At 38.7% G+C, this 1,153,433-nt stretch overlaps 5 protein-coding genes, 3 long non-coding RNA genes and 3 pseudogenes across 15 annotated transcripts; 5 read left to right on the top strand and 6 right to left on the bottom strand.

The window, feature by feature from the left end:
• Window positions 1-207,695: 207,695 nt before the first annotated feature.
• On the bottom strand, window positions 207,696-212,451 carry LOC309863764. The gene is made up of 3 exons (XR_014311245.1): window positions 212,151-212,451; window positions 211,276-211,337; window positions 207,696-207,909 (listed from the first exon to the last, which is right to left on the bottom strand). It is a non-coding gene; the product is annotated as an uncharacterized lncRNA (long non-coding RNA).
• Window positions 210,606-547,940, top strand: NR3C2 (nuclear receptor subfamily 3 group C member 2). Of its 4 annotated transcripts, none has more exons than XM_082728958.1 (9): window positions 210,606-210,684; window positions 218,175-219,933; window positions 379,304-379,455; window positions 446,488-446,604; window positions 476,597-476,941; window positions 478,219-478,363; window positions 504,902-505,032; window positions 510,668-510,825; window positions 545,186-547,940. In XM_082728958.1, the coding sequence occupies exons 2-9, from the start codon at window positions 218,177-218,179 to the stop codon at window positions 545,339-545,341; spliced, it is 2,961 nt and encodes a 986-aa protein (XP_082585084.1). In that variant the 5' UTR covers window positions 210,606-210,684; window positions 218,175-218,176; the 3' UTR covers window positions 545,342-547,940. The 4 variants fall into 4 exon arrangements, with proteins under 4 accessions (XP_082585084.1, XP_082585086.1, XP_082585085.1 ...); XM_082728960.1 differs by having other exon boundaries at window positions 379,304-379,443; XM_082728959.1 differs by lacking the exon at window positions 210,606-210,684 and adding an exon at window positions 212,540-212,955 and having other exon boundaries at window positions 379,304-379,443.
• On the bottom strand, window positions 324,528-362,959 carry LOC309863765. Of its 2 annotated transcripts, none has more exons than XR_014311246.1 (4): window positions 362,769-362,959; window positions 358,593-358,904; window positions 326,094-326,314; window positions 324,528-324,800 (listed from the first exon to the last, which is right to left on the bottom strand). It is a non-coding gene; the product is annotated as an uncharacterized lncRNA (long non-coding RNA). The 2 variants fall into 2 exon arrangements; XR_014311247.1 differs by having other exon boundaries at window positions 324,528-325,217.
• Window positions 547,941-553,805: 5,865 nt separating the features above from the next.
• On the bottom strand, window positions 553,806-875,649 carry ARHGAP10 (Rho GTPase activating protein 10). Its single transcript, XM_082728962.1, has 23 exons — window positions 875,259-875,649; window positions 790,999-791,094; window positions 790,863-790,924; window positions 768,808-768,879; window positions 759,601-759,702; window positions 753,424-753,534; window positions 751,003-751,107; window positions 741,108-741,237; window positions 738,179-738,285; window positions 735,365-735,459; window positions 710,209-710,290; window positions 708,200-708,245; window positions 706,027-706,092; window positions 687,279-687,353; window positions 680,689-680,776; window positions 671,151-671,209; window positions 659,328-659,433; window positions 657,722-657,881; window positions 606,876-607,026; window positions 580,258-580,414; window positions 564,313-564,465; window positions 563,056-563,147; window positions 553,806-554,577 (listed from the first exon to the last, which is right to left on the bottom strand). Exons 1-23 carry the CDS (start codon window positions 875,410-875,412, stop codon window positions 554,489-554,491), a joined length of 2,358 nt encoding a protein of 785 aa, XP_082585088.1. The 5' UTR covers window positions 875,413-875,649; the 3' UTR covers window positions 553,806-554,488.
• LOC309863771 (peptidyl-prolyl cis-trans isomerase NIMA-interacting 4 pseudogene) lies at window positions 637,268-637,814 on the bottom strand (annotated as a pseudogene). Its single transcript has one exon. The product of its transcript is annotated as a peptidyl-prolyl cis-trans isomerase NIMA-interacting 4 pseudogene (transcript).
• LOC309863772 (large ribosomal subunit protein eL43 pseudogene) lies at window positions 675,756-676,112 on the top strand (annotated as a pseudogene). Its single transcript has one exon. The product of its transcript is annotated as a large ribosomal subunit protein eL43 pseudogene (transcript).
• LOC309863770 (small ribosomal subunit protein eS4 pseudogene) lies at window positions 854,686-855,609 on the top strand (annotated as a pseudogene). Its single transcript has one exon. The product of its transcript is annotated as a small ribosomal subunit protein eS4 pseudogene (transcript).
• Window positions 875,650-934,125: 58,476 nt separating the features above from the next.
• PRMT9 (protein arginine methyltransferase 9) lies at window positions 934,126-973,039 on the top strand. The gene is made up of 12 exons (XM_082728961.1): window positions 934,126-934,863; window positions 937,154-937,302; window positions 940,626-940,862; window positions 941,413-941,580; window positions 944,475-944,577; window positions 946,998-947,104; window positions 952,359-952,551; window positions 954,128-954,311; window positions 958,034-958,748; window positions 968,048-968,201; window positions 972,231-972,353; window positions 972,653-973,039. Exons 1-12 carry the CDS (start codon window positions 934,675-934,677, stop codon window positions 972,866-972,868), a joined length of 2,538 nt encoding a protein of 845 aa, XP_082585087.1. The 5' UTR covers window positions 934,126-934,674; the 3' UTR covers window positions 972,869-973,039.
• A 1,638-nt stretch (window positions 973,040-974,677) lies between these two features.
• Window positions 974,678-1,000,043, bottom strand: TMEM184C (transmembrane protein 184C). Its single transcript, XM_082728963.1, has 10 exons — window positions 999,340-1,000,043; window positions 992,258-992,388; window positions 992,123-992,159; window positions 991,198-991,403; window positions 981,199-981,273; window positions 980,014-980,107; window positions 977,979-978,091; window positions 976,337-976,436; window positions 975,667-975,838; window positions 974,678-975,443 (listed from the first exon to the last, which is right to left on the bottom strand). Exons 1-10 carry the CDS (start codon window positions 999,556-999,558, stop codon window positions 975,178-975,180), a joined length of 1,413 nt encoding a protein of 470 aa, XP_082585089.1. The 5' UTR covers window positions 999,559-1,000,043; the 3' UTR covers window positions 974,678-975,177.
• A 101-nt stretch (window positions 1,000,044-1,000,144) lies between these two features.
• Window positions 1,000,145-1,001,222, top strand: LOC309863773. The gene is made up of 2 exons (XR_014311248.1): window positions 1,000,145-1,000,347; window positions 1,000,961-1,001,222. It is a non-coding gene; the product is annotated as an uncharacterized lncRNA (long non-coding RNA).
• Window positions 1,001,223-1,077,253: 76,031 nt separating this feature from the next.
• Window positions 1,077,254-1,138,038, bottom strand: EDNRA (endothelin receptor type A). The gene is made up of 8 exons (XM_082728964.1): window positions 1,137,643-1,138,038; window positions 1,133,196-1,133,678; window positions 1,105,800-1,105,927; window positions 1,090,140-1,090,338; window positions 1,086,837-1,086,989; window positions 1,082,096-1,082,229; window positions 1,081,563-1,081,671; window positions 1,077,254-1,079,616 (listed from the first exon to the last, which is right to left on the bottom strand). Exons 2-8 carry the CDS (start codon window positions 1,133,613-1,133,615, stop codon window positions 1,079,476-1,079,478), a joined length of 1,284 nt encoding a protein of 427 aa, XP_082585090.1. The 5' UTR covers window positions 1,133,616-1,133,678; window positions 1,137,643-1,138,038; the 3' UTR covers window positions 1,077,254-1,079,475.
• Between the last annotated feature and the right edge of the window lie 15,395 nt (window positions 1,138,039-1,153,433).

Here is a 1,153,433-nt window from a genome sequence, read left to right on the forward strand (position 1 = left end):
GTCAGAATCTGTTTGGCATGTTAATTTAATCTTCATAACACCCAAAAAATGTAGATATGATTGACTCCATTTTGCAAATGAAGAAACTGAAGTTCTTCAAGGTTTCAAATCCTACGCAAGTTAATGGAAGGAATAGTGTTAGAGTCCTGAATTTTTTTTTCTTACCCTATCTTGTCTTATGAGGCAAAGTGAGTGTGTATATTACAAACTCTCCATCAAGAGGGAGGTAGTTCAGCAATAATATATAGCAATATAAAGGAGGAAAAAATAAAAATGAAATGTATCTACACTACACTTGTTCATCTTATATATGAAAAGTGAAAAAGAAATTTCTATATTCATATAGAAATCTTAGAAAGATTGCTTCACCTTCAGTGATTTGAGGAATGGCGTAATTCAAATTGGTGAGGAAAGACATAAAACAAATTTCTTTATAAGCATATATTTGATGATGTGGTCATTCTATACTTCTATCAAATATACTAAAAAATATTATAGGTAACATTGCATTATATTATTTGCCTTTATGACTAAACGTTGAGGTTAACTGGTAAAATAAATAATTCAGTGGATGAATCTGAAGTAAGATTTGCACCTTTTTTTTTTTAAGTCAAGCAAGCTTTAGAACAATACCCTCACATTTCTGGAAAAGAGAAGGATTAAACAAATTTAGAGCTTTCAGCAAAAGCCTAAAACCAAAGAAGACCAAAACATTAAATCAGAGTCTGAAAGATAGATGTATTGTATTATTTAAATATTAGCACAGATGCATTCTTGAATGTGAAGCATTAAAATTTAAGTTGTTTATCTTTCAGACAGATTTAATTTAATATCATGAAAGGCAAATAGACCTTTACTTATTCTGGTAAAGTAGTACTGAATCAATTGTAGCCATTGCCTGTTAGAAGAGAAAGAACAATAAGAAAAAGCATAGCAGCAATTATTTGCATGTATCTGAAGAGCAAAGAAGACTGTGAAACAGTTTTTTAATTTCCTGTGATTATAACCTAAAAATATGCAGGCTCTTTGGGTTTTGCTATGATGGACCGATATATTCCCGAATAGGCAAGGATAACTGACTTGACACTCAAGGTCAAATAATCCTATTTTGTTTCACATAATCTTCCTCAATAGCAATGTTGTGCTTAGTAAATATTATTTTATAGTAGGATTGTTTCCCTGTATCTAATCCATAATCACATTTGCAATGCCTGACATAAAATAGGGGCTCAGTAGATATCTTGGGAAGAATTAAATGTTTCCTTTTCTTGCTATAGGGGGACCCACACTAAACCATGTCGAAAGCTTCATAACAGTTTCCGATGCTTTGTAAATTGGACATATACATATAATATGTATATTATAAATCTTTTTATATATAGGCCTAGGCCCTAGGCCATATCAACATAGGTAATTTATACAAATACTTTGGCTGTTTTGACTCACTAGATGAATCAATCTTTCAAAACAAACTGGCTCATTTATAAACAATGCAGCCTTACAGATGATTTTAATACTGTCATTTCCCTTAACAACTTGCCTCTTACTACAATTATTTATAAGGTCTTTCCTGAAAAGTTATCTTACAGATAAAATCACAAAGTATATGGAAGAATACCTCCCCTTTCCTCCTATGTTTAAAAGTCATGCTGCTCTAATTGTCTTGTTTTATGAGCAACCAGTGGTTTGAGAAACAAGTCTGGCCTTTCCTAAAAATATCTTATCTAGGTCTGTATTCAAGGCTTAGGTCTGCTGCAAAGGATGATGTCTAATGCACAATGTCACCATCTCTAAAATTGGAGTCATTTAAAGGCTTGCCCACACTCTCCATGAGATAAGAGATTGACAGTGTTAAATTCATAGATAACCATTAGGATAGTAATCCCAAAACACAACATTTCTAAACAACCTCCATTGAAGTAGGGTGGCATTTGTTATAACTTGAACCAATCTGCCTCATCAAATGTCCTAATAGTAATCAACAAACAGGTATTTCAGAGGAAGAGACCAAAGTCTCTTTAGAACAATACCCTCACATTTTTTTTAAAAAAGAAAATCTAAAATAATAATAATAATAATAATAATAATAATCTATCATAGGAAAAAGCACTACATGGAACAACTCTCAATCCTTATTCCCACAGACAATAAATCCATATATTCAAAGGATTAAATAATCTTTCTCTTGTATCTCCACTGACCAGACTACAAGTGCCTAGTGGTGATCATAAAATTTTTCCAGCACTTTTGAAAACCCAGACACAATAATTGCCTCAATAAATCTCACTCAAGTCATAGAGCTTGCTCTCCAAGAACATTTCTCTCTCTTTTTAAATCCATTTTTGCTTTCTAAAAGGTATTCTGAGCTACAAGATGTGGTTTCTCAGGTTAATAGGGTGCTAATCCACTTTTCAGTGTGGTACATGTCTTCTTCATTCAGACCCCAACATTCACGGCGTTTTCTTAAAGGATATTAGTCAATTCCATATGCTCTGTGAGTGGATGCTGCTAACAATGAAAACTCCATAATCTCAGAAGTTGTGGATAGAGACTCTTCAGCTTTGACCTTAGGACTCCATTAAAGTGTTCTACATTATAGTAACTGAAGATGTCCAAAGTTGAAAAGGAACATGTTGCTGATAAGGTTGACTGCCAGTTTCAAGTATTGAAGAGACATTTAAGATTTCTACTCAGGGGCACCTGGTTGGGCTCAATTGGTTAAGCCTCTGACTCTTGATTTTGGCTTGGGTCCTGATCTCCGGGTCCTGGGATTGAGCCCCCTGTGGGGCTCCACAATTAGTGGAGAGTCTGCTAGAGATTCTCTCTCTCCACCTTCCTCTCTCTACCCACCACCAAGTAAATAAATAAATCTTAAAAAAAAAAAAAATTACTACTCACAGGGTACCTGGCTGGCTGAGTCAATGGAGCATGTGGCTCTTGATCTCAGGGGCCCTTGGGCCCCACGTTGGGCATAAAGATTATTTAAAAAAAGATTTCTATTCAAAATGCTTTCCTTTTTACCATCTGGTACTATTCCCACCACGTTGTATAGAAAGCATCATAAGGACTGTCCTACCTATTCTAGCACAATATTCTATACAAGATATCTATTCAGTTCGTTTTAATTGAGTTTAATTGTGGGCATTAACAACATCCTACAGGAAACCCAAATTATTTAATAAGACACCTTAAAATTAAACTATCTGAGGATAAAATTAAGCAGTGGTTAGTACATTCTGTTTTCAAATCCCAGAACAAGCTCCTGGAAGTATTTCATTAAACTTTGCCATTTATGGATTTCTCAGAAGCAGTAGTAAAACTAACAGAAAAACAACTGGTGGTGTGGTTTATATGAAATTGATGTACTTGTTTTTATTCTATTCATCATTAGGAGATGTTTCAATAGACATAAGATAGTGACACTGAATGGGATTCATATACACCTTCTCCACTGACTAGAATATTTACTAGTGTTTATTAAAATAAAAATACCTTGCAACAGGGTTATAAGATTAAATGAGAAACGTATGAAAAGCCTCTAGTAAAATGCCTAGCACATAGATCTCAGTGAATGTTTACTGACCTATACTTAACCAAATGTGAAGATGAAAGAAATATAGGCAGAGATTCATCAAACCATCTAGGTGATGAGCCCAAGGTTTTAGAGAGCTTGCCCAGTTTTATAAACCCAAAGATTTGCACCATGTGGAATTTTCTAAAAGCATTTTCACCATGTAGTAAGATAGAGGTGGGCATAAACCCCATTTATTCATCTGGGAGAAATACCTTTAGATTTATATCACTCTGAGGAAACATATTAAAATTTCATATTTTTTTCTGGAGTCTTATTCCTAACTGAGTTAGTGAACCTGTCATCTGTATATAAAGACTACTTTCAAGGAGAATGAAAAATGGTTCTCTTCTATAATCAGGGACTCACCTCTGTATCCTCCCTAGTAACATCAGCCGTTGTGACTTGGGCTCCCTAGCAACCACGTCTTTCTAGATCAGACAGCTTTATTTGAAACAATCTTCACTGGATAAAAGGAAGTAGAAAAAGTCCACATAAAAATAAAAATAAGGGGCGCCTGGGTGGCTCAGCGGGTTAAAGCCTCTGCCTTCAGCCCAGGTCATGGTCCTGGGGTCCTGGGATCGAACCCCGCATCGGGCTCTCTGCTCAGTGCAGAGCCCACTTCTCTCTCTCTCTCTCTCTCTCTCTGCCTGCCTCTCTGCCTGCTTGTGTTCTCTGTCAAATAAATATATAAAATCTTTAAAAAAATAAATAAATAAAAATAAAAATAAAACATGAAATGCCCATGAGAATAAGTGCAGTCAACACTTTCTTGGGACGCAAAATAATTTTCTGTGTATAATTTTAATAAAAAAATTAAAAGTAAAAGCCTGTGGATTTGTCAGAGAGCTGAATATATTGTATTTTATCAGGTGAAAACTTTGTTCCTTCCACATATTATGCCAAAAGAACAGTAATATAAGAAGGGACAATTCTGCCCAAACTAGAAAGTTTAAAAAAGCAACATATTGAACATTTCATGAGAGTTTTGTGTTACTAAACACAATTTTGATGCAATAGTCTGTACTTTGAGTCTTTCTGCCCTGCAGCCTCTGGCTGAGCTAATTTCTATATTGAGTTGGTTCTCAGAGCCAAAGGTCTGACAGAACATAGGAAAGTTTAAGCAAACAGTTCACTTTATTTGAAACGGATTTACTACTGTCATCAGGAACACCATGTCCCTCATGGCCTCATTTTATGGCCCTTGCACCTGATGGGCTGGTTTGTGACAAACTCATTCCTCGTCCATGCCCATCACCTGCCTAAGCCTTCCCCATGGGCCCTTCATGCAACCTCCACACAGGATCTCACTTTGAAACCAGGATTCTCTCCGCCCAAAGAAATGATCTCAAATAGCCAAACTTCATTTTCTAATTGCTAACATAGTGACTGATGTTCATATCTGAATGAAAAAAATACCCTCCAAAATAATATTTTACAGAAAGGATTGATATTCTAAACTAGGACATATTTCATACGCATATTAAGCAAATATACGATTATATATCATATATTATGCCTTAAAATCTTACTCCACACATAAAGATATGGTATCTTAGGGAAACATTTTTTTTTAAATAAAAGCAATAATAATAATAATAATGTGTTTACAAATATATAGCATCCTAAACTTCTAAAACTATTATTACCCCCATCTTATAAACAACGAAACTGAGACAGCGATTTGTTCAATGTCCCATAGTAAATTAGTGACAAGATGGAACAAGAACCAAGGTCTCCTACCTATAAGCTCAGGACACTGAGGCAAATTCTGAATTAGCATAGACCAGAGCAGAAAACCCTCTTTCTTCATGATGCTTCAGTCTTCCCAGGTCCCAAGTGGGTCCCGTATCAGTTCATGTTCTTTCTTCCCTTTCAGGCCAATGAATTGCTCCCAAATCATAGAAAAAGGAAGAAAGACCATGCTGATTAAATGTCTGGCTTTGTAGCTCTAATTGCAAGGAAAAAAGAACAGTGCAATCGTAAGATATATGGAACCAACCAAAATATTTAACTATGGACCCAACAATTCAGACAACGCTTAATTACTCAACACTTTACTTCTAGGCACTTTTCTAGACATTTGGCAAACAAAACAAAAAGAACAGACAACAGTATCCTCCCTCATGGAGCACACATTCTAGGAAGAGGAGATGAACAATAACAGAAATATAATATATAAAAGAATATTAGATTATGATAAATCCAGCGGGATAAAAACAGGGCAGAGTGGGGAGTTTGGGAATACGGGGTAGTGCGTGGGAGTGGGGTGTTCAGGATATAGAACGATGGATCGTGCACAGTCCCCCCACCTCAAGAGAATTTAGTAGAATCTAATGAAGGAAAGAGTACAATATTACCTTTTTAAAAGTAATTTTTAAATTTCCATAATAAAATTGACTATATGTTGACAATAAAAAAGAAATGATCTCCCAGTAAGTTGAGTTGAAGACTTTAAAGAAGCAAAGGGATAGACGGCTGCTACTCCTATTGAAGACACTCTACCTTCAGATAGCTACAGAATCTCTTTCTCTGGTGTCATTTGCAGAACTTCCCAACTCAGATATCCCTCATTTCCATCCCAGTCTTTGCCCCAAACCAAATATCTGACATTCCTGCAACACAAAAACCCTCTCACATCTTCTCTAGATTTTAGGCTTCTATGGTACAAGATCCATATAAAATAGCTTATAAAATCAGAATAGGTTGGAGGGTATATATATATATATGCATGCACACACACACATATGTGTGTGTGTGTATATATAAACACACAGTATATGCTGTGTGTGTGTGTGTGTGTGTGTGTATACCTTTGAACAACACCAGGATTAGGGGCATGGACCCCTGCACAGTCACAAATCCAAATACAACTTTTGACTTCCCCAAAACTCAACTACTATAATAACCCACTGTTGACAAGAAGCCTAACTAATAATACAAATAGTCAATTAAAATATATTTTGTATGTTTTATGTATTATATACTATATTCTTACAAGGGTAAGCTAGAGAAAAGAAAATGTCATTTAAGAAAATCTTAAGAGGGGCGCCTGGGTGCTCAGTGAGTTAGGCCTCTGCCTTTGGCTCAGGTTGTGATCTCAGGGTCCTGGGATTGAGCCCCACATCAGGCTCTCTGCTCAGCGGGGAGCCTGCTTCCCCCACCCCTGCCTGCCTCTCTATCTGCTTGTGATCTCTCCTCTGTGTCAAATAAGTAACTAAAATCTTAAAGAAAAAAAAAAAAAAAGAAAGACAGAAAATCTTAAGAGAAAATACATTTACAGCACAGTATTGTATTTATTGAAAAAACTTTGTGTGTAAGTGGACCCATGCAGTTCAGACTCATGTTCAAGGATCAACTGTATACACACACACACACACACACACACGATTTATTCTATAGTATCTTTTCAGTTCCTTAGCATCTTTATCTAGATGCATTATTAGAAATTTAGTAAATGTTGATAATCTATTCATTGCCCTAAGTATGTCTGAAATTCAATTTAGCTATTAAAACATTTGGGATAATTTATCCCCATTTCACTTTTCTTCACAGAAAAATGATCAAAATACTGAAAGTGTTAGGAAGAGAATAATTTTAGATATTTTAAAAACTATTTCTAAGTCTGTTCTTCAATAACCATAAATGAACTTTTTAAAGATAAAAAATTCAGTAAGAAGAGAAAACTCCATTTGCTTCATATCTATAGCAGAGCTCAATCAGATTACTTGGATTTGGTCAAGATTTCTACTTGATTAATATTTTATGATTCATTTAAAATGTCATGTAAATTGTAGAGTATCACTGAGCCAAGCCAGACTTGATCTGTTAGCATTTTATTATATCTGACAAAACCTAATTTGGTTTGTTTTCATTTCTGTGGTTTACACTAACGTAAAAAATGAATTACATGTAAGCTATGATTAAAAATTTGTTATCAAAAGAGTTACCATCATTTTGCTTTAAGCCTGTTTTTCGGAGTATAATCTCATTCTCTTAACTTTCAAGGAAAAGAGGCAAGTATCTCAGTTAATTACTGTTTCATTGGTAGGACCCCAGAGCAAGCACAGTTAAAGTGTTCAATGTTGCAAAGTAATTGGCAAGAACTTAGAAGAACCAGGACATATAAATTGCACTAACAACTTAAGCTAATTGGGAAAATGGAAATAAATACAAGAATTTAGTGATTATCCAGCTCTGAGATAAAAAGAGTGGCTGACAGGGAGTACAATCCAAGAACACAAGTTCAACTAAACTTGTAATAGTTATGAGACACTTTAATTGGGATTTCAAATGAAATAATGTGCTCAGATGGCCTGTGTTTAATCACTGTGCACATGTACCTGAGAGGAAAATATCTGTTTCAACAAAGGACCACAGCAAGTAAAAGTTCTTTATGTCTTCACTTCTTCTAAAATACACACCAGTAAAACAGAGGAATCTCTTTGTGAATGCAAAAAAAAAAAAAAAAAAAAGCCTCAAAACATTATGTATCACACAAATTGAAAACCTGTCACTGTTGCATGAAAAAAGAAAGAAGGAGGAAGGAAGGAAGGAAGGAAGGAAGGAAGGAAGGAAGGAAGGAAGGAAGGAAGGAAAATTTCCCCACTATGTAGCCCATCACCTGAGTGATGTCTATTATAGGGAGATATTTCTACCTAGGTGGTAATCAAATGTGCATATGCTTACCAAAGGCCAAAACACGTAGATCACCAGCATTCCTCTGAATGTTATCACAAATTGTTGCTGTTGTTGTTATAGCTTAGTTGACTGAGGTCATTGAACAGAACACATACTCTCCAGAACACAGGGGGTTTTTGAGGGGACGGGGGAGTTGAATTTCTTCCTTGCAAAGTTCAGCCACAGCTGAGGTTTTTTTAAAAAAAAGTTGTTCGTTGAAACCTTTGAGGTGGAGTCTAGTCATCAACTGAAACAGATGCTGTGCAGTAAGGGAAGGAGGGTGCAATGAGGCAGTAAGTGTTTACAAGGTAAACACCGCCTCAGGATGGTAGGTACACACTGCTCATTTGAAGGTAGCTCTGTGGTACCATTATACATGAGGCAAATGAAGCAGAGAATTCACACACACACACTGCCAGTATCTTAACTTTATATTTTCCTTATTTAAATACATGTCAGTAACGTACTTATCCCAGCGCTCAATCCCATCCCCAACCCCTTTATTTCTCTCCCCAATCCCAATGATGTGCTAGAGCTGGCTAATATGAGAGACAATGGTGGCAATAAAGTCTTCAGGATCCAATCCCTTCTCCCTTTCCAGACTCATTGTCCATGGCTTACCCACCTCCTCAGTGTTCCCTAGATCCCATGGGAATAGGAATTGCTATTCCCATTCTGAGATCCTTCCCATGCTTATGTGACTGCTCTCTTTCAAGAACAATTCTGACTGGCTCATCTCTACTCATCCAAGTCCCGGTTCAGCTGCCGTCCCCTCCATGAAGTCCCCTCAGTTTCTCCTCATAAGGAATGGTTTAGAGTTAAGAGAGATATGCTTGAAAAAGCCAGGGCTGCCACTTAGTAGGGATATAACTTCTGTTCATGGAATGACTCATTTCCTCATTTGTAAAATGGAATATTAACATGCATTTATCACTGTCAGCTGCCTCTCAAGGTTATCAGTAAAATTAAATCTTTGTACAAAGTAAATATCCATACACTGCTGTGATAATTAATACCACCTGATCTTTCAGAAGTCTTTGTCATAGTTCTAGAAGAGTGTTTCTTAGATCATATAATAATTGTTTGCTTGTCAGTCTCCTCAACTAGAAACACCCTGCTCAGCTTTAGATATGAGCAGACCAGAAGGGTCCTGACACACAGTATGTGATCAACACATGCGTGCTTTATTAATGTATGAACAGTAAAGCAATTAATCATCCACTGGTCATATTTAATGTGCTTTATAATAGTGCGCTTTAAAATATTCTCAGTTGAGCCATTCAAATATGGCTCTTTCTTATTATATGGATGAAATGAAAATAGAAAAGTGTATTTCCATAGAACAATGATCCAGAAATCAGTGGTACCCATTACTTCTAGAAGTAGAGATGAAGGCAGTTCTAAAAATAGGAAACTATAAATAGAAAGGTATAAGAGAAGATACAAGGAAGGTGCAAGAAAGGATCTGAGAAGAATAAATGAAACAAGATGGGATTGGGAGGGAGACAAACCATAAGTGACTCTTAATCTCACAAAACAAACTGAGGGTTGCTGGGGGGAGGGGGTTTGGGAGAAGGGGGTGGGATTATGGACATTGGGGAGGGTATGTGCTTTGGTGAGTGCTGTGAAGTGTGTAAACCTGGTGATTCACAGACCTGTACCCCTGGGGATAAAAATATATGTTTATAAAAAATAAAAAATTAAACATGCAAAATAAAATAAAATAGTTAAAAAAAAAAAAAAGAAAGGATCTGTCTTGAGGGAAATTGAGTCTCACTGAATATTGAGTCCATCAGCCAGAACATGTGGTAAATTGCACATATATAAGAGGGGTCACAGTCAAAATTTATAAACAGAAGGACACAAAACATCACAGGAGAATCTGCTGATGAAAAAAGGGTATAACTGTAGGTAAAGAGTTGCAGGTAAAAAGCAACCTAAGATTGTTTTAAACATCACAAGAAACAAAGAAAACTACCTAATCTGTAAACCAAAATCAAGATTTAAAAAGCAGCTAAACATCCATGCAAAATGTGCAATCAGTGCAAAAAAGAAAAAAAAAATCTTAGTGGATGGATTCAAGAACAGCCTGGGCACTGGTAAGGAAAGAATTAGAGGACAGACACGAAAAAGAGAATGGTCTAACCCACACCTGCAATCCCTGAATTCAAAGATCATGGTACAAACTCAGTACTTAGAAGGCCCTTGGATACCCAAGATACTGAAAGCAAGGTAAATAGGTAATAAATTCTTAAGTCAGATTCTTTCTAACACCATGTACTACTATAGATTCAGCAGCTACCAAGTTATTTATTTTTTCTTGAGCAGAACTATATGAATGATTCCCATGATATTTTCTGTGAGACAGTTCTCCATATTTTGCCTAATATTAATATATACCACAGTGGTATATATAGTGATTACAGAAATTATTTCAGAATTGAGGGAGGGTTCATGGTTGAGGCAGGACTTCCCCTCAAAATACCATACACTGAACATAACACGGAAACTTTAGGCAGCCATACAAATCATCTCTACCTCTGTGATTTACAGTTTAAATTATGATTATAATTTTATACCGGCAGTATTAGTTAAATAATGATTACATGCAAACCTGGCTTTTCCTACTGGAGTGATTTTCAAACACACATGCTAAAAGGATTTTCATTTATCTTCCTAGACAACAAATAAAATTGGAGAGTAATTGTAAACTGGCATCTGTGATTTTCTTCATTAGCCAGCAGGAGAGTCTGTGGGTAGTCATTGGGTCTTTCCATGTGGGGAGCCAAGATTCAGACTAATTTCCTGGCTGCAATCAAAGTTGTGTACCCAACTTGTGGATGGTGGTACCAGTTCTTTAACAAAAAGTGCTGAGAGCAGCTCAGCTCTCAGGAGAAGCGTGCCCCTCAGGAGCAAATTTTTGGGAACATAGATTGAACCAAAATACCGAAATGGCAAAGATAGACACAGAAAGATCCTGTCTCAAAGGTAACAATGGGAGAGGGTCTGACTGCAGTCCTTTTCCTACAGATATCAGAAATGTCTTTCCTATGAATGTGACATTAGAGGGAACAAACATTTTATATCACCTAACATCAGGTGCAAAAGAAAGTATAGGGAAATGTTCTCCAAGAATAAATATGGTGAAAAAAAGAGCTCCATGGATTTAGGGAGCATGATTCCAATTAGGATTCCATTTTACATTCTCTACTTCCCTGTGGAGAGGTGGAGCTTCTTAATTGTCATCATTTCACAGAGAAAGAAGCTGAGAAACCTAGTAGTTACGAGACATGCTTCAAGTTGCCCAATGAATGGACCTAATAGCATCTTTTCATTTCACCATTAATGCAGTTGTTTTGAATAGCCCTTGCTGTTAGGAAGGACTGTAGGCACAGGAAGAAAGCATATCATTGGAAGAGTGTTCTCAGAGGGAATCATGATAGTCCCATTCTCTCTATGCCCAGATCTGTACTCATCATCTTCCTACCAGTGTCTGCCATCCATCAAGCTGCTCGACCTTGACCCCTCTTTCTTCCTCACTTCCAATCTAGTACTAAATAAATTTTATCAGGTCTACCTCCTAAATGCCCCTCAATACTTCAATCAACAACCTCCACCCCGGCCCCGCTACCAGCACAGCTAGACCTCCATTACTTCCTGCCTGGAATACAGGCTCCCACCCTGCAAATTTGCCCTCTCCAATTTATTCCTTTCTCTCTGATGATAGTAATTTTTCTAAAACCACATCTGGTCAGGACTGCAGCCTGCCATGTCCCCTTCCATTGTTTTTCAATAACTTCAGTGTGATACGTATCGAACTTCTGAAGTGGCTTAAAAGGTCTTTTTTAATCTGGCCCTAGTTTCTATCCAGTCTCATCCTGCGTGCCTGCCATTTTATTCATCTGTCCGGCATGCTTTTATCCTTCAGAGTCATGCCCTTGCTATTCCTGCAACCAGGAGCACTCCTCCTTTCCTGACCACTTACACCAGGAAACATCTATTTACACTTCAAATCTCTTAGCTGTCATTTTTCCTGGGAAACCCTGTCATAGTGTATGTGCTGGAACTTGCCTGTGTTCCCCACCTGACTACATATACTGTGAGAATGAGGTACATGGCTGGTGTACTCACTTCTGAAACTCTAGGGTCTTGCAGTGCCCAGGAAATATTTTTCTTTATATCGTTTTAACTTCTATGAAAATATAAAATAGTTACAACATGTCTAAATCATAAGTAACCACCTCAATAACACTTCACAAATTGAACACACTCCGTATGCAACACCCATATTAAGAAATAGAACGTTGCATGCTCACCGGAAGTCCCCCATTGTGCCCAGTCCAATCCATACATCCCCATGGGTAATCACAATCCTGACTTACAATAGCATAGATTAATTTGTATTTGCTTTTACTTTATATAAATTATATAGCACATTGCTTTTATGTATGGATTCTCTTCTTCAACTTTATGTTAGTGAGATACATCCACAGTGTTCTAGGTGGCTATAGACTGACCATTCATTCTCCTTACACTAGTGCCCAATAAATATTTATTAAATAAAGATAATGAAATTATAATCATAAAAATCCAGAAGAGGAAATAAATCTCTACATGTTGTGGAATGAAGGTAATGGACCAACACTCCAGTCTTCAAACTGAGTCGTCTTCTTTTTTTTCTTTTTTTAATATATATTTTTTTAATTTTTAATTTTTTATTTTTTATAAACATATATTTTTATCCCCAGGGGTACAGGTTTGTGAATCACCAGGTTTACATACTTCAGAGCACTTACCAAAGCACATACCTCCCCAATGTCCATAATCCTACCCCCTTCTCCCAAACCCCCTCCCCCCAGCAACCCTCAGTTTGTTTTGTGAGATTAAGAGTCACTTATGGTTTGTCTCCCTCCCAATCCCATCTTGTTTCATTGATTCTTCTTCTACCCACTTAAGCCCACATGTTGCATCACCACTTCCTCATATCAGGGAGATCATATGATATTTGTCTTTCTCTGCTTGACTTATTTCGCTAAGCATGATACGCTCTAGTTCCATCCATGTTGTCGCAAATGGCAAGATTTCATTTCTTTTGATGGCTGCATAGTATTCCATTGTGTATATATACCACCTCTTTTTTTTTTTTAATTTTTTATTTTTTATAAACATATATTTTTATCCCCAGGGGTACAGGTCTGTGAATCACCAGGTTTACACACTTCACAGCACTCACCAAAGCACATACCCTCCCCAATGTCCATAATCCCACCCCCTTCTCCCAAACCCCCTCCCCCCCAGCAACCCTCAGTTTGTTTTGTGAGATTAAGAGTCACTTATGGTTTGTCTCCCTCCCAATCCCATCTTGTTTCATTTATTCTTCTCCTACCCACTTAAGCCTCCATGTTGCATCACCACTTCCTCATATCAGGGAGATCATATGATAGTTGTCTTTCTAATGGATCAAGATGTGGTATATATACACAATGGAATACTATGCAGCCATCAAAAGAAATGAAATCTTGCCATTTGGACAACATGGATGGAACTAGAGCGTATCATGCTTACCACCTCTTCTTGATCCATTCATCTGTTGATGGGCATCTAGGTTCTTTCCATAGTTTGGCTATTGTGGACATTGCTGCTATAAATATTCGGGTGCACGTGCCCCTTTGGATCACTACGTCTGTATCTTTAGGGTAAATACCCAGTAGTGCAATTGCTGGGTCATAGGGAACTTCTATTTTCAACATTTTGAGGAACCCCCATTCTGTTTTCCAGAGTGGCTGCACCAGCTTGCATTCCCACCAACAGTGTAGGAGGGTTCCCCTTTCTCCGCATCCTCGCCAGCATCTGTCATTTCCTGACTTGTTGATTTTAGCCATTCTGACTGGTGTGAGGTGATATCTGAGTCTTCTAATACCAGGAGATATACCACTTGTTTCAATGTGTCCCACCACTCTCCCCCCATCTCATCATAGTAAATTGAAACATCAGCAACAATGAGACCAATCCCTCTTTTTCTTTGCTTTATTTTTAAGGTGTGTCACCACCATAATCAGAATCACAGAGCCAGGTGCAAAGGGCAGCATTTAAATTATACGATGATGACTGGAACACAACCTTCCTGGATATTAAAAACCAGCAATACAGACATTAAGTACTGAGTGACTTCCTGCTTTTCGTGCTTTACAGTATCCCTTTTCATATGCCAAATGGTCTGTGAATTCCATCTGTCAGGATTTAGGGATGCACAAGACAAGGAAAGGAAGCAGCAAATTGGAACGTGATAGAAAGGGGACAGAACATGGAGTCAGAGAGTGGAAGTGTGAAAGCATGGTGGGGTTGGGGACAGGGATCTAGGAAGCATTGCCATGGCTCTTAACTCTGGCTTCAAATGAAAATCACTTGGAGAAAACACTGGTGGCTAGCTCAATCTCAGACCAGTTATTTCGGGATCACTGTGGGCAGGGTTCTGGCATCAGTATTTTTTTCAAAGCTTCCCAGGTGGTTCTCACATGCAACCAGGTTTGAGAACCACTGGTTAAAAACAAGGACCAGGGTGAAACAATAAACAGACACACCTGCAGTTGTTCTCAAACTTTATTATGGGGAAAATGTCACCTGGAGAACTTGTTTAAATTGTAGATCCTCTCAAACCCACTCCACACAATCCCCAGAAGACCAGATTCAGTTGGTCTGATGAACTCTAGGAATCCACATTTGTAACAAGCTCCCAGTGATCCCAAGGCAAGAGAAGCTTTGGGAAAGAGATGGCTGATGAGGATGAAGGAGCAGAGAGGTAGAGATGAGGATAAAGACTTCTTCCTCGCCTTTCTCCAGAGTGAGCGTACTAAACTGAATCCTGAAAGAGGTAACAGATTTTTTTTCTCTAAAATGATGTTTGGCATAGGATAACAGAAAAATGTTGGTACTTACTAAAATTTCATTCACCTTTAAATTTAAATCTTTCTGAAAGTATCTGAATATTATTGAATGGGTTCCAGTTATGTGTTCATCTTCCCTTACCCAGTAGCAAGCCCACCATGCTGGTTTGGAGAGAACACTATTTGAACAGGAGAGGTCTTTAACCATGAGTGTGCTTTCATATGATGATTATCTGATACTTAAGCAACCTTTAAAATTAAGGAAGCCAGTAGTACAGGACTTGATTTGAATGACCAAATAGGGAAAGTGCATTAAATGGACTGTGAAGTTCCTTTCATTATGAGAAATGAAGGATTCAATTCGGGAACATCATGGATTTTTATCCCCCCTTAACACCTGTTAAATCATCTTTGGTATTGGATCGTCTTCTTCTATATTGCACAAGATTGAAATGTAAAATGTATTACAGAAAGTAACTATGATCCAAGAGACAGTCAAGAGAATTTGAGTGATGTGTATATTCTTGAGCATGCTCAGGGATTCCCCAGGTCCTATCAGTCTGGGCCTGTGGATGAATCAGATTGCCTACAGCTGTGTTACCTTCAGCATGTTGCTTGGCCTTTCCGGACCATAGTTTCCTTGCTTGTAAAATGAAGCTGCTGATAATAGCTCCATTTACTGTGCTCCTGTGTATTAACATTTTTGTGCCTACCTTCCTGTATACAGTAACTCTGTGTGCTATTACTATCCCATCATATAGATGAGGAAACTGAGACTCCAAGAGGTTAGGTAACTAACCAAATGTCAAGCTCCTAAGTGGCAGAATAAAAAGCCAGTTTCACGATCCTTGAAGTTTCTAGAATTTAGGGCCCATGACTTGCTCACCATTGCATCTGTTGAGTCTAGCATGTTTAGTACAGTGCCTGGCACAGAATAGGAGTTCAGTAATCACTCCTTAAGTCAGTGAATCAAACTAGCTCTAGAAACATGTTCTCCACACCTCCAATTATTTTATTATATATGCATCAAGAAGTGGACACTGGTATTAATATCCCCAAACAAATTTTATAACTCAAGATTGGGAACAGTTGAAAACTTCAGTATTTTGTTTCAGGGGAGTTGAAAGGAGGATTTGCAGAGTGGTTGGGTGGTGGGATTCTACAGTAACCAGAGAACAGGCTAGAACAGAGTCTGGAGTACTCCCTACCTTCTTAATTTTGTGATGTTTAAGGCCAGTTAACTCTCTCAATTCATCTTTGAGAGCCAATGTGAATCTTTGAGAGCCAATGTGAATCCAGTGATCCCCGTGGTTCATTCAAATTCAAACTTCTAATATATATATATATATATATATATATATATATATATATATATCATCTTATTTTAAATATCCTCCAATATTCACTTACCTAGGGGAAAATCCAACCATCTAATTTGTGCAGGAGTGTCTGTAAATGGAGTTGACTATTCAGACCTTTTGCCTATCGCATTTATTCAAGGATCTGAAGCCTTTTATCTTTAGTCTGTAGGTAGTCTCCTTTTCAGATGACAAGGAGGGACAAATCAAATATATTCAGAGTGAGCAAAAATAATTCTATTTCACTCAACACTCCTTGAGTTTTCTTCTACCATGATCAGCCTGTATAGCATTTAGAAAACTGTAGAAAACTCTATGTGAATAAGAGCTCTGCTAGATAACATGTTCAGGAAATGGAAAGAACCAGTGAGACAAAAATCATTCTAGATTCAGAATGTTACCTTTAACAGTTATGGTCATGGGGCCATAATTCTTTTTGAGAATCTCAAGCAGATGGAGCATGGAACCTAACGTGTGGTTCCACCTCACAACCTCTGAGCTTATGACCCGAGCTGAAACCAAGAGTCACATGCCTAATCAACTGAGCCATCCAGGTGCCCCAGATAATTCTTAGACCAGCCAGATAAATATGAATGTGAACCTGGAGATGCCTGCAAAGTACCTAGGGAAGGAAAATGTAAACCAAACTTAGGTCGAAAGTAATTCTTTTGCAATCTGATTTCAAGAGGTAGCAAGTATTTCCCTATTATCTTTTCTATTACCACCTGTTCTTTTTCATTCCACTTCTCTCAGCCTTTCAGTTAATCTGCATTGTATTCTTGCTATGAGGGTAAGATAGTATAGGAAAAAAGCAATGAAAAAGGATTTAACTTTTTTTGGGAGGGGGACACACATACAAAGTCTCAAGTGGCATAAAATAATGCTGATACTGAAACCCCAGACTTGGAAAACAGACAAATCTGGCTTATAATTCCAGCTTCCCTAGCTGTGCAAACCTGGGCAAGATATTTAATGTCTTTGAGTTAGTGTCTTTCAATTCTGGAATAAATAAAGGATGGTTGATGATACCTACTTAATGAACCTGATACAATGACTGAGATAATTGTGTAAAAAGTTATATACTTGATCTTTTTTAAAAAAAATTATAGGTGTATGGGATGATGAGAGAGGAAGAAGTAATCCATTTTAATGGGGCTCTGGTACAGACTTTCTGGGTTCTTAATATGTGCTACTACCCTTGATACCAAAAAGCACTCCTTCTTAAAACTTGGTTTTGCTGATATTACAGTAGACTGACTCATTGTTTATATCTCAGTCTTGCTGCAAAGCTCTCGGGTTTTTTGTTGGCTCCTCTCCCTGTCCTCCTCCCCAGGTTCTTGTCCTGGAGTCCTGACTCTCTTGTCTTGGCCTTATTCCCTTTCATGGGTCAACTGCCACATCTGTGCTGCTGACCCCTTCATCTCTATCTTCTGAGCTGAGTGTACCTCCAAACTGGAAGGACAGAGCACACAAAAGCCAGATGCTGCAAGGGTTATAAGAAGCTCCAGGGAACAAGGTGCTGGGATCAAAGGAGATTATGTTGAGTGAAATAAGTCAAGCAGAGAAAGTCAATTATCATATGGTTTCACTTACTTGTGAAGCATAAGGAATAACACGGAGGACATGGGGAGATGGAGAGGAGAAGTGAGTTGGGTGAAATTGGAGGGGGAGATGAACCATGAAGACTGTGGACTCTGAGAAACAAACTGAAGGTTTGGGAAGGGCTGCGGGATGGGAAGTTGGGTGAGCCTGGTGGTGGGTATTAAGGAGGGCCCATATTGCATGGAGTACTGGGTGTGGTGCATAATCAATGAATGCTGGAACATTGAAAAAATAAAATAAATAAAACCAGATTCTGCTCATCCCCCCCCCCCCCCCAAAAAAAAGGGAGAGAATTTTTTAGCTCTTCTCAAACACAGGTCATTTTTGCTAAGACCTACCTCACTTAACCTCCCTGGGCTTGGGGGAAGCACTGCCATGAAAGTCTTCCCAAAGCATTGTTTTTATTAGGTTTTGTTCCCACTACAAGATTCCCCTATTACCTTGTATCTCAAACACAAGCTTCTCTGCAAGGGCCGCTTCTGTGTACTCATCCATCTCCCCAAAGCTACTCTCACCACACCATCTCCTTGCTGACAAATTTGATAACGTATTTATTCCAAGGTAATAACACACGTAAAAGCGCCTACCACCTGGTCGGGCACAGAAGAAGTATTCAATAACCACTCATATATCCCTAGCTTGATTGTTAGGGACTACAAGGACCAGTTTTTTCAGCTGTGTAATCATACACATGCATGCGGGTTGAGTTTTGACATTTCCATGTGATAACTCCACATGTTCACTATTCCTTCCCACAGAGGGCTAGAGAAAGAGCATTCTTTGCAGGGAAGACTTCTGACTTCCCAATGCAAAAATCAATAGACACAGGCTACCCTTAGAGCCAGAGGAGAAAACAACTGTAGCTAAGTTGTAGGTGAGGATGTAGAATATGTATAGAGTGTTGTGTATTGCCTGAATGAAAAGTCGTGAGAACAAGCAATATTCTAAACAGCGACTTGCTTCTCTTGATAGAAACAGAAAAAGTGTGTTTTTTTTATTGTTCAGTTGAATCTGGGCCTTTGGGTGAGAAGGACACTGAGATTTATGCTTCCCTAAGAATTATACATTCTCAAATTGCAAATACGAAGACCAGATGGCATTCAGAGAGGGAGAATTCATCCTTTCACTGATTCACAAATATTTATTGAAATCATGCTATCGCCAGAGAGCATAGCATAGTCTCCTGCCCAAAACTAATTACCTGGAGGTATTCATGAATAAACATATGGTTAGTGATATCTGTTGTTTGACCTACCAAACTCTGTTCTGAGCATGCTATTACCTAATTTCTCTCCTATTATATTGAAATATTATATTACAATATAACATGATATTGTAATATAATATTACAATGTAACATGTTAATGGCAGAAATCATCTCTCACTGGTCTGTATATCCCTGTCAGTTAACACAAAGTTGACACAGAATAGGTTCTTCATGACAGGAAGTGAATGAGAGTATGCAGGCAAGAGCACCATTCAGCCGATTGTTGCAGTGAATCCTGTGAGATGGGAGGGCTGGGATGGAGGTTGTAGCATTGGGAATGGACACAAAAGACATTGCAGAAATAGGTTAAGTCCTGGTACATTTTCTAACATGATCATGAAAAGGCACAGTCTTGTTCCTCCTTCCTGAATTACAGGCCACCATAGTAAATAATGATTTAGGCATCCTGGTCTATGCATCTAACCGAGAAAACATGGGTAGGGATAATGTTGTAGCCAAAACCAGAAATCTTTTATTCATTTGCCTTGAGTATGGATTCTTAGGTGCACATGGCACACACAAGTATGTGCATGTACACACATACACACACATGCACACACCCACCACCCATTCTTAATTTCTGGTTTTCCTGCCAACTAAGAAAAAAATGCAACAATAACAGGCCAAAAGACAAACAAACAAAAAATGGGAGCCAATAGAAACAAATGGATAACAAGTTTTTCAAAATAAATAAGTCTATAAGAGATAGTAATGATTAATAAAATATGCTTATAGATGGTCATAGTATAGTCACTGATCTAATCTGTTCACCACCAGAAAAGAAAAAGCCTGAGCTATCATCAAGAGTGGAAAAATGCTACTAGAATGACTAATATCCAACACCTTGAAATGCTACTAGAATGGCTAATATCCAACACCTTGAAATGCCAACACCTTGAAGAGCAACAGGTACTCTCATTTATAGCTAATGAGAATGAAAAATGGCACAGAAACTTTGGAAGACAGTCTGCCAGTTTCTTGCAAAACAACACACTCTTACCACATCATCCAGTAATTGCATTCCTTGGTATTTATGCAAATGAGTAAAAATTGTATGTCCACACAAATATTTATGGCAGCTTTATTCATAAATGCCAACACTTGAAAGCAACCAAGAAGCCCTTCACTATGGGGATGAATAGTGGTATATCTATACAAGAGAATATTATTCAGCAATTTGAAAAATTAACTTCAAGCCACAAAAAATGGAGGAAACTTAAATGCGTATTACTAAGTAAAAGAACTCAATCTGAAAAAGGCTGTATAATTCCAACTATATGACACCCTGACAAGGCAAACTATGAAGACAGTAAAAGACCAGGAATTGCCAGGAGGAGGCACAAATAGTTGGGATGCAGGGATAGATTTTTAAAGCAGTGAGACCGTTCTCTAAGATACTTCAACCACACATACATGTTAGTATATACTTGTCAAAATACATAAAATGTACAACACAAAGAGTGAACTCTAAGCTCTGGACTTTAGTTAATAATGTATCACTATTTGCTCATCTACTTTATCAAATGTACCACATTCATATAAAATGTAAATAATAGAGGAATCTGTGGGCCTATTAGACAGGGGATATATAAAAACTCTGCTTAATTTTTCCGTAAACCTAAAACTGTTCTAAAAAATAAAATCCATTAATTTTTGTTAAAGACAAGCAGAGTAAGTTCTATACTATATCACACTTTGTCCAAACACTATTTTAAACTGTTAGCAATCTATCAATCAAGTATTGGTTACCTAGATGAGGTGTGAGATAAAACACCAAAGGGAATGTTCACAGGGAGGCCACCTCAGTGATTTGCGATAGCAGGAAGCATCTCCTACGTCTAAGCTGAAAAGACAAAGGGGAAGACACACTATGACAACCCGGGGCTAGGGCGTTGAGAAACCTAGAACCCAGTGGCCCATAGGACCTAAGGTGGCAGAGAAGGCACTGACACTGACATAAATGATACCTGGGAAAAGGAGATCATGCTTCTCCCTTCCACTCACCCCAGTCTCTTGTGAATGCTGCTTAATAGCTAACCAAGCTGTAATTCGAGGCAGGCAATGGGACAGCAGGGATCTGCGCCTGGTAACACAGACCAGAAGGAGAGAAGGGAAAGGTCTGGAGCACTCCGGCCCCAAACCAGCATACCATCAGAAAAGAAAAAATAATAATTATGATAATTGTAATAAAAGAAGGATGCTACTGAATTGAATTAACCTGGTTTTTAAAATACAGTAACCTTGGGGCGCCTGGGTGGCTCAGTGGGTTAAAGCCTCTGCCTTCAGCTCTGGTCATGATCCCAGAATCCTGGGATCGAACCCCACATCAGGCTCTCTGCTTAGCAGGGAGCCTGTTTCTTCCTCTCTCTTTCTCTGCCTGCCTTTCTGCCTATTGGTGATCTCTGTCTGTCAAATAAATAAATAAGATCTTTAAAAAAAATAAAATAAAATACAGTAACCTTGAAAGTACATTAGAAGAAGAAATCGATAAAATAGACATGACCAAAATTCAAAAAGTAGCAATAGTCATTTACTAAAAAGAGTATCACTTCTGCCCAGTTCCCATGACATTTCTTATATTATCTGCTCCCCACCAACTCTCAGCCCTAGGAAGGATAATTTCATTACATGACATATGAGCCAACCAGATTCTCTCTCCTGGGAAATGGCAACCAGAGAGACTAGCTGAAGACCTTACATCTAATAAGGAGAAGGAAAATGAGGAGGTATCTGACTTTTTAGCTCCCAGTGAAAAATTATGAGATGCACCCCCTCATTTATGCTACCTTGAATAGGTTTCTGCTTTTGCTAAGGCATACCATCCCTAAGATCATGAGCTATAAGAGTAGTTATTTCAAAGTTTCAGACTGAAGTTTTTTTCTTTATGATTCCTGCGATAACATATATGAGATACATGAAAAGGAAATTTTATTATGGTTTAATATTAAATACACCCAAAGAAACTCTCAGACTGCCCATGTTACATATTTGTACTGGATACAGAATAATGGAGCTTGGAAATTGGTTGCAGTCGAAACAATGAGCTCAGAAGAACATATTGAGGTAACAGTTAAGGTTACCCATTGTCCCACAACCAACAAAAACATCTTCTAAGCCAGTTATAAGAGAAAACACAGATGTAAGGATGATGTCCAAGCTGAAAAAGGATAAGTAGGAGATAGTCAAAGGCAATTAAAAAAAAAATCTAAGAAGCTCTACATTAGTTTTTCTCCATTATACCAGGGTTTAAAGAGGGCTATTTATAATAATTTGATACATATGTTTAATATATACAAATGTATCATAACTAATTTATAATGAGTTCAATAGGAGATTTTCCCCATATTTTTCTATTTTAAAATATTTTTCTTCATCTACAAAGAAATTCTAGAGTGAAAGAGGAATAATTGAGCCCTCAGCACCTGTCAGGTGGTACCAATAGTTTACACAAATATATATATGCACAAGCATAAAGCAGTGTATGTTCTAGAAATTCAGTCATATTGACTGAAGTGCTAGAAGAGTTTTCATTTTATTTCATTTGGACATAGAATATAGCCCTTCTTATTTGCATACTTCTATTTAATATTAAATTCTCCATAGCCATAAAATTGCATACTGTATGTACATTGTAGCAAAATATATTGTATTTTACTTTTGAGCACCCATGTGTTAATAGTTACTAGAACTATTTGAAACAGTGGATGCAGCATTGACAAATCATACACACACACACACACACACACACACACACTGGATTGAGCACAATTATTGAAAAGTTCACCATCTATTGCTGTTTTAGTTTGACAGACTGACACTTAGGTGCACACAGCATACACAAGTATGTGCATGCACACACATACACACACATGCACACACATCCACCACCCATTCTTAATGAATCACATCAGGAGAAATCCTGTGTGCAACAAATGGCTCTCTTGTGCAGTGGTTTCCAAATGTAGGTGGTCAGAATTCTATCTAATAGGTCTGAGAGGAGCCTGGTTAGGGACTACTGGCTCAGAGTGTCTTCTGGCTGTAGGCTAATTAATAGCAACTCTATTAAACAGGAAATTCTATAGAATTACCAGAAAATATCAGCTACTACAAAAATAAAGTTTAAACAATAGCTTCAAGAGTCAAACAATAGCTTCACTCTCTTCCTGACTACATAAATATTTTGAGGTAACTTATCCCTTCTAAAGTGCTGTTTATAAACAGTATAAGAGCTTTACTCAGGTTGACAGACCTAGAGATCATCTGTATGCTCATTCTATAGATGAGGGAATAAAGTTCTAGAGACTTTTGAAATGAATACATGTTTTGGGTATCAAGCTGACCATAATATATCCTAGAACTGAGCTTCTTCAAATATACACAAGTCTGCTTATATCTAAAAGAAGGAATGTTCTTTATATCCAGTGAAAATCAGCCATAGCTCCTCCACCACTTACCAGATTCAAGGGCTGTTATAGGATGAGTATACATTAATAGGAAAGCTCTCCTTTTTACACTCCTGTTATATAGAAAGTTCCAAAAGAACACTTGTAAAGTATTATTCCTTTAAAAACTATATTGCTTTAATCAATCAGATTATACATTTATCACTTTCCTTTTGCTAACAGAAGAAAAACGCCTAGTTAGAATTGTTCTTTCTAGAAGATCTTAATATAGAAGTTTTGGAGTTGAAGACTCTTTTTTATACTATCTGGATTGCATTTTTATATAACACTATTTTTAGAACAGCATAGTATTCTATAGTCTGCTAGGTATTTAAATCATCTTTCAACAGATGTCATTTTAAAAGTCATAATTTTGTATACATTATCTCATCTGATCCCCCCTCACACATAAAACCTTTGAAGTAGGATGATATTTTAATCTTCATATTTGCAGATGAGCAAACTGGAATTTCACAAAGCTAAAGAAAGTTAAACCAAGAGACTTTCAGAAATGAATAAATTATCAAGGCCTACACCAGAATCACTTGAGGGAAGGGACAATTAAATGCAGATTCCTAGGCACTCCCCCCAACATTTCTGAATCAGAATCTCTGGGAGCAGAGCCCAGGAACCACTGAGATAATCTAATCATTTTTAACTGTTTTCTAAGTCCTAGGATTCTGCAGGGACAGTTCAGACACTGCTATAAGAGTGAAGAGAAAGCTTAATTAGTATCCCAACTCAGCCTTAAGTTTTATAATAGATTTCCACTTACAAACTCATTGGAAGAAAAATGGAATGGGTGTTCTGCGGTTTAAAAAGAAAAAAAAAAGAAAGCAAAGCACCTGCATTTTTCAGATGAAGACTTCAGTTCCATGAAGGCCCAAGGTCAAACAGCTTGTCAGGACAAAACCAGGTTCTGACACTCTGATACTGGTTCCAAGGTTTTTCTATTACACCACAGTGAATCTTCCTGCTATAGAAATGTTCCTGGGTCAGAGCCTCTACTATTGCAGGTGCATTCATATAAATACAAAATTAACAGTTCAATGGAGCTTTTTTCAAACTATAATATTATGGTTTCCACATGAACCACTTGGTTAACCAGGCAGACTGTAAAAACTTAAAAGCAGGTAGACTAGGACTTGAAGGTTTGGATCCCTGACCTCCACTGCTCCACTGATGGAAGCCTCCTACTCTAGAAGGAGCTTGGTCTCCTCTCTCTCTCCAGTCTCCTATTTCCCTTGCAATTCCACGTCTTTGAAAGCACAAAGTGGAAAGGGCAGGACCTTTTCTTCTTAATCTCCTGCATTCATTTCGTACAACCTGTTTGGAACAACATGATGCATGAGTTCCAGTTGCATAGTCACAATTACACCAGAGACGAGTACTGTGTTCAGGTTAAAAACAAACAAACAAACAAACAAATACCATGCATTGTCTACCCCACCCAAAACCCAGTGAAACCATAAATAGAAACTCCTTAGATGTTGTGATGTGTAGCAACTGGATATTTTGAGATTTATGCAATATGTCGGGATTATATAAAAATACTGCAATACACTACATGTCCTCACTGGCACCTACCTAAAACCAGCTGCATTATAGTAGAAATCACTGCAACCTGTTGGTGGGGATGTTTTGTTCTCCATGGATAAGGTAGAGATGAACAGTCACAATGTACAGGGAAGTCAGAGAGATTGCAATAACCTAGTACATATTGAAGTCAGGAGGGAGTTCAGGCTTCACATAACTGAAGGAATCTGTTAGAAGGGAGAAAGGAGGCAGAACAGACACCGAGTAAATAGCTAAGACTGGTATGTATGAATGAGATCAAGAAGGAGCAGTTCAGTTCTCAATGACTTTCCTCTTCTGATTCCAGACCACAGGTGTCCCAGTAAGCCTCCATTGCTTGGGTTTTAGAGCAATTCTCTGTTCCTTTCAATCAAAGCAAAAATGCCTAACTAAATACTCAGCAAGAAAAAGGAAATAGCAGAAAACATTGAATTTGTGTTTTATTTCAGAAAGAACATTTAATTTGAAAACTCCGGACATTACAGCATTCAAATAATCCACGCAAATATAAGTTTGTGTGCGTGGTTCTGTTATGGTGTGTATTTGCAATGTTCTTAAAAGAAAAATTGGAGCTAGCTGATACAAGAAATCTGGGGCTATAATGTTTATTGGTACTTTCAATTAATACATTAAAAATTAAATGGCTCAACATTTTTAAATTATTCAACTATTCTATGATTTTCTTCCATTTAAATGAAGAATTTAATTTAAAGAAAGTTACCAATTCAGCAAGTTGAGAGTTAAATGAAAGCTAAAAAGTTTGTGAGTTTTTACTATTTTTTCTTCTATAACTTTCTACTAATCTGATGTATTTCAAAAAAGAGTCTGCCCAAATTTTTCAAAATAAAATTACCTCCATCTTCAACCATGCTTTTTTCAAGCATGGATAATTTAAATCTAAAAGAGATTATTTCAAAAGCTTTGAATGACTGAAAGGAATGGCTTATAATGAAAATTACTTTCTCCTTCTTACACAGCATTGTATTGTAATATGGAATTCTTACCACTCAAATGAAGCTATTTCCTCATATACTCCTACACAAAATAGACTCTAAATAGGAGCCATTATGGTTCCAGGGACTGAGCAGGCGCAGGAGTCTACTTCTAACATCCTACATGACCTAGACCATAGTCACCTAATCCACCTAGTTCTCTGTTTATTTCTCTGGAAAACATGAAACTAGATTAAATCACTTGCCCTTTATGACATTAGCTTGATATTTGCCCTTTTTAAAAAATTTTATGGAAGCTTCTCTAAGATGAAAGCAACACTACATATATTGTGTAGAGTAGCTAAGTTTTGTAATTAACTGCATTCATTTTCTCTAACATGAGCATAGTAGGAGCAACCTGCTTGAAGAACCACTAGCAAATGATACTCTACTACTTTACTAAATAATCTCTAAGATCACTTTCTGCACAAAAATTTTATGATTCTAATTCTAAATTGACTAGGTGCACTGTTGCTGTTCCTAACAAGTGATACATGAGGTAGAAATTACAGTTTTGATCCACTGAATGTTACAGCAAAGATTTTCCATAGCTGATAAGATGGCAAATAGCATGCTTGTTGGCTCTCCCACCTGAACATTAACCTAGAGATACACCAACATACAATATAAATGGGGTAGAGTGTAGAGTTGTAATGATAAAACAGAAGTAGTTGTAGGTATTCAAGTAGTCATTTAGTTCAGGAAGAGATAAGATTCAGAAACTTAAAAACAAATAAGAAAAATAAATTTAGGGATGAGCCCTAATAGGAGTAATCTCTCAAAGAATAAAAAAAGGGGTACCTGGGTGGCTCAGTGCGTTAAAGCCCCTTCCTTTCGGCTCAGATCATGATCCCAGGGTCCTGGGATCCAGCCCCACATTGGGCTCTGCCCAGCAGGGAGCCTGCTTCCCTTTCTCTTTCTCTGCCTGCTTCTCTGCCTACTTGTGATCTCAGTCTGTCAAAAAAATAAATAAAATCTTTAAAAAAAGAATAAAGATAAAAGTATAATCTTTAAAAAAATGCAATAGCTAGAAGACAAGAAAGGAAGTTTTAAAAAGAAGCAAACATAGAAATGCAAAATAATGTGGAAGAACTTCTATTTTTCGCAATGACTATAATAAATATAAAATGCTAAAAATCACAGATCAAAGGACTTTAAGATTGCACCAAAAAAATAAGACCAGTAGTACATCCAATATAGTAGGCATACTCAGCAGGGGGTTATTAAAATGCTGAAATAATAGAATGGTTAGGGAAGTAGGGAATAAATCAAATAAAAATGTTAGATATAAGCTGAAATTTGTTTCAACTCCGACATGTAATGTCCTGTCCTCATAACAACAGAAAGTTGAACAAACAGAAAATCAATGACATTTCTTAAATCCAAGATCTATGTTTGCAGGGCAAACTGCTACCTCAAAATCTAGAGAGAATGGTAAACCCAGAGAGTCAAAAACAAGATCTACTCACCTGGAATAGAAGTTGCTGAGACCTCAAACTAGTTAGACATTTACATGGCAATTTTGATGAATTGCTGGCGTCCCATTGTATGCTAACTTAAGAATGAAAAAATATTAAGGCCACGTGGTCTTTATCTCCAGGAACCCCATGAGGTTCTTAAGATAAAAACCCAAGAAAATCGTCTTGTGGCTCTAGCTGGGAAAGGAGAAAAGTAATCCTTGGTAAATATGCACAGAGCCTTCTCTATTAAAATAAAAGCCTACTCTTTGGGAAGAAATTCTTTACCACAGTCTGTGCAATAGTTGTGGGGAAAAGGATGTCTCTCTCATTCCAACCCCCTCTAGTCTTCCTGTCTCACTTAAGGAGGGAGTTGCAGAGCTATACAAGAAAACATGCTTTGAAGGTCACAAAAGACACTAGCTTACCAAAAGGCTGAGACTTAACTGGAATATTATAAAACACTCTCTCACTCCCATACCTTATAACCATACTAATCTGGTTCCAGTATGAACATAAATTAAAACTGGAAGAGCTGCAAGAAACAGACTGGGTTTTTTTTTTTTTTTTACGTGATTATCTTAAAAAATTAAAAACAGAGCTACCGGGCACCTGGGTGGCTCAGTGGGTTAAGCCGCTGCCTTCGGCTCAGGTCATGATCTCAGGGTCCTGGGATCGAGTCCCGCATCGGGCTCTCTGCTTGGCAGGGAGCCTGCTTCCCTCTCTCTCTCTCTCTGCCTGCCTCTCCATCTACTTGTGATTTCTCTCTGTCAAATAAATAAATAAAATTTAAAAAAAAAAAAAAAAAACAGAGCTACCCTCTGATTCTGTAACTTGCACTACTGGGTATTTACCCCAAAGATACAGATGAAGTGAGAAGAAGGGCCATCTGTACCCCAATATTCATAGCAGCAATGGCCACAGTCACCAAACTGTGGAAAGAACCAAGATGCCCTTCAATAGATGAATGGATAAAGAAGATATGGTCCGTATATACAATGGAATATTATGCCTCCATCAGAAAGGATGAATACCCAACATTTGTAGCAACATGGATGGGACTGGAGGAGTTTATTCTGATGAAATAAGTCAAGCAGAGAGAGTCAATTATCATATGGTTTCACTTACTTGTGAAGCATAAGGAATAACATGGAGCGCATTGGAAGAAGGAGAGGAGAAGTCAGTTGGGGGAAATCAGCAGGGGAGACAAACAATGAGTGGCTATGAACACTAAGAAACAAACTGAGGTTTTGGAGGGGAGGGGGTAGGAGGTTGGGTGAGCTAGTGGTGGGTATTATGGAGGGTATGTATTGCATGGAACACTGGTGTGGTACATAAACAATGAATCTTTGGATACTAAAAATAATAAAATAAACAAAAATACAGAAATAAAATACAAAAAAGGGAAAAAGAAACAGACTCTTTCTGAGGGAGAATACTCAAGTAAACCAAAATTAAAGAAAGGAGACAAAAAAAAATCAAGATAGTTAAGTGATTTGAAGCCTCTGACACCTATAGCTACAGAACACATTGAACAAATCCCAACTCTTACCCAGATGAGCATATATTATTAGAGACCTATTTTCCTCAGTTTCTGTAACCACTTACACGTCTATTTTCCAACAACAAAAAAAAAAATTACAAAGCATACCAAAAAATAAAATAAAACAAAGCAAAAAAAAAAAAAAGCTTCAAAGAGATGAGCAATTTTTGAAACAAGACTGAGATATGACACAGATTTTAGAATTATCTGAAGAGCATTTAAATTGTGTTTAATATGTAAAGGGATTTAATGGAAAAAGTAAAAAACATATAAGAACAGATGGATAATGCAAATAGAGAGGTGAAAATTCTCAGAAAAAAATCAAAAGCTAATGCTGGAGGCTCGAAACTTTCTTAATGGACCCATCAATAGACTAGGCACAGCTAAAGAAAGAATCAGTGAGCTTAAATATATATTAATAGACACTCTACAAACTAAAATTCAAAAAAAGCAAAATAACAAAAATAGTAAAATATCCAAGAACTTTGGAAATTTTTGAAAGAAGTTGGATTACAAGAAAGAGAACAAAAACAGAGTACAAGAAATATTTGAATCAATGAGGGCTGAGAACTTTCTAAAATTAGTGACAGTTACCAAACCATATACCTAAGATTCTCAGAAAACACAAAGTAAACTAAGTACCAAAAAAATAAAAATAAAACATACCCATACATTGCATATTGAATTACAGAAAACCAAAGACAGAAAAATCTTGAAAAAAGCCAGATTAAAGAAAAAACAAAAACAAAAATGCTGTCTATGGAACAATAAGGATAAGAATTATAACAGACTTCTTGCCAGAAATCATGCAAGCAAGAAGAGATTGAAGTAAACATTTAAAGGGGGGAGGGGAATATATATATAAATATATAAATATAAATATAAATATATATATATATATCCACCAACCTAGGCTTCTATATTCAGTAAAATTGTGCTTCAGAAGGGAAGGAGAATTAAAGAGTTTTTCAAAGATTGAGGGACTTCATTGTCAGCATAGCTGTCCTGCAAGAAATGTTCAAAGATTTTTTTCAAGCTGAAAGAAGCCTGTATTTATATAAATAAAGGCCATCAAGGAAGAAATAAAGATATGATAGGATATTTTTATTTTTATTCTTAGTTAATCTGAAAATAACTGCTTAAAGTAATAATAGCAACAATATGTTGAGTGGTTACAAAATATATGAAAGTGAAATAGATTATTGCAATGTCAGGACAACAAAAGGTAAAGAAATACTGTTATGAGATACTTGTATTACATGGGGAGCAAAATAATTTTATCTGAAGGTGGAGTAACATTAGTTAAAAATGTATAATATGAATTCTAGGCAACTACTAAAAAACAACTTTTTAAGTATTATATATAAACTGAGAGAAGATAAAATGGAAACAGGTAAAATGTTCAATTAAAACTAGAAAAAGTCCAACAACAAATATAAAATAGTTAAAAACATAGTTTATATTAAATAGATCAATAATCACTTGAAATATGCATGGTCCAGTTATACCAGTTAAATGACAGAGATTATCAGAGTGGCTAAAAAATAAGACCCAACTAGATAGTCTATAAGAAACCCACTTTAGATATGAAAGTAAATTAATAGCAGAGAAATAGAGAAAGAAAACTAACCAAAAGAAACCTGGAGTAGCTATATTAATTTCAGACAAGGCAGACTTCAAAATAAGGAAACTTATCAGATATAAAGAACAGAACTACATAATAGAAAAAAATTAATATTCCAAAAAGACTTAACAATCTTAAACACATATGTACCTAAACACAAAATGTCAAAATATGTGAGATAACAATTGATAGAACTGAAAGGAGAAATAGACACTGCCCACTTGTAGTTGGAGAAATCAACACCTCCCTTTCAATAATTGATAGATCAAGCAGGCAGAAAAATCAATAAAGATATAGTTGACCTGAATAACACTATCAATCAAGTTGATCTAACTGACATTTGTAGTGCATTCCATCCAATATCAGCAGATTACACATTCTTCTCAACCTTCCATGAAACACCAAGATAAGCCACATTCTGGCCATAAAATCCACTTTAACAAATTGCAAAGAATAGAAATCATATAAGGTACACTCTCATACCACAATGGAATTAAGCTAAAAATCAAGGAAAGATAACTGGAAGAGCTCTAAATATATGGAAATTAAACACATTACTTTAAAATAGCACTTGGGTAAAAAATAAATAAATAAATAAGAATAAAACCAAATGAACAAAAAAACACCTCATGAGAAAACTTTAAATATTTCAAATTCAATGAAAATTCAATTTTTTATAAAAATGTGTGTAATGCAATAAAGGTAATGCTTAGAGAAAATGTATAACATTAAAGGCATATATTTTTAATGACGAAAGATCTAAAATCAATAACCTTAGCTTTCATCATAGGGAAATAGAGAAAGATCATTTAAGCCTAAAGCAAACAGAAGAAAAGCAATGATAAGAACTGGAGCAGAATTCTATAAAATTGAAAACAAGAAAACAATGGAGAAAATCAATTAATTAAAAAACTGACTCATTGTATAAAATCAATGAAGTTAATAAACCTCTGGCCAGCTTAACCAAGAAAAGAGAGAAGATACAAATTACTCATAACCAAAATGAAAACAGGAAGAATACTGATCCCATCAGCATGGAAAGGATAGTAAGGAATATTATAACTCCATGACCAGCAATTTGATGATTTAGATGAAATGGACCAATTTCTGCAGAAACACAAATAACCAAAACCCATAAGAGGAGAAATAGGAAGCCTGAATAATCCTATATATATATTAAATACATTTAATTGATATTTAATAATCTTCCAAAGAAGAAAATACTTGGCCCAGATGATTTAACTGGTGAATTTTACCAAACATTTAAGGAAGAAATGATATTAACTCCCCACAATCTTTTCCAGAAGATAGAAGTAGAGGGAATAGTTCCTAATTCATTCTATGAGGCCACCATAACCCTACTATTAAAACCAGATACAAAAAAAGAAACAACAACAACAAAACCAGATACATACATTAAAGGCAAACAACAGAAAAATATCTTTCATAAACATAAACATGGATTAAAAATCCTTAACAAAATATTTCCAAACTTAACCAATAATGTATACAAAAATTTATATACCACAAACAAATGGTATTTATTCCAGGCATGCAAGGCTGTTTCGACATCTAAAAATCAGCCAGTGTAATCTACTATATCAACAGATTAAAGAAGAACAAGTATATGATCATATCAGAAATCCAACAGCTATACTATGACAAAAATTTTCAACAAAGGAAGAATAGAGGAAAATTTCCTCAATTTGATAAAGAACCTCTCTAAAACACCTACAGCTAACATGACAATTGATGATGAAAACTGAATCCTTTCTTCCTGAGATAAAAAACTGCATGTTTATTCTCTTTTCCACTCCTATTCAACATTGTACTAAAGCTCGTAGCTAACGTGATAAAATAAGAAAAAAAAAAGCCATATCAATTGGAAAAGGAAGAAATAAAACTGTCTCTATTCACAGATGATGTGTCTATATAGAAAATTCCAAAACTTAACAAAAAGAAAACGCTCCTGAAATAAATAATAGAGCACAGCAAAATCACAGGATACATGATTAATACAAAAAGATCTACAAAAAGATCAATGAGCAACTGGGATTTGGGATTTTTAAAATACATTTATAATAGCACCCAACAAATTTAAATACTTAGGTATAAATCTAACAAAATATATGTAGGAATTATATATGGAAATATGGAAAACAACAAAATGCAAAACTACCAGTAAAATATAGTCAAAGAAGACCTCTAAAAGGGCAAGATATTCTGTGTTTATAAATTTGAAGACCGATTAAGATGTCATTTCTTCACAATTTGATTTAGTGCAATCCCAATTAAAATAAAAAAAAAACCTCATAAGCTATTTCCTAAAGAATATACAAACAAATTCTAAAATTTATAAGGTAAGACAAAGAATGGCAAGTGGTGAGAGTTTCTTCCTGTGAGAGTGAGAGGTTACAAATAAGCAAGAGGGAAATTCTAGAATTATCATGTGGTAATGAATTACAATTGAAGACATAAACATGATCTCATATTTAGCTTTATAAAGATACAAATGGTAACATACATATGGAACATTTATAGATATATGTGTACATGGTTAATATATACACATATTTCTTTGTTCTGTTAGCTGAGAGGGCCAAGAAGAAATGACAGCCATTAACAGCAAGAAGGCATGTGTTGTGGTGAGCACTGGGTGTTATATGCAACTATGAATTACTGAACTCTATATCTGAAACTAATGAGGTATATGTATACTACATGTTGGCTAACTGAATTTAAATTAAAAAATAAAAAGAACATCTAGCACCCAAACTTTGGTTTCTAATACTGTTCTCCAATAAAAGAAACCAGAGTTCCTTGGAGAAATGACTGATTCTAGGACTGGAGCACAAAATAAGCAAGATGAGTCTGAAGTATCTTATAGTACTAGGAATTAAAAAGTGGTTTTCTAAAATTTTTTTATTTTATTTTTTATTATGCTCAATTGGCCAACACGTTGTACATCATTAGTTTTTGAAGTAATGTTCAGCGATTCGTTAGTTGCATATAACACCCAGTGCTCATCACAATATGTGCCTTCCTTAATACCCATCAACAAGTTACCCCATCCACTGGCCCTCACCTTTCTCTAACCCTCAGTTTGGTTCCTGGAGTCCAGAGTTTCTCATGGTTTGCATCCCTCTCTGATTTCTTCCCATTCAGTTTTCCCTCCCTTCCCATCACCCTCTGCAGTATTCCTTATGGTTCTCATATGAGTGACACCATACAATCATTGTCTTTCTCCACTTATTTTATTTAGCATAATCCCCTTCAGTTCCATCCATGTCAATGCAAATGTTGGGTCCATTCTTTTATACCATACACAAAGATAAACTCAAAATGGATGAAAGACTTAAGTGTAAGACAGGCATCCATCAAAATCCTAGAGGAAAACATAAGCAGTAACCTCTTTGACATTGGCCACAGCAACTTTAAGACTCATCTCTAAGGGCAAAGGAAATAAAAGCAAAAATGAATTTTTGGGAATGACATTATGGGAAAAGGGCTGGTATCCAAGATCTGTAAAGAACTTCTCAAACTCAACACCCAAAAAACAAATAATCTAGTCAATAAATGGACTTTAAAAAAAAAAAACAGCAATGAAAGTATATGTCAAAGACATATAGGAGTGAAACCATATGATAATTGTACTATATGCTAACTGAACATAATAAAAAAAAAAGAAAAAGTTGTTACAAGGCTAGATCTTAAATGTTCTCAGCACACACACACACACACACACACACACACACACACACAAAAGATATACAGGAACGGACTGAAAGAGTACCCAATGGTCAATGTTAGACCAATTTTAGTAACAAAATAAGGTAGTAATGGATTATGACCTACAGTATAAATATCCTTGAGCTCATAGTGATACAAATAAATAGTTGAATAAATAAATAGGGAGAATAGACAAGTCTCCCACAAAGAAGAACCCCAACAATTTATGTTGATACTCTACACTTACAGAAGTAGAATAACTCCTACTCCTTAAATGCGGGTTGTGCATGATGACTTTCTTCCAAAGATTATGGTATGGAAAGGAAGAAAAGAGGAACTTCACTGTGGAGAAACTTAAAAACCACTACCTCAAGCAGGTGAAGAAGGTTAATATCAACACTGATATGATGTGATGAGAGTAGCATTTTACCTCTGTGTTTTTCACTCAAAAAGTCTAATTTTCAAGTCCAATTTTTCAAAACATCAAATAAATCCCAACTGAGGAACATTCTACATACTATCTAACCAGTAATCTTCAAAACTGTCAAGGTCATCAAAAACAAGAAAAGTCTAAGAAACTGTCACAACTAAGAAGAGCCTAAGGGTCCATGATGACTAAATCTTGAATGAAGTTTTTGATCAGCAAAAGGACATTAGGTAAAAACAGAGGAAATCTAAATGAAGTATGGACTTTCTTTAATAATAATGTATCAATATTGGTTTATTAATTGTGAAAAATATACCATACTAATATAAGATATTAATAATAGAAGAAACTGTGCAGGGGTGGGTGGGGGTGTATGGGAACCTTTCTGTACTATCTTCACAAAAATTGATAGAGATAAAGCTGTTCTAAAATAAAAATATTATTTAAAAAATATGTAAGCTGGAATAACAATTTTAATATCAGACAAAATAAAACTCAAAATTTAAAATAAATTTAAAATTTAAACTAAAATAATTTTAAGATTTTTAAATATTTAAAATACTAAAATAATATTTAAACTAAAAGTCAAAAACCAAAAGTTCTCATATAAGTCTGGGGGGAATATTATATGCTGATAACAACAGATAAAAGGCATAAATTAACAAGGAACATAGTTTCATATATGCAAAGAAAAAATTGATAGATATCTAGACATAGAAAAAAATGACATCTAGAAAAAAAATGCATCAGCAACTATAGCTAGATATTTTACCAAAGGTCTTTTCTTTTTTTTACCAAAACCCTCTCAGAAATTCTTGCAGTTAACATGAAAATAGCTAAACAGAGGTAGGTGACATCATAATTAATGAATAACAGAATTAATAATTATAAATAATTTAGAATTTTAGTTTATATGATGGACTAAAAGAAAAAAATCATGATAGCTCAATAGGTACCATGAAAGTATCTGATAAAGTTCAACACGGGAATATTTTAATCTCATAAACCAAAAATAGAAATCAGCTTTCTTAATTTGGAAAAGACAGTATACCAAAAGCCTTCAGCAAATCTCATTTTTTTCACAAAGTAACATTATATACATCCATTTAAATTTTAGAACAAGATAAAGATGCTCACTTTGCCTCTCCTTACCATGGTATCTCACAACCCTGGCCAATTCAACAAGAAAAGGAAAAAGGGTTGTAAGAAATGAAGGGAAAAACAGAAAATGGTCATTATTTACAAATGATATAATCCACATTATAATAAACTCTTGATTTCAACAAGTGATGCTGAGAAAACTGGATGTCCACATGCAAATAATAAAGTTGGACTCTCACCTGATTCTGTAAACAAAAATTAATGCAAAATGGATCAAAGACCTAAATGTAAGAGCTAAAACTGTAAATAACTTAGAAGTGAACCTAGGACAAAAATTTCAAGAGAATGGATTTGACAATGATTTCTCTAACATGAAACAGGAAACAACAGCAACAAAAAGACCAATAAAAAGAAAAAAGACTATTTAGACATCCTGAATATTTAAAACTTTTGTGCATGAAAAGATACCATCAACAGATTAAAAGGACAAACTACAGAATGGGAGAAAATATTTACAAATCCTATATCTGATAACAGACTAATATCCAGAAAAAGGAGAATTCCTAAAATTCAACAAAAAAGAGCAAAACAACTCAGTTCGAAAATGGGCAAAAGACTTGAATAGACATTTCTCCAAAGAAGATATGCATATAGGCAACATTACATAACATTACATAAATAGATATTCCACATTACTAATTATTACCAAAATGCAAGTCAAAACCACAATGAGACACTACCTCACACCTGTTAAAATGGCTACTATTAAAACAAAAACAAAAACAAAAACAAAAACAAAAACAAAAAACAGAAAAGTGTTGGCAAGGATGTGGAGAAATTAGAACCCTTATACACTGTTGGTAGGAATGTAAAATCGTACAGCTGCTATGGAAAACAGTATGGCAGTGTCTCAAAAAATTAAAAATAGAATTAGCATATGATCTAGCAATTCTACTTCTTGGTATACACCCAAAAGAATTGAAAACAGAGTCTTAAAGAGACTTTTATACCCATGTTCATAGAAACATTATTCTCAGCAGCCAAGAGATAGAAACAACAAATGCCCATCAATGGATGTGTAAATAAAAAATGTGAGATATATATATTTCATATTTTTATTCATACATATATGCCCTACCATATTCCAACATTTATAAGTTTATATGTAAACTTAGCCACAAAAGTCACAAAAGAACAAGTATTATATGATTCCCTTTATATGAGATACCTAGAACAATCAAATTATAGAGACAGAAAATAGAATGGTGTTGCCAAGGGTTGAGAGAAGGGGAGGAATGGAAGTTATTCTTTCATGGGTACAGAGTTTCGGTTTTGCAAGATGAAAAGTGTTGAAGATGGTGGTGATCATTAAACAATCTGATATTTAATAACACTGAACTGCGCACTTAAAAATGGTTAATAGTAAATTTTACATTATTTGTATTTTACCACAATGAAAAATTTTAATTATAAAATAAATACAAACAAAATACCACATGAACTCATAATTCAGTACAATTACAGATAATGATCAACTTATAAGTATAAAAAAGGTTATTCTATACCTCAAGACAAACTACAAAATAAAATAGAACATAAAAAAACCTTTGTAATAGCAACAAAAACAACAATGTATTTAAGAATTATACTAATAAAGGATGAAAAAGGCCTTTACAGAGAAAATGTTTAAACTCTTAAGGATAAAAAATTAGCACAACTAAATAAATAAATAAATATAAAAAGCAATATAACATTATAAAGATAGCAGATATGTAAGAAATTTTTCTTGAATTCAATGCAATGCTGATAAAGATACCAGTAGAAATCTTTTCTTACCTTACAAACTTTCTAATACTATATGGAAAAATAAAGGTTCACAAAGAGTTGTCAAATATTGTTTTACATTTGTTTTGCATTTTTATAATTTTTTACACAATGAAAATATCTTTATTTTTTCTGACTACGTAAATAAAATATGTTCATTAAAAAATCATGACTATATATAAACATGTGAAGAAGTCACCTGGAATTGCACTACCCTATGATAACCATATTTAACATTCTAATTATCCATGGTTGCATTCTTTATGCATACATGTACATACATAATTTTATAGATGAGAGCATATCATACATTCTCTCTTTATCATGGCTATCTTTTTTCCACTTTCATCCTTAATTACATGTAGCCATGTAAACATTCTATATTTCTCCATAATCATATATTCTGTACATATACATACATGTGGTTTAATTCATTCTCAGGATGGTAGACTATTACATAATGTTTGAGCCATAATTCATTTATATCCATCTCATTAGTACAACTTCGTTTGCCATTTTTGGTGAATATATACAATGATGCAGTAAAAGGCCTTGTGAGTAAAATGTTCATATAGACTTGGACTTTTATGGGCAAGATTTATACTTACATTTCTGTAATGGAGAGCTTTCTGGGACTAGAAGTATTGAATAGAAAAGAATATGTATTTTTAATATTCATAGATATTGCCATATTCCCTTCCCAAAATGCTATATATTTTAACATTCTACTACTAATTTGTATCACATTATTCTTTTCTTTATGTCTCTGTTCAATGAATGTAAAGTTTTATCTAATTGTTTCTTTAATGTGGATTTCTCTTTTTTTAATTTGTCCATCTTTTCACATTTGTTAGCTATTTAAATTTGTTTCTGAATTATCTATTCATATCTTATGTCCATTTTTAACTGAGTTGTTCATCTTTGAATAATACAGACATTAATACTTTGAGTTATAAATGTATTTTTCTTTTTTCATTGTTTCCTATTGACGTTTTATGGAATGTTTTGCCATACAAAGGTTTTAAATTTTTATGTAGCCAGTTATTTCTATCACCTATTTTATAGCCTCTAGATTTCCAGTTTTGGTAGGAAGATCTCAGTAATGCATCTGTTGTGCATTTCTTCTCATAGATTTTCAAAGTTTTATTTTTAAATTATATCTATTTCTTTATTCATTTGGAATCTATTTTTTTATAATATGGTATATTTTTCTCTCTTTCCATGTGGATAGCTAGTTGGCTAGTATGCTGATTTTGAAAATATAAAAAGAGCAGGAATTTAGCCTCTCAGATATTAAGGCATGAAAGAAGCTATAGAAATTTGAAGCAGTATGGTATAGATACAAAAACAAATATTAATGAAACAATAGAGAGTTCAAAAGAGGCTAATATTTATATGTGAATTGTTATATCATAAAATTGACACCAAAAATAAGTGAGAAAAGATGAAAGATGGCTTATTTAGTAGATGGTCTTGAAAAAATTTGTTTACATGCAGAAAGGCAAAATGAAAAACAAAGTTTATTTCAAATGGATTAAGGACTTCAATGTGAAAGTTAAAATGATAAAGCAAATAGAAAAAAAAAGTAGGGAAATATCTTGGTGCCTAGAAAGCAAAAACCATATATATATATGTATATATATATATACATATACACACACACACAGATATATATATGTATATGTATATATTTCTATATATGTAAATGTACATAGAGAGCTGGATAATATCAAGTTTTGAAAAGAATATAGACAAGAGCTTTTATACAGAACTAATAGGAGTAGTAGGTGGTAAGGCCTGTATGGAAAACATTCAGACTATATATAGCAAAATTATGAATATTCATATTTTAACCTTAATTAGGAATACCCCAAAGAAACCCTTGCAAGTCCTACAAAACAAACAAACAAACAAAAAACCTAAACATATACAAGCAAGAAGTTTGGTACTGCTTTATGTATGTATCACTAGAAAAACAAATAAATATAAAAATAGTGGGTCAATAGAATGGAATGCTACAAAGCAATTGGAAATAATGTACTAGACATACAGGAGCCAGTGTAAATACTCCTTAAAAATATGATGTAGCATGAGAACAATTTTAAAAAATGGAATGAGACTAGTATCATAATACCAGTTACAAAGAGCTTAAATTTGTGTGTATATATAGTATATATGCACAACCATAGGACAAAAAATGCATTTTACATATATAAGAACATATATTGAAAGAATTAGATTGCTTGTCCATGGAGTGAAAAGAATGGAGATTAGAGATAAAGTAGAAAATGAAGTAAAACAAAAGATGCACCTTGCTTAGAAGAATGTGATGGTATACTATACACTGAGTTGTACAATTATTCAATTCTGTATCTCAGATCAATAACAAAAACAAAAACAAATGAAAAAAAAGGTAAGTCTAAAAATCTCATTTTCCATCTCTGGAAACTGAGGCCCTGGAGATTAAGGTTCCTGCCCAAGTCATACAGCTAATTAATAGCCAGTCCAAGGCAAACCCAGAAATACAATCACTTTGCCCCATTGCATCCTTTACATAAGCTTTAAACAATATATACAGCCAGGGCATTAAAGTTGTCAGGAGCCCAATATACTGTAAAATGTACCTACCACATAATTTAAGAAACCAACATAACTATAGTATAAAGAATCATTTTGAAATAGTAGATGTCTTGGGTTTTTTTCCACCAACCTCTTTTCCTTTGGAGATTTGTACCTCCCTAGTTCCATATGTTTCTGGTGAGGTTGTCAATGCCTGCAACCCCTTCATCATCATCGATACCACGATGGGTACTTGATCCAAACTCATCCAATTATACCTTCTCCCAAGAAGTTATGTCTTAAACAGAGCACAGGAACAAATTTGGGTGATGGCCCAACCAAAGGAGAGAGAGCCCTGAATTCCTGCTCTTCAGATGGCAGAGGCAGATGTTCTGGTCTTTCTCAAAGTCTGCTGGTTCAGCTCTTTCCTAAATTGTGTGGGCTGCTCAGCTTCCCCGAAAATATTTTTGTTGACTAAATTAGTCGGTGTTTTCTGTTAGCTTGTCTAAAAGTAATATGTTAGTTGCAATAAATTTTAAACATTTAATAAACATTTTCATGATGCTCTGGAATTGAATGGGCCATGGAGGGGGTTGATCCGTATGGCCCATGTTTCTTAAAATAGATTTCCAGGAAATATTTTTTAGGCTTGTCATTCTGTAGCAAACAGAGGAATTCAAATCCATTCCACTGATGAGTCATTCCAAAAGAGACATTTTATTATCTTAATGTTTAAAGGTACTTTCAGTATCCGAGTGTTAGAAGACCTGGAACCATTTAAATATAAACCTCTCTGACATTGTTCTTTCTTTGCTCTCTCCCTTCATTACCAACTCTCTCACCTGCCTCCTCATTGGAAGGAAAATATAAATCATAGTACACAGCCTGGTGGTGATGTGCAGACAGGGGCTACAATATTTATTGCACAACTATATATTTCCTTGGGAATTTTTTTAAGCACAGTCTCATTTTCCACTATTGAATCACTGCCCATGTGGAGTGTGCCATAGAATGAATGAAGTAGTGAATAAACATATTAAGTAAAATGCTGCTATAACTTCACAGAACATTAATCATAACAGCTCAAATACATCCGCTGTTTGTGTTTCATGGAACTCAAAATATTTCACCTATTATCTCAGTTCACAAGAGTCCCATGAGATAGGTAGATAACCTTTGGTATGCAGTGCCTTTTCCCCCGGTGTCTATAATATTCTATGCACTGTCTTCTTCCTTCTCCTTAAACTCTTATGAAGGAGAAAGAAGACAAGGGCTAGCCTCTTTCCTTGACAGGGATAAAAACAGATGTTCACGAGGGACAATGATTTGTCTGTTTGGCCACAGAGGCAGATATATGGGACTAAAGAATGTCCCATAAAACTCACCACAAGGAAATGAGAAAGAAGACGCTTAGATCAAAAGGAATAAAAAGTGAGAGAGAAAAGGGGAAGAAAGGGGTGGTCATCTCAGCCTAGCTTCCCACTGTTCTTCCATCAGTGTTCTCATACCACGGTTTCAGAGTACAGAGTAGCCACTGTCATTCCGATGATGATGATGATGATGATGATGATGATGATGATGTTCAGTTAGCCACTGTGTAGTACATCATTAGTTTTTGATGTAGTATTCAATGATGATTCATTAGTTGCATATAAAACCCAATGCTCATCACCAAACATGCTTTCCTTAGTACCCATCACTCTGTTACCCCATCACCCCCCTCCCCATCCCTCTGAAACCCTCAGTTTGTTTAATAGGGTCTGTAGTCTCTCAAGACCATTGTCATTCCTAACATAATTTTCACTCCACTCTGAAAGTAAAATGTTGATAAATACAGTGGTCCAAGATCTGGGTGGGGGTGATGTCTAAGTCCATTTCCATTCCTACACACATTCTTTAGCAGTCACATCACTTCTGGATCTTATTCATCACTATTTAGGTGATATATATTTCACATGTAAAGACTTCCTCTAAACTTTGTTATTTCTGACTGGAATTTGGAAAGATAGACCTGATGGGGATAAACTGGGCCAAGTTCTTCTCAGCTTGTGGACAATTTCTCTGTGTCAAAGTGATCTGACATTAACAGATAAGTTGAGAAATTAAAATGTGTTTTCCTTCACCTTAAATGACAAGAAGTTTGAAGTTAAATGAATTGTCCAGGTATAGTAAACCATTCATATCAAATACCTGGGAGCACTTTCCCTCTACTTTCTCTGCTTTTTTATAATTGTCTCCATTCTGCCCTATCCTTACATATCTCACTTTGTATCTACTACACTTTTGGCAATAAGTAGTATGAATTTGGGTGTTTTATAAAGTCATTTTGCTAACATTTGAGGGTGAGGGAAAATAATTATAGAAAATAACAAACAAAAAGATAACCTTATTGCTTCAAGTAAGTGATTAAACTACCTTCACTAAACAATCTAGAAAAATTTGTTTGGAAACTAATACAAGGTCATGTTTCCAGATGTGAAGACATTTGACCTCCTTTCATTTATTTCTCCTCACATTGGATAAGTGTAAGAAAGAGAGAAGGTGAGGGAAGGGGAAAATGCGCGATTGTGCAATGGCTCTGAAAGGTAAATTAGTACTGGTTTTAGATTTGTGAAAGGCATGAAAATGACTGCCAGTCTCTACTATGGTCTCCCTGTTGATGATGGTTTGTCAGTGTAATAGTGAAATATTTGAAACCACAAGTTCCCTCAGCTGGAGCAACAAATACTAGCTATTTTCTTAAGACCTCTGTCAGGATATTTTCTTGCATCAAAATTTGAATTTTTTTTCCAGAAGACAATGAAGGTCAATATCACTCTTTTTCAAAAAATCAAAGCTAACATTTTTTTAAATAACTTTAAATAACTCTTAATTTTTCAAGCCATTACTTCAAACCATGAAGTAACTTTTGTACCAGCTAGCTTCACATGCATTTAATGAAGAGAAGCTAATGATTTAGAGATTTCTGTGAAATGCTTGTGAGCTAAAACATCACCATATGCATTTGTATGGTTTCTTTATCTTATACCAACAAATATCTTAACAGGACAGAGATTTTAAAAAGGAACTGCCCATAACAAAAGCAAAACAAACTTTGTGTGGATCTGGAAAAATTCTTGAATGAGAAAAATGGTCACTTATCAAATGTAATATGGAAGTTATTTGGTGAATCACATACCTATTTGTACTACGGAAACACATTATGTGGAATAGCTTGTGCTAGGACCAGAAGGGAGCCTCTCTAAATAAAATGGAGCAATAAAGAACATTTCCTTCTAGCCAGCTAGTATATCTCTAAGTGAATTTCTACCTGGTTTGTCTATAGAGAAAAGAGGACATTTTTAACTTAGCAACCAAGCAACAAATGTACTATAACTAGTTACATAAAACCATATTTACATGGATTTTGGGATCAGCAACTGAAATTAGAGAAATTAGGCAAATTTGGAAATTGTAATATTTTCAAGAAAATTAGTTTTTGACTATATATAGCTTATATATATTTCTCCACTCAGATCTTTTAAGATCCCTTCTACCATTGCTACCACCCCACCCTCATCCCCTACATCTGCTCCTTTGGATTTTGATGGCCAAGTTCAGATTCTCCTCAGAGGCCCACTTTGCCTGTATAATTAGACGGAAGTTCCAGAAATATATTCCACTTTTCCCCTACTCTCCACAGCCCACAGCAAATCACTAGTTGATACTGAACAAGACAGTCTCGGTTTTTGCCTACGGTAAGAAACTCAGAGGTGCACCTAATACTTCAGAGCAACACTTTGGCCTCAATCTGAGGCCAAGAAAGACATTGCTTGAAATCCTACTTTTGCATGGCTTGCCCAATTTCCCAGCTTCTCCCAAAGAGTACCTCCTAAAAAAATCACTTGGCCACAAATCCTCCTCTCTGAGCCTGGTTCTGGAGAAACTAACCCAAGATAGCAGCTCAAACCACTAATTAAACAATATCATCTCCATTTCATACTCATCTATAATTAGTGGTGTGTGTATATATAATGTTCAAAAACAATTTTCTCTAAATTAGTATATATTAATCAACTGGAATTCCATAGTCTGTTGTTTACCTTCATAAACTTCTTCAAAGAGAATACAAAAAGAAAATCACACTATTAAACATGAATATCACATTGAAAGTTAGAAGAGTACAAATTAGCAAAAATTTTAAAAATCGTGTTTAGATTTGTAGGAGTTTTGAATATTCTTTACTGAAAAAACCTAAGTCAAATTCCTTTCAAGTGATATTTTTAAAATGCTCTGTAAGTTATTTAGGTCCTTGAAAGAAATTTACTACTTTCAAATTAATATAGCAGTGGATCAGCTAATAGGACTAGAAGATAAACTATGAAAATGTTGGGGAGAAAATCATGATGAACAAGGAGCATTTAAAAAAATAAATAGTAAATGTTTTTTGACCAACATCCAACTCATTAATATCTTTCTGAATCCAAACTAAACCTTTGTTTCAGAACCTTAATACCCTTTAGTGGGTAAATTGAATTAAATTTTGAATTTAACTTGTAAAGGTCAAAAGAGCATACTTCTGATGACACAGGAAATTAAATGTATGCTATTTTATCTTCCATTGTTTAATGCATAATATCTCGTTTATTTGGAAATGATGTTGGTAAAAACCTTTCATGCAGAATAACGCCTATTTTTTAGCTAGAAAAACGTGATCATATTCTTTTTCGATTAAACGTGATCATATTCTTTTTCGACTAATTCTGCCTCCAGTTTTTGAAAACTAGAGAAATGTCAACATCTAATATGGGTTACATGTTGAATTATAAGTAATGCTATATATAGGTAAGAGTAAACTGAAAAACAGAAACAGCATGTGCCCGTCAGGTAAATCCAGAACATACATACAATCATTAATTCCACAAATATTCATTGAGTGCCTAATATATGTCAAACACATATGTGGTTCCTGCCCCCATGGAACTTAGTCTAGAAGTGTTCCTTCTCAGTTCTTTATCCTCCTTGACTTCACAGTATTTCACATTGTTGACCAATGTATTTCTCTTAAAAATTACCTTCTCTTTAAAGTCTAGAGATCTGAACCTGTGGAATATTCATCCCTCTGATTTCCTCTGGTTTTCTTGTCTCCTTCTGTTCCTTTCTTTCGTCCATCACCAAATGTTTATTTTCCCCAAGAGTTAGTTCATCTCTGGCTGTTTACTTAGCTTCATCTATACCCTGCAAGCTGCTGATACCAGATAGACATTTCTAATCTAGACTAATATATACTCTAGACTAATATATACTAATATAACATATTTTCAACTGTGTACCTCACTGCTCCATTTGGATAACCCAGATACCTCAAACTTAAGGTGACCACTTTCTTCTCACCAAAAAATTATCCTTCCCTGTCTTCCCAAGCCCCATAAAATGCTATATCATTATTGATAAAACCTAGCTGCCTTAGATCAGAAAACCTCTTGTCTGGTCATATAACCTCCTGTCTGGACCACTTACCTGTCCTTACCTGGTCTTTGGTCTCCAATCTCTCTTCCCATCTTTCTGTCAAGTCACAATTCATACAATACCACCAAAGTTATCAGTTATAAATCCAATATTAACCATGTTAATCTTCACTTTAAAATCCTTATAGCTGTTCCTTAATTATAGCATAAAATTCAAACTTTTAATTATGATACATAATGGACTTCCAATCTCATCTCAATCTGATTTTTAAGATTTATCTCTACCCATCCTTATCTTATATCCAGCAGTGCTGGGCCAGTATTGTTTCCAGAAATCTTAGACATCATCAGGCCTCTGTTTTGCATGTGTTGTTCTCTGTACCTGCTATTCTTCACCACACTACTTCAAATCTGACTCATGCATATAACTGAGAACATCTCAAAAATAGATACTGACTTTTATTCATTTTTGTACCATCAGAACAGCCATGTGCTTGGATTCTCATGGATGTTCAATTTATGTTGGATTTGAAGCCCTTTACAATGTTCTCAATTTTCTATTCTATCTCATCTCTAGCCTTTTATCTAATTCAACGAATTTTCTAGTCATATAAACTTCATCATGACTGAACATATCATATTCTTTCATGTGTTAGGCTCTTTATTAAAATCCTATTCACCTTCTAAGAATGAACTCAATCTATGTATTTTAGATACACATTTTCATGTGTTCTGTGAAGGTTTCCCTATCTTTTCTCTCCAGACACAACCAGGTAGAATCATTTACCTTCCTTTTCAATAGCTAAATATTCATAATCTAATACTTACCCAGTTAAATTACATATGCATGTCTTGGTCTCTCCTACTGAATCATGAGATATTTGTCTAATTTATATCTCCTGCACCGAGCATCATGCCAAGTATCCAGTGTATGTGTGTATATCTATATATATATACACACAAACACACAAACACGCACACACACACACATCTATATGTATATATAGATGTGTGTGTGTGTGTCTGTGTGTGTATAAAGTCTTAAGTTGAATTAAATAAAATTGAAAAATAGACCAGATTACTTGGGACACAGGATTCTCATAGCACATGGTCCACAACTTTACCTGACCCTTATAGCTTCAGACCCTCCTTAGTTTCTGAGTTATTTTTACAGGGACAACAATAATACTAATAATACTAACAACACTTAGTAGGTTCTGGCATTCCATAAAGCTAGCAGCCACAACATAAAGTTCTAAAGACATGCCCCCAAGACTTCCTCTGGATCCTGTAACTGCCATTGTTCGTGCTTCCCTAACAAAGTAGTCACCTTGGCTCTTCTGTCTGTGAGGTAGCACTGAGGACCACATTTGCTCAAGAAAGGACAGACAGATCTCATGGAACACTGATTCTGTATTCTACTCCCCCCAACACCACCACCATATAGACCTTATTTGTTATAGAACTCAGCAGGATATGGGAAGACCTGGTTTCTTTGGGGGATTGTTTATAAGATATAGAAGTGAAATTGGAAGGAACTGAAGTTACTTTGAACCAAAATCTTCCACAAAATGGAAAATACCACTCCACCATTTTTTATCTACCTGTTGACATACTCTACATGGAGTGTGTTTTTCCATAAGGAAAAGGGGCCATGAGTCTATTAAACTTACTGAAAAGTCATGCCATCAGACAACCAAATAGAGAGAAAGGCATCAGAATCAAGATTGAAGGAAAAATAGGCTCCATCTAACTCAGGACCAGAAAAGTGATAGGTAGGAAATCCCTCTAAATAGTTTTGTTACCACAAGTCTATGTGATGGGGTCAGATCAAGGAACAGGAAGACGTAACATCTCAAGACAAAAACATTTCAGTCATGATACCATCATAGATAAAAGCCATGAAATAGATGAGTGATAGATAAACTGGGCATATTATTGTGGTCATTCCTACATTCCTACATAATACTTTTAAGAATCATAATTATCTTTGGCTTCTGTTATTAATTGTTTAGATAAGATCTTGTTTCCAGGGAGAGGGGAACCCTCCTACACGGTTGGTGGGAATGCAAGCTGGTGCAACAACACTGGAAAACAGCATGGAGGTACCTCAAAAAGTTGAAAATAGAGCTACCCTATGACTCGGTATTTGCACTACTGGGTATTTACCTTAAAGATACAAATGTAGTGATCCAAAGGGGCACGGGCACCCAAATGTTTATAGCAGCAATATCCACAATAGCCAAACTATGGAAAGAACCTAGATGTCCATCAACAGATGAATGGATAAAGAAGATGTGGTGTATATATACACAATGGAATACTAGGCAGCCATCAAAAGAAATGAAATCTTGCCATTTGTGACAACATGGATGGAACTACAAGGTACTATGCTTAGCAAAATAAGTCAATCGGAGAAAGACAACCATCATATGATCTCCCTGATATGAGGGAGTGGAGATGCAACGTGGAGGGGTTGGGGGGTAGGAAAATAATAAATGAAACAAGATGGGATCAGGAGGGAAACAAACCATAAGAGACTCTTAATCTCACAAAACAAACTGAGGGTTGCCGGGGGCAGGGGGGTAGGGAGAGGGTGGTTGGGTTATGGACATTGGGGATGGTATGTGCTAATACCCTGGGGCTAATAATACCTCATATGTTTAAAATAATTTTTAAAAGATGTTGTTTCCAGGGAAAATCTTATTCCTCAAAGATACTTTCAGCAAAATGCAACCAGTAAGAAATGAATCCTCTCCCATTATTTGGAAGAGAACTTACATCTCTAATCCCATTATTTATTAATTCTATCAGCAAGCATTTATCATACACTCTATGTGTGGCACTCTTCTGATGGAGGGTACAATGGCGAAAAAACAGACAAAAATGTCAGCCTTCAGGGAGTTTATATTTTAGTTTTTCAATAATTTGAGATTCACATCAAATAAATTAAAATCAAGAAGTTTCTTTTTATATCTTTTACTGGAAGAAGTATTTATAAATAAGTAGGATTAAGGATACCATTCAGATAGTTACAATATTATGCATCTTTAAAGATAAAATATAGATTCTCAAATTGATCACCAAATTGTCCTTTTAAAAAGATGTCAGGCAGGGCGCCTGGGTGGCTCAGTGGGTTGGGCTGCTGCCTTCTGCTCAGGTCATGATCTCAGGGTCCTGGGATCGAGTCCCGCATCGGGCTCTCTGCTCAGCAGGGAGCCTGCTTCCTCCTCTCTCTCTCTCTCTCTGCCTGCCTCTCTGCCTACTTGTGATCTCTCTCTGTCAAATAAATAAATAAAATCTTTTAAAAAAATAAATAAATAAAAAATTAAAAGATGTCAGGTAAATGTGATATGTCCTATTTTTATTTTGCCTTATATTTTTTGGCTTACACGTGTTTTAGCCACTTAAAGCTATTGTTTGAAGTATAAAGATAAAAGATGAAGTGGATGTAAGAGACAGAAGGTCTGTACAATGATAAGAAGACTTTTTCCTGCTGTTCTACAAATTCATTCCTATTTGAACCAAAACCTGAAATTTGTCTTTGAATGCATTTTACAATATATAAGGAATTTTTTTTAATTTTTTATTTTTTATAAACATATATTTTTATCCCCAAGGGTACAGGTCTGTGAATCACCAGGTTTACACGCTTCACAGCACTCACCAAAGCACATACCCTCCCCAATGTCCATAATCCCACCCCCTTCTCCCAACCACCCTCCCCCCAGCAACCCTCAGTTTGTTTTGTGAGATTAAGAATCACTCATGGTTTGTCTCCCTCCCAATCCCATCTTGTTTCATTGATTCTTCTCCTACCCACTTAAGCCCCCATATTGCATCACCACTTCCTCATATCAGGGAGATCATATGATAGTTGTCTTTCTCTGACTGACTTATTTCGCTAAGCATGATACGCTCTAGTTCCATCCATGTTGTCGCAAATGGCAAGATTTCATTTCTTTTGATGGCTGCATAGTATTCCATTGTGTATATATACCACCTCTTCTTGATCCATTCATCTGTTGATGGGCATCTAGGTTCTTTCCATAGTTTGGCTATTGTGGACATTGCTGCTATAAACATTTGGGTGCACGTGCCCCTTTGGATCACTATGTCTGTATCTTTAGGGTAAATACCCAATAGTGCAATTGCTGGGTCATAGGGCAGTTCTATTTTCAACATTTTGAGGAACCTCCATGCTGTTTTCCAGAGTGGTTGCACCAGCTTGCATTCCCACCAACAGTGTAGGAGCGTTCCCCTTTCTCCGCATCCTCGCCAGCATCTGTCATTTCCTGACTTGTTGATTTTAGCCATTCTGACTGGTGTGAGGTGATATCTCATTGTGGTTTTGATTTGTATTTCCCTGATGCCGAGTGATATGGAGCACTTTTTCATGTGTCTGTTGGCCAACTGGATGTCTTCTTTGCAGAAATGTCTGTTCATGTCCTCTGCCCATTTCTTGATTGGATTATTTGTTCTTTGGGTGCTGAGTTTGCTAAGTTCTTTATAGATTTTGGACACTAGTCCTTTATCTGATATGTCGTTTGCAAATATCTTCTCCCATTCTGTCAGTTGTCTTTTGATTTTGCTAACTGTTTCCTTTGCTGTGCAAAAGCTTTTGATCTTGATGAAATCCCAATAGTTCATTTTTGCCCTTCCTTCCCTTGCCTTTGGCGTTGTTCCTAGGAAGATGTTGCTGTGGCTGAGGTCGAAGAGGTTGCTGCCTGTGTTCTCCTCAAGGATTTTGATGGATTCCTTTCGCACATTGAGGTCCTTCATCCATTTTGAGTCTATTTTTGTGTGTGGTGTAAGGAAATGGTCCAATTTCATTTTTCTGCATGTGGCTGTCCAATTTTCCCAGCACCATTTATTGAAGAGGCTGTCTTTTTTCCATTGGACATTCTTTCCTCCTTTGTCGAAGATTAGTTGACCATAGATTTGAGGGTCTATTTCTGGGCTCTCTATTCTGTTCCATTGATCTATGTGTCTGTTTTTGTGCCAGTACCATGCTGTCTTGATGATGACAGCTTTGTAATAGAGCTTGAAGTCCGGAATTGTGATGCCACCAACGTTGGCTTTCTTTTTCAATATCCCTTTGGCTATTCAAGGTCTTTTCTGGTTCCATATAAATTTTAGAATTATTTGTTCCATTTCTTTGAAAAAGATGGATGGTACTTTAATAGGAATTGCATTAAATGTGTAGATTGCTTTAGGTAGCATAGACATTTTCACAATATTTATTCTTCCAATCCAGGAGCATGGAACATTTTTCCATTTCTTTGTGTCTTCCTCAATTTCTTTCATGAGTACTTTATAGTTTTCTGAGTATAGGTTCTGTGTCTCTTTGGTTAGGTTTATTCCTAGGTATCTTATGGTTTTGGGTGCAATTGTAAATGGGATGGACTCCTTAATTTCTCTTTCTTCTGTCTTGCTGTTGGTGTAGAGAAATGCAACTGATTTCTGTGCATTGATTTTATATCCTGACACTTTACTGAATTCCTGTATAAGTTCTAGCAGTTTTGGAGTGGAGTCTTTTGGGTTTTCCACATATAGTATCATATCATCTGCGAAGAGTGATAATTTGACTTCTTCTTTGCCGATTTGGATGCCTTTAATTTCCTTTTGTTGTCTGATTGCTGAGGCTAGGACCTCTAGTACTATGTTGAATAGCAGTGGTGATAATGGACATCCCTGCCGTGTTCCTGACCTTAGCGGAAAAGCTTTCAGTTTTTCTCCATTGAGAATGATATTTGCGGTGGGTTTTTCATAGATGGCTTTGAGGATATTGAGGTATGTGCCCTCTATCCCTACACTTTGAAGAGTTTTGATCAGGAAGGGATGCTGGACTTTGTCAAATGCTTTTTCAGCATCTATTGAGAGTATCATATGGTTCTTGTTCTTTCTTTTATTGATGTGTTGTATCACATTGACTGATTTGCGGATGTTGAACCAACCTTGCAGCCCTGGAATAAATCCCACTTGGTCGTGGTGAATAATCTTTTTAATGTACTGTTGAATCCTATTGGCTAGTATTTTGTTGAGTATTTTCGCATCTGTGTTCATCAAGGATATTGGTCTATAGCTCTCTTTTTTGGTGGGATCCTTGTCTGGTTTTGGGATCAAGGTGATGCTGGCCTCATAAAATGCGTTTGGAAGTTTTGCTTCCATTTCTATTTTTTGGAACAGTTTCAGGATAATAGGAATTAGTTCTTCTTTAAATGTTTGGTAGAATTCCCCCAGGAAGCCGTCTGGCCCTGGGCTTTTGTTTGTTTGGAGATTTTTAATGACTGTTTCAATCTCCTTACTGGTTATGGGTCTGTTCAGGCTTTCTATTTCTTCCTGGTTCAGTTGTGGTAGTTTATATGTTATATAAGGAATTTTTACCTCATCAAATAGGTTACAAATATTACCAATTGAACATTTATAAGAAGACTTCACTCAGTCTTTTGGGAGTTCTTAAATTCAAGAAATAAAAACATGATACATAGATTTGTTCTGAGGCTAGAAGAAATTATCCAACACACCTTTAAAGGAAAGAATACAATACCAGGGAAAAGGAAATGTCAAGATGTCCAAATCTCCCTCAAATAAAATCTTATGGACAAAGCCTAGATATGCTGAGGAGACAGAAAGAGGATTTGGGTATGGCTGCAGTTTTTTGGCTTTTTTTTTAAGGTTTTGTTTATTTATTTGACACAGAGAGAGATCACAAGTAGGCAGAGAGGCAGGCTGGTTGGGGGGGAAGCAGGCTCCCCACTGATCAGAGAGCCTAATGTGGGGTTTGATCCCAGAACCCTGAGATCATGACTTGAGCTGAAGGCAGAGGCTTAACTCACTGAGCCACCCAGGTGCTCCCAGTTTTTAATAGATAGTTTTTCTCTGAAGTAGAGAACTCAAGACTATGAAATAAATTAGTAGATAACAAAAATTTTATATAAATCAAAAAAGTGAAATTTAATATACATTAACAAATAAAATTTAATAAAAGTTGAATACCTTTGACTCCACTAATTCAGAATTTAAGATAATTTCATGGAAAATAGACTAAAGCTTTTTTGGTAATTTGGGATGAATGATCTTCTAGGTCAATTGTTCTTAAACTTCAATGTTTATAGGACTCACTCAGGGTTGTTGGTAAATCCAAGTTCTGATTCAGTAGCTTTAGGATGGGGCCCTGAGATTCTGCATTTCTAGCAAGCTCCCTATTGATCCTTATGCTAGCAAGGCACAAACATTCTTTGAGTTGCAAGGACATGAGAAAATCAGTATAAGCTGGGTTTCAGGGGAATGATAAACCAAAAACATACTTTCACAATATCCTTGGAGGAAAAAAAATGATTATTTACAAATGAACCTTTGTTTCATTAAAACAGTGTGGTAAGAGTGCTACTTTGCAGCATCTTGTAAACAGCTAACTAAAGTTAATTCACATTGTTAAAAAATGAAAAATAATGATTTCTTTAAAAATTCTTTACCTTGCCAATTTTTCATTCTAGTTTCATTCCTTTATATTGCCTTCATCTGACAATTATCATTTGATCTCCCTGATATGAGGAAGTTGAGAGGCAATGTGGGAGGTTTGGGGGCTAGGGAAAGAAAAAATGAAACAAGATGGGATCAGGAGGGATACATACCATAAGAGTCTTAATCTCACAAAACAGAGGGTTGCTGGAGGGAGGTGGGTAAGTACAGGGTGGTGGGGTTATGGACGTTGGGGAGGGTATGTTCTATGGTGAGTGCTGTGAGGTGTGTAAACCTGGCGATTCACAGACCTGTACCCCTGGGGCTGATAATACATTATATGTTAATTAAAAATCAAATAAATAAATAAATAAAAAGTATATTGCCTTCCTCTTAGTTAATAAACAACTAAAAGCCAAAGAAAATAGTATCATTATCCATCTTTAATTCTTCTTTGTTTCATTTTCCTATCATGGGATTTCCTCCATTTACTTATTTCCTCATTTACTCAGAAAACACACACACATACACACAGACAGGAGTGAGGAGAGAAAGAGAGAAATGTTACCAAGAACAAGTCCTGAAGAAACTAAGAACAGATCCTAAGATATGCCTCCTCCACCTTGTACATCCACCTTTGGTAAGATAAATAAACAAATAATATTTTTAAGGCAAATGTTATTGTATAAAACTCAATAAAACTCAATAAAAATAATCCATTAAAATTTCTAAATTGGTATTTCAATGGGCTACTCCCATAGCTGTCAAATGGCTGAGGCTGTCTGAAAGCCTTTGCTGTACCTTAGTCTCCGCCATATCACTAAACTAAGGAAATTAAGAAGTAACAGTGATTGTACTTTCCTATTTCTAGGAAATGCTAAGGAAACATAGGTTCTGGAGGATATCTTGCCTTTAGATATCAATGATGATCTGGTTTTCCATGGCAAATAAACAGTCCTTTTACTACATGAAAACAGAAACCCAGGGCAGAAAGACAGAGATGGAGGTGCAGTGCAAGGAGTATACAGAAAGACATATGATGTGCAGCAAGAGAGTGTCCAGAAAAGAAACAAGAGATAAGAATATTAGGAAAAAAGAGAGAAATGCAGAAATGCATCATTAAAGCAGCAAAAAAAGAAAACACAGGTACAAAGAGACTTTGAGAAGGTGGAAGAAAAGGTTGTAGCCTGCTTATATTTGAGCATGAAAAAGGAGGGTCCTCAAGCTCCAAAGAGCATACAAAACACCAGTACCATCCAACATGGCAGAAGGGTTCCCAAGCTCAAGCGTATGATCCAGGTGGAAAGTACTCTCCTATTTCAGAGATGCATGGCTTAAACAATCAAATAATAATTTACTACCCTATATCTTTTTCCATGCTCCCTAAGCAAGTTTTCTTTTATGTATAGGGGAAAAAATAAACCAATCTAACAAAAGAAGCAATAACTTGACATTTGAATTTCTCATTATAAACTGATAAATTGGCACCAATGGAAAAAGAAAGAGGTGAGGAGGGATGGTGAAGGGAGAGAGAGAGAACCCAGTGCTACACTACAGCTTTTACTATCCCTCTTGAGAAAAATTAGGACATAGAAACCAGGATTCATCAAACAGAGTTTTGCCTTGGTAGATCCAACTTCATAAAGTGGAGCTAAATTGAGTGCCACATGAAGTCAAAGGAAACCTACTGTGAACATTAGAGTTAGAAGAATTTGAATAGGGACAAAAATGGGGGAAAATATCAAAATTGAGAAGACAGAGAGAACCGAGACTCATGAATAAAAACATGACATAAAGCAAGCTGTAAATATGGATGCATTCCAGAACATTCTTTTTATGTGGGTCTCAGTGAGATTTGAAGGGTTCAAAATGAACCTAAAAGGAAAATCCAGACCTCACACTTAAGCGGTCTTCAATTCCCAGTCTTGTGAATATCAAGGTAGGACATGCAAACCTACTTCCAGCTGGCAGGTACAGCTGCTTTTTTGCACATTCGGAGGAACTGATCATTCGGTCTCCAGCCTAATGTAACTCTCCATCTCCCCTGGCTCTAGTCTAAGCCCTAACTCTGTTCAGAAAAACATAGGGAATCATGTAAAAGTAGATCTGACAGAAGAGACAACAACCCTCATAAGTTGCTTTAAGAAGTCACACATTCTAACGCATGAGACCAGCGTTGCATTCAGTATGGTGGAGTCTGACTCAAATAAAAAAAAAGCAGCATTCAGGGCTATTAAGAGTTTCCTTGAGTCATGTTCTTCTATGAAGTGGACCTTCTAAGAATTATGCTATGGGTAAGAAAAGAAGGTGGTGCACTCAGCCTAGGCTTAAGTTAGATAAATCACACTGTTACTAACTACTCCATTCTCTAGAAAGGGGCATTAAAGACCTATATTTCTTAAAGAGAGAAAGAAAAAAAAATTAAAGGATTACCTCAGCTCTTGGCAAGTGAGAGCTAATGGAAGTTCCTCTAAAATACTCAGTGTTGTTGTTTTTCTTCTCAGCATTTCTTCCTGACCAATAGGAATCCACACCTGAAGCCATCGGTTTCTTCTAACACTCCACCCTCTCATTAAAATATAATCCTATGCTTTGACTGATCTTTTTACCTCTTTTAGTGACTAATGCTCCGTTGATGAATTGAAAATATAGGTCCTATTCAGCCTTGAAAGAGACATTCCCTGGAAATGCACTGAAGTAAAATACTTATGTAAGCACAATGTTCTTATAAATCTCAGTATTTATGTCTTTAATACTCACAAGCTATTTTATACTGAAAGCAACACTTGATCTTCTTCTATAAGCACAAATGGCAAAGTCAACAATAAGAACCATACAGGAGTCTGAAGAGGAAAATTGCAAAAAGAAACGAGAACTCTGCTCTGTAGAGATTTTCCTAAGTAGAAGAAAAACAAGGAAGTTTTCCTTTAGTTGGCCTTTGCACATCTCACATTTTCTAAGCCCTCTTCCCACGATACCCAGTCCTGCCATACTCCATCCTTCTACCTGTATCTTGATTGCCTAGAAAACATGCATACTGTTGGACCCGATCAGTTTGGATAGACCTTCCTCAGGCAGTGTCCTGTCTACATACAGGCATGGGGCAACAGCAAGGTGGAAATCAACAGAACAGTTTGGAAACAAAATTCTGATGAAGGAAACTATCCTTGCCTCAACAAAGTTATTCAATGCTGCAGAAGTCAAAATAATGTTTACCCTTAAGTGAGCAGTTAGAGATGGTTTCTATGAATATGTTCAGTTGGGGAAATCCACTGCACTATATGCTTACTTTTATGTACTTTTATGCATGTGTAACATATCAAGAAAATGGCACTGTGCAAGAGATTGAAAAGGTTCAGAAGAATGCAAAATATAATCAACATAGCCTAGATATTTTAAGAAAAATTATTCCAAAGAAAGTGAAATGGCATCTAACAATATTATCAATAAAAATCCCTTCTAAATATTTTTACAAATATCTTACAAAATATATTTTCCCTTACAAGGAATTACCTTTTAAAAAGACTCTCCTCAGGCCAATATTGACTTTAAGTATTATGGGTCTGCAAGATGTATATAGGCAAGGAGCTGAAGAATACCTCCAGCACTATCCTGAGAAGAGGGCAAGCATTGCTAAATGAAGCATCATGTATATTGGATTATCCAACCAATTGTTTTTCTTGTTCAGATCTCTACAGCACGTCAGCTATAGAGACAACAGAACTTAGGTTTATTGCCCTAAATTAATAATGTTTTAATTTTACATAAATGTCTGTGTAGTCCCAACCTTTTTTCAGTATGAGTACCCTTGCTAATCTAAAAAATTTATCAAACTCTTATATAATAGTAACTGTGCAAACAGTGTTTGCAGTAACTTCCAAAGGAGTTATGGCTCCCAGGGTGGACACAAAATAATCCTCCCACAAAAGCATTTCTAGCAAAACATTGTCTAGCACTAGAACATGCTCCCCCACTGGGTATCGCTTTCTTTAGGCCAATCCAACCAGACTCTGTGGGCAATTGCCTGCTTTATCCTTGAATAAGAATGTATGCAAATTCTACTGTACGTTAACTATAATAAAAGGGGCTGTATTGATGCAATGAACAGAATGTTATTTCTGTCACAAATAACAGAATGTTATTTCTTACTTTTTAAATTAAGTTATAATTGACATACAGCACACTAGTTTCAGATTAGTTTCACAACGTAATGATGCAATGTTTGTATATACTGGGAAATGATCGCCAAAGTAAGTCTAGTTAGAATCTATCACCACATATAGTTACAGAATTTTTTTCTTCTGATGTGAACTTCTAAGACTTACTCTTAGTAAATCAAGTACAGTATTAACTATAATCATCATGCTGTACATATCACCTCACTCTTATTAGAATGACAATTACCAAAAAGACAAATGTTGGCAAGGATGTACCAAAAAAGGACTCTTGTGTACTGTTGTTTAGAATGTAAATTTATTTACTCACTTTGGAAAACAGTATGGAGTATCCTCAAAAAAATAAAAATAGAAATACCATACAATCTGGTAATTATACTGCTGGGCATTTTCCCAAAGAAGATTAAAACACTAATCCAAAAACATATATGCTTCCTTTTGTTTATTGTAGCATTATTTACTATAGCCAAGGTGTTGGAACAACCCAAATTTCCATCGATAAATGAATGGATAAGGAAGATGTAATACACACACACACACACACTGGAATATTATTCAGCCATAAAGAAAGAATAAGAGCTTGCCATTTGCAAAAACATGAATGGTCCTAGAGGATATTATTTTGAGTGAGATAATAAGTCAGACAGAGAAAGACAAATACTATATGATTTAACTTGCATGTAAAATATAAAAAACAAGTGAGTAAACATACCAAAAAAAGAAAAGAAAAGAAAAAGAGAAAAAACAGACCCGTAAATACAGAAACAAACTGGTGGTTGCCAGAGGAAAGGTGGTGGGGGAGATGGATTGAAGGGGGGTGGGAGATCCAGACTTCCAGTTATGAAATATATAAATCACAGGGATAAAAGGTACAATGTAGGGAATATAGTCAATGGTATTGTAATAGCATTCATTGTATGATGATAGATGGTAGCTACACTTCTGGTGAGCATAGCATGATGTATAAACTTGTTGAATTACTATATTATACACTTGAAGCTAATGTAACACTGTATGTAGATTCTAAGTCAATTTTTTTTAAAATATGTGAATAACAAAATTAAGTGGCATCGAAAGAAAATGGTCAATAAGTCCCTTCATTGAAATACTTAGAAAAGAAGGACCAAAGTGTTATAAATAGAAACAAGAATAATACAACATAAGTAATTTCAAATATATTGGTACTCATAATAAATAGATCCAGATAGCTTAAAACTTCATCAATATATAAATTTCACCAAAAAAAAAAATCCATGAACTCAGGAAGATGTATATATGCCCATTTTCAAGTCTTACAGCATTATTAACAGCTAAGATATGGAAGCAATCAAAATGTTCAATGATGTAAATGCAATGATGCAAAAATATGGATGGGCCATGAGAACATTATGCTAAATGACATAAGTCAGAGTAAGAAATACCATACAATCTTAATGGTATGTGGAATCTAAGACAAAACAAAACAAAACAAATTCATCAATACAGAGAACAGTTTGGTGGTTGCCAGAGATAGGCAGTTAAGAGGATGAGCAAAATTGGAGAAAAGGGGCAAAAAGTACAGAATGATCTTTTTGGGCATTTTCAGAGAAGTCTTCAAAGGGATTTGTCATAAATTTCAAATCACTTGAACAATCACTATTCTGGAAGTACTTTAACTCAAGAATTTGAGCAGGTGTTATGTATTAGTCTTATCTCTATTGGCACTAAACATACTTCATAATACCTGTCAATTTAATGGGATTTAATAATTCCAAGAAAGAATCACAAATCACTAATGGAGAAAAATACCTGCCAACAATTGTAAAGGGACACATATTGAAAAGCAATTTTAAGTATTTATAAATATACAAGGTTTCAAAATTCATTAATCTGTTTTCTAAAATTAACATCTATTTTTCTCTACCAAATAAAAATTCTTTGTAGTTATTTTACATAATTAATTTTTTCCTTAATCTTTCTCTTGCTCCAAAATGGAGATATAGAGCTTATATATTTCACATAGACATTTCTTTTTTTAATTAAGATATAATGTATTATTTGTTTTAGAGGTACAGGCCTGTGGATCATCAGTCTTACACAATTCACAGCACTCACCATACACATACACACCCCAATGTCCATCACCCACACACCCAAACCTCCCCACCTGCCCTCCCCTCCAGCAGCCTTCAGCTTTTTTCCTGAGATTAAGACTCTCTTATGGTTTGTCTCATATAGACATTTCAAATGTGAATTTTCCATTCAGAGAAAATCTTGTCCTTCCTTTTTGGAAGAATATCTTGGTGTCTAGTTTATGCCATTATTTGAAACATACCTAAAACTTTCTGTCATGTTAATCATTAGTTCTTCAGCAGTCGTGAAAGAAACATTCAGGAAAACTTCATTCCAGCATTCAAATATAACTGAGTTCCTGTTTTCTTCTACTTCTCTACTTGACAAGGAGAAAACATCAACTGCTCACCTAGAACAACTTTGAAAAAAAATATATAAGAAATCAACATCAGTTTTACATCAGTTCTTAAAATGATGCCTATACATAAATTAAAGTCATCTACCATCCAGGTGAGGAAAAAGAAAAAACTAAAAATGTCCTATTTCAACTTCTGGAGTTTTCTTTGCTTTTTCTTTTTCTTTCTTTCTTTTTTTTTTTTTTTTTACTTCAGTCATAACCACAGTATTTAGTTAGAAGCCACTTCCACCTAATATCCTCACCCAGAATAGAACTTGTCTAGGCGAGAATGATATACTAAAGCCAGATTGGAAAAACAAGAAAAAAGATGAAACCTGCAATCACGTTACCTTCAAGGAAAAGAGAGAAAAAGAGTACCCGGGCAAATTTACAGAACACTTGGGAAAAAACAAACTGTAGCATTCTATTCACATGCAAGTTATTTAATTAATTAAGTAATCTCCACCCTGAAGCACTAGATTCCTTTTTCTCTAATTACTTTAGCCATCATTTTTTTGGCACAATAATTATGAATGAATGTTCCTTCTTATTATCAAAAGGTGGTTTTTTCCTTCTTTCTGATAAAGCATTTAATAGATGAGAGCAAAACTATACTTTTGTTTTTTGTTCATGTCACACTGTAGTTGTCAATCAGAGACGGTTTTGTCCCCCAGGGGACATTTGACAACACCTTCCAAGGTACAGGGGAGGACCTTCCTGCCCCTAACCACCTCACAAAAGAATTATTGCACCACTTTTATTTTTCTGTTCATATATCTACCTAAAGAAAGTGTGGATTACTCATAGCATATCCTGAGACCCACATTAGTAAAAATACTTACAGTAAACATGGAACTGTGATATCCAAATTCCATTCAAGGAAAAGACTGTTGTACCAGCTGCCGAGAATACTGTCACAAAAGGACCTCTGGTTGCTCTCTTTTCAAGGTTTGCTTCAGCAGCAGATGCTCTCCTCAACAAAGCAATGCCCTTCCAGGGCTGGTCCAGTGACTGATTACAGCAAGGATATAAAGGCCTGGCCATTTCAGCATTGCATTCTAATGGCATTCTGAAATTTCTGATGGAATAGATCAACTCCAGAGCTCCAGTGGGAGGTCTGGCCAGTAATGCAGTTCAACTTCTCCCTCTGCCCAGTGCCGTTTCCTGCCAAAGGTATTGACCCAGAATATCCTTCACTCAATGTATACTTCACTCCTGTCTCTGACTCAACATCTGCTTCTGGAGAACCCAATCTGGGACTGAGATAAAAGAACTTAAGAAAAAGGTTTTGGTGGGGGGAAAAAGTTCCCCTATGACCCTGTATAGGATATACCCAGGAGGGGATTGTAGAGCCCACAGAACCCCTTGGGAAGAGTGACGAGGGCAAAAGACAGTGGGCATGGGCTCCATCTTAAAGCATAAAAAACTCTGCTATAGTAGCAAGTTGGAAATGCTCCTAGACAATGAAGATGGTTTGTTCAAATGAAAAAATAAAAATGATATAATTATTACAATTCTTAAAACCTTCTGGACACCAACAAAAGACCTCCTCTGTGTAAACTGTGAGATTTAAAAACAAAACAATGTAGTATTGTGTCAGTGAAAAGAAAAGACAGGAGTGAACCAGTAGGAAGGAGCTGAGAGTCCCAGCACCCTGAGGTTCTAAGCTACCCTTCCTTACCTTTCCCCACTCAGACTGAGACATTTTTGATGACAAATCCACATTCTAAGAGGAAAGAGTACAACCAGAGGTCCTTTCTTTGGTTGGTGGTAGTTCAGAAACTCTGCTGGGAATGCAAGTTAACAATGGTCACAGATTGGGGCACACCCCTCAGTGCCTTACAAGGGAGTGAAACTATGAAGCAACAGGCCATTAACCATGGCTATTTTTAGCAGTGAGTCACCTGAACATAGTAGAATCATAAAAGTTCAAATTTCAGAAGTGATTTTCATCTGTGAGAAATAAAGCTTAAATATACTTATTATCAGGAAAGGATGGGCTACAGAAACTATTTAAAAGTTATCTGAGGGGCACCTGGGTGGCTCAGTGGCTTAAGCCTCTGCCTTCGGCTCAGGTCATGATCTCAGGGTCTTGGGATCGAGCCCCACATCACGCTCTCTGCTCAGTGGGGAGCCTGTTTCCTCCTCTCTCTCTCTCTCTCTGCCTGTCTCTCTGCCTACTTCTGATCTCTGTCAAGTAAATAAATAAAATCTTTAAAAAAAAAAAAGTTATCTGAAACTGAATGAGGACTTTGCCCATGGTGGTATGCAAAGAACAATGTTTGATGAGTCATTATAACTTGTGTTCTTATGGAAACTCATTTCTTAAAACCCTGTATTTTTCTATATATTTGGTTTATCATATAGGCATTTATTTTTGACAGATAACTCCAGCTTTTACAATGCAGAATACTTCTGAAAATTTTATATTAAATGAATCTTCATAAAAATAAGCATAAGCTTTGCATTTGTCAGTTAGAAAATATTTAATGTCAGTGAGATATTCAATAAATGAGCAGGTAAAGATGAGAAGAAATATACATGAATGTTTATTAAGCAATATCAAACATGCAAAGCAGAGAAAAGTAGAGATCCTCTGGAATGTTGTTTCTTATACCCATCGCCAAGAAAGTCTAGTAAATAAGCATCAATTCAAGAATCCAAATGTCCAAATGTCTTAAGCAGTTTACAGTCAACAAAACCATAGTTGTAACCATAAACCTAGCATTATGGGGCTTGTGGTCCAACTGGGATGACTTTTTTTGGAACAAGCCTGACCTTACAGGGTCATAGGTACACAAAGACAACCCTGTAGAGACCTGCACCTCTTCAGCCCAGGACAGTAGATGTGGGAGTCCGGTTGGAAAGAAGAAATGTGTGAAGAGAATGGACTGCCATCATAGGACCTAGATCCCACTGGAAAGGGAACAGGCAGAGAAAAAAAAAGGGAAACAAAGAATCTTTTTGCTAGAGATAGTGGGGAACCAGGAAGTCATCTTAGAAAGATGAGGAAGAAGAAGTTCTAATTAAAGGAGTGTCATCACCAAATATGACAGCCTTTGAAAAAGAAAGTCAGATATTTCTTATCAGAGAGTTTGAAATCTGTGGTTATATCATATGAGATCAGGTCTCTCCCATACAGACATAGATGCAGTTTTAAAAATATAGATAGATCTGCATAGATGTTTGCCACCTGAAATCTTACTAAGTTTTCCATGGTTTCTAAGGATGCTTAGTATTTTTTGGGTAAATGACAAAACAAGCAGAGACTGGCCTCTCATTATGAATTTTTACTTTTCTATATTCTGTTCTTGGTGGTAAAAGTAGAAAAGGATTTAGGAGATGCCATGTTAACATTTGCATTAATTCACACTTTCTTTGGAAGTTTAATCCTATCAGTCAGGAAATGCAAAACTTAAGGTTCTTCCATTTATGTAAATTTGCATGCCTTTAATTGGCTGCATTTTTAATTACTAAGGAGCAATTATTATTTTACTGTCCCATTTTTACAAATGAGCATGTTCAGTTCCCTTTGTAGCACCTAATTGCCATGTAGTTCATGGATTTTGAGCTCAGACTAGCTACATTACCATTGCTCAATGCAGAATACTGTTTAAAAGAGTGTACATTTTGCACATCCAAAATGACATGCATGCACAATGATTTCACAACTTACAATGCTAAATGAAGTTATAGAGCAATTGGAGAAAGCAGATTGGTAAGCCAGAAATCTAAAGCTTTTATAAATGCATGAATGTAGTCTCCAATTTATCTGCATCCCAGACCTCTCCATCTTCCACTATCTCCCTTTCCTTTGGGGATCTCAATGATCATTAACACCTCCACCAGAGAATATGCAAGTGAAAAAGTAAAGGCATGAAATTCAAATCAGTATGTTACTTTTTAGTAGACCCTTAGAAAGTTTTATGGAGAAAAAGTCAAAACTAATAACTAAGCTGAGGTTTGGAGATTATGTTAGATCTTCTTCATTCATGCTCTTCCTCACTTGCCCATTAGCATAGATAATTGAAAGTTTTCTTCATATATCCTAGCACACTAACCAAAATGACATAGCTGTCATTTTAAGTTAAGACCATGGAAAGAAAACAAGATTTTAAATTACTACCAGAGGAACTATTACAGAAGTGAACTAAATTACTTCAAGGAAGCCAAAAGAACTAGTTACCCAAAGAAGTTATAGAATCTTCCTCTTTGAAGATTTTGAAAAGTCAAGTAAAAAACTCCTTCAATGAAGATCTGCTTGGAAACAGAGAAACCAAACTGTATTTTGTTAACAACCTATGCTCCATAGTTTTATATTCCCTCATTTTTAAAAATGTGCAAACTATGAAATGTTTGAAAAGAGAAAATTTGTGTTGGCTTAATTTATGACATAATTCAATAGCCTCCAATCTTCCCCAAACTGTGACTACACAAACCGATGATTGTGTTACCTTTAAAATTCAGTGTGACCCTAATCTCCCCCTCCACAGAACAGTAATAGTATCTCCTAGGCCGATACACATACACAAATTATAAAGGGTTCCCAGGTTATTTTATTCTGGTTTGTGAATCCTACACATTCTGTGCAGATCTCCACAACTGATGACTTCCAGAGAACCTGAGCTGCTGAACTTGGTTCTCTCGGGTTCCTTAAACAGTAACTTCTAGAACCTGAATATACTGCAGAAATGGCCCTGTCCCCAGAGTCATGCTTACTGTTTGCATGGCTAGTATGGAAAGTTTTGCCAGTTAACCTAGAGTGTAGGGATTCCTCTCCCCCAAAGACAGACAAAAAAAAAAAAAAAAAAAAATGAACTGCTTGGACCCTAAACATGAATTGATTTTATAGCTCTTAGTGATTTGGTCTTTGAATCTGTAAGAGAATTGTTATTCTTACCCCATGAAAAGTAAGCTTCAAACCAAGTTGTGTAAGGAATTTTAGTTCAGCGTATTGGAGTGGCAATATCTAGGCTCACCAACTTCCCTTTAGTTCCCACAGGCTACTTGGCCACATGGTAAACCATTACCATTAATAATCAGCTTACACATTTCCTGAGGGAAATTATGGTGCCTCAATTCAATATTCTTAACTAAACAAACATTCACTGAATCCCCATTGCCAGTACCTTTTTCATGTGAACATGACAAGGTCCCTGCTGTGCTTTGCTAGGGGAAATACAAGACACTGTGGGAACACATAGGAGATACTTGACTATGATTATGACACTTCAGGGATTAGGAAGGTTTTCTAGAGGAAGTGACACCAAAATTGAGACCTGAAAGATCAGGAAATTATCAGGTCGAAAAAGGAAATAGGTACATTTTGGGAAAAGAAAATAACTTGTGCAAAGGATTATACACACAGAAGACCATGTTGGGCTCAAGGAACGTTACATGATTCTGTATGGCAGGGGCAAGGAGAGCAGTGAGAAATCACTAAAGGGGTGAGCAGGAGCCGGATAATAAAGGATCTGGGATGTCATGCTAAAGGACTGGAACTTTATCTTAAGCAGGATACAGAAAATCATGAACTGGTTTTAAATAGAGGAGTAATACAATCCAGTTTGTGCTTTAGACAATCATTCTGAAAATCAGTTGTGAAAATAGAAGCTGGAACCCATCAAGGAAGATACAACATAATGTTGGATTATAAGAAAACAGTAAAATTCCCTAAAGCAGAAAGAATCTAGGCTGGGCTGCAGTTAACAGCTGGGTCAAAATGAGAGCCTTGAGGACCATGGTACACAGTGAGGTTACAAGAGTAACTGAGGATGAACCCAGACTTCAGACTGCACAATGACTGCTTCTATTCTGATAGATATGCCCCCTTGAATCGTCTTGGCATGATCCAGTTCTAGAATAATTCAAGGAGTGAAGCAAATGTTCTTTTGCCTGACTGTATTGATCTGTGAGTTTTTCAAAGGCAAAGATCATCTCTCATTCATACTTGAATTTTTAGGACCTTACGGCATATACATTTGGTAGATGCTCAGTATATATTTACTGGTTGGTTAGTTATAAGATGATTAGATGAATGGATAGATGGATGAATAAGTAGATGAATCATTACACCTCAGGGATAAATGAGCTTTGGGTGAAATAATTTATCAGAACAAGTAAAAATCTAGGAATAAGCAGATAATCTAAAAACCCTTTGAGGAGCGCCTGGGTGGCTCAGTGGGTTAAAGCCTCTGCCTTTGGCTCAGGTCATGATCCCAGGGTCCTGGGATCGAGCCCCGAGTTGGACTCTCTGCTTGGCGGAGAGCCTGCTTCCTCCTCTCTCTCTCTCTGCCTGCCTCTCTGCCTACTTGTGATCTCTATCTGTCAAATAAATAAAATAAAATCTTTTTTAAATAAATAAATAAAATAAAAACCCTTTGAAATAGGTGGTGGGACCCTCATCATGCTCTGCGGGAGCTAAGAGAAAATAAATCTTTTTGTCTCCAGTGATTTCTACATCTTGATCCTCAGCACTGTTTCAGTGTTTCTCCCCAAAATCTGCGACGTGAACCTATTGAGACAATGTTTCCTTCAAAACTATCTTCACTATGGGTTCCAATTTTCCCTGAGGAATAGGACAAGGGACATCCCTTCCTTGGGATCATTCACAAAACCCTAAGGACAGAAATAAAAGCACAGTGTTTTTAGGACAACCATGTATTCTTTTTCCCAGAATTTAACACCCCTTCTACACCTAAAATAAAACTCTTAGAACCAGTTCTTTAATTAGAAAGAATAAGTTGTTTCCTTGATTAATCGCACATAGCAGAAAAAGACTATGTAGGAGGTAATAATTTATGGTAGCAATTTGAGGTGATTTTGTCATAAACTTTCCATGGTTTCATATTGTAGATTTTGGATAACATAGTACTTTGTCAAAAAGGGAGGGGAATGGAGGAAGTAAAATAAATATTTAAGCCCAGAGAGATCATTCCAACAAATGTTCATTCTTAGATCATCTGTTCTTCATTTCATGATATACATTATAAACAACAGCCTCACTCCAACTCTCACATTGCTGCATACTTTAAAATTCAGCAAATATGTTAGCACACATATATAATGTATTGTTGTAGTTTGCATTCACAGATAACACTACTAATGGAGTTGTTTGCCATATATATGGATAAGGTTAAAAATCTCAGAGGGAGAATAACAGTCTTGCCACATGGGCAGACTCATAGGAGGACTGTCCTATTTTTGTAGCTCTAGAGACCATTTTAGAACAAATCCCTTCTCATGACTCTGTCTCTTTGCTCAATGGGTTACTAATGTCTTTGCTCTAAAAGAGCTACATGGATTTACTCACTGCCAAGTGGGTCTTTTGGCTGCTGCTATACCCAGAATATCTTAACTATATAGAAAAGCTTTAAATGATATTTCAGGATGTCAATTTAACATTTCTTCTGGAACCTGCAGTCTCCTGCTTCAGTTTTCCAAACAGCTGCTCAACTTTTTCTGTCTTTTGGTAGGGAAGCAATATGGCATCAGCGTTAGCAAATACTTGTCCATGATTAAGAGGTTTTGTTTTTGTTTTTTGGTATTTCAAGACTTTTTTTTTTTTTTTTCAGAGCAGCATTACATTCACAGCAAAACTGAGTGGAAAGGACAGAAATTTTCTATATACTTCCTGCCCCCTCATATGGATAGCCTCCTCCACTATCAACATGCTCCAACAAAGTGGTACATTTGTTATGACTGTTGAATCTACACTGACATATCATTATTATCCAAAGTCCATGGTTTATATTAAGGACCACTCTCAGTGTTGTGCATTCTGTGGGTTTAGACAAATGTATAATGACATGTGCCCACTATTAAAGCATCATACCATGGATTAGTTTTACATTTTACAGAAAAACAAACAAGGAAACCAAATATCTACACATACAAAATTGTGTTTTAAAAGGTAAATTTTATTCAATTTGAAGAACTAAATATTATTCTAAAGTCACGTCCATCCCCTCTACTTATTTTTTCAGTAAAATATACTTACTACAAAATCATAATGGCAAAATGTAAATAATAGTACTTACTTCAAGAGATTGTATGAGGATTAAGGAGGATAATCCATGTAAAATTGGCACAGAGTCTGACTAATGACAAATTATTAAAAAATGCTAAGTATGATCATTATTATTGTTACTATTCATTACTTCTTGTTGGTTTTGTTTTTTAATTGCTATTCCTGTTTTCTGAGTAAAAATATTGCCTTTTAATCATCTAACTTCAAATAAGAAAAATGTTTGGCATGATGCTAGTTCTTCCTTCCTTGTTTAAAATAAACATAAAAATAACATAATATCCAAATTTCTAGAAATTACTAGTGGAGGGAAAGTAGATCTGAAGAATACTACCCAGGAAATCTGTGACCAAACACTGGCTTTCTGATTACACTGGCTATGTGACTATAATCACTTACATTCTCTGTGGGTGATGTCCTCACTGAATGAGGTTAACGTGAGAGTATCTTGGAGTGCCAACATGTTGTAAATATAATACCTCATAGCATTCTTGTGAAAAATAAATGCATTTAGAAATAAAGCATTTAGACAATGCCTAGCATACACTGTGCATACACAATGGATGTGTTAGCTTTTAATGTTATTTCTGTTACAGGTTCTATATGAACAGTCAGTATTTAATCTTTAAATCTTCTATGATGATAGAATCACTTCATTCAAGGTGCTATCTATTGGTGATAATATTCTATTTATACCTTTTCAAGGCCCAGGATATCAGAAAAATTGCTATAGTAAATATAAGGCTGAAAGCCATAAAAACATGGAAAACAAACTAGAGGCTTACATCACTTTATGGAATAATATATTTCTAATTTTATATAATTTCCCATGGCATCACATAGTCAAATATAACAAATCTATTTATGAAGTACTCATAATTTTTCAGTGGTTGTACATTGGAATGAACTGTCATAATGAGTTCTAGAAACCCCTTCAATGAACACATATATAAATATCTGTCTACGTGAGATTTCTCCCAAATTTGTAACTTTCTTAGATGATAAAAGGACAAGCATGTCTATTCCTGTTAAGAATTTTTGTCATGATTATATTGACCTTAATTATCAAAATTACTAAAGAAGATAATTATTTCCTGCTTAAGATAAATTGCTTCATTCATTGTTTATTAACTGCCTACTATGTGCTAGGTACTCTACAGGGTAGTAGCTTCAGTCTTTACACCTCTCCAGTTCAATGGGGAGATACACAAGTAACCAAAATATTATAAAAACAGGATCTTAAATGACGGTAGCCTGGACATTATGTTATCATGGAAGCTTAAGTGTGGAAATATCAAGGCAGCCTTGTTGCGTGAGCAACTTCAAAACTCAGACAGGATGAATAAGCACTAGAGAGTCAAAAGATAATGCACTGCATAATAATCATCTTCAAAAACAGCTACTCAGCTAGCACATACTCCACTTCTCTTGCAGATTTCCATTCTCCCCTAAATTACCCAGGATCCCCATTACATCCCGAGTTCTGAGTGGCCAGGCAAGACTATATTTGCAGTACACTCTTATTTCTCATAAAATTTCAATATGCTTTCAAGTTAGTGAGTGTCTGAAAAAACATTTTAAATATCACTTTCTAGGGGTGCTGGGGGGCTCAGTTGGCAAGACCCACATTGGGCTCCATGTTGGGTGTGGAGGCTGCTCAAGATTCTCTCTCCCCCTCCCTCCGCCTTTCCCATTTCTCCCTCTCTAAAATAAATAAATATAGATAGATGATAGATAGATATAAATTGATATAAATTTATACCTATATATCAATTTATAAAGAACAATACCAAAGCCCAAGGGGAAATGTCATTTGAAGACAACAAAAATGGAATGACAAGGGCTCAGTTCATTGAGCCTCCAGCTCTTGGTCTCAGCTGGGGTCATGATCTTGGGATTCTGGAATTGAACACAAGGTTGGGCTCTGTGCTCTTTGTGAGGTCTGCTTGGAATTCTCTCCCTCTCCCTCTGCCCCTCCCCCTGTTTACTTTCTCTCTCAATCTCTTTCTCTCTCTAAAAACAAAATAAATACTTTAAAAAAATGGAATGACAATATTATCTCAATATTAAAGAAAAATCAACCTTTAAAGTGACAAAATATGCCTTTCACATCTATTAAATTATAAAAAATATAAGCATATAATTTGAAGAATCAAGGCCATGCATTTCTGGTATTAGTATAAATTATTTCCTTCTTTTGGGATAAAAATCTGGCAATACATTGCAAGAGTCATAAAAATGTTTAAAACTTTTTTTTTTTGGTTCAAAACTTTTGACTCAATAACCACATTCCCAGGAATTTAAATTAATGATTTTTTAAAAACAAAGGGAAAATGTTAAAATTAGGTAAAATTGATAAGGCAAAAATGCTAGTATAATTCTGATTTTAAGAATAAAGTGATTCAGCATCCAGAAAATGAGAAAATTATGAAATATTATCTAGAAGGAAATCTGAAGCCATTTAAATGTAGAAACATTAAGGTCATAGAGACACCAAAGAAAAAAGTATCTACAGATAAAAGTAAGAGAAAAAAATACAATTTTATAACATAATTTGTTTACTAAGTAAGTAAATAAGTAAAAGATTTACTAAATAAGTAAAAATACTTTGAAGCATCAGTAAAATAATCATGTGTTTCATTTTGGGTAATTTTTATAAATAAATGCCTGTTTTAAATTCCTTTTTGTGGGGCACCTGGGTGGCTCAGTGGATTAAGCCTCTGCCTTCGGCTCAGGTCATGATCTCAGAGTCCTGGGATCGAGCCTTACATCAGGCTCTCTGCTCCACGGGGAGCGTGCTTCCTCTCTCTCTCTCTGCCTACTTGTGATCTCTCTGTCAAATAAATAAAATCTGTTTAAAAAAATTTTTAATTCCTTTTTGCATATACATATATATACATAATTTGACATAAATGCCTATATACAACGAAAATTTTTGAGTACTTTTAATTTTTCTGTTTTATTTAGCTCTCCTAGTCAATGTCTCTACCCTCCAAACTATAGAATCCATTCCACCATGTTATCTATGATTAAAACTGTAGTATATTATTCTTTATTTTTTCTTATATTCTTATAACACAGAGAGACATGTAGAATTATATATAGATATACAATTTTATATATATATTCATGCATATAGAATTTTTCTCATCTTTTAACTGAAAATAAAAGTATATCCATTTCTTTCTTCCATTTCTCACTTATATCTTGTCAAGTCAATTTATGCAGCTGTAATTCACCCTGTTTAGTTGTTGTTTGCTATGGTATAATGTATATAGTTGTTTGCTATGGTATAATGTATATGTACCCAATCAGTAGCTTTAAATCAGTAGCTTACTCTATTTGTGCATTAACTTTGTTTCCATTTTTTCTCTTTATAAACAAGGCTTCAGTGAACAACTTTTATAAATACCAATTGAGTACCAGAACTTTTGTTTCTAAGACAGATTATCAGATCTGATATCGCTGGTCAAAAGTATTATATATTTTGAGTTTTAACAGATCTTGCCAGATTGCATTCCAAACTATTGTAATAACTCACATTTCTACCAGCAATGTGATACCTGCTTTTTAGTTCTTTGGCAGCCTCATATGTATAAAGTGATGTTTCATGTTACTTTAACTTGCAATTGCTTATTGTAAATTTAAGCATATTTTCCTTTGTTGACCATTTGGATTGATTTTTCTAAGGGTTTCCAGTTTATTTTTTATTTTTACATTAAATTGAGGTATATCATATATATAGTAAGGTATGTAAATCTTATGTGTACAGCTGGATGAATTTTTGCATAAATAGATACCTCCCAGATCAAAATAAAAATATTAACAACATCCTAGAAGTCTTCTTAGTGCCCTTTTGTAAACTTATACATACTGTTACCTCACTCCAGCTCCAAAGGGAATCACTGCTCTATCACTTCTATCTCCTCAGATTAACTTTGACTGGTCTTGAATTTCATGTAAATAGTTCATATAGTGAGCTCATTATTGTCAACTTTTTTTAAAAAGATTTTATTTATTTATTTGACAGAGATCACAAGCAAACAGAGAGGCAGGCAGAGAGATGGGGAAGCAGGCTCCCTGCTGAGCAGAGACTCCCCCTACGTGGGGCTGGATCCCATGACCCTGAGATTATGACCTGGACTAAAGGCAGAGGCTTTAACCCACTGAGCCACCCAGGTGCCCCTATTGTCAACTTTTTAAATCAATGTTATATATATGATATTCAATTATATTGTAGAGAATGGAAACACTTCAGTCTTTTCATTGCTTTTTATATATGAATGTTGTACAATTTAAAAATTTGGATCTTTTTACTTTGAGGCTATTAGGAATAGGGCTACAAAAATATTATTTTATGTGTCTTTTAGCAGATATATATATCTATTTCTCTTGGGTATATACCTAGGACAAGAACTACTGGGTAATAAAGTAAATGTATGTTTATATACTGCAAAATTAGTTTTCCAAAGACTTTGTACTAATTTACATTCTCACAAAGAATACATGTAAGCTCCAGTTTCCCCATATCTTAGTTCACATGTGGTATTGATTGGTGTTCTTTTTAATTTGGTCATTCTGGTGTGAAATGGGATCTTATATGCTTTTAGTTTGCATTTTCTTGATGAGTAATGATGTTTAGCTTTTTTTCATGCTCTTTTTGGTTTTTATGAAGCCAATTTTATAAAGTGCCTATTCAAATCTTTTGTCTACTTTGTAATCAGGTTATTTGTATTTTAACTAATGATTTGGAAGGTTTTTATATTTTCTGGATTCAAGCTTTTATTGGATGTATATATTACAAATATCTTCTCCCAGTATATGGCTTCCCTTTCCACTCTTTCAATGGCATTTTAGAAAAACAGAGGTTCTTAATTTTAATGAAGTTCAACTTGTCAATCTTTTATTTTATAGTTAATGTTTTTGTGTCCTATTTAACAAAATGACATGCCTCAAGATAATGAAGATATTCTTCTGCTTCCTTCTAGAAGCTTTATTATTTTCCCATTAGTATTTAGATATTTGACCTACCTTCAATAAAATTTTTGTAAGAGGTCAGAGTTTATTTTTTCCATAGAGATACCTAATTATTCTACCATAATTTTTTGAAAAGACTACCTTCCCCCTCCCCTCTCCAAATACAGTGGTATTCTTGTAGTAAATCAGGTGATCAGATACAAGTAGAATTATCTCTCAATTCTCTATTCTTTTCAATTGAACAAATTTCTATCCTTAGGTTAATACCACACTGTCTTAATTTCTGTAGCCTTTTAGTAAATCTTAATATCTGGTAGTGCATAAGTTCTTAAACTTTGTTTTGTTTATTCAAAATTGTCTTAACTGTTCCATATAACATGTAAATTACACACACAACCAGTGGTGATTTTTATTGGGAAAGTAACGAATCTATAGACCAATCTGGAGACAATTGACATCTTAAAAACACTGAGTCCTCCATTCCTTGAAAATGGCATATCATTCCACTTATTGAGATTTTCTTTAATTTCTCTTATCAATATTTGTAATTCCCAGGGTAGATCTCTTATACATATTTCATGTTACTAACTAATTCCTAGAAATTTTAATGATTTTTTGGTGTTATTGTGTTAATTATTTATTATTAGAAATGCATTAGAAATACAAATAATTTTATATTGACATTATATCCAAAGACCTTGCTAAATTCATGTAATAGAACAGTTTGTAGATTCTTTTAGATTTTTTGCATATATAATCATGTCCACTGAAAAAAATAATAGCTTTATGATGTTTTATGATGTTAAGTAGAAATAGTGGTAGTGGACTTGTGATCTTCTTCCCAAACTTGAGATGGAGGGGGAAACATTCAATATTTAATACTAATTATGAAACCCTAATTTTTATATATACTCTTTATCAGGTTAAGGATGCTCTATTGTACTCTCAGTATCCTGAGAGTTCTTATGAATATGGATTGATATGATCATTTTCTTATTATTTATTCTATTAATGTGATGAACTAGATTGATTTTTTATTGGTTGATTTCCTAATGTTAAGATGACCTTCCATTCTTTGGATAAACTTCACTTAGTTATGATTTATTATCTTTTCACATTTTACCAGATTCAATTTGCTAATCTTATATTAAGAATTCACATCCATTGTCGTAAGATCTTAAAGTCTCTTTCCTTTTTTTTTTTAGATTTTATTATTTATTTGAAAGACAGAGATCCACAAGTAGGCAGAGAGGCAGGCAGAGACATAGGAAGGGAAGCAGGCTTCCTGCTGAGCAAAGAGCCCAATGCGGGGCTTGATCCCAGGGATCCTGGGATCATGACCTGAGCCCAAGGCAGAGGCTTTAGCCCACTGAGCCACCCAGGTGCCCCGTTAAAGTCTCTAACTTTCTCTTTTCTTAATGTTATTTTCAGATTTTAGTTTGGGGTTATGTTGGTGTAATAAAACAATAAGTATTCCCTCTTTCTGGAGTCTCTGAAAGCGTTTATGTTAGATGGATACATTTTCTTCTTTTAAATGTTTGGGAGAATTAGACAATGAGGCCTTCCTTTCCTGGAGAAAACCACTCAAAATTTGTTCCCAGGACTGTTGAGTCTAAGAAGTCCCAGTATCTGAAGGCAGCAATTTGGAGACCAAGGAGAGTTGATCGTATAGTTCCACTCTTGAGTCGAAAGGCCTGAGAAGCCTAACTGACAGCGTAATTTCCTGACTTCCTCCAATTCCAAAGGCAGGATGTCCCAGCTTGAGGGCAATCAGTCAGTGAAAAAGTAATGCTCCCTTAGCCAGCCTTTCTGTTCTGTTCAGGCCTTTAATGAATTAAAGGCCCACCTACTTTGGAAACAGCAATCTGCTTTAGTCCGTCTACAGATGCAAATGTTTAATCTCACCCAAGAAAACCCTCACAAATGTACCCTGATAATGTTTAACCAAACATATGTGCACCCATGGGCAAGTCAAGGTGACACATTAAGTCATCACACAACTTTTGGCTTTGTCAATATTCTTGACTACCCCTTTGCTTTCTACTTCATTTATTTTCGTTTATGTATTTATATGTCCTTCTCCTCATTTTCTTTGTGTTTAATTTGTAATTCCTTTTCTAGCCTCTTGGGATAAAAGCTTTAATCATAGCTTCTCAACTTTCCTTTATCTCTAATATGTGTTCTTAAAGCTAAAGATTTCCTTCTAAGCACTGCTTTATTTATGTCCTATGAATTTCAATATGTTATATTTGTATTATTATTCAGTTCAAAATATTTTTGTAATTTCAATCAGGCTTTCCTATTTGACTCAATGAGCTATTTTTGAAAGATACTGCTTTGAAATTTAAAATTCAAAAAATTTTGCATATTTTCTAGCTATGTCTGTCTATTGATCTCTAGCTTACTTCCAATCTGGTAGAAGAACATACTCTGTATGCTTTAAGTTCTTTTGATATTTCTTAAAAGAGTTTTTTCATGGCTCAGCATAGGTTCTCTTTTGTTAACTATTCCATGGCCACATGAAAATTTGTGTATTCTTTCTTATGTCAATAGGTCAAATTGGTTAATCAGGCTGTTCAAATTTGATATAACCTCATTAATTTTTTTTTCTGCTCATTTTACCTCAAACTCTGATTTTGGATATGTTTATTTTTTTTCTTCCATTTCTGCCAAGTTTTGGTTAAAAATACAACTTGAAACTATGTTACTATCTTCAAACAATTTTAGAACTATGTTTTTCTTCTTTTCAGTATGAACTATGCCTCTTACCTTTAAGTCTATGTTGTCTGATATCAGTAGTGGCCCCACATTCATGTTTCATGCTGTATATTTTTCTATTCTTTAACCTTCCACTTACCAATGTTCTTATAAAGTTTGTCTCTTGTAAATAGAATACAGTTGAGTCTTATTTTTCTCAAATACACTCTAATAATCTTTATCTTTTCACTAGAGGTTTTAAACAACTTACGATTCATGTGATTTTTGGTATTTAAATTTGGTTAAATTTGTTTAACTCTACTATTTTGTTATTTGTTTTCTGTTTATCCTATCTGTTCTTCTTTCCTTTATTTCTTCTTTCCAGCTGCTGCTTTTAGATTAATCAAGTACTTTTAAAAATTCTACTTCACCAAAAAAAAAAAAAATTCCACTTTACCTAATTCAATAGCATTGTAGTAATATTTTGTATTTTTTCCTTTAGTAGTTATTCTATAGATTAAAATATAGATGCTTAACTTATTACAGTCCAACTTAATTCAACATTTTTAGAATTCCCCAAATAGTGTACAAACACTGAAGAAATATAACAAGTTACCTCCTCATATCCTTTGTGCTATTGTTATATTTCTAGATGTGCTAAAAACCTCATAATATGCTATTATAATTTTTGTTTTAAACAATAAATACCCTTTTATATCTATCTACACATTCACCATTCCAGTACTCTTCATTCTGCTTTGCATTTCTTTCTTCTATGTGAGATAATTTTTATTCAACTTGAATGACTTCACTTACTATATCTTAATGTGTGCTGGCAACAAATATTCTCAGCTTTTCTTTGCCTGAAAACATTTTTATTTTGTTTTATTCGTGGGAATAAACACATTTGATGATGATATAGTATGCTTTTTCTGTATTCATAAGTTTATTTGCTAATATATTTAAAAATCTTTTTACATCTATGTTCATGAGAAATATTGATCTGTAGCTTTTTTTTTCTTATATGTCTCACCTACTTTTGGTGTCAGGATAATGATGGACTTAAAATAAGTTAGGAAGTAGTACTGCCCTCATTGTTTTCTGAAAGTTTTTAGAATGTTGATTTTCTTTCTTAAAAAAAAATTTTTTTTTCTTTCTTAAAAATTTGATCAAAGTACCCACTGAAATATCCTATACCTGGTTTTCTTTTTGGTGGTGGTGGAGGGCGTGAAGAGTAGGGCGTGGGTATGATTCAATTACAGAGTGATTTCAATTGTTTAATAGATATAAGGAATTCAGTTTTTCTATTTTATTTAGACTATAGTTCATCATAATAATCCCTTATTATTTGTTCAATGTCTGTAGAATCTGTAGTAATATTCCCTCTTTTATTCTAGATATTGGTATTTAATGTCTTTTCTCTTTTTCATTTGATCTATCTATAGTTTATTGATTTTGATGAACTTTTCATAGATCTAGCTGTTGGTTTCGCTTAACTTCTTTACTGTTGTTCATTTTCTATTTAACTAATTTCTGGTCTATTCATTTTTTTTTCCAACCTCTTTTTTTCTCCACTGTTAGAACTGTTTCTATTGCAGATCTTCTAATACATTGATCTTTTTCTCTACAGAATTTACACTGCTATTAATCCTATCAAGTATTTTTTTTTATTTCTGATATTGTACTTTTTACTTTTAGAAGTATCATTTGTCATTTTTATATCTTCTGTTTCTCTTCTCATTATATCACATTTCTCTTTAAATTCTATAGCTCTTCTAAAGTCTGTTTCTGTTATTTCCACTATCCCTACCATTTTCAAATCTGTTTCTATTGATTGATTTTTTCTTAGCTATTACATTGTCCTGACTCATCATATCTAGTAATTTTATTGGATATTGAAGATTATAAAATTCATGCTATTAAATACTTGATTAATGTTTTTCTTTCTTTAAAGAAAGAAACTTTGGACTTTGTTCTGGACTTGCACTTAAGTTATAAAATTATTAGCATACTTGGTCCCCCAAAGAATTGTTTTTAAAAAATCTTAGGACAAACCTAAGATAGTTTTTTGGCTGGAGTTAGATTTGTTCTAATACTAAAGCAATGACTTCTGGATGCGCTGAGAATTCAACAAGACACTCCAGTTTGGCCAGTCAAGACTCAAATGTATGTTGCTCAACTTTAATTTCTTTGAGCATGTTTATTATTTTTCTATGCATGTTGTCATCTGCCTATTTCAGTAGTTCTAATTCACTATGCACATGATCTAGTTCTCAAGTACCTCTCAGAGGCAGCATTACCCAAAATGATAGAGTTAAATGGTGACTCTTACCAAGCCTCTAGAACCCTGCTGAGAAACCTAGAGGAAGCCTACTTTTTCCTCAGTCTCTTAGGCACAGGTCTGACATGACTCAGCCACTTCTCCATTGAAGGCCAGGAAGACCCATCATATTCATGATAGCCAATAATACTCTTACCTATAACCTCCTTGATCCACCATGCTTGTAAATCAAGCTATTTTCCAGGGTTGCTCACTTTATGATCTCTATTCCAGTGCCCCTATGCAGATTCCTAAGTGGTTACTGAGCTCACTAGGCCAAAAAAAAAAAAAAAAAAAATCCCCTTCATTTGTATTCTCTACTAATGTTCCCACAAAACCAAGGGCTTCATTGAACACAAAAGGCTATAGGCCTCAGTAGATGTTTAACTAAGAATATGCAATGAAATCTAAATTGGACAAGGAAGAAAAGATGACAATATGCCTATTGTCATTTTCTTGAATCCCCTCTGAATAGTAACTTTCACTTTTAAGACTTCTATTTGTTCTTCCCATGTGTCCTTCCTCAGTACTCTTGTCCAGGAGAGAAAAGTTAAGTTTGTAAAATAACGCATGTTGTGGGTTAATTTTATCCAATGAAAACTATCTGCATTTCAATCATGACCTTTTATAAACAGCAATGTAATCCTCAAAAGCATGTACCTTTAGGACTTTAAAGTATGATGACAAGCTGGGGAAGAAAATATTTTCTGTGTGATTTCAATTATAATCATCATAAAAATGGAATTGCTATATTGTAGGATATGGATATATTCAGCTTTACTAAATATTTTACCAATAGCAATGTATAAAACTGTTGTTACTCCACGTCCTCTCCAACACTTGGGATTGCAAGATATTTAGAGTTATGGACATCTGTTGGTGTAAAATAGTATTTCATTGTGTCTTTACTTTTCATTTTTGTCATTAATTTACAGTTTCCTTATTACTTGACATTTGGGTAACCTCTTCCATGAATTGATTATCCATATTATTTATATCATACTATATTTTTTTTCTTACCTATTTGTAGATGACCTTTTGATGTTTGGGCAATGAATACTGTGCTAAAATACTGCAAATATCTTCTCCAAATCTGTCTGCTGTATTTTAGCTTATAGTTTTCTATCTTAAGTTGACAGATTTGTCAATATTTCACTTACACTTGATGCCTTTTGTTCTTGTACTCTTGTGTTCATGTTTAAGAAGTTTTTTCCTACCTTAAAATCATGAGGCTATTGTCTTATATTTTCTTATAAAATGTTTTTAGTTTTGCTGTTCACATTCAAAACATATTCACCTAGAATTTACTTTAGCACAATGTACAACAGGGTTATAATCTAGGGATATAATTATTTTCTTCTTAAGGTAAATAAATCTTTATAGTCCCATTTATTAAACCTTTCCTCACTGACTCTCTACCAATTTAAACCACAGCCTCCAACATGTATCTATTTCTGTTTTATACCTAATGTACCTACTTCTGGGCTCTTGTCAACTATCCATCCCTGAGTTAACCTCAGAGATCAATGCTTTATTGTTAGGGGACATTGGAATTCTTGAGAAGCAAAGTGACCATCTGTCTTTGAACTGGGCTCCAGAATGACAAAAGCCTGTTGGAACAATTAACCATCAGAAACAAGGTGAGTGTCATGAACATCATGACATCAAGACCAGAGAGGTATTAAATGTGCTTGACACACAGGGATCTCTGATGATAGTGAATAAATCATCATGTCTATAGTGTTGAGATATAAGAACAGCTATTGTTCATTTGTGTATTAACGAAATTTAGATCTGAAAAGGAAAAGGAAAATGTTGATGTCAGTACTGTAATGGAAAATCGTTACTTCCATCCAGGTTTTAGATCTACATTTATCAACATCATTTGAAGGGGAGGATAGATCCCTTTGAAGACTGGCCCTGCAATTCTGCCATGGGTTATATATTATACTTACTTAGATAATATACCTTTTTTCTTGCTTTAGTGAAACCTGTAGTTATATGCCAGGATAAGGGCCACCAGAGAACAAGTAATACTCAGACCTTCTGAGGAGATACAAAATACTATCACAGTTCTCCAGTTGAATGAGAGCTTATGAAGCCAGGTAATCAATGCAATAATAGCTCAGAATCATCTGATAGTGGGTCCAATAAGTCCTTCAGCCTAGTCTTTGGTAATTCCTCAGGTTCTGAATGTATAATTGATGCAGGTATATGTAGCAGCTCACATAAGTTGGAGCAAGAGATATGATGAAAGGAAGTTCCTGAAATTTGCATCCCAGCTAAGGTAAATAATCAGAAGTAATCAAAATAAATAAATCAGTAGAAATACCAATCTCTTAAAGAATTACAGAGATATCCACCACCATCAAAGAACTGAAGGATGCAGTGGCAGTGTATCAAATCTCTATCAACTTATCTAGGCTTTCATAAACCTAAGATGGATCACAGCAAATGAGGGTGAATCTCTGTAAACTTAACAAGGTCACAGTTACTATGTGCAATATAATCTCTTTACTGGAGCAGATCAGCACAGCTTCTGAAATTTATTTATGAAATAAAACTTCCATAACTATGAAGAATTAGATGCAGTTTACCTTGTCTTTGCACGGACAGCAGTTTACTTTCACTGTCCTGCCTCAGAGCTCTTGCCCTTTCTATCATAGTTTATCACTTAATTTGGCAGTAAATAATAGAAAAATTATATATATATATATATGTAAGTATATGGTTTTTTCTTTGATACTACTAACTAGAAAATATACATTTGACCCTTGAATAATGCAGGGGTTGGGGCACCAACCCCCAAAGTAGTCAAGAGTCATGTGGATTCCAAAAATTTAACGACTAACAACCTACTGTTTACTGGAAGCCTCACCAATAACATAAAGTTGATTAACACATTCTGTATGTTATATGTATTATATACTGGATTCTTACAATAAAGTAAACTAGAGAAAAGAAAATGTAATCAAGAAAATCATAAGAAAAAGAAAAAACATTACATTATATCATTTATCAATGCAATTAGTTTGCATCATTTCTTTATAAGATGAATTATCTCTCAGAACCTATTTCTATATTGTCCTATGTGATACAAAACATTGTGGATTGGGGTGACTCAGTGGCTCAGTCGGTTGAGCACATAACTTTGGCTCAAGTCACGATCTCAGGGTGTTGGGATTGAGCCCCATGTCAGGCTCCTTACTTAGTGGGGAGGGAGTCTGCTTCTCATTCTCCCTCTGCCCCTCCCCACCATTCATGCTCTTTCTCCCTCTCTGTCTCAATAAATAAATAAAGTCTTAGAAAATATTTTAAAAACTGTAGATGTTATATATATTGCTCACACTAGACATCAAAAATGAAAAGATAAATTCACATGAAAAATTCATGCATTGATAATGAAAAAGCAACAATAAGATTGCTTTATTGTAGTCTAGCCTATACACTAATGAATGAATTATTATAAAACTTTAATGCCATTCAGTTTTGCAGTTATATTTATAATACAGTATTAGAAAACTGTTGCCTCTAAAAAATAAAAAAAATAAAAACCTGTGGTGATAGGCTGATGATACATAGTTACATACTTTCTCCAATTACGAGAGAAGCATACTGTATGGTAATGTAATTTTTTGAAAGCAAAGTTATAGAACAGTAAGAAAACTAACACATTATATTCTATATCACTTATCTTATGCCTATGTAAAGATAGACCACCCACTTCCATACAAGTCTTGCACACATGTTCTACAAGATGAATACTTAGGCGATGATGATGATAATGACACAAAAATGTCTCATGCAGCTCTTGCCATACAGTTACTAGATTTTACATGAAGATGTTCACACACATACACAACAGTTAAGGTCATTAACTATATGGCATGATGGTTATTTACTATTCATTAAGTGGAAGGAGGTCATCATAAAGGTCTTTGTCCTTGTCTTCACATTGAGTAGGGTGAGAAGGAAGAAGAAGAGGAGAGTTTGGTCTTGCTGTCTCAGAGGTGGCAAAGGTGAAGGGGTTCAGGAGGTGGAAGGGGAAGCAGGAGGGGCAAACACACTCGGTGTAACTTTATAGAAGTACATAGTAATTTCTGTCTGAATTTTTTTCCTTTTTCATTTCTCTAAAAACATTTCTTTACTGTACCAGTCCTTCCACTGTTTGCTGTAGTTTCAGTGCCCATATCACAGAGGGCTCAAGTCCTAGTAGAAGTCAAGAATAGTCTCGAATAACCAGAACACTTCTGTCAGGTTGTCTAACATCAATTTGTTTTCTGGCACTGCTTCTTCTATGTCTTCCTCCTCATGGTCTGGCACTGGTTCAGAAGCACTTATCTCCATCAAGTCATCTTCTGTTAATTTCTTTTGTGTGGTGTCTATTAGCTCTTGAATTTCTATGAGATCTGTATCTTGAAACCCTTCACACCCCACCTCTTTTACCATATTCACAGTCTCCTTTCATGATTTTCTTGCTTGGCTCTGTTGTAAATTCTGTGAAGTCATACACAACATCTGGACACAGTTTTATCCAGCAGGAATTTATTGTTTTAGGCTTGATGGCTTTAATAGCTTTTTTATATAGCAATGGTGGCATCTTCATTGGTATAGTCCTTCCGGACTTTAATGATGTTCTATCAGGGTTCTTTTCTACAGTGTTGGCAATCCTTTTCCACAGAGTACCATGTGCAATGAGCCTTAAAAGTCCTTATGATCTAAGTGACTCTTAATCTCACAAAACAAACTGAGGGTTCCCGGGGGCGTGGGGGTTTGGGTGAAGGGGGTGGGATTATGGACATTGGGGAGGGTATGTGCTTTGGTGAGTGCTGTGAAGTGTGTAAACCTGGTGATTCACAGACCTGTACCCCTGGGGATAAAAATATATGTTTATAAAAAATAAAAAATTAAAAAATTAAAAAAAAAAAAGTCCTTATGATCTAGAGGCTGAATTAGAGATTCTGTGTTTGGGGGCAAGTAGACCACTTCAACATCTTTGGTGCTGAACTCATGGGGTTCTGAGAGACCAAGGGTATTGTCCAATATCAGAAGAACTTTAAAAGTCAGTCTCTTACTGGAAAGGTACTTCTTGACTTCAGGAAGAAAGTATCAATGAAACCAATCCAGAAAAATTGTTCTTATTGTCCAGGATTTCCTGTTTTACAACCAAAAGCCTGGCAGCTAAGGTTTATCTTTCTCTTTCAAGGCTCAGAATTTAACATCTTTGTAGGTAAGAGCAGATGTGACAATAAACCTAATCGCATTTACACAAAATTGTAGTTAGCCCATCCCTTCCTGCCCAAATCCCTAAATCCTGGTGCTCACTTCTCTTTCTTACTAATAAATATCCTTTGTGGCATTTTTTTCCCAGAATAGGGCACTTTCTGCTGCATGAAAAATCCATTCAGGCAGATATTTTTCCTCCAATGACTTTCTTAATAGCACCCGGGAATCATCTGCTGCCTCTTGGTTGGCAGAAGCTACTTCTCCTGTTATCTTGACATTTTTTAAGCCAAACCTCTTTCTAAAAGTATCAAACCATTCTTTTCTGGCATGACATTCTCCAGCTTTAGATCCTTCACTTCTTTTTGCTCTAAGTTGATATATAATGACTTTGCTTTTTCTCAAATTACATTACAGTACATAAGGAGGCCTCTCTTACGGCAACCCCACACCCACATAAAAGCTGCATTTTCAATATGAGATAAAAAAAAATATTTCACAAAATGTGTAAAGTTTTCATGCCTGTTGGCATAACTGTAGTGATAGCTTCATGACTTTTCTTCTCTTTTTTTACAATGGTCCTTACACTGGATTCATTTATCTTGAGATGGTAGGCAACCACAGTTACAGACTTCAATTTATGGTACATATCAAGCAATTCAACTTTTTCTTGTAATGTTATGACTTTTCTCTGCCTCTTGGGAGAATTTCTAGCATCACTAGTGGCATTTCAAATGGCTCCCATGGTGTTATCCAGTGTTTACAGTATTACACTGAACATGGTGAAAAATATGTGAGAAGCGTGAGAGATCACTTTTTACAGCAGTGCAATTTATTTGCGACAAACTGCTCACGTGAAAATGATTAACATCACATTGCATTCCCAGCAGATACTTGCAACATTTGGTCTCAACAATAGCAACAGGAGGTATCTAGGAAACTATTTTAGTAGCATAGCATGTACAATAGTTATTTTTATGCAGTTCTGATATGGTACCTTCACATTTCTTTACATTTTTTTTTTAAATGTGAATGGTGTCATGTATGTTCTATAAGTATTTATATGCATACGCTTTTATAAATTTTAACTTTTATAATAGATTTATATGTATTTTATGAAAGTAGATGATAAAATGGACCAGTATCTACATATATTTATGCATTCATGACATATCTAATTTTCTTAATTTTTTTTAATATTTGTAGGCCATGCAGTTCATCTGTAAGTTTTTTCCAATTGTCACAGATCTCCAGAATATTTCCAATATATTTATTGAAAAACATTCATGAATAAGTAAACCTATGCAGTTCAAACCCATGTTGTGTAAGGGTCAACTGCATTTAGTAACAGTGATTTCTCATTTTATTTCTTAAGTCTCCATTCTTCTACACATGTGTAGGCTAATTGTATCTAGAATTTTGTAATTAATTGGTCAAGTATTCCATTTTTTTCCTTCTTCTGCTGATGTTAAACACATGGCATTCAGATGGGAATTTTTATTTGACATGCAATAATCTTCAAACGTTATGATTGCAATGAAAACTTTTTCAAGTTTCCATTCCAGAAAGTAAGGGCATTAAAAAAAAAAAAAAAAAAAAAAAACAGCCATTTGAAGATTTTCTGCACAATGAAATGACTGAAATGCTGTGGGTTTAGAGGTTGTTAGTTGATTTCAACATACAGTTAAAGATCATTACTACTTTATTCAGACCATGATATTTTTGTTTCGATATTTTATATTTGTATAAATATCAGTGCTGAAAGATAATGAAAACCTTTTAGCAAAGCATCTTATACTTCTCTATTCCTAATTTCATAATAATAACCTATTTGAACCCAGACATCAAGCTTCCTTTACAACCCTAACGTACCATTTTAATTTCCTATACCTATTTTGCTAACCTGTCAGGAGTTATGAAATAGATAACATAGAAGACCTGAGCATTAATAATCCATTTTCACAGATGTCCTTCTCTCAATTTCATTAGTAGACTGAATCCCATTCAACTTTCTGTACATTGGCCTGAAAAAAATCTCACCTCAATGAATTAGACACCAACCAATATTAAGTTTTTCTTAGGAAGAAAAAAAAAAGTGCATATTTTCCCCAAGAGGTACTCATCTAGATATTTCCCATTTTCACATTTATAGGTATAATTTATCTGACTATCTCAGTAATACCTTTGGATCTGAGAAAATCAGAGTGATAGGTAATGGAAATAAATCTTTAAAGACACAGATCAAGATATATGAGCCACACTTGTAAACTAATTGTTTAAGATGATGACTAGGAAAACACTGAGAATATATTTCACATAATTCAATTTTTTAAGACTATTGGTAGTTATCAATAACTATTAGTATAACAAATCCCTCAGAGAGATGGAAATATTATACCCAGAAAATCAATGATGTAATGAAATGAGCACACATTTTCTGAAGGTTTGACTCCAGACTTCAATCTATCGCTTGTTAACTATGAGACCTAGGACAAGATATTGAGCCTCTGTCTCACCATCTGCACACTGTGAATAGTAATAGCTACCTCAGAGAATTGTGAAAATTAAGTAATCAAACACACAATATGTAGTACATCATAAGGTCTCAGTGAATGTTAGGGGTTTGGGGGTTTTTGTTTTGTTTTGTTTACAAAAATCTATTTTAATAGGAAAACAGTATTGCAAATTAGAGAGTTAGTCAAGATGATATCTTAAATCCTCTATAGTTCTGTTTCTGATTTTATAATTCCAAACAAAGAAGAGTCAGAGAAACAATTCATTCTTGACTCTTATGTAGATGTTCACATGCCACCATACATCCCATCTACTGTTGGTTTCAGCTTCTGCAGAACAATTTGACCATGTGGTGTACTCATTAGACCACTGGGACAAGAACAAGTATTCTAGTTAAACAGACAGACTTTTCCTGGATTGGAATTACAGTCCCTAAATTCAAACTTAACTCCCAGGATATATCCCTTTCCAGCATGCCTGAGAACACAGCCTAATCAAATCCATATATCTCCTACCTTAAGGGAGACTGCTAACAACTTTGTAAATACTGCTTTATACAAATCTTAAAAGTCAAGTTTAACAATAAAATTAAATGCATACTCATGGGAGATGCTGATGGGAAAAATGATAATGAGATTGCTTCTAGGCCATCTCCTGACAAAAGTTTTTAATGGTTCTGTTTGGATTTACAATTCTTTTGTTAAAGCTTATTTTGTGTCTCTTATATTGTTTTTGTGTTTTTATTTTTTTCTTAAGATAAGGGATTAAAAAAAATCAGGGCAGTATAGCAATTATATTGTACAAGAGATTAGTTAATATTTCTTTGGGTACCATCTTAGTAGTACTAGAATGTATATCTTAAAGAACACTGATTTTTAGTGCTTTATTAACCTGGTTTGAATTCTAATCCCACCAGTGATAACTAATTGATCTTCCAAAAAGGTTTACTTTTTCTGATCGACAGTGTTCTCATTTGCATAAAGATGGAATCACAGGCAATTAACTCAGAAAGAATAAAGTGAAAATAGTCTGGTGGCACAGTGTTAGTTCTTGCTTCCTATTATAATCACAATAATCCAACAATGTTTAATAAGGAATATTTTCTTGTCTGCCCTTCATTTATATCTTTTATAATTTTCTCCTTGTTATTTCCATGCCCCAATACCACTGTGAAGAAAGCATCAATGTAAGGCAAATAAAGACTAAGAAATTGTTACAAATTAAAGAAACTTAAAGAGACATGACAGTTAAATTTCTGGATTGCATCCTGAAATATAATGGACATTAGTGAAATATTTGGTGAAATACAAACTAAATCTGTAGCTGTAATAGTACTCCGTCAAGGTTAATTTCTTGGTTTTGATCATTGTAATGAAGTTATATAAGATAATGTCCTTGTTTTTAGTACATACAAACTAAAATATTTAAGACTAAAAAAGTATTATATAGTCAACTTTCAAATATTTCAGTAATATATGTGTGTATATGTGTAAGCCTACATATGGGAAATTCTCACCATGGGTTCCATATTTGCAAATTTATTTACCCACTAAAATTTATTTGTAATGACAAAATAATACCTGTAGCATTTATGAAATCATTTACAGACATGTGCCCTGCAATGAAAATTTGAGTCACATAATGTGCACTTCCCAGATGATGCTAAACAACTTATGTCCTGCCTTCCTGTTTAAACTCTCACACTGTAAATAAGTGTCCTTTTCACAGTTAATTTAATGCCATGTGGGGTTTTTTTTTTTTCATTTTTGTTTTTTGTTGGTTATTTACTGTTTAAAGTGGTCCCCAATACAGTGCTAAATTGCTGTGTAGTGTTCCTAAGTGCAAGAATGCCATGGTGGCCTTATAGAGAAAAGATGTGTTTAAATAAGCTCCCTTCAGGCATGGGTTAAAGTGCTGTTGGCCTTTGGTTCTATGTTAATGAATCAACAGTACATGTTTTTAAAAGTGTCTCAAACAGAAACACACATTAAACAAGATTTTATATTGGTCAGTTGCGGGAAATGTGAGCAGAGACTCATGGGAATCTAAACCTGTATTTCCCCCAGGAGCTCAGCATTTCCTAATTCAGTGTTTGCTGTGTCTTTATAGAACAAACCTACCACAAACAAAGACAATAGAGAAAGAACAGAAATGAGAGTGATTGATAAAGCAAAAGTGATAAAATGTTAATTTTGAGAATCTGAAGGAAGACTCTACCATTTTCTGTACATTTTCTGTGTAAGTTTGAATTTTTAAATGATATTTTTTAAAAAAAAGCCTGTACTCTTCATCTAGAACCTTTTTCAGGGCCAAGAACAATCTAGAGACACTGGACAAGGGTGAGAGAGGCTAAGCCAAGAGTAGGATGCTGAAGACTGAGCGTCTATTTACTCTGGCTGGCCATGGTAGCATGATTCGGTAGGAGGGTATAGTCATGGTCAGAAAAGAGAAGATGTACAAGAGATGTGTAGAGCACTGAATGTGGAAAGAATAATGGAGCAGAAGCCATTCAGATCTGCAGGAAATTGGGAAGGAAGATTGGAAATGAATTAGAGCAAAAACTTCAGACTTAAAACCTTAAATAATGCAAAGTCCTTAGGAATTCTGCATTTATGGGTACTGCTTACATGGCATTGGGTCAGTCTGAGAGCTTTAAAAGAAGCAGGTAGGACCAAATATTTTCTTCCTCTGCATTAATATGCATCTTTTCTCAACACTGTAATTCTTCCAGAGTCATTTGTCAAAACCTTTTTTTTGGTAAAAAATGTAATAAAAAATAATAATTGATGAACAATAACAAAAACCATCTGTTCCATCTGAAGAAAAACATCTATTTGTGAACTGAAATTGATATATGTGTTTATTTGGTTGTGTGGTTTGGGAGAGGCTTTTCACTTGTTGTTTAGAAAATAAGTACAATTAGCAATATATCCTGAACACATTCTTAACTGTATTCATTGCTAGAGTGTAACACATGGATAAATGTTTCATAAATCATAAACATACAGCTTAATAAACATAAACATACATAAATAAACATAAACATAAACATACAACTTAATAACTTCACAAAAGAGAACATCACCAGTACTGCAATGGTCACCCTATTCCTTCCCAGTTCTTATGTCCACCCCTATCCCAACTTCCATAAATTAGTTTTGCCATTTTTAAACTTTGTACAAATGATATTATACAGTAGGTACTCTTTCTTTTCTGGCTCCTTTATTTACTAATATCTTTATAAAAATATTGATGTTTTTCTATGTAACAATTCTTTATACTTTCTCATTACTATTTAGTATTCCATTGCCTAGAGATACCAAAATTTATTTACGAAATCTACTGTTGAAAGATATTTCAGTTGTTTCTAGTTTCAGGCTATTATAAATAGTAATACTATGTACATTCATGTTTTGGTACACATCTGTCCAAGGGGCTTGTACTTAGTTGTAAAATTGTTGGGTATGTGTATATTCAATGTTTAGTTCAATCTCTCAAACAGTTTTCAAAGTTCTTAAACCAGTTTATACCTTCACCAGAAGTATATGGAAATTATCCTGGACAACTTTTTATTACTCTTTTCTTTTTTTTTTAATTTTTTTATTTTTTCAATTTATTTATTTTCAGAAAAACAGTATTCATTATTTTTTCACCACACCCAGTGCTCCATGCAATCCGTTCCCTCTATAATACCCACCACCTGATACCCCAACCTCCCACACCCTCTATTTGATTATATTCAGAGAAAATGCTCTGAAAAGTATCTACATTTTGGAAGGTGAAATTTGTTTCTGACCAAGTATATGAACAACTATTTAAAATAGTCCAAGGACATAAAAAAAAATTATGAAATCTATGTTTGTTTATACATATACACATTCATAAAACTGAGACCTGAATACCTTTGGAAAGATAGATATTCCTAGATACAAAAAAAATATGTCATAGATACGTCAGTTTTCCCCCAGACTAATATATAAAGTTAATGCATTTCCAAATATATTATAATAAGGGATTTGTGTAATGTAGAAATTATATTTTTAATTTCATGCAAAAAATAAATTATTAAAAATTGATAACTAAAAATTAAAAATAAAATGATAAAAGGATGCTTGCCCCACTAAATACAAAGCATTAGTCTCAAGTTACCATAATTTTAATAGAATATGTTGAAACAGGAATGGTCAAATAGGAAAATATAGAGTCTATAAACTTATCCCAATACACATGAATTTTACATATAATAGAAATGATTTATAAAATGCACTTTTTTCAATGACTATCCATCTAGGAAAATAAAATTATACCCTATTAGATAACACATGAAACTAAATCACACATGAACTTAAAAACTAAACACTAAAAAAATAAGCAGTAGAATATTTAAAATCACATTTGTGGGGCACCTGGGTGGCTCAGTGGGTTAAGCCGCTGCCTTCGGCTCAGGTCATGATCTCAGGGTCCTGGGATCGAGTCCCGCATCGGGCTCTCTGCTCAGCAGGGAGCCCGCTTCCCTCTCTCTCTCTCTCTGCCTGCCTCTCCATCTACTTGTGATTTCTCTCTGTCAAATAAATAAATAAAATCTTTTAAAAAAAAAATTAAAAAAAAAAATAAAAATAAATAAAATCACATTTGTGTAACTTTGAAATGAAAGATGACTTAAGAATATTGTAAAGCTCCATGCAATCCATGCATGGAGCACTGGGTGGTGAAAAAATAATGATACTGTTATGCTGAAAATAAATAAATGAAAAAAAAAGAAGAAGAATATTGTAAAGCTCAGAAGCCATAAAAAAATTATCAACAGATTTTAATACATAAAAATCAAAACTTTCTCTCAAAATTCAAAGATAGACTGAGAGAATATGTTTGCAATATATATGGCAAAGTTTATAACAAAATAAAATGGCTGAATAAATTGTGTTTTCAAAACTAAATGTTATTCAACTATTAAAAAGAATGCATTAGATCCATATGCATTGACCTTAAAAACGGCCATTTCTTTTAAGAAGCAAAAGATGTGCATTCTGAGAAAATGATGGCAGTAGCACAGCTTTCAGACATTTCTGAGTGCTTACATAAAAATAGTCAAAGTTCCTGGAAAGCTAAAACAAAATATTTACAACAAAAATCAATAACAAGTGAACCCCAAAATACAAACAGATACAGATAAACCACCAATACCTATAAGATCTAAATGTTATTGATATTTGTATGAGAGAAAGCAGAGGGAAGCAATAGTGCACCTGACTGATCTAAGAATAGTATAACACTGAATAGTCACCTTAAACACTGGAAGGCCATTTAAGGAACAGTAGCTGCATCTAGGAAGGGTTTTACACCCTATAATAGTGAATAAATATAAAAAGCCATGGTAAGGACTAAAGAGTTCAGATCAGCCTAGCCTCTGTGAACTCTTGAAACTGAATTTGCAGGGCTCCTTTGTAGTACAAGGCCATAAACTGAGGTAAAATGGATTTGAACAAAATGAAAACTGATCCTACTGGGATAAGAGGGACAAAGAAAAGAGAAGAGTCAAAAAAAAAATTTTTCAACAAAGTGAATAAAGCAAGGAAATCTTAGAAAGCATTATGTCATATTTTTAACACTACACAAAAGCAGAAAAGGAAATTTTGTGAAGGCAGAAGACTATATGAGCCAGGCTCCTTATAAAAATTCAGAAGAACTGAAATTATTAATATTAAAATGAGCAATGTAAATTATTGAAATCAAATCCCATTCAAAAATACTGCATAAAAAGAATAAGAACCAGAATGACATCTCTATAAGCAATAAAAACTTGCCAGAAAGATGTATTCAAAAGACAGTAAAATATTGTAAAGTACTATTTCAAAACAAGCTAAAAGATATTTTAAAATGTACAAAATATGAAACAACAGTATAATTCAATATTATAAAAATTACAAATTGAGATGAGAGAATTCACAAATTAGAAAGAAGATATAAAATCATTTTAGAAATGAAAACTAACTTAAAAGGAAACAGGAGTGGATTAACACAACAAAAATTATCTTTATTCTTTTATGTATTTATTTGAAACAGAGAGAGGGCATATGAGAGAGGACAGGGGCAAAAAGAGAGGGAGACAGTGAATGCTCAAGCAGACACCCCACTGAGTGCAGAGCCAGATGCAAGGCTTAATCCCAGGACCATGAGATCATGACCTGAGCTGAAATCAAGAGTCAGCTATTTACTGACTGAGCCACCCAGGCACCCCAAAATTATCTTTAAATATAAATGATAAAAAAGGGAAATGGTTTTTTTTAATCAAAAGAAAATAAGAAAAGGATTTCAAATAGTAACATATAGTAAGAAAAAAAAGATCCAATATATGGATAAGAGGAGCCCTAACCAGGAAAATCAATATAACTAAAAGATTATAAAAAGTTTCCTAAAATAATAATAAAAATTTTCTGCAACTATATATTGAAAAGGCACAATGTGTACTTGAGTATATAGACTCAGAGCAACAAAACCAAAACATTCTAGTAGAATTTTTAGGCCTGTAATAGAAAATTAAAAACCTTTGGTGTTCAAGAGAAAAAAAGCACATGATTTGTAAAAAATATAAAAGTATAATATTATCAGATTCTTTGTCATCTTTATGCCAGAAGGAAATAAAGTAATATATTTAATGTAGTCAAGGAAATAAAACGTGAGCCAAGTGATTTCTATGCAGTGAAATGGATCTTTAAATTAAAAAACACTAATTGTTACCAATAGCCAAGAATTTAGAGACCATTGTTCCCAAGAGACATTCTTAAGAAATCTACTAGAAAAATAACTTAAATCAACCAAAATGACCAAAATGACACTTACACAAGGACTGATAGTAAAGAGTAAATACATAAATATATACAAAACTAATCAAAATTAAAATAGATTATAGATTGTCACATTTAGATGTATTATAACTATAAAAAGAAAAAGAGCAAGATAACATATATAAAACAGTTTTAACTATTTTAATTAATCATATTAGTGGTATTAGTAGTATTAGTATTTTGATAAAATTCATATGCATGGAGTAAAACAAATAAATAATTATAGGATATTTTAATTATAACATTTCCTATGACTCTAGGATTTTCAAAATGCAGAATAAAAATAATAGTGTGACACAAAGCAGGTTAAGAAAAACCATCTCATTCTGAATTTTAATTTGAAATATCACAAAAACATATAAAAGGTATTTTTAGGGTATGTGTGTCCTATCTGTCCACTGAAAAGGTCTATAAATAATCATCATTCCAATAGCAAGGGGCCTCAGATATGTGGCCTTGAAATACTATTTTCCAGTTAAAAACGGAGAGGGGTGGTGCTTCCTGAATCTCATCTAAGAAAGGAGATGAACAAAAAGAGCATGTAATATCTTGATATACCAGATAACATAAAACTATTAAAAACAGGATTGTTATATAATCCATAGGAACCATCTTGAAGAAGAGTCCACTATCTAAAGATAGAAATTTTGAACTTCAGTAGGAATAAGAATTGCACTGCATTAAAACTCAAAAAATATGTTTAAATACATGATTTCATATCATTTTTCTTTTCTTGTCTAATTAGCTAAGATTTACAGTACAATGTTGAAAAGGAGTGGTGAGAGGGAACATCTTACCTTGTTCCTGATCTTAGTAAGAAAGCTTCAAGTTGCTCAAAATTAGCTCTAGTTTTTTCATTTTTTTGTTTGTTTGGTTTTTTTAACTTCTAAATACACTTCTGTTTTTCATTAACGCTTAATGTATTGACTTTCTCTGATTGACTTGTTTAATTTAGCAAAATACTCTCTAGTTGCATCCCAATCATTGCAAATGGCAAGATTTCTTTTTTTGATGGCTGCATAGTATTCCTGTGTGTGTGTGTGTGTGTGTGTTTCACATCTTCTTTATCCACTCATCTGTTGATAGACATCTGGGCTCTTTCCATAGTTTGGCTACTATGGACATTGCTGCTATGAACATTCAGGTACACATGCCCCTTTGAATCACTACATTAGTATCTTTATGGTAAATACCCAGTAGTGCAATTTCTGGGTCATTGAATAGCTCTATTTTCAAATTTTTGAGGATCCTCCATACTGTTTTCCAGAGAGGCTGCACCAGCCTGCATTCCCACCAACAATGTAGGGGGTTCCCTTTTCTCCTCATCCTTGTCAACACCTGTTGTTTCCGGACTGGTAATTTTAACCATTCTGACTGGTGTGAAGTGGTATCTCACTGTGGTTTTGATTTATATTTCCCTGATGCTGAGTGATGATGAGAACTTTTTTCATGGGTCTATTGGCCATTTGGATATCTTCTTTGCAGAAATGGCTCTTCATGGCTTCTGCCCATTTCTTGATTGGATTATTTGTTCTTTGGGTGTTGAGTTTGAGAAGTTCTTTATAGATTTTGGATACTAGCCCTTTATCTGATATGTCATTTGCAAGTACCCTCTCCCATTCTGTTGTCTTTTAGCTCTAGTTGCTTGTGGGTTTTTTTGTTTTGTTTTGCTTTGTTTTTTCAGATACTCCTTAACAAGTTGAGGAAGTTCTCTCCTATTCTTATATTTCTGAGAGTTTTTATCATGAATGAGTATTGGATTTTGTCAAATGCCTTTTCTGTATCTATTGATATGATTGTGTGATTTTCCTTCCGTACCCTATTGATAGATTACATTAATCAATTTTCAAATATTGAACTAGACTTTCATCCCTGGGATAAATTCCACTTGGTTATGGTATATAATTCTCTTTACACATGACTGGATTCAATTTGCTAATATTTTGTTGAGGATTTTTGCATGCGTGTTCATGAGAGTCATTAGTCTGAATTTCTCTTTTCTTCTATTCTATTTTCTTCTATTTGGATAATGCTGGCCTTGTATTATGTTAAGAAGTGTTCCTCTGCTCTAATCTCCTAGAAGAGATTGTAGAGAAATGGTATAATTTCTTTCCTAAATGTTTGATAGAATTCACTACTGGACTCATTTGGACCTGGCACTTTCTGCTTTGGAAAGTTATTAATTATTTATCATAGTTATTTATTTTTAAAAACTAATTAATCATATTCTGAGGATGACTCGACTCCAATTCATTATCTTGAAAACCAGGTAAATAAAAAGACAGAATCAAGCATTATTCCTGTCATCCTGATATAAACTTTACCCATAGGTAATTAAATAGTAGATGAGGGAGCTGGCTCTGGTAAATAATATATTTTGAACAAATAAAACAATAAATGAAAATGAAATAATAGAATATCATCATATTGAGAACAAATACTTTGGGTAATGGCAAACTGATTTCCTACTGGATCAAAAAACAACTATAATACAAATACAGAATACAGAACTACAAAAATCAGGCTGCCTGAAAGCACTGCTGAGTGAACAAAAACTGACATATTCTGGTGAGGAGACAATGCTCAGAGGAAAAGAGTTATATCTACTGGGTTTCCATTTGCATGAATTTACCTGGGAGCCAGATACATTCAGCACAGTTTTATTCTTAATAGCCAAAAACAAGAAAAAACTCCAATGTCCATCAACTGGTAAACAGATTAACAAATTGTGGTAAATCCACTGTGTATAATACTGTGTAATTATAAAGGAAAAAAACTAATGATTCACAGAGGCAGAGGTGAACCTCAAAAGCACTATGTAATATAAGATAAACACATACAAAAGACTACATAGTGTATGAGTTAATTCATTTAAAGTTATAGAAAAAGCAAAAACTAGAGAAAAGAAAGAATTAGTGATTTTCAGGAGATACTGAGTGGGCACAGGTGTTCGACTGCAGAGAGGTGTAGAGAACTTTTTGAGTTATGGAAATGTTCAATTTTATCATTGTTACAGTTTCTTGACTATACATATTTGTCAAACTCATCAAATATCACATGTAAAATTGGTGAATTTTATTGTACATAAATTATGCTACAAAACTGACTTAAAAATAGAGGAAAGCCAGACTTCTCATGCTGAAGAAATTCAAATGACTTATGCATTTGCCAAAGTTCTTGGATGTGGATCTGAGTAAGCCTCTGGATCCACCTGTTAATTTGAAGGAATATAAAAGACAAATGGCTATGTTAAATTGTACCAACATTATAAAATCAACAAGACACAAATCATGAAAACTCTATAAGTCAAATGGCCAGGTCTGTTCAACAACTCTATAAGTCAAATGGCCAATTCTCTTCAGCAGATAGTTTTACAGATATACCAAATTGCGGGAAGGAAAGGTAAGCTTAATCAATCATATATTGGGATTCACACTTGGCTAATAAAAACACAAAGCAGTCTCCCAGATTCCAGCCCAGCATGTAAGAAGCTTAGAAGTCACCAATCCATCATAACAAGTTACAAGCTGAACCAACTGGAAAATAAATAATTCTTATATTCATCAGTGAAGTAAGGAAACAGAACAAACTGCTGCCCCCCCCCAAACTGGAGAGAAAGAAAAGCATATACAGAGACAACTTCCTGGATCAGAAACCCATGAGCAGAAAGTCTAGAGGAACTTTAGAAATTTCCTGCTGGGGCAGGAAAATTTAGACTGTAAATGAGAAATTACTGGAGGCTTAATGTGAGCAAGTTTGAGAGTTAAAAACTCCAAGGGTACCCAGTCACAAATCGGCCTTCATACTTTTGTGAATTTTACCTCCAACAGTTCTATAAGGTCCTCACAGTAAATATCAGAGAAGAATCACTTCTGTGTTTCTATTATGAATAGGGGAAAGGTTACCATCTTGAAATATGTCAGAGTATTCTTTACGTTTTAACAAGACCTGCCCTCAGGAAAAACTATTTTACAAAGGCATAACCTGCTAGAGTTTAATCAGAGCCTAACCAACCTGGAAGAAAGGAAGTTCTCAATTCCAACTCCCTCCAGCCATCCTGTCCTACCAAAGAAGAGAAAAACAACTGAAGAGCACTGGTGAAGTTCATGTTCCAGAGACCTGCTCACCAAAAGGCTGAGACCTAATCACAAGACTATAGAATGTTTTCCTTCCTCCCATAACTTATTACTACATGCTAGAGGCCTATGAATCATAGTTCTTTTTACTCAGTGCATCACATCAATTTTCAACAACAACAACAAAATTACAATGCATACTAAAAGGCAAGGAGCACAGTTTAAGAGATTGAATAAGCATCAGAGCCCGAGTCAGGTTGGCAGAAATATTGAGATTTTCAGACAATTTAAAAAAAAAAAACTGTAACTAATATAGTAAGGGCTTTAATGGGGAAATTAGACAACTTGAAATAACAAAGAGATAACATAAGCAGAGAGATGGAAATTCTACAAAAGACCTCTAAAAGAAATGTTAGAATTAAAAAAAAATGTAATATAAATGAAGAATACCTTTAAGTAGGCTCATTAGTAGACTGAATAGAACTAAGGACAGAATCTCTGAACATGAGGATATGGCAATATAAACTTTAAAAACTAAAAAGCAAAGAGTGGGGGGAAAAGGCTAAGGAAAGACCGCAAAGTGTTCTAGAACTGTGGGACAGCTACAGAATATGTAACAAATACAAAATGGGGATACAAAAAAAAAAAAAAAAAAAAAAAGAAAGAAAGAAAAGAAAAGAAGAAGAAGAAGAAGAAGAAGAAGAAGAAGGAAAGAAGGAATATTAAAAACAGTTGTGACTGAGAATTTCCCCAAAAGAACCTCAGACACTAAATCACGGTTCCAGGAACCTGGGAAATATTAAATAAGATAAATTCCAAAGCAAAACAAAAAAAAAAAAAAAACCCTACACCTAGATATATCATATTCAAACTATAGAAAATCAATGATTAAGAAAAAATTTTGAAGTCAGAGAAGAAAAATGCATTCCTTACAGAGGAGCAAAGGTAATAATTACATCTTTCTTCTCAGAAAACATGCAAGAAAAAAAGGAAAAGAAGAAAGAAAGAAAGAAAGAAAGAAAGAAAGAAAGAAAGAAAGAAAGAAAGAAAGAATGGGGGTTGGAGTGAAATACTTAGTGTTGATAGAATAAAAAACACTGACCTAGAATTCTATACCCTGTGAAATTATCCATCAAAAGTAAAATAAATAAATAAATAAATAAATAAATACTTTCTTAAATAAAAACAGAGAGAATTTGTTGCAAATAGATCTGCCTTCCAAAAAAAAAAAGTTAAAAATAATCTCTTCCAAGAGAAGAAAAATGACATGTCAGAAACTTGGATCTACATAAAGGAAGCAAGAGCACTGGAGAAGGAATAAGTGAAGGGGTGTTGGACTGAATTATGGCTTTTATTTTTAAAAATGGACAAATAGATCAATAGAACAAGATAGAAAACCTAGAAGTAAATCCACATAAATATAGTCAACTGATCTTTGAAAAAGAGCAAAAAACAATACAATAAAGTAAAAATAGTCTTTTCAACAAATGGTGTTGGAATGAGGGGATATGCCCATGCAAAAAAAAAACCAAAAACAAAAAAAAATCAAATAAACAAACAAACAAAAACCCTACCTAAACACATACCTTTCATCCTTCATAAAAATTAATTCAAAATGCATCATAGACCTAAATGTAAAATGCAAAACAAGAGAACTCCTACAGAACAATAGAGGATAAAACCTATGAAGCCTTGGGTATGGAGACACCTTTTTAAATACAACAAATGTATGAAAGAAATAATTGAAGGACATAATCCAAGATGGTGGAGGAGTAGAACTTAGTTTCCCCTGATCCCTTGAAATCTACTAGAAAGCTATCAAATTATTCTGAACAACTGCAAACTCAACCAGGGATCTAAGAAAACAATAGCTGCAACTCTGTAAATAGAAAAGTGACCACTTTCTGCAAAATAAGAGGTTCAGAGGAGTGAATCCAAGGTAATATTTGAGAAGATAAGCTGTAGGGTTGAGAAGCCTCCATCATCCAGCTACCAGAAAATGATACAACAGTGGAGCATAAAATCAGAACTTTTAGAAGTCCACTCCAGTGAGGGACTTCCCTGCTTGAAAGGTGCTCAGATAGCAAAGCAGGGCAGAATACTTTGTGGGACAGTGTGGTCTCAGGATCCCCAGGGTCACAGGAAGTCGAGAGATGACTGAGTGTGGCAGAGTTCCCAGGCATCAGAGCAGGTAAGCTGGTTGTGAGCAGTGAGTCCAGGAATAGGTTCTCAGCTCAGGGCTGTCATATACTACAAACCCCTACACAGTCCAGTGACTGTGAGCAGGGTCCCAGCAAGTGGCAAAACTGTCATGATACTCCCTTTCTTCTGATGGGAAGAGTAGCACAAGTGTGCACCGCAGAAGTCTCCAGGGTTTGGAGATTCAAAATAAAGTCATGTGACTGAAATAGGAAAGCTCATCACGTGCTGGGTGAGCATGAAGTGTGGATGGAGATGAGGGAGACAAGAGGGATTGACTGCTTTTCTCTGAGGGCACAATGAGACGTGGGGCCCTGAGCTCTCAGCTCTGGGACTAGAGATTGGGAGGCCATGGTTTTCATACTCATCCTCTAAAGCTGCATGGAAAGACTTCAGTGAACAAAAGCCATATAAAGCAATCCAGAGCCACTTATTTAGTCTGGTTCCCTGGCAAGGGTGGCGCAACTCTGTCCACCCTTTATATATATATATGAAGTTTTTCTTTCTTTACAGTTTTGGGATTTGGTTTTCTAACAAACAGGACAATATACACACAGGATCCAGTGTATTGCTCTGTTCTGTTCACCTGTCTGGTTATAGTCTCTCTCTCTCTCTCTCTTTTTTTTTTTTTTTCCATTTTAGGGTCTCTTCTGATGTGTTAGTGTATATTTCTCTGGGGTCATTGCTACCATTTTAGAATATTGTTCTCTCATTCATCTATTCTTGTCTGGTCAGAATGACAGGACAGAAAAACTCACCTCAAAAAATAACAACAAGAGGCAGTACTGACTGCCAAAGACTTAATCAGTATGGATATAAGTGAGATGTCAGAACAAGAGTTCAGAATAATGATTATAAAGATATTAGCTGGATGTGAAAAAGCATAGAAGACACAAGATAAACCCTTTCTGGAGAAATAAAAGAACTAAAATCAAACCAAGTCAAAATCAAAAAGGCTACTAATGAGAGGCCATCAAAAATGGAGGCTCTAACTGGTCACATAAATTAGGCAGAAGAGAGAATTAGTGACATAGAAGACAAAACAATGAAGAATAAAGAAGCTAGGGAAAAAAAAAACAAATAACTACTGGGTCACAAGGGAGGAATGTGAGAGGTAAGTGATACTATAAAACAAAACAAAATTAGAATAATTGGGATGCCAGAAGAGGAAAGAGAGAAAGGGGTTGGGTAGATGATATACTGGAGCAAATTATAGGGAGAACTTCCCTAATCTGTGGAAGGAAACAGGCATTCAAGTCCAGGTAGCACAGAGAAACCCCCCAAAATCAATATAAAAAGCTCAACACCTCGACATACAATAGTGAAACTTAAAAATCTCACAGACAAAGAGAAAATCCTTGAAAGAAGGATAAGAGGACCATAACCTCCAAGGGTGGAAACATCAATATGGTAGCAGAGCTCTCTATCCACCGAAAACTGGCAGACTAGAAAAGACTGGCATGATATACTCAGGGAGCTAAATGAGAAAAATATACAGCTAAGAATATTTTATCCAGCTAGGGTGCCATTCAAAATAAGAGAGATAAAAAGCTTCCAGGACAAACAGAAACTGAAAGAATTTGTGATCACTAAAGCAGCCTTATAAGAAATATTAAAAGGCATCTCAAAGAGAAGACCCAAAAGGAATATAGACCAGAAAGGAATAGAAATAATAAACAGAAACAGTGACTTTACAGGTGATACAAAGACACTAAATTCATCTTTCGCTAATTACTCTGAAAGTAAATGGGTTAAATGCCCCAGTCAAAAGACACAGGGAATCATATTGGATAAAAAAGCAAGACTCATTAATATGCTATCTGCAAGAGACTCATTATAGACCCAAAGATACCTCCAGATTGAAAGTGAAGGGGCAGAAAACTATCATGCTAATGGACCAAAAGAAATCTGGGGTGGCAATCCTTTTATCAGACAAGTTAGTTTTTAAACAAAAGATGGTAAGAAAAGATGAAGAAGGACACTGTATCATAATTAAAGAGTCTATCTAACAATTATAAATATTTATGACCCTAACATGGGAGTGGCCAATTATATAAACCAGTTAATAACAAAATTAAAGAAACACAGTGATACTAATAAAATAACAGTAGGGGACTTTAACACCCCACTCACTGCAATGGATAGATCATCTAAGCACAAAGCCAATAAGGAAACAAGGGCTTTAAATGACATGCTGGATCAGATGGACTTCACAGATATATTCAGAACATCCCATCCTAAGGCAACAGAATACACATTCTTCTCTAGTACATATAGAACATTCTCCAGAATAGATCACACTCTACGTCACAAAATAGGTCTCAACTGGTACCAAAAGATCAGGATCTTTCCCTGCATATTTTCAGACAACAGTGCTTTGAAACTTGAAGTCAATCATAAGAGGAAATTTGGAAAGAACTCAAAATACAGGGAGGCTAATGAGCATCCTACTAAAGAATGAATGGGTCAACCAGGAAATTAAAAAAGAATTTTAAAAACTCATGGAAACAAATAGAAATAAATACACAGCTGTTCAAAATGTTTGGGATGCAGCAAAAATATCTCTAAGAGGGAAGAGCATAGCAATACAAGCTTTTCTCAAGAAATAAGAAAGTATCAAATACACAACCTAATCTTATACCTAAAGGACCTGGAGAAAAGCCAGTAAATAAAGCCTAAAAGAGAAGGAGAGCAGGAGCAGAGAAGAGAATTAATAAAGATTAGGACAGAAGTCAATGAAATCAAAACCAAAAGAATGGTAAAACAGACCAATGAAACTAGGAGCTTGTTCTTGGAAAGAATAAAATCAAAAAACCCCTGGCCAGACTTACCCCAAATAAAAGAGAAGGACCCAAATAAATAAAATCATCAACAAAAGAGAAGAGATCACAACCAACACCAAAGAAATACAAACAATTACAAGAATATATTATGAGCAGGGTGCCTGGGTGGCTCAGTGGGTTAAGCCGCTGCCTTCGGCTCAGGTCATGATCTCAGGGTGCTGGGCTCGAGTCCCGCATCGGGCTCTCTGCTCAGCAGGGAGCCTGCTTCCTCCTCTCTCTCTCTGCCTGCCTCTCTGCCTACTTGTGCTCTCTCTCTGTCAAATAAATAAATAAAATCTTTAAAAAAAAAGAATATATTATGAGCAACTAAATGCCAACAAATTTAGGCAAACTAGAAGAAATGGATGCATTCCTAGAGGTGTATAAACTACCAAAACTGAAACAGGAAGAAATAGAAAACCTGCACAAACCCATAACCAGCAAAGAAATTGAAGCAGTAGTCAAAAATCTCTCAACAAACAAGAGTTCAGGGCTGGATAGCTTCTCACAGGAATTCTACCAAACATTTAAATAAGAATCAATACCTATTCTTCTGAAGCTGTTCCAAAAAAAAAAAATTGAAACGGAAAGAAAATTTTCAAACATATTCTATTATGTCAGCATTACCTTGATCCCAAAACCAGACAAAGACCCTGTGAAAAAGAATTACAGACCAATATGCCTGATGAACATGGATGCAACATTCTTACCAAGATACTAGCCAATAGGATCCAACAGTACATTGAAAGGATTATTCACCATCACCAAGTGAGATTTATTCCTGGGTGCAAGGAGAAAAAAGACAAGAACCATACAATCTTTCAATAGATGCAGAAAAAGCCTTTGACAGAGTACAACATCCTTTCTTGATTAAAACTCTTCCCAGTGTAAGGATAGAGGGAACATACCTCAATACCATAAAAGCCATCTACAAAGAGCCCACAGCAAGTATCATTCTCAATGGGGAAAAACTGAAATGGTCTAGTTTCAGGAACACAGCAGGGATGTCCACTATCACCACTGCTGTTCAGCATAGTACTGGAAGTCCTAACCTCAGCAATCAGACAACAAAAAGAGATAAAAGGCACCCAAATCAGCAAAAAAGAAGTCAAACTCTCACTCTTCACAGATGACATGATACTTTATGTGGAAAACCCAAAAGACTCCCTCCCAAATTGCTAGAACTCATACAGTAATTCAGCAAAGTGGCAGGATATAAAAGCAATGCACAGAAATTAGTTGCATTTCTATACACCAACAGCAAGATAGAAGAAATAGAAATTAAGGATTCGATCCCATTTACAACTGTACCCAAAACCATAAGATACCTGGGAATAAACCTAACCAAAGAAACAAAGTATCTGTATTCAGAAAACTATAAAGTATTCATGAAAGAAATTGAGGAAGACACAAAGAAATGGAAAAAATGTTCCATGCTCATGGATTGGAAGAACAAATATTGCTAAAATGTCTATGATATCTAGAGCAATCTATACATTCGATGAAATCCCTATCAAAATACCATCAACCTTTTTATAGAGCTGAAACAAATAATCCTAAAATTTGTAGGGAACCAGGAATGACCCCAAATAGTCAAAGGAATGTTGAAAAAGAAAACCAAACCTGGGGCATCACAATACTGGACTTCAAGCTCTATTACAAAGCTGTAATCATCAAGGCAGTATGGTAACAGCACAAAACAGACATATATATCAATGGAACAGAAGAACCCAGAAGTGTACTCTCAACTCTATGGTCAACTAATCTTCAGTAAGGCAGGAAAGAAGATCCAATGGAAAAAAGACAGTCTCTTCAACAAATGGTGTTGGGAAAATTGGACAGCCAAATGCAGAAGAATGAAACTAGACCATTTCCTTATATCATACACAAAAATAGACTCAAAGTGAATGAAATACCTAGAAGTGAGACAGGAATCTATCAAAATCCTAGAGGAGAACAAAAGCAGCAAACTCTATGACCTCAGTTACAGCAACTTCTTGCTAGATACATCTCCAAAGGCAAGGGAAACAAAAACAAAAATGAACTATTGGGACTTCATCAAGATAAAAAGCTTTTGCACAGCAAAGGAAACAATTGACAAAACTAAAAGACAAGTGACAGAATGCGAGAAGGTATTTGCAAAGGTCTTACAAGATAAACTGTTGGTATCCAAAAATCAATAAAGAATTTAGCAAACTCAACAACCAAAGTAAAAATAGTCCAGCCAAGAAATGGGAAAAAGACATGAACAGACATTTCTCCAAAGTAGACATACAAATGGCCAACAGACATATGAAAAAATGCTCAACATCACTTGGCATCAGGGAATTACAAATCAAAACCACAATGAGATTCCACCTCACACTGATCAGAATGGCAAAAGTTAACAAATCAGGAAATAATGGATGTTGGTGAGGATGTGGAGAAAGGAAAACACTCTTACACTGTTGGTGGGAATGCAAGCTGCTGCAGCCACTCTGGAAAACAGTATGGAAGTTCCTCAAAAAGTCCAAAATAGGGCTACCCTATGACCCAGCAATTGCACTACTAGGGATTTCCCCAAAGATACAAATGCAGTGATCCAAAGGGGCACCTGCACTCCAATGTTCATAACAGCAATGTCCACGATAGCCAAATTATGAAAAGAGCCCAGATATCCATCAACTGATGAATGCATAAAGTAGTTGACTACATATATACAATGGAATACTACTCATCCATTTAAAAAAAAAAATGAAATCTTGCCATTTGCAATGATGTGGATAGGAATAGAGGGTATTATGCTAAGTGAAATAAGTCAATCAGAGAAAGATAATTATCATATGATCTCATTCATATGTGGAATTTAAGAAACAAAACAGGATCATAGGGGAGTAGAGGAAAAAATAAAACAAGATGAAATCAGAGAGGGAGTCAAACCATAAGAGACTCTTAATCATAGGGAAAAAAAACTGAGGGTTGCTGGAGCCAAGGGGGGTGGGAGATGGGTAACGGGGTGATGAAATATAGGAGGGCATATGTTGTAATGAACACTGGGTACTATATAAGATTGATGAGTCACTGACTTATACCTCTGAAACTAATAATACATTTTATCTTAATTGATTTAAATTAAAAATAAAAATTTTATAAAAAATAAATAATTTATAAGTTGTCCTTGTTTACAATTTAATACTTCTACTCTGTTAAAAAAATGTTAAGAGAATGAAGAAACAAGCCATAAACTAGGAGGGCATATTTGCAAAAGACACATCTGTAAAAGACTATTATCTAAAATATATGAAGAACTCTTTAAATTCCACAATAATAAAATGAATAACCCAATTTAAAAGTGGACAAAACATCTCATCAAAGAAGATATAAAGATGTCAAATAAACATATAAAAATGTTAACATTCTAAGTCATTAAAGAATTACAAATTAGAATGAGATTCCATTAGACACCTATTAGAATGACTCAAATCCAAATCTCTAACAACGGAAAATGCTGGTAAGGATATAAAACAATGGGAAATCCCATTCATTGCTGGTATGAATGCATAATGGTGCAGCCATTTTGGAACACAAGTTTCCTGTTTCTTATAAAACTAAACATTTCTTAGCATACACAATGCAGAAATTATTCTCCTTGGTAGTTAGCCAAATGAATTAAAAACATATGTCCACACAAAAACCTGTGCACCTATGTATATAACAGCTTTATTCATAATTGCCAAAACTTACGAGCAACGAAAATGTCCTTCAGTGAGTAAATGGATAACTATAAATTGTAGTATATCCAGATAATAGAATATTATTTGGCACTAAAAAAAAAAAAATAAGGGCTATCAAGTCATGAAAAGTCATGAGGAATCTCACGTTTGTAATATATTACTATGTGAAATAAGCCAATCTGAAAAGTCTCTATACTGTATGGTTCCAGCTCTATGATATGCTGGAAAAGACAGAACTACAAAGACAGTAAAAAGATGGGTGGTTGCCAGGAATAAAAAAGGCAAAGGGGAATGAGTAGGCAGAGAACAGAGGCTTTTAGGGCAGAAAAATTATTCTGTATGATACTATAGTGGTGGATACATATCATTATACATTTGTCCAAACCGTAGAATGCACAACACCAAGAAGGAGCCCAAATGCAGACTATGGACTTCAGAAGTAACTAATGTAATGTATCACTGCAGTTCAGGATGTCAGTAGTAAGTAAGTTTGTGGGGGTGGAAAAGGGATGGGGCAGGGATTATATGGTAACTCCCTTGGACTTTCCACCTAATTTTGATATAAATCTGAAACTCCTCTAAAACAATTGTTTATTAATTTTAAAAATAATATAGATTACTATTTTACAGACATGGAAACATGTTGTGGGCATGTCCAAACAGTGTGTCCAGGATGAACCTAATTTGTTTAATAAAATATGTTCATAACCAATTGAAGAAAGTGATTAAGAGTCAGGATACTGGTTACTCTGGAAGGGAGAGAAGAACTCTTGTTAAAATGGGCTACACAGAGGGTCTTCCAAGTGGCAACAAAGTTCTGTTTTCTCACCTGCCTTGTGTTTATTATAAGATATTCATCTTATAAATAGTTCACTAAGCGTGTGGTTCTCCAAATTGGGTCCAGATAGACAGTATCAGCTTCACCTGGGAACTTGTTAGAAATGCACATTTTCAGACCCGCCTGGGCCTAATGAGTCAGAAACTGCATTCGAAGAGTCAGTCCAAGTTTTCCAATGTATACTGAAGTTTGAGAATCATTGCACTGAGTCCTACCTTTGTTCTATGCAGTTTGTTAATTTTACGTCTTATTTTACAATACAAAATTGAAAGATTTTTAATTGCAGAATAAAGTGGTTTTTTAGCAGTTCAAAGGGGGAACTTCTGCTATATATGTAGTTATAAGTTTTATATGTTGATATGATAAGAATATGAAAGGACATACATCAAATTCTTAGCATTGATTAATGCAGGGAAGTAGAGTTAAAAGAGATAATTTAACTTCTTTTAATCTCTATTGCTGATTTATTAATTTGAGTTGAATGTCACTTTTATAAGTTAAAAGAATTATAAGATTTAAAGGATTAAAATCATAAAAGCTACAACTCTAACTTAAGCCTTTTCTAAATAATGTTCCCTAGAATGCTAGTATCCTACCTGATATTAACAGGTATTCCAATTAAAATTTTCGGTAGTCAAATAAAGTATAAAGAATATCTTAGAATTTCAAAATACAAATTAGTATTTTAAATGTTACAAGAGTTTCCACACGTTTAGCTGTACCCAGTATTTCCCATTTAAAAAAAAAAAAAAAAAACTATGAATGCTTTCTTCCCCAAATTCCCATTAATATCTAGCAGCCATGGTGTGTTGGAGTCAGATTGTAGTGTTCCTCTCTTCCCAGCTCTGCATTCAGAAACATTGAGTTGGCAGCTTGAAATCAGCTATAGTGAGGGTATTTACACCACGGAAATTAGCAAACATTACGACTCAAGACTCCACCTATCCCCCCAAGCCCCTTGTTAAGCAATTTTCAGCACAGCACTCTAAAGGACTCAACATTTTCTGAAACACAAGAGAATTCTCCTTTACATTGTTTTGTTTCATTGGAATCTGGTTGTCCTCAATAATCTCAAATTTGTTACATTCTTCATTTATAATCCATAAAATCAAATCAAATTTGTATTTCTCCTAGCACACTAAAATTTATGCATAAAAAAACTTCTGAAACACTAAAAAAAATATTGGGGGAAAAATAGAAGTTGAAGAAAAAGAAGTAAAAAGGCATCTTCTGCAATGTTGCTATACATGTATAGAAATCTGAGGGCACAACAAAACATTTCCAATCTTTGCAAGAAGCAGGTGGATACAATTTAAAATTTTTATGTTTATGTGATACTGTTTTTCTTAGCTGGTATAAAGTTCTAATTATTTTTTTCTCCAACTGCAACTACTGCTAATCCCATCCAGTAGAAATAGCTCCAGTTCCCCCCCACAGTACAGCGTCTGAAAGTAGTTCTAGATTTGTGTATTTTTGGCTAAGATGACCAGTGTTCTAAAGAACGTTGTCACATCCATATCAAACAAGTAAGCAGCTTCCTCTGTCAGACTAGTTTGAAATACAGTTCCCGTAAACACCATCCTTGCTGGCACATACGTCATTCCTTTATCCACTCTCAGCTACTTTTACATGGACTCCTCAGAAATGAAAACTTAGTACACCCACAGAAGAGTGGGACTGGAGCCAGTGGCTGAAGATCTTTGAACAGGTGGTGGCCTGCCAGAGTGTGACAGTAAAGCCCATCTTTATAATGGAAAATTCTTATTATTTCTTAACCTTATAACAAAAGAGATAGATATTATATAACCTAAGTCCCCCCTTGCCAATCCTGGGTTGCTGGCAGCCACCCTCCTTAAACAGAATTAGAACACATCACACAGATAAACTATGTAGCATAGGTCTATGAAAGCAGAAGTGGGAATCCCAGAAGCAGGAAAACAAACCCCGTTGCCCAGCAACACTGTGGCAATGGGCCGTACAGTAGCATCAAGCCCAACCCTTGAAGCAAGACTCCAATTCCTCATCCATGGAGTCATGCATACCAGAATTACAGGCTTGCATGCCATAGGCTGCTGAGTGAAAGAGGAAACTCTCATTGTGAATTGTACCATGGGCTTTCCTCACACACAGTTGTAGAAACTGACCATGAGCTCAAACAGAATTCTCGTTGCCGCATGACTATTCTAGGGATGATGCAGGGCCATTTACTGATGCAGGGTAAATCACAGAATAGACACAAAGTACATTGCCATGTTGATAGGAGCATTTACATCATTATGATATTTATATCATTTTAACATATGACACTACATCATATTTTCATTTAATTCTGGGGAACATTAGATAAACAGTTGCATTTTTATAGTTCAACCCCCTCAAAATACACATACCCATTCACAAGGGCATCCCAAAACAAGAAGATGAGGGAGTGTTACCAAGAGTGAAGCCTGCTTCTAGACATTTCCTCCACTGCCAAAACAATTCGGACTTATAAAACCTTCTTCTGTTTTCAGTAATTATTGTGGATGTCTCCATGATGACAGGTGAACTTCAGACATCTTTTAAGGCTTATGCAAGAAAAATACATCGATGTTATTTCATAATGAGAGCCATGGGAGTTGAAGATTCTCTGAGGAACTCTTAGGACTTTCTTTACTTCCCTGATCACTATCATTTGCTTCCAAAGTTTAACTCTTTATCTGACTATTAAAAACATAGCTATCCACATCCAATTTCAAAAGAAAGAGAATTTTCTAATCGTGGTGATATTTTGCCTTAATCGTAACAGCTACCACATATTGTGCACTTTTCTCAGGTAATTTATTTGCATTGTTTTATGTGTTTATTATAACAATCCTATGGATTAGATCGTTTACAGATAAGGATACTAAAATTCAGAAAACTTACAGAATTTGCCTAGGGATGCCTGGTCAACAAAAGGTAGAGCTAAGATTTTAACTACCTTCCTGAAAAGCTGTTTAGTGCCCCACTTCAATATTCTCCTTCAACATGACACCAAATAGTCACTGCTCCTCTTAATTCTTGATCCTTTGATTTCTTGAGTCAGCAAGACACAGGCACTGTCTTCCAACCATTCTTGTGAAAATCAAGAACGGGAAAATAAGTATCGTACTTTGTTTATAATCTTATAGGGTATCCTTGCTGGGAATGAACCCAATGCAAAAAAACTGAATTGCCTCCCAAATTCCCTTCCAAGAGTGTAGTTCTGAGGAAGGCAGCCATTGCTGCGCTGTAATTGAGACGAGCTGACTTTTATGCTGTCTCTGTGAGATGTGCCCTGGCACTCACATTTCCTGGCCCTTAACTTGATGAATGTTGGCACAGCACAGTGGCTATTGCTTGCAGGAGCCTTAATGAATGATTGCATTCTGATTGACTTCTAGCCCAGACAAAATGCTGAATATACTCACTTTCAATACCCAGTGGCTCTTCCATTAATGCCTGGCTGACTTTTACATGTAGACCAAAGTCCCTAATAAATGTAGCATTAGATTCAGTTGCAAAAGTGCACACCATCAAATGTGACTTGCAGACTGTACAGAGACATCAGGATAACAGGTATAGTACCTACCCTTCAATTTTGCTGTGAATCTAAAACTGCTATTAAAAATTATCTTTTAAAATAATAGGTATAACTTTACAACTGTAGATTGACTCTAGGTGCCTCAGAATTGGTAACCAAATGAAAAGTAAAACAAAGTGAATATGAATTTTCTTGCTAAGAAAGTTTGTATTATTAATCTTTTATAGTATATCACTCTTAGGAATAAAACGTTTCTCCATTTTTGTTACGTGGGTCTACACAATAACAATACCATGTGTATCCTAATAAGAACAACTTAATCCTAATAAAAACTTAAGGGGAAAGCTGCCTGAGTGGCACAGTCAGTTGGGCATATGACTCTTGTTCAACCCTCAGGTTTTGGCTCTCAGGTTAGGCTCCCACCTAACCTGAAGCGGGTCCCACTCCTTGCTCAGTGAGGAGTCTGCTTGTCCCTTCTTATCCTTCCCTTGCTTTCTCACTCACTCTCTCTCTTTCATTGAATCTTGTGTAATAAATTTTCTTTATAATAGTAATAAACATTATTTTTCCTTTTCCTTGTGTCAATCAATATTTTTCAAAAATATTATCCTCGATAATCTCAAGTATAATAATTAAATGTATAACAAAATATTTCCTTAACCATTCTTCTACTAATGGATATTTATTCATAGTGATTTTCAATTGAAAATACTGCAAATTTAACATGCATACACATAAATCTTTGTACAATCTGTCTACAAGAGGTGAAAATACTCTGATAGTGAATATGAGCTTTCTTAGGGCTGTTGAAACATATTATCAAGCTATTTTTCTAATCAATTGGTATACTTACACAACCATCAGCCATGAGAGGATCCCTTTTAATAAACACTTACTAACATTGGGTATGACATTTTCAAAAAAATATTTTCTCATTGATAGGTAGAAAAAGTTTTCTCCTTTTAATTTTTTTTCTTTATTTCTTTTTTAAAGGTTTTATTTATTTGAAAGAGAGAGAAAATAAGAAAGAATGAACAGGGGGAGTGGCAGGCAGAGGGAGAGGGAGACGCAGGCTCCCCGATGTAGGAAACCCAATGCAGGGCTCGATCCCAGGGCCCTGAAATCATAATCTGAGCCCAGGGCATATGATTAACTGACTGAGCCACTCTGACACCCCTATTTTCTTTTACTTCTAATGATGTTGAAATTAAGTATTAATGTTCTTAATAATTTATTTGTCTAATTGATCTATCATGGTAGTGAAAATATCACAATAATTAAATTTTGCTAAAACTACTTTGAATTTCAAAAAGTGTTCACCTTCTCTATTAGTTACACTATAACATTCCATGCATGAGGATTTTTGAATGTTTTTAGTCTTTGTCACTAATTTTACCATCTCCTGATTAAAATGAACCTCTTTATAGCATTTAATGTTTTTCCTTTAAATCCTACCTTAATTATAATGACTACGCTATACATTACATCCCCATGACTTACTTATTTTATAACCAAAAATTTGTTCCTTCTGATTACCTTACCAATTTCATGTACCCCTGGCAAACACCAGTCTGTTCTTTGCATCTATTTCAATTTTTTTTTAAGATTCCACATATAAGCGAGATCATATGGTACTTATTTTTCTGCCTTACTTATTTCACTTAGCACAATGCCCTCAAGGTCCATCCATGCTCGGGTACCTGGGTGGCTCAGTCAGTTAAGTGTCTGATTTCAACTCAGGGCATGATCTCAGGGCCCCGAGATTGAACAGGGAGTCTGCCTCTTCCTCTCCATCTCGTTATGCAACACCCACTGCTCATGTTCTCTTTCCTTTTCTCTCTCAAATAAATAAAAATCTTCTTTAAAAAATCCATCCATGTTGTCACAAATGGCAGAATTTCCTTCCTTTTTTTTTTATAGTGAAAAATATTCCATTGTATGTACAGAACACATTTCTTTATCCATCCATTGATGAACACTTAGGTTGCTTCCATGTCTTGGCTATTGTAAATAATGCTGCAGTGAACACAGGTATGCACAGATGTTTTCAGATTAGTGTTTTCTTTTCCTTTGGGTAAATATCTAGCAATGTCATTGCTGGATCATATGACAGTTCTATTCTTAAGTTTGTGCAGAACTCCATACTGTTTCCCACAGTGGCTGTACAAACATTCCCACCAACATGCACAAAGATTCCCTTTTCCCTGCATCCTTGCCAACAGGTGATATTTCTTGTCTTTTTGATAATACCATTCTAAGTGATGTCAGGTGATATCTCATTGTGGTTTTGATTTGCATTTCCCTAATGATTAGTGATGTTGGGCATCTTTTCATGTGTCCATTGGCTATCTGTAGGTCTCCTTTGGAAAAATTTGTTTGGGTCCTTTGCTCATTTTTCAATCAGATTGTCTGGGGTTGTTTTGTTTTGTTTTGTTTGCTATTGAGTTGTATGAGTTCTATATATATTTTAGATATTAATCTCTTAGCAAATATATGACTTGCAAATATTTTCTTCCATCAGATAGGTTGTATTTTCATTTTATTGATAGTTTCCTTCACTGTTAAAAATATTTTTACTTTAGTAGAACCCTTAGTTTATTTTTGCTTTTTTGTCATTGCTTTGGGTGCCAAATTTAAAAAAAAAAAAAATGTGGAATGGATGTTAAGAGGCTTACTGTCTATATTTTCTTCCAGGAATTTTATATTTTCAGGTCTTATGTTCAAATCTTTAATGCATTTTGAGTTAATTTTTGTGTAGTTTAAGATAGTGGTCTAGTTTCATTCTTTTGCATGTAGCTGTCTAGTTTTCTCAGCACCATTTATTGAAGAGGTTATCCTTTCTTCATTTTATCTTCTTGGCTCTTTTGTTGCAAAGAAATTCATCATATATACAAGGGCTTATTTTGGGGCTATTTTGCTCCATTGATATTTGTGTCTGTTGCTATGCCTATATCATACTGTTTTGATTACTATAGCTTTGCAATATATTAATTAATACACATTTATTGGTCTAATTAATAGTTGGCCATGCTTCTACCAATATGTATTTTCTTTTTATCTTTTAAAAATAATTGCTTCCTGATTTTCTTTTATTAGTTTTCCCTAAGGAGAGGTTTGGTTGAGGCTTTTGTTTGTTTGTTGTTTTTGCTGCTGTTTATTTTGTTTGACTTGCAAAGAAAAATACCTACACCTACCCCTTCAGCAACTACTTTAAACTTTTCAAAGACAGTTGTAAAATTATATTAAAGTAACCATTAGATTTAGGGCAAAGTAATCATTTGTTAACCTTCACTGATAGAAAATAAAATGTTTTGTGCTTTTGCTTTTGAATATTCTCCAATTTCTAGATATTAATTTAATTTTTCCTGTATTTTTCCTTCTTTAATATCTTACACAATAAAAGCTAAATTTTGTGACCCATGTGGTAATTTAGATATTAGTCTAATAGTTTTTACCAAGGATTTAGACTCGTTGATTTTTTAAAAGTTTTTATTTATTTAAGTAATCTTACACCCAGTGTGGGACTCAAACTCATGACCCTGAGACCAAGAGTCAAATTCTCCTCCCACTGAGCCAGCCAAGCACTACTAGACAAATTGTTTTTAGCAGCCATTATTTGCTATGTCAAGAATTCTGAACTTTGACACTATTTATATTGTTACAACTCAGATTTTCAAATTATGTATTTATGATGTCAGGATAGCATATTTTTAATTCACACATAACAAAGAATGTCTTTCTATTGCTTTCACACATTGATAACTTCACTGGGATTTTTAAGGATTGCATTAGACTATGTCTAGTTAATGTTCTGTTTTCATAAAGTTGACCTGTAATATACGTCAGTGCATTCAAGCTCATGATGGAGTTTGCCTTTTTCCTGATCATCATTGTTCTAGATTCATTCTTTCTATTTTTCTATTTAGAGAATTTATTTTATATAAGTTAACCTTTTGATGAGTCATCTATGTCTTTCTTTTTCTCCTTTTAAGCTCTGAATTATGTGTGATTATATTTATTTTTATTTCATCCATTCAACGTTCATCATTTTGTTTATACTGAATTCATTTTATCTTTTCATTAAGCAATTAAATTTCCCATATTCATGCAATACTTCCAAAACATAGATTGTTAGGGTTTTGGTTTTTTTTTCATAATGACACCCACATCCATATTTTATAATCTGTCTCTTTCTCTCTCTCTGAGCTTCGGTGATTTTTCATAAGTCTGATGGTTTTCTAATTACTCATCCTACAGAGAAGAATCTATTCTTGCTAAGTAGTGGCTCATAGTCAAATGGAAGACTGATAGAATTTATATGGTTCTCTGCTTAAAGCTTTTACATTTTTAAAGACCATAGTTTTAAGGCAGAAGAAATTAAAAAATAATGGGAAGATTATATTCACTGTAAATTTATATAGTAGGTTCAGAGATTTATAAGTCTAGAGGAATTGGGGAGGGAACTAGACCCATAGACAATTATAGCAAAGAATTTAATTTCAATATTTGTATGATTGCCCTCCTAGAAGAGCAGGATTTTATATCACCAAATCTCTCAAGGATTGTAGCTTCTGGTTTCTGAAACAGGTCCTAGCTCAGTCACTTCCAACATTTCACTGTTTGTTCTACTTGCCACCTTGCTCACCAGTCACTCTTACAAGATCTCCCTGTAATTCGCTGAGCACTGAACTAATCACTGGAAATATGGTGGGAGGGAACAGATTTTCTGACTCTTAAGGGACTGATGGCAGATACAAGCACAAGACAGTGTGTTTCAACGTAATATGACAAGGTGCATAATGTGTAATTATTAGGCACATTGATGGTTTAGAGAATGCACATATATCATCAAGTTGTAATACACCACATGTAAATAAAAGTACTTCTGTTGAGCTACTAATTGAACTCACCTTGGCTGAATTGATCTTTGAATGTGTTGAAACACGTTATTTGCTGGTTTAGTTTGTTTTTCTTTGTTTTGTTTTTATGTCATTAACCATCAGGTAACTTCTCAATAAAATGTAGCCTCTTTTCTCCTCTCTAAGACATCTTACGCCAAATCAGAGTAGGAAACTGTTATTTCCTCCTCATATCTTTATATACTCACATATCTCAAAAACTTATTCAAACAGTTGCATCTAATGTGGTTGGAAGGCCAAAAACAAAACAATCAACTTGTTCTACTGATACATTGATTGGTAAAGCAGTTGGCAGAGTAAAACAACCATTACCACCAAGCTGTGTCTAAGCCTACACACCATCTTCTTATAGTTTGAGTAGACTATTATATTCACTTTGAGCAAATTATTTAATAAATTAAATATGAATTTAAAAATTTAAAAAGAACTTTCTCTGCTTGACTTATTTCGCTAAGCATGATACGCTCTAGTTCCATCCATGTTGTCGCAAATGGCAAGATTTCATTTCTTTTGATGGCTGCATAGTATTCCATTGTGTATATATACCACATCTTCTTGATCCATTCATCTGTGGATAGATAGATTGAAAGATAGATAATGTCTTCAATATATAATACATACAAATATGCATATATGTTATTTACAAAATATTATAAGTATATAGCTTTAATAGCAACTACCAATGTAGATATATATACATACATGGGCATATATGTCAGTGTCGGTTTGAAATTGATAGTTTATTGGTGAGAACATGTGTATAAGCACTGTAGGGGAAATCTATTCATTACGAAAACCCTTACCCCTACAGGACAATAAGACAAGCACCAGAAGACAAATCAGAAAGGAAGAAAAGGATGAAAACTCAAAGCCTTGACAAATCACTGCAATAAGAGATTCTTTTCTCAATTTGCTGATGGTCTGTTTCTCCAGATTAATAGTAATCTGATACCATATGTTTAGTTCAACCCCTACAGCTTTTAGTGCATGCCTCTTTCAGGTTCAGGCTGCCAGGTCAGCGGCTTCAGCTGCTTTTGGCAGTGTTTTGATTTTTCACAAGAATTGTTACAGTAACTCTGAACCTGAGTTTCTTAGATAAACTTTGAAGCTAAGTGCTCTTCTCTCTTCACTGGGTTAGAACACTGCCAAAGAAGCCAACAATGTTCATGCATATTTATATTTATGTTTAAATACTTATATGCATGTTTGTATTTACTTACAAATACTTTGAGAATTTACTAAGAAATTTGAGAAACTATCAATCTACTTTCACATTTATATTTATGTGTCCAAGTTAAATGTTTTAGCATTTTTTGCCAATAGTTTTATTTGGATGTTTAAATACTATTTTGATAAAGGTAGGATCTCAAATGCCTAGAAAAATACCATTCTCTGTACCTTTCATCATAAATTAAAGTCTTTTTATAGAAACAATATTGTTTGCTATTGGAGAGAATAAGGTAATCACAAACAAGTAAGTGAAAGACAAAATATGTGAAAAAACCCACAGGCCCTAATTTATGAAAATATGTGCCCAATTAATTTTTAATAAATCAAAAGTCAATAAAATGGACAAGCAAGTAGACATGTAAAGAAGCTTTTTTAGAGTTCTTTGGAAGACGTTGGATGTTCTTAATTTATAAAGAAAGATTTTCTGAGAAAATCTGAGATTTTTCTAATCCTCCCTCCACCCCCAGGTGAGGAAATATCACTCTACAGCATTCTCTGAAAAGCTCTGAATTTTGTAGTTTGACTATTAGGGGAAGGGGGGCAGGGAACAGATATAGACCATGACTTCAGCGTTTTCAAGGGAATAGTCACTTCAACTTTTTAAGAGTGAACTGACTCAGAAAAACAAATTCTCTGGGACAGTTTTTGCCAACTCCTGGGGTTGAAAAATACTGCTTAGAGAAGTCTACTTCTTATATTATCTCTAATAATTCATTTAGGGAAAATGACCTTGTTGTGCAACTCTGTTTGGAACTGTTAATTAAGATTAACGAGGATCTTGCTGTTTTGCACTGGCTTGTTTCTTCGATCAAGCTAGTTGAATCTGGACTGGTCTGATGTCCTGCCTGGACAGGGCTGACATTCTGCCAAGGAGCCAGTAATACGCTGAGGAAGGTTAAAACACTGAGCTGGCAAGTAATAATGATTTGAAAGTTGAATTTGAGGCATGAACAACAAAATGGAGGCCTGACACCCAGAGGTAAAGGTGACAGAATCTAAGATACCAGTGTTGAAAAAAGCCTCTCCTTCTGTATAAGAAACATTTATGCTTTTTTTCAATTACCAACTAAAAACCATGCACATTTAGAAAATTCCAGCAATTAGAGTTACCACTGAAAAGCATGCAAACCTAAGAAATTCTGAAATTTTCAATGCCAGAGACCTGCATTGAGATCATCTCTCTATTTGCCTGTTCTACATTTTTTAACTTATTTATTTTTATTTTTTAAAGATTTTATTTATTTATTTGAGAGAGAGAGAGAGCCACAAGCCAGGGTGTAGGGGAGACAGAGGGAGAAGTAGTTTCCCCACTGAAGGCTCGATCCCAGGACCTAAAATCATGACCTGAGCTTAAGGCAGATGCTTAACCCACTGAGCGACCCAGGCACCCTGCGCCTGTTCTACTTTTTTTAAAAATAATAATAAATACATTTGTTTTCTATAGGTGTCCCAATTTGGTGGAATATTTCACTTTGAAATATATTTGAGGAAGTAATTATTTTTTAAACAACTTACTGGGTTCCATAAAGACTTACAAGTGATATAGAATTTATATTTGAGAGATATGGATATTTCAGCCACACAGGAAGGGAAACTAGCAAAGTTAGAAGGGACAATAACAAAATTCAAATTATCATTTTCTCCTGAGCAACAGACACTATTTCCTTCTCCTAGCCAACAACACAAGGTTGTATTATTTTGTTGATATTTATATTATACTTGGGAAATAGTAGTGTTCACAATTTTTTTAACAAGTTAGCAGTCACACTTTAAAAAACATGTCTTCCTTTCATTATGTTGCTTTTGTTCAGTCCTACTGTGTGATGACTTATAAGTAATAAAATAAGGGGAATATAGTTGTGGTGTAACTTTTCCTCAAAAATGTCCTATAGATTCATTAGAATTCCAATCAAAGTCTAGCAGAATTGTTTTTTGGAGAAATCATTGAGATGATTCTAAAATGTATATGAAAAAGCAAAATAAGACAGCATTATAATAACAAAAATAATTTTTAAAAAAGAACAGATTTGGAGAATTAACATTACATTTCCAAAATTTTTATAAAGCTATGGTAATTAAGCAATGTATTGGAGAAGTAATAAACATGTAGATCAAGAGAATACAGTAAAAAGTACAGAAACAGACCCATACAAACATGGTCAATTGATGTTCAATAAAGGTGTAAAAGCTATTCAATTTTGAAAGGATAATCTTTTCAACAAATGGGCTGGAACAATGAGCTATCCTTTTTTTTTTCCAAAGTATCTTGATCTATACCTTGTACTGCATATAAGAATTAACTCAAAATGGATCATATACCTCCAGTTGAACCTAAAATTGCAAAACTTTTAGAGGAAAACAAGAGAAAATCTTTGTGACCTGGGGCAGCCAAAGATTTTTAGGCATGACCCTAAAAGTACAAACCATTTTTTTTTTAATGACAAATTGTCTTATTTTATTTTCCCTTCTTTTCCCCTGTGTTCATCTGTTTTGTTTCTTAAATTCCATATATGAGTGAAATCATATAGTATTTGTCTTTCTCTTGCTGACTTATTTCACTTAGCGTAATATCCTCTAGTTCTACCCATGTCATTGCAAATGACAAGATTTCATTCATTTTGATGGTTGAATTACATACACACACACACACACACACACACACACACACTCATACTACATATATCACTTCCACATCTTCTTTATTCATTCATCTTTCAATGGACATCTAGGCTCTTTCCATAGTCTGGCTACTGTGGACATTGCTGTTATAAATATTGAGGTGCTTATGCCCCTGTGAATCACTATGTTTGTATCCTTTGAATAAATATCTTAGTGGTACAATTGCTGGATCATAGGGTAGCTCTATTTTTAACTTTTTAAGGAACCTCCATATTGTTTTCCAGAGTGACTGCACCAGCTTGCATTCCCAACAGTGTTGAGTGCTCTTCCTTCTCTACATCCTCACCAACCTCTGTTGTTTCCTGATTTATCAATTTTCACCATTCTGACCAGTTGAGGTGGAATCTCATTGTGGGTTTGATTTGTATTTCCCTGATGCCAAGTGATGTTGAGCATTTTTTCATGTATTTGTTGGCCATTTTAATGTCTACTTTGGTAAAATGTCTGTTCATGTCTTCTGCCCATTTCTTGACTGGATTATTTGTTCTTTGGGTGTTGAGCTTGATAAGTTCTCTATAGATTTTGGATAGTATCCCTTTATCTGATAAGTCATTTGCAAATATCTTCTTCCATTCTCTAGGTTACCTATGTAAACAGAGAGGGAGACAAACCATAAGAGCCTCTTAACTATAGGAAACAAGCTGGGGTTTGCTGGAGGGACAGTGGGTGGAGAGATGGGGTAACTGAATGATGGGTATTAAGGAGGGCACTTGGATGTAATGAGCACTGGATATCACATGGAACTGATGAATCACTAAATTCTAATTCTAAAACTAATAATACAGTATATGTTAACTAAATAGAAGTTAAATTTTTTTAAAGATTTTATTTATTTATTTGACACAAAGAGAGAGAGAGTAAGCAGGGAGAGTGGCAGGCAGAAGGAGAGGGAGAAGCAGGTTCCCTGCTGAGTAAGCAGTCCGATAGGGAGCTTGAACCCAGGACCCTGGGATCATGAGCTAAGCTGAAAGCAATCATTTAACCAACTAAATCACTCAGGTGTCCACAGAATTTAATTTAAAAAAATAAATAAAAAAACTTAGGGGTGCCTGGGTGGCTCAGTGGGTTAAAGCCTCTGCCTTCGGGTCAGGTCATGATCTCAGGGTCCCGGGATCAAGCCCGGCTCTCTGCTCAGCAGGGAGCCTGCTTCCCCCTCTCTCTCTCTCTTCTCTCTCTGCCTGTCCCTCTGCCTACTTGTGGTCTCTGTCTGACAAATAAATAAAATCTAAAAAATTTTAAAATTATAAAAAATCAAAATTTTTAAAAATTTTAAAATGACAAATTGGACTCCATAAAAATTGAGAATTGTTCAAAAGACACTATTAAGAGAATGAAGACTAGCCATATACTAGAAGAAAATGTTGGCAAAACACACATCTTATTTAAAAAAAAAAACAAAGCCCTGCATAAACATAATATAGAAAGATCTCTCAAAATTCAATAATAAGAAAATAAGTCACCCAATAAAATAAGTGGGCAAAACAGACACATGAAAAAGTGCTCCATATCACTCGGCATCAAGGAAATACAAATCAAAACCACAATGAGATATCATCTCACACCAGTCAGAATGGCTAAAATCAACAAGTCAGGAAATGACAGATGCTGGCGAGGATGCAGAGATAGGGGAACCCTCCTCCACTGTTGGTGGGAATGCAAGCTGGTGCAACCACTCTGGAAAACAACATGGAGGTTCCTCAAAATGTTGAAAATTGAACTGCCCTATGACCCAGCAATTGCACTACTGGGTATTTACCCTAAAGATACAAACGTAGTGATCCGAAGGGGCAAGTGCACCTGAATGTTTATAGCAGCAATGTCCACAATAGCCAAACTATGGAAAGAACCTAGATGTCCATCAACAGATGAATGGATCAAGAAGAGGTGGTATATATACACAATGGAATACTATGCAGCCATCAAAAGAAATGAAATCTTGCCATTTGGGACAATGTGGATGGAACTAGAGCGTATCATGCTTAGCGAAATAAGTCAAGCAGAGAAAGACAACTATCATATGATCTCCCTGATATGAGGATGTGGTGATGAAACATGGGGGCTTAAGTGGGTAGGAGAAGAATAAATGAAACAAGATAGGATTGGGAGGAAGACAAACCATAAGTGACTCTTAATCTCACAAAACAAACTGAGGGCTGCTGGGGTGAGGGGGGTAGAGAGATGTGGGGTGGGGTTATGGACACTGGGGAGGGTATGTGCTTTGGTGAGTGTTGTGAAGTGTGTAAACCTGATGATTCACAGACCTGTACCCCTGGGGATAAAAATATATGTTTATAAAAAATAAAAAATGTTAAAAAAATAAGTGGGCAAAAGATTTGAAAGGCTATTTCACCAAGAAAGATATACAGATACAGTATATACATGAACAGATGTTCAGCATCATTTGTAACTAGGGAAATACATTAAAACTACAATGACATAACACTAAATACCTATTAGGATGGCTTAAAAATATCTTTTTAATATCAAGTTCTAGTGAGAAATGGAGTAATTAACAGTGGGAATGCCAAGTGGTAAAGTCAGTATTAAATGATTTGGCAATTTCTTTAAAAAGTTAAAAAAAAAAAAAAAAGTTAAACATACACTTACAGTAAGAGTCATTAATCTGACTGCTAGGTATTTACCCAAGTGAAATGAAAACCTTTGTTCATACAAATACCTCTATGCAAATGCTTATAGCAGCTTCCCTGTAATCACCAAACACTGGAAACAACCCAAATGTCCCTCAACTAGAGAATGAAAAAACAAACTATGGTACAGCCATACAATGGAATAGTACTTCATAATAGACAGGAATGAACTATTGACACTCCCCACAATTGGGCTGATTCTCAAGTGTGTAGTGACAAGCGAAAGAAACCAGACTTAAGAAGACTGTAAATGGTATGATTCCATTTATATGACATCTTTGCAAAGTCAGAACTACAGGGAAACAAAAGAAATCAGAGGTTGCCGGAAGCTAGAAATGTTGAGAGGGGCTTACTTGAAAGGGGAAGCTTTGAGGGTGATAGGATTATTCCACATGTTGATTATGGTGGTGATAGGAGTGACAGGGTTGTATATATTTGCTAAAACGTGCAGAAATGCTGCACTGCAAAGAGCAATTGGGGAAAAAATTGTGAGAGGAGGTATTCTGAAAAACAGCAAGATGGGAGGCCAAGTTTAGCGCCATTGAGGGAGCATGAAGGACAGTGGAACTAGGTATATGGGCCAAAGTCAGGGTAAAAGTCCTATATTAGCCATTTGTAATCTTGGGCTTTTGATACATTGTTTCTTGGGCAGGTTAACTTCACCTCTCAGTTCCGTATCTTCTTCTGTGAGATGCAGGGGCATACCACCCACTTTATGGGGAGCTGTATGGCTACATGAGAAACTGTATATGCTTTGTCTTAGCACGATGTTTGACATGTATGATTCTTCTAAGTAAATAGTAGCTATAGAAGATGCCTCTGGTGACTAGCTTCACATCTCCTAGGCTCCCTCTGACTGCAGCCACAGATGGGGTGGACAGACTTGTATGCTTCAGACACCTGATGCACTGACAGCATCCCATCTCTGGAAGGTGCTTCAAGCCTTTCTGCATTTTGTCCCAGGCCCTGGGAATGCTGCTGAGCCAGATGGAAATGCACCCCAGGAATACAGGGGAGTTCGAACCCCTGAAACAACCCTCAACAAATGGCAGACGGCAGTTTCTTGTCTTTCAGGAGAACTGCGGAGGTTCCAGCAGAAGAGAGACTCCTTGCCCACAGCAGGGACCATAATAATATATCTTCATATTGTCTTCCTCTTCCCCATCTCATACTTCATTCTCTCTTCAGATTCCTGAGATCACCTCTGAAGTCCGCTCTCTCTCCCTCTGCCTCACTGCAGTTTCTCCTTTTAAGAGATCCCAAACTGACACACGAGCTATCACCAGAAAGCTGCATTTTTAAATCTGACACAATGACTTAATGAAGTGTCCATTCCTTATGCTCCCAACCTTATCATGTCCACCTCAACAAGTGCTATTTATGTTGTGATTTGTAACTTGCTGAGTACCTGTATCCATGTTATCCCACTCTGCCATCTCTTCCAGCTGTGGAACACAGAATTTACAGACGCTGCCTGCGGCTTCCTGTCACAGTTTTCTTCCCTTCTGGGCTCCTCCACTCTTTGCTACCTAACAGAAAATCTCTGCACCAGAAACGAGTAGTGCCCCTGCTCTTCCATCTTCAATCCCCACATCCTCCCCTCACAAGTCTAGCTCCTCCCCATTCAGTTCACCATGAGATTACTGAGCTGCTCTGTAAGATGGGCTCCTCCAGACACAGAATTGGCTTCAGCGCTCAAGGAAGGTTTCGCTATCCATCCAGATCAGAAAATGGGGAGAATTGAAGTGGAAACAGTTAAGAGAATAAACACAGAGAGAGCGACACCCTGCCCCATCCCAAGAAATAGATGCTTTGAGGCTCTCCAAACATCTTCTGATGTTTTTTTCTAACTCCCACTCCCATTCATAGTTATTTGGAAAACAGCTTGTAGCTGTGTGCAAGCGCTACTTATAAAAGAAAACTTAACCCAAGGCTATGTAGCAAATAAGCCCCATTGTAACAAGATTTAACAAACACAAAAGCAGTCTTGAAATATTGTCGTATCTTTAACAATGAAATTATTATCTATATACGGCACCCCACATCTTGTTATGACACCCAGCTCTGCTTTAGGTGGTTTTATAGCTTATACCGGTGCTGCCTGACAGAACTTTCTGCAGTGCAGAGACGTTCTTCATCTGCACTGGCCATCGAGCATTTAACATGTGGCTAGTGAGACTGAGGCACTGGATTTATAACTTTATTAAATTTTAATTAATTTTAATTTAATAACCATATTTGGCCACTCTGGAATACTGTATTAAACAGGCCTATAGTTTCATCACCAATTATCACAGAAATTAAACTTATGTCTCCTAAGAGAATTATTTTTCGTTGGTTTTTTTTCTCTCATTATTTGGTTAGAGTTGACAGAATATGATTTTTCTGGGTAGTGCTGGCATTTGAATTTTAATCCCCATTGATTATAATTATTAGTATATGGAAAAACATTCATGCTTTTAAATCTATCAACATTCTAAGAGTCATAAACAAATCACATTTCCTTTTTCAAAAGTTTTGAGAACAGGGGTACCTGGGTGTCTCAGTTGGCTAAGTGTTTGACTCTTGATTTTGGCTCAGGTCATGGTCTCAGGGTCCTGGGATCCAGCCCCATGTTAGGCTCCCTATTCTGCAGGGAAACTGCCTGGGGATTTTCTCTCTCTCTCTCTCTCTCTCTCTCTCTCATTCTCCCTCTATCACTGTCTCTCCCCTTACTCACTTACATGTGCTTTCTCTAGCTCTTTTTCTTCTCTAAAATAAATAATAAATCTTTAAAAAAAAATTAAAAGTTTTAAGAACATAAACAAAAACTAAAGACCTTTTGGACAGGAAGACTTTCCTCAAAAACTAAATATATGGTTTGATAGCAACATTTACTTACTCTCTGTCTCCCTTAGAAAGAATAGTTTTAATCAGATGATTAAATAACTCTAAGCCTCTCACATTATTTTGTTTCTCTAATTTGGTAATATCATGAACCCCCAGCAGTGCTCTGTCTTGCTTCTTTACCTATAGCTCAAATCGTTGTAGGAAGCCTGAAGAAAAAAATTGGCATTTTTTTCTAGACATTTCTAGGCATTTCTCTCAACTCAACTCCTCACCTCCCTCTCATAAACAGATCCTCATTCTGACAGTCATCTACACCAACATCAGCCATCACCAATTCCTCTTTCCTCACCTCTGACAGATGGCGAGTGAAACTTCCTATCATCATCGCTTTATGTCAGTTCCTAGACAAACACAGCCTCCTCAACAGGCTCTAACTCCACCTTTCCTCCCTTCAACACAACTTGCCCTGTCACCATATATGTCTTCCAAATTTATTGCTTTCAAATCACCCTCCTTATCCAGAAAACTTCAGTAGATCCCCATGACTTATGCAGTATTCAATATAAGCCCCTCAGTTTTGTGCTCAAGAGCCATATTCCCTTCTCTACCATAACTTTCTTCCTACTATAAATCGCCCCTCTTCTCTACCATAACTTTCTTCCTACTATAAATCGCCCCTCTTCTCTACCATAACTTTCTTCCTACTATAAATTCTGTTTCTCCAGACTGCAGTTTCCCACCGCTGGTTGTGCCCAGAGACCTTCTTCCCAGTTCTTTGCCCAAAAATGCCCTATCTCTTCATGCTATCTACACAACCCTGGCTCATTTTTGGCCCTAGCTCAGTCTACTTTCTCCATGTGACCCTTCAGGTGTTAAGCCTTTTCTGATCTTTAGAAACAAATGTTGCCCACATCACTCACTTGTCATTTACTGTTAGTTGACTGTGTGATGTGTATCTGTGTGTGAAAGTCAAAATACATGTAAAAGGCTTAGAGTGGCTCCTGTCACATGGTAGGTGTTCAATCACTATTAGCAATTATCAGTATGAGTATTCTTATTATTACTACTACTAATATTATTGTCATGGAAATGACCTACCAATGTAGTCTACAGAGTCTAACATGGTATCTTAGAATTAGTATGTGCTCAATAAACAAATCCTCTAAAGTAATTTTTATGCATGGATGATTTGCAAAGGAATTCATAGAAGCATAGAAAGAAGTGAGTGATGGAGGGGGTTTAACTAATTATTATGAGTATGGAAAATAGATTTTGCATTGAAAATTCTTTTATGAAAGTCTTTATCCAGTCTGTGTATACATCCAAATTATAATATATTTAGTCTCTTCTCAGAGATAACAGCACTTCTCCTACCCATCTGTCACGTCAGGTTGCACTGAAAAATGCTAATTTACCTTTTTGATATACCATTTGACAATTTCTGGTTTCAGATATCACACGCAAGGTTGCACATCAGTGAATCAAATTTGAATCCATATTGTCAAGTTCATATTTAGAATAAAATTATGTTACATCTTTCATATAAACTTAAAAGTAAAGTTGTATATCAAATGAGTGTGTGCGTATAACTTGCATACAGAAGATAAAAGTATGGCAAAGGAAGACCTTACTATCCTATTGGCTATGAAATTACAGAACCAACTCAGTCAATTAATGGAAGAAGGTTTAAACAAAGCTTCAGTTGAACTTTCACAGTGCAACTTCTGGATGCCCGTTCCATTAATTCATTAAATAAAAAGATCATTCTTTTCATTCTAATTATCTTAGCTACACATGTTAAATGTGCTAAAAGCTAAACACAAGCAATAATATTCCTGTCATTTTTTCATCTGCCAACTCTTCAGAAATAATTAAACTATATTGAGAGAAATAATTCTTCACTCAAAATGATTTTTACCAATGCAAAGGAAGGAGCATGCAATAAAAATTCATATAACCTAGTCGTTCAGTACAAAAATAGAACTAGAAAAGCATTAACAGCAATTTAGTTCAATACAAAGGAGAAAATTGCCTGTGTTTACTTTAATTTCAAAGGATAAGTATATATTTCAGATTTTCCATAGTCTTAAGGAATTTGGGGGATTTTAGAGACTAAGTTTGCGGTAATGAAAAACATTTGGAGATTTTAATATTTTTGAATCAAGAATTTCAATATTGAATTTATTTGAATCAAAAAATATCAACATAATTTCTGAACTACAAAGTCAACAATAGAGGCAAAGAGTCACAGATACGAAGAACAGTTTTGAGCAATAAGAGATCCAAATGGGAGTTGTAAGGTGCTATAGTGACAAAAAGGATCACAGTTTTCTGGGTACTGAGAGGGAAAGACTAAATTTAAGAACATCCTCAGTCCTCATGCCAACTAGGTACATAGGTAAATACGTAGGTAGCTAAGTAGGTAGAGACACAGACAGACAGATGAAAGATGGGTGGATGGATGGATGGAAATGAAGTTACAATTGATAGATTCTCTACAATGTGAGAGCTTGTACACAAAAGTCATCTTCGTTCATAGATGAAATTTCCCAGACCCTTAAAGTTTTGTGTCACTGAGTAACAACAGCTTAATACAATATAATAACACAGTAACAGGACAGGCTGCAAACAGACACAGTAGTAGAGCAGTGAAACAAGTACTGTCTTGGAAGCACTTGTAGGGAGGTTTTCCTCTTCTTTTGTGTAAAACCTGAAACTTTTCCTCAACCTACAGCTTTTCTCTCTTCCCTCATTTCTATAATTCAGATGCTTCAACCCTCTCTTACATTCACCTCAACCCAGTTGCTTTCACCTTTTTCCCCCCAAGGGTGAAATCTAAAATGTACCATTGTGTTATTTTTTAGGAGTATTGTGTGTCTTTTTAACTAGTTAGTAATTAAGATTGGTATTTTTTTGACATGCACAGGTTATAAGTTGTATAGGTTTGGAATGACTTGCCCCAATTCTATTTTCACATTAAGCTTTTTTATCTTTTAGGGATGATTTTTGCCAGACATGAAGTTTTTCAGAAAAGTGTGCATCACATGCTAGCAGAAGAGATGTTTATATTCTGTTTTAGAATTTTACCAAAAAATGTTGGTAAATGCATATTGTCTATGTTCAAGTTTTAATTCATCATATTCATTTGTTTCTAAGATCTCTCAAAGGAATTTACAAATTTTCTTTCCTTTTTCCCACAACCTGATCTAGTCCTGGACTGTGGAAATTCTTCAACATTTATAGGTAAGTTACTAATAAACCTCCCTTGATGTTGTAAAATCTTCATCAAAAGGGTGGTTATCAAAAATTATTTTTTGCAAAAATATTATTTGATATTAATTAGTTAAGTCATTAAATTTTTTTACTCTACCAATAATCCGTGGTGTACAATGTTCTACCTATCTAATTACAGCACTGTGACTCATCTCTTCTGTTTCATTGCACAAGATTTCTTTTAAAAGATAAAAGGTTTTTGTTCACCTGTCATCTTTCTTTTCATTGCCTTCTCTTCGTTTCCCATGTTGGCCTCAGTCATGTGGACTTTGGGATGCTAGTCACCTGCCTGCTATCTTTCTGACATATTTTTGCAAGTATTTTTGGCATATCACTGTGAGCTAAGCTTGCCCTTTCTCTCACATTGGCTACATACTTTAGCGCTTTCCCCTTCAACTGAACTCTTCCATCTGTCTAATAAGTAATTAATTCCCTTGGCAAAAAAAAAAAAAAAAATAGGCATCAGTGGTAACTTAGAAAGTATCAGTTTTTAATACATCAATACATGCTTAGGTCCAATTCAAGTGGTATTTTAGCTGTTTTATTCTCTTATTTTCAGTTTTCCTTAGTTTTTTTTCAGAGCCATAGTTTTGTTTTGTTTTTTTTTTTCAAATGGAAGGAATAGGATGTAGAAAAACGTAAACTCTAGAGCTTAGCTTTAGAGCTCACATCCTTTTCCACTATTTACTCACTATGTAGTCAAATTATTTAAACTCCCTAGGCCTCATTTTCCTCATAGAGTTGTGGGTTTATTTAAATGAGTAAAGATGGATGAGGTGCTTATAACATTGCCTGGCACATAATTAGACTAATAAGTGTATGTATACTGCTATCACTATGACTTTTATCTTCCCATATTACTGCTTTTATGCCATGTCAGTCCTTGATGCTCTTACACTATATATTTGCAGGGGTTGAGATACGAAGTATACCTTAGGATCCATGTACCAATATGGTGCAAATCAAAGTTAACATCTTCAAACACACACACACACACACACACACACACACACACACACACCAGACAAGAACATTTTAAAATTTTGTCAGCCACTCTACCACAATGATCCATGGACCTGGAACTCAGTGATTAGACTCTCAGTAAACTGGGGTCTCAGATCCTTGAGATCTTGGAGGGTTCTCCTGAAATAAGCATCTAGTAATCTGTAATTAGGGAAAATATAAATTTGAACTACTCCATAAGTTACTGATATGTGAGAAGAAGTCATTTCATTAAATTGTTTATTCACAGAGTAAACAGTCATTCCCATCCTGTGTCAAACACAACACAGGTTCCTGAGGGTACAAAGACAGACAAAATATTCGTGGTTCTTAATGTCTCAGTGTTCGTAATCTGGTAGAGAAAACATATAATGAAAGCAATATAGCATAAGAGCTGAAAGATGAATAAGGCAAAGTTTTGTGAGAGTAGATGGGAAGGGTAGATATGCTGATTTTGGGGGTCAGGAAAGGCTTCCGGAGGAAGAGCCATCTAAATGGAGACATGAAGGGAAATAAGAATTAGTGAAGGTCTGGGTGAGAAGTTTTTGAAGCAAAGAGAATAACAAGTGTGAAAAAGTACTCTATCTATTAATGACCATAAGCATTTAATTGTTCCTACTGTACTCATCTAACCCTCCACTAGATTCAGAGTGGAAGATTTGTCTGATTAGTGCATTGCTATGTATCCATCTCCCAGAAAAATGCATGTATGGTGATCTACAGCATTAGCTCTATAAGTATTTGTGGAATGAATAAATAAATTCAGCATAATACTATTTCTGCTTTACAGCTTACCAGTTCACTCTGATGATTAGACTTGAGCGTCTGCAGTGGTATCATTTATTCATGTCACACATCTCCTGCACAAATAATACTACATGACATCCCTGTGTTCATATCAAAATCTACAGTTTTCTTTTCAGTGTTATTAAAGGGCAAAGAGACAATATTACCCTTGTTAAGAAAAAATGATACTAATATGTCTTATCTTTCCATGAGCCTTATACACTGCCATTAAGATTCATATACAGATAAGAGTGTGGGTGTGTTCAAACATTTGTACACTACTATTTGGTATAGTTTCTCAGCTGTGTTTCTATCACAATGATAGAAAAAATGGAGAAAACGAAGTTCCAATGTCTTAATATTGGTCAGAAAAATTTGCATTTGGTATAGGTTAAAAATGCAATAATTCCAGCTTTAGAGTCAAAATTTAAAAAAATTTGCCAGGGTTCCTAAGTGAGTCTTAAAGTCTTTCTGAGGAACTGCAGTAAAATATCGAATTGAAGTAAACCTAACATACGTGAAAGGTGGATGAGTTCCATTCTGGGAATCAGTAATTCTGATGCCAGCACAGGGAAAATGGTGAACCAACCAGTCCACTTCTAGAATTTTCCATTTTCCCCTTCAGAAACCTTTGCCTTCTCACTGCCCAAACCAACCCCCAGTCCTGTCCTTAGGGTTGGTGCTCTCAAGCTCTCCACTTCTCTCTTTATGCTCTTCTCTTTCAGAAGATCAGCTAGATTGGAGGCTTTGCTTCTGTGTTCATGAAAGAGAGTCTGACCCAGTAAACAGCACAGAGTTGAAAGCCCAGTTCAATCACCTACATGCTGTGCACTCCTGGATAAGTTACACAAGGTCTCTGAAGCTCCGATTCCTCATCAGTATGGTAGAGTGCTTTAAAAAAATAAAAGAAAAAGAAAAGAAAAGCCCTAGTTGCTATCCCATCTGGAAAATGTAACCAATGATTCCACACCAGAGAGTTAATGATTAAAATACTCAGTGCATCCTTCCAGAAATAGCCACATGTTCAAAGGACATAAGGCCAAAGGAAGAAAGTGCTTGCAGGAAATTTTCTGGCATCAGTAAAAGAATAGTATGGATAAAGACTTTCCCAGAGAACTTTAACCCACACTTCATGGGCAGCTACCTACTCCACCCATTCCTACTGGTATAAAGTGGTACACACAGAATGTGATTAACAAACAGAAACTTCTAGATAAGTAAATGGTTCCAGCCCAGTTATGGGCTAGGATTAAGGCCAGAGCTAAGCATATTTAAAGTGCTTAATTTATAACTAAATGAAATTGACCAATGCCTTATATATTTTAGAGTACAGCTGCCTTTTGAGTGTATCTTTAGACTTTCAACAGTGCTAGTACTTTTCATTAACTCTACAATGTATTCTTTCATCTCTGAAATCAGGATATTGCTTACAATTCATTGAAATTCATTAGTCTCTTTCTTCTTTCTTGGTGGTAGATATGTGATGGAGTCTTAGGGTCACTAAAATATTAACATCTAGAATGATACAGAATCCCAATGAACACTCAGTAAGTTCTGAGTAAAAATCAAACAGCAAATATGCAGTTTAGAGGATTAGAGCAATCTATTTTATGTCTGTGAGCACCAACTTTAGGAATAACACAGACCTCTCGGAAGCTAAGCAGGGTCGGGCCTGGTTAGTACTTGGAAGGGAGGAATAACACAGACCTGTACCCCTGGGGATAAAAATATATGTTTATAAAAAAAAAAATTAATTAAAAAAAAAAGACAACTTTCAATAAGGTACATGTGTAAAAAGGAGTGTGCTTCAAACAGCTTAATGCGCAACCTCCAATAGATTAAGACTTCATTCAAGCTTTATAAAGAGTCAACATCCTAGTGGTTTTTGATTCACATCTTATTATTTATAAAGAATAATTAAGATAGGTACTTGTAGAGGCTAAAGTGAATCTATATTCATCTTATTTTGAGATTTGCTCATACCCCTTGAAAGTAATTATATATTCCCTAAGTCATCACAAAACCTGAGTTTGAAAATCTCTACCTCGTATTCATCAATATGTATGTTAAAATGCCCAAAGTATTATGGCTCCTTTAAGCAATTTCCAACTGTTTATTCTACCCATGTGACCTCGGGGATATCATAAAAAGAAGAGAGAAGAAAGGGAGGAAGGAAGGAAGGAAGGAAGGGAGGGAGGAAGGAAGAAAGGAAAGGAAGAAGGAAGAGAGATAAAGAAAGAGGAAGGAAGGAAGGAAAGAAGGGAGGAAGGAAGGGAAAGAAAAAGGGAGGGAGGAAGAAAGGAAGACAGAAAAGAGGGAGAAGGAAGGAAAGGGGGAAGGAAGGAAGTCATGCATTGATAATGTCAGCACAGCAAGTTGATAGTTAATTTTACAAATCTTCTATTATTTTTGGTTTAATTTAAACATAGCCTTGTGAGGCCCCCATGGGGTTATAATTAATATTGTTGTATAGTGAATAGTCAGTGTTGATTCTCATGTGCTTGTATTCTCTAAGAGATTACTTGTTTTTAAATTGACATTTCTGTGTCTGTGAAGACTCAAAAATCCTTATTACCTTGATGTGTTTTGGGTTTATATTTTGACTTACCTCCTTGGGTGCAGTTATTCACAGATCAGACCACAGTATATTATGTAAAAACGTATAACATAAAAATTCCAATCTCACAACCACTATTTCACACATCTGTGCCTAGGAATATAATCAATTGCAGATGCCCTAGTCTATAATATTCTCTGTAGTCATGGCAAATACTATACTAGACAGACATGTTGTACCACAAATTCTCAAATTTAAAGTTTTTAAGATCTCAGAATGGTACAGTCTGACAAAATCTGCATTGCTTATCACAACATCCAATATACCTCTTGTATTAAACAATTCCTATGTGAAAGAAAAAATTTAGATAAAATAGGGAAAGATCAAAGAATCCAAAGAAATTTCAGAAACAAATTAAAATTCTATAACTATTAAGACAAGCATAGTGTTGTCTTTATTTTTCTCTAAATCTTGACCATAGACAATAAACGTAAAATTGACAAAAATCAATTTTAGAATGTTATTTTTACAAAAGGCAGTGGAAACAACCCAAATGTCCATCAGCTGATGAATGGATAAACATAATGTGGTACACCTACACAGTGCAATAGTATTTAGCAAAGAGAAAGAGGAAGGAAGTAGTTTACATGCTACCACATAAATGAACCCTGGAAATATTTTGCTAAGGAAAAGAATACAGTCACAAAAGACTGCATATTATATGATCCCATTTAAATGAAATGTCTAAATCCAGAAAGACAGAAAACAGATGAGTGGTTGCCTAGGGCTGGGGGTAGGTGACAGATGGGGAGTGACTGCTCACAGGTACCAGGTTCCTTTCTGGAGTGATGAAAATGTTCTAAAATTAGATTGTGACAACAGTTGCACAACTCTGCCTATACTGAATTGTACCCCTTAAACTGTATACCTTAAGTGGATGAATTGAATGGTATGTGAATTATATGCGAATAGCACCATTTCAAAAGACAATAGTTCAAAGGCAAAACTTTTTCCTCCTAGTAAATTGCAAAAACTTTCTCCATGGATAGAGATGGAAATGTCCTGCTGCAAGCACTGAAAAGTGAAAATTTGCAAAGGATAAGGGGAGTCCTCAACAGAAATTTGCTACAGAGAACTTAAGATGGAAGCAGTTACCCAATTCTATTATCTATGTTTAAACAAATGATTCCAGTAACCAGGAAACAGTTCTTGGGGAGTAGTGTTGCCAGATAAAATAGAGGGAGCTCAGTTAAATTTAAATTCCACACAATGAACAGATTTTTAGCATAAATGACCCCAAATATTATATAAATATTAAATTAAATATCTTAAAAAGATTACATATCTGGGGACATAGTCAAAGTAAAATACTACCCATTGTCTGCTTGAAAATCAAATTTATCTGAGTGTCCTGTACTTTTTGTTGTTCTTATTAAATCTGGCAACCTAGACTGGTACTTTTTTTAGAGTACTTTCTTAAGAGCTCAGAGCAGTTGAAAACAAAACCAGGGTAGGTCTAGATAAGAATGGGAGAAAACTGTTCCAAACCCTATGACACCCATTTATTTATTCAGTGTTTTCTATGCCCAGTACTAGAAAGACTACAGTAAACAAGATGGACTCAGAATGTAGAGTCTGGCAAAAGAAGACAGAAAAGTGAAAACACAGTAACAGTATAGTATGTAAGTGATCAAGGATGACAAGCAGACAGCAAGCAAAGGGGAAAAGTAAACAGAAATGGGCAAAGGCTCAGAGATGAACAAGAGTATGGCTAGTTCAAAGAAACAAAGAAGTTGCATATGAAAACAACAACAACAAAAATACGGCAAGGGGTGAAGTGGGGAAGAGATCATTTTAAAGAGATATAAAGAAGCCATGCCATGGAAAGTTGTGGGTTTCTTTAATATATTTTATTTTTTAGGGCAATTTTAGGTTCACAACAAAACTGAGCATGAAGTACAGAGTCCCCATATACCCCTGTTTTTACACACACAGAGCCTCTGCCACTATCAACATCCTGCATGAGAGTGTTAGATTTACTGATGGATGAACCCACATTGACATATAGTTATCACCCAAGGTCCACAATTTCCATTAAGTTTAACTCTTGGTGTTGTACAGTATATGGATTTTAACACATGTATAATTACATGTATCCACTACTTTAGTATCATATAGAATAGCTTCACTGTCCTAAAAATCCTCTGTGCTCTACATATTTACTCTTCCTACCCTCTTAATCCCTGGCAACCACATATCTTTTTTATTATCTCCATAGTTTTGCCTTTTTCAGAATGTCATACAGTTGGTATTATACAGTATGTAGCCTTTTCAGATTTCCTTCTTTCAGTTAGTAATATGCTAAATGTGTAAGTTTCTTCTATATGCTTTCATGGCTTGATAACACATTTCTTTTGAGTGCTGAATGATGTTCCATTGTCTGGATGTACCCATGAAAGATTTTTAAGTTATCTTAAAAGTATTGACTTTAAACAGGAGAGAAACAGGTTCATATTATTTTAAAAAATCACTCTGGTTCTAAATTAGAGAATAGACTAGAAGGATATCCATTAGAAGATTATCATAGTAATTAAAAAAAGAAATGATGGTGGGCTGTAATAGTGTGTTAGTGGCTATGGAGAGAAGTAAGCATAATCAAGGCACAACAGGGAGCAGAATCCTAGGACTTGGTGATTGGAAGGTAATAACTATAAAGGAGCAGGACTTGTGTCAAAATTCTAGGTTTCTGATTTGGACTGTAGTGTCATTCATCAAAATGATGAGCACTGAGAATAAAGGAGAGCGTTGTGGAGAAACACACTGAGATCATTTGAGAGCACACTGAACTTGAATTATCTCCGAGATACTATCTGAGCAGTGACTTCTAGAAGATGGTATACTAATGAAGAACTTAGGAAAGAAGTCTAACACATAGATGTAGTTTTTGGAGACATAATCACAAAAGAAAAATTGAAACTTAGATATGGATGGGCTCATCCAGTGTGTGTGTTAAGACTGAGAAAAGAAGACAGGTTAGAACAGAGCCCCAGAGAACAACAACATTTGAAGTCCCTGTAGAGGAAGTGACAGCAGTAAGAGATGTTGATGAGAAGCTAGGGGTTAATAGTATCACAAAAGTAACTGAAGAAAGTTCCAGAAAGTGGGAGCTAATTTAAGGCTTTTAGAGACATTAAACATTGTGGTATTCTCTCTTCCATAGGAAATTAAAACCTAAATATACATTTCATATATGTATATTAAAATTAAATTATTATCTATTTTATATCTGTCCATTGATGAAGCATGAAACCAAAACATATGCTGAAATTGATATCGTTTCTTTCCAAACTTCTAATGGAAAAATTTAGGTATGTTCATTGAAGCAAAATTTAGGTATGTTCATTGAAGCTAATTTTCTTCAATTTTTCTTTGATTTTGGAAGAACCTCAAGCACTTGCTTAGTCTACTTATTGGATAATCTTATTCTATTGACAGGGGATGGTTAGCTGTATTGAATGCTTAAAACAAGAAAATAAAAACTTCAAGATACCCATTGGATTCAAAGACAAGGACACTGATAAAGTTGAAAAGTTTAAGTAAAGAGATGGATCAGAATTCAGAATGCAATGAGTTATAGCCTAAATAGGAAATGTGTCAGGAAGAGGGAAAGGGGGACAATGAACATATACAACACTTTCAAGAAATTTGGCTTTAGGGCAAGAGAGATAGTTAATGCAAACACTGGACCTGAATGTGTGGTTATGAGATGGGATAGTCTTGAGTGTGTTCAAATGCTAATGGGGAAACACTGAGGTCTGTAGAAAAATGGATTCTAGACAAGGATGCCAGGTCAGGTCTTAGAGAATGGACTCCTCCTACTTTGTAAGAGACAGAAGAAAGACAAGAAAGTGCATAGTTACTACCACATTTATCAATCCCATGGCAGGAAGTTAAAAGTGTTTGCTCTAATAGCTTTTTTTTTCTTATGGAATAGAAGAGAAAATAATAGCCTGAGAATAAGTGAAAAAATGGAGTAGTCAGTAGTTCAAGGTAAATGGTGGAGAAATGGACTACTAGGAAGAATGAAGACATTGACTAAGAACCCATTGTGTCTAGGAAAGAAGGCAGGACAAAAAATTAATGATATAACTCTTCTTTTCACTAAATAGATATTCTTAAAGTAATATAAGACCATAGACATACACACACACAATAGATTTTCCTGGACTCTCATTTTAGTATATTCTGATTTGAAGGAGAGATTATCTGCTATAAATGGAGTTCTTTTGATTTGCATCTTTGTAATACATCAAGAGTAGTGTTAAGATATTTCTATCAATCTATTGCCAGCACCAAACTTGCTTTTAAGTACAGAGAATCAGGTTCAATTACTAATCATCTACAACTTCATTATCCATGTTTAGATTTGAGAAGCATTGATCTAAATAATCTAAAACAGGAGATATCCCAAAATTATTTGAATTGGGTTTTGAAAAAAACATAATTGTTTACATTAAATTTACATTCCTAATTTGCCTCACTTTGGCAAATATTAAAAATAGCTTAAATTCTCTAGGAAGATACTCATGATACTAGAAAGGGATTAGTGTTTAGAGAGAATCCCAACAGAGATTAAGAGTTAGCAACAAATAAAATGAATCCCCTCAATTGTATTGAGACAAATGTCTAACAGAACTCCTTTTTCAATTATAAAATAACTGATAAATGATAAAATAACTGATAAATGACTCCTAAATTTTCAGAAGCAGAGCTGTTCTCATTCTCAACCTGATGCCACTCATACCCTCAGCTGAATTTTGACTTAAACTCCATGTACATTCTTTCCAAAAGCCAGGCTTATATAAGTTACCTCTGAATAATAAATAGTTCCACCTTGTGTATAGGGTGGCAGTATAGCCAGGGCAGGTGGACAACTCTAATCTAATTATACTCTCCTCACATCCCTCATCCACTCATTCATTCAATTGATTCATTCAATCTCAGTAATAATTCAAGTACTCAGAACTTACTCTGTGTTAGGGGCTGTGTTAAATAATAACATCACACATATCAACAACAGAGATGACCTAAGTAAATTACCAATTAAAAACTATGAGATATGACTTATGGTAGTTGTGTACTATATAAGGTAAAGCAGTGGACCACCAACTTAGGTCTCATGTTAACTTGTGAATAGAGTTAACATGAAGATAGCTTTAGAGTTCTTAAAGAATGAGCAAGAGTTAATCGTCTGGAGAAGGAAAGAGATCAGGGAGGAAAATAAAGACAGGGAATCAGCCTGGAAAAGGAAATAAGAGGTGTCATAGAACATCTTTGCAGTTTCCTCATATGGAGCATATGGGTCAGACCATGGAGAGAATTGTATGTCAAGATAAGGAAGTGGATCATATACTAAAGGTTATGGGGATTTTTTTTTTTTTTTGATGGAAGTGTTAGAATGACATGATGAAATTCACATTTTACAACACTTTTTCTAGAAATTGTGTTTTGAAAACATAATTATTTACATTAAATTCACATTCTTAATTTGCCTCATGCTTATGCAAATATTAAAACTTTTCTGAATTCTCTAGGAATTCAGTGAGTTGGAAACATTTAAGAAAAACTTGAAAGCAGGGAGACGAGCTGAGGCATCTGACTGGGACAGATGCAATGGAATCAGAAAGCTGAAATCTGGAAATGTTAAAGGGGCAAAAAGAAGGTGATGATGGGAGGGAAGGAAGAACTTCAGCTAATTCTCCAATCTCTGGTTTGGACATGGAATTATTTTTAGCATTACCACTCATTAAGTTAGAGATTGCAGTAGGGGGAAAATGGTTAAGCACTTAGCAATGAATTCAGATTTGGACATGTTGAATTTGGAATGCCCATGAGCAAAGACTTCTAGAGATAATCAAAGAGTCAATCAATTAAATAGGTCTATCATTCAAAATACAGGTCAAAGCTGAAGATACATATTGAGAATCATTATAATATATGTAATGTTATGTGGATGAAGGTATAGACCATTGAGAGTGGAACAAGGAGAAAAGCAAAGCAAAAACAGTAGAGACCTATACACATTATACCAACTAAAAGATTGTGAGTGTCCTACTTAGTGGAGCTAAAAAGGCTTCACCTTAGAGCTAAGGCAGAGGCCAGTTTTTCTTTATCCTAACCAACTTACCCTGGTTATTCTATCAAATAATTCTTAAATGTTTATGTTTCTTCTTGATAAAGTATGTTTCTTAATCTCTTCTTATAAGTAAATGTTATTTTTTTAAACAGCTCCTGAATTAATATTGGCTCTTTTTCTTACTTCAAGAACCTGAATCAATCTTCAAATAATCTAACATCTACATCATATTGTGTTCATTGGCATTCATTGGCAGAGCAGGAGAAAACTTATTGTAGAACACACTATAATAGATTACAATTAAATGATTACAAATTCCTGCCATTTCTATAAGAACACCCCTACACAATATGACTTTTTCAACATCCCCCCCACAACAACGGGGAGAATCTTTACTCCACTCCTTGAATCTTGGGTTGCTTGTTTGGGGTTTTTTACTTGGTTTGGTCAAAAAGCCATCAACAAGCATTAATGTGGGCAGAAGCTTAAAGGAATTGTACCTTGGAACGTGCACTCTATTGCATCTGGGAAAATTTCTACCACCTTGTGAAGAAGCCCAGGTAAGCCTACTGGAAAATGAGAGACCATGTACAAAAATGAGCCATCCCAGCTGAAAGGCTACCAGACCTTCCAGTTGACAGACATGGAAATGAAATGATCCCAGACCATCCAACTGCAGATGACCTGCCCACTGCTTATAAAGATGAACAAAGCTGGCTCAGAATTGAAGACCCTCCCAGCTGACCTGGAAAAATGAGCAAATAAAATGATTTTTAATTTCAGTCACAAAGTTTTGGGTTGCTCTGTCATGCAGCAATGGATAACTGACACTACCACTTTCTAAAAATGAATAAGAAATCACTTAATTTGTGTTAAATAATTTTTAAATTATAATCTCTGATATAGCAAGAGAATCTCAGAGCAGGCAAACATTACCTCCTCTCGCACATTGAGGTCCTTCATCCATTTTGAGTCTATTTTCGTGTGTGGTGTAAGGAAATGGTCCAATTTCATTTTTCTGCATGTGGCTGTCCAATTTTCCCAGCACCATTTATTGAAGAGGCTGTCTTTTTTCCATTGGACATTCTTTCCTGCTTGGGGGGAGGGGGTTTGGGAGAAGGGGGTGGTATTATGGACATTGGGGAGGGTATGTGTTTTGGTGAGTGCTGTGAAGTGTGTAAACCTGGTGATTCACAGACCTGTACCCCTGGGGATAAAAATATATGTTTATAAAAAATAAAAAATTATATTAAAAAAAAAAAAAACATTACCTCCTCTATGACTTTAACCAGAAAAACATATTCTACTTAAGCACGTTGTAGAGTGTTGTAGACTTATTCTAAATCATGACAATTACCTATCTTGGATTTTAATCATAGTTAATAGCTTGGATTAAGTCTGAGTTGAGAGACAAACAGCTCTCACAAGTTTTTACCCTGCAGCTGTAAGCTTTTAAACTTCATAACTGTAATGAAGACATACAATCAGGTTTTTATCCAAATGCACATTGATACTTAACTACCTACCCTTTATTTAATTTTTCTTTAAAAATTCAATAGATGTTTTAAAAACTACTTTGAAAAGGATGCCATGACATTTCTCAAGAAATCTAGGATGAAATATTTCATAACAGATATTAATATTGCCACAGAACACTGAAAGAACTCTTTTAAAGTACCCACCTCACAAGATAAACCTAGTTTTCTTAAGATAATTATGGACAAAGTTTATGAATTATTCATCTTTATATCACCCATAGTCTCCCCAGTTTAGGAGGTACTTGATATGTGTTTGTTAAGTTTGAGTGAGTTAGTGGTTAATAGGCCAATTGCATTGTTTCAGGCTTTAGTACATGTGGTTGTTGTACTTCAGGAGAAGTGATTTGACCCATGATATATGTGACTCGATACATTTAAAGAGTCACTCATAACAAGGCTCTGCTGGTATTGTACTCATAAATGAAACCACACTAATGATTCCAAAGGAATCATCACAACTAAGTGATCCCTCTACATGATGTTGGATTTACCAGTTTTGACCCAGTATCTATAATAGATATCATTCTTCTTTTAGAAGAGCAAAATCAGCCAATCTAATTTTCACTTAGTTTACAAGATGTGTATATAGTTATGGATATATAAAATATATATTTACCTTTATATTTGGAGATACCAGGGCTGGTGATTGCTATCTGAGTGAACAGGTGTGGATGAAAAAACCTTTGCCTGACCAACTGTTCTTTCTGCACTGTACACACATAAAGGCTATTGTATGGATGGCAGCTGTGGCCCTATTTGCAGAGCCCACAGCTATTTGTGACTCTCCACAACTTAAAATCTTCCTCTGCCCACTACCATCATTCATATATAGCTAGACTTCTAACTGGTGCAACGAAAGATGCATTGCCTATTATCACTTGGAATTCCAGGATTCCACTGAGTCATACGAAGTTTTACTTCGTGGGATCTTTACAGTTTTTCTTCCACTGACTCTGTGTTTGCTTGCCACCCTCCAGCTTGGCAAACAGCATCTATATGAGTCTCCTATTGTCATACATTCTTCACACCTGCCCAGTCTCAGAGCCTCATGCTTCCGTGACAATTACATACACTAGCTAAATTTAGGCCTTCCCTGTCTGACTTGTCTACTTAAAGTTAAACATCACTCACATCAAAGGAACTGATGAGCCTATTCAAGAAATAATTTATTCATTTACTTAGTGCTTATTTATTGAAGCCACTGTTTTGAGTGCTGAGAATAAAGCAGTAAACAGAGTCACTTCCACAACGGAGCTTTTATCACAGTGATGCACATTGTTCTTCCCACCACAGAACAGAGATAGTATCTCTTCTTTGGTATCCCTTAGACAACTCTTTAACACCTAGTAAGTGCTTAATACATGCTTGTAAGGCAGGTCAGAGAACCTCATTCTATACTAGAGTCTGAGTATATATGTATATTCTTATATACATATGTATATACGTACACACATATATGCCCCATATTGGCCAGTAACCCTTGGAGAGCACTGGACTTCTGATCGATTCCACTTTCCACTCCTGCTTCCTCGATTTCATGGATCTCTCTAATGCCGAGGTAACAAAGATCACGACTGCTTTTAGATATCCTTTGCTCATCAAAATAAGTAATTGACATCACTGTTTTCTCTCTTCAGGCTGGGATATGATTTTGATCTTCTGATCCTTGTACCAAGTCTATGGTCCTATACTTATTCTGCCAAGATTTCCATATAGTTTATTAGCATTTTTCCTGAGTGCGTCAACAGTCATCTAGTTGTGAAAATATGGGTTCATGACATGGATTTGTCATGGAGGCTTGTACGGGTCTTTACATGCTGCCTCACCTTCCCTCCAAGTTTTACAAACACCAGTATTCATCAAAGCATCCACATCAGATGGAGAAAAGACACATAACAAGTGAGTAGTAAACACAAACACAAGTCTACCATTCACTTACCTTCGTTCTGAGCCCCATAGTCTCAACCATTTTAATAGTTTGTTGGTCAGTTGGTTATTTATTTCCAAGACCATATTTTAGGAATCCCCAAAGGAGCTTCTGACATATTCCTACTGTATAAAGTTCTTTGACAAATTTCTTGTTTCTCACTCAGTAAAAATTCTCCCCCCGAAAAGGTCTGGGTTACACTCTAAATTTGGATTCAAAAAGTTAAACATTTTATTACCCAAGTTTCATCTCCCTTTGGACTTTTATAAATACCATGTCATTTCCCATTTTTTGCCCCCTATTTAGTCTAGAACAAATTTGGAGTGGGAGGGAAAGAAAACTCAAAAATGTGTTAATAAACAAGTATACTCCTGGATAATTCGAAACAGAGATTATGTAAATTGCCTTGTATCATGGTCTGAACAGTAGAATGCACATGAATATGTTTTTTTTTAATTACTTGACCATGATCTCTAGTCCTTCAAGACTCAAAATCACAAAACAAACGTTTATTTTACACTTCCTATGTTGATAGTAATATGCTATTTCTTGTGAAAAGTAAAGGATTATTATCCTCCCCAAAGGGTCCTAAAATTTTAATGAAGAGAGAATGCCAAATAATGACATATATGGCCAACAATAAAATGAGATTTCATACTATTTTAGCAAAATCACAAATATTAAAAAGGCAAAATCAATGGTTAGTTGAATAGTACCACTAATTAGCACTAAAGGAATTTAAAGACAAGACAATCTTCACCTCCTCAAAGTAGAATGTAGAAAATTGTTTTCCCAACTTCCCTCAAAGCTAGAGATGGTCTCATGACCTGGGCATAACACATGAGCTTGGAAGAGGGTGGAGTGAGTGAAAGACTGCAATGTTAAATTGATGCTGGCACACTAGTGTCTCCTGCAACATTCAGAGCCCACAGCAAGTTGCGCAGTGGAGTGGTGCAATACTGCATTTTGGAGATTGTTTGTGAGTACAAAGCAGTCAACCTTGACTCACTGGCCATTACCAAGACTCTGTGGTATAAAATTTATCCTTTTGTAAACTTTTTGTAAATATATTATATATAATATATATAATATAATATGTAATATAAATATATACAAATAGAAATAATATATTATATTATATATTACATATAATATAAATAATAAAATAATAATATAAATTACTTTATTAGTCATATATAATATATAATATAATTTATATTATATATAATATATAATATATTATATATTATATATATTTCTATATAATGTATATTATATTATTTTAATAAAATAATAATATAAATTACTTTATTAGTCATATATAATATATAATATATTTCTATATAATGTATATTATTTTATTATTTATATTATTATTATATATTATTATATTATTTGTATATATATATATATACTATATATATAGTATATACTATATAACTATAAGGACCTGCAGGGAAAAGAGAAACACATCCTGAAAAGTGGTTAACCTCAGGGGATGGGAAGAGAGGGAGAGTCATTCTAGTGGGGATTGGTAAACAAGAGACACAGAGATAGCAACCATATGTGTAATATATACCATATAAAAGCTTATGTGTCCTGGCATCAATATTTCACTATTCTTTTTGTTTCTTAGTGTTCAACAAGTCAGTTTTCAATCAGTTATGTATAACACTCAGTGCTTATTCCATTATGCGCCCTCCTTAATGTCCATCACCCTATTACCCCATCACCCACCCACCTCCCCTCCAGCAACCCTATTTTTTCCTACAGTTAAGAGTCTCTCATGATTTGTCTCCCTCTTTGATGAATTCCCATTCAGTTTTCCCTCCCTTCCCCTATGATTCTCTGTGCTGTTTACTATATTCCACATATGAATGAAAACATACAATGATGTCTTTCTCTGATTGACTTATTTCATTCAGCATGATGCCCTCTAGTTCCATCCAGGTCAATGCAAATGGAAAATATGAAAAATCTCTCTATTTATTTAGTTCTTTAACTCACCCCAGTGATGTTTTATAGTTTTGTGGGGAGATATGTTATCATCTTTGGTTAGATTTTTTTCCTAGGTATTTGTTGCTTTTGGTATTATTGTCCATAGCATTGTTGTTGTTTTTTTTAATTCTCTTTTCTTTTTTTTAAAGTTTATTTAATTAAGCAACCTCTATCTCCAACATGGGTTTCGAACTCACAACTCAGAGATCAAGAGCCACATAACCTTCTAACTGTATCAGCCAGGCACCCCTGAATTTTATTTTCTAATTATTATTATTTTTTATTTAATTTCAATTAGCCAAGGTATAGTACATCACTAATGTTTGATATAATGTTCAATGATTCATTAGTTGAATATGACACCCTGTGCTCATCCTATCACGTGCTGTCTTTAATGCCCATCACCCAGTTACTCCTATTTTCTAATTATTAGTTCCTAGTATATAGAAATAAAATATATTTTTATATTAACCCTATCATCTCCAGTTATTTCACTAAAGTCACTTATTAATTCCAATAATTTATGTGCACATTCTTTGGTATTTTCTATACCAATAATTATTTTGTTTATGAATAATGACAGTTTCTTTTTTTCTAGGGTGTATGATTTTTTCTTGCCTTATTTCACTATCTAGGACCTCTGGTGCAATGTTGAATAGAAGTAGTGATAGCAAATATCTTTGTTTCCTATCTTAAGGATAAAAATTTAAATATTTCATGACTAAGTATTATGTTTCCTATAGGATCTTTCTGTGAGTGCCAATTTTCAGACTGAGGAATTCCATTTTCTGTGCCTACTATTTTTCAGAGTGAAGAATTCCATTTTATGGTAGGAATTTTTACCATAAATAAATATTGACTTTTAGAAAATACTTTTAGCGTCTATTGAGATAACCCTATGGCATTTTTTTTCTCCTTTATTCTGTAAATGTGATGGATTAAATTGACTGATTTTTGAATGTCAAAAGCATTTTCTATTTCTCCTTCCTGGAATAATCCAACTTGGTTATTTTCTTAGTTTGGGGTCCTTCCCCCACCTCCACCCTCAAACAAACACACACACAGACACAGAGAGAGAGCTGGCCCTGAGACAAAGATTTGGTTGTAAGTAGTTTATGAAGAGTTGAAGAAAAACTCTGATAGAGAATGGAGAAGTGAGACAGGGAAGAAAAGGAAGCCAACAAAGTGTGAATTATCAAGCCAGTGGCCATGGTCTGTGACTGGAGCTTAAACCTACCAAGAAACTCCTGGAAATGGCATAGGCAGGTGTCTCAGAGTTAACCCACCTGAGAGATGAGGAAACTAGAACATTTAAAACACTCCCCGCCCCACCAATCAGTCATTTGTTGAAAACTGCATCTGAGAAGTGTTAATTCTCTGGTATCTGTGGCCTTCATGCATGTGGTCCACAGAAAGCTCTCAGGCAAGAAATGAGTATACTAAAAAGTAACATTGACCCTCCCATAGGCCAAATCTGCAACACTGATGACATATGATCCTTTCAGCATATTGTGGGATTCTCTTTGCTGATACTGTGTTTGGGATTTTGCTTTTACATTTATGAGTGACATCGACCTATTGATTCTTTTTTTTTGTAATTACCTGATAATTTGTCATTGGCAATATTTCTTCCTTAAATATCAGGAGCATTTATTGGGTCTGGATATTTCTTTCTGCAAAGACTTTTTAAAAAGGATTTCATTTCCTAAATAAAATTATTCACCTTATTTTCTTGCATCAGTTTTAATAAGTTATATGGGGTTGGGTTTTTTTTTAAGATTTTATTTTTTTATTTATTTGAAAGACAGAGAGAAAGCATGACTGGGGGAGGGGTAGAGGGAGAATCAGACTCCCTGCTGAGTGGGTAGCTGAATGTGGAGCTCAATCTCAGAACTCTGGGACCATGACCTAAGCTGAAGGCAGAAGCTTAATCTATGGAGCCACCCAGGTGCCCCAGTAAGTTATAGTTTTGGGGTTTTTAAAATTTTTTTATTTATTTAATTGACAGAGAGAGAAAGAGAATGCACAAGCAGGGAGAGCAATAGAGGGGAGAAGGAGAAAAGCAGGCTCCACAATGAGCAGAGCCCAACGTGGGTCTCCATCCTAGGACCCTGAGATCAGGACCTGGGCCAAAGAGATGTTTAACTAATTGAGCTACCCAGGTGCCCCAATATATTGTAGTTTTAAAGGTGCTTATTTATTTTGAATTTTCAAATGTATTGTTAATAAATTTTTTCTGTAGTATCCATATGGATGCAAGAGAATACTTTTATCTCCTCAAACAGTACACTAGACATCTCTGGGACACCTGGGTGTCTCAGTCAGTCAAGTGTCTGCCTCCAGCTCAGGCCACAATCCTAAGATCCTGGGGTGGAGTCCTGTATCCAGCTTCTTGCTCAGCGGGGAGGCTGCTTCTTCCTCTGCCCACTGCTCCCCCTGCTTGTGCACTCGCTCACGCTCTCTCTCTCTCTCTCTCTGACAAACAAATAAATAAAAACCTTGCAAAAAAAAAAAAAAAAGCACTAGACCATCTCTGAAATAGGTAACTTCAGCGCCAACCCCAGATTAAATATTAGCCTTATATTTGTGTAACTTAAGAAAGCCAAGATCTGCCCCAAAGTGAATATCTGCCTCCACAGATAAAAGCTACTAGTAATTTTTCAATGCAATTCACTCACGGGAAACAATTAACTTTCATCTCACTTAGCACTAATTTCACAAGTTATAAAGACCTAAGAAGCACTTGGAGACTCAAGAGTGCAACTCAGATGCCAAATCAAAGTAAAAGATTTAGATTTTGAGGTAACAAACTAGAAATAATAAATGAAGCCATAAGAAGGAGCTCATATTCCAGAAAAATGTGGGGAGAGAAAAGTGACAAGTTTGAAAAAGAATTTAAGTGGAAAAAACTTACAACAAAAATTAATTAGGAAAGGTAAAAAGTAAGGGGAAGAACCAGAGTGGTGATGTTGTTGGACATGTCAAAGAAGGAGAATTTCAAGAGCAAAGAGTTGGTAAGCGAAGCCCAATATGAATAGTAATCTTAAAGACTAAGGACTAAGGTCATTTGTTTTTGAATGACAGCTGAGAAAACAGTAAAGTAGTAAATGTTAGCAATTAGAAATGTGGATAATGCATTATTTCACTGATTTCTAAGAAATGTCTATACTGAATAGCTATGGTGCCAAGTAGTCAAGATTTAAAAATGTTTCCATGCGGGGGAAAAGAAAAAAAGGAAAGTTCTCATAGCCTCACAGGTTGAGATGCAAAAAGGATAAAAAGCAGTTGAAAGTGAGTCAGGTCTACACTCAAAGGTCAAGAATATTATAACCAAAATAACAACCCTTTTTTCCTCAAACCTGATATTTAAAGTCCCACAAAGTTTAATATTTTTTAAAAAGCACTGCTTTTCTTCTGTCCCTTTGTATCACTGAAAGTGTTTTGCCAATCTCTAATAAAAGAAAAAAATACAGCAATCCTAGAGGAGTCATCACACTCTGTCATTTTAGCTGTTTACATGAAACAGAAAAGTAATGTGCATGTTGGGAATCCAAGCAGAGTGAACTCTGTTACCCTTACCCTGTCTTTAAGGACAGCCCGCTTAAGTGATTTCTGGAAATCTTAAACATGTAAGACCCTCCTGATTCCAGAATCTCAGCTAGCACTTTGATTAAGTCTAAAGATTTGACAGTGAAAGAATTGCCCAACCCTGCTCTAAAAAGAAAGATTTTTTAAAGACCCTTACTTTAGGGGGGAAAAAAATTCTACCTCCTGTGAAACTTGCAATATCTTCAAAGAAAATCTTTTTCTGTTTCGGTACAGGAAAGGAGCTTGGCACATGAAAACCAGGGCAAGCCATCTTTCCAACAAAGATATTTCTCGTGTTTTTGCAGAGTAACCTCAGCGATTAAAAGGGGTAATCAAAGTACATGAGGGCGGAGAACCCAATAACTTATAACAAACCTTCATTAAACACTTATTGGTTGCAGAAAATACATGAATTTCCACAGGTCCTATATCCCAGGGTATTTTTGTTCATTCTCCCCCACATCCCTTAATCTCTAGCACAGAGACTTGCCTTTGTCTACTACAATAGAGATGAGTACATCTTCCTAGGACTGATGTTGGAAGAGGGGTGGCAGAGAGAACAGAAGAAGAGAGTCCTCAGGACTCCACTCCTGGGCAGGTTTAGTGATTCCAGGCACCCCCTCCATCACAGCTGGAGCTGTAGGGATAACTGGTAAGACTGCTTTTTATTTTCTCACTTTAGTCTGCTGAACATGGTTTCCTAAAACTGAATATATGCATTAAAGTGAAATAATGAGTAGATAACTTTCCCCACACTATGCTTTATTCCTTTCTGGGCAACACAAAACCGCAACCCAGGGCCATGGAAGTTAACGTTGTCAATGTTGTAACACCATAAAGTTAGAAGGAACTTTCAAAATGAGCCCAGTTGTGGGTATTAAGAAGGGCACATATTGCATGGAGTACTGGGTGTTATACGCAAACAATGAATCATGGAACACTACATCAAAAACTGATGTTGTACTGTATGGTGACTAACATACACAATTTTAAAAATAGGAAAATAATAAATAAATCAGTAAAAAAAATGTTCTGGCCCAAACCCCTCATTTTACTGATGAAGAAATGGGGGCCTAGAGATGGGTAATTACTTGCCCAAGGCTACACAGTTACTGGAAGATTAGGATTGAAACTGTAGTTACGTTTTACCACACCAAACTTTTCTTGCAACAATAAACAAACAGATTGCATTTTCTCTTTTTTTCCATTTCTCATTTTCCCCTTCATTCCTTCCTTCTTTTCTTTCTTCCTTTCTTTATTCCCTTCTTCCTTTTTTCCTCCATTCTTTTCTTCCTTGTTTCATTCCTTCTTCCTTTTTTTGAATTGAATAAGTATTAAAACCAAAGATTAAAAGTATTGCATTCTTTAACCCACCACACTGTCTACCCCTCCAGGCACCATTAAGAAGTCTTCAACGGTGTCTTTGAACTGAAACTTGTTTTACAGGTTCTCAGCTTAGGCACAACCTCATTATTTGTTTTTTAATAATTTGAAAATAACTCTTTATGTATTTTATAATTTTTGAACTTTGCAAAACTTGGCTTATCCCTGTATTATCGGTTTCAGCATCAGTTTCCTACATATGGATGGCCAATACAGCCATTAGATCCATTTCAAATGTATTCACTGAAACAGTGAGTGAAATTTTGTGACACAAGTCAACAGTAGTTTCATGGGTCCAGATTTATCATAGCACATTAGACATAATTTTACCTTGACCTTAACAGTAATGGAATTTTAAAGTTAAAAAACATAAACTTTAACACTAATCTACTTTTATGAGTAGCTGTTACCCAGAAGAGTTAAAAGTTGCATGTGCAAAAAAAAAAAAAAGTGTATGTGCCAAGGTCATATATTTAACAGTGGAACCAGCATTAAAATTTCTCTACTGGATGGTCTACCAGTTCAGTTGTGTATCCTGCTACATCACATTGCCTCCCCAAATGCAGCTTACAGATGAACACAATTATTTGCATCTTTCCCATTCTAATATTCCTAAAATAAACTTTGAGTTGTTCTTCAGTAATCATTCTTTTTATTGAGAGGATGTTTTGATTCTGTCTTCCTTTGTTGGATTCCACCTTTCTTTCATCTGTGGGCCTTTGCTGCAGTTGCCCTGCTGAAATGATAAACAAACCTTCAGGTTCTTGTCTGATATCATCAAAGAAGAAAATAAAGCAGTTCCTTGCGTTTATGAAACAGGTTTCCTTCCTGGTTGGCACAGCCATCATTGCTTATGAAAGTAGCTGCATCAAGAAATCTGCTCTATGACTTCTTAAGAATTGGGGCATAGTGAATTTTTGTGTTTCAACCTTTAAAGAAGCTGTATAACTTCAATTCTCAGTGTTGCTTTTCACCGACACTGTCTTCTCTTAGTCAGCTGTGAATCCTACCCTCATGATTCCCAGAATACTAAATCAGTCATCAGATTCCACTATTGCTGAACTCTCTCCCATATCTCTCCCTTTGAGAGTGGAGTTTCAACAGCAGTTCAACTCTTTGAGACCTAGACTCTTCTGCTGATCTCCAAATGTCTCCATACATCTATAATCTCCTGGCTTCTGTCCTTCCAAAATGTGTCCATTTTACCTGAGTGTCTTACAGCCCAAGACCTTTGATTACTATTAATTTCTTCCTTCTTCACACTCACAATTTCTTTGACTACAACCAACTCTTGCTCCTGGTTCTCCCCCAATCCTCTGATTAATCCTTAGTCTTCTTTGCAGACTCCTCTTCCTCTAATAATCTCTTATATATGATATCCTCCTCTCTTCTCAATATACAAGATCTGCTGGTCAAATGAATTTACTCAGCCAGCACCTAACTGATCCCTCACAAAGCTACATCTACAGGCCAGATCTCTCTCTCTCTCACCTCGCAGACAAAAGTCTAGAGCTACTCTGTCCAGTACAGAAGCCCTGATACATAAAGGAATTTAAACTCAAGTTTAAATTAAGTAAAATTTAATATAATTTAAGACTCAATTTTAAGTTAGCATATTGGGCAGCACAAATATAAAAAAATTCTCATCAATACAGAAAGCCCTATTGGACTGTGCTAGTCTAGAACTTTCCACAAACAATATCAAGAGAAACCCATTTCTACCTTAAAATAACTAAAATGTCTCATATGAATTTTTAAACCTACTCTTCTATATAAATTTCCTTCCTGTCTCCTCTACAGTAACCCTATTGATATTGACATAGTTCCCATAAACTTTCCAATAGTCTCCTAGTTGATTTCCCTGTCCATGTTCCTGCATATCCTATGCCCTACCACAATTCATTATTGCACCATGTAACCAAAGATCTTTTTCCAAAGTGTAAAGCTGGTTGTGTTAAACTTCTAGTAATAAGTTTCAGTGGTCTTCTAATATCTATATAAGATGACCACATAATTTATCATCTAAACTCTGACAATTTAGATAATAATAGGGAATGCTATTAATAATTATTCTGCTACAATAGGACTAAAATGGACTCTCTGAGGTAAACCTGTATGTATGTTTACTCTTTACAGAATCTAAATTTCTTAGCTTAGTTTATGAGCTCTTATATAATCTGACCCTGTCTACCTCTTCAGCTCTGTAGATCTACTTGTCACTCATCAAATGTAATGTCCTGTTACTCTTCTGTGAATTTTGTTGTTCTGGACCCTCCATCTAGATCTCCTGCACTTTCCTTGTCATGCCTGCTAAATACAGAATTTTAAAAGATGTATATAAGTACTATATACTCTATTGTTTTTAAATATATTATTTCCTTCTTATGAAATAATATACAATTCTCAGAGTAACTTGAAAAGTATAGAAAAGTTGAAAAAAAACAAAAGCATCCACATTTCTAACCACTGAGAGATAACCACAATTAATATTCCACTGTGTATTTTTCTCTATCCATATATACACACACAGTTTTCTTACCAAAATTTAATTTTTACTATTTTATAGTAGGCTGTTTTGTGTGATATATTATTTATTTTCTCATGTCACAAGTATTCTTTTATAATATGAGTTTTAGTGATGAGATATTAATTCATTGTACGAAGATAACACAAGTTTAGCTAATCTTGTGTTGGATATTTTTTGAAATTTATGAAATTTTTAAACAAATACATCTTCTCACAACAAAAGCAATTAATATTCACTGAAGACTTCTGCAAGGAAAATGCACAAAGAAGAAAAGAGATTTATCACATTCTGAAAAATTACATGTATGGTGTTTGAAAGAAAAGTTCATATGAAAACATATTTCTGACATTGCTATTAAGTCAATGGAAAAATATTGCAATTCTAGAAATGTGGACATGCAAATTTGCAAGAATGCAAATATTGTATAAAGATAGTTTTTCCACAGCTATGAATATTTTTCTCTTAATATCTAATACAGCTACTAAGCTTAATACTTAAAACATATACATGTTAAACATGTTTGTAAGAAATACTTCTTAAGATATGTAGCAGCATTCTAGGAATTCTACCCATGAACATTAAGGTGGAATGTAGCTTTTCTGAAAATTTCCACTGCATTTTAATCACAGATGAAATAGAGATTCACTGTTAAAAAGTTATGCAAAATTTCTGACCTAGGAATTTTTAAAAACATCAATTATTTCTCTGAAAGATGTTAGGCTTAACCAAGCATAATTGGACCTGAATTTGTGATTCCAGGAAACAGAAATATGATTAATATATCACAGATATAGTAACCATTTACCATTTCAGCAAGTGAAAGGTGGACGTGCGAATATATGAATACCAGAACATGTGCCAAAATGCTACCATAATTTTATTACTTGTTGTCCTTCTGCTAATTTTAAAATGACTTCATTCAACCTGAATTAAACTTTAATATGCCACATCTTGGTGCTTGTTTGGCAGGAAAATGTCACAAATTTATTCTAGTGACCTCTGCACACTGACCTATTGCTAAAATGTTTAACTATCTCCTTTCTAAAAAAAAAAAAAAAAGATATCAGAATATTTAGAAAGAAAGAATGCCACCAGCTAGGATCTGTAGTGACCAAATAATATTAATATTCAATTGTATTTTATAGGAAGTAGTTCAGAAAACTATAAAAATATCGACAATTCTTGTTGACTCCAAGCCCTAAACATATACACAGCATAAGACTCAAAAGTTGTGGTTGAGAAAACACAACCTCCCAGAAGGGCCTAAATTTAGCAAACTCATACCAGTATGTCAATATAGAGCCAAGTAGCACCCATGTTTGCAGAGGAGAAACGAGGAGGCACAGTGGCACTTGGCCATTCTGAACTGGGCCTTAAGGAAGAGCATGTAACTCACCTTTGTAGGTGTCTGGGTATATCTGGGAAATATCAGGGGTAAGACCATAGCCTGCAGGTTATGCACACTTGCACAGACTAATTATAGAAATGTCCAAGTGCCAAAAAACACTGGGTATCCTTGGCTAAAGAAGGAAAAAAAAGAAAGCTAAGGTGAATGGCTCAGACCAAAGCTAAACACACTGCAGGAACACTGGTTATGGGGACTTGGGTGGCTCAGTCAGTTAGGCATCTGCCTTAGACTCAGGTCATAAGCCCAGGGTCCTGGGATCCAGTCCGACCTGGGGCTCTCTGCTCAGTGAAGAGCCTGCTACTCCCTCTCCCTCTGCCTGCTTCTCCCTTTGCTTATACAAAGAGAGAGAGTGTATATATATATATAGAGAGAGAGAGAGATATAGATATGTATGTATGTATATATACATATATACATATACATACATACACATACATACATACAGATATATGTATATATATATACACACATCTCTCTCTCTCTATATATATATATGTATTTATATATAATAAAATCAATAAAATCTTTAAAAAAAAAAAAAAGAACACTGAGGGGATAGAGCCTCCTTATGTTTACTAGCAAATCAAGGATGTGTGCTAACACAGGCATGAAAAGAGGTACAAATCCTCATGTTTAGGAGGTGAACGCAAATCAGCTCAGATAAATTACCCTGACTTAGTGTTCAGTTTGAGATCATGTCAGATTGCCAATATATTGACCGGAGAAGATCCAAACTGATGTTTGCTGTAGTATGTGCCAAAAGTCTCACCGGTTTTTACACAACAGCAGAGGTAGGAGCAGGTGACAAGTGATAACAGAGCTGGTACCAAATGTCTGGGCTACTGAGATTAAACACACAGCTGTCCTGGCACCAACAGGCATGTCCTATTGGAGCAAACTCGCACTTTTCACCCTGAAATGTGTAATTACTGCCTCGACTAGGGCACAATGCTAACCTTTCCTTGTACTTCATTTATAAGCATTCTTCTAGGCACAATTATACACACAAATGCATTTTTTTGCTGCTTAAGCTGTAAATGTTGTCAATTAAAAAAAGAACATTTGTATAGATCAAATCATTTTCCTTTGGGTTCTAATATAGATTTTGTAGATGGGGTTCATAGGCCCATAAGCTAAGTTAGTGACCACTGCAGGCAAGTAAAAGGTGTCATGCAATAATAACACTGGGTGGTTGTTAAGAGCTTTACAGGTTTTAAGTCACTTTCACATATATTACTTTATTTCATGTTCACAATAACCTAAGAAGTAGGACAGGAGATACTATCATTTGTGTGCCATTGAGTAAACTAATCTGGGTTTAGAGGTGTTTCATGTGTTGCTTAAAGACCCATGACCAGTAACTGTGCAGGTTTTCTAATTCAGAGTTCAGCGTTCTTTCCTCTACAAAATAAACTAAATTGGATTACTGTCAAATATTTTAAAAATTTCTCTCTGTATATATATATATATATATATTATATATATATATATATATGCTTCTAGAAAAATTTCTCCATATATGCAAGGACACCTAGATAAATTTCTGTATATGTTACTTACATATAGATATTTCTAGAAAGGAGAGAACTTGTCTGCCTAAATTCTCTAATTCCACCCCTATTCCAACACTAGGAGGAAACAGGAATATATTTCCTTTGAAGTCAGAGAGGATTAGGAGGACCCTCTGCTCTGGCTACAGGAAAAGAAATGCAGGAAGAACTAACTCTCCAACCTGGAAATACACACAGCATGAATCATCTATTTTAATGTAATGACAATAGTTTCTATGCTCTGAAGTTACTTCATATACTTGAAGAAAGTTGGAAGAATAACCTCCAACCTACAAGTCAGGAACTTGGACTAGTGAAAGTTTTATTTAAGTGACCTTTACCTTTAACAAAGTCTGAATGTGAAGCTCCCTTCCATTCCTGCAGGCCTCAGGCTATAAGGAAAACAGGGTATTAGAGGAATAAAAATGTCAATAAGAACTGAGTAAATAATGTAAACGTTGATAATGCCACAACAAATAATGTCCAAAAGACAGTTAAAACATGAAAATATCAAGGGAAGTGGAGGTAAGATTTCTCTTAGGTGATTTGAATTTCTAAATCTCTTCGGAATAACTTTTATCATCTGCAAAATCTTTTAAAAAATTTAATTGTATTTGTCAATGCAACATCTATTGGAACTTATGTCTTGTTTTATTTGGCACTTTAGTAAAGCACTTTTGCATAATATGTCAACACATTGTGCTAACCTTTGTCAAGAAAGGCAAGCATTTGAATCTTTGTCAGTCAAGCATTTCATTTTTAAAAAATGATCTAAGAGTCAAGAACAATAGACAACTATTCTTGGCTTCATTAGTGCCTTTATTTTGATCTTTGCCTTTTGACACTCTTTCTCAGGCACATTTAGGCAAATCTAGTGACACTAAGCCCCATTTAAAGGAAACCAAAAATTCCACAATGAAGTTCTCCACTTGACTGGAAGATTTTCAACTCTCAGAAAGAGTGGAAATTGAATATTATTTTCTTTCACTTTGAGATTCATTTAAGAACAGGTCCATCAAAACCAGATTGGGGTTAGTAATGAATGGGGAGAAAGTGCAGCAACTATTAGATTCAAGATATGACCAAATTTAGCAGAAGTAAGGCAGAGAGGCTCACAGAGAGATGAGATCAAGAATATATTAAATACCACAAATCTCATTAATCTGTACCTAAGGCAATGAACAGTAGACCCTGTTACTTTTTGAAATGAAAGAAAACACATTGGGGAGGAACCGTAAGTATTAATTAGTTAGATACATATACATTCCTCTTAATTAGTTCACATTTCCCAAAGTAAATAAACACTCAGAGATGATGTTTAATTCTCTGCTAATTAATATTAATGTTAGAAATGCTAACCCAAAAAAGTCAATATCTAGATATAGTGTGCCTGTGCTTTTCATGTTATCTGTACTTTTGAAGTGGGTTCTTTGCACAAGTGGAAATGTTCTTAATTATTTTTAATTCTAGATGTAGTCAGAGACTCTGAGTCTTAAGAAGTAGAGTGAGGGAGACTACCTATGGTGAGTCTTGTGAGTCTTCAGAAGAATTCAGTGTATATGTTTACATAGGGAGGGATGACTTTATCACTATCTTTTTTTAAATTTTTAAAATTTTTTTATTAACATATAATGTATTATTAGCCCCAGGGGTACACGTCTGTGAATCACCAGGTTTACACACTTCACAACACTCACCATAGCACATACCCTCCCGAATGTCCATAACCCAACCACCCTCTCCCTACCCCACTCCCCCTGGCAACCCTCAGTTTGTTTTGTGAGATTAAGAGTCTCTTATGGTTTGTCTCCCTCCCGATCCCATCTTGTTTCATTTATCCATTCCTACCCCCCCAAACCCCCCACATTGCCTCTCAACTTCCTCATATCAGGGAGATCATATGATAATTGTCTTTCTCTGATTGACTTATTTCACTAAGCATAATACCCTCTAGTTCCCTCCACGTTGTTGCAAATGGCAATATCTCATTTCTTTTGATGGCTGCATAGTATTCCATTGTGTATCTATACCACATCTTCTTGATCCATTCATCTGTTGATGGACATCTAAGTTCTTTCCATAGTTTGGCTATTGTATCACTATCTTTTGAAATGGTTGAACACCACTAGGTAGTTACCTAAAAGATACAAAAATACTGATTCAAGGAGACACACGTACCTTGATACTTATAACAGCATTATCAAAATAGTCAGATTATGGACAAAGCCCAAATGTCCATCAACTGACGAGTGGATAAAGAAGTTGTGAGATATATATATATATATACTCAGTCTATATTCAGTATATATATATGCTCAGCCATAAAAAAAAAGAATGAAATCTTGTCATTTGCAACAAAATGGATGGAGCTAGAGTGTATTATGCTAAGTGATATAAATCAGTCAGAGAAAGACAAATACCATATGATTTCACTCATACATGGAATTCAAGAAACAAAACAGATGAGCATAGGGGAAAAAAAGAGGCAAACCATAAAAAAACTCAATTATAGCGGCACACTGAGGGTTGCTGGAGGGGAGGTGAGTGGGGAGGATGGGTTAAATGGGTGATGGGGATTAAGGAAGGCATTTGTGATAAGCACTGGATGTTTTATGTAGGCAATGAATCACTGAATTCTAGTCCTGAAACTAACATAATACATGTTAATTAAATGGAGTTTAAATAAAAACCTGAAATTAAAACAAATATATACATAAATGCATAAATTAAATTTAAAAACAAAAAAGAAAACTTTGCTATCTTTAGAAACAAAATGCAAAAATAAAAATGGTTACATTATATTATTTTTATAATTATTTTTCTTTTTCTTAAAGCATTCGAAGACTTAAAGTAGCACCTATCAATAATACCATTTATGTTTTTCTCCTTGCTGGAATAGTTAAGTAACAGATTCTTCCTCAAGATGGTGAAGCTCCTTGTGGGTAGGGGCCATTTGTTGGTTGTGTTCATCATTCTAAACTCAGTTCTTATCACAGTACCTGGAACATAATAAAAGTTAAATAAACAGTTGTAGAATCGATGAGTGAATTATGCTCTATATTCAAACTGGCTTCTTGAAAATCAAACATCTCTACACATCTTCAGAATGTATATGATGAAGAAGGATTGTACGCCTTATAAGTAGACAGGGCTGGACTACTTTATAAGTAGACAGCATAGACTAATCTAGGCTGATCACCAAAATAACCGAACCTCAGTTTCCCCTCATCTAAAATGAGATGCTCACTTTGCCTGGCTGTGTTATAGATTACAGATATTGTGTACACATACATACACACATACGCGAGTCCAGCAGAATATCTGATATTTATTATATGTTCAATAAATTGAAATTATTTTTACCATTTAATACCTAGATCATCTATTAAAGGAAGTTTAAAATGAAAAGCTGAGTCAAAGCTTAGTGCAGCCTCTCATAAATGAGAAAAATTAGAAATAACAAGCAGTTTGCTGAAGAGTCAAAAATTAGTGATTTTTAGAGAAACAGGGGTCTGTACCAATTCCTGATGAAAGGTTTGAAGGCAAATTTCACTGGATCCATCCTCTACTTTTAATTGCACATACATTTTGACATAATTCAGCATATCTTTTCCCAGGCCCCACGAAACTATATGTATGTGGATATTACTATCTCTTAATATTAACCTTCTTATATTTTTATGCCTTCTCTGCCTTTGAAACAAGGTAAATAAGCTTAGAAACTGTGCATGATGAATCAGTTCTCCAAATGACTGCAGTATACACTAATTCAGATTGTCCTGAATACTGGCTGAACTAGATTATTTCAATTTTTTTCGAAGTATCACTTCAACTTTCTAAAGTCTAATTAAGAGTAAAATAGGGGCACTGGGTGGCTCAGTCAGTTAAGCATCAGACTCTTGACTTAAGCCCAGGTCATGATCACAGGGTTATGAGACCAACCCCGAGCTCTTTCCACACTCAGTGGGGAGTCTGCTTAAGATTCTGCCCCTCTCCCTCCACCTCTCCCATCTGCATGCAAAGCACTCTCTCACTCTCTCAGATAAATAAATAATTTTTTTTTTTAAAGGAGTGAAATAATGTTTGGTAAAATACTCATCAAAATACTAGAAAAACTTAGTCTGTGCCTAAGGCAAGGTGTGATACTATTAGGTGGTGTCTTACTACTTTACAGAGGCCTCAAATCATGCTACTCTTTTTAGCAAATTGAAATTATTCCAATGGCTTGAGAACATCTGGAGAAGCTTTAGGTTTATCCACTTCTTAGCTTCCAGCACAGTGGTCTCCTCCTGTGTCTGCTTCTTCCTTCAGAACTATCTTCTCCACCACCAGTGCACGTCTTATTCCTGCCTCTCTCATCACTGTGTACTGATCCACTGGGTGTGGTTAAGGGTCTGAACCATTAGCATCTTCATCTACAGTCCACTCCCAAGTCCAGCAGTGAAATGCTTAGAGCAGCGGAAACACAAAGATTCCAGACAGACTCGGTTCGTGTCCTGTCACTCAGGGGTAATAGGCCTCAGCCATACTTTGCTTCCTTGACTGAGGTTACCTCATCTGTATATCAAGGGTGGCAAAAACATGGACTATTGGGGCTCTCCAAGGTTATTCAGTAGCCCCAAGTCAGTAAGAATGCACTGAAAACTGTAAGTGCTCCCCATATATTGGTTGCTTTCTTTTTTCTTTTTAAGATTTTATTTATTTGTCAGAGAGAGAGAGCACAGAACTAGGGGGAGGAGTAGGCAGAGGGAAAATCAGACTTCCTGCTGTGCAAGGAGCCTGGTATGGACTCAATCCCAGGACCCTAGGCTCATGACCTGAGCCAGGCGTCCCTATTGGGGGGACCCTTCTCTGTCCGTGCTTACTTGCTAGGATAAACTGGGAGTTGATAACCACTAAACTGATGAACTACAACATTGGTGAGCTCCAGTAATAAAAGTAAAGTGTCTTAGTCAGCTTGGGCTGCTACACCAAAATATACACTCAGCAGCTTGAACAGCAAACATTTGTTTCTCACAAAAAGTTCTGGAGGCTACGAAGTTCAAGATCAAGGTGCAAACAGAGCTGATGTCTGGTAAGGACCCTCTTCCTGGTTTGCAGTTGGCCATTTTCTTGGTGCATCTTCACATGGTGATGAGAGAGAGAGTTCTGGTCTCTTCCTGTTCTAATACGGATACTATTCCTACTATGTGGACTCTGCCTTTGTGAAATCACCTAAATTTAATTGCTTCCTAAAAGCCCCACCTCCTAATACCATCGCATTGGCGGTTAGGGTTTCAACATGTAAGTTTGGGAGGCACATTCAGTCCTTACCATAGAGGGTCAAAATATTTTTAAAAATCTGGGACACCACAATGTATGAAAAATGCACTGAGCTGGAAGTAAGGTAAAGAATTTTAATTCAGGTTCAACATCTTGCTCTATAAAGCAGGAAAGTCACTTAGCAAATTAGCAATTAATTATGTTGTCAGGTATCGTGTTAGGTATGTAACACACACATTATTTTTAATCTTAAAATATTATAGCAATTAATAATTAAATATTATATATATAGTAATTAAAATTATCATTGATTTGCAGATGAAGACATGGAGACTCTGAGTGCCTCAGTAGCATGCCTAGTATTATAAACTACTCAACAGTAGTCCCAAGATTGAGACCTAGTTCTCTTACTAAAATCCCTTCCTTCCTCACTCTATCATGCTTTTGCTTTCTTCTTTGGTTGTCTTATCTGTAAGTTGAATCATCACTCCAGAAGTTTTCTTTGGCCCCATTCAACTCTAAAATGTGATAATTGACTATAGTAGAGGAGTATTTGGATTTCTCAGATGAGCTATTAAAGCAGTTCTAAATAAATCAAACTGTATGCCTATGAATAGATTGTAAGTGTACCAAGATGTTAAGAGTCTTATCTTTCAAGTTTGTGAGGAGGAGACAGAGGAAGCTGGAACCCCTGGCCCCATCCCTGGGAGCACCCTCTTCTATTTACTCCAGTGTGCCATGTGACTAAGACATTTTTGGTGTGTCATGACCAAAAGTGTTTGGGAAGCTCTGTAGTAATGAACCATGTGATTACATACAACAGGGAAAGTGTTTTGTAGCTTGAAACCATAGAATCCATATAATTCAACTCGTGTTGTGAGTCTGGGAATGACTTAGTTTTCCCAGAAAAAGGCCATAGCATGATTTATATGTTCTCCAACGTGTGTAGTTGGAGCCACAAATAAATTTTGCAAAGGCAGACACTAATTGAGCCAAGAAAACTAAACACTTATCTTTTGAGCATTCTTAGGTAACCATATTTATGTAATAGTTTGTTTAAATTAATAGTCTTGCTATGTTTTTAAGCCTTTATTAGTTAAACCAGAACATATGTGCCAAGTTCACCTTCCACTGATGACAAACATAGCTTTGAATTCTGAGATGCAATATGAAATTCTATGTAATTGATTCTAATCTTTTCTTTCCATTGATTCAGTAACTTCTAAAGTACATTGCATTGTAGAAATATGCAAAGTAGTTACCTAGGATGACCTAGTTGATGTTTAATAGTTTATCAAGCATGTACATCTTTGAAATATTAAGATTAGAGTTCCTGGACAAATTGTAAACCTGGTACTTCCTCTTGGTTTAGAGGTCAATTTCTACAGTTCATAGCCAGAAACTGACCCTGACCCTCTTCATGAAATAGAACTGTGGAAGCACAGGCTGCAATGGTTCTTACAATGCCATTCTTTTCAGGCAGTCTTTCAGGGATGAGAAAGACACTAAGGGATAAGAGAGGAAGATTAAAAAATACAGCACTCTGAGGGCAAAACGTCATCCATGCCATTAGCTAAAGCTACAAACCCTTATGTACCCCCAAAACCAGCTACTCCAAAAAAGGGCAGATATTACAAAGTGACTGCAAATGCATCACATTGCTTCAGTCTAAATAAGTAAATATGCTCACATTGCATGCAGAAGAAACCAAAGCACTCCACTACTTTTCTCTTCAATCCTTTGCTAACCTATACTTTTGTTTTTGTTTGGGACATTATTGCTTCACACTAAAATTTTCAAACTTGCCTTCTTCATGTTGAAAGTTAAGAGGAAGGTGGACTTTTTTCTGATAGACAATAGTAAAATTACTGGTTTCATTTATGAGTTAGAGATCACAGTCTCTTATTTAGGGTGTCCTAATATTATTTAATAGTTTAAAGCTGCATGCTGCTACCTCTGTTAAATTTAGAAAAGAAAACCATTTATTCATGGATATATCTATGGCAAAGTTTTCCATTCATCATCCAAACAAATAATCATCTCATTTTACATGTTGTCTTAAAAATGAGAACATTGGGGACCAAAGTTCATTATCCTTTAGAGTTTGTGCAAATTACAAAATGGAAATAAATTAGCTTTATGTAAATAAAAAAAATTTCTCATTTAGTTTGTCTTTAAGTATTTTAATATTAATTTTTAATAAATTTAAATAATTATTTTTTAAAATATAAAATATGATAGCCTTTTGAATAGGGCCTCCCTCCAGATTTGTAGAAACCTTAACTGAGATTTTTTAGGCTAGAATATGAAAGTTACACCCACCAACAGTTCTATTAAGTAGAATGTCTAGTAGGGCCTCCTACAAAGTTAATACCAAGTCAAACAGCTGACAGAAAGGGCTCAGTAAAAAAATAACCACTATATCACCATGGCGTTTGCTCACTTTGTTTTCTCCTTTCTAAGAGAAAGAGAAATGTACTGGGGCTCCGGTAAACGCTGAGGTTTCTTTGAAGTGTTCTCCGAATGTGTCATGCTGTATCATGCTTAAATGCTTTTCATATTTGTTTCTCTCTGTCTTGAGTGCCTAGCACCTTCTTCTTCTCCTGGCAAATTTGGAGCCATCAGTTAAGATCCAGTTCCAAATTCACCACCTCAAGGAAGCCTCTTTAGGTTCTGGTTAAACTGATCCATGGCAGGGGTACAGTTCTATCGCTTCTTGTACCATTGCTAGACTTCTTCCCATGAGCAGAAACCAAGAGAAACTTCTTTTTGCCATGGATTTTTGGTAGGAGTAAACATAACCAATGAAACTACCTAGCACAAGATTCTATGATTTGTCTACACTAAATAAATAATTTCCAATGTTATTGCTGTTATGATCAGGCTGCAGGGCCTGCAGAGGGCACAGCTAAGATGGTCACTTGGAGCTTATGTGTGTAGCCACACATGTAGGTCACTCCCACATCTGCTAGTCACCTGGGTCCTTCTCTCCCTCTCCTGTGTTCTGCTTGTCTCAGGAGTTTAGAGGCGAACTGATAGATTCACGAAGGGAAATTTATCCTGCATTTGGTTCTGCAGACATTGCATCGGGTACTTTACTCAATTCTCACTGCCTCCTTGGAGAATCCTGTGCTTATCTGGGATCGAAAAATAATGGTTTTCTTTTTGTTTTAATATATGATATATGCTACTAATGTAATGATGCATACTAACATATGACAAATTGTAAATCAAATGACCATATTACCAGGTTGATATATTTAGGGAACTTAGACACTATTAATCTTTGCTAGTATTTGTTCCTAAGCAAGGAGGGCATTTTTCTTTCTTTTTCTTTTTCTTTTTTTTTTTTGTTCCAGGGGTAGAATTTAATGATTCGTTGCTTGTATAGAACACCCAGTGTTCATTACATCAAGTGCCCTCCTTAATGCCCATCACCCAGTTACCCCACCTCCCTTCCCATCCCTCCCCAGCAAGCCAATTAGGTCCCTATAGTTTAGCATCTCTTATAGTTTGCCTCCTTCTCAATTTTCGTCTTATTTTACTTTTCCTTCCTTTTCCTAATGTTCATTTACTTTTTAAATTCCACAGATGAGTGAAATCATATGGCATTTGTCTTTCTCTAACTGACTTATTTTGCTTAGCACAATACCTTCTAGTTCCATCCATGTCATTGCAAAAGGCAAGATTTCATTCTGTTTGATGGCTGAGTAATATTCCATATACACACACAGACACACACACACACACACCACATCTTCTTTATCCATTCATCTGTTGATAGACATCTGGGCTTTTTCTATCTTTTGGCTATATTGGACATTGCTACTACAAACATTGGGGTGCATGTGCCCCTTCAAATCACTATGTTTGTATCCTGTGGATAAATACCTAGTAGTGCAACTGCTGGCTTATAAGGTAGCTCTATTTTTAACTTTTTGAGAAAACCCCATAATATTTTCCAGAGTGTCTGCACTAGTTTGCATTCCCACCAACAGTATAAGAGGGGTCCCTCTAGGAAAATATTTTTTATATCAAATACTTTTACAAAAAGCAAAACAAAAAAAAGTAAATATATGAGATGATGTGATGTGTTAATTAACACAATTGTGGAAATCCTTTCACAGTGTATGTGTATATCAAATCTTCATGTGGTTACTTTAAATATTTTGCAATTTTATTTGTCAGTTATACCTCAATAGCGTGGGGGAGAGGGAAGCCAACCAAGTAATAAATGACCAATTTAGACAGTCCATTTGTTTTTAATAATATTTAATACCATAGATATTTGGAAATACCTAGAAATTCAGGAATACCTACATTTGTGTCACTATATTGACCCAGTTAAAAACCTATTCTCATATTTTCATTCATATACAGTATATAATTATAAAGTGATTAAATGAATTTTGCATGCCGTATGCAAAATTTAATCTTTATTCTACAGCCATATTAGTTGTATGCTTTTCTCTCAGAGTTGCATGCATTAAACCAATCATAAATGCGAGCCACACATAAAATAGTGTGTTTGAGCATCTCAAGGTTACAATGATATATCCCTGATTTCTAGAAACTTGTGGTTTAACCATATGTACTCCTTATCTTTGTATTTTTTCCTGTCCTCTCTCTCTCTCTTTTTTGACAGTATATATAAAGTTTAACTAGCAATTTTAGAAGCCTATAAAGTCATAAGCAGATTGACTCTCAATCTTTAAAGATTTTAAGCAGAATCGTAATGGCAGTGTACAGGCAAATACAGGAGTTAAGAAAGTAATTTTTATAATTTAATATCATCTTCCTGGTTAACTAACATGTATCGGGCAACTTCACACTGACAAAAGGTAATGTGATGCTAGCATTACCACATATCTCGGGCAAGTATTTACGGTGGAACTTAATGTGATGGCCCCTCCCCTTGCACCTGCACATACTCTCTCCTTGTGTTAGTCACTGTGTGGGGAATGTTTACTTTCCATGTATTTGCTTGGTGGCTTCCAGTATGTTCTGTAGCCCACTGCAACACTGTTTTCAGAAAATGAATTGTTTTTCCCAGTCAAGTGTAAACCAGTGCCACCCAACAATAAGATGTCTATTAGGCTACAATATCATAGATTTTCTCTGAGAATAAGGACCTATATATGAAAGTTTTAAATATGCTATATTAAATATAGTACCTGCCAGGGTTTCTATGACAAAATACCACAAACTGAGTGGCTTACACAATAGAAATCTATTATCTCACATTTTCGGAGGCTGGACGTCCAAGATCAAAGTGTCAGCATCGTTGGTTTCTCCTGAGGCCTCTTCCTTGGCTTATAGATGGCCTCCTTTGTGCTGTATCTTCACATGGCCTTTCCTCTGTGCACACACTCCTGATGTTTTTTTCTCTTCTCATAAAGGTATAAGTCCTATTGAAATATGACCCCACCCTTATGGCCTCACTTAACTTGAATTTTCTCTTTAAAGCTTCTGTCTCCAAGTACAGTCACATCAAGAAGACCAAGTCCACAACATCACAACATATGGATTTGGGATTGGGCAGGGGGACAGGACACAGTTCAGTCCATAACATATGAAAAAAACAAAACCTCAAAAATCATAAATATAATAATCCCATTAAAAGAAACTTCCCTCAATGTTTCTGAGGATTCTTTCAAGTAAATTAGGCAAAATATAAAATGCACCTGTCATAAATTTTAGTTCATATCGCATGTTTAAGAAATGGCACATTTGTTATTTTTCTAAATAATGTTTAATCTAATCAACAGGCTATAGGAAAATTGATTTTGGTTACTATTCAGGCACTATGGCTCCTTTTTGTCCAGGTTCAACGTAGATCTAAAAGTCTTCTGTGGCTGAGAAACCCACTGTTTTCTAGCTCACACTGGTCATTGCCTCTGCTTATTGTCCAAACCATGCAGTGGCTCCAGGGCTGAGATATAGGGTAGGGCTTCGGTGAGTCTGGGAACCTGACACCTGGGGCCCTGTGTCCTGAGAATAATGAGAGCAAAGGAACAGTGCAAAGATTTCCACTATTCGTTGAGCCTCCAAACGATCCATTTGTCCCCCTTCTGTGATTAAGAGATCTCTACACCTTCTTCCAGACTAGGACTTCTAGTTTTTTCATCATTTACCCTTCTACAGATACTGTCCCCTTAGTAGAGTTTAGAAATGCATTCTTCTTTTTACATCAGTCATTTTTTTCTTACTATTACAAAAAATAAAAATAACAAAGGGCCTGAACTGAGCTGTCTCGTAGGCTGGCTTATTCAGTAAAGATGACAGCTAAAGTCTACACAATCCAGGAAAATGAAAAGTTCCACATGTGTCTCATCATAGCAACCAACAGGAAGGCATGAATCCTTTCTAAGAGACAATGAGAGACATCAGAAACTAAAAATATAAAGAAGTTGAATGAATTTCATTATAGGCTCTTTAAAGTTCTTTTAAATTGTCTGTGTTTTACTTTCTTCACCTGCCCTGTGTCCTTTGTTGAGAGTGTCCTAATAAGCCTTCAGTCTTTTTCATGGCAGGAGAAAAAGTGATATCAGGAGAGAGTTGAAGAGGGAAGAGGAATGACTTTTGCCACCAACACATTCTTCTCCATTATCTATAACTCTGTTGTTCCAGTGAGATCCAAAGTGCTGTAAAAGTACTCACATGAGGAAGCCTCAATAACCCAGTGACCATTCCAGAGTCAAACAAACTCTATGTGCTGTTAAGGAACTGGATTAGCATAATAAAAATATATAAATTAGGTAAACAGGATTGAAAACATTTTCCAGCTAAAACACCAGATCAATAATGTACTAGTTGAATATTTTACTTATTCCTGCTAGCTAGCTCCCAATATTTGAATAAAATGAACAAGATTAATTTTTATCTCTTTACTATTATTCAGGACTTCTATACTCGGGATTTTTAAATAAAGAGATATTTCATGTAAGTATTTTTTGTAAAATTAAATAAAATATAAATCAAATGTCATAATTTAAAAATTTATCATGTTAAAAGTGTTATCACTAAAATTTTCCATATTGAGCTTCATTTGTCAAGACTTATTTTTTCATATTTTAAAAAGAGTAAAGGATGAAATAATATGCTTTCTGGGATGTGCTTCAAAAAAATCCTGAGTTTAAAAAAAAAAAAAATCCTGGGTTGAAGGAGAAATGAAACAAGATTGGCCATGGAATGTTTTAGGAGTGATGATTATATGGGGACATATCTTATTGTTTTCTCTATTTTTGTATATATTTTTTTAAAGATTTATTTATTTATTTTAGAGATAGAGAGTGAGAGAGCTGGGGAGGGAAATGGGAGGGGGAGGGAATTTCAAGCAGATTCCTTGCTGAGTGCAGAGCCTCAAGGCTCAATCTCACAACACTGAGATCAGGACCTGACCAGAAACCAGGCATTGGAGCCTCAATTGACTAGGCCACCCAAGTGTCCCTTGTATATATTTTAAATGTTCTATGACACAAAGTTGGAAAATAACAAGTAAACCTTAAAAATTGAATGCCATAATCCTTACAAAAAATAAAAACCAATAGTAAATATGATAGAAAGGTAAATATAACTTTACCAGAGAACACTAGATAGACAAGTGTCAGGGTGATTCAGGAAATGTCAACTTTTTCTCCAGTTAAAGTGTTTGGAGTCCCCAGGGAACTGAACTCTTTTATCTTCTGTCACCATTGTGAAAGCTGATGGGTGTGCCAGTCACCTTTGAGAGTAATGCTTTGGGGAATAGCATCACTGTGTCAGCAAGTACCAACTGGTGCTTGTGCTGTTTTAATATTCTCTGAGGTCTTGTCAATCAGCAGCTGTATTTCTGAGAAGAGTTTAAAACCAAGCAGCAGTGGCAACTGTCTTTCCCTAATAATCTAATAATGGGCGAGAGAAATAGTAAGAGGCAGCATGGCTGGCTGTTCCCCTCCTTTGACCTTAATTTTGTGGGTCCCACTGATGAACAAATACACTCATTCTAGACTTATCTATGAAATGATGTAGGAAGACTTGCCATGTGTTGCAAGGGATACACAAAAGCAACAACTATTCTCTCTTATTCCAAAGAGCTTATAACCAAGCTATAGTTGGTACACATAGGGTGGATTAAGTTAAAAACACAAGGCAGTAGAGGATATATGCCCACTGAATAACACAGATTCCCAGTACTGCAGATCCAAAGCAGGAAAGGACCCATATTTGAGGGAGTAAATTGGAAAAGCTTTCCTGAGAGGATGGGATTAAAACAGAGGTTTAACCATATCCACATTCAAAGGGCAAGACAAGGACTGAGCTAGAGGCACATCATACAGTATTTCAAAAGAGTAGGAGAACTGAGTCAGACAGATCTACCTTCCAACTCCAGCTGTTGACTCTGAGCTCTGTTCTTTCCTTTGTAAATTGTGCAGAGTTGTTATAAGAGTTTAAAATGCTAGCACTTGGGGAAATGCCTACTGCTAAATAGTCTCCCAAAAATTGCTTGTGTGTGTGTGTGTGTGTGTGTGTGTGTGTGTGTGTGTGTGTGTGTAGGAAGCCATAGGATAAAAATTTGTAAACAAAAAGTGCACCCATCGTGTAGAGACCTCAAATATCAGACTAAGGGATTTAGACTTGATTCCATAGATGTCTAATGGCTTTAGGTGGGGAGGGTATTTGGGAAAGATTATTGCAGTAGTTATGCAACCTGGTTGAGGGAGAAGACTTGATCCAGAGAAATTCATTAGAAAATTAATGTGATGATCTGAGCACAAATTGGTAATGACTAGAATTAGGGTTGTGACCAAAGATGAATCTACCTGAAGCTAATAAAGCTTAATTTTTGGCCCCACACTTGCATGAGCCTCATCTAAGTCTTCAGAAAAGACCCTAGCAATACCTTCACATAGTTAAGTGGGTTTTTGAACTTTACAAAAATAAAATATTAATTGGTTAAGACCACTCTCTCTTTTCACCCTGTCTTGGTCAACTTGGGCTGCCATAACAAAATATCACACTTAAACAGCAAGCATTTTTTTTTTTCTCAGTTCCGAAGGTTTGAAGTCTGAGACCAGGGCCAGCATGATCAAATTCTGATGAGACCTACTTCCTGGTTTGCAGATAGCCATGTGAGGTGCAATGTATTCCCACAGCCTTTCCTCTGTCCTCATAGGGGGAGAGAGACTGAGCTCTCTTCCTCCTTTCCATAAGGATGCTTGTAAGGACCTCATAATGAGGTCACTATCTTCATGACCTCATCTAACCCTGATCAACTCCCAAAGACCCTACTTCCTAATACCATTCCAACAGAGTTTAGGGTTTCAAATATGAATGGGGGCTCCCAACATTCAGTCTATAGCACACCTCTATTTTTCTTCCATATCACATTCCTTTCTTTATGCTCTGGAGAGACTATGGGCATTATGGAAATGGACTAAGAGGAATTGGAGTTGGAGAGAGATTTAGTTTGGGTTAAGTAAGATATATTTGTGTGCTTTTCATTCATGTCCCTGTATAATCAAGAAAGATACTACTATCTTTCCCTACACAGAAATGGTTTCAGAAATACTCCTGTGCCCCAGTGCCATCTTACCCAGAGTCTGGACATGAAAGTGCAGGGCCACAGTTTGGATTGCAACATAATCTGCCCTCAGATTAGGCCCCAAAGGTGTAGGTGGTAGAGGAGAAAGTCATTTTGAAATGTATGGAGCCAGAAGCCAAGTCTGTGGAAAACTCTACCATCTAATCTATCAGATATGTGAAGTTAGACTTGGAAGATTTGGTTCTTATTGATAATTAATCAAAATAGATGTCTTCTCCAGTTTGGAATATGTTCAACAATGCAGCATATGCATTATAAATGTTTAACTGTGTTATAAATAAACCATACTGTTTCTTTTTAAAATGGAATTGTACAAAATAAAACTTTTCAAAACATTTATATTTACAAAACATATATGTACTTTTAGGCCCACTTCACAAGTCTAAAGCAACTCATTTATGAGGAAAAAAATTAATAGATTTTTCACAAGTTTCAGACTCGTTTATAACTGAGAACAATTTATATGACATATAATAATGGTCTGTGATGCTGAAAGAAACTTAAACTATTAGTAATTTTTAAACTTTATTCTACTAAGTTGGAGAAAGATTGAATTGTCTTTCTAATCTCTAAAAAATTATTACACAATACGTAGTTTATAAAGAGGTAATCAAGTTTGTAGTCAAAAAATACATACCAGGTAAAAAATTTCTGTGAGGTTATAAAATAGTTAATTAATAAAAATTTTATGTTATATTTTTTATTTTTTTAAAAGATTTTATTTATTTATTTGACAGAGATCACAAGCAGGCAAAGAGACAGGCGCAGAGAGAGGAAGGGAAGCAGGCTCCCTGCTGAGCAGAAAAATAGAGGCCAAGCTCGATTCCAGGACCCTGGGATCATGACCTGAGCAAAAGGCAGAGCCTTTAACCCACTGAGACAGCCAGGTGCCCCAAATTTTATGTTATTTTTATGGAATTTGTAGTGATTGCGGTATTTATCAGTTGTGATTCTTTTTACCAGTCTAAATACAAATTAACTTCCTGGTCTAATTTTGTTTTTATAATGTTTTGTTTTATACTTTTTTCTAAAATGGGGCTTCCCAGGGCACCAGGGTGGCTCTTAAGTCTCTGCCTTCAGCTCAGGTCATAGTCCCAGGGTCCTGGGATGGAGAGCCCCGTATTGGGCTCTCTGCACAGCGGGGAGCCTGCTTCCTCCTCTCTCTCTTCCTTCTTGTGATCTCTGTCTGTCAAATAAATAAAATCTTTTAAAAAAAATTAAAAAAAAAAATAAAATGGCACTTCCTCAACTTGGATCTATCCCCTTATTGTGGCAATGAGAATTTTAAAAAAGGATAGAGATGCAGACATTAAGGAGACTCAAAACAATGAGCTTCAGTGAATCATGTTCATTCTGTAAGAATCACAAAAGGAAAAAGAACTTACTCCCCTCCTAGAGAAGTTCATTTCATTAGCCATGAAAATATTTACCAGCCCTCTTCGGGTGTTAAACTTTCTGGAAGACTATACTAACGACACAGTTTGAAACACTCAAGTCAGTATAAAGTAAACAGAAATTCACCACATGTGTTCACTGTCCCACTGCCACACCACATTCTTTCTCACTTGCAGCAAGCTACCAACTCATTTTTCTCTCTTTGACCTTATCATCACCACCCAAAACAATTCTCCAAATTATGGACACACTCACCTCTCTAATATGCAAATTAGGTCATATTGCCATCCTATTAAAATTTTATTACTTTTAGGAAAATTATCAGTCTGTAACATAGAGTGTTAAGGACATTGGAGGATCCTTTCTCAAGTAATTGCTCCTATCTATATATATATGGCTTCCATGAGAGCTGCATTATGATCTAGCCATAATTGGTAGGTCTCTTTGCCTGGGTTTTAAGACTTGGGACTGGGGAAGTCAGTGGTCCTGTTTTTTTGGTTATGTGAGCCTTAGAATCAGAGGTGTCAGCAGAGAGAAGGTAGATAACACTAAAATGAATTAAGACAAGGGAGTGTTGATGCCTTGAGTACATTCCAGTTCTTGGTCTCAGATGCCCCTGTGATGATGACATAAAGAAAATCCTCTTGCACTGTTTGTGGGAATGCAAACTGGTGCAGCCACTGTGGAAAACAGTATGGACAAAAAAAGTAAAAAGAGAACTACCCTACAATCCATAATCACACAACTGGGTATTTACTGGAAAAAAACACTAATTCAGAGGACCATATGCACCCCTATGTGTTTTGTAGCGTGATTTACAATAGCCAAACTATAGAAACAGGCCAAGTGTCCATAGATAGATGAATGGATTAAGATGTAGTATATGTATACAGTGAAATGTTATTCAGCTATAGAAGAGTGAAATTTTGCCATTTGCAACAACATGGATAGAGCTAAAGTATAATGTTATGTGAAATAAGTCAATCAGAGAAAGGTAAATAGCATATGATCTCAATCTTATGTGGAACTTAAGAAACAAAACAAATGAGCAAAGAAACAAGAGAGACCCAAACCAAGAAACAACTCTTAACTACAGAGAACAAACTGATGGTTACTGGAGGCAAGGTGAATAAGAGGATGGGTGAAATAGGTGATAGGAATTAAAGAGTATATTTATTATGATGGAAAAAATAAAATTAAAATATTTTTTAAATTATCTGTTGAAATAATTTCTCCCTGTCGTCACCAATTTCACAGGACTCCCAGACTCCTGCTCAAGCAGAACCACCTGTCAACAATTTGTCTCTCATTACAACATTCAACTTCTTTAAAGACTTCTTTACCTTTGGGTAAATTTGTCTAAACAGTGTTCTCACAGTGTGGTCCACAAGCCATCTGCATCAGAAGCACCTGGGTCCTTATTGAAAACACGGATTCCAGGCCACACCCCAGACATCCTGAATTGGGATCTCTAGATTTGTAGAAAGCACTCCAGGTGTGCCTTGAGACATTCAAGTTTAAGAATCATGAGTCTCCTGGGAAACATTTCATGGGTTGGGGGGAGGGGGAAAAGGGCTTGGCCTAAACTTGAGAAATGTGATCTGTGAGGACTCAGACAGAAATCCTTTTCTCTTTGCCAACTAAAGTAATTAAAGTCCTAGTGTTCTACATCTCTAGGACCTGCTTCCTTTCCCAGGCTCTACGAAGCAGTGACCTCAAAGCTATACAGAAGATGCTCAGAAAGTACAGCAAATCTTGAACTTAAGGTGGCTAAATAAATGAATAAATGAAAGAATATTGAACCTAATGTCTATAACTCATTACAAAAGAGCTTCTGCTTTTCAGATTAGGGTACGGGTTAGTGTTGAGGCTGGTTAGAATACATTTAAAATTTTCAGTGATATTTAAAATGAATAATGGCTTTATCTATAAATATGCATGACTAAATATTATGTGACTTACTCTGAAAACTGGTATTTCAACTAATGCTAAACAACCCCTCGATGGAATTTCTCTCTCGTTGTGCACCTTCATGAACATTCTTTCAATTCTGTTTTTCTGCTTTCAAATTTAGTTGTTTACATGTTTGCATATACTCTGCCTCACTTCACAAAAATTTTTGAATATTTGTTCCATGTGTATATAGAAACAAATACAAATATTTGTCAAGAGTATTTCCGTACTCAAGCCAGTTGTTCCCAATATCAGAGGACCAGAAGCAAGGAGACATTTTTTCTCCTGTTTATCTGAGGAAATTATAAAATTTCTCTGCTCCTTGACCTTTCATGAGAATATCTAACAGTATTTGAGTTTAGCATTAAGAAATGTTTTCTTAGCTACGTTCATGTGAATGTTGTAAATTCCTCTTTCTTAACTAGTCTTTATTGCAAGTTGAAGATCTATTGCCACCTGAAGATCTGTGTGCAAAAGGCAGGAAAACAAGAAAGGAAAGAAAAAGAGAGAGAGGAAAGCCCGATGTAGAGAAGAGTGTTCCTAAATAGAGAAATCCATTTCTCTTGTGTCATAGAGTCTGAATTCTTAAATCCCAGACATTGTTCGCTAGACTGCGGCATCACCCTGATACTTGTCTTGAAGTATTTTTTCTTACACTGCGCGTTTTTCCTACAGACTTCACCTAGTAGTTTATAAATTCTTTGAAGACAGAAATGAAGTGTATTTTCACCAGTGGACCTCAAGATTATGGTTCTTAAAGAATTTCTCTCTTTTAATAAAACATAAAATAGTTCATTTTGCAAAAATAAGCTGTATAGAAAAACACAGACTACAATAGCAGTGAAAGTAAACATAATATGCAACAATATATAAGTTCCTTGTATTATTTCATTTGCTCCTCAAAGCAATTTTATGAAGAAGATGAGAAAATATATTACTTTTCTCAGGCTTTATACATGTGCCTACCCTTCTTCCTGAAACATACTTCGCCCTGATATATACATAGTTTTCACCTTCACTTCTTTTAAGTTTCACATAAGTGTCAACTATTCAGAACCCTTCCTTGACCCCCCAAACAAAGTAGTATCTCACTCTCCAATAGCATTTTTGCCATCTGCGAAGACATGGCTTTTATTTACCTTTCTGTACTTGAATATAAGCTCCATGTGGGTGGGTATTAATTTTGTTTGCTACTATTTCCCCAGTCCTACAATAATGCCTATGACACAGTAGATGCTCAATAAATAAATCAATGAATGCATTAATACCACTTCATGAATCGTGAGCCAGGAATATCAGGCTTAAGAGATTTGACCAACATGGCACATCTAATGAGTGGTAGATTAGGTTTCAGATCACAGGTGTAAATTTCAAGTCCTGCTAAATTTTCAGGCCACTACAGATTTGTCATGCTAACTTAACAATAACAATGACAATGACTTTAGAGGCATTAATTTCTGCAATAGTGTGAGATTTGGAAACTTCTCTTACAATTTCATGAGTGTTATCTAGAGTCAAAAAAATAAAGCAGATCACATTTATTAATAGTAGATGGGATGGTAAGAACATTTCTAAGCTACAGTATAGGCCAAGCAATCTCCACCACACTGAGAACTGATGCACATTTCTTGGGTGCTAATTTTACATGGTCCTCTATGAACACTTTATGAACCATTCCAAAGTACTCTTTGTCAATAAGCAAACAGTTATTTCTGCTATAATAATAGCATCTTGAGAGATGATGTTATTTAGATAACAAAAACTCCTGGCTACTCTCAGCGGCAGACCATTTAGTAGTGTAAGAGGGATGTGTTACTGCATGAGCACTGGAAAGGGGCACAGCCTTTGCAAATAGACCTGATAATTGCAATGCTTCAGTCTGATTGTAAATATAGCAAGAAAGAAGACCTTACCTAATTTTAGATAGTATTTTCCCCTGGCTTTTAAGGATCACTAGTAGACATCTAATACTAAACACAACTTGATTTAGCTTAACTTACTTAGAAATATTAAACTCTCCAATGACTGCCAATCTGTCCACAATTAACTAACACTTTCAAACAAATTCTAGAAGTGAGTGTTAAAATTCTAAGAGGGCTGATGGCTTATCCTAAAACCCTTCATTTTGAAAGTAAAGAAATTTTGGCTATTTGTCTTATCAGTCATCTCTAACCAGGAAGCAGTACAGTGAGAGCTTGAATCCCCAGTGCTCCTTCTACTACACACAGTCAGATCACACTTTCAACAAGGTCTGTCATTCCCAAACTGTTAAATGGATGGATTCTGAAATTAATGGTCTTGAAACATGACAATATTACAAAGTAATTTTGAGTGATTTGTGAATCACTGTGGTGTTGTTTGGATAGGGGTCTATCCCTGAACATTATAATTATAAGGTCACTAATGAAAGTATTTGCTTAAGCAATAAAATCAAAGTCCTGACCAATGATATGCCTTTTTATATGACCATATGATATAATGTTTATTTTTCTTGAATTACAGTGCTGGAAGGCAATAAGGAATCTGAAAGACAGGAACACTGATATAGAATTACCTCAGCTAATGCTCGTTTTATAAGGTAATTCATTCTCACTTTACAAACATATGTACTAACCACCTCCCATGTGTCAGTATGGGAGACATTCACTAGTTGTTCACCAAACCCTTTTCCTCCTGGACACAGAAAGACTACTGTATTCAGCCAGCATTGTACTTAGCAGTAGCCATATGACTGACTCACTGGGTTGTCAACCCCAGTGGCATACACCAAAGAACCCTCCCACATGTGATCCTCCACTTACTTTTCCTCATCTTCCAACCAGATGCAGTGGAATTAATGGAATACTCTGAGTCCCAAGAGATGGCAGAGCCACAAAATAGAAGGAACCTGGGTCCCTGAGTCACAATTTGGAAGAGAGAAATACATGCTATGGAAACACATCAGAAAGTCTTGGGAAAGGCTTTTCAGAGTTGTTGCATCAGAGATAGACATTGAATTAAGGTTTAAATTGGAAGAAAAGAAAGTTAATTCACCTTGGATAGAGGAGGGAACATAGAGCTTCAGATGTGAACATCTTGGGTTAAGTTGCAGGAAGGCCAAGTACATTAAAAAGTTGTAAAGCTGTGGAGTGGCATAAATAAAACCTTCCATTAAAAGGTAAACTCTGAGGCACTGTGAAAACAGCTAGAAAGAGAAAGCAAATACTAGAAGGACCCAAATTACCAGGCCACTGGAAGAAATCTAGGCAAGAAACAAAGCAGGGACGAATCTAGGCTGCATTAGAAGAAACTCATTAAACACACACACACACATACACACACAGATATAAGAGGTCACTCAGAGGAGGCATTCCAAAAGTTTAATGTTCAAGTAGCTTCTAGGAAAAAGAAGTTAAAGTAACATTAACTGAAGTGGGAACACAAGAGAAAGTACAGGTTAGAAGGAAAAGATGATAAATTTGTTTTTAAATATGTTGAATTTGAAGTCCAAACTGCACAAATCCAGTGTGCAGTTTGCATTACATATATAGAACTCAGAAAAAAAATTCAAAATTGGAATTATAAATTTGGGAGTTGGCAACATAGAGATGATGGTTAAGCCATGGGAGTGGATGAAATCTGCCAAGAAAAGTGTATAGAGTGAGAAGCGAAGGAAGAAGAGATTTCACAGGATACTTGAAAGAATGGTTAGAGAAGTATAAAAAGCATCAGGAGAGAAGGGTATCATGAAAACCAGGGAAGGACAGACTTTAAGAGTCCCACCCACGTAAAAGGGTTCAGACTAGACCAAGCAGTGAAACCAATATGATAACTAGTCATAAGTAGGATTATAGATTCTGGAATTACATCAGACACTGTGGGCATGTTCCAAAGATTTGCCAAAGAATGCCAATCTGTCATCAAAGGCAAGTGACAAATGCTGGCTAGAGATCAAAGCTGGAGCCAGAGGTAAAGCATCAAGTAAATGCACAGCTAGGAAGGTGGAGGAACAAGACTACAAAATGGCAAAAATGTCCAGGATTTTTGCCAGAGCTCCTTACCAAGTTTTGGCCAGATGCAGCCTGGGTATGGCTAAACACAAGAGATAGCCAACCATTTCTAGTAATAAGAGGCCTGAAGGATCATTAAGGATTTGAAATTAAGGGTTGAAACAATTTTGTTAGTTTTGAAAATAGATGTCACATTGCTTTGGAGTAAAGGAGAGGTTCATGAGTGAAGGCAGTGAGTGAAGATATCTTTCTCAAGATTGCTGAGGTTAAATGGAATTGTGTGATGGAAGCTTAAGTGGTCGAGTTAAGAGATAGCTTGTTTAGGGTGTCTGTGATGCTGAAGTTAAGAATCTATTGAAGAAGGACTAGAAGATTGAAAGAGCACATAAATTAAGGAATCAAGGAGGGAGTCAGAGGAGATGAGACCAAAGTACCTATGGAGAAGCTAGTTGTGCAAATTATTTCTTGTCTTGCCTGATCTTACCCTTGCCCTTTAAAAAGAAAGAAAGAAAAGAAAGAAAGAAAGAAAGAAAGAAAAAAAGAAAGAAAGAAAGAAAGAAAGAAAGAAAGAAAGAAAGAAAGAAAGAAAGACAGCACTGATTAAGTCGGGATGAATGGTGAGAAATATTGAGGTATTTCATAACTGACACTCTTTATTTTCTTCGTGAGGCTAGGCTGGGTCATTCAGTGATGGAGTAGGTAAAGGCTTGAGAAGAAAGTCAAGTTTGGATTGACAGCTCCAGAGAAAGAAGGCTTTATCTGGCGAATGTGAGAAATTAGATGTACACCAAAGACCCAACTCTGGCAAGAAATCATAAGGAGATAGGATGTTCTCTAGCAGACATTAGATCCAGAAGGTCTAAAGATGGGGAAAATAAATAACTAAAACTGATATTTTCCCTGGTAGAAACAAAGGAAAGAAGAGGGGATGAAGAATCCAAAAGTGTTGATGAATACATGAAAAGAAGGACTGACCAAGTCCACTTTGATATGTTTCAGGGTTGTGGTAATGGCCTGTCATGATTCCCACCACAGGCCTGACACATAGAAGGTGCTAGAGAGATATGGAATGAATGAACGTATGAATGAGCTCCTACTTGACATTCAGGGTGGTTGTGTGGGAGATGAAGCTGGAGGACATTCCTAAACTGAGAGACTAGAAAGGATTGGAGGAGCAGCAGTGTATGGTGAGGCTGAAGAACAGGTTTTGTAGGAGAGAGTTTGGGAAAAGAAAGACTACAAAGTTGTGGGCAGAGAGAATTGTTTCAAAATTTTCATTTTCAAGGAGCAGTTCCAAGCAAGTAAAAGGGCCAAAGTATACCTCTCTGTAAATGGTATTGGTAAAGTGGAATGGAGGTAAATGTCAGTGTGAGAGCAGACTGTGAGAAGTCACTTAAGATGACAGCAGATGCATAAGCCAACTTCCAAAGTCCTTGAGAATTAAGAAAAAAAAAAATGGCTCAGAGGTAACAGGACAAGAATACATATCATTTCGTCAAGATAATATTGGCTTGAGGCGCCTGGGTGGTTCAGTGGGTTAAAGCCTCTGCCTTGGGCTCAGGTCATGATCTCAGGGTCCTGGGATCAAGCCCTGCATCAGGCTCCCTGCTCGGCAGGGCGCTTGCTTCCCCCTATCTCTCTGCCTGCCTCTCTGCCTACTTATGATCTCTGTCTGTCAAATAAATAAATAAAATTTAAAAAAATATATTGGCTTTCCCTATCACTCAACATTCTTATGAGGATCAAATAAAAAGTAATCATATGTGTTCTTGTTGGGAGATAAGAGATACAAAGAGCCAGCATGTCCTCCAAAGGACGAGAGATTGTTAACTGAAAACTACATAAAATTGCCAGGAGAAATTGCAGAAAACCCGGACATTGTCAAGTCCTCTTCCAAAAGCCAAAATATAGGAGCAACACCTAGAGTGTTGAGGGGGGAGCAGTGTCACTAGGAGCAAGTCTGGATTTCAGAAAAAAGAAACAGGAAGAGAAAATTATTTTAGCTACTAATTTTGTGCTAAGTTCTGGGAGCTTTATCTATATCATCTTGAATTTCCACAGTAGCCATGCAAGATAAGAATTATTCCCTTCAGATCACAGATGAGGAAACAGGGAATGTGATCGAGTAACTTTCCTAAGACTACACAGTTGTTAAACAGAGTAGTCAGGATTTGAACCCAACTCAAATAAAACCTCATTCCCTTTCCACTCCACTTCACTGCATTAAACCAGTGTTTTATAGGGGAGATGAGAATATAAAACATTGGCATGGTGCTCAAAGAACTAGTAGAGGACAGAGGCAAAATTTGAGAAGAAAATGAGCTAGATGAGATTAGAGTATGAGCAAGCAGTAGCTGGCAATTAGGGGTCTGCCATTACTGATCAATGGCACTGGAGATGCAGGAAGCTGGGAGGTAAACAGGAGAGCAAATAAAATTAACTAGCCTTTAGTTTTAGCTGCAATTTTGATATTCAGGGCTTGTGGTGTCTTTATGAAGACCATTCCCACTACTTAACTGACTTCTTTTTTTTTTTTTTTAATTTACATGAACAGTCAAGCAGCCATCTTGCTACTTTAACAAGCACCCTTGAGGAATCAATTAAAAATTCCCATCTCAGAGGACTTACATATGTACAGTAACAGCTTGGGTTAATTTACTAATTCATCTCATCAGCGTGCCATATTATTAGCCAATTTCTGTAAATCTTGTTATAATTCACACATTAAAAAGGCAATGTCTTCCAATTATCCTTCTGCAACATTACAGAAAACATATATATACATCATTTTCAATCATCGGTCATAATTTTAATGTATTTTATGGAGCACAATTGACTAAATCATGTTCCTAAAATATTTAGGGTGTTTGAAAATTGCTCTTTCAAACATTTTGAGTGTCATTTTTCTGATCTTGTTTGTGCCATTTATTTCCTCGACAAATCTTTTCTTTATGTATAGCATAAAGATATACATCAGCCAGGTCCCAAATGGCTCATCAAAAATTCTGAGTTAGGGAATTTAGAATACAGAGAACTGTTATTTAGTATAAATGCTGCGCAGACACCCTTCACAGCCAGAGATTTTTAGACATGCAAAGAATCTTATGTAACTCAAGTACAACCGGGCTTTTGGGGGCAGCTTCTTTTCTCACTTTTAGCCCATGTTAGAGCCCCGAGGAGCACTTAGTTACACTCCTCAGTCTGCCTGCCTCCCCCACCTGCTCCAATATTCCAACTCCAAAAGTGTTGGCAGGGTGAATGGGAAAATTCGCATACTATACAAACGAAACTTCCCCAAATTCTTCCATTAGACTTACTTTGTCTAGTGACATCCTTGTCTCCTTCCTCGTTCAGCTTCTTGAAAACCCTCTCTATTATCCTCGGCAATTCAACACTTCTTGACCATCTTCCAGAATGCGGAGAAGAATTAATTTTTTTTAGTTGTCCTCTCACACACAGAAGTCTTATATACCAAAACTCTCATTTTACTACTGTATCAATCAAAACCACTGGCTAAAAAAAGGTACAAGTGACACAGGTAGGAATAAAATCAGGTTCTGCATATATATTGTTGCTTTTTTCACCAATACATTCAGTAACCTCTGAAGTTCCTACTAACTTTAAAATTCTATCACTTGTCTGCTCTGTGATTCTTGATGAATTTGGGGATTGTGTAATAATGCCCTAAATAAGATCATAAGAATGTGAAAGGTTTGGAATGGGGAAGAGGGACTTCTTGTCTGTCCTTTGAGAGGACCATTTGGTCCTTGACTGATGTGAAATGTCTAGATAGAAGGGAGACTTGATGAGCTTTCACAATATCATACACATATACATATAATGGTTAGTCACACATAAATTGACTTTTTTGTTTGGTTTTTAATAGGTATGTGGGGCTTTTTAGGTCCACCTTTTTTTGGTTTTCAATGTTAAGTTATTTAATACATTAAATATGCCAATTAATCAAGTATGGCTACACTTTCTTTTGGATAGTTCTACCAAGGTAAGGAATGTAAATGTGATTTATATGGTAAATAATTTTTTAAATTACCAAAAGGCAGTGACTATCCATTTAACTTATGTACTGCCTTGCAAAATAAATAATTATCCACAGATAGTTTATTTTTTTAATTTTTTTAAAAGATTTTATTTATTTATTTGACAGAGAGGGAGATCACAAGTAGGCAGAGAGACAGGCAGAGAGAGAGAGGGGAAGCAGGCTCCCCACCGAGCAGAGAGCCCACTGCAGGACTCAATGCCAGGACCCCGAGACCATGATCCGAGCCGAAGGCAGAGGCCCAACCCACTAAGCCACCCAGGTGCCCTATCCACTGGTAATTTAAAAATGATAGCCCGTACAAAGACGTGGCTAAATGGGTTTTAATCTTTTGGCCCTGAATTTATTGATTCAGTTCTTAGGTGTCACATCAGTAATTGAGGACAACAGAGTATTATCAATATACAATTTATTTTTAACAGCTGCCTATTTGTTTAGCTCATGGCAATTTAGGCTGAGCTCAGCTGAGCAGTTGTTCTAACCTCAGCTGGGCTCCTTCATTCCTTGATCAGCTGTAGATGAACTTCAAGTCAGAGCTGAAGCTTCAAGTTGGTAAGGTTCCCTCACGTGTCTGGGGCCCTCTGTTAGGGCAACCGAGCTGACATAGTTCTGGTCCCAGTGGTCTCTCATCCCCTAGATATATAGCCCGGGCTTTTTTGCCTCATGGAGGAATAAGTCCCAAGAGAGCAGAGATATGGACTCTGCCTCTTAAGTATTTTTTTAAGATTTTATTTATTTGTTAGAGAGAGAAAGAGACAGCACAAGCAGGGGGAGCTGCAGAGGGAGAGGGAGAAGCAGGCTCCCTGCTGAGCAAGCGTCTAAATCCCAGAATGCTGGGATCGTGATCTGAGCCCAAGACAGACACTCAACCAACTGAGCCACCGAGGCATCTGGCACTCTGCCTCTTGATGAACAGATCTGGCTAAGAGCATGGATAGAGAAGTGGGCTGTGGGCGTGGGGGGTATGAACGATGATACAGGTAGGCTTCTACCAGTGCCCAGCAGAGAGTTTGGCTTCACTAAAAAAGGTGTTTGACTAATTAATTGAATCATTGTAAATGACCCTACCACCTAGGGTTACCATAATTAACCAGGTAAGCCAAACTAAGTAAACTCTTCACTCATATTAAACCTATTTTATAAACAGAGTTGAAATCTTTTTTTTAAGATGTAAATACTTAACATTTTATTTTTATTTTAATTCAGTTAGCCAAGGTATGGGACATCAATAGTTTTTGATATAATGTTCAATGATTCATTAGTTGAGCATATCACCCAATGTTCATCATATCACCCGCCCTCTTTAATCTCAGAGAAAATGTACACTTCCTATTTCCTTAGACTTCGGGTAGTTGGACATTTCACAATAACATTTGGTTGTTTTGCGCTTTTCTGAAGGCAGTGCAGAGAAAGCAGCAAAATTATTTACTGTGATCTGAGTTTGTCCCTAGAAACTTCTAGGTAGACCACCTCAGAGGGACTCACCCAGCCTCATCCTGTAAGATGCTCCAATCATCTGATCAACTGGAAGTTGAAAGAATTAGAGTAGCTTCAAAAACACTTCATTGCTCTGTGGATGGACATCTAGGTTCTTTCCATAGTGTGTAAACCTGGTGATTCACAGACCTGTACCCCTGGGGATAAAAATATATGTTTATAAAAAAAAAAAAAAAGAAAGGACCAATACCCAACTTTTGTAGCAACATGGACGGGACTGGAAGAGATTATTATGCTGAGTGAAATAAGTCAAGCAGAGAGAGTCAATTATCATATGGTTTCACTTATTTGTGGAGCATAACAAATAGCATGGAGGACATGGGGAGTTAGAGAGGAGAAGGGAGTTGGGGGAAATTGGAAGGGGAGGTGAACCATGAGAGACTATGGACTCTGAAAAACAATCTGAGGGTTTTGAAGGGGTGGGGGGTGGGAGGTTGGGGTACTAGGTGGTGGGTATTATAAAGGGCACGAATTGCATGGAGCACTGGGTGTGGTGAAAAATAATGAATACTGTTATGCTGAAAATAAAAAATAAATTAAAAAAAAAAAAAAAAAACACTTCATTGCACCAGGAAATGGGATCTCTGATTCCTCATTCTATAGTTTATATCCTAAATGCTGTTTGAAACCAGTGTTTTATTAAGAGCACCACGATAAGTAGTTTGTTCAGATTAAGCCTTGGAATTATTTTCATTGACATTCATAGGATGAGCAAGATAGAACTTGAACTCAATTTTTAAGAATCTATTTCCGTACCATGCAGTTTTATTCACCCTATTATGGACACGTTGAGCTTGTGATGTAGCAACACAAATGACTATTTACCTGCTGCTTGAAAATGATGCATAGCTCTCACTTTTCACACAAAAATGTGAAATCTACTTTTCTAAGTAGCTTGTCCTATAGCCATGTCATTTTTGAAATCTCATGCTATGGAGTTTTTTAGCTTAATTGTTTGGCTGGTTGCTTTATATGCTTATTTTTTCAAGTTCAGATTTAGGTGTAATCATGTTGGACTCAACAGCCAGATTTCTTTCTTAGATATTCAAATATCAGAAGATACAGTGACCTTTATTTAACTTTTTTGATGGACACTGAATTAGAAATAGGGAATGGGGATTAGCTATTTAGCTGGGATTTTAATTAGCATTGAATTCATTGCCTACTTGTTTTAATAATTAAACGCTATCTTATTTAATATAAGAAGTTTGCCAAACTGGCTGCTTCTTTATGAATTTATGAATGTATTATAGTTTTCACCTTTAATAAAGAGAGCAATAAACTATACTTATATAGATAAACTGATTACTTTTACTGTATTTGAAAATAGTTGCATCATATTCTATACATCATGTATGTAATATTACACAAGAAAGAATCACTGGAAAATCAAGTAAAAAATAGAACCCACGCTCAAGAATTGAATATTTATGTAAGAAGGTATGTACAATTCGGCTTCGAAAGAACAGTATTGTTTCTTACAAGACAGTTTAATTTTTCTTATCTGCTTACATATGGTATATTTTAAGAAAAAAAACAAGAAATTAATTACTAAGTCATATTTTTTCAATTAAATGTACCACTTAAAAATAATTTTTAACATTAGAAAGACTATTTGCATCACTGTAAATTTTTTTAGAAAGAGTCTCAGAATCAAAATTAGAATCTCCTAAAAATTGTTACTAATCTCAAAATTAAGTGATAAGGGAAACTTTTGAGTTCAGCATAATCACTTTCTCTTTTTTAAATTTGGAAACATTTGACATTCCAAATGTGACATTTGAAAACCTGGGTCTACTAAGTGGACCAGAAACTTCTGGAAGTTGGGAGGTAGGTGAAACATTAGAGGAAGGAAGAAGGAAGGTGTTAGGAATGATTATTTAATGTAAGCTCTGACAATCCAACTAAAGAAACTAATTACTTCAATTTACAAATAATGAGGTTCACACTTTTAATTCTGTGGAGGATTTTTTATTCTGGCTTCAAGGCAATAAGAATGATTAACTATACTGATAAAAATAATGTCCCACTTTAAATCTCAGTAGCCATTTCTCATAATTTAATTACAACCTCTTATTGACAGGATATTATTTGATATGTAACCTAAAAGTAATTAATATATATATGATAACATGATGAATTTTATTCTTTAAAACTAGCTTTTCGTTTTGATGGCATGACAATTCATACAGAATACAACTTCAAGTCAACATAAAATATGCAGATTTCTCTATGCCAGGGATAAGCCAGCTAAAGAATCACAATGACTTTGAATTCTTCATCCCAAAGATGCATTGGGTGCATTTTTTTTATAAATTGAAATAATAAATAATAGATTGGGTCTAAAAGTAATTTGTGTTTTTGCTGAGCCATCTACTCCCAAAATATCTGGATTCTGAGTCTCTAATACATTACACTGTAAATTTTATTCCTATTTCAAACTCTTATGTATGTAGGCAAAAGCAATACTTTCGTAGTTTTGTATTTCTTTTAAAGTTTTGTCTTTTCTTTCTGTCAGCTAAAATAGTTCCTCCTTCATTCAGACACATGAAAAGGCAATAAGAATGATTAGGATGAAAAGGAAGAGGAGGAGGTTAGAAATTATATAACATTCTACTTCATGCATTCCAGGTTGTTGACCATCAAATTCATTAAAATATGGAGTTTTCATTCAAAAGACATAATTTCTTAACTCTAAATCCTGTAAGGAAAAAAATTATACATGTACAGTTAGCCGTCTGCCTTGCCTCCTCATTCTCAGTGGGCCATTTTTTCAACTAACAAATGATGCTAAAATTTGCTACACTGATAAGGTAGATAAGCAGGCATTTTTTTTTTTTACTTTGCCAGACTGGGAAACTGGCAAGTATTCTTTCGTTTTCTGATGCCATGACAGAAATACACACCCTCATTGTCTGTGCCTAAGATTTAAGTTCTTATACATCATATTTCAGGTAAGAGATTCAGAATAGTAGCAAAGGATGAGTGTTCTGTGATTCAGTGAATCCTTGATTCTCTGATCTAATACTTGAAATCTAGACTCCACTCTGGCCTTCACTCATTGTGTGATCTTAGATTATCCTCAAGGTTCGGTCTATACCAGCTTGTTTGATAATGTTAGTTACTCTAATTGTTTTTCTTTTAATGTGTCTATATATTATATTTGAAAACATATTGCCATCCTTAGGTGATTAAGAACTCTATATTGAGTACATACTTGTGTTTTCTAGTCTGTATGTTCTATGTAAGAGTTGATTGATCTTGCTACAGATTTAATGTTTTTCTTTTTTTTTTTACAAGTCAATTCTATTGAATTTTACATTTATAAAAAGACTTTTAGTTCTTAAATCCATCATAAGTAAGTCCCAGTTCCATTCTTTTTACTTCCAAGTAGACCTGCTGGATGTGTTTAATTTGGAATGGAAAGAGGAAGATTGCTCAGGGCATAGTTTCCAAAAACGTGTTCCTCTGTCAGATGTTAATAGATGTTATTTTTAGGGTTCCATAGTCAAATGAGATTGTGAAATGGAAGGTTAAAATTAGTTAAAACAGGTTTCTTTATGAAAAAAAAAACTGCTCTGGAAATTAAATATGCTAATGAACAATTATAATTCCTGAAAGAGTGATAAAGTATATGGTTTCCTACCTAGTTGACCATAAAACCATGATTTTGGAGAGTGGTTCACATAACTAGTTTTCTGCAGAACATACTTTATGAAACTCAGTCTAGGAAACAAGACAGAAAGGCTATTAAGTAAATATACATGGCAAGAAGAAGAGACCAAAGATGGCAAAAATGACACTTGGAATCAAGAGGAGATATCAGTTGGGATACCTAGGTTATTATGTTACAGTGACCAAAAACTAAACAAAACAGTATGTTAGTGATTTAAAACAGATATTATTTATTTCTTGTTTATGCCTAGTGCTGATCACAAGATGGCTGAGTGCCCTGCTCTACCTTGTCTTCATTCAGACATGCAGGTGGAAGAGCTTCCACAGATCTACAACATCACTGATCACCATGGCAGCGGGAAGGGAATATGGAGGATCACATGTAGACTATTCAAAGTTTCTATCTAGGAGTGTTTGGGGGGCACAGCCGACTAAATGACTGACTCTTGATTTCAGATTGGTTCATGAGTCAGAGTCCTGAGATCAAACCCTGAGTCAGCTCCTCAGCTCCATTCCCATCATAGAGCAGCCTGAGATTCTCTCCCTCTTCCCCCACCTCCCACCCTCACACCCTAGTGTTCCCATTCTCTCTCTCTCTTCCTCTCTCTAAAATAAATTAAATCTTAAAAAAAAAAAAAATTCTCTCTAGGAGCGACCTATACAACTTCTAGTTCCATTCCATTTGGCCAAAGCATGTTACATGTCCTTGCCTAACTCGAAGGACACGGGGAAATATAATTTTATCATATGCCCAGGAGAAAAAGGTTAGAATATTTGTGTGAATATTCCTAATGACTACATAGAGTCTGAGGAAAACTGCCTCCCTAAGATCATGCACCTTCCCATATCCAGTGGGATCACGGGCATATAAAGCCAAGGGCCCTAATCCCAATTCCAGACAATTCTGAGGGGCAATCCTAGTTTCACTGGCTATCAGAGGGGTTGACTAAGGCCATTGTTAAGGCTATATCATGGTTCAGACTCTCCCTCTGCCCTGTCCTGCTTCCTTCCTGTCCTTCTCTCAAGATTTTGTTCCCAAAAACACTCCCTAAAGAACCTTCTGCTTAATAATCTCTATCTCAGAGCCTGCTTTATGGGGAACCCAGTCTACTGTAATAGTAGTAGTATCAAATATTGTTTTGTGTGTTTTTAAGTTTTATGTAAATACTATTGTGTAGTACATATTCTACAGTTTGCCTTTTACCTTCAAATCACGTTTTTGAGGTTTATTCATGTTGATTCATACAGTTCTAATTCACTTATTTTAACTGATTTTTGGAAAATACTACAATTTAGTCCCCTATTAGTGAGAATTTAGATTTTTACCTTTTTTTACAATTGTAATTTTGCTAAGATTCTTTGTGCATATCTGTACATATATGTAAAAGTATTATGTACTTTGATACATATTGTAAGAATATTTATATGTAATATATGTAAAACTGTTTAACATATATGTAAAATATTTATACATATATTATGATATATGTATATGTAAATCTCTAATATATATGTACCTAAAATACATATACCTAAAATATATATTTATATATACCTAAAATAAGAATTGCAATAAAATGAGGTAAGTGCACTCTCAATTTTATTTGATGTTGTATTTCCCTGAATAAATGGCCCCCCTTTTTTTCTGGGAATTTCCTATTCATCTCTTTGCCCATTTTTTTCTGTTGGATTCTTAATTTTTTAAACTGAGCTTTAAATATATATGATACCATTCTTTGTAAGACATATGGTTTGAAATATTTTTTCCAGTCTATAACTTACCTTTCAACTTTCTTTATGATGTCTTTTTTATAAGTAAGCCTCAAATTCTAATGTAGTCAAATTTATTCATATTTTTTCCTTTATGACTTATGCAAAAAATCTCCCTAACCTAAGCCTTAAAATATTCTGTATTTTTCTGGTGATGCAACATGGGGGCTTAAGTGGGTAGGAGAAGAATAAATGAAACAAGATGGGATTGGGAGGGAGACAAACCATAAGTGACTCTTAATCTCACAAAACAAACTGAGGGTTGCTGGGGAGAGGGGGTTTGGGAGAAGGGGGTGGGATTACGGACATTGGGGAGGGTATGTGCTTTGGTGAGTGCTGTGAAGTGTGTAAACCTGGTGATTCACAGACCTGTACCCCTGGGGATAAAAATATATGTTTATAAAAAATAATAAAATAAAGTAAAAAAAATATTCTGTATTTTTCTTGAAGATATTATGGTTTTTGCTTTCCACATTTGAGTTGTTAAACCAACTGGAATTTATTTTATTTTCATATGTGATGTAGAGATATACTTCTTTTTTATATGGTCAATTAATTGTATCAGCATTATTTTTTCCAGACTGATATCCCTATATGTAATGTAACTTCTGTTTGTATGTATGCACATGTGTGCTCATGTGTATTGGGCCCTCTGTCTTGTTTAATTAGTCTATTTGTCTATTTCTGCACTAACATCATTCTGATTTTATTCCTATAGCCTTGTATAACTTTTGGTGTCTGAAAAGTCAAGTCCCTTTTCTTTATTCTTCTTTAAAATTACCTTGGCCAAAGGGGATATTGAAAAATAAAGCCAAAGTTGGTGGCATCACAATTCTGGACTTCAAGCTCTATTACAAAGCTGTCATCATCAAGACAGCATGGTACTGGCACAAAAACAGACACATAGATCAATGGAACAGAATAGAGAGCCCAGAAATAGACCCTCAACTCTATGGTCAACTCATCTTCGACAAAGCAGGAAAGAATGTCCAATGGAAAAAAAGACAGCCTCTTCAATAAATGGTGTTGGGAAAATTGGACAGCCACATGCAGAAAAATGAAATTGGACCATTTCCTTACACCACACACAAAAATAGACTCAAAATGGATGAAGGACCTCAATGTGAGAAAGGAATCCATCAAAATCCTTGAGGAGAACACAGGCAGCAAACTCTTCGACCTCAGCCACAGCAGCATCTTCCTAGGAACATCGCCAAAGGCAAGGGAAGCAAGGGCAAAAATGAACTATTGGAATTTCATCAAGATCAAAAGCTTTTACACAGCAAAGTAAACAGTTAACAAAATCAAAAGACAACTGACAGAATGGGAGAAGATATTTGCAAACGACATATCAGATAAAGGACTAGTGTCCAAAATCTATAAAGAACTTAGCAAACTCAACACCCAAAGAACAAATAATCCAATCAAGAAATGGGCAGAGGACATGAACAGACATTTCTGGAAAGAAGACATCCAGATGGCCAACAGACACATGAAAAAGTGCTCCATATCACTCGGCATCAGGGAAATACAAATCAAAACCACAATGAGATATCACCTCACACCAGTCAGAATGGCTAAAATCAACAAGTCAGGAAATGACAGATGCTGGCGAGGATGCGGAGAAAGGGGAACCCTCCTACACTGTTGGTGGGAATGCAAGCTGGTGCAACCACTCTGGAAAACAGCATGGAGGTTCCTCAAAATGTTGAAAATAGAACTGCCCTATGACCCAGCAATTGCACTATTGGGCATTTACCCTAAAGATACAAACGTAGTGATCCAAAGGGGCACGTGCACCCGAATGTTTATAGCAGCAATGTCCACAATAGCCAAACTATGGAAAGAACCTAGATGTCCATCAACAGATGAATGGATCAAGAAGAGGTGGTATATATACACAATGGAATACTATGCAGCCATCAAAAGAAATGAAATCTTGCCATTTGCGACAACATGGATGGAACTAGAGCGTATCATGCTGAGAGAAATAAGTCAAATGGAGAAAGACAACTATCATATGATCTCCCTGATATGAGGAAGTGGTGATGCAACATGGGGGCTTAAGTGGGTAGGAGAAGAATAAATGAAACAAGATGGGATTGGGAGGGAGACAAACCATGAGTGACTCTTAATCTCACAAAACAAACTGAGGGTTGCTGGGGGGAGGGGGTGGGGAGAAAGTGGGTGGTGTTATGGACATTGGGGAGGGTATGTGCTTTGGTGAGTGCTGTGAAGTGTGTAAACCTGGCGATTCACAGACCTGTACCCCTGGGGATAAAAATATATGTTTATAAAAAATAAAAAATAAAAAAAAATTACCTTGGCCATTCTCAACTTTTTATTCTGAGTGAGTTTTAGAATCCACCTGTTAACTTTCACCAAATGAAATTCTTTGTTGACATTTGATTAGAACTGCATCATATTTTTATACGTTAATTTGGAGACAACTGGTATCTTTATAATATTGAATATTTCCATTTATGAAAATGGTATATCTCTAAAGAGATACCTTTTTACCATATACATGCTCAAGTCCCACTTTTTCAATATTGTGATGCACTGAAGGGAGTGTGGAATTGAAGGAGCAGGCTACGCATATACATTGCTCTCCTGTTTTCTCTTTCTGTATAAATAGATTAAATTTGGCACAAATGTGATTTGAAATAAGTGCAGTGCTTTAAAGAATGACTGACCCCATACTGAAGGAGCTATAAAGCACCATTTAAAACTATTTGAAAGGCTGAGAAATCTGACAAAGGAAGAATAGTTATAAAATACAAAAGAGTGATGTAAAGGCCTATACAGGTGATGGGAAAGAAAAAAGACTGGTCTTCCTACTGGGAGTCATAAAGTTTGGCAGACCAATAGGTACTCATTCATTTATTCATTCATTAAACAAATATTCATTGAGTAACCCCTATTTTCCAGGCAATGTTCTGGCACTGAGGAAAGAATAGAAAACCAAGTAAAGCCCCTGATCTTTGTGAATCCACTTAGGAAAGAGACTTCTTATACACTCAGTAGTACTAAGCACCCACTGTATAAAAAATGATATAAATCATTCTTTTATCTTCAAGGTGCTTATGAGAAGATTAACCAACATTAAATCACTAGAGCAATAATCAATGCTATGTGGCATGGTCCAAACTATAAATGCAATTAAAGTTCTGACCAGAAAGATATTTAGAGATTGGTTGAGAGACATAGTTTTCCTGGAGAAATGGTGTTTTGTGCTGGAATTTGAGGACAAGTAGGATTTGATAGGTAGAGAGAAAACTAAGACTGCATAAAAAAGACACTGAGAAGAGACTCTTTGTGCCATGTGAGTAGGTAGAGAGGAACCCAGCATTCCTGGAAAAGAGATTCATGTTGGGTAAGAGGAGGTGAGTTTGGATAAATCAGATGAGGGCCATATAGCTAAGGAGTTTGACCATCAGCAGTAGAATATAACATGGCTGCAGAGACAAACTACAGACTCTCCTTCTACTCTCTTCATCCTTCTCTTCCTCCTTCCTTTTTCATACATCAGAGAACTGATGTGATAAAAGCAAAATTATAAGATTTATTACCCCTACATTAATATGCAGGAAGTGTTGGAAAGCGAAGGGACAGAAGATGGAAACAGTTATCTTGGGCTTGATACAGCATGAGAGGCTCTGAGACAAGACAGGATGGTCCCTGCATCAGGAAACTTGCATCAACATGGGAAGGCAAGACTAATGTGTCTACTAATAAACACTTTTTATAGTCCAGATCTTTTCTCCAGATGAAACCTCTTGCCCTTTGGCTTGAACCCCTGAATCCACACCTGATTGCATTTTGAAACTTTTTTCATGGTTTCTGCAGTTCACCCGGGGCTTGTATCTTGCAGGATCATTCTGTCTATAGCACCTGCATCCATGTATGTCTCTTCTGTTTTCCCCCTTAAAAGCCTTCACCCAAACTCTAGCCCTTCACCAATTTCCATAAAATATGCAAGCTCTCCAAGCATTTTACAAGTTTATTTTAATTTCCTGAGCAATTGAGGATCATGGGAAATGATTCTATTGGGTTATCTACAACTTTCTTCTGCTTCACTGCTTTACTCGCCCCTCCTTCCCAGTCTCCCCCTCTGCTCCTCATTTCTCCCTTTCTAAGTTGCTTGCAAAAGCTTCATATTTTCAGTTCTTTTCTTTAAGGTAGACCAATGCAGTGCTCCCTGAATCCTCACCACAAACTCTCCTACCCAAACAAATTAAAGTGCCAGCAGACAAAAGAGGAGATACCATTTCTTAAAGGTACATAAGTTTGTAAGTAATAAACAAACCAAAACATTCTCTTACACAGAAAACACATAATAGAACAATCTAAGGCAGAAAAACAAATGTGCTTTACACAGCATGGTTCAAAACGAGGAAATAAGGGCTACAGTAGTTCAGAGAAGGAAAAGATTAATCAAGGAGAGTTTTAATGGAGGAGATAGATTTTGAATTTGATCTTGAAGAAAGGCTTAGTATTAGTACCGCAGAGAGAGGAGGCAAGAGGTCATTCAAGGTAAGGAAATAACTATAAGAAAACCACAGAGGAAAGAATGAGCCTGGCATCTGGGAGACAGCAGCTCTCAACTGAGAATTTAGAAGCAAGATAAGCCTGACTGGGTGCTGGAAATGCTGGATTGTCAGACTCAAGGGCTTGGACTTAATCCAATAAAATCAAAAGAAGCTCTAACAGACATACTTTGAAAGGCAGGGGATAAGTGAAGCTTTGGGGTGGGGATTAGAGAGGTAGGTGGGTCCTCAGAAATAACAACTGGGGGTACAAATGTCATTTGGAGAATTGAAGAATTGAAGAAAAAAGAATTGTTTGTTTCTGACTTAGGTTTCTCTTTTTTTTTTTTTTAAGATTTTATTTATTTATTTATTTGACAGAGAGAGATGACAAGTAGATGGAGAGGCGGGCAGAGGGAGAGAGAGAGAGAGAGGGAAGCAGAGAGCCCGATGCGGGACTCGATCCCAGGACCCTGAGATCATGACCTGAGCCGAAGGCAGCGGCTTAACCCACTGAGCCACCCAGGCGCCCCCTGACTTATGTTTCTTTCTGTAAGTTGTCTTCAATTTTTTCTCCTGAAAATCAGCTTTCTCTACCCAGAGAGTATGGTGATTCAGCAGATTCCAGGCTTACCATCCATGGAGAAGAGAGTCTTACCTCTTGCTCCAGCTCCAAAAATCCAAGAGAAGGATTCTATTTGGCTTGGCTTAAATCAAGTTCCCATGCCTAAAATGAGCATTGCAGTCAGGAAGGTAAATGTTGTGGAAGAAGATGGTTGTTTCTAAAGGACCACATAATAAAGCATGCCTAGATTTGAGAAAGGGAAAAAAATAGAGAGTAAAGAAGGGGGATGAAGCATGAATGTCATCATTGTGACAGAGTTGTGAGTAAGGAAGCACATGCAGCCTGTGTCTATGATTGGACTGGCACTGACAATGTTTATGTAAAGAAAATTGATATATTTTTCAGCAAGCATTTACTTATAACCTACTATTCTTAAGTGCTATCCTATCTCTCTTATTTTTTTCTCATTTTCTTCTAATTTAAGTCATAAGCCAATATTCTGTATCCTTCTAAGGCATCTTAAATTCTTTTGGGGAAAAATAGAAAAAATTAAAATCAACGACTTAACAGCTGTTATGAACCAATTATTATGATAAGACATAGTTCCTGTTTTCAAGGAGCTCTTAGTCTAAAAGTAAATATACCATGTATGCAAATAGCTCTTACAGCGGATAGAACATTATAAATGCCACTAAAAAGAATACATAAAATTCTATGAGTTCAGACTTTATTCTACTATAAGAAATAGTATTATTGAACCAATTTTTTTTTAAGTAGAATAGATCAAATTAAGACCTGAAGATAATGGCAATGAAAGACTTTCTATAGTAAGAAATAGCTTGAGACCAGAATAGCATGGAAGTAATAAAGAGCAGAATATGTTGAGTAAACAGTTCATATCTGATAGGATGGACCTGATCCTAAAAGGGGAATGGGCCAACAGAAGTGGAACCCTTCCAAATCTGTATTCAATCAATGCAAGGCAGCCATGGGAAGGTGACAAAAAATACATCTAAAATGTTTTTTATAGAAAAACGTATGGGACATTGTGACAGGGTAATAGAGAAGCAGCTAAGAAGGAAAAACAAAAGAGACAGATTTTGAGAGTGACAGAATTGGGGAATAGCAGTGTCCTAGGCAGATTTATGTTACCTAGTAAGGACCATTCTCACAGTAGAAGAGGTCACCTCCCATTTCAGGAGGCCCAAGATTCCTAATTCACTGAAAGAAATGGAGACGAGTCTCCTTGTCTTCCACACTAACACTTGCCAGAGTTGGTGGTGGCTCAGTGTGGCCTTTCGAACCCACACGTTGTAAAACCTCAGAGTGCCACTAATTAATAGCACCACTGGAAATTCTTTGCCCTTTAAGGTGTAGATAAGAGTTGTTCAAACCCACAATCAAATCCAAAGATTTTGCACAATCCATGTTGTGAATGCTTACCAAGATGCCATTTCCTCTGAATTAAGCGACCTTTCTATGTGGGCCCTTCCTATTCCATCTTAGCCCAGTGAGGGAACTCATTCCCTTCCTTGGTAGCCACAGACTAACTGCTCTCATGTGGTGTTATTGCTGACAATAGACTTTATTGAAGGTTTGGGGAAATGGAAGGGAGTTCATATAACAAAAAAACAGCTTCAAATGGGATTTTAGACATATCTGTCTTTTAAAAGCCTTCAGCTGTCCCATGCATAAGTACTTTTCAGAAGCCACTTCACCTTATATTGTACTCAGCCTTGCACTATCTAGAAAGTTCCTTCTATTTCATCCCATATTTCAATTTTGCTTCTTTCATTCATAATTTATCCCCCCCCCCAAGATTTTCAAACACACTTTACTGTATTATTCAGGGAGAGTATCTCAGTTAAGGGTGATTTGCTCCCTTGGAGTGATTTGGCAATGTCTGGAGACATTTTTGATTTTCACAACTTGAGGGCATGTTTACTCTAGGCTTCTAGTGAGATGAGACTTGGGATGTTGCTGAACATCTTACATTCACAGGACACCCCCCACACACAACAAAGAACTAGTCAATCCAAAATGTCAATAGAGTCAGTGTTGAGAGAACATAATATGGAATAAGTCTGTTCATTCCAATCTTCATACTCTCAGACTTTCATGTCTTTCAATCTTATGCCCATGACTATGAGGTGGTTCCCTCCATTAAATTGAAGGGGACAGTTATTGTCACAAGAGCAACAGAGACCCTGAAATGTCTTCTAACACAAGTTGCCCTTAGAAAAATTTGTGGTTTTGAATAGAATTTTTCCTTAACACACAGAGAATAAAGTTCTTATCCATACTCAACTCTACTTACTCTGCCAGAAAGAGAAAGAGAGAAAGAGAAGAATGTAAATAGTGTGGGTGATTCTGTTCCACGTTCCACTAGAGCATATGCCCCGAGGAGCGCAGGATGGGAGATGCGAATCTGATGTTCCTTCAGTTGGTCTCAGTTCCTGAATTGCTCTCATAGAATGAGCATCTTACCATGCTGAGTGTGATTCAAGTGTTTTAAGATACATTTTTTTTTTTTTTTGTACAACATGGCCCCTAAATGCAAGCCAACTACTTCATCAGGTGTTTAGCTGAGAAAACAGCAATCTGTTCCAATGCTGGAGGAAAAACTGGCTGAGTTGGATGCTATATCAGCCCCAAATGTGCACAAAAATGGCCATGTAAATTATGCCTTAAGGGATTTTTTTCCTAGGGTATTTCTGACTTGGTATGATTTTTCACCTTGCTCACTTACTTAAGAATCAAATTCTATGTAAAATGCCACTCCACATTAAATGAAAGGTGGTGGGAGGGAGAGGTCTTAGGATAAAGCTTGGAGGGAAATTAGAGTTTGGGATGGTTAAAAAAAAAAAGAAGAAGAAGAGAGAAAGAGAAAAGAAAAGAGTTGGTGAAGGCAAAGAAGATGGAGAGAGCACATAGCTACTCCATCAATTTTCAGACACATCTATTTGATATTTGAAAGGAAGTTTGCAAATGTTATAAAAAGGAACCTGTGCCACAGAGAGCTTAGTTTGTTGCAATATTGATCTTTTAAAGACATTACTGTGGAATGTAAGGTCACGGTGTATAAACTAATATAATACCTATTGAATTGTTAACCCTCTTTTCTTGTATGCCTAATGTACAATATTGTTTTATTTATCATTTAATTTAATAAGTTATGTATTAGCTTGTTTTTTAATTTAAAAAGCTGGCAAGTGTATGTCATAAATTCTAAACAATTTGCTTAAATATTAAACATGTAATAAGGCAGCTCTTGCAGGTGTGCCTTTGAAGTCTGTGTTTATATTTTCTGTGCAAATGGCTTTGTGTGTGTGTAAACAGTGAGGTTGAAAAATAGGTGGTCACTATTTGTCTCTGTCTTTGCTGGTGCACATTCTCCAATGGACCACCCTCAGCAATTTGAAATGGAGGCTATTCTTCTGATTGTTAAGATGAGATGGGGAGAAGGAAAATTAACTCATAAATATTGCATGGGTCAAAAATTTTATGTGAGGTATGGAAAGATAAATTCTATAGTAATCATTTTAGAAATTCCCATTTTAATTAAATACAATATTTTCAAAATTGTGCTATGGTGCATGGCATAGGCTTTCTAAGTTGGGAGCTTTCTGAATAATGCACTAAATAAAGAGGAAATTGTTCTCTACTAAGTACTATTTTCAACACATAAAATTTTGTAATGATTTTCTTTTATTTGGGTACAAATTAAAGATATGGATACTTTCTCCAGACCAAATTACTACCTCTTATTGTCAAGGTTTTAGTCCAGTGCTGTTACAAAGTATAGCTTATAAACAGCAGTTTAGAAGGGAGAATTACAGAAATTAGACATTGGAAATACTGGAGTATTGGAAAGGGAAAAGGATGGAAGATAGTTACCTAATAGGTTTTAGTTGACTTACCCGATAACACTATTAGAAAGGAAGTATTATTTGAATTCCAGAGAATGAACACATTAAAGTCAAAGTTATAAATGTTTGAGACAAAATTCAAGTATAGTTCTAGGGATTCTATTGTCTATATCCTTTTCTCTACAATATTCTGTTACCTAAACTCCATAATGAATTCAGTAATATTAAATATAGGAAATATCCCAGTATAAATACATTCAAACTTCCTATAATGCTCACTATAGACTTATATTCTATCCTATCTAAATTAATCAGGGCAATGAACCCAAGTTTCCTGGAATGCATACAATAAAGATTTGTCACTCACATCACAGTCCAGTATAGTTCAGGCAACTCTCCTTGGTAGATTTCCTCCAAGAGGTGACTCAGGGATCTAGTCTCCTTCCATACTATGATACTGCCATCCTAAACTTGGGACCTCCCAGGTATTCATTGTAAGGGAAGTGAGAGGTTAGATCATCAATGAAGAGGTCTTATGACCAGTGGAGCACATCATTTCCACCAATATATCAGGACATAAACCCAGTCATATGGACCCAACCTAAATGCAAGGGAGGCTGAGATATGTAGCCTTTCTGTGTGCTCATAAAAAAGAGAGAGAGAGATAGAGAAAATCTGGAGGATCCATAGCAATATGTCTTCTACACTATTTTAGGAAATTTACTTCACATAGCAAAAAGACCCTATGAATATTATGTAAAGGTCGAGGTCAAGTTTATGCTGTAGAACACAAGGGTACTACATCAGGAGTGGAACCGTACCCAGAGAATTGCATGTTTTGTGACAGAAGGGTTGAGCTATCAGAAGAAAGTCTACCTGAATGTGAATGTAAGGAAGCCAGGCAGATAGCCCTGAATATCTAATGACCCCAGTAAGGAAAATACAAAAAGAGGAGAAGTGATCCAATAAGATCAGATGTCAAGTGCATGGAGAGCAGGAAAGAATATGGTTAGTGTAATTGGTGGGAGAAAATGGTTTAGGACTACTAGTATGAAAAATATCATAGCTATTGTTGTTTACTACACGTAAGTCAGTTTGCAAGTTGTTAATACCCATAACAACCTTATGAGGTAAGCTGTAGTATCTCATTTGGTAGGTGATGAAACTGAGGCCCAGAGTCACACAGCTATTCAGAGGCAAAGCTAGGATCTAAACCCAAGCTCAATCTGGCTCTAGAGTCTATGTTTTAACCTTTATACTTTATTGCCATTCTCAAAGACAAACCCTGCTGAATTTCCTCTTTTAAGTGATGTTTAGTTTATGACATAGAGGCAACTTTTCAAAAGAAAATGTAAAAGGATGTCAAAGTTCCAATGTACTTTATCACCCACTGATTCATCAGGCTATATAGAGCCTTTCTTCCTGATCTCATTTCCTCTTTGCAAAGTAATTATTTAAAAGGCTAAACAAACTGATATATACCTTATCCATCACCCTGCTTACAGACCCCTGCCTTTGCCATTTCAGATCAGAGGAAATGCTACTTCTAAATTTTTCTAGAGTAGGAAGTTCACAACTTCCTTTGTAATCTGTCTCAACATTTCATACTCTGTAAATAGAGTAGTTATGTGGCATCTGGAATGTATGGGAAATCTAGAATTCTTTTTTTTTTCTTTTTTTAAAATTTCTTTTCAGTGTTCCAGAATTCATTTTTTATGCACCACACCCAGCGCTCCATAATACCCGCTGCTAGGCTAACCCAGCCTTCACCACCCTCCCCTCCCAAACCCTCAGTTTGTTTCTCAGAGTACACAGTCTCTCATAGTTTGTCTCCCCAACCAGTATCCCCCAACTCACTTCTCTCCATCTCCCCATGTCCTCCATGTTATTCCTTATGCTCCACAAATAAGTGAAATAAGGGAAGTGAGAGGTTAGATCATCAATGAAGAGGTCTTATGACCAGTGGAGCACATCATTTCCACCAATATATCAGGACATAAACCCAGTCATATGGACCCAACCTAAATGTAATCGACTCTCTCTGCTTGACTTATTTCACTTAGCATAATCTCTTCCAGTACCATCCATGTTGATACAAAAGTTGGGTATTCATCCTTTCTGAAGGAGGCATAATACTCCGTTGTATATATGGACCATATATTTTTTATCCATTCATCCACTGAAGGGCATCTTGGTTCTTTCCACAGTTTGGTGACTGTGGTTATCGCTGCTATGAACATTGGGGTACAGATGGCTCTTCTTTTCACTATATCTGTATCTTTGGGGTAAATACCCAATAGTGCAACTTCAGGGTCATAGGGAAGCTCTATTTTTAATTTCTTAAGGAATCTCCAGGGAGATCTAGAATTCTTCATCAAAATTCCAGGAAGGCCAGTAAATTATGAATAGCATATGAATCAAAACTAGCAAAATGTATCCTTTCTGACTCTCTACCCTACTATCTCAAAGATGGATTAACAAATAAACCTGGGTGTTGTCTCTCTTTTCTCCATTTTATCTGTCCTATATGCAAAGTTTTTGCAGACTAGAGAAGAAACTACTACTTTTTCCTTAAGAATCTTCTTCCTTGGCCTTTTGCAGTCTGATCATCTCTCAAAAAATTTTTGAATAGACCCTGAAAGCAGGGGTAATGTTAATATTTAATGACATGTAGGGCAGCACTGACCAATCAGGCATGCATATCAGTCAATGAGCAGGGCCAAAGGCTATAATGTAAGCAAGAAGTCCAGTTGTCCAGTACTGACCAACTGAACATAGGACCTGCTCTTAACCTTGTGTCATGGTGTTCTGGCAGGCATGCTAAAGGAGGTTGTAATCTCCTGCATATTCCCTCTGTGCTAGCATACACACTTAGGAGAATATACTCGCTCTAACTGTGTCAGGTACAGGTTAAAATCTGAGCTTTTTTGGCTCTTTATAGAATAGCATTACTTGCATTTCAAACACTGCTGATTTATCTCAAATAGCTAAAATTCTTGTTATACTTCAATGATTTTTTTTTTTAGATTGGTCTGTATTGGATGTTTCTTCTCATTAAAAAAAAAAAAAAATCATTAATTGAAGATAACCTGTTCTGTAAACTTACCATGTAGCTGAGTGAAAAATTAGCTCACCTTCACTAGAATATTTAGTTATCACTGATTCCACTGTCTAGGTGTATTGTAAAAGATGGTCCCTTTGATTATGAAAGTGTAAATCCCAATCCCAACATCTACATTCTGGCCCTGGACCTCATCTGCCCTTCCCCCCATCATTGTTTACACCCTCAGTTATAACTTTAGATCTTTGTGCCACAGCTTAAGTCTGTCTCATTTTCTCCTCTGCTCATTGGAATTGGTCATCATGTGACAAAGACCGTTGATTGTTCCATGTACTTAATTCTCCCTTTCTTCCTTTTAGCAGTAGAACTCCAGCTTTGGGAAAGCATATGACCAATCAACCTCTCTTAAAAATTGCTCTGGTTATTGGGATGTAAGCAGAAGTGATACATACAAACTACTTGGTCAAAACTTTTGTGTTTTTTTTTTTAATTTTTTTAATTTTTTATTTTTTTATTTTTTATTTTTTATAAACATATATTTTTATCCCCAGGGGTACAGGTCTGTGAATCACCAGGTTTACACACTTCACAGCACTCACCAAAACACATACCCTCCCCAATGTCCATAATCCAACCCCCTTCTCCCAAACCCCCTCCCCCCAGCAACCCTCAGTATGTTTTGTGAGATTAATAGTCACTTACGGTTTGTCTCCCTCCCAATCCCATCTTGTTTCATTTATTCTTCTCCTACCCACTTAAGCCCCCATGTTGCATCACCACTTCCTCATATCAGGGAGATAATATGATAGTTGTCTTTCTCTGCTTGACTTATTTCGCTAAGCATGATACGCTCTAGTTCCATCCATGTTGTCGCAAATGGCAAGATTTCATTTCTTTTGATGGCTGCATAGTATTCCATTGTGTATATATACCACCTCTTCTTGATCCATTCATCTGTTGATGGACATCTAGGTTCTTTCCATAGTTTGGCTATTGTGGACATTGCTGCTATAAACATTCGGGTGCACGTGCCCCTTTGGATCACTACGTTTGTGTCTTTAGGGTAAATGCCCAATAGTGCAATTGCTGGGTCATAGGGCAGTTCTATTTTCAACATTTTGAGGAACCTCCATGCTGTTTTCCAGAGTGGCTGCACCAGCAAAAACACCAGTGGATATGATGCTGGTGATACAGCTTTCACCATACGGATGAGAACAACATTCTATGGAATGGGGCTGTTGGGGAGAAAGCATTTTTTTACCCTTCAAATTTTCCCTGGCTAGTCTGAATTAAATTGACATGAGACAGATTGACAGGAAAAAAAAAAAAAAAACAAATAAAAGTTTAATAAGATGTATACTTCCTATATACATGGGAGAGACCTAGGAAAACTAAGTATCCAAAATGGCCAGAGCCATACTGTAAAGAGCTCCAACTAAAGACAAAAGATGTTGGGGGTGGAGAGTCAGTTATGGGAGGTTACCAGGAAAAGTATGGTAAAGAAGCATAATGTTGTTAAGTGGATTTTTAATTCATGTCTTCTCCATTGATAACAGTTTCTAGAGATTTTAGAGTTATCTTGGTATAACAAGGGAGACACTTTTACAAATGGAGATTTCCCTTATACATGTAAATGTCTCCTACAAAAGGGTAACTTCTTTTTGGTTTTCAGAGTTTCTTAAAAATAACCAGCTTAAAATAATATGCTAAAGAGGCATATTTTGGGGTGGTAGTATTTACTCCCCTACAAGGGTTCCTGAAGACCTCGTTAAGCAAAACCACCCATCTACCCTGAACAAAGTTCATTTTTCTTGATTTTATGTGAGATAGAATTAAACTTCTTTTCTACTTGAGCCACCCATTTGGGGGTATCTTTGTATAGGAGCTTCAACTATACCTGACTAATACATCAGAATATAAAAGAAGTATTTGAATATTATTCTTAGTTTAAAGGGCAACATATTGCCAAATAATATGAGCTGAATACTTCTTAAACTCACTGAATTCCTAAGCCCTTTTCTGTGGTCTGAATGTTTGTGTCACTCTAAAATTTATATGTTAAAACCCTAATCCCCAAGGTGTTGATGTTAAGTGGACCTTGGGAAGTGATTAGGATATAAAGGCAGAGCCCTCATGAATGGAAATACTACCCTTATAAAAGAGGTGCCTTGACATCTTCCACCATGTGAGGATAAAACAAGAAGACTGCAACCCAGAAGAGGGTCCACACGACCATTTTAGCACTGTGATCTTGAATTTCCAGCCTCCAGAACTGTGAGATATAAATTTCTGCTGTTTATAAACTACACAGTCTGTAGTATTTTGTTTTAGAAACCCAAACAAACTACGATATCTGTCCAATTTGGACTGAACACTTTTTTCTAGGATTAGAGTCAAAATATTTAGCAATTCCTACAACATAGGCCAACCAATCAGAATAGTTCTGGTAATAACTTAAATCAACAAGCAGTGGCTTATATGAATCCTGCATTTCATTGAAAAAAAGGTGACTGGAATTAATTGGGCTAAGAAAAAGATGATTAGAAAGTGACCCATAAGCAGTAGCATTGAAATGAACTGAATTTGAATTGCTCTGTTCCAAGGTTCCATAGTCTCCTAGCTGGGCAGTTCTCATTGCCCTGAAGTCATTTTCATTCTTGAGGATCTCAGGGAGAAGAGTTTGACTTTTAAATCCCTTCCCTCAACTGAAACCATGAGCTGGGATTATCTAGGAGAGCCCCACTTTGAGAGTTATTTGCATATATTAAGAACTAATTCTCTCTTAAACTCTTGGGAAGAAAGTACAATACCCAGGGTTTGTTTTTTTTTTTTTTTTTTTAATACCCAGGGTTTGTAACAGTGGGAATGAAACCCCCAGGTGATGAAAGCCTACCCTTTATATTTTTTGGCTTCCTCCTCCAACAGTAGCCCCTATCAGGAAATAGGAATGTATTCCTCCCACAGGTTTTTATACTGCTGCAGCAAATATGACAAAATGTTCCCACCTCATAATATAAAGGTGGTGACTACCTTGGAGCCTGTGATTATTTTTTTGGTATGCTTGAAATACTTTATGAAACATTTATAAACTTATACAATATGTTATGCTTTATAATATGATAATTAAATATTAATATAGCAACATTAAAAAGAAGCGGTCAAAAACTCCAAGTGATTTTTACAGTAGCAAAAAATAAAATGAACTCAATGGGTTACCTAATTTGTTATTAATAGTGTTGTATGATGTCACTATCTACCAGGTTAAGGAAATCAAATCACTTTTTTTCATGTATATCTTACTTTCAAAAACTGCTAACAACATTGGGTTTTCTTTCTGAATTTTTTTTTCACAACCTATGAATGACATAATGCTCCAGTTGGTGTCCACTGCTAACTATAACACCAGGTTTTCTCACAAGTGCATATTCTATTCTCCCCTTTTTATCTTGCTCATTCCAGGTCAAGCTTGATTTAAGTAACACTAGGAATACAGCATTATTTTATTCCTCTTGGCTTTAATAATTGTTCTTTAGGTTCAACTCTATAAATATGGGAATTTCATGTATCTTGACTGAATTTTATTTTTCAACTTCTCAAGAAAGGTAAATCCTGCAATGGACAAGATCAGTTCTTAACAAAGTGACGCAGTTATTATAGGTATAAACAGTAGGCCTGGGTTCCTGAAGAAAATATTAGAAATTTCCTCCTATGATCATTGGTTAAAAACTAAGAATGACAACTATGGCTTTGTCAAAACCTTATGACAGCCAATGGGTCTAATGTTCCCTTCTGATAGGATGAAAGCTGAAAAAAGAAATCAGTTAAAATCTGACTCGAGTAATAGGTGCAATATACTCAGGATAGAGAGAGAAAAGTGATCTGGACTTGACTACAGTAAACTGTGTGCAGAGGTAATTAAAGCAGTTGGGTTATCAATTCTCATCTCCTCCAAATAAACCAAAGTTAGTTAGTGCCTTAAGATAATACAATAATAAACTAATAGGTACTTCAAGAGCCTGAAAGTGATAAAGTACTTCTCAAATACTGATTCAGGGGAGGAATCCAGAGGTCTGGGAAAATCAGCATATAATCCAAGGGATATATATTGAACTAGAGGTCTCATAATTCCTATAATTATGTGATATGAAGGCCCACCTCTACCCTACTCCTTTTTATCACTATCTGACACTTCCTTTCTTCTATCCCCTACTTCCTGTTTCTTAGCCCCTCCCCAGCAGCGCCTTCCAGTGATAACTTAAGCTCCTCAAAATAAGCAGTCTGGGCCAGTTGTTTCATTCACCAAACTGTAGGGCAGTGGTTCTCAAAAAGAGTAATTTCCAGATAGGCAGCAGCAGCAGCAGCAACAACCTGGGAATTTACTAGAAATGCAAATTATCAGGCCCCACCCCAAACCTACTGAATGAGAAACCCTGGGGTTGGGGCCTAGAAATCTCTTTTAACATGCTTTCCAGGTAATTCTATACATACTAAAATTTGAGAATCTCTGTTTTACAAAAGAAAATTTTTGAAGTGTGAAATGCTTAAGGCAGATCACTGATTCTCAAGAGACCTCGAAAATCCTTTGAACTGGAAGCAAGATTTTTAATCCTCCAAAGAATCAATCTTGATTTGACAAACCTCCAGAGGTGGATATTTAGCATTTCTGAGAGCACTTACTAGATCCAAGTACTATGTTAAGTACATATCCTGCTATGGTATCAATAATCTCATTCTACAAATAAGGAAACCTAAATTTAGAAAGATTAAGTAATTTGTACTGGGTCATAAGGTTAGTAGGTGATGAAGTCAGAATTCTAAGCCATATAAGCTGGCTCTACAGTACTGTTTGATTTCCTGGTTCTGTGAAAAGGGGTAGTGAAATATAGCTCGAAGCTAAAAATTTTTGCTTAGATTTTTCATTCAAGAAGATTGAACATTGGCTCTTTTTTGTACCTTGAGCTTTTTGAATTATCTGCAGAAGTTAGTGTTTGTTTAAATTTCTCAGTGAGTACACTCGCTGTGATTAATAATCTTGATTTAGCTCCTGAGTCCATAGTTTGTTAATGTACTAGTAGTTGAATTTTAGTATTATAATCTCACGGTGCCATGGAAATAACTTAAAGTAAATAAAAATATATGTACATATGATATTATGTTTTGTTCCTTGGAAGCTTTTATTGAATTATAACAACTATATATATATATTTTTTTTAACAAATAAAGATAATTTAAGAACTAATTATATTTTCAAAAAAACTTCAGTTCATGTGATACTCAATTTGGAAATAAAAACAGTAATTTATAAATGAATGAGGGAGTAGTATATGTTGAAATGATGTAGTTATAGTAATAATTTTCCTGGATTTTTTTCTTTTTTGAGATATACAATTATTACAAAAATACATGTTTTTGTATTATATCAAACAGATTAAAAGTCATATTCATAAATGTATTAGAAAAATCTGAAAATTTTAGGAGCTTATTTGGTCCTTTACACAACAAAACAATTCTAACTCATTGTACAGAGGCATCATAAGTCTATTTAACTTCTACTTACAGGACATGGTTCTACTATATGCATGGCAAAGGCCATCCAAAAGCTTTTTTTTTTTTTTTTAAAGAAATGAACTAGTTTAAATGGAAACATGTCTACTTGTTTTGATAAAATATTAAAGGCTAGCTATAATTGGCACTAAGTACTTCAAAATAGATTGTGGTCTAAATATTAATAATTGATGTGGCATATACCTTTCATATACAAAGTGTTTATAAGTGTTTCCTTTTTACACATGGACATTTAAGGTCCAAAATTTATCCACTAAGAAAACCATATGATGCTCTGTGAAAAACTGTCAACACCAAAAGATTTGCATCTGGCAGGAGTTGAGGCTGGGAAAGAGGAAAGGATATCTTAACCACAGTTTTTACTAAAGGTGCCTATGTCTGTTGAAAAAAAGTCTTACCAAGCAATTAAAAATGCCTCATATTGAAAGAGCTATTAGAAGTGGCCCCCAGAAGGGCTAGAAAAAACAAATGCAATATAATAAAAATATCATTTGACATAAGAATGCATCAATTCCTCCACTGTGCCAGCTAGATGAAGTGGGAAATACTCAGCTGCCTTTGTTGGGACAAACTCAAAACTTGGATTAGGTCCTCCAAATGAGTAGATTACCTCTGAGTAAGATGATTCAGTAGGTTTCTTTAATAATATACCATTACTCCTACTTGCCTTGGAACAAAAATCACTCAGCTTGGGGACACTATGGGTGAAAGGCAAATCTGACAGTTGCCGAAATTTTAGTTTTCATTTACTTTGTAATGCATTATCCATAGCAAATTTACCTCTATCTTTAGGAATAAAGATGACATCTGCCATAAAGTGTCTTACATTTTTCTGTCTGCTATTTCTAATGTCATGTATCTGACATATGATAACCTCCCTTTATAAACTCTAATGTTAGGGAAAAGATTTTATTCCATTTGGGTGCCCATATGGCTATTCTTGACCTACTTGCAAATATATGACAAGATACACTGCACACTCTCTCATTCTGACATTTCTATTTCTGACATTGAATATACCTTTTAAGAATAAAATAATCTTTATTGGATGTACCTAGGCATCAGAAAATTAAAATTTAAAAAATCCACTTGGCCTCATTATTATATGGATAACTTATTGCCTGCCCTTGAGGTATTAACATTTTATATCACAAAAAATATATTTTTAATTGTGATTTTCATAGCTAAACATCAAAATCCTAAAGCATTTTGGGTTTTTTGCAATCATCTTTGTTAGAATAAAAAAATAGTGTTGATCAAAATGTTGTCTTGTTACTGACAGCTGTTAAAATGCTGCTAAAAATATAGTGCCAACTACTGAAAAGCTAACTGCTCCTGTGAAGTCCTAATGAGAAATTCTAAATGAGTTTTTCATCAAGTTCAACAGAGACTCTTATGTTTCTCACACCTGACCCACTGGATTGTTTCACTTTTCTGTGGTTGTTATTGCACATAATATCAGAGAAACAGCCCCAATGCATAGTCCTAACGTGCAAACAAACCATGAATTTATTTATGTAAGATTAGCACAGTTATTTAAAGGTGATGAATTTCCTGTACTAAATGAAGGGGAAAAAAAGGAGAGAAAAAGACAAGAAATTGAAAATATCTTTATTTTTATTAAAATATACTGCTCTAAGTTCCTCTCCCCCTTTTCAACTACTGTACATTATTTCTAAATTTAGAACAGCAGTGTAGGCACAGTGAAATCTGATTTGCTTCTAATAATATGGCATACTAATTGTGATGCATGTGCTGTTGGGTGCTCTGTCATCTCAAAATCTGGCCATAGAAATCTATTAGGTTTATGTATTTTTATTTAAAATGACTATAAATGAAATTAAGATAGATAGATGATTAAACAGAAAAACAAATACAGAAATGAAAGCTAATAAAAATATTCCAAATAGTCTAGAAAATTGAGTTTGGTCTATTTCGGATATTAACAAAAACCCTGATATGTTTTGTATTTATCTTCTGGTCCACAATTTCTTATTTGCTTGCAATGTTTATAAACTGTAACATGTGTGTTTTGCAATAAACAAAGAAAAAGTTCTATCTTCTATTATTCCCCTATTTATCTTCTCTCTCCAATTCCCCCCTCCTCTCTCATTCTGACTCTCTCTGTCTTTCTCAACTCTTTCCAACAGCTGGTAAGAGACAGTGGCGGGGAGGGGGGGTGGGGGGGGTGCGGAAAAAGCCTAGCTTTTTAGAAAGAAAAAAATGCCAGCATGGCTAGGCTTATTAATGAAGCTAACTATGACCAAATGTTTAGCCTTTAACTTTTAAAAATTATTGAATACAACTAAATTATATGATACCTAATGGTTTTCACTTTCTTGTTGGTTATAAAGATATAAAGGAGATGTATTTAATACATTTCAAAATAAAATTGAGAAGATTTTTTTTGGGGGGGGTGAGTAATGATTTCATGGCTTAAACTACTCTATGCTTTTTTCCTTCCCCCAGAGTCAGCTCTTTGAAGAAATGGGATTAGAATCAGGGAACTAAAGGGTGGCTCTGCTAAAGCTAAAATAAAGAGCAAGGGAGAATTTTTTTCCAACACAAACTTAGATGATATTAGGCTTTGTATCTGAAGTTATATAATAGAGGATGTGATGTCACACATGTAAATTGCAAACGCTGAGTCTTGCATTTTATGGTGGCAAACCTCAGGGAGTTTGACACTAATGGGATGAAGGAGAGTGATGTCCTAAGGTATAGCGACTGTAAACGGAGGGTGATCTATTTTCAAGAGGGAGATAACTATTGCTGCTGCTTCAAGATTTAAGACTATTTGGCAGCTGCAAATTGTCTCTATTTGGAGATGAAGTTCTTTTTCTGTTCTTTTTTTTTCTTAATTTTATTTAAAAAAAAATTTCATCCTTTTGCAAAGAGAAAATATGTTTATCTAAAAGGATGAAAAGAACAAACTGTTGAGACAGCTTAAAAAAACAAGCAAATAATGACATTAAGTGTACACTTTTTTAAGGTGATAAGGCTCTTTATTAACAAGCATTGGCACAGAATATTCCAAACAACTGGAAAACCCTGCATCCCCATTTTTGATGGAGTCTTTCAGGGGCATCACTTATGGGGTGATTCCAAGCAAAACGTCACTTTCTCTTCAGATGAGGGAGCCACAAACCTTATCCTGGAGCTGTTCTCCCTTAGGATAGTACAGGACCACTTCTTGTCTTACAGATGGCACAACAAAATAAAGAGAAGAGAAAAACTTACTTGTTAAATGTTTGGGCAAATAGCTAAACACTTAGATATCCCCAAAGATTTGACTATTAATAACTGCAGGATCCCCAATACCCTTTCCAAAGGATAAGAGAAGCTGGTATATATGGGCATATGCTACTCCCTACTCCCAACTATTTTGGTGTGAAAAAGTTTTAAAAGAATACTTATATACGTTTAAAAACTCAATCTTAGTTTTACAATATCAAATGGTTTTTAAGGCAGGGAAGATAAAAATTTGAGAATGGACAAGAAAAAACACAGGAAGAAATCTTTGCACCATCTTTGCACCTGATCCTTGACAAGTTGTCTGTAATGGAAATTATTGGTTAAAATCATGGTAGAGATTTAGGTAAAGAATGTTTATGGTAAATCATTTTTAAAGGGGAAAGATAATCGATACCTAATCAATTTACTAATTTTGTAAACCGAATTTACATAATATAGGTTTCCTTAAATAAGAGTTTTTTTTCTAACATTTCATTATGAAAAATTTCAAGTATACCAAAAAGTTGAGAAAATTTCACAGCAAACACCTGTATACCCACCAACTAGGTTCTACCATTAATATTGTACTTCAGTATGCACATGCTTCATCACATATCTATGCATTCTTCCGTGTATTTTATCAACCCACCTGTGTCAATCCATCTTATTTTTGATGCATTTCAAGATTCAGTTTTTGCTGTCAGGACACTTGTATTAATTATTAATATGTTCATTTTGAAAATATATTATTTTCTTGATTTCGCTTAAAACATAATACCTTAAGAACTTCACATTACCTACAAATAAGGGAACTGAGGCAAAAGGTTGTTTTTAGAGGCCAAAATGCGACCCTCAGCCATCTAAGAACTGAGTAGTGCTAACGCTGTGTGGGTGATGGACGCAAAGGCAAGCTCGATATTCGGACAGTGGGAATGTGATTGAAGAAAGGCAGTGATTGTTTCAACAGGGCAGCTCCGAGTTTAACAGGGTTTTGTGTGGGAAGAGATTAGCAACTTTCACAGCTATTTAGGAAGAAAATGGGAAAGAACTCTGAAAAGGGCGGGGCGGGGCGGTTAGGATGGTGGTCAATAGATCCAGTACGAAAAGAAGTGCTAAACTGGAAAGGGGGTGTGTGTGTGGGGGTGCTGTTCGCGGGGTTTAAAAAACGGAATCATAGAGCACAAGCTGGGAAGCGTGTAAGGGGTAGTGACTCTCCCCCCCAGTATATTCCACCAAGGTTAACTGTAACGGTGCGGTGGAAGAGTCGGGCTGAACGTATATCTCACACACGTGAGTGAGCGGGAACCCGCGCGCGCGCGCGCGCGCACACACACACACACACACACACTCACACACACATCGCCTGATGGGGGTAATCTGTGTGGCAGAGAGTGGCGGACGTGGGACTTCGGGGAGGCTCCGGAGCCCGGATTCGGCAGACAGCTCCGCAGGGCAGAGGGAACGGGAGAATCCCGGGATCGAGGGTCACAGCTTCATCTTCTGCCCCTCGCGGCGCGCCCGCCTTCACGGCTCGGCCGCCCCCCTTTCACTTTCGCGTCTGCGTAGGTGTCTGCCCCGGCTGGCGCGAGGGCGCGGGGGCGCGCGGGGCGGCGCGGGGGCGCGCAGCGCTCGCCGAGCTTGGGGGGAGGGGACCTGGCGCTGCACCCCTTCCTCAGCTTCCTCCACCGAGGCACCACCGCCCGCATCTCAGCCTCTGTCAGAGCTAGGGGACCTGTCGCGGCCGCCGCTCCTCACCAGTCTCCCCACACGCCCCCACGCGCAGCCACCCGTCCTTCCTCAGCGCCCCCCCACCCCCCCGCTACGGTGGGGGTGGGGCAGAGGCGCCGCAAGCTCGAGAGAGGGGGGAGAAGAGCAGCCTCACTGGGTGGGCGGCGAGGGAGCAGGAAAAGAAACTTTTCACTCCCGCCCCCCGCGCGTGGCCCCCAACCCGTGCCCCCTCCTGCCCCCCGCGGGTGGGGACTGCACCTGAGGCCACGGCGCGAGCTCAGGCCCAGACTTTGGGAGGACGTGGGAAGTGGTGGAGGGAGGGTTACGTGCATCGGAGGTTCGGTTTTTCCCTCCGCCTCTCTACTGCCAGGGGCCAGGGTGAGAGGGCAACCAGCCACTGGCGTCCCCATCCCGATTTCCCACCAGCCGGTGGCTGGACGCTTTGCAGCCTCCTCCGGCGGCTGAGGGTGTGACCCGGGGAGGGGGCCGCGGCGCCGCGGGCTCCCCCTGCGGCCGCCCCCTCACATACACACAGACACACACGCTCCGCCGCCCGAGCTGTCACCGGCCACCCCAGGCCCGAAGAGGGTGCGCGGAGAGCCGCGCTGCGGGGCTCAGGCGCGGAATCATCCCGCCGTTACTTCCCGGCTTCCAAGTCTGCAGCCGTCAACGCCGGGGAGACCAGCAGCCCCGGGAGAGGGGCCCGCTTGAGGCCGGGCCGCCGCTGCTGGGGGCGAGCGGGCGCCCGCGTCCCCTTCTGCGCGGTTTGGCGCCGCCGCCTCGCCTCCTCCTGCGGGGTAACAACACTCCTGGTCTATAGCTCTACCCACCGTCAGTAGGGCGACTGCCGGGATTATCATCCTCTCCATCCTTACCGCCGATCTGGTAATATTGGACTTGCTGGTGGCGGCGGCAGCGGCGGCGGCGGCGGGAGTCTCGCTGCCCTCACCCCCACCCACCCCTCCACCCCCCGCCCCGCGCCCCAGCTTCCCCACCATGTCCTAGAAAAGGTGAGTGCAGCGACAGTCACTTTGCGCTGACAGCGGCGGGAGGGGGCCCGGGAAGCGCAAAGGGGGCCCCGGGGAAGGCATGGTCCGCGTAGAGGGCGCGAGTGGGCGAACCGAGGTGGGCTGTGGGCACGAGACCAGGTGCCCGCCGGGCCGCCTCCGGGCAGGGGTGCTGGGCGGCAGGCGAACGATCGCAGCGGCTGTCCCTGCAAAATCTAACCTAGATTTTACAAGAAGCTGAGATCCAGGGCAAGACCGGCCCTCCGTAAAGGAGGTAAAAACTTAGTAAAAGACACACGTCCATTCCTTTAATAATGAATAATTTGTCAGTGCAGGCTGAGCCGCCGCCTCCTCGCCTGCCCCGGCGCTCTAGCTAGGTCCGGGACTCCCCTCGCTCCTGCCTGCCGCCTGCGCTTGGCCCGGTGCGATCGATTCCAGACTGCTCGCCTGGCCCGGACAGCGCGCGTGACGGCGGGCCCCGCGGGAAAGTTGGGACACTTGGCGAGGACTCCCGGCTGTGGGGTCCCGGGGGCCGCTCTGCGCAGGGGACTACTGAGCACCGAAGTCGCCCCCGCCGCCAGGGAGTTCCCCTACCTGGAGCGGCGGCGAATTCGAGTCTTCCTTGGTTCGGGGTCTGGAATCCCGAAGCTCAGTTACTGTAAAGAGAGGAGGGGGCCTTTGGGCACAGACAGGGTGAACCCCCCTCCCCCCCGCCCTCCGACTTTGGCGGGTGCGAGGCAAGGGTGAGGCGGGAGGCTGCACAGCTGCCACCACCGGGCTGCGGGTCGCCGAGGGCTGGGGGACCAGATTTAGGTGTGTACGTCACTGGTGCTGACTCCGGGCCAGCCGGGAGCCCAAAACGGAGCCTCAGACGCGGAGCCTCAAAGTCCTTAGAAATCAAAATTAAGAAGCCCTTCCTTTTGCTTAGTAACTACAGCGTTTGGGTGGGCGAGAGGAGAGTCGAGGAGGGGGCGGTTGGAGTGTCTTGCAGACACTCGATCCTTAGAAAACACTTTGATTCCTTTCCCCTCCTGTGTATTTCTCCCAATTATGGGCACTCCCTCCCACCCATTATAAAGAGGTGAATATCCTCGATGGTAAGCTTTCAAATTGAGCTAGTGGAAAAATCCAATACTAAACTAATAAATACACCAACAAAATCATAAAGGAGAGCAACAGCTTTTGACCCTGGCACTTTTTTTTTTTTTAATGGTGGGGGGGTTGGGTGGGAGACAGGCTGCGTTTAAAGGGCTTTGGCTGCACTGTTAAAACAAGGAAATTCAAATCGAGTGGGAACGTGATCCTCTCTCTCGCTGGCAGCTACGCTGCGGCTGCTCTGCCGAGAGGTAACTCGCAAGACCGAGGAAAGGGGCGGGGAGAGGAACCTCGGGGGTCGGGTAAAGCCCACTAGGAGTCCTCCCCCGCGCGCGGACGCTGTGGGCGGTGCCTGGGCCAGGCCTGCTGCTCACCTGGCGCTGCAGGTGGAGTATGAGGGACAACACCTTGAATGGATCTCGGAAAAACCGACTTCTTCCGCGTCACCACACTTTTCACCTCTTTCCTGATAGCCTGAGGTTGGCAGCAGGAGAGTCAGGTGGGCGCGAGCAAGTTTGGGGCAGTAGAGCGAGAGGGGCGGGGGGCAGCGTGCGGAGAGTGTCTAGTGCCCTGTGTCGTAGCTGCTGCCTGGCACCCCAAGCGTCCGCCGTGGCTGCGGCTTTAAGGGAGCTGCGAGTCTAGGCTGTGTCGCAGCAACTTTGTATCAGTCATGTCGCCCTCCTGGTGACTGACAGCCGGGATTGCCCAATGAGAAACCCGCCTGACCTGTGCAGCGTGGAGCCTTGCTTCCCTCCGGGCCAATAGGAAGGGCTCAGGGGGGCGGGATAGCAACCTGAACTTTATCTGGACATGTGACCACCCCGGCCCTGGAGCTGGCCCACTCCCCCTCCGGGCTTTCGCCCGCCCTCTCTAGCTCTCTCCCTTCCCACTTCGCCCGCCCTGGCCCTGGCCCTGGCCCTGCCCCCTCCTCTCCGCCCCTCCGCGCCCGGGGTGTCATTGGACCGGGGAGACGCAAGCCAACTTCAGGCTGCTCGGAGGAAGCCCGTGCAGTCACCTGGGTGCAAGAGCGTTGCTGCCTCGGGCTCTCTCGCTGCGGGGAGAGCGGCACTCGCTGGCCTGGATGTGGTTGGATTTAGGGGGGCTCCGCAGCAGGGGTGTCGTGGCGTTGGCGAGCGCTGCAACAGGTAGACGCCGAGAGACGGACCCCGGCCGAGGCAGGTGTGTAGGGGTGCGCCGCGGGGCGCAGCTTGCCGGACTCGGCTTGCGGCCGCGGCGCGGGAGCGTGCACTTTGCAGGGAGAAGTGGCTGCGTAATCCGGAGGCACAGTCAGTATGGTGCTGTGTGCTTGTTGTTTTGTTTTGGTTTTCCACTTTTTACCCCCTTTGGCCGCCAGAGGACTATTTTGGGAAAGTTTGGCCACTTTGGATAAATGCCCTCTAACGAGCAGCTTTCAACCGCCTTTGGCAGTGGGAGGTCTACCTCCCTTCCTCTTCCCAAGGATGACTTTCGGATCGTTTTCCTTCTACAATTTTTAAAGGACGTTTGAATAATATTTCTTAACTCTATCAATTGCGGAAGCACCCAAATCTTAGCAGGAGGTGTAGCGGAAAAGGGCAGTTGAAGGAGATACAGATCCTGATGTAGCCTGTATGAAGAGGGCTCTGGAAATTCGTGCATTTCCCGTTCCCTAGTATTTATAAAACTCTGGAGAGAGGCTAATGCTTTCTGTGGCATCAGTTGGAATTCCAAAGGCAGGAGAGAAAGGATGAAGCTTTTTTTGGTGTCATCCGTACCCTACTATACTGAATTTAGGTGCATGGCTTTTCCTACTGAATTTTAAAAGACTAGGTTTAAATCAGAATGGTTTATGGCACCATCACTTTTAACTTATTATAACCTAGAAGTTAGAAAAACTTTTGTTTGATAACAGACAAGTTTTTGAAAGCGGTGAATTTCTAATGCACTTAAATTGCTTTTTAACATTTGTATGGCCATTTCTATAGGTGCTATTATTGATGGTATTTACAAAGTAATGTTAACAGCATTCTCCATCTGTGAAGTTCTGTGAAGTTTTAATTTTATGTTTGAGCTCAAGGCACACTAGCATTGAAATACCTGAGGATAGAAGTTTAAAAAAAATAAATAAAGGGGAGCTTTTTCCTTTAAGGGAGACATAGTTTGGCTTGGGGATTTTTGGAAGGATCAGGTGGCTCAGTGAATTAGGTGAGTGAATAGAAATCAGGTGTGCTCAGTTCTAACTGGTTCTCCCGCTCTCTTAGGTGACCTTGGGCAGGTTTCTATCATTTACCTCGTGTATAAAAGAGGAGAACATAATAATAGTTCTGTGGTAGGTATGACAGAAAAATAGTCACAGACAGCAAACTTTCATAGTGATACGACCACTGAAAATTGTGAAATTGTTAAGGTTCTGTCTTTAAGATGCCCTATTACAGTGAAATAACTATAGAAAATGATATGTTTTAAGTGGGACTATGTTTTGGGGATATTAAAAGTGAAAGTGTTTTCAGACAAAATACAAATTCACAAGAATCTTTGTTAATATTCCTGGGGGGAAAAAAAAAACTATTTCCTTAGGAAAAATGCAATTTAACATAGACTGTAAAACATAAAATTTTAAAGTCAGCTTTTTTCTTTGCAAAAATAGTGCTTAAGAGCATACGAATGGCTTAAGGTAGAACTTTCATTAGCACTTTTCCTTACTTTTGTGAAATTTCCTTTATGTTTTGAGGGAGGCCATTTGCATAAAAAGTAAAGGCTCATAATGGTTTTTGTCTTTGTCCCAGTAAAGCCTCTGTTATAGTTTCTGCTGAAAGGGAGACAAGTCTGATTTTATATAAGCTAGATATGTATACATGAAGTGTCTGCTTCATCATATACTTTAGTAACAAAAACTTTCCCTTTACTCACTGGGTATTAAGTTCTATGAGGAGTATAATCATCAACTAGTATTTTCAGTATTTATTAGTAAGTTCAGGTTAACTGAAATTCTGCTTAAGCCATGGTTATTACGCCACTTCCAAAAAGACTACCTGGCTTTTTCCTGGACTACATAGGAAATGAATGCCTAACCTAATCTATTTGTTTACAGAGAAGACTGATTAAAATAATGGGAACTCAGCACAAAATATTTTAATGCTCCTAAGTTTTTAAGAACTCTGATCTTTAAAAATATTTGCATTGGAAGCCATGCAGATGCTAGAAGTCCTCTATTCTTTTGTGCTTGACAGTTGCCAACCTTTATTTTCTTTGTTGAGAGGTGCGTCTAAAGTTGGTAGATGAAGACAATACTTTACACAGAACTAATTTAGATTTCAGCAAAGCCTTTTGCAAATTCTTTAATGATAGCCCTGTCAATAACGTGGTGAAATGCAGCCTGTTTTATGTTACTGTTAAGAGTTCGAGGCTAGCCAAATAGGACTTGGAAAGTTGTGATCAGCTGCATGATGTTAGTGATAAGATGCTTCCTTGTAGAGTGCTTTAAGATTGTACTTGCCTGCTCTCTTCCATGTAGATTCTCTTCGAATCTTCATGTACCCTCACAAGTCTGAGATTTGGCTCCTGCTTTAGAGCAGAGTGGTGAAAGGCATCCCTTAGAATATTAGTAGGTGTTGTAGAAAAAGGGAGCAGTGGCCAAGTTATTTAGAGGACGCTGGAATAAAAAGAAAACAGGTTTCTGCACTGTAAAACTTCTCAGGAGTTCAGCATGCAGGTTTACACTGTGAAACTTCAGAAAAGCAGTTCCTGATCATCCTTTCCAAGAGAATGTTTGGAAGATGGATTTTTGGACAGGGATCTGGAGATAGGATTCTCCTTTCAGACTGTTGCTTAGGGTCGGGTAGGGTGGAGAGAATGGAGATGAGGAAGGAAGCTGTAGGTGGAAGGTGTGGAGGCTGGAGACTTTGGAAGCCTTTGGCAAGGGTCCTCAAGCAAGGGTGATCTGCTGGAATTAAGGTAGAGAGTGGTGCGGTTCACCAAGAAAGGGAATGTGGGTTTATGGACAGGGTTCAGGGCAGGAGGTGGGGAGGGGGTGATACAAAATAGATGTTCAGTTTTGAGATGAATGGACATGTTTCTTCTGCTGTTTAATGAATTTGGACCTGAAACATCTATACCTTAGATGTGTATCTATTCAAGTATGGGGAGGACAGAGTATTCTTAGGTAGAAGTAGAAGCACAGAATAGTATGGTTATAGGTAAATTGTTTTTCAGTGTAGAAGAGGTCAGTATTAGCAGTTTAAGTCCCATTTCATGAAGTGTGTGTGTGTGTGTGTGTGTGTGTATTTCAACTTGATTTTTATCCACACTAAATTTTTTGGCTAGAATTATCAGATAAACACCTCAACTGTTGTAATTTGATTTATTTTCCTCTGCTTTGTGATTGACTTGTGATTAGGAATTTATAGAATAATGTTCTTTAAATAAAAGGTTATATGCTAGATTTTAGTGTTCAAAAATTGAGTATTATAAGAGTTAACATCTTTTATTTTGTACTGGGTGGTCTGCTTGGGATGCAGTGGTGAAATTGACAAAGTTTCTGCCTCCTGAGAACTCAAAATGTAGCGTAGAATACAATGAAGTAAGAGATAATTACAATAGTTAGAAAATTTAGGCATTACATGTCATTATAGAGCCTTGTGATATCTATTGCCAGTTTATTTAGTAGAGCCATTCTGTTATTTTTCTGTATTAATTAATTTAAGTTCTGTAGCAGAAGGACTTCCTAGTCTCTTTTCCTGAGGGGAAGCTAGGGAAGATGGGGGTAGTGAGTGGCCAAGGGGGAAAAGGATGAGAGGCCTAAAGTAATATTGGTGCACAGAACTGCAGAAACTGCATCAGACTTTTATTTGGGTCATGGATTGTTGATACACCTGAAAGGATTTGAAAAATGCGTACATAATGATTTTAGCAGTTTTGTTTATTATAATGTAAAAATGACCTTTTTGCTAAGAATGCATTAATTTTCTTTAAGATATGTTTCTTTAGAGTGGTGATTCTCAAAGCAGGGAGCATTTGGTAATGTCTGAAGACATTTTGGTTGTCACAGCCGGATATGGGGAGTACTGCTTGCAGCTAGTGGATAGATGACAGGGAGATTGCTAAACATCTTACAGTGCATAGGACAGACCTTCACCACAAAGAATTATCAGTGTAAAGAGAGACCTGGGATCAAATTCCACCTCTGCCACATAGCTATTGGCCTGTGCCTCGGTTTCCCCAACATATTATTTGGATAATACTTAAATGAATCTTACAAGGTTATTAGGGTAAATAAGAGGCTTATAATGTGGCATCGAATTATATAGTGTGTAGGATTATGTAAATATAACCTATTATAATTATTTTGTCTATGAAATAAATTTACATAGAGAGCCAATGGATATGGTTGTGTATCTAAGAAAAAACCGGTGGGCTCCCTGAGGATAAGGACTGTGCCTGTTTTGTTTATCACTATAGATTCAGTGACTGGTTGTAGGCCCAGGATGTAGCACACACTTGGTAAATATTTGTTGAATGAATGAACACATAATTGTCAGGACTCATCTCAGACTTCCTCCATTTACTGTTGAAAAGAAAACTGTCTCTGCTGGAAGTCTTTATAGCAGAGGTACTACTAAGTAAGGATGCATGTCAAAGTCCCTGCCAGCATGGTAATACGGAGAATCTAGTGCTGACATTCCCCAGTTATTATACTGCTTCTCTATGGAGCTATGGACCATCTTAATTAATCAGGATACATGAATCTTTATTTTTCAGTACTGACATTATTTTATCCTCATCACTAATCCATTTTAAGAAAATCTTATTTTTTAAAGAAATAATTCTTAAGTTATTTTTCCTGTGATAATTCACTTGGTAACTTTAATTTCATATTGAGAAAAGGTAACATTGGTTGTATTTCCGTATTGTTTTTAATAAAACCATGTGTTAGATATGGAAAACAGCTTCCATATGCTTGAAAAACTCCAGAGGTTTTGGAGTCAGAAGATTTAGTTTAAACCCAACTACATTACATATCACTTCTTTGACCTTGGGCAAGTCACCCATATCACTAAGCCCTTCCTTTCCTCCTTGCCTGCCTCATCAGTCCCCAGGATTACTCTGAATATTAAATAAGTTAATATTTGTAGATATTTTGTGCAAATCTAAAGGCTGTATTATAGCAGCATGTTACTTTTATTTAGATGCAAAATAATTTTATGTGATTGCTGCTTGTAGTCCAGCTTCTGGACAAGTCATAGTCAGGACTGTTAATAAGAGTACCAAAAAGGTAACAATTTTAATATAACTAGAAGTATTGCTTATGATAAGTAGAATATGTACATATAGCTTAGTAAATGGAATTTTGGAATGTCTTCTAGAGTAATAGTGCTATAAATGACTCTAATTCAATTTTTTAATATAAATTTATTTGTTAGCTATGGAGACCAAAGGCTACCACAGTCTCCCTGAAGGTCTAGATATGGAAAGACGGTGGGGTCAAGTTTCTCAGGCTGTGGAACATTCTTCCCTGGGACCTCCAGAGAGGACTGATGAGAATAACTACATGGAGATTGTCAACGTAAGCTGTGTTTCCGGTGCTATTCCAAACAACAGTTCTCAAGGAAGCAGCAAAGAAAAACATGAACTACTCCCTTGCCTTCAGCAAGACAATAATCGGTCTGGGATTTTAACATCTGATATTAAAACTGAGCTGGAGTCTAAGGAACTTTCAGCAACTGTGGCTGAGTCCATGGGTTTATACATGGACTCCGTAAGAGATGCTGACTACACCTACGATCAGCAGAACCAGCAAGGAAGCACGAGTCCAGCAAAGATTTATCAAAATGTTGAACAGCTGGTGAAATTTTACAAAGAAAATGGCCATCATTCTTCCACTCTAGGCAGTGTGAACAGGCCCTTGAGATCCTTCATGCCTGACTCTGGGAGCTCTGTGAATGGTGGGGTCATGCGTGCCATTGTTAGAAGCCCTATCCTATGTCATGAGAAGAGCCCATCTGTTTGCAGCCCTCTGAACATGACCTCTTCAGTCTGCAGCCCTGCTGGAATCAGCTCTGTGTCCTCCACCTCTGCCAGCTTTGGCAGTTTCGCAGTGCACAGCCCTATCACCCAGGGGACTCCTTTGACATGCTCCCCTAATGTCGAAAATCGAGGCTCCAGGTCGCACAGCCCAGCACACGCCAGCAATGTGGGCTCTCCTCTCTCAAGTCCATTAAGTAGCATGAAATCCCCAATATCCAGCCCTCCGAGTCATTGCAGCGTAAAATCTCCGGTCTCCAGTCCTAATAATGTCACTCTGCGATCCTCTGTGTCTAGCCCTGCAAACATCAACAACTCAAGGTGCTCCGTTTCCAGCCCTTCCAACACAAATAACAGATCCACGCTTTCCAGCCCAACTGCTAGCACCATGGGATCTACCTGTAGCCCGGTAAACAATGCCTTCAGCTACGCTGCTTCTGGTGCCCCAGCTGGATCCAGTGCAGCCCGGGATGTGGCTCCTAGTCCTGACACACAGGAGAAAGGTGCTCAAGAGGGCCCTTTTCCCAAGAGTGAGGAAGTCGAGAATGCCATCTCCAACGGTGTGGCTGGCCAACTTAGCATTGTCCAGTACATAAAACCAGAACCGGATGGAGCTTTTAGCAGCTCATGTCTGGGAGGAAATAGCAAAATAAATTCTGATTCCCCATTCTCAGTACCAATAAAACAAGAATCAACCAAGCATTCATGTTCAGGCACGTCTTTTAAAGGGAATCCAACGGTAAACCCATTTCCATTTATGGATGGCTCATATTTTTCCTTTATGGATGATAAAGACTATTATTCTCTATCAGGAATCTTAGGACCACCTGTGCCCGGCTTTGATGGTAACTGTGAAGGCAGTGGATTCCCAATGGGTATTAAACAGGAACCAGATGATGGGAGCTATTATCCAGAGGCCAGCATCCCTTCATCTGCTATTGTTGGTGTGAATTCAGGTGGACAGTCCTTTCACTACAGGATTGGTGCTCAAGGTACAATATCTTTATCACGATCGGCTAGAGACCAATCTTTCCAACACCTGAGTTCCTTTCCTCCTGTTAATACGTTAGTGGAGTCATGGAAATCACATGGTGACCTGTCATCTAGAAGAAGTGATGGATATCCAGTTCTAGAATACATTCCAGAAAATGTAACAAGGTAAGTTGGTTTTTGCCTCCTTTTTTGAAAATCATGGCTTTATAAAATGTTGAAAAGGTCAGTATTCACAGTTGATAAATTTAAACACGTTTCAGCTTACTGTTTTATTTTTGTTTTCCGCATGGTCATTGAGTGCCACCTCTTTCCTTGTTTGTATAATGTCACTGCTTTTTTGAAGTAGAGAAACAAAAAATTCTTAAAATCTTTTAGAAAATATTTGTGTTGATTGGGAAGGCGTGTGTGTGGGTATCCCCTTCCCCTTTGCACATTGCCTGTCGTAGGTATTTGGGAAAAGTTTATTTTCTGCTGCCTGTTACTATATTTACTTCAGCAGACTAGTGCTAGATTATTTTTTTCTTTAGCTATACACTGGTTCACTAGAATTGTTTTAAATTTGTTTCTTGTGGTCTTAGTCTTTTTTCTTAGCTTTTATTAATCACTTCATTGGTTATGAAATATGAAATTGGACCCCAAATCTGTTACCCACAAGCTCTTCACCCTCTTTTTCCTTTTTTGAGTAGGTTAATTATATGTCAGTCATGGTTTTCAATACAAATAAATCATTTCCTTAACTGTTGAGGGCTTTTAAAGACTCAGCACATCTAAAATTACTAAGTGGACAGTCTTGCTTTTTTACTCATATTGGAAGTGAAATATGTCACTGCAGTTTTGAGCTGGTATAACTTATAAGATCTGCAAGAAGACGTACTTTACTTACTGTAAAATAACTCTTGACTTTGCTTTTTGCTTATAGCGTATTGTATATATTTAGAAAAAAACAAGGAAGAGGTTTTCGATATGACTGTGAAGGGTGGTTCTAAGTTATACAATGAATACTTGCATTGGACTTTGCTTCAATACTGTTTTTATTACATGGTTGTGATAAATGGTCCCTTTATTGAACATATAAAGAATAGATGTCCTAGATACAGTTCTTTCACTTGGCATTTAGGAATTTGTGCATATTTCCCTTAAAATCTTACGTTTTGGGAAATACTTTCATCCCATTAACATGGGGTTTACGTGTATTTCTATATCTTTCTCCTCCTGTTCTCTTATGAGCCAAAAGCTAAAAGTTTAATTCATGCATTCTTTTCCTTGTCATTGATTCAAACCTTGCTCCTCTTGCCTTTATGGAAGCAAACATTCCTTTAAATGATATGTTATTACTGTTCTCGATAGCAGGAACAATCATGTTCTGATACTGCCTCTATCTCTTAAATTCTGAACCCCATTAGGGAGATAGCCTAAGATAGCATGGCTTTCATCAGGAGCAAACTCAGCATGTGGTCTCCTGCTAGTGCTTTGTTTTACTTTTAGAGAAGGAAATTTTGCACATGATGTCGATATTTTTGTAAGTGATGTTTTTGGTGAGTTAGTATGAGGGAGTACAACCTGGTAGTATGAGCATGGCTGCCCGGGTTGAAATCCCAGCTCTGCCACCTAATTGCTTTGTGTCCCTGTGCATACCCCTTCCCCTCTGGGCTTTTAGTATTCTCATCCGGAGGAAAAAGAAAAAAGAATTCAACAGTACGCATCTCAAATATAGTGAAGATAACTGAGTTAATTTTGCTTATCATCTGGTATGCAATAGGTATTATATGCATTTTAACTCTTACTGTTAACATTTGATTAGTTTGCACAATTTTTAGCTTTCATATCCTTTAGTTTTCTGTTTTCTTCACTATGTGAAATTACAAAATAGTTTAAAGAAATATTTTATACATAGTTGAAAGAAATATTTGTTGATAATTCTTTTTTTCAATTTATTTTATTTCTTTGCAGTGTTCCAAAATTCATTGTTTATGCACCACACCCACTGCTTCATGCAATACATGCCCTCCATAATACCCACCACCAGGCTCAACCATCCCTCCCTCCCCTCCAAAACCCTCAGTTTGTTTCTCAGAGTCCACAGTCTCTCATGGTTTGTCTCTCCCCTCCGATTTCCCCCAACTCACATCTCCTTTCCTTTACCCAATGTCCTCCGTGTTTTTCCTTATGTCCCACAAGTAAGTGAAACCATATGATAATTGACTCTCTCTGCTTGACTTTTTTCACTCAGCATAATCTCCTCCAGTCCCATCCATGTAGATACAAAAAAGTTGGGTATTCATCCTTTCTGATGGAAGTATAATACTCCATTGTATATATGGACGGTATCTTCCATTTGTCTGTTGAAGGGCATCTTGGTTCTTTCCACAGTTTGGCAACAATTCTGGTTAAATTCTACTCTATTATTATTTTTTGTGGTTCACATGCATCATACATTCACCAGTACATACTTATTTGCTTTTTTAGTTTTTTTAAGGCTCTTGCTTTGGGTAATGATATTTTTGGTAGCAATAGTAGGGCTGTAGTAGATAAAATCATTAGTTCTCTGCTTTGCTTTGTTCTGCATCCTATTTCTGCTATTTAAACTATAGGTTTTACACTCACTCAATTCCTAAAGCCCCTCCCGATGTTCTAGTGACCCATAGCCTTAAACATACTAATGTGAGTCACTGACCTTGAGCCTGCTCTGCATTTGTGGGTACCGAGGTATTCAATGTCTCTTCTGGAGTACGCCAAAATTCTTTACATGCATGTTAATATAGTCAGAGGGGATTCATTTTGTTTACATACATGTTGGCATTATGCTAGTTAGTATACGTTTTCCAAAAACTCTAATAACAAAGCTTCAATGTTATGAAGTCTCTTACAGATAACTGATTCTTCACAGCTTTTTTTGGTGAGTATTATCCAAACCTGTTTGTTTTGATTATTCTCAGAATAAAGCTTTGCTCAAGGATTAGAAGATACTTAAATATTTTTCTAGATTTCAGTGCACATGTTAGAATATTTCATTAAACCTCATCCATACTTCATCACCGGTCTCTTATTTAGTGTCTTCTGGATCAAAATCCAACCTTTTGGTCTACATCTTAATGTGGGATGATAATACCATGTTCTGGGGGACGTGGAATAAATTAAAGAATTCCAGATTGTGGAGAATCAAGATAGAGTGTGACCGTTCCTATGTTTCATAATAACCTTTGTCTTTAGATTGAACTCTGAGCTGTTTTCTAAGAGGTCTCAAAGTGTTTGGAATTCCTGAGACCCTTTCAGGGAGGTTTGTGAATTGAAAGATCACACATTGGTAAAAGATCCATTCAAAATGGAGGCTAGACCAGTGGCTTTTAATGTGATAGTGTATGAAAAGTTCACTAATATGGTTTCAGATCCACATTGCAACTAACCTTCAAGAAATTACTTACAAAGGGGCACCTGGGTGGCTCAGTGGGTTAAAGCCTCTGCTTTCGGCTCCGGTCATGATCCCAAGGTCCTGGGATCAAGCCCCGCATCAGGCTCTCTGCTCAGCAGGGAGCCTGCTTCCTCCTCTCTTTCTCTGCCTGCCTCTCTGCCTACTTGTGATCCCTATCTGTCAAATAAATAAATAAAATCTTTTTAAAAAAAGAAATTACTTACAGGGAGTTCTCAGTGTAGTATTAAAGAATCACATCTGTAGCTATCTCTAATGATCATTAAAATGCTCGTCCTTTTTCCAACAACGTACCTGCGTAAAGCCAGGATTTTTTTCATACATTGAACCAAAACCTGTCACCACACATTGAATGTAGAAGTAGATATGAAAATCCAGCTATCTTCTATTAAGTGAGATAATAGACTTACAAAAATGTAAAACAGTGTCACCGTCCTCACTCAAGATTTTGTGTTGGGAAACAATTATTTTTTCATAAACATATGCTTTTGTTAGCATGTAACAACTTCTTAGTTTTAAATCATTTAAAATGAATACTAGTTTTAATTTTAATGCGATAAATACCATTAGTTGTAACTCACATAAACAAAAAGCTTTTTGGTATCCTCAGTATATTTTAAGAGTGGAAAGGTGTCCTAAAACCCAAAAGCTGAGAGGTGCTGGTCTCTTATTCTGTACACCCTTTGGAGATTAATGAAAAAAGAGGTTATTATTTTATTTGTGTTAGCCTTACTGAATATTATGCTGAGGAAGGAGTACCCTATTCACATAAGAAAAATGATTCTCATCTAGTTAATTTTTCAAGTTGATAGAAGTGAGTAATGGCTGTGAAGTGTGTGTTCTCCTCATCCCGGTCCGTGGGCATCCTGAGAGCAGTGACGAAAGCCATCTGTCTGTTAATCATTTCTAGTGAGTGGATTGCCAGGCCACCGAAGTGTAAAGTAAATTATGACAGAAGCTGAATGTAAAGCCTTGAGGATGGACACTGGACCTGGTTATGTCATGTAGATTGGAGTTTCCCTGTCAGCTAGGACACAAACAAAACTGTGACCTTGGTGAGTCACTGGGCCTCAGTTTCTTCATTAAAAGTGAACATGTTGAACTCCATGCTCTCCGAGGTCTGCCAGCCAGACTACTAAGTGGCTGTGAAGTTTCCTTGGAGTTCTGTATGTTAAAAATCAAAATAGAGTATCCTTTAACATATTTGGTGATCTGGTGTCAACTATATTTGAATCCCAGGTGTAGCTGTGTAGTTTCCAGAGTGTTTTGGATAGAAAAATGTCATTGTCATTTATCTTTTAGAAGTGAGTAGGGGTGAGTTATTTTACTTTGAAAAAGCAGAATATTTTTTAATCATGTCTTTTTTATAAAATTTGATACTCATGATTAATTTCTTGTTCTTTTAATTTACACTCTTCCTTTTGAAAGCAGCGTTTTTCTATTGATACAACATTGATGTTTATGGCGATGGTCATAGTCACTTTGATAGCATCATAACAGCGCTAACATTGACTTAGACCTTTGAATATAAAGTTCACTGTTTCAAAGGGCATATTCTGGTAGGTTTCAAGACGGATAGTCGGGCGTTTATAACTTAATCTGTGCTGCATTTTTTTCCATGAAAGAAGGAAACAATTTAGTAAACAACCTACAGTTGTTTTTTTATTTTTCAGTTGTCCCTAGAGTTTTTGAAAACTCTCCTTCTGTAATAAAGCAAAAGCTAGAATTCAAGGAGTTACAAAAGTTGCCCTGCCTCTTAGCAAACTTTATGAGTAAACCATTGGGATCTAAATATCTCTGTGTAATACAAAGTATGAAAAAAAATCATGATTGGGGTGGGATGTGGGATTGGATTGATTATTAGTGTTTACTATAATAAATCATTAAGAATTACTGTGGTCATTTGAAAGTGAAAACATGGAACTTTCTTTTTCTTATTATTTGTCTCACAGTATTTTGATTTTGAAATTGCTAGTGTACCTAGAATTTCTCCCGGTTAGTATTCTAAATAATATTTTTAGAAATGATTTCACAATGAGACTTGCTTCTCCCGATGATTCATGCACTTCATTCATTTATAGTATTTCTGGTGAGAGTAGTGATAATTTTATTGAAAAAAAAAAAAAAGAAAAAAAGAAGCAAACCCTTAGTGCTTTTTAATGAATAAATCACTAAGTACAATGCAGTTTGAATAAATTTTGCTTTTAACATCACAAGTGTCCTAGGTTTATATATCAGTATGTCCACCTTTTATCATCTAGAGTATTAATATACTTAGAACTGTTTACTTCATACTTAAAAAATGGAGATAAGAGCTGTGGTTTCAGTTAAATACACTCAAGTTATTCAACTTCAGGCTGTTTGCACGCACAGCAGTGTTGTGTTAAAACTAGGACCTGGAGGGGAACCTGGGTGGCTCAAGTCATGATCCCAGGGTTCTGGGATCAAGGATCCCACATCAAGCCCCACATGGGGCTCCTTGCTCAGCAGGGTGCCTGCTTCTCCCTTCCCTCTGCATGTTGCTAGTACTTTTTCTTGCTTGTGCTCTTTCTCTGTCAAATAAATAAAATCTTAAAACAAAACAAAAAACCTAGGATCTGGAGGTGTAGCATTTAATGGATTTGATGCCTTTTGCACTATTGAAATTCTGGATGTGTCTGATCTTTTCTTTCTTTCTTTTTTTTTTTTTTTTTTAAGATTTTATTTATTTATTTGACAGAGAGAAAGAGCACAAGTAGCAGAGAGGAAGGCAGAGAGGAAGGAAGCAGGCTCCCTGCTGAGCAGAGAGCCCGATGTGGGACTCGATCTTAGGACCCTGGGATCATGACCCTAGCCGAAGGCAAACGCTAAACCGGCTGAGCCACCCAGGCACCCCTGTTTGATCTTTTCTATACTTGTAATGTTGAGGGGAATACTAGATGTTATGTTGATCACAAGTAATTTAGGAGTAACCATTCACTTCCCCTAATGCTTTGATATTACTAACTTTTTTCTTCAAAATACTTTTTTCCAGGCTTTCAGCTGTTGCTTTAGTTTCATACTACTCATCTATTGATAAAATTCAGCTCTTCTGCCAAATAATGTATCATTTTCTTTTATTTACTAAATTCAAATCAAGAAAAAACAATCTGCTTCGTTATTAAATTTAAATATAGCCATTAAATTGTGTGTTTTTGTGGACTGCATTTCAAAGTTTATTAGTGAAAACCAAGGAAATATAATTATGTTAAGTGTATAGGTCTTCATCTTAAATTTTGGAATTTCTAGTTTTAAACTTGTCAAGTATAGGCTTTGTGTTCAGTTTTAAGAGTTTTATTTTGTTCTATATATAGTAAAGTAATAATGAAGTTAAAATGTAATTACATATAAGCACCTGTTACTTAATTGATGTCTGGAAACCTCTGGATTTATGATTGTCAGTGGTGAGGCCTAGGCCAAAATTTCTTTGTAGAAAAGAGGTAGAAATTCCTTATATTTATGCAAGAAATAGAAAACTGTAGTATAAGGAAGGAAAGAGAACAAACAGAAAGTAATTTGAATACTTAAAAGTTCACTAGGGAGAGAGAGTGAGCTAATAACTGGTGATATGGATTCATAACTGTGGCTGTGACTTCATTTTATTAATGAGGATTCCTTCATTGGGATGTATCCTCATCTTAGAGATTAGGAGTTATGGAGACATATAAACAAGGATTGTAATCTAAAATAAAATGAAATAAGATTTATAATGGGCAAAGTCAGCTTTGGTATTCTGACAATATAAGATTATCTAGGCAAGTTTTGGAAAATGGAGAGATGGGGTGGTGGTGGTCAGAAATGATAGTTATCCTTAGTCTTAAAGTTTTTGCAGAGAGTAGGAATGGTCATTTCCTGATGGAGCGAGTCACATGAGCAAAACTTGGAGACTGGCAGAAAACACTGAATGTGGTCCTGCTTTATGGCTGACTGTGACACACAGAGAACTGGGGGGAAGAAAGCCTGGAAGAGGTTAGTTAGTTGGGACTAGAAGGGAGTAGAACTTGAAGGTCACACTAAGAAATTTGGGAGGTAGTGGGGAACTACTGAAATGTTGGAGCAGGAAAGTGGCATGAGCTGAAGCGCACTTTGGAAAAACCTTAATTAGGCAGTGATTGTGGGGTGGAGCCTTGTTAAGAAGTTATTGCAACAGTAGAGGGGGATAGGAACTTGACTCTCTGTCCAGAGTAATGAAAAAAAAAAGGGGGACAGATGTGAGATTACAGAAGAAGCCCTTGCGGGTGTTGATTTTTGTATAATTTTTTTTTTTATTTTTGAAATAATCACACACACAAAAAAGTTAAGTCCATTATGAAGAATTATAAAGGACATTCACGTAGCCCCAATATAACCATCAAAATCAAGAAGTTAACATTAAGTTACTTGCTTTAGACCTACCTTGCACTTTTTTTGCCCCAGTCCTGGTGTCAGCTGCATCCGCAGAGTCAGACTGCCCCCATTCCCACAGATACTCTCCTGCCTATGACTGGGAGTCTAACTCATGTTCTGGGTCACAGGGCCACATTCCCCCAACAGAGGCCCTTCTTACTCCACTCTAACACTGACTCCCCCTGCTGGGCTATCCTCTCCTGCTTGGGTTCTAATACTATGCACTAGACCTTGTGTACACATGGATGTGTGACTCTTCCTCCCCACCCTTGCACTGGGCATCAGAGCTACCCTTGGACTTGGTGCCCCACTGTGAGCCATGACAGCTGTCCACACCTTACCCTCTACTGTGGATCTCTACTTCACTGTGTCTTGCCAAGTGGTTTTAGGAGTGAAGTGTGAAGGAAGAGAAAGGAGAGCACTTGATACTTTCATAGAAATGGAAAGAGGGTCAAGTAAGTGGAAAATCAGCAAAAACTCAACATGTTTTAAGTTTGACTGCCATGGATAGCAATGATCAATAAGAGAAATGGAGAGGTCAAAAAGAGTAGTAGCCTTGGAGAAGTAGTAATGATTTATCTTGGATATAGGAGTTTTCAATTCCAGAGTACCTGTAACTGGAGGAACTCTCTCTACAGGCGGAAATGTTGATTTGGAGGTCTAGGAAGTCTGTTCCTAGAAGTGGCGGTTGAGGGTGTCAGTGTGGGTGCTGTTGCCCATGGAGAGATTGTATATATGACTCAAGGGTCATTTAAAGTGCATTCTGCTAGGACTTTGGAGGAACAGATCCCCATTTAGGAGATGAACAACACATCGTAATAAAGGAGACAGGGAGTTGTTTAGAGAATCAAGATAGTGCCAAGTCATGGATGCCAAGGGGAAGAATCAGTAGTGAGATTTCCAAATTAGAAGGGCTCTAAGGCTATCCATAAATCCAACCCCAAGACTAAGGTCCAGAGAGATTACATGCCTTTTCCAGGATCACATAAAGCAGTTGGTAACTGAGCTGGGAGTAGATCCTGTCCTTTTGTCTAGTACATCGTCCTTTCCTTCAGTAGGAGGTGGTGGTTCAAAACCTAATGATGGGGTGAGGAGGACCGGAAGTTGGACTGAATAGTTGGTGCTCGTGATTTGTCGAGAAGGAATTCTGTCGAGTGGTGGGAATGGGAATCAGACTGAGATTGGCTAAGGAGTAAGTTAAGAAGGAAGAGGAGAGACTTGGGGTTGCAGGAGGCATCTGTTCAGTGGTAAAGAGAAAGGGTGAGAGGAGCCGCAGCTTTGGAGTCTGAGGATTGTGTTGGACTGGCGAGCTGTGAAGAGGGTGGCGAGGGGACTGCGCCATGATTGAGCTACAAGTGTAAGAAGCAGGGCAGATGCCTGATGGGGGCAGTGTTCTGGGATGCTGAGAATAAAAGGGAAACTGCAGTCAGCTACAGGGTCAGATATTTAATTGCCCCGTTGAACCAGTGTGTGTCAGCAGTTACTGGCTGCCAGCATCACTATTTGTGCAGATACGGAAACTGAGGCCCAGCAGGTATATGTGATTTGCCTAAGGCACATAGCAGAGGTAAATAAACAAATACTTGAGATAGAGTAGAAAACTGAATGTCCTAACCAAAAAAATAGATGGCTCTTTTATAAACATAAATCAGATTATGCAGCTCATGTAAAGCCCTCTGGCTGCTTCTCATTGCAGGCGGCATAAAGTAAACTAATTGAGGACCTGAAAAGCCCAGAAATATCAGACCTCTGACTACTTTATTTAGTAACTGGTTTTATTTCTTGCTCAGTCCCCACACTGACCTTTCTGTGGCTCAGACCAACCAAGCCCCCTTCCCTCTGGGGGCCTCTGTACTTAGTGTTCTCCCTATCAAGAAGGCTTTGTCTCCAGATTTGGGTTGTCTGCCCCTTCTTGTCACTTGGCATTAGCTCAGACGTCACCCTGTCAGAGGTCTTCCTGATGTCCTGTTTAAAGTAGTGCCCCCCCCACCTCCTAACAACACATCACCTGCTTTTGTTGTCTTCATCGTGCATACCTATCAGAAGTTATCTGTTTACTTGGCTTCCTCTAGTTAGAATGTAAACTTCCTGAGACAGGGCCCTTAGCTGTCCTGTTTACCAGGCCATTTGCCATACCTAAAACAGTGCCAGGCGCATTGTTGATGTTCAATAAGTCCCCACTGAACGAACGAATGAATTGGTTAGCAGAGGAACTTGGGGCAGGCATGTATCTGGAATGACTAGGTAAGTGTTGGTGGTTGTGGAAGACTAGTACTATTATTGTCAAATAACCGAGCAAAAAATTGTGGTCACTTCTATCAGCATATTTTTAAGGATTTTCATAAAAATAATCAACACACGCTGTTCTTGTTTTTTTTCTGGCCTCAACATAATAAAGTAGTTGGTAATGATGTATTACAAGCTGTATGGTGACACAGTATTTTGAGGTCATTTATTTATTTTTAATTTGCAAACAGCAAAATTCACTGTTTTTGGTGTGCAATTCTTAAAGTTTTGCCAAATATATAATCCTGTAACCACCACCCACTCAAGATAAGAATAGCTGTGTCACCCACTAAAATTCCCTTATGTTGTCCCTTCTCAGTCAACCCCCTCTTCATTCCCAAACCCGAGCAACCATTTATATGTTCCCCATCTTTGTAGAATAGTTTTCTCTAGGTAGTCATATAAATGGAATTACACTTTTTATAGCCTTTTGGTTCTGGCTTCTCTTAATTAGCATAATGCACTTGACATTCATGCATGTTGTTGCACGTATTATCAGTTTCTTTTTAATGTCAAGTAGTACTCCGTTTGTGCCTACACCACAGTTTGTTCATCCATCACCTGTTGTTTGTAGTTTTTGCTGTTACAAATAAAGCTGCTGTAAATACTTACATACAGATCTCTGTGTGGACATATGCTTTATTTTTCTTCAATAAATACCTGTAGGTGGAATGGCTAGGTCATAGGGTAGGTGTAGGTTTAATTGTTAAGAAACTGTCCAGCTGTTTTCCAAAGTGTTTGTACCATTTTACCACTCTACCAACAGTGTGTGAGAGCTCTGGTTCCATTATATCCTTGCCCACACTTAGAGAGTCTGTCTTTTTAAATTTTAGACATTACAATAGACGTGTAGTGATAACTCATTATTATGTAAATTGGCATTTCTTTACCACCTAAATGATACTGAACACTTTTTCATGTGCTTCCTTGCCATTCATAGGCTGCCTTCTCATGCCTGTGAACTTTGTTGCCCATTTTTACTGGGTTGCTTTCTTCTTGAGTTCTTTTATCAGTGGATATTAATGTGAACTTTTTCACAGAAGACCTAGAACCAAGAGAAGGATAGCTATTTAAATTTCTGGATTAATAGGGGGAAAATAATAGATAGTTTTCAAATTATTTAGTACCTGCTCTGTTCTTAACAGTGGGTGAGCAAACTGCACGTCTTCCCTATATTCCCCTCTAGCTGGGGGGATGACTCACATGAGTTTGTAGAGCTTTTTTTTTTTTTTATTTTTGTGGTTGTTCTGTAATTATGTGTTTGATTGCATGATGCAGATAAGAACTGTTTCCAAAGATTAGAAAAGAAAGAGTTCTATGTGGGCTGGAATAGCCAAGGAAAGCTTCATAAAGGAGGTCAATTTCAGTTGACATTTGAAGGTTTGTGGTATTTGGTGGAGAGTAGAGATGTATCAGAGGAATGAGTAACAGCACAGGCCAGGTGTTTGGCCATAGGACAAATGAAGCCTGCTTGGACGACTTAATGCTATTTAGAGAAAACTAGATGATAGAAATCTGTGAATGGCAAAAAGAAGTGTTTGGCAATTTTAATATAGCATTACTAAACATACTCATAACCTAGAAAGTGACACAAAAGGGTAGGAAGGTAAATATGGTAAGGGAGATAAAAAATAGTGACTAAAACAAAAAAGCATTTGCAAGACCATCATATTGGTAATTCAAGCTAAGAGGATAAGTGCCTGAGTTGTCGGAATGTTGGGCAAGGGATGGAAGTTAGAGTTTGAAGGAAGAAATAATTGAATGGCAGATTATTGGGCCCAAAGCCCGTTCCTTTCCATTATTCCACTATGCCACAGCCCCACAAAACGTAGATTGCCGCAGGGTATAAGGAATAAAAATAGTAATAAGGAGAAAAATTGAGCATAATTATGACTAAGAGAAAAGGAGTGAAATAATTTTATTTGGATGAAAGTAAATCTGATAATTTTAATACCAAAATAGAACACTTTTTATTAGATTGGGGGAAAAAATATAACCCTGGGAGATGGAAACAGGAAGAGCCACCTCCTGGTTTGACAAAGTTGGAAAGCAAAAAGTGGTGTAAATGAATCAGAAATGTCAATGTATGGAATTCAGACATGCACACATGTATATAAATGAATCCTAGCTTGTTTGGAAGGCCATTTCTTGTGTCCTCAAGTAACTGGTGTTTGAATTAACAGTGCTCTTTCCAAAACTGGAAATGTGCTCATTTTCTTCCATCACATGTTAGAGTTTGTATTTACTTAATAAATATTTTTCTGATAAGTTTGAGAAGAGATTCCAAGTGCAAAGTTTGGGAGTGTTGAGATTTTAGATGGGAGCAGATATTCTTTAATTTACTTCAATTTAGATTCTCCCTGTAGTTTTGAAATGGAAATTATGTTCAGAGCAGCTTTTGTTCTTGAAACTAAGGTAACGTGGAAGAATATATGGTCCCACAATACAAAACATTTTTTTCTCTGTTTCTCCATCATTTTCTGACCCAGCTGAGGTAAATGTACATGTGAGGTATTCCTTTGAGACGTCTAGAAGCATTTGAGTTTTCTGTATGTGGCAGAAATATGATAATTTTGTTGACATATACCCTGTGTTTTGGACTTGGTTGGTATGATTCAGGTGAAAACAGTACTTTCCCCCTCCTAAATACTGTTTTTTTTTTTTAGCAAACTGAAGAAACTGACAGATGGGTAAAGTAGGGGAAGGAGAGGTTACAAGCACGATCACCTTTCATAGTGAAAATCTAGAGGTAGAAACTGATATAACTTCTGAAACCTCTCTATGGAAGGGTCTTAGGTGCCTATTAGCAGCTACGCCTTACTTTTAAGCTAGTGTTCATTTAAAAAACTAAAGATTTTTGTGACAGAGTACAACACTGTGCATTGTGCATTTGTTGAGGGATGAATTTGTTGCCAGTACCTGAGAATGGAATAAATAAAAACCAAAAACCGAACTGTGAACATGGCCCAGCCTCTGTGATTTCATAACACAGATGAAATGTGCTTTTTAAAAAATTTTAACTCTTGCCAATTTACTGTAGCAGAAATAACCAAATCTAGTATTATGAGGGTTTTAAGGAGAATAGACGTAAAACAAGTGTTAAAAAGATCAATGTTGTTTTAACAGGGAAACTGACTAAATTTCTATGAATGTGTCAGCATCTGTGTGCAGTCCGTCTCCTCCACAAATGTAACTGATACTGTGCATGCTACTCTGAGTTATTCAAGGCTTTTAATCAATGAAGAATGATTGAAGTTTGTCATCCTATTTTTAGTGTTGATGCTTCAGTTGCTTGGCTTAAAAGGGGGTGCTCTTCCCTGGTCGTTAGCTTAGGGGAGGAAAGAGAGAAAGACTAGTACAAGACTGCAGAAAGGGAGATTTTTCAAAGAGGAATGCACTGCCACCTATAAATAACTAACACCAATTCTATTTACTGAACTCCCTGGGATCTGTAACAAACAACAATGCACATTCAAGGCACTTAACCTGGAAGAGTTCTGGATACGGATGTTTGTGATGGTTGAACAACAGTGTGAATGTACTAAGTGCCACTGAACTCTATATACTTAAAAATGGTGAAAACAGTAAATTTTATGTATATATATCTTATGGCAAATAAAGTAGCACTTTATCTTGGCAAAAAATGGGGGTGCCCTGCGTTGATGAAAGATACTGAGGTGTACTGCAAGTCCACTGTGGGAGCAAGCCCCTGAGAGCAAAGACTAAACAGGTACCATGTCATACTTAGCTTTGACTCTTCTGCACTGTCTAATAAGTACAGTGTCATATATGTATTTTGTTCAGCACTGATTTTCATTCAGCAAGCATTTATTAAGCTCCTGATACTGTCAAAGCATAATCCTGGGTGTGTGGTCAGAGCAAAAAGGAGAACTTCCTCATCGTTTAGGACACCCAGCCAAGATACATCCAAGATCGCATTACAAAGTAAATTGTGGTAGGTGTTTTTTGGGAGGTACCAAATACGCTTTGGAGAACACAGGGAGAGAATGCTTGGAAGTTAAATATTAATTTCATTTATAAAATTATATGATGGCCATAAGGGAATTTAATGGAATTGGCCAGAACTCTTGGTTTGTGGACGACAGCACAGGAAACCATCCCCTACTAGCTTAAATAAAACGCAATCTCTTGGCTCACAAAATGGGAGGAGCTCAAGGGGTAAACCTCAGGTTTGGCTAGATCCCAGGTTTCAAATGGTGGTGTGGTAAGTTTGTCTCTCCATCTATTGCAGCTTTTCTCCTTTCATTCAACTTTGTTTTTGGAAGCTATGGACAGTATCACTCTGGGCTTGCATTTTCATTAGCGTTTGATCCTGGTGAAAGGATCAGCCCTTTTCTTGATGGATTATGATCGGCCTGGCTCAGGTTTTACAACTAACCTTGAGTAGAGATAGTATGGGTGTGTGCGTGGGAGGCGGGGGGGGGGGGGGGGGGCGGGGAGTGTAGGTGCTTACCTTCACCCAGCCCAGTGGGCTAAGAACATGGGAAGGTGGTTCTTTAGTGTTGTAGGCCAACAGACACTGTACTGTATGTCAGTAATTTCAAAACCAATCAAACAGGCAGTTATTAATCTTTCATTAGAAGTGAAAGCCACAGTTTTCATTAATAAGACTTTGCTATTATTGAAGTAAGCTATATAGTAGTAGTGAGAACTTATAGAGAACAGAAAAATGATGGTTGGAAAGGCCAAGGTGACTTACTTTTTTTTAGAGGGAGAGATCCGATAGTCTCTTTTGTGGAATACATTTACAGATGCTTTAATGATAAGAAAATTTACTAGTAACCAGAATGTGTTCTAAGATCAGTACACTGCAGATTCAGTCTCATTTTCTGATACATAGGGAAAATCAGCATTAATGGAACTCTAAAAGGCTTATTGAATTGACCCCATTAATAAATATGGTCCTAGACCGTCCAGAGCTGGTTATCATTGCCCTCTTCAGCGCACCTACGAAGTCTCTATTATCTGTTATTTTCTTTGTCCTGTTGATTGAGAGTCTCTGCCATTCTTGTTGGAAATGTTTTCTTAGTGTGGGAGGATTACTAAAAAATGAGCTTAAACCTAAGTTCAAATACAAGCATATTTATCCACATAATTTTGCATATGGCTTCAGAAGATTCACAGACCAGTTTATGAACCCCTAGCTCCAGGTTAAGAACTGCTTATCTTGGTCATTGTTAAAATATAATTATAGAACAACAGAAAGAGGAGCATAGTGATCAATTACCAAGAGAACATTTATAGTTGAAAATGCAATTAGAGTTGTCTGTTCAACAGTCGTGCTAGGTTATACAGTCGCTCACCACATCTCCTAACATCTGGTAAATATTTATGCAAGATGGCTATTTGGGCAAAAGAACCCCGTGAAATAGGGAGTGTGGAGAGGCCTGTATAAAGAGGTATATTGGAGAAAATGTGCAAAATGACTATGTAGGAGAATGATGGCGGATAGTGAGGACAATGTTGGGATTACATGTCTGCTTGCTTACTCTATGTCTTTAGGCAAGTTACCTAACCTCCTGCACAATGAGTTTCCATCTTTAAAACAGTGACAGTAATAGTCCTTACCCTTACAGCTGTTGGGAAATTTATCTGCGGCAATCCACGTAAATAAAAGTGCTGGCATATAGTGATGGCTCAGTGAAAATAAAATCTTAGTTCTTATTATTGTTGACTTTTATTAATAGTTTTGATTAGAGTTGATAGAAAGGAATAGGAACACATAGGAGCTACATGGGTAAATAATTGCTCATAAAAAAAGTATGACCTAAGATACTCCATTGTGAGAAGAATTAGCAATGTAGATTTAATAGATTCAGCCACAAAACTAACATTATTTTAGAGAGAGGAAATCCTTCCAATTCTTTGTGCCCTCATGAGATACTTAATTGAGAACTCTATTCTTTTATGAATTCCAAAAATAGAAATGATTATGAAGATAGTTTAGGGATTCTCAACTCTTTTTCAGAGTAAAATACAAATTTTCAGAGTAAAATACAAATGAAGATTAGTATTCACATATATCACATACTCTATGGCAGATTTGATTTAAAAGCCTTGTATGAGTATATATGTGTGGGCAGTAGAGCAGATAGCACCATGAGGTTTTTGTTTTTATGGTATTCATAAAAAATCAATACTCAGCATAAAAATAGTATTCACTAAGAATTCCTTATGTGCTGTTGCATAGGGAATACACGCGGCATGGTAATATGCAGTAATGGTCTTAACTTCTACCTCTTCTGCCAGTGAAAGCAAAAGGATGCAGACAAATGGCTTTATTACAAGAAGAATCATGAACCTGTTTTGTGTTTTTGTTTTGAAAGTCATTTAGAAACATCAATATCATTCTTATTGTTAACAAAGTACTTGGCACATAGCTCACAGGTGATCATGCCCTATTATATAGTATAGTGATTTAGAGGACAGCCTGAGACATCAGTAAAAATGTCCAGACCCTTGCTCTTCCTCCACACAGTTAAAATCACTAAGTATAATAGTGATATTCAAATATAAGAACTGTTAAGCTGATGATACCAAATATATAGTTGTTCTTCCCTTGGGACAACAGAATAAAACAAGAAGCCCTGTTAGGGATTTAGATCAGCTATGAAAAATCTGCTGACTTTATATTGAAGATTGGGCTAGAATTATTGTTCAGGGAAGGTCTGTGACAGCTCTTACTCTGTTGGTTTTTATTTTATTTTTTTAGTTTTTTAAAATTATGTTGTGTTAGTCACCATTAGTTTTCGATGTGGAGTTCCATGCTACATTGTTTGCATATAACACCCAGTGCTCCATGCAATATGTGCCCTCAATACCCATCACCAGGCTCACCCATCCTCCCACCCTGCTCCCTCTGACACCCCCAGTTTATTTTCCAGAATCCATAGTCTTTAATGGTTCACCTCCCCCTCTGATTTCCAACCCTCCCCCCTTCATTTTTCACTCTGTGGGTTTTTAAAGGTGAGAATGATTTTCATGTTTGCGATGTTTTTGATGTGGCTGTAACCAGAATAGAAGTGTCTTAGATTATGCCTTTTCCTCAGATTGAGTAATTCTGTTGTAATAAGTCAGCATATGTTGCTGTCTGGCCTAAAAACCACATAAGGATAAAAAACACATTATGTAAAACCATCTATAGTATCAAAACTTTACAGTTCCACTCTGCTTAAGATTTAATGCCAGCACCATACACCAGATAATTTCCAGATGGATTAAAGAGAAGCTCAGTCAAGGAAAACATTCAGTTGAATGCCTATCTGACTCCGGATAGAGAAGTGCTTTATAAGACTAGAGCCAAAGAAGAAAGTACATACACATAAACCAAAAATTTGACTATGTAAAAATTCTAGGTGCCCATATGCCAAATAAAATTAAGACAAAGATGAGAAATGGTGATTAGGTCAACTCTATTAAGAGGTAATGCAAATCAATGAGAAGACCATGAAGACTTCTGTAGGGGTGGGGGAAAACAAACAAACAAAAAAAAACAAGCAAAGAACGTGAGTAGACAGCTCATAGAAAAGCAAATACAGATGAAGTGTATGAACTTCTAAATCGTTTAGTCATGCTAGTAAATAGAAACAAGTAGAAGCAACAGTTAGATAGCATTTTTCATCTATCAGATTTTCAGAGAGGAGAACAACTGATGGATGAATGGATGCCACTGTGGAAAGATGCCAGTGAGGAATATAAATAGAGACAAATCATTTGATAGTATATACCATCAGAAATAGTGTAATATGATTTTGGAGCATGAACTCCCCAGCCAGATGGATCTGAGTTTTAGCACTTATTGGCTGTGTGACCTTGGGCAAGTTACTTAACTTCTCTGTACCTCAGTTTTCCCAACCGTAAAATGGGGACACTGATAGAATTTACCAATTATTGTAAGGGCTTATTGAGTTGGTATACGTGAACTTCTTAGAAAAGTGCTTGGCTGTAGTAATCTCTACACAAGTGTATTTTCTTTATTGTTCTTGGCATCTTAGGCTGTATGTACCTTAAAAGGTCCAATTTCTAGGATTGTATCATAAGGAAATTATTATATATGTGGACAGAGATTCATGTATAATTGTGTTCATTTTAGCATAACTTATAAAATTTTAAATAGCTTTTTTAATGAACTGATACATTTATTTTGAATATTACTGTGTGACATATGCAGTCATTTCTATAGAGAAAAATTAATATGGGAGATCATTAAAATATATTTTTCATTTAACATTATATATGCAACTGTATTTACAGAATTTGTATGGTCATATTTGTGTGTGTGTGTGTGTGTGTGTGTGTGTGTGTGTTTTCTCAGTGGAAATGAATATGTGTATTTCATTCTCAATGGAATGGAAGTTGTCTTAAAATCATTAGTGGTTATTTCTGAGTACTAAGATTACTGTTTTGCTAATTTTTCTTTCTAATATTTACCAAAGTTTTTACAATGAGAATGTATTATATCTGTAATAAATTATTAAAAGAACATCAGATATGCTTTCATTTGAGAGTACAGGAAACCTTTCATGTAGAACAAGATCATCTTTGCCTCCAGGTGGCACTGCCATTTTCTCAGAGAAGTAAAGAATTCTGGGCTGACGGGCATTTTTTTTTTTTTTTTCCTTAGGGTCTGTGCTTGAAGGTTGTTTGCCTTTCTTTCCAGGCCAGGTCTAGAAGATCTATCTGGTGGGTGTAGAGGGAGGACAGTGAAGGCCTTGCCCTTGCCTCTCAGAATGTTATTTTGCCTCTTGCAGGTTCTGTCTACTTCTAGATTCTTTAAGGTTATAGGATCATTTGTTGTAGTATCTATTAAAACTACTTGAGAGTAAATTAAAATGCTATGTTTATAATTATCTGAATAAGCAAGCATGATGAATAAAGCAAGGTTTTCATAATCTCGTTTATTTCTTAAACTAATAAAGGAACTTAAGAGCTGTTTGGCAGAATAAAAATATTGCATACAAAAAAAAATACATTATCCTCATATGTATTTCTCCTCTACTTTACTGATATTTCCTCTTATTCCACCATGGGGTCCCTGTTTTATCAAGCCTGAAATTTGACCTTTTCGGTTTCTGTGATTGTGTAAGAATGATTCTGTCAGGTACTTAGATTAGATCCACAACCTTGATTTTTTTTAACTTTTTGTTGTTGTTATTGCCCTGTTCTCCCATAATGATCCTTTAACTCAATGATATGAGGAGAAGTTAGATGTGGATAAACAGGAAGAGTTTTATTATTTGATATTGGGTGAATCACTGGAAACTTTGTAAGCCTAATAGATTGGTGGGGTGCTAATCATTGCCAAATACTTTAGACTGGTTTTTCTGTACAATATGAAATTCCTCTTATTTAAGAAAAAAAAAAAAAAACCTACACCCTAATCTTGTTAATAATATTACGGTTTGGAGTTGGTCTGCTGACTAGAAACTATGTTCATTGAGAATGTGATGACCATGGAAATTGTCTTGTCTAGATTTATATCTATAATTATACTCTTGTTACTGATGTAATTCTTTGTAGTAAAAATTTTTTCATCAAGCAAATTAAGGAATTTATACATTTCTTCAGAAGTTTATACATTTTTTTTAGCTTATACATATTTTTTTCTAAGTCTTCATGTTTAACATCAGTATTTATGACAAGTTATCTCCCAAAACACCTTGTTAATATATGGAAGTTTGACCTATTGGTATTAATTTTATTGGGTGTATTTTTTGAAAGTGGCATGAAGCTTAGAATAGAATTGCTTAAAGTGATGACAATAAAGGAAGATGACTGTTGTTTTCTAGGAAGCTGAATCAGTTGAAACAAACAGTATTTATCATCTGGATGGGGGTTAGGAATTTTAACTTGATGCCTTCTTTGTCTTTCCATTATTATTTTTTAAAATTAAATTGCCAGAGGTGAAAATAATATCCCTGTTTGCCACCCAGTTAACACATTAATTCATCATTTGTTTCAGATCTTTATTTAAACTTGAGACAAAATATTATGAATAAATTTCAGGTCCTGTTTGAATCCCTTCTCAGCCTTTCACTTCCTCTGTCTTCACAGGGCAAAGTGAAGAATGTCAAGTGTATCCTCTCCCCATGTTTTTAATCCTATACATATATACGTTTATACACGTATTTAACAGTTATACAGTAATGAAATCTTACCCTTGCAAAACATCAAGCAATTTTGAGCTCTATGTGTGATGCATTTAGATCCCATTCATTCCACTTTAATTGCTTTATAGAATTTTTTTGCTTATCTGGTTCCCTACTAGTGGGCATTGAGGTTGTTTCCGATTTTATTGCTAAAAAAAATAGTGCTGCAAAGACCAATTTTAAATGTCTCCTTATACACATGAACAGAGATTTCTTTAGAATGTAAAATTAGAAATAGAATTTCTGGGTAATGGAGAATGTATATATCTTAAATTTTACAAACTTTGCATGGTGCGGGGCAGTGTAATAGTACTGATTTACATTGGCAAAAGCATGTGTAAGTTACTACTGGTTTCCTCATGTCCTTGCCGACACTCTATATTATGAGTAGGAAATAGGTCTCATTTGTAGTTTAAATGTGAATCTCCTCATTGCTTGTGAAGTTGGACATATTTTCATAGGTTTATCAGACTGGGTTTCCCCTTCTGTAAATTGCTATTCATATCCTGTTTACCCAGATTTCTTTTGGCTTGTGTTCTATTTATTGATTTATAAAAACAATCCATACATTAGACCTTTGGTTATATAAGCCAAAAATAGGATCTCCCAATCTGTGACCTGTCCTTTAACCTCGCTATGGTATTTTTTAAATAATTCACTTTGATGTAAAATTTCACTTTTTCTTACATTAGGTTTGTGCTTTATGTGCTTTGTCCAAGAATTCCTTCCTTATATTCATAAAGATATTTTCCAATATATGCTTTCATAGGATTTATTTTTAAGTCTAAACACTTCCATGTAGTAATTGATAAAAGAGTTTAGTTTTCAAAAATGAGGTTTCCCTAGGAAATGAGGCACTGCCATTACTATCATCAGAAGTGATCTTCATAGTAATAGGGATAATTTCCTATGATATTTAAGGAGCAAAGAACCAAAACCAGCTGTACACTGACTTACCAAAAGTGACTGCTACCTAGCTGTTTAGAAGCTTTCAATAAACACAAGATAAAACACAGAATCAGGGTTGTTTATTTCTTATTTGGTTTTTAGGTTCAGGTATTTGTGAAAATAATATGCTGGTGTGAGAAAATAAAAAAGGGGAAACTTCTCATTTTGATGATCCCAGTTACTCTGTAGATTTAGATTATTATCTTAAACTTCTTTGGAAAAAAAAACAATAAAAGGCCCCACAGACTGGAAAAAGCTCAAATGATGTAAAATTTTGTTCTATACTCTCAACAGAATTTGCCACCTGAAGTGTGGTAGAAGCACTCGGTGGTCTTTGGGGTGACCCTTGGATAGCACATTGATATTCACAGTGGTGTGGTCTGGGTCAGAGAGGAAGGCTCTGTCACAGATTAAGACAAAAATTGCACATTTTTAGAAACTGTAAGTAAGAAAAAGAATGTTCATAAGACTGGCAAGTGCTGGCAGTTTGAGTTTTTGAAGCTACAATTGGTGTTGCCATTATAAGGCTCTCAGACAAACCCTATTTTTTCTTCCTAAGAAAGGAAGGAACATTTTTTACCTTTCTCCTCTTCTCTTGCTTCTGCTTCTGCCTCTCTTCAATTTAAATTACCAATAGATGCTGCCTGCATTCTATCATTAAAACACTAAATCTGAATCCCAAAACTGTGACTACTTAGCCAAGAAACTAGTTTACAATTCCAGCTTGATCTTTTTTTATTTCACTTACATATTCTAACACAATTTCAATCTTCTGAAATTTAACCAATTTAAATTATACTTTTAGGAATGCCAGTCCCTAGAAAATAAGTTATTAAGCATAAAGGATTCATAGCTCTCCTAAGGGTAAACAAAACATCACTGCCCCCACCCCTCCTTGCAAAGAAGAACGTAGCCCATTGGTGGGTTATAGGCAGCCATTTGCAGCAGTGGTCAAGCCTAGCTTCAGTACTGCCCACGTGTCAGCCTTAGCTGCCGTGTTCTTTCCAAGCATTAGCCTTTGCAGCCACTGTAGGAGACAGGTGTGCTAACCTCTGCTTTGCTGATAAGGAAACGGATGCTTTTAAGTGGCTAACTTGTTCTAGATCTCACAGTTAGTAAAATGGCTAGAACCAGGCTTACAGCCCAGCTCTGACAGACCTTTTCTTATGAATACTGTCATCTTAATTAAAATGAGCAGTGGTTTTATAATTTTATGGCTTTGTGCCTTGGCATGAGTGGGTTTTTATATTCCTGAGTAGAAGAGTCATGGGGTTCCTCTGTCTTACTGTGTATCTGCAGAGGAGGTAAGGTAAGAGAAAAGAGAATATGTATTTTAGCAACACTGAAGACTAAAGTTTGCTTGCCCAGTGGTTTATGTTACAGCTTGTCCTGGATATATATACAGATGGTACCCTGCATAAGTGTCTTGTGATGTGCCATTGTCTGAAGACAACATAAAGTAGGACCACACTATCCAGAATGTTTGAGGATGGGTCTCAGTACCACAATGTTGAGTTGTGGCGGGGGGGGGGGGGGACAGCTTATTGAACAATATAGATCATATAGCCATTTGTATAAAAATTTAAAAGCTAGAATATGTCCACTTATTGTTTATATATATGTAGTATAATGGAAGTATAAAAATGTGGACTAAAGCTATCAAACCTGCTTCCGACTTTTTGTATTTGAATTTTTCCCCCCTCAACTAACCACCACAACAGAAAGTGGTCATAAGCCAGGAAGATTTGCTGCTAATTACTGTGCTTCCAAACAAAAATATTTTGGAACCTAGAACTAAATAGTTTAATTCTTTGTTTGGGCCATTGAAAAGAGAAGAAGCCTGATGCAACCAGCCAAGAAGAGCTCTTCTTGCCATTGAGCTCTCGCCAAAATAAAAATACGTAGTTAGGATTTAGAACGGAACTGCGGTATTAGGACCCCCAAACTGTGTAAGGTAACACTAAATTGAGAGTTGGGTTCTCTGAGGCTTCTTTGCATAATTGGGTTTGGTTTGTGTCTTTGGTGGCTGCGTGTGTCCTGTGTATCTGTGAACTCACCCTCATCTATAAAGCATGCCTTGTCACTATCCTGGCCAAATGGTGTGTGACTCTGTTGTCTCTGGACACATAAATGATAGAAGTATAACCTCAGCTATTATAGGTAAGAGAGAAATCTGAAAGGCCAGTCTGCAAGTACTCACTGCCTGGAGTTACTTTTTTCTCTTTACAGTCCATGATGTTCAGGGAAACTCACAGATAGGGAAGCAAAATAATTTCTGTGTAAGACCCTGCTTCTTTGAAATACAGTGGAAGGTCCCATGTTGGTAGATCACAAGACACTAACTTGTATTTTAATTTTATTTCTGTATCTTAAACTTTGATTTAAATGTCTACAATTAAAATAAAATGTGGTGTTAACTGTTCTCTGAATTAAGTCTTATAAATTTGAAGCCCATGAACTCCTGTTATTGCTCAGTTAAAGGGGAATATGCTATGAACTGAGGATTTCAGAGAAGCTGTTTGATATCTTTTAGAGGATGGTCTGGTTTCTTGGAGACTTCTCTGTCCATTGCCTCATTTTGTTTTATTTTTTTTAAAGATTTTATTTATTTATTTGACAGAGATCACAAGTAGGCAGAGAGGCAGGCAGAGAGAGAGAGGAGGAAGCAGGCTCCTGCTGAGCAGAGAACCTGATGTGGGGCTCAATCCCAGGACCCTGGAATCATGACCTGAGTCGAAGACAGAGGCTTTAACCCACTGAGCCACCCAGGCGGTCCCATTGCCTCGTTTTAAGAGTGGACTTTCCTTTAAAACTTTATTAATAGATAATTTAAGCATGGTTTTATTTATTGTAAGTACAGTTGATTTAGAATAGTATGGGAAAGAAGCAGAAGCTAGTGTGAGATGAGCTTAGTTCAGAAAGCCATTTAGTTACTACTTATTATTTCATAATAAAGGGAAATTCACATATATATAAGATTAATAGCATGTTTTCTAAAACCTGAGATGTATTTTTGAATGACAGTCATAAATTGAGAAATGAATGACTATAGGGTCTTTAAAAAGCTTTCTTCTATATAAAAAATGACATAGCCCTTTAAAAGTACCTGAATTTTGGTGTGACTTTTACTTAGTGTTTTTTTTAAAGAAAGCATTACTTTTTTTAAATATAAGATAGTTTAAAGGACTTTAGAAACATATGACATTTAGCCTTATAACATCCTTTTCATGTGATGATAGGGACATTTTTTTTTTTTTTAAGATTTTATTTATTTTTTTGACAGAGAGAGAGAGAGAGAGAGAGATCACAAGTAGTCAGGCAGTCAGGGGGGAGGGTAGGCTCCCCGCCGAGCCTGATGTGGGCCTCAATCAATAGGGACATTCTTAAGCCCTCCATAATATATAAAGGGTCCTGGGATTGAGTCCACATTGGCTACCTTCTCAGCAGGAAGGCTGCCTCTCACTCTTCCTCTGTGTTCTCCCTCTCTGTCTCTCCCAAATAAATAAATAAAATTTAAAAAAAAGAAAAAAGTGTGTAAACCTAGATTTCATCATTTCTGATGGAACTTTTTCTTTAGTTACAATAAGTATATTTTAATTTCCAAAGAATTACCTTTGAAATCATTTTTAATTAAGTCAAGAAGTCATTTTCGAGGCTAATATTTTATAAATTGAGAGCAATATTTAATAAGATGTTGAAAATTGAAAACATTATTAAAATTAAAATATAACCACATTTCTTTTAAGGTCATGTAAAAATATTAACTAGTTGGTCTTCTTCACTGTCATGTCTTACACATAAATTCATGGTAAAATGTTCCAAGGAAGGTAATTTACTTAGCCCTAAATGCTGGGTGGGTTTTTTTTTTTTAAGATTTTATTTATTTATTTTAGAGAGAGTATGGGTCGGGGTGGGAGGTCCAGAAGCAGAGGGGGATAGAGAGGGAAAGGGAAAGATTCCCAAGCAGAGTCCCCACTGAGCAGGGAGCATGACCAGGGGCTCTCTCTCTTGACCTGAGATCATGACCAGAGCAAAAACCAATAGTCAGATCCTTAAGCAACTGAGCCACCCAGGCATCCTCTAACTGCTGTTATTTAAATTGAGGTATAATTGACATACATCATATTTTTTTCAGGTGTACAACATAATGATACCATATTTGTGTACATTGTGATATGATTACCATAATAAGGCTAGTTAATATCCATCACCTTACACAGTTACACAGTTTTTCCTGTAACGAGAACTTTTCAAATCTATTCCAAGCAACTTTAAAATACACAATACAGTATCATTGACTATAGTCGTCATGCTGTAAATTCCATCCCCAGGACTTACTTATTTTATAATAGGAATTTTGTACCTTTGACCCCCTACATTCATTTCTCCCACCCCACGTCCCCTAAATTCTGTTTTTACTAATGCTTTTCCTCAGAGCTTCAGGGGAAACATACTTTCTCTTTACTACAACATACTTTCCTTGGGACATTTTATTATGAATTTATGTGTAAGATATGACAGTGAAGAAGACCACCTAGATAATATTTTTACACGACTTTAAGTAGAAATGTAGTTATATTTCGATATTATTGCCTTCAGTTTTCAACATCTTATTAAATATTTTTCTCAGTTTTTAAGTTATTAACCTAGAAAGTGACTTCTTGACTTAATTAAGGATGATTTCCAAGGTAATGCTTTGGAAATTAAAATGTATTTATTATAACTAGAGAAAAGTTCTATCAGAAGTGATGAAAGTTAGGTTTATAAGCTTTTTATTTAAGATTTTATTTATTGATTTGAGAGAGACAGAGAGGGAGAACACAGAGGAAGACTGAGAGGCAGCCTCCCTGATGAGTAGTAGGGAGCTGATGTGGGACTACTCCATCCCAGGACCCTGAGATCATGACCTGAGCCCAAGGCAGACACGTAACTGACTGAGCAACCCAGGTGCTTCTAGATTTACAAGTTTTGACAAAAACAAAATTGTGTTAATAAAGATATAGCCCAAGTTTAGTGGATAAATACTTGGAAGTGTACAGACCCCCCTCAAGATGGCAACTCATGGGTTTCTGAAATCAGGTTCTGAATAGTTCATGGCTTATGATAAGGACGAACACAAAGAATTTTTGTATAGAAAGAAGAGAAAATATAAATGGTTAATAATCATATGAAAAGATGTTTTACCTCATTTAATATCAAAGAAATATGAATTAAGATAATAAACTATTGCTTACTTTCCATATTGGCAAAATTTTTAAAGTAAGTTCCTTTTTTTAAAATGAGAAACAGACTTGTACTTCTAATAAGAGCACAGATGAGGGACCTTTTTTGGAGGACAGTTGGGCAGTATGTTAGTAGCCTTCCCTTTTTTGACCCAGTACCTCTACTTCTAGGAAACTAACCTCAGCGAATAATGAGAAATGTAGATATTGACAAAGATTCACCACAATGTTAGCAAGACCTAGAAAATGAAAACTAATAGGTGAATTATGCAACAAAGTTTGGTATAGTCCTATTATTTCGAGCTTTATAGCGGTATTTTAAGTATTTTCTAAATTTTAGGACATAGGAAAATACTGAATGAAAAAGCAGCATACAAAACATTTTCAGCATGATCTTTTCATATATCCATATATGCAAAAATATACATTCTTAGAAATACAGATGAAATAGTTTCAAAGATGAAATATGCTAATTTATTTCTCTGGGTGATACATATCTCTGGGTGATAGTCTGATGTTATAATTGATTTCATTTTTTTCAACAGTTTTTATTCTGTTTCCTACAATTAATCTATTGTTTTTATAAACAGAAAATTAAATAGTTAAAGCAGCTGCCCTTTTATAAGCAAAAATGCCACCTAGCATTAAAAAAAAAGTAGTACTCTTTTTTTAATTATAGCATTTTTATGGGTGATTTGATTATTTCAACTGAGTATGATTACGGAGCTTGATGTTATAGAGTATAAAGAAATATGGTATGGGCACCTGGGTGGCTCAATCAGTTAAATGTCTGCCTTTGGCTCAGGTCATGATCTCAGGGTTTTGGGATCCAGCCCCAAGTTGGACTACCTGCTCAGCTGGGGGTCTGCTTCTCTCTCTCCCTCTACCCCTCCCCTGGTCATGTTCTCTTTCTCTCTCTCTCTCTCAAATAAAATCTTAAAAAAAAAAAAGAAAGAAAGAAAGAAAGAAAAGAAATATGGTATGATCTTTGCCTTCCAGAAGTATAAAACTTAATGGGAGCGGCAAGATAAATCTCTACTAAAAATCCTACAAATAAATTCTCTGAGGTTTCAGAAACTACCTGTACAGTTACATTAAAATGGAGGATGGAAATCTAATTTGTGTCCTCATAACTATCAGGTAACGGGCAGTGAGTAATAGGATTAATAATTTTGATTATTTACTCCAATTCATTAAGGCCTGGTTTGCCCATCTGTGCCATATCACTTCCTACCCTCTACCTTCCCCCCAACCTTTTCCACATTTAGATTAAAACTTAAACATTTACTCATGGGTGTTGGGTCCCTGCTAGTTCATATGTGATAGGTAATAAAGGAATCTTTTAATTTTTTAGCTAAGGTATTAATTTGGGCACATGTTGGGTTACCTCCTGCAACTACACAATAGCAGAAGGAGGGTGGTGAGAGAGAGGATTCTCTAGGTTTTTGTTTTTGTTTTTTTATTCTAAAAATTGTTTTTTAAATTCCAGAAAGGTATTACTAAAGGCCAGTCACCAGGTTTTTGGAATTCTCATTACATCAGTTTGCTAATATGAATTATTTAGAAGAAAATATCTTTTATAAAAATAAGTGTGGCATTTTATAATACTACAGTAATACTAAAGTAGTTTAAAGAGCTGTTAGTTAAAGATGGGATGGTGAACTAATTTTTTAGAAGAATGTATTCCTATTAAAAATTAAAGTATTGGGGCGCCTGGGTGGCTCAGTGGGTTAAGCCGCTGCCTTCGGCTCAGGTCATGATCTCAGGGTCCTGGGATCGAGTCCCGCATCGGGCTCTCTGCTCAGCAGGGAGCCTGCTTCCTTCTCTCTCTCTCTCTGCCTGCCTCTCAGTGTACTTGTAATTTCTCTCTGTCAAATAAATAAAATCTTTAAAAAAAAAAAATTAAAGTATTAAAATATTAAAAATAGAGCTACCCTATTACCCTGCAATTGTACTACTGGGTGTTTACCCCAAAGATACAGATGGGGTGAAAAGAAGAGCCGTCTGTACCCCAATGTTCATAGCAGCAATGGCCGCAGTCACCAAACTGTGGAAAGAACCAAGATGCCCTTTAACAGATGAATAGATAAAGAAGATATGGTCCATATATACAATAGAATATTATGCCTCCATCAGAAAGGATGAATACCCAACTTTTGTAGCAACATGGTTGGGACTGGAGGAGATTATGCTGAGTGAAATATGTCAAGCAGAGAGAGTCAATTATCATATGGTTTCACTTACTTGTGGAACATAAGGAATAACACGGAGGACATTGGGAGGAGAGGAGAAGTGAGTTGGGGGAAATTGGAGGGGGAAACAAACCATGAGAGACTGTGGACTCTGAGAAACAAACTGAGGATTATGGAGGGGAGGGGTGTGTGGGGTTGGGTGAGCCCAGTGGTGGGTATTAAGGAGGGTATGTATTGCATGGAACACTGGGTGTAAAGAAAAAATGTATTCCTAATGAAGTGGGACCTCTGATAGATCGGAATGATTTACATTGATTTAGATTCATTATGTGCATATACTTGCAAATCATATTCTAGAACTATGAAAAAAGGTATTGGCATACTTGGAAGTCTAGTGAAATCTTGTCTATCAGTAGTAATTTATGCAGACTTTAACACTGTTTTCTTTGAAGAATAAGCTGTTTAATGAACGGATCAATACAATTTCACAAAAGTAAACCATTCAATCAAAACTAATTATATGTTTGGGAGGCATGATAAAATCATTTTAATATGGGAAATTATATCACAAGAGATACATTTTTAGGACCATGCAGTTTATAGCTATAGAATCTGATTTTAAGACTTTCTTTTAGTTGAAGAAAACATAATCAAGTAAATTCTACATGTAACAGAGCTTTTGTTGTTGTTCATAGGCCATATTTGTCTAGTGTTAAAGATAATCATCTTCCTAACAGATATCTTTGAATTTTTTTTTTTAACCATGTAGTGGCAGGAACTGAAATTGTACTGACTTGCATTTGTATTCTGGTTCCGGTTAACTGTCAGTATTGTGCCCTCAGGAAAGTCATTACTTCTGTAACCCTCAGTTTCTCCGTTTGTGATCTTCTATTTAACTCACTGGGAATTTGTGAAGAACCAATAATACACACAAAGCCCTTACCACAATGCTTGGAACTTACCTAAATGTTAACTCCACGCAAGTGGTTGGCATTATTTAATTAAGGTATGTGTGTGTGTATACACATATGTATAGGTATTTTAACTGCTTGGTATTACATTTTCTTAGCCTAAAACCTGCAACTTAAATTCACATCTCCCTGAGACTGTCAACTGTGAGATTCTAACACTATTTTGTGTTTTGTAGATCACACAGCTTGATGTTCAAGGAATCAGAGGGGGAAAAAAGTGTTTTCTTAACACTTATTCTGTATAATAATGAGTTTTCCTGTTTAACATTCTTAAGGTTTAGTATTTTAAAAATCCTAAATGTCAATATTTAGCAGCTTATCAATCAGGATCCTTAGTTCAACTTTGTTCTTACCGTGCTGAATTTCTTCCAAGTTTTCCAACAGTGTACTGCTCTCCTCTGGGGGCAGTTCTGTATACCCAGGGCTGTTTTCTCTGCATACCTTGTAACCACCACAACTGCCTTGTCCCACATGCGTGTCCTGCCCGTGTTTACCACAGGGCTTCGCTCAAACGTTTATCTGTCAAGAAGGCATCCAAACTCTGTGACCTTAAATTCTTCTAGATATTCTTATGGCTCTTCATACTTCTCCTCTAAATATGTACATCACAAGTATTATTAGTACCACTACTCTTTTACCATTTTGTATTATTTAACTGTCCTCCCTTCTAGAATGAATGCCCTGTTAGGACAGGGCTGTATCTCTCTTGCTCACTGCTCTTACAGAGGTTAGCATTTGAAAGTTGGAACGTCGCAGAGTTGGCAAATAGTGTCAAGGCCGGGCAGACCTGCAGTGGGGGTGCAAAGGGGAAGGGGGTGCACAGCTCGGCTTCTGTTGGACAGCTGTTACCTGTGCAGGTGTGAGCACAGGTGCCCTGCTGCCTGCCCTTTGAGTGTCTATCAGGAACTTCCTTGTTGAGACTTCTAACTTTCTAGTAAAAACCTTGCATTTGTGAAGTGCTTTATAAATCTAAGAATCTCTCATTTTTATCACTATAGAGCATTCAGACTTCGCTAGAAAGAGACTGATTCCTCTTGTTGGAGGTAAAATCCAGTTAGAACTAGTTCAGCAATTGGTCAGCATTTTGTTGTGATGGAATTTTGTTAAACTTTGTAAGTCCCCAAAGTAAAATCCTTTCCCCAGGAGAAATGAAGGAAATCTTGGCACCTGTGCTGTAAATGTTACCTGTAAAAGGAGGTGATGTGGTTCTGGGGGTTGACATGTCTTAACTTCATCCTATTCCCCCTCAGTTTGGGATTCTGGGACCCAGAAAGGGGTTTGTGTGGGGGTGCATGTTTGGGCACATACACACATGTCCTGCACGTGTATGTTGGTGAAAGATTTGCAGGATATTTTCACTCTAGAGAATTGGAGAGAGAAGGGTGATGGCTATGCATAATGTTCTTCCTATAGACTTCCTATAGCCTTTTGTTCTTCCTATAGACTTTTAGAGAGAGTAGTTTTATCTTTCTTTCCAGGGGCATGTTGCATGTTAAATTGTCATTGCCATGGTTTGTTATTTGCATCTACTAAGTTTTCTTGAAGCAAAATAAGTTCTTTCTGGATTTTGAATATAATATGAGCAGGAGACCTTTCTAAAACATTGCTATCTTATTAGAAATTAATCTTCAAGAATGCAAAATATTTGAAATTTAACAGTCCACTGACCTTGTATGCTGAAATAATTTGCTAAAAAATCCAGTGCATGAATTTGGACCCATTTAATTCCTCACATGCATTTTAGCTTATAGGCTTAGTAAATTCTGCTAAATGTATGCTCCTATTTCTGGTTATTTTAAGTCAAATTTGATTATGATTTTTTCCTTCAGGTAACATTCTGAGAAGCAAATATTACAAATAAATTGTGAATGTAAATGAAAAACATTACATAGACTTTCATCATTACTGAAAGTATGCCCCTAAGTGCATTTGCTCCATTTTTATTATGTTTTCTTATGCTTTGATATTATGTTTTAAAATCATTTTATCATTTTCCTTCCAAAAAATTCATCAAGTATATTAGTTTGAATTTGAATTTCTAGATGAGATGGTAGATCATAAGTGTTCAAAAATGATTCCTTGAAATTAACAGAACATTATACTAGCATCATACTTATGCTTATGGCATGAGACTCAAAATACTTCGTTTGCATTTTTGTGTGCAGATACTTGTCTTCCCACCATCAGACAGACAAAAATAAAGCAAAGTCTCTGAGAGACTGGAAATGATCTTTGGCCAAAACCAAAGTTTTAACTATTAAATATTATTTTACTTCAATTAATAAATGTGTTCTTATTCCTTTTTTTGTAAATTTAAGTTTCATATACCACATTTAAAGTTAACACAGAAGAACTTTAATTTTAAATGAATCATATTCTAAAGAAAAATATGAAATGTAAATAATCAGCGAACCATTTCTTCCTTGGAAATGTACATTTTTATAAACTAGAGTTTTTAGCTATTCTGTGCAGGTGTACCTGGCTTTAAGCCTGATATATAAAATTAAATCAAGATAAATTGGAAATGAATATATACTTTATCAAATAGTTGCAAGTGGAAAGCATCAGAAGCACAGATTTTTGAAATCCAATATATTTGAGTTTAAAATTTGACCCAGCACTCTGAGCCTGAACAAAAATTGTAACTGTTTTCACTCTTGGACTCCCACACAAGAAATATAGATCATACTTACCAAAAAGAGTAGACAGATAAAGTTTGTAGTGGATTGTGAAACTTTATATATTTAACAAATTATCATTGATCTCCTCCCAGTGTATAAACAGTCCCCAGGTACATTTAAAACAGGAAGTATACAAAACAGAATGTGAGGGTTTTTTTGGCATTTAAAAAGATTTCAGAAACTATACCTTCATTTAAACCATAAACTAGTATCAGAAGAAGTATAAAAAGTTCTCATAGTTGCTAGAATCTTGAACTTCTACACTGGTACTTATTTTCCACTCTGAATTATTTAGAACACTTAAATTTGCAAATTACTGTGATCAAATCTAGTGTAGTAGATACTCATTTTTCAATCAGTATCTGGCTCTGTATAAAATATATATTTTCTGAAGCATGAGAGAAATTTGTAAAGAATATTTTAAAAATAAGATTGGGTAACATTATATAGAGAAGGCAAGCATTGAAATCTGCTAGAAGTAGATATTTTCCTTTTAGCCATTAGAAAACGGAGCATCTCTCTAAATTTCTGTTTTCCTCTGGGCTTGATCACCTTCTTTCAGCACTTAACTACTCTCTAATGGAAGATTTCCTTTTGAAGCCAGGGGGATTTCCTCTGTAGTAAAGATATTGTTACCCAGTAAATAGAAAGCAGACCATAGCAGAGTATAAACATTAATGGCTGGTGGAATAGAGAAAACTCATTTTCCTTTTCAGCATCCAGTATATGATTGGGATCTCAACTAGTTATTTATTGAAACATACAATTGAAGCTTTATAGTAATATGAGAAAGAAAGTGTGGGCACCTGGGTGGCTCAGTCAGTTAACCGGCTGCCTTCTGCTCAAGTCATGACCCTGGGGTCCTGGGATCAAGTCTGCAATGGGCTCCCTGGTCACCGAGAAACCTTCTTCTCCCTTCTTCTCCCTCCCCTCACTTGTGCACTCTCTGTCTTCCAAATAAATAAGTAAAATCTTAAAAAAAAAAAAAAAAAGGAAAGTGTGGATTTCATACCAAACATTTTAAAATTTTTTTTTTCAGTTTTGTGAATGGAACTATTTGGATAAAACTCACTTTTCATTTAGATTATTCAGGTATTTTTAAAAATCACTTTAACTCCTCTTTTCACGATGCATATTTTAAAAGTATGTGTGTTTCTTTAAAAGTATGTGATATAGATAGATAGAATATCCATATCTATAGATATCTATAAAGATATCGATATTCTATCTATCTATCCATGTGATATTCTATCTATATCACATACTTTTAAAGAAGTATGTGATATATATATCGATATTCTATATCAATATCTACAGATATCTATAGAGACTTATTCTATCTATATACATATATGATAAATTATATAGAGTAAAATTTTCCCTGTTGCTTACCACCACCAAAAACACTGCCACCACAAGACCAAAAACCCACCATCAAAACCAAAGAAGCTACTATTTGGTGTATATCCTTTCAGAAGTTTTTGATGTATTTACAGATTACTCACTGTTTGTCTGCAACTTGCCATTTTTAACTTAATAATACATTTTGGACTTATTTCCATGTCAGTCAGGAAAGCCTTTTAAGTTTGTTTTGTTTTCCATGGCATGTATATGTTTTAATCATAAAATTTTTAGAGAAATAAACTCAAGGCATTTATTTTTTTTTATAAAATATTTATTTAATGCCAGTCATTTACCGCGTAGGTACTAGAGATATTGAAATGAAGATGTAGCTCCCAGACCTCAAGGACTTATATAGTGATTATTGTTTCTGTACACAAAAATAATACAAACATCAAAGATACTAACTGCAAACTTAGCAGGTCTTACTTAAGAGGAATGCAGTGACTCCAGGGTCTTTATGTCCCTCTCTGAGGTGTTTTGTTCTCAGCTATATCATGAGAATTTTATGTTTCCCACAAAACCTGAGACTCAGTAAATACTTATTGATTTGAATATGACAATATCTTAGCCAGATATTGTCATAGTCATAGATCATTGCTACAATAAAGATATGGTTTCTGATTTTTCTTTTATTAAATATTAGATGCCTTTGTTATTAAGAGCTTCATCTTGATATTTCCTTCTTCTCCTCCTCCTGTTTCCCGTTATTCCTAGTTTAGAGTAATTACCGAAACAGGGCAGCTTATTGTTAAGAATTCAAAGCCTAGAAGGTAATTGTTGTGTCTGTCTACTGTCCATGAGGCTTATTACTATACGTATAATACTGACCACCCCACCGGGCTAAGATTAAAAATCTGCACATAACCTGAAACCAGTGTCCCTTTTTGGAACCTAGAGCCAGTATACTTCCATACTTGAAAAATACTGGTTAAGTATTAAAAAAAATAAGTAAGATAATAAATTGTGGCATGACATTTAGTGGAATATTATGTTGCTATTTTAACATAATCATGAAGATCATAAGAGCATAGAGAATGTGCACTATAATATAAAAGCAGAATAATCTTATATGTATTCTCAGTATAAGTAGACATACTGAGACATTTACACAAAGGCCAGGGGCAAAGGTGGGCAAGCAGTTTTAACGGCTTGAAGTGTTTCTGAATGGACAACAGCATAGAGTTTGAGCTGAGCACAGACAAGAAATGAGCCTTGAGAGATGACCAGAAGGTGGCTTATAGAGTCTTTTCTCTGCCACCCTAAGTATAAATTTATTATCCTTTGCTAAAATGTCCTTCCCTTATGGAAATGTCTTCTTTCAGATGGTGGCTCAGCAGTAAACCTCTTCATGAAAGGCCTTCCCCAGACATACTCTCTGAACTCCTCACCTCCCTGCACCACACACACATACAGGGTTACTCTCCCATTACTGTGACTATTTCTTTCTTAGCTTACCACAGTAAGTAGTTGTCATAAATTTATTAAGTTCTGGTCTACCTGATAGAATGTAAACCCCATGAGGGAAGAGAGTATCTGTTATATTTAGAGATGTATGATTGTTACATATGGAGCATTTCAGTAAATATTTTTGAGTGAGTGAATCAAGAGTTTGAACCCTCTCCCTAGCACCATTCCTCACTAACTGTATGAGCCATGGGCAAATTATTTAATTTCTTAAGTCTGTTTTTTCTCATTAATGAATTTGGAGTGCTTTTACCTTAGGTTCTTGTCTTAGTTTGCTTAATGGAGTTAAGAATGTAACAGTACATTTTGGTAGCATATCTGAGATTGGTCACTGTATCTACTGTACAGTGATTATCCAACCGGTCCAGGCTCTGTAGTTCTCAGACTGTAAACCAGGATTAGAGCCCAGGACTATGACTCCAACAGCTTTCCTGTTTTCACTGCCTAGGGCCTTCAGAAATAGGATCATAACGAAAGCCCATGGTTCTCCAGGGTCAGGAGAAGGGCTGCCTTGTTCCTCAGGGATGCATGGCCCAGCCTGTTGGTCGGGCAGCCAGTCAGGGACTGAGGCAAAAGGGCGAGGCTGGTCCTTACTGGAATTTCCTACTATGGGACTCTGGAGGGAGGTTCAGTGAAAGCAGCTGCTTTTGTAACTTGGTATATGATTGATGAAGCAAAATGCCAAAGTAGCTGGTCAAACTACAAATCTCAGTGAGGTTCATGTGGCAGATTTTGATACTGAAACTTCCAGAGAACATTTCTAATTGGTAGTTTATACTTAATGCTTAAATCCTCTGAATTCTTCAAAAAGAAGGGTTCTTAGATTTCTAGCAGGGAAGAAATGAGCACAACATCAACTTCTATAAATTGAATTGTCCTTTACAAACAGAAGTAGGGATTGGAGAGAACCGTGTTTACTTTTGTAATGTAATGTTGTTAAAAAAAAAAAAAGTTTAAAAATTAGTGAATAGATTAGAAATTGTTTCAAAAATTTTCAAAGTTTATTAGAGTATATTAAGTTTTCAGCTCATCAAAAGTAAATTTACTTTATGGAATACATTCAAATGAGCTATTGTATTATTTCTAAATGAATTTAAAATATTCTTTAGTGCCTGCAGTGTTATCATCCAAGGAGGCAGTTTTATGGGCACCTGTTTCCAGAGATTTCAACATTTTTTTCCCCTATTTTATCATTTAGATAGAAAAAAATATCAAATTCATGGTATGGAAGTTTTGCTTCTTTTTATAGTTTAATGAGACTGTTTCTACCAACTTTATTCTGTTAACTGTGGGAAGAAAATAATTTCTTTCTTTTGCAATTAAAAAATTCAAGTTAGAATTCAGTTATTTTTCTAGTCTTTGTTAGTGAGAACTGCTTCAGTTATACAACACTGAGGGTAATTTAGATGTATACAGAATGGTTGGATATAAATTTTTCTCAAATTGCCTTGAACTTTTAATGGATAAAATGAAGAAACTTTGCCCCAGGGAAAACATAAGTATTTCAAGTTTTATTACTCATAAGTACTAACATATGAATTTTTGTCTCTGTTTATATATGTAATTTATTTTATGTTCTGCTTTATATTTATAGGATGTATCATGAAATATTGCATATGATATGTTCAGTACAACTTTGGCGTTGGGATTGTTCCAGAGCTGAGAGTTTGCTTAAAATTCAAGACTGTTTTGTTTTAGACATTTGGAATAGAAGTCTGTCTAAAATAAATTGCCCGTTTTCCTGTCTTAAATAGATTGTACTGAGCAAAAACCTTTCCTTGATGAATGATCAAACTCGGGTTTATTTTAAGCTCCTCAGAGCTTAGTGGCTTTTGTAAGCGTAGTAGAATTCCATATCCCTACCCTAGGATGATGACCATTTCTACCTGCTTGTAAGTCCACGGAGGGCAAGATTAACATTTTTTATCCCTGGCACCTCACAGGGCACATGGCCAATATTTTAGTTGAGTGAATGAAACCATTATGCCAAACTATGATGCCCTTCATACAACTGATATTTTTAGCATATTTTGCTATCAAAATAAATGACCTCAGACTGCTGTTGCTGCTTCCTGCTTTGGGGGCTATAATCTTGTCTAGCTTGTAGAGCTCATCCTAAATACCGTATTCCCTTTGTAATGAGTCTGGAAAATTGAATTGAGTATGGTTCAGTATGATGTACAGTGAGAGCAAATAAGCTCTAAGTAAGAGCCTGACTGCCTGTCACTGTACGGGAGCACTTTGGGCACATGGATTCTGGGTCATCTGTTTTAATTACAGAGGTCTGTGTTTCTTAATTTTTCTGCCATTTGGTTCAGTTCTTTTCTTTTGAGAAATGGATCTGTGAGAGTCGGGATAATCCTTTGGACAAGCTGTGACTTCACAACTCCTTGTTGCCCTGCTCCCTACCTGGTGGGACTTTTATTGGATGCCATGTTTCCAAACCTCATGAAGGGAGGCTTACCTGGGGGTTACCTCACAGCAGCTCACTTTTTCCACCAAGTTACCCCTAACGTGGTAGAGGAGAATCCCCAACCACTAGCCACAAGAATGCAATTTCTTTGAAGTCTTACACTGGAAAATTCATGCCAATTTAGGAACTGTACGTAGTATATTTCTATTTATTTTAATGTAAAACAATACTTTGAATAATAGAAAAACATTATGTCTACACACACGTGCGCATGTCTGTTTAAGTATGTATTCTGTTTAAGTTTATATTCTGCTTCTTCTCAAGTATTACTTCTCCCCCCACCCCCTGCCGTCACACTGCTTATCTATAATTTTGAAAACTTTGAGCATGAGAGACAGTTTTATTTCCAACCACCAAATTCTGGACTCTATTTTCCCCTACATTCTGCTTGCTAACTGGAAAGTTCCTTTTTTAGCTCTTGTTACTCCCCCTCCCCCACCGTGCCTTTATCATAGGCAGCTTAAGGAAACAAATTATATTTTCAGCCTTCTTTCTAGGATCTTCTTAGCCACATCAGCAAGTTCATTAGATGCATTTTCTATCTTCCAAGTTATCACAAGCAGAAATGCAATCGGTTATTTCACCACAACAGGCTGCTGTTCCGCCCATCTTTAATTAACTGTTTTATAATTTTCCCTGCTTTTGTCTACCATTCACTCCCCAAACTGATGCCACATGTTTTGGGTTTTTATTATTTTTATGATGGCAACACTTTACTTTCACTGTAATTTCTGCAGCCGTTCTCAATCTCTGCTTAATCCACCTCCCTAAGCTTAGTGGCTAAAGCAATAACTCTTGATTTGAACATGATTCTGCGTTTTGGGTGGGCTCAGCCCGGTCAGCTCAGGCAGCTGTGATCATCTCATGGCTTGAAGGATGGGGGCTGGAGAGTTTCAAGTGTTCTCTTCACTCCTCTGTTGGGGCTTGGTGCTCCTTGGTGGGGGAGGCCGTGGCTCCATGTGGTCTTTCACTGTTCAGTGACCTCCCGTACCCCTGCTTACGTGGTAGCAGGGGTCTTCAGAGGGGAAGGCTGCAAGGCGTCTGGAGGCCCCAACTCTGGAGCACAGTGTCACTTCTGTGTTGCTCAGAATAAGTCAGCAGTCCAACTAGAATCAAGGGGGCAGGGAAATTGACCCCGCTGCTTGATGCAAGGAGCTGCAAAATACCAATTATTCAGTACTGCTGATTTTTTTTTTTAACTTTATTTATTTGACAGAGATCACAAGCAGGCAGAGAGGCAGGCAGGGGGAGCGGGGAGCAGGCTCCCCACTGAGCAGAGAGCCCAATTCAGGGCTTGAACCCAGGACCCCGAGATCACGACCCAAGCCGAAAGCAGGGACTCAACCCATTGAGCCACCTAGGCGCCCCAGTACTGCTGATCTTTTAAACCAAGGATCAAAAACTGACTGCTGGGGCCTCCGTGTGATCATCGGCATGTTTAAACATTGAGAACTAGAGATTTTATACTAAACCGAAGCTGAATTTCTTCTTCTCTTTAACAAAATGGAAGCCCTGGCATATGCGGCTCACATCCACAAGTCCCCAAGGAGCTGTCCGGGGGTGTTTTCTCTGGTTTGTCACAGGCCCCGCCACTGCCCATTCACTAGTTCCGATTACCTACCCAGCTCCCAAGGCGTTTAAACCTGTGACAGCTCATCACATACCAGGGCTGTGTGTCAGAACCACCTGTGAAGCTTCTAAAGCTGCAACTTCCAGGGCACAACCTCAGACCCTTTGAATAGGAAGCAGAGCCTGGGTACATGCATCGTCCTATAGCTTCCCAGGTGGCTCTACATACCCATCATTAAGAACCACTGACCCAAGATAAGGTCTCCACATATTTGAATAATTGAGAAATGACTGTACTTTGAATTTACTTATCTCTCTACTTTAAAAAATGTCATATCCTTTCACACTTATTTTATTTCCTAAGTTCCCCATGAAGAGTATGTGATGAAATAAGATAGGGAAATTAATTTGTGAATTTCTGGGGAATTTAATTTTGGCTCCTGAAACTACCTTCTCATTAAAAAAAAAAAAATCAGCATTTATTACAGCTTTAGGGATTTTCCACTTATAGGAAACTCAAATAGAAGCAATAAATTTTAGTAGCAATCCTTTTATTAGCACTTGAATCTCTACCTATTGAGAGATGTCTTTATAAAGATGGGAGAGGATTGTGAACATCAGCTCTGATTACCTATAGAAGCTAATCATGGAGATGGTACCATTTATACCATTTACCTTGAAATTAAGGTAAAGCCTTAAATTATTAAAGGGACTTAGAAGCACGCTAAATGTATCTTCCACTTCTCTGTCTCAGAAAGCAGCAGCAGCTTTTACAGTATTTTATTTTAGTAAAACACTTCCACTTTACAATAATAAAGTCTTTTTTTTTTTAACTTTACATAAGGGCAATATTTATTTGAGATTGTTCAAAACAAAACCATGTTTTAAAGTCAGCCTGTGTTTTCCTCAACGGGCTTTCCCAGTTTTGTTAGTCTAGTCTTCTCTATCTGTAGAGCACAGAGTCAGAAGCAGGTGCTGGGCTGAATCCCGGGACACCAGTCAGAAGTGTCTACTCTCAGCACAAGAGAGGGGGATGGTCGTAACCTCCTGAGAGAGCATTCTTTTTTTTTTTTTTTTTTAAAGATTTATTTATTTATTTGACAGAGAGAGATTATAAGTAGGCAGAGAGGCAGGCAGAGAGAGAGGAGGAAGCAGGCTCCCTGCTGAGCAGAGAGCCCAATGCGGGACTCGATCCCAGGACCCGAGATCATGACCTGAGCCGAAGGCAGCGGCTTAAGCCACTGAGCCACCCAGGTGCCCCTGAGAGAGCATTCTTGGAAGTCTGCAAGAAACGCACAGTTTAAATCTTGCTTTTGGCAAATATTTCAGAAGCACTGTAGTTCCCTGGAGTGAATTCAGTGAAGTCTCAAACTTAAGAAGGGGCAAGCACATTATTATCTTTCCTATTTCAGATATTAAGGTACTCATAGAAAATCTGGACTGAAAACATAACGTAGAAGGAGTTATGAAGTGATTTCTATAAAATCTCTGCCACGGTCTATCTCTTTTGGTTTAAATGTCTCGGTTCATAATTGGTAAGTGTGTCTTATTTGGAAAATTACTCGCTTTCTTAAGGTATGTAAGCTTCTACTTCCCAAAAGGTTTTTCTACTATTTTATTAATTGTGATGGTTCATTACATTAAAAGGAAATTCTCACATGGCCCCTAGTGAAGGAGACATTTACCCTTTTGTTTAAGTAGTATGCATTTTCCTTCCTAGTATGTGGTTTGTCACCATCCTGCTACATTTGGACCAGGGCTATGGAATTCTTTCATCCCTTTGGGGAGAAATCTCAGCTTTTTTGCACCAACAATTCAGTGGATGACAAGGTTAAAATAAATATCATCAAGGCCAAAGACAACATTTGTATGAATTATTAAAAGAATTTTCCAAAATTAAGAGAACCTTGATTTTTTTGTCACATATTATAGCTCACTTTAAATATGTAACTCCCCAATTGTGATTCAGAGTAAGAAGTAGAACAGAAAATTTGCGTTAGCTATTTCATGCATTATTTCATGTTGTGGTTTTGTGAAAAAGATTTTATAAGCCTCGGGATCTCATAAGAGGCTGAGGCCCTGTTTGGTTTATAAATATGTGTGAGATATGTTTTAGGTCTTCAGAAATAAAAGCAGAGAATCATTTCCTTATGTTATCAATTCCTTCATGGGAAAGCATATTAAAATGTAGAGAATATAATAGTATATAATTTAGCAACATAATATATAATGTGGGTTGAGAGACAATTACAGTGTTTTATTTCCCTATATTTTCCATTTTCACTGAATGCATTTTAGCAACAATTGGTTTCTGGCTGTACCATTATTTTAGCTGTTTCATAAAGCTTTATAGCAAATTACTGTGGTGTACCAGATAAAATAAATTCCTGACTTCACTCTTAAAAGTCATATTATGAGCAGGCATAATTTTTACACTTATAGGTAAGCACGTATTTTATAACAATTTGTGTGTAGTGCTGCCAAATCTTTGTTTAGGATTGTTGTTCCTACATTATTTTAGTGGTTTCCTCTGTATTTAAGGTTTTGTTTTATGCAACAAATCAAGCATCTTTTTTATTTGGCCCATAGTAAGCTGATATATACAGCACTGAATTCTGGGGTCACACATCACCAAGTAAACAGCATCTACTTGAATAAGACCTTGTTGTGTTTTCCATTCACACAGTGCCTGCTGTGTACTGTCTCGCCAGACTATCCTACCTTGTCCTCTTTTCTGGTGATCCTTCTGCGTACAATCTCTGCCACTCCAACTCTTCCCGAGCCTGACGCTTCTTACCTAACTCCACATCCCATTTGGTTCTGTTTTCATCTGAGAATGTGGTAATTCCACCCCAGGGTTTTGTTTTTGTTTTTTTGTTTTTGTTTTTGTTTTAATGTAGAAAAGACAAGAAAATAATTGAACATACTAATAAACATCCATGCATTTATCTCTGATTTAATTGTCAGTATTTAATTAAACATTACTGCTGACCTCCCTGCCTCTTTTTTTTTTTTTTTTTTTTTTTAAGTAATGTGTCATTAAAGGGTTCCTAATTACATTTCCTTTACTCCTTCCCCAGATATGTCCATGCTGGTGTGCTCCATTCTAGTACATGTGTTCTACTTTTACCACATTCCTATGTATCCACAAACAGCATGAACCATTACATTACACATTCTTAAATTTGCCTGTGTAAAAGGTAATGATTTTAAAAATTCAGGCATAGTGTTACAAGTGAATTTTTGAAGACTTTTTAAAGAGTAGTTTTAGGTTCACAGCAAAATTAAAGGGATGCATAATCTCACATATTATCAGTATCATTCACCAGAATGGTAATTTGTTTAGAAGAGGAACCTACATTGACAGGTCATTATCAGAGTCCATAGTCTACACTAGAGTTTAAAGTTGGTCTTACACATTCTGTGAGTTTGGACAACTATATAATAACATGTATCTACCATTATCATACCATTCAGAGCATCTCACTGCCTCCAGCATTTTCTCTCCTCTGCCTATCCATCCCTTCCTCACCTGTATCAGCCCCAGCAACCACTGGTCTTTACACTGTCTCCATATTTTTGCCTTTTCCAGAATGTCTTGTAGTTAGAATCATACAGTAGATAGCCTTTTCTAGATTGTCTTTTCTCCCTTATTGAACATTTACGACTCCTCCGTGTCTTTTCATGGCTTGATAGCTCATTTCTTCTAGCACAGAATAATAATCTCTTGTCCCAATGTACCACAGTTTATCTGTTTACCTACTGAAACACATCTTGGTCACGTCCAAGTTTTTGCAGTTGTGAATAAAGCTGCTGTAAACATCTGTGTGCAGGTTTGTGTGTAGATACGGGTTTTGCATTTATTTAGGTAACTGCTAAAGAGTGTGATTGCGAGCTAAGAGTGTGTTTAGTTTTGTTTTTTTTTTTTTAAGTGATTTTTATTTTATTTATTTGACACAGAGAGAGAGAGAGATCACAAGTAGGCAGAGAGGCAGGCAGAGAGAGAGGAAGCAGGCTCCTCGCTGAGCAGAGAGCCCCATGTGGGGCTCGATCCCAGAACCCTGAGACCATGACCTGAGCTGAAAGCAGAGGCTTATCCCACTGAGCCATCCAGGTGCCCAAGAGTACATTTAGTTTTCTAAGGAGTTACCTAACGGTCTTCCAAGGGGGCCGTGTACCTCTTTGCATTCCCACCAGCAGCGAATGAGAGCTCCCGTTGCTCCCCGTCCTCACTGGCATTTAGTATTGTCAGCAGTCTGGAGTTTGAGCATTCTAATATGTGCGCAGTAGTATCTTAAGATTGTAACTTGTGTTTCCCTGGTGGCTTAAGCTGTGCAGGTGAAACTTTTTAAAAAATACTGTTATGTTCTTTACAGTTTAAAATTCTCAATTCGTTTTTAATATGAAGTAGTAATTTCTGAATCTAGGGTTTTTTCCCTAGCAATATCCTTTATCCTTTTAGTATTTTTGTCCTCAGTATTTTGTTGTAGTAATAACCAACAGAATGACTCTGTATATTTAAATGAAATAATATATATGTAAGACTTGATTATCTCAGTATAACTATTATGAAATGCATGAAGAGGCAGGATCTATCTCTCACAGCCCAAAGAAAATATTTTTTATACAGTTTAGTTTGTAAAAATTCTTATCTACATAGATTAACCTACTAAAAGTTAAACTGGCACCCTCTCTTAATGAGGACTTTTTCCTGTAATTACAAAGAGAACAAAGCCTCATATTTTACAGAAGTAGTACTAGAATGTAAATGGGGAGAGAAAAGAGCACAGGACAAGAAGACTTCTAAAGCTACAAATCAATGTATTTTTAAAATATACTGTAAAGAGGAAGGATGGGGACGTTTACTACATTTGTAAATAGTACATTTACATTGGGAACCTACCTATTAAAATCCTGCAGCTGAATCACCTTTTATCTATGCACTGCAGGTTCATGGCAGAGCACCTACTGTCCTCTTCGTATACACAGAGACGAAAATCTCTCTGCAGTGAACCCTTTTTTACCTGGAGCTTTGCTTTTTCTGCAAGATGTGGCCAGGCCCCTCATTGCTGTTGAGTGCAGGTTAAAATGTTTCAAAGGCCTGGAGGTGTGGCTGGGACAGGCTTTTCTGAAGCCTTGGGAAGAGCCATGTATAATGCTTTGGTAAATGAAAGTGGAAATCTTAGATGAAATATCTTATTGTTGAACATTGAATCAGTTGAGGAATAACGTATATCTTTAAAATACTGACATGTAGCATGATGTAATGATGCTATAGTAGCCAGGCAAAGCCTTCCCCTCTAAACCAGTATGCTGTAAGGTGGCCTGCAGAGGCAGTATCTATGACTGAATATTCCCCTTTCCAACCGGCTTGCCACAGATGTACACCACCCAGGTCCCTTGTCTGAGGTTGGCTCATCTGCGGGGGAGTCAGAGAAACACCTCTTTCTTGGGTGGGTCTTCTACACTCCTGTGACTCAAGAGTGCCTTTCAGTTCAGAGTCATCCTGACTAGTTCCACTTACGACACCTGTATTGGTATGTGGGCAAGATGGTGGCTAAATGATAAGCATTTTTAAGAAATTGGTCTGTTTGGGGGCACCTGGTTGGCTCAGTAAGTTAAACATCCAATTTTTGATTTTGGCTCAGGTCATGATCTCAGGATGGTGAGATTGAGCCCCACGAGGGCTCCATACTCAGTGCTTGTTCCTCCCCCTCTGCTTCTCTCCCTGCTTGCATGCTTTCTCTCTCTCTCTCAAATAAATAAAATCAAAAAAAAAAAAGAAAAAAAAGAGAGAGAGAGAGATGGGTTTATTATTTCCAAATAAATGACTGCTCAGTGTTTTCCTATTTATATCCAAGCATTTTGTCATTTTCTGTCTGGTTTTATATGTTGAAATTGGTGTTGATGACTGATAGTTTCTTATCTGAAGTCATGTTGTGATATAAATAGACTTTTTGAAGAGTAAAATTTGTGAATTTAAAATTTAGAAGAGGTTGATTCACCCTCACATACTTTGTTTTGTTCTAACGTATTGGACTTTTTATTTACTTACCTAATATTTAGAGAAAAATAAAGAAAGCTACTGTAGCATATAAATTATTTTCTGGAGCCATTTTCTCATTTCAGCTTATTAGAATCTGCAAATGAGACAAGAATAAAAATGAGTATGGCTGGCAGAGGTAGTAACAATTCAGAATTGTTGGGTGGTCTTGGGAATGAATCTGGATATAGAAACTAAAATGACATCAGAAATGCAGTGTATGTGGCAAGATTCTCAGTAGTTTGTTCATGTGCTGTTTCTGGCTACAAAGTATTTGATGAGGAAATCAGTAACAGGTTACCTAGATGTTCTTTGTACAACTTGGATAATACTGCTTGCTCTAAATTTCCGAATTAAGATATTGAGACGTCAGCTATTTAGAATAAAAACACATTCTTGTGAGGAGGAGGAATTCATATAGAAGATGTTGCTCTCACTCTTAGATTCTTAGAACTTACCACAAGTTAATGATACAATTTACATCAACTTTTTTTGGGATACAACCATTTTTAACACTTCGTACATCAGATGAGTATGTTTTTGACAGTGGGACATATTGATATCTCTTCCAAGCACCGCCCCCCCCCCCCAGCAATGTTATCACATGTTAGTCCAGATAAATTAGCATTCAGTCAGTGGTTGGACTAAACATGCTTCCATAAAAAAATTGAAGTATGCAATTAAAAATATACAATTGTGATTTTTTTTTTCTTGTTCATGGTGACATCCTTCGACACCTGATATATGAATCAGCAATAATTTCAGCTGTATGTAACAGAAAACTGAAACCACAGTGTCTTAACCAAAACACTTTTTTTTTTTTTCCTGTAGTCTAGATAAGGCAGCCTGAGGCAGGTAGCTCTAGATTTCCAGCATCATCAGATCTGAGGATCTCTCTGACCTGTTTGGCCCTCCTTTTGGCTGTCCAGCTTTCATCCTCATGCTTGCTGCCTCATGATGACTGTGTGGCTACTGGACCTCCAGGATCTTCCTAGGAACAAAGAAGATGAAAGGCAAGAAGCCAAAGGCACAAACCAGTCAAATTTACTCCCTTTTAAAGAGCTTTCCTGGCAACCCCAAGTGGTACCTTCTGCTTCTGTGTCCTTGGCCGAGCTAAGACTCTTTGCCATCCGTGGCTGAGCTGGAGGTTGAGATATGGGTTTTATTAGCTGGGAACCATTGCTGTGCACAAAACAGGGTTTGTGTCACTAAGAATAAGGGCGGGTGGGGGGTGGTGTAAAACTGGAGTAGGTAGGTAGAGGTAGGTAGAAGGATCTGCCCCACCTGTGTGCAGAGATTTTCCTGGTAGAGACCCAAAACAAAGCCCAGGAAAATGGCAGATGTGGGAGAAGTATGGTTGTGGGGTTTTTGTTTTTCTTTTTTTAATCATCGATTTAGGAACAAGGCAAAGCTCTAAGGAATAATAGAGTAAAAAGAAGTTAGCATTCTGTAGTCCTTCCGTTTGAAATTGACCCCAGGGAGTTCTCAAATTACAGCAATTGGTCCTGCAGTAGAAATGCTACAGACCTGGTGTTAGGGGCCCTGAATCTGCTGATGGGTGACTTTGTCAACCTAACAAATCACTGCATTCTTCTTGGCAGAAGGGTTTCCTCCCTTCACCTTTAAAATGAGGGTGATGCAACATGGGGGCTTAAGTAGGTAGGAGAAGAATCAATGAAACAAGATGGGATTGGGAGGGAGACAAACCATAAGTGACTCTTAATCTCACAAAACAAACTGAGGGTTGCTGGGGGGAGGGGGTTTGGGAGAAGGGGGGGTGGGGTTATGGACATTGGGGAGGGTATGTGCTTTGGTGAGTGCTGTGAAGTGTGTAAACCTGGCGATTCACAGACCTGTACCCCTGGGGATAAAAATGCATGTTTATAAAAAAAAATTAAAATAAATAAATAAAATGAAGGAGTTCAACTGGTCACTGTGATCCATCTAAGGTATAAGATGTTCTGATTATCTGGGTCTTTGGATTACCGTTTATTCAGTTTGTCTCCAAATCTAGCTCTTTTACATTACCACATGTGAAGCTAAGTATATATAGTGTTGGTGGTCACTTTTATGAAAAATTGCCATCAGGTTACTCGTAAAAGCCTTAATTTGTATGGAAAGCTCTAAGGTACGCTGTTTTTCAGGCATCTCACCCTTTTGAGACTCACCTGTGGCTTGGACCTAAGACCACACATGCAAATGACCCTGTTAATTTTGGTGTTAAAGTATGATTTTTTATTTTTGTTTTGCTTTTGGACTCTCATGTTCAGGGCTGTAGAGAGGAGGGAGGGAATTCCTCCATTTCATGTGAGTGAGGAGCACTTCTTCCCACATGTCCGTCTCGGTGGTTTCAGGCTTGCAGACACCAACAGCATTCCTCCGTTTGTGTTGGCGTTGGAGGGCAGAGCTGCCCTCAAGCTCCTGCACACCCCTGTGTGCTCCTCCAGTAGAGAGCACCTGCCGTGCACCCATGCATCTGAAAGAGACCAATGCCGGTAGCTCTCTCCTTAGGGGCAGCAGGTGCCAGAATGTGGCGGCAGGTGCCAGGAAGTGGTGGCCTTACTGATGGGATGCCACACAGATGTTTCTGGAAGTTGCCCTAGCAATGCTTCAGTCAGGCCTTCAGGCTGCAGGGAGTCCTGGACGCTGAGAACACCAGCGGAGGACATAGAACACAGTGGAATTCTCGGAGGAAGTTGAGGTGCAGAAGGAGGATCCCTGTGGAAAGGCTCGTGAGAGGTTTACATGATTTAGGATGATGAAATAGTGTATCTGTCTCTCTGTCCCTTCCTCTCTGTCCCTGCTTCCCTCTTTCTCACTCTGTTATCTTGCTGGCTCTAATTTAGTATTTTATCTTAAACAAATACATCTTTGTGTCCATTTGAAAATAATGGATAGAAATGTGGGTTCTTAAGGCATTTGCCCTTGAATAAGGGGGGTGGGGAGAAAGGATTTCAGATAGAAATCTGAGCAACCTGAGGTTTCTGTATGGAATATAAGAAGAGTTGCAATGAATAATTAAACAAGTTATAGCTAATAAAATATACAGCACATTGCTTCAAACTAAAACATTCTAACTCTGCCTTAGGGATGAATGCTTTTCATTATTTTTTAATTGTTGCCAGGGTTGACCTTGAAGGTCTTTTCTGGCAGATAATTTGTTATGGTAGGAATGAGATCACTAAGCATTTTAGCACAAGCTGCATGATGCATAGGGCTTCTTCCTATTATATAATGGTGATAGGATAAATCTGTTCTCCCGGGAATTTGTCCATTCATTAGGTGGTAGCTTATTTCTCAGAATCCTGCCTTTGGCAGCCTCAGTGTTGCTGTCCTGTAGGAGGATCTGCGGGGTTATGATGCAGGCTTGTGAATCCATGTCATATTCATACTTATGTGTGGGCTAACCTCTGAAGGCCCATAAACACCAGAGGAATGTGCCTCCGTTTTGATAAAATGAACACAGGAAGATCTAGGATCTCCTTTCTGTCCTCCGGAAAGTGGTATCCAGGGAGATCATGCTTCCCGAGGAGAGTGGAACAGATTTTGCCCTGATGGCTTTTGTCACTATTTGGTCTTCCTTTGTAGTTATTACAGGACCTGAAGTTGCAGACTGGTTACCAATATGCCTCATTACGGGGGTTCTTATGACCAATTTCAAGAAGAAATCGTAAAAGGCAATGAAATGTTTCATTAAATTAATTTACAAGTTCTCCATTTACATTATATCTTATGAAGAACAGATAGTAAAACATTATGGCTAAAAATTGGTAAAAAAGCATAGGAAAAATCTGTATTTTTCACCAAATAAAATAGGAAAACTTATTCTACCCAATTGGGGAATTAAATTTAGCAAATACTGTTTCTTGTTTAGAGTATGTACTGAATTTTGGAATTGAGTAGTGAGTTCAAAACCACGTGGTGTTGAAGTGCATAATATTAGTAGGTTCTTTGTATACAATTTGAATTACAAAAAAGCTCAGTTGATTGGACCATATTGTATAGTACGCCTTTTTTTTTTCTTTGTCAGTAATATTTAGAAAAAAAAAACACTAGTGATACAATTCTCATATTTTCTTACAAGGAAAATCCAGTGTACTTTTATTTATTTATTTGTAATTATTATTTCTCTTTTAAGAGGAAGAGAGTGCAGGCGGTGGGGGGGGAAGAGGGACAGAGGAACAGAATCTAAGCAGAGTCCATGCTGAGCGTGGATCCCAGCGTGGGGTGCCATTTCACAACCTTGAGATCATGAATACCAAAATCACAAGAGTAGGACACTTAACTGAATGAGCCACCCAGGTGCCCCAAGTGTGCTTTTAAATAAATAGAAAGATTTATAGGAAACTGAAGTATAAGAATAAGAAATAAAATGACTACAAATATTCATATATTGATATAAGAAGTTTTAGCTTCTATTATTGTATATAGAAGATTTTTTTAACATTTTTAATATTTTTGGTAATAGAAAACCTGAAGTATCATACATGATCATTTGAATCCTGTTTTGAATATGGCAAAACAATGGATACCAAATGTAGTCTACATAAAATGTTTTTCCTTTCCAGAAATTTCTAATGAATCTTGATTCATAAGACAAAACAAAAAATGCTTCTGTCATTTTACTGAGCATCTATTTCCTTATTGCTGTCATTCAGCTTTAAAAGGTGCTTATTTATAGAGTCTGTGAAGTCAAACTGTCTGGCTTATGGTGTTAAAGTTGTATACTTAGGCCCTTTGCACTGGTGATGTTCGTTTACATTTTGGTATGGTAAATCCCTAGTCAAACAGCTGTTGTTTAACATTTATAAAACTTCATAAAATTGTGGCAAAGCTGTCATGTTTAATTTCAGATACATTCAAAATATAGAAAACCCATAATTGTTAACCAAAGGCAAAAGTATGAAATGATTCTAAAAAAAAAAAAGATCTACTAGAATTTCAGGCTACTACAACCTGGAGTATAAGAAAATTATAACTAAGTTGTCTTGATTTACATGAAGTTAACATGCCTCTTGCTATCGTAGATATATCACTGTCCTTATTGCCCTAAGGCTTGGTTTTCCTCAGCTCAGAAAAGAAATTCTAGAAAATCATTCAGAATTACTACTCTAGTTCCTATTATTATAGCCACTTTTATACAGTATAATGAAACATACAGCATGACAATATTTCATGCTACTCTCTAAGTTCTTATATATTAAAATAATCAGGTTGTGAATAATTTAACTCTTGTTACAGTTTATTTTTGAGAATATTCTGAGTATGTTTACTGATTGTCTAATTTATAGGTTGTCTAATTTACACTTTGGGTAAGTGAACTGTGGTTAAAAACTAGATTTGAACATACTATCTCAAGTAAATGAAGACTTTCACATATTTTTAAAGCATATGATTGGGGAGCAGGTGTCTTTTGTTGGAGAGAGGGGTAATATTGTTTCAGTGTTTTATGTGCATTCCTACTTTATTTAGGAGATCTTAACCCATGTTCTTCTTTTAATATTACTTAGAGTGGCTTTTACTCTTTTTTCCATTGTAGATCTTTTGGTTGGCAGTAGGAAGTTAGTTACCTGTAAAGAGGTTATGTTGTAAAAACTCTACTGATTATTGCCATTCGTAGCATATTTTTAAAAAGATTTTATTTATTTATTTGACAGAGAGACGGCGAGAAAGGGAACACAACAGGGGGAATGGGAGAGGGAGAAGCAGGCTTCCCATTGAGCAAGGAGCCCGATGTGGGGCTCCATTCCGGGACCCAGGATCATGACTTGAGCTGAAGGCAGACGCGTAACAGCTGAGCCACCCAGGCGCCCATTGTAGCATATTTTAAAAAGAGATAGATGATGTTACAAATTAGAAATAAAATACCCAGACTGGCTTATTTAATGTATAATGTTCTGGAAATTATAGACATTATTTTTATATGCTATAAATGCATAATGATTGCATCTGTATAATATATATTCTGTACCTTTCATACACACTTCACTGATAGAACTGCTCGAAGTACTGAGGCTGGGTGGTTTTGGGCTTGGAAAGGTCTGTCTTTGACCTTGGCCTGTGTATTGGTTGGTTCATGGGCTGGGGCAAACCACTTAAGTCCTGAGTTTGTTTGCTCGATGCAGCAGGCACAATAGTAGGATCTTCTGTGAAGATGTAGAAGTGAAGCAACTGTTATAATAAGTGCTTGATTAATATTAAATATTTAGTTCATGGACCATCTTGTCTTTATCCTTAGCACCTAGGTCGAAGTCCAGTTAGGAGGACGTAGAATAGGTACTAACTAACTAATTTAGAGATCCAGAAAGGATTGCAATTACTTTTGTGCTTTGTAATTTGAAGATTGTTTTCTTTGATTTGACTCATACCTTCATAAAGGTTTATGTGGACAAGGCTGTGACTGTCTGCACAGTCAGGCACACTAAAAACCTGGGTGTCATCTTTGATACTTCAGAATCAAGCTCCTTTTACCCACCTGTGGATTTAATTGCCCCCACTGATAGTTAATTTAGCTACTCAGTGGGAGGAACAGTCAGGACCATCTTTCTATCACGTACAGAGCTGGTATTGGATCTGGGCAGATTGCATGATGAGGGAAAGAAAACTGGACAAGGGGCAAGTCCAGACAGGGGGACAGATATTTGGGGTTGAAAGTAGAAAGCATAGTGGGAGGTGCCATAATGGTTAGACCAGAATATCTAGAACACACACACAGACAAAATTTCATGGAGTTCACTGAGTTTGGTACTTTCAGTGGAAAACATTATGGTGTCATTTACTAAATGATTATGCGGGCATTTCCTGAATGAGTTAAAAAGTGATCATAACCGGAGTGAGTAAACTGTTACTATCAGTTGTACTTTGAGCTTTCAGTTCCTTGTTTTATGTTTTTTGAAATAGGAACATTTTGATTGCGTTTTCCATGTTTTAAGCATTGGTTTCCCTACTAACTTTCATTGTACAGGGGTTTATAGGTCATGAGTGTGGGCAATAATATGTTTTGTCATATGACAAAATATACTTTCTAGTACTTAGTAATGTTTCTGAATATAATTTAATATTTTATTTTAGTCTGTGGGAAGGTCACAGAAGTAAATTATAAAGCAATTTAGAAACTAATAAGTGATGAAACTTGCAGTGATTATTGAGAATCATTACATTTTTCTGGAGAAACAATCAATGGCATTTGAAATGGGACTAGCTCACCTACCACCATTTACTCTTTTGCTAGAAGATATTGAACTGCTTTTTACAAACTTCATTCTTACCTGAACTTTCCTTTGATCAAACATGTTTGCTGAAGGACAAAGTGTTTTTATTATGAGTATATAAGTGTATCAAATCTTATGTCAGTGTATATAATTTTTTAAAGATATACTTTTTATCATCTTCTAATAGTTTTTTCGTTCACAAAATAAACATTTCACTGGTTGTATGTAAGTCTCCTTAATGAGGTCTGATGTAAAAATTATATAAGAATTGAAAAATTATTCATCATTATTGTTAATAGATTTGTTAGATCAATCTAAACTATATGGAAAACTATTGGGAAAGTTTGTGTACTGTGGAGATGTTCAGCATCGTTAGTAATAAGGGAAGTGCAAATCAAGACAATACGGAGATACCACTCATGCCTACCAAGATGGCTGTAGTCAGACAGTCAATGCCAAGTGTTGGTGAGAATGTTGTAAAATTGGAACTCTCATGCATTCTAGTAGGAATGTAAGATGGTACCAGTGCTTTGGAAAGTATTCTGGCAAGGGCGCCTGGGTGGCTCAGTCAGTTAGGCATCTGCCTTCAGCTCGGGTCATGGTCCCTGGGTCCTGGGATCAAGCCCCAAGTCGGACTCCCTGCTCAGTGGGGAGTCTGCCTCTCCCTCTGCCTCTCCCCACTGCTTGTGCTCTCTCACTGTCTCTCAGAAAAATAAAACCTTAAAAAAAGTAGTTTCTCAAAAGGTTAATAACATACAATTACCGTATGACCCAGAACTTCCAAGAGAACTGAAAATATATGTTCACACAAAAACTTGTACATGAATGTTCCCAGAAGCATTGTTTCATAATAGCCAAAAAAGTCAGCCTAAAGGTCCAGCAACTGACTAATGGGTAATCAGAATGTGGTATAGCTATACAGTCGAATATTATTGAGTCACAAAAGAAATGAGCTGCTACATGCTACAACTTAAGAAATTTGAAAGCATTTTGCCAAATGAAAGAGGCCAAGAAACCAAAGACCACATGCTTTCTGGTTCCACTTATTTATGAAAGTGTCCAGACTAGGCAGATTTACAGGCATAGAACATAGATTAATAGTTGTTAGGGGCTAGAGACGGGGAGGAATGACACATGACTGTTAATGGGTACAGTGTCTTTTGGGGTGGATAAAAAGATTTTGAATTTTTTATAAACATATATTTTTATCCCCAGGGGTACAGGTCTGTGAATCACCAGGTTTACACACTTCACAGCACTCACCAAAGCACATACCCTCCCCAATGTCCATAATCCCACCCCCTTCTCCCAAGTTAAAAAAAAAAAAAAAAAACCCGCGCGGACTCCCTCCCAGTGCAACTTCCCCGACTCCTCTCTGGAGTCCCGGAACCTCGCCCAAGGCTGCCGACCTCCTCCCGGTGCAACTTTCCTGGCTCCCCTTCTCCTGAGCCCCAAAACTTCACCGGACAGTGCCTTTAATAAATTTTGCCTTATGCCTACCTTGAAAAAAAAAAAAAAAAAAAAAAGATTTTGAATTAGAAGGGATGGTTACATCATTTGTTGAATGTATTAAAAATCACTGAAGCATATATTTTAAAAACATGCATTGTGTGGTATATGAATTATATTTCAATAAACAAGGAAAAAAAGACTATGTGCATGTGTAGTGCCACTGGCATCATATTTACCCCAAATCACTACATTTTTGATAGTCTTAACTTTCCTGTATGTCTGTTTTTGAGTAATAAAAAAAAATTATCTATTTTTGTGAACTTTTTCATGTAATTCTTAATGTTAGTTTTCCAAATTAGGTGAAAATAGGGTATTATTGGTATTAAAGAATATTCTTACTGAAATATGGACTTAATAAGGGAGCATCTATGAGGAAGAATAAATAGAGTCTATGAGGTCATCCCGCTTCCCAATATCTTTAAGTTATTGAAGTAAATTTTTAAATTCTCTGAACTTTTCACTCATCTTTCCTTTTATCACTGGCATCATTAGAAAATCAACGTTGCTTATTCAGTAAATAATATGGGAGACTACTATAAAATTTTTCTTTTAATTCAGAATTGGTCCTTTACCTCTTATCAGCTCTTGTTTCTGAGTAGAAGCTTAACTAGTCCTTATAAAGTGATGATTTCTTAGACTCCTTTGAAAATCCCACTTAGTAGCTCTCCTGATGCCTTCTCGGTACTTCTCCCAGATCTTGTCTCTCAAAGCAGGGACAGCCCAGTTTGTCAGCTGTGGGACATTGGGAAAGAGGGTGAACTTTCTACAGGTGTTGCTGCTACACTGTGCGTTCTGCTCCACCCATTTGTGCACCAGGATTTGAATCCTTCCCTCTCTTCCCCAGGAGGAGGTGGGGAAGAGGATCATTGATGAATTCCTAACCACTTCTGTTAGAGAATTTCTGTCATAAAGAATACTTGGCTCACATTCTTAAAATGGATTCTTAAATAGGAATTATTTTAAAATAACATGCATACTCTGAAAGAAGTATCTAGATTTTCTGTAGAGTTAAATTTGGCTACATGATTGAATTGAGATAAATATTCTTAATCCTTTTTTTCCATTTTATTTTATTAGCTGTTTAATCTCTCTAGTGTTGTTTTCCAGATTTTAATTTTTGTGTAATATGCTGTAAATTATTTTGTAGCTTGCTTTTGTTCATCTTTTTTTTTTCTTACATTGTTGATTTGGTGAATTTATTTTCATCGCTATATAATATTCTATAATGAACAGGATTTGTTTCCTTTTGATGAAAATTCTTTGCAATTTTTCTTTATTTCAAAGCATAGCACACTGAATACTTTTATGTTTCCTTGTGCAAATGTACCATGGCACAACAATTTTTCTGAGTATATTCCTGTAAATGAAATTGACAGGGCATGGAGGATGCATATCTTTTTTTCCCTAGTTGTTCCCAGGTTCTTCTACAATTTATAGTCCTACCAGCAGTGTATGAGACTCCTCCTAATTTCACACTTTTGCCAACACTGTTACTAATGAGTTAAAAGTTTTTGCTGCTCTGAAAGCTACTAGTGTTTTCTTACTGTTGTCTTTTTTCTTTCAAGGGAGCCCCCAAGCACCCAGATTGGAGAGAAATTGTATCTTTCTAGTTCATACTCATGATTTCTCCTCTAACCACCTCCGTGGCCAGTATCAAGGACCCAGCAGTTGTACGGACAGTAGACTATTTGAAGAGTTCCCCTGGTTGTCAGTCTGTCCTTTACCCCACATATCCGGTGTGTCTTTGCACCCGAGTCCTGTAACGCTATGAAGTGGCTTTAGATGCCATGCCTACATGGTCTGTATTTGCACCGTGTACCCATTCCTCCCTCCAGCTGTCTCTTGGGCACTGGGAGGCTCCACAGCCTGGATCCCAGAGAAGTTCACTTCCTCATTTTTTCCCACAAGGAAGGAAACAAAACAAAACAATGGAAACCTCAAAAACAAAATCTAAGTAAACTAGAAGCATCTGTCACTGTCTCGGTGATTCTTCTTCCTAGCTACCCAGACTCTCAGGAGAAGCCTCTTCCAGGTGGCCGCAGTTTATAGACTCTTTACAAATGTCTGAGGTCCAGCTGTTATTAATAAATATTAATATTTAGGGCACTAACTTTTCTCTCAACATCAGTCTCAGTGTCTCTAGCTTTGCTTCTCCCTTACTCCTCTACTCCTTCCTTACCTTCTCTCCTTTTAAATTCTTTCTAGCTGCTGCTGTTCCTTCTCACCCAGCACCAGCCCCTTCCTTGTTTTGTGGACAGCATCTATGTTTAAATGAAACTATCTTTGTTGCCCCCCCCCACCTGTGAGAAGAGCTTCACAATATGTATTCCATCAGAAACCCCATCCTTTGCTGGTCACAATGGCTGAAGTGCTCTTTGTGATATTCCCAGGCTAGTTATCCTTCTCCCATACAGGTACGGGCTACAAATTCAGTTTCCCGACAACCTTCCACGACTTCTTACCCAAAATTTTATAGTCTTCTTCCCTCCCCACCAGCTCATATCCCCTCATGCCTTTTTTATCTTTTCTCTTTAGCAGACTTCATTAATAGTCTCTGTATTATACTTATGTACCTTTCTTTTGTCTCCCTTCCCCGCTAGAACAAAATGTCAATGAGAAAACTGAAAGTTAAATCAGAAATGTGTTGTCTTTTGTGTCTGCTTAGAACAAAAAAAAATATTTTGACCTTGGCAAATATGTAAACCCAGGTATATTATAATTAAATCGAAATTTCAACATCCTTAAATTTGAATTTATACTATATTGGACAAAGTTTCAAGAGAAGTATAACTTTGAGGGAAAAGAGTTTTGGTTGTTGATTTAAATACTATGGTAAAAAAATTATACCTTTAATTTTTTATTTATTTCTGGAAATAGACCGGGAATGTACTATATTAAAATAGTAATTGAGTCCCTAACATAATTTTCCTGGTGTTACTTATTCCAGTTATTTGCTTAAAATTTCTAATAACATAATGGAAGGAATATATATTAAATCTCACCAAGAAAATTGTAGTCCGGGCTCTTTTTCAGGTTTAGCTATTCTTGGAAGATAGAATTACCTATATTGTTAAACATCATATGCTTTTAAGCTTTTGAAATTTTAAAGTTCAAGCTAAATTAATAGAGAAGTTGCATTTTTTAAAAGTGAAAGAAAATGGTTATTTGAAGTTTAAGCTAAAACTCTTAGAGTGGTAAGCCTTCTCTTGCCCTTTTATAGACTCTGACCACATTTGGAGAGTCCTTGAGGAGAGAGAGCTGCAGAAAGCAAAGGGTCTGTTGCATGTGGGGCTGCATTCCTACCCTGTACAATATTTGAAGCACACAAAACCAGCAGCACTACACTGAGTCCTTTGTTCTTCCTGTCGGGCAAAACTCTAGATAGCTTACTGTAAATATGGCCGACCGCCAAGCTGTGGCGCAGATTCTTTTTTTTAAATACTGTAAACTGGCACAGGCTCAAGAATTACAGTTCTTCCTTTTATTTGCTTTCTCCTTCCATACTGAAGAGTTTCCTCTATCATAAGATAGAAAAACAGTTGTTGTCGTTAGGGAAAAAGTGCCCAAACGGCCCATTTTTTTTCTCCCTCACTCCTAGCCTTGGGTCACTTTCTGCTGAAGTAAACAGAATAACTTTAATACTTTTAATTTTTAAAAGGACAGTGTCCTCTCTTGGTAATGACAATAACTTGAGTAGAGAAGTGTGAACGGAGTTGTATTCAAAACACTTAATACTATGTGACTTTAAAAATTAATTCTGTATTGGTGTTTTGCTACTTTTCTTTGTTATCATAGTTTTACTTCCTGTTGTCCTAGAATATTTTTGGTTTCAGATTCTAGTTTTAATGTGCCTGCTTTACTTCTGACATTACAAAGTTGCCTACCCCTTGTGTTGGAATTTGTGAGGCTGCCGCTGAATTGAAAAGAGGTAGAGGGAATTGAAGGGTGTGGAGGTCTGCCTTTCAACTTCGAGGTGTGTCCCCTTTGAAACTTAAAATGCGAGAAAAGTCTCGGAAGTATTATGTATTTGAAAGGATTGTTTGCTCATGATATTAAAATAGAGATGCCAGAAAGAAGTAGATACTTTCTTGATAGAATCATCTTGTCAACATTTTTAAGTTTTGCAGTTTTGTTGATTAATCTTGCACATGGAAACTTCTAGACCCTAGTAGAAATTAAATGTATATTGTATTTGTCTGAAAAGCAAGCTAAAATTGAGTGTACAGCTCTTTCCTACTTCCCTGAGATTAAAATTATTTTATACAATAGACATATGTCAACATACTTAATTTTTCATTTGGCTCATTAATCTCTGTTTCTTATAAAAGACAACTTCACTAGGATCTAATTAGGGGATGTTTGTCTTGTTTTCGATGCAGTTAAAGGTGGAGGAAATTATGTTTATAATCAGATAGGTTTTATGACAGTATTTGCAGGAAATGTGGAGAATCTAAGAAAGCTTAGATGATTAACAAAGAAAGGGAGTCTGCTTCTACAGAGATGCTCTGTTGGTTATTGTGATGAATTTTCTTCATATCTTCATATTTTTTTAATTTTTTAAGGGGGGATTTTCATTGAACTTGTTGAAAATAATCTTAAAAGTTGGACAGAATCGGGCACCTGGGTGACACATTTGGTTAAGTGTCTGACTTTTGATTTCAGTTTATTTTATTTATTTATTTTTTTAAGATTTTATTTACTTATTTGACAGACAGAGACCACAAGTAGGCAGAGAAGCAGGCAGAGAGAGAGGAGGAAGCAGGCTCCCCGCTGAGCAGAAAGCCAGATGCGGGGCTCGATCCCAAGACCCTGAGATCATGACCTGAGCCGAAGGCAGAGGCTTAGCCCTCTGAGCCACTCAGGCGCCCCTTGATTTCAGTTTAGATGGTAATCTCAGGGTTGTGAAATCGTGCCCCATGTTGGGGCACACTCAGCACTGTCTGCTTGAGATTCTCTCCTCCCTGTCTCTCTGCCCCTCTCCCTGCTCGCACATGTGCGTGCTCTATCTTAAATAAATAAATCTTAAAAAAAAAAAAAAATTGGGCAAAATATATTGGCTACTTTTGCCTCAGTTTCCTCATAAAATTTAGGTTGTTAAACTAAAGATTAAGTATTCATGAGGTTCTTTTAGACAAATATGTAACTAATAGGTCTTACTTTCAGTGTTTCTCTAGAAATATGGTATGTAATTCCACCAGTATCGTGGAAAAAGCAATTAGGCTGAGCATTAGGAGGCCAGCTTCTCATCTTGGCCTTTGTTTCATAATAATATGACCTCGAGGCTGTTGACTCATTCTGGGCCCAGTTTCCTCATCAGTAAGGTGGTGGGTAGAGCAAGATGACCTTAGAAGTTCCTTTCAGTGAGAAGAGTCTAGATAAAGGGTTATTTTGCCTTTTTTATAGATTAAATTTAATGAATAATGAGAACACGGTATGCTAATATAGACTATTTCATTTACATTTATAGAATGTAGGTGTATAATTTTGTAATGTTGTGTAATTTGAAGAAATTTTTACCTCCTTAATTCTCACTTGATTCCTTTTTCTTTTATTTATGATAAGCCATTGCCATCTGTTGTCATTCATTGGGAGACTAAGTAAAAATGGCTTATAGTTTAGGGCATTTGTAATTTTGAAGAGTTCCAGTATGGATAAAAACTTCTAGGGAGGAAATTCCATCTCCTGTCTTGAGAGGCAGCTGCTGATCACTGTGCTACAAGGCTTTGAGCCCCAGCCCCTGGGTTTCAGTCCTGGTTCTATTACCCAAAAGTTTTGATCCCTGATATAATTCATTAAAATGCTCCAATTTTGTTGCCTTGTTTCTAAAATGAGGATAATTTATGGTGATTTCTATCCTTAATTTCAGTTTCAGCATCTTAAAAAAATCTTCTTTCAGTTCAATCTGGCAGACCTTTTGTTGGGCAGCTAAAGAAGTATATTCAAGGAGAAGGGTGTATAAACATGGATAACGAGAATGGAAGGCATACTCTGGAAAGTCAGTTGCAAAACAGTAAATGAGAGTGAAATAATAGAGATGGAACAATGGATTTCAATAGTAATATTGTGTAAGACTATATAAGAAGGTAGATTTGAGCTGGGCTTGAAAGGTGGGTGGAATTTTACCAGTGGGAGAAGAGGGAAGTAAGAGCCCCAGGGGCTTCCAGTCAGGATGAAGAATGCCATCAGGGTTGGAGGACTTGAGGCATCGATGGAACCTGATTTCCCTTGGAAAGAATAGAAGTGACTTCAGAAGGGAATCAAAATATAGCATTGCTTTATATAGTAAGAAGTAATGTTTAATCCCATTATATGTTAGAAATTTACAAGCACTTTATAGTGCTTGTTTATATATATATAGTGCTTGTTTATCCTAATGTCTTATTAAAGACATCTACCTTCTTTAGATGCTTTTTCCAGATCATATAACGTGTGTGTGTGTGTGTGTGTGTGTATGTACACAATCAGATATTGCTGAAAAATATTTCCATTACAAGTGGCATATAAATTCCTTTAGTAGTAGAAGAGTGGTCTACTCCATACTTTTGAATTTTTGAACAACGTAAGAGCAAAGATTCTTTAAAGAGATTAAACCGTCTGAAGCATACTCAGAAATCAGTGGAAGGATTGGCATATTTAATCTTGGTTATGATCCCTTCAAGTCATGTTATAACTGAGTAACTTTTCTCTGGAATTGATCCAGTAAGTATCTGCATTGAACTGTTAATAACTTGGAAAAATAAAGAAGTTATTGGCGTTCTCCTTTCATCCACCTTCCATTTATCAACAGTCTGAAATACTATTTCATGATAGATTGTTTAAAATAAGCTACAGTGAATAAGATTGCTTATAGGCACTTTTTATTTCTGTTTGCCAATAGGAAATGTTTTTCTCAAACCTCGAGTCAAATATTTTCTTCCATGTTAAGAAAGCTTCTTTTGTGTTTGGCATCTCTTCAACTTTTGGGTATGATGAGATTATCAGTCGCATCACCTCCAGGGGTATGAATGGAATCACTGAGAAACAATGGTAAATAATAGGGCTTTTGTTTGCAGAAAATATTAATAGCACAATATAAATGAGAAGGAATATAGCATATTTTTAAAACAGGAGATTATGGTATAGTATCTAGAATTCTGTTTCTGCCATCATTTTTAGTTTAGTAGGAGATTTTCAGGAAGTGAGATAGCTTTGGTTTATTTACCCACAGAACACTTTTTAAGGTGGAGTGTGATATTTAATGCTATGTTTTATCAGAGAATAAATCTTAATTTCAATATGCTTTATTTGCTAAGACATACAAGTATATTTTATTTCTACTTTTAAATCTGTTCTACTAAAATTATGATCATGAGCTTTTTGTTTTTTTTCTGACTAAGGGTCAGAAAAGAACTACCAACAATAGTTGGTATAAGGTAGTAACAGACGTTTGTGGAATGAAAAATGAAAAATTAAGGGATAGCTATTTCTATGGGGAAAAGTTGGAAAGTTGAGTTTCTCCACTTTGTCCTTTTAATCTTGTATTGCGTGGGTGCTGTCGCTCACCAAGTTTATCATTATAGGTAATGACCTCATTTAATGCATCTAGTCTTTAGATTCTCCATTTGGATAATCTTTTATCACAGTAGTACCTATCTCAGGTTAATGAGCATAGATAATGTTCTGTTTTAGCAAAATTTTAGGTATCCCTCCTAAGTTCTTGGTGCTTTTAAATATATTTTCCTTCATTGTTCCCCCTCCTTTGATAAATTAGAAACTGTTTTGAAAGAGACTGCTTATCCACAAGGTTACTAGGTATGAAATTTTACTTTCTATAAGGTGGGATATGCCTGTTTATTTCTGTGGTGTAGCATTGTCTCTGGGAGCCTCTTTTGTCTCTGAATATCTACAGAATTGTAAAATTGTAACATCATCGAGCCAAGAGGTCCTTGAATGTTTATCTAGTTCCCTATGCAGACAGGTCCAGAGACATTTTTACCAGGTGTCCTGTTTTAGGATTAAGAGTAATTAAGAGTAAAGAAGGGAACTTAATGTTCATAATTTATTCTCTGAATAAACGGCAACTGGTAAGACTGATTCTTCTGCTTTACTTTAAACCAGAGAGAGTCCATATATCTAAATTTCTGCACCCCTTACCATTCATCTGTTTCAAAATTTCATATAAATTGCATACTTAGGGAAAATTGTATCTAAACCTCTTGATTTTGATAACATTCCATGTGATAGCATTCCATTCCAAGTATTTATCCAGAAAAATAAACATCTGTTCCTTTTATGTGCAGACATACTGACACACAAATACAGTATTGGAAAAAAAAAAAAAAGTTAGGCTAATTATATGATTCTTCTAACCATACCACTTTCATGATTACATTCACAAGAAAGACTTTTACAAAATAAATTGAATAGCAACATTTTCATTACTTAGTAAAGTAGGTTTTTTTTTTTTTTTACTTTTAAATTATTTTAATTGGTTTGTAGTGAGCTTCTTCTAAATATTAATCCATAGGAAAATAGGTATTCAGTTAGGCAGAAAAATTGCCCTCCAAGCTTTGTGTTGGTTTTTGTGCCTTAGCCTATCCAACCAAGTCAGGCATAGGTTTCATGGGGCCCAAGGTGAAAGTTTTCTTCCAGAAGAAGCAGGATCTCGGCTTTGTTCTGTAGTCAGATCACATGGCTGGATCTGGCCAGTTGTCTTGCACCTGTCACTAGCCGTCTATCCCTCTGGGACAAATCTTATATCCAACACCACTGCAAGAAAATTACTTACAGCACATGCCTCCCAGTAGATGGGCTGGCCACATCATCTTGGTGTATAAGAAGACATATTATTATTGATTTAGAAAGTAACTGCTTTTACGAAGGTACTGCTTGGTTCTAACTCCTTAGTGCCCATTAATTGTGTCTGATTTTGTGTGGTTCTGGGCAGTGTATGAAGAGGCCAGGATAGCTAACCATGAGCTCAGAGGCAAGTCTTGCTGCTTTTTGCAATGTAAGCTCCTCTTTACTGCTTTTTCTTATACAGAATTAATTATGTTTGTTTTGTTCTCTTCATTAAGAGCCTCTCAAGGGGGTAGGTAGGTATCACCGGATAAGGATTTATGTAATGACATCAGAGTGGGCAGAATCCATTTGCCATACAGAAACAGTAGCTTATGCTTTAAAATTTAGAGAAACCGTGACAGATTTAAGAGAAATGGTGAGCATGATGATTATGTGCAAAGTGCCGAAGAAGTATTTAAATGTCAGTTTTCAGATCCATTATCAGTTAAGTTCTGTCGGTTTATTTTTTTAATCCCAACTCAAATTTTTTGTATTTCAGGGGAGGTATATGTTTCTGCTAATGCTGCCATTTGGGGCATTTAAATTTCTTTGGGCAAATGCGATAGTCATAAAATGTGTGGGGGAAGTACAAGAGAAAGTGGCTTATATATGTCATGGGGTAAAAAAGTGTGTTCTAATATATTTTTAGTTCATGTTATGGGTATCTTAAACAACATTTCTGAAGAGCCCCTCCTTTCATTCATCGATAGCAAACATTTCAGATCACATAAAATCACTAACGCCATGCTATGTGTAGAATCACAATTTAGATACTTGTCCTTGTAATCCATTCTGGATAATTTTTGCATAAACTCTATTAAGGGAAATGATCTTTTCCTGTACTAACAGATAATTGCCAAGTGTGACCCGCCCCCATTGCTTGCAAAGAATTCTAAAGTGCAGACTGCATTTCTACCGAATGTAGTTAATGGCAACAAGCTGCAGAGGGGTAGAACCAGAAAAGAGCTGAAGGCAACAAGTTTAGCAAAGGCCAAGACGAAAAGTTAGTGAGTATCCCCAGGATGGTGTAAACAAACTCGATCTCCACAGGGCTGCGTCTTTTGGGAAGTCATGCGAGACAAAGTGGAGCAGAGACTTAGGAATTGAGATTGCTTATGAATTGAGCCCCACTTTCTAGGGTCTCTCTGTGGATATCTCCTGAATATCTCTTTGTGCCTTTTACATTGTCCTGTCTTTTCTTTCACTCCCTCTCTCCCTTGCAGTGCTAGTTTATATACCCATCCAGTCTTTAGATCCCTTTCCGCTGCTTCCTCTCTCACCCACACTTAGATATCAGTGAATCACTATTTACTGATAGAATGTGTAGGGCACCTCTTGGGCTCCGTGTAACTAGGACCAGAGAAGGCTTAAATACATAATTGTGTATGTTAAAGTACCCTGTCATGTTATTGATAACAAAATACTGCTGTTGGCTATTCATTATCATGAATAGTAATGATATGGAATAACAATAGCAGAGGCCAGAAATGAGGGATTTAGTGGGGAGCTAAAAATCCACCCTGACATTTAAAGTGCCACTGCACAGCTTAGAATTCTGTTCCCTTCTTTTGGTTCTCTTCTTTGAGGATGTAGTGATTCAGCTGAAACACATTCTTCATGTTAGGACCTATCCTACCAGAGAAGGGAGTACCTGTTGTTAGAGCTCTTCCTCCTCCCACAGGAAGTGACTCGTAGATGAACCTAGATTCTGTACAGGGCTCAGAGGCCAGAGACCCTGCAAGGGTGCAGCGGTGCCTGTGGAAGTGAAGAAGAGGAAAGGTGACTGACATTGTATGGGGAGAGGTGGACCCACTACCTCAGCAAGGGCATCAGGATGCTGATCTGAGGGGCAAGGGGGGAAGGGAGAGGGACACTGAGGTGGAATCCCTGGTGAGTGATTGGTGCGTGAGGATTTGGGGAGGAAGGAGAGTTCAGGATTTGGGCATTTAGGTAGATGTGGTAGAGGAAGGACAGCTGAGGGCAAGTCTATAGAGGAAGATAGAGTGTTGCTTTGGTGTATCTCTGGGAGGAAGCATACTGAATAATTTGCAGAGGTTTTTGCTTTTGTTTTTTAAGAGATGCAGTTCTGCCTTTCAATATAGTGGCATGGAACTCAAGAAAAACAGGCTTTTAGTGCTCTTTAAAAAGTTCTTCCTCAAGGACTGTTCTAGTTCTCTCTTCACTGTCACTAAAGTAATGCTGAACATAAATCCTTCATGATGTGAATAATGAAAAATTTGTGTAGTTCTCTAAACTTAGGAGGTATATTACATTTGCCTTTGCGACTTTATGGATATTAGGTTGGGATTGTGGTTAAGCTAATGAACTGAAGAACTCAAGTTGATGGTCTCATCATTCAACCCAGCAGCTTGTCTTGAATTTCAGGCTAATATCTATGTTTATACATGATTGCTTAGCTAGAATTCTTTTGGTACGTTAACATTTTTCATATTAAACCCAAGCTGAATTTTAATAGACATTTTTTTTCAGTTCATTGAGAGTATCTTTAAACTTTTTAATATTTTATACATTTAAATGATGGCATTGTTGATTTAACATTATAGTAGTATTTATGTAATAGGCTACAGACCAAGAGAACAATTATACTATATAGGCATGCCTTATTTTTGTTGCACCTCATTGTGCTTCACAGATGAGTCTTGTAGGGTTTGCTGGATGGTTTGTTTTGTTTTTACAAACTGAAGGTTTGTGACAACCCTACATTGAACAAGTCTGTTGGTACCATTTTCCCAATAGCATTTGCTCATTTCATTTTTTGGTGTCACATTTTGGTAATTCTTACAATATTTCAGATTTATTCATTATTATATTTGTTGTGGTGATTGTGATCAGTGATCTTTGATGTTACTATTGTAGTGGGGTGCCATGAATTATACCCATATAAGACGGTGAGCTTAAATGTAAATGTTGTATTTGTTCTGACTGCTCTACTGATTGGCCCTTCCCACCATCTCTCCCTCTCTTTGGGCGTCCCTAATCCCAGAGACCCAACAATATTGAAATTGGGCCAATTAATAACCCTGCAATGGCTTCTAAGTGTTCAAGTGAAAGGAAGGATTGCACATCTCTCACTTTAAGTCAAAAGCTAGTAATGATTAAGCTTAGTGAGGAAGACATGTCAAAAGCCAACACAGGCTGAAGCTAGGCCCCTTGTGCCAAGGGCTGGTCAAGTTGTGAGTGCAAAGGAAAAGTTCTTGAAGAAGATGAAAAGTGCTACTCCAGTGAACACAAGAGTACTAAGAAAGTGAAACAGTCTTATTGCTAATGTGGAGAAAGTCTGTGTGGCCTGAATAGAGGATAAAACTACCCACAACATTCCCTTAGGCGAAAGCCTAATCCAGAGCAAAGCCCTAACCCTCTTCAATTCTATGAGGGGTGAGAGATGAAGAAGCTGCAGAAGAAAAGTTGGAGGCCAGCAGAGGTTGGTTCATGAGGTTTAAGGAAAGAATTGGTCTTCATAACATAAAGGTATAAGATTGCTCTTATATAAGCTGCAGCAAGTTATCCAGAAAATTTAGCTCAGGTAATTCATGAAAGTGACTACACAAACAGATTTTCTATGTAGATGAAACAGCCTTCTATTGAAAGTGGATGCTGTCTCAGACTTCAGTAGCTATAGAGAAGTCAGTGCTGGCTTCAAGGCTTCAAAGAACAGGCTGAGTCTCTTAGGGGAGAATGCAGCTACTGATTTTTGGTTAAAGCCAGTGTTCATCTACCATTCCAAAAATCCTAGGTCCCTTATAATTATGCTAAATCTATTCTGCCTGTGCTCTTTAAATATAACAACAAAGCCTCGATTATAGCAAATCTGTTTACAACCTGGTTTACTGAATACTTGAAGCCTACTGTTGAGACCTACTGCTTAGAAAAAAATATTTCTTTCACAATATGATTGCTCACTGACAATGTACCTAGTCACCCAAGAGCCCTGATGGAGATGAACAAGATGAATGTTGTTGTCATGCCTGCTGACACAGCATCCATTCTGCAGCTCATGGATCAAGGAGTCATTTTAACTTCCAGGTCTAACTATTTAAGAAATACATTTTGTAAGGCTGTAGCTGCCACAGGTAGCAATTCCTCTGATGGATCTGGGCAACATAAATTAAAAATTTTCTGGAAAGTATTCACCATTCTAGATGCCATTATGAACATTTATGATTCATGGGATTAGTAGGAGTTTGGAAGAAGTTGATTCCAATGCCCATGGATGACTTTGGGGGATTCAAGATAGAAGTAACCACAGAGGCAGTGGAAATGGCAAGAGAATCAGAATTAGAAGTGGAGCCTGAAGCTGGGACTGAATTGCTGCGATCTTGTGATAAGATCAATGAAAAATTGCTTCTTGTGGATGAGCAAGGGAAATGGCTTTTTGAGATAGAATCTACTACTGTGAAGATTATTGAAATGACAACAAGGGATTTTGAATATTCCATAAACTTAGTTGTTAAAGCAGCAGCAGCAGGGTTTAAGAGGATTGATTCCAATTTTGAAAGAAGTTCTCTTGTGGGTAAAATGCTATCAAACAGCATCACATGCTCCTAAGAAATCTTTTGTGAAAGGAAGAATCCACTGATGGGTAGACTTATTGTCTCATTTTAAGAAATCACCACAGCCTCCCCAATCTTCAACAGCCTCATCAGTCAGCAGCCATCAGCATGAAGCCAGCAGCAAGACCTTCCACCAGCAAAAACATCATGACTCACTGAAAGCTCAGATATGGTTAGCATTATTTTTAGCAATAAAGTATTTTTAAATTCAGGTGTGTACCTTGTTTTTTTTTTTTTTTAGACATAATGCTATTGCACGTTTAATAGACTAGAGCATGAACATGACTTTTATATGCTGTGGGAAATCAAAAAATTCATTTGACTTGCTTTATTGTGGTATTTGCTTATTATGACTGTCTGAAACCAAATCCACAGCATCGCTGAGGTATGTCTGTATTGAAAGTTTATGTCTAATATTGGGTTGCTCCAACATTTATATTTACTGAAACCACCTTATAATTTTTCAGCAACTTTCCAAATGTAATGAAGGACACAACCTCATGACAGCACCATTTTATTATATATATTTTTTGAACACTGACTATCAGATGTGGAGATACTGGAACCCTTTTTGCATTTTTAAGTGATGTGAACTCTTTTTAAAATGGGTAGCCTTTGAGGTGACAAAATTCAAGACCGATTTCATAGAGTGTAACATACTTCATTCTGAACTTTATAAGGGCCATGTTTTACTTATGAATGAATTGTAAAGTGTAAGCATATCCCCAAAGAAAATAAATGACCATACATAAAATCTAAGAGTGAAATTACTTTTTGTAGATTGGTGTTATTGAAATCACACTGCCAGTGTAATTGTACAGCTAGCTATTGTTAATAAAATCTAAATATAGCTAATAGAAGGTCATTTTTCACTGTTTGATAATTTGCTATTCTAGAAAATTCCTTTCTATTATAGCTCTTATAAGAGGTGGTTTTTTTCTTTCTTTCTTTCTTTTTTTTTTTTGTAATCTTAGCTTTTGATATTCAGAATGGAATGCAATCACTCAGGATTTACATATGTGGGAGGAAAGAGAAATCAGAATTTTTTTTGATGATTTGATAGGGTCTTCGCTTTTTACATGAGAAGCCTTGTGAACTGATGAGGAAGAATGGAGACATTGATTTGGTAGAGTTTGTTAAGTTAGATTTTTCTAAATTAGTACTTGTGTCTTAAAATGTATAATTGAATTTGAGAGCCAGTAACTTTTTCTTTTCAAGTGTATCTTCTAGAATATTCCTATTTTTTAAAAAAGTATATAAAAAAGCAACTGAAATTACTTCAAAAATTCCTAAACAGTCATGTAATTGGCAAAAGTCTTACTAAATCTTCAGTGTGTGGTGTGTAGAGTAGACATATGTCCCAATTATAGTTCAGGAAGGTCAACCCTATTTTTTTAGGAGGAGAAAGAACTTGACTATATATGCATTAAATTGTTCCTTATGGATTTTCTGGGAACCTCCTGATATCAAGTATTTTGTCCAGTTGTCTCCACCAATACACTTGTCAATCCATGTTTAGGTTCTTCAGAAACTGTGGTCTTTAGATATACAAAGAATGGACATGGATCTACTTTGAGATCTCCCAACGTGGGGTACTTTGGCATTAGCTAGAGCTGTACACGATATGTATAATCAAGCAACAAGTGCACTAACCTGTGAGAAGGGCACAAACAATGGGGGAGAGCACCCTGCAGGGGGCACAGCTTGCAGGAAGAGGTGGAAGCGAATGGTCCCTCCTCATGATTTTTAGCATCCTTGTATGTGATTATACCTGCTGTGTCATTATTTCCTTTGATTTGGAAGCCAAACAAAATATATGTTTTCAGCAGATCAGGTTTTTAAGAACTTCCTATTTCCTGAAATAATCTTAGAGGTTTATCTTAAGATTTAGAATGTTAACATTGGTGAAGATAGGGAAATAATAGCTTTGAATTTCTGAAACAGAGTTTTCTGGCTTTTTTGTTTGTTTGATTTTTAGATGTTGACGTTGATATTAAGGATAACGTTTTGTCATATATTGAAACAGCTTAGAATTTCTGTGGCTACCTTATAAATTGGTGAAATTTGTTATGAGAGTTGACAGGAGACCCACCTGGGGTCAGTGGCCAGAATTTGTAGAATTTGTGAGCCTGGGTGGGGAAAAAATTTACTCTTTTATTTTCACTAGTATCTAACTGAAATTTGGCCTCTTTCTTATTTATGAATGTAGGCAATCAACCCTAGCAATATTGGCAGGCTGTAACTTTACCACTGATAGAAATCACAGATATTTTCATCCTACATTATAGTTGTTACAGATATCTCAAAATATTGAAGCTCATCACTACTTCAAAATTACAGCATTTATTAGACCCACAGTTAGAATTTGTTATTTAATACATTATTAAGCAGTACATTATTATATCACATTTTAAATATTTTGATAACTGTCAATCTGATAATTTTCTGTGTAATCTAGTAACACACTTAAAAATACCATCATTCTGACAAGGGGTCCGTAGACTTCATCAGACTGCCTAAAGTATCCTGGCATAACTAAGGGTTCCCTGGGCTACGGAACTGAGCAGATGGGTCCTCTAGAGCTGTTTTTACCAGTATCTCACTGTGTGACCAGGGCCAGTTAGGCCATGTGGCACAAAGAATGATGAGACATGCATTGACTTGGGAAATTAATTGTAAAGATAAGACAAGGGAAGTAGTTTTGAAAAACTTTAGTATTATGCATATAGAAGATGTTATGAAAGTATTTTTTCCTTCCTAAGAACATGACATATATTAATAAATGTTAATAATATAAGTGAGCCATCTAGATCTAATATAAATTGTGCTTTCATTCTCCAGTTTCAGTGTGGCTCAGTGTCATTACACTTCGCAATGGACAGCTCCGGGAACGTGCCAATTTTAGTATAGCTCCAAAACATTACCATTCATGGAAGAAACAAGGATTACTTTCCCCTAAATATTTCTTTTAAAAATGATTCCTATATTCTCCAACTCTCTAATCTAAACCGATGGGCTTCAGTGCTCCCCAAAGCAATATGTCAGTCAGGTAAAGCGCAGGAGGAAGGCACATGTTTTGTTTACAGCAAACCAACATGTAGCAGTGTGTTGAAGCTCCTCTAATATAAGTAATCAAAAATACATAGGAGGAGGGAAGAACAAAGATACTGAGTATTGTATTTGATGTTTTATAAAAGTTTTGTTTTTATGAGAGCCTTATGTAGGTCATAAATATTATGCAGTTTAACAGATGAATAAATTGAAATGGGTATCAATTTATGAAATGGTCATGTTACTCCGAAGTTATAAAACCTGGATTCATATTCAAGACTAATTGTAAAGCCATGTGATTGAATTAAAATATAATTACTGAGTAAGATTAATTAGGAATTAATTTTGAAATGTGAAATCTCTTTAGAGTTTTTATTTCTAGCACATCGTTCATTTTTTCGTTGCTGCTTGAGATTGAATATACAGTTTGGTCGGGGGACTATTTTTACCCCTTTGAAGTTACCGATAAGACTTGGTATAGAGATACATGAAAAGTCAACTTTAGTTGTTACGAGTGGTGCCATATTTTAAAAAGATTTTTAAAATCCTATCTCCTAATGCCTGTGACTTGGATACATAACAAACACATTCTGAAGGTCTGTTAAGTGAGTGAGTGACTGAAAAACACAAGGAAGGCATGTTCTGGTGGGTTAAATTCTATCTAGAAGGAAATGGAGGGTTGGCTTGGGATATCTGAAATGTCCATTCTTTTCAGAGAACACTAAGAACAGTAAGGAGATCACCAAATATAAGAAAACAGAAATGGTGAGAAAAAAGAAATACGTAGTGAGAAAAATAAGTTTGCATTGTTAAGTATTTCTGTAGTCCCCAAGAGTTTTGATGTCTGTCACTTCACGTATAAGAATTCTGAGGTAGCTGGGGCGCCTGGGTGGCTCAGTGGGTTAAAGCCTCTGCCTTCAGCTCGGGTCATGATCCCAGGGTCCTGGGATCAAGCCCCGCATCGGGCTCTCTGCTCAGCAGGGAGCCTGCTTCCCTTCCTCTCTCTCTGCCTGCTTCTCTGCCTACTTGTGATCTCTGTCCATCGAATAAAAAAAAAAAAAAAAAAAGAATTCTGAGGTAGTCTGAGGTAGCTGGGGCAGATGTCCATCTTCCAGATTGAGCCCAGGAAGATGAAGTTACTCTATCACTTTACAGACGAGACTCAGAGCAAGATCTTCAGATTCAACGTCAGGGCACCTTTTGGGAGTAAGAGAGACTAAGGGGACAATGGAAAGGCAGAAGAATGTAGGGAATGGAAGCAGAGTGAGAGCCTTCGGCACTGTGCTCAAATGTACCTTCCTCAGAGACCCTGCCCCACCTCCCTCACCCTCTGCCCAACTCTCTGCCAAATCTGGTTTCCCTGTGGTAAGATTCACTCTCTTGTGCTCCACAGCAGTTATCACAATTGGTAGTTACTTATTTGTGTAATTTCTTTATTAAATGGCTCTTTCTTCCTCAAAACTCTAGATTGTAAATGCCATTGCAATGGGAACAGTGCCCATTTCTTCCCTGCTTTAGTCTGAGAGCGTAATGCCTGGTACTCTGTAGCTTTTGAGCAGTTGAAAGCAGGAATGATTTTATACTTTCTATACATGGATAGAAATCATGGAAAGGCCAATTAGGAGTAAAGACTCCAAGAAACTTTTAATAAAGAGAAATAGGACAGACAGCGTACAGTCTTAGGGAATGCTGTGTATCCTGTACTTTCCAGGAAATCTGTATTTTAAATATTAATCTAGCTTTGTGGTCATATCCCTCGGTTTTTGGCTCTGAAGGTATGGTCACGTATACCTCAGTAACCATTAAAGGTAAGGTATGCCTTTAAGAATGGACAGAGATGGGAAGGTCCTGAAGGTAGTGAGTGGGTGTGGTTTTTTGTTTGGTTGTTTTGTTTTGTGTTTTTGTTTGTTTTTTGAGTGGCTGTTTATCACAGGTTTTTTTTTGTTGTTGTTGTTTTGTGTGTGTTTTTTTTTGTAAGTGGTATTAACACAAAATTAACCGGTAAAGACATGGTGGACCAGAGAGAGTTACCCTGCCTGAGATTCAGATGATAAGGTGTCAGAGCTCAGATTAAAACCAGGGCCCAGGGGCGCCTGGGTGGCCCAGTGGGTTAAAGCCTCTGCCTTCAGCTCAGGTCATGATCTCAGGGTCCTGGGATCAAGCCCCGCATCGGGCTCTCTGCTTAGCAGGGAGCCTGCTTCCTCCTCTCTCTCTGCCTGCCTCTCCACCTACTTGTGATTTCTGTCTGTCAAATAAATAAATAAAATCTTTAAAAAAAAAAAAAACAGAGCCCATAATTTTCCAGTAGCTACATCATGTTTGAGGAGGATGGAGCAGGACGGTGTCAGGAGCATCTCCAGCATTGCTTGCGGGGCCACTGCTGGGGCGGCTTTCAGTATGGTTCTCTCATTCTTTGGCTCGTGCCATCAGTAGTTACAGCTTACCTGCGAAGTTCTGTATAATAACTGGTGTTCACAGTAATTACTGTGTCACTGGGAGAATGTAAATTATATTACATTTAAAAGAGAAAAGAATATCATCATCTAGAGATTTTTTTATTCCAAGTGATTAAAGGTTTAACACTTTAATTTTGTTATTGAGATTTCTCACGTATAAATTGATTCATTGATGTATAGCTCGTGGCTGGAGTGACACACTCCAGACTTGGAACCCCGGACTTCATGAGTCAAAATATAATTGAACATTGCTTTTTCTTGCCAATCCATTTTTAATACTGTGTTATAAAACATTTCAGCATTATATAATTAAGGTGAAAAGTTATGTGAAATTTCCTATTAAAATACCTGGCACATAGGACTTAAAGGGTGTTTTAAAATTCTTTTTTTATAAGCCCAGTCAAATTACTATGTGACTTGGAATGTTCCAGAATCTGAGAAATCATCTTTCTAGCAGCAAGTCAATAACATGATTCTAATAACCCAATACATCCTAAATCTAAATAGGGATGATTAATCTTTGATTAATATGTCAGAGGCTTCTAAGCTTTTTTCAGAAAGTTTTTTTAAGGGAAAATGTACTAAAGAAAATGTAATTCTAATAATACTACAGTTTTGTAATGCTTTTGGCTGAGTTTGTTGCCTTTTCTGAAGTACCTTAGCTTCATAGTAAGACCTTTTACTACCCACAGCACAGAAAAGAAATTAATGAGCATACTTACTGCAGTTACATAGTATGGATCTTGGCCTACATTACCTTGATCCAGTTTCAGTTGAAACTTGTTTTTGGTTTTGTTTCAAGATGAAAGCACACACTATTAAGTGGAGAAAAGAACCTATATACAGTGGACTTATGTGGATGTATATATACATTATTCGTTTTAATTAGATAATTTTATTTTCATAAAGTTCTTCTTTATAGTGCTTGATGTTAAATAAGCAAAATGGTAATGAAGTGTGAAGCAAAGGGAGATGAAAGCATGCCATTTTTATGCTAAGATTTTGCTAAACGACTATAGTATCTCTTCTCTGTTTCTGAGTTTGAACAGGCTACCTTGAAAATTCCATTCCAGCTTCTATCTGTAACTTCCTTCTACTTCGTTTTTCTACCTTTGCTTCCTTCTTAGATGAGAGCAGAGCACATGCAGGGTCTCTGCTGTAGCACTGTCCGTCAGTTGCTCATGCATCTCAACCTGCCTTCCACTCTCATCCTGCACTCTCACCTGTCTCTAGCCCATGTGGTCAATTGCACGGAATAATCGAATCAATCATATGTAAAGATAGAGGTCCCCAATACACGATATTGCCATTTTAAAAATTTATAAAGCCTTAATTTGGGGACTTCTATGGGCTTCTTGAAGTTATACCTAAAATCGGTATGTATATACACACATAGAAGAGATGTGGGTACATAGCTGTTTGTCAAAGGGGATTGGGACACCAAAAACGGAGGAAAAATGGGAGCAAACTCTTCGATTACCGCCATTAACATTATATCCTCTGTCTCTCTCTGAACTAAACTCTGATTTGTAAACAGCACTGAAAGATACAGTGGTGGCTGATTTTTTTTGGTATATGCAAAATTTATTTGTACTCCTTTGCTTCTCCTGTAAGTTTTATATATCTAGCTACATTTGCCAGTGGTGGTAGTGAAACCAAAGGTAACTGGAATCCCTTTGCTTTGGGGAGCTACAGATCCTACATATAACCCAAGCGGATGTGAGAAGTATCTTTTGTTGGGAACTTGTAAGAACCATGTGGTCCAGTAAATTCTAAAAATTTTTTCTAGGTTATAAGGTGTTCAAAGTATTACCTTTTTTTTTTTTTATAGCTATGGTGAAGGCAGGGCAGGGAAAAGTAAACACATTTGACTTCACGTGTTCAGCTATGATATTTTTGCATGATATCCAAGTTGAATGGTCCAGAAAATCAAAATAGAGAGAACTGTATAAGAAAGTTGGACCAAAATTACAGATTAGCAAAAGCAATTCATTTATCAATTCTAGCATGAATTCTTCCTTTAAACAGCTCTCTTTTGGCATGACTATCCAAAAAAAAAAAAAAAGGATGTGTAAAAAATTAGATATCTTTTATGACCTACCAAGTGAATTTTTTTTTGCATTTTGCTGTTTTTGTGAATTGTGGTTTAGCTTGTTTTTTATTATATTCGTGTTTTTGTAGATGCTTTCCCTTTTTCAGGATCAAGCTTGTCTTATGGAAATACTGGTTTTGATATGCTATTACTGTGATTTAAGGAAATTTCCAACTAAATATCAGTTTGTTAGCCAAGTACTCTAATGGGTCACTATAATCAAAGATATGAGTGTCTTGAAATGGAATCTTTTTTTTTTTAATTCAGATTCTAAGACCTACCACTTTTAGAATCTCAGCGATTAAGCAGTTTCATATAATTTAAATTTAGCAAACAAAGAACTGAGGCATGGCATTTTAATAAGGGGTTTACCTTGTATTGGGAACACATAGTTGAATAAATGTAGCCCTTTTGAAAGAGAACACTTTCAATGCATTTTTATAATTTAAAGGTATTTGTGGTTTTCTCATAATAATACTCTGTAAATTGAGAAGTAAAAATCTCTGGTCTCAGTGTGTTTATCCCTTTTTTTGACCTGTCCCTCATTTTTGTAACCTGTCACACTTTTTTTTTCCCCCCTAGCCTGTCATACTTTTAATTTTAACATGCCAGGAACTAAAGTGACTTACACTTCTTTTACACTTTCTTAAATGATAATTAGAAGAAAAATATAATGGGGATTTATAAACAGAGAAAGAGCAATCCAATATGGTACAATTTAGCAAAAATCATCAATGCTAGATAAATAATGAGACTTTGATGGAGATTTATTTGTATTTAATACAAAAGCTTGTTATGTTACTCCTTTCCCAGATTTTTCTAGGAATAAATTTAGAATCTGTAGTTATCACAGAAATGTTTTGTATTTGAAGCAATATGTGTGTGCATTATATTTGTTTTACCTTGATAAAGTTGTGATTTGGGAGAGACTTCCATGTTCTAGCTACCCAGTGGAAAGATACTGAGAGTCTAGTCATTGAAAAGTACAAGAATTCATGTTGGGAGATGAGCCTTAGAATTCAGTCCTCTCACTACAGAGGATGATGAAATTTTTGACATTTAAAAGCATAGGTCATGTTTCCACAGTTAAATGGGCTTATATTGTATTAACATTCATGCTTTCATTATAGAAATGAATGAATCCTAGTTTTTAAAGATTTACAAGTGAAGAGTTGGTCAGATTATTTGTTTCTTTGGTGCTGAGTAGTATGAGAGTTGTTTTTTTTTTAAGATGTATTTTGGGATACTAATCTCGTTGGATATATCATTTACAAATATCTTCTTCCATTCTGTATGTTGCCTTTTATTTTGTTGATGGTTTATTTCACTGTACAAAAGCTTTTTAGTTTGTAGTTCTAATTGTCTATATTTGGTTTTGTTTTTCTGGTATAAGGAGATTTATCCAGAAAAATGATGGTAAGACTAATGTTCAGGAGATTACTGCCTTTGTTTTCCTTTAAGGAGTTTTAGAGTTTCAGGCCTTATATTTAGGTCTTTAATCCATTTTGAGTTTTTGTTTTGTTTTGCTTTTGGTATGGTATAAGAAAGTGGTCTAATTTCATTCATGTACCCCTGTGTTTATTTGCAGCATTATTTAGAATAGCCAAGATACAGAAGCAATCTAAATGTCCATTGATAGATGAATGGATAGAGAAATTGTGGTGTGTATACAGAGTGAAATATTACTCAGCCATAAAAAAGAATGTTATCTTGCCATTTGCAACAACATGGATGGACCTAACGTCAGACAAAGTCAAATACCATCTGATTGCACTTATATGCGAATCTAAAAAACAAGTGAACAAACAAACAGAAACAGACTCATAAATACAGAGAACAAACTGGTGGTTGCCAGAGGGGAGGGTGGAGGAAGGGTGGGTGAAATGGGTAAAGAGGATTCAGAGATATAAACTTCCAGTTATGAAGTATGTAAGTCATGAGATGAGAAGTACAGCGTAGAGGTTATAGTCAGTAATAACGTAATAACTTTGTATGGTGACAGATGGTGATTACACTTATCTTGGTGAGCACTGAGTAATGTATAGAATTGTTGAATCATGTGCTATATACCTGAAGCTAATATAACATTGTCAACTGTAATAATAATAAAAAAAGATTTGGCCAGAGTTATAAAATTTTGACCAGAGAACTATAGGAAAGTGAAATTTTTGTTTTGGTAACAACTTTATTTTTTTTTTATTAACATATATTATTAGCCCCAGGGGTACAGGTCTGTGAATCGCCAGGTTTACACACTTCACAGCACTCACCATAGCACATACCCTCCCTAATGTCCACAACCCAACCACCCTCTCCCAACCCACCTCCCCCCAGCAACCCTCAGTTTGTTTTGTGAGATTAAGAGTCACAACTTTATTTTTATATACAAAGACTTAATGCTCCTGTGACAATGTTTTTGTAAATGAGTCTTTTTGATCATGAAATAATGTCATAGTAATATGTAGGTCTTAAGTATCCCTTTAGAAAATTCCAAGTTATGGTGTGCCTTTAACATTAAATTCCCAATAATTAACATGTAGAAAATTGTGGCTTTATAAGCTATAGCCTAGATACACAGCCTTTATAGGGGCAACTATGAAAAAATATTCCTTTTTTATTCTGAATGTATATTTCACAAATGTCTTTCTTTAAATGAGAATTTACTGTGTGTACATATTCATATCATTTTCTCCAAAATTACATAGTATACATATATACATAGGTACACAAATTTTAATGGAATTGGCAAAACCATTTGTACATTTACAGTAGATTTTCATTTTTATCCGTATTTTAAGTACTATAAATGAACTTTTCTCAATTACACAGAACGCATGCTTTCATTATTATAGCAACAATAGCTTTTGTTTAATAAGTATAACATAAAGTGTTTATAATAGGTCCCTTTTCATTGAATTGAATAATGATAATTTTATTCTGTATATCTGAAGAGTATACACGTGAATATTATGCAGTTTCACTTTCAAGATCTTGATTCATAGCAGCATTCAGAAAACACTAAGTACTTGTTGGATCCTATTGCTAAGAATGTTATGCACGTGGCTCATTTAATGCACCCTTTAACCCAGTGTGATGGGTTTTACCCCTGCTCCCATTTTCAAACAAGGAAACACAGAAAAGTTAAGTAATTTGGCTTGGATCAGGTAGCAGGACAAGAATTTGATCTCCAACACCTAAACTTTACCTTTCCTAAATTTCAAGTCTCTGACAAGAAACCTTTTTATTCAAAGTGTTATTCTTAACTTTGTGATGAGCTTTATTAGTAAGTGGCTTACCAGGACCTTCCATGGTCATGGTGGGCCTGCAAGCCTTAGATCAGCTTGTGTATTTGTTGCTTAAGCCGCGCTGTGCTAACAGTAAACAGCAGAGGGAGCACCCCTGCGTGTCCTCTGGTAGGAGAAGTACTTACGGTGCTGCCCCAGAGGGGGCGCCACCTGGCAAAGTCAGGAGAATTTTCTTCTGGCTGTCACACCAACATTGAAGTTAGTTATTAATCGGGAAAGGAACTGGAGTGGGAGTAGAGTGGGGTGTTTAGAGGAAAAGTTAGAAAATGTGAAGACCAAGGAAGAGAAACATTATGGTAAATGTAGGGCATGTAAGCATGCTGGTGCTTTTGTCCAAGATACTTTATTGGAAGCATTCTACTCATACAGTAAAAAACCCAAGGTGACATGCTTTGGTTTTTCTTGGGATTATTAATCTCTGCAACACCTCACTTCCCCCAGGAGGTATGTGGACTTTACTTTGAGAAGTGTGGTGTAGATAGCCTATTGATAAATTGTGGAGGTAGTGGGAGCAGCAAGAGGAGTCTTTACTATATGTAGAACATTTACATCTAGGCAGTTCCTGACTATAAGAACAGCTCATTGTAAACTTTTGATTATTTAAATGGGTGGATTGATTTTGCTCAGTTCCATTAGAAACAGTTATTTTATTGTTCCTCCATTGAAATAATTTAGTGATATCATGCGATAGAGATATTTGCTTTAAAAAAAGTAACATAAGCTTAGCAAAAAAAAATCATCACTTCTTAATTTCCACTGTTAATTTGGAGTATAATGTTTTTGTCCTCATTTCATGTTTTTCCTAGTTACAAAATGAATCTATAATTAATAACTGGGTGTGGTACAGTTTTATGATATTTTTCATACAAATAAATTCATGAACTGTGTTTTTTTGGAGATACTTTATGTACCAGCAACATAGAAAAAATCTGTATTTTATTATAATTATCCGTAGTATATCATTATTTTGTAGCAGGATCTTTTATTTTGAGATTCCTTGCACAGGCTTGAAAAAAAATGCCTTCATAGGTGTTTATCCTACAGAGTAATGTAATTTATTTTATAACACCCTTCTTCAGAATATGTATTTACTTCTTGATTCAGTTATTTTTCTTCATTGAGTGAGTGGATATTTGCAAGGCTGTGTAGGTTTAAAATAATTTTTACACATCCAGAAATATAGTCAACTTGTAATTTGTGTAATAATTTTTAAGTAAGTATACAAATAAGTAATTTTAAGTAATTTGTGTAATAATTTTTGAGTAATGGTATTTTTATAATACCATTTTTAAGGGGTGTGAATGGGCAGAACCCATTTCCTATGCAGTGAAACATCACTAGGATATGGTTCCTTATTGACAGTACATGGGTTGAATTAGGGTGAAACTCTGTCCTGTAAAACAATAAAACCTTAATAAAACATGTGAAGTCAGTAAGAAGAGTGAGAATAGATGCTCTCCCCTAACAGGGAGTTGTTTTGAATAGCAGTGATGGTCTCTTCATACTGGGAAACAACCATAGGACCATTATGCATTTTTCTAAAAAGTGTAACCTCCCACTTTCTAAAACACATTCATTTTGTAGAAAACTAGGAAATCCAGGTTTTATTACCAATCTTCTTTGTCTGGATATCCATATATTTTATTTAAAAATAAAAGTGGTATGATTTTGTGCAAACTGTCTTTTTGCAACTACTAGTACTTACCATAGCTCATGAAAACTTTCCAGTGTTGTTAGATATAATGAATAGTTATGGATTTATATAGAAAATTTACATATAATTTTTATGTTTGTGTATATAAGCAATTCTCTATTATTAGACAAGCTGTTTCTTATTGTGGTTTTAACACTACAAATTTAGCTTTGACTCTGGGATTTTTATAATTCAAAAATTAAAGTGAATTTGTATTAATGAAAATATATTGGTGCTTCAATTGTATATCAGGGTTTTGGAATTTAACTAGTGGTTTTACTGCAAGCTGCCTTATATTTTTTAGAATAAGGCAGGATATAGGTAAATTAAAAATATGGTATTTGGATTAATCATATCTTAGGAACATGTTGAGATAGAGTCTACCTATTTGGGCAAAAATACAAGTTCTTTCTAGTTCTGTAAAAACTGATGCCTTGCCCTAAAGTGAGTACTTCACTTTTTTGCTCTCTATAATCTATGCAAACCATTTTGAGGAGTTTTAAAGAATTTTAAGACCTGCCTTGTTACCACTTGTGTTCCCATTAATGTTTATCCATTCAGTGTTTGGCTTTTATTTTACGTTATCTCAGAAAATGTGTTACGTAACTTGTTAGCTACCCTGCATTTTTTAACCATGTTATATAACAATCATTGTTTTTCGGGGGTCTTCCTTGTGATTTAGCATTCCTACTATTTCTGTACTTTAAAATATTCCTACTATATCTATACTTTAAAAAAAAAATCAAAACAACCTCGTTGTTTAGCATTTCCAAAACATCAGGTAAGGTACCATTTTAAAAATACGAAGACTCTGTTTTTTTCTTTTATTGGGTTTCATGGTGAAAGAAGCTTGTTGCTAACTGATTTTGGGACTAAGATTAATAGAGATCCATGACCACAGTTTCTCATCCTTTTTTAATGACCTGCCGATGCCAGTAGGAGAAAATACAGAGTATGATATTAGGAGGAAGAGCCTTTCAGCTCTGTCTGAGGAGCAGTCCATAGTGAGTCACCCTGTAGTTTGTACCCCTGGCTGAAGAGAATTCAAAAGATACCAGGCAGCATTTTGGCTAGATGAACAAGGATATATGCTATCATAATTGTATGTAGAGTTAAGATTTATTATTTTAATTAACACAGAAAACAAATACTCTTGAGTGATCTCAAAAATAAAGTGTAAAATAACATCCCATCAGTATCACTTCACCAGTTACTTTTTCTCAGAATGACTTCCAAAAACGGAGAGCGAAATCCAGAAAAATATTTTCAGATGTCTCTTTGCTTGAAAATGAGTAGGACACTTTTCTTCCAGAACTAATGTTGTAAAATCCGTCCTCCTAGTTTAAGGAGGCTTCCAAAGAAGCGGATCTCCTTCATCCAGCATGCCAGGAAGATTGAGTAACCCATATTTCCATTGGTTATTTAAGAACTCCAAAATTCATTTTTTTGTTAACCACAGATTATCCACCATTTCAGTGTCCTGAATTTCCATACTTGATCTCAGCCCTGGCTTTAAAAAGAGAAGGAAGCCTGACCTAGTTACAGACAACACTTTGTTAGTGACCAGGGGTATGAGTGGGAGAGGTGAAGGTGGGCCGCGAGCAAAATGGGTGAAGGCGGCCAAAAGGTACAAATGTCCAATTATGAGGTTAATTAAAGTCCTGAGGATGGAATGTACAACATTATGACTATAGTTAATGATACCGTATTGTATATTTAAAGTTTCTTAAAACACAAGAAAGAAAATTCGAACTGTGTGCTGTGTGATGTGATGGATATAATTAAACTTATTCTAGTAATCACTTTATAATACAGACATACATCAAATCATTCTGCTGTTCACCTAAAACTAATACAGTGTGCTTGGCTATGATATCTTTGAAAGAAAAGAAAAAGAAGAAAAGAAAAAATGGAGACTGAATTTTGAGACTGGCTCCCATGAGTCAGTAATATTACCTGCAATATCCAATGTCACCTTTTAGGTAAACAGTTATTACTCTTTTATGGCTGAGGAAACCTAGATTCAGTTGGTCACTGTGAGTCAATTTATTTACTCTTTTATTCACTCATTCAGTCAGATCAGCACTTGCTGATCACCTGCCAATTGCCTTGGGAAGAGGCTGGGGATGCATAGTGACCAAGAGACTGTCCCTGCCCTCGGGTGATTGATAGCCTCACCAAGGTCATCATTAGTGGGGACCCCTGCAGGCCTCTGGTCACTATGCAGCTGCTAAGAAAGGTACAGAATAGGGCAGCCCCTGAAAGATGAGGTACTAGGTGTTCCTGAGCAGCGAGAAGAAGGAGGCAGATTTACATATTAGAAAAGACAAGTTAGCCTAGAACATGAAATGGATGTTAAAACAGAAGACTCAGATTTCCTGGGCAACACCTTTTAAGTGTTGAAACAAACATGAGCCTGGTAAGGATTTTATTTTTATAATTTTTTATTTTTTTTATTGAACACTGCTACAGCACACCAGCTACTTTAGCACATCAGAGATGTAGACAATATAGTTTCTTTCAGGATGTAAAAAAAAATAGAAGGATAGAACAATATTTTGTACCAAGTTTATGGCTATTAATTTAATTCATCTCAGTAAACACTTATTGAACTCATAAAACTTGGTAGTTTCTTGCCCTTGAGTTCACAGCCATTTTAAGACAGGTGAGTGATGGGCGCCAGCCGCTAAATGCCCACCCTGTATCCTATGCCAAGGAGATTAGTGTTTCTGTAGATGATGGGAATCTTGAAAGCTTTTAAGCAGAGGAGAGGAAGTTTTAAAATTGTGTTTTAGATATTTTACTGTGGTAGCAATGTAAAAGAAATTTTTTAGGGGATCAGTTAGGAGACTAATCTAGTAGTCTGAGAAAATAGCATGGCCTGAATTGAGGGTATACTTTGGAAAATTGAGTTTAAGAATTAAACAGCCTTTTAGAGATAGCCCTAAACCTTTGAGCTTCTTCCCTTAACATATTAGGGCCAGTTATTTGAAAAATTAAAGTGTATGTAGTTGGTTACTTTTTGTTTGGTCTACCCAAATGTACAGTAATTAAAAGTCTTATTCATATGTTATGAATGTAAACTAGGGTTTCTGTCCCACAATGTGAGATTTCTTGGAAATTCTCATATTCTGCAGTGGAAGGTCAGAGTACAGATGATTTCAAAAGGGTCAGAATGAAAGGGCACTAACTCTGGAGTCAAACAGACCTCCTTCTGTACTTTGTAATTCTGTTTCTTGGGCAATTTAATTTCTCTCAGCCTCAATATTCTCATCTATAAAATGGGCATTGGGCCCAATTATATGGCCTCTAGAGTTAGTAAGGATCAAGGAAATTAGGAACATAACACACCTACCACAACACTAGCTCACATTCTAAGCAATAAGTAAATGTTTCTTGGTTTTATTTATAATAAAGTACTTGTCTTTCAGGAAAGAAAATGATATTGTAATTTGGGACTGCTTGGTTTATTTTCCCACTTGTATAATGGGGCCCTTGTTTGCATATTTCCTCGACTTTATGTTTATGTATTTGTTCTTCTTCCTCCAGATATTTTCCCTCAGCCTCATAACATTACACTGGGAGCAGTATACTGTAGTGTTATTTGATACCAACAATATACACCCTAAACCTTTCTGGGGACTCAAAGAAATTTAGCAAATAATGGAAAATTGTCTACTGGGAAATGGAAGACATGAAATTAACTAGGATATTGCGTGTCAGACGTTAACATCAACAACAAAAAAATCTAATGTGTTTTAAACACTAAGGAAACTGGTCATTATGATCTCCTTTCCCAAGCAACCAACAGAACCTTCATAGAAGGGAGTCATTTCTCATCAAACAAGTTTGTTCAGTGCTAGACCAGGACACATCTCTGTAGGCATATGTGATCACTTCTTTCAGCAACCCAGTGGGGCTACACTAAAGATGATAAACATTCATCATACACCCTTCCTTCTCTGAGTATAATTTCTGTTATTTTAGTCATGTTTTCTAAGTGACCTTAACATTTCCAACAAGCAAAATGAGCGGTCCCCAGAAAGCTGCTATATTTCAGACTCAAGTTCTAGTACAAGAGAGACACAATGAAAGCAGAAAAAAAAAATGTAGAGAAAGTCAAATAAAATGATGAGCAACAAAGAGGACCCTAATGAGGGAGAACACTTTTTTTTTATTTTTAAAGATTTTATTTATTTATTTGACAGAGAGATCACAAACAGGGAGGGAGGCAGGCAGAGAGAGGAGGAAGCAGGCTCCCCACAGAGCAGGGAGCCTGATGCAGGGCTCGATCCCAGGACGCTGGGATCATGGCCTGAGCTGAAGGCAGAGGCTTTAACCCACTGAGCCATCCAGGTGCCCCGGGAGAACACTTTAATGCCAGAAATATGAAGGATTATTTTGCATAGTATGTAATGGAATTTTCTATACCAAAAGGTGGATATATTGTAAAACCATTGTTTTATCCATGTCTGGTTCCTGGTTAATAGTAAGGAAGCATCCCCTCCAGGCTTTGGGGAGTTGTTTGCACTTCTCTGTAACATTTGGGTAAATTAATTTAATATATGTTCAGCTATTCTTTCTAGTTATTTTCCTTGTGCTTGGTGATATTCCCTTGAATGTGGCAAAAATAGAGTTAACAGGTTAATCCTAAGACTTGAAAATGGTTGGAAGATCAGAAGGAAGAAAGCAGAGAAGACATTCTAGTCCTTAAAATAGATATAATAAAATCTCTACACTAAAAATCCATGCCCTTTTGATAGGGTGAGTAAACAAGTATCAAATATCATATATTAGCAGCAAATTAGGGAATAAGAACAAGCATATTGAAAGTGGCAGGATAGGACAGAAAAACCCATACAAACACTTAGAACAACAATTAGGCAGCTATCTGTTATCCAGGCAAACGACCCTATAAACCTCATTAGCTCCCCAACGGCATTACTGCCTTTACAACCAAGTACAAAAATTAGAGTTTATGTTGATGACCCTGGGAAGTTACTGTTACATTTACTCTGCCCTACCTAAGAAGATAGACAAGGATAAAAGATTTTCCTTTGAATGGTAAAGTTTGGGCCTGAACATGAGTAAATTTCTTAGATTTGGAAAGCTTACTTTCTTTTCCTTCATTTAACTAATATTTTATGAGTACCCCCTATATTCCAGGCATTTCTCTAGATGATGAAGACATAGTAACATACAGTCCGGCTCTCAGGGAGCGTATAGAGCAGTAGGTGAATCAGGCATAAATCAGAGTGGAAGTTACCACCTCAATAGGTGCTTCTCTGGGAGGACAGAGCCTGTTGAAACATCAGGTTTCTGGCTGGACACAGCTGGTGGAGGAGTGTAAATTAAAGCCCAGCCAGGTGATGATGATTAGATCTATGTAGGCGGAGTGTGGCTCAAGGACTGGCTGCTGGGTCTTGACTTTTTTCATCTGTAAAATAGGCCTGGGTGGCTCAGTTGGTTGGACGACTGCCTTTGGCTCAGGTCATGATCCCGGAGTCCCAGGATCGAATCCCACATCGGGCTCCCAGCTCCATGGGGAGTCTGCTTCTCCCTCTGACCTTCTCCTCGCTCATGCTCTCTCTCACTGTCTCTCTCTCTCTCAAATAAATAAATAAAATCTTTAAAAAAAAATAGGCCTAACGAATGACCTAACAGGAGTTCATTGTGACCACCATATAAGTCACAAGTGGAAAGGGCTGAATGACACCCTTTCTAGCAATTTTAAGTGTTAAAAACTACTACTGCTATGATGGTTGTTATTTGTTATTGTTGCTATAAAACAATGATACTTATTTTTGTGCCACAGATTGTAGATTCACTGGAGGCACACAGTAGGCTCTTAAGAAATATGTGTTGAATACTTGCGTTGGGAACGTTAAACGAGGAAAAAAAGTGCAAATGCCTATTTTATTCACAATGGGTTCTTTTAGTGAGGCTACCATGTCTTATAAGCTGCACTGGTTTTATTGTGGATGGAATGAAGAATTACATAGACATTAACAACAGATACATATAATTTTAGAATTTGAAGAATTTTGGAAATGATCAGTGATTACATGGTGGTGAACAAGGATGACTCAGTAGAGGGGGAATGTGTGAGTCACGCGGCAAAGGAGATGTGATTTGAAAACAGCAGAGGTTTTTTTCTTCTACTTGATTGTTTTCAGTCATCTCAAGGATTTCAGCTGATACTGAATTAGCATTTCGGGGATGGTGTGGAAAAGTATGGGTTAAAAGGTGCTAAAACTTTTATTTAAAATAATATACCATTTGGAAGTCAATACAATAAGAATTTGGAACTTTGCAGTAAAATTTACATAAATTTACATAAATTCAGGAAAATTAAATTATAGTAATACAATTATGGTTTTTTAATAAATTAACATTTTAGTAACCCTATTTATTCTTTGATGTTCTAGTTTAAATATGCTTTTCAGTCCTTACTTGATTACCCAGCAGAATTCAGCCCTGTCGTCCACTCTCTGCTGGTCAGAGGCTGTGCTTGTCTTTCTTCTATTGTACCATATAATCCAGCTTTATCAGCTTATTCCATGTTTTCAGCAGCTCCCCCCCCAATCACACTCGTCATATGTGTGTTGAATCCTGCAGCTTCATTAGAGACCAAGCTCTAGTTAATGGTCTTCTTTACTCTTCTAAACTTCGGTTACTGTCTATACCAATGTCACCTATTGAAATAGAATACAAACCATAATGCAAAACTCCCATTAACTCTGAATTTAGAATGGCTTCCCATTAACTCCCCATTATAAAAGTAAAAAGAAACAGAAGATGGTGATCATTTTGTAACTAACGTATGGAAATGTTGAGTCACTGTTGAAACTAACACACCTGAAACTAGTATAATATTGTATGTTAACTATACTTTAAAAAAAGGGATTCATTTTAACATTATTTCAACTGATACATCAAAAATACTACCCATTCAATATAAAAATTATCAGTGAGATCCTACATTTCATTTTCATATAGATTTCTTTGAAACCTAGGATGTATTTTTTTATATAGCACATCTTGATTGGGCCACATTGCAGATGCTCCATAGACAAATGTGGATAGTGGCTGCCATATTGGACCCTAAAGGTCCATACGCTCACAAAAAGCAAATCCTCCTTGTTAGCCCTCAACTTTCTTAGGGCTCTAGACCCATTATCTATTTGCCTAGGAGACACCTCAGACTTCTCCCATCTAAAACAAAGCATATCACCTTCCCTTCCTACCTCCAGTCTGCTCTGCCTCCAATGTTCACATCCCGTGAAAACACCTTCCTCTACCATCTACTTGGTTGATGCCAGAATCCTGAATATTTTCTTGGACACTGCTCACCCTCACCTCCAGTGTTAGCATATGTAACAATCAGGTATCTTTGAGTCACTATCATCATTGCCATCTCCTTAGGCCATATGATCATTCCTTCCTACTGTGGGCTATGGGTAATAGCTTCCCCTCTGCTCTTCCTTCCTCCATTCTTGCCATTACACAGTGTTACCCATATTTCCTGGGACATTCTAAGTGTTGCTCCAATAGTTTAAGATCTTTCAGTAGTTTCCATTGCTCTTGAGATAAAATCTACACATGCCTAATCGTATTCATTAAGGTCATTTCCCTATTTTCCTTTGCAGGCTTCACCCTTCTCTGCCTTAGTTTTAGCCATCCTGGCTTTCCTTTACTTCTCACTCACACTTTATCTAGCCTGGAGCATTCTACGCTCTCCTCTTGTGCAGCTAACCTCAGTTTGTCCTTCAAATGGTTTTGGTAGAGAAGTCTCTCACTGCCTCCTGCCTGAGTTTCTCTCCTGACCTTCCCCATGGCATTCATCATGTTTGTAAATCTTTGTATTTCATCTTCCCTACTGAACTCCAAGCTCCAGGAAGGCAGGAACTGGGTCTGCCCTGTGATGCTCTGCTATATATGTAGTGTGTAGCGAGGTACCTGGCATTTACTGATCATTTCATGAATATTAGGAGAGATGAACAAGTGAACAAATCCAGAAGAACCCAGTGGGGTGGTCCCCAAATTTAATTAACCCTTACCTAGTGCATGAATTACCTTTGGAACATCCCAACTTCTGCTTGAATACTAGATCTCACTAGGAAGTCACACTAATTAGGTGAGCATTTCTTCTTGTGAACAGGTCATTATTAAAAAGCTATTTCATTGTATGGAGAAAGAATTTGTCTTATGTAAGAAAGCGGTTTGTGATCTTTCAAGTAATATGCTCCCCCCCGCCCCATAAAACATTTGTATTATCCCAAATGTTCTGTTTTCATTGCTATTGTTGAGTTTGGTTAATAGTTGCATCATGAATTTTTTTTTCTTTTCAAAAACAACATGTATGTATGTATATGTGTATATATATATGTACACACACACACACATATATATATATATATATTCATTCTTGCCAATTAGTGTCTATAATGAAGAGAAATAAAACACATGTCAGTTCATTTTCTGTCTTGTTTACACAGGTCTGCATGTGTCTGTGTTCATATGCACATGTGTGTATATGTATTGTCTGTTTCTCACTGGAAAAAAGAAGTGATCTTTCTGACTATAAAGCATCCAGTGTTTTCCATTAGGTCTCATTTGTTACACATTTCTGCTTTTAAATTACTTCTGAACCACAGAATCTGGCAGGCCTCATTGGAAGGCATTTGAGGATAACTACTCTATCTGGAATCCAGCCATTTACAGTATTTGAAAGCAAAGAACAAAGCAAAGCAAATTGAGATTATTTCACTTAATGTTTAAAAGTTTTGGAAAGAACAATTAAAATTAAAGAGAAATCCTTCATTGGTGCATGCTTTGAAAATACCAGGTTTTCTCAATCTTTAATTTTGTGCATCTGAAAACCAACTTGAATTTGTTTGTCTTTAATCCTCTGCTAATCAGTGGAAAGTAAACTGGAGGAATTGCTAATCCTATATGGCCTTGGAATAATGTTACAAGGAACCAGATAGTTTAATGGTTAAGTATTCTTTCACTCTTCAAGTCAGATTGAGATCCAGCAGAGAAGCAAATCTTGATCGTGTGTATCATACTGATTCTTCCTCAAGAGAATTCAGATTTCATCATCTAGTTTTAAAATTTCTAAACCTCTTAATTATGTTAAGCATGTTGAGCAATAGTAGAAACATTGACCTCAGACTAATAACAAAGAAGCAGTGGAAAAAACTTGGATTTTGGAGGTAGGCAGAGCTGGGCTGAGATCCTGGCTGGCCATATTGTGTTGTCCAGCTCCTGCTCAGAGCAGCTGACACTTAGTGAATGCTGACAAGGTCCCGAGCAAGCATTAGGTGCTGTGGGTTTATTCTTCTATTGAGGACACAGTGGTATCTCTGTTTTATAAATTGCAGAGACTGAGTAACTTGACAGGTTGATGTAGCTCCCACTGAAGTTTGATCTCCACTCCTGGTATCTGGCTTTCAAGCCCACCATGCTTTTTCCAGCCATACTCCCTCCAAGTTGTTCAGATTTCATGAGTTATTAGCTTTGCTATTCCTTAAAGTTCTGTGATTGCAGTATATTGCATATAATTCAAATGCTATTTTAATTCAGATGAATATAAGGAATATATTTGAGTATTTTTAGGAAGTTTAAAAATTCTAGTGACTAGTATTTTTGAAGATGTAAACCTGCAAGTTGCCCTTCGTGTTACTTTAAGAGAGCAGTTGGTTGGAATTTTCTCCTCCTTGTTGAAATAAAGTCAATCCTAAAAGAAAGAGTAAAAGGCTTTAGAACTATTCTTTGTGAAGTTTTCCATAAAACGTGGGTCTATCATCCTTTCCCTAGGTGTAGCTTATGGCTTAGTTGGCATTCAGCAATTAATTTAAAACTGTATCAGGAATTGTCAACAACTTTAGTCCTGCTTATCATTCCTGTGGCTCAGCAAACAGGAATGCAACCAGCCTTGTAATTTTTGTAACTGAACCAGGTTCCACTCTGTGTCCTGCTCAGATTTAACCCTCAAATTTGAATGTCCCAAGCTCAAAAGGAGAAGACTTGTCCTTAATAGTAATTAAGGACAAGTCTTTTTTCTTTTTACTTTTTTCTTTCTTTCCTTTTTGCTTTTCGTTTTTGCTTTTCTTTTTCCTTTCTCCATTTTTTTCTTTTTCCTTTGCTATTTTGTTGGACTGTGTGTATGTGTTTTGTGGGTTTGTCACCCGGTGACTTTTGTCCCCTAATGGATTTTCACTTTCATCATCTACTTTTGAAGTGCTCTGTTGGGGAAATTTTATTTCTTATTTGTAGGAAGTTTTAGCCCTAGTTTCTAAAGGCTTGGGTTGGAGTTGTCTACATACCCACTGAGAAAACTGGGCTTCATACCATCCAACTCTACCCCAAACCCTGAGGATTAAAAATAACAAACCTAGTAAAATTCTGAGGACCAAAAGCATGCCGGGCAGTGCAGGTGTCAGTGTAGAGAAGGCAGCCAGTACCTTTACCTCTCTAACATGGGAGTTCTAATAGGTCAAAATTTAGGTATGCCTCCCCCTCCCCCCAACTGCCTCCGTGCTTGATTCTGTGAGCTGAAGAAACGCTGAGTTTGGGCTAAAGGGTTGAAACTTCTTTATTGCTTAGTAATTCTTTTTCAGTGACACAGAAACTGATAAAGGCAAAATAATTGACCCTGAGATAAAATAGTAAGGACTGAGGAAATGGAAGGAAGGTGGTGGGGATAAGTTGCCCATGGCAGTAAGGGGTGGTAGAGTGCCATCAGTTTTGCCTCAGAGTCCTCTAAATGGATAGATGTCTTTGCTTGACGGCTTTCAGAATTTGGGCTGCTTCACCGTCTTTCCTAAGTTTGACTAGGGAAAGAGCTGTGATATTTGATTTAATAATTACCATGGAGTCACATGAACTCCTTTGTGTCCAACTACCATATTAATCTCCAAAATGGTTTCTATTTTTTCATTCCAAGAATGGGCTGAAAATCTGCCCTTGTCTTTAGTAAACTAAAGCAAGATTACTTTATATCTGAAGTAGTTGCATTAGTAATGGGTTCATTCCAGGTACTTTGAAGTTTCTCGTAGCCTGGAAGAGATGCCAATTAACCTTGCAGCTGAAGTAATTTACAGCAAAAATACAGACGAAATGACTGAAATAGTATTTCTGTGAAAATCCTACTGCTATTCTCTTAGAAATAGTGAGATTTAGAAATAAGATAAGGTTTTTCACCATTCTTTAATGCTCCAGCATGATAATTGTATGTGTTAATAATAAAGGCATAGCAGGGGATTAGAAGTTTTAGTCACTGCTAATAGCAGTTTAAAAAAATCCCACAGCAGGTTCAGATATGTGGGAAAGGATTATAGTGAAAGCACAGCTTAGCTCATAAGGGGCTTATTATGGGTCAGCAAACTAGGGCCTCATCAGATGTAAAATACAGGTGTATTCTCAGAGTTGTTTTATTTTGTGCCATTTGATACCAGTCACAATGCACGTATGGAACACCCGACTGGAGAACTTTCTGCTGGGCTTTTCGCTGCTCAATACCATGCTAGATGATGCTTTGAAATAGCCCTGGCATTAAGGAAATGATGTGATGGATTTCCTTATAAGGCTTTTCCTTGTCTCACTTTTTCAGCTGTGTTTTCTCTGTTTCGTTGACAATTCTGGTCTTTCTTAATTTGAACTGCACTCCTTATCTCCTTATTGCTGTTGCTGGTTGCTGGTGTACATCACCAAGCTTGACTCTGGGAAGAGTTTTATTTGCTGTATACTGTAGTCTTGTCCTTGTGCTTCTAAAAGCCAAACTTAGAGTCATTCTAAGTGATAGAAGAAATGCAGCTTTCCTCACCTTAATGTTTAATCTATTTGAAATCAAACTCTTTGAAGTAAAGTAAAAACAACAAGAAAGTTTAAAATGAAGCAGAACTCAGTGTAATATTGAGTTAGTGAAGGCGTAGAAATAACTTATTTAAATAAGTCACCTATACTTCATTTACTTAGTTTTCAGTAGCTCTTGTTCTCTCTAGGCTTGGGAATTGTGTGTCTTAGAGAAATAAATAACCACAACTTAATAACAGCAAAAATATATAGCATCAGTTCTTAAATGCTAACTGGCAAGAGGTTCAGCAGAACAAAACCAGGCATATCTGATTGCTACTGTACATTGTGGGCATCGAGCTGAAGGTTAATTGTAGCTTCTTACTTCCTTGACACTGTTAGCTTAGAGGGAACGGATACCACCTCCTATTTTCATCAGAATGTGCCATCAGCGATGGCAGAGTCTGTATTAAAATCTAGTCCATCTGCACAAATGTTTTGATCAGTTACTGGCCAAACTTTGAGTGATTGCTTATGGGAACAAACTTATTTTTGATCAATTCATTGGTAGGTAATATCCCTAAACATAGGAGTTTGGGTTTTTTTTGTTACTTGTTATCTATAGTCACAGTTCTGATTTAAAGCAAAATCAAACTAACCCCTTATCTCTACCATGAGGAACTCTTAAATGTTCAAATCTTACTGAAAAGGCACAGACTGGTTTAGAGACATAAGGCACTTCAGAGATGTAGACTAACCTAAGAAGACATCAGCCCTTAAAATAATTTTTATCAAGTATTTGTGGTGGCTTAGGGCCCTGCACCTAATAGATTTCTTATAAATGTTTGTTGAAGTAAACATATATCTCTCTGAAATGTAATGTTGACCAATTACGTATCTTTGTCTTGAGAACCCAGACCATGATAGTGTATGTGTGTGTGTGTGTGTGTGTGTGTGTGTTGTATATTATTTATAGTACTAGTTTAAACTACTGTACTGAATAGAAAAACTACCAGGTCCTTCTAATAAAGTCCGTTCAAGACTCTGAGCTCCCTGTGTCATATTGGGCAACATGACCTTTCTCCCAAAGGTCTCAGGCTCTGACATTTGACTGCTTGTAGCTGTCACCCTCTGAGTTGAGTCTTCCAGTCATCTCCATTTGCACCCTGAAATCTGTCATCCATGGGGCTGTCTTGACAACCCTACTCTCTCTGGCAGACTGATTATAAAACATGTGAAATAAGAGTAAGAAAGTTAGAAGGAGGCACCAGAGATTTCCATGCAAATCTAGTGCATGAATTTTTGACAACGGTGTTTTCTGCCTAGAAGTGTTTTGGTTGTGGGTTGGCTTTTGACTACATGTGGGTGGGGAGCCTTTAGGGGTTTCTTGATTACAGATAGAATAGTTTGACTCTAATTTTCAGGTATATTTAAACTTAAAAATAAGTAGCTATATTAAAATGGATATGTGTATACATAATGCAATTCTTAAATTAAAACAATTTTTTTTTTCTATTTCAAACATTCCAAAGGGGATGTTACTGAAAATGTTTTAGGTGATTAGGAACACTTACATCATAGGTCACAAACTGGCACCCGTGCCAAATTTGGCCCTGTGATGTGTTTGGTTTGGCCCCTACATTTTTGTTTTGTTATGTTTTTAATTAAATTATTCCCTAACTCTTAAAATGGAGTTATTTCTGGTTCTTTTTTGGGGGAGGGGAGAGATCAGACTCTCTGGCATGACTGGATTTGAATTCTGTCTTGTCCAGAGCAGCTGCCTTCTTTTGGTGGGACATATCTCCAGGTCACAGGACCTGCTACTGTCCCCAGTTGCTCCTTCCTGCTGAGACCAAAGGTTGGTTACCCTCAACATTGGGCTTACCATGCCCATCCTGGCAGCTTTCTTCCTTTATTTGACCTGCTTACCTCCTATAAACCATTTGTTTTGACCCCTGAGTTTTAATGAATAAACCAATCCAAGATAAATCACGAGAAGCTTTTATATCACAAGCAAAGTTAAATGTACCAATAAGATTCTTCATCTGCACTATTTAAAAATAAAAACATTTTAACCTTGCCTCTTTAGAAAAAAAATACTAATTTATTTTATTTTTTTAAAAAGATCTAATTTATTTATTTGACAGACAGAAATCACAAGTAGGCAGAGAGGCAGGCAGAGAAGCGGGGCGGGGGAGGCAGGCTCCCTGCCAAGCAGAGAGCCCCATGCAGGGCTGGATCCCAGGACCCTGGGATCATGACCTGAGCCGAAGGCAGAGGCTTCAACCCACTGAGCCATGCAGGCGCCCCCAAAACATACTATTTTAAAAATCACATTACATTTAGCTCTTAGATAGCCTGTTTTTGAATATTTGTCTATAGACATATTGTCTGAACTTAATACTTCTGGTATATCAGATGCCTTAATTTATGGAACACTGGATCTCCTTAATTTGTTATTTAACATTTCTTGGTTAGGTGGATGCTAAATATTACAGTCCAGCAAAGAAAAGCACATTTATAACTAAATACATTTTCTTCTAAGGCAGCTATTAATACTGTAGGGAACAATGGGGATTTCTAAAGAAAAAGTGACCTTTGTGAGTTATGTTGTAGTTTTGCTGTTCCCCTTCATGAAAGGAAGATTTCCTTTTTGAGACAAGCCCTGTTCCTAAAAGGAATAACCACAGTAGGGTCCTAGATTGGTGTTCATTTTGCACGTGGGTATTTTACATACAGTATTTAATCTTAATTAAAGTATCTTAGTGGGGCCAGTTCTTATATTATCCAAATGCTACAAATGGGGGAAAAATGAGGGATGTAAAGTTTAGAAATTATATACCTGGTCACAACTCTGGTGAGAAATCCAAGATAAAAATCCAGGTTTCCTATGTTTATAAGCACTAACCACCATGCTCTTTCCCAAATTTTTTTCCTCAAAAAAACAAAGAACAGAAATTGAATTCCCATTTTGTATTTTGAAACCATTGCGTTATAAGTGTGTTAATGAAAATACTGATTTTCTTTGCCTGAAATGTTAGCTTAATTTGAGTAATATGTCATATATTTCTGCTTTTTTGAAGGAGCTTTTCAAACATTGATTTTCTTTTCAGTTGTTAAAAGACCATCAAACCTAAATGTTTACCCAATACTGAAACCAACGATTTCTTGACCAAATTAAATCCTTTATAAAAATAGATAAATTATTATGTTCTGACTTGTTGGCAGTAGCAAATCCTAATTCTTAAATATACTTGGAAGTCCAACTAATCTTACTAAAAAAGACCTTTTCTTTCTAATGTTTCTGCTTTGCCCTGTCCCTGCTTAAAATCCAGTAAGCCCACCACTATAACTTCTGCATCAGCAAGAATTTTCATGGAAGTCAACATTCAGAAAAATAATCAGCAGAAGTCTACATGAACCCCAAATGAATTTAATGTAGGTTTGAAATGAAAGAATGTTTTAGTCACATACGTTTACTTTGAATTGTTTTTCCATTTTAACAGTACCAAAACCATATTATAGGAAAAAGAAAAACAATATTCCCTCCTCCTATGACCCTGAAAAAGAAGAAGCCACAGCAATTGGCATTTTGATATATTTCCTTACAGACGTTTTTATGTGCTTTAAAATTACAACAACATATATATGGCATCATACTTGTGTGTATTTATGTATTCTGCCTTTTTCCATAACATTACAGATTTCTTGGCATAACTTTAATGTTTTCATATTATTCTGATGCCTAACTAATATGTATAATTGTTAATCCACAAACTAGGGTGTACAAGAGCCTTGTAGATTTTTCCTTCTGGATCTAAGAGCCTGCTCTGACAGGCTAGGGAAAAGGACACTCAGTTTCTCAACTATAGCTTTCTCTTTCCAAGGTCTGGCAAAGGTCCTATAGTGTGGGTGTGTGTGTTTGACCGGGGTGAGGGGTGACATAGCACAATGAATGTGCTATGAGGTCCAGTGCCCTAACTACTAATAGATCTTTATTAAGCCAACACGATCTTGCAGTTTTTGATGGATATGTACCTTCACTGCCTGTGGAGCATAAGAATCCTGTCAGGTCTGTCTCTTCTGGATCTCTGCATTGATCACCAAATGAATAACCCTATGTCCTGGTAAGCCACCCACTCCCATAGGCCTATCTTAGTCCTGCCTCGGGTAGGTCTCCCTTATGCTGCCAGCATCTCACAGGCTGCGAAGGCATGCTTCTCTCTTCCATTCCCACCCACAAGAACAGTTGGCCTAATCTCAGCCTTCCACAAATGTGAGGAAATCAGATCGTCTGTAAGCAATATCTGCCTCTGGCCCTCTGAGACCCCGCCACTGGAGGCAACCAAGGGGCATACAGTGCCTGGCCACTTGGGGAGAGTGGTAGAGGAATGGACACAAAGCAGAAATCCATAATGGCATATGTTTTTCTGCCCTGTTGCATAGGATTATCCTGGTTCTGCTGTAGTTGGCTAACCATCTCCCTTTCTCAGACAGTTAGTTCATTACTTTTTCAGTGTTAGACATAACACTGCCATGAACATTTTTTTTTCTGTTTATGATTTCCTTAGGGGGAATTTTCTAAAATAACATTACTGGTTGTGACATTCTATTTTTTTTTTTAAATGACTTCTTACACACTGTATAGCCAAAATGCTTGCCAACATGAAAATGAAAACTGAATAAGAATGTTGTGAGGGGTACATTTGTGTAGTTGAGTAGAGCAACTTTTCAAAGTCATTCCCCTTTTCATTTCAAGTTTTTCTAAAATGGTGAGTATTGGAGCATTCCTGATGCTTATTCTTGACAATTTTTTTCCAATTTCACCAAACCTACTGAGCACAGTGAGATACTTGAGAGGGGCCTGTGTGTTCAGTGGATGATTTAGTGGTGCTGTTGTGTTCAGGCTGAATAGTAGCTCTTCTGTGGGCCATCACTCCTTTGGTTTTGCCTGTTTTAGATGGGGCCCCATCTGTGCACCTCTCTACACATTTTCCTCTAGTCATTACCACTGAGAACTCTTAGCTGGCTTGACGTTATTAGTTATTTGTGATCAAACGCTTTGTAAATTAACATGTGTCACAGACATGTATAAATAAATACAAATAAAAATCAATACAAAATGGCACAATTGTTAACATCTATTTACTTTCAGCCAGCTGTAATAGGGAAAAATCAGAATGACCTTGGCCTCTCACCAGTTGCAAGTGGGTTGAGTTGCACTCTGCCAAAATTCGTATGTTGAAGTCTCAACCCTTCAATACCTCAAATGTGATCTTATTTGGAAATAGTCGTCACAGATGTAATTAGTTAATATGAATTCCTATTGGAGTAGGGTGGGCCCCTAATCCAGTAAGACTGGATTTTTAAAAATGGGGAGGTTGGGACACAGACACAAGTGTCCAAAGAGAATACCACGTGGACCTGGAGGCAGATCAGAGTGGTAAAGCAGGAGCCAAGGGTTGCCAGTAAACCACCTGAAGCTAGGCCAAACACCTGGAGCCCTTTCTCTTTCTCAACAGTATTTGACTCTCAGAGGAGCCAACTCTGACGACAACCTTGGTCTTGGACTTCTGGCCTCCAAAATTATGAGACAGTATGTTTCTGTTGTTTAAGCCACCAGTTCATGTTACTTTGTTATGGCATTTTCAGCAAACTAATCCATCAGTTCAAGAAAGTTTTACAGTAATCCGTTTGATAACCAGGGGGACATTCCCCCCCTTTTTAAGTTGGTTGCTCCTTTTCTTTGTCATTTAGAACAAATTATGATCACATCAGTGCCCAAGTTTCTGCTATGTGCTATTCCCGATTTATGTTCATTCTGATACTGTCCTTGAAGGCTGCTTTATGCAATTTTTCATGTGCTTGGTGCTTTCTCTAAATCAAAAAACCTCTTATTTTAACTATAGGTGTTTCTAGTATTCGTCATAATTTTCCTGATGGCATGTATGACCTCTGTGATAAGGTCAGTTAGGACATTTCATGACTTCTGGTTGTTGCAAATCCACCTTCCTGTTTTGGGTGTTCTCCCTCGTTTCAGTATCACGTTTCCATTTTTTCATTATCAAGGCATATTCTCAATTGAAAATACATTTAAAATTATTTTGATTTTTGAAGTATAACAGTCAAAAACAGAAGCAAAGCATTGGCATTTATCTAGGTTTTGTAAACTTGTTTTGCAGAAAGTTAGCTTTGTGGGCATCTTAGAGGTCGAGCCCTGAAATCGCTAATCCTAGCTTTCTGATTCCTTTGGACTAGGACTGGGCCAGTGGGGCAGGGTTCTGGTCCTGGCTACAGTCTGTTCTTGCCACAAAAAATGTTTATTTTACTTTGGAACAGCTTTCACACTAACACTGCCTTGCTATTTCCAATTTTACTTACATCAGTTGGGTGGGGTTTTTTAAGTTTCTACTTAAATTCTAGTTAGTTAACATATAGTGTAATATTGGTTTTAGGAGTAGAATTTAGTGATTCATCAGTTACATTTAACACCCAGGGCTTATCACAAGTGTTCTCCTTAATACCCATCACCCATTTAACCCATCCTCCTGCCTGCCTCCCCTCCAGCAACCCTCTGGGTTTAGGTTTAGCTATACACACACAAAATAGTGGTTTAAATAAGATTTCCCTCTCATGTAAAAGAACCTAGGAAGTGGCTGGGGCTATTGGTGGCTCCCAGGTTCAGAGACTGGTGGAAATTTAGGGTCCTCTAAATGGGAAGTCATCAGAGAGGGAGATAAACCATGAGAGACTCTTAACTATGGGAAACAAACTGAGGGTTGCTATGTGGGGGAGGTGGGTAGGGGATGATTGTGTGATGGGCATTAAGGAGGTCATGTGATGTGATGTGATGAGCACTGAGTGTTATATACAACTGATAAACTATTGAACACTACCTCTGAAGCTAATGATGTACTATATGTTAGCTAATTGAATTTAAATAAAAAAAAATTAGGGTCCTCCCAACTATCATTCTCCTATCACTAGGGAGACTTTAAGGAGACTTTCTAGAAGTTCCCAGCAATAGTTCCTCTCATGTCTCATTAGATACAACTTAGTCACATGGTCCCATTCAGCTGCAAAAGAGACTTGGAAGTGTCCTTTGGGTAGGCAGGAGTGTGTGCAGTTTAAAATCAGTTATGTTACTATTACCCACCTGTGATACAGAAATGCCAAATTTTCTGCCTGTTCTCAGCATATATATTTCTTTAATTCTGAATTTTTTTAATGAAATATACACAAAATTAGTGCATTTGGAAAAGTAAGTTTCTGTAGATTTTATTTGTGTTGTTATGTCCAAAACCAAGACAGAACAAACAAACAAACAAAAATCCACACACAAAGGCAGTCCTTTCTAAAACTTTTTCCAAAGTTGAATAGAATTGATATCCCATGAAGGCATAGCTCCATATCCCATGGCTGTCTAGTATTCCACTGTACTGCATGTCCTTTGGGATACCACTATCCCAGGGTGAGAAGAAAGGCTTTCAGGTCAAATGGCCACATTATCCTGGCCTTGCTGTAGGTATGTGATGTTTTAACTTGGATATTTTGCCATAGATAGTAGCATACCAATGCTTACAGTTTAATAGCCATTTTAATACAGGATATTTTGATACAAATCAAAACAAGCAACTATGTTTTAGATAACCACTGCTAACCAACTTTGATGTATATTCTTCCAAATCTGATAAATGGGAGGGGTATGTATATTCATAGAGGTATCACCTAAGTATTAAGAAAAAACACATTCCCAGTGGAATTCTACTTTCTTTGTTCTTTTGTTCTTAAAGTCAAAGGGGGTATCTTTATATATTTATGAAAAAGGCAGTTTTTCATAGGATTTCTTTAAGTTTTGCATAAGTGTGGAAGAAAAATTAAGTTTAAGTTGTTACTTAGAAACCTTATAGATACGTCATATATAACTTTCATCCTAGAAATACCTTTAATCTGTAAAAGTTTACTACTTGTCATGTATTTATTTTTTTAATTAGTAGAGTTACCTTGGCTCTTAAATGTAGTATTTCGGGGCGCCTGGGTGACTCAGTGTGTTAAAGCTTCTGCCTTTGGCTCAGGTCATGATCCCAGGGTCTTGGGATTGAGCCCTGCATTGGGCTCTCTGCTTGGCAGGGAGCCTGCTTCCCTTCCTCTCTCTTTGCCTGCCTCTCTGCCTACTTGTGATCTCTATCAAATAAATAAATAAAATCTTTTTTTTTTTAATGTAGCATTTCCACTTGAAAGTTGCTCTCACTTCTGTGCTTTCCCTTACGTTGATGTTGTTGATGTGTGTAGTCTGCTGAGGGGACTTTCCCAAACCCTGATTCGACTGATTCTTTTCATGTTGGGACAGTCTTTTCTCATAGCCGTTTTAGTTTTTCTCTTAACCCATCTTTTTTGTCATTAAGAACATTCTAAAGAGTACTAGATACAACTTAAACAAGTAGCAGAATGACTTTCTTCTTTTTTTTTTTTAACTTTTGCACCTATCGAGAAACCTAATGAATGTTAAAAGTTAGGATTAGATCTACTTTCTATTGACCAATTTTGGAGAGTATATGTATCTCATTTATATACCGTGAGTGAACTTTTGAATATAAAGTGAAACAGGTTAAGAGAAGTCTTAGTATCTTCCATGAATATACACATATGCCTGAAACTTGAAGTTTTGTTGTTGGTTTTTTTTTTTAAAGGCTCGTAGCTTTTTCTTCGGTCTTTATTTGCCAAAATCCGAGAAAGAAAAATATTATTAACAATATATAAAAATTTCATATGCAGTAAAAAAAAAAAATTATACTTTGGTGCCTAAGTTAGGCTGCCTCTGCTTGTGGCACGAAGGGCATTGTTTTCTGAGACGCCGTGAGACTAGAGGCTGTGGAAGAGCCCAAAGGAACCTCTGCAAGACACCGGGTTATAAATTGATGATGGAGAGCTTGTTATTTTGTTGGGACTTTGGATGGGCCAGTTGTGGGTCTGGGCTGTATTTCATAATGTTCATGAGCTGAAGACTCATAAATTTTGAAACCATAACTGTCTAGTTTATAAATGCCCATTGAGAATGAAACGGATCTTATGTATGTTGTGGGGCTTTTGCTAGGATTAATTAGCTAGTATTTGCCGAGTTTTATGAAGATAAAAAGCACATGTAGATGCTGGGAGGCATATTTTTTCCACTTAACACCAAAATATTTCTTAGATAATGAGAGATTAACCTTAGAAATTCAAATTTCAGTTTATCCATTTTTTAAAACTTGGCCTCAAATTAGTATTGTGGAAATGTTTGCATTGTTGGAACATGGTATCCCTGGCTAGTCAGAAATAGATAAGAGATCATCAGTGGCCAAGCATGCAAAAGCAAGAGGTAATCACAGAATGAAAAGCCGTCAGGTACCACCCTGTGACTTAGGAATCCTGTTAGACTAATGAGTTAAATAAAACTTAAGATGAAAGCCAATTAACAGATTAAAATTCATGAAGAATCATTTCAATCTTCTGTTTGTTAGTTGAATGAATTGCTGACTTTAGAATTGGTCAGAATTCAAATCCAGTCTTCTCCACCTTGGGCAAATTACGTAAACTATAAGATATAGAAGTTTTTATATAAGTTATATATAAGTTTTATAATTTTTCCAGGACTTGCTTGAGGCTGGTGTATGTAAATCTGCCAGTGTACTATTTAGTACATGAGAGGTGTTCAGCAAACAGAAGTTCTCTTTCTACCTCCTTCTTTTTATTTTACTTAGAAGATTACTATTTTACCGAGAAATCTCTTGTGATGCCAAATTGGTATTGTGGGAGGAAGGGAGATGAAGTGGTAGAAAAAGGAACCCAAAAGTGTAGCCTCTGTAAGCATCTATATACTCTATAAGTATAAATGAAGGAAATCCTCGTAGGTCCTTAGGATAAGGGCAATTCTAATCCATGCATCTTGTGTGGGACATGGGGCTGGAGCTCCTCCAGTATGCATAGTCTCTCATTTCCTCATTTTTGTGCCTGGTCACCAGGCCCCCTGAAGGTGTTTGCATTTTTGACCCCTGATAGACCTTCAACACATCATCTTATTTTCTAATCTTTTATCAATTTAAAGATTTTACATTTCTGCAGGTATAGAGAATGAAAGGGGAAAGCATAAAAACTAGCTGTAGCATCAAGCAGTCCAGCAGAAGTGGGGTTGGAGATTGGCTGAGACTGTGTGCTTAAGTTACGTTTGAAATGGAATGCTTTTGGTATTAGAAAACCCAGGGTTATCATTTGCACTCTACCATTTATTGACTTTGAGGCCTCAGATAAATTCTTTGAGCCAGCCAAGATGAGTGCCTGGCTCATTGGTGGTAGTTAACCTGTTGTTAGTTTACTCCTTTTGTCATTGAGAATTAGAATATAGTTCTGTACTAATGGTGCCCTCTCTACTCTTCAAACTAATGGATACAAATTTAAAAATCTGGATTGGCTGCATGGATAATTTCTGAAAACCAAGGACCGGTACCTTGGTTGCTTTTACTGGGGAGAAGACTTCGTCTTTTGGGGATAGGAGGTGAATGGAGTCTACTCCTATTCCCTTTACACTGTCCCAAGTTGTCATCATTTCTGCTTCTTTGGCAGAGGAGACAAAGAAAAATGCTACGGTGTACTTAAAAGGCAGGGCCTTGGCTCTCTGTCTTTTCTTCCGTGGGAGGATATTTTGTGTCCTCCTCACAAGAAAGAAGTAGAATTTATAGAGTATTCAGGTGTTGAGCATTCTTGCGCCATAAGAATGAATGCTTCTCTTTCTCTTAAGTATATCTTTCTTTCCCATGCTGATGCTTCTGCCTTCAACTTCTCCCCTCCTTCTACAGTGGGAAGTAGAATGTCAGTGTGTCGCCCTGCAGTGCCACTAGCCAATGCCAGCTTTGGTTGCTATAGGCAGAAGGGGCAGTAAAACAATTCAGTCCTCCCACAGCTGCTGCCATCTCTTTCCCCATCACTCCAGTCACTTCTATAGCAAACGCAGCCCTAGCTAAAAGTGACAGAGCCTTGGCAGGAAGCCAGTTTCGGAATAAATACCCATAGCTGTCGGGGCCCCCTGTTGCCCCTGGAAAAGGACAAGCTGGGGCATATATATATTAAGGCAAGAAAGGAAAACTGCAAAGACCAAAATCCCCCCACAAGAAGGAAGAGGCTTTAGGGGCTGGAGCTGGAAAAACACTTGGCCATTAACATGTTGGTTCACATGCTTCTGCCTGGCTAAGCTGCATAGCTCTGCACGCAGGTGGGAGCGTGTATGTGAGAGGAAGCATGTAAAAGAAATGGAGAGAACGCAGCGAAGGCTAGCAAGTTGTCTGTGCTGAGACATGAGACCATTTGCGTAAGACTAACAGACAAACACTTGGACTCCCGTCACAGATCACAGCCACTTTACCCCTTGTCTAGTTGGATCCACTCCTGTGCCTTGCTTTTTCTACTCCTTTGGTGAAGTCAGTATCAGGATGGTGTCACAGAAGGAACTTTGGGAGCTTCGGTGCCCCAGAGTTATGGGCTAATTGCGGACTGTGGGGAAGAACAGGAGATCCGAAAACCATCACTGTAGTGTATTTGGAGGTGCTGCAGACTCTAGACATGTCTTTGCCACAATACTGGCCCCCAGGACCCTACAGTTCTCTAAGGGATCATTGCAGTGAGTTTGAAAGATGCCTGGGACTGCCCGTGATTAGGGTGTTTTCTGGTTTGGGTTTTTCTGTGTGTTTTGTTTTTAGATTGAGGCTTTAGAAGGTTGAACTTCAGTTTAAAGATTCACATATCTTCAACGAGGTGAGCAACATATCCTTAATTTGAAATGTACCTTTTCTCTTTCTTCTACTTTTTGGATGTCTGGGAATTGAGATGTTTCCTTCAATCAATAAAACAGAGATTCCTTTCTGCATCAATCAGTGCTTATCATAAACCATCAGTAATGACAAAGAAGTGAGGAAATTAGATATTTTTATTTATATTCCTATTGAACTGCACTGATTGTTAAAGATTAATGCCCTCACCCAACCGACATCTTCTTCTAGTTTAATTTTAATTTCTTCCCACTAATGGAGCTGCTGCTCCTTTTTTTAATTTATTAACATATAATGTATTATTTGTTTCAGGGGTACAGATCTATGATTCATCAGTCTTACACAATTCATAGCACTCACCGTAGCACATACCGTCCCCAATATTCATCACACAGCCATCCCATTCATCCAGCCCCCCTCCCTTCCAACAACCCTCAGTTTGTTTACTGAGATTAACAGTCTCTTATGGTTTGTCTCCTTCTCTAGTTTCATCTTATTTCATTTTTCCCTCCCTTCCCCTCTGATCCTCTGTCTTGTTTCTCAAATTCTTCATATCAGTGAGATCATAAGATAATTATCTTTCTCTGATTGACTTATTTCACTTAGCACAGTACCCTCTAGTTCCATCAGCATCATTGCACATGGCAAAATTATTGTGGCTTTTTTGATGGCTGCATAATATTCCACTAATATTATATATTATATATATATATATACATACACATACATACATACATACATATACACACACCACATCTTTTTTATCCATTCATCTGTTGATGGACATCTAGACTCTTACCATAGCTTGGCTCTTATGGATATTGCTGCTATAAACATCTGGTTGCACATGCCCCTTTGGATCACGACATTTGCACCTTTGGGGTAAATACCCAGTAGTGCAATTGCCGGGTCATAGGGTAGTTCTATTTTCAACTTCTTTTTTTTTTTTTTAAGACTTTATTTAGGGCGCCTGGGTGGCTCAGTGGGTTAAACCCTCTGCCTTTGGCTCAGGTCATGATCTCAGGGTCCTGGGATTGAGTCCCACATCGGGCTCTCTGCTCAGCAGGGAGCCTGCTTCCCTCTCTCTCTGCCTGCCTCTCTGTCTACTGTGATCTCTCTCTGTCAAATAAATAAATAAAATCTTTAAAAAAATATATTAAAAAAAAAGACTTTATTTATTTATTTGAAAGACAGATCACAAGTAGGCAGAGAGGCAGGTAGAGAGAAAGAGGAGGAAGCAGGCTCCCCGCTGAGCAGAGAGCCCTATGCGGGGCTCGATCCCAGGACCCTGAGATCATGACCTGAGCCAAAGGCAGAGGGTTTAACCCACTGAGCCACCCAGGCGCCCCTATTTTCAACTTCTTGAGGAATCTTCATACTGTTTTTCCAGAGTGGCTGCACCAGCTTGCATTCCTACCAATAGTGTAGGAGGGTTCCCCTTTCAATGGAGCTGCTTCCTCTTTCAATGGAGCTGAAAATAATAGAATTGAATTATCAGACAAAACTAATTCTTACTCAACTATGACCTTATCTTAGATAGTATATCTGTAAAGAAATAATTAGTATTTTAGATCTGTTTAAGTTATACTTTATGAATATAATGTTTGGTTTTTTATTACTGAGCTTTAGTCTTCCAGTCATTTTTCTTTTTGTATTAATTTACAAAGCAGATATTCTTTTCGAGTATTTGAATATTGAAATACTTAGTTTAAGCATGAGACAGTGGGATTTCTTGGCACTGGCCTAGTCTCCCTTCTTGAAAGGTGAACATTGTTAGTAGTGGTGGAGCTTCATTGTCACAGAGGTTAACTTTTGTCAGTCTTTGTTCTGAATGTGTTATTTAAATATGTTTGTTTCATAAACAGTTGGGGTCAAAATCTTTCAAATCCTGGAAGAAAAAAACAAGACAAAAACCTGAGAATCTCAAGTCTTTGAAAGATTGACAGCTTGTATACTAGAACAATAGACATAATGGGTAATAATAAAACCCTTTCCTGGACCAACTCCAGCTGTGTGTAACCTTCTCTTCTTTAAAGAACTCGCTCATCTTGGTGCAGTAATTCTGGAAAACTTGAAGTTTATAAAGGTACTTTGAAAAAGATACATTTTAAAAATGAAACATCTGTAGTTCTTATGACAACCTGGGTCCCGTGATCTTGCCTCTTGCTGGTTGACGTTCACATCTACAGTGAATTATACAGTAGAAACTAAGTGTATTTTTGAGGATCAAACTTACCCACAAACTTGTTAACAGTGGTGTGATTCACTGAACAAAACAAAACTAAAATCTTGAATCTTAAAACTTAAGCCTTAGAACTAAAACAGGATCTTGATAAATGCAGCCAAACTGGTACATGTATGTATTTCCTAGTTACAGACAAAATGAAACAAGATCTTAGATACCGTATACTACTGTAAGGATTCACCTGTGACTATATTAAAGGATTATCAATTGTTAGAGGTAGGGGGAAAGTATTTGTTTTGTTTTTGTTTTTTTTTTAAGATTTTATTTTTATTATTTATTTGACAGAAAGATCACAAGTAAGCAGAGAAGCAGGCAGAGAGAGGAAGGGAAGCAGGCTCCCTGCTGAGCAGAGAGCCCAGTGCAGGTGCCCCACGTATTTGGTTTTGTTGACACAACCATTGGGGGAAGACTTTCTTTACCATTTGCTAGCAGCTTGCTTACTTAACAGCGGGAGTAGAAGTCTAGGTTGTTTCTCCCTGATGAACAACTATCCCTTGTTTAAATCTGTTTTGATCTTACCCTTTTCACGCTTCGTACACTCAATAGATGACAGTCACGTGTGTGAAAAATCCACATCTGCTGCTATCATGAGAGAATACCTATGCAGTACTTCATGCAGTTACTGTATTTAATGTGGCCTGACGTCCCGCCTGCCATTAAGTCCAGTCATCTCTTTCTCATCGATCCATTTGTTGGGACTTCTCTGGTGTTAGAGGGGAGCAAACAACAGGCACAATGCACTAGAGTTAAAAAAAAAAAAAAAAAGAAGAAGAAGTTAGAACATTCATGTGCACAGAGGCTACTTTGCAACTTTACTCAGTCTGCTTACTTTTCTCCTACCTCCTGTAATTTTAGGGAATTGTAATGTATAGGGAAAACAACATTTTGTGGTTAAAGATACCAAGACCCAAGATGTCCTGCTCAGGCTTACAAAGTTGTTTGGTAGCAAAGCCGAGTGATTTTTTTGTATGAAGAGTTTTTGTGTTCATGACTGAGCCCCTCCCGATGTATGCATACACCCTCCCATACTCCTTGCTTAGGCATAGCAGCAGACCTTGTGATGCTTTTGTGTTGGATAATTATGCTGGAAAATTTGTGCTTAAGTGAATGGTTCTGTAATTTGGAGATGGCCTGGAAAAATGATACTGATTTTCTTTCTCATGCCTGTGTAATATTTGAAGTTAACATTTGGCCTCTGTCTTTGGCTTCCGATATTTTGCACGTCTTTCATTTGCTGGCCTGCGGCAATTAAAAAATAACAAGACTTGCACAGTCGTTGTGAAGGCAGGTAGGATGATTCTTCACCCATTTAGAGATAGCTAGTCTTCCTTGGAGTTAAACTATTCTCTCTGGCCAGTACTGGAGCATATAGGAAAATGATGAGCTGGTGGTAGATGCTGGTCTCACCAGCTGGCTGTCATTCTGCACTGAGATTTAGATTCATTCTTGTCAGAGCTGTGTAGACTTTGGAAGTCAGTAATCTGTGCGATGGAAACAAATCCAGACATTTTAAATTGTATAAAGTTTAGAAAAACCTTAGGATTGAAGACTTTTTAAAAAAATAAGATAGGTGTAATTTTTGTTTTTCCTTTTTTCCTACAGATCCATCAGGTTTTATTTTCTACCATAACTCCTCTCCTTCATTTGTACATATATTTAAAACAATGCCTAAGTGATTTATGATGTATCTCTCAAGGAAAATTAAAACTAAATAGCTTTCTCTTTGGGATCATTTTTGGGCATCATCAAATCTCCATACTTCCTCTCTACATCTTCATTATAACCATGTCAGTTGTGTTTTCTTTTAGGTAGCTTCAATCTTTTTAGGACTTGTTCAAAATAAGTACAAAACAACCTGGTTTAGTTATACTTCATTGGGTAACAGCAATTATGAAGAAAATGGTAAAATGATAATATGTTCACTTTTATAACTGGAAATTTTTAAAATACTCTTTCTGCCACTCAAGTAACTCTCTTTTGTGAGACTCTTTTAAATAAAAGATTAAATTTCTTTTTTTTTTTTAAAGATTTTATTTATTTATTTGACAGAGAGAGATCACAGTAGGCAGAGAGGCAGGCAGAGAGAGAGGAAGGGAAGCAGGCTCCCTGCTGAGCAGAGAGCCTGATGCGGGACTTGATCCCAGGACCCTGAGATCATGACCTGAGCCGAAGGCAGCGGCTTAACCCACTGAGCCACCCAGGCGCCCTAAAGATTAAATTTCTTGTATCTTAAGTCAATAAATTCCTAAACAGTAATAGGATTATGATTTCATTTTTAAAATCCTAATAAAGAACATTTTATTTTTAAGTGGAATACTGGAACCCAGAATGCATATTTTTGTAAAATAATGTAAAGCATAAATAAATTGTATCAAATTAGAGCCATATCCATAAATCTCAAAAATCTATATAACTGAGCATAATTTTGCCTTATTATAAAAATTTCCTGGGTGCCTAGTTGGCTCAGTCGGTTAAGTGTCTGCCTTCAGCTCAGGTCATGATTTCAGGGTCATGCGATCCAGTCCCACATTGGGCTCCCTCCTCAGCAGGGAGCCTGCTTCTCTCTCTGCCTGCTGCTCCCCCTGCTTGTGCTCTTCCTCTTTCTCTCCCTCTCTCTCATGGGTGCTCGCTTTCTCTGTTCAGATAAATAAATAAATAAAATCTGTAAAAAATTCCTTCTTGATGCAAATTGAAAAGAGAATTTCACAAATACCTATTTCTTGTAATTCTAAGTGACACTTTACATGATCGATTATACCAATTTCTTTATCCCTCCCTTTTGTAAATGGATAATATTTTCCTCTAATGTTCCATGAGAATCATTACTTGTAGTAAGTCAGTGCCTTACAGAAATTTGTTTACAGCAAATTAAAGCTACATTTACATGGGTTGTGGCTTCCCAGAAAGTAAATAATCTAATATTCCCCCTTAAAAGAGGGATTAAAAATAACATATGTTCACTATGAATATATAAATAAACTTTATTTTAAATTATTATACATAACTATATAAAGCTAAATAGTCAACAAATTAATATTTCAGCCACACCAAAGATAATCACTATTAAATATTTTATATATTCCCTCCTAATCTTTTCTCTGTGTGTGTACTACTAAACATATTGAATGCAGATGAGATCATGTCTTACAAGATTTTTGCCTTTTTCAGTTAGCACATCATAAGCATTTTTAACATGGAAAACATTTTTAGTGTTTGAAAAAGTTTACAATGTATATCAAAGATCATATGTTTACATTTTCTTTTTTTGACCATTCAAGTTTGTGTTGAATTTTTCCCCATAAATCCTGTAATGTGCACAGTTGTACCTAAATCTTCATCTAAATTCTGACAGATTAAGTTGAATTCCATAAAGGGGGATTATAAGGTCAAAGACTATGAATTTTTGAAAGTGCAAGTCATAAAACTTTTTTAAAGTGTAGTAAAACTTACTGTCAGCACAAATTTTCAGTTCTGTGAAAGCAAAATATCCTTAAAAGCTACATCATAAACATTTTTCAGAAGGTATTGTAGGACCTTGCAGTCTGAGGCTGTCATTATAAAGCAACATGATGTATTGGTTGGGTAGACAGTGAGGGGTTCAGAGTTTTCCAGAAGAGTTTCTTTTTATCTGGCTCAAGTTGTATTGAGATGTTGGACAGTGGGGAATAACAGCTAAACATGGTGGCTTGGGGGTGACACTGCAGATCGTTTTGCATGACAGGTGAGCTCAGGCCCAGTGACAGCTTCAAACCACCAAGAGTGGTTGTGGTTTGCTGTGGAATGCGTGTCTGGGGAATGAAAACCTGGGGACAGCCAACCCTGGAAGACCTTGTTGGGCTTTGGGAGTAATTGGCAGCTCACAGTGACTGAATCGTGAGCCATGATGTAGGAGGAAATCAAGTGCTGGCCCTAACTATTCTGGTCTCCTGACATACTGCAAAAGCTGTTTTTTAAAAATAAATCCTCATAGCAACTTTGATACTGTCAAAACATTGGTTATTTAAAACTTTTATTTGCCTGAACTGTAGATAATCAAGAGTTTTCAACATTAAAAGTACATAATTGTCATTTATTGTATGATGTTTGTAGAATGCTGTTTTCAATGTTAGAATTTTACATAAGAGAGATTTTACATTTTTTCATTGTATAAAACACTCAAATTGTTTACCATGTTAATTAAAGATTCTGTGAAATTACTGGATTTATGTTTTCTTAGTTATGAGAGCATTATGGTAATTTATTTTGATAGCAGAAATAGTTTATTCCTGAAACCAGTACTGTACTATATGCTAACAGGAATTTAAATTAAAACTTGGGAGGAAAAAAAAAAGGAAAGAACATAGTATTTGCCCATTGTTTTTATAAATAAGTTATATAGGAAAGCTTTCGATTTTAATTTTTCATTTAAAATCTTCTGGATTTAATTAGTTTTCACCTCAGAACCCGTGTAGAAATTAAGATACTTCTACAGTGAATTATCCTTTTTAGGAAATTATAAAACTATTTGTAAATGATTCTTAATAACGTTACATCATCTTTAAAATATGGACATGCAGGTAGTTTTACGGTGTTTCATTAAAATACTGTATAGAATGTAAGCCTGTAGGTACTCAGTTTTCATTACTGTGTAAATTGTAAATATAAACATAAAATACAATTTTATACCCACTAGACCATTAATGAGTGAAAACCTCTATAAAACTATGTGCATAATGAACTCAACATCTTTTCCACAACTGAGACCAAATAAAGCTCTTAAATGTAACAAGTCTCGTATTTTAAACATGGTTATAGATCTGAAAGAATGATAATATTTTTCACAGAACTAAAAAATGACCAAGTTTAATACTGTGCTAAAAATAGTGCACTTGCATCTGACACTGTGGTGATTTCTGGTGAAGTGTGGAGAGGTGGACGCCTCATCTCCCTCAGGTCACTCTTGCTCTTCCCCTTCATTTGCACCTCAAACTATGTGATCCTATTACCTTTGAAGATCTTCCCCCCCAACCCCACACCCCTGCCCCAGTCCTTTTGTTTATTTTCACAGAATCCACTTTTAGTAGCTCTCATTCGCGTTTGTGATTCCTTAGTTAGATTTGAAACTGTGGTATTGCACACTTGCTCTTACAATAAAATTCAGCTCTTTCAGATAGGAGTTGAAATATTTGCAGCTTCTGTAAATGAGAACCTTCCATTACCTGCTTTCCTCCCAGAAAAAGTATAAGGCACGGGTATATTAGCCATTTTCATAAAGCCTGCAAATGTGTGCTAGCAGGAAAGGCTTGCTGTAGGATTTGAGGATCCTAGTTTTTACTGTTGAGCTTAGCAAGAAAATCACTTCACCTGGGGGGATACCTTTGCCATCTTTGCAAGACAGAATACATGCAGGAAAGGTAAAGCTAGGCTGCGGTACATAAGGTCAAAGCAAATATTACTCAGCCGTTAGGATGAATAACCACCATTTATGTTGACATGGCTGGAACTGGAGGGTATTATGCTAAATGAAATGAATCAATCAGAGAAACACAATTATCATATGGTTTCACTCATACGTGGAACATAAGGAATAGTGCAGAGGATCGTAGGGGAAAGGAGGGAAAACTGCGGGGGGGTGGGAGGGAATCAGAGAAGGAAATAAACCATATGAGACTTCTGACACCAGGAAACAATCTGACGGTTGTGAAAAGGGAAGTGGGTGGGGGGATGGGTAACTGGATGACGGACGAAAAAGAAGGCACATGATGGGATGAGCACTGGGTGTCACACTCAACTAATGAATCATTGACATTACCTCAAAAACTAATGATGTCTTATATTTTGGCTAATTGAATTTTTAAACAACCTTTCAAATGAAGAGCACTTAAAAATGCTGCAGGGTATGGGATGTCTGAATGGCTCCATCAGTTAAGCCACTGCCTTTGATTCAGGCCATGATCCCAGAGTCCTGGGATAGATAGAGTCCTGCATCGGGCTCCTTGCTCCACAGGGAGCTTGCTTCTCTGCCTCTGCCTGCCACTCTGCCTGCTTGTGCGTGCTCTCTCTCTCTCTGATAAATAAATAAATAAATAAATAAAATCAATCTTAAAAAAAAAAGTGCTGCAGAGTATAATGGAAAGAACAGAGCATTCAGAGCTGAAATCTGGGCCCATTTTCCCATCTGACTGACTGTGGAGGCTTAGGTAAGCCACTGAAGTTCAGTTTTCTGTCACTTTTAAAATGGGGACAGTGATATAATACATACCTTGCAGGTTTGTCCTTGGATTTAAAAAGATTTTAGCATTTTGCTAATTTATGATAACAATGTTTTATTTCTGCTTTTTAGTTTACAAAATGTAAATTGAAAGATTCTTCAGTCAATAAAATCTAGTAGGAACCATACCAAAGTGTATTGTTGTTACCCATCAGCTAGGTTTTCTCACAAATATAACATACTGGATGGCTTAAAAATATTTTATACATCAAAATTTTCCATGAGTGACATGGACTTGTTACAAATTTGAAGTTTTTCAGGATTTAAGTGTGTTGAAAAGTGATCATGTTTTATGGCATTTTTTTTTTAATGGATTGTAATAAATCTGCGTACTCCTCATAAGATAAACGTTATTGGACTGCAGCCCAAGGACTTTCTAAAGACTGTAACGTTTCCTTTCTCTGGTAAATTATCCATCACAGTTTATCTTATTTTGGTATGGCTTATTCCTTGTAGTTGGTAATAAAAGAGAGTCCTGGGTCATTTAAACGAGTAATTAAGAGGACCATTTACTATTTCTTGCCTTTGAAAAGTGTTAATTTTATTTGTTGTGGGTTAATGATGCATTTATTGTCTATACTTACAGCTTCTAGTAGTTCAAAGGTGAATCATTCCAACAGTTTAAAATTCTGTAACATTTAATTGCATTACAGCTCTTTAACTAAAGACATACACTGAAAAAAAAAAACTTCTGTAAATTTGCTGAAATGAAGTGCTAAATGAAACTCTGAGGCAGTGCATTAATTTTGAAGGTATGATTATTTGTTTGGAAAAATGCCAACTACAGCCAAGTTGAATCATCATTTTATGAGATGTTTATTTGAATTCATGTGACATTATTTAATAGGGTACCGTATAAAACTGTATGTGACTTGTCAGATGAGAATACATTATAGTTTTGCACTTTCTTTCTTCACATCATACTTTTGCCAGTGACTTCCAGAGAAATGTGTTCTGTCATCCCTTCAGGATTTTAGTGCCCATCGCATGCCAAGCCGCATGGCTAGAGTAGAGTCAGCCTGTCAGTGCTGGTCATGGTAACTGTTCAGTGACTGGCTCTTTGTCTGGGAGGAGAGGCCCTGACTTTGAGTGTCTGCTGCTTTTTGTAGGGTAAATATTGCCACCACCACTGATTTCAATCTATAAAGGTGACGTTACTGAATGAGAAGGGGGGAAGAGGGGTTACCCAATACAGTTATAGCATCTCCTGCCAGTAGAGCAGCTGTAAATAAGAAACATAGAGGGAAATAGGAAACAATAAATTTTGGGTCTTTATTACCCCTTTAATGTGATTAACTGTAAGTTTATAGAAAGTGATTTTTAATAATATGTGTAGTTTAATAACCAATTTGCAGAGTTCCTGAAAATGTAAACATTGGTTTTCATGAGCCAATATAAGCTATCTCCAGTGCAGTGCTAAGGAACAAACAAAAGTTAAAAAATAAAACATGGTATGTTAAAAAGTGATGTGTGACCAAAAACTAAAGCAAAACTGGGAACGAGGAATTGCTCTGTATGTGCACACACGCATGTACCTGTGCTGTTTTAGAAAGGCTGGTCAAGAGAGGCCTCACTGAGAAGTTGACATTTGAGAAACCTCCTGAACTTACCTCCTAAAGGAGGTAAAGGAGACAATGATGGAACCTCTGGCGGGGTCGGGTGATGGGGTCATGAGGTTTGGGCAGCACCCCAGGTGACTCAGTCGGTTAAGGGTCTGACTCCTGATTTAGGCTCAGGTTGTGATCTCAGGATTGTGGGATTGAGTCCCAGGTCGGGCTGTGTGCTGAGCTAGGAGTCTGCTTCTCTCTTTCCCTCTCCTTCTGCCCCTACCTCCACTCACGCACACATTCTCTCTTTCCCAAATAAATAAATAAATCTGAAAGAAGAAAGAAGAAAGAAAGAAAGAAAGAAAGAAAGAAAGAAAGAAAGAAAGAAAGAAAGAAAGAAAGAAAGAAAGAAAGAAAAGAAAGAAAAAGAGAGAGAAAAGAAACCTCTGGGGAAAGGCATTCTTAGCAGAGTGACTAGCAGATGAAAAAGACCACACAGGAGCGATGTGGCATGTTCCAGAATCCTCGAGGATGCTATCATGGCTGATGCAAACTACGGGAGAGGGTGGAGTAAGGGGCAGTAGGGTCAGCGATTACTGGAGCCTTATGGTATACACCCTTGTAGACCGCTGCTAGGCGCTAAGCAGTTATTCGCTCCAGATAGGAAGCTATTGGGAATTTTGGAACACACTAGTGACCTATGCTTCAGATGCCACAGGATGACTCATGACTGCTGTATGATGATTCTAGTGGACAAGGGTGGAGGATTGGAAGCCCATCAGGACACTACTGTAGTAATGCATTTGATGGTCACTTGGACCGTGGTGGTAGTGCTAGAGGGGGTGAGACGTGACCAAATGCTGCTTCTGGTTTGCTGGTAGAGGTGATGGATTTCACCAGAATGAGGCATGGGAGAGGAAGGGTGACTCCAAAGCTTATGCCTGAGCAGCTGGAGAAATGGAGTTATATTAACTGAGGTGAAGGGAGACCGCTATAGACTTGGCGGAGAAATAAGTTTGCATAAGGTGCTACATTCCAGGTGACGGCAACACATAGATATGCTGGGTGGGCAGTAAGGTGTAGGAATCTGCGGAGGGGTTTAGGTTGGAGCTATAAACTTGAGGGTCATCAGAATAGAGGTGGATGAGGCTACTGAGAAGTGGAGAAGAGAAAAGGCCAAGAGCTATACAATGCAGTGGGAAGATAAGGGCGAGTTGATGAAGGAGCCCAAGCAAGATGGCGTGGGTGTTAGAAGGGAAGCAAAGAGCACGTAGTGTCTGGGAAACAAGTGAAGTGCCTATTTCGAGGAGAGAGTGATCCAAGATGTCTGATGCTGCAGGTTATAGGTGAGATAAGGTGAGAACTGAGAATTGTCCTTTGGACTTAGAGTGTCAAAATCCTTTTTCACTGTGGTGAGAGTACTTCGGCTGGGGCTGACCATATCCAGACACGGGGTTCCCTGGGGATATGGGAGGACAGAATTTGGAGATGGCGAGCATGGGGCGTTCTCTCTCTAGCTTTGCTGTGAAGGAGGACGGAGGAGCTGGCAAGAGCTGGCTGGGTAATGGGAGTCAAAGTGTTTTTGCTTTCTCTAAAAAAATAATAATAATAATAATAATTACTGGACTTATGCTATATATTTTTTTCTTTTAAAGTATCTTGAAATGCCCTTTTCCTCTATGATGTGGAGTTCAGCTTTATGCTAACTCTTCTCCCATACAAGAGCTTATTTAAAGCAAATATCTTCCTTTCATTTAGTAGGACCCACTGCGTGGAGAAAGCACATTTCTTGTCATCTTTTGCCACTTTATTTTTCTCTTTGGGGAAGAGGCTTATTCTAAGTGTTCTCAGCTAAGTTGGACCTCCACCCCAAAGCAGTGCTGGTACCATCCCTAGATCCTTATGCACATTAAAAAAATATGAGCTTCATAAGCAAAGATCCAGCCATGTTTGGGTTTGTGCTTTGTCTTAAAGGGCATTCATCAGGTCTGGGTTCATGGTGATTGTGATCTAAAGGATATTTTAGTAGTTGGGCTGTGTCATGCACACTACTCAACGTTTTTAAGTGTCTTCATTTGTCATATGTTGTCTACTGATTTCATTTCATCCTCATGTGAATCTGCAAGGTAAGTATCAGGCAATTATGTTGAAAATTATAAAGTACTATAGAAATACAATACAGAATAACTGATTAATTCCTTAACTGACCATTTTATTTTCACCTTCTAGTGCACAACACATTTTAATTGCAATAGTAAGTTACACCTGAAATCATCAAAACTAACTGCTCTGAGAGAGAATTCAGCAGAGAAAACCATCTTAAATAGGAAAATTCCTTCAAAGATGATTGCCATTTCTCTTTGCCCAGTTTTATCTTTTTGCGTTTTTTACCTAGTGTAATGTAATATAGTAACTATTTTAGTATTTGAATGTGGCTTGGTTGTTTATTAGTGAGGTAGAAATAGGAAAAAAAATTCCCAAAAGCCTTAACCTGTCAGAAAAAATATTTATGTTAAAGGGAAAAACCTTTCCTCTTATATTGTGTCAAGATATTAAGATGTAAATTAAGGAAATAATCTTAACTGTTATTTATAAAGCTGTTTCATTTAATCCATTAATTCTATTAAAAGGGACATGTAGTTGTAAACAAGCAGGATCTTTTAATTATAAGCTTATCCACTACAAAATTCCTTTTATCATTTCATTTGCCCCATAAGGCATATGTGCTATAATCTATTTTTAATGTTTTGCAGCATATTTATAGGGTGAAATTATGCATTTAAATCTATGGTATGTGTTTGGAAACCATCTGTTAGAACTTATTGGAAAATAGAACCTTCCTCCATTAATGTGCTCTCTTATTTGGGGAACTTAAACATTTAATATTATCCTTCCTAGTTCACAGCTTTAAAGAATGAGATACATTATTGAAAATTAGTTTTATTTGTTTCCGTGGGGGGATCCAAACTTTACTGCTTTGTGTTGTGTCATATTATTTTAGAATTGTAAAGTGTGTCCAGTTAGTAGTAATTTAAACTTTAGAATATGTTCAAGGATCATTCATGATAATATACTTGTCCTCATGTGTAGGAATGATAAGTCTGTTTATTTGAAATTTTACTCAGGCAGTTGGAGAAGGTGAAGTCTGGGATGGATTTGAAAATGAATACAAGAGTCCCAGATTTCGAGGAAGCCTACTAGAGTAGTAAAGTATGCATAATAATTCATAACCTAGGGATATGATGAGTCTGAAAGCGGAGTGCAAGAGGTTTGGAAGATTTTGTTTCACGTCGTCAGTTTGTAGGTAATGGCTTTAAGAAAGTAATCCTCCTTCTCTCTTTTATCCCTTTACAAATGAATGAACATTATCACATTTATTCTCTCTCCTCTCAATTTGTCTTTCTTATTATCTAAGACACTTGACCTTTTTGAAAACGTATATTAAACCCTTCCCCCGCCCCAAATTGTAGGAAGTGGCTTTCAATATTAAAATAAACACACTCCCGCAAGAGTTGCGGGTGCAAATATCTCATTGCCTTCCAGTGAACGATTAAGAGTGAGCAGCAGTGAGGCTGCCTCTCCCTTCCCTGGAGAACGGTCAGCAGAAGGAAAGATGGGCACAGAGAGCACTGTGGATTCCAAAGCTGTGTTGGCACTGTTTTTTCAAGTTCCTAGTTTTCGTAAGCGAAAATTCATCTATGGAGATGCTACAAAGAAAGTGAGAAAATACACCTGCATGGACAGATCTTCCGTGTATAGCTTAAAGTAAAATATTTTGAGTTCACTAAAGTCAAGAATCTTATATCTCAGACTTTCCCACTTAACACTGTTTTCTCTTTGATTAGTATTTATCCCGTATTTCTTCTGAATTTCCAAGTATGACTTATAAGAAAGAAAGGTAAATTATAGAATTTCACTTTACTCGCATAATAGCATAAAACAGTCAAGTTGTCAAACAACAACAAAACCATGAACATCTTAAAGAGATGGTTGGGATTTAGCTTCCACAAGATAATTTAGAGAATCCTCTTTCTCTGTAGGCTTCATCTCAGAATTGTGTTTCCCCATGGATTTGGAAATATAAACTTTTTATTTTAACTTTTCTTTCTTTATTCTAAACAATGAGAACAAAACAAAAACCAAAACCAAACAAGTAAGGAATATACAGAAAACTAAAAAAGGGAAGTAATCAGGATTTGGTCTTCATACATGAGGAGGGTTTGACAGGCTGACATCATTCCTGGTCCTTCCCCAGCAATTATTTGTATAAATAAGTCCTTTGAGGTGAATAACCTTGCTGTTTACTTTATTAAAACCAATTTCATCATTTGCAAATTTTTACTTTAAAATCTGCAGACCTTAAGCATAGGGTCATGGCCCTGTATTTCTCTATGGTGTAGATTTTAATGCAATCTACTTAAAAGTATTTTGTGAATAATTGTAACAGAATCTGGACTAGAAGTCAAGGGGCATAAACTTCATAATAAATTTTTTTTTTTTTAAATCGCTAACGTAGGGACGCCTGGGTGGCTTAGTGGGTTAAGTGTCTGCCTTCGACTCAGGTTATCAAGTCCTGGGATCAAGTCTTGCATCAGGCTCCCTGCTCAGTGAGGAGCCTGCTTCTCCCTCTTGCCTGCCATTCCCCCTGCTTGTGCGCTCGCGCTCGCGCTCTCTCTCTCTCTCTCTCTCTCTCTGACAAATAAATAAATCTTAAAAAAATAAAATTGTAAATGTATATCATCAGTGATAATACTCTGATATTATGTGTTTCCTGATATGACACAATAAAAACAAACAGTATCACCTATGTAGTATTCTTGCCAATACAGTTTATTGTAGGTCTGAATATGAGAAAATAAGACAAATTTAGATTGTAGACCCTATTAAAGAAGTCTGATTGATTTAAAAAAAAATTTCCAAATGCAAGTAGTCGACCTTGATTGAATCTTTATGAAAACAAAGTATAAAAGACATTTTTGGGACAGCTGGGACAATTTTAATGATTGTATGTTAGATATTATTGATTGAATGCTAGTTTTCTTAGTTGTGATAATGGACTTATGTTTATGTAGGAGAATCTCTTGCTCTTAGGAAATCTATATTGATCATAGATGGTGCAAGATTGTATGATGTCTACATGTATTTTCACATGTTGCAATAGAAACAAACAAAAAAAACTATATATATTAGGGCTTTTCAGTGAAATAAAACCAATAAAATGGATCTATGTCTGTATCTATATTTAGGTCTTTCTCGATCTGTTGAGAGACTTATTTTAAGGAATTGGCTTTTGAAATTATAGAAGTTTTCGAGTCTGAAATCAGAAGGGTGGGCCACCAGGCTGGAGACCAAGGGAGGACCTGAGGTTACAATTCAAGTCTGGAGGCCTTCTGTTGTCACAATTCCCTCTTGCTCGGGGGAGGTCAGTCTTACTATATTTGGGCTTTCAACTGACTAAATGAGGCCCATCCACATTATAAAGGGCATTGACTTTACTCAAAATCCCCTATTTTAAATGTCATTGAAAAATACCTTCACAGACATATCCAGAATAACGTTTGACCAGTATCTGGGTACCGTGGCCCTGTCAAGCTGACTATAAAATCAACTAGCATACTATTTCTATCCTATGTATGTATATATAAAGAGAGAACATAAATGTGGGGAAACATTAACAATTGGTTAATCTAGATAAAGGGTATACCTTACACACTATTCAGCTTTTCTCTAGGTTTGAACGTCTTCCAACTACAAGGTGGGGAGAGCAGAGAGAAAATATGAGTTGTTTATGATTCCCACACATTACTTTGTGATCTAGGCTTTCTGATACCCATGGCATCCTATATTGCCAATTACAACTTCAGCAGAAAGAAGTTGAAGTGCACTGGGTGTCCCATCCTATTTTCAACAAAAGAGGTCATCATCGTTTGCTAAGTCCCAGCATGCCACCAAGAGGTACTTCAGAGATGTGGGACAGAAGAAGGGGCATTTTATTTCAATCCAGAAAAAGTCTGCACATTGAAGCCCCTTAGATTCTACCTCTTGCTTCCTTGGGTAGTTATATATTTCCTGTTTTTAAGAAAATGTAGGGAAGATGGCATAGAACGGTGCATGATAGGTAGCAGAAGAGTAGTTCAGTTTGTGAAAGCACGCCTTACACTGTCGTATGCTATGCAGAACATACAAGGCGGTAGTACAGTGCACGCTGCTGGCCAGATGGCTGTCATGGACAGTTTCATTTTAAAGTAGAGTCAGCTCTTGTCCTTTCATTAGTCTGTCCTCAGAATCCCTTCTATGGCACTCTACCTCCTGCAAGTCTTTCCTTTCTGAGAACTCTGGGAGCAGCTGCTTATTTGGCTCTGTATGTGAAATAAAAGCAACTTGAATAGCCCAGGACACATACTAAGTATATAAATTATCTGAATTTTTATAAAATATTCATCTTCTTGAGAGAATTGTCACCTGTTTTAATATTAGTAACATTTCTTTAATTCCACATCCCCAGACTGAGTTAACTGCCTACAAGTATTTTTCCTAGCTCTAAGTCATACATTTTCACTCATGTGCAAAGTGCTGCTTTGCTCAATCAGAGAAGCTTTTATGCACACAGCCCTAAGTGAAGATAATAGAATAAAACTTGAGGAAAAAAAATTAAGGATCCAAATTAATTAGATGGAAAACGAGCAGTTTTGTACTTCCCTTTTCAAATGTATCTACACCAGAATTTTAAAGTATTCCAGTGACACCAAAAATGCTCTGCGCCTTTGTCATTATTTCGTAAATGAGGAAGTTTTTATTTTATTTCATTGACCACTCAAGAACTGTAAGAAATGGTAAGTTACACATAAAACTAATTGCATGCTGTTTATTCATTAAGGATAAATTTTAAATATGAAAGCCTTAGGTTATGGGAGAGAGAGCATATATACAGTGGCATTTGTAATTTCTCTGCAACAGAGTAATTGGAATTGCTTTACTTGTTGTTGAACTCTGATCAGCCGAAGCACTGACCACCAGTGCGCGAGAGACTAACAAGGAGTAGGAGTTCTGCAGAAAGTACTCTTCAATGTTTGCTATCTTTTCTAAGACTCTACCTAAGTCATTTGATCAGCATGTCCTATATCAGTGTCTCAGTTGGGCATTAGTGATTTTTAAATTAGCTGAGCCTTTGCTGATAAAAGGGAAACTAAATTTGGAAGTAGTATATTCTTCTTTGTTTCTAGCTCCTTATTTCAGTTAAAAAACAAAATCCATACATTCTAAAAGGAGCATTCAAGATACAACACTGGCCCTCACACCCACTCTTCCCCTTCCTGGCTTTCTCCCAGAGGCAGTCACTGTTCTGGGTTTTGTTTTGCTTTGTTTTGTTTTACCACAGGTTAGTTTTGTGTGTTCTAGAACTTCACATAAATGGAATCATGTTGTATATTCTTCATCCACTTAATGGTTTTTAGATTTATCCGTGGTGTTACAAACTTCTCTTGTTATTGCTGCATCGTATGCCATTGTCAGAATATATGTCTATCAATAGACACCTAGTTTTTTTTCCAGTTTGTGGCTATTAAGAATAAAGCTTCTATGCATAGCCCTACTTTCCAGGACATGTTTTATTTTCTTGGGAAAATATCTAGGAAAGTAATTGTTGGGTCATAGAGGAGGTGGGTGTTTAATCTCCAATAAATTGCCAGGCATTTTTCTACAGAAGATACAGCATTTGTACTTCCAACAATATGTGAGGGTTTTTTCACCAGTGTTTTATGTTATCCGTGTTTTTAATTTTAGCTATTCTGATGGATGTATAGTGTGTAATTTTTTAATATATAGGCAAATTTTCAGAATTCTAAGGTTAATTTGAATGCTATGAATTATTCTAAGTTATGCCTACATATTCTAATTAGAAAATGTGGACTCTTTCCAGAATTGCACAGACATTTTTGTTGATTGGTTTGAATTGAGAAATTTAACAATTTAAGATAATAGATAGTGACTGAGGATTAGGTAAAAGGTAATGAAAGCTAACTAGATAATTATGAGCTTTCATCACATTTAATGTGAAAACTTGTGTTTTTAATAGGTTGGTTTGTTCACTAGCTAAATCATTTATTCATTGATTGACTCATTCACAAACACTTTTTTTTTTTTCTATCAGAATTGTCTAACAGTGCTGTCCAGTAGAATTTTCCTTGTTGATAGACATGGTCATTCTGTGCTATTCAGAATGACTGTTCACTAGAAACATATGGGTATTGAGCACTTGAAATGCTACTAGTACTACTAAGCAATGGATTTTTCCAGTTTATCTTAATTATGGCTAGTGGATACTTACTGGAGAGTGCATGGCCATATAAATATATTCAGGTGTTGTCTAGTCTTGTATTTACATTGCAAAATATAAAGGATGTCTGTCTCCATTATATACTAAAAGTATAAGTCTGGCTGTAATCATTGCCTTTAATTCACTTGAATTTTTGATATTTGGAATTTTATTTTGTACTTTTATTACCTTTTGGTTAGTTTTTTTGAGATAATTTTAGATATATATGCAGTTGTAAAACTTAATAAAGATCCCGTGTGTCCTTTACCCAGTCCCCACCCCCCCGCCCATTAACATTTTGGAAAACTATAGTACAGTATCACAACCAGAACACTGATACAGATGCAGATACAGAACTCCCAGTATGTGGAGTTAAATTTTCTGGATACTTGATCTAGTGCTTAGATTTAGAGTAATAGCCACTTATAAAATATTCATTCTACCGGTCAGTTGTTTCTATGCATAAAATGAAACGGGCAACTGAATCAGACCCCCTTCCATTTATGGTGTTAGAATCTTTCTCATCTGTTCCATTTATGTTATAGACAGATGTGCTTTTTTAATTGGTTAGATCATTACTGAGCAGATTGAAGTCATAAAGACAATGAATCATTAAAAACAATCCCGTTTTCTTAAGAATAAAGTCAATTCGGTTTCAATGATTATGTGATTATGAAAGGTATAATGTCTTGGTGTGAAGAAAGAAAACAAATAAAAGATTCTAATTAGATAGCATTCTATTTTACTACTGAACATAATGGGAGAAAATAAAATATTACTTGTTTCTGTTTTTTTTTCCAGTCTAGAATCTTTTATAGGAATAAAAGGCATTCTTAAGGATAACTGTGAATACTGCTTTTTTTGGGTCAATTCCCAGAAATGTGGTAACATTGTAAGTGTGGTTGGAGCACAACAGTTAAGTCAGTTGACAGTAAAAATATTACTGTTGTCCTTCAAAATAATCTTTTAAAATAATCAGTGTTAAGTAAATACAAGCTTTGATAACTGATTTTGATAAAGGATGTGAGTCCAGTAAGATATTTTGTGACCTTCCTAAGCTCATTCTAGATCTGCTGAGTCCAATCTTAGAACCTAACTACATTCTTTTTCCCCTTTATTCCCTCTCTCAGCTCATATTAAAGGTCTCTCTGTTTCAAGCAAAGTATTAACTTGAACAAAATTAACCTCTGTTTTCTGGGCTTGCTGTATTTCTGGATGAAATGGGTTGATTCTGAAGTAAAAATGTAACTTTTCTAGCTCCTGTCAGGTTGCAGTTTACATGTGTCCTAAGTTTTATGGAGAGGAAAGGACAACATAAGCTGCACCTGTTAAATCCCCATCAGGATGCATCTGTTGATGCTTTATGCACATGCCTCTGCTGGGAGATATGGTGCAGTGAAGATGAATTTGTAAGACTATTGTCTTTATTGAGATTAATTCTAATAGAGGAGGATAGACATGTGTTAGCCCAATAGTGAGGGTATAAGAAAGAGCCCTCCCATCTCGGTGTATGGGGGTGCCACTATTTGGGCATGGCCTTAGAAGGTCAGCAGGATTTGTGGTAAGCAAAGATGAGAGTAGGCATTTTAGATGGAGGGAATGATGTGGATAATGGGTCATAGACCACAAACGTCTATGTGTTTAGTCTTCAGTGTAGAGAGTGCATACAGAGAATTAGCATGGGGATAGAAGGGAATTAGGTGCTACAGATGAGCCTTATTATGATGGTTCCCAGTCAAGGCTGTGGCTTTTGGACATTTTTTTTTAAATATAATTTTTTATTTTTTATAAACATATATTTTTATCCCCAGGGGTACAGGTCTGTGAATCACCAGGTTTACACACTTCACAGCACTCACCAAAGCACATACCCTCCCCAATGTCCATAATCCCACCCCCTTCTCCCAAACCCCCTCCCCCCAGCAACCCTCAGTTTGTTTTGTGAGATTAAGAGTCACTTATGGCTTTTGGACATTTTTGGAGACAATGTTTATTGTCATATTTAAATGTACTTGTCAGTACATCCAGTTTTCTTAATTTTTCTATAGAGTTTTGCTTCAAAATTTCTTCTCATTGTATCAGTATATCTTAAATATTAATTTGGGTCCAGAAAAAATACTCTTATACCATATCTTAAAGGGAAATTTCCATTCTGTGGAATGTCTAAAATCAGGTATAAATTAGTGACCCTTCTTCTCTGTTTTATCTTTTATATTAATTTTTAATTTTTTATGAATATATTTAAATTTTTAAATGTTTCATAGTTTTGCCAATATTTAAGTAATGCAGGAGTGCTTATTTAATCATTTGATTAACAGTTACAAAACATTTTTTATATCAATGAGGAATTCCAAAAGGAATTCTTGACCTAGAATGAAGGTAGAGGACTATAGTATTGGATTAAAATTTAGATTATCAACAGTTCAAGTACTTGGATTAAATTGCAATAGAACACGGGATAAAGAGCCATTCTGTGAGGAAGTGGGTAATGAGATGCTTAAAATGTTTTTGGACAATTTCAATCCAGTGTTGTCAGAAACAGTAATGCACAGGTTGTCTGTATATGGGAAACAGGAGGTGGTTGTATATGTGATATAGAGGAAATCCCTTGGGACTACCACTCAGGACTTAATCAAATTTATGGCATGTAATTGAAGATTAATACTGAATGCTGACCATGTCCCTACTATTTGTCTCCATTAACCCTCAGAACTGTCTCCCATTTTACGGGTGAGAAAACTGTGACTCAAGGCAGTACGTATTTAATTCAAATTCACTCATGACTTAGTAAGACACTGTGATTTGAACTAAGCTCTGTTTTGAGCTGGTGCTTGTAACCATGGGTAATTTTGCTGGATCAGTGTTTGAAGGTATATGCAGGTACCTAGGAGAACATGCAAGACAGCCAAACCCCGCATTTGGGGAAAGCATACATGGAGAAGAGGGACCTTGAGTACTGAAGGCTACCTCCATGACCTGGCACAGAAGCTGGACCCTGTCCCCTAGAGACTGTTGTGCTCCACATAGAGACTCAGTTAGGGGAAACCAGCATGTGTTGGTAGGAGGAATTTTATAACAATGACTCCTGAAAAATCTGAAATGATGATCTCTAACAAGTAGATCACCAAATTGACGTCTTACACCATTAAAAGCAGTGAGATAGCATGACATATCTACCTTTCTTCTTGCCTCTCAAATGAATTGAGTGTGTAGACCAGACTCTGACTAGTTTATGGAAGACACAGAAAACCTTCACATGGAACACAAATTTCTCAGAATGAAGAGGAATATCAGTTGGGATTATAGGAAAGTAACTTAAATGTCAGCATTTTAGGTGAATATATACTGTCATTAAGGCATTTCTGATCAGTAATGAATTAGAAGAAGGAACAACACACACACACTTAACTAGCCTCAGAATCCATAAACTTATATGAGATAGCATAGGAAGAGTTCCCAAGCAATCTCTGTCTCTAGATTTCCAAAATGTTCACAGCATGATCTGATGAAATGGTATTTTACCCAATAAATTCTGATGCAGGGATTGGTCTGAGGACTACCATAACAAAATTATTTTCCTGGTGAGGAAATTTTATCTTCTAAATGAATGGTTACAAATTGACTCGGGTTTTTTGTTTTGTTTTGTTTTGTTTTTAGAACTGTTTATATCTAGTTTGGTCTTTATACTGTCGATATTACATATGAAAAATATGCATTATGTACTGTATTTGTTGAACAAGAGTTTAACTTTTTACTCATTGTAATTCCAAGTTAAATTTTTTAAAAAATTCCTTCCATGAATTCAAGGGTTCTTATTTTGAGATTTTTCAAGGTCTAACCATGAAGTCAATTGTAAACCTCCTTTCATATCGTGCATTTTTTTCAGTATATATTTTAGTGTTCTGTATAGCTATATCTCAATAGTATCTCTGTATCCTTTTACCTGGTATAGCCCTAATATCCAGAAGCCAGTAAGTATACTTTGAATTGCTTATTTAAAAGAGTATATAGGAATGCCTGGGTGGCTCAGTCAGTTAAGCCGCTGCCTTACAGTCAGGTCATGGACCCAGGGTCCTGGGATCGAATTCCACGTCAGGCTTCTTGCTCGCCAGAAAGCCTGCTTCTCTCTCCATCTCTGCCTGCTTGTGCGCTCACTCTCTCGCGCGTGTGGTCTCTCTCTCTCTCTCTCTCTCTGCTAAATAAACAAATAAATAAATAAATAAAATCTTTTTTAAAAGCAAGAGTATATAAAATAGATACATTCTAGAAGGTTATCAAGTCCAGTTTTTCTATAGATTTTAACCTATCTATCGCATTAGTGTTATGACTGGTTTCATTGCCCAGTATCTGGCAAGAGCCCTGAGTATTCCAAAGACCTGTGAGAGCTGTACTTGGGAACCAGTCAAGAACTCAGCTGTTTGAGTTTTTAAAAGACCTTACCAAGTTCTCTCATCCTTCCGCCTTCATTCAGACCACAACCTGAGAGAAACCTCATACTGCACCAACCAGCAGAGGATTACTATGGACTCTAACGGTGGTTGGACAGGGAACTAGAGTGTGTGTGTGTGTGTGTGTGTATGTATGTATGTTTTTATATGTAGCACTTTTCTTTCCAACTTTATAAGCCAACATAGCAAAATGTCTAACATCTTCGAATTTTCTCTTTTAAATCTTTTAAAAATGTGTGTCATAAAGGTTTTAGCAGTATCCCCATGGTATTTTGTATTTGTCTTCTTAAAGTGTGATTATATAAAGCAACAAATATTTACTGCATGTTACTATATACCAGCTAGCATTTCAGCTGAGAAACCAGGAGAGGTAAATCTAGAACCAGAATAATAATTTCTTACAGGGAATATCAGGATGACTGCTAATTTGACATGCATATTGTGGTTTACCCTTCATATGCTATAGATGACATCCAGAGAGTGGTAGTAGAGTATGTTAAAGACCTAAAGAAGACAGATGTAGGCTACTCCAAATAAAAGAAATATATTACTAGAATAAATACTACAAAGCAGTGTTGAGAATGGCAACAAAACCATAGTGTTTGCTCAGTGGGAAATTTGATGTTTTGAAAAATTTTAAGAAACTAAAGAAAAAGTAACTAAACATCACTGATAATAATGAAGATGTTGAAGAAAAGGAAGGTGAGCACATTCACTTCACTATATGTAAATACAAGTAAGAACTAAATAAAAATGTTTGTAGATAAGAATTGGTTTCATTGACTAATGTTCAGCAACATCCTGAAATATTGATAGTAATAGGAAAAGATATGAAAGCTTTGTCAAAACCCAAAAGTAAGATCAATAAAAATAATACATACATACAAAAAATAGAGTACAAAGCAGTCCTGTAAGATAGTTTTCATCTCTGAAAACATAAGCCCAGAGATATTTTTGGCAAATACTGTACCATAAAGCTAAACTCAGGATAGTGTCCATATTTTTTTCATAAATGGAAGTATAGAAATTCTTGACAGAAAGACTTAATGGGAAACCTTGCTTACAACTGTTTGAAAAAAAAATTTGAAGTCATAATGTAGTTATAGGTTTATGATTAGTAGGTGGGAGAAATAAAACCAAAATGGAAGGGAACATGGTGTTTTTGGTCTTTAAGTAATGTGATCATTTTATTTTAAAAAATGAAATAAAGAGAGGTCAATCTAGAAAGCTGATTTGTTATATGCACCCTCCTTGCAATAAAAATGCTGATTTACTTGATATGGTTTTAAGTAGAAAAGTGCTAAATACAGGCAGGCTTGTATACAAGTTTGAATGGAAGGAAATAAATAATATAGGGCTGGAAAAATCGTATTGCTCATTCTAATAGGTTATTATATATCAAAAATGAAAATATTTTTCATGTGTAGAGCAGAGAAGATGACCATCCTCACTTAAAACTGACAAACATCAAAGCTTTCAAAATACTGTGCTTTGACAGTGTGAGTGCAAGAAAAAGTACCAGAAGTCATAATAAACTAGAACCTGTCAAAGAGATTTGAAATCAGGAATTGGTGTTTATAGGGTGGATATGTTCCAAGTTCATATGTGACAACAGCCAAGCAATTATTTGCATTAGAAGAACATTGGCCATTTCAGGAATATATTTATTCAGGAAAATATGGAATAAATATTTGAGCTTTTGTTCAAGTTCGTATAAAAAGCTTTAATAAAGTTGTTTTTCACTAGGCCCAGATGGTGAATGGTGTAACTATTTGACCTGGTATATTAATTATCTGTTGCCATAAAACAAATTATCCCAAACTTAGTGTCTTGAAGCAACACTTATTATATCACATTTTCTTTTGTAGATCAGGGATTCATTAGTAACTTAGCAAGGTCCTTTGCTTTAGAGTCTGTTATAGGCTAAATTGTATCTGCTCTACAGTTGAAGTCCTAACTTTGTACTTCAGAATGTGACTGTATTTGAAGCTAAGGCCTTTAGAGAGGTAATTAAATTGAAATGAAGCAGTTAGGGTGGGTCCTACTGCAATATGACTGATGTCTTTTAAGAAGAGATAATTTGCACGCATACATCACATACATGTATATAGACTGAGGAAAGACCATATGAGATTCAGAGATAAGGCAGCCATTTGCAAGCCAAGCAGAAGAGCCCTTAGAAGAAACCATACCTGCCCACATCTTGATATCCTATTTCCAGTTTCCAGAATTGTGAGAAAATAAATGTCTGTTGTTTAAGCCATCCAGTCTGTGATATTCTGTAATGGCAGCCCTAGCAAACTAAGACAGGGTCTCATAGGCTGCAGCCGTCTTAAGATTGGGTGAGAGAAGGATTTGGGCCAAGCACACTCATGTGGTTGTTGGCAGAATTCAGTGCTCTGCTGGCTTCTCAACTGGGGGCTCAGTTCCCCATTCACTACTATTCTGAGGCCACTCCATAGAGCAGTTTTCTTGCAACATGACAACTCACTTTATCAGAGCAAGAAATCAAATAAGAAAGGCAAAGGAGGGAGGGAGTCTAAAAGTCTTGGTCTTTTACCAAGTCTACAGTCTAATCCCCAAAGTGAACTCTCATCATGTTTGCTGTATTCCATGGTTAGAATGAAGTTTCTAGGTCCAGCCTAGTGCTCAAGTGGGGAGGATTATACAAGGTTTGAATTCTGGGAAGTGGGGCTCATTAAGGGTCATCTTAGAGACCATTCACTACACCTGCTTCTAGAGTCTTTTTAAGTATGTACTTGCCCTGAAGATTATCTGTTTAACAGAAAAATATCAGAGCATGCGTGGAGACTCCTCATTCAGTAATGATTATATGTAATCTCTAAACCATCTCTTTTCTCCATGGTGGTTTGTGAGTTATTTTGATATTTTTTTAAAATGCCGTAATAGGATTATCAAGCTTTTAAAGTACAAAACAAACAACCTACATACGGTTTTAACTTGTGCAACTGAAGGAAGTTTGAGGCATATTAAGGCCAATGAATGCCAGTAGGTGTTGATCATTTAAAAAGTTTCTTTTTAAAAATTATTTATTAGAAAGAGAGGAGAGAAAGAGAGAGAGCACGCACAAGCAGGGGGAGCAGGAGAGGATGAGAGAGAAGCCGGCTCCCCTCTGAGCAGGGAGCCTGATGCTGGGCTTGATGCCAGGACCCTGGGATCGTGACCTCCGCTGAAGGCAGTCGCTTACCTGACTGAGTCACCTAGGCACTCCTATAAACTTTTTTTATGAAGAATGTCCAAAGTATTGAAAGTCAAGAGAAGTTTATAATGCACAGTAATCACTGGGGTTTAACAATTGTTGACTTTCATGTTCACATCATCTTTTGGGGGGCTATAATATTTAAAGCGTGATTACAGACATCATTGTTTTTCATCTCAGTATTTCGGTGCTCTTCTCTTAAAAAGGTATATTTTGCCGCATAATATTGTCATAGTGATACACACTAAAATTAATTATTATATACCCAGTTCATATTTAAATTTCCCTTGGTTGTCTTAATGTTGATAGTTGACTTGTTCAACCCAACATCCTATCAAGAACCATATATCTCACTTGTCTTTTAAAAGTTTCTTTTTGTATACTAGATTCCCTATGCCACCCTCATTTCTTTTTCCTGTAGATCACCTTATCAAAGAATGGGACATATTTTAAATTGGTGCTTTTTTCTTTTCCCCAAACATTCATTTAGCATTCAAGTTATATTCACACCCAAATCTTGTACTGAAAACCTAGGATGTTAAGTCGATGGCATGAAACAGATACAATAGAGATATCTGTTCTGATTTCGGCAGGGCTGGGAGACCCATCTCCCCAAGCTGCACCCAACTCCCAGTCACCTTCCTGGCTGAACCCCTGTGTCTGGCACAATTTGAAGCTACTGTTTTAAATTGTAGATTACTGAGACTAAAAGATTAGAAAGGGGGGAAAAGAAAAAAAAAAGGAGCAGACAGAATGAACAAGAGAGAAAAAGTGAACTAGCTGGGCAGGATTCAAATCTTAGAACCTTTTGTATGCCAGCACAACTGGCCGATGCCCAGGAACCATGTGCTGAATGGAGGGGTGAGGACAAGGGCTGAGGGGCTATTCATTGGCATTTATGCCATAAGCCAACCTCTTTCTGATTATCCTCCTAGAGTGATAGCTCCACATGGCCAAGGCCTAGACAATGCCTGGCACTTACACATGCTCAGTTAATACTGGCTGAATAAATGTAAGTATGAATGAATAACAAATGAGCTAGCATTTTACACATCACCTATGTTATGTGTTATGCTTTGTGCTGTTTGCATAATTTGTAAGGGATTCATGTGCTAGTAGATTCTTATGAGGTAGGTTATTACTGACTCCATCTTGCATATAATGAAAACGAGTTACAGAGAAGTTCAAATTTGCCTAAAACTATTCAAACCAAGGTCCAGCAAACTCTAAAATACATATTACTGGCTTTAGTGGAACTAGAAATAGCCACTGAATTTTAATTTCAGCTCTTCTACATGCTATTTACAGACTGTACTGCTTCATTTTATGGAAATCATTTTGGTTTTCTGTGCTTCAGTCCCCTTTATGAAAAATGTTGGTAATTAAATATGTTTTCCTGAGTCACTTATGAAGGTAAATTTGATGTAAGGAAGCAAAAGTGTGTTGGAAAAACTTCAGGCTCAAGCTCAATACCCCAAGGTATTACCTACTATCTACTATAATGTTTAGCATGTAGTTGGCTATTTTTAATTTTCTGTCTGACATTAATAGCTTCTAAGTGATAGTTTTTACATGTCATTTTGTACATGCTATGTTTCTGTAGGGCTTTATAACCAAAACGATTTTACACTTTTCCCGAAGGTTCTATGTATAACTAATATTTACAATACACACCCAAGGAATTGTACGGAATATTTTATACTAGAATTTAGTCGAATATCATAATGAACCTAAATGAAAATAATATGGTACCTGATTATTTTATCACATAGTTTTTCTTTTAATGGTATTTGCCTTAATAGAATTTGAATTTTTTAAGCATAGTAATTTTATAGGAAAACTTTGACAGTTTAAGTTGGCAATTCCAAATCAGCCCACTCATTGTGTTCACTAAAGTGTTCTTCCAAAAATAAGTGAGTAGGCTGGCATTGTGTTTTAAACATCAAGCTAATTTTGGTTAATTATATAAATCTAAAAGCCATGGGCAAGGCAGCAATTCAGTCTTACTAGATGATGATCAGTGAAATTGTAAGACAGCTTGCTGAATGATGCACATCAAGCTAATAACCTGAATGCATTGTGTCCAAAAGGACAGTGCCTGGCAGAGCATCAGATAGGAAGCCTTCCCAGTGCTTTAATAAGGGGCTTGTGAAAGCTTGCAAAAGAGGGTACAAAGTTAGAAACAGTAGTAATGGCTCTGATCAGAATTCAAAAACATTAGAGGAAAAAATGGTTACCATGCATAGCTAATAATTCTCTGTTAAATAATGGAAAGCTGGGTTGAGCAGCCTCATGGGCCATCCCTTACTTGCTCCTTATCGCTAGTTTTTGTTTAAATAGAATGAGAGTGCCACATTATGTGGGGCTTTCATTTAAATTAGTTGAAATTAGCATTCTGCCACAAGCAAGCAGGAAATACAGATGCAGAATAAGAATGTGGTGCAGGCAGGAGAGTTTAGAGCACTTGACTCCCTAACCACTTCCCCATTCAGAGAAGAATCATGACTCCCTTTGTACTTGATTGTAAAGTAATAATGGGCAGAAGTTGTGCTAGGAGATTTTTGCTGTAACTGAGTGCAGTTGGATTTATGTTGCTGTCTGTTAAGTAAGCTGAATTTCTTCACATGCTTCCGCAACTGGACATAGATTTCTTTAACCCTGTATTCCATATCATGCCTAGAAAAAGAGCTGAGTACAACTCTTGAGAAAACATTTCTGCACTTGACAGTTGCATAATTTCCTTATCTTGGTTGAACAATCTGTGGTTGTTTCTTGGGTTTATTCAGGAGAGAGGTTCATCCCTCCTCCATCCACATTCCGCTGAATGAGCCAAGAATGACTATTCAGGCTATTATTTTATTTCATAAAATAACAAATTTGACTGAACTTTCTCTTTTCAGTGACCATATGGTCATCCTGAAGATCCATGCTATTATTTGTAGAAGTGAATCACAGAGAATTTCTGTTGCTCTAGAATCCAAATGATTGATCATCTATAAATCAGATTATTTTCCTCAGCTCTGTATGACCTGATTTTTACTGACCTATACATTCAAGAGGGGCTGGTTGAAAGTACCCCCAGAAGACAACAGAGACACTTAAAAGTCACTCATCGTAGCCAAGTCTTTTAAAGTGATTGCTGGTTCACTCTGGTACTGTTATCAACTGGCTTTAAAATAGTATAATCTTAACAGTTCAGCATCCCCCAGCCCAAAATTGTATTTCTGTTCATCGTGGTCTTTTATCAGTTTTGAATACTGGCAGAAATTTAAATAACAGAATTCTTTGTGCCACACACACCCCTAGGCTTGTCCGGCAATGTCACTTAAGATGAAGAAAAAATTTCTCCAATAATTCTTATTTAACACATTGCTTTGCAGCTCTAATAGTCACATGTTAATTAGAAAACAAATGATGCATAAAATTTCTTCTGTTTTTAATCATCTGTTCAAATACACATTGTAAAATCATTCTTTGAATTAAACTAACATGTTGATATTTTCCTCTAGATTAAATTCTGTGAGAAATACACATTGTAAAATCATTCTTTGAATTAAACTAACATGTTGATATTTTCCTCTAGATTAAATTCTGTGAGAAATAAACATGTTTTATAACATAGTATGTTCTTAAATAGATTGATAGAAATTATACGAGAAACCATCACACTTTTTAAAGTAACAGTATATTTGACTTGTCCTGTCTCCACATGGGAGAGACAGAGAAGCAGCTGCAGTATCTGCCCATGGAGGGAGGAGGATTTTAATTTCAAAAGATGAAGTATGTATGCTTCCTCCCCTGCCTTTTCTATAAACCAGGCTTCTTGTTTCTCTTATTGATACCATTAGACTCTATAACTTCACTCTCATTCTTCAGAAGAGTTGGTTTTTTTTTTTTTTTTTTGTATTCCATAATGCAAGTTACAGATTAGAAGGACCTGAGCACTTTTTAAAAAATTTAATTTAATTTTTTCAGTGTTCCAAGACTCATTGTTTATGCACCACACCCAGTGCTTCATGCAATACGTGCCCTCCATAATACCCACCACCAGGCTCACCCATCACCCCACCCCCCTCCCTTCCAAAACCTGAGCACTTTCTAATGTATTCATCCCATGATAAAGGCTGCAATGAGGCAGAAATCATTTCTTTCCTCGGTCTCTTCTGACATCCTCAGTTCATTTTTTGGCGTGGTGTATTCCCATGACACTTGCAGAGTAGGACTCTCAGAGCTGCCATCGCTCACATCAAGGGAGCTCGGCCTTGGAAATGAACCACGTGTTACATAATCCTGAGAGCTAGAAAGGGAATTGGCTTTGGAGTTTTATGAACCCAAGTTCAAGTCTACCTCTGCCAGGTACCTGCTCTGTAACCAGAGGTAGTTCTGTTTTGCTTCTCCTGGGCCTGAGTTTCTCATCCATGGAATGAGAACAGTAACCAATAACAGGAAGACTTGTTTGTAGAATTAAATAAAAGAATGCATGTAAAGCCTCTGACCCCTCAGTGCTCTTGGGTTCAGCACATGTTAAGCTTCCTTCTTCCTGCCCTTGAAGGTCAGGTTTGGATAGTGGCTTGGGATTATAGTGCTATGGGCCAGTGTGCCATCTGATGGCAGAAGGCACTAATTGGAGCCCTGCATGTAAGTGTAAAATAAAAGCTTGGCCCACAAGATAGAAAATCATGGATGCTTTCACCTTCCTTGCTGGTCAGAAGGCTGTACCAGTAAGTATCCTTGACTGTAAGATAGATCAGCAGGAATCCTTATTAGTAAACAACCTGAATGTATTTATTTCCTTACCTGATTTGTTGCAAAAATGAAACAACTCTGTCATTCCTCTAGGTAAAAGTAAAGATCACTGAATCAGTACCTAGACTTGATTCTGCCTTGACTGATCTTTATAAACTCAGACACGGTCATTTGTCCTTTGGCTCATTTATTCATATATTTATGTTTGCAAATGTGTATTGAGTATTAATTTATGTCACATCTTTTGCTCAGGACCCGAAGATTAGAAGGCCAGTCTCTACTTTCAAGGAGTTCATAGGCTCATGGGGGATGTATATGCATGCAAAGAGGAGCTGGGAATAAATACTGGTAGACATATATCCACAGGAGCCCTCCTCAGTGCTCCTTTAAAAGTGCCCAGACTCTTCACTTCTGCCTTGTCCCATTCTTCTTTACAGGCTTCTCTCTCACGTGGTCGAGGATCAACAAAGTATTTCCTAAAGTGAATTTAATTGGTATGGAAATACCTTGGAAGTAGTAATTACTCACATGGTTAGAGATGGCCTGGTAACTGTCCTCATCCTCACTTGTCCCCTGTGTGACCCAAAAAGGTTCATGTCCTTTTGAATTTCTATCGTCACTACTGTTAAAGATCGAATAATGTTTTACCAGAAATTGATGTAATCAAATATGAATTAATGAACTAAGTCATTTGTTGTCTAAGCAGCAGTTATGAATTAACCAAGAATTGAATTATAAGTTGTTTTTTATAGTATAGACTGCATAATTTTTAGCATTTTTCTCGCTGTATTGTGGAAAAAGAAAAATTCTGAGTGCCTTCTGCCAGTTGGATTACAGAAAGAGGTAGATAGGAACTGAATATAAAACTAAATGCGGGCGCCTGGGTGGCTCAGTGGTTAAGCCGCTGCCTTCGGCTCAGGTCATGGTCTCAGGGTCCTGGGATCGAATCCCGCATCGGGCTCTCTGCTCAGCAGGGAGCCTGCTTCCCTCTCTCTCTCTCTGCCTGCCTCTCCGACTACTTGTGATTTCTCTCTGTCAAATAAATAAATAAAATCTTTAAAAAAAAAAAACAAAAAAAAAACTGTAAATGCAATTCAGCTGAAAAACAGCACTCAGCTGAATTTGAGGTAGTTAATACTTAAATTTCTTGATAGTCTTTTAAGATTAAGAGACTTGTCAGAGCAATCACAATGGGAAAAACACTGAGAGTTCTTATGGTTATTGTCACTCTTGGGTTTCTCTTATCAGTGGGTTCTTTTCGAAAATATCCCTTAGCATGAAGGAAACCCTATTTATAAACCTTAAGCATTATATGCCTGATATAATTTATTTAAAAATTTAATGTTCTTTTGAAAAAAACTCATCAATTTTGCAATGTTATAATTTCTATAGAAGTAAGACTGTGACTTGACGGTGCTTATATTTTTCTGATCCTTGCAGTATGGCTAACAGTGGTTTACCTGACCATAGTCTTAAGAAAGTTACTTAATTTTTAATTGCTAAAAGTTATCTCCTTCCTTCACATGCTGCTGCTTATCTCTAAAATGACCCAATTATTCTTTTTAATGTTTACTTCTTTCAAGTGCTAGATGTTTTCACTTGTAGCACATAGGACATTTAAAGGAATCTTTCCTTGTAGTTCACTAGGTATGGTGGATTTATTTTCTCAATTATGTGTTTCCTTCCTTTTCCTTCTAACCTCATCTCTCACTTCTTTGTTGTTTTCTTTTCCTCAGATTCCCTATGAAGTCCCTCAGCTCTTGGCCTTCCAGGCCATCCCCTTTGTTTCTCTTCTTAGTCTTGTCAATCCTCTTTTTCCTCTACCACCGTGTTCCACCTATGTCCATCTTGTATCCCTTCTTTGCTTCTCTTTACCTATCCCTGTCTCTCCTGGACTTTATCTTCCCTCCCTCATTACCACCCTTGAATTCTTTAGACTACTCTTGCCAGATGAGTTTTAGGCAGTTTCCTGGTATTTCTTCCCTTTGGATATCTACACCCAGCCATGTACATACTGACTTTAATTCGGGACTTTCTTCTTTGTTTCCTTGCTCCTTCCCAGCAAGGGCTTTGTTACCCTCCTCTCTGCATTCTACTGACTTGCTCAGTGAGTGTTTGTGGACGAAATAGCCTACTTGACATTTTTACTTCTGTCCCTACTGCATGTACTCTTATGCTGTAAGATATTTAAGGCTTGCCTGCAGTATTTATCTTGAACAAATTTCCTTTTAATTGCGCTACTATAGAAAATAGTTCTATTTTTAATTGTTGTCTGAGCCTACCATATTGTAAACAAATAATCTATAGGATACCTGGGTGGTTAATTCTGTTAAGTGGCAGACTCTTGATTTTTGGCCCAGATCATGATCTCAGAGCCAGGCTCCACTCTGGGCCAGGGCCTGTTAAAGATTCCCTGTTTCCCTCTCCCTCTGTCCCTCCTACCACTACCACCCACACCGTGGCTCACCTGCCTGCTCTGTCCCTTTCTGGGAAAAAAAACAAAATAATAATAATTTAAAAGGCATATTCAGAAACATTAATGAAAACTTTTAGGTGTTAAAATGTCACGTATACTTCAAGGCCCCCACCTTAAGTTTTACTGCTTAAAATGAATTAATATCTTCCTATTTTATTCTCATGTTACCATTTTTCTCTATATATTATAACATTAATGAATATTATATATGTCTATATGTACATGTATCTGTGCTGCCCTCTTAGTTCCTTAAAAGGACAGGAATCATCTTTACATTTCCCAAAGCATTCAGCATGATATCCCACATAGCACAGATACTTGTTGAATGTTTGTTATACTGAATTGAGAGGTGGAAAGAATATTAAAAAACGAAAACCCCAAGAACATTGATACTGAACACATCTCTTCATAAGGCATAAGAAACAAACCCAAAGCAAAGAGTGGGGCTTAAAGTGAGAAAAGCACAAGGTATAGGACATATCTCAGAAAACACTGATTTTTAAAGCTTTCAAATATGTAATGAGTACTTGAATGTTTTGCAGCTAAGTTTTCATAACTGAGAAAGAGAAAATATAAATAAAAATATTTGGTAATGACTGAAAGTGTTTAAGTGCACATAAAGTGCTCATTTTTTTAATTAAGAAAGGACACAGAGTAATTACAATAATATGTAAAACTGTAGAATGTGTTTAATTATCTTTGAATTGAAACTTTTGTTTCAATTAAATATAATTTACTACAGTTCACATAGTTATTCCTGCATTTGCATATAACCACAGGCATTAGTTTTATGGTGGAAAATAGAAAAATGCCTTCTCTCATCTCTCACCCTCTTTTTTCTCATGGGATTAACTGGCTAGTGTCACAGGACTGTTTCCTTTCATTTTGGAATTGCAATTAAACAAAGGGATAAAAGAGAAAACAGGGGGAGGTCAAAACCATGACAGCTTGATTTTAGAGAATAAGAATAAGAAATAAGAATAAGAATAAGCGGGGCGCCTGGGTGGCTCAGTGGGTTAAAGCCTCTGCTTTCAGCTCAGGTCATGATCCCGGGGTCCTGGGATTGAGCCCCACATCAGGCGCTCTGCTCAGCAGGGAGCCTGCTTCCTCCTCTCTCTCTGCCTGCCTCTCTGCCTACTTGTGATCTCTCTCTGTCGAATAAATAAATAAAATCTTTAAAAAAAAAAAGAAATAAGAATAAGAAATAATAAGAATAAGAAAAAATGAAGTATCCCTGGGAGAAGAAGGGAAGGACACTCACAGTGGAATTCTCAAGGAAATGGTTCAAGCAGGGACCTGCAGCTCTGACCCAGGGAGCACAGGTAGCCAGGGACTCAGAGAGTTTCTCCTTCAGCTCACTGTTTTTCCCCCACTAGCCTTCACCCCTTCTCTCAAACACATTTTAATAATGAAAAATTAGCATGAAAGGGGAGTTAATGCACATATGAATCTGTTTCTCCTGCCGTAATATGAGGAAATTACCAGAGGAGCTCTCCTATACGTGCTCTAAAACAATTAATTCAGTGGCTTGTTATACAAGGCTTTTCGGCCCAATATATCTGAAAGCCTTATCCCATGCTTGTTACAGGCAGACCTCAGCGATATTGTGCAGGTTCGGTTCCAGACCACCGCAATAAAGCAAATATTGCAATAAAGCAAGTGAAGTGAATTTTTGGTTTCCCAGTTCATATAAAAGTTATGTTTACACAATACCTCAGCCTATGAAGTGTCAGTAGCATCATGTCTTAAACAAAGTACATACCTTAAGTAAAAAAAATACTCTCTTGGTAAGAAAAGAAAATGCTAACCATCATCTGAGCTTTCAGTGAGTCATGATCTTTTTGCTGGTGGAAGGCCTTGCCTCCCTGTTGATGCCTGTTGACTAATCAGGATCGTGGCTACTGAAAGTTGGGGTGGCTCTGGCAATTTCTTAAAATGAGACAAGAGATTTGTCCCATTCATTGCCTCTTCCCTTTACAAATGTAGTGCGCAATGCACTAAATGTGCTTTTACTCACAGTAGAACATCTCTCAGAATTGGAGTCTGTCCTCTCAAACCCTGCTGCTGCTCTCCCAGCTGAGTTTATGGAATATTCGAAATCCCTTGTTGCCATTTCAACAATCTTCACTGCAGGAGATTTCATCTCAAAAACCCATTTTCATTGCTCATCCATCAGAAACCATTCCTCATCTGTTAGTTTTATCATGAGATGGCAGAAATTCAGTCCCAGCTTCAGGCTCCACTTCCAGTTCTCTTGGCATTTCCACCACATCTGCGGTTGCTTCCTCCACTGAAGTCTTGAACCTTCAGTTTGTAAGAAGCACAATACCTGCAAAACACAGTAAAGCAGAGTGCACTAGAACAAGGTGTGCCTACATTTCCAAGTACATTAGAGTTTTCTTCGCGTAATTGACATCCTTTTTGGTATTACTCATAACTTTCTTTCCATGTTAACTCTCCTAAGAGAACAGGTAACTGTGTTTATAGACTGAAAGAATGCAGAACGAGTTACTTTTATTTCTCCAGGGACTAGGATAGTGTTAACTCTGATAGTAGTTAGTAAAAAGTACACTTCAGAAAAATTGTGAGGATATATTATGCCTTAAAATCTCTTTGAACAGTTGGTGAAAACTAGATTTATTCTCCCATAGGAACTCAGTGGAATTCTGTTAAAGGATAAGTTTATCTGCTGTTATTAAGTTTTTATTTTTCCTGATGTAAACAGATTATTTTAAGGTAAAAATAAAATATTTTTATCAGTTTGAAGCCAGCTAAAATTACTGCTTTACAAAGTGTTGTAAAGTATGAATGCAATGCTTGATTTGATTCAAGTTAAATTCTTAGTTTGTCTTACATCAAGGATAATAGGTACATATTATATACAAATTTGTCAACATATGCATTGCTTTTCTGAAAAGACTCTGAACCCTTCTGGCTAATAGATGTGAAAGACTTAGGGCTAATAGATTTGAAAGACTTAGGGCTTTGCTTTGCTCATATTTTATTTTTGAATTGTTAGTCATGAATTTTTAGAGTGTATTTTCTCTTTATATAAGTCTTGCATAAAATGCATATTTTTGATAGTTACAGCACTTCCAATAACAGGGAGAAAATGAATTAAAAATTATGCTCATTTAATGTTCTGCTCTCCACCAAATTTGTCTAATTTAATCACTTATTATTTTGCTTGAGAATAACAATTTCTGAAAATTTTCTTCAGTACATTAGGGTGAGATTTAGCTATTTCATAAGGCAAGAAATCAGTCTTGAATTTTGTTTTCCCTTTGGCAGTTCTTGGGCTCAAAATTCAAGATTGGTTTCTTAAACTGGAAAGTTTAAAAAAAAATGAGTAGTTCTTATTTTAGTTAAAGAATACATACTTTGTCTCTTTAAGTAGCAGTGTGAGGTGAGATATAGTAGTCTACATATGTTATGTTCATGTTTATACATATATTTTAAGTTTAAAAATTCAGTGCATTTCTTACCAGATAAAAATTCTTTTTTTTTCTTTTTTAAAAATTTTTATTAACATATATTATTTGCCCCAGGGGTACAGGTCTGTGAATCGTCAGGCTTACACACTGCACAGCACTCACCATAGCACATACCCTCCCCAATGTCCATAATCCAGCCACCCTCTCCATACTCCCCCTCCCCCCAGCTATTTCCCTGACAGAGTCTTAAGAAAAATTGGCCTTTCTTGAGAGGTGAAAAGTTTGGGGTGTAGGTAGGGAGAACCAGGTATTATACAAAACTTCTAAAAATATGTTGTTATATTTATGGTTATCAGTTCATATTTAGTCTTCCCAAGTTATTTGCAATCAGGTTAGGGTCCTCTGAAAATCTTACACATCATTTAGCCAATCTGAATGCAAGCTGTCTTCAACTTAAAAAATAAATTATATTTCAAAACTTGATTCTGTAACTCCTGTGAAACATTTCCTGAAAGATACTTTCTTAACTAAATAATGTTATTCATAGCAGGGTTCCATCTCTGGGTGCTGGGAGTCTGTTTTTCTTTCCTTTTAGAAAACACACTTTGGCTCCCAGGAAGGTAATTCATATGGAGACCAAATTTGTGGGTTTTCCTTTTATGAGGTCCTATAGGCGTAGAGCTCTCTGTCTCCTGCCTTCCCAAGTCTTGGCCTTGGCAGTTGGCCTTGGGTGCTGATGACTAGTGTAGCTGCTGCCACAGAGCTCGCAGGATTTCTGGCATGAGTGCTGGGGTGGGGTAGAGGTAATGGGAGCAGCCTTCCGGAGGTCGTGGATTATTTTAAATCTGGACACCATTTGTAAAACTTTTATTTCCTGTTATTCACTTGAATTTTGCAGCACAAATAAAAGAACACATATAATTTTGATGTAGATTAATTTGTTAGAGATTTGGATACTGTATTATAATATTTAAAATCATGTAATACTTCATATGCCTGTGAGGATGACCCATAACCATGAGGATTCCAAGGCATATTATTTTCTATACGTGATGATTCAGATCGTTTTAATAGTCCTTAAATGTCCCCTGTGGGTACTCATTATCTTGCTTAATATTACAAAGTAACAGACTTGAATTTTTTTTTTAGAGCTGAAATTTAAGCTTTTATTAGAAAATCCCATCTTGTAGGATTTTATGCTAATATTTATCAAAAAAAAATTAGGTGATGCTGATCTTCAAGTTGCTACCATAGATGTGGCTTCCCTAAAAGGTTTGACTTTTAACATATGTTACAGAAGATATCATTTATGATATTTTGATTCCCTTTATAAATGGTATTTATCAAGTCACTGAACACACAGTAGGTTGAGTCTCAACTGTACTTGTAATAGTACACAAACAAATGTAATCAATTATTTTAACTAGAGTAAAAGACAGCTGTCAATACTCTTGAAACTATTTCTGTAAAAGAGAAATTTATCACTGGGCTATGGAATTACTGTTATACACTGTTTCAGTAGTGTGAAAGAAAAAGAGTAAAACTGTTGCCTTCCCTTATACCTCTGTGAAGTGTTACCCCAAGTTTCTCTTGAATAAAGAGTAGGAAGTTGTGGTACACTTTAAGAATGACTAAAATGTGTTTCTCAGGAAGAGCCAATTGCTACTGGGATTGTGGGAAAGGGAGGGTGCCCATACCCATCTACGCTCATCCAGCACCACTTGAGAAACATACACCTTAATGGAACTGTTGTTACCAGACTCTAGTCTTTTATCTAGTTTTGGGTATGTCTTGCTGGGACTCTGCCTGCCATTAGGAAGAAGAAATCCCTGTCCCAGTAATACTGCCTTTATTCCTTTAACTCTTACACAAGGTCTTTTAACTTTGTGCAACTGAGTGATAAGAGTAAACTCTGCCATCTTTGGTCTTTCATTACTATGTTCTGGGTCTACCTCAAGATCTATAAAATGCACACAAGACCCATTACATCAGACTCGTAGTTAAAACACTCCAAAACCACAGTTAAATATATACAAATTAGTCAGAATCTGCATTTACTAATTTCTATGCAGAATTCAAGGAGTTAATAGGGAATCGTCAGCAAAATAGCATCTCACTCAAGAAATATTCTTAGGTCAAACATATTAAGACTGCCTTAAAATGTTCACAGTGAGGATCCTAAGGCTCTGAGGTGAAAATCTTCCATTAGATTCACTGTATTCTGTATGTTTTAGAATGATTTTAATACTAGTTTTAGGGGGAAAATGGGATTTATGAATAAAATTCAAATAGTAGCACAAAATTTCATAGGACAAATTATCTCATTTTTATTGCAATCATTTTATATTAATCATAGTTGATATGCTTATTTAAATAAGCCTATGATGGACTATTTTTCCCTACTTCAGGAATTACAGATTGAATTAGAAATTTGTTCAGAGTTGTTTGGTATCTGTTGACTCTTGGAAACTCCAGATTTTTTTTCTATTAGTTGTGTGAATGGCATATGGCAATATCAATTATTTTCACTTTATCTCAAATTTTTAATTGGTTTATAAAAAGATTAGCTTTATACTTTATTAAAAAAATAGAATTTCTCAGCTCCTTTTCATTTAAATTTTGAAAATAAAAGTAAGCAAAACTTTCTAGCTTAATTTTAGATCTCAACAGATTATTTTCTGACCCTGCAAGTATACAATAGAAAATTCCTTCTCCTGCCCTAACAAATCCTTTCCCTACCTTTAATTTCTCACACTTACCATTTTCTAATGATCTTTCCGGTTAGCAAGGCTGCAATTATTTCAACTAATAAATAGTCTTCTCTGCTCAGAAAATAAACCATGAACTTAAAGGCATACCTCAGAGCCATATTCCTTCCCTCTGTCGCAAATTTATTTTTACCATTATTTTCCCATTTCTTTCTTGGAAATGCCTGCCATTTTTAGGCAACTTTTCTGACTAAGCTTGTATATATCCACCTTTCTAGGACTCCAATAAATTGCCGTTTGTCTCCGTGAACACCATCTGCTCTCAGCAGCAGTTCCCTTGAAACACTTACCATATTCGGAAAGTTTATGCTGTTTCCAGCTACCTAGTTTTTTTTGAAAGGTTTATTTTTCTCCCTTTCCTTTCTCACCTGCATTAACTTTACTTTTTTCCCACAAACTGGCTTTCTGTTATCTGTATTGAACATGTTGGCTGGCTTTTCTCTGCACCTGATGGGGTCTGGACTGAGCCACTCCCAAGCCTAGAGTAAGGTTTCAAGTGTCCCTGGACAAGACAGGGGGCCTCCCTGCGTGAGAAGAGATTCCAGGTTTATCTGCCCCCCTCAGTGACCCAGTCAAGGCCAGCTACCTGTCTCTTGCTCTGGAGCTTGGCTCTCTGCTACCTGGTTTCCAAGGGTCTCACTGAATTGAAACATTTCCATTAGAACTTGGAGCATTTCTGCCCTTACTGGCCCCAGCTGGTTGCCCAGTGCTTTCCTAGCATGCCTTCTCGGCCTCTCATTCTTCTCTTTTGGCTTCCTGACCATCTTCCTGTCTCAGCGCCTTCTCAGTACTGTATTTTAAAAAGTTATACTGCTGACCATATTCTTTAAAGCATCATGAAATTTGCCTAGGTAGAAGTACATGTGCATACACACATTTGCATTATGTTGTGTGTGGAAATATTTTATATTAATCTCTCTCTGCTGGAGAGTGCATATAGTATATATGTACTGTTTCAAACACTAGAAAGAGAATATTGGTGTAGATTTCAAAATTTATAGAGCAGGGGCACATGGCTGGCTCTGTAGATTATACATCTACCTTTGGCTCAGATCATGGCCCCTGGGGTCCTTAGAGGATCCCCGCATCGGGCTCCCTGCTCAGGGGGAGTCTGCTTCTTCCTCTTCCTCTGCCCTTCCCCCTCATTGCTTTTGCTCACTCTCACTCACTCTTTTTCCCAAATAAATAAAATCTTTATTAAAAAAATTTATAGGGGTGCCTGGGTGGCTCAGTGGATTAAGCCTCTGCCTTCAGCTCAGGTCATGATCTCAGGGTCCTGGGATTGAGCCCCGCATCGGGCTCTCTGCTCAGCAGGGAGCCTGCTTCCTCCGCTCTCTCTCTCTGCCTGCTTCTCTGCCTACTTGTGATCTCTCTCTGTCAAATAAATAAATAAAATCTTTAAAAAAAATTTATATTGCAAGCAAGGGTTGATTGTATAGTTTTAATTGAGGACATATGTAGTGTCCTTGAAATCACATCCAGACATCTAGCAGTCCTAGTTCTGAGACACTGAAATTAAACATAGGAATTTATCAGGTTGGTATCAGTTGACTGTCCCATTTCTCATCTGGCAGCAGTATAAGGCAGGAAGACATTTTTGAAACAAGGTGGACCTAAATGACTTCTATCCCCTTCTTGCCTTGTCGGTTACAACTGAAGAAATGCCCTTCCTTCCTCAACTTCTTCACCAACTTTCATCACTGAAATCTTTTTTCCCCACAAACTGCATTGGAACTACTTCTGACCACTAAACAATGTCCTATTTGCTTTGATATCTATGCCATTTGCCTTGTTTTAAAAGCCTTTTTCATCTCTTCTCAGATCTTTTCCAAAAGGGAAAGCCTAACTTATAAAACTTTTAAGAAAAGCTTCTGTAATTGCTTTTATGAACATCAGGGAAATTTTGATGTTAACAGTTGTCTTTAATAAGTACAGCTTTTGCACCCTTAGAAGACAAAAAATTGAGCGTTAAAGCCAGTAGTAAATATGAGTAGCTTTTTCACATCTCACTGAAAGCAAGCAAAGAGTGGTATGTTTACTTACATAATGCCATGGGTATTTACACACACACACACACACACACACACACAAACACACCCAGGACTTAACAATAGAAGTATGTATCTAAATCCTGTTTATGATTCAGTACTCTTGGGAGTACTTTTTTGAATCTTTGTCAGACATAGAAGTGACATCTGGTTAACTGAATCTAGAACTGTCATTTGGTTTTTCTTGCCTTGATATTTTAAGAGACTTTATTTATTTTTTAAGGGAGGAACATAATATGAAACTATTTCAGAAGTTAATACACACAGACATATATTTATTAATATCTGTGTATTTTCCTGTGGAGATTTGTCTGCACCACCAGGCCTTCCACCTCCATTCTGGCACAAGAATATGACCTCCGAATGTCAGGGATTTTAGTGTGTTTTGTTAGCTGATATGTGTCAAAGGCAGAACAGTTGTCTGGCATGTCCTAGGTACTCAGTAATGGAGTTGAATAAATGAAAAGAGGGGGGAAAACAAACTTGGAGAGATACTTGAAGGTAACGACCCCTATTCCTTAGTACCAGAATAGCCCCAGAGATTGGGTGAAGAAGGAGGTCCAAGTGAGCCTAGCTAGAACAGTGGGCTCTGATTAGCTCTTCTGTCTTCTACTCCCAACTACTGGCCCTTTTAATTTAAATTAAGTATTTAAATAATGTTAATATCTGCTCTAATAAGGACCAGATATACCCGCATCCCTGATTTTAGTTGTAGCTTTTTTTTCTCAAAACCAAAGTATGCATGAGAGTAGAGTTGGGACAAGAGGAAGGGGGACAGAGATAGGAAGAGAAAGAGGTAGAGAAAAGGTAGAAGAGGCAGAATATTTGGGGGATTTTTTTTTCCTTGATTTTTCCTTAAGTGTAGGGTAGGGTGCAAAATATCTGGGAAAGGTGGTAGCTAATGAAATAAATACAGCATTTTTATGTGCCCCTCAAGTTGGCCACATAGAATGGCAATAATTCAGTGGCTGTGTGTTAGCACGTATGTGTGCAAATAATCTTAGCTAACCAGAGAATAGCCAGCCTGCAACCTTAAGCTTCAAATATTTTTAGAGGGAGGAAATCAAAGAAACAGCCCCAAACTTCAAACCCTAAGAAAAACAAAGACCCAAAAAAAGTAGTCAGGATTCTGTCATTGTTTTGTTCACGCCAAGTCAGGAAATGAGCATACAGTTTGGTTTATTAAAGTTATTTAAAAAATAGCTTTTTCACTTAAAAGTAAAAGTAATCAAATTGATCAGAAAAAAAATGAAGAAAAATATATAACAACAGATTTTTAAATCTTAACCAAAATTGGTAGAAGGGAGAATATAGTGACAGAAAGGAATTTAGCAGGCTGGGTTGGGGATAACTAGTATTTAACTTCACCCCAGTACTTCCGTGTGTTACCTTGAAGGCCTAGAGCTGCCATACTTAGTAGAGTTCTATTACCCACGTGGTAGTAAATGATCATTTTACTGAATTTCAAAGGCTGTTCTATTCTATGTTTTTATTAAAGCCAGAGGCTATACATGGATCCATTACATAATAAATTCCTGATTTTTCAGGTCAAAAATGGTTGAAAAACACCTATTTCATATGACTGAATCCTACAAATTGTGCTTGAGTGGGAGAATTTTTGAAAGGGAGTTAGTTCTGTGGGGAGTAGGGGCAACTGTTGGAATTTAACAGCATTGATTCGTCAGTCCTGAAGGGTGTGGGGACAAGGTAGGAAAGGTGTCTCTGAATTTCTCTGCAGATTCAGTCATCTAAACCTTCTGACTAGTGCTCTTTGGTTTCTCCTACCTAAAGCCTCTGCTATTTTCTTTTCTTTTCTTTTCTTTTTTTTTTTAAGATTTTATTTATTTATTTGACAGACAGAGATCACAAGCAGGCAGAGAGGGAAGCAGGCTCCCTGCTGAGCAGAGAGCCCAACAAGGGGCTCCATCCCAGGACCCTGGGATCATGACCTGAGCCGAAGGCAGAGGCTTTAACCCACTGAGCCACCCAGGTGCCCACCCCCTTTTGAAGATTTTATTTATTTATTTGAGACAGAAAGAGTAAGAGAGAGAGTACAAGCATGGGGAGGGTGCAGAGGGAGAGAGAGAAGCAAACTCCCCACTGAGCAGGGAGCCCAACAAGGAGCTCAATTCCAGGATCCCGGGATCATGACCCAAGCTGAAGCGGACGCTTAACCAACTGAGCCACCTAGGCGCCCCACCTCTGCTATTTTCTTCCCAGAAAATTCTTAATGAAAAATACCTGAACGGCAGCACATAGCGACACTGCAGAAGATTTTTGCATGTGTGTGTATATGTGTCTCCTCTTCAGTGTGTGTGTGTGTGTGTGTGTGTGTGTGTGTGTGTTTGTGTGTGTCTTATTTTCAGAGCTTACCAGTGAGGCTGGTCTTTCCCCTGAGTAGCATTTTGCAGTGCTGACTGAATCAGGTCTTTTGATGCCTGCCAACAGCATCCAGGTACAAGTCATGCTGCCTTTTAGCACAATAAGGACAAAAGTTGCTTTTTTCGTGTGTGTGGTTATACTGTAGGCTTCCATAAAGAAAACCCCTGATGACTAGAAGAGTATTTTTTTATATGTTATAAGCTAATGTGTGTATAAGAAAGATTTTTTTTTTTTTCTGATAGAATCCTTATATTTTCACTGAAAGATCCATCTCAGAGTATTGAGCTGACCTGGAAGCAATAATGTTATTTCAAAATTATAGAATGAACTCTAAGAAAGTAAGTTTATTACTCAGGAACTTTTTTCCAATTTTTTCTAACTCTCCATTGATTTCTCACTTATTATTGAAAACTGAAATGTTAAAGAATGAATTTATTTAATTCCATTAATTATAACCACTCTTTAGGACTTTGATATCTATCAGATGAAGCTGCTAATTTTAATATTTTGAAGGGTGCCAACTCTACTCAAAGTCAGATATTGAGTAGATTTAAAGTAAATATGGCAGGATGTCGTGTCAGCAAAAATACCGTCACATTGTCATTTATAGATTTTTGAGTGAGCTTCTATAAACCTATCACATGTACATTCATGAAATAATGAGGGATATCCCTTTATTCTATGTGAAGAAACTTAGGATGAGGCAGGTAGAATAGGAGGTTGCAAGTTCTTACAAAAGCCTCGGTAATCTCCTGTCCAAGTCTTGAATAGCACCAGTGCAGTGGAATTGAGCTGGTGAATCAGACGGTGATACCAGTGGCAAGGAAAATGATAATTTCCAGGATGTAAGAAAAAACACTCAGGGAAAAAGCAGTTTGGAGCTTTGACTCATTAATTAAATGTATAGAAAGACGCCGTCTTCTACTGCACAGAAAGGCCATGGTGAAGCATGTTTTGCATCAACTTTTTTGAAAACATGGTAAACAGAACACACTTTGACCAGTCATTTCTAAATAACTCAGGTTCAAGGTCCATAGCTAGGTTCAGTACTCATTAGTACTCAGTGTCTCGTCCCATCTGTATCAATATCTAGGTCTGCATCTTAACATAAGGATAGTTAACATTCAGGGTAAAAAGTTAAATCATGTGTACTATATATAGTATGTTTTCGAAAGCAAAGTTACTGTAATTAAAAACACTCAAGCAAGGGTTTTGTAGTAGTCTCTTTAAAACATGCTTTATATGCTCAAGCAAGCATTTAAAGGTAATCTTAAAACATACTTCATAAAATACTGACCCACAGATGATGTGATAAGTTTCTTATTTATTTCCAGAGGATTCTAGATAGCTAACTTATGATGTATAATACATTCACATATGCCAGTGATCACAGAAGCAAAATAAAATATGTAAGCACATTTTTTAGCCCATGTCTTAGCAGCCAGTGATTGACATGTACATGCTTAACAAATATTTCTGGATATAATTTGATGTTAGGTCTTTTTAGAGACTCTGCATATGCTTAAGTGTATTATCCTACCAGGTATAGTTTTATAAGAAGGGGATTTCCCTGAATTTAGAAACTTCTTAATAGAAATCTGTGGAATGCTTTTCACATCATTATGGCTTATATATGTGTTTTCTGTATGCATAAAATTAATCATCCCTAAAGTCAATGTTGTCAACCATGATAACATCCCAGGGGTCAACCTTAAGTCTTAACTCTCTTGGTGGCATTTGATGCTGTTGACCTTCCACTGAAGCGCTCCTCCCTTTCTTGCTAAGTCTGGGTTATCTTGCCTTCTTGCCCCGACCCCCCACACTCCCTGGGTCCCTCCTCCCCCGCCTCAGGTTTATTTATTGAGTTTGACTGACTAACCAGAAATGTTTGTTTTCTGTAGATTTCCACTTGTGATCTTTTCTCCTCATTTCAACTTCTCCCTGGGCGAATTCATTCATTGTTCTGTGAATAAAATCTAGAGTCCTTGCTGTCCAAGAATAACCTATCTTGGGGCAACTGGGTGGCTCAGTGGGTTAAGCATCTGCCTTCAGCTCAGGTCATGATCTCAGAGTCCTGGAATCAAGTCTCACGTTGGGCTCCCTGCTCAATGGGCTCCCTCTGCTGTTGCCCTGCTTGTGCTCCTTGCTCACTTGCTCTCTGTCAAGTAAATCTTTCAAGTTATGTTCCACCCTTGCTTTTGTCAAATGGGCTTTTTGTGCTTGTACTATCTATTGGTTCTTTCTTTTCTTCCAGTTCATCTGGTCTTTTTGCTTTCATTGTCTGTATTGTACACATTGAAAATCATAATCAAGTCACTTTTATTACGACCCTTAACATGGTAGATTTTTGTATCCACCTCCATTTTCCAGGCCACATTTTCAGTTGTCTACCAGATATTTCCACTCAGTATCCTACAGTCATCCTAACTAGTTAATCTAGTGTGAGAGACCCTCCATGATTTGGGCCATTTTTCACACTTTTCTCTAGAATGTGTTCCTTGAGTTTGGAGCCTAGTACATTTTGGCATTGTCTGGACGTTTTACTAGGTGCAGCTCATTTTTGAATTTGGATTTATTTTTAAGCCATGGATGACTCTTATCATGTAAGACTAATATTTACCAATCTCTAGGTCTTATGTACCCTACTCAATTTTAAACTTATTGAGAGTAGAAGCCATTTGTAATCTTTATATTCTCAGAAGGATTTTCACATAGCTTGTATTTAGTAAAATCATTTGATTAAAATGATTCATTAATAATATGGTGGCCTATAATTACATTTGACTGTTTTCTTTGCTTTGTTAAAAAATACATTTTAATCTAGATTTAAATATTTTTGTCTATTTTCCAAAAATAGGTTTTGCATATTTTGATGAAATGCTAATTTGTCTAGTTATAGTTTAAGGAGAAAAAGTTACTCAAATGCCCTCCTAATATAGATCCTTATTTCCAAAATGAAGTTCCACCCCTAGTAGTGTGGGCTTCAGTTTGCTGTGATCCAAAATACTTCTACCTTTTTTTCTTTTAGGTCTATGTCAAGATATTTTTCTGCGCTGGTGAAGCTATGCTTCCTTAATATGATTTTAAGTCTTTTGTGGGCCAATTTCCTTCATTTAAATGAAATTTAGAGTGTAGAAAATACATATCTCATTAAACAGAGCCACTCTAATATTATTAATGGTATAAGCTATTGTGAAAACAAAAAAGTCAATTGGAAAAGATGGATCAACCATAGCTGTGCTTTAAATTTTCATTTTCCAAGCTAATTATATCCTTGAATTTTCTGTGTGGGTAACTTTATAACCTTCACACAGAGATTATAAGATATGATACCAATTTTTTAAATTCCTATCCGTGGCACACCATGAATTGTGACTTAAGAGGATGAACCCTGTTTAGTGATGAATTACCCCCTCCAAAATTAATGATTCATTTATCACCAAAGATAACACCATAAAGGAAAATAAACCACAAGAATCACTCCCAAATATTCCTGCTAGCTAATGAAGAAACTAGAATGAGATACCTCAGGTTAAATATCATGATTCAAAATGTGTGCTTATCAAAGCAAGAAGAAATAGCAAAAAAGGTTTTGTGTTGGTTTTTTTTTTTAATATTTTATGTATGGGTGAAAATAGTGTTTTAGTAAACCAGTTGTTAAAGGTTGATTTATGTTCTTGAAAGGTTTTTTTTTTTAAGTGTTCTCCAGAAACTTATGTTTCTTAGATTCAGTTTTCTTTATAAAAAATTTATTTGAATCTCTGATGCTTATTCTAATACTCTAATGTGGCTGTTCCCAACTTGCACATCACAGACATGAGAGGAACGAGAATGCTTACAAGAAGTACTTAAATCCATATGCACACAAAACACTGCTTATGCATACACAATATGGCTATTGTAGTACCACTATTTTATAGTATATTTTTAAAAACCTTTTCTTTTGTTGCTTCCCAATGTTATACCTGCTTATATAAATTAAAATCAGTACAGAAAAACATAATAGAGAAAAGTGGAATTATCTGTAGTTTAACTACTATGGCAATCAGTTACAGATTGTATATCCTACAGTAACACTGATTAATCATCACCAGAATTTAAATAACACCGAAAATGTTTCTGTTCTTAGAGGTCTTACATATATTGAGTAATTTAACATAGAATTTTTGTTATCACTAGTTTATGGATGAAGACACTGGCCTGGAAAGGTTAAGTGAGCCTGATATAGATCACTCCTCATTTATCCTGAATAAACTATCATTTAATTAATTGTTATTACATTATTTACAAAAATAGCATGTAACGTACCAATTTTATCCTACCTCTGGGATCCAAAACAATCTCTCTACCCTCCCACTTGCCCTTCATCCCTATCTTATATATTAATAGCACGGCCATCCAATTATTCTGCAAATCTGTCAGTACTATCTACTTAAAAAAAAAAAAAAAAAGTCCTTTTTCACTGTCTTTACTACTTTAAGCTTGATTGTGGAACCCAGTATCCTGCCCTGGCTGGGGCATTACTGGAGTCTCCTTTACTGTCCTCCGTGATTTAAAAACCACCCACTCCTCTGGTCCATTCACGCAATAGCTGCAGTAAGGTGTTTAAGTGTCAATCAGATCTTCTTCCTCTCTTGCTTAAAACATATCAGTATTTACATCACTGCTGATGGCACTCAGGACAGTGTTCTCACTCCTTCCCATAGCCTTTGAGGCCCATGTGGTCCTTCTCTGCCCTCTTTTTGGGCCTTACATCCCATCTCCCATCGCCCCTTCCTCCTGTTGCCTGCCCTTCAGCCACAATGCCCTCCTTTCTGTCTGTGGAAAATGTCACATTCATTCCTGTCTCGGGGACTTTGCACTTATTTGTCCTGTTGTTTGGCATTTTTCCCATAACTGGCTTTCTTTGTCATTTCAGTGTCCCCAAAGATGTCTTCTCAGTCTACCTTTCTAAAGAATCCTGTGCTCAACCATAAGAGACTCTTAATCTCAGGAAACAAACAGAGGGTTGCTCTGGGTGGGGAGGGAGGGATAGGGTGGCTCATCATGGACGCTGGGGAGGGTATGTGCTGTGGTGAGTGCTGTGAATTGTGTAAGACTGATGATTCACAGACCTGTACCCCTGGGGCTAATAATACATTATGTGTTAATTAAAAAAAAAAAAAATCCTATGCTCCACCACCCCATCCAATCTCAATCTGTCATTTTCTTTATAGTACTTATCACTATCTGCAATTGTTCGTTTACCTCTGTATTTTTTCTCTTATTACAATAGAAACTCCACGGCAATAGGAACCTTCTCTCTTGTCACAGTGGTGCCTATGGTAGACCTTCCGTGGAACGCTTAATTACCGAGTGATTTTAAACACACCAGCAATGTTCAGATACAAGGATGCTTATTGAATGTTGTTTTGTTCCTGAAAATTCTCACCCCGCTGAAGGTAGCTGACTGAACACTAGAGTTGATTACATGTAGAAAAGATCTTTTTAGCAGCTAGTGGTCCTGGTGGAAGCATAGATCTGATTAAATGACAGTACAAAAGATAGGTTTGTTTAATTCACATTGAGTCCATTTAAGAAACAAGAAAGTATTTTCATATGAAGAAATTTCAGTACACTGAATAGTGGATTAATCACTACTGTGTTGTCCTATAATTATTAAAAAGATGGGGAAAGATAGTTTTACATATGGTAAATTTTACATTTGGTAAAAATTTACATATGGTAATTCTCAGTGAGCTGGTTTCTCCAGTCATGTTTTTTTGTTTTGTTTTGTTTTGCTTTCCAGTCATGTTTTGATCACTAAAAATCATATTTTCTTACATAGCTTCTTTATTGCTTCTTCCTAAACACCCCACCATTTCAGGGAATGTTTTTGATGATTGGCTTGTGACCCTTCCAAATGTCACCAAAATCGGCGTGCATCTTGAACCTTTGATTATTGTCTTTAATCTCTTCACTGGGTCATTAGAATTACTATTTTTGATACTAAAATAGCTGCATCTTACTTGTATTTCCCTGAAAGAGACACTGTCTTTACAAATTGATATATAATGTTCATAGATTTCTGCTTTATAGTATTTTAACATTTGTATGAATTCCTATGAACTAACTCCCTTTGTCTGTTGATTATGAACTTCTTTTTGTGAACAACGTTTCTTTGATTACCGAGACCAAAAATCATCAGTTTGGGTAGTTTTCCCCAACTTGTCAATATTAAAATGGCTTTTAGGGGGTAGAGTACCATCGTAATGCATGCATTTATAAAGGAATTTTAACCAAAATCAGCAGAGATGCAATCATGTAGATGTAAGAGACTTTTAAGGCCATGATTAGCTGTTCTAGAAAGAGTCCATTTTTACATGGAGATGTTTTTATGCTTGATCTAGAGCAAAGGATGGTTATTTGTGGTGCATAATACATTGTCTTTAATTGGAGCTTGAAATTTGATTTGTATAAAACACAGGCGGGCTGTCACATTTATCATTTGTATCCACCTTTGTCTTAAAAGAATATCTTGGAAAAAATCTTAGAGATTCCCTGTTTAACTTGTTATGGTGAGAATTATGGTCCAGAGAGGAGAGGTGGTTTTGCTCAGGTTTGACCGGGGAACAGCTGGGTGAGAACTGGAGCCTGAGCCTCCCTGCCTTTGCCCCGCATATTTGGCCCTGCAATCTGGGTCTCACAACCACTGCAGCTGCCTAGGAAATAGACTGTGCTATCAAGTAGAATTCTGACCTACACAATCACTCAAATAAGCTTTGTATTTTGATAACACTCAGTGTCAAAGAAGTGAGTTCATGGGGCACCTGGGTGGCTCAGTGGGTTAAGACCTCTGCCTTCAGCACAGGTCATGGTCTCAGGGTTCTGGGATCAAACCCCGCATTGGGAATCTCTGCTCGGCGGGGAGCCTGCTTCCTCCTCTCTCTCCCTCTCTCTCTCTCTGCCTGCCTCTCTGCCTACTTGTGATCTCTGTCAAATAAATAAGTAAAATCTTTAAAAAACAAACAAAAAGAAGAAGTGAATTCACAGTCTGCCCCTCTGTCCTTCTCTTCCTGCTTCTCTTTTCTCCCCTTTTCTTTCTCTACCTACCCCCTTCTAAAATGTACTGATGTGTTGCTTGAAACTACATATATAACTCCCCCAAATGTGCCATGTTTCAGTTTCAAAGATAAAGTGTCAGTAGGGAACAGCGTTTTCTTGACCCATCCACTCTACGTGGCCTGTCTTCTGTGTTAATAATGCATATGTTTGTGAGACAGCTGGCTGAGCTTTTGACAGTAGTCTGTGTCCCTGGATGTTTTTCCCCCTCTTTCCCTCTGTGCAAAGCTAAATGAACCGCATGGGAATTGAACCTATAACCTTGGCCTCATTAATTTACCTTCTGTACGATCGCCTCTTGGAAATTTATGTTCTACTGTAATGAGAGTAGGAGTGCGATTTCATTCATTCAATAAATAGTAGCACCCCACACTAATGGCAGCAGAGAGCACAGAGATGTGCAGGGCAAGGTTTTTGCCCTCAAGGGGTTAGGATAAGTGCACAGGTCACTAATGTAAGGCCAGAAATGAGGACTGCAATGGTTGGGGGTGGAGGGAGTCAGCCAAGTGCTGAGTGACTCAGGAGGAGTGCGAGGGGTGCTTGCAGCTGGGAGAACACCAAGGTGCCGGAAGGATGGATGCATTGCCAGGAGTGGGTGCAGGGCAGGAAAGCTGGGTTGTGCAGGTGCAGGTGTGCACACCAGTAGGGGTGTCAGCATGTGGCCAGCACAAGGCTGGGCACATGAGAGGGCCTGCAGGGAAGGTTGGGAGGAGGAAGAGGACTTAGCTGTCCTACTGAGGTCATCATTCGCGGTGTGGGGGACAGGAGATGGAGGCATATAATCAGAACTCTCCAACGGGAAAAATCATTTCTCCACTACTGGAGGAGGAGGTGGAGGGAGGAGATGCCGGTGTCAGGGAGGAACCCTTCAAAAGTGAGTGACAAGGGCCTGGTACCATGTTTACCGCAGGTGGTGAGGCCAAGGAACAGCCCTGGTAACTGTTAGCTTTGACAATTAGGGAGGTTTGCCCCGGCAGGCTCGCTGACGGCAGGACCCTTCCAGAAACCCACAGAATGCAGAGGCAGAGATGTTAGGGAAAGGAAGTAAAAATAGGCAGTTGGACATAGGGAGCGGCTGGAGCCGGATATGAAGATTTGGGATATCATTCACCAAGAGAGCTGTGGGAGCCAGGAGAGTGAAGGAGATCATTAAGGGATAAAGGACAGAAATAAGAAAAAAAAATGGCCAAAGGTCGAGCTCTGAAGAAACGCTGCATTGATGGTCTAGAAAATGAGGAGGCTGAAAAATAGAGGAGGCGTGTTAAGGAGAATGGGCTCAGTACAGTGTGACAGAAACCCAGGAGGCAGAGGGATGCAAGAGGCGTGCAGAGGCAGATTTGCTCTTGTGTCATTGAAAGACGGTGGTGAATAGGAGGGAAAAATAATTCATGTTTGCTTTAATTTTGTAATTAAAGAAAACTTTTAATTTGGATTTCATGGTGTGTCTTTTTAATGCTAGACTTTCTTTTCAACTTAATTTGGTTCCACTGCATGCTGTGACATTTGGATGAAGCCCTGAAGGAGGTGGGGGAGGGGACTCTGTCGATATCTAGGTGAAGAGGAGACAGAAAGCTCAAAGCCCTGAGGTGGAAGCACACGTGGTGGACATCAGAGCTAGTGGGGAGGCCAGTGTTGTTGGAGTGGTGTAGGCAAGCAGGAGAGGTTAGAGAAGTCTGGGAGGCCAGATTCTGGCCCTGTGGTCACATGGGTAAACTGAGTTTTCCTTTGAGTGTGAGGGAAAGGGCCCAGATGGTTATGAGCAAAGTAGTGAATAAGGATCATTCTGGATACAGGGGAAGGAAGGGGGCAAGGAGAAACAGGATCAGCTAGAAGTTTTCTGCAAATCCTAAGGAAGACCTGTTGATGGCTCGGGCTAGTTGTCCCAGAGGAGGTATGGGAATTGAGGAGAACCCGAAGGCAAAGTGAATAGAATTTAACAGATTGGAGAAAAAGTAGTCAGAGATGAGTCCAAGTCGCTGCATTAGTTTGCCCCAGGGCTGCAGCAACAGAAGACCACAGCCTTAAACAGCAGAAATGTACTGTCTCAGGGATCTGAGGGCCCAATGCCCGAGATGAGCGTGTCGGCCGGGTTATTCCTTTCTGAAGGCTGTGAGCAAGAATCTGTCCCATACCTGTCTTCTAGATTCTGGTGGTTTTCTGGCAATCTTTGGTGTTATTTGGCTTGTAAAAGCATCACTGCCTTTATCTTCGCAGGGCATTCTGTGTGTGTGTGTGTGTGTGTGTGTGTGTGTGTGCACGCGCGCGCGCCCTACATTCCGCTTTTTAACAAGAACACCAATCATATCGGATAAGGGGCCCACCCTGCTCCAGAATCCTCTCATCTTAACTAATTGTATCAGCTATGACACTATTCCCAAGAAAAGGTCACACTCTGAGGTCTAGGGGCTAGGACTTCAACACAGGAATTTTGGAGATGACACAGTTCAGCCCAAATAGTTGCCATTAACTGAAAGGACAAAGTTTGTCTGTAGGAGGAGTGGGGAGAAAATCAGCAAACTTACGGACGTGTTAAGTTTGAGGTGCACGTCAGACAATCGGATGGACACGTCAGGCAGTTAGATAAATGGGTTGGAAATTCCTGGGAGGTGTCTGGGCTGGAGATAAATATTTGGAAGGCCTGGTCATATGGATGATATTTAAAGCCAAGAAACTAGGCGAGATCACAGAGAAAGTAAATTTGGATAGAAGAGAGTTACAAAGAACGAAGTCAAGAGATTATGAAGTTTGGGGACCAAGACAAGCCCCATGAATGATAGCAGTTGTGAAAAAGCAGTTACATGTTAATGATGATTGTAAGTTACATTCTAATTGTTTAAGGAGTCGAGGTATTTCCCTGTGAAGTGTAAGACAGTTAGACAGAGTGTGGATCCAGTTTCACTGGCTAATATGCTGAAGAAGTTCCTGATGCTGAAATGGAATGTTTTGAATGCCATAAAGAAGTCAAAGGACACTAATAAAAATAACAAAGAGCACTCTTCTCAGAAGGAGAAACAACTTTGGAGAACATTGTTTCAGTCTTTGATTTAAGAAGACCTTTTCTAGAAAGTCAGTCATGCTGTAGTTCTCCAACAGCTGAATATTTTGTTTCTTCTCCTGTTTTTTGGTGAGAGCACAGTTAAAATAGTTCAAACTTTTTTTTTTTTTTAAATTACCAGGTCAGAACTATTATTATACTTTAGCTAATTGGGAAAACAGAAAAAGCATCAGTGTAATGTAACCATTCTAGCCTTTTACTATGTTTTCTTTGAGGTTTTGTTTTGTTTTGTTTTGTTTTAAGATTTTATTTATTTACCCGATAGAGAAAGAGAGATCACAGGTAGGCAGAAAGAGGGGGGGAAGCAGGCTCCCACCATGGGGCTCGAGCCTAGGACCCTGGGATCATGACCAGAGACGAAGGCAGAGGCCCAACCTCCTGAGCCACCCAGGCACCCCTTTCATTGAGTCTTTTCCCCACATCCCTGCTGTTTTACATGGAGACAGATGTGACAGCAAGGTGATGGTGGTGACATACAAGAAGTCTGTTCAGCTTTCCGAACAGGTCCAGCTGGCATTTCTCCGAGCCGTTGCCCTTTCTGCTTCCCCTGCCCCTTTTCTTGGTCTGGCTCTCATCCAGTTCTTGCAAATTCAGTTCAGTGGTCACCTTTCAGGAACTATTCCCCAGCTGGCATTCTCCTCCCCTTCCCAGTCTGTGCCACCGTACTACCCTGCACTGTAGCACTCACCATAATAGTTCATGTCCCCACTAACTGAAGGACTGAGACTGGGTTGGGTATTTATTTCCTCAGTACCTTGCATGGGACCTGCAGGTAGGTATTCGATAAATGCATGAGGACAAGGAATGAGTAACATCACCTTCTTTGCCGGCTCACAGCACATCTGTTGCTGAACTGGAATTCATTTAAACAGTTTTGTTCAAACTGTGCCATTAGCTAGCAGTGTAATATATTTCATAATATATATGAGAAGATTCCCCTTCAGAAGTATTCATAAAGATTTTTGCTTAAAGGGTTCAATTGGTCCCTAAAAACTGATACCCAGAACCCTTCAGTTTCTTACCAGAAAGATACCTGAGATACTTAATATGTATGGCTTTTTTTTTTTTTTTGAAGTATTGACTGTGTCCCTTCAAATTAGTAAGCAGGATGTAGTGATTCGAACTTATTGAAGGTAACATGAAAAAATGCAGAAGCTTGGTGGGATAAAATTGCTGGCAGTTGAGGCAAGAATTTTTAAATTTTAATTAGTAGATTGTTTTGGAAATGGGAGAGTTGTTTTTTTGTTTGTTTGTTTGTTTGTTTAAATCTGGCATAACTGAGATAGATAATCTGAGTCTGGGTGAAAAGAGTACAGTACTGTATTAGTTCTTTGATACCAAAAATACTTCCCGATGACTCGGCTCAGGATTCTTCTCTTCCCTGCCACCTAGAATGCAAACAATATTTTCTGGTCAATTTTCCCCCAAATAGGGAGAGGGGCCCTCGACGCTTGGTGGCTCAGTCGGTTAAGTGTCTGCCCTCAGTTCCACTCATGATCTCAGGGTCCTGGGATTGAGTCCCACCTAGGGCTTTCTGCTCAGCAGGGAGCTTGTTCTCCCTCTGCCCCTCTCCCTGCTTGTGCTCTCTCCCTCTATCTCTCTGTCTCTGTCAAATAAATAAATAAATAAATAAAATCTTTAAAAAAATTATAATAATAACTGTCAATTCTCCTGAACCTTAAAAAAAAGTAGGGGAAAATGTGTACATGTGATTTTTATTTCTTGGTGCCGAGAAAAGGTTTTGCTTTGCTCTCCAGAATTCTGGATAACATTCCTCCACAGATAGGGTTCTGCCTTCATTTTCTAGGTCACATGTTTGGCCAGTAAATCCTGAATTCATTTATGGAATCGTGAGTATTGACAAATTTTGAGCTAAGCTATACAGCCTATCAAATGTGCTCCTACAGTGTATTTATTTAAATCTTGATTTCTCTCCTCAGCTCTACTTTGCGAAGTGTTTCTACTGGATCTTCAAGACCTTCCAAAATATGTTTGGTGTGTGGGGATGAGGCTTCAGGATGTCATTATGGGGTGGTAACCTGTGGCAGCTGCAAAGTGTTCTTCAAAAGAGCAGTGGAAGGTAAATGTTCATGTGGGTGTTCCTTTTACACATTTCCTTTCCTAGTGTGTCGTTTACTTGCATAGTTAACTCTAAATCGTTATTGGGAAATAATTCAAAAACATTTTTGAGGCAGTCTGTCCATGACAAATAGTCGTAATATCTTACCTTAACACCAAAAGGACATTTTCCAATGAGCACTATTTAGTGGGCAGAATTTGACATGGAGAACTGCAGTTAATCAAAAAGGAGTTTTTGTTTTCATTTATTTGTCTTTGTTTTTCAGTGAGCCTTAGAAATATAATTCTCCATAAATTTAAGTTGCCCTGTGCAGGAGCATTTTACTAGGCACACATAGAATGCATCATGTCTTTCCTGTGTTTCTGTATCAAATACATGTGTTTATGGCAAATTAAAACATTAATAGCAAAATCGTGTCTGTAATTTAAGTTGTGTTCCATACTGAATAATTTCATTTAGCAGCTCCTTCAGCTTCTAGGTCCCCTAAAGTCCTACCTTTGTTCTAACTGAAGGTTTTCCAAACCAGGAAGTTAAATGAAACATCCTCTAGGTGTATTTAGACTAGCTTTTGCTTCTGTCCAAGGAGTTGTACTTCCTCTTTTAGTTTGTTTTTGCCTCCCTCCATCCTCACTTATATGCAATTAGTTAGCATCAGGTTTAGTCCAGATGGTTTTATTAGTGTTGACTACATGACTGGCTAGACTGTAGAATTTTTGCTCGTAGGAGCAGCGTTATCGGTGTAATCAACACTGATTTCACCAAGGAGTTCAGCATTAAGACTCCTGTAGATTTATTTCTCAGGACAGTTTTCTGTGCTTCAGAGACCTAAGGGTTAAGGACTTGAATGTTTTGTCTTTGTTTTGCTGGTGACTGGGAGGAAATGTCTTCAATTTTGGATGAAAAGCTGACCAAGGAGATATTTCTGTGCTTCTAGAATTGATTTTGTGTTATTTAATTAATATTACATGATTTTACATTATTTACGCTATTAATTATTGAATAGTACCCAAATCCAGCATTGAATTAGTGATAGTTCTGTATTTCTTTTGCAAAACATGGGCTCTTAGTTACAGGTGACAGAAAATTCAACACGAACTGGCTTAAGCACCAGTGGAAATGCATTGACTCACATAACTCTAAAGCCCTAGTGTAGGCTTGGCTTCCAACAAGATGTGGTCTTAAACCAGGTTGTTAGAACTTAATCCCGTTCTCTCTCCCCCTTAACTTTGCTCTGGCTCTCTTCTCGTCCAGTCCAGGTTCTCTCATGGTGATGAGACAGCCACTAGGCCCTCATGAAAAAGAGGTTCTCTGTTCGCAACTGTTCTTATAAAACCCCCCAGTTAAATCTCCTAAGATTGCACTTGGCTCCTGTTTTGCCCTCTGAACCAATCCCAGTGCCTGGGAATGTGACAGTGCAGGGATCTGACAGGCTCCTTCTGGCTGGAGTCAGCCAACCTAACCTACCTAGACCAACAGTGGGGAAGAATATTTCCTGTAGGGAAAAATGGATCCTGTTACCAGAAAACTGATCCCTGGAAAATAAATTTGTACGAAACTGCAGTCAGTTTCTTTTTGTCACACTTTCCTCCCTAGCTATCCCCTTTTCTCTTTCCTTAACTCTATGATTAGCCTGGTAGAAGATAAATAGGAAAAATTGCCTCTGATTCCTTCCTAATGCCACTTTGCACCTTCCAATATAAGGACTCCTTTCCACTCCCACTTCCCCAGTCACTGATTACTGAACCGAAGTAAGGAGATATTTAAAAATAAAGCAGTGTGGAGAAGGGCGATTAGAGAGGGACCCTCTGTGTTGCCCTACATCTGGGTCATCAGGACCCAGGTTTCGGCTGGTTATAGAACCTGGCTTCTCTGCTTCTGAAGCAAAAGTTTTTCCCAAGGTCTTGCTTAGTTTTTGTTTTAAATAATTTCTATAGAAGTAACTGAGGAAATAACTGTTTTTGTAACTAAGGTATAAATAAATAAGGAAAAGCCTTGATATCTAAACATCTTCTTCTTTCATTGGAAAGCTAATCAATAATGAATAATGAAACTTAATAAGTGCCTTTTAAGATTTCTATTAACGTAGTTTCTATTTTGGGGGGAAATTACAATTTTAGAGTTCACCTACATGAAAAAAGGCTATAAATTTTGAATATAAACTTCATGAGAGTGAGGACTTGTTTTTATTTTGTACTTGTATTTCTTTACTGTTTTATCATGTATGAGAGAGAGAATATATGAGAAATTAGATTATCTTTGTATCAGAACTTTTTGATTTAATAAATTATTTTATAATATTTTATATAGTTTGAGGCACTAGTTATCAAATTATGGTATATAGATTTCTTTTTTATTCCCCTTTTATAGATGAAGATGATTAGAACCAGACCCAGTCTACCAATCTATTCAAAATCATAAGGCCAAAAACTCGGACCCCATAGTAAAGTCTTAGGACTCCATACTAGACCCAACCTAACATCTCACGACTCTAAATCTCACAATCTATTTCTTTCATTTTCTATAATTCTCAAGTTCATGGACATTCTACCCTATGTGTCATTCATTCATGATAACGAAGGGAGTGACACAAGCATGGAGAAGACATAACCTGGCACCCTCGGTATGTGTGCCTGTGTGTGGGTAACTGTGGGCTTATCTTCATACACATATGCAAAAGTCTGTGTGTGTTTTTAAATTTGAGTATTTACTAAGTTTGTTTTCTGGCTTTCCCTGATAACCTTAAGCTCCTCCTTAGAATACAAAAGCAGAGAATTCCAAGCTGCAGTGAATGGAGGGAGCTGGGGTGAGGGGAGTCAATTAAGCTGAAAAGAGCTAATCACCACCAATTACCAAAAGAAAGGGAAGTGACCACTAGAGTGGAGACTGGAGGAAGAATGTAGCAATCTGAGCTCTGAGCTTACTTGTTTAAGGCTTTGTGCCCCAGAGCACTCCACTCTAAAGGCTGGTATAATAGTATAGTTGTAACTATGTAGGGAGACTGAAAATCATTTTTTAAAAGTATAAATTATGTTCTTTGTGTTCTGGCTAATAAGATGTATATATGTGCTTATTTTTTTTCATCTTAAACAACTAGTATAAAAATCCTTAGAAGTTTCATCCAGAACACCTTATTTTCCAATAATGTCAGTTAAGAGCTATATTATTAGACCTTACAAGTGGAGGTTTATAATTTCATTTTTAAATTTGAATTGCTTTTTTGCCTTGAAGGTTTGTCAGGACCTTCCCATCTTGAAAACGGATAAGCGTTTATATATTTATATTTCTTAGGTAGGGTTCTCCATTGGGTAGAAACTGGACTGGACTGGTTTTAGGGTCAGAAGATTTAGTTTTAATTTCTGCCACTCAGTAGATGTGAGATTAAGGCAAGTTATTTAATTTGCCTGGGTCTCAGCTTCTTTACATCTAAATAGGAAAAGTAGTATTGCCCTACCTACTAAGAAAAATTAAATGAAAACAAAATGTTTTTGCCAATTTTATAAATCAAAATACATCAAAATATTATATCTTTATTTTAATATTCAATTCCCTAGGATCAAATGCTACAGTTCTCTGTTTAATATATTTGCGGAGAGATAGGTTATCAATACAGTAAATGTGGCACTGTTAGGCTTTTGTTTTTTCTTCACTAGATCTTCATTTTTTGTATAATGTGTTATTTTCTTCATAGAGCTGCCTTTGGAGGTTGTAAAATCCTTCTAGATGAGCAGTTCTCAAAAGTTCTCAAAGAGCATGTGAGGAAAGTGGGAATAACAGAGGGTCTGCCAAAATTTTCTCGAGAGGCGGTCTCACATATTCCAATATAGCCTGAACGGTTGAGATTTACTCTTCTAATGACCTTTTGTCACTGATGGGGGTGGTCTCATGTTTGGAAGTTGCATAGTAAAGAAAATATTAAGAGCCATCAACTGGACTTTGAGCTCCTCTGTTAGATGTCTTTAGGGCAGGACAGAGTCTTATCTAGAGAACCTCACAAGATTCTAGATATTTAGTAGCTACCAAATAAATGTTTGAAGATACACATGAATGTGAACATGTGGCATGAGAGTAGCTGAGGTTAAATGACTTCCCACCAAATTACTAAATTAGCAGTGCAACAGTTCCTAGAGTTTATGTTGGCCTTTGGCCTTCTAATCTGCAACTTTTGATTCTAGTCTGAGTTTTTACTATCTCAGTCTCTTTCCAACTGTAAATTGCCATTAGATTCATCTCATGTGTATTTTATTTTGTGATTCCCTCTGTGAACAGAGACAACTACATTCAGTACACTATTTTATAACCTAATTTCCTTTTTGGATACTCAGTATACAAGCAGTGTCTAGTAGACACAGCTACCACAAATCACTGAAGAGTTACAAGGTTGAAAAAGAAGAGAGAGAGAGAGAGTGTTCATTATTATGTAAAGTCAATTGGATTGATACTTTTGTAAGCAGACCTGTTAGGCTAAAGAGTCCATATTTTGATAAGGTCAGCCAAATCATGTGATGTCGGTTTCCATACTCAGACATTTCCTTTTAAGAGATTTCAGATATATTTCCTGAAGTGAAATTGCTTTAAGAGCTATAATTGTACATTAATCAAAGGATTTCTCAAATATGCAAAATTTTAAGGTAACCAAGCCTATGAACATGTACCGCAGTCCTTTCAGATGTAGTTCACAGCATATAGATTAAAAAATCTTTAAATTTATAGATTATTCTTTGGGGAAAACTGTTCTTAAGGAAATGTGATGGTTGGTTAATAGTTAATTTCTTTTGCTTTTCTGAAATTAATGATTAAACTGAGCAGGTCCAGAGGAAAACATGTCTCACTCTGTCATACCCATGTTTGCCCTGTCAATGCTCTATGAACAAGTTGGAGGGGTAGGAGTGTGGGGGATGGGCATAATACAATTGTGCCCCAAAATAGAGAGCTTGAATTTAGTGGACACAAACTAATTAAGATGGTATTATATAATAATTTAAATATAGCCATTACCTTATAACTGGCAATATAAAATTAAGGAAATGATAATGCAAGGAAATAATGTGTATTTATTAGATGTCTTCAGTTCATGATATGATATAACCCTCAGTGTCCCCATGAGCCATGTACAGGAGGCTAAAGAAAATTAAAGTCCATGTCACTCTTACAGAACTTCTGAGTCAGAATAGGAAACCAAGGATTGTTCTGGCTTACAGTTTTCTCATAAAATTCTTTAAAGATTTTTTCTTTCCTTTACCACATATTGGGAACCAAGTAACCTGATTCTTTTTAATTACTTATTTTAAGAGCTTAAATAAATACCTACCCAGTAGATCATATTTTTGGTTTTTATGAACACTCCTTTCCTCCTTAAATAAACATAAGGCTTTAGTTAGTGTTAATTGCAAATGTTTGCCTAGATTTTTTATATCCCTTCAGTTAGTTGCTATGGGAACATGCAAAGCCATGACATTTAGGCCAACTTGGAAGGTCAGGGAAGGCTCTTAAAGAATTGACCCCAGACTAAATCTTGAAATATTAGAATTGGCAATAGTGAGGAAAAATGAGGATAGGCTATTGGCACAGCACCAAAAGCAATTTCCCGTTAGCCACTTCAAAAATTTGAGGTGTGAGGTAATAGAAGGTGAAAGTAGATGTGCAGGTTGAGTCCAGTTCTTGGACCATCAGGAGGGGCCGGAACTTATCCTTGTGCCAAACAGAATCTCTGATGTTTTCTGCAACAGAATGGCAGGCTCAGTTTTGTATTTAATATCTGGCTTCAGGACAGTATGCCTATTTAAATAGGGACAGGACAGTTCCAGTGGCTGTTTTTAATCATTTTGATAAGAGATGCCCAGGGAAAGCACTAGTCCGTCAGTGTTGGGCATTGAGAGGAGGGGTAGTTAATGAGACTATCTGGGAAGGAACGTTGGCAGTTCTCTACAGGACGTAAAGAAGCAAAGATCTAGGATGATTCCCCAGGCTCATTTGCTGGTATTAGGAACATTGGAGAGGGAGTAGCTTTGGGGGCATGGGAGGAAAGGTTCATTAACTGGGCAAACATTTATTTAATACCTACCAAATGCCAGACACTATTCTAGGCCTACCTAGGTACATCTGGAATGAAGATCAGGTGAACAAAGATCCCTACCCTGGTGGAGTGTACATTCTAGTGAGGGATCATGGAGAGATCAGACAGACCTAAGAAAGGAGCCATTTATGCAATTAATGGGAAAAGGCGGTGGTGGGGGCCAGCATTGTCAGGATAAAGAAGACTGGAATGAAATTTGGTTTAGGACCCTTAGTTTGAAATGTCTAGAAGACATTCAGGTGTGCCTAACAGAATGTTGCTTGTGAGAATTTGAAGCATGGGGGGAATAAGGCAAGATTGAAAACAAAGATTTTTGGAATCATCATCCATGAAAATAGACACATTTGCCCAAGAAATGGGTATTTAGATAAAGAATGTACCATGCTATAAAGGAGACTTGATTTGCTGATCAATGCAAAGATAATGCCAAACATGTGCAGTATTTGTCGACTATATATGGGATTCACCCTTGTTTCTGTCACTGTTTCTCTGAAGTAGAAAATATGTTGAAGTGATTTATTAGAAAATGATTTGAGGGGCACCTGGGTGGCTCAGTGGGTTAAAGCCTCTGCCTTCAGCTTGGGTCATGTTTCCAGGGTCCTGTAATTGAACCCTGCATTGGGTTCTCTGCTCAGTGGGGAGCCTGCTTCCCTTCCTCTCTCTCTCTCTGCCTGCCTCTCTGCCTACTTGTGATCTCTGTCAAATAAATAAATAAATCTTTAAAAAAAAAAAGAAAGAAAGAAAGAAAGAAAGGAAGAAAGAAAGAAAGAAAGAAAATGATTTGAAGTAGGGATAGGTAAGCTAAGAGTAATTTGGCATTATCCAAGGAGAACTTCTTGTAGCTTAAATTTTTAAATTAAGGTGCACTTCACTTAGCAAATTTGTAAAGTATAAATTTTCAAATGCTTATGTGTTTGTTTGCTACCCATCTCATTCCAGAAAAAAACATCCAAAGAAACTAACAACTTTACATAAGTTAAAATGAAATCTAAAATTAGTTGGGGGGGGGGGGCAGGGCAAAGGGAAGGTGAGAGCAAGAAAGAGAAAAATAGAGCCAGGAATGGGGATGATATAGAGAATATATACCCTGACACTTTTGCAGAGACTGGCCACTCACTCCTTTGGCTGTTGTCTTTCCAACAGTCAACTCAAAGACCTATGATGTTCTTAAAAAACTAGTATAAAGGATTGCCTGTTGATAAGAAAATTTTCCTGAGCATTGGTTTCCATGTGTCTGTTCCTTCTATGCGAATTGTAATCTGAAATTTAAAAAGTAACTCTTTTTGCTGTTAATGGAATATCTGAGTTTATCTTAAGAAGCAGTTCTTTAAAAAAAAAAAAAAATACCTTTTCTGTCAACCACTTGCTCCTATACTAACAGCTACTACTTATTGAGCAGTTACTGCACGCCACACACTGCCCAGTCCTCCATGTTTCATTTCGCTCTTTCCTCATGACAGTCTTCCTACAGCTGCAAAGTTTGAGTTTTGAATCTTTAAATCTAAACTCTCTATGCAGTTGTTGTTATATGGAAAACATTGACTTTTTTTTTTTATTAACACATAATGTATTACTTACTTCAGGGGTACAGGTCTGTGAGTCATCAGTCTTACACAATTCATAACACTCACCATAGCATATACCCTCCCCAATGTCCATCACTCAACCACCCCATCCCTCCCACCCCACCCTCCAGCAACCCTCAGTTTGTTTCCTGAGATTAAGAGTCTCTTATGGTTTGTCTCCCTCCTGATCCCATCTTGTTTCATTTTTCCCTCCCTACCCCGACGACCCCCCCACCCTGATTCAAATTCCTCATATCCTCTTATGATAGAGATATCATATGATAATTGCCCTTCTCTGACTTATTTCGCTTAGCATAATACTTTCTAGTTCTATCCCTGTCAGTGCAAATGGCAAGATTTCATTTTTCGATGGCTGCATAGTATTCTATTGTGTATATATACACCACATCTTCTTTATCCATTCATCTGTTGATGGATGTCTAGGCTTTTTCTGTAGTTTGGCTATTGTGGACATTACTGCTATAAACATTCAGGTGTGTGTGCCCCTTCGGATCACTACATTTGTGTCTTTAGGGTAAATACCCAGTAGTGTGATTGCTGGATCATAGGGTAGCTCTGTTTTCAACTTTTTGAGGAAACTTCATACTGTTTTCCAGAGTGGCTGAAACATTGACTATTTTTTAACAAGCCTTTATGCTATGATCCTTCAACTCTTGAAATTAATAGCAATAATAGTAAATATTTGAGTACTTATTTTGTGCTCATCATGCTAAGAACCTTATTCTATATTCTCATTTTAATCCTCCTAATAATTCTATGAAATAGGAATGATTATTATCTGTCTGCATATTAGAGATCAGTCATCAGAGGCATGTGAGAGGTGAGTAGTTGAAGATCCCTCAGATTGAAGAAAGTGGGATTTGAACTCAGGAAACCCAAGCATTCTGACTCTGTGTGCTTAACACATAAGCTATACTGCCTCTCACAGAGTTACAAAGATCCCAACTATTTTTACCCACCAAAAAGTAGGGCAACATCTCTGGCTTCAGAACACTTATGAAGAGCACATTATAATTTAACAGTTATCTCGCTATACTCTAAATAATTAACTCCTAGCCATTCCAAGTTGAAATTCTAATTTGAATTTCTGTTGCCCTAATGGGAAAGAAATTGAGTAGTCTCTTTTTTTTTCTTAAGGCATGATCTCCATATTTTTAAAAAATTACCATTACCATCCTGAAGTACTCTTTAACATCTTGATATTAATCTAAAGCTTTTTTTAAAACTTTTATCTTCCTGTGTTTCATTTCCTGTGTGTGATAAAAATTAGATGTAGCCTATCAGGTGCAGAGAACCATCGTGAGAATGGCCCCCCTCATCCAAAGCTGAAAGCTGCTAACTCCTCAGCTCTTTGTTGTCTGCTTTATACCGTGTGGCTTAGAAACAGACCCAGGAGCCATAGGACGCAAAGCTGCTCTCACAGACCTTGCACTCGTGGTGTAATTAGGATTGTACAATTTACATGATTTGATACTTTGTTACTGAAAATGAAAATTGCTAAATTGACCACAGTCAAATGCCAAAATAGGGTCCTGGAAAGATGGGGAGGATCAGGAGGAGAGAATGGAGAAGGAATGGAAAGCTAGAGCCTGAACCTGAGCCCACTTGCTTGAGCAAGCCCTGTTCAGTGACAGCCTGGCCAGAGAAGGCCCATGACCAGTTGTGCAGGTTGGCAACTGAACAAAGACATGAGGGCCAGCTTATGTAAGGCCCTCATACTAGAATGAGAAATTGCAGCCCTTCTCTTAAATATGTCAGGTCTTTTTATAAAGTTCTTTACAGTGGAGAAAATTACAAGTGGTTTAGGCAGTTTTGTCTCTTGGTGTGGAATGGTGAGTGGCTCGTGACAGGTGCCACCTAGAGGAGAAGAGGACTACTGAAATGGGACTGTAGAGAGTAGAAAGGACCTAATTTGGGACGGCATTGTTGCCACTCAGTGAAAGGCCTGACTTGATTGGTGAGAGGGAAGAATTGGGAAGACCCCATGGTAGCTTCCTTTGGGAGAAGGAAGTCTCTGATAGAGACTGAGGAAGGAAGAACTCTAAGAATAGAGATGATGGAAAAGTGGAGTTTAGAACCGGTTAGGCTGTGGCAGTCAGTTCTCCAAAAGGGAAAAAACCGTCCAGGTAAGTAGAAAAGGAAAAGCGGAGACAAAATTCTGCAAAAGTTCACTTTCTACCTGGAAATAGTTTCTTGAAAATTTTAAAATAAACTGCATCATTAAGTAGTCAGCGTTTTGGCAGATGGGCTTAGTTTTAGGCAATAGCTGTCAGTGGTTCCTCTGGCTCTTTGTTGTGTGTGGGAAGCTACACAATGAAACTGAAAGCCTGGCGAAGGTGTCGGGCCTGCAGCACCAGTGGAACAGGCCTGCTGCCTGAAGTGGTCCTTGTGGGGACTTGGGCTGTTGTTACTTCTCCTATTAGAGGTACCAAATGATGATTTCACCTGCTTATGACCCCATAGGGAGCCACAACAGGAAGCTATTTATGGTTTAGAAGACAGAAAAATTCTGTATCAAATAAAAAGGTGCCAGTGTTTCAAGCCCCTAAAATTTGCCCTGTAACGTTTTGTTTGCTTTTTAAGGACAGACATGTCCAGTGTAGTGTAGTGATTTTTTTTTTCCTTTTAACCTTACTTGTGGTATCTATGTTCACTACTCATCCTGACTTTTTAGACAGGAAACAGAGAGCGGTTGATAATGATGTTTCTAGAGATAAGCAGATACATGCAGCACATACACAATTCCAGAGCTTTGCCACACCTCACTCGATCACCTGGTGATGGCTGTTCTGGGGCTAAGGAGCAGGGAAAACCTCAAAAGTCAGGAAGACGTTTATTATCATTAAGCCCTCTGTGCACCCACACTCACACACCTCCCTCCACATCATAGATAGAATCCGTACCTAGAGAAGAGCAGACTGACAGCGAGGAGTAAAGCTCACAACTCTCGTAAGCAATGTAGATTTTTTCCATTTTGCCCCAGGTTGGCCCTATTCAGAGCTCTTCAGTAAATGCTGGCCCTTGCAATTTTTGGCTATAAGGTCACATTTACAAAAGCATCACCTTCCTGTATGTGCTGGGATGCTAACTAACAGTGAACTTTTACACCCCAGAGAGTAAAGAACAATCCCTAAGGAAGAGGGGAGAAATATATTTTCTCTCCACAGGTAGAAGACCAAAGGCTCCATTAAACTGCTGGCATCTGACAGCCTAATACATGGTTACAAAAATGTTTTGTTTACTTTTCTAATGGTAAAATATGAAATAAAGCAAATGAAACAAACCAACAAATCAACAGATTGTTGATTAATGAAACAATCAACAGATTTAGATTAAGGATCTAAATCTATAAGGACATCATAATTGTCAAGAAGAACTGTGGAGAGTCACTCATAGCAAATTAGCTGAGGAGTAGACATGGTGAGGTTTTTAGGAAGTTTAACATACATTTCAAATTACATATATCACTGTAGGATAGCTCCGATGCATTAAATTATATTCTTCGATTTCAGTGCATTCAAAATTATATAATTTGAAAACTACAAGGCAGATATCCATAGGATAGGATAGGATACCCTAAGGTAGGATAGCTCAGACTCATTAAATTATATTCTTCGATTTCAGTGGATTCAAAATTATATAATTTGAAAACTACAAGGCAGATACCTCCTCCTCCCTCCTAATCCCTTCTTATATTTTATTTTCTTCTCCAGTTCATCAGGAAGAACCAGGGCTTGAGCTTCCAAATTCATACCGCCCTCTTGTAAGCCATACTGATCACTTACTAATTTTTTAGTGAAAGGCTACTTAAATATTATCCGTCAGTTTGCACACTTTACTGTGGGAGTCCCCCAGTAAGAAGCTGTATAAGAAAACGTTACCAAAATAGGCTTTAAACTCCTTTTTAGGGGTGCCTGGGTGGTTAAGCGTCTGCCTTGGGCTCAAGTCATGATTCCAGGGTTCTGGGATGGAGTCCCTCATCGGGCTCCTTTTCAGTGGGAAGCCTGCCACTCAGCCTGCCTCTCTCTGCCACTCCCACTGCTGTGTGTTCTCTCTGTCAAATAAATGAATAAAATCTTTAAAATATAGAAATAAATAAATAATAAACTCCTTTTTAGGGGCACCTCTATGGCCTAGTCAGTTAAGCATCTACCTTCAGGTGAGGTCATGATCTCAGGGTCCTGGGATTGAGCCCCACATCAGGCTCTCTGCTGAGCGGGGAGTCTGCTTCTCCCTCTGCCTTTGTGATCTCTCTTACTCTTGTTGTTTCTCAAATAAATAAAATCTTTAAAAATAATAAAGTCCTTTTTATGTAGAATGGTGGTAGAGTAGAATGAGAATTGGCTTTGGGTCAGACAATGTGGACTTCAGTACATAGTGCTGTCACTCTGATGCTTTGAACAAATAATTGAATGTCTGTTACCTGTTCTAGAAACCAGAAAAAATAAATATTGAAGTATCAGCCCCTACCCATCCCTCAGAGTTAGGAAGATATAAAAGAGTTTATATACATTTAAACTGCTTTAAAAACAGTAATGGCTTGCTTTACAAATATTACATTTAAAAAAGAACTTTCCCCTTCTTAGGAAGTAATTTAATCAATGTACGTTGGTTCTCAGTAAAGCGTGGAATACTTAAACTGTAGCTATTTTATGTACAGTTAAATATTTGGTTTGAAGGGAAAACCAATAAAACTTTAAGGAAAGCATCTATTACTTTAGGCACGACTTGGAGTTTTGACCTCTTTGTCACCAGTTTAGGCAGATCTGTATTGTTCGTGAGTATTGTGCCAAGGGGGCACAGTGGGGAGACCTTTGAATTTAAGGTCAGATTTAAATTTAATCCACCTAAATACAGAAACAGATGAAGAACAAAGACCATTTTCACACTCTTACAACATCTTAACCATTTGCAAGTTCACAACTGCTTTTTACTATCTTTTTTTTAAATTAACTGTACCAAGATTTCTAAAACATACTGTATTCTTTTACCCTCCCACTCTTGTTGAACCACTTAATTGGAAAACCAGTGCAGAATTAGTCTAGGTTGATTCTTTTTCATCTGGCCCACACCATAGCATTTTCCCTGTTGGACCAGGCTCAGCAATTTGATATTGCTAACATTACATAAGTACTAATTGTTTTGTTTTGTTTCGTTTTTCACTACCTAATATGAAATAGAGTTGCATTCAGAAAAAGAATTGGAGTGGAGTACTGGTAGCCATTAATTAGAAATCCTTTAAAAATTACTGTTTTTTTTATTTTTTAAAAAATTATTTCAATTCCAGCATAATTAATATAGAGTATTGTATTAGTTTCAGATGTACAGTGTAGTGATTCAACCTAAAAATTACTGGTTTTAAAAGAATGGGTGAAGAAATTGTTCCAGAAATGCCATTATTAAATGATGTTAGACAAAAATTCCTGCAAACAACCTTCCCTTTCACTTTTTAAAAGCAAATGTGGGACTGACACATCTGATTAAGATTTAGATTTATTTGAGGAGTTTTAGTTCCTCTAATTGGTGATACTTAAAATTCAAAATATTTATGTTCCACCTCCCAAATACTGAAATAGCTGACCTTTGCCTAATTAATTTAACCAGCATCTCAAAGAACAGAGCTGTAATAGTGACTAAGGTCAGATCTCACTGAAACATGGAAAGCCAGGTCCAGAGCCTGGAGAGCACATGTTTGAGAGGACACGTGAAGAGGCAGGGACACAACAGGACCGTGGCCAGTGAGGGAAATCAGTGATTGAAAATGGAGAAGAAAATGCCCCCTGTGCACCCCAGTGTAGACCCACACAGCAGCCCACGTACCTTCACGCAGTTCAGCAAACTCCTGAGTGCTTACTCTGCACAAGGCCCTGGGAGTGTGCTGCCATTCCCATTAACGAAAAGGCACGCCAATCCCTGACACCACTCCTTACTTCCTTCTAAGCAATGTGTTTTTTTTTTTATTTCCCCTAAAATACATCTAGTATATTTTGAAAGTTACCTATAAAGCAAAATAATCATATTGAGCCTTAGGAATTAAATTTGTCTTTTCCAGTAAAGCAGTACAAATTGTGTAAAAGTCTAATGGAACCAGGAAAGGTGTTTTTTTTTTTTTTTTTAAACAAAGATTCTCACTGTTGAACTTTTTTCTAAACAGAAAATTGCAGTTTTCAAGTCCTGGTAGCTATTTATGAGACTGAGTAAGTTGTCATTTATAGTCCTGACCCACAAGGAGGGGATGAGAACAAAAAAATTATTTTAGTATCAAAAATTAATCTTTCCTGAGCCATTAGCACATCTTTTGTAAAAACAAATGAGAAGATTAAAGCAATTTTTAAATTATTTTTAAAAATCAAGCAAATTATCTCTTATAGTCAGGGGAACAAGTAAGAAGCGCAACATAAAATATGGGTTTTCATTTATGTGGGAAAATGGAATAGGCTTTCCTGTTTTGTCTTTACCATAACTTACCATTACATAAGTAGTAACTGCTTTTTTTTCAACTATCCAATATAACTTGATATTACAATTTAAAAAGAAATAGTAATTTTAAAAGAGCATTAATAGGCATTAATAAGAGTCACTGTTTTTGAAGAGAATACATTAATTGTAGAAATACCATTATTAAATGATTTTAGATATAAAATTACTGTCACTTTCCCTTTAAATTTTTTAAATTAAAAGTACTCAACAAGGGATGCCTGGGTGGCTCAGTTGATTGAGGGTCTGCCTTCAGCTCAGGGCATGATCCCAGGGTCCTGGGATCCACTCTCCCATTGGGCTCCTTGTTAAGTGGGGAGCCTGCGTCTCCCTCTGCCCGCTGCTCCCCCTGCTTGTGCATGCACACACACCTTCTCTCTAACTCTGACAAATAAATAAATAAAATCTTTAAAATAAATAAATAAATGTGCTCAGCATATCTGATTGCGGTTTTCTGAAGAACCTGTCGTTGTTTGGACTGCAAGAAGAGTATCATTTTGGATAGTTGTGATTGGTACTTTCAATAAAGAATTTTTTTAAATCCACCCTGCATGAAACAGTTTTTTCAGTTACTGAAATATGTTTAAGATTTAAGTTGAAACATTAGCAAACATCTTTCACTGTGTAGTTTTTCCTTTAATAATTGCATTATGATATCATTCTACTATGTATTATAGGTCATTTGCTTTGGGAAAAACCATTTCTAAAAGGAACATCTTTATGTAGAGAGGGGTGTACCTGTGATGCATTATGCTGCCTACTGTAGACCAGTATCTCTCTCTCTCTTCTTTATTTTAGAGAGAGAGTGCACACACGTGAGCAGGGGGTGGAACAGAGCGAGAGGGAGAATTTCAAGCAGGTTCCATACCTAGCATGGAGCCCAATACGGGGCTCGATATCACAAACCTGAGATCATGACCTGAGTGAAAATCAAGAGTTGGACACCCAACTGACTAAGCCACCCACGTGCACCTAGACCAGTGTCTTTTAAAATAGAAATTTCTACATATACATGGGAAGAGGGTCTGTTCTCTTTCATATATTCTAACAAGGGGACACCGAACATTTTCTTATATTCAGGTTTCTAGAACACATTGCATGTACCCACTCATCGAAGGGCTAATTAAGAATCCATTCTATATCAATACCAGGCAGTGGTTTCTTTTTATATTACACAGGTAAATCATAGGATAAATATTCTGTTTAGGATCATATAATAAAGTACTTTTGCCGTCATATGGAAAATATGTCATGATTCCATTTACTAAAACATAGTTTCCATCTAAGTATATTCAGATTCAGTCTAATAAAGCTCAGTGTTTCTTTTTGGTTTGTTTTAGTTTTTATTGTAACATTATATATTACATATAAATACATATACATACATTTTACTTCTTACCATTTTTTTAAAGATTTTATTTATTTGACAGACAGAGATCACAAGTAGGCAGAGAGGCAGGCAGAGAGATGAGGAAGCAGGCTCCCTGCTGAGCAGAGAGCCCAATGTGGGGCTCGATCCCAAGACCCTGGGACCATGACCCGAGCAGAAGACAGAGGCTTTAACCCACTGATCCACCCAGGTGCCCCTACATTTTACCTTTTTAAATGTATAGTTCAGTGGTATTAGCTATATTCATGTCACTGTGCAATCACAACCATCCATCTCCATAACTCTTTCCATCTTGTAAGACTGAAACTCTATGCCTATTAAATGAGAACTATATACTCTCCCCTTCCCCTGGCCCTCAGCAACCACCATTATGCTGTCTTGGTTTTTAATTTTAATCATAACTGAAACTAGATGGTAAGATCTCATTTTTTATATTCAGTTAAGATGTGCCATGTTCTTCCACAATAGTAACCTTTGGGGCCTGTGTTCAGAGTCTAGGGTGACTGTACAGGCTGTTCATCACTGTGAATGTCTGTTAACTGCCGTGATGAGCGAGGCACTGAAATGGAGATTGTGCAGTTTTATTTTGGTATGGTTTCTGTAGGCAGTAAGGAGTGTCCTGTGTGCACAGTCTCCCAGCAAATGTCAGAGGCAGGAGTACACACAGATCTTTGTGACACCAAGCTCTCTTTTTGGTTTTACATGTTGTATTACTGGGGCAAGTTATTAGTAGCTCCTGGATTCCCAGCTGTAGAATGAAGACCAAGTAATACCTCATTCCGCATGTTGTCTTGGCAGTTGGAGATGATGTATGCCAATCACTGGTTTGTTACAGTCATTCGGTAAATGATAGCCGTTCGCGTTGTTGTTACTTGCCAGACTGGACGTACACCACAGATTACGCAAAACTCTCTAAGTGGATACTTGGTGGAATAGTGTACAAAATGTCAGAGGAACAATAATTTTGTGTATCACATTCTAACCACCTTCCCCTCAGTCAGGTACTAAATAAAAAATGCGTTTCTGAAACCAGTAAGGAGCTTCTTTGAATCCCAGTGAGAATAAATACCATTGAAATCAGATGCAGACCTGAGTTAAGCAGCCTTCTCAGTTGTTAAAATAGCTCTGTTCTGTTATCAAATAGGGTAATGGGTGACATTAAAAGCTATAATACTATTTAATACTATTTTGTAGAAGAGAGTCACTGCATGATATTAGATATGGGCACAGATCAAAAGTCCTAAACTGTAATTTTTCTAAAAAGAGTAGTTTAAATTCTAACTTGTAACAAAATTTTACTACAATTTTGCCTACATAGTCCTAATATGGAAGTATTCTTTAAAAAACATTTAGCAGAAAGAGAAGGAAAAGCAATAATGGATTTAAAAATATGTATCTCTGCATTAGTCAGTTTGTCTCCTTTCAAGACCAAGTCTACAGAAACCAAAATATGCTGGGAGCTTAAGTTAAGACGCTGTGGGCTTGCTCCTAGGAAGAAATACACAGCAAAGCTCACTTCCATATCGTTCTATACCATTGTGATCACAACACCTTTATGTTTGCAAGTGTCTTCAGACTAGTAAACACTTGCAGCTGAGTGACTGAGGCTCACACAGCTGGTAAATGGCAAAGCTTGGACTCAGTCTGAACCTGACTCCATAAGGTCCTGACAAAAGAGCTAATAACCCTTGGAGTCTGACTTATTGGAGAAAAGTGGAGAGTGTGCCATTTGCTAAAAATTTTAACCAGGAGTTGATTTACAGTGTCCAAAAATATTTTTTTTAAACTTGTAATGGTTTTCCCTGGGAATGCCTGGGATGCCCACCTTACTCATCCCAAAACCTGTGGCTGACCCTCTAGAAGTGAATACATGTGTTAGACGGAGAGGGTGCTGTTCACTGAGGGTGGTTGTTGTGTCACTGGTGTTTTAAACCAAGGAAGTCAATAAATGTCTCCGGCTCGGACTATAGGCTCCATCTGTCAAGCTGGTGATTTGGCCAGTAGTTAACTGCCAGTCCCACCTATATATATGGCTAACCCTGTTGGTACATATTAGCCAGAACTTACTGTAACACAAACTCATTCTCTTACATAAATTACTATCCCTCAAACCTACCCATTTTAATAACTTTGCATAGTGCCCGTTGTAAAGCTCTAACTACAGGAAACTTTTCCACTGCAGAAATTACAGTAGGAATCACACAGCACTTTTCTTCAATAAACTGGTCCCAAGGTCATACTTGGTACATTGTTAAAATCAACAGATGATTCTCTTTCCAAGACTTCAGATGCTCTGTACCTTCATAAGACATGGGAATGGCTTCATATTTTCGATTTGCGAATATCTCATTTAGCTTTTCTTTGACATATTTAGGGCATAGGGAGCTAGTGGTGAGCACTACCGAGAGCCGTTCACGCGAACCTCATTTAAAGGAGGCACGTCCCTAACGAAGTCTGTATTTGTTGAAATAAAAATGCTAAAAACGAGTCTTCCCATGGCACTTCTTATTCTTGCGCATCAGGAGGTGCCATGGAACCCTTGAAATCCAGGAAAGCAGGTCTGGTCTTACACAGAACTCAGAGGAGACTGGAAATCCTTTTTAAAATGAATCACTGGGACAGTTAAATGGAAGAAAATTAGCTTTTTTCTCTGAGTTATTTTTCATAATAGTCATCAGCTTATTAGTGATAGTTGAGTTTATCATGGGATCATCTTTCCCAGAGTTAAAAAAAAAAAATACCTTTACAGCCAAGTACCTATCTTATTTAAATAGGAAAAAAAAAAATCTGGAGAAATCCTTCTACCTAAAATGGTAACCTTCAACCAATTATGTTCCTACGTTTGTTAGAATCATTTTCTTCTTCTTCTTTTTTAAGATTTTATTTATCATTTGACAGACAGAGATCACAAGCAGGCAGAGAGGCAGGCAGAGAGAGAGGGAGGAAGTAGGCTCCCTGCTGAGCAGAGAAGCCCAATGAGGGGCTTGATCCCAGAACCCTGGGATCATGACCTGAGCCAAAGGCAGAGGCTTTAACCCACTGAGCCACCCCGACGCCTCCTTGTTAGAATCATTCTGATAGTGTTTCCTTAATGCCTTAACTTTGTCTCCCTGAGTAGATATAAAAGTTTTGATTTGCATTATGTTTCGGGAAATGTTTAAGGCTTAATGTGATTCATTCATATGCCTCGGTTTCTTATACATAAGAACTATGCACAAGTTCTTACACGTAGGAACTAGTCCTCTTTACTCTGTAGTAGACTTTAAAACTTCTAAGCCTGGGGGATAGTTGATCTGATGATTAAATTGCATCATTTGGCCAGCTTTTTAATAAGTAGTCTTTTCCCCTGTTATATAAGAAAATGTTTTCTGTGAAATTTTAGAAAACAAGAATGAAGACCGAATAAATATCTGTCCTTTGAGCATAGCAGGGAATTATATGAGAGCCAGTTGGTGTTGTGATGTTTGCTTTACTCGTCCAGTAAATGCAGGGCCCACAGGAGTACAAAAATATATGTGCAATGGGCTCTTCCCACATGGAGGGAGAATGCTTCCAAGAAGATTTTTCCTGTACACATCATTATATTTATTACATCTGATAGTTTTCCAGACTAAAATTTCTGAATCACATGAAGATTTTGATTTTAAGAGGTTATTGCCAGATTGCTTTCCAAAGGTTACAGTAATTTATATTTTGACCAGCAGCTATTTCCAGCCCTACCTGCAGCGGGTATTACCATGCTTTTTACTTTATGCTAGTTGGATAGGTATCTGTATCATTGTGACCTTTTTTAAAAACTGTGGGAACATACACCTAACGTAAAATTTACCATCCTAACTGCTGCTGGGGAGACTGTTGAGTGACACTAAGTGCATTCACAGGGTCATGCAGCCCTCACCACCGTCCTCCTCCATTCGTCCCCCAGCTGAAACTCAGTACCCACCAGACCATGACTCGCCTTTGCCCCCTCTCCCCTGCTCTGCTCCTGGTAACCTCTACTTCTCTTTCTGTCTTTGTGGATTTAACTGCTGCAAGTGCCTCCTGTACGCGAATCAGTTGTTTGTCTTTTTGTGACTAGCTTTTGGTCACTTAGCGTAATGTCAATGAAAAGTTACTTTTTATGATGAAAGAGAACTGCCCAAGAAAGGCTTTGCCCTGGTAGTTACTGATAAAAAAAAAAAAAAATACGTATTTGAATGACATTCATTTATTCGTGGAGTGATGAAAAATTTGAGCATCTCCTGGGTGTCAGATGCTGTTTGAGGCACAGGGTACAGAACAACACTACTGCCATCAGAGACAGTATAGCTTAGAGGAGAAGACTGGCAATTTACCAATAACCAAACAGGTAAAATAAAGGGGGGTGAAGAATTCCCAGAGTATCTAGGAAGGAGGGAAATGGTTATGTTAGACAGTGTGGTCCCTCCAAGCTCCATGGAGAGGTGACTGGGACTTAAAGTTTGAAGTGGAAATAAAAGCCCTAAATTTGTCCTGGGCACAGTGCAAAGGTCCCAGAGCAGGAGGGAGACTAGAATGGAAGAAGAATAGGCAGTGTCCCATGTGGCTAGAAAGTGGGAAAAGGGGAGATGAAATGAAGGAAATGATGGAGTGAGGGCACAGAGGTGAGACCAGATCTTGTAGGACCTCAAAGACCATGGTAAGGAGGTTGGATTTATCTGTATCAAGGCATTTGGAACCAAGACACAGATTGGTTAGCACCCTTCACAGTTCCAGAGAGGTGCCTCATTTCATCCTTAACAGTAAGTCCCGGAGGAAGTCAGAGAAGTTACAAGAGACCCACTCTGTCGGATATAACACTTAGCATCTAGAAATGTTTCCCATTTTATTTCATTTTATTTTATTTTATTTTATTTTATTTTTAATTTGTCCCTATTGTATAGGTGAGGTAAAGGAAACTGAAGACTTGCTTCCCAGTGGCTCCCTGCAGCAAAGAAGAGCCAGATCTTTGTCCCCAGACCTTTAGTCTTTAAAAACATTTTAAAAACGAAACAAGATGGGACCAGGGAGAGAGACAAACCATAAGAGACTCTTAATCTCAGGAAACAAACTGAGGGTTGCTAGGGGTGGGCGATAGGGTGTCTGGGTGATGGACATTGGGGAGGGTATATGCTATGGTGAGTGCTGTGAATTGTGTAAGATGTACCTCTGGGGCAAATAATACATTATATGTCAATAAAAATAATTTTTTAAAAAAACCATTTTAAGATATGATTAACATGGAAAAATCTGTGCCCAGACCTTTAGTCATTAATAATACAAGTGAATGGAAAAGGTGTTTTGGAAAACAGAGCTTAACAGAGTTTACATCCAGAATAGCTCTGGTCCTCTAAGAGGGAGTTGGTAGATGTTACATAAGTTGATCACCTGTGCAGAATCACTACACCCCTGAGCCAGCCACTGTCACTCTGCATTTCCACTGCCCCTAGGCAGCTTGTCAAGAGCCCAGTGACACCACCACCTCCTGGCAGTGAGAGCCACCCCCTAATCCTAGGCTAGCTACTTCTACCTTAAGAAATGTCTCTGTCTTCTCATGGGCTTATGGTTTGTTGCAGATGGAAGGTTTAGTAAAAATACTCTGAACTTGAACTATACAGTATGGTAGATACCAGCCCCATGTGGGTTTTGACCACTGGAAGTGGGGTTAGTCCTAACTGAGATGTGTTGTAAATGTAAAATACATATCAGATTTTGAAAACTTAGTAGGAAAAAATATGAAATACCTTTCATAATTTTTATAAGACTATGTTGAATTATCATCTTGGTGACATTGGGTTAAGTAAAAGCACTAAAATTTATTTCACCTGTTTATTTTTACTTTTTAATATGGCGACCAGGAAATTTCCAGTACTGACCTTGGTGCCCTTCTTGTTTAACTGTTGTTTGCCTCCTCCCACATGCGCCCATGGAGGACCTCACGCAGGGCTCTGACCATCAGACTGCCCTTTATGTACTAACGAAGCACCATCCTTGTGAGAGAAGAGGGGAACAACACCAAATCTCACATACAGCTTCTCTGGAGCCTCTAGGGTTTGATCACAGAGGAGGGGGGGGAAAAAAAAAAACTTGAACATCTGTCCACAGAACTTTGAAAGTTCCCACATTCTTCCAAACAATGGAGAGTTTCTTCTTATACTTCAGTTCTTACCTGTTTTATCTCCCCAATATATATATATATTAAAAAAAAAAAAAACCTGATAAAATGTCTTTAGAGAACTGTGGGCCCCGTGCAGCTTCTGACAGCCAGGTGTATGGGACGTCTTAGCAGATGTTAAGGACTGTGCCTTCCGGTGCTTGTGACAACTAGCCAAGTGCATGTCCTCTGCATCTTTATAGTTGTCCTTGCACTTGTCACAGATTAGGAACCTGGAGAGCCCGGAGGACACATTCCCCCCTCCCTGTGGCATCACTCTCCGTAGTCTAAACCAGAGGCAGACTCGGATGCCCCGGAGGGACATCCAGAGGGCAGCTGGGGAAAGGGGAGGACGGATGGGAGCCCGAGCCGAACTGCAGACCCCGTGCCTGCCCTAAGGCCTGCAGGCACCACAGGTCATGAACCGTGTTGACACAACTCACCTTGCCTCCTGCAAGCCTGGCCTTCATCAGAAGGCACACAACAGTACAGATGCAGAGGCCCCACTTTGAATCCGTGTGTGCAGCGAGGCTGGTGCGGGTGAGCGCGTGACAGAGAGCAAGTGAGGCCACCCCCAGCATTCACTCTTCTCCTCTGCTTTGCTTTTCAGGGTTCCTCAGCATTCTGTATGAGCTCAGGAACCTGCCTACCGCGCTAGCGGTCATGCGTCAGAATCTGTTCTCCCCCTGCACTTCACTTACGAAAGTGTCTCTCCCTCCCATGTGTCTGTGTGGCTGCCCATCCCACCCAGGGCCTTTGCACACGCAGTCCCCTGTTTGACCGCTCACTCTTTCCTCCCCCCTCTCTCTGTGCTGTGCCAGCCAGCTCCCCCTTAGAGCTTCGGTTCTCATTTTAGAGGTGGCTGCCTCCAGGAAGCTCCCTTGAATCCTATGTGTCCCGTGACACCTGAGCTTGCCCCACCACAGGTCTTAACAAGCTCTATTAAAATGGCCCGTTTATGTCTTCCTACTGGACTGCTAAGAGCAGGGAACTTGCCTTGTTTAGTCTTTTATTCCTGCAAGTTACACGATACCTAATAAATGGTAGGGGAATGAATGAACTATAAACCCAGATTTCCAGAGTCTCCTCAAAGTGATAGGTAGTTGTTGAATGTCTGTCTTGTATCAGATCTTGGGAAATACAATATTAAAAATTTTAACTATAGGAGAAAATGGAAGATTATTATCTTTTGAATTGGGTCTCTGCGGTGCACTGTAATTCAATGCTTAATGATGGTCTTTGGATGCAATTTATATCTATTACTATTTTTAAATTGTTCTCAACACTTTTGATAGCTTACTCCAGTTCCTTTTCTGTGTTGGTTTTTCTGACCTCTCCTTTGTCTGCCAAAATGACTCTCATTGTTAAGGGTGTTAGTCATAGTGATTTGCTCAAATTTCTCACATTCTTATGGATGACATTAAGAAACTCAAGCCATTTTTGACATACAGGATCAATGCAATGGTAAATTTCAGCTAAGGGAAAACATTGTTTTGGGCAACAGATATCAAAGGTAAATTTGAATGTCCTTTATTTCCATGTGTGACTGCATACACAGTCTTTCCTGTTAAGGCACTTCTCAAGTGGCTATGTGTTACCTCATCTCTCCTCTAGATTCAGATACTGAACACGCCAAGTGGCCATGCCTGAAAATAGAGACTTTTGCAAATAGCAGTTGGTAATTTTAAATAAAAATACAGAATAGTACGAGCAGATATTGTAGTGATTGCTTAGGGAAAGGGAAGAATATTTGATGGTGTCCTCAGATGGTTTGCTCTAAATACTAGTATAGGGGCGCCTGGGTGGCTCAGCTGATTGAGCTACCCACTCTTGATTTCAGCTCAGGTCGTGACCTCGGGGTGGTGGGGTGGAGCCTCGCCTTGGGCTCCATGCTCAGAGTGGAGTCTGCTAGAGATCTTCTTACATAAGTGGAGCAAGCTGTCAGAACCCGTATTGAAGCTGGTATCATCTTAATACCAGAGTGTCTAAATGAATGATGCTAATCGTTTTAGAAGTTCATTCAGAAATAATTTTAGCCTGTATTTTGCTTGTTTCTTGAGAGGGGAAACTCACATTGTTATTAGTCACCCATTGTAACCATTTTAGCTTCACAAAAGAAGCATATCACATTACTCAACTCTGTATCATGTTTCAACTTTATGCATTAGTACTCTTGACTTGATTTCTTAATGCCATGTATTTTATTCTGTAATTTAATTTTTAAATGTAAATCATATTGACTTCTGCATAAAAAGCAACAAGAAAAAAATCCCCATTTCATTTTTGGGCAGTGCTCCAACTTAGAAAGTTACTGGAGTGCTGCAGAATGTAAATTCATTTAGTCGGACTAATAAGTTCATAAAATTGGGCCACACTTCATTATAATCTCTTTACCAGAGGAGAAAATCCTTTTGGTTTATAAATTCCAGCTGTTTTTAATTTTTTAGTTTGATTTGGGTTTTAATGTTCATAGACATAAATGCTGCTGAGAATGTTAATTATGGCATTTTTAGTGTGAGGAGACCTTAAAAGAAATCGAAATGCTATTCAAATTCTAGAACTATCCAAATGATATAAATAGTTGTGGGGAGCACTACCAGGGTCACTCTTTTTCTCTATTTTGGATTTCTAATTTAAGTGCACACTCTGAGTCTCAAAATTGTCACTGGTATTTTATAGTACTAGTGGTTTTGGCAATATATTTCTTAAACAATTAAATGATTTGGTTGGGAAATGAATGTGTCTTCCCTAGAATTGGATGTTGTTTTCAGACTTTTAAAATTGGGTGAAAAAATAATTTCTACAGTTGGGTGATTTGGGTGATTTTCATAATTTTGTTTGGTAAATTGTAATGTTTTCCTATACTCAGTATAGTTCATTCACATCTATAGTTCATTGACATATAAATATAAAGATAAGGATTTTAATGGCATAAAGGTAAAATATCAGAGTTCAAAGGATGAGATTTGAAAAGAGATCCCTTTTAGTTTCTCCCGTACTGGTGGCTACAGCTTTCCAAAGAAGTTTGAGAATAACTATTGTAGAGATTTCACTATACACCCCAAAGAATTGGGAATTATAGCTAAGTCCCATTGATCTAAAATGTTTTTTGCATTGACATGTAACTAGAGCAATCATGTGACCCAGTTTGCCTGGGATAGTTTTGGCTTTTCCTGTTATCCTGCTGCAGGTTTTAATAGCACCTCCTTTCACACATATAAGTGTTTGGATAATAAACCAGTTACTCTGTGTTTGATGCATGATTAATTGTGATCATGAGTGCCCAGATATATGCAACACTGCCTCAGAAGCATAGATTTTTTTTCTAAATACTCCAAACAGTGAGATTTGAGTATTATGAGTGATTATAAAATCATAATATTTTATTTGTGGTATCTATAAACCTTCCAACAAAAGTCTTCTACGCTTTCTTTTTTTAAAGTAAGGGATATCGGTTACAAATTGTATATATTAATGGCAAGTGTCCAAAATGAATTATTCTAATATTAAGTTATGTTTCACCCATGTGAAAAGCCTATAGGATTCCATTATTCTTTCTCAGCTGAGACTGGAAATTTGAAAATGAAAGCACACATGCCAATTTCTATGGGTGCCACTGAAGTAACATAGAGGATTTATATAGAAATAAATACTGGGAGCCATTGTTAGCTGGATGGTAACTTAGCTCTAGCCTCTAGGCCTGGCCAGAGGTGGTGGTAGAGTAGCAGCAAAATTGGTTTACCTGATAACACCGTGCTGTACAGGCCTACTCTAGTGTATTCAGGTTTTTTGTTTTTTCTTTTGTTTTGTTTTGTTTTTTTCTTTTCCTGAGAAGTGGGAAAGATAAATTATATTCTGCTCTTCCTATGGGGGCCTGGAAGGGGGGGTGTTTACCGTCCCTGGGGCTGCCCTGAACTAGCTGTAGAAACACAGAAGAGCCAATTCAGATCTCAAGTTTGTCCACTGCTGCTGTTGTGGCCGTCTGCTAATGGAGAAGTTATATGGAAAAGGAAAGGACATGTGTCTTTCTTCCTCATAACTTGGCAAGGAGAAAATATGTCAGTAAAGATGGGGGGGGGATGGATATAGTCTCAAAAACTAGTTGCTGATAAATACTGGGTTGGGTTATTTTTTGTTTTGTTTTGTTTTGTTTTGGATTACTGATATTTCAGGAAGAGAAAAATAGGCATATTTCTAAAGCACAGCTAAGCTGTTATGATAACCATTGTTGAGTAGAACTTTGTTTCACAACAGCAAAAAATTAAAAATACTCCCAACTGAAAAAAAATTTTCTTGGCTTAAAATTAAAAATCATTGTTCTGATGGTTGTACAATGGAATAAACTAACTAAAAATCAATAAACTGTACATTTATGATGGGTGAATTATAGGGGTATAAATTATATTTCAGTAAAGCAATTGAAATTAAAAAAAAAAAAATCCTATTTCAGAATGGTTTTGTTTATCCTTAAGCTGAAAAAGAAAATCAACCTAACCAGTCTGCTTTTCATTCCTCATATTATAAAATAAGTGCTTTTTACTTTATTTTGGAGAATTTTATATTAAAAATACATAAAATTGTATAATGAACCCTCATGTATTCATCACTCAGGTTCCACGATTATCAATATATCCCCTTTTCTGCCTTACTGGGTTATGTTTCAATCATGTCCAACCTCTATAAATTCTTTAATATGTATCTTAAGAGATTGGTCTCTTTAAAAAAATGTAACTAAAATTGCCACTTAAAAGTGTTAAATAGAATTATTACTAAAAGAGTAATCATTGAAATTTTCTTTAGTATCATATTGCAAATATCTTTTTATAGTTTGTTCAAATCAGGAACGAAGCAAGCTCCACAGAGCTTAATGTCCTAAATAGCATATAACTAGGATCTTGGGGGCTAGGAGTTGTAATTTTTTTTTTTTTTTTAGATTTTTAAAAAAATTTATTTAACAGACAGATCACAAGTAGGCAGAGAGGCAGGCAGAGAGAGAGAGGAGGAGGAGGAGGCAGGCTCCCTGCCCGATCCCAGGACCTAGGGATCATGACCTGAGCCGAAGGCAGAGGCTTTAACCACTGAGCCACTCAGGCCCCCCTAGGAGTTGTAATATTAAATATGATTTATTAACCATACCAAAGGTCTTGTAAATATTTTCATGATACCATAAAACAGCAGATGTGGTTTAGCCCAAATATCCTGTGAAAATATTTTCATGTGGAGCAAATCTTTCTAGTTTGTTTTAAAAGTCGTTGATGATTATGTCACCTTTCCAGAATCTAAGGTGGAAGGCCGTACACATTGCTAGTGTTATTTAGTGGGCAGAATACTTTTAAGACCTTGACTGTACCTGGCAATAACCAAACTTGCGTGTAGGGATTGTGCTTGGGGGTAATGTTCAACCTCATAATTATTCAGTAAGTGTGGGCCATTTACTTCAAGTGATTTATAGGTAGGTTATTTTGTCCTAACAATGAATATATGAGTATTTGTTCATAGTTGTGGTATGTCTTGTTTACATTTTGCTTTTTAGAGCAAAGGAGCTGAATTTTTAAAGTTTCAATTAGTTATGCAAAATTATTGTTTATCTGGCCCTAGAATTTAGCTCTTTACTCGCAGTAGAGATTATGTCTTCTAGAATGTGGTACTTCCAGTTGTCACATTAGAGCACTCTGCTTTTAACAGAATAGTCTTTAAGATGATGAATTTGTCATAGGAATTGGAATACTCACCAACGGATGAAAATTACCTTGACGAATAGGATCTAAGGCATCCTTTAGATGATACTAAGAAGAAAAATCCATCTTATTTGTTTGACCATGTGAATACCACCCATGCACATTTTTAGAATTCAGTTTTTTAAAGATTGTATTTATTTATTTGACAAAGAGAGAGCACAAGAAGGGGAAGCAGCATGTAGAGGGAGAGGGAGAAACAGGCTCCCTGACAAGCAAGGAGCCCGATGGGCTCGATCCCAGGATCCCAGGATCATGACGTAACCTGATGGCAGACTCTTAACCAATTGAGCCACCCAGGCATCCTTAGAATTCTAGAGTTTATATTAGAATTTAGAGTTTATATTAGAATTCTAGAGTTTATCTTCTAGAATTTTGAGTTTATATCACAAGAGCTTATTTCAGTAACTAATACTTAAATTTTGAAAATTGCTGACACATCCTTCTCATTCTTTAGCTATTGCTGAACTTCGGTGAGATACTAAAAAACCACATATTCTGCTGAATTCAGGATTGAGACTTAAAGCATAATTACATTCTCCCATCTTTCATGTGGAACGTGAATTGTGCTTACTCTTACTTCCTCCTACTACACAGTTAGAACTGAACAGCAAGCTTAAATGCAATGTAGGAAGAAAATAGTTAGCTAAGGCAAAGGTATTGTATGTTAAGTAGGATATTCTGTCACTTAGGATGTTTTTGGCTGTAATTAATTTTCAGAAATCCAATGCACATAGACTTCAATAATAAAAACTATTACCGGCTCACATGCTGAAAATCCAGAGGGAAAGCCGGTGTCAGGACTGGCTAACACAGGAGAATAACAATGTCGAGATCCAGGTTCTTTTCTTCTCTCTGTTCTCTCCTCTGAGAGCCCATTTTACTCGAGGGCTGGCTTCCAGAAGTGACTAGAGCTATGCTTTCTCATTTATGCACAGGAAAAGAGAGAATTCTCATTAAAAAAAAAAAAAAAGAATGAGAGAGCTTTGTTTTTCCAGACGTCCTCAGCAAACCTTTGGCCTTGGAGTTATGTGGTGGCTTGTGAGAGCTGCTGACAAGGGGATTGGTATTACTCCATAGGATTAAGAATTTCCCTTGGGCTGAGATTGGAGTTCGCACCCTTCAAGCAGATAAACTATGTAGGAGGAGGTGGAAAGGGGGCGTATTTCGAGTTCTTTGGGGAAGGGAGAAGGAGGAAATGGGCCACAGCTGAACTAAAATAAGGCCCACTACAAGGTCTCTTTAATTTTAAGCAGCTCATGAAAAAATAAACTTTCTTCTTACTTTCAAGTGGCATCTTTGGCCAGTGGTCGCCCTGGTGAATTTCATTTTGGTGTCTCTTTTCTTTGCTGTAGCAGATCTCAGAACTAGAAGACCTGAGTATCCCAGGGGTTTCTATGACCTGTCGTGACACATCTGTGAGCCACGGACATCATTATTCTGCAGCCATATCTCATCCCTTTCTGCCAGGAAAGCCACAGCCAGACTGTGGTTTCTTTAGAGTCATGCTCTTGAGACCCTTTCTAGTCCCAGAACTGGCCACATACACTGGGCTCACTTGCTTTGGTCTGCTTTCAGCAAAAAAAAAGCTAAGAAAGAGCTTCTCACTCTGTATCCGTTCTCTTTGCTCAGTAACCTTTCTCATGGTGTCTGGACCAAGTGTGTCTCTTAGTCCTTCCATCTCTCACCATGATTGTTCATCTCGTCCACGCCTTCCGCTCGTTTATCTGCATGATGCAGAAGTTTGGATGAGGTACTTGCCTTTCTGTCCTGCCAGCAATCTGGCTGCAGGGAAAAGATACTTTCTGTTTCTCCGATGCTATTATAATAGGCTTGAATAGTTGCCTAAACTGTATATTTACAGTTTGCATATGTGAGCTATTCTTTTATGTGAGCTATTTTTAAAAATAAGAAACTCTTATTCAGTAACTCTTAAGACTTTTTAAAGCCTTTTTCTACCTTCTTTTCATCAAAAGTTTGAACTTCATCAACATTTTAAACTCTGTTCATCAAATGATACCATGAAGAAAATACAGTGGGAAGTACAGAATGAAGAAAATATTTATAAGGTACATCTTACACATCTGACCAATGGTTTATTTACATGACATAGAGTGAATACATTAATAGGCGTAGATTGCTCTTAAGAAAAATACAGATCACCCAATAAAAATAAAAAATTGCTGTAACTTAGTTTGTTATTATAGAATTTTAGAAACAACCTAAATACGCATACATAAGAGAGTGATTAAATCAACGGTGGGTTGATCCGTCCATCCATGGAGTACGGTACAGCTTTATGAAAGAATGAGAGAGATCTCAGAATTGATATAGAGAACATTTTATTAAAAGGAAAAAGCAGATTGCAAAAGTGTATCTATATGATGCTACTGTTAACTCAAGATAGGTGAAAACACAATATCTAATATATGTATATATGCATATGTATATTTATGTTTATTTGTACAGGAAGGATAAACCAGAAACTAATGAGTTTGGTTGTAAGTAAAGAATGAATCCTGTGGTTGTAAGTAAAAAATGAATCCTGTGGGATTGGATTGAAATAAGAAATAGGAGTATCAACTCATGATTCCTAATCAGTATATATAAATATAGTTCAGAAATAGGTTTATACGTTTGTTTATATATCTATATGTATGCATGTGTGTTTGTATACACACACATATATGTATCACACACACCACATACACTTCTTGTTCTGTCTCTGAAAATATCCAGAAACAGTGATAGCCAGTAGTGTTAAGCCCACCTAGCTATAGATCTTGATTTCTAGTAAATAACAAACAAAAAGGTCAGGATATCTGGAGAAATGGTCCCATTCACTTCTGGGGCCAGGAACATATACTATGACCTTGGAACAACTTATGGAACCAGAAAATAAGTTGGTCTTTCAAAAATAAAAGAGTGGGGCATGTCAGAAGTGCCCAAGAGCCAAGCTGAAGGAGCTCCCAATAGCCATTCTGGGACAGCTTAAATAACAAAATAAATGGATGGTAGTCATGGTTTATAACCCATAGTATAAATTAAACATCCATAATTTCATATACAATAAATATATAGATGAGGGAAATGAATAATTATTCCTTATAGTACAATTCCATTAATAAACATGGAAGAAATGAGGGAACTAGAAAAACAGTACTTGACCAACACCATGGTAAAAATTGTTACAAGTAAGAATGCTTGTTGGATGCTAAATTAGTGAGTGAAAGTAGAAGAATCGGGATATTTACATTGTTTCAAAGGATCTCTCCACAAGATATTTATTAATAACAGAAAAATAACAGCACTGTAGGGGAGAAACCTGTGAGAAACCCAAGTGGTCAAAGTTAACAAAGCCAATAACAAGAAATGTCAACATTGCACAGCACCTGCTGTGATCCCTGAGAAGGGTACAGCATTGCTTTCTTTTCTTGCCAAAAATGCCTAACCTGAAGGTAAATATAAGGCAGTATCAGACAATTCAAACTAAGAAACATTCTACCAAATAACTGACCAGTACTCTTCAAAAATGTCAAGGTCATGAACAACAAAAACTGAGCGACTGTCTCAGATTGGAGGAAGGAAACTGAGTGGACATGACAACCAAATGCACTGCGGAATCCTGGATTGGATCCCGAAGAAAAAGATCTAAGTGGGTTAGTTGGTGAAATAGAAAAAGGTCTATGGATGAATTAACAGCACTGTAGCATAATTCAGTGGTCATTGCGTGAGGCTTATGTGAGATGCCAACATTTGGAGAAGCTGAGGGAAGGGCATACAGGGGTTCTTGGGACTTTACTTTTTACTATTTTCTAATTCTGAAATTATTTCAAAATTAAAAGCTAAAGATGTTAGCAGAAAAACTTGAACACATGCTTTCCAAAAGATGCTTGCCAATAGCCTATGAAAAGATGTTAAGAACATTAATAGTCAGAACACAAATTTCAAATTAAGACTGCACAGGGACTGTTTTACAGCTGTGGAATTTGATGATAACGATGGACATCACCAAATAGCAGCAAGTGTGTGTATCCGCTGGCACTCTTAGAATTTGCTGGTGGGAGTATAAAATGGTACAGCCGCCTTGAAAAACCATTTCATCGTTTCCTGTAAAGTTTGTATGTGTCCTCTGCCTAGCTAATATATACCTAGCCTCCAACCCAGAGGTTCTGTTTCCTGGTATTTATCCATAAAGATAAAAACATATATCCCACAAATATGTGTACATGAATATCAACAGCATCAGTATTCATAGCATAAACTCTATTTATACGAGAGGATAGTACTGAGCAATGGGAGAAAAAATGAACTACTGATACATACAACTGGATGAATCTTAAAAGTCAGTGTTGAACAGAAGAGGTCAGAGACAAAAGAGAGCTGCCTGCGCCATTCCATTCATACGAAATTCAAGAAAGGCCAAAAAAACCCCACAAACAAACAAACAAACAACAAAACAAAACAAAACAAAACACCCAAGCTGTAGAGATAGGAAATCACAGTAGTGACTGTCCAGAGGTGTGTGGGGACTGGCTGGAGGAAGGGTGATGGAAAGAGTCTAGATCTGGATTTGATGGGTATGTGTCTTTATCCAAACATGTTGAATTAGACAGTAAACTTTTTCTCACTTAAATTCAAGGCCCAGAATGGAGCAGACTGCCTGGCATCAAATACACTCTAAGTAGAATTTTGAAGGACTTGTAACTTAAGCAAGAACAGCATGTATAAAACTGGAAACTTAAGTTAATATTTATGGATATAAAGCTTTCACTAACAGTCTGTGGTAGGTGTCTTCAGGAAATTTTACAATATATTATTTTTAATGTATTATTTTAATTAGACCTATCTTAGGAAAGCATATTGCCCTCTCATCTAAGTTTCATTAATATATTTTGTACTGTAGATTGCAGACATCTGAGAATATTTACTCTTACTTCAGTAAATTTCTGTATAAAGCTAGAACATTTATCACTAAGTCATAAACATCCTTTCTGAAAGGGAGAGAAGGATCCAATGAGTAATAGAGTTAGAATGCCAGATGTTTGAGAGCAGCTTAAGTCAGAGTGTAAAAATACTAGGATTATAATCTTCTGGATGACTCTGCCACTAAATACCTTGCATTTATTTCCTCAGAACATTGGTTTTTGTTAATGAAAATGTTTCTCATGTGTGAGTTTTATTTTTTTTTTTGTAACTTTTTTTAGAACTGAGTTAAATGTGTTAGTGGTGTAGAAATGATACTGAAATTTTCTGTTCAAGAGAAATCTAATTTATTTCAAAGTTAGTCAAGTTTTAATTTCACAAATTATATGTAATTCATTAGGAAATGATGGGAATGACTAATTTCTAAATGAATATTTGTGTCCGTTTCAGCAGAGAAAAAATTAGAGAAATCATGAAATTATCTATAAACTTTTAAAAACAAAGTTCTGGAGATAAGGGAATTTATGTTTTTATATCTGTTTTTCAAGGCATTTTTTAATGTTGTTTAATAATGAATTGTATTGACAAACATGAACTCGTATTACCTGATGCAGGGTAACTTCTAGAAACTCACACAGCATTTTTTAGACTAGTTTTACTGATCATTCAACAGAAGGTTTCTGTCAGGTATCAAGCCTCACCAGAATTCTCTGGACTTGGGATAGGATCCTCTAGAATCTTGTGTCAGCTGGGTTGGAGGTTGAAGAGAGTCCAGTTTGAAGAGAAAAATAATCAGTGTTTCATCAGCCGTATACATTTTTATGGCTTCTAGTGGGCTTAATGAATATTTAAAGCTCCAGTTTTCTAGATGATACCCTGATTTAAATTTTAGTTTTCAATACTTAATTCCTAGTAATACATCCCTCTTTGTTGTTCATCAGTTTCTCCTTGCTTCAGCAGAAAGAGGACATACTCGATTAAAATGGAAACAAGAGCTGGAATCTCAGTGCTGGAGGTATTTTTCTGAAAATAGTTTCTCTGAAATAAGAGGGAAAATGAACTATTTTCTCCGAGTCAGGCCTTCTCACTGTATCTCTTACTTCTCATAATGATCCTGTTAGATACCGTTATTACCGTTTTACTTTAAGTAAGGACATGGAAACTGTTACTTCCAGAAGCTTCAGTTTTTTAAAACAAATGACCATGTTGGGATTCTAACTCATCTTGTTCACTTCCAAAGCCCCAAACACTTTCCCACATGTCACATAATCTCTTGAAATTTAGAATCTGTTGAAATACATAAAAAGCAAAAAAAAAACTTTGAAGTGATCACCAGCTATGGAATGGACTCACTGTACACAGGACTCACCGTGGGGTTGAGAGTCTCATTTCCCTTTGTCTGTGTAATCCACAGTGTAATGCTACCTCAGTGTTTTCAAGTTGGGAACATTTTGCACGTTCACTTAACAAACATTTATTCACTATTTGCTTTGAGCTTTACCAGGAGGGCTGAAGAGGTAAAAGAGATAAAATCATTGTGCTTTGAATGCCATTCTAATATATTCCATTTTGATGTGTGGTGTGTGTGTGTGTGTGTGTGTGTGTGTGTGTGTCGGTGGGGGATGTAGTCCTTTATGAAATCTTTAGACTAAAAGTCAGCATGTCCCCAATCATAAAATTCTTGACTGTCCAGCTCATGAAATTTATTGCAAGATAACCTACTTCTTCCTAAGTTTAGGCAGTTCTGTATAGTCTCTGCTAGTTCACTCTTTTTCCTCCACTTTTTTTTTTTTTTTTTTTTTTTTTTTGTCCTTTCTCTCATTCATGTTCTTCCCACCTAAATTGAGGTTCTTGACTCTCTGGTGTTTTCCTTTCTTGGCTTAATCCCTTCAGTATATTCAGTCAACATAGGTTTGTGAACATCTCCAAAGTCAACAAATTCAGCTTCAGTTCTCAGTCATGTTTTATCTGTTCGTTTGTTGCTACAGTCTGTCTGTGCATAGATTTTGTAGATGCCTAAGACATAACAAGATGAAAATTTAACTTCCCAGCCTCCCATAAACGTGGCAGTTCCTTCCAACTTCTGCATTACTATTAATGATAACACCATTATTATTTCACACTAAGGTTTATAACCCTAAAGTCATTTGGATTTATCGCTTACCTTTGTTCCTTCCATAAAGTCAGTCTCTCTTATTAACGTTTCCTTCAGAGTATCTCTGCCTTCCCTCCTCCTGTTTAATCAGGTACTGATTTTCTTTCAATTGGCAGACTCTTTCCTATCCCTAAACTAACCATACTGTTGCTCAGCCGGTATTTCTCCAATGCTTATTTCTTTGTGCCTCTCTTGAATAAGAGCTTACCATGGCTCAGTAACAGTCTGACTTTGCTCTTAAATCAGATTCTACCTTAATCAGCTACCAAATATTTATTGAAAGCCTGCCAGGCACTGTGGAGAATACACAGATTTGTATAACACACAGTCCATGTGCTCAAGCAGTTTATGGTTTAGTTAGGGAATTAAAACATATGTGTGAAAACAACACTAACAATACATGGTCGTGCTTAATGAGGACCGAGTGAGTGCTTCCTTATGGGTCTTAAGCTGCATCTTGGAGAATACTAAATTACAGAAGCAGAGAGGAGGAATGCATTTGAGACCGGGGAAGAGAATGAGTGGAGATTTGAAGGAGACATAGGAAATATTTGGAGCTTAATGTATAGCTCTAAAATATTGCTGGGGGGCTTTGGTGGCTCAGTTGGTCAAGTGGTGGACTCTTGGTTTCAGCTCAGGTCACGATCTCAGGGTCATTAGATTGAGCCCTGCGTTGGGCTTCGTGCACAGCTCAGAGTCTGCTGGTCTCTGTCCGTCCCTGGTCCCCCGCCCCTCCCCTGCTTGCTCCCACGTTCTCTCTTTCTCTCTCTCTCTCAAATAAATAAATAAAATCTTTTTAAAAAAAAAATAAAAAGTAAGTATTGCTGAAGGTGAGTGCCAGTATTGGGCAGATGGATGGGTAAGGTTGAAAAGTGGAGAGGGAACCCGAATACCTTTTACTTCTCTAGCTATTCAATTTCTAGCCTCTTTAATATTTTTCCTAATGTATTTCTAAAGAACTCTAGTTCACAGTTTCCTTTTACTCAATTGCCTATATTATCTTTACCACATATTTTTACCCTTGATACCTTTCTCCTTCCTCTCCCACACATCTGTGTATTAGATCCTGTCACATTCAACCTATGCTGTGAAGTCCCACGGGCAGCAAATGTTACCTGAAATGTCTTTGTATTCCCATAGTGTCTAAGAAGTTGGTGGACACATAGTACATGATCAATAAAAACTTATTTTATTGAAATTGCTATGATATAAATAGAAGACTTCTACCTTCTCTTCTCCTTCCTAGTGAACATTTCACATGCAAGCTATAAAATTATCTGAATTAAATAAGGAATCTTAGAGTGTATAACCCATGTTTTAAATTATGTCACTTTTATTATATTTCATTAATTTCCTAAATGCTACCACTTGTAATAAAATACACTGAAAATTTTCAGTTGTTGAGTGGCAGAGTTGCTGTTGAAAAAAATATGAATTTATCTGGCTTTTCCTTAGTAGTATTAGATAACCAAGGTGAATTTCTTTCAGGCAAACATTGTAGAGTAAAGTGGGCTTTGGACTCGTCAACTAAATCAACAGGCTTTTGCATACTTAACACCTGGCCCCCTAAGAAATGGATATCTATTGAGGAATTTTAATTATTTATGTCTCCTTATTCCCATTATTGCAAGCAATGGAAAAGTCGTCATTTTAGATGGTGTTTTATGACTCTTCCTAAGGTATGTTCTAATTCCAGTGATGTTTCGTTTAATTTTTAGATAATACAATGATGACATTCCATAGATTAAACAGACAAAAGTATCAGTGAGTTTTGGTATCAGTGAGGGTTTTTTACATCAATAACAATCAATAATAATAATAATAATAGCTAACTGTTACTGATTGCTTACTTTTGAATAAGCCAATAAGTTGAGTGGTTGGCAGACATAGTTAACTTTTTATGGATTATATTCATTTAATACACACATACATACACACCCAAATCTATGCTGTTATTATAATTATTCCATATTAGAATATTAAAATTATAGTACTATTTCTAAACTGACTCTGAAATGTAATAAGGATGTGTTTTACTTTGGTTTAAATCTTCTTATTGTGGAAGGTTTTGTTCATTTCTAGTCTCAATGAATAGAAAAAAGATAAGTAAACTTTAATCAGTTTGTTTTGAAGAAGCTTATCTAACTTATTCGATTATTTCCTCTTCCAATTTCTATCATCCATTTTCTTTTTCATCTGTAGTAGTTCATGACATATTATGCCTGGTAATTAAACAGATAGTCCCCTTCAAACTGCAGGAGGTCTGAGAATATATTAGAGTGATTGAGAAAGAATTACTGTATGAATTGTACGTCTTCTTCATAGGACTTTTTAGTGTGATGACTCTGGAAATCTTGTTTGAGATTTAACATATGTATTCCAAAGAAAATGATTGGTAGGTTTACATAATAATAAGGATTTAGAATTTACCTTTCAAACCCTCAGCCACTCTGTTCTGACAAGTGTCCCAGGAGGTAGATGGTCAGCTTACCATTGGAATAACGTCATCCCAGAGGCCATCTGTTCTAGACTTACATAATGCATAGAGTTTAACATGTTTCAACAGTAATCTCACCAGAAATTTGGTCTCACCTTCAGATACTCTTTGTACATATTTTCATATTTGCTTGCATCTTTTACTCTTCAGCGTGTGATGGCAAAGGCCTCAAAGCCTTCAAAAATGTTTGTTGGATCTGAAGAAGCAGACGTTAAAAACCTGGGATTAATTGGAGTCCACCTGTGTATTCTTTTACATAACACCGTGCTCTTTCTCCGTGCTCCCCTATCCCTCCCACCCCAGTCCAGATGAGGAGCTGAGATCCCTGCCACCGAGCCCTGCCCAGGAGTGTGCTCCACGTGTCCATGTCTGAGCCACTTCTTGTTGGTGGCATCTCAAACTGGCTTCCACAAGGACATTTTCCTTTGGTTATAGATTTTGTTTGCTGGACTCGCATGCGACAATGCTTTCAGGTTACCTCTGTAATCACAAGTCACTCCAATGTTTTCTTTTTCTTTTCTTTTTTTTTTTTTAAGATTTTATTTATTTATTTTACAGGCAGAGAGGCAGGCTCCCTGCTGAACAGAGAGCCCGATGCGGGGCTCGATCCCACAACCCTGGGACCATGACCCGAGCCGAAGGCAGAGGCTTTAACCCACTGAGCCACCCAGGCACCCCTATTTATTAATTTCTTTAAGAATAACAATAAACTCTTTACATGTTGACATAAATTATATACTTTATGAAAAAATAACTGTTTTCTGAAGAAAAAAGCAGAAGAATGGCACTGGAGTATATTTGCAAATCTCTTTAATATCTGGTTTAATGGACGACAGCTGGATTCTCGTTTTGTTTGAAGTATGTGAAGAAAATCTGGATTTACACAGATAAATAGTTGAAAAGGGGGAAGAGTATTTTAAGAGCCTTTTCAGATAATTGTGGATACTTCTAGTCTCTGGAAAACTCCACTGTATACCCATGAAAGAATGAGAAGTGCAAAAACTGCCTTGGTATCATTATGACAATATTTTTGATTTCTTGGCCTCTCTAAAACTGTCCTAGAAATCCTACTTTACAGTTGGAGAGCCCCTATTCTAGCTCATTGATTGAAAGTTGAGAGTTCCATCCAAAGTTAACTACTAGTCGGGCACATGGTATCCTGAATATATAAAGAACTCCTAGAACCCAGTAATAAGATGACAGACAACTCTTTTAAAAATGAACAAAAATAATCTGAATAGACATATACCAAAGAAGATACACAAATAGCTAATAATTCCATGAACATATGTTTAGCACCAATAATCGTGAAGGAAATGAAAGTTGAAGTCATGGGGAGATTCCACTGCAAATTCACTGGTATGGCTGTAATAAAGATATAAAATAAAACAGGTAATATTAAGTGTTAGGATGTTCTCACACATTGGTAGTGGATATGTAAAATGATACAGCTAGTTTGAAAAAAAATTTGGCGGTTTCTTAAAAAAAATTAAACTTACCAGAGTGCCTGGGTGGCTCAGTTAGTGAAGTGTCTGACTCTTGACTTTGGCTCAGGTCGTGATCCAGCCCTGCACTGGGCTCCTTGCTCAGAGGGGTGTCTGCTTGTGATTCTCTGTCTTTCCCTCCACCCCTTCCCCTGTTCACGTGCTCACTCGCTCTGTCTCTCTAATAAATAAATAAATCTTTTTAAAAAAGAAAATTAAACTTAAGACCCAGAAATTCCACTCCTAGGTGTCCACCCAAGAAAATGAAAGTACATACCCACTCAAAGATTTATAAACACATGTCCACATTATCATTTTTGGGTATAACAGCAATATAGAAAGCCTCCCATGGCAGTCATTTGGCAAAGGACTAAACAATGTGGTATGTCCACATAATGGAATATTCTTCAGTGATGAAGAACTGACCACGAGTAACATGCCACAACACGGATGAGCTTCAAAAGCATTGTGCCGAGTGGAACACACCAGAAGCAAAATATTACATATCATTTTTCCATTTATATGAAATGTCCAGTAAGGCGAATCTAAAGAGACAGAAGACAGGTTAATGGTTGAGCAGGTGAAGAAGGTAAGTGCGCGTGAGCTAATGTATCTTTTAGGGGCGATGGGAATGTTCTAAAACTGGACTGTGGTAATGATTCCACAAGCACGTAAGATAACTAACAATCACTGAGTTGTACACATAAAATGGGTGAGAAAATAGATATTTCTGTGTATTAAAAAATGGACACCTGAAAAATAAGATAAGGGAGGGGCGCCTGGGTGGCTCAGTGGGTTGAGGCCTCTGCCTTCGGCTCAGGTCGTGGTCCTGGGGTCTTGGGATCGAGCCCTGCATCGGGCTCTCTGCTCAGTGGGGAGCCTGCTTCCTCCTCTCCCTCTGCCTGCCTCTCTGCCTGATTGTGATCTCTGTTTGTCAAATAAATAAATAAAATAAATAAGACAAGGGAAATACACCAAAATATTAACCAAACCAAAACAAAACCATGACACTAATATTGGATGCTTGTTATCTATGAGAGAGTGGGTGGCTTTATCCTAGAGCCTTTTAGATCCCTTAGAACATAGCACTTCCCAGGATTCTGCACAATCCTGCATCATTTGTATGACGGACCATTCAACCATTACACATATTTTTGCTTGAGTATCTCTTTGGGGCACACTCTTATCAGTATTATTTTGTTTTTGCCATTCTAGCATATATATATATATATATTTCTAATATATACATATGTGTGTGTGTGTATTCCCAATGGTATCCATCATTCTTGTTACTAAAACCTTCTCTAACTTTCATTTGTTCTCATTAAGGCAATACTTATCAATTATAACTATCACACTTACTCTTGTTCTTGTACTTAAGCTTGTAGCAAATTCATAATCTTAACATCCTCCAGACACTGGCTCCAAGTATCTTAAAAAGTTAAGATCAAATGTTGGTGACTTTTTCTTTTATACTGCTCTGCCGGAGTTACAAGGGTACCCCTGAAAAAACTGTAACAAGACATCAACACTATTTATCTGACTGAGTCAGCCTCCCAGCAAGTAAAAGGCATGTAGTTTCAGTAGATTTGCCCTGGTTTTAGGAGGTTTTCTTTGTCTTTTATATTCAAATGTGCCATTATTGAAGTTTCCTACTAGTGGCAACAGATGTTTGTTACAAGGGCTACCGTTCATTACATACACATACTGTCTGCCCCTTTCGATACACAGTTCTCCATATCTGTCTTCTCCTTTTATAGCTCCAAGCTTCTTGAGTACTTGATAACAGTAAGCACTCAGTCCCAGCAAAAATGAAAACCTATAGAGTAGCGTGGGTCACAGGGCTGTGACCCATGTGTGGTGTCAGAGGCAAGTAGATAAAAGGAAAAAAAGGTTGGCTAGTGGCAAGTATATCAGCATGGGTCATCAAAAGAAAAGGTGGAAAGAGGCAGAAACTCTGTTTGCAAGGGTCAAGTCATAGTACAAGAGTGGATGTGCTCCAGGAAGGCATCAGTAGGGACAGTCACATCATTCAAGTGAGTGCCATATAATCTGTTGCACTAATGACCTCTGACAAGGAGAAATTCAGGAAGACATGACTGCCCCTGTGCCCAGGCTGAAAATCTCTGAGGGTGTAAAGGTTGGATCCTCGGGACCATGACACATTTATCCTGTGCATGTCCTAGGAGCAGTCCGTTATTTTTTTTTCTAAGGTAGAAGCACATTCTCTGGGCAAATTGCTGCCATTGGGTTAAATCTAGCAGGGGAGATCACAGGGGCTTCGTAGGGTGAGTTTTTCTCAGGCAGAGACTCAATTACTTCCCAGAGCTATAAGGGAGAATCCTGACCACTGGGAACCCACTGTAGTCATGCAAGTAAATGCTTTGCCCCAAATCAGGTTGGCTTATCTATGCTTGCCCTGCTTAAATGTATTTAAAGTTCTTAGGTGATTCGTATTTCCTTTTCTAGCTGTCTTGCCACTTTTTGTTCTTGGTATGGTTTAGGCATGCAGCTTTAGTTCAACTTTGGCTCATCCCCAATTCTGTGGCAGTAGTTTTGAGCAAATATGGCTTTGGTAATAAGACTCTGGGCACCATCTGGGACTTAGCTTCTCATGAGCCTGATCTGTAATTTGATTCTTTTAAAGAATTTGCCTATGATTATGAGCATGAGCTAAGTAACAGGTCCAAATAGCAGAGTGGTTTACATTCAGGATATGCAAGCTTTTTATTAGGAGGACCACGTCTGATAGTCTTTGTTCCCACAGAGGCTCTAAGCATAGAGTAGGTCCTTGTTTTACTCCAGAACTAGTGGGAAACTGTATTTTTTATTTTTTATTTTTTTACATCCAGATGCCTGGGTCCTATGTCCAGTGATTCTGATTTGGTAAACTGAGGCAGGGGCCAGATCTGGGTATCTGTATTTTTGAAAAGTCTCCAGTAAGGTTCTGATGCCTAGCCAGGGTCAAAAACCATGATGTGCATGTATGGCCCTCAGCATGGAGTCTACAGCCTTATGCTTGGGTTCAAATCCTGGCTTCTCACTTCCTATCTGTATAACTAGACAAGTCTCAGCACTCTCATATGTAAAATGGAGATAAAAAGAGTATTTCATAGGTTTGTTGTCCTAATTAAGTACATTATGGTAATTGACCAGGAAATTCTGTTTCCTCTTATTTGTCTGGATCAGGGGCCAGATCTAGCCCACCGACTCTTTGTTGTGGTCTTTGAGCTAAGAATGGATGGGAAAAATCAAAAGGAAAATAATAGTTTATGATGCATGGGGAAAAAAAATACATGAGATTTATATTTCAGTGTCCACAAATAAAGTTTTATTGGAATACAGCCATACTCATTCATTTACATATCTTCTGTGGTTGCATTCACACTACAATGGCATAGCTGAGTAGTTGTAACGGAAACTATATGTCCCACAAAGCCTAAAATATTTACAGTTTGGCCCAAGTACAGAAAATTTGTTTACTCTGGCTCTAGATAGGTCCTTGCAGTACTCAGAGCTTGGCAGGGTAATCATACCTTCTCTCAAATAGGATATGGCGTGAGGAAACCTTTTTGCCTTAATATTCTTGTTCTTGATGCCCAGTGTTACCAGGTTATTTAAAAGAAGCTTAAATTTAATGGCTATTTTAATCCTGATGCTACCAGTGCATCCCTTTGGTCATGTGTGGCATTACTGTAATTCGAGTTAATAAATGACCTCCACTTTCTCCATATTGTTTATCCACAGCATTTGCTTCCTCGCAAGGAAGGCCTGGATCAGCTTCCGTAAGCTTGCTGAGCACAGTCTCCACCGGCATACAGCAAGTTTGTGGCTAAACGCCTCAAGGGCATTTAATAACATTTGCAGCTTAGTGAACTGGAATGGTTTTCCAGAGAGCTGCGAGTCGATTTAAATGTTTTTCCCAATACTCTGTGAAACACCAGAGGCATATCGCAGTGAATCCCAAGGACATAAGGGTAACGAAAATCAGGGACATGCCTCTGTTCTAGATGCCCTGTTTGCCTTCTCGTACCCCGAACGGGGTTTATAGGATCTGTCCTGATGCCAGTTTCCAGGATTTGTTGTGAGTTCTTAGACATCGAAGTACGAATTCAAATACAGAAGGCCACATTCCCCCGAGAGCAGCGCTGTGTTTGCTCCTCACTCCCAGCCCCCTCCGGTTCCTGAAGGCGGCCCGGGCCCCGCCCCCCCCCCCCCCGCCCCCCGCCACACCTGGGTGCTCTTGTCCCCCAGAGAGTCTTCCGCTGACTTCCCCCAAACTGAAATCCAGCTTGTTGAGGTGTTTCATTTGGCCCGTACAATTTTTCTTTTTGAATTTGCGAATGAGCTGCCAGCACTTAGGCATCGGGAGGCTTCACACAAAACCTGGACGCCCAGCTTCTCCTGAAGCCATGGAAGATCCGGCACCGCCGCCCCCGCCGGCGGTCCCCCAGGCCAGCATTTGGCAAGCCCCACGGAGCAGCTGGAGCAGCTGCTCGAGCCCCGAGCCAGGGCCTGCGGCCTCCTGCTGCTGCACGCGGCGCGGCATCGCATCGCGCGGCCCCAGCCCGTCGCAGCCTCCCGGCCCCCCTCCGCCTGGCCCGGGCTGCAGCAACCCCTCGCAGTACTGTCCGCTCTCTCCCCCGCGTCCTCACTTCCCGCCGATTTTCAGCTGTCCATCCCAAACGCGAAGTGGTCCCAAAGCCAAATGCATTCATTGTGACCTAGCCTGTGACTTGGGAAATCTCTGATCTGTCTTACTTCATTTCTAGGGATGAAAAGCAACTCAGATTATAGAAAGTGGGTACATGGTTATTCTGTTAGTCTGTGGTTTTCAGTGTGTATGTGTGTGTTTTAAAGCAGAGTGTAATAAAAACAGCCCAGACAGGATGATGGGCTGATAGCCAGGGGCATCTTTCTTGGTTCAGAGCTCAACTTTACAATCCATGTTAAAAACGAAGCTGTTTACATACCAATCCCCCTAAACACTACACTTCACACCTTAAATATGGGGTTTTCCCCCCGTCCTTTATCCTTTACAATCTTCTAGCCGATCACACAGGTTATATTTTTACAGATGTACAGATGAAGGAAGTGAACCCTAAGGAGTAGAGTAACCTGCTCCCCACTCACACCGCTAGTGACTAGATGAGTTTGATTGCAAACCCAGCTCTTCTGATTTAAAGTTTAACATCTCTTTGTTATCTCTGTGACCTTGGTTAACCCCCCCGGGTGGGGATGAACTCTTTTCCTCCAGCTCTGAAATTATTTGATTTTCTAAAATAAACAAAAGACTGCGGTCCTCTATAAGAAACAAAATTCTCAATTCAGTTACCAAAAGTAGCATTCAGACTTTCAGGAAAAGCATTTGTGCTGTTTCCCCCTGCCTTTTTAGAGTTCAAGCAAGAACAAGAGGGCTGTGTAAGTTGAAAAGTACTCCATAGACAGCCACGGTGACTGCACTTTCATGGCATATTCATTATATGGTTTTACTGGATGAAACAGAATCAGATTACAAAGATCTCATTTGCAAAAGTTCTAAGGAACCTTGCATGCCCTATTGAAGAAGATTTTATTTTAACTTTAATCAGAATTCAATTTAAATAATTTAGAGTGTTTTTAGGCAGAATGGCTGTCTGAGATGTAATGTCTTCGTTTCTTAAGCGATTAGATTGTATTGACTTAAAGGTTGAGTACACGTGAAAGACCGTATCCTTTGGAAATGCTGCCTAATAATACTCAGCTTTAATTTCATACGAGATAAACATACTCAGTTCAGAATACTATAAATATTAAAGCAGAAAACTGATTCTCTAGTAAATTATCATGTAACTCCAAACCTACCTAAACATTCTCTCAGTTTCTCACCTCTCGTTTGACATTTCGTGGACTTTGGAATCATGGCTATTGATTTCTGTTTTTCCTTGGGTTTGATGATAAGATTGTCTTTACTAATATTTTTTTGCTATCTTTATTATACTGACTTTAAAATTAATTCCATGACTTCATTGAATTTTACCATAAGGCTATTCAGCCAATCTGTTCTGAGTCCCACGTGGAAGGCGCTGAGTGTGCTCTGGGACCATGTTATGGCAGCTATAGCCCCACTGGGGCACGTATGGTCTCAAGGGAAAGAAAGCATCAGTGTCCTTCCCTCTCCTTCTCAGCGTGGAGAAATTGCATTTCTCTTTTGAGATCCAGATAAAGATGACCTCTTCATCAAGCCTCTCTAATACCACTGGCTATCTCTCCTTCTTCCTTCATTAATTTCCTCCTCCTCTGTGATCTCATAACACTTTTTGCCCCAGATTTATTGAAGTGTAATTGACAACTAAAATTATAACACACCTAATGTATATAATGTGATGACTTGATGCACATACACCTTGTGAAAGAATTCCCACTGTTGAATTAACAAATACATTACCTCGCGTATTTATCTCTTTTTTATTATTTTCTTTTTCTTTTTGGTGAAAACACTTAAGTTCTACTCTCAGCAAATTTCATTTATACAATATGGTGTCATTGCCTTTGGTCACCATATTATATATTAGATCTTTAGATCTTATTCATCTTTATAACTGAGAGGTTGTGCCCTTTTATCAGTCCCTTCTTATTTTCCCATCTCCTAGCCTCTGACAATCACCATTCTACTCTGTTTCTATGAGTTTGATATTTTTCTTTTTTAAAGATTCAACATACAAGTGATACCATGCAGTATTCATCTTTCTCTCTCTGGCTCATTTTACTTTGCGTAGTTCCCAACAGTCTCATCCATGTTGTAGCAAGGAGACTTTCTTTAGGATGATTGATATTACATTGTGTGTGTGTGTATCACATTTTCTTTATCCCTTCATCTATCAGCAGTCACTTAGGTTGTTTCTGTACCTTGGTTGTGAATAAAGCTGCAATGAACATGGAAGTATAGATAACTCTTGGAGATAATGTTCTTAATTCCTTTGGATATATACCTAGAAATGGGATTGCTAGATCACATGGTAATTTTATTTGTAATCTCTTGAATAACTATTTTCCATAGTGGCTTTTACCAGTTTACAATCCTACCAAAGGCAAGGGTTTCATTTTTTTCCACATCCTCACCTACTCTTGTTATTTCTTGTCGTTTTAGTAACAGCCATCCTAACAGGCATGAAGTTCCTAACACTTTTTATACCTGTAAATAGTTCTGTATGTAGTTCTGTGAACAACTTTGTAAGCTTTTTTTCTTATACCTGCTATATGTCAGTAAACACAATGCCTGTCACACAGTAGGTGAGTATAAAGGGACAGAAGCTGAAGCCATAGACTTAGAAAACACTTTTGTTTTATCACAAATCATTTTTTTAATTTTTTATTTTTTAATTAACATATAACATATTATTAGCCCCAGAAGTACAGGACAAATCATTTTGTATCATAAAACTAAACTTTGGTTAAATGAGAATCTGTTATTCAAAATCTTGTTGTGTACTTTTTGTCTAAATTTCTATTTCATTCAAATGAAGTTCTCATTCACTTTCAGATATTTTCTTCGCCCCTTGTGTATATTTGTTTTACTGCATGGTGATACAATAAGTATTGACTTCTCCGGTACAAGACCTTAAATGGTGACTCCTATGACTCTGCCAGCTAGGGCACTGAGAAGTTTGGGAGGAAACTGCTGTTATTAGCCCAGGGCTGGTGCACCAGCTGAGAAGACAGAGCCTCCCTGCCCTGGTGTTAAACCAGTAGCCTGGTGTTAAACCAGAGCACTGCACTCTTTACTTTTGAGAATGGTATAAATGCATATTTCACACTTACCAGGTGATACACACCATGGGGCTCTATTAATACATAAGACATTCTTCCTCCCTTAAAAGTATTCTGATACAGATATGAAAAAATGGCTCACAAACACCCACCCTTCACATAGGGAAGAAAGCAATAATTGCCAGGGAGAATTTGCCAGAGCAGAAGAACATCATGAAGTGAGAGTAATTGTAATAGTGTATGGTATTCTTACAAATCTTAATTAAAATAATTCAGCACTGTGGGGCCCAGCTCATAATAGTTCCTCGCTAATCTAAGTTAGATCCCTGAGGTTCGAGTGAAGTGTGAGGGTGTTTACGAGTGAGAAGATGTATGTGTCCAAGGTCAGTTAAGTTTACAGAGAGCATTGAGGTTTAGTCAAAACCTTCGTTAGACACGTGTAGAAAGACCTTGGTCTCTGAGAAAGGGGAAAGAATGGGCTGGTGATAATGTCCAAAGCCTCCATTACGTAGAATTTACACAAATTCTATTAATTTGCTTGATTATTTTTATGGGTAAGAAAATTTAAGTCCCCCAGAGAATTAAATCAGTCCAGCTATATATGCACTGCGGGTACTGATGAATGCCATCCACCTTATTCTGACAGATGGAATTCAGAGCTGGGAAAAACTAGGCTATTTTTGGCCTACAAGCTGTATTATGTTTATCACCATCCTGCTTCATACAGGCATACTATCTCACGTTACTTGATCTTAGGTGTTAACCACAGAGTACCTCTTTCCTTAATTCTCTTCCTGGGAAGCCACAGCTTCTCCACTGTAATAATCTCTGATTTCTCTTTGACGTACAGTATGACTTCTAGACTTTTCCCCCCAACATGTTTTATCAATTTTATAATTGCAGCATAAAGATAAATACATGAACAAGTAGCCTCCTTAAAAACTTGTAGGAGTGAGCATGGAAAATGTGGAGAGGGTCAAAACCTATTTCTGCATTTTGTTAAATTTTGGAATACCTAGTGAGAATTTCCCAGTGGGGAAAAAATTTTTTTTTTACATAACACAGCTTCAGGATTGTAACGTGATTGCTTTTTAACTTTCAGGAGTGTTACAGTTCTTTAAGATGTAGGTATCCATAGATATCTGTAGACATACATACACGGTCTTAGGATTTTGTTAGATTCTCTCCGGGAGTACTTTCTTTGGAAGTTATTTTCACAAAAGTAATTTCTGTTATCTTTGCCTTTCTCACCAAAGGCCATAGTGACTACTTTTGAATTCTTTTAACTAATTTGCAATTCTAAGACTCTTGTGTGGGATAAGGACAGTGATTACAGCTCCCTCTCCTGTCTTTAGCAATTTGCTCTTAGTTTGGCATTGCCAATTACACTGTGTATTTACACGGGCCACAGGGTAAGGCTACATTGCCCTATTTACTGCCTGCTCATTCTAATGATGACTTTGTATCTTTCCCTCAATGGTTCCTCTTTTCAGGACCATAGAAGCAAAGAGACAGAGCCACAGAGACAGTGGAGATAACCCCATCTCTCCATTTTACAGTTAAGAGAAGGGATTTAGGAAGGCTACATCTTAACCAGGATGACCAGCTAGTTAGGGATTTATAAAGCTTACTCAGGAACTTATATATAAAATTATTTAACTTGGGGCGCCTGGGTGGCTCAGTGGGTTAAAGCCTCTGCCTTTGGCTCAGGTCATGATTCCAGGGTTCTGGGATTGAGCCTCCCATTGGGCTCTCTGCCCACCCCACCCCCTTCCCTCTCTGCCTGCTTGTGATTTCTGTCTGTCAAATAAATAAATAAAATCTTTAAAAAATAATAAAAATTGAAAATACAATTATTTAACTTATTAAAGTAATAATTTATTGGCTTTGTGGCTAGAAAAAGCTTAAAAACCACATTATGTTTGCTTTACATTTGCTATATCTCAGGAGTTCTTCATTCTCACAGCATGGTGCTATACCTGCAACATTATCTTAGGACAAATAGGAATAAAGTCAAGAGTCCAAGGGGCACTGCCATTCCCGGCTGCAGTCCGCACATATGGCAGGTAGGAGGCCTCGGGGATCACATAGCTGATGACAGGGTGTAGGACTAAGAATCCTGGTATAGACAGTTGGCAGGTTAAAGTCTTCCCTGTGGTTTGCGGAGCTTAAACCATACGTAGAGTAGAGCGACAAAGGGTGGGGACAGTAAGGACACGGCAGCAGTGTCAGGCAGGGACCTGGGAACGCAGCTTGGATGGGGCTCCAAGACCAAGGCCCAACCCTACCTCAAACCCCAGGTCTTTTTCTCTCTTTAGGGTGTTTATAAGAAGTACCAACAAGTAGGGAAGCGAATTACCTTATTCTAGTGCACTGTGCTTGGGTCTAGACCCCACAGGAGAGGGTATTAGAAACTCAGACATCACACCAAAGCAGGCCTCTGTCTGTCCACTTTCATTCCCTATTAATACAAAGCAGTTATCCTCTAGAAGCTGCCCCTTCAAGGAGAAGAGGACATTGCACTGAGGTGCTGACTTATGACCTGGGGTCCAGTAGGGAGATTTAGGCATGAAAAACTCTTGTGCAGTGAGAGCACGTTACTCAGCAGTTCAACTCTGAGCAAATGCGGGAGACCAGCATCATAAATGGGGAATAGGAGTAGAGAGAAGGGCTGGAATGTTCTGTGAATTTCTGACCCAAAGCAGTATCAACCCTGGACCTATGGCTAGATGAGGCCTGAAGAAGGGAGACTTGGAAGAGCAGGAGAAGGCCCAGACCAGTAAGAGCTGGGAACAACAATCCCAGGCCTATTGAGATTGTCCAGATGAGCTAAAAAATAATCTGGCCATTTTCCAGTTACAGCAGCCACTAAGGTGAATGTGTCTCTCTGATTTAAAAGTGACCACAATGATCAATAGGCAATCAATTTGTAAATCTGTGTACTTTCTTAATGATCAAGTTTTATATGTTCCTCATGACAAAGTCTTGCTTTTCGAGAGGGGAAAAACATAGTACATTTGTAAATAAGCTAAATGCTTGTTTCTCTATGTGTCTCATCACTTCTGTGTAAAAGAAATGACAAGAATTAGGGAAAGAAAAGACATCTTTGTAGAGTAAGTAATGATGGGGCAACCTGGAAAGGCCTGGTGGATGAAACCAGACGTGCTCACCTATATGGGACAGTTACTGGAGCATGGACACTCAGGCCAGAAGAACAGAGTTCCGAGGGCAGAGCACAGAAGCCCCTGTGGTCTGGGCAGGGCATCATGAGAGTCTCTGAGCACAAGAGCAGCCAGGTGGGCTCTTGAGAAACAAGTGTCACAGCCTCAGTCTGGGAGCTGGATTTCAGGGAATGCCAGGATGTTAACGGGTTTGTCCAATAAGAATTCAGGGGTGCTGCTATGCAAGCTACAGAACAGGCAGTGGGACACAGGGAAATGAGGCACAAGCCCAGTTAACAAAAAGTAAACCTAGAATATAAGTATAATTAGAGATTTTACTGGACATAATACAGAGATCCCAGGTTTAGAATAGAGGGACTTTTTCCTTCCTGCTCAAAGTCAAGATTAGCCTAGACAGGGCTATCCTAAGGGAGGGGTACTATTACTCTCCCCACTTTATAGATGGGATAGGAAGGCTTCATGAGGCCTGCTAACCAGCTCTCACAGTCAGGGTGTGGTGAAATGAGGTGGGAGCCAGGCATTCAGCTCCAGGAACAGTGCTCCTCTCCCTGATCTCAGGCTCAAGCACGTGACCTTGGAGAAACCCATCTCCCCCATAAGCTCAGTTTGGTTACCTTGACTTTGTGGGTGAGAAAATATACTGCAATTGCAAGGTTTGCTCAGTATTACGTAGCTGATAAGTGATAGAGTCTGGATATAACCCACCACATGTGTCTGAGCCCAAAGACATCACTACCTTAGGAACTACATTAGGAGCTTTGTCTTATTCTGAGTTTCAGCTATAAATAAGGACTATGCTATTTTCTAAAAGGGAAGTTGTTTGATTTTAAGCAATTTAGTCAAATGATCAAATGTGCAAGGTTAAAATGTGTAAGTACAAAGCTTTCTTAGAAAGCAAAAATAGATACCGTGGATATTAAGATTTCAGGACTGATCCTGAGTCATTCGCCAGGTGACCCTGGGCTTTATCAGATCTGGGTTCAAATCCTGACATCACCACTGGCCACGAGAAGCACCGTGGACAGCTGCTTTACTTATTTTCTTGTCCAGAACATGAGGATAATATTATCTATAAACACTGAGTATGATGAGCATATAACTTTTCCAGCCTGGTAGCTTAGAGCACCATAGCTACTCACCAAACATGAATCCTCTGCCTTTCTAGCTTGTTCTGTCAGTCATCTTCTCATGATGGTTCCACACACTTAAGATCTGCTCTCTCATCTGCCCCTGTCCTTCCCCTTCTCAGCCAACAGCTCGTCTTATTTCACAGGACAGTTTCCCACGGTTCCTCCGCCATGTCTCCTCTGATTGTACTCTTAACTCCAAGTGGTAAAATAATCTTACACAAAGTCCTAATGTATGCAGATCTACATCCTGTACCACTTTTTACTCATCAGTACAAGAATTTTGGTTCAAAGATCCTAAAATTTGTGAGTAATTTCTGTTGGGAGTAATTCGATAAAGGGGAACTTCCCAATTTAGAATGCTAAAAAAAAAATATTTGCTCTGCTTTGTCAAGGTAAGAAGGTAACTCAAAGGCTAGCATTTTTGCCTCGAACATACACAGTATCTGCTTCTTTGAGACCATGAGATCGTGGAGGTAGAAGTAAACAACTTTGGATTATAAAATCAGAAAGGTGTAGAATATTTGCATGGAGGACCAAAAAGAAATAATTTAGGATGGTTTCAACTGTTCTCCCTTGGATAATAAGTGGATGTTGAAGCGAGTAAGATACAGAAAAACACATTTGGAGCTAGGGAGTAACAGAGATTAGGATGACTACTTCGAAATTAGGTCTCCTAACCTCCCTCTTAAAGACTCATGTGAATTCTTAGCTTAACCAGTCTCTTTGCCATCACTCTGAGTATTTCCAACTGAGCTGCCCCTGTGAACTTCCTAAAACACAAATCAGACCTGGATTTGGCTTCCCCATTGCCTAAAGAGCCATAGCGAGTCTACGTAGCATGGCGCGGCAAGTCCTTACAGTCTTATTTTTTACAGCCTCCATATACGTTTCCTATGCTCCAGCCACACCAGGCTCTCCCATCCTTTTAAAGGATACCGTTTGCCAGCATCTACTTTTTAATACGTTGTTTCTCTACTTAGAAAACTTCTCTCCCTTTCCATCAAATGAACATTCCTCAAGAAGCTGGCCTAGTGTTCCTTTTTTCCGAGGGGGCATTTTCTGACTTCTGAAACAAAAGTCCTTCCTCTTCCACGTTCCTCTAGTGCTTGGCCCACATGTTCTTGATCCAGGGCTCGATTTGCTTAGCACCCTGTCTCCCACACTGGGCCATGTATGAGTCCCTCAAGGACAGCGCTCTTGCCTTATTTATCTCTCAGCCCCTGTGCTGATAACAATAACTGGCATGAGATGACCACCCAATAACTATTTATTGAGTTAATTAGTAAAATAACAGACACATTGAATTAATAGTGCTTAACTCAACAAACAACATATTCACTGTGCTTAAAAGACGTGTCGTAGAAAACCTTTGGAATGCTACAAAGACATTGATAACAATGGTTGTCACTGGGGAAGGGAACTGGGTGGTCAGAAGATAGTGGAGACAGAGAGAACCTTTATGTCATATGACCTGTAATACTGCTGTAATTCTGTACCACGCACATGCCATTATATCATTATATACCCAAATTAGTCTAATTTAATGTGTGTGTGTGTGTGTGTGTGTGTGTGTGCAGAACAACCTCATATCAAGTTTCATAATTTCTTTTCCAGCAAAAATTTAGATTATCAGTATAAGTTTATGATACAGTCTTTCTCTGTTACCAAAACAGCTCTCGTCTGAGTTTCATTTGGGCTTAGAGCTAGAAGGGCGTTTAGAAACCAGGTTACGCTTCGTATGGCAAATAAGGACCCACTGAGCTGTGTTGAGACCTTCAAATCTTAACAAATAGTTTGAGGCCAGGGTGGTTGAACAAGACCCCTTCTCTCTGCCAGGCCTCATTTCTTTTTTAAGATCTTGGGGAATTTGCTGGTTGGGCAAAAACGAATGAGATCTGATCGTTAAGAACACAGCACACGGAATTCAGTTCTGCAAGACTGTGAATATGTTTGCTTCAGGTTCCAGGGTTTATAGGTACATTTGGACCAGGGAAAAGTGGTGGATTGGGCTGTATGGGAATTTGCCATCCTGTGTAACATCAGTTGAGACTTAGACTTGAAGATAGGCCTCAATTGATGCCATTTCTCTTCTCAAGTGTCAGAGTAGTTAATATTTCAGTATACAAGTTATTCCTATATGGTAGGCTAAATGTCTTTTCATGAGAAGATCCTCCTTCTGTTCCATTTTACCCCCTGAGTGTAAATATCTTAAGGATATTTCTACTATGTATGGAACCACAGAAAGAGAAAATGCTGTAATGAAAGAGCACCAGGGAGAAATCCCAGCTAAGCCAGCCACACGATTTAACCTCTCTGTGTGGCTTCATTGACAAAATGGAGAACATATGACCAGTCTCAGAGAATTCATTCCCACATCCCATAGGATTTTTAAATTAAGGATTAAATTATACGATTTGTAAAGCACCTGTCACATAATAGGAATTCAACAAATGTTAATTCCCTGTCCAGTGCCCTGAATAACTTATTTAAAAGAAAGTTTATCTAGATAACAGATGTTTTTGCATAGTGAAGTACAACTATGTTAAATTCCTACTACTGAATATGTGTAGGATGTAAGTCACTCCTGAAAAAAACATTCCTTGTTCCTTGTCAATAACGTACTTGTCTTTTCTTATTGCACATCATAATACATGTTTCTCAAGGTTAAAAGCTTATTGCTCTTGGCTTGTGTCGTATATTTTCTTTAATTATCTTTCACCAAAATATACTGAGTGCCTAAAATTTAAGTCATGATAATTAGAAGTTATATATATATTTATTTTTTTAAATGAAAAACTAACACCTTCCACACCAAGACGAATGTTTATCTGGGAATTTCGTGCTTACCTACATGGGAAGAACTCTTGAAACACCACAGGGAAAAAAAATAAGTCCAATCTGACTTCTAAATTAAAATCTTAGACTCCTCAAAACCTAACTTTGAAAGATTGGTGTTTAAAGGGAGCAGAGGCAACCTGTACCTCTCAAGAGTCCCCCTTCCCACCCCGCCCCTAGCATTTTAAAGCATGTTAATCCAGGCTCACTCATAAACCCCAGCAGCAGGGGATCATTGTTCATTGGTTTATTATGGGCAGACTGGACTGGTTTAAACTGAGCAGAGGAAGTTAATTATCAAATGTTTTAGCTGGCTCTAACAATGAATAACCAGTTCTTGTCGGACACCGTCTCGTTCACCATGCAACTTTTTAAGATGGGGGTGGACGGGGTGGGAAATCACCCATCAGAATCTGCAATGAGGGAATTTGCTGGGACTGCCCTAATCTGTTTCCCAGGTTGTTCAAACCAGTTCAAGAGCAGTTAAACAAGGTTATGTAAGTGACATGTGATGTAGCCCAAAATAGTGACTGCAAACACAGGCTGCTGTTGCTGGGCAGTTGTCAACTGCTTTAAAAAAAAAAATCTTCCAGCAGGATAATAAATGGACCTTTAAAAATCAGAAAGAAATTTAATCCAAAAGTTAATTCTAAAAGGGATCTGGTGAAATGGCCTTTCTGAAAATGTGTGCCTTTTTCAGAAAAAGGGAAACTACAGTGTACATAAAGCCTGGAAATTCTTAAGAGTATCCATCAGGGGTATTTAAGTTAAAGAAGACTCAAAAAGTTTGGTTTTCTGCTAAAGCACAGAGTTTTCAAGTTTTAATAACAGTAACAGCAATAAAACCTTCAGGTTCGTTAATGGTTTTGGGCATATAAGAAATTATTGAGCAATGTATCTTTGAGATAGTGATAAATATTAAACTGTTATTCATTTCTGCCCCCTTTTAGTTAAACTCTCTTGTAGTTTCAAGGCGTGAAAAAGAAAATTGCATTTCACATAGCATGGAAAGCATAAAGATAAAATTTTAAAGGAAAATGAGATCCTTTAGTGAAATCTCTTTGATAGATTGTTTTTTAAAAGGAAAATGAAAACAATCATAGCAGAGTATCTAGAATATGTCTTAACTGTCATCAAGAGGTTTGCACCCTGACATTTGGGTTCTCACATTTCCATATATTCTCTGGGTTCCCTGCCTTCAAACATTTTGCAGATCTAGGGAGTCAGGAATTGGGGAGCAGGTTTCCATGGAAGTAGGTGGAGAAGGACTATAGGATCTTTGTTATAGGATTCACATTGGGGGAGCCCACCTGGTATTTTTTTTTCCCTATTTTGTATTTTGTATATCCCTATTTTTGAGATCTGAGTCTCAGGGACACTGGTGTGAGCTTCTGTTTTAATCTCTAAGAAACCTAGGATCTAGTACCACATTTCCCTACCTGAATGGTGAACAAATTAAGAAATAAAGCAGTAGCTGGTGGTAAATAAAATACCAACCTGGGGGAGGGGCAAGTGGTAAATATGTTGAAGGATGTGGCTTAGTGGTAAGAGCAAAAAAAAGGGGGGGGGGTATGGCCTAGCTCCCTGGTGGAATAAGAGAGGATAGTGTATTTTTCCAAATGTAGAGAAGGAGAACATTGCTGGGGAATTGAAGAAGGTGTGTGTATCCCTAGATATCACTCAATATGAAAGTAGTTGAGCCAGAGCAAAGCAGAAATCCTTCCTAAGGTCAAAGCAAAGAAGTAATGGGGAAGATGTACCACAGGTGTGGCCACAGCCCTAAGATGGAACATGAGCCAGGGTGTGACACGCAGGGATGCTCCCTGCACCCTGCGCTGTCCACCTGCAATTTTAGGATGTCTCTAAGGATGGTTTGTAATTCTGGACTGATCTTCGGAGTTTTTCCATTTTTTTAAAATAAGTCACCAGACACAGTATCTTTCATTCCCTTTGTAATAGCAATCGAATAACAATAAAAACACCATAACTAAAACACCAGTAGAAGAAAATAGTCCAGTGTTGCAGTGTCAAATGCCTCTGATCCCAGCTTTGCTTACTTTTCCTGAAATAGCAGTAAGTTTTGCTGAGCACGTCTTTGAGCTCTGCCTGCCAGCCTGACTCCCCTCTTTGTGGCCCAGTGGCTCAGTGTCACTTTGAATAAGATACAGAAGAGTTTGGACTTGGAAGTTTAGGTAGTGAAGGGCCCTCGAAGACCTTTAAGCAGAAGGATGAGATGATCAGATTTGTGATTCCTAAGGATCACTGCACAGCTCTCTGGAAGGTGGAGGCTCATGGCTCTGAATGTGTGCTCAGAGGAGCCCTAGGTTTGCAGCACAGTGCTTTCTGGATTACTGGCAGGTGCAGAATGGGGAGCAGCACCAGGGAGGGTTCTCATGGGCATTTCAACCAGGGTAGCTCTTCACTCTGTGTTCTTAGATACTATGGGCTATGTTAGAGTTCATTTCTTTTGGACAGCTTTCAAATTAAAATTTAATCATCATTTGATTTAGAAGTAAGGACATGGTAGAGGCAGGGTAGACTAGTTACAATCATAATAATATGTGATAATATATTATACATATATGTAATAATATTATGTCATATGTAATAATATTATGATAACTACCGTTCACCAGATCCTTACCGGATGCCAGGGATGATTCTAAGTACTTTATGTGGTGTATTCATCTTCCCGGTAATTCATGAGATAGGCATGTTGATAATTCCTATTTAACAAATGAGGAGACTGATACATGGAAAGGTGAAGTGACTTGTTTCAGGTCACACAGACAGTAAACAAGGATTCAAACTGTAACTCAGAAATATAACCAAGGGAGCCTAAAATCAAGGGCAAAAATACCAGCGGATGTAGACAGTATGCAGGAGAAACTCAAGGCAGAGAATCATCAGGACCTCATAGCCTCAGGACCTCACTGAATATTGAAGATTGTGGGAGTTTGTGGGGAGGTGGGCAGGGTATAAATTAAAGATGACCCCAAAGCTTCTAGTTCTAATAACTGGCCATAGCTTTAAGGCTAGGGGACTATAGGAGCCTGGAAGAGGGCTGTCTGTGGGGTGGGCACATTATGCTTGATTTGTGAACATGCAGGATTTGACAGGTCAGAGACCTTCAGGTGGGGACACCCACTGAGTTAGGTGGATGAACGCATCTAAAACCTAGAAGAGAGGCCTCGGGAGCCCTCATAGTGTTGACAGCTCCCTGGATGTCCTCTGGTCACCAGAATGTGTAGATACAGCTTGTTCCTTCTCTGTTCCCCTGTCCTCCTGGGCCTCAACTGGCCAGACCAGTTGCTCACCACACTTTTAACCGTGTCCCTGCTGTTCCCTGCCCCAGTCCTTTGCCTGGGATGCCAGTGTGCTTGTTCTCTCCATGTTTCAAATCTACAGCATTCTTCCAGGCTTACCTCAGATGCTGGCTCTCTGCGCAAAGCCTTCCTCATCCGTCTCTTCCCAGTGTAATCACTTCCTTCTTTAAAGTCAAACCACATCGACCTCACGTGATTTATCTTACCACATTTCCCCAGCCTCATCCACCTTCTAGAAAGATCATGGAGGGAATGGACCATGTTTTGCCTTTAAAATGTGTGCCTACTTACTTTGAAGAGTTTTGGTATTAAGTAACAGTGGAAAAGAGAGAAAGCAGAGAGGGAACAACTGTGCAAGGACCTGTAACCTTCCAGAGTCTTATACCCTCTTAGGGTCTTGGGCCCTCATCTGGAATTCTTAGCTGAGCTACGGACAGATCCGAGTCCCAGCTTTCTGTCCCATGTTTACCCTAAGGATGTCATTCCCTGTTCTCATATCTTTGCCTGCTTGTTGAAAACCTTAAGACTTGAAGATGAGATCAGAGCTGTATGGTATTTGTCTCATCTCAAGCGGGCTCTTTTCATCTACAGGTGTTCCTCACTCAGTGGTGATATTCTCTTCCCACAGGAAGTTCCTCACTGACATATTAAGAGTTGACTGTGTTTGTTCTTTGGATTTTCTCATTCTACTTTTTTTTTTTTTTAAGGCTGAGATAACAACAACAAAAGTGACATCTCTAGCATGTGTTCTATATATATCTATCTATCAATTTGAATCCATTCGACAACATACAAAGCAGGCATTACTATGTCCATTTTATAGTTCAGGAAGCTGAGGCTTAGAACAAGTTAAGCAGCTTGGCCAGGCATCTCACAGCTCCCTATTGACTGAGGTAGGATTGGGACCCAGGTGTGTCTGGTGACAAAGATGTGCCCTTCCCACTGTATCTCCTCCCTGCTGCCTTCCATGTTTCCACTCTTTCCGTTCTAGCATTATTGATGCTTTAAGGCAAGACCCATATGTCATCCAATCTGTATTTTCTCATTTGGGCCCAGCCCAAGTACAACAAAAACTTGGTTCTTGATTTCAAAGTAATTGAAAATTTTAAAAGATAATTTTTCTTGAGTTCAGTAACTTTTAAAACAATGATGATAATTTTTAGACACTTTCTGAATTATTTTCCACTTAGAAGCAATATCACAGTTGAGAACAATAGGGCAAAAATGATACTGTTGATTCATTTTTTTAAATTTTTGAGCTCAGCTTTGTTAAAGTCCATGGGCACTTTCCATTTGGTTTGAGTACTTCTGGTTAGTCTGTAAACCCATGAATTTATATTACATATGTACTAACTAAGCTTCCTGGTACCCCATCCAGATTTGCTCTAACCTTGGCGGCTTTCTGTTTTCTGGAATGACTGCCTTTTCTCCAAAAAGCTGCCGCTTCCTCAGGCAGGAGGTACATTGAACTAGTACACACAGATGGGTGAGTGACTAAAGATCCCTGAGCTCCACTGAACAGATTTTCATTCTTAAAACAACATGCTCTTACAGGCAAGTGGCTCTGTAATGGATACCTAGCCAACTTCAGTAGAGTACCATGTGGGCTTCATGGGGAAATTCCTGAGGACCTAGGACACCAGGAAGGCACACTCATCCACTGTGGGCTTGTGACCCTGGTTTAAGCTCTGCCTTTCACAGACCTCTCTGCTGCTTCCTTGTAAATCCTGAGAGCTCTTTTTCCATTGTTGTGTGCGTGTAGGAGAGTCTGAAAGGTCTGATGCTGGAGATAAGCAGAAAGAATCTGTATGCAAGGATCTTTTGTGAAAGTCAATTACCTACGAGTCAGTGGGACTTCTGTGAACATTCATTTGTCTATATACAACATACTGTATGAACATTTAAGTTCTGTATGTTGTACATAATTGAATTTATCAGTATGTTTATATTCATTCTTTTATTCAGTAGCAGGTATGGACCAGGAAGTATGCTGTTTGTGCTATATTGTTCTTCGTAGTGCCTAATAGAATGTCATAGATGGATGTTCAGCAATTTTGTACAAAAGCTTTTACTTCAAAGTAATATTTTGGAATCTTCAAAGCATCTTATTTACTTTAAGCTTTTATTTCCCTCCATGTTCATGGAAATGAACATTCTTTTCTTTGGAGTATCTATTACAGTGCTTGTTACCAACTAGCCAGATGGAACTTTCTCTAAATTTTTATGAAGAAAAATAATTATAATCTATCTGAAAATTGTGTGACATTTGCATTTCCCCTATAAGCTTTTAATTTATTTAGTTTTTTTTTTTTTCTTTTTGGTACAAATTCTGAATACATGTGCGTGTTAGTATACTACCATTGATAAAATAGGCTGGGGTTTTGGGACTTGGGGGCAGTCAATGGATTACATTCTTTATTAAAATAGTCCATAGGTGTTTATTTTCTTTTAAATGGAAATGTATTACACACCAGTAGCTTCCCATTAACATTTTGAAAAGTTCAGCTATTTATGGAAAGAGCTCTCAGCATTTTCTATTAAAATCAATTTGTTAAACAAAACAAAAAAAAAGCAACAATGTAAATCTTCTAATACTTTGAGAAGAACTAATATAAGGGCTGAATTTTATGTTTTCATTTACCCTTCATGGAGGTAGTCTTCAGCGAGATTCCTCATATATTTCCAGCTCTTTGTCTTCTGGGCACAAGGTAGGATTCCAATTCCTGCCTGCCTTGTGGTTGGGTGGGTTTATTGCATTAGATATAAGCAATGAATAGTGAATTGTCCTTTCTGGGCTGGAGCATTGGATTTCCTAAGTAGATTCACCAGCCTCTGTGCCATGAGACTCACAGCATTCACTGTGGTGGCTGCTCCATCAGCCTAAGGAGGTGAAAAGACATGGAGCAGAATTTGCAGCCTATCTGCTGTTGCCTAATTACTTAGGCTTTATAAAGAACTACTTTTTGGCTTTGTTGGTTTTTCTCTGTTACTTGTATTTTTTCTTTGTCATTGATTTCTATACTGTATTTCATTCCTTCTATTTGCTTTGGAATTAGTTTCTATTTTTTTCTAGCATCTCTTGAGATAGAATCCTAGATCATCAACTTTAAACCTTTCGTTTTTATAATATAAGTATATAAAGCTAAAAATTCTTTTGTAAGTACTGCTTTAGCTTTATCCAAAAAATTTTTGATATGTTGAGTTTTCATTATCATTCAGTTTGAAATATGCAGTATTTCCATTTTGATCTCTTTTTTGACCCAAAAATTATTTAGATGGGTGTTACTTTTCAGGTATATGTAGCTTTTTAACTTATATTGGTATGGATTTCTAATTTAGTACCTTTGTGGTGAGAAAACACACTGTTCGTGATTTCAATCCTTTTAGAATTTGATACTTGCTTTTATAGCTCAAGATGTGCTCTATCTCAATGAATGTTCCATGAGCAGTTGAGCATGTGTATTGTGTAATTATGTAACCTAAATGTTAATTGGGTCAAGGTGTTTGATAATATTGTTCAAATCATCTATATCTTAACTGTTTCTCTAGATAGATAGTGATCGTTCTGAGAAATTGTTGCTGAGAGAAGGGTTCTTGAATCTCCAACTGTGATTTTGGATTTATATTTTTTCCTTTTAGTTCTGTCAATTTTTGCTTGATGTATGTTGAAGCTCTGCTATGAGATGCATTTTGTATTTAGGATTGTTATCTGTCTTTATAATCATCATGAAATGACATCGTTTCTTTGATGATACACTTTGTCTTGAAGTATGATTTTAATATAGCTGCATCAGCTTTCTTACATTACATTTTACATTGTGTATATTTTCCCATCATTTAACCTTCAACCTGTCTGTGCCTATATATTTAAAATACACCTTAACACGTATATCAGTCTTGCTTCTTTTTAGCAGGTCTACCATCTTTGACTTCTAATTAAAGTGTTTAAACCATTTATATTTAATGTAATTATTGCTCTATTAGATTTATATCTGTTACTTTGGTATTTGTTTCCTTTTGTTCGCTCTGCTATTTGTTCCCTTGTTTTTCCTTCTCTGTATGTTTTGGGTTAAGTACATTTTAGGATGCCATTTTAAATCTCTTCTGTCTCTTCAGCTATTCTTCTTAGTGTTATTATTCTAGTGGCTGCTCAGGCAGTCTCTCAAACATTAATTTGTGTCAGAATCACTTGAAGGGCTATATAAAACACAGATTTCTAGGTCCCACCCTTGAGTTACTGGTTAGTATGTCGTAAATTTAAATTTCTGATAAGTTCTTATGTGATATTGATGTTGCTTGTCCAGGGACCATACTTTGAGAACCATTGTTCTAGAAATCACAGGATGTACTCTTAATTTATCACTGTCTATACTCAATTAATTTCAAGGATACCATTTTAAGTATAATGTAATAAACTTACAGCAGTAGAATTTCATTTATATCCTTTCTTTTTGCTTTGTTCTCGGATATTTCACTCACACATGTTTTATAAATACCATTATACATTTTTATTATTTTTTTCTATAAAAAAATCATTTGACTTTTAAATAATTTTTAGAAAGAAAATTTCATTTACATTTTACCATCTATCATTTCCAGTTCTTGCTTTTCTTTTCAGTACCTCCAGACTTCTATCTGGTATCATTTTCCTTCACCAAAGAGAACTTCCTTTTCCATATCTTATAATGTGATTCTACTAGCAACAAATTCTTTTAGCTTTAGTTTATCCAAAAATATCTTTATTTCACCTTCATTTTGAGAAATATTTTCATTGGTTATTCTGGGTTGATGGTTTTTCAAGATATTGTATGTTGTCTTCTGGCCTCAATTGCTTTGATATGAAGTCAAATATTGCTCTTTTCTTTGTTCCCCTTTATGTAATTTTTTTGGCTCTGGCTGCTTATAATTATCTTTATTTCTGTTTTTCAGCAACCTAACTATATTGTGCTATAGTGCTTTTCTTTGTGTTTATCCTTTAAGGGGGCATTTGCTAAGCTTTCTAGATTTTCAAGTTGCTGCTTTAATCAAATTTATAAATTTTCACATAGTTTTCTGACCTATTTTCTCTCTGTTTCTGGGACTCCAACCGCACACATATTAAATTACTTAAAGCTATCCTACAGGCTATTAGTACCTTGTTCATTTATACTTAATTTTTTTCTTTGTGCTTTAGTTTGGATGATTTCTACTTATATTTATTTAATTTCAATAGCCCATTTTTGTTTAGTGCCCAGTATGTTGTTAATTCTAACCAATAAATATTTTATTTTAGATATTATATTTTTCAGTTTTTGGATATCCATTTGGTTTTGTTTATTTTATTTCTGTAGTTTCCACACCTCTTCTGACAGTTCACAATTCTTAACTCCTATTAATCATATTTACTTATACATTCTAACAGATCAGTTTTTAAATCCTTATTTGTTAATGTCAACCTCTGGAATCTGTTTCTACTGATAAATTTTTATATTGACTTTGGTTCAGATTTTCCTGGTTTTAAATATTTTTAATGATTATTATTGTATTCTAGACTTTCTGGATTATCCAGATTCTGTTATAATTCTCCAAAGAGTATTGAGTTTTGTTCTAGTAGTTATATTTCTGATAGATCACTTTGAAATTGTCAAGCCTTTGCTTTAAACTTTTTTAAAGATAGGTTTATTTTGGTTAGGATAAACAGCATAGGCTAAATGTCTCAGCCCTGGAATACCATATTTCCTCCTAAGGTAGGGAACCTCCAATATTAAAATGGAAACCCTGAGGTATTTAATGAGTCCTTCTGATTTAGTGGGATTCAAACTTTTTGTGATGGGCAGCAGCTGAAATAATCTGCCCAGCCCTTTTATTTTAAACTGTTTTACCCCTAGACTCTTTGAAATTTCATGTTCAGTTTAGGGGTCAGCCAAGAATTTGAGGGGAGTTAATATGTACATTTTATCTACCTCCATCCCCCTATGACACTCTTCTTTCCAGAATATCCTTCTTCAATTTCTAGCTACTCTGATAGTCCCCAAATCTGTTCTCTGCCTTCTGAAGTTAGTAAGACAGGATTTTGCTTGTTTTCTATCAACCCTGCACTGAGTGGAATATAGGCCCTCAAGGCGAGACCTGTTCAAAGGTGAATCTTGTCTGGGGTGATTGTCTTTTTTCAAGAGTCCATTTTCTTCCAGTTTCTTCCTGCTTTTTGTTGCTCCCCAGTGCCTTCAATTCTTTCTCTCCTTTTGTGGACAGTTTATAATTGTTATCTGTAGGAGGTTTATCTGATTCAAGCTGTTCTGCCACTACCAGAACTGGAATTCTCCCCATAATGGACATGTAATTTGAATGAGAAATCTTTGTTTCCTTTATCACCAAGATTCTTTTTAACTACAGTATTATTTCTGTTGCTATATAGTCTGACAAAATATATAGCTACTAATTTGCATAAAGGCCATCTTTGAGAACTTTCAAGTAGACTGTTAATAGTGTTCCCTATTTCCATTCTATCTACTTGGTATCTCAACTTAAGATTAATGTTTCTAAAACACAGCTCTGAACTCAACATATTGCAAGCAAAAATCTTCAGTGATATCCCATCACCTGCTGAATAAAATCTGAGTGCTTTAGTTTGTCATCCAAAGCCTCCACTGTCTGGTCCCCATCATTCTGGTTGTTTGCCCTTTGTTAGCATCATAGAAAATCGTTTAGGTGAAAATGCCTGGGATTTGACTAACTCAGGACTAGCAATCTTAATACCAGGAGAACACAATGTTTAAATAAGACATATTAAAGTTTTTTAGATCTTCTACATGCATTCTCTTGTTTTCACTGCAGGTTTTGTTGTTGTTACTTTGGTGTTTTAATATAAACTGAGGGATGGGACATACATTGCTTACTAGTGTAAGGTATGATTTAAATCTTTAATGTTTGCACAACTAAAAATATACATGATGGAAAGCTGTGAAAACTCTTAGACCCTTACAATGCTCCCATCCTATTTTTGGAAAATGAATTGGTGGCTGCGACCACACTGGTTGGCAGAGACCGGGTATACAATTTCAAATATTGCTGCAGGAAGGAAATTATCCTGTAACCATTATAGTAACATGGATTTTTAAGGTGTCTTCATTTTTTAAGAATCCTTACAGAAACATCCAGCTTTTGGAAGTTTCTTTTCTTTTTTTCTTCTTCTTTTTTTTTTTTTTTTCAATTTGTATTCTTTTTGGAAGTTTCTGTTTTTGAATACCCAAAGAAGAAAATCTTCTAGTGTGCATGGAAGACAGTGGTCATTTCTTATGCATTCTTGTATGCCTGCAATCTAAGAGACTTAGTCACATTTTACTGCACATTGGCAGAAGTGGAAAAGAACCTTACCTTACCCCAGCCCCTTATGCAAATGTCTGGCAGCCTTGCACACATAGTAGGTTCCCAGTGAATACTTGCTGAATTAAAACCAATTAAAATTACATTTAGTTTTCTCTTTGGACTTTAAAGTTTGTTCAGTTCAGTGTGAGTCGTAGATAAATCTTTGGTTTTGTGTTCAATTTCACACCATCCAAAAGTCACATAATGCTGGTTGTCACTGGATATACTGACGAATAGAGTGTCTTCATTCAAATAGTGTTCCTTTGCTTCTCGGTTCCAAAGAGCAATTTTAGCCTCCCATTGGACCACCAACAAATCATATTGCAAGTTGATGTTTAAGACTGGCCTTTAATGCACACTGATACTGTCAGCCTTCCTGAATTTTTCCAGTTCCACCATTTGGGGAAGTCACTTTACCAGTGCTAGCATGAGTTTTTTTCTTATGAGCAAATAGCATTAATAATATTGACCTTCTATATCATAGGGCTGTTGTAAGGCTTAAATAAGATAGTGCTATAATAGGATCTTAAAGTTTTATTTTAAAGGTGGTAACCAATTACTTAAGATACTGTACAGCATCATGAAATGTTATATGAATCAGTTACAGTCTTTACCATGTGTATTGATTGCCTTTGTGTAATTATCTATACTTATACCCACTAAGAGCCACCGATTTTTTAAAAAGTCATTAGATTATTATAATGGTAGGTTTTCATTTCTTTACTTTGATAGATTTCCCTATTCTAGTACTGTTTATTGTTATTATTACTAAGATTTACCATAATGTTACTGAGAATGTGCTCTAGATTAAATTATTTCAATTACATTAAGCAACACATTATTTTTATTGAGTATATACTGTAATTTACTTAGTAAGTCTCAACCAAGGGAGCATATAGTCCTAAGCTGAAGGGAGTGCTTTAGATCCTGTTTATTGCTTTATAGCAATCGATGAAATTCCCTTTCTCCTTTCTTTGTCTGCATGTTTTCAATGACCCATGACTCAGTCCTCAGACCTCTTCTCTTTCCATCTGTGCTCACTCTCCATATGATCTCATCCAGTCTCATGGCTTAAAATAATGACTGCACACTATTATACCTCCAGCCCAGACCCCTCCCTGACTCCAGACCTGAGTATCTAACTGCCGACTTATCACATCTGCTTAGAAATTTCTCAAGCATCTCAAACTTAACATGTCCAGAACTGAATTAGGGTAGTTTCCCATAAACCACATGCTCCTACTGTCTTGCCCATTTCAACTTAAGGCAGTTCCATTTTTCTTAAGGGTTCAGCCCAAGACTCTTAATGCCTCTACCTCCCCTTTTTCTTCTGATCTATCAGCAAATGCTAGCAGTTCTACCTTTAAAATGCATCTGACTACTTCTCACCACTGTTAGTGCTACCGCACTGACCTGACCCACAGTCATCTCTCCCCTGGATTGTACTGATAGCCTCCTACCCCTGTTCTTCCTATATCTGTCTCCATCCATTGAGTCCATTTTCAACATAACAGCCAGAGTGATCATGCTAAATGTAAATCACACCTAGTCATTTCTCTGCTCAAAGCTTCCCATTGCACTCAAACTAAAAGTCCAAGTCTTAAATATGGTCTTTACCGTGGCCCAGTACGATCTAACTCACATTAACTCTTTTTCCTTATCTCTTACTTTCCACTCATTCTTTCTGTTCTTTCATACTTGTCTGTTCCTTAAACATGCCAGGTGTCCTCCCCATGCCCGCCCCTACCTTATTTACTTTTCCCTCTGTGTAGTGTATTTTTCTCCCCAAGATGTCCACATCGTGCCTTCCTTCCTTCAGACCTCTATTTAAAGCATCTTTGAGTAAGGCCTTCCATACTCTTTTTAAAATACCAGCATCCTCCCACACCTCCACCATGTTATATGCCCCTTCTCTAGCACAGCTTTCCAGCATTTGTATATTTTACCTAATTACCTAGTCTGTTGACTGTCTCCTCCCAGTTGAATGAAGGTTAATGATAGCAGGGCCTTCTGATCGCCTCATTCATTGCTCATATTCATTGCTATGTGCCTGGTACCTAGTGGATGTTCTATAAATCTTTTGAAATAAATAAATCAGGAATAGCGCTAGGCTACAATTTCACATTTTGGTAGTAGATGCCTCTCTCTGACTATAGTCCCACATCTGAATATTTTAAGTTACAGTTTGGTCTACAGTTAAAGATTTAACTGTTGCCGTTAAGGATACAGTTAAATATTGTTAAATATTTATTTATTAATATATAATAAATATAATAAATATTTATTAAATATTATTAACAGTTACAGTTAAACATTTATAGTTATATAATCTGTAAGTCTTCCCACTGAAATCACCTGTGTGTAAATGGTGGGCAGCATAGCAACTCCAGCAACTGCAGGAGAGCCTTCAAACAATCCACTCTGGGGCGCCTGGGTGGCTCTGTGGATTAAGCCGCTGCCTTCGGCTCAGGTCATGATCTCAGGGTCCTGGGATCGAGTCCCACATCGGGCTCTCTGCTCGGCAGGGAGCCTGCTTCCCTCTCTCTCTGCCTGCCTCTCTGCCTACTTGTGATCTCTGTCTGTCAAATAAATAAATAAAATCTTTAAAAAAAAAAAAAAGAATCTTTAAAAAAACGAAATCCACTCTGTTGCTTCTGTGATGTGTAAATGAAAATTGCACCATTGCCTGAGAGGGATTGGGCAGCTACAATAATTTCAGTATGGAGCATGGCTCCACATATATGAAAGACAGTTGGAAATAAATGCAGTATTAATCTTATCTGTAATCTAAAATATCACCTGTGTTAAACTGGCCATGCCCATACCTATATCACCTGTAAATCTTATTCCTCTTCTATTTTTCTGAAAAAGAAATTTCAGGGCAGGAAAGATGAAGTTTCATATTCTGATTATACTTATTAGTACTTAGTGTAGTAGTCTTTATTCTGACAGTTTTTTTGTTTGATTTGTTTTTTGTTTTTGTTTTTGTTTTTTGGTTATTCAGGGCAACACAACTATTTATGTGCTGGAAGAAATGATTGTATCATTGATAAAATTCGACGGAAGAATTGTCCCGCCTGCAGACTTCAGAAATGTCTTCAAGCTGGAATGAATTTAGGAGGTAAGTTTTGTGTTTTTAGTTCAATAAAAATTGTTAATATGTAACATAACACTGCTAAGCTCTGTATACTCCCAAAATCTAAGATAAAACTAACATGGAGCAAAGATTTCTAAAAATCTAATAAGCTTGTGATAAATCATCTTAGTATTTCTTTCTTAGCAGAAGTTTAAAAGAAGTATGTTATGTGGCTATGGTCCTAGTGAAGTTTTCAACCCTGAGTTTGCTAAGGTTTCAAGTACTCAGAACAGAACCAAAACCAAAACAAAAATGAATGACTTTTTATATGAAACCATAACTAACAGTTTTTATTACAGTGTCTGTTTAGAAATAAGCCCTGCGTGTGATAATATTAGCCAGATAGGAATACATTCTAACTCTAAGAATAAGTGTAATAAATGAAGACCTATATGAAAAAACTTAAAAATGCCACAGTAGCCCACCCAAAGATGGGGTGGGAGGGGGGCAGGCTGGTGAGGGATGGTTAAAAGACTTGAACCAAACACAAAAGTATATGATGTCCATGGATGGGAAGATTCAGCCTGCTAAAGGTATCCATTTTCTCTGAATGAATTTGTAAATATAACACAATCCTAACAAAATTACCAACTGATGATTCTAAGTTCCTAAAGAACAGCCAGCAAAATTCTGGAAAGATGAATAATGAGGTCGACTACCTTTACCAGATAGTAAAACATATGATACAACTACAATAATTAAAATGATCTGTTTATTTATTGATTGTAAGACAATAACAGAAATTCAAAGAAATAAATAATATGAGAATTTTGTGTATAATAAAGTTGTCATTCCAGATCAGTGGTAAAAGGATAGATTATTCAACAGAAATTATTGTGACAACTGGGGAAGCCATCTGGAAAACAAGAAAATTGAGTCCAATCTCATACTACCCACCCACATAAATTGTAATCTTTCAAAGTTTTAAACTTGGAAATAAAACCATAGAAGTACTAAAAGAAAAGAGGGATTTTTCTTATACTCTCCAAGTGGAGAAGACCCTTCTAAGTATAAAATTCAGAAGCTATGAAAGAAGAGAATTAAGAAATCAACACTATTTACAAATCAAATATTACTACAAAGGCAAATAATAAGAAACTGGGGGAAAGTACTGGCAACTTATAGATAATGGGTTTATTTTTTGCATAAAAATCTCCTATAATTCCATAGGAAAAAGAAACCAAGTTATTATAAAAATGAGATTGAGGGGTGCTTGGGTGGCTCAGTTGGTTAAGGATCTAGCTCTTGATTTCAGCTCAGGTCATGATCTCAGGGTGGTGAGATCAAGCCCCGCATCAGGCTCTGTGCTGGGTGTGGAACCTGCCTAAGATTTTCTTCTCCCTCACCCCCTCCTCCCCTCTAAAAAAAAAAAAAAAAAAAAATAAGATTGAACAAAACAAGAATATGAACAGAACATCCGTAGACAAAAGAAATATAATTGGTTCTTGAAACACATGAAGAGATTCTCAATCTAATCATAACAGAAATGCAGATTAAAAATATGAGTTAAATTTCTTACAAGTGCTAAAAATAAAACATTTTTATGATATATTGTTTAATGATACAGAAAATGGTGATCTCATGCATTTTAGGTGAAAATATAAGGTAATACAACCCGTATAGAGAGTGATTCAGTTATTTCCATAAAATGGTAAAGGACATATATCCCTTGATTTAATGAGTCCTAAGTACATTTTTGCAATATAAGAAATTATACATTCATAAGATATCATAGTATTGCTGACCATCAGAAAAACATTAAATATTCATATGTTTAGGATTGGTTAAATAAATTACAGATCCTCTTCAGACAATAAAGGAAGCTCTGTATGGATTGATCTCCAAAATAATCTTTAGTGAAAAAAATAAGATTGTAGTATTGGATGTTTTGCCTACTACAAGTGATTTAACTCGTTTAGAAAAATATATATATATTGTATAGAACATTTCTGGAATAGTTTATAAGAAACTAGTAGTGCTGGTTGTCTCAGTAGAAAGGAGTGGATAGCTCGGAGACAAGGATAGGAAGGAGAATTCTCGTCACTCTATTATCCGCCGTGCCTTTGAATTTTGTATTTTGTTTAATGCGTTGCGTATATACTACCAATTTAAAAGAAATAAAATAATTTGAAAAGGAAATGAGACTTCATTCTTTTTTGCTTTGGTAAATGCAACTGGCCACTAGTCAGGACTTGGGAGTAAACATGGCAGCACACAGAGCAGAGTGACTCTTAGAAATCGGGAGGAGTATGGGCTGTGGCCAGTTGAGGCGGCTCATGGCAGAGTGGGGCCAGAAGATGTTACATAACCGCTCAGCCGGAGAGACTCGTGCTGTTTAAGAGGATGGGTTCTGGAGCCAGACTGCCTGGGTAGGAACCCTTACCCTACCACTTCCTGACCCTGTAACCTCCAGCAAGTTACCACCTTTCCGTGCCGTGTTTCCTTATCTTTAGCTTGCAGTCATTGGCCTGCTTACCTCAGAGGCTGTGATGAGGGTTGACTGAGTCAGTGTGCAGTGAAAAGAAAGTGATCACTCAGTACATGTCAGTGATTTGCTGGGCGGTGGCCGTGCTCATTGTGATTGAAAGTACTCGTAGCTCTTTTACACATGATCTGAAAGACGTTTTTGCTCCACGTTTTGCTGATCGTAAATCTCAGCCCAGACTGGCTAAGTGACTTGCCCCAAAATACCACAGCCAGTGAGTGACATGATGAACATAGGCCTTCTAGCTCTGGATTCTTGGTCTGGTGCTTCTAGGATACCACACTGTTATCTTGTTCTGTTGTGTCAATCAGTGCAAATGTGGCACAAAGATCACCTCCTTAAGCATATGAATGAGAACTGGAGAAATTAATTGTTTAAGATCTAGATGGCACAAGGGTGCAGCCATTGCTTATAAAATAAATTTTAAATCGATTTTGTAAATTCCAAAATCAGAACTTAAGTATACTTGCACACTACTGAGGTATCTTTAAAAGTGCCTGTATATATATTTTGTACTTTATAAAGACCATAAAACTTTAATACATAAATATTATATAAATATTATGTAATTATACTCTATAAAATATAAGTACTGTTAGTTATTATAAAAAAATAACCATATTTATAATTCCTCCCTTGTAGGGTTTTGTTAAGGGTTAACCAAGCCCATCCATAACCTGTAAAACAGGGTTTCTCAACCTCTGCAGTGTTTGATATTTTGCGTCCTTTGTGTATCAGTATCCCTGGTCTATACCTACTAAATGCCAAGAGCAGTCCCTTCACCCCAGGTGTAACAACCAAGAATGTTTCCAGACTTTGGTAAATGTACCCTGCGTAGCATCAAGACCCACTGATTTAGCTATAAGAGTAAATTACTGTAACCACTATTCAATGAGATATTTTCTGCTGAGATATAAACGCCAGCAGGGAAAGAATTTTTGTCTGTTGTGTTCATTGCCTTTTCTGCAGTGTCTAGAACAGTGCCTGGCACAAAGCAGGTATTCAGTAGCTATTTGTTGAATGAAGGAATGAATGGTTGAATGGCATTTTTGAGGGCTTCTGTGTTCTAAGCATTTTGCTAGGCCTTTTATAGGTGTCATCCTTTTTAAGCCTCACATTACAACAAGTGATACATACTATTAAAACTGTCCGTTTTGGAAATGAGTTCACAGAGGCACAGAGAGGTTAAAGAACAGGCCTAAGGCTGCAGAGCCAGGGAACTCAGATCTCGTCCCTGGCATCAAAACCTGTGTCGAGCATCACTGTGGCTCGACATAGGTCTGCTATTTGTAGATTGGCACATCTAAAATGGCCCAGATTGTCTGTTAATGGCAGCCGCAGCATCCTGCTTTTTCATTTGTGTCTGTAATGACCTGTGAGTGGGGTTTGGCACAGGACCTGATCTAGAATTCACATCATTTGTCATTAGTTTCTGTATATGCGGCATAGGTTCTGTGGGTTTTGGTAAAACATTTTACTAGAGAGAAAGCATACTGTGAATCTTTGTCATTGAAAGTATTGAGTCAAAAAATGGGCAGAGTAGAAATTAATATTTATGAAGATACTTTTTTCTTTAGGCTCAAGTTCTAACTTAACCACTTCTGGCTCATGGATTACATCCTTAACATCTACTAATTATCTAGTTGCGGTGACATACGCTGGAATTTTTTTTCTTTTTCTTCTGTAATTTATTTTGAAGGTTTGCTCTTGGTTTCAATGTGGGCAATAAGAAATGCAAGCATTTTTATTATATTCAAAAAAACATGAATTTTCACCTTTTACCGTGAAGCAGTTTTGTAAATTAAAAATGTGAGTTAAATTACAAGCCTGTATCTAGACAAGTCCCAGTCTCACCCATGTTCTTAACAGAGCAGGGCTGTCCAGTTTCTTCTGATCCACTCTTCTTCCCTTCTGTCTCTCTTGGGGGATAAGGCAGTTGCCAACCCAGTGTAATATTTGGAAGGCATTTTCTGTTGGTGAGTGACCATGACTCTGGGAACAAAATTAGCCTTCCCGTCCCAAAGGCTTCAGGAATCCAAAATACTTTAGAATAATTTTTTTTCCTATCTTATCAGCTGGTTAGCGTGTAATTTTAACCGTTGTCCCCATGCTGGCCTCTACCCTAGAGAGTGGGAGGACGGAAGAAGAGCAAGTAGATTTTTAGTTCTCAAAAATTAAAGCCACAAAATGTGCCTCTTCCCTTTTCTCTAGACCCACTCCCTTCTTCCTACCACAAGCACTATTCCTTTTCTTTAAAATCCTGCTGAGCTTTAGGCTGCATGCAAAGGAAAATATAGCAGAAGATGTGAGAATGTCAACAGAGAAATTGAAAGGAAAATAACAGCTTTCCTGGCCCCAAGCTGGGCCTGCCACTCTTGCTATAGCCCCTATCAGTAGATCTAAAAAAGTCATGGTTCCATATGCATGAGAATTTACTGCTTTGCATAGCTTTCTGCAAAGGAATTAATCACTTTTACTTGCCAGTGTTCTGAAGAGGATGATCTATACAGGTCTTTAAGAGCTTCTCCAAAAATAGATAAAACATAGCATTAAAGCCAAGTGGCCCTCAGACCAAGAATGAGTGTGTGGGGAGGGGGAAGGTATTTTCAGTTGACTGTACTCTCGCCATAGAATACAGAGGGGGTCTTCAAGATTTTTCTTGAAGATTTTTCTATCCTCCCATTTACAGATGAGGAATTTGGAATCCAAGATCATATCATCAGAGACTTAAAAGATGCAATGTAAGGATTCTGATTCTGTTGTCTTTCTCTCTTCCAAAGCACACCCCCCCGTTTCATTTTTCATTAACTAGTGTAAGTCCACTTTCACATTCCTTTAATGAAGACTCTAAAATATTAAAATCTTCCTTCCTGTAGCTTTAGAAATTAGACTTTACAAACCACAGGCTATTCCTAACTTGGGTTCCAGTTTACTTCCAAAGCATATCGGCAGCTTTCCTGAACGCCACCCATCACTTTCACACAGTTCAGCAGGAGCCTTCCTTTGAAGGGTAGCCTTGTCAGGCAAGTCTACTTATTCCTTTCGGAATGGACCATACCCCATGCAAAGAGAGGAAGTCAGGCATAGGAAGCAACAGTAGACATCCAAGTTGCTTTCTGGAGACAGAGCCAAGGCAGGTCGGTAAAAAACGGAACCAAACATAACTCTAATTCTAGCAGCGTTCAAAGAAACAGAGAACTCTTGTATCAAGAACTCTTGATGAGAATGGAACCAGAGAAAGGAAAATCTGTAAATTAAAATTCATCCACATAATGCGATATTAATAAGCCAATAAAATGCCAATGAAAATACATAGCAACACAGAAATTTTCTTAAAAAAAGTAATAATGAAAACTTAGTATGCAAAATTATTTAAGTTACTTATTTTGTGATTACAGCTCTATAGGAAAAGACTTGCAGGAGTCAAGAGGTTGGGGGGAGATCATAGAGTACCAAAAATGGCTGGGTTTGTGAGTACAGTGGATGTAGGAATATAGTAGATATATGAATGGGTATAGTCAAAGTTTTTCTTTTGCCTTTCCAGTTTTTTAATGAGCATGTTTTATAATAAAACTTAAAATAGAATTCACAGTTTTGAACTAAAAACGAAGGGACACTTGAAAATAATACTGCTATTGAGCAGAAAACGTAGAGAATCAGATATACAGATAACCAAAGGAGTTGTCCCTGGACAGGAAGGAGGAAAAGGAGAAGAGAGATTAGAGACCTCAGTAAATCAATCTCCTGCTGTGAAATGCTTTTAAAAACCAAAATGGAGAAGTGAGTGAAAAACAAAAGACCCAGAGATGGGAAAATGACAGAGTCATAACTGCCGAGCCAAGCCCAAGGAGAGGGGTCTGTTTACTTGAGGGAAATTGACTTTACCTGCCAGCGACTTGCTGCAACTAGTTGGCATGGTCACCTGCAAAACTCACATACACTGTGGGTCTGGTGAGAGAAATTACAGGATCAACGCCAGTGAAGAGTAGGTTTAATATCTGAAATCCAATAAGAAAAACAATTTTTATATCTTTAAGGGTCTCCCGAGGCAGTAGGATATGCAGTAGTCTGTAAAAGTTTAGAAAGCCCAAGTGTACCGAATTTTATGAAGAAATACCATTCCTTGGGTTTTTTTTTTTTTTCTTTCCAATCCCTCTTGCTTGTAGACAATAAGAATTTCAGGGGGACTGTTGAACAGTAAACTGGAGGGGAAAATAATACATTTTTATAAATCAGTGAAAGTATGTTTCTTTTTAATCTTCATGTATAAGTTAAGCGGTATTAATTGTCTCAGTAATATAACTTGAATTGAACAACTGGCATTTTTACCCTGCAAAATTTCATGGAGGAAAGTTCAGGATTGATCCCAAAGCAGGCAGAATTTAAAGATTTACTGTGTTTCTTCAATTCCAAGGCATTTTCTTCTTTTCAGATTTTAGCTATTATGATTATATAATTTGCAGTCAATATGTACATTTAATTTTTGTTAGTTTCACAATACTCTTAATTATATTGGGTCTTATTTTGTGACTGATGACACCTTAGAAGTAGTAGAGGCGTTCAAATCAAAGGTTCGTCTGTCCCAAGAATATACGCATTTGTAGGGACATACTTGGGCCTTGGCAAGCTTACTAAAGTAGGCTGTTTCCCTTCTGTCTTTTTAAATATATAACCCAGAGATGTTGGAAAAATTCTGCTTGGCATGCAGAGACCCATTGTTATGTCCATGTTTCCTTTAACTTTTTCTTTTTTTTTTTTTCCATTTGTGGTCTCTCCTTGTAGGTTGTCACTACCTCTTATTTAATTGGTGGGAGAGCTTAGTCTTGACTTGGGGCCAGGCTAACTTGTCACTGGCTACAGTGATCTCCAGAGACCCAACGTCAGACCTGGCCCTTTGTCCTGCGCAGTGCCTCACGTGTACAGTCTCTCTTTTGGCTGGACTACAGCAGCCTTTCATACATTCACTGATGTTTTCTGCAATACACACTTGCTTTCCAACTCTTTGATAAACTATGGGGGGTTTTGGTTTCAGTTTTGTTTTGTTCCTGGAGCTTCATATTGCTACACTTTTTGAAGTTACCTCAGGAGACAGTTTTATTTTAAGAAAATTGTTGGTTTCACAACTAGTCTTTGGGATATTCTTTGGACACGTCAAGTTTTCAATCTCTAGGGCTTTCTCTTTAATTTTTTTCCCTCTCTTTTTATGGCTTGTTTTTTCAAGGAAGAAGTTCTTTTCTCCCTCACTAGGTGCTTTTGCTTACTTGTGGTTTTCACTACACTTGTCTCTATGTACTGCCTTCTGTGTCTCTCAGCTTCATTGTCACCTAAGTATCCTATATTCAAACTTCCCAAGAAAGGATCTGGGCCGATTGGTTGATCCCTACCAGTATGGACCTTCTGGTTGGGTGGAGTCCTCCAGAGGTCTTTGCCTCTGCTGCCCCTACCTTACCCAGGTCGATGCGGCAGGTTATAGACCCCTGGGCACGACAGTTGATGATTTTTGACAAGAAACATTTTGATCCCATTTTTCAGAAAGGAATTGGAAGTATAGATAGCAATCATACTGTAATAGATTCGGTACAGACTCATAACAATTACAGTCATTTGTTAATTGTAGAGAATCCCCTAAATCAGTTCATTTTTTCAACTCTGATTTTTATTCACGTGTTATAAGTTATCCATACATTTAAAAGTAAAAAAGCATTTGTTTCTAGTTAGCAAATTGATAAAGGAAAATAACTTCTCATGCTTCTTAGAACACAACTACTAAGGCTTCATTTTGGAGTTTAAGAATTTTTGACATAGCTACTTTAAAAATAAACAAACAAAAAGCTCACACACACACACATAAAAAATCTTAACTAAAAAAAGAATCAATGTGTAAAGTATACATTCTCTTGTAGAACATCTCTCTATATACTCCAATTGTTCTCTGACCCTAAATGCCAGACTCTAGGAGAAAGGATGAGTTCTGGGGTTAAGGAAAGGTAGGGAATAAGGGCTAAGGAAATGTTAGAGAAGATGAAACCACTTAAAATCAAGCATCATAGGTTTACCATACTCATTCAGCTTAGAAAGGGGTGAACACTGTTTCTAGGTAAAGTTCCCACCTGTTCTGTAGAATTCACTTTACTACCTCAAACACTGGTTTCACGAAGTTAAAATTACTGAACAGGTATATCCACTAAGGCATGTAACTTAATCTTTTTCCATTTGAAAACCTAGAGACTAATGGTCATCTGTTTGTTGGCTTTCTGAATAAGTATCTTCTCCCCATATTCGTAGTAAAATGTTACGAGTGGGAAGATGGGGAGCAGAAACTAGTTATGTTACAAAAAGTCCTCTGTCCTCACCTCTAGAATATACAAAAAACCATCCAGCTAACTTGCCAACAGTTCTTCAGTCTTTGGTACCAATATGTATATTTAATATAATTAGAATCTTTTAAGATGATGATTTTTCTGGGATAGAGAAAACATACCTTTTAAAGGCTAACCCAATTCTAACAGAGTTTTAAAATATTTTTATTGATTTATTGAATTATAAAATACATACTGCAGTGATTAATAAAGTAATAGTTCTCTTTAATATATTGAGAGAATAAAGATGGACGTTTGCTGAGCACTTTATTTACTGATTAAAAAATAATGATTTACATTTTAACAAGAGACTTTAAAAGCTGAACTAGCAAAGCTAACAAAAATGGTTTCTTCGGAATGTGCTGCTTCATTATTTTGAAAAGGAGATCTATCAACAACGATATAAAGGCAGTTGTTGAGTTAGGTCATAAAAATAAGAAACTCCAAAATGTAATTGTATATTTCTCCCTTAGTGTTTTGTACAGTATTTGTTTTGAGAGGATAATAATATGAAATATGTTTAGTAGTGATAAAGATAAGCAGTTACTCTGTTACCATATACTTATCTTTTATATTAAGATGAATCTAATTTGTGTAGGAGAGAATCATACTCTCTATAAAAGGGCATCTCTGCTGCATCTGTCCATTGATTTGTTCAGCAAATCTGTGTCACGTGCCTCTGAAATTCCGATATCCCCCCATGATGTCGCCAGTGTGGCATGAGAAGGCAGGCATTGGCCTTGCTTTCAAAGACCTAATCTTTAAGAATGAAGAATTTATTATGGGCCAGATAAGCATTAAGAATTGCAGCAGGGCCTTAAGAGCACCATTAGTGTTGACGGTGGCATAGATCCCTGGAGTTCTTTGTCTTTGCCTTGGAGTGGTATTATCCACTAACTTCTTGATTCGTATTTATCGATCAACGTGGTGGCCCCTCAAGATGGCTTCCCTTGGCTCTGCCCCTTGATATGTGGTGCATCCTGGTTGCTTTCTTTGTGCAAATGGCTTTATGGCAGTTTCCCATCCTTGTGTGGGACGTTGTCTGGAAAGGAGCAGCTCTGCATCGTGAAGCCTTAAAAAAGCACCACACATCCCCTTCCCACTGCACACCACCCCGGTTCCAACTTAGCACCTATCTTCACTTGATGCTGCTCCCTGAACTCAAATTATGAGATTAGGCCCTTCACATTCTTGCCAAAAAATTAAACTGACTTTATCGTGAAGATTTTTGGCCATCTTAGAGGATTTTCCATCATTTCTAGTTTGAGGACAACTGAGGCAGCTCTGGTTAGTCTCCTGAGAACACAGACCATGTCTTATCTCCTTTGTAGCTCTTGTAACATGAGGGGAAACATTTGTAGAGAAAGGCCAGAACTTTGGGAGCCACTTTCTAGAAGCTAACCTTCTGCCTGCTCCCTTCAGTTCCTGAACCACACTAGCATGTTACTGATTCCCCAGAAACTTCAGAACTCACTTTCAATAACTGCCAGAGAAGTCAGGAGACAAACTGTTATGAAGAACTTTTTTTGTAATGTTTTTAATTCTTTAAGATTTCTTTTTTAACACAGTTTTCTTAATTTAGAAATAGCCAAATCAAGCCGTTCTTTTTTTCTTTCTTTTTTTTTTTTTTTTAAGATTTTATTTATTTGAGAAAAAGAGAGTGTAAGCTAGAGGGACAGAGAGAGAGAATCTGAAGCAGACCATGATACAGGGCTCCATCCCATGACCGCAAGGTCCTCAAGAATATGACCTGGGCCACTTAACCTACTGGGCCACCCAGATTACCTCTAGCCATTCTTGATTCTAAAACTAGAGTAGTTCACCAGTAAAAACTCAGTTTCACCTTCATGTGGCAGTTCATGATAATTACTTAGAAACATTTGCATATGTTAATTAGCTCCTTTATTTATTTATTTTTTGGATGGGTGGGGATGGAGGATTAGAGGTAAAGGGAGAGAGAGAACCTTAAGCAGTCTCCATGCCCGCTGTGGAGCCTGACGTGGGGCTGGACCTCACAACCCTGAGATTATGACCTGGGCCAAAATCAAGAGTTGCACAATTAACTGATTGACCCACTCAGGCGCCCCAACTCACTTTTTTTCTTTTTCTTTTAAATCCTGTAGAATAAAAACAAATTCCCAGTCTGTATATGCTCATATATTTAGATAAGCTAAGTTGAGTCAGGTTAGAAATTTAAGCCACATTCAAAAGATTATGCAGAAGAAAGATAGGAAGCCCAGGAGGACTCTGCAATTAAGGGATATTTTAGCCTGGTCATTCTTAGTTCTGGCTGCATATCATATTCACACTCGCCCTTGCCCTGCTCTCAGAGCCCTCATACAGTAAATCTTAAGGAGCATGGGTATCTTTACTTTGAAAAAAACCTACATTGTACATCAGTTCACTAGAGCTGAAAACAACTGTTCTAGGGTTACTAGAACATTGGTAGTAGTTTTCTTAACAGAAGAAAACCCTTTCATTGTTTGGTTTTTTTAAGCACCTTAGGTTTTTGTTTTGTTTTGTTTTGTTTTGTTTTTCTATTTAGTGTTACTTTTCTTTTTCTCAAGTAAATCATTAAGCATTTAGAAAATATTTCTTTATTGGGGGAAGTCCCCTAAAAATGATATTTTAAGTTAACATATTTGTATTTTCCTTGTTAACCCTAACACAGACTTACAGAGGGCCGTGTTAGTTTTTAGTCCACTGGCTTTAGTGGTCCGTGCTCTTCAAAGCAGTACTTTATAAGTTATACACTTAAATGCTACAAATATGGGGGGCAGAGTGCTCAAAACGCAAAGAATGAACATTGGTTTCTTATCCTGAGAGAGGACAAGTCTGAAACAAGGGCCGTAGAGTTGTCTTCTGGGGAGCCATGAGTGGAGGAGATGAGGAGGCAGAGAATAATCTCAGGAAGAAAGCGAAGGGGGAAAGGAGGGAACGTGAACAGGACTGTGATTTGTTGTAAGACAGGAAACTGATTTAGAAGCACCCTCCTCAGTGTCACGTGACTTTTGTTTGTTGGCTCCCACCTCATACTCTGGGCATGTGTGGACATTTGCACCCCTGAAGAGAGCTGGGAGGAGCCCAAAGGGAGCAAGTTTCCATCTTCCCACACACACAGTGCCACCACCCCTGCCGTGGTGCTCCTCTCTCCAGCATGTCATCGCGGGCCCGAAGATGTCTGTGTGCGTTCCGTCTTCCAGGCCCTCGAGTGGGCCTGTTCCCCACACAGTTGTTCTTCAGAGTAAAGAACCTCCTGACCCACTTCTCCATCCTGGCTCAGTAGAGATGGTTTGGGCCACATCATTAAACTTCTCAGATAATGGTGGTGACACATTTCCAGTTGTTTCGTGGTTAAATAAAACTCCTTATCAGGCTTTAAATATATAAGAGCTTTGATTAAAATGCCCTGGATTAAAAAACAGATTCAAAATAAAACTTGAAAGACTTAGTTCTATTTGATTTATTTACTGTAAGGTTCACTAACTGCCCTGTTCCCAGCAGGCTTTCCTATCCAATAGGTCGATTTTTTTCAAAATGTTTGACTCATTTTCTCCCTTAATAAAGAAACTCTGAAGCCTCCCCTTAGGTTATTTGAAATAAAATAAATGGGATCCTGTGACTGAGCATAAAGCCATAAATACAATGATGGTCTGTTTTCAGCCCGCACACATCCCTTTCACTTCCACCTCTCCTGGGCCCTGGAAAGGGTCTGTACTGCTCATAGGCACCGGCCAGTGCAACGGGTCCTGCCAGCCACTCCGCTGTGCCCTCCACACAGTTGGTGACTTCCCTCACCCCACAGCTCCCTCTGCTTCGATGCTGTGGGGAAGTTCCTGCCAAGTCAGCCTCACTGCTGTGAGTGACAAGGTCCCTTTGTCAGGCACAGCAAGGGCCTCTCATTTGCAGCAGACACAGGCAGGCCAAGGGAGCCGCCTGTATTCCTAAGTGTATGAGTTTCCTATCAGTGCTATAAAAAGTACCACAGGATTAGAACAACACACATTTGTCATCTCACAATTCTAGAGGTCAGAAATCCAAAAGGGGTCTCACTGAGTTAAAATAATCAACGTGTCAGGAGGCTGTGATCCTAGGTAGAGGCTCAAAGAGAAAATTCATTTCCTTGCCTTTTCCAGCTTCTGAAGGCTGCCCACATTCTTTGGCTTGTGACCCGCTTCCATCTTCATAGCCAGATTAAATGCATCTCCCCTACTTTAATGTCATTAAATCTGCAGAGTCCCTTTTGCCCTGCAGAGTAACACATTCACAGGTTCTGGAGACTGGGAGGTAGATGTCTTTGGGGGACCATTCTTTTGTCGTCACACTATTAACCATTTATATCCAAGAAAACACAGTTACCACTCTGGGATTTCCGGATGGCATCCTGATTTGGGTCCTGTCCACACTTGCCCAGCTCCTCTGCCTCTCTCCTTTCCCCCTGACACCATCCCATCTTTCCCTAAAGCCACTCTGATTTCTTGTTCACAACCTTCTGCTACGCCTTTGTCCACACAGTTCTGAAATGTCCTACATATTCCTCCCCTTTGCTGACAAGTCTCTAACCCACTCCGCTCCTCCTTCAAAAAACTCATCACCTCCACACTGAGGACCCCTCACAGATGAGTCTTCTGCACAGTGGGGAGAACTTCCATTCCTTTTTAGACAGTTTCAGGATATTAATATGCATATAATTCATTAAGACTTCTTGTATAAAGCTTTCTATGACTTCCTCAGGTGAAGTTAATTAATACCTCCTCTGTAACTCCAAAGCCTTTGTTGGAGCACTTCTCAGATTTGACTACAATTATTTGTTTATAGGTATTTCTTGTCAAATAGTCTTTGAATTTCTCAGGAACAGAGCTCTCCCTTTGTCTTTATATCTAGAGCACTTAAACAAATCAGTGTTTAATAAATGCTCATGGGATAAGTGGGTGAATGCATGAGCATGCAGTTAAACTTTGCACAAATATAACTAAGCTGACCATAGCAAAAAATTCTAAGTTTGGTTAGACAGTTATTTAAGGCACAGTATTCTCATTTTGAAACCAGTCCCATAACAAAGACTCCAAGGATGATATTTTAAGAAAGTTCTACTATAAATATTATTGTTTCCATACCCTTACCAGGAAGGTACCGTTTCCAAAAAACATATAAAAAGTCTTGATCATAATGTTGACTTATATAGTATAACTGGCAACTTCTTAAATGATAATATATTGCAAAAAGGCTTTTGTGTATCTCTTTGTTTGTTGATGGGGGATTTTATGTGATGTTTGAACTTCTTAATTATGCTTATCTAACCACAGTTTTTGTCTCCAGTGTAGGAGGATAGCATTTTGGGTTAGCTGTTGTAGCTGTCAAGGTGGAAATTCTAGCCCTGGTCTGATGATTGGTAGTGAAGCTTTAAGTTCAAGGTCCAGAGAGGATCCTTTGAGTTGGCCCAGAGTGAAAAGACTGGAGAAATGAACCTTTAAAATAAATGTAAAAAAACAGGGTTACAAGGTAATGGAAAGAAAAGAAAAAAAAAAAATACAGGAGTGCAAAAGACCTGAGATGAGTAGATTAAGATGAAGATTTGGAGGAGCAGCTTAGTGGGATCCCAAGTCCCCAGGTTCATTAATTACATCAGTGTAATGGTCTATGGTCTATGGTCTATGGTCTATGGTCTCCAGAACAGTTATAATCCAAAGTCAAAGTCAGGCATATATGCTGATTTCAGGTGAGAAAAGAAACCCATCTTCCCAAGAACTTCACCAAGATTGACAGAAGTGCTCAGCCCATGTTTGGGCAGACATTTGAGTGAAGCAGAAATAAGCAATGCTGTGTTTGTGACCATAAATGTGAAGACAGTGTTTTGGTCCCATTTCAGCGAAGTAGAGAAGCCTGCCAGCTGAAGAAGGAGTGTGTTATCAGAAAGGACCTATAAGGCCCTCATCCATGAGAAAAATGTGAATCTGCCGAGCTGAATAGTGTAAAACTACACTCTTGATTGAAGCAACTCTGTACAGGTTATACCTGGAAATTCCTTTATGTTATAGTCATGCTTAATTGTATGCTTCATTAGGCTGTGTGCAGGGCTACCATTCATGGGATGAGGGGAAAGGTGCAACTTCCAAAGATGGGAAGTAGGCTATAAACCTATGGGTGTGGACCTTTTTACCTCCAGGTGGTGTCAGCAGGAAGTTGACCATGGGGAGCAGTGCCAGCAACACAGCTGAAGGAAGACTGTTTTGTTTCATTGCAGGAACAAATATTCTTTTAATGGATGGTTAGTAAGGAAGGTTATTGTAAAAAACCCAGCTTGAAGTTTAATGTGAGAATATTGAAGTCAGTCAGTCATTACTCATTTTTTTATGAGTGTAATAACATGCAGGATATGCACTTGTCAGTCAGTACACACACCCTTTGAGCATGGTAGGGTAATTGGCCATGGCTTTTGAATCGCTAACCTGAGACTGGGATTACACTAAGCTGTGGGAACTTCTCTAGTGTGCCGGTGTGTGTGCCCATGTTGTTGGTAAATTATGTTTTCAGTATAGCCCAGATAATAAGATTTGGATTTCTAAAAGGCTAAACATGAATTTTAAGTTTATGGATAGGTCCTAATCTTTTACAGCACTACTGATGCATACAGAGAATTTTGTACAGAATTAACCCATCTATGAAGCACAGGGGAAGACCTCCAGTGCTCTGTCTGAGGGGAGTAGCCAGCTCTCAGCTCCAAGCGTTTGTTGCCTTGGGGGGGGGGGTGGAATACGCAGATCTTGTCAGAATTTAAGATTTCTTTTTGAGATATCAGAATTATAAAATTTCTGGTGAAAGATGCCAAAGTCTGAAAGATGAAAGCGAAGTTTTTAAATTTTACTTAGTTCACTTCCAGTTTATGACTTCTGCGATCAAGGAAACTAACTTTAGGAGCATAATAAATTAGTATGCTGCTTATTTCAGTTCTCATTTGATTGTTTTTTATATAGTCTAAGAATTTAATTATCTTTCTAGCTTACTGTTACTGTTTTTATCAACTTCCGTAGTGTAAACCAGTGGTTCTCAATCAGGGACAATTATATCCCCAGGGGGATATTAGGCAAAGTCTGGAAATATGTTTCGTTGTCACAGCTTGGAGTGGGAGGATACTACTGGCATTTAGGGAGTAGAGGGCCAGGGATGTAGCTATTTAAATAGTCTATACTGCATAGGACAGAACCCAGCAACAAAGAGTTATCTGGCCTAAAATGTTAGTAGTGATAAGACTGAGAAATGCTGCTGTAGACTGTGTTTTAATTTCTGTGTCTTGCTCATTCCCTTCCCTTTTTTTTTTTTTTTTTAAGAACCTTTTTTCCAGCTCCTCTCTGTTTCTCCTCCCTTCTGTAATCTCACTCAGACCGTTTAGGATGGTCAATTTTAAAATGCAAGAAAAAAAATCATATGGGAGTTCCTAAAAACTGAAGACCCTCAGCCCCCACTTGTAGATATTCTGACCTGTAGATCTGGGATGGCCCAAGATTCTGCATCTTGAAAATCCCCCAGATGATCCTGAGGAAGACCATGTGTAGACCACAGTTAGAGTGGTAGGGTTATGTTTGTTTTTGGAGTATCTGCTTTTCTTCATTTGTTTAGATCCTTTATTTGTTGAACTTCTCGATTATGTTGTTACTTTTATTAAGCGCTTAAAATATACAAAGATTTTAATAATTATTTATACTTTGGGAATTAAAATGTATCCATGGACAAGTTAACCAAGTAGCTGGATATTATTAGCTTATAGACTTTCTTCCCAAAATTTCTGGTCTCTTTTCCCTACTTTTTTTGTAATATACCGTATGTCTTCTCCCTGGTTGAGAGCAGTTCCCTGAAAATACAAAAATTTAAAACTTATATTTAATGTATGAACCAAGTCCAGAAAAAAAAAAAAAGCATGGACTCTAACAGCTGAAAATATTAGAAATAATTCATGTAAGTGATTCCTTAACCAAACTGATGCATATGAAATGTTACAAAAAATTAACTTCCTGGAGTTGGTAATTTATGCCACATACTTATTCTGTGGAGACAGAAAGGTGAGGGCAGTTGTAGGTACATAAGACCCATTTCTCCAAATCCTGCCTGGCACTTAGGAAAACGGCCTGTTTATGCAGATACCTGCCTTCAGGGGCTTCAACTCATGCCTGGCATTCTCTGCATCATAACAGCTAAGTGCAAATCACAGGGCTTTGAAAGGTCTACAGAAGTTATTCAGTGGCTTGAAATTTATCATTAGAGTGATACGTGGAAATTATTGGGTCACTAATAAGGCATATCCTCTGGGATGTCATTACCAAAACAGATATCCTATACGCAGATAAGACAACTTAGAATCATGCAAACAGTTTTAGTCTACTACCCAGCTTGCCACCTAGAGTCATGAGTAAAAAAAAAAATTTTTTTTTATCATGAAAAACACTGTATTTAGATTTGGCCAGCTGGGCTCCGTTTAGACGATCCCAATTTTGTTGGCAACATCCAAAGCATCATAGTCAGGGGCCAGTCGAACATATGCCTTCTTCTCTCCACCAGGCCTGATCACGGAGTTGACCTTGGCCACATCAATGTCATAAAACTTCTTCACAGCCTGTTTGAGCTGCTGCTTGTTGGCCTTGACATCCACAATGAACACAAGCGTGTTGCTGTCTTCTCTTTTCTTCATGTCTGCCTTGGTAGTCAGGGGGAACTTGATGATGGCATAGTGATGAAGCTTGTTTTTCCTGGGGGCACTCTTTCGAGGGTATTTGGGCTGCCTTCGGAAATGCAGAGTCTTGGGTCGTCCGAACGTAGGTGATGTGTGGATCTTCTTCTTTTTGAAACTGTGGACGCCCTTCATCACTGCTTTCTTGGCCTTCCAAACCTTTGTTTTGGCTTTGGGTTTGGGAGGGGTAGGGGCTTCCTTCTTAGCTTTCGGTGCCATCATCGTAAAAGGGATTTCCGAAGAGTCATAAGTAACTTTTTATCCAACTTTGACCACTTTCTCATGATAATCCTGAAGAAACTATTTTTAAGAAAGCCAGAATTCTATTTGGTTGGCTTCATGTTCATGCGATATGAACAGGTATTAAAGTAGTTATCGGATAGCCAGGAAAGGTCTTCACCTTCTCCCTCATAATTTTCGTCAAATGCCTTCCAACATCCTATAATAAAATACAGATAAATGTTTTACTGAGCCACTCCTCTATAAAAATTGCTGCTAACACCGCTAATAGGCCACTGAACTTGAAATGATGAGGCTGAATGTATCTTTCACCTTAACCAGCTGGAATCTCAACAAATTCAAATTTCTGGAACTTTATTTCCTCTGATTTAAGACGAGGAGATTAAACTGACTGTTTTGTGATGTACCTTCTGGTCCTAAAAGGCTATGATTCTGTTAGAGTGCCAACAGTTTGGATATCAAGTGTTGAACTAGTGAGTCATTTGGGGCAGGAGAAGACCACAGCTTTTCCCTGCATCCTGCGCTCTTTCCCAAGGATGGGTCAGGGTTAAGGGCAGAGTCATTTCCCATCATTATGCCCACAAAAAGGAACCCATGCTGCTGTGTCTAACTCAGTGATACTAATTGGGCCCAAAGATTAGGAATGTTGAGTACCTCCTTCCTGGATTTTGTCTCTAGATAGAATATTTCTTCTACGAGGTTAAAGAGGTAAAAAACGTAACTTTTGGCTTTTCCCTTTATCATCTCTCATTAGACTCTCTCAAGGTTAGAGCCAGCAGGGCTGCCTGCCCTCCACTACTGTACTTGATTTTCTTCTTCTTGGAGACACCTGACCTGCCTTTGTGATCAAATTAAGGCTGGGTTGAGCCTTGGCTAGAGCTGTTTTCTGTATAGACTGGCCTAGCTCACTGGGCTTTGGGACGAAACCCAACATATTGTTTTCCTCAAGAGCTTTGTTAGAGAATGGTGACTGTAGTCATCACATTAAGAAATGCGACTGGTTGTAGAATATCAGCAGAGCATTCATTCATTTTCACTTTTTCCTCTTTGTTCAGTAAGCACTTATTTAATACCTGCTGTGTGCTTTGATACGTTCTAAGCATGAGAATATAGAACTCAAACAAATGAGTATAGACTACGTTCTTATGTTGAGCATGTCTCATGATCTTTATTATCTATGATCATACCTATAAAGGGAGAATAGTTGAATATAGGAAAGAATTTTGAATTTTAACTCTAGGACTGAAGAAATTCCTATGACAGCTTACAAATTCTCGAATGGGAATGTTATAGGCTTGTGTCTCCCCCCCCCATTCAATTATGGAAGTTAAAAATTATTATGGGCACTAAAAGTGGTGTTTTACATTGTATGTGCCTTAGAAGCATATTGTCCATTTGAAAATCATAGCACGAAATTGGCTCCAACCCAAATCAGCAATGAAGAATTGACTTCTAGCCAAGACCTGTGCTCTGGGATTGACAGCCATGGGCCACCCCATGATGCTAGAAGAGCCTCGTTCGAGCACCAGCAAAGCCATCAGTGCAGTTTACCATCAAAGGCACCATCCATCCTTCAGAGCTACAGAGAAGGGTGTTAAAAATCACAACAGCCTAGCAGACTGTGTTTTAAATGAAGGGAAACCCATCTTTGGAATATGAGCAGAATACTAAGGGGAAAATGGCAGGCAGTTTGTGAGAAGAAACCATAACTGTTTTTGTTTAATCTCCTTATTGTAAATGTGACATTACTTTAAAAATTACTTACAGTGACATAAATCTGAATTGTAGCCTGAAAGAAAAACTTTCAGAATGGCCCAGTTATCCTTCCTGTACTACTTAAATAGTCTCCAGAAGACCTCCTCAGGGCAGCTCATCTTCCAGCTGTGATGGAGAAGGGTAGGCTTATTTTCATCTAAATCTATAGTTCAATCTCCTATGGGAAGGAAAAATAGACTATAAGGAATCATGAAATATAAAAAGGAATTTAACATTTACTTCTCCTAAAAAAGTTTCTTTTTATGGGTTAGCATCATATTTATTAAGAACTTTCTTGAGTCTTTTCCGCCCACGGGTCCTGTCCCTGTGCTTTAATAAAACCACCTTTTTTGCCCTAAAAACAAACAAACAAACAAAAACTTCCTGAAATTCTTTCTTGGACCTTTTTTTATTTTTTTTTTTACATGTAGCTAAATGATATAAATTTGAAGACTACTTTTGAAACTTAAATGGAAAGTATATTCTTTTAAAGATGCTTTTGTCCTGCCTGCTGTGCTGAATTAGGTTTTGAGAGAGCCACCAAAGCTCTGGAATTTACACTGTGGCAGAATACCAGATGAAAAAAATAGCTGTTCGTCTTCTAAACAGAGCGGAGAGGGCAGGCATGGGAGTCCGCCCCCACCCTGGCATGGCTCTGCTCACCACCAGGCAGCTAAGAAGGCTCCTCCTCAGCTGTGACCTGCGACCTACCAACACAGACATCATCAGAGTGCCTCAGAATGTTCTAGCGCTAACCCTGTGTGCAGAGAAAAGCTGGAATGAAAACACGAGAAGCAAATGCAAGAGAATCACTTATTCAAAAAAGGCCATTTGGTTTGGCTCAGCTTTATCTGGGAGTTTCCAGACCAATTCAGCCTGTATCCTGAAGAGATCCCAGCCTAGAAAAATAATTTTTTTTTCAAGTACATGCATCATTGGCTACTATTAATTCTTAATTTAGACTTATTCTGATAATGTCAGTGGAATAAAATGTAGAGTAATATTTATTTAAAATGCATGAAAGCTACAAATATTGACATTTGTTTTCTGTTTCCTCAGGGCTATTTAATTTCCCTCCCAACTTGATGTCATCCTGTTAACTTGTTAACGTGTTTACTTATCCTTTTTTTCTATTAGCGTTAGCTTCTAATATGAAGATTTTTTAAAAATTCTGCTTTGCTTCTTTGTCTTGCATTTTTTTAATGTTGAAATACTAAAGTGATCGTACTCAGAAATGCGGAGTGTTTTCTGTGTTATGCCAATTGTTAAAAATACATGTTTATATGAATTCATGGGATTATTATTCTGTGTTTGATTATCTAGTTCACCAATTCTTTTTCTTGCTAAGAAGTTTTAATAATTTTTAATCATCCAGTTATAATCTCCACATCAGTAGTCTCAACTAAAACCTCGTCAGTTTAGTTTTCATGTAAGGAATGTAAAGCATTACTTATAATTTGATTAAAATTGAGATGACCTTATAAAAAATATGCTGTTAAGTAATAGTCCTTAAAAAGAATTAAAACTATAATGATTTGGCTCTAAGTAATTATTTTACAGAAAGAATATTGAGCTATAAAATCTTTTGAAGAAAACTGGTATTGGAGATAAAACTATCCTCCTAATCTGCATATTTTTGCATTCCACTCCATAGCTTTTCTTTCTTAGGTGCACAAATAGTAGTCACAAAAAAAAATCTGAAATTGAATTTAGGCCTCGTTGCATTCGAATTCTGGAATACTTGCGAGTTGTAAGGTCACTGGGTACAATGAAAGGGACCAAGAGAAAGAAGCCACTGCACTAAAGTAGGAACAAATGCTAAGAGGGAAAAACAAAACAATCAAAACATGCCTAAAAAATGATGTTCAGGCAAATGTTAAAGCATTGTATTTTAAGTGTTCTCTTAGAGCTTATTTATAGAATCTTTTGCCAAAAATGTTGTAAAGAAAAATGCCATTCATCAAGAGTAAATAACCTAATATATCTATTGGATAAGCTTTTGTTTATATATTTATAAATCTAAATAAATAAGCAAACGTGTGTGTGTGTGTGTGTGTGTGTGTGTGTGTACTGCTACTTAAGGTAGATCCCACTGAGCCAGCTTGCTGGTTTGAGAAGGCACGCCTGGGGCCCTTTCTGTGGATTCTTTGCCCAGCATGTGTCCTAGCATCTGACCAGTTCTTTTTGGCCTGAGCCAATGGAAGATCATGCTAGGGCGCAGGAAGGCACAGTAAATTAAGCTGGGCACTGTAGTCTGTTTCCAGGTCACTGCCTTCTGCCTCTTTCTCATACCTTGTTCACCCTTTGACCTTGTTAGAACAGTAATGTTTCTTCATAAAACATTCTTAATGAGACTATTTACCTTGCATACCCAATGAGATCATGCTTCGTGTTATAAATTCTGTGCTCAAACATATGCCAAGAAAGGCAACCCTTGCAGCTGTTAAAGAATTAACTTTTTAACTGAGGGAGGGACCTTTCGCTTGGCAGCCACAGCCAACGTGGCACTGTTTTTCTTATTTTGAGTTTATTATAAAGCTAGATGGAGGTTTTTACTCTCCTTTTTTTCCCCTTTTGTGCTTATTTGTTCGTGTTTTGCTTTACGTCCACAGATATATTGATCTTGAGCATAGCATAGTTATTCCTAAAGAATGTGAATTTACAAAGCAGATAAATAATATGTATTTTTTTTTTTTCAAGAATGTTCATCTGATTTCAAAGATCTGTTTGACCAAAGAACTCAACTCTCAGTCGTAGTGGAGCTTAGGACCTTTATCTTTGATCAGAAGTAGTGAGTTCTTCTGCCCCAATATATACTATTTTTTTTACACAGACCAGTCTGAATTCTGCATCTTTTGGTACCTTCTTCCATCAGAATGAAGGCGCCCTCACCTGAGCGAATGCATAAAGCCTGGGACACCTGCTACAGCGGTAGCAGCCCCAGAGTATACCGACGTTGGCCCTTCTGCCCAGGGAATGAGGAGAGAATATATCTCGTGAATCAGTACAGGTCATAATATGCCTTCTGCTGAAAAGATTACTCTCTTCAATAGAGGCAGCCTAATGGTAACCTTGCTGAACTTGTAAAAGTCATTGGAGGGCCGGGCCCTTTTTCACCCCGCTTTGACCTCCTGATTTGATGTCATCTGCACATGTAATGGAGCTTCTGTCTTCTGTTTTTCCATTGTCACTACAGTAGTTCACCGCCTACTTCCTCTGCCACAGTCCTGTCAGTGCCATCCTTGTGACCCTGTGCACACCGCCGTACCCGACTGAGTGGTGGTGATGACAAGCAGTACTGGCCTCGCAAGGTCCTTCTGCAGATTCAGTGAGATCTTTTTACAAGAAAATATTGGAAATAATGCCATCCTAGCACTTAACATACAGGATTCTCAGTGAATGGCAGCTTTTCACTATCGCTATTTCCCCCACTAATAAAATTAGTTTAAGGTAGTCGCAGCCTGGCCAGACCTGGAAGACTTGCTGGGTCACCTTCAAAACTCTGGCCCCAAATGGAACCTTCTCCATACATAGCCTCATCGTACACACATTCCTGAGTCTGACTGGCATTGAAAGAAAAAAGGGAGGAGGAAAAATGTTGCTATTAGAGGAAAACATTATATAAAATAAAATATAAGTGTCATAAAAACAATCATATTAATCATCTGTCTAGCCCCAGAAGTACCTTGTAGGCAGATGCTTGCTTTGCACCTTTCCCACCTCCTGTCTCCAGCTGGGAAAGTATCAGAATATGTCATTGGGGATTATCTTCTAGAACCTTGTTATTATCTCTGCAAAATTAGTAGACTCCCTATTCTGGCTGCCTCAGATTCGCTTAAGTCTCTCTGATGAGATTTGCCTTCCGGTCTGAGGGACTCTCCTCTTAGAGGAGTCAGTGGGGCTTAACTTTGGGTAATCCTTATAGAAGGAGGTGGCCTGGTGCACTTGGGTCTTCAGTGTAATCTGAATCACACCCGAAGCAAACCAGAGCATGGTGGGAATTAAAGCAGAGAGATACGGGAAAATGTGACCTCCCTGAGAAAGATAAAACAACTTCTCCCTCCCATCATCCAATTCTCCAAGTATCTTGTCAGTACCACGGATCCCACACTTATCATGGTCTGCTTTACAAGCCTAAATACATTTTTTTTTTCTTATGTATTGATCCACCTTCCTTCCCCAAGATTCTGATCTCTTGTCCAGGCTCAGATCTTGTTATTCAACACTGCTTACAGAACCAAGACACCTTCTACGCAGTGGGTAGATAGTGGTCACTGGCTAAGTAGTGAAGAAACAAGTTTTCTGACAGCAACAAAATTATGTATATTATAGATGTAAAAATATCTGTGGGTATATTTGTACACACATTAAAATTTAATATGTGGAGATCCACTAATTTGGAATATCTTTTTTCCCCAGGTTTATTGAGTTTATGATTAACAAATAAAAGATTATTTATATTTAATGTGTACTAGTTGGTATTGTGATATACCTGTGTAATGATTGCCACAAGCTACTATATATCCGTCACCTCATACGGTTACCATTTTGTGTGTGTGTGTGTGCGTGTGTGTGTATAATGTTTTTTAAAGTGGTCACAAGTTGGGTTTGAGTTTGCCATGGCATATTTTCTGTGTTGCTAACATAAACAATGCCTGTTAATTTATTAAGTTATGTACATTAACATGAGGATGTTTAGAGAAAATTTTTTTTTTAATTTTTTATTTTTTATAAACATATATTTTTATCCCCAGGGGTACAGGTCTGTGAATCACCAGGTTTACACACTTCACAGCACTCACCAAAGCACATACCCTCCCCAATGTCCATAATCCCACCCCCTTCTCCCTAACCCCCTCCCCCCAGCAACCCTCAGTTTGTTTTGTGAGATTAAGAGTCACTTATGGTTTGTCTCCCTCCCAATCCCATCTTGTTTCATTTATTCTTCTCCTACCCACTTAAGCCCCCATGTTGCATCACCACTTCCTCATATCAGGGAGATCATATGATAGTTCTCTTTCTCTGCTTGACTTATTTCGCTAAGCATGATACGCTCTAGTTCCATCCATGTTGTCGCAAATGGCAAGATTTCATTTCTTTTGATGGCTGCATAGTATTCCATTGTGTATATATACCACATCTTCTTGATCCATTCATCTGTTGATGGACATCTAGGTTCTTTCCATAGTTTGGCTATTGTGGACATTGCTGCTATAAACATTCAGGTTCATGTGCCCCTTTGGATCCCAGAATCTATAAAGAACTTAGCAAACTCAACACCCAAAGAACAAATAATCCAATCAAGAAATGGGCAGAGGACATGAACAGACATTTCTGCAAAGAAGACATCCACATGGCCAACAGACACATGAAAAAGTGCTCCATATCACTCGGCATCAGGGAAATACAAATCAAAACCACAATGAGTTATCACCTCACACCAGTCAGAATGGCTAAAATCAACAAGTCAGGAAATGACAGATGCTGGCGAGGATGTGGAGAAAGGGGAACCCTCCTACACTGTTGGTGGGAATGCAAGCTGGTGCAGCCACTCTGGAAAACAGCATGGAGGTTCCTCAAAATGTTGAAAATAGAAGTGCCCTATGACCCAGCAATTGCACTATTGGGTATTTACCCTAAAGATACAAATGTAGTGATCCAAAGGGGCACATGCACCCAAATGTTTATAGCAGCAATGTCCACAATAGCCAAACTATGGAAAGAACCTAGATGTCCATCAACAGATGAATGGATCAAGAAGATGTGGTATATATACACAATGGAATACTATGCAGCCATCAAAAGAAATCAAATCTTGCCATTTGCAACAACATGGATGGAACTAGAGAAAATTTTTAATAAAAAACCCTGTTTTCAAGTTCTTCAACCACTCAAGGAGTATTTATAAACAATTGAAATGCAGCTTGTTTATTATCAATTGAGAAGCTAATCATTTAGTCATAAATCAAGGTGCTGGCCGCTCACCCCAGCATCCAGCCTCGTGAATACTCGATGCTCTTTTTCCTGTTAGTACCGATGAGAGAGGTTTTGCTGCAAAAACCAATAAAACCTGTAGAAAGATGACATTCCCTCATTGGCTTTTACCACACAGAGATATTTGGTTGTTCTCCCGGCTCCTGAGTGTGCCTTCTCTGGCAGTAGAAAGGCAAAGAGCAGCCATGCAAATAAAGGGGATGAGGAGGGTAGGAAAACATGACCAATGAGAGGGTGACAAGAGAAGCGGTCTGTTAAAGGAGGGATGACGGGATGGGTACCGTTCTTGTCCTGTGGGTTCAATCCAGAAGTTATATTTGGCCTGTGAACAGAAAATCCATGTTTTCACATAAGCTGAGTATATCCTCTCTAATATTTCCTGCCAAGATCTAGAATTTCAAGACCTAGCATGGAGCTTCTCTAAAATGACAGAATTCTCACTTTAAATTTTTCCAGTGAAATGTGATGATTGAAAAAAAATCCCATCTCAGTCTTTTATTCTGCTCGAGAAGAAGAATAAGGAAAGGAAAAAAAACAAAACAAAACAAAACCGTGCTAATGACCCATTTCTAGGGTAATTGGTACTTGAGAAAGATCACGATGGAAGTACTGTGAGAACCTTGTTTATCCCCTCATTTTACTGTGAGATATAAGAATGACAGAAATCCTAGCTGGCCATCATACTACTCCCCCAAAAGTTTGTCAAAAAGGTTTCTTGCAGGTCCTGTCAGCTTCAGAAGAGAGAGTAAACCAAAAAGGAAGACTTGTCATGCGACGTTTAAGGCCTTTGTGAATCCTTGGAACTCATTGGGAGTTTTTCACACTTTTTAGAAGGTCCAACCAGATGTTCCCTGCTGGCTTCTGCATATTGGTCAGACTGGGAAGCAGGGCCTCCCCATTGCACAGCTCCTGGGGGAGCAATTCATGGAGAATCTATAGAGTTCTGGCTCCCAGCAGTGCCAGGAAAAAGTGGCTGCCAAGATGCTGTTAGTAATTAAGGACTTGGCAGCCGAGGGCCGCCTGTAAGCACATCCTAGTTACTGTAACTTCCAGGTAGAACAAGAGAAACTCCTTTAGGCCTAAATGGGACTGGGACGTGTTCACAGTCACGTTACTGCACTTCCCCCCACACCGTGCACGTGCACACCCCCCACCCCCCGCAGCTGTCATTGGCACTCAAGAAATGAAGTAGGGCTCCGGCCACCTGGACGCATGTGTTCCCAAGCCCAACACCCATTAACTCCATGGTAATTTAGTAAGGTGGTTGGTAAGCAGTGTTAAGACCCCAAATTTATGTTCACTGATGCTTTGGATAATGGAAACATGCTTATTAAGGATCTTTGGCAAAAGATTTTCCTGTGTAATTAGCAAACATCTTAATTATACACTTGGACTTGAAGCTTGTGCTAATCTTAAAGTATAAAAATGATGCAAATTAGACAAAGAGAAAAGGATTAGAAGGGAAACCGCATAGTGTAACTCCATTACTAAAGTATAATAACTTATTCACGTTTATTAAAATTTGAGTTTGAAATAATTCAACATTTATTGAGTACCCATAAGCATCATCAAGAGGACATTATAGGAACACATAAGACACTATTACCAACTTTTAGAAGCTTTCATTTTAGAATACAGCATGTATTAGAAGAGCAGCATAAAATTTTCAAGTGTTTTAGAAAGGCTACTTTGAGTAATAAAAGTGTAATTAATTATGTAACTCCCTGTACTTTTAGAAAAGATATTGGACGAATACACATGACTGCAAAATCTACACACTGAAAATATTACCCTGAGCTATTTAAATAAATACAAAGTATTACTCGATTCCAAGTGTGTCCCACATATGTTCACAAAATCACAGGGTAAAGTTAAATGTACCTGAAATACCAAACAGAACGTTGATAATCTGCTCACTAGTTTACGCTACGGGACATAGTCTTGTGGATAAGTGCTAGAGAAAACATTAAGCTCTCTTCTTTTTGATATTTCATGGCATTGACCTTAAATCAGCCAGGAGAATAAACACAGCATGATAGACTTAAGGCCTAAAACAAATATGAGTTTTATAATTAATTTGCAAGCAAATATCACTTTTAATAAAAGTTGAAAATATAACCCTTGCCTATTCCTAGTCAATCAAATTATGGTTATCGTCAGATGTAGTCTTAAAATGAATGAGGACATTTTAATGAACCGGAATATTTTGAATATTTGCAAAATTTTGGAAAGAATGGAAGTACCATTGAAATATTATATCGAAAAAGTAAAAAATATATTATTTCAGATGTAGTAATAATTTCTAATATGGTTTTATTTTTCTTTCCCAAGTTAGCCCTCTGAGAGATGGGAGAGGGAAGCCCCATCATCTCCATTTTTCAGTGAATCAGTTGAGGCTTAGAGAAAAGTTTGTGTGACATAGGCCATTTGAGATGTCTGATTCCCCAAATGGTCACTATGTGCTATTGATGAGGCACTTGGCTGATTTCTTAGTGGTCTCTCACTCATCCGTTCCTCGGAAGCATCTGAGTTCTCCACTGTAAGCTCAGCACCCCTGGGCAGAGCTCATTTGAAGCTTCCCATTTGCATATGTGAATATGATACCTTTGCTTTTTATTGAAGCAATTCTGAAAAATCAGATTTTTCTGACACATATCTTTTATTGAAGGAGACAGTCTATAAAGAAATGATTTGAAATTACTGTTTTAAAATTGTTCTGCTAATTTTAAACTCCTCAAGGATAGGAATTATATCTTTTAAGCAGATAGATAAGACAGATCTGTCGTTGGCCAGTGATTTGTCTTATACCTAAATCGTGTTTCTGTAATGAATGTGGTCAGTATTAATGGCCACAGTTGTAATCAAGAATGGTTGTTTTTTACAATCAAGTTAATTAGTGTGGCATATTTCTAGTTTACATTAAGTGTGTATTCTAGAAGTCCCTTACATGTTAGAACTAAGTAGAAGGTACCTGGTCTTTCAAGAATTTTGAAATGAAGTATTCAGTAAAATTGGAAACCTTGCGTTTGCAAGTAAGTTATCACCATAGCTCGAAGTTTAGTTTGGCATTTCTAAGCTACTTTCCTTTTTATCCATTCAGTCCTCCATCCATCTTCCTGGTTATCTGTCCATCTCCCAATCCACCCCCATGCAGCTGCGTCCACCCCCCAGTTCTCCCATCTGCCTTCTAGTCTCCCTTCCACCTCCCCGGTCTTTCATTTCTCATTGTCTGTTTTAGGAGCCCTTGAAGGAAATGAGAAATAAAAACAGTTGTTATTAAACTTCATACTGACCCTTTGGTTTTCATTAAAATGACCACATTATATTCATTGTCCAAAATTTGGCACTCCTTAGAGTAAACAGGGTGCTTCTGGTAATCACGCTGAGAAAACCAGCATAAACCAGGACTGTTCTCAGCAAATCAGAACACAAGGTCACTTGTACATAATATGTTCTCCTAAAAATCTAAAGTAGTATCCCATTATAGTATTGTATTTTTTTATTTCTAGATTATATGATAACGTGAATTGTTTATATCAAAAATAGTCAGTGAGACAGGTTTTTGAAGATTTTATATGGGTGTATTGATGTAACTTAACCCTGATTTTTTTGTAGCATTAATTCCTGTAGATAGAGTAGTTAGCTCTCTCATTTGAAATCATTTAGATACTTAATTTATTCCCTTTTGTTGCATTGCTTTGGGATTGATTGCTGTCCCATTATTTCAGTGGAAATCTGCACATCCCTGTCTCCAAGTGCAGCAGTTACCCAGGGGCCAGAGGGCTGTAAACGAGGAGGGACACCCAGGCTTTGTGTTTCGGGGCTTCTCAGTATAGCTAGGGACATAGCCCCAGGAGCTTTTACACGAAATAAGTGCAGCAGCCAGCAGTCGCACATGGACCAGAACAGGAAACGTGGTAGAGAGGCATCAAGAAGAACTAGTAAAGGGACCAGGGAGAGCTAATTAGAGGGAGCAGAGACAGCACTGGAATCGTAAGACCCATTCTGGCACTTGTTGGCAACTCATTGGTGGGTAATAGCGGGAATAACTGGTTTCTGTAAGATTGAACTGAGGCATATGTAACTTACTGGCATACGAAATAATTCTCCTTCCTCTGAACTCCCATCTCTATCATGTGTTAACTATGTGATCTTAGAATTCTTAACCCTCTGGTCTGTTTCCTTATAGAATAAGAATCTTAATAGTACCTATTCATAAAATTGATAAATTGCTTAATTGATAGGAAATAGGACTGTGCCTGGTATTAGAAAAATACTGACAAGGGACTATTTCTGTTAGTGTGGCAGGACATCTTTCAAAGAAAGTCATCAGTTTAAGTCAGTGTTTAATTGTAACTTACCTGGTGTGATGTATCCCAAACATAATCTTAATTTACCCTTATCGTTTATAATTTTTTACAGCGCGAAAGTCCAAGAAACTGGGCAAGTTGAAAGGTATTCACGAGGAACAGTCCCAGCAGCAGCAACCCCCACCCCCGCCTCCCCAGAGCCCCGAGGAAGGGACGACGTACATCCCTCCCGCAAAAGAGCCCTCAGTCAACACAGCGCTGGTCCCTCAGCTCTCCACGATCTCACGAGCACTCACGCCTTCCCCTGTTATGATCCTTGAGAACATCGAGCCTGAGATTGTGTATGCAGGCTATGACAGCTCAAAACCAGACACCGCCGAGAACCTGCTCTCCACTCTAAACCGCTTAGCAGGCAAACAGATGATCCAAGTGGTGAAGTGGGCAAAGGTACTTCCAGGTAGGAACATCTCTCCTGTCACAGTCTGCACCCCAAACTAGAGAAGTCAGGGCAACAGATTTCGCCATCTCCAACAGTGCAGTTGGAGTTAGCTCCCCGTTTAATCCTCACACCATATTTTTCCATCAATATCAAATTAATCAAGTGTGTAGGGAAACTGTTCACGTGCTCATTTCTCCTGAGATGTTAGGGCTACGGGTTCTGTTGTTAATATACATTTCTTGTGTTGATGATTGAAAGGCAACATTTCAGACCCAAAATATTCATAAGGTCAAAGACATTCTGTTTGTGAGAACGCAATGAGCCCATTATCAGCATCATATGAGCAGGGCCAATCTTAGCGCAGACAAGGAAGCGAAGACCTACCGAGTAAGTGCTATGAGACCCTGAAAGATTGTTCTTTCTGAAAACGGCATCTTACCTCCAGCACCCTTTAAATTGTCCTTGAAATTCCTCCTTTAGTCATTTTTTGCGCTGTAGAATTTTATTAATAAGGCCCCTATTAATCTACAGAAACATCACTTAGAATGGCTATCCCACTGTCCCAGTCCATTAAGCAAAGCAGTTTCTTGGATTACGTGTGGTCAGCCAGGGCCCTAAGAGAAAAGACTGGGGAAGGCTCCGATAGTTGTTCTTTGAAGAGGAGCTTGCCCAGGTAAAACTCTACAAATGGAAGAATACCATGTTGCCCCTGGGAGTACAGGCAATGAGAAAAGGAACAAAAGAAGAGCTATCAGAGGTGTACACCAGACTGTGGGAGAGGGCAGGACAGGGGCCAAGGACGCTCATTCTACTCTACAACTTTATCAGAGTCTGGTATTACCCCCAGAAGAAAAGGAGCAAGGAATGATATTTTTTCAACCACCCCAAACTCACGAAAATTAAAATCTTCCACCATGATAGCGGATATGCAGGAGTTAACAATTGTTAAAATATTCTTTAGTTTAATATTATTGTGAGTAGAATGAAGCAAGTTTTACAGGTTAATATAAATTCCTCCAGTCTTACCAAGGGTTTTAGACGTTACCCACAATGAAACTGCCTGAGCTCCCTGGTTTTATTTGTCCTGGCAGTTCACCCTCATTGAAAATGTAAGGTGCATTTAGAATGAAATGTGGAATAGGGCTATGCCCAGGGTGGGTGCTCCTTAAATGACTATTGAACTAAATTGAGTCTGTTAGAGACAGGTGACTGTTTAGGGTTGCCTTAAGAAGCTTCTTCCTGGAATGTACTTAAATGCTAAGTGTATTTCTGTGATTAATTGTTCTGTTCTTCAGGATTTAGAAACCTGCCTCTTGAGGACCAAATTACCCTAATCCAGTATTCTTGGATGTGTCTATCATCATTTGCCTTGAGCTGGAGATCGTACAAACATACCAACAGCCAATTTCTCTATTTTGCGCCAGACCTAGTCTTTAATGAGTAAGTACCTATTAATTAGCCTTCATAAAATAAACTGCAGAGTTATTTGTTATGCTTTTTTTATGCTTTCTTTATGCTTTCTAAATATAAATCATATGTATATTTGTGAAAGAATCCACTGACACATAGCATTTTTTAAGAGGAAAAAAAATCCTATCATTTAAGGATTTAAAAATTCCTTTTTGCAGAATTACCATGCACATGTCTGAGTATATATAAATCAGTATATATAGATCTCATATAATAGTATGTGGGAATTGTCCCAAAAGAAAGATGATCCAGTTGGCTCTAAAAACTTGACTGGTACAACGCCACGATTAATAGAAAACAGTCTCTTCTGGTATCTACTCCATTTGAGAAGGCTCTCTAGTTTCTAGGAAATGGGAATGTATGAAGCGCCAGTTTTAGCACGCATTCATATAGTGGTTCTATTGTTAACAGTATACAGCTGCTCAATGTGTTTTCATGACACTCATAATTACCATTCTTTGAAATCATGAAAAAAAAAAGCCAAAAATGCTTCTCTGTAGTAAAACATCTTTGGTATTATGATGCATTTTAAAAGATCAAAAGAATTATAAGAGAGATTTCTTTGGCCATGAATCCCTTCCTACGTTAAGTTTACATTAGCACAGTTTGTTTACGTTTATCTCCACCAGTTGCTTCTTTGTAACTGTTGGGTCAAGAAACACCTAATATAAAAAAGGAACATTTGAATTATGATAGTAACCACAGCCATATTCTATCAGATGTCTCTCTCTAGATAGGAAAATAGGGGTTTTCAGTAAGAAAGGAAGCGGATAAGAAGTAGATTGATAATACAAAACAGAAAAGCAATGCAAAAGATTAGAAGTGGACTCATAGTGCCAAGATACCTAAATGGTACCATAGCAATTTCCCTACCAAGTCCAGCTCACCCCAATACAGTAGGACACGAAGACTGTTTTATTCCAGTATAAATTAGGAACATCAGTTGTTTGTTCTCAAGGTGACTCTTCTTTCGGCAATTAGTCAGAAAGAATAATTCTACTGCATAATTTTTCACCAAAAGCATGAAGTGAGGCCAAACAACTGACATGCACATTTTCATCTACTTGTTTTCCTCATTAATCAGCTGATATTATTAAATAGGAAGCCTGTTTTCAAATATGGTCTAGAAACCAAAAGAAAAACATGTTCCTGGTTTTAAAAGTGTGGGTAAACAAGAATCTCTATTCCATGCCATCCAGCATGTCTCCGTTTGATTTTAACTGGAGATTTAAATGATGTGTTTGGTCTTATTGAGTACATCTATTAATTTTTCCCATAAAATACATACAACATAAACATTTTCCATCTGAGCCATTTTTAAGTGTACAGTTCAGTGGCATTAATCACATTCACACTGCTGTGCAACCTTCCCCACCATCAATCTCCCAGACTTCATCGTCCCAGACAGAAACTTTGAACCCCTCAAACAAGAACTCCACAGTCTCCCCTCCCCCGAACACCTGATAACCTCTAATCCATGGCTTTGCCTATTCTAGGTAATTCAACCAAGTAGAGTCATATGATATGTATCCTTTTGTGTCTGGCTTATTTCACTGAAGCATAAGGTTTTCAAGGCTCATTCTTACTGTACCGTGTATCAGAATTTCATTTTATGGCAGAATGATATTCCAATGTATGTACCTAGGATCGATGATCATCGTTTGCAGATTCTGTATTTGTGAATTGACCTCTGGCTACATTTATTTGTAACCCCAGAGTGAACACACACAGCACTTCCATAGTCCTTCGCAGATGTGCCCAGAGCAGCAATAAAATTGCGACGCCCAGTGTGTACATTTCAGCCGAGAGACTCTCTCTGCCTTTTTATTTCGGCTCTCATACTGTGAACAAGTGGCCTTTTCATGGTCTATTTAGTACCACGCTTTTTGCATTTTTGTGCTTTTTGTTGGTGATTTCACTGTTTAAAGTGACCTCTAAGCAGAAGGCTGAAGTGCTATCTGGTGTTCCTAAAGCAGGAAGTCTGACATTCCTTAGGGGAAGAAAATACAGGTCTTAGATAAGTGTCTTTCAGGCATGAGTTATAGTGTTGTTGGCTGTAAGTTCAGTGCTAATGAATCAGGTATATATCTATTAATAAGTTGCCCTTAAGCAGAAATACACATACAACAGAATTATGTATATAGATCAGGTGATGAAAGTGATCAGTGGATCTCGAGAACCCAACCCTGTGTTTCCTTAGGAGGAAGAGTTCAGTATTCACGGATTCAGTGTTTGCTGCAACTTTATAAAATATAACTACCTTATTTATCTTTACCAAGTAAAGAGCTTTGACTACATTTTGTTTATTCATTCATCTGTCAATAGACACTTGGGTTATTTCCACCTCTGGCTATTGTAAATAACGTTGCTATAAACATTCGTATGCTAATATCTGTTTGAGTCCCAGCTTCCATTTCTTTTTGGTGTATATCTAGGAGTAGAATCTCTGAAGCATACTGTAATTCTGCGTTCAACTTTTGAGGAACCACCATATTCTTTTCCACAGCACTTGTGCTATTATTGTACATTCCCACCAGCAATGCTACAGTAGTTACAAGAATTCAGTTTCACCACATCCTTGCTAACACTTATTTTCTGTTTAGGGCTTTTTCTTTTTTTGTAAGATGTATTTATTTATTTATTTATTTGACAGGGAGGGAGGGAGAGAAATAGGGGAGGGCCAGAGGGAAAGGGGGAGAGAGACTCTTAAGCAGACTGCCCGCTAAGCGCAGAGCCAAACATAGGGCTCCACGCCAGCACCCTGAGATCTTGACCTGAGCCAAAATCAAGAGTCAGATGCTTAACAAAATGAGCCACCCAGGAGGCCCTAGGTTTTTTGTTTTCAATAGCTATTCTAGTAGGTATAAAATGTTTGGGGATGGGTTTGTATTTCTTTTTTTTTTTCTTTTGAAATATATTTGATATATAATACTGTGAATTTAAGGTGTACACGTTGATTTTCAATATTTATATATTGTAATATGATTGCCATTGTATCTGGTACTTAGCGCTCTGTCAAGTCCCATGATTGTCATTTCTTTCTTCTGGTAAGAGTAATTAAGATCTAGTCCATTAGCAAGGTTGACGATTATAATAAAATATTTCATACATTCCCTATACTGTGTATAAAGTCTGCCGAACTTGTCTACTCGTTGCTAGTTTGTACCTTTAAAACCACACCTCTCCCTCCTGCTCCTTTCACCCTGTAGTAACCACTGTTGTGATCTGTTTTTACCAGTTAGCCTTTTTGAGATTCCACATGTAAGTGGTATCATACAGCATCTGTCTTTCTCTGATTTATCTCTTAGGAGCTGTGAAGTCCTTTCTCATTGTGGTTTTGATTTGCATTTCCCTAATGACTAATGATGTTGGGCCTCCATTCATGAGCTTATTGGCCATTTGTAGACCTTCTTCAGAGACATGTCTGTTCAAGTCCTTTGATCATTTTTAATTGGATGGTTTGTCTTTTTGTTCTGGGGTTGTAGGAGTTCTTTATATACTCTGGATATTAAACCCTTATCAGAGATGTGTTTTGTATACTTTCCCCATCTGTGTGCTGTCTTTTCACTCTTGATAGTATTCCTTGAGGCATTTAAAATTAGAGTTTTTGATTTTAATGAAGTGCAGTTTATTTTTTTCTTTTGGTGCCTATGCTTTCAGTGTACTCTATTAGTTCTTAATTATATGCACATACCCGAGTATATACATTCTCGGAACAGTACTAAAGTGTTAGAATCCTTTTTAACAAATGAGATTTAGGAGAAAGCAGCTTATATTTGAAGCCTAAATTAACGTGATTGAAAGGTTTGGGAAATAAATAGGAAACCAAAGATAGAAAAGGCCATATACACTTTGTGTACATTTTCCTATTGTAAAAAATACTAATACAGATAATGCGGAAGCACAATAATGGCTTTCTAATGTTATAAATGGTTATATGTTATGATACTATATAATTATTAGAATGAAAGTTCTATCTTGTTCTTAAACCTTTGACCTTAACCTCACCCTAGAGTTCTGTAGGTTTCTCTCAACTAGAAAGAATAGGGCAGAGCTTGTTTTTCAAAGTTGAGAAAGAGGAGAACCTACTTCCAGAAAACATCTGGAAATGATATAAAGCCTTTTGATCAATCACACCAACAAAAAGAGCTTGATCAGTGGCTCTGTTATCGGATTCTATCATAGACCCTGTATCTGTTAGGGAAACTACTAAGTTAGAGAGGATGGCCTGCAGCTAGGGTCTGCTTGCACACGCAGGCTTCGTCCTGCATTTATTGAAGGAATATTTGATAACTGTTGCCAGCGTTCTGAACAGTACCTTCAGAATAGGGGGAAAATGTATAGACAGTTCCCGGCTCATGGAACATATGGTCCAATCAGGGAGACAGATCTTGATCCGAGGATCCGAAAATCATGATTGTAAGTATTGAAAGGGCAAGCACTTCGGGGGCAGTTAATGGGAGGGATTGCTCTAGTTGGGAAAGCTTCCTCGGTATTGCGTAAACTAGGGTCACCCAGGTGGAGGGAGTACCGGAGGAGGGGTGCTGGTGGAGGCTGACGGCCCAGCATGTGCAGACCCAGCAGCAGGAAGGAACTCCATGCAGAGCTGTGTAGTGATGGGACCTGGAGAGAAATGCCAAGATGTTAAAAGGCAAAATCTGTGGGAATTGCTGGTGGTCAGCTGCAGGTAGAGAATGGAGGGGAGGAGAAGTGGTGTCTAGGAAGACTTCCAGGCCTCTGCCTTAAGTGCCAGGTAGGATACGGTGTCACTGCCTGGGAGAAGGGAGCAAGGCTAGAGGACCAGAGTTCGGAAGGGAAGAGGAAGGGATAGTGTGAGGCCAGTCTTAAACGTAAAATTGAATTGCCTTTCAAATACTAGTCAAGGAAAGATAGTAAATAAGCAGTTATTATCCACACCTGAAGCTTAGAGAGAGGTCCCAGCTGAAGATACAAATTCTGAGCTTACTTTAGAAGTGGTAAAGGACACGAGATAGGAGAGATCCCAAGGAAAGAGGGGGTTTCCTGAAAGAAAGTATGGCTACCAACATTAAAAGCCATGTGAGCCCAGCGGGTGGTGAACCAGAAAGCGGGAAGGACACCTCCCGCTTGCCTGCCAGCACCTTTCACATTCTTGTCTGCTCAACATGTCCCTGGTCTTTCCCTCAGCCAGTACCCTTCCAAGAGTGCAAGGAAGTAACGTACGCTGTTCGGTGGCAGGTAGATCCGCTCTTGTGGGATCCTCCCTTGCGGGATCCTACCTTGCTGTCCCGCCAACCTCCATAGGCTCAGGCCACCTCTCACTTGCACCCGCAGTTCTTGGGTGTCTGTATCCCTACTTTGTTTCCCTGGTACCTCTCTGCTGAAATCACGAGCTCTGTCGTAATCAGTTTTTAATTTCCAGCACCTGGCATGGTGTCCAAAGCAAAGGAAGAACTCCAAATATTTGCCGAATGAATGAATTATTGACCAAATGAAGCAAACAATCAATAAGGCTAGAAGACGCTTTCTAAGTTATCATTGCTCATTATGAGGATGACATTTATGATAAAGAAGTGTGATAGGGGATGCAGTTTTCACACCACAAGCTTTGCTATATTTAAAACCACGACCAAAACTTCAATAGTTGATTCTTTGTGTTTGCCTTCTCCTGTAAAACAGATCTGAAAGTTCCCAAAGATCTTATCCTTATACTGTGTACTGGCTTTATTGGAGTTGGAGGAAAGGTGGGGAACAGGGAATAATTAAGGAAAACATTCTTTCCCATCTTTTTTTATTAAACATTGGGGTGAAGATATGAGTTAATACTTTAAATTAGCATAGAACTTTTCTTATTATAAATGTGAAACTTTTCAAATATGTATTAAATGATTAATTATTCAATTGTACCTTGAAACAGCTTATCATATATTGCTACAGATCGCTGCAAGTATTCAAATTTCTTATCAATTCAGTACACATATTAAAACTGCCATTTAAGCCTGTAATGAAATTTCTTCCAATTTTTTTTTTAAGTTTCTGAAAGGCAGGTTCAGTGTTACTACTCTCTTTTAAGTCTTGACCAATATTTTAGAATCAAAAGTATATTTAAAATCATGTTTCTATTGTACCAAGTGGTAGCCCAACAAAAAATGGTTCTTGAATGATCTTGCACTGCCTTTGTGGTTCCTAAACCTTAGAGTTTAAATCTTGGTGCCACTTTCTGAGCCCCTGTGAGTGAGCGCTCTCGGTGTGTCTGCCCTGGACCTGGACTCCTCAACCTCAGCTTCTTAGTGATGGAAGGTGAACCCCCCCCTCCCGGCCATTGACTGTGTGATGGCAGCACCAGGAGGGAAGTATAGACTCAGTTAGCAGTCATTTCCTGTTTCATGGAGTGCTGTCTGTTCTTATTGTCACCCCAGTAGGGGATCATTGTGCTGCCATGGTCCAGTTGTCCTTAATGAGAGGCCCTCCCCAGGCCACAGTGCCCTTACGGACCCTCTTCACTTAAGGTCCTAAAGCTCTGAGAGGCCTGGCTCATACTTGGGCTGTGTATACCAAGGCCGTGTCACTGTTGTGCCAGCTGGGATCAGGCTGTCCCCACGAAGGCCAGGAGTGGATGGAGTTAGGACATGACAGGCCTCCCCCAGCCCTCCTAAGGCAGCATGGTTGGTACTGCATGGTTGGTACTCTCACTCCAGCAGGGTGAGAGCCAGTGATGGTGGGGGACAGGAGTTCTGATGGGAGGAGCCACGGAAGTAGGATGAGCCTGGGTCAACTTCCCCTTCCCTGGCTTCATTTACTTTTCTTCTCTGTCCCCAATGGCTCTTCCCCTCTTCTCTTCCCTCTCTGTGGCTTCCAGACAGGATTTCTTACTTCCCCTGTGCACACTGGGACACTGTTCTGTGTAGTTCCCAGTGTCTGACCTCCAACCCTTCCCACCACCTTCCCTTCTCCTCCTTCTGCTCCCCCTCCTTCCTCCCTCTCCATCTCTTTCTGTCTCTCTCTGTGTCTTACACACACACACCCCTACTCATACCTCCTGTCTTCTGATGTTTCTTCTGTTTTTTTCCTCTGGGTCAGTATGAAGAGATAAACTGAAAGAACAGAAAAAAGTCCCCCTTCTGTGCCTTATCTTTCCATTGGACCCTATGGAAACCAAGTCCTGTTCTACCAGCGAGAAAGCCAGAGTCTGCAGCGAATGGTGTGGCCATTTGTGAGTTGGACAGGAGCCACAGCTCCCTCTTTAGAGGGTGCTTATGCTGCCCTTCTCCCCATGGCTCCCACTGCTGCCTGCTGCTTGCACCTGCCCTTTTCCCTCATGCCCAGCCCCTGTAGACTTCGGAGATCCACACTCATGAATGAAGAAAAACAATGTCACAAATTAGAAAACGGTCAACCCTTGCCTGCAAGTGGCAGAAACATTGCAGAATGGCATTTTTTCTGTTGCACAAAGGTAGGGTGTGGGAAGACCTCTTGCTATCTGAAGGCAGAGGGAACTGTAAGCAAAGCTACAATGAAACCTGAGGAGATTTTCTAAGCTACAAAAGAGAAATAAGCATTCAGTCACATAGGGAAGCAGAGGAAAGGTAGGTGCAGAACCCCAAACGAGAGGTATTTCTTCTCTTCTTTTTTCTCCCATTCTTTGAAAACAGTATTTCTCCCCTTTAATCAGCTAGCGTAGTGATAAGTAGAGTCAGAGCAAAAAGTTACTTCTAGACATTTCCCGCAAAAGGTTTGAGAGGAGGGAAGGTCTTAAATAAATGGGTAACTTGGCTGTGGGTGCTGCTTCTGGGTTCCTGCTCACATTAAGGGAAGTTCTTGAAATGAGCGCGCAGGGGTCAGGCACTGCCCTACCTGAGGAAGGCAAGAACACTGAAGAGAGGAGTATTAAGACGAGGACTGCCGGTAAACCTTCTAACTCATTCCTGGACCTGTCTCCTTCTTCGCCAAACCCCGCCTTCTCATTTTGGACTGTTCTTCGGAGAAGGCGGTAAGTGATATTTATCCAGTTCATTCACGTAACAAATGTTTCTTGAGCAACTTCAGGAAACCAAGCACGGTTCTAGGCACTGGGAATACAACAGGGAGAAGTCACGGATCACGTACACCACGTGCTGGCAGTGGGCGGGAGAGCAGAAGTGGAGGCAGCAAGGTAAAGAAGTCTCACCTGCTGTGTCTCCCAGGACCGTAGCTCAGGGAACATACCATCATCCAGGTGTACGACCGCGACAAAGTAGTGTTTGAAATAATAAGGTGCAGTTCGGATTCCCTCAGAAGATTTACCAGCGCCTTTGGTTAGCCATGTTGACCTCCTTATGGTGCTTTGAAGGCTCTAAGCCCATCCCTTTCTCAGACCCTTTCTACCTGCTATTTGTTCTGTGCAGGAGGGTGGTCCTTTCTCCCCTTCTGTCTCAGCTGGAAGTATTCCTTGTTCAGAAGCCTGACCACCAGATCTAGAGAGACCCATCTGCTCTGTCCCTCCCCATCATACCGCACATTTCTGTTCTTTGTAGTACGTCTCCTGCCACCGTGACGTAGGCTCAGAGAAGGTAGGAACCTGGCCTGTCTGGTTTGTCTTCGCAGACCCAGCACCTATAATACGGTCTGTCATTTGTAAGTGCTTGATGAACTAATTAATTTTAAAATGCTGTTTTCAGCATTATTAACTGCTGCTTCTCTGCATAAACTCTGCACAAGCCAAATTAACCTTTCTCTTCCCTTAGTCCTGTCTTTCCACTGCTGTGCCTTTGCTCCTGACCTTTTCCTTTCCTCTCCCTCGCCTAAACCGAAGGACTCCTCCTCTCTGGTGGCTTCTCTTATCTTCAAAATCAAGAGGGCCTTTTTGCCCCCAAAACTTTCTTTTCTATATTACTTTTTTCTCTATCAATTATCTGCTGCTTTTTATGTTTTATATACATTTTCAGTCCAGCTGTACTGTAAACTTCTAGAGCGCAGGAAGCATACTTGAAAAAAACTTTCCTTAATGTTTAGCAAAATACTTTGTACATATTGGCACTCAGTGGCTTTTTTGGGGTCTGTTGATGAGTGCCCTTTCTAATACAAATGTCGGATGCTAGATTCCTGATATGGGTTTACTCTATAATGCTTTTAGGGCATAACATGTGAACTTAATGAAAAAGATTCATTTTTTTATAGCATTCTTTCAAATTTTCCTTCAGGAACACTGCTATATGTTAATATTTCTTACATGTTGCATCTTGTAGCATACTTGAGAAATTTCCTAAGTAGTTAATGAAGCCAGGTAATTGCCAGTATAGTATGAAATTGAAACAAAAAGGAGACTGTAAAAGGAATGCACTGTTTAAACTCTGTAGAACTCTGTAGAGGTTGCACAGAGTAGTTTTTTAGGGGAAGGAGGTTGGGGGGTTGGGTTTCAGGGATTTTTCTGGTTTTGCTCTTGTTTCGTTTTTTATAACCAGTCTTCTGTTGAAGAAAGACACTGGCTGTCTTTTTTTTTTTTTTTTTTTTTTAAGATTTATTTATTTATTTGAGAGAGAGAGGGAGAACCTGAACAGGGCGAGGATCAGAGGGAGAGGGAAAGAGAATCTTCAGGCAGATTCCACACTGATTGTGGAGACCCACAAAGGGCTCAATCTCATGACTCTGAGATAGTGATCTGAGCCAAAATCAAAAACCAGATGCTTAACCAGCTGAAACCCCCAGATGCCCCAAAATTGCACCAAGTAGTAATGATGCAAGAAAAATGTCCAAGCTTTATTCTGAATAAATAGAAGGAGCTATTTTTTATTTTTATTAAAAGTCAAAACAAGTTTAAGGTCACATGTTATCTATAAAAGGCTTAGCGTGGCTAATATTATCGTGTTGCTTTGTATTTCAGTTAACATGCCCAAAAACTTTGGTCTCTTGAGCTAAAAATACTCTTCCTTTCAATACAAAATAAAATCATTGTGATGAATTTCTTTTTTTTTAAATAATCGATAAACAGAAAAATTAATTTCGATGCAGTGATTACATTGTAAGATTGGGGCAGGTGCTGAGGAATGCGTAAGTTAGTTACAAAACTGAGGAGAGTAGTGCTAGGCTTCCTCCCTTGACACAGGTCATCACAGACACATAGATGCTGTCTTTGATCATCCTCCTCCAGAGTGAAGGAGGAGAACACACTTGAATGTGTCTTGATATATAAACTATTCAGTGAACTTTCATCTCTAGACACTTATAGAACCAAAACCTCATGATTATCCATTTTTACTGTGTCATACATGAGAGATGATTTGAGTTTCAATCCCTCACTTCCACCCATGAAACCTAAGCAAAATAATTGATTTGTGTATCTGGAGGGCTCTGAAGAGATTGGGGGCGTTGGTTCTGGCATTGATACTTTCCTGAAAGAAATAAGTAGAGAAGGGAAAGGGGCCATATTTGGTGACCTTCCCTACTTATTAAAGCTCATCTGTGGGATGCCTGGGTAGCTCAGTTGGTTAATTCTCCAGCTCTTGGGTCATGATCTCAGGGTTCTGGGATTCAGCCCCGTGTTGGGCTCTGCAGAGTCTTCTTAAGATTCTCAGTTTACCTCTCCCTCTGCTTCACCCTTCCTGCCCCCCACACTCATGCACTCTCGTTCTCTCTCAAAATAAATCTTCTAAAAAAAAAAAAAAGCTCTTCTGTGTCTCTGCAGTAGCAATACTGCTCCAGTCAGGGTCCATATTTACAGATGTGGCATCCTTTGTCTAATGGCCCCTCAACGGTGCTCCTGCACTGTGAGATAACCACTGCCTCAGTAGAATCAAGGGAACTAGGAGTTTATAAACTCCTAATTTCTTTTTTGCGGCAGGTATGATATCACTCTCTGTCTTAGTCACCTTGGACTGCGATAACAAAATACCACAGGCTGGGTGGCTTGGACAGCAGACATTCATTCCTCACAGTTCTAGAGGCTGAAAATCGGACGTCAGGGTACCTTTATGGCTGTGCTCCAGGAGGGCCCTCTTCCTGACTTATAGGCAGCTGCCTTCTCACTGTGTCCTCATATGGAGAAGACAGAAAGCTCTGGTGTCTCTGCTGCTGCTTCTTTTGTAAATCCCATCATGGGGGCTGTGCTCATGTTAACCTATTTACTCCCCAAAGTCTCACCTCCTATTGTTACCACCTTGGGGGTTAGGGTTTCTACATATGAATTTGGGGGGACACCAACATTCAGTCAATATCATCTTCACTTACATGGATAATAGGGTGCAATCAAGTGCTTTGGAGGGGGAATTTGATGGATGATGAGCTGGTGCTTTTAGAGCTTTTGTTTGTATTATTCATATTTATTTACCCATATAAGAAATTAAAACAAAATTTTAGAATATGGTCTTATCATTCACTTTAAAATAACAAGTACATATTATATAAATAACATAAGCAGCATAGAAGAAATATTTTATGAAAAGTAACTTTTTTAACAAAAGTATTAATGTCACTCTTTTTGCTTTTTTGTAAATCCTTTCAGTCTGACTTCAATGAAGACTGTTGTATTTCCTTGTCTGCTTCTCATATTTAGTCTGTGGTGATAGGTTGTTTTGGCTGAAGTATATGAAAAAAAAAAATTCCTGTTTCACCAGGTAGTTAGTTGGAAAAAGGAGTACCTTGTAGACCCCTGGAAAGGGTCTTGGGGATATCCCAGAGTCCTCAGACCACACTTTGAGAAGCACTAGACAAGGCGATCGATAAAACCCAACCCAGACTTGTTATTCTGCTTTGCTTTGGGGAAGCCTCACTTGTGGTCTGGATCTCTGGTTTCTCATTCAGGAAGGACTTAATCTCTTCTCAAGGTATCTGAGATTCGCACCTGAGTAGAACGTGGTCCTCATGCTTAAAGGGCTCTCGGTCTAGTAGCAGAACATTTACAGAGACTACTATGTGCCATTTTCCCTACTTGATGCTTTTATGTGTGCTGTCTTGTTTATAGACAGTCACGTCTTCAGGCAGATACTATTATCACTGCTTTATAAATAATTCAGCTGCCTCAGGCAGAGAGAAGTTCAGTAGGGTTATCTAAGATCGCATAGCTGCTGAGAGGTTGCTCTCTATCTCTGTGGAAGTCCATGCTGTTCTTGTTATGCCCTATGTCTCCATGCCTCTATAAAGTAATGGAAATGGAAGGGTCTTAGGGTCTCTTCCAACCTCTTATAGTTTATGATTCTGCTTTTCCAACAAGATAACTTATAGCTATGAGGTCTTGTGACTAAAATGAGGCCAATTAAAAGGGAGGAGGACAGTATTATAAGTGAATATCCTAATTGCTTCCCCTCATGTGAAATGTATGTCTTCCTATTGTTCAGCTAAAAAAAAAAATTATGAACAACAGTTGTGTTTCACTGGTCATTAATAAATGATGAGAATATTTACAATATGCAAAGCAGCATGGTGGCTGTTGCAAGGATTCTGTCGGGTGGTTGGTGAATTAAGACCAAGACATAAGAGTGGTGGCCCAACAGGATGGAGTCCACATGACAAGTGTGACAAATAAGTTTTATTTGAGATGGGGGCTCCAGGAGTTTAAAGAGAAGGTGATTCCCTTGGGCTGAAAATAGCAAAGAAAGCTGCCTGGCAGAATTATCTGGCTTTAAAACTTGTTTTAGCCTCTAAAGGAGGGTTAGAATTTGGATGGGTACAGTGAACACGATACTCTATGGTCCAGGCATGAGGAATTGTACCTGCGCGGCACAGGGGACGAGTGTCTGAATTTCAGTGTTGAAGCTATCGAACTGTGCCTGGGGCATGAAGAACTGTGGGCTCACACTTCAGAATGGAAGGGGCTGTTTCTTTCCCACTCCCCTTTTCTTCTCACTAGTTCTGCTTTCCCTAACTTCCTTCCCGCCAGAACTGACATTTATTTTTTCTTTCTTGTCTCAGCCCTCCCCTTCGGCTTGACTCTTTTTCTGGCTTTCTCTTTTCCTCTTTTTCTCCTCTGTCCTCTTCCCCCTGTGACTTGACAGCCCTCCACTATCTCTCATTTATCAAATAAAAATGTTACATCCCATTTTCAGCTTAGTTTTTATACTGAGACCTAATTGACATGTAGCATTGTATTAGTTGCAGGTATACAGTATGATGATCGCATATTTGCACATATGGCAAACTGATTGCCACAGTAAGTCTAGTTAACATCTATCACCATAGTTACAAACTTTTTTTCTCCTGATGAGTTTTAAGATCTGCTTTCTGAGCAACTTTCAAATAGGTGATACAGTGTTATTAACCATCCGCCATGCTGTACGCTATTGTCTTAGTTTTGAAATTAGGTGTGATAAGGCTCTCCTGCACCTTTGCAGGGGAAGAAAAACAGTAAACACAAAAAGTTGCGTTTTGGCTTCAGTATGACCCCTTGTGCTCTTTTCTTTGGAGTCCTAACCCGAAGTGGGAGACTTTTTCACTCAAGGTCCACCAGTCGTGGTCTTCAAATCATTGAAATTCTATTCCAGAAACTACTCAGAAGAGTGATTTTGCTTTTCTAATTTTTATTATATTTTATATCTTTCCTGACTGCTATTCTTTATACTTGTTGCAGAAGAACACTGCTGTCAATTGGCTGCCGAACCACCCCCCCATTCTTTGTGCCCAGCAGTACACTGAGGGAGGAGCTCGACTCACACTCTTTTACCAGGGTGCGGGACCCAGTGCCCGACTGGGGACTGGGGTCCTGCCTGTTCAAGAGATCAAAGCAAGCTAACACTTTTTTTTTTTTTAACATTTTATTTTGTTTTATTTTGTTTGAGAGAGAGAGACAGAGAGTGCCAGCTGGGGGAGGAGCAGAGGGGAGAGACAAGCCAACTCCACACTGAGCCAGACAGATGCTGGGCTCAATCCTAAGAGTCCTCGATCGTGACCTGAGCCAAAATCCAAAGTCAGATACTTAACCAGCTGAGCCATCCAGCGCTCGGGGGCTAACGCTTTTGAAGCATTGGCCTTCAATGTGTGTTTCTTCTAGTGGATGAAAACAGAAACCCAAAGAATCATTTGTTTGTCCTTAAAGACTGCATGGCCATTCTATTCTGATTAGAGAACATTCAGAAGGTCACAGAATTTCCAAGTAGAGGAGGTTAGGTACATCGGCTGTCCTCCTGAGCTGTATTGACTAGGTATTTTCTACATGTGGATAAAGATGTGGAGCAGTTAGGCTACGCTTTGAATAACCATGGCATTCACGCCACCTCATGTGCATGTGTAGTATGTGTCTGAGCAGTGATGTTTTACGGGAAACAGATGTCACTGCTGGTGTAGTGACCTGGTACTATCATACTTACTTCACCCAGTCATGAATGATGCAGTTGTTCATCGTGTCCTGAACAAAATCTGCTTTGTGACAGATGTTCAGAATAATAAGAAAGGACAACGTGGCTCATCTCTAATAGATTAATTGAGTTGAATATCATCTTTTTTTATTATTATTTAGGCTGATGACTTATCAGCTTTTAGAAGGATTCACACAAACAAAATAAACTACCTTTCATACAAAGCGATGGCACCTGAGAATGTTTTCTAGGACCCAGGTCAATTAGTGAATGGAGTAGTGTCTGTGATAACAGTCTCTAGAGGTTTAGCTATTTTCTTCTTCCAAAGGAAGGTGCTGCGGATAGAAGAAGGAGTCTGTGATCCTGGAACGGGAGCACAGCTGCTCGCTACCTTCCACATCTCCACCCCAACCCGTGCACACACTGGGAAAGTCACCTCTGCAAGTGTGAGCCATGCTCCGCTCTTGCCTCAGAAGCATAACCGCATACCTGGGCTTTATCAGAGTAAATGTCCATCCTTATAACCTGTGCCAGGTCTGTTGCTAGAGGAATGTGCCTTTTGCTTCACGAAGAATACGTGATATTCCATAAGTTGCAATTTAATACAAATCTTTTTTTGTACTAGGAAAAGTGATTTGCTGTCACGAGAGTCTAGCCATACTCCCGAATTCAGCAATTAACTTTGTTCTCATTCTTGAATTTCACTAGTTATCAGGTGGGAATCTTACTGTTTTACAGCTCCTTTTTTACAAGTGACGAAACTGTGGTCGTTTATTGAAATTAAGCAGTGTCTTTAAGTATATACCCAAAATGTCCATGTTTGAAGCGATAATAAGTCACAAAGATTTTCTGTCTTTTATTGAAATGTCTGTGTTCTGCATACCATTATATCTGCAGAAAGTTAGTATTAGAGTCTATATCCTACAAAAATGAGGCTTGGATAATTTTTAAAAAATTCTTTCACCAGAGAATATTGGGTTTTTGTATCCTTTCTGTGTGGAGAGAAATTCAGGTGTTAAGTCTTAACATGGTTTGGATTTTATGAAGTGCTCAAGGTTGTAAGCTTGCTGTTGGATATTTCCACCTTAATATAGCAGTTAAGAGGAAATTTTCACAGTGGGTTATGACTTTGTGTTTTCTTTGCTCTACCAGAAACATGTGTCCTTGTATCCAAAAGAAATACTAACTATGTAAGTATATAAAAATCTAAGGTACCAAAGACTTTTTTTTATACAAAACACTATATATAAAATATATGGTTAGAAGAATTTTTTTGATGATTTCTAGGACTGTCAGTGGTAAATTATGGTTGCCATGTAACCAAGCCCCTTCTAAATTTTTAGATTGTCAAATACTATTTTGATCAGCTTAACATCTACTACCATCAGTGGCAACTGTGATGCTTAGATTCAAGGGCACTTCCACAAAAACACATCCCTTTTGGGATATCAGTTAAGGTGGCAAAACACTGAATTATCTTTTAACTCATACTAGAGTTGACCATGTAAGATTATTAGAGAATCAGTGGACGTGAGGGAAACCACTGGGATCCCACTCACTGGTACAATAAGACAACCACAAAAAACATGGCCCATCAATTCCTAGACCAAAGTGGCTGAGTTCTGGCCTGGCTGTAAATAAATGACACAGGTGCTCTAACACATACCAGAACTGCAGCGAGCGTGAGGGGACTTCTACAGATAGATCTTGTTTGTCAGTGAGGGGGAAATCTGGTAAGATTTTGGAAAAAAAAATGTATACCATAAACTGGAATGATATGAATTTTGAAATTGAGGTCATTTTTATTCTAATTAGGGTTTGAAAAAAAACCTGTTTCTGCATGTTATTTTTTTTAGAAAAATAACACGCCTAAGACAAGGACCATCTGTTACACTGACCACTTAACAAGATGTCACATTGATTCAGACACGATGGTGTCGTTTGCAGCATCAGATGTAAGGTCTGGCCTCTCAGATCGGCTGTGATTGTGCGTGTACCTTAGCTCAAGTTATTTTACTCTGTTGTAAGATTGACACGGCTGCTGTATGCATTCCAACAATGTGATACCCGCATTCATTCCTAGGAGAAATTTACAGAAGTATTAGCTTGTTAGCAAACAGGTTTTTGAAGAGCCTTCCTGAGATGCCAGGGACTTTAAGGAGTCCAGCCCTGAATGAGCTTTGCTGTGTTTTGTTTATATATATAAAGAATATATACATAGCTTATATATTTATATATAAAATACATATATGTATATATTTATATAAAATACATATATTTTTTAAGATTTTAAGTCATCTCTACACCCAGCATGAGGCTCGAACTCACAACCCTAAAATCAAGAATTACACACTCCACCAACTGAGCCATCCAGGTGCCCCAATATATGTACATTTTAAAAGCATCTCAAGGTCTGTGAAATCCATTAGATTTATCTAATCTCAGGGGCTACCAGATATTTATTTAGTACTGGTGTCATTTGGGACCTGTGCACATAACAAAAATCAATCAGAGATGATTATCCAGGTGGAGGACAGGGACCTTCAGAGCGATGGGAGTTGGTGATTGTTTAATCGTGGGCTAATGAGAAATGTTTCAGAAATTTACTTTTGTAGTTCCTCACTAAATAAAGTGATGCTTTCCTTTCCTAAAAGGCATGCAGGTGACCACGGTACAGCTAAGTGCAATATTGCTAAAGGATCTTCAGTTAAGAAATGTCACTGTACCTTTCATATGCTCCCATAGGTGGAAGAGCTGGGAACTTTTTTGCTTTGGCATTTATAAAATCAGCCAATGTGAAAGGATTATGTTTATTAAATGTGAATTCTTAGAAAGAGAAAAGAGTGATAAAAGTAGTTCTATTTTCCCTTCTCCCTAAGGGTACCAAAATTACGGCAGACAGGCCTTTTAGAAAGTGTTTCTGTGACTGACTTTGTTGAAATTATGGTTTATTAAAAGGATTTTTATCCTTCCTTCTTTTAAAAAGCATTTAGCACAGCCTGCAGTAAAAGCACATACAGTGAAAGTCCATCAAGACACAAAAAGGCCAAAAGCAAGTAGTAAAAACAGTGAAGAAAAGAGATATTTTATATATTATAAAAGAAGAAGAATGAATGAAAAGCCTGAACTCTAAGAGAAGTTACTTAATTAAACACAAACCCTAGTCTCTTGATCTCTATCAGAGTATAGCAAATAGTCTCATGGGTTGCAGAGATTCTTTCATGTTTCTAGTTAAATTTTTTTTTCAGTTGTGATAAAATACCCTTAAGGTAAAATGTACCAACTTGACCATTTCTAATTAGGCAGCTCAGTAATCCTATGTACATTCACAGTGTTATGTAAATAAGTGCTTTTTCCTCCCTTTCCCCAGTCCCTGGGAGTGGCCATTCCACTTCCTGTCTCTAGAAGTTTGACTGCTCCAGGTACCTCATTTAAATGGAATCTTACAGTATTTGACTTTTTGTAACTGGCTCATTTACTTAACAGAATATCATTTTGTGCTTTCGTATTGGCTTGTGTGTCAGAATATCCTTTCTAAGGCTAAATAATATTCCAGCAAATGTATATGCCACATTTTGTTTATCCATTCACCCATTGAAGGACACTTGGGTTGCTTCCACATTTTGGATATTGTGAGTAATGCTGCTATGAATATGTACGTACAGATGTCTCTCTGAGACCCTGCTTTAAATTTTTGCAGAGTCTCTTTTAAGAAGTTGGTTTGCATCCTCCTGTAGAAGCCAGAGCACAAGGACCCACAGTAGGTGTTCAGGTTAATACTTAGAGCTTCTGAGTCCTGCAGATACCCATAGTTTGGAATGGTTTGTCATTTGGGCTTATCAGATATTTACTTCCAACAGAACAGAACATAAATATGATTCCAGGATTTCCTTTAATTTGGGTCAGTAATTTCCAAATCAGCTGCTTCCAAATGAGCCAACAGGTAACCAAATGACTAAGCTTCTCAAATACATTTTGAGTAGTGTCTTGGTAAGCCAGTACTTGAATACCAAAACAGAAGTGTTCGTTCTGACAGCCATTGACCCATAGTTCAGAAGACTAGCCTCATAAAGTTGGGCAATGACTTTACTGGTAATGTAATAATGGCAAGATGGCATGGGCCCTATAGATCCAAAAGTTGTTCAGTTCTTTAGTTAAATTAAGAGCCAGAAATTAGCATACAGATCATTTAAACTGTGAACTTCGTGGGGCATCTGGGTGGCTCAATCAGGTAATCTTCCAGTTCTTGATTTTGGCTCAGGTCATGATCTCGGGCTTTTGAGATGGAGCCCCACATTCACGGGGGGTCTGCTTGAGATTCTCTCTCTCCTTCTGCCTCTTCCCCTCCCTCTGCTTGCTTGCTCTCTCTGTCCCCTCCAAATAAGTAAATAAATACAAAAAATAAATTGGGAACATCCTTCCTACTCTGATTATAATAGGGCTTTTTCTCATTCCCACTGTTACCATGAAAATGAACTCCATTTTCAACCCCAAGTTCTCTCAAAGGCCAGGAAAAATATATTTTCCAACTCTTCAATTATTCACTTTTGTTCCAAGTTAATCAGGTTTGGAGATGTTAGATTATTTTAATATTTTAAAACTATTTCCAAATGACCCTGTGATTGTAGTTTAGTGTAATGGGTGTTCTCAGAGAGAACCAGATGAAGTTATATCTATGAATATAATTGGTCTCTTAGTTTGAGAAAATGATAGGTTTTCAAAACTATTGAAATATTTCTTTTTTCTTTTTCTTCTTTTTCTTTTTTTTCTTTTCCAAAGTGTTTTTAAAAAATATTTTAGGGCTATCATTCTTGTAGATTTTATCCCAAGGCCTTTGGAATCAGAACTGGGTCTCTGTGCCCATTTTGGTTGTTTTTATTTATTTATCCAAAAATAGAGTTCATTCTTTTCCTGCAAATGAGATGTTTAGAAATGCGTAACATGTGCCCCCTGTTCAGAAGGCTGTCAGTTATTCAGGTCTAATGTTCACTTGAATACAGGGCTGTTTCCTACTTTAGTAATCTTCCACTGCCTCCATATTAGTTCAGCATTCAGGGATAACTTCTGCACTGACTTTTATATTTTAGAAGCATTATACAGATTTCACCTTTTTCGCAAAGTCGTTCATGTATTTTTACATTATTCTACTGAAGATGAGGTAAGATTATAAAATGAATAAAAGCATATAGCAAAGAGTATTTCTGTGAAGTAATATTGCAAAATTAATACCAGTGTCATGCCAAAAAGGTTGTCCTTGTTTCAACTTCTATGGATGTACATTTCCGTGCATTTAATCTAATTGTGCAAAAACGATGTGATGTAAAATGTGTTTTTAAGATGGCCTATTTTCCTGAGATTTCAAGCTATATTGAGTACCCAGTGCTCTTCATTTAGAGAACTCAATTTCATGCAGTGGAAACAGCAGTGGAGTTTGAAAACACAAAATCTTACCACGTAATAGGGAGCAAAGAATAAACAAATAAGTGAATGTAATAACAAAACATATGAGGTACCAAACATCTCTTCATAGTTGGAAAGAGATCCTCTGGAGAAAAAGCAAAAACAGCGCTGAGCTGTTGACAAGCATAGAGAGAGAAGACGACCTGAGGTACGAAGTGGAGAACATGGGGTAGCTTCTGGCTGCTTCATGTACCTTCATTTCCCTATCATGAACGTGAGGATAGTTCTTCACAGGGCACTGTGAGAATTAGCAAGACTGAATTTAACATTGGTGGATGGTAGGCACCCCATAAGTGATAGCTGTGAAGACCATGGAGGTTACTCAAGGAATAAGACCTCAAGAAAGAGGTAAAGAGTTGCTGTTCATACTGAAGGGGCAAAAGCAAGCTTCCTTCAGGCGTGTGGTAACCCATACTCTCATCTAATCCAAGTAGCATCTGAGGTCTCTCTTCAAGTCACCTTAATCAGTGTGCGGATGTTTTGTCAACACATCTGAGAACAGAAACACTTTGACACGGAGGTGCTGAGCCCTCACATTCTACTCCTGGCAAGTTCCTTCCACCTCCCTGAAAACCTACACTCTCTGTGTTTTCTCCTGCTTTACCCTACAAAGAGAAATAATGGTAACAATATAATATTGTTTGCCTGTAAAGTCATTTCGAGAATTTGATTATCCCTTGCTTTGTTTTAACTGAAAAGATCACTCGTCTCTCAAGAAGAATTTTATTTTCTTTATTATACAAAAAAAAAAAAAAAAAAAAAAGCTAATAGTACTTTATAATCTAAGAATTGGCATATAATTGGTTTCTACATTTCTGCAAGGTTGGAATTATTATTAGTATCCCAGTTTGACATGCAATGAGTCTGGGTCTCAGAAGTGATGTGATCACAGACTGACAAAGCCAGCACCCTGAAGGGCCAATGGGCAGCACATCTGCAGACCCTGCTGGGCTAAAGTCAAGGGTGCCTATGCTCTCTCCAGCACCAGGCCTAAGGAATCAAATGCACAGGAGTCCACTCTTTCATTTGCCAAGCATCAAATGCATGTTTTGCTGTATTCCATGGATATCCTGATTTGTTACTCACTCCATCCCATTTTACAACCAAAATCTCCTTTTTTGGAGAAAGTTTTGAAGAACTTCATAAATGCCCTATTTTATTAGACATTTGACCTTTGTGTAAATTTTCAGTATTCTCTTGTTCTAATCATCATCATCATATGCAAATCATTTTGTTGTCTTCACTTTTTTCTTCTCTCTCATTCATTCATGAAATATTTATTGAGCAAAGATTGACACATGATACTTGGCTATCATATTCTACTTGACATTCAGAAAGGTGAGCCAGACATGGATCCTGCCTTTAAGAAGCTTGTAGTTAGCAATCAGGATGGTGAAACTGAACTGAGCCTTTTTTTCCCTCTAAACACATAGAAATTCTGCAGTTAAAAAAGAAAGTCTTAAATATATAGGCAAGCTTTAAAAGGTGGGGGTGGGGGGGAACAGGTGCAAGAAGAGGGAATTCACAGCCAGAGTGGTGTAACTTGGAGCTAAAGCTGTAGTTGGCCCACAGACTGTGGATGTAGATAAATGCCTTAGGGGTGCATGTAAGAACACAAACAGGAATGGGAATCAAGAACATAGACTCTAGCAAGGCTGGGGCCAGAAATGGAGCCTCTTGCATAAAGCCATGGCTCTGCAGCGATTTCACTGTCTCCTAACAAGGACAGCAAAACTCAACATGCCAGCCAGCCCCGGGACATGGCAGGGATGCTGAAAGAAATAAGAAACACAAGCCTGTATCACATCAAATGCAGAATCTAAATTTAAACTATACAAGTATTGCAAAAAGCATTTAAGCTAAGAAATTAGCATAAAAACTGGTCCAGAACAAGTGGAGTGCTTCTACCTCTAACAGTTGTAAATGCTGAGACTTCCTGTAGAGTCCCTTCCATCCTCAGTGCCCGTCAGTGCCCCGGGATTCACCCAGGCCAAAACAGTGTGTGGTAGGTATGCATATGAGCAGCCCCAAAAGTTGAACAAACAAAAGCAAACTCTGAAAGAAACTATGAGATATAATGTTGAAAGTATTAAGAGGTATAACAGATAAAGACATAGTTTACAGAAAGAAGCTATAATAGCCAGCAAATTAAAAAGTGCCTTATGGAAAATAACAGAGATGTCTGAGAAAGAACTAAATAGAATATTTCTAGGCACCGAGACATGAAACATATTGTCATTAAAATACTGTAGACATTAAACATATTAGACACAAAAATATGTAGTTAAAAGACAGATCTGAGAAAATCACCTAGACTGCAAAAGGAGGGTTGATGTGGAGGATACAGAAGATCCAATGCACTGCTAATAGGAGTTCAAAAAGGAAAAGTAGCAGGACTGGGACAGGGGTGATACTTGAAGAAACAATGTCTAGGGACCTTTCAGAACTGAAGAAATACTTACACCTTCCAATAAAATAGGGCTACTGAGTCCCAAGCAAGAGAAATACTACTCGGCACTCAGGCTCTTCGGAATGAAACTGCAGACATCAAATAAACAGGAAATTTGGGATAAGCTACCAAAAAGAAAATGCAGATTACCTGTAAAAGAATGACAACTAGACTAACAAATTTCCACAAAAGCAGGTCTTAGGGCCCAACTACCGTGGAGAACTAGCTTCAAAGTACGGAGGGCCATTACCTGTCAAGCTGGAAGTCTACAGTTTTGTGAAGAATGAAGGTGAAATAAAGAGATTTTGAGACAAATCAAGATGGAAAGACTTAAACTTTCAATAGCTGACCACTATTTAAAGAATTATGAAAAAAAATATTCTTTAACATGTAAAAATACAAAACAAAACAAAACAACCCTTAAGTATGAGCGAAGGTATAAGAAACCTTGGTAATCAAAGAAACCCATCATTAATGAGACAGATGAGGGCATGTGGGTCTGAGGAGGACTGATTTCAGGAGAGATGTGAAAACAGGTTTAATCTAAATTCTAAAGACCTATAACAAGAAGAACTGGAAGCAGTCGACCGAAGACAGTTGACTTTGTTTGCTTGTTGCTCATGGAAAAGCTGTTGATTAACTTTTGACTCTTAAGTATACAAATTCACAACTTGATAATTATTTAAATGGTAAAAATAAAAGCGTACTTTCTAAATCCGGTACTGTGGCAAAGAGGGGGATTTTTCAAAAGCTGGATCAACCTAGTCAAAGGCAGTAAAGTGGAAAAAGAGAAGGAAAAGAGGAGAGAAAGTTAAAATGCTAGGGGAAAAAATCCAAAACCATCAGTAATCACGGTAAAGGAGAACAGATTAAACTGAGTTGTTAAAATACAGAGACTCAGACTTTTTAAATCCAGTTTTTTGCTGCTTATGTAAGAGACATGTGAAATACAATTATTTGGGACATTTGAAAATAAGGGATTAAAAAAAGCGTAACAGGCAAATTCTAAAGAGAGAGCAGAAGAAAGTTGGAGGAAGGAAGAGAAAAAAGAAGAAACAAAATTATTATCAGACAAAATTTTTAAGGCAAAAAAATACTAGGATTAAAGATGGTGTAACTTAGTGATAGAGGAGGAAAAGCTTACAATAAAATATGTAAAGATATAAAGAGACAAATCACCAAAGAAGAAACCCAAATGGTCAGAAAACATTTGAAAAATGTTCCGCCTACTGGTGTTAATGGAAATGCAAATAAAAGCACCAATGGGGCTATCCTTTCAACACCTGTCAGCTGGCAACAAATTTGGTGGGGGCGTGGAATAAAAGGAAATTCTTATCTCTTACTGGTTGGAGTGAAAGCAGCAGATGTGCACTGATGTGTGACTCAGCAATTCTGCTTTCATTCTGTATCCTAGATTAATGCCCTAGGATGTTCCTTGGGCATCATTCATAATAGCGATAAAGAGGAAACAGTCCAAGTGACCATCAGTAATGGAATGGATAAGTAAATTGTGATATATTTAAACAATTGAAACTTGCATCAGTGGAAACAAATTAATTTATGGTTACCTGTATTAAAGTGGATACATCTCAGAATTATAACATTGAATAAAAAATAAGTTGCAGAAGGATATGCATATTGAATTACAAATTTACATAAAACAAAACAGGTAGTGTATGCTGTTTTTATAGACACATACATGTGGCAGTAAAATATATACCTCCGAGAGGAAATGGTAGTCCTCCAAAGTGGGCAGTCCCCTTCTTGAATGAAGATGAATGGGAAGCAGGAGGAAGAGAGAGCAGGGTGTAACTCTGCCATGTTTAATTTTTAAAGATCTGAAATAAATATGACAAAAATATTAGCATTTATTTACATTGTTAGTTCTAGATGGCAGATGTAGAGGCTCCTGCTATTATTCTGTGTGTGTGTGTGTGTGTGTGTGTGTGTGTGTGTGTGTGTGTGTGTTTAAAACATTTACATAATTAAAAATATCTTCCAGATGATGGGAGACAAAAGACACACAATAATAATGCAGAGAAAATGTTCTGTGTTCCATTATGGGTTCTATACAGGTAGCTTTCAGAGTTGAGGTGAAAGGGATTTCTGCCGATGAGGGGAACCCAGGAATGCGTCCTGGGAGACATCCTACAGGGTTTCTGTCCTGCAGACTTCCGCCTGCTGTCCATCACCCATAGAAATAGATCAGCTATCAGGACCTCTTTCTGTTTCTTTGGCCTTTATCAAGTCCATTCCCTTTTTCACTGAGAGTCTCTTTTTCATTTATTAGATTCTAGTCATCATAAAGCAATAGTTATGAGGACCTCCCAAAAGATTTACTACTTTGAGAAGGAAAATCTTAAAAAATAACTGATGCTTTGTTTACTTCTCATGAAAAGAGACAATGATGACTTCTGTTGTTATATACCGTAGATTTTTATGGAAGCATTTTGGGCCTGGGTGGCTCAGTCAATGGAGTGTCTGAGTCTTGGTTTTGGCTCAGGTCATGATTTCATGGGTAATGGGATCAAGCTCTGCATCAGGCTCTGCACCCAGTGGGGAGTCTGCTTGAGGATTCTTTCCTTCTGCCCTTCACCTTACTAGCATGCATGCTCCTCTGTGTACCCTCCTCCCCCATCAAAAAAAAAAAAAAAAAGCAAGTGGGATTCCTGGGTGGCTCAGTCAGTTAAGTGTCTGCCTTCAGCTCAGGTCATGATCCTCGAGTCCTGTCGGGCTTCCTGCTCAGCAGGGAGTCTGCTTCTCCCTCTGCTCCTCCCTGGTTTGTGCTTGCTCTCTCTCTCACTCACTCTCTCACATAAATAAGTAAAATCTTTTAAAAAGAGAGAAAGGAAGGAAGGAAAGAAAGAAGACATTTAGACTTGGTGGAGGGACAGGATTGATTGGTTGGTTGGTTGGTTGATTGATTGGATTCTACTTGGTTGTCCAAGTAGAAACATGCATATATTACCCCAAAATCCTGACACTGGGAATGTTGGAGTTCAGAGCCAATAGCCAAGAAAGAATTCTTGAGACAGCTTTGGTGCAAAAAGGTGGTTTTATTAAAGCATGAAAACGGGGCGCCTGGGTGGCTCAGTGGTTAAGCGTCTACCTTCAGATCCCAGAGTCCTGGGATCGCGCCCTGCATCTGGCTCCCTGCTCAGCGGGAAGCCTGCTTCTCCCTCTTCCACTCCCCCTGCTAGTGTTTCCTCTCTCACTGTGTGTCTCTCTCTCAAATAAATAAAATGTTAAAAAAAAAAAAAAAAGCATGGAAACATGATCTGTAGGCAGAAAAACCTGCACTGGGGTCATAAGGAGTGGCCGATTATATACTTCCAAGTTGGGAGGGGTTTAGGGATGGTGTAAATCTCTAAGGAATTTTGGAAGCAAGGTTTCCAGGACCTTGAGCTGGCTAACTATTAGGAAAAGATCACTTATTACTGTCTATTATAACCTTAGTCATGAGACTCTTTAGATGTATATCAGTGGGGCATATGCTTGGAGGAGGATTACCAACCTATATTTTGGAGTGGGTAGTGATAAAGGAAGTTTCCAAAGGAATTTTTATATATTAAAGTAGACTTACTGGATCCTGGGTGGGGGGCAGGATAATGTTAAGCTAAGATTACCATTTGCCCTTAGCAAAGTATTAACATCAAGGCAGCTGAGTTCCTAGAGGAAAGTCACTCTCCCTCTTTTAAGAACTTGTCAATGGGCTATAAGTAGTATGGAAATTTAATTTTTCTTTTGCCTTTGTTTCCCACATTGCTTTTTCTCTTCATCAGAAAGATTATGTTCAAGATTCTCACATTTCAAAATTTTGTTCAATTTCCTTTTCAAGTGTACTGCTACAAACAGTTAACAGTCATGTTTTATGACTTCTGTAAGGGAGGTCCGCATGGAAATAAGACTGGTCATCACTGTCCCGTGTTCACAGCATCTAGTAGTTTGTCAAAAACAGTAAAGTACCTGCTCTCTCTAGCTGAAAAGGAACAGAAGCCTGTGGGCTTCACCCCACATCACAGTGGCCCCTCTGCTCTCTGGATGATCTCACTATATAACACAACACGACCAGTCATTACTCTTGACATGAAATAATGGCACGCTTTGAAAAAGTTTGCTGTTCATGCTTCTGGCACATTGTTACAGGGCACTAGGAAATGGGGTGGCAGAGTTGGTCTAGAAGCAATTTAGCCATCAGTGGGAAAAGCATCTAACTTGTCTTTGGATATGTATCTGCTCCACGTTGAAGACAGAGGAGAAACTGACTCAGATCTCTGACTAAGCTGCCTTGGGCCACCAGTTTGGGCTTGATACTGAACCGTGTATTTTCAGAATTTTTTTTTTCCATTTCCTTTGCAGAGAAAAGATGCATCAGTCGGCCATGTATGAACTATGCCAGGGGATGCATCAGATCAGCCTACAGTTCGTTCGACTGCAGCTCACATTTGAAGAGTACACCATAATGAAAGTTTTGCTGCTGCTAAGCACAAGTAAGTTGATGTCCACTTGTGCACTTTTTCTATGTCGTCCAATGATCTGACCTCTAAGGAGATGAGCCTATTTTCAGTGTCTGGTAGTTGGTATTAAAAAAAAAAAAAATGAGGAGGTGAGAGAAGGTCTTTGGTCTTTGGTGAACTATGTTACTTGGAGAGTAGAGGCTTTGGGTGAAGTAAGAGCATATTCCTTCATTTCCTCATCCATCCCACCACTAAATATTGACTGTTTTCTGTATAGTAGGATTATACATGGTACAGTTTCTGCCCTCAGCAAGTTTTACTATAAGATAAATCCAAAGATACGTTTAGTATGTTGTGGAAAGGGATCATCCAATAAAGATAGAAGATAAAGAGGGTCACAGTGGCTCAAAAAAGGACGGAGCATATTTAGTTTTGAAGGTCAGAGAGGGATTCATGGTGAAGGTGAATCTTGGCAAGCTTTGCAAGGGTTATGAATTGGATATGAGGTCTGAGATGATATTCTTATCAGGGGATGATGTGAGCGAGTACGGAGATTTGGGAAAACATAGCCAGGTGTTAGAACTTTATTCTGGGTGAGGTAGTTTACCCATTAATTTTTAAATTTTTTAATTCTCTATTCATTTAATTTTTCAAGGTATATAAGGTGATGTGGGATTGGAGAGGAGTGAGGAATAAGATTGGGATGGAGGTTGGACCATGATATTCAGTGTCTGTTGAAGACACCTGACCTTCATTGTGTGGGCAGAGGAGTGCAGCACCACAGGCTTTGTGCAGTGGGAATACATGACCCAGGCTAACTTCTGTGCCTTTATGAAAATGTACCTGGTAGTAGACTGGATTAAAGAGGAAAAAGAGAGGGCGGTAGAGAGGCAAAGACAGAGAACTTAGCCAGATTGGAAGCACAGAGACTGCTGTGAGGCTATTGAAATAATAGCAGGAATGACAGTGGTAGGTGGCATGATGGATAGGAGCAAAGGCATTCAAGGAACACAGCCGAACGGACGGTGGACTAGAAGGGGAAACAAAATGGTATGGGTCAGAAGTGACCCAGGTTTTGCTCACAGAGAAATGGCTAGGATGGCAGTTGATACCATAAAGAGGAATATGTTCATGTTGGGACTTGGAAAAGATTTGGTGGGGGTTTTATAAAATGACTTCTATTTCAAATGGGTTAATTTTCAGATGTATCCTAATGGGTCAAAAGACGGGGAGAATCTGGGTCTAGCACTCAGAAGACAGGTTTGGGTTTTGAGACATAAACATGAAATTGTCCTCATAGAAAATTATCATCTAAGCTAAAATGGTGAGTGGGGCTGCCAAGGCACAGGAAGAAGAGAAACGGTCCAGTCGAGCCACATGAGAGGAAGATGGCAGGGCTGAAGAGGCAGAGACGGGACTGTCAGTGAGGCAGAGAAACTAGAAGCCAAGAACTGGTTTCCAAAAGGAGCATGACTAATAGCAGAGCATCCACAGAGAAAGTTGAGAGCACAGAGCGAGGCCTACTAGAGTTGACCGTTAGGACTCATGCAGGTGCCTGATGGCCAGGGACTTGGCAGATTGATGGAAAGCTTTTTTCGGCTTCTGGAACCAGGTATGAAAGTAGAGAAGTTGATGACATTAAGTGCCCGAGAGACAAGATAGAACAGGATTAGCTTTGGCAAGGGTGTTGAGCACTTCTTCCTGGGGCAACAGCACAGGGCACAGACATTTTCACATTGAGGGGAAAGAATCTGAGAAAGTTCACATCAGATGAGAGGAAGAAAAGCATGATGGCAGGAGGCAGCATGGAGAAGAAATCTCCAAGCCAAGTGCTATGGCCACTGAGGAAACTGGGCCATGTTCTGGGTGCCAGGGATGCTAGGGCAAGAGGTATGGACTTCATAGGAGGAGAAATTGTTGACTGACCCCCTGGAAGCAGAGAAGAGAATCCAGCGCATGTGCGGCCCTCCGGTTGTTGCATGAACCAGGGGCGTGGTGCAAGGAGCAGTTTTCAGTAGAGTCATTTAGGAGAAAGTGGCCTCATCCTTCAAGGTAATGAGAATAGGAGGGGTCAAAAGAGATGTTTTTTTTTACCCCCAGAGAGGGACTGGGTCTGAGGAGGAGTTAGGCTGAATCAAGTAGTGACAAGAGCAGGAAGAGAAGATGCCATAGCGACTCTGGATAAGCATCTGCTTCCCTGTGTGTAGCAGCTCCCGGCTTCTGAAGGGTTTGCCATACGTCTAATTTAATGCTTAAAAGAACCCTGTGAGTTGATAACCCCTCTCTGAAGCGAACAAAAAGGAGGCACACATGTTGTTTTTGTCTAGTATCCTCTTTGCATGAGAACTCAAAAGCCGTGGCTTTGGACTTCACGTCCAGTGTTGTTCCTGATCTCTCCAGAGCTGGGAGCCAGGGGCAGAAAGGCAGGCTGCTGGCACGTGACCGCAGCGGGAAGCCGGGAGCGGCACGTGACCACAGCAGGAGGTGTGGAGTGGCACGTGACCACAGCAGGGGGCGTGGAGCGCTTAGCAGGCGGGACCTAGACCCCCAGGGGGCTGACCCACAGCCCCAGCCCAGGTGGGACCAGCACCTCACAGCTGTGTTTTGTTTGGCCCGCACAGGTATTTTAGGTTGCTCTTGGCTTTTTGTCTCATTTTATTTTCATTGAATTCGATTGCCCAAGGCAGGGCATGTTCTCTCCCCTTTGCCGCAGGCCCTACCATTCCTCACTGATTACACTCTGCCGATCTCCTGTAGGGTCCTGTGCGGCGCAGCCCGTCATCCGCAGGGCCCAGGGTCCAGGGTCCAGAGAACTGGGCTCTTTTCCCCTACTCTGCTCACCTTCCAGGTTTCTGACCACCCCGATTTAGCCTTTTTGGAATATAACTTTGGAAACAGAATCTTTAAATTCAGCGACAGTGATTCTGTTCCCGTTTCCAAGCCATGTCATTAACCGTTACTGACTTGAAAAATGTTGCAAGTATAGATCTAGATGTAGATAGATCAGATGGGTGATAGAATTTAAATGAAAAAATGCATGTGATACTACTCCGTCTTAATTGGTGGCTTATCCTTTAAGACCATTTAATCAGTCAGCCTATAATCAATCCTGATATCATTTTGAAGCTACCCAAATTAATTTATTAGCTTCCAAATAGCTCAGTACTTTGAATTCTGATTTTTATAGATGCAGGAAAAGCAAAATAAGAAGGCAGGAAAACATAAGTAAAGAATTGTATGAGTCATAGAGCTTCAGGCTTTTAGTAAGTTTATTTTGCTAACCTGTGATAGAATGTGTTAGCATTTTTCTTCTTTAGGTGATTAAGTTGCACACCTGATGTCCAGTATATCAAGAAAGTTTTTAGCAATGACATTGAGAGAATCTTGTGTTCTTAATGCTTATGGAGAAAAACAGACGAACTTCTACCCCAGTTGTTTGGATGGTTTCCAGCAGCCCTGCTGCATTTAATAAGTAAATTCAGAAAATCTGGGCAAACCTCCAAAATTTGAGGTTTTGCTTAAGTTCTCTTTATTTGTGGGTTTGTTTCAACTTCTAAAAAATCTGGCTGGGAAATTGGTACAATATATTTGAGTTATAACAATATATAAGTAATATTTGACACAAATCGTTTGTAATCTTGAGAATTTCTAATACAGAACTATCCATAAGGAGGTCTTTGCGTAATCTTAGCAGATACACCAAAGAGTAGTGAAATGTAGTAGTGAAATTTAATCACTCCATTCTAATTTCAGGTAATTTGTTAATGTATGGGATGATCTCCATAAACATTAATGTTGAAAAGCAAAAGGTTTACTCCATATTTTATAGCTTAAAAAAATAATTGTTAACCTGTGTATGGGCACTATTTGCAAAGTATTTGCAAACTTGCCATTTCTTTCAGAAAGTTTTAAGTTAACATTAAAATTTTGGTAGAAAGTAGATCTACTGTTAACATCCTGATTATTACCACCCTTCATATGTTTTATACTTTTAAAGCAAGACTTTATTTTTAAAGAAAACAAACTATTTGTTATATAATGGGTGGCATTTAACTTTTAATGTGAATGTCAAATATTTGAAACCACAGCTAATATTGTGGCAGCCTCCGGAGATGCATGCAATTACTATTAGGGGTTTCTTTTTCCCCCACAAAAGTAGATTTAGGTAAACCACAAATCAAAAGCCTCAACAATTAAATTCAAGGAGACTATTAACATAAGATGTGAATGTAACCTGTAAGATAATTTTTGTACAGGACAACAGGGTTTAATTTGGAAACAGCAGTATTCCCAGCTTCCAGGGCTCTCATAATAGTCAAAAATGTTCTTAGCTATTCTAAAGGTCTGATGACCTGAGTAAATTATTATTTATCCAAGTTATGACATATTAACAAATATGCTATATAATTAAGAAGTGAAAGCAAAAGCAGTTTCAAACTCAGAACATTAATTTCACAAGATGAATTTTCTTTAGGTCTCCATCTCCTAAAAATAAAGTTCTTAAGTGATTTTATTTTTCAAAGTTAAAGCATACACATAACTATTTATTCGCTATGGTGGAAAAAAAGCAAACATGTAGGTAGATTTTCAGAGGGAATACTTTACACTCTGCCTTGCACCTCCTTCTAGAACATTCTCAGCACAGGAGCACCTTTCCTCCATAAGGGCTTTCACATGTATCCTGGGACAAAGCATCTCCTTTCAGCAGGACGCAGAGACATTTGATATGCTTCCAAACCCTGAATCCCAAAATATTGTTTCTAATTGGGATTTTTTAATTTAAAATTAAAAGCCAGCCGCTACATAAAAGAAAACATGATCCTTAATGTTTTACTTGTTCAAAGAAAAAGGAGAACGTGGTTTATCCTCTGAAAGTTACAGATTTTGCTTTACATGCAGAGCCACTGTGGTGTTACTCTTTTGCACACACAAACCAGTGCACAGACCCACAGCCTGTTTGCCTGGGAGACCACATGACAGGGCCCCACTGGTCATGTGATCCTGGGGCAAAGAAGAAGCAAAGTGTTTCCCAGCATGCCTGTCCTCCCCCACCCTATAGATGGCTAGTCTCCCCAAGTGTCTTTGATATTTGAATTTGGATTTAGAGATGTTGCTTTCTAATTCTAGACCCAGCTTAGAATGTCTGTGACTCTTCCCGTTGTCCTGGAAAATCAAAGTATATTTTCCTACCTCTGAAGTATTGGCAAGTTAGGATCCATAAAACACTTAGATGACAGGCCACAAGGCAACGTAGCATTGTGGTTAAGAGGCAGGCTTTGGAAATAGACCTAGGTTTCTAGCCCTTCTCTGCCCTTAATTTATTGTGTCCTTGGGCAGAATTAAACCTCCAGTCTTCAGTTTTGTTATCTATAAAATGAGAGTAATGATTATGTCATAAAACTGAGGTCAAGCCCACGTTAATATATGCAAGATATATATTAACATACACCCAATAAATAGCAGTTATTATTCTTTGTACATAGAGGTGAACCAGAATTTATCAGTAGATAACTGCCATATTTGTTCATAAATGCAATTAGTTGCAATTCAGTATCAATCTGAAAGTGTGAGCCTAAAAACCTCAAAATATTCTAGGTTATTTAACTGCTACAATGTGAATGCTGTTTTCCATCCTGGGGATTTACATGTCTGTATTCCCTACACACAGTTCCAAAGGATGGCCTCAAAAGCCAGGCCGCATTTGAAGAAATGAGGACAAATTACATCAAAGAACTGAGGAAGATGGTAACTAAGTGTCCCAACAATTCTGGGCAGAGCTGGCAAAGGTTCTACCAACTGACCAAGCTTCTGGACTCCATGCATGATGTAAGTAGAGCCTCTTGGTACCTGTTAAATGAGGGATCAACCATCACACCCTGTTGACCCCACAGAACTAGAGAGGTGAGGAAGCGTTCTCAGGGCTTTGGGAAGAATAGGGATAAATGATTCAGTGGGAGGCAGCAAGTGCTGAGAATTGATTAAGAAGGAAATTTTCTTTAGATCACGTTTGAAACAAACCCAGGTAAAGTAAAGGGTGTGGCTGTCTTCCATTCTGAGCAAAATGAGAGTGGTATGGACCATCATGGCAAAACCTCTGTGTCCCGGGCCAGGGAAGGCCCTCAGATTTGCTACAGGTATCAGATCAAGTTTCACATTTCTGCTTACAATTTAGGAAATGTTTGGTTAATGAAAATATTTGCTTTAACATTGCATAAATAGTGTCCATCTTTGACAACTGTTAATGTAATAACCCAATCTTTCCAAAACATTATTAGTGGTCCAGGGCCAACTTGGATCATCTCAGTCTTTGCCAAATTTTGAATCCTATATTCATTCTTCACAGGAGTCACCTTTCTTGTCTTATGTAAATAGAGAAAGTAAATTCTGAGCTTGTTTCTAAATGAATCAATTATAGATGTAGCCGAGGTGTTAGCAGTTTCTACAAAATATCGATTTGGATAACTTGCTTTGTTATGTCATTTGAAATATGCTTCTTGTTTCACTTTGCGAGCAGTTTTATGTAGCTCTAGCTCAAAGAAAAAGTTGTACGCAGTCATGCTGATTTCAATTTTTATGTTTGTGAGGCTTTCGTACTTTCTTTTGAAAAATGTATTGCCCAAGTTCAGCCCATATGATTTGTATAAGAAATCCTCTTTCAGATATTTCTCTGTTGTTCAGAAAAGTATTGCAAGGCTCCATGGCTAGCTAGTATTAAACTAGTATTTGTATTTAAATCATGAGTCATCCTTTAAGATTTTGTTTATGCCAATGGAATGTGTGGTTTGATAGATAAGGAATGTGACTTGCCAGTGTTTTACACTGAACTGTTTTTGCTTTCTCCCAACTTTCCGTGTGGTATTAAGTCAAATTCTCACAAAGTGAATTCAGTGATCATTTGGCTAATTATCAGTGGCCTAAAGAGCATGGTTTAATGGAAAATCGTAGGACTAAGAGATGATGGCAGATGCATCTTTAGAGTGATCACAACTCTGCCTTCCACAACTCACACAGAGAACAAACGAAACTAGAGCCTGGAAAATAGGTCACCTGTATGACAATAGGTAACATATTTGCTTTCTCCAGTGAGATTTATGGAAAGCCCTTTATGGTGGACTCAGAATGGGTTCTTGGGTTCTTTCTTGATGAATTCTCTTATTTGTTCAAATGTATGGACAGGCTCAAGTGCAAAATCAGAATTAGTATGTGATTGTCATCACTGCAACATACGATAATAGATGATAAACTTAAAGGCAGTTCGCATATAATGAAACTGACAACGGAAGTTAAAACTGGTTTTTCCACAACCTCTCAGAATCTTTGTGCTGTGAACAGAGTTGCACTAAAGAAACACTCAAGAGTCCACACCTGTGGTCCATGTGTCAGACTGTCCTCACCCTGCTGGTTTTTTAGAGCCATGCTTGGCACAAGATTGGAACTCAATGAATCCTTGACCCAAAGGGCTAGATCATAAATGATGATATTCTACAAAATTCCCCAAGGTAAATCAGTGTCTTCCTAGTATTTTTTTTTTTTTGTCAAGGCATAATTGATAACACAATAAACTGAACATTATTACAGCATACGTTTGGGAAGTTTTTCACACACTGGAGAAACTATCATCACCATCAAGATAATAGACATATTTATGGCCCCCCAAATTTCCTTGCCCCCTTTTTTTTAACCTTTCCTGCTACCTCCTGCTCCCCAGCTGCTTTCTGGCAATACAGATTTGTTTTTTCATTGTTGTTGCTGTTTTCAAAAAAATTTTTTTTATTATATTAGTTACCATACAGTACTTCATTAGTTTTTTATGTAAATTTATTAATATATTCAAAGCATCTCATATACATGGAATCATGTGGTATGTAGGTGTTTTGGTCTAACTTTCTTCACTTAGCATAATTATCTTGAGATTCATCACAAACTCATCAATGCATGGAACAGTAGCATGTATCACATTGTATCACATTCATCACTAGTTCATCTCTGCCCTTTGCTGAGTAGCATCTCACCAAATGGATATCCCACAGTTTGATAGTCCAGCGACGTGTTGATGGACATTTGGGTGATTTCCAGGTTAGGGACTGATACAGATAAAGCTGCCCTAAAATTTGTATACAAGTCTTCGTATGGACATTGCTTTCTTTTCCTTGGGTGAATAGCTAGCTAGCAGTGGAAAGCCTGGGTCACATGGTAGGAGTATTTTCCTTCTTTATAAGACTGCCAAACTCTTTAGCCAAAGTGGTTGTCCAGTTGTACCTTCCGTTAAGAAGTGTGTGTGCACTCATAGTGATTCACATCCTTGCTAGCAGTTGGTATGGCTAGTCTTGCTAGTTTTAACCATTCTAATAGCCATGTGCTAGTATCTCACTGTGGTTTTTATTTGCATCTCCCTAATGATCAAGGATCTTTTTGTGTGCTTATTTGCCATCCTTATGTCATCATCTATAAAGTATCTATTCAACTCTTTCACTCATTCTGAAAATTTGGATCATCTGGTTGTTGAATTTTAAAAGTTCTTTAGATATTCTAGATATAGATCCTCTATCAGATTTATGACTTGCAAATATTTCCTCCCAGGCTGTGGCTTATCTTCATTTTCTTAACAATGTCTTTTGAAGAGCAGTAGTTTCCAATTTTTTATAAAGCCCAATTGATTGTTTCTTTTATGATTCCTATTTTTAGTGTTGTAACCAAGAAATCTTTGCCCAAGCCAATGTCACAAAGCTTTTTTCCTATTTTCTTCTAGAGATCACTGTCCTTCGTTGACTGATATGGAGTAACTTGAAAACCATTTTTTTTTTAATATTTTGATTTTTGAGAGCATTTTTGGCTTTTCCTTGTGGAAGGGTAAATCCAATCCACCTTACTCCATCATGGCTGGAAGGAGAATATTCTTTGGGGAATCACTGTAGTCATTTTAATTCTGAAACCCTTGTTTTAAATTATCAAAAATGTTTGCACTTAGAAGTAGCCTAACAGAAGCATCTTGAATGCTCTATTTATATTCCTATTCCAGACAGAACATTGAAAAATGCATTGTAAGTCTAGAGGGACCTTTCTAACATTCACGCTTACTCAGACTTGAGACTGCCTACAGCTTTTTCATTAGAGTAAATTAGTGAATCAACATTTGTGGAATTTTCTTCCAGGGAACAAAGAGCTAACAATGACTGGCTCTGTACTCGAGCCTAATTTTGGTCACCTTGTGGAAAAAGAGCATTTGTGCCTAAGGTTCACACGAATATGAACCCTATGAGTCAGATCAAAGCTCTGCTTCAATAGCATGCATAGAATGCCACCCCTCAGGACACATGTCCAAAGATCTCAGTTCGTGTGGATTTCTCCCACATGGTGCACACATGTTGTTGGCAGAACAGTGCCAAGGTGTGTGAACAGAACATTCTCTGAAAAAATAGGTTGGCCAGTTAAGTATTTGAATCGGTCAGCAGCTTTAATGAATCATAATCCCCCTGAACATCAATCTTTCCCCAGAGAATGTTTGAAAGAAAGCAGCTGTGGTCAGGCTGCTATGAATAGATGTATTTTAACATTGTAAATGTTTCAGTGTTACATGCAAGGTGTATAGATTTCTTATTCTTCTAAAGAAAATTGATAATTAATGGTCGCTTTCTAGCTATTGCTAAGACAGGCAACTAATTTTCCACATGTAAGAAGCACATTTCTTTTTTTTAAGAGTTTATTTATTTATTTATTTATTTGAGATAGAACAGGAGTGAGCAAGAATGACAGTGAGCATGAGTCGGAGGAGGGAGAGAGAGAGAGGGAGAAACAGACTCCCCATTGAGCAGGGAGCCCAACACGGAGCTCCATCCTGAGACCCTGGAATCATGACCTCAGCCGAAGGCAGATGTTCAACCGACTGAGCCACCCAGGCACCCCAAGAAGCACATTTCTAATGAAGTTATTGGTAACTTCTGTTCATAGAGATCAAGAACTGTGTTGTGATCATTGTGTAGAACTGTTAGTAAATGTTAAATGATGATATTAATAGTACTTTTTAGAAGCAAAAATTGCCCTTTTTGTATTAATTAGTTTCAAGATCATACTATTGTAATCATCTTTATTTCAGTATACACACTAGCAAAAATGTGCCTCATGCATAGCCTTGTTGACAAGGCTACAAAGGATACAAAATAAATGCATGACACCAACCCAACCCTCAAATAGCTTATATTCTAGACAGGTGGCTGGAGAAACAGTGCACAACAGAAGGGAATCGGGTGCCAAAACTGGCCACCAGAGCAGTAGAACCTTTGAGAGTCCACGGGTCTCCTTCTTTCATGAGCCAGTGAGCACCCCCTCACCCCACCATGTTCTAGGACCAATGGTGCAAGTGTGAATGGAATGTACTTCAGAATCCCACTTGTCTAATGCAAGAAGATGTTCGTCTCACAAAGCAGGTGCTTTAATGTCTGAAAGTACAAGGCAGTCAGTGTACGAAGGAGAACAAACCCAAAGCCTGGCGTCCAGGGGCTTGCAGTCAGCCCAGGGGCCCCAGACAGCACTGTACAGGCAGTGTGCTTGGGACTTCTGAGGAGGTGAGCATGCCATGAGTCGTGGGCCCACTGATGTTTATTCTGAGTTGATAGAAAGCCTGGTTGAAAAGGCATAGGAGCCAGCTGTGCCGGGTAGGGGTCCTGGAAGGCTTCCAGAAGGGATTCAGAGACTCTTTAATAGAAGAAGAGACGAGACAGATGCCCAGAGAGTGACTTTACAGGGTCCATACATAGCTGGTGGCTGCTGACCCCTCCTGACTCACTGTCTCGTGCTCCTGACCCCACTATCGCCATGAGGGAGAGCTTCAGGCTAATAGCAGCTGTTCAGTTTAAGGCCGGTCTGCGCCTCTGCAGATCAGAAAACCAGCATCTAGGAACATTAAAAACAGCTGCATTGCTCTTCAGCTTTCCAGACTCATTTGGATCTTCGCTGGCATCTTCTGGAATGTGTTGTTTTTGTGAGGCATGGGGTTACATCTTGAAGGCAGTGAACCTGGCATTGTATTAAAATGTCATGCATGTTTAGCAGTTCCCAAAACAAAATGTTAGGTTGGCCTCAGCGTCAGCGAAGCCAGCTTGGGGGTGGGGGCTTTTGTCTCTGCGTCTGATCATCAAGCCCAGGTAAGAACCTGTCCCTTGCCTGGGCAGGCAGTGGTGTGTCCCTTAGATGCTGTTCTCTGTGTGACAAAAAGAAACACCGTGAGGGTCACGTTGCTGAAGAATTGCTTTCTGCAGTTTGAGAGGGAATGCTCGACAACAGAAGTGGCTCTTCCTCTCAGAGCGAAGGTCTCCCTTCCGTGGGTGGGGGCGGGGGGGATGGGGGAGGAGCAGAACATCTGGCGGTACAGTAAATGCTCCACGTGCACACTGGGGAGATTTCATTCTGTAGTGAAGAGGGCGTTAAGTTTCAGTGACACGATCACCAACAAAAGAGATATTGCTGCAAGCAGTCGAGACTATTAGCAAATTATTTTGAGATTCTCATTGCTCATTTAATTAGTGGGTGCTTTTGCATCCGGGCTGTGGTAGTGGTAATTTCTATTGTGATTACACTATAGGTGGTTTTGAGATCGACGCAAACCTATTTTCAGCTTTTCTCCCCCCATACTGAAGAATGCAAGCCACAAGTTTGGCTCAGTCCACCATTTGGGCAGCCCGCTTTCTTTCACATTAGATTCTGGTTTATGTCTTCCCAGTTAGCTTCTCCTCAGGAAATGTTCTGAGACCAAAATAGGAGCCCACCGCAGTAATGTCAACCCAGGGGATGGCCTGTGGTGCTCCACCACCATCTCTCCCAGTAAACTTGGGCATTTCACTTAAATTTTCCACCCCTAGTCTCTTCAACTATAATATGGGAATGATGTCCAACTTATAGGGAACTTTCAAGAGTGAATGAAATAACACAGGTCCTGAGTGGGCATCTGCCACAGAGTGGGCAACAAACACCCCTCCGCATCCCCTTTTCCCCAGACTGCGTTAGCATTTCCCCAAAACCATGTCCCGCACCACCCAAAAACTTCCCTCGGGCAGTTTACAGTTGGCAGGATAGGCAGTAAGGACCACTCCACAGAGCAGGGCAGGAAGCACATATGTTGTCTGGTAGTGAGTCACTAGAATTCAGTCAGTCTGCAAGCATTTCCACGGTCCTTCAGGTCCCAGGGCAACCCCATGTCAGCTGGACATTTAACAGGGGAGATCCGTATTGTTACAAACATGTTGGGGTGAGCTTGAACCACCTTCTAATTTGCTGGGAGGATTAAGGGTGTTCGATGATGGAATGAAGGCAGATTGCTGTGAGGTGACCATCAGGAGGATTGAGGCTGGCGAACTAGAAACCCTTGGCTCAGATATTATCAGAACACCTCGAGCAATGAATAAAGGCTGGCCATGCTGCTTCAGCACAAGGAGAGAAATTTCCCTCTCTTCCCGTTGCTCAGGTGACAAGGAAATGACATTATTTGATTATTTGTAATACAGTACTGGTGGTAGCACACCTGTGTATGTGTGTGTGTTCGTGTGTATGATAGATCAAGTTCAAAGCTACATTCTGTTTCACTGAGCAAAACAACTATTTACTATAGTTGTTAGCAGCGTTATACTGCCTTCTTATGTGACAAGACCATGACTAAGAAAGAGTCTAAGTAAAGGAAAAGATGTTTATTCTAGAGTCAGCTAAGTAAGCAAAGCCTTATCTTCTAAGACACCAGTGGAGGGGAGGACACAAATTATGCAAAGACCCTCTCCTTTTGAAAACGAAATCATCATAGGTGAAGATTTCAAATTAAATGAATAATTGACATGGCAGATCTTTTTCTTTGTCTAGTTGTTAATACCGGCGGAACAGTTATTAATGGTTTACAGCATCTGTTTTTGCATTTCAATATAATACCTGAAGACTGGCATTTGCCCTTACAGATTCCCAGTTTCAAGGGTATAGCATAGTTCAGAATGCATTGCCCTGGGTGAGTTGTGCCAATGAGTGCTTATTTTCATTTAGACCATTGTTATGTTTATATAGTTGAAAAATGCATCAGATTTTTTAAAAAACAAGAATAGGGAAAATGGAAAAAAATAGAATATTTTAGTATTTTGATATTGTGGATAAATAGGGAGTTCATGACTTTGGGTGTGGCTTGGAAAGATGTAGGCTTGGCCATGAAGCCCAACAGAAGATGTGACCCCCGCACAGATATGAAGGATGGCCTTGCCTATTGTTCATTCTTTGTTCTCATGTGAATTAAGGGCAGCATCAGTCAGTGGTCAGGATTGTGACTCTCAAAGCTCCCCTAGGGTTTGTAATCAGTTCATATTGTGAGAGGCAGCAGAATAGCTGAATTACTGTCTTCCTAAACCTGTTGGAAAGAGGATCTGAAAAGCCAGGATAATATGTAAAAAGATATCTTTCAGTGACTCCTTGTTTTAGACTCTTGGAATGACACATCCATGTGTCCTGTTGATTGTCTCCAATGGGTGTGCAGAGGAAGTGTTGCCAAGGGGCTCTGCTTCTGGGACCTGAGCTCTGGCAGAGTAGGCACTGGCAGAGTAGGTACAGACCAGGTACTGTGCTGGTGCTGAGGATACAACAGCAGCAAAGGAGCCTGGGTCCTTGACCTCAGAGTGCAGTCTGATGGGAAATATAGACAAACTGGGAACTAAAACCCAGTGTGACAGGTGCTCAGTATGGGCTCTAAGGCTTTTAGGTGGCATATCTGGAAGAGGAAGAAGCAGGGTAGAGATGGCCCCTGGCCTGAGGTGAGGTAGTGACTGCTAAGCTGAGCCCCAAAGGCAAAGTAGGAGTTTGCCAGACAGATGGAGGAAAGCTGTTTCAAGCCAAAGGAGTTAGTATCCCAAGGGAGAAAGCGTGGTGATTTTGAGGAATGGAGAATTTCATTGCATCCAAGGGTGTTGGGGAGGAACTGAGAGAAATGAGAATGGAGACGATGAGGATATCTGTGAACCACCACAAGGGAGCTGTTGAAGGATTTTGAGCACATCTGTGGAGAATCTAGACCTGCTCTGTGTAGTACAGTAACCATTAGCCACATGGGGCTATTTACATGGAAGTTAATTAAAATTAAATGAAATTTTAAGTTCAGTTCTTCAATCATAGTAGCCACATTTCAAGTGCTCAGTGGCCACCCGTAGCTAGTTGCCACCATTTGGGGTAATGCAGAAAGTCTGACAATTGAGGGCTGATCTAGAGACTATTAGGGGAGGAGCAAGAGAAACAAAGTGCCAGTTGGGATGCTGGTGAGGTGATCCAGGTAAGAGATGGGGGACTAAGCACTAGGGGGAAGGGGGACTGAGGAGACATTCATGTGGTAGAATGGATGGCTCCTGGTGTGATAAATAGGACATGGAGATTGAGAGAGGAGGGAGGAGGTCAGAGATGATGCGGGATTTAGACATAGATGGCTGGATGGGCTGGAACCAGCACTGACAAGGGGTGAGGGGTTTGGGAGGGGATATGATGAGTAGGTTTTGGATGTCCTGATTTAAGGTGTCCTTAGGACAACCCAGGAGAAATGTCAGATAGATACGAGGCTCCTTGGAGAAGAAGAAAAGGAACATGGGCTGCTGATGCAGAAGGGAGACTTGGCTGCACGTGGTGGTCATGAAGCCTAGAGTCAGATGGGCCCACACATTGGTGTGGAGCAGAGGGCCTAGAACCAAACCCGGAGGGCGAAATGGCCAGTGGATTCCAAATGGGAAGATTCTGGAAAGGCTACAAAGGAGCTGCTGCTGATCCAAATTTAAAAAAAAAAAAAAAAAAAAAGGAGGGATATAGGGAACAAGCCAGAAAAGTTTATCTCCCACTGTGCAAATGAGGGGTCAGAGGGGCAGAAGCTGCAGAAAGGTCAGTCAGCAAACTGTCTGAAAACTTGAATAGCCATAGCAACAGGAAGGTTATGAAAAATCACTGACTGATTCAACTTGTGTTAATGTTCAGTAGTTTCTAATAACTGTATCAGAAGCCACAAAGCAAACTAGGACAAGATTTTTTTTTTTTAAAGAACACTCAAGGTGTTTTCCAGTAAACCTCCTTAGAGAAATTGCTTTAATAAATAGAAGCATGAATCTTTCTGTCATGTAAGAGCATGTATATAAATGAGTATTTTATATGTGGATGAAAGAACATGCAGTTTTTGTGTTTGAGTATAGCTAAAAAATCACAGTGGCTTAGCGAACTCTGTCTTTGTGAATAACCCCAAAACAAACTATTACAGAACTCGATCCAGTCACACATGAGTAATTTTGAATTAGTAAAAGCTTTATTATACACTCTGTACAAGCATATGTATTCTGTACACTAAATACATGTGTACAAACCGCATACATCTGTCTATCTATCTAGAGAAAGTGGAGGGCAGGCGTCAGAGGCAACCCATGGTGCATTAGGGCTGATCTTGCATTTTAAGTCGCAATTTTATCAATAATACTGGTCCTGAGTCCTTTCTCACCCATCACGTTCATATGAAATCTTAATGACAATGAGAGTTAATTTCCACATGCAGCCCAGAACTTTATCTCCTTCATTCATTCGTGGTTGGTCATGGTTTTCTGTGGCTGACTTAATGCCAAATCTGGGTTACTTCCTTACGTCTTTGGAAAAGGCTGATTTAAAACATTGAATGTTTTCAGTGGCTAATGTTTAGACTGTGGCAGTGCCTATCAACTGCTGGTCATTAGCTAGGTCACATTCTGAGATGCAGTTGTATTAGATTTTAGGAAATGAGGAAAGAACTTCAGTATAGGAGTTTGCCATTCCTTTAATTTAATTGCGGTAAAATACATGAACATAAAAATTGCCACTTCCACCATTTGTAAATGTATGGTTCACTAGTGTTAAGTACATTCACCTTATCCTACAATCTCTAGAGCTCTTCAACCTGTAAAACCGAAACTCTATATATTCTATTAAATAACTCCTCATTCCCTCTCCTCTTCCCCTGGCAACCACACTTCTACTTTCTGTCTCTGCATTTGACTACTCCAGGTGCCTCAAATATATGGACTCATACAGTGTTCATCTTTTCATGACTGATGGATTTCACTTAGCATATTATCCTCCAGGTCCAGCCATGTTGTATCATGTGTCAGAATGGTCTTTAATTTTAAGGCTGAGTAATATTCCACTGTATGTGCATACCACGCTTTGTGTATCCATTCTTCTGCTGACAGACACTTGAGTTGCCTCTACCGCTTGGCTATTGTAAATAGTACAACATGAACACGAGTGTGCAGATCTGTCCTCAACACCCTACTTTCAGTTCTTTGGGTGTGTTCCTAGAAGTAGAATTGCTAGGGCATATGATAATTCCAAGTGTAATTTATTGAGGAACCCTCAAACTGATTTTCGCTGTTTTTTACATCCCCACCAACAGATCACAAGGATTCCAATTTTTCTCCAACTTCACCAGCACTGGGTATGTGCTGTTACTGAGTTTCTGTTCCTTTTTGTTTTGAATGATGGCCATTGTAACTGGCATGAGGGTGGTATCTTGTGGTCTTGATTGGCATTTCCCTGACCACCAGTGCTGTTGAGCATCTTCCATGTGTTTATTGGTCATTTGTATTTCTTCCCCAGAGAATTGTCTATTCAAGCCCTTTGCCCATTTTTTAAAAGATTTATCCATTTATTTTAGAGAGAGAAAAAGACTATGAGTGGGGGGAAGGGACAGAGGGAGAGGAAGAGAGAGAAAGCCAGGTCAACTCCCCAGTGAGTATAGAGTTCCAGTACAGGGCTCAGTCCACAACCCTGAGATCATGACCTGAGCTGAAATCAAGAGTCAAATGCTCAACAGACTGATCCACCCAGACAGCCCCCCTAGTCCATTTTCTAACCAATTTTTTGTTGTAGTTGTTGAGTTGTACAAGTTCTTTATATATTCTGGTTATTAACCCTGTATCAGATGCATGGGTTTTGATGATCTGTTTTGGTGTCAGAATCTTTCCCTTATGAACTTACAATGATAGCAGACAGTAGTTTGTTCCTTTTAATACTTAACTAGAAAAATTAAAAGTTATGTCTGATCCTAATTTATTTAAAGAAAAGGGAGAAAGGCATATTTTCTTGTAATAACTACTTCTTTGCATTCATTAATTAACATTTTAAAAGTTGCATACCCACAGAACATGTGCCACTGTTCACAGCTAGTATCGAAAGAATGCTGGGGGGGGGCTAGGAATTTGCCTTGTTTGGGGAGATATAAAAGAACTGTGCATTCTGTTCCCATCTGATTCTGTAAGACTTCTGATGCTATAAGGTGAGCTTTCTGAAAAAACAAAAACAAAATAACAGGTAGAAAAGACCACTGAGGGTACTAGAAGCCATGCTCTTAGAAGATCGCATCAAAATCTAACCAGACACATGGAATCTTTTTTTAATCTAAAATATATCTAGGGAAGATTTTGGAAAACTATCTCATTGTCTAACACCTGTGTCAATAAAAAGCCCCCTCTTATGCAGCCTAAATCCCTCTTCTTACAATATAAAATAACTGTATAATACCTGGGATTTACGTCGTACCTTTCTTTCTTAAGTCTTGTCATTAAATCCTCCTAATAACTCCATGAGGCAAGGATGAATAAATACTACTGTTTACACTTAATCACCTCATCTTAATTCCTGCCTCTGTAAAAAGGGAATAAAAGTAATATTTACTCATTTTTTTTTACCTTTTACAGAGAAAAAAAATTAAAACAGAGACTGATTAAGTATGCTGTCCCAGGTTTGTAAGTGAAGCAGAACTGGAAGGCAGGGGTGCAGGAGGAAAGGGAGCACATATGAGACACAAGGGCGGACAAGCCCTGCCCCTGGTGAGCTCTCTTGCCCCTGGTGGGTTAGAGGTCCTTCAAGGGCTCACACATAGAAGGCTTCCAGTCTTGGCTTCATGTTTTGCTCTCACCATCTTGAAATCTGTAGCAAACTGAACGAGGAGCCCCACAGCTAATGCTAGTGGTCCTGGGCACAATATCACCATCTAAGATGGTTTGGGTTCGAGGTGATGATAAGCATGGCGGGGGACACTTCGCAGCTAACAGGGCACCGCACAGATGTGTCTGTGAAAGGAGGCAGTGGAGGATATGAAAGGCAGAAAGCTAATTGAAGCAGGGTAGGAGAATTGAAGGAATTAAGAGATTCAGCCATACACTGAAAAGGAGCCTTTAAAAAAATCAGGCCTAACTTGATACAAAGAGAAAGAGTGGAGAAATTTCAAAAGGGAGAGAGACATCATCAAGCAGTAGAAAAGAGGAATGTTACAGCTGGAGCTGTTTTAGACTGGAGCAGATTATTTTAAATGACTATGATTGCTAAGACCCAGAAGATGCCGGTTGATCAATTTTGTTTATCAAGGTCATGGTTAAAGGAACTAGAAAGTGACTATGGTTTCAAACACAGTTGATTCTCGTTATTTTCAGAATCTGTATTTACATATTCTCTTACTGGATAAAATGTATTTGTAACCCCAGAATCAATATGGCCCTTTTACAGTCATTCACAGATGGGCACCAAGCAGTAAAAATGTGTGTGTGCCCAATGAAGGCCAAACAAGGTGATGTTCTGCCTTCTTGTTTCAGCTGTCATTTGGTCAACAAGTGTCCTTTTCAGGATCTGTTTAATGACACAGTTTTTGCATTTTTGTTGATTCTGTTGTTTACAGTAGTCCCCAAATGTAGTATTCATGCACTGTCTCATGTTCCCAAGCGGAAAGAAGGCTGTGATGTGCCTTATGGAGAAAATATTGTGTTCGGTGAACTTCATTCAGGGATGAGTTATAGTGCTACTGGCCATGAGTTCAATGTTAAAGAATTAGCAGTATCCATTAAATAAGGTGTCTTAAAACAGAAACACATAAAACAAGATTGTGTATTGATTGCTGACAGTGGGACCAGCAATTCATAGAAACCTAACTCTGTATTTTCCCTAGGAACAAGGGTTCAGTATCTGCTCATTCTGTTCTGCTTGACATAATAGAATGAAACTACCGTTTATAATGACAACTGTAAATGTGTGTAACCTGCAGGGACTCCAGGCTCTAAGGGAAATGACTCTGAAAGAGCAGCCAGAACTGTAAGACAGTGGTTCTCCATCCGCATGACAAATTCTGGAGCCTTTATGCTTGACCATGATGACCATGACAAGAATTCTTTGGAAAGCGTTTCCTAAAGGCTCAGAGAATCCATATAACACTTAGAAAGCCAGCTCTAGCTACCAACCATATTGCTTGGCTCACAGACTTTTTTTTTCTTTTTTTTCCCCCCACACTTCAGTATTTCTGAAACCAGGAGACATCTTAGACTTGATTTATATATTTTAACAACCAACCAAAGCCAGTTCTCCCATAAACTGTTACTAAATCCCTGGCATGCCTTCCAGTCCAGGGCCTGCAAGCTTTTTCTGTAAAGGGCTAAATGCTAAATACTATAGGCTTTGTGGGCCCCACAGTCTTGCTGCAACTACTTGGCTCTGCCGTTGTAGCAGGAGAGCAGCCATAGAGACTACGTCAATGAGTAAGCCTGGCTGTGTTCTAGTAAAAATCCTGAAATTGCTATTTATATCATTTTCACATGTCACAAAATACTCTTCTTTTTTTAATTTTATTTTTTCAGTGTTCCCAGATTCATTGTTTATGCAGCACACCTAGTGCTCCATGCAATACGTGCCCTCCTTAATACCCAGCACCAGGCTCTCCCATCCCCCCACCCCACCGTTCTCCCCTCCAAAACCTTCAGTTTGTTTCTTAGAGTCCACAGTCTCTCATTGTTTATCTCCCTCTCTGATTTCCCCCAACTCACTTCTCCTCCCCATCTCCCCGTGTCCTCCATGTTATTCCTGTGCTCCACAAGTAAGCGAAACTGTATGATAATTGTCTCTCTCTGCTTGACTTACTTCACTCAGAATAATCTCCTCCAGTCTGGTCCTTGTTGACACAAAAGTTGGGTATTCATCCTTTCTCATGGCTGTGTAATATTCCATTGTATATATGGACCATACTTTATCCATTCATCTGTTGAAGGGCATCTTGGCTCTTTCCACGGTTTGGTGATTGTGGATAATGCTGCTATGAACAATGGGATACAGATGGCCCTTCTTTCCACTACATCTATATCTTTGGGGTAAATACCCAATAGTGCAATTGCAGGGTCATAGGGAAGCTCTATTTTTAATTTCTTAAGGAATCTCCACATTGTTTTCCAAAGTGGCTACACCAACTTGCCTACCTACCAACAGTGTAAGAGGGTTCCCCTTTCTCCACATCCTCTCCAACACTTGTTTCCTGTCCTGTTAATTTTGGCCATTCTAACTGGTGTAAGGTAGTATCTCAATGTGGTTTTGATTTGACTTTCCCTGATTGGTAATGATGATGAACATTTTTTCATATGTATGTTAGTCATTTGTATGTCTTCTTTGGAGAAGTGTCTTTCATGTCCTCTGTCAATCCTTGACATGATTATCTGTTTTGTGTGTGTTGAGTTTGAGAAGTTCTTTACGGATCTTGGATATCAGCCCTTTGTCTGTAGTGTCATTTGCAAATATCTTCTCCTATTGCGTGGGTTGCCTCTTTGTTTTGTTGACTGTTTCCTTTCCTGTGCAGAAGCCTTTTTTGTCTTAATGAAGTCCCAAAAGTTCATTTTCGCTTTTATTTCCTTTGCCTTTGGAGACATGTCTTGAAAGAAGTTGCTGTAGCCACTGTCGAAGAGGTTACTGCCTCTGGTCTCCTCTAGGATTTTGATAGATGGCTGCCTCACGTTGAGGTCTTTCATCCATTGGGAGTTTATCTTTGTGCATGCTGTAAGAAAATGGTTGACTTTCATTCTTCTATACATAGCTGTCCAGTTTTCCCAGCACTATTTATTGAAAAGATTGTCTTCTTTCCATTGGATATTTTTTCCTGCTTTGTTGAAGATTATTAGACCATAGAGTTGAGGGTCCATATCTGGTCTCTCTACTCTGTTCCCTTGGTCTATGTATCTGTTTTTGTGCATTTTTCAAAGTGCTGGAACAAACAATCCTAAAATTTGTATGGAACCAGAAAAGACCCGGAATTGCTAAGGAAATGTTGAAAAAGAAAAAGCTGGGGTCATCACGTTGCCTCATTTCAAGCTTTACTACAAAGCTGTGCTCACCAAGACAGTATGGTATTGGCACAAAAATACTCTTCTATTTTTTTTTCAATCTTTTAAAAGAAAAAAAAAAAAGGAAAAAACCTATAAAAAACGATTATTAGGCCAGATTTTGCCTGCAAACCATAGTTTGCCAAACCCTGATTGATTTAGTGGAACAGGGGACCCTTGTTTAGTGGAACTTGAGATCCCTTGTTTTCAAGTGTCCTTAGTTGGATCAAAAGAGGCTGCCCCTGCCCAGTGGGGTCTGCCCCTTATTTAGTGTTCCTTTTACTTCAGAAATTGAAATAAGGATTTTAACTGCTTAATCCTGAGTTAACCTGATATTAAAGTTGGTAACTTACCAACAGGAATTGGTTTAGATTTTTAGATTGCTTAGTACAGTGTACTTTGGCAAGAAGGATCTAGGAAATATTGAAAACAAAATCAAGAAAAGTTCATACTTCTATATACAGTAACATGCCAGTGCATTTCAAACACAACCCTTCCCTTAGATTCCCTTTGTTCGACAATGTTCTAATTATCCCTTTATCTTTAAGCTCTACTTTCTGTTTCCATTGTGTCATTTTTCTTTGTGTTTTTCACATGTACAATAGACCTTATTCACAAGAAGGCGGAGCTGTGATCCAGAATGAGGCTTGTAACACAAGGGAACTTAAACAGGCTGGAAATTAAATAAATTTAAGTACAAAAAAATTAGAAGGAAATTGAACCCATCTTGCTTATTAGCACAGCATCCGAAAACGTATTTGGAAGATTTAATATTCATCACTGACCACAGATCAAGCATTACCACTGAATTTAATATAAAAATGGTAATGAAGACAAATTAAAAAGTAGCCTCAGATAACAGAGTTTCAGAAATGCTCTTGGTTTTTCATAACATGTGGAGCAGCTTCTACTTCCCACCCCAGAAGCCAACCCCTTCCTCGTGAGCAGCTGGTGTGGCCCAGAATGCCCGTGCCTACACCAGCCTAGACTCTGGAACTATCCCTGTGAGGCCACACAGGACAACCCTGTCTCACTTCTTCAGGCAGCCAGGCCTCTCTGGAGGCAGAGCCAGAGACGCCTGGCCTGGCCTGGAGCCCTGGCTTTGGCCATGCTCATGGTGGGGGTTGTTCCCTTATCCAGAATTTGCAGGCAGAGCTCACATGGGAGCAAGCAGCTCCATTGAGCCTTGTCTCATGCTTCAGGGACACATGTGAATCTAGTGCATTAAATCTCTAGGACTTACATACTGGTTTCAGTTTTGTAGTTTCAAACATCTCCTCTATTCTCCCACCCTCTGGTAACCACCATTTGATTCTCTGCTTTTATGAGTTAGGCTTTTCTTGTTTTGCTTTGTTTTTGTCTGTTCCTTTTTTCTTCTTGGGTCTCTTCCCATGTGATTGATGACTTCCCTTGGTGTTAAGTTTATATTCCTTTCTCTTTATTTTTGAGTATCTATTATAGGTTTGTGCTTACCATGAGGTTCATATATAACATCCCAATTATATAGCAGTTTGTTTTAAGTTGATTGCTTTAGTTTGAACACATTCTAAAATCACTACATTTTTACTCCTCCCCTCCATGTTTTATGTATCAGATGTCATACTTTACATCTTTTTATCTTATGAATCCCTTAACTGAATTTTTAGATATAATTGATTTACTATGTTTTTCTTTTAAGCTTCATACTATCTTTATAAGTGATTGTTCTACTACTTTTACTATATATTTGCTTTTACCAATGAAATTTTTTCCTTTCATAATTTTCTTCTACTTACAGCCTCTCCGTTTCTGCTTTAAGAAGCCCCTTTAACATCAGTTTAGTAGTAAAGTACTCCTTTAACATTACTTGTCTGAGAAATTTTTTCTCTCCATCAACTCTGAATGATAAGCTTGCTGGGTAGAGTACTTCTGGCATTTTCCTTTCAGTAATTCGACTATATCAGACCACTCCCTTCTGACCTGTAACGTTTCTGCTACAAAATCTGCTAATGGCCTTATGAGATATCTCTGGTATATAACTAGATACTTTTCTCATGCTCGTTTTAAGATTTCCTCTTTATCTTTAGTTTTTGCTATTTTTAAAATATTGATTGATTGACTTTAGAGAGAAAGAGGAGATGCAGAGGGAGGGAGAGAGAGAATCCTCAAGTAGATTCCCCACTGAGCCCAGAGCTGAACATGAAGCTTGATCCTAGGACTTTGAGATCATGACCTGAGCTGAAATCAAGAGTCTCATGCTCAACCAACTGAGCCACCCAGGTGCCCCACTTTTTACCATTTTAATTATGTATCTTGGTGTAGACTTCTTTGGGTTCATCTTGTTTGGTGCTCTCTTTGCTTCCTAGACATAGGTATCTCTTTCTTCCTCCAAGTTAGGGGATTTCTCAGCTATTATTTCTTTAAATAAGCTTTCTGTAATTTTCTCTTTCTTCCTTCTGGAATCCCTGTTATGCAAATGTTAGTATGCTTGATGTTGCTCCAGAGGTCCTGTAACCTATCCTCACTTTTTTTTTCTTTTCACTTTGGTGTTCTCTATTACCTCATCTTCCACATGCTGATCTGTTCTTCTATGTTGGCTAATCTGTTATTGATTCCCTGTAGTATATTTTTCATTTAAGTTATTGTATTCTTCAACTCTGATTTTTTTTTTTTTTTTTTTTTGGTCTGTGTTGAAGTTTTCACTAAGTTCATCCACTCTTTCTTCAAGTCCAGTGAGCATCTTTATGACCATTACTTTGAGCTGTTCATCTTGTAGATCACTTATCTCTGTTTGATTTAATTCTTTTTTGAAGCTTTGTCTTATTCTTTAGTTTGAAGCATATTCCTCTGTCTCATTTTGTTTGACTTCATGTGCTTCTTAGGTGAAACAGCTACCTCTGCCAGTCTTCAAGGAGTGGCCTTGAACAAGAATGTCCCGTGTAGATTGTATTCCTGGTGGCTTAGGCTAGCTGGCTGGAGCCAGGAGATCGTAAGGTTCTATGAGGAGCCCAAAGTGGCCCTGTACCTAGGCCACCTTGGTGAGACAGCTGGAACTGTAGTCATTGCAGACCAGGGGATCCGGGATGCTCTATACCAGAGCCATGCTAGCAGGATGGCTTGAGCTGAAGCAGGTATGGGCCAGGTGCTCTGCACAGGGGACACCCTGGAGGAATAGGTGAAGATGCAGTCAGTGCTACAAGCTAGGACTGGCACTGGACACCTGGGTTGTGGATATAATGGACATGGACAAGGAGGTCCCAGGTTGCTTCCCACCAGGGTCACCCTGGTGGATGGCTTGAACTGGGACAGGCATAGACCAGGGCATTTTGCATAGGGGACATCCTGGCAGGGTGCCAGAGCTGCCCTGAGTGGGGATGGCTGGGGCTGAATCAGATGTAGGCCACAGATTTCCCAGGGTGTGCCATGCTCATGCAGCCTTGATGAAGTGGATGGGGCTGGTGTGGGCTAGAGGCTTAGGGCTTGCTGAGGCAGCAGGCTAACTAGAGCACCTGTTCCCTGTTCCTATCTGTGCTATCAAGGTGGAGAGGGTCTTGCCAGCACCACTAACGCTCAAGAGAGTTACAGAAATTCCCCCACCATTTGGCAGTCAGAGTTAGTAAACGTATTTCCTTCACTTGCAGTCTAGTTGCCCTTTATTTATTTATTTATTTATTTTTTAATTTATTTTTTATTTTCAGCATAACAGTATTCATTATTTTTCACCACACCCAGTGCTCCATGCAATTCGTGCCCTTTATAATACCCACCACCTAGTACCCCAAACTCCCACCCCCACCCCTTCAAAATCCTCAGATTGTTTTTCAGAGTCCATAGTCTCTCATGGTTCACCTCCCCTTCCAATTTCCCCCAACTCCCTTCTCCTCTCTAACTCCCCATGTCCTCCATGCTATTTGTTATGCTCCACAAATAAGTGAAACCATATGATAATTGACTCTCTCTGCTTGACTTATTTCACTCAGTATAATAATCTCTTCCAGTCCCGTCCATGCTGCTACAAAAGTTGGGTATTTGTCCTTTCTTTTTTTTTTTTTTTTATAAACATATATTTTTATCCCCAGGGGTACAGGTCTGTGAATCACCAGGTTTACACACTTCACAGCACTCACCAAAGCACATACCCTCCCCAATGTCCATAATCCCACCCCCTTCTCCCAAACCCCCTCCCCCCAGCAGCCCTCAGTTTGTTTTGTGAGATTAAGAGTCACTTATGGTTTGTCTCCCTCCCAATCCCATCTTGTTTCATTGATTCTTCTCCTACCCACTTAAGCCTCCATGTTGCATCACCACTTCCTCATATCAGGGAGATCATATGATAGTTGTCTTTCTCTGCTTGACTTATTTCGCTAAGCATGATACGCTCTAGTTCCATCCATGTTGTCGCAAATGGCAAGATTTCATTTCTTTTGATGGCTGCATAGTATTCCATTGTGTATATATACCACATCTTCTTGATCCATTCATCTGTGGATGGACATCTAGGTTCTTTCCATAGTTTGGCTATTGTGGACATTGCTGCTATAAACATTCGGGTGCATGTGCCCCTTTGGATCACTACATTTGTATCTTTAGGGTAAATACCCAATAGTGCAATTGCTGGGTCATAGGGCAGTTCTATTTTCAACATTCTGAGGAACCTCCATGCTGTTTTCCAGAGTGGCTGCACCAGCTTGCATTCCCACCAACAGTGTAGGAGGGTTCCCCTTTCTCCACATCCTCGCCAGCATCTGTCATTTCCTGACTTGTTGATTTTAGCCATTCTGACTGGTGTGAGGTGATTCTAGTTGCCCTTTAAACTGATGTTTTTTTGCTGTGCCCCAGGTCAGATGAATCTGTACATGGCCCATCTGTGATGTCCCTCCCTACCGCAGGTTACCACATTGGGGATGAGATTCCCATCACTACCATGTCTCTGTCTCTCCAGCAATTATGTGTGTGGGCCCACAATGCTTTATTGTGCCAATGCTGTTCAGTCAACCCACAATCCTTCAGGAGGAATTGCTTTATATGTAGGTGTAGACTTTGGTGTGTCCATTAGAGGGGGGGTGAATTCAGGATCTTCCTAAAGTTGCCATCAAGATTGGCTTTTTCTGATTTTACATCTAAGTGAGATAATATGGCATTTGTCTTTCTCTGTCTGCCTTGTTTCACTGAGCATAATGCCCTTATGGGCCATCTGTTAATTACCAGTGACAAGATCTCCTTCATTCTTAAGGCTGGATAATATCCGTGTGTGTGTGTGTGTGTGTGTGTGTCACACATCTTCTTTATCTATCTACTGACAAACACAGGTTGTTTCCATATGTTGGCTATTGTGAATAATGCTGCAGTGCACATGGGAGTGCAGATCTCTCTTCCATGCCCTATCTTCATTTCCTTTGGATTATATACCCAGGAGTAGGGCTGTTGGATCATATGGTACATATTTAATGTTATGTGGAGCCTCCATACTGTTTACCATAGTGGCCGAACAACTTTGCATTATTCCCACCAGTAGGTACAAGTGTTCATTCCCTTTTCTCCACATCCTTACCAACATTTGTTTTCTGTAGTCTTCTTAATGACAGCCATTCTTACAGGTGTGTGGTGTTATTTCATTGTGGTTTTGATATGCATTTTCTTGATATTCAGTGATGCCGAGCATCTTTTCACATACCTGTTGACCATTTGGATATCTTCTTTGGAAAAATGTGTTTAGTTCCTCTGCTCGTGTGTGTGTGTGTGTGTGTGTGTGTGGCTTTTGTTTTTGTTTTGTTTTAATTGGGTTTTGGGTTTTTTTGTTGTTGTTGTTGTTTCTGAGATGGATGAATTCTTTATATACTTTGGATAGTAATCCCTTCTCTGGAATATAGTTTGTAAATATTTTTCTTCCATTCATTAGGTCATTAGGTTGCCTTTTCTCTTTCTTTGATTGTTTCCTTTGCTCTGCAGAAGCTTTTCAGTTTTATGTAGTCCCACTTGTTGAATTTTGCTTTTGTTGTTTGTGCTTTTAGTGTCATATCTAAAAACCCATTGATAAGACTAATGTCAAGGAGCTTCTTTCCTATGTTTTTCCCCCTAGGGGTTTTATGGTATCGGGTTATATGTTTAAGTCTTCAATCCATTTCAAGTTAACTTTTGTGTATGGTATAGGATAGGGGTCCAGTTTTCTCAACACCATTTATTCTAGAGACCATCCTTTCCCTATTGAGTGTTCTTGGCTCCCTTGTCAAATATTAGTTGACTGTTAATATTGGCGTTTACTTCTGGACTCCCTGTTCCATTGCTCTGTGTCTATTTTTATAACAAACATATATTTAAATTACTGTGTAGCTCAGTAGTATAGTTTGAAATAAGGAAAGATAATGCTTTCAGATTTCTTATTCCTCATGATTGCTTTGCTATTCAGCATCTTTTATGGTTTCATACTTTTTTCTTAAAATTTCTGTGAAAATGCTGTTAAGGTTTTGATAGCAATTGTAATGAATATAGAAATGGCCTTGAGTAGTAAAGACATTTTAATAAGTTAAGTCTTCTGATCCCCTGGACACAAGATATCTTTCCATTTTTTTGCATTTTCTTCAGTTACTTTCATCAATGACTTATAATTTTCATTATACAGATCTTTCATTTCCTTTGTTAAATTTAGTCTTAATTATTTTATTGTTTGAATACTATTGTGAATGGGATAGTTTTATTTTTTTCAAATATTTTGTTGTTAGTGTATGAAATGCAACTAATTTCTGTATGTTGATTTTATCTCCTGCAACTTCATTGAATTCATTGATTCAGTTTGGGTTGAGTCTTTAAAGGTTTCTCTCTATTAGATTATATCATCTGCAAATAACAATTTTACTTCTTTCTCCTAGAATTGGATGCTTTTTATTTCTTTGTCTTTCCTAATTGCTATAGCCAGGACTTTCAGTACTGTGTTGAATAAAAGAGGGCATTCTTGCCTTATTTCTCATCTTAGAGGAAAAGCTTTCAGTTTTTCACTGTTGAGTATGTTACCTGTGGGTTTGTCATATGTGGCCTTTACTATATTGAGGTTTATTCCTTATATAACCATTTTGTTGAGGGTTTTTATCATGAAAGTATGTTGTATTTTGTCAGATGTTTATTGTGCAGCTATTTATATGACCATGATTTTTATCTTTCTGTTAATGTAGTGTATCACATTTATTGATGTATGTATATTGAACGAACCATCCTTGCATTCCCAGAATAAATCCTACTTGGTCATGGTGTTCAATCCTTTTAATGCATTGCTGAGTTTGGCTTGCTTTTATTTTGTTGAGAATTTTGTATCTGTATACATCAGGGATAGTAGTCTATAGTTTTCTTATGTCCTTATCTGGCTTTGGTAATGGTATGGTATAATGGTAATGGTCCTGGAGTTTTCAGTGTTTGGAGCTTTCTAATTACTGATTAAATCACCTCATGTACTATTGGTCTGTTCATATTTTCTGTTTCTTCCTCATTCATTCTTGGCAGGTTGTAGGTTTCCAAGAATTTATCATTTCTTCCAGATTAACCAATTTGTTAGCATAGAATTTGTTCATAGTAATTTTTTACAATCCTTTGTAAATTTCTGTAGTATCACTTGTAATGTCACCTCTTCCAATTCTGATTTCGAGTCCTCTCTTTGTCCTTTTAGTTTAGCTATAGATTTGACAGTTTACTCTTTTTGAAAAACCATCTCTTAGTTTCACTGATTTTTTTCTGTTATTTTCCTTGTCTCTATTTCACTTATTTCCATTTTAATCTTTGTTACTAATTTCCTTTTGCTGACTTGGGGCTTAGTTCTTCTTTTTCTAGAAAAAGAAAATATAAAGTGAGGTTATTTGAGATCCTTTTATTTTAATATATGCACTTATTACTATAAAATTCCCTCTCAGAACTGCTTTGGCAGCATCCCATATGTTTTGGTATATTGCATTTCATTTTCATTTGTTTTGAAATATTTTATTTCCTTTTGATTTCTTCTCTGAACCATTGGGCGTTCAAAAGTATGTTATTTAATTTTCATGTATTTGTAGCTTTTCACATATTTTAGCTTTCCTCTTGTTATTCTGGTTTTGTTACATTGTAGTGAGAAAGAATTCTTGGTATGATTTCAGTCATCTTAAATTCACAAGACTTGACTTGTGTTCTATCGTGTGGCCTCTCCTGAAGAATGTTCCATGTGCCCATGAAAAGAATGTGTATTCCTCTGTGAGAAGGAATGGCCTATAAATCTTTGTTAGATCCGTTTGGCCTAATGTGTGGCTCAACCCCAATGTTCACTTGTTAGTTTTCTGTCTGGATGATCTGTCTATTGCTAAAATTGGAGTATTAGACGTCCCCTACTATTCTTGTATTGTTGTCTGTTTCTTCCTTCAGATCTACTAATATTTGCTTAATATATTTAGGTGTTCCAATATTGGGTGTGTATGTATGTATGACTGTTACATCTCTTGATGAATTGATCCCTTTTTCATTATATATTGACCTTTGTCTCTTGTTACCATTTTGGCTTCAAGTCTATTTGTTCTGATTTAAGTATAGCTACCCTTACTTTCTTTTGATATTCACTGGAATGGAATACCTTTTTCTATCTCTTCACTCTGTGCCTATGTGTATCCTGTGTGAAGCCGCAGTGAGTGACTTGTAGGCAGCTACATTTTTTTAGTCATCCAGCCACTGTGCTTTGGGATTGGTTAATTCAATCCATTTACATTTAGAATTCTTATCTTTTTAATTTCAAATATTTTTATTTTTTATTATGTTAGTCACTGTACAGTACTTCATTAGTTTTTGATATAGTGTTCCATGATCCATTGTTTGCATATAACAGCTTATATGTAAGATCTTATAATGCCATCTTATTGTTTTCGAATTATTTTGTATTTACATAGTCTCCTTCTATTTCTGCCTAAGTTGGTAAATTAGTGATTTTTTATGGTGGTATGCTCGGCTTCCCTCTTTTATCTTTTGTGCATCTATTCTAGGTTTTCGCTTTGTGGTTACCATGAGGCTTACATAAGACTTTTCATAAATAAAACAGGCCATTTTAAGCTGACAGCAACTTAACTTCAATTGTTTACAAATGCTTCACCCTTAACTACCCCCCTTGTTTATTTATGATGTGATTATTTACCTCTTTTTTTGTCTGTTTTTGTTTTAGGGTTTTTTGTTTTTTCATTTTATTTCTTTTTCAGTGTTCCAGAATTCATTGTTTATGCAGCACACGCAGTGCTCCATGAAATACATGCCCTCCAGAATACCCACAACCAGGCTCACCCAACTTCCCATCCTCCTCCCCTCCAAAACCTTCAGTTGTTTCTCAGAGTCCACAGTCTCTCATTGTTTGTCTCCCCTCCTGATTTCCCCCAACTCACTTCTCCTCCCCATCTCCCAGTGTCTTCCATGTTATTCCTTATGCTCCACAAGTAAGTGAAACCATATGATAATTGACTCTCTCTGCTTGACTTATTTCACTCAGCATAATCTCCTCCAGTCTGGTCCTTGTTGACACAAAAGTTGGGTATTCATCCTTTCTGATGGAGGTATAATACTCCATTGTATATAATATACGGACCATATCTTCTTTACTGTTAAGGGCATCTTGGTTCTTTCCACAGTTTGGTGACTGTGGCCATTGCTGCTGTGAACATTGGGGTACAGATGGCTCTTCATTTCACTATATCAGTATATTTGGGGTAAATACCCAATAGTGCAATTGTGGGGTCATAGGGAAGCTCTATTTTTAATTTCTTAAGGAATCTCCACACTGTTTTCCAAAGTGGCTGCACCAACTTGCCTTCCCACCAGCAGTGTAAGAGGGCACCCCTTTCTCCACATCCTCTCCAACACTTGTTGTTTCCTGTCCTGTTAATTTTGGCCATTCTAACTGGTGTAAGGTAGTATGTCAGTGTGGTTTTTATTTGAATCTCCCTGATGGCTAATGATGATGAACATTTTTTCATGTGTCTGTTAGTCATTTGTATGTCTTCTTTGGAGAAGTATCTGTTCATGTCTTCTGTCCATTTTTTGACATGATTATCTGGTTTTTGGGGGCATTGAGTTTGAGGAATTCTTTACAGATCTTGGATATCAGCCCTTTGTCTGTAGTGTCATTTGCATATATCTTCTCCTATTGCGTGGGTTGCCTCTTTGTTCTGTTGACTGTATTCTTTGCTGCGCAGAAGCTTTTGATCTTGAAGAAGTCCCAAGAGTTCATTTTTGCTTTTGTTTACTTTGCTTTGGAGACATGTCTTGAAAGAAGTTGCTGTGGCCAGTGTCAAAGAGATTACTGCCTTTGTTCTCCTATACAATTTTGATAGATTCCTGCCTCACATTGAGGTCTGTTTACCTCTTTTTATGTTGTTTACTTGTATAACAAAATTATAGTAGCTATAGTTAAATTATAGTAGCTCTAATTATTTTTAGTCCTTTTTTCTTTGACTGTATACTATACTATAACATCCATCCACTGTATTTACCATACCAGTGTGTTGTATAATTTTGTGTATTTTCATGGTGCTGATTAGTATCAATTTATTTTAGCCTAAAGAACTTTCAGCATTTCTTACAAAGCATGTTTAATGGTGAAGAGCTCCTTCAGCTTTTGTTTGGGGAAGTCTTTATTTCTCCTTTATATCTGAAGGATAACTATGCTGGATATAGTACTATTAGCTGACAATTTTTTTTCTTTCAATACTTTGAATATGTCATTCCCCTCTTACCTGGCCTATGGTGCTTCTATTGAGAAATCTGCTGACAGCCTAATGGTGGTCCCTTTGTAGGTTACAGCTTTTTTCCCCCTGGATACTTATAGAATTCCTTAATCTTTAACTTTTTTTTTTATAGTTTCATTATAATGTGTCTTGGAGAAGGTCTTTTTGCATGAGATAGTAGGGTAATCTTCTATGGCTCTGTGAACTTAGATGTCCAATTCTCTCTGCATGTTTGGGAACTTCTCAGCTATTATTTCTTTAAATAAACTTTCTGTCCCCTTATCTTCTTTTTTTCTTTTTAGAATCTGGATTATTCTAATATATGCTCTTTTGATGAAATCCCATAAATTAGATCATGTAGTTTTTCTTCACAGTTTTTCATTTTGTTTTTGTTTTCCTCTAACTTGGTTATTTCAAAAGTCTGTCTTCTAACTCACTTATTTTGTCTTCCATTTGCTCTAGTCTGTTACATTTTTTATTTCATTTATTGAGTTCTTCAGGTACAGAATATCTGCTTGGTTCCATTCTGTAATTTCTGTCTTGTTAGTAATATCTCATCTTGAACATTTCTGTATTTGCATGTGCATGTGTGTGTGTGATTTCAACTATATTTAGAGTTTTCTGGTAGCTAATTGAGTTTCTTCAACACTGATTTTGATTTCTTTATCCAAAACCCCTTGCCTTTGAGCTGTTATTGGAGAATTATTATTTTTTGGTAGTGACATGTTTCCTTGATTTTTCATGTTCTTTATAGTTTTGAATTGCTTCTTTCACACTTGAAGTAGCAGTCACCTCCTTAAATCTTTGATTGTTGCCTTCAGGTTGGGTATTTGGTTCATTAGTGCTATTTCCATCTAGGATTTTCTCTGCCTTTGTATGGGTACACCTGTTCCACTATTCTTGCTCCCTCTTGTGGCAAAATTCTTAAGCTCTTACATCTTTGGTTCTTAAAACTCACCAGGCTGGCTATTGGAAACCTTTCTTTTATTTTCCAGAAGACAGCTCAAGATTGTGGTTTCCCCCTTGTCCACAGACTCTGGCCTGAATTCTGAGCACACTCCTAAAGAGCTTGCTCTTGCCACCACACTTGGGAGTGTGCACATGTAACCACCCACAGAGTGCAAGGAGGTATGGATTTAGCCCTTGGGGCATTAGAGTTGCCCACAGGCCCCATAGGGAGATTCTCAGATGTAGTACTCCCAGGGGCTCTTGCTTGGACTTCCTGCTGAGTACAATCAGCATGCCCTGAGTCCCTTTAATGTCCTTTGGTTTTCTTACCTCGTCTTTCCTCCCAATCATGGAGATCTTGCCTAAGTAAGTTCTTCGGGTGCTGCTGGAGAGTAACAGGTTTCTCTAGCAGCATTCCACACCACTGGGATAGCTAGACACTCACTGCTCTTCTTTTTCTCTATGAGAGAGATCACTACCACCTGCTAGTTCAGCCCAATGCAGTGTTTCCTTGGTAGGGGTGAGGACAGTGTTGGTAAAGTTCTTTCTACCATCTCTGCTGTGTCCAGACTTGTTTGTAGCTCTTTTGGCATGCTGGAGTCTGTCTTCATAAGGACTAAGCTTTAGAAGTTTCTCTGTTGTCTATGGGTATCAGCCCACGTCAGCACTCTTTAGGTTTTTTTCCTGATTATGGCAAGAGAGGTTGGGCAAGCTCACTGCCCCACTGGTCCCACAGCCTGTGCCCATAACCAGATACACAGGTGAGCCAGACTCCTCTTGGTTCCTTGGCATATGGTGCCAGATCCTGCAATTCCCACAAAGGCAGTTTTGTTCATGGATAGATGACTAACTCTTCATTGAAAAAGAGGGACAAAAAAGGAGGAATGCCCTCCACTGCTGTGTGCTAACATCACTTCCTAATGGTGTTTTCCTGCCATTAGGACTGCCACCAAATGCAGCCTGTAGGTAGGCCCACTAAGAGCACTCAGCAGAGTAGTGCCATTGTGTGGCTTGGGTTTCCAGAGGGAACCCACAAGTAAATAGCAGTATAACTGTATTGTTAAAGGTTATATTATCTTCTGGGTATAGAAGCTAATGCTACTAAATTTGGGTTGCTGTTGTTACTCAAGTACCATGTCACCATTATGTTTCACTGAGGCATCACCAGCCAGAGAGAAACAGCCCTAAGGGGCCCACATTTGCATTTGCAGCCATCTTCCACACTGATTTGCAATGGGTGGAGCATAGGGTTTGGAATGAAGGCCGGACTGCTTATACAATCACTGAGTAGCCTTTTCCAGTATTCACAAAGCTGTTGCAGGAATACCTGGAGTAAATGGTTGCTGGCCATTTCTATGAGTATAACAGCAATTCGAGTTGAAGCTGTCTATCTTTTGCAGGTAACCCTGTTACATAGCTGGCTAAAATTCTGATCTTTGAAAATAAACCTTGAACCACCATCCCCATCTCCCTCCCTGTGCTCATTTCAGGCTATAAGCTTGATCCTATTTGGGGGAAAGTTCCGGAGTCAGCAGATAACTTACAAGAAGTGAATGTGCTGTTGAAAATATGTGTGACCCTACTTCAGAGAGGCTGTTATCATTCAGGTGTTTCCGTCACCATCTGGTGACTGTGTAACCTGAGAACAGTGGTGCCAGACCCTCCCTGCATGGTGCCCCACAGGCCATTTGTCGCTTGGGGTAGGAGCAGCCATGCTGCTGGCAATGATTCGATGGGGGAGGGGGCACTCATGGAACCTGACAGCTTCGTGTTTGGTGCAAGTAAAGTGCCATCAGTTGCCCTGAGACCTCACCAGCATCCTCTACCACCCTGATCACTGTGGCCCTTCAGGCGGGATAAATCATGCCCGGCAACTAGCTAAAACTTCCGTGATCCAGCAGATAGACTTTGTACAGGATGAAAAGTCAGTGCACAGGACTTTCTCTGATTCCTAATAATGTGAGACTCATTTCTGGCAACAGTGAGGGTTCTTGCCTCTCCCTCTGGCCTGGTGTTTACCAGGAAAGCCTGGTGAGGATCGATATTCAGGCATCTGGCCTTTTGTCTCATTGCAGTTAACGTATTCATGCTGATGGGCTAGTGGAGCAGTAGGACTCCGATCTCTTTAGCTGTGACTCCCCTCCCCACACCTGTCCCTCTAACCCCAGTGAGCAGTGACTGGGGTTCATGGCACCATGGCATGGCGTATGTATGAAGTCACATTGTAAAACCCAGCATCAGTGAGTTGCCCAGAATCACAGGGCAGGATGAAAGGGGATAGCTTTGAGTACTGATGAAAGAGTTTAGCTTTATGTATTGAGCCTGCTTTACCTACTTAGTGCCACTAAAATGAAGATGCCCGTCTAAATTACCCAGTTTTGTTTGGGTTCATTGATTAGAACTAGCAATACACTGCCCTAAGGAAACACTGTTGAAATTAGTTAATTCTGAGCACTTAAGAGTTTGGAAAAAGTCTGAGAAACACAAGAGCAAGGCCCAGCAACAGGGACTCTGGTCCCTGGAGCTCTCAGCAGGGCTGCACAGAAGGAGTGGGAAGGGGGCCTTTCTCGGATGCAGTGGAGCTGAGTGGGTGGGTGCTTCCTGCCTCCAAAGAGCTTGTAGGCTGCTCAGGGACCTGCAAATGTGAAAAGTTACACTAAGAAGAGATGCAAACCACTGCAAAAAAAGAGAAGATGGGGTGCCTGGCTGGCTCAGTGGTTTAAGCCTCTGCCTTCAGCTCAAGTCATGGTCTCCGTGTCCTGGGATCAAGCCCCGCATCAGGCTCTCTGCTCAGCAGGGAGCCTGCTTCTCCCTCTCTCTCTGCCTGCCTCTCTGCCTACTTGTGCGCGCACGCGCGCTCTTGTGCTCACACTCTCTCTCAGGGTCAAATAAATAAATAAATATTTTTAATAAATATTTTTTAAAAAGAGAGAGAGAGACGATGGTACCCCTGGCTCCGTGGCTAATTATCAACTTAGACAAAAGGCAGCTTCATTCTGTAGCATTAGTTCTCTGTATTTTTGGTTCTGGTTCTGCTCCTCATTTGTTTTGTTTTTTAGATTCCACCTGAGAGTGAAGTCCTATGGTATTTGTCTCTCTCTGACTGGCATAATACTCTCTAGTTGCATCCATGTTGTTGCAAATGACCAGACTTTAATCCTTTTTTATGGCTTATCCCTTCTTTTTGGATAATATTCAATTGTGTGTGTGCATGTGCACACACACACACACACACACCACATCTTTATCCATTCATCAGTCAGTGGACACTTGGGCTGTTTCCATATCTTGGCTATCGTAAATAATGCTGCAATAAATATACAGGTGCATATATCTTTTTGAATTAGTGTTTTCATTTGGGGGGAGGTAAATACCCAGTAATGGAATTACTGGATCATAGGGTATTTCTCTTTTTAAATTTTTTTGAGGAAGTTCCATGCTGTTTTCCAGAGTGGCTGCACCAGTTTGCCTTCCCACCAACAGTGCACAGGGGTTCCTTTTTCTCTACATCCTCACCAACACATTTCTTTTAATGTTGTCTTTTAGATTCTAGCCATTCTGACAGGTATACGGTGATATCTCACTGTGGTTTTGATTCACATTTCCCTGATGGTCGCTGATGTTGAGCATCTTCTCATGTGTCTGTTGACCATCTGGATGTCTTCTTTGGAGAAATGTTTATTCAGGTCTTGTGCCCCTTTTTAAATTGGGTTATTTGGTCTTGGGGGGTGTTGTAGGAGTTCTTTATATATTTTGAATATTAACTCCTTATCCAGTCTACTATCACTTACAAATATTCAGTAGGTTTTCTTTTAGTTTTGTTGATAGTTTCCTTCTCTGTGGGGGGGGGGGGGAGCTTTTTTGGTTTGATGTAGTCGCAATAGTTTATTGTTGCTTTTTGTTTCCCTTGCCTCAGGAGACATATCTAGAAAAATCTTGTGAAGGCAAATGTCAAAGAAGGTACTGTTTATGTCTTCTTCTAGGAGTTTTATGTTTTGAGGTCCTGCATTTAGATCTTAAACCCATTTTGAGTTCATTTTTGTGTATAGTATGAGAAGGTGCTCCAGTCTTCCCAGCACCACTTACTGAAACAACCTGTGGTTCCCTGTTGTATATTATTGCCTCCTTTTTACAGGTTAATTGACCATATAAGCATGGTTGATTTCTGGGCTCTTTATTCCATTGAGCTATGTGTCTGCTTTTGTGCCAGTACCATACTGTGTTATTATAGCTTTGTTGTATATCTTGAAATTCAGAATTGTGATGCCTCTAGCTTTGCTCTTTTTCAAGATTGCTTTGACTACTGGGGGTCTTTTGTGGTTCCATACAAATTTTAGGATTATTATAGTTCTTTGATAGGGATTGCATTAAATCTATGGATCGTTTTGGGTGTATAAGCATCTTAAAAATATTTGTACTTCCAATCCATGAGCACGAAGTATCTTCCCATATTTTTGTGTTGTCTTCACTTTTTTTCATCAGTGTTTTATAGTTTTTAGAGTATAGGTTTTCTACCTCCTTGGTTGATTCCTAGGTACTTTATTTTTTTGGTACAATTTTATATGGAGGTTAACATTTTTTAAAAGGAAAAACCATCCTCTTCCACAGTCCTGCAGGCATCCCACAAAGAGGGCTCTTGGGAACAGGGAGGGGTAGAGATGGGGGTGAACTTAAACTTGGTTCTGTGTGCCCGCAGCTGGTGCAGAAAGCTCTGCCGTCACCACTGCAAGGTGTGCCCTGCAGTCGAAATGACCAGCTCATTTGTTGCACCACATACGGAGAGTGAGGCCCAGCAAGGATTGTAGCTTTCACAGCCACTAGTCCACCATCTTTAAAAAAAAAAAAAAAAAAAAAGGGCACCTGGGTGGCTCAGTTGGTTAAGTGTTGGACTCTTGATTTTGGCTCAGGCAATGATCTCACGGTTGTGAGATTGAAACCTGCTTAAAATTCTTTCTCTTGCTCTCTCTCTGTCCCTGCCACTCCCCTTCTTAAAATAAAATAAAATATGAGGGCACCTGGGTGGCTCAGTCTTTAAGCCTTTGGCTCAGGTCATGATCAGTGGGTCCTGGGATTGAGCTCTGCTTTGGGCTCCCTGCTCGGTGGGAAGCCTGTTTCTCCCTCTCCCGCACACGTTGCTTGTGTTCCTGCTCTTGCGCTCTCTCTCTCTCTCTAATAAATGAATAAAATCTTATTTATTTATTTATTTATTTGAGAGAGAGAGATCACAAGTAGACCGAGAGACAGGCAGAGAGAGAGAGAAAGAGAGAGGAAATCAGGCTCCCCGCTGAGCAGAGAGCCTGATGCGGGACTCGATCCCAGGACCCCGAGATCATGACCCTAGCCGAAGGCAGCGGCTTAACCCACTGAGCCACCCAGGCGCCCATGAATAAAATCTTTTTTAAAAAATTAAGAAATTTACTATCTCAGTTCTAAGAATCTCTCCTGGAAAGGTGAAACACAAAATTCTCCTGTACCTCAGTTTATAGAAGGGGGACCCAAGGTCACCAAATTACACAAAGACTACCGAGAGCAGATTTTGCAAACTATGTCCCATAGAGAAAAATGATGTTTCGTGTTTGAAGGAATTTGGGATAACCACTCAGGAGGACAGAATTAGAGGGGTTTTACCAGCAGTACCTCTCCACAGCTTGACTAAGAACTGGCCTCCTGTGTCCCAGTTCACTCATTCAGTCCTCTTAAACCTGTGAGGCAGATATACCCCGTTTTACAGATGTAGAAACTGAGACTCAGCCTTCACGAGGCAAGCACAGAATGTGAACCTGCCCAGAGTAGTGGACAATGGCTTGTGCTGTTTTCCAGCTTGTTTGGCCCAACATTCTGTGCATAAGGAACACTTATTAAAGTTCTGAGGCCTTGGAACCTACTTAGGGAAGTGTCCCTCCTCAGACCGAGGGCAAACGCAGGCACAAACAGAAGCACCAGATATTTTTCCTGAGGACATTCTTTTGATTTCTGGTTCGTAGTAAAGGCCTTTACTGTGCAGTTATTTACTGTCTTTAGGGTTGCTAATTAAGGTAAAAGAAAAAACTCTGAAAGTTACATATGTATTTTCACCAGAATGCTTTTATTAAGATAAGAGTGATTTTTATGGCATGTAATGTGTGCTTTAATACAGTGGGAAATGACCAAAACTCATTTGTCCTGGTGTGGAGTTAATGGTATACTGCATCTGTGCGTGCTTGTTTTGTTAACTTACAGAAATGGGAGTGGTTCAGGTCCAGGAGGATGGAAAAGGTCCTTGGGCCAAACAAGGAGGGGAAATAGCCAGACAGGCAAGTAGACCAAGAGATTATCCTTGCCGCTTGCACTCTGTCACCATCAGGCTGAAATAGAAAGTGGTTGAGAATGGATCCGAAACACACACACACACACACGGGAACTGAGCCATGAGAAACATGTAAAGTCCTGCTGTTGGCCATAACTGGATGGAACTTGAGGGCAGTATGCTAACTGAAGTCAGGGAACAATTATAATACCATAGGAGATCGCTCATACATGAAATCTAAAAAAGCCCAAACTCACGTAGTAGTACCAAGGGACGGGGAAATGAGGAGATGCTGTTCAAAGGACCCAAACTTCCAGTGCTGAGAGAATAAGTTCTGGGGATGGAGTATACATGGTAATATAACTAATACTATATCACATACTTGAAAGTTGCTGAGTAGACCTTAAATATCCTTGCCACAGAAAAAGAAATGGGAATTATATGACATGATGAAGGTGTTAATCATTTTGCAGTGTGTAAGTATCCAATCAGCCCATTGGACACCTTAATCTTACGCAATGTTATGTATCAATTATACTTTAATAGAGCTCAGGGTGGGTACTGAGAAGTCTCGTTCCTGCCCGCAGCTCAGGGTGAGAAGCTGGAGGAGAGGGTGGTGGGGCCCACCTGGGAGTAGAGAAGAAGGTTTTGTGTGCTGTCCCTCGCTGTCCTGGGCCTCCACTGTGCAGGCCCTGAGCCAGCACCTGCCCATCCCCAGCCCCCCCCCAGAGCCTGGGGCAGGCCCATCACCAGCGCCCAGAGATACACATACACACCTGCCCCAGCAGAGTCACACATTTACAAATGAGAATTTGGTGAGAGCTGTTCAGCATCCCAGCCACTCTGAACTCGACCTGCCCCCGTTGCCAGCGGTAGAGTCAGTCAGTATTCCATACTCAGCTCTCGGCTGAACCTGTTTTGCATGAAAAGCACCTTCCCTGACAAGTGAGGTGAGCGCCCTTCCTCCCCCAGCACAGGGGACTTAGCCAAATCAGGCAGCGTCACAGAGGCGCTTTCCTGTCGTCTTTCTGAAGGCTGCTGGAGCTCATGCCTGAGTTAGGACGTGCGGGGTGTAGGGAGGGAAAGGAGACCTCAATGTCGTGTCCTGTGTGTTGCAGCTGGTGAGCGACTTGCTGGAATTCTGCTTCTACACCTTCCGGGAGTCCCAGGCCCTGAAGGTGGAGTTCCCCGCGATGCTGGTGGAGATCATCAGCGACCAACTGCCGAAGGTGGAGTCCGGGAACGCCAAGCCCCTTTACTTTCACAGGAAGTGACGGAGGACATCTCACCAGGAGAGTTTTGCCTTAAGTTTCCCCATGCTGTTCTACACCCACGAAGGACCCAAGAAATCCGGTTTTTCACATGTGATGGCTGATTCCTACTTGTTCAGCAGTTTCTCAAGTTTAAAATTATGTCAAGGGTTTGGAGCCGGGAAAGCCGTGTGACATGGATTTGGCAAGACCTGAGCAGTCGGAAGGATTCTTCCCTCTCCGCTCCCCAGCGCTTAGAAACACGTTCCTGTTCCTCTGGATGAAAAGCCATATCTAGTCAATAACTCTCTGATTTTGATATTTTAACAGATGGAAGTTTTAACTATGCCATGTAGTTTCTGGTATCGTTCGCTTGTTTTAAAAGGGTTCAAGGACTAACGGACTTTTTAGAGCTTACCCTCGGTTGCACATAAAACGTATAGTCAATATGGGGCATTAATATTCTTTTGTTATTTAAAAAACACACAAAAAAATTAAAAATATATACAGATTCCTGTTGTGTAATAACAGAGCACGTGGAGGGGAACAGCAGCCCCCCCGGGGGTTCCTGTCCGCGCACGGGCTTCTGCATCACTGGTATACACACCCTTAGCGTCCATTTATTATTTAATTAGAACAGATAAGATGTTAAACAATGCCTTGGTTTCAATTTCTAGTATCTATTGTGTTGGCTTTACAAATAATTTTTTGCAGTCTTTTGCTGTGCTGTACATTACTGTATGTATAAATTGTGAAGGACCTGAACTAAGGTGTAAGGAACTTTTGTAAATGAGACACATACAAAAACAAACAAACAAAAAAAACAAAACACACACACAAAAAAACTTTAATGGTTGATAGGATGAAGGGGAAAGTATTTTTGAAAGAATTCTATTTTGCTGGAGACTATTTAAGTACTATCTTTGTCTAAACAAGGTAAAAATTTTTTTTGTAAAGTGAAATGTTCTGCATGCATAATGAACCGTTTACAGTGTATTTAAGAAAGGGAAAGCTGTGCCTTTTTTAGCTTCATATCTAATTTACCATTTTACAGTCTCTGTTGTAAATAACCACACTTAAACCTCTTTGGTTGTCTTTCAGCCTTTCTACTTTTTCTGTACTTTCGTTTTGTCTTTGGTCTCCCGCTGGGGGTGTTCCTGGGACTTGAGCAGGTTCCCTGGCTTCTGCTCTGTCCTGCGTCTGTCGGGGAACAACGGGCTGTGGTGTCTGCAGCTCCTCGACGGGGTCTTTTGGCAACACATGTGAGCGAAGGTCCTGCGGGGGCTGCAGCTGTAGGAGAGCGGCCTCTTCTGCTGCTTTTCTCCTGAGGCAGCATCTGCTCTAGGAGCACGAGGCCGGAAGTGCGATGGCCCAGAGAGCACAGTCTCGTCCCATTTTAGAAAACGGCATTTTCTCCTTCGGGAAAGGAAATTCCAGGCACTCTCTCTATCTGTAGAAGGTGGCGTGTTCATTTCTGGTCTGGGAAAGAGGTTTTGCGCTCTCAGAACTGGTAAGGGGGACACGTAAGCTGCCGCAGGACGTACCAGGAAAGATGCATTTTGGCACATTTCAGTCAGAATGGCGTGGAGACCATATGATAATTGGAGGGTTTTTAGATTTTTAAAAGGTAGGTTTTAAAAATTTTATACATAAACAGTTTTGGAAAAAAAAAAACTACAGATCATATAAGCAAGACAGTGGCACTAAAATTTTTAATTCATTAATCTGTTTGGCACTGATGCAATTTATGCCTTTTCTCTTGCCCCAAATCACAAACCTATCTATCTTTGGGGAAGCTTCACAATATGATTGCACTTAAACAAACGACTTTGACTAGAGGCCAAATTAATCTTTTTAAAAGTAATGATAATCATCAGGTACTCAGTGAAATCCCATTATTTTCCAGAACCTAAAAGCTGTCGCTGGAGAAGCCCTAGGCCAGGAGAAGGCAGCATTGGGATCCATACTCTTCTCTAGGGTTCACCATGCAGGCAACATTACCTTGTCTTTCAGAAGACACCTGCCTTATGCAAGGGGGAACCAGTGAAAGCTGCATTCAGAGGGAGGAGTTTTTCTTACATAATTTGCAATTTCAGTAATTTAATTTATAGGCAGATCTTTAAATACAGTCAACTTACATGCACAGCAATATGAAAGCCACACTTGGAGGGTGATAAATACACAGCATGCAGACTGGGAGTTCCGAGAAAAGACACGGCTTACAAGAGCAGCTTTTAGCTCAGACTTACGTTTTATGAAATTGGAATTTCAGTGTAACCAGGTTTGGGATGGAGACAGTCTGCATCAGCTTTTTGTATTAACAAAGTTACTGGCTCTTTATGTGTCTCCAGGTAACTTTGCTTGATTAAACAGCAAAGCCATATTCTAAATTCACTGTTGAATGCCTGTCCCAGTCCAAATTGTCTGTCTGCTCTTATTTTTGTACCATATTGCTCTTAAAAATCTTGGTTTGGTACAATTCATATTTCACCAAAACTTCTTCATATAATTAAAAAACACTAAATTAGTTTAAAATGAAGCAATTTATATCTTTATGCAAAAACATATGTCTGTCTTTGCAAAGGACTGTAAGCAGATTACAATAAATCCTTTACTTTAATCACCTGTTGTTCTGGAAACATTTCATTTGGGTGTCTGCAGGCATACCTGGACTTTGTGCCCCTCTACATCTGGAGAATATGCGCTTCTGCCTGCATCCAAGACAGTTCCCCTGTGATAGAGCCCCTGCTAGACACATGTTAATTATACTCTTCTGGGACTAATTCAGTGCCTTGTTCCTTACTGCTGATAATATGTGGGTCACTAAAACAACCTGTAACAGTTTAGCAACAAGAACTGCCCGCTATGTAGCCACTAAACACTCTGGGCTGGGCGCATTGCCTCCTTTCTCTACTGCCACAGGGAAGCTTGATCACTGTCAGGCGCTGGGACTGACCTGAGTAGACCAGATGTCCCGTCTGACTCCAGTGTTCTTCCTCCACACAGTCCTCTCATGCTCCTTCACCCTGGGTCCTCGTGGGCCGACAAGAGACTCTGCTCCCCGCTGGCCGTAATGCTTCTCACACTCCCCTTGGTTTCGCTCATTAATATGAACCACAGAAGAGCAGGAAACAATTATCAGCTTATCTTAAAACTAGAAAACATGTAAAGATAGACTCAAGTACATTTTTAACGTGTCATTTAACTGGTGATCATTCAAACTATTTGCTTCCAGAAAGAGAAGACCAGTTGAGCATTAAACAAATTCAACTTCATTTTAACATGATAGAAAGACTTCTGGAACACAACATGGCCATGAAACACAGAACAGGAGAAAAAATGTTTTAACTTTGGAGTTGGGTTCACAAATTTGTTTATAAAATATCTATACATGCAGTTAATTTTTTCTCCAAGCTTATGGAATTTGACCTACTAAGGGGCAAGGGTGAGACCAGCTGGAGGCCACACCAATGTGTACCCTTAATTAAGGTGGGTGTCCTTTCTGACGAGAGCAGACTCATTCTCGGGAAAAGGGTGACACTGTTTCTAAGAATTTCTAAAAGTGCTCAGATGCAAAAATCCAGCTGCATCTTGAGGAATCATTAGCTAAGAACGAAGTCTCTGCCACTAAGCCCGCCAGCCACTGTACACAAGAGCAGCAGAAATTATGCATGGCGATGCATATGTAATTAGGGGTTTGTTTGCCTCTGTATGTTGAATGCCCCTCAAGCAAATAGAAAACATTGTCCCTTTATGTTAAAGTCAGTGCTAACATACTTTTTATAAACTGCAAGTGTACACAGACTAAAATGACTTGATTATGAGTATCTCTGGCACTTTAATTTCAAGTCTCCAATTGTTCGTGCAGCAGTTTTCTTGGAAATCAAACAGTGGCTTCCCAAACAACACTGGAGTAGAGAAGATTACAATACGATTTGAATGGTCAGCATGGACCAAGACTATATCCAAGCCCGTACCCAAAGCAAAGTGAACTACCGAGCAGAGTTGCAGATAGTTAGCTGAAAAGCATCCCGAAATATAGTGTTTTTTGTTTTGTTTTGTTTTTTTAAGATTTTACTTACTTATTTGACAGAGAGATCACAAGTAGGCAGAGAGGCAGCAGGGAGAGAGGGTGAAGCAGGCTCCCTGCTGAGCAGAGAGCCCGATTCGGGGCTCGATCCCAGGACCCTGAGATCGTGACCTGAGCCGAAGGCAGAGGCCTAGCCCACTGAGCCATCCAGGCACCCCAAAATGTGGTGTTTTAATGACCTTTTATTATTAGGTCTCATGAGTTTATGAATCAGCTTGAAGGGTCCTGCTGATCTGGACCAGGCTTGGCTGAGGTAGCCCTAATCGTGCTTCTGTAGTTAACCATCAGTGGACTGGTCTAGGATGGTTTTGCAATACTTTTCACGCCTCTGATTGTATCCAGTTTGCTCCTGTTCCATTAGCCAAAACCAGTTATAAGGTCAAACCTTGAGTCAGCGTAGGAGGGCTCTACAAAAGGGATGTGGATTCATAGAGGGCTGAAATTTGTGATCATTCAATCAATCTACCACTGGCAATTACTCTGATGCTTTTTCACAGAACTGATGTTACCAGGACAGCACTTTCCAGTTTATTGGTGGTCTGAAAACCCCATTTCTTTGGCTCTTCATGCCCTGGGCCAGCCTGGTCCAGAGAGGGTCACAGCTCCTGGGAAGACTGGCTGAGCTGGGTCGGATCATGCTCCTCCTGCTCTCTGAGTTGCTGTTTGCCATGTTGCCTCATTTGCTAAATCCTCCAAGGAAGAACTTCACGACACCAGCACATGGCACTGAGCTGCCTAAAGGAATCTGGTGTGTTAACTGTCCGGGTCCAAAGTGTGGGTGTCTTCTTGGGCAAAATGCAGAAATCTGCTTTTCAATCAAGTTTATCTCCTGATAGCAAGGAATTCCCCAAGGTATTCCTCTAACCAGTAGACTGAGACTTTTTGCAGACATGAGCATCAAAGAGGCTATGTCCGGTTACCCAAGTGCAGTAGCAATAAATTACTACCCAAGCCGGTGAAGGACAAAGAGTGCTGACAAGCTTCTGAGAAGACATTTGCAGAGCCACACACTCCTGGAATAACATCTTTGGGCAAAGGAAGGAAGGGAAATTGGGTGGCTCAGGCAGATTCAGAAAGTCATGGAAAACATCTGGCTGAGAGGAGGAGTCACCAAGACTGACTTGGAGAGATTGGAGGGGAAACAAGAAGGTGAGAAGGGGCTTAGCACTGAGGTAAACAGGGAACAAAGACAAGGCCAAGATGACAGAGGCAGAGTATGTTCTTGGGAAGGCAGGGAAAGACCAGACGACATAGGGGCAAAGACCAAGAACTGGCCTTTGAAGAAGGACCTGGAGAAAAGCAGCAGGTGGCCAGGAGACAAAAGGAGGGGAAAGACTAATTCCTACCACCAGGGTACCCTGCCAGCTGTCTTTTCCCAGCTCCATTTACCAAACTCTGTTTCCAGCTGTGCACCCTTAGCCACTTAATGTCACCTGCTGGTCACACCATCCCAGTGAGGTCAGTAGTGCTCTCTCCACAGAAGCAGAAAGAGATCAAGTTCACTTGGCCAGGGTAGAAAATAGTGAAAAAAGTTTCAAAATAGGTTTTTTTCAACTTGAAACCCATACAGGTAGCCACTGTATTAGTCCCCTAGGAATGCTGTATAAGGTACCACAAACCATTGGCTGCAAGTCTGAGATCGAGGTATTGGCAGTGTTGGTTCCTTCTGAGGGCCGTGAGGGAGGGATCTGTTCTGGACTTCCCCTTTTGCCTCGTGGATAGCTATCCTCTCCCTGTGTGTCTCTTCACATTGTCTTCCTTCTACGTACATCTGTCTCTGTGTCCAAATTTCACCCTTTTTATAAGGATACCAGTCATACTGGATCAAAATCTGTACTGACCTCACCTTAACTAATTACACCTGAGATGATCTTATTTCCAAATGAGGTCACATTCTGAGGTACTAGGAATTAAGAATTCAGCACACGAATTTGGGAAGGGGAATGCAAATCAACCCATGAATCTGGGACAGGGAGTGCAAATCAACCCAAAACAGCCATTGTCCCCTACTGGCTGGCCCCCAGAGGCAAGATGGTACAGCAGAAAGAACATGATTAGCTGACTGAACCTGAGCAAAACTCTTTGTCCTTGAGGGCCTCCATTTCCCCATCTATAAAATGGGACAAATTCTCCTGGGTCATTCAGTCTGTATGAGGAAAGAATGAGTGAAAAACATCCGTTGCTGGCACAGACAATCCACTGCTCCCACACCACAGCCCACACCCCCAACTGCAGATGTTTCTGCTACCACAAAGGAGAGGGGGAACCCCACAAGCTCTTTGGCTCTAATCTCACATGGCATCTTCTTTATAGGCACAGAGATTTCCAGAACAGGCTCTTGGATGATGCAATCAGAAAGCCCCATAGACAGTCCCATGGCGCAGAAACACAAAATCTGAGTGTCTGCTTTTGGCCAAAGCTCCCTTGGTGACTCTCAATGAACACAGTGGACTGAGAGGTCAGAGCCCTGCAGATGGTCAGGGAACTGGCCATGCCCTGAGCAGAAACACAGAAACACATCCACCCTATTTTTCATCTGGGGGAATGAAGACCATCTGTCATTTAAGCGAACACCTCACGATCCCGTTACAAAGTATACTCTGGGCCAGACCCAGAGGGGAGCTTCCTACCTGGAGGTCCCGGCAAGCTGGCCGACCAGTCCCACTGGCAGAGACAGACATCCCTGGCTGCTCCCTGGTGCTCCTCCTCAGCTTGCCACAGGAGGGGTCTTCAGAGCCTGGGGCTATTGGGGCCCTTGCACCCAGCATGTTCTGGGGCTTCGTGACCACAAATGGCCCTGATGCCAAAGGTGTAATTGAGTCATGGTGGAAACAATACAGGGAAAGCAGGTCCCATTTACTAAACACATACCACACGCTGGGCATGCCACTTGGGTTACATCATTCCAAACCAAACCTCTGGCTATCATTTTCCTTTTAGGAGGAAGAAACAGAACCAGAGTCAATTTAATTGACCCAGAATCACACAGGTAGTCATTGAGTAGCAATTTCCTTGACCAAGTAAGGGGTGGTAAACACACTTTGGGGGTTGCCAGCCATTGGGCAGGGAACAGCAGGTAGGGTGCACCTCACTGTCAAGGATGGAAATTGCCTGTAAGCAAGCAAATCAATCAGGTCTTGGTGCAGTGGGGCTTGACTGTAATGCCTCATGGGGATCTAGCAATTGGGAAAACTGCCAGATCACCCCCAGTGCTATACTGAGCCCCCCCTGAGTACCCAGACCTTTGCACTGTCCTGCAGAGGGCTTTCTTAAAGTGGGACACATCAGTTAAGGGCTTCTCATAAACCAAGTTTCCCTTCCACATCCCCAAGCAGCGCAGTGAGCAGGAGGCGATAACTCAGAAAACAGAATGCTGCACTGGCCGTCACCCAGAGGCCCTGGGCTCCTTGGCAATCTCAGGCCTCTCCCCTAGGCCCACAGATCAGTTTTTTCAACTAGATCGCACTTGGACTGTCTTTATTTTTATGTAAAACATGGATGCTTTTCAACAGGCCCATTCCCTTTGTATACCCTTTACCCTAAACTTGACACCCAACATGGTCCAGGGAGGTGACTTCAAACCTGATAACCAGCAAGCTCTCGAATCGACTCATCTGGGGAAGAGGCGGCAGACACACCCCTCCTGCAGCAAATTCTTAGGAGCAAAGTCTGACAGGCTGAGGAGCCTCCCTTCTGTGGGGAAGAGAGACCCACCCCCAGGCCGCCACAGCAGGGTGAGGCAGGCTTTAGATCATAAGGCTCCTCAAAAGGAGCTCCACACTCCAAGGACTCCAGATCAGGGGATGAGGGAGAAGGTTTGGTCTGTGCCTGGGATGAAGAAGGAAGCATCCCAGTGGCCGCCCCTCATCCTCGACACACACACAGCAGGGGTGTCATCATGGGCACGGTCATGGCTGAGACTCTTCCGGAATGGTCTGGATGCCTGACCAGTCGCTCCACTGCCCAGCTTAAGGCAGATCGAGAGATTAGTGCTGAGGCCCAGCAAACAGAGGGAACACGGGCTGGGGGTGGGGGTGGGGGGGAATGGAGCCGCCCAGTGAAGCAAGTCATGAGGCCCGGCCCTGACGCAGCTCACGCACGAACCACCGGGGAGCACAGCCCCAGCCCCACTCCTACTCAGGAGTCACACACGCCATAAGGGAAGGCCTGTTCAGGGGGCTGGAGGTGGCCAGCCAGGATTTCACACGCCAGAGAAGGCTGCCACCCTCAGGAACACAGCCTGCTGTGAAAAAGCAAGGCTCCTTGTGGATAAACTCTACCTGTGGGCACGTGCCAACATCAGAGGAAAATGAACTTCTACACACTGGGTGCCCAATCATAAAACATTACAGAGGGAATGAGTTCCATGATCTCTTCCCCACACTGTCACACACAAAATCAAATAGTAAATTACATTTTATTTCATTTACAGAGAAGTTGGGGCAAAAAGGTGGTGTCTGGAAAACAGCACACAGGTGAGAAGCACCAACGAGAAGCCTGTTATAAATACGCCAGTGCGCTCTAAGTAGAGTGAATGTGGGGCCCTGGGAGGCCGTCTAAGCAGGAGCATCTCTCCGCTGCCCTCTGGGTTTGGACCCTTCCCCGCCTGCCAGCAGCAGCCCCCTCCACACCCCATCCACCACAGCCAAGAGCACAGGCCACACACACCCCCACGAGTAAGTGAAGTTCCCTTTCACATCTCAGCAGCAGGTGTGCAGGGAGCTGCCCGGTGGAGCCGTCACCACGGGGGAGGCTGGGCAGGCTGAGGACAGGATAATTAAAAACTCACAGTCCAAAGTCCCAAGGCTTGACCCGTGAAAAGTCCATCCTGTCAATCCCGACGCCCTTCTCCAGCTCCACAGGCCGAAGCAGTTCCCTGCGGTACGTCCTCTGCCCCTGCCTCGGGCAGTCGGTCCCCCTCCCTGCCCCTGGAGTGCCCATAGGTGATGTAGAGTTCCTGTGTCCAGGTGGCTGTGGGTTCCACCCTGGAGGCAGAAGGCCGGCTCCCCGGTGCCAAGGTCCACGTGGGGCCTCAGTGGCCAGGCACTAGAGCAGCTTGACGGGGCCTCAGTGGCCAGGCACTAGAGCAGCTTGACGTAATTCTGTGGGATCAGCCCCCTCTTGCCATTCAGGGTCCCTTCAAGCCAGCCGGGTTCCCTCGAGGTTTGCACTGAAAAGTAAGAGAAATCACTTTTCACCAAAACGCTCCCAAGGCCTTGCTTCCTGTGGAATTCACTGCACCGCTGTGTACATTAAAGGCTCAACCAGAAGAGAAGGGGGCCCATGGCCGGGTACAAGTGCTATTTATAGGATCTGCCCCTCAGCCACTACAGTCCCCATCACTCCTCCTGCAGCAGCCTCCTAACCAGTCCCCCAGCTTCTCGTCTGGGTCCTTCTAATCCCCATGCACAAAGGAGCTCAGGGAACTCTCTAGAACACGGAGCTGATGACGTTCCCCTGCTTGAAGGCTGGCAGGGACAGGAACAGACCTCAGCATCTACTGGTCGGGTGCACAGACACCCGGTCCTGCCCAAATCCCCAACCTCCCCTCTTACTCCCCACCAACACGGTGCCTTCTGCCTCTTCACCAGGTGGTCTTCCTCTTAGAGACCTTTACATGCCCTGTCCTCTGGGGAGACTCCCTCGACCATTTCCAGCACTCCCCAGGCCTCACGGACATGTCTGGGCACCTGTCTCTATGCCACACAGGATGGGGTGCTCCTGCGGTCGGGGCCTAGGCCGCACACATCTGAACACAGTGTGGGGCAAACTGTAGGCGTCCAGAAGTATCCATGACAGATACAAAAGAAAAGGACTGCAGGCTGGACAGCAAAGGGCGCAGGGTCCAGGCACTGGTCACCAGGCTTTGGAAGTAAAATACAGCAGCATTTAATGGCCCCAACTGTGGGCAAGCCGCACTCAGGCCTCGGCCAGGGCCACGAGCGAAGTGGCAGCTGCGTGTGGAAAGGGGAGGACACAGACGGCCCGGAGCTGGCCGAGCCACGCAGCTGGGATTCACCCCCCAGAAGAACAACTACCCGGTGTCAGAAACTGGTACACCCAGCCCCGGGCCCACCACACAAAACCTGCACCTAACAGTACTTTCCTCGGTGTGCACCACACGTTCTTGATTCTCTTCTGAAAGGCTGACTCAGCTCAGCCAAGCGGTGTTCGTCACCCACTCGTGTGTGGCGGCCACCGTGCGACCTCTGCACACCTGCTCCGAGGCTCCTCGTCCGCCAGGGACTGGATGACACCTCCTCAGCCTGCAAAGAGCAGCTGGGGCGTCCTGCCCGCCAAGGCCAGCCTAGTGCTCCAGACTAAGTCAGGGACCCCTGGGACACACCAGTCATGTACCGTGGGGGAAGTGGGGGGGGCGCGGGTGTGAGCGAGAGTGAGACAGAGAGAGAGGGTTGGAGGTTGACTGTGACTCTCCTTCTTCCACTCTAGGTTCTAACATGACACTGGGACCCCCAGCATCATGCCCGGCACATGAGGAATTGTTTAAAGAATGAATAAGCAAATGAACAAGGCACGTGCTTCCCGGGCAGTCCAGCAGTCGGTCACCTTCTTTGCTCGCTCACTGATTTCTAGCCTGGAACTGGTCCTCGGAGCAGGATTTTCTCACTTATTCCACCTCCCCTGCCCCCAAGCTGGCAGTATCATCAGAACAGCAACCTGGAGAGCCTCCATGGAAAGGGGCCCTGGGCTCAGGACAGACTGCCTGGAGGGGAGTCTCCCAGCGGACAGATGAGAGCCAGGTGCACCTGGGGAACCACTGAACCCTCGGAGCCCTGCCCAGCCTCCTCCCCCTGCAAGATGGGTTACCAGCACTTGGCCTGGAGGAATGCTACAAGGAGTTCGTAAAATAGCTTATGGAAGAGCACCTTGGAGTTGCTCACTGTTTCTTCTCCTATATACAATGAACGCCCACTCTTCCCCGAGTGGGTATTAATAGACACAGGCCGAACAGAAGAGAAAGAAAGGTAATTTCCCATAAAGCTGGGGGTGAAGAAGGCCTAAATGTGGGAAACCAAGTGGGGTCAGGAACCCTGCACCAACCCTCTTACAGACCGAGGGCCTTCTCCACACCTCACCCGCTGCCTTCGCAGCCCTCCTCTCCCCACAGGGCATGAGAGAAAGGTCACCAATGTAGAGAAGGGACTGAGGAGGCTCTCACAGTATCCAAGAGCCTGGAAGTGGCCAACGGCTGGGAAGGGGAGGGAAGAGAGCAAAGCACCCATAGCTGGGCCTGCCCAGGCCCAGGAAAGGGGGCTCAAAGGCTACGGATGAGGCCTGTGAGGGTCTCATCACCTGTATGAAGACTTATCCCCTCCTGGGAGCATCAGATCCCAGAAGACCCACCCTAGGCTCCAAGCTATATACTTGGCTGATCAAACCGCTTCCTCCAATGGCAGTATGAAAGTTGCATGTGTCAGCCTGGTGAGGCCATGGTACCCACGTGTTATTCTACCTGTTTAGATGTAATGAACAGGGAAATCAGTAGACTCAGTAAAGCAGATAACTGGCCAGGATATGGGTGGGCCTCACCCAATAAGTTGAAGGCATGCATGGAACAAAGACTCCCACAAAGGAGAGGGTACCCTGCCCTTGGCCTGCTTTTGGACACAGACTACAACTACTCCCTGGGTCTCCGGCCCATTGGCCTACCCTGCAGGTTGTGCGTCTCCCACAACTGCATGAGCCAATAGCTATCTATGGAAAGCGATCCACTCATTCACAGACACAGTCACATCCCATGTGTTCTATTTCTCTGGAAAACCGTAATGCAGGCTGTTTCAGAGATAAGTGCCTCATTGTGGGGGAAGATTCTGACTCCAAGAGGCAGTGAGTATAAATGAAACAAGTTCCTGGCTGGAACCCTGGCACCTTCAGGACTGAGCAACCCTGGTTGATTTACTTCATCTCCTCTGACCTCCATGCTCCTCTTTTCTAAAAGAGGGGAAGCGATAACTCATTTGAAGTTACTGCAAAGACTAAAATGAGACAATTTACATGAAGTGTGATGCCACACATACACCACGTCCACGCCCTGTGCACCACAAGAAAGGGCCCTGCCCTGCCACTTATGAGCCGTGTGGCCCTGGGAGAGTCACAGATCCTGAGGAACCCAATCACTGTGTGATGACAATTAAACCAGTGCTCCCTAGTACAACTGTTTCTATTGTTATGAAATATATACACAATTTACCATCTTAATCATTGGGAAGCATGCAATTCGATGGTATTAAGAAGAGTCACAATGTTGTGACCACCAGCACCATCTCCATCCACAGAGCTTTTACACCTTTCCAGACTGAAACTCTCTGTCCCTTCAACACTAACTCTCCATCTCCTCCCCAGGCTCCTGGGACCCTCCATGCTACTTGCTGTCTCTGTGAATTTTACATATAAATATTTTATATTACATATAAATGGAATTACACCCAATTGGGTCTTTTGTGACGGTCTTATTTCCCTTAACATAATACCTTCAAGGTTCACCTATGTTGGAGCATGTCTCAGCATTTCATTCCTTTTATGGCTGAATATTCCATTATACGTTTATCTACTACATTTTGTTTATCGGCTCATCTGTCAATGAACATTCGGGTGTTCCCCCTTTTGGCTACTGTGAAAATGCAGCTGTGAACATGGATGTCCAAACACCAGGAACATGAGTCCCTGCTTTCAAGTCTTTGTGTACACATCCAAGTGGAACTGGACTGAATGGTAACCTTGTGACTCATCTGTTTAAGGAACTTCCACGCCGTCAATGTGGTTCTGGCCAGGCTCAGAAATAAGCAAAATAAACAGCATATTATTTTGAGATCTGTACGTGTGCGATGAAGCTGGGTTTTCACCATAGCTGGGGTAAGAGAATGAGATACAGTGTTCAACTCCTGATGAGCTCGAGGTGGTGTGGGGGGCATTAGGTGAGGATCTGGCAGAGGAACAGCTCTGTGTCAGTCATGCGCTGTAGCTCCCTGGTGTCCATTATATTATGATGATGCTTCATAACACCTGAATATTTGTCATATGTGTTGTTTTTGTTATGCTTAAAAAAAAAAAACCCCACCCAAACCAGAACTGAGTCCATATTCTGTTCTGAAGAAAGCTTTTTGCAAATTATTCTTGTAACTGGCTCCCATGCCCCTGTTATTATGGGATGGTAAATGAGGATGCCATGGGAAAACCACAGTGAGATTTCACCTTGTACCCATTAGGATGACTGTTATCAAAAACACAGAACAAAACGAACATGAGCAACGATGTGGAGAAATCGGAACCTTTGTGCCTTGTTGGTAGGAATATAACATGGTGCATGGAGCAATGTGAATGTAACAGAGCTGTTCCTCTGCCAGATCCTCACCTAATGCCCCCCACACCACCTCGAGCTCATCAGGAGTTGAACACTGTATCTCATTCTCTTACCCCAGCTATGGTGAAAACCCAGCTTCATCGCACACGTACAGATCTCAAAATAATATGCTGTTTATTTTGCTTATTTCTGAGCCTGGCCAGAACCACATTAAATAGAGACTTCTGGCACTCATTTTTTTTTTTTTTTTTAAATTAACATGTAATGATTCCCAAAGGTTAGGAATATATCTAGGAATACAACTGTTGGGTTGTGGGGTCTGTACAGATTCAACCTGCCAAGATAATGCTAAATTGTTCTGCAAGGATTACTCTTTATATATTTGAGATCTTTAAAACGAATCACCTGGAGTTTTCAAAGATTAATCTGGGCCACACCTGCTCCCCAAAGCATTGGCTCAGTCACATATCCACATGGAGATGAACAGTCTGGAAGCGCTGCTGAGAGATGGCCAGCTCCCAGACACCCTCCCACCTGGGGCACCAGGGGGCCCCCTCCAGTCGTGCCTGGCAGCCTACGGAGGGACACCGCTCCCTACTCTGATCATCTGCCAGCTGAAGGACCGCCCATCTGGAAAGAGAGCAGGACTGACTGGCCACCCAGCAAACGTGTTTCCGGAGTTGCCCAGGCCCAGAGAGAAGGGAAGGTCCATAGGGCAGTCCCAGGAATAGAGGCTGCCCTGAAACTTCACCAACATCGCCTTCCTAGGGGATGTGGGAGGCACTTCCCCGGAACAACGGCTAAGCATTCATGTGTCTACGATACAGATCAATCTTCAGCCTAGAATTTAAACTCAAAACCTACCTTCAGATCCACACGGTAAGAGGAAAAGAGCAAGGAAGAACTATCAAGCTACTTCATTACTAAAGATCCCTTTCTCTTCCACACTCTGGTTCAGGGTTTCTCACTGTCGTGTACATTACAAACCACAGAGCTACCGATGATGTAGCCCATGGGCCACTTTAACCTGGATTTTGTCTTTACCAAAGGGCACTGGATGCCATAAACCAAATTCCTATGTTGCCCATATGAGGTACAAAAGGGGATTACACTGCAAGAGGCTTTACGATAGCTGCTAAGGCTCCAGTGCAAGTGAACACAGAAAAAGGTCTCAGACATTTTGGAGGCCAGAGTATTGCTGGTGTGCACAAAGGAGGTGGTCCTGGCCGTATTCCCATGGCCAGTGCTGTCACAGTGGCCACGAAGAGCTCTGCCTTGCTTCATGGAAGCTGAGGCCAGATGAGCTGCCCATCTGTCCTACTCTGTGTCAGTCCCCAGAAGGGAAGACCCCAAACCATTCAAGGAAGAACTTCTCTACACATTCTAAGCAAGCACACAATGAATTATGCATTTTCTGCTAAGAGATCTATTACACACAGAGATGAAAATACAGAGTAAAAAGAATAAATGCTGTTTAAGAGCCTTTGACATTCTGTACCTTTTAAGAACTAGCCCTAAGACACAGCAAGTGTCAGGGTGTAGGTTCTGAATGTGCTCCTCTGTGTCGGCCATGCTTCTCTGTGCACCTGTGGTAGGACCACAGGGAGCATACACAGGACAAGGTGCTCACATAAAATAAGATGCTCACGTGCTTGGGTAAGGGAAAGTGTCAACATGTCAACAAGGCAGGTGCAAAGCAGCTGGCCTTGAGGGAGGGACTGAGGAACCACTGAGCCAAGTGACCCAGACAGAGATAGTCTCCAGCACTCCAGGGAACCAGGTCTGAAGGAGGCAGCACGGAGCCCACCCACAGCACACCACAGTGCGCCAAGCATGGCTCCCTGCTTGGCAACATCCTCCGTGGACATCTGTGCTGTTCTCAAAGCCCCACCTACATCTATGGCTCCAAAGGCTACCTTGACACCACATCACTCTTACAGGCATCCTTGAAGATGAGGATGGGGAACTGGATCCAGAGAGAGCTTAAAGAACTTGTCCAAAGGTACAGGGAAAGTAGAAAAGCCAATCTGATCTTAAGCAAAATAATGACGTGTGTGCGTGTGTGTGTGTGTCTCCTGCAAATCATTTAGGGACGTCAGAGGTAGAGAAGCTCAGTCTCTCGTGTCTGACATCTGCTAGTCTTTCCCCTGTTACCCATGCTGGCAGAAACTGGATTTGGTTGAGGTCCTGACACTCATTCACAAGTCTGTGTGCCCAGAGGAGGGGCCCCCATGGCTCGGATTGCCCTAAGCCCTGGCCAGTGATCAGTTTTAGGGTGAGCATCTGACCTTGTTCTGACTACTGAAACATGAGAACAGGTAAACTAGGGAACCTGTTCTGGGAAAGTTTTCCCATTCTTAAAAAACACAAGGATGAGGCATGCCCTTCTGCGAGGGTCCAGCACAGCTATGACATCTGGACTGGCAGCCATCTCATCCCGCTGGGGAAGCCAGCCAGAGGCCCCTGACCACAAGCCCTGAATGGCTCAGAAGAGACAGATCTACTGTGATGGTGATGTTATCTTTGAGAATGTGAATTAACCAAACCTTCCAGACTTAATCACCGTAAGAGCCAATCCGTTTTCGTGACTGAGAACTGGCTGTATCAAGTCTCTGTTACTTGCAGCCAAAGACATCCTCACAGATATACCTTCTACAAAGGTAAATATCTCATGAACAATACATTCCAATACAGGGATTTCAGAAGCTCCCAATCAGGTCTAATCACAGGACGTAAAAATTCACCATCATTTCTCAAATGGGTGGGTTTCGACACTACTGCCTCAACGTTCCCTCCTGCCCTGTGGGGTGCCAGTGTGTGACAGGCCTGGAGTAGGGCGGATATTTTACCACGCTCTCCTCACAAAAATCGCACATATATGTGTTTCGGTGATTGAGGAATGACCTTGCTTCTACTCCAAGAACAAAATTCCTCTATAAAGTATAATTCTGTCATATGTGGGGTTCTGGTGGGAGTGTTGTTTGTTTTCTGGCACTATCAGGAGTCCCTGGCTCTCAAGAGTATATACCACACACAGGCAGAAATGCATTCTAAATGAGGCAACTGGCAGGGCGCTGGGGTGGCTCAGCTGGTTAAATGTCTGACACTTCTTGATTTTGACTCAGGTCATGATCTCAGGGTCATGAGACTGAGCCCATCAGGCCCCGTACTGGGTGTGGAGCCTGCTTAAGATCCCCTCTCTATCCCCTTCCCTCTGCCCCTCCCCCTCCCTCTCTAAACAAACAAACAGGCAACTTGCTTTCTAAAAAAGACAATCAGGGGTGCCTGGGTGGCTCAGCGGGTTAAGCCTCTGCCTTCGACTGGGTTGTGATCTCAGGGTCCTGGGATCAAGCCCCACATCGGGGTCTCTGCTTGGCAAGGGTCTGATTCCTGCCCCCCTCCCCTGCCTGCCTCTCTGCCTATTTGTGATCTCTCTTTCTGTCAAATAAATAAATAAATAAATAAATAAACAAACAATCGCCAGCAAACACTGCATGACTGACGATATACCACCAAGTGTTGTGTTGATATATTCCACATATTCCAGACATTCTGGCTGACCGACCATTCCATTCAAACATATAAGATCCTCACTGCCTCCCCAGAACTCTTTTGGGCAGCTCCACCCACACGCATCACTGTTTCCACAGCAACCAGTTAATTTCATAATGAGTAAGACTGTTAAGGAAGAAATCAGGAGAGGGGGAAAAGAGATAAACAATGAACCATAGGAGAAATCTGTGAAACATTAAGCCAGGTAGAGCTCCTAAATGCTTGCGCGTGAATATTAAAGACTCAGACAAAATCCAATACACAAAGTCAATACCCAGATCCAGAGAGTCACACATTATCCAAATGAGCAAAAATCACGTAAAGCGTAAGAATGGGAAGGGAACTATAAACCAACATTTTTGACAAGAGTACTCTTCTGTAACTCAGATTTGGCAAACCTGACACATTTAAGAGGTTTGGCTGGGGACTGTGGGAGAGGAAAACAAAGGATGCAAATTAGACGTATTTCTTAATTCCAAATGGCACTAGCTTCTTTACATCAGGAGAAAGGTATCCTAAACGAAGATTCACAAGCGTTCAAAGGGCTGGAGAATCAAAAAGATGAAAGCCGAAGTGGAGTTCCATGGCCCTCCCTGCTCCCGGCCACCGGTGTTCAGTTCCTGGCAGCCAACGGGGCCAGCTCTCTCCCACCCAAAGGTCAAGGGATGGACGTGTGCCCCTGACAACCCCATAACCAGTGACTGCTTACTCTGGATTGTAGACATTCGGAGGGGACAGAACATATGCTACCACGGAGCTCCCACTAACACTTACCGTCCTCAAAAATTGCTCCTATCTCAAAAGATAATTCTGAGCTGTGTTCTGCTTCGCATGGATACACCGCTCGAGCCTTCCGATTGACAACGCTGAGAAGGGAACAGGAAAGACACAAATTAAAACGTGAAAAACCAGGAGGGGGAACCTCACCTCCCCCCCAACCCCACCCCTTCCCAAATCTCATTTACATACCACCAGTGGGACAACTTCCAAAAAAAAAAACAAACCAACCAAATAGCAGTGAAATGAACACCAGGCACAGCTACAGCACTTGATTTTCAAGTAAATGATGGGTTTCAAATTCAAATCTTTCTTCAGGGAGCTTCTCCGAGAAGCTTTCACTGAATCTCATCACCTAATTCTCCTCTCTGCCTGGTGGAATGCCGTTTCCAATCGTTCAGCATTATGGGAGCCACAGGGTGTTTACTACTAAGCACCGTGTTCCTCTATTAGGAAAAGCACCCTATCTTGAGACAGAAGGCGAGGCAGTGAAGGGCAGAGGTGCACGTGCCCCGAGTGACTTGGGCAGTGCACAGCGGAAATCTGTCCACACGGATAGTCTGCTTCCACACCACTCTGGAAGGAGTTTGTGGCTCTGAGTCGGGTCTTCTCTATTTGACCCCCCTTGCGTCTGCCTCCAAAATGCATTTCAAGGCTAATAAGCTTCTCGCTGCTTATCAAAATGCCCTCTGTGCCCTTCTGGGGAAAGAGCACGCCAGGCGAGGAGGGAGACCATGGTGTCAGCCAGATGCAGACTGAAGCAGAAGGAAGTGCCCCACCTCACTGGAGTGGGGGAAGCCAGGGAAGACAAGAACTTCAGCCGACCACCCAAGATGAAGGGCTTACTAGGCCAGCTCCTTTGACTTCTGCACAATGGGCCCATTAAATGGCCATGTTAACCACTGTTCCTGGGACCCTGTTCACTTTCTTAAAAAAAAAAAAAAAAGTACTTTATATTCATGTATAATGAGCTCTTCCAAAATAAATGGCTTCAGCAACGCATAAGAAGCACCAAACAAAATAGAGGAGGACAGCAGATTCAAGCAGCTCTCACATAAGCCAAATTTCTCCAGAGAATGTATTTGCTCTTGAACCAAGCACCGCCTGAGACAAGGTGGTCAATGTCACGCATGAGCTCCAGGAGGCTTGAAGAACCTGAGCATCCACTTTCATGTGGGGAACACAAAAAGCTGCTCAGGCTGATCGGGCCTGGGTGCTGCCCCGGTCTTCAACATCATTCTCCACTCCCCATACCTTTCCGGCGGCTTGTCCACTATGGCGGCAGGCAGAGAGAGGGGGGAAGGCGGGGGCTTGGGTGAAGGAGGTGTAACAGCCGGGCTGCAGCTCGGTGTGGTCGGGGACTGTGTGTTAAGCCACTGGACCATGGGCGATCGCGTCTGGCAGGGGCTGCAGACAGAAGTTCGAAGGACAGGATTAATAGTATAAAAGCCACAGAAAACCAAATACGTGACACCCCATTCCCAAATGGCTAAGACGATAGCTTCCTTATCTCCCCCAGTGACCAGAATGGGCCTGAATTCTCACTAGGTCTGTAGCCCCAAGAACCACAGTCCAAAGGAGAGATGCCTCGTATTTCTCCAGGTATGTGGACAAGGTCAAGTCTTGTCCAACCTAGCACCGTATCCAGTTCACTAATTAGGACACTAGAATCCAACTGCCATGACCAGTTACTTGGACTTTGAAGTGCTCATGTTCTCTGCTTGTAAGTAAAGTGTCAGAATCTACAGTTCAACTTATGACCTTTCACTCCAAAAACTTAACCCATGGCCTTTCAATGTTTAAAGCCCTTTCCTCTGTCACATACACAGGGCAACTCAGACAAAACTGCAGCTACGAATCAAGATTAGTCTAGAGTAGACCAAAGACAGCATTTATGAGAGAAACCCATGAGCAGGAAAAAAAATCTTTAGGGACCTTAATGTTCCCTAATATTTGCAAATTTTTTTTAAAGATTTTATTTATTTGACAGACAGAGATCACAAGTAGGCAGAGAAGCAGGCCCCCTGCTGAGCAGAAAGCCCGATGTGGGGCTCGATCCCAGGGCACTGAGATCAAGACCTGAACCGAAGGCAGCGGCTTAACCCACTGAGCCACCCAGGTGTCCCAATATTTGCAAATTTAAAAAAAAAAAAAAGCTAATGTAAAAAGGTCAGGGAACAGACTCACGGAGGGGCCTCTAAACATGAAAAAGAATGCAATATATAGGTATGGATCTGAATTAAGTTATTCTTTAATTATCTCTAAACTGGAGGCTGTGACTATGGCATATGAAGCTTACTTTAAAAGCACAGTGACGAAAGTTGCTCATTTCAATTACATTTCCAACACACATGCATTTCAGTGGCTGCTACACCCAGATGCTCTTCACCTCAAATTCACCCGCTTCAGCTAAAACCAGTTTCTGTGAGCAGCTCCCTTATCCTTCCACATTCCTGAGCATTACCTTTGCTTCTTTCCTCTGTAGCAGAGCTAACATCGAATTCTATCCATTTTTACTTCCCCTAGCTCTCATGCTGTTCCGTTCTTTACCTTCTCATCAGGTTGCTTCATGCCTGGGTCACCACTGTGGTCTCCTGGCTCAGCCCCCAGTCCAATTCCTCCAACTCAAGTAGCTCAACCAGCCAGCCTCAGCCACCTGAGACCCAGTCTGCCCCATCCGTCTCCCCAAGAATGAGTGCACTTCCCAACCTGCCCTCTGCCTGCTCTCCTGATGGTCCTGCACCCTGCCTAGGTCTCTTCTCAGCTCTCAGGCTCCCCAACCCCTCTGCCAGCCCCAGTCTGTCCTTTCCTCAACTCAGCTCCAGGCCTGCCTCCCCGAATGCTTCTCCTTTGGTCTAAGTCACAGATCTCTGAAGGCCCAGCCCAGTAAGAAATGGGAGGGCACCTTGGCAGGAGTTATTCTGTGATGGTTTCTGAGATTTCTCTTGCCTTTGGGGTAAAATCGGGACTTTAACTCTTTCCATAGACCTCACAGAGCCAGGCAGAGGGCTAGGCATGTGCAGTCTTCCACGAACACCTGAACAACCATTCTACAACTAAAATTGGATTTTACAAATCGAGTACATGAAATATTGCATTCCTGACTTGATAGATAACTTAGTACAGTAGCAGGTCTCCTATCCTTTGATCAGAAAAGGGGAGAGGGGCTCACATTTTTTCAAAAAATATTATTTTTTGAACAATTTGTTTACAATCTCCCCATCCAGCCAATTCATGTGGAAGTCATAAAACCTGTTTCATAACCAAGCAAAGAAATCTATAAATCTCAAATGGTCTGTATCGCCTTATCAGAAAATGAGTCTTAAGTGGTGTCTTACTAATCAGGAAGGGACAGGAAGGAGTGACTGGAGCTCTGACAGAGAATTTAAGGCTGCACTTAGCCAAACAATTGCCATTTCATCTCCCAGCAATTATTCAAGGTGCTGGGAGGGCGGTGGTGGCTGTAGATGAGATGTTTTACCACACCCCCATCAGCTCTTTCAGGTCATAAATAGCCTAGTGATTAAATGACCACCATCCATCTGCAGAGAGGGAGGACAGCTACAGGAGGAAAGATAAAGTAACAATGGTGACTATACTTATAAGGCTCTTTAAAAACAAAGATCATAAATTTTATAGCTATTATCTACTTAATCCTCACTTTTTTTTTTTTTTTTTTAAGTGGTTTGCTTTTTTGTAAAGGAAAAGCACTCCTTTTGGAAAGTGAAAGAATTGTTGGTATAGCAGGTGTTCTAGTTCTAAGCCCATCCCTGAGCTTGGCCTTCTCCATCCTGTCCCAAAACAGGGATGTAGACTCAGCAATCCTTGTTCAGGGTCAAGTTCTCAACATCAGCTGTTTTTGTTTGTGTGCTGTGATCTTTTTGATGCCCTTCAATATATAGGTGTGCTAAGCGACCCAGCACTCACCAGGTCACCCACATAACTGAGACCTGTTTCTGTATTCGGTTTCCTGGGTTCTCCCCACAGTATCTCAGAAACCTGAGCCAGTCACTTCTCCTTTGGATTTCAGAATCCCACACGGCCACAAACTCTGTGAGGTGGAATATTCAAAAGAGGTAGCAAAACCCAAGTCTGGAAACAGTGTCTATGGGGAGGAGGCATCAGAAGTCACAGGGAGAATCAGAAAGAGGAGACCTACGTGGCAAAACAAAGTTTGGAAAACAAACAGAACAGCTGCTGGGTCGGATACAAGAAACTTTTCACAGGTTTCTCCACTGGGAAGGACTAAGGAGGGGGGCAAGAAGTGGTCAAGTAAATAGAAAGTCCTAAAACGAGTTCTCACCTCAGCCAACAGAGGTCCGATAACGACATGTTTCATAGGTGTTTCCCACAAGCAAACAGCCCGAATTTTTTTTGAAGGGAAGAAATTGTAAGCATTAGCTTCTTTACATAAACTACTTTCTCCACAGAATTTGGTGGGATGCTTTGTTTGTTTATTTCAGGGTTTGTTTGTTTGTTTGTTTGTAATGAAGTTCAGTAATTTTTTTGACTATAGTTTACACCTGAACAATGTGAGAATTAAGGGCACTGACCCCCACACAGTCAAAAATCCACATTTAACTTCTGACTCCCCAAAAACTTAACCCTCCCCCAAAATGCCTTCTGTCGACCTTTGGAAGCCTTACCGGTAAGAATCAATTCACCCATATTTTATATGTTACATTTGCATTATGTACCATATCCTTAAAATAAAGTAAGCTAGAGAAAAGGTGTTTTAAAGAAAATCGTAATGAGGAGAAAGGACATTTACACTACTGTTCTGTAATGAAAAAATCCACATCGACATGGACCTGCACAGATCAAACCTGAGTGTTCGAGGGTCAACTGTTTATTCAATGCTTCAAATATACTACTTCTGTTTTCCCAAAAAACAGCAGAGGAAAATGTTGTTTCTGATATTTGCTTTCTATTCTTTGATTTAAAACACAGGGCATTTTGGAAATGGCAGCCCCCAGGAACGGTCTCACAGTTTTTCTCATCCTGAGCCCTAAGGCATCCCGGTACATAAAATTAACACCTCTTCTATACAACTAGAATGGTTCCAGCTACCCACATGGTGGGAGACAATTCTTGACGGCTTCTTGTGTAGTGCGCTCCTACTGAGCAGAGAGGCACTGTCTGCCTTTGTTCTAGACTATCTTTCCAAGGATATCTGCAGAGCAAACAGCATGGGAAGATAGAGACTGGGTCTCCCCCTGGAGAAAAAAGCAGGCTTTACTGCCCAGCATAAAAGATGTGGGTTTCCTAAGCTCCAGGTTCCTCTCTTACAACAGCTCGCATGCAGGTATCATGTGGCCCATGGGGCATTAGCCTGCGGGAAGTAGGAGTTAGGGAACTGTTACTCTACTACTGCTCTGTAGTAGGATCAGTCTTTTGACCAAGAGTCACGCATCTTCTACCAGCATCCATGAAACCACACACACAAATTTGGTGACTTGTAAGCAGAATAAGATTTCAGACTTCAGAATTCCTCACATTAACATCTTTGGGAGAATTGAGAAAATACTCAGCCCATTTTTTTCTTTCTCTCTCTCTCTCTTTTTTTTTTTTTTTTTTTTTTTTTTTGACTGTGGTTCATAGGAGAATTCTAAAAAGTCTTTGGGTTAAAAACCAAAAACGATGCATACTCTAAGAATAAAAAGCTTATTACCTGCTAAAACATAAATGAAATATTTTGAGTGTCCTCTCCCACCACCTCCCAAATTTAAACATCAAAAAACATTTGTATCCTTCTTCCTTACAAATTTTTGATGAGTAGGACTGGCATGATCCCAAACCACCAATTTTATTTAATGACAAGCTGCAACCAATTACAACAAAGTACCTAAGTACTACATATTTCCTGAACGCCAACTTGTGGTTTGCAAAAATGGAGGCAAAAGTCGACTCTTCCTGAAAAGCTCAGAAACCACATTTACCAAAACAGAAATAAATTAAAGGGAAGTACTAATATCTGCTTGTTTGCTATCTTCCCAATTTCACACACTAAACTGAAAGAACCTTCTTCTGAATGGACCCCCCTCCATTTTTAGTGCAGAAGAGCCAGTACCAACCACCTTCCTTTGAGGAGAAACGTTTCCTTCTCAAAGAAAAGGAACAAATGGCAACAAGACGGTCTCACTAAAAACACACAGAGATTTCATACAGCTAACTCAGAAACTCATTCTTGAAAACTCTCATGCTGAAAGCCTATCTGGCAATTCCTAAGGCAACAGAGAAGGCTCCTGTGCTCTGGGGGTGTGGGTTGGGAACACATAAGTGGGGGATAGAATGTGCATTTTTGAAAGCGCTGAGAGACTTCTATTAAAAAAAAAAACAATTAAAAAATGCACACTCTTGCTTTGGAGTATGTCTGTATTTCAGGGAAAGGCCCTCTAGCTTTCGTGGTAAGCAGGAATAAACCCTCAGACACATAAAATTATGACAGTAGCTGTGTATGTGTATACTTTACAGTTTATATTTATAAAATGTAACATATCAGCAATATATGCTGCTTCTGATTCAAACTGTGACCCAATCTTTTCCAATACCAGACTTGACACTCCATGCATATTAAAAACTTTTTGGCAGCAGAAGTGCTCAAGCATTTCAGCAATGGGGGAGGGGAGTTAGGGCCTTAACTATTAAAATTCAACAACAGCTGCACCAGTCACTAGAGAACTTTTGCATCTAGTGAACATTTCTTGAATAACATAGACGGGTCAGGCTTTGGGCAGTGCTGGTGACACAAGTGCCCAATTCTGGGCTCTTTGAGTAACAAGCATCATTTTAAAATTCAAAGGACACAGACCAGGGAGAATACATATCAAGGAAAGAAATGATCGCTTATATGAAATGATTAAATCCCCCCCCCCAACCAAGATATTTGACTCTGATTATATGATGTGAGAACCACATAAGAAGTTTGCGTTGGAATGAAAGATTTTAAAACCTCATTTGCAAGGTCTCCGAGCAGAAGCTAACACATTAGTGAAATGATCTTTCATTCCAGCCTGGGAAACGTACAGCATAAGTCTAGAACAGCTGTCCTGGGCAAAAGTGTTTGAAAATGTTAATAAAGACAGAAGGAAATATTGTAGATCTGTATATTATGGGAAATCTCTGTTCAAATAAATGCCACAGTTCTTCCTTAAGTGCCAGAGAAGGAGAATTCCACTGCCGGCGCACTGTTGGTTCCAAATGAGCAAACTGAGGGGGGACAGCAGCGGCGTGAAGCAAACGTCTATGACAAAGAGAGGAGCCATCGTGCAGGGATGGACCAGGAGGCCTTCACTGCCCATAAGGAGACTGGGATATGGACCTTATTCACTCATCATTCACGGTCCGAGAACTACCTGTCAGGCCCCATGCTAGGCCCTGGGGACACCCAGGGGACGAGGACATCTGCTCTCCATGAGTGCCCAGTCAAGTGAGTAGAGAATGACAAGTTGGTAATCATAACATAGTGTGATGACTGCCGTGTAGAGAGTTGCCCAGGGTCCTTTGGGAGAACAGAGGAGGAAGCATCCAACGTTCACGTGGGCCCTGAGAAGGCTTTCTGGACGACGCAGTGTCTGTCCTGAGCTGATGCTGCCAGTGTCAATATCGCTGTCACCCCCCACAACTTCCTCCTTTGAGGCCCAGCCGCACGCTCCAGCACTGTGTCAGACACAGCCCGCGCACGCCGACGCACTTCCTGCCACGCTCCCATTTCACAGGACCTGAGAGAAGAGCATCTCAGAAAGCTGAAGAGGATTGACTCAAGGTCATGTGCATACTAAAGCCCGTTCTGACTAGTGTGCATGGAGCTCACAGCCTCACACCCTTCTGGGCTGGAACAAAATACAAGGAGAGGAAAGGAGAGGGATGGGAAATCAGACCCGCTTGTGGGAGGTGGGGGCAGGACTATGTGGCTCCAGAAGGATTATAATCACACAAACTACAAGTGCAGGAAGCACCGCTATTCTAAACAGTGACCTGGGTTCCCAAGCCAGCTCTGGCTAATCTCCCTTTGCTTTTTCTTTTTTTCTTTTTTTTTTTTTTTGTAGACAGAGAGGACACTCCTCACTAGCTAGCATTGTTGGTCTCGAGCTGAGGGTCATCCACACCTGAAATCTGGGTAAGAATAAACTCCCTGGTCTCAGTTTCCTTAACGAAAACAAAAGGCTTCAAAGTGGCTGTATGGCTTCAGTGGGGTGTTGGTGTGAGGCATCCCGCAGTGACAGGTGCTCACTGGCTCACTCAACACTTCATGAGTGAAGCTCTGATTACGAGCCTTAGGGCCTTGGGAGTCAAAGGTCACCTCTGCCTTCCAGGGTAACATAATCCCAAACAAGTCATTTTTCTTTACCCAAAGACAATATCTAAACTCTATCAAACAGAAAAAATTGGGAGATATTCGGTGGATGTCATCATTAAAAAAAGAAAAAAAACAAAAAAAGTCACTGAATGCCGTGAATGCCATATGGTATCCTGGAATGGATCCTGGAAGAAAAGGGCATGAGTGGAAGAACTAGTGGAATCCAAATCAAGTCTATAGTTAACAGGATGGTACCAATGTGAATTTCTTATTTTTGATAAAACTGCCATGATTCTGTGTTAAGATGCTAACAACAGGGGAAGCTGGTTGATGGGTTTAGAAGAGGCCTTTGTCGTGTCTTTGTAGCCTTTCTGTAAGTCTACAACTATTTCAAATAAAACTTTTAAACAATAGGTTGTAAAAAAAAAAAAAAAAGCCCCATATAACTCTTTACTCACTCAAACACTAAAGACCTTTTGAAAGTAGGATCACACCACTTGAAGACATTCAAAAGCCACCAGGAAACCTTTTGCTTGGTTCAACGACAAGAAAAGATTCATAACGATTATGTGTAAAAATCACCTACACTGTCCACCTTAAGGCAATTAGCCTCACTTGTTGAAAGTGGGTTGTGAGAAAGGTGTTTTTTCCAAAAAGATTTGTTTTATTTATAGAGGAGATCGAGGTCAGCAAACTGTCTGGAGCGGACCAGACACTAAACACTTCAGTGTCTGCAGGCCGTATGCCTGGTCTCCCAGCTCCTCCCCTCTGCCACCAGAGACAATGTCAATAACTGGGCCAGAGACCAGGTCAATGACTGGGTGGCTGTGCGCCAATAAAACTTTATGTATACAGACAGGCAGAAGTGGGCCACAGTGTGCTGACCCCAGCACTAGAGGGAGCAGATGAGATTCCAGTTCAGAGTGGAGCACTGGGGGAGATGACAACGATGGCAAATTCCCCTGGGCCTGAGAAGCCCCTGCTCCCCAAGTCCGCCGACACTGGCTTTGTGGCATGGGGCCCCCAGTATGTGCCAGAAGTCCATCTGCAAACGCCCAGGGCCTACCTGCAGCAGAAATGCTCCTCACCAGCTGCTCATGAGCACCAACCATGTATCAAATCAGCACATAAAAGCAGTAACTTGATCACCCTTGAGGAAAAAAGTCTTTGGCAGGAGGGGGGCAGGCGGGGAGAGGACAAAGAGCCCCACAGGAAATCTCTGGAGCACAGCTGAAACACAGCCTTTTCAAGCGGGACCCAGCCACGGTGAACACGTGGTCCCCCCTCCTGCTGTGAGACGCTGAGGCTCCTGGGGGTTTCCCTCCTTAAGGAGAAAGGATGCCACCACCTAGTCATCCTACAGATTACGAAGTTCACTCCAGAGCTGATCATTTTCTTGGGTTTCACTATAAAAGAATTGCCTTCAAATTATATCTCTGACCCATCTTTCACTCAAAGATTGTTCCCTGAGTCCCATTTTTCTTCCTTCCAGATGATCACTGGAATGAGGTAAGAGGGTTGCACTTTAGCTTGCTTGCTGAACAGAAAAGGAACTGAAGCTTCATTTCAGAAAATGATGGGGCATTAGAGGTCTCAGCACCGAGGTCTTACGGGATAACTAACAGAAATGTTTCTACCAGCTCAATTCGTATGTGGAAAACAGCTGCCACCCGGTGTGAGGCCTGAACATAGAACACAAGGCCTACCAAGCACAGCTCACAAGGGGTGCAGCATTACTTTGCTAAGAAAAAGCTCAGTTACTTACCAAGCTGATTTTATGGGTTATCTGTTCTAATAGGTAAGCTATCCATACTGCTCAGAATAATTTACAGATTGGTCTGGTGCCAGTGGGTACCCCATGCCTTGGTAATGCAATAACCAAAGGCCCTAATCTTACAGGGTTCTATAAAGGAGGTTCCTACACAGAGAGGCAAGAAGAGGATCCCTGAGCGGAGTCCTCCTGGACCAACCTCTCAGGTTTCCTGGTCCCCAGGACCAGAGAGGTTATTTCTCTGCACTATATGGTAAGGAGATTATGGAACTGATGAACCAGGAAGGCAGGTCAACTTAAGCTAAGAATATCAAATTTGGTTCTCAGAGGGAAGCAATCCAGACAGGCAGCCACCTGGCGTTCCCAAGGGAGCAGTGACTGGGTTATATTAGATGTTATACCTTGAAACCTCACAATCTGGAAGGGCAGATGTGGTGATTCCCCTTTCACAGGCAATCTTGCTAAGCCCTGGTTTGTTTAGATAATTTACATAAGGCCTCCAAGGTTTTCAGAAGCAGAATGTGGATACAAAGCCAAGTCTGATTCTACACTCAATGCTACACCAGTGTATAATCCTTTTAATACACTGTTGAATCCTGTTGGCTAGTATTTTGGTGAGAATTTTCGCATCTGAGTTCAAGGATATTGGTCTGTAGCTCTCTTTTTTGATGGGATCCTTTGGTTTTGGGATCAAGGTGATGCTGGCCTCATAAAATGAGTTTGGAAGTTTTCCTTCCATTTCTATTTTTTGGAACAGTTTCAGGGGAATAGGAATTAGTTCTTCTTTAAATGTTTGGTAGAATTCCCCTGGAAACGCTACACCAGTGTAAGCGATCTTCCACTTTACAGAGGACTCAGGAGGTCCTTGCCTTCATTTTGATGTAAAGACCGTACCAACCAATGCAAGCACAGCGAATGATAATCATAAAAGCAAAAACCAACAAAACATAAAATCATGAGAAGACATAATTGGTTCTTTGAGTTAAGTGGGAGAAAAGCTACAACAAAATTTTGACAGTCTTAATTTTAGAAAGTCAACTTTCCATTATGGGGCTTTAAAGTTACATGAACCATCAACATTCTGAACTGGAAATCAAACCTTCGAATTTTGGAACCTGCAATTATAGCACAAGGGAAGATGTGAATTAAACCACATGCGAATCTAAGTATATAATACAAATACTAAAAATGCCCTAGCAAGACACACAGGATGGTATGGAAAGTCGTGAGGATGCTAAGCAGCCAGCTCTTCACAGAGCTGGAGAGAAGATTCAAGGAAATAGCCAGGACAGAAACTGTGTCCAAAACCTGGCACAGAAACAGACACATAGATCATAGATCAATGGAACAGAATAGAGAGCCCAGGAATGGACTCTCAACTCTATGGTCAATTAATCTTCAAGGAAGTAGAAAAGAATGTCCAATGGAAAAAAGATAGTCTCTTCAACAAATGGTGTTGGGAAAATACCCACATGCAGAAGAATGAAACTGGACCATTTCCTTACACAACACACAAAAATAGACTCAAAATGGATAAAAGACCTATATGTCAGACAGGAATCCATCAAAATCCTTGAGAACACAGACAGCAACCTCTTTCACCTTGGCTGCAGCAACTTCTTCCTAGAAACATCCACAAAGGCAAGGGAAGCAAGGGCAAAAATGAACTACTGGGACTTCATCAATGTAAAAGCTTTTGTACAGCAAAGGAAACAGTCAACAAAACAAAAAGATAACTGACAGAATGGGAGAAGATATTCATGAATGACATATCAGATAAAGGGCTAGTATCTAAAATCTATAAAGAACTTCTCAAACTCAACACCCAAAGAACAAATAATCCAATCAAGAAATGGGCAGAAGACACGAATAGGCATTTCTGCAAAGAAGACATCCAAATGGCCAACAGACACATGAAAAAGTGCTCAGCATCGCTCTGCACCAGAGAAATACAAATCAAAACCACAGTGAGAACGACAGATTTTGGAGAGGATGCAGAGAAAGGGGAACCCTCCTACACTGTTGGTGGGAATGCAAGCTCATGAAGCCACTCTGGAAAACAGTATGGAGGTTCCTCAAGAAGTTGAAAATAGAGCTACCCTATGACTGAGCAATTGCACTACTTGGTATTTACCCTAAAGATACAATGTAGTGATCTGAGGGGCACCTGCACCCAAATGTTTATAGCAGCAATGTCCACTATAGCCAAACTATGGAAAGAGACCAGATGTCCACCAATAAATGAATGGACAAGGAATATGTGGTGTATACACACACACACACACACAGGACTATAACACAGCCATCAAAAAACCCGAAATCTTGCCATATGCAATGATGTGGATGGAACTTTTAAGAGGTAAATTTACTATTTTCTTTTTAAACAATAAGCATAATAAGAGAGAGGGGGAAAATATAAGATACCAATTTCTAGGGTGAACTGACTGCCCCTGGCCAAGAAGGGTGGGGAGCAGTAAAATTGAGAGGAAGTCTCCCTGAGGGGGTGGAGAAGATGCAAAAAGGAAAGGAAAGAAAAGGAGATGAAACAAGGAGGTGAAGACAGAGCTTCCATATGACTGCTATCTTCTAATTTCTAAGTGTGTGCCAAATTTCACAGAAATCTGTTTAAAAATGTTAAAGATGATTAATTTTCTGAACTTCAGACAAATCACTCATGGTTTGTTGTGGTATACTAAGCCACAAATCAAACTTGAAGGGCTCCTAGCAAAATGTGTTCATCAACTTTTCCTAAAAAGCAATCATGGAACCAACAGTCGAGTAATTTAAAATGCCAAGTAGCTGTTTATGGATAACCTCAAACTGCCCAATTTAAAGAAAGTGAGTTATTTCACTGATAAGCATACAACTGGTTACCAGTGAGCGCATACAGGGTCTACGGGTGACCTGCAGCACAAGGCTGCAAATGAGAATGGGAGTCTACTGTCTAAAGACTGCAAGCAGCTAGCATCAAGTCCGGGTAGGCATGAATCTGTTGCACAAAGCAGCTCTGGGCAGCAAACATAGGTCAGGACTTGCTTAATATTCAGGATAAACTAAGCCAAGCTTCTCATCATATGGGATAGAAAGATCTACCACCCTCCCGGCCCACCAGAGCACAGGGTCAGTTGTACCTGGGGATACCAACATTCCCAACCACACAGACATATTCTATGATGCTGCCATCTTGGAGGTGGAGATGGGCTGGCAAGAATCGAGGTGACCCTTTTCATTTGAAACCTATATAGGAAGCAGATGGCAAGGGCGGGTATTTCTTAAAAGAGATTTTTTTTCTTTCTTTTTTCTTTTTTTTGTGGCAGGGAACCTAAAAGGATTACTTGCCAAGAACCTGTTCCATCATTTACAATTGAAGAAAATCTGTTTAGAGAAAACCACTTTATTGGGGGGGTGGGAGGAATGACTTCGGAACATCCGAAATACCTTGACCTATGATGTAATGTCCTCCAAGGAGACTGAGCTAGCAATTCTTTACTGGCAGTGAAGTCACCCATCACCTTACTGAGTGTACAGGTAAGTAATAGCTCCTGATTGATTGACTGCAATGAATAATACCCACAAGTCATAAACATCAGCAGAAACCCAAGAAATCCAATTCTGCTGTATTGTTTCCTACCTGTCAGAGGCTACAGTTGTATTTACACACTGCCTCTATCTGAATCTCGGCTGCTATAGGCTTTCCCCTGCAAATTTGCTTTCCAGTGGCTAGGGTCACGGCATTTCTGTGCGGTAGAGCTACTGGGGTCCTATGTGATCCACATACATTTGTCCGTGTTTCGGGACATGAGATAAAGCAAGTGTCAGTTTTGGAATGGAGAATCACTACCCTGGAGTAAAACCAGGCAGCCCAGGCACTGCCTCCTTTCTTAAAGCCCTAGATAGAGGATTTAATGACACCACAGCAATTTTGGTTTCATTAAAAGGAATTTTAATCAGTATTTACTCAGAACCTACTCATATTCAATACTGTACAGCTTGCGTGCAGAGATCATGAATTAAAAAACACACAAACAAAACACCACACAATGAAAACCACATTTACAGATGCTAAGGAAGCAAAGAAAAAAATGTTATAAAGAGAAAATGGTGAGATTAATTCCGTGAAATTCCTGGAGGAAGACTCATTCATCTTTAAAAGAAAGGAGGCAGATGGACCAGAAACAAACCACAGTTGCTTAACAGACATTCAATGATATACGGAAAGAAATGAGATTACCAAGAGGGAGGTATTTTTATAAATACATAATATTTTATTTCCCATTCTAAGAACTATGTCAAGATCACAAAAAATTCATAGAGTTATAAAACCCAATTTGTATCATCAATAATTTTATAACCTATCTTAGAGTGAGAAAAAGACAGTGTTAGGGACTGAAAGTTTGCGTCCCTCCCAAATGTCTGTGTTGAAACTCTACACCCTTCTGTGCGATGCTGTTAGGAAGTGGGGTCTTTGGAAAGTCATTAGGATTCAGTGAGGTCCTGACAATAGTCCTCACAAATGGAATTAGGGGTCTTTAAGAGAATGACAAAGGCAGCACTCTGTAAATCAGAAGTAGCCTCTCACCGGAACCTGGCATGAGGACATCCTAATCTTGGAAATCTAACCTCCAGAACTGTGAGAAATAAATTTCTGCCATTTATACGCCACTCAAAGTTTTTGTGTTATCACGGCCTGAACAGACTAAAATACAGAGATAGGCAGACAGGCAGACAGAGACTTTGATATGAATATACAGATACACATACGCATACACCACTTAAATATCGACTAACACTAAAAGGTAAACATCACCTAATACTAGAAGCAATATTTTCCCCACGTCCAGCATCGGGTATAGACAGAAAGATATTGAGAATCTTCCTATAGACTACAGCACTAGAGAAAGCTTCCTGAAAGTGGAAACTAAATTAGGCCCTAAAGATAGGTCAGATCGTCGTGAGCAAAGAAAGGGGGAATATTTCAGGCACAGCAAATCAAAGTATGGGGAACCAGCCAGGGGAACTTCAAGACAGCAAACACACCATCCCAGAAGAGCTGGGGAGAAGGGGAGGCAAGAAGAGAGATCACTCATCCTAATGACACTCTTCCTTGGGGAAGCTGTTTACAATCCACACATGCCGGGCTCCAGGAGGACTAGAGGGGCAGTTGTCTGTATCACCTGGCATTCTGTTAGAGATGCATACTTGGAGGCAGCCCCTCAAGCCTCAGGGTCACTCGGGGGGCAAGGGGCCAGCAGTGGGGGCTTTACAAGCCCTCCAGGTGATCTTGGTGAGTGCTCAAGCTTGGGACACACTCCTGACTTCATGATAAATCTGGATTGAAATACGCTTACAAGTAAACCCTTCAAAAGATACACAAGAAACACTCTATATAATTAAGAGAAATATCCATGCGTTTTATCCATTACATGGCGGGGGGGACCCCAATTCTTGAAGTAGGAGAAAGTCTACATTGTAACACAAATCTCCTTTCCAGATTCACTTCAACTACTTATTTTCTCCTCTCCCTTTTTGGCCTCTCAGTGTTGGAGTGCTTTCCATGACATTTTAAAATCAGTATGAATAGGAAGCTGGGGAATTCACTCCTCGCTTGATTTATGACCAAAAATATCAAGCCCTTCATGTTTCAGGCATGAACGTGCTACGAATTGATCATTGGCTATATCATGGTTCATAATGTCACATTCCTACAGAACCACTCTGGAAGAGGCAGGACTAACTGAACTAGCTCCCCACTGTGATACACGCTTACTGAAAGAAGTAATTAGAAATCTGTTTTTTGCTTTAACACACACACACAGGCACCCACATGCACCCGTGCAAATTCTACCCCCAGAGTGCCCAGGATTAGATTCTTGGTTCCTATGTAACCACTATCACTGGTGCTTGGAGTACTAAAGTGAAAAGAGAATTTTTAATCTAGAAAAAGAATAATAAAAATGACAAGCATGTTTGAGTAATATGCAATTTAAGTCCACAATACACAGTCTCCAGCACAGGAATATACATTTATTCCAATCTTGGGGAAAAAGAGCTCATCTGGAGAATGTTTCCATATTTTGAGTTTCACTTGCAGTTTCAGTTAGATTTTCAGTCTTTAGGTCACCCCCAAATTTTAGCATACCAAAATTCTCCCAGCCTCTTTTAATACTTAATTAAGTTCATAATGATTTCATGTGAATCCAGCAGTAACTATAAAAAGCCAAGTAATGGGAGGGATGCTTTCCAATTCCATTTAAAGTCCCAAGAATGCCCAGTTAGGGTTGGATGACATCATTATCTAGGACTTATTTTAGGCAATTTTGATTAAAAAAAAAATTTTTTTTTAACTTTGAAGACAAGACACCCAAATATTCTCAGGCTAAATTATAAATGTATTTTTGGATGTAATTTGATTGACTAATCAAATAAGGGCATGTAATTATTAGTAGGGTTCCGTTGTTGTTCTCCAAGCATTTGTTTGAAATTTGATTCTCTTTGGATGTCCCAAACCACCACCAATCTGCATTTATTTCACAGCTTGGTCAGTGCAGAAAGACAAACATGTAGTCAGATCATGTCCATGATATTGTTTGTATTAGTATTATTTGTCCTGATATACCCGAGCTGATCTGCACATCCAAACTGAGAAGATAAAATCAGGTATTTCATCCATCAGTTGTCAAGTATGCAGGGTGTTATGGAGAAGATAGAGAACCCTAGCACAAAGCTCTTGAAAATTCAAACAACTAAAATATCATTCTACAGAGTTTCAAGAGTCTACGTATAGATCCCAATGCATGCATTCTCCTATGTCTAAAAGTTTGCATTACTAGTGAGAAAACATCCTGAGTGTCTGAGTAGAACAATAACAAATTTCCTTCATGCAACCCAAAACTGCCACAAATTAAACTCAAAACAGATTTGAAAGAGCACCCGTCCACTTTTCCACATTGGAAATACAGAGATGCTTTCAAGAAGAACTTCCTTACGCGCGATCTTTCCTTAAGCATCCCACTGACCAGAGAGCAAAGATCCTCAGACCTAACACTTTAGTACCCACTTGCCATGTGAACTTCAACATGAAGGTCACAGCCCTCCTTCCTCAGCACCAAAGAGCAGCATAGTTACTTACACAGAGGATGCCCAGTCCCCGAAGCTGCTCCCATCTGCAAGGTGGTTTTTGTCTGGTCCAAGAGGCCCAGGAACAGCTGCAGTTGTGGGAGATGGAGAGGAAAGTGAATCTAGATTCCCAGCTGTGGTGTCTACCTTAGGAAGGTTAACACTGTCACCTAAGGAAGAAAAAAAATAGCATAAACTTCCAAACACGTACTCAAAAGGGAAAAAACAACTCCACTAACAATTAAATGGCATCATTTGATTACTCAAATCAAATTAAATACAAGATTACACTTATAATTCACCCTGAAATTTTTTGGGTGTCCTCTCTTTAAAGTTTTTGTTTTTTGTTTTTAACCAAAGATGCTTAAACTAAATCACAGATGATACACAGTGAGGGGTGTTTTCCCCATAAGAAAACACAATAATCAAAATCAGATCCAATGGAAGATGAGAGCTTTAGTGGTGGCCACAATGATTTCCTAATCTCTAAGGAACACAGTTATAAATCAGTGATAACTCCAAGAACAATTCAGAGCAGTACACCAACCCCAACATGGCCAATCTCTCCCTTTCTAGTCACCGGATGCTTCTTTCAGACATTGCCAGTCACCACTTAGTGCATAATAAATTCAGCAACTCTAAAGAGATCTTGTCTTCTGAGCTGGTATCTTGGATTACAATTTAATAGTACAATTTATTAAAATCCCAGACACAGGGAAACTTCCATTTCCCTGTGAACATTAGGGAAGATGTTATAGAAGAATCAGGCCCCTGCGGTGACTGCAGGGAGGACTTTAAACCAAAACTAAAAGGCATTTTTTAAATAGGTGACATGATTTATTCATTCACAGAGGACCATTTTATGGAATGCATTTAGTATCATCTGTACATATTACAGGCTGGGGTGAAGAAATGGAGAAGATGGAGAAGAGAGTTCACAAAAGCAGATGTTTTCCTCAACTGGTCTCTACCACCTACCGTAAAGTCCTAGAACAGCACCTATCAGAGCTGGGGCCACCCGGCCACATTCACATTCACAGTCCCCATTAAAATATTAACTGCCTCAGGGGGCCTTGCAGAAGTAGCAATATTCTATCAAGAGGCACTGATTTGACCTTGATTTCATAGATGAGAGGTCACAACAGTAGATCCAGAATCTGCCACTGGAGCAGAGCTGGAGGACCATACCCAAGCCAAACAGCTTCCAGCCGATCAAACCTTCATTTTCCCTTAGTCCTTTAGTCCCAGGTCCTAGAACGAGAGTACGCATGAACGCCAGGAAGAGCAAGGAACTTGCTCCCAGAAAACCACCACGGATGGATTTCAGTTCTACTAATAATGAAGCACAAGAGAAATTCTGGGCTCTGATTAAGCTAGATCCCAAGATGCTAACCTTGAAAATTGATTGTACTAGACAGTTCTTATTTAACTCTGACCCAGCTTACAACTCAGGCTATGAGAAAGAATCTTAGAAATGGAGATCTAGAAAAGTTGAATTCAGGAAAGTAGGAGTTACAGATGGTGGTGATGGCTGGAAAAAGGAATTCTTTATGGGGATAGTTAGGAAGAACTACCAGGACGACTGTGGGTAGAGGATTCTGGTAAGCGACCATTTTCTGAGCTTTTTCTTTCCTTAAGTGTGTTGTCATCGGGGGAAGGTGAGAGAGAAGCAGCAATCAGAGATGAAGGCAACCTCTGTGGGCAGGTCTTCTCGGTGGCCTCAGTGTCCCTGTAAAGCCTTGCTCAGTGCCCATCTGCAAATATGCAATCTAGAGTATTGCATGATTCCTCTTTCAGTGAAGTCACTTTTCCACAGCCCGTCACCACAATAGTGTTTAGCTAATTGGAATAACTCAGCCCCAAATACACGGGGCACCTTTCAGGAAAATAAACCATAACCCACTGATAGGCCACTATGATTTCCCTCTGCTTTATCTTCATTCTGGGCTAGAGTCCACTCTGAAACGAAAGCTACTTCTCCTCCTGTGTCTGGAGAGTTCACATGCATCCAGTTCTGTTCTGTGAATATGCCCAAGAATAAGGGCTGGAGCTCCAGCCCCCCTGGGAGCTCCTGAACACGTATGTATGTGATCGCTGCCAAATTGGGGCTTGGCTAGAAGTAGCAAAATACGATCAGCTCCGAAGCAGAACAGGATCACCTCAACAGTGAGTCAGACGCAGGCAGCTTCCTGGCTTTGGCAGGCTGGATCCTGGCCCTCTGCTCTCTGGGCCTCATGCCCTGTCTCTAGGGCAGGGCATGACATAGCAAAAACAGCAAATGAGAGTCTGGGGCCAGATATTTCCTGACTCATTCCTACAAGGAAAAGCCTTTCAATGAGAAGCAACTTCAGGGAAGTGGAAAGCAAGGGTCTAACGTTACTTCCAAAAGATGCCTGAGATGTTTTGACAACCGGATACACTAGCTCATCCACAAGGCCTCAAATCCTTTTCCCCAGCAGACTGACACAGCACAAACGGTCATTCAACAAATTAAATCACATTCTATTATGAGAATTTCTCTCTCCTAGCCAGCCAAACAGGAGCGATCTGAACCTCTCCAGTGAAAAGAATATTGGTAGAAGGGAGTATGTTTATACAAACTGATCAAATGAAGAGATACCTCTCCCTACTTTCTAGGCAGACAGATTCCCTTTCTCCTTCACTGTTCCAGACTGAGCTTATCTACTTGAGAATCACTGAATTCAAGGAAATGGGCACAGAACACCCCAGGCACATAAACATTAAATACTTACAACCATTTCTGAAACTTTAGTTCCCCCAAATCAAACTAGGGCTTTTTTAACTAGTATGAAAATAATAAAATTTTTTCCAAAAAACCTCCATACCCAAATGATTTCTGGATTTAAGATTTTAAAGCCCACGAAACCGATTTGTACTTGAGAATTAAAGTCGGATACTCTCATTGTTTCTCACCTTCCATTTCTTTCGAGTGTCACACAACCTCTTCCTGTAGGTGTTACCCTTTAACAGGCACCTACAGACAGACAAATCACCTGTGAGTAACAAGGTTGTTTCGGTAAGTGAGCAGAAATGGTGCCGAAGGACTTTCATTATGAACAGACTCCCAGAGAAGAAACTCACTAGAAATAGAACTACCACAACCCAGAAGAGAAAATGACTTCTTCACAGCATCCAGCTCCATTCCCACCTTCTCCATAAAGCACCTGCCAGCTGCCTGTTCTGCCCCTTCTCTCCTTTCTCACAATGAGAGGCAGCAAGTTTGCATTTGCTATCATCTAATGGTTTCATGACCTGGTTTGGATTCCCCATTTCCATTATACATTTTTTGAGGGTAGAGACCAGACCTCAGTCTTGGTAATCCTTAAAGGACACAATGCAGGACCAAACAAACCAGGAACCTTCAGGAAATACCATGGACTCACTGCCACATGAAATATTATGAATATGGAAAGCCCGTGCCTCTAGGAACTGAGGAGGAGGAAAAAAAAAATCTATAACCCTCAAACTATTGTTACAGAATCTGCACACAGCTTCTGATTAACATCCTCTCCCCTTTCAAACCACAAATACCTCTCATCTTCTTTATCAATCAACAAATGTTTACTAAGCCTCTACTTAACATACGAGAGACATCATGGCTGTGGAGTTATAAAGGTGAAGAATCAGTCCCTAACTCGAAAGTGCTCACAGTACAGTACCAAGGGCAGTAAGGTAAAGACAAACAGTAGAAGATGGCGTCAGTCATACTATGATTGTATCAAGCAGCTTTGAGATCCAGAGAAAGAAGTTTCCAAACCTGCCAGTGGTGGAGGGAGAAAGACATAGGAGGCAGGTAACAGGAAAAGGAAGAAATTATTACCAAGCTTGCAAGGGAAGAACCCCTGATACAGCACTATCATGGTTGAAAGCATAGAAACAAGAGAGAATGTGGCAGTTTCCAGAGCCTTGGATAGTTGGATTTGGCTGGAGAATAAGGTCAAAGGTGGAGAGTAAGGGTACAAAGTGCGATGATATATAAACATTAAAGTGCCTGACTTGGTTCCATAAGCATTCGGAAGTTAGTGTGGGGGGTGAAGCACTCAAGTGACAAGATCCAGAGAATGCATTCAAGAGATATTCAGTAGAACAGATGCTAGATGTTCAGTAGTATAGACACTAGGACTCTGTGCATAAAGGTGAAGGGGGAGAGAGGAACCTAAGATGACCCTCAAGTTCTTGGCTTAGGCAACAAGGCAAATGGTAGAACTATTAATTGAAATAGGGAATAAAAAGCAAGGAACAAATGGCGTGTGGGAGATAATAAGACCAGTTGTAGACATCTTGAGCCACGGGTGTCAATAAAATGTCCAGGTGAAAGTACCCAGAGGAGAGCTGGGTACTCCTTTGCTGAGCTCAGCAAAGAGGTTGGGGACAGTTGTTTTGAGTTGAGTGTCAGGTAGGTAGAACTGAAGTCACGGCACTAAATGGACACAAAGAAAATGATGTGGGAATGTCAGAGAACCCTGGAGAAGCCTCAGATGCAAGAAGGAAGCTTCTCCTTCAAGCAAGAGTATTGGTAGTGGTGGTGGTTGTGGTGGTGATTGCTGCTATTCTTAGTACGATAAATACAAAGAAGAAGTGTGATTCTGCAAATATTTAGGATTCTCTCACTGGCATACATTTTCATAAACCTTGGGCAAAAAAGCATCCAAGAGGACATGACTTTTGTGATGGCTACTACATTTCACTATTGAGTCTGACTTTTTTTTAATGACTCTGAGGACATGAGCAGTGTTTTATTTTCATGATAGACTGAAACTTCAAAGACTGGCAGAAAATCAGAGCAAGAAGACAAAACAAGAACTTCATAGTTCTACCATATCTAATAATGCAAAGGACGTTCTATCTCTTTAATTTTAATAGACAGACAGACTTTTACTCTAGTAGGCGAACTTTCTTGTTCGGATGATGACAAATGATTCTCCCCATTTATTTCTGGTCATTTCATGTAAGAAGAGCTTCTTACATGATCGGAGGGAACAAGGCTTTGAGGTTTCCCTTTCATTTCATGCATTTCCTTCTCGTCTTCCTCACAAATGTATTTCCTAACTGTTAAGGAGTCAGGGAAGAAAAGGAAAGTGGAACAGAAGAAAGGGAAAGAAAAATGCAGAGAAAGGATCCAGCGTACTAACTGAACTTCATTCTAATGAGACCACTGCTGCCGCTCCACTGACCCACACATATGCCCCCTGTCAGGTCAGGAAAATCATAGGTACTTCTAAATAAACAGTTCATCACTAGGGTCAAAGAAGCATTTGCTAAGAGCAAAGTAACTACACTTAAAACACCACGGTAACACTTACATAATAAAGGCTGGTCAGGAAATTTCCACTCATGAGAGCAATGAAATTTTAAGTGGAAACCCACCCTACCCTCCCACATACGCTGTCACCACGACCAACAACAACAAAATGATAAAATAATATTTAAAAAATATATAAATAAAAAGATATAACTGTACTCTAATTTTTGTTAAACTTATCTGTGAAACAAAGGGGACGCAGTTTCAGAGGTCAGTGGGAGCATAAACTGAAGGACTACTGGCTCCAGGACCTGTGGAAATCAGCAGAACCAGACAGACATTTAAAAATCCTGAGGTGTCCCAAGTACAATACACCTATAATCCACCATGCATGGGGCAGGTGGCTAGAGCTAGGCTCTCCATGTGGAACTGGGGGCTGGGAGGACTCTCCACACTAAATGGAGGTCTGAAATCTATGACTGAGTTCCCCACTTGCCTGGGAAACTAGATTTGACATTCCTAACCCTCCCACCCCATAGGATGTGATTTATTAGCAGGAATAATAAGACCTAGCTCCCAACCAAAGCACTTAGGTTGAGGCAAGAACCAGACAGAGAGGTAGGAGAAAACAGAAGGAGAGAGGTGATTCCAACTCACCACAACCATGAGTATACACACAAAATCCTCCTTTATGACAGAATTATACAATTTCTAGAGCACAAAGAAAGCTAGGATAGCAAACTCAACAAGCACAAAAATTCAGATGTTTAGAGCTTTGTAATATAGAATGAAAGTGAAATTGCCAACATCCAGGCCCCAAAAGAAGAAATAAATTGAGAGGAAGGGATACTTAAAGAAAAAACAACAATTCCTCAAAATTAAATGAACTTCAGAGACCTCAATCCAAAGAACTCAGAGTGCCAAACAAGGGAATAAAAAAAAATACTGCAAAATGGAAAGATATTTCATGCTCATGAATTAGAAGAAAAACGATTGTTAAAATGTCTACACTTACCCAAACTAATCTACAGATTCAATGCAATCCCTATCAAAATACCAACAGCATTTTTCACAGATCTAGAACAGACAATCCTAAAATTAGTGTGGAACCACAAAAGACCCTGAATAGCCAAAGCAGTCTTGAAAAAGAAAAGCAAAGCTAGTGGCATCACTATTCCAGACTCCAAGTTATATTACAAAGCTGTAATAATCAAAAAGTATGGTATAGGCATGCAGATCAATGGAGTAATAGAGAAAACCCAGAAATAAACCCACAATTATATGGCCAATTAATCTTCAACAAAGCAGGAAAGAATATCCAAAGGGCAAAAGATAGTCTTTTCAACAAAGGGTGCAGGAAAAATTGGACAGCAACATTCAAAAGAAAGAAACTAGACTACTCTCTTATATCATACATAAAAATAAATTCAAGATGGATTAAAGACCTAAATGAGAGACCTGAAAACATAAAAACCCTAAAAGAAAACATGGGCAGTAACTTTTTTGACATTGGCCAAAGCAACTTTTCTCTAAGTATGTCTCCTGAGGCAAGAAAAACAAAACTAAATATACACTATTGGGACTATATTAAAATAGAAACTTTCTGCACAGTGAAGGAAGCAACAAAACTAAAAGGTACCCTGTGGAATGGGAGAAGATATTTGCAAATGACACATCTGATAAAGGGTTAGTATCCAAAATATATAAAGAACTTATAAAATTCAATATCCAAAAAATAATAATAATCTAATTAAAAATGAGCAAAAAACATGGAACAGCCATTTCTCCAAACAAGACAACCAGATGTCCAACAGACACAAAAAAAGATATTCACCATCACTTACCATCAAGGAAATGCAAATCAAAGTACAAGGAGCTATCACCTCACACCTATCAGAATGGCTAAAATCAACAACACACACAAAAAAAACAACAGGTGTTAGTGAGGATATGAAGAAAGGGGAACCCTCCTGCACTGCTGATGGGAATGCAAATGGGTGCAGACACTGTGGAAAACAGCATGGAGGTTCCTCGAAAAAATAAAAATAGAACTACCCTACAATCTAGTAATCACACTATTTACCCAAAGAGCACAAAAACACTAATTCTAAGGGATACATGCACCTCCATATTCATAGTAATATTATTTACAATAGCCAACATATAGAAGCAGCCCAAGTGTCCATCAACTGATAAACAGATAAAGAGGATTCATATATATATATATATATATATATATATATATATATATATATTCAGCCTCAAAAAAAAGAATAAAATCTTGCCATTTGCAATAACATGGATGGAGCTGAAGAGTATAATACTAAGTAAAAAACAAAACAAAACAGTCAGAGAAAGACAAATACCATATGATTTCACTCACATGTGGAATTTAAGAAATAAAACAAATGAGCAAAGATTTTTAAAAAGGGTCGGGGGAGACAAACCAAGAAACAGACTCTTAATTACAGCAAACAAACTGATGGTTACCAGAGAGGGTGGGGAGATGGGTGAAATTGGCACTGGGTGACATGGAATTAATGAATCACTGTATTATACACCTGAAAATAATGTAACACTATATGGTAACTAAAATTAAAAATTTTAGAATAAGGAAGAAAAAAAAAAGAAAGAGAGAGATAGAAAAGAATGCATATAGAATACATTATTGCAAAATTTGAGAATATCAAATACAAGGAAAAAACAGAAACAAAAAGCTTCCTAATATAAAAAGCAGATCTTACAAAAAAAGAACCAGACTGACATCAGGCTTCTCAACAGCAACTCTGCATGCACAAATGAAGTAATATTTTTAAAGTATTAAAGAATTTTGAGCAAAGAATTATATATTCAAAATGCCAACTGCCACTCAAATGTGACCATAATAAACATATTATTAAACATAAAAATACACAAGGTTTGCCACAAAAAGAACTGCATTGATAACATTCTTAAAGAAAACACTCAATTGTTTAATTAAAGAAGTAATATGGTATGTTCAACAAACTTGATAATGTCTATTATTACCTTATAAAAACTTTAGGACAAAAGGTAAAAACATAATAATAATGATCCAGAACAAAAATTTTGGAAAATATCAACATGACTGGGGAGGAGAGCCCAGAGGCAGAGAAGAGTGCATTAAATAATTTGTCTTATTAGGCGTGGTGAGAGAAACACATATAATTAAGTTTAAGATATCAAGAGATAAATGAGATTATATGCCCCAACATTAGAACAATCGCCTTAGGAACAAAAACAGTACTGGAAACAAAAGAACATTTGCTTTTTTAAAGAAAAGGCAAGGAAAAAAAGTATCAAAATTTATTAAATAAAAATCATAAAATGACAGAAGTCCTAACATAATGGTAAATACAATAAAATAAATGGATTAAACTCAATAGTTAAAAGGCAGGGACTGCCCAAATGTATTTTATTAAATATTAAATCCAGCAGTGTGTTGATTTAAAAAAAATGCTTAAAAAAAGGCTGAGAGTAAAAAAAAAATAACAGAGGTAATAGGCAAATATTAAGATAGGAGGGAGACAAACCATGAGTGACTCTTAATCTTACAAAACAAACTGAGGGTTGCTGGGGGGAGGGGAGTTGGGAGAAGGGGGGTGGGGTTATGAACATTGGGGAGGGTATGTGCTTTGGTGAGTGCTGTGAAGTGTGTAAACCTGGTGATTCACAGACCTGTACCCCTGGGGATAAAAATACATGTTTATAAAAAAATAAAAAATTAAAAAAAAAAAAAGATAATGATCTTAACAAGGGGGAGAGATGAAGGGAGTCATTTTATACTGATAAAGGGACAAGATGATCTAACAAGAAGGTAAGCACCTAAGGATACAGCTTCAAGCAACAAGTGGAACTGTAAGGAAAAACAGAATAATCAACAATTGTAATTGGAGATTTCAACATACTATCCTCAGATGCTAATCAGGCAGGCCAAAAAAAAAAGATATTCACAGTCAACAATACCGAGGTGACCTATTTCACACACACACACACGGCAATAAATGGGATACATATTCTTTAAAAATACATAGAACATGGGGTGCCTGGGTGGCTCAGTTGTTAAGGATCTGCCTTCGGCTCAGGTCATGATGCCAGGGTCCTAGGATCAAGCCCCACATCAGGCTCTCTGCTCTGTGGGAAGCCTGCTTCTCCCTCTCCCATTCCCCTGCCTATGTTCCCTCTCTTGCTGTATCTCTCTCTGTGAAATGAATAATTTTTTTAAAAAAAATCTTAAAAACAGGGTGCCTGGGTGGCTCAGTTGGTTGAGCAACTGCCTTCAGCTCAGGTCATGATCCTGAAGTGCTGGGATCAAGTCCCGCATCGGGCTCCCAGCTCTATGGGGAGTCTGCTTCTCCCTCTGATCTTCTCCCATCTCAGGCTCTCTCTCACTCTTTCTCTCTCTCTCAAATAAATAAATAAAATCTTTAAAAAAAATCTTAAAAACACATAGAAATTTAAAATAGAGCTACCCTAAGACCTTGCAATTGCACTATTAGGTATTTACCCCAAAGATACAGATGTAGTGAAAAGAAGGGCCCTCTCTACCCCAGTGTTCATAGCAGCAATGGCCACAATCGCCAAAACTGTGGAAAGAACCAAGATGCCCTTCAACAGACAAATGGATAAAGAAGATGTGGTCCATATATACAATGGAGTATTATGCCTCCATCAGAAAGGATGAATACCCAACTTTTATATCAACATGGATAGGACTGGAGGAGATTATGCTGAGTGAAATAAGTCAAGCTGAGAGAGTCAATTATCATATGGTTTCACTTATTTGTGGAACATAAGGAATAACACGGAGGACATTGGGAGAAGGAAAGGAAAAGTGAATTGGGGGAAATCAGAGGGGGAGACAAACGATGAGAGACTGGACTCTGAGAAACAAACCAAGGGTTATGGATGGGAGGAGGGTGGAGGATTGGATGAGCCTGGTGGTGGGTATTAAGGAAGGCACAGAGTGCATGGAGCACTGGGTGAGGTGCATAAACAATGAATCTTGGAACGCTGAAAAAAATAAAATAATTTTTTTTTAAAAAAACACATAGAACAGTATCAACAACAAAGCAGATATAGACCCATAAATATAGAGAACAAACTGATGGCTGTCAGAAGGAAGCAGGGTAAAAGGATGGGAAAAATGGGTGACGGGGACTGGGGGATTCAGGTTTCTGGTTCTGGAATGAATAAGTCACAGGGATGAAACATACAGCATGGAGAATATAGTCAATGATGTTATAATAACAGGGTATGGTGAGAGACGGCTGCCCCGCTTGTGGTGAGTATAGCACAAGGCAGAGACCTGTCGAATTATAAAGTTGTACACCTGAAACTGATGTGACATTTTGTGTCAGTGACACTTAAACAACAACAAAGAAGAAGAACACAGAATATTTTTGAAGCAAGACTAAGGTCTTAAATACCAAAGTTTAACTATTATACATACTGTCATCTCAGATTAAAATTGCAAACTATTTATAACTTCATAAACAAAAGTACAGATTTAATAATTTCCATATGCTGGTAAACTAAATATGGTTTAAAAGAAAATTATAATGGAAATTTAAGAAGATTTAGATTTCAATGATAATAAAAACATTTCACATCAAAATTTGTGAAACACACCAAAAACAAAACAAAACAAAACAAAACAAAAAACGAAAGCAAACTTTATAGATCCAAAATATTTATTGGAAAACAAAAAAGGTTCAGAACATTTTTATGCCATATTTAAACAGGCAATTTTCCAAAATACTGATAGTCAAATGAGAGTCATCATGGCTGTTTAAATGATCAAATTAAATTTAGTTACAGCATGGCTAAAATTAACAAGTCAGGAAACGACAGATGTTGGTGAGGATGCAGAGAAAGGGGAACCCTCCTACACTGCTGGTGGGAATGCAAGCTGGTGCAGCCACTCTGGAAAACAGCATGGAAGTTCCTCAAAAAGTTGAAAATAGAGATACCCTATGACCCAGCAATTGCACTACTGGCCAAAGATCCTAATGTAGTGATCCAAAGGGGCACATGCACCCAAATGTTCAAAGCAGCAATGTCCACAATAGCCAAACCATGAAAAGGGCCTAGATGCCCACCAACAGATGAATGGATAAAGAAGATGTGATATATATACCATGGAATATTATGCATCCATTAAAAAACCAAAATCTTGTCACTTGCAATGATGTGGATGGAACTAGAGGCTATTATGCTAAGCAAAATAACTCAATCAGAAAACGACAACTGTCATATGATCTCACTGATATCAGGAATTTGAGAAACAAGACAGGAGATCATAGGGGAAGGGAGGGGAAAATGAAACAAGACAAAACCAGAGAGGGAGATAAACCACAAGAGACTCAATCTCAGGAAACAAACTAAGGGTTGCTGGAAGGGGAGGGGGTAGCTAGGGGATGGACACTGGGAAGGGTATGTGCTAAAAACTGTGTAAGACTGACGAATCACAGACTTGTACCCCTAAAACAAATAATATATTATATGTGAATTTAAAAAATTTAGTTACAGTAAACTCTCAATAAAATTAAAATTTACTGAAATACATTTGATGTACTTTTTATTTTTAGTGCATGACGTAAGGGGAATTACTTGTATATTATAATTAGTAAATGCAAGCTATATTGCAAGGTAAGAAGGTAATATCCTTAACTATTATCATTAATATTTATGGGCATTAAGACTTTCCAGGAGAAACAAAGTCTCACAAATCACAGTGTTAAATCCATTAGAAAATGTGATTCAGCAAATAAAAACTCACCTTAAGTACAGAGAAATAGGTCTGACGACTAAATATGATCTATTAAACTTCTGAAGGTTGATTTCAACCAAAATTAGGCGGACACTCTCAGCCTCGGGGGGTGAACAAAGCTGCTGTGGTTAATCCTCTCCCCTTGTGCCTGGATCCATTCTCCTGTCATTCTGTATTTTCCATCTTTAAAAATAGGGCTGCCCAATAATAATCACTACGGTCTAGCTGAGAGTATTTTGACCTCTTTGCCCAACTGGTGTGTCTTCTCTAATGATGCTGCACCAAGGTAGATTCACGCTCCAAACATTTAGGCTTAATGACTGAAGCCGAGGAGGGCTGAGTAGGTGGGAGAGAGGACACCCTCAAGAATCAACATCTGTCACAGCAGCCGACAGACAATAGTTTTGGGAATGAATTTGATGGGACGAGGCTATAAGTGGGGGGGTGGGGGGGTGGGAGGTGACAGTGAAATGCTGCAGTAGGAAGAGAGCTTCATTTGTTTGTTTTGCTAACTTATATAAGCCTGTTGAAAACACAACCTTTGAACGAAGCAGGAAATACTCAGGCTGCCCTAGTTTCCACCATGTAGCAGATATTATGACATCAATATAATCTCTTTCGAGCCATAGCCATCTTTCCTTCTAATGTTGCCCAGGACATAACATGTACTGAAAAGGAGGGCCCTGTATCAAATACAGTACTCCCAAATTCATTTCCTATAGTTTCTGACATCATTTCTACTTCACTAAGATAAAGTCTGAGTCACCGTATTTTACCATGTCAAAACCAGATAACAAATATGGAAGTGACCTACGTAAATTAAGATAAATAGGTTCAGGAGCTGGTGAGAAGCTTCAGATATATGGAACAGTAGGAAGAAAGAATTTTTCCACTGATTTCCATAAAGATGAGAAGGGGACTAATAAGGGAATTTTAAGGCAAACGGAGATCAGAGAATTCAATAAGGATCCAGTGCATGGGAACAGTAGCATACGTCAGGCAAGGCTCTTCCCTGAAATGTGTTTACTACACGTTCAAACTCTGCTACTTGTCTCGTGAGAAAAGAGACATCCTAGAACTGTCATACGGGAGCAGAAAAACAACCCATCTAGAACAGAATTCTACCTTTAACAAGGACATCCAAGGACAACCAGTTGCCCATGGACTCATGCTTTCTATCCAAGTCTTAGATGCATGTCGTAATTCCTACTTGCTTTCAGACTACTGGGTAAAATCATTACAGACAGTGAAACATTCTCTAGCTGTTAATTAATACCTGTTAATTAATATCTAGCCCAATTAATACCTTACTCACCTCTGAGTAAGAAGCATGACTTCCAGAACAGCTTATCACTCGTGCCTGCTCCAAAGGCAAGATTATGCTTTCATCCAGTGTTTTGTTTTTGCATCTCTTGTCCTTAGCACTAGCTTTCCCGTAATTACTGACGTATAGGCATGAGTGTGGCCAGATACCCAAATTTACCATGACTGAGGAAAATGGTAAAAATAAGGGAACAGCCTATTTTGCCTAGGTGGTTTGCCTAACACTGATTTCATCCTAGTAGCCAACTCTTTGATTGCTGAAGAAAAGTGAACAGGATTGTTTCTTCACAACCTACTCAAATGGCTGGCTGGGTCAGAACTTCATGGATTTCTATGACCTTCTCTAACTGGAAGCTGTGGTATACAAACAGAAGGAATGATGCACAGCAGAGCGGTCTGTGAGCAGCAGGGCTGGGAAGGGTCAGGGTCAGATCCAACACCCAATTAATACCTAACGAGCCAAAGGAAACCTGGCACTCCCTTCACATCTTCCCATATGCCAGTCTACTGTACCCAAAATAGCCAAAGACCTGAGATAATCTGCTTTATGAAACACTATCAATAGTGCCCTTAAACAGGCAAGATCTATAAAAAGAAAAAGTCTAAAGCAAGACAAAAATTAAAGTTGATATATTTTTCAGGCCAGATATTTATTCTTATCCATTCCTCCAAACTTCAACCAGAAGAACTACATCATATTATCTTATACATCAGCTTTCTTTAACTAAAAATGTAGATACACACACACACACACACACACACACACAGAGTTCCTTTCTTAAACTAATTAGAATAATCAAGATAGGTTAGGAAACTCAAAGTTTGACTTTAAAATCGAACTTTTAAAATTCCTACAGTAATTGGATATCTTTTGTTAAAAAAGCAAATCCAACCCTACCTTTCAAAGGGAATTCTTAAGTGTTCCTAGAGTAGTAGGTGGTAAATGATTTCTGTTAGAAAACAGTCTAGATTCTTTGATCAGAAAATCTTCCCTAAGTCTTACATTAGGAAAGAAAGGGGAGGAGGCAGAAGAGATTAACCCTGCCAAATGCCCATTAGGGGAACAAAGCTAATTGTGTTTCTCCACAGTGGGAGTGCCCTGAGACAGGTTATCACTACCGAGTGGAAGGAAAGGTTCCTAAAGTCCCACTTACCCAATTCTCAGTTCTGCTACAAGTTAAGGCAACGTCATGCTGGGCAGGGGGCAAAATGTCCCAGGTCCCCTCATTTCATTTTGCCCTCATCCAACAAGACAAATGGTAATGGAAACCTTAATGAAGCTAAATAACATGCAGATTAATGACACTCAGTGGCTAAATGGGAATCATCCACTTGGGTAATACGATCTCTTTATCTGAAATTGTGTCTAGGAAAGGTTATCTCAGTAGAATAGCCTCCGACTCCCAATTCCAAAAGCACAACAAAACAAAACTACATACAGATATGCACCTACCAAAACACTTGTATAAGAGGGAAAAAGGCAACTCCTGAACTATTAATTCATGCGTCACATCAAGGCATAAAAGCTGTAATGAAGTTACCATAAAATTATTAGGCAAATTCTATTTTCTATTGCTTGCAGATTGAAAAACTTGAGGATGATGCTCGCCCCCCAAAACTACTACACAGCCTGGATATACCCACCACATAGGCGAGGACAAGCTGATGAGTTAGTATCACACGACATAAAACACGAACCCCATTATAACATTAGAGCAGCAGCTAATGGGCATTAGGTTACAACACCAGGAACCACCTCTATGACTTGCAAAGGTCGATGGAAGTCTGGAGCAATTCAATTATAAAGTGAATAAGACCCGTTCACTTGCCGTGTCAATAGAAGTCAAAGCAAATTGCTTTACTCTGTAAAGCCTGAGAGCATTTTTACACCATCATCAACAGTCCTGAAGTATTATTTACCGACTCAGATTTCTGCCTACATAAACAAACAAAAAATATAACAACCATGTACTATTATCCTGAGGAACCAAAAAGTAATCAGATACTGAATCAAACTGTCTTCCATAAACTTCTGAGGAAAGCTGACACTTGGACAGCTCAGGAAATTTAGATCACTGCTCAGGACACAAACTCCAACCCAGCTGAGACAGTGAGGGCTGCTGAACTCCTAGCTATTTACCTGCCCTCCTCCTCTGCCATTCTTCTCCCCTGAGGAATGTTAATTATCATCAAATGGTGGATTAAGACACTAGAAACCAATATGCCTAGGTATTACGCTTGGCAAAAATAAGAGATGGAGTTACACTCTCTTTGGAAGTCTACCTTCTATGAAAATATACTTGAAGCCCTTTACCTCATACAGCAGGCCCTGAGAAAACTAAGCGAAAACTCTTGAGTATTTGCAAAATATTGGGCGGTTTACAACTATCAGCTCATTTGTTCTTGGCAAAAAAACCCATGTGAAATTTTATTGCACCAAACTCATGAGGCTTAGAAGAGAATTTGCCATGATCATAAAAGACAGAAAGAGTACAAGGATTTAAATCCAGATTACTTTAAATCCAAACTTGACCACAGCAATTCTACCAGTCAATAAAACTCTTTGCTACCTAAGTTTTTCCAGGGATAGTGATCCCCAAAATGCTTGCACAGTGTGGCTCAGAGAGCAGCCCAAGTGGAAGATGAAAGATATATGAAGTCAAACAGAAAACCACTAACCAGCAAGAGCTATCCATTCTCAATGTGGCACCAATGAAGTCTGTCCACACCAACTCATGCCAGAGCGGCTGCAGAACCTTCTTCTAGGGACCTGCTTCATTCTTTCCACTTTGAACCTTAAACTTACACCCAGCACACCAAATACCAAGCACAACTTGCATCAGTGTTAAGGTGAAACTTCTTTAACTTAAATACAGATATATTTATGTGGCACATGTGTATTCATTTGTATTTATATGAACGTGTACGTAACACTGTGTATAAAAATAATATGTACATATGTGTATAATAAATAATACCTGTGTATAACAAGGAATATGTGTATTATTACACAAGGAATGTGTAAAAAGTAATATAGGAAAAAAGAACACAGATATGAATAAAGAAGAAAACCTCAACTCTCACCTCTTAAGTATAACCAAGGTCATAACTGATTCATATTCTTCCAGATTTATGACTATGCTTCTACATTTCTTGACATAGTTTTCCTTTACAAGTGAGATCATTTTGGAAATTCTGTTTATAGCCTGCTTTATTCACTCAAAAACATACCATGTATATTATCTCTGTGAAAACATTCTGGTTATGGTTGGAAGACTAAAGCCTGCGTGCGGTTAGTAAGGGGTTTGCATTATCCACTTGGGTTGGACTCTGGAACACAAGGCTCTCTTAGGAGTACATGTGTACAACAGAACCTACAGAATACTATACAGCAGTGAAAAACAGGGAAGGAGAGCTCTGTAGCAATATGAAAAGCAAAAATGAGTCTATTTAATATTTTTTTAATTAGGTACACCTGGCTATTAGATGCATAAGAAAGTAGGTAAGAATCTCCATTCATATTTGCTTATAAATACATAAAGAATTCTGGAAGGACAAATGAGAAACCACAGGTTCAGCCATGGGAAACTGAGGCTCTCCAATCATTTTTGACATGCATGAACAGCAGTTTCAAATGGTACAACCCTTCCAACAACAGTAGTTAGCAATCCAGTTTGGATCTCCACCCTGAAATGATTTAAGAAACTATAGGTTGAACTGCATGAAATTTCTGATGGCTTACGTATTTTTGACCTACTAAATGAGAAACTCTTTTTGAAATGGCCGAGATTAGATAACTGTGGAACCCAAAGCTGGCACTTTCATGTGGCTCGAGCCATGACCATCCGTGATCACAGACAGACCCACTGCGCAGACGCCACAGAGTGTGCGAACCGAGCTGACGGGGTGGAATGGAGACTTTTCACTACATCCTTCTATACTTTCTGGTGTTTCCAACCAGGGAACACGTTATCTACGTTTTGTTTTTTTTTTTTTTTTTTTTTTTTTTTTAGATTTCTTTTTAATGGAAGAAAGAGGAGGGGAAAAAATACTAGCAGAATCCAGGATATTCAGGCAGCTTTACATTGCTGACTGCATTCCCTTTCCACTACTATGACAACCTGCTGCACAGTTTGGTACCTGAGACATCCGCACAACAGCTAACATGAGATGGGCTGTTGGTCTGTTTAGGTAAATGGCTGCATAATCCACAAGAAAACAAATACAGCACTGAAATAAAATGAGTGTTTTCCCCTCCCCATTTTCCATAAAAATGAGCCCCATTTCTTTCTTTCTTTTTTTTTTTTTTTTTTTAAGAGAAAGAGGACATGAGCAAGCAGAGGAGAGGGGCAGAGGAAAAGAATCTTAAGCGGGCTCCACGCTCAGCACAGAGCCCGACATAGGGCCCGCTCTCAGGACCCTGAGCTGAAATCAAAAGTTAGATATCTAACCAACTGAGCCCACCCAGGCATACCCCTCACCCTTTTCTTCCATCCTTCCTTCCTCCCTTCCTCCCACCACCACCTTCCTCCCTCTCTTGCTTGCTTGCTTGCTTGCTTCCTTTCTCTCTTTTTTGGAGAGCCCATTTCTGCCACCGTGTCCCAGATTTAAAACCATACATATCTCTGCCTCTTCTCTTTCACCTCCTCCATCGAGACCATTACTCTGAATCCAGTACATGGAAACAATGCCCTTGGTTTTTTGGTTTTTTGGCTTTTAATGGAAAAACCAAGAATCATTCCTGAAGTTCAGAAAGAATAAATCGACACACTGTTTGAAATGCACCAAGTATCTCTGAAAGAGTCAGAGGCCAACAGGCCATGTGTGCTAACTCCGGGAAGAGGAGCTCTCGCGGCAGCACTTGTGTTCCACACGCCAGCTGGGAGGAAAGGGGCCAGACCAGACCGTGGGATCGTGCTGCTTAGGCTCAGTCCTGGCTTTGCACTGGCCAGCTGGGAGACTTGGGTGCCTTCCTGACCCCTGGGCCTCAGTTTCCTGAACCATAAAATGTAATTCCTAGTTCTGAATTCAAGCAGCTCTTGGACGGTTATGAGCTTTATCTATTATCTGACAGACATTGCTAAAAACGGTGTCTGGCATACAATGGCATATGTAACTGTTCACCATCATCACCCTCCAAATTCTGCATCTTGCTCTTGCATTAACAATTAAAATGTTTAAGAGAAAATATATACCTTAAAAATAAGATAATCAACAAAGACTTTAAAAAGTACTATTCTCTTCTGACCCGAAGAGAAAAATAAAATTGTGACCATCATCGCATTTGAAGCTCCAGAAGCCATGCTGTTGATTTTAGAGAGCAAATATTAGTACATGCAAAATGCCAGCCCAAGAATTCATTTTAGTAGCTTTGAAGACTCTTTTTTTCATCCAAGGGTGACACTGGACTCCTTCTAGATATTGCGCAGAGGGTACACAGCAATGCCATGGAAAGTGGAATGAGCCCTCAGCAGAGCTGCTACTCAGAGTTCACAAAAGGCAATTAGAAATGACTAGTTCATAGGAATATTCTCCACTGTTGACTCCATCTCACGTTCTTTCTTTTTCCTCAACAGCTGGTATGGATTCAGGAAATAAAACTGAGCTGTCACAGGTTTGTTTTGTTATATTAATTGTAGACAACATCCTTACTTCGTGGTAACTTTTATCTTGGTCCAAAAGAGTTTTCTGAGTAATAGAAGTTACTTGGAATTGGCCACGTTGAGATAACACCTTCCTCCCCTTCAAGATTTCTGCTCATCTTCCTGGCTATTAAAGAAAACGTTTCAAATCACTCACTCTTGACAGCCTTAAAAATTCTATTTCATTCAGGATAAACAATACTTTGGTTGGTTTGAAAAGATGTTTCTTAGACAGCCCGGCTACCTCCTACGCTGTAGGAGTTTCAAAAAGGGCTATAAAGAGAATGACAGCTGCTTGAATTCAGAACTAGAAATTAAAATAAAAGCTATTAGAAGTGAAGAAAAAACCCACACCACAGGGAGACAGCTTTAAAGAATTTTCCTCTCTTCTATAAATTCTAGTTACCTGCCATGAACTTATTTTCACCACAGAAGCAGCTATGTATTTTTTTTTTTTTGACGGCATTAAATAAGCTTTTTCCCTCCAGAGAAAAGGGGAAATGTTCATCCCACACAGAAGCAGAGTTAAGATTATATAGGAAGTCATATAAGAAGTTGCCGTGTGCTTTGTCACTAACATTAGGGGGGCTGAGCTTCTGGGAGGCTTCTGGGGAGACGCCAAGGCAGGGGAGGCAGCTTGCATGATTAATGGGCACACCACAACTCAATTACAGCCCTGAAATTTCTGGCTGCCTTTTCCAACCCATTGATCTCATCATTGTAAAATCGAGTTAAGAAATAATCTGTCTACATATACTGTCACGGAGTCAAGCCTGGTCTTAGATTTAACTTCACAATACAGTAATTCCATGTCAGGGAATCATAACATTGCTCTGGAGAGATGGCAAGAGGCCTGGCACTCAGGAAGTTATTATCTAGAGCCCATCCATGAAGTGTCATGCCAAAAAAATGATAAGAATTGAGAGAAGATTGCCAAGCTTGAGCCAAAGATCTGTTTGTGCTCAGTTATTTGGGCTGGTTATAATTCTGTGTCAAGCTGATCAGATAGGTCGACAAGAAAATGTCAATAGCTGTAGAATGTCACTGGAAATTCACATCAACAATGGTTTTACGGTGGTTCTTCTTACGTCGAGGGAGGATGGAGCAGTTACAATTCACTTACAGAAGCATGTTTTCATGAAAGCAATTTCTAAAGATGCTCTCTTGGGAACTGAGATTAGAGAGTACATAGCTGCCAGGACTGCCCGCTATCCACCTTTGACATCTACTGAAATGAGCGCCTGTTAGTGTAGTGCTTTTCTCCCATCTTGTACCCTCCAGTCTTTGAGTGAATGAGGCTATAAACCTGTGAGGTAAAGTAGAGGGGAAAAAAGAAGTTCTCCACTGTTCACAGTTGTGAGATTATTCTTTCTCTAAGAAGATGTAACACTTTGTATTCTTTAATAGTTCTTCTTAAAATATTCAGAAAATTCTAATATTTTCTTAATATTGACTTTCCATAGGCAGTATGGAAACTGACTTTCCATATACAATATTTATACTAATACATTTAATGCTATTTTTACCAAACCTATTTTCCAAAACAGTTACATACAGCAGTATGTATTGAATATGCTAACAAAATGAGATACTTCCTTCCTCTTGATGGAAAGGTGGTCTAAATATTTAAAAAAAAAAAATCCTCAAGGCAAAACCTAAGACATAAATGCAATGATACCTTTATCTATGAGCGTAACACATGGCTAAAGACCTCGTTTTGATTATGTGCCTTCATCCTCCACACTGAGTCAGTTAAGAAGTCCCCTCAACGTGCTTGAATATCTCTCCCACACTCATCTTCCATCCCTAGTGCTGGTTCAAGACCACGTCACTCTGAGCCTAAACTACTTAACCAGCCTTTGCCACAGTCTTCCTGATTCCTACAGACAAATTAAGTCCCATTAAACTTCTTTTGATATTATTTTCCATGTTACAACTCCCTTGCTGAAAAAAATAGTAACTTCTCTTATCATTCTAACTATAAGGCACCTTTCTCTGGCTTTAACAACAATACTGAACAGAAAAAGCCAGTACTTGAGCGTTTACTATATGCCAGACACTATATTAAGTATATTAACCCCCTAAAATCTTCTCAACCATCCACAGTAGTAGACATTACGGTAACTCCCATTTTGTAGGTAATGAAACAGATTTAGAGACGGTAAGCTATTTGCCCACCAGTTGAATCAGAATACGAATTCCTCAGCCCAGACTTCTTACCACCTGCTCCTTGCTTGGGCAGACCTTGGCAGGGTTGGCAGCATCTCATCAGGTTGCCCGTCACTACCCCTCACCCCTGTCCCCTTCGGATCAAGCTAGCCTCTTATTTAAGCCCCTGCCTTGTTCTTGCTCAACTTTGCTGCCATGCCTTCATTCAAGCTAGTCCCCTCACCTGAAATCATTCCCGGTCCAACTGCCAAAATGGCTCCCCTCAAGAAAACCAGGAAAACTTCCCCACCTCCTGCAGCCCTGGAGTTGCTTCCCGAGGCCCTCACAGCTGATAGCCCAGGACTGGGCCCTTACTGCCATGCTGTTTCATTATTTCACTATGTAGTGACAGAAGGGAAGTAGAATATCTACTCCTTGAAACACTGTGTGACATAATGCGGAGTTTATAAAAGCTCTTCAGTAGATAGCCAGTATAGGGTTCCTGGGTGGCTCAGTTGGTTAAGTGTCTGCCTTCGGCTCAGGTCATGATCTCAGGGTCCTGGGATCCAGTCCCTCGTCAGGCCCCTTGCTTGGCAGGGACTGGGGGGTGAGGTGGGAGGGCGCCTGCTTCTCCCTCTGTCTCTGCCTCGTCCCCCACCTGTGCACGCTCTCTCTCGAATAAATAAAATATTTTTTAAAAAAGATATGCAGAAGTCTGATTTTAGTGTCCAGTATAAGAAAAATCACTAATAAATGATAGAGGCAAAAAACCTCCAAACTGCCTGAAGCATTCCATATTTTAAAATTAAAAATCTACATTTCAAAAGGCCTTACAGTAGCCTACTTTTTTAGTTCTATTCTCTTGCTTATGCCTCATTATTCAACAAGATTTCTTCTGACATACCTAAGGTGTCTCATTTATCTCATCAGCATTATTCTCACTGATAGGGGACATTTAACTGTTAGGTAATCATTTTAAAAAAATCCAACTTGTTATCATGTAAGCTGAAAGGACATTTATACAACTTATTTGTCCTACTCCAATTTTAGAGACTGATCCATGTCACAGTATGTTCTTCCTTAGAACAGAAGGGAAATGTTCATGCTTCACTGTTTATCTATCTCCCTTTCAACAGTTACATTTTCACTTTTTGCTTATAAGGCTCTGCACCCTTGTCACACTGTAGGACTACAATAACACATATTCAACAAAACGTGCTGCAGTTAGCACATCCAGCATCTAAGTGTGAAAGTGCCAACCCAACAATACCCAAGTAAGACCTACTCTATATTATTAAATCTTACCAACTGGCTTGCAAGATGATTCTGTTTTCAACTCACCATAAATCATATTTTTTCAGTTGCCTAAACAAATAAACTGCTATATCCTATACAAAAGATGGGCACAGCCTACCTAACTACCCAAGAATATACAAATAAAAACTTGTCCTGTGAATGCCTAGTTCTGTTTATAATTAGAGCTAGCATAAAGAAAGAGAGAGCTTAGTCAAAATTTGACGACAATCATCTTCTCTCCCACTCCCCAAACCTTTAAAATTTTTCTTCTGCCATGAATGAAAATAACAAAGAATATATTTCATGTAGCCTCAAGAACCTTCCTTATATTTGGGAGAATTACAACAAAGACAATAGTCTCAGGGCATCCAAGTGGTTCAGTTGGTTCAGCGTCCGACCCTTGATTTCAGCTCAGGTCATGATCTCAGAATTGTGAGATAGAGTCCCGAGTTGGAGTCAGGCTCTGTGCTCAGAAGGGAGTCTGCCTGGGAGTCTCTCTCTCCCTCCCTTCTGCCCCTCCCCACCCCAAAGAAAGAAAGAAAGACAGGGAAAGAAAGAAAGAAAAGAAAACAGTCTCTTTTTATATAAGTGGTAGTAAGGACATAAATATGGAGCTGGCAGGAGAAAAGGAACATACGTTATATAATGAACTTGTTTAGAGTTACTTTACTACTAATTCTAAGAAAATAAAAACACAGAAAGATAACTGGAGAATGAATGTAGACCTCTGATTTTTAGTTTTCCTTTTCGTACTTTCTGGTCTACCTCATATTTTGCTATTTCACAAAAGACTTAGCCAAATCTCCTCAACGTTGAAGTTCATGAGATTATTAAATGCTATATGAAAACAAACAATATGGCTTCTACATTATTGTATTATTATTACAAAATAAAGATAAGAATTTCAGTAAAGATTTAAAAGCTGCTCTATTGAAAGAAATCTAGCCAGAAACTATATCCATTTCAGTTCATATTAATCATCAGTAAGGATCCTTAAGCAACTAACAAGAATTTTAAAGTCTTTTGCAAATAGTAAGTTTAATATCACTTAATCATATATTACAAAGAAAAATAATGAGCATTGTCTATACAGCATGACTAGATGTGCCAAAGCCAATTAAAGTCTTCAACAAAGTAAAGATATTAGGCGTCTTTAATTATATTGGCCATCTCTCAATTGGGATGAAGGTGAGGTTGAACATATCATAATAAAAGTCATGTATAACAGGAGAGGGTTTCTCTCTCATTTTATGCCCGTTTGAATTCTCTGCTTCTAGGCCTATCCTACTTCAACTCCTATAACAGGCTTGCTGACTCTTCACTAATAATGACTTTTTGATCTCCCTGATGTTTCACTGAAGCCGATTCTGATGGCTTTCCAGGGTTGGCTATTTGCTACGCCACACAGTTTCATTCCCTACTCAAGGCAGAGGAAGAACTAACACACTACAAACTCAAATACCAAATCTGTGACCAAATCATAGGGCTAAAGAAAATCTCCAGTTGTCCAGTCCAGTCCCTTGAATCTTGACAGATAATCCAACTAAATTGAAAGAAAAACTATTTGCCCTGGGTTTCATTAAGTCAAGATTAATTTATACTACAGTGCATAAAAGGGAGAGAGGGCATATTTGCATTTAAATTATCTATCACATTCATATAAGCTACAAAATTGAGAAAAATAATCCACCTAAGTTGGCTATAATGCATACTTTAACCAAACCTAGAGAAACACAGCAAGTGACTAGCACCACTGATAAGAAGAAATACAAAAAAGATGAACTTTTTGAAAACTTTGAGTTGACAATAAGAGAACTTATGCTACTGGGGAAAAAAAACTACATCTTAATGGCAAAAATAGATCCCCCCCCCCAGAAGGGGGCAAAGTTTTCAATATGATAAGTGGTATTCAATAACACAGTTTTTTAGTAACCTTCTACTATATGCTTTCTTTCAAAAGTTTTTCTCTTCATTTATCCACAACTCATTCTCCTTTTGGAAAATGCAATATGTAGACCTTACTGTTCTCTCTGAAATAATTCTTCACAAACTTGAGTTTCACTAAAGTTTAGCTACAATTAATGGGGTGTTGGTAGGAGGATAAATAATAGCTTTTAATTGTTTTATATTATGACCTCTAAAGTCAAATAAAATCACTCTACAACAAAAGCACAAATTTTCCTGATTCTGACAGCTTGCAACACCAACAACAAATTCCAAGGCTGCAATCAAGCAAGAGTAATGTAAAGTTATAAAGTACAAAATGCAGAAGAAAACATCATATAAATAATGAACATAAAAATGGACTAAAGGAATTGAGTATTTCACAATCTTTTCCCCTTATAATCAAATAATTAAGAATTATTATATGACCTAAAACTAGGAAAGCTATGATTATATACCATCTTGAGGATTCCCATAAAAGACGCGCCAAACACCACTTCAGCAACTTCTTACTCATTACTAACCACTTAGCAACCCAATGATCAAAAGGCCAGTATACCATGTATACATGATTGTGTATTATGATTTAATTCCTTAAAATACCAAAAAAGTAGATATGATTCTAAGACAAACAGTCCCTCTTCAGTCATTTCCTTTATGAAATATAGTCAATTCAGTTTTGCTCAAGGGCCAGTGAGCCAATGTAGATACTATTCTACATAATGTATGATATATCTCCTTGACTTCTTTTTCTCTTCCTACTTCCCAACATTAGCCTCTTTCACAATTTATTAACACTTCCAACAGAGGACAAGTGAGATATGAGAAAAGGTGCAATTCAAACCAGTCAGTTTTACTCCTTATTAGCAACTCTGTTGAGGGAGTGAAGGTGAGAAAAAAAGAGAACAAAAAAGTTAGGTGGGATCAGAAGTTGAAACTGATGTCTAAAAGTAAGCTCTGAAATTATAGGTTGATTTTAAGGATTCAGGCTCTTCCTCTGGAAATAAGGATCTGATTGTAAAACTAATAGTTGTATCAAATGATGCATGTGTTAATATAAAAGAATACCAGCACACCTTCACCCCCCCCCCACGTTACTACAGGAAGCATTCTGAGTCCTCCTGGGAGACTCCCAAGTCAGTTGTTACTTGCGCTCATCAATCTTTGGATATTAACTACCTGCGTGTCTGACTATATAGGTCCTCATGATGAAGGTACTATATTTGTTTCTGTCTGCACTCATTCCCTTCCTCCCTCTGACATTCACCTTCAACTTCCAAACCGATATAACTGTAATGGCTTGAAAGGATAATTAATGAAAGAGACAAAAAGAAAAAAAAAAAAAAAAAAAGGATGAGAAGAAAAAGAATGACAATGAGTTTCAAGTTCAGGAAATGTGAAATCCCACAACAAATGAGTCCCCGTTTCAGACATGCCTCCTGAAATTGGAGTTTCTGAGACCAGGATCATCTTCCTCTCCATACCAATAACCACATGATTACAAACTGGCAATCGGTGACTTCTACATGGCACAGTCTTGTTTTGTAGAGATCAGCATTTCAAATTCCAATTTCCAAGCTCTCTTTAAACAGTGAGGCAGTCTGGCAATGCTGAAACAATGTGGCTGCATGACAACGAGTGACAGGAACGTGGCAGCCAGGATGAGACTGGAGAACTTCCGTTCGCCCGAGTGCCACTACAGCTTATGCTCACTCCACTCAGCCTGGCCCCTAAGGCAGGTCCCTTTGCCACTCCTGCTAGATGAGGAGACGCTAGCCTCACAAGAACATCAGAAAGATGGGCTAAGTAAGATGCAGAAGCCCTAAACTCTAGGGCAACAGAAGACTCTGTCTCTAATCCAGATGCATTTAACATTAGACTACCAGCTCCTCTCAAAAGATCTGCTTTAATTTTAGTTCCCCTTCCATTTGTCTCAGAGTTATATAACCTCACAGGAGGTCACACAAGTCTCCCAAAAAAGAAATTTAAGCTGTCTTTTAAAAATAAAAAAGCAGCATGCATAACAAATACAAACACCAACCTGAAACTCGCATTCTCTCTCTGCCAAGGAAGCTTCACCCTCCTTGTTAATCTCAAAAATTATCATTTTAAGGAGAAAAGGAATTAAGTCACAGAGGAAGGAAAACCATGGCCTTCCCTGGGGACATACGATATACCATACTCTCAACAGGCTGTCAAGCAGAAAAATATCATTAACATCTTACCATCTTCCAGCTCAAGACAAAGATTATATACAGCCACGGGTCTCTTAGTCCTCTGGCCTTGTCTCTTTGATTGCCTTGGTGGAGCATTTGGGGGTGATGTTGACAGGGAGACTGGCTCTGGGAATGTGGCATCAGGCAGGGTCCTAAAAATCTGCCATCAAAGCATAAAGGACATTTAATCGTTTCCAATGAACAGAAACCTATGTGCGGCAATATTAAACCAGGATCAAACAACATTTGATTTGGGGCTCATCCAAAACACGCTAGAGCCAAAAACCCATTCTTTCAAATTTCAGGTACAGGTTCTAAGCCTTTCATTTATTTTTTTAACATCAGATTTCAAAATAAAATTTCCCCTTAAAATTAAGTAAAAGCAACATCCAATCATTGCATTGCAAAATAAATTCATTCCCAAACTAAATATGTATAATTATCTTTACCAGGTGTAGACAATACCACAGCTATCCATCCACAAAGAAAGTAGCCAGGATAAAACGTCAAAAGTAAATACCCCATTAAATTTCATACAGGGTTATATTTATGCCAAATGCTGGTCTCAATTTTTTTTAACTACATAAACAGAAACATATGACTGCAAATACTTTTACACATTTAAAAATAGCTTGTGCTTATGAAATTACCTTTCAGAGTCCCATGTACATTTTTCATAAAATGCTTTACAGATTTTATCAGTTAATACCTTCCAACTTCTTTTAATAATTCCCCTTCCATTTATGAAACCTAGAATATTAGCACCTTGATTATCTTACAGTGTCACTCATGGATCAGCAATAATAACATTAATTAAAATGTGCTGCTTCTTGGCTTAGCAATTTTTTTTTTTTCTTTTGAGAAAAGCAATCTGTAAAGGGAAGCCTATCGTGCAGAGGTGATTTATATAGAGACCTTCCAAGACCTGGGTTCAGAGGCTTCCTGTCCCCAACAAAACTGCAGATCCTTTGGTCTTCAATGAACTCATAAAATAAAATATTTAGACATACCAACCTAATAGAGACTGCATCTCCAAGAGGGCTGATGCTCCCCAAGTGGAAGCAGGAAACAGGAAGAAAGCTAGCTAGCATTAAACAAAACATAAATATAAACTGACAATAAAAAGCACTGTGGGAAAACCCCACTGCTGCAAGGAAATGATTATTTATGCTTTTAAATAAAAACAGGCGTGTGACCCGGGTATACGAGTGAGGGTATCACATATGCGTATCACATTTAACAGCTAACAACCATAGCAGAGCTATAATCGCAGAGACTAAAAGTTCTCACCTAAAAACTATTATATACCAATAAAAATAGACAATTTCAACAGAGCCTTTGCTTGATAGTACCATACTGCCCCCTCATGTGTAAATGGAATACAAAATGATTTAAATTACTCTGGACAAATATTTGCTAGTGAGAATGTAATTTAGTGCTCCAACTGGTAACCTGCTAACACCATATTTCCACAGACTCTGTGTTCCAATCAGACACTCTGGCAAATAGCAAATTACTTATCTGCCTTAAAAAAAAAAAAAAATCCTCTGCTGTCTAAACTACTGTCCACAGCTGGATTTATTACCATCTGTCACTGTGCAAATTAAAGAAGGTTGTGAGGTAGTGGGAACAGAAGAGAAGTTAGGCTGAAAAATGCACGACAATGTGAAGAAGAGAAGGAAAGATGGGGAAACTTACTTCCACTGGAAGAAAACAGCACGTGTGTGGGAACTTTTGGAATAGGGTCTTGATTTACCTGTGTTTGATCTTTACAAATATGGGAAATACCTCTGGGACAGTAGTGAAATCGGAAACCAAACAATACACAGAGGCAATGCATCCAAAGCCTGGATAAACAATAGCAAAGCTGTGTCCCCAGAACTGATGCTAGATAGCTAGCTGATAACCTTCCGAACAGAACTTCCCCCGAGATCCACACTGATGACTGCTGTTCCCCCACACATCTCAGGGGGAGAGGATGAGTAGGAATATTGTGGGGCGGTGAGCTGTGGGGCAGCTCAAGTCTAGAGAGTCAAACTACGAAGCAAGCCAGGACCTGGGAGTGTGACTCCAACGTTCACGGGGGACTGATCTGAGACATCCCAGGGCTGAGCCTCCAGAAGCCTCTGGAATACTTATGACAATATTTAGTTTACATCAAAGTATCTGAGAGAATATTATTCAGTCATAAAAAGACAAGGAAATCTTGCCATATGACAACACGGATGGTCACAGAGCATTATGCTAAGTGAAATTAGACAGAGAAACACAAATACTCTATGATCTTACTTATAGGAGGAATCTTGGGAAAAAAAAATTAAAAAAAAAAAAAACCCTAACTCCTAGAAATAGAACAGATTAGTGGCTGTCGGAGGTAGGAGGACAGGGATGGGGAAAAAGGATAAAGGTGGTCAAAAGGTACAAACTTCTTCCAGCTATAAGATAAAGTTCTGGGGATGGAATGTACAGCATGGTGACTACAGTTAGTGATACTGTATTGCATATTTGCAAGCTGCTAAGAGAATAAGCCTTAAAAGTGCTCATTATGAGAAACAAAAATTTTTAAGTATGTGAGATGATGGGTGTTAACCAAACTTACTGTAGTAATCCTTTCACAGTGCATACATAGATCAAATCATTATACCGTACACCTTAAACTAAAACGAACAGTTTATGTCAATTATATCTGAATAAAACTGGGGAGAAATTATACCTGGGAATGGGGAAATGTTTTGTTTTCCTTTGATTTCCATTTTTAAAGATTCCAGGCGATTCTTCTGTGTAGCCCAAGCCTGAGAAGTGCCCATTTAGACAATCATTATATAGCACTCTACACTTTTGTTGGATAGACCAAAGCCAAAATCAAAACACAGAAAAATTACTTCAGAAAAACTGACACTGAACATATACAATCAATTCCTTGGAACCTTCCCAACTCCTAATTGGAATAAAATATCTCTAAGATTCCAAATATCAACCACTCCCTCAATAAACTCCATGGTGTATTAACACTTCAAAGAGGTAATCTTTCATCTGAATGAGGGGATACCAAGGCACATTTGCTAACTTGAGAAGGCACTAATCTAGCTTTTAAGTCTTCTCAACTATGGAAGTTTAGACATATTGCTTAAAACAGAGTACCTCATCTTCTCATCTGTATAATGAAGGCTATAACAACTAGATCTCATGTTATGACAGGGATTAAATGAGAAAACATTTATAAAGTTTAGTACAGCAGTTGGCCCACTGTAACCAGAAATAAAATGGAGCTACTGATACTTCTAATAAGATCTCATATAGTAGATAATGATAATAAAAATGGATCTAGACCCTCATTACTCAGCTCAACCACTGTTTTGAGAGTGCTCTAAGTTCTTAAGGTCTTGAATATTCCTCCAATTCACTGTGTATTCTGAACATTATGATTCTAAAATGTTTATGGAAAAAACCCATTCAGCAATGGGCAAAAGGGAAGAAACAAAATAGAGCCCCTAAATGGAATTCCCAAGTCAGCTAGACTCACATCATTACTTTGTGTACACTGCTGCACTAAAATTTGAGATTTAAATTACCTCCTCTTTCACTGAATACATTTAACATGTAAAAAACACCTACTAGGTAGTAGGCTTTCTTTAATATTCTCGCAACTTTTGAGGAAGGCATTTTCCCCACATTTTAAAATGATAAAGTCTCAAAGATTAAATCATGAACCCAAGTCTCTTTTCCAATCTATGTTTGAAAATGGTATTGTTGGTATCTCCACTCAGCTCTGATTCCAAAGCTCCTGTTGCCAGTTAAAAAACAAAATTTAATTTGGGGCGGGAGGGGGGGAGCAGTGTGGAATCACCAACTATATACTATTCTATATCTGTTTTAAAAGAGTAAAACTAGAGATTATATAATCTCAGATTATGTATATAAGAGATTATCTGCCTAAAACTCACCCTGGTTGTGCTAGGTCCTCCCAGATGTTTCAAGACCCATTACCGTTCACGTGCATCTACCTTGTTTGCCGCCTTGCATTGGCGGTTCAGGGTAGAATTCTCGCCTGCCAAAAGGCACTAGCCTCAAGTACTCAACTCTTTTTCTCGTTTGTTTTTTAAGTTACAAAGTTACGCTCTCATGGTTCTCTCTGAAACACCAGAAATAACTTTTTAAAAAAATTTTTTTAAACTTAGGAGAGGAAGAAACAGTCAACTGTTTATACTTTAAAAGTTTTGACCTGTTTTCTGGCCATCTGATTCTAGAAGTTACAATTTTGCTTGTCTTATTCTATGTGGCCAAGATGTGCATCTTTAACACTGATTCCTGATTCTAGAACCACTAAATGGATGCAAATTCCTTTACTGCCCACGTCTCTTTCCAAAATCTTTGGACTCTCCTAACTTCTCTAACACCATGCTACCTTCATTGTAGGGAAGATGAACTCATCTGAAACAATTCTAAAAGATCAAGTCTACTCAAAACATTTTTTTCAGGGTAGAAAAGTTTCTTCACTGCTCCTACGTATTTTACAACAAAGAAAAACTCAAACCAGACAACTCAATGACAAAAAACAAAACTCCACACATAGGCATGTCAGGTAAGCAAGCGCGTATTCAGGTCTCCTGAGCGTCAGCACAAACACAAGTCTGGCACCACCTTTCAGTCACAGATTCCTCAGACTCAACAAACTGCACATTTATGCCCATGGGACTCAGCTATACAGATAAATACCTCCCCAAGTCCTTCTTGCTCTGCCACCAGGGGCCACATATGGAAATGATGGGGCTGTGTCTGCTAGAAATGCTTTGTAGATATACAGCAAATAAAAATGGTTTCTAAAAAGTTTGCTTTAAAACCTAACTCAAACCTGCAGCGTTTGATTCAACTAAATTAACTAGTAATATGGTTAAAGGAAATTAAGGGGGATGAGATTATTCTTTTTTTTTTAATGTGTCTCTGCAGAAGAATTCACTGGTCTTTACTGCAATAAGAAGATTATTAATATCTGTGCATATTCTTATCATCTTTAGTAATAATAGTTGCAACTACTGGGTAGTTGAAATATATGCCTGACATATTATTACGACCAAGTGCTTGATCCACAAAGATTTGAACGCAGATTTCCTGACTCCAGTATGGATGTGTTAGTCACTCTGCTGCTCTGTCTCCAGTATCTCCAATCACATTAAGCCCCATTCATACTATGTCCTTTTTGATGATGGTAGATCTCACCTAACTATACTACCCATAAACAGAGAGAGGGAGAGCCAGCAGGCAGTTGGAAATCAATGCCTACTCCCCTCAGGGAACATTTAATGTACAAAGAGGGGCAGAGATAAAATTTCCAGTCTTCTTTCCACAATATTGAACTAGAGAATGGCCAGATATTCCTTCAACCTTCAGAGTCTATAGTGTGTTTAGACAAACTTTCATCACCTTAAGGTCGTAGGACTCTAGCTTGGCACCAAGGTGGCCTGAACCTTCCATCTACAACAAAACTTCGGAAGTCAGTACAGTGTGAGCACTACACAGAGAACTCTGAAGACCTTCTAGGTGTCTGTCCTTGAACCAGCTCAACCCCATGACTAAACACAAGTCTTTAGCAGAAAATATAACTAGAATCGACAATAGGGGCTGACAGTGAAATACCAGTTGGGTTTAGACTTGACGCTGGAAGTAGATTAATGCTTCACGTTTGTTCTGGTTCATTAGAACTCAGAATCTCAGAGCTGAAAAATATCCTACTTATCACTTAGGCCAAGCCCTTTATCTCACAGTGGAACAAGCCGAGGCTCCTATGGTTAAAGATTTGCTCATTTTTATACCACTAGTTAGTGGTAAACCCAAGCTTTGTTCCCAGACCAAGGCCTCAATGGCCAAATGCTATTTCCCATCTTGCTGGCTCTGGTCCTTTCTTTCCAACAGACTGTTCTGTATTCACTTGCTTCCTCATCAGGGCAGATTCTGCTATACAGCTGCAGTTCCTCCAAGCGCTTTCATATGTGTTATCTGATGCAAGCCTCTACATGGGGATCTGTGAGGCTGACCCTGGAATGGGTTACAGGGTTTGGTTCAGAGAGCCAGCTTCCAGGCAGCATGAGGCCCCTCCCACTGTGTCACAGAAGACAGGGGGGAGGGCAGCCAAGAAGAATGGGAGGGAAGGGGTGGGGGGGCAGGAGACAGTCCCAGTTCCAGCCTATTCATCCTATGGGTTCAGGCTTTCACTGTGGCCCTGACTTGCCCTGAACTTTTCCAAAAAACAACTTCAATTTTGGTTTACAAGACCCTCCCAGGAGGGGAGTGGAAGGCAGGAGAGGGGAGGGGGAAAAAAAGCAAAAAGTGTGTTTTTTTGGATTTTATCAAATTGCTAGAGTTCCTCTTTTCCTTTCTTTCCAAGTCTTTAGCTTTAATTTCTTAGAGACATTTTCAGACCCCTTCCCAAGTCCTAATGGGGTATATACCACATTGATTTCTGCAGCACTCTATGCACTAGAGTAATACACAACTGACTTTGGTTTTTCTACTTCAAGATGTCAGTAAATGACAACTTTCATCTACCAGACTTTATATAATGAAACATACCCCAGAACTACCTACCCCAAACCATGGATATTTTCAGTGCTATTAACTGTGCATACAACATCTGTGCCCTGGTTTTTCTGGTGTTCAACAAGAACTGACACAGGTAGTGATAATAATTAATAACTCTGATATATTGGGAACTAAATGGTATTAATAAAATGTTTATAGGCTCCCTAAATAACTTTCTCTCCACTCAATTCACAAGAGAAACTTCTGATCAAGCCAAAGCTACACGGCTCTTACACTCATGGTGTGAACATATATTCCCAGTTCTGAAATGTTGTTTTCTGGTTTGCGAAACTTTGAAAACACTCCAGGTGCTGTTTTATCAATTTGCACCTGCAAACATTTGGGAAACACAAGCGTACACCTTCCAAAGTCAGAAGAATACACCTTCCTAAACACAGCTGTAACTCTGACTTTCAAAACCCAAATGCCACCAAATATTCTTCGCTAAATAAAAAACCAGTAAGTAAAAAAGTCTTCCTTTCAGCAATGAAAGCCTAGAATAACATTAAGGAAATAGAGGTACTCTACACCAACAATGAAGCATACTCCATACATGATAGTCCTTCCTTTTGTTTTTCCCCTCTTATTCCTCTTCCTCCAATTTTGGTGTACACTTCTCCCAGATTTTTTTTGTTTGTTTTTTTCATCCTTTATCTTTGCAGGACTCAATACTCCCTTAGAAATCACTTTGTCCTAACAGCAGCACAGACAGGACACCTACCATCTACAATCCATAGAAGAGGCCTCACCAACCCAGCACTAGCTCTAGCCATGACAAAGAGCAGGCCCCTCCTTCTATGACACCTGTGACACTTTAAACCGAGTACAAGTAAACACACTCATCATTTTATGACCTTTTCAAGGAGAATGACATTTTTTCTTTTGGAATACAAGCTATGACCCCTAGTCATTTGAGTAGGCCAGAATGACCATGTCCTAAGAAAGGAAAAATAAGCCACAGACCTATTAATTCTCTAAAAGGAAGTGTGTGGATTTGAATCACAGTGAAGACAATATCCCCTGAAGGCATGTATATGATTATATTTATCAGAATCATCTAAAACCTTTTTTAAGTATATATGCCCCCAGGCATGGCCTACATATTATTTAAGAGATATTGCAACAGCCTTCTTTTCTCTCTCTCCATTTTTAACGTTCATAAAAATGATATGTCTAAAGCAAAACCATGTTTTGAAGGTGGTCAATGGTGGTGCTATATGAGAAGCTGCATGGCCAGGGGAGGAGATGTTTATCAGTCTTCATACTAAATCAATAGTTTTAAAATTTATAGGAACAGTTTGGTTTAATCTTTTATTGGTAATTTTTTTGGTTTCAAATTAGAGTTATCCCTTGAATAATGTGGGGGTTAGGGTGTTGACTCCCCTCCCCTAGGCAATCAAAAATCAACATATAACTTTTGACTTTCCAAAACCTTAACTAGTAATAGCCTACTCTTGACCTATGTTGTTACTGATAACATAAACAGTTGATTAACACATATTTTGTGTGTCATATGTGTTATATACTGTATCCTTACAATAAAGCAAGCTAAAGAAAATTTTATTGAGAGTATACAATTATAGTATTGTACTGTATTTATCTTTAAAAAAAATCTGTAAATGAAACTGTGCAGTTCAAACTCACTGTTCAAACATCATCTGTACAATTTATTCATGTTACAAAACTGATAACTAAAACACATTATATTCCTTGTAGAATTTCTGGTAAACTTAAAAAAAGAAAGAAAGAAAACTCTTTAAAGAAGACTAAAAACCACCCATCATCCCACACACAGAAACATTTCTGTTAAAATTTTAATGACTATTCTTCAGAGCTTTTCCCCCCATGTAACATTTGTCTCATTTTAAAGAAGTCAATACATGGCTACAAAAATATACAGATTGCAGTGTCCTAGAATTTGCCAGTATTCAGTCTTAGCTACACTGATAGGTGACCTCTGCCATATATAATTGTTAGGAATAAGCTTTAGGCAAGATTTGTTTTCTAAACACCTTCGCATATAGCTAGATTTTCACCTCCTACTTGAAATGTTTCTAATCAGGAATTTAGAAAATACTCATGTAGAATTTCTTTTTAAGATTTTATTTTATTTTATTTTTTAATTTATTCAACAGACAGAGAGATCACAAGTAGGCAGAGAGACAGGCAGAGAGAGAGAGAGAGAGACAGAGGGAAGCAGGCTCCCTGCTGAACAGAGAGCCCGATGCGGGACCGATCCCAGGACCCTGAGACCATGACCTGAGCCAAAGGCAGCGGCTTAACCCACTGAGCCACCCAGGCACCCCCTCATGTATAATTCTAAGAATATTCCAAGCAGCCCAATGTTTCAACCCTAACCCCGCCAACTCAAGCCTCTGTGGAAATCACATAATGGCACATGATAACAACTCCTTCAGGATATACTGCACAATTCATTTTAGTAAGACTTAAATATGATGAAAGCATAATTTTTACCTAGTTCCTGCACCTTCAAAGGTGAAGCTAAAAAGGTTAATGCTTACATTCCTGCATTATACCTCAGTTTGGAACGTGCTAATTCTCAGTTATAACAGCTTGTGTTTGAAGTGTAAAAGAAAAGATCTCCCTCAACTGATTTCACTTCTCCTAGAACTGGCTTTGACACAAATGTTTCCAATCATGATGAATGGTGCTATGCCTTAAGTGCATTCCTTTAACTGGAAGGAAACAACAGTCAGGATAAAACGACCACAGAACCACACAGAGAGCAGAACCTCTTCATCTGTATTTCTGTTGACACTCTAATAATTTAAGTGCCTGTTACTTATATCTGTATAAATTGTTTAGTACCTGTCAAATTGGGTCATGCATGCTCATCTTTGTCATAGGAATTATTTAAAAATCCAACACTGTCATCATTATATGCTTATTTACTGGGAGATGAGCATATTTAAGAACTTTATGTAATTTAAGTCCCAAATCATAAATGTTAGGGAGCCATCAATGAATGCTATCACTAACGGATAAAAGTCTACCACGGAATAGGATTCTTATATAGTCTCAGGCTATTGGTAGGGCACCTGGGTGGCTCAGTCGGTTAAGCACCTGCCTTTGGCTCAGGTCATGATCCCAGGGTCCTAGGATCAGCCCTGTTTTGAGCTCCCTGCTCAGTAGGGAGTCTACTTCTCCCTCTCCCACTCATGCTCTCTCTCTCTCTTTCTCTCTCTCTTAAATAAATAAAATTAAAAAAAATAGCTTGAGGCTATAACTTAATTACAAAAACAGGGGAAAACCCCATTTTTACAATTAAAAAATCTGGCAGTCATCACCTCTGACATTCTTAAAACACAATCACAAATTCATTGACACTCTTCCATCAAGAGTAGCATCTATCCACCACCAAAAAAAGAAAGAAAGAAAGAGAAAGAAAAGAAATCTTGCCATTTGCCAAGACATGGATTGAACTAGAGGGTATTATGCTAAGTGAAATTATGCTAAGTGAAATAAGTCGATCAGAGAAGATAATTATCATAAGATCTCTCTGATATGAGGAATTTGAGAGGTGGGGTGGGGACTTGTGGGGGGAAGGGAGGGAAAAATGAAACAAGATGGGACTGGGGAGGGAGACAAATCATAAGAGACTCTTAATCTCAGGAAACAAACAGGATTGCTGGGGGGGGGGGTAGGTAGGGATAGGGTGGTTGAGTGACAGACATTGGGGAGGGTATGTGCTATGGTGAGTGCTGTGAACTATGTAAGACTGATGATTCTCAGACCTGTATCCCTGAAACAAATAATACATTATATGTTAATAAAAAAAATAACAAAGTAAAAAATAAAAAGATTAAAAAAAGAGAGAGAGTGGCATCTATATCCCTTCCCCTTGAATCTGGGCAACTCCTAACCATGCCAACCAACAGCATATGCATTAGTGATGGTATAGAACTATGGATGCTAGATTATAAAAAGCCCTACAGTCTCTGTCTTGGTGGCTAGAATGCTGTCTTAGGCTGCCATGCTCTGTGAAGAAACACAAGCTTGTGTAGGAAACTCTGTCCCATTGTCCCAGAGGAGCCTTGCCTCTGAATCACCCCAGCCTAGGCACCAGATGTGAGCATGGAAGCCTCCAGATGATTCCAGTCCCAGCCATTCAAAATCCCAGCTTATTTGCCTAGAATATCATTTGGGAGATAAACATCATTTACCTCCCAAAAATATACAACCTGAACCTAAACATGAAGAAAGATTCAAAATAAAGATCGTTTTATAAAAGAACTGGTCTAGACTTCCAGGGAACATGGTGGAGTAGTAGGATCCTAAGCTCACTTTGTCTCATGGTTACAACTCAATAGCACCCACATCAGTGCAAATAACCCAGAAAATGACCCGAAGACTGGCAGAGCAGACTCTCTACAGCTAAATGTAGAAAAGATGCCACACCAAAGAGGGCAGGAAGGGCAAAGACACCATCAGGAGCCAAATGGACTTGCTGGACTATCTGCAGGATGAAGGGACACAGTGGGCATGGAAGAGACCAGACCCCACACCAGATACTTTAGGCATGGGGAACACACACTGGGAAGAGGAATTCCCGTAACATTTGGCTTTGAAGGGGCCTTGTTTCATAACTTCTTACAACTGATGGGGCTTAGCACTTGAACTTTAAGAATCAGTGGGCTCAGCTTTGGGAGCTAAAGGGTAAGATGAAACTGAATTACTACCATTAAAAAGACAGTACAACAAACAACCCTGCTGAGATACAGCATAGAAACAGCAGTTTGAAAAACAGGAGTATACAGGAAGGAGATTTATTTACTAATATCAGAGCACAGGCCAGAGGGGACATGGATCTCTGGGAGACTTCTCCAAGAAAAAAAGAGCTAGTGGCACCAACTTACCTACCCTGCTTCCCAGCCTAAATATATAGACATATATAGACAGTGCCAACATTCTCCACCTAGCTTGCTAAAAGTACCCTGCCCCCATCACAGTTCTGTGGACATGCTCCCCCATAACCCAGCTAGCCTCAGCAGGAATTTTTCCAAGCTGTTGCAGTTCCTCTCCCATAGAGCACTGCTGTGGACCTTGCTGTCACCATGCACCTTGTCTCCTCCAATAAACCCTTGGCCACAGCCCATCCAAAGTGGTGCCAAAAACTTGGCACTGTGCTAGCAGCCCTGACAGTGGCCAACACCACTGAAAAGTGACTCCTGTCCCAGAGAGAGAGGGGAAGATAACTAGATATGTCTTCTAACTGCAGACATTAAGTCTGACTGCAGAACAGATCCACCAAAAAAAAGCTTCACAGGGGACAACTCAGGGAAAGCACCCTGTAGTTCAGTGCTACTGTTCCTCTGGCAAATGCATAGTCTGACTCAACTCAAGCCCAAGGCAGCCCCAGACTGGCCCACTAACCACCCAGGGACCAAACCCTGCCCACAACAGGCAAAGAAAGCCATGTCACATGACTGGATTGAACAAAGCCAGATGAGCCATAACAGCAGCATGCAATTAATACACATTGGAGATTCCCATGAAGTACCATGTCCTGGTGAACAGAGGACATTGCACTGCAGGACACTATAGGACATCTCATTCATAAACCATTACTTTAAAGAGCAGGAGACATAGCTAATTGCCCAACACATAGAAACTAACAAAGAGAGTTAGACTGAAGAGGAGACAAAGGATTTGATATGTCCCAAATCAAAGAAAAGGAAAATCATAACAAAAGACTGAAGCAAAATGGAGATAATATACCTGATAGAGAATTTAAAATAATGCTAATAAAGATACTCACTGGACTTGAGAAAGGAGTAAAGGATGTCAGTGAAATCCTCAACAAGGAGATTTAAAAAATAAATAAATAAAAGAACCAATCGGAGATGAAGAACTCAATAGCTGAAATTAAAAATGTACTAGAGAGAATAAATAGTAGATCAGAGACAGCAGAAGAATGCATCAGTGATCTGGGAGACAGGGCAATCCAGTTGAACCAGAGAGACAAAAAATAATAAAAATGAAAACAGACAAGGGAACTCAGCAATACCATAAAGGGAATAGCATTCATATAGTAGAGATTCCAGATAGAAAAGAAAGAGGGCCATAAAATTTTTTGAAGAAATAAAAGTTGAAAACTTCCCAAATCTGGGGAAGGAAAAAGAAATCTAGATCCAGGAGGCACAGAAAGCCCCCAAGAAAATTAACCCAAGGAGGTCTACACCAAGACACATAGTAATTAAAATGGCAAAAAAAATACTGATAAAGAATTTTAAAAGGAGCAAGGAAAAGGAAAACAGTAAAATATGCAGGAAACTCAATCCAAGGATATCAACTGATTTTTCAGCAGAAATTTTGCAGGTCAGAAAATAGTTGCATAACATATTCAAAGTGCTAAAAGGAAAAAAACCTGCAACTGAGAATATTCTATCCAGCTAGGCTACTATTCAGAATAGAAGGAGAGATTTTCCCAAACAAACAGAAGTTAAATGAATTTATGACCACTAAACCAGGCTGTACAAGAAACATTAAAGGGGACTCTTTGAATGAAAAGGAAACACCATAAGTAAGAATAAGAAAAGTAAAATGCACGAAAGCAGTAAAATTATATTTTTAAAAATAAGTCAAGGCTGGGGCACCTGGGTGGCTCAGTCAGTTGAGGATCCAACTATTAATTTTGGCTCAGGTCATGACCTCAGGGTTGTGGGACTGAGCCCCATTGGCTCCACTGGAGCCCCATTGAGCTCCATACTCAGCAGCAAGTCTCTCTCTCTCCCTCTCCTTCTGCCCCTTCCCCCACATATGTTCTCGTGTTCTTTCTCTCTCTCTTTCAAATAAATGGGTGAATTTTTGGAAAAAAAAAAATTAGTGAATATAAATGTTGAAATTAGAAAATGTAAAGTATGACACCACATACCTAAAACGTGGGGAGGAAGAATAGTAAAGAATGGGTTCAAACCTAAGTGACCTTAAACTTAATATAGACTGCTATATGCAACAAGACATTATACACAAACCTAATGGTAACCACAAATCAAAAGCCAATGAGATGCAAAAAAATAAAAACAAAGGAATCCAAGTATATCACTAAAGAAAACCAACAAGGCATGAGAGAAGAGAGCAAGAGAACAGAAAAGTACAAAAACAACCATAAAACAAGTAACAAAATGGCATTAAGTAAATACTTATCAGTAGTTACCTTTAATGTAAATGGACTAAATGCTACAATCAAAAAACACAGAGTGATAGAATGAATAAAAAAGCAAGACCCATCTAAATACTGCCTACAACAGACTCATTTCAGACCTAAAGACACATGCTGGTTGAAAGTGAAGACATGGAAAAGCAGTTGTCATGCAAAGAGCAGTGAAAAGAAAGCTAGGGTAGCAATTCTTATATCAGACAAAGTAGACTTTAAAAGAAATATAAGAGACAAAAAAAGGACATAACATAATCATAAAGAGAACAATCCAACAAGATATAACAATAGAACCAATCAAATACACAAAGCACCAAATAACAAACATAAAGGAAATAATCCATAGTAATTCAATAGTAGTATGGGACTTTAACACCCAATTACATCAATGAATAGATAGATCATCAAGATAGAAAACCAACAAGAAAACAGTGGCTTTGAATGATGCACTGGACTACATCGGTCTAACAGATTTATTCAGAACACTCAGTCCTAAAACAGCAAAATACACATTCTTTTCAAGTGCACATGGAACATTCTACTGAATAGATTATGTATTAGGGCATAAAACAATTTATCAGCAAATTCATAAAGACTGAAGTCATACTATGTATCTTTTCTGACCAAAATGTCATGGAACTAGAAGTCAACCACAAGAAAAAGTCTAGAAAAAAGCAAATACACAGAGTTTAAATAACAGGATATTAAACAATGAATATGTCAACCAAGAAATCAAAGAGGAAATCAAAAAATACACAGAGATAAACAAAAATGAAAACAGCAGTCCAAAATCTTTGGGATGCAGCAAAAGTCATTCTAACAGGGAAGTTAATAACATTACAGGCCTACCTCAAGGAGCAAGAAAAATTACAAATAAACAACCTAATGTTATACCTAAGGGAGCTAGAAAAAGAATAACAAACCCAAAACCGGCAGTAGGAAAGAAGTAAAATATACTATAGAAAAATAAAACGCAAACAAACAAAAAAAGAACAAATCAATGAAACAAGGAGCTGATTCTTTGAAAAGATCAACAAAATTGATAAACCTTAGCCAGATTCTGGGGGTGGGGGAAGTGGTCAATAAACAAAATCAGAAATGAAAGAGGAGAAATAATGACTGATACACAGAAATACAGAGGATTATAAGAGAATATTATGAAAAATGATATGCCAACAAATTGGAAAACCTAAAAAAGTGGATAAATTCCTAGAAGCATATAATGTGCCAAAACTAAACGAGGAAAAGGAAGAAAATTTGAACAGACTGATTACTAGCAATGAACCAAATCAGTAATCAAAAAACTTCCAACAAACAAAAGTCCAGAACCAGTTACTTTTCTCAAACTATTTCAAGAAGTAGAAGAGGAAGGAAAGCTTCCAAATTCTTTCTGAAGCCAGCATTACCATGATACCAAAAGCAGATTAAAAAACAAACAAACAGGGACGCCTGGGTGGCTCAGTGGGTTAAGCCGCTGCCTTCAGCTCAGGTCATGATCTCAGGGTCCTGGGATCGAGTCCCGCGTCGGGCTCTCTGCTCAGCAGGGAGCCTGTTTCCTCCTCTCCCTCTCTCTGCCTGCCTGTCTGCCTGCTTGTGATCTCTGTCTGTCAAATAAATAAATAAAATCTTTAAAAACAAACAAACAAACAAACAAACAAACAAAAAAACTACCAAAAGAAGGAAAAGTACAGACCATTATCTCTGGTGAACATAGATGCAAAAATCCTTAACAAAATAGAGTAAACCAATCCAACAATACACTTAAAAATACATCACATCAGCAGAGAAAGCATAAAAACCAAATTATCATTTCCATAGATGCAGAGAAAACATTGACAAGTACAATATCCCTGCATGAAAAAAAAAAAAAAAAAACCCTCAAAAAAGTAGGCTTAGAGGGAACATACCTCAGTATAATAAAGGCCATATATGAAAAACTCACAGCTAACATCACTCACAGTGGTGAAAAACTGAGAGCTTTCCCCCTAAAATCAGGAATATGACAAGGATATCCACCTTCACCAGTTTTATTTCACATAGCACTGGAGGTCTTAGCCATACCAATCAGAGAAGAAAGAGAAATAAAAGGCAACAAAATTTATAAGGAAGAAGTAATGTTTTCACTATTTGCAGATGATGTGATCTATATGTAAAAAACCCAAGAGATTCCACCAAAAAACTACTACAACTGATAAATGAATTCAGTATATTCACTGGATACAAAATCAATATATAGAAATTCACTGCATTTCTATACACTAATAATGAAGCAGCAAAAAGAGAGATTAAGAAAAAAATCACACTTATAATTACACCAAAAATAATAAAATGCCTAGGAATAAACTCAACCAAGGAGGTAGAAAGACCTATACTCCAAAAACTTCAAAATACCAATGAAAGAAATTGAGGATGACACAAATGGAAAAAAATCCATGGTTATGGACAGAAAGGACAAATATTGTTAAAATGTCTATACTACCAAAAGCAAACTACACATTTAATACAATCTGTATTAAAATACCAAGAGCGTTTTTCACAGAACTAAAATAATGAACCTTAAAATTTGTATGGAACCAAAAAGACTGCAGATAGCCAAAGCAATTTTCAAAAAGAAGAACAAAACTGTAAGTATGGCAATCCCAGATATCAAGATATACTACAAACTTTAGTAATCAAAACATTATTGTACTGGCACAAAACTAGGCACATTGATCAATGGAACAGATAGAACCCTGAAACAAAACCACATTTATATGATCAGTTAATGTATGACAAAGAAGACAAGAAAATGCAATGGGAAAAAGACCATCTCCTCAACAAAGAGTATTGGGAAAACTGCACAATCACATGCAAAAGAGTGAAATTGGACTACTTTCTTACACCATACACAAAAATCAACTCAAAATAAATTGAAGATCTAAATGTGAGACGTGAAAACAAAGAAGTCCTAGATGAGAGCACAGGCACTAATTTCTCTAATGCGAGCCATAGCAATAGCTAAAATAGATACATCTAAAAACGTATCCTGAGGCAAGGGAAACAAAAGCAAATATTTATTATTGGGACTACATCAAAATGAAAAGCTTCTGCACAGCAAAGGAAATAATCAACAAAATTAAAAGATAGTCTGCCAAATGGGAAGATATTTGCAAATGACATATATGATAAAGGGTTAGTATCCAAAATACATAAAGAACATATATAACGTGAAACACACAAACACGAAAATATTCCAATTAAAAATGGGCAGAAAATATGAACAGACATTTCTCCAAAGAAGACCATATGGCCAACAAGTAAATGAAATGATGCTCAGCATCACTAATTATCAGGGCAATACCAATCAAAATTGCAATGAGATAGAACCTTACACCTCTCAGAATAGCTAAAATCAAAAAACACAAAAAACAGCAAGTGTTAACAAGGATGTGGAGAAAAAGGAACCTCAGTGCACTGCTGGTGGGAATTCAAACTGGTGCAATCACTGTGGAAAACAAGTAAGGAGGTTCATCAAAAGATTAAAAATAGAGCTACCATATGAGCCAATAATTCCATTACTGGGTATTTACCCAAAGAACACAAAAATACTATTTTGGAGAAATATATGCTCCCCTGGGGTGCCTGGGTGACTCAGTCAGTTAAGTATCTGCCTTCAACTGAGGTCATGATCTCAGGGTCCTGGGACCTAGCCCCGCATGTGTTCCATACTCAGTGAGGCATCTGCTTCTCCCTCTCTCTCTGCCACCCACTCATCCTCACTCTCTCTCAAATAAATAGATAAATAAATAAATATTTAGAAATAAAATTTTTAAAATACATATATATGCACATCTAACTTTATTGCAGCTTTATAATAGCCAAATTACGGAAGCCACCCAAGTGTCCACTGACAGATGAATGGAGGTAACTTATATATGCAAAATGGAATATTATTCAGCCATAAAAAAGAACAGATGGATCGAGAGAGTATAATGCTAAGTGAAAGAAGTCAGAAAAAGTCAAATACTGTATGATTTCACTCATATGCATAATTTAGGAAACCAAACAAATGAACAACAACAACAAAAAAAAATAGAGACAAACCAAACAACAGATTATTAACTATAGAGAGCAAACTGGGGGTTGCCATAGGGCAGTGGGGGATGGGTAAAAATAGATGATGGGGATTAAAGAGTACACTTGCCTTGATGAGCACTGAGTAATGTACAGGTTTGTTGAATCATTATATTGTATACCTGAAACTAATATAACACTGTATGTTAACTATATTAGAATTAAAATTTTTAAATTAAAAAATTAAAAACAACACCTGGTCTATACTCTTCAAAAGTATCAGTATCATGAAAGACAGACTGAGAAACTATTCTAAATTAAAGAAAACTGAAGAGATATATCAATGATTAAAACACAATTCATTATACTGGACTGGATCCTGCATGTGGGTAAATTTTTCTATAAAACCTATCAGTGAAGCATGCAACTCTTGATATCAGGGTCATGTGTTCACGCCCCATGTTGGGCAAAGAGATTACTTAAATTAAAAACAAAAAGTATCAGGGAAAAACTAATGAAGTATAAATATGGACTACTCAGAACAGTGCTTCTCAAATATTCATACACATACAGATCAGGGGTCTTGTTAAAATGCAGATTCTGATTCAGCAGGCCTGGAATGGGGCCCAAACTTCTCAATTCCAACAAATTCCCAGGTAGCCTCAATGTATTAAGACTGTGGGTCACACTTAGTGTTGCAATACACTAAATAACAACATTGTGTCAGTGTCAAACTTCCTAAATTTGTCCTTGGTTTTGGAAGACACATGCCACAGTAATTAGAAATGAAGGGGGTCATGAAGATATGGAACTTCAACTCAAATGATTCAACAACAACAATAATAATAATGTAATAACTTCTATAGTTTTACAAATGTTTATTGCATTATGTTGCAACCTTTCTGTGGTCTGAAATTTTTCAACAGAAAGGGTATTATGTAAATTAATATAAACAACCCTACCAAGGTTGCTATTTTGATTTCAATGATGCAGATGAGGAAACAGATGCCTGAAGAGATCAAAAAACTTATGCACAATCATATTACTAATAAAGTGATAAAAGGACATAAAGTAATAATATTCCTTGCTTTTAAATATACTATGATTTTGGGAAAGTAATAGCCTATCTAGGCCTCAGTTTCTGTTCCAGCTGAAAGGGTTGCACCAGACCAGATGATGTCTAGCATCTCAAACACCATGCTCTTCCCATAAGCCAATACACCCTGCAACTACTACATCCTTCACACACTTCATCTGTACAGATCTTTTTTCTCCCCATTACTTTCACAGCAGAATAAAGGAGCAAAGGTAAACATACCCAAAACACATATCCATATGACAGATATCAATGATATTTTGAATTGGTTAACTATATGAAATGTAATCTCAAAAGTTAAAGTTAAGATCAGAGGGTAAACCACATATTCTCTCCAAGGAATAGCACTGTTCCTTATCTGGATACCAGACCTAGGTTTCACAAAAGTAGACATCAAAATGGTCTCAGTAAAGTAATGTATGCTTCCATCATTTGAGGTCCTGCAAGGAAAGTTGAAAAGAAAGCTTTCTTGAAGGCCGAAGACATTTTCAAAAATTTAATCCTAACTCTGAAACAACAATAACGAAAACAAAAGATACCCATGAATAAAGGAAAGGAACTGAAGCAGAGGAAATCCTTCCAACAAATGGGGATCCCAAACTGGGCTCAGATTTATTACTAAAGGAATGGTGATCACTTGGAAGAGCAGAAAAGGATAACCAGAAACTACCACAGGTCACTAGGAACCTGCACTCAATTTCCTTTCAGGCTGGGAAATATCAACACTCTATATATACATCTAGATTCTAATAAGGTCTCATGATATGATATCTTCACATATAAAATGAAAAAATGTAGCCTAGTCAGAAGTTCCTAAAATTCGGTGGAGAGAGTCCAGGACGGCGGAGGAGTAGGAGGCCTTAATTCTGCCTAGTGCCATGAAATCAGCTAGACAGCTATCAAATCATTTTGGACACCTCTGAACTAAACCAGAGACCTAAAAAAAGAATTGCTACAATTCTCCAGATACAAAAGCAACCACTTTCTGCAAGAATGACAAGATGGAAAAACTCACCTCAAAAAAGAGAAAGAGGCAATACTGTCAGGGACCTAATCAGTATAGATATAATTAAGATGTTGGAACTAGAATTCAGAATAACAATTATGAAGATAATATCTGGGCTTGAAAAAAAAGACACTAGAGAATCCCTTTCTGGAGAAATAAAAGAACTAAAATTCAACAAATTTGAAATCAAAAAGCTATTAATGAGATGCAATAAAAAATGGAAGCTCTAACTGCTAGGATAAATGAGATAGAAGAGAGAATTAGGAATACAGAAGATAAAATGATGCAGACAGAACAAGCTGAGAGCAAAGAGAAACTAAGTGGATCACAATGGGAGAATTTTAGAGATACGTGATACCATACAGTGAAATAATATTAGAATAATTGAGATCCCAGAAGAGAGAAATGGGGAGGGCGGAAGGTACAATGGACCAAATTATAGCAGAGAACTTCCCTAATCTGGGGAAGAAAGCAAGCATTCAAATCCAGGAGGCACAGAGAACCCCCTTCAATATCAGTAAGTCAACACTCCAACATATAATAGTGAAACTTGCAAATCTCAGAGACAACAAATCCTCACAGCAGCTCAGGACAAGAGGTACATAACCTACAAAGGTAGAAACATTAGGCTGGCAGAAGACCTATCCTCAGCAGATTTGGCAGGCCAGAAAGGAATGGCAAGATATATTTAGGGTGCTAAATGAGAAAAATATGCAGCCAAGAATACTTTACCCAGCCAGCCTGTCATTCAAAATAGAAGAGAAATAAAAAGCTTCCAGGACAAACAGACACTAAAATAATTGGTGACCACTAAACCAATCCTGTAAGAAATATTAAAATCCTTTAAGTGGAGACAGAGCCTCAAAGTAACACAGACCAGAAAGGAACAGAGACAATATACAGAAACAGCAACTTTATAGGTAATACAGTAGCACTGAATTCCTCTTTCAATAGTTACTCTGAATGTAAATGGGCTAAATGCCCAATCAAAAGACACTGGATATCAGAGTGGATAAAAAAGCAAGACCCGTCGATATGCTTTCTGCAAGAGACTCATTTTAGACCCAAAGACACCTAAAGATTGAAAGTGAAGGGGTAGAAAACAATGTATCATGCTAAAGGACATCAAAAGAAAGCTGAGGTAGCAGCTTTATATATCAGAAAAATTAGATTTTAAACCAAAGACCAGAATAAGAGATGAGGAAGGACACTATAATGGGAGTAGCCAATTATATAAAACAATAACAAAATTAAAGAAACACAGTGATAACAATACAATAATCATAGGGGATTGTAACATCCCACTCACTGCAATGGACAGATCATCTAAGCAGAAGATCAAAAGGAACAAGGGCTTTGATACACTGGCCCAGATGGACTTCATAGATATATCCATGGCATTCCAACCTAAAGCAACTAAATACATACTCTTCGTGACTGCACATGGAACATTCTCCAGAATAGATCACAAACTGGACTGTAAATCTGGTCTCAACCAGTACCAAAAGATTGGGGTCATTCCCTGCATATTTTCAGACCACAGTGCTTTGAAACTGGAACTCAATTCCAAGAGGAAAGTTGGAAAGAACTCAAATACATGGAAGTTAAAAAACATTCTACTAAAGAATGAATGGGTCAACCAGGAAATTAAAGAAGAATTTTTAAAAATTCATGGAAACAAATGAAAATGAAAACATAACTGTTCAAAACCTTTGGGATGCAGCAAAGATGGCCCTAAGAGGAAAGTATACAGCAACAGAAGCCTTTCTCAAGAAACAAAGGTCTCAAATACACAACCTAACCCTACACCTAAAGGACCTGGAGAAAGAAGCAAATAAAGCCTAAACACAGCAGGAGAAGAGAATTAATAAAGATCAGAGCAGAAATCAATGAAATAGAAACAAAAACAACAGAGCAGAACAACAGAACTAGGAGTTGGTTCTTTGAATGAATTAGTAAGATAGATTAACCCTTGGCCAGACTTATCAAAAAGAGAAGAGAAAGGACCCAAACAAGCAAAATCATTAATGAAAGAGGAGAGATCACATCCAACCCCCCCAAAATACAAATACTTATATAATAACAGATTATGAGCAACCATATGCCAACAAACTGGACAATCTGGAAGAAATGGATGCATTCCAAGAAATGTATAAACTACCAAAACTGAAACAGGAAGAAATCGAAAACCTGCACAAACACAAAACTAGCAAGGAAATTGAAGCAGTAATCAAAAATTTCTCAACAATAAATAAATTAAAAAAAAAAATTCTCAACAAACAAGTGTCCAGGGCTAGATGGCTTCCCAGGTGAATTCTACCAAACAATTAAAGAAGAATTAATACCTATTCTTCTGAAGCGGTTTCAAAAATTACAAATGGAGGGAAATTTTCCAAACTGCTTCTGAGGCCAGCATTACCTTGATCCCAAAACCAGAAAAGACCCCACCAAAAAAGAGAATTATGGACCAATATTCCTGATGAACATAAACGCAAAATTCTCACCAAGATACCAGCCAACAGTACATTAAAGCATCCAACAGTACATTAAAAGGATTACTCACTATGACCGAGTGATATTTATTCATAGGCTACAAGGTTGGGTCAACAAATGCAAATCAATCAACATGCTCCCTTTCACTAATAAAAGAAAGGACAAGAACCGTATGACCTTCTCAATAGATGTAGAAAAACATTTGACAAACTACAGCATCCTTGCTTGATTAAAACTCTTCCCAGTGTAAGATAGAGGGACATGCCTCATATCATAAAAGCCATCTACGAAAAGCCCACCATGAATATTGTTCTCAATGGGGAAAAAATGAGAAATTTCCCTTGAGGTCGGGAATATGACAAGGATGTCTACTATCACCACTGCTATTCAACATAGAACTAGAAGTCCTAGTCTCAGAAATCAGACAACAAAAAGAAATAAAAGGCATCTGAATGAGCAAAGTAAAACTTTCCCTCTTTACAGATGACATGATACTCTTCATGGAAAACCCAAAAGACCTACACCAAAATTGCTAGGACTCATATAGAAATTCAGTAAAGTAGCAGGATATAAAATCAGTGCACAGAAATCAGCTGTATTTCTATACACCAAGAATGAGACAGAAGGAGGAGAAATTAAGAAGTTAATCCCATTTACAATTGCATCCAAAACCATAAGATAACTAGAAACAAACCTAATTAAAGAGGCAAAATTTCTATACACAGAAAACTAAGGAACACTCATGAGAGAAATTAAGGAAATCACAAAGAAATGGAAAAAACATTGAATTGGAAGAACTAATATTGTTAAAATGTCTATGCTACCTAGAGCAATCTACACATTCAATGCAATCCTATCAAAATACCATCAACTTTTTTTCAGAGCTGAACAAATAATCCTAAAATTTGTATGGAACCAGAAACAACTCCAAATAGCCAAAGAAATGCTGAGAAAAAAAGCTGGTGGCATCACAATGCAGGGCTTCAAGTTCTATTACAAAGCTATAATCATCAAGAGAATATGCTACTGGCACAAAAACAGACACATAGATCAATGGAACAGAATAGAGAACCCAGAAATGGACCCTCAACTCTATGGTTAACTGATCTTTGACAAAGCAGGAAAGAATATTCAATGGAAAAAAGACAGTCTCTTCAACAAACGGTGTCCGGAAAAATTGGACAGCCACATGCAGAAGAAAGAAACTGGGCAATTTCCTTATACCACACACAAAAATGGACTCAAAATGGATAAAAGAACTCAATGTGAGACAGGAATCTATCAAAATCCTAGAGGAGAACGCAGACAGCAACCTCACTGACTTCAGCCACAGCAACTTCTTGCTAGACACATCTCCAAAGGCAAAGGAAACCAAGGCAAAGATGAACTATTGGGACTTCAAGATAAAAAGCTTTCACACAGCAAAGTAAGCAGTCAACAAAAACAAAAGACAACCTATGGAATGCGAGAAGGTACTTGCAAATATCTTATCAGATAAAGGGAAAATATCCCAGTTCTATAAAGAACTTAACTCAAACTCAACACCCACAGAACAAATAATCCAGCCAATAAATGGGCAGAAGACATGAATAGATGTTTCTCCAAAGAAGACATCCAAATGGCCAACAGACACATGAAAAAGTGCTCAACATCGCTCAGCATCAGGGAAATACAAATCAAAACCACAATGATGTACACCTCCCACTAGTCAGAATGGCTAAAATTAACCACTCAGGAAGCAAAAGATGTTGGCAAGGATGCACAGAAAGAAGAACCCTCTTACACTGTTGGTGAGAATGCAAGCTGGTACAGCCACTCTGGAAAACAGTATGAAGGTTCCTCCAAAAGCTGAAAATACAGCTACCCTATGACCCAGCAATTGCACTACAAGGTTTTACCCCAAAGATACAAATGTAGTGATCCAAAGTGGCACCTGCACCCCAATGCTTATAGCAACAATGTCCACAATAGCCAAACAATGTAGGGAGCCCAGATGTCCATCGACAAATGAATGGATAAGGAAGACGTGGCACACACACACACACACACACACACACACAATGGAATATTAATCAGCCATCAAAAAAATCAAACCTTGCCATTTGCAATGACATGGATAGAACAAGAGTGTGTTACGTTAAGTGAGGTAAGTCAACCAGAGAAAGACAATTATCATATGATTTCATTCATATGTGCAATTTAAGAAACAAAACAAGAGGATCATAGGGGAAGGGAGGGAGGAAAAAAAACTACAAAATCAGAGGAGACAAACCATAAGAGACTCTCAAACATAGGGAAAAAAAATAGGTTGCCAGAGGGGCTCGGGGTAGAGGGATGGAGTAACTGGGTAATGGACATTAAGGAGGGCACATGATGTAATAAGTACTGGTTATTATATAAGACTGATGAATCACATAACTCTACCTCTGAAACTAATAATACACTATGTGTTAATTAATTGAATTTAAATAAATTTTTAAAATAATTAAGTTTCTTAAAATTCATCATCTCAGGACCTCTTTATACTAGTAAGAACTATTTATACATACTAGTAAAAACTATTCATAATGCTCTTTGGATCCCAAAGAAGTGTATGGATGTGGGGCGCCTGGGTGGCTCAGTGGGTTAAAGCCTCTGCCTTCGGCTCAGGTCATGATCCCAGGACTCTGGGATCGAGCCCCGCATCGGGCTCTCTGCTCAGCAGGGAGCCTGCTTCCTCCTCTCTCTTTCTCTCTGCCTACTTGTGATCTCTGTCTGTCAAATAAATTAAAAAAAAAAAGAAGAAGTGTATGGATGTTTGTGTGGATTATGTCCACTGACATTCTTAGTGATAGAATTAAGAAACAAAATTATAAAAAATATTTAACCACATTTTAGTTGATTAAAAATAACACATCCATTACATATTAACATCTTTTATGAAAAAACAATGGTTTTCCAAAACAAAAATAATTTAATGAGAGAAATGGCATTGTTTTCCATTTTGAAAAATTTCTTCAATGTCAGATTTAAGAGAAGGCAGCTGGAGTCTCCTATCTGCTTCTGCATTCAATCTGTTTCCATATTATGATATCATATCACCTCTGGAAAACTCCTCTTTACAACTGTAAAAGAATGAGTGGTACCTCAGAGATCCCTAAAAGGGTCTCAGGGAAGCCCCATTCACACTTCGAGAATCCTTGTCTTAGGTGCTAATAAACCTGATTAACACAATTAAAATTATCATGCTCACCAGACACTGTTTGGAAGAACTATATTAATACGGACAAAGATTCCTCAACCTCAGCACCCTTGACATCCTGATCATTCTTATTGGAGGCACCACCCCATGCATGGTTAGCAGTATCTCTAGCCTCTACCCACTAGATACCCATAGCAGCCCCACTCAGTTCTATAAATCAAAAATGTTCCCACGCATTGCCAAATTTCCCTAGCGATTGAGAACCCCCACTATACATCTAGAGAAACATTTCTAGTGTTGTGCCTCAGAGCTCAGTATTTGTTAGTAATCGCTTGTCTTCATAGACAGAGGACACAAAACTGCAGAGATACTGAACAATTTCTGGAGCAAGAAGTGTGCCCAAGCAGGTTTCAGCAGACTGGAAACAAACAGATTGGAAATACAGGGTTGAAAAGATAAAACTTGTCGGGCCGGTACTTGAACCTGTATAAAAACAGCCACACAAGTACAGTATGAGAACATATGCCTCAGGCACAGCCATGAGTAGTCAATGTGGACAGTATGGCTTGGGTGAAGCCACCACCTGTCATGACTGACAAGCTGAGGACATCTCCAACAGGATTGACAGATAGAACATCTAGAGCAAGGAAGATGTTAATCTCAACTGCCTTCCTTACTGACTGCACCACACTAGAGCAACTCAACGCAATTCTGACAGTATATACTGAGATGGCATCAGATCCCACAGGTTAAGGGCTCAGTCCCATGAGACTGCATCCCCCAACCCCTGCTTCAGATGCTTCAGATTGTAAGACCAGGTTTTAATCCGGACTTCTGACTGGTTATAAATCAGAGATTCACATGATCCACTCCTTGGGCTCAATTAATTTGCTAGAGCAGTTCACAGTACTCAGGAAACCTGTTTACTCACTAGATTACCAGTTTATTACAAAGGATCTGAAAGGATGTAAATCAAAAGCCAGATGAAAAGATACCTAGGGTAAGGTGCCAAACAAAGGCATTTTGTTCTCATGGAGTCTGGGATCTGGTGCTGTGATATATGGGAAGCTTTGTGGCTTCGCTCTGCTTTGGGGTTCATTACGAAGGCATAGTCATAATCGATGACATAGGCATCATCGATTAAATTACTAGCCACTAGTGACTGATTCAACCTCCACCCTCTCTCTTTAACCCCTAAATCAGGGGTTAGGGCTGCAAGTTTCAATACTCTATTCACTGTTGGTTCTTCTGGCAAAGAGTCCCCATGCTTAGGTACCTTACAAAAGTTAAAACCCCTCGTTTATATAAACCCCTCGTTTATATAAACTCACTTGTGGCAGAGAAAGCTTTTCAGGAATAATAAGACTCCCATTTCACCTGAAGTGATTCAGGCACTAAGGACAAGAGACCAAACTCAACAAAGATGTCCCCATTGCTCTTATGGCTCAGGAAATTCCAAGAATTCTGGGAACTGGGAGGCAGGAACGGTGGACAAAGACCAAACAGATATTACTTGCTATAAAACACAGCACAATGTGACTAGGAAGGTGGGAAACTGAACACAAACTCATGCAATTTACCAGTCACCTAATTCTAAAAACACTATCATGTGAAAGAGGGATTCATCTTGTACTTGGCCCAGAGATTAAAACCAGGCCTAGGGGTACCTGGGTGGCTCAGTGGGTTGAGGCCTCTGCCTTCGGCTTAGGTCATGATCTGGGGGTCCTGGGATCGAGCCCCACATCGGGCTCTCTGCTCTGCAGGGAGCCTGTTTCCTCCCTTCTCTCGCTCTCTGCCTGCCTCTCTGCCTACTTGTGATCTCCCTCTCTCTCTCTGTCAAATAAATAAATAAAATCTTAAAAAAAAAAAAAAAAAAACAAAACCAGGCCTAATGGGTTAAGAATCTAAGAAGGCATATATCAACAGAATATATGGGGTTAAACCTTCTGAACTAATGAAGTTACATAACTCTTGGCAGTGAATTTGGGAGACGAGGAGTTCCATGTCACCAAAGTTTTACCAAGTCCTACAAATATAAGACCAGGAGCATTCCAAAAGAGGATCCAACACTGCATGCAGGCTGGGCTTGGAGAGTTGACCGATGAACCCATGAATGAGAAAAAATCTGCCCCTCTCCAAAAGACAGTCTCACTCGCCAAGCTATTTGAGCCAAGGGCCTGACTCCTCAATATAGAAACAAGCATGTCAAGCTGACCTGTCACCCTTTTCTGCAAGACAGGATAACCTTTCCCCAACCCCTGTGATAAATTCACACTGTACCATGCTGAGACCTGAACTCCCTTAATTCCTGCTGCAAGTTGGCCATGCTCTGAGTTCTCCTTAGGTCCCAGATGCACAGTTAACGGGACACAGAGGTGGCCCTGACTGTTACGGAGTAATCTCGTCTTACCACTCCTATTCTGGTTTTCCCTTTGCAGTGGAAGAACGTGTCAGATATAATATATGAAAAAGCTTTGTGAACTGTTAACATTTCATAAATGCTCTCGTTAAACATAAAGTTATCCTTATTTGGCTTCTGAAATAGTGATCTTACAGCTCCTCAGCCATGGATATAGAGATGTTTGTTGAAGAGCATAATGATTAACCCCCTTGGAGTTTCCTAAGAGCCACAGCACCTATAGGCATTTTACCCTTATTTTCCTATATCCTACTATGCAAAAATATGTAAATAAACAGAACAAAAAACCATACAGGTACTATAGTAGTAATACTGAGCACTGCTCCAAGAGACCCAAGAGTCCCACTGATAATAAAGTCTGTGTGTTGGGGAACAATTGGGGGGCTAGGTGGAAATTTTAGCCAACTGGTGAAAGCTATAAACTAATGTCAACTTAGGGAGAACAAGATGAGAAGTTAACTAACCACCTACAGTGCCGGCACTGTATTTTCACTTTTAGAGTTATAATTGTATGAAAATAGGCAGATAATGTGTTGCTCTTTAAATATGTAACCTTTAAAAATATTCTCTTTTCTACCTAAAAGAACATTCTTCTGGAAGTCAATAGGAACACAGAAGTTACTAAACCAATTCAGTGAAATGGTGAGACATTCCTTCTGTTGACTGCTTCATAACAGCCCTCTCCAAAGCCTCGGGAGTTTCAAACCCAGGGGTCACCAAGATCTAAGGGAAGGAAACAGATTCTCTTATCTTGATGGAAGGAATGTAAAGGAATTTGTGGTCATCTTTATGTAATCTGTCATAAAGAGACACATTTGTTTCATTTCTTCATCTGATACCCTGTACAACCAGATGACAGTTTGGATACAAGCAAAATAATCATTCCCAAAGTGACTTCACAATGTAAGCACCCTGCCGTAAACATGCTCAGTAGGTCATACATACAAATACTTCTCTCATCACTGCTTCAAGTTTTTGTCATCTAAAGACAAGACGGCCCTGTTAGGCCTTCATTCATGGAAGGACGTGAAAGAATGTAAGGAGCTCAAACTCAAAAAAGAATCGGACTCATGGTTAAGGTTCTTCAAACTGAAGTCTGATCTCTCTAGCAATTTCCAGTTTCTTCCAGTAGCTGAGTCAAGTTGACAGATATTTTTACACTGTGAGATAGAGAACAAGAGTATTTGTTTATTCCATAATGTAAATTTAAGTATGTGGTAGTTGGCTTTAAGTCAAACAAGGAGACTATAAATGAACCATAATGTCCCTATCTTAATAACACTGTTGATGAGGGTACTGACAAATCAATACCAGAAAAATACTGAGTCCTCTCTTCCACCCCTCGAAGATAATCATTGCCAACAGCTTCTTTGATTTCTTCTAAGAAAATTTTAAAAGTTGTCTATGCATATGCCTGCATACACACACAAAACACACACACATAATTTCTAGGTACGTATTTTAACACACAGAAGATCCTAATAGAGATACAGTTCCAAGAAATTTTTAAACTATTCAACTATTAACTGAATGCTTACTATGGAACATACAATGTTCTGGACCTTAGAAATAAATAAGCATGAAGGCCCTGAGGGAGAAATGTGCCTGGCATGTTCCAAGAATGCCAAAGAGGCCATGATGACCACAGTCATTAGGGTATGAAAGAAAAGATGGGTCAGTGAGTAGGATGAGATTTTTTAAGTTTAATTCAGAGTAAGGGAGTACACACCAGTGTTTTAGATATCATTCAGTTTCAGTGTGTTCATTTACTAGTGCTGTAAAGAAATTACCACAAACTCAAAGCCTAAAAACAACACATTTACCACTACTGTATTTTCTGATTCGTGATGTGTATGAGAAAGGTATCATCTCTCTCAGAGTTTCCAAGAATCAGGAGTCCAGGCACATCTTAACTGGGCCTCTCTGCTCCGGTTCTCAACTCACGAAGCCATAATCAAAAGTATCTGCCAGCTAGCATTACGGAGGCCAAACTGGGGATAAATCGGCTTCCGTACTCATTTGGGTTGCTGGCAGGATTCGTTTCCTTTCAGTCAGGACTGAGGGTTCTGACTTTTTGATGAACATGGGCTAGAGGCTCCCAGTTCTCTGCCTTGCCAAGGTCCTCTCTGAAGGCAGTGCCCAACATGGCTATCTGCTTCTTCCAGGCCACCAAGAACCTCTGTCTCCAGTCTGCTCCCATGAAGTCTTCTATAACAAAATCATCATGGGGAAAACAGCCCCTCACCCTAGATTCTACTGGTGAGAATCAAGCCATAGGTCCCACAGGCATCCAAGGGCCTAGACCACTGGGCCACCTTAGCACACGTCCACCATACTTGGTATCAATGCTTATGAGTCCATTCTTGTTAACGGGTTGCTGAGCATTTCTCCTTATGGCCATCCCATAATTTAACTCTCTTCCCTGCCACTGAAGGCTTTTTTGTTTTTGTTTTTTTTTAAGTCTTTCATACAATTTTATTTTCTCCCTTCAACCATAATGATAGGATATACAAACTTTGTCTTAACCAGAGGGTCTGTAAACACAGGCTTATTCAGCCCACTTACATGCAAGGCAAATGTTGCTTCTTGAAATGGTCCCACCATGGAACCTGTGGTCATCCACCCCTTATCACCCCCATGCCTGGCTTTATCTTCACTATACTGTGTGGCCACTTCACTGAATCTCATTTCAGACTTTAACTTTCCCATGGCTTCCCTGACTTTCCCATGCTTTTCCACACAGAATGTGTCTGACCTTTACTGCATTGCCACCACCTTTGGGACCCTGTGCCTTCCTGTCAGAACTGTCACTCCCAGAGGCTGATCCCCTCTCACCCCTTTCCCAGAACCACGCTTTCCCTTGGGCCGCATCTTCGAAGCTTGCAGCAGAACCCTCAACCCATTTCTGATTCTTGCACTGAGGTATGGTGGACATGCAGTAGCAGTGACTATGCTCTACATTTTTGCAAAATCTTGACACTTAATCCTTCGAGTCCTTTGTAACAGAGAGATGGCTTCAAAGCAGGAGGTCATTCTAAGCCTTGCTGGACACACAAACCATCACAAAATGTCTGTTCCAGCTCACATATACTCATTTCCTCCTCCAGGAGATTTCCCTCAATTCTTGGTGGAACTTTCTAGCTTTCTTCAAATAGGTGTTCTTCATCTCTTCATGTAACCTTACACACCGGTGATTCATTTCTTGATTTAGGCTTACATCAGGCAATTCATCTTTTCAGAGAACATTGATAATAGGGCCTGCTCTCCCACTGTATTTTCTGAGGCCTTATAGTACATATGGAAGCTATTGATTTTGGGAATTACTTTTAATCCTTTATCCCAGTGAATCATTTTAGTGTATATAAGAGCTCTTCAATCTGCTCTCTGGGGCTATCTGTGTGTACAATCACACCCGTAAATAATGCAAACTTTCCCTCTTCCAGTTTCCAAACCACCTCATATCGCTTTCTCGCTTTTCTTGTCTAATAATTCTAGGACAATAGTTAATTAGTAACAGTGAGCCAAGTCACAATTTCAACATTCTAAGTGTTTCAGTACGTAAACAGAATACTAACTTAAGGAATAAAATACACAGTTTTAGATCATTTTAAGGAAGTATCCACAAATTTCTGTTTTACTAGAATACTTCCCTAGGAATTACGTAGATTCTGTCACATGCTTTTAGGCATCAGCTATAAGGTTTTCTCCTTTGACTTAATAATGTGATATATTGTATTAATGTATTTCATAATATTGAGCCACTCTTGTACTTCAGAGATGAAGTCAACTTAGACTGAAATATTACACAAAGTATTGCTATTATTTCCTGATGTATTATTTAAGGTCTCTGCACAACATGCTTAAGTAAAATTGATCTACAACTTTATCTCCAACCAGCTTCGGCACTGGTGCCTTACCAGCATCATAAAAAGAATTTGAAACTCTCCTCTACCATGGTGTGGACCAGTTTAAACATTAACAGATTAAACAGTTGCTTCCAAGTTTAAAATTCACCTGTGAAAATACCTGTGTGTGGTGCTTGTTGTGGATGGCAGCTCTTTTAAAGTTTCCATTTCTTTATTAGTTCACTAATTTTATTCTGATTTTCAAAATTTTGTGCACTGTGTATCTACGGTTATTTCCATATTCGTTTCTATTTATATTTGTGAGCCTTCTCTCCCACCCGTTTTTCTTGACTAGCTTAGCCAAGGAAATCTGTTTTATGTTCCCAACTCTACCAAAAATGCAAGAGGCTTTATAAAAAAAAACAAAACACTTTTCTTTCCTAATTAATTAATTTCATCTTTTATATTTCTTAATTTCTCCAAATTTGGGGGTAAGTGGGTGGAAGTGTAACTTATTTCATTCTTACTGACTTGGTTATCCATTTCCTTCAGAACATAATTTCTGCACAAATCTTTAGGTTTTGATATTCTTGTTTTCATGATATTTTTCTAGGCATTCTCCACCTTTTTTATTTCTATTTTAATCCATGAATCATGAAAGTTTCTAAATTTCCAGGTGGCCAGGGACCTTTTTCTTTTCTTCCAATTCCCATATTTAGAGTGTTATACAGATCAGGAAAAAAACGGTCTGTGTTATTTCTACCTTTTGGAATTTGGGATGTTTCCTTGTGGCCAAGAACAGATACTCAAAACCTATAAACATTGCTTTATTGTATTCTGAGCTGCTGTAGGAAAATATGAGGCAACCAGATGAATCCTCCTAATGGGTTTTCTATTTTTCCTCAAAATCTAATAACCTAATCAGAGTTTGTTTCTATATGGTTAATTCTGAAGAACTTAAAATCAGAACTGAGGTTTCTTGAAATTCAGTGAATGTTCTGATCAGATAGATTACGGTCTCACTTTGATTCAGAAAAAAGTTATCATCTGTTTTATCATTAAGATTATTTCTATTCCATGCATTTCATTCTGTACTGCCATGGTGACCTCTAACAGGTCGTTTTTCCCTCTGTTTCTTTGACTTCTTTTGCCTGTCTCTCTCCGTCCACTGACCATGACTGTTTCATGAATGAGCGTAATTTAATTTTTTATTCTATTCCTTTTGACATGTTTTAATTTGTTCATTTGTTTCAAAATACTGTACGTGTGTACTGTTTTCTTAGCTCCACAAGTACCTTCAAAAAAAAAAAAAATCCCTGAGTCATTTTATTTTTTCAACTCCCATTTCATTAACTACTTAATTCTTCTATAGAGACAAATTTTACTAAGTTCTTTTCTTCTCTTCCTTGGATCAGTATTTCTTCCAAAACAGATTCTTCCACTACAGTTTACGTTTTCTCCCCTCCTGCTGCAATACATTCATATAGACTCCACAGTGGGTATTTTTGGTTGGTTGATTTCAATTTTACTTGTGTTCTAAACGGGCAGCTTTGTCAACACTTTATTCACACCACGACACCATGGGTGACACGTCCTTGAATCTCTTCCCATGTTGCGGGGGTCTGTTTTCTTCTTCCACATACAACAGTTCTGCCTGCCCGGCGCTCTGTAGCTGGAGAAGGGTGTGTTTGTCTGCTTGGGCTGCCACAACAGAACCCCACAGACTGGGTGGCTTGAACAACACAAATCTATCTTCTCACAGTTCTGGAGCCTGGAGCCCCAAGCTCAAGGTACCAGCAGGGTCTGCTGCTCCCAAGGCCTCTCTCTTGGGCTTGTCGGTGGCTGCCTTCTTGCTGTGCCCTCGCATGGCCTTTCCTGTGTGCAAGCACATGCCTGGTGTCCTTTCCCCTTCTTATACTGGACGGGGGCCACATCTTCACCACCTTGTTTAATCTTAATTCCCTTTTTTAAAGACTCCCCCCCGACCCAAAACGCTCCTCCCCTGTGGGTTAGGGCTTGAACATTTTCAGAGGACACAACTGGTCCGTAACCAATGGGGAGGCGGAGGGCAACAGTGCGGCTGGGGCTGCGCACAACCTGGTCTTTCACCTCGGGTTTTGCAAAAAATGCCTGTCTGTGTCTGTGCTCAGTCCCCCTGCCTGGGCTGCCCACAATTCCAGCAGAGGTCCTGGCCCTTCAGCCCCCACCAGGAGTCTCTGCCCTTGGTGGCCGCTATCACCGCTTCCTATCATTCTCCAGGCAGAAGATGGACCAGGTAAGAGGATTTCTAGATGTTCACATCACAAGCTATCAGGGTGTGAAACAGTATTCCTCTCTCTAATCTTGAGGTTCACTTTTCCCATGTTCTTCTCTTATAGAAGCTCTTTTTTAAATTTTTAATTTAGTCTTGATTCTGAGGTTTCCTTTCTGACTTTGTTTCTTGCTGGAGATCACTGCCCCAGGCTGTCTGTGAGAGGGAGTCCATGATGCATCACACCCCACCTAGTCTCCTTCTCTGGCTAGGAGAGCAGGGTGGTCAGGAGGAGCTTCTACCTTTGTGGAATTTCCAAGTCTAACCCAAGGCTGACCAAACCATCTTCTACACCTCCCTCCAAAAAGGAATTGTGAGGATTACATATGCATCTGTTCTGTGTCGCATTTGTGGAAGGCAGAGTTAGGAGTAAAACAGATGAGGTCCATGCCAGTTTTTAAAAATGTCACTTGCTGGTCTCTAGCTTTTCTTCCATTTGACTGATACCAAGGCGTTATTCTTTTCTCCTTTTAACCTATTTTTTGATTTATATTGTAAGATTTTTGAGATCTGAGCTTGCTATCTTAGAGCATGTGTTTGAGGTATCTGTTTTAGGTAAGAAACAGACAATAAATACTACTGGTAAAGACGTAAGTAAAAGGTAACACACCATCACATGTAGAAGCCTGTAACTTTACTGAACTTCACTAGTTTCCTTACTCCCAGTTGTGTCAAAGAGCCACATGTTTTTTTTTTTTGTTTTTTTTGTTTTTTTTTTTTTTTAATTTATGTGACAATCTGTAATAGCTGTTGAGGAAAATGGCATACATCTATAAAACTATTAACAAATAATATGATCTCTGTCATCACATCAAATACTACAGTGGGTAGAAAATTAGAAAATACATCGGAGTGCTGTGACATGAAAGAAGCTAGAGAAATATTATCCAGACCATTTTCTAAGGAGTCTCAGTAAGAAAAATCTAAAAAACAAAAATTCCAAGATCAAATACATATGGAAAATTGGAATGCTATAACACTGTTTTGGGAATTCAACACATGCCCTTGAGAATTGCTCCAGAGAGATAATCTTTTAATATTTGTGACTTGAATTGCTAGTATCTAAAATGAGCCACATGTTTTTATTACGTTATTTCGGTATCACCCAAGTTCATTCCCCCAAAGCAGGGATTCCTAACTGAGGTTCCTTACGGACTCTGGTATTAGTGTATACCCTCAAATTGTCCGTAAATGGTATATATGCACTTGTATTATTTTCTTTTTAGAAAACGAGATTGTTATCTTTAATCAAATTCTCCAAGAAGTATGAAACATAAAAACTGGTTAGGAATCACTGACCTACAGTAATGAGCAGAAAAGCTGCCAAGAACAGAAAACAATGGAGAATTAGAAACCATTTATAAGAGTTTGGATTCATCCAAATAATAAAGTCAAGTGAAAGAGTTTTCTTTTCAGTTACACGGAATTTGGATAAAGCCCAGAGGACTTCCAAAAGAGTTCAACCACAGTTGACCCTGGGCATTGCAGGTAACACAGTCCTACAAAAATTGTGGAATAAAAGGAGTAGACACAGGAAACAATTATTATTCCAAGGACCCTTCCACATCAATCCATCAGTAAGTACAGCTTACTCTGAGCTTATTAGCACATTAAGCACAAATGACCTAATTCCTTCATTAAATTTTGAAAATGATGACTAATCCTCTTAGTAGTCATGTCCCGCATTTCCATCTAAACAGAAATGACATTCTAGAAAAATCAAGGGTTTAAAGGCTTTCCTGGAGAAAGAATGCCTCCACTTTCACTTATTGCTGAGTTAGGGAAAGAGAAACAATTACTTCAAAAGAGGCACAGCCTATAAATAAATTCTATTCTCAATATACAAAACAAGCAAAGTTGATTCAGCAACAAATTAAAGAGAACAGGAGGCAGATACTGAGATCATACACTAAGATTATGATCCCGCTTCTGTGTGAGTTTCTGATGTACACTGTTTCTTTATGTGACTATATACAGCACTGCTATCATTTCCAAAGGATTATAAATCTCCCTCAAAACCTATTAGTCCAACCACTTTAGAGGTTTGGTTTGGCACCATCTACAGTCTGCAGCCCATGTGCACTTTTGGTAATTAAGAATAAGTAATAATGATGACAAACAACACACCAGCTGTGCGATGATTAATAAGAACTGTCTTATGCACACAACCAGGCACTGGCATGTGTGTCTCAAGCAACTATATAAAGCTCATGCCTTTATGAAATCAAATACAGAGATTTCCTTTCTCACTCCTACACATTCCAACAGAGACATACGTAAGCACTTTTGTACAATTTAAACTTGGAGCTATCCATGTACTAATATTGACTGAAACACTATGCATCATTTAAGCTTAAAAAGAAAAAAATATGGTCTTGTTTTTCTTGGGACAGTAGAAAGACCACAAGGAATTTTCTAACTGTGTGGCTTAACTGCCTGAAATCCTTTTTGGAATGAGGCAGACTGTCAATGAATAAAGCAAGCTGTGTGACCTTGGGTAAGTTAATTTCAACTCTGTAAACTGCAGAGAAAACAATACTACCTAAAAGACAACAAACAAACAAACAACCAAACACACTCTTTCAGGGTTGACTGGCTGATTCATGGGTCCTACGAATGAGACCTAGCCAGTGGCTGGAACATCAGGTACTCAAGATGGCCTTGGTGCCGACCCTCTGCCCTACGCAGACTAGATGCTTCGGAAAAGCAGTTTCAAATTTTATAATTACGTCCACTAGGTCTCCTGCAGGCCTAAGTCACTGTTGTAAAGGGAATGGGTACATACCTTCTGAAGAAACAACTGATTGATTCACAAAGGAATGCCTGCTACATAAGTCTTCCGAGTATAGAAATGGTTTTAACCTGGCTTTGGACAAAGAAAGCTACTGGCTTCTGGAAGGTCCAAACTCCAAACACACAATCCTCGGGCCATGTTTCTAGAACTCTACCACTATGTCAGAGTTTGTTACACCCTGGACTTCCAGAAAGCAAGATCTGCTTCCCCCCACTCCCTTAATTTTTTGTGCCTGTCCACGCAGTACAAGGCATGAAGGAGCAGCTTTATAGGTGTCTGCTGAATGAATTGGTAAGTGTATAAAAGAAATGATGCCAACACCAAATATCAGGTCATTTAACTTCCATCATGAATAATTTGAGATATATACACAAGTAAAAAATAATATAATAAATTCCTATGTCCGCATCACCTAACTTCATCAGGCATTAACTGACGGTCAGCTTAATTCATCGACATCCCTCGATTATTTTCGAGCAGATTCCAGACTTAGTACAGGTTGCTTAAGAAGCTTTAAGTAATTAGGTTTTACTTAAAGTGAATTCTAGATTAGTCTAGTAGACTCCAGAATTCTAGACACTTGTATCTCTACGGTAACAAGAAACAATACTTTGTCAAGATCAATAGAAGTCATCATTATCTGGTCAAGAGAGGAGCTGTGACATAAACAAAAGGAAATCAAACCTTTCCTCTAAATCACGATGGGTTAGATGGTACTGGTAGTTAAAAAGAGAGAGAGAGAGACAATACTACTACAAATATCTGTCTGAGGAAAAACAATGACTTGGGAGGGGGAACACAGTGTTAATATTGGATGACTAGCTCACCTAACGAATCCTCATGAAAGGCTACATATTTGTTTTTAACTTTTTAAAACTATTCAGTAAAAGGATTTTTCTCTAGAAAAATTAAATATTTAAAAATTTAAATCTAGAAGATTAAATAGAGAGTGCAGCTCTGAGGAGGGTATCGGCCAGATAATACAAAGCCCAAGCCAGCGTGAAAAGGGGAGTTTGGATCAGACGCCAAGGAGGGAGGGCAGAACAGACAGGGCAGGACCTTGATCTGTGAGAAAATGGGGGGCCCCCAATGACAGCACCTGATAGAGCCAAAGAGTGAGAACAGAAATAAAGCTGACAAAACTGATTCCTGCCCTGTGGGGTCATTCTCAAGGAGAAATCAACCAACTGGAAAGTTAAACAAGGAGGGCTTTTTTAAGGACTTTTCGTCCTGGGCCAAATTAGTCCAGCGACATAAGGCTGCATGGCTTGAAATTTACTTGACCTACACTGACCACATTCGCCTCGATTCCCATGCTCCTCAATAAAGTTAATCCTGCACTTCCTAATAGGGCTGACAACACACACTTCCCCAACAGCATGGAGAAGACACTTCCAAAGCAAAAGACAAAAGGCTCTAAATCCCAAAGACAGAGAACATCCTTGCAGGAGAGACAGTCACTCACAGTCACCCCTGCCCTCAACCTCCTCACCCCAGCAGTTAGAAGATGCCCAGTGTGTAGAAGAGAATAAGCACAGCAGGCGTAAGATGGGCATCTTTAGAAGGCCTGCTTGCCAAACTGGCCCTTCGTTGGTGTCTAGGGCCTAGGCTGGTAAACAGTTCTTTAAACTGATAGAAAACATTCCCTTTAAGGTTAGGATGGCCCACCATGCCCAAACTGTTTGAATTCGTGTTCAAACAGTTTGGGCATGGTGGGCCTATGTGGGGGTTATGTGGAATACCTGTTTCCCATCTGGGAGTCTGGAATTCGGGTATATGGTGAGCAAAGGATGCCTATGTGACTAGCTCCCACAGGCACTGGTCTCCAACGGGCTTTCCTGAACAGAAGTATCGAACACATGTTTCTACATTTTCAGGGCTGGAGGAAGAGTCTGCTCTGTGTGACTTCTGGGAGGGGAGGGCATAAGCCAAACGACATGCGGACTCCTCCAGACTCCACCCGGGTTGTCTTCTTCTCTGTGCGTCCTTACTCCATTGCTGTGATGATAGCTGTGAGCACAACTTTGTGTCCTTCCAGCACATCCCCGAACGTGGGGGTGGTCTTGAGGACCTCAGACACAGCCATGAAAGCAGGCACTACACTTACCAGCAAGACTTCAATTTGGAGGATATAACATAGCGGCCTGCTTCTTCATGTAGACATTTTAGCTCCTCTGACTTTTAGTTACGGCAGAAATTGGAGAATTTTTTTTTTTTTTAAAGATTTTATTTATTTATTTGAGGGAGAGAGAGAGTGAGAGGGAACATGAGCAAGGAGAAGGTCAGAGAGAGAAGCAGACTCCCCGTGGAACTGGGAGCCCTATGCAGGACTCGATCCCGGGACTCCGGGATCATGACCCGAGCCGAAGGCAGTCGTCCAACCAACTGAGCCACCCAGGCGTCCCAGAAATTGGAGAATTTATGGAAGCCTAGCAGAAATAGAACTGTCACATGCCCCACTGTGCATGAGCTGAAACTGTCAACCCTTAATTTAGCCATTTTCCAGGTACCATGCATTAGTGAAAACATTTAGTTAGGTAGGACACTAGTGTTTGCCATGCTAAAGAGGCAAGAGCTAAAATACTGGCACATGGTCAGCTCTCAGTTATCACTAACAGTTTTAATTAAAATTAAAATTAACAGTTTTAATTTCAGGGCAAGTCAGAGGAATTCAAATGAGACAACAAGGCTGCACTGTGAAAACCTGACGAGGACAAAGGTGCCTTCTTCAGTCTGCCCCAAGTCAGGTTCCTTCTGCTTCCCACTCAGGGAGAAGTCTGAATATCAGCACATCTCAATGGAAAACAGCTGCCTTTCGTTATTTAAGGACAAGGCCTTTCAGTGTGGGCTCATTCTTTCCATGGCCAAACTGAGCCATCAGTATTTTAATAAAGGGTTTCCTTCATGGCTGGCCCGGGTAAGGAACAGAAACAACGAAGTGTCACTGATTAAATAAAGCGTGAATCTGAGATGAGCGACATCTTTATCCGCTCCCCTCCTGGCTTCTGAGCAAAAACATGGAAAATAAGTCAACATCAAAAGACAAGAAAGGCTGGGCCTGAAGACATGTTCCAGACCCTGACCTCACTTGGATATATAGCAGTTCTTGTTTTTCCCATGGTTCTAGGTTCTTAACCTGAAACTCCTAGAACTGCGCCTACATTTCTTCGGTGTATCTATAATAATAATACCATTTCCTGGGAACAGAACCCAAATCCTTCATTAAATTTTCAAACTAGGTCCTAATGTAATAAAACTTCAAAACCACTGCTCTAGACGGAGGAAGGGTATGGCACATGCAGGAGCAGACGTTAAAATGCTACATGACTGAGTGGCAGACTGCGGCCCACGCTGCCAGGAGATGTGTAAGAATGCAGCAGCGGAGGGAATGGCTTTATCAGGTTGGAGACCAACAACTGGGAACACAATGACTTAGAAGAAAAAGAAATTATGTTAGAGTTGAGAGAAAAGTCACTTCTGGTTTAAATACTGGTCTGAGAAAATTGAAGAAGAAAGTTAAAGAAGTTCTAGTTAAGATCATGGGAAGAGAGCAACAGGTTCCACCTAAAACTCTGTTGACTGGACCCACTTGATCTGTTTCCAAAAAGACTGGACCTGAGTTAACAGCCAGCCCCAAGGACATGCCTAAGCTACCTGATAGCACTGAAATATAAACAGAGTTAAATCAAAGTTGACAAATAAATCATGCATCTGTAAATTTATCAAATTGCAGGTATAGCGCTTGTGAATTTTCTCACACTGTCCAAAGATGATTTAGTTGCAACCAAAACAGTACTAAACTGACAGAAGTAAAAAGGGATTTGTTAAAAGGAATCAGCAGGAAGTAGGAGGAGCTGGAACTCAAAACTGTTCTGAGGCCATCAGGAGTCAACTAACAACTCTCCACTTCTCACCTCTGTGCGCTTTTCTAACAAGATTCCCATCCTTCCCAGCGCTCTGCCTTCTCTGCTGGACACCTGACCCACTGCCAGGGTTCTTGTAGCCTCCCGCCCAGGGCAATGTCACAGTCACTGCTGAGTTTCTCCCCCTCCAATTCCAAATCTCTACGGGAGAGAACCTAACTCTGCCCAGCCTCCTGTGAGACTCCTCTTGAGGGTCTAGCCAGCTCTCACCAGCAGATCAAGATTATGCGGCACCATGTCTTACAAACCTAGGGATGCGGTCTACAGTAAGCAGTTCTCAGAGGCACGGGGCTGTCTGCCAGGACATATTTGGACTAAGTGACTGTGGGGCAGCACAGATGAGGGGGACAAGGAAAAGGTTAAAGTGGAAGAGACGGAGTTCAGAGTTCAGAAAAATACCCTTCTCCCAGCCCTGCTTATCTACATAGTAGCAGGCCGTCTTTCCAGGAAAAGAAAAAATAAAAACAAAACAACAACAAAAAAACTTTCTTCTGCAAGCACCCTAGTCTGATGCAAGTGGCCATATTATTATTAGGTAGGCTTCAAGAGAATACATACTCCATTAATATAAGCTTCTATTGTTGATTTTAAAGCTTTTGCTAAAAATGGGTCGCCTATTCCTAGTAGTTTTACAGTCTAGAAAAATCAGTTCTTTACCTACTATTGAAGTGACACCTCACGTGGGTATCTCCCCACTTACACTATTTGGTGTATTTTTGGATTTCTGAAAATTTATTTGAGACACTGAAACATTCTGTTTTTAGTGATTTCGTTCAGTCTGCGTATGCTCTAGGTCTGCTGTTTCTAAGAATCAGAAGGTGGCTGCCCAGTCTATGAGCTGAGGACCACACATACAGAACCTTCCATGTAAAGCCAATTACAGTCTAGAGTTTAATGGTCCCACCTCCAGAGCCAGACAGTCCTGGGTTTAAATCTCACCACTGCCATTTACCAGCTGTGTGACCTGGGGCAAATTCTTACCCTAAGGCCCAGTTTCCTCATTTGTAGAATAAGGAAAATGATATCTACTTCACGGACCTGTTGAGTGAGGCATGAGATGAGATCATAATGTAAAATACTTAACAGTATGAGCACTGAATAAATACCAGGCTTGGCATCATTATATGGTAATTATCCTGATGGCGAGGAACACAAGGAGAGAGATGAGGAGCGCAGCTTCTTCACTGGAATTTCTGGCAAAATTGAGCTGGGAGGCCTGACACAACCTGTCAGCCCCAAAGACAGGGCATCTCAGAAGCAGCCTGCGTGATATAGACGATGCGGCAAGAGGGGAGAGAAGATGGCCAGTTGAGAGGAGCGGCCCTTCCTGCCATTGCCTGCTGGGCACAGTGACCCCATAAACCCCTTGGTTCTCTCAAAATACAAACAGGTCAGCGCTAAAAAGAAATAAGCTATCAAACGATGAAAAGACACGGAGGAACTTTAAGTGCATGGTAGCCAGTGAAAGAAGCCAATCTGAAAGTCTACCTACCATAGGACTCCAACTACCCGGCATTCTGGAAAAAGCAAAACTACAGAGAGTCAAAAGACCAGTGAGTGGTGGGCCTGGGAAATGGGGGGCGGCGGGGTAGGGCAGACAACAAAAGAGATGAACAGACAGAACATGGGATTTTTAGGACTGTGGAAATACGCTGCTATTATAATGATGAATGTATGTTATAACACATACTGAGAGGCTGCAGAGACATTTATCTGACAGTGACAGTGTAAGGTTAAGGGACAGGCTTTGGAGACAGACTGGGTTCAAATCCCAGCTTGGCCACTTTCTAGGACTGTGACTGTGAGCAAGTTATCGGAGCCTCCCTGAGCCTCACCTTCCTCATTTGTGCAACAGCAGTGAAAGGATTCTCTCCGGTGGATCAGCTTATCTCATCTCTGCAACCGCTCTGTTGAAGAGGTACTTACGTTATTTCTATTTTGAGGAGAATGAAACTGACCGTGAGTGTCAACAGGGTGGCCAGATCACACAGAAGTCACATGACTTGGTGCAACAGAGAGGCCAACCCAAGGAATTTCATTTAGAGCTCACTGCGCTACATTATGTGGTCCTGGCTACAGAGTATTTCAATAAAATGTCATAGAAGGAGCTAAGTCTGGTGCCCAGCGCATAATCATCCCTCTGTCAGGACTGGCTATTATAATTATTATTGTTCTCAATTTTATAATGAGAGATGTGGAAGAGATAGTGCTGAAAGCTGGAAGGTTTTATTGTATAAGAGAAAATAAAAATGAGCACATCCAGGCAAAGAGTCAAGCCCATAAAGGCCCCCACACTCTCCTGTCCCTTAAGGAAAGGCATCCCCCGGTACCTTCTCCACTGCTCACCTACGCATCTTCCCACTGCTCGCATCCCCTCACTCCTGGATTCTTATTTTTCCCTTCCAAGAACTCTTGATGCTGCTCATAAAAGAGAAATGAACAAAAGGATCCTGTTCCTCATCCTCCTTAGTGCTACACACACAACCGAGCGCCAAGTTCCAAAGCCCAGGGCTCTGCTCTGAGACCTGTCTTCGCAGCTCTGCGTCTCCGGAGACCTTGGCAGAGAATTTCTAAGTGGGGCAGACCTCCTAGGCCTGCTTGCTTTTTCCAGGTCCTCAATCCTCATCTCCAACATGAACACATTCTCATTATGAAGAATATTATGAAGTTCTTCCTTGTATTGAATCAAACACTCACCTCCTAGCAAGTTCTGCTCGCTGGTACTGACTATGCGTTCACAGATAACAGAGAATCAATCTACCCCCACCCTTTTGTATAGCAGCTCTTGGATTTTCTGGAGACAGCCCCAGTTGTCCATCTATACCCAACACTAACGCAGAATGAAAGAATCTTGCCTTTCAAATTTTCTCTTATCAAACCACCCTAGTACCCTGGGAAAAACGGCTACCTGCCCCCTCCAGAGCCACACGACAGCACCAAGAAGGGACTTCCTATACAGCAGAGCTAAATGAAGACGGCAGAACTGGGAAGACAATGTCGTCATTATTTTCTGACTTGTCTTTGAGGAAGGAGAAAGGCAGACAGAAAGTTGTCTGTGGTTTTAAAGCTCCTTTTTAAACACTCCAGAGAATGCAAGGCCCTGTTGAGGGGGGAGAAAATCTAACAGTAAAGTAAGTCTCCGTGGCTACGCCAAAGATGCCAACATTCAAGAAACCTGGAAAAAGGAAAAAGCCACCCTTCTGCAATTTTCTACTATTCTTGCCGTGGGGTTTTGACTTCTACACTAAATCATCACTACTCAGGCAAACATAAAGCTTTTGGAAACTTCGGAGTTTTACCATTGTTGCTGTTGTTTCAGATATTTATTTTTCTCTCACATGAAAACTGGTGCTGCCTAGCAACCCAGTGCCAGCAAAGCTAAATCAAGAAGCATTTTAGGCTGAATTCAAAAAAAAAAAAAAGAGAGAGAGAGAGAGATTTCTTATTCCCACTGAATGACAGGCACACTCTAAGACTTAAGGGTTCCTTGCGTCTCCAGGAAAACAGTTTGCATACCCCCTGAGGCCTCCTTTATAGTCAAGAATGACAGAGACCAGCCCACAGAAGAGGGTTAGGATGTGCGTGGTCTCTGCTGCCACAGGAGCGGAAGAACAGGCTGCCCCAGATGGAACCCAATCCACTTGTAGCTGCTGCCGGACTGCAGGCTGGGACCGATGAGGGAATCCGTGCCACCGCAGAGCCTGGGGGCACGGACACATTCTTCTAGATCTTGGCAAAGACAGGGGTGTAGGTCTGAAACTGGAACCCAAGGTCAACAGAGGAATGCCACGTACCATTTGATACTCATCACGTGTGCATGTAATTTAATAGTCTGATTGTGTTGCACACCTGAGAAGAAACGTATATTATACGCTTCTCATCTCTACTTTTCTGTGCTGGAGGGACACCACCTCTTCAAGGAATTTGCAACACATGTTACAGAGATGGTTACTGAAGAAACCTCAGAACAGGAACGGAACATCAGCCTTTTCCACAACGCGTGAGCATCACAAATCACCTCCATTTTCTCACCAGGAAAAATGAGGCACAGCGTGCCAGCACACCCATTTCAAAGACAACACTGTTTATTTCGACGAAGTTTTCAGAATCTTTACCGAGGAAAAGTTTTATGTAAATAAAAACGTGATTATCTCTTGGCACCCCGGAGTCCGCAGAAACTACAGTATGTAAAGGCTAATGCTCAGAAACAACTTCATGCCCTACTGACCACCAGAGAATCCGGGAACATCAAGGTGAACCGCAGCACCACACAAAGCTGAAGGCAACCAGAGCACCACATCTGGCCGATCCCACTGAAAATCCAATTATAATCCTTAACAAGGTAAATATACAGGCATACCTCAAAGATATTGCAGGTTTGGTTCCAAACCACCACAACAAAGCAAGTATTGTAATAAAGCGAGTCCAGTGAATTTTCTGGTTTCCCAAGGCATAGAAGAGCTATGTTTACCCTGTGGTGTAGGCTATCAAGAGTGTAGCTGCATGATAAAAAATAATGGACATACATTAAAAAATACTTTATTGCTAAAAAATGTTAGCCATTACCTGAGCTATCGGCAAGCTGTAATCACTGACCACAGACCACCATCACAAACAGAGTCACGAAAAAGCCAAAAATATTGCAAAGCCCAACACATGAGATGTGACAGAGACACAAAGCAAAATGGCACTGACAGACTTGCTCCACGCGTGGTTGCCACAAACCTCTGCTTCGTAAAGAACACAGTATCTACGAAGGGCAATCGAGCGAAGGACAATAAAACAAGGCATGCCTATAATCTGGATTAAAATTATATATATCATGTAAAGTGATTTGATTGAGAATAACATTATATATCTTACTTTATATGAACTGCCAATTTAAATCCTATCACAAAATATGACAGCTAAATAAAAGAAAACCACACTGGTATTAATGATTTCTTTGGTGATTCCCAAAGGTCTTCATAATCTTCAAGGGCCCTCAGGGACTTGGGAAGAGACCAGAAGAGAGTTACATTATAAACACAAATTTCTTTTATGACACTACAAAGATATAAAACAGCAGAACGGGCTCCGTTTCGACAAACTCGATGAACTCCCAGGAGGGTTCTTTCCATCCCTAAGTTCTTCTGAAGAACCCCCAACCCCAGAAATTAGCTAACAGAAAACTAGAACTGAGATTGATTGGCAAACTGTGTACACATCAGGAGCTGCCAGTCCTACCCTACTCTTTCCCTTCCCTGTCTGGTCTGCTTTTTCCTCTGTTACATTCTGTCGTGCGGGAAAAATACAACGTAAATCCGTACCTGTGATCACCTATTCCCAAACACTCATTCACTGACGTCAACGTCAGCTCTTGCTCTCAACAGACATTTTACTCTTGGAGTAAATACTTGAGCTCTCCCGTAGTGACAGCTCCAGCATCACTGACAAGGCCCCTTGACAACCCTAACTCTGAAACTCGCCTGGGTTTCTTCTGGCTCCTGGGTTCTCGCTAAGAGAAAAATCTTGGTGTTTCTCAAGGATATTGCTCTTAACCTTCTCCTAGGGAGGTAAAGCAAAGATCTGGGGGCTAAACAACCCTGAGTTCAAACCCAAGCCTTGCCACTCACCGGCGGGGTGCCCATAAACAAGCTAATCTCTCGCCCTTCAGTCTTCTCCCGCGATGTGAAGGGACAATATATGTCATAAGAATTCTGCACATATAAGGAATACTATTACATATGCATGCAATAGGACCTTTATATATTTTTTTACTTTATCTATCTGTTTTAAGTACCTAGCATATCTGATTTAAGTAACTGTATCTGTTTTATGTACACACAAGTACACGCTTAGGCTACAGGAGGTAAGTCCCCACCATGGAGTGAGACCAAGCCTAGAGCGCAGTGAGCACGCTCTCCCATGCTCATCTCGTGTCTTTTATCGTACACTTCTTGCCACTAAATCCTCTCACAAATCTGAGCCCCACATCTCCAACTATTTGTTAGACATCCAGACAGCTAAAACTCAGCACATTAAACACTGAACTCTTGCCCCGAACCTATTTTCTTTTCCTTCTTTTTATTAAGGATCCTTATGTTCCCCCAGCTCTGGGTCCTCAAATGTGACCTACTGTCACTCCTAACACATTCTTCGGAGACAGCCCACCGATCCAGGCCCTGGACTGCGTCCACTGGGCCTCAGGACGTGAGGCCCGCTACCCTTGAACTCCCATTCTCACTACGAAGTCCTCAGCCATCTGACCTCTCACCCGGCTGGGATTCTCCCACTTCCTATTTGCTAACCAGCTACCACATTAAACTTCCTGAAGCAGTTTACCTAAAAACCATGAGAGGCCTTGATACCCATAAAACGAAATCCAAAAGTCCTAGGGTGTTATTCCCAACCTCCCTACACCTGGCCCGAATCTCTTTACCACTATCTCTCATGCCCCTCACCGCTATTCCCACAGAAGCTGCATTCCCAGAACACATGCCTACCCTCTGTACTTCTCTGATTACACGACTTCCCCATACTGAAATGTCCTCTTAAAACATCCCCACCACCTGTTCAAACTCCATTCCAAAACCTATTCAAACCACCTAGTCAGGAAACATTCCAGATTCCTCACAGTTGGACATAAGTTCTCCTCTAAAGTCTCTGCATCGCTCCAAGAGCGCTAGTCTCCATGGCATCCTGCAGTGACTGGTGGAGAGATCTTTCCCCTGCCGGACTCTTCCCCAAATCTCACATCACATCTGACTCCAAGCAGGGGCTCACCACAAACACACTGCACTGATCCATAAGAAGTATACTTTGTCAAGAACAAAACTTATGGGGCACCTGAGTGGCTCAGGTCATGATCCCAGGGTCCTGGGATTGAGCCCCACATTAGGCTTCCTGCTCAGTGGGGAGCCTGCTTCTCCCTCTCCCTGGGGTACCGCCCTCTCCCCCACCCCCACCCCCACAAGCTCAGGCTGTCTTTCTCTCTCAAATAAATAAGTAAAATCTTTAAGAAAAAATATTTACATAAAGCTCATAAATTATAAGGCGCAATTCCAACTGGAAAATCTGTGGGAACTTCACAGTACCCTTTTCCACCTGGGAAATGCAATTTTCTGGTGCGCACGGGAAGAAAGACCTTGATAATATTTTTGGCCCGTAAACGCTTCTTTTAAAACAACATCTTAATGTATTGTGTGGGAATGAGGCCAAAACATGTGGATTAAGTTTCCTATAGAGTACATATGGGTTTTATGAAAACAGCAAAGAGGCTAGGATAAAACGTGATCTCTGAGGCAGATTAACTTGGGTCTTTTTCTAACTCTAAAATTAATCTAGAGCTTTCTTGCTTTAATTACATGCTGAAAATTTCTTCTTTGGCTTTGGTGACGTTCCTGGTCAGAGTCAATATTTTTGCACGATCCTACGATGAAAAAATAAGTAGCTGAGGAAAAGAAAAGACCTTCCTTCTACTGCCACTTTCCCCTCTGTGCCCCTTCAGAGAACCTAGGACTCTTCGTTCCCTCTCTCATCGCCCTTGTCTGCCTCCCTGTCTATGGAACACTTTCCTCCCCCAGGGGCCTCCTCCTTTGAACCTTCTATCCACCTTCCTCTCTCTCTCATTTTGTTCTCGAACACTTAACTAAGAGGAATCCTATCCCTCCCTCACCACACTCAAGTCAAACACAAGATCTCTGGGTGGTAAACATGGATCAGTTGCCAAGGAAACCTCGGGCTCCTATGGTCCATGCGTCCACGGGCAGTTTTCCTGCACAAACCACCCTCGTCAGCGGAAATATCCTTCCTCATAGCAGAGCCTAGACTCTGAAGTGATGTCCAGCTGAGCAAGAACAAAGAGCTGGGAGTGAAAGTGGACAAGGATGAAATAGGAGAGAAAAGAAGAGGAAATGGAGAAATTAAGTGCTCAGAAATATGAACCAATCCAAGCTAACAGCTCCCCATCCCAAGCAACCCTGTGCTTCCGAACCTAAACCCAGACACTGAGTGGAGAATCTGAAACTCGATCCCCCACATGCCCCCTTCCTGATAGGAAAGTCAGTGTGTCGACTCACGTTGGCCATGCATTCATAGCATTCTCTAGCACAGCCACAGAAAGGCAGAGGGGAAAAGGGAGAGCCCTCTCCTCGGCTCTACAGAGCTCAATCTCTGACAGCGGGTCCAGTTTCATTGCCATTGTTCTTGTAATTGGCTCGCCAGTGCCACTTGGAAATTCCTGTAAGATTTGTTAACAAGGTGAAAGTAGCACTACCGACTTCCCAAGCAGAAAAATCATGAACTTATCTTCTCAGTTTCAAATAAGAAAATAGGAAGCTGCAACATTCAATGGAGATCCTTTTATCTGAGAGCAAGACCCAGAGCCAGTATTTTCACAAATAAACTGTATAAAAGTTGCCTAATTGGGACTTAATCTAAGGACAGTTGTACCACTAAACACTATTTCAAAGCTTGTGGGTTAAATTATTTCTTTTTCTTACTAAATATGTATTTTTTTTTATTTATTTGAGAAAGAGAGAGAACAAGCGAGGGGAGAGGCAGAGAGAGAGAATCTCAAGCAGCCTCCATGCTGAGCACGGAGTCCAATGTGGGACTCGATCCCACAACACCGAGGTCATAACCTGAGCTTAAACCAAAGGCTGTACACTTAACCAATTGTGCCACCCAGGTGTTCTTAATTACTTCTTTTTCTAAAATGATTAGAAGCCATCTTAAAGCTATCTGGATAGCTCAGAACACCACACGCTACCTAAAAACAAACAAACAAACAAAACAATCCAAAAAAAGACCCAAATTTTTACTTCCATAAACAAGCTACTTTTACTATGCTGGGCAAGAAAATCTCTGACCAGCTTCCACATTTAACTCTTCAGTGGGAACCAATATTCACACAAGATACAATTGCTCTAGCAAATAGAAAATGCAATGAGGTTCTTGCTATGCTTTGCTCATAGAGACTACACCTCTGTTTCTCTCTTTCCCACACCTCTGACCCCCTTAAGATTTCCCAAGTTCATTAGTTCATCCAATAAATATGAACTAAACACCTACTATGTACCAGGTAGTATTCTAAGTGTAAAAAACAATCTCTGCCTCAAAGATCTGGCAGGGAAAAACAGATGTCTGTGACAATAAATAAACTATATAACAGGTTAGACAGAGATAAGGGCTATGGGATACAAGTCCCAAAATGGGGCTCCACCTCCTAGACTGTGAGCTACTCTCCATCAGGGCTGCAATGTTCGGCTTCATAGCCTAGCACCTCGTTCATGCTCAGCATACCAGCTGAAAACAAACTGCAACAACCTTTAATAAACAAATGAGTAAACAAGCATTTTAACAATTTTCAAATTCCCTATCTTAAAAGAATTGAGGAAAATTATTACCGAGGTCTGGATCTAGGATGATAATTAGAAAAAACTACATAAAAGTTCTTCAAAGAATATATCCTACTTTGAAAACTCCTGCAGTTCCCTGATTATAGAGAAACAAGTAAGATGTGTCACTAAGATTTTTCATTTTAAACCAGAGATGCTTAACCTAGGGTTCCCAGATTCAGGGAGGCATGTGAATCCCCTGAAATTGTCAGCACAATTTGGGAGATAAGGGGGAGTTATATGTTGTGTTTAATGTGACACAGACTGCCAAAAATATTTTCCCTGAGTTAGAGAAATAGAATTTGAGAAATCCAAGGATAGGGTTGAAGGCTGCAAAGAATCCAAACAGTCCAATATTATACTGCAGATTGTCATTTGCATCTGGGTGGAATGCTTCTTCCTTAAACCAGTGAGATATCAGAATTTACCGAGATCCACCAGAAGACAGAAGCTCAGTGGGAACTTCTCAGAACCAAACTCATCATCACAATAATAATAAAATCATTAATGGGGGGGGGGGGCGCTCTTAAAGGCTAGTTTCAGATGGTGATAAAGCCAAAACCAGGAATTCTCTTAAGGAAAAAAAACAAATAGAGTTTACCTTTTCATGGTTTTCAATTAAGATTTCCACCACGATGTTCTGAAACTTCAAATCCATGATGGCGGCAACAGTTTCTTCCTGCGGCCTCATCAAAGTTGGTCCAAACACCACTCCTAGATTTGCCACAGTCATGAGGTTCTGCTTGGAGTGATTCGAAACACTGGTAGGGAAGGGATGGGGTTGAAAGTCTGTTAACAGAGAGACAACAGCTGAGGAACGTACAATCTTCCACAGCTGTGTGTTTCCTTAAAAATCAAGACACTCAAATGTCCTTAATTTCTGCTTCTGAAATAACAAGATCTGATGTGACTCTAGGGGATGAGGCCCCTGCCTACCATCCTGCTATTCCTCTCTTCTCGATGCTTTGCTCTAACCACAATGGCTTTCTTAATAATTCCATGTTTATGCTAGGCTTGTGTCCCTCTGAAGACCTTCTGTTACCATTCCTTTTTTTCTTAGAATATCCCCTTTTCCCCCAGACTATTATATCTTTGGCTTCCACTAATGACCAAATTGTATGGCACCTTTGTAAGAATTAGCTTCACAAGCACAGAGAACTTGGTCAGAGCTCCTGCATTTACCCCTTTGGCCCAATACATTGTGCAGTGAGCAATCCAGACAACTGTTCTCAGAAGCACTGACGCTTAATTCAGGTCTCAATTCAAAGCCTAATCCTCAAGATACCTTCCATAATAACACTCTTTATAGTCCCACACCCAATATATATTCTCTATCTCCTCATTCTATTTTTTAAATCACTTATCACCTGAAATTATTTTGTCTTTTTATTTGTACTCTGTTTATGATCTTCTCCCTCTTATAAATAAGGGACTCCATGAAAGCAGGGAATTTGTCTATCTTGTTCAATTATGTATCCACTAGCACCTAAAAAAGGCATTCGATAAATATGTGTTGACTAAATGAACGAATATGGTTTCACTAGTTGTAGGACACTTGGACTTGGCAGGTCATAATATCCTCTGGCCTTCAGTTTCTTTTTATGTAAAATAAAAACATAATGAAATAAACAGGATAATAAAAGAAAATTAAAAACATTCTAAAACAGCATTCCTCAGCTTCCTATTACCTCCAAATTTCTATAACTACAGTGATCTAAGAGTCATTTGTATATGAAGAAAGGGCTAATTTCTCCACTAAATGATCAGATTTTGCTCACTTTTTAAAGAGGGAATAAAAAGACTAAAATGGATCCTAAGAAATAACTACCTATTACTGGATTAAACTAATTTAAAGGCCATGTTCAAACTTAGGTAGGTGTGAAACCAGGCTAAATTCGCTAACAGACTTATAATCACATTTCCAGAATCTGTGTACAGGGAAGTGTATAAAATTCTCTTCTTTTACTTCCAATCAAACCCCAAGTTGCTGGCAGTGATGTTAAGCAAATAATTATACAACTTCACAAAAGCATCATATTTCAATGTTCTTGTCCAAAACATACACAGTGAGTCAACTGTCCAGCCTGCCTTTCCAGGCGTGGTCCCTGGTATTGTGTAGACAGCCCCACTTCCAACCGTCACGGTCCAAGAACCCCACATGGCACCCAGAGTGAAACAAAGAAAGTTAGGAAGACAAAAGGGCTTACTTTGTTAAGTGTTTCACCAAAATATCCAACATTTCTTTATTCTTCTCTGGCAACTTGTGTACCAAGAAATGGATAGCATTAACACGAGATTCTGGGCTTCCACTTTCTTTAAAAAAAAAAAAGAAGAAGAAGAAAAGAATAGATTACACAGAATCAAATACATTCATAAAAACCAACCATGACAACAGCTCATCTGTTCAACATCTTTCAACAGAGAATGTAAACGTATTTCTATACCTTTCGCCAAAAAGGTGGGGGAAATCTATCTTTTGGCTTCTTCTTGGTCTTCTGTGCCTGCCCTAGGAGATCATTTCAGTGTGAATGCAATGAGTGCCTTTCCCTAGGGTGATATTTAAGAACAGAGGGCTACTACAGCTTCTCCTTCTTGCATTCTGCACTTCCAAGTCAGCTCATCACTTGAAGGAGTCGAATCACTGGGTCTCTGCCCCACCATGGAATGCAAATAAAACAGGGGCAAATAGGTTCTTCCCTCTTAGGGTTGAGGGTTTATCCCCCCAAAAGATACACTGAGGTTATAACCCCCTAATGTCTCAGAACAAAACTGCTTTGAAACCATACCTGGGATTTATTTCAATCAGGTACGGTAAGACACGCAGACAGGGAAGTGATGCAGTTGAAGGAACTATAATATAGTTATACCCCCTAGAAACAGGAGGCGTGGTAAGCCGGCGTCAGCCCAGAGGCAGAGGGAAGAAGGGGAAAATGTGGGCAAGAGGCTTTACTGTGTTTTCCATGTGAAGGAAGAGGCGAGGCAGAGTGAGCAGACTCAGGACGGGTTGGTCTGAATTCCTGTAGCAGGTTTTAGGGCATAGGGGCTGTGCCGAGACATCTGGTCCCTGTCCCGGAGGTGAACTAGGACAGGAGAATATGGACTTGAAGTGTAAGAGCCCAAAAGAGTCAGGAAGAGAAAATGGGCTCTGGACTGGTTGGCCTATGGAAAGCATGCTCAGTTTACTACCTCAAGGAACTGGTTAGCCCCAGAAAGGGCATTCTCCCTAGGATCAATAAGTCCCCAGATATCAAAACATCAGAATAAAATGACATGCTCAGCATAATGCCCTTATTTGGAAATAAGGTCATTGCAGAAGCTGTCAGTTGAGATCATACTGGAGCAGGGTGGTCCTTTAATCTAGTATGTTCGGTGCCCTTATAAGAAAACAAAGACACAAAGGGAAAATAAATTAAATCAAATTAAATTAAAATAAATAAAAATAAAAATAAAACAAAAACAAACCAAAAAAAAAACCAAACAAAACAAAACAAAGGGAAGATGGCCATATGAAGATGGACACAGGGGAGACTATCATGTGACAATGCAGGCAGAGATTGGAATGATGTATGTATAAACCAAGAAATGCCAAGGATGATGGCTGGGAACCACCACAAGCCAGAAGAGGTTAAGGAAAGAGCCTTCCCTGGAGCCTTTAGAGGTCGGCCCCACCAACCTACACCTTGGCTAAAGACTTCCATTCTCTAGAATTGTAAGTGAGTGAGTGAGTGAGTGAGTGAATTTACTTACTTATTGACTGACTGACTGACTGACTGAAGCTATTCAGCAATAAGAGGGAACTAACACACTCACTTTCCCCTGAGATTTTGGAATGAATTATCCATGGCTCTTATTAGCAACACGCCCAAATTCCTTTTATTGTGTTCTTGACAGAAAATACCAAATCAATAAAATGCTTATTATTGAGACCTCCACTGGAATTTTCAGGGGTGTCAGAGATGCAGCTGATGAGAATTCAGTGAGTACAGACTGCTTGGAGGCTCACAGAGAGCTGGCAGTAGAAGCTGAGGGAGGGTTTCACATAAAGGACAGCATCTGAGTTGGGTCTTGAAGAGCAGGGAAGAATTTAAAGCAAGGCAGAAATGAGGAGTTAGGGACACACTCCAGATTCGACAAACGCTATAAGAAAATGCACAGCCTATTCAGAGAGAGCACCTTAAGCTTATGGAAAGTCCGAGACAAAACTCTGGCTTGTAAAAGCTAATTTGAAGAATCTGTCTCTGCCGTGGGCTACTAAATCCGTCACTGTAAGTAAGACTGGGAAGAGATACGAACAGAGTCAAATTTGGGGAAATATACCTGACATGTTTGGAGGATAGATTCAAATGGAGAGAAAAGCAAATTAGGAGGGAAATGCTATTTGGCCAAGAAGTAATAATGAGGTGGGGTGGGGGGGGCGTAGCAGAATTACAAGTAAGGAAGTAGAGCCGGCAGGCAGGCTTCAGAATTGCTGCTTCCAACAGACAGCAAGAGCAAGATACCTGCTAACAGAAGGTTTGGGGACTCAGTTCCTCATCTGCAAAATGAAGTTAACAGCACTATCTCCAAAGGCCATTATGAGACTCAGTGAGGTAACACCTGCAAAGGGTTGAGCGCCGGTGGCAGGTACAGCAGGCGCTCCATCACTGTTAGCCATTACCTCCATTACTCTTACTATGTGAGCGCTCCTATGGAATACGTCCACTTGACAGGATCTAGCTGCAGACCGGCCATGGATCAGAAGGAAGAAGGCAAAACCAGTGTTTCATGCCTGGGTTATGCAGCAGTATGGTCAGTCCCACTGACAGACAGGAGCAGAGAAGACAACGCTGGTTTGAAGGGGACAATGACGGTGGGAGTGACAGAGGAAGGGACGTGCAAGGGACAGATATCTAGCAGGGATCTGGGAATGGCAAGAGGCATTAGAGATGAAGGTAGCAATATTCTCCAGAGGGGCATGGGGACCTCCAGCACATGGCCAATGGTGCCTGACTACTTCAGAAAGCCAACAGAACGTCCTGTGGGGGAAAGAGCACCACTGGGGTTCAGTGAAGATGCCAGCGGGGGGGCTAAACAACGCACAGGAGGAGGAAGAGGAGGGAGGGCCAGGAGGTTCAATGTCATGAGAAAGCCAAATGAGAAGAAACAGGCAAGGCCTGGGTAGCCAGTGGTATCAAGAGTTAACGAGGGACTGAGGAAGTGCAAGATGGGGAAGAGGGGGGCCTGCACACCCACCACTAAGCTGACCAGCAGGGAGTCCTTCTCCAGTTATACAAGGAGGTTAAAGAGTGAGTGGCTAGAAGGGACAGAGAGAGTGGAATTTCAGATCATTGGCTCAAAAATCAAGAAATGGAAGGGAAGGGGAAAGAGAGGTAAAGCAGATCAAGAAAGGGGTATTTGGGGACGCCTGGGTGGCTCAGTTGGTTAAGCAGCTGCCTTCGGCTCAGGTCATGATCCCAGCATCCTGGGATCGAGTCCCACATCGGGCTCCTTGCTCCACAGGGAGCCTGCTTCTCCCTCTGACTCTGCCTGCCACTCTGTCTGCCTGTGCTCACTCTCACTCTCTCTCTCTCTTACAAATAAATAAATAAAATCTTAAAAAAAAAAAGAAAGAAAGAGGTATTTGTTTTTACTGAAATATAACTGACATAAAATATTGTATTATATGTACAACATGATTCAATATTTGTATATATAGTTAGATGACCTCGATAATACATCTAGTTAATATCCAATACCACACAGTTATAAATTTTTTTCTTGTGATAAGAACTTTTAAGATTGGGATGTCTGGGGAGCTCAGTTGGTGAAGCGTCTACCGGGGTCCCGCATCAGGCTCCCTGCTCAGTGAGGAGTCTGCTTCTGCTTCTCCCTCTGTCCCTACCCCCCACCATGCTCTCTCTCTCTCTCTCTCTCTCAAGCTCTATCTCAAATAAATAAAATCTTAGGGGGTAAAAAAAAAAAAAAAAAAAAAAAATTAAAGATTTACTCTCTTAGCAACTTTGAAATATACAACACAGTGTTACTGACTACAGTTACCATGCTGCACATTCCATCCTCACGACTTACTTATTTTATAACTGGAAGTTTGCATCTTTCAACTCCTTTCACCCATTTTGCCCACTCCCCAGCCCTGGGCAGCCACCAATCTATTCTCTGTATCTATCAACTTGCTTGTTGTTGTTTTTCTTTTCTAAGGCTCCACATATAAGTGAAATAATATAGTTTTTGTCTTTGTCAGATTTCAGGAATCTGTTTCTTCAAAATGTTGATGGTTTTACTTTTTCCTTACTGTAAGAACTAAGTATCTGTTCTGTTAACATTTTAGAAGACATACATAAAACAACTCAGCAAAAGCAATCACTAATCATTTGAAATACATATAGTAGGGAAAGAACATGCCATCAGACTATGAAGAACTACTAATCGATCCAAAAAGAAAGAAACAATCCAAAAGAAAAATGGGCAAAAGACTGGAGCAGGAATTTCAGGAAAGAGGCTAGTCGTATGACCAATAAACATATGAAAAAGTGCTAAACCTCCTTATCAGGGAAATAAAATTAAAACCACAATGAGTTACTACTACTCACCCAGCAGAATGGCTTTAAATGAATGTAGTACTAAGTTCTGGCAAGGATATGAAGTAAATGGAACTCTACGTGGGAATAATTAAATGGCACAATCACTTTGGAGAACTCTTTGGCAGTACCTACTGAAATTGAACACACACATTCCAACCCACAACCCAAAAATTCTACTCAAAACCAAGAGAAATGCACATAAACGTTCACTAAAAGACACATTTTAGAATGTTCACAGCAGTAGCACTCTTGATAATCCCAGAAGTGAAACCATTCAAGTCTCATCCAAAGAACTGATAAATGCATTGTGGTGTGTTAGTACAAAGAATCCTACACCACAAGAAATGAGAATGAACTGCTCATTCACTCAGCATGGAGGAATGTCACAAGATGACCAAAAAAGCTGAATGCAAAAGAGGGTATTCTGGATGATTCCAATTGGATACAATGCAAATGCAGTAACCCTAACCTCTGGACCTATGGTGTCAAAAGCCAGGGGAGTGGGGCACCTGGGTGGCTCAGTTGGTTAGACGACTGCCTTAAGCTCAGGTCATGATCCAAGGGTCCTGGGATCAAGTCCCACCTCAAGCTCCTTGCTCAGCAGGGAGCCTGCTTCTCCTTCTACCTGCTGCTCTGCCTGCTTGTGCTCTCTCTCTCTCTGTCAAATAAAAAAAAAAAAAAAAAAAAAAAAAAAAGTCCGGGGAGTGCTCTTATGTCACAGGGACTGTGCGGGTGTGAGAAAGGGTTTCTGGGACTCTGACAATACCTTATTTCTTGATCCAGGGCTGCTTACACAGCTATCTTAATATGTGAAAATTTATAAAGCTGTATACTTATTATTCATGTGCATTTCTATTATGTTTCAACAAAAAGTTCACTTGCATTAAGCTACGCATAATAAATCTCACCTAACTGAGGCTGGCACATTTTAGGTTTAATCCTTTCAGAATTTGGGTTTTTCAAAATGAAATGTGTGAACCGGCTATTTCATTTAAGGTACCATGGACGTCTCTCCGTGTCATTTTAAAAGGAGCCCCACACCATCAATTCTATGATCATATGAGTTCTTTCCAGTGATTGTGCAGTTAAGTCTGTTCAAGTTTACACTTCCAATAGTAATGGTTTACAGTGAGGAATGAGATTTCACAACATAGGACACAGTTGTTGCTAAAGACAAAGGAAGCAGAAAGGCTAAGAAATGAAAAGGCATCTGATAAAGCAGAGTAATCAAATCATATCACATAATGAAAACTCTCAGATACAGGGGCCCTTGGGTGGCTCAGTCCATTAAGTGTCTGCCTTCAGCTCAGGTCATGGTGCCAAGGTCCTGGGATTGAGCCCCGCACTGGGCTCCCTGCTCAGTGGAGAGTCTACCTCTCCATCTCCCTCTACCTGCCACTCCTCTTGCTTGTACTTTCTCTCTCAAATAAGTAAAATCTTAAAAAAAAAAAAAAGAAAAGAAAGACTCTTAGATATAAACTAAATTTGTCACTGAAAACAAAAGGACAACTACCTAAAGAGTCAATAAGGAATATCACTCAGCCATAAAAACAGATGAGATCCTGCCATTTGCAACAACATAGATGGACCAAGAGGGGCGAAATCAGTCACCAGAAAAATACCATATGATTTCATCTAAATGTGTAATCTAAAAAATAAATATATAAATAAATAAATGAACAAAAAAGGCAGAAACAGACTCATAAACACAGTACAAACAGGCGGTTGCAGGAGGGGGTTAGGTAGGGAGATGGGCAAATGGGTGAAGGGGAGTAGAAGGTACAGCATAGGGCATGTAGTCAATGATATGGTGAGATACGGGGACAGACAGCAGCTACACTTGTGACGAATACAGTGTAACAAACAGACTTGCCAAGTCACTCTATTGTATATTTGAAACTAATGTAACAAACACTGTGTATCAATACTTCATACACAATACTTAAAAAAAATAAAACTTATGTGATAAATTATACAAGTTTTTGTCTGGAGTTAAAACCAAGATAATACCTTACTAAATCAAAGCTAGAGGAAAATGAAAGAAACTTTTAAAAAATAACATTTTCAATTCACAGATTTAATTTAAAAAATAAAAATAAACTAGGAGAAAAGTTAAAGTCAGGACTCTGAAAAATAATAAAAATTCCAAAGGAATAAAAAGATAACTCCTTATAATAAAAATTTCATGCATTCAAAAACTAAAAATTTTAAAAAACTTTGCACTAAAAAAGCTACTTCTAACTGATGTTGTCTACCTTGCCATTAATAATCATTTTTCTCAAAAGAAAATATAATTTTAACATTTGGGGATTTATTACTTATTCAGAAACACAAGACAGAGAAATAATTTCCCACTCTCTAAGGTTAAGGTTCTTCATTTCTAAAAACAGTAGAAGCAGCTTTGAAAAACAGAATCAAAACCTTCCACTTCTTTCTTTGAGGGCCACTCTCACAGCCATCTTCATTTGAAATCACACACACCTTTTTCTCAAGTCTGCTTTTTCCCCTCTTTCAAAAAGAAGGATATTTGGAAGTAAGGCACTTTTTAAAAAATGTTTATTTATTTTGAGGAGGGCAGGGAAGTGGGGCAGAGGAAGAGAAAGAATCTACAACAGATTGCCCGCTGAGCACACAGCCCAATGCTGGGCTCGATCCCGGAACCCTGGAGAGCATGACCTGAGCCCAAATCAAATCTAGACTCAGATGCTTAACCAACTGAGCCACCCAGGTGCCCCGAAAGTAAGGCTTTTAAAGTTAAACTATTTTTTCTCCATTTTATTTTGACGTTAATCAGAAATCCCTACTAAAAAAAAAAAAAAAAAAGAAAGAAAGAAAGAAATCCCTACTAAATGGGCATTTCCACATGGTTGTAACATAATAATAACTTTAAGGCACTCAAAAGAAGTTTTCTAAATGATAAATTATATAATTAGATAAATTATCTTTAGTGGCCTATGCTTTATGCATTTCATTTTAATTTGTATAAACTATATAATGAAAAGCATAACTTTTTAAAAATCTAGGACACTGAATTAATCATAACACCAGACCCTAACCTCAGCCAGGGAATTAGTTTACTGTAATATCAAAGCATTTTTAATTGTGAAAATAAAAATCAGCATCCACAACACTTAATGTCTATGATGCTGTGCCAACTAACAGAGACTGAAAAAGATATGATCATAGCTTACTGGAGCTTATCAAAGATACTTAGGCAGGTAAATATTAAGTTATTTTAATATTTAAATGTCATACGTCAATAGTACAGTAATTTTAGGAAAATAATAGCGGTAAACATCCATACACTACCCAAGGTGCTTCACTCAACAGACATCAAGTATTTGAGTTCTTCTGTGGGTGACCCTATCCACTGGGAAATGAATGTATCTGGCTAAAATAGCTCAATGTCATTAGGCATTCAATTCCTTTAATGTCCAGGTTTCCAAATCCTTCCCAATTAAGATCACATGATTCTCCTGCTTCCCACGCATGTTTACCAACTAGAATAGAACATTCCACTTAGGCAAATACCAGTGCCCTACATCCTCTAATAGTTACATTTTTCATCATAAATGACTTAAGAGCTTTGTGATTATGATTTTGCTTCCCAGGTAACTTGATTACTGAAAGAAAACATACAGAACATAGCAAGACAAGTATTCTCGTTCAAGAGGAAGTATTTTTGTATGATGCCATATTAGGCATTCAAGCTTTGGTGGTCATTCTCAAGCTAAGCTTAACATGAGTCCAACCCTGAATGGGTCTGATTTTTAACAATATGACATATCAAGAACTCTGAGTCTTATAGGCTAAGACACAGACCATGGACTAACATTCTCAGAGATAATAAAAACCAAAGAAAAACATCCACATAGACGCCTAATAGCCTTCCATAGATGGGCACAATCATTTGCATTCCTGCACAGACCAAGTAAACTATGTTTTCATTTTACAAATTTCTATACTAAGAGTTCATTATATCGTCTCACAAGATGGATGGTATGAAGTAATAAGAAATATATATTGGTCTCTGCTTCTGGTTCCTGACATAGAACTCCTAAAAGTCTTGTGAATAGGAGTGCTCAGAGAATCTTTTGTTCTAATATTTGGTCTTTGTTCCTAGTTCCTGACACAAAGCTCCAACAACCTCCACAATTTTGTAAGTGACAGAGGAGTGTCTCACGCCAATCTCCTAAATCCCTCGGAATTCCCTGGGTGATAAGATCATCTTTTATTCTAATGAGGTGACCTCTGGTGGGCTCCCAGATGGGGGAGGGTCACCAGAAAGACCAAGCCATAATTAGAAGTTCAGAATTTTCAGTCCCACCTCTCATTCTCCAGAAATGGAGTTTATAATCCATCGTGTCTACGTAATGACAACCCCACAAAAACAGTAGAGTCTGGTGAACTTCAGACTGGATGAACGCATCTACATGGCCAGAGGGTGCCACACTCCAACTCCACAAGGACAGAAGCTTCTACACCCGGGACACTTCCGGATCTCATCTTATGTATCTCTTCATCTGGCTCTTCATCTGTATCCTCTATCATATCCTTTATTATATAATAAGATGGCAAATACAACTTTGTGTTTCCATGAGTTCTGAGACCCATTTATCGTACCTAAGGTGGGGGTTGTGAAACTCTGATTTCCAGCCAGTTTGCCAGAAGTCCTGCAGACAACCTGGGACTCACAACTGGTGTCTCAACTGTGGGCAGGCTTGTGGGACGGAGCCCTTGCCCTGTGGGACCCGATGCTAACTCCAGGTAGACAGAATCAGAACTGAATCTAATTGCAGGACACTCAGCTGGTTGCAGAATTGGTTGGCGTGGGGAAAAAAGCCCACACTGTTGGTGACCAGAGGTATCACAAGTGAAGTATTTTGTGTGTGAGTAAAGGAGAAACAAAGGAATGGTTTTCCATACAGAGAGACTCTAGCTCCTTTCAGCAATTTTAGTTAACTTTCTCAGCTCTCTTAATTTTCTCTTAAAAAAATAATTTCCCAATGTATTCAACACTGAACAGTCGGTATTTTTTAAGAATGAAGAACAAAAAATGTCTGTCTTGTGGTGACAAAAAAGAAATAAAATTCATATTTGTATGAGTCACTCTAGAAATTAACCCACGGGTTCTCAACAGAAGCCTGCAGAGAAGAAACTGAGGAGAGAAAATAAAGGGACCCCAGAGAAACCTCCAGAACTTTCAGCAGGGAAGGCAAAAGAGATCATCTCGACAGCCCAGAATGGATGGAAACCACACTTGACTGAAAGGAATCAAAAATTCGTTTCCGTGCTAGTGTGAGAGGCAATAACAAAGACTGGCGATGCTTGATAATTTTAGCAGTCAGCTCTGCTAACAGACACTTTCGCATAACAAGGTCATTTGTGCTGTTGTTAATGGAAGATGATAGCCCGACCACAGTCCCAGTTTTTCCAACAATATTCAAAAGGGGAGACTAATTTTGGCCACCTGACTTCTATAACGGTTTTTATGTAATTCTTGCAAGTCCATGTGAAGAAGATGAGAGAATTTGCTCCCACACTCTTTCCTAAGACAGGCACAGTGAGGACCCAGAGGGGGTACTCACAGAGACTCAAATAAAAAATTAAAGACCACGCTGGGAACACTGGAGACACCGGTTTAACACGTGTACTTTTCTCATTAAAGAAGGTAACTACAGGTCCTGTTCCAACCGCAACTCCACTTGGGTACAAACACATGCCAGTAATTACAGTAGCTATAGTATTTCTCTGGAACAGGGACTGTTATTCAGATCATTGTGGAGACTCTTTTCTAGCATCCCCAGAAACTCAGGAGACCAAACACAAGGTACCGGGCTAGTAAGCAAAACGACCACATCCCTCAAGGACGGCCTCGACCAACCCTGTCAACTCCCTTCCTACCGCCTCAGACTCCATCACCACTCGCACGTTTCTGCCTCTTATGAAGCCTTCATCTGGTAAAAATCATGGACGTTAGAATCTCAGACACATCAGCCTCCGTTGCGAGGCGCGATAATCATAATGACACTAACTTGGGGTTATTGAAAACCTCACTCCATAATCACTTTATCTTTCTCCCATTCTCAAAGGATTTTAGATGAAAACTGGCACTCTTCTGCTTTTTCCAGTCTCTAAGGCGAACAACATGAAGCGATTGTCCTCCAACTAGAGTTTAATTTCTCTTTTCCCTGCTTGCCAAAAATGCCACAGGGAAGGAATCAAAACAACTAAGCGTTTGCTTGAGTTTTTGCCAAGAAAACTTTCCCCCACTTCCTTGATCACACAAATTCTCTTAAAAAAAAAAAAAAAGAAAAAAAGAAAAAGTCTTCCACGTGAAAACAGAAGTGGGTAGACCCATATTTTTGCCTTTTCCAAAGGCTGATTTTATAAGCACAGTCTAGTTGGGCCTACACATTGCTTCTCTCTATGACACGCTAGGAACCTTTACCCAGGCTACCAGAAAGACCTCACAAGAAGATAACGTTTAAAGCAATGTTCAGGCAGCAGTAACAGAGGACCCAAAGGGATTGCTCTAAATTTTTCAACAGATTAAACTATGGAATACATCCAAGGGGGAAGGAAAAAAAAAAAAAAAAAAGGAAATGAAAATACAATCATAGCTACTGTCAGTGCACCTGTGAAAACCAATCCTGCAGGTTTTAGCCAGTGGAGCTAAGGTTTTGAATTTTAAATAAAGATCCCTGTAATCTGGCAAGTGACTTCACATGTCTCAACCTTCATCTCCTTAACTATTAAATACCTCACACCAATGAATTTCAGACGACTCTGATGATTAAACACCATGTGTCAACACAAAAACTGAGGTGTACGAACAAGAGAGAGAAAACAAGACAGCTTCAAATGAGTATGACTCACGAAAAATTTAATCACAAATTAAAATTCTACCAACTACAGGCCTTTTTTATTTAACATTTTATCACATATAATTCACTATCGGATACTGTGTGGGCTTCTGGCATTATCTCACATTACTCCTTCTGCCTGTAATTTCCATCTAAATATCTTGCTATGTGAAGCCATTTCCAACCTGCTAATCTCTCCAAATCTGCTAATCTTCCCCAACCTTCTGCAAGTTAAATACTTCTGTGTTCCCAAAGCATTTTGCTCATGTCATGATTCTAGATTTTATGGGTTAATGGGAGGTGTGTGCGCCCCAATACTTGCTGGAGAACGGACCCCTGGGGGCAGAAATCCCACATACCCAGTATCTACCAGTGATTAGCCATAGTAGACAATAAATAAATGTGAATGAATGAATGAATGAATGAATCAATAGTCCTGCTTTTTCACCCTCTAAAAGATGAAAGAGATCAAACATCTTCTAACGTGATTTCTATTTTTAATACAGATTACAAGAACATTAAGTGAGATTCTTCACGTGGAAACTTAGACACACTGTCAACCACTACACCTCTACATAATACTTACTGGCTGGAACGATGAAATCTCCATGTAACTCATAGGTCATAAGAGGCTCTGGAAGACTCCTGTATGAAAGGACAGCCCAGAATTACCAAACACATACAAACAGGTCATTGCTCTTTGTGTCCATTTTTTATAAAAGGTTATAAATGTCATGTGCATTTCTCAGTTAATGTGTAGAACTTTCCCTAAGAAATTTTTTACATATCAAATAGATACATAAATCAAATGGATTATTTATCATCTGTACCAGGCACTAACAAAGTTTAACAGCCACAAATCCTTATCAGATTAAATCACATAATATTTCATATTTAATCTTGGAAAATACCTTTACAAACAACTGAAATTATATATAAAACTTCTTTCCACATACAACTTATTTAAAGTCAAACATTCTGTCCAACCAAATATAAGCATATAGTTTTGAAAATCATCTCTAGGATATTAACTGAAGATGATGCTATTAAGAAAACATTAAAAGCTTTCAGAGAAAGACAACTATCATATGATCTCCCTGATATGAGGAAGTGGAGATGCAACGTGGGGGATTTGGGGGGTAGGAGAAGAATAAATGAAACAGGATGGGATCTGGAGGGAGACAAACCATAAGTGACTCTTAATCTCACAAAACAAACTGAGGGTTGCTGGGAGGAGGGGGGTTGGGAGAGGGTGGTGGGGTTATGGACATTGGGGAGGGTATGTGCTACAGTGAGTGCTGTGAAGTGTGTAAACCTGGCGATTCACAGACCTGTACCCCTGGGGCTAATAATATATTATATTTATTAAAAAATAAAAAAATACTAAAAAAAGAAAACATTAAAAACTTTAAACAAAGATCATATCCTCTCCTCTTACAAATCTCTATTACAGAAATATGATGTCCATTTTTGACCTATGTGTACAAAATAAAAGATATGAAATATGTAACAATGTGAAAAATGCCCATATAATTTTAACCTTCTACCAACCAGATAACACAAATGGTAGTGTATTTTGTCCTGTGGTCAACAGAATGCTGCAGTTCAGTCAATCTGTATACATATCTTAAATTATAAAAATCCAGATCTCTGAACTCTGTAAAAACACTTAAAGAACACTTAGACAAGTATCAATCTGCACAGTCTTCCTGGAGGGCAATCTGGCAAGATATTAAAAATCTTTAAGAGATTTAAATCGTGTAACCCAGAAATCCCTCTCCAAATGCTTAAGAAAAAAGAAAAATCAAAGACATAGACACACAAAAATTTAAGACATATACAAAAGCCAAAAAAAAAAAGCAGGGATAAAGGAGTTCATTTTGTATTACTAAGGAGGACAATTAATCAACAAGACAGGGGCGCCAGGGTGGCTCATTGAGTTAAAACCTCTGCCTTCGGCTCAGATCAAGGATCAAGCCCTGCATCAGGCTCTCTGCTCAGTGGGATGCCTGCTTCCCCCTCCCTCTGTCTCTGTCTGCCTCTCTGACTACTTGTGATCTCTGTCAAATTAAAAAAAAAAAAAAATCAAGGCATAATAATTGTGTTAATGTGTCTCATAATAACAAGAGTTTCAAAATACACAAAGCGAATACTGATGGAACTTTAAGAAGAAACAGGCAAATCCACACCTATGGCTGGAGATTTAAATACTTCTCCATTTAAATAACTGATATAACAAGTAGACAAAGAAATCAGGATACAGAAGATTTGAATAAAACTATCGACCAATTTTACCTAACTGATATGTCTCTCATCTAAATTATACTCCATCCAAAAGGAGCAGAAAAGACATTCTTTCCCAGTATTCATGGAACATTTATCAAGATAAACCATATTTCAGGCTGTCAAACAAATCTCAATCAATTTAAAAGGGTTTAATTTATACCAGCTATTTCACTGATCACAATAAAAATTGAATTAAAAATTCGTAACAGGGGGCGCCTGGGTGGTTCAGTGGATTAAGCCGCTGCCTTCGGCTCAGGTCATGATCTCAGGGTCCTGGGATCGGGTCCCGCATCGGGCTCTCTGCTCAGCGGGGAGCTTGCTTCCCTCTCTCTCTCTCTCTGGCTGCCTCTCTGTCTACTTGTGATTTCTCTCTGTCAAATAAATAAATCTTTAAAAAAAAAAAATAATAAAAAATAAAAATTCGTAACAGAAAGAGATCTGGGAAACCCCAAAGAAAGAGAAACTAGAAAGTATTTTGAACAAAATGGAAATGAAAACACAACATATCAGAATTTAAGGGATACTATTAGTAAAGCAGTATTGAGGGGTGAATTTGTATCAATCAACACCTATATAAGGGGACAGGTCTTAAACCAATGACTTCACTTTCAATCTTGAGGAGTCAGGAAAAAAAAAAAAAAAAAAGAGGAAATTAAACCCTGAATAAGCAAAGGCAAATAAAATCAACAAGATTCAAATTAAACAAGATAAATAAAAGGATAATACATCATGACCAAGTTGGGTTTATCATACAAATGTGGTACTGTCTTAATATTTAAACAAAATGAATGCTCGGCTCGGGTCATGATCCCAGCGTCCTGGGATCGAGTCCCACATCGGGCTCCTTGCTCCGCAGGGAGCCTGCTTCTCCGTCTGACTCTGCCTTCCACTCTGTCTGCCTGTGCTCGCTCTCGCTCGCTCTCTCTGACAAATAAATAAAATCTTTAAAAAAAAAAATGAATGCAATTCGCCACAGTAGCAAACTGAAATAGAAAAACTGTATGCTCATCTCAATAGAGAGTTCAGGAGAAAAGAGACAGCTCTTCCTATAAATGGTATTAGAATAATTGGGCACTCATATTCAAAAGCAAACTTGGATCTGTATCTCATATCTTAAATAAAAATGAACTCAAAACAGATCATAGATCTAAGAGTATAACCTAAAACTATAAAACTTCTAGAAGAAAATATAAAAGAAAACCTTTGTGCCTTTGGATTAGGCAAAGACATCTTGATACATCACCAAACAGACAATTCAAAAAAAGAAAAACTGATAAACTGGAACTTCATCAAAACTGATGCTCTTTGAAAGACACTATTGAGAGAAGGAAAAGACAAGTCACAGACTGAAGAAAACATTTGCAAAGCACACAGCTGAGGAAAAACTTGTATCCAAAATAAGGTTAAAAATTACCAAAATATAATAAGGCAACAAGTTTCTTTAATTGCATGAAAGAATACAAACTTTTCACCCAAGATGCAGAGATAGCATATACGCACATAGAAAAGTTTAAGATTTTCGGTCATTGTGGAAGTGAAAATTCACAGCACGAGATACCACTGTACACCTTTAGAATGGCTAAAACGAGAGACGCCTGGGTGGCTCAGTTGGTTAAGCAGCTGCCTTCGGCTCAGGTCATGATCCCACCATCCTGGGATCGAGTCCCACATCGGGCTCCTTGCTCAGCAGGGAGCCTGCTTCTCCCTCTGCCTCTGCCTGCCATTCTGTCTGCCTCTGCTTGCTTTCTCTCCCTCTCTCCCTCTGATAAATAAATAAAAAATCTTAAAAAAAAAAAAAAAAAAAAGAATGGCTAAAACGAAGAAAATGGACCATATCAAGAGTTGACAATGATGCAGAGGAAATGGAACTCCTGCACATTAAGGGTGAGAATGCAAAAAAATATAACCATTTTGGGAAAAAAAAAAAAAGTTTGTCAGTTTCCCAAAATGTTAAACATACAACCAATATAGAAGTAGACAGATATTTCACTCCTAGGCTTGACCCAAGAGAAATATAAGCCTTACTCAAAGATGTGTACAGAAAGGATTTTGGCAGCTTTATTTGTAATAGCCAGAAGCTACAAACAACCCAAAGATCCCTCAAGAGATGGATGGATTTTTTTGTTTTGTTTTGTTTTGTTTTTTGGTTTTTTTTTTCAGAGCTTTATTTTTCCTCCCAGATTGGATGGATTTTTTAAAAAATCTGTGGCAGAGGGGCACCTGGGTGGCTCAGTGGGCTCAAGTCGACTCTTGATTTCAGCTCAGGTCATGATCTCAGGGTCCTGACAGGGAGCTCCATATCGGGCTCCATGATCGGTGGGGAGTCCGCTTGAGTCTCTCCCCCGCTCTCCCTCTGCTCCTCTGCCCCACTCATGTGTCCTCTCTCTCTCTCTCTCTCTCCAATAAATAAATCTTAAAAAAAAAAAAAATCTGTGATGTATCCCTACAATGGAACACTGGTTAGCAACAGGAAGGAATAAACTACTGGCACATGCTACAGCATAAATGAACCCTCTAATAATGCTAAATGAAAGAACCCAGATTTTTTTTTTAAAGAAGATATATTTTTATTCCATTTATATGAAATTTTAAGGAATGCAAATTAATGTACAGTGACAGAAAACAGGCCAGTTGTTGCCTAGGAATGAGGGAGGAACAAGGGAAGGGTGGGAGCGAGGGATTCCTCGGGGGAAGGAGGCAACTTTGGGGGGTAGTGGTGAGGGTCACTATCTTGATTACAGTGTCTGCTTAACAGGTGTGTGCATGTGTCAAACTCACCAAGGATGTACACTATAAAATACACTGTTTACCCAGGTCAAATTCACTTCAGTAAAGCTGCTTAAAAAACAAAACAGATGTAAAAATATATTTACACTCTCTGGGCTCAGACCTAGTTTAGGGCGACATGGCTAAACACACCAAGAATGTCAGAATTGTGGGCAAATAGGGGACCCGTTATGGTGCTTCCCTCAGGAAGATGGTGAAGAAGATTGAGATAAGCCAGCATGCCAAGTACACTTGCTCCTTCTGCGGCAAAACCAAGATGAAAACACGAGCTGTGGGGATCTGGCATTGTGGCTCCTGCATGAAAACCGTCGCTGGTGGAGCCTGGACCTACAACATCACTTCTGCCATCACAGTAAAGTCTGCCATCAGAAGACTGAAGGAGTTGAAAGAGCAGTAGAAGTGCCACCGTTTGAAACATTGCTAGCCTATAATAAATGGGTTAATTTATGTAACAAAATTATTTTGACTTGTTAAATTTATTAATTAGATCTTTCCATTTATGTTGCATTAATTTTGCATTCCAGAGGACTTGGAAATTAAAAATCCTTCTAATTTTTGTTGGGAAAAAAAAAAAAAAAAAATATATATATATATATATATATATATATATATATATTTATCTACAGGTCATATTCCCTACATACAACTTAGGATACCACTGCATATGCACATGCACGCACGCGCACACATAAACACACACTGACAACAGGCACATCAATTAAAACTTAAAGCCCTAGTGAAGAAAAGCTCTTTCTTATTTCCTCTCTCCCTCCCCTTCATCTCCTACACTCTCATTTAAAGGAGAAAAATAAAATCAATTAAACCATAGCCTAAATAAAAAGAAGTAAATCTTCAGGTTTTGTTTCAAAATATGTGAAAAATGGCAAGGAAGGAAAATGATGACTTGGCATAGAAGGCCAGCTAAATAGTCCTGAAAAGAAAATGGGGGGTGGGGGGAGGGGGAGAACACTTAGAAAAGCCAGAGGGAGAACTTCTTTTCCAATAAAAATGAATTTGCATCGAAATACCTTCTATGAGCTAGTTCTACCATTGTCCTATGTCTGCTAGTCAATACAGCATAAATAGCAAGTATTAAATATTGTTGATGGTACGGAGGCAGTAATAAACATGACAAATTCTCCATACAAAATGTACCAAACCGAATCACTGTATCTCTCAACTTGCCATCCAACAGGTTTAAAGCTACCTCCCTTTGCCACCCTTTGGGATCTGTCTATGAATATAAATCATAATATTTATCTAAGCTGGCACTTTCTTCCCGAAAAGTTCCACTCCAATTTCCAGGCTTTAAAAGTTTCTTCTAGGTCAAATCAGTTCACGAAAAACCTCACAAAACCGCTCATTTGTCCCCTCACAATGGGAAACCGTTGGGATGCGCACATTGCTGGAAATCAAAATTACGGTCTGAACAGGCAGGTCATCCATCACGGAGCTGGGACCCAGCCCTCTAAAACACAGGAAACTAAGGAATTTCTGTCTCAGGTCAGTAGAAGAAATACGAAGATGCCAAACCTGTATCTGCTGCACATCTTTATCCTTCTCTTAGCGTTTTAGGGGTTTGGCTACTTCCCTTCTAACATCTCCAGTCTTCCAACCAATAAGATGGCTGGGTTATTTGCAGTGACAAGAATTCAAGAGCAACAGCTTTTTTTGGTGAGAAAAGCTATATTCAACTTTGTGCTAGGGTACCTGAGGTGACAAAGCTGGGATTCCAAACCACACAGGCTGGCTCCCACCATGCTCTTGACCATCACACCATATTACCTCCTGTGCTGAAAGAAATGCACGGGCGCAGGCCAGACCAGATAGCCAAAATAAAATCTCCATCTTCTCCCCTTTGGTGCATCACCAGAGAAAGTATTACTTAAATCCTAATTACTGCATTTTTAGTTGCTAAAAATAACAAGGGGAAAGAACAGCAACCTAACTTTCAAAATCTCCCAAGGCATCTGCCATTTTATGATAATCACTTTATCACATTCAGGCAGACTGTGTATATTGTTAGGAGGCAAGTTATATAATAATAGCATCTCATAATGTTGTTCTGTAGGCAATGTTTGCTTCAAAGCAGAATTCAGAAGGATAAAGCAATGTAACGAGAGAAAAAGGCAGAAAAAGCAACATAAGACCAGGAACAGTAAGGGACTAGCTTCAGAAAGCATCAAGAACCAAAAAGAAATTTTATGTGCGGTGCTCAATAAAAAGATCCTCTAAGTTTATTAAACTACTTACCCCACCAGGAAAAAAGAACCATGTGGAACAGGGTAAAAAATAAAAGAAAGAGAAAGAAACAAAGAAAAAGAAAAAGAAAAAAACACTCATACAATTTATTATAAAACAACTGGATTTTTGCCTTTAGTTTCCCACCAATAACTGAGTCCCCTTGGTCAATCCCTTTAAGTGTTTTAGCCATGAATTTACTAAAGAATAAAACGTGTTTAAAGCTACCTCCTGGAGTGCCAGCACCCTTTGCTCGTCAAGTAACATGTGCAGCTCACTGTATTTTTATATCCATCTCCCATCCTTTCCTTCATCTCTTACAGGCTTTCTCAATCTCAGCACTACTAACATTCTGTACCTTTAGAGACAATGATAGGTTGCTTCCCACACTGTAGGATGTTTAGAAGCCCATCACTGGCCTCCTCGCTACTGCAGGCCAGTAGCACCCCCTTTCCAGCAATCATGGCAACCAACAATATTTCCAGACATTGCTATCTCCTAGGGGAAGCAAAATCTCCCCAGTCAAGAAGCCTCATATCCTGTGACAGGTACAGCTCTAGATGCTGGAGATAGTACAATGAACAAGACACATAAGATGCCTGTCCTCAGGAAGCTTACATTCTAATACCCAAGTGGGAGCTAAGAAGATTCATTTTGTCATAATTCTCATCCAAACGAGCTATTCACTATCAGTGGCAGATAGGGAGACATTAACACATAGATTAAGCATTAATTTTAATGCTTAAATAGGGACAATAATAATGTACTTCACAGTTTAAGAAAAAAAATTTTAAGCAGTGGTTAAAAATAACTTATTTAAATAAAATACTCAAAAATAGGTAATACACATCTATCCATTGATAAATTTAAATCTCATTAAAAAGTGGAACAACCAGGGACACTGGGGGTGGCTCAGTTGGTTGGGGTGTCCGACTCTTGATTTTAGTTCACGTCATGATCTCAGGATTGTGAGATTAAGCCCCATGTTGGGCTCCATGTTCAGTGGGGAGTCTGCTTGAGATTCTCTCTTTGCCCCTCCCCACACTAGCACTCTTTCAGGCTCTCTCCCTCTCTAAAATAAATCAATCAAGAGGGGGGGGCAAAAAAGTGGGACAACCAGGTAACAGGCTTTCTAATATGTTACCACTACGATGTATCTTGGAATAAATCAATATCTTAAAAACATTCTCTGAATCTAATGGATTCTATAGATTTAACTGTTTACAAGAAATCTGACAGCTAGAGAAACACATTAAATGACACCAGGACACAATCTGCCATTTCTACTTAAAAAATGACCCAGGTTGGGACCTGGAGGACACAGTCAGTTGAACATCGGACTCTTGGTTTCAGCTCAGGTCAGGATCTCGAGGTTGTGAGACCAAGCGCTACACTGGGTTCCGTTCTCAATGCGGTGTCTGCTTAAGACTCTCTCTCTCCCTTTCCTTCTGCCCCGCCCCTCGCCCCCTCTCTAAAATAAACAAATCGTTAAGAAAATAAGAATAAAAAAAAGAAAAAGGAGCCAGGTTTATAAAGAAACATACAACAATGCTGAGGGAGAAGAAAGCTGTGCAGAGGCAGGTGACTGTGCAGATTAAAAGTGACTTAAAACATATCAATCAAATGAAATGTGTTGACATTATTCAAACCCTGTAGGAATTTAAGTAAATATGAAAAGACCTTTTGAAAAACAAAATCAGTAAAAAAATCAAACATGGACTCTGTACTGGATAATATTAATTCTGTTGGGTATGATCATGGCATTCTTTTTATCTTTTATATTGTCTTTTTTAAGTCCTTAGCTTTTTGTAGGCATATACTTACAAATCTATGGGGGCAGCAATATGACGTTTTAGAAAATCCTTCAAAAAGTATCCAAAAGAAGTAGCAGGTAGGGAGATTGAAGAAACAAGAGGGGTAGGACGTTGATAACTATAGATGCAGGGTAATGGGGCCATGGGGATTCAGTATACTAACCTCCGTGGGTTACCAACTTGGAATTTTTCAAATGGAAGGATTGCGTAAAATATGAAATAGGGAATAGCAGTTCATTTCATGTGCTCATTCAAACCCAAATAAGAGATACCTGAAACACAATCCTATGTGCTGGTGACCAAGAGTCAGTCCTGAGGAAGCACTGCCACGGGTCTGCCACACAAAGATCAAAGGCCCCCCGAGCACCACAGCACAGGAATTACAGTCATGTTCTTTTTTCCATTCTTTTACTCACTTCTTTATTCCCCCCTTGTGGTATTGTTCTTCATCTAATCTCAAGCTTTTTATCATTACATTCCTTTCTTTTTTATACAAAGGGTAATGACCTATAGAGATGCTGAACCCTTGTCTAACCCTGTCCTAAATATCTTCCATAATAAATATAAGACTTGAGCTTAACATCTCAAGCGAACTTCTTTTTGAATAACTTTATATTTACGTGTTATCGTTAGAAGCCTCTAAGTTCAATGATTTAAATTTAAACGAACAAAAATATTCAATTTTGCCTAAAAGATTAAACGAATTCAGGAAATAGCCTTCTTCCTCACTGTTTCCTAACACTTATCTCCTAAAACTCATGTCTACCGTAGACATCATTTCAAAAATCAAGTCTATTCCAATTGTGTTGCAACTTACCTAACAACTGACGTGCAGCTACTACTTGGCACACTTTTAAAGACACAGATCCCACATAAATGTCCCCCTTTCTCCTAAGGTTTAACTCAATGACTGATCTCTCCAGGCAGAGTCTGCATCTGCCGTGTGTTAGATGCCCAGGAGCACACGCTTCCCTTCTGTCACTGAGAGGAGCTTACCTCAAGTACTGTTTTAGGGCACTTGTTATTGTCTTCACTTCCCAATCTATGGAATTCTCCAGGTCCACCTCATTGCATGTTTTTACGTCTAGTGAACAAGCAAGCAAAACAAACAAACAAACAAACAAACAAAAAACCAATAATTAGAAACCAGAACATTCGACACCCCCCCGCCCCCGAATGGCTCACAAAGCTTCCACTTTTAAATGGCCAAACCACAAATAATTAATTCTGGGATTTCTTATGAAAACACACACAGTTTTTTTCTGGGTTAAGCTGTGTTCTATTATTCGGTGGCTCAGTTGGTTGAGCAGCTGCCTTCGGCTCGGGTCGTGATCCCGGCATCCTGGGATCGAGTCCCGCATCGGGCTCACTGCTCCGCGGGGAGCCTGCTTCTCCCTCGGCCTCTGCCTGCCTCTCTCCCTGCCTGTGCTCGCTCTCTTTCCCTCTCTCTCTCTCTGACAAATAAATAAATTTTTTTTAAAAATCTTATTATTAGACATTCCTAAGCAACTTCAGAAGATCTGTCGTGGAGATCAAAGGATCAGGACAAGGTGGAGCGGAGAGAAGGGGAGGCCTGGAAGAGTGGGGCATTTCAGGATCCCCAACTCAAAGCACACACAGCCATGATGACCGTGATGTGGACACTTATTCCTATTATTGAAGACAATACTCAGCAGCCGTGGCTTCGACTGTGTGGCATTGGCAGTGTCTACATATTTTACTGTGTCTCGGGTGGCATTACGGTCATCACACGTGTTATGACAAGGGAAACAGCACTGTTAACAGCAAAATGGCAACACGTCAGGGGGAAGAAAAGGACAGTAAGTTTGGTCCCATGCTTCTAAGCTCTGGACTCAACATTAGTACCTTTCTGAAGATTAGCGCATGAGCCACCAAAATAACAACACAATGATACGCCCAGTAAAACTCAACTTTCCCATGAACATCACAGTTAATACGCTCATCTAAGAAACACTTATCAGAAGCCTCTATGCAAAACTTCTGACATTCATTCTGAATGAAACCCGTTTTCTTTGTCCTAAAAGTGTTAATGATGTGCTTCTTCCAAATGCCCTTTCAGATAGCTAAAAAAAGTAGATAGAAAAAGATGTGGGGCTTAAACAAACAAACAAACAAATGGGAGGGGTAGGGAGGTAATAAAGTCTGAAAAGGAGAAAGTTAGCCGTAGTTGAAATAAAAGGAAAGAATGGTGCAAAAGGGAAAGGCCAGTACTCTGGATAGGGTAATACCTTTAATCCTTCTAAGGCTGGACTACTGCACCCGGCTGTTGGCTTGGCATGGCGGGGGTGGGGTGCGGTGGCATGTTATCACAAACCCGGGCTTAAATCCCGTCACCACCCCGAGTAGCTCTCTACATCACCCAAACCAAGTCAGTTTCAAACCTGTCTGAATTTCAGGTTTTTGTCTGCACCATAGAAATCAAGTAAACGCTCTCACAGAACTCTGAAGAGCGGCAAAGCACATCAGGAATGTGTACAGACTCCCATAAATTGTTTAAATGAGTAGGCAATTACCACAGCTGAGTCACTAGAAGTATAAGCGTTCAGAGGTGGTTTCGACTCAAAGGGAGGGGGCAGCAAATGGGTTATGATGAGTGATATTAAACAATCAACAGAACTTGCCTGGTTTTCTACACTCCTATCATCCAAAGGAATAAAATCAGACATTCCTGGAAGAGATTTTATTTCTCCCTCGCTCTGGAATGAGGTTTTAACTAAGACCTAAGAAAACGAGTTGTTTCAGGCTCCTTTTTTCCCGTCCTTACACTGTATTTGTCTATATGGGGGAGGAAACGTCCTGTTAGTTATTTCCTCCTGAAAGGCACTGAAAAGAAAAGCCTGTCAGAATGGGACCCCTGCGTTCAGGCAGACACGTCACTGATAAAGCTTGGGCTTGGGCAGGAGGAAGGATAGAAGGCGACTCAATGTTATTCTCAAACTTTCTGAAAACAAAGTAAAACCGGAAGTGATGATTCTTCTACAGCCATAACATCGTACATAGGAAGTCATTTACTCCAAAGTCTGGAGACTTTTTAAAGCACTTCAACAGTTCTTGATTACAGCGACTGACAGCAACGTGCAATAAACTACAACAATGGCAATTGACACTGATTACATTTTGATCAGTTCCTACAATTCAGAACTCATTTGTTACTGAGCTTGTCAGACAAGCCGCAGATACATTCAAGAAATCAAATTAAGCACCCTGATTAAAGGTGCAATCCTTTATAACTAGGACTAAATAATTCTGTTCTAAAGGCTTTGCCAACCAATTACTTCAGTAACTGAATATTCTCTCTCTCATTAAATCAATTATTTAAATCTCATTTTAACATACAAGTCAGATAACATTTTCAATCAACTTGCTACTGGAAAATCAGCATTTTAAAATCAGGAGGCTTCTAAAGGAAATCTTTTATTTTCATCTTTCTATCAAATAATCAGTCTATATTTTGAGGATAATATTCTTTCTATGGAAAAACAAGCCATCCTTTGAATTCACAGGATAAGAAGTAGCTGTCATATCAGAAGCTAATGACTACACAGTGCCCATGGTACTAATCCTCTATTAAATTTTCACTGTTTTCAAATAACTCAATCATCCCTAGCAGTTCTTTACAATCAGTGGAGGCACTGGGACCAGGTACATTTGCTAATAACTTATTTGGGATTCAAACTTACAAATGCACCTGAGTGTTCATATCAGAATATATGTTCTACTTTAAACAAGGAAGGAATTTTGCTTCCTTTCTGACCAAGGGACAACACCCTTAGGGATTAGTTAAAACTCTAACAAGCACAGATACAAATAGTTGACTTTTTATTTGGGCTAATGTTTCATAATTATGTAACCAGTGTTCTTTTTTTTGAAACTGGAAATTTTTGGCCCCACCTAAATACAAAGTGCTGACACCCTTCTGAATATTGACTTGGGCCCCACTTTAAAGTACTTGATGGAGCACGCTGATTGAATGAATTTTGAGGACATTCTTTATAATCAAAATCAGAATTTTTTTCACCTACATTACTTTTTTTCCTCCAATCTATATAAAAAAGTTGTCCTACAAATAAACAAGGTAATATTTTATACAGTAAAACTTCTAAATTAGTTTTATTTCTTGTTTTCTATGCTTCTGTGTCTAAAGATAAAATCATCCAGCCTGTTTTGCAAGTTAAATTTAGAAATAACCACCAAATTCACCAGCACACGTAAGCTACCATATTTTTCTCACCATTTCCCCACCCTGCTCTGATGTTTTCATCGTTCAGTGGGGAGGTGGGAAGAATACTGACAGTTCTAACCCATCTCAGTTCATACCTACCAATAGCTATTGTAATTAATCTGTTATATTCTCACCCCATTTACTAAAAATCCATGACTCACCCAAAGACACCTCATCTGATATTTCTCCCTTCCCTCCCCAAGTGCTCCAAGCTTCTATTTAAACAAACAACTTTTACAAAACTATGTCTGTGCATGCCCTCTGTTAGGGCAAAAGGGGAAGGAAAGAAAAACACCTGGAAAGGGAATGAAGACAATTGTTCACTTGGGTTGTTTTTTGGTTTTTGGTTTTTTTTTAACTTAAGGAGGTTGGTCCAGGAAATGTAGCAGACCTCTACCTTCTGCTCCCAGAATGGAAGACGACTGAGAAGACAAACAACACCCATCAACATGACCTGACCGGGAGGAGTGGAGATGACAGGCCTATTTAGAGGACTCTGTATGGTCCACGGTCATTAGGATTTCTGGTTGGCAGAGAAGAAGAGAGAAAAATGGGGTGGAGGAAAAGGGGGTGTGGAGAGAAGATGGGAGAGGAAAAGAATGGAAAGAAACACTTCTTATTTTAATCTTAAATACAAGGAGTGAAAACACACCAAAAAACAAGACAGGTGAAGAAAGCATGCAAGATACTAAGCATGCATCCTTTCTTTAGAAATTATCACATTTACACAAGCGTACTTATATACTTAAAACATTTCAAACAATATACAAATATGTTACATAGAAACTGGCAATAACAGAAAAACATCCAAGTAAATAATTAGCTCTCCAGAACTAAAGAAACCAAGTAAATGGAAGTTGTCAAAAAAAATAGTAAACGTCTTGGAATTTTTCCTCAGATACTAAAAAATTAATTTCTTGTCTCTTCAAATAACAAAAGCATTACACAGAAATTGTACTTTGAAAAATTCAAATTTGAGATAAGCACTACCTAGAGAAATGGTAACCTAAAAAATAAATAATAATAACTGGCTCGTACCACAATGGGCAGTAAAATCATTAGAACTAACTCCTCTAGAGGGGAGGAATTATGCATGCATTTAAAAGAGCAAAGCTAAAACTCTGGTGAACTCATCCAATTTTTTTTTTTTTTCTCTTTAAGATACAGAGCCCTGGAACACCATAGGGAGGTGAGCAAAGATAGAAACAAAGAATGTCCAGGGGACAGGGTATACGCAGATATGCAGAAACTCTAAAATCCCTTTTTGTGGAAGAGGTATAAATTACATGTTTTGAACACTTAGTGAATCAAGAGAGATTTTTTTTTCTTTTGATGGAAAGAGATCTCTTAAAGGAATTTTAAATTGGGATACAGTTAATAAGTCTATTCTGTTAAGAGCTTAAAGTTTGAGTTGGTAACAAAGCAACAAGAAAGTGGTATTAATCCTAAAAAAATGCAAGGTTTGTGACTGGCAGTTTTAAATTCATACTAGGAATTATCTATGGATTAAGTAAAAAAAAAATTTCTACTCTGTAGGACCGACCCGCCCACCCCCACCCCCCTGCCCCCCATAAGGAGATAATAAATCATTATCTTTCCCTCTCATCAATTCTTCAACTTCCTAAAGAATTACTTCTTGGGAAAACACAGCATTTTCTTTGTGAGTAGCTGAAATCGGGTTGTATCACGCTTGTATCCCCGACTTCTCTGCTCTTGAGTCTCATGGAAAGTGAAAACCATTTTCCAGGTCATGAATTTTTGAGGGTTTAGGTATTTTAAAACACCTTGCCAGTTCAGGATTATCTTGAGACATTTCCCATGAGCAGAGGAAACTACCACCTTAGTTCAGGGATGCAGATCAAGTGGGATTTTATGAGATTAAGAACAACTTTTGAGGCAGCTTAACACTTCAGCGTGACCACAGAGACACCCTTGTTTGAACTTCCCTTGAACATGAACAAGATAATAAAAATAATGCTAGGATCCTTGTGACCAATTTACTGCCAAAGTGTGCCTTTCAGCCAAAATATCCCCTTCTGATACCAACAGTCTTCCAATTCTAATCATTATTACACCATCTTGGAAATGAGAGAAGTGTTTCTAATTTTAAAATTAACTAAAAGCAGATGCTGGAGTCCCATTAAATTCTTCCAGCTGCTACTGAACCACTGGCAACCTGAGTCTATTTAATTTGGAGCTCACTAATGGTAAAAAGGAAAATCTGACTGCCAAAATTACACACCCAAGTTAAACCAGAGAGGCAGAAAATGAAAACAGCTCATGAAAGCGAATGTATTCTAAGACAGCTCTCCAACTGATGACGGGCAATTTTTCCTGCGGTTAATAGCTAAAAAAAGGTTATTGCTTATTAAATCTTTAATTCAAATACAGCCAAACAAGCAATCCTATCTGCAACATGTCAGTTGATTTGATTCATCTTGGTTTATGCTTCCGAAAACTGAGTCTTCCCTACAATGCTTTAAGATGCAGACAGGTTTAGATGCATTGACAGCATACCTAAGGGCATTGTTAATATTGATTAATTAAAGTGAGATATCAAGTTAATTAATATTTAGCAAGGTCAAAATGACAGATTGGTTTGACATGCAGGCCCTCAAGCCTGATGACTTATCATCACTCCTCAAGAGGCAGCCTGCTTTGGGGTGGGGAGAGAAGTGGGGCCCCTTATAGGTGGCACTGAAATGACAGCAGCGTGTAATGTAAAAGCGCTTTGTCATTCACGTAATGTCTGGGGTAATGAAATGAATTCACTTTCTGGCTTCCTCTAGCCTGCGATGCCAAAGAACACTGTGTTATCAGCACAGATGGAGCAGGCATGGTTCTGGAGAAGAGCCTGGTGCAAACTACAAACAAGCCACTGTGAATACCAATGAATCCCAGAGAATCAGATCCTTGCTGTCAAGTGACAGTTTTGGAAGCAACATAAAAATGAGTGAGTCCCAGTGGTCTTGTCCAACCAAATGTACTGTCAAGACTCTGGACAGGCAATTTGGAAGCCCTGCAAATCGCAGAGGCTTGCCTGCTACTCTCCTCTGAGAAGCAAGCGCAAGAAGACCTTCAGCCATGAGCCTGCGTTCTTTTTCCACACCCCCCTCCCCATACCATTTCTTAATCAGTAAAGAGGGAGTAGATAATCTGTGCCGAGGCGAACACTTATCTACTTCTCTGCATCAGCTATCTCTGCTCAGGAGAAAGCTCATCCAGGCAGGACAAGAACAGAATGGATTCACAAGTATGCTGTACATTACTATGAAAAATTAAGTGGTGAAGTCAATGAACATAAATAAATAATGCATGGAAAATGATTAGAAAAGAGGCATACCCATCAACATACTGAGAAGTCTCTGGACCTTTGAACTCACCCCCACAACTCTGTACAATCCTTGGTCATTTATACCTATTGGGAGAGACAAAGTTGTTAGCAAAATACAAGACTGTCATAGTTTAAAAGCTGGCAACAAACAATTGCATTCAGAATCTTTGCTAACTCACATTAGCAGCATTCCTGTTGACTATAAAAATAACGGTTGACAAAAGCAAGTGTTTACCAACTTGTTTTAGCAGCTTGGTATTCATGAGTTATGGTTGGAAAATAATCTCATAAAAACAATGTTCCATGTGGACAAAATGTAATGAGTCAATGTTAATGAAAGAAGTTCCTTAAGTTGTACTCATGTGTACCAATGCATTCTGTAAAGATGCATTGTAACTTTCATGTTTATTATGTTTACTTATTCTGGACGTTTTTCTTGAGAAGTTTTAGCCTTTTAAGAATAGCACGGTGTTAATTAGTATACAGAAAGAAATCATTATCTGCATGATTCTTTAAGACCATGGAAATGCATTCAAAACTAAGGCAGAACTGTTTCTGTTTTTGTTTTTAAGAGCTGTTATATGCTCTGTCCAGAGAGGAGCTCTGAAACTTCGAAGGAACATTACTACAAAGTATACATTGGAATAAATCAAGTCACAGCATTCTCTGCAGAGCCAGGGGATACAAAGTATCTCTTTGCACAACAGACAAGAAGTAAAGGCAAGAAAATGTACTGTCCGACATAATTTAGTATATTGAATACATGGCACATTTGGATTCTGATTTGAATAAACCAACTTGTAAAAGGGCATTTTTGAGGCAATCAGGAAAGTCTGAGTGACATGAAGATTAGCTCAGAAAATGTCCCTCTTTTTTTAAGGTACATACCAAAAAGTGTGAAAGGAACCTATCTGAGATTTCCTTTAAAAGCAAAGAAGGGACAGATGAAGCCATTTTAGTAAAACCTTTATAACTGTTGAGCCTGCGTACTAGGAATACAAGAGTTGACTGTACCACTCTCTACTGTTTTTATGCTTGAAACCTTGCATAATAAAATGACTTTCAAATAAACAAGACTTATCTTTATTTCTCAAAAGAATTACAGCTTGCTCCCTGTGTTTGCGGTCTGCACCACCAATGTTAACACTAACAAGAACACAACTGGCTGAAAGGAAGATGATGCCTCTTATCCTCCAAGTTTCCAAAACAAAACACCACCCAAAAGGCCATGGAATTTGCCCAAGCAAGCTTACTTTCTTGCCTCCCTGCACGGGCGATGAATAGAATACCAGACAGATTCTGGTATGGAAGGATTCCAGTGAAGGCTCAGTCACTCCTGAGCTCTGAGACCTCGGGCAAGACGGGAAACTTAGCTCTGAGTCTTGATAAGGTATCTGAGATCAAGGATAGCATCTTGCACCTTGTGTTATGGTGGGAGGATATTGTGACGATATTAACACACATACTGTCAGTTCTAACACACGGCACACATACACACTTTTATTATTCCTTGCAAGAAAACAAGTCTTTATTTTCCTTTTCTCTATTTTGCCTTTCATATATTTCTCCTTAATCATCTTTCAAGCTTCTCAAATGTCCTACTTGTCTATTATAGGCAAAATTTTGCATCCCCCCAAATTCTATAACCCTCACTACCTCAGAATTTCACTGTTTGGAAATAAAGTCTTTAAAAGAGGTAATTAAGTTAAAATTAGGTCATTAGGGTAGATCCTAAACCAATAGGACCAATGTTCCTATAAGAAGTCGGGACATACACAGAGGAGAAGACGATGTGAAGACACAGGAAGAAGATAAATCATCCACAAACCAAGAAGAAGGGCCCTCAGAAGAAACCAACCCTGCTGACACATGGACCTCTGATTTCTAGCCCCAAGAATTCTGAGAAAATAAATGTCTATTGTTTAAGTCATCCAGTCTGTAGTACTTCACTACAGCAGTCCAAGCAAACATATACACCTTCTCTCTCAATTATCTCCGAAGAGCTCAAAAAACCAGAAGAGCAAAGGCTAGCCTTTCAGTCTACACATATCTGTTCCAAAGGTGCTTTGAAAGCTAAAGAATCAAAGCAGCAGAGAGGCATCTTGCTGATGGGGAGGCTCACAGACTCCAAGAGAGAGAGAAAATTTCAGGTCAACCCTGCCAGGAGTTGATAAAAAGGAAAGGAAATTGTCCAAAAACACAAAGCTCAGAGTTTGAGCCCACTACAAGAGAAAAGACTGGGCTTCATTCCTTCCTTCTCCTAGAGGCCAGAAGGCCATGTCCAGAGAGTTTAAAATACCAGAGGATTTGTTTCCTCAATCCTCCTCTATTTAAGAAACCTAAAATAATTTGACCTCAGTGCCAGAAGCCAAAAGAGTAAGTCATATTCTGCAAACAAACGTGTGTCTTTGAGAAGGGCCTTAGATACATAGAGAAATGAAATAAGAATGTTACTTCAGCAATAATCATCACTCTGTGCTGTTAACTACTATCAGATAATTGATCAAGTTCAAATTCATCAACCTGAGAGAAGCTGAGTTAATTGCTAATGCATAATGAAAGGTGCAAGGGGGAATTGATGCAACTCAACACAGTTTCTACTTTTTTAAGGTGAAATTTAAATAACCCTTATATCAAAGCAGCTTGGAAACAGCCTGTAAAACACACACACACACACACACACACACACACACACTCAAATCATGTAGGATTTTGGTTTTTGTTACAATGTCCTGAAAAGCTCTGAACTAAGAAAATTGGAACATACTTTTTATCTATGAACACACACATCTTATAAAAGACAACAAATAAATACATTTGAAGAATATAAACCAATCAATATGCCAAGTGCCATGAGTGAGTTTATCACACAGTCTCTCTGGCTTCTCTTCCACATTTCCCCTTTCAGCCAAAGGAGTCACTATGTCAAATCGCCAAGTATTAGAATTTTGAAATTTTCTCTGCTTCCTCTTTGTCACTTTCCAAATTCAATAGGTCAGTGTGCACAATTTCTTCAAACTTCAGACTAATCTCTGCTCCTTCAACACAGTCTTGAATTTTATACACACACATTTATTAAGGCATCCTTGCAGGGAAGCACACATGACCATAATTCATTCTGAACATCATCAATTTTTTTGTTTTTCAAACAACTTTGATTATCTAAGTTCTCTTCCATCCCTGTTTAGGAGTAAGCCATCAAAAAAAAAAAAAAAAAAAAAGAAAAGAAAAAGAGTAAGCCATCAGATCAAGTCTCGATTCCAGAACAAGTAGGCAAGGCATAAACACATAAATACCAACATGGGCCCTACCTCACCTACCTACATTTATCATGAACTATTCACCTTCTTCAGAGCAGACCCCAGATTATCACCCGGAGAAACTAAATTCATTCCTTCCTGAGGTAGAGGGCTCATCTAACAGAAATGCTCTTCCCTTTCTCTTCACAAATTACTCATCTGTCAAGTATTTATTCATCAAATACGTACCAGGTACTGTTCTAGCTGCCCAAGATTCAACAGTGAGCAAAATGAAGTCCCATCCAGACCTTCAAAACCAGATAAAGTCCCGCCTTTCCTACCATCAGCCAACAGTGACATTCCCTTTCTCTGAACGGGACTCATAATGAATTCCTCTTAACACCTGATTACATTTTAAAACAAGCCCACAATCTCTTATTTGTAATTCCTAAAATAAAAATCTGAAGGCTTGACCTGATATCAGATTATTTATGTCTGTATTTTCCCCCACTCAGTGTAAATAGTCCTAATTAAGCATGTTAAAGGTAATTTCCACACACAACCCAACAGGAGATGTTATATACTGTCTACAATACCTTCCTAAAACACATCCAGCCTCATGATTTTCATACATGTGTTCAACCTTCATTTTCCAAATACATAGAGACATGGAAAGATACTAGGTCAATCTTGGTTTTTGTTTTTAATAGCTTTCATGGTGCCTTGCAGAGAATGGTTGAGTAAAGAAGAGACATGGCCAAGGTGATTTGACTTGAAATTAACTTGGAACTACTGAGATAGATTGGAGTTCATCTAAAACAGACACTGCAATTAGGAACTAAACACTTAAAATATCTAAGTTATTACAATCTTTTCAGGATATCAACATTCTCTGATGTCATTACTACAAGACTTTCTAACTTTGGACAAAAATTTGTCACCTGATCAAAATGTTATAGACCCTAAGTTTTTTTCTTTTAATAAATAAGATTGTTTCTGATCAGAACTAAAGAAAGGGTAAGTGCTCTCCGTTACCATGATGAGCACCTGCTGACAGCTGTCCCTGGGCAAAATGGACAAGGTGAAATCGAATGTGTCTTCCTTCCCACACCTGTCTCCTCCAATCTCACACAGTCCTGTCACTGAGCACCAGCCACATCTTTCTTGAGGAGAAAGTTAATAAGTGGAAATGAGTCAGATTTCATCATCATCTCTGCCCAACAGCTTTCCTCTCAGAGCCCAGATGACCCTGCCAGAACTAGAGTCTAGTCTATTCTATAAAACACCTGACAGAACTACCCAACACCAGGGGGCACACAGAGGCCATGGTAGGTGGGCTGGAGAAGCAAAAAAGTAAGATGCTCTGGGACAATAGAAGAATTAGATGCAGAAGGAAAAGAAACCCAAAGAAGGTGGATAAGTTCAGTTAAACAACAGAGGTGGGGGCAAAGGCTGGAGTGGCTGCAACTGGCAAATAAATGTATTGAGTAAGAAGAAAACAGGAAGTGGCATTTAGAGTAAAGGAAGCAGAAGACAGAAGACAGATGATTAAAATACGCATGCACACACAGAGGATAGGTCAACAAAGACCAGAATGAAAGGAAGGAGAAACGGGAAATAAGTGAGAAGATAACAGACTAGAAATTATATAACATTTAAATTCTTATTAATTTCATAAAACATGGTGTACTTACTGTATTTTAAGCACCAAGGTAGAATAAAGTGAAGACCAGGTAAAATTTAGAAGAGAACTAAAATTAAAGAGAGAGCAACTTGGGATCAACACAGCCATAAAGCCTTGTCTTTCCTTTCCCTTTCTGGCTTCAGGAGCAGATTCCACACCTGGTAACTCAAGATTCTTTTTTTTTTTTTTTTTAATATTTTATTTATTTATTTGACAGAGAGAGATCACAAGTAGACAGAGAGGCAGGCAGAGAGAGAGAGAGAGAGAGAGGAGGAAGCAGGCTCCCCGCCGAGCAGAGAGCCCGATATGGGACTCGATCCCAGGACCCTGAGATCATGACCTGAGCCGAAGGCAGCGGCTTAACCCACTGAGCCACCCAGGCGCCCTCAAGATTCTTAATAACTTGCAGGATCCTCATCACATGGCATACATTTAAAAAATGAACTGGATAAATTCATGGATAAACTGGATAAATGACTAAAAAATTGATGATTGGGGCACCTGGGTGGCTCAGTGGGTTAGAGCCTCTGCCTTCAGCTCAGGTCATGGTCTCAGGGTACTGGGATTGAGCCCCACATTGGCCTCTCTGCTCAGCAGAGAGCCTGCTTCCCTCCCCTCTCTCTGCCTACTTGTGATCTCTCTGTCAAATAAATAAATAATTTTTTTAAAATAAAAATAAATGAAAAGTTGATGGCTGATCTATAAAGTGATAAGGACAAAAAATAAAAAGGGACAGAAAAGGTTATTTGTTAGTAGAAAAAGATGTAACAGTATAAAAAGAGTAAGACTCAAAGTGGAACTCTAAATACTTTTGATGATAATAGGCACAAAATTATTAAAAAGAATTTTCTAAGTGTATGATTCTACAGAAATAAATGACCATATGTTATGGGTCTATCAACTAACATTCATTCAGTTCTCATATAGTAACGAGCGGAGTGCTTGGCATGGAATGAGGGAATTGATCAATATTTGTGGAAGGACTGAGTCATTTATTTGCATTTGTGCTAGCTGACAACAGGGTCAATGACCTTAATAAAAGGTCATTAATATCCAGACTCACATTCACGGAATTTACATCAAAAGCCTGCCACATGCCATCATTAATAAAGCATACACACATGCACGCACACACGCACGCATAAATATAAATGTAGGTCTACATGTCCCCCAGTGCCACAAAGATGAATTCCCCTTTGGGTTATGTAATGAACAAACATATAATTGTATGCATATATAAATATTAATCATAGTTGGAAGTATGTTTTATAATTATATATAATAAATATTAACTAACCTTGAGAGACTCTTGAAAATAAAAGGAAAAAAGCACGGCAGGTGAAGTGATTAGGAAAAACTCGTGAGGAAATGACCCAGCAACAAGGCTAAGAATGATACGCTATAAAGGTGACCCCAAAATTAGCAAGGAGGAGGTTCATGAATAGTGCTTCAGGTCATCAGTGAGTTACAAAAAATTGATAATGTGTCCCTTACATCTATTTATAACTAATCCCCAATACACACTCTATTTACATGGCTGCACAAATCTAGTAAGTACTTTTCAGGCTATCCACATAACTGGGTTACATAAAAATAAACAGCTTCGTACACAAAGATGCCCTTCCAAGATACAAGACAATTCATAATATTTCAAGGTTCTGTCAAAAATACACATTTTATTAAATTATTTTTAAGTATAAGCAGGCAGAACCAAGAATCATCTGCTCTAGTCCACCAAAGGGACATACCATTCAACATCATCAATCTAAAAGAATGGATTTCTAGAATTCTAGAACTCTTAAACTTTGGAAGAATGATGCATGGTTTTTAACACGTCCAAAGAATTAAATACTACAAAAAGGGTAAGAAACAGATTTTAAGCCCTGAAAGAGAAGACTGACTACAGCTGATAAGAACATGTTAAGCTTTCTAGATCTCGGTTCCCTCATTCAAAAAAAAAAGCATAATCAGGAAACACAAGTGTGTTGAGCTTAAGTTTGTAAGATGAAAATTATTATGAGTTAAGGTTGCTGACGTCCTGGAAACTTCCAACTGTACCACTACCTCCATTGCACAACCTGGTAAGTTGCTCATTCTGTGTCTCAGATTCTTTATCTGAAAAATGAGGTTAATGGTAGCATGGGGTTGTCATGGAAATGAAAGGAGACAACATGTATAAAGTGTGTGCATGAGCCTCACATACCAACCACTCATCACAAGTGTTAGTTGAGCATAAAATTCAAAATCAGTATCAGAACAGCTAGGTACAAGCCACAATACATGTTGCCCTCCCTGAGGTGTGTCGTCCATAGCCTACTTTTATACCATAAAGCACAGGTTGAGAAGAGGGTCAAAGTTTATTCAGTATGCATGGGCTCATGGAAATATGAAATTCCTGTTCCCCGAACACATTTGGAATTTCTCCCTGATAGGACGATGATGTGGGCTGCAGACAGAGAAACATTACAGACAGACAGCCACTGTCTGTGGGAGACACGACTCCTATGAAGTCGGGGTTTCACTCTCAGGGGCCTCCCCACACTGTTTTCAGATAAATCCACTTCTGCACTGTGTTGGATAGCCTCTCCACCAGCAAGGACTTTGAGGAAAGGTATCGTGATTTCATTCACATGGTATTCCCATGCCTAAACTAACCCTGGACCGAGCTCAGAAACCCGAGAGCTCAGCGCGCAAGGGCCACGGTGCCCACTGAGGCGGGTGACAACATCCGCCTCCATTACTGCATCTCATCCCAGCAGAAGCCATGAGTATGGGCAAAGTGCAAGGCCAATATCTAATTCCAAGTCCAGACCAATATTTTTGGAAGCAATGATCACTTCAGGACTCTTCAGACACATACAGGCTTGACGCGAAGACTCATCCTTTCAAATCCAAGCCTCAAGTATGAAGGGTATTTGGTTTATGAGCTGCTACATTGATATGAGGGCCAGAACAGAATATACATTCCTAGTATTCCATGTGGCCAGGCTCATTTCTAGTTCCTAGCCCACGTGAGGAGAAGCATTTTTGCTTCAGACAACCCCTAGACTTGCTGCTATTCCTTGCACAAACACCCAAACCAGTGGGCAGGGCACCTCCAGCAGGGCTGGGAAGAAACCACAAACTGACAGGAAGTTTCCTCTTTCATTAGTAATACTTGGGGTCCCGAACTCTCCCCAGAGGTCTGACGTTTTGCTGTCCCAGGTCTGACAGATCTAGCTACAGCTCATTCAATGTGTCCTTCCATGTCTCCTCACAGTGTAAGAACTGGGGAAAGGAGTGTCTCACAGCCCCTGGGCCTCCTGGCAGAACTGGCCTCCCTTCCTCCCACCTTACTCTACTGCCACAGGAGAATTCTGTCTTCGAGGCAGGAGATGAAGATCCAGATCCCAGCTCTGCTACTTTCTAGTTGTGCGAACTATGACAGGTTGACCCTTAACATATTCCAAGCCTCAGATCCTCATTTGCACTTGAGCCTAATAAACAAGCTCCATCTCCTCAACCACCTACTGAGTTTTGTAGGCATTGGGTGAGCTACGGTACATGAAATACTTGGAAAACAAAATGCCCTTTATTATTAGGGCTTTAAATAGTGTCAGATGCAGATCCACATTGATATTATGTCTTCCACTAAGAGACTTTCCAAGGTGCTGCAAGGATTCTCGGCAAAGGGGATAAATCTTTCTTGGGTTGATGGTGCCCCTTCAGAAGTCCATTATGGAGCTGGTAAGGAAACAAGAAGGCATCACTTTAGAATGGCTTCACCTCAAATCTGGATGAGCACTTCGGAGACTGACACTTAAACCTCCCTGCTCCGCTCTTCTGCTGTCTACGGTTTCAAACTTCCTCTATTCTTTAAAAATTTGTCTAGGGGCATCTGGGCGGCTGAGTCAGTTCCGCGTCTGCCTTCCACTCAGGTCATAATCTCAGGGTCCTGGGATTGAGCCCCGCATTGGGGTCTCTCCCTAGTGGGGAGCCTGCTTCTCCCTCTCCCTCTTCTGCTCCCCCTGCTTGTACTCTCTCACCATCTCTCTGTCAAATAAATAAAATATTTAAAAAATAAAAATGTGTCTGTATTCTTCCGTTTATCTCCAGCATCCTTAGGAAATCAGCCTACAGAGTCTCCATCTCCTCATGTTCATGGATGTTGAGAGCATCAGCACTAAAAACTCAGCCTTGGGTTTGAGTTGCCATCTAATGCTTTCTAGCTGAGCTTAAACACAAGTCAAATCACACCTCTTGGATTCAGGTGCTCATGTAAAATGGAGAAATATCTCATAGGGTTCTTGTAAGAAGTACAACCTGTCCAGCCTGGCTACTCTCTAGCTTCTTGCCTCCCAACTCTTCACCCAGTGGTTCTTTTCTTGGTCTTCTTCCTGCCTGAATTTGCTAGAGCAGTTGATTGACATAGGTATGGTATGACTTTCTCTTCTTCAGAAGTGCCCCTCTTCTAGATTCCTTTATATCACATTGTCTTGGGTTCCTTCTCTGATCCTAACTATGCTGTGTTCCTTAAGTATTCTTTTTTTTCCTCATACTCTCTAAATGCAAAGATCCCCCAAAGATTCTGCCTTTTGCCCCCTTATCTTCTTCCCTCACCATCCACCTGGCATGACTTTATGACACTCAAAGCTTCACCTCTCTGAAAATCATGCCCACCATCTCTTCTGTCGCCTTCATTTTATTTCTGATAGAAATGCCACAGGCACCTTGAATTCGTACCAGAAACCAATCCCAACCCCTTTATTCCTCTCAAACCTACTGCTCCTCCTGCATTCTCTGTCTTGGCTAAACGTGTCTTCCACCTACCTTGGCTGGAAAGCTTACAGTTTACCTTCCCTTTGCCCTACCTTCTACAGCCAACATGTCATCAGATTTTGTTTTTCTGCCAAGTCTCTCGTCCTATCCATCCTTCTTTCCATGGCCAACGCCCTCAGTTAAACCTCCATCAGCTCTTTTGTGGATTATTTCTAAAATCCAACCAGGCATCCTGCCTGCCACCCCCTCCATCCCAGCTGGCTCCCATTAAATCTACTTCCTCCCATTGAAAGATGTGAACACACTCCCGCTCAAATCTGTCAACATCTCACCACTGCCTATAGAGACCAGGCAAGCATGCAGCACAGCCCTTGGGATCTGCCACACTCTGGCCTCGACTATTCGCAAAGCATCTTTGTCACATTATACCCATCCACCCCCTCTGCCAGCAATACCCCAAGGCAGGTGAACACCATCTGTTCCACCATCTCCCTCTGGAACAAAGAACAGGTTTGCCTGCAACCTTGGAAAATATAGATAGTGTCTCCATCTAGAACAAAGGGCAAGCATGCTTGTTGGCCATAATAAAAGACTCAAGTTTCCCAAGTTCAAAGGCTTTTTGCTCTTATAATATGCCCCTTTCCACAGTGCCCTTGGGAATCAGGGACCAACACAAAATTTACTACTCTGGCTACTGAGAGTGGTAAACTATCCTTCATCTCTGATCCAGAAGTCTTGAGCTTTCTACTAGCAACCATGAAACTGCAAAATAGCTTGTTCACATGAAAGCGTAAAATCAGGGCCTTCACTGCCTTGAAACTAGATTGAAGATAATCTTTAAGAAAAGGAAGCATATCACCACCATTTTTCTCTTCTAATATTTTTCCTGTAGGAAACACCCCAAAAGAATCCCATCTAACACATGCATGCCCAGGAATACGTAAGTATCAAATAAGCTGGAATGGATGGAACAGCTAAATAAAAAATAAATGCATTTTATTTTCAAACTCACTCATGCAGCTTAAGCTTAAGGCATCAAAAAATTTTACTTACGTGTATCAGAAAAGAGACTCAAACTCAAGGCAGAAGTTGGCTATTATGTTTTGCAAGACTCTGTTTCCTCCCTTCTCTACACAGAGCAAAACATCAGGAAAGCCCTAAAGGCGTCTCGCTGCTGCCATCTGTCTCTCCACCTCAGAGCAGCTGCGACATCAGGGACTCAACCAATTTTGGCCAACTCTGGGCAGTCTCTCTTAAGGGGAGCGGGTGAGGAAGGGGGGAGCCTGAGGTAATCTAAAAGCCATGGTCTTCTTCCTGAGGCTCTTTCCTTTCTTCACTGCCTCCCAGCCACCTTCTCACTCAAGGGTCCACAAGACCCTAGGAACAGAAGATTGAAAGCCAAAGCAGTTACTGTTACTGCTTGTTACAAGCAGCACATAAAATTACTAAAGTGAACGTAAGTGATTTAGTTCCCTATGTAAATTACTATTTAAAAAAAAAAAAAAAAGAAAAAAAAGGTAAACTAAACTAAGTTCCTCAGTGCTCCCAGAGTCCCAGAGTCTTGAATCAATAATGGAACTACTTAATTGTGATTGGCCTCTATTCGCAGATATATCTCTAAACAAGTGACTCAGATTTACAGAATACTCCATGTGAGCCAACGTCCCAAGTTCCTTTTTCATTCTCACCACCTGCCCGCAAAGGAGATGCCACCATTATCCCAGGTGACACATGATAAAACCAGTTCACAGGGAGTCTAACCCGCCATGGTTGCAGAGCTAATGAGTGCTGAAAGATATTTGAATCAAGAATGACCTTTGAGCTCATGCTAAAAGTGTTGACAGAGCCTTGCAATAATATGCCATGGACCTCATCAGGATCTGAACCAAACCCAGAGAACCTAGCACGCCTACTCTGGAGCAAGACCGTTTAACCATTTTTCCCTATTAACTTTATGCAACCACTCATTTGGAAACTAATAGCTTTGGAAGCTTATTTGTTCTTAAATAAGATTACTAATTAAGAAAATGAATAATCCTGACTCGCCTGAATTTAGTATTTCAGTTTTGCATTTGCATTTCTGCAGACACCACAAGACTCTCTGGTTCCCTCCCACATAAGACTGTCCTCTGTTATCCACCCACTCCCATCTCACACCCATTATGATTAAAAAAGAGACAGTGAGCGAGAAACTCAAGTTTGCTTGCTGTAAATTTTCTGGGGACAGCTGTTCTTTATTTTCTTCATTTTGCATATAATTTGCCCTTGGCAATTTAAGATTAGTGTGCAATCATGGTAAAATATGTTGCAAGTTCACTCTGGGCATCTTCCCTCCCACTAAGACTAATAACTGAAGTTATACAGCCTCATCTTCTACCAGGCCCATTCTCGAGACCCCAGACAATTCCAGGGGTGCTCCGGAAGTGGAAAAACCCTCAGGCTGACTTCAAAAAAGATTTTCCAAAAACCTAAAACTCTGTTTTTCAAAAAAAGAGAAATTCACTTTTACATACGACAAATCAAAGACTGACACATCTTAGACGAGGCTTTCTCCTTCTACCCCATGAATTCACAGCTTGTTACAGTGCTGAACTGGATAACTGACAGCTTGCCTAGACCGACATTTTAATGCCATACTCTAGAAATTAAAGTGAATATTCAAATTATTCACATATGGAAGATTTTTTTAAGAGAAACTTCATAAACAAAAGTAGCATACAAATTTAGTTTTAAATCATGATGATTATTTAAAAAACAGCAACCAGAGGAAGTTTTTAAGCAAGAGTCTTAACTTTGTTTTTGTGTATTTTACAATGAATACACGCACCTGAAAAACTAGATGGCGTGCAGTTCCAGAGAAAGTCAACATACTGGTCGTGGGAGTTGGTCCCTTCATAGGAATGGGAGTAATTTACTTAAGAAAGTCGTGTAATTACTCCAAGCTCTGAAATCATAAAATGCTTCAACATGCAACGTGACATATCTTTCTATGTCTAAAGTATTACCAGTAATTCTAAGAGATGCTGACATAAATTCACAAAGGAATGAAAACCAATCCTACATGTTATTCAAAAGTACTAATTCTAACCACATATAGAAGAAAAAGTCCTTCCAATAATTTTACCAACTCCTGGAACACATAATTTTCTGATGTGGCATTAGTGAAATCTCTGAAGACGCAAGCAAACACAACTGCTTACTGAGTTCTATGTATGTAAGACACAGACTATATGCAGAGATGAGAAAAGGCAAGCAAAGAACAAGATTTTCTTTTTCACTCCAAGGAAACCATAAAGTTCCAGAAACAAAATAAATAGATCAAATATAATTAACAATATCAGACAATATAAGTGCCAAATGAGGAACTTCCTTTTCATGAGGGAAGTTCTTCAAGGGAGAATGGAAAACATTAAAACACACTTAATGAATATCTACTATATACAAAAGTTAGCTCTAATCCTCACAAATGTGGGTGTGGGTAGACAGTGTGAACTTCCTAGTCACCATTCTTCTAGAGACTAAGGGTCCAAAGGGTTAAGAATCTTTCCAAAATGCCTACCTTACTGCATCATTTTAGAGTGTAAACCTGACCACTCTTACCAGCCAACAGAGGTGCATACCTTCTGCAGAGCAATCCAAGCACCTCTCTTCCTCCGGTCTCGCCTGTGACCCCCAGGTCCCAGATGCATCACGCTCTGTCAAACATCTACACTTCAACCCTGACCACCAAAATCCTTCCCTACACCCCACACTTGTGCACCTGGCTAATTCCCCCTTGTCCTTCAGAATGCAGCTTATGTGCTGAGTCCCCAGGGAAGCCATGAGTCAGTGGTGATTCAGAGGCTGGGGGTGAGGTGGGGGGTGGGGACAGGGCAAATGGGCCCATCATATTCTCCATCATCAGATGGCAGAGACGTGGTGGCTACATGGCTTTCAACCTAGACACAATGGAGGAAAGGTGGTGTAAAACAGCTTGAGAATAACCAGGTGTTTTCTTACAAAGGAACAAACTACTACAGGGCACCAGAAACTAGGCATCATATAGAACAGCAGGTAAAGGGGCTGGAGGGAAGCACATGATCAGTGAACAGCAGGCACCATGAACACGTCAGAATTTCCCTTGGATCCATCTACAACATGCTGGAAATCTGAAATGCCCTTGGCTTCTGCCTGAGACTTGGCCATGTCAAGCCATTTTCTTATTTCTTCTCTCAACTGCACAGTTTAGGATGGAGGTTCTACCCTACATCTGCTAGACTCACACTCATAATCCCCAAAACTGCATGGATCCACGACCCAGAGCCCTCAAAAACTCTACTCTCTCAGGAAACCATCATGGCTCTGTCTACCTACCTCCTAAAAGCAGAAGGTGAGAAAATTCCTGTTTCCCTTCAACTGTTCTTATTAGAACTTACATTCTCTACAGCAGAGGCCCAGCTACCAGTGATTACGGTTCAATGCAACTGACTGAGCCCAGGAATCTGCATTTTCAAGAAGCACCATTGGTAATCTTGATACATAACAACAAGTCTGTCATGGAGTTTTCTTGATATCCTCTGTTTTCCAAACTAAAATCTGAAGGTGAAATGCCTTGCAGAACTCTGATCCTCTATATAAGACGAAGTGCGAAATGTGATCCCTGCTTCATCTGCTAAATCACTGGGGTGCCTCCATGCTATCTGACCCCACTGCCAAATCTCCCATCCCAAATCAGTTGCCTGCCCTGCCGGCTCCTCCAACCTAGGCAGAATTCTGGGGCTCCTTTGCACTCAGTCATCCCACAGGTTCCTACCAAGACTAGTTTCCAAATTTACCTTAAAGCCTCCTACTCTGCTATCCACCACCCTCTAGGACTTAACCAGTTCCTTCACAATTAAATTCAAATGCTTGAGTAACTGCTTTTATACTGTTTCTTCATGCTTCCTTTCCCATCAAATTTACCTTGTTCCTGTCACAATCCGTCTCTACATCTTTGCAGAGGTGTCTCTAAATGCCAAAATATACCTTCCTAATTCTTTAAATCTAAGGAAACCTATTCCAAAACACAGTCCTCAATTATCAAATACACTGCAATCTATCAATATACATTCAAATTCTCAATTCTTGCAAACATTAACACTTTAATTTTATCGCATGGTATATTTATATTACAAATCTCTATGTTTATTATTAATGTATCCAGTATCATATGTAACTAACCTTTAATATGTATCCTAAAGGACTAGAACAAAGCTATGTATATACTGTGACTGCTCAATAAGTAAATACTGGTTAGCTGACTGGCTTCATGTTAGATCTAGGATTTAACTGTGATAGGTCACCTATTAACTGAGGGAAGGAAAAGAACACTGCCTTATTTTTTCAGAACTTTTCTGTTTTCACTGTTTGTTTGGATTTAGGCTGAGTTATTTTTAAGAAGAAGTTAAAAGAAAAGCTCTCCACATGGCATAACCATAAAGATAATAATGGCACACCCCATTTCTCGAACACACAAGCAACCCTTCCATTAAGACAGTGGCTCCCAAACCTTGCTACATAGTAGAATCACCTGGAGAACATTTTTTTTTTTTTAAATCCCACTTCCCAGCTCATACCACATAACAATGAAGTCAGGCTGATAAGGTGGGATGGGGGAGTGGGGTGAGAGGTCCTATTTTTTGAGGAGCCCGGATGATTCCAATATGCATCAATATTTAGGGATCATGGCTTTAGGAAGGCCTTCAGCTTGGTATGCATAAGCAGTAATTTCCTAGCAGTAGTCAGTTGGCCTGAATCCATGAAGAGCCAGTACAGAGCAATTACAAATATTTAGTAAATGGCTGAAAGATCAGGTCATCTGACTCCCACATACCCCTGAACTTCATGAGCAAACAGCTCTATGGCAATGATGAGTATGATTTGTTAACTGAGGCTGACATTGTAGTGAAACAAGTTTCTTCTTATCTCAAAAGCAGAGTGACTGCTAAAGAGCCTCACGCAGACCAAGATGTGAGCATCTGCATATGACAGTATATATTGTTCATGTCTACACAGATTACATATCAGTGTCATGTACTGGTATCATGCTAGTGCCATATATATTATCTTAGTGTCATATATACTACATCTGTTGTCAAAAATACATCGGTACACTAAAAATGTTATCTCTTCTTGGGATACTGAGGACCACAGCAGATTTTAGACATTTATTTGATGCTTTACAAATATTTCAGTGATGCCCCAATTAAGTAATAATTAAAGTACCAAAAGTCATCTTTATGAGAACATATTAGAGAAAAAGGCACACGAATGGTTTTAATCCAAATACATGAAATGGTAGTTTTCAGATAATGATACTCATGTTTAAAACACTAAAAGCAGTGATTAGAAATAATTTTTCAGTCAGATTTCATGAAATGCCCCTGATCTTTAGGCATATAGGTCCACAAAATACAGTTGTCATTAATGCTATTCACCAAATATTTCCAGCTCTCTGTGTGTTTTCCAGAGTCTCCTCCAGAGAGTTAGTTCAACCCAAACTCTTTGGGGTCAAGTGGGGCATAAGGCTTCTATCGGCCAATTAGCTGTAAGTGAATGTAACTCGCTTGAAGGCCAAACCATTCTACTTGCTGGCCCCAAACCCTCCAGAACCATTTCCCTCTGGCACGGCAACCAGGAAACTTTAATTTGATTGGTTTGCACAGGCAACCAGGAACCCATAAGCCAAGGTACTGGTGATGAGCAAAGCCCTCCTACCAATGCTTGAGTGAGAAATAAGTCTTGCTGTTTTAAGCCATGGGGACTTGTGTGCTTCTTATTACAGGACATAGATAGCTACTTTATTCTGATGAAAAAAGTAGGCAACCATACCTGTAGTATTTAAAAAAAAAAAAAAATTAACAGCCATGATAACTGATTTGGAGGAAATCATTAAGAGCAATATTCCTTTAAGGAACTTAAATTTTAGGATAAAAGCCTCAGAGATTCTACAATGTTTCTCATCATTTTTAATAATATAATCTGACCATTGATTGTTCTAACATTGTTATTAGTCTAATATTCCATTAAAAGCAAAAGACTCCATTCAGTAATGGAAGACCTTTAAGAACAAAAGATTTGAAAAAGAAAAACATACGCTCTTTGTTATTTTTAAGTGAGAAAATCTAAATTAAATTGTGTAAACTTGGGGTGCCTGGGTGGCTCAGCCAGCTAAGTGTCTGCCTTCGGCTGAGGTAATGATCTCAGGGTCCTGGGATTGAGCCCTGAGCTGGGCTCCCTGCTCAATGGGGAGTCTGTCTGTCCCTCTGCCTGCCCTCCACACTCTCTCTCTCAAATAAATAAAATCTTTAAAAAAAATTGTGTAGACTCATTCTTCTGCTAAAAAATCCAATAATCATAAATTTACAATAAAAACATATTCAGTACAGATTCTAGTATGTATATATTCCATTCGACGTATCTAACACTCCATAAAGCCATATCTACACTCCATAAAGCCACATCTACCAATCAGAAAGCATTCAAGGTAGATTTTAATCAGTTCAGGCAGAAACCAGTATATATAAAACATATCCTTTGGGGAAGGAACATAATTTATCAAAATAATAAGCACACAAGTGATACAATTAAGGTGCTTCACTTCAGGAGCTCAGGGGAAAGAGAACCATGAATGATGAAATGAGAGATATGAAAATCACACTATTTTTATCTAAATTTTGGAAATGTGTGAAGCACTAGAAAAATGAAGAAATCTGTCAGCTCAACTTGAGGGCACGCTGAAATGAAGGAAAATCTGTTCCAGCCCAAATTGCCACTCTAGGAGAACACAGGAGAAAAGGCAATCTGTGGCTTGGGCTTTTACTATCGATGGGCAAATCCCCAAATCATAAAGCGGCTGGTCTTCTTCTGTCCTCTGACACTCTCATTTCAGACATGGCAGGCACCTGGCTTCACCACAAAGACCTTGTTTTGAAAGAAAGTATAAAGGCAATGCCTCAACCCACAGAGTCAGCCAAGCCAGGACTGGGATATGCAATATGTGAGAGTGAATTAAATATCCATTTATCCATACTTCACTAGGTCTCTAAACAAAGAGAAACTCGACCTCCCGAAGGAGCCTATTTTGTAATGTTCAATATTCCATTCCTTCGAGGTCTGCTACCATGCCTGCAAAGTGCAAGGGCCCTGTTTTTTGAGGAACTACAAAGAAAAAGTTTCTGGTAAGGGGAGGGAATCGTGTTCCTTAAATTTAAAATGGAAAGAATCCAAGTATTTATCAATGGGCAAATGAGTGAACACATTATGGTAGATCCATGTAATGAAATCAAGCCTAGCAATAAAAAGAAAGGAGCTAGGGATACACCCAAAGAGATAAGACTCAAAAGCATTATGCTATAGACAAAAGACTATACATTACGATTCCATTTATATGAAATATAAATTTATAAATTTATATTTATATTATATATGAAATACAAATTTTAAAAAGGAAGAACTAAAGTGATAGAAAGCAGTTCAGTGGTTGCCAAGGGCCAAGCAAGGAGTGGGGATTGTCTACAAAGGGGCACAAAGGAATGGGGGAGGGGAGGAAAGCTAGAAGTCTTCTATGATTGTTACTTCTGTGTTGTGGCAGGTACACAACAGTACATTTATCGAAAGTCACCAATTTCTACAAAGTCGTGAAATCGAAAGTCACCAATTTCTACAAAGTCGTGAATTCTTTTTCATGTAAAGGACAGTTGGATGAAACAGACTTTTTAGGAGGCCAACAAGGCAGTGGAAGGTGAGACTAACTTAATAGTGAACAAAAAGTGATTCAGATTGGCTGTCCAGCACTGCTGATTCTTCAAATGCTGCTCATTTCAGCTCTGACTTCAAGTCTCCATGGGGGTGGGGGGAGGTAGAAATATAAAAGTAAACAGAAAGGAAAATCCCACCCTGTCATGATAAAAGGACAGCTCAATTTCTGACGACCAGAATGTACATTTTGCATTGATGTATTCCATGCTACACTCAACCATGCAACAGGCATTTTAAATGATTCTTAGATTTTACATACCTATAGCCTTTCATGAATAAAATGATTCAATCATGTTACCTCGTGTTTCAACTGCACTGATACATTTTCTGAGAATTGTCAATCCCATCTTATCCAACTGTGCACCTAAAAGAAATACAGTTATAAAATATTAAGGGCACAATGAATTATTTACGTTTCTCTTCTTTACAAAAATAGAAAAAATTATTTAAATCCAATTTAATTTTTATTTCACTATTTAAAAAAGCTAAAGGCTGTGTGTTCCCTGTTTAAATAATGTAAATGAGAATTTCATATATTTAGAGAAGCACTTACTGGAATACTAGGACATCTATTACCAATAATTTGTAAATTTATAATATAAAATAATTTTTATATTAATAAATATAACTTATTTTAAGCAGTGGAAAGAATGTGGTACAAATCTTTAGGGGGGTGCTTGCTTCCGCAGCACATATACAAATCTTTAGGGGGAATCTATCTAAAGGTGGTTAAGATACATTTTGCCACAATTCTACCACCACCTCAGGATTTTTTTTTTTTTTTAAGTTATATATAAGTGAAGTAAAATACTTGACAGAAAAATAACACAAAACTTTTTTTTTTTTCTTACACCTAAAGAAAAAGATTTTTAGGGGTACCTAGGTGGCTCGGTTAGTGAAGTGGCTACCTTCAGCTTAAGTCAAGACCTCAGGGTCCTAAGGTGGAGCCCTACGAGGGAACCTGCTTCTCCCTCTGCCCCTCCCCACCTAGGGTTATGCTCTCTCTCCCTCAAATAAATAAAATCTTTAAAAAATTTTTTTTCAGCACTTCTAAGATTATTATTTGGAGGAAAAGAAGGTATTATTTGGGCCATGAGCTTGAAAAAGAATTTCACATTTCATGCCATGTTCTAAGTGTTTAGTATTTTATTATTTTCACAATGAATTTAAAACAAATGATGCATGTAGCAGAAAAAATTATTTTTAAAATTTCCTCTTTTTTTTTTTCTAATATAGATGCTTGCCTGTGATTAGTCTGGCACACCGGAGTATCCTAATAAAAGATGTTTCTTGTTTCAAAAATGAAATCAGAGAGGTGAATGAATACATGAGTCTATTTAGAACGAGGGAACACTAATATTAACGCTTATCTCTCAGAGGCAATAGCACAAACAATCCATGAATATAAACTGTGCAGGTTTAAATGCTAAGGTTGAAGAGTACTTTAAGGAGAACAACTGAGCAGTGGTTTACTGTTTAAGGATCCACTCTTCACAACATCTTATGAAATGTTTAGCAAAACTATTTTTCAAAAAAGTGCATGTTATTATTTCTCTATTAAAAAAAAATATCAGAAAGGAAGGGGGGAAGGAGATAAGGAATGGGAGGAGGGAAGAAGAAGAGGAGAAAGACGGGGAGGGAGGAAGAGAAGAGGGTAAGAAAGCACTTCAAGTAGGTTTACAACCGGCAATTTTCAATGGTAGGCTCGAGATGTCTTTTACTCAAGCGCTGGCTCAAATGAAACACATACCATGGTAATTTTGAAATAGTGTGTTAGAGAACATAAAGTTTCCAAACTGTACACATGTGATAAACACAGCCTTAATTTCTCCAAAAATATCCAAAGTAAATTTACAAAGAATCCAACAACTCTGATAATATTTTTGTTTCATCCCTGTAAAAATCAATATCAGAGAGCTAGGCTGTATGTTCCCCAAGCTCATACAACACATGTGAAGATCAATGTCCTAGAATATCTGAATTTGTTTGATTGCTGTTATTTTCTAAAGTGCAGTGATTTGCTACTTATATAGTCCATACTCACACTTAAAGGATAAAAAAATATCAAGGGTCAGGGTGAGGGGGTTGCAAACAGGGGACCTGATGAACAGCTCCAAGGGAGCTTATAATTTAGGAAGCTGGAAGGTGCATCCCTGAAACTGCTACATGTATATTTACAGCTATGAGAATAAATAACAAAGTAGGTTGTGGAGGAAGCATTTTGGGTTTTGTAGAGGAAGAGAAGAAAAAAAAAAGTCAGAGATGGAAAAGAAGAAAAGACTAATGAGGATTACAGCAGTCCAGGCAAATCTGGGTCAGTCCCCGGTAGGTCAAAGAGAATCCGTATATTATTTGGAGGACTAGCTTAGAGAGGGTACAGAGCACTCAGCAACAGTCTGACATCAGTAATGAAAAAGAACGAACTCATGAAAAAGGGGAACAAATGGTCCTTTTCATGAATTAACACTTACTTCCTTCTGGTCTTGGGATGATGGCTCTATTAAAACTGTGTAACAGCTAGTAAAAGAGAAAAAAGGAAAACAGTATTTTTAACACATTAATGTAAAGTCTTCAAGTAAGCATACCTAGGACTATGCAAAAAAAAAAAAAAAAAACCCCACATCAATACTGGTTAATTGTATACTAATGTGCTCAAATACTAAGATAAGTAACAATAAAGGGCATCTCTGAGTCAACTTCCTCTCTTACAGTAGCAAAAGTTAAGATGAAGGAGCTATGACTCTTTAGGAACTCACTGGAAGTTTATGTAAATTTCAAATGCTCACGTTTATAGGTACAGAATGACAAAGGAACTGCTGCATTCTAAGCCATAAGATGAAGCTCATTTTTTTCACCACTGTTACTAAAATCTGGTATTTCCTTAAGAGAGGACTCTTGCTCATAATTTAAATGACTATATTTGAAATAGCTAGGTGCTAATTCCAGGCTGCCTCTAAGAACTTCAGCACTGACCTATTATTTGCAAGGCATATGTAACACCTGGGGAAAAAAAAAAAAAGCAACCTTAAGTGTCCTCACATAAATATATAGCTAAATATTTTCTTTCTGCAGATTTGCCTTTGTCTGTGTATCTCAAATTAATTACTTGTTTCTTTGCTCTAAAAGAGAGGTTATATATGTCTTCAAGGTTACACTGCCTTTGACAACAGATTTATTTCTCAAAGACTTAGTCATGTGATCTTTATGCTACCCAAAGTCACTTTCCAATCTCTGGGGAAAGAAGTCCTAGTCACTGCATTGCCTTTTCTAGAGAGGATCAGTATAATGTGTTATGGATCTCAGTAACCAGAAATGCTGTAAATACTCCTGATTCCTAGCTAAAAACCTCAAGGACAAGACAAATAAAACTATGGAGGCTAAATGTAGGTCAAATACAATTACAGGCAAATTGGATTACTACATTTTTGTTTTCTCAAGCATGATATATTCTCCTTTATAGCATGTATTTTTAACACATATACTTTGGGTTTTCATTTTTCAAACACTGAACCTGGACTGCCACACACACTGTGGCCCAGCTCCCTGGCCCCCATACCCTATACTTCAATCACCATGTCTGTGCCCATCAGATAACATTATCTTTTGCCAGTTTCACAACTCTATTCTGACACCTCTCCTTCTCCTATATATGACCCCTCTTTCACATTGCAAGGCACTCTTTCCCTTTCTTTAAACCCTGCTAAGATGACGAATGCTTTCCAGTTAAGCCCACCACATTACCTGCACGGCAGTTTACTTAGAGTCATAATACTTTCAGCAGAGTTTATTTAAATTGGTTCTATGGTGTTTTCTATAATTATTCTAAGTCTCCAGTTCAATAGGTGATCTACCAAATTCTCAATTCCCAAAGGCCTCTGAAACAAAAGGGGCCACTGAAACGAAAGCTGTGCTTGAATGAAGTAGCAAACAGACTGAGTCCGTGTGCCTCTGGATCTCTACCACGACCTTTAATTTATTCTTCACACCAATCGCAAGAGGTGTGTTCACTAAGGCTACCTTTTCCTGCATACCCTAAACAATGAGCCTGAACCAGAAACTGTTAAATCAAGCAAAATAACTACAGCAGTCGCTCATTGCCCCATATTTACTGTTGTGTCTCCACTGAGATCAAAATGAACCGCAAGAATTTATTGAATTCATCACCCAAAGAATTGTCAGGTAAGAAAGGGAAAAAAAAAAAAAAAAAAGAGCATTTGCACGACTCCCTCAAGCACAGCAAATCTGAGTGGCAAAGTCAAGAAAAATCAAAAGTAAAATCTAGGGACACACAGGTCCTCCGTGGGCAGCTGCGACCTCCAGCCAAATGACTGGAATGCAGAACACTTTCAAGAGGACTCAAAACACCAGCGTCAGCGGGGAACTTTTTTTTCCGAATACCATAAAGCAAAAATCCCATAAAAAGGAATACAAGTCAAAGTTGAAGGAAGTGGACTACAATTCCGCCAGTGAGGGTTCTTACAGCTTCTTTTCCACCCAGAGCTTCCAACCACTGCTTCCGTTCCTCTTCGGAGAACGCCTGCATGGTCAGAGCAGCGCCGGGCCTGAAAGACACCAGGAATAAGGCAGGTGAGCCCGGAGCCGGGACCTGGTAAAACAAACCTCTTTTACACCTTCTCATGTTTTACTTTGGGGAGAAACAGGGGTGAGTGTGTAATTGCAACAGAAGACACATAACGTACAATGTACTGTCTTAACCATTTTTAACTGCACAGTACGGCTGTGTTGCGTATGCTCACGTTAACAGGAATCCAAATCCCAGAACCCTTCATCTTGTAAGACTAAAACTCTGTACCCATGAAACCATGCCCCTTTCCCTTCCTGCCCAGCCCCGGACACGCTTCCCTTCTACTTTCTGTCTCTATGACTTGGGTTACGTATAGGTAACCCTTATAAAGTGGAATCATGCTGTGTTTTCCTTTTTGTAACTTGCTTGTTTCACTTATTATGATATCCTCCATTTTCATCCATGCTGTATCATGTGTCAAAATTTCCTTCCTTTTTAAGGCTGAGAAATATTCCTTGGTGCATATGCATTGCATTTTGCTTATCCACTCACTTGTCCATGGACACCTGGGTTGCTTCTACCTCTTGGCTATTCTAAGCAATGCTCTTGTTAGCATAGGTGTACAAATCTCTCAAATCTCTCACCTGTCAGTTCTTGTAGGGATATAGCCAGAAGTGGAATTACTGGGTGTGACAGGATAAGAAATAACCCATTTGGTCTCTGACTCTGTTTCCTGGAACAAAGCTCCTAATACTCTTGGAATCTCCAAAGTAAACGTCATTTTATATACTAATGAGATAACAGAGCTGGGAGCTTCAAGACAGCCTCGGCATGGGGGCTGGTTGCCCAGGGAAATGTGTGACTAGGAGATTGGAACTTTTAGCCCCACTCCCCGACACCCCTCCCAGATGGGGGAAGGTGCTAGAGATTGAGTTCAATCACCAATGGCCAATGAGTCAATCAACCATTCCTACACAATGAAGATTCTATAAAATACTGCAAGTATCAGAGAGCTTCCAGAGTAGTGAAAACGCGGAGGCACTAGGAGGGTAGCATGTCCAGAGAGGACATGGAAGCTCCAAGCCCCTTCCCCTATACCTTGCCTTAGGTATCTCTTCATCTGGCTGTTCATTTATTTCCATTAGAAAATCCATCACAAATTGGCAGAAGTAAACAGTCTTCCCGAGTTTTAGGAGAGCTGTTCTAGAAAACCATCAAACCCAAGATATGAAACCCCCAATTTATAAGCGAGCCCTTGCTCTGAAACGTCTTCATTAACTTGAGGAAGTGCCAAAATTAAGTTAAGCTTTAGGATATTCGGTCTCTGCAGAGAACTGGAGACTTGCTGGGTATGGTAAAGCCCACATATTTGGAGTACACAAGTATCATTTGGGTAGGGAGAAATAATTTTGCCTCCCACTGGCTCAATGGTAATTCTGTTATTAATTTTTCCAGAAACTGCCACACCTTTTCCACAGGAGCTGAGCTACTGTGCCTTCCCACTGACAGTGCATAAGGCTTCTAATTTCTCCACAGCCTCACCAACACTTGTTACGTTATTATCTCTCTCTCTTTTTTTTTAAGTAGCCATCATAATGGGTGTGAAGTGCTAGCGATGACTAAATTTTATTTATAAAAGAGATACATGCTTAGTGTTACCCAGGCACCGATAGAGTGTAAAACCAGAATAATCATTTTCCACCCCATCCCAATTCTATGTTCAAGAAGGCAGACTGTTCACCATTTGGTGTTTCCTTCATATTTTTTTAGAGCCCTGTGTTGGTCCTCTGGGCCAAATTATCTCTCTCCGTTCAATTTGTTCAAAGATTCAGCCAGAAAAACTCTTTATACCAGGAAGAAATAACTAGGTAGAAAAGCCACTGATAATGCCTCTTCACCTGGGGGCAGTTTCTCGAATGAAACAGATTTTGAATATCTGATTCAAATATTATGAATTAGTATTCGAAAAGAACTTTTCTGGCAAAGAATTAAAAGGCAAAACACAGAAAACTAGAAATGAAAGAAGATGCCTGAAATAAAAAGTAAATATTAATTCCTGTTGGACACGGAATATACTTTTTAAAGTTATCGCTCTTGTGGTAGTATTTCGAAACTCAACTTTTAACTAATGGATCATCTTTTTCAAGTAAAGCAAGCAGTAATAATCAACTGTAATTCAATCATCACTGCAATTTTTAGAAAGTACTGTAAAGTAAAAAAGTCCTCCAAAAGCAACGAGCCAAATGTGAGTAAGTCGTCTTCCCCACCCCCACTCACACGGGCCTTGTGCTCTCCCCCCACATGATCCTTATACAGCACAACAGAAGTTATCTGCTTAGGGTTCACTACAAAGTAACTATAGCTACAACTGAGAGGCTCTTGTCTACAACCATATTCTCCAGACTGAAATTTGGAAGGGGGCGGGGGGGAAATCATTACCATTCCTCCACCCCTAAATAGCAAAATGACTTTTAATTGTCTACCCGACACTTTTTTGTCGTGATTCCACTCTTCCATCACCTTGGCACCACACAGTACAGACCCAAGGTCCCACCTCCTCCCGCTCTACTACACACAGCATCTTTTTGGAGCAAGAATCAAGGCAAGATGCCCAGACAACCAGTCTGTTTCAAGAAGTTCCTTGACTGGGACGTGAAGATTTTGGCCCTTATTCTTAGTAACCCACACTGGGCTCAAGGGAGTTAATTAAAATTGTGAGGGAAAACTTCAGATGGCACGAATGTTTTTCTTTACATTCTTTAAGTGATAAAACAATATTTACATATGGGGGTCTCACGTCTGCAAGAATGCTCCATTCTTGTCAAGAAGGAAAAATATCTAGATACCTCTCTAAAACAGAGACGTATTCAAACATTTAGTATGCAATTAAGGGAACAAAAATATAAAATGAGAGGTGGTAGCAAATACATAATAGAAAGCAGACAGCTTCTCTAGTCCAGGAATGGCAAAATCAGCAGAGAAAATGGGACAGAAGGCCAAACAAGTCAACTTCTATCACAGAAAGACACAGAGCCTACATTCAGTTCAATAAACATTGAGTGAGCGCTTACTATGCTTTAGATCTTGTGCCAGGAGCACTGGGCATTATTTATCGAATACCTTACCATGGGCTAGGCCCTGAGCTGGGCCTCCCACCCACCAAGGGCTTACTATCTAACAAGAGAAAGAAGAAGTTTAAAAAAAAAAATTACGAATAATCTATTAATTACAATTATATAGAGTCCTGCAAAAAGTCAGCTACCTAGGAGAAAAAGAGGGAGTAATAAAGACATCAGAAGATGTATGCCCAAATACAAAAGCGTTCAACTTCAACGATGTTCAATTGTAAGAAGACATGACTGAGTTCAGTTGTTGTCAAGAAGACTTGACTGTGGCTAATTCGGCTGCCAGTCTCTGAGGAAATTTCAACATTCAAGGTGCTATAGGGGGTTAAGAAAGAGAAAGATCTTACCTAGCCCTGGAAGTCAGGCTTCCTTGGGAAAGGGATATTTAACCTAAGGCCTTAAGGATACACAGGCCAGGGACGCCTGGGTGGCTCAGTTGGTTAAGCAGCTGCCTTCTGCTCAGGTCATGATCCCAGCGTCCTGGGATCGATACCCACATCGGGCTCCTTGCTCGGCGGGGAGCCTGCTTCTCCCTCTGCCTCTGCCTGCCATTCTGTCTGCCTGTGCTCGCTCTCTCCCCCCCTCTCTCTCTGATAAATAAATAAAAAATCTTTAAAAAAAAAAAAAAGAGGATACACAGGCCATGTCAGAGCAACCAGAGCCAGAGTTATCCCCCAAGCCGAGAAGGCACACAAAAGAGAAGGAACATACCTTGGAGGAGCTGGGTCAGCCTCAAACTGTCCTCCCACCCAGCTGAAGAGGAGCACAGGGGAAAGCTACAGAAGCAGCCTGGGGGTCCAGCAAAGGGATCCTTGGCTATGCAGAGGATTTGATTTATCCTACATGTCACCAAAGGTTTTTAGTAGGGGAATAACACGATTGAAGGTGTATGTGAACTCAGCTGCTGGGTGGAAATGGACTGAAGACAGGCAAGAGCTGGCTTCAGAGGCTTGTTAGCAGAATGAGGGGATGAGTTGGAAAGGCACAAATGAAGGAAAATATGCAGGAACTTGGAAACAGGTGGCTACTTCTCTATGCTCTAGGCACCACCACCAACAACAAAATCAACAGTGAAGGACAGGTCGATTACAATGTTTCACCAATAACTAGTAAATAAATAGTAAATATTTAATACAATAAATAGTAAAGGGAGTCCATGAAAGTCAAAACAACTGTAGCAAATAAGGACTTAATACTTTTACCCTAAAAAACAAAAACAAAACAGACACTGAGGCCTGATGAGATTCCTACGTTTTCTACTTACTTTTTTGTTTCCCCCTAAGATTCTCCATGCATATGTGAGGGGAAATAACATTTACTACACATAGATGGTTGGATATTCATGTAGAGGGGCAAATAGAGATGTTGGATAGGAGAAACGATGACTGGTTCTGGTAACTTGAAACACAAGAAAAAAGTGTTGAATGATGAAAAGTCTAAAGAGTCATGAACTAGAATTACAGATCGCACAGTAAGCGGGGGGCGGAGGGGAGAGGACTGCCAGGCTTCCAGTGAGATAGCCAGAGTACTTCTGTATAATACCCCAATGCATAAAAACCAAAGTATTATTATATGCCTTGTCTCCAAGCACAAGGACTCAAACTTGAGCCACCTGGCCCTTCATGGAATACAGTAGAAAAAAAACTAACTTACTGAAAGATGAGAGATTAAATAGAAATATATCACCTACAAGGAGAGGAGTCTATTCCTATTTGCATTTTGACAAATAATAGCATGGTAACTCAAAACAACTCCCCCTTGGAGAATTAATTCATCACAGTACACAGGTTCAGAACACTTCAACTTGTAACATTACAGACAGGGATCAGTCACTAATACTACATAAAGCTGGGTTCCCATCCTATCACAGAGATGGCTCACATTCATCCCCCATGGCTCAGCCCTCACCTCTAAAACACTAGTGTAGGAAAATTAAAAAATAAAACATGCTTTAAATATTTTTAATTTCTCAAGTTTCTTTTACTAATCAATTGCTAGGAAACCCTTTTGCAAATATGAGACTTTAGGAAACAGTGGACACATTTTAAACTACAATATTAACAACATCTCACTGTTAAACCAAACCATAAAAATTCCTTAGCTTTTGAAATAAAGACATGTTTTATTCATGAAGTTTACTGGATGCATAGAATGACACAGTGAATATATGGATAGCAAAGAACAGAAAATTCTAGTGTGCTAGAGTATTCCCAATTGCATCTTCATTCCATGGAGAAGCTACGGTAACATCAGTGATGCCACTGGAGCTGGAACTAGAACTGACACAGTTGTAATTTTTGGTTCTTGGAGCTGACACTGCTACCGTGTACTACGTGGTCCACTGAGGACACAATATTCTCTTCTTCATCAGAAAATTCATTTCAACCAAACTAACATCTGAAAACCTCATATGTGCCAGGCATTGTGCTAAGCTCTGAGTAATTTACTACACACAGTAAGCAAAACAAATTCTTAGCAAATACAAAAAGAACAGTGCGATTTTCATAAAGAAAAAAACCAACGAGGGAAAAGAGCACCACTTGCCCAGACAGTCTATCTTTCTTTTGTTAAAACCGTAACTGTTAAATCTGTAGAGCACAAGGTAGAGAATTGAAATCTGAAGAAAAACACTTAGGTTAAGCAAGTTCTTGTTCTTAAATCAGCAATTCATCTTTTTTCCTTCACTCGTTAAGAAAATATGCATCACTCTGCACTACTGAGCACTATGGAGGCCCACACATGAGAAGCAGTCTAGAGACCTATTATCTATATTCTACATTTGACCCCATATCTATTAATTCTCTTTCAACTGCATTTTTTGTAGTTCAATCAAAGCATGTGGAAGAACTTTGTTTTCCTTATATTCTATATGACAGCTCAATGAGCTTATAAATTAAGAAAATGTAAGAAATAAAAACATCCACAAGACATTTATGTGATGCCAATTAATGAGATTTTGTAAATAGAGAAGTTAAGAGAACAAACTAAGAAGCAGCTATCAAAACTTACAATGGTAACAATTAGGAATATTCTAATGTTTTTCTAAGATGAATGTTGAAAAGGAAAAGGAAAAAGCAACTGGCATGTTGTAAGTCCTGCACTAAATTTTACTATGAGAAGGGGAAAGTGCCAAAGCCAAACCAAACACTTTCTAAAGTTATAGAAACATAGCTGTCATAATCAGTTTCTTACAAAGATTCCTGGGGGAAAAAATTTTAGTACCAACCTATGAATCTTACATTTTTCCAGAAATGATCAAAGCAAGGTGCATGATTTTACTAAGGGTGAAAACTTTATAACTTCTTTCTTCTGTCCACCAAAAAAAAAAAAAAGTTTCAAATAGAGGAAGTAAGCATTGATACAGTTAGATAGTTAGAAGTATGATTATTTCCTCTATTAAAAGTGAATTCAAACCATTAATCCTTAGAGAACTGCTACTTTAGAACGCAGAAAGTTGTAAGAGAACATAGTTCTTTCCTAACAACAAAAGGATGGAGAACCTATGAAATCAGTGTTCAAATGAAGACTGCAGAACTGAAGATGCAAAAACAAAACAAAACAAAAACCTAATGAACCAAAATGCAGACAGCAACAAGCCCTTTCGTAAAGAGAAAACACACACACATGTAGACACAGCTACTTTGATCCTTTGAGAAGCAACAGGACCAAGAGGAAGACAGCAGAGAGGAGGGCAACAGCAGAACTGGAGTCTGAAAGGCAGACTTTGGGTGAGTGTGAGGGTTTCAAATCCTTATAAACCCGAGACCCAAAGAGAGTCTGAACCCATCCTCCAACTCCCTCCCATGGGACTTCATCAAGTGCTCAGGAGGAAATAGGAGAGCAGAGCTGAGACCCACCCCCATCCCCTGAGGTTTGTGTGTTAAGTATGAGGGGCAGAGCAAAAAAACCTCCAGAGATGGTCTATGGTGTTCTCAAGTCACATGGACCCTTGAGAAACAGAATCTAAATGAAGTAACGACATAGATTCTCAGCTCAACTGCCAACTAAAGGGACAGCCCTGCACATTAGCAGTCCCACGGAAGAAAGGGCATATCCTTTCCCAGTCATAAATATTACTTACTTTCTTTCTACTGCTCTGTTACAATAGCTGGCTTTCAACCAAAAAATTATGAGGCATGCAAAGAAGGAAAATGTAACCAAACATAGACAGAAGTTAGAAGAACCAGACTCTCAGAAATAGCCCAAATATTAGAGGAAGAAAAAATCAGACTGAACCTATGAACGGCAATATGTACATTAAAGGATCCAGGGGCGCCTGGGGGGCTCACTGGGTTAAAGCCTCCTCTGCCTTTGGCTTGGGACATGATCCCCGCCTCCTGGGATCCAGCCCCGTGGCAGGCTCTCTGCTCGGCAGGGAGCCTTCTCCCCCCACCCCCACCCCCGCTGCCTACTTGTGATTTCTGTCAAATAAATAAATCAAATCTTAAAAAAATAAATGAATACAATCTTAAATAAATAAAGGATCCAGCATACAAGGTGGCCAACATGCATAAACTGATGGGAATTTCAGCAAAGAAATGAAAACTACTAAAAAGAGACAAATGGATATGCAAGAAATAGAAAATAAAAAACAGTCATGAAGAATTCAGGAGGATACCTTTTATATGCAAAAAACCAGTCTGGAGTCAGTGTCTGCAACCATCTCCTTTATCTAACTTACACTCAGGGAGGCACTATTTTCTATGCCCTAAGTCACCCAGGACAACCACGCCTAGAGGAGACAGCCTGCCAATACTATTCAAACTAGTCAGTCCTAAATTGCTTCTCCTTCTCTGCCTTGCCTTTCTGTGAAAATCCCAATAAAGACTCGTCTGGGATATTTTTTCTCACTCCTTCCTGACTCCTGACCAAAACCTGGCATTGCCCATGTGGTCCTATGTGGCATACCATGCCCTGTTCTCTTGGAAACTCTTAATAAATGGTCTTTCAGTGCTATTAGTCTGTCCACGTCATCACTCAGTCACTTCCACAAATTAAAATACTGCAGGTACAACCAAAACAAATACCAACTGATCAGAGATAATATAACTGGAATCCCAGAAACTGAAGAAAGAGAAAATGGAGAAGTATTTGAAGAAATAATGACTTAGATTTTCTAAACTTGCTGTGAAATATAAACCCAAATATCCAAGAACTTCAATGAACCCAAAGCAAGATAAAATAAAGCAAGCCACACCTATGCAGGTCATTTAAAAAAAAAAAAAATTCTTAAGAGCAGCAAAAAGATGACATACAGGGGAATAATAAGAAAGATGGATGATTTATCATGATGATAAAAAAAAAATGGGAGGCCTGAAGAAAACAGAACAACTTCTTTGAAGTGCTGGCGGGGGGCGGTGGGGCTATTAATCTAGAAATCTACATCTATCAAAAATGAAAGCAAAATAAAGACATTTTCAGACAGATGAAACATGAAGGAATTCTCCCGCAGATCTGCATTATATGAAAAGCTTACATTAACTTAGCCTAAGGAAATTAAGGGAAATGGCACAAGACAGAAACTCAGATCTATAGGAAGAAACGAACAAAATCAAAATGGATAAATATATTGATATTTTTTTAAAAAGATAATCACATACACAAATAAAACATCAAATTTTTAAAAGATTACTAATTGATTTCATAAAGTAAAAATAGTAATGTATATTGTGTTCATAGTGTACACAGATTTAAAAATGTACATACACAGAAGCATAACTAGAAATAGAAAATGGAATATTAAAAGACTCAATTCACTAAAAAGAAAGCAAAATAGGAGCAGAAGAAAAATAAGACAAATAGAAAACAAAACGAAGGGGCATCTGGGTGGCTCAACTGATTGTCTGACATTTTATCTCAGCTCAGATTTTGATCTCAGATCTTGTGAGGTTAAGGCCCACATTGGGCTCCACACTGGGTGTGGGGCCTACTTTAAACAACAACAACAACAAGGTGGTGCACTTAAACCCATACAATCAGTAATTATATTATACATAAATTAACTGAAACCTTGCCTAAAATGAAAAGACTAAGTGGCTAGGTTTTTTAAAATCAGAACTCAATAACGCACTACTTATAAAAAACAAAGTTTAAACATAAAGGCATACAGGTAAAAGGAAAAAGATGAAAAAAGAAAAAAAAATATACAAATGGCTGCGTCAATATCAATCAAGGTAGATTTCAAAATAAAGATTAGCAGGAACAGACATTTCATAATGATAAAAAGGGTCATTTCTTTCTTTCTTTCTTTCTTTCTTTCTTTTTTTCCCTGAGAGAGAGAGACAGCATGAACTGGGAGGAGGCGTCAACAGAGAAGCAGACTCCCCAATGAGTGGGAGCCCAACATGGGTCTCAATTCCCAGATCTGGGGTCATGATTTGAGTAGAAGGCAGACACTTAACTAACCGACCCATCCAGGCATCCCAGTAAAAGAGTCATTTCATCAGTAAGATGTAACAACCATAAAAATGCACCAATGCTCAAATCTCAAATATTCAATATGTGAAAAAAAATTGGCAAAATTAAAGGGAAATTGGCAAATTCTAATCATAGATTTTAACACCCTTAGTTTAGTAACTTAGAGAATATTTAAAAATCAAAACAATATAGAAGTCAAGCAACACTATCATTAACTTGGATCGAGATGACATTTAGAGAACACTATATCCAACAACACCAGAAAACTCATTGTTCTTAAGTGGACATAGAATATTTACTAAATAGACCACCTTTGGGGCAGTGAAACAAGTCTAGTAAAATTCCAAGTGCTGATAAAATAGAGTATGTTCTCTGACCAAAAGAATATAAAGGAAAAACAGAAAATAATTTAAAAAAAAATAGAGCGGCGCCTGGGTGGCTCAGTGGGTTAAGCCGCTGCCTTTGGCTCAGGTCATGATCTCAGGGTCCTGGGATCGAGTCCCGCACCGGGCTCTCTGCTCAGCAGGGAGCCTGCTTCCCTCTCTCTCTCTCTCTCTACCTGCCTCTCCATCTACTTGTGATCTCTCTCTGTCAAATAAATAAATAAAATCTTTAAAAAAAAAAAAATAGAAAAACAGTAATAGTACACACAGAAAAACCCCCAACCATTTGGAACTTGTAAAACTATTCCCAAATAACACCTGGGTTAAAATTCAACATTTAGGTCCTATTCACATTAAAATATATATATGCAACTGAATTACAATGAAAACAGAAGACATAAAAGTTTGTAGGATGAAAAAAAAAAACAGTAGGATGCAAACTAAAGCAGCTCTTTTAAGAAAAATTGTAAATTTAAATGTCTACATTCAGGTGCACCTGGGGGGCTCAGTCAGTTATGTGTCTAACTCTTGGTTTCAGCTCAGGTCATAATCCCAGAGTTGTGAGACTGAGCCCTGCATGGGGCTCCCTGCTGGGTGTGGAGTCTGCTTAAGATTCTGACTCTCCCTCCTTCCCTTCCCCACAACAGGCACTCTCTCAAAAAAGAAGTCTACATTCAAAAATAAAATAGAAAATCAAAACTTTTATCTTAAGGAGCAATTAAAAGAAAGACAAATTAAATCCAAAGTAAGTAAAATAAAATAAAAAAATAAAAGCAGAAACCAATGAAATATAAAATGAACAATATGGGTTATCTGTAAAAACAATTTAACAAAACTGATAAAGCTCTAGACAAGATGTCACAAAAAAATGAAACAAAAATTCCCGTATCAGGAATAAAAAATGAAGTACCATTACAGATCCTACAGATATGAAGTAGTAAGAAATGAATACTACTAAGAAAGGCATGTTAACAGAGACCATATTTCCTTTATTCAAGGAAATAAATTCTTTGAAACCCCAATTTATAAAAGCTAATGAGAAAAGATCAACAACTGGCCAAACTAATCCAAAAGAGAGAGGACCCAAATTAATAAAATTATGATGAAAATGGAGAGATCATGACTAACACCAAGGAAATAGAAGCAACCATCAGAAATTATTATCAACAGCTATATGCCAATAAGTTAAGCAACCTAGACAAAATGAATGCATTCCTGGAAATCTACAAACTTCCAAAACTGAATCAGGAAGAAACTGACAACCTGAATAGACCAGCATCTAGTAACAAGATAAAAGCAGTGACCAAAAACCTCCCAAAAAACAAGAGCCCAGGACCTGACGGATTCCCTGGAGAATTCTACCAAACATTCAAAGAAGGAATAATACCTATTCTCCTGAAGCTGTTTCAAAAATAGGGACAGAAGGAAAACTTCCAGATTCTTTTTATGAAGTCAGTATTAACCTGATCCCCAAACTAGGCAAAGACCCCATCAGAAAGGAGAATTTCAGACCACTATCCCTGATGAATATGGATGCCAAGATTCTCAACAAGATCCTAACTAATAGGATCCAACAGTACATTAAAAAGATTATCCGCCATGACCAGTGGGATTTATCCATGGGATGCAAGGGTGGTTCAACATTTGCAAATCAATGCGATAGAACAAATCAATAAGAGAAGAGAGAAGAACCACATGGTCCTCTCAATTGATGCAGAAAAAGCATCTGACAAGATAGAGCATCTGTTCCTGATTAAAATTCTTCAAAGTATAGGGATAGAGGGAACATTCCTCAACTTCATATAATCTATCTATGAAAAACCCACAGCAAATATCATCCTCAATGGAGAAAAGCTGACAGCCTTCCCTTTGAGATCAGGAACACAACAAGGATGTCCACTCTCACCACTGCTGTTCAACATAGCACAAGTCCTAACAACAGCAACCAGGCAACAAAAAAATGAAGGATATTCAAATTGGCAAAGAAGAAGTTAAACTCTCTCTCTTCACAGATGACATGATACTGTATATGGAAAACCCAAAAGACTCCATTCCCAAATTACTAGAACTCATACAGCAATTCAGTAATATGGCAGGATACAAAATCAATGTACAGAAATCAGTTGCTTTCCTATATGCTAAGGAAATATTGAAAAAGAAAAAAACTGGCATCACGTTGCCTGATTTCAAGCTTTACTACAAAGCTGTGATCACCAAGACAGCATGCTACTGGCACAAAAATAAGACACATAGACCAGCAGAACAAAGTGGAGAGCTCAGATAGGGACCCTCAACTCTATGGTCTAATAATCTTCAACAAAGCAGGAAAAAATATACAGTGGAAAAAATACAGTCTCTTCAATAAACGGTGCTGGGAAAATTGGACAGCTATGTATAGAAGAAACTCAACCATTCTTTTATACCATACATAAAGATAAACTCCCAATGGATGAAAGACCTCAACATGAGGCAGGAACCTAACAAAATCCTAGAAGAGAACATAGGCAGTAACCTCTTTCACATCGGCCACAACTTCTTTCAAGACATGTCCCCAAAGGCAAAGGAAACAAAAGCCAAAGTGAACTTTTGGGACTTCATCAAGATCTAAAGCTTCTGCACAGCAAAGGAAACAGTCAACAAAACAAAGAGGCAACCCATGCAATGGGAGAAGATATTTGCAAATGACATTACAGATAAAGGGCTTATATCCAAGATCTGTAAAGAACTCTTCAAACTCAACGCCCAAAAAAACCAGATAATCATGTCAAAAATGGGCAGAAGACATGAACAGACACTTCCCCAAAGTAGACATGCAAATGGCTAAAGACACATGAAAAAATGTTCATCATCATTAGCCATCAGGGAGATTCAAATTAAAACCACATTGAGATACCACCTTGCACCAGTAAGAATGGCCAAAATCAACAAGACAGTAAACAACAAGTGTTGGAGAGGATGTGGAGAAAGGGGAACCCTCTTACACTGTTGGTGGGAATGCAAGTTGGTGCAGCCACTTTGGAAAACAATGTGGAGATTCCTTAAGAAATTAGAAATAGAGCCACCTTATGACCCTGCAATTGCACTACTGGGTATTTACCCCAAAGATACAGATGTGGTGAAAAGAAGGGCCATCTGTACCCCAATGTTCAGCAATGGCCACAATAGTCAAACTGTGGAAAGAGCCAAGATGCCCTTCAACAGATGAATGGATAAAGAAGATCCATATATACAAAGGAGTATAATGCCTCCATCACAAAGGATGAATACCCAACTTTTGTACCAACATGGACAAGACTGGAGGAGATTATGCTCAGTGAATAAATCAAGCAGAGAGAGCCAATTATCATATGGTTTCACTTACTTCTGGAGCATAAGGAATAACACGGAGGACATTGGGAGATGGGAAGGAGAAGTGAGTTGGGGGAAATCAGAGAGGGAGACAAACCATGAGAAATTGGACTCTGAGAAACAAACTGAGGGTTTTAGAGGAGAGGGAGGTAGAAGGTTGGGTGAGCCTGGTGGTGGGTATTCAGGAGGGCATGTACTGCACGGAGCACTGGTGAGGTGCATAAACAATGAATTTTGGAACACACATACACACACACACACAAATTAAATTTTTAAAATTTTTAAAAATTAAGCAAAAAAAGATAAACAAGAAAAATAGATAATCTGAACACCTCTTTACTCACTAAACTTTACCTGTAATTTTTAAATTTCCCACAAAGAAAATGCCAGACCAAGAGGACTTCACAGGTGAGTTCTCTGAAACACTTAAGGGACAACAATATCATATTACACAGACATTTCTAAATAGTAGAAGGGAATGGAAAACTTCCCAACTCTTTTCTGAGGCCACCATAACCCTGATATCAAAATCAGACACAGACATTACAAAAAAAGAACATAACACCCAATTTCTCATTTAAGTATCCTCAATCAAATATTAGCAAAATGAACAGACAATAAAGAGGTTAATACATCATGACCAGGTACAGTTAACTCAGGAATGCAATGTTAGTTTAACTTAGAAGATTCAATGTAATTCACCCATTAATAGGTTCAAGAAAAATATTCAATGATCATTTTGATAGACAATAACAAATATTTGATCAAAATCAGTATCTATTCATCATTAAAACTGGGAATAGATAAAAGCTTCCTCAACATGTTAAAGGCATCTACAAACAATCTTCAGCTAACATCATATTTTATAGTGAAATAATAAATGCTTTTCCCCTAGGATCAGGAATAAGGTTAAGATTTCCAATATCATTTATCATTTTATTAGAGGTATTGGCCCTGCAATAAGACAGGTAAAGGAATAAAAGACTTACAGCTTCAATCCAAAAGAAAGCTATTTTATTCACACATGATACCATTGTGTACATAAAAAAATCATGAAGACATCTGAAGAAGAAATAAGTCAACTCAGCAATATTGTAGGACACAAAAACCAAGTGCATTTTTATGTATTAACAGCACTTTGGAAAATGAAAAGTAAAACTTATTCTTTAAAAATAACATTTAGAAACATAAAATACTTAGAGAAATTAAATGAAGGTGCCCATAACCCCTATATTAAACACTATAAAACATTACTGAGAGAAATTAAAGACTAAATAAATGGTAATTACTCAGGAATTATCAAAACTCTGTATTGGTGACATTGAACTGTAGGCTTTTGTAGAAATAAACTGTAAAATTTATATGGAAATGCAAAGGATCTATAATAGCCAACCAATTTTGAAAAATAACAGAGGACTCACAACTGGCTTTGAGACATACTATACAGTGACAGAAATAATGATGGTGTAAAACTGGCAAAGGACAAATAGATCAATGGAACAGAACAGGGAATCTAGAAATAGACCTACACACGTAGTCAAATAATTTATGACAAATATGCCAAAACAGTTCAATGGCGCCAAAGTCCTTTTCATTGAATGGTGCTAGAAATACTGGATACCTACATAAGAAAAAATAAATAACACTCTCTACACATCACACCACCACCCAAAATCTTCACAGGTTGCAAACAAATTTAAAATTTTTCTAAGAAAACATGGGAAAATATCTTCATAATCCTGGGATAAAGATTTCTTAGAGCAAAGAGCTCTATCAATAAAATTTTTAAAAAACTGAAAAGTTCAGGGGTGCCTGGGTAGCTCATTCAGTTGAGTCTCTGACTCTTGGTTTCAGCTCAGGTTGTGTGGTGAGACTGAGCCCAGAGTCAGGCTCCAAGGTCAGCTCAGAGTCTGCTTCAGATTCTCTCTCCCTCTCCTTCCCCATCTGCCCCTACCCCCACTCACACGTGGCACTCTCTCTAATAAATAAAATCTTTAAAAATAATTTATAAATTCAACTTTATCAAAATTAGGGTATTCTTCTCATCAAAAAACACTTAAGAAAATTAATAGGCAAGCCAGATTAAATATTCGTAACTAATATCTGTTGAAGGATTCGTATCCAGAATACTTAAAATAATTCCTACAATCCAATAACAAAAAGATCAACAACATAATTTTTTAAATAAGCAAAATATTTGAATAGACACTTCACAACAGAAGAAACAGAAAAAGCACATGAAAAATTATTCAACATCAGTAACCATAATTAGCTAAAAAGAAAAAGACTGTCATAGTCCAAGGTTGGTTAAGGGGATACAGCAACTGGAACTCTCATATATTGTTGGCAGAAGGAGAAAACTACCCTAAAAAGCTGTCAATTTCATAAAAAGCCAAATATACATAAATATATAGGTACACACACACACCAGCATTCTCACTCCAAGGTAATTATCCAAGAGAAATGAAAGTATGTGTCCATACTTCTATACAATTGTTCATTACAACTTTATCCACAAAAGCTAAGAACTGCACTATGATCCACATTTCAATGTCTGTCAGCAAGTATTTCAAGAACAACTTCATATTAATGTAAATTTAGTTTTCCATTTAAAAACTGGAACCAAGACAAAATGTGTCTTTCAACAATTATCATATGATTTCACTCATAGGTGGAATTTAAGAAACAAAACAAGAGTAACATAGAGAAAGGGAGAAAAATAAAACCAGATGAAATCAGAGAAGGAGACAAACCATAAGAGACTCTTAACCACAGAAAACAAACTGAGGACTGCTGTATGGGAGGTGGGGTGGGGGAATGGGGTAACTGGGTGATGGGCATTAAGGAGAACACGTGATGTAATTAGCACTTGGTGTTATATGTAACTGATGAATCACCAAATTCTACCCCTGAAGCCAAAAATACACTGTATGTTAATTAACTGAATTTAAATAAAATAAAATTTTAAAAGTATAATAAAATTTCAGTATGCAACTATCAACTACCATCTTCAGGGCAAAATCTTACACACTGTGAAAAACACAGAAGCTCAGAGACAAGAAATGCTGTCTCTAATTCTATGTAATTCATTTTCTACCAGCTCTACCTAAATTCTTTTAAAATGACTTCCTTTCCTAGTCCCTCTACAGTAGAATCTAAGAATTCTTGAATGATGCATCAGCCCTGACAGATCCCTTCACATTCTGGTTTTATTCATCCCCTGAACTATAACCAATTAAGCTGTTATATTTTTTTAACTGAAATATATATCCCATAAATAGAGTCATTAAAAACAACAATGACAATAACAACAATTGCCTTCAATTCCACAAATGTGTTGGGGTTGTTACCTTTACAAACTCTTTAAAGCTGGGCTTTTCAACAGCCACACAGGGATATATTGAACCAGATGATACTGTGTTGCGGAGGACTGTCTTGTGCTGGATATTTAGCATCAGGGCTGGCCTCCATCCACTAGATGTTAGGAGTGACAATCTCAGTGTCTCCAGACACAAACACTCACAGTTGAGAACTAGACTTAAAGAATTATCTCAATATGTTTTCTCAAGACTTCCTATGACTCCTTCTGCCGTGGGCAACCCTTCCTCTGAGTTTCTAAACTGTTACCAGATCTTGAAGATCCAATTTAACCATCCATTTGTCTAGCAAGCTTTCCCAGCCAACCCCACTTCTACTCCTTCACAGTCCCTAAAGCACCTCAGACCTCTGAAACGCTCTTGGCCTGTGAGTTCCCTCAAGGTCAGGCCTTTTAGTTTCTCATTCTTGCCTCCTAAGTGCCAAACACAGTCAACGATAGTTTAGATACCCGAATGACATGCTCTATAAAATACTCACAAATGCTACCACAGTTAATGTGCTACGGAAACATTATTATTCAGCCCAACTGCATGGGCTTCTGGAAGCAACCTGTTCTTAACTCACTTTTCAAGGGACAAACAAGATGGTACCATGCACATAGCTGTGAAATAAAGTCTTCGGCATAGCAGCATGCAAAAACGCTCATTGCTCCAGATACTCAGGCCACTGCCTCCACACACTGTCATCATGAAAACATAAATGAGTGAATTAAAAACATAACCAGTATCTTGCCACCCTTCAAGACAAATAGACTAGGAATCAGGCAAAACCAAACCAAACAGAATATCTGAAATGTCAGATTAATGAGAGTAAAATGGGAAGCATTTTCTTTAAGCAGCGCCTGAATGGGATGTGTGGGAGAACCTCGCACAATGGTAATTATTTATCAAGCAAATGTGTGGGGGTCACAGCACAATGAGGCATGTGATAAGCATGCAAAGGAAGCAAAAACACCTTATATAACAAAATTGTTGGGGCAGGAGGAACGGATGGTGTTTCGTCCTTTAGAGAAGAAAGCTGCATCTTCTGATATGCTACAGCTTGCCAGGGAGAAACTAGCCACCCAAAATCCTCTTCTCCCCCGAGAAATGAGTGACATGATCATTTCGCAGCCCGTGGTATCTGGCATGTGGCTGGTCTGAGGTACTGAATGTTCGTATCATTTTAAAAGCCTTACTTTACTTATGGTCCTTATTTGCAGCTGTGTTTTTTTAAGCTCTGCTGAAATACAATTCACACTATCAAATTTACCTAGAATATATAATTCAACAGCTTTTAATATATTCTAAGAGTTGTATAACCCATCACCAAAATCAATTTTAGAACATTTTCATCATCTCCCCAAAATATTCCATACTCATTAGCAGTTAGTATCCATTTCCCTCAAAACCCCCAGCCTTAGACAACCACTAATCTACTTTCTGCCTTTAACAATCTGCCCATCCTGGCTGTTTTATATAAATATAATCATATCACATGTAGTCTCTTGTGACTCACGTATTTCACTAAGCATGTGGTTTCCAAGGTTCATCCACATCATAGCACATGTTAGTCTTCATTCCTTTATATTGCCAAACCATATTTCATTGTATGAATAGCACATTTTATCTACCCACTCATCAGCTGACAGACATTTCGGTTGTTTCTACATTTTGGCTATTATGAATAAGGCTGCTATCAACATACACGTACAAGATTTTTATGAAGATATAGGTTTTCATTATATATATATATATATATGTATATATATATATATAACTAGAAGCAGAATTTCTGGGTCACATGATAGCTTCATGTTTAAATTTTTTTTTAAGATTTTATTTTTAAGTAATCTCTACACCCAATATGGGGCTCAAACTCAGAACCCTGAGATCAAGAGTAACATACTCCACTGACTTTTTGAAGAACGCCAAACTTCTTCTCCAAACAGCTACACTCTTAAATTTCTACCACCAGTGTATGAGAAAGATCCATTTTCTCCACTCCTCACCAATACTAGTTATTATCTGATTTTTTAATTATAGCCACCCTAGTGGGTGTGAAGTGGTATTTCATTGTTTTTTTTAATATGTTTCTTTATTTATTTTTATTTATTTTTTAAGTAGGCTCGATGCTCAATATAGGTCTTGAACTCGTGACCCGGAGATCAGGAGTCACATGCTCTACTAAGTGAGGCAGCCAGGCATCCCTCACTGTGGTTTTGATTTCCCTAATGGCTAACTCTATTAAGTATCTTTTTAAGTACTTACCAGCCACTTGTACATTTTCTTTGAAAAAAAAAAAAAAAAAAGTCTAATTCAAATACTTTTTTACCCATTTCTTAGTTGGGTTACTTGTCTTTTTATTAGTGAGTTATAAGAGTTATTTATATATTCTGGATACAAGTTCCTTATCAGATATACCATTTGCAAGTATTTCTCCCATTCTGTGGGCTGGCTTTTCACATTTTGGATGGATTTCTCAGCACATGTTCCTAAATGTTCTTAGCTGAAATAGTCAAAGCAAACTTCTGGTGAGCCGAGAGGAGGAAAATGAAGCACAGATCCATTTAACATTGATAAAGTAGCAGTGGCTAATTGGACCCCCACCACCAACCATTCTCTCTTTCATTGTCAGTGACAGATTCCCCCCAAATCAGAAGAGCACATGGATGTATGGAAACAAAAGAGAGCAACTTCCCTGACTCAGCATTTCCCAGCCTCCCTTGCAATGAGGTATACCCACACAACTCCATTCACATTGTTATGTGATCAGAAGTGTTATGTTCAACCTCTAGAAAGTGTTCCTACAAGAGACAGTGCTGTAGAAGTGGAATCTGGGATCTTGGACCTAAGGTGACTGGGAGGTTAAGCCCCGCACAAGGGGGAGCTAGATCTGGCACCAAGAAGCATGATATCCACCCTGATCTGACCTCCTCTAAGTTCTCCAAAAAATGGGAATAAATAAACTTTTGCACATTTAAGCCATTTTATTTTGAGTTTTTCTGTTACATGCAATTAAACTTGATCTCAACTCGTGCAACAATTAAGTGAAAGCTCTTGATTTATAGCTACATAAATCAAATGCAAGCCCAGGCTCCATTCTGCAGTTTTGGAAGCATTGCCTCTTGCCAAAATGTTACTGTTTTTCCAAACCAAGGAGTTAAAAAAAAACAACAGCAAAAATTGATAACAGGAAAGATGACAAAATATGTTTATGTTAAGCATATGCAATCAATTGTGAAATTACTATAGGAAAGTACCCAATAGGAATTCTCTACAAAATCCATCAGAAACCCATTTACAATACCCACCTGCTCCATAATGAGTTAAGTTTATTTTTTTAAGCAAAACAAAAAGCGAAAACAAAAAACCACTGGAGCTCACAGCTCTGCAGCATGGTACAGAAGAAAAGGACAGCTGACTGACAGCTGCTTGATTGAATCTAATCCCAGTTCTGTCACTTCTAAACAACAATTCAATTTCATTTAATTCAGTACAAATTTGGTGAATGCCCACCATATATAAAGCATTACATTTGGTACTGCAGTACCAAGTAATCCTAAAACAGGGTTTCTACCCTCATGGAATTCATAATCTAATAGACAAGGAACAAATTCCTTACAATTCCCAGTAGTCTACTTGGCCAGGAACTGGAGAAATAGACAAGAGAAGAGCCTATCTCATTCACTAATAAGCTTTCAAAACCCCAGAATTAGGGAAGTGACCTCAAAGTACCCTCATGCTCCCTCCAAATTTTGTTTCAAAAGTGGGCAAGGGGGCAGGGAGCTGGTAGCAGAAACCTAACAGCCCCATAAATACTATCCTTTGGTAACATCAATTCTGAATAGATGTTTCCCTGCTTAAAAATAAAGAAATAAGCAAACACAAGAGGAGTCAATAATTTAACTCAAAAGTAACATAATCCTAGAGACTCAAGGAGACACATACACAAAGAAAGTTATCTTCTAAGTTAACCAAAAAGCTTTGGAAAAAGACACAAAATAAACATGTATTATTTTTGAAAAGGTATTTCTATGATATTAGTATTTACATAAGACTGAATAGACTTATATAAATGTTAGATCCTATAAAGGGACTGTTTTCGTTCCAAGAATTCTGGGAAAATTTACAAAACAAACAAGATTTCCCACCTCCACACTGTTCAAAATGCATCACAGAAGCAATACTGAGAATACTGAGTAGGCAGCCAGATAAGAACCTGAAATTCAGGGAAAATATGTAGGTAGAGATAATAAATGCTGGAGTTACCAACATAAGGATGGCACTTAAAGCCATGAGGCTGGACAAGATAAAGGTTGAGGATGAGGAAAAGAGCTCTAAGATGAACATCAGAGAACTCCAACATCAAGAGGTCTGGGAAAGCAGCTAGCTGTAAATGAGTCTAAGAATCAAAAAGCCAGTGGGGTGGGAGAAACGATTGGGCAGATATGATGTTCTAGAAGTGAAGCAAGTAGGTCATGGAAGAGAGTGTGACTGGTCATGTCAGATACTGCTGCTAGCGAAGAAGAGGAAAGACAGGGGCACCTGGGTGGCTCAGTGGGTTAAAGCCTCTGCCTTCAGCTCAGGTCATGATCCCAGAAGTTCTGGGATCAAGCCCAGCATCTCATCAGGCTCTCTGCTCAGCAGGGAGCTACTCCACAACTACAGTGGAGAGGAGAAACAAAGACTGGAGACGGCTCAAAAAGGAGGAAGAAAATATGAGACCTTAATACAACAGCTTTAAAAGAAGTTTTGTTGTTTATTAGAGGATAGAAATGGGCAACAGACAAAAGGGAAGACTGGTCAAGACAGGGTCTTTCATTGGTGATAGTGGTGGCCTTTTTTTTTTTTTTTAAGATGAATGAAAAAAAATGTTTTGTATGCTGATGAGAATAATCCAATAGAAAAGGTCATCTGCAGATTAACAAGAAAGAAGACTGCTTCAGTGATATTGTGGAGTAGAAATATAGGATGAGAGAGAAGTGAACAGAGAGGCTCAGGAACACAGCTCGCACAAAGATGAAGGGAAGGCAGGGTGTCTGGACACAGTGATGGAGGGGGCGTTTATGGCAATGGATGATCTCTTTGCTTCTACTTTCACAACAAAATAGGACACAAAATTATCAGAAATGAGACAGTGTCAGAGGCTCAGAAAGAGAAATATATGAAATATTCATCAACGAGGAGAATGAAGGAACCAGAAAATGTAACACAATTAGTAGTTAGAATTAATGGCTCATGTGGCTAGTGGTCATGAATCTGAAGTGATCCTGGGGAACACGGTTAAATATGTCTCTCCAGGAAGAGAGAAGGCAGAGTTTAGTTGGGGTTGTTCTGGCAAATCTAATAAAGGAAGAGAAAGACAATAGAGCATAATTAAAAGAGTGACTATAATGACTGACCATGAAATTAAAACCAGGTTAGAAAGGAAGTGAAGGTGTAAGAAACTGAGTAACAATAGGCTAAACTGATGAGAGAGGCTCTAAGGATACTTACCAAGAAAGAAGCAGAGAAACCCAAAAGGTGGTGCCAAACAGAGAAAGCCTTGTGGCTGAGACTCTTAGGTGGTTGCTGGTCCTTGGAACGACAAGACCTAAGCAATGACCATGAGAGTGAATGGCTGAGGTTGGGTCAAGGACAAGACGAGCGAAGGAGAGGAGTTCCAGGAGTCAAGAAGCAAAGTGCCGAAAAGGATCATCTCAGGCAGTATTGAAATCACCAAGAATTATAAAAGGAGTAGAATTGGAAACAAACCATTTAAGTAGCTGAAGATTCTAAAAGCAGCTCAAAACACAGGAAAAAAGAAAAATACCGACAGCAGAGTGATTCACTTTGAGAATGAAACCATGTGAATAGGAAGGAAGGAAGGAAAGAATAAGATAGCCATAGGAATTAAAAAAAAAAAAAAAAAAAAGAGCAATAGCTGAAGATGGAGAGGTCCAAGAAATTTGGGGCAATGAGCGTGGTGTAGCCATGGGGGGGTCCAATATTGCCAAAGCTGCCAATCTATACCCAGTCTCCCACTGGGTTTCCTCCTGAATGACCCACAGCAATCTAACTCAACATGACCACAGTTGAATTCATTGTTTTCCACTGTTGGGCCTCCTTGGTTTTCCATCTTAGCAAATGGCATTACCTAGTCGTTTAAGCCAGAAACCTTTCCCTCCTTTGCTCTATACTCCAACATTCAATTTGTCTCTAAATTTAGCTCTAAACTTCCGGCTCAGATGGATCCCTTAGTTTCCATTCCCACGGCTACCAACACTAACACAGCGCCTTTCATCTGTCCTTGCAGCCTGCAGGCTTTACTCTGCCAGAGTGGGTTTTGAAAAATATAAATGCCATTTAATGGACTGAACTAAAAAACCTCAATATCAGGCTACTGACCCCATCTCAAGCCTCTTCTCCTACTCCTCCTGGCTGCTCCCGTGTTGCTGGTCTCTCTGGGGCTCTCAAACGGACCACATCTTCCCTGGACTCCAGACCTTCACAGGAGCCATCCACTCTGCCTAGGAGTCTCAAGCCCAGCTGACTCCAAATAATCCATCAGTCATCAATTAGATGTCAGACCTTCTATATGCCTTTATTCGACCATCTATCTAGACCAGATTAATAGTCCCCCAGCCACAATTTCCGAAAAAGCAGCTCTGGGTATCAACAGAAGTAAATTAGAGATGTCTACAAGGAGGAAGCTGAAAAAGTAAGGATCCAGGCCCCCTCACCCTACTTCAATAAGGGAACTTTCTTTTTTTGTTTCACATATACATAAATGTAAGATTTTATTCGAAAAGCCTATAAACCTTATAAAGCAGTTTAAAAACCACTAGATCACCTCTAACATCTCCTGCCCCCTTCTCTATTTGTAAAGTATTACCCTATATAGGCAAAAATAACTCCCCAGTAATCCCTGGTCAATCTAGGATCATCGTTGACCAAGTGCATTTGGCATGATCAAGTCTTAGAGAAAATACGGGGTTAGGCAAAAACAATAAACGCTCTATTAGAATGATATATGAAAGTCCTAGAAGTGTCCTGCTTTCAAATCAAATCAGATTAACCCCATTACATTTTCTGGTAGCAACACTGCTGACTCACCTCTGTCAGTTATTCAGGGACTGTCACAATTACAGATGATACTCAGACTTATAGTATAGTTGCTGAGCGGTAGAATGGGCTCCAGAGGCAGAATGCAGAAGTTCAAATCCCCGCCCTTCCACTTACCAACTCCATGTCCTTGGGAGAATCGCCTAAGCTCTCTGTGGCCCAGATTCCAATCATAAAATGGGAAGGATGATACCTGCCTGATAGGGCTGTGGTGAGGATTCAATGAGATAAATCACAGATGAATTCAGAACACCTGGCACTGTCTGGCACTTAGGACTCAGTAAATGCCCACTACGGGTCGACACCCGCAGATGCTCAAGTTATACTGCACAGCCTGAAACTCTTCTTAAGGTCTCTGAACCCGTCCTTATTGGCCTGAAACTTATTGGTCTTCCACAATGACATTCTCTTTCATTTTATTCCAGTCTTGGCAAAATGCTTGTTCAACTACCTTTCTCATGATGGTGCCAAATTTATCATGGTGCCTAGCGGCATGCTTTTATGGAGGTGATCTCAGTTCATTTATTGGAAAGGAAAGCATAGCTCTCCCCTCTCTGCATCCAACCCATACACTAGGCTCCATCATCCGAGGGAAAAGGAAGGCTTAATTATTTTTGTATTCATGGATCCTGACATGAAATGAACTTTTATTACAGAAATCTCATACTGTAAACTTTTGTTATACAACTAAGAAACAGCCTTCTCTAAAGACCAGTGTTGCCAAAACCAGCACTGGTGAGGGACCACCATACTGTCAGACATTACTAAAGAAATATTCTATGAGTACCAAGATTTTTCTTAGTAGGACAGGAGGACACAAAAAGAAATGCCAGAGAAGTAATATTATCAGAAGTACATTTTTCTTTTTTTTTTTAACTCCTTCCTCGCTGGCAAAGATTCTTTTATAATAAAGGAAAGTCATACAAGGGAAAAGATAAGCAGTCTTTAAATAAACAGTTTGCCTATGAGCCTCCATCACATACAGAATACACACACCGAAAATTCCCACACACAAAAACGAATATTGTTCTGCATTAACAACCCACCATCTCTCGTCAGCTTTGTCACCCACTTCCTCACTTTCATTCATTATTCTTTCAGTGCCACAATTAGGCTTCGATCAACAATGAAATGCTTCAAGGTAATTTTTTAATTACTTATTAGAAGGACTTCAAACTCCAGCCAAGTCCAAGCTATCACTCCACAACTAAACACAGAGACGAAGACTAAACAGGTCAAAATAAATACAAAGCCTGGAAATGTAACAAGATAAAATTCTTTCAGGCCAAGGAAATCTCAGTTTCAATTAACCTCTGTTTTTTAAATCATTTTTTATAGTACTCTTTCATTAAGTGCAAGAATTCTAATAAGTTACCGGTCAGCAGCTTCCACATCGAAGCAAAATCTTCTGTCAATGGAGTCAGTATGCCTCTTGGTACATTCTTTCAAAAAGAACACCTCTCCATCTCCCTGCAAAAAATCATTTTAAACATCCTCAAAAATTATAATATAGACACACTAAAGAGCCCTATATTGGGGAGGGGGTGCCCCAAGGTTCAAGAGATTTTTTTTTTTTAAAGATTTTATTTATTTGACAGAGATCACAAGTAGAAGGAGAGGCAGGCAGAGAGAGAGGAGGAAGCAGACTCCCTGCTGAGCAGAGAGCCCGATGAGGGGCTCGATCCCAGAACCCTGGGATCACAACCTGAGACGAAGGCAGAGGCTTAACCCACTGAGCCACCCAGGCGCCCCTCAAGTTTCAAGATTTTAAGTCCAGTTATCCTATTCTCTTTCAAACAAATCTGTTTAAACACTATTTATAATCTTTCTTTTTAAGACTTTATTTATATGAGAGAGAGAGATCGAGAGAAAGAGAAAGCATGAGTGGGGGAAGGGGCAGAGGGAGAGGGAGAAGCAGACTGGCTGCTGAGCAGGGGTCCGACATGGGGCTCGATCCCAGGACCCAGAGATCATGACTTGAGCCAAAGGCAGATGCTTAACTGACTGAGCCATCCAGGCATCCTTATTTATAATTTTAATCATTTATGTCATCCTCTTCTCCTTAAAGTTTTCTAGATCTTACTTTGATTACAGTAACACTAAACCAGACCTCATGAGCACTAATTTTAAAAGACAGATTAGGGGCGCCTGGGTGGCTCAGTGGGTTGAGCCGCTGCCTTCGGCTCAGGTTATGATCTCAGGGTCCTGGGATCAAGCCCCGCATCGGGCTCTCTGCTCGGCAGGGAGCCTGCTTCCCTCTCTCTCTCTCTCTCCCCACCTGCCTCTCTGCCTACTTGTGATCTGTCTGTCAAATAAATAAAATCTTTAAAAAAAATTAAAAAATAAAAAAATAAAAGACAGATTAACAACAGTTTCCCCATGCCAGAATATTTGCTATTCTTTTATTACACTTTTTTAAAAAGGAATAATTTTTAATTCATACTATGTGACATCATATGAAATAGGCAATATATGACCATTCTTGACGTATTAAAAACTTCAATTCTATATGAATCTACCTAAAAGGTATTATGTATCAAAAGACCAAGTAGCTACTGTGATCATAGGAAGCAAGAACCACTCAATCAATGCGGGTTTTGTTTCCAGAGAAGATCACTATGAATTCATATTTAATTTGTTTTAATATGGCACTGTTTTACCTCACTAAACCATCCATAATGGAAGCAATGCAGGAACACAGGTTCTAAGGAAAAAACTCTAAGACCCCATGTACCTCCTTCTAGAACATTGTTATATTTTCTAAAATAGGAGAATCTCTAAGTAATATTAAACAAACATTCAAGTATGCCAATATTCAAAATGTCGCAGTCATGTGACATTCTGAAATACACTTCTATTCTGAAGCGTATTTTTTATTATGTGATGGTTAAACAGAGACATCACTAAGCAGACATGCATTAGCACCTGAATTAGTCCTGACAGGAACCTTATACTCAATCTTAAGCCCAACAGCCTTTACGAGTGATATCCTCACTTCTTCCTCTTCTCCATGGCCTTGATTTTCCACATCTATTTCATTATCACAAAAACTATGCCTGTATTATAAGCTGTTTTAAACATATTTCACGAAGAGGCAAAGTATCTGTAAACAGAAACCCAAGCAAAATCATGCCCATCTACCCAACAAGCTATGTCTTCCCCCCTTTTTTAATGTGTTACCAATTGTACTCAATATTGGTGGAAGAGCTTTGCCTCCAGACTATCAATTATTGCTATGAGGTGTCATTTCTTTTTTTTTTTTTTAAGATTTTATTTATTCATTTGACAGGCAGTGATCACAAGTAGGCAGAGAGGCAGGCAGAGAGAGAGGAGGAGGAAGCAGGCTCCCCACTGAGCAGAGAGCCCAACGCGGGGCTCGATCCCAGGACCCTGGGATCACAACCTGAGCGGAAAGCAGAGGCTTTAACCCACTGAGCCACCCAGGCGCCCCTGAGGTGCCATTTCTATTTAAAACCCAAATAACGATCATCTTCCCTACAGAGCCAATTCCTGAGGTCTTTTTGCTACCTTGTGTTTTTTTGTAATTTATTTCTGTGGGAGGAGTAGTTAACTAACTGGGAATGGCCTAAGTGAGAACTTTGTAAGTCTAAATGTAAAACAACAAAATTCACTACAAACTATCTACTGTACAATGTTTTAGGGCTGTGAATACACATGTGCATATCAGATCTTTGCAAATACCATCCTGACAAAACAATGAATTGTGAAAGCTCATTATACGTGTTCATTTTATCCTTCAAGAACAGTGACATAAAAGGATTCTAGTCCTGACCATAAAAACCCATACATACAATCCAAAAGCCACAAGAATTGTTGTTCACTGGCCTACTTTATTTAGAAAGAAAATAAAGATTTTAATCCTAAAAATCAAAATATAATGTCTTTATCATTAGAGAATATGAACAACATTAAAATGTCAGCCTCGGACTCTGGGTGGCTCAGTGGGTTAAGCGTCTGCCTTTGGCTCAGGTCATGATCCCGGGATTCCGGGATGGAGTCCTGTGTCGGGCTCCCAGTTCAGTGGGGAGCCTGCTTCTCCCTCTGTCTCTGCCCCCCTCTCTGATCATGCTCTCTCTCAAGGAAATAAAACCAATAAAACAATGAATAAAACGTCAGCCTCAAAAACTACCTCTCATATAGAACACATAATATATAATCAAATACTTACAAGTTTTCCCCCAGATCTGTGCTCAAACGGGATTATGTTGAACTTCTTGGCAGCTTTCCGATACATGCAGTAGTGCTTGACCCAACTGGAACCAAACGGAGCAGGCCCTTTAACAAGAAGCAGAACTTTACGTTTGTCCTCATAAATAAGCAGATACACAGAGTTTCAAACATATTACTAGAGAGGAAAAACCCATTAAGCATCAACTAATAAAGCTCAAGGAAACAAACCAACAACACTGTTGATTCCAATTTAAAAAGCAAAAAAGTAGGGAAAATAAGAAGGCTAAGAGATTATTGGAGAGAAGATTCAATACTTTTCAGCAACAAAGCCATGAGTTGAAGACATACTCTTCAAACAGTTTGCCAGACTGGGCCATTATCTTACACCTACAAATCTCTTCATTGTGAACTATATTTTTTGTTTATTTCCAGGTATTAAGATCTCACAAGGGTTTCAAGTATTCCATTCAATGTACGTGATGGGTTTGGATTCGGTTCTGGCCTCTCAAAATGATGCAATCAAAGAATCACAATGCTGAGAAAAAGCATCTAGTCCAGCATCTACAAGAGTGTTAAACTCACTATAGCAACTTGGTAGGCAGCTGTCCTTACTAACGACGGTAAAGCTAAGCTTTAAAATGAAAACTGAAGCACAGAGAGGTGAGCGGTTCACATACAACCAGAACATTCTCAGAACCTCTTTTTACCTCTTGTAAAGTCAGTCTTATCACCACCTGAGCTCTTGGAAGACAGGCGTCTGTGTGAGGAATACCTAGCAATCTAGTATAAACCAGTAAAAGTCCAATCATAACAAAATTAACTCCCTAAAGAAGTTGACAGTTGTGTTTTTACCAAGTAAAGATTAAAAAAAAAAAAGTAACACCTTTTATCACCATCATTTTGCCTGCAAACAAAATTTCTATACCTAAAAATCAAGAAGGACAAGCTTAGGAGGGAAAAAAGAACTCATTCAAAAGGAATCCACTGAGCTTTAAAAATTAGCCATTCACATTGTTTTGGGGGCAGTGGGGAATGAAAAATGTTACTAGACCATAGTAAATCTCACCTCAGGTCATCAGGAGTGCAAAAACCAAAATCCAGGGACCACTGGTGTGTGTGTTACAAATAGCTAGCATTTGTATCCTATTCTATGGTTCAGAACATACTGTGCAGATATTTCACTAAATACTAAGAAAAAGTGCAGATATTTCACTAAATACTAAGAAAAATGGATGAATGGATGGTTCATTATTATCTCTTTAATTTTAAAGAACTTAGACCAAATGCCCGAAAAATGACAAAGCCTATCCTCAAAATGGATTCTCTGTTCCCTAACACCAACATCTTCCCATTCATTAAGCCACTGTCCTTTCCTGACTCCCATCTGACCCGAGCATATAGGCCTTTCCACAGCTGTCCACACTCCAGGTAATATCCTAGATAGCGTGACACGGACTGACAATTCCAGCATTCAGAACCTGTGATCTAAGGGAAATTCTCTCCATTTTCTCAACGGTGCTTCCATTTTCTCAATTGTAAATGGAGTAATAATAGTAATGGAGTAACAATAGTACTGTGCACTTCATAGGGGTTTTTTAATGGATTAAATGAGACAAGGTGTATAAAAAGTTTAGCGAGGTATCTGGCATGCAGTTAATAAGAGTAGATGTTGCCCCTAATGTTTTCATTCTGTTCTTCCAACTAGACTCAGCCCACTTCCTCTTAAAGACAGTAAGTTGAACAACAGCTATAAATCTAAAAATTAAAGTCTCCTATAACTTTCATCAGGGGCATATAATACAAAAATTCTATCCTTCTTATGTCTCCAACCTACACATTAATTTAGTTATTTCCAATTCAAAACAAACTGAGATTAAAAAGCTAAAGCATCAGAAAGATTCCAAGTTCTACTCGCCATGCAACTCCTCTTTGTGAGACATGAAGACTGTGGGAAGCCCAGACTGAATAAGGACAAATGGAAAAAGACCCACTGTGCCGGCCACAGATGCATTAACTTCACTTGGAAGCGTAGCTACCCCACAGCTCTTCCCTGAGTACACTCTCCTACTCCAGCAGTCGGTTGGAAAGTCTTGTAAATCAGCCACACTACTGAAAACTGAAGGGCGCTGGGCTACAGTCAGGTGTGGGAAGGCAGGAAAACAGCAAATACAGAAACATTTTCGCATTCGCCTCCCGTCTACTAAACAGTACTCGGGTTCTACAGTTAATGAAGTAAAGTTTAAAAGCTGAACAGTTAAAATACGACCAAACTATCAAAAAGTCTGTAAGAATTTTTAGGTGCCTTAATTTTCAAAATAAGGACACTTTATACACCGCATATCCACTGAGAGCAACAATACTAAAAATTCCATGAGATAAGTTAGAATGCCATCTAGGACTATTTTTTATAGCCATCTGCAATCACCCTGATAATTTTAGCAAGAACAAATGATCTCAGATCGGTGTGGAAAGAACTGATGTAAAGGAATAGGAGGAATATGTCCCTGTTGACTTGAGCATGGAGAAGGAGGGCTGTGGGAGGGGGAGGGTGTGCATATGTATATGAATGTGCATATGCGTGTGCGTAGGTGATAAGGACGGTGAGGGATGAAGGGAAGGGAGGAAAAATACCTCGCCTCGATTTCAGCCTTACACCAAGTTCTGGCATCCTTATAAGCAAGTTTTAGCCAAGTGTGATGCAGAATTCCAGGGTGCATCTGGAAAGTGGGGTGCTCCTTGAGTTCCTAATTTCACTGTCCTCTCCCTAGAGCAAGAATGTGTTTTCCCCCACAATACAAAATATACCTTCTAAGACAAGAGGGGGCAAAGGAAGTGGTAGGAATAACTGTTCCAAAAAGGAGTAATTACAGTAAGAGTTTTAAAGTAATTTTTCATTAGTTATTTATCACTGCTGGAGGTCCTCTTACTTTTTTCCTGTACATACAAGTAGCCTTCTGCCGTGAACTGACTTGCTCGTTTATGGTCTTTGGGATTCTGTCTTATTTTGTTCATAAGCTCTTCCACTTCTGACCTTGTTCCTTCAAAACGATTCCGTGTCTGAAATAGATTAAAAAAAAAAAAAGTAAGTTTTAAGTTCTCATATGACCTTTTCCATGTACATTTTTAAGTCTCTGGATAACTATAATTAAATTGGTGGGATTTTCCTATAAAATTCTTGAAATATACCCATCACTTCCAGTGTGTCTCTTTGTGAAGATTACCGTTAAAAGAAAAAAAAATTAGTGGTAGAATAGCTAATAGAGGAGTCTAAGCTAAGGTAACTGAAGGTTCTTTACTCTTGAAGCTTTGAACACCAAGAATGCTTGTGTTATTCAACATAAGAATTCATAGCTCCACATCCCACAATATTACTAAATCTTAGATTTTTTTTTTTTAAGTAGGTCATAAAAGATCTGGGAAGTCTTTCCTTTGCACAATCAATCTGACTCACTAGTATTATACCAGCAGTATTAGGTACTCAGAACCTAAAAAAGTTAATTCTTCTCTGCCAAATGATAAATATGAGGTCATTTTTTGCAGGTCATGGTAGTTGCACTTGAAATGACATTTCTCAGATAAAGGAGAGCGGGGGAAGGAATCTCATGTACGAATAATGTCTTTGATATCTGGAGAGACAAATCACATTTCTGAAACCCAGGAGACTTGGAGTGCTAATATCTCTGTCACACAGACACAGTGGAAACATACATGCGAGGTGAAGTGACGAAATTAACGAGGCAAGCATGATGAGTCAGCGCCGCCAAGTTTCTGGACATGTCTTTTATCCACACTCTAAAATAACTGTATTAACACCCAAAAACTGCTGATGTGAAATTGTGAAGAAGTGGAGATAAAAAAAAACGTTTTCATTGAAATCCCTCCTCTCTCCTCCCTGCAATGAAAGAGGTTACCAAGGGTCCTAGAACAGCAAAATGGTAGAATGGTACGCATTATTTTTAGGGGAATGGGAGTCTGATAAATGTGGATTGCAAAGTGGAAAACTTATCTGAAGACGCTTCAGATCTTAAACACAAGCTGAGAGTACAAAAAAAAAAAAAAAAAATATATATATATATATATATATATATATGTACTAGAACAAAACGCAGGATTGCAAGGAGGGTGGGACTCATCTATTAACGGCCGGTCGGTCCCCTCCTTCCCTTCTTAGTTCTCATGCCTCCAGGATTTCTTGTCACCATTTTAATACCAATGATACCCTGATTTTATTTATTTGCCTCCTTTGTCACTTAGATTTCTCTCAACCCTCACTCACTTCTTCCTGAATGTGTGTCGGTGTGTGTATAATATTTATATATATAAAGACTTTAGAGATATTGCAGGTTTGGTTCCAGGTCACTGCAATAGAGTGAATATTGTGATTAAGCAAGTCAAATGAATTTTGGAGTCTCCTAGTATATATAAAAGTTATGTTTACACTATACTGTCGTCTATTAAGTACACAATAGAATTATTTCTTAAAAATGTACATATCAAAAAAAAACAAAAAAATGTACATATTTTACGTGTAAAATGCTATTTGCTTAAAAAAAAAAAAAAAAACACCATCATCTGAGCTTTCAGTCATAACCATTTTGCTGGTGGAGGATCTTGCTTTGATATTGACGGCTGCTGACTGACCAGGGTGGTGGCTGCTGAAGGCTGGGGTGGCTGGGCCTTTTTTTTTTTTTTAAAGACTTATTTATTTATTTACTTGACAGAGAGAGATCACAAGTAGGCAGAGATCTAGGCAGAGAGGAGGAAGCAGGCTCCCTGCTGAGCAGAGAGCCCGATGTGGGGCTCGATCCTCGGACCCCGAGATCATGACCTGAGCCAAAGGGAGAGGCTTATTAACCCACTGAGCCACCCAGGTGCCCCTGGGGCAATGTTTTGAAATAAGACAACAATGATATTTGGTAGCATTTTGCCCATGATGGAACTTCTTTCCAGATTGGACTCAACCCTCTCAAACCCTGCTGCTATTTTATCAATCAAATTTACGGAATGTTCTAACTTCTTTGTTGTCATTTTAACCAACCTTCACAGCATCTTCACCAGCAGTAGCTTCCATCTCAGGAAGCCGCTTTCTTTGCTCATGCATAAAAAGCAACTCATCTGTTCTAGATTTATCATGAGATTGTAGCAATTCAGTCCCTTCTTCAGGCTCTACTTCTAATTCTGGTTCTCTTAGTGTTCCCACCCCATCTGCAGTTACTGCCTCCACTGAAGCCTTGAACCCCTCAAAGTCATCCTTGAGAGTTGGAATCAGCTTCTTCCAATCTCCTGCTTATGTTGATATTTTGACCTCTTCCCGTGAATCACGAATGTTCTTCGTGGCATCTAGCTCGCAATGGTGGGCTTAGAACATTCAGTAAAGCACGCCGTTAACAGATGTGCTGTCATCCAGACCTTGTTGTTCCTGCCATTCACAGAGCACAGGTGGAGCAGATTCGGTCTAATGCTCAAGGGCTCTACGATTTTCAGAATGAGCACCGGCTTCAACTTAAAGTCATCAGCTACATTAGCCTCTGACAAGAGAGTCAGCCCATCCCTTGAAGCTTTGAAGCCAAACATTATCAACATTGAAACCTGCTGTGTAGCAAGGCCACCTTCATGAATTTTCTTAGCTGGAGCTTCTGGATGGAGCTACTTGCTGTGTCTTCTCCATCAGCCCACGCCACTTCCGCCTCACACTCGTCCATTAGGAAGACAGCTTCTTCCCTAAAACCTCATGAACCAATCTCTGCCAGCTTCCAGCTTTTCTTCTGCAGCTTCCTCACCTCTCTGAGCCTTCAAAGAACTGAAGAGAATTAGGGCCTTGCTCTAGATTAGGCTTTCGCTTAAGGCAATGTTGTGGCTCGTTTGATCTTCTATGCAGACCGTTCCAACTCTCTCCATAACAGCAATAAGAGCATTTTGCTTTCTTAGCATCCATGTGTTCACTGGAGTAGCACCTTTAATTTCCTTCAAGAATTTCTCCTTTGCACTCACAACTTGGCTAACTGTTTGGGGCAAAACGCCTAGGTTTCAGCCTATCTGAGCTTTCGACATGTCTATCTCACTAAGGTTTCTTCTAGCTTTTGATTTAATGTGTGACTCTTCCTTTCACTTGAACACTTAAAGGCCAATATAGGGTTATTTACCAGCCGAATCTCAATATTGTTGTGTCTCAGAGAACAGGGAAGCCTGAGCAGAGGGAGAAAGATGGGGGTAGGTGTGGGACGGCTGGTCAGTGGAGCAGTCAGAACACACACATTCACTGATTACGTTCACTATCGTATGCGGGCACAGTCTGTGGCACCCCAAAACAATTACAATAGTAACATCAAAGATCATGGATCATGATCACAAATGTAATAATAATGAAAAAGCCTGAATTATCACGAGAATTACCCAAATATGAGACAGACAGACAAGGTAAGCAACTGCTACTGTAAAAATAACACAACATTGTATGACATAGATTGCCGTAGACCTTCAATTTGTAAAAAACAAAAACAAATAAACAAAAAAAACCCCACAGGATCTTTGAAGCTTAAAAAAGCAGAGCACAACAGAGTGAGGCATGCCTGTACATACACACAGATACAGATACGTGCATGCCATGTATACAGATGCCGGGCACGCACACACACACATAAGCACACACTTGCACACACGTTGACATTCCTGTTAATCTCATGAGTTGCACCCAATACTTTCATTACTTATAGTAATGCTCAAATTGTCCTGGGATTGGACCAGCAGGGGCCCCTTCTAGCTGAATCTTGAATCTATTGAGACACTCCCTTAATTGTGTAGTTCCTTACTTTCTGGTCCCAAAAGGAGTCTGATACAGTCTGGTCGCAGTGTGTCACAGTTAAAAGGGTGTCACTACTTCTGTGTGTTCTTGGCAGACAGAAAAACTACACAGATGTATATATATGTACACAAAGATAGGTGGGGTTTTCCTTTACATACATACATTTCTATGTGTCGCTATACTAAAAAAAACTCACATGTTCACACCAACAAGTGTAACCCCAATCCAATACTCCAGTTTCTTTCTAGCCTATCCCTTCCCAATTTGGAAGATTTGTTTATTTATTTGACAGAGAGAGAGAGAGAGAGTACGTGCATGAGCACACACAGGCAGGGGGAGAGGCAGAGGGAGAGGAAGACAGAATCTCAAGCAGACTGAAGCAGGCTCCCTGCTCACCCTGAGATCATGGCCTGAGCCAAAATCAAGAGTCAGGAGCCTAACTAAACCACCCAGGCACCCCTCCCTTCCTGATTTGATACATTTCTTTCCAGAGAGTGAGAACTCCAGCTCCCATTATTCTCAATCTATTTACTTACTTGTTCAATTAACACATCTGCTCCATATAATCAATCTCCCAAACACTTCAGCTGTCTCTTCTGCAGGCTGCCTCTCTACCCTCCCCACTCCCCATCATCCCCACTCCCCATCATCCCCACTTTGCCTGCTGCAGACCTCGCCGCGGAGTACCACCTGCCTTACTGTCCGACTTTCTCAGATGCATACGACTCTGCACTGGGGAGGGAGGAGAATGATTTTACCATTTTAGGTAAATTATGAATAAGAGTGAAAATTGCATTTTTTATTTTTTTATAAAGATTTTATTTATTTATTTGAGAGAGAGAGCATGGGGGGAGGGGGGGGTCAGAGGAAGAGGCAGACTTCCCGTGGAGCAGGGAACCGGACAGGACTCAGTCCCAGGACCCTGGGACCATGACCTCAGCCAAAGGCAGACATTTAAGCAACTGAGCCACCAGGTATCCCTACATTTTTTAAAATTTGAATATAAATAATAGAATGGCTAGAAACTCACAATCTCCAATTCTAAGTTCCAGGTAAATATTATCATCAAATAATAACAATGTTAGACTGGAAACAGTACAGTAAGTGACCTGTAGAGTGTTTACACTGTGGCTGGCACAACTGAAAATACTTTTTGGTGCTTTATCTTCAAAATAACCTCTAAGATAGTCTGTGCTATCCATTGTCAATAAAAAGGAAAAGGAAATTCCTTTCCTGGCATGCTTTCCTAAATATATTTCCAAATAAAACAGTCTTAAATTAAGGCTTATAAATTAAATATATTATTACATCACCTCTTTGGGAGGAGGATTCAATCTGAGGACCAGGCTGGAAATCAGACACATTTGAGTATGTCTAGAAACCTGGTGAGTCAGGCTTAACATAGGTTCACTCCCATAGTAAGGGAAAAAGGAAGACGTGAGAGAGAAGGAGCTTTACACAGTGTTATACCCAGAAATAAAGCTTTCAAGGCAGAGGGGAAAGGCTGATTCCAAGCACAGATAGCCAGTTTAAGTTTTCCCATCCTCGCCCCATGACCTCATTCAGAGAGGAAAGGAAGGCAAAGTATAATTAAAAATACAAAAAAGGAGAGTTCCTTGGTGGCTCAGTGGTTAAGGATCTGCCTTTGGTTCAGATCATGATCCCAGGGTCCTGGCATAGAGCCCTACAGTGCGCTCCCTGCTCAGTGAGAAAAGAAACTTTCGGGGCGCCTGGGTGGCTCAGTGGGTTAAGCCTCTGCCTTCAGCTCAGGTCATGATCCCAGGGTCCTGGGATCGAGCCCCGCATCAGGCTCTCTGCTCGGCGGGGAGCCTGCTTCCTCCTCTCTCTCTGCCTGCCTCTCTGCCTGCTTGTGATCTCTGTCTGTCAGATAAATAAATAAAATCTTTAATACAAAAAAGGTTTCATGAACAGCTGTAAACCATGAGGGTGGGTTCCATGCAGCCCTGCTTTAGTAACCTTGCAAAATAACATAACAGAAAAGAGGTAAGGCTCTACACACACACGCACCCTCACTGGAATCCCCATATTCCCCTCAAACGTCCCCGTGCAGAGGGAGGTGGCAGAAAAAGAACAGCAGGCAACAGACTCCAGGGGAAAAGGTAATAGAGTCTAAATCCCATGTAAGATACCTTCCATGGGGATGAGGGAAACACAGTTTAGAACTGGTAAGAGGAGATTCACCCGTGGGGCCTAAATCTTTGTTTCTACAATTGAAGGGACTCTTGTGTTACCCACAAATTGCTGAGGTCTGGGCAATACATTCCTCAGCTCCTATGTTAACAGGCCCCAGACATGTGATGAGAGACCCATTTATATCCCAGCACAGAATCTGAAACCAACCACCATGGTCACTTGGAAGGAGTCCACCCAAGTTCCATTGCTGGACCTGACCCAAAAGCAGTAGGACAGCAGGAAGTTACTGTCCTCAGTGTCCTCATCTATAAAATATGAATGACAAAATCTATATCATAGGACTTCTATGAAGACGAAATGTGCAAATTCCAAATAAAGCACACGGGTAATGGCTGGTCCACAGTAACAAAATAAATGTAGATGACATTACTACTACATACTACGATGACTATTACACTGTCACCATAAAGTGACAGTTATTCCCTGTCAAAGGATAAAGGAAAATCTTCAATATCAGACTAACAGTTAATTGTTGTAAAGCTGATTGTAAGCGAAAGTATACTTTTAAAAATTTTTTCAGAATATAAAAACGAATCCACAACATTATAAAATAGAAAGAGAGAAGGAGCATAAACAGTTCTGCCTTGGGGGCAGAAAGAAAATGTTTAAAAGCGATTAAAAGTGACCATAAATCTATCTCTCAGAAATAAGCACTTTCATATTTTTACACAATCACTTCCAATCCCTCAAAAAAAAAAAAAAAAGTAATTTATTGTTTTAGTGTTCTACTTTTCTCACAACACTGTAGCAAAAATATTTGGGCATATTCTTAAAATCTTAACTATTCTTAGGCTCTTCTGGGGATTCTTCATGAATTCTAAGATTTCTCAAATTATATTTCCTTCTAGGAAGAATTCTATTCTAGTTTCTCTTTCCCCACATTCTTCTGGGGATAAAGATAACAAAAGTTTAAATTTAGTTTTTTAAAATATACTTCAATTTTGATGCAACTTATATTTTTCTTGAAAATCTATTTTCTAAAAGCCATCTTGCGGTTTTGCTTTTCATGTTTTACTCTGGATTATGGAAAGTCGAAGAGGAATAAATTGCTTTCAAAAAAATAAAAGAGGTGTTACCATTTTTACAACAGAAAAGGTGAAACCAGATGGGGAAAACTAGGTTGTTTTCATTTTTAAGTAACTTTTACCTTTTTTCTGATTTTATAAAAGGATCTTGCTGTTTTTTACTACAAATACTTAAAAGTTGACCAAAATTATCCATATCTTTAAAGCACCCAGATAGTTAATGTTAAGGTTTTAATATTTGGGTCTACTTCCTTAATAGATAAATATACACTGCATAAAAAAAAAGACATATAACTGGGATTTTTGTAATCTGTAGTTTTCTATCGCCAGCCTTTTCCCTTTATTACACTAAAAGCTGGTATCATCAGGGAATGAGCAAAATGGCCAAGAAATGACCAAAGCACAGCAACACTCGGGTACAGTGGGCGGGTACCACAGAAGGAGTGGCCCACGTTTCAAAGGTGTTGGTGTTTCTGAAGGGAAAAGAAAGAACTAGGAACAAACAGAAACAGCAGAGACACCTGGACCAGGTGTTCTCAGAACTGCAGGTGAGGTGGAAAGAGGAGGCTCTGGATGAAAGCGTTCTGGGAGCAGCATCAGACACAGAATAAAAGAGGTGAGTATTTAGAGAAGAGTTCTTAGGGCCATTTACTGATGAGGACCCTTGAATTGCAGAGGATACAGAGATATTTTCCAGCCAACCATTCTTTGCCCATTTCTCTATGGGAAATGACTGTTATCAAAGGTAAGTTAACTTCAGAATGTCGTAAAGATATTAACCAAGTTATTTTCCAAACCATTTTAAGGGATAGCTTATTTTTAGGTTTTGCTTCTAAAACTTCATGACCGAGCATTGCTCATTTTCACTGAAATATTTAATCTCTCAAAATCATTCTGGTGTAAATAAGGTAACCATATCCCTTGTACTACACAGGAGTGTTACAGACTACGTCCATCCACAAGCAAGCTGTGCAGGGATAGTTTCATGGAAGCACCTGGGAGACACGATGTACCCCACCCCTCACCCCAGATATCCAGGCAGAGCCAGCTTCATGGGCACATAGCCCGTGTAACAACACAGGACCTTGTGCTCAGAAAGTCACAGGCTTGGTTTAATACTCTGCTGTTACAGTCTTGAAATTCCTCATTTTAAAATAAGGATCCTGCCTTCCCATTTACACTGGCCTCAAAAATTATGGAACCCATTCTGCCTGAAGGTTCTCATCCAGGCCAGCCCTGCATTTGACAGATGACATCCAGACAGGAGAAGTAAATTTCCACAAGTTATACAGCCAGGTGGTAGAGGGAAAAAAAAAAAAAAATCGAGAGTATAATTAATCTTCTAAACCAACTATATTACATTCTTTTTACAAAACTGCAAAAGTACTCTGAAAAATCGCAGCAACATTAGACTGTTCTACTACCTACAGAGACAATTTTAAAATTAGAACTAATCTATACATACAGATACATTTTGACGTTTTTTTAGAATTCTGTTCCACTATAGTCACTGATAGTGGGGGGTGTGAGTGGGGGTGGATATTCTTTTAGTTATTTAACCCAGCTCAACATCCAAATAATCTACAAATACAAAATGATACTTGAATTACCAAAAGAGAGAGAGAGAAAGAGATTGATCTACACTCCCAAATGTAGGGAACTAAACAAAAAACTTAGAACCAAAATCTACACAAAACCATTCTTCCTCAGTCTCAATGATGAGATTAAATTCAAAGTCAGGCACAGAGTCCCATCCTTCATATGTCTTTAAGGATGAGCTAGAATGTGCTTGTCCCAAAACTCACTCACTTTTTTTTTCTCTAATGAGGTCTAACATTATACTAAACATAACCTGAAAAGAATTTCAATGAGGACACTTTCAAAGTCAACTTAAGTCCTGAGAGGAAAAACATCCACCACCTCCTGATCAATATCATCTATGTTATACTATTTGATACTGCTCTCCTAAATCATAAACCAACAGGAACCATGAACTCAATACATTAGTGAGTATGCATAAACACAGGGAAGAAATTCCTCTTGAACCAGATGCCTACTTGGGATTAAAAATCAAGTAAGATACGCAGGTAATAGAAATGAGGTCATAACAACTGAAATGCCTTACATGTAAAGGGGAGTGTTCCTTTGTTTGTTTTCTCCACGAAAGACTGAGAGTTATATAACTAAGTTTACCCTTACAACTATCCCTACAGAAGGCAATATGTTGACAGTTAACACTGCTTTAGGACATATTTTAAAAGTTATTAAGAGAGTAGACCCTAAAATTTCTCATCACAAAAAAAGAATTCTTCTGCAGCTCTATGAAGTGGTAAACATAAACTAAACTCACTGTGGTAATCATTTTGCAATAGATATGTCACATCAATACACTGTACAACTGAAACATATACATGTATATGTACGTATATGAATTCATCTCAATAAAACTGGAAAAAATAATAAAAATAAATTATGGGACTCCTGATTAAAAACATATACCTAATGACTTACCTGAAAGTTAGACAAGAAAAATACATTAAAACAAATCTTAAAACAAATTCACTATCTTTAAAAAAAGAGCCACCAGGTGGCAGAATTCCTAAGCCTCACCTAATTGAAGAGCAGTTTGTTACACTGAGAACTGACCAGAAGGTGGCAACGTAGCCTTAGTTTCTCGACACCAACAGCTCAGCCTGGTCTTAGCTTAAGGCTTTTCATATAGCAAAATGAGAATACACATCTCAAACATCCTCTTATACTAGAAAGCTTTCATTTCCTTACATTCTGAATGTTGATCTGTAGTTCCATCTTGTAGTGATTGAAGTCTTTGGCAAGTTCATGGCCCTGATGATAGAAAGTAAACATTCCCTGAAAAAATGACAGCATCTAAGACAAAGGGGAAAAAAATGACATTAGCACAAACAAAAAACTCAGGGTAGAGGTAAAAAAAGAATAGAAACAGTCATGTATTGCGCCCCGCCTCGCCCCCCACATCCCACTATGATTCTACTGGAAGTAAGATAATTTAAAAGTCACTGGAATTCAACTAAATCTAACTACATATTATTTATTAATTTGTCCTTTTACAAAATGAAAGGTTTGTGATTTTTCCTTAAAAATCAGAGCCATTAGATAGCTTTGAGAGTACAGTGTACTGGAGAAATGGAGTTCTATATCACCCATTTGTTCTTTCAGTCAAGAGAATCTCTACATTCATTAATAATTGAAATCTTATCACCATAGGTCAATATAATCTATAATGAAATTGAAATCACAGAAACGAAGAGCTAGCGGCTCTCTCCAGTGGCGTTCAGCGCAGTGCGACATCTCTCTGGTGTCTCTGGACCTTCAGAGACTGGGGCAGAGACGGGTAGAGACAGGGTGATCATTAAGCTCTGAGTTCTGACCTACCCTCACCTACCTCTCTTGATTAAAGGGCACCTGCTTCTGCCCAACATGTGAGTGAATTTAAAGTGAGAAAAAGTGATTTGGGGTCAGAATTAGGGAAATTTTGAAATTCAATTTCCTCCTAATGTCGTGTTACACAAGTGAGGAATCTGGGACTCTAACGTCAAGTGGCCAGCAGGGGTCAATCCCCAACTTCAGCTCTGTTATAAGACCTTGAGCAAATTACTGAAACTTTCTGAACTTCTATTTCCTTATTTGCTTAGTGGGATCATAAAAAATATCTCCTTATAGAGTGAGTGTGTGGAATAAACACATGAGCATGGTGAAGTATTAGAACAACGACTTGAACAATGAGCACTGTAAATGCTCAATAAATGCAGGTCTTCATTAGTATTTCACATAAAAGAAAGCTTTATGGAGATGAATTTCTCTGTTTAAAATAGGTTAATTCTAGGGGTGTGTGGGTGGCTCAGTCGCTTAAGTGTCAGCCTTCAGCTCAGGTCATGATCCCAGACTCCTGGGACTGAGCCCCGCATCTGGATCCTTATTTGGCAGGGAGCCTGCTTCTTTCTCCTTTCCCTCCCAGCTTCATGCTCTGTCTCCTATCTCTGTCGCTATCTCTGTTTCTCTTGATTAAATAAAATCTTAAATAAAGAAATAAAGTTAATTCTATTATCTAACTAGACCACTGCTTCTATGAATGCCGATTTTAAGTTTATCATTAGTGGTTGGTTTTTTTGCTTCTCAAAATCACACATGGAATGAATAATTGTATGGGATGTAAATTCTATCTCAGTAAAGCTTTTTTAAAAAATCATGGGCAGGGGCGCCTGGGTGGCTCAGTGAGTTAAAGCCTCTGCCTTCAGCTCAGTTCATGATCCCAGGATCCTGGGATCGAGCCCCGCATCGGGCTCTCTCTCAGAAGGGAGCCTGCTTCTTCCTCTCTCTCTGCCTGCCTCTCTGTCTATTGTGATTTCTGTCAAATAAATTAAAAAGAAAAATAAAATCTTAAAAAGAAAAAAGAAAAAGAAAAAATCATAGGCAAAAGCACCTACATTAAAATTAATCTTGAGAATCATGAATTCCAGTGTTTCTTGGGGTTTTTTCACTAAAACCCACAGTATGAATTACACTTTACATATATTCATGTGTCCGTACACATTATACACACACACACACACACATACACACACAAAAATATATATATATAAAGAACTGAAGCTATTAGAACACATCCATATAAGCACAAACACAAATCACATGTCTGTACACAGGTCTATAGATTAGCCAGACTAACTGACAAAATAGTTTCAAATGCTTCACCTGCTGGTTCCTAATTTAGGTTGCCATAACTTACTTGGGTTAGAAATGATTTGTTACTGATAATTGTTCAAAGTACCAAAATTTGGACTGGTGTGCTTGCTTCCGAACAAACTCGAGCAAAGGAAAGATTATCCATTAAAGCACCACTGTCTCTCCCAACCTGACATTTATGTCGCAGGACTTTTCTTTAAAGGGCGGACCTACAATAGGGTGGCCGAAATTGCACCTGACTGCCGAGTCCTTGAGAAATAATATTCCCTACATGTTGCTGTGCCAGTAAGGCTGAGAACCACGAATTTGTAAGGTGATTCCTCGACTCATGGTGATGTGTTCACCCTTTATAATTTATGATGCTTTGCGCTTCATGTGTATGCATGATGGCCCCCAGCAACGGTAAAATCGATCCAGGAAGAAAAATGTTTCTATTTTATCACAAAATCTAACAATGGAATAACCTTCTGTGATACTTACAGGCTCCACAAACTCAAACTTCTTTCTTTCCTGGATTTCCTGAAGCTTACATACATATTCAAGAGACAGTTCATAAAAGTGCTGCCGATTCTGCTCCACTTGGATATCTGCCTGTGGTAAAGCAACAGAGGCTGGTTAAGAGATGGTGAGGAATGAAACTCTTGATCAGAGGTTCACAACGCTCTAAGCCCCATGCCAAATATGGCCCCCAGCCTGTTTTCCTACATAAAGTTGTACTGGAACATAGTCACAGCTACTGGTTCATCTCTCTTCCATGGCTACTTTCCTGTTGGAGCAGCCAAACTGAGTAGCTGCAACAGGAACCTGACTGCCTACAAAAAAAAAAGTAATTTTTACTATCTAACTCTGTAGAAAAAGTTTACCAGCGCCTGCCCTTTATGAGATTGACCCCAAGGATTGAACATCAAATAGTATGGCTCTTCATGAAAAACTCACCCCAACCCCAACGAATACCCAAGGTTGAACCATGCACGCACAGTCAAAATCACATAACCATTATTTCCATTGACAAACCCTCTAAGAATACAGTTGACTTGGGAAATCTAGTCACCTCAGGACTCATGACTGAAGGCAGGCACAGAAGAAGTGGCAGCTAGGGTACCATATGATCTAGCAATTCCACTTCTGGGTATTAACCCAAAGGAAACAAGAACACTACTTTGAGAAGACTGACTTACTGCAGCATTATTTACAATAGCCAAGACAGGAAGCAGTCCAAGTGTCCACTGACAGATGAATGGATAAAGATGCGGTACATATACATACTATGGAATATTATTCAGCCACAAAAAAAAAAAAAGAGTGAGATTTGCAGGGCGGGGGGGGGGGGGGGGGGGGCGGGAGCGGCAATCACTGGCAACAACATGGATGCACCCAGAGGCTGTTATGCTAAGTGAAGTCAGTCAGAGAAAGATAAATACCACATGATTTCACATATTTGTGGAACCTAAAAAAAAAAAAACAAAAAAAAACCTAAGGAACAAAAAAGCAAAACAGACCCGTTAAAATAGAGAACTGATGGTTGCCAGAGGGGAGGGGGAGGGAGGATGGGCAAAATGCATGAAGTGGGGAGGAGGTACAGGCTTCCGGGTATGGCAGGAATGAGTCATGGGGAGGAAAGGACAGCCTAGGGAGTACAGTCAACAGTACTGTAGCAGTGCTCTATGATGACAACTGATAGCTGTACCTGAAAGTGATGTAACATTGTGTGTCCACCATACTTCAATTAAAGAAAACATAAAAGAACCTGATTCTCAAAAAGTACCCCTGGGGATAAAAACCCTGGGATAAAAAAGGGATAAAGTACCCCTGGGGATAAAAAAAAAAAAGCCAGGACCCCTGAGGATAAAAATACGTTATATGTTTATTAAAAATAAATTAATTAATTTTTTTAAAAAGATTAAAAAAAAAAAAAAAAGTAGGCCAGGGCATGAAGCCCATCTATAGATAATCCTGCTCATAGGCCCTCAAAATGTGTCATCTTCTGGGAGTAAACAGACACCGATGGTCAGGAGACTATTCCAGGGGGTAGGGGTGGGGGTGGGGAGTTCCAGCTTATTTTGTCAACTAGAAGGGACCTGGGGGAGAAGCAGGGTTCCATGGGGGAACAGAAGAGCAAGAATGGTCATCCTAGAAACCACTCTTACAAGGCATCACAGGTTTCCTAAGTTGGCCAATTTTAAAAGTATTTATCCAGACATCTCTCCAAAGAGTATATATAAATGGCAACTAGCACCTAGAGAGATGCTCAAAATCACTAAGTATTATGGAAATAAAAATACAAGATACCACCTTATACCTATAAAAAAAAAATAATAATAAACAAAACTAACTTAAAAAAAAAAAAGAAAAGAAGTGTCATTGACAATGTGAAGAAACTGGAACCCTGTGCACTGTTGGTGGGAAGGCAAAATGACGCAGCTGTTATGAAAAACAGCATGGCAGCTCTCCAAAAAAAATAAAAACAGGATTATCACATGATACAGCAATTCCATTTCTGGGTATATACTCTTAAAAACTGAAAAGAGGAACTTTAAAAGATTTATATAACCCTGTTCACAGCAGCCTTATTTACAAAAGAAAAGCGGCAGCAACCGAAGTGCCCACTGACAGATAAATGGCTAACAAAATGTGACATAAAGATAGAGATAATATTATACAGCCTCAAAAAGGAAAGAAATTTGGGCACATGTTATAACATGGATGAACGTGAGAACATTATGCTAAATGGAATAAGCAAGTCACAAAAGGATAAATACTGTAGGATTCTACTTTTTTAAGGTATGTAGAACAAACTGATAGAGACAGAAAGCAGAAGGGCTATAATCAGGAGCAGGGGGTAGGGAGCTGGGGAAGTAGTCTTCAACAGATACAGAGTTTCAGTCTTTGGAGATGAGAAGAGCTCCAGATATGGAAGGTAGTGGTGGCTGCACAAGATCGTGAATGTGCTATGTGTGGAATAAAGCACAAAGCTTCTAAAGCCTCAGAAGGTCCTGAGTGGCAGGACTATCTTTTGTACCCAGATAAAGAGCCCCTCTGGAGCACACTTGCATTTATGCTACTGAGGCGGCAAGGTGGGGTTTCTACAGCGCACAAGGAAGACTGATTAATCAGAGGGCTGGACCTTTCAGTCCTGCACACTGACCTCTGGCAATGGGAGGCAGGAGGGGCACTGGAGCCTAAGCTCTGTAAGAACTCCAGAACATCCACGTGGCCGGACACATGTGAGTGCATCCCCACACCCCAGTTCCATGGGGACAGAAGTTTCTGTGTCTGGGACCCTTCCAGCCCCCACCCTGTGTGGCTATTCATCTCTAACTTTTATATTATTCTATATGATAAATCAGTAAATATAAATAAGTGTTTTATCTCGATTCTGTGAGCCACTCTTAGCAAATGAATCAAACTGGAGGAGGGAGATGAGGGAACATCGAATTTAGAGCCAGTAGGTCAGAAGCACAGGTGATAACCTTGATTTGTAGCTGGTATCTGAAGAAGGGACTGTCTTGTGGGACAGAGCCCTTCACCTGTTGGGACTGATGCAGTCTCCAGGTAGACTGTGAGAACTGAGTTAATTGCTGGGTGCTGTGGAAAAACACATATTCAAACTATTCTTTTTGCCATACCAAGCAAAAGTGACTTTTTCCACAAATTTCTATTTGATCATCATCTAATTTCTGGCCATTCCTGCTGTAAATATGTAACATATGAGAACAGACTAATCTCAGGCAAAGGTAGTCAAAATATGTACTTCTCTAGTAATATGTACTGAAATATAATCATTTGACTGCTCAGAAAATAAAAAATATATTTCAAAAATGAACAGAAATAGATTTTTCTCAAATCTCTGATACCTGTTCTAGCGCAAATACTAGTTGGAATTCAGGAATGTGGATGGAAGTAGATGATATCATGCCCAGTAAATGTAGAGGTTTAGGTAATGGTCCTAACAGAATTACTGAATAGCCAGCCTGCTCTCTGGGACATTATCTCCTACGTTATTTTCATTTGAAACAAGGAGAAAGAATGATTCAAATTTCTATGCCTTTGTTGGTACCACTCTCAGCAACCTTTATAAACATCCCCAGCACCTCAACTCGGTTCGCTGCAGATGAGGAACACATACACCAATACTAAGATCAATGAAGATCCAAAACTAACCTTTTACTTTTAAAGAGCATCCCCCCCCCACCTTTAAACCTTCACACTTTCAACAGAAAGCTGATTTAAGTGGGAATCTGCACATTTGTAAAGCGCATACAGTCAAGATAGGACAGAATATACAATTTAAATGAAACTAAAACTATTCATCTTGAAGGTCTCTTCAAATTTCTGATCTGGAGTTAAATTATCCTGGGGAATGATGAAATTAGTAAAGCCCCAGCTCACTGAGCAAGCACTTCACCCTTCTTCATTCAGTAAATATTTATTAAGTGCCTCCTCCCTGACTAGCAATGCTCTAGGTGTAAAGGATAGAGTACTGAATAAAACAATGTTGCTGCCCTCAAGGAGCTTACAAGAGAGTGCAAGAAGCCATGAAACAACCAAATACACAGTATGTCTAATGGGACTAAGAGTATGAAAAAAATCAAAGCTGCATAAGGCAGGGGGCACCTTAAGTAAGATGTCTGGGGACATCTCCAGTAAAGTGGACTCTAGGTGGAGACTATTTGAGAGTACATGGAGGAGTCAAGCATGTGAGTCTAGACTGGAAACGTACTAGGCAGTAGGGACAGCAAAAGCAAAGGATCTGAGCATGGAGTAGGCTTGTCCCAGGCCAGTCAGGGCAAAGCAGCCCACGTGGGTGTGAGGACAGGACGGTGGGCCCTGGGCCTCTGGAGACATTAATTAGGGAGGGCCTAGGGCAGAGAAGCAACATAAAGACAGGCTGACCCTGCTCACTGTATAGAATGTAAACTACAGGGATACGTTGGTGTTAGCAGGGAGATGAATTAAGAGGTCTTTACAGTAATGTGCGTAAGAGACAGCAGGGGCATGGGCCAGGATGATGACGGTAGGAGTCAGAGGTGGCTCTATCCTGAGAATATCCTGAAACTAAGGACAACGCGGGCTGACAATCTAGATGTGGTGTAGGAGAGAAAGGGCCAAGGATGGACAGAAAGATTTTGCCTGAGCAACAGCTCGAACGAGATACATAATCATAGAAGGAAGTGAAGATGGAAATTTACTTGTAGCCCAGAAAATAGTTTTTTTCTAAAGGAAAAATCCTTTCGGAATACCTGAAAAGAAAGGTAAGAGGAGAAGACAGGTAGAAAGCCACTGGCATAAGGAGAGCTGGTTAAAACAACAGCTGTCGTTTCAAAATGGCCAGAGGGGAGGAGATGATGGAACGATTGTGACATCTGTATGGTTTTCTACATAATACGGACCAAGCAGAAAAGGGGCCCTACCTACCTACAGAATTGTTAAGTATGGAATAAGTAATATAAAAGCTCATTTCTCTTATTTTTCTTTTAAAGATTTTTTATTTATTTCAGAGTGTACAAGTGAGAGCGTGCACTTGTGTGTGTGCGCGCACATACACACACACACACACACACGTGGGGGGGAGGGGCAGAGGGAGAAGCCAACTCCCTTCTCAGCAGGCAGCCTAATGGGAGGCTCCATCCCAGGGTCCCAGGATCCTGACCTGAGCTGATGGCAGACTTAACTGACTGAGCCTTCCAGGTGCACCCCCCGCCTCCTCTTTTATAAACTGTCAAACACCTTCCAAATGTCAGTCAAAATTATTAAAAAGGGAAGAGTAAATGTGACATGTGGGGAATGTCAAAATGACCCCCCCACACACACACACACATGATGTGCAACTACGCATCTGGCATTTAAATATACTGGAGCCAATGCTGTTAGTGTCATTTTTATGATAATTCAATTAGTGTATATTATGCCCAGATTCCTTGTGTGTTTAAAAATAAACAAATGAGAAAAAAATCACACTTTTGTGGAATGAGTCAAGATCCCAACAGCTGCAAAACACCATTATTTTTAATGAAAACATATGTTCCAAATTGCAAGCCACTGAGTTTCCACTCAAGTGTGTGAGTGAGAAAACACAAGTGCCAGAGAATTTAGACAAGAGAAAGACAGAGAAAATGAGAGATAAGATATAAATTCCTTTCTCCTTACACATGGCTCCCTCCAAAGGAAAAAAAAAGAGTCTATTAACACAAGTAAAACAGATTCTCTCCTCCCAATGATGCTGAACTTCTGAATCTTCAGCGTTAAAAAAGATTAATGCTGCCTTCACATAAAAGCAAAATGGTAGATGAGCTTATTAAATTCAACTCATTTCTTCAAAAAATCTTGAAAGCCAATTAATGAATCTATTCCTGAAAATAATATATCTGTTCTTCAGTAATGCCAGATAAAATTGTTCCTGTGAAAATATATTCAGAACCAAAAATGTTAATACTATGAATCTCTACTGAATTAATCACTGTAAGATGTATTCATTATTTCGTGTCTTGTTCCACAAGAACTCTTTTCTTAATTCATGGTGATACCCGTTCGTTTTCTTTTTCATCCCTAATAATCCTAGATGAAAAGTTTACAAAAGAAAAGCACATTTTAAAAAGAAAAGGTATGCACTCCTTACTGAAATGTAGAAACAAATAAACAGGAAAGTAAAAACAATACCTCTTGTAAATGTGAGTCTTTCTTTTTGGCTGATAAATTCAAATGTTTATCAATTAGACTATAGTTCTTTTCCGTCTCTTTGTCAAACTTCTTTTTTTCTTCCTACAAGTCAGAACACAGAGACAACTATGATTAAACAGGGGGGAAAATGCATATATACAGTTTATCTACTGAGAAGCTCAAAATAAGATTAGTATCTAAAAATAAATAAAGTACCACTAAGTGTGATGAAGTTATCTGAAAAATCTATCTATACCCAGGGTACTGCTTATTCATCCTCAAAACAGTGTTAGGACTGAAGAGTCACTTATCTTTTCTGGTTTTCCTTTAATGGGCTTTTTATGGAGCACGGTATTTTTCAATACTTACACTTAGTGTTTAGAAGCAAAGCCATGTCACTTGTCCCTCATTAAAAGAAATAATAAAAAGAACAACACAGGCTTAAAACAGCAAACTTATGCAGACTTTGGCAAAGAAATGGGATTCTCCTAAAACTGAGTACATTTTGGTCTAGATTTTTTTTAAAAAATCATCATCACAATTGGGGAAGAAAAAACAACTTGGGAAAAATTTTCCTTAATTGTCCAGTGTGAATTTAATAATAAGACCCTCTGATCAGAAACATCTTTTTTCCAAAACCTTCACAGTGATTTCTATAACATCATTCAGAACATGTATCACTAGGTCAACAGGGTGTAAAGTAACGCAGATACCCTCATACTGAGACTCGGTGGTGTGACGTTACAAACATTTCTCGAGTACTGCCTAGAATTAGCATTTGCTTTTCTTTTGTTATAGAAGTTTTTGAGAAAACAAGTCTCCTAATTGTTAAATACAGAAAAGACAGACTATCTTCCCTAACACTGCCTGCCAACTTAAGTGGATTTTCAGTAAACATTTCTGAGCACCAATGAGAGCACAGAATGTCCTCACACTGTCAAAATGTTTCCATTAACTTCAAATTCTCCTGAATTCTCCAAGGGCTCCTGGAAAGGAACATTCCCTTCCCTATTTTCCAACTTCTATCTTCTAAAGCAAAAATAATCTTTTCTGATATGATCTTTTTCCTGGTAGGCAAAGCAACTGAACAAAGTGTGAAAAGTCTATTTCTTCAATTTTTTTTTTTTAAACCCCACCACAAGGAACTACAAACTGCTATGTGGGCTCATCTAGAGACCCTGAACTCATCCCACACTGAGGGAAGACAGGCAGTCTCCAGAACAGACATTTCTTCCCATTTCTACTCCAAGTTTAATGACAAACTAGCTGCACAATTTAGGGGGGAAAAAAAGTAACAACACAGAACCTAAGTTCTCTTACTGAAAATATAAGGGATTTTTTTTTTTTTTTGGTACTAGCTCATTCTTTGATCCAATCCTAAAGTTCTGTGATCTGATGGTTCACCTATGTGTGACAAGAGTCACACTTTTGTTGAAACAGAAGCACATTTTCTTTATGCTCTTAATTTGCAATTAGTAAAAAAAAAAAAAAAAAAAGTTTAAGGCATTAATACATGGTTACTCTCTTTTCTGCTTTTTATTACTACACTCTTCATCAACTGTTTTGGTGACTAACAGAAAAATTACATAAAACAAACATGTGGCCATCATTTCAGAATCTTCCACTATTTTAAAAAGTTGATGTGGTGGAATGCACACTGCGTTAGGTGTGAGAAGACAGATCCTGGTCCAGGCCACTTTCTACTGCACCAGCGTCACAGCGTTCTCTGGGCATCCCCTTCTCCCGTGGAAACAAAACAGGAAGAGAAGTCCCGCCCCTGCGTTCACCACAAGAGGACTGCTAAGCGGGATCTGATAGGAAAACACATTTACTATCCGCACAGATTCATCCTTCGCAGGAATACTGAAAATATTTTTACTCATTTGATTTCATGTGAATCACAGAATGGGACAAAGGAAGCAGTGATGCTAAAATCAGCAGTCAAAACACCCAGCACACTCAGCAGTTGTGGGGTTTGTAAGTTAACACGTGGGTAAAGTTGAGAATGAAAGAAAGCGGGGGTATCAAAGGCTTTGTGAAGAAGGAATTCAGCCAAGAAACAACATTCCTCCCACCAACAGAGTGGAAATGCATTCGTTCACACACCGTACGGTTGTGCGGTTTTGTTGTTAAACCTGAAGACTTAAATAATTATTTCTTCTTGCATTTTCTCTCAATGCTGTTGCTGTTTCTTTGTGCTCACGTGGCTTTTGTGCTGAAATAATGCAAATTTTAAAAGGGACTATGTTCAAGTAGCACTCAGTAAAGAACAGCATTTTTTCGTCAACACTGCTAAAGCTGACATATGTAACATAGATGTGTGTGGAGATATATATATATATATATAAATGTGGAGAGAGAATATATAATATATAAACATGAATATTTATATAAATCTATAATTTATATAAAGTGGAGATAGATATATATATACATATATAATAAATTAAGTAACTTATGACAAAAGGATCTATGAAGGATCGAATCTAATACAACGAAAATTTCTTTTATAAAAACAGCAGTACAAATTCAAGTAAGTCTGAGCCAGGTGCAATGAGTTTGTATCTGAACTCAGGCACAAAAAGTGAAGCAAGACAGAACTCATTAAAGAGAGGTGCAATCGCTTCTAAGATTAAGTGTAGGAGAGGTGGGGGCTATGGAGAACCAGATCGTCCACAACTATTCTAGAGAGGAAGGTGGCTATATCATGGCTCCAGCACATTTTTACCATGTGGGAATACAGGCTAATATATAAACCATGTCCTCTGATTTTTCTGGACCAGCTGAAAAATCCAAAGATTTTTAAATGGTGCCAACAGTTTATTTTTGTTTTGTTTTTACACTTTCACATGAGTAAGCCAAGCAAAATTATGTTTACAGGTTAAATATGACTCACTGAAAGTCAGTTTGTAATCTGTTACAAAACCACCCACCCCACCCCCAAAAAAGTAAAGAAGAGCAATGATTTAAAACAGGAAAACTAAGTAAGTTGTATGCTATATAAATGGTAAAGAATCCAGAGATTTTTAAATGGTGCCAACAGTTTTTGTTTTGTTTTTATACTTTCACATGAGTAAGCCAAGCAAAATTATGCTTACAGGTTAAATATGACTCACTGAAAGTCAGTTTCGGCTCAGTGGTTAAGCCGCTGCCTTCGGCTCAGGTCATGATCCCAGGGTCCTGGGATCGAGCCCCACATCGGGCTCTCTGCTCAGCAGGGAGCCTGCTTCCTCCTCTCTCTCTCTCTCTCTGCCTGCCTCTCTGCCTACTTGTCATTTCTCTGTCAAATAAATAAATAAATAAAATCTTTGAAAGTCAGTTTCTAATCTGTTACAAAACCACCCACCCCACCCCAAAAAAAGTAAAGAAGAGCAATGATTTAAAACAGGAAAACTAAGTAAGTTGTATGCTATATAAATGGTAAAGGAAGATCAGAAACCTATGAAATAGGGGCGCCTGGGTGGCTCAGTGGGTTGGGGCCTCTGCCTTCAGCTCAGGTTGTGATCCCGGGGTCCTGGGATCAAGCCCCGCATCGGGCTCTCTGCTCAGTGGGGAGCCAGCTTCCTCCTCTCTCTCTCTCTGCCTGACTCTCGCCTACCTGTGATCTCTGTCTGTCAAGTAAATAAATAGAATCTTTAAAAAAAATAAATAAAAAAGAAACCTATGAAATAAAACTTAAGTAACCAGGTGTCTTCAATATGTTAGAAGTAAACATATATATATATGATTTAATCATAATTCATTGGGTAAAAAAATATTCTTCAGCCAATGGTGTTGATATAATTAGTTAACTACATGGAAACAGAGAACCACATGTCATATGAAAACTAATTCCAGATGGACTGAAAGAGTCACAAGTAAAAAATGAAGCCATAAAAAAGAACAGTTTCATCAGATCTCAGAACAGAGGCATACTTTTTGAGCAAAAAAGAAATGGGAGAAGACATAAGAACTTCTAGATATTAAACACACACACACACATACACACACACACAATAAACAAGCTAAAAGGCCAACCACAAAGCAGAAGAAGAGACAATTAATATATTAGAAAAGAAGCAAATATTCCTAATGCATAAAACATTCTTAAGGTTAAGCAATTTTTTTGCTAAAATCACTTAATATTCCCATTGAAAAATGAGTAAGGAACATATAAAGAACTCACAAAAACTTAAATATTAGTGTGAATTGTCCACATTTCTTTAGGGTACTAGAATTTGGGGGTTTTTTTGTTTTAGAAGAAAGGGAGGAAGTTTTTAAAGTTCCCAGATATCTTTTTAAAAGGTTTGGTTATTTCACAAATTTCCTAGGATGAGGAAATGGAAAGACTTATTTTACAATGATACACGTTAAATAATAAGGCATGCCTAGTCTGGAGAACTAGCTACTTTCTCAGAGATTCCAACTCCCCCTCCCTTACTTAAATAAGAAAATGGGAGTAATATCATACATTCAAGAAGGAAGATTCACCCACAGGTAATACACCCAGCAGGACACCTTCTCACATGGAATCCTGATATCCAGGCCAACCAGAGTTTTGCCATCCCTATTCTCCCTGATCTACCAACCTCCAGCAGGTGCAGGTGAAATGCCACCTCTTCCAGGAGGCACCCCTCTACCATGTGGGGGCATAAAAACAGCACTCCCCCCGTTAAGTCCTAACCAAGTGTCACCTATATCCCTGCCTGACACTTTATTTGCCTGATCCAACCCCACAGTCCCCCTTTCTGTAAAGTCCCGTCAACCTATTTAAAGAAATAAGAATTCGGCTTTTCTCCCCACAGTATCTAGCAACTGAAACCGCACCCAGGAGACACCCATCACCCATCGGAGGAGGAGAGAAGGGGGAAGCTATGGCTGCAGAGGTACCAACAACAACAAAGCTGACGGGCACCCTGGGGTCCCGGGCAGTCGCTCCAGAGTCACCTACCCATTGCCTTAGCACTACTTGGCCAGAAGGGTCACATGGGGCATGTTATCTCTGCAGCTTGCCTGCGGAGAGTGGACAAAAACCTGAGCAATTCGTTTGGCAAGTTGGTGCAGCACAAGCTGTAAATGGGGCAATAAAATAAATCATGACTCTGTATGCCAGACCCTACTCTAGACATGGGAAATACATCATCATGTCATCCTCACAAAGAAATCTCCTGAGGCAGGGGTCATTCGTCTCATTTTAAAGATCAGGAAATTGAGGGCTAGAGGTCGTAAGTAACTCACTCTGAATTGCACAGCGAGCTAAGGGGCAGATGTGGGATTCACACGAGAAGGAGTCAGGTCTTCCTGAGAGACGTGTCTGGAACTCCAAAGATCAGGGGGCATGTTCCAGAGCACCTATGCCCACCCCAATTATGGCACTTTTTAGTGTATTTTTATTGCTTTTCTATTTGGCATCTCCCCTCCAGAGTTGTCAATTTCTTGAAGGCCAACCAGCCACAGTTTTAATTCACAGTTGTACCCCAGTGCCTCCTGCCATGTAACAGGCCCTGGGAAGTGTGTTATCACTAAAATGAAAGAAATGTAATTAAATTAAATCAGCATTTTTTTTTTCTGCTTTATCAAACATAATTTGAGAGATTATTTAGGTAGATTTGCTCTTTACCCATATTTTGCAGTCATTTACAGAATCCTGGGCAATCAACTTTTATTAAATATTTAGTTATTAGATACATTCTTAGAAATACAAAAGGCATTTGGTGTGAGGGCCAGTGAATGGCTGAGGCAGTTATAATATATGAAATGAACATCTGTTTCAACCCTTCGGGTTAATTTTTTTACTCCATGGGATAAAATGGTAACGGGCTCTTTCCAACCCAGCATTTGAATAGGCTCTATTATCAATATAGTTTGATTGCATCTATTTGATATTTGCATGCTGCCCCTTGCTTAAAGCCATGTTGTCATAACTGGATTGCTCAAATACCTAAGAGGAATTTTTAATTCTCCCACCATAAGCCTTCACAAGCTAGGGTACTTCTTGGAGAATTTACATAACTGACTAGGCTCCTGCATTGGTCAGTACCTGTACTAGTCTCCTGTGGCTAATTCAGCATTTAATGGGCAGCGGCTACGGACAGTGCTGTGCAGACACTGGGAACAAGTGAGAACCCGAGGAAGGAGAAAGAGCTGCAGAGGAAGTAAAAGCTGATCTAGGCCTTGGAGGGAACTCTGACGAGTCACCTCATGTGACACAGCACAGAAGGATTGGTGTCCTGCAATGGGAAATGGAATTTTTCCAGCAGAGAGGAGATGCTGGGAAACATGGAAGAAAATCCGCAGAACCTCCAAGAACAGAGAAATAAGCCCAAACCAAACAGAAGGAGAACAAATCCAAGTAGAGGCAAATAGTAGAAAAGAATAGCTCAGGGCCTTTAGAAAATCCAACCTGAAAAAACCACTTAACAGTTTAGATAGTATGAAAACCACAATTCAAATTCATCACAGGGATTCTGGAAACTGGAGAAACCAAGACTGAAAGGAACAGAAAGAGCTCTAGTTGAACAGCAGACAGCAGGACACGCCAGGTGGGGAAGGAGAAGAGAAAGACATCAACATTCTGATAAAGATATTTTAAACACTCTGCTGTGGCCAACTTTTAAAGGCTTTTTTTTTGTTTTAATCCCCACCAACAAAAAAAAAAAAAAAAAAAAAAAAGGCATTATTCTGTTTTTAAAAAAGACTTTTAACTTGAGAGAAATAACCTAAGTCATTTTTTTAAGTATCCCAGTTAACCAGTGAAAACAAAAATATGTTTGTCAAAACATGATTTAAGGGATGCTGGGGTGGCTCGGTCAGTTAATCCTTTGCCTTCGGCTCAGGTCATGATCCCAGGGTCCTGGGATCAAGGCCCACATCAGGCTCCTTGCTTGGCAGGGAGCCTGCTTCTCTTTCCGCCTCTGTCTGCTTGTGTACTCTCTCTCTCTCTCTGACAAATAAATAAACTGTTTAAAAAAAAAAAAAGATTTAATATTTAGGAAGCACAGATGTAGAAAATCAAGTATAAAGATGACAAACCCTCCCCAGGTTCTCCTAGAATGATCAAAATAGGCTATTTATTAGATACCTTATATAATAAGGCAGAGTTGAGGCCAGTAGAAAATAAGGAAAGCACAGCCTTTTCTCTGAAACACTGAACAATCTAATGAAAGAGACAGGTGTTTATGTAGCACTGTGTCACCTAGAAAATCACCTTTCTCTACTCTGTATTATATAAAACTGTCAGTAAAAAAGGGCTTCTCTCTATGACCCACAAGGACTGGCTGCCTCAAATAGTATCAATGATGTGAAAGCCAACATACATACTGTACAGAATAAGAACATGGGACAAATCCTTCATAAACTTAAAGCCAGGAGAACGATGAAGGAATTTAAAAAAAAGACTTCAGGATGGAATCTGGCCACTAAACAACTCAAGGCATAAACTAAAACTACTAAAATAACTTCTTCTTTTAATATGGTAGTCTATCCCACCTACAAGATGTACTTTGAACAAGTACAGCATTAGGAATGGGGAAAGTTTCAGAGGGAGGAGCTGTCCATCAATAGAAAACTCAGGTCAGAAATTTATAACATCCCAGTAGGGGACTGCCTGGATGGCTCAGCTGGTACAGCATGGTCTGGCAGGGTTACCAGTTCAAGCCCCACACTGGGGATGGAGCCCACTTAAAAACAAACAGGCAAACAAACAAACAAACAAACAAAAACCTCGTAGGGTAGATGGCAAATAAAAAGAAAATACATTAACTAAGACATATTCATTTTCCATTTCTATAATACATCCTCCCTGACCACCACCCTCAATCAATCAAAAATACGAAAAATAAGAAATGGACACTGTTTCCATTCCATACCTGCCAATGAAGTGTAAAAAAAGAAAGAACCAAGATGTTCAAGATTTAGAACAGAATCATAAACTACAAAGTGGGACAGTCAGATCGCCAGATCTCTTATTTTACAGATTTGGAACAAAAACCTATTACTCGCCCAAGGTCACAGGTGTGAAAGCAGAACTCCAGTGACCTGCTGCAAAGCCAGAAGACACAGTCAGCCTGGTGCAGCTCAGCAAACAATCCCAGGAAGGGGACGAGGAGGGTACCCCACCAACCACTGTCAAAACACAGCCCTTCACTAAAAATGGTAAATACTATACCAAAAGGAAATGTCTAATATTTTAACAAGTCACTTAAAGGAGAACTGATTCTATAAATAGCAAGGAAAATGCTGGTAACTCTTTGGGCCCAGCTGTATAGCTACAGCCCTTGAAGCCACAATGTGTATCTGTACAAAAGGATTTTAATATTTTGTTTAGGAAGATAAAGGGTAAAAAAAGGAAAAAAAAAAAAAAAAAAAAAAAAAGAATCATATCCCCAAGCCATGTTGGGGGATGGGGGTGCGGGGTGGTAATACAAATATAAAAACTCTGTTCCCTACCTAAAATTGATGTTATTCTCTTCCGGGCCAAGCCAAAAATAGTCAACACACGAATGTTATTTTTCCTCAAGTGAATACATAAACTTCAGGAAAGGCTGGTGGAAATTATTTCTCTGGGATAATTTCAAAGCTCTGTTCACAAACTTGAGAAGTTGCTACATATATCCCAGGCTCCCTGTGGTCAAGTCACCATATTATTCCCCGAAATCCTGGCTAACTCCCAGATCCTGGCGCACAGGCTGCAGGGTTACTCATCCTTGAATCCCCGACACCTAACTATACTGGCACATAACAGGAGCTCAATAAATTTGTGCTCAATGGAAGGAAATCACGTCCCAATAACCCCAATATTCTCTTCCTAGTTTCAGTGTCATCACGGTGTAGCAGCGTTTCTCATCTTGAACCCTCCTATGCGGCTGCACTTCTCCATTAAACGGAGGCATTCAAGGAAGCCACTGCACTCCCTACAGAGGTAAGATGTTTCTGCTGGGAGCGAGTGTGCCTTTTGGTTAAGGATGTTTTCAAAACTTGTTACAAGAAGGTGTAGGCAGAGAGGACTAAAGGTTTTCCTCTCCTGCCCAGGTGTTTTGGTTTTGTTTACAATTTCATAGCGCCCAAAGGGCAGAAAGCACATTGAAACATAAAACAACAGATGGTTCACTCCAGCATGTCCTTTCAAGCTGCCAAATGTGAAGAAAGTGTACACTTGACGCCGTTCCTCTGAAACAGCAGCGGCCCCTCCGTCTTCCCTTTACAAGTGCACTCAGATTAGACACAAACCTTTACTGCTCCAAGTTGTTCTTTTCTGAATTTTTCCAAGGGTTTAATCAGGGTTTCGGTTACACTTAACGCCTAGAGGACAAGAATGATAACAAAAGAACACAGGATTAGGTTTCCCAAAAGGGGAAAAAAAAAAAAATCAGGATTTCATTTCCCTCTTGCACCCCACCCAGAAATAAAACGAACAACATATTTATTTAACTACCTTATCTCACCCCGCCAATGCAACCATTAAATCACTTCTAAATTTATTAACACGCTAGATCTCCATAAATATTTTCAGGGAAGAGGAGGTGGGGCAAAGTGCCAGTGAAATGTGCAACCCAGCCCCCACACCGCTCTTTCTTCAGGGAAAATAGCAAGAGGGTTGTCTTGAAACAACAAAGGGGGTCTATCACAGTCATTAACAGAACACTCCTGTTTGAGTTTTTTTTTTCCCTCCCCCTCCTCAGAAATTTACAAGTCAATTACATTCCTTTATTAGTTATCAGACTACATTATGTGAAGGCCTCGGTTTGTGTGTTACAAGTTTAAATACACTCAGTCCTACTGAAATTCCTCTTGAGGGTTTACAGTGTATCAGCAAAGCCGTCACTGCAGCTCACAGCAAAGTCAATATTGGGCGGGCTGGCAAACAGCTCCTGCATGATAGGAGCCACGCACGGACTCCAACCACAGCTGCTCTCATTCTTAAAGTGACTGGCTTGGGGCTTTTCATTTTAAGATGGATATACAACCAACAAGGCTGAAAATCCAAACAAGAGGGAACAACTACCTAAGGAAAATGCATTTAACAATATGCAGGTGGAGAATGGCTTTCTCACCATTTATTTCCAGGATATGGAAAACATCCAGGATAGAAAAGGAAACCTCAAAATACTTTACAACAATGTGCCACTGCTTTTTTTTTTTTTTTTTTTTTTTTAAAGAAAAGTCCCCTAGAAATCCACGCTTTAAATTATAGAAAGAATAAGTGACTTAGAAAAAGAAAGGATTCTGGGGCACCTGAGTGGCTCAGTGGATAAGCATTTGCCTCAGGCTCAGGTCATGATCTAGGCTCCTGAGATCCCCCCCTGAGCTGGGCTCCTCTGCTTCTCCCTCTCCCTCTGCCCCTCACTCCCCATGTTCTCTTGTGCTCTCTTTTTATTTTATTTATTATTTATTTGAGAGAGAGAGAGAGAACACAGCAGGAAGGAGAGAGAGAAGATGAAGAGCTTGATCCCAGGACCCTGGGATAATGGTCTGAAGGCAGATGCTTAAGGACTAAGCCACCCAGGCAACCCATCTCTCTCTCTCAAATAAATAAAATCTTCAAACACATTTTTTTTCTAATTAAAAAAAAAAGAAAGAGGAAAGGAAAGGAAAGGATTCTGAATTTAACCAAAGGCTCCTTTGCAATGTTCCATTAGGTAAGCACTTCTCCCGAAGAGACCGTTCGAACGGTGAAACAGGGAATCCTCGAAAAAGTGACTGTGCCTACTTGAGATGTCTAGAAGTTGAACTCTCTTCCTTGGGCCAGAAACTAGGTTCTACTCACTCCCACTATGACAACTTGTCACTTAGGTATCAAGGAGCTGGGGCAACAGTGAACTACAAGAATTAAGAGCAACAACTAGTCAAGGGAAAGGGATCATTTTCAAGCTAGGTTCATTTTATCCTCTCTACACTGTTGAGCATGTGACCTACAACAATGGCAAACCAGAAACTCCTCTGCACCACATGCCAGGAATCCCAACCACTCAGAACAACAGGGAATACCTCCAGCAGATAGGAGAGGGTCTGCCATACATTTCCAAAGTGACCCAGCTCACACACAACCTCTCAAAATAATTTAAGGCACACTTCTATGAGCACCAGAGTCACTGTCTAGCTTCCACCTCGTGTTCCTGCATAAACCTACATATAAATATACACGTACATAAACTTACATATAAAATATACACATACATCCTCCATGGTGGCTGGCCTACTCAAGAAAGAAGCCAGCCCAGCAAGCCATGCTGGGAACACAGGAGCTAGGAACCACTCAAGTTCACAGAAGACAGGAGCAGAGATTCCAAATCCTATAAGTCTGAGCCCTAAAAGTACCAGATGGGGTCTTCCCCATTCCAAGCTGCCATTGCAATAAACCTGTATTTCACGAAACAAGTATTTGCTGAGCGTTCAGCCTCAGGTGCTGAAGACACGATGATGAACAAAATCAGTCCAGTTCCCGCCCTCCTGGAAGTTACTGTCTAGCACGAGAGACACAGGATGCACTCATGAATGCATAAGTAAACATCTAACTGCAAATTCTAGGAATCCCTTCCTATGGAGAAAAGCAGGGCTAAGGTGAGGAATATATTAGAGGATTCATAAGGAAAAAAAAAAGACTCGGGAGAGTTCCATCAAAGAAATGACATTTAAGCTCAGATCTGAAAGAGGAGAAGGAATTAGGGGTGCAGGGAGCAAGGGAAACAGTTTCCAGCCTGAAGCCAGAAGAGGTCAAAAGGCTTAAGGTGAGGAATTTGTGTATTACAGTAACTAGCAAAAGGCTCCGGGGTGGGGGGCATTAAGAACAGAGAAGTAGATGGAAAGAGAGGAGTGAAGGCAAGGGTGTGTGGGAACATGCAGGGCCCTGCGGGTCCAGGGAAAGAGTTCTTTGATTTGGGGCATGATGAAAGCCACTGGAGGGTTTTAAGCAAGGCACGAGAACAATGATTATTTACATCTTTTAAAGATTACTCGGGGTTCTCTGAGAAAAAGAGATTAGAGGTGAGGAAAACTAGGAGGAGAAAGACGTGCTAGGAGGCTTCTAGAATGGCACATACAATAGAGGATGGGGGGTTGGAATAACAAAATTTTTTCATAACAAAAACTGAGAGGAGACCATTTTCAGAGCTATTTGCAGGCAGAATCAAAGTGACCGATGATAGACAACACCGGGAAGGAGGGCGTTTCCAGGATCACTCCCAGATTCCTGCTACCGAGCAACTGTATACGCGACAATACTCTTTAGTAAAGTAGGAAAATTGTGAGGAAAAGCAGCTGGGAGCAAGCACTAAGGCATTCCATTAAATCTGAGATTCCAGGAGACGTCCCAAGGATAGTAAAATACCTAAATGCCCACATGAAGAATCCAGAAAAGATGGTTTGAAATCTCGAATGTGGGGAGGAGATGAGATGCTGTCCACACATGGGTATGGCCCTGTCACAGGAGTTGGGCTCCTTCCCCCCCTCATTAACAGGAAGTAAGGAGAACACGAGTGTCAGCACAAATGAGCCTGCAGATTTCATGAAGAGAGGCTGGGGACCTGCTACCTGATGGTTCTTTTTTCTATGACGTACAAGGCAAGGTCACTTACTAAGAGAGTTTGGGCATGGGGAAAAGTTTGCAGAGAGAGGAGAATGAAGGAAAGAATCCTCACAAACAGTGAGCAGGGTACTTCCTAGAGAAACATGAACACTTCCAGGCAGGCCTACAGGCCCTTTGAGATAAGCAAGCAGGAATTTGGGCAGACACCCATCGGCCCCCGTTGTGAGATTTTCTCTAGTGAGGCAGGGAGTAGGTGAGCAATGAGGGTCGTCCCTGGTAGGAGGATCTCCAGGAGACATAAACTTACCAGCATCACACTGCACAGGCAAACTGCACAAATGGGACTCTGACTGGGTAAGGGAGGACTTCTAGAAGGGCATAAAACAGACCTGAGCCCAAAACAGGGCACTGGAGCTCTTCAGGCAAAGAATAAGAGTAACGAGGAGGGGAAAATGGACATCTCAGGGCATAGAGCTGCAAGCAATCTGGTGTCACTAACACAGCTGAAGAGATCCAATGGGCTCCGCTTGCCATCAGAGTAGGACATAGGAAATGTCCTGTGAATGCTAGATGTGGGCATGAATAACACGGACATGTGAAGGCCTTTTGAAATGTGAGCCCTAAAACTCCAGATGGTGGAGTAAATGTCCTTTAAAAAGACCAGGCCAATTCGCAGACCTGTACCCCTGGGGATAAAAATATATGTTTATAAAAAATAAAAAATTAAAAAAAAATAATAAAAAAAAATAAAAAGACCAGGCCACAAAGATTACACATGAGCAATTGTAGGTCATTAAGTGTGTCCTTCACTTGGAGAATTAATTTGATGCAATATCTGACTCCCAAGGTCTAACACTGGTGTAGGAAAAGAATATAAGGGATTTCTGTCTTACTGTTTGCAGGTTAACAAAGAAATTTCTAGATAAGGAAAAGGAGTACCTGTTTTTTCCAATTTTCCAATATCCAATTTTTTCATTAAATGTTTTGATTGAAATATTATTAAATTTAAAATTATCTTTTTTTTCCCCTTAAAAAAAAACCTGGTTAAGTAACTTCTGAACTGAACGTTAAGTATTCTGTTCAAGAACAAAATAACAGAGTGGCGACTAAATGCTTCAGTAAGGCAATGTTGGTTGAGCAACGAAGATTGTTTTCTTCTTTTTCTCAAAATAGACTGGAGACTCCTTGGAATCTCTCAGTTCCTTTTATAAATTTCACAGAAGTATTATATAATATTTGTTAGTAATGAGTGTTACTAAAATGTTCTAAGGCCAAAATGTGATTCTTCTTCCCCAGTGAAAAATGAATACCGAGTCAAGGACTACTCCTAAGACCTTAAAAGAAATTACTGTGAAAACAGTACCCCAACTTGAAAGAGACAACTGAAGTAACAATACAAAAGTGTTCAAATACTAGTAGATTAGAAACCAATCAAGTCATTTAAAGAGAAAAAGAAAAAGCAAACACAGATTGTGATTTTAGAATCCACATATAATCTTATATAACCATATTTTTCCCCATAAAATACTTGAACAGGCCACAAAAGGAAGTCATAAAAAGCCGTGACTAATGAGCCATAGAAGGGATTTTGGATAGTCTTGCTTAGAAACAGAATGCATCTACATGAACATAAAACATGTTCATTTACCAGTTGCTTTCACCTTAGGGCAGGAGTCGGCCAACTTGTTCTATGAAAGGCTGGGTTGCAACCACTCAGCTCTGCCATTTGCACAAAAGCGGCTGTAAACCGTCTGTAAGTGAATGAGCAGAGCTAGAGTCCAGCAAAATTATATGTACAAAGACAGGAGGCAAGGCGGGCTTGAGCCAGTTAGCCGAACCCTGCCTTAGAGAATCATCTCAAGTATCATGGCCAAAGATACGCTACTTACTCTCAACCAACTGTATATTTTTTAAATATACATTTACAGTATTTGAAGGAGACCAAGATTTAGGAGGTAAGATTGACTGCTGGATAAGAGAACCAAAGTGCAAGTAGCTGTCTGGCTGAAAAGAGGGATTCAAAAGTGATGCTGTAGAATTCAGCTGGGATAAGCAATCTAGTGGTTTCAATACTAACAGGCAACTGTTCAAGTGTAAAACTATCTTTTTTTTTTTAAAGGCAAGATCTTTTTTTGTATTTTTTTTTTTAAGATTTTATTTATTTGACAGAAAGAAACAGCAAGAGAGGGAACACAAGCAGGAGTGGGAGAGGGAGAAGCCGGCTTCCCACTGAGCAGGGAGACAGATGCGGAGGCTCGATCAGAGGACCCTCATTAAGTGAGCTAAAGGCAGACACTTAATGACAGAGCCACCCAGATCCCCCTCAAGTGTAAAACTATCTTAATAATTTATGTGAATTTAATAGCAGGCTTTAATAAGGGCTTTAGTCCCTAAAAATGAGTTAACTGAAGTCAGCGTGAGTCAAAGGAGTCATAAGTTGCCCTAAAAAAGAATGAACACATACACTGGATATGTTCAAACCAAACAAGGCAATCATTCACCTGTGTCCTATCTCAGTAGCATGGGTACTGCGGTTCAAGAGAGATTTTCTAACTGGAGTGAAGCAGGAATGTGCCCAGAATGGTACAACAGTTTAAGAAGAATAAGAAAACCAGAGGTATTGGAATTGGTCTAATGGGGAAACGCTATAGATCAGATTCTGGGATTGCCATCAAGAGGAGCTCAGTAAGACCTGCACTGAGAGACAGCTAGCCTGGGAGACCTCTGGGGTCTTAACCAGCTCCAGGATTCTGTGGGAGTTCAGAGAAGCAGAAGCACAAGGTACATCTCAGTGTTGAATGGCCAATCACAGAATCCATGAACACTTCACAATTCAAAGTAAAAGAACAGGAGTATTTTGTAACAGCCTGGGGAATTAAGTTTTCCAACAAGTCCAGTCTGAAATCCCTTTTATTAGGTACCTGGAGGTGAGAACTTAAATGTCTAAAAAGAAAAGGAAAGGTAGGGCAGTATCTCTGCCTGTCTCCATAGTTAAAGCAGTCACCAGGAAACCTGTTGACAAGGGACAGCTGACAAGCACAAAATCAGACTCTGCTTTGGAGAGAAACTCTGCTGCTGCTTTGAGTTTCCCCATTTGAGATCGAAGGATAAGTTCTGATTCTAAATCTAAAGAAAATGGGGCCTGGGCCTAGAAACCCATATTCAGTAAAAAGGCGAAACTACATTGTATGAGATCTTTAGTAACATTTTTTTCACGCCTCAGTCTTGATAAAACAGTGAATAAGTCCATGTAAGTACTAAACCATGCCTTTCTAATCACTCAGTACTAACAAGGATAGACTGAGTCTAATGAAACAGAAGGAATTATGTCTGTTCCCCATGGCCCTTGTTATTTTAAGCCTGGATTCCAAGTGTTCTTGACCCCAGAGGAATGCATAATCTGAGAGCAAAGGAGAATTTCCACTATTTTCTCCCATGACCTTCCAGATACTTCCCATCTCATTAAAGGGAAAACTCTACTTTCCAACTCCCCTATCAAGAATAGCAGCAAGAAACCATGTATCAAAGATATGTTTCTTACTTTCTTCTTGAAACAGAACCTCAAGAAAGGGTGTCAAGGAACTATTATATATATCTGAACATAAGAAACATTCTTCCCAAAATTGTCTCTCAGGGAAAAAAAAGGACTTAACCCTATATAAGAATTCTTACAGTCTCCTTAAAGAGTGTGCTTTCCATTATTTTGATCAACAAAGAACTCTTAGAGGAATCTTAGCCTTAACACCCCCACCTCCACCCCACCACCACACCTAGTTTCAGATCACAAAAGTGTCTGGGTCACAAAAACAAGAGGAAGCTAAGAAATTTAAGAGATGCAGTTATTCTGGAGAAAACCTCAAATTATAAGAGTTCTGTGCTTTTGTAAAGACCACTTTAAAAGAAATAAAAGTGATTAAGTCATGAAAATACATCTGTATTACAAAATCTGTAAAAGAGACTGTCCAAATGTGCTACAAATGAGCACCTGTAGCTTAAGATAAAATGTCCAATGAAAGCATCAGAAAGGAATTTTTTTAAAGGTGCCATATCTCAAAGAACTCAGACAAGTGTGGCCATGAAATACTGTGGATAGGTATGCCGAAAAAAAAAATCAGAATATATCAGTGATAAACATACTAACATAAAAGGGATCAAGACTTGGAGTAACTTTTTTATGAAGTGGGAAAAAAAATTCTAAAGTATACATCAATAATTTGATTTTAGGGACACCTGGGTGGCTCAGTCACCTTCAGCTCAGGTCATGATCCCAGAGTCCTGGGACAGAGCCCTGTGTCAGACTCCCGGCTTCTTCCTTTGCCCCTCCCCCTACTCATGTGTACACATGTGCACACTTTCTGACAAATAAATAAATGGTTTTGAAAATTTGATTTTAAAATACTGCCACATATTTAATCAACTACATGAAAGTAGGCATATGATTATCTAGTAGACAAACATAGGCATATTTACAAGTGTGTCCATTCGAGCCATTCCAAAACATTTTTTGTTTAATCTTCTCACAGGAAAACAGTGTTGCCGTACAATCAGGCATAAACAATATAGGTAGTGCATATCTGCCCTTTGGGATACACAACACTTAAAACACCTTCCTATGTTTGAGAATTCTACCAAATGAGGAACAGTCCACCTTCCACTATAAAAGCTGGAAATGACAGACTCTTGTTTTCCCAGCCACCTGGTAGTGAGGTCGTGGGACCTGGCCAGAGTTCCACTAATGAGATGCTCCCACCCCAGACTTGGATTTGGAAGCTAGAACTTCAAGAAACTAGTGACCAGAGATTCTGGTGGGTGGCAGCGCCATCCTTTCCAGAAGGAGCTGCTCCACAATCACCAGCAGGGGCAGCGGTGCTGTTGGGACATGCCATGTTGTGCATACCCTGCAGCAAACAGTACTGACGTTCTTCTCCAAACTGGGTTCTACAAGTGCAACTCCGGCCATCATTCCTGGTTCCCAGAACCAGATAAAGATCCTGCAAGCTATCACGCATGATTCTTTAAGATTTTATTTATTTATTCATGAGAGGGAGAGATAGAGAGAGAGAGAGGCAGGCAGAAGGAAGGCAGGCTCTCTGAGGTACAGGGAGCCGGATGCGGGGCCCAATCCCAGGACGCTGGGATCATGATCTGAGCTGAAGGCAGACGCTTAACTGACTGAGCCACCCAGGTGCACTACCAAGTATTCTTTAAATTAATTCCCATTCTGTTCAGAAGACTTAGACCTTGCAACTGAGAATCTAGACTAACAGAGCATTGGCATTTGTTTAACTTGCAGACCTTTCAACAATTGTCAAAATGCAGCACTATCACTTTAATTCTTAAATAAGTTTTTTAACCTGATTAAACCAGATCGTTTTTGATGAATTAGATTACTTCCCATCCACACTCATGCTTTGCAATCTCTCTTTTTCTCCATCTAGTCAGTCTCTCCCTGGACTGAGCCTTCCCCCATCAACCTAGACTTGGGTCCTAATAGGAAAATTAAAATGCACAATAAAGCACTCCTATTTTTCTAGTAGCTAAAATAATAAGAGAAAGAAGGTAAAAGACTCTGATGCTAAGAAAAATAAAAACATTTAATTGGTCGTTCTATGAGAGCCTTGTCACAGTGACAAGAGGCCAATATTCTCTCATTTGGGCTTGGTCCTAATCACCAGTTATGGTTTTAGACCAGAGAAGAAAGCAATTCTCTTTTGTTACCTGAATATTCTCAACTTTAAACAAAGAGTAACAGTTGCTCTACCTACTTAACACAGTTAAGTGTTAAAAAAAAAAAAAAAAAAAAAAGGAAGGGAATGCCACACTAGAAGCAATTTTAACTCCCAAACAAATCCCTGGATGTTATTTTATTTATGAGCACAGCTCAAGCTAAGCTAATCCTTCTGGTGGAAACAAAATTAAATTTTAGAGCAGTGGTAGCTCAAATTACCAACTCAACTTGGTGAGAATCTTAAACCCCCATATGAAGGTCTAACTAGGACATAGGTGCAGAGGTGCAAAAAATTAATTCTATAGAGTTTAAACCTGAAAATTAAGAACCAATTATTGGGAAATAGTTTCTTGAATGCCGGATTCTTCTAGGCCACAGCAGTTCCATTTAACAGGCTAGAAATTATAATTAATAAAATATACATTCTAATTTCACCAGATCAGTCACCACATCTTTGCTTTCCGAAAGTCCAAGAATAAAAAGTTGCTAGAGTTTTTGACTACTTTCAATCCTGAACTCTAAACAGAGCCTAACAAAACCAGAGGATTTGAGCTGAAGTTCTGACAATTTCTTTTCTCTGGCTTAACTCCCTGAATATTTGGCCAGAATCTTGCCCTCAAAAAAGCTAAGCCATAACATCACAAAAACTTTAGCTTCCCTTAATGTCTCTTTTCTACAAACAAATATCTTCGTGTTTATTTGAAAGGAAAAATAAAAAGGAAGCCCTGTATCAATTTTGAAAGCCATTCATTAAAGGTTGCAATTTTACTCCAATTATTTAAAATAGACTCTAACAATAGACTCCAAATAGACTCTAACAATAAAGTTTTTTTATTATTCTTAAGAAAAACTGAGAATCTTCAAAGATTGGGTATATTATGAATAAATTAACCTAATAAGGACATTAAATAAGAGATTTAACCTTGATCTTCTCTCCCTCTGTGCATGAGGGACAATAAGGATCTAGCTTCTTCTTCTTTTTTTTTTTTTTAAATACCCAGCCAGAACAATCTGAGAAACAATAAAACCCCACAAAAGTAAGGGAAAGAGGAACCTGACAGAAAGCTGCAAAAGTATCACAAGAGAATTAAAAATTTTATTTTTTAGCTTTAAATAAGAGGACATTTTTTTTTTTTTTTAAAGACTTTATTTAGGAATGCCCGGGTAGCTCAGTGGGTTAAAGCCTCTGCCTTCAGATCAGATCATGATCCTAGGGTCCTGGGATCGAGCCCTGCATCGGGCTCTCTGCTCAGTGGGGAGCCAGCTTTCCCTGCTCTCTCTACCTACTTGTGATCTCTGTCAAATAAATGAATAAAATCTTAAAAAAAAAGATTTTATTTATTTGACAGAGAAAGAGTAAGAGAGAGAGAGCACAAGCAGAGGGAGCAGAGTAGGAGAAGCAGACTCCCCACTGAGTAGGGAGCCTGATGCAGGGCTTGATCCCAGGACCCCAGGATCATGACCTGAGCCGAATAATAACCCAGGACCCAATGGACTAAGCCACCCAGGAGCCTCCAGAGAATATTTTAATTTCTGAAGTGAACAGTGTAAATCAGAGGCATAGCACCTAATGGAACCTCATAAATCAGGCCATAAATAATTGAATGAAGGAAATATGAGAAAGACAGAGAGAAGGAGGGGAAGGTGGAGAGACCTGTTCAGAAAAGAACGCCTAAACCCTTGGTCAATGGCAAAGAGACTAATCATCAGCCCTTCTATGCCTGGGCTATCGGAGTGGCCGAGACAGAACAGGAGTGCGGGAGGCAGGAAGGCTCTTTCCTTCTCCACTAAGCAGTCAGCAGCTGAGTGCCTCATCTCCACAAGGACCTAACATCTCACTGCATCCTCAAATGCTAGAACACCACCCAGCTCCTAACAGGCATTCAAAAATATTTAGTGTACAAATGAGATAGGATTCGCCTACAAATTTAGATAACATGAAGAATAGAGTTTCCACAGAAATTCAACACTCCCTGCTGATGGGGACCATAGGAACCATGAATACCTGTGCTGAGGCTCCTCTACACATCATCTCCATTCAAAACCGTCTGTTTCTGTATTAAACCACATCTCAACGAAGCAGACATCACAACCAGATGAAAAATGCCAGAAATGTATTAGGGGAAACATCTGTGAGAAAACATGGAGAGGCTGGAAGAGCTGTCAGACAGTGATGCAGGCAGGTCTGACCCCGGGGAAGGAGACAGGGAGGGAAGGAAGGTCAGACGGTTGCGGGGACACGGGTTAGACTGTAGGACAGTTCTAGGGAAAGTTCAGCAAGGTCATCGGGGAGTACGGAGCCAAGGCTTCCTGTCAGAGGACTCCAGGGTCCCCAGGAATGAGCTGCTTTTGCACCCCTGCTATCTCGGTCACCTGCTGGGGGCAGCCTGTGGGAGGCATGGCCTTCCTTCTAATGCAGTGATGGAATCATTTAGCCCCTGGGCCCAATGGTCCCTTCAACTCCCTGCAGTGGTAGAACTGAGAGGTGCCTATCTGCCATTGCCCCTAAAGTCCATATTCCTTCCACTACACTATCATGGCCCCTGGTATACCCCTGGGCCTCTTGTAATCCCCATCACCAAGGAATTTCTGTATTTCATTCAATCCAATATGACACTAAACAAGACACTCCAGCAGCACCTGGGTGGCTCAGTCAGTTAAGTGTCCAACTCTTGATTTGGGCTCCAGTCATGATCTCAAGGTTGTGAAATTGAGCCCCATGTCAGGCTCTGGGTTGGACGTGGAGCCTACTTAAGATTCTTTCTCTCCTTTACCCTCTGCACCTCCCCCTACTCACGAGCACTTTCTCTCAAAAAATAAAATAATAATATTGACAGTATTTTTCATATACTATTTTGAAATACGCTTTTCATATACTTTTCTCCTTTTCATATACTATCATGGAAAAAATACTGCTAATGAAATCTTGACTAAAATTGAATACTCAGAACCTTGACATTTATTTAAAGAGCTCTTTGGTAGATTTATATCATGTGTCCCTTTCACGCATACATTAAAAAAAAAACAAAAATCAAAATATATCTAAGATATTTCTAAAACTTCTTCAGACTCCAGCTCTTCTGAATCACTTTTCATCTCTGTCACCAGTAGCAAGTTTTGCTCATACATTTTTTTCTTCTCTGTGCCATCAAGAATACTGGAGAAATGTTACTTCTTTAAGGGCTGCTCCCCTATGGTAGAGGTCCCAGGATCTTCTACCAAGATGAGAACACCCACTCCTTAGGTATTTACTGATGCTGGCACTTCTTAGACCTAACTAAAAGGCCTCGAAAGGTTTTCAAATATCCACCAGAATTCATAACTCTTCCTTAAGTGGCCAAGTGGTTTGTTGATTGAAATACTGGCAGAGAGGATGGTTTACACATGTCCAAACAGGACAGGAGAAATAACAAAATTCACATTTCTTCAAGACTGCTGCCTCACCGATGGAACTATAAGGATACATTTCCATTTCAACCATGTTTAAAGGTGGAGAAAAGGTTGGTAAATCTTACCAGGGGCTAAAGGCAAAGAACAATGCCCTTGGGCTACCAGGGGATAGGAGATTCTCTTTTCATCACTGTCACCAACTCATTTTGTGAAGTGGTGTGTATCAAATCACTCCATCTCACTGAGTTCCGGTTTCCCTTCTTTTTCTTTCCGTAAATAAAAAGATTAAAAGTTTCCGTAAGTGTTCTCGCAGCTCTTTGTTTTAGGAGCCAAGGCCATACTTTTGAGTACTTCATAACTGGATCTGACAAAAATGTGTTTCTCACGAAACTGTAGATTCAGCTGAACTTAATTCCCACTAATGGAACCACACTCCTCTCCATAAGACAATGAAATTAGTGGGCTGGTCACATTCTGTGTCTGTTGTTGGTGCGTGTGTGAGGTTGGTGGGGGGAGGGGGATGAGGGGGAGTCCCTGTGTCCTCTTTGCTCTTTCATGTCAGTAGTAACTGGTTTATCAGAAGAGCTGATTCCTCAGAAGCAGAGAGCGAGCCCAAGGACATAAAATATAGGAAACATAAGTTTCAATAGGGAAGTAGAAGCTGATGACGACAAGGCTTCGAAACCACAGATGACTCTGAGTCACCAAGATAGGACACCGAGTCATGAGCAAGGCCTTCCATGGAAAGGGGTCCACCAAGGAGCCCAATCCTCTTAAAATATCCTCACTCACTTTAGAATTCTGATTTGAGTTAGTTCAGACTATAACCTCTATAAGATTCTAGGTTCATCAAAATCCAACTGGCAAAAGCTATCTTCCTAGAAAACAGGCTTCACAATGACATCTGCATCTGACTGAATTATAGTGAGTTTACAAGGAGGGGGTGGGGGAGAAGGGATTTATATGAAAATAATAATAATAATAATAATAATAATAATGTTGTCAAATTGTAAGGGTCAGTTCCAAGGAGTGAAATTATTCTTAAAGTTAGGTCATTGACAACTTTTCAACTAAACTGAGAAAAGTTTTCACAAATAAGTTCAAGATGGATTTTTTCCCCATCTGAATATGCTTTCCATCAGAACTTCATGCAAAAAAAAAAAGTCACTTTAACTGTAAAAGAATTGATTAAAACAGGTTTGATGTACCACATAAAATATAACATTTTTAATCAGATGAAACTAAAGGTACAATTTTTCCAATGGCATATGATGCCTTAGGTACTTACATTACAAGAACTCATAAGTAATGCTAAACACAAATTAAGTAACACTGAAATTCCTAACAGCAGAAACCTGTTCTATGAAATTAAACTAGATATAGTTCAAAATTCTTTGGAAACAACACACGAAAGCTTAGGGGGTTTTGGGGGGGGTTGTTTGTTTGTTTGTTTCTTTTAAAGATTTTATCTGTGTATTTGATAGAGAGAGAAGTCACAAGTAGGAAGAGAGGCAGACAGAGGGGTAGGGGGAAGCAGGCTCCCCACTGAGCAGAGAGCCCAAAGCAGGGCTCAATCCCAGGACCCTGAGACCATGACCTGAGCCAAAGGCAGAGGCTCAACCCACTTAGCCACCCAGGTGCCCCAAGCTTAGGTTTTTAAAGTCTAGTTTAACCTCCTGGTAAAGAGAAAGTCATCAAAAAGCAATTTACAGCGTTTCTAACTTTCAGACTGCTCTAGCTCCAAGGTTAGGAATGCCAGAGGAGACTTCACTGGCACCCTGAGCCAGTGGTTCCAATTTAAGCACGCTTCATAATAACCTGGAGGGCTTTTTGAAACACACTCTGAGGGGCTGCACCCCAGCGTTCCGGATTCAGTAGGTCTAGGATGGGGCCCCGGAGTTGGCATGTCCAGCATGCCTTGGGAACCACTGCCCTAGAGTATACTGATGAAAGGACAGCATGAAAATTTCTCTCAAAAAGCTCATTTTAACTAACATGGTTTGTTTTTTTTTTTTAAAGACTTTATTTATTTATTTGACAGAGAGAGATCACAAGTAGGCAGAGAGGCAGGCAGAGAGAGAGGAAGAAGCAGGCTCCCCACCGAGCAGAGAGCCCGATGCGGGGCTTGATCCCAGGACCCTGGGATCTGACCTGAGCTGAAGGCAGAGGCTTTAACCCACTGAGCCACCCAGGCGCCCCTTAACCAACATGTTATTTTAACAATATCATGACACATTTCTGAAAAAAGAAAATAAGAAGTTTGGAGCAAAAATCTGTATCAAAAACCCTAAAAGATACAGAAATCACTTCAGCACACACTCTGTGAGACACTTGAAACGATGAAAGAACGATGAGAAGGGAGTGAAACAAGCAGGCAACTGCTGAGGAAACACGCCGTTGTGTCTTGCCTGGAACCACCTAAATGATTAACAAAAGCCTTCGGTGCATTCTTTAAGGGGACATAATCACCCAGAAAGTGTTCCCCTACCCTACTTTTCACAAGAGTGAAATCTGTGGTGTAGAAAAACATGGGAGAGAGAAAAAAGAAAAGGAGGAAGAGGTCCCAAAAGCCTAAAGAGTACGTAAGAGAACTGTTTAAAATAGATTAGATGTACTACAAAAATAAGATAAAACTAAAGACACAATCTTCCCAATGGCATGTAATGCCTGAGATACTTATCACACTTCAAGAACTCATAAGTAACGCTAAAGACCGATTAAGTAATACCAAAATTCCTAACAGCAACAGGGTCATCTTGCTCAAGGAGGAAAGGGGATGCAGCTGGTGCGTAAGACACTGTTGGCACTTCACCCTGCTTGGCAGCCCAGCCGGCGCCCAGCCCCCTCGGGATGAGAGGCAAGTGCCTTTTGTGCACCATCTGGCAAGCTCTGCCTTCTCTCTCCAGGCTTCCCCTCTTCCCTGAAGATTTCCTCAACCCCTGGGCCTTTCACAACTGTCCTGATTTTCCTCAATCCTCAGAAACATGTTTAGGAAAAGGACAGAAACAAAAAAGTTATGATCAAAGAACCCATGTAGAGAAGTAAATACAGCACGAAGTGCTTTTAGAAGAGCATCACACAGCCTGCGGCACTATTCTCAAAGTCCTTAAATTCTTGGACAGTTGCCCATCTCCGATAAGGACGCCATGTCCCGTCATGCCAGAGAGAACATCTCCAGAATTCTGGCTGTGAAACACACAGTACTGTCCTTGGAGAACACGCACAGAAGTGAGCTCAGCAATTCTGGCCACAAATAGTACCAAGCTCCCCAAGTCAGGTTACTTACTTACACAGTCAAGGCTAGGAAAATTATCAGTAAAAACTACTCACTTGAAAACACTACCCTGAAAAAGTCAATATTGGCCTTTTAAGAGGCATGACACATCCATTCACAGAAACTGGACTTACATGCAGGGGCTGGGGGGAAACACTCTGGCTTCCAGACTGGCCTTCTTCCCAGTTCCCTCCCCAACAAAATTGGCTTTTTTTTTTTTTTTAAGATTTTATTTATTTATTTGACAGACAGAGATCACAAGCAGTCAGAGAGGCAGGCAGAGAGAGAGGAGGAAGCAGGCTCCCTGCTGAGCAGAGAGCCCGATGTGGGGCTCGATCCCAGGACTCTGAGATCATGACCTGAGCCGAAGGCAGCGGCTTAACCCACTGGGCCACCCAGGTGCCCCCAAAATTGGCTTTAATAGCCACAGAACCAGACACTGGTGGGAAATATGCAAACAGATGCCTTCCTGTTTCCCAAATTCTACTGGTTTTCCTCACAGGGAAGAAACTAGTGCTTCACTTCTATCTTTTCTTACTTGGATAACTCCAGTTTACCTGTCAACTCAAGTATGAAATGGTGTCCCCAACATGCCTTCTCCGAATTCCCCGATAACTCTTGTTACCACATAGCATGCTTTGAGCAGTCTCTCCCAATGGACAGCTAACCACATGAAGGTAGGAACTATGCCCTTGTCTTTAAAACACCTAGCACAGTGTTTGGTATGTAGGAAACACACAGTATTTGTTGAACTATTTATATCTAAGCCTATTGAGGGATACAGATCAGTCGCATGTTTGGGGGCGGGGGGGCTCAAAACCAACAAAGAACTTGTTTCTTATTGTTGAGCTTCTAGTCTGATGACTTTATTCCTTTTTTTAAAAAAAATATTTTATTTATTTATTTGACAGAGATCACAAGTAGTCAGAGAGGCAGGCAGAGAGAGAGGGAGGAAGCAGGCTCCCCACAGAGCAGAGAGTCTGATGTGGGGCTTGATCCCAGGACCCTGAGATCATGACCCGAGCCGAAGGCAGAGGCTTTAACCCACTGAGCCACCCAGGCGCCCCTGATGACTTTATTCCTAAAGCCAAGCATCCTATTTTAACATTTATTTAAGAAGTGGAAAGCTTTATAAAGTTTTCTGACATTGGCCTTTGCCTTCTAAAACACTAGATTTAAAATATTTTTTCACATTTCAATGACTCAGTCTTAATTATGAATATCTAATTATTATGGCACAACATCATTTAATTTATGACTTCAGAAAATACTACCTGTTTTTGTTTTAAAGTAGGCTCCATGCTCAGCATGGAACCCAAGGTGGGGTCTGAACTCACAACCCAAGACCAAGACCCGAGCTGAGGTCAAAAATCGGACACTTAGCCAACTGAACCACCCAGGTGCCCCTGATTGCTTTTAAAGATTAAGTGACCACTAAGATTTTGTTGAATCTTGGAACCAATTTTAGAATATTTCTACCTCTATTTAACAGCTGTCATTTTGCATTCCTTTTTTAATATGTGGCTCTGTACTGCTGGTGTGAAATAACTTTAACATGTGTTTAATGTAGATTTTTCATTATGTCACATAAAAGATGAAAATGAGGTACCGTAATGATAGAACTGATAACCATAGTACTCTGTATCCATTTTTTTTAAGTAGCCACCACACCCAGCATAGAACCCAATGTGGGGCTTGAACTCATGACCCTTAAGATCAAGAACTGAGCTGAGATCGAGGGTCAGATGCCCAACCAACTGAGCCACCCAGGCACCCCTATGTGTAGTAACTTTAAGTAAAACAATAGTTTTTTAAAAGTTCTCACAATACACTGACTCCCATTTAACTACTTAAAGACCTTCCTCATCTCTTTGTCACAATTTGGGGAGGTATGAACTTCTTAAACCACATGAAGGCCCTCCTCTGTTGTCTCTGCTCCACAAACTCCAGCTCAAACACAAGTTCTTCTACAAAGTCCTTCCTAACAAGCACAGACTTAGCTCTTCTCCACTTCATGCAACCCCATCTATACCTGTGTTATCACACATAGTAGAATAGAGGTGTTTTTTTTTTTTTTTTAAGGTTTAAGAGGATAAGTAAATACATGATTTTAAAAAGATGTATTTAAGAGAGAGAGAGCATGGGAGTGCAGAGCCTAATGCAGTCTCAATCTCATGACCCTGAGATCAGGATCTGGGCAGAAACCAAGAGTACATTGGATGCTTAACTAACTGAACCACCCAGGTGCCCCTTAGTGGAATAGAATTTATTTTATTTACTTTTTTTTTTAAGATTTTATTTATTTATTTGTCATAGAGAGAAGCGAGAGCAAGCACAGGCAGACAGAGTGGCAGGCAGAGTCAGAGGGAGAAGCAGGCTCCCTGCCAAGCAAGGATCCCGATGTGGGACTCGATCCCAGGACGCTGGGATCATGACCTGAACCGAAGGCAGCCGCTTAACCAACTGAGCCACCCAGGCGTCCCAAGATTTTAATTCACTTTTACCAGCTAATCTCCAAAGCCACACTGAACACTTCCTGACAGAGGTATCTTATCTTATTCAAAGTTTAAGGCTAGTGTCTAATAAACCATCAAGTTTTCTTTACTAAGTGTTCAAAGCTATTTAAAACAAAACAAAGGTAGCCATGACTCGATGCAATTTTCTTGGTTAGAAAAAGTGACACCTGATGATCAAGATTAAACAGAAACACCAAAAGAACAGCAATATGGGTTAAATATCAAACTCTTTTGCTTTTACTATTTTGTTATTAACCCATAACTTAGGAAGTAGTACTATTTTAAAGGTATTTTTAAAGTGAATTTAAAAATATCAGGAATCCTTTTCAAAGGAAAAAAGGAGAAAGAAAAACTTACAGATTAAGAGAGACTTAGAAACTTATCAATCAAGGGGCACCTGGGTGGCTCAGTCAGTTAAGCACCTGCCGTTGGCTCTGGTCATGATCTCAGAGTCCTGGGATCCAGCCAGCGTTTGGCTCCCTGCTCAGTGGGGAGCCTGCTTCTTCCTCTCCCTCTGGCATTCCCCCCTCCCCACTCGTTCTTTTCTGTCTCTCTCTCTCAAATTAATAAACTCTTTGAAAAATAAAGAAACTTATCAATCAAATGCAATGTGTTTGGAGGCAGATTCAAACAAACCAACTGCTAAAGGCAGATGTAAATGGGTATCAGAAAAATCTGAATACAGCCTAATTCTGTAATATTAAGAAATTAACTGCTTGTCTTTAAGTGTGTTGAGGATACGATGGAGCAAAAGGAGAACTACCTTTCAGAGCTCTGTAGTAGAGTATTTATGGATGAAACGACAGGATAATGGGATTTCTGTCAAACTCACTGGGACAGGGAGTAAGACATATGGGAGAAATAAGATTGGTTGTGTGGCAACCAACTGAAGCTGAATATTGAGCACACATAGTTTAATTATATTTTTTCTCTCTACTTTTCATGCATGCTCAAAATTTTCCAAACTGAAAAGCTTAAGAAAAAAAGAAAAGGCATTAGGTGTCTTAATTCTATGGTTGGTCATAGCTTCTCCCTCCTACCCCCACACCCCAAACTGCTTTCTGGCTTTGAAGAGTTTCAGGCTAAGCAGCAAGAGTTGCTGTTCCCCCAAATGGGTGGTAATACACTGTCCCATCCCTCCCTGAGGTTCATGACCTTGTGCAGACAACATCCTATTCCTACTTCCACCCTGTACTGGAAACCCAGCCCCACCATGCTCACCCTATCTAAGAGACCCTATCACCCCCCATCATAGGTGAAGACTAAGTCAAGATGCCAGCTATGAATAGCTCTGAGAACCATGCTTGTCTGATAGAGATCAGATAGCCTGGAGCTAAGACCACGTTCATCTCAAGGAACTTGAGACAAAAACAGAACATCAAGACAGGAAGTAGTCACACAGTATTTCAGTAGAGCTAAAATCTGGCACCAGTCTTCCCAGAACCCTCTTCCCTTTAATGCCAGGACGCCTCTCACAGTTCTCAGCAGTAAAGGCCTCCCCTCACCATCCCAGATAAAAGAGCACCCCGCCCCACTCTCTGACTCTAACTACTAACCCTACATTATTTCGTTCTGTAGGACTTACCACTGCCTGACCTATATTATATGCTTATTTATCACCTCCCCTTCCCAGGATGCAACTTCCATGAGGAACCTTACTCATCAGTTTGCCTCTGTGTGCTCCGATTCTAAACAGTAACTGGAACACAGAAGCAGATCAAATGTGCATGTGCAGAATGCTGAGGATCCCAGAAGTACAATTAAGTATCAAGGAGGGCTGAGAACAAAAAAGCCGATACCTATATACATAAACTAAGACCACACCCACATCCACTTTGTGTTGTAGACAAGTAATGTCACAGCACAATTTTTATTCACTATCACATGTAGACTTTCCTAAACTGCTAAAAATCAATGACTTGGGATCACACAAATAATCACTGAATAGGTCAGTTTGTGCCCAAAAAACCTAACGGGACCACAGTACCTTCGTGTGCCCTCTACAATATTTACCATACATGGACATTACATCAGAAAGTAAGGTACAGTGCAAATTGTACTAGGGCTTTTAGAGGCCATATGTCCCCATCACTTTTTTTTTTTTTTAAGATTTTATTTATTTGACAGACCGAGATCACAAGTAGGCCAAGAGTGAGGAGAAAGCAATCTCCCCGCTGAGCTGAGAGCCCTATGCCAGGCTCGATCCCAGGACCCTGAGATCATGACCTGAGCTGAAGGCAGAGGCCTAATCCACTGAACCACCCAGGTGCCCCACCCCATCATTTTTAAATAAAAAAACCAATACTCTCCCACTTCTTCTTCCTCTCCTGCCACTCAACCAGACGGAAATCCCACCACCACCACCCCCAGCAAGATTAATTACTGTAACAACTAGGAAGCTGGCCAAAATGGCGGTGGTTCAGAGTGCCTGTCTCTATGCCTCAGCTGCCGTGTGATCTCGGGCAAGGCACGACCCTTCAGTTTCCTCAATGGCAAAACAGGGGCAATAACAGAATCTACATTACAGGGTTTACTCGAGGATTAGATGACACTAAATTCACAGCTTAAGCCAGTACCAGTCAGAGTGAAGGCTATCTTGGCTATCACAATCAGTATTATTATTACAACCACATCTGAACCTACTCATACACTTACACTTGAACATAATTCTAGCTAGTACTCATTCTCAAGGACACAGAAAAAATAGTTGTCACTTTTTAAAGTCTAAACACCGGTGAGAATAGATAGTATATAATAATCTGGGGGCAATTCGACTATGAATCTTTATTGAATATTGAATATTGAGTATTAGGAGGGATGTTTTTAAGAATGGTGACAAAAGGGGCGCCTGGGTGGCTCAGTGGGTTAAAGCCTCTGCTTTTGGCTCAGGTCATGATTCCCGGGTCCTAGGATCAAGCCCTGCATCGGGCTCTCAGCTCAGCGGGGAGCCTGCTTCCTCCTCTCTCTCTGCCTGCCTCTCTGCCTACTTGTGATCTCTGCCAAATAAATAAAATCTTAAAAAAAAAAAAAAAGAATGGTGAGAAAATATGATTCAATACCCTCCAAATCCGTTGGAGAGTGTTTGTTAAATGAAATCACCCCCTCAGTGCACTCAGCATAGCATCAGGCATGTGGGGAGAGCTAGTATGATGAACTACCATGACCACAAATCTCAAGGCAAAGTGGGATTCTGAAGACTACCATGCCCAAATTCTCCCCCATCACACAACATAAAAATCTGCAAAACTACGAGTCAGGCTCCAACATTGCTCTGCTGTCCTTCTGTCTCTACATAAGCTTTTCTGCCTTCATCTTCTGGGTACATGAATGTTCTGCCTGACACTCAATTTCAACATAAGGGCTCCACTGCTAACAAAAATCTAGAAAGCACTGCTATAGTCCAAACCACTATTTCATGGATAAAGAAACGGCCTTGTTCTAGAAGTCCCACAACTTGTCTAAGACCTTACTGCAGTCAGCACCACTGTGAAACTAGAAATCCAGGCTCCTGAATTGTCATCCAGGGCTCTTTCCACTATTAAGTGTTACTTCATCTGGAGATAAATGCATCAAAACTTCTACCAGAGGGACGCCTGGGTGGCTCAGTTGGTTAAATATCTGACTTCTGATTTTAGCTCAGATCATGATCTCAGGGTCCTGGGACAGAGCCCCAAACTGTCATAGTCAGGCTCCACACTCTGCAGGGAGTTCTATTTCCCCTTCTGTTCCTCCCCTTGCTCACTCTCTCAAATAAATAAATAAAATCTTAAAAAACTTCTACCAGAACCAGCTTCTAAACCCAGATTTTCCCTGCTTAAAGTTGAATTTACTAATTTATATCCCACAACTTACCATAATTTCTCTCTGCTCTTCCAGATTCTTCAAAAAATTAGAAAATTCACGTAAGGAAGCATCTACAAAAAGAAAGTCATGATTATTTGGTGGCCAAAGCAAAGGAAGGCAAACCATAAACCTCACCTTTACATACCTATGCAGCGTTCATCATCTGTCTCTGCATCACCAATAAACTCAAATTTAAAGTCTCTGAGTGAATGTGCAAACTTCCGCTGGGCTGCTGAAAGACCTAGAAAGAAAAAGTTTATGGTTACCTGAGCTTTGTTTTAAGTCCAGATTTAGAAGAAATGTATTCCTCCTAAGATCACCAGAGCTGTAGAGCTCTCCACCCAATCTATGAGGAGGCACAACCTAACTCTTTTGCCAAGGGGCCCATTGCCCTCAATCTGGCACGCTCTGGGACACTTCTGTCTTTGCTTCTGGACTCTGGCACAGAACAGGTTCTGAAGAAATGTTTACTCCCTCCCCCACCCTCTTCCTCCTCAGAGATGTGACTGCTCCACATTGTTCCCATTTCCCAAAGCTCTTTCCCTATTGCTGCGCACTCAGGTCACAACTTGCCCAATTCAGAAGTTCACGCTATGATTAGGAACACACACACCTGACGGTTTCTCCCAGGGCTGTATGAGAACTGGCTGGATGCCAAGGTTTCAAATATAAAAGTATCAAAGCTCAAAGTCAGCCAGTCAGATGCCCTTAACTGACTGGCAAACTCCAGCCACAGAAACCCAGGAGGATCAAAGAGTTTTCACAGAAGACAGCAGCATGGAGGTAACTAAAGGCCAAGCTTAAATGGTAGGAAGAATTTATTCTGCAAAAGATCTGTAGGTTCTCATTTTTTAAGCTGGAGATGAATAGAAAATAGTATAAAATGACACTGCAGTTTCATTGACCATAGCCAAGACACAGAAGCAACCTTAATGTCCATCAATAGATGAGTAGATGAAGATGTGGTTTATATATACAATGGAATGTTACTTAGCCATAAAAAGGAATGAAATCTTGCCATTTGCGACAACACAGAGGGAACTAGAGGGCATTATGTTAAGTGAAATAAGTCCGAGAAAGACATATCACACTATTTCATTTATATGTGGAATAAAAGTACAAATCAAACAAAAAGCAAAACAGAAGAAGATTCAGATACAGAGAACAAACTAACAGTCACTCGAAGGGAGGGGACTAGGGAGGATGGATGAAATAGGGAAGGGAACTAAGAGGTGTCATCTTCCAATTATAAAATCAATAACGCCCAGGGGTGTAAAGTATACCATAAGGAATATAGTTAATAATACTATAATAACTTTGCATGGTGACAGATGGTAACTGACTTATTGTGGCAATCACATCATAATGTATATAAATATTGAATCACTATATTGATACTAACACAACTATTCCTCAAAAAAAAAATTAATAAGAAGTACATACAAAGAAAAAAAAACCTTAAAAATGGAAGACTCTATTTCTAAAATAGGGTAAACATTTATTTTATGGGCCATAGATCATGTTAGGTAATTTTATCTCATTCAATACTCATATACAAAATAAAGATTATCTTCATTTTACAATGGGGTGCAAAAGCTCAGCGATGTTAAATAATTTACACAAAGTTACACAGTTACTACAATAGCAAAGGCTTGATTCTATTCAGGCGCTATTTGCACAAAGCCATACCCTGCCCAGGATACAATCCTGCCACTGGTCTAAAGCACTTTCTAAGAAGCTGCTCAGTGACTCCTGAACTCCTTACACTTCCTGTCTCAATACTGTGAATATCAACAGATTGTGTTGAAGTTTCATGTCAAGAAAATTGAAAAGTTGAAAAAAATAAAATGCAATCCATAACTGCTGGTCAGAGTACTCATGCAAATAATAAATACTGACAAGAAAGGGAAGCTAAGAAGGTAAAACACTGAGGACTATTTTAATGAGATAGTAGAAGCAATTTTCTTTTTTATTTTAGTCATTGACTAAACAAGGAACAAAAGCAAAAGATTCTTATTTTTACATTAGAAAACGCTATCTGATTTTTTTTTTTCTTTTACCAACTCTTTACATCCAATCATTAAGTACAAAGGCTCCCCCAGTGACTCCAGTGACCCCTCAGCAGTAACTGCTTTCTCTCACTTCTCCAACTTTCTAGTCATGTTCATCAGCTCTTTCAGCTACTGTCATGGCTTGGTTTTCTTAATGTTTTTCTTAAAGAACTGTATTGTTTTTTTAAGATTTTATTCATTTATTTGTCAGAGAGAGAGAGCATAGGCAGGGGGAGCAGCAGGCAAAACAAGCAGAGGGAGAAGCAAGCTCCCTGCTACACAGGAAGCCCAACGTGGGACTGGATCCCAGGACTCTGGGATCATGACCCGAGCCCAAGGCAGATGCTCAATTGACTGAGCCACCCGGGTGTTCCAGAAGACTATATTTTTTACAACAATTTTAAATTCCTAGCAAAATTGGGCAGAAGGCACAATGACCCCCTGCCCACACACACATGCATCACCTCGTCTATTATCAACACCCCCTCGCTATCATGCTTTTTGAATCTTCTTTCTCCCTCTACCTAATTCATGTTTTGCTTGCTCTGCTCAAATCCTTTCTCTCATTAAAATAGAGACTGGAAGAAATAAATGTGAAAGGCTAAATCACAACATTTTAAGAGGATAATATAGGATTATAATTTCTTACCCTTGGCATATGGGAAAAAAGCACACACCGTAAGGTAAATTGTGATGGACTACAAGCATGGAGACAATTCTCCACCCCTCCACGTAGACACTGCTCTTTTTGATGTGACTCTGCCACCCCTCCAGCAATTGGGGGAGTCTCTCTTCCCACCCCTTGAATCTAGGCTGGTCTTAATGGCCCACAGGGTGTAGTGGAAGTGACACTGTGCTAATTAAAAGCCTCCATCTCAGGAAACTTTGTACACCTCTGCTCAACTCTCTTGGAACCCTCTGCTTTCCATGTCAACATGCCCAAGCTAGCCCACTGGTTCATCAGACCTCTGGCCCAGTCCCCCACTTACTGTCCCAGTGGTCGGATGGCCAGCCCGCAGAAGCAGAGCTTTCCAGCCCTCTATGCAGGAACTCATCCAGACAAGCCAAGTCCAGACCGAAATAAATAAAAGGCTGCTCTTTAAGTCACTAGGTTTGGGAATGATTTGTTACAAAGCCATAGATAACATAGAAAGATTAATGGAATTTGTGTTAAGCTTTAAAAAATTTTAAGACATAAAAAGAGTGAAGATAAGCACATACTCAGGAGGCATAAGTAACAGCTATAAATCAATGAGGCAGAAATTCCAATAAAAAATTGAACAAAACACTTGAATAGGCCCTTCACAAAAGGAACTGAAAGAAATCTAAATGGCCTATAACCACATGAAAAGGTGCTCAAATTCATTAGCGGCAGTAAGTAAAAATGAAAATCTCAATACCTCACTAACACTCGCCAGACTGGCAAAAATTAGTCTGGCAAGCCCAGGTGTTAAGAGTAATCCTTTATGTGGGACAATAGAAATCCTTACATATTGCTGGTTTAGAGTAAAAATTGGGGGGCACCTGGGTGGCTCAGTCGTTAAGCATCTGCATCTGGCCAGGTCATGACCCCAGGGTCCTGGAACGGAGCCCCAGTCTCCCTGCTCAGCAGGAAGCCTGCTTCTCCCTCTCCCAACCTCTCTGCTTGTGTTCCTGCTCTTGCTGTCTGTCTGTCTGTCTGTCTGTCTCTCTCTCTCTCTTTCACATAAATCAATAAAATCTTTTTAAAAAAAAGAAAGTAAAAATTGGAATACTTACTATTTAAGTACTTTGACATTTTCTAGTAAATTTGATGATATCCTACAACCCAGAAATTATCCTTCTAAGTAATTTCCAAGATAAATTCTTAACACATGGGCACTTGTAGACATATACCAAAAAATCTGTAACAGAACAATCACAATAATAGCCAAACACTGGAAAAAGCAAATACCAATCAAGCATAGAACTGAAAATTACATTACACCCATATACTATAGGGTAAAAACAACTATAAATTCACATGTCAACACAGATGACTCTCAAAACTTGGACAGAAAGAAGTCACACACAAAAATACACACAGTATGGCTTCATATAAAGTTCAAAACAAGCTACACTGTATTTTGAATTTCATACACAGGTCACGAAATTATAGAAAAGCAAGTGAGTCATGACCTCAAAAGTCATACAGTACCTACCACTGGGGACCAAGGACAGCAAGACACACAGAAAATGACAAAGGAATTAAAGGTATTTTAGTTCATAAACGAGTGGTGAGTCTGTAAATATTTGCTTTATGGTTCTTGTTTACAATGTAGATTTGTTTTGTATATCTCTGTATTTTTGCCATAATCTCATAACTAAAAATAATTTTTTAAAAGATTTTATTTATTTATTTGACAGAGAGAGAGAGTGAGAGAGAGAGAGAGATCACAAGCAGGCAGAGAGGCAGGCAGAAGGAGAGAGGGAAGCAGGCTCCCCGCTGAGCAGAGAGCCAAATGTGGGGCTTGATCCCAGGACCCTGAGACCATGACCTGAGCCGAAGGCAGAGGCTTTAACCTACTGAGCCACCCAGGCGCCCCTAAAAATAAAAATTTTTAAACCATAGAACCTAGCTATTTAGACCATTCCAAAGTAACTTAGTTTCTACTGTAATCCAAACAAACATCTAATTATTCTGACACCCTTAAGCTGCTCCCTCCGCCTGTAACACTCCTTCCCCACCCCCACTGGGCTGCCTCCTTCATAACCCTGATGGCTCAGCCCATTCAGTCCTCCTCCCTACCATCCTTCCCCCCAGCCCTACATCCCTCTCTATCCTATAGCAGCTTTATTTTTCTTCATAGTACTGACGACCGGAAACTACCTTCTTTAGTCACAACTTACTCAGCGTCATCTGTTTTCCTACCCTACAGCATCCTGACAAGTCCCTGAGGCAACAACCAACAGTCTTGTGCTTCCTTATACCCCTGAAACAGGGACCGCAATAGGATTTTCCTTCTGCATTCCATGCATTTATGTCCAGATATTACTGGTGTGTCGGTTTATCATTTTGAATCACTTCATGTTTTTCCATTTTGTTAATGTATATTTACTTATAAACACATTTTATATATAATATTCATATAAGATAATAAACACTGGCATAAATCATACTTTTCCCCTCTGGAGCTGTTTCCTGCAGTGTTTTATCCAAATCACCAGGTGAGGCATACTTTAAAGACGATGTTTTGGGGTACCTGAGTAGCTCAGTGGATTAAGCATCTGCCTTCATCTCAGGTCATGATCCTAGAGTCCTGCGCAGGCATCCTGCTGGGTGAGGAGTCTGCTTCTCTTTCTCCCTCTGCCTGCCACTCCCCCGGTTTGCACTCTCTCTGCCAAATAAAATCTTTAAAAAATAAAATAAAACAAAGACCATGCTTCCTATGGCCAAGGCAGGATGCTCTTTAGAAAGTTAAAACTTAAAGGCACCAGTTTTTTAGCATTTCATAGTACCTAATTTCATTTTAGTTTAAAATGTTTGCAATAGCAGATTAAATTTGGGTTCATTTGCACAGCTCATGTATTTCTTCCTATGTAAATAGCACACTTTTCTCTCTTATTAAGTCCTAAGTATTACAGTCACAGTAATAATTTATTTTAAAATAAATGGTTCTTCTTTTCTGTTGACTTCCTTCTGTTATTATTGGAGTTCATTACGCAGAATTTTTATTGTTTAAAAATTTGACCATACCAAACTCCATTCCGTTTAAGAATCACAAATTTAATCACATTTCCATCACTTTTCATTTTCTTCTCCGATGTAGTTTATAATTCCACAGCTATCTTCTGCCTCTCAAACATAACACAAAAATCGTAAGACGGTTCACCATATTTAGTACAGTCCATCAAACAAGCACAAAGATGCTCTGTGCGAAGGATGATGCTTCGTCATTCCAGTATCACTGCACGTGAATCTCAACCAGTCTGTAGTGCTCAGGTTACAGAAGCTGGCCACATTCCTCCACTGGGGCGAAGGTGGCGAGAGGCCGCTGGATGGGAATACCCTGACGAGTGCCTGCTCTGTGCTAACGGACTTACAGATACTACTTCACCGACTCCTTAATCAGCCAGGAGGGCAGGCGTTGGCGTCACCTTCTTTTACAAATGGGTTAAGTTCAGAGATAGATCAGTGACTTGGTCAAGGGCACAGACCGCTTCAGACAGCTAGTAATAAGTTCTGCAGGCAAAGGATCAACTCCAGTCCCTCAAGCTTCTCCCAATGTCCTTTCCAACACATCATGCCAACTTTCAGAAGACGGAGTGTTATTCCTTTGCCCGGATCTCACCCAGTTATCAGAACGGTGCGAATAAAGATTTGTAATTAACGGGAAAATTTGCATACACAGGGCTCCATGCCCCGGTCCTCTCCAGCCAACTAATTCCGGAGCACTGAGAATGAAGTACCTTGAAGGTACAAACATGCACAGCAAACGTAAAGAATTCATGCGATCTGTGCTCTTTCAAATGAACCTGCCCCTTCAGAGTCCCCCAGACTAGAACTTGTACGTCTTCAATCCGCAGACAACCGGAAGAATGCACAGGCAACAGAACCCTTCCCAGGGTTAAGAGCTGTGTGGGAGATGAGGAGTTCTTTTGGAGACCTTGTGGGTTTGAGATGTAGGGCACCACGTGGACAGATGTGACCACAGTTTCAATCCAGGTTCGAACAGCCTCCAGACTGTTGCTGGCCCAAATTGCTACAGCTCACCCTTGCTGATTTTAGAAGTGAGACCATTTTTTTTCCCCCCAGAATATCCACCCATTAACAGTTTTCAGTGAGGACTGTGAACTCTGAGACGCACACAGACAGTTAGAAGAGGTGAATGGGAAGCCTCTCTGTTCAGGTTGCTCTAGCGTTCCTATACTTTGAGGCTGCCTTCTGCACGAGGCACAACCAGGCCCCACTCTGGTGATAAAGCCTGCGGCTAGGGTCTCCAGCAACTGCCCATACCACCCAGCAAAGCACGAACAGGGCCACTTGAGAAGATGTGGCAGCTTCTACACTTCTGGGCTTCAGAAGAATGAAACGGCAAATAAATATATCTTTCTTACTCATTAAGTCTGAGATTCAAGACTGCACACTCCATACTGGATTCTAAATTAGCCTTTTTTTTCCAACGAGGCAAACTGCACCTAGATGTTCACATTCCTCTGCATGTAGAGACCTAAGTAACTGGTTATCAAATATGCAAACATTCTGCCAAGAGAAGCTCTGCCACCCTTTCTGCATATCAAAACAGGTACCAAAATTCTTCAACATTTTATTTAGAGAGGAACAGGGTACAGATTCTAAGAACTTAATATCTTTCATGCCAGATTCATGCCAAGGATATAATGCCGATGTTAATCCAACTTAACTCGGCAATGAAACAAAATTCCTCTAGGCCTGTAAACTGGCTTCACATTTTCCTCCTTCTTTTCCAGATTCACACAACTGGCAGTGGCACTATATCCAAGAACAGTACGAGGGCCTCTCTGTACGAGTCAAATAAGAAAGAAAATAACTCACTTTGTAGATTTTTTTAAATGATGCAAATATCTCATGAGCCCAAAATGCATTACCGGGCTAGCTGAGGCCTGAAGGCCAAATCACAGGCTGTTCTAGGAGCAGCTCAAGGGCCAGACCCATCTCTGGAACTGTTACAGAAAGGCATTCCTGGCTCTGACTCCAATTCCAGCCTAACTGCAGTGTGCTTAGAGTGAGATCTTCTTACTCACAGAAAAAGCAGCTTCTAAAGTCACTAGAATATTCCAGACCTGAACTGACAAATCTATGGGGTAGAAGAAAATAAGAGGAGTCCACAAAGACACGTATGCCTTGGAGCAAACGCATAAACTGGGAGTACAAGACCCAAGACGGGATAACAGACAACCAGATGCTGGTAGCCAAAATCATTGCGAACAACACGCAGGAAAGGGGTGGTCTGAACACTGCGGAGAATCCCATAGGCAGGTCCACACTGGGGACCACCACCCAATCTTTGCCACACTTTATTCCAAACTTCAAGTGTTCTGTACACATTCAGCAAATGTGCAGAGGCTACGCAGGCTAGGTTCTGTGTACAGAAGAATCCCAGTCACTTCAGGCCATCAGATAAGCAGGGCAGGTGACCATCACCTGGCCTACCAGCCTGCAAACTGTCTTTTTGCCTCAAATAGAGTTGTTCAAAGAAAATCTTATTTACGGTGCGAACAGAAAAGTCAGCAGACAAGTATTCGTTTCCCACTGCTTCTATAACTAATCACCACAAACTTAATGGCTTAAAAACAACACAGATTTATTCTTATAGTCTTGGAGGTCAAAAGGCCAAAGTCGGTCTCACTGGGAGGCATTCCTCCGGGAGGCTCTACAGGAACATCCATTTCTTTCCCTTCTCCAGGTTCTACAGGATGCCCAAACTCCTTGGTTCAGAGCCCCTGGCCCCCAGTCACATCACTCTGGCCTCCACTTCTATCACACATCTTCCCTGACTCTTTCAAGGACTACTGTGATTACAGTGGGTGCACCATCCTCACCCAGGATAATCTCACCGCCCCAAGCCCTTTAACTTAATCTGATCTCCAAAGCTCCTTTTGCCAAGTAAAATAACATATTCACAGGTTCCAGGAAGAGAAAGGGACCTCATTCTGCCAACTAGACCTTCTAATGTCAGATACTCTCCTAACCACTTTATATTTATTGATTGCTTTAAGTACCCCAACCACTCTAAGAGACAGGTTATTATTATTATGCCCACTTTACAGAGAAGAAAACTGAGTCACACAGAGGTTAAGCAACTTGCCCAAGATTATACAACCAGTAAGTAGTAGAACCAAGAGATTATCAAACCTGCTCAGGTGGAGGTAAAATAAAGATCCCGCTCAACTGGTCCCCATCTCCCACAAAGGGGTTCCCAATGAGAACTCACCCTGCAGAAAACTCAATCTGAAAATCACTGACGGTCTCTCACCTTCACTATACAGTTGGGAAAGGAAAGCGCAACTTTGAACACCGAGCTCAGTTTCACACACCTAGTTCAAGGTCAGCACTAACTAAAATCCAAGTTTTAGTACAGAATCCTGCTTTCAGGATAACCCAGTGTTGCACCTGTTAGGAAGGAATACATGGTCCAGCAGGGGGACAGTACGCCCCAGAGAAAGGCTGCAAAGGTGGGGTACATTCACACACAGATGGGGAAGGGGACCGAGGTGACGTGCTTAAGTATGAAAAAGAATATTAAGCTGAACACCCTCCCAAGCTCCACCCTCTCTGATTATAATTCATAGAGAATAAGAACGGCTAAGGGGCCAACAAGCATTACAATCACAGAGCTGCATGCGGACGTTTGCATAGCTTGACATTTCCAGGGAAATACCTAAATCTGAGCATCAAAAACCGATGGTTCCATAGATTTACTTATTTGGCCACCGCTTTCGTTACAGTTTTCATCTGAATCTCTCAAACCCTCCAGTTATTACCACTGGCCCCCCTACTCCCTACAGTCTTCTGCTCCTCTGCCTCACATACGTCAAACATCTGCGTGGCCCCTAGAGGCACTGGGATTCCATGTCTGGGCCTAAATTAAAGAACTTTAGCAGGGAACATCATCTTAGAGACAACCTCGACTAATGACCCTATTTTACAGATGAGGAACTGAAGGCACAGGGTAGAAGCAGTGTGGTTTATAAAAAGAAAGGCAGAGCTGGCTTGAAATATTGGCTCTGACATATCCCAGGTGTGGCTCTGGGCAAGATGCACCGTCTATATCAGATTTCCCATCTATAAACTGAAAATACACAGAATGTCCCATCTAAGGAACATGTGACCTCTCACTTTCCCTTCGAGAGCAATATGCTTGAGCCAGAGCCTTCGCTTCCTACACTGGCAGGTTTCGTGGCACATGACCCTACCCAAACTTCTCCAGGGCTGAGTTAAGGAAGATAGACAGGTGACCTAAGAACAGTCCCTACAGGCCAGGCAGAGACACAAACACGTGGAACATGTATATACGGAACTGAAGAAATGAGGTAAAGCCCACAAAATGCAAAGCAACTGGTGGGTTTACGAAGGGATATGCAGATGGCCGTTAATCTATCCTTGCAACTCGTGTAGTAGATATTCATAAAACAAAATCATTAGCACAAAAAGAATAAAATGATCACAATGTATTACAATGAGAGAAACAAGGACACCCACACATCCCTGAATCAATGAACCATTTTGTGGTCCTTCCTCCCATCTACACTCCCTCACTCCTATACTTCCAGGAACCCAAGCGGCCCGAATTCCAGTGTTCCCTTCTCAGCATCTCATTCCATAGAAACATTATTCTCTGCACCCACACTCTACTCATGTTGTGGATTTATCCAAATATGTGCCAGGCAGTGTTCTAGACACAGAGGTGAGGTGAGAGTGGGTAACAGGCCAAGGCGAGACAGAGGAGTAGAAAGGGAGTCGAGAAGACAGATAATAAAACATAAACCACAGTCTGTAGGGAGCAGGTAACTGCCATGGAGAAACCTGAAGAAAGGTAAGGGAAATGGGAATGCCTGGGGAGAGGCTGGGTAGATCTGAGTTGATGGTGTAGAAAAGATGGCACCAAAGCAAAGACCTGAATCATGCAAGGAGCTAGCCACACAGATAACTGCCTTTCCAGACAGAGGGACAGTCATACACAGACCTGCTGAAGCCAAGGAGGGACAGAGAAAGCAATAGGCAAGAAGGGCAAAGATCAGGGGGGCCAGTTCAGAAAGGACTTGACTTTCTGTTATGAGTAAGATGGGGAGCTCTGAACATTTAGCAGCATCACTCTGGCTGCTGTGCTGTAAACAGACTGAAGGTAGACAAGAAAGGCAGAAGGAAAACAAGTTAGGAGGTTGCTACCCTGATCCAGGGAGAGATGACAGTACCTCTTTAAAAAATTTCTGGAAACTGTGCAAACAACTGGTAAGACTCTGGGATCTCAACCTAGTGAGCTGAGGGATCTACATGCAAAAAATTCCCCAAGAATAGCTATCACTTTTGAAACTTCTTGGCTTCGAAGCCAAGAAAGTCTGCTTTATAAGTGCTTAAAACGAGTAAAGTATTCTTGTTGCCATGTTACAGGTTCCATTGTGCCCCCCCACATTCGTATATTAGAGTCCTATCCTGCAGGATCTCAGAATGTGACTTTATTTGGGGAGAGGGTCTTTATAAGTGTAATCAAGTTAAAGCTGGATCATTAGGGTAGGCTCTCATCCAGTAGGACGGGTGTCCTTCTAAAAAAGGGGAACGTTAGATGCAGACACATCAAGGGAAGACAAGGTGGAGCTGTGGAGGATGATGGCCATCAATAAGCTAAGGACAGTGTTCCAGGCCACTGTGAGGGAAGCCTCCCACAGCGCCCAGAAAGCACCAGCCTGAAGACACCTCAGTTCTGGACTTCCAGCCTTCAGGGCAAGAGACAATACATTGCATACGTAAGCCACCCAGTCTGTGATAATTTGGTATGGCCGCCCTAGCAACCTAATTCAACAGGACTCTTCTCCCCCACCCCTACTTTTTTAGAAAAATAAGGTGACCTGGGGTTAACAGTAATACAGGCGTAAGAACACTATCAGTAAGTACTGGTCTTACAGATCAGGGATTTAAGCTCTGTAGCAAAACAATATTATTCAAACATTCTGGTCACTGACTATAATAGTGAGCTGCCAAACAAAGTGGTTTCCAAAATGACCAAAGAAAGGGGAGACAAAAAGAAAAACAAAACCACATAGAGGGGATAATATCAAGACAAGCTACCGTGTTAACCACAGTACATGCTTAAAGCCCAAAGTAAACAGGTATAGGGCGTGCGGTGTCAGGTGTTCTTGTGGTTCATGACTGCGAGCCTTCCTGCTCTCCTGCCATCGGAGCATCACCACGCCGCAGTCGCACGAAAGAAAAACCTAGTTGCCAGACAAAGCTAAGGGTAACTATGTAACTCTCGTTCCCCTCAAATGCTTTAATCATCTGTTTCCTTTAAAATAATCTTTTTTAAGTAAAACAGGAGTCACTGTAAGGGGGAGCTAAAACCTCTTCTTTTGTGTCCCAAGATAAAAACAGGATCACAAGAGCTAAAAGAAATGCCCCAAGAAATGACCCATGACTCATATCACTCACTTGGCACAGCCGAACATGTCATACAAACACCAGGATGTGACGGTTGCCCTGTGGAGTCTGTGACCCCCATTGGAAAGAGATCCCCATGATGTCACATACCGCATACACACTGAGGGGTCCAAATTACACAGTCCACAAGAGTTCCATGGAAGACAAATTCAAAAGAAATGTGAAAGTCATCAGGAAAGCCCAGCATGGAATGGGCAGCTTGAAGAGGGTCCAAATAAATGAGTTAAATCCATATCACTTTAAACCACAGAGGAGACATTCCAGGCAGTAGGAACAAAATTGAGGGGAATCCTCCAGATGGGAATGAGAAAGACTATCTATACTGCACCCCCTGTCTAAATTAGAGCCTTCTGAAGACAAGAAATAAAGACTCAAATAATGAGAATACAATAGCAAAGAACCCAGAAAAATTAAGTAAACAACATGTCCTTACAGAGAGCTCGCAGCATAGCCTGCCATGGGATCTCCTCTCTGGACCGCTGCCATTAACACTACTTGGCTTCTGAGTGTTTACTTTTTTCTCTCTCTCTCTCTCTCATGTTCTCTGAAACGGACCTCTTACCTGCTTTTCCCTTGTTTCCCAAATTAAAATTCTCAAGAGAACAAAATGTATCCAGCTCATTTTTCCCCCCCCACAGAAGGCCATGACAGAAGTAGCTGTCTAGTGTGCCACCCCAAGCAAGTCAGCCAGCTCAGGAAGAAGAGAGGCGGGAGGTCCTGTGGGCCTCAGAGACCTTTCTCAGCAGCGCCTGTAAGCAAAACCATTTCCCCTTACAGCTGCTGTGAAGTAGGTAGCAAATGCCAAGAGTGACAACTTGGGGACAAAGCCAAAGAGGACAAAGTACTTCCTTTAAAGGTCAAAACTACTTCTGAAGACTTTACTATGTCAACCATAAAAATTCCACAAAATGCCCCTAAAGACAGAAACCAGTCCATCTGAAAAACCTCAGTAGGCAGGGCAGAAGTATACGAGATGGACCATTTTAGCCTAAGAAATTATGTTTGACATCAGGCAGTTTTAACAATCCTAATAGACTAGAACATGGGTTCGGATCCAGTGCTTCCAAACGGTGAAAATGTGTACAACAACCATCCAACAGTTACAGAGCTCGTCCTTGACACCGCACGCCCTACACCGTGTGCTGCTGGCTACGAGGAAGATCTCTACCTGTCTTAGGTCCTTTAACCCTCACTATGCCCAGTTCGGCACACTTTTTGCCACCTTATTTTAGAGACATGCACCAGAAGACACAAACAGGTCACACTGAGTTAGATGCTAGAGCAAGGATTTGCTCCAGGTTTCCACCTAAATCACCACAATACACTGCTGCCTCCCCACAGGTAAAACTACGCAGGCCACAGATGGGCCACAAGATTTTTGCCTTATGATGCTCTTATAAAATATATGTAAATCATCAAAATGTCTGGATTGTTGATGTTGCAGCATTAGAGGAGAAGTCAAGAATTTTTTTTTCAAGGTTGTATGGGCATCTCCACTGTGTGGAGGGCAAGTTGGTCTTTGCACCTGTGGTCACAGGCCTGGACCTCGGGAGCTCATGCGGGACCCACACTGTTCCTGGAAGGTGAATGGCTTTGGCCTCGCTGGGCTCTACAAGTCAGACTCTGACAGCATCAGACACATGAACACCAGGAGCTCTGCAACCAGTGGGGATGGGAAGGGTCCTGCAAGCAGGCCTGGAAGTGGAGTTGCTCTGACTACAGAATTTCTAGCAACACCACTGCTACAGTGGTGGGCAACCTGGGGCACAGGCAGCTGGAAAGGCTCCCACATAGAAGGCCCTCGAAGACAAGGTGATACCTCTCAGCTCACTCCCTGGCCATCTACAGTGGTAGCTAAAGGCTGGGCCCTGAGCCTGGTTCCAGGGGCACCCGGCAGAGCTTATCACAGGGCACAGCCGCCACCTGTGCCTGGCCCACCAAGGCCACTGCTCCCTTCATGCCGCTCCCCAGAGAGGCAGGCTTCACAGCTGGTTGGGGCCCAGGCTTGGTCTCCATACTGTGTGCAATGATTTCTGGGAAATTTTGCTATTTTGATGACACTGTTTTCAATGTTTTCAGTGTTTCACTGTTTTCCGAGAGTTCTATCTTTTATTCAAAATGAAATTAACTTTTTAATTTTTTTAATTTTTATTTTTTTTAGTTCTGGGGGGAAAACAAACAAAAAACAGCTTTGTGGACAGTTCCTAGGAAAGGAAAATTAAACAAGAAGAAGGACAGGATAAGAAAGCTATGCAGAGGAACCCGCAGCCAACAGGAAGAAGGAAAGAGTAATTGGAAAAGCCACTCTTAGAAAACAAGTACCAGCCAGGCAGTTAGGTGGAGGTATGCTTCTTGGTTTCCTGCTTCCTGAAGGGCAAAGTCAACCTACACCAGGACCCCGGACGGCAGGATCCGCACAACCCAGGCCTCTTAGAGCAGACAGACACAAGTCTGGGCCTCCTGAAAACTAGTCATGTTTAAAAAGGAAAGAGGTTTGGACACCGGGGTGGCTCAGTCAGTTAAGCATCTGCCTTCAGCTCAGGTCATGATCTCAGGGTCCTGGTTTGAGCCCTGCAACAGGCTCCTTGCTCAGGGGGGAGCCTGCTTCTCCCTCTGCCTACTGCTCCCCCTGCTTCTGTTCTCTCTCTGACAAATGAATTAATAAATCTTAAAAAAAATAAAAAAGAGGAAAGAGGTGTTATATAAATAAATAGGGCACAGTCAACTAACAGTATAAAAGTCCTCCCGCCCCATCTTAAACAATAATTTTTTAAAAATTTTTCTAATTTTCTGTATTTTCAAAATATTCCTCATCTAGCATAAACTACTTTTAGAATTGGGGGGAAAAAAACAAGTTAAAGCCAAGACAAAACAGAAGAATGGATGGGCATGCCTGGGTGGCTTAGTCAATTACGTCGTCTGCCTTCAGCTCAGGCCATGATCCCACGGTCCTGGGATCAAGTCCACTGGGCTCCCTGCTTGGCAGGGAGTCTGCTTCTCTGTCACCCTGTGCCTCTCCCCCTGCTTGTGCGCGCTCGCTCTCTCTCTCTCTCTCTCTCTCTCGCTCTGTATCAAATGAATAGGAAAATCTTTGGAAAAAAAGAGAAAAAAGGGAAGCGAAGAGAAAAGAAGAGAAGAGAAGGTATGGTATTTGGGGACAAAAAAGAAGAATGCATGATATCTGATCATAAGGATAAACTGAGGTATAAGACAGCATGGCTGTGATGGTAAATTTTATGTGTGAACTTGACTGGGCCACAGGATGCCTGCATATGACATGAAATATTCTTTCTAGGTATGGCTGGGAGATGTGTCCAGAAGACACTAGCATATCAGTTGGAGACTGAGCAAAGCAGATGGCTTTCCCCAATGTGGACTGACATGATTCAACCACAAACAAACAAACATTTTTAAAAAATTAAAATTCACTAGTAATGAAAGAAGGAAAGAAAACCTGAATAGCTTTTCACCTGATGGCCAATATGATTTCAGCAAAATCAGTATTTGCAAGCATATGGGTAAATAACCTTTCATATATTGGTAGGAGAGAAGAAAATGAATCTGCAGCTACTGTTCCTCCTCTCTTCCTCCCCCTAAAAGAGGAAAGAATACAAACAACCTGCCATGGCAGCAGACCCATTTCTTTTATATCTATTTCAAAAAAAAAAAAAAAAAAGGGTAATATGTGTGCAACATTTCCAGAAAAAATGCTCAAGATAGCCAACATGACTACTGTTAATAGCTGAGGTCCCAACCTCTGAAAACTGACATACTTGACAAAGTAAGGTTAGTTGTCCCTCTAAAAAGCCTCATCACAGCCTGCAACACAGCCTGGCCTGCAACACAGCACAGTGATTGAGAGTACAGGTTCTGGACGATGTCCAGACAGACTGGAGCTCACACAATGGTGTCCGCAGGGACCAGATAGGTGGCCCTGAGCAGGCAGACATCCCTTCCAAGCTTTGCCGACAACTTGGGAAGAACACTGGTTTTCACATAACAAACTGTAGTAAAGGGAAATAGTGAATCAAAAGATTACAACTTTATCCTGTCTGAATAAAAGAGTGGTGAAACCAATTTTTTTAAAAGGGGAAGTCAAGAGAGGAAGCCAAGGTAAGGTGAAGAAACAACTGCATCTTAGGTATTTCATAAAGTAGCAGATGAACAAACAAATTCTGGAAGCAACTAAGATAAAGGTCAAGGCCAGAGATTCTCATTGTCAATGATGTGCAGAGAGGTAACTGAAGTGAATTTTCCTTGTCAGAAGGAAAAAATAGAGAAAATCTGGAGCTGCAAATAAAGAATGAACCATGAAGGACACTTACGATAGACCAAGGGGGAGGCAGAAGACGACAGAGAAAAGACAGGGCCAAAATGAGGTAGGAGGGGTGTGCAGAATCAGAGAAGACACAAAATTGGGAATGCTCAAAAGTGGCAAATGTTTTGCAAGGCTGGGGATTTGGCAAGAACTAGCTCTCTGACAAATCATCCTGACTCCTCCCTTTCCCTTAGCCCCCTACACACCCAACTCTACGTCTGAAATATCCCACGGATCTGCTCACTTTCTCAGTCTCCACTTCCCAAGAGACCAGCTAACATCCTTCATTCACCAAACTATGTTACAGAATGTTTTTGTCACAAGGAGAGTTAGCACAAAAGGAAAGAAAAAGTTGAATTAGAAATGGAAAAGTTCCAAAAGGAAATATTGGATTTCATGTTCTACAAACCAATAAAGCAAAGATATAATCATTAAAAATTTAAGTAACCTAGAAACCCAAGGATCAAATCTGTAAATTACAAACTTGATTGATAGATACCTTCCAAATAGCCTAAATTATACCTCAGCTCTGGACCATGACTTCATAATGCCTGAGAAAGGTTACAGGTAAATGGAAGTTCATTATTCCATTTGCCCAAAATTTTCTAAAGTTAACTTTTTTTGTACTTTCTCATCTTTAATCTTTATTTCCTTGATTTCAAGTATTTCTATGGTATAAATTGCTACTAATGGACTGACTTTATTTTCTCTACTCCAACGAGTTTAATCCATAATTTTGGTTTAAATATTTTCCCCTCTTTTTGTGTGGCCTCTTTTTTGGATTATGATTTTGAATTTTGTATCTTCTTAAGTAGTCAAATTTTTCCCATTATTTTGAAGAGGCATGTTCAATCATCTGCATGCTTAAAAAAGGTATCATTTACATCCCTGAACATTTTAGAAGAAAACTAAACTGACTATTTCCAATTGTCCTAAACTTTATTTCTTTTTTTCAAACTTAATTCTGGTATCTCTGACCTATTCTGTTCCTTTGTTTCTCTTTCTGTACATTTTAAACCACAGTCTCATGTCATACCTTTTACTTAATACAACCAATCATCCCTACCATTTTTCTTTTTCACAAGTTTACCTATCATTTCAGAATTATCCTTAAAAGTAATAAGCATCTACTATCATGTGGGGTGTGTTATACAAAATTCACCCCTCATCCTTAGAATCATATGACAAAGGTCAATATTATGTCTTCATTTTGTAGACAGACGGTGGGGAGGGAAACAGAAGCAAAATTGGTCACAGAGTAAAACCGGAAGTTAACCAAGGTCACTCTTGATTCCCAGCTTGTGATCTCCTCGTTCTTAAACTCTGGTAGAATTACTTGCTCGCACACTAGGCAGCACTGGGCTATGGCGGTTTGACTGACATACCAAATTAGTGTAGCACTACCTCACCTTTCAAATCTACCTGAGGCTTGGAAATCTAAGAGCCACATGGCTAAGAACTAGGTGGCAAAGGAAGGTTTGTGGTGCCCTTGGGCAATGCTATTCAAGGTACCAGCCCCCGAACGGTTAGTCCCAGGGTCCCAGAGACCCAATAATTTGGACAAAACATAAATTAACGGAGCACACTTGTTTAGTTTGGCTGACACTATTTTACAGCAAGACCTTTTTTAAAGATTTTCTTTATTTGGCAGAGAGCATGAGCAGGGGGAGGGGCAGAGAGAGAAGCAGACTCCCTGCTGAGCAAGGACCCTGATGCTGGGCTCGATCCCAAGACCCTGAGATCATGACCTGAGCTGAAGGCAGAAGCTGAACCCCTGAGCCACCCAGGCGCCCCTACAGCAAGAACTTCTTGATAAAGGAAGTCAGCTTATCGTCACCAAAAGTCTGTGGACCAGCATAAGTCTACAGGCTTCACTTTGAGTAGCACTGACCTACAGCAGCATTTTTCGAATTACCCAGAGCAGCATTTTTCAGTGCACCATCTGTGATTTAGTGGATGATAAAATCAGTACACTGAGCCATACCAGAATTTTTTAATAGTAGAGAAAGAAAATAGGGTCCTCTAGTTTACAGAGTTAAAGACAGGTAGGGCATTACAATTAGCTAATACAAAAACACTTTTGAACAAAAACAGGTAATTCTTGTAAGGTAAGTATAAAGGACTCATTGGGTGAGGGTATAAATTTTATAAGTGAATATACAGTTCCATTCATTGAGTGGAAAATATTGTGTATGTACAAAATTTATAGGCTTCTTTTTTTTAAAGATTTTTTTTTAAATTTATTTACTTGACAGAGGTCACAAGTAGGCAGAGAGGCAGGCAGAGAGAGAGAGGGAAGCAGGCTCCCCGCTGAGCAGAGAGCCCGATGTGGGATTTGATCCCAGAACCCCGGGATCATGACCTGAGCCGAAGGCAGAGCCCCGAACCCACTGAGTCACCCAGGCGCCCCTACAGGCTTCTTTTTAGTGTGCTGAGATGGATTGGGACAGCTCTTGGATTCGCACTTTGTATTAGCACTGGATTTACCAGGCTTGTTATCCACTCTGTAAGCACTACCATGCAAATATCATTAATTCTAACTTCCAGATTACTCTTTTGCTTTGGTTTTCTAAGAACTAGCTTTGCTTTGCTTTTTTCTTTCTTTTTTTTTTTTTTTTGAGAGAGAGAGAGTGAAAATACATGAGCAGGGGGAGAGGGAGAGAGAGAAAGGGAGAATCTCAAGCATCTCCACTCAGTGTGGAGCCCAATCCCACAAGCCCAGATCATGACCCTGAGCCGAAACCAGGAGTCAGATTACCAACCAACTGAGCTGCCCTGGTACCTCCTAAGAACTGGCTTTCTAAAAAAAATAAAGAGAAGCTGATAAATGAGTTCAGAAACACCCAACTTTTATATATCACATTCATACCTCCATACAGCAAAGGAGAAACCCCAAAGTATAGAAACTAGGCACTTGGAGCCATCTCTGAGAAGGAGAAACAGATTCCCAGAGAGAACATGAAACAGCAACACAGTACAGCGAGTAGGAGCCTCCATTCCTTATAGCCAGCTGCCCATAGACTACCTTTCCAGGTTCCTGCAAGCATCTAAGCCTGGATTCCTGACACGTGGTTTCTAACATGGGTAAGGGCTCCAGAGACAGATGTTGCGCTTCCTACTCTACAAATGAGGGAACGGGCATAGAAAGAGTAAGTGAAGATTCAAATTAAGAAATGTCCCCTCTCCACATGAATACCCAACCTTTGTATCAACATGGACGGGACTGGAAGAGATTATGTTGAGTGAATTAAGTCAAGCAGAGAAAGTCAATTATCATATGGTTTCACTTATTTGTGGAGCATAAGGAATAACAAGGAGGACATTGGGAGAAGGAGAAGAGAAGTGAGTTTGGGGAAATCGGAGGAGGAAACAAATCATGAGAGACTGTGGACTCTGAGTGACAAACTGAGGGTTTGGGGGGAGGGGGGTGAGCCTGGTGGTGGGTACTAGGGAGGGCACATATTGCATAGAGCACTGGGTGTGGTGCATAAACAATGAATTTTTGAACACTGAAAAAAATTTTTAAAAGTAAAATTTAAAAAAAAAGAATGTCCCCTTTCCATACATGATATTATACAGAGCATATAAAACAGTTATTTTTTTTATACAAGCTTGCTTTTATGTTTTTAATTTTTAGGCCTTTTTTTTTCTTTTTTTCTTTAAGAGAAAACATTTCCAACATGAGTAAGAAAGCTTGGGGCCACTGTGTTTAGTTTGGACTACATTTTAAAAGGATGCTGGCAAAACAAAATATCCAAGAAAAGTTATCAGGATAACGGGGATTCCAAAATCCCTACCAATTAAGACAAAAATCTTGGGAAGGTTCCTGAATTTTGAGGGACATCAATTAAACCAGTTCTTAGATTCACCACACATGGTCCTAACAGACTCATCCAAAAGCCAATATAGGTAAAAGCTAACAGGAGCAGATCTGATTTAAAGTAAAGCAGAACTTGCTAAGTGTAATATAATGGGCTGTCTCACACAGCAGGCAATTATGAGACATCACCCTACTGGTATGGTAGCGACACCCTGCTGAGACTGGGACTTCAGAGCAGTGGTCCAAAAAGGTCCTGCCCTGTGCAAACACTTTTTTTCTAAGCCAATCAACAGCTTGTGAATTACTGGCACTAATACTTTCCTACCTTTATAGCACATTGTGAGAGTACACATATAATGGATTAAGTAAGACAGGTTTGAAAATTTAACCATCATACTGTATAGGATTTTTATGAAACTTGACTCCATATTCTAAGCAGCTGATTTTAGCATATGGATTGCCTATGGTAGAGTTTTATCATGAGTGACTGGAAAAGTTCTCCAAAGCCCAATGTTAAATTCCTCTCTTCAGCGCAGAGATTCTACTTTCCAGAAAGACTGCATAAGTAGGGAAGAGGGAAAAAAACACCAAAGCAGAAAGAAAGAAACTTAGTATACAAGGGGTGGAAAGGAGGCAGAAATGCCCCCCCACCAAAGACCCCTTCAGTCAGTCTTCATGACACAAATGACATTAAAAAGAGCCAGCGGATAGCCCTCCTCATTGTATCTCATTCTGGCTGTGCCTCAAGGAAAGGTCCCAGGGGAAGAAGTAGATGCTTCCCATCTCAGATCTCCAAAGAGTCCTGGCATCAGTTCAGCTCTGACCCTATCTGCTCTAAAGCCCTGGAGACGTCAAAAAACTTATAAACAACTGAACAGTTAACATCTGGGTTTCTCCATTTCTCCAGTTCTGAGATGTAGGAAAAAGCGTGGGGAAATACTGTGAGAAGTAGCTAGTCTGTGGAGTACACAAAGATTATCTGATAAAAACGTACAGAGGTGGGGCGCCTGGTTGGCTCAGTCGGTTGAGCTTCTGCCTTCGGCTCAGGTCATGATCCCAGAGTCCTGGGATCCAGCCCCACATTGGGCTCCCTGTTCAGTAGGGATCCTACTTCTCCCTCATCCCTCTCTCTCCTGCTTGTGCTATCAAATAAATAAAATCCTTTAAAAAAAAAAAAATCTTAAAAGGCACAGAATATTAAGCAAGGATGTTAATTTGTTTAAATAATGCCACCAATCTTAATTGTATTTTTTACTCTTTTTGAAGTAGAATATGAATGGTGATGATAACCAGTGATGGAAATTTTTTGTACGAAGGATCATTTTACAAGGTCATTTGGATATTTTATAGCAAAAACAGGAGGTATGTTATTTTAGACTTTATTAAAAATTTTCAGTTTTAAAATGGGGACAAGGGATGCCTGGGTGGCTCAGTTGGTTAAGCAGCTGCCTTCGGCTCAGGTCATGATCCCAGCATCCTGGGATCGAGTCCCACATCAGGCTCCTTGCTCAGCAGGGAGCCTGCTTCTCCCTCTGCCTCTGCCTGCCATTCTGTCTGCCTGTGCTCGCTCTCTCTCCCCCTCTCTCTCTCTGATAAATAAATAAAATCTTTAAAAAAAAAAAAATAAAATAAAATAAAATGGGGACAAATATACAGCATGTCATTCAATCTCAGTCAATATAATTTAAAATTGAATCTTTTACCTTGCATTCTGACAGGTTTTTCATTTGGGTTGTTAATCCTTCAGTGTGCTAATGTTTTATAAAGCCCAGAACACTACTGCACTGCAAGGTTCCCTTGTTTTCTCCTCTAGATAACTCGCTGACTCAGTTTGCTACAATAAAACCAATAGTAGATTCCTCACCAGGAGCCAAGTTCTGGTCTGAACTCTGCAATTAACTAGCAGTGGCAACCCTAGAGCAGTCACTTAACCTCACTGGGTCTCAGGTTTCCTTACCTATAAGGTAAGAGAGCTCAATGACATGATTTGCTAAAGGTTAAAAAAAAAAAATGTTAAACTTCTTAACATTTTTAATTGCTTTTAAAAATCTAACATTTAAGCATGAATGACAAGAGACAAGATAGAACAGACTCATTTCTTTCTATTCCTTTCTACTGAGCACTATAAATCCTGGAAATATTGAAAGACACAACCAAAGAACTCTGAAAACTGGTAAGAAAAAAAGCAAGCCAGTCTGTAACTTCAAGACTAGAGGAGCAGCATAACAGGAAAGGACTCCCTCCTTTCCCTTGTCCAGAAGACCTTGGGAAAGCATACATTCCTGCCATGCAAGGAAGGCAGCCACTCAGACCCACCATTTCTAGTCCCTGTCCTAACAATAGATGGACCATGTAGATTCCTACCCAAATTTGAGTTCCTCTAGAAACATGAGACAAGCCCTATACCAACCAAAAGGGGGACCTCTCTGAAACTCCACCAACAATAAACAACTAGGGGAACCAAGACATATGCCCAAGGACAAGTCAATCCAACAAGAACCCAGTCACAAGTGGCCCAAGAAGTCTCTTTGGTCCCACAGGCCTGGGATCCACTCCTTTCTCATGTCCAGAAGACCTTGAGAAAGCCACAGAGCATCAGTAAAAAGATCTCACCTCAACAAGTGACAGGATCAAGGTGACCCTCTGTCCCACACAGGCAGTGGGGATTCTATCACATTCAGGGAAGCCACAAGTTCCCAGGAGCCTGCATCTACCTGCCCTCTACCCAGACACCCAGTGCCCCAGCCTAGGGAAACCCCTTCTCTCCCCACAGCCAGTGTGAGCAGGGAGCAATGGGAGCTCCAGTAACACCTCACCACCAGAAAATTAAAACACGACTACAGAGGCTCTAAAAATTAGCCACCAGTGGAATCCTGGCCCACAGTGTAGGTCAAGAACCTGTGTGCTAAAACCAGATAGACTAACTGCTAAAATAGAAAATTTAAATGGGACACTGAATATCCTAAGAGGACTAGGCAAAACAGAAATAATTAAAAAACATCCATTGAGGCACTGGGATAGCTCAGTCAGTTAACCATCCAGCTCTTGATTTTGGCTCAGGTCATGATCTCAGGGTAGTGAAGTCAAGCCCTGACTCAAGCTCTGAATCAGGCTCTGCACTCAGCAGGGAGTCTGCTTGAGATTTTTTCCCACTCTCTTCCTTCCCCGGCTCACAAACTCTCTCTCTCTAAAATAAATAAATAAATCTTTAATAAAATACTATCCATTATACCAAGAACCAGAAAAACTACAGCTTGAATAAGAAAAGCCAATCAACCGATGTTAACCCTGAGACAAATATTGGAACTACCTGAAAGGATTTTAAAGCTTTAAAGTGTTCCAACACTCAATTATAAATTCTATCAGACAAATGAAATTCTTAGCAAATTAATAGCAGTTACAAAAAAGAACCACACAGAAGTTCTACAACTGAGAAATACACTAATAGAAAGTAAAACTCACTTGATGGGCTCAATAATAGACTGGAGAGGACAGAGAACAGAATCAGTGAACTTGGAGAACGAACAAAAGAATTTACTCAATCAGAACAGAGAAAACATGCTGAAAAAATGAACAGAACCTCAGGACTCTACGGAACAACAAATGATCCAACATTTGTATCATTAGAGTCCCAGAGGGAAAGGAGAAATAGAGTTAGGCTAAAAGTGTATTCAAGGAAACAATGGCTGAAAACTTCCCAAATCTGGTCACAAGTACACAGATTTAAGAAACTGTGCAAATTCCTGAATCAGGATAAATTCAAAGAAAGCCACGTCACAGGGTCAACAGTTAATAATAATGATAATACAACATCATAATTAGACATTTGAAAACTCAACACAAAATATCTTGAAATCAGCCAGAGAAAACCAACAATGTCTTTCTCATTTGAAACCATGGAGACTAAAGGAAATAGATTTTTCTAGTACTGGAAGAACTGTCAAAAGCAAATTCTATACCCAGCAAAAGTATCCTTTGGGAATGAATGGCCAATAGACACTCTCAAACAAAGGGAACTAAAAGAATATGTCACTAACAGACCTATCTTTAAAGCACAAATGACTATTAAATAAGTAATTATTTAATATTAATAATGAGTGAGGTTTCTAAGTTAGAAAGGATAGAACGGTGTAACTATGGGCAGCACTCCCATTCCAGAAATAAGGAAACAGAAAGGACAGTAGAATGATTTAAGGCAGACTGAAGTCAATGCTAAGGACTCAGGTCAAGAAGCTGGATTTCCAATCTAGGAGTGATTTGGAGCCACGGAAGAATTTTAAGCAGAGCAGTGAAACCCTGTATAGAATCAAAGGAAAATAAAGGGGATTAGAGGAAGGCAGGCCAGTTACAGATCACTCAGTTCACTTCAGTTCAACAAAAATGCGAGTCTATTATGTGCCACACTTAGATATTTACAGCAAAAAGGTGAATGATTCCCATGCTTGTTCTTGTAAATCAAGGAGGAATCAACGTGAGGATGGAAAGGAAAAGGACACAGTCACTTCAGAGCTAGGATCAACAGGACTCTGAGAAAGAGCTGTTTGATGTCTGGAAAGACAAGAGTGAGGTTTCTAAGTTAGAACGGATAGAACGGTGTAACTATGGGCAGCACTCCCATTCCAGAAATAAGGAAACAGAAAGGACAGCAGCATTTGGATGGAACACCCAGTATGGATTTATGCGATTCCCCTAAGATTCAGTGCCGGTGTCAGATCTTCCCAGAGGACCCTCCTGGCAGCCTCTCTGTTGTGTTCAAAACAAATCAACAAACAAAAAATAGCTCACAGCTCTACATGGATACATTTTACCACAATGCATTATACTTAGACATGTGTATCTCCCACTAGATTCCTCAAGGGCAGGAATTATTATATTCATCTTTGTATCTCTACTGCATGACACTCAGTAGGGTTTTAACAAATGTTCAATGAATGGAGAAAATATAAGAAACTCCGTGCTATAATAAAATCATCACAAACTTATTTTCCATTGGATTCTTAAATCACTCCTATTCTACTATAAGAACAGGGGGAAAAAAAGTTTAAACAAACAACTCTAGGTATCCTAGTTCTGTTTAAAGGGCCTAAGAAAATTAATGCATATTCCCCAAAAGCATAAAGTGTAACATGATAAAGGTCAATGAAAAGAAACAGTCTGAGGCTCTAAGCACAGATTCATTTGGTCACCTCACATTCAGTGAGCACCTACTACCTGCCAGGTATCATGGTGAAGAAAAGACAGCTGCTCCTTTCCAGAGGTCCACACTCCCCAAGTTCCCTTTCTGAATCACTGCACTAGAGAAGGTTTCTTGAAAAATGTTTTATGAAGTTCTCTGAAGGACTGATCCACACAAAGCATGCTGCAGAACCCACCAGCAGGCCAGAGGGAGAGCTCTCCTTCAGGCAACAGGATGTAAATTTGGACTACAGCAGAACAGAGATACGCTAATAAGGAGTTTCCCAAAAAGGAGGAGGAAGAAGAAGGCATAAATATGGCAAGAAGAAAAAAGCAAGGACACTGCACATTCTCACCAGGCACTTTGAAAAGACAAGTTGACCACATAGAAACTACAAAAGCCACACTTGACTAGCAGCTGCTATGTTAGCCACAGGGGAAATTAATGTCTATTAGCTGCTATACTTACATGGAACTGATTATAGTCAATGGCAAAGTAGCTGGAAACTCAGAAACACACTTTAACTATTTAAAGTGATTTTTTAAAATTTTATGGTAAATATAAATGATAACATGGTGTAAAAAACCCAAATATCCATCAGAAGCAGATCAGTTAAATTAATGGTGCTGTACGTACATGACAGGACACCACAAGGACATTAAAAATCATGTTTTGCAAACACTCAGTGGTACGGTTCTGGAATATGTTCATTACTAGTTGTACGGTTCTGGAATATATTCATTACTAGTTGCACGATGTCAGGTTACTCTGACCTCTCAGCCTCAGTTTCTTCATCTGTAAAATGGGGATAATGGAATATGAGGCGAGTAGAGGAATAAGCAATCCAAAACTATACACATATTATATTGATTCTGTTTCCAGAAAATACAGAAATGAGAAAAGAAACATTGCTTCTGGAAGTCAAGGGGGCAAAGGGGGGCCTCCAGAATGTCCGAAACGTTCAGCTTGTTCTTGTGCTGACTACACAGGTATATACAAATCATGAAAGTCCATCCAGCTGTACATATATAAAAGTATACTTCTCTCTATATATACTAAATTCCAATAAATAGTTTTTTTTTCTATTTTGACTTTCTTTCTTTTTTTTTTTTTTTTGTATTTCTTTCTTTTTTTTTTTTTTTTTTTTTTTAATAAACATACATTTTTATCCCCAGGGATACAGGTCTGTGAATCACCAGGTTTACACACTTCACAGCACTAACCAAAGCACATACCCTCCCCATGTCCATAATCCCACCCCCTTCTCCCAACCCCCCTCCCCCCAGCAACCCTCAGTTTGTTTTGTGAGATTAAGAGTCACTTATGGTTTGTCTCCCTCTCAATTCCATCTTGTTTCATTGATTCTTCTTCTACCCACTTAAGCCCCCCCCCCAATAAATAGTTTTAAGAACAAGGATAATTATATGTTCCTCTTCATAGGGATGATGAGAGAATTAAGATTATGTTGTAGAGATTAACTGTACATAAAAGGTTTACCACCTAATATATGGGTGATCACACAGTAACCATTAGGTTCTCTTGTAATCCCTCCCAAAACTGACCAGTATTTAATAGAGAAGCTCTATTAAATGTTACCAAATGAATAAAGTCCTTGGGGCAAATGAATCAGTGCCAACCTCTACAATCCCAAAACTACTTTGAAAATTTACTAAAGCACTCACTTTGCACTTTTCACTGTAACTATCTGTGTTCAAGCCTGTCACTCCCCTACACTTAAAACCCCCTAAGAACAAAGCACATGGTAGTCTTTGTATCCTTCACAATACACAGAACAGCAAGATGCTCAATAAATGAATGTCTGCTGACTCTGTGATTTGCCGAAGGTTCTAACGCAGGAATGATTTGAAAATTGTGAAGAACTTTAATTGCAAAATAATATCTCTTCTAGCCTTTATATTTTAATATGTGTTGAAAATCCACCTTGTAGATGAATTTTAGGTTCTCTTAAAGATGCCTGAGTATTTTTACTTTTCACATGTTCATTCATTTCAAAAATTCATTGACATGTAAAGGTGCATAAGATCACTTACATGGCTATGTTCCAAGAAGCTTAATACTAAGGAGGAAGACAAATAGCACAGATTTGTTTCTGGAAGACATCTCAGCAGAGGAGAATCACTCACTCTGGATTGGTTTTTAAGCTCATTTCTTGACTTTGTGACTCCTTGAAAATGTGGGTAGTATACATTTGAACCCTAAGAAGTACAGAAACACCTGTGCTTCCTAATTTTAAGACAGGATCAGAGCATTTTTATCCTCTACTCAGAACCCAGGCTGAGATGGACAAACTTCTTTATACTTCTGTGCTGGGCAGGCTTTTCCTGATCTACTACTTCACCAAGGGTGCAGCCATTGGAGGGTCCTGGCTAACCATGTATGAGGTAAGATCCCAGGTACAACTTTTGACTCAAGGCTTCATTCTCTCTCCCCATATTGGTGTTAAGACCCTTATTATTGGGGCACCTGGGTAGCTCGGTGAGTTGATCCTCTACCTTCGGCTCAGGTCATGATCTCAAGGTCCTGGGATCAAGCCCCACACTGGGCTCTCTGCTCAGCGGGGAGCCTGCTTCCGCCCCTCTCTCTCTGCCTGCCTCTCTGCCTACTTGTAATCTCTGTCAAATAAATAAATAAAGTCTTAAAAAAAAAAAAAGACCCTTATTATTGACCTTGTGTAAGACTCAACTCTGGGGAGTTTCCATGCTTTCTTTTCATAATCACAGCTTTGGGTGTGCCTAGGTGGCTAAGTTATTAAGTGTCTGCCTTCAGCTAAGGTCATGATCCCAGGGTCCTGGGATCAAGTCCCGCATCGGGCTCCATGCTTAGCAGGAAGCCTGCTTCTCCCTCTCCCATTCCCCCATTTCTGTTCCCTCTCTCGCCATATCTCTGTCAAATAAATAAATAAAATCTTTTAAAAATTATATATATGTATATATATATATATATATATATATATATATATATATATAATCACAGCTTTGCATTTAAAAGGATATTCTATTTTATCCAACATCACTAAGTATTTTGAAACTGAAACACATACTCTATATTTTTATTTTTTATATTTTTATGTATTTACTTGACACAGAGAGAGAGAGATCACCAGTAGGCAAAGCAGTAGGCAGAGAGAGAGAGGGGGAAGCAGGCTCCCTGTTGAGAAGAAAGACCCCGATGTGGGGCTTGAGCCCAGGACACTGAGATCATGACCTGAGCAGAGGCTTAACCCACTGAGCCACCCAGGCGCCCCCTACCCTATATTTTTAATACACCTTTGACCAGGTGTCCCAGAATTCCCAACAGATAATGCTCAGTTGAAAAGGAGCTCACAATCCAAAACTAAAAAGCATGCCCACAGGGTGGAAAAAAAATTGACCATGGACAAAACAGAGTAGACACTAACAAACCTGTGAGATACACTATAAATTTAAAATGATTATAGGCATAAACGAGAGATGTTTCACATGGACCTAAGCCCACCTGGCGATCCAGCAAATATCAGGCCTTTTCATAAACACTGAGGGCCTCCAATAGTTAGCAGGGCAGGCTATGTGTTCCCCTTGCACCCCTTTCATAGCAGCAGGCATAGCACAAGGAAACCAGACTTTACTATCCAATCCCACCAAACCAACAACTGTTCACTGATGAGAATCACAGACACAAAAAGAAGCTCCAGAGCAACTAGACCCACAGCCTGTGGGAATATGAATGGTACAACTCTGAGGGGGAAATGGCATTAGCTAACACAGTTAGACGTCAGAGTATCTAATCGAGCATTTTCAGTCCCATGTCATACTCAAGAGACTGTCTTGATCATGGCAAGATTCACATACATGAATGCTTCTAAAAGAATGGTTCATAATTACAAAAAAAAACAATCTGAAAGCAATCCAAATGCCTATTCAAAAGTGAAAGAGTAGAAAAGTAACAATACGGGGGAATGTTCTACGGCAATGAAAACTGACTAAAGTCAGTGCAACAACTTGGATAAATCGGGCTAATAATGGGGGATTGAGAAAAGCAAGGCTCAGAAGGAAAACCACGTACAGAACCAGATGCCAAGGAAGGATGACATTCAGGACAGTACATACGGGGACAGGAGGCAGAGGAATGGAAGGGAGAGAAGCATGGGCAGAGGTAAGTTGTCGGCAGGGTTTCAGACTTTCAGGAGTTCTCAGGAATACATTCTATTAAAAATATGAATGAAGAAGCAGGTCATGCAAAACCAAATGGTGATACTGTGTCATGAATTAAGGATTATGATCAACCCACTTCTCTGTACCAGAGTGTGACCACCACAACCAGGAAAGAAGTGGGGCTATGTGACAAACAGGCAATTCACAGAAGCAAAAGCCCAAAAGGCCAATAGATAGGTGAGAAGATATTCAACCTCACTGCAGTCAGGGAAATGCAGTACTAAAGCTAGAAACGATAATAAATCACTCTACAGCCAACAGATGGGTGAAAACTCAAACGTTCAATAGAACCAAGTACTGGAGAAGACGCAGATCCATGAGATCAATGATACACTGTAGGGGGAATGCAAACTGTCTGCCATGTCAAGCAATGTGGCACTGTCTAGTAAAGCTGGAGATAAGTCTGGGGTTGAAGACGCTCACAAACTATAACCCAGCAATTACACACTTACTTATGTTCCCAGAGAAATTTACAGATATGCAGGACAGGTATAAGAATGTCCACAGCAGCGCTATTTACAATAATGAAAATCGGGAAACATTCCAAAAATATCTGACAACAAGAGAACAGACTTATAATGTAGAATAATCAGCAATGGGATACTATATACATCAGTTTTCTTAAAAAGAACTAGAGCTATGTATCAAGGGGAATAAATCTCAGATAACCTGGCTGTTATTTCTCTCAAGGTACAGGAGAACATATAGTTTGCTATTATTTTCATAAAGTTTTAAAAATGACACATATTCTATTGCTCATAAACTCATACACACATAATAAAAGTATAAAAACATGGATGGCATGATATGCCCCAAATTCAGGATAGTAGTTACTCCTAGAAAGGGAGAAAGAGACATAAGACAGGGAGGCGTGTATAGGAATCTTCAATTCCCAGTGATGTTTATTTTTCATATTAAAAAAATTTTTGGACATGTTTCCTTCAAATATTAAGATCTGATAAAGCTAGGTTTGAGTACTTATATATTTATTATATTATTTATATATTATGTATGTTATAATATTTCCTATAAAAGACACACAGGACAAGACTGAAACCTGATAAAATGTATCTGAAAGAAGACAGGAGGAAAGTAACTATATGCCACTTTAGTACTGGCTACCAAATGGTTCAAATAAATAAAAAGCTTTATTTTATTATTCCTTTGGCCTAGAACCCAGCACAGGGCACAACTTGTAAGATGTGCTCAAATAAGCATTTGTGGAATAAAGACAAGTAGGTAGAAAAAAGTCAAATTCTTAACCTAGTCATCTCTGGATGTTTTCAAAAGCCTTTAATCACGTCTCTGAATGTTTGTAAGCATGAGTTACAACTATTGATACACTGGACTGTCTCTTAAATTGAAAACATACTTTCTACCAGATAGCCAACCTATTTTAAAAAACAGCATCACTATGTGTTATGGACTGAGTCTTATCTGTGTTTCCCTAAAATTCATATGGTGAAGCCCGAACCCCCGGTGTGATGGAGTTTGGAGATGGGTTCTTTGGGCAGTAACCAAAGAGGGTGGAGCCCCGTGATGGCATCAGTGCCCTTGTAAGATGACCAGAGCTCTCCTCCCGACACTATGTCAGGACACAGCAAAAAGATGCGCACACCATGAAGAAGGCTCACACCACGAATAAATCCGTTGGCACCTTGATCTTGGAATTCCCAGCCTCAAGAGCTGTGAGATACAAAGTTCTGCTGTTTAAGCCATGCAGACTATGAAATTTTGTTATAGCAGTCCAAGATGACTAAGACACTAGGATTAAAAACAAAACAAAAAAACCTTTCTGCTCTTTATGCACACACCTTCATAGGTGCTAATAGAAAGCACCTGCTGTGAGCCCACAAAAGTCCCCGCCAAAGAGAGGGGATGAGACTTGCACCATCCAATTTGGATCCTGTCTCCCTGGACCAACAGGAATGCTCTGATTTTAAATGACTTCCACCATTGTTTTACACAGAACAAGTTTATTTTATTGGGGCAAGTCCTAACCAGGAAGGTCTAAGGTCTGGCACAGCTGTGGGACACGGGCAGGGCAGCTGATCTCTAGTTAGCTGACAACGGTATCTAAAACATAACCCTGGTCCCAGGGACCAAAGGCTCTTTGGCTTCAGAATTTAGTGTCCCACTAATCAGGCATTTCTGCACCTCTCACTTAAAATATATGGACCCTGGGGCCCAATGGATACTCCCCACTTACACAGAAATAGATACCTTGACAAAATAGTGCTTAGACTGTAATTATGCCCCGCTGAATTTAGGATTATAGTTAAACTGACTCACTCAAGATGGAAAGGAAAGCAGATAATGCTTCGAAAAAGAGCCTCTTCCCCAGCCCCCCTCCCAAAGGCAGTTGGAATAGCTAAGAGGGGAGTCCACCCTCCAAATGAGCAGCGACCATCTTGCCATCATTTTTCACTGACGTCCTTGGTCCAGTGAAAATGACACTGGTTGAGGCCAACTGTCGCTGCTGTCACAAGAATTGAATGGACTTACGGCACCAGCATCACATTTATGGTTCTTTGATAAGTATCACTGACATTCTAATTTGGACCTACTTTTATTCCATGTGAGCGACTTTCTAGATGTTTTCAGCTGATCAACAATGAAGCATGAATCTGCCCCCAAGCATACAAGACTCTAGCTCTCCTCGTGTCACAGGAATCTACCAAAGCCCTTAGAATCAGAGTTCTCTACAAATATTTCATAATACTACCATCCTCATTTTTATCAATAAGAAAGACCTAGCATAGGGGTGCCTGGGTGGCTCAGTGGGTTAAAGCCTCTGCCTTTGGCTCAGGTCATGATCTCAGGGTCCTGGGATCAAGCCTGCCTCTCTGCCTACTTGTGATCTTTCTCTCTGTCAAATAAATAAATAAAATATCTTTAAAAAAAAAAAAATAAAGACAGACCTAGCATAGTATCATTTACTGACAACACAGACTACTACTGTTGCTCAAATCATATTCGTAGAATACTGTGTAGGTTGGCACAGGTGATGTGCAGGGCACTACCCTTCCCAGCCCTGGGTGCTGACGCCCCCTCCCCTCCCGCCCCTGCCCTCACCCCCAAGCTTACAGACATACGGAAAAAGGGTGGCACGTTCAGAATTTTTCCTTTGTACTTTCATTTGACTTCAGAAGTACTTACTCTTTTAAAGGAAAAAAAAAGAAAGCTATTGTGTTGTCTATATGGAGTCCTGGGGGTGTGTCTGGTTTGTGGATACAGAGGGAAGGATGCCTAGACAGGAAGAGCTGATAAACTTTGGAGTACATTCTCATGATTTTTTTTTTTCATATCTGGGAACTACTTAGATTTCCAGACAAACTTAGTCCTGGTCTTTCCCTAAGCCCTCACTCCTGAACCTACTCGAGGGGCCCACTTCACAGCCTCCGTGCCCTTCTCTCTCGTGTTCTAAATCACAGTCCTTCTCACCCCTCCAGACCTGATGCTCCACACGAACCCCAGCCACGCTGCTGCTGTGCCTCCACGGGGTACCTGACTTCTGCTAAGGTTACCGTATTGGTATTTGTGGTATCAGGAGACCAGAGTCACGGCTGTTACTTGATATGCTGTGCACACAAGCTGATAGGAACTCAGTGGTCAGTGCTCACGGAACCAGGTAGCTCAGGTAAAGTGCCCAAAGGACAATAAGGCAATGGTCATGAGAACAGAGCCACTGCAGCATGAACGCAGGAGGTTAGCGCTTCACCCCTCTGGGGGGCAAATGCCTTCAAGAAGCCCAGAAGTGAGACCAAAATGAGGCTTTTCTCAATCTAATCCCATCAGACAAACTGCTGCTGAATCAGTCTTCCCAGTTCCAAAAGCTTCTCCTGCTCAGAATCCTGCCAGTCCACCCACTGCCTAACAAACAGAACCCAAAATTCCTTGGCTGATGTTCGCAGCCTTCCAGAGTCTGGCAAGAACACACACTCACTGTCCGCCCGCCCCACCCTCTGCCATCACCCCACTGCAGCTGAGAGAATGATTCATTTCTGCTTCACCACTCCATCGTCCCCCTCTGCAGAAGACGTGTGGCCTGTGCTGATTTCTAAATTAAACATACCATCCTCCACCAGCTCTGTTTAAACCCCGCCTTTACCTATTCAAATACAGACCCCTCATGGGGCCAAGTGCATCTCAAAGGCCGTGTAACAGAAGAAAAAATCCAGTACTACTTCTACCAGGAAATCGCACCCGGTCCTCCGGGGTCGCACCTGTCTTCTGGAGGCCTACAGCACCTCACATGTGTTACAGCCCTGATCTTCTAGCTTCCATCTTGCTTATTGGCTGGGGAGATAAAAAGAGTGACGGAGAGACATTCTTCAGCATAAGGACTGAGCATTCTGGGCCCCTTCAGAATGGGGAAGGGAGTGCTTCCAGAACAAAGGAGTGGCTCCCCATGTATCACAGGCTGCCAGGAAGTTAAGACATTAAAAAATGCATCCACTACACTGACTCAAAAGGGTGTGACCTTGATGAGGACAACAGTCACTATGCAGAAAAGACGACAGTGGTCTGAGCTATGAAACAGCAGGAGGCAAATGAAATGAAGACTGAACACAGACTCGTGTGTACCCACTTCTCCTCCATCCATATCCTCAAATAACTTCAACAGGTCCAAGAGAGCAATTATTGCTGAATAATTTAAATCAGTGTTTTATATATAATTTATTTATATATATAAATATGAATTTAATATGTTAAGATATATCAATATATATTATATATTATGTACATTTATTTTATATAGAATTTAAATTTAAATTTGAATAATTTAAATCAATAAATTAAATCAGATACAAAAACCAATTTGTGCCATCCAGTATACATGACCTCCATTGTATCACCAAGAATTTAAGTTACCATTTTATCCTCAGTTATCCTTTGACATAGGACAACTTTTCTCCTCCCACACTGCAAATGAAAATGTTGTCGTTTTTCTTCCTCTTTTGCTCCTACAGATGGGAAAGTATCTAGGTTAAGGGACTGAATGAACAGGAAAGAAGATACTCTCTACATGTTTTGAGTCACTACTTTTCTCTGCTATTTGTAAGAACTAGACTTCTATAACAAAGGACTCCTCCATAGGGTCCTACACCTTACACTCCCCATTCCCAGGGAATGACTTGCGGTGTCACACAACTACAATATTGGTATTGCCAGATCAACAAAACAAATATACTTAATGACACTGCCTGGTAACATTAATGCAAATCAGTTATCTGATATCCTGTCCCAGCCTGAGAGAGGCTTCCAGGCACTCCAGCTGCCTTGTCATAAAGCAGCTCCACAGAACAACCGACTTGCAGGCTCCATTTAAAACTTTCACAGCTCCTTAGCCAAGGGTCTCCTTCCGTGTGTCTTTAACCAGAAAAGGCAACCTTGCACTGGAAAGTTAAGAAACCAAGAGCTTGTAAGTGACCGACCTCAGAAAAATTCTTGTCAATAAACATGAACACACCAACCTCAGTTTTCCTACAGCCAGAAACAAGTTTATCCTGTAAAAGATATTCATGGGCTCCGTCTTTCACAACTAACTTGGGATATAAGAAACATGTATTCAGTGGTAAATTATGAAAATAGGGAGAGGTTTGCATACCTAAAGGATTAAGAAAATGAGTCTCATTTAAGAGTCATACAGGGGCGCCTGGGTGGCTCAGTGGTTTGGGCCACTGCCTTCGGCTTGGGTCGTGATCTCAGGGTCCTAGGATCGAGTCCCGCATCGGGCTCTCTGCTCAGCGGGGAGCCTGCTTCCCTTCCTCTCTCTCTGCCTGCCTCTCCGTCTACTTGTGATTTCTCTCCGTCAAATAAATAAATAATCTTTAAAAAAAAAAAAGGGTCATACAAATAATATATATTTGTATATATATTTGGGTGGCTCAGTGGGTTAAGCCACTGCTTTCAGCTCAGGTCATGATCTCAGGGTCCTGGGATCGAGTCCCGCATCGGGCTCTCTGCTGAGCAGGGAGCCTGCTTCTCTCTCTCTCTCTCTCTCTCTCTCTCTGCCTGCCTCTCTGCCTACTTGTGATCTCTCTCTCTGTCAAATAAATAAAATAAAATCTTTAAAAAAAAAAAAGTCATTTATGAGTCAAACCTTGATAGTTACTTTTAAACCCACTGTAATACTGAAATCTCACAGAGGACGAAAATCCACAAGAATTGGCCAAAGTCATGGCTAATGACAGAGGAAAAACTATCTTCAACAGACTTCATACCGCATTTTACGAATAAAGATCTCAAATATGACAATGTGGCACCGGGAAGGGAGATGGGCTGGATGACTTTTTCAGAAGCATAAACTGCACTGGACGTGTGTCCTGGATACCAGGCACATTATGTCCATTTCGGGGGTGTCCAAGGAATTTCAAGGAGGTGCTTCAGATATCAAAAGCCCTATGTCTGCAAGACTCATGTTACAGATGGCACAGGCTGTTAATCTGAAGGTCATAACACAGCTTCCCCTGATGCCCAGCACTGTCGAGTCATCTTTCAAAAACAACGAGGAACCTCAAACAGTGAATGCTAAATCTGGGGCCAGAGAATACAGAGAAGCAAAATGGGGCACTGGATTACAACCGCAGCAAATGATACAAAATAGCACAGGCCATCATTAGAAAACCGGGAAATCTCAGAAAGCAGAACTCCAGCAGTGCGATTTTATTTTGAGGTACAGTCCTACTTCCAAATGCATGAACTCTCATGCTTCCATCTTAAGTCCGAGGCATATACACTAGAGGAGCTCAACAAGTCAATAGTCAAGAGTATTCTCTCCTTTTATCTTTGATGTTACTTTCTGAGTGTCATGCTTCTAATAACATTTTTATCTCCCTGTTAGAACATAATCCCCCATATACTGCAGTGCTGCCTGTAGTCTGTCATATTTAAAATGAGGAAATCTTTCCTGGGTCTTCTGAATCTTTAGAGACAGTGGAACTGGAAACAACTGAGGAATGCTCTCTAACCAGGAAGTCCTTACCCATACATTAACTTTCCAGAAGTTTCTTCTTTCCTGTTGGCAAACTGGTCTGGCCCCTCTGAGCAAGTTGTAACAGAGGCAGTAATGGGCACCTCAGACACAGGGCTGGCGTGCGGCATTCAGAGACAGGCAGTGACTGAGCCAGTTACCACACAGGCTTTACAACAAAGCACAACAAAGCACCTTCACTTCATCTGACCCACTGTCTACACACACAGTTCTCTCAAAGCTGATTTCTCAGCTCTAATTCTTGCTGAGGTAAGGAAGACTTTTTTTTTTTTTTTCTTTTTTGCTGACAACCATTCCACAAAGTAGTATTCTATAACTAGTAGCTGACTGGTCAGCTGCAAAGCTGACTCACAATAGCAGAACCCACTCCTGAAAATGTGCTAGTTTCATACTGGTGATAAAAATGCATAAGCCACATGAAAAATGCCACGGGCACTCCAATATGTTCTACAACTGTCACCACAGACATAAAGAATCAGGTTCCTCATGGAAACTACACATAGCTAACCATCCCAATATTTGTTCTTTCAACCATACTGTGCGAATTATCAATAAAAACAGTTAAGGATTTTCATGGTCAAATATATCTGTGTCCACACCCCACACACCCACCACAGCTAAATTTAGTAATCCCAGTCTCGATGAGACATTCCCTCTACAGCAATGTGAAACAGGCTGCATTAGCAATAAAAGTGTTTTCTTTATTCCTGTGTTGCTTCACTGTATTGCACCTTTGTTGTCCAAGGTCAGAAGAGAAATACGAAGTGATAAAAACTATACTTAGTCCCTTAAAAAAAATTTTTTTTTTCACTTATTCCACAGTACTTCCAAATCAGAACAACTCAACTCTCCGGATTTTTCAATTTAGAAATTCAAATTTAAAATAAATGCCTACAATTTGGCAATACATATCAAGAACTATACAATCTGGGGGTACCTGGCTGGCTCAGTGGGTTAAGCCTCTGCCTTCGGCTCGGATCATGATCTCAGGGTCCTGGGATCCAGCCCTGCATAGGGCTCCTCTCAGCGGAGAGCCTGCTTCCTCCTCTTTCACTTTGCCTGCCTCACTGCCTACTTGTGATCTCTGTCAGTCAAATAAATAAAATCATTTAAAAAAAAAATGAACTATACAGTCTGACCCAGTTATTGTATTTCTAAGAATCTGACTTTTATGAAGGTACTGAGAGGTACACCATGATTTACTTATTTTGCTTTTATTCCTGATAGTAAATAGCTGGAATAGAATTGACATTAGTAACATCATGTAATTAATGAAATTGTGGTACATTTATGAGATGAAACACAATTACCCATTAATAGTATCTTCAGTACAATATTTAGTATACCAAAATACTCCTATGTTGTATTTTATTAATATGAAAGGGACTGTTATCATTTTTTCTTTCTTTCTTTCTTTTTTTTCAGGAGAACAAAAAAGTCAAACTATGAAAAAGCTTAGAGCCTTGGGAAGGAGCTACTTCCTGATATTAAAGCAGGTCCCACATTTTTTTAAAAATAGGTATATGTAACCTGAGTATCTCCAATATCTCGGGTGACCCTATGACCAGGCTTGCCAGGTCCAGGCCCAGTGAAAATATTAACTGTATCCAGTTTGATCAATAAGCTTAATGATCACCACACCCTACCCTAGTGGTTTCCAGGTCCCTGGTAAGGTCACTAACAGTCACTCCCTAAGTCTGCAGGATCAATGGCTCCTATGGCCAAGTGCCAGACCTGAGCCCTTTCTTTCTCTTTTCCCGCTCTCTGGAATTCCCAAAGGTGACAGGTGGATGGGAAAGGGCCTACCTCCACTCCAAAGTCAGGCTGCTCTCTATGCCTCTGTCTCTCTAGGTTTCCTTAACCCACTCCACCGTCACCAGACCCGGTCTCAGAGGAGGACACTCCAGCAACACGACCCTAGGCATCTGCTCACCCAGCTATGCCTTAAGTTCTGTCACTAGCTGCATCCACTGTCATCTGTGATGTCCTACTCCATGGCTGCTGCCCTGCTTGGGTCACCCACAGGATGAGGCTGACCTGTCACTGACCTCAACTGTTTCCTTCTCTCTCTGCATGACAGGCAAGTGACTTCCCCTCCTCGAGTCCCTCTCTGTGGACTAGGCAAGGGGAATCCCACAAAAGAGCTGTGTGGTCCCTGCTGTGACACAGTTAATTCAGTCTGTTTTTCCCAGACAAGAATTCTGCCAAAGGCCCTTGAAGCCTCAGGAGGACAGAACCAGGAGGAACGGAGATGAGCACAGTATCGGCTCATCAGAAATACAAACGTTGCCCTCTTCATTTCAGGCCTGGCTTGCCTGAATCCTTCCTCAACAATGCTGGCATTCTGTTTCATTCTCAGGGGAGCTGCTGTCACTACCAGTCAGCCGGCCTCACCCAAAATATGGGGGGTAACCAAACACTAAAGAGAGGGGACAGAAGAGAAAATCTGTCACTCAGCTCCACACACCAGCATACTGAGCCTCAGCTCTGACCCAGACAGGCCCGACTCTACTGCTAAATACACATGCAGTCATGCAAAAACTGAGGGAAATAAATGAAAATATTACAGACATGATTTACAGGTAGTTCGCAGCTGAGTCCAACTTCATATTATATATTTATGTTCCAAATTTGGTTTTTTTTGTTTTTTGATTTTTTTTTTTTGTAAGTAATCTCTACACCCAACATGGGCTCAAACCTACAACGCCAAGATCAAGACTTACATATTCTACTGACTGAGTCAGCCAGGAGTTCCTTTTCCAAATTTAAAGTAATAAATTTATTTAATAAATTAATATAATTAATTATAAAATTAATAAAATAGATTTAACTACTTTTTTAAGTGAGGGAGAGCACCTAGGTGGCTCAGTGGGTTAAGCCGCTGCCTTCAGCTCAGGTCATGACCTCAGGGTCCTTCACTTATACTTCGACAGAGATATAAGAGTCCAGAGTAAATTACAGTGTGAAGGCTAAGAAATTTTCAAATGATATTCTCCCATTTAAATTTGAGGAGAAGAGGAAATTATGTTGAGAGACAAGTGACCACATGTGTAGACTCACAAAAAGCACAGACATTTAAAAATGGGGAAATTTTATAGACTTGGAATATTACACAGACCTTCACTTTGAAAACAGCATAGACAATAATCTTCTTGGAAGAAAAGATAATTTTGGGTGCCTGGGTGGCTAGGTCATTCGGTGTCTTCCTTCGACTCAGGTCATGATCCCAGGGTCCTGAGATCAAGCCCCATATTGGGCTCCCTATTCAGCAGGAAGCCTGTTTCTCCCTGCTTGTGTTCCCTCTCTCACTGTCTCTCTCTGTCAGATAAAGAAATAAAATCTTTAAAAATAAATAAATAAATAAATAAAGGAGCCACTTAACTTGCTGAGCTTGATTCCTTTAAAAAAAGGGGGGGGGGGGAGAAGATAAACAATTTAAACTCAGTTTAAAAATAACTGGGAAAAGCAGCCACCTCTCTGATTTCCCCTTTATGGCAATGTGACCACGACTCCCCAGGCTCTGGAGCTGAAGGAAATGTTGGGTCACCTTTGTATACTTCCTCTTACCTTCCAGATCTTTTTTTAAAATCCAATCCTAAAATAACTCATCCCCTGGACACTGCACGACCCTCCAGCTTTTCTCCCATCTCTGGCCACTTCCCTCCCTGCTACCCAGTAAACTGGGAAAGGAGAGGCCAACAATACTATCCTGATAAAATTCTCCTATGGCTTCTCACTACCCACAATCAAGCGCCAGGTCCTTAGGCCGGCACTCCAGACCTCAGCAGGACTTTTACTTTACACCCCCTCAGAACAAAGCATGCATGGGAACAGTGATCCCTGCAGCTGGCTGTAAGGGCTGCCCCAGCCACCACCTCTGCTTTAATAGAGCTCCGCCCGCAGCACTGTACTTGCTCCCCTACAGCCCTGGTTCTCAAGGGCAGTCCTGGGACCAGCAGCATCAACATCACCTGTGACCCTATTAGAAATGTAAATTATAGGGACCTACTGCAGACCTACTAAAACAGGAACTTCAGGGATGGGGCCCAACAGGTGACTGATAGTGTAAAATTGAGACCCACTGTCCCATAGAAATCCTCTAGAGCCACCATCCCCAGGTTACATTCATACTTTCCTCTTCTGCCCCTCAGTCACAGAACAGTCTCCTCCCCACCGTCCAACTCCTCCATCCAACTCCTGGCCACCCTTCAAAGCACAGACCAAGTTCCTCTTCCACCATAAAATCTTTACTGATCTCTCTAATGTGTTCTTCCCTTTTGAATGCCAATGGAACCTATGGTCTCTACCACTCACTCAACCCCTATTAAAATGCAACAGAGCAGAAAGAGGACAACACCTCAGACTTCTAGGGTGGGAATTACAAACTTCATAAAATGTGCCGACTTGAGGCAAAAAGTAATGACATCCAGGAACCATGTGTTAAGAAGGATTCTGCAGCTAAACCCAGGTAGGAAAAGGACATTTCAACTAGCGACAGCCCTATGAGCAGTTTCCTTTGGAGAGTAGGGACAATGCCATAGCTTACTTACCACAAATGTCTCTTTCCTGCTCTAAGGTTTTAACCCAAAAGGAAATAGAGGGAAAGGGCTCTTGAAGACCCAGAGACAAAACAGACTACAGGAAGCAGGACTTTCTGAGTACCATTTTCCCTGCAGGCAGGTCTCCAACATGTCTGAGAGAGCAGCCCAGGTCACAGCAGAAACAAGTTATGCTCTGCCCCAGGTTAAAGAGCTGTAGCACATTATAAACCCAATGCATATCGTGCTTTTTTTCCAGAATTCCATAGTTATATTCTACCAGGTGACATGAGGGACAAAAAGACCCATTTCCTGTCAAGAATGGTAACACCTGCCATAGGACAGAAAACACCCAACTTTTCTCTGTCTCAGAGTTTAGGAAATTCACACACACACACACACACACACACACACAAAATCATGTCTAAGCCAGACTCAGAGACTAGGGATCCATCAATTGCAAGTCATTTTGCTCTTCTTAGTGCCAATATTAACAGACCCCTCTAAGAGGATCTTCCCCATTGCAAACCTATGCAGTGTTTGAGCTGACATATATCTCCACTCCACCTAAAGAGTAAGCAACTTGAGGACAGGAAGCAGGACCGACTTTGTTTCTCACATTATCTAGTTTAGTGCCACACACAGACTGTGATGAAAGGTAACCACACACGGGCTGGACCTACAAAACTCTTTTCTAGTTTTAGGGCTCCAATTTCTAAAGACATCTCCCCACATATATGAAACAGAATCTAGATTTTAGAAAGTTAGGTCATTAAAAACTCAACATTTATGGTACAATATAGGTTTCAGTGTATAACCTCATGGGTGTTACTCAAGGTAACAGGGTACACTCCTGCACTTCATATTACTATTTAGGGATGCAAGCTGTCCCCACCAGAGGTAAAGACACAGTCAGAAATGACACATGCATGAATCACCCTGGAAGCCCAGGGTGATTCACAGATCTGCCTGACAGAATGGCTACAACTCCAAGCCTTGGGTTCAACATGAGGCCAAGTTTGAAAAACACACCCTAAGCAGACAACTCTATCTGGCCACACAGGCTGTCATTTAATTAGCACAGCAAGGCTACCAAACTTCTCCATGGTGAACAGACATAGATATGTAGATATCTATACATAGATATGTAGTTGAAACTCAGATCTGAGGGGGTGCCTGGGTGGCTCAGTGGGTTAAGCCGCTGCCTTCGGCTCAGGTCATGATCTCAGGGTCCTGGGATTGAGCCCCATGTTGGGCTCTCTGCTCAGCAGGGAGCCTGCTTCCTCCTCTCTCTCTCTGCCTGCCTCTCTGCCTGCTTGTGATCTCTGTCTGTCAAATAAATAAATAAAATCTTTAAAAAAAAAAAAAAAAAAAGAAACTCAGATCTGACACATCCATCTTGAAACAGCTTAACCTGAATATATACTCAAGTCCAAATGAAGAAAACCGATCATGACGGTGACCAGTGCCTCATAGTACTTTCTGCTGCCAGGTCAAGCCCAGCCAGAGTTTTTCTGGACTAGTCAGTGACGAATATAGCCAAGCACCTACCCCCAAAGCCTCCATGTGACTGCAGGCCACAAGGGAAGAGAGCAGACCTGTTCTCCCCCAGCACAGAACCTATCCTAAAGCTTTCAACATGCCCTGGCAAAAGTCCCTGACACTCTAGCAGGATCAAAATGAACCACTATATGTCATCTGAGCCTCCCAGAAGCTAAGGGAACAGTCTATGCTCCAGGGCAAGTCCCAGTGTATAAGCTTCTGATGCTGCCCTGTGAGCAGGGTAGCTGCCCCCTCTCAAACCTTACTTCAGCAGCCACAGAACTCCTGGTCAGCCTGGATTAAGCAACAATGCACAGGGATGCCAACTGGTCTGGAGACTTTCTTTTTCACAAATGTATCAAAAGTTCCAGAACAATAACTCCTAGTCTGTGTGCTGTCTGTGGAGGTATCACAGGTGGTATTTGAGGGGAGAAATAGGCTTCACATTGAATCAGAACAACCATTATAACCTCATAACATCTGCAAAAGGACAACTTTCTCATCAGTAGGTTATATCTGTTGCCCACTGGTAGGTCTACAGAAGGTACAGGTACCAGTTAATAAGCTGCTGTGCAAACACTAAGAATTAAGAAGGAACCATATTGTATAATACCATACCTTAGAAATCATCAAAAAGTTATACATCGGGATAATTGCAGAAGCAAACTTCTGAGTTCCTAGATTTGAATCTGGATTTCAGTACCAACATGTTCAACATACTTACCCTTTCTGTGCCTCAGTTTCCTAGGGTGCAAAATGGAGATGCTGTCATGGCGAGGACCGAGTAACTCATTGTTCATCCTATCTGAGGATGATACCTGGTGCCCAGCAAGCACCCCACCATCAGCAACTGCCACGATCCTGGTGTGCTGCACCTAGTTTTTTTTTACTCCATAACCCTGAGGAAGAAGAATGAGAACCTCCAGGCTCCAGAGGAGAAAATTGAGGTTCAGTGGGAGGTACTGATCTATGATAATATAGTGAGCGACAGAGCAGAATTCAAATCCAGGTCAGCCTGACTGCAAAGCCTGGGCTCCTTCCATATTCCCACAGCCTTCTGAGTGAACCAAAAAAAGACAAAAGTCAAGGTGATTATTGTGCCAACAATAATCACCATTCTCTGCCTGACCAGCCCTTGTTACACTAAGTCAGCTGGGTCCCTGTGACAATGAGGTTTAGACCAGGACCTTGATGTAACTCTGGGAAAAAACCTGCACCATCACCAGCCCTCGGGCCAGCCCCGAGACAGCAGGCACGGCTTTCCTCCAGCAGCCTCCCATCTGCACAGCTTGGCCCTTGCAGAAAAGCCACCTCCATGAGCCTGAGACAAACGTGAAGCAGCAAACAGCAGGGACCGTCTCAAGCCCCCTTTATTTCTGTAGGGCTCCAGACTGGCCAGGAGGCAGGATGCAAGCTTTACACCTGGACTCCACAGGTGAAGATGTGGAGGGCCAGAAAGGCCCATCAAGGGGGAAGGAGCTATAGTGAAGTGTTAGCATGGAGGAGGCACAGCGCAAATGTTGCTTGGCGTCAACTCCGAGTCCCACAGAGCTCAGTCAACACCAAAAGGTTTATCTTATCTCTGCCTCTTCAAGCCCAAGGAAAAAAAAATTAAACACACATAGGAGCATGAGTAAAAGCATTATGTGAAGGTTATACAATCTCCCACAACACACAGGCAGCAAGCTCTCTAACTCCCAGGTGGTCACCGTTCCACAAAATAAAGTCACAGGACATAAAGAGGGTTTAAAGGTTAAAACAAAAAAATTAAGGATGTTAGAGAATGGAGAGCACTGATGAGAGAAAGAGATAAGGAAAACTTTGATCTCACAATCATCCTTCTCACCCTCACCTGAAGCCATACCTGAAACCCTACAGACACAAGCCCAGGTCACGTGCACCACCTACACTCTTACACACAAACCAAACCTGTCAAACAACATCAGATACCTACAGAAACAAATTCTTCCATGAACACTCCACCAGGAGCAAGAGTTCATGCTTACCTAGCCTGGGGACTGTAGAGTTTAGATGGAGAACTTGGGACAAATTAGGTCAGGGATGGACAATGCCACTGGGTATCAACCTGGTCTGCTCAGGGTCACATATGAGTTTTTAGTATGTGCTAAGATAATATTAGCAGTCAACACTTAGGGCTGGCCCGGGTGCCAGGCACTAGGCCTAAATGCCTTACATATGCTAATGCATTTCATTTTCACAACACCCCTATGAATGCTATTATCATGCCCATTTTATAGCCGAGGAAACTGTGGCTCTGGCTCTGAGAGGTTGGTAACCTGACCAAGATCACATAGCTTGCAGGGCAGGCCAAGGTGTGTACCCCCCAGGCAATCAGGTTCTCTTGTGTGCCTAACCTGATGCGCAGCTTCATTGGTGTCTTCAAAACATATTTCAGGCTATGCTCTGGAGTTGATCCAGGACTAAATGGCTGAGAAAAGGGAGTAACCCTTTAAACGAGCTTCAAGGAGCTCTAAAACGCATCTGCTTTAGAGCCATCCATTTTCTTTCTTGCTTCCATCTTTTCTTTCTTTCTTCCATCTTCTTTCTTCCTTGTGTTGATTCACATTCTGAAGACCTGAGGTGGAGAACCAAGAACACTCTTTCCCTCTCTGCCCCGTAGGGATTCCCTAGCATTCCACTTTGATTTATGGCTTGTTTCAAGAGGGAGCGCATGCTTTCTAACAGACTGTTTTAAGCTTCACCCGTGAATCACTGTTTTTCAAGCCTTACTTATGACATCATGGCAACGCTGAACACCACATCCTAGAAAACATTACAATGTTGGTTTATGTTATAACTCAGAATGTAACATTTGGACATATGTTTTGGGGTTGATACCTAACACAAACTCAAAAACATAACACTGCTTCCCAAGCTGTCACTGGGCAGCTGGAATCCTCAAATATGAAGCTTTCCACTGCCCCTCTTTGTTACACTGGCTAACATTCCAGGGATGTTTATATTAGTCAGCCCAAAAGCCACTTTCCATCCAATAAATATGATTTCTCTTCCCAAGTGGTGTATGGGATACAGCACAATTCCAATTGTGGTAAATTGAGTGGAATTATGATAAAGCTTCATACAGTGTTTAAATGAAAAAAATGATAGCTTGAACACACATATGAACATTCATGAGAATAAGGTCATGCTCACCCACAGTAAATAAGCGCTTTTTGGAAGGGAAGAATATTATTTTAAATATTTTCAAAGAATCCTGTCTCGATGACATATTTTAACTCTTTTTTTTTTTTTAAGATATTTATTTATTTATTTATTTATTTGAAAGAGAGAGAGAGACACGGTAAGAGAAGGAACACAAGAAGGGGGAGTGGGAGAGGGAAAATCGGGCTTCCTGCCCAGCAGGGAGCCCAATACACGGCTGGATCTCGGGACCCTGGGATCATGACCTGAGCCAAAGGCAGATACTTACTTAATAACTGAGCCACCCAGGCACCACTTAACTGTTTCTTAATATAAAGAAGAATATCCCTTCCACCAACCAAAAAAGAACACTAAAGTGAAATGCAGAAGACATTTATTCAGATACTTTGTGCTTAAAGTGTTCTTTTTGCCACTTAACCCCAGAATGCAGGACTTCTGTCAAAACCCTCTCCTAGTAGATTTCAAGAGTTCCACCTACCCCCCTGTATATTGCACTTGGAATTCTAATCAGTTCCGCCCACCCAATGACTCAAACTGAAACATTAAGATATGAACAGCTGCACTCATCTACCACACCAAGAATAGCTTTCAGGAAACCAAGCTCCAGTTGGAAAACAACACTTAGTACATGTTCTCAACTTGAGAGAACACTGGGGGGAAACTTCTCAATAGTTAATAATGAAAAGGCCCATAAAAGATTTGTAAGTAACACTTATACATAGTGTCTCCCAAAAGTTAACAAGTGAAATGATTTTGTGACCTATTATACCCTAGGATTTTGAACTCATGTGCATTTACTTGGAATTACCTGGATGATATAACCTGGCTAATGCCTTGTCAGACATGATCCTTCAACAGAATATTCTCAGAGGAATTACCACTCATTCACCATGAGGCACAGGCCACATGGTACGGGTCTGAACACAAACAGTAAGTCATTCCAAGCCTGCGCCCGTTTTCCTTTCACATGACTTCCTCACTCGTCTATCGCAGCCTGCCTTAAACCTCTGGTCTGTGTGTGGAAATGCGGTTGTGGTGGGGAGAGGGTACTGATAAGTGAAGGAAGGGGAGGGACGATGGGGAAGAACAGGTCTAAATAACATAAACCATGACATCTGAACAGTGTCAAGTGGCTGAAACATGCTCTTGGCAGTTGGAAATGCCATAAGAATCAAGGGAGAGAGGAAGTCAAAGCACATGGCTGTCCTCAGGAGAAGCCTGATATTCCTGCCAACGGGAAGGGAAAGGCCCACGGACTTTCAAACTCGAGATGATGTCCTGGTGGATGCGGAGCTGAAGAAGAGAGAACATCCCGAAAGAGAGCATAGGAGCCTCGAAGCAAATCACTCAATTTGGCTGCATGAGTGGGGGGTAAAGAAGATGCGAAGCCTCTGGAAAGAGACATCTAGATATTCACGGCACCACTCACCAGTGTTTACTTTTACACTTGGCTAGAACACAAAGAAAACAAGATTCCATCCCACCTCTAGCACGGAGTAGGTTAACAATGAGTATGCACTAAGCTCATAAGTATGCACTCAGGCCCGACCTTTGTGTATTTCATTTAATCCTCACAACAATACAATATTTGAGCATATATTATGTCCATTGCTTGTATGGGCTGATGAATTGTGTCCCTCAAAATTCATGTGTTGTAGTCTTACTTGCCAATACTTCAGAATGTGATTATACATGGTTAGAGATAAGGTCTTATTTTTTAAAACATTTATTTAGGGCGCCTGGGTGGCTCAGTGGGTTAAGCTGCTGCCTTCGGCTCAGGTCATGATCTTGGGGTCCTGGGATTGAGTCCCGCATCGGGCTCTCTGCTCAGCAGGGAGCCTGTTTCCCTCTCTCTCTCTCTCTCTCTGCCTGCCTCTCCATCTACTTGTGATTTCTGTCAAAATAAATACATAAAATCTTTATAAAAAAAAAAAAACATTTATTTATTTATTTATTTATTTATTCATTGACACAGAGAGAGAGAGAGATCACAAGTAGGCAGAGAGACAGGTGGCAGGGTCGGAGGGAGCACGCTCCCTGCTGAGCAGAGAGCCCGATGCAGGGCTCAATCCCAGGACCCTGAGATCATGACCTGAGCCAAAGGCAGAGGCTTAAACCACTGAACCACCCAGGCGCCCCAGAGATAGGGTCTTTTTAAAAAGTAATTCACTTAAAATGAGGTCCCTCAGGTGGGCCTCAATCCAATCTGACGAGTGTCCTTATTAGAGAAGATCAGGACAGAGAGACATGCACAAAGGAAGAGCACGTGAAGACACACGGAGAAGGCAGCCATCTCAGCCCAGAAACAAGGCATCAGGGAACACCGTGCAGATACTTAATCTCCAGCTTCTAGTCTCCGGACCTGTGAGAAAATAAATTCATGTTGTTTCAGCCACCCAATCCATGACACTTCACTATGCCAACCTGAACAAATTACCGTAACTGCTGTAACAGAAAAAGACACTGAGGCCCAGAGAGGATAACTTGAACCGAGGTCACATGGTTAGTTAGAATTTGAATCTAGGTCAAAACACATACTACTCTCTACAAGTTGAATACATAGCCTGACACAAAATAAGTGCTCAATAAATACCAACCACTCTTTATTTACACCAAGTGACTATAACTGAAATGCGGGATCCCCACATAAAGCCATAATACACTGCAATAAGGTTAGTTCCTAAGTGCTGTGATAGACAAACGCTACTGTAGCAGTGATTCAGTGGCTTGGGGTTAAGTCCAGAACTGGGGTAAATGCCCCAATTACATGACTGATGAAGCAGCACAGGTGAGATGGATAATGACCTGGCCCACGGTGGTGACGGTGACAGGCTAGGGAGGAAGAGCTCACCTACGAATGGACACTACATCTCCGTGATCAAAGGGGACAGATTCATCACACTCTTTTGTCCCTGCTTTCCTTGGGCTCTTTTGTTATCCGGAATATGTGCATAAACAGTGGGAGGACTTTTCAATACCCCTCTTTTTAATCATTAGTCCAAAGCTCTATTGCGTATTCCATGGTTAGAGAAGGCAGACGTCACTTCAGCCTCCTCTCTGAAACTCCACAACACATTTCATAATCCCAACCACTGGTTTTTAAACTGGGATACCAAAGAAAAACAGATTTCCTGATAGCATCCTGCAGTTTCTTATATGAAATGATCAGGAAATCGGGCATTCAACCAAGAGGGGGGGAAAAAATCACAAATAGATTCTCAATTTTCAAACAATTAGAAGACAGTAAGTATGTGACATTAAAGCTGTACTGAATGTCATCTTGGATGACTCAAGAGGATTTTGTGGATCCTCAGGGTAATCATTACAAGTATTAATCATCGCTGTAGAAAGAATCTCTTAATATATGGAAATTCCACGGTAGCAGAATGTTAGCTAATAGGGAATTTGAGATGTACATAAGCACTGTGACTCCTATTGATGCATAGTTTATTTTAATGTCCATATTATGAAGAAAACAATACAGAACAGAGACATATAAGAACCTAGATGCCTATAAAATTTATATTTTTTATTTTATTTTATTTTTGCATTTATTTTCTGATTAGGGGTTTACTTTTAAGTTTAAAATTATGGGCCAGGATGGATAACTTTCATTTTTCTTTCCTTCCTCAAGAGTGTTTACTGAGTAACTTCCCTGAAGACCAGAACTACCGTACTATACATGAAACAGCCTCATCACTGAAGCAGATTGGTGCTACCTGAAGAATATGGATATAGAGATCACCACTGTGCTATTCATCCCTTCCCTCATTTTTAAGTAGTTAAGTATTTAAATCAAAACTTTCAAAAAGAGCAAAGGTGATATAAAACTCTTACAATTTCTAGAGTCTCTATCATTCCTTTATACTTAGTATTTGGCAAAAACAGGTTTTTGAAAAAAATGAAAATTTTTGGCAGAGAAGATTCTTAGAATGAACAATTTTAATATGAGGATATGCTGAAGTCTCTTCTGAGAAAATGAAGTAAAATTCACTAAATTTAAAGCATCGATGACTTTTTCTTAATTAAGCAGACAGCTGTGATAGGAAGGAAGAACTGGCAAATAAGCCACTAACAAATCTTTACACTGACATTAACAGTGGATTCTTTAGGATTATTTGGCAATAGGTTTGCCGTATTTCCAGACACTCAAAAACCACTTCTATGTTCTTCTCCTCGGGAAGTGTTTCACAATATAATAAAGCAATATAAGCACTACCGCGCTCAGGTCCATGATTCATTCAGCTTGAGATTAGGCTAGCAACTGTAGGTGGCAATAATAGGGGGTTGGGGGGAAGGGTTGCACAGGAGCGAAAGCCCAGAGAAGAAAAAGTTGCCACCCAGAGGAAAATCACATTGGTGGGAAAGGAATTCCCACCAAAATTATGAGCCTCTCAAAGGCAGGAGCCATAATCTAACTGTTCCCGAATATTTGGCAGCTAGGGTACCAGCCAATTAGAGATGTTTATTCAGGGTCGGATACGTGATCTAAATCAAATAAATATTTGAAAATCATCCCCCCAAAAACCAGTAAACTATTAAGAAGGAATAATCCATTAGAGTATGATTTTCATCCCTAAAGACTTAGGTAGTAATACCCTAATATACATAATATCCTTCATCATTTCTATAACCAAAATCTTTCCTCCATCATACATAAATGCTCTAATTTATCTGTCCTGTTCTTTAAGAACCATTCCCTTGATCATTCAAATATGGTATTCCCTAATTCTCCACCCCATCAATTATTATTTTCAAATTTGCAATTTATACCAGGAAAAGGACTTCGGTTGAGCAAAAGGCATGGGTTAGTGGAAGAAAACTGTAAAAGTTTTCTGTTTTGTTTTCAACATGATTCTCAATAATCTTTTCATAAATTGTCTTTTTATAAGAGTAAATATGACCATTTTTTTTGTTTAAAGATTTTATTTATTAAGAGAGAGTACACACAAGCAGGGGAAGGAGGAGAGAGGATCTCAAGCAGACTGCCCACTGAGCGTGGAGCCCAATGCAGGGCTCAATGTCATGACCCTGAGATGATGACCTGAGCCAAAATCAAGAGTCGGACACTTACCAACTGAGCCACCCAGGAGCCCAGCAAATATGGTCATTTAAAAAAAAATTTTTTTTTAATTTATTTATTTGACACAGAGAGAGAGATCACAAGTAGGCAGAGAGTCAGGCAGAGAGAGAGAGAGAGAGAAGCAGGCTCCCCACTGAGCAAAGAGCCTGATGCGGGGCTCAATCCCAGGACACTGAGATCATGACCTGAGCCCAAGGCAGCGGCTTAATCTGCTGAGCCACTCAAGTGCCCCAAATATGGCCATTTTTAAAAGGTACTGTCTACGCAGTCATCTCAGAATGCCTTTCAAAATTCTAACTCTAGATCTTCAGGGAAACTAAGTTCTCACTCAGAGTGCCAACATAATTCTTTCTACATGGGTTTTCTGAGAGCAAAATCTGTAGCTCACACACATTAAGGCTTCACTTGTATTTCATGCAGCCAACTTTGACTACAGTAAGTGAAATTAATATTTCACAATATTTATCTCTGAGAAGCTAAAGGGTGTTTTGAGAAAAGAAATCCTGGTTAAATAAACTTAAGAATTGGTGGGTTTAAGCAAAGTGAAACAGATTTCTTTATGGCCAGAATTCTTTTACTCTAATCACATGTGTAGTGTATCTCCAGGACAGGATAGAACACGTCAAGTGTTACAGGAGGACTCAGTCTTCTGAGACTGTTTTCATGGAGCTTCTATCAGAAATGGGATTCCCCAAAAACACACTGGGGATTGCTGGATTAAATCCTATCTTGTGTTTTACTTCAGGAGACCCAACAACAATAGACAACCCAATACTCTGCAGCCTGTCCGGAGGGCAGATGGATGTGGCACTTTGAAATACATGTATACACATACACACTTGCCCCCATTCCAAAGTGTACTTAATGATAGCATCATGATATGGACATACTTTGACTGTGGCTTATGTAAACTTCATTCAAAAATATTTGCTAAACCGATGCTGAATTACACTTTGTGAAGTGCTGTGGCTAACAATTAAAAGAAGAGAAACTGTCATAAACACCCATATTTCTCCACTTCCCCAAAATGTACATGACATCAGTGTTATCCCTAGTCGATTCTAAGTGTTAACTTAGAGTCTGTGAATACCTACAGGGGTTATAATCTGACTTCACAGCATTTAAGTGCCCTAAATTAATAAGCAAGATTATATATATATATCTGTGCATTTTTGTGGAAAGACAGCTCTTGCTTGTACTCAATACTCAAAGGTTTCTGTGCCCTAAAATATATTTTTTAAAATACTCCCGATGAACAGTCTTCCAGCATTATTCTGGTAATATTTCCAACACAAAACAACTGCATTTGTCAAATCAAGATCACCAAAAACACTGCAAGTTGTCCTGATTAAAATATTTCCGGTAAGTCCTGACGATGTTATTAGACTCTGAGCACAAACAAAAGTGACACTTGCTATTTTTCTTCCTAGTCTGATGGGCTGGTGTCTAGTGAGTCTGCAGAATTTATATAAATGTGTTACCAACAAAGCATTCTAGAATGTTATTTAAAAATAACCTATAGGTCCTCAGGATATTGATCATATCAAAGCTGCTAACGGGTGCCTCAGTGGCCCAGATGGTTAAGCGTCTGCCTTCGGCTCAGGTCATAATCTCAGGGTCCTGGGATGAGGTCCCACATCAGGCTCCCTGCTCAGTGGGAAGTCTGTGTCTCTCTCCTCCTCTGCCTCCCCTCTGCTCATGCTCACTCTCTCTGTATCTCTGTTTCAAATGAATAAATAAAATTATTAAAATTTTTTAAAAATAAAATATAAATATAAAAGCCTCCTAACAAACATTTGCTGGATTAATTTATTCCAGATTTAGAGGTTTTTTAGCTTCAGTGTCACTATTTTATTACTGCAGGGGGCCAATGGGAAAGGAGAGACCAGACTTCCCAAGTCACCTCTCATAAAACAACCACTTCAGATACAGTTAAGGACACCGATCTTCTCTGTGTTGTTTACTGACCTGGCTTGCTCAGGACTAGCTGAGGCCAAGCTCTCCAAACTCAAGTCTCTCCAAACGTAAAAATGCAAACATAAGCTCCATAAAGTGGTACAGCCGTCCCTCTACTTTCCAACTCCCTATCATTACTCCTTCACCAAAACCAACGCTGTCAATGTTCTGAATATACCTTCTATTCTGCCACCCTGTGTTCTTCTGAGTCCTACACATTACTCAGTCAGTTGCTCATGTCCCACTTCACATGAAATCTGTCCAACCCCAGTCAGTGCCCAGTGATATTATTATCCAGTAATGTATACCAACACAGTGTTTCTCAAAGGGCAGCCCAAGAAACTGCCTCATACTCCAGAGAGAATGTGAGTGGAGATCAGGAAAACACATTTTTATTTTTCTTATTTTTTAAAGATTTTATTTATTTATTTGTTTGTTTAGAATTTATTTATTTATTTGACAGAGAGAGATCACAAGTAGGCAGAGAGTCAGGCAGAGAGAGAAGGGGAAGCAGGCTCCCCGCTGAGCAGAGAGAGCCCGATACAGGACTCTATCCCAGGATCCTGGGATTATGACCTGAGCCAAAGGCAGTGGTTTAACCCACTGAGCCACCCAGGCTCCCCAAGATTTTATTTATTTGAAAGAAAGAGAGAGCATGAGCACGGATTGGGGAGAGTGGCAAAAGGAGAGGGAGAAGCAGGCTCCCCGCTGAGCAGAGAGCTCGATGTGGGGCTCAATCCCAGGACTGTGGGATCATGACATGAGCAGAAGGCAGACGTTTAACCAACTGAACCACCAAGGCGCCCCAGGAAACTGCATTTTTAAAGAGCATCCTCGGTGAGTCTGACTCTCACTAAGGTTCAATAATCCCTCCCTATGTAAGATTTAATTCACATCTATACCCATCTATACCAGTTACTCTCAATCCTGGCTGCACATAAGAATCACCCGAGGAGCTCTCAAAACTACCAAAGCCCAGGCTTCATCCCAAAGCAAGCAGAATAAAATCACTCAATCATTTTATAAGGCACCAGCATTTTTCAAAATAGTTTCCCATTTGATTCTAGTGCATAATGAGAACAGAGAAACACTGTTGTGTAATATGTATCTTGCAGTGAATTTTATACATACTTATTATGGGTCTTTTGCTTTTATATTGTATCATTAGTTGGTTTACTCATTCTTATTTTCTTTCTGTTGGTGTCCTGTCACAGTTTATGTCCTACCTCAATTGTTAAAATCTGTTATCATTCATAATTCCCAGCAAATAGGGCAGAGAGTGTGTGAGTAGCAACAACCAATCTTGAATTAGTAACAATCTGCCCTTCTCCAGTCCACGTGGCCATGAAAAAATAAATCATTTCTTTGTTTGGCTATCTCACCAAACCGATCAACACTCATCTTCCTTTTCCTACAGCCCACCAGACCAATCATTCTGTATCTGCCTCAACTAGTCCTGATGAAGTACATCAGTGCCATGGGAAATGATGTACACATATATCAAACCACACTGTGCCCATTAAATATCTTACAATTTTTTCAATTATATCTCAGTAAGCTGGAAAAAAGTAGCAACTGTAATTAGTAAGAGATAGTAACAAATTAACTGTTATCATATTTACATTTCCAAAGGAGTAAGTTTCTGAAGCTGGAGAATCTGCGGTTTCTGATCTAGGCGTGAGCATGAAAAGAGTCAAGAGAAAGAACAGAACACACTGCTGCTGCTCAGAACAGTAAAGCAAATGGTCCCTCATTCAATTCAATTCATTTAACTTTTTCTTTTTTTTCCTTTCTTGGTCCTAGCAAAGCCTTCTTAATATCACCCTGAAGGCTGATTAACACCCATCAGAACAAAAGCTTAGGAAGAGTCCAGTACTGTGCAAGGTTAACTAGCCCACATACTACAAATGGCCAGATCTTCCAATTCAGACTGTTGGCTCCTACTAGGTTGCAGAATCCCATGCAATTATATTTTATAGTGGATAAATGTAAAGGCCTGATGTAATGGCTACATCCCCGATGAAGGCCTTCCTTCCACTCAGGAAAGACTTCTGCTGCTCTGGAGAGGAGGAGGAGCAAATCCAAACCCCAAGTTTTTAATCAGAGAGGAACCACTATGTATTGCAACAAACTCATGTGGTTTGAATTGAATGCTGTTGCCACACCCATTCAGAAAGTACCAAAGCAGCCACCTACAAATACAAAACACACATGAGACACACTTGGGGCCAGTGAAGAAATTATTTATAAGGTGGAAGCCCTAGAGAAGGCTTTGACAGTTTTAAACAACACCAGGCTGCTGTAAAGAGGGTTACATAACTTCATCAAATAAACCACCTCTCCAAAATAATCGCCCATAAATAGCTTCTTTCCAGCTCTCAGGTCGGGGCACTTCATGCCCAGGCTTTTGTGAAGGCACGTCATGCCCAGGCTTTTGTTCCCATCCACAGTGTCCAGCCAGAGGTCCCATCTCCCAGCCCTGAGTACCCCCTATCCCCTGCACAGCAGCAGGGTGCTTCTATCACCCCCAGAAGAGACTAACACAACCCCCTTCAACATAACCCCCCGTGACCTAAGGAAACTGGTCACGAATGAGAACATCTTTTCTTTATCTAGTCCTGTACTACCAATTGATGAATGGGCCCTCTCAAGTCAGCAAATTAGTAGATCTTTTTCTTACAAGATTTGTTTGCCTTTTTAAGTTATTTAAGATGAAACAGACAGAACAGGAGACTTTCAGGGGGAGAACTTGGGGGGAAAATAAAAAGTCTTAAAAGGAACCCAGTCTGGAAAAAAGAGAAAGAGAAAGAAGATATGAATGAATTAGGGTTGGGAGGAGGTACAGCCATCCGAAACAAGAGGGGCAACGGGAAGAATCAAAAAGAGCAAAGGCTAAAATCAACAACAAAGAACCTCAGGGTTTCTCTGACACACTGAGTCTCTCAGAAGGCCAAGGATGGACCAGGGGGACAAAGAGACAAACCCTTTATGTGAAAGGACTAGCCTGAGCCTCAAGCGAGCTGGATTCTACCCCTGACCCTACCAAGTAAGAAAGCTTATGAATCTGGAGAAGCTATTAATAAGCTCTTCAGATCATCATACTGTCATCTATAAAATTTTGTGTCAACTGCACAGGTACTAGGATCTGACAGAATTCCTTCCTCCTCTGTTTTTTGTGAAAAACAAGGAGCTAAAACCATCGCACTGGTAGCGGGAAGCTTAACAAATGCATTCAACAGATATCTAAACACCTGCCACACACTGGATATTTTAAGTCAGGCAAAAGACGCTGCCACAAAACTTACATTCCGAGAAAAGCAGACATTAAGACAGATATACAAAAATATAAAAGATATCAGGTGATAAGGGCTGTGGCATGTCATAGGCAGGTAAGGGGGAGAAAGAACGAGGAAGGGGTGCCAAATTAAACACTGTGGTCAGAAACGCCTCACCTTGAAACGTGGTGAAGTGCAGAAGCATGTTACACATTATCAGCCACAAAAAACAAAAAACAAAAAACAAAACAAAACAAAAAAACCCAAAACCACAAAAAACCTGTAGCCCACAGAGTCCAGGGCTTCTTTTCAGGATGAAAAAAGTGTTCTAAAACTGATTGTGGAGGTAGCTACACCTATATGTGAACTTGTTTTAATATGTACACTTAAATTGTACACTTTTTTAAAAAAGATTTTATTTATTTATTTGATAGGCAGAGATCACAAGTAGGCAGAGAGACGGGCAGAGAGAGAGGAGGAAGCAGGCTCCCCGCAGAGCAGAGAGCCCGATTCGGGGCTCGATCCCAGAACCCTGGGATCATGACCTGAGCCGAAGGCAGAGGCTTTAACCCACTGAGCCACCCAGATGCCCCTAAATCGTACACTTTAAATGAGGGACTTATATGGTGTATAAATTGAATCTCAATAAAGTGGTTAAAAAATATCAAGCACAAAGTATTAGCCAAAGGCTTTAGCATATGTAACTGCACATTTTTTTTTTTACAGATTTTTAAAATGTTTTTTATTTGAAAGAGGGAGCATGAGCACAAGCAGAGGGAGAAGCAGAATCCCTATTGAGCAAGGAACCCAGTGAGAGACTTGATCCCATGACCCTGGGATCATGACCTGAGCAAAAGGCAGATGCTTAACCAACTGAGCCACCCAGGTGCCCTTGCACTACATTCTTTATAAAGTGAGATAGAAAACAGCTCCTCCCCATATAGAAATGATTATAAAATGCAAAGCAAGCCACGGCACGTGTACTAGTTACACACATAACTAAATAATTGTGCCTTCCCCTCAATCAGCCCACCCTTCCTCTTCCAGGCCCCAGTGAGATGGCAGTCTTGGACAAACCTGTTCTGTATCACAGGTTACAGCTGGCTGGACAGGGACAGGCACCAGATCCAAGAGCAGACAACCGACAGGTGGGTTAGTGACCTCCCAAGAGCTGAGCCAGACAACCTCTCCCCAAACAAGGACAATGGTAATTAGCTGGGCCAACTAGATTCTCTTAGGAAGCTGACTTAAGAATACGGAAATTACCCAGATGCATAGTAGAGGAAGGTGAGGCTGCTGGCACACTTAGAGAAGCAGCCCACAAGTAAGCCAAAATTGGAAGGACGCAGAAACTACGAACCAACAAAAGCTGTGGACGCTACACAGTTGGAAGTGGGTAAAGATGATGGCCACAGAGCAGCCTAGACTGCGAAGACCAGCTGGGTCACACAGCCTTTAGCACAACCTGGACGGCCCTGTGCTCCCAGTGGACTTTCTGGTTCTGGTCTCTAATGTTCTCGTAATGCACCAAGCCAGAAACATGAGCTTTGATTTAGCTTTTTCAGCAAATCTTAGAAGCCCTGGAATCCTGCTAACTTTCCTTTGGCATTGCTCATTTCCCTCTGGCAGGTTCTCTCCCTCTAGTTGCTCTGCCACCAACCTGGACCACAGCCCCTGTCCTCCAAGTGAGCAGGACAGCCCTCCACAGGTTTCTCTGGTCCCAGGCTCTCCCTGCTCTACACAAAGGAGTACCTGATTATTTTCCCTTTAAATAGCGTATTTCCCGGGCGCCTGGGTGGCTCAGTGGGTTAAGCCGCTGCCTTCGGCTCAGGTCATGATCTCAGGGTCCTGGGATCAAGTCCCACATCGGGCTCTCTGCTCAGTGGGGAGCCTGCTTCCCTCTCTCTCTGCCTGCCTCTCCATCTACTTGTGATTTCTCTCTGTCAAATAAATAAATAAAATCTTAAAAAAAAAAATCAAATAAATAGCGTATTTCCCTATTTCCTACTCCCAAACCCCAACAACTCCCCAGTTCTGTTTCAGGGAAGAACTTATTTCCATACTCATCCTTCCAATAGGTCTTAATATATTTTCCACTAAATCCCAAACAGTCTTGGGTATTCAAGCTGTTTCCCCTTCCCAGAAATTTCTGTCCTTTGCATCAGCCCATGCTCTGCTAACTCTACCTTCTATATGGAAGCTTTTTTTTTTTTTTTAACCATACTGCATATACATGAAGGCCCCTCTTCTTAAAATCTGGTGAGAAAACACAGCACTTAATTCCACAGAAACCTTTGTCTCGTGTTTTTCACTTCCACATCTGGACTGCAAATTCTAATAGGACAACGCATGATATTTTTGCAGCTCTCTCTCTCTCCTTCACCAACACCAATTAGCAACAGAGTTCACATTAACAGTGCTCAGTGAAGCCCTGTTGATTAGCTAAGGTTAAGTAGAGAAACACTACTAAGATCCTAAACGGTTCTTGGCAGGTCCAGAAATTGTCTCATTCAACAGTCATTCCAATCTTCTCTTCCCTCGCCCTCCTCTACGATGAAGGCTGGTCCAGAAACAACCCTTTCCTAGACCTCCGGCAGTGAGAGGAGGCCACCCGAAAACTGAGGCCAATGGGGTATAAGCAAAAGCCAATGGATGATTCCTGGAAAAGCCTGTGATACAGACTTTTCCTCCTTACTACTACTTCCTCCTCCTGTTGCCCTAGGAAGAGGGTGTAATGGCTGGGCCACACTGCAACCAGAGGAAAAGGCCAAGAATGTGTAGAACCCTCAGCCTTCACAATCAGCCAACAACAACCTACTACTGAATTATTAGGAGAGAGAGAAAAAAAAAATCACCAACTAGGTCAAGGTCTGTCTACTGTTACATGCAACCAGCTGTGACTGATGCATTGCTCCTCAAGACAGAGCCTCCTCTGTGGCTGTTCGGTGTGTGTTTTGTCTTTGGTTTATTTGTGTACATCTCTACTTTCTTTAGTGATAGTCTAGCCTCTAAAAGAGATAAACGGGGGTGCCTGGGTGGCTCAGTGGGTTAAAGCCTCTGCCTTCGGCTCAGGTCGTGATCCCAGGGTCCTGGGATCAGGTCCCGCATTGGGCTCTCTGCTCAGCAGGGAGCCTGCTTCCCCCGCCCCTCTGCCTGCCTCTCTGCCTACTTGTGATCTCTTGTCTGTCAAATAAGTAAATAAAATCTTAAATAAGTAAATAAATGAGACAAACAGAAAAGTATCACCAACACTATATGAGGGCAAGAGGAGGACAAGAGGGCAGCATCTATTTGCTATGTTTATAAGACCAAAAGCAAAGCTACTCCCTAAAATATCAGTAGCTTGCCAAAGAAAAGGCCAAGGATGATAATATTTTCAAAAAGAGCCATCTCTTTCTTTTTTATAACATAGCACTGATATTCCTATAGCTAGGGTCTCTTCTTGTTTACAGTTAAATGGGATGGAATGCCTTACAATTTTCTAGGAAAAATTAGATAAGAAGTGATGCTGTGAACACAGAATGTCCAGACTAAGTTTCACAAGAACTGGTTATGTAAGGAAACATTTTAACAAGGAAAAATATGACAGTCTGTTCTTCTTAAAATAACAAGTACTTCTAATATCACAGTTTTGGTTTTGCTTAACCCATTAATATATTTGCTTGTATTTTATCATTACTGTTTGGAAATTTTTTTTTTAAAGTTTCTCTTTTAATCACGGGTGTTCATCAAGACAATTGTACTCCTGAAGCCCCATCATCCAGTTCATCCATCCACCTACGCACCTCTCCTCTGGTGACCATCAGTTTGTCCTCTGTAATTAAGAGTCTGTTTCTTGATTTGTCACTTTCTTTTCCCTTTGCTTGTTTCATTTCTTAAATTCCACATGAGTTAAGTCATATGTTATCTGTCTTTCTGACTTATTTCACTTAGCATTACACTCTCTAGCTCCACCCATGTTGTTGCAGACGGCAAGATTTCGTTCTTGCTCAAGGCAGATTAATATTCCACTGCATCTACATATACACCACATCTTTTTTTTTTATACATTCATCTATCAATGGATACTTGGGCTGCTTCCATAATTTGGCTCTTGTAGGCAATGCGGCTATAAACATCGGGATATATATATATCCCTTTGAACGAGTGTTTTTGTATTCTTTGGGTAAATACCAAAAGGTGTGACTCCTGGGCGGTAGGCCAGTTCTATTTTAAACTTTTTGAGGAAACTCCATACTGTTTTCCAGTTGGCTACACTAGTTTGCATTCCCACAAACAGTGCAAGAGGTTTCCTTTTTCTCCACGACCTTGCAACACTTGTTGTTTCCTGTGTTTTTTATTCTAGCATTCTAACAGGTGTGAGGTGTTAGCTCATTGTGGTTTTGATTTGCACTTCCCTGATGATCAATAATGTTGAGCATCTTTTCATGTGTCTATCAGCCATCCAGAAGTCTTCTTTGGAGAAATGTCTTCCACTTCTTCTGCACATTTTTAAATTGGATTATTTGTTTTGGGGGGTGTTGATTTTTATAAGTTCTTTATATATTTTGGATACTAACCTTTTATCAGATAGGTCATTTCCAAATGTCTTCTTCCAGTCGGTAGGTTGCCTTTTAGTTTTGTGGATGGTTTCCTTCACTGTGCAGAATTTTTTTATTTTGATATAGTTCCAATAGATTATTTTTGCTTTTATTTACCCTGCATCAGGGGACATATCCAGGAAAATACGTTGCTATAGCTGACATGAGAGAAATTACTGCCTGTGCTTTCTTCTAGAATTTTTATGGTTTCAGGTCTCACATTTAGGTCCTTAATCCATTTTTATTTTACTTTTGCTTATGTGAAAGAACTTGGTCCAGTTTCATTCTTTTGCATGTTGTTGTCTGGTTTTCCCACCACCAATTGTTGAAGAGAGACTGTTTTTTCCCATTGGATATACTTTTGAAAAAATGTATATATTTATTTATTCATTTAAGAGAAGGTATGAGCAGGGAGAGGAGCACAGGGGAAAGGAAAAGCAGACTCCATGCTGAGCACAAAGCCCAATTCAGGGCTCAATCTCACAACCCTGAGATCATGACCTGAACTGAGATCAAAAGTTGAACGCTTAACCAAGTGAGTCACCCAGGCATCCCTCCCATTGGATATTCCTTCCTGCTTTGTCAAAGACTAATTGATCACAGAATTGTGGGACTGCATGGGAATTTTGTAAAGCTATCATTTTGAAAGGATTTTAATATTTCTCCAGGAACCTTGTTTTTTTTTTAAATTTTTTATTTTTTATAAACATATATTTTTATCCCCAGGGGTACAGGTCTGTGAATCACCAGGTTTACACACTTCACAGCACTCACGATAGCACATACCCTCCCCAATGTCCATAACCCCACCCCCCTTCTCCCAAACCCCCTCCCCCAACAACCCTCAGTTTGTTTTGTGAGATTAAGAGTCACTTATGGTTTGTCTCCCTCCCAATCCCATCTTGTTTCATTGATTCTTCTCCTACCCACTTAAGCCCCCATGTTGCATCACCACTTCCTCATATCAGGGAGATCATATGATAGTTGTCTTTCTCCGCTTGACTTATTTCGCTAAGCATGATACGCTCTAGTTCCAACCACATCGTCGCAAATGTCAAGATTTCATTTCTTTTGATGGCTGCATAGTATCCCATTGTGTATATATACCACATCTTCTTTATCCATTCATCTGTGGATGGACATCTAGGTTCTTTCCATAGTTTGGCTATTGTGGACATTGCTGCTATAAACATTTGGGTGCACGTGCTCCTTCGGATCACTACATTTGTATTTTTATGGTAAATACCCAGTAGTGCAATTGCTGGGTCATAGGGTAGGTCTATTTTCAACATTTTGAGGAACCTCCACGCTGTTTTCCAGAGTGGTTGCACCAGCTTGCGTTCCCACCAACAGTGTAGGAGGGTCAGGAACCTTGTTCTATTATAAATCAATTAAAAGAATGTGCAACCTAACTGTGCAGCAAAATTGTTATTTTTGTCTTTTTTCTATTAGTTTTCATTAAAGGAAACAAATTAAACACTAAAACCCCACCTTTTATTCATGTGTAACAATGAAAATTTACCCATACTAGTTATCTCTATGTGGAAACAGACTAAACCAAAAACAACAACAACAAAAGTATGCAATGTTCAGCATATTAAATAGAAACAATGGTTAAGAAGTGACAACAGAGGAGCACCTGGGTGGCTCAGTGGGTTAAAGCCTCTGCTTTCGGCTCAGGTCATGATCCCAGGGTCCTGGGATCGAGCCCCCATCGGGCTCTCTGCTCAGCAGGAAGCCTGCTTCCTCCTCTCTCTCTGACTGCCTCTCTGCCTACTTGTGATCTCTGTCTGTCAAATAAATAAATAAAATATTAAAAAAAAAAAAAAAGAAGTGACAACAGAAAGTCAACCAAAAGAAATACCCTTCTGACAATAACCATGCTGAGCTTTCTCTGCATCCAGAGGCAGTTTGGAACGCTCGGAAGAATGGGCACGCTAGCCCAACTGTGCCCTAACTCCCCCTAGGTCTGACTTCACACTCCAAACATTTATCAACTGTAAACCAAAACTGCTTTTTCTTTTTTTTAGGATTTTATTTTCTTACTTGACAGAGATCACAAGTAGGCAGAGAGGCAGGTAGAGAGAGAGGGGGAAGCAGGCTCCCTGCTGAACAGAGAGCCCGATGTGGGACTCGATCCTAGGACCCTGAGATCATGACCTGAGTGGAAGAAAGAGGCTTAACCCATGGAGCCACCCAGGTGCCCCCAAAACAGCTTCCTAACCAGAAATACAGCAGCTTTTACCTCCTGAGCATTAGGATTTTCCTGTTTTCATAAGATACAAAGTACTCAGTGGGAATTTGCAGAAGAGCTGGGATCATAAATCGATCAAAGTTACACAAGAAACTTCTGCCTCACATCAGCGGCTCCGGAGCAGGACAGGAACTAAAGGGCCTGGATTCTCACATTATTATCTGTGTCTTCACTGGTGTCACCTAACCTCTCCAGAATTCAAGGACTTCCAACATCACAGGAGTCAGAAAGGCATTTACTCAAGCAAGTATTAATCCAAGACCTAAGAACCAGGTGTGGTGCTAGGCATTAGGAGAGGACCGCAAGGAGACAGAACCTTCAAAGGATCTAGAGTTTACTGGAATCTCGAATGTGAGCAGGGTGAGAGGCAAAGCTTTCAGAAATGTTCAGTCTTTATTAAGACCAGCAGTAGAAGACAAATGGAAACCCCCATCACAAACAATGTCACATCATCTTTATTCAATCCACTAATTTCTCTACTTTAATTTTTAAATGAAGCATCAGGAAGAAGGGCTTTCACACGTGTAAATTAAATTGCTAAGTCTCAAAATTTGCTCACTCTCATCCACATCTAAATTTTCTACATATATGAATATGACATGAGCATCATGAAAATAGTCTCAAAAGCAGAAAAAAAATCACCCTTTAAATATGACTTCCAAATTTACGTGTCCATAAATACTGCAAATAAATTTTTTAAATTACTACCATGGGGCTTTTCGTTCCTAGCGCAGCCATGGCTCGTGGTCCCAAGAAGCATCTGAGGCGTGTAGCAGCTCCAAAGCATTGGATGCTGGATAAACTGACTGGTGTGTTTGCTCCTCGCCCATCTACTGGTCCCCATAAGCTGAGAGAGTGTCTCCTTCTCATCATTTTCTTAAGGAACAGACTTAAGTATGCCCTAACAGGAGATGAAGTAAAGAAGATCTGTATGCAGCGTTTTATTAAGATTGATGGCAAGGTCCGAACTGATATAACATACCCTGCTGGTTTTATGGCTGTCATCAGCATGGACAAGACCGGAGAGAATTTCCGTCTGATCTATGATACCAAGGGTCGCTTTGCTGTTCATCGGATTACACTCGAGGAGGCCAAGTACAAGTTGTGCAAAGTGAGAAAGATCTTTGTGGGGACAAAAGGCATCCCCCATCTGGTGACTCACGATGCTCGCACCATCCGCTATCCTGATCCCCTCATCAAGGTCAATGACACCATTCAGATTGATTTGGAAACTGGAAAGATTACTGATTTCATCAAGTTTGACACTGGTAATCTGTGTATGGTGACTGGGGGTGCTAACCTGGGAAGAATTGGTGTGATCACCAACAGAGAGAGACACCCTGGTTCGTTTGATGTGGTTCACGTGAAAGACGCCAATGGCAACAGTTTTGCCACCCGACTCTCCAACATTTTTGTTATTGGCAAAGGCAACAAACCATGGATTTCTCTAACCCGTGGAAAGGGTATCCGCCTCACCATTGCTGAAGAGAGAGACAAGAGACTGGCGGCCAAACAGAGCAGTGGGTAGATGGTCCCTAGGTGACGTGATTGGAAGCCTTTATACCTAATTAAAGGTCATACAGCACGATAAAAAAAAAAAAAAAAAAAATTACTACCATGGGGCGCCTGGGTAGCTCAGTGGGTTGAGGCCTCTGCCTTCGGCTGGGGTCATGGTCCCAGGGTCCTGGGATCGAGCCCCCACCTCGGGCTCTCTGCTCGGCGGGGAGCCTGCTTCCCTTCCTCTCTCTCTGCCTGCCTCTCTGCCTACTTGTGATCTCTGCCTGTCAAATAAATAAATAAAATCTTTTAAAAAAAATAAAATTACTACCATGTAGGGCTCCTGGGTGGCTCCGTGGTTCAAGCCCCAAAGGTGGTGCTTCCCCCACCTTTCTCTCTGCCTGCCTCTCTGCCTACTTGCGATCACTCGCTCTCTCTGTCGAATAAATAAATAAAAAGCCTTTAAAAAAAAATTACTACCATGTAAATTCAACACTATAAATGAACTTCAAGAAACCAACAGAGAAGACAAAGCAGATAGCTAAAGGGGCCACCTGGAAGGGTTTGGCATTCCTTCCAGTTCTGTGGCACATGGTTAGAAGACCAGACTTTAATTCTAGCTTTTTATATGGAAACTGAAATTCGTTATACTCAAGATTTATTAAAAAGCCCCAAAATAGTTTTAAACTAACTACAATGTCTTCTTAATACTGTCTATGACTCTACACAAAATTCTTAAACTTCTGGGTAGCAAGTTCTTCCTGGATGAACTAGGAAAAAATCTACTTCAGTGTAAATGCATTCAAAATACATCACCAAAAAGAATGAAACTGCACCCAGAAAGAAAAGAAACGGTCATTGCTTGTAAAGGAAATAAGATGCCAATACAATTTGGGGCATTAAATAGCAATAAAAGTAAGCAAAGGTTCAAATTGGCATAAAGCATCCTTTTCACAAAACAAAGTATTTCTTTCTCTTTAAGGGAAGAACTCCTACAGGCCTGTCATGATAAGCCAGGGAAGCTGAAAATGGCAACAGTATCAGGCTGTCAGAACACATCAAACCCACACACCCTTAGGATCATTAACCATAACATTACTTTTAAAATTCTGCTTTGGTTAAAAGGCCAACAACATTAAGGTTTTTCACTTCTTCTAATACAAGCAGAACTGTATGGCCACTATTCCAGAACATCTGAAAATGACCTCCTTTCCCACGACTTTTAATAACTTGAAGTTACTATCACCTTCACAGAAATTTTTTAAATTTCCTGAAGTGTGCTTTGCAGACATAACCACACCACCCTGTGTCTTTACACAAGATAACACTGTAAATAAGTCTTGTGAAATACTATGTCAATGGCAATAACGCATGTTGTGAAAATTACAGGCTTCAGAGACAGTGTGTAAGTGGCAGGGACCACACAGCTTTCTGAGTAAGTGCTGTTGGGCAAGTAACTCAACCTATCTAAACTCAGGCTCCTAAGTTGCAAAATGGTATTCGCACTAAGAATGAGCGCACCAAATGAGACTAAGAGAAGTAAATGTTAATTCATGTGAGAGGCTTACATACTTATAAGTGCTAAAAATGAACAATAAATAAAAACATACTATCTGCTACTACCAGAACCACCAGTATTATCCTTACTCTTAGTAAGCTTCTATGTTTTAGGACATCTCAGTTATTTTTTTTTAAGATTTTATTTATTTATTTGACAGAGAGAGATCACAAGTAGGCAGAGAGGCAGGCAGAGAGAGAGAGAGGAGGAAGCAGACTCCCTGCTGAGCAGAGAGCCCGATGCAGGACTCGATCCCAGGACCCCGAGATCATGACCCGAGCCAAAGGCAGCGGCCCAACCCACCGAGCCACCCAGGCGCCCTGGACATCTCAGTTATTATTTTCTGACAGCTCAACTGATAATTATGAAGCAAATTAAAGCAAAATCTAGTATCTCCAACTTAAAACAAAAGTAACCTACTCACTGCTGTTTTAAGTTGAAGATATCTTATGTGCAACTTCATTTAAACAAATCCAACAAATAAAAATGGATACTCACATATACATCCCAAATATAGGCTGGGAGAGGACTATTCCTTTTAAAGAACTCATCACTGATTCCTCTTAAATAATAAACACAGTTTGGTGACATCTAAATTATGATTAGATTATATACACACACATAATGGAACCCACAGAGCTGATTATATATTAATTCCATTCCAACTTTCCTTCCTAATGTAAATTCTGAGTTTGGGTACACATTCAATAAACACATCACAGTCTGGCACGCCTCACTCTAAGGTGCCCTCCATCACCTTCCACAGGTCAAATCCTCACCGGTGCACTAGCTTCCATCAGGGAATCCACTCTCTCCCTGCTCCTTTCTATTTTGTTCTCACCGCATACATTAAACTGAGGAAGTACATTACTCAAAACTACACACTCAGCTTTAAAGCTTTTGAAATGAAAACTTCAAAGTCCCAAAACTTAAAGGTCTTTACAAAGTTGCCTCTTTGTTCTCTGGACAAAGAAGCACTTTTTAAACCCGTTTGTTCCATGATTGTCAAGATAAATCAGTACTGCAGACACCCATAGACAGGGCCAAAAGGCAGTGCACCGCCTTAAAGCCAACAAAAACTGTTAACTGTGGTTAAGTGATACATCCGGTTTCTGGATGTATGACTGCTCATCAACAATTTTGCATTGCCATATAAGCCCTTTAGACAGTAACAATTAAGACACAGCAGTCAATTCTCAAAGATTCCAGAGTTTACATCATAAATGTGCAATTTAACCATCACAATTCCCCTAAACTAGCAATGAAAATAGTCCAAGTAGGTCACTTACCTACTTTCAAATCTTTATTTTTTTTTAAGATTTTATTTATTTGACAGAGATCACAAGTAGGCAGAGAGGCAGGCAGGGGGTGGGGGGGACAGGCTCCCCACTGAGCAGAGAGCCCAATGTGGGGCTTGATCCCAGAACCCTGGGATCATGACCTGAGCCCAAGGCAGAGGCTTTAACCCACTGAGAAACCAGGCACACCTAAATATTTGCTTTAAAAACTATCCAGCATGCACAATAAAATGGAGACAAGGGAAATATTTCCAGGGACTATCAGACAATTCAGAAGAAAATAAACTTATTGGGACAAGTTTTCCAGTGGCTTACAGGATTATCTCAATTGATTTCAAACTTAAACTTAAGGTTGGCATACATACAAAAAGAAAGAAAAAACACCTGCTCTCATTTCTGTTCAAGAAAAGTTTTCTTTCCTTAAAAGGAAAAAAGAATGTAAAATTGCTCAATCTACTGTGTGAGATGAATTATACTCACAACATCAGTTCTTCTTAGCAATATTTTATTTCTCCAAAACTAAACGGAAGCACTATACCATGCAAGAAATTTCAATTAAGCCAGAAAATCACTATTTAATTTTTGAAATATTTTCCTGGGCTATCACAAATTAAAATGTTATAAATATTAGCTATGTTAGTCTAAGCTTTTTTCACAGTGATCAAAAAAAACGTGTCACAGTCACTCCGTATTTTAGAGGTAAATTACAGGAGGGCACAGACACTAACTGCCTCACTGTATCAACCACCTTAACCTTGTATCCAGGCAAGTCGCACTTGATTTCTATTCTCTCATCTCTCCTGCCCTTTTCAATTTTGGTTTAAAGGAATCAACCAAGCAATGGGAAAAACAGAAGGCAACCTTACTCTTTTTTTTTTTTTTTTTCTTATCATATATTTCCTTTTTTTTTTTTTTTTTTTAAGATTTTATTTACTTATTTGAGAAAGAGAGCTTGTACAAGCAGGGGGAACAGCAGCAGGCAGAAGAGGGAAAAATGGGCTCCCCACTGAGCAGGGAACCCAATGCTGGGCTCAATCCCAGGACTCTGAGATGGCAACTTCAACCAAAGGCAGGCACTTACTGACTAAGCCAACCAGGTGCCCAAAACTTTTTTTTTTTTTTTTTTTTTTTTAATTTACTTGAGAGAGAAAAAGAAAGCAGGGGGAGGGGCAGAGGGAGAGGGAGAGAATCCCAACTCTGTTGAGCACAGAGCCCAAAGCAGGGCTGGATCCTATGACCCTGAGATCATGACCTGAGCAGAAACCAAGAGGCAGATGCCTAACCATCTGAGCCACCCAGGTACCCAAGGGCAAACTTATTCTATCTTCTCACAGCCCTCTTTTGCCCCATGAAGCCCCTAGGCCCAGATCAAAATAAGTCTAGAAGTCACTTTCTTTTTTTTGACAGAGCGATCACAAGTAGGCAGAGAGGCAGGCAGAGAGAGAGGAAGAAGCAGGCTCCCCACTGAGCAGAGAGCCTGATGTGGGCTGGATCCCAGGACCCTGGGATCATGACCTGAGCCGAAGGCAAAGGCTTTAACCCACTGAGCCACACAGGTGTCCCCTAAAAGTCACCTTCAAAAATGTAAGTTCTCTTACATATTAGCTGTCTGCTCCTTTTCCAGCATTCTACAAATCCCTTTGCTATGAGCCTTAGCATTCTGGTAAAGCAATTACTTGCTGCCTGCTTCTTCACCCCAGTGGGGGCACAGAACTCAGCTGGCCCAAGTACACCATCTGCCGTGCTCAGTAGCGGGTCCAGGCTGGGCAAGTGACCCAGGACTGAAAGGGCCTTTAGGGAAGGCAACCACAGGTCCAGGTTTTCCCTGGGAAAATCCCAGTTTATCTCTGTTGCTCTGGCATCATTTTATTCTCAAAAGTGTTTTGTTAGACTATATGGTCAGTTCCTCAGCCACAGCACAATTAACTTAGAGCTGGGCCATTCTTTGATCCTGGGGGCGGTCCAGCGCATTGTGGGACACTCACCAGCACTCCGTCATTGGCCTCTACCTCCAGATGCTAGTAGCACCTCCTAATCAGGACAACCAAACATGTATCCAGGGGTGTCAAATTCATCCATTTGAGAACAAGTCCTCTAAGGAAAAGGAGTCACTGTTCTCTAAAATTCGCAGAGCAGTAAGAAAGATAGCCTTAAGCTATTACCACCATGCAAAGAGTGCCCATTTGAGGGTCAAGCCAACGGAGGGAAATGCCCGAGATATGAAGAGTGACCTGATGACACTGTTGGAACCCCTGGACTCAGGTGTACCCAAAGCAAGCCCCACTCCTCAGACTTCACTTATGTGAGCCCAGAAATCTCTTTTTTGCTTCAAGGATTTTAATTGGATTTCTCTCACTTGCAACTGAAAGAAATGAAAGAGGATATACAGCCTGTTTTATGTCAAAAATGTATGCTGTCAAGAAAGAAAAAGGGCTCCGGGGCTCCTGGCTGGCTCCGTGGGTTAAAGCCTCTGCTTTCAGCTCAGATAATGGTCCCAGGGTTCTGGGATTGAGCCCTGCATTGGGTTATCTGCTCAGCAGGGAGCCTGCTTCCCTCTCTCTGTCTGCCTACCTGTGATCTCTGTCTGTCAAATAAATAAATAAAATCTTTTTTAAAAAATTTTTTAAATAAAGAAAGAAATAAAAAGGGCTCATGGGGCGCCTGGTTGGTTCAGTCAGTTAAGTGTCTGACTTCAGCTCAGGTCATGATCTCAGGGTCCTAGGAATGAGCCCTGTATTGGGCACCCTGCTCAGCAAGGAGTCTGTTTCTCCCTCCCCCTCCCCCTCACTCTCACCCTCTGCCCCTTCCCCACTGTTCAAGCTCTCTCTGATAAATGTTTAAAAAAAAGAAGAAGAAGAAGAAAGAAAGAAAAAGAATTCAGATTAATTCTGAACCCTATCCTACACTTTCCACAAAAAGAGACCATGAACTCTAGTTCCAGGGACACAAGCAATGAACTTCTCCACTAAGGTCCTAGAGTCCCTCCCTTTGAAGAGCCTGAGAGCCTCCGCACCTCATCTCCAGGGGCAGAGTGTGTCTACACTCAGTGCAACCAGGCCTAAAGAAAGAGGGGTGCCATCTGCACATCACTGCATCTGAAAAGTCTATTTCTTCCAGAATCATTCCTAAACTTGTTAGAACCTAAGCAGATAGCTAGAAAAGAGGACAAAAAGATCTTTTTAGATTGCTGATAATTACATTTTAAACTCTTACAGGTTCTATTCCTCCTCCTTTCTTGGACAAAAAGGCAAAAATCTGAAGTCCTAGAGTCTCTTCCTAGACGATGCCAGATGCATTGTCTTCTCTGTAGGCATTTAAAGAGAACCAGCATGATTCCACAGAGATAAAACGGAAAAATCAGCAGTGTCACTCCGTGAAAAAAAAAGGTGATTTTATTTAATATGTGAAACACACACACACACACACACACAGAGTTTAAAGACTGAATAAAGTATTCAACTTTAAGTGCCATCAAAATAAAAAGTCTGGAATTGAGGCATTTGTTAATGTCAATGATGTTTATCCCGATGTCTTATCCCTACCTTTTCTCCCCATACACCTACCATTACCTTGTCTCAGTTTAATGTCTAGATTCCACCCACCCACCCACCCCCATTTCAAATAGACTATGAAATGAAAGTCTTATAAGTCATGTATTATTTATTAACCAGAAAAAGAATGTGGTGGAGGAGAAATTAAACCACAATTAACTACCAGAAACTATCTTGTCCTCCACCTCACAGAGAAAATAAATCTACTGGTAATAATTTCTTTTAAGTCTTCAACAAATCAATAAATTTATGTGAGCCTGCATCCATCTTTTCCACGCCTTCCGGTATTGAAGTAGATGAAGGGTGTGGTCCTGCCTTCACCTGGGCTCTGAATCCCATTTTCTATAGGCAGAAGTAGGTTGTAGTCTGGAATACTCCCTGAATCTTCAGTCTCTCCTCTCTGCTGGATTTCACCCTCCGCATGTTCAAATCTCACTCATTAACCAAGAGTTTGGGAGAGCTATCCATACTACAGGCTCCTTATTTCCCTTACACCCTTCCTCTCAACCCTCTATGTCAGAGTCTCACCCCTGCTGTGACATAAACTAATCTCCCAGTTACTGCCAATGTCACTGTCCTTTTTTGTTTCCCCAGGATAACATACAGGGTCATATTAGTTTCAGGTGTACAATATAGTGATTCAACACTTCCACACATTACTCACTGTTCTTCAGGACAAATGTATTCTTAATCTCTGTCACCTATGTCCCCCCATCCTCCTACCCACCTCCCCTCTGGTAACCATCAGTCTGCTCTCAATGGCTGAGAGTCTTTTTGTTTGACCAATGACACTGCCTTAATGCAATGTCACCTGTACTGCTGGTACTGGTTCTCCTTGTAAAATGACCTTTTCGCCTCCCTCCTACCTTCTGCGTGACATGTGCAACCCTCGCCAGATTTTCCATCTCCTCCCTTCCCCTACCCCATTGCTACTGCTCTCAAATCTTCTCAAGCTCTTCTTCTACCCACCCTTTAAAAAGTTGTATTCCTGGGGTGCCTGGCGGGGCTTAGTCGGTTAAGCGTCGGCCTTCCGCTCAGGTCCTGGAATTCTGGATCTAGCCCCACGTCCAGCTCTCTGCTTAGTAGGGAGTCTTCTCCCTCTCCCTCTCCCCCACCACCACCCAACTCCCGCTTGTGATCTCTCTCCTTTGCTCTTTCTCTCTCTCTCTCTCTCTCTTTCTCTCTCATTTACTCTCTCAAATCAATACAATATTTTAAAAAATTAAATTAAAAAAAAAAAGAGTCATATTCCCCAGGATTTGCCCAGCCTCCCTGCCTTCTCACTTTACGTTCCTTCTCCGGGCAGGTTTGCTACTGTTACACGGTGTCCTTTCCTATCTATACACTGTTTCTCCAGAATCTTTACCTTCAGCTTTAGGCCCTATTCCTGAAATACATACTTATAAAAGAAGCAAACTACTGAATGTGTCTACTGGATAGCTGAGAAGCATCTCAGTCTCAACATAACCAATCCAAAAATGTCTCCTCTCTCCCACAAAACCTGTTCCTCTAGCTGGACTACCTCAGTGAATAGCACCCAACTGCCCAGGGCAGGAACAGAGGAATCACCCTGGGTGCATCCTTCCTCAACCCCCGCACCCAATCACCCACCACAGCCTGCAGCCTCTGTATTCTCCTCCTCGAGAATCTGCCTCTTTTGCTACCAAAGTCTCTGCCCTAGAGGAGCAACCTCCCATCCTCCAGGTCGTCTTTCCTCAAATTCACTCTCACAACCACTGCCTGTCGGACAAACTTCTCAAATGCAATTCTGAGATTGCCAATCCCCTACTGGAAATGTTTCCATCACTTCCTCCTGTGCTTCAAATGAAGTGTGAAGACCTCCTTAACATCTTCAGCAGGCCCTTCCCAACCCTGCACCTGTCCAATCTGCAGCCCCATTGTTCTCACTGTGCTCCTGCCCCACTCCCAGCCCACCGGTGGTGCTGCTCCACCAACCATGTAGCCCACGATCTCTCTGGCCTCCAGTCCTCTTGCATGCATTTGACCATGCTTAAAGAACCCTTCTTCCCTCTCCTCAGCATGGAAAGCTCCTAGCCTCCCTGAGGCCTCAGCTTAGAAGTTGCTACTCTCTTGAAGTCTTGACTCCCTAAATAGTCCTAACTAGGGACAGAGCATCCCAATCTTACTCAACAGAGTGACAAGACTTAATTAATCTTGCATCTTCCCCACTAGAACTCTGACTTCTGAACAGATACACAAGGTCTTTATTCACTGCTAAACCTCTAGCAACTTGCCCACAATAGGTGGGGTTTAATGACTTCGGATGACACTTTGTCCCCTCTGTCATAAATGAGGTTATTATAGTGATGACAGTGAATAGATTTTTAATTTTTTTTTCCTATGCTTAGCAAACACATTCAGGGGTCATTATGAATCAGTTTTCTAAGTGCTTTGGAAATAATTAACTAATCTAATTCTAGCAACATTTAGGGAGATAAAACACTACCCACATTCTACAGAAGAGAAAATCAAGGCACAAAGGAGTTAAACAAGTTGCCCAAGATCACATAGTAAATCTGATATCAAAGACCATGCTCTTCAATATTTTTGTTATGCTGCCTTTGACCTGCATTTCACAAAAGAAAAACAAAACTATCTGTCACAGTGACAGAAGTCCTATCTGCCAGATTCTCCAATAAAAGTAATGACATGTCAACGACACTCCACTCCCTTGTACTTCTTTGGCTTGTCCCCAGAACTTTCAAGCAAAGAGCTTAGTAATCCACTGTATTTCAACAGGCTATTACAGCTGGTTTCTTCTATTTCATAAACGTGGGGCCTATATTCAGCCCTATACTTCAAAATACTGTTAGCCTGAAAGAGAAAGGAAAATGTATTCATAGACTATTTCTACCATCTCTACCGGTAAAGCCACAACTATCTCCAAGTACAAACAAAGGAAGTCAGAATGGTGCTCTTTTGATGACAGCTCCTACAGGGACCAGACACAGTTCTGAGATCCTTTACTATGGAATACTAGGATTAAATAATGCCACCCCATCAGACAGAGTTCCTACTATCTCCACTTTACTAATAACGAAACAGAAACTGAGATGGGATGCCTGGTTAAGTGTCTGCCTTTGACTCGGGTCATGATCCCAGGGCCCTGGGATCAAGCCCCACATCAGGCTCCCTGCTCAGTGGGGAGTCTGCTTCTCCTTCTGCCACTCTCCCCCTGCTTGTGCTCTCTTACTCTCTCTCTCTCTGATGAATAAATAAGATCTTTAAAAGGGGGGGGGGGGGAGTGAGGCACTGAGGGTTTAAGTAATTTGCCCAAAGTCTCATTCGTCCAAAGTCTACCAGTCTACACTACTAAGAAGTAGGGGAGCCAACTTTACAGTTAGAGATAAACATATTCATCTTTTTAGAGAGTATTAAACATCCTGTATTCAGACCTGAAGTGACCTTACTCTGGCTAAATGGATTTCCTCCAGCCACACACCTCACCAGGACTCGCTCGCTCCCAGACAGTGGCAGAACACACACCTTGATACCCAAGGGCAGACAGTGCCAATGGGTGAACAAGCCAACAAGGAAGGAAAAATCACACTCACCATTGAAATATCAAGTGGCACAGGATTAACATCTTCCTCAGGAAACACAGGGAGGAAATTCTAGTTCAACCAGGGAGGCAGGTCTCCAGCAGGAGGAACAGGGGTGTGATACTGGTAGAGCTTAGGACTTAGAGATGCCTGCCCTTAGAATGTAAAGTGTCCTGGGTTTTTCAGCATGTGTGTGTTTGTTTAAAAAAAAAGGGCTGTCGAGTCTTCCTCATCACAAAAGTATCCCCTTGGCAAGTCTACAAATTATGTATATTATTATGATAATCAAATAAAGCAGGCTGTGGTTCTCGTTGCTTTGAGGGCTATCACAAAATACCAACCAATCCCTGCCTAAAAATCACGTTCCTCTGACCTAACTAGACTGACAGTTACCAGAGGTCTTACTGCACACTGTGTTTACGAATATAAATCTTTTTTTTCCTCCAGATACCAATATCCGGTCTGATTTCAAGGAAGTAAAATGGCCTTAAATTTTGTTTGTGATTCAGACCAGTGACTGAAACTTAAACTGGTTTGCTCCGATTATCCAGACTAAGCTGATAATGTATCAAAAAGAAATTTTACCCAAGGACTTCAAAATTCATGGGCACATTGTTTGCAGATTATTGTCAAAGCCAGAGTTTTAAAATTTATAAAATTAATTACAATAAGGCTTTCATGCTGCATAAATTCTCTAATAAGTTGCCTGGCAATCAAAAAATGCATGAATATATGACACATCATAGAACATCTTATACTTTTATATAACATCTACAAAACATCAATTAACAAAGTCTTCTGAAACAGTTTGGAGGAAAAAGAGGTTGAACTAAATGAAATAGAGCTACGCATGTATCCACACGGGTAAATCTCACAAATATGAAATTGAGGGGAAAAAAGAAGTTGCACATATAGTATCAGAACCATTATATAAGGTCTAAAAACGTGCTATTATCTAAGAATTCGTACATATATATTAAAATGTCTAGAAAAAATAAACACCAGATCTGAGATAGCTGCTACTGTTTAGGAAGAAGGACAGGTTGCTACTGGGGAGAGGCAGAGAGTAAGCTTTTTTTCTAAACTAAGATGTAAATACAGAAATGTTTATTCTGAGATTCTTTACACACACACACAGAGTATAGTTTTAACGAGTTAAGAATAGAGCTATTTCCGTATGTTTCTCCACTAACATTTACAACCACTTGTATCTTAATGAAAAAACATGTTACTTGAAAGACAATTTATACAGTGTGCTTTCAATGAGTTAAGAACACAGCTATTCCTATATGCTTCTGCACATGTTTACAAAAACTTGCATCTTAATGAAACAAGATGTTAGCTGAAGGACACAATTACACACACTGTAGTTATTATGAGAGTCTCTGTATTTTCTTATATTTCTAAACTATCTCATAATTTTGGTAAGCAAAAAAGCCTAATGCCAAAATAGAAGAACAAAATGAAAATGTATTCTACTAAAGTATGGGAGAAGGAATGGGAAGCAAAGGAAGGAGGAGGGAGTGGAGATTAAGAGACAGAGACCGATGGGAAGGAAATGATACTGTTCTAAGGAAAGATTTGAATGTAATTGATTCTAAATCAACCAATATCTGAATGCCTATACTTACTATACAAACTAGAAGCCACTTTTATTCATGATAATCATCCCAGGAGGCCTGAAATTGTGTCAATCGTGGTCCTTGTGCGGAGCTAATAACAACAGTCTCCCCACTGGATCATGAAATAGACACACATTCCAGATAACCAAGATTTATCATAATAACTTCCCTTAACACAAGACCGCAGTTACACCCCTTTATGGGGCCAGCTAAGGATTGTGGTTAAGGCTTTCAGAGTCAGACAAAAGTGGGTTCACATTCCAGCTCCTCCACTGACAAACTGTGTGATTTGAACAAGCTTTCACACTGTACCTACTCACTGCCGCATACAGTCAGCAATCACTCAAAGCATAATTTACGGTAACCTAACACACTACTCAGTGTTTTTATATCCTTCAAAATTCTTGCTTATGACCCAAGAAATAAACAAAATCATAAGGTGATAAATAGCTATTAGAGTCACAAACTCCTAACAGCCTCTTTGGGAATTTGTTGAGGAGACTTTGAGGATTCTTGCATAGAGAATGAATAGGATTACCTAACAGGTCCTCAGTACAGCCCTCTTAGAGAGGACTCTGACTCCCTTTTTCTCATTGTGAATTTCTCATTGTGAATTTCCAATAGACACAAACACTGTCCATTACTTGTTAGCGTTTCCTGCAGATGAAACACTAACATTATTAGTATCCTCTAAAAGTATCACTATAACTGTTAAGTCTCCTCATTGATGTCACCATCTCAGTACCTTGAACATAGCTCTGTCACCTTCAACTCCTCCTTATCAGTCCTCTAGCTGCTGACTGCTTGAGCCTCACATGCAGGGGTTCATGAGATCTACAGCAGCCTCACTGACACCCTCTCCATCTTCAAATCCTTATGAATTGGAAATAAATTCTGAAGAATATTTTTCCAAGATACCATTTAGCTTTGATTCATCAACTTATTCTCCAGATTTTTCAGTATCCTGCACTACATTCAAACGTTGGAAGCCTTCCCAGAGTTTGACAAATTTGGGTCTCTTTTTGGTCACTGCTAATAAGGATATGAACCCATATGGTCTTAGGGGTAATAAGCACCAAAAGGTTACATACTAGTCACTAGGCCAAGCAGCCATTCTTCAGACAAGAAAAGGACCTTGATATTAAAACATATGCCTGCAATTTAGATAATACATCGTAAGTGTTAACATTTCACATCCGAATGTTGATTCTAAATGCTTTACACGTATTAACTCCTTTAATCCGATGAGCAACCCTATACAGTGGATAGAGACAACATAGAGAAAAGCTAAGTAACTTGACCAGGACCCCACTGCCAGGGAGTGGTCGAGGTAGGATAAGGACCCAGAAAGACCAGTACCCTCAACCTGTGCTCTTAATCTTCTAAACTGTACTGTATCATCGGCTACTTTAAAACACATAAATGCCCTCCTGACTTTCCCTCTGCCAAAAGTCAATAATACTCCCTGGTCCCCACCAAAATAACTAACCAGAAGGGAGGTGGTCAGAAGACGCCCACCAAATGGGAGGGCAGGGAAAAGGCAATATGTTAGTAAGACATGGAGAACATTGGATGACTAGCCCATAAAACATTCTAAATGAACATGGCTGGCCAGTGGAGAGCTCTAAACAGAAACTATTCTATAAGGGCACCTGGGTGGCTCATTTGGTTAAGCGTCTGTCTTCGACTCAGGTCATGCTCTCAGGGTCCTGGGATCAAGTCCTATATCAGGCTCTCCGCTCAGTGGGGAACCTGATTCTCCCTCTTCCCCGCCCCCCTGCTTCTGCCTCTCCCCCTGCTTGTTCTCTCTCTAGTAAATAAATAAATAAATAATAAAATCTTAAAAAAAAAAAAAAAAACTATTCTCTATAGAGTCAAGGACTACCTGTAGTGAGTAAAGTATATGAAGCTTTAAAGCCTGGGTCCACATCCTAGCTCCAGTCTGAGAGTTTTTCTACAGCAAGTCTGCATTCACCCTGGAGACTGGCCGACCTTACTAAAACCCCAACTGAGAGTTGAAGACTTATCCAGCAGGTGCGCTGAACTGTTGGTGAGTTCTTTCTGACAAAAATACATGAGTATTCTTTACCATTCAGGGAAAAATTATATTCATAATTTGTCAACTTTTTAAGTAACATTTCATTTCTATACCTCCCTAAATTCCACTCAATAGCAGCATCAGCATGAAATTTACAATTATACTCCTTCAATTACACTCCATCAAAACTGGGGTATGAAAAAAAAAAAAACTGGGGTATGAAGTAGCAAAAAACAAAATTCAAACTGGCTTAGGTCATTTAACAACATATCCAGAGCTGGGCTTTTGACATAGAACAATCTGTGGCTCCCACAATGATGTCAAAAACCCAGATACACTTACCTCTTTGATCCACAGTCCTTACCTTGGCTCCACTCATCGGTCCCAAGATGGTGGTAGCGCTCCAGGCAACACAACCAGATATCACAGAAGAGTAAAGAACCTTTTCAGCTTTTTTTTTTTTTTTAAGATTTTATTTATTTATTTTACAGAGAGAGACACAGTGAGAGAGGGAACACAAGCAGGAGGAGTGGCAGAGGGTGAAGCAGGCTTCCCACTGATCAGGGAGCCTGATGTGGGGCTCGATCCCAGGACACTGGGATCATGACCCGAGATGAAGGCAGAGATACTTAACAACTGAGCCACCCAGGAGCCCCTTGGCTTTTTTTTTTTTTTCCCCTTAAGATTTATAGATTTGAGAGAAAGAGAGAGAGAACACGAGTAGGAGAGGGAGAGGGAGAATCTCAAGCAGATTCCCAGCTAAGCACAGAGCCTGACACGGGGCTTGATCCCACAACCCTGAGATCATGACCTGCGCCAAAACCAAGAGTCAGACGCTCAACCAACACTGCCACCCAAGCACCCCAAAAGCCATTTTTATGAGTCTCCTCACAAAAAAGGATATCTTTTCCAAAGTCTCCAGCAGCCTTCCTATCATGTCTCACTGGCCAGAACTGAGAAATAGCCTCATTCTTAAACCAGTCACCAGTCCAGAAAATAAGTTCACCATAACTGAGTTAGAGTTCTGCGACTCTTAACCCTGACCACATGTTTTCATAGCCACCCAGGTGATTCTAAAGATCAGCTGGGCCTGAAAAACTGAGTTGAACTAATTGGAATTACCTGCAATCACCTTTCCCTGTGTCTCCTGAGAAAAGGTATAGACACCTGAACAAAATTCAGATAGAGAAGAATAATGCTGGCTGGGCAAACAATAGAGTTTACACAACCCCTCCATATGTGTGTCTGCAAAACACTTTCACACCATTTTATTTAATCCTCAAACTGGGCTTTCACCATTTTACAAATAAGGAAACTGAGGCTCAAGTTGGCAAAGTGAAATTCTTTTAAGTCTTCCAAACTTCTATATATTCCAATTCAATAGCAACTTGGGAAATTTCCCCTAAAGGGGATTATCGTGTGAACAATTTCTCTGAAACATTTAACATAAAGAAAGCAAAAAGGAACTTTTATGTTGTCCTAAAGAAAGCAAGGCAAAAATCAAGAAAATATTAAAGGAAATAGCAAAGCAAAGATTAAAATACCAAGGCTTTAAAAAAGTACTAAAACCAAGACTTGAAAGACTCCAATCCTAGGATTGGACGCCTCTAACACCCTTCTCCGTATCTGTGCTAAAAGCAGGCTCACTTATCAAGGGCTCTCCAGCTTAACACACATCAAGAGAGCTAGACAATCTAAGCTTACTAAAGAACATTTTATATAACTGTATAAGTGTTTAATAACTGTAAGGACTATTTGCTTTAAAAAAAATTTTTCCCTCTGAAAACAGAACAAATTCTCTCAAGACTGCCTAAAGTAAAATTTGTGAGAAAAGCATATATGGTCTATTTCTGTTCCTGGCAAATAAGCTAAACATTTCTATGAATCATAAGCATCTGAAACTATACAGACAGCACATGAAAGGCTTACAAAAGGAAAGACTATATTAAAAGAGGACACTGGTTATTCTAGGAAAGGAAAGGCGTGAAAAAGAAAAAAGACTAAAAAATCAATTTAAACAAAGACTCCATTGAACTGAGTGAATGATCTCCAAATGTACCACATAAATCAGTGATCCCAGACTTCTCAGTAGCTCCCGCCTACCCCCACTGTTATGTCCACCCTACACACAGATGTCAAATCCTGTCTCAAAATCAACTCTTTCCCATTATGTCAGCCTTCTGCTGACAAACCTCAGTGATTCTCCACAGGATAAAGTCCACATTCCTCACCTCGGTTTTATGACCCTCCATAATCTGAAACTGACCTCTCCCTACACCTCATTCCTAGCTGGTCTCCTCATGGTCCTTAAGCACTGTGGTGTTCCGGTTTCTTCTCAGCTGTTTTCAATCTGACAAGTTCTACAAGGTTCTATTCCTTCCTTAAAACAAGTGCCCAAATTGCCAGTCACATGTCTTTATTCTAACCTACAACAAACTCTTGTTTCTGGCAAAGTTAGAATACTTGCTCGTCATTATATTTTTAAACTTTTATTTATTTTTAACATTTATTTATGGGGTGCCTGTGTGGCTCAGGTCATGATCTCAGGGTCCTGGGATCAAGCCCAAAGTCCAGCTCCCTGCTCAGGAGGAAGCCTGCTTCTCCCTCTCCCGCTCCCCCTACTTGTGCTCTCTCTCTCCCCCTCTCTTGCTCTGTCAAATAAATAAATAAAATATTTATTTTTTTTAAAGATTTTATTTATTTATTTGACAGAGAGAAATTACAAGTACACTGAGAGGCAGGCAGAGAGAGAGAGAGAAGGAAGCAGGCTCCCCGCTGAGCAGAGAGCCCGATGCGGGACTCGATCCCAAGACCCTGAGATCATGACCTGAGCCGAAGGCAGCAGCTTAACCCACTGAGCCACCCAGGCGCCCCTAAATAAAATATAGAAAGAAAGAAAGAAAGAAAGAAAGAAAGAAAGAAAGAAAGAAAGAAAGAAAGAAAGAAAGAAAGAAAGAAAGAAAGAAAGATAGATAGATATTTGCTTATTTGAAAGAGAGAGCATGCGCATGCGGTGGGGGAGAGGAGGTGGGAAGAGAAGGAGAGAATCTCCAGCAGACTCTGTGCTGAGAGCGGAGCTCAACAGGGGGCTCAATCCCAGGACCCTGAGCCCAAGCCAAGAGTCGGTCACTTAACGACTGAGCCACCCAGGCATCCCTTAACCTTTTAATATGTGTGTGTCTGGGTATCCTTTGTTTCTTTAAGAAATTAGCACAATGCTACAGGAGTTCAAACACATTCCCTAAATTGGGCCAATTCAACTACATGATGATAAACTCAAGGACAAGGGTTTCTGGCTTATTACCTCTTTGTATCTCAATCCCAATATTTAATGAATCATAGATGCTAAATATTTGCTGATTGCTGCATCACTGAACTTAGCAGTCAGCCTTCAGGTCCCACAGAGCCACCTCCAATTTCTTTAAATATTTATGGAATACTCAAAACATCATGACATCAAAACTACATAAAGCCAACAAGTATTTAGTGCATGCAGGAGACATCTTACAGGGCAATTAAAAACAAATCACTTAAACTCACAATTCTGAAAATGCACCAAATGCCATTTATGCACAACGGAATATAAGACACCTGAAAATATAATCAGTCTGACCCAGGTGATTGTTGTTCTTTCTGCAGCTCCTCTCCCCACCTCACATCCTTCCTTGACTTCTTGACTCGAAGATGTTAGATAGAAAGGTTAACTGGTCAACTGGTTAGGCAAATGACTGACCTACACTGCAATTTCCAAACACTGCATAACGTTACCAGTACCTCTAAGAAGTAGGACAAGAGAAACCGAACACAAAATAATTAAGTGACCTGTTCAGCTGTCATGTGGCCAGGCCCTAACCAACAGGAAAGGTGAATTAAACACAGGTGTCCTGACTTTAGTCAGGTGCTCATAGTCTTTGATATGAACTAGAACTACACTTTGAGGAGAAAGTTGGGCAAATGCAGGGTCTTCCTAACTGGCCTAAAGCATATAAGCTAAGGCTATATTTTTGTTGTCTTCTGGGAAGGACTTCAAGTTAATCAAAGAAAAAAGATACTTTTGGGTTGCTCTCTTTTTTTTTTTTTTTTAAGATTTTATTTACTTATTTGACAGACAGAGATCACAAGTAGGCAGAGAGGCAGGTAGAGAGAGAGGGGGAAGCAAGCTCCCTGCTGAGCAGAGAGCCAGACTCAGGGCTCAATACCAGGACCCTGGGATCATGACCTGAGCCGAAGGCAGAGGCTTAACCCACTGAGCCACCCAGGTGCCCCCTTGGGTTGCTCTCTTAATAATGATTATAAATTATGTTTCTTATGGTAAAGGACAAGAATCAAAAGGAGTAAGACAGCAGTTGACACATTCAAGAAAGTCTACATTCTGGGGAGGAAGGCTGACAGCTGGCCCCCCAGATGCACCAGCTGCTGCTGGAACACCAGGCATGTGTCCTGTTGGCAGAAGAGCTTACATGCAGTCACATAAATAGCTTTCTACCAGTGGCCAAACTAGCTTTGCCATCTGCCTCTCCCCATACCAAAGGCTCCCTCCTTATCATCCTAACTCCAGAGGGAGCTGCTACAGCCAGTAAGAGAGAAGGAACACTCCCCCGGCCAGTGACACTGGTTAACACCAAGTACAGAGGAAGGAGACCTCTCCCTCATGTTCTCAGGGGCGCTTACATGTACACACACACACACACACAAACTGCCTTTCTCATTCCTGCCTACATATTTATAACCCCTCCCTACCTCCTACCCAACACACATACCTAATGCCAAGACACTGGACAGCCATCAACCAAATAAGCCCACTTGTCACATATCCCAAACAAAGTGATTCCCGATCCTCATTTTGCATCACCAACAAGGTCACAGAACATCATCCGGACATCATCCAGAGCAATGACTTGCTTCCAGAACTACAGGGATGGCTCACTAAATTCTTCCCATTAAAACTTATTTCAACTCATTCATTAAATGAATATTTACTGTTCCAGGCACTGTGCTGGGTTCTTGAGACGGTTTTATTCAGCATATTTTAATCTTCCTTGATACAAAATGGTGGTAGAGGGGAGAGTGATAGGGAGTATTTTTCCTAGAGGTGATGTCTGCAAACAAGTGTACAAGAGACTAACTCCCAAAGCTGGGAATTACTGAACTGAGAAACTAGAAAAGTGGTAGAGACCCTAACAACACAGATTTGTGAGGCTGGGTACTGCCCTGTCCGTCGTCTGCTGTCAGAGGACACTCAGAGGCATCATCAAAGGGTTATGGACCACAGGTGTGCTCAGGCCGCCCAGCTCCTCACTGGAGCTAAGGCTCCCCGCCCCACCCACCCCCCCCCCCACACACCCATCCAGCAGCATCACCAATTTGGTGTTTCAGCAAAAATTTTAGACCTTCTCCTAGACTACCCTCAGATACAGATGTTATCTATTGAGATCTATTTCCTCGGTGGCCACTTCCTAGTTTTTCAAAAAGCAAGAAAAGAGCCAGGGAGGAAGGCATCAAGCCCGACGTGGGTGGAATTCCCTAGTTGCAGGCAACGCTGGCTCCGGCCAAAGGGTAGGCTGCCTGCTCGCCCTTTCAAGTCCCAATCTTTGAACCCTCCCCAGCGCAGGAGGGAAAGAATGTGCGGAAAGCAGCACAACGCCAGGTGAACTTTCTGGTTTAGCACAGTGGAGGATCCGGGCCGAAACTATCCGAAAACATCAGAAAATGATAGGGTAAGGGTGCAGTTGAAGGGACTTTTGAGTAAATCACGCAGCAGGTTTTCAAAGAATCCCCAGGAAAGTCCTCTGGAGAGGTCACGAGGCAAAACGAGTGAAACTGAGCTTTAGGGCGCAATCCCACCTGACCTCGGGCGGGTGGGGCGGGGAACTGCAGGCACCGAGGGGTACCCGGCTGCAAGCGGCGCTCTCCCACGCACAGCTCCTGCCTCTGGCTGCTGCTAAAGCACTAGGGGCGGGAAAGGGGACTGGCCACCCGCTGCCTGGGGAGCCCGGCAGGATAAAGCCCGGGGCCTCCCAGTCCCCAGTCTCCTGTTCCGCGGCCGGCTGACCCCGGGCACGCGACTGCCCGTCTCCCTCCCGCAGAGGCTCCTCCCGGCCTCGCCGCTCCGCAGCCTGCCCGCGCCCACGTCCCTCTTACTTTTGGTCGCTGCGATGAGGTTCTTCCCGTCCTTGATGAGCTCTTTTATGAACTTGTTGGTCCTCTCGAGCTCCGCTTCATGGGCGCGGATCCTCTCCCTGAACCACGGGCTGTCCAGGTAGCAGTCGCTGAACTCCAAGGGCTGCAGCCCCATGACTGCCGCGGTCCGCCGCCCGCCCGCCGCGCACTACGGCCGGAGCCGGGCTGCTGAGCCGTGGCCAGGTGCGGGACGCGCGGGCAGGAAGTCCCGGAGAGGCGCGCGGCCCCGGGCGAGCGAGGCACGGACGTGTCCCTCGGAGCTGAGCCTGGCCGCCGAGGCGAGCGAGAACCGCGGCGCCCCAATCCCGGCAGCCCCCGCCGAGCCCCAGGCGCCCGCGGCCCCGCCCAGCCCGGCCCCCGCGCCGCACACCCTCCCCGAGGCGCGAGCCGGCCCGCCCCGGGCGCCTCCCCGGCCCGCCCCGCGCCCCCGCCCCCTCTCGCCCCCTTCTTTATCCTCCGCCTTCCTTCTTCCTCCCTCCCTCCCTGCCTTTCCCTTCCCCAGCACACTCTTCTCCTCTTCCCCCTGCGCAGTTGCCCCTCCTCTTCCTTCCGAGCCTCACTCGGTCTAGAATTTCGTCCCGCGGCTCTCCTCCACCCCCGGGGCGCGTGCCCCTCCCCTTTCACCCGCTCCCTTCTTGGGGTGACTCAAAGTCAGCTCCGCGAGGCCGGGAAGTCGACGGGGAAGGGGCGTCTTCCTAGCAGCCTCTAATCCCCTCCGCCGGGAGATCGCGCTCAGATGTCTGACTTGCGAGAGGAGACGATTGACTCATTGATCTCATTTATTCTGGGAACGACCCGGAGCTGTGGAAGTTCTCGCACGCAGGACTCGCTTTTCTTTATCCCCGTTCTTCATCTCAAGTAAAATGCATGTTAAATCTCCGCTTTAATTGAAAGCTTTACCCGAGCAGGGAGAGCTTGGGGGCCGGCGGCTCCTATTACACTCATCTGCGTATCTACACAGAAGGATTTGGAGAGAAGGCGCGGGTGGATAAACCACTGAAGAGTTGTCTCTGTTGTATTCAGATTAGATTTGCTTGGGTAGGTGGAGATGATCTTTATTGTTGTAAAAATAACCACTAGAAAACAAATGCCAGGTTTCACGAGGTGGGGGTGATGATTAAATGAGAATTTATGTCAGCACTCATGGAAAAGTATCCTGTGTATTCTGACACAGAATTCAAATGTGTCTCCAAAAAAAAAAAAAGACATTTTAAGTAGTTGAGATTTATACTTAAAAGTTGCCCTAACGAACAACCGATTTCTTTTTATAGTGGCAACTAGCGATTTATTAAGCTATTATGTGCCAGGCACACACCGGGAACTCTACATACATTTTTCACAAGCTCTCAACATATGTTTACATATCCAGGTTTATTAAAGATGTTAATATCCTCCAAGAAACTTCAAACTGCTTGTTTAAAACGTTCAGGCTCCGCTCTGGGTAATTAAGAATCTGTTTGGACAGCATGTTGTTGGAGTGTAACCCTCAGGAACAAGTTAAATAAGCCTCCTACTCAATGAGTTCTTTTGTTACAAAATAGCACCGCGTGCGGCAGACCCAAAGAAAAACAGATAAACATTTTTGCTTTAACGTCCATCCTCCAGAGAGTTCAAAATGTTTTACAAATAACTTTTAGGCATTGAAAGCTTCAGTTCCTCCTAAAATCAGCAGGGGGCTGGATTCTACAAAGAGGAGAGAAGAGGCAAATAAAGGGGAGGAAAGATACAAGAATAAAAGGGATGTAAATAAGCAGGACCTGGCAAAACAGAAACTGACTCAATCCTCTAGACAAAACCCTAACTGTATCCTCATACACAGCAGGTGCAGATACTCATCAATGTACTAAACATAAAAATAACCCGTGAGCCAGCAACTCCACTCATTGGGTATATACCCAAGAGAAATGAAATCCTATGTCTGTACAAATATTCTTTCCAGTAGCATTGTTCTTAAGAGCCAAAAAATGGAATCAACCCTAAAGTCCAACAACTGATGAATGGAGGGATAAAGAAAATGTGTGTATCCATACAGCAGAATATTAATCTACTAATGGAATATTAGAAAAAATTTACTGATGCATGCTATATCACAGTGAACCTGGAAAACATGTAAGTGAAAGAAACCAGTCATAAAAGACCATATATATTATTCAATTCATTTGAAACGTCCAGAACAAGGAAATCGGTAGAGTCAGAAAGTGGATGAGTTATTGCCAGAGTCTGGATGGTGGTGTGGGGGTAGAGTGTTTTCTTTGGGGATGATGAAAAGAAACTTAGATTTTGGTAATGATTGCACAACTCTGTAACTATACTGAAAATCATTAAATTGTACATTTTAATGGGTGGAATACCTGAATTACAAAGTTAAAAGAGGGGGTGGGGGCTATTCCAAAAATTCCACTCTCTCCTTTTTAGTTTCTACTCCCAGCCACAAAAATTCTGGTTCATTCAGTGTGGCCACTTCTTCTTTAGATATTTAGATATTTGGAGGAAAATGAGTTGTTTAAAACAATTTTACAACATCACAAAAACAATGCTACCTCTGTCTTTACACGTGCACACCCCAAAACAGTGTTAAAGAGCGGGTGAATATGAATCTTAATTCAAGACTCAACAGGTCTACTGTGATCACCAGGAGTGGAAGGCCTAATTAGTTTAGCTTTATTCAACTACATCTTGTGCAGTGCCTAGTAGAGATGATCAGTAACTAGAAAGAATGAGTAGTCAAGGGAAACCTTATGGTACAGTGGAAAGACAGAAATTTAGGAGCTCCTAGTCACCTTTACTACATAACAATTGTACCAGTTTGGCAAAGGTAAATTTTTTCTAAATCTCAGGCTTGCCATCCATGGCATGGAGAGGATGACTTAGCAACTGCAAGTTGGTTGAGAAGATTTAATAAAATTGTTTTTGTAAAGTACCTGCTGAAAGTCATGATACTGATGATCAATAGAAGGAGGAGAAAGTTTGGAGGATAGGCTGAAAAGACAGAGGAGGAAGAGGAGATGAAGATTAGATGCCATCAATATGGGGAAAATGGTGGGGGGGGGGGCAGGCAGCAGAATCTATTCTAAAACCACATAAGACAGAATTCAAAGAAAGTGATCACAAAAGCAGATACTAATGGGTTTCTGGGTCTTATTTTTGTTCATTAATTCATTCATTCTTCCCACAAATATTTGTTAAGTTTCTATACATATTATGTACTATGTGTTAGGTGCTGGTGATACAGCAGTACACAAAACAGTGTCTGTCCTCACTGTGCTTTTGTTCTCTGGAGGGAAAAATGACACGTTAACTACCCCCCCAACACCCCCCCCAAATATATATCTAATTTAAAATGAAAGTTCCATACTGTTAGAGCATGTGAGAGATTATAATCGAGGGCCTGATAAAAATGAAGAGTGGGGTCAGGAAGATTTAACAGAAGTGTCATTTAATCAGTGACCGGAAGAATCAGTAGGAATTCACCATTAAGTAGAGGGCTTTGAGAGCAAAGTAGTCCAGGCATGGAACCAGCCTGTGGAAACCTCTGGCATGGGAAAGAGACTGGTACATTCAAGAGACAAAAGAGGTCAGGCGGCTAAAGCATGGTCAGTGAGAAAAACTGGCTCAAGACAACACAGGTGGTGGAGGGGAGGAAGGGGCCCAATTGCACGGAGCCTCATAGGCCATATTTATGATTTGAGGTTGTATTGTAATGCTATTCGGAGCCTTTAAAGAGGTTTCAGCATGATGGGGATGTGATTTGGTTTGTGTTTTCTCTCTAGCTGCTGGGTGGAGAATGGGAGTCCGGAAGGATGGCTTTTGGAGTGGTCTGAGCAAGAAATGGGAAAGTTTTAACCTCTAAGTAACAGTGGAGACAGAAATAGATCAAAATATATTGTAGAGGGAGATTCTGGGAGTTGACAATGGCCTGGATATTAAGAAATGAGGAGGGTGTGAAAGATGGCCCCCACGCTCTTATCATGATAAGTAAGGTGGGTGGATATGAATTTCACTGAACATTCACTGAAAGGAAAACAGGGGATAGAGAAGTCCATGTGGTGGTGGTAATTAATGATGACTGGGATGGGCAAGATCAGTTTCAGTTTCAGACTCATTTTTAGATGGCTGGGAGACATTCAAGTATATATGTCAGGTAAGCATTCTTATGCTTTGCTGAATGCTCGGATTAGCTAAGGATTTGAAACAATGCAAATTGGTCAGGTTCCAGTCTAGATAAAATAGAGGTTAATACAAATGAAATCTTCTCTTTATGTAGGTTTTGCTACATACAATGTTGTCTTTCCCTGATGAGTAACAAAGTTACCACATATAAACTCAAACATGGCTTCTACTTAATCTTTGGATATGTTTCAGGCTGAGTCAGTTAGAAATAGGTTCAGACACACTGTAACAGAGAAATGTAAAATAACAGTAGTTTAAACCATAAAGAGTTTATTTCTCTCTCATGTACAGGAAGTCCAGAAGTAGATAGTCTAACGGGATTCCACAGTCCCCAGGGAAGCATTGGGTTCCATCCTCAGTTTCACTTCACAATACAAGGAGGCTCCTAGAACTCCCTCTGAGTGGGAGGAAGGGAAAGGATAAAAGTGTACCCCCCACGCCCAGCTAAGTCAGCACTTTGGTCAGCCTTCCAGCAGGTCTCAGACATATTTGTATTTATCTCATTAGCCAGAACTTAGTCACATGGCCACACTTCACTGCTTCACTGCAAGGGAAAATGGAAAAGGTGGTCTTTTTCCAAGTACACTGTCACCTAAGTAAAACTTGAATTTTTTTTTTACAAAGAGAAAAAGGACAACAGATTTTGAGCAGAGACCTAGCATCTCTGCTGCAGGATGACAGCTTTATGAGTGAGGCCCATAAATTATAGCTATGGCAAAACATAAATGATACAAAGAAATGCAAGATAAATCTTAGAGTGTCTTCCAAATTGTATCAGACTGCTTTTTCTCACAAGTATTAAGGGGGGAATTGTCAAAATAATGTAAACAAGAAATTATTGGACCGTATCACTAAAATCCTCCCTGGAGAGCTAAGACAGGGTTCTGTAGATTTATCACCTCTCCAGCTTCACTTTTCTGTTATTTGCTCAGCTCTGCACCAGCTAAGTATTGACTTTAGCCTCTTGGACACTTCCTTTCTGAGAATTGAATGGCTTCATCATTTCCAGATTTGCCTATAAACAATGTTACTTCCTACACCAGAAAGATGCTCCCCTATCACAACTACTTCCATCAGAGCATCAGACCAGTTTAGGAGACTGCCATGACCTATCTCAGTTAAACCCGGAGGCTTCTCCCCAAATGCTCACTGAGGCAGGGTAGGGATGATGCCAAGTTGCTTAGGCCACCCAGGGGCCACCCTTTGAGCTGGGGGTGACCACTGCAGGTAGGCATCATGCAGTCTATTGAGGGCAGAAATTTAAAAAAAAAAAAAAAAAAGGTAGAGGAAGGGTAAATTCCCTTTCTCTGTTTGAGTTGAGATGTCCATCTTCTCCTATCCCCAGACACTGTTGCTCCTGGTTCTCCTGCCTTCAGACATGGACTGGGCTTTCACCATTGGCTGTCCTGGTTCTTCAGCTTGCAAATGGAAGATCATGGGACTTCTTGGTATTATATATATAAATCCTTTGAGCTGAAGGTGGGTTAATCTACCAAAATATGATGATGGTATACAATGAGTTGGTGAAGGAGGAATCTATAAAATATAATGGTGAAAGTTGTACAACAATGTGAATATACTTAATCCCACTAACCTGTACACTTAAAATGGCTAAAAATGGTAGACTTTATGTTATGTGTATTTTACCATAATAAAAATAATATAAATATTTATAACCACAATAAAAACATGTATTTTTAAATATTGCATTGGTTGGTTCTGTTTCTCTGCAGAATCCTGTCCAATATACTCTATATCTCCCAGGAGTGCATTGGGTACATGTGTGTGCTGTGGGGAAATTATTACTCATGCCTCTAATGTTAACACAGTACCCACTATATGCCAGAAAGGACCCTAGAACCAGGAAGACAAAGTAAACAAAATGAGCACTGTCTGTGAAAGGTACAATTCATGCCCTAATGGATTAATGTCTCCAGTCAGGGAGAAGGAACATATTAAATAATTACAAATATAAATATTCAATGAAATCACTGATAAGTGCTAGGAAGGAGCTGTCCATGATGCTATATATAAGAGGAATTTGGCCTTTTCTGAGAAATTAACAACTGAGCTGAGATCTGAAGGAGGATTTAATGAGTGCTGATTAAGTGGATATGATCTAGAGGGGGAGAAACATGCCCAGTGAAACCTTGGTCAGAGAGTTAGTACAAGAAACCAAAACGGCCATGTGGCTGGAGCACCATGGGCTAAGATGCAACTCTTGGAAAGTGAACGAGTGCCCATCCATCTGCATCTGCACCAGACTTAGCAATTTTCCTCCGGATTGCTAAGCATGGGTTTCAGAACCCCCTAGGGTTTCCCAATGGCTTTTAAGGGATGCTCACCTTTTCCAGCACCTTGAGACATAACTTGGAAGAATTTAGACCCCAAGAAAGTACTAGAACTATTCCACTTAAGGTAGTCAGCAAATACTGGGGCATTTGGCTGGCTCAGTCAGTTAAAGCATCTGACTTCTGCTCAAGTCATGATCTCAGCCTCCTGGCATCCAGCCCCTTTTGGGCTCCCCGCTCAGTGGGCAGTCTGCTTCTCTCTCTGCCTCTGCCTCTGCCCTCCCCCATTGGCATTCTCTCTCACACACACACAAATAAATAAAATCTTAAAACTATATATGTAGCAAATATTAAGTACCTGGAATGAGCAAGGCACTGCTCATTCCAGGTACTTAACCAAGGTGTTTCTTGGTGAGACAATTTCTAGGTGAGACAATTCCTAATCTCAAGGCATCTACAATCTGGTGAACTCTAGCCATGGGGAATAAGTGACATAGGGATAATTATAAAACAAAGCACACTGCTGCTTCCAAAGGACTCAGCTCACATTTGGAGTTAGAAGAAACTGGCTGAAGAACATGTGGGCCAAGGCACACAACCAGTACCCTTCTTGGGTGTTGTGCCCTGCCAGTGAAATCACTGATTTTCCTGCCTCTGGGTTTGGAGAGACTTGGCAGGGAGGAGAGGGAGCTGGGCATATCCTATTATATATGCTGATACATATCAGCGGCCACTCCCCACTGCCCACAGACCCCTCCAGCAAATGCTGCCTTCTTTTCTATAACATGTGAATCAATTGACCAAAGCAGAAACCTTGTACTTTGTTTCATCCAGATAGCAATGGATATTTAAAAAACATTAGTAGAAGGAAAGAGAAGAGCTCTAAAGTGTATGCTTTTCCCAGGACCGCAAATGCCTCTGATATGACCCTGAGAGAGGTTTCACAGGGTGACCTTCAACTGGGCAACTATCCAATTACGGGAAAGCCAATCTACAATGATTAGAGGCATACTTTCAGAGTCCATCAGCACTTCAGTAAAATAGAAAATGAAAAAGGTTTAAATACTCGTGTGTTACCTTTTGACCCAATAATACCAGGCCTGATCATTTGTCCTAAGAAAATAATTCTTTTTAAAAGTATCTGCTCAGGGCTATTTGTTGCAAGAAAGAAAACAAAAGGAAGCAATCTAACAATTGTAGAATATTAAAATAAATCAACACATCAACTCAACAGATTAATGAGTACATGGGCTTTGAGGCCATTAGAATGATAACTTTTTTTTGCTCTTAATGGTGGATACTGGCATCTTTGGAGGCTTAGCCTTCCTTCCCACTTCCCAAGAGCATCCTGATTTTCACCTGGGTAACTATTTTCCCACACAGCATGGAGTCTTGGTAAAATTCATGTGCCTGCTTCACATTAGGGAATCCAAAGAGATCCCTGGAGATTCCTTCTGCTAATCCTTCCTCTCAGACCTGCAATTGCCAAGGGTGGGGCACCTGCCCTAAGCTCAGCCAACCAGATTCTTTTTCCCAGGCCTTTGACTCTAAAGTATAAAGCATTGACAAATGAAACAAAGTTCATCTGTTCCAGCCAAGAGTGTCAAAAGAGACCTGCTGCCTGGCAGTCTACCCAGCTTCCTGTTCCAAGGCTGATATGCCAAGCTGTTGTCCTTTCACAATTTTCCACTGGGTGTGTCATTTTGAAATAGAGTTTTTATAATAAATAATTGCATTAGAGATATTTTATGTATGTATGTATGCATGCATACTCCACACTCCCAGTGCAGGACTTGAACTCACAACCCTCAAATCAAGAGTCAGATGCATAGCTGACTGAGACACTCACGTCCCCCATCATGGAAGAGAATTTTAAAATTAAGCGAAGATGGGTTCCTGGACCTCCATCCTGTGTGTGAGCTGCCATGGTTTCATCTAGTAGTGCATGACACACATGTGTAGTGAACACAGTGAACAGAGTTCTTACTTTGACAAGAAGGAAATCTGAAAGATGACCAAGGATAACCTATCTCTCTCTTTTTTACCTTCCCGGAAGCAGTGTAACCAACACACTTTCAAGAAGGGCACTTACGAGTCTAATGAAGCTCCCTGGGCTATGATCAGGTAGAGACAGTTATAGTTAGAGTTACTCCTTCTGGGAGTTTACACCACTACTCTTGGCTGTTTAATATATCAGCCAATTTTAGAAAATTTCATGCAATAACCTACAAGAGGAATAAAGCTGCCAGGGCATCAGGGTCAACATGATTCATAAAAACGTTCAGGTTAAGTATAAGATACAAAAGAGAATGAGGGTTTAGGGGAGGAAGCAAGATGGTGGAGGAGTAGCAGACTAAAATGACATCAGTTCCCAAGAGTTCAGTTAGGTAGTTATCAAACCATTCTGAACACCTACAAACTCAGCAGGAGATAGAAGAGAAGAAGAGAAGTGCAGCAAACATAGGAACAGAAAATTGACCACTTTCTGGAAGACAGAACATGCAGAGAAATGAATCCGAAGCAACAGTGGGGCGGGGAGTAGGGGGGGTGGTGTGTGTGTGTAAGACTGGCTTCCAGCAAGTGAGAGAGCAGTGGAGCAGAAAATCGGAACTTTTACAAGTCTGCTACACTGAGGAACCTTGCTCCAGAAGCTAAGCAGGGGTGGAGCTCTCCCAGGGAAAGTGTGGTTTCAGGACCTGCGGGGTCACAGAAAGACCGGGGGTCCCTGAGTGTGGAAGAGTTCCCAGGTATCGGAGTGGGGAAGTTGGCTACAGAGACAGAGGCAAGGAGTGCACTCTCAGCTCGGGGTCACTTTAAACCATAATTCATAGCACAGTAGGGCCATGGTTCTTCAAGCAGGGACCCCACAAATGGCAGATCCAGAGAGACACCCCCTCCTTCCTCCTCCAGAAGAAGCGGTGTGGGAACATGCGGCAGGAATCTGCTTGGTTTGGAGACTCCAAATGGGGCCGTGGACCAGAAGTAGAAACACTCAGTAACAGGCCGAGTGAGCCTGGAGTATGGCCAGAGATCAGGAAGATGGGAGGGATTGATTGCTTTCCTCTGAGGGTGCACTGAGGAGTGGAGCCCCAAGCTCTCAGCTCCAATGGGGCTGGAGACTGAGAGGTTGCCATCCTCATTCCTGTCCTCCAAAGCTATACAGAAAGCATCCAGGGAACAAAAGCTCCCAAGACCAAAACAGAGCAGATTACTTAGCATGATCACTAGCAAGGGTGGTACAATTTTGCCTCGGGCAAAGAAATTTGAGAATCACTGGAACAAGCCCCTCCCCCAGAAGATCAGCAAGAATATCCAAGCAAGACCAAGTTCACCTATCATTGAGAACTGCAGAACTCCAGATCTAGGGAAATGAAGCACATAGAATTCATGGCTTTTTCCCATGATCCTTTAGTCTTTCAAAGTTAAATTTCTTAAATTTTATTTTTTCTTATTCTATTTTTTAAAAATTTCTTCTTCCCTATTTTAACATTTTAAACTATCTTACCAATACTTTTAAAAAATATTTTAAAATTTTCATTGTTATACTCATATTTTATCTCTTCATTGTATTTAACATTATTTTGTGTATATATAAGTTTTTTTTCTTTAAAATTTTGGGATGCAATTTCTTCTAATAAATATATCTTAAATCTAGTGCATGACTTTGTTCTAGTCTCCAGCCTGATCACATTCTCTCCTCTTTCTTTTCTCTTTTTCCAACCAACTTCTTATCTATCAATTCCCTTTTTAGAATCATTTTTGATTTTCATCTTTACAGTCATATTTCATCCCTTCATCGTGTTTACCCTTACTTTTGTGCATATATATATATATATATATATATATATATATATATAACTTTTTCTTTCTTTAAGATTTTGGGAAGTTGGGACGCCTGGGTGGCTCATTTGGTTAAGCAGCTGCCTTCGGCTCAGGTCATGATCCCAGCGTCCTGGGATCGAGTCCCACATCGGGCTCCTTGCTCAGCAGGGAGCCTGCTTCTCCCTCTGCCTCTGCCTGCCATTCTGTCTGCCTGTGCTCGCTCTCTCCCCCTCTCTCTCTCTGATAAATAAATAAAATCTTAAAAAAAAAAAAAGATTTTGGAAGGTAGTTTCTTCTAAGAGACCAGTATACACCCTAAATCAAGTTGCTGGCTCTGTTCTATTCACCAGTCTAATATATATATATATATATATTTTTTTTTTTTAACTTTTCCCCCCTTTCTTCCCCTCCCTGCCCTGCCCAGTTTCAGGTCTCTACTGATTTGGTTAGCATATATTTTCTGGGGTTTTTGCCACCATTTTAGTATTTTGTTCTCTCATTCATCTATTCTTATCTGGATAAAATGAGAAGGCAGAAAAAAATTACCACCAGAAAAAAAAGAAGAAGAGGCAGTACCAATGGCTAGGGATCTAATCAATACGGACATTAGTAATATGTTAGAACTAGAGTTCAGAATGATGGTTATCAAAATTCTAGCTGGGATCCCTTTCTGGAGAAATAAAATCCCTTTCTGGAGAAATAAAAGAACTAAAATCTAACCAAGTTGAAATTTAAAAAGCTATTTATGAGGTGTGATAAAAAATGGAGGCTTGTACTGCTGGGATAAATGAGGCAGAAGAGAGAATTAGTGATATAGAAAACCAAATGATGGAGAATAAATAAGCTGAGCAAGAGACAAACAACTACTGGAACACTAGGGGAGAATACTAGAGAAAGTGATACCACAAGACAAAACAATAATAGAATAATTGGGATCCCAGAAAAAGAAGAAAGAGAGAGAGAGGCATAGTATTTTGGAGCAAATTATAGTAGACAATTTCCCTAATATGGTAAAGGAAACACACATAAAATCTAGAAGGCACAGAGAACTCCCCACAAAATCAATAAAAATAGGTCCACACCCCATCATCTAATAGTAAAACTTACAAGTCTTAGCGACAAAGAGAAAATCCTGAAAGCAACTCTAGACAAGAAGTCTGTAACATAAAACAGTAGAAATATTAGATTGGCAGCAGACCTATCCACAGAGATGTGACAGGCCAGAAAGGACTGGCATGATATATTCAGAGCACTAAATGAGAAAAATATGCAACCAAGAATACTATATCCAGCCAGGCTGTCATTGAAAATAGGAGAGATTTTAAAAAGCTTCCAGAACAAACAAAAATTAAAAGAATTTGCAAACACTAAAATAGCCCTACAGGAAATATTGAACGGGGTCCTCTAAGCAAAGAGAGAACCTAAAAATAACAGACCAGAAAGGAACAGAGACAATATATAGTAACAGTCACTTTCCAGACAATATAATGGCGCTAAAATTATATATTTCAATAATTACCCTGAATGTAAATGGGCTAAATGCCCCAATCAAAAGACACAGGGTATCAGAATGGATTAAAAAAAAAAAAAGACGCACTGATATGCTGTTTACAAGAAACTCATTTTAGTCTCAAAGACGAATCTAGATTTAAAGTGAGGGGGTAGAAAGTAATTTACCATGCTAATGGACATCAAAACAATGCTGGGGTGGCAATCCTTATATCAGATAAAACAGATTTTAACCCAAGACTATAACAGATAAGGAGGGACACTATATCGTACTCAAAGAAGTCAAACTCTCACTCTTTGCAGATGATATGATACTTTACGTGGAAAAGCCAAAAGACTCCACTCCAGAACTGCTAGAACTCATACAGGAATTAGTAAAGTGTAAAGATATAAAAATAAATGCACATAAATCAGTTGCATTTCAGACAGGAGAAAGCAAAATTAAGGAGTCAATCCCATTTACAATTGCACCCAAAACCATAAGATACTTAGGAATAAATATAACCAAAGAGGCAAAGAATCTGTACTCAGAAAACTAGAAAGTGCATATGAAAGAAATTGAGGAAAACACAAAGAAATGAAAAAATGTCCCATGCTCATGAACCGGAAGATCAAATATTGTGAAAATGTCTATGCCACCTAAAGCAGCCTACACATTTAATGCAATCCCTATTAAAATACTATTGATTTTTTTTCAAAGAAATAGAACAAATAATCCTAAAATTTATATGGAACTAGAAAAGATCCTGAATAGCCAGAGGAATGTTGAAAAAGAAAGCCAAAGTTGGTGGCATCACAATGTCTGACTTCAAGCCCTATTGCAAAGCTGTCATCATCAAGACAGTATGGTACTGGCACAAAAACAGACACATGGAACAATGGAACAAACCAGAGAGCCCAGAAATGGATCCTCAACTCTATGGTCAACTAATCTTCAACAAAGCAGGAAAGAATGTCCAATGGAAAAAAGACAGTCTCTTCAACAAATGGTGATGAAGCATGAATGCAGGAGAATGAAACTGGACCATTTCCTCACACCACACACAAAAATAGACTTAAAATGGATGAAAGACCTCAATGTGAGACAGGAACCCATCAAAATCCTTGAGGAGGGGCACCTGGGTGGCTCAGTGGGTTAAAGCCTCTGCCTTCGGCTCAGGTCAGGTTCCCAGGGTCCTGGGATCAAGCCCCGCATCCAGCTCTCAGCTCAGCAGGGAGCCTGCTTCTTCCCCTCTCTCTGCTTACTTGTGATCTCTGTCTGTCAAATAAATAAATAAAATCTTAAAAAACAAAAAACAAAAATCCTTGAGGAAAACACAGGCAGCAACCTCTCTTCGACCGCAGCCGCAGCAATTTCTTCCTAGAAACATCACAAAAGGTAAAGGAAGCAAGGGCAAAAATGAACTACTGGGACTTCATCAAGATCAAAAGCTTTTGCACAGCAAAGGAAACAGCAACATAACCAAAAGACAGCTGACAAAATGGGAGAAGATATCAAATGACATATCAGATAAAGGGCTAGTATCTGTAATCTATAAAGAACTTATCAAACTCAACACCCAAAGAACAAATAATGCAATCAAGAAATGGGTAGAGGACATAAACAGACATTTCTGCAAAGAAGACATCCAGATGGCCAACAGACACGTGAAAAAGTGCTCCACATCATGCGGCATCAGGGAAATATAAATCAAAACCACAATGAGATACCACCTAATACCAGTCAGAATGGCCATTATTAGTAAGTCAGGAAATGACAGGTTTTGGCGAGGATGTGGAGAAAGGGGAACCCTCCTACACTGTTGGTGGGAATGCAAGCTGGTGCAGCCACTCTGGAAAACAGCATGGAGGTTCCTCAAAAAGTTGAAAAAAAGCTACCCTACAACCCAGCAATTGCACTACTGAGTATTTACCCTAAAGATACAAATGTAGTGATCCAAAGAGTGATGTGCACCCGAATGTTTATAGCAGCAATGTCCACAATAGCCAAACTATGGAAAGAACCTAGATGTCCATCAACAGATGAATGGATAAAGAAGATGTGGTGTGTGTGTGTGTGTGTGTGTGTGTGTGTGTGTGTATACACACAATGGAATACTAGGCAGCCATCAAAATAAATGAAATATTGCCATTTGCAATGATATGGATGGAACTAGAAGGTATTATTCTGAATTAAATAAGTCAATCTGAGAAAGACAATTATCTTATGATCTCTCTGATATGAGGAATTTAAGAGGCAGGGCAGGGGGGTTGTGGGGGGTAAAGAAGGAAAAAATGAAACAAGATGGGATCGGGATGGAGACAAACCATAAGTGACATTTAATCTCACGAAACAAACTGACGGTTGCGGGGGGTGGGGGGAGAGGGATAGGGTGGCTGAGTTATGGACATTGGGGAGGTATGTGCTATGGTGAGTGCTGTGAAATGCATAAGTCTGATGATTCACAGACCTGTACCCTTGGGACAAATAATACATTATATGCTACTTAAAAGAAAAAGAAAATGAAGGCTTACTGGAGCTGCCACAGAACATATAGAGAAAAGTCGGAACTCCATGGCTATAGTTATATAACCAATATTTAACTGTTTCATAACCATTTTTTGGTACCAAAAAAAAAAAAAAAAACCTTTTGGCAGAAATGAGCTAAGAGAGAGTGCATGTGTAATGAGAAATTAAGTACTGATTTCCCATTTCTCAATAAAGTTCCTAATGAACTTGTGAAGTGTTTGCCAATATTTATCGTCCTCCATGGGACATACACAGTGATACATGAAAACCAGAGGGCCCAATGTTACTGAAATGTTCAGTACCTACTTCAGAAGTTAGAATATATTAAGAACACTGGGCCCAAGGATGCCCAATTTATCATGTTAGCCACAATATACTACTATGTAACATGTGTCTTTTCCCTTAGATCAAACTACTACTCTTCTAAATTAATTGTTTTCACTTATTCCAGAATTTCTTGTGGCAATCCATAAAATGAAACATTAATGTGTGGGCTTTACAAATAGGAAAAAAAATGCAAGTCGTTAAATGAAGCCAACTGTGTATCAGTAAGGATAGAAAGGAAAATGTAGAACTTCTAGCACTCTCCTCTCTCTTTAGGTAACATGGGAGAAATATACCTGTCCCCTTCACCGTGTTATTAGTTGTAACCAAGTACTTAGAAATGGCACATGCCATTACAGGCTGAAGCATCTGATTGCTGCCTCAAGGCTCAACAGCACTTTCTTGCCCTGCCTTGGCAGTAATCATGCAAACTATGAATTGATTATACGATTGGGCCTGAACCTCTGAAAGTTTGAGAAACAAGTATACTCGCTGACTGGCATAGAATATGTAAGTTGAATGAGAAGTAAACTCTTGTGTAAGCCACAAGATTTTGGAGTAGTTACCATGGTACAGCCTGCCCTATCCTAATAGAGAAGAATTCTAACATATTAGGAAGGGGAAAGAGTATTATTGATGGGATTGAATAACAAACATCAAGATAATAGCAATATTGTTTAATATTTTTTAAAGATTTTATTTATTTGTCAGAGAGAGTGCATGTGTAATTAGAAAGAGACTGAGTAAGCAGGAGGAGATGCAAGCCGATGGAGAAGCAGGCTCCCCGAGGAGCAGAGAGCCCAGTGTAGGACTTTATCCCAGGACCCTGGGATCATGACCCAAGCCAAAGGCAGACACTTAACTGACTGAGCCACCCAGGTGTCTCTTTAATATTTATTTTTAAATTTTTGTTTAACAGGTACAGAGTGTCTCTCTGGGATGATGAAAAAGTTCTGAAAGTAGTGGTGATGGTTGTGTACATTATGAATATACTTAATGCTACTGAATTGCATACTTGAAACTGGTTAAGATGGTAAATTGTATGTTGTTTATATTTTACCACTATAAAAAAGATCACCAATATAAAGATTTTCTACCAAAATCTTCCAGTAATTATAAGGGTTGGAAAAACAGCAATTCACATACTGTTGTTGAAAATATAAATAGGCATCTGGGTGGCTCAGTTGGTTAAGCAGCTGCCTTCGGCTCAGGTCATGATCCTAGAGTCCTGGGATCGAGTCCTGCATCAGGCTTCTTACTCAGCAGAGAGTCAGCTTCTCCCTCCCCCTATGCTTGCCACTCTGCCTACTTGTGCTCTCTCTCTATCTCTCTGTCAAATAAATAAATAAAATCTTTAAAAAAAGAAGAAAAAGAAAATATAAATAGATACTTCTTTCTAGAGGCTGTTTTGGTGGTGTTATTATTGAAATATCATGCCATTAAAAAAATATGATGCCATTGATCCATCTATTCCTCTTCTGGGAATTTTTTTTTTTTTAAAGATTTTATTTATTCATTTGACAGAGAGAGATCACAAGTAGGCAGAGAGGCAGGCAGAGAGAGAGAGGAGGAAGCAGGCTCCCTGCCGAGCAGAGAGCCCGATGTGGGACTCGATCCCAGGACTCTGAGATCATGACCTGAGCCGAAGGCAGCGGCTTAACCCACTGAGCCACCCAGGCGCCCCCTCTTCTGGGAATTTAACCTAAAATTTAAAAATCATAATTTATAAAATTTTATGTTAAATGATCTTAACCATGGCACAGTTTTAAAAGCCAAAAATGTGAAATATTCTAAACTTGACCATGGTGGGTTGGTTCAGCAATTTAGGGTATATTCATACTATTGAGAACTATGTAGCTATCTAAAATTATAGTATTAAAGTATATTTGATGAGAAATGTTAAATAAATGCTCTAATATAACATTAAATGATAAAGATATGAAGTCTAGGACTTAAGTTGAGGGATAAGTTCTTAGATGTAACCTTAGTTTGACAGCATTGATTCTTAATGAATCTATAATGACTTGGTTTCTGAAATCATTTTCTAAGGTTGTTAACTGTGGTTACATGATTATACCTACAAGTTCTCTAAGTATCGCAGGATACAATTTATCTGGGTATCAAAAATAAACTCATTAAAATAACTCTATTAATTCAATTGTTTCCACCTTCTTTGCATTAATGTTCCCTCCTACCATTACCTTCTCATTTGAAGGTAGTTTTTGAGAGAAGAACAGAGAAAAAGAGGCTTTGGTTAGTTCTGTTTTCTCTGTTATCTTTTAAACATTACATCATCTTTCCCCAGTGTCTTTATGTTTTTGTTCTTGCTATGAACATGACCTTAAAAGGGCCCTTCCCACCAACCACCTCCCTCCTTTAAAAAAAAAAAAATGTTATTAACATATAATGTATTATTAGCCCCAGGGGTACAGGTCTGTGAATTGTCAGGCTTACAGAACTTCACAGCACTCACCATAGCACATACCCTCCCCAATGTCCATAGCCCAACCACCCTCTCCCTACCGCCCCACCCCCCAGCAACCCTCAGTTTGTTTTGTGAGATTAAGAGTCTCTTATGGTTTGTCTCCCTCCCAGTCCCATCTTATTTCATTTTTTCCTTCCCTACCCCCCAACTCCCCACTTTGCCTCTCAAATTCCTCAGAGAGATCATATGATAATTGTCTTTCTCTGATTGACTTATTTTGCTCAGCACAATACTCTCTAGTGCCATCCATGTTGTTGCAAATGGCAAGATTTCATTTCTTTTAATGGCTGCATAGTATTCCATTCTATATATATATACCACCTCTTCTTTATCCATTCATCTGTTGATGGACATCTAGGTTCTTTCCATAGTTTGGCTATTGTGGACATTGCTGTTATAAGCATTCGGGTGCATATGCCCCTTCGGATCAGTATATTTATATCTTTAGGGTAAATACCCAGCAGAGCAATTGCTGGGTCATAGGGTAGCTCTATTTTCAACTTTTTGAGGAACCTCCATGCTGTTTTCCAGATTGGCTGCACTAGCTTGCATTCCCACCAACAGTGTAGGAGGGTTCCCCTTTCTCCGCATCCTCACCAGCATCCGTCATTTCCTGACTTGTTAATCTTAGCCATTCTGACTGGTGTGTACCTCCCTCCTTTTTTAAAAAATATTTTTCACTTCCCTGAATTAATTCTGCTTTTCCTGATATTGTTATTCAAGGGTGATGCCACTCTCTAGTATTTATGTAAATGTACACATCTTCCCATCATTTCATATTTTGGCCTCAGTAAAGGAATGCCTCTAAAGTCACTCTTGGTGTTTTAAGATATCTCTTTTATTGTTACCTATTGGGATTATTTAAAACAATAGTATTAAACCTGAGTTATAAGAACCTTTGAAAGTATGTGAATACTTTTCAAGGAGCACTGTTGACAAGGAATATTTTATTTCCAGATCCTCAACTTCTATATGTCCTTTTTTCTTAAACTGAACTATCTGAAAAAGCATTTTGCAAGTTCTCCTACCCACCTCCCCTTTCACAGTAACCCTTATCTCAAGGAGGAGAAGGTAGAAAAGCACACTGCACGTTCATTCATCTGCAACCTTGTCCCAAGAATGTTAAAAGCTCCAGGGTACCAAGGGGACACTTTGAAATATTTTTTTCTGGAAGCCTTCTGTAATGATTAATCCATCACAGTGAATTAGTCTTTCCCTGTCTTATGCACATTTCTTTTAAAGGTGAGGTATGGCCTTAGAAGCCATCCCACGAGATACTCTAAATATGGCATAGAGTGAGATGGTAGGAGTGATGACAATCTCCCTTTATTAACTTGCCTTTCCCATCCTTAAGTATGATTAAAAAATATATGGTTCTTGAGGATGAGACTCATGAAAACAATAAACACAAGGTCTTTAAAGAAACACTGAACACTAAAAATAGCTCTAACTTTTTGAAAATAAGCCTTTTCTTTTTCCAGTCTCTTCTAAATACTCTCTCTCTCTCTCTCTCTTTTTAAGATTTGTTTATTTATTTGGGAGAGAGGAAAAGAAAGCACATGCACTCACGTGCAAGTGTGAACGGGGCAGAAGGAGAGTATTTTCGAGTAGAATTCCCTCTGAGAACAGAGCCACTCCTGGAGCTCCGTCTCACAACCTTGAGATCATTATCTGAGATCGTGACCTGAGCCAAAACCAAGAGTGGGACCCTCAACTAGCTGAGCCACCGAGACACCCCCTCAATATCCCCTTCCAGAATGTGGTGTCAGCTGAAAAGAAAAGCACCTTTGAACAGATTAGTCATGCCTATTAGTTAAAGTATAACTGGAATGCATATCTACTAAGATTTTTGAGACATAATGGATAAAGCCTACGAGAAAAAGTTTATGTGATATATTTCAAAACAAGTTTCCATTATTCAAAAAGGGAGTTAAAACCTATTCCATCAATTCCTATCATGAAATAGTTACTGATTACTAAATGAATCTTTCTGTGCCTCAGATTCCTCCTCTGTAAAATGGGGTTAATAATCATACCCCTTCACTGAGTTGCTTTGGAGACTAAATGAGTCAACCTATAATCTATGCAAAGCACACAGAAGACTGCCTGGTGCTCTTCAGGTAGGAATGCCCTCCTCCCCAGTCTTGACTCTTCTCTTTGTACTCACTCTCTTGGTGATCTCACCCAATCTCCTGGCTTCAAATGTCATCTATATGCCAAGGATTCCCACATTTATACTTCCGCTACCTGCTCACTCTCAAAGTGTAGACTCATATACTTAACAGCTTACTGGACTTCTCTACTTGGATACCGAATAGATATCACTCTCCCTCTCTCCTAGCTGGATTCTGTTCCTCCATCTCCCCCAGCCTGCTCCTCCAACAGCATTTCCCCTGCCCCTTGATCTCAGTGCCATCCTTCCAAATGCTTAGGCCTCCAAACTTGAGTAAATCTTCACTCTTTTCTTTCTCTCTTACTCCGTATTCGATGTCTTCCTGAAAAAGAAAAAAATCTATCCAGAATCTGACGACCATTCACTATGTCCATTACTGCCTCTTGCTGCAAGCCACTCTGATCCATCTTCTGGATTACTGCTATGAACTCCTAACTAGGTTTCTTGTATGAATACATCCATTCAAGCACATAAATGTTAATTTTTTAGAAGACTATAAAAATACACATCAAATTGTTGGCAGTGGCTATCTTAGGGTGGTGATCATTTAAAATATTTGCCTTTGGGGGCGCCTGGGTGGCTCAGTGGGTTGGGCTGCTGCCTTCAGCTCAGGTCGTGATCTCAGGGTCCTGGGATCGAGTCCCGCATTGGGCTCTCTGCTCGGCGGGGAGCCTGCTTCCTCCTCTCTCTCTGCCTGCCTCTCTGCCTACTTGTGATCTCTCTCTGTCAAATAAATAAATAAAATCTTAAAAACAATATTTGCCTTTGATCCAATAGTATTACTTATGGGAACTTATCTATAGGAAACAACAACAAACTAGAATGTGCCAAAGGTTTGGGGGCACCTGGGTAGCTCAGTTGGTTAAGCATCTGCCTTTGGCCCAGGTCATGATCTCAGGATCCTGGGATTAAGCCCTGTGAGCCCCAGCTCAGCAGGGAATCTGCCTCTCCCCTTCCCTCTGCCCCTGGCCCTGCTTGTACTCTGTCAAATAAATAAAATCTAAAAAAAGAAAAGAATGTGCCAAAAGTTTAAGTTCAAGGATTCTAGCTATAATAGTTACAATAGCTAAGAATCAGAAATAGCCCAAGTGTCTAACAATAGGAAAGTAGTTTAATAAATTATATTATAGCTTGTAGCTAGATGATAGATTATCTTATATGATTGAGATTTTTTAAAAAATTAATAACATCATTAGAGAAAAAAATTATGAAATAGCAAGTATACTATGAGATTAACTTTGCAAAGTGAAAAACACATATGAAGAGAGGAAAAGGCATGGATACATACTAGGAAGGATGTATACTAAAATACTACTAGCCTTTATCACATAGGAAACACACATAGAAACACAAAAAACTAGCCATGATCTACAGCTGAACAGTTGTGAAAAAGCCACCGCTTCTCCATTAGTACACCTTCTTGGAATTCACAAACTCAGAACAAATGTGCAAATTCTAATCAACACTTCCTGCCATGTTCTGCAGTGTCAGCTTAAGCAACTGTCTCTTTTATAGGCTGCAAATGCACTCATAGAACATGTCACATGAATAAAAAGATATTTTAACCCCGAATTTGTTGTAACAGAAATGATTCTCATACAGCATACTTACCAAATAGAAAAAAAAAAAAAATCCCCTAATGCTTTTAGGAATTTAGGCCTTTTAAATCTTTGCCAGATTAGGATGGGTTAACCTATTTTTTGCAATGACTGATAAGACTTTCCCAAGAGCTTCTTATCAGTTTTTAACCTGTTAGAAAAAGTTGTTATGAGAGAGAAGTTAAGTTGCTTTGGCATGCTCAGTGACTAATAACCCAGTTTTTAACTCATAGTTTCTCTTGGTTTTTAAAGGTTGAGCTTAAAAGTTAGTTCTCAGAATTTTGTTTCATCTGTTTTTTGTTACTTACAGAATGAAGTGATCAAAAGAAGAAAAGAAATTCTAACTTCACAACTGTCTCAGTCATCATCTTTACCAGAGAACATTAATATGGTTAAGAAGGCTGCAAGTCTTCTCTTGATTCTTTACTTAACTAAGACATAAATACCATTAGAACTACCAACTTATTTTCAGTGAAAAATAAAACAAACCAACAAATAAAAAGCAGAATGCAAAGCTCCAAAGCAACATAATGAACCACAAGGCCATCCAAATTACCTGAAAGCCAAGCCTGCAGATTTTTTTTGTGAATGGAGTAATCAAATTCAACCACAAGAGGTGTCAGATTTGTCACAAAATTGACTAACTTCAGTACATTTCTTTGTTTTATCACTTAGATATAAGGCTGCCCTTAAAAAAACCCCACATATTTACGAACATTAAATTTTACAGGACTTTGCTGCAAAACCAGAACTGTTTTACAATACTCCCACTTTGCTCTTTCGGAACATAAAACATAATTTATCAAATAACAGGTCCCATGAAAGAGGGGAAGATCTGATTATGCGCTTATGAGAGCTTGAGACTTTCTTCCTTTCCTTCCATCATCCCTCCCTCTCTTCCTTCTCCCTGTTTGATCTTTTCCTTTCCTTTCCTTTCCTTTCCCTTTCTTTCTTTTCTTTCTTACTTTCTCAGACTATTTTGGTATACTCCGAGAACAAATGAAATTCTTTTGTTTTACGGAGAGAGAGAGAGAGAGAGAGAGAGAGAAAGGCCGAACATATTAATGAAAACATGAGCTTCTTACAAGTATCAAAACGAGGTTGGCTTGGAATAAGTATATGCAGTAAGGTAAGAAAGGCCATTTTGGTCATCACTACATGCAGGCTGAGTCTCTACACCAAGTATGCCTACTGAATTTAAAATCTGAATGTTAATGACCTCTAAATTTAAAAACCTCCATGAGGTGTGAACCCTTGTTTTCTTAGTACATTTAATATTATTTATTTTTAAATTCTATTTTTTTTAACTGAAGTATAGTTGATACACAATATTACATAAGCTTTAGGTGGACAATATGGATTCCACACCCTTGTATGCTGTACTCCCCATGAGTGCAGCTACCATCTGTCACCACACAAGGCTATTACAATACCATTGAGACTATATCCCCTACACTGTACTTTCCATCCCCATGACTTATTCATTCCATAATTGGAAACCTGTACCTCCAAATCCCCCTCACCCATTTTGCCTATCCTCCCACTCTTCTCTCCTCTGACAACAGCCAATCTGTCTCTGTATTTATGGGTATGTTTCTGCTTTGCTTGTTCATTTGTTTTGTTTTTAGATTCCACATATAATGAAAGCATATGATATTTATCTTTCTCTGTCTGACTTACTTTACTTAGCATCGTACCCTCTAGATCCATCCATGTTGTTGTGAATGCCAAGATTTCATACCTTTTTTTTTTAGATTTATTTGTTTTTGAGAGAGAGAGAGTGAGAACACAAAGAGGAAGTCAGAGAAACTCAAACAAACTCCACACTGAGCGCAGCGCCTTACATAGGGCATGATCTCATGACCCTGAAATCACTACCTGAGCTGAAAAGAGTCAGATGCTCAACCAGTTAGGCGACTCAAGCACACCAAGATTTCACTCTTTTTTATGACTGAGTAATATTCCATTGTGTTTATATCCCATCTCTTCTCTATCCATTCAACTACTGATGGACACTTGAGTTGCTTCTGTATCTTGGCTATTGTAAATAATGCTGCAGTAAATGTAGAAATGTATGTATATTCTCAAATTAGTGTTTGTTTCTTCAGGTAAATGCCCTGTAGTGGAATTACTGAATCATATGGTATTTCTGTTTTTAATATTTGAGCAACCTCTATTCTGTTTTCTACAGTGGCTTCACCAACTTACATTCCCACCAACACTGCATGGAAGTTCCCTTTTTTCCACATCCTCATCAACACTGTTATTTTTTTTTTCTCTTTTTGATACTAGCTTTTTGATACCTTTTACCTGATAGGTAAAAGGTGATATCACACTAGGGGTTTTTCCTGCATTTACCTAATGATTACTGGTGTTGAGCATATTTTTGTGTACCTGGTAGCCATCTGTATGTTTGTTTGGAAAAATTCTATTCAGGTCCTCAGCCCATTTTTTAAAAGGTTTTATTTATTTGAGTCAGAGAGAGAGAGAGAGTATGTGAGCAGGGGGAAGAAATAAAGGGAGAGAGGGAAGCATACTGAGCAGGGAGCTCTACACAAGGCTCAATCCCAGGACACTGAGATCATGACCTGAGCCAGAGGCAGACACTTAACCACCCAGGTGTTTCCTCCCCAGCCCCTGGCCCATTTTTAAATTAGATTGATTTGGGGTTGTTTTGTTTTGTTTTGGTGCTGAGCTATAGAGTTCTTTATATATTTTGGATAATTAAACCCTTATTGGAGATATCACTTGTGAATATCTTCTGTCATTCAGTAGGTTGCCTTTTCACTTTGTTGATGGTTTCCTTACTCAGCAAAAGCTTTTTATTTTGGTGTAGTCCCAATAATTTTTTGTTGTTGTTGTTATTGTTTTTGCTTTTGTTTCTCTTGCCTAAGGAGACATACCTAGAACAATGTTGCTAAGACGAATGTAAAAAAGATTACTATTTATGTTTTCTCCTAGGAGTTCTTCAGATCACACATTAAGGTATTTAATCCATTTTGAGTTTATTTTTTGTATAAGAATGTGGCCCAATTTCATTCTTTAGCATGTAGCATGTCTCCAGTTTTCTCAGCACTGTTCATTGAAGAGATTTTCTTTCCGCCCATATTATATTCTTGCCTTCTTTGTCATAGATTAATTGGCCACATAAACATGGGTTTATTTCTAGGCTTTCTATTCTGCTCTGTTGATCGATAGGTCTGTTTTTGTACCAGTACCAAACTGTTTTGATTATTATAGTTTTGTAGTATATCTTGAAATCTGGAATTGTGATACCTCCAGCTTTGTTCTTTCTCAAGATCGCTTTGGGTATTAAAAGTAATATTCAAAGCTTTGGTCTTTTGTGGTTCCATACAAATTTCAGGATTCTTTGTTCTAGTTTTGTGAAAAATGCTGCTGGTATTTGATTAAGAACTGCACTGAATCTGTAAATGCTTGTGGAGTATGGACATTTTAACAAAATTATTATAATCCACAAGCATGGCATGTCTTTCCATTTGTTTGTCATCTTCAATTTCTTTCATCGATGTACAGTGTTATATTAATTTCCAGTGTAAAATATAGTGACTAAGCAATTCCATACATCACCCAGGGCTCATCACAAGTGGACTCCTTAATCCCCCATCACCTATTTCACCCATTCTCCTACCTCCCTCCCCTCTGCTAACCATCAGTTTGTTCTCAACTGTTAAGAGTCTGTTTCTTGGCTTCTCTCACTCCCTTTCTTGTTTTTCCCCTTTGTCTATTTGTTGTTTCTTCAGTTCCACATTGTGAATCAAATCGTATGGTATTTGTCTTTCTCTGACTTATTTTACTTAGTATTATACCCTTTAGGTCTATCCACATGGTTACAAGTGGCAAGATTTCATTCTTTTTTGTGGCTAAATAATATTCCATTATACATATATGCCATATCTTCTTTATCTATTCATCTACCAATGAACACTTGGGTTACTTCCATAAATTGGCTATTGCAAATAATGCCTTCATAAACACAGGGGTGTGTGTATTCCTTTAAATGAGTGTGGGTGTTTTTTTTAAGATTTTTTTTTTTATTATTTATTTACTTGACAGACAGAGATCACGAGTAGGCAGAGAGGCATGCAGAGGGGCAGGCAGAGAGAGAAGGGGAAGCAGGCTCCCTGCTGAGCAGAGAGCCTGATGCGGGGCTTGATCTCAGGATCCTGGGATCATGACCTGAGCTGAAGGCAGAGGCTTTAACCCACTGAGCCACCCAGGAGCCCTGAGTGTTTTTGTATTCTTTCAGTAAATACCCATTAGCATGATTAGTGGATCACAGAGTCATTCTATTTTTAACTTTTTGATGAACCTCCACACCATTTTACATGTGTACCAGTTTGTGTTCCCACCAACAGTGCAAGAGAGTTCCTTTTTCTCCACATACTTGTCAACACTTGTTTCTTGTGGTTTTGTTTTTAGCCATTCTGACAGGTGTGAGGTGATATTGCATTGTAGTTTTTTTTTTTTTTTAACTTTTTATTTTTTATAAACATATATTTTTATCCCCAGGGGTACAGGTCTGTGAATCACCAGGTTTACATGCATTGTAGTTTTGATTTGATTTCCCAATCAGTGATGTAGAGCATCTTTTCACGTGTCTGTTGGCTTTCTGGTTATCTTTCTGTCTGAACAGACATTTCTCCTGCCCATTTTTTTTTTTAAGATTTTATTAATTTATTTGACAGACAAAGATCACAAGTAGGCAGAAAGGCAGGCAGAGAGAGAGGAGGAAGCAGGCTTCCTGCTGAGCAGAGAGCCCGATGCAGGGCTTGATCCCAGGAGGCTGGGATCATGACCTGAGCCGAAGGCAGAAGCTTTAACCCACTGAGCCACCCAGGCGCCCCATCTTCTGCCCGTTTTTAAAAATTGGATTGTTTTTTGGGTGTTGAGTTTTTGTAAGTTATTTATATATTTTAAATAGTAAACCTTTATCAGATATGTCTGTCATATGCAAATATCTCTTCCATTCAGTAGATTGCCTTTCAGTTTTGTTGATTGTTTCCTTCATTGTACAGAAGCCTTTTATTTTGATGTAGTCCCAATAGTTTATTCTTGCTTTTATTTCCCTTTCCTCAGGAGACATATCTGAAAAATGTTGCTATAGTCATTGTCAGAGACCTAACTGCCTGTGTTCTCCTCTAGGATTTTTATGGTTTCAGGTCACACATTTAGGTCTTTAACACTTTTCTTTTTTTTTTTTTTTATTAGAATCCATGCTCAATGTGGAGCCCAACACAGGGCATGGGGCTTGAACTCACAGCCCTGAGATAAAGACCTGAGTTGAAATAAAAACTTGGACCTACATGTCCAGTCTTTAACACATTTTGAATTTGTTTTTGTGTCCAGTTTCATTCTTTTGATGTAGTTTATCGGTTTTCTCAACACCATTTGTTGACTAGATGATCTTTTCCCACCGGATATTCTTTCCTGCTTTGTCAAAGATTAATTGGCCATGTAATTATGGGTTTATTTCTGGGCTTTTTATTCTGTTCCATTGATCTATGCGTCTTTTTTTGTGTTAGTACCATACTGTTTTGATTACTACAGCTCTGTGATATAACTTGAAGTCTGGAATTGCAATGCCTCCAACTTTGCTTTTCTTTTTCAAAATTGTTTTGGCAATTTGGGGTCTTTCGTGGTTGCATGTAAGTTTTAGGATTAAAAAAAAAAAAACCTCTTTTAATTGCACATTTGTGATTCTGGGGTGAAAACCCCCATTCTTACCCCCAGTCCCAGCTACATGTGTATGATCTGACATCAGTGAAGTGGAGGAAGGTGGTTGCAGGGCTGGCACGCCAATTTGCACAAATCTGCCCCCATCTTTTTAGGGCAGGGAGCTCGGACGTGGTTGTACTTGTACTGCTCTAGGGCATCACTGAAGCTCTGGCACAGGGACAGATCACTCTGAGTGTTGGAACCGTTCAGGAACTGCTTGATCTCAGAAGCACAGGGCCCCATCTACAGGGGCAGGGGGATAGAGTGGATGGGGACCTCCTGAGTAGCAGGCTGGGTGGGCTCTGAGTTCACCTCACTGAAGGCTCTGGTCAGGGCACTACCCACAATGTGTCCCGTAGCCAATCCCAAGGCCACCTGAGTGGCCATGAATGCCATCTGTCCCATCAGGGTTTTTCTAGTTTTTTTTTTTTTTTTTTTTTTTTTCATTTTTTCCATTGTGGTTGAAAGAGAAGCTTGATATGATTTCAGTCTTTCTAAGCTGATTAAGATTTGTTTTATGGCCCAACATGTCATCTATCCTGGAGAATGTTCCATGTGCATTTGAAAAAAATGTGTATTCTGTTTTTCTTGACTGGAATGTTCTATGTATAACTGGTAAGTTCATCTGGGCTAATGTATTGTTCAAAGATCCACTTCTTTATTTGATTTTCTGCTTGGTTGATCTATCTATTGATATAATGGGGTGTTAAAGTCCTTTCCTATGATTGTATTACTGTCAGTTTCACCCTTTATATTTGTTAATATTTCCATTATGTATTTAGGTGCTCCAATGTTGGGTGCCTAGATACTTACAAGTGTTACATCTTATACTTTTGTTGACTCAATCCCTTTATCATTATGTAATGCCTTTTTGGCTCTTGTTAGTCTTTGTTCTAAAGTCTATTTTGAGTGACAGTTAACTTTAAAACTACAGTTTGTACAACAGAGGGTGAATATTCCACCGATTTAAAAAGGGACAGATTCCAGCCGAAGTATCTCAACCATTGGTAACCAGCAAAATCAACTGATCTTCAGCCCCCTCTATATAGTTAGGAGCCACTTCAGTGGTATTTCCAAACATAGAGAAGTAAAAAGAGGACTTGTTTGTCAATCGTCATCAAAGCCACAGAAATACTAAAATCTGAACAAATTAAACTGTTGGTATTTGGCATCTGGGTACCTTCAGCAAATTTAAAGGGCTTAAGCAAAGAGGGAGTAAAATTCATTACTGAATTGAGGATGAATTTCTTGCATTCTTTAGTGCATTACTGCACCTAAGCCCCTTTTCATTTAAGACCCTATAACTTGACCTTCTATGTAAACTTTGCAATTTACAGATTTAAACTCAGTCAACCCAGGAGTTTGCCCCTCACTCTCCTTTTCTTAGGATTTGTATGTTGTATTAACCCAGAGTCAGCTGGTCCAGGATCTGCTGAGATAGGTAGTTCCCTCTAGCTTATGATGGTCAGCTCCCTTCCCTCTTGCCTATCATCCGCAACCCCATCCTAACCACAAGGCCCCTCCCATTTCGCCATCCCACTCAAGCCTCTTATGTGCTGCTTTGGGGAGCTCAGGAAACAACTGTTGGATGCTCAGTATGCTGGAGGGTGGGTAGGCATGTCTCATTCACTCTGCTTCAGTGTGGTGAGCAGGGGCCTTCTCAATGAGGTCTGCTGGAAGCAAGGTGAAGATCCTCTTGCCTTTAAAGTCCTTACTGTCTTCTTCCAGGACATTTTCTGTCCTCTCAGCTGACTCACAAGAATGAATGGGGGGTGCCTTTCATAGGCACCTGCCAGCATCTAAATCACAGTAACAGGCCCTCAGATTCTCTTCTCCTTCCAAGAGGCTGAACATCTGTTTTCTTCTGGTAGACAATTTCATATCTCATAACTCTCCAGCTGATGGCGTAAACAATCTGCCCTGAGTTCTCCAACCTTTAACAGATTTAAAACTAAAGTAAATAAATAAATAAATAAATAAATAAAAATTCCCTTGTTTCTTCTTTTAAGAAACCTTCTGTTATAATTTAAAAAACCTACTGTTTTGGCTTTGATTTTAAAATTCCATTTGGATTTTCTCTGGAGAAAGTTTTGTAGAAATTGACTGTCTAAGGCCAAAGAAAAATAAAAGTCACTCACTAGAAAACTAAACAATACCACCACCACCACCAACAAAAAACCCCATTCCGAAACTTAGTTGTCTCATTTCTTCTTAGCTATGTTTACCCTCATCCTGAAGCCATGAATGCTATTGATTCAGTGGGTAAAAGGGGAGGACCAGTGGTGGAGGAGGAAAACCAAAAAGCCTGTGAAGAAGAGAAACATCTCCAAATTGTGTCCCACCACATCCATCAGGAAGTGTATTTTTTGGTAAATGCCAATCAGGGTAATCAGGGGTGGTACAAGCCCTCTAGTGGGCACTTGAAAATGCGCAGGACATTTTCAATTGTCACAGTGACTTGGAATTCACTGTTATCTGGTGGGAGGAGGGTAGGGATAGTAAACAGCCTGAAAGTGCCAGACAGTTCCTACAAAATGCCAATTAGCTCCCTGCTGGCAAATACCGAAGACATTCTTCTCTGTTGGGGCTTTTTCAGTCCCTGGCCCAATCCGTGTTACTATCCAGTACAGCTCCAAGGTCCTCCTTTTAGGCGTCAGCTCCCCCTCCCCGCCGCCTGCCCTTTGCTTACTTCTCAGAGCTTGAATCTTTTCCTCGTCACAGTTCTGCAGGGCTAGGCTGACTCCCCGTGTACTCTTTACATGTCTCTAGCCTGAGCTGTCTTGGGAAGAAGCAGGGTACTTGTCCTGGAAGTATTACTTAAGTGTCCTGTCCTTTAACTTCATGTTTCTCTTCTGTCCTAAAGTACCTATGGAGTGGTTTAAGGATTTGACTCTGATCTGCTTGGCCCCTTTTCAAAGCAGAAATATATAAGAGGTTTTTTTTGCCTCCCATGATTGTTCCTATCATTTCTCTATGCAAGAAAAAATGTGAAAGATCCTGTATTTTAGTCCTGCCACTCACTCTGACTTTGGGCTAGTCATTGAGCAGCCTGGGCAGCTAAATTTTCTAATTTGCAAAATTGAAGGAATTGGGTTAGATGACTTGTGAAAGCATTTAATCTCTGTGCTTCTGTGGGGGGGAAAAAAGACATTTATTCTGATTCTGGCACATTTCACATTTCTTCCTTCACATACATCTTTTAGGCTTTTTGCTCATAAGTTAGTAGTCAATGGAATCTTTATGAAAGGAAATGGTAATAATGAAACTAGATTTTTATGTCATTTATGGCTTGTATTGGTTAATTATTGAGTTATATATGGTAAAAAGAAATACATCCTAAATTATTATTCTGTTTTCTATAAAGAATTAATCTCCCATTTATCCTTATTTTATTAATATGTTCAGGAAATATTTGTTAATCACCTATCGTGTTTCAGGTGGTGTTCTAGATAGAACAGTGTTGAAAATATAAAGTGAAAAAAAAAAAAAGAAACTCACTGCTTTTATATTGCTCATATTCTAGAGCATCATCAGTTCTCAAAGTGTTGTCCTCACATCCCTCCAAAATACCTTATAGGGTCCAAGAGGTCAAAACATTCTTTAATAATACTATGGCATTATTTGACTTTCCCAGTGTATCACATTTGCAGTGATTATATGAAAACAATGTTGTGTTAAATTGCAAGTGCCTTAGCATGAATCAAGGCAGTGGTACCAAATTACTAGTAGTTATGTACTCTCTACTACCACACATTGGCAGGAAAAAAAAAAAGCCAGTTTTATTTAAGAAGTTTTTACTGAAGCAGTAAAAATTACTAACTTTTATATTAAATTTCATCCTTCGAATACATATCCTTTTAATATTCTGGGTGACAAAACAGGAATCATACAGAAAGCACTTCTGCATACAGCAGTATAATGGTTGTCTTGAGGAAAGGCAACTAGCCACTTTTTAAAAAAGATTTTATTTATTTATTTGAGTGGGGTAGAACACAAGCAGTGGGTGTGGCAGAGCTGGAGAGGGAGGAGCATGCTCCCTGCTCTGACTTCTGGCTGGATCCCAGCACCCTGGGATCATGACCTGATCCAAAGGCAGACGCTGAACTGATTGAGCCACCCAGGCACCCCAGAACTAGCTGCTTTTTAAAATGAATCCCCACCTTTATTTGAAAGAACTTAAAGACAAACTATGGTTATTTAGACTTGAAAATATGGTGGACATTTTTCTATCAATGAGCCAAGCAAACCTCCAACTTCTATGAAAATAATTTACCAATGAAAATATTCAACTTTCAGATAAAAATTAGAATTTTGGAAATTGTATCTACCACTGTTAGACTGATCAGCTTCCCAAGACACAGAGATTTTCTGATGAGAGAGGTGGTATATTAACAAATATGACTTTTTAAAATAAAGTATAACAAAATGTGCCAACATTAGGAGCATCTACATAGCTCAGTGAACTACTTCCCAAATTACTAAAGCACAGTGTTATAAAATCATGTCTGAGTTAGAGATTCATTAAAGGTTAAGATAAACCACAAAATAAATACCATATTGTAATTAGCCTTTAAGAAACTATTACTTATTGGACACTGGGTGTCTCAGTTGCTTAAGCATCAGACTCTTGATTTTAGCTCAGGTTATGCTCTCATGGTTGTGGGATTGAGCCTCATATCGGGCTCCACACTCAACACAGAGTCTGGTTGTCCCTCTCCCTCTTCACCTCTTCTCCTATGTGCTCTCTCTCTCTAAAATAAATAAATAAAATCTTATAAAAGAAAACAAAACTATTACTGTTGAGTATTATAACAAAGAAAAATATCCTCAATTATCCAAAAATGTTATTAAAATGCTCTCCACTTTCACAACAACATATCTGTGCCAGGCTGGACTTTTTTTTTTTTTTAAGATTTTATTTATTTATTTGAGAGAGAGAGAGCATGAGAGGGAAGAAGGTGAGAGGGAGAAGCAGACTCCCGATGGAGCTGGGAGCCTGATGTGGGACTTGATCCTGGGACTACAGGATCATGACCTGAGTCAAAGACAGTCACTTAACCAACTGAGCCACCCAGGCACCCAGTCAGGCTGGACGTTTTTTTTTTTTTTTTTTTTTAAATAAACTTCAGTTAAAACAGCATGTTGCACCGATAGAATGGGAAGTAGATATGAAGATCCAGCTAAGTTTTATTGACTTAGATATTAAAGAGACCTGAAAATGTAAAACAATGCCACTCTTCTCACTACATGTTTTGTGTTTTGGAAATTTAATATTTTTTATAAAAATGTTATGTATGGTAATATGTAACAAATGTATCACTGTTGTTTCAAATAAATATTTTAAAAACATCTGTTTTAATATCCAATAAGGTACATAAAATAGCTATAACTCACATAAACAAAAGCCCCTTGGTACCCTCAATAATTTGGGGGAATGTAAAGGGATCCTGAAGCCAAAAAGCTTGAGAACCATTGTTCTACGACAAACCCTTAAGTTCAATGTGCCTTTGTATGATCATTGATGTAATATCTATGATAAAGTCACTATGAAGAATAATTACTAATAATTAGTGAAGTATTTTGTGATTTGTGCAAATATTGAATGAATGCTTGATATCATAGTTCATTAAAGAAAAATGTAAAGAGAATTTGTTATAATAATAAAACAAACATAGGAGAAAAGCTTTATGACATTTCTTGAATATGACACTAAAAGCAAAGGCAACAAAAATGAAAAATAGAAATTGGGTTATATCAAAATGAAAAATTTTATTCATTGCTTCAGTAAAACCAGGTAGGGAGCTAGATGCAAATTCGAGGCTTCTTGACCCCGGGATCACAACCTGAGTGAAGGCAGATATTTAACTGTTGGAGGCAGGCCCCTGGCCAGGGTGGCCTCCGCCATTAAAAGATGGCGCCTGGCTAGTTGCCAGGTTAGGATTGCCTCGTGAGACTAAGCGGAACACCCAAAGCGGAAGTAAACAGCATTGGTTGCTAGCGAAGTTGTTCGTTTAGGTGCGCAGCCTGATTTGCTCCCTCCTGTACCCTGCTCACTGATTGGTCATGTAAGCGTATATAAGTGTGTAGACTTGCGGAAATAAAGAGAGAGAAGATGCATCCGAACCAGGGTTCTTGTCATCCTTGCGGGGCGAGGGCGATATTTAACCAACTGAGTCTCCCCAGCACCCAATACTAAAGACTTTTAAACTAAAGATCCCTTGATCATGCTTCCCTAGTCCTACTATTGAACTGGAATTTTATTTACTAACTTTGGTTATCTCAATATTGTCATATATCTTTAAGTTCTCATTTTTTCCCAATTTCCATTTTTCTTTCAATTTTCTCTTCTTTTCTTTTTTCTTTTTTAAAGATTTTATTTATTTATTTGACAGACAGAGATCATAAGTAGGCAAAGAGGCAATACCTAATTGTCTAAATATTCATTTTTACTTGGTTATTTTCTTCATCACTAGCAATTTATTTCTAAATAATCTTTTTTGGGGTGCCTGGGTGGCTCAGGGGGTTAAAGCCTCTGCCTTAAGCTCGGATCATGATCCTAGGGTCCTGGGATCGAGCCCCACATTGGGCTCTCCGCTCAGCAGAAAGCCTGCTTCCTCCTCTCTCTCTCTGCTTGCCTCTCTGCCTACTTGTGATCTCTGTCTGTCAAATTAATTAATTAAAAAAATCTTTAAATAATCTTTCTTTCTATCTTTGGAACAAAACCCTTTTAAGTCTTCCTTATTCCTAATCCCAGGACTGTTTTTCTAGTTCAGGCTTGAATTAGCTCATGCCTGAATTATTTAAAATTCTTTCATCTTGCAACTGATATCAGAGTAATTTTCTAGTGTTCAAGAAATGTGAATTCTATCTTTATTTTCTTTTAAAGATTTATTTATTTATGAGAGAAAGAGAGAGCAAGCATGAACGGGAGGGGCAGAAGGAGAGGGAGAAAGAATCCTAAGCAGACTCCACACTGAGTGCAGAGCCTGACACCTGGCTCCCCATCTGAAGACCTCAAGACCACAACCTGGACCAAAACCAAGAGTCAGAGGCTTAGCCAACTGTGCTACCCCAGTGACCACCCCCCCTTTTTAAAAAATGAATACACACAATTTCTTTTTATTGCCTTGAGAGTTTCCCTTGTATTATTCTCCAGTTTCCCATGATTTAGACCCATTCTACACTCTTGATTTTATTTGCCACTGCTGCTCAACTGAAACAATAAATAGTTTCTGTAGAGACAGCTTTCTTCACTCTCTCCAGCATCCATTCTCAGATTTTTGCTTCTGCTTTGTTGGTGTCTTCTCCTGGAAAAATACCATTCCCCTTATCTCAGCATATCCCAAATACTACCCATTCTTCAAGACCTGGTTTGAGTCCTAGCACCTTCCTAAAGGTCTATGCACTTGTTGTAGCCACTTAAAATGAACTTATAATGCAATATTTAGAGAAATTAAGAATTGAATTGGGAGGATGGAGAAGATGGCAAAGTGGGAGGGCCCTGAGCATACATCCTCCCACAGACACTGACTCTACAGCCACATACAATGCAACTCGCTCTGAAATCAACCTAGCGACTCATAGAACAGCTCTTCCACAGATAAAAATAAAGAAAAAGCCACATCGAGAAGGGCAGCAAGGGTGGAGATGGGGTTAGAACCTATACCTCCTGGAAGTCCAGTGGCCCCAAAATGGGAAGCATATCATAGACACAGAGGTTCTCCAAGAGGAACAAGAGGATCAAGCCAAAACTTTGCACCTCCTCATCTGAACTGGGAAGACAAGCAACAAGCTCCCACAATATTTCAAAGCCAATATTCAGCTTTGAAAACCAGTGGGGCTTACCTCCAGGAGACAGTTATAGGAGGCTGAGACTCTGTTCTTAGTAAAGGGCCAATGCATTATATCATGTGGTCTGTGACCCAGAACAGAGGCAGCAGTTTGAAAAGTGCCTGGGTTTCATGATCCCAGGGTCCTGGTATAGAGCCCCACACTGGACAACCTGCTCAGTAGGTAGTGGGATTCTCCCTCTCCCTTTGCCCCTCCCCCCTTTTTTGTGCTTTCTCTCTCTCACTCTCTCTCAAAGAAATAAATAAAATCTTCTTTTAAAGTAGTGCCTGAATTATATGTGAAGGAGATTTATGGACTAATTTTAAGGCTTGTGGTAAAGGGGTAGAAATCTGTACAAACTTTGTCAAGGAACAGAAGTGATGGTAGGCACCATTTTTATAGTTTATCTTCAGCTAGCTGGCCAGACATTGGTGGGAGCTAGTTCTGACACTGTCCGTCTACCTTGAGAACACCACTCACACTGATCTGGTATTCCCCTGTGAACCAGTCCCATCCACCCACCCACTGTGAAAGGCTGCCCTCCAAAGCAGCACCCACCATGCCACACATGGCAGACAGCTTTGGTCAGGACTGGTGTCTACCAAAAGCAACTGCCCCCCTGCCCCATCCAGCAAACAGCCCTGGCCAGGACCAATGCCCTTCCAAAGCACTAATTGCCCTGGGTTGGGGAAGCAGACCCACCCACCAGCACAAATGAAGGCCTCTCAGCCAGTCATACCAGGAGCAAGCCCTGTTTACCAGTGTGCCCACAGTAGTCACAACTGATCATTAGAGTCAACCAGGCTGGGGGTCAGCCCTGCCCACAAATGTGCCCACAGCATTCTCAACAGGAGGGTGCAAACAGCCTACACAGGCTTTACGTGCTGTGGTTCTGGTGACCTGGAGGACTGGGCTACTGAGCGTCACAGGATGCCTTCTATAGAAGGCCACTACTTTCAAGACCAGGAAACATTGCAGAATCACCTAACATTCAGAAAAAGCACAGACAATCAGACAAAATGAGGGGTCAAAGAAATATGTTCCAAAAGAAAGAACAAGAAAAGACTCAGAAAAACAACTAAATAAAATGGAGATAAGCAATTTGTTTGAAACAGTTCAAAATAATGGTCATAAAAATGCTCACTGGACTTGAGAGTAGATGAACTCAGAATTTCCACAAAGAGATAGAAAATGCAAAAAAGAAACAATCAGAGCTGAATACTACAATAACTGAAATGAAAAATACACTAATGAAAATCAACAGCAGATTAGAGAACGCAGAAGAATGGATCAGTAATCTGGAAAACAGAGCGTTGAAATCACCCAAACTGAAGTGCAAGAAGAATTTTAAAGGAATTTAAAAAGTAGGGTAAATGGTGCACCTTGGTGGCTCAGTTGGTTAAGCATCTGCTTTTGGCCCAGGTCATGATCCAAATTCCTAGGATTAAGCTCCATGTTAGGCTCCCTGCTTGGTGGGTAATCTGCTTCCCCCTCTGCCTCTTCCTGCTCTTGCTTATATTCTCTCTCTCTCTCTCCCTCAAATCAATCAATCAATCAATCAATCAAAAAAAAAGTAGGGTAAGTTAAGGGGTCTTTAGGACAACATCAAACACAGTAACATTTGTGTTAAGGGGGCAGAAAACCCTAAAGACTCCACCAAAAAAACTGTTAGAAATAACAAATGAATTCAGCAAGGCTGTAGGACACAAAATTAATATATAGAAATTGGTTGTGTTTCTATACACTAACGAAATAGCAGAAAAAGAAATTAAAATATAATTCTATTTGCGATTACATCAAAGAGAATAAAATATCTAAATAAATTTAAACAAAGGGGTAAAAGATCTGTACTCTGATAACTATAAGACAATGACAAACAAAATCAAAGATAATAAAAATAAATGGGAAGGTATATACGTTCATGGATTGCAATGATTAATATGGTTAAAATGACCATACTCCAAAAGCAATCTACAGATTCAGTGCAGTCCTTAATCAAATACCAACAGCATTTTTCACAGAACTGGAACAAAGAATCCTGAAATTTGTATGGAATGACAAAAGACCAAAGCTTTGAATATTGCTTTGAACAGCCAGAGCAATCCTGAGAAAGAAGTACAAAGCTGGAGGTATCCAATCCCAGATTTCAAGATTCACTACAAAACTATAATAAAACAGCATGATACTGGCATAAAAACAGACCCATAGATCAACAGAGCAGAACAGAAAGCCTAGAAATAAATCCATGCTTATATGGTCAGTTAATCTATGACAAAGGAGGCAAGAATATAATATGGAAGAAAAGACAGTCTCTTCAGTGAACAGTGCTGAGAAAACTGGACAGCTACATGCAAAAGAATTAAACTGAACCACTTTCTTATGCCACACACAGAAGTAAACTCAAAATGGGCTAAATACCTAAATATGTGATCTGAAGCCATACAACTCCTAGAAGAAAATATAGGTACTAATTTCTTTGACATCAGCTTTAGCAATATTTTCCTGGACCTGCAGGCAAAGGAAACAGAAGCAAAAATTAACTACTGGGATTACACCAAAATAAAAACCTTTTGCAAAGTGAAGGAAACCATCAACAAGAGAAAAAGGCAACTGACTGAAGGGAAGAAGATATTAAAAAATGATATGCCTGATAAGGGGTTAATACCCAAAATCTATAAAGAACTTCTACAACTCAACACCAAAAACCCCCCACTTAATAATCTAATAAAAAAATGAGCTGAAGACCCAAATAGACTTTTTCCAAAGAAGTCATACAGATTGCCAACAAATAGTTGAAAAAATGGTCAACATTACTAACCATGAGGGAAATTCAAATCAAAATCCCAATGAGATATTACCATACACCTGTCAGAATGGCCATATCAAAAAGAAAAAAAATAACTTTTGGCAAGGTTGTGGAAACAAGGTTGTGGAACACACGAGAACATATGTTCCCAGTGTTGGTAGGAACATAAATTGGTGTAACAAGTATGAAAAACAGTATAGAGGTCCCTCAAAATACTAAAAATAAAAATATTGTATGTTCTAGTAATTCCACTTCAGAGTATTAACCCAAGGAAAATGAAAACACTAACTTGAGGCACCCCTATATTTATTGCAGCATTATTTACATAGCCAAGATATGGGAGCAACCATAGTGTTCACTGAAAAATGAATGGGCAAAGAAAACGTTATATGAACACACACGCGCGCGCACACACACACACACACACACACACACACACACAGGAATATTACTCAGCCATGAAAAAGAGTGAAATCTTGCCATTTACAAAAACATGAAAAGATATAGAGAGTATTCTGCTAATTGAAATAAGTCAGTCAGAAAAAGACAAATGCTGTGTGATTTCACTTACATGTGGAATCTAAAAACAAGACAAATGAACCAAGAAACAACAGCAACAAAACAGAAGCAAACTCATAAACACAGAGAACATACTGGTGATTGCCAGAGGCAAAAAGAGTGTGGGGAGGATGGGTGAAATATGTGAAAAGGATTAAGAGGTACAAAATTCCAGTTATAAAATAAGTAAATCATGGAGATAAAAAGTCCAGCACAGGGAATAAAGTCAATAATTTTGTGATAACTTTTTATGGTGACAGATGGTACAACTAAACTTACCATGTAAGGACTGTTTAATGTATGCAATTGTCAAATCACTATGTTGTACATCTAAAACTAATACTGTATGCCAACTACAAATTTTTTAAAATGTTAAAAAAACACAAGAATTGAATTGAATAGAGGCTTATATTTTCTCTAAATTTTCATGTTAGTTTCCTCTCCAGAAATTGTAACCCCTGCCAGGTTATTTTTCTCCCTTATAACATATATAGATATAGATATAGATATACTTATATACATATGTATTTAATTGAGATATATTTCACTTAACATAAAGTTCTCCATTTTATTTTATTTTTTTTAAAGATTTATTTATTTTGAGAGAGAGAAAGCACAAATAGAAAAAGCAGATAGGGAGGGAGAGGCTAGCACAGAGCCTGACACAAGGCTCGATCTCATGACCCTAAGATCATAGGCTGAGCCTAAACCAAGAGTTCAATGCTTAACAGACTGCACCACACAGGCACCCGAAGATTTATTAGAAAGAGGAGAGGGGAGGAGCAGAGGAAGAGAATCTTCAGGCAGACTCCCCACTGAGCATGGAGCCTGATGTGGGGCTTGATCCCACAATGCTTGAGATCATGACCTGAACCAAAACCAAGAGTCAGATGCTTAACTGACTAAGCCACCCAGGCATCTCAAAATTTACCATTTTAAAGTATATACTCCAATGGTTTTTAGTATTTTCACTATGTTGTGTGACCATGATCACAATATAATTTCAGAACATTTTCATCACCCCCCAAAAGAAACCATATTCCCATTAGCAGTTACTCTACTATTTGTTCACCCCTACCCTAGAGCCCTAGAAAGCTATTAATTTGCCTTTTGTCTCTATTTCCTATTCTGGACATTTCATGTAAATGGAATCATACAATGCAAGGAATTTTGTTACAGTCTTCTTTCACTTAGTGTATGTTTTCAAAGTTCATCCACGTTGTAGTGTGTATTAGTACTTCATTCCTTTTTCTGGTTGAATAATATTTCATATGGAATCTAAAAACAAATTGTATATGGCTATACAATTTTTTGGTTCACTCATCATTATTACATATGGCATGTTTCCATTTTTGGCTATTATAAATAATGCCACTGTGAAAATTCATGTACAAGTTTTACTGTGAACATGTTTCAATTCTCTCAGATATATACCTAGAAGTGGAATTACTAGGTAATACAGTAATCCTCTGTTTAACATTTTGAAGAAATTTCCAGTGGCTTTTCAAAGGGACCACACAATTTTGCATTGCAATGTATGACAGATCCAATTTCTCCATATCCTCACCAACAATTGTTACTGCTTTAAAAAATTTTTTTTAATTCTATAGAGAGTGTTATCTTAGTTCCAGGTGTACAAAATAGTGAATAAGCAGTTTCATATAGTGTTCATCAATGTAAGTATAGTTAATCCCCTTCACTTATTGCCCCCCTAGTACCCCTCTAGTAATCACCTGTTTGTTCTCTATAGTTAAGAGTCTATTTGGGGCACCTGACTGGCTCAATGGGTTAAGCCTCTGCCTTCTGCACAGGTCATGATCTCAGGGTCCTGGGATCGAGCCCCCACATCGGGCTCTCTGCTCAACAGTGTGCTTGCTTCCCCCTCTCCCTCTGCCTGCCTCTCTGCCTACTTGCGCTCTCTCTTTCTCTGCCAAATGGATAAATAAAATCTTAAAAAAGAAAAAAATAAAAGAGTCTATTTTTTGGTTTGTCTCTTTTTTCTTTCTTTGTTTTGTTTCCTAAACTCCACATGAGTGAAATTATATGGTAATTGTCTTTCTCTGATTGACTTTTTTGCTTAGCGTTATGCTCTCTAGATCTATCCATTTTGTTGCAAATAGCAAGATTTTGTTCTTTTTATGGTTAAATAATATTCCATTGCATATGTATACCTTATCTTCTTTATCCATTTATCTGTCCATGGATATTTGGACTGCTTCCATAATTTAGTTATTGTAAATAATATTGCAATGAACACAAGGGTATATATTTTTCTTTGAATGACTGTTTTTGTATTCTTTGGGTAAATACCCAGTAATACGTTTTCTGGATCATAGGTTAGTTTCATTTTAATTTTGAGTTTGTTACTGTTTTTTTGGTTATAGCCATCCTAGTGTGTACAAAGTGATATCTCATTATGGTTTTGATTTGCATTTCCCTGATGACTAATGATGTTGAGCATCTTTTCTTATGCTTGTTGGTCATTTGTATATCTTCTTTGGATAAATGTCTATTTAGATCTTTTGCCTATTTCTTAATTGGGTTATTTGTCTTTCTTAGTTGAGTTATGAGAGTCCTTTATATGTTATGGATATTAGATCCTTAACCAATATATGACTTACAAATATTTTCTCCTATTCTTGATAGTGTCCTTTGACACACAATAGTTTTCAACTTTGACCAAGTCCAATTTATTTATTTTTTTGGTTCTTTTGTTTTTGGTATCATGTTTGAAAAACCAATTCCTGCCCAGATTGGACTCAGTAATGAATTCTATCACTTAAGGAAAAAATTATAGCAATTACCTATAATCACTTTCAAAGGACAGAAGCAGAGAGAATACTTAACTCATTCTATGAGGTCAGCACTACCCCAATACCAAAACCAGACAAAGCTATCAAAAGAAAAGAAAATTATAAGGTGCTGCCTGGGTGGCTCAGTCGCTAAGTGTCTGCCTTCGGCTCAGGTCATGATCCAAGAGCCCTGGGATCAAGTCTCACACTAGGCTCCCTGCTCAGTAGGAAGCCTGCTTCTCCCTCTCCATCTGCCCCTCCCCCTGCTTGTGTTCACCCTCTTGCTATCTCTCTCTTTGTCAATTAAATAAATAATATCTTCAAAACAAAACAAAACAAAAACAAGAAAAGAAAATTACAGGCTAAAATCTCTCATGAGCATAAGTATAAAAATCTCCAATAAAATATTAGTAAATCAAATTCAACAATGCAAATCAAAGTCAACGATGTATAAGGAATTATATGCCGCAACTGAGTGAAATTTACTCCAGATATGCAAGGCTGATTCAACCTTTTAAAATCAACTAATGTAATTGATCATGTCAACAGGCTAAGAAGAAAAATTATATGATCATATCACAGATACAGCATTTGACAAAATGCAATATCCATTCATGACAAAAATTCTCAGCAAACTAAGAATAAAGGGGAATACCTTCAACTTAATTAAGAAATCTACAAACCCCCTAAGCTAATGTCATATTTAATGGTGAAAAACTAGAAGTTTTCCTGTTAAGATCAGGAACAAAGCAAAGATGTTCCCTCTCTCACTACTCCTTTTCAACCTAGCTAATGCAATGCAATAAGCTAATGCAATAAGACAGGAAAAGAAAATGAAAGGTGTATGGACTAAGAAGGAAGAAATAAAATGGTCTTTGTTCACAGGTGACATAATTACTTATGTAGAAAATCAGAAAAAACTGACAAAAACTCTTCTGGAATGTCCTACAGCAACGCTATAGGACACATTAATATACAAAAATAAATCACTCTCCTATATGCCATCAGTGAACAAGTAGAATTTGAAATTAAAAACATCATCACTTATATCAGTACCCCCTCAAATGAAATAATTAAGTATAAATCCAACAAAATATGTACAAGATCTATTTGAAGAAAACAATAGACCTCTGATGAAAGAAATTTAAAAACTAAATAAATGGGCAGAAATTACATTTTTTTAAAAAGATTTTATTTTTATTTGACAGACAGAGATCAGAAGTAGGCAGAGAGGCAGAGAGAGAGAGGAGGAAGCAGGCACCCTGCGGAGCAGAGAGCCCGATGTGGGGCTCGATCCCAGGACCCTGGGATCATGACCTGAGCCGAAGGCAGAGGCCTTAACCCACTGAGCCACCCAGGCGCCCCAGAAATTACATATTTAATGAATAGGAAGTTTTAATTTTATCAAGATGTCAGTTCTTTACAACTTGATGCATAGATTCAGTGCACTCTGAATAAAAATCCTAGTGAGATACTTTGAGGGCATCAACAAACTGACTGCAAAGTTTATATGGAGAGCTAAGAGACTCAGAATAGCCAATACAATATTGAAAAGGAAAAACAAATTCAAAAGACTAAATCTATCTGACATCAAGACTTGCTATAAGGGACACCTGGGTGGCTCAGTTGGTTGAGCCGCTGCCTTCGGTTCAGATCATGACCCCAGGACCCTGGGATGGAGTCCCGCATCGGGCTCCTTGCTCAGTGGGGAGCCTGCTTCTCTCTCTGCCTCTGCCTGCCTCTCTGCCTGCTTGTGTTCTCCCACTCTCTCTCTCTAACAAATAAATAAATAAAATTAAAAAAAAAAGACTTGCTATAAAAATATTGTTATTTTGGCAAAATAACAAATGATCAGTGGAACAGTTTAGAGAGCTCCAAATTAGATCCAAATAAATACAGTCAACTGATCTTTAATAAAGGAGCAAAGACAGACTTGTCGACAAATGGTGGTGGAACAACAGGATGCTTACATGTTAAAAAAAAAAAATCTAGACGTAGACTTTATACCCTTCACAAAAATTAACTAAAAATAGATCACAGACTTAGGTATAAAATTCAAAACAATAAAAACCTTAGATGATAACATAGGATTAAATCTACATGACCTTATGAGTGGTGATAACTTTTTAGAAAGAACATCAAAGATTCAATTCATGAAAAAAAATGGTTAAATTAGGTTTTGCTAAATTTAAAAACTTATATGTGAAAGACACTATCAAAAGAATGAGAAGAGAAGCCACATTGTGGGAGAAAATATTTGCAGAAGGCGTGTCTGAGAAAAGACTGTTATCCAAAGTAAACAAATAATACTTATAACTCAATAACAAGAAAAACCAATAGCCTGATTTTTAAAAATGGGCAAAAGATAGGAACAGACAACTCATCAAAAAAGATACACCAGGGGCGCCTGGGTGTCTCAGTGGGTTAAGCCGCTGCCTTCGGCTCGGGTCGTGATCTTAGGGTCCTGGGATCGAGTCCCACATCGGGCTCTCTGCTCGGCGGGGAGTCTGCTTCTCTCTCTCTCTCTCTGCCAGCCTCTCTACTTACCTGTGATCTCTCTGTCAAATAAATAAATAAAATCTTAAAAAAAAAAAAAAGATACACCAGATGTCAAATAAGCATATAGAAAGATGCTTCTCGTTATATGTCAATAGGAAATTTCAAATTAAAATAACAAAGAAATATCAATACACATTATTAAAACAGCCAAAATCTGAAATGCTTATAGTACCAAATGTTGGTGAAGATGTGGAGCAATGGGAACTTTCATCCATTGCTGCAGAGAATGTGAAATAGTATAGCCACCTTGGAAGATTAGAGGCTTCTTAAAAACTAAACATAGGGGGTGCCTAGGAGGCTCAGAGGGTTAAGCCTCTGCCTTTGGCTCTGGTCATGATCTCAGGGTTCTGGGATCAAGCCCCACATTGGGCTCTCTGCTTGGCAGCGAGTCTGCTTCCCCCTCTCTCTCTGCCTGCCTCTCTGCCTGCTTATGATCTCTCTCTCTCTGTGTCAAGTAAATAAATAAAATCTTTAAAAACAACAACAACAACAACAAAAAAACTAGGGGCACCTGGGTGGCTCAGTGGGTTAAAGCCTCTGCCATTGGCTCAGATCATGATCCCAGGGTCCTGAGATCGAGCTCTGCATCGGGCTCTCTGCTCAGTGGGGAGCCTGCTTCCTCCTCTCTCTCTCTGCCTGCCTCTCTGTCTACTTGTGATCTCTGTCTGTCAAATAAATAAATTAAAATCTTAAAAAAAAAAACTAAACATAGGCTTTTTCTTTTTAAGATTTCATGTATTTGACAGAGAGAAAACACACATAAGCAGGGGTGTCAGCAGAGGGAGGGAGAGAACCAGGCTCTCCACTGAGCAGGGAGCCCATTGCAGGGCTTGATCCCAAGACCCTGGGATCAGACCTGAGCCGAAGACAGATGCTTAACCAAATGAGAAACCTAGGCACCTCATGATTTTTTTTTTTAAAGATTTATTTATTTATTTATTTATTTATTTATTTATTTATTTGAGAGAGAAAGAGAAGAGTGTGCATGAGGGAGGGCAGAAGCAAAGGGAGAAAAATCTCAAGTAGACTCCACACCAAATAAAGAGCCCAATGCCAGGCTCCATCCCAGGATCCTGAGATAATAACCTGAGATGAAACCAAGAGTCGACCACTTAAGCAACTGATCCACCCAACTGCCCCCAAAACATAGTCTTAACACACAATCTAGCAACCATGCTCTTTGTTTTTTTATCCAAAGGAGGTGAAAACCTATGTTAGGGTGGCTTGTTGGCTCAGTTGTTTAAGTGTTCTGACTCTTGATTTTAGCTCAGATCATGATATCCAGGTCATGGTCATGGGATCAAGCCCTGCATTAGGCTCCCTACTCAGTGGGGAATCTGCTTGGGATTCTTTCTCTCTCTCTCCCTTTTCCTCTGCCCCTCCCCCCCAACTTTCTCTCTCTCTCTCTCTCAAATAAATAAATCTTTAAAAAAAGAAAACTTGGGGCGCCTGGGTGGCTCAGTGGGTTAAAGCCTCTGCTTTTGGCTCAGATCATGATCCCAGGGTCCTGAGATCAAGCCCCGCATCGGACTCTCTGCTCAGTGGGGAGCCTGCTTCCTCTTCTCTCTCTCTGCCTACTTGTGATCCCTGTCTGTCAAATAAAAAAAAAAATTTTTTTTTAATTAAAAAAAGAAAACTTATGTTCACATAAAAATTTGCATTCAAGTGTTTATGTCAGCTTTATTCATAATTGCCAAAACTTGGAAGCAACCAAGATTTCCTTTCGTAGATGAATAGATAAATAAATGGTGTACATCCAGAAAATCACATATTATTTAGTGCTAAAAAGAAATGAGTTATCAATCCACTAAAAGATATAGAGGCACCTTTGATACATATGAGTAAATAGAAGTAGTTTTGGAATGGCTGAATGGAATGGAATGAAGAAGTACTTCTGAAATGGCTATATACGATATGATTTCAACCATATGACATTCTGAAAAGGCAAAACTATGGAGACAGTAAAAAGAGGAGTGGTTACCATGGGTTAGAGGGGAAGAAGGGATGAATAGGCAGAGCACAGAAAATTTTTAGGGCAGTGGAACTATTCTGTATGATAGTATAATGGAAGCTACATGTCATTATATATTTGTCAAAAGTCATAGACTATATACCAGGAGTGAACCTTTATGTAAATACAGACTGGGTGATAATGACTATATTAACTCTCCCATTCCCTAAGATTGGCTGATGTTACTGCTTATTACAGTTCTGTTTGTTTAGTGACTTTCTTTTTAAGATTTTATTTTTAAGTAATCTCTACACCCAACATGAAGCTCAAACCTGTAACTATGAAATAACAAGTGGCATGCTTTACTGACTAAGCTAGCCAGGTGCCCCTGTTTCTGCCTCTCCTTGAAGTAATTCTGCAGTCTGTTCTTTGCTGTATATAGCCCCTTAAAGTATCTGTGACAGTAGCTTAGTGACCAGCTAAATGATTGATTAGAGATTTCCTTAAACACTTGGAACCAAAAAATGTCCCAGTCTTTGAGGAGAACCCATGTGTTTGTCGTGCCATCCTTTTGACATTCGCCAGGCACTCTACAACTCTGTCCTTCTTTCTTAGAACCTCAAAGTCAGCAGGAAGTGAGAACTTAGGGCTTGCTTGGGTCTTTCCTGAGCGTGCACACCACCCTAAGCATGTGTTTGGCCTTCTAAATTCTTAGGAGCTTTGTAAGCTCTTACAAGACACTCATAGCCCAGTCTTTCTGAATTGTCCAAGTTTACCCCAGCTATTATTTATCATAGCAAGCATAATAACCCAAGATATTGTACTGTAAATGTTTTCGACAAATGCTCTGTGGGAAGGAGCTTTAGCACTAGACTAGTTTGGAGTTAGGCAAAATAAAGACAAGTCTTTGAGCCAGTATTCCAGGGAGCCACCAGACATGCTTAGAACAAATATAGCTGACCCTCGAACAACATGGGAGTTGAGTGGTGAGCCCTCCCATTATCCCCCTGGGCAGCTGAAAACCCAGTATAATATTTGGTTCCCCAAAAACTTAACTAGTAATAGTCTACTGTTGACCAGAGCCTTACCAATAACAATCAACCCATACTTTGTATATATTATATACTGTATTTTTATAAAAAAGTAAGCAAGAGAAAATATGAAGATAATAATAATGAAAATACATTTCCAGTGCTGCATTTATTGAAAAAATCTGTATGTAGGTGGATCTGTGCAGCTCAAACCCATACTATTCAAGGGTCAACTGCATTAATTACAATTCTTTGCTATGAAGTATGTTTTGTTCCCTCTGGTACCAGGAATGCAGGCTCTTACTCTCACAGCTACCATTTATCTGAGGAGCAGAGGATCGGGATGGCACAGTTTAAAACACTATATATTTCACTGTTCATATTAAAAATAAGCCCTTTTTCCCAAATAAATATTTGACAGCTTGCCATAGTCCTTTGGCTAGTTTTTAAAGTCACAAAAAAGTTAATTCTGATCATTTTTCATTATTTCATTTGCCTATTTTTCATTTGCTTTTATAGGGGGATGAAATTTGGAGTATGTTACTCTGCTATTTTCACTAATATAACCCCAGGTTGTTCAAAACACTGATAGTCTAGGGCTAAAAACACTGTAGTTAACATACATCTTTTACATCTTTTTTGAGATAGAAATGATCAAGAAGTTGAATTTTGTGTTCAGAAGCCAGTTATTCATAGAAATTCTATCTTTCAACATCTTTAAAAATCCAGGCTTATGATGGTTGTTCAGTTAAGGAGATGCTCAAAATTAGATTGTATACCTGCTGTAGGCAAGATCAGACCTAGATAAGTTTTGCCTCTAATATGATCCTCAACTTTTCAGATTCTTAAATTCTAAATAGTTAACTCAAATTCTTAGAAATGATTCACATTAACCCAACTCACTAAAAAGCTAGTTTAAAAAATCATAATATCAATTAGTTCATAAAGCAAACTATTTCTGGCAAGATAACCAACATCAGCCCATTTTTTTCAGGTCACTGTTTCCCAGTTTGTTAGTGCCCTTGGAAGAAACCAGTACAAAGAACTGCTGGTGAGAGCAGTGTAGAATAATGTATTTGGGTGTTCTTGTAAAATATTCCTTCCAGCCAGGGTATCAGAGAGAACTTCCATCCCTAATTCTAATCCTCATGTGTGAAATGTCAATTACAGTGACTGCCTAAATATATGAAATTACATATCCATTATCTTGGTATCATTACAAAAGACAAACACCAATACAATTTTGGCTTAGACAAAAAAAAAGTTTCATGATTCACAGAATCCAAGGAATGGCTGAACAACCAAACCATAGGAAGAGCAGAAATGCCATAACGTCCTTCCTGTCCTTGTTTGACTTTATTCTGTGGGTCAGCTCTATTCCCTACTACTGCAGCCTGGTTTTCTCTATATGCTGAGGAATGTGGTCACTGATGATTCCCAGGCACTACATTTTACAACTGGGCTATTGGAGTGCTCGCTTCAGCACCACATATACAATTTGGCTCCCCACCCCCAAATCCTATTAGAAAATAGAAGGGCTCTGTTTGAGTTATATTTTCAACACTGAAGAAACCAATTATGGCCAAAAAATTGGGAACATGTAAGAACATGGGAATTTTCCCACAAGAGTCATGGAGATTAAGCTGACAGAGGAATACGTATGGCAAATTGTATTATTGACTTACTTGTTCTTCCCTTTCCATGTACATGTGACTTGAAGTGTCTCTTTCCTGGTGAATATATATCCCCTTCCCATTAAGGCTTAGCTTACTCATATGACATGCTTTAGCCAATGGAATGAAAGGCCATGACATACAACACTCTTGTGTAGAAGCTTTAAGGGGCATCATGATTTTTGGGGTGCCTGGCTGGCTTATCTGGAAAGGCATACAACTCTTGACCTTGGAGTTGTGAGTCTGAGCCCCCCCCCCCTTGGATGCAGAGATTACTTAAGGAAACAAACAAACAACCAACCAAGTAAATAAATAAAGTTATTTTTTAAAAAAAGGCATCATGATTTTTCTAACAGGTTTTTCCCATTCCCACCATGAGAATGGCAGGTCTCACATTAGGACCTGCTTCTCCAATCTGGAATCCAGGATGAGATAAGACACGGTGGACAGTAGATTACTTCCCAAAGCCTGAAGCATCATTGTAGGCAACTTGTAGTCTGTATGTAATATAAGAAAGAAGTACTTTGTTTTGTAAGCCAGTGAACTTTAGAGTTGTTTGTTATATAGCATAACCAGGGAGAGTTGACAAGTGCAAACAGTTCCCAGAAAAAGAGAGGGGTGATGCTGGCTGGTGAAATATTAAATTACTTAAGCATTAAGTTACTTAATACATTCACTATAGATTTACCTGGAGAGATACCAATAAATTCCAACTTTCTGACTCTCATTTTTAATAAGTCACAAAAAAAATCCTCATAAAAATGAGTTGGAACACAGCTTCTTCCTACTATCTGAAAGTGGAATGTTCCTATGAAATCTGTAAGCTGAAATGGCATAAACTGAAGAGTATCCTCCACTTTCCAAAAGTTTGCATTCCATCAGTTTGCTTTTACGAAAGCCCCTACATTAATACCTGTTTTCACTAACCAAACGAAATCTGAAGAGGACTTTATACCTGCATATTGAAAAAATAAAACATTTATATTCCTTATATTTATCTATTCTATATGCCCTTACCCTGATTGATTTGGGAAAGACACTGGTCTTACTGCCAATTCATTTATAAACCATTCCTTAGAATAGTGCATTTTTACAAAATGATCCATCTTACCCAGGATTTTACCTTCATCCACTACTAATTTCAGAAGATTCTCCCAGAGGATTTGCTGTTCTCTCTTCATTATATATTTTGGTTTGAGCATTTCCACCCTCTGCACATTTTCCCAAGGATAATAACCATTCACACAACTTCAACCTACCAATATAATTAAAACCTCCAAATATACTTCTAGAGCAAATCTTGCTTGTGAGCTCTTGATACATTTTCTTCCCTTCTCACTGGACATCTTCACTTGATATCCCATTGATATCTAAAACATGGTCATTTAACTCATCGTCTTTCTCTTCAAATCTTTGTTGTTGCTGCTATTGCCTGAATTGACTACCCTGGTCAGTAGACCACCATGTCCCTAGCTGCTCACGCTAAAAGTTTTGGCATCACCTTAACTTTTCCCCCTTTCTTTATGTCCTTGGTACTCCTATAATTGTTTCAAGTCCAATAGATTCTGTTTTCTACACATCTTCTGAGTCTTCCTTTCTCTGATCTTCTTGCTACTGCCTTTAGCTTAGTTCATCACACATTTCATTACCTTTTCAGCACCAGTCACTATTTTGAATGCTGGAGACAAGGAATATATAAAGGTATACTTTCTAAGGCTAGAACTTTTCAGTCAGGAAGACAAACATATCATTTCACTTACATAATTGGGTGAATGCTAAGATAGAGCTATAGATAGGGGACTATGAGAAATCAAAGAAAGAATGCTCCTCCTAAACTAGCAATTTCTGGAAGGAAGAATCTTGAACTGAGTAGGGGTGATACAAAGTAACAGAGCAAACTAAGATGGAAAACATAGGGAGAAAAAACCACTCTAGCAAAGGTGTGAATGGTGGTAGTGAAGTAGGAATTGTTAAAGATTGAGGCTAGAAAAGTTAAGTGGAAACCAAATCACGTATCTGGACTTAATTAAGGAACCTAGATTTAATCTTGTATGATTGAAATTTCCCCCTTAGAGAAAGCCCCTCAGAGTTCGGTGAATGGTTGGGGGGGGGTGGGCAGAAGGCCAACTGTACTTTATGGCTTTGGTTCGGATACCTACTTTAATCAGAGCAGCTCAGCTAACTTTCACACCATCACTTGCAAATACTTCCCTTACCTAAAGGTGTTGGGTGCTTATCAAAACAATACAAATAAAGAGGGTGGAGAAGATATCTTTGGCTTGGAAAGCATGCGGACTGAACAGTTCAGGAACTCTACTCTCAAGACAAAGCACAGAATGAGACATTGTTATTATTTCTGCATTGTTTTATGGCTTTTTCATGGTTCACATTCAAATAGTACTCTGCACAAAAAATAGGTCATAGGAGTCTACTGTGAACATTGCTTTCCATCAGGTTCTAAGAACCTGTTCAGAGGGCTTGTTATCACAGATGAAGATCTATCCTTTAAGATCTACTCTACCATGAAAAACACTGTTTTTGCTCCTTTTCCTTAACGCAACTGTGGGAGAAAACCAAATTAAGCATTTATTGTTCAGCTCTGAGACAGATGTCAGTTTATTTGGGAGGCAGTCAGCGGAGGAAGAAGGACTTGTCTTCCTACCCCCATTAAAGTTCTCTAGATCCAAGCTCTGTGTTAAGACTTACATGACTGGTGAACAGATAGTTACTGGCTCCTCTTGGGTGGAAGCCTGGCTCCTCTGAGAACAAGTAGAGTCTTCCTCCAGGGAAAGCTAAAGTAGCAACAGCAATAATTAATATTTAATTGGGGGCTTCATATGTTTCAGGCACTTCAAGTGCATTAACTCATTTACTTTTTAAAACAAAGCTAAGGTACAAATACTGCGTGATCCTCATTTTATGAATGAAAAAATTCAGGTACAGAAATTAAGGATTTTAACTCATTCAAGATACCTAGAGGATAAGTGGCAAGGCTAAAATTTAAACACTGACTATCTGGCTCCAGTATTTGATCTCACAATCACTGAACTATAGTGAGTTTTTAAGTGGGTCTTAAGGAGAGTCCTTTAAGGTAGAGGATGTAAAAGGCCAATTCCAAAAAGCCTAGCCTATGACCATGGCTTAGATTTTTTAAAGTCAATTTGTCTCATCTTCTACCTTTGAAAGAAAAGCCTGTACCCTGATGGTCCAGTTCCTCCAAGGTTGCTACAAAAGAAGTAGGGGCTGCATCCTTATCAGTTCATTTACCTCTAAGGGCCAATCTTAAGTGGCTCAACCATTTTATTTTGCCCAGGGTGGACAATATAACAACAATCTTTTGGCTTTTCGTCTCTAAGGATATCAGATTATCTTCAATTCATTTATTCAAATAATACATTCTAAACCAAACCATCTCTGTATGTAAACCTACACATTCAACACAACACTTTCCTAATGAAAGACGATCATATTTTTAATTAGGATTTAGGAAATTTTTGACACAAACAACTAAGAAAAAGGTTTGTAAAATACAGTCGTAGGTTTTGGGGAGCCACTGAATGGGGAATTTGTGTTTTAGATCATTCTAGCTACAACATAAAAGATTAATTTAAGGAGTGTGTAAACGAAAGCTGGACGATGAAAGGGCCATTATAACAGACAACGTGAAAGATTAAAAGAAAAAGAAGACAGGGGCACCTGGGTGGCTCAGTAGTTAAGCATCTGCCTTGGGCTCAGGTCATGATCCCTGGGTCCTGAGATTGAGCCCCACATTGGGCTCCCTGCTTGTCAGGAGGCCTGCTTCTCCCTTTTCCAATCCCCCTGCTTGTGTTCCTGCTCTTGCTGTCTCTCTTTCTCTGTCAGATAAATAAATAAAATACTAGGGGAAAAAAAAAAGAACATGAACACAGAGAATGGTAATAAGCATTGAATGGACAAGGCAGATTTAAAAAAAATTTAGTGAGTAAAAGAGGTAAAACATAGTAAATTTTGATGGTTACTTTCCCTTTGCTCTACTGAACCATTTTCCACCTGTCTTTGCTCTAGTCTTTGCTCTGGAGGGCGTGACTCTATAGGCTATATCATCCAAGCTCCCTTTCGGGCTGGTATATTATTGAGGGCTGGAGGACAGTGAGAGACAAGGACAGTAAGAGTAAAAGGTCAGGAAATTCTCCTCTACTTACAGTACACCTCTATTTCAGTGGCCTCTCTTCCACAGCTACAGCTCTTTCTGGGTTCCAGTGATATAGTCTTTTTATTTTGCTTCCTTGGGACAGGGGATGGTAATAGCATCCAGCTATTGATGTTCTATGGGTATCTCACAAACTCTACCTCTATAAAATGTCCTTCGATTAAGCTCTCTAGAATTAAGCCCTTTGAATCTTTTTCCTGCAGAGACCTGACTAGTCATGATTGATGGGGAATAGAGAGAGGATTACAGAGAACTGAGGTGACTCTGGGCTTTAGATTCTTTGCTCCTTAATGGATTTTAGCATTTTCTTGAATGCTCTGTGAGGACATGCTCTGTCCAGACTACCTGGACTCTGTCCCAGTACCATTATCTTGGTAGGTATCCCCAGCAGGGGCTTTAGGCAGGTTCTCCAGAAGCAAGCATGGTACTTGGTACACAGTAGAACTTAATAAGTGAATCTTCTCTTACCTTGTCCTTGTACATCCAGATCCTGAATTTAACACTGATCTAGCTATTATTAGAGTTTTATATTTTGAAATGCCACGAGCAATAGAAAGGGGCTATTATAAAACAATAACAAAATAATCCTAACTTTAGTAAAACAAAAAAGATTGAAGAAACTGGGAAAATTAAGCATTGGAAATGTATCATTGCAAATTTCCCTGCCCAAGCAGCTGGTTGATGGTGGTTGTGTTTTGTTGATCTAGTTATAATTTTTTTTATCCAACAAGTAATTCAATATGATGAACATTCTATTCTTCATCACATAGCAATCACTTCAAAAGAATTTAGAGAATCTTTACAATTCTAGTTAAGCCATAAAAAAATTATATTTCTACTCCCTACATTGCCCTCACATTTTATAGTACAATACCTTAAATACTTCAAATATATCAGATAAAATAGAAGTCTGCACCACATTCCCACCCCTACCACACACTTTAGACTCACTCAGAGTGCTTTTTTAAAAGTACTCATGTCCAGGGGTATCTGGGTGGCTCAGATGTTGAGCATCTGTCTTAGGCTCAGATCATGATCCCAGGGTCCTGGGATAGAGCCCCACATTGGGCTTCCTGCTCTGCAGGGAGCCTATTTCTCTCTCTCCCTCTCCCTCCCTGTCACTCCCTATACTTGTGCTCTCTCACTTTCTCTCTGTCAAGTAAGTAAATAAAATCTTAAGGGAAAAAAAAAAAAAGGACTCAGGTTCAGACCCTCTCCCTGCCCCTCCCCCCCAGGCCAATTAAATCAGTATCTCTAGGTACAAAGACTAGATATTGATATTGTTTAAAAGCTCCCTAAACAATCTTCAAATGCAAGAGTTCAGAAAAGATCTCCAAACCACAAAAGAAAACAAACTAAATTACACAAAAAAGTATGAATTTCCACAGAAAATATAAACACAAGATACTTGTCTCCAGCAAGCTTTTTATCCCTTGTTAATGAACTTACTATGAGCCCTTTTTTTGACTGTTAACTTTCAACTTTCGCACGTTGTAAAGTTGATAGAGCCTTTCAGTTGGTTTTACTTCCTTGTTTGGCATGTGTGGTTTGTTGACAAGCTGCCCAGAACACAGTAAAAGAAAACCTCATTAAACTTGCCTCTGAGTCAGCTGTGGTTTTCTAATCAGTGGGGTTTTTCTTGGAACACTAAAAGATGGTGAGCTAGAACACATAAGTGAAGGAATCAAACAGACTCTCAAAGGTAATTAAAGATTATAGTTTTGGTTGTGAGGTGGGAGTGGGAAGAAGGCAGTTGGAAACAAAGGAGTGATGCCCTCAATATTTTTTTATTTTTTATAAACATATATTTTTATCCCCAGGGGTACAGGTCTGTGAATCGCCAGGTTTACACACTTCACAGCACTCACCATAGCACATATCCTCCCCAGTGTCCATAACCCCACCCTCCTCTCCCAACCCCCTCTCCCCAGCAACCCTCAGTTTGTTTTGTGAGATTAAGAGTTACTTATGGTTTGTCTCCCTCCCAATCCCATCTTGTTTCATTGATTCTTCTCCTACCCCCTTAACCCCCTCATGGTGCATCTCCACTTCCTCATATCAGGGAGATCATATGATATTTGTCTTTCTCTGCTTGACTTATTTTGCTAAGCATGATACCCTCTAGTTCCATCCACGTTGTTGCAAATGGCAAGATTTCATTTCTTTTGATGGTTGCATAGTATTCCATTGTGTATATATACCACATTTTCCTTATCCATTCATCTGTGGATGGACATCTAGGTTCTTTCCATAGTTTGGCTATTGTAGACATTGCTGCTATAAACATTCGGGTGCACGTGCCGCTTCGGATCACTATGTTCGTATCTTTAGGGTAAATACCCAGTAGTGCAATTGCTGGGTCATAGGGTAGGTCTATTTTCAACATTTTGAGAAACCTCCATGCTGTTTTCCAGAGTGGTTGCACCAGCTTGCATTCCCACCAACAGTGTAGGAGAGTTCCCCTTTCTCCGCATCCTCCCCAGCATGTCATTCCCTGACTTGTTAATTTTAGCCATTCTGATTGGTGTGAGGTGATATCTCATTGTGGTTTTGATTTGTATTTCCCTGATGCTGCATGATGTGGAGCACTTTTTCATGTGTTTGTTGGCCATCTGGATGTCTTCTTTGCAGAAATGTCTGTTCATGTCCTCTGCCCATTTCTTGATTGGATTATTTGTTTTTTGGATGTTGAGTTTGCTAAGTTCTTTAAAGGTTTTGGACACTAGCCCCTTATCTGATATGTCGTTTGCAAATATCTTCTCCCATTCTGTCAGTTGTCTTTTGGTTTTGTTAACTGTTTCCTTTGCTGTGCAAAAGCTTTTGATCTTGATGAAATCCCAATAGTTCATTTTTGTCCTTGCCTTTGGTGATGTTCCTAGGAAGAAGTTGCTGCAGCTGAGGTCGAGGGGTTGTTGCCTGTGTTCTCCTCAAGGATTTTGATGGATTCCTTTCTCACATTGAGGTCCTTCATCCATTTTGAGTCTATTTTTGTGTGTGGTGTAAGGAAATGGTCCAATTTCATTTTTCTGCATGTGGCTGTCCAATTTTCCCAACACCATTTATTGAAGAGACTATCTTTTTTCCACTGGACATTTTTCCTGCTTTGTTGAAGATGAGTTGACCATAGAGTTGAGGGTCTATTTCTGGGCTCTCTATTCTGTTCCATTGATATCTGTGTCTCTTTTTGTGCCTGTACCATGCTGTCTTGATGATAACAGCTTTGTAATAGAACTTGAAGTCTAGAATTGTGATGCCACCAACTTTGGCTTTCTTTTTCAATATTCCTTTGGCTATTCGAGGTCTTTTCTGGTTCCATATAAATTTTAGGATTATTTGTTTCATTTCTTTGAAAAAAATGGATGGTATTTTGATAGGAATTGCTTTAAATGTGTAGATTGCTTCAGATAGCATAGACATTTTCACAATATTTGTTCTTCCAATCCAGGATCATGGAACATTTTTCCATTTCTTTGTGTCTTTCTCAATTTCTTTCATGAGTACTTTATCGTTTCCTGAGTATAGATTCCTAGCCTCTTTGGTTAGGTTTATTCCTAGGTATTTTATAGTTTTGGGTGTGCCCTCAATATTTTCAAAGAAAACTTTAAGTCTCAAGAAGTAAAATCTACATTCTGCATTTGCTTTGCAACATGTTTTGAGTTCTTTTAATCAAATAAATACTCTTTCAAAAAGGGCTGAGAAAGAATTACAATAAATACAGTTGACCTTCAATAAATATGAACTATTTAATTCTAAGTCTTAATTATAAATGAGGTAATAAAGGAAAATAGTCAAAATATATTCTTTATTCCATTTTGTTAAGGTAACCGTATGTCCCATGTTATTTGTATCAGTTCTATTTTTTTCAAATGACTTACCCTTTGATGTAGGAAAGACGACATTAGGGTTTGAAGCCAACAGCCAAGAAAGAATGCTTGAGATGCCTTTGGTGCAAAAAAGTGATTTTACTAAATCACAGGGACAGGACCTGTGGGCAGAAAGAGATACAATGGGGTCATGAGGAGTGGCCCATTATATCCTTTCAAGTTAGGAGGGGATTAGGGATAGGTCTCTAAGGAATTTTGGAAGCAAGTTTGCCAGGACCTACTGCGGGCTAACTATTGTTGGGAAAAGGTCATTTATTACTGTCTAATAAAGCCTTACTCATGAGACCCTTCCGATGTGTGTCAATGGGCCATGTGCTTGGGGGATGATTGCCATCACATATCTTGAGGGAGGTTTAGAGATAAAGGAAGTTTCCAAAGGAATTTTTATACGTTAAAGTAGACTTACAGGATCCTGGTGTGGGGTGTCAGCGGGGAAGGGTTGGTCAGACTATGATGGCTTTTTGCCCTTTACAAGGTATTAACATCTAGGCAGTTGAGTTCCTAGAGGAATGTCATTCTGCCTGTTTCAAGGACTTGTCAATGGGCTGTAGGTAGTAAGGAAATTAAAAAAAAAATTTCTGACTTTGTTTCACACATTAACCTACATAGTGTCCAAGCTATGAACTACAAAGAAATGTCACTTGTGCTTTCTCTATGAAAATTAATCACATTTTAACTCAGTGCAACTTAGTAGCTCACAGAAGTAACTGAAGGATTTTACAAAGGGCAGGAAGCACCCCTTCCACTTTTTTTTAGCAGTAGTCACTGTCTACAGGATGATGCCGTAGATGATAATGAAACAAGGCAGTTTGGCTCCTTTCATTTCTTCTCTGCTTTCTCTCCACTTCCTGCCAAGTCCCTCCTGCATCTCTTAGAGCCTATATTGGTAATCTATGTCCACATTAAGCTTCATGAAGTTTAGGTGTTTGAGGGATGTAGGTTATCTCAATAAACCAACAGAGCAAAATAACAAAACAAAGTAAAACAAGACAGGAGAAATCTTGCCACTGTAGAATGGGAAAGGATGCCCTGGACTACAAGATAAGCTGTGAAGTGAAGTAATTCAGCTGAATCAAGGACTCACAGAGGTGACTAGAATGGTGACCTCTAAGTGATTCCGCATTAACCCAAATTCTCTGCAGAGAAAGTCTGGTAGGTCTCCCTCTGCATTCTGAAGGAGAAGCTAGCCGATTACTTTAGACTATTAAATGGTATGAGTTGTGTACATTTCTGATCAAGTGCTTGAAGGTGTTAGTGACCTAATTTTTATTTTCATAAGCCAGGTAAATTTTAAATAACTCTAGATAATAGTAACAATGCCTAGCATTAAATATATCTTATATATAAAATGCTTTTATACAACTCATTATCTCATTTGATGATTGTTAACAAATTTTGGTCCAAAGTAGGAAGTACAGCTTTGTTAAGCTTTTTTTTACAAATAATGCTTCTTAAGGAAAATTGGATGGGCAGAAAAGGTCAAGTTTGAACTAGAATGCTTTTTTTTTTTTTTTTTTTTAAATTTTTAAGTTCAGTGATCTTTTCCTGCTCTACTGCATTCTAATGTGGGTCCCTGCAGGTTTCGGGGACTAGCATTTCAGTCTTGTTAGGGAAATATATAGTTACATCCTAAATTGTTTAGTACAAAAAGTAGCAAATCAGAAGGGGAGAGAAATAAGGACCTCAATGGTTGGGGAAATCTACAAAACCTGGTAGTATGATAGGTACTTTCCATTAAAAATTTTTTTTAGTCCTTACTTTGAGCTAGACTCTGCTAGGGGCAAAGGTTACAAAAATGGTTAAGAATAGTTACTGTCTTTGAGGGACTTTCTAAGAGAGCAGGCTACAATCTAGTGACCAGGACTCCGAAAAATTGATTAGGAACGACTTTGGTAGGTGCTCAGAGGAAGGGTGGTTCAGATAATCAGATCAATAGAGAAGGCAGAGACTTGGAGGAGCCCCCAACGTGTTAGTTCGATATGCAGATTGCTCTACTTGTTGTTTTTTGCTCAGTAATCTCCTCACCACTGGTATGTGTGAAAATGAAGACAAAAATGACTGCTTTCAAGGGTAATTCCCAAGCTCATCCCCTTTAAAGTTTTGAATCCATCTCTTAAGGGCCACACTTGAAGGTAGAAAAACTTTCTCTATGTATTAATATAATCACTGTACAGCGGTGATACACCGAACAGTGAAATAGACCCTAAACTCGTTTTAAAATAACTCATGGGACGTGGGTTTGAGCCACGCCTCGGCCACCAACCGGCTGTGTGACACTGCGCAAGTAACTTCTCAGGGTGTCCTCGTCTCTGTCTTTAAGATTGTGATTTAGGGGCGCCTGGGTGGCTCAGTCGGTTAATGCCTCTGCCTTCGGCTCAGGTCATGATCTCAGGATCCTGGGATCGAGCCCCGCATCGGGCTCTCTGCTCAGCCAGGAGTCGGCTTCCTCCTCTCTCTCTGCCTGCCTCTCTGCCTACTTGTGATCTCTCTCTGTCAAATAAATAAATAGATAAAATCTTAAAAAAAAAAAAAAAAAAAAAAAAGGGGCGCCTGGGTGGCTCAGTGGATTAAGCCGCTGCCTTCAGCTCAGGTCATGATCTCAGGGTCCTGGGATCCAGTCCTGCATGGGGCTCTCTGCTCAGCAGGAAGCCTGCTTCTCTCTCTCTCTCTCTGCCTGCCTCTGCCTACTTGTGATCTCTCTCTGTCAAATAAATAAATAAAATCTAAAAAAAAAAAAAGATTGTGATTTAAAGGCCCACCTCATGGGGTTTTGTGAGGGTGATTTAAAATAATGCCTGTGAAAGCCTTTGCTCTAGCACCTCTGAGGTACGTTTGTTGTCTCGGGGTTCTTTGCAGTCTTGCCATTTTGAGATTTGATGAATCAGGACCCAAAGGTCTTAAGCATCACCGGAAACGCCTGACCTTCCTCCTCATAGCCACTCAGGTCCCTCACGGGTAGGTGCTGCTTCGCGTTGACTGGGTCTGCATTGTGAGGTCTAGCAGGCGAAGTCACACACTTCTGGCCGACACGAAAGAAAAAGTTGGGTTTCAGTGCGGAAGAAGAGGGAGAGAAGGAGGAGGGAAGGGGAGAAGAAGGCGAGAGTACCACAGAGGATCAGCGAAGGCACGCTTCGCGCACGCGCACTGGCCGCCCTACGCCACGCTTCCTGCGGGAGGGGGCGGACCGCGACGTGCCCACGTCGGGCGCACTGACGCTCGCTTGGCGTGCGCCGGCGGCCGGTGTCGTTAGTTGCGGGGTTGGGAGTCGCGGTCTGTGGAGCGGGCCTGGCCGGGGGGAGGCGGGGCTTCTGTTTGGCGGAGGTGGGGGGCGCACGGACGCCGCCGAGGCATAACTTTCCTGTACCCGCTCTCGCGCTCTTTTTAAGTCCCTTGGAAGTGTGGCCATCGGGACAGTTTTGTCGTACCGTTTAGCCAAACATCTTCCCTTTGGTTATACAAGCGCAGGTTTCAGGGCGGTAGCTCTGGCATGCCGAACTCGCGGCCCAGGCCCCGTCGGGGTGCCCGGAGTGGCGGCGGGGCAGCCGGGCGGGAGGAGCTGGTGTCGCGGTCCTTACAGAGCGCAGAGCACTGCCTGGGCGCCCAGGACTTCGGCACCGCCTATGCTCACTACCTCCTCGTCCTCAGCCTGGCGCCGGAGCTGAAAGACGACGTGAAGGTGAGGAGGAGGTCCCTTCTTAAACTTGCTGGCAGATCTGTGTTCTTCACGTAAAATAAGTTGGGGGAGGTGGGTGGCTGAGATGGGTGGCAAGAGGTTGCTATTAATATTTACTGTTCCTGCTTGACTTCTCTTTTATTCAGGCCCGCAGTCAGCCCATCAGAAAATCCTGTCGGCTCCATCCTTGAAATATATCTAGAATCTGACCACTTGTCACCACCTTTTCCCCTTACTACCTTGGTTAAAGCCTCAGTCATTGGTTGGCTATTGCGGCAGGCTCCTAACTAGGCTTTCCCGCGTAGGCTGTCCCAACACAGCCTGCGTGAGCATTTCATAACAAGTCAAACGAAGTCACTTCTCGTTTTCAAAACTTCCATTTTAATATAAAGGCTGTATTGCAAATAAGGCCGCAAGGGATCTTCTCCCTCCTCCTGTGTCTAATTCTAGTATCCCTGCCTCAGGACCTTTGCCCCTGGCCCAGCTGTGTGCAGGAGTGTTATGGGTATCTGCAGTTGAATAAAGTTTGGAAGTAGCCTAAAGTTATCATTTGATGATGCATTCTTTAACCTTCAACTACTGGATTGTGATGGTTATTGTTTAAATGCTGAAAAAAATCTTCAGGTTATATTAGAATCCAACTTAAATGATTTCACTTAATTTTGCATTTAGTTTTCAGCCTTAAGCTACTTGCTTTATTTCACCCAGCGTTTCTCAACATTAGCCTTACTGACTTTGTTGATGGCGTGATTCTTTTTCTGGACAGCTGGCCTGTGCATTGTAGAATGTTTAGCAACATTGTTGATTTCCTCTACCTACTAGATGTCAGTAATGTCTAGATGTTTGTGGTTAACATAAATTTATTGTAAATTTCGCGAGCAGCTGGCCCCAAGGAGGAGAAGGTGCTATGTTGAGATACAGTTTGCTCTTATAGGTAGGCAGCAGTAGAATCAACCCAAGTGGTGGTTTCTTTCTTTGTTCCTTAGGTTCCTCCTTTGTCAACCAGTGAGAATACCTTTTTTATAATTGTTTAGTGCACATCAAAAGTATATCTAAAGCCTGTATTTGAATGCCTCATGTTCGGTAGGGTTCAGAAACCACTTTTGTTTCCTGCAGAACAAAGGCAATATTCTTCGTGTAGACTTTAGCAAAAGATCTCTTTAGTCTTATTTTTCACTACTCACTCTATTCCCCATGCCCACACCAAGCTGGTTACCAGTAGATTTCCTGACCCAGTTCATATCATCTGTGCTTTTTAGCCCCTGATACTCTAGACTCTTCTTGCATATTCTTCTCTCTAGTAAACTACATCAGAATTCAGTTACGAGTATCAACTCTTCTGTAAATCTCTGAGGATGATGTAAAATGTGCTCACCATAAAACTGGCATGACTAAAGCCTTCCCTCTTTCTATGGTGTTGTGATGTGGAGAATAGCTGGAGGAGGTGAGATTGGAGCTGGGGACAGTGGGAATGCTGTTACTGTGGTCCAACAAGTATTAGAAGGCCCAGACTATGTTTTAACAGTGGGAATGGAAAGACGGTGACAGACTTAAAGATGTTTGAAACTAACTGCATTGGAGTTAAGGTAGTGTTAAATAAGATGACTCAGTGGTTTGAGATTGGGTGGTATCTTAACCTTATATCCTGTGTGAGAGGAATATAATAGCTTCACTTTAGAGCATTTTGAATTTTTAAAAATTGCGTGTTTAATTTCTCCCAGCAAGTCTTCTGTGAGGACTGGAACAGGATTTATGTTGTTCATTGCTGTGTTTTAGCTCCAGTTCTTTGCATACTGATTGTTCAGGAAATACTTGAGTTGAGCTGAATTTGAGATGGATGAGGGTGCAGTTCCTTGTTGAGATGACTGATGGAAAGTTATGTTTGTGAGTAAGGTTCTAAAGAGGAGAGAGTCTTGATTGGAGATGTAGATGTTGCTTCATCCTTCAATGCATGGGTGATAGTTATTGCATTGGATGGGTGAGAAAGGAGAAGGCAGCCAAAAACAACTCCTAAAACATAGGAGCCCACAAAAGAGAGGTAGGTGGAGAATGTGATATGATAGCTAAGAATGGAGAGAGTTTAGAATGGTCATACTCTCTACTTCTGCATGTTATTGCTACATAGGTGATAAAATTCATTTATGCATTTATTTGGCAAGTTGTCTACTAAAACTAAATAAAATTTAAAGTAATCAGTTAATAGTAGTTAAGTTCTGTTCTCTGTGGAATCATCAGATGCTGTATGTTCTTCATTTATGCTATTGACTAAATTACTGTTTTCTCTTTCAAATAGGAAACTTTTCAGTATACACTGTTTAGATGGGCTGAAGAACTCGATTCTCTCAGTCGAACACAAGACTTACTTGGTTGTTATGAACAAGCTTTGGAACTGTTTCCTGATGATGAAGTGATTTGTAATAGTATGGGGGAGCATCTCTTCAGGTCTGTAGTGATTTTAGTATTACTTGTTAAGAATTACTCTGTATCAGTCTTGATCAGGGATAAATCACATAGTAATTTGAAAAGGAAAGTTTAATATAAAGAATTATTAACTATGACCAGGGATCAGAGTAATGAAGGATTGGCCAGTAAGAAGTAGAGAGAACTCAAAAGAATATAAGAATAGCAAATATAATATGTAATAACAGATTAATTTTAGTGTTATATTTGTGCTACATAATAGCCATTGCCCCAAGAGTTCCCCTCCCTGGGCTAAGATCGGGACCTTGTTGGAGAGGACCAAGGTGTATGTTGCAGGATGGCTGTGGAGTAAGTCACTCTGGTACCTTGCCAGGGAACTTGTGAATCTCTTCTCTGGATCTGGCTGGAAACTTGCCATCAGAAATTCTGTCCATTCTCCATAAAAACTATAGAACTAGGAAAACATGAAAACACCCAGTTTTTGTTTTGGATTTGTTTTATTAAATTTGGTTTTACTTTGTACAAATTATCAGGAGGCTTCTTGTAAGAAACAGCATGCTAATGTCCTGTTCTATATAGTGAGATCATTTTACATGTTCCAGCAATTGTCCTCTAGTATTACTGCTTTGTCCATCCAATCATATTAAGTTTTATTCAATGAAAAGTTCTATAAAGGAAGTATCTTTATCAAAATGTATTAGTCTCAGGGATGTAGCTATATACAGTTTAATAGTCTTAATCAGCATGACTTGAAGAGTGAAATAAGTACTCCTTTAAGAGACAAATATTTGACAGTTTCTAATTGTAGAGTATAATAATAACTGGGAATATGAGGCAGATTTTTCAACTGAGGCTTGTTTGCTCACACTAACAGCTAACCTGATCCTGATACACAGATTCCATCTCTACTAATTAGCAATTACTTGTCCTTTAAATGAAATTTAGCTTAAGAAGATTTTTAAATAACTTGTCACATTAGTTAAAAGTATACATTTTAATTTCAAAATTTTCTTTAGTTCTTCAGTCCATATAAGGGAAGTTATTCTACAGGATTCAGTTATATTTCCAGATAATAGGCAGGTAATGATCATAACATTTAAAAACTAATGTTTAGGATCAATTCAACAGAAAATTGGAGCTCTGTACACTTTTGATGGATCATAATTTGGTTACCTATTGTTTTAAGATATTAGTCTGAGCAGTTACCAATTACTGAGACAATGCTTGTTTGCTTTAGGAAATGTAATTATGCAAAATAATTGAGAATTCAGAACTTGTAAAAGTGTGAATGTGGCTTTTGCGATATAGTTTGTCTTTGTTCTTTACAACAGTGGTTCTTACCTTTTGTCCTTTCTACTTCCCTCATCAAAAACAGTGGGTCCCTCACTCTGCACTAAGAGAATCACGGCTCCAGGAGAAAAAAATTTCTTGAGTAAACGATAGCTTTCCTTTCTTCCTTCCTTCTATTTGTGAAATACAATATGTGTCTGGAAAGTCTCAACTTTACAACCTTGTCCAATAGTCCAATAGCATCAGATTTAAACAAAACATTCAAGTTGCTAATTGGGAAGATATTTCTTCTAAATAAAAAAAGGGTGGTTTTATAGTTTGTTGATACTGACACACGTGTTGGGTCTATCAATATCAGATAGACTTTAATTGAGTGTACCATATATCTTTCAGATTAACATTATGGTTTAAGAAAACTGAATGATGGGGCACCTGGGTGACTAAGTCATTAAGTGTCTGCCTTGGCTCAGGTCCTGGGCTTGAGCCCCACATTGGGCTCCATGCTCAACAAGAAGCCTACTTCTATCTCTCCTACTCCCCCTGCTTGTGTTCCCTTTCTCGTTGTTTTTGTCTCTGTCAAAGAAATAAATCTTAAAAAAAAAAAACAAACCTGAATGATATTTTAAGAATCAAACTTAAGGGAAGCACAAACCCCAGGAAATTATTCGGGGCAGATTTGGCATTGATTCAGCAGATTGTTGATATTTAAACATTCTAAAATACCCATTGCTAGTTTTGTCTCACTGAGTAGTGGTTGTGTAAAATGTGTTTTGTATTGTATTTTGTGTAGTGTCAGTTGTAGAATAAGATAACCTGTCTTCAATATACTTAAAAATAACAAATACTAACCATAAACATTTTTATTTTAACCTTAAACATGAGTGCCAGTCATTTGACATACGGCCATTACCTTTTGTTAGAGTGTAGTTCCCTGTTTGAAGTTCCAGAATGTTTGTTTGTTTGTTTTACATAAACCATATCTAGAATGAATAGTCTCATTTTCAATGCTTAAAAGTTCTCACGAAGAAATGTGAGCGTAAAAGGGTTTTACTAGCCCATGTCTCTTCAATTTGTGGACTACACACTGGGGCAGGTCCACAGATTATCAGTCAGCGACAGGTAAGTATAGTAATTGAGCATAAGTGTTTAGAAATGCATATAGCACTTTGATACTGCTTTAAATCCAAGCATGTGATCAGGGAACTCACTTGTGAAAGAAGATGATGGACCAGTTAGGGTGCTGCTGAAATCTGGTGGGTGAGTTGCATGCTAATCACATGCAATAGAACTGTATTGGTCTACAAATATTTATGTAATCTAAAAAGGGGGAGATGGATTCTTTACTACAGAAAGTTCCAGAAGCCCTATTCTAGATAGTTCAGTAGTTTTCCCGCTTTTATTGTTGATTTGCTCACATCTAATTCAGTTGGAACTTTTGGATGACTCGCCTTTGATTTTTATCAAAGCATTTAGCTTCATGTCCTCAGAAACAGTGGCTCTCTCTTTGCACTTATGTTTATTTTCTATCATATATATTTATTATATTTATATAATATATATTTTATATACTTACATATTAAATATGTTTAATTGAAATATTTAATTATATGTAATTATAATAACAAGTATAACTGATAAAAACTGGTCTGGCTCTTGATAATTCACTCAGTTGCTGTGAGAGAAGGTATACAGTCACACCCCATCCTAGCTTTAGGCATCAGTATGTTTTACACAGGAATGATTTTTAGAAAGCACTGGTTTTCTAGTGAGTTAGTTAAATGCAAGATGACTCGGGGAGCTTCTACTATATTTTAGTACAATAGTAATTTATAGTCAGTTTCCTAGAATGCATAAATACGATAAGCGTTCAGAAAGGAAAAAAAAATGATCAAAGATTATCATCCTTACAAAAGACTTCTCATAAATGATGGTGCTTGTAATGAGTAGGATTTGGGGTGCTGGAGTGATTCTTATGCCTGATAAGTGGCATGAACAAAGGCACAGTAATTGATATCATAATAACCGAACATTTTATCTGTCATTTTTTACTGTAGAATGGGCTTTAGAGATGAAGCAGCTGGCTATTTTCATAAAGCAGTAAAACTAAACCCTGAATTTAATGATGCAAAGGAGAATTTTTATCGTGTTGCAAACTGGTTGGTGGAACGCTGGCACTTTATCATGCTTAATGACACCAAAAGGAATACAGTTTATAATGCAGCAATCCAAAATGCAGTTTCCTTGGGGTCCCAGAGTGTTTTGGACATTGGAGCAGGAACTGGAATACTAAGGTTTGTTGTAATTGTGTTTTAATTATATGCATACACACACACACACACACACAGACACACTAAGGTAAATTAAAGCTTTTTACCAAATATGGAAAATTTAACAGTGGAATTTAAAAATAGAGTTCAATTTATTTCTCATAATCTTATGACTATTCATGTAAACTACTATTATTGTTTTTTTCACTGTAACTACTTTATCAAGCACTGGACACAATAAGAATTTGGGGTTACTATTAAAATTTTGAACAATGCCTTTTAAGAGTACTTTTTGCATTAATATTGTGTTTGAGTCTAATTGTCTAAGTTAAAGCCTGTCGACATTTTTCATCTCAATTATGTCTTCTTAAAAACATGAGTGTCATGATTTATTGTATGATTTGTTTCTTGATAAGAATACTGGTTCATTTTTTTTTTTTAATGTGGAATGAATAATGGTTGTGTTAGTTAAAGAATAAAAGGAAAAAAGCATGTCTAAGCTTAATAATTCCACTAAAATTGAAAAGCTGCAGTGGATTATTTTTTCTTGATGGAACACTTTTACCCCTTGCAGCATGTTTGCTAAAAAAGCTGGAGCACGCTCAGTATATGCTTGTGAGTTATCCAAGACCATGTATGAACTTGCCTGTGATGTAGTGGCAGCAAACAAGATGGAAGCAGGAATCAAACTCTTACATATGAAGTCACTTGATATAGAAATTCCAAAACACATTCCTGAAAGGTATTATATAATTTTTATGTAATATAATTTTATTTTTATAATTTTTTTAAAAATTAAGATGTTTCTGTTTAGAGCTTCTAGCCCAAATAAAAATTCTAAAATCCTTATATTGTAAAAATAGGAATATGGGATCATTTAGCATAAGATGGATTTTCTAAGGTCATATTCTTGATAAAAAATATTTAGAGAGATCTTGGGAAAAAAACTTGTGCTAAGGTATTTACTAAATATACTTGACCTTTAGCAAGTTACTTTTCTTCTGTTAATTTTAGTATTTTGGTTGTGAAAATGGATACTATCTCTTGTGTGGTCAACTATTTAAAAATTGTGGTTAAAAATAATACAAGAGTAGATCTGGCTTGATGGACTTATCATATTTTGTGTTAACCTTGGCTAAAATGAAAGCCGTCAAAGTATTTTGGCCTGGCTCCTTCAAATGCTTTTTTTCATAGGCCTTGGATTTTTAGTATATCATCTCACTTTAATCATTATTGCAAGGGTGATGGAATTTTAGAGCTGGAATGGATTTACAAATCATCTGGTCCAACACTATCATTTTTGAGACAGTTTTCTTTTCTTTTCTTTTTTTTTTTCTAAAGATTTATTTGACAGACAGAGATCACAAGTAGGCAGAGAAGCAGGCAGAGGGCGGGGGAGGGAAGCAGGTACCCTGATGAGCAGAGATCCCAATACGGGGCTCAATCCCAGGATTATGAGATCATGACCTGAGCCCAAGGCAGAGGCTTAACCCACTGAGCCACCCAGGTGCCCCTCTTTTTTTTTTTTTTTTTGGTAATTTGACAGACAGAGATCACAAGTAGGCAGAGAGGCAGGCAGAGAGAGGTGGGGGTGGGGGGAGAAGCAGGCTCCCTGCTGAACAGAGAGCCTGATGCGGAACTCGATCCCAGGACCCTGGGATCATGACCTGAGCAGAAGGCAATGGCTTAATCCACTTAGCCACCCAAGAGCCTTGAGACAGTTTTCTTAATGTAGCACTTTCTTTAATACCTCTCCTGGGTGGTCTGTCTTCTCATCTTACTTAAATTCAATTTATATTGAAAGAGGACTTTTATACTCTGTTGTCATTTGGACTGTGATTTTTAAAAGTCTTCTTCCATATGTATAATAATATTTGTTTACTTAATAATTACACTTTCCAATGGACTTAGCATTGATTTTTATGGAAGAAGTCTTATTAACTTGTTGAAGCAGAGAGACACATTTTGTAGAAATAAACAGTGTCCTGAATTATCGTAATCCATTCAGGCTACCATTACAAAATAACCACAGACTAGATAGCTTAAACAACAAACATTTACTTTTTCACAGTTCTGGAAGCTAGAAGTCCATGATCAAGGGTGCTGGCAAATTTGGTTTCTGGTGAGAGCTCTCTTCCTAGCTTACAGAGAGTTGCATTCCTGCCCTTTCCTCTGTACATGTGAGGAGAAAGAGAGATCACCTGTGTCTTTTCCACTCTATAAGGATACCAGCTCTGTCACATTGGGGCCCTACCCTTATGACTTCATTTAACTTTAATTTTAATCTCCTAAAGACCATAGCTCCAAATGTAGTCACTTGGGAGTTAGGGCTTCAATTTATGAATTTTGGTGGCATGAATCAGTTACCTTAATTTAACCTTCATTTCTTTCACAGATAGTGTTATAGAAGGACCTGTGGGTTTTGAATTAGGAGATAGGGATTCCAATACTAACTCTGTTTTAATTTATTTTGACCTTGAGCAAATCTAGAGATTTCAAGATACTAGATTAGATGATTGAGATACCTTCCACGTTTTAAATGTATGCAACCATCAATACTGAAAATTTTTTGTAATTAAATAGTATTGGGTTTAGGCACTTTGATGGATACCAAAGTTTCTTTTTCTTTCTTTCTTTCTTTTTTTTTAAAAGATTTTATTTATTTATTTGACAGAGATCACAAGTAGGCAGAGAGGCAGGCAGAGAGAGAAGGGGAAGCAGGCTCCCTGTGGAGCAGAGAGCCTGATGCGGGGCTCGATCCCAGGACTCTAGGATCATGACCTGAGCCGAAGGCAGAGGCTTTAACCCACTGAGCCACCCAGGTGCCCCATACCAAAGTTGTTTCTGTCCTCAAGGCACCTATAATCTAGAGAGGAAGATAAAGAATATTCATGAAACTTTTCTTTATCTTTTAATTACATAAATAAATGTTATTGGCAGTAAGTGCTAAAGAAGTTCAGAGAAGGGAGAAAGTATTTTTATGTGTCTTTGGGTGAAATTTTCTAGAAAGAATGGTCAGAAGATCCCAACTCTGTGGACTTAAGCTTTTGTGAAAACTCACAGGGAGTAGGTAAAGCAAAAGAAGCAACAAGAGAGCTACAGTGAATGTGTAAGAGGTAAACATGGATAATGAAGGGAGAGAAAGGATTTTGAGAGGGAGGTCTTCTCAGGTCCATTACATGTTATTTGTAGATTAAGGAAAATTATAACTGAGAAAGATTACTCATCTTTATAAGTAGGGGAGCTGTTTACGATAGAGAATATTTTTATAGAGTGTTGGGGATAAAAATCCATTTACTCACCAAGAAAAAGGGGACTGGTAAAGATAATGGGTATGAAGTACTCTTAAGAATTTAGGCAGTGAAAGAATCATCTGAAGAGGCCCCAGGGTCATGTGAAGGTTGTATGTCTCCCTGCCCCCAGAGGGTGCCAGTGGAGAACAGAGGAGCCTGTGGAACAGTAGAGTCAAGTTCCTTAAGATCTGAGGGTAGATACTAAAAAAGTAAAATGTAGTAGAACATTTTATATGTGAACTGTTTCTATAATATATTTTTCCTTTGTTCTCTCGGCTTTGACATCTTTACTTAAATAGCATGATATTTTACTTACATATATCTTTAAAAAATCGTTCTATAGAGTGTCCCTAGTTGTAACAGAAACTGTCGATGCAGGTTTATTTGGAGAAGGAATTGTGGAGAGTTTGATTCATGCATGGGAGCATTTACTTTTGCAGCCAAAGGTAAGCAGCATGAAAACACTTAAATTTGATTAAGAACTCATTATTTCAGTAGGTATTTATTGAGCCCCTTTGTGTACTGTATATTTTATACTGTACAGTATAAAATACATTCTCCTATCAAGGTTTATACTATATAGTTGGGAAGAAATCCATGCAAAAACTAGTTTAATCATGTAATGTAATATATACTTGTGTACCTCCATGAGGTAGATAGGCCATAAAAAGACTCCAGGAAGGAATTCATAGTAATTGAGGCTACACTGTGGGACAACTATTGTGGAATTCTTGAGTAGGATTGAGAAAGGGAAGTACTTTCAGTCTCAATAGCCCTCACTGCTTGGATTTTTGGCAAACTATCAAAGGGGAGTGTAGCAATAACTGATTTGGTGTGGTTTTAAGGTACCAATTGATTGGACAGGACTAACTCTTAAAATTGCCTGTGTTTTGCAATGAATTTCTCTAAGGTGGCCCATGAGTTATAGATTTAGTTTTTATAATATGTAATGTGAATGAAAGTCTTTTAACATGTCATGAGAATTTACTATTTACAGAAAGTGATTTGAATTTAAAATACCTAATTAAAGGCTGAAAAGAAGAACAGTTGGTCTTTCAAATAGGTAGTAGTGATTTTGGTTTCTCAGTCATACCCAACAGTTTTTGTTGTGTATAGATTTATAGCTACCCTCCTCTTCCTATTTGTTGAAAAAAAACATGTATACATATATACATATACAAACACACATATATAGCAATGAAAGTGAAATAAATCTTTAAAATAAAATTAGTATTAACATGGCATCACATTCATTGTTTTTCATTTTTTAAATTTACTATGTTTTTATTTAAGTATACTGAACGTACAGTGTTATATTAGTTTCAGGGGTACAGCATACTAATAATTCAGCAGTTCTGTACATTACTCAGCGTTCATCACAATAAGTGTACTCTTAATCCTTGTCACCTATTTCACCCATCCCCGTATCCACCTCCTTCCTCGTAACCATCAGTTTGTTCTCTCCATTTAAGTGGTTTTTTTGTTTATCTCTGTTTTGTTGATGTTTATTTCTTTCTTAAATTCCACATATGAGTGAAATCATATGGTGTTTCTCTTTCTCGGACTTATTTCACTTAGCATTATGTCCTCTAGATCCATCTGTATACTTGCTAATGGCAAAATTTCATTCTCTTTTATGGCTGAGTAATATTCAAGCTTTTTATTGAGGTATGACTGACATACAACATTATAGTAGTTTCAGGTATAGAATGTAATGATTTAAAATTTGTATATCTTGTGAAATGATCTCCACAATAAGGCTAGTAAACAAAAGAAGCTTTTCAATTTCAGTTTTTTTTTAAGATTTCATTTTTAAGCAATGTGGGGCTCGAACTCACAACCCTGAGATCAAAAATTGCATGCTTTACCAACTAAGCCAGCTAGGCATCCCCCAAAGAAACGTTTTAATTAAAAAAAATTTTTTTTATAAGATTTTGTTTATTCTATTTTAGGAGGGGGAAGTGAGCAGGGGGAGTGGCAGAGGGAGAAGGAGAGAGAGAATGTCAGGGAGACTCAGCTCAGCGTGGAGCCCAGTGTGGGGCTCTGTCTCATGACCCTGAGGTCATGACCTGAGCTGAAACCAAGAGTCAGACATGTAACCCACTGAACCACCAGGTGCCCCATAAGAAACTTTTTAAAGATTTTGGGGCGCCTGGGTGGCTCAGTGGGTTAAAGCCTCTGCCTTCGGCTCAGATCATGATTCTAGGGTCCTGGGGCTCTCTGCCTGGCGGGGAGCATGCTTCCTCCTCTCTCTGCCTGCTTCTCTGCCTACTTGTGATCTCCGTCTGTCAAATAAATAAAAAAAATCTTAAAAAAACATTTTATTTATTCACTTATTTATTTGAGTGACAGGGATAGCATGTGCAAATAGGGGGAGGCGCAGAGGGAGGAGAGGATTGTGTGGAGTCTGAACCAGGGCTTGATGTCATGATCCTGCAATCATGACCTGAGCTAAAACCAAGAGTCAGATGCTTAACCCAGATGTCCCCACCAAAAAAACCTTATTTATTTATTCATTTTTATTTTATTTTATTTTTTTAAAGATTTTATTTATTTGTTCGACAGAGAAGAGGAAAGCACAGGCCAGGGGAGCAGCAGGCAGAGGGAGAAGCAGGTCCCAGCTGAGCAGGGAGCCCAGTTAGGGGCTCAATACCAGGAGACCCAAGCTGAAGACAGTTGCTTAACCAAATGAACCACCCAGGCACTCCTAAAAAAACTTCTGAAAGAAAAAAGTACCTTAACTTGTTTATCCTTACCTGTTGATTTTAAAGTTTTTTTTCTTAATAATTTTCTTTCTCATAATCATGCACACATATTTTTACATACATGAATATAACTGAATATAATTTTTATTGTTATATTTTAGAGCAGAGGTGAACATGGTAATTGCGAAAAGTATGGGAAAGTTATACCAGCAAGTGCTGTCATATTTGGGATGGCAGTAGAATGTGCAGAGATAAGAAGACATCATAGGTAAGTGGTTACTTAAATAGTAAATACTAGAAAACATTAATTTTAAAGAGTAAACTGTACTTGAAAGTTTATTTAGTGAATATTTATTTGGATGAGAATTTGTAGTTTTGTGACCTTTAAATTCATGATGTGTGTTCTAGTCTTAATTCCCTGTTTACCTTTTTCTTACTTTCCTTTAAAGTGTAACTCTAGGGATGCCTGCATGGCTCAGTTGGTTAAGCATCTGCCTTCTTCTCAGGTCATGATCCCAGGGTCCTGAGATTGAGCCCCACTCCACAGGGAGCCTGCTTCTCCTTCTGTTTGCTGCTCCCCCTGCTTGTGCACACATGCTTGCTCACTCTCAAAAAAAAAAAATCTTCAAAAAAAAAATAAAGTAGAACTCTAGAACTAAAATCAGCTTTTAGTTTCTTAGTGGAAAATTAATTTTGATACAACTTAGTATTTTTTTTTATTTGTGGTAGATTAAAGAGGCCCCCTTCAATAACTTAATAGTAGTAAAGGTAACATAAAAATATTTTAAGACATAGTGATGAGTAAAAGAAGAAAATAAAAATTATCCTAAACTCTTCACTGTTAGATAGCTACTTCTCATCTTTGTTGTATACTCTTCCTTACTTTTCTGTACATGTTACAGGGTGATAAGGAAGTAAAATAGTTATTGGTAGGGCATAGGGCACCAACCAGACAGTCAGTGGCCTTAATGAATAGATTGGCTGAATTAGTGTGCTGGTTGAGTGTCTGTTCTGTGTAAGTAAAGGTGTGTGTATATCAATTTAATTTTGTTTCAGAAGTTTCATTGAGTATGTTTGCTTTTTCTTTGTGAGCCTCTTCATGTTAATAGATATGCTTCATGATTTTTTAAAACCAATTTCCTTTCGTTCTGAGTTTAGAATTTTTAGGTGCTTCTACTGTTTTCATATAAGAACAAGGGTAAATATCTTCGTACTTAGAACTTGTCTTTATTATTTTCTTGGGATAAATTTCTTAATAAAGAATTGAGTTACATAAAATCTTATTTAAAAAAAAATTTAAAAAAGATTTTACTTATTTGACAGAGAGAAATCACAAATAGAGAGGCAGGCAGAGCGGGGGTGGGGGATGCAGGCTCCCTGCTGAGCAGAGAGCCTGATGTGGGGCTCCATCCTAGGACCCTGAGATCATGACCTGAGCCAAAGGCAGAGGCTTAACCCACTGAGCCACCCAGGCACCCCGAGTTACATAAAATCTTAAAAAAAAAAAAAAGAATTGAGTTAAAAGGTATGTATATTTTTCAGTTTATGGAGACACATTGCTGAGTTGCCCACCAGAAAAGCTAGGTTGTGTGTTGCTGAGATTTCTTGCTATAACATGATTCTAAATTCTTTGCCATAAATAGTTTCTCTTTATATTTTATAGTTAAGTCACTAAAATTGTTTGCCTAAGTCAAATAGAAATTGACTGGTGTCTACTATTTTGAAAAAGGATCCCTTTATCATTGATTCATTTACGTAGCAAATAAGGGTCTGACTATACAACAGAAGCACCAGCAGTTTTTGTAAACATAAAAATGCCACACATTTTGTTTGAGTAGGTCTGGGTGGGTGAGACTGGTATTTATTTTTCATGAAGCTCAGTAGTGTGGGTTGAGGACCATGAAGAAAGGTGCTGAAAGATAAAGAGGTGAGTGCTACCATTTTATCTGGTAGAAACAATTTTTTTTTTTTTAGGATTTTATTTATTTATTCATCTGAGAGCAAGAGAGAGCGTCAAAGGGAGTACAAGTGGTGGTGGGGGGCAGAGAGAGAGGGAAACGGAATCCCAAGCAGACTTCACACTGAGAGTAGAGCTCATTGTGGGCTCTGTTCCATGGCCCTGAGATCATGAACTGAGCTGAAACCAAGAGTTGGATGGTCAACCAGCTTAGGCACCTAGGCAACCCTGGTAGAAACAATTTTAACTACTGTTATAAAAATCACTGTTTGGAACCTAAGTAATTGAATCTTATGCTTATTTGAACAAGCAAATTTTTTAAGAATAGCCAAGAAAAGTGAGAAATTTGCCTTATTAGATACAAACCTCTAGAAATAAAAAACACTGATGTAGAAATTGAAAAACTGATCAGTGGAACAAAATAAATACAGACCTTGGGGGGGTACCTGGGTGGCTCAGTGGGTTAAGCCTCTGCCTTTGGCTCAGGTCATGATCTCAGGGTCCTGGGATCGAGCCCCGCATCGGGCTCTCTGCTCAGCAGGGAGCCTGCTTCCTCCTCTCTCTCTGCCTGCCTCTCTGCCTACTTGTGATCTCTGTCAAATAAATAAATAAAATCTTTAAATAAATACAGACCTTGGAATTTATAGGAATTTAGTAATGATACAGATGTGGTATTTCAGATCAGCAGAGAAAGGATGAATGGAGATAGAGATATTTTTCATATAGGGAAAAACATTAGGTTCTTACTTTAATTCAAGATGAATTAAATATCTAAGTGTAGAAAATTCATTGAGTGATGACGGCTTTCCAAAGGAAAACATAGGATAGAGTCTCAAAGCCATAGAAGAGTGACAAATTTGACCACTTTAAAAAAATTTTAATATATCTCGTGAAAGCATGTGTAAATAAAGTTAAAAGACAGTTGGCAGGCTGAGATAAAAACTTGGACTTTTACAACAAAGCATTAATATACTTAAAATTGTGAATCAGAGAAATGGAAATTAAGTCAATATGACATTTTTTTGAGTAATTATATTAGCATTAAAAATGATAATATCCTGTTTTCTCACAGGTATGGGGAAAACGTATACACTGTTAGTATAACATTTTAGTAGCTCTATTTGGCATTATCTAAGAAAACTAAAGATCTGTATAGTCCGTGACCTAGTATTTCCATTTCTGGTAAGCTGCCCTGATAAACATACTTACATGTGTGTACAGAGATGTGTGTACAGGGGTGCTTAATGTAATGCTGTAATTGGGGAAAAAACTATCTAAAGGTTTATTAATAAGAAAATATTTCAATAATTATTATTATTATTATTATTAATTTTATTTTATTTTTATTTTTTTATCAGTAATTTTTGATAAAACATTTGCCTAGTACAGTACTATGCAAATGTCATAAAGAATTACTTAAGGTACATATACAGACATGGAAAAAAGTTCATGATACACTATTAAGTGAAGAAGACAAGGTATAACCATGGGATCAGTGAGCATACCTGACACTAGGTCTTGGTTTCTAAATTCCATTCCTTGTCAAAGGGAACTAACTATAGCTCCTTGGATAAATGGCTGCTTCCAGGATTAGGGTAGGACAGATTCAAGATGACTCTGAAACATTTTGCGTTGGAAATTAAGGAAGTACTAAAAAAAAATTATAGGCCATTAAAAGGACATAAAAGCATGTTTGGAAGAGTCTCCCACTGGCCAAATCTGAGAGAATTTAAGCACCAAATATATATATACATAAGGGCATTTACAAATTAAAGCCCATTGAATAAAATAAGAATCCTTAAGTTCCTACTTATAATAAATAGATTAATAAATTCATAAATGGGGACAAAAGGACAGTTATTTGCAGCAGGAGAATGTTGACTAATAATAAAACAAATGTTGCAAAATTATTGTTTGCAATCCCCATGTAAAGATGGGAGCAAAAATTATGAATGGATCAAATCAAAGGGGGGAAAATTTAATGAAGGTCAAGATATTTGTAAGTTTAAAAGTATCTTCTCACAAATAATTTGTTACAAAAGGAAAAATGTTGATTACACAGGGAAAAAAGCACATAGCATGTTAACCAAGTGATCAAAATTAACATTACCAGTAAGATTCTTCTAAATCTGATACTTTGAGGATATATCACTTATGTAATATTACACCCAAAATGTATATAACATATACATAATTATGAAAAAAACCTCTCTTTGCTGTTCCGCCTGCAGAGGGAAGGGGAGGAGCAGACTCCTTGTTAAGCAGGGAGCCCAATGTGGGGCTCGATCCCAGGACCCTGAGATCATGAGCCGAAGGCAGACACTTAACTGACTGAGCCACTCAGGTGTCCCTGGAGTATTTATTTCTCATAAAATGGTGTGGCTAAAATGTACATGAAATGGTTTTTTTTTTTTTCCCCAGTGTAGATTTTAATTGACATCAGAACACTGTTAAAACAAGTGCATAAACCATAAATTCATGATTTCATGAATTTTCATGACATTGATACACTTGTGTAACCAATGATCAGATCAAGATCCAGAACACCACCACCCCAGAAGGTCCCCAGGAAGAAACCCCTTCCAGTTACGGGTTTCCTGTCCCCCATTAGAGTAGCCACTATCCTGACTTCTGACACCATAGATTATTTTGACTGTTTTGAATTTCGTACAACTGGGATCATACAGAGTAAGTTTTTTTTGTGCCTGACTTCTTTTTTTCAACATCCCTGTTCACGGGTGTATAGTTTGCGCTTTCTCATTCATGTATAGTATACCAGTGGATGAATATACCCAAACTTTTGCTTTTACTGATGATGGATATTTAGGTGATATCTAGTTCCTTGATTATTGGAAATAGTACATCTGTAAGCATTCTTGAGCATTCTTTTGGTGATTGTGTGTATGAATTTTTGTTGGCTTATTCCCAGAAGTAGGAAAGCCGAATACCTTGAGGTTCCTATATTAGGAGTGAATCTAGAATGGTTATGTTCAGCTTAAGTAGGTACTGTGAAAAGTCCTCCAAAGTGATCTTACTAATTTTATACTCCTGCCAATAGTGTATGAGATGGTATCATCACCAACTCTTGGTATTGACTTTTTCCCAGTTCTAGTGGTTGTGTAGGTGTTAACTTCATTTCCCTGGTGACTAATGCATGCTTATTGGCAATATGTTCTTTTGTGAAGTGTCCGTTTACGTCTTTTGCCCATTTTTTCTTAAGCTGTAGACATTTGAAGGTTTATTTTGGATATGAGCCCTTTTTTGAATAGATGTTTTATAAATTGCTTCTACTCAATGTGCCTTTGTACTTTTTTAAAGCTGAGTAGCTTTTGATGAAAAGAGTTTTTTAATTTTATTATAGACCTATTTGTCATTTGTTTTGCTTTATAGTTAGTGATTGTATATGTAATTGTGTTTAAACTTCTGTCAGTAAAGTGACTTCATTTTTATGTTTATTTTTTCTGGATTCAGTATTAGATGGTGTTACTTGATTCTATAACAAAAAACAAAACAAAGAAAAGAAAACATCTTTCTCCCTTCCCCTTCTCATTTTCCCTTCTACCAGGGTGGGTACTAAGAATGTTGCTGGGATCTGTTTACCAACAAACGTGAAATTTCAGAGTCCAGCTTGTTCTTCTGTAGATACTGAAGAGACAGTTGAACCATATACAACTGAAAAGATGAGTCGAGTTCCTGGCGGGTATTTGGCTTTGACAGAGTGCTTTGAAATTATGAGAGTAGATTTCAACAATCTTCAGGTAAAAAAAAAAAAAAAAAAGAAAAGAAGAAGTTCACTTATAATTTTTGAGCATTAAATTTCAAGCATTCTTTAAAGTAATACATAGGACAGTCTTATTTTATGAATTTACATGGGATTCTACTTACTACATATAAGGAAAATGAGTTAATTATAATCAGTATTTTCTCCTGAAATTATGTACTTACTTTAAATACATAGGAAAAAAAAATCCCTAAGGTTTGTTGGGAATGTATAATGTGACAGTTGCTTTCACATGTGTTCTTAGATGGTTTTTACAACAGTGTTGCAAGTAGTTAAGATTATCCTTGTGCTATATAGGTGAGGGAATTGTTTCTTACATTAATTTTCCCCAAATTATGCAGGTGTGAATGCAAGAGTTATAACCTAGAGCTTTCTGACTTTCTCAATGTCATGCTGCCATTTTAGCTTAACCGTATTCCTTGAAAAGAACAGTAACCCAGATCTCTAGATTGTATCTGTATCAGGGTGATCACCCAAATCAGTTGCCCAGAAATGAGAGGTTCCCAAGACATGGGACTTTTAGTTTTAGACTCGGACAGTCTTGGGCAAACCAGGACAAGTTGGTCCCTATGTCTCTATCTGTGTATGTATTGGTGGGTGGTGGGCAGATGTGCTGCATAAAGAAAATGCCCAAGGAAATTGCGAAAGGTTACACAGAGTCCTTCCTTCTCTGAAGATCATTAAGGTTAGATGAGATGTGTCTGGGGACAGAAGACTTTGTGAGGGCCATTATAGCCTGTGATCTTTACAATTCATAAATTTAATATAATTTAATCCCCTACTAATTGTTACTAGGTTCTTCTTAAGGTGGTTTGGAGCTGTATTAACACTTTGACATTACTTACTGAAGCTGAGCTTCAAGACCATTTCATTTCTGATGTAACTGTTACAGTAGGGAACAATATAGTTATAGTTGCTAAATACTCCAAAGCTGTTGTTTTCTTATTTTGAGCTTTTCTTATGATAATTTTTCTTTGCCACAGTTTAAAAGAAAACAACACTTTAGTTAGGCTTTAATTTGGAAGTAGTATTTACTTGTTTAACACTTTCAAGTAATAAAGAAGAAAAGAAACAGTGTATGTCTTCCTTTTTAAAATCTAGGTCCTATTTTCCCCAGACCACGAGTTTGAGGTACATATTTTCAGACCTGCTTTTCTATTCTTCTAAACACACACACACACACGCACACTTTTTAAAAATAAAATCCCTGTTTGTTTGCCACTTGCTGCCTTCATTCAACAGTACATCATGAACTTCTTTCTTTTTCCTTTTTTTTTCTTGTCATGGACTTCTTTCTACATCAGTATTATGTATCTGCCTCATTGTTTTTAATAGTTACACAGTATTCTACAATGATAGATGGGAGCTTTTCATCCAGTATGCCTCAAGTGGCTATGGGTGTATAAGGATATTTATTGATTTTCCTAAGGATGCTGGGCAGATGTGAGAATTTACAGAAATGGAAAGTGGTATGATATTGGTGATATGATATATACATATTAAATATATATTAAATATATAAAATGTTTTCATTCCTTTTGTATTTTTGTCAGGAATTAAAAAGTCTTGCAACTAAGAAACCTGGTAAAATTGGTATTCCTGTTATTAAAGAAGGCATACTAGATGCTGTTGTGGTTTGGTTTGTACTCCAGCTTGATGATGAACATAGTTTATCCACAAGTCCTAATGAGGAAACATGTTGGGAACAAGCTGTCTACCCTGCACATGACCTTGCAGGTATATCTTATCTAATTGTTGTTTGTTTGCTTTTTAAAATCTTGTTGCTTTAGTCCTGTAAGCATTTGAATTAGTGTAAAAAAATTTACTTTGAATAAGAAATTTCCAGTCAAGGGAGATTGGTTAAATTTTTTAGGACTTACTTTTTATTGTTTTGAAAAAGATTTTATTTATGTGAGAGAGAAGAGAGCATTCAGGCTTGAGCAGGGGCAGGGATAGAGGGAGAAGCAAGCTCCCTGCTGAGCAGGGAGCCCATGCAGGGCTCAATCCCAGGACATTGTGATCATGATAGATCATAGCGGAAGACAGCTGCTTAACAGGTTTGAGCCACCCAGGTGCCCCAGAACTTTCTTTTTTAAAAAAGTAGTTTTAAATAATTAATACATGTTTTAAGAAGAGAAATTAAAATGTAATTGCTGTATACCACTCAAAAATACCTATCATTGGGGTCCTGGGGTGGTTCAGTTGATTGAGTATCCAACTCTCAATTTTGGCTGGGGTCATGGTCTCGGGTCCTGAGATTGAACCCTGTGTAGCGCTCTGTGCTTAGCAGGAAGTCGACTTGGGATTCTCTCCTTCTCCTCTCCCATTGCTCGTATGCATGTTCTCTCAAATAAATAAATAAATCTTTTAAAAGTGTGATTTCTTTAGCTCAGATTACTCTGGTTATCCGTAGATAAGAGAAATGCTAGTCTGTTTGTTATAGAACAGTGAAAAAGTACTAGGGTAGGAGTTCTTGCTGCTTGTAGAATCTGTGGAGCCCCAGGTGATAAAAGTACGTGCGAGCGCGCACGCACACACACACACACACAGAACAAAATTTTGCAGTTTTAGAGGGTTTATAAATTCACAGACTTCCCTAGAGAAGTCTGTTAAAGATATTTTTTGTATAGAATTTTTTTTACCAGCAGTATGGTGGATTTCAATATAGTTTACATAAGTTGTATTACATAGAAAAATTCTACCTTTTTTAAGTGGGGGCAGGTAATAAGTTTCTATTTTTGTGTAGTTTTCCTAGTCAGGGATCTATTTTGGCAAGATCGTTACATCTTGGAATGAGTATAGTTTTGTGGCTAGTATGGTGTTTTTGGAGCCAATCAGGTAGACTTGGATTCAGGTCTTGGCACTGCTGCTTACCGACTTCCTGGCTGACTTGCTGACTATGTCTGAGAGCTTTTATTATTTGATATACAAAAATAGGATGATGCTGCCTACCTTGCAGGATTGTTGTAGGGATTTTAAGAAATAATGGACAAGCATGCCTGGGTAGCTCAGTCAGTTAAGTATCTGCCTTTGGCTCAGGTCATGATCCCAGAGTCCTGGGATCGAGCCCCAAGTTGGGCTACCTGCTCAGAGGGGAGCCTGCTTTTCCCTCTCCCTTTGCCCCTCCCCCTGCTTGTGTTTCTTCTCTCACTGTCTCTCTGTCAATTAAATAAATAAAATATTAAAAAAAAAAAAAAAGTGTCTGCCTTCGGCTCTGGTCATGATCCTGGGGTCTTGGCATTGAGTCTGGCATTGGGCTTCTTGCCTGGCAGGGAGTCTGCTTCTCACACTGCCTGCCGCTCTACCGGCTTGTGATCTTTCTTTCTCTGTGACAATAAATAAATAAAATGTATCTTTAAAAAAAAAAATAATAATGGACGTAAAATGCATATCAGCCACATAGCATCTGGTACTCAGTTAGTAGCATTTTTTATTTGAGTTTATTAAAAATTTTAATTCCAGTATAGTATATGGTATTATACTAGTTTCAGATAATCATTGTAATAATTGAGTAATTCTCTACATTACTCAGTGTTCATCATAAATACACTCTTAATCCTCTTCTCCTGTTTCACCCATCCATCTGCCCCCACCCTTGGTAACCACCAGTTTGTTCTGTATAGTTGAGTCTGTTTTTTCATTTGTCTCTTTCTTTGTTCATTTATTTTTCTTAAATTCCACATGTGAATGTACTATGGTATTTGTCCGTTTCTGACTGACTTATTTCACTTAGCATTATGCTCTCTAGATCCATCCATTGTTGCAAGTGCAAGATTTCATTCTTTTTTATGGCTGAGTAATATTCTATCTATATACCACATCTTTTGGAAACATTTTTAAAGTTCCAGTTAACATACAGTGTATTTATTAGTTTCAGGTGTACAATATAGTGATTCAGTACTTCCATATACCACTGCTCATCACTTGCTCATCACAGCAAGTGCACTCCTTAATCCCCATATCCCCATCACCTGTTTAACTCATCCCCACACTCTCCCTTCTATACCACATCTTCTCTATCCATTCATCTATCATTGGACACTTGGGCTGTTTCTGTACCTTGGCGATTGTAAATAAGGCTGCTATGAACGTAGGCATTAGTGTTGAATTAGTGTTTCCATATTCTTTTTGGTATTCATTTTCATTATTCATTCTCATATTCCACTACCCAGTAGTGGAATTACTGGGTCCTATGGTAATTACAGTAGTTGTGTTTTTGATTTATTGAGGAACTTCCATACTATTTTCCACAGTACTCCCACCAACAGTGCATAAGGGTTCCTTTGTCTCTACATTGTTGCCTACACTTCTTGTTTCTTGTGTTTTTGGTTTTAGCCATTCTGACAGGTTTGAGGTTATACCTCATTGTGGTTTTGATTTGTATTTCCATGATGATGAGTGATTTTGATCATCTTTTCATGTGTTATTTTTTATTCTTTCTAATAGTTAGAAACGGGCTTTCTGCCTTTGGATGGGCTTTCTTCTTTTAATCTTTCCTAGGGAAAGGACATTTTATTTTTTATCTATTTAAGTTTATTTATTTTTAAAAAGATTTTATTTATTTATTTGACAGAGAGAGATCACAAGTAGGCAGAGAGGCAGGCAGAGAGAGAGAGGGGGGGAAATGGGCTCCCTGCTGAGCAGAGAGCCCAATGTGGGGCTCAGTCCCAGGACACTGAGATCATGACCTGAGCCAAAGGCAGAGGCTTAACCCACTGAGCCACCCAGGCACCCCGGGAAAGGACATTTTAAATGTGTAAACAAGAATAACCTATATTTGCAACTGGTTCTAAAGCTGATAAGAAGGAATTGTGATTATACATTTACATTTAAATTTTTACCGAGTTTGAAAGCTCACGGATAAGAGCATGTTATAGTCTTTATTGTAGGACTTAATCCTTCCTTATATTATCAAATTCTTAAACATTCAAGTGTCTAAATATTTATAGTTAGAAATATATTCTATTAAATCCTGCCTTGTTCTTCTGGAAATTTCTTAGAGAAAAGAATATCCCTTTAAGCTAAGGTGAGGGTTTGATTATTGACCCCTTTCATTTATCTTTGTTATTGTTGGCTTCATTACTGAAGAAGATTAAGAGTCCCCTGGAACCCTTCCCCCACCCCCCTAATATGGAGATGATGATAGCTAGTGATTGCACTAAAAGCGCTATAGTACTACCGGTTGGAGTCTAATAGTAGAGATCTTGAATCTAATCTCTCTGTTATGCTATAAGTTAATTGTCTTCAAATTTAAGTTTTTGGCTAAGAAAGCTGGAGCGATTTTTCCTGGTTTTTGTAGGAAATGAATGAATTAATTCACTTAATTCTATTAAATCAATAGATGTAAACTTTCCTATAGTGATTTCAGAATAGGGGAAGGTGGGGGAGTTTGTATGATCCTCAGACTTATAAATATATTCATCAATTACAATTGTTTTCTTTCTTACTATTTTATGGAGACTACCGGATAAAACGTGGGGACCATGTGATGATGGAAGTGTCTTGTCAAGATTGTTACTTAAGAATCCAGAATATCAGTGTTTTTGGTCCAGAATGTGAATTGGATACTGGAAAAAATTTTACCAAAAATAAAGACTTGCTCACGTTAGGAAGTGAGGCTGAACTCTGTAGTGCCCTGGCTAACCTTCAGACCAGTAAACCAGATTCTGTGGAGCAGACATGTGTATTGGAATCCACAGAAATTGCTTTGCTTAATAACAGCGTCTATCATGAAGGCTTTAAGATGGCAATGAAAAAAGTATTGTCTTCATTGACTCCAGAGAAACTGTGTCAGGCCATGGATACTCAGTGTCAGAATGAGATGAGCTGTGGAAGTGAAGAGAGTAATTCTCAAGAGATTGTTCCTGAACCTTTCTATGTGTTAGATGTGTCTGAAGGCTTCTCTATTCTGCCCATAATTGCTGGCACACTTGGGCAGGTTAAACCTTACAGTTCTGTGGAAAAAGACCAGCATCGTATCACTCTGGACCTCATATCTGAAGCCAATCACTTTCCTAAAGAAACACTTGAGTTTTGGTTAAGGCATGTGGAAGATGAATCTTCTGTGTTGCAAAGGCCAAAATCAGACAAGTTGTGGAGTATAATCATATTGGATGTCATTGAGCCATCTGGGCTCATTCAGCAGGAAATAATGGAAAAAGCAGCAATATCCAGGTAAAACACAAAATATAATTTTTGGTTTTTGAGCTTAAATTCATGTAAATTCTTTTATTCTTTAATGGCGTAGTTGTACAAATGAGTCATGATCACGTATGTTCCTTAAACATTGCTTTTCAGGATATGTGACATTATCCCTTTCTCTTTGTGTGCATGTCAGTACTCATTTTTTTTCATCTAAAGGATATCCTTCTCTATAGGTGTGAAGGAGAGAGCCTGCTTTGGGATTGGACTGCCTGTATATAGTATAGAGAATTAAGTAGAGGTTTATAAGAACAGAAAAGATATTCAGGGTAAATAAGGAAAAAATAAAATCTCATCTTTATGATATAAGAAATATCTCTAATGGGGCACCTGGGTGGCTCAGTCAGTAAAGTGTCTGCCTTTGGCTCAGGTCATGACCCCAGGGTTCTGGGATCGAGTTCCAAGTCGGGCTCCTTGCTCAGTGGGGAGCTGGCTTCTCCCTCTTCTTCCATCTCATGCTCTCTCTAGCTGTCTCTGTCATTATCTTTGTTTCTCTCTCTCAAATAAATAAATAAATAAAATCTTAAAAAATACCTTTAAGAAACATATAGTACACATTTGATGGTATATTGGTAGAGTGAAGTGCTTCTTATAAACAAGTCCCAGTCCTCTTAGGTCTTAAAATCTTTATTTTATAATACAGTTTTCTCTCCAAGGTATTTTCCCTTCAGTGTTGGTTGGTGGAGGCAAAAATTGACCCCATATTTAATATTGAAAGCAAATTCAATTAAGCTTCACAGTCCTTTAGATGTGCTGCTCAGATCTGAGTGCCTATTGGCCATTTGTATATCTTCTTTGGGAAAATGTCTCTAAAGGTTCTCTGCCAATTTTTGAGTCAGATTTTTTTTTTTAAATTGAGTTTTAGGAATTCTCTGTGTATCTGGATATTAATTGCTTATCAGATAATTGACATATTTTCTCCCATTCTGTGGGTTGGTTGCCTTTTTACTTTTGAGAGTGTCTTTTGATATGCAGAAATTTAATTTTTTGATACAGTCCACTTTGTTTTTTGTTTTACTTTTGTTGCCTGTTTTTGGTGTCATTTCCAAGAAATTATTGTCAAATGCTATGGTCTAAAGCTATTCTCTTATGTTTTCTTTTAAAGGTATTTATAGTTTTAGGTCTTATATTTAGATCTTTGATCCATTTTGATTTAATTTTTGTACATGGCATACAGCTAGGGCCCAGCTTCAGTCTTTTGAGTATGGTTATCATATTAGTAGAAAAGATATCCATTCCATATTGAATGGTCTTTTTTTTTTAAGATTTTATTTATTTATTTGACAGAGAGAGAGAGAGTGAGGGCAGAAGTAAGCAGAGGGGCAGGCAGGGAGAGGGAGAAGCAGGCTCTCCACTGAGCAGGGAGCCCCATGTGGGGCTCCATCCAGGGCCCTGGGATCATGACTTGAGCCAAAGGCAGTCGCTTAACCGACTGAGCCACCCAGGCGCCCCTCACATTGAATGGTCTTGACAGCCTTGGCAAAAACTATTTTAGCATATATGTAAAGATTTATTTCTGAAGTCTTTAGTTCCATTTCATTGATCTGCATATCTGGTCTTTATGCCACTACCATCCTATTCTTTATAATAAGCTTTATAATTAGTGTGTTTTTAAGCAGCTAAGCCTTTTTTTTGTTGTTGTGATGGTAAAAAAAACAACATTAAAATTATTATCTTAACCATTTTAAAACAATATTTTATTTATTCATTAGAGAGAACATGGTAGGGGAGCAGTGGGAGAGGGAGAAGCAGACTCCCCACTGAGCAGGGGACCAGATGCAGGCGGCTTAAACCCAGGACCTGAGCCAAAGGCAGATACTTAACTGACTGAGCCACCAAGGCATTCCTAGGTGGAAAAATCATAAAACCATCATAACCATTAAAAATCATTTAATGATTGGGGCGCCTGGGTGGCACAGTGGTTAAAGCCTCTGCCTTCGGCTCAGGTCATGATCCCAGGGTCTTGGGATCGAGCCTCGCATCGGGCTCTCTGCTTCGCAGGGAGCCTGCTTCCTCCTCTCTCTCTGCCTGCCTCTCTGCCTACTTGTGGTCTGTCTGTCAAATAAATAAAAATCTTTATAAAAAAAAATCATTTAATGATTAACCATTAAAAATGTTTAAAAATCATAACCATTTTTAGGCATACAGTTTAGTAGTACTAAGGTGTATTCACATTATTGTACAACAGATCTGTAGAACTTTTTCATCTTTGAAAACTAAAACTATAAGCAACTTAAACTATAAACTCCTTGCTGGCAACCCCTTAGCAACCACCTTTCCAATTTCTGTTTCTATTTTTTTTGAGTACTTTAGATACTTCATATGTAGAATCATATGGTATTTGTCTTATGTAACTGATATATTTCACTTACCATAATGTCCTTAAGGTACATCCATGTTATAACAGGTAGCAGGATTTCCTCCCTTTTTTTTTTTTTAACTGCCTAATATTCCACTGTATGAAGATGCCCGTTTCATTAGCCATTCATCTGTTGTTGGACATTTGAGTTATTCTGCCTTTTAGCTACAGTCAGTAATGGTGCGTGAATATGAGTATTCATATATCTCTCTGAGAGTCTGCTTTCAATTCTTTTCATATGTATCTAGGGGTGTGGTTGAGTCATGGTAATTCCGACTGAAGTGTTGCAGCTTCCTTGGTGTTATGGCAAGTCATGGTACTAGAGGTCACCCTAATGTCTCTCTGTGGTACTGCACACCCTATGCTCCTTAACCAAGCCAAGTGATCTCCTTTGTCTATCAGCGATCCCAAACTGAATCCCATTTTTTTGTCACTGCTTAGGTTCATGCAAGAGAGAAATGAGTCCCTTGGACAGCCACCCACCCAAAGTCATAATTTTGGATATATGCTCCAACATTTTTTTGGAGCATATATCTTTTCTTCCCAACAAGAAGCAAGGAATTGGGAGTTCTCTCTTGATTGTACTATGCTGTATGTGCTTGGGGAAGGGATTATGGCAAGTAAATGTGATACATTTTCCTACCATTTTCCATGTCGTTCTTTCTGGCTGTGCACTGGCCTGGGGTGTAGGAACCTCCTAACTGGTTTCTAGATATCTCAGAAACAGTTTAGTCTGTGTGTTTTTGTTAAGTGTCTTTGGGGAGAGGTGAGTTGGAGGCTTCCTGTTCACCGTTTTGCTTATATGGTCATTTTCCCTGTACTTTGTAATAAGTTTTGAAATGGTAATTGTAAAAACCTCCAACTTTGTTTTTGTTTTTTTCAAGATTGTTTTGGCTATTCTGGATCCCTTGAAATTCCATATGAATTTTAGGATGGTGATTTTTCTGTTTCAGTAAAAAATGCTGTTGGGATTTGATAGGGATTGCCTAAAATCTATATAGCTCACTTTGAGTAGTATTTTTATTTTAACAACATTTTCTTCCAGTCCATGAATGTGGGATGTCTTTCAGTTTATTCAAAAAAACAAAACTCAAAACAAAAAAATAAAAAAACACCCCCCCCCCAAAAAACCCCTCTATTTATTTATGTGAGAAAGAGGGAGTGCATGTATGCGCAGGAGTGGGGAGGCGGGGTGGGGGGGCACAGAAGTAGAGGGACAAGCAGACTCCTCACTGAGCAGGGAGTCTGACATGGGGCTCAATCCCAGGACCCCAGAATCATGACTTGAGTCAAAGGCAGATACTTAACTGACTGAGCCATGCATTTGCTTCTATTTGTGTCTTTCCAGCAATGTCTGTAGTTTTCAGCTTACAACTCTTTAACCTGCTTAGTTAAGTTTATTCCTACGTTGATGCTATTATAAGTGGGATTGTTTTCTTAATTTCTTTTTTTGGATTGTTCATGCTAGTTTTAGAAATACAACTAATTTGTGTGTGTGTATTGATTTTATATCCTGCAACTTTGCTGAATTTATTAGTTGTAACATTTGCTGAATTTATTAGTTGTAACATTTTCATAGTACAGTAACCCTCTTGTGTTTTTTGGGGGGTGGAGGGGATTAGTCAAGCAGCATAAAGCTCTGTGGCTGTCATTTGAGATCTTGTGCCCTTAAAAAAAAATTAGATCTGGTTCTATTTATTTATTTATTTAATATATTTTATTTATTTATTTGACAGAGGGAGATCCTAAGTAGGCAGAGAGGCAGAGGAATCTTTAGGAGCTTCTAAATACATGATAATGTTGTCTATGAGCAGAGATAATTTTACTTCTTCATTTCTAGTTTCGATGCCTTTCATTTTTCTTGCCTGATTGCTTCCTTTAGGACTTCCAGAGACTATGTTGAATGGAGGTAGCGAAAGTGGGTATCCTTGTCTTGTTTCTGATCTTAGTGGGAAAGCTTTCAGTCAGTCACATTTTATTTAAATGGAACCTTTAAAGGATTTTTTAAAAAGTTATAAAAACAATTTAGCAGACAATGTGTTCTGTGTTATAATAGAGGGAAACAACTTATGTAAAGCTACCAACTCCTCTTCCCTGTGTTTCTTAGTAGGGGGAGGAGTCCTATTAGCAGTTTGAGTGGGACAGTTCTTTTGTTTTTTTGTTTTTGTTTTCTTCTTTCTTTCTTTCTTTTTTTTTTTTTTTTTCACAGTTCTTATATAGGAGTGTCTTATAGATTGCAGGATGTTTGGCATCTCTAGGCACTAAATGCTAGAAGCACCTGTCATCATTGTTTTAACCAGTATTCTTTCCTCTCCTCCAAATACTTTCTGAGGAACAGTGGGGAACCAGTGGTTCTTTCCTTTAGCCCAAGCTATTGTACATCCTCCTTACCTGATTCTGGGGCTAGAGGTATGCAGATACTCTCACACAGGCTTGCTGTTACTACTTTAGCCTCTAACAAAGAGGAGGTCTCATGCCTGGGAAACAGGGTGCAATTAGTGATTGGGAGAATAAATTATGTCTGGGATAAGGGATCTCTCTCACTGGAAGTCCTCTCAGACACCATCCCTCTCCAACTGCCCCCCTGACCCCGGCAAAGCGAGGGAAAATGAGTCATTTCACAGATTTCAGTATGTAGTTTCTAATTACTTTCGTAGTTATTGTTGTAAAATGTTTAGTCATACTAAATTAGGAGAACTTTTTTTTGGTACTTTTTTTTTTATTAAATTTAAACCCATTTAAAAACATCTTGTGTTGGGTTACAAAGAAACTGAAGGATTTCTTCTCTTCAGAATTTTTTGCCATTTATGGTTAAACTTTTGAGTTGGAATGTATTTTTTCACCCCTGAAGGCACAGATGGTTTAGAAGTGCTATTTGGCTTTGAAGAAGATTCCATTGAGGAGTCTGGCAGCTCCAGTGGCATAAGTGACAACAAAACAATGTCAGTAAAGCTAAGCATAGTTGCAAGGCGATTACTGTTTTATCTAATGTAACTAAGAAGCCTTTCTGTTAGGACAGTAATATTGAGTTAAGGATTTGTACAAGATTTTAGATTAAAATAATGGGACTACAGCCTTTTAAAATAATTTCATATACTGCCTTTGTGTAGTATTTATCTCTGGCATAGTCATTAGTACTTGATTCAGCCTTTTATAACTTTTTTAACGTTCAGCAAGTAAAATTTTGATACTTTGGTTTGATTTTCTGAAATGATTTTAAGTATTGCCCTGCCTTCCTCTTTCCCATAGATTTTTATGGTTAAAAGATTGACTTTTAACCTGTGTGCTTTTTCAGCTTGCAGATTTCATAGTACAGTAACCCTCTTGTGTTTTTTGGGGGGTGGAGGGGATTAGTCAAGCAGCATAAAGCTCTGTGGCTATCTGTCATTTGAGATCTTGTGCCTTTAAAAAAAAATTAGATCTGGTTCTATTTATTTATTTATTTAATAGATTTTATTTATTTATTTATTTGACAGAGGGAGATCCTAAGTAGGCAGAGAGGCAGGCAGAAATAGAGAGGGAAGCAGGTCCCCCGCTGAGCAGAGAGCTCTATGCGGAACTTGATCCCAAGGACCCTGAGATCATGACCTGAGCCGAAGGCAGAGCCTTAACCCACTGAGCCACCCAGGAGCCCCTGATCTGTTTCTATTTAAACAGATCACACAATTAGCAAATAACTTGAGAAAAATTTAGTAATAGGAATTTTCAGATTTAAACCTGATCTATTTGAGGAAAACAGGTTTCTTCAGTTTTTTGGAAGGTAAATTCTTATCTGGTTTGCTAAAGACATAGGAATTTTGTTAAGAGCTATGTAATTTTACTAATTCTAGAGATTAATTTCTACTAGAATTTACCTAAAATATTAGAAGTTGATAGGAAAGCAGTAACGAAAATAAGCAAAGCATTGGGGTCAGGATGGAATCCTTTTTTAGGCTAGTCTGTACTATATAGGATTTATTACAATGTAAATGATTATGTACTTATATTTACTGAAGAGAGATTATCCTGATTTAGGATCATGACTTGTCTCGTTATATTTACGAATCATCTCTAACTTCCTTGCTGATTCTGTGTTCTTCAAATGATCTGGTTATGACATGGCTTCTGATTAGCTAGCTAATCTTTAGAGAGAGCTGTTACAAGAACAGTCTGTTTACTTATTGTAAACTTTTCCATCAACTTTTTATCTTGAAATATTTCAAAATTTCAAACTTAAGAAAAATTGCAACAGTGAAAACAAGACTGCTGTTTTGTCTTTATAACCTTCACTCTTTAACATTTAGTGTGTATCTCCTTAGAACAAAGGCTTCCTCCCCTACATATCACAATAAAATCACACTCAGGAAACTTAGCATTGATAAAATGCTATTGTTTAATATGTAGTCTATATTAAAATTTCCCCCATTGTCCCAGTAATATCCTATATTCCTTTTTCTTCTTCCCAATCTATGTTCTAATCAAGGGTCCTATGTTGCATTTAGTTGTCATGTCTTGTTATAATTTGCCATTCTGGTTTTAGATACAGTATTTTTAAATGGTTGAGAGAATCAGTTTAGTAAAAGACAGAAGAATTAGTGATTTGAAACTAATTTAGGAGCAGAAATGCCAACGTGGTTTGAGGAATGGGTGTTTTATATAAGGTTGTCAAGATTTTAATGACCCATTCAGGGAAACTACATAGCATAAAATTTTAGTAATTTGTAGGATAATGTTTTTTAGTAATTTTAGTAACTTGTAGGATAAATGTCTTGGCAAAACCAGACCTTAGCCTTGTGTTATTATAAATAGATCCTTACTAATCCTGTGTATTTAAGAGGAAAAATTTACTATCAGAGATACATATGATAATATGAAGTCCATTTGTCTATAAATAGCCTGTCGTAGAAGTTCAGGTAGAAACCTGCTTAGAATGTTCAGTAAAAATGAGGGATTTAATGTGTGACTGTAAATGTGGCAAATGAAAATAATGACTTGGTTTAAAGTCCTTTAAAGTATTCTCCCAACTGCTTCATTTGATGGTAGTAGAAGACCCACTTACTGCTTCGTGCTTCTCACAGCTGAGGCGTGAGGAAGCAAGACTGTATAGGTGGACATGGGAGCTGCCTTGGTTTAAGAGCCCTAAACTTCACATAGGAACTAATCTCTCCTATAGGTGTAGCAATAGGAAAACTTGGTTGCAAGATAGCCACCCTCAGGGAAGCCAAAAGATGATACAGCTTCCCATCAGGTGCTTATAGTTTGTTCATGGTTCTCTCAGTCTAGATGCATTCTGCGTACTAAGAGGCAATTAAAAAAACTTTGTCCTAAGCAGTGTTGCTGATCACACTAAGATGGCTGATATTCTTCCTTTATGGGATTTCCAGGAAATCAAAAGATGAACCCAAGATCACTTGTAGGAGGAGAATGGGTTTTGTTAACCCTTTACTATCACTCTTCCTAACGTCCTTTACTAGAACATTTTAATTTTTAATTACATTTTTTTCTTTCAGTGTTGAACTTTTTGTTTTGAAATAATTTCAGACTTACAGAGAAGTTAAAGAATAACAAAAAACTTTTAACAACAGCAGCAAAAAAGAATTTTTAACATACACCTTATAGCCAGATGCACAAACTGTTACTATTTTGCCGCATTTGTTTTATTATTCTCTCTGAACTATTTAATATTTTTTAAAAGATTTAATTTATTTATTTGACAGAGATAACAAGCAGGCAGAGAGGGGTGGGGGGAGCAGAGAGCCCGACATGGGGCTCGATCCCAGGACCCCGGGATCATGACCTGAGCTGAAGGCAGAGGCTTCGACCCACTGAGCTACCCAGGCACCCTCTCTCTGAACTATTTAGAATAAGTTCCAGATATTATGTTCTCTTACCCCTAAATACTTTGGTGTATATTTCTAAGAACAAGGATATTCATTTATATAACCATCATATAGTTGTCAAAATCAGGAAGGATGGCCACAATATCTATGTTTAGTGTACAGTCTTTCTCAGATTTCACCATTTGTTGCAGTAGTATCAATTATAGCTTTTTTTTGTTTCTGGTTCAGAATTCAGTTGAGGATCACATACTGCATTTAATTGTCCTCTTTAGTCTCCTTAATTCTGTAACAGTTCTGAAGTTTTTCATGACATAAACAGTTTTGTAGAGTGTAGGCCATTTATTTTTTAGGATGTTCCTCATTTAAAAAAAAAAAAAAAGATTTATTTATTTATTTGACAGATGGAAATCACAAGTAGGCAGAGAGGCAGGCAGAGAGAGAGAAAGCAGGAAGCAGGCGCCCTGCTGAGCAGAGAGCCTGATGTAGGGCTCGATCTCAGCACCCTGGGATCATGACCTGAGCTGAAGGCAGAGGCTTTAACCCACTGAGCCACCCAGGTGCCCCATTTTTTTTTTTTTTAATTAGGTTTGGATTATCCATTTTAGAGAGGAATCTTACGCAAGTCTTGTCACATTACGAGGCACATAGTATTGCTTTATTCCATTATTGTTGATGTAATAATTTAGATCAGTTGGTTTAAGTTGTATCAAGTTTTTCCACAATAAATTGCTGTTTCCCTTTCTAATGAGTATGTCACTTGGGGGATGGGCAACACTTTGAGACTTTGTAATACCTTTTTCCTAATAAGACTTTCAATCACTAGTTTTAATATCAATTGATGATCTTCCTAAATCTAAAGACCTATCTTTAGGTCAGCCAGTTAGCTAGTGGTTTTTCTCTTCCATGGATCAGTGGCCACATTGACTTTTTGGGAAATTATTTCCAGTGGTTTACCACTCTGAACTACCAGTCAATAACATAAAGTCTATTAGATTCTGTACAATCTGTAGCCCACCAATTCATTCTGATTTAGTTATTGGCATTTATAAAATGTTGGGAAGCACGTCGATTTAAAAATTTTTTTCCTTCTCTAGGTGTTTGCTACAATCTGGAGGCAAGATCTTTCCTCAGTATGTGCTGATGTTCGGGTTGCTTGTGGAATCACAGACACTGGTAGAAGAGAATGCTGTTCAAGGAACAGAACGCACTCTTGGATTAAATATAGCACCTTTTATTAATCAATTTCAGGTAAGTGTTTAGAAGTTCAGTCAGGTGGCTGTTTTCCCATCTACCCTATCTTTCTCTGTAGTTTTATTGAGACAGTGTGTTTAGCTGGATTAGGATGGTAATCAGTGTCCTAGAGCAAAGGAATTTATGAGTGAAAATCAACCTAGAGATTAGAATAGTCAAGTCTGTTGTTTCTACTGACAAAAGGCTACAGATATTCCTCTGAACCATTGTTACAAGTGAAAAATAGGTTCCTAGATTTAGTCTTAGGAAAAAGGGTGCTTCTTGTCTAAAACAGGAGCAGCCAGAGAAAGACTGGCATTCTAAACATGAACTCTTAATTACATTGAAACTCAGGTTAGCAGGTGATAGGTATAAGCAGCTCATGTCTAGACAGTCAGACTGCTGTGAGTAGGAATGCAGGAGCCTAGGAAACTGGAGCTCAAGGCAAGGGGGTTAGTTGTTATTTGGGAAACAAGGACTCAAGATTTAGTGCTGGCAGAGGCATTAGCCTCAGAATACAAATTTGTGAGTTAAAATTGTGTGTGTGGGTGGAGTGTCTAAGGGAAGAGGTTTGGGGTTGAAGACAGAGGTAGGAAGTAGGTGGAATACTGATATGTAAGCCAAAGCAGAATTTTGGGAAGTAGATACATATTTAAAGAAGTGACATCTAAAACTTTTGTCTAATGGCTATACATAGTAAAGCTTTGAATATACAGTTAGATCTGTGAATAGTACTTGCTCAGCAAATATAAGTTTTTTGAGAAAATGCTTTTTTTCCTAGGGCTGGCTAACTGAGATTTTAGTGTTTGTTTAATCTCAGATTTTGGAGAGTTTAATAAGGAGAATATACTTATCAGAAGACAGAAGTTTAGGAGCACCTGGCTATTTTGGTTGGAGGAGTGTATGACTCCTAATCTCAGAGTCTATATGTAGGGTATAGAGATTACTAAAAAATAAATCAATTAAAAAGAAAAGTTCTGGTTGTTTGTGTGGTTCAGAAATACCACTACCTCCTTTCTAGCTTATTACCCCTTGATTTTGGTGTCTGTAATTCTTTGATTCCATCAGAATCTATGATATTTTGATCTTGCCATCATTTCACTGTATTTCCCATTTTATATCCTCTCTTCCTTAAGAGTGTGTATTCCATGGTCCATATACTTTTCATATACCCCTTCTCTTTAGTTTTTGTACTGGCCTAGGAAAATCCTACCTTGGTTAAATCCAGCTTTCTGCCTTTTCCACACCAGTAGCCCTGCAGCTGAGTACGCAGACTTTGGTCTCTCTTCTGCTTGTGACTACTCATCTCAAGAGGCAGGTTGCCTGGTAGTTTTACATTTCCTGGGCCACTTACTCATTTTCTTAGGTGATATTGTCTCCTCTCTTCTAATATGATAATTATGTTACATAGACAACTGAGTGAACCAATGAAACAAAATGAGAGGTGTTAAAAAAAAAAAAAAGAAAAACTACACAGTAGGTCCTCCCTTATCTATGGAGGATACTTTCCAAGACCCACAGTGAAAACCACCAGATAGTGGTGAACCTATCTATATTGTTTTTTTCATAAACATACCTATGATAGTTTAGTTTATAAATTAGGTAGAGTAAGAGATAACAATAACTAAAAATAGAATAATTATAATGTACTGTAATAAAGCTTACAGGGATGTGGTCTTTTTCAGAATAGCTTATTGTACCATATTCACCCTTCTGTGATGACGTGGGATGATAAAATGCCTCTCGTATCCTCTCATTGGTATCCTAATGAGATCATGTGAGGGAAATGATGTAAGTGTTAGGTTAGTATTGACTTGACAGTTAGTCAGGAGGAGGATCCTCTGCTTCTGGACCTTGGTTGACTGCTGGTAGCTGAAGCCATGGAAAGTGAAATCACAAAGAGGACTGTACAGAAAATAACAGAAATTTATTCATTCAACAAATGTGTACCATATTTGTGCTACTTTAGGTTTTGGGAATATAGCTGTGAATCTAAGAGATATGTTCCTGTACTCATGGAGCTGTTCAGATTGACAAACACAAGATAGATAATAAACTAGTAAAAAGATTAGAATGATGGTGGTTAAAAGTGCTATGAACATAAAGCAGCTTATGAGATAGGGAATGGGGGTATGTGATAAACTATTTTATATAGGTGTTGACTAAGGAAAGGGCTCATGGGTAAGTGATATTTAAGCAGGGAACTGAAGAAATAAAGAAGCAAATCGTAAACAAGTTAAAGGACCAAAAAGTGCAGTGACCTGCGGCAAGAGCATGACTGGAATGTTCAGAAACAGCAGGTCAGGTAAAAGATGCAGACAGAAAAGTATTAGGAGCCAGATCTTGTACAGCCTTTTGGTCCTATTTTACTCTAAAAAGGGTGGAAGATAAATGGCAGGTATTGAACAGAGGAATGACACCGTGTATATTGTTTTGAAAGTTATTGTGGTTACTGTGTTAGAAGTAAACCACTTGTGAGAGCAGGCAAAGGTATTATGGCAGTAATCCAGGTGAGAGGTGGTAGTGACTTATTTGGTAGCAATGTGGAGGTGGTGCAAAGTGTTGTGATTGTAGAGACATTGGAAGGTAGGCTGTGGTAGATAGTATGTGGGTACGAAAGCACCTGGAAGAATAGTCATCATCTACTGAAATGAGGAAAATAGCATGAGGATCAGGTTGTATTCATGTGTTTGTGGGATCATTGAACAGTAGGAAAATAATTCAGAGAAAGATTGAGGCTAGAGATAAAATTTGGTACTTAAATTTGATAGATGAAAAAAAGAATTGGTAGATGATATTTAAAGCCTGAGTGAATCACCTTGGGGCTATGTAGAAAGAACTGAACTCTAGAGAATTCATGAAATGATGAGCTTTAGATGGGAAAAGTAAGAATTAGCACAGATGCCAGGAGTGGCCAGGAGGCTAGGTTGAGAAACAGGAGTGAGGACAGACTATGAGGGTTAGAGGGCATGTGATGAGAGGTTACAGGAATCTAAAGCTTCTTCTGGTGATTGATACAAACAAGGATAAAGGGCAGGGAGTCCTGGAAATGGCATGGAACTGCTGTGTTGTTAAGGCAGGAAAGGTTAGATGCCTTCAAGGATGCCGAGGGGGAGAGATTGATAGATCTGTGTCCACTGCTTCACCATGCACAGTTGCTCTAATATTTTACTCAAAAGGAAAGAGGGTACTTTCTTTTTTTTTTTTTTTTTAATCATTCCCCCCCCCCCAAAGATTTTATTTATTTGACACAGAGAGAGATCACAAGTAGGCAGAGAGGCAGGCAGAGGGGGAGGGGAAAGCAGGCTCCCTGTGGAGCAGAGAGCCCGATGTAGGGCTGGATCCCAAGACCCTGGGATCATGACCTGAGCCGAAGGCAAAGGCTTAACCCACTGAGCCACCCAGGCACCCCAAGAGGGTACTTTCAAAACAGGTTCCCTTTTTATTTCAAATGAAGAGACTAAAAGTTGCTAGTAGGAATGTTCCACTGATACTAATATTGATGGAACACATTATAGTGGTGGCTCTCAACCTTGACTGAACTTTCAGAACTACTGATACCTGGATCCCAACTCCAGATCAATCGGAGATGTGGCCTGAGCAGTTGGGGGCTTTTTAAAACCTCTTCAGGTGATTTTAACTTGGCAGCCAAAGCTGAGAACCATTGCTTTATACAAATAAACTTTATTTTCCAAGTGAAATCCATTATTAATTATTTGGTTGAATTTGGCATATTTTCTCAAATAGTTGTACTGTTTGCTTATTAGTTCATCTTTCACACATAAGCACATCCTGGGTTTAAAGTTTCTGGAGCTATTTCGCTTTAGTAAAAATTTGCGTTCATCCAAGACAAGATCTGTCGATAATTGATCGAAAGTATTTAACCTACGAAGCCTTGGTTCTTTCATCCTTACAAAACTGGGAATTAAATGACGTCTTAGGTGTATAAAGCATTATATCCTATTGATGCAAGTGTGAAGTAAGCACTAGAGGGTACATGGCCACAAAAAGAATTGAGTAAAACTGAAAAATTTGTATTTTCTTTAGGTACCTATACGTGTATTTTTGGATCTGTCCTCATTGCCCTGTATACCTTTAAGCAAGCCAGTGGAACTGTTAAGACTAGATTTAATGACTCCATATTTGAACACCTCTAACAGAGAAGTGAAGGTAATACAAAATGATTATTTTTTTCATATTTAGAATTATCTTAAGCTAGGTAATACTTAATGTACACAAAATAGTTTTTGCCACTTTCTTTGACAATTTAAATGTTGTTTTTTTCTAAACAATATCTTAAAAGGAGCTTGAGTAAATACTAGTGAATACAGTAGATTGGTATTAATTTGAATTGGGTGATTAAATCTTTATAAAATTTGGAGCTAAAATTTACTAAAAAAACAGACTTACTTATCCAGGTCTACTCTACTTACTCTGATAAAATTTTCATGATTTCTTAATTTTCATAGGTACACATTTGTAAATCTGGACAAGTGACTGCCATTCCCTTTTGGTATCATATGTACCTTGATGACGAGATTAGGTTGGATACTTCAGGTGAAGCCTCCCACTGGAAACAAGCTGCAGTTGTTTTAGAGAATCCTATCCAGGTGGAAATGGGAGAGGAATTAGTACTCAGTGTCCAGCACCACAAAAGCAGTGTCAGCATCACAGTAAAGCAATGAAGAGCAGTTTTCTAATGAAAAACTGTCCAGGTAGAGCACCAAGTACACAATTCTGGTCTGAATTAGTAGTGGAATTGTAATGATAAAATGGGGGTATAAAGATTTAATTCCTTGTAATGATCAAGTATTTTTTAAAAATTGATTAATAAAGTATATTTAAAAGATCTTAAAGAGGAGCATTATTACAGAGATATTGTTGCAGACTTCCTTTCTCAAAAAGACTGTCAGTGATTTTCCAAATTAGCAGTTTGTTTTTATTGCTTGGTTGTACTTCACAGTGGTTTCAATTTTGCTCAATACTCTAGTCTACACTCTAGCTATAATGATAAGGGATTTGAGTCCCATCTTCATTGTCCTATGCCAGTAAGTAGAACAAAACTTTTAATTTTTAAGGTATCTTGGTTTCTTTGAGTCCAAACTTCTTAATTGGGATACATCAGAAAGTTGGCTGCCATTAAAGACTGAGGGTTATGGTTACCTGTAAATTTGAAGCCTGCTTCTCTTAAATACTATACTTCTGAAACTCCTTGGGTTTTGTGTTTTGAGAATGCAGACTTCAATTAAGAATCTAAGCTGTATGCTAAATCTTAGAGAGTAAAAGTTAGGGCTGAAGTAAAATCTATAGGAGATGGCATTTTTCCTGGTCTACTTTGGCAAAGAAAATTTAAAAAAACTTGTAAATTCAAGAAAGAGCTAAACCCAAACCAGTGTTTTTAAAAATTTTGGTCTGAATGCATAGTAAGAAATATATAATTGGCCCAGATTTTAAAGACTTGCAACAGGGAGATTAATAAGATAATCGTGCCTTGTATTTACTGTGTGCTCTTTGTAAGGAAGCCACAAAAAAATTAAGATGCACTTTCTACATTGCCTATTCTCATCGCTTTACTTTAAATAGAAGTGTTTTTAAGAGTGGAAAGAATGAAGACTGCATTTAATTACTGTGAACCAGTACATAAATGTGAATGTGTGTGTGCATAAATATATGAAGCAAAGATTTTGAGAAAAATATTTATTCTTGCTATGTTAACAACCTACACTGGCACTTTCTAGATTTCAGTATATAATGTTAAACATCACCCGGTGGGTTGTGATTAGCAATTAGAGAAACTCCACCCTGAGTAATAAATGTCTCTGAAATAGAACCTCCACATCTTCTGACTGTGGTTTAATGAGTAATTAAGAATACTCAGCCTAGCTTTGTTTGCTGACACCCTTAAAAGCACTAAGGAAAAGTAGACTCTATTTCTTTCTCTTTTTTTTTGAAAATATTTTATTCATTTATTTGTCAGAGGGAGAGAGAGAGAGAGAGAACACAAGCAGGGGGGGGGGAGTAGCAGGCAGGGCAGGCAGGCAGAGGAAGAACCAGGGTCCCTTCCAAGGAAGGAAGGAGTTCAATGCAGGAATTGATCCCAGGACCCTGGGATCATGACCTGAGCTGAAGGCAAATGCCCAACCAGTTGAGCCACCCAGGCATCCCTAGACTCCATTTCTATCACAAGGTTCTTATTTATTCTCTTAGTCTTCTATCCAGCTTATTTTCATCTAAAAGTCATGGATAATCTGTTAATCTATTACCAGCGTTGCAAATAGGATTTTTAAATAGTAGTTGTTTTAAAGATTAATATTAGGTCCTACTTAATTCTCCTAAAAGGAATAGAAGACACAGGTGTCTTTTCATTTTAGGTATGCAATTTCTAAACTTTAATCTTTCTGGACTTCTTTTTTGCTGTGCCTCTAATCAAGAACTTTTTGTAAAAATATTAAGGGTTTATGTTTAAAGAATGAGAGACAAAAAATTGCAGAAAATAAATGATAAATTCTTATTTATTGAAAGACATCCAGTTGAGAAATAGAGAAATAATTGTTAGGTAGGCATATATGGCACATGATTATGATTAAGTTCCACTAATTCATATTTCCAAATTACACTTTCTGCTAAACCCAGAGCATTATATTCATGCAGCAGTGGTAGGGAGCATTGATTTTTTTTTTTTTTTAATGTCCATCCTCTTGATAAAGCAATGTAGTATGAGGAACATTTAGTAGAATCATTTTCTACCATTGGAGTATGTGATACTCTAATGTTAAGAAGAAATCAAGTCTAAGTCTAGGATATTCAGACTAATTATTTGTGATATACAAAACTCAGTCAGTTATATAAATCCAGTAGTTCCACCTGGCTTTCACCTTCTTTGTGTTGAAGTTTTCCATCATTTATGGCTTGTCCCAAGCACAAAATCCTGAGCAATGGGATACCAGGTAATGAAACAACATGGTAGCAGGAGTAGTTTACTTTTGCACACTGTTCAGGAGGCCACGGATTTATCTATAAGTTCTTTTTTCTCTTCTGCAGTATCATTACATAGTTCATCAGATACATTAGCTGTAGTAGGTGTAGTCTGGGGAGTCACAGTGTGTCCAAACCCTTGGTAGTGACCCATGGGTGAAGGTGGTACAGAAGAGGCAACAGAAATTGCATCTTGTGAAGATGAGGATAACAAGCTTGTATGTTCATTTTGATCTTGATCCTCAGGAAAAAACTTTTTCCTAGGATGTCCCATGACTGTCCTTCCTTTAAAGTAATAGAAAAGTTTCCAAGTTAGCAAAAAGTTGTTTTTACCACTATAAACTTACCATGCTAAGAATAAGTTCTCCCTCCCATCTCTCAATTTGAAGAGCCTTACTGGTACTGCTTTACACAAAATCTTTTCATCTCTGAAATAGCTACTAAATTGCCCTAGTAGTAGAACTGCAAGAACCTGTCTATTTGGGTGAATGAAATGGCTGGTACTTACCAACATGCCTTACTTGTTCAGAAATATCATCCCTAATATCTGAAACATCCCACATGGCAAGAAAGGAATCAAAGCATGAGCCCTCTTCTGCTTCTTGGACATAGGGTTTATATGAGAAAGTGTAGTGATGAGCAATAGCGGCAAGGAACATCTCAATACAGATGATAAAGTCCTACAATAACAAAAATAAAAAAGCAGCCATCTTTAAGCTTATATCTAGTTTTGTAGATAAAGGAAAAGCACTATCTCTCTTCTCAACAAGTATTTGAATATCAACAGCTGTTTTTTCCTCATAAGGTTATATTCATTTTTTCTTTTTCTAAAATAACTATTTTTGATCTCTTAAAGGACAAAATGGCAACAATTTATATCTATTTTATACTACCTCAGTCAAGTATGTTTTAGCAAAATACAATGTATTCTCAATCCACTGCCCAAAGACTAAGAGAAATGCACAGAGAGAAACTGACTAGGAAAAACCAAATCTAGGTTCTATTCCTGGTTCTACCCCATATTAGTGATGATGGCTAGTCTCTCTAGGGTTCCTCCCTTTCCTCCTCTGCAGAGTGAGGAGAATAGAATCCCTACAGCCTACATGTTATCAGGTTCAGGAGATAATATGTAAAATGGGTAAACAGTAAAGTTTTATTAAGTTCCAGAGAGCACTAACCTGGAGTCCTGTAGCCACAGCTTCTACAGTTTGCCATTCCCATGTATGCTTTTCAGAAATAACGCCAACTTTTACCAACAAAGCAATAACTACTGCTTGCCTATATGTTAGGAAAAGGTAAACGCCATATCTATATCAAGCATAAAATGAGCAGGTGTTTTAAAAATATGCCATTTAAAAAGTTAAACCCCAGTACAACTTGTGGACCACCACACCACCACCACCCTGTCTTCATAGCATACTCCTGAAGACATTGCACATCTATTGTAAATACATTTATCCGCTTTAAAAGTTTATTCTTCCAGTAGTTTCGTCATACGAATTTTGATTATGCATTCTTATACACATGGAACTTCAAAACTTGGTTTATATGTCTTTGTTTTGAAAGTGTATACAAGTAATTAGATTTTAAGTTCTTCCTATACCCAGACAATGCCCAAAACCTGGAACAATAAACATTTAAAATAAAGGACAAGTGTTATTTACACATATATTAATTATTCAGATTATTTTTTAAAACATTTTGAAACCAGTCTTGTTAGAAGTGCTGGAACTACAGACAAACTCAGAAGGCACTGGCCTCCCAAGGTGGGAGTCACAATGAACATTTCCAGCACATCCATGACTATGACCCTAAGGTTAAATTTAACAGCTAATAATGAAAATGAGATAGTTAAGTTCTGTATGTAAGAATTTTACTTTAATACTGCTTATAATGGTCAAAGAATTAGGAACAACCTAAATGTCAATAGGAGAGTAGTTAAAAAGTTAGGTCCACAGAACAGAATACTGAGTAAAACCATAAAAACCCAAATGGTAAGAAAACTATATCCTCACTTTATTGATAGAGAACTATAGCCACAGCATACTGAATGTATCCTTGAATTCAGCAAGTTTTTATGGTATGAAACTCTTTCTGTGGCATTTTATATGTAACATTATCTGCACCACAATATTAATCATTCTTTCTGGGTGGTAGGGTTTCAAGGATGATTCTTTTTCCCCTTTTTGTACTTGTATACTGTTAAATTTGGTGTATTTGTTTCTAGGTCCCCTATCACCCACCCTTTTTACTAAACTGGGACTATGTACAGTTTTGCTGGGTGGCTCAGTGGGTTAAGCCTCTGCCTTTGGCTCGGGTCATGGTCTCAGGGTCCTGGGATCGAGTCCCGCCTTGGGCTCTCTGCTTGGTGGGGAGCCTGCTTCCTCCTCTCTCTCTGCCTGCCTCTCTGCCTACTTGTGATCTCTCTCTGTCAAATAAATAAATAAAATCTTTTTTAAAAAATGTATTTTACTAAGTAAATGAACATTACCTCACATTATTAAATATTCTTATGTTTATCTTTCAAACTATAGACTATTCTCTTATATGAAAGGACCACCATATATTCTTTAATGATTCCTCTAGTGCTGAGACAGGCTGTCTCAAATTATTTTTTTCTTATAAGTGTGATGGTGACCATCTGATTATTTCTTTATGAAAAACCAAGAAGGGCTAAACAGATGAACTTTTCAAAAGGTAAGCAGAAACATTTTAATTCATTTTCTATATTAAAACTATTTTGAAAATCCTCCCTAATCAATAGTGTTATTGCCCTGTAGAAAATGAGAACATTTATATTCAAGAGAAAGCAACACTTACCAAAAAGAAACAAAAACCACCAGTTTTACACAAAGAAATTTGCCAACAGGTTGGATTGGACTCAGTTCTTCCTTCAGTACTTTGTAAAATAGAAGCAGGCAATACATGGCAAACTAGAAACAAAATTAACAACAGTTAAACTTCAATAAGAATAACTAAATACAGTAACAGAAATAACAGTTACAAACCAGAGACCTGGTACAGAGTAATATTTTAGGCAGTTTTTTCTAGGTTTTCTATTCTGTTATTTTTATTTTATTTTAAAGATTTTATTTATTTATTTGACAGACAGAGATCACAAGCAGGCAGAGAGCCCGATGTGAGGCTTGATCCCAGGACTCTGGGATCATGACCTGAGCCGAAGGCAGAGGCTTTAACTCTCTGAGCCACCCAGATGCCGCTATTCTGTTATTTTTAGATTAATAATGAGCTTTCAGAGTTTACTGTGGATGAAATTACAGGATACGAAATTTCTCAGAAGAGATGTATAATGTCTTCCCTGAAAATGTTTTTAAGTATTCCCTTATGGGGGCCCATAAGGAGAATAATGAATAAATGACTGTCATGAATGGAGGAAAAGGCCCTCATTCAGCCCAAATAAAAATATACCTGCTTATTAGACAACATAGTAAATAAGTACTATTTGACTAAAATTATGACCATGAAATATGAAAGGAATCAGGGAAACAATTTTTCTTGAGGGCAGTATGTTAATCCAGTTCAATTTGTTTTTTTAAAATAAGTTTTCAAGACTATCGTTTATTTTTAGAAATCAGTTCTAACAACCTAGTGCATTGTACATACAAATAAACATTTCCCTAGAACTTTAGTTTTCCCCATTATAATTATATAAAATGTTCAGGTAAAATATTTTAGAATATGAAAGCAATAAAGAAAAATACAAAGCTGCCCACAGTCTCATTATCCAATCATTCCCTTCTACACACAAGGTGCCTTTTAGCAGGTATCATCAACTAAATGTAAAATTTTGTTGCCTGACTTTTCCCCCACTTTAAGTATGTTACTTTTTGTATGTTTCACAGGCTTGATCATGACCTGAGCTGAAGGCAGACACTTAACCAACTGAGCCACCCAGGCGCCCCAGACAGTTATTTTTTAGAGCATTTCAGTTTCTAGATCATAGTTTTTTAAAAAGGCATTCACAATTTTCCTTTATTCCACATATGAGAGAAATTTATTACTCCATTTTTTTTCTTTAAAGATTTTATTTATTATTTATTTGACAGACACAGATCACAAGTAGGCAGAGAGGCATGTGGTGGGATTGGGGGGGAAGCAGGCTCCCTGGTGAGCAGAGAGCCTGACACAGGGATCAATCCCAGGACCCTGGGATCATGACCTGAGCTGAAGGCAGAGGCTTTAACCCACTAAGCCACCCAGGCGCCCCTTATTTCTCCATTTTTATTCAAAACTGGTACTGGAGCGCCTGAGTGGCTCAGTTGGTTAAGCATCTGCCTTTGGCTCAGGTCATAATCCAAGGGTCCTGGGATCGAGCCCTGCATCTGGCTCCCTGCTCAGTGGAGAGTCTGCTTCTCTTCCTGTTTGTGCTGCACACCCAGGTGCACGTTCTCAGATATATATATAAATAAAATCTTTAAAAAGAAAAAAACCAACTATTTTAAAAAACCCAAACAAACATGGTACTGTCAAATACCAATTACACTTTTTTTTTTTTTAAAGACATAGAATTTTTCTCTTTTTGAGTATGCCTAGGTTATGTGTTTTTTAAGGAGAACACTGTGCTTTCATTTATGATATCCACACAAGTGTGTAATGACTACCAGAACCAAATGAACAAACATGAACAACAGGTCAAGGTAAAAGTCACCAGATAATTTACAAAGATACTGTATTTTTATATATGTATAAAGACATGTTAAAGTTTCTTCAAGTCCCTTCCTATAAATTGAATTTCAAAATTAAAAAACAATGAACTTTATTCCCAAAGAAACTTCTAAGAAAATTAAGAGTCAAAGATACTAATTTAATGTAATTAAAATTAATATTTACTCACCAATTGTGACATGTTGTTTATTATAACCAAATAAGTCCAAGCATTCGAAAAGCTAAAGTTCCCTTCATCATATATACCAAGCAGCTCACAGATTCTTAAAAATGGTAAAAATGAGATTTATGATTAACTAAAACAAAATATAGTTTAAAACACAGCACTGACAGTAATACTTAAATTTACAAGTCAGTTTAGTTAAAAGACCCCATAGATAAGACTCCACTTGATTTTTGGTCAGAGAGGTGGTTTAAAATGAAAATAATTTTCCAGTAATGCTACCATATTATTATCCCTCATCTTAAATCCAAAATAAGACATATACATTGAATTAGAGGAGGTAATTACTAGATTAAAAAAAAATTAATGTCACCTAATTTTGAAAACCTTATTAAGACATGTAATACAAGTCAATAAATAAAACTATAATTTTTTCCCCAAACTATCTTGGGAGGTAAATTTTATGAATACCCAGATCTCAGAATTAACTTATATGATTCCCCAGTTTCTAAACTGCAGAAAAAGCATGCCTTCATAAATAAATTAGTTTAATTCTAAGGTAAATGTTACTAAAGAAATGCTAGCTCAAAGGTAAAAAAAGAAATGAATGCTGCCTTCACCTTTCTTCCCCCTCTTCTCTGAACATGCACAATTATGATTAACAGATAAAACATGTAATCTATTCACTTTATCTGATATTCTTAAAGTTTTCGGGAATAGTTTTACCAAATAGCTTAATAATATGCCATTTTACCTCATCTCCTAAGAATTCTTACAGAATTCTTACAAAAGAAAAATATGACTTATCCTTGAAATCTAGTACTCATATTCTAGGTTAACCATATAAAAATAAAACCATATAATGAACCTAAGGTAGCATACTTTAACTTCATGTAACAGATGTTTTTGTAGAGCTATGTGAACATTAATATTCGAGGAAAAAAAAACGCATTTTTTAAAATGTTTCCCAGAAAGCTGTGGAGATTGTTATTTAGAAGAATTCTTTGGTGATTCTTTGCTTATAAATGATCATCTTATTTATTGTTTATAGTAGGGTTTCTACATACTCTGTTTTTTATAACAGACTAGATCTATAGCATAAACAAGTAAATTAATGCTCTTTGTGCATCCTCTTATGAAGTCAGAGCATGAGGATTTTAAGAAACGATAATATAAATTCTTTGTACTTACAAAGCAACAATGGTGGTGAATGGTCTGACCACTGTATACTGCAAAACACCCAGTTTGCACCTGAACAGCAATACTCTGCCAAAGAGTGGGAAAAATAAAAACCTTAGAATTTCAACTACTCATTTAAATAGTACCAGATTTTCTCTAAAGCCCCCAAATTAAAATCACTTTGACAAATGATGCCATATTTATATTTCATTCTTTTAATCTTGTCATTCTAAATGATAACTGGGGAAGAATGTAGATGGTGGCAAACATTGTTTAAATGCTGTTTTGAAAATAATTTGACAACTACATCTTCTGAAAGATATCCCTTTCTGTGTTTAGTCTCAAATTCCTGATTACTATAGTACAGAAAGAAGTGTATCCCTGTATGTCTCTGGAAGAAAGACTGAATAACAAATGAACTGTATGCATGTAAATGTGAAAGCATATTCAGAAGGTACTATTTACATTTAAGGTTCAGTTTCAAGTTTGGAATTTAAATATCATTCCAGAGAGTATCACTGATTAGATATTATGAAAGGACAAAAAAAGATCCTGCATAAACAGTTTTTATCCTATTGCTGGGCTCACTCAACAGAGGAGAAAATTCACAAAGAGTAACAAAACAAAAAGTCCGGAAATAAAAAAGGCTCTCTACCTTGACAGCCTTGTGCAAGCCTTCTGAAAAGACCAAGTTGCTCTGAGGGCAAATGCTTTATTTCGTACTACTATCAGGAGAACTGATTATCAGTGTTAGGTATTACAAATCCCCTAATTTTAAGAATTATTACATCTAGGGGCACCTGAGTGGCTCAGTCAGTTAAGTGTCAGACTCTTGATTTCAGCTCAGGTCATGATCTCAGGGTTCTGGGATCGAGCCCCATGCTGGCCTCTGCAGTCAGCAGAGAATCTGCTTGAGGAGTCTCTCTCCCTCTGCTTCTCTCCCCATGTGCACACTCTCTCTCAAATGAATAAATAAATCTTAGGAAAAAAAAAAAAGAATTACACCTAAACAGGAGACTGAGAATCTGGCATTCAAGCCTTGAGGTGTTATGTTAATAAAACTGAATAAAGAAACTGTTGGGGTTCTGTATGCTGAGAGCCTTCTCCCTGCTGAGATGGTTCACTCCCATTTAAAGCCAAGTGTGCCCCATGTGGAGGCCTAAGGGGTGCACTTGGGCTTGTTGCAAGACCTCCTGAGAGAATGCCTTGGCTATAGATGCTGTGCTTCCTGCCCCATACTCTATATATAGGGTCAAGTCAATTAGCTACCTTTGAAAGCTGTAGAGAATTACTGAACTGGAAGATGTATTTGAAGAAATTGCCCAAAATGTAGCAAAGGTTGAGACAAAGAGAAAATGTGAAAGAGAGTTACAAAGAACTGAACAAAATCAGAAGATCTAACATATTTTTAGTTACAGAGGTCAGTAGAGGAAAGACAAAATTAGAAGAGGTTATGGCTAGGAACTCTGCATAACAGATGAAAGATAAAAATCTACAGGTTGAGGCACCCTGTAAATTAGGCAGGACTAAAGCAGAAATAAAACAATCTAAATACTTCATGGTGAATCTGCAGAACATCGAAAACTGGGTCTTAAATGCAGGTGGAGACAGATCATCTATAATGGAATAACAAACTGACAGGAGAAGCTTAGCAGTAATAATCGAAGGCAGAATTAGGAAGAATAAAATCTTCAAAATGCTTGGAGAAAATTCCTGCCAACACAGAATTACACCCAACAAAACTGCCTTTCAAGGATTAGGGCAAATAAAGATACTTTTGGATAGGTGTACCTGAGAAAATTTGACACTGCTACATTGACACTGCAGGCAACTTTTAAGGGCCAGACTTTAGAAAGAAGGAAATGATCCCACAGAGAGTGGAAATGCAAGGAGTGCAGAGTAAGTAAATTTTTAATATTTGTAGTTAAATCTACAAAAGCTTTTAAAAAAGCCTATCCAGGGGCGCCTATCAGTGGGTTAAAGCCTCTGCCTTCAGCTCAGGTCATGATCTCAGGGTCCTGGGATAGAGCCCCACATCAGGATCTCTGCTCAGTGGGGAGCTTGCTTCCTCCTCTCTCTCTGCCTGCCTCTCCGCCTACTTGTACTCTGTCAAATAAATAAATAAAATCTTTAAAAAAATGCAAAAAAAAGTGTCTAATTTTTAAGATTAAAGTTAGATTTTAAGTAATTACAGTAAATTTTAGACTCTTTAAGTATTCATGGTAACATCAGAAACTATGTGACTTTTAAACCAGTGATATAAAATGGAATAAGAAAAAAAAAATGGAGTAAAAAAATGAAAATAGCAACAATAACAAAATAATTAACTACCAGTGGAATCTGGAGTAGCACCCAGGTAGCAAACAGGTTGATATAGCTGCAATAAAGTACATATTTTCGTAATAGGTAAAAATAGTCATGTTAAAATTATAAATTGTCAAAGATTATACCCCGTTCTGCTACTATATGAGCTGTGAAAAAGCTTTTGGTTTTCAAGGTTTCTTAAAAAGTATTTTATAATAAAAAAATCTATAATATATTATTTGTTAAATGTGGGTGTTTTAAAACAGATTTTTCTGTTTACATTTGTTTGTATTCCTCTGTTTGGAAAACTTTAAAATTATTTACTAAAATCTCCATTAGAATGTGGATTCCTGAACTGGATCCTAGAAAGAAAAAGTACATTAGTGGAAAAACTTGGGCAATCAGAAGAATTTGCAATTAGAAGTATTATACCAATGTACTTTCTTTTTTTAAGATTTATTTATTTTAGAGAGAGTGCATGCATAAGCACATGTTGAGTAGGGGGAGGGGCAGAGGGTGAGAAAGAGAATCTCAAGCCAGCTGAGCACAGACCCCCACACAGGGCTTGATCTCAGGACCCTGAGATCATGACCTAATTTGAAATCAAGAGTCCAACACTTAACTGACTGAGACACTCAGGCACCCCACCAATGTATTTCTTAGTTTTGACAAATGTACCATGATTACATAAGATGTTAAACATTAGGGGAAGCTGAGTAAGGGTGTATTATAAATCTGTCTTGTCTTTGCATCTTTACTGTAAATTTAAAAATTATTCTAAAATAAAGGCTTACTTAAAAAATGGAGTCAGTGATAAAAGAACAGAAGACAAAAAGAAAACAAACAGATGGCAAGATTTAAAATGACTATATCAATAATCAAAAAAATCTAAATGGGCTAATTTAAGTGATGAACTGTCAGATTAGAATTCAAAAAATACTAAATTTATAAGACGTAATATATCTAAAACATAAGGAAATGGGAAAGATGAAAGCCAAGGGTAGAGAAAGATATGCTAGGCAAATACTAAACAAAAGATGAGAAACCTATTAATATCCGAGAAAATAATTTTAAGACAAGAACTTTTTTTTTTTTTTAAATTAGAAAGCATGCCTGAGACTGAAGGGGGAGGGGCAGAAGAAGGTAAAGGGAGAGAGACTTAAGCAGACTCCATCCATGCTCAGCCTGGAGCCCAATGCAGGGCTTGATCTCATGACCCTGAGATTATGACCTGAGTCAAAAATCAATAGTTGGATGCTTAACTGACTGAACCTCTCAGGCACTTAAGACAAAAAAGATTATTTGGAATAGAAACAGCATCAAAATATATAAAACAAAAATTGACAGAAGTACAGAAAGAAAGTGACAACCTGGCAGAATTTAAGTATCTTTTTCAGTAACAGTACAAGTAGTCAAAATCAACAGAAATACAGAGAATTTGAATAACACATAAGCTTGAGCCCATCATGCACATAAATATAACACAGCCATTGATTAATATAAAATTTACACTCTCTTCAAACATACAAAACCTTTATAAAAACTGATCATGTACTAAGGACATGAAACAAATCTTAGCCAATTCTAAAGGCTGTCTCAGAGAGAGTATATTCTCTGACTGCAATGAAAAGAAATAAAATGAAAATCCACCCCAAATCCTGTTTGGAAATTTAAAAATATTCCAGAATAACTCCAGTAAAGAAAAAATCCCAATAGGAATTTAAAATGGGATGATAATGAAATTACAGAACATAAAATCTGGGATTTATGTGGTCATGGGATATTAACTAGACTTACTGTGGTGACCATTTTGCAATACATATATGTATTTAATAATTAAATTGAACAACTGAAATTAATATAATGTATGTCAATTACATTTCTATAAAAAAACCTGGAATTCAGTGAATATAGAACTTGAAGGGAAATATACAGTTCTTAATGCAGTATTAAAAAAGGGGATGGCTGGCTGGTTCAATCAGAAGACCAAGTGACTTGATCTTGGAGTGGTTGTGTTCAAGCCCTACATTAGGTATAAAGAATTGGTGTAAAAATTTTAAAACTCTCAAAAAAAAAAAAAGAAAGGCTATGTAAATTAGTGAGCTAAGGCTCTAACATGTTAGGAAAAGATAGTAAACCAAAAGAAATGGGAAAAAGGAAGTAAAAATAGGGCAGAAATTAATGATAGAGAAAACTAATATATTACACAGAAAATCAACAAAGCCAAAAATCAGTTCTTTAAAATTTTTATCATTTTAAATTTTTTAAAAGATTTTATTTAGTTGAGAGAGAGTGAGCAGAGTGAGAGCGAGCACAAGTGTGGGGGGGGGATCAGACTCCACTTCCCCACCGAGCAGGGAGCCTGATGTGGGGCTTGATCCCAGGACCTCAGGATCATGACCTGAGCCAAGGGCAGATGCTTAACTGACTGAGCCACCCAGCTGCCCCAAAAATCCAGTTCTTGAAAAGACTAGTAAAAATAGGCAAACTTCTGACAAGATTTTCAAGGAAAAAAATAAAGATACAAACAGCATTACAAATGGAAAACGAATCATAACAACAGATCCAGAAGAGAGTGAGAATATATATAAACGTATGCCCATAAAGATTTATTTATTTGAAAGAGTGTGTGTGCATGTATGAGTTGGGGCAGGAGGGGGAGGTGGGAGGGAGAGAGAATCCCAAGAAGGCTCACTGCTGAGCTTGGAGCCCAACTTGGGGTTCCATCTCAGGAGCCTGAGATCATGACCCGTACTGAAACTGAGGAGGATGCTTACCTGACTGAGACACCCAGATGGCCCTGTCTATACACTTTTAAACTTTTTAAATTCTGCCTAACTCCTAAAAATTTTATTTTTTAAAAAACGATTTCAGAAACAACAGGATGCCTAAATAGTTCTATACTTGTCCTGCCATAAAGTCCAGGTCTAATCTTCAACGGTATAGCTACAGTCTTTTCCTGTGACACACAAATAAAAGGTGATAATGCCTATTCAGGCAGTATAACTTGGATATGAAAATCAGACAGGAACAATTTAAAAAAGGAAAATTATAGTCTAATCTCACTCGTGAACATAGATGTAAAAATTCTAAACAAAATATGAGCAAACCAAACCTTGTGGTGTAGCAAAGCAGATGATACATCTTCATCACTTTGAATTTATCCTTGAAATACAGGGGGTTTTAACATTAGAAAAGCTATTAATCTAATTCACTAAATTAACAGGTTTAAGGCAAAAACCAACCATCTCAAAAGATACGTTAAAAATTCAAACAAGCCAGGAGTAAAAGAGAGCTAGCTCATTTAACTTGACAAAGGATGCCTACAAAACACCTTTAAAAACATAAAATTCAATTACATTTTATAAGAATTCCCTTTACAATCAGGAATAATTTAAGAATATCTAAGGCTACTCAACTGCACAGTGAGAAGAGAAAAATACAGTATAGACTGGAAAGCAAAGAGATCCTTCACTTGAAGAGGACTATCTTCACACAGAACTTAGATCTACAGACTAAGAAAATTGTAACAGGATTTTTGGATTTAAGACCAAAATGCCAAAACCAACTGCCTTTCTACACACTGGAAGCAATTAAAATGATTTTTAAAACAGATGCCATTTATAATATCAATAAATATGTTTATAAAATCAACAAAGATATGTATGACTTTTGAAAGTACATTTGAGGAAATGTGCTTTACTGAAAGGTAAAGGAAGAGCTAAATAAGTAGAAAGCTAGACCATAATCATGGTAAGACTCAAAAAATCATAAAGATGTCAATAAACCAAAGACAATTCAAATAACAACAACAACAAAAAAACCCCACAGGTTTTTCAAGCAACTTGCCAAACTGTTCCTAAAGTTTATATGTAAGAGCAAAACCCCCAAAACAGCCAAGATAATAGGGTCAGGGCCCTAGCCCCTCACTTTAAGGTTTATTAATAACTTGTAGTAGTTAGTGTATGGAATTGGTCCAGGAATAGAAAAGTTAACCAATAAAAAAGAAAAACAAAAAAAACAAAACAATAAGCCACAGACAGACCCATACGTGTTGAAACCTGACATAAGACAGAGACAGCAAGATCAGTGAGTGAAGGAGAAGGGAGAGAATGGTGCTAGGACAATTAGCTATCAGAATAAAATGAAACTGCATTTCTACTTCATACGACATAAAACATCGAATGTTTATAAATCTTAATGAGAAATTTTTGAAATCTTTGTAAGAAAAGCACAGGACAATGTTTTTGTAATCCTGTAATTGGAATAGTTTTTTGAACAAGACACACAAAAGTGCTGACTATAAAATAAGATAAATTTAACTATATTAAAATTAAATTCAAAACTTCTATTTATCAAAAGATTTAATAAAGGTGGCAAAGCATGCCAAAAACTATAAAAAAGGTATTTTCTATACACAGTAAACAAAGACTTGTATCTAAATATATAAATATCCCCTACAAAGCCATGAGACAGACAACCCATTAAAAAATGAGAAACAGGGCTCCTGGGTGGCTCAGTTGGTTAAGCGACTGCCTTCCGCTCAGGTCATGATCTCGGAGTTCTGGGACCAAGCTTCGTATGGGGCTTCCAGTTCCACGGGGAGTCTGCTTCTCCCTCTGACCTTCTCACCTCTATATTCTCTCTCACTCTCTAAGAAGTAAAATCTTAAAAACAAAAACAAAAACAAAAACAAAAAACCCCCCAAAAAACAGAAACAAGAATTCCTTGGGAAAGGAAATACAAATACTTAATAAACATAAAAAGTTGCTTAACCTCATTACTAATCAAGGAAATCCAAATTAAGACCACAGCAATATACCACTTTATATTCCCTTGACAGGCAAACATAAAGAAGTCAGGGTAATTCCAAATGTAGGTGAGTATGTGGTTCAAGTAGAAGTGTTTTATACTGTCAGTGGGAGAGGAATATGGTACTGCCACTTCAGAAAACAATTTACTACTAACAAGGCTGAACAAAACCTAAAGACTTAGCATGCCACTACAAGGTACACACCCTAGGGCAATTTTTTTCAAACTGTCAAATTTAACTTGTTAGGCCATGACCTGAATTTTAAAAACAAGAGGAAGGAAAGGAATATAGAGTAAGGATTAGTACCATTTCATAAAACCATTTCTTTCACCAGTATACTAAATCAACTGGTAAATGGTTTCCCCTCCTCCATACACAATTTAAGGTTCACTGAAAGAAAACTCAATGTGCTCACTGTTTATGTTACAACAAGAGGACAAAAAGTTGACCTAGTTTTTAAATCAATTAACAACTGCAAACTTGCCAGCTATTTACATCTTATAACCAAAGCACTATACTGAATTATCCTAAACAGCAGAGCCTAATTAATTATCAGAGTTTTAACACCAGTTACCTATTAAAGGGAGACTGGTAGCCTACAATGCATTTATGCATAAGAGCCGTTTTATTATTACTAAAGCCATACCTCTAAATTACATAACATAGGTAAACACTTAATCTTTTTTCAAAGCAAAGAATACCTGAGTTATAACCATGGATGCACTGCTGACATTATTCAGGCAGCAGCTATTAAAATTCAAGTCTCAGGGAAAAAAATGAAACCAACTCAGAGATTTAACAAGAATAAATGTAATTGTGTAGTGAGGAACAAATCAATTCCACAAGCACAGACTAGGGGGATTTTGACCAGTAGTATCCCTTGAAAAAGGTTTGGGGTTTTAAGTGGACCCCTAGCTAATTGTGATGAGCCACCCTGAAGAGAGAGCTAGAGTCTCATTTTTAGGTTCTGTAGTATTAGGAGGAGAGTCCTAATCAAAGCCAAGCCATCATCATTGTATTTACTGGATCACTGCAATCTCTTCCATCCTTGTCCACTCTCAATTCAGTCCACAAAGAGCACAATAATCTCTAAAAATGAAATTTGGGCACTAGTTCTCTATTCAACATCCTATAATGGTTTCTCACTATCCTGACCAAACTTTAGACAGGTCTCCTCTGAGCTGTCTTTTCTTTTCTTTCTTTCTTTTTTTTTTTTTTTTTAAGATTTTTATTTATTTATTTGACAGACAAAGATCACAAGTAGGCAGAGAGGCAGGCAGAGAGAGAGGAGAAAGCAGGCTCCCGGCTGAGCAGAGAGCCTGATGCGGGGCTCCATCCCAGGATCCTGGGATCATGATCTGAGCCAAAGGCAGAGACCTTAACCCACTGAGCCTCCCAGGCGCCCCCTTGAGTTGTCTTTTCAACTAGGCATCATTCTCAGGCCTTGTCCTTGGGGCCTAAGTCAGACTGAGTAAGAATACTGCTAAGTCATCCCTCTACCCCGATACCTGATTACCCTTGATACTTGCCAAGCTCCTCACCCCCAGCCTTGATGTGTAAGTGCTTGGTCTGCCCTTCCCAAGAATTCTATTATGTCATTTTAAAGAGAATTCCCCTTCCCTTGATGTCTCCTCTCAGTAATTTTCCATCCAGTGATCACCTCAATCTGCTCATTAGCTATAAATCTCTCTATCCATATTATATTTGTTGCTGGGCACAGTTATCTCTCCCCCATTTCAAACTTAAAATAGTTTTCTTTTACTATTCCTCTTTCATAGTCTTTTCCTTTACCTTCATAGCATTTCCTGATGTAAGTAACTCTGTATTTGTGTCTTCATTTAATTCCAAACGTCCGAACTGAAATGTAGGTTCTAGGAGTTCTACATCTGTTATATGCACTAGAATATATCTATATATTGGCACATACTAAGTGCTCAATACATATCAAGTGTGTTAATGAGCATATTAAGAGCTTACCATTTAAAATAGCTAGGTAGCTCCCTGTCATTGCACATGTATAAACTAGAGACATATATAGTCCCAATGTTGGACAAATGGTTCTGTATTGCATAGTAGGCAATACAGGTCTCCCTAGGTTGTAGATCTACACTGATTACTGTAACTCCAAATCATTATAGATTGGCAACTTTCACCTTAGTCCCCATTATCAGTGATCAAATCCTATCAGATCTTCAGTTGCAACCTCTTCCTTTCATTCTAATTTCACCTCTCTTTCTCAGCTTATCTCACAAATGGGACTAAAATAACAACTTCCTAATTTATTTCTCCATTTCTGGAATCTTCCTCCCTCCAATGCATTCTTTATAGTATTACAAAATTAATCTTTCTAAAATGGTACCTTCAAAAGTTTCCTTGATGAAAAATATCCAATGGCTTATTCATATAAAAAATGCAATCTTAGCTTCAACTGAAATTTTCAGGCTTTATTTTTCTTTATTGTCCTCTACTGCTATAGAATAAGGCCAACAGACCATTATATAGTACTAGAATAAACACTAAACACTTACCCACTTAGACTATCTTATCCCTGGGTCTTACACCTGATTTTGCCATTAACTAGCTATGTAATCTTAATCTCTGGAGATCCTGGGTTTCAACAGTAAAAGGATGTTGACTAAATGATTCACAGAGTTTTCTTCCCTGCAAGTTATGTATTTAGGATAAATAATGTACAAGAGAGTTCTTCGTTTGTGTGGATTATAAAAATGTGTTTTCATACTCTTTAAACTTGACTATGAACTACTTGAGGGTAGGAAGTCTTCTTAAACTTTCAGTCCTGCTCCTAGTACTTAACATGCTGCTTTACAGAGAAATGACTGGTGTTTAAAAATTTTGTCTAAATACATAAAAAGATTAAAATCAGTCATACTTACTCTCCCATTGTCCATGGTGGACAGCAACACAATGGAGGGAAATGTTTCTGCTGATCTTTGGCTTCAAGGATTAATACCAGATTTGGATACCGGTTAGTCAGATAATTGGTAAGGAATCCCATAAAGTTGTAAATGACATAAGCTTCATAACATTCCCTGCAGGTATCCACATATATTGCAATGCTGGGGTATTTCAAAGCTATCCACTATGAAAAAACACAGATGTTAAAAATATTGCAGCTAAAACAAATTGCCATTCCAATTCATGGTTATCACAATGCTAATTTTTAAACTTGGTATTTACATCAAACTTTCTAAAATTTATCAGAACTACCAGACAATCTGTGAAATGAATTTTTAAAAGCAAAAAAGGTACTGGATACGTAAAAACATTCGTGTTGGGGGGGAGGGTGTAAATAGTATGAAGAAAGAAGCTAAATTACTCTGTAATTAGGTTAATAAATATAATCTGAAATTTTTCTTGAGATAATCATAGAAAATGCAATTAAAGATATTTCCATTATATTTAACCAAATTAAAGCAGTGATCTGTGACAACTCCATGTTTGAATCCATCAGGGACGGGTTTTCCCCCCCCAAAACAAAAGATTTACTACATAAAAAGGATGATAATGTCATTTTAAATATTATATTTTTTAAAGAACTAAGAGCTAGTACTTAGAAATTTTACACCATTAAGCGAAAAAAAAAGCTATAGATTTTTTAAAATTTAAAACACCCATCTTTGCTATTGTCATACTTCATCTTTTTTACTAATATTAAAAACAAGTGAATCTTTGCACTTTTCTTACTAATCTGACTCCTTATTGCCAAATAATAAACTTTCATTACTGTAAGCATTCTGTAAATATAGTTATATCATCAAGCAAGTTCTTAGCCAATGAGATAAAATTAAATATACTTACACTATCTAAACTGTATATAGGTACCATCCAAAGAATCCTAGTTGGAAAGCAAAGCATAAATTAAAAACATTTTACATCACAGTTATGAAATAAGTGAACATAACACTAGAAGAATTAAAATATATTCACACTTACCTTATTATTGGTTTCTGTAGTTCCGGTTGTGTATAATGCACTAAATGTTGCAATATCACCCACAGCGATATAGGTATAGTCAATAGCAAAAAGATTCCAGCAATAAACCAAGCCTTGGTGTGTATTCCAACCTTTAAAAAAAATAAATATTAATAAAATAAATCCTGATGATATAACTGAAAAGCTAAATAGAGAATCACAAGCAGGCTCCATGCTCAGGATAGAGCCCAACTCAGGGCTTGATCTCATGCCTTGAGATTACGACCTGAGCTGAAATAAGAATCAGACACTTAACTGACTGAGCCACCCAGACACCCCAAAAAAATCTTTTATGGTCTACTCCTTTGCTTTTATGTTTGGAGAGTTAAAATCCTACCTACATTTTCTATAAATTTTATTGTTACCCAACATGTTAGTAGAACATGTACAGAGTATTTATTGCCTAATAACTTTGCTAAGTTTTTTATGTTTTATGTCTTTTAACCCTCCCACTTGATAAGTACTGCCAGAACTACTGTCCAAATAAACTGTGTTAATTCATGCTACTTCTATTATATACAACAGTATCAACTCAGGATATTACATTTTAAAAAGCTCTAATTTCATTTTTTAGGTATCTGATCAATATTTTATCCTTTAAAAGCTTACTCAATTTCTAAAAATATACTTTGGATGATTTTTTTTTAAAGATTTTATTTATTTATTTGAGAGAGAGAAAGAGACAGCATGAGCAAGGGGGAGGAGCAGCGGGAACAGGGAGGAGCAGACTCCATGCTGAGTAGGAAGCTGGATGAAGGGCTGGATTTGGAGGACTCTGGGATCATTACCTGAGCTGAAAGCAGACGCTTAGCTGATTGAGCCACCCAGGCACCCCTGAGCTATCTCATCTTAAGGTAGAGTTGAAGCAATTCACTCACTTTCCTGCCCACCCCCCCAAATTCTGAACTTCTGTTCTATCTGTGGAGCACGAGGGAGTGAATTTTATATTAATTTGTGAATTCACTCTTCAAGGCAGGAGTACAAATTAATGCTCATTTTTTTAAAGGAAAAAAAGTGGGCATTTAATTTTGGTACTTTTGGGATGTGAACAGTTAATTAAAAGAGCTAAAGTCCACAACTTCTAGTTTTATTTTTTTTGAACAAGATTTTTTTTTCAACAGGGGTATAAAAAACGTAAGTATAGAGAGAACAAATGCATTTTTACAACAATGAACTTCTACACTAAACAGTATGGAAAACCTGAAAAGCAAACACAGTTAGCCCTTGAACAATTTGACAGCACCCCAACTCCTGTATAGGTGAAAATCTGTATATAATTTTTGATTCCCAAAAACTAACAGCCCACTACTGATCAGAAGCCTTACCTATCACATAAATAGTCCTTTAATAGATATTCTGTATGTTACATATATGTTTTCTTAAAGTAAGCAAGTAAGCTAGAGAAAAGAAAATGCTATTAAAAATCAAAGAGAAAATACACTTATAGCACTACACTGTATTTACTGACAAATATCTGTGTGTAAGTGGATCTATAGCAGTTCACACCCATGCTGTTCAAGGACTAATTACACAAAAAGTATTGCTGAATGCTGGGGAATAATCAAAACAGTAAGTGAAAGCTAAGTATGTGGAGATAAAGATTCTAAAAGCAATGTCTGTGCAATCATTTTCCAGGATTTTTGCTTGGCTCAATTTCATTTAATATTTAGTACCGGTGGTCCCAGACTTACCTGATTCAACTTTCAATTTCTTGACTTTACAATGGTGCAAAAATAATGTGCATTCAGTAGAAACTATACTTCAAATTTTGATCTTTTCCTCAGTGTTTTGCTGTGTGGTCTGATGTTCTCCTGATGCTGGGCAGGGGCAGGGAGCTGTAGCTCCCAGTCAGAGATGGGATCAGGAGGGTAGACAATCTATACACTTAACAACTTCCTTCACATGTGATGGGATTACATCTGGAAAAACCCATAAACCCATCAACCCATGAAAAACCCATAAGCCCATTGTGGTTGAAATACCCTCAGTTGAAATTGCATTTAATGCACTTAGCCTGCCAAACAGTATAGCCTAGCCTTGCCTCCCTTAAACATGCTCAGAACTCTTACATTAGCCTACACTTACTTGGGCAGAATCATCTAAAACACAGCCTACTATAAAGTGTTCAAGATCTCGTATCTCATGTAATTTACTGAATACTGAAAGTGAAAAACAGAATGGCTATATGGGCACAGAAGGGCTTTAACTGTATCGGTTGTTTACCCTCATGATTGCAGGGCTGGTGGAAAGCTACAGCTTGCTGCCCAGGCCCAGCATCATGAGAAGAACATTACACTACAAAGCACTAACCCAGGAAAAGATCAATATTCAGAATCTGAAGTACAGTCTCTACTGAATGTATACTGCCTTCACACTACTGTAAAGTCAAAAAAATCGTAAGTCAAACCATCATAGTTGAGAACCTTCTGTATACCCACAGTGCCATTCTGTTTTTCACTTTCAGTACAGTGTTCAATAAATGACATGAGATACTTGATACTTTATTATAAAATAGCCTGTGTTAGATGATTTTGCCCAACTGTAAGCTACAGTTATTCTGAGCATATTTAAAGTGGCTAGGCTAAGAGATGATGTTTGGCTGGTTAAGTGCATTAAATGCATTTTTACAGACAATATTTCCCACTTATGATGGGCTTATCAGGACATAACCCCATTATAAGTCAAGGAAGACCCATGTTCCTTTTAACGATGACCTAGAATAATAATAGCAGCATATTCTAGATGTTCTCTGTTATAAGGTGACAATTAAGAACTGTATTGTCAAGTAATTTTAATGCCCACGTTTGTTGTTATAATTCCTTACTGCCAACTTGGTGGTAGACTTAAGAGAAAAATGATGTGCTTGTGACTAATGAAGGCCAAGCATCCTCAGTGTGCTATAAAAAAGAAAGTTCTTTTCAAATGATCATAAAACAAGTGACTAGAGAACTGAGTCATTTGGCAACTGAGTGATGCCAAATTAAAAAAAAAAATCTTGCATCAAAGAGTTAGTACCATTTTTACATTGCAGGTGGTAGTTTCAGAAACACATCATCTGTCCATATTGATGCCATTAATTTGAATCACTGGTTTTATAGTTTTTTGACTTTTGAGATACCTAAAAAAGCTATATGCATCTGTTTTGTGTGCACATATATTTAAGAAGTAAGTAAATGTTAGGTATCTGTAGAAATTATTAATATAATTATTACCTTTAATTTACATTTATTTCTCAATAAATTATTCACATTTGAATTGATATGAGGATATCATTAAGATTATTAGACTTATCAGCCATAAGTGGAGATACGTAGTATAGATTTTTCCCTCCTATGGTAACTTGAAGAAAGCAGAGAGGAAAGAAAAAACCATTAAGGACAATCATCCAGGAGTGAGTTAAATAAAGCTGAGCCAAATGCTTTCAGAGCAGAGAGTAGAGTGCAATGAGAGTGCTCTCTGGATTCAATCCTCAGGAGAAGAGAGGAGCACTTACATAGAGAGAAGCTACTTGGGGCATAAGGACACGTAGGGCAGGGTAAAATGACAGCAGAGTAGTTTGACAGTATGTGTGCATTTAACTTACTGGACTTCCATTATTCATGCTTAGCCAAGTAAGAGACAGAAATAGTTTAAGTAGTTCAGATGGTCATCTTCCCATTCCAATAAGTAAGTATATGCCCCACCGTGGCACAGGATGGGCTCTATGAACTTCCTATTTTTTACAATCTCAGTTCCCACTGACTTCTCACTGTGGAAGCACAGGAATTCTAGTGTTTAAAACACAAAAATGTTTTTCATGCAAACTGTTCCTTAACATTTAGTGCTCAAGCAAATGTATGTTACTCTGCTTCAACTGAGAACCCAATCCCAGCTAAGATGTTATTCCACATGAAAAAGAAATTGGGGCTCCAAAGCAATAGTGAAATTTTAAAAACAGTGATAATTAGGGTTTACTGAACACCTACTATGTGGCAGGCCCCACGTTACGCATTTTTGATACATAAACTCATTTAGTGAATAGTGATGTAGAGAATGACATATCGTATATAAAGCACTTAGCACAATGTCATGTTAGCCACTATCTCTCTGTGTCAGTTTTCCTACCCATAGGATGAGGATAACTCCTATGATTCACAGGTTTTAAGAAGATCAAATAAAATTACACCTAAATCTTGGGGACATGCTCTACTTATTGTATGTAACCTTAAAAACAAAACACAAGAGAAAAAAAAACCCAAACCAAAAAAACCTGACTTAACCCACACTCCTATCCATAATGCCATTCATTTCTCTGGTCCATTTCATAGTAAAAACACTCAAAACAAAACCAAAAATGAACAAAAAAAACTTGTCTTCGTATCCTGATACCACTTCTTTGACTCACATTCATTCTTCCAACAGTTTCAGTCCCTACAGCTCCACAGAAACCATTCCTAGGATCACCAATGACCCTCCTACCTTATGAAAACCAGCAGACGACTCAGGAGCACTATTCAGCTCCTTTTCAGGCTTCCAGACACCACTCTTTCAGCATTCTCTTTCCTCACTGGCTAAGGAAAACAAAAAGTTCCTATTCCTCTACCAGATTTCTAAATGTTGGTGCCAGGTTCTTAGCCTCTATAATCTCATTCACCCTTACGGATTTTTTTTCCCTAAAGATTTCATTTATTTATTTGACACAGATAGAGAGCCAGTGCACAAGCCAGGGGGTGTGGGAGAGGGAGAAGCAGGCTCCCCTCTGAGTAGGTAGGCTGATGCAGGGCTCCACCCCAGGACTCCAGGATCACCACCTGAGCACAAGACAGGCACTTAACCAACTGAGCCACCCAGGCACCCTATCCTTATGACTTTAGGCACCATCTCTTTCCTGACAACTCTCATTTTAATATCTGCAGCTCGAACCTTTCTGAACTCTTGCCTTGCATATCCAACTGTGTATCTGACATGCCCACCTGATGGTCTCTCATCCACTTCAAACTAAATGTCCAAAGCAGAACTCAAATTTCTCTCAAACCTGTCCCAATCAACTTTCCATCTCAGTGACTGGTATCACTATTTACCCTACTGTTCAAGATAAAAAAAAGCTCACAGTCGTTCTTGATTACTTTCTTTCTTTCATTGCCTCTCCTCCCCAACCCAACCTTTGGTAAAGTCCTGTTTCTTCACTGCCAAGGATACTTCAAATTCACTTTTCCATCTCTATTTCTACTATCCTGATTTGGGTCATAAGTCATTGTAACTCAGGCACTGATGACTTCTTAACTATCGTGAAGAGCTTTCTAATGTCCCTTTATTTCCACTTAATTTTCCATAGCTGGTAGTGGTGTTTTGAAGATGCCCAACTGTTCATTTCTTAGATCTTTTTTCAGTTTCTTCCATAGCATTTTGTGCAATTTTATTTTACTGATTTGGGGTTTTGTTTGTTTGTTTTTCTTTCTTTCTTTTTTTTTTTTTTTGTTGTTGTTGTAGTAGTGGTCTCACCACAAAGTTCCATGCAAGTGGGAACCAGGTTTTTAGCTCTCACCATACTGAACACATGCCTGATTTATCACTGGGATGAAGGAAAGTTTGCAATTTTTAAACAGGGTAGCTGGGTGACATGAGTGGGCCTGAAGGACATAAAGGAATAAGAATACCAGCTGGGATAAGAGAATGCCACGAATGGGGAACATTTAATGTAAGGGCCGCAGCCTACCCCAAATGTCTGAGCAAAATCACTGGTAGAAGCCCAGAATTGGGGTAAGTCAGAGGGGGATGAGGTGGGGGTGGTGGCAGATTATGCAGGGCTATACTGGCCATAGTTAAAGATGCCGGCTTTTAATCTGGAACTCTGAGTGATTGGAAAATTTACAGAAGAGGCACATACTGTGACTTAGGTTTTAATCAGATAATTTGGCTGGTGAATTGAGAATAGTCCAGATAAGACATGAAGAGAATTTGATTCAGGGTGTTTGCAGTAGAGACTGCAGATTAAAATTTTCCTTACAAGCTGGCACTTAAAAACCACAGGTAACTAACAGCTAAGTGAAATCTTACATTGGATTGATATTGATATTAAATGTATTAGCCTTAAAAGGAGTTCCTATGACACACTCCAAAAAAATACTCCCAAGTAAGAGAATCCTAGTTGTATGAAGATGTCTATACTTGATTTCTGGTAGACAAATCATGAGAATAATCTACACTTCTAACAAATGGGGAGTATTTAACATAGTGGAATATTATATTAACATGACAAATAACTACATAGGCTATGCCAATATGGGAAAGTCAACAAAATATAATTTAGTGAACATAGAGAAAACAAATTGTATATTAAGCTGCATTTTGTTTAATTATTTAAGAATCATTTCCAAAGCCTAAAATAGCCATGGGCTTGCCACTGCTCTTGTAAAATAGGTGTTGCTAAATAAAAGTACTTTCTGGTATTTATTAACTTAGAATTGAAAACTCACTGTACAATTTTTATAAAGTACCCATCTGAGTTGAGTATTTACCTTGGGGTCTTCCAGCTTGTAGTACACTTTACTGATGTCACAATAAGAATATGACATCAAAAAATATACAAGGGACTTTTTGCAAAATCTTTGTGGGTTAAGAGCTAGAGCTAATTTCTAATTAAAAACAAACTACAAATTTAAACCCACTAGAATCCTTTAATTCAGGAAGCTAGTTAAGTGCTAACAGAATTCAAATACATGGTTTTCAAGGTTGTTTCTTTGATGTAGTCAAGTCCAGTATCTGAACAGATCAGATTTCAGGAATAAAATTACCTTACTTTCTGGGAATTGATGAATACTTGCAAAAGAGTGCTCTTCTAAGCAGCAATCTTAATATAGTCTATTTTCTCAACCTGGTCCTCCTTCCACCCGCAGCATGCTTTGAAATACCATGAACAAGAAACCAGACAGGTTTATCAACTAAGACTGGGCTCATGTACATGACGTAATTTTCAGGATATCAAGTCTGGGGCATCTGGGGTAAAAAATGGGCCACCTTAGAGAGAAGAAAGGGTGGACACTCATGGTGAAGGACCTTCTTACCTCCAGCTTCTGTAATTCCCACACGCACAGAGGAACCGCAACCACTATGGACACCAGGTAGATGACCACCGCTAAAGGTCGAATCCACTGTCTCCAATTCCTCCAGGTACAAGTGCAAGGCATGTTTCCGCATAAATCAGCTCCAAGTAGCAAGGAAAAAGAGCTCGAAGGAGATTGTAATGGGGAGCCCTGTTCTTTGGCTGTCGTGTCAACTCGCATACTACAGAGAACAGCTGTTGGGGGACTCTACCAGCAGCTCGAGCCGCCTCCTCGGCCCGCGCTGTGCTTTCTGCTGCTGCTACCGCAACTGCGGCCGCTCAGGGTGTTAGCAGGGAGCAGTGCGGGCAGCATCCTTTCTTCCCTGCCCCGCATCCACCCAGTTCTTCCGCGGTGGAATCCCCGGGCGGAGCCGCTGCCCTCACCTGGGTATCGCCCAGAGCTCCGCCTGCACCATGGCCTCGAGGACAGCGGCGCCGACCAGGACCGACTTCTAAACGCCCTGCACACAGTTTGGTTCTGTCCCGCAGCTGCCTGTCCACTTGCTCTTTTCTTGGGTAGTTGAGCTTCCTCCCTCCCGCGCCTGCAGGGGTCTCTTGGCCCGATTCTGCCGGCAGACCAGAGGCGAGGACTCAATCCCGCGGGGGCCAGGATTTCCTCACTCACTCCCACGGGACATCCCCCACAGCGGAACCCAAGGCCAACCCAGGGCTTCCGCTTCCGCCCCCGCTGTTTGAAGGTGCTGATTCGTCTACACTGCCAAGCTGGGCCCACCCCATCCGGCTCGCTTTACACTCTCTGATTGGTCATTTGCAGGGGGCGGGGCTGTAGAGAGGCGTAGAGAGGTGAGAAGGTTAGGAAGAGGAGGAGGTAGTTGGGAGCTGTTGGAACTGGTAGGGGTTCCCGGTGGTCGGTGAACGGGATTCTGGAAGCGGTGACGAAGTGTTTGAAAAGACTTGAGGAATACCTGCTGCATTCTCCTCGCTGTATTCCAGCATTAAGAAAGCCTGGGTAAGAGGTTAGAACCAAGATCCCCGGTTCTCTCTGGGAGTGGATAGGGGAGCCGGAATAAGTCCGTGAAGAACGGGAAACGTCCTCCTGGTTTTTAATCAGTTTTTAGACTCCAGGGGAGGGCTACTTAGTTATTTCTGGATCCTGCAGAACCTTCTGAAGGTAGCTTCATTTTAGAAGCAGCTGTCAGCTATGAATATCCTTTCCGCATTTAAGAACGTGTGTTAGAAACTGTCATACCCTTACATTTCAAAAGGCTTTGACATTCCAACTGACAGTTTATGTGCTTCCAGCTTTTAGCTAAACCTATAGAGCCAGTTTGGTAAATAGGATCTTAAAGCCTTTCAGAACCAATAAACCAAACAGATATCTAACTTCTCCGTTACATATACGGGAAGTGTCCTATATTGTAATTCTCGTTTTCTGAGGGGCAGGCATTGTACTGAATTCTTTACCTGCATTATATCAGTTAATCTGTACAAAAATCCAGAAAGGCAGGCAGTTTTCCATGTTAAGTGAGAAAACAGGTTCAAGTGGTTAAGTAATTTGCTTTTGCTTCTTGAGCTAGTAAGTGGTAAGTGGGAATTCTAACCTTGGTCTCTTGACTCCAAAGGCACTGCTAAGTATTTGACCTGTCAGACTGTACCTGCCACCTGAGAATTTCTGACTAATGACTCTGTGGACAAGAAGACCTCGGTGTTGAGTGCACTTAGCCTGGAATTCTCACAGAGGCACTGAAGGAGTGTTATCTTCCCCAATGTCATCCGTCCTAGCTGAAGTCTGGAGCTGGATTTCTGCCCCCATCTACCAAATCCTTAACATCTCCCTTTTCCAACCTGGCCTCTTTTAATACAAACTGCTTTCTTAAAGCAAAATGGGCCTTTTGTGTGTTCTTCCTAAGGTAATCTACAAAATTAAAATAGTTGTTTATTCCCTAGTTACTAAACTAATGCATATTCCATTGTTAAATTTCAGAAAATAGAAGAACAAAGAAAAGTCACCCTTACCGTGCAACCAAGTATAACCACTACTTACTTTTTGGTACACAATATTTCTTCCCTTGGACATACCGCGCACACAGATTGTCTCTGCGCTTTCAGCCACAGCCACTGGCACCTTTAATCCTTCCTGCTGTGGGCAAACCTATTTCATCCAATGTATGAAACCTTTTGCGATTTTTTCCCTCTGTATTCTTACAGCATTCATGTTGTATGATAATTACCTATTCGTATGTCTTTTGGACCAAGTTCCTAGGAGCAAGCTAAAGTTCTAGAACTATTAGAATAAAGCAAGAGATAGAAGAGACCAGAATGTCAGATGCACAAGTGGTTTCACAGACCAGTTTGTGAACTGGGGTTCATCTATGGTGAAGTTTCTGCAGATCAGCGGAGGAATGAGAAAAGGATATATATAATGAGTTTTCATTTAGTCAAATTTATTCATAAGGATTGTGCTTTATTTTGAAATTGTCTCTTTTATTTCTTGCATGTGATGACAGTTATAGAGCCGTAGTTGTTTTCTAAATATTCTTCCTTGGAAAATAAAATATTGCTAACTTTATTTCCTACCATTTAGTTTATTTTATTTTTGAAATTTTTCTTGGTTCATGAAGTCCTAAAATCTAGTAATCACTGAGATAGAGAATGGCCACCAGTTTCAGCAGTCATAATGCTGGTGTGACCCTAATCTGCTTTCTTTACTTGCTATAGGTATTTTCTGTATTCTTTCTGGATATGACTTAGTCTAAGTCTGAGGATGGATCTGAGCTTGGTGGTGTTTAGAAAATAGGAACTGGTTGTAACTGGCAGATAGTACTAGGGCCAAAAGTAAGATATTAGTCATTCTTTATGAAGTTTATGTAGATAAAATGAAATTTCTGTCACTGTATTATATGAATATATGTAGATGGAATTTTGCCATCCATGTAGGCTGTTTGTGTTAGACTGACAACAGACTAGTTGTTGTCAGTGTGACAAAATAATAAGAGAATTCACTTTGAGGGATCCTGAGAGGTGGGCACTGTTAACCCTTTGGCATGTATTTCCATCTCTCTCTGTAAATATGTCATGGTGGTCTTAAAATATGCTACAACTTCTTTGATGTCTTTCCCATAAAAAGATATACCTTGTGATGGACTTAAATGATTGATTTATACAATAGACTATAGTGAAAGTCATCATAATCCCTATATGTGATGTCAGAGGCTAGGTCACAAAAGGCCATGCAACTCCATCTTGTCTGTTGAAATGCTTACTTTTGGAACTCACAGCCATCATGTAAGAAGTCTGACTACCTGAGTCTGGCGTGGTGTGAAAAGTCCAGAACATTAGGGAGACCTTTTGAAGTACTCTCATTAACAATCACAGCTGATCCCACCCCATCCAGTTAGCCCAGGTACCAGTTACATGAGTGGGGTAGCAGATTTCAGCTCTCAGCCGTTTGAGCCTCCTTCAGCCCGGTCTTGCCAGCTGAGGCCGTAGACTTGTGGACCAGAAGTGTGCCATTCCTATTCTATCTTGTCCTAATTCCTGACTTGGAGAATCCATGGCTTTAAAAGAATTGGAAAACAAGACACCGACTGGGAGAAATATTTGCAAAAAATACATCTGATAAAGGATTATTACCCAAAATGTATAAAGAGCTTCTAAAACTCAACAAGAAAATAAAAACTCATTTAAAAAATGGGCCAGACACCTTAACAGACCTCACCAAAGAAGATAATACAGATGTCAAATAAGTATATGCAAAGAAGTTCTACATTATATCATCATGAAAATGCAAAGTAAAACAAAATGACTTACCACTACACACGTATTTAGAATGGCCAGAATCCAGAACACTGACAAAACCAAAAGCTGGTAAAGATGTGGAGTGAAAGGATTCTTATACGTTGTTAATGGGAATGCAGAATGATACAGCCACTTTGGAAGATAGTTTGTAAGTTTCTTATAAAATGAAACATATTCTTTCCATGTGATCCAGACATTGCACTTGTTATTATTTACCTAAGGGAGCCAAAACCTTATGTCCACACAGAAACCTGCGCATTGAACGTTATAGCATGTTTACTCATAATTGCTAAACTTAAGGAGCGACCAACATGTCCTTCGGTAGATAAATGGATTAGTAAACAGTGGTACATTCAGACAATGGAATATTATTTAGCACTAAAAAGAATTGAGCCATCAAGCTATAAAAAGACTTAGAGGAAACTTAAATGCATACTACTGGGTGAAAGAAGCCAAACTGAAAAGGCTACACATTATGATTCTAACTATGTGCCATTCTGGAAAAGATAAAACTATAGAGACAGTAAAAAATGTCAGTGACTGCCAGATGGGGACAAGGAAGAGATGACTAGGCAGAATACAGAGGATTTTTAGAGCAATGAAAATATTCTGTATATTATAATGATGAATATAGGTCACTGTGCTTTTGTCCAAATTCATAGAGTGTACAACACCAATAATGAACCCCAAGGTAAACAGTGGACTTTGGGTGATTTTGATGTGTCGATAAAGATTCATCCTTGGTAAAAAAAAAGTGCCCTGCTGGTAAACAATACTGATAATGGGAGAGGCTGTGCATGTGGGGGGACAGTGGTTATATACGAATTTTCTGTGCCTTTTGCTCAATTTTGTTGTAAATCTGAAACTGCTCTGAGAAAACAATAAAATCTTAAAAAGAATCCTTAAGCATTATGAAAATGTTTGTTTTACTTCTTTGTTTAGGGGTGTTTTTTTTGTGTCTGTGCCAGGGAATAGATAACTGGAACCATGTCCTTTATATTTGTGTACACTCAACCTATTAGTAAAAGGCTTCTTGCTTAGAATGACTTTTTGCCTGGAACTGACTTTAAGCCTAGAAAAGGCATCTAGGGTTTTCTTTTTTAGGAATATGTTGCCTTCAGAGTCTGATATTGTGCTAACCAATGAAAGAGTTAAGTGAGTGTTAGATTTAAAGGTTGCAAATTCAGGAAAAGGATGTGAGTAGGTCTTTACATTATGCTTAATTCTGTATATGTCATTTTTTTCCTCTTCCCCCAAATCAGACGGAAAATAGCTTACCATGTACCAAATGAAAGGGGAAGAAAATAAAAGTGGAACAAGCTGTAATATCAAACTTTAAAATCTGAACTTTAAAACAGTATTTTTGCCCAGTATTTTAAAACAGTATTTTTTTTAACTTTTATATAATTTTTTATTTTTTATAAACATATATTTTTATCCCCAGGGGTACAGGTCTGTGAATCACCAGGTTTACACACTTCACAGCACTTGGGTACGAGAAGAATAAATGAAACAAGATGGGATTGGGAGGGAGACAAACCATAAAACAGTATTTTAAGTGTCAGCTTTACCTACCACATTGTTCAGGTTACATTTAAGCTTCATTGTGGTTTATTCATATTTATTACATCTGTAAGAGGTAAAGCTGTACATATGTCTATTACTAGATTTCTCATATGTATCTGTATGTCTTTATATAGATTTTGACCTCATCTTAGATGTCTCTCAAGTATCTTTTTGGCTGCACTTGCAAGTTTTGGGGATGTAACAAATATATGAAATGTGAAAATCTGTTTAACATGTTGATGTTAAAAGAAAAATGAATTATATTAGCTTGGAAAAAATTTTCAACTATTTCACGTCATTTTATTTGTTTTGTTTAGTGGTTCTTAGAATTCAGAGCAAACTGGGCTGCCACACAGTTGTGGTCTGCAGTCTATTTCTGTATGGCTCAGGAGCTAAGAGCTGTTTTTACATCTTTTTTTCTTGTAGTAAAATAACAATATAATTATATAAAATTTACCATTTAACTATTTTTAAGTGGTAGTTAACAGCTCACTGGCATTAAATACATACATATTGTGAAACTGCCACCACCAAATCTATATGTGATTTTTTCATTGTCCCAAACTGAAACTTTGTATCTATTTGACACTAACTCCCCATTTCCCCTTTCCCCTAGTTCCTGGTAATCACTATCCTACTTTCTGTTTCTTTGAATTAATCTCCATACTTCATGTAAGTAGAGTCATAAAGTACTTGTCCTTTTTATATCTGGCATATTTCACTTAGCATAATTTTTTAAATATTTTATTTATTTATTTGACAGAGATCACAAGTAGGCAGAGAGGCAGGCAGAGAGAGGGGGAAGCAGGCTCCCTGCTGAGCAGAGAGCCCAATGTGGGGCTTGATCCCAGGACCCTGAGACCATGACCTGAGCCAAAGGCAGAGACTTAACCACTGAGCCACCCAGGTGCCCCTAGCATAATGTTTTTAAGGTCCATTCATGTTGTAGCAGGTATCAAAACTTCTTTTTTTTTTTTAATTTTTAATTTTTTATAAACATATTTTTATCCCCAGGGGTACAGGTCTGTGAATTGCCAGGTTTACACACTTCACAGCACTCACCATAGCACATACCCTCCCCAATGTCCATAACCCTACCCCCCTTCACCCAGCCCCCCCCCCCAGCAACCCTCTGTTTGTTTTGTGAGATTAAGAGTTACTTATGGTTTGTCTCCCTCCCAATCCCATCTTGTTTCATTTATTCTTCTCCTACCCCCTTAACCCCCCCCATGTTGCATCTCCACTTCCTCATATCAGGGAGATCATATGATAGTTGTCTTTCTCCGATTGACTTATTTCGCTAAGCATGATACCCTCTAAGAACTTCTTTATTTTTTAAAGCTGACTAGTATGCTATTTTATGTATATACCATATGGTCTTTATCCATTCACCTGTCAAAGAGCCTTTGGGTTTCCATCTTTTTTTTTTAAACAGATTTTTATTTATTTATTTGACAAGAGAGATCACAAGTAGGCAGAGAGGCAGGCAAAGAGAGAGAGAGAGGAGGAAGCAGGCTCCCCACGGACCAGAGAGCCCAATGTGGGACTCGATCCCAGGACCCTGAGATCATGACCTGAGCCGAAGGTAGAGGCTTAACCCACTGAGCCACCCAGGTGCCCAGGTTTCCATCTTTTGCCTGTTGTGAATATTGCTGGTGTGATATTGGTGTATGTACTTTGACCTTTTAAACCTGACCACGGAGCCCCCCTTTCAGTCTCCTAATGGTGTCTAGAGCTGCTGTGTACACTGGTGTATAAGGGGATATGGAGAACTGTTAGTTCAGTGAGTATAGGGTTTCAGCTTTTTAAGATATAATGAAATTTGGAGATTGGTTGACAATAACGCGAATATACTCACTGCTTTCAAGTGGCTCTTAAATTTTTAGAGTTGTTAAAAATGGAAGAGTAAAAGTTTGCCAACCTTTAGAGTAAATTTTAAAACTTCTTTAATGAATTGTTACTGCTGACTGAATTTCAACATAAAGTTCCTTCATCTCTTCACTGGAGAAGTATTTAAACTTTAGTAGACTTATACTAAATATTTGGGGAACTCTAGTTATTTGATGCCCAAACCAATATTGAAAAAATCATGGTTTTGTCTTTGTTATTCAGTAAGAGTAAGATTCACTGATTTATAATCAATATTCATTAATTTTGAAGGAATCCAGTGGTAAATTCAGAGTAATAGGGCACAAAGGTTCCCTTCTTTAGAGCCAGGATAGAGTGAAAGAAAGGCTCCACTAGGTATAACTAGGCATATAGAGGCTGGAGGCATGGTCCTTTTTACTTTTGCTCTACTTTTCTGATTCAGTTCTGGGTGAGGTATGTCTTTTGAACCCTAGTATGTCCTTAAGACAGAGATTCCCAAACTTTCTTGTTTGATAGCACCTTTGGAATCTCTTAATTTTTTCACGGTGTTCTTGAGCCTAAGAAATACTGCATAGTTTCATTTATTAAGTCATTAGGTCCAGACAACCTAATCATAGACATTCTTAAAATGTCTTGCAGATGTTTCTGTGCTTCTCTCAAAAAGTTAAAATATCCCATGGTGCTTTTTGAGTTCACTCCAGTGTCCTATGCCCCTGAGCACACAATTTGGCAAGTGCAGTCCTAGGGTCATCTACCTGTGTTTCTGACTTGGATTTATTTGTCCTTGCCCTTGCTTCTTGTTTTACCCCAATTACTATTTCCCACATTTCCAGGGTTTGCCTGGTACAATATTTTCTTTTTTTTTTAATTTTAAATTTTTTATTTTTTATAAACATATAATATATTTTTATCCCCAGGGGTACAGGTCTGTGAATCTCCAGGTTTACACACTTCACAGCACTCACCAAAGCACATACCCTCCCCAATGTGCATAACCCCACCCCCCTTCTCCCAACCCCCCTCCCCTGGTACAATATTTTTTGATGACTCTCTGATTACAGATTTAATTTTTACATTCTTGATCAGGTTTCTTGTTTCTTTCTTCATTAGCTTTTATGTTGTTTTTTTTTTTTAATGAAGTTTTTGTGTTTAAATTATTGAAATAAGTATTTAAATGAGAGGAACATTCACCCTCATCTTCTAAAGTGTGTTACTAGAATTACTGGATTAATGACTGTAGGGTTCTTTAGTTTCCTCACAAGAAAAGTGATAAAGTATCTTAAGCCACCTGGTAATCCTTAGTAGTCTATATTGGCCTTTGTCATGAAAGTGAAGAAGATGTAAACAACAACGGGTAAACAACTTGCATGGTAAATAATAAATTGCCTTTACTATAAATTATTACTCACTAGATAACTTTCCAATAGATCTGTCTGGTAGGGAAGTTTTTTTTTTTTTTTTTCTTTCCCCCTTTCTTCCCCCTCTTTTTTCCCATGCTATCTCCATAGATGTTTTATTTTCAGGCTGATTTATGTGATACTTCTGAAATGCCAAGTTATAGGTTAAAAGAAATTTGAAAAACCTTAATAACTTTATTAAGTATTAGATTCAAAACTAGATAATTCAGAAGATTTGGGAGAGAAGGTATTTCGGGTTAGGAAGAAGATTCTATGCATTATAAAAATTTGAGAAAGGAAAAATATTTTTATACTGAGACAAATTATTTTAGAATTGAAACAAAGATCAATATGTCATTCATTTGTACATTAGATGCTAGACTATGGTGATCCCCGTAGAAAGAAGGCTTTGATTTATATGAGGTGTAAGGTGAATTCATGGGAGGATTTTAGTCTACTGTGGAGGAATGGTTTTCTTCAATTATGAGGAGAGCTCCCTATGGGGTAATTTCACGCTGTGAACTGCACTTGTGTAAACTCATATAAAGTGCATGTCCTGTGTGCTTTTACACAGGAAGGATATGATGTTGGAGTAAGAATACCATTGTAGAACCAGTGTTCTGTACATGCATAGCTCTGAATGGAATCCCACTGGGCTTGGGCCAGTGTAATCAGTGCTTTTATTTACATATCATCGTTATTACGTAGAGGTAGGACTAGAATTTTTTGCTGCTCTTTTGTAAATCCTATGATTTATGCTTTCCAATTTTCTCATTTGGGAAGGGAGAAAAAAACAGAAGAGCAGTGTCGTTGTTTTTTCCCTTCCTGCTTGATAATTCTCCCTAGAACTCTTTCTAAGTCAGGATATAAGAGTCGGGCAGTTGTTCCACAACTAATCTTTTTCAACTCCCCCTAATCTCAGGGGGCCCCGTTTTATAATCAGTGTTCCCAGGAAAGAAGATTTATGTGGCAAAAGTACCTTGTTTCATATATTTTCTATTGCTGCCAAACAAACTATAGTGGCTTAATATCTATTATCTTAGAGTTCTGGAGGCAAGTACCTCAAAGAGCTAAAGCCCAGGAGTTGCCCAGGTAACAGTTTTTTTCTGGAGGATCTAGGGAGAATGTCTTTCCTTGCTCATTCAAGTCATTGGCAGAATTCAGTTCCGTGAAGTTACAGGACTAAAGTTCCTGTCTCTGCTGGTTGTCATCTGAGGGCTATCCACAGCTTCTAGAGGATGTCTACATCCTTAGTTTATGGTCTTCTTCCTCTGCCTTCAAAGCAGCAACAAAAGCTGAGTTCTTTTTGAGAGTCCCTTCTTTTTTCTTCATCTTATACTTTTATTTATTTTTAAAAAGATTTTATTTATTAAGAGAGAGTGAGAACACACAAGCTAGGGTTAGGGGCAGAGAGACAGGGACAAGCAGACTCCCCACTGAGCAGGGAGCCTGGGATGATATCTTGAGCTGATGACAAATGCCAAACCAACTGAGCCACCCTAGTGCTTTTAAAAGACCCATGTGATTAGATTGGTACCACCCAGATAATTTAAAATAATCTCAAGGTCCTTAATCTTGAAAATCCTTTTTGCCATGCAAGGTAACATATTCACAGGTTTTGGAAGTAGGACATGAACATCTTTGGGGCCTATTATTCTGCATATCACATCTGGTGATGTTAATAAATGACCTGACACTGGAAAAGGCTTCAACTTTTGGTCAGTCCACCGAAATGTCAGTTTCATACATTGCATATGGATATCTATAGCTTCCTTTGCTATGCTGAATTCAGACTTTCTTATATATAAGTATAAATAATAAGTATTAGGGGGATAATTCATAATATACAAGCATATAGAATAAAGGGATAGAAATAAAGGAGATAAAGAGATGGAAGTTTTCTCTTACAAAAATGACAAAAAACAACTGCATGTTTAAATGCTGATGGGAGGGAATCAGTAGAGAAGGAGAGGGAAGGATGGTGCCTGGAAGTAATTCCCCCACATCTTACCTGTTTGTCTCTTCTGCCACAGTAAAAGATTTGTGGTTAGGCACAAGGCCACATAGCTAGAAAGTACATTTCTCAAACCCTTTGGAGCTAAAGTTCTGAATAGTGATAAGGTTTCTCCAGTGATGCATCCTCTGGTGTATAGAAGGCAGAATGAGGTGTCCAGCACAGCTTGGTCTTCCAGCAGCATTCTAGAGTTCACAGTGAAACTGGAGGCAGTGGCAGCCTCTTGATTTGATACTCTAAAACCTTTCATTGGTTGCTGGCTCTGCTCCCACCTAATTATGCCCTCTAGGAAACCCTAGAGGCTACTTCTTTAACCAAGCACTGGGTAAGGGATCAAGAGGGCATCTCTCTCAGGCTCTCCTGACATCCAGAGAAGACGGTGGGAAATGCCACAGAAATTGCATTTCCTGATTACAGTGGGAAAATGGAATTTGAGAGGGGAAGGAGCTAGTTGGTAGATCCTAGCAAAGACATGTTTGATGCAGTTAGTACAATGAATCCACAGAGACTAGTAATAGGGGTGTTCTGGAATGAATGGGCACCTCCTCAAGTTCTGGTTTACATAGAAGGAATACTTTGAGAAGGAAGAAACTAACTAGCTGGGAAGAAACTAACTAGACATCACTGTTGGGATTTATCACCTCTAACCAGGCTCACAAAACTAAGCCAGTGTACAGACCTGAAGCCCCGCAGCAGAGGAGGGGGCTACTTGCCTCTGCAAAAGAACCCTGCAGGAAACTATAGTGAAGGAAGCTATAAAGTGAACCTCCACGAGGTGGAGAAGAGCTTTCTGCAGAGTGACCTGTAGCTATTTACCCACGGGACTGCGCACTGAGGAAAGGGAAATACCCAGCACTTCTGAGAGTTATGACATACTGACTCTGATTTTACACTGATCCCCCAAAACCACAAACACTACAAAAGTCCACCAAAGTAGGTGCTTATGGACGTCAGGCTTTACATAAGGTCCTGACCCAAATTCAGCTAACAGTGGGTCTAGTGGAAACTGCAGATTCACACTATGTTTATTATTACAATTACAGGATATATGGTGAGAGTGAACACACATATACTTGATAATTAACAAAGCAACCATTCTGGTTCCCTGTCCTCCAGAGTGAAGCTATTATGAAAGGAAAAAACATCTAGAGTCTCTGGAACTCTTGCTGTACAATACACCAATGGTAATTGGGAAGCAATACTTTGGAAGGGATTGTAGAAATTACCACTGCCATAAAAACCGTGAGAGAGGCAGGGATAGTGATTCCTATTATATCTGCATAAAATGTTTCTTGTGACCAGAGAAACAGCCTGAAGGGTCTTGGAAAATGATAGATTATTGTTGACCTAATCAGATTGTATTGTTCATTGCAGCTATAGTTATAGATGTATATTGACTGGAACAAGTCATCACCCTAGCACCTGACATGTGACCAATGATCTGGCAAATGCATTCTTTTCCCACCCAATCAGGAGAAGTTTTCATTTAGGTAGCAGAGACTATGCTATACTTTTAATTAATTGTGTTTTTCGAACATCACATTTTTCTTTTTACATTGATTTTTTGCAATGTTAATTGAACCTAGTGAGCAGGAAGTAGAAACTATGTATACCGAAGGGTAGGAGACAAACTGTGATAGTTCAGGGCCCTGCCACCTTGATGAAGTTTCAAGGGGTTCAGTGGTTTGAGGCATATTAGGAGATCCCTACTACAGAGAGATAAGTGGCAATACCTTGCACCAACTACTGCAAAGAAAGGCATGTGTATAGTGGATTTTGATGGCAATCTATACCACATTCGGGCATGCTGCACCACTCCATTCATGAGATAAGCCATCAGCTGCTAATTTTAAGTGGGTCCTGGAACAAGAATGAGCTCTGCAACAGGTCCAGGCTGATGTGCCTGTTGGGCCTTAAGGCAGAGCATATCTAATGGTGTTAGAAGTGTGCCTAGAGGAAGTTCATGCTATAACTGTTCTTCTTTTGAAAAGCACTTCTTGAAATCAAAAGAAAGGTGGGGTGGCAATCCTTATATCAGACAAATTAGATTTTAAGCCAAAGACTATCAATAAGAAATGAGAAAAGACACTATATCCTACTGAAGGGTCTATCCAACAAGAAGATCTAACAATTTTAAATATCTATGCCCCTAACATGGGAGCAGCCAATTATATAAACCAATTAATAACAAAATCAAAGAAGCACATTGACAATAATACAATAATAGTAGGGGACTTTAACACCCCCCTTACTGAAATGGACAGATCATCTAAGCAAAAGATCAACAAGGAAATAATGGCTTTAAATGACACACTGGACTAGATGGACTTCACAGAAATATTTAGGACATTCCATTCCAAAGTAACAGAACACATATTCTTCTCTAGTGCACATGGAACATTCTTCAGAATAGATCACATCCAGGGTCATAAATCAGATCAGGTATGGACCAACAGTACCAAAAGATTGGGATCATTCCCTGCATATTTTCAGACCACAGTGCTTTGAAACTAGAACTCAAACACAAGAAGAAAGTTGGAAAGAACTCAGATACATGGAGGCTAAGGAGCATCCTACTCAAGAATGAATGGGTCAACCAGGAAATTAAGAATTTAAAAAATTCATGGAAACATGGAAATGAAAACACAACTGTTCAAAATATTTGGGATATAGCAAATGTGTTCCTAAGAGAAAAGTATATAGCAATACAAGCCTTTCTCAAGAAACAAGAAAGGTCTCAACTACAAAATCTAACCCTACACTTAAAGGAGCTGGAGAAAGAACAATAAATAAAACATAAACATATCAGAAGAGAAATAATAAAGATCAGAGCAGAAATCAATGAAATAGAAACGAAAATAACAGTAGAACAGATCAACAAAGGTAGGAGCTGGTTCTTTGGAAGAATTAATAAGACTGATAAACCCCTGGCCAGATTTATCAAAAAGAAAAGAGAAAGGACCCAAATTAATAAAATCATGAATGAAAGAGGAGAGATCACAACCAACACCAAAGAAATACAATTATAAGAGCATATTATGAGCAACTATATCCCAGCATATCTGGAAGAAATGGATGCATTCCTAGAGACATATAAACTACCAAAACTGAACAAGGAAGAAATAGAAAACGTGGACAGACCCATAACCAGTAAGGAAATTGAAGCAGTCATCATAAATCTCCCAAACAAACAAGAGCCCAGGGCCGGACGGCATCCCAGGGAAATTCTACCAAACATTTAAAGAATAATTAATACCTAGTCTCCTGAAACTTCAAAAGAAAGAAAGAAAGAGAAGGAAAACTTCCAAACTCATTCTATGAGGCCAGCATTACCTTAATCCCAAAACCAAAGACCCCATCAAAAAGGATTACAGACCAATATCCCTGATGAATAAGGATGCAAAAATTCTCACCAAAATACTAGCCAATAGGATGCAGCAGTACATTAAAAGGATTATTCACCACAACCAAATGGGATTTATTCCTGGACTGCAAGGTTAGTTCAATAGCCACAGATCAATCAATGTAATCAATGTAAGATCCATATGATACTCTAAATAGATGCAGAAAAAGTATTTGACAAAATACAGCATCTTTTCTTGAGCAAAACTCTTCGCAGTGTAGCAATAGAAGGTACATACTTCAATATCATCAAATCCATCTATGAAAACCCACAGCAAATATCATTCTCAATGGGAAAAAATTAAAGCTTTTCCCCTAAGGTCAGGAACATGTCAGGGTTGTCCGCTATCACCACTGCTATCCAACATAGTACTAGAAGTCCTAGCCTCAGCAATCAGAAAACAAAACAAAATAAAAGCATTTGAATTGGCAAAGAAAGAGTAAAACTCTCACTCTTTGCAGGTGATATGATACTTTATGTGGAAAATCCAAAAGACTCCAATCCAGAACTGCTAGAACGCATACAGAAATTCAGTAAAGTGGCAGGATATAAAATAAATGCACAGAAATCAGTTGCATTTCTATGCACCACAGCAAGACAGAAGAAAGAGAAATTAAGGAGTTGATTCCATTTACAGTTGCACCGGAAGCCATAAGATACTTAGGAATAAATCTAACCAAAGGAGCAAAGAATCTGTGCTCAGAAAACTATAAAATACTTATGAAAGAAATTGAGGAAGACACAAAGAAATGGAAAAATGTTCAATGCTCAAGGAATGTCTATGCTACCTAGAGCAATCTATACAGTTAATGCAATCCCTATCAAAATACCATCAACTTTTCAAAGAAATGGAAGAAATTATCCTAGAAAGAGCTATGACCTTCTCTGGAGGAATGACCTCATCAAGGGGAGCTGAATCAATGCTCAACCTCACTCTCCTCCCTTTCTCTGATCTTCTTTCATGCCTTCTTTGGGCCAAACTGGAAGTCCGAGAACAAGGAAGCCTGTTGATACAGTCCAAACAAACTGTCCTCCCAGGGCATGGAACACAGCAGAAAAGGGAAGAGAATTTGGAATGACAAATGGAAGAAATCCAACCCAGCATAATGAAACAGTATTTAAAAAAAAAAAAAACTTAAGCTTAAAGTATTCTGACTTCCCAATGCTTCCATTGCTGGCTGACTTTTTTATTGTGAGAGGGAATGAGCTGGAAATTAGATGTTTGGGACATAAATCTGCCTAAATTTAGATAATCAAGGGTATTATTTATTTTTATTCCATACCTATATAAATATGAACGATTTACGTCATCTTACTTGCTAGTGTCCTTCTGAAACTGGGGGATACTTTCCCATCATCACTCCTATTTTACCCACAGACAGTATGATCCATTATGATTTTTGAATATGCCCTCATTTTTATGTGGCCCGCTGCAGATTTGACCCAATTATTTCAGCCATTTTCACGTTTGATTCTCATCACTATGGGGTGAATGAACCGTGTGGCCATCTCCACTGATTATGATGGGGCTCGCATTGACGAGATTAGAGGAGCCACAGCCTGGGCATTCTGCACAGGAACATTCTTCTCAAGAATCAGTCTAAAAAAATCAGTAGAAGGGAAGATGCTGAGCCTTTCAAATTCTTTTCCATTTGACTTTTCAGCCACACTGTCACCAGCATTTTTTAAGCTAATACAGTAGGACAGGTATACTGAAATAAGTGCCCTGCATCTTTGGAAAAAGCAAATGGGGGAAAATATCCAGATCTGAAGTTGAGAGCCACACCGAACTGACCATGCTAGTTAATCTCAGGGAGTCCCCAACTGCACAATGTATATTTTCTGAAAGAGGTGAAGCAAGGCCGTGAGAGCAAATTTTGACACTGACGACTAGTAAAATTTTATGCAAAAATATACCAAAGTGAATCTTGGTGGTCCAGTTTTTTATTTTTCCCCAAAGGTGGTTTATAAAGATAGACACTTTCTTATTGATATGAACTAATATTTCTATTTTTAACATTTATTTTTAATTTCATACATACTATGTATAATACCAAATGAATATATAATCAGGTATTTTATATATTTATGTTAAATTAGTTGTATTATATGTAAATTTATATATAATACATATTATATATGATATATGTATACATATTATAATATTTATTGCGGAGGCCACAAAATCCAGGTTATTGCTGATTTAAAGAAAAAGTTTCCTTAGTCTTAACAACATTTCAAGAAAAGGTTAGGAACCTTACAACTCATCTCTTTGCTGCTATTTCCATCACTTTTTTCTTTTACTTTTGCTTAATAGGAACCCATTACTCATGCTTTTAAAGCTTTTCCGTCACAGTATTCCTAATAGTGGGAAAGAGTGAACATGTCCTTCCCAGGGGTCTGAGATAGCACCTGAAGGTACTGCAAGGAAGAAATTTCTGTCATTTTATGTTTTTTAGAAGTTTTTTCTTTTTTTTAAAATTCCAGTTAGTTAACAGACAGTACAATATTAGTGTCAGGTGTATAATACAGTGATTCCACACCTCCATATATCCCCCAGTGCTCATTACAAGTGCCCTCCTTAATTCCCATCACCTAGTTCGCCCATCCCCCTTCCACCTCCCATCCAGTAACCATCAGTTTGTTCTCTATACTTAAGAGTCCGTTCTTTGGTTTGCCTTTCTCTTTTTTTTTCTCCCATTGGTTATTTATTTTGTTTCTTAAATTCCACATATGAGTGACATCATATGGTATTTGTCTTTCTCTGATTGACCTTTTTTGCTTAGAATAATACTCTCTAGCTTATTGCAAAGGCTAGATTTCATTTTTTTAAAATCTCATTTCATGTTTTGTTTGAAGAATCTAGTTATATATACACACATATAATGTGGAAATTAAAACAAATATATGTGCATATGTTTAAATTACTATATCAGTAGATCTGGTAAAATTTTTGTCATTTATTTCTTGTGGCTTTGAATATGCCCCAAGACATTGCCAGTTATTTTATGGACCAAGTTTGAGATTCTGGGCATGCAGATTTCCTAAATATCTTTCAGTCAGTGAACAAATATTTACCCATTATTATTTGGCACTGAACTAAGCACTTGAGTTACTATGGGGAATGTGGCATCCTGATTTCTTCCTCTGTACCTTCAACTGTGCGGGCCCCTTATATAGAATTCCCAACCCCCCTTTCTTCCCACCTAGTCAAGTCCTGTCTGTGGATGTATCTCCGCATCCCACCTCACTCTGATTTCCTACAGTTCTGAGAAGACAAGACTATTTCTCTATTGGAAATAGGTGCCTCCCTCAGGCACCTACCACTAAGTTGACTGAGTAGGGGGTGATATAAATTTCAAGGCCTCTTCCTAAAACTATTGCTGATATGTACATTAACATGCCAGCAAAGAGTGTTTCTTATACCAGCTAGGCTGAATTTCCCAAGTCAGTTGAGTAATTCCTGCCCCTTTTCATTGCTCCCATAAATTTGCAGAGTGGCAGAGGATCTATGCCTCTTCTCTGGAGCACAAACATGGTATGGCTGACTATGTTCCTCATAAGCAGTTGGATGGTAAGAACTTGGGGGGTATTGGGTACATCTTCTTTTCCTTGTGCTGTTTCTTTGAGACAACTCTGTGTTATACAATCCTGGTTGTCCTCAACAGGGTGCTATTTAGACATTTATTCTTACAGAGACTTATTATTTAGATGTTTTTTGTGTCTTTGTAGAAAGTGACCAGGCTGTCTTTTACTTCATTAAAATGGGATCTAGGGGGGCCTGGGTGATGCAGTTGATTAAATGTCTGACTCTTGGTTTTGGCTCAGGTCATGATCTCAGGGTTGTGAGATTGATCTCTGTGCTGAGCGTGGAGCCTGCTTGAGATTCATTTGTACTATTCTGAGAGAGTGGAATAATATCTCCTATGAGTGTCCCATACCTCTTATCCAGCCTATATGCCATTGCTCCTTTACTCTTACATGCATTAAATATAATGCTCAACTCAAAAGTATTGAATGAGTGAATGAATGAATGAACAAATAAATTATAGGAATAAGTGTTAAAGTCCAGGGTTTCAATGTACCCCATGATACTTTTCCTCCTTTTCTTACTTTCCTTCCCTCCCTCCCTCCCTTCCTTCCTTGGCTCCATTCCCAGCGCAGAGCTAAAGGTGGGGCTTGAACTCACAACTCTAAGATCATGACCTGAGATGAGATCATGAGTAGGCTGCTAAACTGACTGAGCCACATGTGCCCCTTTCCCTGATACCTTTTCTGACTGGTCCAGGCCTCAGCGTTATTCCCTATTCTGTGTCATTCATTAGTGGCTAAAATAGGCTAGCATAAATGGTTGATTATATTCCATGTTTATAGTCTGTCCACTCAACCAAATTTAAAAGGCTGAGACTTTTAGGTTTTTAATCCATTTTGAATTTGTTTTTGTGTATGGTATAAGAAAGTGGTTCAGTTTCATTCTCTTCCATGTTAGTGTCCAATTTTCCCAACACCTTTTATTGAAGAAACTGTCTTTTTCCCATTTAATATGCTCTCCTGCTTTGTTGAAGATTAATTGACCATATATTTGTGGGTTTTTTGTTGGGGGGGGGTGCTTTCTCTTCTTTCTATTGAGCTATGTGTCTGTTTTTGTGTCAGTACCATACTGTTTTGATAACTACAGGTTTGCAGTGTAACTTGAAGCCTGGAATTGTGATGCTTCCAGCTCTGCTTTTCTTTTTCAAGGTTGCATTGGCTATTTTGGGTCTGTAGTGGTTCCATACAAATTTTAGGATTGCCTGCTCTAGCTCTGTGAAAAATGCTATTGGTATTATAATAGGAATTGAAACCATAAAAGTCCTGGAAGAGAACACAGGCAGTAACCTCTTTGACATCAGCTATGGTGACTTCTTTCTAGATATGTCTCCTGAGGCAAGGGAAACAAAAGCAAAAATAAACTGTTGGGACTTCAAAATGAAAAGCTTCTGCATAGCAAAGGAAACAATCAACAAAGGCTGAAGTAGATATTTGCAAATGACGTATCTGATAAAGGGTTAGTATCCAAAATATATAATGAACTTATAAAACGCGATACCCCAAAAATGAATAATCCAATTAAAAATGGGCAGAAGACATGAATACATATTTTTCCAAAGGGAAAAAAAAAGATGACCAAGAAACACATGAAAAGATGTTCAAAATCATTCACCACCAGGGAAATACAAATCAAAACGACAATGAGATATCACATCATACCTGTCAGAATGGCTAAAATCAACAACACAAGAAACAACAGGTGTTGGCAAGGTTGTAGAGAAAGAGTAACCCTCTTGCACTACTGGCGGGAATGCAAGCTAATGCAGCCACTCTGGAAAATGGTATGGAGCTTCCTCAGAAACTTAAAAATAGAGCTACCCTACAATCTGAAATCATACTACTAGATATTTACCCAAAGAATACAAAAATATGAATTCAAAGGGATGTATACACCCTGATGTTTATAGTAGCATTATCTACAGTAGCCAAGTTATGGAATCAGCCCAAGTGTCCATTGACTGATGAATGGATAAGGTGTGGTGTATATATACACAATAGAATATTACTAAGCCATAAAAAAGAATGAAGTCTTGCCATTTACAATAACATGGAGGGAGATAAAAAGTATTATGCTAAGTGAAATAAGTCAATCAAAGAAAGACGAATACCGTATGATTTTACTCATCTGTGGAATTTAATAAATAAATGATCATAGGGAAAAAAATGAGGGAGGCAAATCAAGAAATAGAGTTAACTGTTGAGAACAAACTGATGATTACCAGAGGGGAGGTGGGTGGAAGAATGGGTGAAATAGGTGATGGGGATTCAGAAGTATATTTGTTGTGATGAACATCGAGTGATGTATAGAAGTGTTTAATCACTATATTGTACACCTGAGACTAATACCATACTGTATGTTAACTGAATAGAATTTAAATAAAAACTTTAAAAAGAACAGGCTAAGATTGTGTTTTATATGCTTACTTTTTTCTACTTTATTATTGCATGATCAATATATATTGGTTGCTATTGATAATGAAATTCTTGCAGGAAAAGAAACAATGAACTTCCAAGCTGTTGTTGCATTTTGCTTTTACCTTTCTTTGTGGTAAAAAGTTCTTGAGTCTGAAGTAGTATTGGTAGCAATTTATGTGATTATATCAAGTGTGGGTTTTATTTTAATTATGCTAAACCAAATGAACTTGAAGAGGGAACACAGCTTTTCTCTTGCTACATGTAAGAAATTAAAAGTCATTTTTTACCATATTTACTATAGTGGATGATCAAGAGTACAGGGGCTGTATGGAATAGAAAAAAGAGCTCTGTACCAGGAGTCAGAGCTTTTCTCCAGATGTGTATTGTAGGTGATCATTTTGTGTCTTTGCTACTTGTGAAATGGGAAAGGAGGTAATACAATATGGCATAGTGGTTTTTAAGAACTTTAAAAAATGTTAAGTTTTGTTGAAATGCAATCTTGGGGGAAAGCCCATCACATACTGACATTCAGATAAAGCTATTGGGGCTTCTTGAAACACTGGAATCCACTGGTGTAGTACAAAGAGTAATCTTTAGAACCAGACCAATCTTACTACTTGTGCATGCTGGGACATTCAGTAAGATATCTTCTCTCTGAGCCTCAATTTCCTTAAGTGTAAAATGGAAACAAAAAGGAAAACAACCCCAAAGGGTTGATATAAGCATTATTTGAGATAATACATAGAGCCTGTTATATTAAGAGTAGCTCCCTATGCAGTGGACATATATGAGCTGCTTTGTTCAAAAATACTTTACTTTCCTCTGACTACTGCTCCTTCCTTCCCAATGCACATGGTACAGCAGGAGCAGCAATATTATAAGATGACCCAGTCTGCTGGCCAGTGAGTCCTTTCTCAGCATGTCTTAGGCTAGGCACCAAGAGACAGAACTTGGAGAATCTCTCCAGTTAACACATTTGAGGAAGCTGTAGGAAACAAAACTCAAGAGGGGTGCCTGGGTTGCTCAGTCAGTTAAGTGTCTGCTTTTGGCTCAGATCATCATCTCAGGGTCCTGGGATTGAGCCCCATGTTGGGCTCCCTGCTCAGTGGGGAGTCTGTTTGTCCCTCTCCCTCTCCCTCTGCCTCTTCCAGCCCTGCTTATGCTTTCTCTCAAATAAACAAATAAATATTAAAAAAACGAACAAACAACTCAGGAGTTTTCAGCAGTGTGCATAGGTTTCCTGCAGGGGAACAAGTCCGTCTGTGGAGAGGAAGGTAAAGAAGCAGGTTAAGTCGAGGCCAACAGAGGCAAGGCACTGAGAGAGGTGATGGTGTTGGAGTTCCTGTTTTCTAGTATTCCCGAGACCTAATCTCATTCCTGTCCTCAGTTCTTGGAGGAGTCCTAGGATCAATAAATCCCTCTATTACCAAGCTAGTGTGCAGGATGATGGTATGACTTCTCATTAAACTGGGAATTACATTTCCCAGAATCCTCTTCTGTGCACAATTCTCAGAGTTGGCTAAAGAGAAACTTCCACAAGATTTGGAAGGTTGAAGAGAACCAAAGACCATTATTTTCAGAAGAGCATCCTGGTAAGGCAGACAGACACAGAGGTGCCTCAGATCCCATCTTATTCCAGCTCTCCTCCACACTGTCCAGTTTTCAACTGCTGACCCTGCTCATCCAAAGCAGGCATAATTCTTTCCTATCCCCTTATGCAAAAACTTGGCTGCAGGCCCACAGAGGTCATAGCTCCACAGAAGGAATATTTGCTCCCTTCACAGTCCCACCGAAGGAGCTGCATATAGTTGCTTCTCAGATTTCTCTGCAACCTCCAACTAACCCACTCATGCCAATGCTTTTTGAGAACTAGTTAGAGACTCTCTCTCAAATCCTTTGACCTTCACTTCCTCAGCTATTCCCACATTTGTGTGTGGCTTATTTTCTGTAATAAATCTCTTATTCCCATAATACTCTAGTGACTCTGCTTCTCTGGTTGAAGTCTGATTGCTACAGCCAGTTTGTTTTTCTTTCACTTGCAGAGAAACCAAAAGGATATATATATTTTAGATTTTTTTCACATTCTTTAAACAAAAAAACCCTCACAGAGTAAAGGGAAGTATCAAGATAATGCTTTTGAAAAACATAGAGATTTTGGAGCAAAGCATTCATAAGTTTTCTCACGTTATTCTTTTTTATACATAAACAATGGGTTGATAATAACTCATGGTGATTTTGTTAAAATTGCCCAATATGTCTTGAACCTCTTGAGTCAAACAGGAAAATCAGTGTGACTTTTGCCTCTTCCAGAGCTGTAGGTAATAACACTTTGAGGAAGGTACATTAGGAAGACACCAGTGTTGCAGGAGTTTTCTGTCTTTAGTGGCCACAGTTCTTGGTCACTCTGCTTCAAAGAATAAAAAGGGGTAGACCAGACAAATAATGGGGGCAGCAAAGTAAAGTTTATTGTGCAATAGTACATGCTCCCAGAAAAGGAGGTGGTCCCAAAGGATTGTCCCCAGAGTTTCTAAGTTTAGGTGGTTTTATGAGCTCTTTTGCAGAGCTATCTTAAGCATTCAGGGTACTCAGTCCTGCCAATCAGGATTTTGGTCACATATCAGTCTACCTATTGGCTTAATGTCGATGTGTGGAGGGTCTTTTTTGCTGACATCTTGAGGCTTAAGTCTTTTTTTTTTTTTAAAGATTTTATTTATTTATTTGACAGAGATCATAAGTAGGCTGAGAGGCAAGTGGGGGGCAGGCTCCCTCATGAGCAAAGAGCCCAATGGGGGGCTCCATCCCAGGACCCTGGGATCATGACCTGAGCCGAAGGCAGAGGCCTTAACCCCCTGAGCCACCCAGGCGCCCCAAGGAGGCTTAGGTCTTAACTGCTCCTTGGCTGTGATAGAGACAAATGCCTTGTGGTTAATTGTCTTATTTTACAATATTTTTCAGAAGTCATTTCTTCAAAGGCTGCAAAACAGAATGCTAGTGTGATCCTGTCTAAGCTGCAAAACAGGATATTAGTGCCATTTTATCTTAGCTGTCCTGATGCCGTATCTTCTTGTTGGGGATTCTGGCCCTTACTTTCCAACTCCTAACACCAGGTCCTGGGGCAAAAAGGTTACAACTTCAACATGGAATTAGGGACAATGGCTTCTCCTTCATCACTATGGGTTCAACCAGAAAAGCAGAAACACTAGGATAAGCGCGTACACACACACACACACACACACACACACACACACCACACATTTGATACAAAGATTTGAACTTAACCAATTGTGGGAGCTGGTTAAATAGTTTTTGTAGGACTGTTGTCTTTGTGCCTGAGGCAGGAACTCAGAGTTCCAATCTCCTTAAGTCTTTATAGATACTTCCTCTACAGTATACCAGGAAAGTTCCCCCCCCCCCATTTAAAAAAATTAATTTCTGGGCGCCTGGGTGGCTCAGTGGGTTAAGCCGCTGCCTTCGGCTCAGGTCATGATCTCTGGGATCGAGTCCCGCATGGGGCTCTCTGCTCAGCAGGGAGCCTGCTTCCCTCTCTCTCTCTCTGCCTGCCTCTCTCTCTACTTGTGATCTCTCTCTGTCAAATAAATAAATAAAATCTTAAAAAAAATTTTAATTTCTTTTCATTGTAACAGAATTCATTGTTTATGCACCTCACCCAATGCTCCATGCAATAGTGCCCTCCATAAAATCCACCACCAGGGTCCCCCAACCTCCCATCCCCTGCCCCTTCAAAACCTCACATTGTTTTTCAGAGTCCATAGTCTCTCATGGTTCATCTCCACCTCCAATTTCCCTCAACTCCCTTCTCCTCTCTAACTCCCCATGTCCTCCATACTATTTCTTATGCTCCACAAATAAGTGAAACCATATGATAATTGACTTTCTCTGCTTGACTTATTTCACTCAGCATAATCTCCTCCAGTCCCAACCATGTTGATACAAAAGTTGGGTATTCATCCTTTCTGATGGAGGCATAATACTCCATAGTGTATATGGCCACATCTTCCTTATCCATTCGTCCATTGAAGAGCATCTTGGTTCTTTCCACAGTTTGGCGACTGTGGCCATTGCTGCTATGAACTTTGAGGTAAAGCTGGCCCTTCTTTTCACTACATCTGTATCTTTGGGGTAAATTCCCAGTAATGCAATTGCAGGGTCATAGGGAAGCTCTATTTTTAATTTCTTAAGGAATCTCCACACTGTTCTCCAAATTGGCTACACCAACTTGCATTCCCACCAACAGTGTAAGAGGGTTCCCCCTTCTCCACATCTTCTCCAACACACTTTGTTTCCTGTCTTGCTAATTTTGACCAGGAAAGTTTTTCAAGCAGAGCGAGACTAACCTCTTTAAAAACAGTTGGAAGAGTTGCTTCTCTTGGCTGGGAAGGGTCCACAGAATGCATGTGTTTCAGCTACCCAGCTTCATTGGAAATATATCTCCATTTCCCTTTTCCAAGGTCCTAGTCCCCTATAGCCTGTTAAGATATCCCATCCAAGATGAAAGACAAGTTGTTGTATGTGGCCTGTGTCCATTTCTATTGTGGGGTAATGAATTACCAGAAAGGGGCTTACGCTAATTAAACTGATTATCTCACACTTTTGATAGGTCAGATGGCTGGATTTTCTGCTCAGTTATTCACTGGCTGAAATCAAGGTGTCAGCTAGCAATGCAGTTGTTTTCTACACTGGGCTTTTTGCTGCTCTCCTCTTTTTGGAAGCTTTTGTAAAGATCCTCCTTTGTTAGTGGTGTGCTGGTAGAACTTTTAGAAGTTCTTCAAAGTACATGCTAATATTAGGTGTGGGAGGCAGAGAGTTGAGAGGAGGCATAACACACCTGGGTGGCCAATGAAGGAATGTCAATAAAATGATCTCTAGTAAAATTAACTATATAAAAACTTTTTTTTTAAAAGATTTTATTTATTTATTTATTTGAGAGAGACAGTGAGAGAGAACATGAGCAAGGAGAAGGTCAGAGAGAGAAGCAGACTCCCCGTGGAGCAGGGAGCCCTATGCGGGACTCGATCCCTGGACTCCGGGATCATGACCTGAGCCGAAGGCAGTCATCCAACCAACTGAGCCACCCAGGCGTCCCTAAAATCTTTTTTGATAGCAAGTAATTGAAGTCTAATTTCTTTTTCTCAAAACAAAATGAATTTGTTGATGTAGTCAGAGAGTTCAGTTCAGCTAACTTCAGATATGGCTAGATCCAGGGATTCAAATGATTTTGCTGAGATGCTTATTCTCTTATCTTTACTAGCTCTTTTCCAGCCCTCCTCTCATCCTTTGATCTTTAACCCTTAGTTTGTAACCCCTAACTCCTACTATGGTCATTAAGTGTAGCTGAAAGAAGTACTTCTTGTTATTTCTTAATAACAATTACAATTAATGATTGGCTTGTCTCTGGCCACATGCTTATTCCTGAATCCGTGCTCTGAAGGGGGTACAAGGTGGCTTAATTGGCCAGGTCTGGGCTATATGTTTATTTTTGTAGCTGGCCTAGGGATGGGGAAGTTGGTGGGAGGGGTGGAGTGGAATGGGGGCAGCTCAGGCCCTCCTGGACTGCATGAAATGAGACCTCTATGGGAAAGATGAATGCCGTTACCAGGTGAAGTGGGGGGCCAGGCGATATTGGGCAAGCAGAAGCCACCAATGTCCTCTATGTTTAGCAATTGACTGATTCTGGTCTTAAGCACGAGGCAAGGTCATGTGTGGGATAGGGAGGATAGAGAAGAAATAAATGCCTCACCCATAGGTTTGAGTTACTTTAACTGGGGACACAGTCACAATTCCAGATCATTCAGAAAATCTTAAGAGTGTAATTTTTAGAGAAATGATAATATCCTGATGGAGTTATTTTGCTCATCTTTTTGTATTCACCTGCCCAGCTCTGCGACTGTATTGTGCTCACCCCCGCCCCCCCCCCCCCCCCCCCCAGAATGCTCTCCCTGCCCATCCTCTCACAGCTGAACCTAACATGTTTGCTAAGACTCAGCCCAGGTCCAACTTCCTGTATAAAGATCTCCCTATTTTCACCCTTATCTCTCTTTAGACGCCCGTAAGACTTCCTATTTGAGCTACCTGTTATACACTTCCACCTACTGCCTTGTGTTTGTAGATATCTTCTCATATATATATACACAGATATATATATATCTGTGTATATATATTCCTTTTAAGCAAAGGAAAAGACATTTGCCATAGCTATGTGACTAAAGAAAATCTCTCTGAGCATCCATTTCTCTATTTGCAATTTGACAATAGATAACTACCACACAGAGTAGTTGAAAGGATTAACCAAGATACTGTAAAGGGACTCTCCCAGGGCGTGGTATGGGGTAGGAATGTAATGATTGGTATTTGAGGCAGTGCAGAATAGAAGAAAGAAGGCCCAGCACGCTCATCCCCCATGCTCTTCAACATGTGCTATGCTCCCCAAAGCTCTCATCTGAAAACGAAGATGTAGTTCAATAAGCATTTTGTTTTAGGTTGAGTTCCCTCAGAAGCAGATGCGGAGACAAAGATGTATATATGAAGGTTTATTTGGGAGATGACTCCAGGAAGCACAGAAGGGGTGTGGCAAGGAGAGGTAGGGAAGGGAAGGAAGCCAATGTGAGGGTAAGGGGTGTTAATGGGCAGCTGGGGCTCCAGCCCACTGGGAACCTTTGGGAGACTTTGTAGCACACACTCATAATTATCTCCCAAAGAGAGATGGAGAGAAGCTGGTGCCTTTATTCCTTAAACGACATCTAGTGTTGATTGCAGGTGGCTAGCACCCCACTGAATTTCCCTACATTTCTGGCCTGTTTCTACCCATAGTTGAGTTTCTGCAGTGGAGAGACCTCTGAGGCAGAGAAATCCAGAGAACTCTAGGGTAGGGCTGCCAGATTAAGCAAATAAAAATAAAGGATGCCCAGTTAAACTTGAATGTTAGATAAACAACTATGTTTTAGTGTGTGTTATGGGCTTACTTAATGTCCCCCATAAAACTTGTACATTGAAGCCATCACCCCCAGTACCTTGGGTTGTGACAGTGATTGGAGATAGAGCCTTTAAACAGACAAGAGAGAATGAGGTCTTAGGGTGAGCCCTAATCTAATACAATTGGTGTCCTGTAAGAAGAGATTAGGACACAGGTATAGAGGGAAGACTGTGTGAGGACATAGTGAGAAAATGGGCATCTACAAGCCAAGAAGAGAGGATTCAGAAGAGACCAATGTTACTGACACTCTGATCTTGGACTTCTAGCCTTCAGAATTATGAGAAAATAAATTTCTGTTGTTTCAGTACCCCAGTGTGTAGTACTTTGTTATTGACAGCCCCACTAAATGAATACAGTGTATATTACAATGATGCTTGGGACATACTTACACTAAATAATTGTTGTTTGTTTGAAATTCAAATTTAGTTGAGTGTTTTACATTTTATCTGGTAACCCTAATTCAGGGGCTTGTTTAAGGGGTAAGAACAGAGTACAATATCTGCATTTATTGAACATCTACCATGTGTTTGAAGTGGCATTTATTGTGGAAATACAGAATTAATGAGTAAGCCTCCAGACTTTGCTTACTTCTCATTGTTACAATTAGGCTTGAATGAAGGAGGTATATAGAACTGCTTTGAAGATTATAAAGTGCTACACAAATAATACAAAGTTATTCATTTTTTTTACCTAGTTCTTAATACTTCCAGGAGAGTGTCTGGTACACAGTAGCTGCTAACAAATATTTGCTAAATCAAATGAAGTTATTATTATAGGCAATCAATAAACATTTTTTTTTTTTTGCTGATTAATGTCATAAAACTCAGGTACTGTTTTAATACCTTCCCCAAACCTAGCCATGCTTATTTTTGGAGACTTGCCTCATATCAGACTATTCATATTAAAGTGAATATCTCACCTAGTAATCAATGGGAATATATATATAAATGTAAATAAGTATATTTGCTGAAAGCACTTTTTGAATTTAAGAATTTTTGATAATTTAGTTTTTAAAAAGGTTTGTCTACAGGGAACTCTTTTAGGATTAGCCTGATTTTTTTTTTCTTAAAAATTTTTAAATTAACATATAACATATTATTTGTTTCAGAGGTATGGGTCTGTGAATCACCAGTCTTACAAAATTCACAGCACTCACCATAGCACATCCCCTCCCCAATGTTCATCCCCCAGCCGTCCCATCTCTCCTAGCCCCCACCCCCTGCAGTCTGTTTTGTGAGACTAAAAGTCTCATGGTTTGTTTCCCTTCTCCGGTCCCCCCTTATTTCATTTTTCCCTCCTTTCCACCCACAACCCCCCACCCTGCTTCTCAAATTTCTCATATCAGGGATATCATATGATTGTCTTTCTCTGATTGATTTATTTCACTTAGCTTAATATCCCCATCCACATCATTGCAAATGGCAAGATTTCATTTTATTTGATGGCTGCATAGTATTCCATTGTGTGTGTGTGTGTGTGTGTGTGTGTGTGTATAATCTTTATCCATTCATCTGTTAATAGACATCTAGGCTCTTTCCATAGTTTGTTTTGTGGACATTGCTGCTATAAATATTCGGGTGCATGTGCCCCTTCAGATCACTACATTTGTATCTTTAGGGTAAATACCCAGCAGTGCGATTACTGGGTCATAGGGTAGCTCTATTTTCAACTTTTTGCGGAACCTCCATACTATTTTCCAGAGTGGCTACATGAGCTTGCATGCCCACCAACAGTGTAGGAGGTTCCCCTTTCTCCACATCCTCCCTAACACCTGTCATTTCCTGACTTGTTAATTTTAGCATTCTGACTGGTATGAGGTGGTATCTTACTGAGGTTTTGATTTGTATTTCCCTGATGCGGAGAGATGTGGAACACTTTCATGTGTCTGTTGGCCACCTGAATGTCTTCTTTGCAGAAGTATCTGTTCATGTCTTCTGCCCACTTCTTGATTGTATTATTTGTTCTTTGGGTGTTGAGTTTGAGACGTTCTTTATAGGTTTTGGATACTAGCCCTTAATCTGATATGTCATTTGCAAATATCTTCTCCCATTCTGTCAGTTTCTTTTGGTTTTGTTGACTTTTCCTTTGCTGTGCAAAAACTTTTTATCTTGATGAAGTCCCAATAGTTCACTTTTGCCCTTGCTTCCCTTGCCTTTGGCGATGTTTCTAGGAAGAAGTTGCTTTGGCTGAGATTGAAGACGTTGTTGCCTGTGTTCTCCTCAAGGACTTTGATGGATTCCTGTCTCACATTGAGGTCTTTCATCCATTTTGAGTCTATTTTTGTGTGTGATGTAAGAAAATGGTCCAGTTTCATTCTTCTGCATGTGGCTGTCCAGTTTTCCCAAAACCATTTGTTGAATAGACTGTCTTTTTTCTATTGGACATTCTTTCCTCAAACATCAGTTGATCATAGAGCTGAGGGTCCATTTCTGGGCTCTCTGTTTTGTTCCATTGATCTATGTGTCTGTTTTTGTGCCAGTGCCATACTGTCTTGATGACAGCTTTGTAATAGAGCTTGACGTCTAGAATTGTGATGCCACCAACTTTAGCTTTCTTTTTCAACATTCCTCTGGCTATTTGGGGTCTTTTCTGTCTCCATATAAATTTTAGGATTATTTGTTCCATTTCTTTTTTTTTTTTTTTAAGATTTTATTTATTTATTTGACACAGAGAGACACACAGAGAGAGGGAACACAAGCAGAGGGAGTGGGAGAGGGAGAAGCAGGCTGTCTGCTGAGCAGGGAGCCCAATGCAGGGCTCTATCCCAGGACCCTGGAATCATGTCCTGAGCCGAAGGCAGTTGCTTAATGACTGAGCCACCCAGGTGCCCCAATTTGTTCTATTTCTTTGAAAAAAGTTGATGGTACTTTGATAAGGATTGCATTAAATGTGTGGATTGTTGTAGGTAGCATAGACATTTTCACAGTGCTTGTCCTTCCAACCCATGAGCATGGAATGTTTTTCCATTTCTTTGTTTCTTCCTCAATTTCTTTCATGAGTACTTTAGAGTTTTCTGAGTACAGATTCTTTGCCTCGTTGGGTAGATTTATTCCTAAATATCTTATGGCTTTGGGTGCAATTGTAAATGGGATCAACTCCTTAATTTCTCTCTCTTCTGTCTCTTTGTATATAGAAATGCAACTGATTTCTGTGCATTGATTTTGTATCCTGACACTTCACTGAATTCCTGTATGAGTTCTAGCAGTTTTATGGTGGAGTCTTTTGGGTTTCCCACATAAAGTATCATATCATCTGCAAAGAGTGAGAGTTTGACTTCTTCTTTACCAATTTGGATGCCTTTTATTTCTTTTTATTGTCTGATTGCTGAGGCTAGGACTTCTAGTATTATGTTGAATAGCAGCGGTAATAGTGGACATGCCGTGTTCCTGACCTTAGGGGAAAAGCTCTCGGTTTTTCCCGATTGAGAATAATATTTGCTTTGGGTTTTTCATAGATGGAGATTAGCCTGATTTCTTAATTTTAGGAGTGAGGGGAGCATGAACTTGAATGAAAAAAATTTTTCATTAACTTCAAACTGAAATTTGGCTTTTTCTTTAATTACGAATCAATGTCACATATATTAATATAATATTATCTCTCTTGCCACTAAAAGTCACAGATATTAAGTTATTATAGTAGTTATAGATATCTCAAAATACCATTTATGTCAAGTGGTTATTAAATCTGCTACTAATGCTAGTCTCATTATTTCATGGATTAATAAATTAGCACATATATTGCCAATTACTTTTTAAAAAGTATTTGATGGGGGTGCCTGGGTGGCTCAGTGGGTTAAACCTCTGCCTTCATCTCAGGTCATGATCTTAGGGTCCTGGGATCGAGCCCCACATTGGGCTCTCTGCTCAGTGGGGAGCCTGCTTCCGCTCTCTGCCCACTGCTCTGCCTACTTGTGATCTCTCTCTCTCTCTGTCAAATAAATAAATAAATAAATCTTTAAAAAAGTATTTGAAAATATTTTAAATAGTTAGTTTGCTTTGTAATATATTTAATAAGATTATTTTGGGAAGGGTTCCGGAAGCTTCACTATATTTCCAAAGGAATCTGTGGCATAAAAACTATATAGAGATCCTGTTAGTATCTCATGGATAAAACAGCTCAGGTGTGAGGCTCAGGTGTCTCTGGCCTGGTACTGCTGCTGCTTTATTCTTTTCTGGAAAATAGAAGGCACTTTGCAGGCTCAGAAGAGTACAACTGCATGCAGATGCAAGAGAAAAGTCAAAGTATGTCTAAACCTTGTTGAATAAATGACCAGATGGAGAGTCAAAGGACTGGGTCTAATACAGGCTTACTTTTACTATCCTCTAACAGGTGTTTTTGTTCACTGAGTCAACCAATATTTGAGGACCTATGATGTGCCAGAGCCTGAGCGTGGCCTTGGAGAAGTTATACCTCTAAGCCTTAGTGTCATACTCTGTAAGAGGGAGATACTGATCTTTAAGTTTATAGGGCTATTAAAAGGATTAAATAAGGGAATGAATGTAAAGTCCTAAAAACACATAATGATAATAGATACTGTGAATCACCATTTTGTCCATAAGGTCTTGCATCTATGATATTGTTAGCTGTGATAGAAAAGCATATAAAATTGTCTTTGCTTCTAGGGGAAACAATTCTAAGAACCTTTTAAGAATGGAAATGAGGGACGCCTGCGTGGCTCAGTTGGTTGAGCAGCTGCCTTCAGCTCAGGTCATTATCCTAGTGTCCTGGGATCGAGTCCGGCATCAGGCTCCTTGCTCTGCAGGGAGCCTGCTTCTCCCTCTGACTCTGCCTGCCACTCTGTCTGCCTGTGCTCCCTCTCTCTCTCTCTGACAAATAAATAAATAAAATCTTCAAAAAAAAAAAAAAAAGAATGGAAATGAGTCTGGGGCACCTGGGTGGGCTCAGTTGGTTAAATGTCTGCCTTCTGCTTAGATCTTGGGATAGAGTCCTGCATCAGGCTCCTTGCTCAGCAGGGAGCCTGCTTCTCCCTCTCTCTGCCTTTGTTCCTCTGCCTGCTTGTGTGTGCTCTCTCTCAAATACATAAATAAAATCTTAAAAAAAAAAAAGAATAGAAATGAGCCTAATTGACTATATTCTTGTTGGCTAAAATTTGACAGTTAAGGAAAATTCCATTACAAGTACATCTTTTCTTTTTGGTCTTTTGATGGTGCTTATTACCTGTGGCACAAAGCAGAAAAGAATTCTGCCACGGCTGATAAAATGTTTAGTTTACTTTGTCACATATCAAAGATATCTTTGCCCTTAAATGCTTTTGCTTTTGAAACATTATTGACACAACTGGAAAAGTCATAAAAAGGGGGACTATGAAAATATATGAATGTTAAAATTGTATCAGTGTGTGTCAAAGACTCATCAGTAACCTTACTAAACCATTCTTCATGTATATTATTTTAGAAACTATCTGGAGATCTATCATAATTATGATTTAAGAGTGCCACTCTACAGTTCTTTTTCCTGATACTTTATTTTCTTTATTTTCTAAAATGCTATTTTCTAGGCATTCTTTTATTTTGGCTTGTAATTTTGGTCATTCACAGGCATAAACCATTGTAAAGACAGTAATCACCACCAGGTTGTGCTCTAGTTCCACAATGGAAAAACACAGGCTGGGTCTGTGAAGAATTCTCTTAGGTCTTAGCTAGCAATATTATTTCTGTTTTTTGAAGCCTGGGTGGTGGTTGTGGGGGAGACAAGTATTTAAGAGGAAAAAAAAAAAAAAGACTTTGCTGAGACTAAAGAATTTTAAATTCACAATGATTTAAAAATTGATATCCAGCAAAAAAGGTTTTCTCTGAGAACATTGTTATGTTATTACTTTTAGAAAAAATTGCATCAACCCAGTCCGTTAGTTAAAACCATTTTCTGGATGGAAAAATACATTTTAAAACTCTGTCAAAAATTTTGTTTTCTATATTCTCAAGTTGTTGATGGATAAGACTATATTTTAAGTTTTAAGATGAGGTGTATTTTATTTAAAATTCTATCAGTATCTTCGATATAAATCAGGCTTCAGAAAATATATGACCATTTCAACTTGAAAACAACTTTTTTTCTGGGGTAAGCTCTTTTTTTCTTTTCTGCTCTTGTTCTGCTCTTGAGACAGAAGACAAATGTCAATATTTATGAGTCAGGGGTTATGGGAAATGTTACCTAGGGCTACAAGGGGCCAGAGTTTGCCCTCTTCTATCCCAGGGGAGTTGAGTATGAGTGCCAGAGGGCAGTGTTTGGCTGGAAGGACCCAATTCCTTCTTACTGTGTACCCTGTGGTCTGCCCTTTGAAGTGAAAGAAAATTCTGTACTCAGCGCAGCTTTATAAGATGTCAATTTAAGATGAACAATGCATACAAGTTTCTGTATATCCTTTTAGCTTAGAAACAGACGCAGACTTACAGAAAACAAACCAAAAAAGCCAGAATTATGCAATTTATTTTGAGATTTTGTGAGCTCCTCAGATAACATATTAAGTCAAAATTTCTGGATACAATAATTTTTTTGGCCACATCCTATCAAAACATCAATCACTTCAGCTTTAATCCCTTTTAGAATTTGGGGGAGGGGTGTTAGTTTGGGTGATGAATGGAGAGACAGAAGACAATGAGAATGAAATTCTGCAGAAATAAGGTAAGAACCTCACAAAATATTAGTAAATTATAGAGCCTGTATTTATTTGGAAAATGTATTGTTATCCATCAGGATAATGAAAAAAAAATCATTACTTAAGCCAGGTGCTTTATTTTACTTTCTTTCCTTTCAAATTGTCAGTCAGTAGGGGCTGAACAAGAAAATAAAAGGTAAAAATGAACAAGCTTCACTAGGCAGAATAAAAGTAGGAGATAACTGGAAAATTGAGGACATTAACAACAATAACAGCAACAACAAATCAGAAACACCCTTAAAAACAAAAAAGTCACCAATTTAAATATGTCTCTAAGGTCAAATGAAATGCCCTGGTGTTGATTCTCAACTTCCTCTTATGTTTTATTTGAAGGATCTCCTCTTTATCCTTTTCCTAAGTTAAATCTTTAACCTATAACCTCCATAGATGATTAAGCCTGCGAGTGTTTTTTTAAACTCAGGATGATGATTTTTTTTTTTCCGTTTGCTTTATTCACTTCAACAGTTCATTTAGCTTGCTTTATTTTTATATCTCCCACCCAGCACTTAACCGGTTCAAGCACTTAACTAGTTTCCAAAGGCTCCTTATATAAATAACTCAATAAAAATTCATTGAATATTTTATTTTCCCAGATCAGGAGGTCATTGCACTATTTCATTTTGCAGAAAATTATGGCAAAAGAATTTTGAGATTAATGGAAAAAAATTAGGTGGAATGATAGTATCAGTTTTTGGGGGGAGAAAAAAAAAAAAAAACCACAGGAGTGTAACCTTTGACTTTTCTCTCTTCCCCAGTCAGCTAATTCTGAGTGCGTTTCTTCTACCTGCCAGTGGTATGCCAGCATTCTGCTGTTTAAATTCCCCAAGCCTCAGTTTCTTCACCTATAAATGGGGCTAAAAGTATTTAGAGATGTGGAGAGGATTAAATTAGTAACCTGTTCAGTCTTTGTGTACAATAAGTGCCCAGCATGCAAGAGTTTCCTTCTCCCTTTCATCAGCAGAAATACAAAAATAAAATACAGGCTTACCTATATTATTTATCTCTATGTGGGTGACATACAAAACTCATTTAAATCAATTTTGTACAGTGCCCAACATTCCCGCACATTCTATTTTTGCAAGCCAATCATAAACATGCTTAATGAAATTAGCTTTGGAGGGATGTCTGGGTGGTTCAGTTGGTTAAGTGTCTGCCTTAGCTCAGATTATGATGCCAAGGTCCTGGGATGAGTCTCACAATGGGGGGGGGAGTCCTTGCTCAGTGGGGAGCCTGTTCCTCCCTCTGTCTACCACTTCCCCTGCTTGTGCTCTCTCTCTTTCTCTCTGATGAATAAATAAATAAATAAATAAATAAAATCTTAAAAAAAAAAAAAAAAAGAAATTAGCTTTGGAAAATAAGACTTTGAAACCAAAAGGATAAATTCTAAAGAGCAGAGTTAATTTTTGAATATTTTGTTAATATCCATATGTACATTGAATATACTTTTATCTCTTAGGCTTAGCATATACATTGACTTTCAGATTGTATAGCCATATGAACATTTTGTTTTGGAAGATACCACAAAAGCAGAGTTCTATGAAGGTATTTTGGATTTTGCCCTTCTGTTCACTCCAAAGATCAAATTCTTAGATTATGTCCTGGCATAAGCTGAAAAACAGCCAACTCCCTTATCTAGTCATTGTTAACATTGGGTTTCTGTGAAAATCAAGTAGAATAGCCTGTTTTTCTTAAAACAAGACCAAACCCTCCATGGCTCAGTTGGTTAAGTGGCTGGCTTTAGCTCAGGTCATGATCTTGGGGGTCCTGGGATCAAACCCTGCTTAGGGGACTCTATATTCAGCAGGGAGTCTGCGTCTCCCTTTCATTCTTCCTCTGCTCCTCCCCCTCGCATGTTCTTTCTGTCTCTCTCTCCCTCTCAAATAAATAAATAAAATCTTAAAAAAACAACAACAACCCTCCATATAGTCACACGAAAGTCCTCCTTTTCAGGAGTTGCTTTGGAGGTCTAGACACTTCTTTCAACAATACTGCTATTGTTCTAAATATTTTAGGAAATTTTTTTGGAATTACTGAAAATAATTAAGGAATCATATTAAAGAAAAAGCTAGTCTTCTTATATTTTAGTCACTTCTTATTTAGGCCAAAGCAGTTCTATTTAGTTAATTACCATTTGCTTTACTGAGTGATTTGGTTGTTTATGAAAATGAAGCTTATACCGATGAGAAACACATATATATTTTTAACCATTAAGGATATTTGAAGCAACTCCCTCAGCGTGTGAAGAAAGGCAGTTCCTCACTGAAGTTCCAAAATCCTTTTGAACAATAGCAATATCCTTGGAATGTTGCTACCTACTTAAGGGAGACATCATTTATTTGTATGGATAAATTCAGGTGTATTTGTTAAAATCCAGTGACCTCACCTCATAGTCATGTTTTTTGAATGTAAATATTTATACTGTTAAATAGGGATCCTTATGGACTGACAGATCCATAAAAAGAGAAATGGTGTTATTTAAAAAAGAATCATGAATTTTTAACCAGAGTCCACTGTGTTCAGTTACAAACCTCAGAAACTTCTAAAAAGAAGGAGAAAAATATAAAGGCTTTTGTACTCAGACTGGGCCTATGGTCTTTCTTTTATCCTCACATGGATTTGTTTATGGAGTTACCGAGGCTTGTGTATATGATTAAATCTAAGCTAGTCATCATGGAATAAAATTATAAAGACTACGCAGTCCTTATTTTGAAACAGGAGCAGGAAAGGCACATGAACTCATTTGAGGATGAATCTAGACTTTGATCTTGGCAAAAATAGAAACAGTAACAGGATAGAAATAAAGACTAAAAATATTTACAACCTCTTTGCGTTTGGTTATTAATAAAAATAGGAACTGAGTAAAAATGAAGATCTGAAAAAGTAAAGCTTTCTGCTTATGTCGGTTCGTTAGACCCAATAAAGCTGTGGGAGCTTGTAGCACATAAAATCTCCTGCGCAGGCTGAAACCCTCAAGTGGGGCCTCCAGGCTTCAGTGTTTCAGAACGAGTCCTGCGGCCTGAGCCCTGCTGGCGTGCCATTCTCAAACCCTTTAGACTGGGGGGCTGCCAAACTGCTCGTTTCCCATAAAACTTAGCAGACTTGCAGTCTGGGCTGGCCATCTGTGCAGCACATTCCCAGTAAAGCTATGTATCCTTTCAAATTACCCACATTGTAGAAACCAGTATCCAAGCAAACCTGGGATCCTTTGATAATTCAGTCGCTATGCTGGGCGAACCGTGAAGGCAGTATCTTTGACTCACATTTGATTAGGAATGTTCTTTTTCTGGAAATGATCTTGGAAATTGAAATGGTGTCCATTTCTTTTTCCTATAAATACTGTCTTTTTAAATAAAGCCCATGAATAATTTACTCTGCTGCCAGAGATGTGCTTGCTTTTATTTTCGTCAAGACCTAAAGTGTCAGGGGACAAACATCTTTGTGTCCCTCAGGGCTGTGTGACCTTATGACTCCCATGGTTTTGCCAGGTCACTTGCAGGGAAGGAAGGCCTCTCTGCTGGGGGAGATGGGCCCTCTGAAATGTCCTCACAGTCTCCTTCCTGGCTTGATGCTAGCTTGTGTTTGGCTGCCTTAAAGCTCTATGGAAAGAAAGAATAACATTAAGTGGAATGTCTGGGGGAGATGGATCACAGATGAGTTCCCTAAATCTTGGTAAAATAAAATAGTTAAATAGAAAGTTGGTGTAATTTTTTAAAAAAAGATTTTTATTTATTTATTTGAGAGAGAGAGTGAGAGCCAGAGAGATCAAAGAGGAAGAGGGAGAAGCAGGCTCCCCACTGAGCAGGAAGCCCAGGGTGGGGTTCAATCCCAGGACCCTGAGAGCATGACCTGAGTGGAAGGCAGACGCTTAACCAACTGAACCACCCAGGCACCCTGAAAGTTGGTGTAATTTTAAAGATACTTCAAATGTTTATATCACAAAATATATTCTACTTTCCATTTTTACCTTCTAACATTTCTCTTTAGCTAAGTGAAGGAAGCCAGATCCGGAAGGTCACATAGTATATGATTCCATTTATATGAAATCCCCAGAATAGACAAATAGATAGAGACCGAAAGCAGATTAGTGGTTTCCAGGGGCTGGGGACTGGGGAGCAGGGAATCAGTATGGGGTTTCCTCTTGAGGTGTTGCAAAAGTTCTGGAAATAGATAGTGGTGATGCCCATGTGATATTGTTAAGGTACTTAATCTCACTAAATTGTACATTTTAAGATGGTTAACATGGTAAATTTTATGCTGTGTGTATTTTACCCCAATACAACAGAAAATTTTTTTCTTAAGTACAAGTTAAATGCAATAGGTAGAACAATTGTTAAGTCATTTGCACTCATCAATATCTTTGTAGTAATTTTTAGGGCAATCAAGCAGTCTCTTTGAAAGACTATGATTATTGGACAAAGCCAGAAAATTGTAAGAAACAAGAGAAGCTAGGGTAAAACATGTGAGGAAAAGATGAGAAATCAGCTCAAGGTAAATTGACTTGTGTGTTGCTTAATTTTATATGTCAGCTTGACCTGGCCCTGAGGTGCCCAGATAGTTGGTTAAACATTCTATCCAGATATATCTGTGAGGATGTTTCTGAATGAGGTTAACATGTGAATCAGTAGACTGAGTAAAGCAGATTGTCTGCCAGCCACCCTCACCCCCTCAGTATGAGTGGGCCTCACCCCATCTGTCAAAGGCCTGAATAGAATAAAAAGTCTGAGAAAGAAAGAATTCTATCTTTTGGCTGGCACATCAGTCTTCTCCAGCCTTTGGATTTGAACTCAGAATGAAACTTGCATGTTTGGTTCTCTTCGGTCTGTCTCTCAACTTGCCAACTGTAGATATTGAGACTTCTCAGTCTCCATTATTGCCCAAGCCAATTACTTACAACCAATTAATCAATCAATCAGGAAGAGTTTCGAGGTACATGCTAGAAATATGGACATTAAGGATGATTCTGGGAAGTCTCAGATGGAAATGAGGAACATCTTATTCAAAAATGGAGGGAAAGTGATCTTTGTTAAGAAGTGGCAAAGAATTTATGTTCTAGTGTTTTATGGAAGATAAATCTTGTGAGTGATGAAATTAGATATTTTCCTGAGGAGATTTCTAAGCAAAGTGTAGAAGGAGTGGCTTGACCCCCCTGACTGAAGAATGAGAGAACAGAGATGTGAGAGAAGGGTATAATGAGAGAAGAGCCAGATGACTTGCAGAAGGAATTATTATGTAAAAAATAACCAGAACTTGAATATTTGAAAAAATTTTCACCTGTCCCTATTTCAAAAAAATGACACAAAGCCTGTTCTGAAAAGAACACCAAGGGAATGAATGTACTATCACTTGATAAAAGTTAGAGGATTATAGAAGAAACACTGCCAGTTTGAACTGAAGGGTTAGAGATGGGACAAAATGAAAAAAAGGCTACCAGAGTTCTTGGATTCTATAAGACAAGATAATAGACCTAGTTGGCTGTGAATGTGTGCTATTCTTCAAGGAAAGGGAAGAATGACCCAGAAGGAGATCCAGAGATCATGAGGACTACCACAACCATCAGAGGTTCAGAGGCAAGTCTCTCTCTTCCTCATTTTCAAAGGGTAGGCCTACCTCTCTTGTTTCTTTTGTACCAGGAAGGTCCCATTCATACCTCAGGAGTAAAGCTGACCTATGGAACATTAGGAGCTCCCCCCAACTCTAAATGTTGGGGTGCACCTTCTGTCTGGCAAAGCCTTGGAGGTGGAACTGCTGTCCCAGTGAATTCTGAGGGCAGGCTGTTAAACCAAAGAGGATGTTTCATGTCTTAAGATCTGATGGAATTTGCCTTGCTAGGTTTTAGAGTTACTTAAGGACCACCACTTTTCCCCCTCTTTCCTATTTCTCCCTCTTGGAATGGAAATGTGCCTGTCCCACCATTGTACTTTGGAAGTACATCACTTGTCTGATTTCATAGGTTCACAGCTGGAAAGGAATTTTGCCTGAGGAAGAATCATCTCTCAAGTTTTACCCATATCTGATTTAGATGATATTTAAATAAGATTTTGGACTTTAAACTTTAGAAGTCGACACTGGAATGAGTTAAGAGTCATAGAGTCATTGGGATGGAATGAATGTGTTTTGTGTGCAGAAAGGGCATAACTTTTGAGGGGCTGGGGTGGAATGTTATGGACTAAATATTTGTGTCCCCCTCCTCCTCATATCAATGTATCAATTCATATGTTGAAGCCTTTACCTCCAATGTGATGGTATTTAGAGTTGTGGTCAGTGGAGGTATGTAGATTAGATGAAATCATGATGATGGGGACTTTATGATGGGATTTGTGCCCTTAGAAAAAGGAGATCTCTTGCTCCCTCTGAGCACAGAGATAAGGCCACAGGAAGATGTAGCCCCATGGTAGCTGTCTGCTACTCAAGGGGAGAGAGCTCTCACCACTCACTGACCCTGCTAGCAATTTGATTTTGCCTTCCAAGGCTCCAGACTGTGACAAATAAATTCCTGCTAAACCACCCAGTCTATGACATTTTGTTATGGCATCTTTGGCTGACTAAGATGCCTGGTGTGTCTCAGTAGGAAAGGAACAGAACAAGAATGAAGGTGCGTGTGAGGTGGGAGCACGTTAAAGGCAAACCTGCTCTCTTGAGTCTGTTCGGGGCTGGTTGTACCTTGGAACAGGAGATTTTAGAGTCAAGCAACGATTTGAATTTACCAAAGTGGCAGTTCCTCTTTCTAGGCCTCTCCTCAACAAAGTTCACCAGGCGTGGAAGCCATGCCTCCTCAGTGCTAGTCATTAAACAGGGTGGCTGAAGAATCACCTGTCCAGATTATCCCTAGGAGACCAAAATCAATCAAGTGAATATGCGTTTGAAATTCTTTGACAGAAGATGATCATGTTCTTCCAACCAAATTCCTGGGTTGTTAATGCAGCATAAAGTATTTGGAATTATTGCAACTATGCTTGTTTATTTTACTGATGATTGCTCCATGTATTCTTGCTGCTGGAAGGTGAGGTGTGGGAAGAGAAAGATAATCACTCACATATGTTTGCGTGGAGAAAAACAAAAACTCCCAGCTACTCATCTATTTTCAGCAAACATTTAGGGTCAAATGACTATGCAGTATTTGTCTCTGAGGAAATGCTGTTGGTTTGAATGAGTACCTCAAATGGGGACATTTCAGAAGTCACATTGCCACGTTTTGTGGAATTATAAACTAACAAGGTAGCAAATCTTACAGAGGTTTCCTTTTGGGAGCTTCCTGGTGGTATAGGCAGCAGTGTGGCCCTGGTAGTCTAGCTCTCACCTTATCTTCCCAGGCTTGCCTCCTCTTCATCCTCTCCCCTCCTCACCTCCCTGTCCCTACAAAGCCCCTTGCTGCAGCCACATTGAACTACAGGGGTCCTTTGAAGAGTCCTACATGGATATACGTGGCCTGGAAGTTCTTGCCTTTCTGTTTGGCACAATCCCTTCTACCTCCAAACACCCCGTGACATTCTACGAGCTATAAGAAAGCTCAGAAAGAACATCACACTGGCCAGCAATGACTGCTAGAGACAACTCTTTGAGAATCTAATTTGGCTTTCTTCCTGGATCTTTTCTTTAGATCCATTTGAATTCTTAATGGATCTTGGTAGAAAATCGCACATGAAAGCATTTGTAAGAGCAGATTCCCTGAGGATGCCTGACCTCAAAGATGCTGGGAGAGAATCCGGAACTCCTGAGTTCTAGCATGGAGGCCTGACCAGTTGTCTATGGAAGCCAAAGAGTCATCTTCAGAATGTGCATTCTCCCCACCGCTTCTGGCAAGGGGAATGGAGAAGAAAAAAGAAAGCCCACCTCTTGTGCTATTATTACCTACCTCTGAATAGTGAGATCAGAGTGGTTTGTTTGTTCAACCAGTTTGTTTTTCAGTGAAGTGTTTATTTTGAGGTAGCTCCTTTAGAGGGATTAAGGGCAAAGCAGAGTGGAAATTACTTGTTTCTTCCATGTAATCCTATAATAACTACAAGTTTGTTATTGTCTTTTGGTTTCCACAAGAGGTTGTATTCATGTGTGTGTTTATTGAGATGTGGGGAGACAGGAAGCTGAATATCAAGAAATTGAACCATGAGAAAGCAAGAAGAGGAAAATAGGGCATGCTGTGGCAGAAAGTGAAATAAGGTGAAATATATATAGCAGTACCTGGGAAAAGGGATGAGAAACTCACAAAAGATAGTGGGGAGAAAACCTAAGGGCATGTAACATAGTCATGAGAAGGCAGAGCTGAGTTGGATCTTTTTTTTTAAGAAGATTTTATTTATTTATTTATCAGAGAGATGAGGAGAGGGAGAGAGAGAGCATAAGCAGAGGGAGTGGCAGGCAGAGGAGAAGCAGGCTCCCTGAGGAGGAAGGAGCCCAATGTGGGACTCAACCCTAGGACCTCAGGATCAAGACCTGAGCTGAGGGCAGACACTTAACTGACTGAGCCACCCAGGCATTCCAGAACTGAGGTGGATCTTGAAGAATACTGAATTCATCCTCGTTATTTCAAAGATGAAGGAACTGAAGTCCAGAGAGGCTATGTGAATTTAATAGTTGGCTAAGTTGAGAGCTAAGGCCAGCATTTGGGGCTCCTGTCTCTTGAAGTACATGGCTGTGTATGGTAGGTGGAGGTCAGGAGAAGAGAGCTCCCAGCTAAAGACAAGACACTGATATGATTTTCCTATTCACTATTGTTCAAGAATAATATTTTTAAGTGGCAAATCATGCCTCTGATACAAATATAAAATGAAAATGCATCATGGATTTTATTTAACTTACTAATTGTTAAGGAAACCAGTAAGATGTCACTGGTTGAAAAACTCCAATGCACCATACATTTGTATATACAGGCAACTAAAGAATGTGGAAAAGATTTGACTTAACTCAGATTTTAACCCGTTAATTACTGAGGGGGTGTGATGAGAACTTACAACTGGGTTAAAGGTGAATTTAAACTACCACACAATGATACAGGAAAGTGGGAATGCATTCTATCTGACACAACTAATTTGCATTTGCATGGAGAAGAATCATTTGCATTGTTTTCAGCTTTCTACAAATTAAAGAGTTGTAAAATAGCTCAAAAATGATAAAAGGCAGAGATAGCAGAGATGGATACATTAAAGAGGACACTTGGTAATCTTTTTTTTTTCCTTTCCAAAGTCTTGTACAATTTTTCCCAACAGGAGTACCTCACTGGAACTGAAGGAGATGTTCCCTCACTTTTTTTGGCTTGCAGCATTGTTAGCAGTGCTGAAATCAGGCTAAGAAAATGGGAGGAATCACGGAATACAACCAGGGTCCTGCTGGAGGCACCTCTGTTCAAAGTGCTCCTCTGGCCCCTGCCTCTGCTGGATCCCTGCCACCAGCATTGCTAGACACCCCTGACGGCCACCTGACCCTGTCCTTTTGGACTACACCCTCAAGGCTCAAAGTCTAGGGTAGTGTCATCAAGCTGATCCAGGTCCCATGCTCTCACTCCAGCGGAATGGGCTAGGGAGAGGGACTCTGTGGTGGTTGGTTTTACTATGGCAAGCCAAGACTCACAATGGGGATTTCCCTCCAAGGAGGAAGGATGTGTGATATGTTGGGTTTTTTAAAAAAAGACAAATATTTACTGAAAATACTATCCAAGGCCAAGCAAAACTACTGGAGAGGCTTGAAGCTTTCTCTGGAGAAACAATGTAATGAAATGGGAAGAGTAAAGGATTTAGACCCAGACAGATATACATAGGTCTATCCTAGGCTCCATCATTTACTAGCTAAGTTGTGGGAAAATTACAAATCACTCTGAGCCTCAGTTATCTCATTTATACCACCATTACTGTCTTTCTCATTCAAGATTCTGCATGATCTGGCTCATTGTTATTTTTATGACTGTATCTTCTACTGCTCTTTTCTTGCTAAAAACTCAGCCCCAGCCCCAGTAGTTTTCTTGTTGTTCTTTGAGTATGCAAACATCCATCTGCCTTGGCCATTTGCAGTTACTGAGTCCCATGCCTGAAAAGTGTGCTCTATATGACTTCCTTCATTTAGCTCTAGTCTCAAGTATTACCTTGGCTTTGGTAATGTCTTCTCGGACAACCCTAACAGTGATAACCCTTTCCACCTCATACTACCTCTCCCTCCACCCTGCTTTATTTCTCTCCACCAGTTTTGTTACTTGCCTATCTCCCTTCTCTAAACTGCAGGATCCACGAGAGCAGAAAAATCAAGTCTCCTAGTGCCCTGAACAATGTCTGGCACATTAGAAGGGCTTGATAATATCTGTTGGATTAATAAATGATTGCAAAGTGTGTGGAATACAGTAGGTACCAAATAAATGCTGGTTATTGCTATTTTTATCAGACTCTTCTTTCTCTTCCCATTTTCTGCCAATCACCACCAGCCTGACTTTCTTTCCCAGAGAACTTCTGATCTGGTAATAAAATTTTATCAGTCCAAGAACTTAATCTAACCATATTTCTCAGATGCGCTACCTAAGACAACCTGAATATTACAGTATTCATTTTAGCAACAACTTTTGGGAGTTCATGTTCATTCTACTCCTTTGTTCTTTAATGTATAAACTATGGTTGTGGTACCTAATGGTTTATATTGACAGCTGGGCAAAAGCTCATAAAGTTTCCTTGAAAGTGTATTTTGAGGTACATGAGGGACACAACATAAAAACATTAGGAAAGGTCACTGTATTGGGATACTCCAGAAAAGTAGAACCAATAAGATAATCATTTATTCATTGAATGGTGTATTTATTATTGGGAATTAACTCACACGATTAGAGACTGACAAATCCCAAGATTTGTAGGATAAATTGACAAGCTGGAAATCTAGGAAAGTTTGAGTCTGTAGGCCAGAGAACAAGGAGATTCACTGGTATGCTTTTAATCTGAAGGCTAGCAGGTTGGAGACACAGAAAAGCTGGTATGTCAGTTTGGGTCCAATGGTAGGAAATGAAATTGATACGAGTTTGAAGACTGTTAGGCAGGAATTCTTCTCTTACTTGGGTGAGGGTCAGTATTTTTGTTTTATTCAGGCCTTCAACTGGTTAGATGAGGCCCACCCACCATGAGGGAGGGCAATCTGTTTCATTTAAGTGTAATGATTTAAATGTTAATCTCAACTAAAACACCCTCACTGAAACACCCAGAATAATGTTTAACCAAACAACTAGGCACCCTGTGGCCCAATCAAACTGACATATAAAATTAACCACAGCCACTCTATCTTTTGTGTCCATGATTAATTCTTTAGTGTCATGGTATAATTGTTATAAAAAAAAAAAAGTGAGTGGCAACATCTTGAGTAAACAGAGATGTAGGTCAGCAACCTTATATAAGTAAACCCCATTTAGTATATCTTTGAAGCTCTTAATGTTAAAATTATACAGAGGGATCATGAACAAAATAAAAGTAAGGTTACAAGAAGTTTTGGAGGACCTGCATTCTAGCTATTAACTAGAGATCCGATCTTTCACAATTTCTCTAACTTTTTGGGATTTGCTTTCCTCTTCTGAAAATGAGGGGGTTGGACTAGGTGACTTTTTAAAAAATCACATCCAGCTCCAGGATCTTGGATTCTTGTTGAATAAACTGAAAGGGAAGCCCTATGTGGTGGGTGGCAGTCTTATACACAGGGACACATCTTGGGAGTTATGTACTCAGTATCATCTATGTTTGCAACCGAATGACAAAAATAATTTGACCTGGCCTTTATTTGTTCTCCATCAGTTGAAAGTAAACAAAGTTTATTCTGGGAAACATCAGATCTTCATGAATTTCCTCATTCATCTTTTCTTGTCCTGGGTACCCTGCCCCAACATGTATTCCAAAATGACTTTCCATCTCACCTGATTACACTTTGATTAAAACTTTCTTATGCAGCACTATTACCTCAGCCAGACTTTGGGAGCTGAATCTTGTTATTTCTATTTCTAAAGTGAAGGATTTAGCCCTGGTTAAAAGAAATGCTGGCATTAGCATATTGGTGAGAAAATGTGGGGCTCTACAGTCCCCAGAAATTACATTTTACTTAACTTAGTGGATCATGAAGACTTGAAGACCAATTTTGCTTTGCAGAGTGAGAAAAAGGAAGGTCAGAAGGACTAGGGTACTGCTTTCCCTCTACTTTCCCACCCCCACAGTGACAATGGGGGTGAGGAGCCAGCTCATGCCAGATTGCTAATGTGAGAGTACCAGGGACCACCAGGAGGCCCCAGGAAATAGGACACAGGCTTGGGGCTTGAGAACCTCTCTCTACCATATTTATTTATTTATTTATTTGACAGTGAAAGAATAATCAGGGGGAGGGGCAAAGGGAGAGGGAGAAGCAGACTCCCCACTGAGCAGGGAGCCTGATATGGTGCTCAATCCTAGGACCCTGAGACCATGAATTGAAGTGAAGGCAGACGCTTAACAAACTGACCCAGACGCCCCTCCCTGCCTCTTTTAACCAACTCTGTCTTCCTCTGCCTCTCCCCAAGATCCTCAGGTTTTGACACAATCCTATTCCTTTAGTTTGAGTTTCAGATGGCTACTTTTCTTAATTTTTTTTTTTTTTTTTTTAAGAATAAGTGGATCATCTATAGTTTTAAACTGTTAATGCATAGCTGGTCATTGGAACGTATTCCTATTATCTGGAAAGAGATTTTTTGCCCCCAATATAGAAAGTCACTGTTGCTAAATCCACTAAAAGGGATCCAGCTTGCTAAAAGGGGTCAGAGTTTGAAAACAAAGTATTGAATTTATTGAAAAGTTTAAGAATTGGCTGAAAGTTTGTGCAGCAAATTGACATTGGTTATCTCTGGTATTTTACCTTTGATCTGCATGTCTCTTTTCCCCTTTAAAATAAGAAGGTGTTTTTGTAAACAGGAAAAAAGAATATTAAAAATTGACAAAACAACCCATTTTACTTTAAGTGGATGCATATCTCAATGAAACTTTTGGGGAAATCAAGAACAAGTATGCATTTCAGAAGCTATTGCACATCCATTTTCATAGAGCTGCTGCCTAAGAATTATGAGAAATTTTGACCCCTCAAATAAAGCTTATCTTTCCTTAGTGTTGAATAAGAGATTTTCTTATCATATTTAAATTATTAATTTAATTACTTTTTTTTTGCTTTACATAAGTTCTTAGAAAGTGAATATTATATTTAATCATTCTTAATTTGCAAATTGTTTTCCTCACTAGAAAAGATCCAACTTCCTTAAATAATAAGGTAATTATCAGGAAAAATCAGAATATTATTCCCCGCATTACTGTGACATAGTCTTCATTACTTTGGCTCATTTTTTACAGAATTGTCTAGCTGTCCAGGATTTCCAATGATTACGGAAGTTATGCCAAATTTCTGACATTAATAATAACAACAGTGACATGATTATAACAACAGTAATGTGTGTTAAGTGTTTTATAGTTTACAGAACACTTGTATACAGATTCTTAAATGATCCACAGTATCTTATATCCAGATAAGGAAACTGATTGTGAATGGTCAAGAGGCCAGCTCAGTGTCAGCAATGCATAATGTACTAAAAAAAGATTGTGCACTTTAGAATTAGTTAGACTTGGATTCAAAACCAAGGACAGTCATGTGCTAACTGGCAACAGCCCATTTATCCACTCCAATCCATTTTCTTTCTCTTTCCTTAGGGCGTCTTGAGATAGTGACTGTAAAGTACCTACAGTAGAGTGCCAGGCACATAGTAGGTTCTCAATAAATGCTCATTCTCTTCTCTCTGTCCCTTTACAAACTGCATCCTGGGTTCGGGACATTGTTTGGGAAATTATAACTACAACCCTTCTCTCCATGCCCCAGGAATGGCAGCCTCTAAGGCACAGAGCCTTAGCCAAGGTGTCGGGGTAGGATAAGGAATAAACTTTATTCAGAGAGCCATGAGCAGGAACTATAAGAGAAGGGGTTTCTGAAGGTGTGTTTCTTCATCCAGGCCCTTGTGAGCACTGAGAAAAGGACAACTTTTGAAATCAGAGAGAGGAGTTTTGAATCTGGGGAGCTGAGTATGGGATGGGAAAAAATTGCATTTTTATTTTCATGCATTTCCAAATGACAGTCTTTTCTTCAGTTATGAGTATGGGTGACATGTCACAGTAGTGTTAGCTGTACCTCTGACATTATACCAATAGAAACCACTGATATTTTCACATCATATTGCAATTATTGAAAGGTCTCTCAAAATACCGTCTACCTTTATCATTCTTTTGAAATTATGATAGTTGTTTGACCTGCCATTAGATCTTATTATTTAATGTGTTAATACAAAAGACATATATTGCCTTATAAATTTTGGTTTTAAAAAATATTCTGATAACTATATTTTTGGAGGTGAGTGGGGTGATAACTGTATTTTAATGTAATTGTTATTCATACAATTCTAGGTATTTTATTTTATTATTTATTTTTTCTTTTCTTTGGAAGGCAGAGTTGATCTCTAAACTGTAATTCTGTCTCCGAGTGATGTTTACTGTCATATGTATGATGGGTATATGTGGGTGCCTACATATACACAGGCGTGTCTATTATAGCCTTTCTATGTCTCCTAGGAATATATTCTATGCTTTAACTTAAAAAATTGTTTTTAAAGATAGTTTTCATTTGTTTATTTGAGAGAGAGAGAGAGAGAGAGCACGAGTGGGGTGAGGGGCAGAGGGAGAAGCAGACTCCCTACTGAGCAAGGATCCTCATGTTGGGCTTGATCCCAGGACCCTGGAATCATGACCTGAGTGGAAGGCAGATGCTTAACCGACTGAGTCACCCAGGTACCCTATTCTATGCTTTTAGAAATCCACTTGGCGGGGAGCCCAGGGGCACCAGCCCCCCCGGAAGCTCTCTGCTTCGCTGCCCTTTTCCCACCTTTCTACAAATTCTTGGAATCACCTTTGCATAGAAAATAAAAGTGTTTGCTTTGTAAAAAAAAAAAAAAAATAGAAATCCACTTAAGAATATTATTTACTAGACTTCCACAGGAGTCTATGGTTCAAAAAGATGAAGAGCCCCTGCTCTGGCTTGAATGTTTGTGTGACCCCCAAATTCATAGGGGGAAGCCCTCATCCCCAATGTGATGGTATTTGGAGGTGGGGCCTTTGGAAGGTAATTAGGTTTAGATGAGGCCTTGAGGGTGGAACCACCATAATAAATTGGTATCTTCTCAAGGAGAGAAAGACAGCCTTCTCTTTCTCTCTCTCTGCCAGGTGGGGATATAGCAAAAAGATGACCATCAGCAAGCCAGGTAGCAGCTCGCACCAGACACTGAGTCTGTGAGCACCTTGATCTTGGACTTCCCAGCCTCCAGAGCTGTGAGAAATAGATGCCTGTTGTTTTAGCTACCCAGGCTGTGGTATTTTGTTACAGCAGCCTAAGCTGACTAAGCCCCTCTATGAGAAGAGCCTTGTACTGAGAACTAGTTAAGGAGGTAGAATTGGTGACAGATATTCAACCGAGCAAAACACTCTTTATTCAGGTCTTTCAAGAAATTGTAATACCACTTAGGAATATTTTTCTATCAGAATGGTTTCCACCTACCACTTTACCTTATATTGGACTCAGCTAGTTCTAAGGCATTAGAATTAATAGTTTAGGGATGTCAGGGTGGCTCAGTTGCTTAAGTGTCTACCTACAGCTCAGGTCATGATCTCAGGGTCCTGGGAACAAGTCCTGTGTCTGGATCTCTGCTCAGAAGTCTGCTTTTCCTTCTGCCTGCCACTCCTCCTGCTTGTGCTCTCTCTCTCTGACAAATAAATAAACAAAATCTTTAAATAAAAAAATGAGTTAATAGGTTAAATCACTAAACTATTTAAGATAAAAATTAAAGTGCTTTCTTGGGAGCATGACTCTCGAAAAACTTAAAACTGACCCATTGACTCACACGCCTTGGCTTGTTGACAGATAATTCCCTCCTTTGGTAAAGACTTTAAAGACACAACAAATGGCTTAGTGTCTCACTTTTTTTTTTTAATTTAAATTAAATTAGCTGAAAGATAGTACATCATTAGTTTCAGATGTCGTGTTCAATAATTTATCAGTTGCATATAACACCCAGTTCTCATCACATCATGTGCCTCCTTAATGCCCATCACCCAGTACCCCATCTGCCCGGTCTCCCTTTTTTTTAATGTTCTGTGTGTTTGTGGGTAGAAATGGCGCTTTCTTTTTATTTTTTCTCCACATATAAACAGTTCTCTTTGGAGAGATCAAGAGATATAAATTATTATTGATTTATTTATATTGAATGCTTTTATTTGGCCTCGTATGAATGCTGAGTGCTCACAGAGGTATTAGATTAATGAGTCTGGAGTCTTAAGTCTTCTGTTTATCCACTTATTTGGGAAACAGAAGATCTCAAAGTCATTCAGTATAAACTTGGTTGTACTTTATAGCTAATTGCCTCAAACTTGACCCAGGAAACTCTAGAGCTTCCTCCATGAATCCATCATGGGCCATAAAATACTAGCTGCCATCCCAAATCCTTGTATAAGGAGGTCCTTTCTTCCGTTTCCCTTCATCCTTTTCTGTTTTTTTTTTTTAAATTAAAGATTTTATTTATTTATTTATTTGAGAAAGAACAGAGAGCACAATCAAGGGGAGCAGCAGCGGGAAAGTAAGAAGCAGGCTTCCCATTGAGCAGAGATCCTGATCAGGGCTTGATCCCAGGATGCTCAACCGCTGCTCCCTTCATCCTTTACCCTCTCCCTGGTATTACCAGGAAGCCACAGACTGGTATTTTCTGACCTTTCCTCTCCCTTTTTCCAACAAAATACATAAGGTGGCCATAACTGTCCCTTCTGTGGCCCTTTCTAAATTTACCTTGTACTTCTCTATACTTCTTCTCTTAGCCCTTATGTACTTACTTTGCTATTACTGGCACTTATCAATTGCTTCCTGAACTAAACACAGAAGTGGATAAGTGGATTTCCAGTCATGTCCTGTGAAGTTCCTTTCCTCATAATCTGATCCAGGAGGGGGAGACCCTGGCTCCTGCCAGCTCTACTTCCATCAGAGCAGCTGTTATCCATTATATTTTTCTGAACACTCCTAGTAAAACTTCATTTGAACAAAGAGTTCTATGGGTAAAGGAGTTTAGAAGGCACTGAGCTAGAGAATGTTCTTGGCATGGTTTACCACTGTACTTTGGCTCTGGCACATGCAAGGGGAAGACTTTGTCTGGTTATCCCATGATGTAAACCATGAGAAGTGTGTAATAATAGCTACTCTGTGGGGCCCTGAAGCCACAAATCTAAGGGCCAAAAGGACAGAACCTAGGTGGTTAGTTATTTGTCTTTGGAGACTACACTGGGTTGAATAGTTTCCCCCCAAAATCTATGTCCACTATGAATCTCAGAGTGTTACCTTATTTGGAAATGACATTTTTGCAGATGTAATCAAGTTAAGAGGAAACCATACTGGATTATATTGGGCTGTAATCCAATAGCTGTTGTTCTTATAAGCAGAGGGAAATTTGGACACAGATACATAGACATTCTAAGGGAAGACACCATGTGGAGACAGAGGCAGAGAATGGAGTGATGAACCTACAAACCAATGAATGCCAAGTAATGTCTACAACCATTAGAAGCTAGGAGACATGGGACAGTTCTTCCTTCAGAGGCTTGGAGGGAAACAATCTTACCAACATCTTGCTTTTAGACTTGTAGCATCTAGATAGTCATTTGTAGTTTTCAGCCATCCAATTTGTGGTATTTTGTTATAGCAGCCATAGGAAACAAATAAAGAGCCTTTAACAATTCCTTCCTCATCCCTTGGTCCTCTCCATGACACCCTTCCAGTCCCTCCATACAGTCCCTCCCTTGCCCTTCTTAGGGGTCTCTTCTAGGTTGTTCAAACTTTGGGCTAACTCTGCCAGTTTCCTCTCCAAGGGGTCTTGCTTTTGAAGTTTCATTTCCATTGAGTGAAGGTCATTTTCAGCATCCCCAAGCTGTTGGACAGGTCCATTGTTTAGTCAGGAAGGTTTTCTGGTGCCTTTCTGAAACTGCCTGCTTAAAGAGGACACCTACCTCTACCCCTTTATTAGGCTGGTTCCGGTAGTGAAAAGCCCTGAATAAGGAGCCAAGGGATTGAGTTTGAAAAATCTCGTGCTTTCAAAACATTTCTTATGTTCCATAGAAGTATGTATTAAGAGCAAGAAGAACTAACACCCTTGGGAACAACCCTCAAGTAATAAAGGAGTGGGGGCGCCCGGGTGGCTCAGTGGGTTAAGCCGCTGCCTTCGGCTCTGGTCATGATCTCGGGGTCCTGGGATGGAGTCCCGCATCGGGCTCTCTCTGCTCAGCGGGGAGCCTGCTTCCTCCTCTCTCTCTCTCTGCCTCTCTGCCCACTTGTGATTTCTCTCTGTCAAATAAATAAATAAAATCTTAAAAAAAAAAAGTAATAAAGGAGTGGGAGCTGGCAAATATTCCAGCTTTCTTTCTTTGGAAAGATAATTTTGAGTATATTAACATGATTCCTCTCAGAATCCATAATGGGATTGAGCCTAATTGCCCAAATAAGGGTAAAATTTTACCCTTATTTGACTTTCCCCTCTTTCCTTTCTGTCTCCCATTCCTTTACTCTTTTCTGAGATCATTTCCCAAAGAAACTTGCATTCAAGTCTGTATCTAAGACAGGGAGTATGAAGGTGTTTCTAGAACTTAGACAGTCAAGCTGTAATTATTAATTTGTACTAAATCATTTAACAACCAGATAACAATGAAACCTTATCACTGGTGATAGTACATTACAATAATTTAGAGTCTCTGAGAAAGTCTTTCCTAGGCCAATGGGAAGCCCAGTGCAAAGATTGCCGAGTAAAGGAGTCCCATGATGGACAGGAAAGGGCAGGCTTTTCAAATGTTACTGTGGTAGAAATTGAATGTCTGACAATGGGGGTATCAACTAACTATGTTATTAAAACTACCTATCATGAACTTTGTCATGAGTTGGAGCCCCCAAATCACAATGTTGGAAAGAAAGTTGCAATACTGTATGATAATATAGTACATCTGGGAGCTAATCAGAGGGCATAAATTAACAGGGATAAGTAGCCTTGCCCTCCATTTACCTACTTCTCTTGTACCCTTACCTTTCCTTCAGCTCACTCGCAGCTTCTTGAGGAGTTCCCTGTGACCAACCAAAACAGGAGAAAACCATCCAGCCAGGTCATGCATGAGTTAGCTCAGTATGCTGGAGATATCTGAAAATGGACTGCTGCTACACAATGGTCCTTCCTTGGAGTACACCCACTAAGGCAGTGATGAGATGAAATCCTTTCAGTGGGGAGAGCCTCAGCAGTTCTGTTATTTTTGTAAGACAAAAATGGTCCGAGCATTGGCAAATGTCTTGGCTTGTTGGTCAGAGGCCTGAACAGAGCAAGACTGGAAGATTGAAATCTAAATTTTTTTTTAATTTTTTATTTTTTATAAACATATATTTTTATCCCCAGGGGTACAGGTCTGTGAATCACCAGGTTTATACACTTCACAGCACTCACCAAAGCACATACCCTCCCCAATGTCCATAATCCCACTGAAATCTAAATTTTTAATTGGTAGGCAATCAGACAGTAAAGATCTAGGGAAAGAGTGCGGCAGATGGAACTATGAGTGTGGGCACAAAGGCTTTATGATCATAACAGTATCTGCTAGGAAGCATCCACAGCAGTAGAGTTACTTGGCAACAGAATGGACAAATGTATCTGGTGAATGTTAGCCAGCCTCTGTCAATGCTTATGCAATGGGCTCAAGAATGGAATGACCATATGTTTCAGTGATCTATTGCAATGTAATAAACCATACCAAAACTTGGGGCTTAAAACAACAATGATTCTTTTGTTTTATTTTCAAATTTCTCATGATTCTGTGGATTGCATAGGTAGTTCTTCTGCATTACTTGATTTTTTTTTTCATTACTTGATTCTATTGAGTAGGGCTATTGGCTAGAGAGACTTGGAGCTCCTCCATAATGCCCCTCTACTTATTAGCTTGGGTTTCCTCATAGCATGATCGTCTCAGAGTAGTCCTACATTTTACATGGTAGCTGGTTTCTAAGAGGTAGCATTCCAAGAGTATGAAAATAGAAGCTACTGGCTTCTTGCTATTAAGTCATTCCAAAACTTAGTGGCTCAAAACAAAAATGATTTATTTTTCTTATGATTCTCTGGGTCAGAAATTTGGGCTAGGCTAGGATGGGATCTTCTCTTCTACGTGGGGTTAGCCACTCCTTTAGCTGAACTCAGCTAGGGGCTGGTTTGGTTTTATAGGTCCAAGAAGGCTCTACTCAAATGTTTGGCACCTCATTGTCTCAGTGCTTCTCTGTGTGGCCTCTATTTTAGTTCAGACTCAGGCTTATCATTCATTTGTCTTGCCCAAGCTTTTATACAGCAGAATATGGGTTTATATTCCCTGGCCACAGTGCCTCTACTATTACAAGTGTCTTATCATCTACTATCCTCAACTTCCTGACATGGATCCTCTGTGGAACATTACCTTGGACCCAGTGACTCATTTTGGCAAAGGATGTATGAACATGGGCTCATGACCACAAGATCCACTATATCAGATTGGTAAGATATTGAAATGGCCTATTAAAGGTTCAGATACACTGAAAGCTGGAGACAACATCCTGTGGACTCTGTCTCCCAACTCTGAGATGCCCAAAGCCAGGTTCTTCAGAGAGTCCCCAGCAGTACCAGACCAATGCCACCTACAGATGGAACCAGCTCAAAATAGACCACCTGTTGCTTTTTCTTTCTTCTCTCTCCCTTAATCTTCCATCTCTTTTACTTTTTCTTAGAGTCATCTTTCAAATAAGCTACCTACCTGAGTCCGAATCCCAGGTTCTGTTTTAGAGGGAAGCCATACTCAGACCCTTCTTAGGATATACTATTTTTTGCTGTCAGGAAAAAAAAAAAAAACCAAAACCTGGAAATCTGTAGCATACAACTTGCTTTTCAGATGATTTTCTGGGTTGATTTCCAGAATTGGATGTGTTAGGTCAAAAGGTGTGGGTTGTGTTTAAGGCTCGTCTGTCGATTGAAAACAGTGTATCTACTTGTATTATTTCTAGGAAAAATATGACATTGTTATGTCTCATTTTCCTGGTCTAATTATTTTCATTTCTGGAGTTGCAAGATAATTTTGTGAAAACAAGAAAACTTGTCTCAAATTCATGAAGTAGTAGTCTTGAGTGACTTGAAACAATGGTTCTAACATGATGTTTCATTAGTAGAGCCTACTTCCCCCTAATTGACACAGTATAGCTAGAAACAGCCAAATACTAGACACACGAAAGAACATTTACAGAAAAAAACTATGTCAATGTACAAGGAAGTCTTAGGCCTCTGAACTCTTTCTGATAACTCTTTTCAATAAAATTGCAATAGGTTCTAGAGAGGCAAATGAAAGTCTCTTCTTGCTGAAGGGCCTTTACCAGGTAATGATCTATCAGTTAAATCTCTTTTATGATAGAGTGGAGCTTGTGAAGATATACACATAGAGAGCAAAAGTAAGAAGCTAAAATCAGAAAATTCCTACCTCCTCCCTCATATTTATAGTGTTCATTTATCTCTCTGTATATAAATTACATCCTTTGGCTGAAGAAAACTAGATGTTAAAAATAGTTCACTTTTCTGGTGAAGTGATGTTCCTTTGTATAATGGGAAACTCCCACCAACTTTGAAGCCTGTCAACTTAATTGATATGAGTGGTTATTTTTAAAAATGAATTCATATAGGAAGTAATGTGAAATTTTTAAAAGAGAAGTGCACAAGTGTGTCCAGAAATGTAGTATTTTACTGTTTCTAAATATAGCTCTGGTTCTACTGGTTAATATGTAAACTCTGGTGCTACTAAGGTTAATAAATTATAGGGGACTGGATGCTTTTAAAATCACTATAAGATACCAGGTTTTGTTTCAAATGGATATCTGCTTCCTTTTCTTTTCAAAGTCCCAAGATAATAGAAAAATGTATTTTATAAGAGAATATTATCAAAAAAGTCACTGGGAAGTGGGGTAAAGTACCATCCTCAGGCAAGAAGATCTGGGGAGTTCCTGATTGGTTGAAAGCAAAAGGTGTTGAACTGATGTAAAAAGCAGAACAGTAGAGACATAGAAGAAGGGTAATAACAAGGAGTTTAAGGGTATTTATGGTAGAACTTGGGAGAAATTCCCAATGGCAAGTCAGAGCTGTCTTCATAGGCATGGGACCATACAGTGGCATAGTGCCCATGCTTGGAAGTGGCCTCTACTTGATTTAAAGCTCTATCACTGTCTTGAATTTTTTAATAATTTTTAAACAAGGGATCCTGCATTTTCATTTCATTTTGCACCAAGGCCTCAAATTACATGCTGGGTCCTAATTACTACTCTATTTTTCCACGCCCTAAATTGGGACTGTGGGAGCAGTTGCTTTACCCTTAGGCCCAAGTTAATAACTGCTTTTAGACAACAATAGGCTTGCATGAGGCTCCTAGAGAGATTACTCATGCCGGAGAAGAAAAGTAGCACAGAATTTAAAGTAACTCTAGACTTCTAAAACAAAACCAAATGAAGAAGAAGAGGACGGGAAAGGGAGAAGGGATGGAGGAGAAGGGTTTTTAGGGGTAAAATACACTAAGGAAGTCCTTCATAATTTGACATTTGGAAGAGTTCTTGGCTAATCATTCATATTGGCTGCCTGGAAACACAACTTTGTCCACTTTTCTACTGTCCAGTTTTCAAGGGAGAGACCATTGGGGAAATGAGGCCCTACACAATTAGAGAGAAAACATGTCTCATCTCCTTGTGTTAACTTATATCATCCATTTTTGATGGATAGGAATAGAAAACAGCTCATCAGTCACAGCAGGAAACAAAGCATGTGAAATGGAAGATCGAAGTTGAAATGATTATTGACTCTGGAGAAAACGTAATTCAAGGAACAGAAGAGAATTTTTAAAATTCTAAGTACTAGCCCCAGAGATATTTAAGAAAATATTGTGTCCACCAAACAAAACCAGGCTGCCATAAAAGGAGAAAGCAGAGTTGAAGAAAGAATACACAGAATTAAAAACAGAATGGCAAAATTTTAAGAAGTGTATGGACTTTTTGGAAGTATGGAATTACAAAATTGATGGGGAAAAGATTGAGTTCATAATCTGAAAGATAAAATGCATTCATCAGAATTGAGAGGTGAAAAGAAAAAGAGAATTAGAGATGGCATCTTGCTTCCTTAAATAAAATTTAAAAAATAATAATTAATCCATTTATGTGAACTTTAAGACTCACAGAATTCCAAACAAGAAAACAAATAAAAATAAATAAGAAAACAACATTCTAATCTGTTTTGTTCACAGCTGTATCACTTGCACTCTTATATTACTTGTTCAGGAAAAATTTGTTAAATGAATAAACAGATGAAAATATCTCAATTTGAGGGAAAAGGAGAAAAATCTCAAATATGACTAGAGAGAATAAAAGAACAGTTTACTTCAAATAAATATACATTCTAGTGCTCACTTTGACAGCACATATACAAATAAATATACATTCGATTGTTACTAGATGTCTCTTCAACAACTATGGGTACTGGTGACACAAGCAATACCATCCACATTTTGAGGGAAAAGAATTTGTACCTAGAATTCATTATAAGCAGAATTATCGTTCCGGTATGAAGGAAAAATAGATATTTCCAGTACTTGCAAAAGAAAGACATCTACCATCTGAAAAAAATTACCCAAGGATATTCACTAGGAGGGGAAATAAAAAGAGGAACATCCAGACACAGTAGAAGTCTGGAGTTCAATGTAAAGCAATTATAGGTTGCATATATAGTTGCATGTAGGCTTAGAAGGAATAGTTCCCAATGGGGAGGAAGACAGAGGCTCTGTAAGGAATATCTTTTTTTTTTTTAAGATTTTATTTATTTATTTGACAGAGAGAGAGATCACAAGTAGGCAGGCAGGCAGAGAGAGAGGGAGAAGCAGGCTCCCCGCCAAGCAGAGGGCCTGATGGGGGGGCTCCATCCCAGGACCCTGAGATCATGACCTGAGCTGAAAGCAGAGACTTAACCCACTGAGCCACCCAGGAGCCCAAAGAATATCTTTAAAATTATTTCTATCCATAACTTGTGTAATTAAAAACACAGGGCATCTTAATATTATGAAAGCATATTTCTCTTCAGTTATCAAAATAGTAAAAAGAAGACAATTAGAAGGTAAGTTGTATGCCATACATGGTCCAGATAGAGACTGAAGCAAGTTCCTCTCTTCTTCTCGTTATAGGGCACGTCTAGATAGTTCTTCCTGGTCCCATCTTGGTTGGAAATGAGGTTTTTCCATTGTGTTACTGTCATCCCACAAAGTAGTAAAGTCTCCAGAGACCGAGGAGCATTACTGCAAACTGGATACTCTTGATCGATTAGTGGTGAATGCTTCTAGGATGAAAATGGGAGTGACAGCTTGGGTTGAATCACATTGGGCTCCGTTCTTTTATTATGGTGAAAGGGCCTTCCACCACCCTCTTTTGAGTATTGTCCTAATCTTCCTCACCTTTCTGATTGGCCCCTTTCTCTTTTTTCATGCTCCTCCCCATCCCATTCTCATCAAGTTTCTGGGACTAGACACACTGACTGCAAACACACTTCTGGACTTTTAAGACTGGACAGAGGTGTCAGTTTTTACTCCTTGAGGATTATAATTTTTATAATGGCTTCCAAAGTGGGTAACTCATTTCTGTTAAAACAGGAGGTAGAATGAGAATTTTCTTATTGGCTCAGAATTTTGGTTAAACTCTAAAAGCAGGGAAAAATGGTTAAGAATCTCCACATTCTAAAGAGAGGTATTAGAGATACTGTCATTTGCTAAGGATTTGCTTAGAGTAGCAACATGAGTACCATAATCATTACTCCAGCAGCCTACATAGAGAAGGCTCCCTGTGGGAGAGTGCAGATGTCTGTGCTGACCCATGGGAATGTCCTTTCCATAATCAAGACTAGAACCATCTTTGACTGATGCTCTCAACTGTGAGATCAGCTCCATGGGATTAGAGCAGTTTGATGAGAGAGATCTTGGGAGAGCTGGCCTGTGCTTTCTGGAGTTTGAGGTTGTCGATGATTCTAGATTCAGGAGCTCATTTCTTACAATGAGAATTTTGAGTACCTAAAGATGCTGGTTGACATTTCCTAGAACAGAGAGCAGCAGTGGTTGCAAGCTATACTTTCATCATTCAGAGGACGCAAGTATCTGAGTTATTGTGGGCCATGTGGATGCTGTGGAGGTACCGAGATTCTAGTCATGTTGAAGGAGCTGCCTGCTGGAGTGGGGAGGCATCAGAAGAAAAGGCTCCAGAGTATAATGCCAAAGGAGAGAGCTGGGAGGAGTGGTGACATGATGTCAGCTGAAAGATGAATTAAATCAACAAATGGTACAGTTTGGGGATCTTTGTAGTTTTGTATATCGTTTTTACTTATTAATTCTCCCTTTGAATACCTGTCACAACAAGGGACTAGTGTTGCCCAAAGAACCACCACCAATACGGTCTAGGCAAGAATTCCTTTGCTCCTTACTCCTCTAATACTTCCTTTCCCTTCCCTTGCCCCTGGATAATCTGGCAACAGAAAGAGAGGAGACGTGAAAGAGCAAGATCATTCTCCCTTTCTACACTGCTGCTCTGAGCTGGGCCAGGCCTGGGAGCAAGGGGGAAAGCTTTAAGACAGACGAGAGGTGAAAATTTTGGTTTCAACTGGAGTAACACTTCAATATCTGAAAACAAAGCTTCTATAATAAAAGTGGCTAGAAAGCCATAAGATCTACTTGGGATAATGGTTAAACTATAAAGAAGGCAAATCTGTTATAACATTCGTTTAGAATGTAGGTTTTATTATTACTCAAATATGGCAAGGCAAACAGCTAAGGAGATGATTGCCATTGAAAAGATAGTTTTTTTTTTCTTTTCAGTATGTACCTTTTTTAAAAAAATTTATTTTTTATTTTCAGCACAACAGTATTCATTATTTTTGCACCACACCCAGTGCTCCATGCAATCTGTGGCCTCTATAATACCCACCACCTGGTACCCCGACCTCCCACCCCCTGGCCCCTTCAAAACCCTCAGATTGTTTTTCAGAGTCCAAAGATAGTTTTTTATAGTTACAGACCCCAAGAAAAGGGGCCCTGCAGTGCCATGGGGGGCACAGAGAGAAGCACAGTCTCCATCAGGATGCAGAGGGGTGGGGGAAATGTAGGCAGAAACTTTATTGTGGTGTCTGTTGGAAGAAAAGGGGGAGGAATGATCAGTAGGTTTAGAATTGGCTAGTTTTAATATTTTCTTTTATTTTTTTCAGTTTTATTGAGATATAATTGACATATAACATCATGTAAGTTTAAGGTGTAAAATGTGATGATTTAATACACTTACATATTTTGAAATGATTACCACAATAGGGTTAAATAATACTTCCCAAACCTCATGTGATTACATTTCTTTTTTTGTGGTAAGAGCCTTTAAGATCTACTCTCTCAGCAAATTTCAAGTAAATAATACAGTGTTGTTATATATAGTCACCATGCTGTACACTAGATCCCCAGAACTTATTCATCTTATAACTGCAAGTTTGTACCCTTTGACTGACATCACCCCATTTCCCCCAACCTTCAGCCCTTGGTAACCACCATTCTGTTCTCTGTTTCTGTAAGTTTGATGTTTTTAGGTTATACATGTGAATGAGATCATATAGTACTCATCTTCCTCTGAGATATTTCACTTCATACAATGCCTTCATGGTTCATCATTGTCACAAATGGCAGGATTTTCTTCTTCCTCAGGGCTGGATAATAAGCCATAGTGTATATACACTGCATATTCTTATTCCACTCATCTATTGATAGACGTTTAGTTTTTTTCCCTTTTTTTTTTTTTTTTTTTTTTTTTTTTGCTATTGTGAATATGGGAGTGCAGATAACTATGCAAAAGCCTGATTTCTTTACTTTTGGGTATATTCCCAGAAGTGAGATTACTGGATCATGTGGTATTTCTATTTTTACTATTTTGAGGAAACTCCATACTAGTTTTCATAATGACTGTACCAATTTCCACTCCCACCTGTAATACACAAGCGTTCCACTTCTACCTCCTTAATTTCTTGCCTTTTTAAAATAATAGCCATTCTAATAGCTGTGAGTAGTATCTCGTGGATATTTTGTTTCTCTGATGATTAGTGATGTGAAGCATCTTTTCATGTACCTGTTGGCCATTTGTATGCTTTCTTTGGAAAAATGCCTATTCGGGTCCTCCCCATTTTTAATAGCATTATTTAGCTTTTGACTATTGAGTTTTAGGAGTTCTTTATATATTTTGGGTATTAACCCCTTAACAGATATATGGTTTGGAAATATGTTTTCCAATTCTGTAAGTTGCCTTTTCATTTTGTTGATGATTTCTTTTGCTAAAAGAAGCTTTGTAGTTTGGTCTAGTCTCACTTGTTTGTTTTTGCTTTTGTTGCTTGTGCTATTGGAGGCATACCCAAAATGCAATTGCTAAGACCAGTGTCAAGGACATTTTCCCCAATTTTCTTTTCTAGGAGTTTTATAGTTTCAGGTGTTAGGTTTAAGTCTTTAATCCATTTGAAGTAAATTTTTGTGAGTGATGTAAGATTTGGGGTTCAGTTTCATTCTTTTGCATGTGATTAACCAGTTTTCCCAACACCATTTATTCAAGGGTGTATCCTTTTGCCATTGTGTATACTTGACTCCCTTGTCAAATAATGGTTGACCGTACACATGAGATTTTATTTCTGGATTCTCTATTCTGTTCAGTTGGTCTATATGTTCATTTTTATACCAGTACCATCCTGTTTTAATTACTATAGCCTTGTGATATCTTTGAAGTCAGAGAGGGTGATGCCCCCAGCTTTGTTCTTCTTTTAAGGATTGTTTTGGCTCTTTGTGGTCATTTGTTGTTCCATATAAATTTTAATATTTGGGGGATGCCTGGGTGACTCAGTCAGTTAAGTGCCGGTCTTTCTCTCCTAGGTCCTAGGATTAATACCCGAATCAGGCACCTTGCTCAGGGCAGAGTGTGCTTCTCCCTCTGTCTGCAGCTACTCTTGTTTGTTCTCTCTCTCTCTCTCATTCTCTCTGAAAAATAGATAAAATATTAAAAAAAATTTTTTTGGTTCTATTTCTGTGACAAATACTATTGAAATTTTCATAGGGAACATATTGAATCTAAAGATGGCTTTGGGGAGCATGGGCATTTTAACAACACTAATTCTTCTAATCACAGACATAAGATATTTTCCCATTTATTTGTGTCTTCATTAATTTCTCTCATCCAATTCTCACAGTTTTCAGTGTGCAGATCTTTTACTCTCTTGGTTAAATTTATTCCTAAGGTTTTTTTTTTTTTTTTTTTTTTTTTTTTTGGTGCTATTGTGGATGGGACTGTTTTCTTTATTTCTTTTTCAGAAACACAACTGATTTCTTTTTTTTTTTTTTTAAATTTATTTTTTATTTTCAGCATAACAGTATTCATTATTTTTCACCACACCCAGTGCTCCATGCAATTCGTGCCCTTTATAATACCCACCACCTAGTACCCCAACCTCCCGCCCCCCACCCCTTCAAAACCCTCAGATTGTTTTTCAGAGTCCATAGTCTCTCATGGTTCACCTCCCCTTCCAATTTCCCCCAACTCCCTTCTCCTCTCTAACTCCCCATGTCCTCCATGCTATTTGTTATGCTCCACAAATAAGTGAAACCATATGATAATTGACTCTCTTTGCTTGACTTATTTCACTCAGCATAATAATCTCTTCCAGTCCCGTCCATGTTGCTACAAAAGTTGGGTATTTGTCCTTTCTTTTTTTTTTTTTTTTTTTTTTTTATAAACATATATTTTTATCCCCAGGGGTACAGGTCTGTGAATCACCAGGTTTACACACTTCACAGCACTCACCAAAGCACATACCCTCCCCAATGTCCATAATCCCACCCCCTTCTCCCTAACCCCCTCCCCCCAGCAACCCTCAGTTTGTTTTGTGAGATTAAGAGTCACTTATGGTTTGTCTCCCTCCCAATCCCATCTTGTTTCATTTATTCTTCTCCTACCCACTTAAGCCTCCATGTTGCATCACCACTTCCTCATATCAGGGAGATCATATGATAGTTGTCAGAAACACAACTGATTTCTATATGTTGATTTTGTATCCTGCAACTTTACTGAATTTGTTTATTAGCTATAACATTTTCTTTTTTTGTGTTTGGAGTCTTTAGGATTTTCTATATGTGAGATCATATCATATAAAAGCAGAGACAGTTTTGCTTCTTCCTTTCAGGGTTGGATGTCTGTTTCATTTTTTTGTCTAATTGCTTTGGCTAGGACTTTCAGTACTATGTTGATTAGGAGTGGTGAGAGTGGACACACTTGTCTTGTTCCTGATCTTAAAGGAGAAGCTTTCAACCTTTCACTATTGAGCAGAAGAGTAGTTGAGGGCTTGCCATATATGGCCTTTATTATGTTTAGATACTTTTGCCCAATACTCAATTTGTTGAGAATTTTTACTATTAAAGGTTGTTGAATTTTGGCAAATGCTTTTTCTGCATATATTGAGATGATCATGAGGTTTTTTTTTTTTTTCTCATTCTTTTAACATCACATTTATTGATTTGCATATTTTTAACTATCCTCACATCTCAGGAATAAATCCCATTTGATCATGCCATATGATCTCTTGGATATGCTGCTGAATTTGATTTGCTAGTTTTTGTTGAGAATTTTTGCACCTATATTCCGCAGGGATTATTGGCCTGTAGTTTTCTTTTCTTGTACTGTCCTTATCTGGCTTTGGTATTAGGGTATTCCTGGTCTCATAAATGAGTTTGGGAATATTCCCTGATCTTCTGTTGTTGTGGAGGGGTTTGAGAAGGACTGGTATAAATTCTTTAAATGTTTGGTAGAATTTCACCAGTGAAACCATCTGGTCTTGAGTTTTTCTTTGTTGGGAGGTTTTTGATTATTGATTAATTAATTACAATAATTAGTCTGTTGGTATTGGTATTGGTCTGTTCAGATTTTCCATCTCTTCATGATTTAGTCTTGGTAGGTTGTATGTTTCTAGGAAGTTATACAATTTTTTTTGTAGATTATCCAATATGTTGGTATATAATTGTTTGTTGTTTGTTGTATAATTGTTTGTTGGTATATAATTGTTTATAGTAGTCTGTGATGATCCCCCATATTTCTGTGGTATCAGTTGGAATGTTTCCTCTTTCATTTCTAATTTTATCTGAGTCTACCAAAGCTTACTGTTATTACTGTTATGAGCATACACAGGGAGCTGTGTGTGTGTGTGTGTGTGTGTGTGTGTATGTGTGTGCACATGTGTGTGTGAAGTACATGGAGTTCTGGGGGTGCTGGTTGGGAAGATCTGAGGGCAAGGGGTTTCCAGGGGCTTGTAGGTGGGCTTTTTGATAGAGGCCGTGACATGGTTATTAGGATCTTCTCTTTAATGCCTTCAAGAATCCCATCTATCTCTTTCCCAATCACTCTCTACCCTCAGTCGTGCAGTTCATAATTCAACTCAGTTGGTGTGGGAGAGAAATGGACCTCATTGGAAGCATCCTGTAAATCTGAGGAAGCCAGGTGTTTACTCACATATACTCACCTCACTACCCAACCCCTTGCAGAAAAATCACTCTCTTGGCCCTAGGCTGTTTTGCCTTGGGGGAGGGATAGTACTGATAAAGTCAAACTATTCCTTTTCTGTTCTCCAATGTATCCATACTTAGATTTTTTTTCTTTCCAGTGCTCCAGTATGGAACATCTCTGCTAGAAACTTGGACTTCCACAGAGATCTCTCATTTATGGGTGATCGTTTAAGAGTGTGTTCTCCAGCTGCTCTCAGACTGCAGCCAGGAGAGGCAGAGACTGGAGCAGGTCCATGGTCCACTTCAGGGTCCACAGCTGGAACCAAAGACTGTAAACCTGTTACACATAGCATAGGGGTGGGTGTGGGATGTGGCAAGAGTCTTTCTGGATCCCTTGGCTTATGGTGCTGAGTCCCACAGCTCCCACAAAGGCAGTTTTGGGAGCCAAAGACACTAAATTGTTGAGGTGGGGAGGTTCTAGTGGGGATGTCTTATTTGGTCATCTTGCTGGTATCACTCCTAGTTTGAATAATTTGGGGGAGTTCTGGGGCATGAGAGCTGTGCCTAATTGTTTGGCACTCTGGGGCATGGGAGCTTTGTCTAGTTGTTTGCCTTGGGTGATTAGGACAGGGGATAGTGGCTTTAAGTGTGATGTTTGGATAAAGGATGTTGTTGGGGTATGTGCTGTGGATTGGTTGCTTTACTTATGAAAGGTGTGCTTGGAGGCTACTTGTTGGCTATTTTAGGAATTAGCCAACCCTGAGAGGGGCAGTTCAAACATATTAGAAGGCAATAGAATAATAATAATAATAATAATAATAATAAACTATCCTTTTATTTTGCCCAATTAGATTTATACTATTTAGTAAATTGAATTCATATAGTGTCATTTGGGTAATGGGCCAGAGTTGGGGAGGGAAGATAGACCTTAATTTTTCCTTTTACACTTTTCTTACACTTTTATAATTATTCTCATGTTCATGTATTTCTTTTATAAATCAACAAGTATATCCAGAGGAAAGAAAATCCTAAAAATGAAGTATAAGAAAGAACAGTAAAAGTTGTAGAGTACATATTTTTGGGTTTCATATTACAAAAGACTATAAAAATTGCTGCTGCATGTATCTCATGAAAATTTTGCATTTATTCTTTCACTGCTGTTTAATTTAACATTGATAACAGTTTCTACAGGGTGGGAAATAGATTGTTTTCTTCTTCCTTTCTTTGTACTGTCAATTATTTCTCACATAAGCAGGTTTTCAATGATCTGAGTACCATTGGAGGTTGATCTATCATAACCACAGTGATAATTAGGCTTGTCATCTTAATCAGAATACATTTGAATGTGAAAGTGAGGACTATTAATAATTACAGTGGGACCACAAGCATAAACTGGAACAGTCTTGGTCAAATTGGGAAATATGTTCATCCCCCTTGCTTGAGGGATGCATGTCAAATTCTTCAGAAAGGCACCCAGCCCTATATAATCTGGACCCAGGCTGCCTCTAATAGAACCCCATGCTCCATTTTATACTCAGGTAGTATGTAACTGCATATAGAGCCACCCACCGCTGCAAGCTACACTCAACCCTATCCTCACTTCTGTCCATGCTGCCCTCTGGCCGGAATAAGCTCTCTCTCCCACAGATGATGCTTACCCCTATTTTAAGATTTTAGAAGTCCCTGTCACAAAGCCTTGCATGCCCTCCTGTGCAGCCCTGTGCTATCATGTGCTTATTTTTATTATCCTTTGCCACATTGTTTATATTTATCTGTTTAGTTCTTGGTCCTTCCATTAGAGTGTGAGTTCTTCCAGAGAGAAAGAGCTGCCTTTGTCTGCTTCTGATACACTATCAAATTCTTAGATATTTGGGGAATGAATGAGCAAATAATACACTTCAGATCCACCTTATTTTTTTTTTTTTTAAAGATTTTATTTATTTACTTGACAGAGACAGAGAGATCACAAGTAGTTAGAGAGGCAGGCAGAGAGAGAGGAGGAAGCAGGCTCCCTGCTGAGCAGAGAGCCTGATGCGGGGCTCCATCCCAGGACCCTGAGATCATGATCTGAGCCGAAGGCAGAGGCTTTAACCCACTGAGCCGCCCAGGTGCCCCAGATCCACCTTCTTAAAAGCACAGAGTCTTTAGATGGTAGAATGACTTATTCTTGGCCACAAATTCAGTATCTCTGCCTGGAGCATCCTTTTTACTTTTCCTTTTGGTCTTAATGACATAATTAATGTAAAACATGCTAGTCAGATTAAATAATTATTTTGAGATGATGGGTTTTGGAAGCATTGTGATTTGAGACTTAGTTTTGAAGATCAATTCTCTCATATATCTGTGTTTTTTACTGGTTTCATTTTTTCCTGAAACCCCTTCAGGCAGGGTAACTCTGCTGGAGTTTTGAGTTTTAGTTATTTTTTTTCCCGACATCTAGCAGTTGGAGTTACAATCTGCTACATATAAGTTGAGTTAGCTATGTATAGATATGTGGACACTTCCTAGATTTAGAAGTAGGCTTACTGATTCTAGAATTGCTTATTGAAGATGTGAGATAGGAAAGGAATTATCCTAAGAAAGATAGAAATAAGTTCTATCAGTTTATAGTAGAGGAATATTGCCAGATAGCCCAGTTTTAAATTTTATTACTCAAAGGGAATTTAGAATTCTTCTAATTTCATGGAGTACATAGTCTCTAGAAAGGGAAACAACCTAAATATCCATCATTAAGGTGCTAGCTAGTAAGTTACAGCAAATCCATACAGAAGACTATAATTTAGCCATCAAAATTAATAAACTAGATCTATACATGCTGACTTGGAAATAAGTACAAAATATGTTAAGTGGAAAAATGTAGTATAATATGCGAGGCATGCCACTATGTTTTGTTTAAAATAAATAACAATGACAAGTTAGAAACATTCAACTGTTTGAATTACTTTTTTTTTTTTTTTAAAGAGTTTTGTTTATTTATTTGAGAGAGAGAATGCAGAGCAAGAGAGAGAGCATGAGCAGGGGTGATGGTGGTGGGGTTTGGGTAAGGGTAGGGAGAGGGAGAAGCAGGCTGTCCATTAAGCAGGGAGCCCCGTGTGGGGCTCCAACGCAGGATCCCAGGATCATGACCTGAGCTGATGGCAGACGTTTAACTAACTGAGCCACTTAGGCACCCCTGAATTATTTTTTTAAACTTTTCATTTTTAATTAGCTTTGGGGTCTCATGTAGTTGTAAGAAATATGAAAGAAAGAGACTCCCATATGCCCTTCACCCTGTTTTTCCCAAAGGTAACATTTTGTATAACTATAGTACAATATTACAACCCTGAACTTGACCTCAATATAGTTCATTGACCTTACTCATATCAAACTATTTTTTTTAAAGATTTTATTTATTTATTTGACAGAGAAAGAGAGAGTGAACACTTCCAGGCAGAGGGGCAGATAGAGGGAAAGGAAGAAGCAGGCTCCCCACTGAGCAGGGACCCTGATGCGGGGCTCGATCCTAGGACCCTGGGATCATGACCTGAGCCAAAGGCAGATACTTAACTAACTGAGACACCCAGGCACCCCAGATCAGACTATTTTAGTTTTATGAAAATTATATATAAACATGTTAAAAATTTACTACTTAAGCCTTAACTTTTGAGCTCTAAAACACTTAGTCTCCAATTATCTACTGCTGTATAACAAACTACTCCAATATGTAATGGGTTAAACCAACTATAATCTCATTAAGTCTCAAGATTTTGTAGATCAGGAGTTTAAGCAGGGCTTGGCTGGGTGATTTTTCTGTTCTGTATAGCATTAACTGAGTGTATTCAGCTGGTGTCTGGTCTAGTCTGGTAATTCAAAGACAGCTTCATCTGGTGTCTTGAAGAGGTGGCTAGAAGGTTGGGCTCAGCTGGTTATTTCTCTCTTAAGGCAGTCTAAAGATCTCTCCATGTGGTCTCTCAAGGGAGGGGGTTGGTGTTCTTACATGTTGGTTCAGGGATTCATGCGACCACAGTGGAAGCTTCTACTCCTCTAAAAACTGACAACTGGAAATGGCAGAGTGTCATGTCCACTGGGATATTATTGGTAAGCTTTTATAGGTCAACCCTAACTCACTCATGGAGAGGGGAAATAGACCCTTCTGTGGGAAGAGTTTCAAGAAATTTGTGGTCATCTTTAATCTACCACAGCTAATAATGAAAAGAGGAAGCCCCTTACCTTTACCTCTCCTGATATTTGTTAACCCAGAGGCTATCACTCTCAACTTTTAACTTGTTTTTACTGATATTTAACTCCATCTCTTTGAATAATGTACTTAACACTATCATTTCCCTGGATTTAACATTTTTACATATTTTGGCTTCTTTTCAGGGTGAAAGAAGTCTTACCTCAATCGCTCTCTTTCTCTTCTCTCTCTCTCTCTCTCTCACACACACACACACACATACACACACACACTTTCCATTCTCTGATTACCCCATTAGAGCAATGTCACAATTTGGACAGTTTTATATATTTGCTAATTCTATCTCATTATTCCCCTGCAGACAAGCTCTTCTTTCTCGAGCTTTCTGTCCTCCTGTTTCTATTTGCACTTGTTGTTCTAGGCCCCTGCTGCTGTTCTTTGTTATTCTGAGGAATTTCTTTGTCTCTCTCCTCTGTTAGAGCCTCTGTTTTACTGCATCCTACATTTTTTCTTTTTTGGTTAACCAACTCATTTTACTTGAGTTAATTTCTTTTGTCCCCAAAACTCATCTTGGGTTTGTCTTTTCTTTTTGGCATTTATAGAAGTCATTTGTCTTATTTGGGAATAGGAGGAAAGTAGTAGTGAATATTTGGGCAACCTTCTCCAGCTTGGAAAACAAAGCTTTCTCTTCCCTTCCATGGGTGGGAGATGTGGAAATCTATTTCTGGAGAAAGGTCTTCTAGCTTTTGAGGAAAAGGAACCAATGCTATGGGATCCTGGTTTAATGGATGATCTTGGCTCTACCTATTAACTCAGTATAATACTGTGTTAAATTAACTCAGCTACTGTGTTAAAAAAAGAGAAAAGTTAACTTTTTTGGTAGTGGCAACAGGAGAAGGGGGACATAGATTTAACTCGGAGAGGTTGAGGATGGAAGCAATACCGTATATGGGAATGTAGAGATGAACACACGGGCTAGGAGAGAAGGGTCACTTCCAGAGAAGTTCAAAGTCACACCGTTGATGAGCCAGGTATTTGCTGGGAATTTTGTATTACTGCCTTCAAGTATCCTGCCAATAGATCATACAGTACTGTGGGTGTGGAAGGAGTAACCACCTAAGTTTCCTTTCCTTGGCTCTATAGCAAATAGAGGAAGCTACTCTCTTACTTGCACCCTACCTTTGCCTTCAGGACAACTATAAGACCAAAGGAATCCTTGGATACCTAGTGCGGAGGTTTGTGAGTTGAACTGAGCATACTTGAGCATCTCAAACAAGAACAATAGAAGTGGATATTTAAACCATACACAACAGTAGGGTCAAAATTGAAGCAATCTAAAATGTGTATTTCTTTAACTGCTTCATGTTCCTTTGGAGCTACTTAAATTCCTGTTGATTGCAGAAAATAATTATTTAAAGCTTATTATTAGAAGATAGTTTCATCTTTTCTAGTTTATAGTTTCATTTTTATGGTTGTATATGTTTCAGTGATTTGAAATTCGTAAGATAAGCCCCACCAGAGTTGTTTCTCTTCTGAAGAGTCTTCTTTCCTTTTCCTTATGCCAAAGATGGCAGCTGGGTGCCAGGAGGAGCTTGTTTATCCTCATAGTTTTGGAAAGTGTTCCTTGACCGAGTGATACCATTTTCTGTTCTTCTGTTGATCATCAGCTGAGATACATACTCAGTGAGTGACTTTTATCCTTATTGCATCCACTGCTGTAATGTCCAGTCTTGCTCTGAACTGGCTGTCTGCCTTACCCTGTCTAGCCTGTGGACTTTGGTGTCATCTCACCTTTCTCTATAGTAACTCAATGGCAAACTCTCCGGCTCTTGACTCTTGGTTCCAGGGGCAAGTCCAGGAATACCTATATCTTTTCCACATTGCATGGGAAAGTATGGGAGGCTTGAGGATAGCTAATACAATTATCCCCAACAACTCGTGCTTATTTCTCAGCAGCTGCAGACACCCATGCTGGTTTAGGTCAGCAAACGCTCTATGAGATGGTCTGCTCATGTGTTCCAAATAGAAACTGCAGTGTGCAATACAAGCCTCTTTCTACACAGGGCACAATTTACCAGTCTGAAACTTGTCTCTATTCTCTACCTGATTTCTGTTTCCACAATCAACTCTTCAACTGGCTAAATCTTAGGGGTATGGGGTGTGAGTTCTGAAACCCAAGGGAACCTAGGTGGGATGTACATATTGTTCCTTCTTAATTAAGCTTTCCCACTGCTCAGTAGAAAAGCATGTATTTTTCCTAATCTGGTGCAATCTTATCATCTTCCCCTAGGGACTTTTGTTTCGGGTGGTATCTGCCATTCCCTTCCCTTGGGTGATTAAGCCTTAATGGTGGAAGGAGATTTTAGGAAAAATAATTCTGGATTACTGAAAAGGAAAATGTTCAGGGAAGCAGTGATTTCTCTCATTACCTCTTTGAAAATGATTTTTGTCATTACTTCTTTCAAACCCACTCTATAGGTCCAGTCCTATGCCTGTTCTTTTGAAATTTTGGGCCAATCCCATACTTTTTTGGGCCACTCTTCAATAGTTATAAAGCCCTTTCTTCACAAGAACAGTCTTATATCAACAGTAAAAATGTGCAGGCCAATGTAATAATCAAAGCCTCATCCGTTTATCTAATTGTCATATAGGTTTTGGCTCAAAAATCATCTCACAGAAAGACTTTCTTTGACCATCCTTTATTAAAAGTAGCCTCAAGGTATCCTCCTAGCCACTTTTAAAAAAAAATATCACCTTGATGTAATTAATTTAACATATACATATTGAGGGCTAACTATGTGTCATCCAGAATTATCCCATGCACTGGAGATATTACAAAAAATAAGATAGACCAGAGGAGGCAGACAATAGAGAAACTTAAGTGAATAAAAAAAGTATCACTTAGTGATATGTGCTATGCAGATAATTAAAACAGAATGATATGGTAGAGTGACTGGGTGACAAATTTACATTGTGTGGCCAGGAAATGTCTCTCTGAGGAGGTGACATTTAAGCTGAAATCAGAATAACAACCTTTTATTTGTTGCATACCGTGTAATCAACAGAGGCAAGAGCTTGTAAGATTGTACGTCACACAGCATAATTCCTAGATGAGAGTACTCACGCGTAACCACACAACGTTCCCTGGAGTACTGGGGCAACCTGGTGGAATGCTGTGTGATCCCAAGCGTGGTCAGAAATTATACCGTTATTTTTCCTGAACCGAGTCATGGTTCAGTAGCATATTAAGTTCCCATGACCCTTCTACTTTTTGATTGGAGGAGATTCTGGATGCTGGGCTGATGACAAAAGTGGAAGACTGTACTCACTAACCAAGCGCAAGGAGTTGTGCAATTTGTAACGCAATTGCCGAGTATCTGCAGATGATGTAGCATCTGAGAAATGGTATCAGCATGGAGGAAGTAAGGAACTCTGCCAGATGGGTTTTAAGTCCAGGTATATTTGGAAGTGGAGCACTCAGTAGAAGGGGAGGAGTTGGAAAACAGTCTACCATTTTATAGATTCTTTATGGACACACACAGAGGCAGGGGAGGGAAGGAAAGCATGCTGGACAACAGCTTCAAGGCTTACTCTTCGCCAGCAACCCTGACTGATAACAATGAGAAAGACTCTTTAATGTGGAACAGCTATGAAATCGGAAGATGTTTATAAAATAAAGGCTTTTAGGCATAGTTAGTAGTTGGTATGCATCTCCAGTTTATTGGAAATTTATTTGCCCAGATAGGTTCTATAAGAAAACATGAACATGTAATGAAATGTTTTTGGTTTTTCTTGTGTATTTATTGTATAACTGTGATGATTAATTTTATGTGTCAATTTTATTTTCACTTTCCTGGGCCAAGAGATGCTCCACTGATAAAACATTATTTCTGAAAAAAAAACAAAACAACAACAAACCCCAACATTATTTCTGGGTGTGTCTATGAGAATGTATCTGGAGGAGATTAGCATTTGAATGAACAGTCTTCTCTGTGTCCCTCTAGCTAGGAGTGACCAAAGTGGAGAGATCATTCCTACAGGTACACTTGGTATCTTTCCAGGTTGTTCTTGTAAGGGTTGATTTAAAAATGACATTCTTCTACCTGCAGTACAAACAGGCTCTGTTCTTGTCCGTAAGCCTAAAACATAGACAAAGGACATTCATAGGTTGGCAGATGTACAGCGTAGCCTTGTTTGTGGTAGTAAAGGACTGAATACATTAACTGTAAGATAATAGGAGATCACATGCCTGAAGAGAGAGTTGCTATTGATTAATCAGTAAGGAAGAATCTTCCTTCTTCCCTCCCTTCCATCCCTTCTCTCCTCCCTCCCTTCCTTTTTTTTCTTCCATGTTCTTATAGTTGACACACAGAGTTTTTTAGTTTTAAATCTTTCCTTCTACTAAAGGCTGCCATATTTGACTCTTCTCATCTTCTCTGGGCATTTGATCCATCAATTACCTTCCTTTTCTTCACCCCTCCATGACCTCTCCTTTTCACTGGCCTCAATTCTTCCATCTTAAAAGTGCTGAGGTGGTCTTTCTCTTAAAGAAACAAAAGCCTTTCCTTTGACCCTGCTGTTTTGTCAGGTCACCATCCTAGTTCTCTGGGACTCTCATCGTCCAGCCCTCTGAAAGAGCGGTCTGTGCTTGCTACCTGCACTTCCCAACCTAGAGCTGACTAATCTCGTTACCTCTCTCACTGATTTCCAGCTTCATAAATGACTGATGTTTTCATCTGGCAGACACTTGGGAGAAGTGTGTTCTTCTGAGAGTAAGGACAGTCGCATTCCATTAGAAGTGATGTCGGACACACAGAAAACCTTAGAGTCTGCAGTGGAGCTCCCACAGTGGTCTGTGTGAGCACCCAACAGAAAACCTTGTTTGTGGTACCAAAGGACTAGATAAATAAATGTAAGATATATATGTAAATACAAGCATGTGATTATAATATATGCAAATATAATGTAAACAATCTATGTAAATATATTTGCATATTTGTCTTATGTTATATTTAAAGTCTCATGTATAAAGATTTCCCCATAAATACATGGATCATTCATCAATTATTGCTTTGTTCTGAAAGAGCTTTAAATATATTATAGATCTATTTTGTGTATGATTTTACAATTTGAAAAGCAAAAATTCTTTTGACTGAATGTACTAAAAATTGAAGAATTAACTAAGCTAAAAATGTGAAAAAGCAGAAGAAATCAGGAGTGGCAGGATACATGGACAGTATCCTCAAAAAAGAGAGGAAGTGGTGCAGCTGTTCTCCCTTCCCCTTTCTAAGGCCATGTGGGGTTTCCTTTGGGAAGTCACCCTTCCCCCCATCCTACCTCCCTGTTGGCCCTGTTTGGCCTTAACTGATCAGCAGAAATCCATCCCTCCCAACAAGGTCCTGCCTGGGAGTGAAGAGAAGCGATCCGGGCCTGACCCCATTAGGCTTCATAACGTAGACAAAAGACCGGATCAAAGAGATCAGGTTTGCGTTAGGCACAAATGTACACCTGAAAAGCCTCAAAGGGCCCATATGTTCCCTTCACCTGATCACATTTACTAGATTTTCTTATTTCAAGATATTTAAAAACCCTAAGCATTTAACTACAGTTATTCCCAATAGTCACAATTCGAGAAAAATGAAGAGCTCATGTTCATAGAGAAATGGCTTTATTCTGAGAAAACGTGCATAAGTGGAGTGAGTCAGGGCTGTGTCCTGTAGGTGCTGGGGCCGGTGATTTGACTGATCATATGATACTTGGCAGTCTGGGCGGCACGCATTACTGTCTCCCATCTGGGACAAATCTATCACACAACTCTAAAAGGCAGTTGTAACTATCATCATAGAATCCAATTCAAACAAAAGATGGTCAGCTCCACGTAGATAAATTAGAAAAGAGGACCGTGGTTTAAGGCCAGGAAGCAAAAATTTGTGGAATACTCTATATTTCCTCAGGAGATTCCAGTACTCTTCTTATTATATCTAGGTTTAGCAATGCTGTTCCTAATTTGTTACCTGCCAGGAAGAAACAAGGACATCTACTGAATAATACTATTGTTAAAGCTTGGGAAACCGTGAGGTATTAGGACTTCTGCCTTCATCAAAGCAAAAGTGATCCATGCTAGTTTGCTTCAGGAGCAAAGCCCCACTTTGCAGTTACAATGATATTATTGTTATTTTTTAAAGATTTTATTTATTTATTTGAGAGTGAGACAGTGAGAGAGAGCACAAGATGGGAGAAGGTCAGAGGGAGAAGCAGACTCCCTGTGGAGCTGGGAGCCCAATTCGGGACTCGATCCAGGGACTCCAGGATCATGACCTGCGCTAAAGGCAGCTACTTAACCAACTGAGCCACCCAGGCGCCCTGTTATTTTTGAGTTCTTGATTATTCCCTCATTCTAGGAACTGTAGCCTCTCCTTTCAGTTTTGGAAACACAAAAGTCAGAGTATTGGTCCTGACCAAATATAGACACTAGTTTGTCTTTGTAAGTACTTAGGCAAAAGTGTGACAGAGGCTTCTCCAAATATAAGATTATTTTTAAAAAAATGGAGGAGGTTTTAATATGAAGACCTTACTGGAATTTCAGAGACAACTGCATATGGTGGACTTGTGCCACCATAACTTCGCTTGTTTGAGGTATGGAAAAAAATCAATCAATAGAGTGCTGTACCAGATTATGTTACAAATGAAGGAATCGTAGTCTCAGAATTTTGGGCCTGGAGAGGCTTGGGAATACTGGTAGTGCATTTTCTTCACTCCACACCAATATATTGTTTAGTACGATTTATGGACTAGTAATATTGAAAATAATGATAGAGATAATAGACAAGCAAAAGATTCATATTTGTCTTGGTTCTGTCCTGGATTTAATCTCCCATTTGTTTTATTACCTTAATAATTTTAAATGCATTAATATTAAGTTTATTTTTGAATAGAGAATAATATGTATTTACAGGCTTAGAATTCATAATGCACAGACAATAGTCTGTTGCTTTTTATTATGCCATTCTCCTGGCAGTGACATATTTTTGCATTAAGATAAGAATCACAGAAGCAAGAACACTTACACGGTATTTTTTTCACTATTGTGACCAGCTGGAGTTTAAAGAATTTTGACTACTTTGTCTTTGTGCCTTTACAGGCCCCTGTGCTGACATGTACTGAGTCATCACTAAGCACTTCAGTGCATTTATTTATTTATACATCTGGTTTCATATTCCGAGCACAACTCGCAAAGTGTAATAATGGAGGGTATTCACTATATTTCTACTGGGTGAAAAGATAAATCAAGGAGAAGGAAGGAGGGAAGGAAAGGTGGAGTGTAGGGGCTTTTAGGGCAGTGAAACGATTCTGAATGATCCTGTCATGGTGAAAAACTGTCACTATTCACTTATCAAAATCCATACAATGCACAATATAGTGAACTCCAATGTGCACTATGCACTTTAGTTGATAAGACTGTATGAATATTGCCTCAGCAAGTACACCATGCTAACACAAAAGGAAATAATAGGGAGAATTCTTTGTTTATAAGATTTTATTTATTTATTTGAGAGAGAGATATATCACACACAAGAGAGCACAAGCAGGGGGAGCAGTAGGCAGAGGGAGAAGCAGGCTCCTCCGCTGAGCAACCTGAGCCAATGGCAGATGCTTAACCACTTAACTGACTGAGCTACTCAGGTGCTGTGGGTGAACTCTTTGTAGGGAAAGGGGGAAAGAGGGCATGTGGGAATTGTCTGTGAATTTCCAATCCACTCTAAAACTCTAAAAAACTGAGGTCTCTGAATTTAGGCAGTAAAAAGAAACAAACCAAGATAATTTAGATGAGATGTTCTTAGAATGTATGTATTGTAAGCAACAAAAACCAAATGCAATTAGCATAGGCACAAAAGTAAATATGTTGGCTTGCTTACTGAAGTCATGGGAATGCATCAGGGAAAACTGGCACCAAGAACTTCTGTGTCCTCTTCCATCTTTGTAACACTCTAGGTTGACGTCCCTCATAATTCCCAAAGCATGGTAGCCAGCACCTCCCAGGCTCATGACTTACGAGGTGTGCCACAGTGGGAAAGGGCTCTTTCCTACTTTAGTTGTTCCTGAGAAAACTCCCCAGGGGATGCTGGTCAAATTAGCTTGGAAATGTGATCATCTTTAGACCATTTATGGGGGTCGAGAGACCAGATCCAATTATGGTATAATGTGTACAAGGCTGGAAACAAGTAGGCGTCATAGAAGCCTACACACACACACACACACACACACACACACACACATCATGACAGCTCAAAGGATGGGGCTGTCTTTAACAGAGCTGTGATGGTTAACATTATATGTCAACTGGACTGGGCCAAGAGACACCCAGAAAGCTAGTAAGATATCACTTCTGGGTATGCTGGTGAGGGTATTTCCAGAAGAGATTAACATTGAAATCAGGAGGTTGAGTAAAGCAAATCTGATGAGGGCCCCAAAAGAGCAAAAGGTCAGAGGAAGGGTGAGTTCTCTGTCCTTTCTTGACACGGGATATCCATCTTCTCCTGCCCTAGGACTTTGTGCTCCTGACTCCTGGGCCTTTGGACTCTGGGACTTCGACCAGTAGGCTGCCCCATGGTTCCTAGGCTTTGGGTCTCAGACTGGGAGTTATACCATCCACTCCCATTTTTTTTTCCAGGACTTTGGACTTGGATTGAATTACATTACAGGCTTTCCTGGTTCTCTAGCTTGTAGATGGCAGATCATGCATATTTCAGACTCCATAATCACGTGAGCCAATTCCCATAGAAAATTTCCTCTTCTCTCTATCTGTCTTCCCTCTAGCTAGCTAGCTATCATCTTTCTATCTAATATGTCCTATTGCTTTGGCGTTCTCCAGAGAAAAACCTTGACTAATACTTGAGCGGAGGAATATTAGGGTAGCCCAAATAGAGAGATATGAGTAGCTTAGTTTTAGATACAGTGTGCCTGTTAGCCATTCAATTGGAGATGTCAAATAAGCGCTTGGATATACGTGAGTCTCCTCGTCCAGCTATCCACCTGATGCACTGTTTATTGTCCAGCTCCTTCCTCTAGAATGCTAGCTCCATGAGGGCAGGGACTCTGCCTGTTTTGTTCACTGCTACGTCCCTAGTACCTAGAAGAATGACTGGGGCAAAGTAGATGCTTAGTAAAATATACTGGAAATGTGAATGAAGGAATGGATGAAAGAGTTAAGTGTTCTGTATGACAAAGTAGGTTACGAATAGGATACAGTTAGGAAGTGTCTGAAAGTTAAATAGCTTGCTGAGCTATTACTAAGACAATATTAGCAATAGGCTTCATGTAATGAACATTTTCTGTGTAGAACTATGTAGAAATGAAGAGACACTTGCAAGGCTTCTGTAAACTTTTATTTTATACATATGGGCCACTGCCAATGCAGGGGCCTTGGCTTCTGGCTCATTTCTACAGATTTGCTTGGGAGGGTGTGATAAAGGTAAAAACTGGAAATATTCCTTCTGGTAAACCATGGCTACTTACTGGTCCATAAGCAAAATGCACATTGAAGCTTGTGTGTTATTCAGAATTTATGATTTTCTGAACTGATGCAATGTGTCTTTATATGCAAGAGACAACCACATCTTAAAAAAGAAGACAGTTGTCTAAACAAAATGCTGTGAACTTTGGCTTATGTTATAGGTATATATCACTGCACATGATGCACCAGTAAGTTATGGAATTCAACTGCTAACACATAAAGGAGCCCTGCAATTGGATCATCTGGAACCTGATATCATTTTATACACAACTATGCTAAAATGTAGCCCCAACAAGTCAGCTTAGCTAATTTATCATCAGCAATCTGTCTGGTGAAGTCTGATAGGAAACATCGGACCTCTTGTCAGTCTCATCAGCATACTGAGTTGAGGAACCAAGACAATATAATACTTCAATACTTAATGACTTTTGCTCTAGCACAGGAAAAGTACAATCCCAAAGGCTGTTTTATCAAACGAACCCATCAACCAGCTCAACAAACACTATTGTTAACCCATGGTTCGTCCCCATTCATGCTGCCTCCCATATCCCATTTGTAATGGTGACATGTTCACAGGAATTATGACACAGATAGATTAAAACTGACTAAGACCAGTGATCACGATAAGCAACCACTTAGATTCCACTTAGAGTATGTCCTGTGGTATGATTACAGGTCAATGTTATTAGATTACATTAAATCCATACATACCATAACACACATGCATATATCACACACACAAGTACATTCCATAAAGACAATCACAGAAAAATTGGCTAAAAAAATGTACAGTTGTTTATATATATTTATATACACCACAGTAAAAGATTTTCTGCTGTACTCACAGTCTGTAAACATCTTGGAACATGCCCAGCAAAAGTCACTGTGGGCCCTTTGAAATGGTGACCATGTGAGGAGTGGGGGTGGGGGAGGTGTTTAGATTCATGCTGGAAACCCAGGGAAGTGAAGAACTGTAAATTCATGGTGGCATTTGGGGGTAATTATATCTCACTGATGTGATAAACTCAGCTGGTCACTTTGAAATGGTTTCTTATATGGAAAAGGGAATGACCAAAAAAGTTGGACTGACAGTTAACATTTTTAGAGAAATCAAGAGACTATGAGGTGATATGCATAACATATATGTAAATGTCCACATACATGTTACTATTACCAAATGTGCACATATATGTTACTATTATTTAAAAAAAAAAAACCTCGATGAAAATTTCCAAGTCTTCTAAAAACCTTGTCTTTTTCTACTAGTTGTGCTTTAGATGTAAATACATTCCACTGAAAGTCTTGGGTATGGTTGAATGATATGCACATTTAAATTTTAGTACATGATGTTGATTTTACATAAAATATCTACATTAAAAAAAGATTGGGCTTGTGAAAAATAGAACTATTTGATTCAAGCATTATTTTAAAATTTCACATAAAAATATGCTCCAGAGCTCCTATAATGAAACCTCATTACAAAAGAAAAGAAAGGTTCTTAAAAATTCTTTGAATACCAGCTATTACACTGCCAATATGGATATCAGCCTGTGCTTTAAGTGCCTATATTTGCTGCAGCTTGAGAACTGATGTTTTAAACATTAAAAAGTGACATGAAATACATTAACCTGATTGCTTACCTTACTGCATCTGGCCAATTCAAAAAAATTTAAAATCTTGTCATAATCACTAAATTTTCATAGTGGCTAGTTCTCATTGGACATTCCACAGAAGCTGTCAAGTACTGGAAGCCTGTTTTCATGCAAAAGTAGTAAATACCCATCTGATTTAACCCAACAGTCTCCCTTCCTCCTGCCAACTCCCACCATTTTTTTTAGTGCGGAATCTGTAAATAACAAGCACGATATGTAAATTAGATAAATTAAAGAAATAAGATTCATTGAATTTGTGACCATAAACCAGTCCACCCTCTGATGTTTTGGAAAGCATTTTTCTGGGTTTGGGGCTGAGTCACAGGAGAAGGATGAGAGAAAAGATTTCCGGAAACACAGTTGCTGTGTGATTTTTTTCTCCAATAGAATCTGAAGGATTTCTGACGAGTATCTCTCAAGATGTTTAGTTAATGCTGTCCTTATGGCTGCTCCTCTCTGTGTTGTGGTTGTTTTGTTCATGGTTCTTCCACTGGATGCTTGTACCATTCATGGGGACCGAGGTCATCAGACTTTTGGATTGGTAACAGCAGCAGCAGAGGCAGGACTGGGGGAAGGAACAAAGTCTAAATAAACGAGCCTACCAACCTGTTTCCAGCAGAACACAGACGCCTTGGGCTCCTACCAACCACACGTGAGGAGAGAATGTGAACCTGAACAGTAATCTAGAATATGGAGCGAGTAATCTCTAGGTAGAAATTAAACCGTCCATTCTAGTGCAGCGAAGTAGATCCCTTATTTCTTGTTTTAATTTATTCACCAAATCCAAGTGGAAGGGAAGTCAGTGTTGGCCTGAGGGAGCATGTCCTATGACTTGGGGTGGGCATGGGTAGAGAAGGGTCCGGAGGGGCTTGGCATTTCTGCTGTGTGCCTCACCTGTGTGGCTGCCTGCTTTGGATACCTCATCTCTCCTTGTAGCCTTGGGTGGTAGGTGCTCTTTTTCCCATTTTATTACTGAGGATAAGGAGGTTGAGAGGGGGAAACAGGCAGAACTGGAATTAGAACCCAGGACACTCTGGATTAAGGTCTTTCTCCTGCATATATTGCCTCTGTATGAAGATTAATACAAAGATTGGTTTAAATTCTGAGAGTTTGTACCTTGATTTCCCTCCCCTTTCCCTCTAATTAATATATAAATTAATTAAAATTAGATTAATTCCAGGTTATATGATGGATTAATTATGACCAGCATTTTAGTCAATGCTTCCCTGGGCAGAGCCTTTCTTTCTCTCTCTCTTTCTTTTCTTAAGATTTTATTTCTTTACTTGAGACAGAGTATGAGCACAAGTGGGGAGAAGGATCAGAGGAAGAAGCAGACTCCTCATGGAGCAGGGAGCCTAACGCGGGACTCTATCCCAGAACCCTGGGACCATGACCCAAGCCGAAGGCAGATGCTTAACGGACTAGCCACCCAGGCTCCCCAGGCAGAATGTTTCGTAGAGCACTTCACGACTTGTAAACATTGTCAAGTAGACTTTAAAAAGGTAGCAGGTAGAACTTCCATACCTAGTTTCATCGGTTTGTAAGATTCTTTGGTAAATATATGTCAACCTCCTTCTATTCTCCTGTCCATCCCATGAGGGCAGTCATGGTGTTTTTCCTCTTTTCTCTATCCCTAATCATAAAAAAACTCCTACTCAGAGCTTATTATCGTCCCAAGTGCTTAACAAATATTAACCCACTGAATCCTACCTATGAGACAGACACAGTGATCATCTGATTTTACAGATGATCGAACTGAGGGAGGGGGATCACCTGGACCTGGGTTAGACAGTTACCAAGTACAGAGCTGTGATGTAAATCAAAATTGTTTGCTTCCAGATCCTGCACCATTGACCTCTACACTACTCTTCTTAACATGTGCCATAAACTGCAGTGAAACATCCTGGCCAAAGGATGCAGTAAGGATTTACACCATGCTAATCGTCCCAGGAACCGGGGAGATGATACCTCAGGAAGAAGGACATGGAGCTTCAGGAAGACCTGGGTTGGCTTAGCTGCAAGGAAGTTTGAAGAGCAGAAGGAAAGTGATTTCAAATGAAATTATATTAGCTCAGATGGCCAGGGCAATAAGCATTTCTTTTCCTTGCATAGGCTATTATTAAATATCCTATTATTTAGCAAAAACTTTTTTAAACAGCAGACTTCACGTTTTGTTGAGGCTGTGGTTAACATCTAAGATAATCGGAGGTTAGTGTGAATTCTCTGGAGCTTGGAGCTCACAGTCGAGCATTTCTTTATAAAGCAGTATACTAAATTAATAAGCTATTAAGTTAGTTCTTTTTAGTCAAGCCCCTGCATATTTTGTTGTCTGAATTGGTATTTCCTTTCAGATAATTTTTCTGACAATATTGCTTTACGCTGGCAATCTGATCCTCTTTCTGGGTAACAAAGTAGGATTTTCACTTCTCTACTGGAAATTAGCCAAGCTCGTTGGTGACTTCATGTGCCCCCTTGGTTGTCCTTAAAAAGATATATGCAAACCAGTCTCACCTGGAAACAATTCTTAAATTTCTTGCTCACAAAGTACAGAGCTATGGGGTTTATACATGAATTCATGGTTGCCAAGTTAATGCTGATGTAATCCATGAGCAGCAAGAAACTAGAACAGAAGAAAATAGTGGAATAATTAGAAGATAATGTTTTCAACCTGCTAACTAGCATTTATCCCTAGAATAAGCATTTTTCTTGCCCAGGAGCCATTTCTTATAGGTGGCAGTCAGAATTTTTTTTAAGGCCTTGTTTAAGTGGCAGTTTCAGTTCTGCAGAACATTTACGGATATACCTGCCACTTGGTTAGCTCAAACCATGACGTACAGCCCCAGGAGGGGAGCCGCAAAATTACAGATACGGCTCACACAAACTCTGGGATCAGACATGGGCTATGTCAGCGAAAGAAAAATAATCAACTTTGCAGTTTTAATTTTTAGGGCTAACGAGACTGTAGACTAGACGGTTTTGTAAAAATACCATAAGCATGATAATTGGAGAAATTCCAATTTCCTAACAAGTACACAGGACCATACCTAAGTAATTCACATCGGCTCTTGTCCATCTCATCGTACACGGTTTTCTTCAAAATACGGCTCAAGTGAAGAGGAAACCAGCAGAGAGCAAAAATTACAACCAAGCAGAAAACTGTTTTTGCCACTTCTCGACGCTAAAGGAAAGCGAGGGGGAAAAAAGTACAATAAATTTAGTGTTTTTCTGCTAGAGGAAAGAGCTACACAAAGGAAGTAGTAGGCAGCAGAGAAAGAATTACTTTAAAAAGAGCCAGAAGAGTGTGCCTCACAGTGCCTCCATCTCCTCAAGATTTGGAGTCCAACTTTCTAATCTAGGAGTTGCTAATGATTCTTTTGGGCAGCTGCCAGGAAGGATGGTGGCCTCAAGCTGGTTATTAGGGTCAGGACAGAAGTTCGATGTCAGGGAAATGGAAATTGGCTGGAGCTGAGCCAACACTGGAGCTGAATGCGTGTGTGTGCACCCATGTGTGTGACTATATGGGGGGAGTGGTTAACTAAAAGCCTCAATGATGGGTAACTAGTCTTAATGACAGCATGGCAGTCAACGTGACTGAACCCAACATAATAAAGAATGAACAAATCTACGAAGATATTTGGAAAACAGAAGTAGGGAATAGAAGATAAAAAACCAATAGTGATGTGTTTTCTCCATTTCTTTATGTTGAAGAAAGTTAACATTGGGAGTTTTTTGCTTTTAAAATTCTCTTATTAATGACATGTAGCTTCCAAAGACCTCTGTTTGCAAACAGAGGGATGAGGGAAAAGGATTATCAGCAATGTTGATTAGAATGACTGGGACATGTTAACCCTGGACTGACCTCAGTTTGAAGGTTTACATACTTTAGAGTTTGTGTAGGACCAGAAAAATCATAGGTTAGGAATTATCTGCAACCAGACACTTGGGTGCATCATGCTTGAGTGTTACAATGCATGCATATGAAAGCCTAACTAGGAACATAAAATGCAACTTGTCTGTAACTGGGATCAGTTAATGTCAAAATAAAATTGATTGAAAGCAGGATTTGGAAGGGTAATGTTGTTTCAACCCAAAGCATATAGCATTAAGTATGGGCAGCCTACAATAAACCCACATGATTAATAGAGCCGTTTAAAAAGATTTCAAGGCAGTCATCACAAATTGTGGCTCTAACCCGAAGGACTGGGGTTCTTTAATCTTTTAAGAGTTATTGGGTGGGGCTCAGTGGGCTAAAGCCTCTGCCTTTGGTTCATGTCATGATCCCAGGGTCTTGGGATCAAGCCCCACATTGGGCTCTCTGCTCAGCAGGGAGCCTGCTTCCTCCTCTCTCTCTCTCTCTGCCTACTTGTGATCTCTGTCAAATAAATAAAAATAAAATCTTAAAAAAAAAAAAAAGAATTATTGGGTGGACTATGGCTTCAGAGAACATCCAAGCTGAGCAACAATTGAGAAAATAAGGAGTTCCTATCTGTAGGAATAGAGGCTCATTTTAAAGGATCCTTTTATGTTCATGGAAAAGTGTGACCAGAAAAAGAGAAAAGGAGGGTAACTGGGGGAGAGGCTGTCTCCCTTGAGCAAATCCTCAGAGGGCGATCCCTCAAAACCCATTATTAATTTGTTGCCATGGCAGTCTGGTATTTGTATTTGCTTAACCAGTACCTCTTTTCTTGTTTTCCTTATATCAGACAAATCCTTGATTTTGTCGCTGCAGCAGGGGAGTTCAGGCTAATCGACTTCAAGGCCACCTGACACAATCTGACTGCTGAGATCAAGTAGAAATCGCTGTGTGAGTTTGCTGGAAAAGCTACTAAAAAGTGGAGGCTAGTCCTCAGATGCACAAACACTAATATGGTCTATATTCTCGCCCTTTTTGCTGCCTGGAAATCTGAGAGAAGGTAGAGCTGTAGTTCCTGTCTTCTAAGGGAAAAGTCAGCAGAAGAGCAGAGCCCTGGCTTCCGAGTCCCTTGAGCACTGAACCTGTGACATCTGATTTTTTTTTGCTGTGGGAGAAAGAAGAAACCCTCACTTGTTTTACTCAATGTTATTTTGGGTTCTCTGCTACCAGCATCCAAACACGATCCCTAACTGATAAAATTTGTTGTCAGAATAATGAAGAGAAATTCGAGAAAACCACGCAGGAAGCAAAACTGGGAACCATGTAGGATACTAGCCAAAGGGTGGCAGGGCCTTTCATTGTGAGTTTAGTTCTCCACGGCCCCGACGGAAGGTCTTCCAGCCTTCCAGCCCAGCCTGCTCTCCCGCTGTTAAAACCTGTTACAACTTTTGGTGTGACAGTAGGCAATGCCTCATAGGACCAAGACTTCAGTTTTAATCTGCATTTGGGTTAGCCAGTCTCATAATCAAGTGTGCAAGGAAGTCTGTCCTGCCTATATCACAGGGTGCTTGGAGGAATCAAACAAATAACATGCTCTTTGGAAACATAAAGAATGCAATGGAAATGTAAAGCAGAATCCTATTATCCTCACAGGCAATTCTGTTCAGTTATTCTCAGAGCAGTTACCATTCATAACTTAAACAGGCTCAATTTTGGTATCAATGAAAATTTCAGCACTGAAGAACATTGTCTTTTTGTTTTTTACAAATTTATTATAATTAATTACCTCTACTGCAGGAAGGAGAGGCCAGCATTGCTTGATATAGTTCCCATTTGGAGCCCTTGAAACATTCATGCCTGAACAAAATCATAATCTACTTTTTCTGTTAAATTTTACTGAAAGATAATAGCTACCTTTTGTATTCATGTCAGATTTTACAAAGTATATGTATGCACTTAATTCTTTTTTTTTTTTAAGATTTTATTTATTTATTTGACAGAAATCACAAGTAGGCAGAGAGGCAGGCAGAGAGAGAGGGGGAGGCAGGCTCCATGCCGAGCAGAGAGCCCGATGCGGGGCTCGATCCCAGGATCCTGGGATCATGACCTGAGCCGAAGGCAGAGGCTTTACCCACTGAGCCATCCAGGAGCCCCTGTATGCGCTTAATTCTTTTGATTTCTGTAGTGGTATCAATTTACATACTATCATGCCCAGTTTACAGATAAAGAAGCTGAAGCTCAGAAAAATCAGTACAGTAGTGGAAAGGAGTCACTGATGAGGAATGGTGCTTGTATATGGCGATTGTATAGGACAGATTTATGGGCTCCATCAACAACTCATTATCTTCTGGTGCAGCTGGGTGTTCTTATATACTTCTCTGCTCAGACTGAGAACTTATGGGCGGTCCTAGTTTTACTCTTTGAATTAATATCTAATAAACATTTTCTGGGTACTTACTATGAGATGGTATATACACTTTGATGTATTATTATTATATACATTTTATATAATTTTTTAAGACTTGAATTAATATTTGTACAGAAAGATGAGGTATTATATGCATCTTATAAAAAACTAGGGGTTCAGAGACATTAGGCAATTTGCCCCAAACCACAGAGCTCAGCAAGTCTAAGTATATAGCTTTGCCCTCTAAAGCCACCTCTGTATCTGTTCTGTTTGCTGCTTGGGGGAGGGGCATGGGGGACCAACAACAGCTTCCTGGGGTTCTTCAAAATTTGACCTCTTTTTCTGTACCCAATCCCAAATCCTACAATGAGTCTGACCTTAAATTTTTTTCTTTTAATTAACATATAATGTCTTATTTGCCCCAGGGGTGCAGGTCTGTGAATCATCAGATTTTACACACTTCACAGCACTCACCATAGCACATATCCTCCCCAATGTCTATAACCCAACCACCCTCTCTCAACCCCCCTCCCCCCTGCAACTCTTAGTTTGTTTCATGAGACTGAGAGTCTCTTATGGTTTGTCTCCCTCCCAATCCCATCTTGTTTCATTTTTTCCTTCCGTACCCCCCAAATCTCTCACCCTGCCTCTCAAATTCCTCATATCAGGGAGATCATCTGGTAATTGTCTTTCTCTGATTGACTGATTTCACTCAGCACAATATCGTCTAGTTCCATCCACGTTGTTGCAAATGGCAAGATTTCATTCCTTTTGATGGCTGCGTAGTATTACTCTGTGTGTGTGTGTGTGTGTGTGTGTGTGTGTATAAAACATCTTTATCCATTCATATGTTGATGGACATCTAGGTTCTTTCCATAGTTTGGCTGTTGTGGACATTGAGATGTTTCTCTAATGAGGTTCATCTCTTTTTCCCCACTCCCCAAGTGCGTGGGGCCCATGCCATGGTCTCACTGGACTCTTGTCCTTGCACTTGAAATATGCCCTCTGTCATCTCCTTCCCCGTCAAATGCCTTTATCCTTGACGAACAATTCAATCTCCCTCATCCATGACAAGCATCTCTGTGACTCTGTCTTACGTCCTCCTTGGTTTCCCACAACACAGTCCACTTCTACCATACCTTGTGATTCTGTTTTCCAAATGTTTCATATTTGTATTTTATTTCTGCACCAAGACTTCATCTGCTTCTTTGTGTCCTGGCACAGTTCCAACAAGCCCAGTTCAGTTCACAGACACACAAACACATGTGTTGAATATACTCTTGGCAAACTAAATCCGAGTTCCTATCTATCTGGCCCTGCTCACACGGCCACCTCTTTTGTCGGTAGGCTCTCCACCTTCACAAAAGAAATTCCTAATATTATAACTATAAAGAAAACAGTTATAAGACAGTATTTATTTATTTTTAGGAAATGAGGCTACATCAGCTGAATACAGTATCTATTGGCTTTCTGTTGTCTGGACAAATCAGTCTTGGCCAAATTTTCACGAGCCTATGAGGTTTACCTGTTTAAGGTGCTCACTGAGGGCAATTCTCAAGCTGCCGTTCCTTCTGTTTAACATCTCACAGGTCATAAGGGTGTAGAAGATAGCAGTGCACACCAAGGGCATGCAGAAATAGAACCCGAAGAGCCACCAATCCTTTACATCTTGGTAAAACTGTAAGGTGAATAAAAGGGAGAGAAACGGAGGGGTATTATAATCTAAACTTACTGGGCAATACCTCTGATGGCTTCAAAATTTTCACGCCTGAAGTAATGTTTCTATGTACACACCCTCTGGTTGTGGCAAAGGGCTTGGGGGATGACGCTCAAAACTCAATTCAATTGGAAACTCCAAAAATCATCCTGGATTTATAAAAGCCCATGAAGGAATGTCACTTCGAAAAAAATGATCCTGACAAAGATACTTATTATGAACTGAAGTTGGTTTTAATTACACAGTGGGTGAGCCCTAATCAAGAAAAAGAATTCCCTTCCAAAGCTCATACAGCATGATTTTGGGATATACAGAATATGTATTTATCTTTACTTATTGATGAGCCTCAAAATTTTGTTAGTGCCTGGTTTCCTTTTGACTCGTGGTTAAAGTGCACTTAATGGGAGTCTTATTTGGTAACAAGAAGGTTATGAATGGCTTATCTGTGCAGCTCTGGTTACTGGGAGTTAACCCTTTGCCTGGTATGCTTGCTATGTGACCTTGCAGCCTGCCAGTTTGAGCCCTCAAAAACCATGCCCTTTCTCACTCTTTAATACCTATCACCTGGAAACTATTGAGGCCCAGTATCTTATCTGAAGCCACAGTTAGCATTATCTCCTTGTGCGCAGGCTTTGTAAATAGAGGATTATTCAGTTTTATGTGTTTTTAAAGGAGAAAATTTAGTACCCTATAAAAATGGAAATTAGAAAATTATATCTACATGCTTTCTTCCACTAAATTAATCGCTAACTTAGAAATGCTTTTCTCTGTGTTCTTTCTCCAGATTGTTTATTTACGAAGGATAACGCGGCCTCCTGTATCATCTCAGTTCCCACAGTAAAAAATAATCATGCTGCTCTGTGAAAAACTGGACAGTTGCTGAATATAGAAAGAGGCCCAGTAGGCTACACTTGTAACATGTCTATTAAAAATCTATAAATGGCTTCTGAGGAAAAAAAGTTCTGGGCAGAAGTTCTTAACTGTTCTTATGCCATCGACCCCTTTGAAGGTCTGGTGAAGACTGTAATCCTTTCTGAGAATAACACTTCTATATGCATAAAAGTAAGATTACAGGGGTAACCACTTACATTGAAACACAGCTATTGAAATAGTAAAAAGAAAATTCTGATCTAGAAATAGAGGTGTTTATTAACAAGTTAAGGGAAAAAAATCTAATGGTGGTTCTAATAACTATCAGAAGTTGAAAAGCGATGAGCGTAAATGATATTTCAAGATTATCCAACTGTTATTGTGACAAGAAAATGTCTATTATTCCTATTAGTAGAAATATGGTTCTGTTAAATATGCTTGTGGTTCATTGCCTACATTCATAATAGAAGGAAATGATAAATTCCAATTAGAAGTTAGTGAAAATGAATATGTAATTTCTTTTCCATTTAAATTCACAGACCCCTCCCTGAATTCTATCCTAAAGTTACTGTAAACTACCAAAGGAGTTGGTTCATTCAGATGTATTCATACAAATATCTCCCTCTCCATATCACACTGTAGAAGATTTCAGTACTGAAGTCAAAAAACCAAAAAAAAAAAAAAAAGAAAAAAAAATCAGAACTCTTTACCCCTCCCCCCCCTTCCAGATGCATTGTTGACTGGGTATGAATGCTGTAGAAGCAGCTGCAGAGGGTTTGGAAGCTGACCCCTGAGGGGTCTGGTTGGAGCCCCTGCCCCCTCCAAGGCACAGGCCTGTAGAGAAAGGGGTCACACATTTCTTTTGAACTAATGTCATCAGCCAGGGTATGAAGGGACCTCCCTCCACTCTAGGTTAGAGCAAAGTTGAGGAGGAAAAAATGGAACACAAACTAGGGAATAAAATGAGAAAAAAGGAACAAGAGGAGCAAAAGAATCTGGAAACTTCAGACTTGGAACGGAATGTAAAAAATGATCAGTTTAAACTCCTACCTTTTACTGAAACCCTACAATAGCCAACCTTTGCTTGCCCACTCTTATTAGAGACTTGTCTTTGCGAAAGCTCTTTTCATTTTGCCTGGTTCACATGATTAGTAAGCCCCTTCTTATATCAAGACTCTTTTCTTGAACACTTTAGCTTGGAATATCTAGGTGGTTTATTCCCACTTCCCAAATTCTGATAACCTCCTGCTGTTTCCTTTGTTCTTTCACTTTGGAGACTGACTTAATAAAAAGGTCAGTAGATAAACAGAATACCTTCATTTTACCATTGCCAGTTTGGCAGTTTTCAAGAGCACTTTTAAATTTAAAATAAGAATTTCCAAAGAGGAAAACTGGTCAACTGTAAAACCACTAATTTTGTGAATTTTCCAAGTTAGGAAAACATACCTGGAGATGTCTGTAAATGATTAAATGTGGAATCTGAGCTGTATGAAACCTACATCAAAGCACTAAATTATGCCGGTTTAAGAGAAGAAGTTATTCTTTTGGTTTTTCTCCTCCGTCCACATTTGACTAGTTTGGTAAAGGAAATATGCATTTTAAACATGTTTTCCAATACACTCAAATACATAATTAAAGTCTGCAGAAAAACATTAATGTGGTCAGGTGTATTAAATAAAGATGGAATTCGCTTAACTAAAACACTTAAAAAAAAAGTTCTGCAAATTCATATCATTTGTATAATACATGCAGAATTGTATGACCATAAGTACCTGTAAGTATGGCTTCCTATTTTAAGTTAATCTATCTTTTTAAAAAATGTGAGCATTGTACATTTGCCCAAGTAACATAAAATGCCTATCAGCATGCCTGTCAGATGGAAAATGTTGTGCTGTGTTGCTTATTATAAAAACAAATAGCACATTGATCTTTTTTTCTCAGTTTCTTTCAGTTCATGTGCTACCGAAGTGAGCACTGAGTACGTTTGTTTTAGACTCTGAGTTGTTTGGTGCAGAACAGTCCTGTTTACGATTGTGCTGTAAGAGTGAAAACAAAATAGTTCTATTCAAGAAGTTAAACCCTCCCATAACGTGTACTTTTCATGCAGCTGAAGAATATGTGACCAAACTAAAAGAGTAAACCATGCTGGGCACTGTAGAAATATCAAGTCTTGGCGATGATAAAGTATACATGAAGACCTCCTCCCCCTCCCCCAGTTAATTTCCTTTATACTCTCCATACCTCCATGAATTTTGATGTGGCATTGAGCATACAGGTTTTGTACTGTTGCCCCTTGTATTCAAAGGGCACCATGACAAAGCCCATAGCTTCAGGGATGGCCAGGATAAAAGAAAGGATCCAGATGGAGACTATCTCAATGGCAGTGATCAAGGGAATCCCAATTCCCTGAACGCGACTCCAGGAGGCAACTGCTCTGTACCTGAAAAAAAAAAGGGGCAGGGGGAAGGGGGTTGTGGTGGAAAGCAGTCGTTACAAAATTTATAATTTATTTAAATTAAAGAAATTAGAAATGCTGGAAAGATCTTTCCCTTGGCCAATGATGAATCATTGGCTTTTTATCACTTTCTGTGAGTTCTGATGTGAAAAATAAGTGGGATCCTTAAGAGTTTCATCCCTTTGGGAATCAGTCTGAAATCTTCATTTGGGGTTCAGCAAAATCTTGTGACAGTTTATAATGTGGCAGCATCAGACAGATTAGCCTCTGTTTTTTTCACACTGGAGGAAAAACTGTATGAAGGAGTAGTGAAAAGCTGCTGGTACTCATTGTATCTTCTTCCTCTTTATACATTAAAAAAGAAACTTGAGGGAGGTCAGCGGGGATGGTCTAGCTGGGTGATAGGTATTAAGAAGGGTACTTGTTGGGGCCCCTGGTTGGCTCAGTGGGTTAAGCCTCTGCCTTCAGCTCAGGTCATGATCTCAGGTTCCTGGGATGGAGCCCTGCATAGGGTTCTCTGCTCAGCGGGGAGCCTGCTTCCCCGCCCCCCGCCTGCCTCTCTGGTCTATGTGTGATCTCAGTCTGTCAAGTAAATAAACAAAATCTTTAAAAAAAAAGGGGGGGAGGCACTTGTTGTGATGAGCACTGAGTGTTATATGTAAGTGACAGACCACTGATTTCTACTCCAGAATCCAACTTTGCACTGTATGTTAATAAGAATTTAAATTAAAAAAAAAAGAAACTCAAAACATCTGTGAGGTAGATCTAGATACCCTTAAGGGAATAGTAGCCATAGATAGCCCATCATCTTCTCTTTTCTTCTATTCTCACTGTACAACTGGTACCGTGGCCTTGTACCAGGTTTAGTAAGTAAATATTTCTGGTAAATATCAGAGAATGACTAACTCTCCCATTATGGTCCTGTGTAGAACAGATAAAATGGAGATAAATTCACCTTGGTTCCTAATCTTTAGGGAAGATTCCTAATAGAAAACAATGGTTCACCTCCTACACTGTTGGTAGGAATGCAAGCTGGTGCAACCACTCTGGAAAACAGCATGGAGGTTCCTCAAAAAGTTGAAAATTGAGCTACCCTGAGACCCAGCAATCGCACGACTGGGTATTTACCCAAAAGATACAAATGTAGTGATCCAAAGGGGCAAGTGTAACTGAATGTTTATAGCAGCAATGTCCACAATAGCAGAACTATGGGAAGAACCTAGATGTCCATCAACAGATGAATAGATAAAGAAATGTGGTATATATATATACAATGGAATACTATGCAGCCACCAAAAGAAATGAAATCTTGTCATTTGCGACGACGTGGATGAACTAGAGGGTATTATGCTGAGTGAAATAAGTCAATCAGAGAAAGAGAATTATCATATGATCTCCCTGATATGAAGAATTTGAGAGGCAATGTGGGGGGTTTGAGGGGTAGGAAAGGAATAAATGAAACAAAATGGGACAGGGAGGGAGACAAACCATTAGAGACTCTTAATCTCACAGAACAAACCGAGGGTTGCCAGGGGGAGGGGCTAGGGAAAGGGTGGTTGGGTTATGGACATTGGGGAGGGTATGTGGTATGATGAGTGCTGTGAAGTGCAAACCTGGCGATTCACAGATCTGTATCCCTGGAGCTAATAATACATTACATGTTAATAAAATTAAAAAATTAAAAAACAAAAACAAAAACAATGATTCATACCAAAATGCAGAACATGAATGTAATAGAACAATGATGTCAATCAAAAAACAAACTGACATTAAGAAATTGTTTGCCTCATTTTTTACTTAAATATTTTTGTGATAATAATCACATTTCAATGTTAAGTCTAGAGAGGGTTTGGCTTTGAAACTCTGCTTTGACCTGAAGTGATGGTCTGGTGCTAATGACTTTTAGACCTACTATTAAGATGGGACTGTGACGTGGTATGGCATTTTTGGCTTCATTCTTGAAATTGTGGGTTTTTTTTTTTTTTTTTTGCTGTTGTAACGGGAAGGAAATATTCTTTTTTTATAGCTTTCATTAGATAATGCCAGAAGAAGACTGTAAAACAGACAAAGGCATTGAGGACAGGTGCACATGGGTTTGTAGGACACATGACTTAACATCAAAGATTTGTTAAGCCAAGGGAAGCTACCCGTATCCCTTATATTTAGTGTTCCATTTCAGTACATCCATGAAAACACAAGTAATAGAAATTATGCTACCTAGTTTTTCACTGTAGCTTTGAACCCAGAGTTTGGGTTTGCAGGATGATGCCACATGGCATAGATATAGCACAATTTACTGAGAAATTGTTTTGCAAAAGATTTTTAGGGTAAACAAGACTGGTGTACAATACGAATCTTAAGAAAAAGTCTAGATTAGTTCAGAAGAGAATAAAATACAGCTAAAGAAAATCCTTTCACGATATAGCCAAGGTTGCATTTTTAAATGTATGGTTATTTCCAGTGGGATAAAGACTGCTATTTATTTTGCTTTTCATTTCTGTTTACTTTTCTTTGTTACCTTATTAGACTGGCAGCCTGATGTCCAGTAAAAGCTAAAAGGAATGGAGACAGGATGTCTATATCCTGAGGCTGTGAGTTGTATCTATTTCTTTTCCCTCTTCCCTTAGATCAACTACCAGGAAAGGTGATTTAAATAAAATGCTTTATCTCCTAAGGGAGTGAGAAAGCCAGATTTCTTAGGCAGGATTGGAAATAGAATATGCTTTGAGTAAAAAAATATGGTCAACATGTTCTTATGATGAATACATTCACACAGCAGCTTCATTTTATAATATGCTGCGTTCCCAGAATATTACACATTTATAATCTAATGTAAATTCAACATTTTTAAATAAATAGAGGTAATGTTTATTGTGTAGTGTAGCAAACCCACATGGCTGAGAATTAGATTATTCTTCTTTTATAATCACATTCATTTTGATAACATTTCCATGAGATGAGAAAACAACCATAAGTGCAATTAGAAATAATCGTTTGTGGTGACGGGCGTAGGAATAGGTGTGGAAAGTAAGAAATACTGGATGTTCCAAAATGATGTCTATTTGGAATATAATGATACAACCTACATATATGCAAGCCTGTTCTCCTTATTAGGTGTGATTATAAAGCATCCTTCAGGGGAGTTGATGTGTACATATGACATCCTCACTTGACACAGAAAATCTGCAAGTGTAGATTCAACCACTAACAACTGATATTCCAGTAATTATGTCTCCTTTTTGAAATGCTTTCTTCACTTGGCTTCTACTACATTCTTCTGGGTTTTCTCCAGCTGATAAGACTGGCCACTCCCCATCTCATCTCCTTGGCTGGAAACTACTCAATTCTCAAACTCTTAGTAGCATTGGATTCCACCTTAGTCCTTGGATCTCTTTCCACCTCTATTGATACACTCTCTTTTAGTGATTTATACAGTCTCATGGCTTTAGTATCAATTTTCTATATACTGATCATTAATTCCCAAATTTACAACTCTAACCTAGAACCTGGCCTCTATTCCAGACTTGTCTATCCAACTGCTTAACTGAGATGGCCACTTGATATCCAGTAGGCATTGGCACTCACCCAAGCCAGACTCCTGGTCCTCTTCCATGACCCCCACTCTAACCTCTCTCCAGTCTTTACGACTTCAGGCCCAGAATCTGAAGTTAGCGTTCACTCCTCTTTATCTCTTTGTTACCACACATCCAGTTCTTTAGCAAACCCTACAACCTGCTCCTTCATGATGCATTCAAATGTAACCACCTCTCACCAGCTCTCCTGTAGCTTCCGTACCGGGCTCCCTGCATCAACTTTGCCCTACTGTACTCTACCCGGAGTGAGCCTATTAGCTCAGAAGTCCATCATGTCATCCCTCTGTTCAAATCCCCCAGTGGTTTCCCATCCCAGGAGAATGCCTACTGGTGTCCTCAGAGCTGCTTCATCATCTCCTTCTCTGCTCAATTATATCTTCTTACAAGGTCCTCTCCTGAACATGCTATTTGAAATTGCCAGAATCCCCTCCAGACTTATACTGACCTGCTCACCCCGATTTATTTTTCTCCACAGCACTTATTACCATGTAACCAATCAAAGATTGTATTTATTTTGATTATTGCTTATGTCCACCCTTTTCTTAAAATATAAGCTCCATGCGGGCAGACATTTTATATGTTGGTCATAATGCCTAGAACAATAGATGCCAAATCCATATCTGTTGAATTAAGAGTCTTTGTTTCCTGGACATGCATTTATGTTTATTGGCTTTAGCCAATACACACTACATTCTGAGCATTTTCTTATTTTTCAAGTCATCCCTGAGTAGGCAACAGATAAAAAGCTAATACTTTGAGGGCACCTGGGTGGCTCAGTGGGTTAAGCCTCTGCCTTCGGCTCAGGTCATGATCTCAGGGTCCTGGGATCGAGTCCCACATCGGGCTCTCTGCTCAGCAGGAGCCTGCTTCCCTCTCTCTCTCTCTCTGCCTGCCTATCTGTCTACTGTGATCTCTCTCTGTGAAATAAATAAATAAAATCTTTAAAAATAAATAAATAAATCTTAAAAAAAAAAGCTAATACTTTGAGAATCTTAGAATCAAATAATTTTTCAAAAAACCCAAGAGGGACACTTGGGTTGCTCTTTTTCCCCTTCATGTTCTACTAGTTGGGAACTGAGGGCTGGAGTGTTACTATATCCTCTGCCTCGTCTCCTGTGAATGTGGGGAGCCTGGACCAGGGCTCTTGTGTGCCAACTCCCAGGGGGAGTCTTTTCCCACAACATTACCTTGTTACCCTGTCATGTGATGTACCAAAATAAAACTATAAATTACAAGTTTTATTTATGTAAAGATGCTTGTTACTGTATATGTCTATAAATAGATTTTTAGATGTCTTCAAGGCCAAAGGCATTTAATGCATGTTTTTGAATTTTTGAGGTATGGTCTGGGATGGTCACTAAATTTTAAAATATTTATTATTGAATGTGCTTTAAAACAATATAAAATAAAACAGATTCAAAAGATAATACTTCAACAAAATCTATTTTTATCTTTTTATTCTTTGTCCATTTCTATTCACATATGCATAAACTAAATATATATTATAGTCATATCAATTACAATTTTATTTTTAGTCTTATCCACTTTTCATTATAAAAAATACCCCTAGGGGCATCTGGATGGCTCAGTCAGTTGAGCATCCAACTCTTGACTTGAGCTCGGGTCATGATCTCAGGGTCCTAGGAACGAGCGGGCTCTCTGCTCAGCAGGGAGCCTGCTTCCCTCTCTCTCTCTGCCTGCCTCTCTGCCTACTTGTGATCTCTGTCTGTCGAATAAATAAAATCTTAAACAAAAAGTCCTTATGCTTCTGTAGAGGCATGGCATTTATTAATTTAATAGCTACACAGTATAACTGGATATTAATAGAGTTTACTTAAATATTTCTCCTAAGGTCACATCAATTCTAGTGTTTCAAGGTTGTGAATATCACTTCTACAAATGTTTGTACATATAGTTTTTTCTCTTTTTGAATGATTTTCCTGGATTAATTATCTTGAGTGAGATTACTGAATCAAGGGAAGGAAAAGGTAGCTAACATACTTTTAAAAAGTTTCTATCAGGTGCCTGCCCATACTTGCCTACGTTAGAAATTATTCTTTTTCCTTCAATTCTGCCACTTCCCTTAAGTTATCACTTCTATCCTCACCTAGGCACACTTTAAACTAACAGCAAATGCAGTCACTTGTAATGTTTGATTGTGATTTCTGTCTCTTACGGGATAGACAAACCAACTGCCATACAGAAGTCTGGAGGCAAAACAACCAGCGGGAAGAATTTGAAAGAGAAACCAGTCCTGGTGGATTAAAAGATAGCGGTGAGCACTTTCACACTTCTTCAGCTGAGTCTTTCAGTTGGGCTGGCCAGTGACTGCTTGGACTGGCTGAGTGGAGCTGGAAGGATGTTTTGTGGGTTTCAGGCCTGGTCTCTGAGCAGAGCCACAGCTCCACCCTCGTGCCTGTCTCACAGAACGTGTTGAGAGCTGCTAGACTGCAGGAGAGGGGGTGAGGCTCCGCTGAGCCCAGACTTCCAACTCTTCTTGCCAATGGGCTAGTCATTTGTCTTGGACCCAAGAGACAGGCTTAGCCATCAGCTGTAATCCACCAAAATACCCAAGCGAAGTGACAAGTTGCAGAGGAATTGCCCAAATTCCTACCCCACCACATGGTGAGATAATAAAATGGTGGTTGTCTAAAGCTGCTAAGTTTTGGGGTAGACTGTTAGCAAAGAAAAATAAGATAGCAAAATTAACCAGTCGCTTGATCTTGGCAATAGAATTAAGATAAAAGAATACATAATTGTGTGCCATGGGCACAGACCTCAAAATGAGATCCCAGGTTGCCCTACAGTCAGCGTTGGCTTTGTCTCTGTCCCGGCCCTGCGTTCTCTCTTCTGGCTCTGACTCTCCTTTCATGTCTCCCCTATTTTCATGCAGCAAAAGAACATTATACCGGGGCGCCTGGGTGGCTCAGTGGGTTAAAGCCTCTGCCTTCGGCTCAGGTCATGATCCCAGGATCCTGGGATCAAGCCCCACATCGGGCTCTCTGCTCGGCGGGGAGTCTGCTTCCTCCTCTCTCCCTGCCTGCCTCTCTGCCTACTTGTAATCTCTGTCTGTCAAATAAATAAATAAAATCTTAAAAAAAAAAAAAAAAAGGACATCATACCACCGGGAGAATAAGGAGAAACCAAGTCTGACTCTAAATAAAAATGAAGCTTTCCAGAAAACCACTTTCATGTTTCTTGACTTAGGAAAAACCTTTGAGAACATCATAGAGACCCCTGAGCAATTACGTGAAATGCTGGGATGAAGAAGTGACATCGGCTTTTGAATTTGAGGCTTATCAAACAAAATTGCCTTATTAATTGTCTCTGCAACTTTTCCAGGTATCTAATTATACATCATTCCTGGAACATTTGTCAAGAGAGTTTTATCTTTTCATAGCCACCTTCCCCAGGCAATTTTTAACTACAAGTGAGATCTGTACCCAGACCTTTTTACTGGTCTGACCCCGTCATTTTCCACTTTAAACATGACCGTTAACTTTACAAAGAACAGCATTGAATTCCCCTTCCATTCTGCTCCGTCCTTTTTACCCCCAAATAAACTCTTAAGTAACATCTGAAATATGTCATTTATGGCATGCAAAAATACCTATTTTAATTGTTGGTAATGGCTGGTTAGTCCTATTTTGCTGGGAAAAATTCATTCATGTTAGAAGTATATTACTATAGTGTTAAAAAACCGTGATAAAGCTGAGGAGAGGTCAAAATTGTTTCTAAATTTCCTCAGTCTTTTCTGAAATTCCTGTTTATTTTTTTTTAAGTGACTAAGGATGCAAAGTAAAAGTCAATGAAAGTTAGATTTGAGGAGGAACTAGTGAATATGTAGAGGAGGCAGTCCATAGTCAATATTTACAATGAAAGCTCATCTTTTCTGGGGCAAGTCATGGTTTCCTCTTACTCTCTTATTTACCTCATTTAGATTAAAAGCTGATAGTGAAACAGCTAGATTTTTTTCTTCCAACCTTCTGTATTCCATATTCATTGAATAATCAGTTAGGTAATAAAGAAATTGAATAGAACTTGGATTTATAGTTCCTCTTATTATTTTCTCTCAAAATAACAACTCTGAAATGAGAGATAATTACACTGAAATATATTTAAAAAATCATGGGAACTCTTCCTGAACTGTAGTTTGATTCACTTAGCTCACAAGAGGAAGGCAGGGATGCCTAAACTGAAAATTGTTTTGTAATAGGTTGCAATTTCCCTCTTTTTATTTCTTGTTTTAGTTTTATTATTTTACGGAAGGATTTTTTAAAAAAAAGGAAAGAGGGATTTTCTTATTTTTAGTAGAATATAATGCAACCAAATCAAGACCCAAAGCAAATCGTATCTTCTGGAATTAAGTGTGAATGATTCATTCTCATTCATTCTCTGAAAGCTTTTGAACTGGAAATGTCAAAATAGATTCCCTACACTCAGGTCTCAAAGCTTAGAGTTAGTACCAAGTGAAATGTAAAATAATAAAGAAAGAACCCACGGAACAAAGAATGTTGAGTTTATTACCACGGAAAACCCGAATTATGGCAGATTTTTGTGGGAATGGAATTTTAAAATGGTTTATTGTCTTGATCTAAAACTAAGCCCACGTCTTAATGAAATAGACTTTTGATGCCATTTTTTCTTTCCTCCGTTTAACCAAGAACATGTCATTGGATACACAGCTGATAATTTGTGATGGGACATTTAGTTCACTTTCTCCATGTATGAGATGGGAGTGGGAAAGATGTGGTAAGATGAGGTGAGCCTACACCTGACATGGGAACCTATGACTGATTCCCTCCATCTACTCCATGCCCCAACCCACCTCAACCCCTGACAGGTAGAGTTTCTAGTGGGGAGAATGAAAGTGTGCAAAATGGTTGCTTGAGATTCCTCCAAGGAAGAAAGAGCGGGAAGAGCAATGCGGGGTTTTGATGGTTTAGGGGATTTAGGAATTCTGTAGCCTAAATATCTTCATGAAGGAAATGCATGAAGATATTTAGGCTACAGATATTTAGGCTCCCTTGTCCTCAGGTTGCCATCTTCACAAGCGTGAAGACTTCTAAGGGGCAGCAGCTGGACCTTATTCTTCACATCTGTGCACCATCCCCTTCCTGCCTGAGCCCCTGTGGGACTAAATTATGAATTATGCTTCTCAATCTAGGGATAATTTATTATATAGTATGTCACTAAGGAATAAGTACCTTAAAATATATATTTTTTAAGATTTTATTTATTTATTTGTCATAGAGAGAGAAGCGAGAGCAAGCACAGGCAGACTGAGTGGCAGGCAGAGGCAGAGGGAGAAGCAGGCTCCCCGCCAAGCAAGGAGCCCGATGTGGGACTCGATCCCAGGACGCTGGGATCATGACCTGAGCCGAAGGCAGCTGCTTAACCAACTGAGCCACCCAGGCGTCCCTAAAATATTTTTTCAACAAAAAATTGACTACCTAGACTTATATAAAATATAAAATGAACACTATAACTATGCCACATAACATGATGTACAAAATATACTCTAAATTTTCTCACAAGAAAATATATCTCAAGGGTGACAATTTGCCTACATTGCTTACTAAAGCAAGCAAACTCTATAGTCTCTCTTTTAAAACATGTAAGTATGTATGAATTTATTTGTATTGAGGTATAATTGACACAAAACATTCCATTAGTTCCAGGTGTATAACGTAATGATTCAGTATCTGTATACATTGTGAAATGAGCACGACAATAAGTCTAATGAACATCCCTCACCACAGTTATAGAATTTTGTGTGTGTGTGATGAGGACTTTGGAGATTTAGTCCCTTAGAAACTTTGAAATATGTAGTACAGTGTTAACTATAGTCAACATGCTGTACATTACATGCCATGGCTTATTTATAACTGGAAGTTTGTACATTTTGACCCCCTGCAGCATGTCACCCCCACCACCCTGCCCTTTGGCAGCCACCAATCCGTGCTATCTATGAGCTTGTTTTTGATTTGTTTTGCTTGTTTCGTTTTTTGGATTTTCTATATAAATGAGATCATAAGTATTTGTCTTTCTCTGTCTCACTCATTTCACTTAACGTAATGTCCTCAAAGACCATCCATGTTGTCACAGATGGCAAGATCCATTCTTTTTTACGGCGGAATAATATTCCATGGTTTATACGTGCCCCATCTTCTTTATCCATTCATCCATGGGTAGACACGAGTTGTTTCCACATCTTGGCTATCATGAATAATGTGGCAATAAAGATAAGGCTGCTCATATCTTTTCAAATTAGTGTTTCCATTTTCTTTGGATAAATACCCAGAACTGGAATTGCTAGGTCATATGATAGTTCTATTTTAAATTTTTTGAGGAACTTCCAAACTGTTTTCCACAGTAGCCACACCAATTTACATTCCCACCAATAATGCACAGCGTTCGTTTTTTCTCTGCATCCACGCCAATACCTGTTGTCTCTTGTCTTTTTGATACTAGCTATTCTGACAGGCGTGAGATGATATTACACCGTGGTTTTGATTTGCATTTCCCTGATGATGAGTTCTTCCTCTCTTTTGGCTTCTCTTTTTATCCATGCCCCTTAGGAGATTAGACTTACATGTCTTAAAAAAGATGTTATTATTTATAGGGAACAAGAATCGTCCTTGTCTTCATTCTGTTTCTCATTCTTTTTTGTCATATGCTGATCTTGTCCAACTTTGGCTTTTGGTTGGATGTTTCCTCAGAGGTGCAGTTTTCTTTTAGAAAGCTGGATTCCTCTTTCCAAGTGCTCCTTATTGTCCTGAAAAGGACAATATTCTTTTTTTTTTTTTTTAAAGACTTTATTTATTTATTTGTCAGAGAGAGAGAGAGAGAAAGAGCACAAACAGGCAGAGTGGCAGGCAGAGGCAGAGAGAGAAGCAGGCTCCCTGCTGAGCAAGGAGCCTGATGAGAGATCATGACCTGAGCTGAAGGCAGCGGCTTAACTGACTGAGCCAACCAGGTGTAACCTATTGTCTTGGTTTTTAAAGCCTTTGGGACAAAGTTTAGTTTTTTAATAAAATGATATTTTCCAAAATATGATGGTTTTTGTAAAGGCACTAATAGGGATAGAGGCAGCTCTGGGCTGGGCATCTGCATGTGTTTCTCCACATATAGAAGCTTCCGTGGTCATGTCTATGTGTCTGTATTGCTTACGCTTTAGAGCTGCCTGCCCATAGAAAATTAACCTTGATATAGAACACAGGTCATAGGAATGAACTGCATAACTGAGATAAATAAAATGTATAAAATAGCATAGAGTAAATAAGGAAAATGGGTAACAGGCAATAAAAGTAAATATACTTTCAGAATTTTTTTTCTACTCCCAGAACAACATTGCAAATACCCATCATCCCATCCCGAGATATAACTACTGCTAATATTTGTCACGTTATCTTCAAGGAATTTTATATTCATATACCTACACACGTCAGTTACATTTAGCCACCTTCTCCAGTGGCCTAACATGGGGTAATAAGATTGCTATATTTTCCCGTAAATAATTTTATAAAGCACATTTTTGTGCATGAATTCTCTGTCCAAATTTTTTAGATTGTTTTCTTAGAATCAATCCTGAAAATTGTAATTACTGGGTCATAAGACAAAAGCATTTGTAGGATTTTACCTTCCTGAAGGGCTGTTTAAATCTCTATTCCCACCAGATACTGAGAAACATGTTTTCTTAGCTGAAATCTCTGATTACATGAACATTATTCATATGTTAATTAATCATTTAAGTTTCTTTGGTAGTTTTATAGTCCTACTCTTTTTATATGGAAGTCTTATGATTTTAATTACTTATCTGTGTGGCCTCCTTGATTACCAAGAGTATTAGCATGTTGTAGGTTTTTTTTTTGTTGTTGGCAGAAACTCCAAAGCAGACTTTTATTTTCTTGTCTTATCTTGTCTTTCTTTTCTTTTTTTAAAATTTTATTTTATTATTATTATTTTTTATTTATTTTCAGCATAACAGTATTCATTGTTTTTGCACCACACCCAGTGCTCCATGTAATCCGTGCCCTCTCTTAATACCCACCACCTGGTACCCCACCTCCCACCCCCCCACCCCTTCAATGTTGTAGGTTTTTTAACAGGTATTTGCTGCAAATATTTCCCCCAGCTTCTTGATTTATTTGTTTTTTAAATTTATGAATGCTTGTTTAAAGTTTTATGTCCTGAAATCCTTTTATAATTATATTTAGCATTTCTACCACCTTTTTAAGTTCAAAAAGTCCTCCTTTACTAGTGATCAAAAAGATATTAGTCTATTTTCTTCTATATGGCATAAGTTTTTACATGCTGGAGTGTAGTGGTTGACAAGGTGGACGACTTATAGTTGATTACTGCCTTGGTCACCAAATGGCCTTGGTTAATCTCTTCCGACTTCAGCTCCCTCATCTGTAAAGTGAGGGTGATTACAGGACCATCACAAGCTGGTGTCCTAAGGACTAAGGACAAGAACTGCTGTAAAGTATTTTTAACACGGCTTAGCATGTACTTACACGGAGTAAGTGGTAACTATTATAAATATTATTATTGACATATAGTAAAATATAAGACTTTAACGTGCTTTTTCCCCAGACGGCTAAATAGCACTATTTTTCCTTTCCCCATTATACTCAAAGTGATTTCAGTCTATATTACACTCTAATACACTGTAACACCTGCTTCCGGCTTTCCCATTTATTTCTCAGTATATTCATATATATGTGCCACACTGTCTTTTTGTTTGCTTGTTTGTTTTTAGATTGGGGAGGAGGGAACAGAGGGTAAGAGAGAGAGAGAATTCCAAGCAGGTACCACACCCAGCATGGAGCACAATGCAGGCTCGATTCCAAGACCCTAAGATCATGACCTGAGCCAAAATCAAGAATCAGATGCTTAACTGACTGAGCCACACAGGTACCCCTGCGCCATACTCTTTTCAATACTGTAGCTTTATAACATTTAGCACTATCATATGGGAAGAGTATGCATATAGGAAACATAATTCTTTTTTAAACTATAATGATTATTTTCTCTTTCTTTTCCCCACAGGGATTCTAGAGTTATATTGTAATTAAAAATTTAATTGGATTTTGTAATAAGCATACACAGCCACATCTCTAAATATACAACTTGATAAATACAGGAAGCACTTTACACTTATTAGTAATGTCACAGATATAAATTTAAGTGCTTTAATTTTTAGATACTACACCACTTCGGATACAAGATGAAATAATGCTACTGGATGCTAGGAATAGGAACAGCAGAGTGAGAACTCATTAGTGAATAAAATACAGATTACAAATGCTTACTCAGTTTCTTAGGACATGGCCACAGGTAACACAGTCAATTATTTAGTCCAGTGGAAGTGACACAGTGGCCACCTACACGCCATACATGTGTTAATACAGTGGCCCTTAATGCTTGCTATGATAACAGAAGAAAAGCACACAGAGCTCAGGTTTTCCTGGGAACAACTGAGAATGCAACTAGTAAAGCAGAAATGCTCTCTGATTTCGTGTTTACCACTGCATCAGCAGCAATTCTGTCAGTAGCATCATTACATTTTAAACTACTATAGGAATTTTTGTGTGCTGTAATTTCAGCAATACATTTTTTTGCAATACATTTATTTTTAAGAACACTGATAAACATTTTGCTTTGTGTTTCACAGGTATTACAGGCATATGTGGCGTAATTTATAATAAGGATGCCATGAAATCCATCAGAATCCTAGAGGAGAACATAGGCAGTCATCTCTTCGATATCAGTCACAGCGACTTCTTTCAAGATATTTCTCCAAAGGCAAAGGAAACAAAAGTGAAAATAAACTTTTGGGACTTCATCAAAATCAAAAGCTTCTGCACAGCCAAGGAAACAGTCAAGAAAACAATGAGGCAACCCACGGAATGGGAGAAGATATTTGCAAATGACAGTACAGACAAAAGGTTGATATCCAGGATCTATAAAGAACTCCTCAAACTCAACACACACAAAACAGACAATCATATCAAAATATGGGCAGAAGATATGAACAGACACTTCTCCAATGAAGACATACAAATGGCTATCAGACACATGAAAAAAATGTTCATCATCACTAGCCATCAGGGAGATTCAGATTAAAACCACATTGAGATATCACCTTACACCAGTTAGAATGGCCAAAGTTAGCAAGACAGGAAAGAACATATGTTGGAGGGGATGTGGAGAAAGGGGAACCCTCTTACACTGTTGGTGGGAATGTAAGTTGGTGCAGCCTCTTTGGAGAACAGTGTGGAGATTCCTCAAGAAATTAAAAACAGAACTTCCCTATGACCCAGCAATTGCACTACTGGGCATGTGCCCCAAAGATACAGATGTAGTGAAAAGAAGGGCCAGCTGTACCCCAATATTTACAGCATCAATGGCCATGGTTGCCAAACTGTGGAAAGAACCAAGATGCCCTTCAACGGATGAATGGATAAGGAAGATGTGGTCCATATACACTATGGAGTATTATGCCTCCATCAGAAAGGATGAATACCCAACTTTTGTAGCAACATGGATGGGACTGGAAGAGATTATGCTGAGTGAAATAAGTCAAGCAGAGAGAGTCAATTATTATGGTTTCACTTATTTGTGGAGCATAACAAATAGTATGGAGGACATGGGGAGTTAGAGAGGAGAAGGGAGTTGGGGGAAATTGGAAGGGGAGGTGAACCATGAGAGACTATGGACTCTGAAAAACAATCTGAGGGTTTTGAAGGGGTGGGGGGTGGGAGGTTGGGGGAACCAGGTGGTGGGTATTAGAGAGGGCACAGATTGCATGGAGCACTGGGTGTGGTGCAAAAATTATGAATACTGTTATGCTGAAAATAAATAAAAAAATAAATTAAAAAAAAAAAGGATGCCAGGATAATTTTCATCTACTAAGGGGATGAATATTTTTATGTTTTATAATAATGATTTAGTCCCCCAAAGTGATTGCAGGTGATAGATAACAGAATGTCTGTAAAGGCTTAAATGTTAAGAAAAGGAGTCTTTTATTTCTATGATGGTGGGACTCAGGTGCTCTGACAGAGTGATTGACAGAGTGTGAGAGAGCAAAAGTGGAAACCTCTTCTAAATTTTGGTATATCAATTAAGTGGGACATTAAAGAGCATTTGCATTGGAAAATATTCAATATAAAGGGATGCCATAGAATGTGTTATATGGTTCCTAACTTCATTCTTTATAGTTACTGCTATGAAAGTTAGGAGGTGCAGAAAATATCATCTAGAAGGACTCCTTTAGAGAAGTCTTGGCATCCCTGTTTGAGGAGAATTCCAGAAAGACTAAGAGAAACTTGATGGGTTTTTCAAAATCCGATCATGGAGTGCTTCTGTTGTTGCCCTCTTTTTAAAGACTGTGAAACATTTCAGGCATTCAGAGACACTTTGAGAAGAATATAACAATATTATGTATTCACCACTCGGCTCAAGTAATCAAGTATTATAACTGAATGATATACTTTTTTTCTAATGAGAAATGTACCATGGAAAATATAGCATTTGCATGTCCTAAAGTGTCCTTTTCCAAGGTTCTTTCCATCCGATATGTTCACTTCTCCTTTGCTGCGATAGGGTGCCAAACAGCTATAACTGGCAAAATGCTCTAGATACACATTGCTGAGCGAAAGATGGCTAATGATCAGCCAATGTGTAAAGTGATTCTAAACAGTAGGGCTCGACTGTTAATATTTTAATCACTTGAAACTAATTAACAACTGTCCCGTGCACCAACTCTCAAGGCTTCTTGACTTCTCTTCTTTTTGAGAAAAATGCTTTTCGAAACCCAACATGAGTGGAGGGAGAGAACCCCATTACCTGTCAACGCTGAGAGCGCAGAGATTGAGGACGGTGATCCCCACCGAGGACTTCTGCAAAAAGGGGAACAGCTTGCAAAGAAACAAGCCGAAGTCATTGTGATCGAAAGGCCAGTGGCTCGCCAGCAGCTGAAAGAAGGAGACACCAGGGTCAGAAACAAACAACAGAGGCGGCACGCAAAACGTGGACACTTACATTCCTCAGTTGTGTATAACACCCAGTGCTTATCACAACACGTGCCCTCCTCAATACCCATCACCAGCGACCTCCTCCCTTCACGCTTTCCCCTCGGAAACCTCAGTTTGTTTGTTTCCTCCATTAGGGTCCATGGTCTCATAGTTCATCTCCCCCCTCACTTCTCCCCCTTCATTTTTCTCTTTCTCCTCCTAATGTCCTCCATGCTATTCCTTATGTTCCATATACGAGTGAAACCATAGGATAGTAGTTTTCTCTGCTTGACTTATTTTACTTAGCATAATCCCTTCCAGTCCCATCCAAGTCGATGCAAATGACCACCTACTTTTCAAAGAGCAGCAAAAAGTTAGGGTTCGGGTGACGGTTTGACTGAGAAGGGAGGCAGTTATCTCTTATCTATTTTTACTAACCCACAAGTAAAGTTAGTTTTCAAGTAGCAGTATCGGAGGATTATATTATCTCTTGATAAGCAGCATGGGCTCCGAATGTGAGTTGATGGGGAGTCCTGGAAAAAGGAAGTAGTTTAGGATGTACTGACTTGTCAGCAGCTTAACACCTTGGAGTCATTTTGAACCTAACCTTTCCTCTGTGCCGATGGGGCTCATTCTGCTTCACCAGGTGTATCCTAAGTGGCCTTTCTTTATTTAGGCTTAAACCTCCCTTTATCCTACAGACAAATGTGGTTACTGTGATCAGTTTGTAGCATTTGCCCCAAAGTCTTTTCTTAAATGTTGACAATTAAAAACCTCTGTTGGAAGGAAAAATGGATACCCTCTAGTGGCCATGGCAAGTAGCAAGATCATAAAACCCCCTGTGAGTTGCTGGTATTTATCTAATTAAGTATTATACCAGGATCATGGGCTTAAATACTAGCTCAGCTACTTGAAAGGGGGAGACTCTGCTGAACACATGATGCCTTTTTAGAGTAAATATGGTATTGATTTCCTTTCTAAATTTGCTGACTCAGAATAGAAATGGATTCCACTCAATAGGAAAAATCGTCCTACTAACTTGACACACCTTTTCTCTCTTTTTTTGCAATGTATTTATTGCTTTAGTAGCTCTGAGGAGAGCTTTGAATTTCTCTTCTGACATATCTAAAAGATTATGTGAGGTTTAATTTCATGGTCAATGTGGTCATTAACATAATCCTCATTTTGAGAATTTAGTAATGTAGGGTTCTCTAAAATTCTATTTTTATGGCTAAGACCTTGGTATGACTTATCTCAGAAATCCTCTCTTTTTAGTCTTCAAACATATTTCCCTTTCATTTTTAAAAGTTTTTAAATTTCAATTCAATTTAATTAACTTACACTGTTATTATTTTCAGGGATAGAATTTAGTGATTCATCAGCTACTGACAACACCCAGTGTTTGTTCCATCAAGTGCTATCTTTCTTTTCAAAGATTTTATTTATTTATTTATATGAGCGAGACAGATAGTGCTAGAGATAGCGAGAGAGAGCAGAAGCAGGGAGGGCAGGGAGAAGCAGGCTCCTGCAAAGCAGGGAACCCGATGCTGGGCTTGATCCCAGGACCCTGGGATCATGACCTGAGTGGAAGGCTGAGCGGAAGGAAGCCGCTTAACAGACTGAGCCCCCCAGCCGCCCCATCAAGTGCCATCTTTAATGCCCATCAGGCAATTACCCGCCTACCTCCCCTTCAGCAACTTTCAGTTTGTTGCCTGTATATTTCCCTTTCTTTTGAATACTTTCCTGAACGTATTTTGAATTGAGGAATCCAATTCTGCCTCTCCTCTCTTTCTTTTTCCCCTGCACTCTGATGAGTCTTTGTCACTATCTTCTCAGAACTTTTGCATAAACTTTTGTCCAAGGACAATTGGTGGGCTTTTCACAGGAACACTGCCCTAAACTCTTGATGGTTTTCCTGAAACTAACAAATAATTATACCATTGCTGATTGCTGGTTGGTAATGCTTGATGCAAGTAAAGATATAAAACACTATTTCTGAGATGAATTTCCCCCCATAAAGAGACAAAAACCTGAAAACCACTTTTTATAGAATGAGAGTTTAATATTTTGTCATGCAAGTGCAATTCTCCCTGAAGACTACAGAGATGTAATTAAAATGTGTAGGAATTGTTACAGGGTATGCTTTACAGTGACTGAGTTGTTATGGTTGGTTCATTTCAGAAACAGAGGATCCTGATATCCATGTGGATTGATTTCCCAATTCACAGATCCAATAATGAGAGAATGGATGTTTCTTGCTTAGCAAGGGGGACTTTGAAGAAGTCCTCTGAGGTTCTAAATGACAAGTGGTAAGAAAAATGATCCAGAGAAAAACACAACTGAGCATGAACTCTTTCAGGCCCTTCCAAGATTAATTGACTTTTTTCCTTTTTCATGCTTGGCAAAGTTTTCAACTAGGGTTTCAACTAGAAGAAGGACTGAAGGGAAAGATATCACAGAATTGGTGGACACCTTAAAAAAGTCATAGAATTGGGGCGCCTGGGTGGCTCAGTGGGTTAAAGCCTCTGCCTTCGGCTCGGGTCATGGTCCCAGGGTTCTGGGATTGAGCCCCGCATCGGGCTGTTTGGTGGGGAGCCTGCTTCCTCCTCTCTTTCTCTCTCTCTCTCTGCCTGCCTCTCTGCCTACTTGTGATCTCTGTCTGTCAAATAAATAAATAAAATATTTTTTAAAAAATCATAGAATTGTCTTTCTTTGAAACAGTTTTGTTATTTTCGCTGTTATTTTTCCTTTCCCCAGGAGTGAGCATCGATTCGTCTTGGAAATTAAAGACAAAGGGAAAGGAAATAAATCACTGGATGGGATGCTTGGGTTACTCAGTTGGTTAAGTGTCCAACTCTTGGTTTTGGCTCAGGTCATGATCTCAGGGTCATGGGATGGAGCTCCAAGTTAGACTCCATGCTCAGCGGGGAGTCTACTCAGGATTCTCTCTCTCTCTCTCTCTTCCCTCCCCTGTCCACAACTCTAAGTAAATAAATCTTAAAAAAAAAAAAAAAATCATTGGAGGACATTTCCAAACAATCACAGTGCAGATTTCTCTAACCTATATCCACTTCATTCTGAAAGGATGTATGGATAGTAACTGTCCTAATGCAACCAGGGGAAATTAGGGCACTGTAGGGGTAACTTCTTCCTTTTCTGTTTAAAGGTGGCTTCCTCAAAGAGGCCCCATTATCAGGTAGGTTCTGCTTGTTAATCTTTCCTCATGGAACCAGTGTGGAAGTAATTTTACATTCCAAGTCTCAGTTCACTCTGTTTTAGCAATAAAGGAATCAAAGAGGCATAGAGTGTAGCTCACCTATGTTTCTCTTATTTAGAAGAGTTATTTTAGAACTTCTGAAAGACTACTTGCTGGGAATGCATCCTTGCTCTTATTTACTAGCATTCAAAATTGAAAACAATATTTTAAATGACAAAAACTAAGTTGTATACAAACATAAAATGAAAAGCAAATCTCCCTTGTGATCAAGCCCCCTAAACTCTCTGCCCAAGGGCAACCACTGTTAATTGTTAAATGTTCTCTTCCAGAAAAGTTCCTTTGTACATAAAAGCAAATGCCCTTTAAAAAGAGTGGGAACATATGGAAATAATATATTTTAACAGTTTCTTATGATCTTTTTTGCCTAGTGAACTTTCCTGGTAAGCAGTCCTATTGTCTAATTAAAAGGTTTTGATTTTGAAAAGCACATCAAAGAAAGAATTCAGACTAAGATAGGAAAAAATAAGTAACTATATAGGATAAGTCTAGACCACAGCAAAGGAACTAGTTGATTTTTATTAATGTTAATAAGCCACTATCAATTCAAAGAAAGAAAAACCAAACCACTGTGACAAACTGACAAGTTGGATTGGTTCAAAGGGTTAATCAGGCACCAGGTAGTCATAGCTTATTTTTGTCATACAAGGGCTTATGCTCTTATGAACCCTCATATTTATAACTTCCAAGGACATCACATAATCCCTAGCACATAGTAGGTGTTGAATGAATTAATAATCCTCAATCATTAATTCAAGAAAATATTTTCATATTTTGAAATTAGGCAGTACCAATTTTGCCTTAAAAACAAATTCCTCTTGTAATTTACTTTTTATTTAGAAGTTATCTGTATCCCAGAGTAATATTTCCATTTTTTACATTGAAAGAAACCATGCACCTGTCAGCGAGTCCTTTGAGGAAGTGGGAGAACACTGTTCTAGTTAAGACTCCAGGTTAAAGAGGAACTGCCACAAATTTTGGAGACCTTGCAGTCTGGGCTCTGATGAGACTGTCCAGCCTGATAAGAACCACAGAGCAGACACTGGAACATGAAGCATATCTAACTGCATTCTCAAGTGGATACAGAGGACACCACAGACCAATCACTTAGACAGGAGAGGGCAACCTGCTGAGTATGGATGCTAGTGAAGGATACTTTCCTTGGTTCTAGCCTACGAGATTTTTTCTACAGTTGAAATACAAAGATCACGATCATCTACATCTATAAAGTTCACGATCACCTGAAAACTAAAATTTGTGCCTCTGAAAGGCACAAATTAATGTAGAAATTATGTATGTGTGTGGCTGATTTGGATTCTGTCCAAACTAATACAAAATTGACAGGCTGCATTTTTTAACCTGTCAGAACAGATTTACCAAAGGACTTCTACCACATGCTACCCCCATAAGCAACCTGTTTTTAGAATGACTAGATCCAAAAGCAGGATCTCTGTCCACCACTGTGCTTAATACAAAGCAACATCTACATGGCAGGAACCTTTCAGAAATGTGCATTGTACCTGTTGATGTCAGTTTTCTGGAACACAACAAGCAGAAAGTGAGCAAAAATGTAACGAGCCAATTGGCTGATGTGAAATTTATGTCCTCAAGCTCACGCACTTTCCTTATAGGCAAACTGCCTGAATCTTCACCACAGAAGGACTTACTCTTACTTTATAGCCTTACTTACTTTACACCTTTACACTCTTACTTTACAAGTTTCCAGGGGATACTGATAGGGCTGGCCCATCAACCATACTCGGAGAACCACTGCTCTAGAAGCACTTTGAGCACAAAAAATGATAGCTGACGACCCAGTAGTGCAGGAGGAGCAGAAATATAATAGGACATAGACATATGAAATCAAAACTCATACGAGTTTAGGGCCTGCATTCCACTACTTCTTCCCCCCAGTAGTCCCTGTAGGCATCAGTACATAAAGGTACGGTTCAATATCAGGTGACTTCACTGAATGTTATAGCCTGACGTTTCAGGACTCACCAGCTTGGCACTAAAGAATACGGCTGTTTCCCCCTCAATTCGTCTTAGGTTGTGCATGCATAAGACTTGGGTTCAAGTCCAAGATCTACCTGTTACACACAACTAATGAATCAGTGAACACTGCATCAAAAAGGAATGATGTACTAAATGGTGGCTAACGGAACATAATTATAATTAAAAAAAAAAACCCAAATCAAGATCTACCTGACCTTGGGTAAACTCATGTACATTTCATTTCTGTATTTGTTAAGTGGGGTGGTTCTCATACCTCCAACGGTATGATGACCATCTGAGGACTCAATAAGAACAGTGCATATGAAAGAATTTTCCGAACTGAATCTGTGCCACACAAACATTAGTTATTTTGAATTGCTATAATTTGTAATCATAAATGGAAATGTACCATTTATGCACAACGTAATGAAAGCAAGGATAATAGAAATGAATTTACCCCTCTTTATCTATTCCAGATGTCATCTCTTGCCATTGAATGCTATTGCTTGAGCATTACTTTTGTTATTGTCATGCCATCTTAATAATGGGATAAATAAAACCAGTGGCACATTTTTTGGTGTGCTAATTTTCCTTCCAGCCCATCCGGTGCGGCTGAGGGATTCTCTTCCTCCCTTCGGGCCGCTCCACCCATCCTAGACAGGAACAAGGGATTTAGGAGCACAGTCGATAGTAGCTGGAAATCTCAAATTAATTGTTCTCTTCTCCTCAACATGAATTCTGGTAGTGTCACTTGGACTTGAAGATGATGGACCAGGTCCGCGTTTGGGATCCTTAGGTTTTCTTCCTTGCTGGGGGAGAGGCAGAGAGAATGGCAGAGAGCACAGGATGTAGCACTTGAGTAGTCAAATCAGTAGTAAACAAGAGCGTCTTCCAATAGCACAGACTGAGTTCATTATAATGCCTGTGATGCCCAGGACAAGCCTTTAATGTGAACATGTTCTCTGGCTGTTGCAAATCTCAAATTGGATACAATAAAATAAATCACTGTGCGTGACTGAGAATGGATTTGGCTTTTCCTTTATGTTTTAATTGTTTCAGGATTGAGGCGGAGATTTTTTTTTTTTTTTAAGATTTTATTCATTTATTTGAGAGAGAGAGAAAGAGAGAAAAATGCATGAGTGGGGGAGTGGTGGAGGGAGAAGCAGGCAGAGGCCTAATGTGGGGCTCCATCTCAGGACGCTGGGATCAGGACCTGAGCTGAGGGCGACACTAAACTGACAGAGCCACCTGGGTGCCCCACACAGAGTTTTCATAGAAATAAATGAAGTAAAAACCGTGGCTTGTACTTTTCCACATAGGTTTTCCTTCGACAGGCCCTTTTTGCCTCCTGACCAGCCCCAAATTTGGAGCGCATGGTGAATGCAGAGCAGAGCAGCAACTCCATAAAGTTTCGCAATTCTGGTGCCGGAGGCCCTCAGTGACCTAGGGGGACCCAGAAGCACTTCTTTTACATTAAAGCAAGTGGCTTTGCACAGCAGTTAAGAGCGGGCCCTAGGACTTAAGGCTCTGCTATGTTCCTGTGTGACCCGGACTTGCTGATTAACTTCATTGCTTTTGAGTTCCCTCCTCTAGAAAATGAAGACCAGGTGACAGCTACCTCAGAGGATTCCTGTAGACAGCAGGTGAGACAATCCAAACAGCGGGATTAGCAGAACTAAGGCTCTGGAGGAGTGAGCTGTTTGTTACCAGTCCCTGCTGTTCGTCCCGTTTTTCCCTGAGAACGGGAAGGAGGATCCTCCGGTCACGGCGGGCGTAGGGTGGTAGAAGACCCAAGCACAAGTGACCTCATTCTGAAGGAAATGACTAGCCACGTGATGAACAGACCTAACAGTCCTTAAAAGCCGTAAGCAACATGCCGTGGCAGCTCAACAGAAGGAGAAGGTGGTCTGGCACAATGGCGGAGAGAACAGGATCTGGAGTCTGAGATGGCCCCTGGCATCACTTAGACAAGTGACTGTGGCCTCAGAGAAGACAAGAGATAATAAGAGAATCTATGCCCTCCAGTGCATGTGGGTATGAAATGAATTAATCCAGGCAAAAAGCACTCAGAAGGGCCTGGCCTCTGATCTATGTTGATAGATCCTAAAGTGTTAGTTCCCTTGAGGCTCTGCTCCCACTACTCTGCTCACCCCTGGGAAACATGGGATTGTTGCTACTCCTCGCTGCCCGCCATCTTACACTATTGAAATGTGAGGGTTTCCATTTTTGCTGAGGTCTTAACTTTTTAGAATCTAAATAACATAGCTATTTAGAATGACCAAGTGGGGACATCTGGGTGGCTCAGTCGGTTAAACGGCCCTTTGGTTCAGGTCATGATCTCAGGATCCTGAGATGGAATCCTGGCATTGGGCTCCTGGCTCAGCAGGGAGCCTGTTTCTCCCTCTGCCAGCCACTCTTTAATAAAATCTTAAAACAAAACAAAACAAAAGGAGGAGAGGAAAGAAAAAGAAGAAAAGTAGTTTCTAAAACCAGCGTTCCAAAGCCATGAAGGTTCTTCTTTAGAAGAAAGATATGGGCTTATTATCCTCAACAGTCTCGGTTACCTGAAGGCTAGGAATGAAATGTCTCTTTCAAATAACTCTGTTTGCGTAAGGATGCCAATCTAGAAGCAAGGGACCTGAGACTTCTGCTTGCTTTGCATGCAGAAAACCAAAGGATCCTTGGGTGGAGAAGAATGAAACTTCTTTAAAGCAGGAACATTAGAAGTACTCAATATCAAAATTATACAGGTCAGTGCCAAAGATATGTGTCAATACTTAAAGATTTCATTCATAATCGAGAGAAGATTCATGTTGGAAAAAAATAAACCTGGTTTTTCCTGAATGGAGAAAGCTTTTATATATGTGTCATGACTGGAGGCTTACGTTTTCTTGTAACACAGTGCAAACATAGTTAATTATAGACAATAAGTGCTCTGACCTGGATACACAGTAAGGACCAAAGCCTAATGAAAAATTTTATTGTTTCTTTTAATCAGCACTGTCTATGGTAGTACATGCTGGTATTTATTTAAAAGAAACCTGCAGGCAAAACCAAAGCAGAACAAAGCAAAACAAAACAAACTGGTAGAGATCCCCACATAAAGATCTAAGGAGTACCTACAAAAGACTTAACAAGAATTAGTGATAAGTAGGAAAAAGGGAAAACCAATGGCATAGTTGAAGGTATGCAGCTTATTTAATAATTTAATGTACAAAATCTTAAAAACTGGAGTTAGATCTTCATTGTAAAGTATGTCACGTGGTCACAGGACATTAATTATGCTATGTGTAGTTAGAAACAATGACCCAACCAAGAAATGGTATGAAGCGTGAAGATATGGTATCCCATGTGACTTGGGGGGTGGGTGGGGAGAATACAATTGATGCTGAAGCTGACATGACATAGTACCTACGTTTGAGGTGATTTTGAGTATTTAATGACAGAAACTCATTCGACAACAAAACTTCAAGCTTTCCAATAGCTGAGACATAAAGTGAAATAGAAAAAACATACCTAAGATGTCCGAATTACCAGTCATGTGATTCTTCGCCGAAGAATGCCGTGCATTTTAACAATTCACTATTAAAGTTTTGGAAGCCTGGCTATCTTCTGGGGGAAGTGCTATGTGTGGTATAGAGAATATTAAAACCATAAAAGTTATATATAATGGGAAGAGAGAAGAGTGGAACATCCTGAGGGGGAAACTGGCAATCCTGACTTCCAGCTCTAGTCCTGTCCTGTCAGAAATTTTGGGGCCTTGCTTCCCTCCTCTGCCAAATAATCTAGTTCTGGCCCAACATTTCTTATCTTTAAATTCTTTGCCAGCTCATAAATTGTGTGATTTCTTTTTCACATCAGTACTCTGTAACTGGTTTCTCTGAAACTACCATCAACTCCATTTACCCCTAATCTGACCTCAGTCCTTCCCTTGATTTTATAGGATTTTTTCCCCCAATTTCTCTTTTATCTTTCCCATCTGTGACTCTTCTGGTCCTCTTTGACCTTCTTTCTGTCCAAAAGGAGTAAGGAAACAGAACAGAAAACATACAAGTTTGCAGTCTAATGTAATTAGTCTACAGTGACGCCAAGTTTCCTTTTCTAGACACTCAATTACTTAGAAATACTTGTACTGGTTTAAGGAATATTAACTGCCATGAAAATCAGCCATTTAATCAAATGTTATTAAGACAAGTTTGGTAAACAACACTTATCTTAGAATTTCAAAACTGTTTCAGGCTTGGACAGGCTTGATCTGTGCTTACAGATCATCTAGATCAGTGGTTCTTTTAAGTGTTGTCTGTGACTCCTAAGGATCCCTGAGAACCTTTCCTAGGGTCTGCAAGATCAAGATAACACTAGCAGATTACTGCCTTTTGCCCTACTGGTACAAAAACAATGGTGGGTAAAACCAGGATGCCTTAGCAGGAATCAAGACGGGGCACAAAACTGTTTTAATAGTCATTGCATTCTTAACCATGACACACTAGTAACAACAACAAAAGCAACAAAAAATTGTTGCTGCAAGAGTAATGGTGAGGGATTTAGCAGGTCACAGCATACAAGAGCAATATACAAATACCAGTTGCATTTCAATATACCAGAAATGGAAAATCGAAAAATCCAAAAATGAAATCAAGAGACAATATCACTCAAAATAGTGTCAATAGGAATAAATTTGACAAAAGAAATGTATGGCATGTACTGAAAGCTACACAATACTGGAGAAATCAAAGATTTAAATACATGTTTATGGATTGGAAGAATCAATATTGTTAAGATGGCAATCATCTAAAGGGTCAATACAATTCCTATCTAACTTCAAGGAAATGAATAAATTTATCTTAAATTTCTAAATTATTTATTTATTTAAGAGTGAGGGCGAGAGAGAGAGAAAGAGAGCACAAGTTGGGGGTTGGGGGGGGGGGGAGAAGGGACAGAGGCAGAGGGAGAAGCAGGCAATATGAGGCTCAGTCCCAGGACTCACCTGAGCCAAAGGCAGATGCTTAAATGACTGAGCCACCCAGATGCCCCTATCTTAAAATTTATATATAACTGTAAAGAACCTAGAATAAGCAAAATAATTTTGAAAAAAAAATAAAAAAGAACAAAGTAGGACTTATAATATCTGTTTAAAAACTCACTATAAACTTCAGTACAGAATGGTAGTGGCATGACAATAGACACATAGGTCATTGGAACAGAAAAGTCCAGAAATAAACTCTTACATTTATTATCAAATGAGTTTTGATAAAGGTGCCAAGGCAATTCAATGATAAAAGGGTAGTCTTTTCAAAAATGGTGTTGGAGCAGCTGGATATGCTTATGCAAAGAAAACATGAACTTAGGTGCTTAGCTCATAACCTACATAAAAATTAACTGTGATCATACATCTAAATGTGAGAGCTAAAACTATGAAAGTGTTAGAGAAAACACTGGAGAATTTTTTTGTGATCTTCATTTAGGCAAAGATTTCATAGATATGACACCAGAAATATGATCCATGTAAGAACAATGTGATAAATTGTATTTAGTCAAAATTAAAAATTTTTGTTTCTCAAAAGACACTGTTAAGATGAAAAGAAAAACCAGGGTGGGAAAAATATTTGAAAATCACATATCTGATGAAGGACTTCTGTCTAGAATAAATAAAAAACTCCTACAGTTAAAAAATATAAAGATAAGTAACAATTAAAAACTATGAGAGATTTAAATAGACATTTCACCAAAGTAGATATATATAGCTAAGAAGATGACAATGTAAGATATTCAAAATCATGAGTCTATTAGGGAGATAGAACTTAAAACCACAATGTGATACTATTACACATCATTATAATGGCTATAATGAAAAAGTTGATAATAATAAGTGTTGGTGAGCATGTGGAGGCATTGGAACTGTCATATAATGTTGGTGGGACTCTAAACTGGTACTATCTTTTTTATATTAATATGATCCAGCAATATTATTTATATTCCTCCAATGTTACTCATTGGTTTGTATTTATTTCTATGTAATTTTAGGTCATGTATGTGTGTGTATCCACCACCAGTCAAGATATGGAACAGGCTGGGACGCCTGGGTGGCTCAGTCGGTTAAGCAGCTGCCTTCGGCTCAGGTCATGATCCCAGCATCCTGGGATCGAGTCCCACATTGGGCTCCTTGCTCAGCAGGGAGCCTGCTTCTCCCTCTGCCTCTGCCTGCCATTCTGTCTGCCTGTGCTTGCTCTCTCCCTCTCTCTGATAAATAAATAAAATCTTTAAAAAAAAAAAAAAGATACGGAACAGGCCCTTCACACAAGGAGCCCTTTTGATGTTCTTTGATAACCACACTCCCTTTGCGTCCCCTTCCCCATTCCTAACTCCTAGTAACCACTGATCTGTCCTCAGTCTCTATAACTGTCATTTCAAGGATGTTATATAAATGGAATTATATAATATAAAATCTTTTGAGATTGGCTTTTTTTTTTTCCACTCAGCATGGTTCCCTTGTGGTTCATCCAAATTATATATCTCAATAGCTTGTTCCTTTTTAATTTTGAGTAGTATTGCATGAAATGGATGTACCATAGTTGTTTAACCACTCATCCACTGAGAACATCTGAGTTGTTTCTGGGTTCTGGTTATTACAAATTAGCTACTATGAACATGCATGAACTGGTTTTTGCATGAACATAATTTTCATTACTTTGGAATAAACGCCCAAGAGTGCAATTGCTGGATCTGACCATAACTGCATGCTTAGTTTTATATTAAACATCCAAACTTCTTGCTAGAGTGGTTCTACAAATGTATGTTTATTTTAGCCTTTCTGATAGGCGTGTAGTGATATCTTACTGTGGTTTCCATTTTGTATTTCCCTAATGGCTGGTGACATTGAACATCTTTTTGTATGTTTATTGGGTCATCTGTATATTCTCTTCTACAAAATTTCTGTTTATATTTTTCCCCATTTTCTATTTCGATTGTTTTTTGTTGTTGAGTTTTGAGAGTTTCCTATATATTCTAGATATTAGGCTTTGTAGGATTTGTTGATTACAAATATTTTCTCCTAGTCTGTAGCCTTCTTTCATCCTCCTAAGAGGGTTCTTTGCAGAGCAAAAGTTTTAAGTTTTGATGAAGTTCTATTTATCATTTTTTTTCTTTTATAGATTGTCTTTCAGGTATCAAGTCTAAGAACTCTTTACCTAGTCCTAGATCCCAAAGATTTTCTTCCTTTTTGTCCCTAAAGTTTTATATTTCTACATTTTCATTTATGTCCCTAGTTTAAAAAATTATTCTTAATTGTGGCAAAATATACATAACATGAAAATTACCCAAATAGCTTTTAGTCATTGGTCATGGATATCTTTCGCAGAGAAGAGATAGTTTGAACAGAATGAGGGGATGCACTTGAGGATCAAGGAACCTAAAAAGGGACTGATAACAATTATTAAGCCCTAAGGCACTTACTCTTCTCCATTCATTCATTTATTCAAATGCATATTCAGGTTAATAAATACTCATTTATCCATTCATTCATTTAGCCATTTCTGGCTAAGCAGTAATATTTTATTAGATATAAACAATTCTGTACCAGCTTTGTCTTCTGGACCATTTCCACCAACTATGAAACTTCTACTATTTCATGAGAGTTAAGAGTTACTGCAAACAAGTTAAGAATTTCAGAACCATGGTAGAGGTGGGCTCTGGTCTGTCAGCTGAGGGACTGCTTTTATTCTATCAACCTGAAAGCAGGACCGATTTGAATTAGTATCTCAGTAAGATTATAAACAGCTCAGTGTTCTGGTTCACACAATTGGAACCAAAGACGTTGATGCCTCACATGCTGAGAATCTGTGGTCCCTGCCTCTTTCCCTACCTCCTTCCATCTCTTCTTCTTTTCCTAAATATATATGAACTGTCTTCTGTGTACCTGATGAATTACATAGTGTCTAAGAGTTGAGCCCCAGGGATGGATCCATCACCCAACACTGTCTTCTTTCCTCCAACCCCCATAGCACCTCCTTCTTTCCCCCAGCAACTAAGAAAGGGTTAATATATACAGAGAATATCTGATGCCACAAAATTACATGTGTACACACACACACACACACACACACACACACACAGTGTATAAAAAAGGAATGCAGAGTATTTCTGATCCTTTCCCGACTTTCCCTTTTGCAATATGGCCCTTTGGCCCATGGTCCTCAAATTCCTTGAATTTTATAGCACACAGAGATTAAAAAAAAGAAGTCATTTATTTTAACTTATAATCATGTAATTTAATTGGCTTATCAAAGAAATATAAAGTGCAGTGATTTTCTGACAAAATAATTCCAAATATGTAAAGGTTTTGTCTTCAAGATTTTAGAGAGTACTCTTTTTTGTTTTTTGTTTGTTTGTTTGTTTTTTTGGCATGAAATTTCCCCCAAATAGATGGAATAGTCTCCTTTACTGAAACATGAATGGCTTTTTTTTTCTTAAACTGAAACATGAATGGCTGCCCAAAGATCTGGTCACCTAGTTTAGTGCTGCTCTTCATTGTTTGAAAGACAATACAGTGAACATCTCTAAATTCATGACAAAGAATTTAGAACTTCTTCAGTTTTGACCACAATACATGATTTGTCCAAGAGGCTTCATGGATACTTGGTCACTAAGACCCTCAATGAGGCCGAAGTTCTGATGCATGATAACTAAATGGGGGAAGACAAAGAGATGATAACAGCCCCTAGCTGTTCTTCTAACTGATATTAGTAGTCACCTTATGTGTCATTATGCCTAATAAGACTCCATTAATTGGGGGCCCTTCATTATTTTTTTCATCTAAAAATAATGACTTGAGAGATCTAGTGATTTATTCTAGATCAGTCACAAACCATTTGTAAAAAAAGAACCATATTTCAATTTCTTGGGATAATGCCCATTTACTTTTGTGGAAGATTGAAGGCCAAAGCTACTTAAAAAAAATCAAAGGTAGGAAAATGTAGTAATATTTTTGAAGTTCGGGTTTTGAGTTTTGATCTGCTAGGGAACAAAATGAAGGAGAATGAAAGGCAGGGATGAAACAGGAGCAGGGTAGTTGGTGAGATGTCACAGAGGTTGATAATTTTTTTTTTTTTGTAAATGGCCAGATAGCAAATATTTTAGCCTTTGCAGACCATAAGGTATCTGTCAAAACTATTTATGTACGTAATTGGGTATGGTTATGTTCCAAAAAATTCATTTATAAAAATAGGCATTGGGTAGGGTTTGGCCCACTGGTCATATCTTGCCCACCCCTGGGTCAGAGAGTCAGGAAAAAGCAGAAGTGGTGAGTACTGACGGCTTGCAGATGAAATACTGGACTCTTCCTTTTAATGTCTACTACCTTCCAAATTCACTTCCCGTCCTTTACGGTGGCCCGGGGAACTGGAGGCAAATTTAGGGTCAGTCCATAACGCTAATGAAAATATTACTGTGAAGCTAACGATTTCCTTGGAACAAAAATCAGGAAAAGTTTCAACACATTACCTGAGTTCAAATGCCTTTTCATAAGATTACAAAACCCAAGGCTCACACATTTTACACACTTCTGAATACTTTCTGGGAGTATGTAATATCTGCATTGTAAGACCATTTAAGTTCCATTTGAAATCAAGTCATTGTTTTGTTCTTTTTGAAGATTTTATTTATTTATTTGACAGACAGAGATCACAAGTAGGCAGAGAGGAGGCAGAGAGAGAGGAGGAAGTAGGCTCCCCGCTGAGCAGAGAGCCTGATACAGAGCTCTATCCCAGGACCCTGAAATCATGACTTGAGCCAAATGCAGAGGCTTAACCCACTGAGCCATCCAAGCGCCCCACAGTCAGTGGTTTTGCTGAATACAATTTCTTTTTCAGGATGCTGCAGTGGAAATTTTGTGGATGACATTAAGAGGAATTTTACTGTCTTCATAAGCTACAGCTTGGTAAATTTCTATAGCAACCCTCCCTTACCAGTGTGGTAACAAGATTATAACTAAATCTCCAAGTTTTACCTAGCAACTGACACAGCCAAGATATGTATTTAAGAAAATTAACCTCAGAGAGATTGTGTGGAAAATTTCATCATTTCAACTTAAACTGTCATAACATTTACTGTCTGCAATCATGGTTTTTAAATATGCATTTCATGCTGTGTTTCAACATTTTAAAATAAATAACCATTTATTATAGCCTCAATGGGAAATGCTGAAACCTAATTTTATTTCTGTAGCTCTTGAAATTAATTTGACTAGTTTTGTTTTAGATGCATATATTACTTTGGGAGAAGGAGAAATGACAGTGTTTCTGTTTTTAAAGAAAAGGCTAATAGGTGTTTAGCATTCAAAATGTTTTTCATGTGTCTGTGTTTGATGGTCTCAAAAACTTCCAGCAAAACACTAAAGTATAAAATTACAGTGGCATTTGGGCTAACTTGATGGTATGCCTTTGTATTCTCAAACAGAATGCGTGCCACTCAAAGTCATGACTATTCTACATCTGTGTTTTCTATAGACACTTAGCAAATGTGTGAGTTGATCTGGGGATTATCCATTATGGAGGCAGTTAATAGATTTGCTTGAAAGGCAAAGAAGAATTACAGTAGGGGCCCCTGGGTGGGTCAGTGGGTTAAGCCTCTGCCTTTGGCTCACGTCATGATCTCAGGGTCCTGGGATCAAGCCCCGCATCAGGGTCTCTGCTCGGCAGAGAGCCTGCTTTCTCCTCTCTCCCTGCCTGCCTCTCTGCCTACTTGTGCAATCTCTCTGTCAAATAAATAAATAAAATCTTAAAAAAAAGAAGAAGAAGAATTATAATGAACAAAATTCACATATATACCTCACGGGTCTTTGGAGCATTTTAGAAAATAATTCCTGTTTAGGAAATCCTGCCCAATTCCTAATACTGTACCATGCCCTGATAAGTTCTCCAAATTACTGATCAAAATTTATATTAAAGATTTATAATCAAGGTTTATAATATATATTTAATATATAGGTATATATTGATATGTAACGATTATATATGTATTTTAATGTATCCATATGTAGGTCATATACGTGTGTAAAATATTTATTTCAGCATATGTGTGCATACAAAGATGCATTTGAGAATATACACAAATGCACTATTTTTTAAAAAATATTTTATTTATTTATTTGACAGACAGCGATCAGAAGTAGGCAGAGAGGCAGGCAGAGAGAGAGAAGGAAGCAGGCTCCATGCCGAGGAGAGAGCCTGATGTAGGGCTCGATCCCAGGACCCTGAGATTATGACCTGAGCCGAAGGCAGAGGCTTAAACCACTGAGCCACCCAGGAGCCCCCAAATGCACTATTCTTATTAGCTCAAAATTAGAAACTATTTAAATGCCTACATATAGTGGAGTGGATAAATAAATTGTGGCCTATTCAGACAAGCAAGTACTTTGCAGTAATAAGAATGAGTAAGCGACAACACAACGTGGGTTACGGTCACTAACATAAGGTTGAGCAGAAGAAGCCACACAGAGAAGAATATATATTGAATGATTCCATTTATATAAAATACAAAGACAGGCAAATTCATGCCATTAGAAGTTTGGAAAGTGGTTGCCTTGGGAGTTAGGGACTGAGGGACTTCTAGGTGTAGGTAATGTTCTGTTTCTTGATCCTAGTTACATGGATGTCTTCATTGCATGAAAACTCGTGGAGCTGACATGTACATTTTCCTGGATGTATATTTCAATAAAAATTTTAAAAAGTTCACAGAATTACGGCTCTTCCTGTGAGATTAGGTAACATTTCCCTAATTTTCATAGGTTTTGGCTTCTATAAGAAAATCAGATTTGGGGAAATGGTGAAAATATGCCGAGAAGTCGTGTTTATGACATGAATGACATTATTTGAAGGGAGAAATTTTGGAGTGTCCGAGACATTTTTATTTTATGGAACTAAGTTAAAAGTTCACGGCAGTCAGATTTTTTTCTTTCTCTCTTGGTCCAGACATTCTGCAGAATTCCTTCATCAGATAGAAAGCTCATGTGGGATGGGGTGTAGTATAGTGTTCAGTGTTTAGCAGAGATGTGCGCCCATTACATTTCGCACTTCAACAGGCAATGACTGTGGACACTTTTAACGTGTTCAATAATTATTTGCTTCACTTGTTGCTTTTGCAATTAGGACTACTCAAGTTCCTTACTTAAAAAGTTTTTCTTCCTCTCCTTTCCTCCCTCCCTTCTCTCTTTCCTTCCTTAGAAAGAGAGAGAGAGAGTGAGAGAACAGTGGGGAGGAACAGAAGTAAAGGAAGAGAAAGAATGGAGCCCAATGTGGGGCTCTATCTCATGACCCTGAGATCATGACCTGAGCTGAAATCAGGAGTTAGACGCTTAACTGACTGAGCCACCCAGGCATCCCTAAATAGTTTGAGAGTCAATGGAATCACTTCACAAAACTTATAGTTCTTATGTAAATTTATTTTATTGAAGAATTCTGACTTCTTTTTAAATATCAGTTGAGACCTGTTCCCAAATGTCATCCATGGTGTATCACACTCCCCTTTTAATTCTTGTGCATCTGTGAAACCAAGAAGGAAAATCTAGGAATGCATTTAGTTTCATCAATAAAATCTGATGTTTCCACCCCAAATAAAACTATGGGTTAGCCATACATCCTCATTTTCTGTCTCAGGTTCATACAAATCTGCCCAGCCTTCCCAACAAGAACTGGGTGAGACACCTATTTGGAAAAATGTGCCCCTCTGAACAGATAAGCAGATGCATGCTTTTAGACAAGCAGTTCATCAAGAACTCAACCTTTCTTTTCAGCTTATTATTTTACTTTCTGGCTCCTTTCTGTCTGTTGGCCTCACCAACATGACAGTGAGTATGGAATACAAAAATCTGTTTCCCAGATGTGCCAATGCAATCTGCGAGATTTACGACATAGATGCTTATCTGGAGAGCAGTCTCTGTATCACACACATTTTCCTTTATGATGTGTGACTTCTGTCTTAAATAAGCAACTAAAGAAGCTGTTGGGTTCAATGGAGGGGAGAAAAGGGTCTGACTTTATATTTGAAGACAGCCTTTGACATTATATTTCTGTACAAGGGATGGCATTTGGATGACTGTAAAGTTTGCCTTCTGAGGAGAGAAGCAGTATGGCTGCTCAGAGACAGCCTGGATTCTGAGATGAGACAGGCCCCAAACCCTGGCTCTGCCCCTTGCTCACTGTGTAACCCTGAGAAAATTCCTTAAACTCAGTTTCTTCATTTTCAGGCCACGGCAGTGCATCATAGGTTTGTTGTGAGGATCAAATGAGTAGCCTGGCACAAAGCCAGCACTAGTTAAGCCACGGGTAATACCATTCCCATGTTATACATGTTATATACATTTTAAAATTGTATGTTTTTCCTTCCCTGATTCAGGAAGTGCTTCTCAAACCAGTAGGAAGAATGCTTTTGTTAAGATAAAAACCAAATCATGCTACTCATCCACTCTCAGGCTTCTAAAATCTTTTCATCTCGGGGCACCTGGGTGGCTCAGTCAATTAAGCATCTGCCTTCAGCTCAGGTCGTGATCCCAGGGTCCTGGGATCTAGCCCTGCCTCGGGCTCTCTGCCGAGCAGAGAGCCTGATTCTCCCTCTGCCTGCAGCTCTCGCTGCTTGTGCTGTCTCTCTCTCTCAAACGAATAAATAAAATCTTAAATAAATAAATAAATAAAAGTTTTCCATATCACTCAGAGGAAAAGACTAAGGACTTTATAAAGATGTACAGGTAGGGGGACCATGTTTCCTGGTGTTTAGGACAATCTGGGTCTATGCCTACTGTCCACATGCAATTATTGGCAATGTCTCCTTTCACACTCAAACTACCCTGGTTTGAATGCTAAAATATACGGTTACCCTATTATTAGGCAGACTCTGTGTTATCTGCTTCTCCTCATACCTTATCCACCTATCCCCTGGACCTCACGTTACCACTCTCTTCCTGCCACTCACCATGATGGCCTCCTCGCTGGTCCTTTAACTCTCCAGGCACATTCCTGCCTCTGGGCCTTTGCACTCACCCTTTCTTCTGGCTGGAATGCTCTTAACTTAGCGAAGGGCATGGTTTACTCCTTTAATGTTTCAGTTTTTATTCAACTGTCACCTTGTATTGAGGCATTCTTTAGCCACTGACTCTAAAATTAGTATCTTCTCCCCCTTCCTTCTATTTTTTCTTCCCATTTTACTTTTCTCCTCAGCAGTTATCGCATATGCAATATATTTAGTTATTTCACATGCTTATCGTCTTGTTCTTCTATCAGAATGTAAGCTCCATGAGGGGAAGGATGAATGGTTTTCTTCATTGCTATTTTCCCCAATGACTGGTATACAGCAGGAGCTCAATAAATATCTTTTGAATGAATAAAATAAGAACATTTAGAGAAGAAAGATCTGATATCCCTGAGTAACAAAATGGCCAATCCACTGCCCTCCCCATTATCTTCTAGTACAAAATTTGATCTAAAATAATAGGGATCCTATGTTTAGGATTAGTGTTACGAGAAGCATGATTTAACTGGTTTCTATTACTGATGATCTTTTCTATGTAAGTTGTTTAAAAAAAAAAGTTGAGACGGCAAATGGTCAACGAAACTCATAGAGATACTTAAACTCTAAAAGTAACCTCCATTTGAACATCTAAAAATAGTAGTACATCTTCCGGAGGGCATCCTTGATCTTTGCATCCTGAGTCCAGGAACACTGGGGACTTCAAATCTTACAAATTTAAGTAAACATCTCACGTGGTTTTGTAATATTTTTGATGTTCAAGTTTAAAAATAAGGCTACCAAAAGTTAATACTGAATGATACTTACATTTAGTCCTCTTACTGAATTCCATTTCAACCATGAACTTTATAATGCAGCAAAGTTTTTCCAAGAAAAACTAGACATGGTTAAAAATAAAATTGTAGCTATTGAAAGCAGTTATTCTAACTCCCAGGAGAGTATGGTAGCTCCAGAAAGCAGTTGTAGAATTTCTGGCAGTATATCAAATTTATTTGGACAATTTTTTAGAACAGTCCTTATTTAATCACTCTAGTCTTAGAATCAACTTCAGAGACAAGTTGATTGCCCTCTCTCTTTCATTTTAGTGTGCATACTCTTTTCTTTCTACTGACTGCATACACTTGTATGATAATAAAGAATTAACACTCATATCCTAGCAATTCATGAGATGAAGACACATAGAAGTATTTTGGAATGAAATAGCCTGAACGTCTACTTTTATTGACCTGAATGCTCAAAGGAGCACAACATTTATACACACACACACACACACACACACACACACACAGAACGTAGCTTGTGAAAATTGTTTTCTCAAAAATAAAGCTTTTATGCATCCCTATTTTATGTTAGATTTAGAACACAACAACCTCTTCTAGGAGCTGAAGTGTTTGATGGAGGAATATCGTCATGACGCCTCTTCCATCTCAACACCTTCCTAATGAGAACAGGACCGAAACCATCTCTCCCTCTTCAGCCAGAGGAACAATCGTGTAGTTATGGACAGTTTCCATCCCCCATTCCCCTGAAGTACGAAACACTGCGCTGTGAGCCAGATGCTGAGGGTTAGCGGAGTAACCTCACATGAGAATAATTATTTAACATGACCATGAGAGAAAGCAGTGAGGTTCCCAGACACAGGAAACGAAAAGTCAGAATGGGAGGTAGAGTTGGAGAGGGTTCTAAAGCCTTTCCAGACAGCAACTTCCTTGTAACAAACAGCAAATTGGGTAATAAATTTACCACTCTGTCATCTTTTATGTACAGATATTCTGAAATCAGCTAGTTAGCATAATGAACTTCTACAATGTGCATGTGACTTGGCAATGCCAGAAACTCAACCTATTTCCTGTCCTCTAAAGAGCAAATACAATCTTTAAGAACATGAACATGGCTTTTGATATTCCAACTCGCTTGTAGGTTTAATATTTCAATCCCAAGTGTGCTCAAAGAATGTGTATTGCACAGAAACCTTGAAAAAAAGACTCTTCAATTGACTGTATGTACCAGAGAGAGGAAGGGGACACAATGCCCAGACAGAGGGGGAAAACGATCCTGTTGTTATGTCCTGCTCTGCTTTGCACACACATCTCACAGATTCATGGATCCTGAGACTTTCTTGGTTTGAAGGAAAAAAGTAGAAATTCAGTAAATTCTAAAGGCATGTCAGCTTTTAGATCTGGAATTGTGTGGGAGAAGAAACATTCTTATAGAAGCAAATGGAGTACATTTTCTTATTTTACTCATTTATCTAATTTTTTTTTAAGTTGGGGTCCATGCTGGATGCAGGAGATACACTGATAAATGAGAAGGATGGCAGCTTGCTTCAAGGAACTTGCAGGCTACACTGATAAATGAGAAGGATGGCAGCTTGCTTCAAGGAACTTGCAGGCTACACTGATAAATGAGAAGGATGGCAGCTTGCTTCAAGGAACTTGCAGGCTAGTGGGCCAGACAGGCAAGTGCACCGGCAAATACAATAATCGGATATATACATTAAATGCTATTTCAGAGTTAATAGAGGGTGTCTTGTGTGGCCCTAAGAAAGGCAATAACCCAGTTTGGGTCAGAGATACTTGCCCAAGAGAGAAATTTTTAAGATGAGATCTGAAGAATCAAGTAGAGTAAGTCAGAGGAGGCATGAAGGAAAAATATGCCAGATAGAAAGACCGTCTTGGTACCCTCAGACAGGCCAGGCTAGCTGAGGTAAATGGAGGGAGAGGAAAGTGTGCAGAGGAGTCCCCGAGAGGGAAGTCAGGGTCAGAACTACCCCAGAGGAAACATTAGCTGGGACGCAATGCACCAACAAGGGGCAGAGATCTTGGTTAAGGGACACACTTTTCTTTCGCAAAATTTAAGGAATACAATTTTTATTCCTAATCTTATGATTTTTTTTTAAGATTTTTATTTATTTATTTGACAGAGAGATAGGCAGAGAGAGAGCGGGGGAAGCAGGCTCCCTGCTAAGCGGAGATCCCAATGTAGGGCTCGATCCCAGGACTCTGGGATCATGACCTGAGCCGAAGGCAGAGGCTTTAACCCACTAAGTCACCCAGGTGCCCTAATCTTATGATTATATGATTATAGTGCTATTACTGGAGTACATGAGAAAGATCTGTTTTTATTTGATGCTGAGTAAAAGGGAAACATCACCATTATCACATCTGCAATAATTTGATGGGTAATTCAATCAATTTGGAATAGGATGTACAGGTCTTGTACAAGAACAGAGGTTCCCTCCAAAAAATTATCACCAGCAGGAGCAGCAGCATGAATAATTTAACGTAAAAATCTCAAAGAAATCGAATTAGAAGTGAGTTTTAACAATAAAAATCCTCATCAATTCAAATCATACCAATAAGCACTTACTGAACAACTATTACACTGGAGACACACAATTTGTAAGTTGTGGCCATTTAACTTTGAGGCAGGAGTTGCCTTGGTGATCTGATGTGTCAGGAAACAGCTTTGGTATGGCTGTCCCAACAACAGGCCAGATTCCAGTTGCACAAGATGTCAAAGGCTGTGTGAACACGGAGATAACTGACTCCAAGCGAACGTCTCTGGTTTCCACATTGCTCAGATCCGCTGCCAGAGTAAGGGATGGAGTCTCGATTTTCCATTGCAAAATATTCTTGATAATTTCAAACAGAAATTGACTTTGTTTATTTTCATTGTTGTTCTCAATAAGAGGTGGATGCTTAGAGTGGACCAAATTAGTAACCGACAATCAGTTATGGGATTCTGTCACAGGCTGGTTAGCTTGTCCTCACAAATCTGCTTTTACCTCCCATTCTGAATGGAGACATTATTCACCTACAAAGATTATCTAGGACAGCACTGATTTCAACTCCCAGCGACACATGTTAGCAATTCTACTCTACATAGGACTCAACTTCTTACCTCTTCCCTTGGCCACCATTCTAATCCCCTCTGATCTACTTCTGTCATGCATGTATTTCCCCACATTCCTGTTTCTACTGAATGGGCTGAGATACAGCAGTTTACAGGCTTATCTGTGTGCACGTATGGGTGAGCTGTTATCCTGAAAGCACGTGATGCCCAACCTTGGCTTACCCGTGCACACAAATCATTTGCAAAGTTTCCAATCTATTCAAAATTATAAACCTCCTCCCTGTAGACAACACCTCAGGCGTAAACATCATCTCATGGAATCATTAAAGAGTACAATGATCAGATTCTGTACTTCCGACCTATATCGGCATTTTGTAGTTGGGAGGTTATTTCTGACCCTAAACACAGATACAATGTTTTACTTGTTTTGCCATTGTAAAGAATGTAAACAATTTACATAACAGATTAATTTACTGGCTAAGTTTGTGCATTTCTTCAAAATGCACTTATCAGATAATGTAAATTCTTTTTTTTTTTTTTAAGATTTTATTTATTTACTTGACAGACAGAAATCACAAGTAGACAGAGAGGCAGGCAGAGAGAGAGGGGAAGCAGGCTCCCCGCTGAGCAGAGAGCCCGACGTGGGGCTCGATCCCACGACCCTGGGATCATGACCTGAGCTGAAGGCAGAGGCTTTAACCCACTGAGCCACCCAGGCGCCCTCAAATCCATCATCAGTTTAGGTTAGCAGGGTAGATATCTGAAAGGGCTTGTAACTTCCTTCCCTTCCTCTCTCCTGTTTTTGTCAGTCTTCTCTTGTAATTATTGATATTCTCTTTTTTGTATAATTAAAAGTTAGGGGCGCCTGGGTGGCTCAGTGGGTTAAGCCTCTGTCTTCGGCTCAGGTCATGATCTCAGGGTCCTGGGATGGAGTCCCGCATCAGGCTCTCTGCTCAGCAGGGAAGTCGGCATCCTCCTCTCTCTCTCTGCCTGCCTCTCTCCCTACTTGGGATCTCTGTCTATCAAACAAATAAATAAAATCTTTAAAAAAAAGTTAGAGTAATACTTGGATAAACTGAGTAATAACTTTTCTTTAACATTGCCATTTGCAAGGCCCTTGTGTGCTCAAAAATCAAGAAGGAAACTGGCATTTATTTGGCTTCTTTGGTGCCTTCTGCTTTACATTTATTGTCTTGGACTGTCTGATTTTATCACCAGGTAGCATGTCTGTGTGCACAAGTATAAGCCACAGCCAGAGGAGTCGCTCCCTACTTTTTGGCTTATTTCTTCTCTCTGCAACATATTTAACTCCAGACTCATTTTTTCAATTTAGGATCTATAAATGCTTCAGCAGCAACCATTCAGAGACTAGATCTAGCCTCTCTAGGAATGACATTTACGATGGCATTTTGACCAGAGCTGTGTATGCCTGCCGGGAGCCGGTAAGAAACACGTGAAATGTGGTCAGAGGAGGGAGGATCTTGACTACTAAACACGCCAGCTCCTGGGTGTTTTTTATTAAAGCGATGCTCAATAAGTAGAAGTGAAGACCAGTATAGGCTGGAGGAAAGAAACTCTGAAGATAGATCAATTAGGAAAACTTCTGGAAATCAGGTGTAGAATGACCCCCTCTGCCACTCTCACAGACCATCAGGAGCCACTCAGTACTAAACAAAATGGTAAAGTGAGATGGACAGCTGCTACTTTGTCCTGCAACACAGGGCAGCCTGCCATGGTCAGGTCTGATATGTGAGACCCCCAAGCATCAGACTCTTACAGCAGGAGGCAGGTGCGGACAAAAGGCATGATCCTTCCAAATCGATTGGAAGGATTTCTCTTAACTCTCCTGGGCAGAATTTAGGGAAACTGCAACATCTTATGGTCTCCTAACCTAGAGAAGAGGGCTGACAGAATAAAGGACAAATAACCCCTCAATATTGTGAGGCTTTTTAGCTTACTCAAATGTTTTCTTCTTTTCCTTTGGAAGAAGATTAAAATAACTAAACTGTGTGTATATATATATATATATATATATATATATATATATATATATTTTTTTTTTTTTTAACCCCAAAGTTTTATTTTCTAAAATGAATGTTGGTTAAATGACTCATTACATGAGTTTTAGAAAAACAGGAACTACACAAATGTACTCCTGTGATATAAAAACACATAAGGTATATAAAGTCTTGGATTCCCAAGACTTATGGTCAAATGTGAACGTGTAAATTATTATCCATTGTTATATGAATGTAAAACAAAGTTTTATTTGAATTTTCACCAATTGGAGATAAACAGATGATCTGACTTCCAATGTTGCTATGGAACAGAAATGCCGTTTTGTCTGGTGATTGGCAGGTAACACCTCAAAGAGATAAGCAAGTCTCCTTCCCACCAGTTGCAGACATTGATTTTCCAAAGAGCTTCTTTGCCAATGGTCAAATGGGAATAGTTCATTTGAAGATAGTTAATTACTCTCCTGGGACTTGATGGGTTGGTTAACTCGTGTGTAAGTATGAATACTCAATATTTAATACTCTACAATGTGACTGCTAGAGTAAAATTTTGACTAAGAGTGATATAAACATTTAAAATCTATTATTGAAGAAAGATGTTATGAGAAAGTCAAGTGTTTATACATAATATTTTATAAAGATAAAATTAATAACTTAAAAAAATTAAAGTTCTGTAGCATGTGCTAAACATTTGAAGTTAATTGCACATTTTAAGTTTTGCATCATAGTTCAGTTCTAAAATCCCATTTTAAGTTCAAATAGAAAACATATGTTTTCATGCTATTCTGTGAAAAGGGATGGTATATTTTTAAAAAATAATTTGTTGTCTAATTTCCCCAATGTTGCAAACAGTATATTGGAGAACTTCTGAAATGTTTCTTATTTGTAACATTCGAGGTTGTAATTATTATTTTCAGCTTATTGCTAGCACTTCATGGTTTTTCCTGGGAGGCGAGTACAATTTTGCCACCGTTTAAGTGTATCTATTGGAAACTGAGAGACTTACCTAAAATTTATCATGTCTTCGAACAAAACTTGCCATTTAAAGTCATCATGCTGAATACTATGGCTCAGAATAACTTTGTTTTTATGGATAATTACACAGAAGAGAAAAAGGCTGAGGAAAGCACTTCTCCTGGGCTTAGAATAAAGACATCCATAACGGCTGATACAGACCACGTGATTTAACATGAATTTTAGGTTGTTTAGATTCTCGCAGCAATTTCCCTTCACAACCACTAAAGAAAGGACGAATTATCTAATTCTTTTTGGCTTTAGCTTGTTTTGGTACTAACTGGTCCCTAAAGAGAGGTGATCATAGTGACAATGGGCTAGATATCTTCTTCTCCTACTGAAGCACCAGCTTCGTCTTATTGGTTTTGGGACCCTGACTACCTCGCTCAAGGGTGGGCACACAGTGGGTCTTCCCTAAATGGAAACTCCATAAACCAAAAGAACAAAGGAGGTGACAGGAAGTTGATGCCTATTTGAAACAGCTTAATGAGACTGTTAAACAGGGTTAGCACTGGCCTGTGATCCCGTGGACCCCGCTGTCTCTAGGTCACCCAGATCAACGAGGGAAACCAGCCTGCCCTTCCATATCAATCCAGACAATCAAAATAAAATATATACTTTTCATTTCAAGACATACGGTAGATTTCTGGCTGCTGAATGGCAGCACCTTAAAAAGGTAATGGAAAATGAAGAGACACTTATTTTAAGTACTGTTTGGGCTCCACAGATCTCCCCTGCAAACTGAATCTTAGAAAAATCCCACTGCTCCCCAAGATCACCCACCCCTCAGCAAGTGCAGGGCAGCCATGAGAACCTGCTTCATGAAAGCCCATGACTTTGAAAAGTCCCCCCAGAAATACGATTTTGTTTACAATTAAGTTAGCAAATAAGTGTGACATTTCACAAATCATAAAATTTTTAAATGCCACCGAGTTTGAAGGCTGCAGAGAATCACTTAGCAAAAACATAGACTAAAATTCCAAAGGTCAGCAGCGACTCTCTTACTGTGGAATCAGAGCATATGTTCAAACCTGCAAATATATTTGTGGTTACTTCCTACCTTATACACATTGATAGGGAGATCAATGACCACATAGATAAGGTCTCCAAGGGCAAGGCTGGCTATCAGCGCGTTGGGGCCATTCCTCATACACTTGTTCTGGTAAATGATCCTGAGCAGGGTTGCATTCCCCACCATTCCCACGATGAAAATAGTACAAGATATCACAGTGTTAATGTATTTGAAAGCCGAAGTAATCTTAGTCTGCTGTGGGCAATACTTGTGCTTTGAACCATTGCTGGGTAGGGCCAAATTAGTGGGTCGATGAGTGGTAACCAGAAGGTTGAGTTCTGTCCCATGAAAAATGGTGACGTCATCCACCGGCGTGCTTAGGTTTGTGCTGTAGCTCTCAGGATGGTCACTGATTACACATCCAACCAGCGCTACCCAAAAGGCCACCTTGAGGCAAAAGGCTTCCATCACGATGCAAATTTGAGGAAAAGTCTCTTACTGTGTTGCCTTTATACCCTCACTTTTTTTCACCTGGAAAAGAAAGGAGGACAAATAATTTTGGTTACCAAATACAGCTGCCAATAAAATTACAGTCACTGATTATTTACTACTTCAAGTAAAAAAATATTTATATTTTGGTAATTAGATAAAATAATCTGTGTCAGGTTATCCCATGGCAGGGGAAAAAAAAAAAGAGCAAAGCTCCATTATGGCTCTCTCTCTATGCCTCTCTGCTTCCTTCTCTCTTTCCCTCTCTCATTTCCATCCACAGCTATCCTTATATCTAGATTATAATATGGATGAAGATATGCTGGTTTTTCCTTTAGTAGATAAAAAGTTACTTTTTTTTCTCCATTACACCTAGGCTGATAAGAACCTGAATTACAAAAATCTTCAAGAGTTGAGATACAACATTTTACTTATTAATGAAGAGAAAAGGCATTATTTGCCAAGTAGAAGTTGCATAGTATTAACTCTAAAAATCGCCCAAGTCTGTAATTCAATATTCCAAAATGTGTTCTGTTTTGCACATGGTAAATAATGGACATGGGAATAAAATGTAGTATAGGTAGCCATTTAAGTGTTATAAAATGCTCTTTTAAAATCAGAACTCTGCAGGCGCCTGGGTGGCTCAGTGGGTTAAGCCGCTGCCTTCAGCTCAGGTCATGATCTCAGGGTCCTGGGATCGAGTCCCACATCGGGCTCTCTGCTTGGCAGGGAGCCTGCTTCCCTCTCTCTCTCTCTGCCTGCCTCTCCATCAACTTGTGATTTCTCTCTGTCAAATAAATAAATAAATAAAATCTTTAAAAAAAAATAAAATCAGAACTCTGGTGGTGAACACCATTGATAGATTTAACAATCTGTGTTTGAATTAAAAATTATATAACTGGTAAAGAAAAAATATTTACTTTATTGAAAATCTTGATGGTCAATGGGTACAATCCACCTGACAGGCCCCATGTTTTCTTTTCCATTCTGCAGAAATTATTATCACAATATTTGCCAATGGCTGAAACTGGGAGTAATGGCTTTCTCAGGTCAGGCACAGTATCTGGCTTTCCAAGGGACATCTGTCCCAGGCTCTCTTTTAAACATCCTATATAGCTACATTTATAAGACCTATTGAGCACTTGGCATGCACGGTGCCATACAACACAAACCATATTTCTGTGAAGCCAATACATAGTTCCATTACAAACACAGGGAACCTGGGGCACATAAGGGCAAAGTATCTTGTCAAGTTCACAGGTGGCAGTGGAAATGCTGATCATAAGGCAGGTAAGTGTGACGCTGACCCCAAGCTCCTAACCGCTAGCCCACACTCTCTCTCATTCTCTTGCCTTCTTAGCTCTATAATGTTTCAACAGAGGCTCCAGAGTTTTGATGAAGCAATAGACTCCGGAGGGCGATTACATGTTTCCAGAAGATCATTTGTGGTTTCTGCGTAAGTGACTTGCAGAGAGCACGTGGTCCTTCTTGCTCAGAAAGTCAAGGTTTCTACTTTAATCCTTTAGGAAGGATGCTGGGGAAAATGAGGGGGTTGGTGGTAACACAGTAATCAAAGGTAAATAAAAATGGTTCTTCCTATTTAAATATTTTGTAATTTTTCTTCTCTGTGAGCTTTTAATGATTCTTTAAATGAAGACCCATAAGCTCATTAATGCAGTGGCATGTGTCTATGATTTTTAGGCCCAGTCATGATTTAATTTTTTTAAAAACTGTGTCCTTTTTCTTGGTCTATTTATGGTTGGTGCTAATGACTTTTAGGAATTTTCACTGTTATCTTGGGAAATCAATAAAGCTTAGGTTTAGACAATATAAAAATGAAATGATTTATTCAGGTTGTAAAGAAGGTCTGAGGTAAGTACAAGGTGCAAATACCATATACTTTTGCCTTTCCCTGAGATTTTCCCAGTAACCTGAAACAATAATGACCTTGTATGTATATTAATAATTTATTATATATGTGTCTGACTTGAGCTTTGCAACTCTAAGTAAGAAGGGGCAATATTCCCATTTTAATTGTGAGGAAAGTGAATCTTGAAGAAGCTAAGGCTTCATGGCCAAGAAGTGGCAGGTCAGGGATAATGCCTCACTTTGCTTTAATTATAAGTAGTTTGCAGTTGTTTCCTGCTTTTTACAGTTTAGAGTGAATATTTGATTGACTGTTGATAGATCTATAAAATGTCACTAGTTGCATTCCACAGTGGAGACCAGGACTCCAAGAACAAAGCATATGGTCATTCTTCTCTTTAGATCATAAATATGGGAGAAAAGAAATCCTTCAATACCTTGTGCTATTTGATGGCTAATCCACTTTTCCAGTTGGAATGCACCCTTCAGTAAAATTTCCTTAAATATGGGAGAGAGATGGCCTTTCCTGGAAATGGAGTGGCTCTTTGCTCAGTAGAACCCACTAGGAGAGTATTTAGTGAACTGACCTGGCTATCATGGGTGATTATGACACTCAGGAAAGGTACCACTAGTGTCTGAGCTGATGCTGGTTTGCTTGGTCAGCTGATTATGCAGGAGCTAAGGAGGCCACGGCTGTGGGTTCTTACCAAGGTGTGAGCTAGCTACCACCGAAATCACTTTCCTTCCACCTCTAACAACGACACCACCACATCATTTCTGATGACATCTCCCTCAGCTCTCTACATGTATTAAGCTGCAGAATTCAGGGATACTTGGCAAAGATATGTGGGTATCATATTATTATTGGGTGAAAAACATAAAACCAACCAACCAAACAAAAAAAACCCTCTCAAATGCACGTTCCTCCAAGAATGAATCTGTAGCCTTTTTCTATGGATCCAAGTTATGCTGTGCTTGCAACCCTCAGTCATAATCAGACTGACCTCACTAGAGTGAGGCATCCCAGGTTCAGCCCAAGGTTTATAGGCATGCCCCCTATTTGGTGGCTAAGAATTTGGTGGGAGTCCAAAAAGCTATTTCCAAGGAAGAGGACTGAATCCTTCAGCAGACACTGTAAGCATTTAACACCTTGAATTCTCAGGATTAAAGTTCACCTATACAACTAGTAATTTGGAAATTCCAATCTTACTGAAATGGCATAAATTTAAAGCAGGTAATTTACTGAAATGACTGTCAAGGTGTTTCTCAATTAATTAACACTTAACACAGAGGGGGTACTAGGTGGTGGGGGGAAAGCCCTGAATATCTACAGGAGGATAAGAAAAAAAAAAAAAAAAAAAAAACCCCAAACCCCAACAAATAAACCAGGAACTTTTTACTAGTTTTCCGTGGGTTCTGCTCTCTCGGTAATAAATTAGCAGCTGGTCTTATTGACGACGCCTGACTTTAATATGCCTCCCACCCCACCCCCTCCGCCGCCAACTCTATCCGGGAACTCCATTAGGATGGTGTAAACAGAGGCTGATTATCTAGATACAGCCCTTGTTTTCTGCACGTGAAACGCAACAAGTGCCCTTTAAAGGAGAGCACAGAACAAAACGCCCAGACCTCTGCAGGCAGGTTTCCAAACTAGCTGCACTGGGGGTTTTCCAAAACACATGAGTCCCTCACACCGACTGCCCTTGGCTACCCTTGGCATACTCCGGGTATGCGGGGGGCGGAGGGGGGGGGGAGAAGCAAGCAAGTCAGAAAGGCAAACTTCACTAGTAGGCTTTTGAGCCACCAACAGACAAGGGCGTGATGTTCCACAAACTTCTCGCATGCCTGGGGAGAACCGTTGATCTCCCTCTAAAAATCTGAATCCCGCCTGGGGAGGCTGGGGGCTTTCGCTCAGTGCCCCAGCCCCCAAACGTTTTCGGAGCGCTCCCTTCCCGGGAAGGCGCCCGCCCCGCCGCGCGCCCTCGGGCAGGTGGGTGCCAGCCCCTGCGCGGAGGGTCGCCAAGCCGCAGGGCGCCGGCCGTAAAGGCGCCTGGGTCGCCTCTCCTCCCAGCCCAGGGACCCAGGCGGCGCCCCCCACCTCCACCTCCCCGGCTCCCTGAGAGGAAAGAGTTGCACCGACCGTGGAGCTTGGCGGGCTCAGACAGCTGCCCGGTCCGCGCGCCGCACCCGGGCGGGAGGGAGCCGAGCCGGCGAGGATAGGTGGTGGCTGTCCCCCGGCTCCCGCGCCGCGGCGGCCCGAGAGCTCAGCGGCCTCGGCTTCCGGACGCTTCCCGGGCACGGCTTCTCCCGGGAGGTCTTCTGGCCACCGTGTGGGACGGAGTCTCTCCACCTCCTGTCCGCAACCGCCAAACCAAAGGGATGACTGCAGGCGCGCGCGCGCGCGAAGGCTCGCAAGAAAAAGAGAACTCCAGGGGAACACGCCTCCGGATCTGTCCTCCCCTTCTCCTCGAAACACTCCCAGACCTTCTCCTCCACTTTGGGACGCCAAGAACGTCCTACCCTTCCAGCCCTCCCGTGGCTGCCACTATAAAGCGCAAAGCTGCCGCCCCCTCCCAGGCCCTGAAGGGCAAGTCTTTTAACTCTTCCCTTCCCGAAACGGAGGGGGTTTGGCAATGGAAGGAGGAGCGTTTTACAGACAAGACTCAGAACTGAGGAAGGCCTCGCTGAAAAACCCATTCCCTTCACAGTAAGTGTAGACAGATTTGATCCGTGAGGAAAGGACTAGGGCTAGAGCCAGGATCCAAGCGGGGGTGGGGAGCCTCCTCCGCATTCCTTGCCTCTTGGCTTGGCTTCTATGCCCCCACCCCCTCCTTAAGCTTAACCCAAGTTAAAGAGCCACCTTGGACAACGTTGACTGGGTCAAGTTTTGCTTCTGTCTCACCTCTAGAAGCCTGCTCCCCACTGCTCCATACCACTGGGGGGAAGGCAGGAGAGTCTGTGAAAAGGGCCAGTGCATGGCTTAGAGAAACCTGTGATTCCTCAAGAAATCCAAACAGTGTGCAGACAGTGCAGAAGGTGGGTCTCAGCATCCTTCTATGATAGGATGGGCAGACAGTGCAGAAGGTGGGTCTCAGCATCCTTCTATGATAGAGAGTTTTACCCTAAATTGGGGAGTGGGAGAGGAGGTGAGGGACAAATGCCATCGCTTGTGACATACGAGAATAAATTCAGGGCTCCTTAGAGAAAGTTCTCCCTTAAAATCCTTTAAGGCACTACTGGTGTGAAACATATTGTGGAAAGGTGAGTTTGGAGCCCTGGTAACATTATATTACAGACTTCTGATTATCTATTGCAGCTAAAGAAAATCACCCTAAAATGGTAGTGGCTAAAAAGAACAGCAGTCATTTACTTTACTCATCCTGCAATCTGAGCAGGGCTTGGCTGGGACAGCTCATCTTTGCTGGGGCTGGAGGCTCCACTTCCAAGACAGTTTGCTCACTTGATGATGACTGTTGGTTTTTCTCCATGTGTGTCTCCCTAGCAAGAGACTTATAGAGAATGATTTGTAGGCTTCCTCAGAGCATGGTGGCTCTATTCCAAGAAGGAGTGTCCAAAGAGTCAGGAAGTGGAAGCTGCCAGTTTTAGAAGGTCTGGGCCTGGAAACTGGTACGTGTCACTTCTGCAGGATTCTATTACGAAGCAGTCACTGATCCCAGGTTAAAGGTGAGGGGCTATTGCCTCCACCTGTCAATGCAAGGAGTGCAAAGAATTTTTAGGGGGTGTCTTATAAAAGAATCAAAGAGGTGCACAGAATATCACCATTGAGTGGAGCTTTAGTGGACATCTAGTTCGGCTGGACTAGGTATTACCCTGTGTATTAATCTACTCTATCTACAGCTTTCCCATGACAGAGAGTTAGTAAGCCTGGATAACCAATAGCTTTAGTAAATAAATGCCTTAGTTTGCGCTGAAAAATAAAGCACATGGCTTGGCAAGCTAGCAATATTTCCAAGGAGGAAAAAGTTATTGCTTTCTCCAGAAGAGGCAGTTTTACACCAGGGTTCACACCTTGGAATGTGAACGAAGTGCTGGATCTTAGTCCTTACACACTCTGTGACCAGACACACTTGGACAGTGCACAACTTGCATAACTGAGCATATTAGTTTATCTAGTCTTTGGTAGAACATGTCCATTGGCCCCTATATCCTGGGAACAGCTCATCCCAATGTGGCACAGGTCTAGTTATTAAAAATTCCTCTTCCAGATGTGCCTGGGTGGGTGGCTTAGGTCATGATCTCAGCGTTCTGGGATAGAGCCCTGGGTTGAGTTCCCTGCTCAGGAGGGAGTCTGTTTCTTCTTCTCCCCCTGTCTACACGTGCCCCCCACTACCCACCCTTCGCACATGTGCACACATACTCTCTCTCAAATGCATAACATCTTTAAAAAAAATTCCTCCTCTGCATGCCTTAAGATGTTGATTTCAAAAAGCAGAGAACAACAAGTGTTGACATGGATGTCTAGATACTGGAACCCTTGTACATTACAGGCAGGAATGTAAAAGAGTGCAGTAGCTGTGGAAAACAGGATGGCGGTTCCTCAAACAGTTAAACATAAAATTATTGTATGATCCAACAATTCTATTTCTGGGTATATACCCAACATAACTGAAACCAGGGACTCAAACAGGTATATGTACACCCATGTCCATAACAGCATTCTTCACAGTAGCCAGAAGATAGAAACAGCCCAATTGTCTATCTATGGATAAATGGTGCACACACACACACACACACACACACATAAACATTACTTAGCCTTCAAAAGGAGTAAAAATCTGATACATGCTACAAGGCAGATGAGACTTGAGGACATTATGCTGAGTGAAATATGGCGGATGCAAAAGGACAGCGGTTGTAGGATTCCCTTTATGTGAATGCTTAGACAAGTAGTCAAAATCAGAGACAGAAAGTGGTATGGTGGTTGCCAGGGGCCGAGATTGGGGGAGGAATGAGGATGTGCCGTTTAATGTGCTTCAGAGTGTGGTCTGGAGATGGATAGTGGCAACCGTTGCACAACAATGTGCGTGTACTTCATGTGGCAATGGTATGCTTAAAAAGTCTAAGATGATAAATTTATATTCTGTATATTTTGCCACACCAAAAATTCTTCCTGACATTAAGATGAAATCTGCCTATGTGTCTTACCTGTTGATCTGCTGTACGTGTTCCTAACAAAAATTTACTGCTTTTTCTAAGAAAGATCTTCAAATATAAATAAATATGTTTTATGTGGGTCACCAGCATAGATCTGCCTTTGTAAGGGATTGGGACTGTCCCATTCTAGGTGAGGACAACACAAATTTCCCTTAGTTGTTGGAGGTTCATATTCTTGTCTTTTCTGCTTTACTTTGGGGAAAATGGCTTCTGTAGATTTAAATCTGTTTTTATTTAAATTAACTACTCCCACTAACCCCTTTTCCCATATATAGGACTTTATATATCTCCACTTCTATATTCCCTGCTTTGTGCTTTTTTTTTTTTTTTAAAGATTTATTTATTTATTTGAGAGAGAGAGTGAGAGCGAGAGCTTTCACAGGGGGCAGGGGCAGAAGGAAAGGGAGAGAGAATCTCAGGCAGACTCCCTGCTGAACACAAAGCCTGAAGGTGGGCAGTCTCAGGACACATCCCAAACCAAGAGTCAGACACTCAACTGGCCGAGCCACCCAGGGGCACTCCTGCTTTGTACTTTATTTGTTTATTTTTTTAAAAAAGATTTTATTTATTTATTTGACAGAGATAGATCACAAGTAGGCAGAGAGGCAGGCAGAAAGAGAGGAGGAAGCAGGCTCCCCGCCGAGCAGAGAGCCTCATGCGGGGCTCCATCCAAGGACCCTGGGATCATGACCTGAGCCAAAGGCAGAGGCTTTAACCCACTGAGCCACCCAGGCGCCCCTGCTTTGCACTTGAAATGAACACAGAGTTAATATATTTGACTAAGTTTCTCAACTTGCCTTCCAAGGATTATTTCCTTCCCCTGGAAAGTAGGTTGAATGCAGGTTTGCAGGTCTTTGGAATTTCTAGGAGACTTTCTTAATCACATTTGACTTCTGGTTCAAGCGGCTCAGAAGTGGGGCATTAGTGTAATGTTAGTTACATTGCCTTTTCTCAGCATCATATTATCATTATTGATTTCCTGAATAATAATTGCTGAAGATGAAGATGTACTCAGATAGCACTTAAAAGCCAAGCTCTCATCTGCCCTTAGGATAAAAGTTCTTATGAATTTCAGTTTCTTGATTCAAACTTGCAGATCCATTTCACAATTGCTAATTCTTAAGCTTCTCAAACTTCAAGTGCAATAACAGATTTGCCTCTCACAGTATATGCAAAAAATGTTGTGTTCACTTCGGGGGCCCCTGGGGGAAAGCAAACATGAAGAGGTCAGACAAAAACCACAAAGATAAAGAAAGGCTGGAAAGCTGGCTGTGAGAGGAGACGGGGAGAAGCTGGGGACATGCACGTCGGTGACCCAGACCCATCACCATAGTCTTCACACTGGGCAGTGCCAGGGTCAAGGTTCCCTGTTGACAACGTACCTAGAGAAGATAAAGCAAGCCCAGTGAGTTTAAGGTTCCATTTTTAATTGAAATTTACTATAGAGTTGTTTTTTCCTAAAGGAAATAGTCCTACATGTTAGCTTGTGATGGGTTGTGGAGGACTCTAAAGTGTTTTCTCACTGCAATAATTTTGTACATGGTGGCCAAGACTGCAGGTGACCTCATTCAAACATACTTAAGGCCCAAGGCAGCCCAGTGTTTTGTAAACCACTGGTGGCCTTACTGGAGAGGTGAAAAATCATTCTATCTTAGCATCACTAATGATCAGCCAGCGGATATTAGTTGTCCTCTGATGTCATTTTCTGTCTGGCCACAAATGCTTAACTGGAGATTTTAGCTATTCTAGTTTCTAGGAGACATAGGAGAAATTAGACAAATTAGACAAATGCCGTGAGGGAATAAATAGACAAATCTAGAAAGTGTGACATTTTACAGGACAGCTAGCCCAATCTCCTCAACAGTCAGCCAATGAAAAAGGGGTACTTTTCTAAATTAAAAGAGACTTAAAGGAGCCTGGCAACCAGCTGCACTGTCCTGGATTGGATTCTGGTTTGGAGAAACCCCCTGTAAGGGACATTCTTTGGACAGCTGGGAAAATTAAGATTTGGACTGAATATTAGAGGCAGTGAAGAACTTACTAATTTTATCAAATATGAAATGAACTTTATTAAATGTGATTATTTTTGGCATATAGAAGAATGGTCTTATATTTTAGAAATGCTTTTCAGGGATATATAATTTCGTTTTAACTACCAAGGCAGGAACAAAAATGACATGGTTTTGAAAAAAAAAAAAAAAAAAGAATGTAAAGTATCTAGGCTTGGCACATAATAGGAGCTCAGTAAATGATAGCTCTTTTGACTTTCATTGCCCCTTCTTTGTTTGTCCATGAGGAGAATGGTAGCACAGAATGAGCAGCTTCCCATGGCAACATGCGTGACTTTGGAAAAGTGACCTAGCAGTAGTGACTAAGGCCAAGGAGACCAATGGCATCTAAGGTTCAAGATTTTGCTGGTGAGGACTAGAGGTCAAGATGGATACTGTGAGGATATCATTGTGACTCTGACTCTTGTCAACTCCTTTGGGTTGGTATGGGCTTGGGAACTGTGGGTTGCACTTGTAATAAAAGACAGCAAACAAGATATGTGTAAGTTTGAATAAAGAGACTTAATCCAAGGAGGTGACAGCAGATGTCCTGTGGAATAGCCTCAGAGCAGGAGAGGTAGAGATAATTAGCTTTTTAGTTATGTCAGGGCAACTTATGATAGATTTGGAAATTGGCAGAAAAGATCACTAGGTGTCCTGTCTAGTGTATTTTTCTGTGTTCTCTGTCCCTCCCATCACCTTTGAGCTCTTTTACAACTCTGTAAGTTATGGAAAACTGATAATAATATAAGAGATTCTTGAATATAGAAATAACAATTAGTTTTGATTGGTAGAGATGCAAGCGATTCTTGCCTTGTGGTTGTTGACCACTTGTCTTAGTCAGCTCAGGCTGCCCTAGTAAACTGCCACAGACTGGACTGTTTAAACAACAAAAATTTATTTTCTCACAGTTTTGGAGGTTGGAAGTCCAAGGTCTGGGTGTCAGCAGGCTCAGGTTCTGGTGAAAGCTCTCTTCCTGGCCTCTTACTGGGTCCTCACGTGGCAAAGGGAAAGAAAGTGAGAGAGAGAAAAGGTGTGTACCCTGGTATCTCTTTTTATAAGGGTACTATTTCCATCACGAAAGCTCCACCCTCATGACCTCATCTAATCCTAATTACCTCCCAAGGTCCTGTCTCTAAATACCTTTGCATTGGAGGTTAAGGCTTCATGGGTGCTGATCAACACTTTTAATGTGTAGAGGGGTATATTTGAGAGGGCAGTTTTCCACACCACCAAGCAATTCTCCAACACCAGCTAGATGTTCTACACTTCAACTCAGTGCTGACACTATCTTCCCAGAAATAGCATCAGAGTTTCCACGTGAAGGGTTCAGCCCCAAGAGATGGCACTCCACTTAAGCTATCAGTCACAGACCCAGGTTATTTATTGTCTGTGCTTCTGACTGACTCGCTGTAAATTCGAGGTTCACACACCCTCCTCCTCGGGTTCAATTAATTTGCCAGAGTGGCTCACAGAACACAGGAAACTTGTTTATTCTCCAGATTACTGATTTATGACCAAGGTTATCAAAGGATACTAATCGATAGCCCTATAAAAAAAGATACATAGGGTGAGGTCCTGGACAAATAAGCTTTTGTTTTTATGGAGTTCTGGGGCCCAGCATAGGGGTATGTGGGAGCCATCTGATTCCACAACCTGGAGGCTCTCCAAACCCTCTCTTTTATGTAGGCAGCATTGATTAAATCATTGGCCATTGATCATTGATTCAGTCTCAAGAAATCAGGGCATGGACTAAAAGTTCCAATCTTCTACTCATGGTTGGTTCCCCTGACAGCCCACATCCTTACCTTCTTTCTAAAAGTCACCTCATTTACATAGCCCAGTTTGTTGGTAAGGGGCTTGTCATGAATAACAAGACATTCATTTCACCTTTATGGATCTAAAGTGCTTTTTGGCAATGATGTCAAGAGACCAAATATTATAACAAAAGATACTCTTATGGCTCAGGAAATTCTAAGGGTGGTGGGAGCTGTGAGCCAGGAATTGTTGATGAAGATGAAATACATGTGAGACATATACTTTGGTCATCTGAATGACCAAATATATATTCCTTATAAATCATGATATCACAAGGTTTTGATATATGAATGCAAGGGGAAACAAACATTCAGTTTATTACACTTTGCCTCTAGACTTCTTAAAATCATGTCCTTCTTGCATGGAAAATACATTCATTCTAACCCAAGAGCCCCCAAAGTCTTAATTCATTCCAACATTAACTCTAAAGTCTTAGGTCCAAAGTCTCATCTAAATATCTAAATCAGATATGGGTGAGACTAGAGGTATGCTTCTTCGCTAAGGGAAATTTCTTCTCCAGCTGTGAACCTGTAAAAACCGCTTCCAAAATATAATGGTGGGACATGCAGAGAGTAGACAGTTGGCCCATATATCAGAGGAAGTTGTAAGATCACTTCATCTGTAGGCTTTTTATGCTTTAGGAGCTTTTCTCATGGAGGCTACAATTTGCATAATGTTTTTTAAAAGATTTTATTGGTTTATCTGACAGAATGCGAGAGCATGAGAGGGAGCACAAACACGCTCCCCACTGAGCAAGGAGCTCAACTATGTGGGGCTCCATCCCAGGACCTTGGGATCATGACCTGAGCCAAAGGCAGTTGCTTAACTGACTGAGCCACCCAGGAGCCCCTACAATTTACATATCTAAATAGAAATTAGGAGCAAGAAGACAGTTAGTGTTGAAGGGGTTAGGAACAAATCTCCCCAAAATGTGCCACTTTGGCAGGTGGACTATTTTGAGCTGAAGGCAATTAAGACCCAGCAGATTGAAAAGAAACTTTTACTTCCCCCGTAAACTACCCTAAATATTTTAGATTGGGGGCCTGGCCCAGAAAGGGGGCTACTACTGGAGATAACTTTTTTTTTAAAAAATCACAATGACCTATCTGAATGACAAGACAAATACAATTGCTAAACATCTGCTTTTCTTAGCCTCTTGTGACTCACCCTTTTCTTTGAAACCCCAGAACTTATCCCATTCCTTAGCTCAAGATGGCATATAACCCTCAATTGTCTGGATTGTCCTGGGTTCTCATTTTTTTTGGGGTCCCCATATGTATGTAATTGAAATTGCTATTCTTTAGTTAATCTATTTATTAATTTGATTATTAAGCCAGCCAGAGAACTTAGAAGAAAGGTAGATGGAAAGTTTTTCCTTCCCCTCCTACACTATGTTATCTTAGTATAAAGGGTAAGGGTAGAGAATAAAGTGGTGGTGGACACAGCTTTGGTGGTTTGGTGGTCAAGTTTATGGCAGTAATTGTAGAGATATTTAAAATGAAGAAGACCTAAATAGCAACCAGCTTATGTTATATAACAACTTTCTCCCACAAGGGAACATATTGGATTAAAACAATAATAGTTTACTAGCTCATGATATTATAGGTCAGCAGGTTTAGTTAGATTCATCTGGGTGGTTCTTTTGCTGGTCTTGGCTGGGCTCATTCATGTAGTAGAGTTTCCTCATGGATGTGCAGTCAGCTAGCATTTGATGGCCTCCCTCACCTATCTGGCTGGAGCAAGGGATTCACAGGGCCATGTGTCTTCCACCATCAAACAGGCTGGTCTGGTTCATTCATCTGGTGGTAGAGTTCCAACTGCAGCAAGCAAGGGCAAGACCCAGTAAACAAGTAGTCTTCTAGTGTCTTCTTGCGCCATATTTGCTTTCATCCCATTGGCCAAAGCAAGTAATGTGGTCAAGGCCAGAGCCTGTATCAGTGGAGACTAACCAAGGGCATGGAAATAGTGCGAGAACTATGACAGCCATTTTTGCAACCTATCTCATGAAACCAAGAATTGTTTTGGGGGAAAGAGTGCAGAGTAGATCTAGAGGATGAAGCAGGAAGAAGAAAAAAAAAATGACTCTATATCAGTATTTATTGAGTAAATACTGTGTATCAGGTTCTGTGCTAGGAGTAGAGATTTTAAAAAACAGTAATGAATTAGACCTAACCCTATTCTAAAGAAGTCTAGAGTCTAATGGGGGAAAATATATATAAACAGCTTAAAAACAGCCCACTAGAGGTTAGGCTAGAGCTATGTGCTAGATAGGGATTCAGAGAACATGTTCTGTAAAGGGCTATCTAGTAAATACTTTGGCTTTGCAGACACTACAGCCTCCAAGTTACTGGACTTTGCTTTTATTGCAAAAAAGAACCATATATAGAATGTGAGCAAAATGGCCAGATGAGGAAGATTGACAGTGAATCCATTAGGGCACCAAGAAAGGGAAGCCAGGTTTGAGGGGCAAGAGGTTTATGTAAGTGGGAAGCAGATGAATTCAGTTTTTAAACAGTTTGAAAATCTTCAAGTGGATGTGATTGATATTTAAGGGCATATGGAACTCTAAGTCTGGGTCTAGGTGCGGCCTTCAGGCTTACATGGGGGTGAAAATCAGTAACTGAAGCTGTGAGTTGGAAGAATTTCATTTGGAGACTGAATGTGAAAAATAAAAGGTCCAAGAAGCCAGGATGAGCCTTGTACAAATCATTCAGTTAGGGTAAGCAACAACCAGAACCTTTCGAACAGAGAGAGAAGCATCAGACAAAGAGCCCGGGAAGGGCCCTGTCCGTGCTGGGAAGAAAGAAGAGAGTTACAGGAATGAGTGGGTGGTCAGGAGAGGTCAAAGGGAATGAAGAGTGAGAATGGGGTGGGGAGATGGGCAATAAGGGGGATATTGTTCTAAGGATGTCAAGCTGGCCCTTTAGGCAAACTCCTCTGCTTTACACACATTCAAAATAACTTAGTAATTAGAAACAGTGCAAAAAGACATGCAGGGACATTGCTAACTAGTAAGTAAAAATCTTTCTGCTAAAGTTATTTTTTTAATATGTGGAAGAAAAGTCAACACCATCTACAATTAGCATGTACTACATTGGGATTTTTTTCAAGACTTCTTGGTAGGTTTGGAAAAGGAACTTTACTGGGGAAACAATTCTACTTATATTTTTTTAGAGGCGAACAAGAGACAAGGAAATGTGCATATAAGGTAAAGTCTGAAACAAAGTTTCTTCCGAATTTCTTTAACTTATATTTTTAAAATGCTCCCTAAGATGTTTTTCATGACCTCATCTGAATTCTGAGTTAAGGAAAAAAAAAAAAAAAAAAAAAGACTGAGACTCCCAGCTTCTCATGTATTTTTATTGATTACATTTAGGTAGTTTCTAATGCAGTGTGTTCTGTAGCAAAGCATTCCAAATTTTTTCATCTTAATTTGTCAACCAGAGCTTTAAGGCTGCTGTTCTGGAATCAATATCCAAAACTCATCGATGGGTTTGTGCTGTGAAGAATTTAGAACTGAGATTTCACAATTTTCAGCATGTACCCCCGACAACAGTCCTCTCCTGTGGATATCCAAGTACTCTTATCCCTCACCTGGGAGACATAAAAGTGGCTTTGCCCAAAGGATGATGGACAGATTAGGCAGCATCTCAAGGACCTGTGTTTACTGCTTTCTGATTCGAATATATCTGGGAGGAAATCCGTATTTGTTTGCTAAGACTATCCTAACAAAATACCACCGACTGAGTGGCTCAACCAACAGCAACTTAATTTCTACTGTTCTGGAAGCCGGAAGTCAGAGATCAAGGTGTCAGCAGTGTTGGTTTCTTCCCAGGCTTCTCTCCTGGCCTTGCAAATGGCAATCTTCTTGCCCATGTCTTCACATGGTCTCTTCTCTGCATGAGCAGGTTGGGTTCATGTGTGTCCTAATCTTTTCTTCTTATAAGGTCATAATGGATTAGGACCCACCATATGATCTCATTTTGATTTGATTATTTTTTTTAAAGATGCTATTTCCAAATATAATTAGGTTTTGAGGTACTGACAGAACTTCAGCATATGAATTTTAGAGAGAACATAATTCAGCTCATAACATTCAACATTTGCAACCCGTGGCTTGAAATACCTTGATTTTGTGGACATATTCAGCATACACCACTACACTCCAGACTCTGTAGCTCGGCTTCAACTTGCCACATCGTGGAGCGACTCTTGGGTTTGCATGACTTAAAGAAAGTGTCCAGTTTGCTTTATGTGTTTTATAAGTGTACATATTCCTGTGTCAGTATTTTTTTTTAAATTTTTTATTTTTTATAAACATATATTTTTATCCCCAGGGGTACAGGTCTGTGAATCACCAGGTTTACACACTTCACAGCACTCACCAAAGCACATACCCTCCCCAATGTCCATAATACCACCCCCTTCTCCCAACCCCCCTCCCCCCAGCAACCCTCAGTTTGTTTTGTGAGATTAAGAGTCACTTATGGTTTGTCTCCCTCCCAATCCCATCTTGTTTCATTTATTCTTCTCCTACCCACTTAAGCCTCCATGTTGCATCACCACTTCCTCATATCAGGGAGATCATAGGATAGTTGTCTTTCTCTGCTTGACTTATTTCACTAAGCATGATACGCTCTAGTTCCATCCATGTTGTCGCAAATGGCAAGATTTCATTTCTTTTGATGGCTGCATAGTATTCCATTGTGTATATATACCACATCTTCTTGATCCATTCATCTGTTGATGGACATCTAGGTTCTTTCCATAGTTTGGCTATTGTGGACATTGCTGCTATAAACATTCGGGTGCATGTGCCCCTTTGGATCACTACGTTTGTATCTTTAGGGTAAATACCCAATAGTGCAATTGCTGGGTCATAGGGCAGTTCTATTTTCAACATTTTGAGGAACCTCCATGCTGTTTTCCAGAGTGGTTGCACCAGCTTGCATTCCCACCAACAGTGTAGGAGGGTTCCCCTTTCTCCGCATCCTTGCCAGCATCTGTCATTTCCTGACCTGTTGATTTTAGCCATTCTGACTGGTGTGAGGTGATATCTCATTGTGATTTTGATTTGTATTTCCCTGATGCCGAGTGATATGGAGCACTTTTTCATGTGTCTGTTGGCCATCTGGATGTCTTCTTTGCAGAAATGTCTGTTCATGTCCTCTGCCCATTTCTTGATTGGATTATTTGTTCTTTGGGTGTTGAGTTTGCTAAGTTCTTTATAGATTCTGGACACTAGTCCTTTATCTGATATGTCGTTTGCAAATATCTTCTCCCATACTGTCAGTTGTCTTTTGATTTTGTTAACTGTTTCCTTTGCTGTGCAAAAGCTTTTGATCTTGATGAAATCCCAATAGTTCATGTTTGCCCTTGCTTCCCTTGCCTTTGGCGTTGTTCCTAGGAAGATGCTGCTGCGGCTGAGGTCGAAGAGGTTGCTGCCTGTGTTCTCCTCAAGGATTTTGATGGATTCCTTTCTCACATTGAGGTCCTTCATCCATTTTGAGTCTATTTTTGTGTGTGGTGTAAGAAAATGGTCCAATTTCATTTTTCTGCATGTGGCTGTCCAATTTTCCCAACACCATTTATTGAAGAGGCTGTCCTTTTTCCATTGGACATTCTTTCCTGCTTTGTCGACGATTAGTTGACTGTAGAGTTGAGCGTCTATTTCTGGGCTCTCTATTCTGTTCCATTGATCTATGTGTCTGTTTTTGTGCCAGTACCATGCTGTCTTGATGATGACAGCTTTGTAATAGAGCTTGAAGTCCGGAATTGTGATGCCACCAACGTTGGCTTTCTTTTTCAATATCCCTTTGGCTATTTGAGGTCTTTTCTGGTTCCATATAAATTTTAGAATTATTTGTTCCATTTCTTTGAAAAAGATGGATGGTACTTTGATAGGAATTGCATTAAATGTGTAGATTGCTTTAGGTAGCACTGTGTCAGTATTTTAAAGTAGGTTATGAACATCATAGCATTCACATCTAAATATTTGATTATCTCTATAACAGAAGAACATTTTCCTATTGAATTTATTTATGATTTTGATATGTATTTATTTATTATTGAATTTGTTTGCGATTTCATTAAGTGTTTATTTCTTCTTACACATGTGAATTCAATTTTGATGTTTTCCCAAAACACTTATTTTGGCTGTCCTCTATTAATCAAGTGTGCATAATATCTTCTGTCAAAATGTTGGTGTTCTGGGGCACCTGGGTGGCTCAGTTGGTTAAGCATCCACCTTTGACTCAGGTTATGATCCCAGGGCCCTGGGATGGAGTCCCATTCAGGCTCCTTGCCAGTGGGGAGCCTGCTTCTGTCCCTGCTCCTCCCCTCCTCTTGTGCTTTGTTTCTGGCTCTCTCTCTCTCTCAAATAAATAAATAAATAAAATCCTTTAAAAAGATGTTGGTGGGGTGCCTGGGTGCTTCAGTCAGTTAAGCATCTGCCTTCAGCTCAGGTAATGATCTCAGGGTCCGGAGATCGAGTCCTACCTCAGGCTCCTTGCTCTGCAGATGAGCTTGCTTCTTCCTTTGCCTGTCATTCCCCCTGCTTATGCTCTCTCTCTCTCTCTGACAAATAAATAAATAAATAAAATCTTAAGAAAGTAAATAAAAATGAGAAAATCTTTGGTGTTCCATCAACATTTTATAATTCATAAAGCATCCTGTGGTTATGTAACATTAGGAAATGCTGATGCAGGTTTCTCAGGGATGTGGTTATTTGTCATTATTCCACCTTTTAGCAATACTATGTTGATATTAGTCAGTACAGGTAAAGTTTATTCATGCTATAGTTTTGTAATGTCTACCTATGTAAGACTTAGAAAAAAATCATGCCTTGAGTATATTAAGTTTTAGAAATTGTTTTTAATAACATTTTAAGCTCTTTTACTTGGAACCCTTACATACTTTATTCCTTGGAAATGTTCTTTAATGTTCTTTTTTCATTTCTGGTCTGTGATAATATTTCTCCAAACATTTCTTTTCTTCGTCCTTTATGGCTGCTAGGAACTAGTTTGAGTTCATCTAAAAGACTTCCTCATCCCCAACTTCTATCTTTCTTCAGAGCCAATTCTAGAATGCCGAGAACTACTGTGTCATTTGCCAACATCTACCCTCCCATCCCAGGACCCTGTAAGGATCTTCCCTGTCTTGCATCCTGAGCTGTAGGAGACTGAAACTCCTGAGTGTCTTGTCTGTCTATCGGTATTGGGAATGGGATCCTACTAGTCCATATTTATCACATGTTGCAGGCAAGGCCGTGTTTTGAGCCTAGGTGCTCTTGGGGGTTAGTCAGACAAATACATTTGACCACTCTCAAGCAAGTGCTATCCATTGTGCCTTCTGTAGGTGCCACTCGCTCTGACCAGAGTACCATCCCAGTTCCTTTTCAGGAACACCCTCTAACCCTTCTATCACAGCATTTGATGCATCTAGCTGAGCGCTTTCCAGACTCGGCCATCTGAGTCCACTTATGCTTATCTCCCCAGGGGTTAGAATGTATCCATTTCCTCTGTCCTTTAAATTACTTAAATGCTCATTTCATTTTACTCATTTTTAAGATTGTCCTTATTTAGACTTTACAGTGGAAAAGAATATAATAGAGTCCCTGCTCCCACAAATTTTAAAAGCTAAAAGGATGACTATGCATGGTAATCATGCTGCCCACACTAGGATAGAATATTTCCGTGATAAGAACTGGATTTTTTTTTAATAATACTTTGCATTTAATTCACTCAACTTTTTCAAACTACATTGATAGCCAACATTTGTATGAGGTTCAGAGTATTCCCATGAGAAAAGTAGTGCAGGTACAGGCAAACTTCATTTTCTTACCAATTTCTCTGGAAATTGCATCATAAGGTAAATCGCTATAAGGACTTCTTACTTTCCCCAAAGGAAAAATTTAAATTTGGAGGTTACATACCTATAAAAGACTCCCACTTATCTTAGAGCTATTCTAAAAAGTGTAGTAGCTTTTCGATAAAAGACCTGACAAAATGCTTTCACATTTTTTGTTCTCACTGACAACGTTCTTAAAAAATTAAAAATGAAATTTCATCTTTACTCTCTTCCACATCCTCAGTTTGCCCAAAATTAATGAATGTGGTTGCTTGATACCAGATATTTGGACGCTTCCATCCTTCAATGACGTTGGACTTCCAAACACTCTATTGACAGATATTAGATATCAGGATTCCTCATACAGTCATTGATATCTATAAATATTATTATCAGGGTATAAGATCAGCATTTTAAAAATGGAATATTATCACAGCGGTTCTACAACTGGAATAAGATAGGATCTTAATTTAAGTACATATACTTTGGATAGTGGCAACTGTGAATTACTAAAGGCTATAAAGTTAATGTGTATATTAATTATCATTCCATGAATTTAGCTAGGAGCAAGGAGGGATTGCTCATTGTAACAGGAAAAAAGGTTGCAAATAGAGGTACAGCAATTCCCCACCTTACCTGTGGTTTTGCTTTCCTGGCATTTCCAGTTACTGTGTCAACCGGAAGCAGGTGATCTTCCTTCTGACAAATCATTAGCAGGTCAATGGTAGCCTAACGCTACGTCACGCCTGCGCCTTTTACCTCACTGCTCTCATCACTCAGGCATTTTGTCATCTTACATCATCACAGGAAGAAGAGTGAGTACAGTACAATAAGATATTTTTGAAAAAGAGAGAGAGACCACACCTACATCCTTTTATTACAAGACATGATTATAATTGTTCTATTTTATTATTACTTATTGTTAATCTCTTACAGTGTCTAATTTATAAGTGAAACATTACCATAGGTTTGCACGCAGAGGAAAAAACAGTATGTAGAGGGTTTGCTACTATCCACGGTTTCAGGTAGCCACCGGGGGTCT

Source organism: Mustela nivalis (genome assembly GCF_964662115.1).
Source record: "Mustela nivalis genome assembly, chromosome: 4".
In the NCBI taxonomy this organism is placed as follows: Eukaryota; Metazoa; Chordata; class Mammalia; order Carnivora; family Mustelidae; genus Mustela; species Mustela nivalis.

Bases quoted from the DNA above. Each gene is read 5' to 3' on its own strand.
- NR3C2 (XM_082728958.1), top strand. From the start codon at position 218,177: ATGGAGACCAAAGGCTACCACAGTCTCCCTGAAGGTCTAGATATGGAA. The intron at 379,456-446,487 runs GTGGGTGTTCCT...TTGGTTATTCAG, and splicing joins AGTGGAAGGTAAATGTTCAT to GGCAACACAACTATTTATGT. The intron at 510,826-545,185 runs GTAAGTAGAGCC...TGTGTGTTGCAG, and splicing joins TTCTGGACTCCATGCATGAT to CTGGTGAGCGACTTGCTGGA.
- ARHGAP10 (XM_082728962.1), bottom strand. From the start codon at position 875,412: ATGGGGCTGCAGCCCTTGGAGTTCAGCGACTGCTACCTGGACAGCCCG. The intron at 768,880-790,862 runs GTAAGTTGTGGG...CTTGTCCTCTAG, and splicing joins AAGAGCAGAGAGAAATTATG to GCGTTAAGTGTAACCGAAAC. The intron at 738,286-741,107 runs GTAAGAGGACCT...TTCTTGTTAAAG, and splicing joins CTTGTATGTACAGGAAAAAA to GGCCTGCTCCGTTTGGTTCC.
- PRMT9 (XM_082728961.1), top strand. From the start codon at position 934,675: ATGCCGAACTCGCGGCCCAGGCCCCGTCGGGGTGCCCGGAGTGGCGGC. The intron at 937,303-940,625 runs GTCTGTAGTGAT...TTTTTACTGTAG, and splicing joins ATGGGGGAGCATCTCTTCAG to AATGGGCTTTAGAGATGAAG. The intron at 968,202-972,230 runs GTAAGTGTTTAG...TATTTTCTTTAG, and splicing joins CTTTTATTAATCAATTTCAG to GTACCTATACGTGTATTTTT.
- TMEM184C (XM_082728963.1), bottom strand. From the start codon at position 999,558: ATGCGAGTTGACACGACAGCCAAAGAACAGGGCTCCCCATTACAATCT. The intron at 981,274-991,197 runs GTAAGTATGACT...ACTCTTTGGCAG, and splicing joins CCACCATGGACAATGGGAGA to AGTATTGCTGTTCAGGTGCA. The intron at 975,839-976,336 runs GTTAGTGCTCTC...TTGTTATTGTAG, and splicing joins CTGTGGCTACAGGACTCCAG to GACTTTATCATCTGTATTGA.
- EDNRA (XM_082728964.1), bottom strand. From the start codon at position 1,133,615: ATGGAAGCCTTTTGCCTCAAGGTGGCCTTTTGGGTAGCGCTGGTTGGA. The intron at 1,105,928-1,133,195 runs GTAGGAAGTAAC...TCCTTCTTTCAG, and splicing joins TCCCTATCAATGTGTATAAG to CTGCTGGCGAGCCACTGGCC. The intron at 1,082,230-1,086,836 runs GTAAACCTCATA...GCTTTCCTTTAG, and splicing joins TCAGTGAGCACCTTAAACAG to CGTCGAGAAGTGGCAAAAAC.